Source organism: Elephas maximus, chromosome 4, assembly GCF_024166365.1.
Source record: "Elephas maximus indicus isolate mEleMax1 chromosome 4, mEleMax1 primary haplotype, whole genome shotgun sequence".
In the NCBI taxonomy this organism is placed as follows: Eukaryota; Metazoa; Chordata; class Mammalia; order Proboscidea; family Elephantidae; genus Elephas; species Elephas maximus.
In genome coordinates this window covers 45846748-47000180 of record NC_064822.1, presented here as the reverse complement: position 1 = coordinate 47000180, position 1153433 = coordinate 45846748, and the positions used below count along the sequence as shown (strand labels likewise).

The following is a 1153433-nucleotide window of genomic DNA, read 5'->3' as shown; positions in this document are numbered from 1 at the left end:
GAATTTCTTATTGTGTTGCATTTGTCATTGACCTTAGAGTCTCTGGCTGTTACATAGCTTCAGGGCTAGGATAAAAAGAAAACATAACATGGAATAAACTCTTCCCTCCACCTTGAAGAAGTGGCAACTTTAAGAGAGGGTAAACATAGACAGCCTCTTAACAGAAGCAATGCTGCCCCAGAATAATAAGAATATTCATGGTCAGGTGCCATATTGTTCTCTTCAGAATACACTGAAGGGATGTTTAAGCTCCTCTGGAAAACACTGACTATCTGATGTTATAGAATACTTAAAAGTTTCAAATATCTGAGGGATAAAAAAACCCACAAAATCATTTTAAAGTGGAATTTGCAGATTAAAAAAAGAACACAATGAGGTGTTGATGGAATGGTTTATAAATAGATACTGCTAGGAAAAAAAAAAGAGAAAGAGAGAAATCTGAGTTACAAGAACAGATAACAAAGAATGTGAGATTTGGATTGACATCTGAGGATTCAAGAACAGATCGAAAAAGTTGCCGTAAATTGTTTTCTTTCTACTCAGTAATAATAGTTTCCACATAAGGAAAATGTATTTTTTCCCCCTAAAATGTTGCATCACAAAAATATGTTTTTATATGATATTTAAAACTAGAGAATGAGTTGGCAAGGTTGAGCAGTAGGAGAAGCTTATGATAGCTCTTGGATTAGTCAATATGACAACAACTTATGCAGAGGAAGGGAGAAAGGGCAAAGAGATCTATTCTTTTCTCAGATTCATCTTCGCACTTTAAAAGGGTTCGTTTATTTAATTTTGTCATGAATCTCTTAACCATGCTAGTATCTAGAGATGTCCATTGGAAAAAAAAAGAGTCCAAATCCTATTTCCTCTGTGGGCTCAGTTAAAAATATTTTTCACTTGTTCTCAGGTAAAAATAAATTGCATTTTGGGAGTGTGGTTTACCAAGAAGATCGCTGGGCTAGGCATTCTGACCCTATCGCTAAACCAACGGCATGACCTTGTACAAACTCCTTAACTTCTCTAGACCTCAAGTTTTTCAAATTTAAAATAAAGTGACTGGAACTAACAATTCACAAAGTACCTGCCAGTTCTACAGTTCTGATGTTAAATGAATACATGGCACAGATCACAGCACATACAAGAAAGTAGAATCTAGATCATTCATTTCCCCTTTCAAACTTCCTCGTTTTAGCATTTCTGTTTCCTGAGAGTCAAAGACAAGGCAATGGAAATGGCATAACAAACTGTAATACATTGGATTGGTAAATATTTACCGTATGATTGAGTGGACAGGTGAACTGATCTCATAGTGACTGCATAAAACCTAAAGAACCAGATAGAATTGTCTGAAAATAAAGCCCTAGAGGTAGAAAATTATTTATATTTATAAATTTCTCTTATTGTGCTAATGTCCATGTGAAGGTTACAATTTTTAGGAAAAGAGATTTATTTGGATCAGACTTATGCTTCCATAGTCAGAACTCTTTGTTGGTTCTCACTGCTTAGTGTAGTCATTACTGCCTGTATGTCAAATATAATGCATTTTATTTTTTAAATGTAGGTGAATTACATAGATTATGAGTTTCCTGACAAGGATAAAATGGCAGTATTTGCATATAACAATTGCCGTGGAATGGTACCTGGTTTTTATAAACTAAAAAATGGATAGGATTCACAAGTAAACAACTGGGCTCTAATCATTCAAGTTGCTACTAGTTGCTCCCAGATATTGGTTTAAGTACAATCTTTACCTATAATTTGTGTACCTACAAGACTTTTAAAATGAGCCAATTATTTAAGTCAAGAAGCAATTCTGTGAAAGCTAAGTTGAAAAAAAAAATAGTGCCAATTTTGATCCATTTACCGTCAAGAGGGCATCTCTATGGGAAAGCTTGGAGCCCTGGAACTTGGATTGACCATTGCAAATAGGAGATGACAGTCAAGATGAGACATGATGAGAAGACTTTGGCAGGGGTGGAAATTGTGCCAGTAGTACTCAGAAAAGCTGACACACAGACACAAGTAACAGAAAAAGACCACCATGTCTCCCTCGCACTTTCTGGCAAACGGGTATTTTAGTCACATGAAGATTCAACAAGAAGAATTAAGATAGAAAATGAAAGTTAGCAATAGCTGCTATGAGAATTTCAGGTACTAATTCTACAAAAAAAAAAAAAAAAAAAAAAAATTTGTTTGTTTTTTTTGTAGAAATTCTACAAAGCCATCCCAAAATTCTGTTGAAAATCAAGAAAATAACTAACCTGGTGATTCGGTAATCATTAAGATGTCCTCATGTACTTTCAGTAAGGATAAAATTGTCATATATTCCAGTCGGCAGGAATAAGATTTCCTCACCCCTGTGAACACTTCCCTGATTCTCTATATAGCCCAAGGAAGGTCCTTTTCCAATTAAATTTATTTGCACTTGACCCAATTTTCTTGCTTACTATCCTGCCTTTGTGAAGCCCAGCTCAGGCATTAAAGATATTTTAACTAGTTTACATAATACTTTCTGCAGCAAGTCTCTTACAAATTTTTAAATATGTCATAAAAATTTAAATATATTGATGAAACCCATTGTTAGATACTTTTTGGTTATGGGTCTCTGGCGAGGCACTCAATCACTGGATATTAGAAGTGTTGGTAGTATTTTTGCTAATGCTTAGTATGTCTTGGGATTCAGGTAGTTTTTTTCATTTGAGAATAGGCAGGAATCTTAGTGAATTTGGAGTCCAGGCCTCTCACTTTAAAGAGGGCAACCATCACCACCAACATTTTTCCTAAGAGCACTAAAATCTCTTTGAGAAAGCAAGAGAAAGTAAATCAGGATTGGGACCACTGGATCATTAGCTTCTCCTATATTCTGCCAGTCCCTGCCATCAAAGAAAAGTGGTGGAATTTCAGATTTGTGTTAATAGAAGTATAGAATTTAGAAAGAAGGAAGCGATGGTTTCATTCTGTTTAAGGGTGATCAAATCACATCCGGAATAAAACGTTGAGTCTTGGATGCCTCAATTTAAGAGGAGTTAGACAAGCTGGAATGTGTTCGCAGGATGATAAAAAAATCCCAAGACCACCTAACATAAAGAAAGGTTGGCATGTAATACAGATTTTAATCTAAAGAAGAAAAGATATGAAGGGATAATGAAAGCTACCTGCCAATATATAAGGGCTTACAGGGCAGTTGTGTGAAAGAGGATTATACTACGGTAGATATATAACCAGAATGTCTAAAATCACCAGTTGAGGATACAAATGAGGTCCCATCAATACCTGTTTCTCTTCACTTTCATAACTGCAGGGTTTGGCCTCACTCCTCAGAATTACCCCCGTTTATTTCCCAGGTACTCATGATTTAACACTTAATGTTTGTTTGTTTGTTTTACTGCTTACACTTCCATAAACCCATGAAGGAAGTACCTCATATCTACCAATTCTTCTGGTGAAAACACTACTTCTCTGCCAAGGATGTGGTCTCTCAATGCCCCCAAGGCATCAACCCTATTCAAATGCAAAAATCTATGGGCCCTTTAGGCTTAACTGAAGTTGCTTCCTGAGTTTTGTTCTTAAGTGGGGGAACAATACTCTTCTCCCAATAGGGTTTAAGACCTGGTTGCTGAAGCCAGACTGGGGACCAGATTCTCTCCCAACACACCCAAGGCAGATCATCAAGAATTTTTCTCTTCCAAAAAGCCCTTTCCCTCCTTAAGATATATTCCTAGAACATGGGACCTGGGGAGAGGGACTCAGACTGGTACCAACCTCACAACCCAAACTCAAGATTGAGCCATAAGCAGAGAAAACTAGGACAAATGAGTAGAAGTCACTGGGATACGTCTCTATGTAATGGAAGTCTGGAAAATAATTGAGACTTCTATAAGATCAAACGTGCTACCTTGAAAGATTTTTTCCCTATCACAATCCCTGCTCAAGTGTATACCACATTATCATTGAGTTGGAAAGTTGTCTAAAAAGAATTCAAGAGGCACATGAGTGGTTGGCTAGATAACCTTAAAGGTTTCTTCCGACCCCAAGAGTGTAGGAGCCTATGTCACCTTGGACAGTGAGCGAGGAAGGTAGTGATAGAAACAGGTCAGCAGGACAGTAATAACACAGGCAGGCATCATAGCAGAGCTAAAAACAAGTGGAAAACAAGGGGTCAGGTTTTCTTAACTTCTCTCTATGTGTTAGCATTAACACTGTTTCTCCAAGTGTGACCTATATATGCTCTACATCAGAATCACCTGGGAAGCTTATTAAAAATTTGATTCTTGTGATGAGTGTGGCTCTGCCCCGTAGAATGTTTTGTGATGATGGAAATGTTAAATCTCTGTGCTGTCCAGTACAGTAGCCACTAGCCACCTGTGTCTGTTGAGCACTTGAAATGTGGCTAGTGCAACTAAGGAACTGAATTTTTAAGTTTGGTTTATTTTAATTAATTTAAATGAAATTATAAATAGCCACACGTGTCTAGAGGCTGCCATATGGAAACACACAGCTTTAAGCATAAGAAGAAGGAAGCTTACAGAGAAATGAATTTGAGAAGTATAGGAGTAAGTGTGGGGCAACCAAAGCAAAGCATGTGATTGGAGCAAGGATATAGCAAAAATTAAAGAGAATCAGAATGGGAAGGGGATTTAGAGATTATCTAATACAATGGCTCTTAACCTTTCTAAGGTTCTGGAACCCTTTGAGAATTGTCGAAAGCTGTGTACATTCTCAGTAACAGACTCCTACTAATTCCATATGAATTCATATGGACGGCAATGGGTCTGGGTTAATTCAATGACGGCAATGGGTCTGGATTAATTCATATGGTAAATTTATACGAGGTTTTGGGAAAAGAGACTTACAGAATTCCTAAATCCCAACCACTGTCCCCTTTCCAAACCACAAATCCTTAATCTGGAATTCTTGATGTAGTAAAACACTCCCCGGTTTATAAACAAGAAGACTAAAATACATGTTTCCAGACTAGCCCAAAGCCATTCGCTTATCATCAAATGTGACATCTATTGTCTTCCCTTCCCATACACTGTACATCTTTCTTTATCCCAAGTTGTGTAAACTTCATGTTGTATCTGGATAGTAGAACTGGCTAAGATTTATAGACAAAGGTTGGGAGTTCAGCTGGATGGGTTGGAAGAAATGTACTTGGCTTTGTTTGAAAGTACAATGTTTTTGCAACACTTAACCTTGTTCTCTTGTTTTTGAAAGGTACCATTTGCTCCATATTCCAAGTACAAGAAGAAAAACAAAGTGCTTTTGATTATCCTTCCTTTCTCTTATAAGAATAAAATGTGGTTCAAATGAGTCAATAAACAGGTCTCGGGTTTTGGTGCTTGATTAGGGGAGGCTTTATTCAATTGATTTTCTAAGCTCTTACTCATATTACAGAAAGGTCCCCATATATTTCAGGGGTATTAACTGTTAAAAAATAGTTTTCAGTTGCTGGGTAAATACCAATTTGAAGCAATTGGGAAGAAAAATTTAGCATGACTGTTTACATACATTGCGAAGAGAATATTAACATCACCTTGAGGTATCTCTTGTTTGCTTGTTATGTGTGAAGGGAAAAAAGCCAGTGCTTAACAACACGCTCGGAACTCACATTTACTATTGTGTGTTCATAAATATTAATCTAGAGAGATAATTAGCTCTATAAATTTTACAATTAGCCTTTCAGAAAAGAAGTGGATGCTAATAAAAATAAGGCATGTTTTTAAGCTTCTCCACTGCCAATGTTTTCTCTAATAACCCTGAGGCAGAGCCTGTCTTTGTTTAATCCTTCTCTGAAACAGTCATACTTTACACTTATTCCATTTCTCCCTTGAGACCGTAATCTTGCAACGGGGAAAATAGGTTTTCTATTCTTAAAACCTCGTTACCATCTGTTTTTTAAATCTTTTTTCCTTTTTTCTCTGAAATACCCTGGGATAACAAAAAGGCCATGGTTCAACCCACAGGCGATTGCTCCAATTCAGGCCAGTTGAAATTTACATTAAAGTGTGTTGCCCAGGTGAAATCAACATGCTTGAATTTGCATGCTCTTTTGCATTCGTTGATTTTAAGCAATATTCTAGTCCTTACCTGAGAGTCAATCCCTACAATTTAATGTCAATCTCTAATTAAGAAGATGTTAGTTTCAAAGATTCTGTCAGCACTGCCTTTTAAGCTGGTCACTTCAGAAAGATCTGAGAAACTATGTAGGGTAGTGGGAAAACTATTCCACTGGAAATCAGCAGTGCTGAGTTCTAATCTAGTTGATATTAAGTAACTATGTAAATATGAAATTATTTCTTTTTCTTTGAAATTAAGAGGGTCAGCTTGGTCAGTGGATTCCTAACCTGGCTATACATTGTTGTTGTTACATGAGCTGGCCTTCGATTCATGGTAACCCCATGCACAACATGGTAAAAAGCTACCCGGTCCTGCACCATCCCCATGATTGGTTGCAGATCAGAATGTAGTGATTCATAAACTTTCACTGGCTAATTTTTGGCTAGACTGGATTTATAATCTGTTAAAATACAAATTTCTGGCCACTCTCCAGCCCAAACTGTAAGGAATGGAAGCCATGAACCTATATTTTTAACAAGTTCCCCAAGTGATTTTTATGTAGACAGTAGGAAACAAGTGGATAGTATTTGGTAGCTAGTGAACTTGATGGCCTTGACTGATTCTTGATGTTCTAAATGTCTATGATCTAAATGTGCCTGTGGATTGATTCAGACAGCGGCAAAGAGACCTCTGGAAGGAAGGAGTTCTAGTCTGGACCGTGCAAATAAAATACAAAATGTGAGCAGAACCAGAGGTGGGTTATAGGCCTTTCCTATTCATTCAAGGCTATTTTTTTCTATACAATGAAAATGGTTGCAAGACTTTGGCCGAAACATTTCCCTTGAGGTGGCCTAGAACATTACAAGGATAACAGTTTCCCTCCTTCATGCAACCATAATTGATGGGCGGTGTTGCCTGGAACCCTGTGTTGACAAGGACAGCAAGGATAAGTCTAGCTCCAGCTGAGAAAAAGCACCAGGGCATATGGTCAGTGCAGGAGTGACTACATAATCATTGTCTGCTGTGTTTTTAGACTTTGGAAAAGGAGCCCTGGTGGCACAGTGGTTAAAGCACTCAGCTACTAACTGAAAGGTTGGCGGTCCGAGCCCACCAGCCTCTCCAAGGGAGAAAGATGTGGCAGCCTGCTTCTGTGAAGATTACAGCCTGGGAAACTCTATGGAGCAGTTCTACTCTGTCCTGTAGGGTCACTATGAGTCAGAAACAACTTGACAGCAGTGGGTTTGGTTTTGGTAAGTGCTGAAAACCCACCAACTTCAAAGTGAGGCCTGTATTCAAATATGAGCCCTACCGTTCACTGGCTTTGTCAAGTTGTGGAAGTCAGACTTCTAACCTCTCCATTCGTTAAAAAAATAGGGGTAATAAAACTCAACTCATAAAGTAGCTGTGGCAAGTAAGTCAGGATAATGTTTGAAAAGCCCATAACATAGTGCCTAGCATTGAGGAGGTAAAAATATAAATGCTTCTTTACTCCCCTTAAACACAGGATTCATATTAGATCCATTGTTATGGCCCCTAAAGAAGCCAATACAATACCTAGAACAACAGAGGAGCTTTCATAACTAGAAATGAATACTGAGTGAATAAGAAAACACATACAGAATGCTTCATGTGTCCCTGGCATGGAGTAAGCACTTGACAAACTTGTTTATTCCTCACATCTTCCCTTTTACAAGTGAACAAAACTGAGGCACCAAGAGGCAAAGCAACTTGCCCAGGGTCCCCAGTTACAGTGGTGCTCTAGCAACCATGCTTTTCACCATTTTGTCATGCTGCAGCTTGAAGAGAGGGAAGGAAGAGGAAGAGAAGGGGAGTTCACATCCTTGAGTAGAATGAGAAAGCAATAGGCAACCCTTGGGTAAAATACAAGTTTTGTGTGACCTATATAGGGTCGCTAAGAGTCAGAATCAACTTGACAGCAGCGGGTTTCGTTTTTTGTATGGGTATATTTATGAAAAATTCAGCGTGATAACCTCCAGGTGACACATGCACATTCTGGTCGCCCAGTGCCACCATTCTATTGTCTTATAGCTGACCTGCTTTACCATTTGACTCATATACGTGAAAGTGCTTGAGTCTGAGATCACGTCTAGCGCAGCAAAGTAGGGCCCCATGAAATCCCTGCCAAACAAGTGCTTCTGAATTTGGAGGGGAGTCCTTTTTACTGAAAAACCGCTGTTAATTCTCCTGGAATCCAGATTTCTGAGGTCCATGGAGTTGGGGTGACCCACCCTGGTCATTTTCCCTTAGATGTCCTTTTGAAACTTGAGCCTTGAAGAAACTGGTCTTCTAAAAGTCACCCTTTGAGTCAAACAATGGTCTAGATAAGTGACTAATGCCATTTTACCTTGGGCATTGGGCTCTTTTGAAGAATTCAGCCAGTTTTGGAAAACAAAGACTCCAAAGGTCAGACTGGGAGCTATATTTTAGGGTAAATCAGTAATTATTTTAATTGTTCCCCAAGACAATGCTGTATGAAATTCTTCCTGACCGCAAATCGCTTATCAGTTCTGTTCTGGCCCTTTTGCCATGGCAACACCTGTAAGATTTGGTATGAGTTGCTAGAGGTCTCTCATCTTCAGAACATTTTCAACTCTCCAGTCAAAATGTTGCTTCAATTTCCAAATCATATCTTAAATAAACTTCAATCAATTTCTATTACTGGCTTAATATGATTTTTGTTTTAACATTACTCAATAACAGGTTTTGAAAAGCTCAAAAACTATTTTGACTCAGCTGTTGTGGCAAAAAAAAATAAAATGAAATAAGAACAAACAAATATAAAAGTTAGTTCTAGGTAATTATTTTTCAGGTTAACTTCCTAGTATCTTGAAATATCAGAACTACCCAGTTTGGTCTCAGTGTTGCATTCTGAGATTTCCAGCTCAATTCTTTTCTGGTTCTCTCTCTCTCTCTCTTTTTTTTCCCCCTCACAATTTTCCCACTGAAAGGTCTCGCATAACTAAATCCAAGAGGAGAAATGAGGGCTTGGTTGTTACAGCAAAACTAGCTGAGGCTTTCTGGGCTTCCTGGGGAAGACCCCAGGGTATGTTGTGAATAGATATTTACAGCTCTGAGAAAAGTTCACAGTACTTCACAGCCCAAGCACATGCTAACTGGCCCCAACTCACCCTCAGGAGGAAGAGCTGGAAGAAAAAGTGAAGATTCAATTCTTGTTTTTATCTAACATAAAGTTTTAATGTCCTTGAGGATAAAGATGTGAACCCTTCTAACAGATAACGTGTTTAAGACACATAAACGTGCCTTCCAACTGAGCCAGCTGGCCTGTGATTATGCATATTTTCCAACTGGTGATCTCTTCAGAGACTGGTAGGCACCTTGACCCATTCCACAAATTCTGGGGTGGCTTGAGAAACCCTTGGATCTCCAGAAGGTTGGTATCAAAACTTTGAGCCATGAAGAGAAATCACTTCAACCTTGAAAAAAGTTTTTCCCAAAAAGGGAAGAGCAGGTCAGTGAGACAAATGACTCTGGCTCTAACGTGTTCCTAACTGGCTGAGGGACCCTATGGCTGTCATTTATCCCTCCAAACCTCAGAAAACCTTGCAGCCCTGATATTCTGTGAATGTGAGGTTGGCCCAGAGGGATATTAAATGTCATGACATCACCGTGCCATTCTGGAGTAGCTGGAAGCATCTGAGGTGAACTGTGACTATAGTCTTAGAGTTTACCTCCAAGCAACAATGCTCAACATAGCAGTGGAGTGGGTGGGACTAGCAAGGGGCATTTCTTTGAGGGTGTAGATCATATGAGTTTGGTCCTGATAGTTAATATATTTTGACATTTCAAACAGCATTAAAGAAGTGCATGAGATTTATATTTTTATCAAAAGAGGTCATAGGTTAAAGAGGATGAGAAATATTATCTCAAAGCTATTAATGGAATCATGAATGTCCCAGCTATTCTAAGGATATTTCAGGCTTTGATCACCTGATTCTGAAACAGTTATCACCATCTCATTCTGGTGTGGATGCTGTTATTAACAGAGCACCACACCCTTGCATTAGAGGCCAATTTAAACTCTCCCGGTGTGCTTTCAGGGGCCCTGGTGGCACAGTGGTTAAGACCTGGGCTGCTAACCAAAAGGTTGGCAGTTTGAATCCACCAGCTGCTCCTTGGAAACCCTATGGAGCAGTTCTACTCAGTCCTATAGGGTCGCTATGAGTCAGAATCGATTTGACGGCAGTGAGTTTGGTTTGATTTTTGGTTTGATCCTCTCAAATTCATTATTTTCCACTTCCCTAGTGCTTTCATATGCATAACTTGCTTGATCCCCTACACTATTGGTGTTATGTAGTTGTGGCTCATGCTGTCTACCCCATTTGATAAAATATGAAATGAAGGCTCAGGGTGCCCAGTGATGCCCTCTAGGCCACAGAGTCAGAACCAAGCTGGGACTGGAAAGTGTTCTTCCCACCACGCTGAAGGGCAGGAGTCATTGTCTCCTCACTCATGTGAGAAAAACACGAGACCTGAGAAGCTAAGTGTTTTCTCAAAAGTTCGTCAGTGGCTGAAAGCAGGCCTACATTCCAGGCTTCCTGAGTCTGAACTTTATAATCGTTTCTGTACATCATGCTGCTTCTAAAACACCGGGCAATGTCCTAGTCCTGTCTCAGAGACTAGGGTCAGTATACTTATGGCCGTAAAGGGAGTGGTTTTGAGGTGCCACATCTGTGGTGAGGCAGCTCTTCAATCCCGGTGGGGACAGCTGAGTGGAAATCTCTCTATGGCCAGCTAGGAAATCCTTCTTCCACAGCTCCATAGAGGTGAGTGCTCATAAGGCCACTATTTTGAAGGTTTGTTCACCTCCAGAGTTATAAAAGGACTCTTTGACCTGAAGTATAGCACACCAGGGACACACAGGCTCGCTCTCTCTCTCTCACACACACACACATACACACATACATACAGAGAGATACTCCCCTCTATAATGTGCCTGTTTGGGGTGGGAGGAGTAGTAGAAAAGTTTATTAAATTTAATTTGGGTGCAATGGTGGCGCAGTGATAGAATTCTTGCCTTCCACACGGGAGATATGGGTTCAATTCCTGACCACTGCGCCTCACGCACAGCCATCAATCATCTGTCAGTGGAGGCTCGCATGTTGCTATGATGCTGAACAGATTTCAGCAGAGCTTCCAGACTAAGACTAGGAAGAAAGACCTGGCAATCTATGTCTGGAAATCAGCCATTGAAAAACCTGTGGATCTACGGTTGATCATGAGGATGGCATAGGACTAGGCAGCATTTGGTTCTGTTGCTCATGAGGTCACCATAGTCAGGGGCAGACTAAATGGAAGCCAACAACAACAAAGTTAATGTGTTATTTTCTGTGACAATAAGGGTCAAGAAAAGATGAGTTATTTGAAATCTACAGATAATCCCCAAATCTTCATCTTAGTCATTATTTTTTTTTAACATTTCAGAGAGATGCTTATGACCACAGAAACATCTAAAACACGCGGGAGTAAGAAAAACCAGGAACCAAAACAATTCACAGACTGAATTATCAGCCCCAAACAGAGAATAAGTTGTATGATAAAAGGCAGAATTGCGCTAGACTCTATCCATCTCTGATTTTCTGTGGTAACTTTCTTGCACTTTTACTACCACCAGTGCTAAAGGAACCCAATGCCTTCATGTTCCATAGTCATCCTCTCTCGATAGGCTGACATCCCAAACAGTCCTGCCGTTCCTGGCAAAACTGCCCTGTGTTCTCACCTCTAGCTTCACATTAGGTCTGCCTGCCAGGTTTTTAGAACATACCAAGGCCTGGGCCCTCCATAATCAGTCAATCAAAATCGTAAATCCCTCAATGGATTCCTTTGAGTAGTCATACCTAAGCTCTGGATGTTCTTTCTTTTCTTTCTGAACTTACTCACTCATCTTATGTCCCATTCTTTTAAGCTCTATTTTCTTCTAGGGAAAAATGCATACATTAAGTTGCTATGGTAGACAAAAGGATCTATCCCTACTAAGAACCAAAGAAATACAAATTAAAACTTATCGCATTCGCAATTTTTTAAATATTTAATTCCAGTTCACAAGAAAATGGTAAACCATGCAGTTTATATACCACTGAGTGAGTATAAACTGATAACAAAATTTCTGTAAAAAAATTTTATCATCTGCATTAAGACCTAAAAAAGCTCAACTGCCTAACCCACAAATTCATTTCTAGGGATTTACCCACAGGAAATAATGAAAGGTATGTGCAAAGATTAATTGTGAGAGTATTCAATATCATGTTATTTATAATATTAAATGATAAATCCATCATTTAATAATAATAGAATAGTTAAAAATGTCGGGGTCCACTCACACAATAGAATAATATCTAATCATTAAAAATTACATTTACACAAGTAAATAGCATGAGTATATGTTTTTGAACACCAATATTAGTGAAAAAAATACAGAATTATGCATACGATATGTGTATATATGTATATAAAACCATTGTCATTGATTCAATTCTGACTGCAACCCTGGAAGACAGAGTAGAACTGTTACATCGAGTTTCCAAGGCTATAATCTTTGGAGAAGCAGAGTGCCACATCTTCCTCCCAAGGAGCAGATGTTGGATTTGAACTGCCAAACTTCTGGCTAGCAGCAGAGTGCTTAACCACTCAGCCATGGCTCCTAACCACTGCACTACCAGGTCTCCCCTTTTATAATATGCTTTTTTAAATTAACGTTGCTATAGTGATGGTGGTTTCATCTGTTATCTTTCCGGCAGCGTACTGGCACTTTCTCAGGAACCTGACTTTCATTAAGACAAAAGGTTTCCATAAGTAGAGATCTGTGGCAGTCCAGTTGAAGGAGATAATTCTGCAGAGGGGGCATTTTCTAGCCATTCAACTTCTACCACCCACGGGCTGCCTTATTCATCAGCAGTTCCTGTGTGCCTAACAGGGCATTAAAGTAGCAATTGCTCTCCTGTCCTCGCCATAAGACTTACTGTGTGTTTGCTGCCTGTGTGCTTGTGTGTGTTCTCACACACATACCTTCTTGTGATTGGATACGTATTTGTTTCATTAAATTCACTCAGTCAGCAGTTTCTGCACTAAACAGTCCCCTGAGGCCAAAAGGGAAAAAAAATCAGTAATCAACATAGTACTTTCAAGTACAGAGTACTGACCTATTTATAAAAGGAAATTAAGTAAAACCGGTAATTATAACTAGCATACAACCTTTCAACATAGTCAATGAGAAATTCAATTTGCTTAAAATAATGAGATACTCTGTCAGGAACAATCTGTTCATATGCTGTTCCCAAGAGCCTCAGGATGGAAAGGAAGCCCTGGCTGACATTTGATACTATCTGTCAGTTTATCAACTCTGTGTCAGGGTGAGTTTTACGATGGCGCTAGGAGGTTTGGAATGGGAAAAGGAAATTGGAAAGCCCTTTTTCTCTTTTCTACTGAATTATAGGAAACTTGTTAAAAAAATGGATTCAGCTTTCTATTTTGAACACTTGAGCAAGTTAAACAATCCACTTCAGACCTACTTTTTTATAGGTTTCATTTAGCCACCTTCCATTCCCCTGCACCATCATCCAAACCAAACGGCTGAAATCTCTGAGATACTTACTTTGTTTGGCTACTCACAACCTCCTTTATCTAGATTTTATCTGGATTTTTCTTGCTGAATTACTATTTTACTGAGGTAAAACAAAGGTACATAAAAGTTGAACCTAACGGTGTCAAAACAAACAAATATCTACTGATTTCTGAGTCTTTTTCTAGCTAGATCCAGACTACCTCTTCCTGGTTTCTTTCATTCATTCATTCATTCACACAGGGGCTTTTGAAAATGCTTAGAAGCGGTACCTAACTCAGCCTGAAGGATCAGAGGGAAGGTTTAGGAGAGAGGTGTCAGGGAAGGACTAAACAAAAAAACCACCAAGTCGATTCTGACTCATAGCAACCCTATAGAACAGAGTAGAACTAGCCCATTGGGTTTCCAAGGAGCAGCTGGTGGATTCAAACTGCCACCCTTTTGGTTAGCAGCTGAGTTCTTAACCACTGCACCACCAGGGAAGGATTGAGGAGATAAAATCTAAGTAGTGCAGAATGAGCTAAAGCTAACCAGGCTGAGAGAAGAGTGTTCCCAGCAGAGGGCGCAGCATGAGCAAAGGCGAAGAAGCCAGCAAGCAGAATATTATTGCTGGAAAACAAAGCGGCAGGCCAAGTGCTGTGAAAGATGAAGGTGGGAAAGTAAGCAGGTATGTCAGTGGCCTTTTCCTGTGTAACCAAGCACCTCAAAACTTAGCAGTTTAGAAGAAAAACCATTTTATATATTCCTGATTCTATGGGTCATCTGGATGGTTATTCTGATCTGGGCCAGCTGGGACAGAAGTAGATGGTTTAGGATGGCCTCACTCACATGTCTGGGACCTTAGCCAGGATGGCTGGGAAGGTTGGGGCCTCTTTTCACATGAATTTTCATCATTGAGGAGAATAGCCAGAATTCCTCACATAGAGGCCAAAGTGTTTCCAGAGACTGCAAGCCCCAATACGGGGTGCTTTTCAAGCCTTTTCTTGCATTACTAATGTTCCACTGAGTAAAGCCCACAGTCAGTGTGGGGGAGGACTGTCAAGTATGTGGATACAGGGAGGCATGCTGTGTTGAAGGCCAGTATAAAGATTACAGCCTAGAAAACGCTATGGGGAAAGTTCTACTCTATCACATGGGGTTCCTATGAGTTGAAATCGATTCGACGACACACGACAACAAAAACAACATTCTAGTAATTACCACAGAAAGGTAACATGACAAAGGGCCTTGTGTGACTTGCTAAGGAAATGCAAGCCTGCATAAGGCTTTTGAGTGGAGGAAATTTATAGTTTAAATGAACCCCCGGGAAAGTATACTTTCAGAAAAATCACTGTGATAGTCTCTGTGATAAGAGCTAATTCAGACAGACCTGAATTTGAATCCTTGGCTCAGCCACAATCTGAATATGTGACTCTGAGCAAGTTTATTGACCTGTTTCCCTGTCAGTGGAGATAACAGCAAATGCTGACCCCACAGAGTTGTAGTGAGGATTACAGGAGCTAAGGCATATAAAGCATTTTGAATAGTCTACAGCCTGTGATGAGCACCCATTAAGTGTTAGCCATAATTATGGTTGTTGTTACCATTACGATGGATTTGAAGCCAATGGAAGCAGTTAGGACACAGATACAAAAGTTCAGGTGAGAGACGGAATTGATTGTATATGGACCTCTAAGGAGAGAAAGGAGCCCTAGTAGTGAAGTGGTTAAGAGATAAGGCTGCTAACCAAAAGGTCAGAAATTCAAATCCAGCACCCACTTCTTGGAAACCCTATGGGGCAGTTCTACTCTGCCCTATAGGGTCGCGATGAGTTGGAATCAACTCTATGGCACACAACAAGGAAAGGAAAGACTCAAGAGAAATCTCCAGATTTTCTAGCTAAGGTGACTGGATGGCTTGTTTCTAACTGAAACAAATACGGAAAGAGGAGCTTATTTAGAAGGAAAAATGATGAGTTCTATTGTGAGGTGACTTTGCAATGCCAGTAGGAATGTAGGCTGATGGATTTCCACTGGACACTGTGAGTTTAGGTTCAAGCCTACCTGTGCCCAGTAGCCAGGTTATAAGGGGAACTCTAATTATGGTAAACTGCAATTACAATTGCAGGCAAAGAGTCTTACTCAGAGGTGAGGTGAGCCTCATTCTTTCACAGAGTCTAAACCCTAAGGAACAAATGTAGGTGGCTGGAATTTCTTACTGTTTCGTGTTATTTAACTTGCTGCAGCTTCCTTGAGAGTTTATCCAGTGCCTACCTGATCATTCCATTAGAGGCCTCCTTTGGGAGGGGTCAAGCTAGGGGAAATACTTTGAAGCAGAGAAGACCAAAAATGGCCACCTAGGATCAAAGAAAGCAGGAGCCTGGGGAGAGAGGGGCAGGATTATGCTTCCTCCAGGAGAGAGCAGAAATTTAAGATTGATCCAAACAAGGTCACTTCAGATTCTCAAGCAAATGATGAGAATTTAGAGTCATCTGGCTGAAGGAAAAGATGTGACTTTTGCTTAAGAACTATAGAGCTTTGACTGGGAGAGTGTTGGGTGTCATGTGAGTTCTTTTAGGAATTCTCTGAACTCTTAACCCTGAGGACTCTAGGAGTAACTAGAAAACTCTATCTCTTCTCCTGGAAGAGGCCAGAAAGTCTTCGAGGCAGAGAAGAGTCTAGAGGGTAAAATAGTTTCTCTACAACCATTCAGGGGACTATCCACAGACAATATGATGGAAGTGACTGGAACTTCTGCTCTTGAGCTTGGTTTCTAAGCATGATAGGCCATAGGGCAAAGGATCTCAAAAGCCCTCATGGCGCAGCGGTTAAAACACCTGGCTCCTAACCAAAAGTTTGGCAATTCAAATCCACCAGCTGTTCCTTGGGAAAAGATGTGGCATTCTGTTCCAGTAAAGATTTACAGCCTTGGAAACCCTATGGGGCAGTTCTACTCTGTTCTGTAGGGGTGCTATGAGTCAGGATCCACTCAACGGCAATGGGTTTAGAGAGCCCTGATGGCGCAATGGTTAAGCACTTGGCTGCTAACTAAAAGGCTGGAGGTTCAAACCCACTCAGCAGTTTCACAGGAGAAAGGCTTGACAATCTGCTCCCTATGTGGCAGTTCTACTCTGTCACATGGGCTTGCTATGAGTTGAAAATCGGCTCTAAGGCACCTAACAACAACAGGTCATTGATTCTTAAACTGATGAAAACCGTGGACCTTCTCACGGTGAAAATGTACTTTCACACTAAGGTTTCTCATACAATTTCAGGACTTTCTCAAGCCCTTTTCTAAAGACCATCCATGCACAACCTAAAGATCTGTGAACCCAAAGCTAAGAACATGATGTAGAAAGAGGGGAAGAGGGAGCACAACAGTCATCAGGTAATGAAATCTTCCTTCTGAAGAGCTGAGCTGGGACCAGGTCAGGGCAAGGGCTTACACCGAAAAAAACAAAACAAAACCCACTGCCGTAGAGTCGATTCTGACTCATAGAGAGCCTATAGGACAGAGTAAAACTGCCCCATGCGGTTTCCAGGGAGCGCCTGATGGATTCAAACTGCCAGCCTTTTGGTTAGCAGCAGTAGCTTTTAATCACTACGCCACCAGGGTCTTGAAGGCATGCTAGCTGTACACAATTTAACCATGATATTGGGTAGATCGACTGAGAGATTTGATAATAACACCCTGAGCTTGTTTAGAAAAACCATCTTTACTAATATGTTTTGGTGTGGTGGGCACTGAGGCTAATAGAATTGAGATTGGTGAAAAAGCAGGTTTTTAGACTTTAAGCAGGAATTTCACCTTCTACCTGTTTAAAAAATAAAAACTCTAGCAATGCAAAGTCCAAGCCTTTAATTTTGCCATTGAAAGAGAAATTTAAGAACCTTAATTGTGACTTTCCTGGGTCTTGAATATTGTTCCAGGGCAGTCCGCCCCCTCTTTGCCTTTGTCTCAGAATTGCACAGGTGGCTGGGTGTCCTTTCAGAGAACAGTGTGTGTATGAGGCTTGGGTCCGCTTTGCCATGGTGGGTGGCCAGCAATCTGTACATGAGGTGACCCAGTTGCTACAGCAAAAATCGTAGGCTCCCCAGTACTATTAGACAGTCCTGTATTGCGAAACATACAGGAACACAGAGCACAGAGTTTGAAGTCCTCTCCAGGCATTTCCAAACTTTCTGTTTTAAAAAGTTTCAAGTTCTCTAGCATGGACTCCTGCTCAGCACCTCTACCACTAGGCTCGTATCCTCTTATTCCTCAATCAGTACTCAGAGGGGAGTAAAGCCAGGGTCTCAGTTGCCCTTTCTTTCTCCTCTTCAGCATTTCCCATCTTCTCCTCTCTTCAGGTTGAAGTATGACATTGAAAAGAGTGGGGTTGGCCAGGAATTTGGAGATGAGTGTGCTCAACGTCACTGTGAATGTAAATACACTCTTCCTATGCTAACTCTCTAACTTCTCCGATTCCTCCCACTGGGATTTCTTCCTCCTTAGCCACTCTGCTATAGGGATTCTACAAAATTTGCTCAAGAGACCAACATCTCTTAGACACCAGCTATTACCAAAGCACCGAAGCTATACCCCCATATTACAACCACCTATTTGGATACCCAGAATATCCTTTATTCACGTTAAGAGTATCACAAGTGATACTCAATTCCCCTCCTACCCTCACACCAAATCTGAGTCTCTAGACTGTGTTAATCTGGAATAGAAAGAGACATGTCTCTGTTAATTTAAATTTTGGAAGGAGATAGATTTCCCAGTTTGAAAGAATGAAGGAGAATAAGTTAGAGAATTGCATGTGGAAATTCAGCAACATGTAATTGTTCACACTGAACTCTGAGTGGTGGCACAGTTGGTAATACCATTCTGCAGAACAGTGATATTTTAAAATAAGGCTTGAAAGAGAATTTGGTTTTGTTTGTTCCAGCTACCTAAAGCTCCTAGAGAATAAACTAAAACAGCTCGTTTTAGCAGGCTATATAGACAAAGTACCCAAAGCTTTGGGTTTATTGAACGATAGTGATAAATTACGTTGTCTCTGGGTGGTGCAAATGGCTAAGTGCTTGGCTACTAACCAAAAGGTTGGCACTTCAAACCCAAGCAGAGGCACCTTGCAAGAAAGTCCTGGCTATTTGCTTCTGAAAGGTTATGCCATGAAAACCCTGTGGAGCGTAGTACTGCTCTACACACAGAAGGCACCACGAGTCAAAACTGACTCAGTGGCAAGTGCTTTTGAATGATAAATCACCCTTCCAAATCCTTTCTAGGCTAGTACAGATGTGACATAGACAAAATCAACTGTAATGGCCAGGATAATATTTTATATAATAATGTTTAATATTACTTATTAATTGTAATTAACTTTAAAGGACCAGTGTGAAATGCTCACCCGGTCCTCTAAAAAATCCTTGTAGTTGATTCCAAGTTAATGGTAAAATTGGACAAATGAATGCAATGAAGTGGGATAACATTAACAAAAATCACGTCTCAAGTGCCTTGATCTCTAGGCCTCTTCTCCCACAATGCTCCATGTTTTACAATTTTTCTCAAGTGCTTATTCTGATGGCCCTGACACTTGGCTATAGATAAAGCAGCACATTTGTCAAATTAAAAATTTTTTCTTAAATATTACCCAGTGCAACCAAAAAGAAATGGTGCCTGAGATTAACACCTAAATGTTATTCTCAATAAAGCCCAGGCATGAGCCTTTTATTTTAATGAATCAAGCCAAAAGAGACTACCTTTTTGTGCAAAGGGGATATCATACTATTTATTAATACAGTGTTATCTAGTTATAAAGGAAACCTTTGGTACCTGGACTAAAAAGCATTCAAATATTACTTTCTTTTAAACTGACACAAACCTTGTGTCCAGAGATGAGGGGTCCTAATGAAATAGAGTATTTCTAAGACATTTAATTTCAAATCTTTTATTCCACCCGGATATTTAGTATAACATGCAGATATGGCCAAAGACTGTGTTCTGGAAACTCAATTGGCATGAATAAAAAAATATCAACATACTTACTCCATGCAGCCTCAGTCCCTCCTCAGGTAAGGCCCTTTCTAGTTCTATGTCACTCATCATTATTTCAGGTTTTTTTTTTAACTTTTACCCCAGTTCTTTAGGGACTTGGCAATGGGCTGTGTACACAGGCAGTGACTCGTGTTGGACGGTTGTAATAATCAATGTCAAAACAGGAAACCAAGCCACTGCAGCAAACACCTCACCTCATGCCATCAGGGTGCAGTGAGGTGGCTGGGGTCTCAGACGCTGACAGCACATTGGTCACTAGCCACCTGTTTCTAGTTACAGAGTAATAATACATACACTTGTGTATGTTACAAGTTATTGTGGACATATGTATATATTCAAAGCACATGATTTAGACGCATAACTCAACTTAAACCAGAGAACTCAGACACGTTGAATAATCTGTGGGGTTTTGTCAACTTTTGACAATTCAAGGGCTGATTGTCGAATTTGGCTGTAATTCAGCATTTTGCTTCTCTTTCTTCCATGTGCCAACTTTTTAAGCTTACTGGTGGATTGCTAAATATAATAAAGTAATGTAAATTGGAAGAGGTATATAGAGACGTTGTTAAGAGCAATAATTTTTTATGAGATTTGAATTGAAATTTCAACTAAACCCCTTATTAACTGTGACAGAGCCTGTCACTTAACTTCTCTGAGATTCAAGTTCCTTACCTGTAAAATGGAGATAAAAGTAGTATATCCCTCTAGGATTATTGAAGGATTAAATGAGATGATACTTTAAAAGCACTTCATTCAGTGCTTGGCTCAGAAAATGTACTCAGTAAATATTAGTAATCTTTATGGGGCATTGGCGGTTCAGAATTCTCGCCTTCCATACCAACGACTGGGTTCAGTTACTGGCCAATGCATGCCATGTGCAGCCACTACCCATCTGTCTGTGGTGGCTTGCATGTTGCATGTTTCAATAGAGCTTCCAGGCTAAAACAGACTAGGAAGAAAGGCTTGGCAATCTACTTCCAAAAATCAGCCAAAGACAACCCTATGGATCACAACAGATCATAGGGATGGCACAGGATTGATCAGTATTCCGTTCCCTTGTGCAGGCGTTGCCATGAGTTGGAGTCACCGGGATCACACAGGACTGATCATGCAATGATCATGGGGATAGTGCAGGACCGAGCAGCATTCCGTTTCCTTGTGAGTGGGGTCACCATGAGTTGGAGTCAACTGGATGGCAGCTAACAACATTTACTAAGAGTGTCCAAAGTCATATTATAAAGAATATACTCTGTTCTTAAATTCCAGTCATTGCCATGATGTGTGTATCCATCAGGACTTTAAAAATATGGGAATTTGCCAGTAGGAAAAACATTAGCTTAGATACTGGTAGGCATGCAAAAGAGAAAACGGAAAATATGTCTTAAAAGAGTGAAGAGATTATTACTATGCTTTTTGCTTCCAAATCACCTGTGACATTTTTTTTTTTTCTGTTGTTTTCATTGTTTAGTCTCAGCCCCCTTAATGCTGACCTCCCGCACAAATGCAGTATTGAATCCTCAGCGGTTATTATTGCCTAATATGGTGGGAGCTAATGGACACTCGTGACTCTGTCATCAGGAAAATGCAGAGTAATTCATGCACCCCAGGAGGGGATATGCCAGGAAAGAAGACACTGGCTTATGATTTGAACACATAGGATTTTGCATAGTAAGTTTTAATTTAAAAATTATTTTCTCATTTGGCAGTCATAGAGAGTCAGTTACCAAAATCTCTTTTTAAAACTTCTCATGCATATGAATCTGGTCTATCGCGAAAGTTGTTTTGAAGACCACACCACTATTTGTAACATGTACTTTTTTTGTTCTTTTAATTGACAGGATTAAGAGGATTCTTGCTTATAATTTGCAAACCCTGGTGGCATAGTGGTTGAAAGCTACAGCTGCTAACCAAAAGGCAGTTCAGATCCACCAGGCACTCCTTGGAAACTTTATGGGGCAGTTCTACTCTGTCCAATAGGGTCGCTATGAGTTGGAATCGACTCGATGGCAAAGGTTTTTTTTTTTTTTTTTTTGTACTTTAGACGAAGGTTTACAGAACAAACTAGTTTCTCATCAAACAGTTAATACACACGTTGTTCTATGACACTGGTAAACAACCCCACGACGTGTCAACACTCTCCATTCTCAACCCTGGTTTTTTTTTTTCTTTTTTTGGTTGCTTATATTTATTTTTAAAAGAGTTTAGATAAAAACAGAGACAAGGATGTTATCTTCATGAGGTGATATTTGTGGCTATGGGAACAAATAAAATCCCAAATTGGAGGAGGAAGCAAACGTCTGGATGCAGAACTTTCAGAAAAGCTTTCATTGAGTGGATCCACACAGGAAGAGTGGGCAAATCTAATAGTCCAAGAGGTAGAAGAACCAACGTATTTGTTTGACACTTAAAGCACGGGAGGGCAAAAGTTTTTTTTTTTTTAAATAATGAAACAATCCTTTTTCTCAAAGAATTCTATTGGAAGCACTATGTATAAAATAACAACAGCAAACCGGTAAAACCACTATGAGGCAGACACCCTTATAAGCATTCTGTTTAGGTGGCTCATTTAAATCTTAAAATATCCCTGTGAAATAGGTGTAATCTATTATTCCCATACCCAAAAAACCCAGCAACTTCAAGTCAATTCTGGCTCACAGTGACCCTATAGTGACCTTAAAGGGTAGAGTAGAGCTGCCCCACAGGATATCCAAGGAGCAGCTGGTGGATTTGAACTGCAAGCCTTTTGGTAAGCGCCCAAGCTCTTAACTGCTGCGCCGCCAGGGATCCTACTAGATAAGCAAATTAAAACACAAAGAGGCAAAGTTCCTGTCCAAAGACACACTGCTAGTAAGGGGTAGATCCGGCAAGAGAAGCCTGGGAGTCTGACTCTAGCATTAGAAAAATCATGGAATATGCCTGTAAGAGGAGGCATGGACCTTTAATGGGATAGAGCAGCACCAGGCTGAGTGAGAAAAGGTGAAGGATAATAGAGCCTATTGGTGCCAAATAGTCAGCCGACACCCTAACTTTTAGAACTCGCTTTTTTCTTCCCAAGAGTCCATGAGTGGCGCAAATGGTTAAGTGATCCACTGCTAACTGAAAAGTTGGCATTTGAAATACACCTAAAGACACCTTGGAAGAAAGGCCTGGCAATCTACTTCCAAAATAGCACAGCCATCAAAAACACAGTTCCACTCTGACACAGGCAGGGTCACCATGAGTCGGCACCGACTCGACAACAACTGTGTTTTTGGTCGCTTTTCATTCTTCACAACTAAATGAGGTTTTAATTTCCTTTGTGCCAAAATCCTCTGAAAAATAGTCCCAGCCTCTCCATAGTGCTTCAATCCAAATCTCAAAAAACACTCTGAGGGGGAATGGAGGGAAATGGAAAGAAAGTCACTTAAATTCATCATCACTGCATTGGCAGTGAGAGCAGGACAGAGGAGCAGCGTGAGGGGAGATTAGAGGAAGACTTCACTGGTGCTGTAGAAATTGTAGTATATCACCAGCCTGGCGATCGGACTTCCTCAGGAAGCATAAAGAACTTTTTGATAACCCGTAACCACAACAGCACAAAATGTGTGTATGTTCAAGTGCAAACAGACATCACTCCTTTGACTTTGCACTAGGAAAGCCCTTACCGAAATGAGGCACATTTAAACTGCAGTTAACTTCTCTTCAAAACATTCTGTCTCTGACCTTTTAAATGTCTAATTTACTGCGTTGTAAATTTAAAGAATGGCTCATCTGTGCTCTCTTCCCTCTTACGAACAAAAAACAAACTTAGCTCCTGTATTAGCATTCCCTCAATAGCAGTTTGGTATAACCATTGGGTTTTTTACTCCTGTCAGCAGTGGCTGCATCCACAGAGATGGGCTGGCCACATGGCTTTATGTGAATATCCCCAGCCTTTGCTGACCTTGTACAGTTTTCTAAAGTCACTGAATCCTGGCTTCAAGTGTGGACTCCTTAACTACAGAGACTCACCCTTACTCACTTCTACCCCCAAGAAACTATCACACGTCGTGCACCTAGCAAGAGCTCAATCATTTTTTTAAAAGAATTGTTGTTGTTAGCTACCATTTACTTGACCACTGACTCATGGTGACCCCGTGCACAGCAGAACAAAACGTTGCCCAGTCCTTTGCCACCCCATGATCGATTGTGGATCAAACAATTGCGATTCACAGGGTTTTCACTGGCTAATTTTCAGAAGTGGATTGCAAGGCCTTTCTTCCTAGTCTGTGTCAGTCTGAAGCTCTGCTGAAACCTGTTGGGCATCATAGCAACGCATAAGTCTCCAGTGACACACAGGGTGGCCGCACATGAGGTACATTGGTTGCGTGGGAATTCTAGCACTAAACCACCAATATCCCCTGAAAAATAGAAGAGAACTGAATTAAATTAAAGGGAATCATATCTCTAAAGGACTGTAGTCAGCTTTGGTTCTCCTTGCTGAGAAACCAAAAGCAGCAGACACTGAGACTTGACAGTTCTTTATACTTAGGTGATTTCATCTTCATTTCATGAATACTTATTGTGTGTCTACTGTGTACCAAGCTTTAGACTTGGTGATAAGATTTCGAAAATTAATAACAGCACATTGGCTAAGCATTTGTCTGTTAACCAAAAGGTCAGCAGTTTGAATCTACCAGCTGCTCCTTGGAAACCCTATGGGAGCAGTTCTACTGTATCCTGTAGAGTCGCTATGAATCGGACTCAACTTTATGGCAACGGGTTTGGGTTTTTCTTTTCGGTTTTATCACAATTTTTGCAGCCAGTTTCTGGCCCCCGACACCCCAAAGATAGAAAGAGGTAAGAGAACTCTTTCTTTCCTAACATGGTTTTCACCTATGATTTAGATTTACTTCCGGAGCATACATACACTTCCAGAAAGCGGGCAGGTGTCACAAAATTACACCCATGGCAGTAGGGAACTGTTCTTTTGCATTCAACAGTTTGTCACAAATGAGGCACAAAATGGTAGTCCATGGGTGAAAAATTCGCAGATACTTTTTGCTTTCTTTTCCTAACTGATATTGTGGGGGGGATTTGGAGTTGCCTCTGAAACATGAGACTGAGAATATCGAGGACTTCGGAAGGCACAAAGAAGGAGTACACATTTACCTTAAAAATATTTTGGACCTCATTTGTATCTTTGCCAAGTTGTCATAAAGCTGTTCTTACACCAGGATTTTCATCAGATCACTCTATAACCATAAATCTTCTAACAATTTCATTTGCTGTAATTTTCTAACTAAGAGTCAGATAAATGCATGCGTATCGAAACACCAGGCAGAGCGTTAATAGTGCACTGCTCTGTTGGATGGTAAATTGGAAATTCAGTCTTGTAGGGAGGCTTAAATGTGTTTTAAAGTAATGCTAAGAGTACTGGGAAAGCCCAAAATAGTTCCATGTAGCTTCAAAATGAGAAAAATAGCCAAGAGGACAATGAACTGGAGGTAGAATTATTTTCCATATATTTTGCAAATCTAGGCAATGCAATCTCCATTCAAGCGACAGAATGAATGAGCAGCTAAAAGAGCAAGCCTCAGATGAAGGCTCAAATTGCTTTTACCTTGGGGCCACTGCGTTCTGCCTCTTGAGATGCATTTCAATCTAAACTATTTTCTTATTGGGGAGAGTGGGGAGGAAAAGAGGAGCCGTGGTGGTGCAGTGGTTAAGTGCTCAGCTGCTAACAGAAAGGTTGGTGGTATGAACCCACCAACTGCTCAGAGGAAGAAAGATGTGGCAGTCTGCTTCCGTAAAGAGTACAGCCTTAGAAATCCTATGGGACAGTTATAGTCTGTATGATAGGGTCACTATAAATTGGAATCTAAGACAACTGGTTTGGGTTGGGGGCGGAGAAAAAAGGGCTAATTATCACAAAAGTAGACTTCGTCACTAATCTTACCACCAGAACCGAACCACTCAAACAAAAAGTTGGAATATTTTACTTAAAAAAAAAAAACCCTTCTCTATCTGAATAATAAGGATAAATACCTTTTCCCTAGTTGTCTGCTAATAAACATCTAGGCCTTTGGCGTTACTACCGAAAGTGGTCAGAGCTTTTAAACTAAACACACTTAGAGTAAGGAAGCAATGCCTGGGCATTTTCACAGAAAAATAAATCTTCCTTAAAAAGTGTAATCTATAAAATTAATATTATTCATGATTTAAATGATGGAAGTTGAGATTCTTCAGAGAGAAATAAAATCAAAGTCAAAACATTGTTTAGAAGATTTATAAGTAATAACTAACTCTCATAAGCTAAGAGAAATTAGTTTAAGGCCTTATATATTTAGTATTTCTGCCACAATTCACTAAGAATTACTGAATCAAAATGTTTTTGTCACAAAGAAGTCTGACAGCTACAAAGCCTTGACAAAAATTCTGTCAAGGACAGAAAATATTGAAATCATTAGCTGCAATGGATTTATGTACTGTAGATGAAGTTAGGTGACCTCTAAGATTTCTTATAGTAAAAGCAATGATAATAATAAGCCTCTGAATGGTTATGGTTAGCAAGAGGAATAGCAAATAAAAGTGCAATGTAAGTGTGTTGAATTTACTCAGCTGTTCTTTCTAAAAGAGCTACTCTATTAGATTTTTCTAGAATTATTCACCTATTCTAGCCAGTGTCCAGTCAGTTAGCAAGAACAGAAGCCTTGTCAGATGGTAGAAAAAAAATAGTCAAATAACCATCTCTGACTTCTTCATTTTTAATACAAATGTTTTGTTCAAATGAATAGTCATTGGTATAGATAGCTTTACTCTTACATAAAAAGTTGAAACATCCTTGCTGCCTATCCTTTGAATACGTATATCTTCCTAAGAAAATTATTACACATAGAAACACGTGACTTCAACTACAGAGTGAAGCATTGGAATTTCTATACAGTCAAGAAAACCTCTGTCTTGCAGATGAATCACCCATAATATGACTATTCTTTTGGCTGACTTGTTGGTCAGATCAGGGAGCATGGTTGATCCTGTGGTTTACCAAGTAGTCCAACATGAAATCACCTTAAAGCACTGACTGGACCACACCCTAGCCAATTTGATCACATTGTAGAAGCATGTTTATTCTGAGAAGAGTCCAGGAACTGGAGGTCTCATGTGCATTTGCACAAACGTTCTGTAAAAAACCGCAGGAACATAGAGAGTCACATCAGCCATTGGAGAAATAGTGAAGTCACCAACCAAATGGAAGCCATGTTTTTGGAAGTCTTCCTTTAATCAGTCCATGGGACTTAGTACAGAAAGGAAACAAAATGAATTATTTGGAGCTGTAACAGAGTCTCAGAAATTACTAGCCTGTAATTGTGAGCCAAGAAGCATTTGCATCATGTCCCTGAAATGTATGATCTTTGCTGAACGTTCTGCCAACATTTCAGGGCTATAAGTCATCTTACAACCCTGAATGTGACTCAGAGTTGGAAAGTGCCGGTGTTGGGTTTTACTCAGGCTCCATCCCGCCTTCCTCCCATTCTTTTCTGTTCCAACCCTCCTGCCTTCTTTAAACTAAGTGAATGTGGCCTTCACTTTGAGGGATAAAAAAAGGGGCTGCTAGGAGTCAATGGCTGAGTTGAATTGCTGCAAGTTCGGACACATTTAGTGGAAAGTCTGCAGCACCAACGTATTTGTGTTTTAGTCAGAAAAATGTGACCCAGGTGACCTGGCTTATTTCACTCCTCCAGGAGTCCTTAGGAGGATTTAAACTGTAAGAGAAAATTCACTGGACAGGGAATAGAAAATCTAAATTTTACTCCCAGTCCTGAAATTGAAAACAATTACATTTTTGTTTTTGAGCATGAATGTCCTTTGTAAATTAATGTAGTGCTTCTGACCCATGTTTAGTTGAAAATGACCTTTGAACTGAATGTCAATTACTAATGATGAATTGAATAGGAGCAGATCCCACTGCTACTCTTTGTGCCTAGGATACGTATTTTTAGAAGTGTATAACTTCTTGTGGTCATAAAACAGAAAATTAACTAGCCTTGTGTGGGGTTCAAATCTGCAAGACTGGTTTCTTATGACATGTTCTAAAGGAGACCCTGAGTGGTGCAAACAGTTAACAGGCTTAGCTATGAATCAAAAGGTTGAAAGTTCCAGTCCACCCAGAGGCACCTCAGAAGAAAGAACTGGTGATCTGCTTCCAAAAATCAGCCATTGACAACCTATGGAGCACTGTTCTAGTCTGACACACATGAGGTCACCATGACACGTAGTTAAGTCCACAGCTGGTAACATGTTCTAACCAAAGAATACGTTGTGAAATAAATTATATTTACCACATTTGAGCTGTAACTTGAAGGGCTCTGGAGTCACTAGAGTAAAATTAGAACTTTGAAATAATAATTTGCTTGATAAAATTAGGCCAGGCTAAACATGATAAAGCAAATTCTTAAAGGAACTGGGGAAGTCTGGTTCCTCATCTATTTAGAGGAGTGTGGCTCTGTGGAAAGATGACAGGGCTGGAAAAGAACAGACTTGGGTTTTAGTCTAGGTCTGTTAAGAACTGTGTAACATGGGTTAAGGTTACCCTCACATTTTAGTAAACCTCCTTCTAGTGCTGAAATTCCAGGGCTATTTTCACCAAATAGGAAACTGAGGAAAAATTTTACCAAGATATTTTTTAAACACCACTCTGGTATTACATGTTCCCCATAAATATTCAAAAACTATTTAATGCTGAAAGATGACCCCTGACCAAGAGCAATTTTATTTCTGTACTCCATTTATAACCTTAGTAATCCTCCTAACACTGAGATATTCAGTGAAGATTCAGTGTCAACCAACCATTTGAAATGAATAATGCGCGTGCTCTTTGGTGTACCTCATCATGTGTTTTTGTTCAGGTGTTTCATTTTTCACCGTGTTACATTTTATTTATGTAAAGAGAATGTTAAAAATAGGAAACGGCAGCAAAATGAGCTCCTTGACAGCCTAACAAAATGCCTGCCACAGGAATTGTGACTTCCATTTGTAACTCGTAGGTTCAGACTACAAGGATTGAAATTACAGGTTTACTCTTTGATAGATCTCAAAGCCCAGCATGTGTTGAATCCCTTTTTGAAAAAGCAGCAGGTGTTTTCTATCCATCTTGATTTAGAGGCTCCAAAGTATCAAAAGAAAAGCATTGTAAGAAAAGAAGGAAGAAAGCACTAGTAACTCTTTCTCTGTTAATTTAGAACAAGATCATTAGGTAAATTTTCGTTCTCAAATGCGAGGCATCAAGGGTGAAGAAGCATAATAAAAGACAGAAGAACACTTTAAAACTAGTGAGTGAATCATTTTCCTTAGTTCAACCATGTGCCCCAGATCACTGAAAATGAGAGTCCAGATCCAGGAATTAAATTTTGTTGGATCCCATTTTTTGTGACAAAATGTCATGGAAAGGTCTAAATATCAGAGAAGTGAGGCATAGCATTTGTTATAAACTTGGTTGCTTCCTGGAAAGCCTTGGAATTGCACAGAAGATATTTTGTTTGGGGATTTTCAGCTTAAAGTAGCTGTTTGATTAAGACGAGAGGCAGCATCTTTGAACACCAGATGTGTTTACCTTAAGACAACTAGATTAAAACTGGCCCAGGGACCCAAAATCATTCATCCTTAGTGACTGTCCATTACTTTAGGCAAAATAACATCCTGGACTTAGTGCATCCCACAGGATACATAATTAGCGCCAAAGACAAAATTAGACACTGTTGATGCCTCTGTTATTTCATCTTAGAGCTTCAGGGGTTGAATGGATCTGGGAGCCAGATTGTTTTATCATCTTTAATGGTTGTTCTTTAAAGAAAGATTTAAAACACTATGCAGGTTGAATTGGAGGCAAGGGAAAAAGATCTGGATTAAATAAAAGCCCACGCACCCTGACCTCACAGAGAGCATTCAACTTGTGTCCTATAATCGATACTCTTCCCAACCCTACCAAATTCTCCCCCAAACCCACCACTTGCCATAGGGGAAGGCCTGACTTCACAGTGAGGCCAAATAAATGGTGTGGTTTAAGGAGTCCCAGGAAAGCTTCCACTACTCCAAATATCTTCCTCTTACTGCCTGGAGTTCCTCAGTATATAGCAGTGATTTTTAACTACCGGTACCTAAGAGAAACACATTGGGATCTTTTAACAAGTATGGGCATAGGGGACCTCCCTGGAATTTGCAGCCTTGTTGTTTGAAATGTTTAAAGCTCTGGGAGTGACTATGATATATGGTCAGAGTGGAGAACACTGGTCTAAATTGAAAAGGACTGAAAAGTTTTCTCCTTGCAAATGTAATCTCCCCTGGGAGAATCGTCATTCTCTCCCACCTTAATCAAACAATGTCAGTCACGTTCTCCTATAATTTTAGCATTGGAACAGTCTTAGTGTTCATCTAGTCTACTATTCCCTGCCTATATTATAGGTGAGAAGTCCAGAGGAAAAAAAAATTGGTATTAGCTCAGATCACACAGGTTTAGCGGCAACAGCTAAAGTCAGAATCCAGTTATTTTATACAGGGGAAGTCAGCACGACTGGACTAAACCAAGAACTAAGAAGTTTCCTAAATACAACCAAACACTTTGAGGGACAGAGCAGCAGGGGCAGGGGTCTGGGGACCATTGTTTCAGGGGACATCTAGGTCAATTGGCATAACAAAGTTTATTAAGAAATTGTTCTGCATCCCACTTTGGTGAGTGGAGTCAGGTCTTAAAACCTAGCAAGCGGCCAGCTAAGATGCATCAATTGGTCCCAACCCACCTGGAGCAAAAGAGAATGAAGAACTCCAAAGACACAGGGAAAATATGAGCCCAAGAGACAGAAAGGGCCACATAAACCGGAGACTTCATCAGCCTGAGACCAGAAGAACTAGATGGTGCCCAACTACTGCCAATGACTGCTCTGACAGGGAACACAACAGAGTCCCTGATGGAGCAGGAGAAAGTGGGGTGTAGAACTCAAATTCTAGTAAAAAGACCAGACTTAATGGTCTGACTGAGACCGAAGGGACCCCAGAGGACATGGCCCCTAGGCTCTCCGTTAGCCCAAAACTAAAACCATTCCTGAAGCCACCTCTTCAGACAAAGATTAAACTGGACTATAAGACATAAAATGATACTGGTAAGGTGTGTACTTCTTAGCTCAAGCAGACATATGAGATTAAGTAGGCAGCTCCTGTCTGGAGGTGAGATGAGAATGCAGAAGGGGCAGAAGCTGGTTGAATGTACACGGACATAACAGGGTGGAGAGGAGGAACATGCTGCGACATTATAGGGAGAGCAACTGGGATTACGTAACAATGTGTGTATAAGTTTTTGCATGACAACCTGACTCGGATTGTATACTTTCACTTAAAGCACGATAGGAAAAGAACCCAGTTATTTTATTTCTGATTCAGTGAACATTCTGCTTTGCCACCACCAGTGGCACCATCATCAGCTGGTTTGTTTAGTATCTATTATGTATGTACATTATGGAGCTCTGGTGGCACAGTGGTCAAGAGCTAGGCAACTAATGAAAAGGTCTGCAGTTCAAATCTACCAACTGCTCCTTGGAAACCCTATGGGGCAGTTCTACTTTGACCTATAGTGTCGTTATGAGTCAGAATCCACTCCATGGCAAGTTTTTTTTTTTTTTAGATGTATGTTACAAAGTATAGCCCCATGACAATAGATTATAATGAGGCTAGACTGAGAAAACTGTGCAAATACTCAGAGTTGTGCTTGGGACACAGGATATGGTTTCTAAATATTCCCTTCATCAATTATCCTCTTTTTCCACCCGTGCTCAAACACACACACACACACACACACACACACACACACACACACAGGAACTCCCCACGAGAAACACCACCACAGCAAAGAGTTTTGAATAGCTAAGGTGAATGTTGTGGTTGGCAGAAAAGACTGAGGGTAAGGAGGATGGGAGAGTGGGAAGAATAAGTACACTGTGGGAAGGTGAAAGGCAGACTTTGCTGGGGCCAGCTCAATCCCTACTAATAGAATAAATTCATCTTACACAGAAGCAGATAATTGGCTGCTAAAGTCACTTGAAAGAACAGATGGGAGGTAGGAGTTGAGGTCTCTATTCTGGGATTGCAGTAATCATTTTAGATGCTATGGTTTTAGCCAAATCACCCAACTGGCTTGTGACTCAGTTCTCTCCAACTGCAATGTGCTAAAATAATAGGCAGTATCAACTTCTGCCCCTTCTTGCCTCACGGATATGCTGTAAGGAATTAGTTAGATTAATTCAAAACTATTCAGGTATAAGGAACCCAACTAATCACCATTGTTAAAGGAAAATTACTTTTAACATTTGTGTCCCATGAATTTCCGAGGACCTTTCTAAATGTAAATATTATTTTCAACAGGACAATTGATCTGAACCTGTTTATATGGATCAATATGTATTGCTGTGTATCATATCAATTAAGATAACTAGTTCAGGCTGAAATGTCCTTCGATATTTCCATCAAAGCTAACAGACAACAATGATATGAACCTTGCTTTTCTTCAGCCAGTAAAATAAGCTCTATCAAGATGAATGTGTTATGAGCTTCGTTTAATATGCCACAACACTCAACATTACTAATCAGAGCTCTATCTCAAAGGTATTCATGATTTAAAAATGAAAATATTCTTCCTAGATAAATCTTTACACTCCCTTTTTCTCAATCCTTTTTTAAAATGTTGCCAACTCGAAGACACAATATTTAATGCTGACTCTTAGAACATGTGGGAATATGGTTCCATTCTGTGAGTGGCTTTAGAAAGTTTATGCAAGTTACAAGTTAAGGGGTGATTTTTTTTTTTTTTTTTAGGAATGACATTTTTGATGGTCCATTTAAAATGATTCTTGCTCCAAGTTTTTTCTTTTTTTCACAGATATAACTTAAAATTTTCCAATTTATTTTTAGACAGACTTACACATTCTTTGATATAGAAATTGGAAGTTTGAAGAAAGGAATTTTTCTTTAATTCAACTTCTAGGAAAGTGTTATTTCGTACTGATAAAAGTTTATGTCTAAATGATGTCAAAATAGCCAACGATGGATTCAGACAGAACAATTAAAAATTAGTCAAACTGGTAATTTGTAAGTGTAAGGAAAACAAGTTAATTATGTAAAATTTTCACTTTTAGACCACTTATGGTGATTGTTAGTGTGAGAACATGGGAGAATTCTAAGTTGAGAAAATAGAGGTGAAATTGATGACACAGCCAACCTACATAGACGTTTTTGCAATTCCAAATATTGGTCCAAATAACAAAAACTGGAAGGAAAATTATCATAGGGGGCCTTAGGACTATAGTACTTCTTGTCTCTTAGGAGTGGAAGGGTGGGGATAAGGGTAATGAGTTTGGAGGAGGAATTTTAGAGTGCTCTGCTCTGATCTACTCTGATCCAACTATGACGTGAGTTGGAGAGGAGAGGTTGAAGAAATACCCTGTAGTGAGGCCAAGCCAAATATCTTACTCTGTATTCCCTGAGTTGCTGTGCAGGGGGAGGAAGGCACAGACACTGACCTCATGTAGATGTGACGAGATTCAGGAAGGAAACTAGAGGCCTCCAGCCTACTATGACTTCATGGAGCTAATTGGAGAAAATCTTTCCATCAGGTAGAGTCCTTCCAGGGGGCTAATACTGTAGTTGGACATAGAGAACCATGGGGAGACAGTACACCAAACACATGTACTCATCCTGACTTCCTTCACTGAGTTACTTCAAGGAAACATTTCATGTTTTTTTTTAATCTCATCTGACCTCTTGATCTTTGAGCTGTAAGGATGCCACCACCAATAAATTTTCTCTGGCAAAGCACTTGAAAAGTGGCACCATTGTCGCAGTTGGTAATGCCTTTTAGAACTCACCAGTTGCAAACACTTGAAGACTCAGTTGCAATAAGCCATGTTTGTAATAATTTTTGTTAACAACTGAGGTTATTTCAAATTGCTGGCACTAAAAATGTAACATAATAGAAATGTCTGTGTCATCTTCATTCTTATCTAACTTGATTTCCTGGTTTGGTTAGAGATTAATGACAGTGAGGCCAGAGACGCATGAGGCCAATTAATTATGCATACACACACACACACAAACCTTTCAACAGATAGATATACATATAGAGATATACATAAATAGAAAGATATATATATACATATATATATATATAAAGGAAGGAAAGAAAAAAAGATCTTTCTGTTTTAGAACTGTTTAATCTGGGTGGTAAAAATAGCTAAGTGCTAGACTATCAACCAAAAGGCTGTTGGTTCAAAACCCACCCAGAAGCTCCTTGGAAGGAAGGCCTGGCAATCTGTTCTTGAAAGGTCACGGCCTTGAAAACCTTATGGAGCAGTTCATGGGGTCGCCATGAATCCGAACTAACTAAACAGTGACTAATAACAACCATGTTGTAAAATGCAAGCTATTTGTCAAAAGACAGACTAGGCAAGAATTTAACAGGGCCCATCCCGACTGGGAGTGGGGGAAGGAGGGCAGGGATTCATCAGTCGCATTATCTAAATATTCAACAGGACTGCAAGGAGACCTATTATTTTAGTCTAAGATGGTGTAAATTTGAGGAAAAGAAGAAGAAGCTCCCTATCTCTTTGTTATGGTGCCGTGTAGTAGAAACAACCAGGTGACAAACTGAAAATTTCCCTTCAAGCCTAGTTATTGAAGTATTAGGTAGACTCACCCATATAAGTATGATCTTGGCTAGGCATTTCTCCAAACTATGGTCAGTAATGTTTCCATAAAAATTGTTACAAAAAGATCCTATTGGCAAAAAACAGATTCATTAGGCAAATGCCAATTTGCTTTATGGACAAAACAAATCCAATCATACATTTCGTCTTTCATTTCTTGTTCATTTTCCCTGGGAATGGATGATGTAGTGAGATTTCCTACAGATTGAGTGAAGAAAAGGAAACCTGAGTATGCGGAGAAAATCACACACATAAATAAATATGAGTTCTAATCTCAGATCTGTAGCTAATTAGCTGTGTGACCTTAAGCATCCCTTAACCAAACAACTACTAAGAATTCTATGTGCCAAGAATGATGATAGATGCAGGGATATACAGCCCAGAGGGAGAAAAGGGCGAATAGATCATTCTGATTAACCGAGACAGATATCTGACAGAAGCAAGGGACTTACTTCTCCTGGATGGAAAGAACAACATGTGCGAAGATGTAGAAATTCTGCGACAGAAGATACTAGTACAGGAAGCTAGAAGGGGATCAAGTCAAGATGAGCAGGCCTCAAAATTCCTCTAGACCACAGTCACATCTTTAAATTAGGAGGTTTGTGTTGGTTGCCACTCCCTGGGCTAAACCTGTGGTAGTCTTTGTTATGTTCCTTTAGGGTTTGTTGTATGATGATTCCCATTTGGGTCCACCACATTGACCAGTTTTCATGTATTTTCAAGGTCTCCTTGACTTATCTAAGATGACTGGTCACTCCATCCTGATAAAAATCCTTGGCTTTCTCCAAATAAAAACATCATATATAACAAGAAAAATCTTGTTAGCGATTGAATAGCAAGGACAGTGTTCTAGCTGGACATCTCAATCCACAATCAAATAAGTGAAATCGTTTTAATTATCTGATTAAGAAGAAGTGGCAGATTTAGGGGAAAATAAAACCAACATCAGAAGACGTAAAATAGTGTAATAAAACCCCCAGCAAAGGCCCATCCGAGTAACAGCATCAAAATCAAACCTTCTCAGCTGACGCACTCTGAAGCTCTTAGCTCAGAAACTTTTAAAAGCGGGTGTGTTAGTATTCTCTTTTCCCCAAATCATGAAATAAATGTCAAATGGAATTGCAAAGCGTGTACTTTCTCTTGGTAGTGGAAGTGAGAGGAGGCAAGGCCAGGTGGGGGAAAGGAATATTACTGTTGCCTGACAAGATTATGCTCAGAAAATATCACAAAGCAACGAGAGTTTCAAATGGGTATTTACATATAATATCCGTGCATATTTACATTTAATATCGTATTGGATTTAATTTTATTACTTTCTGGAAGGCAATTGGGAGAAAAATAAACACAGTGGGATGGTATCTCATTGGCATGCAGAATCAATATGACAATCACATGGCTGATATAAACTCCTAAGAAAACGCTTTTTGTCAAACGCTTTTTGACATTTCATCGGAGCTTCTTAATTTAGCATTCTCAATGCGTGTGTGAAATGATAGAGTAGCTTCATTGTTTAATTATGGAGATGGCAGAGTGTAGCAGATTCCTGACTTTTCCCCCTTAATTACTGTTTGCTTGCTCTCAAACTGTTGAATGCAGAAGTATCTAAGTTGGTCTCCTGTTAGGCTTGCTTTGCTTATATTTCAAATAATTTCTAATCCCCCCCGAAAATGCTTCCCAGAAAAGCTTTTCCTCTCTAATCCGTGGACTTTTATTATAAGCAATAATGTAACACAGGGGTATGATTATGGCGAGATAATCGCAATGCCAAATAGAAACGACACTTTGGAGTACTATAACTGCCCTGAAATGATTATTCATCTTGCTGATGTCCCTTAGATTTATTACTCCTTCCTGTAAGGTGATCAGCACTTTTGGAAATGAGGGATGAATTCCTTTTTATTACACTCAATGTCTATAATTTTTAAATGGTGTTATTTGGGCTAGCAAGTGTATAATTGAGTGTAAGTCAGAATGGAGGGATAAACTACGCCTTGGCTCTCTCTCCAGCTAGGTAAAGCATTCGTGACAGTGAGCTATAACCTGGAGTAATATTTGTGCAAAGACTAAGCTTGTGTTTTTAGAGTAATTTGGATTTGAGGACATCTTGGTTAACTGATCTCTAGGGTTCATTAGTTTGATTGGATGTTTCCTTCTCCTCCAGTACCATTTCAGTAATTTTAGCAATTCTCATTATGCTCTTTTCAAATCCACCAGCTACTCCCTGGAATCTCTATGGGGCAGTTCTCCTCTGTCCTATAGGGTCACTGAATGGGAATCAACTCGATGGCAATAGATATGGATTATGCTCTCGGATTTAACATAACTTAGATGTTTATTCCCCGGGTGGCGCAAATGGTTAACACATTTGCCTGCTAACTGAAAGACGGAAGAAAGACCTGGTAATCTCCTTCCAAGAAATCAGCCACTGAGAATGCTATGGAGCACAGTTCTATTCTGACACAGATGGGCAGCCATCAGTTGGAGCGCACTTAAGGGCAACTGATAGAGATGCTGTTAGCATTTCCACTCTACTGGAGTAGTAGACAAATAATCCCTACTCCCATACCACTCCAAATAAATGGTTCTCCCAATCTCCGGGACTCAGGGCCCCATTGTGAAGAAAGTCAATTTGAAACATGAGGCTGTATCTCTCACCAAACAGTAACTTCCCTAAGGCAGTCCTCGTGGAAATTGTTTTTCTGACTTTAACAGCAGATTTATCTTACAGAAAATGATTCCATTTAAACAAAACAAAAGTTATGAAATTCCACCATCTCCGGAAATGATAGTGAGTGATTAACATTTCCCACAACTTCACAGAGGCTGCCACAAGGAATTCTGTAAGACAGAATTGATTGAGTCACTTATTCAAGAATCAAAATGAACAGGGTGCCAGGCCTGTTGACAGGAAGAGATATGAGTCCAGCCTTATCTTCATGTTATTGCCCTGGCCAGTTGCTATCACACTGTTAAGATAAAGTAGGTTACCTAGGTTTATAAGCCACTGATTGGAAGTTAGATAATGAATTCAGGATTTTCTCTATACAACTATTGGCCAGAGCTCAGACAAAGGTGAGTTAGTAAATTAAAAGTCCTCTCTTTAGGAAACAAATATAAGAAGCAAATCAAAGTGCTTATGTAGCCAGATAGCTTGTCTACACGTGCTGCTTTTACCATGAAATGGTAGGTAGTGATCAAGTGATGAGAATTGGTGTGGAGTGAAGCTCTGAGTAGCTTAGACTCAATTAAATAAGAGGTGCAATTGGGTCAACCTGGCTCCTGTCTCCCAGGCCCTCGGAACCATCTTCCCATTAATAAATGAGGTCTGCCAAGTTCTAGTCCCTGCTATATCCGTGTGTGACCAGAAATTCACTATTCTCTGTTGTCATTTCCAAATCCATGAAGTAGAGACACAAAATATTTAGCCTGCTTATTGGGGAGATAAGACATGGGTGAAACTGTTTTGGAAAATGTAAAGCACTATGTAGACTCAAATCATTTTCCCCCATTATCTAAACGCTCTGCTACCAAAGCAAATTCTGAACCTATTGGGTGGAGGAAATGGATTTCCGTCCTAGAACTGACTCTGTCATTATATAGATGTTGGTCCATAGCAAATCAGTCAATTTTGGTGGGCACAGCTTGATGTATAAAACAGAGATTATGTTAAGGCTGTTCCCAGGTACCAAGTTCTATAGAAACACTTAATTAATATCTGTTGAATGCATGAATGGAATTTTATGGTGATCTTAACATGAGAAATGATGTTATGCTGATAATGTCATAATGCAACCAAAACCACTTTCTCTTTAGGCAGAGAGACCTTGTTATCTACCCAGTGCCTCACGAGGGGGTAGAGGTGGTATGCTCTCCCCCTCTCTCCAGAGTTCTTTCTTTAAAGTGGAAACATTCCTGGATTAAAACCCAAAAAACCAAACCCAGTGCCGTCGAGTCAATTCCAACTCATAGCGACCCTATAGGACAGAGTAGAACTGCCCCATAGAGTTTCCAAGGAGCACCTGGTAGATTTGAACTGCCAACCCTTTGGTTCACAGCCATAACACTTAACCACTACACCACCAGAGTTTCCATTCCTGGATTGACCAACATCAATTCACATACATCAAATAGTTTCTCAGACCTCTGGCAGCTACTTCTAAAAAAGTGAAAGTTTTGATGCTGAGAGGATGAAATAATAACTTTGGGAGCATGGGTGTACAAAATTGGGGATGAAGAAAAGCCAGGCTTGCATGAAATACCAAAATAATGGCTAACATGTTGTCTTAGTCATCTAGTGTTGCTATAACGGAAATACTACACGTGGGTGGCTCTAACAAAGAGAAATTTATTTCTTCACAGTAAAGTGGGCTAAAAAGTCCAAATTCAGGGTGTCAGCTCCAGGGGAAGGCTTTCTATCTCTGTTGGCCTTCTCATCAGTCTTCCCCTGGGCTAGGAGCTTCTCCACCTAGGGACCCCAGGGTCCAAAGGATGTGCTCTGCTCCTGGTGCAGCTTTCTTGGTGGTATGAGATTCCCCACTCTCTGCTTGCTTCCCTTTCCTTTCATCTCTTGTAAGATAAAATGTGGTGCAGGTCATAGTCCAGGGAAACTCCCTTTATATTGGATCAGGGTTGTGACCTTAGTAAGAGTGTTATAGTCCCACCCTAATACTCTTTAACATAAAATTACAATCACAAAATGGAAGACAACCACACAATACTGGGAATCATGGCCTAACCAAGTTGACACATATTTTGGGGGTGACACAATTCAATCCATAACACATTTATTGATCCCTCACTCTGTTCTAGGTGCTAATTCATTTAATACTCACAACAACACTATGACGTAAAGACTGTTGTTAAGCCCACTTTAAAGTGAATCGGGTGAAGCACAAAGAGATTAAGTAACTTGGCAAAGGTTACACAGCTATTAAGTGGCTGAACTGGGCCTTCAACCTAGGCCATCTGACTCCAAACTTTTAGCTTTAAGCACTTGATTGACTATCCCTCAAGTTTTCCCTTAGCAAAGATGAAGAAGCCAGAGACTCACCAGTGCTTTTGATTTTGGGAAAGGGTAGGATCGGTCCAAAAGAGAGAGGACAGTACAGAAAAACGAGGCCAGAAGCATCCAAAGTGCAAAGCTTCGTTGGAATTAAGTAGCTGTGAATCAGAGTACAGGTGACATGGCCAATTTACATTAATTTTCCAATTCCATAACACCTCATTTGATCTCTAATTGGTATTAAATTTCTGAGCTGAAATCAAAAAGCATGAAGCATAGAAAAGACCCTGGATGTTACCCTTGACTTCTTCTCTTTTGTCACTCCTCCAAATGGAATCAATCTTAAATTCTTACCAATTCTGCTGTCTTAATACTTCTTGACTTTGAACACCTCTCTCAATCCTCAGTACTGTAACTTTCATTTAGCCTACCATCATCTCGTACCCGGATTATTGACACAGCTCACTCTTTGGTTTCTAGGGTTACTCTTTTCCAATTCAGTACCATTGAGTACATTTGATATTGTCATTCCCTTGCTTACAACTATTCGAAGGTTCCCTAACCTCCTAAAAATGAGCTCATTTCAAGGTATGTGATGATTTGGGTCTTTCTTTCTACCCAGCCTCTTCTCCTGCTTCATTTCAGCCAATGTTCCATGCCCTTCCTTGAAAAGGGGCATGCCTTTTTTCACCTCAGGACATTTGCACTTGCTGGTCCTTCCATCTTCTGCTTCCAATATAAAATTTGCCTCATAAACAACAGATACTGGTTATGGTTGCATGACATGATTAATGTAATTGATGTCACTAAATTACACAGGTGAAAAACATTAAACTGGCAAATGTTGTGTTATATATATTTAAAATGTGTTATATATATTAACAATAAAAATAACAAAAATTTTTAAACTAAAAAATATATTTGCCTCATGAAATCCCACTTGACCTTTGTGCATCAGTTGAGCTATCAAATCGTTCTGGGACCCAACCCTGACACATACAATTGGGTTCAGTGACACTACTATGTGACCACAAAACACCCTGACCAAGCCCCACTGCAGCATTTATCATAATGCACTGTAACAGTCTCTCACTCGTCTCTTTCCCCCATTAGACTGCAAATTCCTTAAAGACAGGAATGATGCTTTGTCTGTCACTATATCCCCAAGGTCTACTGCAAAGCTTGGCGTATAATAAGTAGAACTGCAGTATTTATTAAAATGCTCTGCCACTTACTAAAACAAAAAAAAAAAGAACCCATTGTGGTCGAGTTGATTCTGACTCATAGCAACCCTATAAGACAGAGTAGAACTGCCCCATAGGGTTTCCAAGGAGCGGCTGGTGTATTTGAACTGCTAACCTTTTGGTTAGCAGTCTGAGCTCTTAACCACTGCACCACCAGGGCACCCTGCCACTTACTAGCTGTGGAAAAATCACTAGAACTTTGTGTCTCAGTTTCCAATGTGTAGAAACAATACATGCAGATCTTTACAGAATAGCTGATAAAATGGTAGTCTTTGGCCTAACTTGTCGCTATGAGTCAGAATTGACTGGATGGCAGTGGGTTTTTTGGTTTTAGACCATGGATTTGTTTTGTTGATGAACACACTGCTGTCCTAAAGATTAAGCACAGCATGTCTCTCCAGTTCACCTTAGGCTTCCCTGCTCTCTGAATCTTACCTACCCAGCCACAGCCTGAGTTAGTGACCACTGATTCACAGGGCTGTTGTGAGGTGATACGAATTTCATGAGGTGGAGAACATTTTCTTAACTAAATAGTTAGCACCAGATTTTCTTGCAATAGGAGAACTGTTTTTCTTTGGAAAAACATCTTCATAAGAGCTTCGTGTAAAAGGTGAGACCTCAGGGGCTTAGGTTCCAGCTGGTGCCAAGATTCTGGAGAAGAGGGTAGAACTGATCTATTTAAGGAAAAAAAAAAAAAAAAAGTAATTTTGACTGTTGTTCATGACAGGGGAGGGGTATAAGATTGGGGAAAAGGAGCAAACAAGAGAGAAAGAACCCACAAGATATAGGAGAGAATACACTAGGACAAGATTGGGAAACTTTGACCCACAGGCCAAATGCGGCCACCACCTGTGTTTGTAAATAATGTTTTATTGGAATATAATCACATTCATTTGTTTACATATCACCTATGGCACAGTTGAGTAGATGCAACAGAAACTATATGGCTTACAAAGCCTAAAATAGTTACTATCTGGCCCTATGTAGTAAAAATTTGCTGACCTCTGCTTTGGGAAATGAACAAAGAGCAATATTCCCTCCCTTGATAGGGTGGCTAAACAGAATTTTATAGAACAAAAAGGCCTAATATGTAATTTAATGTGCAATGTAAGCATCATCAGCCTCTTAAATTCTTTAGTAAGAACTATATGTTCATTGGAAATCCTGGAGGTACAGTGGTTAAGTGCTACAGCTGCTAACCAAAAGATGGGCAGTTCAGATCCAGCAGGCGCCCCTTGGAAACCCTATGGGGCAGTTCTACTCTGTCCTATAGTGTCAGTTGACTCGACGGCAATGGGTTTATGGGTTTTAGTATGTTCATACTGGTACTTGTTTGTTGTTTTGTGTTTGTTTATTTTGAGAGGCCTTTCTATAAAAAGTTTTTTAAAAAGTTAAGTTTCAAATCTGGGATAAAGCAACATAACACAGAGAGGATGACCAGAGAAATAAGAGTTTACGAGGCCATGAATGCCTGAATTCCTGCTAAAGTTTCACAGAAATCCCTAAAAGATATTTCCTGATGAGGAATTGATTGGACTATAGATGGCTTTTGGGGGTGCTTAATCCAAATTTATCTCCCTTTCTGGAGGGAGGTGTGCAACTAGTGTAATTTATATATATAATTCAACTACTACAGTGCCTGGTACATAGGACATTTGAGAAACAGCAGGGCTACATCTCATTAACAAAAATACATACAATCCAATTTAAAAATGGGCAAAAGACTTGAATAGATATTTCTCCAAAGAAAATATACGAAAGACTAAAAAGCACATGAAAATATGATCAACATCATTAGACATTGTGGAAATGCAAGACCACAATGAGATACCACTTCATCTTCACTAGGATAGCTATTATAAAAAAAGAAAAAATGGAAAATACAAATGCTGATGAGGACATGGAGAAATTGAAACCGTTGTTCGTTGCTGGTGAGAATGTAAAACAGTGCAGCTGCTATAGCTGTTACTTGAAAAGTTAAACATAGAATTACCATATGATGGAGAAATTCGTCTCCTGTACCTAAAAGACTTGAAAGCAGGAACTCAAACAGATACTTATAAACCAATATTTATAGCAGCATAATTCAGAACAGCCAAAAGATGGGTCCATCAACAGATGAATGGGTAAACAAAATGTGGTATATACATACAATGGAATAGTATTCAGCCCTAAAAAGGAATGAAGTAATGATACATGCTACGACATGGATGAATCTGGAAAACATTATGCTGAGTGACATAAGTCAGATACAAAATGAAAAATATTATATAATCTTACTGATATAAAATTCTAGAATAGGGAAATTCATAGAGACAAAAAGTAGATTAGCAGCTACCAGAGATTGGGAAGGGGGTAAGGAGGATTGGGGGGGGGTTGTTCAATGGGTGCAGAGTTTCTGTTTGGGCTGATGAAAGATTTTAGGGATAGATAGTGATGATGGTTGCACAACTTGATGAATGTAGTTAACGTCACTGAATTGTACACTTAAATATGGTTAAAATCGTAAACTTTTGTTATACATATTTTACCACAAAGACAGTTGGTAAAATTAAAAAGTAAAATGTTAAGGGAAAAAAAGAAACAGCAAGAATTCTTTTATCATGTAACCAATTTTCGCCCTTCATTTTATGGTTGAAAAAATTAGGATCAGAGACAAAAAGGAACTCACCCAAGAATTTGAAGAATAAAAATATGATAAAATATATCACAAGCATATTTATTAAAGATAACAAAATCAAATCAAAAACAGGAAGGATTGAGTATAGTCACCACAAGAGCTAACATGGTTCCTGTGATTGGACCTGATGTTTGCTCTAAGCTGACTTACAAGGCAGGTAAAATGAAACAGGCTTATAGAATTCTATTCAGAAGAAGAAAGCAAGCTGATTTCTTATTAGAAAAATAAAACTTTTTCCCATCATTAAATTCTAAAAGGAGTTTCTCACACAGGATCTTGAAAGTATTCGGTGTGGCAAAATGAAAAACAAAGCGCTACACATTGCAAAACTTGTGGAATTTTTTTAAAATGCCTGTTCCTAGGCTTAACCCTGACTTACTGAAAATCCCTAGGTCTGGGGCCCAGGCATCTGTGTAAAAGCACCATGGGTGATTCTGAGATGAAGCCAGAGCTAAGCACCAGCATGAGGATAGTATATTCATTTTTTAAGATAATTTTAGAAGAGATATCAAATGAAATATATATATATAAGCAACAACAACAAAAAAAGCCAAACCCACATCTGCGGAGTAGATTCCAATTCATAGTGACCCTGTAGGGCAGAGTAGAACTGCCCCATAGGGTTTCCAAGGAGCACCTGGTGGATTTAAACTGCCAACCTTTTGGGTAGCAGTCCAACTCTTAACCACTACACCACCAGGGTTTCCATAGAAAGAAAGAGAGATTTACAAGTAGCAAACTTTTAATATAACTCAGTGAAAGGATTCTGCAGGGGGATCAAGCATCTGAAAGGGTGAAATGATTCTTGAAAAAATGTCAAGGTTATTGCCATAGATTGGAAGAAGAATTGGGCATTTCAAAGTTGAGATAAAGATTAGGACAGAGGTGAAGCCGTGGACTACAGGCAGGATGTGTGTTTGTTTAGCTGATTTGGTGAGTAAGAGCAGGAGCCCCCTTTATGTCATAAGCAACCTTGCTTTAAACAATAGAATTTGATCAAACACTTTCGCTCACTTGGGAGATGCAGCCTGTAGAATTTGCTCCTATGAACAGTAGTATGACTATGGCACAAAAGGGTAAGCTCTGGTTTACTAGCGTAGAGTTTGGCTATTCAAACCCACCTGCAGGTGCCTCAGAAGACAGGACTGGTTTATCAACGCATAATGCGGTGCCGATCTGTTTCTGCAAGGTCACAGAGTTGAAAACCAACCCTATGGAGCAGTCCTACCCTGCACACACTGAGTCACCCTAAGTTGGAATTGATTCCACATCAACTAATAACAACAACATTGGCTATCTCTATTTGCCAGATTTTGCAACCTATGTATTTCCTGAGTGTATCCAGAAAAGGCTCTTCTTATTCTTCAGGGGCAGCAAACAAGGGTAGACAGTGTAATAAACACACAACAGCAAAGAACTCCGAATTTTCTAAAAGTAAAAGGGCGGTTTGCAAGTGATTACAGAGTACAGCAGTCCCCAGATTATGAACTAGTGTCGTTTCTAAATCTGTCTTTAAGTCAAATTTGTAAGTAAATCAGAACAGTTAGGTACAGTTCATATATAATGTCAGTTAGTCAAATGTCTCTTAGTATATAGTATACAGTACATTTCTATACAAAAAAAATTAAAGAAACACTTCCAGATACACTAAAACATCATTAACATCATAATACAGTAATAATAATAATAACGTTTTGAAGCACATCACAAAGTAGCACCCTTTGTTATTACAAGCCGTTGTATGTACCTTGAATTTTTAATACAATAGGTTTTACAGGGGTTGGTTCATAACTATGGGTTCTATATAAGTCGGACTTTAGTAACCTGGGGACCACCTTTGATCATTTCATTTATCTGTACTGACACTACATTCTGATTCTGCAGAGATGCTAATGTTAACATTCTGATTCTGCAGAGATGCTAATGTTAAAAAAAAAAAAAAAGTTAGTGGTGGGAAATTATGCCACACTGGTGGTATTTTAATGACATGAAGCCTCTTTCCTTTAGGCAGAGCTGGCTATCATTCTGTTTCTCCTGGTCACAATACTAATCCAAAGCCACTGCAACTGGAAGCTATTCTCAGTAACAACTTGCTATCCCAATGGCTTCTGTGTCTGAAAGGAGGGACGTAGGAAGCACACCTGAGTCTACCATTAAGAAGAGAAGGTGCCCAAGGCAAACTAGAGACAATCATGGGAGAAGACATACTGTATTTACACCCACTCCTCACTTATTGGCATGGTTAGTTTCCAAAGACCAGATCTTTATGCAAAAATTGGCAGTATGTGAAAATGGAGGACAACCACATCAGATCAGATCATAAAATGGAGAATGACTACATCATTGCATAACTGCCAAATTTCACCATTACATTAGTTGTCAAATTACATCACTACATAACTGCTAAACCACTGAGAATCACGGCCCAGCCAAGTTGACACATAACCTTGACCACACCAGCCAGCAATGCTCTCACCTCACACTTTTGTGTTTATTACGACCAGACATACATCATAAATGGGAAATGTTGGATAATGAGATAGCTGATAAGTGAGGAGAACGTATAATGGAGGTGATAAGGTTAAAAAAGAGCTTGCGGTTATTGAATATTTATAATATGCTAGACAGTGTACTAAGTGCTTTACATAATTTTATTTTGTTTAATTCTTACCATAACCCAATGAGGTAGGGTCTAATATACCTGATTTTCTTGCCAGGAAGTTGAGATACAGAGAAATTAAGTGAAAAGCACAATGCCAGCCAATGTGTTAAATTGTTGAGTCTGTCCCAGAACCCAGGGTGTCTGACGGCAAGGCCGATGTGCTTAACCCCACACCAAAGAAAGGCCACCTGGTAAGGCTCTGATAAGTCTGAATTCAGCAAGTCTTTCTGGATTGACTCTTGTGCTCTTGTCTGTGCATTTTCATTGACTATTCAGTGTCTTTTGCTTATCTCTGTAACTTCAAATGAAAAAGAACAATATGCACGAGGCACCATGCACTAGAAAGAATATTCCCATGGACAACAAACAGATCCCTTTCTCCATGATCTTGGCTTCATTTTTTACTGTCCTCTCTACTTTAGTGAGATTGGCATGGATCATGGTTAAGCATGGGTACAAATTTTTGCAATCCTTCCAGCCATCAGCTCCATACCAATTTCTACAATCCCAAACCATAGTACCAATAGTAGTGATGGAAAAAGTTCAAACTGCACTGAAAGCATTGGTGAAAAACAAGGCTCCAGGAATTGATGAAATACCAACTGAGATGTTTCAATAAATGGGTGCAACATTGCATGTGCTCACTTATCTATGGCAAGAAATTTGGAAGACAGCTACCTGGCCAACCAACTGGAAGAGATCCATATTCATCCTCTTCCGAAAGAAAGGTGATCCAACAGAATGCAGAAAATACTGAAAAATATCATTAATTTTACATGCAAGTAAAATTATGCCAAAGATAATTGGAAAATGGTTGCAGCAGTACATCAACAGGGAATTGCCAGAAATTCAAGCTAGATGGAATGAGGGATATCATTGCTGACGTAAGATGGAGCTTGGCTAAAAGCAGAGAATACCAGAGAGATGTTTACCTGTGTTTTACTGACTATGCAAAGGCATTTGGCTGTATGGATCAAAACAAAATATAGATAATATTGTGAAAAATGGGAATTCCAGAACACGTAATTGTGCTCATATGGAAATTATATGTAGACCAAGAGGCAGTAGTTCAAACAGAAAATGGAATTCTCCATGGTTTAAAATTAGGAAAAGTGTGTGTGAGGGCTGTGTCCTTTCACCATACTTACTCACTTTGTATGCTGAGCAGATTATCCGAGAAGCTGGATTATATGAAGAAGAGCAAAGCATCAGGATTGGAGGAAGACTCATTAACAACCTGCTTAATGGAGATGACACAACCCTGCATGCTGAAAGTGAAGAGGACTTGAAGCACTTACTGATGAAGATCAAAGACTACAGCCTTACAGTATGGATTACACCTCAACATAAAACAAAAATCCTTACAACTGGACCAATAACCGACATCATGATCAACAGAGAAAAGATTGAAGTTGTCAAGAATTTCATTTTACTTGGACCCATAATCAACACCATAGAAGTAGCAGTCGAGAAATCAAAGGACATATCACATCTAGCAAATCTGCAGCAAAACACCTCTTTAAAGTGTTAAAAAGCAAAGAAGCCACCCTGAGGACTAAGGTATGCCTGACTCAAACCATGATATTTTCAATTGCCTTATATGCATGTGAAAGCTGACAGTGAATAAGAAAGATCAAAGAAGAATTGATGCCTTTGAATTGTAGTGTTGATGAAGAATACTGAATATACCAAAAACAAAAAAAAACAAACCCAGTGCCATCGAGTCGATTCCGACTCATAGTGATCCTATAGGACAGAGTAGAGCTGCCCCACAAAGTTTCCGAGGAGCACCTGGCGAATTCAAACTGCCAACCCTTTGGTTAGCAGCCATAGCACTTAACCACAACGCCACCAGGGTTTCCTTGAATATACCACAGACTGCCAAAAGAACGAACAAATCCATCTTGAATGAAGTACAGCCAGCACGCTCCTTAGAAGCAAGGATAACAAAACTTCGTCGCATGTACTTTGGACATGTTATCAGAATGGACCAGTCCCTGGAGATGGACATCATGCTTGATAAAGTAGGGGTCAGCGAAAAAGAGGAAGACTCTCAATGAGATGGATTGACACAGCGGCTGCAACAACGGGCTCAAACATAGCAACGATCGTGAAGATGGCACAGGACCAGGCAGTGTTTTCCTTCTGTTGCATGTAGGATCTCTATGAGTTGGAACCAACTTGATGGCACCTAATAACAGCAAACCACAAAGGCCTTTTAGTACATTAAACTTTCGCCTTTGTTCCAGTCCATGTGAGCCATATTAACAAATCACTGCGGGGAGCAGCACCCAATAACACATTGCATTATCCAAGTCATTTAAAAGACATGGTCCGTATCTACACAATCAAAATGATTTTGTGTTTCAGTACAATCAGTTAGTAAATCTAGCTATGTTAATCGATTCACATCACATTTGGCTAATTTGGTCAATCGATGTATAATGGGCTGTAAGATGACCAAAATGAATGCCACACCATGACTATAAAGCTAGCCCTAATGCTATTACCAATGTTGATTGCAGAAAACCCTGTGGGACACATTCTCAAATCCTATAAAAGCCAGAAATCTGTGAACAGCATACTGTACTCAGATGTTTTCCTGGGATTTGACACATTAAGACAATCAACTGAGATTTTTGAGGGAGATTCTGTACTGCTGAAATGACTGATGGCTAATCACCTTCCCCCAGGGAATGAGGGCACTCAGGGACACAGAGAGGCAGATGTCAGGAAAAAGAGTCCTCGTGCTGCCACTTTTGTTATAATAAAAAATGCCACCTAGATGCTTACGCCCTTCCCCTGCAGCACCATTGCCAAGTCTACATGCAAAGGAATGTTCCTTCATGTCAAAAAATAATACAAGCACAACAAAAAAAAAACTTCAGGCTTTACATTGTCATTTTGTGATCCCTCCCCCCCTTAATGTTTTCTCTGACTAGTTTTCAGTTAAATTAGATAGCCACTGATTGAAAATGTAGTGAAGGGGGAAATTTTTCTGACTCCCAGCAACCGTAGGGTTTTCTTTAGGGAAGATTACAGCCACGTAATCCTTCTTCAGTGGCACCGCTGGGTGAGTTTGAAACACCAACCTTTAGGTTATAGCTGATTGCAAACCGCTTGGGCCACCCAGGGACCTCCTGCTTTTACAGAACAGACTAATTATTTCCCCCATTTGGTCTTTAATCTAATTCTTAGCATGGAAATATGGCAATAATAGCTGCAAAAGCAGCTACAGAAGCAGGTAGTTTACTGGCCTTGTACCCTATGCAGCTGCCATTTTGAGCACTTTTATATATTAACTCATTTAGTGCTCATAGCAACCTTTTATAGGGCACTTTAGTAGGTACTGATATTAACCTCATTTTACGCATGAGAAAGTCGTGAGTGCTCAAGAGCATACAATATTGCCTTATATTTTCACAGAAAAAAAAGAGCATCACATTTTGCTAGACCAGCTGGGAATGGAGTGAAGTCTCAGAACTTCAAATCTTGAAGATCTGAGCAGTGAGTTCTTCCCTGTAATGAAATAGCCTCAGGGCAGAAGTGAAAACCCTTTACTTGATCATTTATAGCTCAGGCTGGCCCTGGAAACCATCCCTGTTGGGCCAGCTTCCTTGAGGTTCCCTTTCTTCATCGCATCCTTTCCCCTCCAGTCTTAGCACATCCCCTTCATTTGCACTTGTATCCATTCTTTATTGACAAGGTGCTGAAGGTACAAGGTGCACACAAGCATCTTCCTCCTGAGCCCTAAAGGGACAGGGTGGATCCACGTGTCTGGGTCCCTCTGAGCCAGGATGATTTCCTTCAGTTCATTTCTTTGAAAGCTCTGGCCATTGTGTCTATTTCATGAGGTTTCTTTTTTTTTTTTCCCCCTAAAGATGCCAAGTTGTCTGCTAACAAGATTCAAACCTAGTATAGCACAGTGAAGTATAAAACACTGCAGCCAGCTTTCCCTGCCGCTGAAGTCCTGCTGTCACCTAGAATGAAAATAACATTTTGGTTTTTGCTGCCAACTTGAACCAAAATAAAAAGCGAATGTAGACTTTTTTTTTTTCCTTGTCTTTACTTTCACCAAGCTGGTGTCCTTGTGTGCCTGCACCCAGTCGTGAAGCATGTCAGTTGCTTTATTGATTTATAGTATATTGCAGTTCGGAGCTGCAGAATCACACCTTCTCCAAACAGCTGGGGAATTGCATCAGGGTCTTCATTCTGACCAAAGGGTTATTTTCAAGTCAAAACACCCTCACGTTTTCATGCTAGAATGAATTTGTGTTAGGAATAGGTATAGAGTAAATGTGATAAGACTGATCTAGGGTAGTAAATCTGTCTGATTGAAGTGAGTTTCACATGCAGTTAACAGCATGTAAATTTCCTAAATGTGATTAACAGCTTCATGTGTTTGAGACCCATAAGCGACTGACAGAGCTTTCAGGAGGGAAAGAAAAGAAAAAACGATTACAAATAAACAGAGCTTTCTGAATTCTCCCTTTAGGGTTTTGTCTTTTTGCTATGGATTTGTATTCTTTCTATTACAACTTTTTTTTTTTTATTTTAGAACTTAATATTTAATGCTTTTAAGGGTTCCTATATTATTGAGTTGAACCAGAATAATTCTTCAGCTGGCTAGCTCTGATAGCTCTCAGCACTCTATTGTCTATTTGGTGTACTTCATTGACAGCTTATTAAAATGTATTTTCTCCTGCATATTAATTTTAGAATTCTGAGGTCCTGAAAACCGATCCTTAATCGCCTGTTTGCAATAGAAATTTAAGATGCTGAGTATTTTTCTCTGTCAGCATCACTGAGGTGATATCCAGTGTTGCAGGACTAAAGAGCGTTTTTGTAGCATTCGGTAAACTCTAGCACCCAGGCAGGCAAGGGGCTTTGTGAAATAAAAACAAATTCTTGGAGCATCCCTCTAATCCCAAATTCTAGGTCTTTGGCATTCAAGAAGCCACTGCTTAGTGGCTGTTGTAACTGAACAGAGAATTGGTCAGAGGAATCAAGCTCCCAGGCCACCCAATAAAAATGTACACAGGCCCCAAAGTATCCTTATTTTATTTCTGAAACAAGGTGAACACAACTCGCTTTCATAGCACAAACTACTATAGCTAGGTCTGTAAGACTTCGTACTTCCCAATAAAACCTCTGAACGAAGGTATATACCTTGAGAAAGAAGGAGTAAAGTATACATTTTATTTATTTTTGGCTCACTGGGGCTATTTATTTGTAGTCATAACAACACATTCAAACATAACAATGATCATGAATATGGCGCAAGTCCAGGCAACGTTTTGTTCTGTTATACATGGGTCACCCTGAGTTAAAGACAACTGACAACAAAAGTGACAAGGGATATTCAGAATTAAGGTAGTTTTGCTGCAACGATATTGGCATTTTTAACTGCCTGATGGCTGATACTAAATAAGTGAGTGATTTTGAGAACCTCGTCCTGGAGTCCTCACTGTGCCTGGTAATTAATTGTACATCTGCGAGCGGGGTAGTCCAGGATTTAAGAGGAGGTCAAAACGTCTGAGGGTGTGGGCCTGCAGAGAGCTGAGGCAGAGCCCTAATAACCAAATGGCCCCATTTCCATGTAGCACCTGATATATTACAGAGCTTTTTCACAGATGTTTTCTTGTTTGTGCTTCACCACCTGCCAGTGGGCAGTTGATGATCTCAGAAGATAGTGACTCTTGGGGCAGAATGTTGAAGGTAATGAGTAGCTAGAGAGAGAGGAGGAACTGGGTGGTCCAACTCAGATCCCTTCTCTGAACTTTACACACTCAACACTCACCTTGGCCTCCCGGGTCTTCTGAGGTCTTAGAACACTACAGCTTCTACCCTTTTAAATAAACTTTCTACGAAACCTCTAAAAAAAAAAAAGGGATTTCCTTTTTCACTTTCTAGCAGAATATAAGCCCCATGAGGGTAGAACTTTGTATATTTGATTTGTTCATCACTATATTCCTAGTGGAGCCCTGGTAGTGAAGTGGTTAAGAGGTTCACTGCTAACAAAAAGGTCAGCAGTTCAAATCCACCAGCTGCTCCTTGGAAACCGTATGGGGCAGTTCTACTCTGTCCTACAGGATCGCTATGAGTTGGAATCAACTCAGTGGCAATGGGTTTTTTATATTCCTAGTATTTAACGTATTAGTTAGTGAGGGCTGTGGTGGTTCAGTGGTAGAATTCTCACCTGGGGGAGACTCAGGTTCAATTCCTAGCCAATGCACTTCGTGCACAGCCACCATCCATCTCTCAGTGGAGGTTTGCATGTTGCCATGATGCTGAACAGGTTTTAGCAGAACTTCCAGGCTAAGACAGACTAGGAAGAAAGGCATGGCAATCTAACTTTGAAAAATCAGCCAATGAAAACCCTTTGGATTACAATGGTCTGATCCCATTGTGCAGGATCTGTCATGAGTTGGGGGTTGACTCAACAGCAGCTAACAAAATATTACTCAGGGTGTTTTGGGTTCCTAATTCTTACATAAACCTTTTAGGAACATTAAACCTTGTAGGATAGAGTAAAAAAAAAAAAATTATCAGGATCCTTGTATCCATAGAACCAAATATTTTATCATCATGTAGACTCAACTGCTTCCATTCAGGAAAGGAAACTGAAGGAAGGGAGGGAAAGAAACTCATTTATGGAGTATCTACCATATGCCAACCACTCCACTAGATCCTTTCTGTGTGTGCTTTTCACCAATGTTTCCAAAAAATTTTGTAAGGCGGAGAGTATAACCTCCATTTTGGAGATGAATAAATCAAGTCTCAGACATTAAGTGTCTAACCCACTAGTCAGTGGGCTAAAAGTGGCAGACACACATATCTCACAATTGAAACTCTCCTCTTTACCAGCCTGCCTTCCCATGAATTCATAGAAGAGGATCAACAGAAAAGGATCATGAGAGACAACTTCTAATGTTAAGACCCTAAAGTTTCTAAGGAGCTGAGAGGTTCCACATTTTCATTTCTACGTTAATAGTCAGGACTAGCCAATCCTTTCTCCTGAGACAGTTAGTTTGCGGTAATTCTGTGATGCCTAAAATTTGATGGGTAACTGCCCCAAATTTCTCCAGCACCTTCATGAGCTCCAGCCATTCCTTAGTGTTGGCCTTCCCTTCCTCTTACCCAAGTTCATTTTGCCATTTCCTGAAAATGGCCTCAAGTCCAGAGTTTCTCTCTCATGGTTTAGATGGAAATTCTTGGCTCACAAAAGGCACTTCCAAGACCTATGGCTGCTAACCAAAATGTCAGCAGTTCAAATCATTCAGCCACTCCTTTGAAACCCTACGGGGCCGTTCTACTCTGTCCTATTGGGTCGTTACGAGTCACAATCAACACTATGGTGATGAGTTTGTTTTGGTTTGGATTCCTAAGATAGAGCTTGCAAATCATTGGACTAATGGAGGCATTTGCTTTTTAATGTCAGGATTCTTATATTCCCTAGATTATCTGAAAACTGATTTTAATCTCCTTTTTTAAAAAAATGACTTCCTTAAATTTAAGTAAGCCTTCCTTTATATCCTTTTAACCCTGTAGGGCAGTTTTACTCTGTCCTATAGGGTCACTATGAGTGGGAAAAATCGACTGGACAGCAATGGGTTTGGTTTATTTTATACCCTTTTAGATAAACTTGTAACTATCATGCTTTCTGCAACATAAACTACAAAACCATTATTACTTGAATTACATTCTTTTCTGATTACAGAAATTAAATTCTTTAGGAATTATAATCTCTCCAACAAAGGAACCTGTGTGCTTAAAGGCAACAGAACTCTTCCAATGAGCTATTTTCTAGAGAGAATGTTGGAGTGCCCAGTGTACTCCATTTTAAAATACTAATTGGAGATTTGTTTTAGGAACCTGGACACATTGCATGTGATGTCATGTTATGTAGCAGCTCTTTGCATAAGTGAACCATTGCAAAGCATAACTGAAAACAGAAAATCAACCTTTTGTAAAGGTATTAAACAATATCCTATTAGTTGTTTCGCCCCTGAAGGAGTTTTACCTGATGTTTTATTACTGGCAAATCTGTACTTACTATTATTCTGTGTTCTCCCACTTCAAAAGTTAGATAATGAAACAATAATGGAATAATATCTTGCCAAGCAAGACACTCCATCTGCTTTTGTTTGTGATTTTTTTCCCAATTCATCGCCCACTTTCCCCAAATGCTTCCTCTAGCGCAATAATTTTCCTTTAACAGAGACCTATGATTGTAATCAGCCCATCTGTGTGGCACCGTCTGGGGGAAGGGACTGAAAAATTAATGTTTGTTCAATTCTCATTTTGCAAGCAAGGGCGTTTGCAAGTGTGCAGTTACCCCTCTGAAACTCAGAGTTAGTGATTGTGAAGGTTGTCCAGCAGACCACACTCCTCACCGACGTTTTCTTTTTTTCCACTAAGGCTTATGCTAAATAATAGGGAAAGAATTATGTGGCATCTAGGCAGAGAATTAATCCTTGCATCCACCATCTGGACTGGAAGCCACTTGAATCTCTCCATAGCGACTGGCCCTGCAGAGAGAAGCCAGAGTCATGAGTGAAAGGGACAGGACTCTGGTGACTGGGTGAAGCCAAATCCACTGGGTAGAGATTTTCAATGGATGCTATGAAAAGTTTTGCAGCCATTAAACTAAAAGCTCATAAAATGAGTGCGTTTTGGACAAATATAAACATACAACATAGAACCTGTTAATAGTTCCAGAAGATCTTATAGATTGGAAGGGAAATTGATGGGAGTGGGATAAATGGATAGATGACGGACTTGGCGAATATCCTTATAGCACTTACAGCATGGGCAATGCTTTAGAATCACTAAACGATAAGAATTACAGTAAAGATGGATGCAAATAAAGAAACCTGCATAGATGAAACATTATAGCTAAGAATTCAAAGAGATGGTTCCCACTCTCCCCTTACCTTTATTCCCTGTGTACACGAAGGAGCTGTGAAGCACACGAAGTATACATTTTTATGCCTCATTAGATAAAATGTGATGTCATGGAGTGACAGTTGCCTGGAGAGCTCTAATCTGGAATTGCCAGTGTTGTACACCTTAAGATTCTCAATGATAATGCAGCATTAAAAGTCTTCTCGCTGAATTTCTTTAATAAAAAACACAGCTGTGAGCGTTCATTCAAATATGTGCTTATCACGTTGTATTCCTATGAGTAATCACTTCCAGATTCTACCTGACATTTGGAACTTTGTTCCTAAATGGAAGACTTCAGAATGAACAAAGGCACCTTTCCTCATTAGAAACAAAGCCAAACTCCTGGTGCTTTTGAACAAACTAGACTAGGGCTAAAGGAAAAAAGAAAGAAACTATTTTAAAAATGTGTGCATGTATTTAGAAATTTAGAAAGAAAATTACTTAAGGTACTTAAAAATAGAAAACATAAAATTTTATTATTTTATTTGAGGAAAAGATGAGGGAAGATGCAAATTCCTGGGCTTAGAATGATTTTAGCGAATAACCATTCTTTTTATTTTTTGGAGTGGTATCCACATTTGACATTTAATTCCTCTTCTAAGTTTTTAGTGCCAAAATTTTCCCTAACATGGGTGAGATTCTACTCATAAAGAAAGAGTGATGTTCTAGAAAATGTGAGATAAGAAAGTAGGAAAAGTATTGAACAAAGACACCAGATAATGTCCAAACCTTGTGGTGCAGCGGAAAGTGCAAAAGTGTGTTGGAAACTTGGTTCTGCCTCTTCGCAGCTGCAAGGCTACACTTTCAAGAGTCTAAGTTTCTTCATGCATAAAATGGGGTTAATAATATATACCTCTTCCTGTTGTGAGGAATAAATGAAATAACTGCGTAAAGCGCTTAGCACGATGCTCACCATAAACCAGCTGTTTTCCATAACTACTAGTTCTGTTTGCTCTCACATACTGTCTATGTTAATTTCCTAGGGCTGCCATAACAAATCACCACCAATTCAGTGGCTTAAAACAATAGAAATTTATTCTCTTACAATTCTGGAGACCAGAAATCTGAAATCAAGGTGTCAGCAGGGCCAGGCTCCCTCAGAAGGCCCTTCGACAGGAATCCTTCCCGTCACTTCTAGCTTCTGGTGGTCCCAGGCGTGCCTTGGCTTGTGACAACAGCTTTAATCCCTGCCAGCCTTCATTTCATCTTCACGTGGCCTTCTTCCCTGTGTCTCTCTGTGTTCTCTCCCGATATAAGGACACCCGTCATTAGGCTTGGGGAAAAAAAAAAAAAAAATGGGCCCTGCCTTAAATCCAGCATGCTTTCATCTTGAGATCCTTAACTAATTACACTAGCAAAGATCCTATTCCCAAGTAAGATCACTGTCTGAGGTTACAGGTGGACATGAATTTTGGGGGAACCTGTAAAATTTAACCTACTCCAACCCATCCTCATCTTTACACTTAATTTTCAGGTGCTAGAACGTTTTGAGTGATATTCTCCTAACCCCAAACAAAGTAGAGAAGCTGTTATTTCCAAGCAAATGTAATCCCTACCTTTCACCTACTGGAGCAAGAGAGATGGCATATTCTTTCTCCTTAGAGATACAGTTACAAAAGTTGGGGAGGAATGATGGATGGAACAGAGCTTTATATTGTCTCCTAACCTTGTAAGTAATGAAGTGAATAATATAGTGATCCTTTGAAGCTGTCACAACTGCCATATTTCTAGAAGTCTAACATTGTATTTTGAGGAATCACAAGCTCACTTCCAATTCCCCCCCCAAAAAAATTTGTGTATATTGATAGATAGGTAGATAGATAGATACATGATAGATAGATAGATAGATAGATAGATAGACAGACAGACAGACAGACAGACAGACAGACAGACAGACAGACAGACAGCTAGATAAGTCCTACACTATGAAACAGTGGATAACCTAGACCTGAGAGTACAGGTGCTCTGTGGCATGGCAATTAGATCATCATGAACAATCAACCCTCATGTGCTATTTTTATTTTATACTCCTGTTAGAATCGCTAACCATCAGTGAACCTGCACTCTCTATACAGTTGTTAAGCCCTTTTTTTCCTCTATCTGCATTTCCTAATATTTATTCTATAATTATTCAATTATTTTAATATGTGATAAGAAAGATTCATAACATGAAAATGTAAGTATTCTTCCTATCTCTGAACCTAGTATCCCAATTCTTGTCCTTGGAGGTGGTGGTTATTTGGAAGGTCCTTAGGATATTTTCCCAGAATACTATTATGTGCGAGTGCACATGTACGTATACCAACGGACACACAGCTATTAACATATGCACCTGCTCTGCACCTGAATCTTGCATTTCATACTTAACAATATAGCTTATAGCTTGTTCTCTATTAGTAGGTACAGAAATGCCCCATTCTTTATAAAGGCTGTGTAGTACTCCATTATATGGATGTACTATACTTTGTTATTGTAACTCTTTTTCTCTTCAAAGGCATTGAAGTTATTTTCCAATCTTTATTATCATAATCATTATTATTAACCATTATCATTATCACACTTTCTATACTTGAGCCTAACACATTTCACACACAGATGATAGACAGACAGATAGATAGAAAAAAAGAAAAAGCAAACCTGCTGCCGTTGAGTAGATTCCGACTCATAGCAACCCTATAGGCCAGAATAGAACTGCCCCATAAGATTTCCAAGGAGCGGCCGGTGGATTTGTACTGCTGACCTTTTGTTTAGCAGCTGAATGCTTAACCACTGCACCACCAGGGCTCCAGATAGATAGATGTGACAAATTTCTAAAATAATTAAACTAATGATTCAAAGAATATGAGACTGTTTAAAAAGGTACGTAGACATTGCTGAGCTTTTCCCATACAGGTTTATCAGTTACACCATCAGAAGTACAAGTCTACTTTCCTATATTCTCTTCAGCACCTTCTGTAGACAAAGGTTGTGATCTTTGCAAATCTAGCAAGTGAAAATAACATTCAGTTTAGTGTTTGTTTGCATGTCTCTTGCTTAGTATCTTTTTTGTGTTTCTATTTCCTTATCTGAGGATGTCTGTTCATATCCATTGCCCATGTTTCTATTGGACTGTGATCTTTTTATGGATTTATAAGTCCTTATATATTAAATTTTTTTTTTCCACCGAGTTTCTTCAACTCGACAGCAGTGGTTTTATATATTAAAGGGAAACCCTGGCTGCGTAGTGGTTAAGTGCTACGGCTGCTAATCAAAAGGTCAGCAGTTCAAATCCACCAGCCGGTCCTTGGAAACTCTGTGGGGCAGTTCTACTCTGTCCTATAGGGTCGCTACAAGTTGGAATCGACTCAAGGACAATGGGTTCGGTTTTTTTGGTTTTATGTATTAAAGATCGTAATCCTTTGTCATATGAGTTGCAAATATTTTTATATTTTGTGATTTACCTTTTGATTTTGTGTATTCTTTTGCCATGTTTTATGTCATCTGGGTGAGTGTCACAGGTAAAAAGCCTTTACTACTTTGATATTATTGGTTTCTCTAGTATTTTAATGATTTTTTTTTTTTAGCCTTCAAAAATTTGACCCTTAAAAAGTGAGGTGTATGCGTAGTATTTTTCATGATGCCTATGGCTGTTGACCAAAAGGTCAACAGTTCAAATCCACCAGTAGCCCTTTGGAAACCCTTACAGAACAGTTCTCCTGTGTCCTATAGGGTTGCTATGAGTCAGAATTGACTCGACGGCAATGAGTTCAGTTTTCATTTTATCTGTTATTTAGTATTACGTATTTTTCCTATGATTTAAAATATTATTTTTATCATATATCATTTATGTCTTTTGGTTGGTCTCTGAATTTCTAATCTGTTCCAGTTACCTGTCTATTCAACTGCAAGAATCACCGGTTTTTAATTTTTATAGCTTTATAATACATCTTAGTAACTGCTAAGGCTAATCTAAATGCCATTACTCTGCTTTCTAGAATTTTCCTATAATTTTTACCTTTTATTTCACCATGTAAATTTTAGAATAAGTTTGTCTTAATACTTTAAATTGGATCACATGAAAAATACAAATTAACATAGAAAGATTTAAAAGTCTTTATGATGCCAGTTGTCTTAGTTTCACAAATACCACAAGCGGGTTGTTTTCAAGAACAGAAATTTATTTTCTCACAGTTTAGGAGGCCGTTGTTGTTAGGTGCCATCGAGTCTGTTCCGACTCATAGCAACTCTGGGTATAACAGAACAAAACACTGACTGGTCCTTTGCCATCCTCACAATTTTTATGCTTGACCCCATTGTTGCAGCCACTGTGTCAATCCATCTCGTTGAGGGTGTTCCTCTTTTTTACTGACCCTCTACTTTACCAAGCATGATGTCCTCCTCCAGGGGCTGATCCCTGCTGATAACATGTCCAAAGTATGTGAGACATAGTCTTACCACCTTTGCTTCTAAGGAGCATTCTGGTTGTGCTTCTTCCAAGACAGATTTGTTTCCTCTTTTGGCAGTCCAGGTGCATCCAATATTCTTTGCCAACACCACAATTCAAAGGTGTCAGTTCTTCTGTCTTCTTTATTCATTGTCTAGCTTTTGCATGCATACGAGGCAATTGAAAACACCATGGCTTGGGTCAGGCGCACCTTAAGCTTCAAGGTGATATCTTTGCTTTTTAACACTTTACAGGGGTCTTTTGCAGCAGACTTGTCCAATGCAGTGTGTCTTTTGATTTCTTGACTGCTGCTTCCATGGCTCTTGATTGTGGATCCAAGTAAAATGAAATCCTTGACAACTTCAATCTTTTCTCCGTTGATCATGATGTTGCTTATTGGTCCAGTTGTGAGGATTTTTATTCTCTTTACCTTGAAGTGTAATCCATATTGAAGGCTGTAGTCTTCGATCTTCATCAGTAAGTACTTCAAGTCCTCTTCACTTTCAGCAAGGAAGATTGTGTCATCTATATAATGCAGATTGTTAATGAGTCTTCCTCCAATCCTGATGACCTGTCCTTCTTCATATGATCCAGTTTCTCAGATTATTTGCTCAGCGTACAGATTGGATAGGTATGGAAAAAGGATACAACCCTGATACATACCTTTCCTGACTTTAAACCACACAGTATCCTCTTGTTCTGTTTGAAGGACAGCTAGAAGTCCAAATTCAGGACACCAGCTCTAGGGGAAGGCTTTCTCTCTGTGCTGGCTCTGGGGGAAGGTCCTTGTCTCTTTCCAGCTTCTGTTCCTCAGTTCCTTGGCAATCTTCATGGGACATGGCATCTATCTTCCCATCTGTGCTTCCTTGCTTCTGCTCCTTTTATATCTCAAAATTGATTGAGGCTTAATGTAGGCTTAAAACCACCTACACTGGCATGGCCTTGTTAACATAACAAAGAAAAGCCTATTCCAAATGGGACTATCTCCACTGGTATAGGGGTTAGGATTTATAACATAACACTGAGTTTTGTATCCAAGAACATGAATTGAAATCTATAGCGATGTTTTAAAGTTTTCTTCATATAGGTTATACACATGTTTTATTAAGTTTATTACAGGTATTTTTCTAATTTTTGAGATGGGATTGTAATTTGGGCTCCTTCTTCTATCATACATTTTAATTTATTGTTGGTTGTATATATGAAGCTATTAATTTTGTATATCGATTTTGCACCAGACATCTTACTGAATTATTGTACTGTTTGTGGCAGTTTTTCAGCTGATTCTCTTGTGTTTTACAGATAAATAACATATCAATTATAAATATTATTCCTCAATTTGGTTATTAGTTTGTGTCAGTCAGGATAAACTAGATTATGCTTCCATAAATCATCCCCGAATTCTTAGCACCTTAACATAACAAGAGTTTATTTCTTGCCCAGCTGAAGTCTGCTGTGGGCCAAGTGAGCCTCTAGGACAGCAATGCTCCATGTCTTGGCTCTTGTAAAAACCAGTTGCCATGGAGTCAAATCCAATACAGGGAGACCCCATGTGTGTTAAAGTAGAACTGTGCTCCACAGGATTTTCAATGGCTGGTTTTTCTGAAGCAGATTGTCAGGTCTTTTTTATTTTTTTATTTTTAAGACATAGCTGGATGGACTCCAAACACCAAACTTTGATTAGCAACCAAGCATGTTAACTGTTTGCACCACCTAAGGATGTCATTGGCTTTTACAGCACCTTCATATTAACACATGCTTTCACGGAGATCATAGAGCAGAAGAGATGGATAAAGAGAGAAGAACTAGAAATTAAAATCCAGACATGACATCCATCACTTCTGCTTACATTTTATTGGTCAAAACAGATAATACAACTATGCTTAAGTTCAAGGGGCAAGGAAAGGTAATTCACCTCCATGTGTGTAAGTAGAAATGAATCAGATATGTACAATGTGCCTTCTTCCTTAATTCTATTGACTAAGTTAGCAAAATTGTTGTCCAGTTGCTCATCTCTCAAAGAATTAGCTCTTTAATTTATTATCCTGCAAGTGAAATAATTTACACAAGAATAATTCCAAAAAATCATTACGCATTACACCGAGGAATCTTTATTAAAATCCATTTCTCAAACATAACTGGGGAATGATTCCAAGTCATTTTTCCTTTCCCTGTGGAAGATCCCATTCCCCAGTTACCAATGTTTTTTTCAGAAGGTCATTCTGTGTTCTATTTCCCACTGTAGGGCTTTCTCTCCTTTAATTGTTCTTCCTTGTTTTACCCCTAAATTCTAAATCAACTCTAAAACACTGTAAAAGTCCAAACTCCTTTCCTTTTTTTAAGCATCACATCTTATATAAAATCTTTGTGTTTAAAAGATACATGTAGAAAGAGGATGAATTATGTGGATAAATATGTGTATCCTTAGCTTCTCCATCTGTTCTCCTCAAAATTAAAAAGTAAACATAATGACATCACCTTTAAATACTTACTAAATCAAAAAAATGTTGGCATATAAGAGGAATGATACTACCTGCCTGTGAAAAGTTTTTTTTAGGTACTGTTTTCTTCAAATTCTTTCTAAAAAGCAAGATAATCACTTAAGTGTTAAACATATACTTCTAATGTGACCTCCAAATCATTCTTCCTGAATGCTTGGTGTGGTGATAATATAATTTTTGCCAATTTATATCTTCTTAGGAATTGGCGGTTCAGTGGTATAATTCTCACCTTCCATGCAGGAGACTCAGTCAATGCACCGAACGTGCAGCCCGACTGTCCATCAGCGGATGCTTGCCTGTTGCTATGATGCTGAACAGGTTTCAGTGGACCTTCCAGACTAGGATGGACTAGGAAGAAAGGCCTGGATACTTACAAACAAATCAGCCAATGGAAATCCTATGGATCGCTATTGTCTGATCTCCAACTGACCATGGAAATGATGCAGGACAAGGACAACATTTTGTTCCATTGTACATGGGGTCACATGAGTCAGAAGCCAACTTAACCACAGCTAACAACAGCAAACACGTTTTCTTAAGAATGCCTATTATGTATTTGGGCAAAAAACAAACAAAAAACTTTCTTCTTCCCCTGTCCCATCCTGGTTCTATTTAAACAGAAATAATACGTAACTAATACCCGGAAGAAAAGATTATTGGGCAGAAACCTTTTTCACATCAGAGATGTATTAAATAACTTAAAAGAATACATTTTTAACACTTCCAAAATACCATTGTAATAGCCAATTAGTCAAAGTTTTTATTTGAATTATTCCCTTCAGATCAATAATACATACATGAGAAAATATCTGTTTTAAAGAATTCCCTGCATGATCAAATCAATATGTAATTGCCACTTCACTTGACTTACTTTGTTAGCTAATATTTGGCTTTTCAACCTGCAATAAATACCTTCCTCTCTATTCTTCTCTGATTGTGCCATAATTAACACCAGGGAGGCACAAGTTTAACTATATATGACAGATATTTATTTAAAATACCTTCTGCTGCATATATTAACATTTTTCTTTCCAGTATTTAAAGTAGCCTTGAGTTCAGCAATAAAATCAGATTCACATTTCTGTTAATAGCCCCATGCTTGAGCAGAATATATCATTTCAGAGGAAGTCTGTGAGCTGCATCACAATAGTTGTGTGTTTACTGCACTGGGCAATTTAAATGGAGGAAATGTTATGGAAATACATGGCATCCTCAATCTCCCCTACCATCCTCCAGTACAAACATAGAAGTCATATCCAAGCAGACTAGCAATAATCCATTAAATGGGTACCCAGAAGTCAGTTTCTAATTTCTTTACCCTGTTATTCTTATGGAGTCAATAACGCAAGTATTTCTACTGTCATAAAGACCTTCCCTGTGAAAATAATCTATAGGAGAGATTATAAAGCAGAATGATTCAACAAATTCTGGAAACTTAGATTTATGAGACATTTTCAGGTGTAAAAAAAGATTATTACAATAAATAGAAACAAGTACTGTTTTCATAACAAATTATGAATAACATCTCAAAGAATGAGAATTTTAGACACTTAATTGTGCTCATGTGGAACCTGTACGTAGACCAAGAGGCAGTCATTTGAATAGAACAAGGGGATATGATGTAGTCTTACCATACTTATTCAATCTGTATGCTGAGCAAATAATCTGAGAAACTGGACTATATGAAGAAGAATGTGGCATCAGGATTGGGGGAAGACTCATTAACAATCTGTGTTATGCAGATGACACAACCTTGCTTGCTAGAAGTGAAGAGGATTTGAAGTACTTACTGATGAAGATCAAAGACTGCAGCCTTCAGTATGGATTGCACCTCAAGATAAAGAAAACGAAAATCCTCACAACTGGACCAATAAGCAACATTATGATCAACGGAGAAAAGGTTGAAGCTGTCAAGGAATTCATTTTACTTGGCTCCGCGATCAATGCCCAAGGAGGCAGCAGTCAAGAAATTAAACAATGTATAGCATTGGAAAATCTGCAGCAAAAGACTTCTTCAAAGTGTTAACAAGCAAAGATGTCACCTTGAGGACTAAGGTGCGCCCAACCCAAGCCATGGTATTTTTTCTTTCTTTCTTTTCACACTCCTCCTTTCCACCCCGGGTTTCTTGTGTCCGTTCAACCAGTTCCTGTCCCTTCCTGCCTCCAGACAGGAGCCACCCATTTGGTCTCGTGTATCTGCTTGAACTAAGAAACACACACTTCGTGGGTATTATTTTATGTTTTAATACTGAAGAGTGGGCTTCCAGAATGGTTTTAGTTCTGGATTAACAGAGCATCCAGGGGCCATGGCTTAGGTGGTTCCTCCAGTCTCAGTCAGACAATCAAGTCTGGTCTTTTAGCATGAATTTGAGTTCTGCTCCACACTTTTCTGCCCAAGCCATGGTATTTTTAATCGCCTTATAAGTATGCGAAAGCTGGACAATGTATAAGGAAGACTGAAGAAGAACTGATGCATTTGAGTCATGGTGTTGGCGAAGAATACTGAATATACCATGGACAGTCAGAAAAATGAACGAATCTGTCTTGGAAGACTTACAGCCAGGATGCTCCTTAAAAGTGAGAATGGTGAGACTTTGTCTCACATACTTCGGACATGTTGTCCGAAAGGACCTGTCCCTGGGGAAGGACATCATGCTTGGTAAAGTAGAGGGTCAATGAAAAAGAGAAAGATCCTCAATGAGATTGATTGACACACTGGCTGCAAAAACTGGCTCAAACATAGTAACGACTGTGAGGATGGTGCAGGACCAGGCAGTATTTTGTTCTGTTGTACGTACTGTCACTATGAGTTGGAACCAACCTGATGGCACCTAACAACAACAACGCTATTTTCACAATAGGATATAAATTTTAAAATACATCTCTTCTAGGGATTAGATAGGTAGAGCACATAAACAAAATCAGCAAGTCAAAAAATTTTAAAGTGGACAGTACTTCAAATATTATGGTAATTTTATAAATGAGGGAACTGGGGCTCAGAGGTGCCGCAGCCACACAGCTCTTAGGAGGTTGCACTTGCGTTAGAATCTAGTGTTCTGGCCCACCTAGGTCCACTTTTTTCCATTACACCACATGGGCGATCAACCCCTGGTGAATTATTAAAAAGAAAGTTGTAAATATTAGGGAACATCCCTTAAATATTTTGTAATCCAAATCCTTCAAGAACTATGTCCCCACAAAGCATACCTTAGTTTCCCAGAATCTCTTCCCTACAGACATATTTAGCTGAAGACAACCTAATTATTGATAATAGGATTAGAACTAGAACCTTAATCTTCCTAGATCTCAGGATGATGCATATGCCCCCATCCCCACACTATACTGTCCCTTCTTCCACAGAAAGAAAATGGTCTGTAGCTGTTGTCTTTGAGTTTATGTTTTTCTCAGTCCAAGGGAAAATATTTTCCATGAATGCTGGCCTTGGTAATAGGTGATCAAAAAGGACCTGGTAGCCACCACTTAAAAAATAGAGAGCTAATTACTTTCAGAGCTCTGAGGCATCGTTGCTTAAACACTTCAAAGCCAGTGTTGTTGTTCGTTACTGTTGAGTCAATTCCAACTCATGGTGACACCATGCATGCAGAGTAGAACTGCTCTATAGGGTTTTCAAGATGGTGACCTTTTGGAAGCAGATCGCCAGGCCTGTCTTCTGAGGTGCCTCTGGATGTGTTCAAACCACCAACCTTTGTGCCAGTAGTTGAGCACCTTGTACCACCTAGGGACTCCTCAAAACTGGTAATGTCCAGCAAATATAACTTCAGTGTGGGGAGGGGGAACAGTGCTCTTCCTCAGTGGAAATGAGAACACAATTGTTATCTGAACAATTTAGAATTCACCTTTAAATTTAACCAAGTCTCAAATGATTTGAACTTGTCGAATTAACCTGAATAAAACATTGTTTGACCCTTTTGGTTACCAGAAGCTTCCTTGTTGCTGCTACACTAAATTCTACATCCTGAATAAGAGCTAAATAGAATCTCTGAGGTCCTTAAAAACAAGTATCATATTTGGAAAATTCAGTAACAGTTTAAGGGTTGTGCCTCTTTAAAAAGAAAGAAAAGAAAAATCATGTAAGGTTTTTATGTATGGCTTCCCCTCTAGTTTAATTGATAAATACCAAAACTAAAAAAACCAAACTGACTGCCATCAAGTCAATTCCGACTCATAGCGACTCTACAGGACAGAGTAGAACTGCCCCATAGAGTTTCCAAGGAGCATCTAGTAGATTTGAACTGCTGCCCTTTATTTGGTTAGCAGCCATAGGACTTAACCATTATGCCACCAGGGTTTCCACTGATAAATAGTTCATTAAAAAAAAGAATCTTAAGAAATATTCAGTTTAATTAAGGGCACTGACATGGACAGAGTGGAATATCTTTAAATATCCCAAACAATATTGCCTGTCTTTTTTTAGTCACAGAATAAAACAATGTTCACCATGCCATTTTCTTTTGTTTATATAAGTTGATGCAATCAGATGCATATCAGTAACATTCTTGATTACTGAAGGATTCTTTAGTTTCTGTACCTGAAGTTCTAAGTATTCTCTGCTGCAAGGCCATAGTTAATCTTATCATGAAACATTTCATTCATTAATGAATTCATCCATCCATCCATCCATCCATCCATCCATCCATCCATCCATCCATCCATCCATCCATCCATCCATCCATCCACCCATCCACTCATTTATGAATGATGGGGAAATGGTCATACTGTGGTATAATTGGAGCTTGGAACTGTGAAATAATCTGTGCAACATCTACTGGAAAGTTATGAATATCACAAATAAGATTCGTTCCAGCTTCTCTGTTTGAGGCATTAATGGAAAGGAAGCATTTTAAAGAAACACCTATCTGGTAAGACTCATCATCACTGTATCTACCTCTTTTTAGAGGGCATCCATGGCTGTTACGAAACATAATGTTCTAGAAGTTGGTGCTCACTAGAGGAGATGCTATTAGAAACGTGTCATGAGGAGCACAGGTAATTAATCACAGATGTCTAAATTATGATATCTGCCTCAGGGCCGGCCAACTCTAATAATATCTACTGGTCAATTACAGAGGTGGTACTATCTAGGGAATCCTGCCCTTTGGGTTTGCTGTGAGTCTGACTGACGTTGGTGCTGGTGTGATTATATGACATGATTGATGACTGTTAAAACCACTAAACACCAAGCCTTCTTCACAGCCATTTAATTCAGGGTTGGAGTCTGTCTGCCTCAAATGCAGAAATCCTGAGTGTTGCACTGATTTCAAATGACCAAATTCTCCACTCTTTCTGGGCTGATCTTTTTTCTCCAAATGCAGAACTCTTTTCAGGAACATGATGGGTTGGCTCAGAGGTGGATTGAAATTAAATGTGTGACTTTGCTGTCAAACTTTTCAATCTTACCCTGGCTAACCAAGTACACATCCGATTATAAAAGTCTAGGAAACAGCTGCGGTGGGTCTGCAGTCAGAGGAGCCTGCGCTGCCTGTATTTCTGACGTCCTCACCACCACTGTTTGAATTGTCACATTGGCTGAATTAACATTTCCTCCTCTAAAATTCCATTTTGCTTTTGGTTTTGCTCTTTCCTTTGAAAACCCCAAAAGGGAGATTTTAATATTTGAAGCTGGTTTCCACTTTATGGTCATATGAAAACAAGCTACAACACATCTTGGAGAAATGTGCATTTGTTCTGGTTTGTGTGATTGGCACGGACATTTTGAAATTCCTTCTAAATAACCGAATACCCTAAGTGTCTTGATAATTTTTAATAGCTAATTTTATTGTCGGCTTCTGGCATATGGTGCTAATAATTATGACAAAAGAAATATTTTCTAGTCTGGATTATACTGCAAACTGCACTATAGCTCTTGAGATTTCCCTCTTTGAATATTGAAATCGTGGTTACAGTTAACAGCACTTGCGCCTTTTTGAAGATGTTCCTATCTTTTAAAAATGTGAAAATAAAACTGAAAAAATATATGGGAGGTTTATAAATGTTGCATGAAAGATTTATTCTTACAAAGCACTGATGCAAGTGATAAAGATTTTTTTTGTAACCATTTCAACTTGGACTTTGCTCAAACTGTATTTTGCAAAAGAGTTGAGAATAAACCAAAGCCAAACCCTCCACCATCAAGTCGATTCTGACTCATAGCGACCCTGTAAGACAGGGTAGAACTGCCCCATATGGTTTCCAAAGCTATAATCTTTACAGAAGCAGACTGCCACATCTTTCTCCTGAGCAGTAGCTGGTGGATTAGAACCACCAAACTTTTAGTTAGCAGCCGAGCATTTTAACCACTGCACCATCAGGGCTCCTTATGAATTTAGAATAAATGGATTCTAATTCACCCATATATATCTTTAAAATCTTTCCAAAACATTATTGAAATGATAAAAGAGTTCCAGGCAATCTTTAATCAAATTTTGATAAATCTTTTATTTTTTTTTTATTTTAGTGTAGTTTCTTAACACGTTGCCCTCGAGTGGATTCTGATTCATAGCGACCCTATAGGACAGAGCAGAACTGCCTCACAGGGTTTCCAAGGAGCTGGTGGATTCGAGCTGCTGACCTTTTGGTTAGCAGCCCGAGCTCTTAAGCACTGCGACACTAGGGCTGCAGTGTAGTTTCTTAATAGGGCAAATAATTACCAGATTTTAAATTAAATGTATTTGATTCAGGCAACTGATTTTCCAAGAGTTAACTTCCACACGTGAGCACCTTCATGCTATCTATACCAAGCAAACAACCTTTACTAGGGGAAAGCAATGAAAGTGGGATGGCGAACAAGATGGCGTCAGCACAATCAGGCTGACACAGTATTAGTTCTCCCTGTGTATGCTGTGATTGAGCCCTACAGGAATATCCGCCATTCCCTGAAAGGCTCTCGCCTTGCTATCTTTGTGCACACTCTTCTCACTCACTGTCATACCTTCCTGTAATACTGCCTGTTGACAACTTATCATCTAAGCCTCAAGTCAAATGCCATCTCCTCTAAGAAGCCTTCTCCGATTCCTTAATTACCCCTTCTCTGGATTCTCAGCATGTTACTTGCACTGCTCTTTAACACTTATTTTCTTTATGCCTCTGGTTATTTATATATCTGTCTCTTCAGTGAGAGGATAAAAATCTTGTCGTATCTTTGCATCCCTAACAATGTTTTGACCACATTAACCAGTTACCATGGAGTCGATTCCGACTCATGGTTACCCCAGGTGTGTCAGCAGAACTGTGCTTCATAGGACTTTCAGTGGCTGATTTTCCAGAAGCAGGTTATTAGCGCTTACTTCTTTTTTTTTCACGAGGCACCTCCAGGTGGACTAGAACCTCCAATCTTTCTGCTAGCTGCTGAGTCTGTGAACTCTATGCACCACCCAGGGACTCTGTATCCGGCTGCTAACAGAAAGGCTGGAAGTTCAAGTCCACCCACGAGGGCATCAGAAAAAAAGGCCTGGTGATCTACAATTGAAAACCAGTCATTGAATACCCTGTGGAGCACAGTTCTACTCTGACACATATAGGGTCACTGTTAGTCAGAAACAGCTTGAGGGCAACTTGAGGGTTTGACCATATTAGGTATTCAATAAATGCTTGGCTTCAATCGTTTCTAGCCAGTCTGTGAAAATACCATTCTCTTTCTTGCCTTAATGCCTTTGTCCATGTTGTTGCTCCCTCTGTCTGGGATGCATGCCTTCTTCCAAGCCCTACTCCTTCCTCTACCTTAATCTCTTACTCATGCATCAGGACTTCCAATTATCACCCTCACGTCCATCATTTACGGTCCCTCTCTGCACTTCTGTAGAAATCTCTGTATTCCTTAGTCATGACAGGAAGCTCATGACTCTGCAATGGCGAGTTTACACAACAGTTTTACTCAGTAGTCCTGTGCATCCCTTCAGGACAAAATCCATTTATTGTATCTATGAATTTCTAGAACAGCATAATAGGCACACAATAAATATTTGCTGGATGAATCGATGGATGGATGTTAAAATTTGGCAGAAAAAATCAGTGCATCTGACATTATTGTACAGTTTTATAAAAGAGAAAAATAAGATATTTAATTGACTTATATTACAGAATTCCTGCTTTTGTTTTCGTTTTACTTCTGCTATTCATCACATAAGTGGATCGAGCCAGTTATGGCAATGGGTGGGCCATCCATCAGCTATCTGTGCTTTCCTCCACATTTTGCCTGCCACCCAATCCCACCTGCCTGGTTTTAAGGAGCAGAGACTTTGACTAGCTAGAAGCCAATCACATGAATATGACATCTCTTCCTCAAGGAAAAAAAGAATTAAAAAAAAATCTTTGAATGGAATATAATCTCCTGATGGAATTTGTGGGATATAAATTCTAAATAGCCATGTCTTTCTGGACATCCCAGATAAACATAAAATTTTACCAGCTTCCCACAGTCTGGGCATAATCATATTTTCAATAATCATATTTTGAAGGCAACATGTGGCAGTAAAAATGATTACAGACTTTGTATACAAACAGACCAGGATTTAAAGTCTCTAAGTCTTGATGTGATCAGACAACTTATTTAGTTTCAGTTTCTATAAAATAGAATATAACACCTGTGTCATGTAGTTTTCAGGAATTAAACTGAAAATTTAAAATTAATTTTAAAATTTAAAATTAATATATTTCTGAACTTGTAACAGAGTCCCTGGATGACACAAACAGTCAAGCATTCCACTACTAGTTGAAACGATAGCAGTTTGAACCCACCCACAGGCACCTCAGAAAACAGGTCTGGCGATCTGCTTCCAAAAGTTCATGGCCTTGAAAACCCTGTGGACCACAGTTCTACTCTGACACACATGGGGTCCCCATGAGTCGGAATTGACAACTAACAATAACACCTGGCACAATTTCTAGAAGATACTAAGCACTCTTTCCCTTCTCCTTATTCACATAGTGCTAAAGATTTTTTATTGCTTATCTCAGTTTACTCTCTTACAATCCTTATCCCAAACCCTATCATAATTTTTAGATAAAAGTGGGTTAAAATAAACATCGAGTCCAACTCATAACTCTCAGCCTGATTAGATCTCCCCTTCATATTCTCATGCATCCTGTGTTTTCTGCTATCATATCATTTTCCATGCTGTTTATTATAATAAGCTTCCAAACTAGAACATAAACCTCATGAGAGGAAGAACACTTTTTATTTCTGTCTAAGTGCCTAGGAAAGACCTGATAATGGTCACTAAATGATTGATTGATTCATTCATTCATTTAACAGTCAATCAAGACCATTCTGGAAGAAAAACGAAAACAGGAAGCCTGCTACACATAGATCAACAAGCAGAGACAGTCCACTTTGCCTTTGCAAGGATATTTATGAGTTCTAGGGTCATTGGTTTTCCTACTTATTGTCTGAGGCAAATTCTTCTCCTTCTCACACAGTTATTCTCCAATGTCCTGTCACTATCCAAGTCAAGGCAGTAACTGGAAGTCACTTACAGCCCTTCTTTGGAGCCCTGGTGGTCTACTGGTTAAGAGCTCAGCTGCTAGCCAGAAGTTTGTCAGTTCAAATCCACCAGCCGCTTCTTGGAAACCCTTTGGGGCAGTTCTACTCTGTCCTTTAAGGTCGCTATGAGTCGAAATCGACTCCAAAGCAAGGGGTATAGTGGTGGAGCAACAGGAACCTCAGCCAGGTCACAGCAAGCAGCGACTCTATGAATAGTTTCTCCATCAAAAGCCTGAATCCAAACCGACCTTAGCTTAAAATTCACATTACCCAACCGACCCAGAGTGTCACCCGTATTAGTGATATCACAGCCACGCTAAGGATATCTTTCAGCAAGAAGCAATACAAAAACTGAAATGACTACCAGGGAGAGAAAATGTTTATTGAAATGCAAATGATGCCTTTGTGTTTGTTCTTTAGCTCTTTTGAAAAGGAAAATCTGTAAGAAGATAACAGCATTGGGGTTGCCTCCCCACTCCTTTGCTTATCTAAATATTACAGGGCACTAATATGAAAAGTGGAAACCCTGGTGGTGTGGTGGTCAGGTGCTAAGGCTGCTAACCAAAAGGTTGGCAGTTCGAATTCTCCGGGTGCTCCTTGGAAACTCTATGGGGCAGTTCTACTCTGTCCTACAGGGTCGCTATGAGTTGGAATCGACTCAATAGCAACGGGTTTGGGGTTTTTTGGGGGTTTAATATGAAAGGTAGTCATAAGCACTCTGCTGCTAACCAAAAGGTCAGTGGTTCAAACCTACCAGCTGCTCTGCAGGAGGAAGATGCGGCAGTTTGCTACAATAAAGGTTTACAGCCTTGGGAAGCCTATGGGGCAGTTCCACTCTGTCCCATAGGGTGACTATGAGTCAGAATCTACTTGACAGCAATGGGTTTGGGTTGTTTTTTTTTTTTTTACTAAATAATATGAAAATACCTAAGAATTTTAGGGAGGAAACTTTTTTTTTAAATGTACACTTTGTAATGTAAAACATTCCAGAAAAGTAGATTACTACTGGTCAAAAATGATTCATTTTCTCAATGCGTCTGTGGAAAGCAGTGGCTGCAGGGGGAGCCCTACTCTCCTGAGTTTAGACTGGAATTGAATGACAGAGGAGCTTATAAGAAAACCCTCAGACTGGCCTGTCATCTGAGCAGGTGCTGTTGCTCCATACAGCTTGCCTCTCAGCCAGCCTCTCGGCTGTTCCCCCTTCTCAGAGAACAAGGGTGCTTCTCACCTGCATCCACAGTAAGCAGCAGTTGTTGTGAGAATTGGAGATGGCACCGCCCTTTGAGTTCTGCCGATAAGAAAGTTCTTTTGAAATGCAAAATATTAAAACACTTTTTAACCATCACAAGGCTATCCTCCCTGTAATGCTGAGGGGGATTGGAAGAGGACATATATGCATTCAAACTTCTCTTTTGAGTGAGGCTCCTGCAGCGTCAGGTTTCTGACAAGTGTGTAATTCTCGTGCATGTAAATCTTTGAAAAGTGAGATCACAGAATTTTACATGTTTTTCTGGTTCATACCTGATCCTTTGTCTAATGCTCTCTTTTACTAATCGTGTGTCTGATGGAACGTCTAGACACTGATCCCTATAGAGCTCCTTCTTGGGAAAAGAACATGTGAGGGGAGGGGGTTCCTATAAACCTATCCAACCTTCTCCTGCACCTGAAATTGGGTATCACTTCTTTAGGCAGCCTCTGAAAATTCTAAATTGCTTCAGTGTTAAGTGGCAATTTCTTTGTCTCCAATTGCATTTTGAACATTTGATACAGTTAACAATTTAATCGGTTGTCAACAGTACACTCATATAGTCCATAGTCAGAAATAATCTGTTTCTTCCCTGTCTTCCACTAGGTAATTTCTTGGATATTGTCTTAGCCTTATGGTAAAAATGCAAAGTTATGGACATCCCCCTCTCCCAAAGCCAAGCCTTGCCTTTGTTTTCCACTGGGTGACAGAGAGGTTTACCTGTGGCTGAAAATATGATGCTGCAATTTAGGCTCCCTTCACAAAATCATGTCTCCTCCCTCCTACCCCATGATAAATAGAATCTGTACTGCCTGACACTTGTGAACAATGGGTGAAATGGATATTAGAAAAATCTCATTTATCTTCTGCTTTATTTCTTGATAGAGGTCCTTGTCACCATGGCTATTGTGTGACCAGCTCTGGAAAGGGCATCTCATTAGTTTTTCTTATCAAGATAGCAAGGTCCTTTTAAACAGCAAAGCACTTACATTTTAGATTCAATTAGGAAACTGCAGAGAGTGTGTGTGTGTATGTGTGTGTGTGTGTGTGTGTGTGTGTGTGTGTGTTTGCACTTCAGAGCTTATGCTTTGAGACCAAGCAGGGTCAGTTTTATTCTTTGGCTTTCGGTTTCACGACAGTTGAACCCAATGCCACATCACAGTGAACTGCACACTGGAACATGGCACCCATCTCCACGGAGGCAGGGTGATCTACTCACCTTAATCCGACCCAGGCTTTTATATGAGGCAAGGATCAACCCAGGCAGGGAAAGCAGGAAGCCATCTGTGTAGTGAGCAATGCTGATGTTTGTGGATTTCTTTTCTGAGGTGGTTTGCTTCAAAAACCAAACAAAAGCCTCTTTTTTTTTGGTGTTGCAAACTTCCACGCGGCTTTTCTTGGTTTCCTCAGCTCACCCTCACACGGCAAGCTCTTTGGACAAGTGTGCTGTGGAATGTCTCACAGTTGTCACCAGGACAACTGGGAGAATGTCAACAAAGCAGCAATGATTTAGAAGATGTCAGATGGACTTCCACTTTTTCACATCGTTTCAAAAATCCTAGTGACAGGCAGATGAAGCAGGACAACTGTAACTCAGGGCAGTGTTGAGTACATTTAGCCGAGACACTGTGAGAGTGCCACTCTCCCAGTAGCTGTAAAAACAAACCAAAAATGCCCTGCCAGGGCTGTAGATGACCTTCTAGGGATAGTGACCTCTTTTGAAAGCACAGTGATGCTTTCAGGACAGTAGGATGCCATGTAGCACTTGTTAAGTAGATATGGAATGTTATCCTGTAAGACTGAATTTCCCTTGCCAAAGGCTGGGTTCCAGGGACAAGGTCCATTCACTTGCAGGGGCTGGCTGAGTTCTTCACAACTCTGCAACTCACACCTGTTCATATAGGCTAGTCTTGGAATACGGCGCTCTTGAGTTACCTCCAAACACATGTCACCACTGTGATTATGCCAGGATTTGAATGATAGCGGATATAGCTTCAGAAGTAGTGCAGAGAGAGGCTCTGGCTCACTGTGTGTCTCCCAGGTCTAGCAGGTCCCTGACAGTGAACAGATAGTCTATACCTTGATTTTTGAAGGAATGAATGAATGAAAATCAGATTTTCCGGCCTAAAATTCTCCTTCCCTTTTAGAAACAACTCCAGTTTCCCATGAGAGCATGATGGAGGGTGAACAAGTTTTGATTCTGGTTTTGCACCTTGTTAGCTGTGACTGACATCAGGACAACAGCTTCCTGGGCCTCAGTAATATCATCTGACAAAGGATGTGAACCACAACCTTCCCAGTTATACTAATCCTAAACCAGTGGGTTAGGGTCCTGAGGAGATTGCCCTCTTCTGACCTTCCCCTTTGAAAATGTAAATCCTCAGTTCAGGGGTAATATCTAAGATTGCTAACAAATTATTAGGCATGCATTGATCTCCTTTTCCTGTGAGAGAGGGCAGCTGGTGGAGTCTAGGATCTCTGAGTACCTAGAAATAAAGGGCTGCAAAGATTGAGGGGTCTTAAGCAAGGACAGAAAGGGAAGAAGGGAACTACCCAAAAGAAAATCCACCTACTTCACAATTTCCCCAATGGCCAATCAATAAACATCCATCAACAAAGGCAGAGTCTGTACCTGGAAAAAATGAAAATCATCAAATCCATGTAAATGAAAACCATGTCTAATTGATGCTTATTCCACAGTTTTCCCTTAAAACATTGGTCTGTCATTCATCCATCCATAAGAGCTGCCTGGTTTTCTGCAGGCAGTCCCTCAGCCCCTTACCCCTGCTTCCTCACTGTTTAACCAAGTCTCTTTCCATTGCTACAACACTTGATAGTGTTAAATATTATAGCAGTCACATTCATCTTCATGCATAATTAAGAAATGGATTAGATGCTTTGAAAATGAAAATCACTGCTATGACTTCCCAAGCTAGAAAAATTATCCAAATCCAGTATTACTTCCTGAGTTTTGTTTCATGGAATATTTATGACCAGCTGTAATAAAATATTGATCCGGGATGTTCTGACTAGAAACAGGTGCCATTGAGGTGCCGCATCATTATGTGGAACTCTCCTGGTACTTTGTTTGCCAAGCACCTCTCTCTAATACTTAAGCTTTGCTTTATATTAGCTTTGTCAGCTGCACTGTTTCAGACCCTAGAGTGAAGAAATGGAGTGCAGGAGGGTAAGTAGCTGTCTCCATTCAAGTCAGGATAAGATAATTTTTCCCTGCCCTTTAGTGAGCTATGTAACATGCTTAATGCTTAACCAAAAGACTGGATATTGGAACCCACCCAGAGGCATCTCAGAAGAAAGGCCTGGCAATCTACTTCCAAAAGATCAACCATTGAAAATCTCATGGAGCACAGCTCTCCTCTGATGCACATTGCATCACCATGAGTCAGAATCTCATAGCAACTGGTTTTTCAGTGAACTACACAAGTTCTGACCATTCCATTTCCCTGCAAGCTTTCTTATTGGTGAGAGAGATGACAAACTTAATCATCAAGTTTTCTGCCATCTAATATTGCTGTGACTTTATGGCATAGTAAAGCATATCTAATCCTTCTTCTTGGATTCAGTCCTAATTTCTGAGTTTGACAACCAGACCCTAAATTAACTGGCCCCTCCTTACATATCTCACAGCCTGACCCCTGTGCCCCAGAGAGGCCCCTAGTCCTATGTTCCTCTGGCACCTGCCCCTCTGGCTCCCATTTCTCAGATCTCCCTCACACCCAACTCCCCTTGCCCCATTCCTCCTCAAATCTAAACCCTAACCCTCCTCCAGAGCTTTGCTGAAGTGGCACCTGCTGCGAGAAGATGTTCTCGCTGATCCCGGTCCCTGAGGTTTCCTGGCCTGTGAACCTGCCTCACTTAGCTCCATATGTGGGTGTGCACAGCATCACTTTCTTTATGTAAAAGCTGCCTGAGACCTGATCTCAATCCTTTTGTGTGTTATTGACAAATACAATAGGATTTCTAAATGGAAACATAAGTGTGGATAAGATTTCTCCATCAAATTCCAAAGCCAGTGTTCTATAAGCAAAGTCTAGCTCTTGCTTGGTAAAGAACTCAGGAGACCTATCACTAAATGATGATTACAAGTAGTTAAGGTCACTGTTTGTACAGTGCTCTATATTTTACCCTGTGCCTTTATAGACAGCACTTCTCAAACTTTTCCTCCCTGATGCATCTCTAGGCTAGAGGACAATGAATGTGTATTCCTAGGGGCTTGGGGACATACCCAAAGTGTCAGGCAAGCATATAATATTTTAAGTCCATTGCTTTATTTTCAAACGTGATGTCATTTTTTATCTTCCATGATAAGCTTGCTCATTTTGCTCATTTTTAATTTTAAAATATTTTAAGCAACTCACCATTATATAAAATGGTAGTCCATAAAGATTTCATGGGGCTATAATACCAGTTTAAAAAATCCTAGAATGTAATTTAACTTGATCCTCATTACTGCTGTATAAAATTGGTAGACGGTTGTTACTAATTCATTTTTAGAACAGAGAAAACTGATCCACGGTTGGACTTACTTACCTAGGATCCCAGAAATAGTGGCGGAGCCAGGGTTCAAACCCAGGTCCCTTTAACTCCAAACCTTATGTAAAACTTTACAATATATCTGAAAGCCTCCCTGCTCAATGTCTTCGCCCTTCAAGAACCTTCCAGCTACACTGATCCAGCGTTATACAAAACTGCATCTGTTTTATCTACCACAGGTCACCCGCAGGCATCTGGGGGCTGGGGGACTACTGAGCAGCAATGGGAAGAAATGACCCACTGCCCAAGTGCTGCAGTCCCCCATACCCATGCTGACTTCCTCCCCCTGGGACTCTGGGCCCAACTCTCAGCCATGTCTACCACCCAGTCTAGAAACTCAGTCTTCCTGTATATTCATACATCTTATTCCTCATATGCCTATCTCCCTTTACTGGACTCTAATGTCCTGGAACATGAGGATCATCTCTTATGCCTCTTAGTATGTGAGCCACACTCAGCTCAGTGTCTGACCTATCCTAACTGCTCTTCTATACATATTTGTCAAATGAATAAACAAATGAACTAGCTTCTTAGTTTCCTGCAACTGGGTGGGGGGGGCAGCGGCAGGCTAAAATATGTATCCATTCCTCCATCAGCCCAAGCTAAAAAATAACTGCGACAACTAATATACAACGTAATGTTGAACCATGCACCTCCACAGCTTTTCCTCTCTGCTCTGTGTAGTGATATATAGTGTTCAGGAAGTAATGGTCTGTAACTTCGATGGGCCAGGTGTATATTTTGATTTCCTCTTACAGCTTGTTGAAAAATATTTTATGGTTTTGTCATTTCGTTTCTTAATATCCAAGATGATTGACCATACTACCCAGCAGCCTGAAGGAAGACATCCTTAAATGTCATGATTTTTTTTTGTCAAAATATTAGACCAATCTTATTTGAAATTTGATCTTCTCAAAAATATTGCTGTAACCATTTTCCATTTGATTCAATGACTGAACTAAGTGGGGAGGAGGCACACTGCTTATAGACTGTGCTCTTGCCTATTGCTCTGCCTGTTTCCCCATGAAAGCCAGGGAGTTGAAATGTTACATGTTCCTCACCTTTTCCTATGATATATTGTAACTTCTCAAGGCTAGAGATTCCAATCCTGGATTTGCCGCTGCTAGGCTGAAACTACTTTCCCATCTATTCCCCCTTGAAAGAGGTACTATGCCTAAAGAAACCATTATCCAAGGATATTTCCACTCTGATGAAACTGGATTCTCATATGTAATCCCATACACACTTAGACACTCTTCATAGCCAAGGATGATGAGGGTTTCTTTTGCAAAATCACCTAATAAATAAAAGGCAGCTGCGTTTTCTGAATATACTTGCCTTTACTACCTTAAAGTGAAAAGCATGTCTTTTTTTCTACTGGGGAGGTTGGAAATTGTTGTAACTAGATGACAGGATGTGTCTTCTCATTTATATTTACTCAGATCGATATATTTTCTATGGGAAAAAACGAATTGGACCATCCCCGGATTATTTTTATAAGTTCTGTATATGAATACATCTTATAGAAAGGGAAATAGAACCCACACAGACCCATCTTAGGTGGCCATTTAAATTCACAAACCCTATGTCTGAGCAATGAAAGCCTTGCATGGAGGATTCCATTTTATGATCCTAAATTGTATCTGGAGGTGTGATGCTTCTCTTATGCTTCTAAGAGAACAAGCAAGTTCCCAAAAGCCCAGATATTTCCAGAATTCCTGAAGCACCGGGCCCTGATTGCACACTTCTCAGTATTATAAAAGGACCAGGATACAGCGTACATACAGTGAAATCTCCTTTTGTGCCCACCTGCTTTTGGGGACACCCCAAAGCCTGAGAGCCAGCATTCAGATTCTTCCAGACTGGGGCAATCAATCTGCTGACTTCTACCACCTCCACATCCATCTCTACAGGGGAATGATTTAAGTGGCCATTTAGATCGATTCCTGAGACAGCTCAACAAAGACATCCACCCCGCCATAACCTGTTCATTCCATATGGAGAGAAGGGGGCTTGGCTCCCACAGCTTCAGTTACATTGCAATCTGCCGAAAACTTTCAGACTACTTAATGCCCCACAAACGCTCTGTCTATGTCCAAGGAGCAGTAACGAACCATGCAACACACAGCCTTATCCCTTAGTGGTATTTTTATTAAAGTCAAAATTTGAGGTAATGAAAAGAAAATGAATACAAAAATAAAACATACCCACCAAAAAAAAAAAAAAAGAAAGACCCCTGTTTAAAGCTTTGTAAACATTTGAGTCAAAGCATTCACTTGTGTAGAAATAGAAGAGCAAGACATTTTAGTAAGAGAATCAGAAGCATTTTCATGGAGCACATTCAAACATCTGCTATTCATCTTACTTCCAAAGTATTAAATCTTCTAATTCTACTCAAACTCTTAGCAGAAAATTACCAAAATGTCTCATAAACTTGAAGATGTGCATACTGTATGATACAGAAATTTCACTAAATATATTCTTAAAGATGCACAGGAGGCCTACATAAAAATGTACAAAGTGTTATTTGTAAGACCAACACAGTTGGAACAACGTAAGTATCTATTAACAGGGTAATGAATATTTATTTATAGAATGGAATAGTATACAGCATTAAAAAATGAAATAACACCACCATAAGTTACCACTTCACACCCTCTAGGATGGCTATAATCACAAAGACAGACAATAATAAATGTTGGCAAGGATGTGGAGTAACTGCAACCTTTATACATTGCTAGCAGGGATGTAAAATGATACAGCCACTTTGGAAAACATTTGTGAGTTTCTCAAAATTTTTAACAGAGTTACCACATGGCCCATCAATTCCATTCCCAGATATGTGTCCGAGAGAAATTAAAACATATGTCCACACAAGAAAACTTGTACATAAATCTTCATAGTACCATTATTTATAATAGTCCCAAAGTAGAAACAACACAAATGCACATCAACAGATCAATAGATAAAAATAAGGCAATATATATACATACAATGCAAAAATGCAATATTATTTAGCCATAAAAATGAAGTGCTGATATGTGCTACAACATGGGTGAAACTTGAAAGTATTATGTGAAAAATATTAAGTGAAAAAAGACAGATACAAAAGGCCAAATAATGTATAATTCTTTTTGAGATGTCCCCCCCCAAAAAATGTATAATTCCTTTTGAGATGTCCAGGATAGGCAAATCTATACAAACAAAAAGTAGATTGAAAAACCTCTTGCCATCTAGTCAATTCTAACTCTTAGCGACCCTATTTGACACAGCAGAACTGCGCCATAGGGTTTCCAAGGAGCAGCCGGGGGATTTGAACAGCCCACCTTTTGGTTAGCAGCCTGAGCTCTTAACCACTGCACCACCAGGGGCCCAAAAGTAGATTAGTGGTTACTTATAGCTCCGTGGGGAAGAGAAGAAATGGAAAGTGACTGATAATGAGTTCAGGTTTTTTGAAAATGCCCTAAAATTAGATTGTGGTGATCATTGCACAACTAGAGTTGTGAATATACTAAAAAAAAAAATTGAATCGTATACTTTAAATGGGTGAATTGTATGCTATGTCCATTATATCTTGATAAAGTTATTTTTTAAAAAGTCACAACATAAAAAATGAAATAGAGGCAAAATTATCGACATAAGTAATTAGCATAACATAACCTTGAGTAAAAAGAAAAAAGGATACATGTAATATGGTTCCAATTACATAAAGTTTAAATACGCAGCAAACAATATGACATATATACTAAGGATGTATGTATACAAACACACATGGGAATGACAGATGTGGTGGGAGGGGCAAGAGGAGAGGGAAAAGAAGAGAGTATGCTTTGGGAGATTTACACGGGGTTTTCAGTTCTGTTTATCATATTTTATTTCTTATGCTGGGTTGGAGATACAAGATATTCATTATAATGTCACTTATATCATCTTAATTTTTGAGCTATTTCATAATAAAAATAATAATAATGACCAACAAACACTTTTATGCAGGAGAGTCAGCTGAGTTTTATTAGGGCAAGCTTTAATTTGTTGTTATTGTTAGTTGCCATCAAGTCAGCTCTGATTTATGGAGACCTTTTTTTTTTTAATGTATGTAACAGAGTGAAACATTGCTGCATCTAAGTAGGCTTGCCCTGTTATCAACATTCTGCTCCCATTCAGATTGACACCAAGTGGTAAAATGAAAGAGAAGTTAGATCTATCATTTTTGGTCACAACTTAAAGGCTTGGAGGAAATTAGGAAAGATATTCCCATACTCTCTCCATGAAAAGTCAAGACTTTTAAGTTATCACAATTCCCTTGTCAAGAATGGTCTATTTTTAAATTCCTGAGTGTATTTTTTCTAAAATCCAAAAATATGGTCTTAAAAAGAAAAGCTAATATATGTTACCTTGTGGGCCACTAGGATCACTGTGACCTCTTCTTGTTCATTTACATATACCCAATGCTCTACTGTTGGGTTCTTAACACTGTTGGTGTATTTGCTCCATTGTTCATTGTGCAGCTTAATCATTCCTTTCGACCACATTTCCACCTTTTGAGATTATCTTAAATTTCAAATTTGTAATCCAAGACAATATTGCCATTTTAATCCACTGGACAATTGAATGAGTATGCTTTGTTATAATTAAAATAAATTAATATAAATCTCTACCGGCTGAACCTAGGATCAGACCTCCTACAGAATGTCTGGGCAAATTTGTGTATCCCTCTAACAGAAAACCAAAATCTGGGCTTGTTTTGCCAATTTTTATAATTTTTTTTTAATCATCAAAGCTTTTTAGGCCTATTCTTCTGCATTTTCCTAAGTATCTGCAATAAAAGAAAGACTGTTATATTTGGAAGGAGCCCTGGTGGCTCAGCAGTTAAGTGGTTGGCTGCTAACCAAAAAGCCAAGGGTTCAACCCCACCAGCCACTCTGCAAGAGAAAGATGTGGTAGTCTACTTCCATAAAGATTACAGACTTATGAACCCTGCGGGGCAGTTCTAGTCTGTCCTATAGGGTCGCTATGAGTCAGAATCAACCCAACAACAGTGGATAAAATTGTACTCAGAAAGTTTAACTTTATAAAATATAGTCTATATTGTTAAACTTTTCAATATATTTATATATATATAATTACACACATTCTTTTTATTGTACTTTAAATGAAGGTTTACTGAACAAACTAGCTTCTCGTTAAACAATTAGTACATATATTGTTTTGCGATATTGGTTGCCAACTCCACGACATGTCAACACTCTCAGCTTCTCAACCTTGGGCTCCTTATTATCAGCTTTCCTGTCCTGTCTTGCTTTCTAGTCCTTGCCCCTGACCTTGTGTGCACCTTTAGTCTTGTTTTGTTTTATGGGCCTGTCTAATCTTTGGCTGAAGGGTGAACTGCAGGAGTGACTTCATTACTGAGCTAAAAAGGAGTCCAGGGGCCATACTCTTGGGGTTTCTCCAGTCTCTGGCAGACCAGTAAGCCTGTTTTTGTGTGTGTGTGTGTGTGTGTGTGTGTGTGTGTGTATGTGTGTGTTAGAATTTTGTTCTACAATTTTCTTCAGCTTTGCCTGGGACCCTCTATTGTGAACCCTGTCAGAGCAGTCAGTGGTGGTAGCCAGGCACCATCTAGCTGTACTGGATTCAGTCTGGTAGAGGCCGTGGTAGTTGTGGTCCAATAGTCCTTTTAACTAATCTTTCCCTTGTAGCTATGATTTTCTTTTTTCTTCCTTGCCCCAGAGGGGGTGAGACCAGTGGAGTAACTTAGATGGCTGCCGACAAGCTTTTCTACATTCTATTTTGGTGAGTAGCATCTGGGGTCTTAAAAGCCTGTGAGCAGCCATCTAAGATGCTCCACTGGTCTCACCTTGTCTGGAGCAAGGGAGAGTGAAAAAAACTAAAGACACAAGGGAAAGATTAGTAGAATGTAGAACATTTTCTTTATAAACTACTTTATGACAGTTGAGCTAGATGTTCCCCGAGACTGTGGTCCCCACAGCCCTCAGCCCAGTATTTTGGTCCCTCAGGGAGTTTGAATGTGATTACACACATTCTTTTTGCCTTTTCTTCAAGCCAAAATTTCACATGTTAACTGGCCCGATAAAATTTGTTCCTCACAGAGTCTTAATTACCCAGAATTGGTTACATTCTAGGACTTTATATATCTTGTCTAGATAATACAAAGAAAATGCAAAGGTCTTCTTAGGAATTATACAATCTGCAGGTGGGAGGAGGGAGTTTCTGTGTGGTTTCAGGAGCATCTGTAGCATCTCACCCAGAGGTGATGCTGGGCTCATAAATCAATCTTCGTACCAGTTTGAGGTGCTTAAAGTAATGAATGCTCACCAGAAGAATGCTTAAAACTTATGTTTGACATCTGATTATTAGAAAATTTGAGCATAAACTACTCAGACTCTTGTGAAAATACTGTTCAAATGATTTTATTTAATATAAAACAAGACCTTGATAATAATGGTTTTTGCTCTTTAAGTTCTTCTTGACCCACCTAATCCCTCAATTCATAAAGAAAACAGGAGCTTATTAAGGAGATCGTGCCCTGTATACAAATAATTTGCTACGGTTTTCATAATGAGGAAATCTTCCGATCAGGTTAGTCAGGGAGTTGTTTGCTCTTTAATAAAATATTTATGTTCCCAAGTCAAAAATGCCCTCAGTGTTGCAATATTGAAAGGAATTTCAAAGTGAGTAATTACAAATCAGTCCCATGTGGGTTATTGTCCTTTAGTGATTACCTACTCTGTCAAAACTCTGAAAATAAGAAATGCACGCCTCTTCTTTCCCTCTCCTTCCCTTTTCATTCTCTCCAAATCTCTTTCTCATCATGGTTTTTAAGGATGGAACCCACCTTGGGCAAAATTATGAAACTGGCGAACATCCTCATTCTTACCTCGTCTAGCTTATTACAATAGCTTCCAAGATCATGGTCACACCTTCAGTTCCCAACCATTCTCCACTCTAACCAGAATTAACTCCCTGAAGCACATATCTAACTTTGCCACTTTCAGGGTACTTTAAAACTTGCAAACTGTTAATGTGCTCAGCTGCTAACCAAAAGGTTGGAGGTTTAAGTGCACCTAAGTCACCTCAGAAGAAAGGCCTGGTGATCTACTTCTGAATAATAGCCACTGAAAACTCTGTGGAGCACAGTTCTACTCTGACACATATGGGGTTACCATGAGTGGGAGTCAACTCGAGGGCAACTGGTTTACTGGTTTTAATTCCAATTCCTTCACAGAAACGTAAAATGCTTTTTACTGGCCCTAACCAGCCTTTCCTCCATTCGCTCCCACCCACTTTGCCTTTCAACTACTCAGAACTGCCAGGATAATCCATATACAACCTGTGGTACGGTGAATAATTGCCCCTTCACAAAGATGTCTACGCCCTAATTACCAGAACCTGTAAATATGTTACCTTATAAGGAAAAAGGACTTTGCAGACGTGATTAATCTAAGGATCTTGAGATGGGAGTGTACCCTGGATTATCCAGGTGGCATCAGTGTTAAATACAAAGGTGTGCCTAAGAGGAAGGCATGAGGGTTAGAGTAAAAGAAGATGTGACGGTGGAAGCAGAGGTCAGAGAGGGAGAGAGACAGATTTGAAAATGCTACCCTGCAGGCTTTGGAGATGGAGAAATGGCCATGAGCCAAGAAATGCAGGCAGCCTCTAGAAGCTGGAAGAGGCAAGGAAATGGATTCTCCACTAGAACCTCAAGAAGGAACGTGGCTCTGCTGACCTATTTTGGACTTCTGACCTCTGTAACAAATTGTTTAATGCTGCCATTTGATCTTTTACACCCCAAATCAAATTTCATCAGTAATTGTTTTTTGCTATTAGACTGGATTGCTAATCTGATAAAGCAAACTGTTAATTAATGACCACGACTTAAACATGTAATCTTTCCCAGATAATAACAATAGCAACAAGTATGATGTTAAGGAGCCCTGGTGGTATAATAATTGAGCACTCAGCTTCTAAGGAGCCCAGATGGCACAACAATTGAGAACTCGGCTGCTAACCAAAAAGTTGGCTGTTTGAACCCACCTAGCTGCTCCATGGAAGAAAAGACCTTGCTATCAGCTCCTGTAAAGATTACAGCCTAGAAAACCCTATGGAGCAGTTCTACTCTGTCACATGGGGTTGCTATAAGTCAGAACTGACTAGATGGCCCCTAACAAGAACAACAACATTATAGCAATAGAATAGAAGAAGGGCTCTGCTAGGAGCAAGGACTGGGCACAGCTGATGTAGAATAGAGGTGGTGGAGAGATCTATCTGAGGATACTAAGAAAGGCTTCCTAAAGGTGGTGGTGCTTGAAATAAGAAACTCGGAGTTTTAGGAAACCAGAAGAGACATCACAGTCCTATGAAAGTATGAGGTCTTTGGATTTAGACAAACCTGTTATGATCTCGCTTCTACACACATAGCAATCACTTTAGGCAATTTGCTTATCCTTCTGAGCCTCCATCTCTTTAAAATAATTACCTTGCAGTGTTGCTTTAACATCATACTGTTGTTGTCAGGTGCCATCAAGTCGATTTCACTCATAGCGACCCTATGTACAACAAAGAGAAACACTGCCCTGCCTGGTCCTGCACCATCCTCACAATCCTTGTTATGCTTGCGCCCATTGTGGCAGCCACTGTGTCACTTCATCTCATTGAGGGTCTTCCTCTTTTTCACTGACCCTCTTCTTTCCCAAGCATGATGTCTTTCTCCAGAAATGGTCCTTTCTGATAACATGTCCAAAGTATGTGAGAGGAAATCTCACTGTTCTTGCTTCTAGGGAGCAATCTGACTGTACTCCTTCCGAGACAAATTTGCTTATTCTTCTGGCAGCCCATGGTATTTTCAATATTCTTTGCCAACACCATAATTCAAAGGCATCCATTTTTCTTCTTGCCATATTCGGAAAAAACCAAACTAGTTGCCATCGAGTCAATTCTGACTCACAGCGACCCTATAGAACAGAGTAGAACTGCCCCTTAGGGTTTCCAAGAGCAGCTGCTGGGTTCAAATTACTTACCTTTTGGTTAGCAGCTGAGTTAACGACGATCAATTCCTTTAACACTTTCTTTGAGGCTGAGACAATGTGTTCTTTACATTTCTGGCATCTAATTCACTACCTGCAACACCATGAGTATATTACAAATGTCTTACAGGAAAAAAACAAATGATGATGGAAATTTTATTTTTTTTTGCAAATAAAACAACATAGAAAACTATGACTTATGACTTGTTTCACTCAACATCATGTTTTCAAGATTCATCCATATCATAGCATGTATCAAGGCTTTCATTTCTCTTTGTGGCTGAGTAATTTTGCATAATATGTGTGTACCACATTTTGTTTATCCATTCGTCTGTTGATGGTCCCACTTATATGAAATATTACAGCATGCAAGTATATAGAGATCAAAGTTTATTCATGGTTATCAAGGAAGGCTGGGAGTGAGGGAGAAGAGAAGATACAATGCTAAGGGAATGCTGAGCTTCTGTTCAGGGTGATGGACAAATTCAAAGATGGTTAATGTTGACGGTTGAATGACATTATGAATATAATTAATGTCACTGAGCTGTACATGTGAAGATTGTAGAAATGACAAATATATTGTTACCTATGTATTTACCATAATTTTAAAAAATGGGATAAAAAAACAAGATGACATATATCGCATTGATTTTTTAAGCACTCTGGAAAATCAATCTGTCTCTCTTTCTCTGTATTTTCTAAACCAAAGTAAACCTGAAATTGATCCCAAATGAATGGCTCTATAGAACACTGGCATAAACATGCTAAAATATTGCAACCAGTCACTTTGGCCTGTCTCCAGGACTCTGAGCTAACTTAGTCATACTCCCTGTTCAACACAAATTTATGATCAAAATAAACAACATTCAGAAAAAGATATATTTTTACATGTCTTTTTTTTTTTAATTGAGGTATGATTTATACAGTAAAATGCTCAGGTCCTAAATGTGTTCTCCAGTCAGTTTTGATGAATACAAGTCAAGACAGAACACTTCCATCAGCCCAGAAATCCCTTCCTGCCCCTTTCCAGTCACTTCCGCATTCTCCCCCAAAGCAATCACTGATCTGATTTCTATCACCTTTTGGACTTCCTTATAAATGGATCGCACAGTGTATATCTTTCTATATTTGCTTCTTTCACTCAGCGTGTAAATTTCACCAATGTCATTACATGTATCAGTTCACCCCTTTCTTGCTGAGTCAGAATCCATTTTATGAACATACCATAGTTTCCATTTCCATTTTTCTGTTGATGAAGCTGCTGTTAACATTCTTGTTCAAGATCTCTTTGGACATATGTTTTCCTTTCTCATGGATAAATACCTAGGAGTGGAATCGCTGTGTCACGCTGTAAATGTAAATCTGTAACTTAAAGGAACTACATAAACCTAACATTTAAACTGTATAACAAATACACAAATTACCATAGCTGTCCTATAAATATGCATGCATTGCAATAGTGTAGTTAGTTACCACGTGTCTTGGGTCAAGTTCCATTACAGCAGAGGTTGAGGCAGGGATTCTTGTGGAAATGATGTATTGACAGAAGAAGAGAAACCTGTAAAGGGGTAAGGCAGGGAAGAAGCTAAGTAAAGAGGTGGTTTTAGCTGAAGCCCAGCCTCGTTCTCACCTCAAAGGAATTTCTAGAACATCCTATCTTGAGGTAAAAGAGCTGGATCTTTGTAACCACATACCAGACAGTCGTTTGCTAAGGACAGCCCTCCTCCCAGAGGGGTGCTGGTGGCATTCAGGATGTAACCTCCCAGGCATCTCTTGGGTGAGTTGGCTCCAGTGGGGGCTGTGGGGGCCGAAGGCAAGTCCTTGGAGAAGTGCGCAGCTGTGAGCCATTGACAGCAGACACTCACAGCAACTGGTAGGTGGATCCACCAGCCTAGTGAAGGGGATTTGGGTGGGGCTGTAACAACATCTACTGTACCAGCCACTAGGATGCAGAAAGTGTACTTCATATTACAATTTTCCCACATTTGCTCTGGATAGACAAATCCATACAAAGAAATGCACTCTCAAGTATTACTCCTAAAGGTTCATCTTCTGGGGCCCACATAACAGATATGTACTCAGACTAAGTATAAGGCTGAAGACTTGTGCAACTGCTTGAGGGTTAAGAGGCCAGCAGTAGCTGCCGCCTTTGAACTTCCGCCTGGTGGCCTTGCACCACAGGGATTTTGCCTGCCCTCTGAAGTCTTTCAGTGCTGACCTAGATCCTAGCAGTGGCTGCTCACCACTGAGTCCTGGTGCTTTAGTTACTAATGAATATCACAGATTTGTAAGCTAAGCAGGCTTGGCAGGCAGGCATATGAGAAAGGACTTGACTTGTGAACTGAGGGAAATACGTGTGCCAAAAAATCTCAGTCCTCAAAACTGACCTCTCCACGGGCCTTGTCTTTGGAGCAAGTGATATCTTTCTTTGAGGGATATTTTAATCCTAAATTGACATGAATGGGTATAAAAAGGAAAAAGGAAAAGTAACAAAATGGCAAAAAATCAGTATTATCTCCTTGCAGCCAAGCCAGCATTGGTGGAGTGAGTCATCGGCAGAGGGAAGTTAGGGGTCACCAGATGATCTTTCGACATAGCATCTCTGCTTTCTCATGTGTTAACTGGCATGTACATTAACCACTTGCTGACAGAGAGGAGTGTCACCACAACCGCATAATGCATCCATGGTAACTGAATGTCAACATGGCTGTCCATGACCCTTGCGGCACTTCGTATGAACAAAGTCCATTCCAGCTTCTCAGCCTGAACTCCACTCTTCTGGAGGGTCTTATTCACAGCAATATAAGGAGCTATTGTTCCCCTTCTTAGAAATAAGATGGTGGTGGAAACAAGAGGTGTTATTGCAAACTCATCATGGTTTATTGTTTCTATCATAGAAAGAGAGGAAGTCCTCAGGCAGGCTTAGCTGCAATATTACAGGGAGGGGCTAAAAGGTGAACTTGAAAAACGTTTCATTTTAAGCTTTCAGCTCCTGTGTACACTCAAAACACTGTGAGGAAGAATTTGCCCAAGAACAACATCCATAAAATCGAGCAAAATTTATTAATCTTTTGTTATTTCTCTGTGGTTGTTCAATAGCAAGCAGCCACAAGCTAATATTTAGGACTGCTCAAGGGAAATAGTCTCATAAGTTGCAACTCCTCCCCAGTTTCCTCAAAAGAGTAAAATCCCAGTAAGAATAGAGAATATTCATACACCGAGTGAGAGACAGTGATCATCAGAAACCCCCTCCTTACCCCTTAAGTTACATTCTCAAACTACTATGACATTGATTTTGGCTACCAGTTCTCCCACCCATTTGATAACTGAGACCCAAAGAATGTCTATGTCAGCTGCTGAACCAAGGCAAAAAAAAAAAACAGAAAGAAACATCTTAAGTTGATTATTTCTCACATAACACCCAGTAATCAGAAAAGAGTATGACAGTTTTTGCATATAGGAAACTACAGGTAAGATGATAAGAAAAGCCTCAGTTAATGATCCAAACGGGGTCTGTGGGTATCTTGAATGGTCTCTCGGGTGTGGCAGGAGGAAGTGAGACTCAGGCAAGAAGGTCAGAAAATGCCTAGAATTTAGTTCTCACAGGTCCCAGAGAGGAAACCATAGCACACATACACAGGGATCGCACTGAGGGACAAGGCAAGAACAAGCTGGAATTGTAGGCGATAGTTTACGTATGGCAAGCAGGGTGAGATATTGGGACTAGCACATGTTGAAGTCTTATTGGTCAGTTTAAATGTTTCTAGCACATTAGCAAGGGCAAAGGGAGAAGTTGTAATCACGGGAACCCACATAAGGCAAGGCTGGGATGGGCAAGGAGTATCTACAGCAGTTGAAAGACTGGCTGTGACAGTAACTAACTGGTTTCTATCACAGAAGACCATATGGGACCTGCCTGTGTGCGCCAGTTAGACGCTGTAATGTTCAGAGCTGAACTGCCCTGTCAGAAGCTGGGTGAACAGGCAGCTAGGAACAATTAATGGTGGTGGAGGCAGCAAGCTATGTAAGCCATAAAGTGGCCTTGTGACAGCTGACTGACCCACTGAAAAGCATCTAAGACTGACTTTACTGTTTGCATTTACTTACTTATCCCTGGCATCAGAGACTCATGCCTCCAGGCCTGAATACCTATTCTTTCCCTCGGAAATGAATCCCAGTATGTAGCAGAAATATTATTACTCTTCTAACTCAACAGTAGCCATATGTTATGTAATTAGAGCATATATAGATTCCTTCAGCATGCCATCTTCAGCTTACTACCCGTAGTAAACCTACTGAAACAAAGGAAATTCATTTTGGTTTAAGTGACACTTGGAAAGACAAATTGACGTTGAAAACTTGGAATTACTTAGCCTTCTGGAGCATATCTTAAAGAACTTTGAACTCCAAGAACAAATTAGATTAAGGATAGAAACCGCTGAAGATAGATGCGTATTAACTTTGCAAAGAGTCAAAAAACAATGAGGCCATTTAAAATCTGGGAAAAGGATATGTAGGCAAAAGCACTGAAAACAGTGTTGGTTGTCTTAGCAGATCACGAACTTTAGAGAAATTTTTAGCATGTCGTGATATATGCTTGATATGTCAATCTAATGATGATAACAACAGCAGGTATTCCTTCAGAATAATGTGTGATGAAGTGAGACTTGAAACCACTGCTCAATTTAAACATTCATTGTAACGATCTTTATTGCAACCAGTTTGGGGCTCAAGTTTTAAAAAATGAATACAGAAATATAAACACAAAGTGATTTAGGCAAGCTCTATAATGAAAGATTAATGATAATAGGGGAATTTTCACCTGGAATAGTGACACTAACAAAATACCCTCATAGCAGCCCTTGGGTATTTGAAGCAATGTTACAAAGACACAAAGCAGATTTTCTCTGTATTTGCAAAAGAACAAGCCAAAAAGAAAGTGCAGAAGCAGAGTTTGGCTAGAAATTATGGATGCACTTTTTTATTCTAACACTGGGCTGGGCTATCAAGGAAGAGTGTGGGATCCTAGAGATCTTTAAAAATAGCTAGATAGAAAACAAACCAGGATAGAAAACCAGCTGAACCATCTGCCTTCAGTTTTGCAAAACACACAATAAATTGAAGAGAATTTTTGTCTTTGCCTTCAAGTTGGTACCCCCAGGTTGTGTGGTTTAGGTGAAGCTCTCCTCCTACTGAGGAGCCCTGGTGGTGCAGTTGTTAAAAGTGCTTGGCTGCTAACCAAAAGGTCAGTGGTTCAAAGCCACCAGCCCCTGCATGGGAGAAAGATGTGGCAGTCGGCTTCCGTAAAGCCTTGGAAACCCCATGGGTTTCTACTCTGTCCTATACGTCAACTATGAGTCAGATTGACTTGTCAGCAACTGGTCTGGTTTTGGATTTTGGTATCTTCGTGTTCGTATCTTGTGCTTGCATTCTTTTTCTCACAAAGACAGATATGAGTAGTTTAAAAAATTATTGAAATAGTTAAGCTGTTTGTGAAATTGCAGGGAGATATTCACATAACTGTATAAAGTAAAATCACCATTATTCCAGCAAATTGCATATAAACAAGGAAAATAACAATACCAACAAATGAAGCCAGTGTGAAGCCACTCAGCACTGTGGTACCGGATCAATCATGTTGCTCTTTGAGAATTTAAAGCTTTTAATCATGTAGGGCCACAGTCTTTGGTTAAATTCACGGGCACGTTACAGGTTTACTTCGGCCCCCAGGGCTCCTGTGTTGTTCACTAAGTACAATGAAACTCTGTTAAAAATAAAGAATAAAAATTAATGTCAAACTGAATAAAGGAGTTGCAAAGGTCAAAACCTATTCCTAGGGTCAAGTAATATCCCTGCATGTGGAAAAGAACATGGAAATCAAAATTAAATCCAGAGCTTATCCCCGTAACTTTGTGAAAGTAGCAATATTGTCTGCAAATTGAGTTTCCAATGGTTCTGCATTACAAACTTATAAAATGCATAAAGCATATTACGGATATATGGAAATACATGTAAAAGCAAGAAACAAATTCTTGTATTTTCTTGTAATCCAAGCACCTGGAATTACCTGTTTAATTATCTGTCTTCAGTTGAATGGGAAGCAAGTTCCCTCTGAAAGCCCATTGTTTACCCTAGACATATATACCTATTAGCAGGCATTACAATTTTAGTATCTAAAGAGCACCCATTTCGTACTTGAAAATAAACTTAACACTGCTCTAATAAAGTATGATTTTATTCATTTATTTAATCTTAATTTCAATGTATTACGTAAAATTAGCTTGAAAAGAAGGTGATACCAAAATTGTGTAAGTCACTTATTAATAAATGCTAGAATTTAGGATTGCTCAGGGAGGTTGTGCTGGATGCACCGAAATCCTACAAGTCCTAAATGTTAGGGTCCACAAATAACTCATTTGGTAGAAAAGGGGCATAAAATTGTAAAGGAAAAATATTGCTCCACAAAAACTACTTGTGCAAGAAAGATACAAAGTTCGTTTCATACAATCATCAACAATGGAAGGTGAAGCCAAGGTCCCCCAAGCCTACAATTAGGATTTAGCCTACCCTGCCAGGTGATACGAATAGGCAGGGACTTTCTCGGTGCACTTCGCCATTCTCCCTCCTTGCAAAGGGGAGGAAATTCTTCCTTTGGCTCTGTTGCAACCCTGGTTAGGATTTCAGACTTAGAGCTCCTTTGCTTCATAGCCATTTATTGGATTTCCAAAGACACTCCTCAACCCAACAGTGTAAATCCCATTCTTTCTATTCAGCCGTGCCTATAACTTTACTCTTCCCCTGTGGTAGGTGAAAAGTCCTAGTCAAGCAATAATGACTGAGTATGTGCCATTTGTCAGATTCCGCCAGTCACATCAGTTCAAGGTAGAAGGGCTTGGGTTGGCTTGGTGTCTCATTGGTCAGTGCCTAGCACAGCACCAGGAAACCAAATGCTGATGGCAGCCCTGCCTCCAACCTATAAATATTTTCAAGCAATTCACACCACTCTGTCTCTTGAATTGGATCGTTGAAGAAACACAGAAAAGAGCCTCAAGATGGTAATGGATGCAGCAAGTAAGAAGGGAAAGAAGACCCCAAACTGTCTCAGAAACAGTTAAGATTCTCACCTGAGGAAGAAGAGTGTGCCCCAGGGAAAAAGAATTGAGTCCAACTCCTAGACTGCTCTCAGGTGGCTCACACACACACACACACACGCACACACACACACAGAGCATACACTTATAAAACAAAACCAGTTGCCATTTAGTTAACTCATAGCAACCCCATCTATGTCACAGTAGACCTATGCTCCATAATGTTTTCTGTGGCTGATTTTTTAGGAGTAGATTGCCAGGCCTTTTTTCCAAGCCACTTTGGGTGAATCCCAACCTCCAAACTTTCAGTTAGCAGCCAAGCATGTTAACCTTTTGCACCATCCAGGGACTCCCATAAAACAACCATCCCCCCTACCCCTGCAAAAAGCTAAATAAATAAATAAATAAACCGGTTGCTATCAAGTAGATGCCAACTCATGGCGACCCTATGTGTTTCCAAGCAGAACTGTACTCCATAGGGTTTTCATGGCTGAGACCTTTCAGAAGCAGATCACCAAGACTTTCTTCCAAGGCAACTCTGGATAGGTTTGAACCACCAGTCTTTTGGTTAGCAGTCTGGCATTTAACCATTTGCACCACCCAGGGTCTTCTAGAAGCCAACCTGTTGCCATCCAGTCAATTCAAACTCATGGTGACCTCACGTGTTATAGAGTAGAACTGAACTCCATAGAGTTTTCTTGGCTGTCACCTTTACAGAAACAAATCCCAGGCTTTTCTTTCAAGGTGTCTCTAGGTGGCTTCAAACTGCCAACCTTTTGGTTAGTAGGCCAGTGCTTAGTCATTTGCACTACGCAGGGACACCTATAAGACAAAATCCCTTCAAATAATCAGAAGAAAACATGACAGCGTGATGAATGATAGGAGAAATGAATGTGCACACTGGTCAAAATGGTCTGTTTGCCTGAAAATGTTTTAATATTTAAAATGCCAGGTTCAGAGGTACCACGCTATGTGAACGAAAGACTTGCTCCTCTGGTATTATGGCTCAAACAGCTGAGGATCCACCAGGAAGAGCTTTTTTTTTTTAATTACACAACAGAATCAGAGAAAGTGTTTGAGGTCAGCTTCCCATTTTAGTGACTGCCTGTATCAGCGAATATTTTGAAAATTGACCAAGCATTTGTTTTGGAAATATAATGTATTCAAAATTGCATTGGTACTTTCAGCTCCTTCCAAATAAATGAGAGCATGTATATTAATGACTGCGGGGTAGTGTTCTCGGGTGTCAACACACAGAAATGGATATGTTTTTAAGCACGAAAGTCCACAGGGATAGTTGCAAAGCTGTTCACAACTAGAAATCAGCATGGAAAAATTTCCTATAACTTAAAGAGCATGTAAGCTGGCGTTATTGAATATATTCACTCAAATTTCAGGGAACCTTTTTATCTGCAGGAGCAATATTATAGTTATTGATGGATCTTTTCAACGCTTTACAGTGTGTGGCTTATGCAAATTAGTTGTCTCAAAGGGGCCTCTGTGTATACACAGACCTTAGCCCCAAATTCGCTGGAACTTCTGGGATAGAGCACAATGTCGACTCAAGAGAGGGTCAGATTGAAGTATAACTGAGACTCTCTACTCATTGGAAGCCATGGTGGTGTAGTGGTTAAGTGCTACAGCTGCTAACCAAAAGGTTGACAGTTCAAATCCACCAGCCGTTCTTTAGAAACTCTATGGGGCAGTTCTACTCTATCCTATAGGGTCACTGTGAGTTGGAATCGACTTGACGTCAACAGGTTTGTTTTGGGTTTTTGGCTTTCCTCTCGCTAGGTGCATAGCCTATGCCATTTACCAGTCAAGATTATTCTGGGCATCTTAGAATGGGAGTTCATTTTAGCTTTTTACTCTTAAAACTAGCCCAGTGATTCTCTGCACACCCTCACCTCTGGCACAATCCTTTGACTACACTCACAGCTCAAATTATGTGCCAAAAAGAGCCACAGATTCACAATAGCAGCTGTACCAGTCCTTTAGTTTTCTATACTGTTTGAAAGGACAAAAATGGACAATTCAGATAAAACATTAGCCTAGAGGGAGAGACTCAATATACCAAAAATTTAGAGTGAACATGTCTGTTGTCCTATGAATTGCTTTTACCATCAACATTTGTAACAGCTTTATTGCAGTAGAATTGGCGTGCAATAAACTGCACATATTTAAAGCTCACAGTCTCATAAGGTGATTCAGTGTACTCATCCATGCAATCATCACCACTATGAAGATGTCACCCTCATTTCTTCTCAGGCTCCTTTTTAATCCTTCCCTTCCACCATCTCCTACAACATCCTTTCTAACCCCATCACCCCAGCCCCTCAAAGCCCCAGTGCCGTCAAGTCACACCAGGCAGTCATTAATCTGTGTTTCCTGTCTCTATGTATTAGTTTGCATTCCCTAGAATTTTGTGTAAATGGTTCCTACAATGCTTAATCTTTTTTGTCTGGCTTCCTTCACTCAGCATAACGGTTTTAAGATTCATCTACTTTCTTGCATGGGTCAACTGTTCATTCCTCTTTATTGCTAGTAGTGTATGTGTGGCTACTTTACAGTGTGTTTATCTATTCACCTGTTGATTACAGTCCCTAGAGGGTGCAAATGGCTAACAGTTACTACCATATCTTTATGCAAATAACAAGTGCCTTCTACATTTGTTTGCCAACTGTGCCCGCTCCCCCAACCCTGAAAGATATTTTTATAAGTGCCACTGTGGCATAAAAGTTGGTATAGCAGCACTTACAAAAATGCCTCACTATGCGACGGTGCGATTGACGAACATAGAAGGCTTGCGTTATTTGCATAAAAATACAGTAACCAAAAGGTTGGAGGTGCCTTGGAAGAAAGACCTGGAGATCTACTACCAAAAAATTAGACATTGAAAACACTAATGAGCACAGTTCTGCTCTGACATATATGGGTTTGCCATGAGTCAGAATCAACTCGATAGCAACTGGTCAGTTGGTTGGTAATGCTATTTCATTGTGGTTTTAATTCGCATTTCCCTAATTGCTAAAGCTGTCGGGCATCTTTTTGTGTGATTATTTTCCAGCCATATCTCTTCTTTTGTGAAGCGTCTGTTCATATATTTTGCCCCTTTTTTAATTATGTTGTTTGTTTTCTTATTCTGAAGATGTCAAGAAAACCTAAGTTTAAATTTTATTTTTAAATTTTTAATCCTTTAAGATATGTAAATCCTTTTTCAGATATATTATTTGCAAATGTTTTCATCCAGTTGTGCTTTTCCTTTAATTCTCTTAAAAGTGTCTTTTGAAGAGCAGAAGTTTTTAATTTGGTGAATTCCAATTATCAACTTAATCTTCTTTGGATCACGCTTTTGGTGCCATATCAAAAAAATCTTTACCTAACCCTAAGTCACAAAGATTCTTCTATGACGTCTCTCAGAATTTTTTTAGGTTTTGGTGTTATATTTAAGTCTATGATCAATTTTGAGTTAAGTTTTTTACGTGGCACGAGGAGAAAAAGGTAGGAGTCTGCTTTCATAAAGATTACAGTCTTGGAAACCCTCTGGGGTAGTTCTACAGCGTCACTATGAGTTGGCAGTAGGAGATCCTAATCCGTAATGAGTGAAGCATCAATAGGAACTGAAATCCAGATGCATGAAAGGAGAAGAGTCTTCAGATCCATTAGTAATTGAACAAAACTCAAACCTCCTCCTGGGCCTCATTTTCTATCACCCTCAAAATGCAACCTATGGACCACCCAAGCTGGATTATTTTTTTCTCAATAGACACCATGCTTTATCACTATTCCTAATGCCACCTCTTCTATGACATCTCAGTTTATCCTCACAAGATACAATTTCCTTTTTCTCTGAGCCCCAGAGACTTTAACCTGAACTCCTCTTAGGGATCTTACATGTTTTTCACAGTGTTTTATTGCTATTTGTCTAAAATTGCATGCCTCTTGCAGGCAAGGGCTGAATCTTATGCAGGCTTCAAATGTAACATGTGCTCAACACATATCATTAAATTAAATTAAACTGACTTTCTGTCCCACTCTCAATTTCCAGTGAGAGTAATGACACCTTTACCAATTGACCAGCCCTGCTGTGACCATCAGACAATACAGTTCACTTGTGAATCAACACAATTCTGTTCAAAAAACTGACAACAATAAAATAGGCTACTCATAGTTTAGCTCTTAGACTTTTAATAGGTAGAAATGCCACATTTAAATTTAGGGAATTAAATTGAACCTCTCTTTATAATCAGTCATTATTCTAAGGGCTAGGTGAGCTAAATACTTAAACTTTAATTGTCTTCATTTAGTAACAATATAAAGTCTTTTACTATAGTCCAAAAAAGAAAAAAATCAAACCAGTTCAGCCCAGCTGCTCAAGATTTTATTTGACAGCTATAAAAACAACTATTGTAATGTAGGAGCCCTGCTGGCATGGTGGTTAAGAGCTCAGCTGCTAACCAAAATGTCTGCAGTTCAAATCCATCAGGTGCTACTTGGAAACCCCATGGAGCAGTTCCACTCTGTCCTATACAGCCAGTATGAGTTGAAATCAACCAATGGCAATGGGTTTGGGGTTTTTTATAGTAATGTATGGCTTAGGGAAAGAAACTTGCCAGAATTATTCTCTGGGGTGTATACATTTATATGATGGTAATAAAATACTTTAAAGGGTCACATCGTTTACATCATCAAAATTATATAGAAACACCAAAAAAAGTACCATTTATACACTGGCCAAATAAGTCTTATGGCTTGTGGACAATTCCATTTGTTGCAACCTTCTCTACTGGGTCATAGAATGTGTTGCAACTAAAGGGTCCTGGCATAAGCACGTGAAGCTATATGGTGATAGTAGACACCAACTGCCCCTTTTGGAAGCCTAGAAGCAGTTCTGACAGTTTAGGGCTACAGGCCTGGAGAAAACTTGATGTTTGTCTAGGGTTTTTCTGAGACCATCGAAGTCAGAATCATCTGGGTACTTAATAAAAATGCATATTCCTGGGGGCCCAACACAGAATATTGAGTCGGAATCTCTAGAATGGGACCTAGGAATCAGAGTTCTAAACACCAGTCACTGGTTGCTATCAAGTCAATCAGTTCCCTAAAACGATTGTTACGAACAATAAAATTTGAGCACTGCCTTTAGTGTATCCAAGCTGGCCCCAGAACAACACACAGTAGGGCCATCCAGTGGTTCGTTCTCTGTAAGCGTGTTCTTTGCTTGACAGCTGCTTCTTGTCTAATGCTTTAAATGGCTCAAATATGGCTGACTCAGTGCTATCTGCTAAGCAACGAAACCAGCTGCCACAGGGTCAATTTGATTGAGTTGTTCAGTTGACCAGAACAAGCCACTAATCAATAAGAGTGGCCTGATTATTTAGGGCCACATGAACAATGGAATCAGATGGAACCAAGTAATGCAATTGCCAGGAATTGACTGGTGACGGTTGATCTGGGTGACTTTAAAAGACAGTCACTATATAAGATGATCTAGGAACTTCAGCCCCTTTGTCAGAGCAGGCCACTGATGCACTCCTCTAGTAAAAGTCTATTTCTTTGGCATACATTGCCTATTTTACTCAGTTACCAACCAGCTTTATGACTGCTTTCTCTTTGTTACCTTCAATTATATTACTTTACAGGAGATATTCATAAATCACATCTATCAAATACTGTTTTCAAACTGAGTTGAGTTTTAGTTTCTTTTTAAATATCAATAAATTATACTTGACACCTTTAAAAGAAGTCACGTAAACACAAAATTATTTTACCTTACTGTGACTATATTACAAAATCTGTGTTCACAGGCTGTAATCAGGTTTGTCAGTCCCTAATTGCTGGAAACTACTAAAGAAGTTTAATGATATGCCTTTAAAAATTACATGCTATTTTCAAGATGCTCATCCCTATGTGGAAGGTGGCTGTGGTCTTTCCACGTAACAAAATTGCATGTGCCATGGCTTTTACTGGGTTTGGGTTGTGGACACGCAATGGCTGCAAAAAGACCAGAAACTTGAAAATGGAACTCTGAGGCTACAGGGGACTGACTGTTGATAGGTTTGAGTCCTCCTGTGATCAATCAGTTAAAAATGATTTACTTATTAAAAAAAAACAAAATTAGGCCTGCATTATTTCCAGAACTAGAGTAGGTGCTGAAATAGGGAGAGAAGTTCTAATTTCCATCCATAGAGGAAGTTACAGTTCACTGTTATGATCATATGTGGCTTTACCAGGTTTAGCTGAGATTTTACAGTCATTTGATGTAACCTATATGGACAAGGTTTATACTGCTACGACACAGTCAAACCAAAATAAATGGAACACCCCATTCCAAGATACCCATATAAGCAGTGGGACAGAATTTCCAAGTCTCAAACCCCCCCCCCAAAAAAAACAAACCCATTACCGTCAAGTCGATTCCGACTCATAGCGACCCTATAGGACAGAGTAAAACTGCCCCATAGGGTTTCCAAGGAGCACCTGGTGGATTTGAACTGCTGACCTCTTGGTTAGCAGCCTGAGCTCTTAACCACTATGCCACCAGGGTTTCTTCCAAGACTCAAGCAGGGAGCAAAAAAAAATAATCAATATTCCATCCTCTGACTATGAAAATTGTGATGATTTTCTTTGAACAACTAAGCTAAAATAAAAAGACCTCAGGTGAGAGCTTGGTTATTTATTTATTATTTTTCTTTCCCACTTCAGCAAGTTGTAAAACACCTAGAAGAACACTTGTTTATCAAGTGGTAGGTGTGGGGTGGGGGGGCACATCTACAATTTGAGTGGGTTTTAGTGACTTCATACAAAAATAGGTACTGGTCCTTGAGTAATAAGATTATGGACAAGATGACAATCTTCTGTGTAGCTGAATATTTCAGTTGGAACATTGGACCCATTTATATGTATGTGTGTGTCTGGGTGTGTGTGCATATATGTTTATAATAACTTGCTCTATGAAGACTGTTTTTCTCTTATATTGAGATATAAATACAGAAAATCATACAAAATATATATGTACAACTTAAAGTGTAATTAAATGTTAATATTCATTTCATCACCACCAGATCAAGAAATAGAATATTGTCAGCATCCTAGAAACCACGTCATCTCCCCTCCCTGGTAACCACTAGCCCGATTGCTGTGATGTGTATGTATATGTTTATGTGTGTGTGCACGTATGGATGTAAACATATATATATATATAGGGAAACCCTGGTGGCGTAGTGGTTAAGTGCTACGGCTGCTAACTAAAGGGTTGGCAGTTCGAATCCGCCAGGTGCTCCTTGGAAACTCTATGGGGCAGTTCTACTCTGTCCTATAGGGTCGCTTATGAGTCGGAATTGACTCAACAGCACTGGGTTTGTTGGTTTTGGTTTTATATATATATGAATAAACTAAAAACCAAACCCATTGCCTTCAAGTCAATTCCAACTCATAGCAATGCCATAGGACAGAGTGGAACTGCCCCCTAGGGTTTCCAAGGAGCAGCTGGTGGACTGGAACTGCTGACCTTTTGGTTAGCAGATGAGCTCTTAAGCACTGCGTCACCAGGGCTTCACATATATATGAATAAATATGTTTATATGTGTGTATATTTTATTATATATTATATATTTATTATATATAAAAATAAATAAATAAATATAGGCACTATTAAACATTTTTTGGTTGTATTTGTTTTTGAACTTCATATTAATGTTTAAGTATTTTATGTATTATATATATGCTTCGTGTAAATATATAAACTTATTACACTTCGTATAAGCATTTCATGTAAATAATTATACGTATACTTATATTAGAGCCCTGGTGAAGCAGTGGTTAAGAGCTCGGCTGCTAATTAAAAATGTTGGCAGTTTGAATCCATCAGCCAGCCTGTCCTTGGAATTCCTATGGGGCAGTCTACTCTGTCCTATAGGGTCACTATGAGTCAGAATCAACTTGACAGCAATGGTTTGGTTTTTTAATATATTATATTGTTTTGCTTCTTTCATGGGTTTTATTTACTCCATAGTGAGTTACTGCCCTGGATATTCTTCTTATCAACTATTAAGGAGAATCTTGAATTCTTTTTTTAAGTTTGTTTATTTTGTTTTTATTGAATTCTTATTATTAGAAGATGCCAGTGGATTTGATAAGTAACCATATTAGAGTGATGAAGCCTCCTAGAACTTCCTACACAAGCAGTTAAGGACCCCATTTGTTCATAAGTAAGCCTCTCATGGTCTATGGTGAGCCACCCAGGTGACCCCGGAATGCAAGACATTTTATTTTAATGCTCTGAAAAGCTAGTATTCACCTATCTGTACTGATCGGCCTCAGTTATTAGGGCATCACCACATCACTGTCCTTACCCCCACAAAGATGAAATCAGTAACTGTCTTGGCCACGGATTGGCAAATTCTTTTTTTTTTAAGAGCCAGGTAGTAAATATTTCAGGCTGCGAGGACCATACATACTCTGTTGCCGCCACTCATCTCTGCTCTTGTAGCACAGAAGCAGCCACAGACAGTATTTAAACAAATATGTGTGACCATGATCCAATAAAACTTTATTTATGGATGCCGAAATCTGAATTTTAAATAATTTTCACATCCATGACATGTTGTTCTTCTTTTGATTTTTTTATAATTATTTTAAAATGTAGAAACCATTCTTAGCTCACGGGGTGTATAAAAATACCAGCAGGCTGAATTTGGCCCAGGGGGGTGTAGTTTGCTAACTCCTAGCCTTGGCCAGTGGATTCAGGGGTTCTAGAGTTGGGTTCAGGTTTTCCATTTATTATAGGATATTTCTGACTGCTCCTAATTCATTAGCCTTATACCCCTGACAACCATGAAAATGAATTGTAACTCATGTAAAACATTTTGGAACCCAGTTTGTATTGCTCGGCCAAAAACTACAAATGTTACATGTAGTAAGTGGATTTCAGTAAGCATTTAACCAGAACAGATGGCTAATATTCTAGATTCTACCATTACATAAAACAGACCAAACAGATTCCCATAATAATCCCCTCGCTTATAACTCAAGGTAGGATTTTCAGTCCAGAAGAAGGACACTAAAACCTTCCCTTCCTCTCAATTCAAGTTAAGATAAAACAAAAGGCAGCCATCAGGTATCAAAATCTCCAGGGTAGTGTAGACCAACTGGTAAAATATCTGCAGCGTGGATGTGGCAGAAACTGTAAATCTTTTAATGCAGCAACATCAGTTTGCTTTGATGAGGACTGAGCTCACAGCCCCCTACAACTCAATTTCACTTGAGCATTCAGATGAAGTAGCCCGCATGAGGAGGGATTTACAAGAACAAATAATACAAACTTAGTCTCACTTGCTTAACTGTTATATTGTCTTCACTCTAATTTCTTCTAAAAACAAAACAGAAAAAGGTGTAAAATGTCTTTCTAAAACTGAAGGACCGTTCTTTAGGAAACCCTGGTGAAATAGTGGCTAAGAGCTATGGCTGCTAACCAAAAGGTTAGCAGTTCAAATCCACCAGATGCTCCTTGGAAACCTATGGGGGCAGATCCACTCTGTCCTATAGGGTCACTGTGAGTCAGAATAGACTTGTTGGCAACGGGTTTGGTTTTTGGTTTTGATTCTTCATTATGTTTATTTCTGTTCATACTTAGGTCTACAAAGCTAGAAGGAAGGCGTGACCCAAACATTCAGGTAAGAACTTGCCTCTTTTGAAAATTTAACATGGACTGCTTAAAAAGTACCTGCTAAAAAGGTATGGTGATGGTAGTTTGCTCATACAGCTTTGATTTTTTTGATTTTCTACTTTTTCACTGTTTCTGGAATTTAAGCATTTCTGTTGTTTCTCTTTGGATTTTTAATTTCTGGATTTTGTTTACCGTTGAGTCTGATCCATTCTGTCTTTGGATCATGTTTGGATGCGAACCTACCTATTGTTTGATACTGGCATTCTTGTATGACTATTCAATTTTACATTCCTGTATTACTATTGTTTTTGGCTTATTGCATGGTGTTTTGTTTGGTTGGTTTCACCAAAATGTTGGCCTCTTTTAAAAATATTATGAATAATGTTATTAGAAGAATATGCAGGAAATTAAGTCTGTGGGTATGGTTTTGAAGAAGGAAGCAGTCAACTATATGCCAACACCATCACTCCGAAATTGACAAAATAGCACACCATGATCAAGGGGCCTCAATGTCACATTCCGCCTGTCACCACCTGGCAGGACTCTGGAAAGAGATAAGATTTGTTGTCTCTTTTCTGTGATTTTGAACATCCAAATAACAGTATCCAAAACATCTCTCTCACACACACATGAAAACTCACACACTTCCAGCACCTTGAGATGTATTTGATAACATCTTGGAGAGTCGCCTGTGTTATAACATTTACTTAGTGCTTAGGATTCCTGCCTTGGAATAGTGGGATGAAGCACTGATGACGGAGGACTGTGGCTGTGTTAATAACAATATCAGAATTAAAAGAGTAATTAATTCTCCCTCTTAAATAATTTAATACAGAAGATCTTTCCCTAGTCTAGTGTTTCTACATTCAGACCTGGTAGAGATTTACGTCTTGCCAGTTCTGCAAGGCTACGCAGAAGATACATGGGAACTAATCATCCAATTTCAAGCCATCCTCCCAGAAAGATTATTCAAAATCCCTTTCCTCCTTCTCTTAGATTTTCAAATATCATTGCATTTGAAAATTGAGGACCACAAACTCTGGAGCATTGTTACTGATAAATGAGTCCTATTAATAGCAATTTCATTTCATTCATTCATTAGAGCTCTTTAATTTGGCTTGGTTTTGTTGATTTTCATGCCTGTGTTTTTTGTTTTTTCAATACATTCCATTCCATTTTTCTGTTTCTTTTCAATGTTTTAATCCAATTACCAGCCCCGTAAACAAGCGTTTGCCACCTTTACAGTCAGTGCACTGAACTGTGAGTGGAAGTGATTTCTGATTATAGACAGGCTAATTTTCAAGGGACAAAAGAAATAACATGCAGTGAGCTGAATAAAAGAATGGTAGAAAATACCTTGTTAGGTGACATATGGCACCTACTTAGAGCCCAGATGGGAAAGGGGAAAGTGACTTAATCTTAAAATACGTATGCATCTCATGGATAGTTGTGATCCGGGTCATATATGACCTGCTGGGCTGTGAGAGGGAAAATATTTTACACGCTTTATTGCTCTCCAGTGTTCATTAATATTAGGATTATCCTCTCTAATTGAGAGCATGACAAAACCAATTTAGACCCTATACGACCCTAGAGTTCTGGCAACAGCGCCAAAGGCAAAAGTGTGCATCAAATGGGATGAATCATCTCCCGAAACTCTGGATTTTCAATTTTTTACCTTTCTTTCTTTTTAGTCCCCTGTCACTCCATCCCATTTTAGAACCTCTACTTTCATGGCCTCCTATGCCCACAACAAATCTCACATACTTCCTGGACCTTGAAAAAAAATGATTAATTATACCTTGGAGAGTTACCTGTGTTACAACCTTTGCGTAGTGTCTGAGATTCAAACCTTGGGATAAAGGGATGAAGCACGGATGACGCAGGACTATGGTTGTTTTTATATGAACCAGCAGATGGACAAACATTATAGGGAAGTATTAGGACCTTCCCAGGTCCGCTGAAATCATATCACAAAGGGGGTTGCACCTCTATCAATGCGAAGGCTGGTCATGATTAATTGGAGGCAAAGTCCAAACCAAATGAGTTTCGAAACTAGATGCTATTGTTTTCAGCCCATATTCATACCTGGCCTATGATGATGGGGGATGGTGGTCAGGTAATGGAAAACTCTTTCCATTGGCAGAGGGTTTAAAGTTTACAAACTCAGTAGTAACAGCAAGAATTTTGTCAAATTAGGCCCCCTTCCATCACAAGAACGGAATGTTTTGAAGCTCCTAAAACTGACCAGCAAGGCTCACAGTCAGTAAAAGTCTTTAAGAAAACCACCAGACACACAATATTCCCAACAATAGACGCTATTTCACTGAGCCTTTAGCCACTGGGAGTTAAGTTTCTCACATAACGACAAATTCTCATTGGTCACAGCAAAGCCAAAAAACGCAGGAGCCTAAACACCAGTGACCTCCAGAAACCAAAATACCAATTTCTTAAAATGAAAGAAGAGTTGTAAAGGGTTATCATGGAAAGCTAAATGTAGCAGTTAGAAAGTGGGTCAACTCTTGCTCTATGAATAGTGTGTTTTGGTGAGTGTTATGGATTGGATTGTGTCCCCCAAAAAAGATATGTTGAAATCCTAACCCCTGCCCCTGTGAATGTGACCTCATTTAGGAAAATAGGGTCTTTCTTTGAAGATATCACCAGTTAAGTTAATGAGCTCGTACAAGAGTAGGGTAGGTCCTAATTCTATATGACTGGGATCTTATAAAAAAGACGGACATGTATACAGAGCTACAAAGAAGGAAGATGCCATGTGAAGTGACATCTACAAGCAGCAAAGGACACCAACAATTGCTAGCAGAAACCAGAAGCAAGGAGAGAGGCATGAACATTTCCTTTCTCAGAACACTCAGAAGGAACTGACGTGGCCGATACCCTGATTTGGACTTCTAGCCTCCAGAACCACGGGACAGTAAATTTCTGTTCTTCAAATCCAACCCCTTTGAGGTATTTTGTTATAGCAGCCCTAAGAAATGAAGACAATAAGCCTCTAGGAGTGTGGAATCCGGAGGTACATAGTTCAGCTCAGATTTCAGCCCCACCCTCCTCTTAGAGGCCAAACTGGACCAAACATCTGTCTTCTAATGGTTTTAAGCAGCGTGGTCAGACTTCACTTATTAACGCAGCTTTACACATTTTCTTCAGTTCTTTAGGAAAACACTGAATCATAAAACTTTTCACAGTATTTAAGAGACACTTAGCTGCCAAATGATGAATAAGATGTATGATTTAAACACTGAAATCCAAAGCTTAATGTCACTTTTATCATTTCATTTCCTTACACACTATAAAATGTAGAGCCATAACTTATAACGACAATGAAAATTACATACAATATATTCTGTAGATTTCCTTCTAATACTAGCAGATAGCATTTTAAACAGACTATAAAGTCCATATACAATAACACACAGAGCTTTTGACGTCGGTTTTAAAGCTTTAAATAGTGCCTCAAGGGTCCAAGACCTAAAAACACAGATGTTCATTTGATTCCCAACTTAATGTGGGGCTGACTCTATAGCATAGGACTCCTATTGATAAAGAAAGTTGTTTCAAGTAAGGGTGTGAAACAGTCTGTTTCCTAAGCAGACTAAGGGTTCTTTTATGAACTAGGTAAAGAGAAGAAACACAAATAAGACTGTGAGTAAATGCAAACTGACATTTAGAACCTGAATAATCTAGTTTGGTTTTCTACATTGATCAAATCCATTGGATAATTGCTTCGCAACTCTCTTCCTTTACATGAAGAATTAGAGTGAAAATGTCAGTTCAGCATGGTGGTGGTGGGTCAGGGAGTAGATTGCCCTCTATGATCTTTTCACCCACAGCAGTCAAACCACAGCTAAATTATCAGGACCCTGCTGCATAAAGTGACAGGGAATGTTGCTTACATTTCCCCTGTCAGCATGAAGGCAATATTGTAAGGAGATGGATTGCATTGTTGGCAAATAGTATTGTATTCTTTTACCCTGGTGGTAAAATTGAGGTAGTGTTTCACTTTGCATGGCCCTATGCTCCAGATTGCTCCTTAGAAGCGAGGGTGGCAAGACGTCTCACATACTTTGGATATGTCATCAGGAGGGATCAGTCCCTGGAGAAAGACATCATGCTTGGTAAGGTAGAGGGGTCAGTGAAAAAGAGGAAGACCCTTGATGAGATGAATTGACACAGTGGCTGCAACAATGGGCTCAAACATAGCCATGATTGTGAGGATGGCGCAGAATAGAGAGAGTAGTGTTTCGTTCTGTTGGACATAGGCATCTAACAAAAACAATACCCTTTACAGATTAGCTGGAAAGGAGTTCTAAGGTATCACATTGTAAGTCTAAATTAGGTAGCTTCAACAGAAAACTGATGAGAAACTTCTATTTTCCATTTTGTTTTGTTCACAGCCTTTTGTTGAATCACCTCCTTTTCCAGACAAGCTGGACAAATTCCCTATCACGTCCCCAGGATCGGGTCCACCAGCTCTCTGAGATCTGTTTCCTCCCTGGAACAGGACATCAGACTGTGACTAGGACAGGCTCATACCACATACCGAGAAGACTGGTCCCATATATGGCTACCTTATCTTCTTGTATTTGGGATGGAGACTTCCCCGATTCACATTCCTGACTAATCCTTAAATAGTGTATTGCCTACCCAAACTCCTGATGCTGTGAGCATTCCTGGCTTCTGGTAATTACATGCTCCTTACCCCCTTGTTGCCAGAGCGAGCAGCTAGCACTCACCTCTCACCTATTTGGGTCCTGCGTTGTGCCTGAGGACCATTGCTCCTTTCCTGTCCTCAAAAAAAAAAAAAAAGCACAGGAAAATATCCTTTACTTAAACTCCTGGGTGCCTTTTCCATTACAGCGTTTACCATTAGAGTCTCTCTCCTTGTCAAATCACTATGCGTACAGGCATAGTTGCAAAGCACAGATACAGTGCATCAGAGTTGTTTTTAAATAGATGCCCACAGTCTATACCCAAAAGGGCTGCTGCAGGAATACTAAAGGTTAACTTTCCTCCACCTCAGATTTGCTACTGAAATTAGCAGGGTTCATTTGAGAGATGAATTTGCTCTTTAAAAATTTATTTCCTTTGCCTTTTCTCTTCCTATAAATGGGAACTTGGGACCTCATAAAACTGAATTAAAATTATCAAATACTATTGAGCCAACCTAATGAAAATTTTAACCAAAAGTCATTGTAAATTAGGTATATGCTATAGTGAGAACACAAGCCTTTGTAAAGTAGATATTGTTCTTATGTAAACTCATGAATGGAGACTTTCTTGAATAAATTACCTCTTAATAACATCAGAGAGCCATTGCCTGGGTAAATATCTCCCTGGGGCACTCACTGAGATTCCTGAATTTAAATGTTCAATAGAACTTCATATTTGTCACCTTTACTAACGAGTTTTTCTTTATGAAATCATTATTAGCATGAAAAAGTTAAATTTTGTATCTAATTTCTAAAATTAATGGTGTTTAAAAGACCTCTGGGGGTTGAAAGTTTTCTTGCTGGAATGCGACATTTACATAATTTCTATTACCCCAGCACTTATTCTCCCCAGTCCACTGTCAATTTGCTACCTGAAGCAGGAGAAAGAAAAATGATCAGAGCAGCCAGCAAGTCTGGAAATTTTTGCTAAGAGAAACAATGGGCCTTCTCAAAGGACCAGACAGCGAAATCATGTCTTCCATTCTCCCTTGTGACTCAAGCATGTAAAGCCTTTACCATTGTTCTTTCTAAGCCATAGATCCCCGGCAAGGGCTACTGCTGCTGCTGTATATATAATACTCTCGAACGGGCTTATCAGAACAGCAAGGTATTTACTGGGTTGTGGGGATACCTTTTCTCATAGTCACTCTGTTCTTTTTATTTTTGGATTTGGGATTTTACCTGCAACCCTTTCATTGCAATAATGCAGCCAATGCAGTAAGTGCTCTCTTATTAAGGAAGGGCCCTGTGACTTTAGTTTGGGGTTATCTATATGCTCCACTCTGCAGAATTCTTTAAGGAAGAAGATAAACATGTCTGGACTGCTTTTCTACCTATGGAGCAGTGAAGCAATGCCATGAGATTTCAAAGATGCCACTCCCATGACCATACTCAGAAAGAAAGCTGCCCAGATACTCCCCAAGCTCCTCCTGGATTGTGGCTAACTGTACTGCCAAATTTAAACCAAAACCAGTTGTCACCAACTTGACTCCGACTTATGGCGACCCCATGTGCGTCAGAGTAGAACTGTGCTCCACAGGGTTTTCAATGGCTGATTTTTTAGAAGTAGACTGCCAGGCCTATCTTCCCAGGCATTTCTGTGTAGACTTGACCACCAACCTTTTGGTTCACAGCAGAGTGTGTTAACCATTTGCACCACTCAGGGATTCCTACTCCCAAATTTACAGGTGGCTTTAATAGTACCTTTCCTGCATGTCTATCATAGTGAAAATGCTGGATACAACACAGGGACTTCAATGCATTGCTCCTTGATCGATAAGCGCTCATGGCACCACTACAAGCTTTATTGCATTTAAATTCCCTGAGAATTAAAACAACACCTTGAGACTAACATGTTGTTGTTGTTAGGTGCCCTCAAGTTAGTTCTGACTCTTTTCGACCCCATACACAACAGAATGAAACACTGCCCTGTCCTGCACCATCCTTATAAATCATTGTTATGCTTGAGCCCATTGTTGCAGCCGCTGTGTCAATCCACCTACATTGAGGGTCTTCATCTTCTCCACTGACCCTGTACTGTACCAAGCATGATGTCCTTCTCCAGGGACTGATCCCTCCTGACAACATGTCTAAAATACGTAAGACACAGTCTCGCCATCTGTGCTTCTAAGGAGTAACTGATTATACTTCTTCCAAGGCAGATTTGTTTATTCTTTTGCATATTCAATATTCTTTGCCAGCACCACAATTCAAAGGCACCAGTTTTCTTCTTCCATCTTCCTTATTCATTGTCCAGCTTTCACATGTATATGATGTGATTGAAAATACCATGGTTTGAGTCAGGAGCACCTTAGTCTTCAAGGTGACATCTTTGCTTTTCAACACTTTAAATAGGTCCTTTGCAGCTGATTTGCACAATGCAATGCATCTTTTGATTTCTTGACTGCTGCTTCCATGGGTGTTAATTGTGGATACAAGTAAAATGAAATCCTTGACAACTTCAGTCTTTTCTCCGTTTACCATGATGTTGCTTATTGGTCCAGCTGTGAGAATTTTTGTTTTCTTTATGCTGAGATGTAATCCATACTGAAGGCTGTGGCCTGTGATCTTCATCAGTAAGTGCTTCAAGTCCTCTTCACTTTCAGCAAGCAAGGTTGTGTCTCTGCATAACACAGGTCGTTAATGAGTCTTCCTCCAATCGCTCATATGTAAGTTCAAGCTGAAACTGAAGAAAATCAGAGCAAGTCCACAAAAGCCAAAATATGACCTTGGGTATATCCCACCTGAATTTAGAGACCATCTCAAGAATAAATTTGACACATTGAACTCTAATGACCGAAGACCAGACGAATTGTGGCATGACATCAACGACATCATACCTGAAGAAAGCAAGAGGTCATGAAAAGACAGGAAAGAAAGAAAAGACCAAGATGGATGTCAGAGGAGGCTCTGAAACTTGCTCTCAAATGTTGAGCAGCTAAAGCAAAAGGAAGAAATGATGAAGTAAAGGAACTGAACAAAAGATTTCAAAAGGCAGCTGGAGAAGACAAAGTATTATGACATGTGCAAAGAGCTGGAGATAGAAAACCAAAAGGAAAGAACACACTTGTAGTTCCTCAATCAGAAAGAACTGAAGAAAAGTTTCAAGCCTCGAGTTGCAATAGTGAAAGATTCTATGGGGAAAATATTCAACGATGCAGGAAGCATCAAAAGAAGATGGAAGGAATACACAGAGTCATTATACCAAAAAAAATTAGTTGACGTTGAACCATTTCAAGAGGTAGCATATGATCAGGAACTGAAGAAAGGAGTCCAAGCTGCATTGAAAGCATTGGTGAAAAACAAGGCTCCAGGACTTGACAGAATACCAATTGAGATGTTTCAACAAACAGGTGCAACCCTGGATGTGCTCACTCATCTATGCCAAGAAATTTGGAAGAGAGCTACCTGGCCAATCGACTGGAAGAGATCCATATTTATGCCTATTCCCAAGAAAGATGATACAACCAAATGTGGAAATTATCGAACAATATGGTTAATATCACATCCAAGCAAAATTTTGCTGAAGATCATTCAAAAGCGGCTGCAGCAGTATATCGACAGGGAACTGTCAAAAATTCAAACCAGATTCAGAAGAGGACGTGGAACCAGGGATATCATTGCTGATGTCAGATGAATCCTGACTGAAAGCAGAGAATACCAGAAGGATGTTTACCTGTGTTTTATTGACTGTGAAAAGACATTCAACTGTGTGTATCATAGCAAATTACTGATAACATTGGGAAGAATGGGAATTCCAGACCACTCAATTGTGCTCATGAGGAACTTGTACATAAATCAAGAGGCAGTCGTTCGGACAGAACAAGAGAATACTGAGTGGTTTAAAGTCAGGAAAGGTGTGCATCGGGGTTGTATTCTTTCACCATTCCTATTCAATCTGTATGCTGAGCAAATAACCCCAGAAACTGGGCTATATGAAGACTAACCTATGGTGAAATAATCAGTTAGGTAAAAATAAATAGTACACTTTCTGGTCCCTTTTGCATCACCTTTGCAATATGTCAGGTTATATAATAAATCATATTTAGTGAAATTTTAACATGAAAAATTATGGATAATATTTGACTATACTTGATATTCCTGAAAATGCTCATTTAACACATAGACTAAAGGGATTTACAAAGGTTACTCAAAGGTGGTTTCATGCCAATGAATCTATGCTGAAGCAAACACCAAAGAAAGCATACAAATCACTATGGCACAACCCAGATTTGCCAAAGAACCTGGATTAGCAAATAACTGAGCATGTGCACCAACTTCCACAAAGAAAACTCTATATTCAGTCAAAAATTTTTAAAAAAGAAGTGAAAATTGGTTTCACAGTGTATTATAAATTCATTGCAATACATATATTCTAACGAAATTGTATAGAAAATTTTATTCTACTGAATTTCGTCAGGAAATCAAATACGAAATCCCACAATATTTTCCAGGTTAATTCATTCAATAAGTGTAGGTTGAGCACATTCTCAGTTCCAGTCCAATCCACGTGTAGAGACTATACTGGCAGTCGTCAGAATAGACAAGATTGAGAAAGAGGCTTAAATTGTGGCCAGCTCTATGGAACATTGGGTGTAATATGTGTACAGTTTATCATTTTTCCAAATTATGAAATGTCTCCTCTTCTTCATTACTCCAAAACTGTAGGGATGTCCCCCATGCCGGAAGATTTCTGACCTCACACTTAAGTTCCCAGACCTTTGCATCTTTTTCTTTGTGACTGGTTCATTATAATGCCTAAATTGCTGATGTACTAGGGTGTGATGTTCTCCAGAATGAATTTCCTTTGTGTTTGACACTTGGATTATTCAAAAGAAATGTGTTTCCTGGTCTATCAACTCTGTATGTTTAAAATTTTCTAAGTATGTTCTTTAGTAATAATTGTCCATATCTACTGATTTTTTTTTACTGATTTAGCAAAATAAAAGTAGAAGTCAAGTAAAAAATGCCCACCTGCTCCCACCAAGTAGTTCATCAGCATACAAATTGACAATAGTGCAAGTCGGAAAGATATACAACCTGGGGGCAAAATCCCAGCTAAACCTCCTTCAAGCTGCGTGTCTTTGGGGAACTCCTTTTCTTTCATTGTCTCAGTGTTACTTTCAGTAAAATGGAGATCACAATATTTTTTGCCTCATAGTGTGCTCTGATGGATTCAATAAGAAATATACTGAAATGATTGGCATGATGACTGGCACATGTTGTTATCATGGCATCCTGCTTCAGAACGAGGTGAAAGAAGTAGCAGCAAACCTGGAGCAAGCATCAAATCTGAGTTTGGGGATGCTGAGTTAGCATAAAGCATGCATGTAGAGAGTAAGAAATTGCAAAATGAGAGCACTAACAGCAAGGCCTGGGAATTACCAGCATGGTACTGGGTCACTCTAGGATATTTCCAGTGGGGCAGAAGTGTGGAAAATTAGTGATAACCAATTATCACTAATGACAAGCCGTCCATCGTAAATCAGGAGAACCACAGAAAGTCCATCTCATTACAAGGATGCTGAAGCACTGCTTAGATCCGGGTGTTAGAACCGGGAGCTGTCTACAGACCAGCTCTGTAGGTATCTATGAGGGTTTCTGTGTGAACACCAAGCCCCACCATGATACCAGTCCTTTCAGTGCCTAGAAACTTGTCTACTAGGACAGTAAGTCTATTGTAGAATATTCACTTTAAATGGAAAATAGCTCCAGGAGAAGATCTTATGCCAGTGAAACTGATTAATTGTGTTTAGAGTGGTAGGACAGAAATCAGGTTACTTCTTTGACTTTATGCAAGTTTCCTGGCCTCTCTTTACTTTGATTCCTTCAAATGCAATACCTATATCTCATAGGGTGCGGGGAGGATTAAAAAAGAAAGATAAATCCTATGGAAGTGCTTAGTGAAGTACTTGATGCAAAGCAGACACTATACATATGTAACTTTCATTGTTATACCTAATTCCACCTATTTTCAAAAGGAGAAACCCTTTAATTTCTCCAAATTACATACTCATTAGTTTTCATCGAAGCCCTGTAACAGCCTTCTTAGTAAACTGAAGTCTGGAGATCTTACCGAACAACGTGCTTATGGAACAGACACATTCTGGCCTCAACTCCTTCCTGACAGACTTCTGTTTTATTCCCTCTGACTTCACAGAAAAATCAGCAATGAAAGACTTCTCACAGCATTCATCAGTTTATTATCATAAGCAAACAGCAAAAGACAGTGTGAGCATCAAAGAGCCATTTTCACACACGTCAACCCAGAAGGAAGGGTTGTCCACAAGTCAGTCTTTTCAAAAAACACCCACATAGTTTTTATCATCTTAATCATCACACATGATTATAAAATTTAGTAATGATTCTCTCTTTGCAATTAGCTTGCAATGTGACTCTAGTTTATATATATATACATATATATATATACACACACATATACATATATATACACACATACACATATATATATACACACACACATTCCCTTACAATAAAATGCCTTACTTTCCTCACAGGGATTTTTTTTTTTTGACTAGCAATTATGGTAATAGATATGAAAGAGCCTTTGAAAAATAAATATGGTCCAAATTATGCTGCCCATTTATATACGTATGTTGCTATTGTTGTTAAGTGCCATCCAGTCGGCTCCGATTCATAGTGACCCTATGTACAACAGAACAAAACACTGCCCAGTTCTGCCTCATCCTCACAATCACTACTATGTTTGAACCCATTGTTTCAGCCACTGTGTCAATCCATCTTGTCAAGTGTCTTCCTCTTTTTCACTGACCCTCTACCTTACCAAGCATGATGTCCTTCTCCAGGGACTGGCCCCTGCTGATACCGTGTCCAAAGTACGTGAGATGAAGTCTTGCCATCCTCGCTTCCAAGGAGCATTCTGACTATACACATACATATATGTATCAAGCTTACCAATGAAAATAATAGTATATGTTTTTAAAGAAAACTGTGTTTAAGTTTCTTTATGAATACTAAATTAACTATCATGATAATAATTATTCATTCAGGATAGAAGAGAATTTATGCACAACTTTCGGGGTTCAAAATAATTTGTGGGCCCCATAGATCAATGAATTGATATCATAACAACTTCTTTTTGCACTTCCGGTGTCAGGCACTTTGCTAGAGATGGAGCATCTCAATGGAGAGCAATTCATATGCAGCCTCAGCCCTCATGGAGATGGATGCTTAGACATTTAGGAAATAATGACACAGATAGATGTATAATTGCAAATTGTTTAAGCACTTAGAGCAAATAACAAGGAGCCTGGACCCAATCAGAAAAGTATTCCCTGAGGAAGTGATATTTGATCTAGTATCTAATGGGTAATTTGTCTTATCTAGATAGACTTTGTGGGATGGGGCAATGGGAAGAAAGTGAGAGGTGAGGGAGTCCAGGCAGAAGGAACATCACCCATTCTGGTTTAGAAGAGGTAGTTGCTGGACTATAGAATGGTTTACATGTTTGAGGAACTAGAAGGTGGGACCTCAGAAAGCAAGAAGGAGCGAGGTTGCCAGAGAAGACTGGAATCTGCTGGAGGTTTGCTGAATAAGCTAAGAATTTTGGTCTTTATTTTAAGAGCCATGATAAACTACTCTTAGCTTTTAAGTTGGAGTAAAGAGATATGTATTGTCTAAATCATCACTCTGGCAATCTCGTTGGTGACTTATTGTGGATAGCAGATTGGCAACTTTAAAATATTTTCCAGATATCACATGTTTACCTACATCTTAAGGGAGATAGGTCTTATATTGGTAGAAACAGCAAAGGCCTAAATACTTAATTGTTGACACTTAAATAATTCCAGATAAAGCCACAAGATCCAACCTGAACTGAAAATATTGTCTCCACTAGATAGCTGAAATCACCATATAAAAGATTTATCCCTTTGACTCAAGGCTTTGTCCCTATTAAAATGCTAAAACTATCTGAACACTTATGTCCACACACAAACCTGCACATGAAAGTTTCTTGAAGCTTCATTCATGATTGCCAAAAATTAAAAGCAACCAAGATGTCTTTCAATAGGTGAAGAGATAAATAATCCATAATACATCCACACAATGGAGTATTATTCAGCCATAAAAAGAAATGAGCTATCAAGTCATGAGAAGACAGGGAGGACATTTAAATGTACCTCGCTAAGTGAAAGAAGTTAGTCTGAAAATCTTACATACTGTGTGATTCCAAATATATAACATTCTGGAAAAGGGAAGGCTATAGAGGCAGTGAAGAGATCAGTGGTTTCCAGGGTTCCAGGGGGAAAAGAGAAGGGATGAATAGGTGGAGCACAAGGCATTTTTAGGGTAGTGAAGCCATTAAGCATAATACTATAATGGTGGACATATGACATTATGCATTTGTCAAAATCCATAGGACTGTACAACATAATGAGTGAACCTTAATGTAAACTACGGACATTAGTTAATAAGAATGCATCAGTATTGGTTCATCAGTTGTAACAAAAGTACCACAGGAATGCAAGATGTTAATAATAGTACGGACAGTGTTCAGGAGGGAGAGGGGTTATGTTGGAACTCTGTATTTTCTGCAAAATTTTTCTGTAAACCTAAAACTTCTCTAAAAAACAAAGTCTTAAAAAACAAAATCAAAGCCTAAAAACATGATAAGAAGTAACACATAAGCCCCATTTATCCATTAATCTCAGTATGGATAAATCATTGGATCCCTTCATGGGGAAACTTTTTTTTTTTTCCTGAAGCAACAGAATAAAAGATCAACTATAGGAAAGTTGATAGGGTGAAATGAGTAAGTAACACCATAAAGAAATGAAGGGAAGAGAAACCAGGAGGTCTCAAAACTAAATTCAGACTTAACAGTTAATTATAATCACTACCTTGGGCAAGAAATATTTGTATGAAGCCCCCAAATGCCAGGTCCTGGCTTCATTCTCCCTTCTGTTGTACCTTAACTCAAGGATCCTATCTTGATTTCTTCCTCTTTCCAACTATAATCAAAAATAACTACAAAAACTAAACTTAGATTTATCCTTTGTGCTAAGATGTAGCGAATCGTAATAGCTCAAAGTAGTATTTGCATTTTTACTGGAATAAGAACGTTGGACTCAAGGTTTGAAGCCCTGACCCAAGAAAATCCGGGAAGACTGCAGTATTTGTATGTACGCGTACGTGTGTGGGAGGGCGGCATCCCCTCTGAGCTCTCTGCCTATGTGTGAGGCTAATGCTGCTTACCAACCTGCTCACAAGATTTAGACAGACAAAACCCAAACACAGGGAGAGATGCAAATATCCCCAGGAACTGGGACAAGAGTGAGCCTCAGCTCCAAATGTCAATTACTGGAAGTCTCCAGAGCCTGGTTAAAAATAGATATGCAGGTTTCTTTGTTCACATGTCAAAAAGGGTCATCCCATCTAATCAGATTCCCATCACCCTCTTTTCACCCAATAGCTGAGTTGTCAAACATTTGCAACTGTAAATCTTGGTTACAATGCTGTCACAGCATCCAAATTAGCATGCGCCCTTTCAATTATATCCAAATACCACCGTCTCCAGGTTTTCACAGGATGTGCACATACGGGGGTGCACATAGACAGAATATGTGCAAACGTTGCTGCAGCCAGGCTTTTTTATTATTTTTTTTTTCCCAAATAGACATAGTGTGTTTGTGCAGAAAGGAGAGAGCAGGATGGGGAGCTGTGGCCAGTCAGAGCAGGCAAGTCAGGCAAACCAAGAGGCAGAAAGGGATGGGGGTGAGCAGTGGTGTCACCAGAGTTGGTGTCACCCAGTGCAGTAACTCATGGTATTACCACCCCATGGGCCTCCTCCCATAACAGACCTTACAGAATCCTTAGTGTCACCCAGTGCAGTAACTCATGGTATTACCACCCCCCTCCATGGAGCTCCTCCCGTAACAGACCTTACAGAATCCTTAGTGTCACCCAGTGCAGTAACTCATGGTATTACCACCCCATGGGCCTCCTCCCATAACAGACCTTACAGAATCCTTAGTGTCACCCAGTGCAGTAACTCATGGTATTACCACCCCCCTCCATGGAGCTCCTCCCGTAACAGACCTTACAGAATCCTTAGTGTCACCCAGTGCAGTAACTCATGGTATTACCACCCCATGGGCCTCCTCCCATAACAGACCTTACAGAATCCTTAGTGTCACCCAGTGCAGTAACTCATGGTATTACCACCCCCCTCCATGGAGCTCCTCCCGTAACAGACCTTACAGAATCCTTAGTGTCACCCAGTGCAGTAACTCATGGTATTACCACCCCATGGGCCTCCTCCCATAACAGACCTTACAGAATCCTTAGTGTCACCCAGTGCAGTAACTCATGGTATTACCACCCCATGGGCCTCCTCCCATAACAGACCTTACAGAATCCTTAGTGTCACCCAGTGCAGTAACTCATGGTATTACCACCCCATGGAGCTCCTCCCGTAACAGACCTTACAGAATCCTTAGTAATGTTGTTTGTACTAATGTTTTTCATAAATCATAATTCCTGTATATCATTCTTTCTTTTCCTTGAATTACTACTACAGTCTCAAAAAAGTTATTGATATAGGTTCACAAATATTAATTATCACAACATTATAGCTAAAACACCAGAAAATTTGGCAAAATCAATGACTATAAAAACACTGGCAGCAAGGAAAACAACAGCAGCGCTTGTAGCTCACGCAGCTGAAACCCCATGGATTCAAAGCCTCACTGTAATTGGGTGATAATGACAGCTCTGACCAAACGCATTAGAAGGTTTAAAAAGTAAATCCGCATAGAGTTTTAGCATTGTAGGTATATTGATACACGTAAGCTGGGCTTACAAAAGATGTTTTTGTTGTTATAACTAACTACAGGGATATGTTTACAGCCATTTTGCTGTCAACCCCTTCTGATAGTGTCACCCAGTGCCGTCCATATCCCCCACACTCCCTTTGTGATGCCGCTGGGGATCAAAAAAAAAAAAACACTGCCGTGGAGCTGATGAGAACAGCCAAATCCGATTCCCCATTTTTGCTGCCACCTTACTTAGGGGACTTTAGAAAGTCCCTCATGCTGTACTTTTCCTCTTCCTGATACTTAGGCAAATCCCTAGCTACCCACCTTTGCCCAAGAAATACCGTACAAATGAATTAGATTTAGTCTGAACGACTCATGAACTTCTCCAGCTAAAAGTGCTTAAATTGCAGTCTGCTCCGAATTATATTTGGTAATTGAAGGAGGCACAGTACAGATATTCCCAAATAACAGATAGTCTAAAAATTCATTTTGACTTGATTCTGGTACGCAGGGTTTGATTATTGAGGGGAGCAGCAGATTTGCTTCCCTAATTCATTTTAGCTTAAGCCAGTAGTAAATGTGGGTTCTATTCTGTTGAGCCCTGCCTGGCTTGAAACAAGAAAATGCTTAAAAAGGAGAAAAGCCCAAAATGTAAGTTTTGCCATCAAAAAAAGAAAAGGTTACATCCCCAAAATGAGTGATTTACAAATTCTCAATAAATCTATATTTGACTTTAGAGAGGGATAGTGCTGGTATGTTTAACTTTTTACGTCTTGCCAGAAATTTCCATTTCGCTTGACTGACCCCTTTATGTGTCTCTCACCTATGAGCCTTTGAAATTTAACCTTGTTGACAGACCCCCCCCACCACTGCTGCCACCAACTGACATGAATCATTACAGTCATGTCAGTGACTGAGACATCTTAAACAAGTTTATTAAATTTCTACAATAGTTCCTCTCACAAATAAGTATGTACTTTAAGAACTAGTCTTCTGTCTAAAAACTATCACAATCCTTTGTTTGGTGACAAACAGAATTCTATTACAACTTAAGTAAACCCCTCTTCAAATATGTCACAGCAATTTTATTTCCGTGGCCTTTTCCTTATAAGTTTTTTCCCCCCCAAATAGGTAAGAAATCACAGATCCTGTAAAACTGTATTTAGAACCATTGAAGGTTTAAACAGAGGACCATTCTGTTCTTTCTCGCTGCTAACAGCAATTCTTCTGTCTCCTAGGGGCTCCAGCCTAGTCATTCCAGAACCTATAGACTTTGTAAAGCAGTGCTTTTGCCTTCTCTGACCTTGTGCTACAGGTTCTTCAGAATAACACCTAACAATTTTACAGTGCTCATCATTTGCCAGCATTTCTAAATTTCATGTATATTAGCTCATTTTATCCCAACTCTGTAGATAAACCAAAACCCCAACCAAACCCACCACCACTGAGTGGATTCCAACTCATAGCACCCCTGTAGGACAGAGTAAAACCACCCCATAGGGCTTCCAAGAATGTAATCTTTATGGAAGCAGACTGCCACATATTTCTCTTACAGAAGGGCTGGTGGCTTTGAACAGCCGAACTTTTTGTTAACAGCCAAGCACTTTCACCAATGTAGCACCAGCGCTCCTCACTCTATAGATGGGTACATTTATTTTACTCACTTTACCAGTGAAAAAATCTGAATAGAGAGAAGTTAAGTAATTTCAGTATACAACTAGTAAGTGCTAGAGTAAGGGTTCAAACCCAAGCACGATGACTCCAAAGTTCACGCTTCTCCTCTATACGTCTACCTCAGTGGCACTGACCTGACTTACCCAACAGTGAGACTGTCCTATTACTTACCCCAGGATTCAGGCTGATCCTCACTGTGTGGCTCCAGTAAAGATGTTGTTATTAAGCTACCATCAAATTGGCCCCTGACTCATGGCAACTCCATGTACAACACACTGCCTGGTCCTGTGCCATCCCCATGATTGCTTGTGGATCTGACTGAGGTGATCCACAGGATTTTCATTGACTGATTTTCAGATCACCAGGCCTTTTTTCTTAGTGCGTTCTTAGTCTGGAAGCTCTGCTGAAACCTGTTCAGCATGATAGCAACATGCAAGCCTCCACTGATAGACAGGCGGTGGCCGTACATGAGGCGCATTGGCCAGAATGGAGCCTGGGTCTCCTGCATGGGAGGCGAGAATTCTACCACTGGATCACCAAATACAGAATATAAGACTGAAGCCTCAGCATGAAATCCTAGCTATACGTGGGTACTTTCAACTACCAGTGAGGTAGCTACAACTATGTATAGGTATAACTATCATATCAATGATCTTTCACTAGTTCTCAATCACCAATTAAGTCAGAATGTCTGGAGATGGGGAAAGGTATTTTTAAATAGTTCCCCAGGTAGTTCTAAGGTACAGGCAGGGCTGAGTATCCATCAACTTTAATAGAAGGGAGAGGAGGAGCAGAAGATATAAAATGATGGCTAATAAAAATCTATGTGCTTCAGTTCCTGGATCCCAACCTTACCCCTGGGCCTGAGTCCAATTCAGCACACAGAAATGTGTAGCCCTTTCTCAGACAAGGGAGATTTGCATGTAATTAAGTTGGACTTCTAGGTTTCTTGAAGGGAAAAATCACAAAATCCTAGTCAGTGCATCAGCATAGTGCACTAGGAGGTTGGGTAAGGGAGCATACATGGGATTTCTTCTGCCTTGAAAGATCTGTGGTTGCAAAGAGAAAATGTTGCAATAATGCTAAATGGCAACCATAAACCAAAAAAAAAAAAAAACCAAACCCAGTGCCGTCAAGTCGATTCCAACTCATAGCGACCCCATAGGACAGAGTAGAACTGCCCCATAGAGTTTCCAAGGAACACCTGGAGGATTCGAACTGCCAACCCTTTGGTTCACAGCCATAGCATTAACCACTATGCCACCAGGGTTTCCAAATGGCAACCATAAAATGGATTAAAATATCCTTTTACCTCTGTTCCTCACTTTGCATTTACAGTAGAACTTCTAGTCATTCCCACTTCAGTACTCTGTAAGCCAGATAATTATCTGAAACCCCCTGCAGTCCCAATGCCATTTCTGAGCAGAGATTTACTGTCTGAGTCCTATAGTGAGATTTCTGATTACCAAGACTTCATTATCTGTAGGAAACAGTGACAATACATTTAGTGATGTACAAGAAAGATGTATCATAGACCGTTAAGGCTGAACTACCATTGTCAAAACAAACGGATAACGCATATTGTGTGATTTATTTTCCTTGACTTTTTTCCTGTCTGTTTGCATACCCACTCATCTGCAAAATTTCGTAATTCACAATGGGGCTCTCTGTCATTAGTCTGAATTAGTAAGTTTCTACTGTATTTTAGAAATCAAATTGAAGTCCTCAGGAGGTTGAAATGCTCAAAATTACCTAAATGATTTTCATTATTGCAGCTCAGATTTTTATTAAACATGTTATTACTTTTCAGAAATAATGAACAATAATATAATAATTAATAATCAAACATACATCAAGGGGTACTTCATTTCAAACTACAAAATTAAAAGGCTGATGATTAGCCTCTATGACCACGGAGGATAGTCTCTGGTTTCTCTAGGATATTCTGTATCTGGAAGTTTAGACTTAGTTACCTCCTAAGCAGGCACACTGCTTTCTCCCTCATCTTGCCATATGTCCGCCCTTGTCATCTCGTGTCATGTCTATTGGATCCCACTACATGCTTCTAACCTTGTTGTTGTTAGGTGCTTCTAGTCGGTTCTGACTCATAGTGACTATACGAACAACAGAACTACACACTGCCTGGTCTTGTACCACCCTCACAATCGTTGTGCTGCTTGAGCCCATTGTTGCAGCCACTATGGCATTTCATCTTGTTGAAAGCCTTGCTCTTTTTTGTTGGCCTTCTACTTTACCAAGCATGATGTTCTTCTCCTGGTCTCTCCTGACAACACATCCAAAGTATGTGAGACGTAGTCTTGCCATCCTTGCTTCTAAGAAGCATTCTGGTTGTAGTTCTTTCAAGACAGATTTGTTCATTCTTTTGGCAGTTCATCGTATATTCAATATTCTTTGCCAACACCATAATTCAAAGGCATCAATTGTTCTTCGGTCTTCATTATTCATCGTCCAGCCTTCGAATGCATATGAGGCAAGTAAAAACACCATGGCTTGGGTCAGGCTCACCTTAGTCTTCAAAGTAACATCTTTTCTTTTCAAAACTTTTAAGAAGCCTTTTGCAGCAGATTTGCCCAATGGAATGCATCTTTTGATTTTTTGACTGCTGCTTCCACGGATGCTGATTGTGGATCCAAGTAAAATGAAATCCTTGGCAACTTCAATCTTTCTCCATTTATCATAATGTTGTTCATTGGTCCAGTTGTGAGGATTTTTGTTTTCTTTATTTTGAGGTGTAATCCACATTGAAGGCTGTGGTCTTTGATCTTCATCAGTAAGTGCTTCAAGTCCTCTTCACTTTCAGCAAGCAAGGTTGTGTCATCTGCATAACGTAGGTTGTTAATTAGTCTTCTTCTAATCCTGATGCCCCATTCTTTTTCATATACTCCAGCTTCTCAGATTATTTGCTCAGCATACAGATTGAATAGGTATGGTGAAAGAATACAACCCTGACACACACCTTTCCTGACTTTAAACCATGCATTATTCCCTTGTTCTGTTCAAACGACTCCTCTTAATCTATGTACAGGTTCCTCGTGAGCACAATTAAGTGTTCTGGAATTCCGGTTCTTCTCAGTGTTATCCATAATTTCTTATGATATACGTAGTTGAATACCTTAGCATAGTCAATAAAACACAGGTAAATATTTTTCTGGTATTCTCTGCTTTCAGCCAGGATCCATTTGACATCAGCAAAGATATCCCTGGTTTCACATCCTCTTCTGAGTCCAGCTTGACTTTCTGGCAGTTCCCTGTTGGTATACTGCTGCAGCCACTTTTGAATGATCTTCAGCAAAATTAATGATATTGTTCGACAATTACCACATTCCGTTGGATCACCTTTCTTGGGAATAGGAATAAATATGGATCTCTTCCAGTTGGTTGGCCAGGGAGCTGTCTTCCAAATTTCTTGGCATAGACTGGTGAGCACTTAAAGTACCGCATCTCTTTGTTGAAATATCTCAGTTGGTTTTCCTTCAGTTCCTGGAGGCTTGTTTTTTGCCAATGCCTTCAGTGCAGCTTGGACTTCTTCCTTCAGTACCATTGGTTCCTGATCATATGCTACTTCCTGAAATGGTTGAACATCGACCAATTATTTTTGGTATAGTGATTCCATGTATTCCATCCATGTTCTTTTGATGCTTCCTATATTGTTTAATATTTTCCCTGTATTCGATATTGCCAACTCGAGCCTTGAATTTTTTCTTCAGTTATTTCAGCTTGAGAAATGTATAGCGTGTTCTTCGCTTTTGGTTTTCTACCTCCAGATCTTTGCACAAATCATTATAATACTTTACTTTGTCTTTTTGAGCCATCCTTTGGAATCTTCTGTTCAGCTCTTTTACTTCATCTTTTTGAGCCATCCTTTGGAATCTTCTGTTCAGCTCTTTTACTTCATCTTTTTTTCCTTTCGCTTTTAGCTCGACGTTCAAGAGCAAGTTTCAGAGTCTCTTCTGACATCCCTTTTGGTCTTTTCTTTCTTTCCTGTCTTTTTAATGACCTCTTACTTTCTTCATGTATGATGTCCTTGATGCCATTCCACAACTCGTCTTGTCTTTGGTCATTAGTGTTCATCGCGTCAAATATATTCTTGAGATGGTCTCTAAATTCAGGTGGGATAGACTCAAGGTCATACTTTGGCTCTCATGAACTTGTTCTAATTTTCTTCAGTTTCATCTTGAACTTCCATAGGATTAATTGATGGCCTATTCCACACTTAGCCCCTGGCCTTGTTCTGACTGTTGATATTGAGCTTTTCCTTTGTCTCTTTCCACAGATGTAGTTGATTTGATTCCTGTGTATTCGATCTGGTGAGGTCTACATGTACCACTGTTTATGTCAGTGTAAAAAAGGTATTTGCAATGAAGAAGTCATCGGTCTTGCAAAATTCTGTCATGTGATTTCTGGCATTGTTTCTATCACCAAGACTGTATTTTCCAACTACCAATCCTTCTTCTTCGTCTCCAACTTTCAAATTCCAATCACCAGTAATTATCAATGCATTAGGATTGCACATTTGATCAATTTCAGGCTGCAGAAGTTGGTAAAAATCTTAAATTTGTTCATCTCTGGCATTAGTGGTTGGTGTGCAAATTTGAATAATAGTCATCTTTCAACTTTAGAAGTCTTGATTTCATTCATAGCATTTAATGGGGAGTGCCGGCATTCCAGCAAAATGCATCTCTAGACCAGCCAAGCAGGACATGAAGAACTTAGTATAAGTTTTTTTTTTTTTTTTTTTCCCTCTCCTCTCTCCTCCTATTCATCCAACCTCACTTCTCTTGTGGACTCTTCCTCAAATGAGCCTAAAGTCACAAAATAAACTGCAAAGCTCTAAAACTGTGTAAGGTACGAGCCTCATCTTCCTCTCCTTTCTACTGTCCCTCAGCATCCCTAAACCCACTATCATACAGACGTCTGCCTCTTCGAAACTGGAAAAGCTCAGGGTAAGAATTATCCTTGGCAATAGGGTAACTCTCAAAGGAATTTGCATTTAATTTTCCTTTAGGAAATGAAAGCTAGGTTTGAACTTCAAGGTGGGTGCAGGGAGAGGAAAGTAGTGGTAGAGCAGGGTAAAAACACTACACTTGAAATTAATACCCAGAAATCTAAAGTGGACCCTAAACCTTCTGACATACTCACTTAGTGCTTTGGAGGTCAGAAAAGAGTAAAGTGAATTCAGATCCACATCTTCCTCCCAAAGCTTCCTACTCTCTTACTCTCCTGGTAAAGTAAGGACGAAGTTCAGATTCTTTAACATGTTTCTACAGTTGGATCATCAAGCATCCCAGTGTACAGATAATACATGGATGAATATTCACCAATAGAGTCCCTGGGTGGTGCAAAGAGTTAAAGCAGTCAGCTGCTAATCCAAATTTTGGAGGTACCAGTCAACTGAGAGGCAACTCAAAAGAAAGTCCTAGTGATCTACTTGTGAAAAATCAGCCATTGAAAACCCTGTGGAACACAGTTCTACTCTGACATGGATAGGGTCACCATGAGTCAGAGTCAACTGTTTTTCTTTCTTTCTTTTTAATATACCTATGGATGACCACATACCCCAGTTTGCCCTGGACATTCTAAATTATACTGCTGTGCCATTGGCATAATTAATAGTGTCCTCTTTTGCTCTATAAAATATACCGGATGATAAACTATATGTTCACCCTATGTAAGATGTCCTTAATGGTCAGATCCCGAATTCTGTCCTGATTTTCTGTCACTTGCTCACATCAGCCTTCACATTTCAGTCAGACTGGACTACTTTTAACTGTTTTAAATTTCCTTAATTTGCCAATTATATAAGATGTTCTCTCAGCCTAGAGCAGCTCTCTCCCCTTTGCCATACTGGCCCTGCCCCTGATTATGTCAGCTTTGTCTTTCAGATTTCACAGTAGATGACACTTCCTCTGGGAAGCCAAGCCTGGGCTGCAGTCCCTCCTATGTACTCCTTCCCAGTTGGGCTTGCCCTTCTCCCAGTAGTACTTGATAAATCCTGTTGCTTTGATGATATCCTCCATGAAGACCATAAGCTCTATGAGAGCAGAAACCATGCTAGCTTACTCATGTCTATCTCCTGTACCTAGCACAGTACTTTGGTACAATGTAGATGCTCAACAAAATTTTAATGAGTGGTTGAATAAATAAGTGAATGGATTTGTGGATGTCAGTGATGCAGAGACAGTTTTCATGATGTCCTGTCTCTATTCTTACCACTTCTCCTGGCCTGGATATTCCTCCAGCCCTTCTCTCTATCATGGAGCTCTCCATCAACGTCCTCCACCACACAGTGTCTTTACCCAGAGTATTTACTGTACAAAGAATGGCCTCCAGGGTTCAGAACTTTTGAGGGTAGAAAAGAAAAAAGTGTGGAAGAAATAGAAGGCTTTTTCCACACAGGAGAATAGGGTAGACGCCCTAGCACCTCACCCTGTATTATGGACAGTATGATCACAGATTTTTCCAAGAGCCAGTCATGAGTATCAGTGCAACATGATGATGGTGATAGTGATGTTGATGAAGGGTAAGGGAGAAGAAGGAGACTGGGAACCAGCTCATGGAATTAGGGAATCAAGAGAAATTAGTGGCATTGGTACTGCTTACAGATACAAGAAAACTGACCAAATGAGAACCCTTATGTTTAAAACCTGGATTGGCTATGTAACTGTAACATGAATTGCATTCATTTGCATAAATTGCTTACCCTTTTTGCCTAAACACTGTGCAGTAATAGAGCAATTTTATTTATCACAAAATACAACTCATATTTACCCTTGCTATCAGTCTTATGAGAATAGTAAACTGCACACACACATTTGCTCTTCTTTGATTATTTTTTTAGCTTGGTCAGCTCACAACTTTAAATTTTTAGGGAGTATTCTGGTGACTATATATGCTTACATTGACTTTGTAAGTCATTAAATGTTTTAACTACCTGCAATTGGTTGTCACTGAATGGATTACTCCTTTAGGAATAAAGTGATGGTAGCAACTGAAATCCTGGAGTAGTTCAACATCCTTCCTTAAAAATTTTACTATTGAGCATATGTGGATCTTAACAATACTCAACAAAATCCCCTCAGATGAGGCACTAGGAAACTATGATCCAAAGAACTCAAGTGAATTGTCAACAACAACAACAACAACAAAAAAACCAAGCCTGTTGCTGTCGAGACAATTCCAATGCATAGCGACCCTATAGAACAGAGTAGTACTGCCCCATGGGGTTTCTAAGAAGTGGCTGGTGTATTTAAACTGCTGACCTTTTGGTTAACAGCCTGAGCTCTTAACCACTGCACCACCAATGCTCCTAAGTGAATTGTCAAAGGTCACAAAATTGTAACTGGCTGGGTTAAGAATGCTACTCAAGTTTCCAGAACACAGCCCAGTGACCTTTTAAAAAAAAAAAAACAACTAGATTTTAAATTTTTAAACTCTGTAGTTTCACTAAAACTCTAGGCAGATAGATTTACAAACCACACAAAGATCCCACCCTCTTTGTTTCTTCAACTGATTTGAAGGAGAAAAGATAAAGCAGATGGAAATACCAAACAAAGCTCAGAAAGCCTTTAGTTTTATAAGTATAAGAGCAACTATTGCTATACACTGACCCACAACTCAGACTTTTGTCTTCCAAAACCCTCCCAACACAAGTCTCTTTTTCAGTAGAATGTCAATACTGGGAGTCAAAGCTACACTCATGAGCTCTGACCTTTAAGGGTTACAGCCAGCTTTCCTCCTATTTACCAATCTGGGTTAAATATTCAAATTCATCTGGAATGCTGCCCCATTGAGTGTGAGTGCTCTAATAAAAACATAAGTAATAACTCAGCTTTAGGGTGCTAATTACAAAAGCCAGCCTTCAAAATCGGTGAACAGTTTGAGCTAGAAATTCTTCAGTGGGGTGTGTGCAGTAGATATGTAGATACTGTTCTTAAATGTCAGCAAAATCTTCACCATCTGATCCTACCAAGGGTTTTGATTATGTCAAGCAAGGTAAAAATGGTAGGAAAAATGAACTTAATGTCAGATCATGGTGACAGGATAGCTGTCTTCAATTTTTTGTTGTTGTTACTTTTTAAAACATTTTACTATGTTTTAGCACAAATTAGTTTTTCTTTCAAAAAATTTTATACACAAATTGTTTTGTGACATTGGTTGCAATCCCAGCAACGTGTCAGCACTCTCCCCCTTTCCCTTTCTACCCCAGGTTCCTCATGTCCATTCGTCCAGGTTTCCCATTCCTCCCTGCCTTCTCGTCTTTGTTATGGGTAGGTGCTGCCCATTTGGTCTCGTATAACTGATTGAGCTAAGAAGCACATTCCTTACTGTTATTGTTTGTTTTATAGGCCTGTCTAATCTTTGGCTGAAAGGCGGGCTTCTGGAGTAGCTTCAGTTCTGAGTTAGCAGAATGTATGGGGATGCCTTCAAATACTTGAATGGTGACTATATCAGACATGTGTATCCCTTGTTAACCTAGATGGCAAAACCAGAAAAATTAGGTGAAGAACAAGGAGACAGATTTCTTATTCATGTGAAGAAAACCATTCCTAACCATCAGAGCTGTTCAACGTTAAAATGGTCTGCCACAAGAATCTGTGAGCCACTTGTAACTAGTAAACCAGAAATGACTGACAACCATCTGTCCAGGATGGCATAGATGAGGGTCTTGCATTGGGTGGTAGGGTTGAACAAGACTATCTCCTTTTTAATAATTTCCTTCTAATAGCAGATGTTACACAATTCAGATTTTATGAATGGATTTTAATAAGTTTGGATTATTATTTTAAATCATCTATTAATAAGCATCTGAATTCACTTATTGCTAGGCTCTATGTAGAAAAACCTTCAGGGACATAAGAATTTAAATGCATTCAGATAAAAATGGGAATAAGTATGATTTTGCCTTTTATGCTTTAGATATTAATATCTTCAGTACATATCATTAATGCAAGTTAAAATGAAAATAGTTCCAAGAAGAGTAATATTTCAACAATTACTGGTGGTTGTTATCTTCGTATAAATGAAAGCTCTAGGAGCTGATATGGCGAAAGAAATCATGAAAACATTGGGTGTTTGAGCCAGGGAACAAAAACAAAAGGCATAAAACCGGAAACTTAAATATATTTTTAAATTTTTCACATTGCACAATATTACAATATTTCATAGCACTGGCCAGCCACTGAGAAACACAAGATCACATTTACATAGTATAATGAATATATGTTTTATATAAATAAAATTTCAGAGCCAGAAGACATCATTGCTTTACAGGTGAGGAAACAGACCCAAGAGTGTGAATAACTCGCCTACAGCTCATGGGATTATCATGGCGCTGAGGGATATTGGCACCGTTTATAGTCAAACTAATTAATTTGTGTAAGAACTGCTGTCTTGGGACAAAAGACAATGTACATTAATTGGTCCTGAAGACATAAAAGCAAAAAAATAGCTTGGCATATATAAACTACCTCCAAATTTAAACATAACAAAAATCATGCCAGAGCACAAAACTAACCAGAAGGAAGAGAATACAGCAGAGTTTTATGATAAGAAAAGTCATTGACTCAAGACAAAAGAGCAAATCGTAAGAACAGAGATATAGATTATTTCATTTTAGAGCTGTTTCTCTTGTTTTCCTCTCTTTTTATTAGCTATATCTCATTGTGAGATCTTACCTGGAAGTCTGATGTAAAGGATATTATTGAACCAGGAAAAAAATCTAGATGTATTGCTGTAGTAACACGCTGAGAATGTTTGAAAATGATATTTAAGTGAAGAAAATAGTAATCCTCTTAGTTTATCATTATTCCCCTTAACCTTTCCAAAAACGTAAAAACACACTCACATACACGTGCATGCACACACTTGGCTTGCACGTGCAAACACACGTAGGCCTAAATTTATATCTAAAAGGTAGGCCTAAATTTTTATGTGAAAAATGAAGGCATCATTACTATAAGCTCTAAAAAGGCAAAAACTCTAGCATATGGTCTTTAAGCTACTTGCCCTTGCAAGGTATGAGGTATGCAATATATGCTTAATAAATACTCATATATGAAAAGGATGCTGATGATAACAACCCTTGCCAAATGCCAATTACAGGACATCCAGTCAACGCTCCACGGGTCAATACATCAGCAGAAAGGAAGCAGCAAATGGAATTAAAATAATGTATCTGTTTGTTCATTGTTAATGGCTGCTATGAATTTGAATTAGACCAGTAATTGCTTCCCTGATATGAGAGCAAAATGCCAAGGTAAAGACTGTAATTAACATTCAGAAAGAATGTAGGTCCAGAGTACGGAGACTCCTTTGAAAAGAAATCTCCAGTTTCCTCTTTACCTCTTCCTAATTTCTTACCACTCTTTCACCTCAAAATCCTGTTTCTGTTGTTTTTTATCCATCACCCCCTCCACTTCTAACTATTGTTCCCAATTTCGAAGCTAGCAAAAATCTTGTTATTAAGGAAAGCTACTTCTTTTCCATGAAAGTTCAGGACTAGGAAGTAGCTGCCCAACCAGCAATAATGGGAGTCCTGATGAGACCGAAAACCCTGGTGGTGTAGTGGTTAAGTGCTACAGCTGCTAACAAAAAGGTTGGCAGTTTGGATCCACCAGTCGCTCCTTGGAAACCCTGTGGGGCAGTTCTACTCTGTCCTATAGGGTCGCTATGAATCGGAATCGACTCGACAGCAATGGGTTTGGTTTTGGGGGGGGTTTTGATGAGAAGAGTTGGCCCATGAGATACTCAACCTTAAAAATAACACTCTCTTAGACTGGGTTCTCTAAAGGAGCAGAACTAGTGAAGCATACATATAAATATATAGAGACAGAAATCTACTTCAAGGAAATGGCTCATGCAATTATGGTATCTGGCAAGTCCCAAATCCATGGATCAGGTCACAAGCTGAAGACCTTTGCTGGCTCATGTGACTTCAGCGGCTGGAGGTCTCTGCTGGCTGACAGGGTAGTAAAAAAAAAAAAAACCCACTGCCATCCAGTCGATTCCGACTTATAGCGACCCTATAGGACAGAGTAGAACTGCCCGATAGAGTTTCCAAGGAGCGCCTGGCGGGTTCAAACTGCCGACCTCTTGGTTAGCAGCCATAGCACTTAACCACTACGCCACCAGGGTTTCGACAGGGATGTCCCACATAGGGGTTGGCAAATCAAAAATCTGCACGTCAGGTGGCACACCAGAGACTTCTGCAGGGTTATGTCCCAAGAATCAGAGGCCAGGTGACAAGAAGAATGCAGGGTTAAAAAAGAATGTGAGCTTTGACAGAACATCCATTAATATATTGAAGGCAGCCCCACTTCCAAGGAAACTCCCCTTTCAACTGATCGGCTGCCCATATCAGATCACAAAATGGAAAATGATTACACAGTGTCTGCCAAAACACTGAGCATCATAGTTGATACATAACATTAGCCACCACAAACACTTATTGCCCAAGCTACTCTATATCTAAGGGGAAGGGAGAGTGTTTCCTTTTGTTAAATCTGATCATTGGTTTAACAGGGAAAGAGCAAGATAATGACCTAACGCTCTGTGTCCAAAGGAAACCAAATGACTCAGTTACATCCATTAAAAAATAAATAATAATAAATTTTAAAAATAAGCTTTTTTTTTTTCTTTTTTTTGTCTATCAGTTTGGATAACGCTATGATCTGTCACTTTTTTCACTGTCATGGGATTAATTGGTATGCGTTTGTGGTTAGCTGCCACGGAGTCGGCCCCGACTCATGGCAACCCCGTGCACAATGGAAGGCAAAGCTGCGAGGTCCTGTGCCATCCCCATGCCTGATTGCATATTGGACCACTGTGATCCATGGTCTTTTCGGAAGTATATTGCCAGGCATTTGCTCCTAGTCCATCTTAGTCTGGAACCTCTGCTAAAAGCTATTCAACATCATAGCAACACAAAATCCATCAGGAATAGGGGGGTGGCAACTGAGCTTGATGTGCATCAGCCAGGAATTAAGCCTGAGTCTCCCCGATAGAAGGCAACAATTCTACCATTGAACCACCAACGCCTCATTGGTCTGTATTAGACCATCTAAGTTTGCCCTCCAAGTAGCACTGTTCTAGAAGAAAGATCTGTCTCCTCAAGGAAGCTGATGATTTAGTCCTTGGGTGCTTAGCACTTATAAGTATCTTTGCTTTGTCTATTTCTTCCCTGTGATGCCTCCATTTGTGCTGAATTCCAAGACCCCATGAAGGTATTTGGCTGAGGATTCCTCAATCCAGTCTTGAAAACTCACAGAGCCCCATCCGCCACTTTGAAATGACTCAGATTCTTGCAGCGTTACAAGAATGCTTTAAATAGCAAATGAAAAACAATTTTCGTCACTAGGGTTTGAGGCACATGGAAGATATATTTTAAACAGAATAGAAAGAGGAAAGATGCATTTCTCACCCTAAAATCTTCAGGCAGGTGAAAGTTGTTATAATCATGACATGGGTTAAAGAAATGGATTTGCAACAAGATACTCCATCTTCTAGGCATAATTAGGGTCCCAGGTAAAAATTTGCTAAGACCAGGAGTACATATCTCTAAAAAAAAAAATAATAATTACAGGGAACCAAGAAATACAGTTTAATCAGTGTACGTCTCTTATTCAAGATTTGTTAAGCATATGCTCTGTAGGTAGCACAGCCTTATAAGCATAACTGAGTACAGCAGAAGTGTGCTTTTGATCTGATAATATGTTTAAGCAAAGGAAGTTGAAAATCAATTGCACGCATTGGCAGCTCACCGCCCAGTGATCTTAAAATCCTATCTTTTTTTTTTTTCTTCTTCTCATTTTCATTCCTCTCTTGCAATGAGTTTAAAATGTAAAATTTTGTCTCAGGAGTGGTAGGGGTTTCGTTTGCCATAACAGTGGCACACAAAAATTTCACAAGAAATACTAAAATGCCTTAATGAAGTCAATAGAAAGTTACAGACATTTTTGTATACTTTCAACATAATAGTTTTCTTATTTTCTTTTTTCAAAAGTGAAGCAAATGCAGCCAATTATTGTAATTGCTGTCAATAAGTTGTACACCAGCAAGAGGTTGAATTGGCAAAAGTTGTGTGATAGATATATTTACAACAAAAAGAGTAGCTGCTAAGGCTGTGTTATGGATTGAATTGTGTCCCCCAAAAAACGTATGGCAACTTGGCTAGGCCATGGTTCCCAGTATTGTGTGGTTGCCCACCATTTTGCAGTCCGATGTGATTATTCTATGTGTTGTAACTCCTAACCTCTATGATGTTAATGAGGCAGAATTAGAGGCAGTATGCTAATGAGGCAGGACTCAATCTACAGGATTAAGTTGTATCTTTAGTCAATCTGTTTTGAGAGATAAAAGGGCATGGAGCAGAGAGGAGAGGGACTTCATTAGCACCAAGTAAAGAGTCAGAAGCAGAGAGCATCCTTTGAACCCAGGGTGCCTGTGCTAAGAAGCTCCTAGACCAGAGGAAGATCGATGACAAGGACCTTCCTCCAGAGCCAACAAAGAGAGAAAGCCTTCCCCTGGAGTTCACACCCGAATTTGGGCTTCTAGCCTACTAGACTGTGAGAGAATAAATTTCTCTTTGGTAAAGCCATCCACTTGTGGTATTTCTGTTATAGCAGGTTTAGACAACTAAGGCTGCTTACATCAGCCAAAAACCTCATAGAATTTGGTATCTTGATTTGGAGGTGATTGAGGGTCATGGTTTCATGAGGCATCCCAGTTAATTGGCCTTATAACATGTTTAGTGCTCCCTTTCTACCTCCTATTTTGGTGTGCAGTGCCTGGGGTCTTAAAAGGTTGCAAGGAGCCATCCAAGACAAAACAATTGGTCTCTATTTGCCTAGAACTACAAAGGAAGAAGGAGAATCAGAAATAGGAGAAGGATATGGAATGTGTGGTTAATTGCCTCCATGAAAAATTGCCTCCTTTGACATGAGACCAGAAGAACTGGGTGGTGCCTGGCTACCATTACTGAACATTTTGATCAAAGATTCCATAGAAGGATCCTGATCAAAAGGGAGAAAATCTAGAACAGAATATCAGCTTCTCATGGAGTCCAGGCATCCCAGAGCCATGAATATTGGATGAACCCCTGAAACTATTGCCCTGAGGTAATCTTTAAACTCTAAACCAAAAATATCTCCTGAAGTCTTCTTAAAATCAAACAATAATTTAGCTTAACTAGTAAAAACTGTCTACCTAGAGCATCATGCTGTTTTAAGAAGTATCTGCCTGGAATCAGATTGACAACAGCAACTCAAAAGATTGGATAGGAACCTTAGGGGCAGTGAAATTATGTTAATGGAGGAGGAACAACTCAGAAAAGGAGGATGAGAATGGTTACACAATCTGAAGAATATAATCAGTGTCCCTGAGTTGTACATGTAGAAACTGTTGAATTGGTGTATTTTTTTGCTGTGTATATTCTCAACAACAGCAACAAATTAAAAAAAAAAAAAAATGAAACAAATGGCATAAAACGGAGACACTGATAATGGTTATGTAATGATCTAACAAAAAAAGGAACTAACAAAACCGTATTCTCAGCACATTCTAAAATTATGGCTAATGCCAAGAATTAATTATGGCTTTTAGAGTTTTCCTTATATGAAAATTTCTTAAAATTGACATTTGGGCTGGATAATTCTTTGTTGTGGGGGGCTGTCCTGTGCATTGTGGGATGTTGAGCAACATCGCTGGCCTCTACTGACTAAATGCAGCAACATGGCCTACTCTCACCCCCCAGCACCACCACCGTGCCAACTAAAACTAAATCTCCAGACATTGTCAAAAACGAATACCCCCTGGAGAACGAAATCACCACCCACTTTGAGAACTATTACATGGTATCAGTGCCAAGAGACAATGAATTGTGTGAGTTGCTATTGGCCATAGAGCAAATTTTGAATATATCTGTATAGTTTGAATTCAGAACGGTTGTTATAACTTGAACCAAGAAATCACATAAATCAGGAAGTATGACTTTATGGCATTTATTGTGTGACTCATAGGTTTCTTTTTTAACAAAAAAATAAGAGGCATTGTAATCTACTGGTGCAAAGTTGCCTTTCTGAGTCATGGTGTGGCATGAGCTGTCTGGTATCCAAAGTCCACTCCTAAACTTCACTAGGCAAAGAAGGCCTGGAGCAATTGCCCCAAGATGCACACTCGAGAGTTGGAATTAATGAGTAACCATGTGCACCATGAGAATAGAGAACAAAATGAATAGATTTGTTGCCCTTAGTTTATCTAATGGGAGGATGGCAGGCTTATTTCAATTTTCCAAGGAAGAGACCAAGGTAGGAGCAATGAGCTCAAGTAAACTAACTTCTCGGGGCCTCTGTTTTCCTATTTATAAAACTGTTCAAGGGTCTTTTTTTTTTTTTTTTCCTTTGACTTTTCTTGTCTCAAAAGATTTTAGTATGTCTCTTTAGGTTAGTTTTAGGAAGTTCCTTGGAGATTGGTAGGATATAAATACAAAGAATTGGAATTTAGCAGACTAGGGAAAGCTTGTTGGCTTTTAATGGCAGGTCAGCTTAGGCTATGTTATAGATCAACACCTACATTAATCCTTCAGATAACATTTGGATCCTCACCAGATATAAGAATTTTCGGAGTGGACAGTTCTTACTTAATGTTTCAGTAGCATTTGTCATGATTGACTGCACGCTTCTTCTCTAATAGTTTTATTTCCTTGATGTCCATGATCTACATTTGCCTAGTTTTCCTCCTACAAGGCTGTTCTTCCTTTGCTCCATTATTGGATTCTTTCTTTTACCAAATCTATAAATACTGGAAGGTTTACAGAGCTCTATCCTCAGCCCTTCTCTTCTTCTATCTTCTTCCCCAAGTTATCTCACCTGATTCCACGATTTCAAACACAATCTATACATTTATAATATAGTTCAACAGACTAGATGGCTCCACTGAGTTCTATACTCACATATTCCAGTGTTACGTGGTATCTTTATCTGGATATCTAATAGGAATCTCAAATTTAACATGGCCAAGGTACAACTATTGATTCCCACATACACGTCTTCACTCACCAACTCGCACCCCCAATCCTCTCCCAACTCTATGAGTCATTATTTCTTTGCCTTATGTTCATATCCAGCTCTCCAAATATTTCCAAACCCAATCACTGCTCACCATCTCAGCTATTACACACCAATCCAAACCACTGACATCTCTCTCCTGGATTAGCATACTAGTTTTAACTGTTGCTCTGCCAACGGTCAAAGTAATCCTTACAAAACTTTCCATCCTCTGCTTTCTACACTTAGGGTGAATTTGAACCCTTACTGAGATTTACAAGGCCTACAAAACTGGACAATTGTCACGCTGACCTTATTTCTGGCATACAACATATGGTGCGTGTTTCAATGTCAAGGCCTTCATGTCTGCTATTTCTTATGTTTGTACATTCATCCCCCAAATCCTTGTCAGGTTGCCTCCTTCTCTTCATTCCAGTCTCACCTTCAATGGCCTCTCTTCAACAGTCCTTTCTAACCTGCAAACAACTCTACCTCCTGTCACTCTAGTAGAATAGCAACCTTTTTTTTCTCATCCATAGTGCCTATTCCTGAAATTTGCTTTTTTATTTTTTTTTACCTGTTTATTGCCTGGTTTCATCACGAGGATGCATGTTCTTTGTGGGCAGTGACTCTACTTTGTTCATTACTGTACCCCACAGCCTAGAACAGTGCCTGACACATAGTAAAGCTAAAAAAATACTTCCGGATTCACTAACTGGATGTAATCCAAACAGTGGAAGAAATCCATGATAAGTTAAATGCTGTCTAATAAGCCAACTGCTTGTCTCTATCACATGCCTGTTTACCACAAGAAGAACAACAATCTGAATGCATTTTTCCATCTTGAGAACTGCAGAAAACCCCAGTTTGCCCTCCATTGATGTTAAGACCTATGCATGAACTACTCAGATGAACTCTAGTTTCCAGATAGCTAACTTCTAATTTTGGTGTGTCATAACATTCTGCATTCACATTTTTGGTTACCTCTAAGACCCCGTCATGCCAGCATTCTTAAGCAATTAAATCAGGACAGAATAAATCATTGAGAATGAGTAAAACTAGTACCAAAAGAAAATATGAATATAGCTGCTTCAAGAGCAACCACGTATACTGTATTAAGACCCTACTTTCAGGAAATGTCTGAATAGTGATTAGAAATGTAACTCCCCTAAATATATCAAACACATTTTGGCCACTGGAAAATATGAAATATCTTCGAACTGCAGCCTTTAAAATGAGGCAATTTTCTGAAGCTCATTTTTCCCTAAATATCACTATGATTTTGTCTATAATTACTTAGTTGTAGCCAACATTATCAGCAATATCATTGGTAAAAGATTTTTATCTGCAGAAGTAAAGAAAGCATGCAGTACAATGATGGATATTGACCTGGAATAGAAAACAGGATAGTGCTGAATTATAACCAAGTACAGACAGGCCATCACAATTAGGGGGCTGTGTTGGTTGGACATGTTCAGACGCTCAGGAACAGCTTCAGGAGGAAAAGAAAGTGTGAACTAGGAAAAAAAAAAAATCACAGGCTCTACCTTGCATTTTCCACAGTTTGGCAATTAAACAAAATTCACACCAATTGAGATCAAGGATGCCTGTAGGCTGACACGATAAAAGAAGGTTATATATGCCCCCACAACATGTTGACAGAATTGCAATCATTTCAGAGCTAGGAGGAGAACAGGGAATTTTTGATGAGTTCCTTACAAGGGATATCTTTTAATCATAAAGAAAATGAGCTCTCCAAAATATAAAAGTGGGGAAGTTTAAATGCTTCCTGTTGCATCCACATGGTTATATTTTAATTGACAAGTAATTACGGTGGCTTAGATCTACAATGTACCCTTCCCCTTCCCACCCCAGCCCACACAAATATACACATTTAAGGAATCCTATATTCAGACACATTTACTGGAAATAGTTTATATTACAAAGGGTTTTACTTCCACCATACAAAAGATTCATTGCTGGATGACTTTATAAAGAGCTCTCTTGTGTTTTTAAGTGTTTGCTTAGAGATTATTATTGGACCTAGACGATAGAGAGAAGGAAATTTAAAGTTCAAATTCTAGAAGCCATAACCAATCGAGGAACTATCAGAAATAAAAATAAAGCATCTCCGAAATCATTAAGTGAGTCAATAGGAAAGTAAGTTAACATTTTAAGAACTTCATGGATCATTTTAAAGAACAAAAACGTAATATAAAACGAGACAGTGGTAGTTAATCAAAAGCCGTGAATAAGAGAACATTGAGCCTCTGCTTTTTTGGTAACTGGAAAAAAAATATTCTTGTTCCATACGATCTCCATAGAATTCTTAGTAGTCCAGCCTTCAACCCATAAACTAGACAATCAAACTGCATGCATGAAATGAGTTTAATCATAGCTCTTTGGCTCAGTGTTCAGTGTCTCCTTTTATTTTCAAGTTGATGAAACTTTGCTCTTGGTTATTTTCTACTTTTTTATGAAAAAGTCCTTTTTCAGTGGTGCTGTTTACTACATTTATAATAGAGACAAAAGGATTAAATTCTGGTTTCCTTTATTAATCTGTTTTACCTAACATTGTAGGTTCAGATAAAAATAAACAAAAGGATTAAATTCTGGTTTCCTTTATTAATCTGTTTTACCTAACATTGTAGGTTCAGATAGTGGGTGTAAATCACAGTAGTATGGTTCTGTGCAACCAGATATACCTGATGCACTAGCTAAAAACATTTTGGTAGAAGAGCTGGTAGCCTGGGATTTAGTTTTGGCCCAATAATATAACCATTATTTTTCTCAGCTGCAAAATGGGAACGAAACCCTTGTGGTGTAGTGGTTAAGTGCTACGGCTGCTAACCAAGAGGTCGGCAGTTCAAATCCACCAGGCGCTCCTTGGAAACTCTATGGGGGCAGTTCTACTCTGTCCTATAGGATCGCTATGAGTTGGAACCGACTCGACGGCAGTGGGTAAAATGGGAGTAAAATAACTGATATATCTCTTACCCTTATAGGGTTGCTGTAAGAATAAGATGGGCGGAGGTATCTGAAAACTCTCTGAGACACATAAATAGTTACATGCATAGCTGCTAGAAATAGTAATATTTAACCTTGGTATATCGTTTGCAAGGAGCCCTGGTGGCTTAGTGGTTAAGCGCTTGGCTGCTAACTGAAAGCTCGGGGATCTGAGCCCACCAGCCGCTAGGGAAATGTATGGCAGTCTGCTTCTGTAAATATTACAGCCTTGGGAACCACATGGGGCGGTTCTACTCTGTGCTCTCGGGTCACTATGAGTCAGAATCAACTCGAAGACTCACAACAACAAAATGCTGCCCGGTCAGTTCTGACTCATAGCAACCCTACATATAACAGAACGAAATGCTGCCCGGTCCTGCACCATCCTCACAATCATTGCTATGTTTGAGCCCATTGTTGCAGCCACTATGTCAATCCATCTCACCAAGGGTCTTCCTCTTTTTCACTAACTCTGTTCTTTACCAAGCATGATGTGCTTCTCCAGGGACTGGTCTGTCCTAATAACATGTCCCATGTCTCGCTATCTCCAACTCTAAGGAGCATTCTGGTTATACTATTATTTGCATTTATAAGCAAAATATGAGTAGAATGTCAATCCTTGGTGATTAGAATTAAACCTTTGGCATGTGTTCATTTAGGGTAAAGGGTCAGTATCTCTGCTGTGAAACCTATTATTTTGACATTAGCTAGATTTGACATCGTCCACGTACAGTTCTCTCTGTATTTTAAAAACAAACTTCATTCTCCATTAGTAAGAAAAATTCTATTCGAACATCAACAGAAACCATGTGGAAAGAAATAAGAATGTAACCAGCTGATTTTCTTAGCTGGGCCATGGATATGATCATGGATAGAAATTCCATCACCAGTTGGTGCTCAAAAGTGATTTTGATCAATGATGTCTTTCTATTAATATTCAAAGGTACAGATCAAATAGTTTATTAAAGTTCTATTATGCATACTTATTTGTAAAAATCATTGAGATGGATCAGTTAGAAAGCAATTTCTTTCTCTCTCCTTTTTTTTTTTAGAAGTGTAACTATAAAGTGAGTCTATTAGTGTCACTTTCAGTTTATTGTCATGCTCTTTTCCCTGTTTTCGTTCTAACCCCAGGAGGCCACCATGCTTGAGTTTCAAAAAACAAGATGGTCAGTTTCAACCCAAGCACTTGCAAAGATAACATGTTGCTGGAACATTCCTGCTCTCTAATGGATTTGCTTTTTTTTTTTTTTACAACTTCCAAAGTTAGTGCCTAAATTTTATGACCCAGCTGCTTTAATTATGCCTAACGTAACTAATCAATACTAGTGAAATACTCTGATAATTTAATAGCACAGATAAAGCCTAGATGTCTAGCAGATAAGAATAAAACATGTGGGCATGTGAATCAGAGTTTTTATCAAAGACTCAGTGGGATCATAATATTTTCTTTCAATCTGCACCAAAGATAGTAGCAGGAAGCTAATTTATAGATTTCTTGGTAATCTGAGCTGATGTTATACCTGTTACAGGACTTTCCCAATAAAATAGAAACACAGCAGGATAAAAAAGATACAAAGGGTGATTTTATAACAGTCAATAAAAGCATGACTCTATAGTAATAGAAAATTTGTTCATGAATTGTGAAGTATCAGTGGCTCAGTTGGTGTAGTAATAAAATAATTTGTGTCCTGCCTTTGGAACTTTTTTTAAGGTGCCAGCAAGTACCTTTCATTTGCTAGTTTTTTTTTTTTTTTTTTTTCATTCTTTTGAGGAGAGGAGTCACCAAAGGCAATGAAACTTGTTAAGAAAATAATGTTGCTTAGTCAAAGATAGACACCTAATCAAAACAGCCTCTTGAATGGTTTTTTAAGCTACTGTGTAGAACAGAACTTTTCTTCATGGAAGAAAATTTCAGCCTATTATATGAAAAATAAATTTTATTTAGTTCTCTTCTCTCATGGAAATGAAAACAAAACATTTTATGTATCAAATAGTTAACCTCATGCCTCCCGAATGAAGAGCTCTAGCTTTTCCCTACCATTAAGTCACATGTTGACCTTAGGAAATAAAATACAGAAAGAACATGAGGTATGGTTAAATGAAGAAAAACAAGCACAGAACAAGGAACCAGGGTCATTTGGAAGAAGACAGCACATAGATCTGATACTCTACTTGATCCACCAAAATACCTTCTGTCCAAAAGATTTCACCCCAGTCCTCTCAAAAAGGAGTGCTAGTCTACAAGTTTCTGAGTCTCTTTGTGGATATTAATTAGCTAAGACAACTTTCTTCATCTCCACCTTACTCCAGGACTCCTCAATGATTATAAATAATTAAAAATAATGTCAAATTTTATTTCCTAGTAAGGCTAGACTGTCAAATTCATGAACTGTAATTACTATACTCCAATGACAAGATGAATTCATTTAAATTATGGAAGTTCATATTTGGTACTAAAGGCAAGCAGAGAAGATTATTACCATCTGTAAAGTATGGGAGATGAAATGTTAAAGGAAAAAGAAGCCACGTATAAATATTTTCTTATCCAAAAACCAATCCAGTTTTCTTTAACACTCTAAGATTTTAAATAACCCCCTCTGAGAGCCATATTAGGGAAGTGGGTGCTGTCTTAATCTTAGCAGGAACCAAAACAACACTAGTAAATTCTAACCAAAGATACATCTATTCTTTCTACTGTTTTGCCCTTTTGATCACTTGCCTACATTCAAGTCCAGGAATTCTTACCAATCATTTTTTATGTGATGGAAAATCTTTAAGTGCCTAGCAGCATAGATCACGAAGATGTTCCCATAAAACTGCACTGCATTTTGTAGCAGAAATCAATATCACATTCCTATTAAGTTGTTCTGCTTATCTCGTTTTCATCCCTTTAGGCATTTCTCCATCTTTCACTGGGTTGGTTGCCAACTGTTGTTCACCACTCAGACCCAGCCATGCCAAGGGGGTAAGAGCAATGGCAAAACCCCTGCCAGCCAGCTGGTAGTGTTTGTCAGGCCCTCCGTGGTAGAGTGGGGGCAGCTCTGTTATAATGTGTTTGCACAATTAGCATGATGTCAAATGTACAAACAGAACTGGAGTGCAGGCAACATGACATAATCCTCGTCACACAAGAACTCAAATGTTCCTTACTTAGGGGAAACATTTGGGTTTGTTTTTTCTTCTTCAGTTCATTTGGAGAAAAAATAGCTCTAAGGGAAGCTTACCAAACTCCTGGTGAAAAATTTGAATAAAACCTAGGTCTCAATCAGCAGTCTCCTCCAAAAAGCTGACCAAAGCTAAGCCACTAGACACCATGCCCTGTGAAAGTATTGCTGCATCCTCATCACACCTAGGGAAATAGCAAGACCAGCAGGCTTCTCATAAATGGCTAGTAAACTTGTCACCCTGTGGTCATGAACTCGATTGCCCTCCACACCAATTCCACATATTTCTTTAGCCCAGACATTCTAAGAAGGAAAGATAAATAAACTATTTAAATGTCCACAATGATTGTGAGGAAACCAGACTAACTTCTTTTCCAGAATAATTTATTACTGGAAGCTCTGTATGGCTTTTGTATTCCATGTGACTGTAACCAAGATCTCTCTTCAACTCTGTGAACTGAATAATGGTGGTAAAGGTAAACTGGTTTCCTCTCCTCATGCTGCAACTTTTTATCTTACTGTGTTATCTTAACCTCTCTCTGCCTCATCTAATCTGTAAAGTAGGAATAAAAACTGTATCAATATAATAGAGTTGTTATAAGAATTGGCAAGGTAAAGGAGTTAGGATAATACCCAGCACATAGTAAGTACTTAGTAAATGTTAGCTGTGAATTCTGATTTTCATAGTGGGTGTTACAGCAACCCATAACCTAATTTGAAAGAGACAAAAGCAGTTGTTTTCAGTACAACAGCAGCCATCCAGTTGGCCACAGCTTATATACTTGTAATTAACTGCTTCATCTTACTGAGTTTAATCATTTCCTGGTATGTTGTTCAATTCTAAGTAGATATAACTTAGCCCAATAAAGTGGATACAGCTGACTTTCTTTTAATTGAGAGAGGCAGGACAATGTGATGGTGAGAACTAGGTTGTAGCTGGAAGCCCCAGGGCTCTAGCTTTGGCTTTACTACTGGATATTGCAAATAGTTTATCTGTAAATAAGCATACTAGTAATTCTACTTATCCCATTGATTACTTGTATTAAACAAACTTATAAAAATTATTTCATTAACTATAGAATACTAGGCAACTGTAAAGGCTACAGTTATATTCAATGGGGTGTTCCCCGCCTACCATTAATTTGCTTTGTCATGAGACTGCCATCACCACCTATTGACTTGAGATAGTTCTCACTGACAGCACCCTCATTTGGGCAACCATTAAACAATGGTGTCAGTGATTAGATGAGACCACTTAGGAAAGCACAATACGAGAGCTTCTGTAGATATTAGGCATCTTCCCTGATTCATTTCTCCACCTACACATATTCCCCTCTACTGAGAGACCTAATGGTACAGAACCTGGGAAGCAAAGGATTTGAAAAGTAAGTGGCAATGGCAAGGATTAGATTATCATAAAGCCAGAAACCAGTTGCTATTGACTTGATTCCAAATCATGGCGACCCCATGTGTGTCAAAGTGGAACTGTGCTCCGTAGTGTTTTCAGTGGCTGATTTTTTGGAAGTAGATCACCAGCCCTTTCTTCTAAGACACCTCTGGGTAGACTTGAACCTCCAACCCATCAGTTATCAGCTGAGCTCCTTAACCGTTTGCGCCACTCAAAGACTCCAGATCGTCCTAGCATATACTAAATGTTAACTGGATATTCTCAGTTAAAAAATTAGAGCAATTCAGAAGTAATAAGAGAAGTTGGAGAGTACCTCTAAGGGCTGCCTCTCTAAACCTCTTTATCCAAAGTAACCCTTGTTAATCATGAGTCCGGCCATTTGATCTGAACCCAAGTTCAGTAATCTTGATGATCAACTGTTGGATATATCTTGGCTGGGCTCTTGCCTGAGATCAGGTTGCAAACCTACTTTTCCCACACCCCCATTTGAATTCAGCATATAATGCATGATAAAGTAAGCAGAAATAAAATCTTAGGAAAGCCAGCTGGGGGGAGAAAAAAAAAAGTGAATGCAAATCCTAAAACTATCATTTAAAACCCCGCTGGATATAAAACAAAATGTTCTGCCTGGTAACACAGATTAATAAAATAATTAAGCTGCATTAGACAGGTAATGTTTTAGTCAATTTAGTGTAGGTAACGCACTCTCGCACAGATTGCAGCTTCTGCTCAGAGACTATAAACATTTGCATTTATGAGTTTTTAAAAGCATATCTTATTTTAAATTCAAAACCTTAATGTCTCTTACAACTGTATTTGATGAAAAGTTATCCCTGCACCATTTGGGGAGAGAAGCCAGATACTAGTTTTTGGCAGAGGTTTTGAAATAGGCTGAGGTCAATCTTTAAAAGTAGCCAAATAGATCTAGCTTGAAATATTAATCGTGTGTTTACCCATACTTAATGCATTTTACCCCTGTTAATCTACACTGAAATAGCACTTGGAATTTAACAGCAATCTATACCCAACCATCAAATATTTAGTGTCTGTTTAGGAAAGGTAATTGGTAAAACTCAAAGCTACTATTTGTTCTCTTTGATTAATATTTACCAAGTGAAAGTTTGGGAACAAAATAATATATCAGTGTTGAACACTCAGTAACACTTCCTCTCCTTACCAATACCTTATCTCCTGCTCATCCTTTGCCCCGTCTTTTGAAAATAGAATGCAATGAATATTGTCTTGAATTAAATTTTAATTTCTATAGAGAATTTGCATTTCCTCTGGACAACAGGTATATCAGATTTTTAACATTTCTTCTATATAAACTAATAGTACATCTACTTCTCACCACATAACTCCCCTCTCTTTAGAATCACTAACCGGAGGCAGGTATTACAAAGTAGGAGTCCAAATAGCAGCATTCCCCTGGCTTAGTTCCTTACTAGCGGCATTACTTCAGGCGAGTGCTTTAATCTCTGGTAGAATGCAGGGCCCGGCCTATGCTATGGGTTCAGGGTTTGATGAATGAATTAATAAGCATCCTCATCTGAAAACTGAGGATAATGGTGCCTACTCTGCCAATTCAACAAGGCTGCTCGATTTAACAAGGCTGTTTCAGTGACGAAAGAAAACATAATTTATGAAAGCATTTGTTTTAAATAGTAAGATGATGCCTAAACAGAATTTCAGGGTTTCAAACGATGTATGTTAAGAAATATTGGAAAGAGTTCGAAGGATTAGAGATACCTGTAGGCTCATAAAAGTTTGCAAAACTTAAATCACCTTTTCCCGTAAAATAAATTAGTTAGTGTGGTCTCCTTAAAGCCCGGATTGGAAAATTGGGAACAAAGCAATGCCCTTTTTTCCCTCTCAACTCTTTGACTCAGTCCCAAGTCCTCACAAAATTATTTTTATAATCAATAATTTAGCTTTTTTAAGAACAGAATTTTGTAGCTTAATGCTTAAGAGGTAACAACATATGAGTTTCACCAGAGAAAGGTACTGCTGTGTATGACCCAGTAATGTTTCCATGATCTACTATGACCAGCTGCCAAGTCGTGACTGGAAAAATGAAGAATAACTTGTATGAGTGAGCTGACAGTCTTCACTATATTTCCAGAAGCAGCTTTTGCATTTCTTCTTAGAATAACCATCTTCCTGAGCTTGACTTGGGCAAGGTGACAGCAGTGCTGAGATTTGGGGCCTGGATTTGGGGTCTCAGAGAGAATGAAGCAAGGCTCTTCCTATGTCTGACAGGAAAATGGCAACTCTCTTCCTCAGTTTTGGGTACCGACGTTAATCTTAATATGATTCTTCTAAAAGGAAAAGCTGAAGACTCAACTGCAAAAAAGAAATTCCTTCCTAAAAAAATCTTTATGTGCTATAAGTAATATTCTTGTGTTTTGTCTTTTCTCTGAATTTTATTTTAATGGTATCCATAAGAAGCAAGGACTTTTGAACAAGTTCAAGTCGTTCAAAAATAGCAAAAATCCCCTAAATTCATATTTCTTAAGAAAAATGTGTCAGTAGACCATGTGGTTGCGGCTTCCATTGGCCCTTTGTTACTCTTGTTGTTTTAGTGGGAAGCATTGTAGTATAAGTAAATAAAAATGAGGATAGCTCTCTCAAAAAAAAATGTCGAAGATTTCTCAACTTTTGGTACGCTGAAATAGGTGAGCTTTGGGCCTAAGTGATTTTCTAAGCAACATCTTTGGCATCCTGGGAAGGAAATTTTGAGTCACTACTAAAACAGATCCGTTAGAAGAATTATGCTTGGTCAGAAACTCGTAAAGACTGCTCAGCATTTGACAAACTTATTTAGTTGAACTCTCAGTTAATTATCATTTGAAGAATGTTTGAGTTGCTAGAAATTCTTCCAGCAATTCCAAAGAGTTCACCATTAGAATTTACCTTGAGATGTCAGTTTATTTTTTGAAACTTGTTCAAAACCTCTAATATGTCCTATACTTTATATGTTGTTGTTATTTGCTCTCGATTCTGCTCTGTCCCTCATTTTTTAAAGTGCAAAACCACGCTGCTAATATATAAAAGAAAATGAATGAAGTTAGAAAGGAGGAAGAAATAAAGCTTCGAAAACTCCTGGCAGGAAGAGAAAAATAATTCTAGAGCAGGTGAAAATGAAAAGCGGCAACATATGTTCCAGGAGCAGCCAACGCATTTTGGAAACTATTAATAAGATTGTTTACACTCGCATCTCGTTGGCAGTTTTCTTCATCTCTTGGTCAGATAGTTGCTCTAAATATCATATCAGAGTAGAAAGATCACTAAGCCTTTTTAACTGACGTGAACACAATATTTCATCTTCACCAGACCAGTAACATCATAGGTTGGCCTGTAAAATCGAAACAATCTAGAATCAATACATTGATATATTCAGTAACGAAAATTTGAGTTCCTCACAGTTGTGTCCCACGCCCAGCCCTGTGAGGGCTGACTTTGGGATACACAGAAACTGAGGCCCCACCCATGAACTTTATGACTGTTATAAATCACCTTGTCTCTTTTCATTTTCCACAGAAGTTTTATTTCCTTTATTTTGGGTGAAAAAAAATGAAATATAAAATCTTCTAGATAATAACCATGACACATATGTTCTTGTTCCCAGGGCCATCTTTTCTCAGCTATATGAATTTGTGGGAGTCATTTCATCTTTTTGGCCTCAGTTTTCTCAGCTATGAAGTGAGGGCCTTCTGGATTGTTTGAATCCTTTAGTTTAAAGCAGCTCGTGCTTTAAAAGTGCAAGGTTATGCTACAGCCTAATTATGTGGATTTTGTTATACTCTTTAGCACGGTATTCATACTGAAAAGACACTAATTGTTCGTATCTTTTTCTCAGATCCTTGCTTTCAATAACTGTTTCTAGCCTGTGAATTCCTATATAATTGGTTCCAAATGACTGTATGGAACTAACCTGATGGAGATGTCTATCGGAATATTTATAAGTGATGGTGATTTTGATATAAATTCAGAAGGCTCTGAAGGAAGTATGATTTTTAGTTTAGTCCTAAAACCTAGGAGATGGCAACTCTGCTTAGAATGTGTCATCCTGATTAGTATAACCACTTTTTGACTCCTGTTTTATGCTGTTTTGAAAACGTGTTCAATTTCACCCCCAACTTTGTTGAGTTATTCTAGGATTTACTTTTGTTTTTTACCAGAATTCCAATTCTGAGTTCCATCATTGATTGCAGTTTCCCTAAGGGTGGCTTTCTTTCTGCGTTACTGACAAATCAATGTTTTTTGTTTGTTTGTTTCTGGAAATGAATTGAAAGGTGACTCTAATTAGCTGCAACTAACAGGAATAATAATAATAACTTCGCTGGTAAGTGCTTACATTTATATAGGATATTCTTTCGGTCAAAGGAGGAGGGAGTACTTCTCCAATTTGACAGGGTGATAAACAAACTGAATCTAAGCGATCGGTTCAATCAGCTGCGGTGAAATGTAGTGCCTATTAAACAGTCCACAGAGGTACAGGATTGGGAAGGGTGAAGAACAAAAAAGATTTCTTCATTTATTGCCTTATGTAATGTACACCCTCTGCTGGTGGCCCTCCTTAGGCTGCCAGATAAAATCCCTACTCACTGTAATAAATCTCAACTCGAAGAACTGTGTTTTCACTGCAGTACAAGGCAGTGTGTTGAAATGCAACAGATAGAGCCAGATGGACCCGTTTTTCTAGCCCCATTTCTTCCACTTACAAGCTTGTGAGCTTGCGCCAATAATATAACCTCTGTGAGCCGCATTTTCCCTATGTGATAAAAGCTGATGTGATGAAGACTCTCTTGGTGGGATGTTATAATCATTGAACGAGGTGCAGTATTCGAGTTGTCTGGTGTATACTTCAATATCCACCTGGGATCATTCGTCAGGGAGTAAAGTACAGGGTTGGCACCCAGGAATTGGGAGGGGGGTATAGAGCGATTATTGTCTACAAGTTTTCTGTTTTGCTAACCAGTACCAGTTGCCATCTAGTCCGTTGGATTCTAACTCATGGTGCGTCAGAGTAGGACTGAATGGCGTAGGATTTTCAGTGGCTCGGTTTTCAGAAGTAGACCACCAGTCCTTTTCTTCCAAGCCAGCTGTCATAGAATTTAACCTTCAACCTTTTGATTAGCAGCCGAGCTCCTGAGCATTTTGCACCACCCAGGGACTCCTCTCCCTTGTTAGGTCGCCCTTTTTCTGGTCCCATTTGGCTAGAGAGAGCAAGCTTTTCTTCTGATTTTTTATTTGTTTGTTTATTGCCCATTCCTTTTGGTGCTCCTGGGTTATCAGCTTATACAGTCCCCAGCAGGGGATATATGAGAAAAAAAGAAAACCCAGGGGACACACCGCCATGTTTTCATTGGCTCATGAGGTACCTAGCTAGCCTACCTGGTCTGACTTTGTCTCTCTATATTTCAGAGTTTGCCAACGTTTTTTCCACATATATAATGTCCAGAGTTTTTAGCTGTATTTAGTCAGAGAAATAAAAAGAAAATGGTTTTTCCCCGTCCTAGTCCGGAACCAGAGCTCAGATTTTCTCTTTTAACATTTAATTTTGAACACATGTTTTTAAAGTAATTGCCCAGTTTCCTTCCTGTACTGAGCATTCTATATAAAGCATAATTTAATCTTCTATAATTAAGAATAACACCATATCTTTTAGCATAACTGTGCATAGCATAATAGTAGATGGAGAAGCTACAGAGGACTAGACCCCACTACCAGTCAAATCCTAGAAATTACTGAGTGGTGCAAATGGCTAATGCATGGGGCTACTAACTTAAAGGTTGAAAGTTCAAGTCCACCCAGAGGTGCCTCAGGAGAAAAGCTTGACACTCTACTTCCAAAAAATCAGCCACTGAGTACTCTATGGAATACAGTTCTACTCTAACATACATGGGTCACCATGAGTCAGAGTTGACTCAGTGGCAACTTTTTTTTTAATAATAATTTGATTTGTTGGCTTGCATTTTCTTACGCCACTTTTCTTTTTTTTTGCAGCCAGGTGGAGTGGTTTAGAAACAATATGGTAAATATTGGGCGAGGGGGGGAGATCCATTACGTTCAAGTCGATTCCAAATCGCAGCGACCATATAGGACGGAGTAGAACTGCCCCATAGGGTTTCCAAGGAGCCGCTGGTGAATTCAAACTGCCAGCCTTGTGATTAGCAGCCTGAGCTCTTAAACACTGCACCATCCTAACTTTATTAGAGATTTTTGTACCTCCTCCCTGATAGTTCCCATATGATATCTAAACCACTCCACCTTGTACTGTTATCGAACTAAACTCTTTGCTAGCTTTATAAATCAGCAGCAGCAAAAACACAGAACACTTGCCTTAGATTGCTTTATAAAGAAAAACAAGGTACCAACTTAAAGATTCCTTTATAGTATACAATAACTTTTTCAAATGGAAAACATTTTATATTTAATTCAATTCACATTTATCAAGCACTCCAGTGATCCAGGCGCTGAGCTGCTGGGGAAAGAAACATGAATAAGATGCTCCCTGTCATGGATTGAATTGTGTCCCCCCCACCCCAAAATAAGCATCAACTTGGTTAGGCCATGATTCCTAGTATTGCGTGGTTGTCCTTCATTTTGTGATGGTAATTTTATGTTAAGGGGATTAGGATGGGATTGTAATACCACCCTCACTCAGGTCACCTCTCCAATCCAAGGTAAAGGGAGTTTCCCCGGGGTGTGGCCTATACCACCTTTTATCTCTCAAGAGATAAAAGGAAAGGAAAGCTAGCAGAGAGTGGGGGACCTCATACCACCAAGAAAGCAGCACCAGAAGCAGAGCGTGTCCTTTGGACGCAGGGTCCCTGTGCCTGAGAAGCTCCTGGAAGGGGAAGATTGAGGACAAGGACCTTCCTGCAGAGCCAGCAGAGAGAGAAAGCCTTCCCCTGGAGCCGACACCCTCAATTTGAACTTGTAACCTACTAGACTGTGAGAAAATAAATTTCTCTTTGTTAAAGTCATCCACTTGTGGTATTTCTGTTATGGCAACACTAGATGACTAAGACACTCCCCTGGAAAACTTACAGGAGAGACAGGAAGAGACCACGTTCACCAACTACAGGTAGATATGCAGTGATTAACACTGATTTGGGTTGGCTGAAGGTGGTTGGGGAATGCGGCTTAACCAAGAGATTTTTAAGTTGGGTCTTGAAATACAAGGATTTTTTTTTCTTCTTCTTTTTTTTAAGAGAAGTGTAGCAGTAAAGGCTAAAATAGAAGCAAAAGCACCGGGGCAGGAAAGCGCCCTGGGAAGCCTAGTGCTTGGCACAACCAACCCCTTGCGGCACGCAGGCAATGTTTGCAGAGCTGTTGATTAAGGTTGCGTGGCAAATAAGAGAGGTTGGGAGAAAGTTAAAGGACTTTTGTACACATCTCTGCTGTTTTCCTTTCTTTTCACCTGCCCATGGTAGAGAGTGATAATATAGGCACATGGTAAAATGCACAAAGTGAGAACTTATTCTTTAGGAAAGCGTACCACGAGTAGGTTGATTTCTCTCTTTTTTTAACCATAAGAACATGAACTGGTTAAATGATTCTGCTGTCTCTAAATATGGGATAGAGCTGATTTCTGGAGGGGAAAAAAATTGATTGCCATAACAAGGTCTACTGCTAAACTGAACATATGTTGCTCATAATGTCACTTTCTAAATCAATGAAATTATCATTATAGAACATGTCGACAAATTAGACATGTAAAGTGCTGGCTGTATGTGGGAGAGATGTAATTTGGCACCATAAAAAGAAAATTAAACAATAAAATATCAATGACAGATGTAGTTAGCTAAAGGTTTTGAGGTTTAAATACCAATTTGTGGAGAAAAAAATTATGCAGACAAACTCAGGGTACCAGATAAAAATACCAGTCTTCACAGGAGAGGAAGATTAAGTTTTTTGACCAGAGGTACTAAGACCATAGCCATGCCCTTTGTTTAACAGACTAGTATACTGAAAAGTTCTTAACTTTTTCAAATCCGAATAAAGTAGGTAGTGATGATAAAGGAAATAAAGCAACCAAATATTTCATTCATTTCTCTGATTTGGAAGACTGTAGTGGATTAGGTCAGAATCGGGAAAGCCATGTTCTCCCTCACCAGGGCTTCTTCACGTGCAATTTGTCTTGTGTGTCTCTCCTCGGAAAACAATGCACCAAAAAGCCACAGATGTCAGGATATGTCTAGTTGTGGTTAATCATACCTAACAATAATAGCATCATGGAATTAGCATTAAATAGCAATCATGATGATAAATATGTATGAAAAATCATTAACACATAATTATTGATAAGATTATTGCCCTTACCCATGATGAAACCTGTGTATTATTCCTTGGATAGTAAAAGAAATGAAATTTAATTTTTATATCCTAACTACATTATATTCCTAGCGGGTGTCGGGCTAGTTGCACCCATAGCTGGCAAAGTAGAAGGACCCAAACTTTTCTCAATGTCAAAGCCTGGGACAGGGTAATGGAATATAATAAGCAGTAGAAAACGATTGGTAGAGGACTTTGCAAATCTTCAATATCACCTATACTTTAATATAGGGAAAGTAGCTTAATATGCTGAGATTACAGAAACATGGGACATTTTCAGCATCAATAAGATTTGCTAAGGGACTTTTCCAATCCTTTATAAATCCTCTGCCTTTTCCTCCACCACACCTACCAGTTTTGAGAACCAGTCTTAAGAGCCAGTTTTTTCATCATTCTGTCCGTTAACACTTAGCATGGTGATTGGCACATACTAATAACTAAATAAATACATGCTGAAGTAATGAACGGATGGATAGATGAAAGGATGAAGGAAGGACGTTTAAAATACTTGCAATGTGAAAGCCATTAATGCTGTCCAGAAAATAATTCTGCCCCTCCAAGTTCCAAACACATGGAAGGGTTGTACCTCTGGCCTCCATGTGGTTAAGTGGGGCCCTGTGAATTGTAAGGAGAAATAACCGGTGTCACTTCCAGGCTGGACCATTTAGTTGTTAGTGTGAGACCCAGTAGAGTGCCCTTTCCTTCTCTCCGTGTTCATGCCAGCTGCTCTCCCAGGCTGAGTCCCAGGTTAATAACAGTGAGCAGAGGTTCCTGCTAACCTGTGGACGCGACGTATGAGTGAGAAATAGCCTTTCGTTGTTCTAAGACCCTGAGATTATCCTGAGTGGTACAGTTAGCAAAGATAGAAATGCTACTAAAATCTCCCAGGAAACATTGCTTCTCCTTTTAGAATGCCACATGTTATACTTCTTCTCAGTTACATTAAGTTCCTTCCCAATCACCACCCCTTTCCCAGAGAGGAAAGTCTGAACATTAAACATTGCAGTAGTCCACATCTGAAACATTTCTTCTAGTGGAAAACTCTTTCGAAAATGGATTTACATTCTAAGGAGCCAAAGCTGACTCTGCAGAAAATTACACACACACACACACACCTCTAAGTAATTTCATTCACTGCCTACTTAGCCAATATAGAAAAACCTGACTTGATATGAAGAGCTGAGTTACCATGTCCATTCAGGTAGAGTATTATTTTCTTGAATTGGCATGTCTAAAGTTATTGAATTGGTGGTTCCATCATACTGCATGTTGTTTTTAGGGGCTGTTGAGTCGGTTCTGACTCATAGTGACCCCATGCACAACAGAATGATACACTGCCCAGTCCTGAGCCATCCTCACAATCATTGCTATGTTCCCTTCTTCCCAGTCTGTCTTAGTCCGGAAGCGCCCCTGAAATCTGCCCACCGTGGGTGACCCTGCTGATATGTCAAGTACTGGTGGCATAGCTTCCAGCATCACAGCAACGCGCAAGCCACCACACTTCAGCAAACTGACAGACAAATGGTAGATTATTCTGCATACAAAATAATAAATAGAAAGAAATTACATAATTATATAAATTGGGAAGAAGTGAGGATCTCAGCTAAATGCCATTCCTTTCTGAAAGTTGTGGGTAAAAAACTTCTGTAGCATCTGCTATGGAAATATGGAAACTGGTATTTTTAAATGCAGTGTGAAATGTAAAATAAGAGCTAAAATGTGGCTCGTCCATATTTGAGAAACCGTTGCTTATCAAAATAACACTTCCAAAAAGAAAATCATTTAGAAAGGGTACCCCTTGTAATACTGCCACCGCAGTGCTGCTTTCAATAACTGGTATATTTAGTTTATCCATACGACATTCAAGGCTACAAACCTACAACCCTAAGACCACCCAATAGGTGAAGGACTGTACAGGTTGCAGGTGGAGAAGTTCCATAACAAGTAGGTAACCTCCAGACTGTGTAAAAAAAAAAAATCTGTATTTCAGAGGTAGGCTGGGATTGGGGAGCCTACCCCCTGGGTTCCCATGACAGGAAAGAAATTCTGTTCAGGGTCAAGTAGCTAGCAACAGAAATTAAGTAGGAAACATCAAGCAATAAGGAATATGATGTAGCATGGAGGTCAGTGTAAGACCATTTCCTTTATTTCAAAAATTGGCATTGGAGTGCAATTGATTAATCAAACAATAGAGGCCACACTTCTTAAGGAGAAGAAAGTGCCAAAGAGCTCTTCCACACTCATATTCTACTTGCCCTAGGCCATTCAAGACACCCTCCTGCCTGTCAGCTTTCTGTTCTTGGCTGGAACTACATGTAGCAGATCCACAATCGCAACTATAATTTTTTTTTTTAAGCTTTTCCTCCTTCTGTGTTTTTTTTTTATTAGCTACTAGAGACAAATGTCCCAGCTGCAGTCATCTAAAGAAACCAACTTTAAGCAGGTGAAGGAATGGAAAGCCTGCCAAGGAGAGGCAGTATAGAGGACAGGCTGTAGGTTCAGCCTCACCTGAGACCTTAATTCCAGCCAGGGGCAGCTGCAGATTTTATTTAAAACTAGTGAACCCTCTTTAAGAATAACACAAAATTATACCAACAAAATCAGGCTAAAAGCGAATGTTTATTTAGAACGAGAAATCACAGGAAATATAAATTTTATAAAAGATCAAAAGAGAGAAAAATAGCATACATAGGCTTATTAATCAACTTTCTCCTTTCTCCCACATGTTTTTGGGCTGCACTTTTTTTTTTAGATGACTTCTTGATAAGACTACAATCTTGTTTTCTATGTAGAATACAGAAAGGTAATTAAGTCTTCAGGAATAATTGACCAGAATCTGGTGGTTATTATTACTGTGATTGTTAGTTTTTCCAATTCCACAATATGGGTAATGGCATATAAATATTTAGGATTCTTGTTAAATTTGGGAAAATTTTCAAGTTTCTTTCACATATGAGCTGTGAGATTTGGAAGAATTTTCTGTAGAGTAGCTTCTTGATCTGTACATTTCAAATCCTGTTTTTCCTCCACTTCCCATATATCTTTAGCGCAGGACGCTGTTAGGACACATTTAAATTGGACCTCTACCCCTGCCTCATTGTATCAGTGCTAGCAGTTGTTATCAGTTCAACGCTGAGTCACGACGGCCCCACGTGTAACAGAGTACAGCTGTGCTCCATAGCGTTTTCAATGGTTCATGTTTTCGGAAGTCGATCTAGATCTCCAGGCCTTTCTTTTGAGGCACCTCTGGGTACACTTGAACCTCCAACCTTTCAGTTAGCAGCTGAGCATGTTAACTATTTGCACCACCCAGGGACTCCTCAGACTTCACTAGCTTCACAGTAAATCTAACTCTGGTTCCAAACCCTTCCCTGGCAGTTACCATGGGTAGGATTTTGGACAGTTTACTTTATCTTCTGAGTTTCCTTCTCTTTTAACAGGTATGAAACAGGGTTGCTTGAGAGAGTTATATGAAATTATAAGTATAAAGTACCTTGTGCAAAAGGAATTGTTCAACCCTTGGGAATTGTTAATATTACAGACTATTATTAACATAGGACCATGGATGCTTGGTGTCAATATTTCAATCTTAAGTCACTGGCAAAAATTAAAAAGTTGAATTTTGAATTTCACTTTTCAGAAGTTCATCTCCTTTATATTCTATGGGCTATTTCTATGTTGTGAAAAAAAACTTCAGCATAAACACAGAAGTGCAACAGCTAAATTAAGTTTTTATTAATTTCAGCACCTCAGAGAGAGCAACAGTAATATGCTTTATACCAAAAATAACTTTTAACAAAAAACCCTTGAAACTAGTAGTTTGAAATGGGACCTCATGAGAAACAAAATGAGCGATCTTGAAGGAAACTAGGGTTAAAGACTGATGGATACCTATTTCATTTGATACTATCAATACATACCCTAGATAATTTCAATGCTGAATCATCAGAACATCCAATAATTTGTTTCTCCTTTTGAACTGAACTCGATTTTGCCGCAACAAGAACCCGTTTGTTCTTGTTTGCATCCCTAAGGACATAGCGAATGATTGGCAGCTTCCTCAGAAACTTCCATGTTACTTGTGGCCAATTATTGTCCCTCGGCCTGTCCTCCTCTAACAGTACTATGTCTCTTCAGCACTTACAAAGGAAGCAGTTTGTCAACCTGAATTTCAGTTTCTTATCAACTGTCATGAATTTTCTATGCCTAAAATTCAAGAACACTCAATATGTACTCAATATATGGCCAAAAAGTACTTGCTGAATGAATAAACCAGCCAGCAATTCAATGTGAGGATTTAGACAAGTCACCAAATCTCACTGGCCTTAATCTTTCTCATCTTTGAAATTAGGAAATTTATTCCAGACCTGAAATTCTGCCATCTGAGGGTCTATTTTTCATTCTTTGTCCTGGGTCTTTCCAGCTGACCAAAAAAGATACAAAACCTAAGACCCTAATAAAGAATCTGGCCCAATACGCTGGGAGGCAGGCCTTTCTTCTTGCCTCCTTTGTTATTTCCATATAAACGCTCAGTAAAGCTGGCTCAGTTTTAAAAAGCATGATGCTAGCATGGGGTCACTATGTTTGTTTTGTTTTGTTTTTGCTGCTGACTCAATTCTGTTCTTTTTTTTTTTTTGCCCACCTCCTATCTGTTTTGCAAACCAGGTTACAGGGAAGCATCAAGCATGTTATCTTGCAAAAATATTGACTATTTGGGGATCAACACCTCCCAAATTCCTCTACAGTTACAAATAATACAGCTTAATAGAAATAACATTGAGGTCTTGGTTGGTTTGTTTATTTGATTGCTTGGTCAGTTCCGTGGTTGATTTGGGTCACAAAGCATGGCAAGATGATTGATTTAGGGGGAAATAAGAAACACTTTAGGTCCAGTATTTTCAGTCCTGTTAATAACCAAATAGGTCCCTGGGTGGCTCAAATGATTTGCTCTCAGCTGCTAATCACAAGGTTGGCAGTTCCAACCCACCCAGTGGAGCTGCAGAAGAAAGGCCGGGAGAGCTGCTTCCATAAAGATTACAGCCAAGAAACCTCATGGAGCAGTCCTACTGGACATCAGAATCAACACGATGGCAACGGATTTGGTTTGGGTTTTTAGTGGCCAAAATGTGTTGACCGTAAATTTTGCAGGATTCAGTCACTAAGATGATTTAATAATAATAAAGAAGACCATCAAGGGTAATCTGTCCAGTAGTTTCATATAAATTGTAACTAATACTCTCAATCATGATGGTGTGCTGCCCTGGCATATCAGTTTCTAATACCTTAGGGACTTAAAGAGTCAATGCCTTCTAAATGACACAACTTAATCCCACAGAGAAGCTGACTCAGATGCAATGAGCTGGCCCTATCTGTGTCATTATAAATTATAAATAAGTAATTAAAAATTAATTCTAAATCTCACTAGGCCTTATGACCGATGGGCCATCTGGTCGTTCTGAAATGTTTAGAGAACCTTAGTACTTATAAGTCCTAATCAATGGCAAGATTCTTCAGAGGGAAAAAGTGCAAGAAGTTTTAGCATTTTATATTTGAATGTTTTTATTTCTCCAATCTAACTAGTCCCTAAACATTTAAAAAGTGATCTGATGGGCCCAGTTAATGGTTCATATATTATCCCTATAATTCTCTCTAATCCTCATTTTTGAAAAGCTATAAAGATTTAGGAGATTCTAGTACTTTATATCAGCCATTTGTCACCTCAAGCATGATAAACATCTTTGCATGAAGAATTACTAAATCACACTAAAAGATAGATCTAGTATCTCACAGAGAATTATCTCTAAACAGCTCTTTCCCATACCGTCTTATGTTCTCCTTATCCTAGGTAATGGATTTTCTGCCAGGATTTAAACTAGCAGAAAACAGTCAGCTGTCTGGAAGTTGTTACTTTCATCTCCCCATTGTTATTTGTTTCAACGCAGCACGCTGTGTACAGCAAGGCATGGCTGAATTTGTTAGCAGAGACGTTCGAACAGCACTCAGCAGTGGAGGTTTCTCCCACTCTCTGTCCCATTACACCTACCACCTAACCCCCTCCCTCTCAATAAATCATCTTGGCACTTCCTTTTCTCATTCTAGTTCCACTTTCTGGGTTTCCCCACTTGGTGATAAGTTCAACTGGCCTAAGAAATAATGGCAGGGTATCGGCCTTATTCCTCTATTCTCTTGCCCGCCAAGGTCAGAAGGTCAGACAGCCAAGATCAGAAGAGAAGCACCCAGCTCAATCTAATGGACAATTTTAAGAAAGGAAAACATGGCAAGCATCACATAGATCAGGTCTTGCCCCTGCTAACAAGCTGCCAATGGCCTCCCATGACACTGAGAATAAAAGGCAAACTCTTTGCATGCCCTACACAACTGGGTCTCTGCCCACCGTCCCAGCATCATCCTATATCATACATGCTCACTCCAGCCACACACAAGAAGTATAAAGAAATGGGATGCTCTCGTTGCTGCCTGCTGATGGGACTGTGATTTGGCACAAATATTCCGAGATCCATTCGGCAATCATGTGTCAAAAGGCTTGCTTTGCATATACTTTGACCCAGCAGTTCTACTTCTTGCTTTTTATCTTAAAGAAACAATCAGTAGTACATGAAAAGATAGGTATACCAAGTTGGGGTGCATCACAAGATTCTTTACAGTAATTAAAAATTGAAAGCTCTCTAGATGTCTACCAAAAAGAAATTCATTCTCTGCAGTACATTCGTATTTCTGAAGCAGTTAAAAATGAGGCTGTATCCTTGAACGTGAGATGTCCATCATGACTTCCTTCCAAAGAGTAATTTCACAGTGGAGAAAGCTGACACGCATTAACTCAGCCAGGTAATCAAGACGAGCATCAGCAGTTATAAATTATGTTAACAGTACCGACCCTTGATATGATGGGAAGAAAACAGCAGGACTTTACCTCTGTGGTCTTCCTCCTAAAAACCCCAAAAAATTTTAAAAAAAGCAATTACCATCAAGTCGATTCTGAACTATTCCATAGGGTTTTCAAGGCTGTGACCTTTTGAAAGCAGATCACCAGGGCTTTCTTCCAAGGCACGTCTGGATGGGTTTGAATCTCCAACCTTTCAGGTAGTAGAAGAGCGCTTAGACATTTGCACAACTCAGTGACACCCAAAAACTCATAACCTCAGTCTAATCACAAGAAAAACATCAGACAAATTCCAGTGGAAGAAAAGCAGGCTGGTAATCCTCAAAACTGTCAAGGTCGTCAAAAACAAGCAATGTCTGAGAAAGTGTCATAATCTAGAGGAGCCTAAGAAGACATGACAAGTAAGTGTAATGTGATATCCTGGATGAAATCCTGGGACAGAAAAAGGACATTAGGTAAAAGCTGAGAGAATCTGGAAAAAAAAAAAAGTATGAACTTTAGTTAATAATATGAGCAGATATTGGTCGATTAATTGTAACATGTACACCTTAATAATGTGCACACCGCAAAACCCACTACCATCCCATTGATTCCAACTCATAGTCACCACATAGGGTTTCCAAGGCTGCAAATCTTTATGGAAGCAGACTGCCACCTCTTTCTCCCACGGAGCCCCTAGTGGTTTCAAATCACCAACCTTTTGGTAAGCAGTTGATTGCTTTACCCACTGTACCTGTGAGATATTAATAATAGTAGCTACCGGATGCGGGTTATATGGAAACTTTCCGTATTATATTCTCAATTTTCTGTCAGTCTAAAATTGTTCATAGCAACCCTATAGGACAGAGAAGAACTGTCCCACAGGGTTTCCAGGGAGTGGCTGGTAGATCTAAACCACTGACTTTTTGATTAGCAGCAGTAGCTCTCAACCACTGTGCCACCAAGTCTCTAAAATACAAAAAGTCTACTTAAAAGGTTGAAAAAAATGATGCTGTCATTTTAAGTGTATTTATACAAATATGTTACCAGTTTATTTTTCAGTGAATAAAAGTAGGTTGTCAAACAGACTCTCATTATTATAACAAAAATTATATATGTGCATTCATTAACTGCTGGTCTGCTCACTGAAAGGTTGGAGGTTCAGGTCTACCCAGAGGCACCTCAGAGGTAAGGCCTGTAACCTGTTTTCAAAAAATCAGCCACTGAAAACTCTAAGGAGCACAGTTCTGCTCTGACACACGTAGGGCTGCCATGATTTGGAATCAACTCGGTGGCAACGATTTTTTGTTGTTTTTGTCTTGAGTAGGAGGGTTACAAGTGACTTTTTCCTTTTTGCATATTTTCTAATTTTTGCCAATGAACATATGTTACTTATGTAACAAAAATATGTCAGTTATTGTGTGTGTGTGTGTGATGGTTGTTTGACTGAAAGCTCCAAAATGTCCAATATACAAAGTTAATCAGTACTCTCTGATTTTAGCATCAGTTGGTGGGCCTTGTCTGCATTGGTTATTACTGTGTTGTTTGGCTAATGGTGATTTTCCTATTGCACTCTCTCTGTATACATTCTCTGTATGGGATTCTTAAGTAAGAGACGTCTCTTCTCCCATACCTTTACTATATCTATCTATTTATCATCTATCTATCTATATCACTTTAAACTCATGTTATTCTATGAATTATTATCTAACACTATCATTATTTATCTTACTGCTCCATCTTTTGCTATTAGGAGCTCCTTCGGGTTGACGCCTATGTCCTTTGCACACCATCCCATCTGTTTCGAAGCAACACAGAAGGCACCACAAGATAGTCCAGGCTCCTCTTATATATTCTGTGCTCCAACCCTGGAATCAAACACTTCTCTGTGGAATCCTGGTTCCTTTTCTTGGAAAACAGTGTTTAGAAACAAAGAAGTGGACCCTAAGTATGCTATTACTACCATAGAATCATTGCTTCTAGGCCCTATGAGCAGACAGAGTTAGGAAATATATGTAAGTATACTAACCAAGGAAACCCTGGTGGTGTAGAGGTTAAGTGCTATGGCTGCTAACCAAAGGGTCGACAGTTTGACTCTGCCAGGCGCTCCTTGGAAACTCTATGGGGCAGTTCTACTCTGTCCTATAGGGACGCTATGAGTCAGAATCGACTCGACGGCACTGGCTTTGGTTTTTGGTTTATACCAACCGAGGAGCTCTGGTGGCACAGTGATTACAAGCTCGGCTGCTAACCAAAAGGTCAGCAGTTCAAATCTACCTGCTGCTCCTTAAAAAACGCTATGGGGCAGTTCTACTGTGTCCCATAGGGTCGCTATGAGTCAGAATTGACTCCCCAGCAACAAGTTTGGGGGTTTTTTTTTTTGGTTGTATACTAACCAAGGAGCCCTGGTGGCACAGTAGTTAAGCACTCGACAGAAAGGTGGGCAATTCGAACCCACCAGCCCCTCCATGGAGGAAGATGTGGCAGCCTGCTTCCGTAAAGATTACAGCCTTGGAAACCCTACGGGGCAGTTCTACTCTGTCTTATAGAGTCGCTATGAGTCCAAACTGACCTAGAGATACATATGTATCTATATATATACATACATACGTATTTCTATAACCATCTATCTGCCTATATATATATATGCATATGTATATATATATAAACATGATTTCATACTGATACCTCTGATTCTGATCCAACACTTATGTAACAAAAAAGAAGTTCATTTCACATTCCCTTTTTCCTTGTTTATAAACTTCTTTCTCCAACAGTGGAAAACTTTTTCTACACTGTATTTACTTTTTTTTCAATCCTAATACATACATAAAATAGTTTTAGAATTGCTAACCCATACCCCTGTGAGAAAAAGATTTTAAATACTTGTATTTTTTTATTTTTGCAGTTTTTCATTGTTGTTGTGGTTGATTGGTTGGTTTTTGTCTTTAGCCCTACAGTATGCAACCAATATGTTGTTTTTTAAAGATACTTTGGTTAGTTCCTTTCTTTCCCAACCCGTTCAATTTTTGTAAGCATCCTATGCTAATTTTTTTATAGCAACATGTTAAAAAAAATCGGCATAGTGGCACTGATGAAAATACCTCACAGGGTAGGGCACGGTCGGTAAACAAATGTAGAAGGTGCAGGTTATTTGCGTAAAAATATGGTATGTCAATTTTCCCCATGCTAGAGATGCTCTTGTACCTCACTAAGGCAGGATTCATGATCTCTACTAGCAGAAGGGGAGAGTGGCAGTTTCATATGAAGAAAGGATTCAAGTTTATGTTCTTTGGCCTGAGGTTGGAATCTCAACTTTGTGAAGAAACATTATGAAAATTACATATTAGATATTTCTGACTTTGCTCTCATGGTATATATTTTTCTATTCATTCATTCACTGCTTTGACAAATACTTCTTGAGCGCTTATTATGTACCTAGGAGTCCCTGGGTGGTGCAAATGGTTACGTGCTGGGCTACTACTGAAAGGATAGCAGTTTGAACCCACCCAGAAGTGTCTTGAAGAAAAAGCCTAGTGATGTGCTTCCAAAAGGTCACTGCCATGAAAACCCTATGGAACACAGTTCTACTCTGCAGACATGTGATCACAGTGAGTTGGAATCAACTCAATAGCAACTAGAAATTAGGTACCTAGGACTAATTTCAGTTCAGGGGTTCGAACTGGTTCTAAACGGTTCTGTCATGGCTGAGGGAAACAAGGCAAGGTTTCGAACCAGTTCAAAGTGCTTCCGTCATGCCCAAATGAAACAGGAGCAGCATATACATTTTATAGCAACAAAATTTTTTACGTCAGCTTTTGACCCGAGTAGAAAACAGGCAGCAGTGCCCAGCTCAAAGATGACAGCTGGTCACACTGCTTTGAATGTGTGTCACTCTCCACAGTCCTACCAAAATTCCAGTCTCCCACATCAGGTTCCCGAAAATTTCCTAATGTGAGAGATTGGATTATTGGGTCCTGCAAGTTTCCTGATGCAGGAGATTGGATTATGGGCAGGACTGTGGAAAATGACACACAATCAAAGCAATGTGATTGGCTGCCATCTTTGAGTGGGGCACCACTGCCTGTTTCCTGCTCCAGTCAAAAACCTACACGCAAGAGATGTGGTTGCTATGCAACACGTATGCTGCTCTTGTTTCTGTGGGCCATGACTGAACTGTTTGTAACCAGTTCAAAACCATATTTCAGTCCTGGGTAAATGGTAAAGAAAATGGTCTCAGCGCCCATGGAGTTTACATCCTAGTTTAGAAGATATTTACACAGTTTGTATATTCCCCTGATCTACATAGTTTTTAACTGAGAAATTTCTTCCAGATTTGGAAAGCACCCAAGAAGACTCGCTGTGATCTAGTGTGAGAATGCAGCAGGTCATCTCCATTGGAATGAGAGGTGCTCTTTACAGGCAAAGCAAGCTGCTTTGGACTTACAGAGAATGGAACATTTTTGATGAAAAAACAAAAGTGATGTATTATAGGTACACACAATAATACAATTTTCTGCCAAGTGTTACATGCCATGCAGCTAGATAAAGCATTGCCTTTGAGAAACTGAGAAGAGCTCTAATTTCTAAATGGCTACAGATAGTTGGGCCATTCTCACCCCTGATGAGAAGAGATCATCTGCCCAAATTCACATTTGAGGATTAGAATGTCACATATATTACCATTGGTTGGCTAACGTCCATAACTTATGAACTCTTAACTAAGACACTTTATTAAGGCAAATGTTTCCATGAGAAATTAGGGAGGAAGATTTCTGGAAACATAAATATATTGATGCATGTGAAATGATTCTAATTCAACTACCCCAGTCCAGCGTCATTGAGCATCTCTATAAATTTTAACAAGATAATTCCAAAATATGAAATACAAAGGTGGGCTTTTTCTTAGTAACTCCTTTTCTGTCTTCACATTAATTGTGTTCTACCCAGATACTTGTATACTTATTTGTTGGTAAGTGGACGTTTTCTCTAAATAACTCAGACAAAACTGTATTTTTCAAAGATCTGAAATGATGAGAAGGATACAAAGTGGTGCACAGAAACTCTACAGTCTCCAGCCCCTGTATGTAATTGCATGCCTACATGTTGGGAATTGCATCAGAAGCCAAACTCAGGCTTTTCCTCTCTTTGAATTTAAAAAAGAATCAGTGTTAACGTCTCATCCTAAATCATTCAAATGCATATAATTTCTGTGTCTGGAGATGTTAGGTGTAATTATTCACATTTGCAGGAAACGAGAAGAAATCTTTTGATCATAAATTAGCAGTAATAGTACATTTAACTCAGTATGTTCAGTATTTGTATTAGTGCATTTTCAAAGTGTTTAAAGAGTACTTTCATAAGCAATTCTCTGCCCCGTTTAATTGTTCCCAAGTAAGGAAGGATAAGTTGGTGCAAGTGACTATAGGTACCCCTGCTTTTCAAAAGTTTGCTTTACGCCACTTTGTTTTTACAAAAGACCTTACATTACTACCTGTTTTTGCTAACCAAAAAAAATCCGAAGAAGATTTTTTCTTTTAAGAGAAAAGAGGAAATAGCATTCAGTGTTTGTTTTGCAGTGAGCCATTAAAGAGGCAGCACTCACCCTGAACAGCCAGGGTGGCATCGTCAAGCTCCTACCCTGGGAACTACACTCAGCATCTCAGCATCAAGCCGCCATAGCTTTGAACTGTGTCTGTGAAACTACACTGTACCTATATTATTTCAACTTTATATATGCTGTGTATTTATCATATCATCCCTGCTTTTACTATATGTTAGTGTTATTTTAGGTTTTATGTGTTATTTGGTATGATTTGGTAGGTTATTTTTGGGGTCTGGGAACATTTAAAAACGTTACCCACATAAATTAATTGCTTCTTTGCTGTATGCCATTTCAACTTACAAAAGATTTCATAGGAACCCTCTACTTCTGGATAGCAAGGGAAACCTGTATATTGTTCCAATGCCATGTCAGCCATCTCTAGCCATTGACCACCACTGAAGGTGGCACACATTCTTCATCCCATCAACTAGTCGTGTCTTACTCTCCATGCCAATTGCCAAAAGCCTATGCAGTCATGTATCACTTCATACCCATGATGTTGTTATTGTTAGGTGCTGACGAGTGGGGTCCAACTCATAGCAACCCTATGTACAATAGAGCAAAACACTACCTGGTCCTGTGCCATCTTCACCATTGTTGTTATGCCTGAGGCCATTGTTGCAGCCACCGTGTCAATCCATCTCGTTGAGGGTCTTCCTTTTTTTTGCTGACCTTCTACATCCATGATATGTTCTGGGAAATAGGACATTAAGTGATTTGTACATTGTGCAAGCACCATATCATATATAGGATTACAAACATATGACTTATATACAACCTGTAGTTACGAACCAACCCCCATAAAACCTATTATAATAAAATCTTATGCGAGCTTGCTTCCAGTCATTCTTGTCACTGTTGCTGCCAATGCTGCTGCTGCTGAAGAAAGCCAGAGGAACGGACAGTGATGACAGTGGCAGAGAGGGCAGAAGCAGGAGCTGACCAAGAGGATGTGAGGGAAAAGGAAGTGGAGTGCGCCCAGCCCCACCCCCCAGTGTTCCACCCATCTGAGAAGCAGGAGCATCCCAGCTGCCACAGCCCCCACCACCCATCTGCCCACCTGACAACCCTGAGGTCCCTCGCCCAGAGCCATGTCCTCTGCCTCACCTGTTCATACCCAACCTGTGGTACAGTATTGCAAGAGCCTGGGTTTGGGGCCTTTAAAACCACTATGGGAAAATAATAAACAAAAGGAGAGCTGCTTTCCCTTTAAAAGAAATCACACCTATGGGACCATGGATGTATATACAGTCAGACGTTACTGGAACAGACATTAGGTGGTACTTGACTGTATAATGAGAATATATTGCATTTTTCTTTTCAAGATATAAATTTTTCTCTGTGCCTGTTACAGTTTGCACTCAGCTACTAACCAAAAGGTTGGAGGGTCAAATCCCCCCAGCACTGCTGTGGAAGAAAGGCCTGGTGATCTATTTCCATAAGATGACAGCCATTCCCCAAATTCTCATAAAAAGACCAGACTTAATGGTCTGACTGAGACTAGAAGGACCCTGGTGGTCATGGCCCCCAGACCTTCTGTTGGCCCAGGACAGGAACCATTCCCAAAGCCAACTCATCAGACATGGATTGGACTGGATGGGTTGGAGAGAGATGCTGTTGAGGAGTGAGCTACTTGTATCAGGTGGACACTTGAGACTGTGTTGTCATCCCCTGTCTAGAGGGGAGATGGGAGGGTAGAGAGGGTTAGAAACTGGCAAAATGGTCACAAAAGGAGAGATTGGAAGGAGGGAGCGGGCCGACTCATTAGGGGAAGATTAAGTGGGAATATGTAGTAAGGTGTATATAAGTTTATATGTGAGAGGCTGACTTGATTTGTAAACTTTCACTTAAAGCACAATAAAAATTATTTAAAAAAAAAAAAAGATGACAGCCATTGAAACCCCACGGAGCGCAGTTCTACTCTGATATGCATGGGATTGCCATAGTAGGAATCGACTCAACAGCAACAGATTTATTATGCTAGTAAATATGATTCTACTATTTTTCCAACAAACATTTATTGAGCACCTACTATTAGTTTTTTTTTTTATAATTGGTTAGGAGTCCCTAAAACAAAAAAAAAAACAAACCCGTTGCCATTGAGTTGATTCCGACTCATAGTGATCAGATGGCAATGGGTTTGGTTTTGATTTGGTCAGGAGTCCCTGGGTGGTGCACACGGTTAACACACTCAGTTGCTAACTGCAGGTTCTGGTCCACCCATCTGTGCTGCAGAAGGCCTGGCAATCTATTTTCAAAAAATCAGCCACTGAAAACCCAATGGAGCACAGTTCTTTGACATACATGGAGTCGCCATGAGTCAGAATTAACTCATCAGCAACTGGTTGGTTACTATTAGAACCCTTTCTAATCTGACGATTAACTAGTCAATAACTGGTCAATAATTTTGTTTTCCCTCATACTCTGAGTACAGGAACGAGATATGTAAGCAGAGAAAGGATCTGTATGAGAAGCAGAGCTACAACTGAGGTATGGCCGGTAGAGTGCGTGCCCCAGACACAGCTTGAAAAGCGACGCTAACGAGCAGTTTCTGTTAGCCATCACAGTTTCCATCGCCACCTCTGAGAGATCATTCAGCAATTTAGAACTAATTGCTGTAGGTTCTTTAGAACTAATTGCTGTAGGTTCTTTTTCCCATAGATTGGTCTCTGGTGAAGAGATCTTTTTTTATCGAAATGCACTCTCTACCTAAACTGGAAACAAATTACCAACCTTCCTTGTTGTATGGGATTCATATATGATGTTCTCAAAACAGCCCACTCATAGCCAGACTTACAGTACATAACCAGAGCGTCAAGGCTCAGGCAAGCAAACTCAGAGACACAATTATTAGTTTATTCCCATAGAAAGGCTTCTTCCATAAAAGATTATTTGGAATGTGCTTGCTGTCAAATCCATCAAAACTATGCCATGTAAACCTATAAGAAAAAAAAAATGATAAAAACTGAAGAGACTTTTGCCTTAGAGGCCTGTTTTATGGGACATGACCTACTTATGATTTTTTACCCCCAGCATCACTCAGCAAGCAAGCATAAAAGTTGCCGAAGGGGGCAGGGGGCGGGGAGTTAGAACTCAAGTGCAAAATAGCACTCAATCCGTCAAAGCTGCTGCTTCCTAGTCACCTTGAGGTCTTACTAATTTGTTTTCATTAGTCATATCTCTTTTTATTGTTTTCAAGGCAATTTTTTATTCCTTGAGAATTTGTTCAATCTCTTCTCCTAGACCTATGTAAACATCTTCACATGTTCATCCAAATTCCTCCCTTCTTCCGCAACCCCACTGAGCTCTCTTTGAAGTTGAGAACTTGGCAGATCCTTCCCAGCAAAGCAGCATGCTTCCTCCTGGGGGTTTGAGTTGTATGTTGTGTTTAACCTCCTCCTAACTGGACTGCTTGCCAAGAGTTAGTATACTTTTAAAACAGTTCCATTTCCCTCCAGTGGGTATATCCATCCCACTATCTTTGTCCTGTTTTATTATTTATGGATTTTTTTTCTGCCAGTCTCTGACTAATGAAGAACGATCCCTCTAAAAGGACCGTGGAACTAGCTGATCACCAATGCTCCTATCTTTAAACTTGACATAGATATCTTTGGGTAAGTGTCATAACCCTTGGCAATTTCTCAATACTTCTGTATGTGCACAGAAATGATAATCTGGCCTTCCCATTTATTTTGTGCTATGTGAAGGCAAAACACTTTTTAATGTTACTTGCATCCTGTTGATATTATTTCCTGCTTGTCATTTGGTTTGGATGACATAGAGATGGAAATGAACATTCTAGAAGATAGTGCTCTTATTTTGCATTTTTCCTGATTATTAATTCCCCAAACTGCTTAGCTTCTGCCTGTGCCATTTCTCACTTTAATTAGATGGCCAGCACAGGGCATGAATCCATGCATCGCCTAAATCTTCAACATTCCTCTAAGGCAAATCAGCTGTCTTGCCTTCCACTGCTTTCTTTCACTGTCTTTTAAATCTTGCAGCAGGGTTCGTTATTATAAAAATGAATCTTCCGTATTCTTTGAGGGCAACAAGTCTGTAGAAAACTAGAATAACAGAGAACATGGATGATATTGACAGATTTTAAAAACCAGATATTAAATATTCAGTTATGCATGGATTTGCCAAAATGAGTTATAATGATTCCATTTGCCTACAAAGAATATAAGAATTTATCATATTTTTACACAAATAATGCGTGCCTTCTACTTTTGTTTGCCAACTGTGTCCTCCCCACCATGAGATATTTTTGTAAGTGTGCTATGCTAATTTTTTACAGCAACATGTATAAAGAAATTGGCATAGTAGCACGTATGAAAATACCTCTGGGGGGAGGGCTCAGTTGGCAAACAAATTTAGAAGGTGCGTGTTATTTATGTAAAAACACGGTAGTGCTGGCAATGTCTTAGAAAGATACCGTATAAAATAAGCTCAACCAAAAAAAGACCCAGATTTGGAATTGATTTGCCATCTTACATGGAGTTCTAATTTAAAGCTTTTAGAAGTTTAAGCAAATCATTTTAACTTTGACTTCTGAGTGAGGCCAGACCTGAGGATTAAGTTCCAAAGCATGTTGTAAAAGAAAATTCTCATTACCCTTTTGCTCTCTCTCTGCTTAAAACTGAGCAGAAACCAACAGTCATTGTCAAGCAGCTTCTTGATTTTTTTTAAATTGTTGCTAATCTCTTATACCTCAAAATTAAAGATTTAAATCGTACTGATTTTAGAGTTGCTTTTCTTATTCATTTAAATCTCTTGAATGAAGCAAAAATGGACAACTGCCATATCACTACTGAGTCAGATTCTTAGCTGTTATACAAGGCGTCAAAGCGAGACGGAGAAGCATGGGAGAAGCAAAGGGTTACATGAATTTCTAAGTGAGAGTTGGATGCTATCCAAGTCAGTACCTCCATAGCATAGACCATGCCTAGTCTGAAGTAAGTGCTTAGAAAAATATTGTTGAACTTATTAACAAGTAATAAGGTTTTTCAGGGATGGGGTCCTTTCAAAAAGGAGCCTTTAAAAAATATTCAAATTGTGCCTGGTATTGCCCACATAGGAAACCATCCATCATTTAAGAGCCTGTAAGCTGGTGGACGTATAGATGGAGGTTGTCTTAAGTTATCCCTTCACCACCCAGGGGTGATAAATCTGTCATGACTCATTCAGCCAATATTTATGAAAGGTCTGCTCTCTGCCAAGTACTGTGCTAGGCATTGGATTAAACACTAAATAAAATAGTCTGGCCCTTGCCTTCCTGTAATTTTCAATCCAAGGAGTAAGGCAAACAATAAACAACAAGCAAGCTAATAAGTAAATGTGTTTGCAAATTATGGTAAGTGCAATGAAGGAAATAAAAAAGGCATATTGATAAAGAAGTGACTGGGGCGGGGGGTAGAGGTGATATGTACAGTATTTACACGTGGCATATAAAGAAGTTTCAGCCCTTGAAGAGCAGCAGGAAGAGGAGGCAGTTTGTGAGGGTCACTCAGGTATTTACCTGGTTGTCCTACCTGTTTTGTGAATCTATTGATTGTTGTTGTTAGATGCCATGGAGTCAATTTCAACTCATAGCAATCCCATATGACAGAATAGAACTGCTCCATAGGGTTTTCTAGGCTGTAATCTTCATGGGAGCAGATAGCCAGGACTTTCTCCTGTGGAGCCCCTGGGTTTGAACTCCCAACCTTTAGGTTAGTAGGGAAGCATTTAAGCATTGTGTCACCAGGGCTCCTCTTTGGCAGGGATACAGGACAAAAATAACAGCTATGTGAATGTGCTGAGAACTCACAGAACTTAAAAAAGGGCCTGCAGCAGGGGCCAGATCACATAGGGCCTTATAGGCCATTGTAAGGAGTCTGAGGTTATATTTTATTAAAAGTGTTAAGTGCAAAATGTTAAGTGCAGCCATTATGTTGTTTAAAAAAAAAAAAAGAAGAAAGGTGTCCCACGTATATGTTAAATTCTCTCTGGAAGAGGTCAATGGTGAGGAGACCAGAAAGACTGACTCACTGTGAGCCTATGGCAGCTTAGACCAGGACGGTGGCTGTGGTGATGGAGAGGAGTGAATGGAATGGACATGTGTTCTGTAAAGGAAGCAGCAGGACTGGCTGTGTTGGGTGAGGAACAAAAGGGGTCAAGGATGATTCCCTGGGTTCTGGTTTGACAAAATGAGGAAGTGGTGCCACAATTCACAAGATGGGGAGCAGAGAGAGAGACAGGTGACATTTTTGTTTTATGGACAGTCATGGCAGGAATTAAGAGTTCAGTGTATAAGCATGTTAAATTTGAAATGGCTGTAAGACCGTCAAGTGAAATGCCAGACACTTGGATATTCAGCCTACAAATATTTATTTAATGCCTACTACTTTGGGTATGTGTCATATGGAAACCCTGGTGGCATAGTGGTTAAGAGCTATGGTTGCTAACCAAAAGGTCGGCAATTCAAATCCACCAGGCAATCCTTGGAAACCCTATGGGGCAGTTCTACTCTGTCCTATAGGGTCTCTATGAGTCAGAATCGACTCGACGGCAATGGGTTTGGGTTTGTTTTTTTATGTGTCATACGGAGCCCTGGTGGCACAGTGGTTAAGAGTTCAGCTACCAACCAAAAGGCCAGCAGCACAAATCTACCAGCCACTCTTTGGAAACTCTATGGGGCAGTTTTACTCTGTCCTATAGAGTCCACTGTGAGTCAGAATTGACTCTACAGCAACAGGATTTTTTTGGTTTATGCATCATATACTGTTCTATTACTATATAAGATAAGTGATTCTGGACCTAGAGGAAATTTGAGCCAGATATAAAATCAATGCTATGAGCACTGGCTTCATTACAGGAGGTACATTTCCTTCTACTACCATTGTAATAGGCCATGCCATGAGTAAAAAGCTGAGAGTCACTAAACACTTCTAAGGAATAAACAAAATTACAGCTTTTTTTTTTTTAATGTTAATCAAATTGTGGATTAAATGCCACCTGAGTGACAAGAATCAGTCAGCAGCGTTTACTAATAATGTATACAGGATATTATCAGTTAGTTCTAATAGCAAAATATTGACACAACCTAAATGTCTAACACTGGAGGAAAGGTTAAATAGCAGTTTATTCAAATAATGGAATTTTAAGCAACTGTTGCAAATATGGGGCCCTGGTGATGCCATGGTTTAGACCTCAGCTGCTAACCAAAAGATTGGCAGTTCGAACCCACCAGCTGCTCCGTGGAAACCTTATGCGGCAGTTCTACTCTGTCCTATACGGTTACTATGAGTCAGAATTGACTTGATGGCAACAGGTTTAGTTTGGTTTATTGTAAATAATAGTTTTGGGAAATATTTAAGGACATGAAATCATATTTAAAATGTAAAAGTGAAAGTAGTCTATGAGGGCACATTTACAGTATAATCCCAGTTTTAAAGATTTAATGTAATAACCAAACTGGTTGACGTCAAGTCGGTTTCAACTCATAGCAACCCTATAGGACAGAGTAGAGCTGTCGCACAGGATTTCCAAGGACCTTTTGGTTAGCATCCGTAGTTCTTAACCACTGTGCCACCAGGGCTCCAAATGTAATATATGTAGAGAAAAAAGCCTGGAAGGAAATGAATAAAAATGTCAACTATAGTAGCCAGTAAGCTGTAGAATACAAGTATATTTCCATATTTCCTTCATACTTTTAAGTATTTTCCAAATGTCTTATAATGAACATATAGTTCTAAACTAGGCATGGTGGTAATTACTTGAGAGAAAGGAGAGCAATTATAAAAACTTCAGGGAAATGTGGAGGACAAATAGATATGACCTATACCCTCAAGTTTAACGTATAGAATGGGTCTATCAAAAACAGGTTGGTTAATTCCTCTAAGTCACTGATAGAATCAATACTATTGTTTCTAGCCAATGTATCGTTTGGAGAGTGTTCACAGAAAAAAAAAAAAATGTGCAAAAGATGGAAGAGATTTTTTCAACAAGGGAAGGCAGATAAGTAATATAACATGTGAAACTATTATTGTTACCTGTATTATTGTTAGCTGACATTTATTATACACTTACTAGGTGTCAGGCATTCTTTTAAGTGTTTTAGATTTAATAAAGATAATTGGAGAATGTTATATTGTCACTGGCTTGAATTAAATACGGTCACTTTCCCTTTAAATTCTCTGATGTAAAGCAAGAAATTGAAATTTTTTTTTAAATAAACAAATACCATACATACAAATACAGGTGTATGTGTGCTCCACCCTCATAAAGTTAATTAAGGTAAAATTAAAATTTAATTAAAACTTTTGTCACTGTCTCTAGCCCTTGTGATAAAGTGGAAGAATATAATGGTTGTCACCTGTCTGTCTGCTGATTTATCATTAATTAAAGCTCAGCTGGTAAATGTGTCCTTGAGACTGACATGGTGCGACACTGCTCTGATTTAGTTGCCACGGGTGCTGATAGCGAGGTCCCCAGAGTCACTGAATTCATTGAATTCTTTTTCCAACCTAGACACTAGCATCTATAAATCCAAATACTTTTGTTAAAGCAAACATAAAGACCTTCAAAAATAACAAACATCACTTCTCAAAATAATTGTTTCAGGATTTCAAAGATGTTTCAGAGATGTCTAGTAATCCCTCAGCATTCTTTGTGCTCTTTATAGAATCCAGCAGGCTTAAGAAGATCACATCATGCTAACAATATCCCCCATCTCTGAGAAATACTGTAGTGCTGAGCTTGTGGGAAATCTTTATGTAATCTTGCTTTTGGGATACATTCATAAACCAGATTTTCTGGTAGCCGCTCCCCTGTCCTTTTGTTTAATAATAAATATCCCTGCCCTACAAGCAATTTCATCAAATGGAGAGAGTGCGTTGTACTCTTAAGGAAGTTTGCTTCTAGAAAGGGTCAGATGACTGGTCTGGTTGTGGAGGAGTGAACATTCTGAAAGCTAGGGAACAGAATTCCAATTCAGATATAATTCCAATTCTGAGATAGGATCAAGTTCGTATTTGAGGAGAACAGAATTATAGTGCAACTCTTTAAAGGACAAAGTGGACCACCTTAGACAGTCATTACATACGTCAGCCATTTTGTAATTCAGTACAAATGCTGCCTTGGCCTTTTGCTTCCATAGTTCCTTTGAATAGAACTTCATGCTGATGAGGCAAAACATTGTGTTCAGTTTTAATACTGGTCAGTGAAATCAGTTTTATGGCTGTAAATTTCACAGTTAAGCTTTGTTAATTGTCAACCCCTGGTCTCAAGGATCCCATGGGGTCAGCATGGGTAAGAATCAACTCAAATACAACTGGGTTTTGTTTTCTTTGGTCCCAAAGGAATAAGATGGGGGTAGAGTTTGGGTAGAGATGGATCAACAAAAATCTTATACTGATTTTGGAAAAAAAATTGTTAATATTATGCTTTAATGAATTTAAATTAGGTGTACTTTTGAAATGTATCATATTTCTAATTTGTAAATGGAAAGTTTTTTTTTTAATTGAGTGAGAAATTAAACAATCAAGGATGGTTTCCAGTACTAATATATTCTTTTGTTGCACAGCTCTCCTGACTTGCCTTCTTTGATTGAAGTTTAAAATGCATTTACAAATCAAATAGACCAATGGAACCAAATGTCATTCCTGAGATAAGATGTTAATAAAAAAAAAAAAAAAAAACAGCTGTCCAGTTGATTCTGCCTCATAGCACTCCATAGGGTTTCCAAGGCTATAAATCTCTATGGAAGCAGACTGCCACATCTTTCTCCCATGGAGCCTGGTGGTTTCAAGCCATCGACCTTTCAGTTAGAAGTCAAGCACTTTAATGACTGTGCCAGTAACAACCAATACTGAGCTACAAAGGTCATTAAATTGGCAAAGTGAGGTTTTACCTAACCCATTGGTGCTATACCTGAAAATACTCAAGTGGATACAGAGAAGTGTTGCTTTTCAGTATATACAACAAAAGGGCATGTACCAAATTCAAATCCTGTCTCTCCTTGACTGGTGCTTCTCCTGGGAGAGAGCCTAGCCTGTGAGGTGGTCCAAGAATACTCCTTGGATATTTCCTGTCACTGCTACTCACTGCCAACCATTGCTAACCCATCCATCGCATTTCAGAATCTTCCTCACGTTCCATGAACAAGCGCTCACTAGAAGCACAAGGAAAGCTGGCGCTTTTACACAGAGCTGGCTATATCTAGAGATATGACATCATACTATGACATGGCAGAAGTAGCTGATTTGGAGTTTCTCCATATTTCAAGATATTTAGGGAGATCTAAGAGAATTTAGAGAATTTAGACTAAATAATTTACTGATAATACCCAAGAGGAAAAAAGTGTAAGTAGTACAAAACATTCCACCATGATAGACTTTAAAAGTGAAATACACAATCTCCGAATTACTCTACTGGTAATCCTCGATTTAGGTGAACCCTACTTCAAGTGTTCACAAACCATTATTACATGTTTACATATGTTACAAATGTTAACAAACCGTGACTATATAATGTACCCTAAGACAGTGTTTTTCAACTGATGTGACCCACTAGTGAGTTGTTTTTATTTTATAATATAGTGTTTTTATTTTATAATATAGTATTAAAAACTCTGAGTGCATCTCATATTGAAATGGTATTCTTAGTGAAATTTTCATTTCAGTTTGTGTGTACTTGGGTTTCTGTATTCTGTCACAATTTGAAATAAATTTTAAAGTCCATATTGTAGTAATTCATGTCCCTGTGATGATAAAGGGTCACACTTTTTAAAATTCTTCTCTAAAGATTAATTATAATTTCCAAAAGGGTGCGTGTGCATTATATGTGATTCTGCAACAGAAAGAGCAATTCACAATTAAAAAATTAAAAAAAAAAAAATTTACCACCAAGTAAGTAGCAGAACATTCTCTTCTCTTGTTCTCCAGTTACATTATGGAAACATTGTCAATGGACAAGTTCTCACGGAAAGTGAACCCACCCCCAAAAGAGAAATGTAGTCACGAATTGGGAACCCCCACACCATGCCAATGATAGCTTTCATTCTTGAGCAACAAATCAAAAGTAGCATTTCTTTTTCTTATACAGGGAAACCTGCGAGAGCCAGAACTCAACTGGACTGTCTTGTTTTTCTGGGTCATGCAAGTTTTCCCTTCTACAGAGCGCAGTCTTACCAGTTTTCTATCATCCTCTATCAATGGAAAATGTTTGAGTCTCCCTTCTCTGATAGGTTTCTACCTTACACGGGTTCCAGCTTTCTCAGGTTTTACTGTAAAAGAAAATCTCAAGTAGCACAGTGGTTAAGAGCTCAGCTGCTAATCAAAAGGTCAGCAGTTCAAATCTACCAGCCTTCTCCTTGAAAACCCTATCGGACAGTTCTACTCTGTCCTATAGGGTTGCTGTGAGTCGGAATTGACTCGATAGCAATGGATTTGTTGTTTCTTTTGTGGGGGGAGGTATGCGGAGGATAGGAAGAATTCAGAGAATGAGCAGTTGAGTTTTTACCTTGGGTTTGAAGTCATGTGCCCCTGACTATCCAAATTAAAAATAAAGTGTATGCAATGGGACTATGCAAAGAACATATAGCCTCATCTTCAGGTTACACAAACAATTAAATAATTCCAGAGCAAACTTCATGACATCTAGAAAACATCCATGGTGCTTAACATGGAAGCTTAATTTGCATTTTCAATATGTATTTATTTATAGGTGAGGGTTTGTTATGAACAGGATGTTCATCAGATCAAAGGCACTGAGGCAATTAAACTACTGCTTGTTGAGACAAGTTTTATAGTTCTTATTAAAAGTAAATGTAAGTAAAGATTGTTTGGAGATTTGTGCATCCTAAAGTGCTTTTTTTTATTATTATTATATTGGAGTAGAAAAGCATTTAAATGCTGAAGCAAAAGCACTCTGATTCACGTTCTTTAAGATACTAGAGGAGAAATGAGAAAACTAGACCACTGTCAACTATCATGAGCAAGCACGATAATAAAAAACGACTTCAAAGTGAACTCTGTTGTCTTAGAATTTGAAGGCTTAAGAGTACTTAGTCCCAAGTCTGTTTCAGTTGTTCACAGGTTTAAATCAGGATTCTTTAAGCCTCTTTTCTTAGACTCCAGCTGTTTTTGCCAAATTTAAACACTTTATTAGAGCAATTGCTGTCTAGTAAACTCCAACTCTACTAGACAGCAGTTGTAAACTCCAACTCGGAAACCCTGGTGGCATGGTGGTTAAGTGCTACGGCTGCTAACCAAAAGGTCGGCAGTTCGAATCTGCCAAGCGCTCCTTGGAAACTCTATGGGGCGGTTCTACTCTGTATTAAAGGGTCGCTAGGAATTGGAATCAACTCGACGGCAGTGGGTTTGGTTAAACTCCAACTCTTGAAAACCGTGTGTGTGTCAATGTAGAACTGTGCTACAAAGGCTGATTTTTCAGAAGTAGATCACCAGGTCTTTCTCCCTAGGCACCCTTGGGTGGGTTCGAACCTGTACTCTTTTGGTTAGCAGCCAAATGTGTATTAACCATTTGCACCATCCAGGAACTCCATCAGCCTCTTGATAAATTTCCAGTCCCCAGCGCTCTATTGCTCACTGTTAATCTGTGTTGGCTTTGTTAAATATAAAATGCTTCCTGGGCAAGGAGCCTAGGCTTTCCACAATAATTTCATAGGTATATTATTAGGGGAAAATTAACTAGTAAACATTTAATTATTTTGGAAGAACCTCTGTATCCTGCAATAGTATCAGAAGTGTGGTGAATCAAGAAAAATAGTGATGCCATTTCTTTCAATTTCTATGTATTTTCTTCTGATAATAAAAAAAAAAACTATACATCTTCAATGCAGCAGACCTTTCAAAGGTACTCAGTTTGTATTTGAAATGTATTTAGGAAAATCGAGGTCACTGATTATTAATGATAATAGTTATCTCTCACTATTGCCTTGATAGTTTTTAGTAGTAAGGAAATTCCTATGTATCATCACATTCATAAGAAATGTAATTAAAAAAAATACTTCCACTAATAGGCATTATCCATAATATCTAATCACCTCCATATCATAATCAAAGAACAATTCTTGTCATTATATTTGGGGCAGTGGTCCCCCCCCCAACCTGGAAAATGAAAGCACTCCCATAGTTTTCAACTGTTGTTGTTGTTAGGTGCCACTGAGTCAACTCCAACTCATAGTGACCCTATGCGTAACAGAATGAAATACTGTCTGGTCCTGCGCCATCCTCACAATCATCGCTGTGTTTCAGCCCATTGCTGAAGCCACTGTGTCAATCCATCTCGTCCAGGGTGTTCATCTTTTTGGCTGACCCTCTACTTTACCAAGCATGATGTCCTTCTCCAGGGACTGGTCCCTCCTGATAACATGTCCAAAGCACGTGAGACAAGGTCTCACCATCCTTGGTTCTAAGGAGCACTCTTGTTTTACTTCTCCCAAGACAGGTTTGTTTATTCTTCTCCCAGTCCATGGTATATGCAATATTCTTCACCAACACCATATTTCAAAGGCATCAATTTTTCTTCAGTCTTTCTTATTCATTGTCCAGCTTTCACATGCATATGATTTGATTGAAAAAAACCATGGCTTGGGGCAGGTGCCTCTTAGTCCTCAAAGTGACATCTTTGTTTTTCAACACTTTAAAGAGGTCTTTTGCAGCAGATTTGCCTGATGCAATACCTTGTTTAATTTCTTGACTGCGGCTTCCATGGGTGTTGATTATGGATCCAAGTAAAATGAAATCCTTGACACTTTCAATCTTTTCTCCCTTTATCATGATGTTGCTTATTGGTCCAGTTGTGAGGATTTTTGTTTCCTTTATGTTGAGGGGTAATCCATACTGAAGGCTGTAGTCTTTGATCTTCATCAGTAAGTCCTTCAAGTCCTCTTTGTTTTCAGCAAGCAAGGTTGTATCATCTGCATATTACAGGTTGTTAATAAGTCTTCCTCCAATCCTGATGCCCCATTCTTCTTCATGTAGTCCAGCTTCTCAGGTTATTTGCTCAGCATACAGATTGAATTAGTATGGTGAAAGGATACAACCCTGATGCACACCTTTCCTGACTAAACCACGCAGTATTCCCTTGTTCAACTATAGAATTTTTTTCACTTCTCCTAAGGTAAAATTTTATTTTTATTTTTTATTTATTTATTTTTAAGGTAAAATTTTATTAAATCTTGATTTATAAAATCTATACTATGACACAAAGAGTCCTGGCAGTGCAACGGTTGAGCATTTGACTATTAACTGAAAAGTTGGCAGTTCAAACTCACCCAGCAGCTTGGCAGAAAAAACAACTGGCAATCTGCTCCCATAAAGATTATAGCCCAGAAAACCCAATGGGGCAATTCTACTCTGTCACATGGGGTTCCTGTGAGCCAAAAATCAACTTGACCTCACCTGACAACAACAACATACAATATCACATAGGATTATTGCATATTTGCCTAGTAATTTTTTATTGAACATCGAGGTCACCTCAAGTAAAGGTAGCAGTCTTCTACTGACTATATCTCTCTGATTTGTTGACTTTTAATAACACAGCTATATTGATTCAGATAAATTCACTAGTGATAATATTTTTATTGATTCCTTCATTTTTCTTTTCTTGAATGACCACTTTATTAAAATTCATTTATGATTAATGATTTTCTAGCAACTGTTTTTCCAAGAAAGGTGACCATCAAAATCCTAAAAATCAGGTAGACTTAAAGAAGCAATATTTCTTGCTATTCACCATACAAAAAGTCAATATCCATAATAAAACAAAAACTCCTATGAATTCATTGAATCCAATGACAAATACATACATGCACACATACAACTAAATAGGCAAAAGACTGAAAAATAAGCATAAATAATTGAGAGACATCTGAAAAGACAATTCAATAGCCTGACAAAAAAATATCAACTACAAACTATTTTCTAAAAATAAGCTACTTGTCTTGGAATATATAGTTTGAGGAGATTGAATATGCACCTGTGATTTAAAATAATAATACATTATTGCATATATTCCCTTCTTTCAGCATAAAATGAAGGCAATGTAGAGAGTGATAGCAGATACAGCTCTTGCGCTTGTTAGCCTGCCATTGGTATTGTTACAAGATGGTTACCGATTATGTACTTTAAGACTTGTAAAGACTTCTTCAGTAATGAAGAAGCAAAATTTGTAAACTAAGCCCCTTGTAGAGCCAAATTGTCTCAGCCTCAGGACTTCCTCTCCCTTTATTGATGGGTTCAAATGCCTAGGCTCTGCCTGTAGGTAACACAAGTAAAGTGTTGTTAGCAGTTGAACGATATTGACATAGCTATCAGCAATCCGCAGACTTTCATTTTGAACTGTGGCATCCTGAAATAAGTTGAAGCAGAAATAATATCTCTGGGCTGAAAGATTTCAAATTCTTTTTATTGATAGGTGAAGTACAGGACTAGGTATGAGTGACTGAAGAATGCTTTGAGAGGGCAGAAATAACAACTGGACTGCTTGCTATAATTGTGCAAGGAAAAAACAAGTGGGGGGAAAGGAACTAGCCGTTCTCTATTCAGTTTGTTATATTAAGCTTCAATTCACCTTAGGCTCTTTATCTGCTTTTCATCGGGTTTGCCTCTCCACCTTATTCTCTCAGAGCCCTATAAGGAATTATCAGCACCACAACCGCTTCTCAACACTTAGTGGGAAACCCTGCGAGGTCAGCAATATGAGCCAGTTTAACGACATCTTCCTGCCTGGTACAAAGATAGCATTCATCATCATTTAAGTAGACACACGATGCTGCTAGACAAAACCTCAGCTGTGGATTACATCAGTGTCCCGTTATGGAGCCAGCATTTGTCCCAAGGTCTACATGGAGTAGGAATCTCAAGGCTGGATAGAACTTCAAGGAAAATTCATGCACTAAATCAGTTGGTTAATTATCTGTGTCATTGACCTTGGTGTCTTAATGGGAAAATATAGTTCAGACACTGCATGGTTGTAAACAAAGAATTACAGTGTGGCATCTACTGCGTAATTGACAGACTTGAGTGCATTTAAATAGTGAGGAAAGAAATAAGTTGTCCAGTCCAAAACAAATGACTTTGCTTTTCCTTCCTTTATTTCATACATTTCTTTTTCTCCTGGCATATGCCTCACTCACTTTCCCTAAGATCAATAGAACATGTCTTCTAAGGTCATTTGTCTTCTGATTAAATCTGCCTTGTTCAACAAAGCAGCTTAGATAGCTTTCTCTCTCTCCTAAATTTCAGATAGTCCTCTAAATTTTCTTACCTTGCCAAAAGTGGACACTCTCCTTAGCTGGCACTCTCCTTACCTTGCTTCACTGTGATATAAGATATTATATGATTGCTTTAAATCACGATTCTTGCCATCTGTTCTCTGAACCTGGGTAACCAAAAAAAACCAAACCCGTTGCTGTCGAGTCGATTCCGACTCATAGCGATTCTATAGGACAGAGTAGAACTGCCCCATAGAGTTTCCAAGGAGCGCCTGGCAGATTTGAACTGCTGACCTTTAAGTTAGCAGCCGTAGCACTTAACCACTACGCCACCAGGGTTTCCCTGAACCTGGCTAGAATATACATATTCATTAAGGAAGTGAAACCCCAAAGGCATGATACTCCCTGAAACCAAGATGGAATCAGAACTTGTAGATGGAGAGGCCATGCCTAATACATCCACCCTGCATAAAGCATGTATCAGGGAGTCTAATATGAAGTCACTGGGAACTCACTCGGCAGTCACTGGGCAGTGACCAGTCACTCGGCAGCCAACCATGGCTCATCCTGGGCCTTACCTCCAAGTGGAACTACGTGGCTCTAGCAACATATAGGAGAATCACCATTGTCATAGACAGTTCATTCAGTAGCTGTATAAGTTTAAATGTTTAGCTTCCATCCCCTTCCCCCCAAAAATAAGAGCATTAAATATCATGTTGTTTCTGTCTGTGTATGCCTGTTGGAAGACAGTGCTATTCCAAATAGAAATAGTAGCTAAAACAGTCACCTATGATTACTTTTACCATTGTTCTCCTGACTCTTATCCTTTCTGCCCTGGTATATCCACACCTCTTCTTAATCTTGCCCTGGCCTATTAATCCAGCTTCTTATCCCTGAGAATGTGGGACTCTCGGAGTCTTCTGCTGTTGCACTTAAATTCTCCACGTGATCCAAACTGACACTTGGATGAAGAAGAGATTCTGCTCCTGCTACTTGACTTGGTGTTTGATTGTGTAGGAAAAGCTGACCATTTCATTGGTTCACTAGTTCATTTAATCACTAATTATTTATTTAGCATCATGTATGAGCCAGCTGCAGCCCCTGAGTTAGTGCAGATGGTTAACGCACTCAGTTTCTAACCGAAAGGTTGGAGTTTCAAGTCCACCCAGAGGCACCTTGGAAGAAAGGCCTGGCTATCTACTTCTGAAAAATCAGCCACTGGAAACCCTGTGGAGCACAGTTCTACTCTGACACACATGGGGTTGCCATGAGTTGGAGTTGACTCAAAGACAACTGGTTACTGGTATGAGCCATGACAACTCACAAGATGTGAACAAGTCAGAAGGGTAAAACTTACAGTCTGAGATAGGAGATGGACATTAAATATAATTACAAAAGCAGTGAGTCAATGACATCTGTGACTGGAGCTGTAATGGAAAAGCACAAGATGCTATGAGAGCGCATACACCTAATCAGGGAACTCAGGAAGGTTCTTCCACGGAAGTACATGGAAGCTGAGTCCTGAAGACTGTATAGAACTTGCCCAGGAAAAGGCCAACAGTGTTCCTAGCAGAAAGAACAATATCCGGAAAGGTGTTGAAGAGAGAAAGAGCTCTATGTATGTCAGGAACTGAAGAAACAAAAGCCTGGTGGGGCTTAGCGAATGAGAAAAAATTGACAAGATAAGGCTAATGATGTTGGCAAAGGTCACATTATGCAAGGCTTTGTAGGGCTTGTTAGGGAGTCTGGAATTTATCTTAAGAGCAATGGGAAGCCACAGAAGAATTTAAGCTGGGTAGTAACATGATATAATGAGCATTTTAAAAGATCACTCACTGCTTTGTGGAGTATGGATTTGGGTGGTAGGGATTAGAAGCCTACAGATCACTTATAGCTATAGTTCTGGCAAAATATTATGATGTCCTGGATTAAATCACAAGACAAATGGAAAGAAGTAGACAGCATCAACAAATACCTAGGAGCTGGAATTGGTTGAAATCGATGATTTGGGAGAATGTGGAAATAGAAGGTATCTTAGTTTGTTAGTGCTGCCATAAGAAAATACCAGAATGTGGGTAGCTTTAAAGAACAGAAATTTATTGTCTCACGGGCCTGAAAACTAGAAGTCCAAATCAGCATATTGGCTGTATTGATTCTTCTGAGGGCTCTAAGAGAGAAACTATTCCATTCCCCTCTCCTAGCTTCCGGGGGCTACCAGAAATCTTTACCATTCCTTAGCTTACAGTTGCATCAGCCTGTCATCACGTAGCTATTCTTCTATATGTGTTTCTCTTGGTCTGTTTTCCTCATACATAAGACATCATTCACATGGGATTAGGACCTACTCTACTCCAATATGATCACATGTGAATCTAAGTGAAAACGTCTTCAAAGAAAGACCATATTTCCAAACAAGGTCACATTCATACGTACAGGGGTTATGAATTCAACGTATCTTCTTGGTGGACACAATTCAATCCATAAGAGGAGGCATAAAGATGGCTCTCAGGTTCTGACCTAAGCAGTTAAATAGGCGGTGGCATCATTTTACAATTTTAGTGTTACCCAAGAGGAATAAATTTGGAGAAAAAGATCAGAAGTTCATTTTCTAAAAGTTAAATTTGAGGGACTTGTGAGAAATCAAAGTAGACATAGTGAATACGTAGTGGAACTGTATGTCTCCAAAAACTTGTGATAAAAATTAGAAAATTCTGACCATATAGATGGTAAGTGGAACCATTGAAATGAATGATATAGCCTAAAATTTAGAAAGAAGACATCCTAATACTGAGCTCTGAGGCATTCCAACACTAGAAATTGGGAACAGAAGGAAGATTCAACAAACAAGATCGAGAAGGAATGGCCAGAGAGGTAGGAGGCAAATCAGGAGACTTGGGCATCAGGGAAAGCAAGAGGAGAGTGCTCCAAGAAGGGGGGAGAATGGATGCACTTTGCAGTCAATTAAGAAGATGACCAGGCAGCATTCATTGGATTTAGTAATACAAAAGTCAGTGCTTATAACAGTATTCAATTATGAATTGTACTAGCAGTAGCCAAATGGAAGTAGTCTGAGGTATGACTTGGAGGTAAGGAAGTAGAGGTATTGAATAGGAAACTCATCTACTTAATGTAAGAGAAAAAAGAATAGATGGTAGTTGCAGTGGTGCCGAAGACCAAGAAGAGAAATCCCCTGTGCTCTGCTAGATTTTTTACATGTAGATAAAGTTCAAACTAGTATTCAGGGACTGAGAAAATATTCCAGAAAATTCGGGAAAAGCCTAACCTCTAGCTTTTGGGGGAAGCTCTCAGGTCACAGGCAAATGAGTCCTGATTCATACCCATTATCTGTACCAAAAAGAGTTGGTAGATGTTCAAACATTTCAGGAGGTAACATATGATCAGGAACCGAAGGTATTGAGGGAAGAAGTCCAAACTACACTGAAGGCACTGACGAAAAACAAGGCTCCAGGAATTGACGGAATACCAATCGAGATGTTTCAACAAACAGATGCAGCACTGGAGGTGCTCACTTGACTATGGCAAGAAATTTGGAAGACAGCTACTTGGCCAACTGCCTGGAAATAAAAGAGATCCATATTTATGCCTATTCCCAAGAAAGGTGATCAAATGGAATGTGGAAATTATTGAACAATAGCATTAATATCACATGCAAGCAAAATTTTGCTGAAGTGCATTCAAAAGCAGCTGCAGCAGTATAGCAACAGGGAGCTGTCAGAAACCCGGGCTGGATTTACAGGAGGACGTGCAACCAGGGGTATCATTGCTGATGTGACATGGATCCTGGCTGAAAGCAGAGAATACCAGAAAGATGTTTACCTGTGTTTTATTAACTATGTTAAGGCATCTGACTGTGTGGATCATAACAAATTATGCATAACATTGCAGAGAATGGGAATTCCGGAACACTTAATTGTGCTCATGAGGAATCTGTACATGGATCAAGAGGCAGTAGTTAGAACAGAACAAGGGGATACTGTATGGTTTAAAGTCAGGAAAGGCGTGCAGTAGGGTTGTATCTTTTTACCATACCAATTCAATCTGTATACTGAGAAAATAACCCAAGAAGCTGGACTATATGAAGAAGAACAGGGCATCAGGATTGGAGGAAGGCTCATTAACAACCTGTGTTATGCAGATGACCCAACCTTACTTGCTGAAAGTGAAGAGGACTTGAAGAACTTCCTGATAAAGATCAAAGACCACAGCCTTCAGTATGGATTACACCTCAACATAAAGAAACAAAAATCCTCGCAACTGGACCAATAAGCAACACCATGATAAATGGAGAAAAGATTGAGGTTGTAAAGGATTTCATTTTATTTGGACCCACAATCAACACCCATGGAAGCAGCAGTCGAGAAATCAAAAGATGCAGCATTGGGCAAATCAACTGCAAAAGACCTCTTTAAAATGTTGAAAAGCAAAGATGTCACCTTGAGGTCTAAGGTGTGCTTAACCCAAGCCACGGTGTTTTCAATCCCCTCATATGCATGTGAAAGCTGGATGATGAATAAGGAAGACCGAAAAAGAATTGACGCCTTTGGATTGTGGTGTTGGTGAAGAATGTTGAATATACCACGGACTGCCAAAAGAACAAAAAAATCTGTCTTGGAAGTACAACCAGAATGCTCCTTGGAACCATGCATGGCGAGACTACATCTCATATATTTTGGACATATTGTCAGGAGGGATCAGTCCCTGGAGAAAGACATCATGCTTCGTAAAGTAGAGGGTTGGCAAAACAAGAGGAAGACCGTCAATGAGATGGATTGACACAGTGTCTGCAACAATGGGTGCAAGCATAGCAACAATTGTGAGGATGGTACAGGACCGGGCAGTGTTTTGTTCTGTTGTACATAGGGTCACTATGAGTTGGAACTGAGTTGACAGCACCTAACAACAACGACAACAACATCTATGTCAGTGGGCTTTTATATGAATACAGCCACTCACCCTCTCAGACATAAAATGGCAGAAGGAGAAAGCAAAGAAAGGTTTGAATAAACAACCACATTTTTATAGCTGTAGTTTCTAGTTGGTGGTGCAACAGCTAAGCACTTGGCTGCTAACTGGAAGGCTGGTAGTTTGAGCCCACCCAGCGGCTCTGCAGAAGAAAGGCTGGTGATCTGCTCTTGTAAAGATTACAGCCTAGAAAACCCTACCGGGCAGTTCTACTCTGTCACATGGGGTCGCTAAGAGTCAAAACAATCCACTCCACGGTACCTAACAACAACAATAGTTTCTAGTTAGTACTACAGCTACACGTTAGAAGTTAGAACTTCATGTTAGAAGTCAGAGGTTTTAATCCAAGATTCTCTATACACGATCTCTTCTTTGCCTCTCACAGTTTCAGTATACATATTTAAAAATGTACATGATTATACTTGCCCTAACCTGGAAAACAGTCGTGGGAATCAAATGAGGTAATCCAGATGAAGAAGAGATGTCGCTAAGTGTAAAATCCTGACCACATTTGTATTTACGAAGCAATTGCTTTTCTCTGTGAAAAGAACTCATTTGAGAAGTTCCAACATTTTGCAAAAGCTTTTTAATCCTCCATTTAAAAAACAAAAGCAACCGCACCCCTTGTAGTGAGCCTTGTGAAGTTGCTGGTGATATAAATTTGATAATGGACTTGGAAATTGAGATCCTTAAGGGTCCAATAGTCGTCATTATGAAATGAGAGGCCCCTGATTCACACATTATACACAGCAGGCTGCCCAGTTCAGGAAAACCCTCTCTGGATGGTCACAGGACTGAATAGCCTTTTTTGTAAAGAACCTTATAACCTACACACAACTGCTCTAAGTATGAAAGAGCAGAAAGAGGAAGAAGGGGCAGAGAGGTGGGTAACGGTGGGAGAAACTGAAAAATATAAGCCATTTCTCTTTTGTACACAGTTTTTGTGATCATGTGGTTATTCAGACTCTGGGATTGTTTTAAATAGAATGAGGTGTGAGCGTGGGAACAGAAGGCCAATGTATTTTCACTAGACAAAAATATAAAATCCAGCTGGAAAGAGAATGTTGGAACACGGAGAAGAAGGGGGAGGATTAAAAATGCAAAACAGGAGAGGATTGTTTCCTGTAATATTTACATGTGACAGGTAAGTCAGTCCATCAGATCACCTGGACCGTGGAGAATTACGCTATTGTATTAATTACTCTCTTTGGTGACTCTCTGAGCCTTGGACTATTTAAATTCCAGGATGAGAAAGTGCTAATGGATATGGTATTGTCGACGTAGAGAATTAGTATTTCCTGCTGTGTGGCTGTCTGAAAGAGTTTTAAATGGTAACCCACAGACTAGCAGCGCCCCATGCTTTTAGTGTTCATTCAGCCATTTGTTCCTATTACTAACCGAGCAACTCTTGGGTCGTGTAAAAATTCAGAACGGAAGGAAAGGAAAGTAGATGTCAGTGGGACACCTCGGGAAGATTAACATGTTTTGCTATGAGGTTGTTTATGATACACTTCATTGTGTACATTGACAATACAACCCCAATAGTTCACACTTGAAAGGGAAATAATGAGTCCTCTAAAAATTCAAATAAAGCTGCTTCGAATGGGGTTTTTAAAAAAACAAACTTGCCACAAAATTTCCAGTTGGTAAATTTGCACAAATCCCGTACTGTGCCTTCACACTTGGCCATTTTTACCCGCCTGGGTCTCCACATAAAGTATGAACAAACATACTCCTGTCAGAGCACTGCAAAGCCCCACACAAACGCTCATGAACACTTCGTCAAACAATAGAGGGAAACTAGGGAGCCCTGGTGGAGCAAACAGTTAAGTACTCAGCTACTAACCGAAAAGTTGATGGTTTGAATCTGCCCAGACGTGCCTCAGAAGAAAGGCCTGATGATCTACTTCTGAAAAATCAGCCACCGGAAACCCTATAGAGCGTTGTTCTACCCTGACACACATGGCATCGTCGTGAGTTGGAACCAACTCCACAGCAACTGGTTTGCTTTTGACTACATCCTATACAAAGTATCTTTTGAAAAGTGACAAAGCCAAGTTCTTCTAGAAAAGGAAAGATCCTGGAGGATCAGTATGTCTGGAGGGAAAGGGGCCAGACCAGGTTCTAATGATAGAAAAAGCGCTTATAAAAGGGTCATCCTTTGACCACCTTCTCTCTACATGTCTCATAATCTTACTTTCTCACTTCTTCTGATGTCTTTTTAATAATCTTATAAACCATCATCTAAATACTTTGCTTTAGAAATTCTTAAATTGGGAAACAGTCCAGAAGAAAAAAGGTTTCCCCCACTTTCCAGGCCCTTTCACTGCCAGCAAAGAGTCTGCTTCTAGATTTGTGCACACTAAATCTCTCTATTTCAAATCCCTGCATTCTTACTTGAGTTCTGCCTTGGCTAGGTTCCCCCAGAAAGCAAAGCCTGAGGCAAAACCTTATGTGTAGTGTTTTATTAAAAAAAAAACCAGTGCTGTTGAGTCGATTCCGACTCATAGTGACCCTATAAGACGGAGTAGAACCGCCCCATAGAGTTTCCAAGGAGCGCATGGTGGATTTGAACTGCTGACCCTTTGGTTAGCAGCCGTAGCACCTAACCACTACGTCAAGTGTTTTATTAGGGAACGCAATCCCAGGAAAGCAGGATTAAGGGAGAAGAGGAATGAAAATGGGAAGAAGTGAGAGCCAATACAGGGGCAGGTTACTATTACCAAGTTGGACACTTTTGGGGATCAAGTGTCACAGATCACTCCCACAGAGCCATATAACCATTGTAACTTTAGACTGTGTCCAGGGGGAGGAAGAAGGGAGAATTCATCCACCAGCTCCCATCTCCCATTGGTCAAAGTTCACTCCACGAGGCATAACCGCCCACCCTTCTGAGTTGTGAAAGGGTGGCACTTAGCAGATCCCAAGGCACCACTTTCTTCAGTTCTTACAAAAATAGAAGGCCTAGAGTATGAGGTAAAAGGTGCAATGACCTTAGATATTGTTGCGTTGTCCCTGCATGAAATTGGCTAGAGTCCAAGCAGGGCTAGTTATAGTGCCTTGGTTAGGCCAGGACAAGTAGCCAAGGGCGCCAGAGCTAAATGAGGCTGTGAGAATCTGAAAACTCATCTGTCAGTCTTATCTGGGCCTTTGCATCATACTGATTTCCATACTATGATTTTGGCCTCTTTGGCATAAAACTAAGATAACCTAAGAGCGGGCAAAAAGCCAGTCAGTCGCAGAGTCTCCTTCAAGGTAGCCACCAGCCTCAATCTCTGAGAAAGTTAAAAGGTTGGTGAAACAAAGTATGATTCTCACAACTGCAGTTTGTCTTGAGGCCATGATTGATATACATGCTCCACCATCCAGCCTAGATTTCCTCATCCTCAGCCAATGCTATTTTTTTCTGTGTTGTTTATGTGGAGGATGGACCCAGACCTTCATCCCTGAAGGATAAGTTGTTTTTTCCTTGTTGGGCTTCGGTTGCTGCCATTACCCATTTACCATCGTCACTCAGCACAGAAGCATCAGGAGCCACCCAGTGAATTCCCTGGATGCAGGATACTCTCCCTTCAGCCATCATGTGTAGCAGCCCTACCAGCTCTTCATGACAGTTGGGATCAAGCTACCAACTTATAATAACTGCTTTACTGATATATGGTACACTGGCATGAGAAACCGAAAATGACCAAGTATCCCAGTGGAAGTGCCCCATCTACCAACCCTGGAACCAGTATTTTCCAAATCGGTAGAAATTAATATTGCAGGGATAGGAAGAACAAATTGTATAATTCGGTTGTTGGGGTGATGGTGAGAAAGTTCAATCTCATTTCTATCTCCTTGGTTTCTGAACTTATATTTTAGCTATTGGGAACACAATATATAGGCAACTGGTAAATATATAGATATGATTGCACACCAATCCATAGGATATTGTCTGTAAGTTGGTGGCTTAGCTGAGCCTTTAACAGGCTAGTCCATTCATTGTTCTACAAGGCCAGCTATTTTGGGGTGATGAGTCAGATAGACTATCAAAAAGATTTTGTGGTCATGTGCCCATAGTTACACTTCCTTTGTCATTAAATGTGTCCCTTAACTAAGACAAGGAGCCCTAATGGAGCAATGGCTAAGCACGTCACTGCTAACAAAAGGGTTGGTGGTTCAAATCCACCCAGCAGCTCTGTGAAATAAAGACCTGACAATCTGCTCTTGTAAAGATTTACAGCCTAGGAAGCTCTATGTGGCAGTTCTACTCTGTCCTATAAGGTCACTATGAGTCAGAATCAACTTGACAGCACACGACGACAGCAATCTGAGACAATGTTATTTGGGATATATCAATAGGCTGAGGCCTTGAGAAGAGGGAAGGTAAAGTGTATATGAAGGAGCTAAGAATTCTGGAAAAGTCAAATCACTGCCTCCATCCAGATGGAAGGAGTCTGATGTAAATGATATGCCCTCAAGTGTCTGAGTAGATGCTAGGCTGAGGGCTTATCATCAGCATCTGGTAGTTGGGTCTTCAGCAGTAGCAGTAGCTACAACGTTCTTGGTGAGATGGAACCCATGCTGTTGAGCTCATGCTTAATCTCCATTTCTGCCACCATGGCCACTCTGCTCATGGGCCCATTACATCTGCACTAGGGTTGCCAAAGACAGAGCTGAGTGACATCCACAAAATGAGTCAGCCTCCTGTTCCTTCGGTTTGTGAGAGATCCCTCATCAATGGATGCTCTCTTAAACACAAATATCTGCATGCTTTGTGCGCACTCACATATGCTCACCCACATATGTCTCCCCAAAATCTCTTTGTCCCTGATCTACCCATCTTTTTTCCTCTAAGCCCCTGACCAGCCAACCAATTCATTCGCCACTACCAAGGGTCCATATATATTTAAATCTCAGGACACTTATCTGACATACAATAGGAACAATTAAGTATACTGCTGGAAATTCAGCACAGTAGGGCTATTTTCCTTCATCACTGTCTTTTGGGGTTATGCTTGATTGGGGCTGAAATGTAGCATTAGTCCAGCTTTTCTACATCAATATATCATGCCAACCCATCTATGGACTGTGAACCAATCCCAGATTCATTCAGTTGATCATAACCAACCCACCCCTACCCACTGCCACCACCATGATGCTGTAAATGTGAGTTGAAGAATAGGTATTAGTACATCAGAAGTAGATGACAAGGAAGACTAGGCACCTGTTCATGTAATTTACTCATGTCTTCTGGATCTGCTTAGCCCTGATTCCAAATTAGGAGGCTTTAAAATGCTATCCTGGCAGTGCATTTTCAAGGGCCACTCCTGATACCAACTGTCTCAGTCTAGGTCCCCTAGAAAGCAAAGAATAAGATTTAAAAACAATAATAACATAAAAAGCACATATGTTACTACTTCATGATAGAGTGCAATCTAAGTGAAGCAAAATGAGGGAAAGGGAGAAAGAGGCAGAAAAAAAGAGAGAGCCTATCCAGAGTATGTTACTAAGCAGACCATTCTTCGTATAAGCATGATTGATTGCTCAGTCTCACAGGAGTGTCTTCCAAGGTACCTATGAACACCTTCATCTTTGGACAATCCATTTGCAGGAAATAGGGGTTAAGAATTTATATGCTAGTTCCCACACCCGTTGGTCAAAGATTTGCCCCATGAGGCACTTACTCCCCCATATTCCTGTATTGCACATACGTGAGTGTGTCAATAAATCCTGGTGGTATCTTACACCTGAACATCAATAGGAAAGCCCCAGAATGGGAGATAAGAGGTAACGTGATATGGTCATGAGGTGAAGTACTAGCAGGTTGAAGCTCCATGCATTTGGTTGTACCTCATGTAGAGTTAGTTGCTGCTGCAGCTACTAGGCAAAAGCGAGTGACCAAAACCCCTGGAACCAAGTAGGTGTCTGAAAGAAGCCACTCTTTCTACTTCTGTTATTTCCCTCCTCCAGATACCAGGGTTTTGTTTTGTTTTTCCTGACTTATTTTATTTTTTAATAACAGCTGTCATCTGCAGTGATAATAACGTCCTCTCCCCACCATCCTTCCTTCCACCAACCAAAATATGCTGTACCATAAACAAAATCAAAAAATATCCAAAGGAAGTTTTTGCTTTCTTTTCCCTTCCCAATTTTCCTGTATCCTCTTCATCCTTTTGGGATTATCTCCCCACGATCCCCTTCAACTCAGTACAACTGATATTTATCATAAGTTTATTATGAGTTTGGCATTGTGCCACAGAATAAGAATGTAAAGATTAAAGACATGGCCCTCACCCTGATAAGCTTACATTCTATCAGAAGAGATCATGAAGAAATGGGACTTTTTTCCCAATCTGGATGATCAGCCAAGGTTTCCTGTAAGAGCTAACTCCTGAGATAAGTCATAAAGGATGAGTAGGAGCTGGTTCAGCAAAGTATGACAGGAGAAGCATTCCAGGTGGCAAGAATAACCTGATCAAGGCATGGATGCTAGCACAGTGTATAGAAAGAATGACAATCTATGTCACTTGCATATAAAATGTGATGTAGTGGATGGCTAGCAGCTAATAGACTGTGGGGGTCTTTTATATTATAATGAGGAATTCGGTCTTTAGTCAATAAATGATCTGAATCCACTGTAAAATTTTAAACAGAAAGAATAACTTAGATACATTACCTTGGCTGAAACAGAGGATCAATTTACAGCAGCAGGGAAACCAATTGTGTTACTGCAATCATCCAAGCAAAGAATGAGGAAGGTCTGAACATGGTTCCAGAGGGATAGAAAGATACAGGTTAGAGATATATTTAGGTGGTGACATCAGCAGGATTTCATAGTCAATTAGATATAGAGATTGAAATAAACAAGTATGTTGGGTAATTGGAAGATTTCTGAGTTGGATTCCTAACAGGATGTGGTGCAATTAGCTGGGACTGAGAATACAAAGGGAAGCATAATGCAGACTTGGCAGAAAACATGACGCAATCTGTTATGGATATGTTAAGATGGACAAGTCCATGGATTATCTAACTGGATGTCAAGAAGGAAGCCAGGGTTGGAAATATTTTATCAGCATAAATTTGGTGATTAAAAACATAAGAATATCTGAGATTGTCCAAGGTAATTATCTAAAAGGAGAAGATGAATATACCCCCAACAAGGTCCAATGTGTAAGAAGTGGGAAGACAGAAAAAAATGCACAAAGAGAAAGAGAAAAAACGTTAATGGAGATAAAACAGGAACCAAGAAAGAGCTTTGAAGGTCAGTAGAGTGGAGATGCTGGCCCTGAAGAAGGAGAAGAACAATTAATTCTCTGAGAATAGAGGGAAAGATATGTAGGGTTCCAAGGTTAGATCCAGATAAATTTGATGACAGAGTTGGGGGGCTAGGTGGCCCCAATATTCTCAGTGAAATAGGGAGTAAGGAATATGATGGACAAGAGGGCTGAGTAGGGCTTGCTAACAGTTGAGAAGGCATTGCCTAGTCTCTGATGGTAATGGGAAAAAGAGGGAGCCAAGATAAAGCAAGAGTTGATAGGTAGCCTTGAAGATCAAGCTGATGTAAACACTATGGTCTGGATTGTCCTTGTACAGTTTCTTCAACAGTGAACAGCAAGGGGGAAGAAAGCAAAACGTGGGACTGACCCAGGGCTGAGGTCTGATGAGGAAGGAACACTACTAGCAGAATGAATTTACAAGGTGATTGAAGCAGCTGTATGCTCCAGGTTGAGCGTGTGTGTGTGCACGCATGCGTACGTGCATGCGTGCGTGCATGCATGTGTGTGTGTGTGTGTTGGGAGGGTAGTGAGACCAGTATCAATTTAAAGCAAAATGAGGAACCGTGTACTCGAAGCATGAGCCTACAGAGAAATTGTAATAGGAATGAGGATGTGAGAAAGCTGGAAAAATAGATTGTGGTCAGAAAATGGAGTTGAGTTTAAGATCTTCTTAACTGGCCAGGGCCCCACTGTAATACCACCTTCCACCTTTCCAGTTCTCACCCAGGGCCCCAGTAGTGCCAACCCTAATTCCTCTTTTCTTCTTCATCAAATTGTATTCATCCGGTATCTCATGATTTGAAATCCAGCTAAGTGAACAAGGCTAATCTGTTGAACTAATTTATGATAAGATATTGATGGCTGATGAACACTTGATATGTTATCAGTGCGAGATAATAGACTCCTGATGATCACGACTTTAAACAGTGGTTCTTAACTAGGGATGTATCAGAGTCACCCGTGGTGCTGTTTAAGTAATAAAACCCTTGGGCTCCACCCTAAAAGATTCTGGTTCAGCAGGTCTGGGATGGGGCCAGGGCATGTGGATTTAGAAAACACTTCTGTTAAAGAGGCAGGTCAGTGAGAGAGAGATTGGAGAGCAGGTAGCCTTCTTTCATCTCCTCAAATCAACAACTTCTATGGGTAATGAACTATGGTGTTGCTGCTATCTTTCTGTGAAGCTTTTCCATCCCCATCTTCTGGTTTTGTAACCCAACTTGTAATAACCCTAGCCAACCGTGGTGTCCTTTTCCTGTGGACACAGTGAGACACATGTCCTAAGCACAATCAATTAGAGATTTTCTCTGAGATTTGTCAATAGATTTGGAAGCCGTTGCTTACAGAGGTGTCGCTAATATGGTTCAAATCTGAGCGCCTGATGGCTGGTCTTCCCAGATGTTGGTAGGAGCCTGTCTACAGAATGAAGCCAAGCAGAGAGACGTATAAATGAGAGAGATGCGAGTCTCTATTCTTGCCTCTGATTCTGATTCCTGACGTTCTTCCTTTAATCCTGTGGGCTGCCCCAATTTCCTTCCCAGCTATGGAAGCCAAAGCATTAATTTCAGTGACTTGAAACTGAGAAAGTCCTGCTCAATATGTATAAGGCAAATTCTTCCTAAATGCATCAACCAGTCATTCACTCCTCTGGGTTCATTTCTTTATATGGAAAGGAGAGCCTTTGCACAGTTACATGGCATGGGAGTGTCTTGTGCTATAGCAGAATAGATTGGTGGTGGTGGTGGTGGTCATCCAGTCAGTTCTGACTCATAGCAGCCCCACTTGCTCCTTAGAGTTTGCAAGGCTGTGACCTTTCAGAAGCAGATCACCAGGCCTTTCCTCCAAGGTGCCTCTGGGTGGGTTGAAACCACCAACTACAGTTTGAACTGCGAAGCTCTAGTAGTTGAATGCTTAACATTTTGGGCCACCCATGGAGCAGAACAGCCTAGAACCTCAGTGATGTGACTGATCCACAGGAAGGCCAGCATGAATTAGGGATAAGGTCTGGATTGCAGTACAAAATACTTTTACGAGAAGTTACTTTCAAGAGCAAAAACAACTAGAACTAACAAGGGATTTTCTGCTGACCTGTTTTTAATGAACAGACCAGAAGGTAGTGTGGCATCGTAGAAACGTTGGAATTAGGAGTCTGGAGACTTGCTTCTATTCTTAGTTTTGCCATTATCCAGCTACATGACCTGGGGTAAATCTTTTGAGTCCTCTACATCCAGTTTTGGTTGTAAAATAGAAATGATGTGATTCTACGTTTTAAAAAAGCAGGGCAAATTCTTTAACTATAAACGGATACTTTTAAAAATGTTTCCAGTTGCCTAAAATTGATTTGGTCTCAATTTAAATAGTGTCTCTTTTATCTCTTTTTATTGTAGTTATTTTTCTAAGTAAACCTTTATGATCAGTACAGCTTTAAACGGCAGCCTAGTCCCCATCACTGTTCACAAATCAGGGTCTGAATCAATGTGCTTGGGAGGTACCCAAGTGAACAGGTGGGCTTGGTACTAGCACAGAGGGAATGGTGAGAAATCTCTATCAAGAGCCAAGAGCTATAAACTCACCATCGCTTCTTACCCCTCCTTAAGGCAAAGCTCTACAGGAGAAGCTCTGGAATTTCCTTTAAATTGCCCCCATGAGGTAATTAAACACAGATCCTTTATTTCTTAGAAAGTCTCCCATATGGGTAAAAGATGTGAAAGATCAAGGCAACATATGTGAAAATGTGTCAAGTAAAAAGAAAACTCACTTATTTGAACATTTTAAAATATCAAGATAAAAAAGCAAGTACCAAGGGAGTCATAAAAAGTTAGCTCTAGGCCAGAGAAGTATTGCTTTTAATTTCTATACAGTAGAAGAAAATTTAGTGCAAGGAGTAACAGTTCATTAAAATGTATACCTTGAAAGATTTATATTGTCTCATTTGAATGGGGAGACTTAGTGAAAGGCAGTTTAAACCCTCTGATACATGCTGATGTAGCATTTATTCAGTAAACAGGGCCTGATATTTGTTGAAAAAATATACAGGGCATCTCTTTAAATACAAATATGGTGTAGATTTCAAAGGAGTATGAAGCAAGGGTGGGAAAATAAGCCACAAACACTCCCCCACCTTTTATGGCTATTTTCAGTCCAGGGGCTTGTTGTGTTATGTAACGTTGTGTTATGTTGTGTTATGTGTGCCTAAGCAAGTTTCTCTAAAGTGCCCGTGACTTTAGGCATCGACACACATGCAAATAAAGATTTAGAAACTGAAGGTGAGAAAATTCTCCTATAACTTCTCAAACTGAAACACTTCCTAAAAACCTTTCGCTTTGTTTTGTAGATCAGGCTCAAGCATTATTCTTAGCCATTTGGTTTAATTATTCAAAATTCCTGTAGGCATTCCTGCATATATAGACATATTGCTTTGATTGAAAGCTTAGCATGTTGCTTCAGTAAAAATAAGCCATTGGAGAAATATAAGACTCTATTTGGCAAGCATGCTGAGCTATAACTTGATTAATGTGACTACATTTGTTCTTTGACCTCAGTGGTTTTTCAATCCTGGGTATACATTGGAATTACCTGGTGTCTTGGTTATCTAGTGCTGCTGTAACAGAAATACCACAAGTGGATGGCTTTAACAAAGAGACGTTTATTTTCTCCCGGTCTAGTAGTTTACAAGTCCAAATTCCGAGCGCCAGCTCCAGGGGAAGGCTTTCACTCTGTCGGTTCTGGAGGAAGGTCCTTGTTCTCAATCTTCCCCTGGTCAAAGAGCTTCTCAGGCACAGGGACTCTGTGCCCAAGGGACCCACTATGCTCCTGGTGCTGCTTTCTTGGTGGTATGAGGTCCCCAACTTTCCTGCTTGCTTCCCTTTCATCTCTTGGGAGATAAAAGGCGGTACAGGTCCTCCCCCAGGGAAACTCCCTTTACATTGGATCAGGGAGGTGACCTGAGTAAGGGTGGTGTTACAATCCCACCTAAACCTCTTCAGCATAAAATTACAATCACAAAATGGAGGACAACCACATAATACTGGGAATCATGGCCTAACCAATTTGGCACATATTTTGGGGGGGACACAATTCAATCCATTACACCTGGGATACTTTTTTTAAAAAAAGTGCAAATGCTCCAGCCCAATTATACCGCATACTCCGGGAGTGGGCCACAGGCATCAATATTTTTGTCCAAAGCCCAGCCCTGCACACCGTGTTCCGCATGATTCTTCAGTCCCTTGACTTGAACTTTTCTCCTGTCTACGAGTGCTTTCCAAGGTTCCTGGGTGACACAAACAGCTTGCACACAAGCTGTTGGCAGTTTGAACCCACCCAACAGCACTACAGAAGAAAGGCCTGGCAGTTTGCTTCTGTAAAGATTGCAGCAAGAAAACCCTATGGAGCTGTTCTATCCTGTAACACATGGGGTTGCTGAGTCCTAATCGACTCCACAGCAATGGGCTGTGTTTGGTTTTATGAGTGCTATCCACTCTTCGTGTCATTTCCCAAGTGGCCCAGACCACACTGCCCATCTTTTCCATCATTATTCTCCCAATATTCCCTTGTTCAGTCCCACACTCCACATTTTCTATTATCCTGGAGAGAATTCACCAAGATTGGTGCTACTATAGATTTATAGGCCCTCTGTGCTGCTTTGCAATTTTTAAAAGGATTTTCTTTATTTGCTGCTTCCATTTTTCGATCAGCCAAGAAATATTTATGGAACCCTTATTCGGCACTGTTTTAGGTGCCTCCAAGGAGCTTAGGAAGGAAACAGACAATAAATACAGAAAAGCAAATAAATATGCAAATATAGAGAACTTGCAAAGAAGCTAAAATAAGATAATGTGGCAGAAGAGTGACAATGCATTTGAGTTGTGGTGGTGTTTTCTCAAGGTTGCTTGGGGAAAGCTTCTCAGGTGAGATGACTTTTGAGTTGAGACCTGAAATATGAGGAAACAGCCCTGAGATTGCCTGGGGAAGAGCATCCCAGGCAAAGGAGCCGCAAATGCGAAGACTCTGACACGGAAATGAGCTTGGTATGTTTGAGGGACAGAAAAGAGGTGCCCGTGGCTATAGGGTAGTAAAGGGAGAAGGTGGGGAGATACGATGTCACAGAGATAGGCAGAGACAGATCATGGGAGCTTTTTAGGTCGTGGTGAGGATTTCTGATTTTATTTTAAGTGTAATGAGAAACCAGTGGAGAGCTTCAAGCAAGGGCACCACATGATATGATGACCCCTTCTTTACATCTCACTTGCTCCTTGGCCAACTGTCATCTGGCTTCTACTTCCCTAGCTCTTCTGACAATGATCTGGCAAGGGCCACCACATCTTCCCTGATGCTCCCCATTCTCTTCACTTCTACTCTATGGCATTTGGTGCAATCACCCACTCTTTTCTTCTTAAAATGTTCTCTTCCCTTGAGTTTCATGACACCCCTTTCTTTAGGTGTTAACTCTTACACTCTACCTACTCTGAAGTCTCTTTTGTTGGGTTCTCTTCATCTTACCCCCTTATCCTCACCACATTGTGTTTTGGGCCTAATTTCTTCTTATTTTACACACTCAGTCAGGAAAGTCTTTTCACTGCACAGGCTTTAAATACAACTCTGTGCTAATGATGCCCAAGTTGATAGCTTCAGCTCAGATCTCTTCCCAGTGCTCCAGGCCTGTGTATGCAAATAGCCACTTTACATCCTCACATGATGTACCAGATAATACAAATTCGCCATGGCCCAAACTGAACTCAACATCATCCCTCCAAAGCAGTCCCTCCTTCTATGCTTCTTGTCTTAAAAAAAAAAAAGGCACATCTACCAAGATGCCCAAGGTTGAATATTAGATATCATTTCTCTTTCCTATTTCTGCACTGCAGTTCTTGGGTCATACCTTTTCTACTTATTAACTTCAGGCCTCAGCTTAGATTTATTTCCTATAAGTCATCTCCCACCTAATCCCCTGCCTCCAGCCTGGCTTAGTTTTTCCCTATTATTTGCTTGTATCATAGTACCGTAGACCAAATATTTGAGTGAAACACACAAGGAAGCATTCACCTCTACCATTATCAGGAAAAAAAAAAAAGTACCTCATGAGAGTAAACACTGGTATAGCTGGGCCCAGGAGAGAAAGACTGTGTATCCCATCTTGTGGAAAGAACATAATGGTGATACTTGACTAGGTTCATAAGGCAAGGGGGTTTGGGAGGCAATGGGAATATATCCCACCTTCTTGGGCAGAGTGACAGGTGGGGTCAAGTTCCCAGGGAAGGCTTTATAGGGAACTTAAACAGATTCAAAGATCCAAGAGAGGGAGCTGTCCAACCAGGAAGGGCCAGATATGCAAATGAATGTCCAAGTAAACACATGCATGGAGAGACTGCTTAAAAGTCAACTGGCCCTCTTGTCTATAAAAGCTTGGTAACTTGTAAGCTCCCAGAAGTTAGAACAAACCTAGGAAAGGGGGGGAAATATTGAATTAATTGAGACCAAAAGTTTGCTATCCTGGTGAATTGGGAGCTCAAAAAGTAAACAAAGCTGAGTTGTGAACTGAGCTTTGTGTTGCCCCACTTATTACTCTGAATAGTAACCTCCAGTTTACTTGTTTATTTCCCTAGCTAGGCCATAAGTGCCTAATGGTATCGTATCCCCTGCCTCGCCCATAGCATGAACCAGTTGGTGTCAAGTCAGTTCTGACACATGGTGACCCCACGTGTGTCAGAGTAGAACTGTGCTTCATAGGGTTTTCAGTGAATGATTTTTTTGGAAGTAGACCATCAGGCTTTCTTCTGAGGCACCTCTGGGTGGACTCAAACCTCCAACCTTTCAATTCATTGCCAAATGCCTTAACCATTTGCCCCACCCAAGGACTCTGCCCATAGCATAGGGTCTGGCTAATAATGGGTTCTCGATGCATATATATGAAAAGAATAAATAAAGAAATAAATGTTTTAGAACCAAAAGTCAGTCATAATTAAGAACTCTGAGAATCTCAATCTGTTGCGAAGAGAGATAAGCATACAAGTAACTATGAAGAAACGGTTATAGTAGAGATACATATATGGCACTATGGGAATACAAGAGGAAACAACTAACATTTGTGCGGGAGTCAGGGAAGGTTTCATGGAATAGAGGACATTTGAGCTTAGTCATGAAGGTAGATCACAGATCTTAATCACAACGTAGATCCCATATCAGGCCTATTAAAATCATCCTTATATCATTTGTACCCACACCATCTCCATTGAGGGTTAAAGCAAAAAGAAAAAAGGTGAATCAAGGGGGGCACTACAATGAGGACCCTGGGAAAGAACCTAACAGGATAATGTGCACTTGTGTGTAAGTTGCTCTTTCTTCTTTCACCTTTTTTTTTTTTTTAACCTACCTCTACTGTGTCATCTCTCCACAGCTTACATTAGTGTGATGGGCTTCAGGTCACAATCTGTATTCATTTGACCCACTCAAATAATAGAATATCACTGAAGTTTAAGGAATAAGTTCAAAATTCAGGAGCCAGAAATGTTCAACCTGCCTTTGCCCTGTCTTTTCCGCCATCATCTTTTTCTACACAGTAATTAAGCAATTGCAACATATGATTAGTATAGAGTGAAGAATAAAAGTGAAGGCCCAGTAATGTGCGAATGAAAAATCCTAACTCAAGCCAGGGCCATCCTCTTGCTTTTTATTCTCCCCAGCCTCGCGTGGCAGTGTGCAACCTTCTGTGATCAAGCCTTAGCCCCCGCTCGGCTGGAAACAAATTGAATGATCATGCAAATCTAATAGCCCAATGATTCTCATCCTTCAGTGTTCATCAGATTCATATGAGGTTTTGCTCTGTTTTGTTTAAGCTCATGGCTTTATCTCAAGAGATTTGAATTCAAATATTCTGGAGTGAGACTCAGACATTGGTCTCTTTAAAAAGCTTTCCCCCAAGTAATTCCACCTAAACTGCAGTCAGAGTTAAGAATCGCTGGTCTAAACTCTCCTTAATTTCTCTTTCTGTAAAACCAGGTCATTGGTTTGAATGATATTTAAGAAAATTTGCAACTTTCCAGTATATGGCGTTCCTCCCAACGGCCCCTATCACAGCATCGCTGGGGAGGATTTGGTCAGGATTGGGAGCTAAAGGGAGTAAGAGGGTGAAATTGGTGGCTGATGAGTTTGGAAGGGAGGGAAAAAAGAATTAATTCTAATAACTTTTCTGCCCATGCTAAATCCTGATATTTCCAGTAATAGAGGGTTTTGTGTTGGTGTGTTGGTTTGGTTTTGTTTTTCTCAAGAGAGGGCTAACCCACACTCTCTTTAAGGAAATGCCTTTTAAATCATGTATTTGGACATGATTTGAATATTCCATTGTTTGGTGATGGTTTCGTATTGTCTTAATGTACAGTTCTAGAGCTGAACAACCATTTTGTGGCATTTCCTATTTCTACCCAATTGCCAAGCATATCAATATCTGGCAAGAATGAGAGTAAATGATTCCAAGAGGCACTTACCCTGAGCATTCTTGAGAATAGATTAGATACTCATGCAATTCAGAGTTGTCAGACTGGCAGTACACCTTGGAGACCCCCTCAAAGAATGCTTTCCCTTCTGATCTGAGGAAGCGATTTGATAACAAGGAGTTATCAAACCACTTCTAAAGCCAAGGAGCTCAAATGTCTGTAGCTTCTAACATTTGCACGGGTTTATATCCATGACACCATTATCCAGAATCCCACACATGAATGCAACTCTCACTGGTTTAACTTGTCAGTGGGTAGGTATCAAGCTGGGGTTATTATAGATTCTGGGTAACTACTTCACGGGGCTTAGCGGGATTCAAGAAGAAATATACCTTGTTTATGAAACATTCTACTCTTCTTCAGTCATCACAGAAACACTAAGAAAACAAGTCAATCAAAGAAAGAATTTTATGAAAATGGACCCAGCTACCAAAAGATTTAGTCTTCAGTGTCCTTCTCCTTTTCCCACAAACCAGTATTAATGGGAAGCCCATAAAGTGGTAGCATTGTGGTTTCTTTTTTTCCTCTCTATCTCGTCTTGAATGCTCTGCTTTCTAAAGGAGAATGTATTCACCTCCCTTGCCTCTTTCTGGCCAGACCATTCAGTTTCAGGAAACTCTGAGGTTTCTCAGTTACGGTGTCTCATGGTCTGGGATGAGTCAGGCTGGCCCCTCATTTATTTCTGGAAAGCGCTAGACGTGGATGACTGAAGTTCAACCACTGACTCCACCCTTATTAGTTGAGTGACCTCAAAGTGGATAATTGAACTCTCTGATTTTAAATTTATTTAATAAACCTAAATGGCCACTGTAAGGGTCATGAAATAAAGTGTCCAGGAATATGTTTTATAAACTTTAAAATCAGAATAGTTTCAGCAGCAAAACTATTCTGTACGATTGAGTATTGGTGGACATATGAAATTATGCATTTTTCAAAACCCATAGGACTGTACAACACAACGAGTGAACCCTAATGTAAACTACAGACTTTAATCTATCGATATCAGTTTGTCAGTTGTAACAAATGTACCACACAGGTACACAGTGTTAATGGGAAAAACTGTGCCGGCGAGAGATATGGGAACTCTCTGCACTTTCTGCAGAGTTTTTCTATATACATAAAACTTCTCTAAAAAATAAAGTCTATTGAAAAAATCCTATACACATTTAAGTTAGAATTCTTATATATTTTCAGAAAAATTAAGACATTTCCTCTCATAAAGAATTTTCACTATTTCTGGCTAATGATAACTGCCTTCAGCTGGAAGATAGTGTTATTTCAGGATCACCTGAATGCTCTACAGCTGAAGGTCCGAGCAGCAGTCCTGTCTGTCTCCAGGAGAAGTGTTCTTAATAAGCAAAACAAGAACTGAAGGTCACGATCTCAATCCTACTGCCTTGGGCCAATATGTTTCTGGGGTTTAGACGGTTTTGGCTAAATACACTGCAACCCCTTTTACCAGTACAGGGCAGCTGATAGAGTGTGGACACCTGCCCTCCACGTGTCCTCACCTCCACGGCCAGGTTTCATATTGGCCGACTTGGATCCATGAGTACGTACAATCTAAATGGAAAGTGCTTAGTTATACAGTTTTAAGTTGTTCAAGTCAAATTCCATTGCATTTGCATGATGAAACCAGAGCATTAGAGAGTATTACTGTCAAAACTAAAAGGGAGATTAATAAAGCTTCCATATACACACTTGACTCAGGTTTGAATTGCAGCCAGTCCTCATCCTGACTCTTTGTGGTGATCAATAAAGAAGTCATTGTAGTACAGTGGTTCTTAAACAATACTGGACATTAACATCACCTGCAAGCTTTCAAAAATACTGATGTTTCAATGCCACCCTCAGAGATTCCACTTCACTCCATGTGGAGGGCATCCTGGGCATTATATATACATTTGTTGAGAATAGACATAGCAGAATGTATACCAATTCAACAATTTCTTCATGTACAATTCAGTGACGTTGTTTACATTCTTCCAGTTGTGCAACCCTTCTCGTCCTCCTTTGCTGAGTTGTTCCTCCCTGATTAACATAAACCCATTGCCCCCTAAGTTTCCTATCTAAACTTGCAAGTTGCTGTTGTCAATTTGATCCCATATAGATTTTTAAAGAGTATAATGCCCAACACAAACATTCTTTACTACTTAAGCTAACCTACTATTTGGTTTTAAGGAGACTTCAGGGGATATATTCTGATTATATTAAGATTATCTCAGGGAAATAGTTTCAGAAAGTCTGGAGTTCATGAGGATTAAAAATTCTGTTCTGCATTTTCCCCCTTTTGATCAGAACTTTTCTATAGAACCTTTGATCAAAATGTTCAGTAATGGTAGCCAGGCACTACTCAGTTCTTCTGGTCTCATGGCAGAGAAGACAATTTGTTCATGGAGGCAATTAGACACACATTTCATTTCCTCTTCCTAGTCCTAACTCTCCTTCTTCTGTCGCTGCACGTGAATAGTGATCAATCTCTGGACCTTGGAGAGCTGCTTGGAAGCTTTTAAGACCCCATTTTAAAAGTTCCCAGCCCAGGTCGAGACCACTGGTAAAGTGTGGATTCTGGGATCAGCCACTCCTGAGCTTGAAGTCCAGGGCCACCATTTAGTGTGACTTGGATCATGCCTTCATTCCTCATCTGCCAAAGGCGGACAGTAATAACACATACTTCCTAGTGTTTAGGTGGGGGTACCTGTGTAATACAAATTGTTAACTTACTCAGCTGCTAACCAAAAGTTGGAAGTTCAAGTGCATCCCAAGGCACCTCAGAGTAAAGGCCTGGTGATCTACTTCCAAAAATCAGCCACTGAAAACCCTATGGGGCGCAGTTCTACTTTGACACACATGGGGTCACCATGAGTCAGCAACTGACACTGTGTAGGTGAATGTTAAGACAGAGAGTGCATGAAAATGCTTGGCCCATATTAAGTGTTATTACAAATAAAATTTTCCTTTGGGCTGTCTATTTATAGATTTCAGGTCATGTTGGGGAGCCAGTAATGATACTAAGCTACCACATCCCAGAGGCACACAGCTGGCCAATCATAAAACTCAGATATGTTTGATGAGATGTCATGAATCACACCTTGTTATTTATCTGGGGAAAAGATATCTCTGTAAAGGAATAGGAAACCCTGGTGGCGTAGTGGTTAAATGCTGCAGCTGCTAACCAAAGCGTTGGCAGTTTGAATCCGCCAGGCGCTCCTTGGAAACTCTATGGGGGAGTTCTACTCTGTCCTATAGGGTCACTATGAGTCGGAATCGACTCGATGGCACTGGGTTTGGTTTTGGTTTAAATTATAAAGGAATAATTCTATTAAAGGAAATTAAAGAGCAGAAACTCTCGAAATATTTTGATCTCTTAGTCTGCTATTACAAGTTTCCTATACTGTGTGACTCAGCTGTAAGAATGGAAATCAAAACAGGAAATAAATGGCCTAAACTTATTCACAGGAGGTCACAGGAAGGTAAGGAGAAGGTTGAGAAAACGCATTTCCATACTAATCAGCTGGTCTGACATCTCACTTGAAAAGTGCTATAGGGATAAGAAGCTTTCTGTAATTAAGCAAAGTGAAAATCATAAACGTGGTGAATTTAACGACCCTCCACCCGTTCCCCTACAGGAAATATTTACCTTCCACTCCTTTCAATCTTTGTTTCCCTTTAAAGGTTATATTACTAAAATATACATGCATACACACACATACACAAAGGAAAACACTAAAGGAAACACTGTAGAATAGTTAGACGCGCCCCTATTTTTACAGGAAGCTCATTAGCTTGGAAGGCTATTTTCAAGTTTTCAAGCGAGTGATTCAAGATATCGACTTTGAAGAGAGAAATCGTGGACAAAACGAGACAAGAATTATATTATGTGGTTGTGTTGTAACTTTAATATGTGTTAAATATTCAGTTATAAAAAGTTTTCCCCCTTGCATTTATAATTATAAACTGACATACGCATTTAAACATTGTCAACAAGAAATCAGAATTCTCACTTCTTAATGCTTCAGTAGCAAGAAAGCCCTTAAGGTTTGATATCACATGCTAAAAGAAAAAAAAAAAATCTCTCATTGTAAAGGTTATATCAAGCCTTTCTTTGAAAATGAATTATACTGCTTCCTGGTCCAATAATGTCAGCCTAATAGCTAGGATAGAGTTGTTTTTATGCTACGATAATTGAAGCAATTTTCATTTTCTCTTTTTATTTAATACTTTTAAGAACAGAACACCCTTACAGTAAAATAGAAGAATTGGAGAAAGGAATGCTTTAAAACTGAAATCCAGATTTTTCCCTCTGTTTTCCCAATTTCCATAAAACACAAGCTTCATAAACAGGAGAGAAATGGCCAAACAAGCTTGTTTCCCAGGAAGCCTCACCCTTTAAATGTTAGACACTCGCAGGGGGAGGTGTACAAAGATTATTGTATGTGTACACCAGCAATTCTGTAATTAATTTATTTTGAGCTTTGTGAAAAGCATTCTTGGTCCCTACATAAAGAGAGGGCTTTGCAGTTTTTGCCGGTTATTTTATCGTAACCCTCAGTCAGCTAAGTCTCCCTTCCTAGCCTGAGTACTGTAGTATTGGCTACATTCTGTTTTCTTCTTCTTTAATCCCCTTTCGATCAGGTTCATATTCACAGAAGCATGTATCTGAAATGGTATGGCAGTGCTAGCTTAGACCTGAAGGCTTTCCTTTCTGTTTCAAAAGCCATGCTGAGCCAGTTAGGGGATGTGGTCCTAATATTTTAAATAATAAAAGACCTTCTGGCCAGTGAATTGCCAAAATTGTGCCGTCAATGGACTCCCACACTAGATTAGAAAATTGCTTAACATCACCTAGCCATAATTTAGAAAGGTAGATATAACATAAAGAGAAAAGTAAAATGCAGCTGAAATTAGGCCAAAAATGACTAGGGTAGCCATAAGGAAGTAAGCGCGAGACACATCTTGGAGCCCTGTTTTACAAAGGAGCTTCTGACAGCTAAGCAATAATAATTTCACAAATAATAACATGATCTGTAAAAATGCAGATGTGTGGATATACTTAAAAACATAAGATCAGAGACTAACATCAAAATAGGACCCTTCATTTTTTTTATACAGCTACTTTACATCTACTAAGGAGGCCTGGTGGTATAGTGATTAAGTGCTGGACTGCTAAGCAAAACATCAGGGGTTGAACCCACCAGCCGCTCTATGGAAGAAAGGTGTTGCAGTCTGCTTCCGTAAAGGTTACAGTCTTGGAAACCCTATGAGGCGGTTCTACTCTGTCCTACAGGGTCACTGTGAGTCAGAATCAACTTGACAGCAGTGGATTTTATACCAGCTAGGAAAAAAAAAAAAACCCATTGCCATCAAGTTGATTCAGACTCATGGTGACCCCCTGCACTACAGAGTAGAACTGCTCCATTAGGTTTCCTTGTCTGTAATCTTTAAGGAAGCAGATTGCCAGGCCTTTCTTCACAGAGCTACTGGGTTGGTTTGAACCACCAACCTTTAGGTTAGAAGCCAAGAGCTAACAGTTTGTGCTACCTAGGGACCTACATCTCCTAGAAGAATTGCTAAACAGACATAAGAATATGAAAGGAAGTCGTAGTTTTCCGATGATAAAAATAAATCCATGTAGAGTGTTAAGAAAATAAAAAAGTGTGAAGAAGATAAAATTAAAATGAATGAAATTATATAAATAATTGTATCATTTTTGTGTGTTTCTCTCCAATCTTTTTGCCATTCATACACATAGATGGGAATGTTAAAAGTCAAAAATTTGAAGCCCCCCAGTGTGTTTTGTTTGGGCATTGGAGTACTTTTTTAAAATCTGAAATCAACAATTAAAAATCAGGAGAATTAAACTAAAAACAGGATTCCTGTCATCACTGAATAAAGTGGGAGATCTGGCAACATCTGGGATCCACTTTCCCATGGCAAGAATAGATTGGAGCTGAGTAGGGTGGCTGTCTTCAGAGAGGTGTCCTCACTCCAGCTAGCCACACTCCACCCCTCTGCTTGCTATTCCTTGACACTGACTCTGACATTCAGTTGCCAGTTATCATGCTTTCTTATGATAGTTGTTGGTATTGTTAGCTGCCATTGAGTTTGCGCCGACTCATGGTCACCACAGGCACAATGAAACAAGAAGCTGCCTGGTCCTGGGCCATCCCTTTGATAGGCTGAAGATGGGACCTTCATGAGCCATAGAATTTTCATTGATTTCCAAAAGTAGATCATCAAGCCTCTCTTCCTGCTCCATCTTAGTCTGGAAGCTTGCTGAAACTGTAGCTGAATGCCTCCTGGTTTCTTCTCCTGTCCTATTAGCCAACCGAAATAAGACGGACACCGAATTGCAAGGGAAATAGAAAGTGGCAAATTTATCATCTGTGCAGACAAGAAGCAACGTGGGGCCTGTTAGCTGAAAGACCACCCGATCCGGCCCCCGGGATTGGAGACCTTTTATGTCCTTGAGTCTCTGGGGGCCAGGGATTGGCACCTGAAACCCTATACCCCGAGCCCTCCCATGTCCAAATTTGGAGATACGGATGATGAGTCATGTTGAGTCTCCCTTCATAGGAATTTCAAGTTGTGAGACTTCTCTTTTTCCAAACGGGCTTGGGTGGAACCGTGTGCTGGACGACATCTTCCCTTCTGGTGATGCTCAGGTCTGGGGTCAGGAAAGGACAAGATTCTCTTGATCTGCGCAGGTGTCAAGACCTTGAGCAAAGATTTGGCTCAAAGAGCAAAAGACGGTTAGAAGCTGTGGTTAGTAGCCTCGGTTTGCAAGGGCAGAGGGCTCAGAGCAAACCGAGGTTAGAGGCCACCGTTTGCAAGGATGGCAGACGAAGGGGGACAGGGTTTCAACACCTCTTCTGCAACAATTAGCAACATGCAAGGCTTTACTGACAGATGGGTAGTGGCTGTGCATGAGGTGGGTTGGCCAGGAATCAAACCTGCTTCTCCCACATGAAATACAAGAACCCTACCACTGAACCACCACTGCCTGCTTTCTTATGGTAGAGAATTATTATTCTGTACCTGGCCTTCAGCAAGAGCAGGGAAAAAGAAAGATGGACGGTGCCTTAGTTATCTAGTGCTGCTATAACAGAAATACCACCAGTGGATAGCTTCAACAAACAGAAGTTCATTCCCTCACAGTCTAAGAGGCTGAAAAGTCTGAATTCAGAGCGCCAGCTCCAGGGGAAGGCTTTCTCTCTCTTCAGCTCTGGGTCCCTGTCATCAGTCTTCCCCAGTCGAGGAGCTTCTCTGCACAGGGACCTCAGGCCCAAAGGACGCGCTATTCTCTTGGCTCTTGTTTCTTGGTGGTATGAGGTCCCCATGTCTCTCTGCTTGTGCCTCTTTTTTATATCTCAAAAGAAATTAAGACACAACCTAATCTTGTGGATTGAGTCCCTCCTCATTAGCATAACTGCTGCTAACCCCACCTCGTTAACATCATAGGGGTAGGACTGACAACACAGGAAAATCACATCAGATGACAAAATGATGGACAACCGCACAATACTGGGAACCATGGACTGGTCAAGTTGACATATTTTGGGGGGACACAGTCCAATCCATAACAGGTGGCGAGGGGAGAAAAGATAAAAGATAATTGGAAAAGAGAAAACTAAACCAAGAAAGCTGAATATTTCTAGTAAAACCGAAGAAAGATTGTTACATGTTAATACGCTATGTCACCGCAAGCTTTACTCACGCCTGAAGTCTTTCTGTGGACTGTTGACTGACAACTGACTGTAGTACCAAATACTGATATCACATCACACATTACACCCTGCTTTTTCACTTATTTTATTTTGAAAATCTGTCAAAGTTATCGTTATTCTACCAAAAAATGTTTTTTAATAGGTTCATAACATCCCATTTATAAATATAACTTTTATGCATATACAATTCAATGCATCTTCAGCCATTGGACATTTAAGTTGCCTCTAATAGCTCATTAATATAATTAGTACTGCAATAATATCTTTCCACATACATCTTCTTTCAAAAAAGGCTTTTGGAAGTGAAATTTCTGGGTCAAAGACCAGGAAGATTTTTAAAGCTTTTGATACATATTGCCAAAATGCTTTCCAGCCAACAATTTAAATACTCACTGCCGAGTCAATTCTGACTCATAGAGACCCAACAGGGCAGAGCAGAACTGGAAACCCTGGTGGCCTAGTGGTTAAGAGCTACAGCTGCTAACCAGAAGGCTTGCAGTTCAAGTCCAACACGCGCTCCTTGGAAACTTCATGGGGTAGTTCTACACTGTCCTATGGGGTCACTATGAGTCAGAATCGATTGGACAGCAACGGGTTTGGCGTTTTTAAATTTATTTCTTCGTTTTTTCATTCTGCCATTGTTGTCCTTGTGTGCCGACGAGTTGATTCGGACTCATGTTGCCCTTATAGGACAGAGTAGAACTTTCCCCATAGGGTTTCCTAGTCAGTAATACACAGGAAAAGGAGCCCCGGTGACGCAGTGATTAAGTGCTAGGCTGCTAACTACAGGTCAGCAGTTCAAACCCACTAACCATTCACTGGGAGAAAGATGTGTCAGTCTGTTCCTGTAAAGATTACAGCCTTGGAAATCCTATGAGGCTATTCTACTCTGTCCTATAGATTTGCTATGAGTCAGAATGGACTCAATGGCTACGGGTAATTTTTATGGGAACAGACAGCCAGGTCTTTTCTCCCGTGGAGCAGCTTATAGGTTCGAACCACCAACCTTTGGGTTAGCAGCCAAGTGTTTAATCATTGCACCATAAGCATTTAAAAATTTATACCAATTTGATGAGTGAAAACTGCATCTCCTTTTATTTCAACATATATTTCTTTGATTCTTACAGAGACAGTTTTTATATGCATGTTCTCATTTGAATTGCTTCTGTAAACCTTGTTTCTGGTATTATCTTATATTTTTTCTATTATTGTATCCACAGGGTTTTGCTTTTTTATAGCTGCATATATGTTTCTTAATTTGTCTTTCAAATTTTAATTTTATGTATGACGCATTTGATAAATGGATTGTTATGAACTCAAATATGCAAATCTTTTCTTTATATTTTTTAATAATTGCTTTTAATTTTAAAATATCATTGTAATTGCCTTTACTTAAAAGCAGAGAAAGAAGTTTTCAAGAAAAGGACTTGCCTCCCCTGTATTTTTCTCTAATTTTTCATGCTTTCACTTTTTACAGTTAGCTCTTTAATTCATCTGGTATTTACTTTGGTTTCTGATATGAATCAAGGGTTTAATCTTTATTCCTCTAAAGAGTTTCCACAGTTTTTTTTAAATGATATTAGTTGAGTAATTATGTTTGTTCCACTAACAGTTGTGTTTTCTATATTGCCTATTCTTTTTTCTATTCAAGGAAAGTATAAATATTGTTGAGGGCCATAGGCTGTTCTGGTGATGTATTTGTTAAATTTTGTGCAATAGAACCCTGCTATAATTATTGTTGTCTAGTTGTGTCTTCTTTCCTCTCTTCCCCCGCCTCCTTGGGAATGTCTCCATAATAGTATTCATATGCATTTAGGTTTTGATTTGCATATGGTAAATAGTAATTCCCCCTGGACTAATGAATTGCTGGTTGATTTCTGTTACCCACACACTCTCAGGGCCTTTGATCCTTTTGATGAAACTTTGGTAGAGAATATATGTTGTTGTTGTTGTTAGGTGCCATCCAGTCAGTTTCGACTCCTAGCAACCCTAAGTATAACAGAAGGAAACACTCTCTGGTCCTGCACCATCCTTGTGATCGGTGTTATGCTTGAGCCCATTGTTGCAGCCACTGAGTCAATCCGTCTCATTGAGGGTCTTCCTGTTTTTTGCTGACCCTCTACCTTACCAAGCATGATGTCCTTCTCTAGGTACTAGTCCCTCCTGATAAGATGTCCAAAGTACATGAGATGGAGTTTCACCATCCTTGCTGCTAAGAATCATTTGGCTGTACTTCTTCTGAGACAGATTTGTTCCTTCTTCTGGCAGCCCATGATATACTCAGTATTCTCCATCACCATAATTCAAAGGCACCAATTCTTCTTTGGTCTTCCTTATTCATTGTCCAGCTTTCGCGTGCAGAGACTATATAGCTGATATGTACATAAGGGTTAAAACTGGGATTATTTCTTTTATAAAAGACCAATTTGGGATGGATGTTTATGAAAAAAAGTATGAAAATAAGCAAGTAGACATTATAATACTGTAGTTGTCTTGCACAGAAAGGTCACTGAAAGTTCAGGGTTTTAAAGGGAGGGGGGTGAATAATGAATCTTCAGTGATCCAAGAGTAACGTGATGTGTTCTATCTTCTCCCTTGATCTGGGTATTAAATATGTTCCTTCAAAAACCTTTAAGTCACAATGTCCATTAATTTTATTGCCCAGTTGAATTATATTTGTGATTTCAAAGATACTTTACCTTTCTTGTGAATCAAAGATGCCCTTACATAGAGAATTAAGAGTGTGGCTCTGAAGCCAGATGGCCTGGCTTCAAATCTTGCCTCTCCCACTTACTAGTCACATTAATTATTTATCCTTTTGGGCCTTAGTTTCCTCATCTGTAAATTGAAGATAAAAATAGAGCTTACCTCATAGGCTGTCTTGAGGATTTAGTAAGTTCATTTTTGTAAAGCTTTCAGAACACTGCCTGATTTATAGCAAGTGCTGTGTGTTTGTTGGGAGTTTCTAGGTGGTTAAGTACTGGACTGAGTTTGTTGGGAGTTTCTAGGTGGTTAAGTACTGGACTACTAATAGAAAGGTTGGCAGTTCAAACTCGCCCTGAGGCTCCTCATAAGACAAGCCTGGAGATCTGCTTCCGAAAGGTCACAGACTTGAAAACGCTATGGAGCACAGTTCTATTCTGCACATATATGGGGTCACTATGAGTCTGAATTGACACTATAGTAACTAATGGCAACAATGTCTTTATTATGTACATAAAATTTTCCTCTATTTTCATTTCTAGGCCCTTCTACTTATAACTTGTGTCTCAAATATTTAATCGCCTATAAAATGTTTAAGTTCATTAGCAAAAATTACACATTAGAACACTCCAAAATATAATCTAAATGATCTTTTGGGGAATACATTTTTATATATTGAGATATCTTAAATTGTGAAAAATTGGCAGCTGAGCTTTGTTTTCCTCTAGCATAAAATTAAATAGGCATTAGAGGAACCAGTTGGAGCCGCGTCTCTGGCAGTTACTAGCTTCCAACCCTGCCAATCAGCATAGACCTGTTTTTAATGAATGCAAGTCCCAACTTTCAAATCATTAACAGAATTATAAATGACTTTTAAATTTCTCGTAAGGTGTGACTTTAGGGATGTTTGCTTCAGGTGGCTCTTAAGATAATTGATCTAAAATTTTCATTTTTGACTAGAATAGGGTGTTTTTTTCCTTCTCATCACCAGTATAAATGGATATAGTTTCTCTTCACCTTAGATCACATAGGCCCTTTGTTTGTTTGTTTCAATATAGATACAAAAACAATTCTTTAAAAGTCTTTATGGACAAGGGTGCTCTTTATCACCACTCTTATTCAACATTGTGCTGGAGGTCCTAGCCAGAGCAATTAGGCTAGAAAAAGGAATAAAAGGCATCGAAATTGGAAGGGAAGAAGTAAAAGTATCTCTGTTTGCAGATAATATGATCTTATACACAGAAAACCCTAAAGAATCCCCAGGAAAACTACTGGAACTAATAGAAGAGTTCAGCAAAATATCAGGATACAAGATAAACATACAAAAATCAGTTGGATTCCTCTACACCAACAAAGAGAACTTCGAAGAGGAAATCATTAAATCAATACCATTTACAATAGCCCCAAGAAAATAAAGTACTTGGGAATAAATCTAACCAGAGACCTATACAGAGAAAACTACAAGACATTACCGCAAGAAACCAAAAAAGACCTACATAAGTGGAAAACCATACCTTGCTCATGAATAGGAAGACTCAACATTGTGAAAATGTCTGTTCTGCCCAAGTGATCTACAGATACAATGCAATCCCAATCCAAATTCCAATGCCATTTTTTAATGAGATAGAGAAACAAATCACCAACTTCATATGGAAAGGGAAGAGGCCCCAATAAGTAAAGCATTGGTGAAAGAGAAGAACAAAGTGGGAGGCTTCACACTACCTGATTTTAGAACCTGTTATACCACCACCAGAAACCCTGGTGGTAGAGTGGTTAAGCACTACGGCTGCTAACCAAAAGGTCAGCAGTTTGAATCTTCCAGGTACTCCTTGGAAAGCCTGTGGGGCAGTTCTTCTCTGCCCTGTTGGGCCACTATGAGTCAGAACTGGCTCGGCAGCAATGGGGTTTTTTTTTTTTCGGTTTTATTACCACCACCGTAGTCAAAACAGCCTGGTACTAGTACAAGAACAGATACATAGACCAATGGAACAGAACTGAGAATCCAGGTGTAAATTCATCCACTATGAGCAGCTGATATTTGACAAAAGCCCAGTCTGTTAAATGGGGGAAAAGATAGTCTATTTAACAAATGGTACTGGCATAACTGGATATCCATCTGCAAAAAAATGAAACAAAACACATACCTCATAGCATGCACAAAAACTAAGTCAAAATGGATCAAAGACCTAAATATAAAACCTAAAATGATAAAGATCATAGAAGAAAAAATAGGGACAACGCTAGGAGCCCTAATACGTGGCATAAAAAGTATACAGAACACTAGTAACAATGCACAAACACCAGAAGAGAAACTAGATAACTGGGAGCTCCTAAAAATCACTTATGCTCATCCAAAGACTTCACCAAAAGGGTAAAAAGACAACCTACAGACTGGGAAAACATTTTTGGCTTCAACAAATCCGATCAGCATATACTCTCTAAAATCTACAAGATACTGCAAAACCTCAACAACAAAAAGACCAATAACCCAATTAAAACAATGGACAAAGGATATAAACAGTCACTTCATCAAAGAAGACATTCAGGCAGCTAACAGATACATAAGAAAATGCTCACAATCTTTAGCCATTAGAGAAATACAAATCAAAACTACAATGAGATACCATATTACCCCAACAAGGCTGGCATTAAACCAAAAAAACACAAAAAAAATTATGTTGGAGAAGTGGTAGAGAGACTGGAACACTTATACACTTTTGGTGGGAATGTAAAATGGTACAGCCACTTTGGGAATCAATTTGGTGCTTCCTTAAAAAGCCAGAAATAGAACTACCATACCATCCAGCAATCCCACTCCTTGGAATATATCCTGGAGAAATAAGAGCCCTTACATGCATAGATATATTCTATTCATGCAGCACTGTTTACAATAGCAAAAAGATGGAAACAACCTAGGTGCCCATCAACGGAAGAATGGATAAACAAATTATGGTATATTCACACAATGGAATACTACACAACAATAAAGAACAATGCTGAATCTGTGAAACATCTCATAACATGGAGGAATCTGGAAGGCATTATGCTGAGTGAAATTGGTCAGTGGCAAAAGGACAAATATTGCATGAGACCACTATTATAAGACCTCAAGAAAAGGCTTAAGCCCAGAAGAAAACATTCTTTGATGGTTATGAGGGTGGGGAGAGAGGAAGAGGGGTATTCACTAGCTAGACAGTAGACAAGAATTATTGTAGGTAAAGGGAAGGACAACATACAATACAGGGAAAGTCAGCATAACTGGACCAAACCAAAAGGTAAGAAGTTTCCTGAATATAATCAAACACTTTGCGGGATAGAGTAGCAGGGGCACGGTTCTGGGGACCATGGTTTCAGGGGACATCTAGGTCAATTGGCGTAAAAAAGTGTATTAAGAAAATGTTCTGCATGCCACTTTGGTGAGTGGCATCTGGGGTCTTAAAACCTAGCAGGCAGCCGTCTAAGGTGCATCAATTGGTCCCAACCCACCTGGAGCAAAGGAGAATGAAGAACACTAAAGACACAAGGAAAATATTAGCCCAAGAGACAGAAAAGGCCACATAAACGAGAGACTCCATCAGCCTGAGACCAGAAGAACTAGATGGTGCCCAGCTACCACCAATGACTGCCCTGACAGGGAACACAAGAGAGAGTTCCTGATGGAGCAGGAGAAAAGTGGGGTGCAGAACTCAAATTCTAGTAAAAAGATCAGATTTAATAGTCTGAGTGAGACTGGAGGGACGTCAGAGGACATGGCCCCCTGACTCTCTGTTAGCCCAAAACTAAACCCATCCCCAAATCCAACTCTTCAGACAAAGATTAGACTGGAGTATAAGACGTGAAATGATACTGGTAAGGAGTGTGCTTCTTAGCTCAAGTAGACACATGAGACTAAGGGGGCATCTCCTGTCTGGAGGAGAGATGAGAAGGCAGAGGGGGACAGGAGCTGGTTAAATGGACACGGGGAATAGAGGGTGGAGAGGAGGAGCATGCTGTCACATTATAGGGAAAGCAACTAGGGTCACATAATCATTTGTATACGTTTTTATATGAGAAACTGATGTGAACTGTAAACTTTCACTTAAAGCACGATAAAAAAAAAAAGGAAAAAATCTCTATACATTTTTCTGTTGCTGTTGTTGAATTCTTTTCATCAGTTAGTGCTCCTCAGAGTGTGCAATGCAGCCCAGTATTGCTTTGTGGATGGTTTGTCATAGTTTACAACAATTAGGAGTAAGAGTTTAGACATACATAACAATTTGACAGAGTAATTTTACATCTGTTAATTCCATAATTTTAAAAAATGGTTTATATTTTGAATGGATTTGCTTTGCTTATTTTGTTTTTCTAGTCATTCATCTTTATTGTCTTTTACAAAAGTATTGGTCTGCAATGTATTAGAAATTAAAGAAAAAAGAAAGGAAACAAAGCAGGTCCTCCAGTATAGTGAGAGGCACTGCCTTACATAATAGATGAATGGGAAGTGCTTTCGTACACTAATGGGTCATTTCATTGCTAAGTAAACACTTTATATAATCAACCAATCATTAATCAATATTTTTGTTGTGATCCCACCTTGAATTAAATTAACAAGTATTTAGATCTCTGTCTTCAAGTAAAGATGTTGCATGCTTTAATTCCACCTAGGTCTGCTGGCCTTTTCTTCAAGGCTAATAACAGAAGGCTTTCCTTTCTCTCTTAGTGATTTACGAGCTATATTTCTAGTTAGCAGGTCCCTGGGTAGCCACTAACAGTTCGCAATCAACTACTAATCTAAAGGTCAGTGGTTTGAACCCACCCAGCGGCGCCAAGAAGGAAAGTCTGCTGATTGCTAAAGATTTCAACCAAGAAAACTGTATGGAGCACAGTTTTACTCTGTAACAGATAGAGTCTCCATGAGTGGGAATCAGCTTGACGGTAATGGGTTTTTTTTATTCCTAGTTAGCATTCCTTATCTATGAACAGATGTTGACATTGTTTCATTGACTGGAAGCTTGGCAATTGTGTTTGGCTTTCCTCTAAGACTCAGGTTTCCCTCTTAATAACTGGTGAGGAATCCTGTCTTTAAACACACAAACTCCAGAGTAATCTGAAACTGCCATTTAAAGAAAAGCAAAGCAAAACAAAGTAGAAAAAGATTGTACAATGTTTCAGGTTCTAGTTCCTGGTCTGTGATATGGGGACTGTCTGAATAACATACCCTCATCTGGGAGTTTTTTGTTTTTGTCTCTCTGGGTATAAACTATAAACCCAGAGGGATACATATATGTATATATACACACACACACACATAACACACACATATATATATACACACACACACACCATGAGCTGCCAAAGAACTTGAGCATGTTATCAGTAGAGACCAGTCCCTGAAGAAGGACAGCATGCTTGATAAAGTGCAGGGTCAGTGAAAAAGAGGAAGATCCTCAATGAGATGGATTGACACAGAGGCTGCAACAATGGGCTCAAACATAGCAATGATTATGAGGATGGTACAGGAATGGGCAGTGTTTCATTCTGTTATGTTTCTGTTCTGTTTCGTTTCATTCTGCTATGAGTTGGAACTGACTTGACAGCACCTAACAACAACAGGGTATAAGCCGAGAGGGCTAACAACAACAAAAAAACCAAATCTGCTGCCCCTCGAGTTGATTCTGACTCACAGGCATCCTATAGGACAAAGTAGAATTGCCCTGTAGGGTTTCCAAGGAGGGGCTGGTAGATTCGAACTGCTGACCTTTTCGTTACACAATTTTTTTTGCCTCTTTTTTTTCCAACTGTGCTTCAAGTGAAAGTCCAGAGTTCAAGTCAGTTTCTCATACAAAAACTTACACACACGTTGTTATATGATCCTAGCTGCTCTCCCTATAACATGACAGCACACTCCTTCTCTCCACCCTGTATATTTCCCATGTCTATTCAACCAGCTCCGGTCCCCCTCTGCCTTCTCATTTCACCTCCAGACAGGAGCTGCCTGCATAGTCTTATGTATCTATCTACTTGAGCTAAGAAGCACACTCCTCACCAGTATCATTTCACGTCTTATACTCCAGTCTAATCTTTGTCTGAAGAGTTGGCTTCGGGAACGGTTTTAGTTTTGGATTAACAGAGAGTCTGGGGACCATGACCTCTGGGGTCCTTCCAGTCTCTGTCAGACCATTAAGTCTGGTCTTTTTACTAAAATCTGAGGTTTGCGTCCCACTTTTCTCCTGCTCCATCAGGGATTCTCTGTTGTGTTTAGAACACTACACAATTTTGAAGATACCATCTTTCGTGGCAGTAGAGGAGTTAAGCCCTATTTTTTTCTTCTTACTGTTGGTACTGGGTACTGTATGTACTAAATTTGGTCTGTGATTCCTTTGAATGGCATGAAAAGCAGTCGGCTGGGTGTGAATCTCCTCCCTCTCTCTTCCTTTCTCACTTTTAAAATATGCCTGGCAAAGACCCAACATTCCCCTGTCCCTGCTTTAATCCATGCTGCCCTCCTATTCAGCTGACCAAGACTCCAAATTAAAAAACGCATTCCATCTTGGTTAACATCAATGGAAAATATACAATACAGAACATCAATGGAAAATATACAATACATACGTGCAGGCCTGAAATAGCACAGAAGTACATTTGGTCTTTCACTCTACAGAGCAGGTTTTATAGCTCTCCTCAGAGACCTTTTAGGAAATGCTCAGTTTCTGAAGTGTCCCATAACAGCAATTCTGAAGTCATTGACGAAGCACCCAAACACATATCTTTGTTCACAGGCTTTTCATTGTATCAGGTGTTGTGAAAGCACTTCAAACTCCATTCATTTGAAGTTACGTTCATTTATTAAAGAAAAAAAAAAAAAGCCATCTTTTAAGTTTATCTCTACAGACATTATTAAAGTGAGGACCTGTACAATTCACATTTTATGTAACTGAAGATTAATCGTTAACTCTTCAGGTGCAGAGTTCTTACAGGATGAGCTGAAACAAGAAAACATAAACCAGCTATGTTAACTGCCATAAAATAAATATAATATAGAGATGATCCAAATTTTATAAAACTTCAGCTTCAGTGCTTCTGAGTATACCAATGGTACCAACACTTGAAAATGCATTCAACTAACCAGTTTCAAGACAAGAAGACTATAAGACATTTCCTAATTTTCAATATCTGAAGATAACAACAACAATAAAAAAAAAAACCCAGTTGCCTCAAGTCAGCTGAACTCACGGCAGCCCCCTGTGTGCCAGAGTAGAGCTGTGCTCCGTAAGGTTTGCAACGGCTGATTTTTCAGAAGAACATTGCCAGGACTTTCTTCTGAGGCACCTCTAGGTGAACTAGAATTTCCAACCTTTTGGTCAGCAGCTGAGCGCATTAATCTTTGCACCACCCAGGGACTCCATTTGAAGAGTCCAAGCCAAACCCACTGATGTTGAGTCAATTTAACACAGAGTGACCCTATAGGACAGGGTAGAACTACCCGATACGGTTTCCAAGGCTGTAAATCTTTACGAAGCAGATTACTGCATCTTTCTCCTGTGGAGCCGCTGGTGGGTTCCAACTGCTGACCTTTCGGTTAGCATCCAAGCACTTAACCACTGCACCAGCAGGGCTCCTTTTTGAAGATATAGGCACGCTATAAATCATATCACCGCTTTGTTAAAAAGGGAATCTCAAATATGGTTTTATATTTGGTTTTTAGCAAATACAACCTAAAGCTTTAAGAACAAATATATGCATTTTGATGCCTATTTGATGAGAAAAAGAGTGCTTTTGCAGAACTTCATAAATGAAAAATAATAACAGTGACATTGGTATTTTTATTTAAAAGTCAGTCTAGCATAGGGTTGCCACATTTTGTAAATAAAAATACAAGACACCTAATTAATTTTGAGTTTCAGATAAAAAACAAACCTTTTTTTTTGCTTGTTTTTTAGTGTAACTATGTCCCATGCAATAGTTGGGGCATACTTATACTAATTGTCATTTATGATTTCTCTGACATCCAGCTTTAACTGGGTGTGCTGTATTTTATCTGGCAACCCTCACCTACCGTCGTTGCCAGGCTGTGATTTGCTACAAAGAGCATGTAAAGCCAGACTCTATTCGCAAGGTCAAGAACAAGGGCTAAGTTCTTAGACCACTCCATCTGCCAACTTGAAAACATTGGCACATCAACAAGACCAAAGAAGCTGCTTTTACATCAGTGGAATGCATTTACAATTAGCTATATCATTTTTTTAAAAGGAAGAGAAGACCTTATCTACTTGAGGAGAAGGCAAGATCTGGCAAAAAAGAGAAAAAAAAAAAAAAAAAGGCAGGAACAAGCAGAGGGGACAGAATCTTTATCAGGAAGTAACAGAATTGGGAACAACTAAGTTGAAGCAGACTTTTCTAAAAGAAAAAAAGAATTTTTTTTTTTTTTTTAAATAATCACTTCCCTAAGAAGAAACTGCAGTTTACCAGAAATGGAAATGGGGAGGGGGGGAGGGAAACACCATAAAAATATAGAGCGAAAAAAAATACATAAAAGAAGACGTTGTATTTCTTCCCTAATAAAGCATTAAAAAAAGTCTGGATTATCATGAAGTTAGGTCTTTGTGGGGGAGAGAGAAACTTACTGTGACATCATACCTATCTTTTTGGAGCCCTTTAAATAGTTGGTCTAACTCACAGCTTGTGACAAGCTTTATTTGGCTAACCCACACCCCCAGGTGCTTCCGTCTCTGCTACTAGCATATATGATGAGCTTCCACAGTTTCTTGTCTTTGGCTCCAATGATATCGTCCGTAGTCATATAAAACCCACCTGCTATGCTGTATAAAAAAATCTGCCTGCTCACCCTTACCTTCCATAGTAGCATTTTCCAGGGGTTCTCTGAGGGTCTAGGTCTGGTGTAAAATGCAGATCCCTTAGTGTCTATTGTTACCTACCTTCATACTGAGACTCCACATTTCAACATGCTTCCCCCCAAAAAAACCTGAAACCAAACCCATTGCCATCAAGTCCATTCTGACTCACAGCGACCCTATAGGACAGAGTAGTACTTCTCTGTATGGTTTCCCAGGCTGTAACCTTTACGGCGGCAGACACCCCCATCTTTGTCCCGCAGAGCAGCTGGTAACTGTCAACATTTTTGTTAGCAGCTGAGCACTTAACCACTGCACCACCAGGGCTCCCATATGCTTCCCCGGTGAATCTAATCCCAATACATGTGGAAACCACAGGCTCCTAGGGCTTGGGGCTTGAGGTTTCATTTGTTTGGGCAGAGGAGGCACAAACAGTGGGGTCATTTTGTGTTTGTTACTTTGGGGTTTTGGTTTCTTAACCTGGGATGAGGGAGAGATATCCCAGAAGTAGTTACATGAAAAGGGGAATTATGAGTCTTCTTGTTGGTAACAGTGGGACAACCATGAATGTCGCTTCATGTGGATTGATGGCTCTTTTAACAGAAGAAGAGCCGACTAATGATGAATCATTATAAGCAACTGCAAAATAATTTGATTTAAAAGAGTAAATTTATCAAAATATGAGAAAAAAGAAGACAAAAATAAAATGAGGTTTGTATTCATACGCTGACATAGAAGAAAATCATATTTCTGGGCACAACTCTCTCAAGGCTAAACTTAGCCTTTGGTTTTTATGTACAGACAAGTTACAGTTGCTTTTCTGTGCTATAGATGAATAGTTGGCCTGGTTTTGAACATGGATATATTTTTGTTTGTTTTTAGTGCATACGCTCACTGTGAGAGGTAAATTAATAATCCTGATGGCTTATTTCTTAGCAGGAAATGGATCTGTTTGGTGTGCAGGAGTTCAGAATCAAGAATGGAATACAGAGGGAATGGGAATGTTATGGATTGAATTGTGTCCCCCAAAAATATGATAACCTTCAGCTATAGAATCCCTATGAGTCGGAATGGACCAGATGGCAATAGGTTTATGCCTGTGGTTATCATTTCATTTGGGAATGGTTGTCTTTGTTAAGTCAGTGAGGCGGGATTAGTGTAGGATGTGTCTTGAGCAGCCAATCTCTTAGGAGATGTAAAAGAGATTAAGCAAGATAATTGCCATGTCACATGAAGATCACCAGGAAGCAAAGGAACAGGGACTTTCCCCCAGAGCCGACAAAGAGAGAAAGCCTTCCCCTAGAGCCAGCGCCCTGAATTAGGACTTCTAGCCTCCTAAAGTGTGAGAAAATAAATTTCTGTTTGTTAAAGCCATCCACTTGTGGTATTTCTCTTATAGTAGCGCTGGCTAACTAAGACAGGAAGAAGGAAATTTACAGTATATAAGGCATGGAATTAATCTACAGTGCATTAAGAAAACACTAGATCCTCAAAAGTAAGATACAGAAGAGCAAAATATTCAGCCCCTTTTTGGACTCAATACGACCTTTAAAAGATAACTTTTCTCCTTTGTCATCAAATATTTTAAGTAAGTGGATTTCAAATTATCTTTTCCTAAACTCTAGCATTTCTCTATGGTGCCTTAGGACTGAGAGAATGCTTGAGGCTCAGACAATCCCTTTTACCCACCCCTAACCTGATCCCCAGGAAACCTTGGTGGTGTAGTGGTTAAGTGCTTTGGCTGCTAACCAAAGAGTCGGCAGTTCAAATCTGCCAGGTGCTCCTTGGAAACTATGGGGCAGTTCTACTCTGTCTTAGAGGGTCGCTGTGACTATGAGTCAGAATCGACTCGACGGCACTGGGTTTGGTTTTTATTTTTGGTAACCTGATCCCCAGGAAACCCTGGTGGTGTAGTGGTTAAGAGCTACGGCTGCTAACCAAAAGATCAGCAATTCGAATCCACCAGGCACTCCTTGGAAACCCTGCGGGGCAGTTCTACTCTGTTCTGTAGAGTTGCTATGAATCGAAATAGACTGGACGGCAATGGGTTTGGGTTTTTTTTTTTTTTTTTAACCTGATCCAGGAGTCTCTGGGTGGCACAAGCAATCGAGCACTTGACTACTAGCTGAAAGTTGGCGAGTTAAACCCGCCCAAAGGCACCTCAGAAGACAGGCCTGGCAATCTGCTTCCAGAAGGTCACAGCCATTGGAAACCCTATGGGGCAGTTCTACTCTGCTCACTTGGCATCATCATGAGTGGAAATGTACTTGACAGCAACTAGCAACAACTACAACCTGATCCCAAGGTCCCTGGGTGTTGCAAACAGTTTGCACTCAACCACTAAGCTAAAGTTTGGTGGTTTGAACCCATGCATTAGCAACACAAAAGAAAGGCCTAGCAATCTGCTGGCATAAAGATTACAGCCAAGAAAACCCTATGGAGCAGTTCTACTCTGCAGCACATGGGGCTACCATCAGTCAGAATCGACTCCATAGCAACGGATTTTGGTTTAATCCGATCCCAACCAGATCCCATCCCCAAAAGAGATCAAGTGTGCTTGTCCATTACTGCCTGCTAGACCAAGGGAGTGCAGCACAGTGGTTGCAGACGTGGGAACCATGGCCACACCTTCTAGGTTCCAGATCCCCTGCACCCCCCAGTGGATGACTTGCCCCGTGGGCTCAGACCACTTGTTTACTCTGTGCCTGTTGTTATTGTTAGTTGCCATCAATCTGAGTCCCACTCACGGTGACCCCATGTGATCAGAGTAGAACTCCTCCATGGGGTTTTCATGGCTGTCACCTTTCAGAAGCAGATCACTATGCCTTACTTCTGAGGCACCTCTGTTAGGTTTGAACCACCAACCTTTTGGTGAGTAGTCCAGCACTTGACCATTTGTGTCACACAGGGTTTCCTTCTCCACACCTAAACGTCCTCACTTACGTTAACAGAATAGTGTTAAGCTACTGGTAGCTTACTTCGTCAACAGTTATAGGAGACCGGAATGAACTCACACGCTTAGGGAAATTACAACTGTCCCTACACCTGGCAATAAACATTTTTATTATGTTTCTGTACTCAGGCTTGGTACAAGGCTTTATTTGCAAGAAGAGTGCTACTACCCTTAAAAAGTTTTTTTTTAAAGACTACTGTTTTAAAGCATTATTTCATAATTTGCAAGCATGTTTTCATCCTTTGGCCAAAAGCCAAGTCCCTCCCTCTTACCCCCTTTTACCTATTAACCCTGAACTCGAGTTCCAAGTGTTAGGAACTCATTTTCCTTCCTTCCCAGGATCTGAACTCTCAGCAGTGCAGTGGGCTAATGCTGAAGACAATGTCAGTACAGTTGCAGAAGCGATTTTAGGATGATGTTTTGTTTTTCTCTTGCTAACTTTCTAAAGGCAAAAACGTTTTATAATTATCTAAGCACTCAGAACTTTTCGGACGTACACTCTGTGTAAATACAATTATTATCACCCACATTTGGTGAAGTACTTGGGGATTAAAAGTGTTATGTCAATGTTCACCCATTACTATGATGTGGCCCAGGATCCACAGGGAGACAGTGAAGAGAAAGCCCAGGAAGAAGCATGAAGCCCCAGAGAGGCAATGGTTTTTGTAAAAGGTATGAAATTCTCTTTAATTTTAGCATAAGGACAGTTGCACTTCTGAAGAGAGTTATTTACAGCCATTAAGAAAAGGATGAATGACTGTAAAAGAGAAAGCAAATCTAAACTGAGGGCTTGCTGTGTATTTTAAGATTGCCAGGGTCCATAGAGAAAAGGGGAGTAAAGAACGGATTTAAAATACTTTAAAATACAGCGAGAGGCACTTGGAGTTGACTGGGAGAACTTCCTGACAATCAAAGCAGCATGCTTCCAGAAGCTGTCATCACATCTGCCCCTCTGGAACCTCTCAGGAAAGAAGAGGTTCTCTTTCTTGGTGGGTTGTGCTGAAGGCATAAAATTAGGACCCTTTCTCCTAGCTGATGATTTTAGGTAGTAAGGGCATTACATAACACTGACACACATTGTGTTCTCTCTAAACCTTTACTGTTCTCACAGGAGAAAGTCTCTGTCTGGTACTGATGTGCCCTTAACATTCCTCTAACACTGACTAAACTCTCTCTCTCTTTCTCTTTTAGTTGTGGTAGATATACATGTGACAAAATGTTTGCCCTTTCAACATTCTTCACGCGTACAACTGAGTAACATTGTGTTCTTCGTGTTCTGTAACCATCACCGTTATCCCTTTCCAAATTTTCCATCCCCCGTCACAGAAGCTCAGTGTCCCCCAAGCAGTGAGTCCCCCTTGTCCCCCTCTCTCTCGCCTGCCCCTGGAAAACACTGATAAACTTAGGTCTGTATACACACTTGCCTATTAACCCAAAAACCAAACCCAGCGCTGTCAAGTCGATTCCGGCTCATAGCGACCCTATACTAGATATTTTAATAAAGAGAAAAGAGATCTAAATTAGAGCCTTTAGCTGGTCTGATCTAGGAACGGTAATAATTGTTTTATTTTAGCTGTTTCCTTATGTTGCCTTCTACCGAAGAAAAGTGAAGCTGATTTTCTATGTACAGTGATGATCTAAAAAATTTCTTTTTAAAATAAATATAAGTGAAAGAGGAATTTGATATAAAGAAAGATACCAAGTAAAGCGCATGTGGCATGCAGATATAGCAATAATTTTGATGCCCCGAATGTCCAGAGTCTGGAAGACACTGGAGTAGCTGATTTCAAAGTTTTATAGTCCTAGGATCCTATGAGGTCAGGAGGAAGAGCTTCATTTGCAGAGGTTTTTTTTTTTTTCACTTAGCTGGGAAACAAGACCCTCCAGGGAAAACACAAAACCATGCTTAAGGCAGGGATAAGTTGAGGAACCATGGCCACGATACGGAAACAGTACTACTCCTGATATTTTTTAACATATGTTATGCATGATTTTCAGATATTTATTATTAAAAGGATGTTCTGATTTAAATAAAGGACAAGAGAAATAAAGGCTGACGAAAGAAATAGAAAAGCTCATACCCTTTTCTCTTCATGCTTGGAAAGACTCTACATTTCCCCCTCCTTGTTTTTTTTTTTTGTTATTTAGAAACACAAGAAAGAAAGGGGAGAAATAAGGCAGTGTAGCAGAATCTCTGCCAGAAAACACACAGTAAATTCTAGCTTGTTAGCAGCCCGTTCCAAAATTATTTTTTAAAAACAAATCCTCACAGTAGTGTAGTTACAGCCTCTGAGGGAAGCTCTAAGCCTGATGTTAGTGCCCCAGACCCTAAGCCACAAAAAAAGAAAGGAAGAAAGAAACCTAACCAGTCTTCTGACAAGAATATGAAAGCAAAATCTCAGAGACAGGAGACATACCCCAAAGGAGGGAAAGACTGCAGCTTGCAGTAATCTGTAAATGATTGCTGGCAAAGTCTAGAGGCTTCAGGCTTGATCTGTGTTTGTTCCAAAAGAAAACCAAGGAGGATGGTGTTAATAAAGAGAGATTTAACTGAAAGCTGTGCTTGGAATAAAGTGGGCTACAAAAAGGTCAAATTTGATCAGTTGGAGCAGATTACAAGGGCTTTAAAAAGTGGTGTGGAGAAATGGAGCTGGGGCTGTGAAGTAATAGAGCTCAAGATTGATTTGGGGGGTGGAGAGAAGCCAGGACAAGTGCTTATCAGCCCTCCAAGTAGGAAGAGCCTTGCTGGGCGCCCAGTCACTGCTGGCCTGAGCCGAGAATTCGGCTGTTTTCTTCCCCCTTCACCCCATCCCCTCACCCCCTCCTCTCTGGATTTGCCTTCAGCCGGGTTTTAGACAATGGTTTCCTTAATCCCTGACTTGGATCCACTGAAAGACTGGAAAGTTTTAAGGTAGGCCTGCTTTTCTCTCCCATCGCTGTTTCTTTCAGTTCCTGAACAAGGTCCCCTCCTCCCTTCCATCCCAATTAACGAAAGCTTAATTTTTTTTTTTTTTAATATTAATTGAAATGTCTATTGTGGGTTTAAGTGACAACTGGATCTGGTTATACGAATACTCTGTTTTGATACAGAAACAGCTTCAAGCAGGTGTATAAGGAGAGGCATGTGAAGACCTCATGTTTCACTACAAGAGGGAAATGCCAATGGCTTTTTAATGAGAGAGTACAGTGTTGTTTAAATTATTCCTGGCACTCCCTGACTCTCAGAAACAAGTTCTCATATTTAATTACTGTGTTTCATGGGGCATTGAAAGAATGAGAAGGAATGTGGCAAACTTTCTGGGACTTAAGATAAAAATGAGAACTTTTTCAGAAAACATTACTTACTGCTCCTCCCTAAAGAGTAAGCGGAGACCTTTTCCTTCTGTGGCCGCCCCCTCACCTCACATCTGTTTTAGAAAGCTAGTAATATAAAAAGTCAGCTGAATTTAAAACTCACTGAGCAGCATTTATGAAATGAGGTCTTTCTCTGAATGCTCCTAAAAAGGTAGACCTCTTCATCTCACAGAGGCCCAGGAAAATTAGAACCCAAGGAGCTAAAAACGACAAGGTTGCCACATTACCTCTACTTGAGTCGTCGAAGCTGACTCCTTCTGGTGGAGCTCACAGTGCAGGGGTCTATTTAACTTCACATTAAAATCTATTTTATAGAAAAAAGACTTTTTTTTGATAGTTTTCTATATAAAAAGTTCAAATGGGGTGGTTTTTATTAAAAGTGGGTCAACACAATGTCACGTTTTCCCAAATACCCACTCCAAAACAGGGTTGCATTGGAACTAGACCAGAACCCAAGGAGGAAATACAAATAAATAGAAACATGAACAGTACCGGGACGTCATTTTCCTGACATTTACCTTATATAAACTAACTCTTCTTCATTTGCCTTTCATGAGTCCGGCCTTAGTGTTTGTCACATTCTATTATTTTTTCAAAGCAATGACATTGTGGAAAAAAAGCAAATAAAATATTACCAATATCCATGTTATTTTTTCTATCCTGGCATCTTACTTTCTAGAACGACACGTGTATGCATGTGCCACTTCGTAATTTGCTTTTTTTTCTAGTTAACACATTGAGCACATTGCCATGTTTCTGCCTACTTTTCATAACCATAACTTTAATGGCTCAATAAAAACCAAAAATCAAACCCATCATCATCGAGTCGATTCTGACTCATAGCTCAATAGGGTTCCATAATAGCAGGTACATCATTTAAATTATTCCCTGCTTTTTTGAAAATTTAGGTTGTTTCCAGTTGTTGATTTGTGTTAATAACAACACAATGAACATCTTTTTGTAGCTTTTTGCTTCCATCAAATAATTACCTGAGACTAAATTCCCAGAATTTCTAGACGAAAAATAACATTTTTATGACACTTTCAGTCATTTTTATGTTTGTATGTTTTAATTTTATTTTTAATTCAGGGATGATGAAATACTTCTTTAAATGAGCTTTTGATACAGCTATTACAGTAAATTTCATTCTCCTTTTCTTTAACTGGATTAATAATCTATTTCTAAAATTGAAGTATTTCTGAAGATTGTTTTTAAAAATAGGGGAATGATTAACTTATTAATATTATTGTGCAAGTGGGTAAAGCAAACTTTAGCTCTAAGAAAGTTATGTGACTATGATTACAGGTCTTAACCTATTTAAAAATCAGTGATAATGTTACCCGTCCCCTAAATGTGTCCCTAAGCCCTGGTGGTACAGTGGTTAAACCCCTCAGCTGCTAACTGAAAGAAAGGTCGATGATTTGAACCCATGAGCCATTCCAAAGGAGAAAGATGGGACAACCTGCTCCCATAAAGATTTACAGTCTTGGAAACCCTACGGGGCAGTTCTACTGTGTCCAACAGGGTCCCTACCAGTCAGAATCGACTGGATGGCAAAGTTTTTTGTTTTTGATTTTAATATAAGTGAAGTTTGTTTTATGGCTCGAGTCAGAAGAGCTTTACAAACTCGGACAGCAAGAGCTGGGAAAGATAAACATTTTTACATTGACCACTTTGGCTATACCAAGTTCATTCTGTCCACACCTCTTCTTGGCAAACATTATTCTAATCAGCTTTTTAACTGTGTGTAATCCTACCTGAGGCAAAGAATTGTAAAAGTAAGGTGAGTGAAATATGGGATAGTGTTTACGAATTGCCTTTTAAATTCCTTAATTGTTTAGGATGAGGCAGCCTTTTGGGCTAATTTTGATTCATTGAATCATTCATTCACCAACAGTAAATCTCTGTCTATAATACATGCAAGAGGCAAAAATATCACATTACCTTATAAATGGTATAATCTGTCAGGGATTGAAGATGTGTACTCTAATGCCATACAGAGTTGTACATGATATGAGTCATGCCAATAAACTGCTATAGAAATCCAGATACCCCATTACTAACCCAACCCATTGCCATTGAGTTGATTCCGACTCATAGAGACCATATAGGACAGAGTAGAACTGCCCCATTGAGTTTCTAAGGAGCACCTGGTGGATTCAAACTGCTGACTTTTTGGTTAGCAGCTGTAGCTCTTAACCACTATGCCACCAGATTTTCCTGACACCCCATTAGAATAAGGAAAAGGAGCACTATTGCTGCTCTTGTCTGATTAACAAATGAGCAAAATGTTTGGCATTTAATGGCAGAAAGGCTTTCAACCCCACATAACATGGAATATGTTCAGGTGTTTGGCCCAGGAATGTGGCCTGGAGTTTTGTCCAGCCTGTGCCTCCTAAAAAGTGATCACGCAGCACAATTTGAAAATCTGCTTTAAGTCACAATTTATCATTTTAAGATGTGATCTACTTGGGGGATATAACTTCAGGTCATAAACCTTTCTAAAATGCTATATGTTTGAAATCACTGCATCCACAGTCCCTTTTGTAAGATGGAAACATTAAGGCTGGGAATGGTGCTCTTGGGTCTCACTGTCTACCTCGTGGGTCTTAAAAAGAAACCAAACTCCTACAAAAAAAAAAAAAAAAACTAACAATTTTCAACATGAAGACTCCCCTTTTGACCAAACTAGTCAAAAACACAAATACTAAAGTCTTACTCAAAGAAAAGAATCAAAATAAGCTAAAACTAATATGTATGTATATTTGTTGTTATAGGTAGGTCCCATCGGGTCAGTCCTTACTCATAGCAACCATATGTACAACAGAAAGAAACACTGCCCAGTCCTGCGCCATTCTCACCATCATTATTGCAGCTACTATGTTAATCCATCTCATTAAGGGTCTTCCTCTTTTCCGATGGCCCTCCAATTTACCAAGCATGATGTACTTCTCCAGGGACTGGTCCCTTCTGATAATATGTCCAAATGCGTGAAACGAAGTCTCACCATCCTCACTTCTATGGAACACTCTGGCTGTACTTCTTGCAAGACTTGCACATGAGCAATTGATGGTCTATTCTACAGTCCGCCTCTGGCCTTGTTCGGACTGATGATATTGAGCTTTTCTATCGTCTCTTTCCACAGATGTAGTCGACATATAAATAACATAGATATAATATGTACGTGTGTGTATACGCGTGTGTGTATTCTTAGTACACAGAAGAAAAAAGAAAGTGACAATGTAGTAGGGTTATGATTAAAAGGAAAAACAAATAAACATAGCAATAAGATTAGTATAAGGTTTAATGTCCATAGACATTACTTGGAGAAAAATAAAGTAGACAGTGAGGGGGAGTGGATACCTGTACACCTGGCTTCTCCTCTGCCCCAGTTGAAGCCTCTGCATCACCTCTGGAAAACCTCGAAACTAGTTTGGCTCTCCATTTATGAAGGAAGGAATTGAGCACCAGAGATATGAAGTCATGGGATGAAGTCACAGAGCACATCAGAGACGCAGACTGGCCCTAGCTCCCTTCTAAGTCCATCCTCTCTTCCAAGGTGATTTTATTCAGTTCCTTCACTTCTATTCTCATCTCTACTTCCATGAATTAAGACAGCTCAGCCCAGCCTCTCCTCAGCAACCTCAATAATGTTTATGAAATACATCCCAAACTCAACATGTCTTGAACCGCATCTATAATCCCCATGACCTGATTCTTTTCCAGTGCTATAGGCCTATGAATCATACAGCTCTCCAGGGAAACCTAGGCATCGTCCCAAATCCCTCCTTTTCCCTATTAATCCACATCTTAACCATCACTAAGTTCTATTGATTTCAACTTCTAATGCCTACATCTCTACTTTTTTCCACCTTCAGTTGCCATCATTTTGTCTTGCCCAAAGCTGTGTGCTGCTTGCTAACTAGTCTTCCTGTTTCAACTTTTGTTCTTTAAGTCTGTCTTCCACACAAAAGGTGGAATGAAAACATTTCAGAAGCCACAAATCAGATCATGTGATCTTCCTCCTTAAAACCCTCCCCTTTAGAATAAAAGCCAAAACACTTACCCCAGTCTACAAAATCCCATGTAATCTAGCCCTTGCCTACCTCTCCAACTGTATCTCCTACCTCTTTCCCCACCACTCACCTTGCTCCAACCACACTGGTCTTCTTCATGAAACAAGCCAAGCTTATTTTGGCTTTAGGATATTTGTACTATCTACTCCCTCTGCCTGCCTGGAAATCTTTTGCTCAAATGCCACCTCCTCAGAGAGGCCTTCCTTGACCTCCCAATTTAAAGTTGCCCACAACACCTCTCTAGTATATCTCCTCGATAGATTGAACCATATGGAAATTGCCAATGTTCAATCATATTTTATCTATAAACTGTCAATTTCATATAGTTCAACTAATATTCTCATCACAGCACTTACTCATAGGTTTATTTGTTCATTATCTCTTTCTGTTTATAATCTAAGGTTTGTGTGTTTAACTGGTATATACCCAGTACCTAAACTATTGTCTGGCACGTAATACACAATGAATGAATGAATGAACGAAGTGATCATTGTTTGTCTGCCTTATCAGATTTTATGCTCCATGAGGTCAGTCTTCGTTCACACGTTAACTCCAGCACCTACCACAGTGGTGTGTAGAATTATGTGGAATGGGTAAATGAATGAGTGACTCTTAGCTCCCAGTTTACTAATCCTATCTTCAGTTCCTTGTTTCTGTGCCAACAGCAAAGAATCTGATTTGGTGACATAGAAAATTTAAAAATTCTCTTTGAGAATCTGATGTTGCTGTTATTAGCCGCAACAGAGTTGGCCTCTGACTCATGGCAACCCCACGTACAACAGAATGAAATGCTGCCTGGTCTTGCATCATCCCCATTATGTGTTGTAGATTTGATCATTGTAATCCATAGTTTTCATTGACTGATTTTATGAAGCAGATCACCAGGACATTCTTCCTACTCAGTCTTAGTCTGGAAGCTCCTCTGAAATCTGTTCAGCATCATAGCAACATGCAAGCCTCTACTGACAGATGGGTGGTGACTGTACTTGAGGTGCATTAGCCCAGAATCAAATCTGACTCTACGGCATAGAAGGCAAGAGCCCTACCACTGAACCACCATTGCCCCCTGAGAATCTGATTCCAAAACCAAAAACAAACCCTTTGCCATTAAGTCTATTCCAACTTGTGGAGACCTGATGTGTTACAGAGTAGAATTGCTCAGTATGGTTTTCTTGGCTGTAATCTTTACAGAAGAAGATGGTCAGGCCTTTCTTTCATGGCACTGCTGGGTAGGTTCGAACTGCCAACCTTTGTTAATAGCCAGTGAAAACCTCTTGTGCCACCCAGGGACCTGATATAGTTGTTGTTGTTGTTCTGTGCCATCGAATTGATTCCAGCTCATAGCAACACTATAGGATTGTCCCATAGGGTTTCCTAGGCTGTAAACTTTACAGGAACAGATCACCAGGTCTTTTCTTCCAGGGAGCCACTGGGTAGGTTCAAACCACTGATCTCTTAGTTAGCAGCCAAGCGTTTAGCCATTACACCACCAGGGCTCCTTCCAGTGACCTGATAACCCTGTTAGAACCATTTCTCTCGAGTCAATTCCAACTCGTAAAGACCCTATGGGACAGAGTAGAACTGCCCCGTAGGATTTTCAAGGCTGTAATCTTTATAGAAGTGGACTGCTACATCTTTCTTTCGTGGAGCAGGTGGTGGGTTTGAACTACTGACTTTTGGTTAGCAGAAAAGCATTTAACCATTGTATCACCAGAGTTCCTTTCCAGGAAGTGATAAAAAAAAAAAAAAAACCCATTGCCAAAACACTGAATAGGCAATAGATAAATGGTAACATTGGTGAAGAGTAAGACAGTACGCAATACTGGGGAAGCCAGCACAACTTGTACAAGGGGAGATCATGGAAGCTCCATAGGCACATCCAAACTCACGTCCAGGGTCCGAATTGCTGGGCTGAGGGCTGTGGGGACCATGGTCTCGGGGAACATCTAGCTCAGTTGGTGTAACATAGTCTATAAAGAAAACGTTCTACATTCCACTTTGGTGAGTAGCATCTGGGGCCTTAAAAGCCAGTGAGCACCCATCTAGGATACTCCACTGGTCTCACCCCTTCAGGAGCAAAGAAGAATGAAGAAAACTAAAGATACAAGGGAAAGATTAGTCCAAAGGACTAATGGACCACAACTACCATGGCCTCCACCAGACTGAATCCAGTACAACTAGATAGTGCCCAGCTACCACCACTGACTGCTCTGACAGGGATCACAATAGAGGGCCCCAGACAGAGCTGGAGAAAAATGTAGAACAAAATTCTAACTCAAAAAGAAAGACCAGACTTGCTGGCCTGACAGAGACTAGAGAAACCCTGAGAGTATGGCCCCTAGACACCCTTTCAGCTCAGTAATGAAGTCACTACTCAGGTTCACCCTTCAGCCAAAGATTGGGCAGGCCCATAAAACAAAACAATACTAAAGGGGCACACCAGCCCAGGGGCAAGGACTAGAAGGCAGGAGGGGATAGGAAAGCTGGTAATAGGGAACCCAAGTTTGAGAAGGGAGAATGTTGACACGTTGTGGGATTGTTAACCAATGTTATAAAACAGTATGTGTACTAACTGTTTAATGAGAAGCTAGTTTGTTCTGTAAACCTTCATCTAAAGTACAATAAAAAAATAAAAGAACCTGTTGCTGTCAAGCCTATTCTGGCCCTAGCAAACCTAGAGATCATTCTCTTTAGGAAGAATGGATTCTACTTGAATAACAGATGTCTAAATTTTTTTTTTTTTTTAATCAGGTCCTGACTATAGGGTCACTACAAGCTGGGACCTGATACACACCTGATATTCAAGTAGAATCCATTCTTCTTGAAGAGAATGATCTAGAGCAAGGGTCAGCAAGCTTTTTCTATAAGGAGCCAAATAATAAATACTTTAGGTTTTGCTGGACGTATGATCTCTGTTTCAGCTACTCAACTCTGCCATTTAGAGTGAAAGCAGCCATACAGGATACATAAATGACTGAGCTTGGCTGTAATCCAATAAAACTTTACCAAAACAAGCAGTGGTCTGCCTTTGGCCCGTGGACCATAGTGTGCCGACCTCTGATCTATTATCTAGATGAATGCTTTGACCAACAAGAAAATAGAATTGGTTTTGGCAGATAGCTGAAGAGATGTTTTTAAATCTCCTATGAAGTGATTATCATAAACTTGCCTCATTATTAGGAAGAAAATTAAAAGGCACTTTGACGATATTTCAATAGGTCAGAGATGTTTTAGGTCATGAGCACTTAATCTCACACAGATGATTATAGCCTAGAGAAAATTTATGGCTTACTACACCCCTTAAATGTTTGGACGAACCTTAAAGCTATGAAAAAATGCAATTTTGCTTGTTCCCTTACCGAGTGTGTGAGAAAGTCCCATTAATGAGAACAGCACATGTGGTTGGAAAAAAATAGACCAGACCCTGACGTGTTTTAAGTCACTGCTTGGCCTCATTTCTTTCTTTTTCATTGCTTTCTCTAGTTCACTTAGACTACATTTCCCTTTCACATGCCTGATAAATCTCCTAAGATGAATTCCAAATTCATGGAGGAAAGCGTGCTATGTAATTTTGAATGAATGCCATGTATAGATACTCTTTGGCTCATATTACATGACATTTTGAAGAGGCAGGGAGTGGGGAGAGGTTGCGAGGAATCTCTGCTGGTATTCACTGAGGGTAGTCTGGCCATCTGAAGGCTAGGGGTTAGTCTTAGAAGAATGATATAAGAGTTATTAAATGTTTACTATGTGCCAGGCATTACGCTAAGTGCTTTGCATATAATATTTTATCTTTGCAACAACCCTATGAAATAGGTGGCAGCATGATTGCTCCCCATTTTGTGGAAATTGGTGCTTGGGAAACTTCAATGACTTACCCCACCAGCTGCCATCGGGCCGATTCCAACTCACGACGACCCCATGTGTTTCAGAATAGAACTGCACATGGGGCTTTCAATGGCTGTGTCTTTTAGAAAGTAAATCACCAGGTCTTTCTTCCGAGGTGCCTCTGGGTGGGTTTAAACCACCAGCCTTTTGTCTATAGCCAGTGCTCAATCATTTCCACCACCTAAACTTATGTAAATAGTGGCTGGGGAGCCATACTGTGGACTTGGGTCTTGCCAGCTCTGAGCCAGAGCACTGAAAAAAATGATGCCATATACTGTCTGGGCCTGGTTAGCGTCTTTCCTTGATACATTGGTAAACTTCTTTGTTACCTTACCTACTTCTTAGATGGGAAAAATTTGCATCACTTGATTCTTCCTTTTCTCGTGAGAATGTTCGAAGAGTCATGAACCACTTATTACTGGGTACTTTAAAAACTTCTGCTGAGCGGAGGGAAGAGGGCTATATAAAGATACAGAAAGCATCCAGCAACAGTTTTCTAGGTGTGATGAATTATATGTTTATGACAGTGAATGTAAGACCTGGGCTTTTTGAATAATTTATTGTTTGGGAGGGAAAAACCCGCTGTTTTTCACAAAGCATGACTAGCGTAGTACATGACATAGCCAAAAATGACCAAGCTTTTTGTAAGATCACATAAAAGTGTAAAGTTGAAAAAAATTTTTCTTATCTATCAGATCTATTGGAAAGCTAGTGCCAATACATTTTCACCTCATTCCAGCATTTAAACAGAAGGTAAATAATAATAATCAGTTGTTTTCACTGCATTTACACAAATAAGGGGTAGAAAATATTCACTTGACAGTAATGGTTCCCCTTCTTGAAGTGGTCTGTTCCCTAGTGGGATGAACCAGCAAAGTATCAAGGCCAAAACCAGGTCACCTGAATCTCTGTTAAGAGAAAGACAAGCAAAAGTTCCCCCTTAATCAGGTTAGGTCTTCCTAAGATCAGAGACCACAGTGAAGCTGTTTTCCCAAAATAGAGAATTACATACTGCATTCATTCCACCATTTGTGAACAAAAAGCAGTATCTGGCATTTATCCCATCTGCACTTTTTTTTTTTAATATAATTTATTTCATTTGTTTTTGTTGAAAATATATACAGCAGGACATATACCAATTCAACAATTTCTAAATGTACAATTCAGTGACATTGACTGTATTTTTCAAATTATGCAACCATTCTCACCCTACTTTTCTGAGCTGTTCCTCCCCCATTAACATAAATTCACTGCCCCCTAAGTTTCCTATCTAATCTTTTGAGTTGCTTTTGTCAATTTGATCCCATATAGATAGATCTTAAAGGAGCATAATGCTCAAGGCAGACATTCTTTACTAGTTAAGCTAACCTATTTTTTGGTTTTAAGAAGACTTCAGGGGATATTTTCGGTTTAGGGTTTAAATATTACCACAGGGCAATAATTTCAGGGGTTCATCTAGACTCCATGGGTCCAGAAAATCTGGATTCCATGAGAATTTGAAATCCTGTTCTGCATTTTTCCCTCTTTAATCAAGATTCTTCTACAGAATCTTTGGTCAACGTATTTAGTAATGGTAGCTGGGCACCATCCAATTCTTCTGGTCTCATTGCAGGGGAGGCAGTTGTTCACGGAGGTGATTAGCCACACATTCATTTCCTCCTCCTATTCCTGACTCTTCTTCTTCCCCTTTTTCTCCAGGCAAATAGAAACCAATTATTGTGCCTTGGATGGCTGCCTGCAAGCTTTTAAGACTCCAGGCACTACCAACAAACTGGGCAGTAGGGTAGTAGCACTAAACATGTTCTTAGGTCAATTAACTGGGATGTCCCATGAAACCATAACCCTAAACTTCAAAATCAAGGAACCAAATTCCATGAGGTGTTTGGTTGTGTATAGCAGCCTCAGCAGCTACACTCTTATGTGCCTACCCTGAAAGTCCCAGAATACTTAACCCATACGGTGTAGAGGGCTCTGTAAGGAGAAGAGTAAGTTTGTATGCTTCCCATCTGTTCTCAGGCAGGGCCCCTATGTTTCTCTCCCCTCTCCATGTTAGTGCAACAGAGCTAGAAAATACCTCAAGAGATCAACTAACAACTCTCCTTTAAGTCTGTGTAAGAAATCTCTACTCTCAAAAGACTATATTATTCATGAGGTCAAGGACTGTCTGTCTTGTTCACCATTGTGTCCCCAGCAGTGGCTTATCTTACCTTCAGGACCCAGATTTGATGCTGCCTAATTCCACTTTGGAAACCCTGGTAGCATAGTGGTTAAGAGCTATGCCTGCTAACCAAAAGATCAGCAGTTTGAATCCACCAGGCGCTCCTTGGAAACTCAGTGGGGCAGTTCTACTCTGTCCTATAGGGTCCCTCTAAGTCGGAATCTACTCGATGGCAATGGATTTGGTTTTTGGTTTTAATTTCACCTTAAGGAACCCTGATGGCACAGTGGTTAAGCCCCCGGCTGCAGTGGTTTGAATCCACCAGCCACTCCACAAGAGAAAGATGTGACAATCTGCTTCCATAAAGATTATAGCCTTGGAAATCCTATAGGGCAATTCTACTCTGTCCTATACAGTTGCTATGAGGCAAAATCAACTCAACAACAATGGGTAATCTCACCTTTGAGATAGTGGTGGTTCAGTGATAGAATTCTTACCTTCTGTAGTGGATTGAATTGTGTTCCCAAAAAATATGTGTATCAATTGGCTATGCCATGATTCCCAGTATTGTGTGATTGTCCACCATTTTGTCATCTGATGTGATTTTCCTATGTCTTGTAAATCCTATCACTATATTGTTAATGAGATGGATTAACAGCAGTTATGTTGATGAGATCTATAAGATTAGATTGTGTCTTAAGCCAATTTCTTTTGAGATATAAAAGAGAGAAGCAAGCAGAGAGACATTGGGGACCTCATGCCAACAAGAAAGCAACACCGGGAGCAGAGCGCAACCTTTGGACCCAGGGTCTCTGCACCTGAGAATCTCCTCAACTGGGGAAGATTGATGACAGGGACCTTCCTCCAGAGCTGACAGAGAAGAGAAAGCCTTCCCCTGGAGCTGACACCTTGAATTTGGACTTCTAGTCTACTAGACTGTGAGAGAATAAACTTCTGTTTGTTAAAGCATCTACTTGCGGTATTTCTGTTATAGCAGCACTAGATGACTAAGATGCCTTCCATGCAGGAGACCAGGGTTCAATTCCCAGCCTATGTCCTTCAAGCACAGCCATCACCATCTGTCAGTGGAGGCATGTGTTGTGCTATGATGCTGAACAGGTTTCAGCAGAGCTTCCAGACAAAAAGAGAATCGAGAGAAAGACCAGGCAATCTACTTCCAAAAGTTAGCCAATGAAAATCCTATGGCTCTCAATGGTCCAATCTCATCGTGCAGGCGGTTGTTATGAGTCGGGGACCATCTCAACTACAGTTAACAACCACAATTTGAAGTGAGAATTATCCCTAAACTTCCTTTTTCTCTCTGCCTACCCCTCGCACCTCCAACTGGAAGTAAGATTTTCTTCCTCTGAATGCCCATAGCACTCAGATCCTCAAATGCAAATACATATTTTCCACTTTGTAGTATTTATGTGTTCCTGGGTCAGAATCGACTTGACGGCAGTGGGTTTGATTTTGGTTTTTTGGGTGGTTCAAACAGGTAATACACTGATATGCTAACTGAAAAGTTGGAGGTTTGAGGCACCTTGGAAGAAAGGCCTGGTGATCTACATCTGAAAAACCAACATTGGAAACCCTATGGAGCAGTTTTACTCTGACACACATGGGGTTGCCATGAACTGGAATCAACTGCATGGCAGCTAGTTTGGTATTTATCTTAGTTCCCATGATGAGCCCTGGTGGTGCAGTGGTTAAGCACTCAGCTGCTAATTAAAAGTCGGCAGTTTGAACCCACCAGCTGTTCCACAGAAGAAAGATGTGGCAGTCCGCTTCTGTAAAGATTTGTAGCCCTGGAAACCTTATGGGACAGCTTTACTCTGTCCGATAAGGTTGCTATGAGTCAGCATTGACGACAGTGGGTTTGATTTTGCTTTTTAGTTGCATTAATAGGCTATAAACTCCTTGAAGACAGGGTCAGTGTCTGCTTCATCCTTGTGTCCACTGGTGGCTTTTGTATCATAAGATGCCTCATTTTGCTGAGCAAATATTTGGATGGATTCCCACACATTCCTCATTTGTAAGATGAGAGATTAATCCAGATTTTATTTTAGGATCCCCCATCTGTAAAATTATGCAATCAATGTGGAATAGAACAAAGAAGCATCTTCCCACAGGACCCTGAGTCCCATCTCTGAGCAATAGCTTGCATCCATTTCCCACACTGTAGAGTTTTTCTCGCCTTAAAGCAATTCTCTTTATATTGATGCTCATCTTCTTTTCAAGGCTGTTTTATTCCCAATCCTTCTGTAGAGTTGATGGACTAAACTACAAATCTGTTTTCAGATGTTCTGCCTCTGAACTAGGGCTGTAATGTAAATCAGCTGTTCTAGGGGTGAGTTTTGCTGACACGTACTGACATTAGCAATCATATGGCTGGTCCTCCGGGGCCTGAATATTGCAATCAATCCAGGTTGCAGGTGTTCCAGTTAACCGTGGCTTTGGAACTCCATTCTGTTTCTTCATTGCACTAGTTTTTCATTCTTATAGAGACACTAATGTCTAAGCTAGAAAGAATTGTTAGTGGCCTGTGGAAATGGCAGTTTTATATATTCTATGGTGTGCCCTGGTAAGGAAGGGAAACGTTTTATGAACTGGAAAAATGTTGCTCTCATTTAAGGTTATTATTTACAAACTGTGCTGAATGCTTGTTTCTGAGCCTTTGCATATGACATTCCCTTCCCGCCATCGTTATTATCATTATGGTCCATAATAAACATTTTTGAGTGCCAAAACCTGGATGCTCTTCTGCTTCCCCCATGAAAGCATGTATGTTTAAAAGGTTTGCTCTCACATGAGCTCTTGAATATAACGCTCTCTGATAACCCTATGCAAATTGACCAATTGCTTTATTAAGGCTTTCTCAACACTCAATTTTCATTCTACAAAGAGATGTAGTTTAAATAACTGTTTGGAATGTGTTTTTGATTTACTTATCTATTCCTTTGGGTTATATATTAACTTCCTGGGGAGCAGAAACCATGTTGCCATTAGAAGGCCCACTATGATGATGGGTATTTATGAAATGTCTACATATGAATGATATAACAAATGTAGTTCTTTTATATGCACATGGAGAGTGAGATTGGGTGCTATTAAATGGCATTATGGTCATTATTTTTGGTCCTGATCTAGGCCACAGTCACCCTTCATCCAGAAGTTTCCAGAAGGACTGAGGACGGAGGGACCAAGACAGTATCCCTCCAGTTTCTCAATTGAGGACCCTAAAGGCATTTGTTTGGGACTCTCAGAGAGGGCTGGAACATTCTACAGCACTTAGCCAACCTCCCCTACTGCCAGTTCTACCAAACATGGGATGTTCAAAGCCTGATAGAAAAGATGACAAATTGAAGCAAACTAATAGCTTATATTTAAGTAGAGCTTTGGCTCAAAACTCCAATATAGATAAATCTAATGAGTTGGACTGATTTGCATAAAACACCTCCTTTTTTCTAATCTAGATAGGCCAGAACAACTTCAGACCATGAAGCCTGCACTGTTTTACACAATGAAACCTCAGCCTATTAAGAATGTTTTAGTTACAGACAACCAAATATGGAATACTTCAACTGCATTTTATAATGGTCTAAACCAAGGGTTGGCAAACTTTTTCCATAAAGGGCCAATTAGTAAATATTTTCAGCTTTACTGAACAACCAGGTGGTCTTAGGTGCAACCACTGAACTCTGCCATTATAGCACAAAAGAAGCCATAGACAATATGTAAATAAATGGGCCTGGCTGTGTTCCAATAAAACTTTATTTACAAAATCAGGCAGTAGGCTGGATTTGTCCTGTGAGCCATAGTTTGCCAACTCAGGGTTAGTCAGTGGGCCGTTTATGCTCCACTGAGTCTTAGAACTTTCAGATCCAAGGCACTCTGGACAGCAATAGGGAAATTGAACCAGAGAAAGCAGCAATAGAGAATATGTTTCCCCAGATGCTATGTGCTGGGCTAGCCTAAGCTGTACTGGGGCTTTAGCCCTGGGAAGAAGAGAGACTGTACAAAGACTGAGGGAAGGATAGCTGGACTTTCTCAGGCCCAGGATCATCATTCATTATGGGGTACTGAAGCAAGAAGCAAAGACACTTCAACTTTTAAGGAAGGCCCAGCAATTCCACTCACTAGCAAATATTCTGTTCAATGAGCTGAAATCTTATCAATACAAAGTAGGACCTCATCCCTTTGGGGAAGGGGCAGATCATGAAATGAGAACAGGAGAGGGAAGAAAACAAAAGAGGATCCTTGAAAAGCCTGCCCTAAAGGGATTATGAGTCTGTGGAAGGAAGGCAGCTAGGATCATTTATTATAACATGCCAGAAAGACTAGAAAATGACTCCTGAAGAAGTGTGACTTGACTCAGTACCTTAGGTCTCTACCCACTATTGCTGTCCTTACCACCATGAAGTTCACCTCTTCTCTTAGATGTGGCCACGTATTTTATTATTAAAGAAAATGAAGCTCGTTTACTGACTGAATGCTAGATTGAATGCATATACAATCATCTCACAGAGACCCACACTATATAGCAGGTGCCTCCCCGACCCCTCCGCGACTAGCCATTTAACACAATGACTACAGAACAAAAACAGTATTTTTGAAAAGATGTACGATTAAAAACCGGCCCTAGGCCAAATGAAGTAACATGACATTTCCAGCTTCCTCCTGCTTTGTAAGGCTCTTCAGAGAGATCAATCAGTGATAGCTTGTGATGAATTTAAATTAACATAACAAGACATCAGGGAATTTATATTTTAAGGCTTATTTCCAATTATGCAACATGAGGGGGCAGTGTGCAGAATAATTCCAGAATTAGAAGAAGTTTGGTAATGCTCCCTGTATCCCTGAAATCAAACCCCATAGGCTCTAGAAGACCCACAGTTAGGTCTTTAGTCTAGAAGACCTGAGTGTGAGTTGAGCTCCTTCATGGTTTTGATAGTTCTCTCCACCCTGAATCTAATTTAAAAATGACCAGCTCACAATAAATTGCATTTAAATTAGGAAATTGAAAACATCAGTTTGCCTCGTGGAAGAACTAGGATTATATAAAACAGTGCTTAGAGAAGGTTATTGGAGAGGGGAGTGATCTCAGGTGGAATTTGTTTTTTAGGGCTTTTAATTTCATGGTAGATAACAAACCCCCTGAGCACTTGCCCTGCCCCAGATTCTAATCAGGTACCTTCCCGACTTGCTGCCTCTGTCCTCCTCTTTCTCACTCTCTCCCCTCCTGGAGCAGGAGGTAGGTTCTACCTCAGACTACTAGCATTGGTGGTTGTGATGATTGGTTTTATGTGTCTACTTGCTACGCTATGGTTTCAAGTTGTTTGCCCAAACACTAGTCTAGTTGCTGTTCCATAATGTAATGTAATGTAATGTAATGTAAATTATAATGTAATTCCCTTCCATTATGTAATGTAATATAATCAATCAGTTGAAAAGGGAGTTTCCTTAGGGTGTGTTCTGCCTCCAGAATATAGATATTTTGGCAGAACTTTACTCTGCACTCTCCCCATCGCTGACCTATGAATATTGGGATGCAAGCCTGCAGGAGTGTCACTCGACCCAAGGATTTTGGACTTGCCAGCGCACCACAGTAGTGTGAGCCAATTCCTTGAAGTAAATCTGTCTAGATGTAGATGTAGATATTGATATAACTGATGCTGTTGCTCCAGAGAACCCTGGCAATGACAGTGAGAATGGGCAGAAGGTGGCAGAAGAAGCAGGCATACATAAGGCATCATTTGCTCAATTGACAAGGAAAGGAAGGAAAGGGTCATTATTTTAAGTTTCAAAAGAGGGGTGAATGTGTTTGAGGACAGCAGCTCCTAAGAACTTGAGTTTTGTTTCATCAGAAGCCAGTAACCGAGTTGGAGAAAAAAGAAAAAAAAAAACCCGTTTCACTAGTTTCCAGACTAGTATTTGCTTTACTGTCTTCTCTCATTATGGAAGGCAGGCAGCAAATGTGGTTTTCCATTTATTGAACACTATCTCAGGCAAAGCCCTTATAACAGAATGAGTGTGTGGTGCTTTTGAATCCTGGTCTTAAGCTCTGTCTGCAATCAGGCAGAGCTCTCTAGAGGATAAAGCTATATTAAGCTTTAATTCTCTAGTTAATTTTTTTTTTCCTGTATCCATAAAATTGACTTCCTTGTCGTTTGCTTATTCTCTGCAAATCACCGTTCAGTAAATCAGCAGACTCACTGGCACTCTCGATCAGCCCATTTGTTAGATGGGGGTCACGGCTAAACATCTTGCATATAGACTTCAAACACCATGAAATAGAGAAAGAGAAAGGAAGAGGATTTGAAGTCCTTGACTTGGGTTTTCATGGCTTGGGCTTTTCGCCCCGTAAATTGGCTTAAATCCTTCTTGATCATCAGTTCTAATTTTTTGACAACTTTTTTTTCTTTATAAAAACAGTGAATGTTTTTTTACTTGTGGTAACACCATTCTCCCACATAGATCTTTTACTTCCATTGACCCTTGCAATTATACTCACTCTGTACTTCAATCTCCAAACTATAAAAGTTTAAACCACATCTTGAGGCAATAAGTTTCTGTGTTTGCCGTTGGTGCTCACAGAAGCTGTTAGTAATGAGAGTTCAGGCAAGGGAAAAATAAACCTGTCCTAAAGGGCCCCTGGAGATGCCCTAATGTATCCTAAATCCATTGATTTACATTTTGATTTCTCTTTATAGCTGATTTTAAAAAATAACCAGCAGTCAATTTAGTTAATTTTGTGTTATAAGGTGATTCTAAGAGCTGCCTCTCTGCTTCTGACTTTAGATAAAACTCTGTTTAAAAAAGTATTTGCTGAAAGCCTAATCTGATTATAGCAATCAAAATGTTTTAGGTATATTGAGTATATTTTGAAAATGCACAGTTTAATTACAGCATTCTCTGTGTCCCTTTTCCTATAATTATTTTTCTCTGCATTATGAACATACTGAATAGCCAGAGAGCCGTCTGGAAGGGGGAAAGTGAATACGTGGAAAATTAAATGTCCAGTTAACTCAAGACATGCTTCTTTGCAGATATGGAAAACAAGTCATATCTTAAAAACACAGTCCATTCTCCCCAAGGTCCTTGGGAAAAAAACCTTAGTATTACCCATGCTAATCATATGCTACTAATTTGCTGCCTTGCTTTTCTATTAAAATCTCCATAGGTGACTTCATATAACAATTGGGCTTAGTATATTTCAGATTCAGGTAATGGATTAAAGTTAGGCAGATATTCTCCTAAAAAGGCAGCATGAACCATAGGCTGTACTAGAGTTTTCAACAAGGAAACTTCTAATATGGGAAAGATAAAACATGCAAATATGCACAATCCTGACCCTTCTTGAACAAAGAAAATTGGGAGTTGGAAAAGAAAATTGGCTTGCTGTAGGTCGGAATTACATGGTGTTAACAATTCTGACAGATGACTTGGAACCTGGACTAGGAATTTACTGGATGGTGCTCAACAATATGGCAGGCAGTGGAGGGAGAGATGGCGTGAAGGGGACTGATGCTTCACATGGAATCACAGTGAGACGAGAGGGGAGAAAACAACTTCCTTTATCCTAAATTTAAGGGCCCTGGCGGTTAAGCACTAGGCTGCTAACCAAAGGCCTGCGGTTCAAACCCACCAGCAGCTCTGAGGGAGAAAGACATGGCCATCTGCTTCCATAAAGATTACAGCCTTAAAAACCCTATGGGGCAGTCCTACTCTGTGCCTGTAGGGTTGCTGTAAGTTGGAATTGCCATGACAGCAATGGGTTTGGTTTTGGGTTATCCTGAATTTGTGGCATTAACGCTATTACATAGTAAAACAATAAGGCTAGTGAACCTGCTCCTTACACTCCACTGCTTTTTCTCATTTGTCCCTGAGGCGCAATGTGTAGTGGGACAGTGGGCTTTAGAGCAAGATAAACCTGAATTCAAAGCCAGTGTACCACTTAATAATTGTGTGACCACAGGTGAGCATTGATTCTCTGAGGTAGCCTACCTTGCAGGGTTGTTGTTATGCTTAGAGGCAATCTTTTTAAAGCCCCAGGCAGAGAAACCAAAAAAAAAAAAAAAACCCAAACCCATTGCCATCAAGCCGATTCCAACTCATAGCTACCCTATAGGACAGAGTAGAACTGCCCCATAGGGTTTCCAGGGAGTGCCTAGTGGATTCAAACTGCCGACCTTTTGGTTAGCAGCTGTAGCTCTTAAGCACAACGCCACCAGGGTTTCCCCCTGGCACATAGTATGCAATAAATCAGTAAATAAACCACTGTTACTATTAATATCACTGATTTATAAAACCAAACATTTCTGATCTTTCAGGGTATTTCTTTGAGGTTAAAAAAATTATTTAGGCAGCAACTATCCAGAGACCAAATTTTGAGACTATAAAGCATACTTTTAAGGGGCAAAAATACACCATTATTTTTGTGTTACTACGAATTCCTGAGATCTGTGGGAGCTCCTTTACTGACTCTCACATCTGTTCGGCCAGAGTGAAACAGCCATTTAGCTAACATGTTGTTGTTGCTGTGTGCCATCCAGTTGATTCCAACTCATAGTGACCCTATAGGACAGAGGAGAACTGCCCCATAGGGTGTTCTAGGCTGTAATCTTTGCAGTAGCAGATCGCCAGGTCTTTGCTTGTGCAGAGCCCCAGGTGGGTTCAAACCATCGACCTTTTTGGTTAGCAGCCAAGCCTTTAACCATTGTGCCACTAGGGCTCCTTTAGCTAGCTGGCTTGGGCATGTCTGTATATGTTGTTGTTGTTATTGTTAGGTGCTGTGGAGTCAGCCTCTGATCCATGCACAATGGAAAGAACTGCTACTGGCCCTAGCCATCCCCATGATCAGTTGCAGACTAGACCACTGTGATCCATAAGATTTTCATTGGCTGATTTTCAGAAGTAGATCTCCAGGCCTTTCTTCCTAGCCTGTCTGTGAGCCTGGAGCTCTGCTGAACACTGTTCAGCATCATAGGAACATGTGGCAGATACTAAAAATAGAGGCCTCATGAAGATATAGCTTCCCAGCCACTGGAGTAATAAACCCAGGAGAAATTTTTTCTATAATTTTTTCTCATTGGAGATGAGTTTCATCTTCTGCTAAAGAGATGAACATAGAAACTGGTCACTTGCAGAAACTTGTGCCAGAAAAGTCGGCACCCTCCTTGCTTGAGCATTAAGAAGGTCCCAACCTTAGGTATCTCCAACAACCTGCATAACTTCTTTCATACAGAAAGTTAGATTTCTGAACCGCTGTCAGTTTGGCTTGCTATGCATTTCTTTACCCCCAATGGTAGGGGTGTAATTGGTTAATACTGTTACTACTATCTTACCAAGGAGTCCCACCAGGAAGCATCCAGAACAAAACATGGGAGAAGCCCAGTTTGGGCTGATTGTGATTGAGCCATTTAACTAGCCATGTGATCCTGTGTAACCCCTTGACCTCCCTGAGCTTCTGTACTCTCCTCTATAAAGTGGGGATCATACCTATCCTATATGCCTCTCAAGGTTGTTGGGTATTCAAATTATTATTGTAAATAAGAAGCATGTGCAAAATTACCCTTGCTTTGATTTGGCTTGAGTTGTATTTTAAATTTTATTCTGATTTTTTAAATAACATAAAGTAGAATGTGAGATTCTCATGTTAAGTAAAAGGGAGCATGAGTTAACTAAGGTCAGAAACAGTGCTCTGAGGTAACCGTCCTAGTAGAGGAAGTGCTGAAACAAACCTGGATCGAGAGCTGGAAACCATGAATTTTAGCCTGAGTTTAACATGAAACTGCTTTTGCGGAGGTGACTGATGTCCTCCTAATAGCCAAATCTGATGGCCTCATTTCAAACCTCCTTCTGCTTGAACTCTAAGAAGCATTAACACTGTTGACTCACGCCTTTCTACATGAGGTTTCCTCCCTTGGCTTCCCAGTGACCACACTCCAATGTGCTTTTCCTACTTCTAGGATCATTATTTCTTCATCTTCTTGGCTGGCTCCTCTTCTGTATACATAAGGCTTCATCTTTGGCCTTCCTTTCCTCCAGTCTCCAAGAGGTCAAATTGGTCATGGGCTCAATGGAATCTGCTAGTGTCTTACCAATAGGATGTTGGTTTTTATCTGACTTTGCATACCTTAAGGAAGAGCATGTACCCTCCAGTTCATACCCATTGCCGCTTGTCTCACACTTCACTATTGCACACAAATGCTTATCTGCCTAGCCCCTGTAGGCATTTGAGTTTGCAACCCTTCTCTGTACCTGCCTCCTTAGCACTGCCAAAGTTTTGACTACCTATGAATGCTGACTCCAAGTTTCAACTTCTCTCTTGAAGATATTTTTTTATTCCCCATTATCTACTGAATATCTAAGGTATTGGTGGTTCGGTGGTAGAATTCTCGCCTTCCATGCAGGAGATCCTGGTTTGATTCACAGCCAAGGCATCTCAAGTGAAACTACCACTTGCCTGTCAGTGAAAGCTTGCACATTGCTATGATGGTGAACAGGTTTCAGCAGAGCTTCCAGACTAAGATTGACTAGGAAGAAAGGCCTGGTGTTCTACTTCCAAAAACCAGCCAGTGGGTCAGCAAATCGTTCACAATGGTAAAATCTACAACCCATCATGCGGATGGTGTAGGAACAGTCAGCGCGTCATTCCGTTGTTCATGGGATTGTCATGAGTTGGGGGCCAACTCAACAGCAGCTGACAACAACCACTGCATATTTTACCTGGGTATCCTATGGAGATCTCTTAAAAAAGTGTGCAACTTGTCCCACATTTAATTTATCTGCCTGGCTTTCCACATTACCCAATTCTATTCTCAACTTTGATCAATGACTTTATCCCACTCCCTATTTTTCCACATTAGGAACCATAGACTTAATTCATTTATTCATTTAGTCTGCTTTTATTCAAATATTTATTGGTTATCTGACATGTGCCAGGCTTTATGCTAGGTGAAAGTAATTCAATGATGATCACAAACAGACATTGTTACTATCTCACAGAGTTAAGTCTGGCCAAAGAGACAAGCATCAATGTCACAGCACAAAAATATAAAACTGCAACTATGATAGCAGGTAGATAGAGAGACACATAGTGCTAGAAGAATTATACAATGGGTCTCTGACCTAGTTAGGGACATCAGAAAAGGAATTATTGAGTAATAATTAATTAAATGGAGAAAAGATTGAAGTTGTCAAGGATTTCATTTTACTTGGATCCATAATCAACACCCGTTGAAGCAGCAGTCAAGAAATCAAAAGACACATTGTATTGGGCAAATTGGCTGCAAGAGACCTCTTTAAAGTGTTAAAAAGCAAAGATATCACCTTGAGGACTAAGGTGCGCCTGACCCAAGCCATGGTATTTTCAGTTGCCTCATCTGCATGTGAAAGCTAGACAATGAATGAGGGAGACTGAGGAAGAATTAATGCCTTTGAATTGTGATGTTGGCAAAGAATATTGAACGTACCACGGACTGCCAAAAGGACAACAAATTTGTCTTGGAAGAAGTACAACCAGGATGCTCCTTGAAAGCAAGGATGGCAAAAATGTGTCCCACGTGCTTTGGACATATTGTCAGAAAGGATCAGTCCCTGGAAAAGGATATCCCTGGAAAAGGAGGAAGTGCAGGGTTAGCAAAAAAGAGGAAGACCCTCAAGGAAATAGATTGACACAGTGGCTGCAACAATGGGCTCACGCATAGCAACAATTGTGAGGATGGCACAGGACCGGGCAGGGTTTCATTCTGTTGTACATAGGTCACTATGAGTCGGAACCAACTTGATGGCACCTAACAACAACAATAACAAGTTAATTAAGCTGAGATTAGAAGGCTATGTAGGCATTAACTAGCAAAGAGAACAGGAGAGAATACTAAAAGAAATTCTAGGCCCACACTGAGGATTTTTTTTTTTTCTTTCACCCTAAAAGCAAAGGAAAACATTTACATTTTTAAACACAGAGAGCTTCATGAATAGATTTGCGTTTCTGAAAGTTCATTCTGACAGTAGTAGGGAGAATAGATTGGAGGGGATAAGCATGGATGTGGAAAGACAATTCTGGAGATTATTGCAGATATCCAGACAACAGATGACAGTAGTTTTGGATGGGACAGTAGCAGTGTGACTGAAGATCATTGGATAGACCCAAATGATATTTTGGAAGTAAAATCTAAGGATTTGAAGTTATACTAAATACGAGCATGAAGGAAAAGAAAGTATCAAGAGTGACTCCTAAGTATCTGGGGAGACGAGGGTGCCATTTATTGAGATTGGTTCATAAAAGAGAACCAGATTTGGGGTTGATTTTCGGCATCATGGGTATGAGGTGCCTTTAATATATTTAAGACATATACATGTCAATCAGCAAGTTGCCTATATGAATCTGGAATTCCAAAAAAAAAATGGCTGGAGAAATCTATTTATAACTCAATCGTAGAGGATGTAATTGAAGCAATGGTGAAGGTATGGAGCTGAGTATGGCATGGAAAGAGAAGGGAATTTAGGACTGAGGCTTGAACAATGCCCACCAAAAAATGGCTTATCTCCTATTCCTCAGCACATATATTTAACTACTATTAAACTCTTTCTTTTTCTTCTTGGAAACACCTCCTGTGTTAGTCCTTGCCTTCCTTACTGCCACTGCCTTAATTGAGGCCTCCATTGTTTCTTTCAAATGCTACAACAAACTTGTAACAGGACTTAATGCCACTTTCCTTACCAACTCTAGTGCTTCTCACAGTGGTGCTGGAGTTACCTTCCCCCAAAGCAGGTGTGATCTTGTTTCTCCCCTACTTGAAAGTTTCTGGGGTTTCCTGTTGCCTACAGACTAAACTGAAAGTTCTAAGTGGGCATACACGATGGCTAACTAGCTAAGCCAAAACCAGCTGTTGCCATTGAGTCAATTCCGACTCATGGCGATCCCATATGTTACAGAGTAGAACTGCTCTATAGGGTTTTCTTGGCTGTAATCTTTATGAAAGTAGGTTACCAGGCTTTGCTTCCACAGTGCCACTGAGTACATTCAAATTGCTAACCTTTAGGTTATTTGTCAAATGCAAACCAATTCTGCCATCCCAGACCCCAGTAGATCCCTCCTTTTCTGATCTCACACAGCACCCTGTTTATAACCTGCCTACCAAGTATCACATCCGATTGTAACTACCTGTTCAAATGCCTTTCATTCTTCCCAGCTGAAACGCAATATACTCTCTAACAGAGGGGATGGACTTTATCCATGTTTATATCTCCAGAGCCTGGAATGTATTTGGCATTTAAGAGGTAATCAGTCATGTGAACTTGGATGCTGTCTGACTTTGACCAAATCCTGTTGTTTGTTTCTGCCTTCATTTTCCTCGGTACAAATGGAGACACAAATTTTATTTACCTCTTACCGACCTCAGAGGCACATTTTGTTGCAAGTAAAGAGATCTCGCTGCCTAAATGAGAGTAGTTATAGAAACAAAGCTTAAAAGAAATAACAGTAATACTTATACAATCGTGAATCTTTAAATCAACAGTCAAACCTACTTTGGAAGTTTAGATATGACATTATTTTTACTCAAAGTAAAATGCCTTCAAAACCACATTGGATTAGATTCCACAAATTAATTATATGTGTTCGTTGAAGGAAAAGTTCAAACTTCAGTCTGAAGAACCTCAGGGGAAAGATGTGTTTTTAAGAAATTATCTGTTTCGTGCAAGTAGACCTGATTTGCTATTTTCCCCCAAATTAGGTTCTTTGCCTACTTTCTTTTTGTATGAAAGTGTGTGTAGGTGTGTGTGTATATATATATATTTTGATAAGTTTCTAAACCTAGTCATTTGGAGTAAAGAAAACTAAATTATTTACTTATTATAGATGTATTTTTCATTTTCATTGGGAAGTAGCTGACTGGCCCTATCAGCTTGCCCAGTTATTGATGCATTCCAAAGGATCTTTTTATAAGGGAAATTTCTGTACATTTTGAGAATTTTCACTTGTGAGATGGTGCTAGATGCAAATAAACCCAGGATGGAATTTTTAGAAATTATGTACTTATTTTGTAAGAGCTTAGAGATATGTGGGCTCTTGAGAACACAATACTTTCTTGAGATAGAGCAAAAAGACCCTTAAAAATGTCGTATGTGATTCTATACTTCTGTTGTTTCCTTACCAAAAAGTCACAATCAAAAAGCACTTTTTAAAAAACTTTTCAGCACATAGAAACAGAGAGAAAAAATATAGTTATGACCTATATCTTCTGGAGCTGCAATTAAACCTAAGTGCATAATGAGTCTGAAGTTGAATATTACATATTTATTAAGTCAAAATTCAGTATCTGAACACTAGGTCACCGTGAGTTGGAGTCAGTTGGTAACTGGTATAAATTCATTTTAGTTGCACTTACACTACAGGATTTCCTGGGATGAGTGGGGTGAGTAAAGGTCTGAGCATTTTCAGGAGATGGACATTATGGGATCTGATTATAGGAATGGGGAGTCATAATACATTTCATGCTATGACTTGCCAGATTCTAGGGTTTCTCTCTTATCAGCACATAATATTTTCTTAAACCGCAGGCTAGAGAAATAAAGGAAGGTGATCTTACTATCTGGTGTGTGTGTGTGTTTGTGTGTGTAAACAGAAAACATTTGTCTACTGCAGTAGACCAGAAAGTGGAGTGGGTTAAATATAAAGAAATTTCTTTATTAAAATTCTGTTAGGAGCCAGAACTCACTCTCATACTCCGCTGATGGGAATGTAGACTGGTATAACCCCTATGGAGATGAATTTGGCAGTGTGTAGCAAAATCACTTGGCTTTTGCCTCTTGACCTAGCAATTGTACTTCTTGGAATCTATTTTAAAGATATATTGGAAAAATCATGAAAAGAGGTATGCACAAGGCCGTTCATTACAATGCAATTGATAATAACAAAAGACTGGAAACAACTTTGATATATCCGTAAAATGGAGTACTATGCAGCTGTTAAAAGGAATAAGAAATATCTTTATATACTAATATGGAGTGATCTCTAGGTTATATTATTAAAGCAGGGAAAAGCAAGGCAGAGAAAATGGTGAGCAGTATTCTATAATTTATCTAAAAGGTGGATACACACACACCTGTGAATATATACTCAGGGGTATATGTTTGGTTATGTTAAAGAAAAAAATGGAAATATGAACTATAAAATATAATAAGTGATTACCTCTAGTTAGACGGAGGGAATAAAGTGGAGAGACAATAATAAAAAGCTATTAGGTACATGATTTCCATAAAGTCTGTAGGCACTTTGTAAGTATCAATGAGTTACGTTAAACGTATGATAGAAACCATGAACACTATTTTATTCATTTAAAAATACTAAACTAAGCTCAAGGTGGAGATAATAGTATTAATAAATCCTTTATAACTATCAGCTGCCAAAAGGTCAGCAGTTCAAATCCACCAGCCACTCCCTGGAAAAGCTATGGGGCATTTTACCGTGGCTTATGAGGTTTTTTATGAGGCTTATGAGTCAGAATTGACTCAACAGCAACAGGTTTAGTTTTGGGGTTTTATTGTAATAATAATCATGTACTAAGCACTGTTATGGTTAAAGCAATTGGTAGCTAACTGAAAGGTTGGCGGTTCAAAACCACCAGCAGCTCTACAGAAGAAAGATGTGGCAATCTGCTTCCTTAGAGATTTACAGCCTTGGAAACCCTATGGGGTCCCTATGAATTGACAGCAGTGGGGAAGCACCGTTATAAACATTTTACATCTATTATCTCATTTAATCCTTGCAGCAACCCAGTGAGGTGGGTACCATTATTATCCCTATTTTATAGGTCAGAAAAAGAAAGCACAAAACCTACCCAAACTCAAAGCATTCGTGTGTATGCTTATTTCAAACCCTTTGACAGATGAATAATAACTACACTAAGTGATTTTTTTAAATGTATATTGTTTTATGGCCAGTACCAACTGAGGCATAAAAGTTCATTTTCCCTTAAAATATCATTTACAATGTGTTCCCCTTATACACATGATCTTAGTTCTTAACGTTTAAAAGTAGAAAGCTGAATACATTAAAATCTATGTAAGAATTTCATGAAAATCCATTGTTTTCTCATCAAAATAATGACCTGTGTTACCATATGGGTTGATTGCTCTAAGGAATGCTACTAATAGTGTGTAATTTTTATTTACTTATTTATCGTGGGCAGCAAAGGCAGAGCTTCATTGGATTTTCCATTTGTTTCATCTGACAACATTCCTCACCTCTGAAGTCTGTCTACAAAACCCCAAAAGTTCAAGTGCATGTCTGGATCTTGAAATCGTCAGCTGGAACACTGAGCGGGAAAAGAATAAAATTAAACCTAACGTGAGGATATTTGAAATCCTTATCGGCCAATCTTCCTCACACATCTCAGATATTCCAGTTTTCTTAGCCCCACATGGCTTTCAGATAACAAGCGTGCACAGTCTCTAACTGGAGCATCAGCCTGTTAAGGTTGAGCCATGCCTTTAATAAGAATGCAAAGTGTAAACCCACATAAAATGACTACCTTCCTAAGCAATGTCAAAAATATTTAGTCTCCGTTGCTGAACAGACTGGGAGCGAGCCTCTGCCAAAGGAGGTCAGCTCAGATACATGCCTGTGTGTTCAAGCTGCCAAAAAACATAAGAAAATACTTAGAACAATGAATTGTAAGTTGAAGGTTTTAACTCTCACGGAAAGTTAACTCTCCAGCACTCACTCACACTTCTCTTAGCCTCTGATTAGAAGGGAAATCAGGGAAAGAGCTGGGAACTGGGCCACCTAATGGAAATACTTCATCAGGCAGTGACCTTTCTGTTTGTCTTTGTTTGTCTTCTCAGCTTTCTTGAGCATATTGTTTTAATAAGCATTTGTAATTTTAATCTGCACGAGCATCTTAATAGTTTCCAAAGATACTTGGATACTGATCTGGGCTGTTTCACAATTGGAAATTTTTGTTTATTTGGAGATGGCTCTAGTAGGATGACTAGCTCCAACTTCCGAGATGCTCCCCTCTATGATTTGAGAGGGTTTGTTGGGGGAAAGATGCCAATGCTCTAAGCTTCCAACGGTGATAGTAAGATTTGTGTGTTCCTATAAACTTTCATAATGTTAGAGTTGATATTTGCACATATGATTAAATATGCCTGGAATTTTTGCTTTGTAGGGGTAACGCCTTTCCAAATTGTGTCTGCTAACCAGATATCTGGATTGTTAGCGTACTGCTTCACAAAGCAGCATGGCATATCAGCAGAGTGCTGTGAGGACACCTGAATTCTAGCCCTTGTCATGTACCTACCTACCTAAGGGACTTTGAGTAAATTACTTAATCTCCCTAGACCTCGACTTCCTTATCTATAAAATGATTAGATTAGATCATCTCTCAGATCTGAAGCTCTGATTATACGACACTTGTAAAGGCATTTCCAGAGAATATCTTCAAATTGTGGGATACATACTTATTTTAAGAATAATAATATTATCTACATCTGTTGAGTGTACACTCTGTGCCCAGAGCTGTACTGAGAGCTTTAAGTACAGTCTCTAACAGTAATCCTTACAAGAGCACTATTGACAGAGCCAGATTAAGGTACTATGAACCCATTGCCAAGTCAAGTCAATTCCAACTCTTAGCTACTGTATAGGACAGAATAGAACTGTCCCCATAGGGTTTCCAAGCAGAAGCTGGTGGATTTGAACTGCCGACCTTTTGGTTAGCAACCTGAACTCTTAACCACTGTACTACCAGGGCTCCTAAGGTACTATAAGCACAGCCAAACAGATGTCAGGGCAATCAAACTGTAAGTGGTTTGACTCGTAATAAAAATCTCTTATTTGAACACTAACTTTTTTTATTAAAATAAAAACAGCTCATCCCTACTTCTGCTAAATAAATACCATACAAATACTTAAGTGATGTTGGTTAGATGGGGAAGAAATTTTGGTCTTCCCAGAGTACCCATTTATCTTAGTTTGGTCCTCCTTTGAGGAAGGTTATTCTGCACATTCGACAGATGAGGAAATCAGGGAACATGCAGGCTGAGTAACCTGCTGGATTCTTCATCCATATGTGACCAAGATGGGCTTTAGATCCACATATACCTGTTTCTAGAACTCGTACTCTCAGCCATGATGTTCTATGATTAATGTCTCCAGGTTTAGCGAATAAAAACACAAGACATCCAGATAAATTGGAATTTCAGAGAAGCAACGAGTAATTTTCAAGCATAAGTATGTCTCAAATTTTGCAAACGATGTACTTATACTAAAATAGTATTCGTTGCTTAAATGAAATTCAAATTTTACTGGGCATTCAATTTTTTATCTGGAAACCTTATTTTGAGAATTCAGTGATAAAATCTGGCTCTCTGGGCTTTGGTAGACCCATTGGGGGTGTGAGCAGGAGGCCCTGTCTCTGAGAAGTTTGAAGTCTGGATAATAAGGTTGAAACAATAAAAACCCCACTGCAGTCGAGTCAATTCCAACTCATAGCGACCCTATAGGACAGAATAGAACTGCCCCATAGAGCTTCCAAGGATTGCCTGGTGGATTTGAACTGCCAACCTCTTAGTTAGCAGCCATAGCACTTAACCACTACGCCACCAGGGTTTCCGTTGAAACAATAAACACAGTGATAATGGGAGAATCCATAAGTATGAAGTGCAAAAGAGTAGCCTTAGAAAGAGAGAATACTTCCTTTTCTGTAAAGGTCGTCTTTTGTATTTTTGCCTCTGGGGTTCAGAATTTCCATTGCTGTAGGCACCAGGGTAGTTGGTGCAGAATAATCAAGAGAAACTGAATTGTAGAATTTCATAGTTAGGAAGTAGATAACCTTTAGAATCTGTAGTTTCAGATCCCTTGGTTTATACAGGAGGACGCAAGATATGCACAGAGTCAAAGCTAGCTGGAGCTAAAATGCAATGGCCTCCCTCCTGTCCCAGGGATCTTTCAGGAATGGGGAATGAAGGAATACTCCAGGTTGGGTAGGGCTAATCAGATAGGATTAAATAATTCTGTGGCTCTTAGAAATTTTATTATGATCAAACTATTTTTGCAAGTAGTTAAGTACGGAATTCTACTTTTCTAACTCAAACCTCCCGCCCACTAAGGAACATGTCCATTTTACAAATATTTTTATATTTCTATGAACAGATGGTGCTGTCTACCCATGAATTTAATACCTAAGTAGTGGGTTGCCCAGGGATGTATGTTCTTCTTCCCTCATTTTTCAACTTCCTACTAATTATTTCATAACTAACACTTTAACTTCTTAATAATGTCTCCTTCTGATGATACCCAAAACCAAACCCACTGCCGTCGAGTCAATTCTGACTCATAGTGACCCTACAGGACAGAGTAGAACAGTAGACAGGTTTCCAAGGAGCACCTGGTGGATTCAAACTGCTGATGATAGGTAGGGAAAAAAAGAAACAAAAAGAAATGCAAATTATTTATCTTTGCAACCTGAGAACAAACCATTCTGGAAAAGCATGGGGAAAAAAATGTTGAAAGAAATAGCTAAAATGAGATTATCCGTAGGTTTTATTTTTTTAAGTAATATTTCATTGTGTTTTCGGTGAAAGTATATCCGGAGGTTTTACTAATTCATCCTATCCTTGACCTACCAAGGATGATCTAGTAGACTGTGCATACGTTAGCCCTCCCTCTAGACATGGAAATTATTCATGTTCCCTAGGGCACCACAGTGGAGCTGGATTATGCTTGCGAATCACCGCTACTCCTTAGGACACTTCTTAAAAGTATGCACGTGTCCTAGCTGATGCTGATTACATTTTCTGGGATGTATCAACAATCCCCACCTGAAATAACTGGCAAAAGGTAGAAGATATTTTAGGATGGACAAAAAAAAATCAGTGAAAGATTCTTTAACTCAGAGGCTGTTCACCAATCCAATAGTACTAAAAGAGACAATACTGAATATTCGTTCTAGCTTTACATAAATATTTTATACTCATTCATTCTGGCAAAATTATTATTTTGAGAGCTTAGAATGTAGACAAAAAACTCTATCAATAAAGGGGCAAATTTTTCAAAATGAAGTCTTAAAATCAGTTTCAAAATAAAATATTCCCATGGAGTTTTAGGTTGATTGTACATAGAGAATAATAGTGCCCAGAATATTGTTAAGCAAATGTGTGTGTGCGAATCTGTGTGTGTGTGTTTATTACAAAGATGAAATACTGAAAGCAAAGGATACAAATCACAAGTGGTGTAATGTGAGTTACAAATCTCAATTTTTACTGGTATAAATGTCTCTCCAGAGTAGGATAAAACACTTCTTTGAAAATAAAACTGTTTTGGTCATTTACTTATTCATTACATCAATATTCACTGAGCATCTCTTTTGTTCCAAACAATATGCTAAACCAAGAATGTCGAGTGCCAGGACTGATACTGTGAGGCACTTTAGTGGATACTCAATAAATATTTGTAAAATAAAATGAATGGATGGATGGTTGGATGGACAGATGGATGGATGGATGGACGGATGGACGGAGGGATGGACGGGTGGACGGACGAATGGACGGATGGACGGATGGAAGGATGGATAGACTCACTGGGAATAATGCTGAGTACCTGATTAGTAATGTTTACCATGGGCATGGGAGTCCCTGGGCGCTGCAAATGGTTATTGTACTTTCTGCTTGCTAACTGAAGGGTGGACTGAGTCCACCCAGAAGTGCGCAGAAGAAAGGCCTGGCAATCTACTTCCAAAAAAATCAGCCGTTGAAAACCTTATGGAGCACAGTTCTACTGTGATAAAATGGAGTCACCATGAGTTGGAATCAACTCCACAGTAACTGGTATCATGGCGTGAGAAAAAGAGTGAGAGTGAGGAAGTAGTGGTGCTCACTGGACGTTTGTCTTTCACCACCCTCCATCCACTGAGGCAGGAAATGAAAGGTAGTACATGTCTCCAAGAAACTCAGAGTTTGGAAGAGGAGATCAAAATGAAAGAAAAAAAATTGTAATGTAGATTTTTAAGTGTCATAATACACAGAATAAACCCATAAAGATAATCTCCTGCATTAAAAAAAAAAAAAAAAGCATTAAGGGAGGGTAAATTATTATCGACCTCTCTTTTTACAGTTGTTATCTTGTCAATGTGACGTAGACTAATATTTATCCTGAATATTGACTTTCAAACCTGCCTTTTCTCTCTACTCTTGGTTCATTTTTGATTAATGCAAAAGCAAGCAAGCAAACAAAGAATAATATGATAGACAAAAAAAGCCACAATTATTTGCTTGTTAACAACTGAATTGTTTAAAAGTGCTTTTAATTGAAATTCGTTCCTAAGCCTTGAGTCAAAACAGACGAGTGTCCCAGCCTAAACATTAACAAGCTGTAGACCGTCACGGAATACATCACATCCTCTCTGAGCCTCTTTTCAAGATCTATAACGTGTCTAGACTTCTGGAAAAAGTTCTTTCCAGAGAAGACTCTCTATGAATTTGAGATTTTGATCAATTCTGATCAATTTGTGTACAAGATATGTTATTTTTAAATCCCTAATCATGTTATAGAATTTGGATTTAATTTTTTTTTATCTTCCTTGCCAGAAGTTATTCCAAAGAATTACTCTATCAGAGTTGTAGACAGCACAAGCAGGCCTTGGGGTGTAAGGGTTAAGGAATTATTCTAGGTATATTTCTACTGGAAGTGTTTAAAATGCACTTCTGCATCTGGGTCTTAGGACAGCCAATATTCCCAGAGACAAAAAAGAAAAGGGAGAAGCTGAGGTGGTTGGGAAAGGGGTATACTGCACACAGGGGCCCTGCCAGAACTGAAGTGGTTAAGTGCCCGCCCTGTGGAGGTCAATTTCTGTGTTGTGATATGTGTGTTCTAATGTTCTAATCAACATTCCAAACAGTTGATTAATCTTTGGAAATGATATAATATCACTTATTTTAATCTTATTTATTTTGTTGTCGTTGTTGAGAATATACACAGCAAAACATACAAGAATTCAACAGTTTCTGCCTGTACAAGTCAGTGACATTGATTAAATTCTTCGAGTGTGCAACCATTCTCACCCTTCTCTTCCTAGTTGTTACTCTCCAATTAACATAAACTCACTGCCCCCCAAATTTCCTATCTTTTGAGTGGCTGTTGTCAATTTGATTTCATATGGATAGTCCTTAAAAGAGCACAATGCTTAAGGCAGACACTCTTTATTAGTTAAACTAAACTACTGTGGTTTTAAGAAGACTTCAAATTTTTGATTTAAGGTTTAGAGATTATCTCAGGGCAATAGTTTCAGGGATTTATCCAGCCTCCATGGTATAATATCATTTTAACACGCAAACACCTTTTCCAAAATCCAGACAGGAGGAACCTGTAACACACTGGTGAAGTTCAACTTGTTTCCCCTCATCACAATTTATTTAACCCTCCATCATATTTACTTCTCTGCCTGCCTGGCATCGGCACAGAAAGATTATTATTAAACTATAGCCAGTGGACGGACAAGATACAGCAATTTCTGTTGAGAAGTTTTCTAAGGCTTCTTTCTTAAAAATGCCTGGGTGGTACACAGGAATTGAAGTCTCCCCCTTTGGATGCAGCAAAGCAGTTGTTTGGCTTAGGCTGTGGAAAGATTTCCAAAGGGCTATACAAATTGTGGGCTGTGACATGCCATGGATTTAAAAAAAAAAAGACCAACAGGAGAACACTGTGGAATTACAGTAATAATACAAACAGTATTTATAGTGGATTGTTGGAGCCCGAGTTACAATGTAATCATAGCTATTTTACAGCAACAGTCTTTACTTCAATGCCAGTCTATTTCCAGAAAGCTTAAAAAAAAAAAAAAAGTAACAGTTCATATAATATGTCAACTCCATAATGAAGCCAAGATTGACTACTCATTTTGTTATTCCTCCTTGGATCCTTGAAGGCTGTTTAAAAAAAAAAAAATTAATAGCTTAAAATCCAGTCTTTTTTTTTTTTCTTTACAGAATTTCCTACTCCTTATGCCCCGTGGGAAAGACTAACTAAAAAGAAAATAAAAGGGCTGTGGAAGAGAAGTCAGTCAAAAACAAGCCCTGTAAACTCAGGGGGCTTCATTTCTTTTAATTTTTTTTCTTTTACATAGAGAGTATTCACATAAGGAAAGTAAGAGATTTAGAATTCCCATAATTTGGCTAAAAGAAACACATAAGGACATACTTCCTGTGAGTTAGTCATTTTTGGTTGCCTAGCTGCAAAACACAAATATATTGCAAAACGATTTTTTCTTCACAATTGTACACAGCTGTCAATGATTCTATGCCGCTTTTTTCTTTACTGTGTTAAAAACAATAGATGTTACTATATTAAATTCCTAATTTCTTGATTATCCCAACCTTGCTTAACTCTAGTTTGATCCCCGCACTTAGCTGAGACTGGATGAGAGAGAATCGCCTAAAATAAGTCACACATGCTGGACATGGGCGGTGGTGGTATCCCACAAGACCTTTTTTTTCCCAAGTCTGTACAACAAAGAAAGAAATGTTCTTATATTCTGAAATGAATTAAATTCCCATTTACACACTTCAAGTATGTTAGCATTATTCTAGAACAAATTGCTCCAATGTTGACTCCTGATGGTGTAATGAGTATTCTAAGACACTTGAATCAGATCCCAGATTCTCTGGTGTTTACCTCCTCAGAGTTGGCTGAGGGTCATGGGTAATGCAAAGGGTAGAAAAGGCCCTTCTGAAACAGAGTTCATGGAGCCACTTCTATGTTCCCTGTGCCATGCAGTTGGTACAAGCTGGTTTGTGCCAGCTTCCCACACAGGCCCTGGGCTTGAAGAGAGGATTCACTAAACTCTAAAGGAAAGCGTTGAAAAGAAGAATAAGAATGTGTTGACCAAGCCCACTTCACATGAGCTTGGCCGGTCCACTGAGTACGGAGGGATATGAGACAATTCTTCATTCCACCATGCACAAGGGGAGCTCAGACTCACAGAGGTACAGCAGACCTCAAAGCCTGACCTCCACATAGGCATCCTGTCCTGTATCAGTGATCCCCCAGGGAAAACTAGTACAGTGCCTGGCACTTGAAAGGCATTTTATAAATATTTTGCAGAGTGAGAAACAAGTTTAGGCACTTTGTCTAAATGGGATGGGCGCAGAAATTCTAGAGCTTCTCACAGATTATTTGAATGACCTCAGAGCCTCTCATAAGATCCCGATTTGAAGACAGGGTAAGATTATCCACAGCACAAGAATCATTTTGAAAAGCCAGAAAATTGTTCAGTTTGAAATGTTTCCGATTTGCAACTGCACCTCAACATCTTAACAAATGTCATCCCCATAGGAGACCAAAGGATGGGGCTACACCTTTTCCATTGTCATTGTTGTTGTTAGGTGTCATCGAGTCAGTTTTTTGACTCATGCAGACCCCATGTGACAGAGTAAAACTACCCCACAGGCCTTTCTGGAGTGTCATCTTTCGGGAAGCAGATCGCCAGGTCTTTCTCGCACAGAGTCACTGGGTGGGTTTGAATCTCAAGCCTTTCAGTTAGCAGCTTAACCATTGTGTTACTAGGGCTTCTTACACCCTTCCTAGAAGTCATTATAGCTTTGTAATGGACATGAAGGTGAACCAATTCAAAAAGACGTTGACGATAATCAATAGTCCATAATTACATAATTCAGGAAAGAGGACCTGTCCCGTTTTCAGGATATTCTCCCTAGGGGCCTTGATAACAGCCTCTAAGTTGCCTTTTTTCCCCAGTGTTCTGTTTCTAAAATAGAAATGCTGTGAATGAACAACCCCCAGGAACCTGTATTCTTTGCACTAGAACTGGAGGGGAGAGATGAAATACAAAATCAGCCTATTGCTAAAAGCAATGAAGAATGAGATACCTGGTTATAAAAATGAGCTTTCTCAAAAATCCAGTAATCACCCTAGGACACCATTTTGGATTTCTCTAAGTCGCATGCAGAGCCCTAGTGGCGCAGTGGTTAAGAGCTTGGCTACTAACCAAAAGGTTATCAATTCAAATCTACCAGCTGCTCATTGGAAAGCCTGTGGAGCAGTTCCACTTTGTCCTATAGGGTCACTATGTGTCAGAATCAACTCAATGACAATGGGTATGTCAGATAAATCAAAAAAACTATTTTTGAAGTTTTTGAGCCTAATATACAAGCTTTTGGTGGTAGTGGTTGTTATTTAGTTGATTTCAATTCTTGGTGACCCCGTGTGTTACAGAGTAGAACTGAGCACCACAGGGTTTTCAGAGCTGTAACCTTTTGGAAGCACACGGACAAGCCTTTCTTCTGAGGCAACTCTGGGTCGGTTTGAACCATCAACCTTTTGGCTAGTAGTCGAGCATTTAACCATTTGTGCTGTCCAGGAACTCCTAATACACAAGCAGAAGGGTACACTTTTTTTTTTTTTTAATGTGAGTTCTCTGAAGAAGAATTTTAGCAAACAGAAAAAGTGAAGCACTCCTTCCCCTTCATACTTTCCAGGATCCGTTCTCACACGTAAAATTTTTGTGATAATGTCTAAAGTTTATGGTTTGTCTTCTCTCCAAAGAGCTTTAACTCTTTTCAGAAGTGTGGCCTGTAGCCCATTCTAATCAACCTGGTTACTGTAAATGAAGCAATAGCAGACAGAATTCAAAACCACAGATAATTTTTAAAGGCATTTCTGCTTGATTTTGGAGTGTACATGGTATTTCTTTTGGAATATTTTTATCTTACTGGTTGTTTTTATTAGACTGATGTTCAATTTGAATGCCTTTTCCATAGCACACATCAACTAACAGTATGCCCAGATGTCTGCTAGGGCCAGGGGAAGGCCAAACCAAGAGTAAGTATTTATTGTAAATAAGCTACTAAGTGGATAATTCAGAGCAAACACCATTATCTCATTCATTTTCACACAAATCCTTGAAACTTAAAAACCAAACCCAAACCCATTGTCATCGAGTTGATTCCGACTCATAGTGACCCTATAGGACAGAGTAGAACGGCTATATAAGATTTCCAAGGCTGTAATCTTTTTGGGAGCAGACTGCCACATCTTTTCCCTGTGGAGCAGCTGGTGGGTTTGAACCAGCAACTTTTTGGTTAGCCGCTGCGCGCTTTAACACCAGGGCTTCTAAAACCAAACCAGATGCCGATAAACCAATTCTGACTCATCATGGCCCCATCTATGCCAGAGTAGGACTGTGCACCATACGGTTTTCACTGGCTGATTTTTCAGAAGTAGATCACCAGATCTTTTTTATGAGGTGCCTCTGGGTGAATTTGAACCTCCAACATTTTGGTTAGCAGCTATGCAGGTTAGCCATTTGTACCATCCAGGGACTCCTCCCTTGAAATTAGGTAGGAATAATAATGAAGGATTTTGAATCATGAAAACCAAGAAAAGTATGGGTACAGACCTACATTAGAAAGGATGAGGAGCTGGGCTGGGATATGAAATACCACAGGTACCATGCCCATAACAGGAGGTTTAAAGCAACAGATATTTCTTCCCTCACAGTTCTGAATGTTAGAAGTCTGAAACCAAGGTGTTGGCAGAGCCATGCTTCCTCTGAAGGCTCTAGGGGAGAATCTTTCCATGCCACTTTCAGCTTCTCGTGGCTCCTGGCAATCCTTGGCATTCCTTGGTTTGTAGTTGCATCACTCCAATCTTTTTCTCCCTCTTTACACGGTCTTGTACTCTTTGTGTGTCTCTCTGTGTCTTCTCCTCCTCTTATAAGGACACCAATTATTGTATTAAAAACCCAAAAATCCACTGCTGTTGAGTCCATTCTGACTCATAGTGGCACTACAGGACAGAGTAGAACTTCACTACAGGGTTTCCAAGGCTGTAAATCTTTATGGAAGCAGACTGCCACATCTTTCTCCCACAGAGTGGGCTGGTGGGTTCTAACCATCAATCTTTTGGTAAGCAACCGAGGGCTTAACCACTGTGCCACCATGGCTCCTTCATTGGCTTAAGGGCCCACCCTAATCCCGTGATCATGTTTTGCTTACTTACTAAAATTTTTTATTTTAGAATAACTTTAAATTTATGGAAAAAAAATATATATATATAGCCTTTTCAGGCTGGCTTCTTTCTCTTAGCAATATGCATTTAAGATTTGTCTGTGTATTTGTGAGACTTGATAGCACGCTCCTTTTTATTATTGAATAGTGTTCCCCTGTGTGGACATACTACAGTTTATCCATTCACCTATTGAAAGATGTCTTAGTTGCTTTCAGTTTTCACTGATTATGAATAAAGCTTCTATAAACATTAGTGTGCAGGTTTTGTGTGAATATAAGTTTTCAAATCAGTTGGGTAAATACCTAGGAGCACGGTTGCTGGGTCATAAGACTATGTTTAGCTTTCTAAGAAACTGCCAAAGTCGTTGTGCCGTTTTGCATTCTCACAATGAATGGAAGTTCCTGTTGCTCCACGTCCTCACCAGCGATTGATGTTTTCAGCTTTATCGTGTAGTTAAGCACTTGACTACTAACTGAAAATCTGGTGGTTTGAACCCACCGAGAGGCACCTCAGAAGATGGGCCTGGCAATCTGCTTCCAAAAGATCACAGCCTTGAAAACTCTATGAAGAAGTTCTACTCCACACACACAGTCTCCATGAGTCAGAATGCACTCCACGTCAACTAACAACAACAATAGCTGTGTAGTGGTATCTTGTTATTTTAATTGGCATTCCCTAAAGACACATGATTTTGAGCATCTTTTCATATTCTTATTTGCCAGGTATTTATTTGTCTTATTTGGTGAGGTGTCTATCCAGAAAGTTGTATTGTGCATATATTTTCTACCAATCTTTAGCTTGTCTTTTCATCCTCTTAGACAGCATTTTGCACATCAGAAGTTTTTTTTAGTGACATCCAACATGGATTTTTTTCTTTCATGATCATGCTTTTGGTGGTGTATCCAAAAAAGCTCATCACCAAATCCTATGTCACGTAGATTTTCCCCTATGTTTTCTTCTAGAAGTTTTATAGTTTCGCATTTGGGCTAATTTTTGTGAAAGGGGTAAGATCTGTATCTAAGTTCATTTTTGTGCATGTTGATGTCCACTATTCTAGCACATTTGTTGAAAAGACTATCATTTCTCCACTGAATTATCTTTATGCCTTTGTAAAAAAAAAAAAAAATCAGATGACTGTATTTATGTGGATCTATTTCTGATTTTCTATCCTGTTCCATTGACCTATCGATCTATAGGTCTATTCTTTTGCCAATACCATGCTGTCATGGTTACTGTACCTTTTTAGTAAATCCTGAATTCGAGGAGTGTGAATCCTTCAACTTTGTTTTTCTTTTTCCATATCATGTTGGCTATTCTAGGTCTTTTGCTTTTTCATATAAATATTACAATCAGTTTGTGTATATCTATGAAATAGCTTGCTAAGATTTTGATTGGGGTTGCATTGATTATATATATATCAAGTTGGGAAGAATTGACAGCATAACAATATTAAGATTTTGAAATCATAAATGGAGATTATCTCTCCATTTATTTGTATGTTAATTTTTTCATCAATGTTTGTTTTCCATGAGCAGATTCTGTACATATTTTGTTAAATTTATACCTAAGTATTTTCTATCGTAACTATTGTTGTTTTGTTGCTGTTGTTTGTTTTTGTTTTTTTTATTACAAGTTCCAATTGTTCATTGCTAGTATGCAGGAAAATAATTGAATTTTTTTTATATTGGCCTTGTATTGTATCCTGAATCCTTGCTGTACTTGCTTATTGGTTCCAGGATGGGTTTTTTGGTAGATTTTTGCAGTTTTCTACCTAGATAATTATGTCATCAAAGAAAAAAAGATGATTTTACTCCTTTCTTTCCCATCTGTATAACTTTTCGTTCTTTCTCTTAACTTACTGCACTAGCTAGTACTTCCAGTAGGATGCTGGTTTGGAGTGGTGAGAAAGGAGATCCTCACATTGTACTCAGTCTTAAGAGGGAGTGGTCAGATTCTCACCATTAAAATATTAGATGTAGGGTGTCCTGTAGATGTTGTTTATCAGGTGCAGGAAGTATTCCTTTATTTTTAGTTTGTTGAGATGTTTTTTAATTTTTTTGTTTATCATGGATGGGTGTTGGATTATGTCAAATGCTTTTTCTCCATCAATCGACCCGTTTAGTGATGACTCTTACATTTCTATTATTGACAATTTGTATCTTCTGTCTTTCCTCCCACCCTTTAATTGGCCTGACTAGCCATTTATCAATTTTACTGATCTTTTCTAAAAACCAGCTTTTGGTTTCATTGCTTTTTTTTTTTTATTGTTTTCCTTTTTTCAGTTTCATTGGTGTCTGCTCTAATATTTTTTTGTTTCTTCTGTTTGCTTTAGGCTTAATGGCCTAACAAATTTATGGGCTGGTAAGTCAGGTGCAGAGCCCTGCTGGCATAGAGGTTAAGAGCTTGGCTGCTAACCAAAAGGCTGGCAGTTTGAATCTACCAGCCTCTCCTTGGAAACGCTATGGGGCAGTTCTACTCTATTCTGTAGGGTCACTACGAGTAGAAATCGACTTGATGGCAACGGGTTTGGAATTCAGGTGCAATGCAGGAAAGAAGAGTCAGGGAGGCCATGAAAAGTAAAGAGGTTTATTACTCATAGCTTCCAGAGTCAGGGAGGCATTTCACACCGTGATGCAGGAACACACAAGGGGTTGCAGGTAACAACAAGCTGGAGTTGTGGGAGAGGGCTTATATATGACAAGGGGGGGGGGTTAGCTAAGTTTCATGGGCTTCCTGGGGATTAGGCATTTCAAATAATTCTACAGGCTCAGGGGTATAGGGGCTGTCCCTAGATGTTGGATACCTGGCCCCAGGGCAATTAGTATGGGTGTATAGTGGCCTTGGAATGTGAAAACCTGGTAAAGGGAGTGGCTGGAGAGTGGACTTAAACAGCTGCCCAAGGAGAACAGCCTATCTCCAGCCAGGGCCTCAAAACTATGTCAAGACAACATTTTAAGACAATTGTATTACACTTAAATTGCTCTTCTTTCTCCAGTTTCCTAAGGTAGACTCTTAGGCTGTTGGTTTTAAATCTTCCTTCTTTTCTAACATAGGCATTTAATGCTATAAATTTCCCTCAAATCACTGCTTTTGCTGCACTTAGTTCAAAATATTTTTTTAAATTTCACTTGAGACTTCTATTTTGACCCGTGGGTTGTTCAGAAGTGTGTTGTTTAATTTCCCAATGTTTAGGAAATTTCCAACTGTCTTCCTGTTTCTATCTGTTATTGATTCCTAGTTTAATTCCACTGTGGTCTGAGAACATACTTTGTATGATTTCTATATGTTTAAATTTATTGAGGTATGTTTTATGGCTCAGAACGTGGTCAGTTTTAGTGAATGTTCTATGTAAGCTTGATAGAAGTACGTATTCTGCTGTTGTTGAATGGAATGTCCTATAAGTGTCAATTAAATCAAGTTGATTGATAGTGCCTTTCAAATCATTTATATCCTTACTGATTTTCTGTCTGCTTGATCTATCAAAAACTGACAGAGGGGCATTGAAGCATGCTTTGATATTTGAAATAGAATCAGCACTGCCCCCCCACAACACTGCAGAACTAAGTTCCTTCTGAACCCACCCCAGTTGTCTTGCCATGAATTATGAAAATAGATAGCCTTGAAAAGTAATGGTAGTAAAGTGCTTAGCATTTTAAGTATAAAAAAAAAAATAGGCTGAACAGCCACTTGTGGAGAATATTGTAGAGTGTTATTATGAAACATTAAATTAGATTTAATTTAATGGAAAACATTAAGTGAGGTAATTTCTAAGGTCCTTCTAACTCTGGTATTCTGTAATGCCTTGGGTACTCCTAATTTCTTTTAGTGCTACTTTTTGCTTGACTTTACTGCTTCCATAGAGTCCCTGGGTGGCACAAATAGTTAAGCGCTCCACTACTAATCAAAAGATTAGTAGTTTGAACCACCCAGATTCACCTCAGAAGAAAGGCCTGGAGATTTGCTTCCAAAAGGTCACAGCCATGAAAATCCTATGGAGCAGTTCTACTCTGCACACATGGGGTCACCATGAGTTGGAATTGACTCAGCTGGCTTTCGTTTCTTTGATTGTTTGTTTTTCTGCTTCCTTGCTCCCATTCTTTTTCCTGCCTCACAGTCCTGCTATTTTGTGCGCGGTAATAAAGGTGATCTGTTAAATAGAACCTAATTTTTGACCTTTGAATAAGAAATTCCACACTTTTCCTACATCATCTTGTAATATGAAGTGCTTGCCTTAAAACGTTCAGCCCCAGAGGAAAGTAATCCACGCCCCGTAAGCCAGATGAAGTGGCTAGTCTGAAAAAGTTAGAGTAAATAAGGAGTCTTTGTGAATACCTCTCTGCCAAAACAGTGATTCTCTTGCTGCTTTTTTCTGGAATAAAATAGTAAGGAAAAAAAAAAATGAATTCTCTGAGACACGTCAACTTGGATAGTACCAAACAGCCTGCTAAGTGGGGAGACAAAGTCCAGGGAGGGCTTGCTCTATTGCTGTTGGTACTTTTATCCCCAGAAAAATAAGAAACCTGGGGAAACTTGGAGAAATGGCTCTTTGATGATGCCCGTAAATCTGCCGCGCAATTAGCATATGCCTTATGCCTAATACTAAAGAAACTGGCAGAGTCTTTCTCTCCAGTTACTCTTTGTTGAGTTTTCTTGGGATTCTCTGACTTCAAGAAATTTTAACTATGGTTTAGGACTGCGAGGAAGAGGAGATTGATTGGGGTTAGCAGAAGAATCTGGCACAAAGACTGACATATGACCTGACAAAGGGCCAGAAAATTTGAATCAGAATTGTCATGGAAAACCAGGAGAATATAGTTGCTATTGATTGCTGCACCTCGCACACAAGGACTTCTTTTTGAGAAAGAGCCTTGTAACTATTCATTAATTCTCCAAGCTTCATGTCAGATGAATGAATGACCAGAATTTTCACTCCATTTTGTGTACAAGAGTGGGAAACAGTAAGGCTCTAATTATTTGCCCAAGGACAGGACTGGTCTTCTAATTCGATTTCCTGTTCACTGCCTAAGCAGTTTCATAGCCTCTAATATTTAAATTGCTGCTTAAAATTTTTATTTAATATGAGTGGCTTTTGCCATCATAGATGGGAAATAGCTTTTGCCGTTTTCTTGCTTGAATAACTGGTGCATCTGAGAGGGTCGGCTTATTCTTAAAAAAAAAAAAAAATTTTTTTTTTTTTTTTTTTTTTTGAGGGGCTCAAATGAGAGGTCTGTTTGGAACATGTTTCCGAGTGCAAATTAGCTTTTTTAGAAGGAAGAAAGAAAACACAATCCCACTTTCTCCTCCATTAGCCTTTAGCTCATTGCGCTAAAGAAAATGGGAACTGTTTTTGCAAACAAGCGTGTTACTGTGATGATATCTGTGGAAACTCCCTAAAACTGTAAAACCAAAAACAAGTCAGGCATTCTTGAGCTATTTCTTCCAAGAGAAAGACAGTGCCTTTGGAAAAAGTATCAAAGAGAGATTATGAAAACAGAAGGTAAAAAAGGATATTATCTAACCATTTCATTCAGTGATTAGCAAATCATGAAATCAAAGCAATAAAGCAAGACCTAAGCGTATCTATAGGTCTCAGTTTCCCCATCTGTAAAACGGCTCACTGAATTTTGAGGGCCCTTTTATTCTATGCCTTTGTGATTTGAACAAACCCTTCCATGCTCCCTAAGCTCAAATACCCAAGCCATTCAGTGGATTCCAACTCATACTTACCCTATAGGACAGATTAGAACTGTTACATAGGGTTTCCTATTTTTTTTTTTAATCTTTACAGAAACAGACTGCTACATCTTTCTCCCACCAAGCGGTTAGCAGCTGAGTGCTTAACCACTGTGCCACCGGTGCTCCTTGGAGTTCAAATGATGGCAAGTGTTTCCTTTGCCAACCTTTGTGACTGTCACTGTTCACAGGGAGGAATCTGCACCCTCCTCTTCTGCTAAGAAGCGACATTTTGATGATTGGTTATATATAGTACCGGCTTCTCCCAGCCAATTTCAGTGTTGTGTCCCAGCTTGGCCTTCGTGCTTTCCAGGACCTGGTTGTTCCTAGAGTTTTTCTGCTGACATTGAAATCTTTCCACTCACTGCCCAGAATCTTTCACAGATGTTCCCTGTGTCAACGCAGCAGCAGGTGCTGCCTGGTCAGTGAGAGTCTGAGCCATCGGCTGGTGTCTTCTCTTCTTGGCAAATATCATTCAGATAAGCAAATAACATTCCAAAAATCCCAGAAGAATCTATGTATGTGATAGTTTCCTTGTCACTTTCTTTTCAGGGACTTGTCTTCATTTTGATGTTTTCATCACCAGGGATAAAGATTTAGAAGGAATCCATAAATTGCAATAGAAAGCAGTAATTGCCTTCTTTATTGAGGGTAACATGCAAAGCTGGACAATGAATAAGGAAGACCGAAGAAGAGTTGACGCCTTTGAATTGTGGTGTTGGCGAAGAATATTGAATATACCATGGACTACCAAAAGAACGAACAAATCTGTCTTGGAAGAAGTGCGGCCAGGGTGCTCGTTAGAGGCAAGGATGGCGAGACTGCGTCTTACGTACTTTGGACATGTTGTCAGGAGGGATCAGTCCCTGGAGAAGGACATCATGCTTGGCAGAGTACAAGGTCAGCAGAAAAGAGGAAGACCCTCAACGAAGTGGATTGACACAGTGGCTGCAACAGTGAGCTCAAGCATAACAACGATTGTAAGGATGGCGCAGGACCCGGCAGTGTTTCGTTCTGTTTTGCATAGGGTCGCCATGAGTCGGAACTGACTCGACGGCACCTAATAACAACAACAAGCAAAGCCAGTGTGAAACACTGACTGGTCCAGATATGTAATGGATGCTTTATACCTCGAGTTTACATTTTACACAAAGCAGAAAGACACCCTTGTAGGCATGCCTGCAAGCAGAGTGCAATGTATATGAACCTTGCGATCAAGCTCTATTTTGCTGGAATGAGGTTAGAAAACAATCTAAGAAAAAGTTATGTTTTCCTAAAATAAAAATTGAGTTTTAGCGCCAAACTCTTGGACACGCTGTTTAAATAAGACTTGAAACACTTTCGAATGATTACAGGTTTGGGTTTTCTGTTTGTAATTCCCGTTTGCTATTTCCCCTTACCTGCTGGCTTAAGGTTAAGAAAGATATATCGGATGTGATTTCTTTTAGTACCGACATATTTGATACACAATTTTGGTGGCTACATCCATTAGTAACCTTGCAGAACACACTCTAAAAAAATTAAACGGTAACTTAGTGTTATCATTTGTAAGATGGAGATATATATTTTTCACCAGTAGAGGAAGAAAAGTGCTGCATTAGGTACCAAATAAACCTGTATCCTAGTCCTGCCTCTGCCACGAACATAATTTCAAAGCCTCATTTCAATTCTCCTCCTTTCCTCATTCATCTGTAAAATAGTGATGACACCAACTGACCTACTTACTTCAGAAATTCAAATGAGAAAAACCTTCTATGAAAAAAAATTTAAATTTGAAGTCTAGGTGGTATAACTGTGATGCGTGTGTATGAAAAAATGTACACTCGTTCTACAACCATTTTTATACTTCTATCTATAAACATTCCCACGATTTGACCCAAATATAATGTATAAAAACTCAGATTCACATTTCTAAAAAGGGAGGATGGCTTTCTTGCCTAAAAAATGTCATTGCACAGTAAGTTTCAATAGCAAGTTCTAGTGAATTTTAAAATTCCATTTTCAGGAACACGTTTATTGGGTAAAACCCATTGCCATCGAGTCAATTCCGGCTCATAGCAACCCCATAGCAGAATATATCTTTTTAAAGCAATGGTTCTCGGTCCTCATTGTTCAACAGAATCACCAGGGCCCCACCCCCAGAGAGTCCGATTCATTTGGTCTGAGATGAGGCTTAGGCATAGTGTTAGTTTTAAGCTCCTCAGGGATTTTAACGGATAGCCAGATTTTGTAGCATTATCTGTGGATTCGAAGATACAGTATTTAAAACATATAGAACAAAAGTGCCTATATCAAATGACTACTTTCAAGTAAATATTGTAAGCATTTAATTTTAACCATATAAGAGACTCTTACAGCCCATATACTAGATGATTTTCTTCCCCTCTCTCTTTCTTACCCTCAAGGCATACAAGTCCCTCAGATAAGTAGAAATTGCGAGTTCCTGCTACACTGTGCATGTCGATTCAGATTAAATATTCTGGAGGAAATTTCATTTCTTTTTCCTATGTGAAATTGTCCTTTTAAACAAGTACATTTTAGGTAAAAAGGTTTTTCTATTTGATCAGTTCAGTACCTCTCCCTGGCAATAAAAATAGTTTGGTCCTGAAAAAATTCGAATGTTCTAGAGTTAGGGAGTAAAACCATTTGGTACGCCTAGTATTCATGCTGGCTCCTTTCTCCTGTCTGTATGATAGGCTTTAAAATTAGCAACAGCGCCTTGAGAATGGAGGTGGAATCATTTTATGTATCACACTCTTCAAAGCATGAGATGTGAAATTTAAAAAACTGCTAAAGATTAAGAAAGTTGCCTTTTACCAGAAGATGCTTCATGGGAGATTAAAGGGATGGGATTACGACTTCTAGAAGACTTTAATTAAAGTGGTTCAGAGCCACCCATAACAGAAAGTCTACTTGCAACAAGAGGTCTATGTTCTGTCCTAGGAAGGCTGTCTTGGTTGTGTCAGATTTTGCTGACCTCCTTCCTTCCCCAGTGGGAGAGAAAGTGTTTGCTTTGGCCTCAGTGTGGGCCGGGATCATCCCCCCAGGCCAGTGGGGGAGATAGAGAAGGAACATCAAAAGAGCAGGTTCCTATTCCTGCCTCTATCAATCAACTAAACGGGAAAAAGCCATTTCATTTGTCTCTACCGAGTTTCTTCAACCCTCTAGAAAATGATGATTATGGTACAGGGTTGTGAGGGGGAGTCTGATAGGCGAGCCTCATGTTTTAGGTAGAACCTGAGTCCCATGTTTAAGGAGTACTTCCCTTCTCCCATCTGTGACTGTTGGCTGTCCTCACATGTCTCAGGAGAGATTGTTCAGGCATGGAGGCGAAGTAGGGACATTGTAAGAACAGCCTTCCTTTCTGTCTTTCACTCCTTCTGCCTATTCATGTACAAGCAGAGTGCAATATATATGAATCTTGAGCTCAGGCTCTATTTTGCTGAAAAGAGGTTAGAAAACAATCTAACAAAATTAGAAAATATTCTGTATTAGTAAGGTTCTTAGTTGCACACAACTTTGATTAAGTGTATATTTCCTATGAACAACGATAGCCTCTTGCATAACCACAATACAATTATCAAAATCAGAAATCAACATGCTTAGTACTATTATATAACCTACCTCATTCAAATTTCTCCAATTGCCCCAATGATGTGTTTGTATATATATATATATAGTTATAATGATGTTATATGTATGTATATACACATACACGGCAAAAAAATTCTTTGTATGTATGTGCACATATATGTACATATGTATAAATAACGATTTATCAGTTATCATCTATATATTAAGTTACACAAACATACACGTATTATAAAAACATTGGTTAATTTAAATGGCAAGGGAAGTTATTAAATAATATTAGTTTAATAATTACCAGAAAGGCCAGACAGCCACACTCTAAAGTTATACAACTAGGAATAAAGCCCAAACACATGGCAGAGCTCTCTCCAGTAAGAAGACCAATGCTATCTCTACTAGGTACCTTTATAACTTGTAGCTAAATCCTATAACTCTGCTACTGCTAATCCTTACAGCTTCTTCAGGAGAGTGAATTCCTGGTACATGTCCATCTAAGATCACTCACTTCTGAACCCAAGGCTCGCATACCTGCGTCTTATTGGTAGAAACTAGGTTACATCCTTTAACCCTAGCTGCAAGGGAATCTGTGAATGCAAGTTTTCTGTATTCTCCCTTGGGTCACATGATGTAAAAATTATCAAAATGCAGTAAGGGTGCTTAAAGATGTTGGCCAGGTACAAAAAGGTAACAGTAGCCACACTAATTGTAAACAATAACATTTATTCAGTACTCTTTACATGCCAGGCATTCTTTTAAATACCTTGCTTTTGTTAATTTATTTAATCCTCACAACAACCCAGTGAGCTAGCTGGGCAATATTTTTATCCCTCGTTTATGAATAAAGAAACTGAGGTACAGAGATATTTAGCAATATGCCCAAGATTACTAACAAGCAAGTAGCAGAACCAGAATTCACACAAGTTTTTAATACTTAACATCTTCCTTTCTCAAAACACATACTGTAAAAACATTTGGCAGCTCCTTATAAGACTAAGCAACTGCATTCTTGGGCATTTATCCCAGAAAAATGAAAACTTAAGTTCACACACATGTTGATAGAAGCTTTTCTTGGTACTGGACTTGCCCTCCCACCATAAATAAACAAAAAAAATGATGACAAAGCCACTAGACCTCCGTATGCAAAATAAAATTTTAAAAACCTTTGATACTCATACGATATAAAAATTGAACTCAAAATGATCAAAGACCTAAATAGAAAACTTAAAAGTATAAAACTTTTAGAAGAAAGCATCTGAAAAAATCTTTGTGGTTTCAGGTAAGCCAAAAAGAAAATACCTCTTCTCTTCAAAAGACCCCATTAAAAAAAATGAAATGAGAAGCCACAGACTGGCAGAAAATATACGCAAATTGCTTCTCTGATAAAAGATATTATATCCAGAGTACTGTATATAAAGAACTCTCAAAACTCAACAAGAAGAAAATAAACAATCCAATTTTTAAAAATGGGCAAAAGATTTGAACATGCACTTCTCCAAAGAATATATGCTGCATTTTTTAGCTCCCATTGAGTCAAATCCCAACTCGTGGTGACCCCACATACAATGAGATAAGATCATTGTGATCCATAGACATTTCACTGGCTGATTTTTCAGAAGTACATCACCAGGCCTTTTTTTCTAGTCTGTCTTAGTCTGGAATCTCAACGGAAACTTGTTCAGCATCATAACAACTTGCAAACCTCCACTAACAGACAGGTGGTGGTTGCACTTGAGGTGCGTTGACTGAGAAGTGAATCAGGTCTCCAGTATAGAAAGCAAGAATTCTACCACTCGACCACCACTGCCCCCTAAACGAGATATATGGATGACCAATAAGTACATGAAAAGAATATCAACATCATTATTCTTCAGAGAAATGTGAACTTAAAATATAATGAGCAACCACTGCATATCTATTAAAAAAAAAAAACGCTAAAATTAAAAGACTGACTATATGAAGTATTGACATGGATGTGGAGGAACTGGAATGCTCATATGTTGCAGGTGGGAATGTAAAATGATACAGTAACTTCAGAAAACGTTTTGGCAGTTCTTAAAAAGTTAAATAAATATCTACCGTATGATGCAGCCATTCTATTCTTAGGTGTTTACCCAAGAGAGTGACATGCTTACAAAGATGTGTACATGACTGTTCACAGAAATTTCATTTATAATAGCCCCAAACTGGAAATCTCCCAGATGCCAAACAGATGATTTGTTAAACCAACAGTGCTCCATTCATACCGTGGAATACTACTTAGCAATAAAAAGGAACGAACTATTGAGATTATGCAACAACTAGATGGATCTCAAGGGAATTTTGCTGAGTGAAAAAAAGCCAGTTCTAAAAGGTTATATCCTGGATGGTTCCATTTATATAAAATCTTTGAAAAGGCAAAATGATAGAAATGAGGAAAAATTACTAGTTGCTGGGGTTAGACAGGAAACCCTGGTGGCGTAGTAGTTAATTACTATGGCTGCTAACCAAAAGGTTGGCAGTTCAAATCTGCCGGGCACTCCTTGGAAACTCTACGCGGCAGTTCTACTCTGTCCTGTAGGGTCGCTATGAGTTGGAATTGACTTCACGGCAATGGGTTTGATTTTTTTTGGGGGGGAGGGGGTTAGACGTGTCAGGGAGGCATGGGAGAAAGGTGGATGAATTATAAAAGGACAACATGAGGAATCTTTGTAGTGATGGAACTGTTCTGTATCTTGACAGTGGTGGTGAATATGCAAACTTACACGTGTGAAGAACTAAAAAGCAAACACACAAACTGACACACAAACAAATGAGTGCCTATAAAACTGGGGAAATCTGAGTAATATCCAAGGTTTTTTATCAATGCCCGTGTCTTGGTTGTGGTATCATGCTATAATACTTTTTCAGGATACTGCCATTGGGGGAAAATGGGCACAGGGTAAACAGGATGTCTCTGTATAAGTTCTTACAACTACATGTGAATCTATAATTATCTCAAAATAAAAGGTTTAATTGGGAAAAAAACACATACGTATCAAGAGAATAGCATGAGGAATGTGTGGCTAATTGCCTTCATGAACAACTGCTACCTTTGTCATGAGACCAAAAGAACTGGATGGTGTCCAACTACCATTACTGAACATTTTGATCAAAGATTCTCCACAAGAATTCTGATCAAAAGACAGAAAATCCAGAAGATAATTTCAAATTCTCATGGACTCCAGCGGTGTGATTGATTACTTTTGTGTGGCCTTCCTAGCCAAGGTCTTATAACTTCCACCTAGTTGACTGCGTGGGACTGTGTGATAGAGTAATTATGGCGCACCAAGGGGGTTGGTCAGTTTTGCCTTAATAGAGAACCAATTCCAGAGCAGAGAGGAGGATCCTACCACCACCAAAGAAAAACAGCCAGGAGAAGAGAGCACACATCCTCTGGACCTGGAATCCCTGCACTGAGAAGCTCCTGGAAGCAGGATACAGAGAAAGAGGGAGAAAGCAAGCTATAAGCCGTAAGATGGTGAAAAGCAGTAGCAGGAGAGACCCTGCAGCAGGAGACTGCGCAGTGGGCTTCCATTTTCGAAAGATGAGCACCTTTGCGGAAAATCTAGGGCCAGGGAGAGGCGTGCCTGTGAGCATGTTTGGGAAGAGGTTGTCCAGATGGAAGAACTGTATCCTGAGTGTTCCTGAGCCTGAATTGTAACTGTTACATGACGGAGGCCAAACACTGCCCCTAAGCTGTTTTTACACCTTCAAGCTTCTGGAGCCATAGAGGCTAAATCAACCCCTGAAACTTGCCCTGAGGTAATCTTTAAAACTTAAACCAAAAATATCCCCTGAAGTGTTCTTAAAACCAAATGATAATTTAGCTTAACTAGTAAAGAATGTTGGCCTTGAGCATTATACTCTCTCAAGATCTATCCATATGGGATCAAGTTGACAACAGCAACTTGACAGATTAAATAGGAAATTTAGAAGGCAGTGAGTTTTCGTTAATCAGGGAGGAACAACTCAGAAAAAGAGAGTGAGAATGTTGCACAACTCAAAGAATATAATTAATGTCACTGAATTGTACGTGTAGACAGTGTTGAATTGTCATATGTTTTGCTGTGTATATTCTCAACAACAACAAAATTAAATAAAATTTTAAAGAGAGAAAATAGCATAAAACAAGATGACCTCATTCAGTTCTTTGATTTCAAAAGCTAACTTTGGAGACAAGAAAAAGAAACAACTTATTTTTATGTATCCTTTTTGGAACAAGGAGCCCTGGTTGCACAGTGGTTAAGAGCTCCGCTGCTAACTAAGAGGTGGGCAGTTTGAATCCACCAGCTGCTCATTGGAAACCCTACGGGGTGGTTCTATTCTGTCCTGTTGGGTTGCTATGGGTCGAAACTGACTGGGCAACAACAGGTTTGGGGTTTTTTTGTTTGTATTTTTAGAACACGGAGCCCTGGTGGTGCAGTGGTTAAGAGCTTGGCTGCTAACCAAAAGGTAGGCAGTTCAAATTCACCAGCTGCTCCTGGGAAACTGTGTGGGGCAGTTCTACTCTGTCCTATAGGGTCACTATGAGTCGGAATCGACTGGATAGCAATGAGTTTTGTTTTTCAGTTTTTTTTTTTTTTTTTTAGAACACAGGATTAACAGTTCAATTTTACTTGGGTACATAAGGGCTTGTGTGTGTGTATGTATATATGTATATGTGTATATATGTACTTTAACTCTTAATTATTATTTTAAGCTTTTCCAGTTTTGTCGTTTAGGATTATTGATTGCAATAACAAGAACTGACTTAACTATCAGGCTACTGATGCAAACAGGGTATTTATTGAAAGGATTTGGGGAACTCAGAGAATCCCCTAGAAGGCTACAAAACCAGTTTTGGAAAAGAGCAAAATGGAAGCAGCACTGCGGGCTTAGGACAACAGAACAGGAATGGAAGGTCCTCATAGTAGGAACCAGGGGCTGGGAAGAATATACCCCAGAAGTCATTTTTTCAGTTATTACATCATTTGTTTGAGGGTCAAAGCCCAGCAAAAATGTCTCTTACTGAAGGACTTAGGCCACATGCCTTCCTCCTGGCTAATGAGCAAAGACCTGGCCACTTTGATCTCCTCATTGAGACACAGACCCCAGCATTTAACATCATACTAAATTACCAACAATGGAAGAGTGGTAACCCCTTGCAAGGAAATTGGGAAGACTTTAGAAAGGAGAAGTGGCAGCCAGCTGTCCAGATGATGACTAATATCCACCTTAACAAGGATGTTAGAAAGCTTAAACATCTGCAAAAGGCAAAAAGTGTAATAGAGTGTGCTGGGGAGGCAACTTATCTACCTCAAAATAACTTCTTTGTGTAGTTTCTAAAATTCCATCATTGGGGAATGTTTTCCTTTTAAGCATTAATGCTCATTCAATAGACCATTTAAAATGCATATTCTCCTAGAAGAGGCAAAATGCCAAATGATAAACACCTGACTATCACTTGTGTCTAGGTAACACTTAGGAGAGCTCTACAGCAACATAACAAGAGAACCTGGAATAGGGAAGTTAAAAAAGGTGTGCCTGCTCCAGTTTTGTCCAGAGGGATAATTTTGAGGCCTAGACTCAGAAAAAATTTTGAGACTAGGTACCTGTTAGAGGTGTTGTCAACCTCAGGCTGTGAGAAGCTGCAAAGCAAGGTAGAATCAGGAGTCTAATTATGTAGGCATTGTGACTAACAACAAGATGTGTTAAACCTACAAATGGCCCCTTCTGAATGGTCATTTTCCCCTAAAAATGGGCACATAGGTATAAGACAGCTAAAGGACCACAGGTGAGAAATGGATTCTATTCCAACATTAACTGAAACCAACTCCAGGGTCCACATGAGTCTTGGCAAGTGTCTTAGCCATCTAGTGCTGCCATAAGAGAAATACCACAAGTAGATGGCTTTAACAAAGAGAAATTTATTTCCTCACAGTAACGTAGGCTAAAAGTCCAAATTCAAGGCATCAGCTCCAGGGGAAGGCTTTCTCTCTCTGTCGGCTCTGGAAGAAGGTCCTTGTCTTCTATTTTCCCATGGTCGAGGAGCTTCTCAGGTACAGGGACCCCGGGTCCAAAGGACACGCTCTGCTCCTGGTGCTGCTTTCTTGGTGGTATGAGGTCCCCAACTCTCTGCTTGCCTCCCTTTCCTTTTATCTCTTGAGAGATAAAAGGTGGTGCAGGCACCACCACAGAGAAACTCCCTGACCTGAGTAAGGGTGGTGTTACAATCCCACCCTAATCCTCTTAACATAAAATACAATCACAAAATGAAGAACAACCACACAATACTGGGAATCATGGCCTAACCAACTTGACACACATTTTGGGGGCAACACAATTCAATCCATGACAGCAAGTAACTCACTCAAAGAAACACAGTCCAGGAACCAAAAATAATTACTGGCAAAAATGATTCCACTTTTTTTTTAATTTGCATTTCAAAAAAGATTAAATGTTCAATTCATAACCCACATTTCCCCAAATCCCTCTCATCCCTTTTCTCTCACTCTCTACTGTCCACTACACAGCAAACCTGAAGGCTCCCTCCCTCTTTCTCTAACTCTCAACCCACTTCTACCCTCCCACCCCCCATTTTTCTGTAAACTGTTTTCCCCTTCTCATATACAAATCTTAAAACATTTGAATGCAAAGCTCCTTCCCCAAGTCACAACTTTCCTCTGCACTCCCACCCCTATCCTACAGCTGATTGCCTTGATCTGCTTGTAGTCCACTTGGGGACAAGAAGAATAAAAAAGCCTTTTCCACTCATAATAATTTTCGGCCCTGTTACGCAAGATGTAATCATTCATGAGTGGGCAGGAAGTGGATTCCAAATGACAAAAACAGAGACAAGAGTCTTCCTATCAAGCATGGATGGGCAAGTTCATTCACATCACCAGCACAGCAAGGACAGAGCTCTGCCAAACAAGCAAAAGGCAGTCAGAGATGGTCTTGACTCCTAGGAAACCTCTTCTTTGGGTCACAACCAAGTGTTAGGTCCCCCGTCTCTCTCTGGTTCCTGAATTGCCACCCCTTTTTGTGATGAGAATCTATGCATGATACACAAGCTTTATATTTTTTCACTATGCTCACATTGGGGGGTCTTCAGCTCCCTCAGCACATCAAGATGTCCATTTGGCATCTGTCCTCCTTGTCACTTCCTCCAGCCTTGTAACTCAGAGGTGCTTTCAGCATTCCCATCTGCAAGTGTGATCAGGTGTAAAAGAGCATGTGATACCAAAGTGACACTGCTGTCCCCTCGGAGGGACTTCCTGCAGCTGACATGTGCACGTATAGCCATACTGCACAGCCTGCTCATCTAAATCCACTGGCACCAGTATGAGAGCAGGGGGCAGGGGATCTGATAACTGCAAATATAGTGCCCTGTCACCAAGGACTAGCAGAGCATAGAAAGATTTTATCCTCTCAATATTCCTGGCACATAAATCCTACACAGATTGTGACTTTAAAAGGTTTAACTACATGACTTATGATACAGCCTATTTCTGACACAGACAAAGAAAGAAAACTTCTTCATGGTGCTAGAAAAGGCCTCCACAGAGAGGAAAAGAATCAGGGTAGTTAAATCAAACCAAGTTATTCTACATAACAGCAATTCTCAAAATTTTTTCCATAGGGCACTATAATCCTTGGAGGTATTACTAGACACTAATATTCAACATCCATCCCAACTTCAGCAAATATTTACTGAGTTCCTACTGTGTGCAGGCATTATTGTAGATCTAGGAGATCCATCAATGAAGAAAAGGAAAGGGTTTTTTTCAGCCCATTAGTGGATGTCATCCATCAATGAAAAATCAGGAAAGGTGATAAGGAGATTTCATTTTGGGGAAACTACATCTCAGAATAATTCTAGTAAGGATATTTATGAGAAAAAAGAACTAAATTCACTGTACTTCTTTGGTAGATGGCATTGTCATACTAGTCAATCTTTCCAGAGAACTTTCAATTTCTAAATGCAAAACAGAACTGTATGATCCAGGGCTTCTACCAACTACAAAGGAGAAAAGAAGGAAGTTCATATTTAACTGACAATTATGGTTGGTGTATTAATTATATTTTATTTTAGTCCTTACACTAATCTTAACCCATTCCCGTTGCCATGGAGTTGATTCCAACTCATAGCAACAGAATAGAACTACCCCATAGGGTTTCCAAGGAGCAGCTGGTGGATTCGAACTGCCGACCTTTTGGTTAGCAGCCTAACACTTAACCAGTGCACCATTGTATACATATTATTCTCATTCTAGACACAAGATTGCACCAGTTTTGCTTACTAGAAAGCAATAGGATGAAAATGCTTTATCTTTAAAAATAACTAATTGACCAGCATCAAAACCCAGAATTCGTCCACAATTCATTCACATGTAGCTTTTTTAAAATCTTTTATTAATCAAAGATAAAGAGCAAAGACTTTACCATATTTGCTGTTCTCTTCCTTAAATGATTGATTGGACAGTGCATAAAGGAAATAATCTTTCCATTATCTACTTTTTTTTTTTAATTTGTTATTATGATTTTATTTGCATCTTAAGAAGCCCTGTTAGCACAGTGGAAGTGCTCAGCTACTAACCAAAAGATTGGTGGTTCAAACCCACCCAGAGGTTCCCTAGAAGAAAGACCTGCTGAACGGCTCCTGTAAGGATTACAGCCTAAAGCCCTGTGGGGCAGTCCTATTCTGTCACATGGGGTAGCTGTGAGTCAGAATTGACTCCACTGCACCGAACAACAGGTACATTAGCATCTTACTTTAAGTCTGAGTGAGTAGATAAAATAATCATTCTCCTTCTTAAGGCCAAATGAACTTATTCACTACTCATATGCTGGATTCCACCCATTCTCACTTTCTCAAAGAATTTCCTTCTGAAATATCACTTCTTTCAACCATCATCAGATTATCCCTCTCAATTGGATCATTCCCATTGGTGTATAAGATTGTAAAGTATCTTCTATCTCCAACCAATCAAACAAATAAATAAATAACAATCTTGTGGACTTCTGCTTCCATCTAGGATGGGGTAATTGGTACCAGATTTGCCCTCCCACCATAAAAAGCTAGAAATTGGACAGATTATTTAAAACAGCTGTGTTTAGATATTGGCCAACAGACAACACAACGTTCTTATCCTTTACAGAAAGGAAGCAAATGAGGTAAGGCCCATGATCACCCACCATTCTTCTGGAGGCATCTCTGGACTGCAGCACAGGAAGGAGGAATCCAAGCAGAGAACACAGTCTAAACAAATTAGGAAGACCAAGATTTGAATTTGGAGAAGCTAAGATAGCTGGAATTTATGCGGAAGAGTCTCAGAGAAGTGGGAGCTATGCAGAGGGCTCCTCCAGTATCGCAATAATCCACTGCTGTTGCCCCAATTCCGACTCGTAGCTACCCTGTAGAACAGAGTAGAACTGCCCCATAGCGTTTCTAAGGAGCAGCTGGTGGATTTGAACCTCAGACCTTTTGGTTAGCAGCCAAAAAAAACCAAACCCAATGCCGTCAAGTCGATTCTGACTCATAGCGACCCTATAGTTAGCAGCCATAGTAGGCAATAAATGAGGGAAGCCATAAGCCCTATTCCCAAAGCTAAAAATATCCCTCACCTACAAACTGACAGAAACTACAAAGGCTTTGGACACTGCATTGTCCTAAAGTCCAAGAGTCGAACCAGATCCAGGGCAGTTAAACTACTAAGACAAAATTTAGGATGAGTTTAAATGGAACATTTAGGTCTGAGAATTAGAACAAAGTTAAATTAAACTGAAGTTCATAGTAGTAATTAATGGAGACAATATGTGGAAATTTCATGACAAATCGTTATTTTAGTTATCTAGTGCATAACACAAGTGGATGGCTTTGACAAACAGAAATTTGTTTTCTCACAGTTTTGCAGGTTAGAAGTCCAAATTCAGGGCTCAGCTCAAGAGGAAGTCTTTCTCTCTCTGTCTGCTTTGGAAGAAGGTCCTTGTCTTTTTCGAGCATCTGCTCCTGGGCAGTCTTCATATGGTTTGGCATCTCTCTTCCCCCATCTCTGCTTACACACTTGCTCGTTAAATCTCTTTTATATATCTCAAAAGAGAATGACTCAAGATATGTTGTTGTTGTTGTTGTTAGGTGCCACTGAGTTGTTTCTGACTCATACCGAACGTATGTACAATAGAACAAAACACTGCCCAGCCCTGTGCCATCCTCACAATCTTGTTATGCTTAAGCCCATTGTTGCAGACACTGTGTTAGTCCAACTCAGTTAGGGTCTTCCTCTTTTTCGCTGACCCTCTATTTTACAAAGCATGATGTCCTTCTCCAGGGCCTGATCCCTCCTGACAACATGTCCAAAATATGTGAAACGCAGTTTCGCCCGCCTTGCTTTTAAGAAGAATTCTGGTTGTACTTCTTCCAAGACAGATTTGTTCATTCTTTTGGCAGTCCATGGTATATTCAGTATTCATCTCCAACACCGCAATTCAAAAGCATCAATTCTTCTTTGGTCTTCTTTATTCATCGTCCAGCTTTCACATGTGTATGAGGCAATTGAAAACACCATGCCTTAGATCAGGCGTACCTTAGTCTTCAAGGTGATGTCTTTGCTTTCCAACACTTTAAAGAGGTCTTTCGCAGCAGATTTGCCCAGTGCAACGCATCTTTTGATTTCTTGACTGCTGCTTCCATGGGTGTTGACTGTGGATCCAAAGAAAATGAAATCCTTGACAATTTCAATCTTCTCCCTGTTTATCTTGATGTTGCTTATTGGTACAGCTGTGAGGGTTTTTGTGTTCTTTATATCGAGGTGCAATCCATACGGAAGGCTGTGGTCTTTGATCTTCATCAGTAAGTGCTTCAAGTCCTCTTCACTTTCAGTCAGCGAAGATGTGTCATCTGCATAATGCAGGTTGTTAATGAGTCTTCCTCCAATCCTGATGCCCTATTCTTCTTCACATAGGCCAGCTTCTCAGAATATTTGCTCAGCATACAGATTGAACAGGTGTGGTGAAAGGATACAACCCTGACACACACCTTTCCTGACTTTAAACCATGCAGTATCCCCTTGATCTGTTTGAACGACTACTTCTTGATCTATGTACAGGTTCCTCATGAGCACGATTAAGTGTTCTGAAATTCCCATTCTTGGCAATGTGACCCATAATTTGTTATGATCCACAGTTGAATGCCTTAGCATAGTCAATAAAACATAGGTAGACATCTTTCTGGTATTCTCTGCTTTCAGCCAGGATTCATCTGACCTCAGCAGTGACATTCCTGGTTCCAAACCCTCTTCTGAATCTAGCTTGGCTTTCTGGCAGTTTCCTGTCGATATACTGCTGCAGCCACTTTTGAACGATCTTCAGCAAAATTTTACTTGCATGTGATATTAATGATATTGTTCAATAATTTCCACATTCGGTGGGATCACCTTTCTTGGGTATAGGCATAAATATAGATCTCCTCTAGTCGATTAGCCAGGTAGCTGTCTTCCAAATTTCGTGGCATAGATGAGTGAGTACTTTCAGTGCTGTTCGAGTTTGTTGAAACATTTCAATTGGTATTCCGTCAATTCCCGGAGGCTTGTTTTTTCCAATGCCTTCAGTGCAGTTCGGACTTCTTCCTTCAGTACCACTGGTTCCCGCTCATATGGTGCCTCCTAAAATGGTTGAACATGGATCAATTTTTTTTAGTATAATGGCTCTGTGTATTCCTTCCATCTTCTTTTGATGCTCAAGATATACCCTACGCTAATCCTGCCTCATTAGCATAAAAAGACAACCCATTCCCAAATGGAATTACAATCACAAGCATAAACCAAAAAAAAAAACCATACCATTGCCATCAAATCAATTCCAACTCATAGCAATCCTATAAGACAGAGTAGAACTACCCCATAAGGTTTCCTAGGAGCAACTGATGAATTCAAACTGCTGACCTTTTGGTTAGCAGCTGAGCTTTTAACCGCTGAGTCACCAGGGCTCCACCATAGGCAAAGAAGTTAGGATTTACAACACATATTTTGGGGGACATAATTCAATCTGTAACAGTCGTTAAAAAAAAAAAAAGCTTGAAACAAAATCCCATATGGATTTTAGATTTTTTTTAAAAGTCACTTCATACTTTTTGCCTGAATTATCGCTGTCACCTCTTAACTGCTTTCCCCATGCTTTTACCCTTGGCAGAAAAACTATTCTTTCAAAATTTAAGTCAGTATCAAAACCTTCCAGGTAAAAAGTAAAGGCCTTACAATGATCTATGAAGCCCAACATGTTCTACATCTGCCACTACCACTCCCATCACCCACCTTTCTGACGAATTCACCCACCTTCTCATGCGGGAGCATTCGTGCTGTTCCTGCTGCCTATAATTACCATCCTCCTTCCCTGCAGTTATTAATGGCTCACTCTTTCTCTTCCTTCCTTCAGGGAATGCAATAATAGGCATGTCTAACAGACAACTGAAAAATTTGGGCTAGAAATCAAAAGAAAGTTCTGGTATGGAGATCTAGACTTAGAAGTTGTGAAAATTGCTTTTATAAGAGTAGAGGTCCATGGAGAGAGGTCATAATTAGAAGAAATTGTAATAATGCAACCGTGAGGAGGAGCTATAATTTAAGAGGTGAGTAAAAAATAATAATAATAATATAAGGAGAGGTCAGAAAAAAATGGGAGAGTCATGGTAGTCAAAGGAAGTATAAAATTCTCAGAAGCAGTAGTGACTGGGCAATAGGGTCCAGTGCTTCAAGGCTCAAGTTGAGTGAGGACTAAGAATAGGCCATTGACTTGGTAATTGAGAAATTAGGAAGTTATTCTCAAGCATTTGAGACAGCAATTTCAGTAGAGCATCTTGACACATATGGGAGTTCAGGAGGTAGAGGCAATGAGTATAGATCCTTCTTTCAAGAATGAAACCACAACTTCCTAGACAACAAGGGAAAAGAAAAATGCTTGGTTTGGTTTTCTTTTCTTACCGTCTGTCTTTCCATCCATCCATCCATCCATCCATCCATCCATCCATCCATCCATCCATCCATCCATCCATCCATCCAACCAACATCCACCCACCCACCCACCCACCCATCCACCCACCGACCTACCTATCTATTTGATATACTTTGTTGCCTTGGAGAAAAAAGACAGAAAGGGAGAGTGGAAATCACTGATAAAGATAAATTCTAGAGGATATGGGAGAAGGGGTAGGGCAATGATGAAGAAAGAGAGTGATGATTGAAGTAGACATAGTGAAACAAGCAGCTGGGAGATATCTTCTGATTGCTTCCATTTTCTTCATAGGAAATTAGTCAAAGCTGTGAACTGGGAAAAGAAAGGAGGTCAAAAATAGAGCTTCCTAGAAGAATTTGGGAAGATCTTAGGTCAATATAACAAACCCAGTCAGGGTGGTGTTTATACATATTATAGTGATAACAATATGTGGGCTAGTATTATTTTTCTTCAGCATTTTTCAGCTGTTCAGATTAAGGCCCAAAGAAGAAAGGTGACAACATTTATATAGGGTTGGGGTTTTTCCATTGCCAAAAAAGAAAACAAATACTGTCAGGGCAATATAATGATACAGAGCTAACATTATTAACCTACCAGGCAAGAAAACATATACCAGTAAAGAAATTGACTGAGTAGTTAACTGAAAGAAAAAGTCAGAGGTCATTAAGTGTGAAACTGGGGATGATTCATAGCTATTATTCTAATTAAGGATTGAAAACAAACTCATTAGGTAGAATGGAATTTTTTTTAAGTTCTATTGTTGACTGGTCAGCAAAGGGATTTTAGTTAGGTCCAATATAGGCTGGTGTCCTAAGTCACTCAAAGTCAGCTTCAGCTATTAGAACCAGCTGTGACGAAATGTGATATTTCGTTTTGATACTCTTGGTCAAAGGATGCTATAAGTAGAAAATTTCCATTTTATACCTTGTAGAGGAGAAGGAAGAAGGGAAAGGCAAAGATGATGGCAGTGAACCATGAGTCAAAGCTGGGTAAACAGGGAAGTGAAGACAAGAGGTCAACAGAGAAAGAACCTGGTGTATTGGGAAGTAGTTCTGCTTACACTTAAAGGGTAATTTCGATGGGGCTTTTTAAGCAAGCAAGCTGAAAGAAGGGGTGGCTGTGATGGGAGAATGGGGTGCATGAAATTGTGATTTCAAAAGTGATGGCAAGGTCAAGGGTGTGGCATGGTCCGGGATGGTAAGTGATCGAGGTAGAATAAAGGAGGTGATAAATCAAGATCTGAGACCTGTCATTTGCGTAGACTTTAAAGTTCCTTAAATTATGGCTTATAATTGGTAAAGAGGAAGATGTAGTGAGAATACCATGTGGCCAAATAGTATAAGCCTCAAAGAAGCCAAGGGCTTACAATGGTGTGGGAGAAGTGTGGATAAGCAGGGAGGACGCCAGCCCTCCCCCTCAGCTGAACCACATGGGGTAAGAGAGAGAAAAGTCTTCCTTAGAGAGTTGCTAAGAGCATTCACTTACATCACATTAAACCTCACGTTAACTCTATGTGGAGGGTATTACCCCATACCTCATCAGGTATTACTGCTGAGGAAACGATAGCATTTATGTGTTTTCATATATGTTAATAGTATAAAGGAAGGTGCTGGGAATCTACTGATCAGCATTTGTTTACAATTTAATTTCTTCCCCGAGTGCTTTTATATTTCTTACCTTCCCAAAACATTGACATTTCACATACGTGGGTTCAAAGGCCAACTCTGATGCTTACTAGCTGTGTGATCTTGGGCAAGTTACCAAATCACTCTAAGCTTCAATTTTCTCATCTGTCAAATGGAGATAAGGTGTTGTGAAAATAAAATACAATTCATGGAAACTCATATTACAGTACTTAGCAGATAGGGCTCAATAAAAAATTCACTGACTGAATGGGTTAAAAATTACACATGTATGTATGTATGTATGTATGTATGTAGAGAGAGACAGTCCCTGGGTAGTTAGTAGCACTCAACTACTAATCAAAATACTGACAGTTTGACTCCACCTAGAGGTGCCTTGGAAGAAAAGCCTGGTGATCTGCTTCTGAAAGGTCACAGCCTTGAAAACCCTAAGAAGTGCAGTTCTACTCTGCACGTAATGGGTTGTCATGAGTTGATTCTGACATATATATATATACACACACACACGCATATATAGTGCAGTGGTTAAAGCAATTGATTGTTAACCAAAAGGTCTGCAGTTCGAAACCATCAGTGGCTCCATGGGAGAAAGATGTGGCAGTCTGCTTGCATAGAGATTTACAGCCTTGGAAACTCTATGGGGTCACTATGAGTCAGAATATCTGTATATATTAGCATCTTGTCTCAGTTAGTATCCTGCTTGTCACCAACAGATTTTTGACCCTGGGCAAGTCACTTAAATATTTGGGAAGTTTCTTTACCTATTAAATCTCACACTAGAACTAGATCATTTCCCCAGTGCATTGATTAGCACCCCGCACTTATCTCTGCTACAGTTCTTACCACATCTAATTGAATTTACTTGGTACTTGTTTTCCCTTCTAGACTGAGCTCCTCAAGGCCAGGGACTAGCTTTAATCTTCATGTCCACAGTACTTCACGTGTCATTTTCTCTCAAGGAAAGCTGATTGAAACTTTAAAGCCCTTTCTCGTCCCAAAGTTTTATCACCTAGAAATAACGAAGAAATATATATCCATAATCCAATAGTTTCCCTTATATAAAATAAAAGAAACTTAGTGTCTTGGTTATCTAGTGCTGCTATAACAGAAATACCACAAGTGGATGGCTATAACAAAGAGAAGTTGATTTCTTCACAGTAAAGTAGGTTAAAAGTCCAAATTCAGGGTGTCAGCTCCAGGGGAAGGCTGTCTTTCTCTGTCGGACTTCTCCTCAATCTTTCCCCAAACTAGGAGCTTCTCTGCACAGGGACCCGGGGTACAAAGGATGTGCGCTGCTCCTAGTGCTGCTTTCTTGGTGGTATGAGGTCCCCAACTCTCTGCTTGCAGGCCAAACTCCAGGAAAACTATATTGGATCAGGGAGGTGACCTGAGTAAGGGTGGTGTTACAATCCTACCCTAATCCTCTCAACGTAAAATTACAATCACAAAATGGAGGACAGCCACACCATACTGGAAATCATGGCCTAACCAAGTTGATACACAGATGTCTAAAAAAACATAATTCAATCCATGACTCTTGGGTATTTTCAAAATCTCAGTGTGTTGTTATTTTTACATAGTAAGATTAATTTGCTGTATCATTGCATATTCATTTTAAAAATCCATTTTAATAAGTGCCCTTGGAAGGAAAGTTATTTTTCCCTGTTAGATAATTTTCATTCACTAAACAGAGTAACCATTAAACAGAATTCACCACGTGCCTCACTTTTCATTTGTTCTCAGTAGGAAATGTGGTCTGTTTCCTACTGTATTCGAGGAAAAATATGGACGGAAGCCTTCTAAGTGACTAACTTAACACCTGCAAATGCTTAATGGGATTATCCTGGAAGCCACCTGGATAAAGAATGTCACAGAACAGAATTCAAGTGGTATGGAGGTTTTGTTAGGGCTTTTTCTTCTGTCTCAAACATATCAGCCTGCATTTCAACACATTATTACATGTTCATCTCTTCTAATTCTCCACAAAATAAAATACGTTAATGTGCTGCTGCTGCTGCTTAATAGAAACAGAACAAGCTAAAATGTTTCTAATTTTAACGAAACCTTTCAAATCTATATTGCAATTCTGAGAGTGAGTCACGAAGAGCTTTATTGCCCTTATAGTCACATCTAAGTCCTTCTTAATAAGTTTTTATTGCACTAATGGAATGGAAAAAATATTAATATAGTTTAGTATACTAAGTAACAGCTCAAAATTCCCAGGTTTGTTTTGCCTACCATATAAAATCTTTGCATCTTATTTCAAACCTACTAGTTTGAAACCATCTGAGGATTATATTTCCATTCATATTCCCTGTAACCTTTTCTTTCTATTGTCCCAATTCATTAATTTTTGTTACTACCATAATGCAAAGTGAGGGAGGAAGAAGAATGCAGACAGTATTTCAAAACCAAACTAAAAAAAAAAAAAAAAATTATGTGGGCGGATAAGCTTGTTTTGGTCCTGGGTTATAGTATACAGGTAGTCCTTGACTTACAACAGAGTTCCATTCCTACAACTGTTCTAAAAGTCCATTTTGATATAAGTCGAATACTTCCTTTCAGATTAACAACTGATGGTTCTTATGGTACGAAACACTGAATAAGATCATGCTATAGGCCTGGTCTACAATGAAGTCGGCACCAGTGTCATAACGATGGCTGTTGGGCACGTGTACAGTTTAATTGTCATATGTCATTCGAGTTGGACATTGCCCAACTTTCTATCCCTTAAGACTCCCAACACCGACCAGGCCATAGTCTGCTGTACGGTAGTGTTTTGGACAGTAAATTATAAAATTGAGCATCTGTGAGTAAACATCTGAGAATGATGCATCAGCAAATTGCATATTGCAACATTGTATATGGTACATATTACTAACTATAAAATATCCCCCCAGAAAAGGACTGTCATAAGTGTGGTTTGTCATAACTTGAATACATTTTAAGTCAGGGACTACCTGTACCAAGTACTCTACAGGCACATTGAGGAAAATAGGTACTTTTTAAAAAAGGGAATAGGCTTTTTTTTTAGCATTTTTTTCAGTGACAATATTATAGCATTCGTAAACCAAAGATGGAAGGAATGTGGACATTTTGGGTGGATTCCTGGTCCTCTGACCTTCAAGTAGCGTGTGTGGGCACATTCACACAGACCAAGGAGACTGCCTATCCCTGACTTCAACTCCTCTTTACCATAAACTTGCTGAGAAGAGAAACCAAACAGCAATAATTTTATGCCTCTTAAAATAATCATTTCACAATTAATCCTTTTTTCAGTTCCATAGCTGTGATAGGGCCTACATCTTCACGTATCTGGCTTTGCTTACTTCAGCTTGTTTTGTTGCCTTTTTCCTTCAGTCTTGGAATGTTCTGGCATAGGGCCTTAAGGGAAGAGGGAGAAGTGTGCCTTCACACATTATAAATCATTTATCTTAAATCCAACAATTGTGCTGCATGCAGCCAAAAAGTATGTTGAAATGATCTTCCAGTCATGTCCTTTGGACACAATTATGTAGAAAAAGGCATAAGTTCATATATATACATTTATAAGAAATGCACAAAATTGAATTCTCTTTCTTATGGTAAATAGCAGCTATGGAGAGTATGGGCAGTGGTGCCGGTAAATGTTTAACAACCTATTCTCTGGGAAACAAAATCCTTGATTTGTAGTGTTTGCCAATTTCCATGGTGAAAATACTTCCACCATGGCCGATTTCAAACTACCAACATGATTGTCACTGAACAGAGAGTTGGGAGGAGATGCGCACAGTCGGCTCTGACAAGCAGATATGACTGGATCCAGCATACCGCTGGATATGGGCAAAGAAAACCTGAGTCTAACCCTGCATTGTGAATCATCCTCCCATCCAGGGGTCTACTAATTACAACTGGAAGTATTCACTGGTTTGTTTGTTTTTTTTTCATTTATTACCCTTTAAATATAGGTAAAATCCTTACTGTTGTGAGTCAATTCCAACTCATAGTGACCCTATATGACACAGTAGAACTTCCCCACAGAGTTTCCTAGGCTGTAATCTTCATGGAAACAGATTGCCAGGCCTTTCTCCCATGGAGCAGCTGGTGGATTCAAACTGCTAACCTTTAGGTCGGCAGCTTAGCAGTTAACCATTGCACCACCAGGGCCCTTTCCTGTACAATTAGTGATCTTGTAAACAGACATAAACGTATCAAAAGAATTTAAAATTTTTCTACTTCTGGATCACAGCCTATATTTCTGGCTTTCTCAATCCCTTCTCTCACATTGATAATGTTTTACTTCAAGTTCCTGAATCTGCTTTTCCTTAACTACTATAATCAAGCCTCTCCCAGCTTCATTTCCTTTCCATGCATGGGCTAAAATCCAAGGTCCATTGCTTCACTACTGCCTACCAGAACCCACAGCCATGCTGTCCTCTCTTCCTTCCTTACCTACTCTATAAACCTGCAACCCAACATCAATCTGGTTATCCGATTCTACTCCTCCTCCTCTGAACAGCTGAGCATAAATGGAGAAAATCCCAACCATAGGCAAATGGTATCCTTCAAACTTATAGCTTATAATATCGGCATGGTCTTTAAGTATGTCAGTGACCCTTTTGCTGAGTTCTGTATCCATTTCCACATATCTGATATTCCAAATACTTACCTTTTTTTAAACCCACTATCCTATCCTGTTCTCTTTTTTACCAAATGATGTTTATTCTAAGTTTGCATCTCTAATTTCTAATCTGTTCAATCTGGAAATGTATCTATAATCTCATGTGTTCTTCTCTCTTCTGTGCCTTCCTCCTGGCAAAGCAAAATTTCTATATCTGTGTTATATTACCTCTTTCAGTTACTTATTCCTTGCACTCCAAAAATTAGTGGCTTTAAAACAACAATTTCTTATTATCTCTCATGGTTCTGTGGGTTGACTGTACCCATCTGGGCTCTCACAGTGATTGCAATCAGGTATTGGCTATGACTACCGTCATCTGAGTTCTTGACTGGGTCAATGTCCAGGATGGTTCACTCACATAGCTGGAGCTCAGATGAAATATGACAAATGCACCAAGACATGGGCCCTCCATGTAGCTTGGGCTTCTTACAGCATGGTGATAGATTCTGAGAGAGAATACACCAAACATTCCAAGAGGCAGGAAGTAGACGTTACCAAGCCAGGTAATGGTTGTACCCAGAAATGGCTGTGTCATATCTGTTGTATGCCAATGGTCAAAGCAATCGCAAAGCATGGTCACATTGCAGAAAAGCATAGGGGATGGGAGATAATATGGCAGCCATCTTTGGAACATTCAAACTGCCACGATACTAGAGCTTTCCTAGTTTTCACCTGCTTCCTTCCTACTGGTTCCTCTCCTGCCTTAACTTATGAACAAGCTCTTATTGCTATGCTCTTTAAAAAATAACTGTGCAGCTCACTGAATGCATCAATTACAAGATGTACACATTTCTGTGTATATATTATACTTCAATAAAAAGTTCTTTGAACATGGTAGGAAAAAAGGGAAAAACTTGTAGCTCATTGCTAGCAAATATGTAGGTCTTCATAACAGGTATATTTGGTACTAATTTCAATGCTAGGTATTTCCCCAAACTTAGCATTTTCTTTTTAGACTAAAAAACTAATGCTTCTCATACATAAAAAGTCTGAATGTTATAGTTTACGCACTAATTTCAACACAAATAAAAGTACTATAGATATGTAAATGTGGATAGATATGCAAAAAATTCAATGTTTTTCATGCTTTATATTCTTTAACAGTAAAATGAAAGAGTAAACTGGCCTCTTAACTTCGATATTGGAGGAATTAGATAAGGTCTAGAAAAGGTTTTGAGTTCTAGAAGAGAGAAAATCCATGTAAATATAAGGTATTTGATTTCTAATGAAGTTAGGTCATGTAATACCCCTTAGAAATTGAACTACAGATGGTCCTGCATATGCATTCTAGGATGGAATTTCTGCTGTGTCCAGGCAACTAGGACAAAACATGATCTAAGCCCTGGTTTTGAAAAAAAAAAAAAATTACAAAATAGGCACTTAGGGAAAGAGGGAGGAAGGGAGGGAGGAACTCTAACTCAGATGGTTCAAAGACTTCTAATAAGGGGTAATTAGATGTGGAACCAGCAGGGAATGTGGAGGAACCCAGAGACCAGGAACAGCAAGAGGTCCCAGGAGCAAGGAGAGGAAATAGTGTTTCTAGAGGCCATGAGAATTGTAGCCAAGGGAGGAAGTAGTGAAGGGAGGCATACACTACCAGAAACTTGGTAACTCAACCCAAAACAAGAAACAGGGAGGAAATACTCTGACCTCTCTCCTCTTCCTTCCATCCTCAGATCTGCTACTGCCATTGACCCAACCCAACAGGAAGCCAGCTGGCAAGAGACCTGGGTGAGGCAGTCTTAGGAATCAATCTCCCAAAGGCCAGAGCTGGGAGAAAGAAGTTAGAATTGGGGAGGGTTGGAGTGGGGACATGGACACAAAGAATAACCAATACATACTTGGAATACCAAATGGATACTTGGGTCACTAGTATACAAAATTGAATACACTGAGAATATCTGAAATGTTACCTTCCATTGCGTATTTTACAAAAACTTGTATTTTACATTTCAGAGAGGCCTATATTTTACAGATATTCTGGCCTGCCTTTTAATTACTCAATTTACAAAATGCTTAATTTTTTTCATGCGAAGCATGTCCTTTTGGAAAGCGTTCCTCCTACCCTTTCTCCTTCCTTCACCTTTCACTATGTGGACATTTGCAAACTATGCAGAATACGTCCGGAGCCTTTTAGACAAGTACTTAATAACACTCAAGCTTTGTTTTCAAGCCTGGGTTGCTATGATTGCATTCCTAAGGAGGTTTGTTGAGTATTGCGGAAGATTACATAACCCAAAGGTGGAAGCTGTCCCTCTGACCTCTCCAGGGAATTTGAGGAAGTGATTTAAACAAATTAACTTTTCAATTTTTTCTAAGTGACTTTGAGATATAGAAAAACAGTCACTGCAGGAGTTCAAAGCAGTGATGTTCTGCATGTTTTGCACATTTTAAGTAAAACACATTCCAAATAGTGGTGTCTTCTGATTCAACGCACACAGCTGTCAGCTGACTCCAAACATTTATGCTTCCCATTAAGAGCTTGAAGGAAAGATAAGGGTTACTTCCAGTCTGTCTAAACTGATAACAGCCCAAAGCAGTGCAGACTCTAACATAAACATGTAAAACAAACCACAGAAGCAAAAAAAAAAAAAAAGAGGAATTCTCCCAAAATTCTAAGAGGAAAGGTCTGGAGATCTTTTTCCATTGAAAACCCTATGGAGTGGAGTTCTACTCTGAAAAACATGGTGTCGCCATTAGTTGGAGTCAACTCAGTGGCAACCAGTTCATTCCATAGGCTAATGTGCTTTTTGGCATACAGTGGTGAGGAAATAGAGGAAGTTTGTTCTTTTTGTGAAACCTTGCCGTGGAGGACTTATAACATGTGAGATTACATTATTCATGGAGCAATGTTTTGTGCTTTTTCTTGCACATACAGAATTTGGGGAGGGATGCACTTGGTTCAAAGGATTCTGAGATTATGTCTCATGGGGTGCTTGTTCCCAGAGTTTCTGAGTGACTCTTCTTGGTGGTTGGAGGAAAAAAACAAAAAAACACAATGTACATCGTTCAAGTTTCTCTCTTCCTTGCTTTGAGTCGGCTTTTTTAACTCAGTGCATATTTGGGTAAATGTACACACATCCACTCATTGGCTTATGTACACACATATATTGTACCAAGCTGGCCAATGCAATATTTATGTTTGTACTTGGAACTGCCTAAGATTCTGTCATAAACTCTAAGGCTGCTGCGGGGAGAGAGAGCACATAAAACTTTCATGACTAGTATAAAAAATACAAAATGTTATCATTAATATTTAATAAAATTTGCAGCAGTCAATGAGCAAAATCAATGTTTTTTAATTAAGTTATTCATTTGTAATATGAGCTGTACCTTGTGCGTTAGGACGGAATTTAGTACGTTGAACTTTAAATAAATAAATAAACCTAATTTTAGCCCTTGGGGTAATGGTATTAGTAATAAGACTATTAATTGGTTGCCTTTTCTTTGATAAGCAAACAGGGGGTCTTCAGTGACAACATCCTTTATTCTAAGATGTTTTATGATTCTTAAGATAGATTCTGTCCAAGGTGTTCAGTAAGATGAATTGCAGTTCATGCTGTTTATAGCAGGCATATCCACGTTCCCAGCATATTGCCTGTTCTTACCAGGTCTCTTTTATTAGGGATTGGGGAAGCTGAGAGATGGAAGTTTATACAGTGTGAATGGGTTTTTAACCAAGGTGTAAGAGTCTGTAAATTTTAAAGAATTTAGCAGTAGAACCAGGGCTTGTTCATCTCCCCACCTCCACTTAACTCTGGAATTCCTTTCCGTGACCTCTAGCCCCTGTCCAGTTCTCCTTTCTCCAAGCCTTCATTTGTCCCTTTGTGCAGCCTTCCTTCTGAGACTGTGGAGAAAACAATTTCCTGGAAGCAAATTTGGCCTGTGCAGGTGATACATTATTTTTGTTTTCTTATGGCCATTTAAAAATACAGGTTTGATTGGTATATTAATCTAATCTCTGTACTTAAATCCTAAACCTAGTTGATAGTAATAATACATTGAAATTGTATACTAAAAATCATAGCACTATTTTTATAGTATAAACCCAAAACCCACTGCCACATTACTCAAATTACAGAGCAAAGAAAAAGCCTCAACTATATTATATGATGGCATCCATACTAGCTGTTAAGTATGAGTTGAAGAACGTAAGTAGGCCTGTAAGGACTTCTGACACAGCTCTTCAAGATTCACAGAAAAAACAGGCCCACTGATCATAATTATTAAAGAAATAAAATACAAGATGTTGGTCTATTTTCTAAATGTAAAAAAAAAAATTAAGCATATTTTATTATACATTGTTGCTGGTTAAATTTACCTAATGGGGGAGTCATGAAATTCCTGCAAGCTTGACTAAAATAAAATTACTACTTAAAATGAATGAATAGAATGTATATCAATAAAATGTAGTGTATAGAATTTAGGATTAACTTGACAGCTTCTAAGGAATAAGCACATGGGGTCATCATGGGTCAGAATTGACTAGACAGCAACAACAACAACAACAAGGAATAAACAAAAGGAGACATTCATCTCAATATATGTTCTTGACTCATTGCTAATATGTAATGAATGTATGTGGGACATAGTAGATTTAGCAGGGTAGCCACAAAAGAAAAGGATTTAATTTTGTTTTAAGATATCAGATATAAATTTGATTTAATTCAAATGGATCAAAGATAATTTGCTTATCAGAATTATCAAGAACAGGGAATATAGATCCTTTGGGGATTACGGGAGTATGGGAAGAAATTATACTGGTTTGTTTTGTAGACCCTGAGGCAGTCATTTGAACAGAACAAGGGGATACTGTGTGGTTTAAAATCAGGAAAATGCATCAGAGGTGTATCCTTTCATCATACTTATTTAATCTGTATGCTAAGCAAATAATCCAAGAAGCTGGACTATATGAAGAAGAACTGGGCATCAGGATTGAAGGAAGACCTGCATTATGCAAATGACACAACTTTGCTTTCTGAAAGTGAAGAGGACTTGAAGTACTTACTGATGAAGTTCAGAGAACACAGCCTTCAGTACGGATTACACTTCAACATAAAGAAAACAAAAATTCTCACAACTGAACCAATAAGCAACATCATGATAAACAGGGAAAAGATCGAAGTTGTCAAGGATTTCATTTTACTTGGATCCACAATCAGCACCCATGGAAGCAGCAGTCAAGAAATCAGATGTATTATTGCATTGTGCAAATGTGCTGCAAAAGACCTCTGTAAAGTGTTAAAAAGCAAGGATGTCAGTTTAAGGATTGAAGTGCGGCCTGACCCAAGCCATGGTATTTTCAGTAGTCTCATCTGCATGCAAAAGCTGGACAATGAGTAAGGAAGACCAAAGAAGAATCGATGCCTTTGTATTACGGTGCTGGTGAAAAAGATTGAATATACTAGGGACTGCCAGAAGAATGAACAAATTCATCTTAGAAGAAGTACAGCCAGAAGGCTCCTTCGAAGCAAGGATGGCAAGACTTCATCTCACATACTTTGGACATGTTATCAGGAGGGACCAGTCCCTGGAGAAGAACATCGTGCATGGTAAAGTAGTGGGTCAGCAAAAAAGAGCAAGACCCTCAATGAGATGGATGGACACAGTGGCAGCAACAGTGGGCTCAAACATAGCAACAATTGTGCTGATGGTGGGCAGTGTTTTATTCTATTGTACATGGGGCCACTTTGAGTTGGAACCAACTCGGTGGCACCTGACAACAACAACAACATTATGCTCAACTTTTTTAGTTGTTTATTGAAATGTGTCAGCTTTATCGCTAATATTTCACTGATAGTTCATTCTTCATTTCTTCAATATAGAATTCAATTTAAAATCAAATCCGATATTCCACCTGAAAATTTCAATTCCCACCAGAAGTATAATTCAATTAAGTTCCAAATATTCTTCTTAAAAACACAAAATAAAAGCATTCTTTCTACATATGCTATTTCTGCTCAGTTCCAAAAGGATAAAAAACTGCATTTGTTTAGTTTTGGTTCATCTATCACTTTGTACGTTTTTATGGATTTTTATGTGTAATCACATTTTCAGAGGGAATTTTTATATAGTTGGCTCCATTTCTGCCGAGTTATTAGCTTTCAGCCTTAAAATTATAAAAATTGATACGCAATCTTTGGTTCCTCTCTCCTTGGGAAAGTGATAGGTAGCCATTCATCATTCACTGTGACAAGCAAAACTCGCTTTGTTTACTATAGTGAAAGATGATTTTTATTCTTGTTTCTATTCTTTTCCCCTGCTTCTTGACAATGGTGGTGGTGATCATAGCGGCTTTGATGTGTGTGCTGGGGTGAGAGGCTGGGGGGACAGGCCCCTTACTTCTAAGCCTAGGAAAGAATCTACACCTTTCTTCTAAAAGCTTGATAAATATGTTATTTAAAAGGAATTTCCAAAAGAACGCAGGCTTCCACCCGCCCGTTCTGTGAGGTTACTTGCCATATATCTCTTTGCCTGCCTCTCTCTACCAATTTGCGGTTTGCAAGATGACTGCTCTATCAGACATAAAATGCTGCCTTTTTCACTTAACTATGCAACAGCTGCTCTCTGTACTTCCAGGGCAGCCTTAATGGTGCATTTATATTCCATTCAAACTTGAACACAGCAAGAGAAAACCTACCCACAGGGATCATAAGTACTGGTGGCATTTGCGAGGATCTGAAAGCCTTGCATATGGCATTATATTTACCTGAGCCATTCCAAAGTGTTATCATTAAAACACAATTGTGTTTTACAGGTGTCAGCTGGGCAGAGGTGAGATTCAGAATCATTTTTATGCTCCTTCCCTATGGTTTACGTTGAGGCTTATTTCAATCTCTGGGTTTGAGCAAAGGGCCGTATAAAAAAAAAGCTGCATATACATCAGTCTCTTAGTAGCAAATCAAATGCCACTTTCCATTTGAATACCAGTCAGAGAAATACCTTCTCCAAGAAATATGGTAAGAGAAAAGTGAGGTGAGAAGGAGCAGGGTGATGCTTTGGAGAAAACTCTCACAAAAATTTCATTTGACCCTCGCAGTTAAATATTCAGAGACAGAGTACCCACTTTTCCCAAGAGTCTTGGCACTAATTAGAACATAGGTGGATCACACATGGGGGCAAGCACGCCCACCACAAATGCAGTGTAGCAGAAAGTGTTGTGTTTCATGAGGCTGATCAGTTTTAATGAAGTTTGATTGCTCAGATTTTCTGATGGCTGCAAGACAAGCTTCTGAAATACTGCAGTGGCTCTTCACTGGCCCCAGCCCTCCCTCTGTGGGGCTGTGCTGTTTTCTTGCTCCAGAGAATGAATGCTCTTCCACTTAAAGGATTTGTTCTCTTGCTTTCTCCCCTTCTTCCTTCCACCTATTAAAACCTGCCGCCAGGATAGAATTATTGTCATGCATAGGAAAGTGCAATTTCAAATGTAAATTAAGAGGTGGTTTTGAAACAGTAATTTGGCGGGGGGGGGGGGGGGGGCGGGGGGGTGGTGCCTTTGTGGGAGCATGTGTGTGGCAGGGGGATTGAGGTCCTTACTTGAAATTCTTGAACACACATCTCCTCACCCGAATGGCATCTGGAAAGTTTATTTACACCACTCTTGTCTTTTTTTTTTTTTCTTTTTTTTGTCTAGAAAAGGAAACCCTGGTGGCGTAGCGGTTAAGTGCTACAGCTGCTAACCAAGAGGTCGGCAGTTCAAATCCGCCAGGCGCTCCTTGGAAACTCTATGGGGGCAGTTCTACTCTGTCCTATAGGGTCGCTATGAGTCGTAATCGACTCGACGGCAGTGGGTGTGGGTTTTGGTTTTGGTTTTTGTCTAGAAGCAGTTTTCCATTCCTTTTGGAAGAGTTTACAGTGACCTGAAGAAGCAGTAGCCACCACCTTAACCTTCGAGGCAGTAGGACTAAAAATTTCTTCAATGAATGGATGAGTCTCTCAGGTACCTAATATTTGAGGAATGAGAGCAGGTGAGGCTGGGAGACAATGAAATGGAAGGGTTGGATAGGAGAGAGCCAGCTTACTTCCATCCTTGGTGGTGGTTGGAGAGGTTACTCCATTCATTCATTCACCAATTCTACTTCATGCCTATTATATTTAGCAGGCCTGGCACAACCTTCTGAAGTTGACAGCATGCACTTCTTTTATTCATTCAACCAGAAAGGGCCTGATTTTCTAGCAGCCTGAGCCAGAGTAAGCCAATGAGGACACAGGCTCTTTACTGTTCCAAAATAGAAAATCCACAGACCGAGGAGGATGGCCGACAGAGAGAAAAGCCCAACCATCAGTTATTGCCCCTCCCCACCGTCACAAGAAGCTGTGTTGATCAAAAAGTTGAGATTGCTGGCATGTAGGCAGGGATTTCTCACCTATTCACAGAAATAACTACCACCCGCCTACACCTTCCAATGTAAGGAGCCCAGAAGCTCTACCACTAACCCTCATGTGACGATATTGGGACCATCCACCCTAAACCAGAGACAAGAATATTGATTTCAGTGCCAACCAACCTGAGCCGAAGAGTTGCCCTTTCCTCTGCTGCTTTGAGCATTTATTTTCTAATCTTGTGGCCAACCACAGGTGGGATATAAGGCACAGACTTTTCTGTGAGTCCCTGAGCACAAGGTTATTCTCAGGAAGGGAGAGAAAGATGCTGCCCAAACACTTCCTTTGTACTTGTATCAGTTTCTTTTAATGAAAACTTGAGTTTCATGTAAACATGAAAACCTGCATGTCTGTGCTATGCTCGCCTTCTCAAACCTGGAACTTGAGGCTTCTGTTCCCTTTTTGGTATTCCCTGGGAGGTGCAATGAGCTAAGTGCCGGGCTTCTAACCAAAAGACTGGTGGGTTGAGTCTACCCAGAGGGACCTGGGGAGAAAAGTCTGGCATCTACTTCTGAGAGATTGCAACCATTGAAAACCCTATGGAGCACAGGTCTGCTCTGAAACACATGGGGTCATCACGTGTCAGAACCAATTCAACAGTGACTGACACTGGTCCTTTTTTAAAATTTTTTTAGTGAGATGGTACATAAAGATCTTATGTACAAATGGGCAGGTCTGAGCCACTAGAGCTGAGTGTACCTAAGACAAGGTGCTCTGCTGTTAACAGCCACCTTGCCTGGTCATACAAATGCCTTCAACTCTGCCCAAGTTCTTTCAAGATGGTAGTTTGTGCTGACAAGACTCTCCTCAGCTTGGGTGATTGAGGGGTTTTTTGGGTAATAGTACAAAACTAAAGGAGCCCTGGTGGCACAGTGGTTAAGTGCTCAGCTGCTAATGGACCAGCCGCTCTGCAGGACAAAAGACCTGGCAATCTGCTCCCATAAAGACTACAGCCTAGGAAGCCCTATGAGACACTTCTCTATCGGATAGGGTCGCTATGAGTTGGAATCGACTTGATGGCACGCAAAAATAATACGTAACTACTTCTGGAGGAAAGTTTTTTTTCTAATTAAAATTGAGATCCCAAAATTGTTTATGACAGAAAACATGTTTTTCTTTTCCACAAACGCATAGATGAAAGGAGCTGTACTTACTACAGCTTTGCCCTAACGTCTTCTTATCCCGTCATGCTCTGCGTGAAGATCAGGGTCAGGGGAAATGAAAAGCTGTGACTAGTTTGCAGTTGATTCACTCCCTCCTCCCTCCAATGCATTGTCTAGTGAAAATAAACTCAGGTTTTATCCTTTACTTCTCACATTCCTAACTCCCTGGGTTATTTCACTTCCTTTTGTTTTTGCAAGGATGTACAACGGGCCATTAATTACTTTGTCTCTCTATATCCAGGAGAATACCCGGGATGATTATACCCACAGGTAGTTATTGCCTGTGCAGCAATGCACTTTCTCATAATGGAAAGTAAACACTATGTCACTTTCCATAACACAGCTGAACATTTAAAGAAGAGGCCTGGTGCATCCAGATCCTTGCTCCTGACAAGGACGGAGAACGATGCTTGCTACTGTTGATTCTCTCTGAACACCCACTCAACACTGCTCAGATGTATAGAAGAAGCAGTGCCACACTCTGGCTACTGTTTTTAAATGCAACCTGGTGAAACCCAGACTAGAAACCAGATACAGAACTTCACCTTGACCTATGAATTTGAAAAGAATTTTAATGGCTTAGAGTGGAGTTCTTGCAAAATTCATTCTGAGCATTGTTCCTATCATAGATTCTCCGAATTGTAAGTAAAATGTGGTGTTTAATTCACCAGTATTCCCAGGAAGCCCTACATTTAAACCCTTCTGAGTGGATAGATGCAATTCAATTTTCCAAGCACTCTAGCAAAAGAGTCTGCAGGGCAACTGTCTAAATCACTTAACACTGAGTTAAGGAATGCCTCCTTCTGCCCTGTGTGAATTCTTCCCATTCAAATGTAATCCCGTTATCTCATGTCCACTCCGCCTTCCACGTGGAAATAAATGCTGCCTATCTCCAACTCTCCTTCATAAACTATAAATCTGCCCCTTCTCTTCATCAGGTTAAATAATTCCAATGTTTTCAAATAGTTTTACCACTCCCCCAATACGCACACATCCCTAGACCCCACGCCTCCACCACACACACACTTTCTGGATTCTCTTGTCTAGTTTGATAGGAATGGCTTTACAGAGAAGGCCATTTTCATAATTATGAAAGCCGACATCTAACCTCCTGAGAAATCTGACATAGGGTGAACTCAAGCAGTCTAATTTTCAATTTTTAATCCATTTAGCAAATATTTATAGAAGAAAATGTGCTCCATCTAATGGGAGTCAGGAGGGGTAAAATAAAGTTCCTATCTTCAAGGACCATAACTCTCAAGTCTGTGAAGAGCTAAGTAAATGAGCATGGTGGTGATTCAAGGAATAGCACAAGAGAGGCAGTTCCTCATTTATTGACAAAGGATTGGTTTCTACCAGTTCTGTAGAGATTGTAGGGGTCTGGGAATGCCAGGGAGGGTAAATATAGGATTTGTGCTTGGGATTTGGGCTACTATTAATGGGGACATGTTATAGTTTCTAGTATCTTTCAATTTACTAGTGGCTGGAAAGAATAAGTGCACAGACTTTTATGCTTAAATATTTTGTGCACAATGATTCCCTGGGCAGTGTAAAGGGTGAAGTGCTGGACTACTAACCAAAAGGTTGGCAGCTCAAACCCACCCTGAAGCACCTGGAAGAAAGCCTGGTGATCTGCTTCCAAAAGTTGACAGCCTTGGAAACCCCTATGGAGCAGTTCTACTCTGCACACATCAAGTCACCGTGAGTCAGAAGATACTCGACGGCACCTGGTTATTTATTATTCTTTTGTTCAGTTCAGGGAGACAATGTTGTTGTTGTCAGTTACCACGGAGTCAGCTACGAGTCATAATGACCTTATGCATAAGAGAACAAAATGTTCCTCGGTCCTGTAGCATCTTCATGATCATTGATATGTACTCTAGAAATTCCCTGGCCTCATTTCTTAGGATGGTCAAGTAAAAAAGGACATAAGAAGCATATCTCCTAATCTAAATGCTTTTAAGACTATGACTTTAACCAAGTGTGATCTTCAGGTTTGGAGTTATAAGGACACAGGTTGCAATCTCTACTACTAAACAGATGGGGCATAGGGTATTTACAAGGAGTCTTGATGGCACAACAGTTAAGTGCTTGGCTGCTAACCAAAATGTTGGAGGTTCGAGCTCCGTAGATGAAGGACCTAGCAATCTGCTCCAGTAAAGAATTAAACCCATTGCGGTTGAGTTGATTCTGACGCATAACGACACTACAGGACAGAGTAAAACTGCCCCGTAGAGTTTCCAAGGCTGTAATCTTTACAGAAGTAGGCTGCCACGTCTTTCTTCTGCAGAGCATCTGGTGGGTTAAAACCACTGACCTTTCGATTTACTCAACAGCACCTAACAGCAACAGGTCTTTACAGGACAGCACAATTTCTGGAGCACACGGAACAGACTGGGAAAAGTTTTTGATATCACGCAGCCCTCCCACATTACCACACTTCAGAGGAGCTGTTGCCAATGCCAACGGAGGCAGAAATAAGTCTCCTCTCAGTTCAGTGGAGGTGGGATGAAAACGAATGTCTTGGGAAAGGTGGAAATGGCATTTGCTCCCCAGCCTCCAAACCCAAATCCAAGTAACAACTCCTGTCCCAAGAGTGACTGCCCATGAGTGACTTCTGGGGAGAAGATTTGGGCAAGGTGGCTGCCTTAGTTACTTGAGAGGGTTGTGTGGTTTTCCAGGTGTGAATGCTCTTAAGGCCCAACACTGATTAATAAATATATCAGCACTTCTGATGTTTTCACCTCACTTGGATTATGATTGGTGGTTTAAGATCCACAAATCGACGCTTTTCATCATGTTAAGACAGCTTACTTTTTATCTCATTTTATCTAAACCTTTTTTAAAAAACTTGTTCATGCAATCCTTGGGTAGTGTAAAGTGTTAACACACTTGGCTACTAACCAGAAGGTTGGAGGTTCCAGTCCACCTAGAGACACTTTGGAAGAAAGGCCTAAGAATTGATCTACTTCCAAAAAATCAGCCCTTGAAAACTCTACAGAGCACAGTTCTACTCTGACCCACATGGGGTCACCATGAGTCTGAGTCAAGTTGATGGCAATTGACTTACTCATTTTCATGTAGTCTACTAATTCATATATAAACATCCTTAACTCTTGGTGGCAAATATTGTGACTTCTTGATTTATAATTCCTTTAATGTGTATTAAATGCGGTTTGCTGAGATTTTATTTAGAATATTTTTACATCTACAGGCAGTTCCTGGATCAGGAATGAGTTCCATTCCTAAATCTGTCTTTAAGTTGAATTCATACATAAATAGAAACAGTTACATAGAGTTTGTATCTAACATCAGCTAGTCAAATGTTTGCCTTAGTATATAGTGCAGCTCTCCATGCATAAAAAATATTAAAGAAATACTTCCAGATACACTAAGTCATCTTTAACGTGATAATACAGTAACAATAAGAAAAATAATAATGTTTTGATGCACATTGCAAAGTAGTGCCCATTTGTTATTACCAGCTATTGTAGGTACCTCGAATTTTTAATAGGCTTTATGGGTGTTGGTTTGTAACTACGGCTAGGACGCAAGTCCGACGTCTGTAACTCGGGGACTGCCTATATACTTATAAGTGAAATTTATTTCTATTTTTACTTTTTTCAGATTTTGGTATTAGAATTTTGCTACTTTCACCAAATATACTAGTTAGCTTTTACATTTTTCTATGCTCTGGAACAAAACACATAGGAGGGGACTGATCAGTTCCTAAAAGCTTTTTGTTTTTAGTTGATTTTTTTTTTTTTTTAAATGAGGGGTTAAGAAAAACAGTAACAACAAAATCACCTCGCTAGTAAAACTGATATGGGAGCCTTTTAAGAAGGTCTTCTTTTCCCCACTTCTTTTTGGTTTTTGTTTTCTTGATTTGATTTACTTTTTTTACTTAAATAATCAGTTTCTGTTAGTCTTTTTCTATTTACTCTTTTTGGAATTTCTGCTATTAACTTTTCTATCCTTTTTCCATTTTCTCATGTTTTTTATACTCTCCTGAGTATTTGTTTTTATTCTTTGTTTGGTAAGTCTACTCCGTCTATGTTTTGATATGTTGTATTTTAACACTTTTATTTTCTAATAGTTTGTAAATGTACTTTTAAAATTTTCTCATTAACCTAAGAGTTACTTAGTAGAGATTTCTTTGTTTTAACTTGTTTTGTTTTTATATTTCCAAGTGATTGAAATGTTGGCTTAAGTTTTTATAATTAATTTCTAGTGTTATTGCATTGTGGTCAGAATCTATGGCCTTTACAATTCTCTTTCCTTTTTTTTTTTTAATGATCTTTTATCTTTTTTGATAGCTTAAGTTTGGATCAATTTTTTTTTTTCTTGGTAGCAGTTCCATGATGGTTGGTTTGTACAATATAAAGTTGGAGAGAGAGAGACAGAGAGAGGGATTTGTTCAATCCTTTTAAAAAAACCTAAAAGCGTGTGGCTGTCAATTCTGACTCATAGTGAGCTGATACGAAATTCAAATCTTTTAGCCCCTTAACTTTTTGTAAAAAAATCCTTTCTCAAAGACAGAGATGTCAATCTCACAGAATTTGGTTTCTGTCCATTGCTTTTATTTCTAAGTTTTTGATTTATGTATTGAAATGCTACCTAATTTGTCACTTACATGTTTAATAATTTATTAAGGATTTTAACTTTCAATAATGAAAATTATTTAAAAATTATAAATTATTTTCTTCCTCGTTGAATGTTTTCATTTGATGTCTTTTGTCCTGAGTTTGAATTTACCTCAAATATTGCCACTTCTGCTTTCTTTTTATGTGTGGTTGTCTGGTAAATATTAGCTCATCTTTTTTTTTTTTTTTTTTAACCTTTTTTTTCACCTTAAAAACACCTTATAGTTGGATTTTATCCTCAACAAACTTTTAGAGTCTTCATTTTTTATACAGGAGTTTGAACTTCCCGCAAACCTTTATTTTTTGTCATAATCAAAATGTTTGGACTAACTTCTATCATAAATATTCTATGTTTATGTGTTTTCCTGTTTCCATAGTTTCCTATCTTCTTTGCGTTTATTTTTTTCCAGTGATGAGGGAAGTATTTCTGGAAGGTAGAAAAGCTGTATTTACTCTTATGACCTAAGTCAAGAACTATTATTTTTTTTTCCCCTTATGTATAATGACACATTTAGTGGGATTTTACTTCTTCTGACCCACCTTCTTGCTCAATTTTGTATAATTTAGAATTCTGGACCACTGCTACTGCTACTTTATTATTTTTATTACTAACTCACTGTTACAGTAACTAGATTTGCTTTCTAAAATTATTTTTTAACATTAATGTTTAATTATGCAACTTTATTTACAATTATTATTTGAGTGTAATTCTATGGATTTCACTTGTTTAATTTTTCACCAAAGTACTTTTATACTTTGACTTTCCTGTGCTTAAATTCCTACCTTTGAGTCATCTCACTTATAACTGGAATATAAATTTTCATAATTTTTTAGAACTGATGCACAAATAGTATTTTTAGAGACCTTACATATCCAAACAAAGCTTACTATTGTCTTAAAATCAGGCGGTGTACAGAATTCATGAAAAACCCTCTCGTTCCTTCAGAAAAAAAAATTCAAGACGAAGTTTTTTTTTTCCCCCCTGGGGTTTATAGTTGAGAAAGAGAAGTCTGAGTAAGGGAGGTCTGATTTTATTAAATTATAAAATGTTTCAGATGTATACCACTGCAAAAAAATTAGTATATTAGGCAAAGGTAAACCTACCATCTAGATTTGACATGAAATATTTTTTCATATGTACCTTAGATATCTTTTTTTCAAGAAATAAAATGTTAAGCTAAATTCCCAGTCTGATTTTTGATAAGGAATATTTTGCTTAGCCCAGAAAACGTAGAAGTCTCGGTATATGTATAGGTAAATGTCTCCTTTGATTTAGTATTCTTTTGTAGAACACAGGTGAATTGTTTTCTACTGAGTCACTTGTTTTTTATGGCAGTGGAGTCATTTGTTTTCTTCGTTCAGGAAAGTATTTATCCATTGCATTTTTTCCCTATTCTGAAATGCCATTAATAGTGATATATAACACTGATTTAATTATACATGTATGTATATCTGTGTGTGTATAAAAAACCAAAAACCCACTGCCATCGAGTCCATTCCAACTCATAGCGACCCTACAGGACAGAGTAGAACTGCCCCATAGAGTTTCCAAGGAGCGCCTGGTGGATTCAAACTGCAGACGTCTTGGTTAGCAGCCGTAGCACTTAACCACTATGTCACCAAGGTTTCCTATGTGTGTATATATACATATATATATATATACGTGTGTATGTATACATACATAATACTAAATAAAAGAGACACATATATATAGTTATACATCAGTAAGAAGATAAGCTGCCTTCACAAAGTCAGTGTGGTGTGAACCTTGTATCTTCTGTGTAATTTTTCTGTAAACCTAGAACTACTCTAAAAAATAAACTCTATTGAAGTATGAAAAGAAAAGTCTCTTTGGGGCTAGAGGAAATGGTCTTAGTGTCATGGAGATATGGTATTACATATCTTTTTTCTTTATTTATTTCTGATTTCTTTCTTGGGAATGTGACATTGCCGTGAATTAGATCATCAGTTTCTTCATTTAACCTTTTTTTTGCTTAGTTGTTGTTTCTCCCTTGTTTCCTAAAAATGATCTATAATTTTCCTCAACACCAGAGAGCTTTCCTACCAAGCCAATCCTGTTCTTTATTGTTTCAAATACACATTTTCATCCACTGTGCCGTTTGTGTTTGTTTTCTCACACAAATTTCTTCTCTACCAGTTCCCTTTTCACGCCTCAGCCAGCACCCTCCTCTCTCATTTTTAAAACTCTTATTTTATAGAATCCATCTTTTCTTAATATTTTAAGAGAACACAGAGTTTCCTAGTCTATAGTTTCATATAATGGTAGTGGTCGTGATGATGATGGAGATGATAGCAAACATTGTCCACTCAGTTTGTCAAGGACATTATGTGGATGAATTCATTTAATCATCACAAACATAGGAAAGGTAGGTACTGTTCCTTCTGCTTTGTAGATGAGGAATCTGAGTCCCAACGTTAAGTAACTTTCCTAATAGACAGAAGAACTGGCTCCCAGAACCCGTCTCTTAACCACTAAACTACTAAGGGCCCCCACGCTGTGTAAGGTAAACTTCCACTGTATCTACAAGGCAATGGATCCTTTCTTTTATGTGAATACCATATTGGATTTTGTTTTGTTTTGATTCTCAAACAAAGAAAGATTTTTCGATACCCAGTGTTTGGCTGCTGACAGATCCATCCCCTCTCAGAGTGCTGCTACCTGGGGCTGCTAGAATCCCTTTCTCAATCGGAAGCTTGAGAGCAAGTTCCTGTGCATACGGCACATGGAATTCCTGCTGCCAGACAGTCATTTGTCCAGTATGGTTCTACCTGATTGAGTTTCAGAAGTCTAGGCATGACTGGATAATAATCCTTCTTCACTTTGATCTGCCTATTTTACAGTTGAGGACAATTTCTCCCAAAGATTAGTGTTGCTTTCAACTGATAGCCTTCTTACCTAGTGCTACTGCACTTTAGCATCTTTTTATGTATTTTCAAAGACGTGGCAGAAGAAATATGGTAGACAGTGAATCAGTACAGCTAGCAGATCATCACAATTCTGCAGAATACAATTATTGCAACCATATCTATTTTTATTTGGCTTATTTTATTTCCCATTTCCTCAGAACTCTCATCAACATTGTGTAGACTGCTATTGGCTTGCATTTTATTACTCACACTTTCAGTCTTGTTTCATAATATGAAGCAATTAGCAAAAAAAAAAAAAAAAAGGAAGTCAAAAGACTCAGAACGAGGAAAGAAAGGGAGAGAGAAAAAAAGCAAGCAGAGAATCCCTAGAGTGACCCTGGTGCTGCTTAAACTGCCCTGGAACAGCAGAGTTGAAATACGGTTTCCCTCATACTTTTGTTTTCTTAAATTCATCTCCACTCTGTCATTACTTGACCACAAAGGAAAAGTGTTCTGCTGTCACAGAATTACTTGCCTGAACAGGGAAGGAAGTTTCTATTGGTTTAATCCTCATTCGTAGTTATGAAAATGTACTCTTCTCTTTCTCATGACACTCAATTCATTATTGGAAAATCCCAGTGCTAACATGAACGAATTGAATAATTCCCTTGGGTTTTTTGCTCTAAAAAGTGATTCCTTCATTGATGAGAGAAACTCTATAATATACTAAGGAAGAAAAAATATTATACTTAATGACGGGGATGCCCACAGTGAATTTCTCCCTGAGGGTTTTTTGTGATTTGGACCCTTGATAAATAAAATGCATTTTATTATTCTATTATTATAATTTTATTATTGCTCCAATTTTCAAAACATTGAATGAAAACCATTAAGTTCTGGGACCTTTTGTTTGCCCCATTAATGCAGCCTCAGGGCTAAGTATGCTCTGAAAGATGATGTTGTCATGACTATATAATAAAACTCATTTCCCTTCCCCATCCCCTTGTTTAGAAGTTCTGGGTATTGGAGAACGGCAAAAGTACTTATTGTCTCTCTTCCTGTTCCTGTCTCTTGAAACGTTGGTTCCACACTTTTTAGTTAAGATAAGAAAGCACTGGAAGCATTTATTTTAAAAAACTTCACTTTCATTTTTTTATTCTATTTTAACAGGCCATTGTAACTACCAATACTCTGTCATTTTGATAACCTGGTAACAGATACATTCACCCTTTCATGTATAGCATGCATATCTATTAAGCTTTTCAAGAGGAATGCCTTCGGAAAGCTTTGAAAATTTAAATACTGGCTAAAAGATGAAATACAAAAAATAAATCTAGAGAACAATAATGAGACTGTATGCTAACTGAGCTTCCTTGTGTTTATTTCTAGCCTGAAAATTCCTCACTGAAATTCAACAATTAAGAAAGAACATTTGAGATGTACAGCATTTTTCTTGTTCCAGAATTTCATAGCCTGCATTCTAAGGGGAAAAACAATTTATCCAAGCAGTCATACTGGGATTGTATAGCATGTCTAATGCGATTCCTATTTTAAATGTGCATTCCATGTATAAACTGGCACTCTTTGTTCTTTCCCTATATGTTACCATGAGTAATTATAGAAGCCATACAGAGAACAGCATTTTTATACTCCATGGAATTTAGGTGTACGCTCCTCATGTTCCATCTTTTGCTGTAGTCCCTGGTAGGCTAGGGTGACAGGCAGACAGGAAGGTAGCCTAATGTCTACCTCCATTGTTGGTGCTGTCACTGGACCCATCTGCTTTAGCTGAGATGATGCTGGGCCCTGAGGTGTTGAGAGGTGAGGGGTGAGAAGAGGAGGAGAAAGGTTAACTGATATCTAATTGCCAATATTTGACCACTTTCTACCAACAAAAATGGTGATTTCATATGATTTAGTGTAATGCATTTCCCTCCTGCAACTAGTATTCCAGAGATGGGCTAGGTACTCTCATTACAGTGATCTTCTCCTTCTTTCCCTCATCCCCTCCTTTTTCTTCTTCTTCCAGAAACTGTTTGGGAACATGACTTAGGAACTGGCAACGTCCCTCTCCTTTTTCTTTACGTTATAAGTGAAGAAAAAGAAAAAACTAGGAAAAAAAAAATCTAAGAGTAAACAATCACCTCCTAGGGCCTTTTCCAGTTTCAAAATTCTTCAACAGTGATTCCATTAAGAATAACTTTAACTCAAATGGACTGTACTGAGCTGGAGCTATATATTTCCCAGTGGCTAGCTTTGGAAAAGTAGAACCTGTGCGTGCCTGCAACTTGCAGAAGTCATTTTGGTGCTCCAGAAGGTGAGGAGTGATGTTTCTCACCCCAATTCTCAACTTAACCACTGCCGAAACAGACTTGGGGCATCCCACTGCTGACGCTGCAGTGCTTTTAAATGTTGATGCCGGTCATGGATTGAATTATGTCCCCCCAAAAATGTGTGTATTAATTGGGCAGGGCCATGATTCCTGGTATTGTGTGAATTTCCTATATGTTGTAAATCCTGCCTCTATGATGTTAATGAGGGAGAATGGGCAGCAGTTGTGTTAGTGAAGCAGGACTCAATCTACAGGATTAGACTGTGTCTTGAGGCAATCTCTTGAGATATAAAGGAAAGAAGTGAGCAGAGAGACAGGAGGAACTCATACCACTGAGAAAGAAGCGCTGGGAGCAGAATGCATCCTTTGGACTAGGGGTCCCTATGCGGGGAGAAGCTCCTAGTCTGGGGGAAGACTGATGAGAAGGCCAACAGAGAGAGAAAGACTTCCCTGGAGCTGACACCCTGAATTTAGACTTTTAGTCTACTGTACTGTAAGAAAATAAACTACTCTTTGTTAAAGCCATCCACTTGTGGTATTTCTGTTATGGCAGCACTAGATAACTAAGACGATGCCTAAGGGCTCGGTTCACACAAATCGGAATGGCATTGTGCTCTTAGAATTCTCTAATTCTTTATTTCATTTTCTACAAAGTAGAGTTCCTATTCTTTAACATGGCTTTTAAAACTATGGACAGAATGTATCTAACCCTTTCCTATGTATTTCATGTGTATTACTTTTTTTTTTTTGTCTACTCACATCACCACACACACACACACAGACGCATGCACGCAATGCTTTAACCATCTCTTGACTCTGCCATTTCTAGAACATGTCTTGTACATTATTGAACACAACCCTTTGCTCATACCGTTTGGTTTTCATCTGCAATACCCTTCTTTCTGTTTTGAACTTGAGGAAATCTAAATAATTTAGGCCTGAGATGAAGGAAGCTCTGTCTTCTTTGTGAAGGCTTTTCTAATACAAATCAGCCCTCTATGCCTTTTCATTCCTTTGTACACAATGCCACTGTGATTATTTTTGGCTCTTAAGTCTTTTTTGTTTCAAGAGATTATTTGTGTCTATGAATGAATCTCTGGCTTATTAACTGTCGTAACCTCCACCCCTGTTACAGTGTCTGGCACATGATAAATGCTAAGCAAGTGATTTTTAACATTAAATAATAGATCTTCACAGATGATATATAGGTATCTGCTTCACGCTAAAGCATATATTAAAGAAAATAGTTTTCTAGAAGTGCTGAGAAGAATGAAGTAAAACAAAATTATCAATGGTAGATGGTTTTTCTTAAAAATTATATAATAAATGTTCTATAATTCAGTCCCAGTCTGAATCTAGGCTTTGGATTGGCAGAAAACAAGTAGAAGGCAAGAATTTTATTGTGATGAACTATATAATTAAATCACATCTGGTTTCCTGACGTTTACAAAAAATTATTACATAAAAGAAGCAAATGAAGTCAAAGAACAATTTTTAAAAAACCACACAAAATGGTTCTGTATGCCCATGGCAAGCAAAACAGAAATCTCATGTATCCATTTCCTATTTCTGCAGTACCAAATTACCACAAACTTAGTGGCTTGAAACAACAGAAATTTATTACCTTACATTTCTGTAGGTCAGAAGCCATAACATCAAAGGTGTTTATAGGAGGCCCTAGGGGAGTATCTGTTTTCTCATCTTTTGAAACTTTTCCCACTGCTGTCAACTCCGACTCAGAGTGACCGTACAGGATGGAGTAGAACTGCCCTAAAGGGTTTCCAAGGCACAGCTGGTGGATTCGAACTGCTGACCTTTTTTTGGTTAGCAGCCTTAGCACGCCGAAGCTCCTAACCAGTGCACCACCAGGGCTCCTTGCAGTTTCTAGAAGCCACCTATATTCCTTGGCTAACGGTTCCTTCCTCCATCTTCAAAGCCAGCATAAAAAATATCTTAAAATCTCTCTGTCTGAATCTCTCTCTCCCCCTCCCCTTCTATGCTTCTGTCATCACATCTCCTTCTCTGACTCTAACCTTGTTGCCTCCCTGTTTCCTTTAGAAGGACCCTTGTGATGATATTGGGTCCACCCGGATAATCCAGAATAATCTCCCCATCTCAAGATCCTTATCTTACTTACATTTGCAAAGTCTCTTTTGCTACGTGAGGGAACATATTCACAGGTGGACATCTTTGGTGGCAATTATCCTGCCTATCACATCTCATGATACCAGAAAGAACTTAGCCTTCCCAAGGTGTTTTAATGATCTGGACAGATGGTCTATTATATTTTCAAATCAGTGTATTCTCCAATATCATTTTACAGTATTCGTTCATTTATTCTTCTTGCGCTCACTCACTCTTACCCTCTTTCTTTCCTTCTTTCTGCATATATTTATTACATCCCTGTTGAGTGCTGGGTACTGTTTGTTTTTAGCCCAGGTTAATGGTGTCACCAGAAGTCACTTGACTATGTATCTCCCCTTTTCCTATTCCTTTAATATTGGAATAAGACTATCGCCCAGCTTGATATTCATTGTTTGAGTCATTCATAAACATGCTTGAAGTTTATTATAGTAGAACATTTAGAGAACATTCAAAAATCTGGAGTGCAGCAAAGTGCTGACAGAAGTCCTGCCCTCTTGATGCTTCCACTTTTTAACAGAAGAGACTTACAAAGAGATACAGAAAGAAAAGTCTAACAACTGAATAAGCACCGACATGTATTTGTATTAAATAAGTAAAGGACTAATAAAGTGACATTATTTATAAGCTGTTTGTGGCATGCCAAGCAAGGGGCTGTCACAGGAATTGCATTTCTTGATGGGGTGGGATTTGGGTGGAAACACATTTTTGTCTGGGTGTCACAAGGTTCCTGAATTCACTACACAGAATGGATCCCTTGGCAGCTTCTCTTAAGCCTTACACTCCCTGTCGCCAGGTCGAAAATAACCAGGGACTGGCAGAAGCCTAGAGCTATTCCTTCCCAGATTTGTAGCATTGTTATTTTTTCTACACTCCACTTGTAGAATGTTTAATGCCAATCCAACTTGCAAAGCCACCTGATATAAGCACATCATCCCGTAAGCATTTCTGACAGTCACTGTCACTATGCATCTTTTTTATCACCCTCCTTTTTACAAGGTATCACAGATAGCACGCTAAGTTCAGCTGTGATTAATAGGACTCTTTCACCATTGACTTCACCGGGCTCCAGCCTCCTAAGAAAAATGTGGCCGCTGATAAATCTCATGTGATAAGAGCTATGTTATGGGAGCCATTTGGGCAGGCATTTCAGTGCTTATTGTTACGACAGTGTGGTTGTTTGCAAAGTTCAGTTGCATCGACTAGGCCTCTTGTTCAATTGATTTTGCTAGGCTTCTGTATAGTGAAAGTAACCAATACCGATAGACCTGAAAGCCACGTGTACATGAGAGAGATTAGACTGTTTGGCTGCTGTCTTTTTTTTTTTCTTTCTTTTTGTAACCACATCCTGAACAACATCGTGCACACTTTGAGAAGGTTTTTCTAGGTGACCCTTTTTTTTTTCTTAGAAATTAATACATCAAATCTTTTCTAGTGGGAACACTAAACTAAAAAATTAAACATTTTCTGGAAACTCCTTAGAGCAGAGACAGAGGGGCAGTTGTTCTGTCTCAACCTTTGAAGCCCCCGCTGTGTATGTAGGGGAGGGTTTAAAGTGTCAAGTTGTGCACGTGAATAAGATTTACACAGGACATGGCAAATTATCTGGGTTGCTAAATTTCCAAATGACAAGAGATTTAAATGGTGCAAAAGCACCCCAGATTTAATGGGAGCATAAAGAGCATAGCCATTCCTCCCAGGCATGACTTGCTCATTGGAAACGTTCCGAAGGAAATTTAATTGTGCATACAGGGTATTAAGGGGCACCGAGCAGGCCTTCCTGTGAGTTGGAGGAAACTTTTCATTTCAAAACACAGTTTTTGAGCACAGCTGAAAGTTATCATTGATTATACAGCAGTATGCAATTAGGCGAACCAGTTAGATAACTGAATTCTGATCTGCAGGAACGCAATAAGTGGAGAGCAGCACCTTTTATGGTCAAAGAAAAGTTGTTTGTGGGTTAAGAGAAAAGCAAAACTCAACCTTTCTAGGCCCCTTCAGCAGCTCTCATCTGTGTTCCATGAACCCATGACTCAAGCCACGTGGAAAAGCTTGAATTGCGGAAACTGGGGGAACTTTTTCATGCCTTCATGTCTTTGCCTGAACTGTTCCCTCTCCCAGGAACACTATTTTATTCTGATGATCTCCTAAGTACCCATCAAGACCCAGCGCAAAGATGCACCACCATTTCTCATCAAAATTAGAGACCATCTCTGTTCTGAAATCCGCTAGCATGTTGTACGTACTTTTTTTTTTTTAACTATTCTATTGTTACTTGTCTATGACAAGGTCTGTAACCTACAATAGATTGTAAGCTTCTTTGGTGAGGGGAACCAAGTGACTTTTATCTTTGTATTCCTGCCCTGCCCTGCAAAGTGTAGACTCTCAGTACGTGTTTATTAAATGATGGAATCGATTTGTGCCTGAGAGGAGACATTAGCCAGGCAAGGGAGAAAGCCCACCACTCTCCTTTACATGCCTTATCCAGCCAAAGAAAGTAAAAATCTTAATGTAAAATCCTGCCTGATGAAGAAAGCACCAAAAGGTTGTGAAACTTAAAACCCTCTAATATAAAATGTCCATGTGGGTAGATCCAACAGAGAAGAGACTAAGCCTCAGGGATTTTCACTCTGAAATCCATGGATTTGCTTTCTTGTTGTTTTCACCTCTTCCCAGTAATTCCATGTGATGGGGCATTTTGTAGGGGTTAATCTACACATAACGAAGCTTCAAAGGAATCATACACTGTACTCTACTCATGGGCCTCTGGGGTTTGTCTTTTTTAGGCAGCAAGGTACAAAACAGTGATAAATAAGCTGAGGTTTATCATCGCAGGTAATACTTTTTTTTTTTTTTTTTTTGCCATCCCCAAAGTATTAGTGTAAGTGGTTTCCTCATTAAAATCAGAGATTATGCACAGATTTGAGCAGAACAAAAGAATCTCTGATACCCAGAAGCATCCAAGATCTGGGTCATAGGTTTTATTTCTAAAGACTGCCAGTGGTCTCTGGCCCATGGCTTTCTGATCTTTGCTTTCTAATAAAAAAAGCAAGTGCCAAATGTCTAGATCTAGCCTGGGCTTGAGCACAGATATTAAAAGCTAGATTCTGCCCCCTCCCTCCAGCCATGTACCTGTTAGTCAAGAAAGCATAAAGCAGCCCCATCGCTCCGGGACTTACAGCAAAATAGTATAGCATAAAAGAATCCCCCAAAAGTAACACTATTTAGACCCTGGCTCTGATCTGAGTAAAAGGAAATAGAGCACCTGGAATCTATAATAACTTCTTGGATAGTCTATAATGTTTCATATGCATGAGAAATTTTGGGAAGTTACAGGTAAGGGAGTCCTACATAAATGTTGATTAACTTTAAACTTAATCTTCAAGCCTGAAATCAAAAGTATACAGATTCCTGAGATATAAAGAATGGGGTCAAAGTGATAAAGAGGAGCGTCCTTTTCTAAACTCTTGCTGATAGAATTTTAGTGATATATGGATGTTTTTCATTCTCGTGATGTTTTTCTCTCCAGTTTCAAGATCAGAGTGAAATTAATAGCCAAGGAGAATAAGAATAATGACATTTGAAAACCCTGATGGCGTAGTGGTTAAGAGCTACGGCTGCTAACCAAAATGTTAGCAGTTTGAATACACCAGGCGCTCCTTGGAAACTCTATGGGGCAGTTCTACTCTGTCCTTTAGGGTCCCTATGAGTAGGAATCGACTTGACAGCAACAGGTTTGTGATTTTTTTTTTTTTTTTTTAAGCTTCATTCACACTGAACAGCTTCCAAACAAATATTGGCCAGATTTAGGGAAATCAGTGATATTTCCATTTAATTTTATGTCTAGGTATGGATTACTCAAGGGTGAATAGTCCACATCACAGACCGTGAGGTATGACAGAAGGACCATACAAACAGAGTGTGAGGACATGGGCTGTATATCCCCTCTGCCACTCACTAGCTGCATGATACTAGGAGAACTTATGAGACTTCATAGGATGACACGGAAGGAATGCTTGGTGAACTAAACCAAACCGAAAAACCAAACCTGTTGCTGTCAAGTCGATTCTGACTCATAGTGACCCCACAGGACAGAGTAGAACTGGCCCGTAGAGTTTGCAAGGAGCACTTGATGGAGTCGAACTGCCGACATTTTGGTTAGCAACCCTAACACTTAACCACCACACCACCAGGGTAAACTAAAAAGCACAATATAAAATGCAGCTATTCATTATTACAACTAATTCTTGAAAAGGCTGCTTTATATTTTTATTGCTTTTCTAACCAATCTAATTAACACAAACATAATTTTACTTACTATTTGTTTATTATTGTCCATTCAAGAAACCCTGATGGTGCAATAGTTAAGCACTTGACTGCTAACTGAAAGGTCAACGGTTCAAACCCATCAGCCCCTCTGCTTCAGAAAGATGTAGCAGTCTGCTCCTGGAATGATTACATCCTTGGAAACCCTATGGGGCTGTTCTACTCTGTCGTATAGGGTCGCTGTGAGTCAGAATCAACTTGATGGCAGTGGTAATGATATTGTCCATTTGTAGAAAGCAAACTCTGCTTGAAACATCAAGTTCCCCCCAGCGTTGGAAGGTGTAGTGTTTATTAAAATGGTTCAACTCTGGATTTGGTTGCTTAATCTGCAAGGTGGTGCCTTCCATTTCTACAGTAGGGAAGAGAGAGGAAGTGATTCAAGATAAGAGCATAGTGGGAATGCTAAATTTTCTGAGTGATTTTCTCTCTTTTGTTTAATATTATTCTCAGAGGATTTGACGTATGTATTTTAAGTGAGGACAAATATAAATACATTTTGGATTATCTGTTTAAGATTAGTCATACTGTGTTCCCTATACATTAGTGTGAATAGCTGAGAATCGACTTACCTCTCTGTTGTAAATCCCTGGCCTAATCAGGCCAATTGGTGAGCAAGCAGGATTTAATTAACCTTGATAATCAAACCCCATGGAAGAAGAATTGTTTTTCCTTTCTCTAAAACCAGGGAGGTCAAGTTATGGTCAGTCTCGTCTGTTGAGGTTGAATAAATTGGACAGGTTTGAAAGAGTAGCTGTTAGTGTTGGAAACAGAAATTTGGAAATGACAAAATGCAAAAGATTAACCTTTCATCCTCAATGATAATAATAGATACCTCTTATTGAATTTCTTGTCTGTGCCAGATGCCGTACAAGGTACTTACATGTATTATTAGTTCATGTAATTTTATCCATACAACAACCCTGAGAGGTATGTATCATATTTCCCATTTTTCAAATGAACAAGACACAGTTCAGATGATTTACGTAATTTTGACAGCTCCTAAGAGGCAGAGCTGGGACTCCGACCCATCTCTGACTTCAGGCATGAGTCCATTCCACTCCTTTATGCTGATGTTTCCATGTTCATTATCTGGATACACAGGTTGGATGGATTGACAGAGCAACAGACCTTGAGGTCAAATCACCCCTGACTTCACGTTTCAATTCTGTCACTTATTACCTGTGTGATCTTGAGAGGGTCAGTTAAAAACTCTAAATCTGTTTCTTGATCTGTAAAATGTTATTATACCTCTTCCAATCCTTATAAGACTATTGAGAAGATCAAATGACGTATGCATACAAAAGCGCTGAGTGCTAGACAATACTGTGACTTTTTCCTCTTGAGTGATATTGTTTGCAAGTCTTATTCTTAAAAACATGTTTGTCTTAAGAGGCTTTGTATTATTCTAAGACATGAACATTATCAAGTAGGACAAAGAATGGTATGAAAAAAGGCCTTTATTTAATTAGAACCTAAATAAATAGAAATTCTTAATTACCTACATTGGTTTTTGTTGCCTTTTTGAACTCCAATTTTGAGAGCAAGACCCAATTAGTATGAAAGTAAGTGTGTAGCATGAATTTATTAAACATACAAACAGTTTCTAGGATATTTCTAGGGTCAAAACCAGAGACTGTAAGAACAGAAATTTTCCCTAAAGACCACAGACATCAGCTCACTTGTCCCAAGTCACCTACCTAACCAGAAGCCAGAAATTCAAGTTCCTGTTGCTCAGCCCTGTGCTCTTTCTACCACATCCCCCCATGCCTACATCTATACCTCATCATCTGTCTGCCTAATGTCATGGAGTGCACACTGATGTTCAGAATAAGGGCTCTTCAGATCCTCTCCATCCACAAGGGAAGGCCACACATTTTTTATTCCTTTAGACTGTGCTTACTCACAGGGAATCGATTCAGTTTTAAAAGACTGTCAAACACAAAGGCTAGAATTAGAAATTTCAACTTGTCAGTATGTTCCATTTTCCCAAACATTCTCATAAATGGGAATTTTATTGTGTTATTTTACTTATAGAGTAATGGCAAAATAAGTTCACATTGTGACTTGGACAATTATCTAGGACAAATACAACTTGAATAAGTAGCCATTCCCCTGATCCACAGTTGTGCTCTACATATTGCTACAACTTGCTGGATAACTGTCAGTCTCACTTCTAAATTTCGTAGATACATCATAGAGGAAAGCATTTTGTAGCAATATAGAAGATAAATAGCACATGAAGATAATTTTTGTTATTGGACAAGGAAAATATAGGAAAATGCGCACTGAATATTTTAGAGACATGTTGCTGTTGTTGGCGTTAGGTGCCCTCAACCTGGTTCCGACTCATAGTGGCACTATGTACAATACAATGAAACACTGCCTAGTCCTGTGCCATCCTCACAATCTTTGCTATGGTTGAGCCCATTGTTGCAATCACTGTGTCAATCCATCTTGTTGAAAGTCTTCCTCTTTTTCACTGACACTCTACCAAGTATGATGTCCTGCTTCAGGGACTAGTCCCTCCTGGTAACATGTCCAGAGTACATGAGATGAAGTCTTATTATCCTTCTCACTTCTAAGGAGCATTCTGTCTGTACTTCACTCAAAACAAATTTGTTCGTTCTTCTGGCAGTCCATGGTATATTCAATATTCTTTGCCAACACCATAATTCAAAGGCATCAATTCTTAGGTCTTCCTTATTCATTGCTTATCTTTCCCATGCATATGAGGCTATTGAAAATACCATGACTTGGGACAGGCACGTCCTAGTCCTCAAGGTGACATCTTTGCTTTTTAATACTTTAAAGTGGTCTTTTGCAGCAGATTTGCCCAATGTGATAGATCGTTTGATTTGTCGACTACTGTTTCCATGGGCATTGACTGTGCATCCAAGTAAAACGAAATCCTTGACAACCTCAAATTTTTCTCCGTTTACCATGATATTGCTTATTGGTCCATTTGTGAGGATTTTTATTGTCTTTATGTTAAGACGTAATCCATACTGAAGGCTGTAGTCTTTGATCTTCGTCAGTAAGTGCTTCAAGGCTTTTTCACTTTCAGCAAACAAGATTGTGTCATCTGCATATCAAAGGTTGTTAATGAGTCTTACTCCAATCCTGATGCCACGTTCTTCTTCACAGAGTCCAGCTTCTTGGATTATTTGCTCAGCATACAGATTGAATAAGTGTAATGAAAGGATACGACCCTGATAGAAACCTTTGCTGTCTTTAAACCACCCAGTATCTCCTTAATCTGTTCGAATGTCTGCCTCTTGGTCTATATACAGGTTCTACATGAACACAATTAAGTGTTCTGGAATTCCCATTTTTTACAATTGTACCTATAATTTGTTGTGATCCACACGGTCGAATGCCTTTGCATAGTCAATAAAACACAGGTAAACGTTTTTCTGGTACTCTCTGCTTTCAGCCAAGATCCATTTGACATCAGCAATGATGTACCTCGTTCCACATCCTCTTCTGAATCCAGCTTAAACTTCTGGCAGTTCCTTATCAATGTACTGTCACAGCCATTTTGTAGTGATCTTCAGTATAATTTTACTTGTATTTGATATTAATGATATTGTTCAATAATTTCCACATTCTGTTGGATCACCTTTCTTTGGAATAGGCACAAATATGAATCTTTTACAGTTCGTTGGCCAGGTAGCTGTCTTCCAAATTTCTTGGCATAGACAAGTGAGTGTTTTCAGTGTTGCATCTGTTTATTGAAACATTTCTATTGGTATCCCATCAATTCCTGGACCCTGGTTTTTCACCAGTGCCTTCAGTGCAGCTTGGATTTCTTCCTTCAGTACTATTGGTTCTTGATCATATGTTACCTCCTGAAATGGTTGATCATCAACCAATGCTTTTTGGTATAGTGATTCTGTGCATTCCTTCCATCTTCTTTTGATGTTTCCTGTGTTGGTCAATATTTTCCCCGTAGAATCCTTCATTATTGCAACTGGAGCCTTGAATTTTTTCTTCATTTCTTTCAGCTTGAGAAATGCTTAGCGTGTTCTTCCATTTTGGTTTTCTAACTCCAGGTCTTTATATGTTTCATTGTAATACTTGACTTTTTCTTCTTGAGCCACCCTTTGAATTTTTTGTTCAGCTCTTTTACTTCATCATGTCTTCCATTTGCTTTAGCTATTCTACATTCAACAGCAAGTTTCATAGTCTCTTCTGACATCCATTTTGGTCTTCTTTTTTCTGTCTTTTTAATGACCTTTGATTTCTTCATGTATGATGACCTTGATGTCACCCAACAACTCATCTGATTTTCAGTCATTGGGGTTCAATGAGCCAAATCTATTCTTGAGTTGTTCTCTAAATTCAGGTGAGATAAACTCAGGGCCATATTTGGCTCTCATGGACTTGTTTTAATTTTCTTCAGTTTCAACTTGAACTTGCATATGAGCAATTGATGGTCTGTTCTACACTGAGCTCCTGGCCTTATTGTGATTGATGATATCGAGCTTCTCCATCATCTCTTTCCACAGATGTAGTCAATTTGATTCCAGTGTATTCCATCCAGTAAGGTCCATGTGCATAGTAGCCGTTTATGTTGTTGAAAAAAGGTATTTGCAATGAATAAGTCATTAATCTTGCAAAATTCTGTCATGCAATCTCCTGCATCGTTTCTATCACCAAGGCCACATTTTCCAACTACTGATCCTTCTTTGTTTTCAACTTTTGCATTCCAATCCCCAGTAATTATCAATGCATTTTCGATCAATTTCAGACTGCAGAAGTTGGTAAAAATCTTCAGCTTCTTCATCTTTGGCATCAATGGTTAGTGAAAAAAATTTGAATAAGAGTCATATTAATTGGTTTTCCTTGTAGGTGTTTGAATATTATCCTATCCCTGACAACAACGTACTTCAGGATAGATCTTGAAATGCTCTTTTTGACTATGAATGTGATGCCATTCCTCTTCAATTTGTCATTCCTGGCATAGTAGAGCATATGATTATCTGATTCAAAATGGCCAATACCAGTCCATTTCAGATCACTAATACCTAGGATATTGATCTTCATGCATTCCATTTCATTTTTGACAACTTCCAAGTTTCCTTGATTCATACTTGGTGCATTCTGCCTTCTGATTATTAATGGATGTTTGCAGCTGTTTCTTCTCATTTTGAGTCATGCCATATTAGCAGATGAAGGTCCTGAAACCTTTACTCCATTCACTTCATTAAGGTCATCAACTCTGCTTTGAGGAGGCAGCTCTTCCCCAGTCATATTTTCAGTGCCTTCCAACCTGAGGTGCTTATCTTCTGGCACGGTATAAGACAATGTTCTGCTGCTATCCATAAGGTTTTCACTGGTCCACTTTTTTCAGAAGGAGATTGCCAGGTTTTTCTTCCCAGTCTATCTTAGCCTGGAAGCGCTGCTGAAACCTGTCCACCATGGGTGACCCTACTGATATTTGAAATACTGGTGGCTTGGCTTCTAGCATCACAGCAACATGCAAGGCACCATACTACAACAAACTGACAGATGAGTAGTGGAGAGAAATGTTAGGTCTTGTTATTGTTTAGTTTCAGGTGGATGTAATAGTATTAGAAGAACAGAGAAAGTGCCAAAGAATAAAATGTGTATAACATTTTGTTGTTCTTCTTCTTTTCCTATGATTGTTTTCTTTGGAATTTTTCATTTCTAACACAAGCTCCTTTTGGGCATTCTGAACTGCGTTAGAACAGAACAGCCTAACATTTTGCTTTGAAATGAGGATTAGATTTAACTACCCTTTAAATACAGCAACAAATTAATCCAGCCCAAATCCCAGTGAGGGAGGTCAGTAAAATTCTTCTTATTTCACAGATGCAGGGCATTTCACACAGAGACACAAGAGAGGGTAAATTACTTGCTCAAGGCCACACAGCAAGTTACTGAGAGGCTTGGAAACAATTACACATAGAGAAAGATCTTAATTATTTGAGCCCTAAGATTACGGAAGTGTCATGATATCTGAGGTATCCTGTGGTTACTCTGCGGAACAAGTGGTTGCCATATCAACTGACATAAGGTTGGGAGCAACCAGCTTAAACCCAGGAGTTGGACAGCAGCAGAATGCAAGATTTTTAAGAGTATGGAACAGTCATTGTATTCTTGTATAGGGCTGCAAAATCTATAACCATGGCCTAGGTCTACCACACAGGGTTCCCAGAACAAACTGAGACACCGAGTACTCTTTAAGGTTTCTAGAATCTGAGAGTGTCCTTGGACCAGAATGACAGTATTAACCATAAAAGTAATGAATACAAGGTCAGGACCTTAAAGACAAATTTAATAAAAAAATGTTTTTTAACCTGACTCTTATAGGGCAATGAAAGTTCAAGTGACAGAGTTTTCATTTTGGGCAAAAAAGATTTGGAGGTAATCTCAGAAGTTCACCGCTTTGAGCCAGAGGCCAAAACTTGCAGAACAAAGAATAGGTATAGTGTGAGCTTTAAAATGGATTATAAAGAGCCAAATAGAATAAAATTGGGTTCTGAGTATAAGAGTCAGCAACATGTTACTGAATTAGCTAAAATGAATCATCTGACCTCTTCAATAGTGCCAACACGATGGTTTTAATGTAATGTCTAAAATCGCTAAGCTTTGATATTGTAAGTAGCCTGACCACATAGCCAGATTCTAAGAGTAACTTGATTTTTCTGGTATTGTTCTAAAGGGGATCCTCTTTATCAAAGCCACTGATACACAGGGCAGTTTAAAAGGTAATGTGAAAATTCCTCTAGCATACAGGCTTCACAATTACTGGTTTATATTGTCTGACCAATAGGTCTTATTTCTAGGCAGTCAGTTATAAAACCTTATCTGAATTTAGGGAAGGTATGGGTAACTAGAGAGAACAATCTACCGTGATTGACTATAAAATGTGTCGCCCGAAACAATTTATATTTTAAAAAGGCAGCTGGTCAGATGTAATGTTTTTAAATGGCACTCAGCCAATTCCCAAACTTATTCTGCATGGCAAGCCCCCCCCATCCTATCCTGTGGTAAAGCCACTGTTAGGATGAATCTATTGGGAACCTAATAGGGTCTCATATTTTTTGGTTGTATAAACTGGAAAATAACTATTTAGAAACCCAAGGCTACATTTTTAAAGAATGGATCCTGCGTTGCTCACGTCTGCAGTCTCCAGACAATATTGTGAGGTAGAAGTAATGTTGCTGTTGTCGTTAGTTGCCACGGAGTTGACTCCAACTCATGACCTCATGTATAATAAAATGAAATGTTGCCTATTCCTGTGCCGTCGTCGATCATTGATATGTCTGAGTTCATTGTTGCAGCTAGTGTGTCAATCCATCTCACTGAGGGTTTCCTCATTTTCATTGGCTCTCTCCTTTACTAAATACGATAATAACATTACGGTGGATAACATTCAATTATTGAAAATAGATGGTCAGTTACTTTGGGCCTGGCACTGCGCTGAGTATATTTGCATCTGCTATTGCATTAACTCCCCACAAGAGTTCGAATTTATCTATGTTTCACAGATGAGGACACTGAGGTACAAAGGTTAGGTAATTTGCCCAAAGTCACACAGCTGATAGGGGATAGAACCGAGATTTGAAGCCAGGCAGATGGACTGTCAAGCCCACATTGTCCTGCTGCCTGCTAACATCCTTCACGGACATAATACTTAACCCCTATAAAGATATTTTCCTAAGAATGAGATATTAGTCATCATGATGTGAATTTGACAGTATTACCCACCCTACACATTTTAAACTTGACTGTATGTGTGAAATAAAAGGCTTATTTTCCAGTTCAAGATAAGTCAGCTGGGAGAGTTCTGCCAAGATGAAGTAACAGGTGCTGGATTATCTTGTCTGAAACAACCAAAGTTAAATAAATAAATAAATAAATGGGATACAGTGTATTAAACATATCATTAAAACATATGAAAGAAATTAAACATCTTTAAAAAAAAAAGTTTGTAAACAACTGGATACCAGACAATGATTCTTTTTTTTTTTTTTAATTTTTATTGTGCTTTAAGTGAAAGTTTACAAATCAAGTCAGTCTCTCACACAAAAACTTGTACACACCTTACTACATACTCCCAATTGCTCTCCCCCTAATGAGACAGCCCACTCCCTCCCTCCACTCTCTCTTTTCGTGTCTATTTCGCCAGCTTCTAATACCCTCAGACAATGATTCTTGACAGACTGGAAGCAAATGGGTTGAGCTTTTCACTGGCCCCAGTTTACTGCCTTGAAAGTTTCCAGGCCATAGCACAGGACATGGGGGTTTGGGAGGAAGCCTGGCAGACTTCCTGAGTTAAGGAGACAGAGCTAATTATCTAGGAGGACCAGAGTGGCTGGAAATCACAGGACAGCTACATAGAGAAAGAACTTCAGAAATCTACTAAAGGTCCTCCTTGAGTATTCAGCTAATAATGATCAGCATGTGAGAAAACTACCAGAGGCTGGGGGAGGGGGACATCTGAAAGACTTAGAGGTAAAAGTGCCTGGCACTCACCCAGGGCTGAGAATAGCTCACCTGGGAAAACCTGAAGATTCACAGGGCAATGAGTGTGGTGCACAGAAGAGTCTTGCTTCATTAATGGCGAATAATGAGCTGTAAAAGGAGCAAGACCCAACTATATGCTGCATGTAAGAAGTGCACTTCAAATATATAAATATAAGTAGGTTAAAATAAAAGGACGAGAAAAGGCATACCATGCTAAAACTAATCAAAAGAAAGCTGGAGCGGCTATATTAATATTAGACAAAGTAGATTTTAGAGCACAGAATATTACCAGGGATAAAAAATGATAATTTGAATGATAATAAAGGAGTCAATTCATCAAATTATCTAAAGGATATAGCAATCCTAAATGTTTATGCTTCAAAATACATGAAGCAAAAATTGATTGACAAATCCACAAGTCCTTTTTAAAGAACTGAAAGGACAAGTAGACAGAAAACCAATTAGGGTATAGGAGATTTGAACAACACTTGAACCAACTTCACCTATTTGAAATTTTTAGAACATTACACCCAACAACAGAATACACATTCTTTTCAAGTGCACATTGACTATTTACCAAGAGAGACGATACTCTGGGCTATAAAACAAGTCTCAATGAATTTAAAATAATTCAAGTCATACAAAGTATGTACTCCGACAACAACAGAAATAAATTAGAAATCAATAAGAAAAAATATCTGAATATTTAGAAGCTAAATGATATATTTCTAAATAACTCATGGTCAAAAAGGAAATCAAATGGAAAATTAGAAAGTATTTTGAACTGAATAAAAATGAACAAACAACACATAAAAATTTGTTGGATGCTCCTATAGTAGTACTTATGGGGGAACTTTTAGCACTGAACCCCTATGTTAGAAACAAAGAAAAGTCTCAAGTCAATGACTTCAGCTTTGGCCTTATGAAACTACAAAAAGAAGAGTTAATTAAACATAAACTAAATAGAAGAAAGGAAATAATAATGATCAGAGGGGGTATAGGAAATAGAAAAACAACAGAGAAAATTAATGAACCCAAAAGCTGGTTCTTTGAGAAGATCCATAAAATTACTAAAGCTCTAGCTAGATTGATCAGGGAAAAGAAGAGCGAGGACACAAATTGCTGATACTAAAACTGAGAGATGTGAAATCATTACAGATTCTGCAGATATTATAAAGACGATATGGAAATATTATGGACAACTTTATGCCAGTAAATTTAACAACTTAGATCAAGGGTCCAAAAACTTCTTTCTGCAAAAAAATCAGATAGTAAATATTTTAGACTTTGAGAGTCTAAATATAGTCTCTGTCACATTTTTTTTTCCCAACCCTTAAAATTGTAAAAACCATTTTTAGTTTGCAGGTTTGAGATGACCCCTAACTTAGATGAAATGGAGAAATTCCTTGAAAGACACAAATTACCAAAGCTCACTGGAAAAAAAATAAATAACCTGGATAATTCTATATCTAATAAGAAATTGAATTTGTAGTTAAAAACTTTCTCATGAAGAAAACTCCAGGCTCAGAGGGCTTCACTGGTGAATTCTACCTAATATTTAAGCAAGAAATAATAAACTCTCCACAAACCTTCAGAAAACTAAAAAGGAGGGAATAGCTTCCAACTCATTGTAAGAGGCCATCATTACCCTGATATCAAAACCAGATGAAGATACTGCAAGAAAAACAAAACTATAGATCAATATCCCTTATAAACATACATTAAGATATTCTAAACAAAATATTAGCAAATTGAATATAACAATATATAAAAAGAAAAACGTACTATGACCAGGTGGGGTTTATCCCAAGAATGAAAACTTAAGTGTAACATTTGGAAATCAATTAGTGTAATTCACCATATTATCAAACTGAAAGAGAAAAACTGTAAGATCATCTCGAAATACCCAGAGAAAGATTTTTAAAAATTCAACATCCATTCCTGATAAGAACCCTCACAAAGCTACGAATAGAAGGTAACTTTCTCAACGCAATGAAAGACATATACACAACACCTACCACTAACATCACACTTAATGGTGAAAGACTGGTTTTCCTCTTAAGTCAAGAACAAGATGCTATCTGCTCTCACTACTTCTATTCAGCATTGTACTAGAGGTTCAAGGCAGTGCATTAGGAAAGAAAAAGAAATAACAGGCACCTGTATTGGAGAAAAAAAGAACAGTTAAACTGTCTTTATTAGCAGATCACACGATTGTCTATATTGTAAATTTGATGGAATCTACAAAAACGCTACTAAAACTAATGAGGTTAGCAAGTTGGCAGGATACGAAATCAATATACAAAAGTAAATTATATTTCTATATATTATACTATTCATAATAACATCAAAAATATTACTTGGGTATAAATCTCACAAAAGAAGTGAAAGCTTATATACTGAAAAACAAAATATTGCAGAGCAAAATTACAGAAGACCTAAATAAGTGGAGGGATATACCAGATTCATGGTTCAGAAGACTTGATATTGTTAAGAGGTCAATTCGTCACAGATTGATCAGTTATCAATCAAAACCTCAGTAAGCTTTTTTTTTTTTAGAAATGTACTAAAATTCATATGAAATACAAAGGACCTCGCATAGCCAAAATAACTTTGAAAAAGGAAAAAGTTGAAAGGTAACACTACCTAATTTCAAGACATAGAGCTACAGGAATCAAAATAGTGTGGTACTGATGCAAAAACAGACAAATGTAACAGAATACAGAACCCAGAAATAGACCTATACATACACGGGCAACTGATTTTCAGCAAAGATCCAAGGGCAATTCAATGAGAACATGACAGGTTTTACACAAATGGTGAAAAATTGGGCATCCAAATGTGAAACGAACTGTTCTGTAGGGTTTCAACGGAGCGCCTGGGGGATTCGAACTGCTCACCTTTTGGTTAGCAGCGGTAGCTCTTAATCATTGCCAGCAGGGTTTCCGTATCCACTCCAGAGTCCCCCAACACTCCACCTGGCGGACCTTCGCGAAGTTGAATCTGGAGCAGTAGAGCTGCGCCTTAGAGATGATGCTGAGCCCGCCTCCGGAGGGGGCTCCCGGTTTCTTCCATAGCTCCTCCTAGTGGAGAGGAGGTCCCTTTTGCAGCGAAATCAAGCTGTTGGGGCGGCAAACCCGGCTCATTGTCGGCGTTTCTCAGGTGGGCTGATCCCCACGCCCGTGCACAGCCGGAGGCCACGAGCGACCCGTTGGCGGTGTGGCTGGACCTGGCCCGGCCGCGTGGGGGGTGAGTCGGGGGCGTCCTTGGTGACACTTCCTCCCTTTCCCCAGCCGGGCAGGGCTTTGCGGCGGTCGTAGGCAGGCCGCGTTCACGGAGAGCAATGCGCCCGCGTGTTCCCTTTTTTGACCTCGTGGCTTCGCACGGGAATCCAGCAGCCCTTGGGGGTGGGGTATGGGGTTGGGGAGCTCCCGGCACAGGGTCTACGGCCAGGGTCCCTTTCCTCTTTTAGGAGTTGCTGAAATCAGCTCATGGACATTGGAGGGCAATGGGTGCCTTCTCTCCCAGGAAAGGTGGGGCTCTGCTGCTGCGAGGAAAATGATACCTCAAACTCATGCGCCCCTCAGGTTTGCTGGATGGCCCCTAAAACAAAACAAACAAAAACAAGTTTTGTGTCATGACTTAAGTGTTCATAGCCCACCAGGCCCGTTTCCCCGGAGGCCATCGCTTATCAGCCTGCTGTGTTTCCTCCCAGGACTGCTTCTATCTGTTCCCAAACTCGAATGGACCTGTGGAACATCGTGTTCTGTGGCTTTTACTTTTAAACGTTATTAAACTGAACTTATTATTCCGCAATTTATTCTTTTTATCATTCAACATCTTTGAAATTATATCAATTTTAGAGCATAGAAATCTTCCTCATTCTTTGTAACCCGGGGATAGATTTTCCACGGTATGAATATACCGTTTATTCATATGCATTTAGGTTCTTTCTAATACAGCTAGTGTTGTGACTAACATCCTTGTACGTGCCTTCTCATGTATTTGGGTGAGGACAGGTACACACAAGTGGTTTTAACTAACACGTAACCCAACACGCTACCCTGAGAGTGGAGGCTGAAGTATCATTTTGCCCCCATGTTTACACTCAATAGATTCCTTGCTTAGATCCACCCAGATCATCATATTTTCTTTGGTGTCTTCTGACCATGGTTGAACATGTTTTGTTTTCTTATTTTAACCATGTATTTTAGAATCCAACAGGCCTGGATTCAAATTTACCTGGCCTCTCTGAGCCTCAGCTGCTTCATCTGAAAATGGACATAATTGTAACTGTTTAACATATGTGTGGAGTAAAAGAGAGAATTTATGTACAGTGCTAAGCAAAGTGAGGGAAACATACTAAGTATGTAGTAATTGCTAGCTGTTATACAATAAATGATCAACTTTATAATACACCTTTTATCCACGTTGGTCTCAGTGTTTTGAATATTTGAGAATATTTTTAGGGACAGCAGTTTCTCAATATTTTAGCATCTTTGACACTAATGATGTGTCCTATGGATGAAATTGCTCTTTACCCACCCTGCACAACTAGGCATGCTCTTTTTAGAGCATTAAGGTTTGATCCAGGTTTAGTAAGCAAATCTTTATCATCTCAAGATTGTAAAGGACCTCAAAAGGTTATCTTTTTCACACACACACACACACACACACAGACACACAGACACACACACACCCATTCCCGGGGTACACAGTCTTTGTCTAAGAATTTCTTTCCCAGGACTGCTAATTCAACTGGATATCCATACCCATTTCCATCTAGTAAATTCCGACTCACAGCAGCCCTATAACCCAACCCCCAAAACCAAACCCACTGCTGTCGAGTTGATTCCTATTCATCAACCCTATAGAGTCCTATAGGGTTGCTATGAGCAACCATACAGGACAGAATGAAACTGCCCTGTAGGGCTTCCCAGACTGTAATCTTTACGGAAGCAGAATGCCACATCTTTCTCCCATGGAGTGGCTGGTAGGTTTGAATAGCCAACTTTTCAGTTACCAGTCAAGTGCTTAATTTAAAAAAGTGATGAAAATTTCTTCAATTTCCAGAGTTGTATTAATTTTCTTCCATCTTCAAAATCACTGAGGTGATTAATTCTTTAATTATTCCCAACGTAAATGGAAAAGACCTGAAAAAAGCCCTCCAGTGATTCAACATATTCAGATTACTGAGCATTTTATCTGGGCCAGCTACTTACTGTTCTGAGTGTTGGTGATAGAGATGCACAGGACAGCTAAGTCCCTGCCCTCATGGAACTTGCAGTCTAGCAGTCTAACAAGTGATCTTGTAGGCTTGCAGGCATTGATAAGCTGGAGTTGAGTTAGAGCCGAGATTTATGAAAAGGTAACGTCTTCACTGATCTTAACTAGGCACTGGTCCTATTAGGCTGATATTGAACGTGTGCTTACCTTAGAGGCAGATTTGTTACAATGTAGGCCCTGCATAGTTTGGGCACTGCTTAAATACACAGTAAATGAAATCTGCAAGAATGAAAAGGACAGTGTTCTTTTATATACATAGAGAACCTACATTTCTAACACAAGCATTTTTTTCCTAAATATCTCAAGCAAGAAAACATACTGTACAAATACACCATTTTTTTAAATTAAAAGACACACGCATATACACACAAACAACTAAATGGGGGAAAATTTATAGTTTGCAGCAAGCCCTAGAGCTTTAACTGCCAAAACCTTCAATTTGTACCAAGAATGCATACACAGCTATATGGGGTGAAAAAGGTTAATGATGGAATTTTTTTTTTTTTTTAAAGTATGTTCCATTGACTATAAATGGCAGATCTGACAGTTAAAATGAAAATTGTTCCAGAAGAAACTTTAGTCAAACTAATTATTTGAGACGTTTTAAGGATGTATAATTATATTCTTCACCTTTTAAAAAAAAGTTTTATTACAAATGTGCTTTTAAAGAACAAGTAGAGAAATAAAAGCTGTAATTGTTCTTAATTATAGCTAACTGTAATTGCACTCAATTGCAATATGCTGAATATCACCAATGGCTAAAGAAATTCTGGCATACAGACAGTGCTCCCACATTCATGAGATGAGGTATAGTTTTATGAATATTCTGTTATCTATAATTTAGCTCTTTTACTGTTGATTCCATTTCTGTTGATTTTATGTTATTTTTTCTTAGTAATTGTAGAGATATAATTATCCTCTGTGAATGTGTTGAAGGTTGTAGATTTCATCTGGGGTTGCTTCAAAATTCCGATTGCCACAAAAAGGACATGCTTGAGATTGTTAAATGAGAGATTTGGACATGGCCCACCATGGATGAATACACAGATTTGGATTTTTAGAGGTAATGATGAACACCACATGTAATTTACCCAGCAGGGTCCAACAAGCAACCTGGAAAGTCTGAAGGATGTGAAATAGCATTAACTACCCCTCTGAAGATAGATCTTAGGGTAGTGTTATTTCAAATGGTTTAATTTAAGAAGCAAAGATGATGAGACTTCGACTCACATACTTTGCACATGTTGTCAGGAGGGACCAGTTCGTGGAGAAGGACATCATGCTTGGTAAAGTAGAGGGTCATCGAAAAAGAGGTAGACCCTCAATGAGATGGACTGACACAGTGGCTGCAACAGTGGGCTCAAGAATAACAATGATCACGAGGATGGCGCAGGACCAGGAAGTGTTTTGTTCTGTTGTACATAAGGTTGCTATCAGTTGGAACAAACTCAACAGCATCCAACAACAAAAACAATTTAAGAAGGTGAAAGTGTCCCTAGAATGGGAGAATTTTCATCTCTCTTCCATTTATGGTCAGAACTCAAATCGAGTTCTGTGTTTCAGTCCACATCACTGATGCCTTTGTAGTCAGAAGGCCTGAGTGTGCGGCCCCTAAACTGACTGTTTTATGGCAAACTATTGAACCTCTAGGAGCCCCACTTTACTCATCTGCAAAATGAGGGCTAAGAGAGCCATCCTGTTGGTCTTCTAGGACTCTGTAAGGGTAGATTAAAAAAAAAAAAAAGTATACTCTATAAGGTTGCTCTGAGTCAGAATCGACTCAGTGGTGAAGGGTTTTTTAATTTTTATTCTTGGCATTGGAGAAAAGAAGTGAATTTTTTAACTTTAAGACAGAAGAGCATTTTGTTACATATTTGAGGGGGAAAAACTCAGTATCTTCAATCGAGCTTCATTCCCTGACTGCATTTTGGAGGCCAGGTTCAGGTAGAAGGAAGCCCTCTGAGGGAATTTTGTATGTATTGTGCGGATATTCCCATGGCAGAGGTCACAGCTACACTGCTGCCCAAATATAAACGTTGTTGTTGGGTGCTGTCAAGTCAATTCTGACTCATAGCAACCCCATGTGACAGAGCAGAACTGCCTCGTAGGCAGGGGCAGATTATCCAATAAGCAAGATAAGCACAGCATTACTTGTGCTTACTTACTAATCTGTAGTGAACAATTTCCCATTTTTTCACCACATCAAAGATTCTGCTTCTAGATATGGCTGGCATCTGTCTCGCCCAATCCCAGAGCACCTTCCTACAGAATCTAAGGCTTTTTTCAAATTTACAATGCCTGATGGGGGCTAAGGAAGCAAGGTAAGCATGGGCTTACTTACGCTTATTTACTAATCTCTAGTGTACAGTTTCTTTGATGTGGTGAAAGCCATGTAAAATTGTTCACATCAGATTAGTAAGTAAGCACAAGTAAACACATGCTTACCTTGCTTATGGGATAACCCACCCCGCCAATAGAGTTTTCTTGGCTATAATCTTTATGGGAGCAGATCGCCAAGTCTCTCTCCCCCGAAGCCACCGGGTGTGTTCTAACAGCCAACCTTTTGGTTACCAGCTAAGTGCTTAACCATCACACCACCAAAATCAAAACACCAATCCCTTTGCCATCGAGTCGATTCTGACTCATAGTAACCCTATTCGACAGAGAAGAACTGCCTCACGGGCATTCAAGGAGCCACTGGTGGATTCAAACTGCCGACCTTTAAGTAAGCAGCTGTAGCACTTAGCCACTGGGCCACCAGGGCTCCATTGCAGGGCTACTTAAACATAAGCATAGATGCCCCTTACTTAGTGTTCGGTGGAGGCAAACAAGGCCAAGTTTCCTAAGTTCCAGTTTGTGTTCCTCAAAGCACTCAGGGAACTTAAACTCTTGGCAGGGCCTGCAGGTAGTGTCTGTTAAAGAGGAAGAAGTAATATGACTTTGAGTTAATGACGAACATATCAGGAGTCCAGGAGCAGGTGCAGCCCATCTGTTTATTTATTTATTTTTATTAAATCACTTTGTTACATCCTGGGTCAGACTCTGGCTGTCAGAAGGCCCCTTCACTCTCCAGTAGGCAGCAGTCTCTAGTTTCTCTCTTCTCCACAGTCCTCCATATGTCTTTCACCCACTGCCTTTTCCCAGGCCAGATGCTATTCTGCAAAAGCACATAAGATCCTGTTGGTTCTCACATTTACCTCAGACTCCTCCTTAAAGGCAGTGGCTTTTGCCTTTCAGATTCTCGGAAAGGGGTGCCTACGTATGAGAAAACATCATTTTTCTGGTTAATGTTCTCTGCTTTGTCAGTCATAACTTTGGCATTGTTATGCTAATGAGGTCTCACTAGAGTTGTCTTACTGAAGACTGCATTCTATCCTTCCCTAGAAGGGCAACTATGAGAGAAACCAAAAACCAAACCATTGCAATAGAGTTGACTCTGACTCATGGTGACCTCATGTGTGTCAGAGTAGAACTATACTCCACAGGGTTTTCATTGGTTGGTTTTTCAGAATTAGATCACCAGGCCTTTCTTCCAGGTCCTTCTGGGTGAACTCAAACCTCAAACCTTTCGGTTACCAAGCCAAGCAGATTAACCGTTTGCACCACCCAGGGATTCCCACGTATGGGATTGGGGTGGATGAAATCTCATCCACCTGCTTATTATTATATATTCACTTTTGTAATACTTGTTACCATGTCTTCCCCACTAGGTGGTCAGCTCCAGGAGTGAAGTTTCCGTGTTTATTTAGTTCACTGCTAATTCCCAGTACATAGTGCCTGGCACATAGTAGGAGTTGTATAAATATTTGTTGCACAAATTAATACATTTTAATGAATTCAGTGCCAATACCTGTTGGTTGATGGGTTAGGCCATTAGGCAAACACTACAGTGCAGGCTGGTATTTGTAAATCCCTCTTTGATCTAGAAATTATCATGGGTGGGGATGATTTTCTCTAATTAGGAGGACTTATTGGTGATATTATGTTCCTGGGAACTAATACAAGAAAATTAGGTATTTTGCAAAATGGGCATCCATTTAAACTGATTTATCAAAGAAAAAATTACTTTTGATTAATAATTTTTTGGCATATTTCCCCTTAAGAGCCCCCTTTATGAATTGTAGTACAGCTTAGAGCACAAGAATCCAATAATATTAAATGTAGGAATCTTTTAATAAGCTGATACCCTTTCCCCTTGCTGAAGTGTAGTATTTGAAGAACATATACTTTTGGGGGGAGAGATGTCATTTTGTTAACAAAATTTTACAGAAACATACACACACTTAGATGTGCATTGTGAATTTTTTTATTTTTATTTTTTTAGGGTTTTTTTTTTTTTTTGCTTCTACTTCCTGTCTCAGAGCAGAAGTTGGTAAATGAAACTTAATGTGCCATTTCCAGGCTTTGTGACTGCCCTCCAGGGCTGGTTACATCTGCCATTGCTAAAGTCGGCATAAGTGGATTTTAATGAGCAGGAATTGTTGCTGATGGCTGATTCAGGTATTTAGTGGATCACTGTTTAACTGAGGCAGAATCACAGAGCATAAAGGGTGTGATGATTAATAGACAAAGCCAAGTGTGTGTCGAGACTCACTCCTTTTCCTCCTAAAGCCACTGACAGTGTCGAGGACAGGCCCCTGCTTACGTGGATTCCTGAGCTGAGTCTCAAGAAGACTTTTCTGAAAGAAGAGAAAACAAAAGCCCTTAACATCGACTCAAAATGAGGGAAGGGACAGCCATGCTCTTCGAACAGTGGCTTCCTTACAGACAACAGGCAGGGTCAGATGGGCTGTTGTGCAGAGTTGATTAAGAGAAACCTTTCCCAATTTCATTTTCAAGGCATTTGAGCACAAGGACACAGAGAAAAGCACATATTTGTGGCTGTTTTCTCTAAGAAATACTAAAATAATATGAATAAATTTTGAGCCAGGTAAAATCCCTGAGCAGGATTCTCAAAATCAAAATGAAAGCCAATCTGAAGGAAGCTGTATAGGTCAGTGATTGCTGACCTCAGGTAAGTAAATGAATCTTAACTGTAGCATCTCTTCAGACAAGTCGAATTGCATGTCGGCCTACTCACCAGATTTGTTGTTGTTGGATGCTGTCCAGTCGGTCCCAATTCACGGCAGCCCCACGTGACAAAGTAGAACTGCCCTATAGGGTTTTTCTTGGCTGTAATCTTTACGGAAACAGCTCATCAGGTCTTTCTCCCTCGGAACTGCTGGGAGGATTGAAACCACCACCATTTCAGTTGGCAGCCTAGTGTTTAACCATTGTGCCAAGTCTCTAGTTCCAGACAACCCCCAGCATGTTCCTAAGGGTTTACTGAGAAACCTGGTGAATAGAAGGCTCATCTCCCCATGGTGGCAACTCTCAGCACAGTTAAATACCAAAAGTGTGTTGAGTGATTTAAAGAGAAATTCTACCTTGTAGACTTTATTTTTTAAACGGAGAGGCCTAAAAGGGTTGATTTCTGTGAACTCAGTCAGGCTAGGCGGAGGAGCTTAGAGTGGTAACTCTTAGGAAGTTGGTCTGGAGGCAGGACCACTTCTGTGAATGTTGCTAGCTAATATTTCACTTCCATACTGGAGTGGATTTGAGAGGCTAGTCTCTACAGTGGTGTGAAGTGTCTCTTGTCCAAACCTACAGTTTTTTAAATGACTTGGTGAGCTTATCACAGGGTCTTGTCTCCCCTTTAGTTGTCAGCATTTTGAATATAGAAACCGAGACCACCTATCATTTCAAAAATAAATAAAAACAAAACATAGCACCTAGTATTGTCTGCTTCATGCAGTGGGTACTCAGTGAATATCCGCTGAAAAGAACAGTGAAATATAGTAGTGCAAAGGAAAGAAGTGGGCCTAAAAAACCAAGGTGGGGTAGAAGTGTTTAATGCTTTCATGAGTTCACTCAGTCACCATATCAGACAGCTCTTCTTGTACCACCCTATGATTTTCTAAGAATAACCCCTTACCCCTCCTGTTAGGAGCCCTGGTTACACAGTGATTAAGCACTCAGCTGCTTGCTAACTGAAAGGTGGGTGGTTTGAACCTACCAGCTGTTCTGCAGAACGATGTGGCAGTCTGCTTCCATAAAGATTTACAGACTTGGAAACCCTGTGGGTGGTTCTACTGTGTCCTACAGGGTCGCTAAGAGTTGGAATCAGCTTAGTGGCAATGGGTTTTACCCCTCCTGTTACTCTCTATCCCCCTACCCGACTTCATTCTTCATTATACATATACTATGACCAGTGGCAATCAGTATTTATTTTCTTATTTTGTCTATTGTCTATCTCCCCCTTCTAGAATGTAGACTTCCCAACAACAGGGTCTTTGTTTTGTTCACTGCCCTAGTCAGAATCCAGAATGAATGAATGAATGTGTAATATATATATATATAATATCTCTGTAGTTTGTGTATATTAACAGTATACCATAGTGATGAAAAGCGTGGACTCTAGAGCCAGAATGCCTGGGTTCAAATCCGACCTCTGCCTCTCACTGGCAGTGTGACCTTGGGAAGTTTCTTAACATTTTTTTCCTCATTTTCTTCTTTTCTATCATGGCTTAACAGTAATAACTACTTAATGAGGTTGTTATAAAGACTGAAGAGAGTGAACACATGTAAATGGCATGGAACTATGGCTGGTAATAAGAAGGAACCAATAAATGTTAGCTAGCTAGTGTGTTGTGTAAGTGTAGATCTCACCAGGTGAGAATTATTGCTAGTATTTTTTTACACACCCACCCACCCATATGTGTTTTGGTATCTTAATCGGGTGAGTGGAAATTAAGGAGAAGGATAAGAAGGGAAGAAAAATGAAGAGTCCAAACATAGAGACTGATGAATATTGAAGGGAAAGGCAGAGCAATGAAGAAACAGCGATCTTTGGCTTTCCTGTTTCAGAGAAGATATTTTAATGTCTAAGGTGTTTTGATTTCCTACAGCTAAGGATAACCGTGTAAGAAAAGAGTTAACTGTCTTGAACTAATATATGGATTTGTCATGATACTTTTAAACTAATCTTCTAATCTCTGTATTATTTGGAAGGAGATTGAACTTTAAAGGCCCCCAATTTGCCCCAGGTTGGGTGAAACATGCACACACGAATGGAAGGAAAGAAAGAAAAAAAAAAAATCTGCTTGACTATAATATTTTCACCCTCAATTAAAATATAGAAAACCTCACTCTTTCCACAACCAGAAGATTAAATAATTTTCAGGACAGGCAGTAAGCTGTATTTTAAATAAAATGTCTTTTAACATTAAAAAAAAAAAAGTCTGTACTTTGGAAAGAATCAAAGGCACCATTGGAGAAAAACATTCCGGGTCTTAAAAATATTTACCGTGCTGACACACAGTTAGCATGGGGGCTCATGTCCTCTGTTTTATAGTTGTCAGCTAATTTTGGAAGCTGGCAAGCTGCACAGAAATAGATGGTGTGCTCTTGCTCCAAGACTTCCTAAAAAAAGAACTGTTCACATAGTTCAGGAGTGGGGAAGGCTAAGAGATGATGAGGAAGGATGATATTTCAGACAGCTGAGAAAAGCTGGCATCACTCCATGCAATAGTGAACATTCTATGTGTTTAAAATTAAAAAAAATATATGCTTGTAAGGAATGCTAAATAGTCTACCAAAACTGCATGATACACATGGGACACTTGTCTGCTATTGGCAGGTACCTGTCTTTTCTGTGTTTTTTCCCATTGATAAAATTAAATTGATAACACAACTTCAAATTTGCTGAGCTCTTTCTTGTTTACGTGGATGATCGCATTCAGCAATCCTAGACGAAAGGGCAACATTATTGTATATTCTGGGTAATAGAGACCCCAAGAGGGCAGTGGAGCTGCCCAAGGATCTGCAACCAATCAAAAGCGTATGCTTTCCATCATTTCTTTCTTCTTAGCCGCTAGGAATTTCTCTTTCTTGTAACATATAAATTCATTTGCCGTTTTTTTCATCATTGTTTTCATTCAATTTTTAGAATTTAGCTCTCTTCTTGAAATCAGATTATCTCGATAAGGATACCTAAGGAATGGAAATTAGCACAATTAAACTTAAAATGTTGCTGTAACTGCAACAGACATTGTTAAAAATGAATTTATGGGACTGGAATCAGCAGCAAGTAGAAAATGTTTAATAGTTCTATTACATTCATATTTACTGAGTGTTTAGTGTGTGCCAGGTACTGAGCATTCAGAATTCTGAATAAGATGTGGTCTTTGACTTAGAAGTGCTTTCAGAAGTGGAAAAAAAAGAAGTATTCATCACTTTTACTTTATATAATACACTTGAATGCATGGTACAAAACCATTAAGCGCTCAACTACTAATGGAAAGGTTGGCAGTTTGAACTCACCCAGAGACACCTTAGAAGACAGGCTTGGTGATCTGCTTCCAAAACAGCTCTACACTGCACATGGGTCACTATGAGCCAGAATCAACTCAACGCCAACTAATAACAGCGAAAAGCGTTCGTAAACAAAGATCAGGATCAAAATCATCTTGGTGCCTCTCAAAACACCCCACACTGTACTGAGCGTATATACTAAGTGTTCAGTTAATATGTCTGATGAATAAAAATTAGTCAGTGATAAAGGTGATTTGTACTCAGGTAGCAATGCAATTAATGGACATTGTGACCTACGAAAGTTCAATGAGAAAATCATGGTGTTTATGTTACCTTCTTTGAGTTTTCCTGATTGGATTATGAAGGAGCATTACCAAGAGGAAGCATTGCATATTTTTGCTAAGTTTATTTTCCTCAAGAATTCATTTATAAAAGGTATACATTAATGAAAAAAGGGAATAATTTAGATTGTTTTTTAGCCATAATAAACTGATAAAAATGAACTAATCAATTTAGAAAATTTTAGTATTTGGTGACAGAAAAAATGGTAATTCATTGGTGAGTCCTAGCTGTGTTGGGACAGATTACCAACTGCTGCTGAGTGGATTCCAACTCATGGCCTCCATATGCATCAGAGTAGAATTGTGCTCCATAGGGTTTTTAATGGCTGATTTTTTGGAAGTAGATTGCCAGGGTGTTCTTCCAGGAGCCTCTGGGTGGACTTGAACCTCCAACATTTCAATTAGTATCTGAGAGTGTTTGTACCGCCCAGGGACTCCACATTGCCGCAGGCAGATATGTGATTCTGAGTTTTTTGTTTGTTCATTCGTTTGTTGTTGTTGCTTTTTCTCTTGGAGCTACATACTCCAGTGGAATTATCGGGTTTTATATTTTATTTTGTTATAATATAAAATATATTTTATAAGATAATGTATTTTCAACCGTGGTCATCCAGTCATTCATGTTCACCAAAAATTATTTTTCCTATCAAATAATGTCGATAACTCTAATGTAAAGTTTGAGTACACAGTTATGCAAAGCATCATTTTCACCTGCTAGTACTTAATATGTGGAGAACATGACTTTTCCCCCAGCATTTGTCTTTTTTTGTAAGGTAAGGCCAAAGATGTTTTGAGTGTATGGACCTACTGAGTGAAGTTCTACATTGTCCTTCTTGCCAAAATCACACCTAATGCGCCATGTTGTAATTTCCAGTTTATTTGTTAAGTGGAACAAGAACTTAAAGGCCCTTGTGAAAGCCTTGTCTTTTCCCCCAATATTTATAGTTGTCTTGCACATAAACCTAATTGAATTCCTGTTTTTCTTTAGCTATTTGTGATTTTTAATTATTCTAAAGTATTCAACTTAGCTTTCATAGAAATAACATTCCACACTCATATTTCATTGAATTTACATATTGTTTAATTATGTCACACAATTATAATAAGCCGCATTACCATAAATGGTCTGGGGAACAGACACAACCTGTTCTTGTAAGCATGCAAACTTAGATGTAGGAGCCAAAGTAAAACAGACTTTTTTTTTTTATTAACTTATATTGAGCTTCAAGTGAACGTTTACAAATCAAGTCAGACTGTCACGTATAAGTTTATATACACCTTACTCCGTACTCCCACTTGCTCTCCCCCTAATGAGTCAGCCCTTCCAGTCTCTCCTTACATGACAATTTTGCCAGCTTCCAACTCTCTCTATCCTCCCATCCCCCGTCCAGACAGGAGATGCCAACACAGTCTCAAGTGACCACTTGATATAATTAGCTCACTCTTCATCAGCATCTCTCACTTACCCACTGTCCAGTCCCTTTCATGTCTGATGAGTTGTCTTCGGGGATGTTTCCTGTCCTGTGCCAACAGAAGGTTTGGGGACCATGACCCCCGGAATTCCTCTAGTCTCAGTCAGACCATTAAGTATGGTCTTTTTATGTGAATTTGGGGTCTGCACCCCACTGATCTCCTGCTCCCTCAGGGGTTCTCTGTTGTGCTCCCTGTCAGGGCAGTCATCGATTGTGGCTGGGCACCAACTAATTCTTCTGGTCTCAGGATGATGTAGGTGTCTGGTTCATGTGGCCCTTTCTGTCTCTTGGGCTCTTAGTTGTCATGTGACCTTGGTGTTCTTCATTCTCCTTTGCTTCAGGTGGGTTGAGAACAATTGATGCATCTTAGATGGCCGCTTGTTAGCATTTAAGACCCCAGATGCCACATTTCAAAGTGGGATGCAGAATGTTTTCATAATAGAATTATTTTGCCAATTGACTTAGAAGTCCCCTTAAACCATGGTCCCCAGACCCCCGCCCTTGCTCCGCTGACCTTTGAAGCATTCATTTTATCCCGGAAACTTCTTTGCTTTTGGTCCAGTCCAATTGAGCTGACCTTCCATGTATTGAGTATTATCCTTCCCTTCACCTAAAGCAGTTCTTACCTACTAATTAATCAGTAAAAAACCCTCTCCCACCCTCCTCCCTCCCCGCCTCGTAACCACAAAAGTATGTGTTCTTCTCAGTTTATACTATTTCTCAAGATCTTATAATAGTGGTCTTATACAATATTTGTCCTTTTGCCTCTGACTAATTTCGCTCAGCATAATGCCTTCCAGATTCCCCCATGTTACGAAATGTTTCACAGATTCGTCACTGTTCTTTATCGATGTGTAGTATTCCATTGTGTGAATATACCACAATTTATTTAACCATTCATCCGTTGATGGACACCTTGGTTGCTTCCAGCTTTTTGCTATTGTAAACAGAGCTGCAATAAACATGGGTGTGCATATATCTGTTTGTGTGAAGGCTCTTGTTTCTCTAGGGTATATTCCGAGGAGTGGGATTTCTGGGTTGTATGGTAGTTCTATTTCTAACTGTTTAAGATATCGCCAGATAGATTTCCAAAGATGTTGTACCATTTTACATTCCCACCAGCAGTGTATAAGAGTTCCAATCTCTCCGCAGCCTCTCCAACATTTATTATTTTGTGTTTTTTGGATTAATGCCAGCCTTGTTGGAGTGAGATGGAATCTCATTGTGGTTTTAATTTGCATTTCTCTAATGGCTAATGATCGAGAGCATTTTCTCATGTATCTGTTAGCTGCCTGAATATCTTCTTTAGTGAAGTGTGTGTTCATATCCTTTGCCCACTTCTTTATTGGGTTGTTTGTCTTTTTGTGGTTGAGTTTTGACGGAATCATATAGACTTTAGAGATCAGGCACTGGTCGGAGATGTCATAGCTGAAAATTCTTTCCCAGTCTGTAGGTGGTCTTTTTACTCTTTTGGTGAAGTCTTTAGATGAGCATAGGTGTTTGGTTTTTAGGAGCTTCCAGTTATCTGGTTTCTCTTCATCATTTTTGGTAATGTTTTGTATTCTGTTTATGCATTGTATTAGGGCTCCTAAGGTTGTCCCTATTTTTTCTTCCATGATCTTTATCGTTTTAGTCTTTATGTTTAGGTCTTTGATCCACTTGGAGTTAGTTTTTGTGCTTGGTGTGAGGTATGGGTCCTGTGTCATTTTTTTGCAAATGGATATCCAGTTATGCCAGCACCATTTGTTAAAAAGACTATCTTTTCCCCAGTTAACTGACTCTGAGCCTTTGTCAAATATCAGCTGCTCGTATGTGGAAAACAGACATTCTTGAAAGGGCTCCAAAACCAAAAAAGCCAAACCTGTTGCCGTCAAGTCGATTCCAACTCATAGTGACCATACAGGACATGATAGAACTGCCCCACAGAGTTTCCAAGGAGCGCCTGGTGGATTTGAACTGCTGACCTTTTGGTTAGCAGCCATTGCACTTAACCACTACACCACCACTGTTTTCCTGAAAAGGCTTAGTCATTACATTTTCCCATGTGAGTGGAGAATGTTGGTTAATATAGTAAACTTTAAAATGGAGATCAATTATGAACACATCTATCTGTTGCTGTGTAACAATGGTTCTTAACTAGGGAAAATTTTGCCCATAGGGGACATTTGGCAGTGTATGGAGATATATTTTTGGTAGTCACAACAGGGCAACCCCCCAACAGGGAAGTATTATCCAACCAGAAATGTCAATATAGTGTTGAGGTTAAGAAATGCTTCTCTTTTATGATTTAATGGTGGCACAGTGGTTAAGAGCTACGGCTGCTAACCAAAAGATCAGCATTTCGAGTCCACCGGGTACTTCTTGGAAACCCTGTGGGGCAGTTCTACTCTGTCCTAATGGGGTCATTATGAATTGGAATTGACTCGACAACAACAGGTTTGGTTTTGGTACAGGTTTTTATAACGCATGCCCAACATAGTTTTAAAAGATACCAACCAAACCAGCTGCAGTCAAGTTGATTCTGACTTATGGTGGCCCCACGTGTTTCAGAGAAGAGCTGTGCTCCATGCGGTTTCAATGGCTGTGGTCTTTCGGACCACCTGACCTTTCTTCTGAGGCGCCATCCTTTTGGTTGGTAGCCAAGTGCTTAACTGTTTGTGCCACACAGGGACTCCTTTAAAAGATATCAGGGGACTCAGAATATTAAAATACATGTAATCTGGAAAGCTAAAATAAAGAGTTAAAAGATTAGAAACAAGGAGAGATAACTGGACCTTGACCCTGGGGTGGTACTGTTACTATGATCAAGCTCTAAACATAGTCCTAACCCTCAAGGGCAACAGAAAGATCAGAAAAGTTCATTAATTCATTCCTTATACATTACATATTTATAGAGTACTAATACATGTTGATTTCAAAGATAAAATGATAAATAATAAAATAAACATTAAAAGATATTTCTGCTGCAGTAGGTGTTATAAAGGAAAAGAGAAAAGAGGGATGCTTCTTAGCTGTAGTACCCACGATTACAGATTCTGTTTAGAAAGAAAATATACGTAGGCACGGAATTCTTAGAAGGAGTCCCTGAGTGGTACAAACAATTAAGTGCTTGACTATTGGCTGAAAGGTTTGGTGATTCGAACCTGCCCAGAGGCACCCCAGAAGACGAGCCTGCAATCAGCTTCTGAAAGGTCACAGGCTTGAAAACCCTATGGAGCAGTTCTACTCTGCACACATGGGGTCGCCAGGAGTCGGAACTAACTCAACGGCATCTAACAACAAATTCTGAGAAGAAATGAATACATGAAAAACAACAGTATAGAGGACAATGCCTTCAGCTGAAGTTTTGCTGGAGGAATGGAAATTTTCTTCAAAAAGTCAGTTTCTAGCAATAAAAGCTAAAAGCTTAATGTTTTTGATGACTTAAGAGAGGGCATTTCTGTGGGGAGCTAAACTTAACATTCTTTTTTTTAAGTAAGTATAGCTTTTTAGGAACAGGCATTTCCTAAAGCGCTCAGGTGCTGTCACAGATAATAAGTAGAGGGAGGGCATTCTAGAAGTTGGGAGGGTCAGGGAAGGCTCATGGAGGAGAAAGTCCTGTATTTGATCGAAAAGATGAGTAAAGAAATGTTAGCTTAAAGCTGAGGTTCTTGACCCAAAGTTCACATATTAGCTTTGAAAGGTTCATGGAGCACCTGCCATTGCACACCACATCTGGTGTGTAGATGTGTATTGTTATTTTTTCTATGTGAGGTGTTCATATCATTAATGAGATTCTTAAGGGGGTTATCTGACCTTAAGAAGATTATGCACCAGTGTTCCTAAGAATTACATCTTTAATCCCTCATTCTAAAGTTGAATCCTCCTCCACTTTTAACATATCTTAACACATCGCCTCCATCTCCTCCTCCTGCTGCTTGCTTCCCATTATTCCAAGAACTCAGCTCTGATTGAAAGACAGTGTATTGTAATTTGGAAAATGTGGCCTCCCTCAAGTGAGTTTTGAAAATTGTCTCTGGTCGTTTTTATTAACATGCTATTAAAAAAAAAAAAAAAAGCCTGTTGCCCTTGAGTCAATTTCGACTCATAGTGATCCTATACACACACACACACACACACACACACAAATATGCTATAGAGCATTTAATTATTGACTTTTCTTTTGTGCCACTTGAACTATCATAGCATCTGCCTTCAAGAATCCTTAGTGTTAGGATGTTATGACAAAGAAATGAAAACCAGCAATTTGCTACTAAAAGAATTGGGTTTTGAGGTGTACGTGGTCCTTCGTGAACCACAGGTGCCAGAGATCATCAACACCAAGAAGCTACCTCAAAGGAATTTGCCTCTAAAGGATTCTTGGAAAGAGAATCTGGGTGGTGTGTTTAATTGGCAAAAATCTAAAAGGTGGCTTGGGGTATTCTTTCTCTCCTATTTTCCTTCTGTATGTTATACATTTTGAAATTTTAATGTATTTTAAACTCAATTAAGTCCTGTCACCAGGAAGCAGAGGCAGATATGTTGCTCGTGTGTAAAATTCACTTTAAAAGTAACCATTCCAATGCTTATGAGAATGAATCAAAAGTGTGATCAGTCATTTTTAAGTTTCTAATCTTTGCACATACGATAGAATGACTTGGTGTATTATTTTATGGGAATTAATATTAAATACATTTTTATAATTTACCAAAAGAAGCTCATCGTAATCTTCTTTTTCTCCTACAGAGAGACTGCCACAGAATTAGCTGGAAGTCTACCAAGGTGAGCAAGCTGGTTTCGCTTATTCTGTACATGACTCCTGATACACACCGTAGGAAGTGCATTTGGCCACTTGAAGAGAGTGTCTTCATTTTCCCTTCTTCGCATCAGATTTTAAGACCTCATATTTCACTACGTAAATGCAAAAAAAAAAAAAAGTATATGTGTTACATATAAGTGATGTAATCAAGAAGTAATGAAGCTAACGCTCATACGTAACTTGGAGAAATTATTCTCATCCATTTGAAGTTGCATCATTTATCCAGAGATGTATTTAGGAGCTGTATTCTCCACAGAAAACATAAAGATGCTGCTTCCTTTGGTATATTCATGGGAATTGGCAATCTAAATACATATCGAATTGCTTTTTCTTGGGTATATCTGTTTTGTCATTATGTTGAAGTATTTATAGATTTATGAAAGAATCCTGAGCTTCTCCCAAAGAACTTACATCATAGTTTGGATGACAATAAAAGTACATTTATGAATTTTTATTGTTGTGGAAATGAATGCCTAGGAGTCCCTGGGTGGCACCAAAGGTTAAGTGCAGGACTGCTAGCCGAAAGGCTGGCAGCTCAACCCATCCAAAGGCACCTGGGAAGACAGGCCTGGCAATCTGCTTCCAAAAGGTCGTGGCCTTGAAAACCCTATGACACACATGAGGTCATCATGAGTTGGAATTAACTTGATGGCAACTAACAACAACAACTTTATCTCACCAGGAAAAAATAATTGCTATTAAATATGATTAACAGGATGCAAACTATAGAGAACTAGCCATCGAGAAGGATTGTCGTTGTTATGTTATGGAAGGATTACTAATATTTAATAGGAAAAAAAAAAAGGAAGGAAGGCAGAGAGGGAAAGAAGGGATGGCGATATTTTCATGGGTATTTTGCTGCGTGTTGCATATGGCACCAAGTATCATGCTTTTAGTCTTAGAAGATAGTCAAGAAATGTTTTTGAATGAAATAATATATCATAGGTATTGCCTGGGAACTGTTGGAAATGGAAATCAAAAAAATCTCAACAACAGGAAAAAGAAGAGCGAACAGAATGTGATAATGAACAGCACTAGGGAATGGGGGAAAGTACATATCGTCACCATCTGTTACGGGAGATAAGCACATTCGCTTGCTTTTTCTTTTTTGTTTTTTAAAGTAAAGAAAATCTTTGCTTATAGGATCATGATTAATATTGCCAAAAAACTGTTTACTGCAATCCCAATATTTCAATTACTGTATATCTTAGGTCTTTGGATGACATCCCAAAGAAACATTTCAACTGTGTGCCAGTTTCCAGGGTTAAAACTCTACGTGTGTTCTGGTTTATATGTCCCCACTGAGTTTGTTTATCATTGTGCTTTACCTCTGGAAAAAGTCCGCCCTGAAGCCCTGAGCGTCACACTATTTGCAGGGAGAGAGAGAGAAAGTTGTTTATCTGCCCGTGTTTGTGGTGAAGAAAGAAGTTAATGCTGAAATTATGGGATGAGGAGTGACTTCCAAACTTTTAGAGAATGGCTAAAGAGCAGACCACCTACATATGGTCAAATGAGACACACACGGTAATTATGCAGATGAAAATTACTCAGATATCTGATGTCTGGTGTGGCACCCTGATTTTTCTATTATGTAGTGTTATGTTATGAATAAAAAAAAAATACCACACAACAATTCCTGAATTTCCTGTGAACAATCTTCTGTTGTAGTTGGTTTATTACTTGAGGCAGAGTTTGCTTTTTTCTGGAGTCGGATGGGAGGTATTTTGGTAACGAACCTACTTATTTTTTTTCTGCCATGAATTTTTGTCATTCTAATGTTGAACTATGTTGAAATTGAACAACGTGCCAACAATCCTATTCTTAACTGCAATTTCCAGTCATGGTAATGCATAGGAATAAAGGTGTGAGAAATAATGTGTCAGTTATTTCTCGATTATGCTTCTACTATAAACTGAAGTATTCTTTTGATTTTTTCCAGGGGGCAGTTTGGTACATATCTGTTGACAAGTATTTTCCTTCTTCACATTAACATGAAATAATGTAATTATTTGATGATGAATATTCTCTTGGTGTCCGGAATATTTCTTTAGCAGCGTTTGTTTGTACAATCTTGTAGAATTCAATCAGTTGTTCAGCTTTCAGCCGTTCTCAGATTTCTTCAGCTTGTCACAAGGAAAGTGCAAATGAGCCCTGAAATAACTCCCTGCTATTTAGAACAAGGCACCTGGAGTATTTTTGTTTGTTTGTCGGCTAATGATTAGTGGAACATGACACTTCGAGTTTTCTATCCTTTTAGTTATAAAAGTGTGCTTACACTGTGACATCTAGGAAAAATGGAAAATTGCAATGCAGGCAACTGCTAGCTGGTGATATGTGGCTAGGAAGGAAGACCATGGCATTTTATAACAGTTTTATAGTTGGGTTTTCATTGGCTTTGACTATCTTGAAATTTTCCGAAAGGTCATTTACAGATTTTGCACCAGGGTGGATGGAGTATTTCAACTTTAATTGCCTTACATGGCATTAACTTAAACTAGCTGGCCACGGGTTGATAATATTCTGCAAAAATGTACAAACTCACGTAGCCATGGATTGTGCCTTGGTAGTTAAAAATGCTTTGAAGTTGAAATGAGATAGGAGCACAGGGTGCTTGAACGAGCACCAGGTTTGTTTTTCATTACTAATGATAACCTAAATGTGTTTTTGAATTCCTGCCATTGCTGAAATTAAAGCCTAGTAATAATATGTCACCAGAAAAAAAAAATCAGATTATATGAGCGCATGCACTAAGATTATAATTATATGATAAAATATTAAAACCAATGATCTTGTCGGGATTAAAACAAATATTTAAACTAGCTACAGGTACAACTCGTGTGGTCCTCTTTATCTTGAAGTGTCCTGGAAATGCAATGTATGGTTCTCTTTCTTGAACTGTGAAAATGATCATTTCCAATTTTATGTATGACTCCTTAATTTTATTGTGCTTGTAGCAAAGGACAATGTAGCCATCTGATCAACTTTTTTTCCCATTAAAGCATGTCTCTCAGGATTTTTTTTTTTTAATGATTCAGGGTGTTTAGATAGATATGTTTTTAATTTAACCATGGTGAAACCCCAATTGTTCAAATGGAATGGAAGCACTAAATTAATTATGCTAAGCTGGGGGTTTTAGTATAAATGATGCCTATATAGAGATAAAATTTTATTGTGGCTAGCAGAGTAAAGGTATAAACAGGATTTATGTCAACAGGGGTTTTACCCTGATGATGCAATATTAATTGCTGTCTTTTAAACAGAGAGAGCCTTTTAATTCCTTGTTAACATACTCTGCTGGTATTCAACCTAGCCTAACAATATGGAAAATATGGGGGTTTAGTGGAGCTTAATAGAAGTATCTTAAATACTACAATAGAGATTCACAAGTGAGTTCTTTTAGTACAGCACCTAAAAGTCAGGATGCTCTTTGAGGAGCATGAAATATTGGTAAAAAGAACTTTAAAATAATTCAGTATATACCTCAGGTGCTGTTTCTCACTAGATTTTAGCATACACCAGTGGAGGCAGGTGCCAAAGGTTAAAGAAAAATTATAACGGAAAATCTTAGATTTTTCTCCTGTATTCTAATCCGATAGCTTGATCTTTTTTTTTTTTTTTTTCCTATGACTTATTTAAGGGGCCTAAGTATTGAGTGTAAGGAGCCCTGATGGCACAATGGTTAAGCCTTTGGCTGCTAACTTAAATTAAAGGTCGATGGTTCAAACTCACCAGCCCTTCCTTGGGAGAAAAGACCTGGCAATCTGCTCCCATAAAGATTATAGCCTAGGAAACCCTATGTGGCAGTTCTACCCTGTCCTATAGGGTCTCTCTGAGTCAGAATCAACTTGATGGTGCAAAACAAGTATTCAATATAAGCAACAGAATTCCTAAGTCTGAGAATACCAGCATATGCAATAAAATTATTGTTTGACACTCTCTTCAAGGAGATAGAACTATTTGGCTTGTGTGACTGTCATACATTGCAGTTGTACATACAGAATTTTTATATTAAATTATTGATCTTTGTTATCTGGAGTTCGAACTGACCAGATTCCATTTAATGGAAGGGCAAGTCTATCCTTTCTGATTGACCGTATCTCTCAGGCACAGATGTGACTGGTCAGGTAAAAAAAAAAAAACAGGTAGCAGTAAAGAAAAAAGGTAGAGGCAGTGAGAATTAGGGTAAGCTCTACCAGTTCAATTTACTACTTGTTGCTCTAGAAGGGTTTTAAGTTAGGTATTCAGGCCCCTGTGGAGAGCTTTGGTAGACAACAGAGTTGTATGCTTCCTGTTGCCCTCAATACAAAATGCTGTATTTTGAAAGACATTTAGAAATTAGAAGATACTAGAAGGCACTTCTAGGCCAGCTCTGGAACCCTGGTGGCGCAGTTGTTAAAAGCCAAGGCTGCTAACCAAAAGGTCAGCTGTTCAAATCCACCAGCTGCTCCTTGAAAACTGTATGGGGCAGTTCTACCCTGTCCTATAGGGTTACTATGAGTCGCAATTGACTCCAAGGCAACAGGTTATGGATTAGGCTAACTCTTACTAAGTATTAAGGCTTAGTTTCAGGCCAGCCTTATACTAAGTAATATAGAACTGATGAACAATTCTTGTCGTCTTTATAATCCCTCAGAAGGAGTAATTTCTCCAGCTTTCCTGGGACTCAAGTCTGGTGCTGTTTAATTTTTACAAAATTCGTTATTTACTAATTCAACAAAGATACATTGAGCACTAACTATATGGCAGGATCTGTGGTAGAAAGGGAAACCCTGGTGGCAGAGTGGTTAAAAGCTACGGCTGCTAATGAAAAGGTCAGCGGTTTGAATCTACCAGGCACTCCTTGGAAACCCTATGGGGCAGTTCTACTCTGTCCTTTAGGGTCACTATGAGTTGAAATCAACTCAACAGCAATGGGTTTGGTTTTTGGTTTTGGTTTGTGGTAGAAAGCAAATAGGATGCTGTCTCTTAAGTAATTTGGTCTAGTGTAGAATTTACAGATAATCACAGTGCCAGGTAAAAGTATTTAATGCCCTAAGAGAAGTAGCTAAAACATATAAACAAAGGCACTATGGAATTTCAGCAGAGAGATAGACTTCTGATTGGAGGAACCCAAGCAAGCATCACTAGTCAACCTTCTGAGTAGGACATGAGCAGATGGGTCAGATTTGAGCGTGAGGCAGGGAACAGGGCTGCACCCTCCACACAGAAGGAATATCATCACTAAGGTTCAAGGAGGGTAAGCACGAATGTGTGCAGGGTACAGGAAGTGGTACCATCTAGTTGGGTGGAGTGCAGAGGTCTGAAGAGGACTTTGGAAGATAATTGGTTGATGTGAAGGATTTTATACACCAGACTGAGCAGTTATTATTCTCTTTGACACTGTTCAATAGGGGAACGTTCTAAGCTGTGCCTTGAGAAGAATTTGGGGGAAAGTATATATAATGGATTTAGGGAAAGAAAAAAAAGATTGACGTTCTCTTCATAGGATCCCATGGAATCCCCACACCTTCCACTCCCCAGAACCTTCCTCTCTCAAATTAACTACTTGTCTAACTACAAAAGCAAGCTCACCGGCCTAGGCACCTGGTTTCCATACCTAACACAGCCTAATTTCCTGCTTCTAGTGCCCAACCGCACTGCACACTGATCTGAGCTCACAGTTGCGGTGACCAAGCGATAGCCTTTCTTCTTCGTCCCACCTGAACCCTTTACAATGTGTCTCCCACTGATAGTCTGTGACCAAATTCCGCACCAACCTTTCTCTTACAGTATTGCATTTATTTTGTCTCTCAGGTTGAATCCATTTAAAAAGCACTGTAGTTATATCAGGGCAACCTGGGTGGTGCCAGTTGTTGAGTGCTCGACTACTAGCTGAAAGGTTGATGGTTCAAACCCACACAGAGGTGCCTTGGAAAAAAATGCTTGGTGATCTGCTTCTAAAAGGTCACAGCCTTGAAAACACTATGGAGCAGTTCTACTTTGCATACATGGGGTTGCCGTGAGTGGGAATCAACTCAATGGCAACTAACGACAACGACAATGTTATATCAGGCTGGAAAAGGCAGTTTGAGTTTGGAGCTACAGTTTGAGAGTTAGGAAGAAGACTCAGGGTAATTTGGCTCCCTGGTACATTCTCTTTCTCCTGTGCCATCCTCAGCTTCCTGGACATGATGGCCTTTGTGCTTATAATATGACTAAAGTTCCAGTCATCACACGGAGACAAAAACCACACCCAATGAAGAAGAAGTGCGTTCTTTCCGTGTGTCTCTTTTTTAGTGACAAATCCCTTAACCATGCCTTAGCCCTTAAAAAAAAAAAAAAAAAGCCGGGGGAAATTGGGTTTCTGATAATTTCACCCTTTATAATGGAACACATATTCTGCAAGCCAGGAAGAAGGTAGGAGTGGGATGTGAAGAAAATGGTTCATAAGTATATACAAAATAGTATCTGCCACAGTTGGGTTTTCTCCTCTCATTTTTTTCTTCAACCTACTTCATTTAGACTTTTGACCCTTTCATGTCAAACTTTCCATGCCTTTTTTCTCTCATTGGCTATTCCTGACCTGTTCTTAGAAACAAATTTTTTGAAAGAGATATGACCATCAGTTTATATATTGTCCATGCCCATTTTTGTGCCTCAACAGCACAGTTGAGAAATATTGGCAGACTGTATGACCTGCAAAGCTGAAAATGTTTACTGTTTACGTTTATAAGAAAGATTTGCTGAACCCTGTTCCAGACCCATCTTAGATGCCATTTCCTCTCTGAATTCTTCTCTGCACTGCGGGGTTTTATACTCTCCCTGTTAGTTTTCCAAGACCCCATCCTAGCATTTGTGTCACCTGATAATGTAATTTTGTGGAAGCCTTTGATACCCCTAAACTAAATAGGGAATACATTGAGAGCCCATTCTATTATTCATGGTCTATCCCCAGTGCCTGGCTGTGCCTGGAACATAGTAGGTACTAAGTAAATATTTGCATAAATGCTTGACTGTCTGAATGTATAGATGATTGAATGAGTAATTGTTTTAATGAATGAATAAGTGTTTGAATTGGGGAAAGAGGGAGTAAGCATTGAGGAAACCATTTCCCAAAATGCCAGTGGAAGGCCAGATACATGAATCCTGCCTTCTTTCACTCCTCCCACTCTGCTCATTGCTTTATACTCTCTAAAAACCCAGAAAAAGCCACTTAATTGACTGAAAGTTATTAACCTAAATTTGACTGTTAACAAGCTTTATAGAGCAGTGGCCGTTAAGTGTGTATTAGCATAGAGGTTAAGAGCTTGGGCTTGGGGCTCAGACATGCTGGGTTTAAATCTGTGTCTGCCATTTCTTAATTGTGTGAACTTGAGCAAGTTAGTTAATCTCTCTCAGTTTTTCATTTGTAAATCTGTAAAACTTACAGTACTCATAGTGTCACTGTGAGGAAATAATCCGTGTAAAGTGTTTAGCTCTGTACCTGGCACACAGGAAGCAGTCAATCCATGGTAGCTATTTTTGTGTCTCATTCAAAGATAATTTATGCTAATTATTTTTACTAAGACTTGGGTAGTGTCTATATCTAAGAGAAGACACCATATTACATTATAAAAAGCAGCCTAGTGAAACGACTTGGCACGCATGCTCTGGAGCCAGACTCCATCTTGTGTTCATATCTCACTTTGGTCACTTACTAGCTCTGTGACCTTACGTAAATTTCTTGACCTCTCTGTACCTCATTTTCTGCCTCTGTAAAATGGAGGTAATAATAGGACCAGTTGTTCTAAGAATTAAATGAAGCGATACAGGTAAAATGCTTAAACAGCGCTTATTTTATTATAAGGAAATTAAAGTTGTACACAAGTGGAAATTTGAGGTAAGGAATGAAGGAGGCATGAAGCCGTAAAATATACACTTCTAATTCAGATATAAGTTATTCAGTGGCTAGAGTTTTGCCTTGCTGTGAATGATTATTGATGATTTAAAACAAAACACTCCAAACATTAAATACAAAATTCCCTCGACTCTGCTATAATGCATGAAAATAACAATTACCCAAAGAAAGTATATATGCAAATACTGCCCATCTTTCATGGGCACCACTATCCTAAACGTGGTTTTCATTAATTTTCCAAATTACCTAAATCAAAACATTTCATTCTTTACAATGTATATGAGTCCATAGTGACTGAATTAAATTACACTTGTTTTATAATATAGTGTTCTGATGTGTAACAGACTATCAAAGGAACGATCTTTACAAGGAAAACTTTAGAATATTGTGAAGTTACTCGCTGCATGACCTATTTAGACTGCTCAGATTCTTCTTGTTGTAGACTGCATAATTAAATTTTAAATGGAACATGATGAAGAAATTATACTGGTGATCTCCAGAGATTTTGATACCCTATTTGGTTCCTTATAAGAGTATAGCAAAGGAATACTTTAAAATTTAATAAAGGCCTGCCCTAATTTTTTTTTCCTTTTAGGTTTTCCTTATCTGCTCCATAATTCAGCTATGTTATATTATCCAAAAGTGTTACCTGAAATAAATGATCAGAATAAAAATTCTTAAAAGGACATTTATCCCAATTTGAGAATTCCATTATTTGCACATGAGCGCTTTTGTGTAGCAGTTGAATTCCTTTAAGATAAAATCTGCCATTTTCTGAATTTGTCACCATAAAGAATTGGAGCTTTATTTATTCTGTTTGTGGAAACATTCATATCTTCAGAGTTTATAGAGCAAAGGGGTAGAAAATGGTTTCTGTGTAAGATATAACTTTGGAATTAGAATTCCTGATTTGCTGTGTAAAAGTTGCATTTTTGAGAGGATTAAAGGGAAACACACATGCGCGCGCGTGCGCGCAAACACACACACACACACACACACACACACACAGAGCCATCAGGAAGAAGAGCTAATGCAGAATAAAAGAGAATTCCTGGCTTGAGCATCCTAAGAGTCATTTCAGACTCTTGGGTAAAAAATTTTGTTTTATAACCTTCCGTTATTCGTTTTCATTTGTATATAAAGGGACATTGCCAAGATAAAATTATATGGTAAGTACAATTTTCTCATATTTACTTAATAACACTTTCATATAAAGCATACACATGATGGGAGAAAAGCCTCTCTTGCTCCCTGGAAGAGTTCCAGATTTTATTGTCCACTGAGCTCTGACAAAAAAACCAGGTGGGTTAGTTTCTCTCCCTGTCTGAGGTTGGTTTGGTTTTTATACCTTCTGAAACATTTACCTGCATTGATGGTCGGAATTTTCAAGCTTCCAAGGGCATATAAATGAATAAAATTTATTCTCGTGTATACATGTGTTCTGAAGCCTTGTAAACCTTTCTTTTCAGATTAGGTTTTGCAAATGTTTCTATTAAGTATTTTCCTTTTCCTTCTTTCTGGCAAATATACAAATTTCCTTTTGGGCCCAAACTACTCAAGCATCCTATGTTGTCGTTTTCATTTTTCAAATAAGCAATATGAAACTCACAAAACACTACATTAAAACCAAATTGAGGCAGTGAGTCAAGGCAACAGAGAAAATAAATTTACCGTCACACCTGCCTATTCATCCTACTAAGGAGCCCTGGTGGCACAGTGCTGCTAACCGAAAGGTCGGCGGTTCGAACCTACCAGCCGCTCTGTGGGAGAAAGATGTGACAGTCTACTTCTACAAAGATTTACAGCCTTGGAAACCCCACGGGGCAGTTCTACTCTGTCCTATAGAGTTGTTATGAGTTGGAATCAGTTTGATGGCAACAGGTAACGGGTATTCATCGTACTCCCTCTACTTGTCATGCTTTAGGGGGTCTGTAACCTTAAGGAATAAAGCTTGGCTACATAGAGCTTTCTAAAAAGAAACTCAGGTTAGGAACATGATTATCCAGTGAATAAGTGGAAGTACGGCTTTACCCCCACAATACAGCATTTCAGGCCCTCCTTTGCCCAGATAACATAGGCTAGGATCTGCAATAATGACACCTGGTAGCTCATAATTCACTATAGCATATCAAGTTCTCCTTCCAAGGTAACAGAAAATCATTCCCAAATTATACTTCCAATGAACTTTTATAGTTTAATGGGTAGTTTCTGTGGATAGTTCACAGTTAAATATATATACATATATATTAAATAATGAAGATACTTCTGGACATTATAAATGATGAGACATTAAAATGAATCCATTGATATTAATATTATCATTACTAGTTACATCATTGAGCACCCCATGAACAAGGAAATGTATGAGGTCCTATAGAGGATACAAGGAGACCTTTGGCGGTTAGAATGGTTAACGTGCTCGGCTGCTAACCGAAAGTTCGAGTCTACCCAGAAAACGGAGTTCTACTCTGACACACATGTCAACTAGTACTGGTATAGAGGATACAAGGATACAGTGATCCTTGCTTTTTGGAACTAAAAGATTCTGAAAGTAAAAAATCTGAATTACAGGAGAAATTAAGCTCTTTATTATCCCAGTGTCCAGCAAAGTCTGTCACATGATAAGGCACAATAAATGTTTATTTAATTGAATATGTTAAGTACCCTATAAATTGACCAAATAATGCACAGTATTTAAGTTCAGAGGAGAGAGAGGACTTTTTTTTTTTTTTTGTATAGCAATTGCAAAAATATCAGTACGAAGAATGTGTATCTTCCAGAAAAGAAACAGCAATAACCAAAACAAAGAGCAAAGAATATGGTATGTCATGGCCATGGAGATTCGGCCAACTAGTTTTAGCCAGATGGATTTTTGAGAGAATAATGAAATATGAGATTAGAGAAGTAAGTAGATGCCAGATCGCAGAGAACTTTAAAACGATAAAAGAGTTTTGCTTTTACTTTGTTTTCTTTTCAGTAGGCCATTAGAGGCATTTGAACAGAATAAAACCTGATTCAAAGAGTGTGTCAGCAAGGTTAATCTGATGGTGTCCTGCAAATGTATTACAGCGAAAGAACCTCCCCCGTCCCGTAGCCTGTAAACAACCCTTTGAGGTCTGGAATCATCTCCATTTTGCTCATCTTTTTGTCCTCAGCATCTAGCAAAGTACCCATGGCACATAGAAGATGCTCAAATATGCATCAAATGAATTAACAAGTAAATGGGAGCTACGTATTTTTCTAAACAGTTCAAGTGAAGCTAGTAAATGCATGAACTAGACTGGTTATTGTAGAAATAAAAACAGAAGTGTTGACTACAGAAAATACTAGGGAAGTCAAATCACTATTACCTGTTTAAATACAGTATAGGCAATGAGCAGAGAGAGCAGTCCAAATGATTCTCAGGTTTCAGTCTAGGAATGTAGTGATATCAATGAAAACACAGGGACATCTGGAGGAAAAGCTTGTTGGAAATGTGGGGCTAGAGATAGGATTGTTTTATAGTGAGTTTGAGTACAGGTCAGATATCCAGATGAAAATTTCTGGTGGAGGGTGGGGGGCAGTTGGGAATCTTGACTTTGAGGCTTAAGCACTTAGTAAGAAAGTATCTTGGGAGTAGTTTGCATGAGGATTTAAAGCCATTTTGTACACATAAGAAGGTTTTGCAGTTGCCTTACATAATGATATCCCTTGCCAAATTAGACAAAATGCAAATATGATAGAGATTCCTTGAGGACAAATAATGTTGATACAGAGATAAATGTAATACCCCAACGGCTTCTAATTTTTTCTGGCAATTTTTCAGGAGGAAAAAAAAGGACTTTACTGAGGTGACTTGCATAAAGATTGTGTGCTGTTTTGAATGTCCACTTCAATTGCCATCTTTTTCATGACACTCATTGTGATGGTTAAGGTTGTTTGTCAACTTGGCTAGGCCCTGATTCTCAGTGGTTTGGCAGATATTATCTAATCATCCTCCATTTTGTAATCTAATGTGAGCAGCCAATCACTTGAAAGGTCAATCAGTTGAAAGCCAATCAGCTGAAAGCCCATTAGTCAAAAGCCAATCAGTTTCCTTTGGGGTGTGGCCTGCATCAAATATATATGGATGGCCTGGCAAAGCTTTCTCTGGATCCTGCATTTGACTCATCATCCTCTGACATCAAATCCTTGGGGTGTGAGCCAGCAGCCTGCTACCTGACCTGCAGTTCTTTGGATTTGTCAGCTCCCACAACCCCATGGGTCAGCAGCCTTCCGCCTGACTTGCCAATTTTCGGTTCATCAGCCCCTCCAATCATGTGAGTCAGGAGAAGCTTCCAGCCTGATGACTGTTATATATCTGGAGCCCTGGTGGCTCAGTGTTTAAGAGCTTGGCTGCTAACTAAAATGTCGGCAGTTCAAATTCACCAGCCGTTCCTTGGAAACCCTATGGGGTACTTCTACCCTGTCCCATACGGTTGCTGTAAGTTGGAATCAACTGGATTGCAATGGGTTTGGTTTATGGGTTTTATATATATTTATATATATGTGCTTCACTTGTTTGCTTCTCTAGAGAATCCAGCCTAAGACACTCACTGTGGAAATTTGGTACATGACACTGTTAGATGGGTTGTATTGGCAACAGAATTGTGCGTTCTGCTTCTTCTCAGTTGTCCTTTCTCATTTTGGCCTGGTATTTCTTGGCTAATTCCATCATGTCTGGAGTTTCATCTTTTCTGGGTTCTTGCCTGAAGCTCTGACAGTTGATAAGTATTCAGCTGAGAAAATCCTATCCAAGTTCAGCTTCCATGATGCAAGACTTTCTCCTTAATACCACGGTGAATTGAAACCCAAGTTTAATGTGGTGTTTTAGCTGCCCATTTTGTAACCTAGTTCTAGTATTGCTTAAATATTATAAATTAAAGTCTCCTATAAAGGAGCAGAGATTTGTTTATAGGTGCTTTGGGACAACTTTAGACATAAAGTGTCTATCTGGCAGCTTATACAGTGTATTAGCCCAGGGGTTGTTGAGTCATAAAGATTTTAAATTTTGTTTGTTAAAATGTTTAGCCAATTAAACATCACAGAGCAATGCATGTGAGGTTGGAAAAGTTATGATCCTGTTTTTAACTAATGGACAATAGTACTTTATAATTGGAAAATGAGACCCTGTGAAAGGAACTTAGGTGGAAAGCAACATGAAGTCAGAGTGGTTGTCAGGAATTCTCATAACCCACAGGATCTCCAGAGATTTCTTATACACTTCACTCTTTTTTTCTTACTCTTCCTTCTTCTCATTGGATTCTCTCCCTTCTCTAATATACACGTGTGGTGTAGCTGACTTTTGCAAAGTAGAATGAAGTGATAAAGCCTTTGGAGGAGAAAATGGTCAAGAAGTGGTTGCTGTCAACAGAGTGCTGTTTCATCTAAGAGAAGATCACAAAATAATGTGTATAAGATTTGTGCAAATATTCTGTGTGACTCTTCTCCCCCTAATATACTCTCACCCTGTTATTTTTTTAATCTGGAATTCTAAAACATTAGAGCTAGATGGAACTTATTTTGTCTCATCCTCTTGTCTTACTGATGAATAAACTGAGAATCAGAAAGTCTAAAGCAAGTCCTCATAACCACACTACGGGGCTTGCTGGGCAAGCCAACATTGCTTGGTGTGAATGGACACCACTGAAAACTTCTGGACCTGTTCTTGGGGCTATAGAACTACCTTTTGGTTGTCCCTCTTTTATTCTTTAGTGACTTTATCTCCCCTAACACCCATCCCCCAAAGCAAAATCTCATTTCCAGTGTTTCCACCATTGTTGTTGCTGGTTGTTGCCATCTGTGGAGTCAACTCCAACTCACGATTACCGTATGTATAACAGAACAAAATATTGCCCATTCTTGCACCATCTTCATGATCATTGGCACGTTTGCATCTTCCAGCACTGTCTCGGAAAATGTTCTGTAGTGATCGTAGGTTTTCACTGGCTAATTTTTGGAAGTACGCTACCAGGCCTTTCTTCCTAGTCTGTCTTAGTCTGGAAGGTCTGCTAAAACCTATCCCCCACGAATGACCATGCAGGTATTTGAAATACCGGTGGCATAGCTTCCACCATCATAGCAACATGCAAACCATCATAATATGACAAACTGATAGAGGGACGGTGGGTTTCCACCATAACTTTGTTCTACCTGAATGAAAGAAGAGTCCTAAAAGAAGTGTTGATGCTAGTTCTATCATAGTACAGAATAGTGCTTCTTAAATTTTTATGTGCATGTAAATCACCTGAGGATATTCTAAAGGCATATTCTGATTTAGTTGATCTTGGGTGAGACCCAAGATCCTGTAGGTTATTCTGATGATGCTGGACCTTGGATCACATTTTGAGCAGCAAGGGACTATAGGGACTATAGAGCCACTAGTCACATCTTGTTTGAAAGACGTATCAGTAACTTTCTGAGTTCCACATCCATACCTTTAGGAATATGATACTTTTATTTATTATTTTACTTTATATCTGGTTGGTTTGTTACTATTGTCTTTTTGAGAAGATGCTGCAAAGCATTTTTGGAAACTGCCACTGCAGGAGTAATTTCTTTTCAAACTCTAAGTTACTATAAAACCACTGTGGAAGCCTGTGCATTGAAAAGAACGATATAAAAGGCAATATTATGTTATTGAGCCAATGTGAGGTTTAGGATACAGTATCAATCAAGATTTGACATTCAATTCTGAGTTTATGATGAGTAGCTGTAATTGAAGGAGAGAACCAGAAGTTTTGCTATTAGAAATTTTTTATTTTACAAAAATGAAGTATTATTTGCATCAAGTAATTTGGTTCTCATTCAGTGTCAGTAACTTTTCACAACGTAAGTCTAGATAGCATGACAGCACTAATATATATATTTTGAACATGTGAACTGACTATAGTTTTCAAGCTGATTCCTGGAAACTGACATTTATTGACTGCACGATGTTGAAATTGTCTTTGTTTTATTTATTCCATATGAACTCAAAAGTACTATAGAAGCAATATTACTTCTCTTCTTTCACCTTTATTCCCATTCATCCTATCCTCTGTACTAAATTGAGTTTCTTGGATAGAACAATCTAATTTGGAATGACTCCAGAGAGATAGGTAACATGGAATATTCAGAATTCAATAATCACTTTAGTGAAAATCCAGCTGTTCTTTGTTTTCTAATGCACATGTGATGTTGACAAATAGCATTCCCTGAAGTTTATCAAGTAGAATTGGTTTCAGGGTATTATACTATTTTGCAGAATGTTGTTGTTAGGTGCCATCAAGTTGGTTCCAACTCATAGCGACCCTGTGTACAACAGAATGAAACACTGCCCAGCCCTGCGCCATCCTCACAATCTTGTTATGCTTAAGCCCATTGTTGCAGCCACTGTGTCAATCCATCTCATTGAGGGCCTTTCTCTTTTTTGCTGACCCACTACTTTACCAAGCATAATGTCCTCCTCCAGGGACTGATCCCTCCTGAAAACATGACCAAAGTGTGTGAGACTCAGTCTTGCCATCCTTGCTTCTAAGGGGCATTCTGGTTGTACTTGTTTCAAGACAGATTTTATCTTTCTTTTGGCAGTCCGGGGTACATTCAATGTTCTTCGTCAGCAACACAATTCAAAGGCATCACTTCTTCCGTCTTCCTTATTCATCGTCCATCTTTCACATGCATAGGAGGCAATTGAAAACACCACGGCTTGGGTCAGGTGCACCTTAGTCTTCAAGGTGACAACTTTGCTTTTCAACACATAAGGAGGTCTTTTGCAGCCAATTTGCCCAGTGCAATGCGTCTTTTGATTTCTTGACTGCTGCTTCCCTACATGTTGATTGTGGATCCAATTAAATGAAATCGTTAACAACTTCAGTCTTTTCCCCATTTATCAGGGTGTTGCTTATTGGTCCAGTTGTGAGGATTTTTATTTTCTTTATGTTGAGGTGCAATCTGTACTAAAGGCTGTGTTCTTGGATCTTTATCAATAAGTGCTTCAAGTCGTCTTCACTTTCAGCAAGCAAGGTTGTGTCATCTGCATAACACAGGTTGTTAATGAGTCTTCCTCCAATCCTGATGTCCCATCCTTCTACATATAGTCCAGCTTCTCAGATTATTTGCTCAGCATACAAATTGAATAGGTATGGTGAAAGAATACAACCCTGACTTTAAACCACAGAGTATCCCCTTGTTCTGTTCCAATGACTACATTTTGATCGATATATAGGTTCCTCATTAGCACAATCAAGGGTTCTGGAATTCCCATTTTTGCAGTGTTATCCATAATTTGTTATGATCCACACAGTCTAATGCTTTAGCATAGTCAGTAAGACACAGGTAAACATCTTTCTGGTATTATCTCAGCCAGGATCCATCTGACATCAGCAACGATACCCCTGGTTCCACTTCCTCTTCTGAAGCCAGCTTAAATTTCTGGCAGTTCTCTATTGATACACTGCTGCAGCTGCTTTTGAAGGATCTTCAGCAAAATTTTGCTTGCGTGTGATATTAATGATATTGTTCAATAATGTCCACATTTGGTAGAATCACCTTCATTGGGAATAGGCATTATATGGATCTCTTCCAGTCGGTTGGCCAGGTAGCTGTCTCTCAAATTTCTTGGCATAGAAAAGTGAGCCTATTTTGCAGAATAGGAAATGTTATTTAGGTTTAACAAAAAGCTGAAGAGTATAGCCAGCCCAAGGACCCAAATTCCAAAGGATTATCTTTAGATTTAGAGAATGAAAATGCCAGTGCAGCTATATATATAAGGCATCGCATGATAATTCTTTCAGAGCCTATGCCTTTTCTATGTCCTTCAAATTCCATTTGAATGAATGCTTTATGGATTTTTGTGATGCTTGGGGATATCTTAAAATACCGTTGCAAACATACAAAGCAACTTAGTTTTAGATGGTACTCAGTTTGAATTATTTTAGCATTCTGCTATTGAAATGACTGAAAAAAAAAAAAAGAAAGGAAAAACGTGTGGCAATTTGGATTTGCTTTTTTGTGTATCCACAATGAGATTGTAAGTTCAGCGAGTTTCCCCCAAAAGATCTGAGTCCCAGGACAAGAGGGAGTGGGGCAATGAGGCAGGAAGGAGGAAAGGCAGGCAAGGATATTTCGTGAGTGGCCTACTGCATGGGCAACTGGGATTCAACCTCTCTGGGACCCTGTGGGACATACCTATGAGCTGTCTCACTGAGGGGCAAGAAAGCTGGGTATTTATCCATAGTGCCCTACCCTTTACTGGCTGAAGTCACTCCAGGGGTGTTTGCTCTTAGGTACTTCTGTCCTTCTCCATGCTCAGGCCAAGCACTCTTAGGGCCAGAGAATGCCCTCAGACAGAAAGAGGCAGGGATCCATAGGCTTCTAGGGGAAGGTTTGCAGGGGACTGTCAGGGCAAGCTGAAGGCATAAAAGCGGGTACTGCCAGTATCTATCTTTTCAGCTTAGTTTTGCTCACTGTTGTATTCCTAGCACCTGGTATAGTGCCTACCACTTGTTGCTTTTGTGGTTAGCTGCTGTTGAGTCAGCCCCTACTCATGGCAACCCCATGCACAACAGGATTGGACTATCGGATACATAGGGTTTTCATTGTCTGATTTTTTGGAAGTAGATCACCAGGCATTTCGTCCTAGTCTCTCTTAGTCTGGAAGTGCAGCTGAAACCTGTTCAGTATCATAAGTAACACACAGGTGGTGGCTGCCCTTGAGGTGCAGTGGCTGGGAATCACCCAAGTCTCCCGCATTGAAGGTGAGTATTCTGTCACTGAACTACCACTGCCCACACCTGGTACCTAGCAAATGCTTAATAGATATTTATTCAATGAAGGAATGAAGGAAGGGAGGAAAAGAGGAGGGAGGAAGGGAGAAAAAAAGGAAGGAGACTGACACTGATAAAATTGGAAATGCCATCATTGGCAACATGTGAGTCAGCAATCTAGATAGTGCAGAGATTAGAAATAGTTTTTAAAAATATTTCACTTCTGATTTAGGTCCCCAAGTTAATATCTAAATTTTATGCTTGCCAGATTTATTATGCATGAGGGGATGGGAAAAGAAAAGAAAGGATAGATATGAGAGAGCAAATACCTCTATGTGGCAACTACCTCAGCCCTAAAGAATGGCACTAGGGAACTGAGACTTTTGTCATCAGTAGCTATATTATACCCACTTAAGTTTTTGAAGACTAACAGTATGTTTATCTGTGATTATTCAGTATACATATATGAGTTCCTAGTGTTTCGGTGCATTCCCACTTATCAATGAATGACTGAAGTGTCGTGTGGATGAGCCATGTTAAGTCCCAAGGGAGCTGACTTGCTTCTTGGTCATGGCGGAGGAGGAGTGGGGTATGCAGGTTTGAGGTAAGGACGGACAATGCCCAGATGAAAATGGGAAGATTACTTTAGTCACCTGGATGTTTGCAGATATTGAGATGTTCAGTAGAACACAAAAGACTTTGTTTACAGTCTAACATATTTGAAAGAGCAGTACAAAATTCAGTAAATCACACAGATATTTCAAATATGTGGCACTAAGTGCAGGAATAAGGAGCCCAGGTGGCACAGTGGTTAAGGGCTTGGCTGCTAACTGAAAGGTCAGCGGTTTGAACCCACCAGCTGCTCCATGTGGAAAAGACCTGGCGATCTGCTTCCATATAGATTACAGCCTAAGAAACTCTATGGGGCAGATCTACTCTGTCCTTTAGGGTTGTTTGTTATGAGTTGGAGTCAACTGCACGGCAGACAACAGAGGAATATCTAGAGATGGCATGTGATTGTTTTCCATTTGTTATTCTGATAGTCTTCATTATGTAAAAAGATAGTTGTAACCTAAGAGTGTGTCAGTTTGGCCAAGCCTAGATCCGAATGTGTATATGTGTGTGTGTCATAGGTGTGTGTATTGGGGGGGCGGGGGTGGAAGAGCAATTCCTTCTAAAAAGATGTTTTTGGTATATTTGCTGGTGTTGGGCATGCGTAACTTTTGTAGCAATCATGATTCAGTGAATTACCCTTTAACGCTAATGGAAGACGTCAGAAAGCCATTTCTCTACCTAACAGCTCTCTCTAACTATGCCAGCTGTGTTAACTTCATAGTTTATAGTCAGCCTGCTCTTTTGTTCCCTCTGACGGGATCTGAGCAGTGTTGTTCTAGAGAAATCACACCCGAGGATAAAGGGGCACAGAAGAAAACAGTATTGAACACACAGAGTTTGCACATGTCAGCGAAGGGTTAATAAGTGGAAATATGTATTCCTTGCCAGAAACAAGAGCAGAAACAGCTTGGCAGTGATCTTTTTTTTTTTTTTTTTTAATTGAAGGAGTGGAGAAATATGCTTCAGAGACAAGGGGTCCCATGTGGACCCCGAGTACTGAAGTGTTTTTCATGCCCCTGGGGGCCTAAGGCTATCTACCTCCCTAGGCCTCCAGAGGCCCTGGAACTGGGTGGCAGGCCAGTTTCAGGGTGGTGTGGGAATTCAGTCCGTAAGCACTCACTGTCTTCCAGCAGAACCCCTAGCTCTTCCTGACAATTTCCTCATACTGATTTATTGATTTAATTTTGGTTTGGCGATAGTGGTAGCTGGAAAGTAAATTTACCCCGGAAAAACAGGATATTTTGGGAATTCATTAATGCTAACACTGTGGTTGGATGCTAGACCCACTTTCCATCTGTCCAAAACAGCTCAGAAAACAAGCCAGTGACGACTTGTCTCCTCCATTTGTTCAGTGGGAATGGCAGGAAGAAGAGGATGCGAGTGTTACTTTCTTCCTAATACATAACCACAGAAATCAAAAGACAAACGGCCTTCACTACCGCCACGGTCATCATACTGTTTGAATTTCGACAGGATACTTCTGTTTCTTTAGTTTGATTTTAGAACTCAGGGGAAAAAAAATGGCTTGGATATGTGAAAGTGTTCGCTTAGATGCCGTATTAGTTTCCTGTATCTGTGTTAACAAACTACCCCAAAACTTAGTGACTTAAAATAGTAACATTTGTTACCTCACCATTTCTCTGGATCAGGAGTGTGGGCATGGCTTTGCTGGGTACCCCTGACTCAAGGTGTTTCACAAAGCTGCAACCAAGGTTTTGACTGGGGCTACAGCCTCATATGAAATTGCAATAAGGAGAGGATTCTCTTTCAAGCTCACTGACATGCTTGTTGAAGGGATTTAGTTTCTCTTGGGCTGTTGGACTGAGGGTCTTAGCAAACAAGTGAGAGAATAAGATAGAGCCTGCAAGATGGAAGTGACAGTCTTCTTATAACCTAATCTCATAAGTAATATCCCATGGCTTTTGCTGTGTTTTATTCATTGTAAATTAGTGACTAGATCTAGCCCACACTCCAAAGGAGAGGTTTTACAAGAACATGAATACCACGAGATGGGGGCCATTTTAGAGACTGCTTAAAACCAGTTCCATGGTGTCAGTTCTGCATCATGATGAACCCATGTGTGTCAGAGTAGAACCACAGGGTTTTCAATGGCTGATCTTTTTGGAAGTAGATCACTAGGCCTTTCTTCCAAGGCACCTCTGGTTGAACACAAACCTCCAGCCTTTCAATTAATAGCCAAGTGCCTTAACTGTTTGCACCATCCAGGGATGCCAAGAGAGACTTATACATCTTTCAATGAATAGAAGGAATCAGTAAAGAAAGGGGGAAAGGGGCAAAGTCCTTGAGAAGGCAAGAGGGCATGGGATCCAGAGCACAGGTGGACAGTTGGCCTGAGAGAGGAGAGCCAACACTTCTACTTAAAGGGGATGGAAGGAGGAAAAGATGCCTATGAATTCAGTTCAGTTTGTGGGACTGGTGGTATGTTAATGTCCTAGGGTTGCCAGAACAAAGTAACACAAAGTAGGTGGTTTTTAACAACAAAAATTTATTGTCTCACAGCTCTGGAGGCTAGTGGTCCAAATTCAGGGTGTCAGCAGAGCCATCTACTCTCCAAAGACTCTAGGGGAAGATCCTTCCTTGTCTAGTCTGCTTCTGAGAGCCCCAGGCTTTCCTTGGCGTGTAGATGCATCTTCGCATGGCTGCCTTTCCTCTGACTGTCCCTCTCAGCTTGTCCTCTTTATTAAGGACACCACCACCTACTCCAGTATGACCTCCTGTTACCTGCTAGAATCTTCAAAGACCCTATTTCTAAACACGGTCACATTCACAGGTATCCAGGGTTAGGATTTCAACATAGCTTTTTGGAGGGTGCAATTAATTCAGTTCATAACAGGTGGCATCAATGAGTCTCCTAGACATCCAACCTGAGAACCCACTGCAACAGGAGGGAGAGGGAGCAAGAGCTGGGGATGCTGCTAATGAGCCTAACACCAGGGCGGGAAGAGTGAGGTTGGAGGATGGGAGTTGGGGACAGCTGACAGCATTTCCTGCCATCCCACCTTGCACAGTGGGATGAGGAGCAGCACAGACAAGAGAAGAGGAAAGGAACCAGAGGAAGGAGTTTGTAGTGTGGATGAGCAATGACAGCTGACCAGTCAGGGAAGGCTGCAATGAGAAGGTGGGTCTTCAGCTAGGCCCACCTAGTTGGGTCGAGGATGGTCAGGACCTAGGTACTCAGAGGAGGGAGGAAAGCAATTAACATGTCCTGAGAGCATACCATCTGCCTGACCCTGGTATATATCTGTCCCTTGTCCTCACCACAACCTTTTGTGGTGGGTGGCGTTAACACCTTTTTTTTCGCTCAGAAAATGACAGGACTTGCCGGTGGTCTTTTAGGTGGTAAGGGGAAGAGGCAGAGCCTGACCTGAGGCCTGTACAATTTCCAGTTTATACCACACCGCGTCTCGAGGATTGCGGACAAGTTGACAACTGCCTGGGCTTGACTTTGGTGCGTTTGCCAGAGTGGCTTTGGCATTTGCAGAATCCAAGCTTAGCTGACTGAACTGTGTCAGTGAGCCTGGGAGTGTTGCTAGGGCTAATTGGAGGTGGCAAGAGCTGGGGGAGCCCCTCTGTGTCTCTGACTGGCAAATGGTATTCATTTCAGTCACTGGCATTAAACCCCACAGAGCTGGTGATACCGCCTACCTAATGTCCTGGAGGAGGTGACGGGAAGGGCCGTCAGCAGCGTCAGCAGCTGTTCCGAGATAGAAGCCGAGGGAAGGTGGCAGTTAACTGTGTTGACAAATTTCTGACTGGGCTATTACAGTATGTTAATGTGCATTTTCAAACAATATGTTTCCATCTTCCTCTTTTTCCGCCTGCTGGTTTGACTGAGAAAACCATAGCGGCCTCAAGTGCAAGATTTACGGAGGGGGATTGGAAATGAGCAGGGGAGCCCCCTTTGGGAGGAATTTACCTTTTAAAATGAGAGGGCGAACAGGTGCTCTGGAAATGGCTTGTAACTGCATGAGGGTGGGGATGGCCCTCCTGAAGGGAAAGGTTACTTAGATTAACAACACTCTGCTGAGAATGATGACATCCTGGCTCTGTCATTAAAACAGGTGGCTGTCATTATGGCCGCTCGCTCATAATGGGAAGATAATACAGGCTGAGCGAGATTTATATAGGCCCCAGAAAGATGAAATTGCACATAAAGGAGGAAACAAGGCATAAAGAGGGCCAATTTGGGGAATTTCGCTCCCCACAGGAATGAGCGTGATGCTCATTAATGGCTTAGAATTTGTGTCACTATATCCAGAGAGTTAAATTACCTACAGAGCTTTCATTTATTCAAGTATCATTGGGGAAAGATTTTTTTTTCCCCACTTTGGATAGTTTCCTTCAGTTTAAAAGAGTGGTGAGTATAAAATTTAGTATAAAGGACAAAACCTACCCTTTTTTTTTCCCCACAAATAATGTTGGCTGCTCAAAAAACAAACAAAAAACCATTGCTGTCAAGTCGATTGCGACTCATAGCAACCCTATAGGACAGAGTAGAGCTGCCCCATAGGGCTTCCAAGGAGCGGCTGGTTGATTTGAACTGCTGACCTTTTGGTTAGCAGCTGTAGCACTTAACCACTGGGCTACCAGGGCTCCAATACACAGTTGGAATTTGGCAGGTGGCTCCAAAAGCTGATAAGGTCAGAAGAGTTTCCCATGTGCTGAGTAAGGGTAATGATGGGCCGACAGGGCCCTAGTTGCCTTTTCTTTCCAAAAAAAAAAGAAAAAAATTTTTAAAACCTTTTTATTTTGCAAACATTTAGCTGGTGCCAATTATTGCAGGCACTAGTCTAAGCATTTCATAAAATCAACTCATTGAACGCACACACTAATAGTGTAAGAACTGTTATTATTCCCGTTTAGAGGTGAAGCAACTCTGACCCAACTCAGTGAACGTGCTCAGGTGCTAACCAAAAGTTTGGAGGTTCAAGTCCACCCAGAGGTGCCTTGGAGGAAAAATCACTCATTGAAAATTCTACGGGGCAAAGCTCTACTCTGACACTCATGGGGTCACCATGCTTTGAAATTCAATCGATGGCAACTGGTTTTTTGGTTCGCTTTGGTCTGGTTTTGATTTTAGGGATGATGCCTCAGTGACTTGTCCAAGGTCATCATTCAACTAGGAAGTTGTGAAGTTGAGGTTCGAACCCAAGCAGGCTTGCTCCAGAGACAATACTCAGCCAGTTGATTGTGTTGACTATGCTACACATATTGTGTTCATTTTCAGTGTCATGGGGCATTTAAACTACTTGTTTTTCCCATTTTGGAGTCTCTGTTCTGATAAGAACACATTTTAAAATCTCAGCATGCTGGAAGTTGTTACATTAAAGGTCGATGAAATATAAGAAGTGCACTTAAACTTGAGCAGACAGTGGTGTTTTCCATTACATGGGGCATCTTTAAAATGTGCAGCACACATCGCAGTCAGACCTTCAGAGCCCTGCTCTACTTGCTGTGTGTACAGTCAGAGAAGGTACATAACCTTTTAAATCCATTAGAAGTGTACATGCTCTCTCTCCTACATAAAAGAGCAAGACAGAATTTCAGCTAATGCTTTCACACTTACTGTAGCCAGACCCTTACCTACTGCACAAAATTCTACTTTTAGATGCACAGTTGGGAGGATATTTCTTTGGCGATCCTGGACACATTTCTCCTAGAGATGTAGAGCTGATTGGGCACAGATGGGAGGCAGAGCAATTTACCCTTTTTCTCCCCCTTCCTGTTCACCATTTGACACAAGACATGAGCAGCTCTTTTGCCTTACAAGGCATAGCCAGATTGCCAAGTAATTACCTTGATTTATGAGGGCAGGAGTAGAAGGTAGCATGAAACATAATTGTTAACCGAGGATGGTCAGATTACCACTTGCATAATTTGTAAACAATTTTGTGTTGTTTTACATCCGGAACAAGCATGTTGAAGAGGGGAACAGTGTCTTATTACCTTTGGATCATCAGTGCCTAGAACAATGGCTGGCTTTCAGTGTTTGTGGAATAAATTAATGAATAAATGAGCACTTAAACTGTGTCCTCTCTACTAGATACTCTAAGAGATTCAGGAACACCTTTAACTTTCCTGCTTTGGAGGTCATAAATAGTATAAGAGGATAGATGGACAAATACGTACCACAAATATGGCATTTTAGAGGAGGGAGAAATTGCATTCCTTTGGGAGAATAAGAAAGTCTTCAAGATGAGGGTATTGGAGAAATCTGGTAAAGAATAGATGGAGCTCTCTAAGAGCATGAGTCACAAATGCACAGGAAATGGTAGAAAAATAACACATAATCTGATTTGGAGTGTTAGAGATGTACAGGGTGCTGCTTTTAGTTGCTGTCAAGTCAGCTCCAACCCATGGCGATTTAATGTACAACAGAACAAAACATGGCCCAGTCCTGCACCCGTCTTCATGATCATTGGTCTGCTCAAGTCTGCTGTGGCAGCCATAGTGCATTTGAATGCCTTTTACCCTAGGGACCCCATCTTCCAGCACTATATTGGACAATATTCTGTTGTGAGCTATAGGGTTATCATTGGCTGATTTTCAGAAGTAGATTGCCAGGTCCTTTTCTCCTAGTCTGTCTTAGTCTGGAAGCTTGCTGAAACTTGTCCACCATGGATGACACTGCTGGTATTTGAGATACCAGTGTCTTAGTTTCCAGCATCATAACAACACACCAGCCACCACAGTATGACAAACTAACACACAGGTTGTGGATATACAGGTTACAAAAGAATATTAAAGCTGGATACAGATTTTGACACATCGTGGGGGGCTTGAATGCCAAGTCGGGGCATTTGTATTTGGCCCATTCACTAGGCAGTAAGGCAACAGTTGAAGACTTTGGAGCTAAAGATTATGGCAATGGTAAGCTCACAATAGTATGCAGAGAGAAGCAGGGTGTCAAGTTAGTAGGATATCAGACTAGTCCAGAGAAAGAGTGAGCTGGAACTAAGATGGCAGTGGAAATGGAAAGAAAACATGTTTCAGAGGCATAATTTATAAGAATCAGAATTATTTGGTTGAAAGAGAAAAACAAAAGGAGGATTCAAAGTTAGAACCAGATTTGAACCAGGGTAAACATTTTTTTTTTTAAACTGGTGGCCAAGAAATAAGGCAGTCAAGAGGAAGAGCGGGTGTTGGGAGCAGAAGCCGCAAAGTCGAGTTTGGATGAGATCTGAAAGAGGAAATCGTAAATGGCACTCTTAGAAGTTAGACAGGTGTGGGCCGGAGTTATAGAGTTCAGAGTTATCTCCATGGAAGTAACAGTTGAAGAAATGAGAGTGACACAGAACCCTGAGGGAAGAGAAGTGGGATTGAGGTAAGTGTCTTATATACTAGTCAAGAATATTAGTCATTAATTTTTGGTGAATATAAAGCCATTCCAGAACAGAACTTCATAGTTCCTTATTGGTGGTTAGAATCTACCCACCATCCTCTCCAGGGAGTCCACAGGGCTATGCAAATAGCCAAGGCGATGGCACTGCAGGAACCCGTGGTTACATTCACACTGACTTCAGAATGAGTCCTGCAGGGGGCAGCGAGTCCTCCTTGCTGGCGCCATTGCCTAGTAGTCTAGCAGTTGTTGAATTGCTGGAATCCCAGCAGCCTCCTAACTGGTTTCCCTGCTTCTACCCTTAAGCTCCTTAGTCTATTCCCAGTACAACCACAAGTGTAATTTTTAATAGACCGTATTTCAGAGCAGTTTTAGGTTTACAGAAAAAAGTGTGCGGAAAATACAGAGTTCCCACGCTGGGCACTATTTCTCCTACTGGAAACATCTTGCATTCCTGTGGTACTTTCATTACCATTGATGAACCAATATTGATAAGGTTATTATTAACTAAAGCCCATAGCTTACATTAGGTTCACAATTTGTATCGTACAGTCCTTTGAGTTTTGGCAAATGCATAATGCCATGTGTGCACCATTACATTATCATACAGGATAGTTTCATTGCCCTAAAAATATCCTGTGCTCCACCTAGTCATCCTCCCCACTGGCCCTGAGTTGCTGGCAACCACTAAGAATAATGTTTTTAGTATAAAAATCAGCCTGCCACTCCTCACCTCAGACTCATCAATGGCTTCTCAGCCAGAGCGAAAACCCCAGCCCTTATAAGCACTTATGAGGCCTCGCCAATCTGGCGGGACCGCTCTGACCTTGTCACCTGCTGGTCTCCCCCTTGATCACTCTGCTCCAGCCACCAATCACTCTGGCCTCCTTATTCTTCTATCCCTTCTGACTTGGGGGCTTTTGCAATTGAATCATCTTTCCCCAGATAAACTCCTCTCCCTTTCTCACATCTTTCCAAATCTTTTCTCAGATGTCACCTTCTCATTGAGGCTTTCTACAACCTCACTATTTAAAATCACTACTCCTCCTCTGACCCCAGCACTCCTGTCCTGTGGTATAGTAATGACTGAGAGTGTGGAGTCCTTAGCTATACTGCAGTCTGGCTGGAACCTTGGCTCCTCTGTTTTCCAGATGCATGACCTCAGGTTGGTTACTTTAACCTCTTGGGACCTCAGTTTTTTCATCCATAAAATGGAGATATAATAATAGTTGGGGTGAAGGCAGGGAGTACCTAGGTGGCACAAATGGTTGAGCACTCAGCTACTAACTGAAATGTTGGCAACTTGACTCCACCCAGAGGTGCCTTGGAAGTAAGGCCTGGTGATCTACTTCTAAAAAATTAGTCATTGAAAACAGTATGGAGTGCCGTTTTACTCTGAAACACGTGGGATTACCATGAGTTAGTATAGGCTTGATGGTCACAAGTTTGGCTTTTTATTGCTCTTGTTTTATTGAGGGTAGAGTAGGTTCAGCTATGTAAAATGTTTAGAACGCTGCCTGACACACAGAAGTTGTCTATGAATTTGCAGTTGTTATTCCATCTTACTTACCACCATCAGACATACTATATGTTTACTCATTTATTTATTTATTGGGCTGTGTCTTCCCACTAGAATGTTACCTCTTTTGTTCACGTCTATGTCTCTGGACTTAGAGCAGGGCCTAGCATGTAGTAGGTGCTCGGTAAGTATTTGTTGAATGAATGAAAGTTATTTTTCCCTCTTCTTCTCATTTTTGTGTCAGGTTTCCTTTTACCTTGGCATTAGGAACAACAAAATTTATAAGCTGACAAAATCAGATGCTTCTGAGTCAGGACCTTGTAATATCTGGGTGCATTTAACATTAACTAGTAGGTATTTCAGCCAGTGCCAGCGTTCTCAGGCCTATAGAAGAAGCCAACATCTTCTTTGCTAGCTGAATCCTCTCTACTGTTGTCTCCCAGAGCTCTGGATCTTCTCACTGAGCTTTCCTCCTGTCCTCAGTTCCATTCTGGGTTAGGGGTGCTACATAGGTAGAGTCCCCAGAGGGATTCCCAGTCCTTGGGATATGCCTCCCACCCCCATGAGTAGAGAGTCAATTCCACATGGCTCTCATTGGGGATGATGGCCTCAGGCTGGGCCCCTGAAGCTGTGTCAATATTTCTCTTGATAAAACCCAGGCCAATTCTAGAGGCTTTAATTCTGACCTGCTGACATGCCCTGTGACAGCATCCAGTTTCACCTTGGTTAGTATACATGGAAAGGAGCCATGGTGGTGCAAATGGTTAAGTGCTTAGCTGCTAACCGAAAGGTCAGCAGTTGGAACCCTCCAGCAACTCCATGGGAGAAAAGACCTGGCCATCTTCTCCCGGCAGTTCTACTATGTCCTATAGGGCTGCTATGAGTCGGAATTGACTCAGCAGCACACAACAACAGTACACATGGAAGGAGGCTATTATCAATCCAGCCTTGAAAAGGCCTTCTCACACGTACTTCCAATCCTTCTCCATGAGAACTATAGTTAAGCCTAGTAAGGCTTTGGATTTTGCTGTCACATTCTAACTACCTATTGCTATTTTTTTTTTATTGCTATAGAATTCTTTCTCCTGGGTTCCTCTATGCACTGAACTGCATCCACCTTCTCAAAACATGTTCCTGTGTGTAATATAAAAGGCTCTTTGGGGTCAGTCAGTTCTGGCACTTTAACTATCTGCTCCCCTAGCTTCCTAAGTGTTGTGTCTCAGTTCCCAATGCTGCCAGTGGTTTAGGGAAGCAGTGGACCTGCCCATTCATAGTCCATTCTTGGGGCTGCCCAGGTAAGGCACTAAAGAGGGTTAGCATAGTCATGTTTGATAATACCCACTGAGCCCTTCCAAACCCTGTGCCATGGAGTCGATCCCAACTCATAGCAATCCTATAGGACAGAGAAGAACCGCTCCGGGGGTTTCCAAGGCTGTAATCTTTACTGAAGCAGACTGCCACAGCTTTCTCCTTTGGAACGGCTGGTGGGTTCGAACTGCCAATCTTTAGGTTAGCGGCCGAGAACTTAATCAGTGTACCACCAGGGTTCTTACTGAGCCTTAAACCAAAAAAACCAGACCCATTGCTGTTGAGTCGATTCTGCCTCATAGCGATCCTATAGGACAGAGTAGAACTACCCCATAAGTTTTCCAAGGAGCACCTGGTGGATTCAAACTGCTGACCTTTTGGTTAGCAGCCCTAGCTCTTAACCACTGTGCCACCAGGGTTTCCCTTTACTGAGCCTTAGACCTCGATTAATTCCCCACGCTTGGTGGATGGGCCTGTGTTTACAGAAGTCGTGTCTAGATCTATGATTTCCCTCTGTTATGCCCTACATGATTCACTGAGGTATCACAACATTGACATACAGCAAAAGATGGTTTCAAACATGGCCCCGTACTCCTTTGGAACAATCCAGTACCTTAAGGAGCCATTACTCATGCCCCCCAAAGCCCTTCTAAATATAGAATTCCTTTTCCCAAATGTCTTCTCCACTGTACATTGAAAGGTGGCATGGGACATGAGATACATGTTTGAGCATCTCCTCACACTGGAGGGGGCATCAGATAACACGCAGCCCTTAACATAACCCTGATGACCACTGACTCCCCCTAAGTCATCTAATGCAGCCTGTACTGGGTGCTCTGAGGTCTCACCAGCTAAGGTGAGTTGGAAGCAGCTTCTCGTGTTCCAGCCTACATCTGGATGTAGATGAAGGCAACAGGTTATACAATGGGAAATTGGCCATATACTGATCACTGAACTGATACTGGTCACCCTAGGCTAACACTCAGAAGGGACTAGAGTTAGTGTGGATCCAGGATCCTGGCCACTACCACTGGAGTGCTTCTTCTCTCAAGTCTAACTAGGGATGAAACCAACCAACCAACCAAACAAACGAAAAACAGTTGCTTTCAGCTTTGACTCATGGTGACCCCATGTACGTCAGAGTAGAACTGTTTTTCATGGCTGATTTTTCAGAAGTAGGTTGCCAGGCCTTTCTTCCCAGGTGCCTCTGAGTGGACTTCAACTCTGTCCTTTTGGTTAGAAGCCAAGCACATTAACCATTTGTACAACCAAAGGACTTCATCTAGGGGCGGGCCTCTGTATTTTACCCAGAAACCTAGCCACATCAGCCATGGGACAAGTTAACAATTATAGTAGGACTTGAAAACCACTTCTGTATTGCAGCCTAGCTTGAACCTTCTTTACCCATGGTCTTACACGTCCAGATTTTTTGCATAGGTCGGCAATACAGACCTTGCTTTGCAGATGAACCCATGTTGCCTGCATCTTCTCTAGTACCAGGAAGTGAGTTTCTGGGTAGGAGTTTGCAATTTACTCAGAGCAGTAGCAGGAAGTGAAATAGGTTCAGAAGAATGTCCATAAGCTAGGCCTGGAGCTCCTTGCCTTTAAAGAAAAGTTTGTTTTCTCTAAACTTTACGGCTGTTGCCAAAGCCTCACCGTCTTATAATGGCACCTTCAACCTTTTATTTATCCAACTGAATTAGCTGTCTTCAGAGTATTTTAGAGATGCTGGGGAATGTATTTTAGAAACCCCAGTGGTGTAGCGTTAAGTGCTGTGGCTGCCAACCAAAAGGTCTGCAGTTCGAATCCACCACGCGTTCCTGAAAACTCTATGGGGCAGTTCTACTCTGTCCTATAGGGTCGCTATGAGTCCGAATCAACTCGATGACAATGGGTTTTGTTTTGTTTTGTTTGCGGGGGGAGAATGTTCAAGAAGCCAAACCTAAATCTGGCCCGCCTTCAGTAGGGTGGGCCTCTTTCTCTGCACCCAGTTCTACGGTTTCCATCCTGTCCAGTGTTCTGAACCTCAGTGCGTGCCTCCCCTTCACCCTCTACCTGCCCAAGTCCTGCTCTAAGACAAGCAAACTACCTTGCACAGAGGCCATCATGCTTTTAACTTTTTAATCATGGGCCCTTTCAAACTTCTGTGCTCCTTTTTTAGTGTGTTCAAGCCTAGTCAACCTCCCCTGCCCCAGACATCGGCTTGGCTTTGGGCTTCATGCAAATGCTCTTGATTGCCGCTATTAAAAAACCAAAGCCGTTGCCATCAAGTGGATTCCAGCTTTACGGTGGCCCCGTGTGTGTTAGAGTGGAGCCACGCTCTACAGAGTTGTCAGAGACTAATGTTCTGGAAGTAGATCACCAGGCCTTTCTTCGGAGGCACCTCAGGGTGGACTCATATGGCCAGCCTTTTTGTTAGCAGCCACGCACTTAATCGTTTGCACCACCCAGCTACTCTATTGTCTCTATTTTTCTAAAAGACAAAGTATCTGCTACTAACCAAAGAGAAGGGGAAACTACTCCTTTAAATATTCCAGATACTGCCTTGACCTAAATGCACCAGAATGAACACATAGTAGGTAAACCAGTTCGTTACTCAAAGCAGTTCTTTATAGCAGGGATATGGGGGAAGGAGAGGATATTTGGGGTGAAAAACACTTGCAGCAGCGTGAGAGTGCCCCACATGAGTGTGCTCTCCTTCTCTAAGAATCTCTCTTCTCCTTTTCCAACCTTGTCCCATTCCCACATTCTCTCTCCTTTAATCTCTGTCTCACTCCAAAGCTTCTGGATCTTCCGGAACAAGATCTCAGTCTCTATACCCCGCTTGTGTCATGCTGATTTCACAGCTTCCCAGGATGCCTGTACATCTAAGCAGTCTCTCCCAAGCCTCGTTGATGAGAAGGTGGCACTGAGTCCCATCATGGAGGACAGCATGCTGTGTGACAAGAAGGTGGCACTGAGTCGCATCATGGAGGACAGTATGCTGTGTGATGAGAAGGTGGCGCTGAGTCCTATCATGGAGAACAGTATGCTGTGTGACGAGAAGGTGGCGCTGAGTCCCATCATGGAGGACAGCATGCTGTGTGACGAGAAAGTGGCGCTGAGTCCCATCATGGAGGACAGTATGCTGTGTGATGAGAAGGTGGCGCTGAGTCCCATCATAGAGGACAGTATGCTGTGTGATGAGAAGGTGGCACTGAGTCTCATCATGGAGGACAGTATGCTGTGTGATGAGAAGGTGGCGCTGAGTCCCATCATGGAGGACGGTATGCTGTGTGATGAGAAGGTGGCGCTGACTCTCATTGTGGAGGACAGCATGCTGTGTGATGAGAAGGTGGCGCTGAGTCTCATCATGGAGGACAGCATGCTGTGAAGGAAGGGGTGGCAGGAGGGGTTCCCACTCAGGGTCATAGTCAGTTGTGTTTCTTTTTTAATACCACCTAGAAATTCAGACTCAGTTCACACCACTAGGATCAGTTTCTGGCTGAAAACCTTTATCTTGTCTTTTTAAGAGATTCACATTCTTCAGGTTGACAGAACTTTGACTTTTTAATGCTAAAAGAACATTTGTCCCCTTTTTGACCCTGGGTTACTTGACAAAATCTTCTCCGATTACCTTGACAATGAAGGGACACATACATCATCATGCCTCCTTCCCCTAATTCCCGAGATTATCCCCTGGTTACAGGAGGGGGTGGGGTGGAAAAGGGGGTGGGTCTCTGGCCACATTTGTGTGTCTTAATTGGTTTGTAGGTTCTACGTGCCCCTGTCTTCATTTTGTGTTCTTAAACCAAGGCAAGAAACTTGACTGGGGAAGAACCATGGTCTGAACAGTAGTTTTGGTTTTTTCTGTATCTTTGGGTTGCTGGAACCCCAGAGAAAATAACTGTGAGAGAATTCAGCGTGTGTGTCTAAGGAAAGATGCTGCAGGTAAGGGAAGGGCGAATCTGTGAACAAGAATTGTAGCCTATAAGGATCATCCGCTTTTGTCCATGGTCCCGGCAAACATCAGATCTGAGCAAATGGGGCAAGAGACCAGTCCGAATTTCAGACTGGGGACCAGGGCAAGGGTAAAAAAAAAAAACTGTATGATTTTCTCATAAATAGTAGCAACAGCAGGAAGAAATGGGGTAAACTTAATATTCTGTTCGTTTTATTCTTTGTAGGGGGGGTATGATTTCTGTAATAACAGTAGGTTACTGAGGGACAGCCCTACTTAGGGACTTATGGGAGAAATGCAAAGATTTCGTGAGGGAGATAAAAGTGATTTCCCACTGTTGCCATCCACCTTTGGAATTTGGATGCCATTTACTCTTTTATTATTTTTGTGTGTAAAATTTCAACTTTCATGTTTAAATCGCCTCAGGGCACAAGTACAAACTATAAAAGATCAATTAAAATATATAAGACATAACAGTAGCAGCTATTACCACATATTAAAATAAAAAAACTGTTAAATGCCTTTTACAAAAGTATATCATGCATGATGTCCTAAAATAAAGGCCTGTTCTGAACAAAAGTAGAAGTTCCTTCAAATATACCTTCTAAGTCAAATGTGGGAATAATTAGATTTTAGCTTTGTGGCAGTGTGTACATAGAGGTAATTACTTTCTCTTTCTCAGTCATATTGTTGTAACTGTAAGGAGACTTGGTGGTGTAGTGGTTAAGAGCTATGGCTGCTAACCAAAAGGTCAGCAGTTCGAACCCACCAGCCACTCCTTGGAAACTCTGTGGGGCAGTTCCACTCTGTCCTATAGGGTTGTCATGAGTAGAAATTGACTTGACAGCAACGGGTTGGTTGATTCATGGAAACAGTTCATGTCTCATTTATGATCCTCTCTGTTTTGTGATCCATTTATTTAGCTAGACGCTTGGTGTCTACAAAAACCGGTTACCAAAGCCAACAGAACAAACTCTTTAAGCCTACCCTGAGCTCACCTTAAGGATCATCCTCCTTTTCTTTATAGTTTCAAGTATTCAAGTCTTTATTTTAGAAAGTTTCTACTCAGCGAATAGCCAGTGGCAAAGGAGAAGGGTGAGTGGATGGGTGAGCATAGCTCCATGTTCTTCTACTCCTCCGAAGACAGTCTTTCGGAAGGTAAAACCTCAGGCCTCCCCCAAGTTAGTGTCTTCTGTTTAGTCTTTCCAATTCAACTAGTGTCTCCCCCTTAAGTCCAGTCCTTTAACCCTTGGACAAAAAGGAGAGAAGGCTCATGCTTTTCCGTTTAAATAAAATTCTACTCATCTAGAAAGAGAAGAGAAAAAAAGATATCATCTTATGTTCTACCCCCCACCTGGCCCTCACATCTTTCTTCTTTTTGGTCTGGTAGCCCAGATGTAATGGGGCTGTTGCCAAGCACACAGACCAGCACAGGAGAGGAAAAGGCATTCTGTGTGAAGAGCCGTCTAGATCCAAGCTCCAAAATGCCAAGTGCTTCCTAGAGTAACAGATTTCCCCTTAGTCTTCTGCAGTTTGAGCTTCTGGGGTTGTCTAATAGGCCACAGGGTCAAGCAATAAATGGCACCCCTGGCCCACAGTCCCAGGAGAGGCAGAAAAGTAGAGAGCAAATGGAGTCAAGATGGTGCCACGTGACAGCACAGTTTCTGGGTTGTACAGGGAGTGAAGGGCCCAGAGCTTCTCCACAGGCATACAAGGAGAATGTCTTTGGACATTTTCAAATGTCAGAAAATAGCAACAGGGAATTACTATGCCAGAATTACTGTCTTGGTTGTACATTCTGAATAAAGAGTATGTCATAACAAACTCTTAATTCTCACCCGTTGAAATTCTGCACCTATTATGCACTTTTCTCATCACAGCTGTGGATCCAGACCAGCTTTAAAAAGAGTCAAACTCCCATTCCTTTGAAAAATGAAGCAAGGGACCACGTGCCAAAGAAAGGAGCTACAAGTTTATAAAGTTTGAGATTAGAAGCCAAGGTGCAGGAATAAAATGGTTGAGAGAGAAAGGAGACAGTGAGGGAAGAAGAAAGACAGGAATGAATTGAAGGCTTACAATCAGTGGAAATTTGGGGAGAAATTTGCAGGGAATAAACTCCCGAGAAGTGGCTTTTACTGAGGAGTCCCAGAGCCTCTGAGTATTGTTCCCTTCTCTGCATAAATAAGTATTTTAACATCTATCTATATCTGGAAACCCTGATGGCATAGTGGTTAAGTGCTACAGCTGCCAACCAAAAGGTCGGCAGTTCGAATCCACCAGGCACTCCTTGGAAACTCTATGGGGCAGTTCTACTCTGTCCTGTAGGGTTGCTATGAGCCAGAATTGACTCCATGGCAATGGGTTTGGGTTTATCTATATCTATCTGTGTGTTTGTGTATGTATCTATTTATTTACAAAGAATTAGTGAGTATGAGTTGTTCCAGAAGAAAGGTGATTATAGTTATTGAAGGATTATAGTTATTGGTGCAAACAGTTGAGTGCTTGACTACTAACCAAAAAATTTGGTGGTTTGAACCCACTCAGTGGTGCCTTGGAAGAAAGGCCTGCCAATCTACTTCTGAAAGGTCATAGTCATGAAAACTCTGTGGAACTCAGTTCTACTCAGTTCTGCCCTACACATGGGGTCATTGTAAGTCAGAATTGATTCAACAGCAACTGTTTTTGTTTGTTCATGGTTATTTAAGTGGCTACATTAAGGTTATTTTTAATCAGGCATGTGTATAAGGTAAGTATGGCCTATGGCTTTATGGGAGAAAAGTGTAGTTTAAAAAATTAAGCTTGATAGTTTAATTGTTGTTCACATGTAATTAATTTTTCTCATTGTTCCTGTAATCAGGCATCCAGAATTATCTCTACAGTTTTAAAGGGCTCAGGTTTGATAGTAGCCAAAGATGGTGCTAGAGAAAAACAGATTGGTGAGCTGGTTCAGATGTCTACATAATAGAAAAACAGTAATAAAAATGCCATTACCTTCATATTGTAAGAAGATAAAATGCAATACTCATCACGGATGAATGGTTAGTCTCATTCTATCCTCGAGCCATAATCAATTGTACATCATTAACAAGACACAAAATCTTTACTAATTAGCTTTTATGATTATATTGTTCTTGCACTGAGGTTTTTAAAACATGGGAAATCAAGGAGATAGGATGTCCATAAAAGAGGATCATTGGGAAAGGGGAGAAAATAAAACCCCATCACCTATGTCGTCTTCGGATATTTTCATTCAGTGTTACCATCTGCAACTTTTACTTCAATTCACTGTTAAGAGTGATATTGTCAGTAAATGAATGATAGCTGTTGAAGAGAGGGAGCAGACAGAGGATTGAGTATGCTTTCACCCCAGGAAAACGGAAAGAAAAGCAGTTGTTGGAGTTATCTAACAAGAGTAATTGTTCATTTTCTCTTTACTTGAAATCTTCAAGGTTGGTTTTCTTGTTGTTGTTGTTCTACCTTACATGTACTTTCTTGTAAATTGTTCATATAAGAAATAGAATTCATCCTTCAAAAAATGTTGGATCCATACCTAATTCCAGGGTATATTTCAAATGGATCAAAGATTTTCACGTAAAATACAAAACAGTAAACTTATCGGAAGAAAGTATGGGAGAATTCTTTTATGACACCAGAGTAGAGAAACCTTTTTAAAACCGTATACAAAACCAAAAGCCAAAAAAGAAAAATGAGATAAATTCAAGTACGTTTTTAAAAAATCTGCATGGCAGACTAACAAATAAAAAACAAAACCTCCATAAGCAAAGCCAAAAAATAAAGGAAACACCGGGAAAAAGAAATATTTGCAGCTCATATCATAGACCAAAAACCTGATACCTCAAGTACGTAAAGAGCTTGTTTAAATCAAAATGACAAAGTCCAACAAACTGAAAGAGAAATTGGCAAAATATATGAATAATCATTTCCCAGAAAGGGTATTCAGATGGTTCTAAAACATATGAAAATATGCCTAACTACTCTTAAGAAGGCAAGTGCAAATTAAACACATGGAAATACCACTTTTTGATTATCAGTTTGGCAGAGATCGGAAGGTTTGAAAGCAGACTGCATTGCTGAGGAAATGAGAAATAGGCACTCTCGTACGTCGCTGATGACAGTATATATTGTACAAAGTCTTTGGAGGGCAATTTGGCAATTTCTAACAAAATGACGAATGTACAAACCTTCTGATCTAGCAATTCCACTTCTAGGAATTTATCCTACGGATAAATTTATATGAAATGGCTTGTTTACAACTTATCCATCCCAGCATTGTTTGCAAGAGCAAATGCCAGAAAACAGCCTAAATCCCCATCAGTAGAGGACTGGTTAAATTAACCTGTTAACCCACTGCTGTCAAGTCCATTCTGACTCGTAGTGACCCTCCAGGACAAAGTAGAACTGCCCCATTGGGTTTCCAAGGCTGTAATCTTTATGGAAGCAGACTGCCATATCTTTCTCCTGTAGAGGGGGTGGTAGGTTTGAACTGTCAACCTTTCAGTTAGCAGTTGAGGACTTCAACCACTGAGCCACCAGGGCCCCTACTGGTTAAATTATGAGGCATCAATTCAGTGCAATACTATGTTTCTGTATTTAAAAAAAAAAAAGAAGAAGAAAGAAAAAGAGGATGTTCTTTATTACTGACTTCAAAAAATATCCAAGATATACTGTTAAGTAATAAAAGCTTCATGTAGCAAAGAGTACATAATATGTTATTTTCTGTTCTAAAGGGAGAAAAAAATAGCATATACACATATTTGCTGTTTAAAAAAGATCGATCATAATTCATAGCACTTAGATTAACTGCTTGTTCCAAATACTCTAAATAACCCAGTACCCCTGGAGTCCCTGGGTGGCACAGTTAATGCACTCTACTGCTAACTGAAAAGTTTGAGGCTTGAGTCTACCCAGAGTTGCCTTGGAAGAAAGGCCTGGCGATCTAAAAAAAAAAAAATCAGCCATTGAAAACCCTATGGAACACAGTTCTGTTGACACACATGTGGTCGCTACGAGTCAGAATCAAATCGATGGCATTTTTTCCCCCTCAACTGTTATAAGGAACCCTGGTGGCACAGTGGTTACAGTGCTTGGCTGCTAACCGAAAGGTCAGCGGTCTGAACCACTAGCCACTCTGTGGGAGAAAGACCTGGCAATCTGCTCCCGTAAAGATTACAGCCTTGTGATAAGCGGTGCCTACCGGTCCTTACAGGTAAAAGCACTGGGCGCCTATGGTACAGCTGCAGAGCCCACTGACCAGAGTGCTCTAGAGAACAGGGATGTGCCTTCCTCACAGGCACTTGGGGGAAAGTTATCAGCCCCCTGCCTTCCTCAGAGTGTGACCCCCTGCTGCTACCAGACACCTGTGCATACACCAATCACCACTGCTCCTCAAAGACAGTAGGTGAGAGCTGACACCACACACTAGGTAACTGACTATAAAGACACCTGAGCTGAATCTGTACAAGAATAGTGAATAGACTCCTAGGCTTATACACCTGGTAACAGCTCTAGCCATCTGGTAACAGGACATTAGTGCTTCAAAGGCTCCAATAATCAAGTTAGCTCACTCTAGTAGCCTATTTGGGTATATCAAAACAAAACAAAGCAAGAAACTAGGACACAGTGAGCAAACATAAAATAGCACAATAACTTATAGATGGCTTGGAGACAAAAAGTTGATATCAGGTCACATAAAGAAACAGAACATGATTGCTTCAACAAACTCCCAAAACAAAGAGTCAAGGATTCTCCCAGAAGAAGATGTATTCCTGGAATTACCAGATGTAGAATACAAAAGATTAATATACAGAACCCTTCAAGACATCAGGAAGGAGATCAGGCAAAATGCAGAACAAGCAAAGGAACATACAGATAAAGCAGTTGAAGAAATTAAAGATTATTCAGGAACATAATGAAAAATTTAATAAGCTGCAAGAATCCAGAGAGACAGCAATCAGAAATTCAGAAGATTAATAATAAAATTACAGAATTAGACAACTCAATAGAAAATCAGAGGAGCAGAATTGAGGAAGTGGAAGGCACAATTAGATTGAAGAGAAAACACTTAGCAACAATACATTCAAAGAAAAATCAGATAAAAGAATTTTAAAAAATGAAGAAACCCTCAGAGTCACGTGGGACTCTATCAACAAGAATAACTTGCTAGTGATGGGAATACCAGAACAGGGAGGGATAACAGAAAATACAGAGAGAATTGTTGAAGATTTGTTGGCAGAAAAATTCCCTGACATCGTGAAAGATGAAAACATATCTATCCAAGATGCTCACCTAACCCCATACAAGGTAGATCCCAAAAGAAAGTCACCAAGACATATTATAATTGAACTTGCTAAAAACCAAAGATAAAGAGAAAATCTTAAGAGCTGCAAGGGATAAGCAAAAAGTCATCTACAAAGGAGAATCAATAATTTCGGACTACTCGGCAGAAACCATGCAGCCAAGAAGATAGTAGGATGACATATATAAAGCATTGAAGGAGAAAAATTGCAAACCAAGAATCTCAAATATGAAGGCAAATTTAAGACATTTCCAGATAAACAGAAGCTTAGGGAATTTGCAAAAACTAAACCAAAACTAAAAGAAATACTAAAGGGAATTGTCTGGTTAGAAAATCAATAATATCAGATATCAACCCAACACTAGAACACAGGAGAGAGCAATCAGGTATCAACCCAGATAGGGAAATCACAAAAATAAGTCAAGATAAAAAATAAATAAATAAAATGCTCAAAACAGGGAATCAGTGATGTCATTATGTAAAAGATGACAACACTAAATCAATAAAGAGAGACTAAATAAAGTATGCATAGATCTTCCATATGGAGAGGAAATCAAGGTGATATAGGTACAAGTTAAGTTTAAACTTAGAAAAACAGGGGCAAATATTAAGGTAACCACAAAGAAGACTAACAATCCTACACTTCAAAATAAAAAAAAAAAACAAGAAAAACATAAAGACTCAGCAAAAACAAAATCAACTACAAAGAAAAAGAGGAACAAATGATTTACAAAGAAAAACTACTCAGCACAAAAAAAAAAGTGGAAAAATGAAACTATCAACAACGCACAAAAAAAGACATCAAAATGACAGCACTAAACTCATACCTACCTATAATCATGCTCAATGTAGATGGATTAAATGCACCAATAGACAGAGAGTTGCAGAATGGATAAAAAAATACAACCCGTCTATATGCTGCCTACGAGAGACACACCTTAGATTTAAAGACACAAACAAACTAAAACTCAAAGGAAGGAAAAAAATACATCAAGCAAACAACTACCAAAAAAAAGCAGAAGTGGCTATACTAATTTCTGACAAAACAGACTTCAGAGTTAAATCTACCACAAAGGATAAGGAAGGACACTATATAATGATTAAAGGGATACTATACCAGGAGGATATTACCATATTAAATATTTATGCACCCAATGACAGGGCTTCAAGATACATAAGACAAACTCTAACAGCATTGAAAAGTGAGATAGATAAAAAAAATAGCTCCACAATAATAATAGGAGACTTCAATATACCACTTTTAGCAAAGGACAGAACATCCAGAAAGAAGCTCAATAAATACACGAAACGGTTAAATGCCACAATTAACCAACTTGGCCTCACGGACATATAGAGAGCACTCCACCCAACAGCATCCAAGTATACTTTCTTTTCCAACACACAAGGTACATTCTCTAGAATAGACCACATATTAGGCCACAAAGCAAGTCTTAACAGAATCCAAAACATCGAAATATTACAAAGCATCTTCTCTGAAAGCCCTAAAACTAGTAGTCAATAACAGAAAAATCAGGGAAAAGATATCAAACACATGAAAACTGAACAACACTTTGCTCAAAAACGATTGGATTATAGAACCAATTAAGGACAGAATAAAGAAATTCATAGAATCCAACAAGAATGAAAACAATTCCTATCAGAACCTTTGGGACACAGTGAAAGCAGTGCTCAGAGGGGAATTTATATCAGTAAATGCACACATACAAAACGAAGAAAGGACCAAAATCAAAGAATTATCCCTACAAACTGAACAAATAGAAAGCAACAAAAGAAACTTCAGGTACCAGAAGAAAGGAAATAGTAAAAATTAGAGCAGAATTAAATGAAATAGAAAAACAATTGAAAGAGTTAACAAGACCAAAAGCGCGTTCTTTGAAAAGATCAACAAAATCGATAAACCATTGGCCAGACTGACAAAAGAAAAACAGGAGATGAAGCAAATAACCCGAATAAGAAATGAGATTGGCGATATCACAACAGACCCAACTGAAATTAAAACAATCATAACAGAGTACTGTGAAAAGTGGTACTCTAATAAATTTGAAAACCTAGAGGAGATGGACAAATTTCTTGAAACACACTACCTCCCTAAACTAACACAAACAGAGGCAGAACAAATAAATAAACCCATAACAAAAGAAAAAATTGAAAAAGTAATTAAAAAGCTCCCAACAAAGAAAAGCCCCAGCCCTAACGGCTTCACTGGAGAATTCTACCAAACTTTCAGAGAACAGTTAACACCACTACTACTGAAGGTATTTCAGAGCATAGAAAAGGGTGGAGTACTCCCACACTCATTCTATGAAGCCAGCAGAACCCTGATACCAAAACCAGGTAAAGACTACACAAAAAAAGAAAATTACAGACCAATATCCTTCATGAGTTAGACACAAAAATCCTCAACAAAATTCTAGCCAATAGAATTTAACAACATATCAAAAAAATAATTCACCATGACCAAGTGGGATTCATACTAGGTATGCAGGGATGGTTCAACATTAGAAAAACAATCAGTGTAATCCATCACATGAATAAAACAAAAGACAAGAACCACAGGATCTTATCAACTGATGGAAAGAAAGGCATTTGACAAAGTCAGACACTCATTCATGATAAAAACTCTCAGCAAAATAGGAATAAAAGGGAAATTCCTCAGCATAATAAAGGGCATTTATACAAAGCAACAGCCAACATCATCCTAAATGGAGAGAGACTGAATGCATTCCCCTTGAAAACAGGAACCAGACACGGATGCCCTTTAGCACCACTCTTATTCAACATTGTGCTGGAAGTCCTAGCCAGAGCTATTAGGTTAGATAAAGAAAGGGTATCCAAATTGGCAAAGAAGAAGTAAAAGTATCTCTGTTTGCAGATGACATGACCTTATACACAGAAAAACCTAAAGAATCCTTAAGAAAACTACTGAAGAGTTTAGCAGAGTACCAGGATACAAGATAAACATACATATACACCAGTTGTATTCCTCTACTCCAACAAAGAGAGTGTTGAAGAGGAAATCACCAAATCAATGCTATTTACAATAGCCCCTAAGAAGATAAAATACTTAGGAATAAATCTAACCAGAGATGTAGAAGACCTATACAAAGAAAACTGTAAGACAGTACTGCAAAAAAACAAGAGAGACCTATGTAAGTGGAAAAACATACCTTGCTCGTGGATAGGAAGACTCAACATTGTAAAAATGTCTGTTCTGCCCAAAGCGATGTATAGATACAATGTAATCCTGATCCAAATTCCAGTGACATTTTTTAGTGAGATGGAGAAACAAATCACCAACTTCACATGGAAGGGAAAGAGGCCCCGGATAAGTAAAGCATTTCTGAAAAAGAACAAAGTGGGAGGCTTCACACTACCTGATTTTAGAACATTATACTGCCATAGTAGTCAAAACAGCCTGGTACTGGTACAACAACAGATACATAGACCAATGGAACAGAATTGAGAAACCAGACGTAAATTCATCCACATATGAGCAACTGATATTTGACAAAGGCCCAAAGTCTGTTAAATGGGGAAAAGACAGTCTTTTTAACAAATCATGCTGGCAAACCTGGATATCCATCTGCAAAAAAAAGAAACAAAACCCATACTTCACACCATGCACAAAAACCAACTCAAAATGGATCAAAGATCTAAATATAAAATCTAAAATGATAAAGATCATGGAAGAAAAAATAGGGACAACACTAGGAGTCCTAATACACAGCATAAACAGTATATAAAGCATTATTAGAAATGTGCAAACACCAGAAATTAGATAACTGGGAGCTCCAAAAAGTCAAACACCTTTGTTCATCCAAAGACTTCACCAAAAGAGCAAAAAGATTACCTACAGATTGGGAAAAACTTTTTAGCTATGACGTTTCTGATCAGCAGCTGATCTCTGAAGTCTACATGTTACTGCAAAAACTCACCTACAAAAAGACAAATAACCCAATTTAAAAATGGGCAAAGGATATGAACAGGCACTTCACTAAAGAAGACATTCAGGTAGCTAACAAATACGTGAGGAAATGCTCAGGATCATTAGTCATTAGAGAAATGCAAATCAAAACTACAATGAGATTCCATCTCACTCCAACAAGGCTGGCATTAATCCAAAAAACACAAAATAATAAATGTTGGAGAGGTTGTGGAGAGACTGGAACACTTATACACTGCTGGATGGAATATAAAATGGTACAACCACTTTGGAAACCTATTTGGTGCTTCCTTAAAAAGCTAAAAATATAACTATCATACAATCCAGCAATCACACTCCTTGGAATGTATCCTAGAGAAATAAGAGCCTTTACATGAACAGATATAAGCACACCCATGTTCATTGCAGCACTGTTTAAAATAGCAAAAAGACGGAAGCAACCAAGGTGCCCATCAACGGATGAACAGATAAATTATGGTATATTCACACAATGGAATACTATGCATCGATAAAGAACAATGATGAAGCTGTGAAATATTTCATAATGTGGAGGAATCTGGATGGCATTATGCTGAGTGAAATTAATCAGTTGCAAAAGGACAAATATTTTATGAGACCACTATTATAAGGACTCAAGAAACAGTTTAAACAGAGAAGAAAATATTCTTTGATGGTTACGAGAGGCGGGAGGGAAGAAGGGAGGGAGAGGGGGATTCACTAATTAGGTGGTAGACAAGAACTAATTTAGATGAAGGGAAACACAACACACGATACAGGGGAGGCCAGCACAACTGGACTAAACCAAAAGCAAAGAAGTTTCCTGAATAAACTGAATGCTTCGAAGGTCAGCAAAGCAGGGGCAGGGGTTTGGGGACCATGGTTTCAGGGGACATCTAAGTCAATTGGCAAAATAAAATTTATTAAGAAAACATTCTGCATCCCACTTTGAAGTGTGGCGTCCCAGGTCTTAAACGCTAGCAAGCGGCCATCTAAGATGCATCAATGAGTCTCAACCTACCTGGATCAATGGAGAATGAAGAACACCAAGCTCACAAGGTAATTATGAGCCCAAGAGACAGAGAGGGCCACATAAACCAGAGACTACATCAGTCTGAGACCAGAAGAACTAGATGGTGTCCGGCTATAACCGATGACTGCCATGACAGGGAACACGACAGAGAATCCCTGAGGAAGCAGGAGAGCAGTGGGATGCAGACCTCAAATTCTTGTAAAAAGACCAGACTTAATGGTCTGACTGAGTCTAGAAGGACCCCAGAGGTCATGGTCCCCAGACCTTCTGTTAGCTGAAGACTGGAACCATTCCCAAAGCCAACTCTTCAGACAGGGATTGGACTGGACTATAAGATGAAAAATGATACTGGTGAGGAGTGAGCCTCCTGGATCAAGTAGACACGTGAGACTGTGTGGGCATCTCCTGTCTGGAGGGGAGATGAGATGGCAAAGGGGGACAGGAGCTGGCTGAATGGACAAGGAAATACAGGGTGGAGAGGAGTGTGCTGTCTCATTAGGGGAAGAGCAACTAGGAGTATATAACAAGGTGTATTTAAGTTTTTGTATGAGAGACTGACTGGATTTGTAAACTTCACTTAAAGCACAATAAAAATTAAAGAAAAAAAAATTGCGGCCTTGAAACCCTATGGGGCAGTTCTCCTCTGTCCTACGAGGTCACTATGAGCCGCAGTGTACTCGATGGCCACGTGTCTGGGTTTTTTTTTTTTAATTTCTGTTACTTTTCTTCTGGTTTGAGCAACCCATGTAAAGGTAACTATACATCTTTTAAGTACTGTTTTTATTGATTGCCTGCTAGAACCTTACATTTATCCTCATCGATCTCTCTTTAGACCTCTCAGCACTTCAGAAAAGATGGTATTATGTCCATTTTACAGATGCCACAACTGAGCCTCAGAGAAGATAAGTGACTTGCCTGAGGTTACATGGCTAAAAAGTGGCAAAGCCAGTATTTGACCACAAGTTTGTCTGGTTTTAAAGCTCCTGTGCTTCGTGCTCAGGCATACTGGGCATATATGGAGTGGTAAAACTGGGGCTGTTGCCTCTGGCTATACATCAGGACCACCTCCATTGACTTTGCAGGTTGCTAGGCACCGGTATTCCTAGGCTGTCTGGAATAAAGGCATTACATGTGGACTGCTCAGAGTTCCTTGAGTGAGCCTGATGCACAGGGGTTTGGAGCCATTGCTACAAAATAATAATAATAATAACACACACTCTGCACATAATAACTCATAATCCTCAGACAACCGTGTGACATAGGTAATGTTAACATGCTCCCTTTTACAATAAGTAACTCGGGTTTAGAGAGAGATATTAAATAATTTGTTCCTGGTCATGCAGCTGGTAAACTGGGGGTAGGGTCAGGGGTAGGGGCCTGGGATAGAAGCCCAGGTAGTCTGGCTCCAGAGCTTTTATTCACTATTCTATATTTTTAGCTACTGTACTAAGCTTGTTGCCTGACTAGTGTTTGCTTGGCTGCTAACCAAAAGGTGGAAGGGTTGAGTCTACCCAGATGTGCCTTGGAAGAAAGACCTGGTGACCTACTTCCAAGAAATCAGCCATTGCAAACCCTGGGGAGCACAGTTCTACTCTGACACAGATAGGGTTGTCATGAGTTGGAGCAGACTCAACGGCAATTGTTATCTATTTTTTTAATACTATGCTATATAAAGTAATTTGAACCATAAGACAATCCAGCCGTATTGTTGTAGGGATATTCTGGTGTACCTGCAGGCTGAGGTAAAAGGGACCACAGGGGTCCCTTTGTATTACTCGTGCTGTGGTTGACACTGAGGCTCAAGGAGGCAAAGTGACTTGCCTGGGAGCCTGTGGAAGATCACGATAGTTCAGACACTTAGCAGAACTGCCCTGCTACTTTCCAGGCCCGTCACTGCAAATCGAGTCATCAAGTGGAATTGTCGAGACCTAAGTTAGGAAAGATTACACGTGTTAGAAAGAAATGGGAAAGAAAGGGCAACTGAGAATCCATTCACCCTGGCTTTTAAAGTTGTCTTATGCGGATGGATCAGTTTACAGATATTTTTATAGCAACATCCTTCTTCCTTTTCTCCTCTGTGTTTGATGGGGAGCTTACCGAACATCGATGCTGAGTTATTTTATTTTATTGCTGCCACAAAACTGCCCTTAATAAGAAGTGAAAGAAAGAAGAATGAGAGCTTATGGTCTCGCCACTCTATTTCTTCAAGAGAAGCCCATAATCAAAGTTTTAGGGTTTTAAAATTCTTTCAAGAAAACACTTTACTGTCATGAATGGAATATGTTTCAGACACTGTATTTGCTTTTTAGCAGCTGTTTACCCCTTTTTGATACTTGTCAACTGAGCCAGATCTTGACAGTAGCCTGGAGTTGCATCTAATCCTGTGTCTGCCATTGTAAGCAGTGTCACCTGAAGCAAGTTTCTTAACTTCTCTGAACCTTGGTTATTAACTTAACGAACACTATGTTAAATGGCATCTACTGGATAGGATTGGGAAACCCTGGTGGCTTCGTGGTTAAATGCTATGGCTGCTAACCAAGAGGTCAGCAGTTCAAATCTACCAGGTGCTCCTTGGAAACTCTATGGGGCAGTCCTATTCTGTCCTATAAGGTCACTATGAGTTGGAATCAGCTCGACAGCAGTGGGTTTGGCTTTTTTGGTTTTGGTTGGAAAGGATTGTGAGACAGGTTCAGTGAACTACCATAAGTAAAACAGCTATAAAGTGCCTAGCACATCGTAGTTGTTCCTTAAGTCTTAGCTCATTTATACTGAGCCAAACTCTGCCTCCCAGTAACCTCAATGACCGGACCCAGCTGTGTACTCTGAGCATGTCAGGATCAAGTGTAGAAATATTTGAACTCAGTCATCTCCTCCCCACCCCAGATCCTGTCTTTTCTACAGAATTCTGGGGTTCTCAAGTTTTCCACATATGACAATATTTAGTCTCTTTATCAGTTAACCAGTTTTTCCGTTAATTCACTTGAACTGGTTTATGTATTTAGGTATGACCTAAGGTACCAGTTAATTTATGCAAAGAAGTACATTATTGGTAATGGGACATTAGTGCTAGGATAGAATTAGTGTTCTTTTTTGTTTGTATGTATCCTCAGGGAGTCATTCACTCTCTGAAGGACTATCCCAGAATGCTTTTTGTTTGAATGCAAGAGGATGAATTAGTTCACCTGTGAGGCAATGTAAGGTAAGGCCATAAGAAACCCTACTGGGATTAACCAAGGTCTGCTTTAAACAACCATCAGGTGTATGCCTAGTGGGCCGTCAGATAATTAGTCTGTCTCTCTCTGTCTTTTTGAAGCTGAGAGGTGAGTGACCTCGTACCTGGAGAATACTTTAAATGATGACTGACTATGGGGACAGTGAGTGGCACAAATTATTAGGTGCTGGACTATTAACCGGAAGGTTGGCAGTCCAGACCTTCTCAGAGGCACCTTGGAAGTAAGGCCTGGCAGTTCTAGTCTACATACTTCAGTTTGCCAGGAGTCAGGATTGACTCCATGGCAACCAACAACGACAACATGGGGACAATAGCATTTGGGTCCTCTGCTCTCCCTGGCTCATAGTACAATGACTGATAATTGACCATGTTCTCCAGATTTTCATTGTTCACAGTATGATGAACTATGGATGGTAGCTAGTAGATAGAAACCAGTTTGGAGGTTGGAACAGACACAAACCCTTTACTCGCAAACTGACTGAATTTTTCTTTAGTTTTCCGCATCTTCATAATTGGGATCATATTTTCTAGTACATTCTCATTTGACCATCCTAGAGTGATATTCTCTTAAGACTAAACACTTGAGTCACTTGAGATTGTTGGGGAGAAAATGATTTTGTGAATTATTGTTAGCGTTGCTGTTTTCGTGATCTGTTTCGGAGCAGTGTTATGACTTAAGGAATGTTTATGAAGTGTTCTGCAGGCTGTGTATGAAGTAGAGTAAATGCGAATGATCCTTTAGGAGTAAGTACTTGAGCCTGGCTGAAAACCATACTTCATCAAAGAAATGTTTAGACCAAAATAAGCATGTCTCTGTCTCTTTGTCTGTCCATCTGTCTAGAGAGTAGGGCGAATATAGGGAATTTAATGAGTTTCAACAGGAAAGAAAAACTTGTTCAAGCATGAGATAGATGTTTCATTGAAATCTGTGCTTGGCTCAGTCCCCGAGATATCGCTTCTCCTGGGCTTTGCAGCTGAATTCTCAGGGACCCATCCTCAGAAGTACGATGTGTATGAATTCATCTGTTTCTGGAATGAGCCATACATTGAAAGGGGAAAATAGAACAAACTGTGGAGTCAGGAAGATGGAAGTGAGAAACCCAGCCATCTGCCCAGAGTATTCTGTACCCCCATCTGCGGTTCTCTAGAGCAAGAACATGCAACATGGAGAATCCCAGTGAAATTGTGACAAAGGGCCTCTGGTTTGGAAACACTATTCCCTGCCTTCCTTTTTGAAGTGTTGTCTCATTGCTCTGACTTTCAAAACCATGTTAGAAAACAAACAAATAGAAGGCTGCAATATCACTAAACACACACACACAAAAAACAATAGAAATAACCTATGTATGTACTGTACTTGGTTGGCATGTTACAAAAGTAGACTAACACATTTCTCCCATCCCAAGAAGGCACATATCCATTTTAATACCTGGGTGGCACTTTACAACTATAAACTTCTGCATATCAGCCATCGAAATAGGCACAATTTTATTGTAGCCCGCAAGCTTCTGTATAGCATTTTACTTTCAATGGGAGACTGTGATCACCTTTATATTTGTTTCCTGTAGGGACGTTGTAACAAAGCACCACAAACTGGATGGCTTAAAACAACAGAAATTTATTTTCTCATAGGTCTGGAGACTGTAAGTTCAAAATTAAGGTGTCGGTAGGGCCATACGCTCTCTGAAGGTTCTAGGGGAAGATCCTTCCTTGCCTCTTCCTAGTCTCTGGTGATTTGCCAGCACTCCTTAGTGTTCTGTGGCCTGTAGACACATCACTGCAACCTCAGCCTCAGCTGTCACATGGCCTTTTCCCGTCTCTCTGTGTCTCTTCTTATACTCTGGTCACATTCGATTAAGGCCCACCCAAATCAAGTATGGCCTCATCTTAACTTGATTACATCTGCAAAGACCTTATTTCCAAATAACCCAACAAGGACAAAGGAATCCAACATATCTTTTTTTTCGGGGGGGGGGGGGTGGGCACAATTCAGTTCACAACAATCTTCCATAAATATTTACCCAGCATTTAAAATAACTAAACCCAGTGCCGTTGAGTCGATTCCGACTCATAGTGACCCTATAGGACAGAGTAGAACTGCCCCATAGAGTTTCCAAGGAGCACCTGGTGGATTACGAACTGCCGACCCTTGGGTTAGCGGCCGTAGCACTTAACCACTACACCACCAGGGTTTCTGCATTTAAAATACTTTGTTAAAAAAGTAAAAAAAAAAACAAAAAAACACTGTTACATGGATTTTACAAAGAAGAACCATAAGACTACAGATGAGTGATTTGTCCAACATAGAGGACCAGGCTTGGCTTACAGGAATATCCTTGAATTTCCAATCTGTGTTACTCAGTGCATTTCTACCTTCTCCCTACAATGGCCTATTACAGTTTTTCTTCCTTGGGTATTTCTGGTCCATCCGCAGAAGGTGCTGTCATCACATAGGTATTGCCTGCCCTTTTCAGAGACAGGGAATGACCCCATTCCCTCAGGGCAAGTTACCTAAGATGATTTTCCTTTGTGAAAAATGATTTTAGTCTTTTGGATAAAAAAGCATGAGGTAGGTGCAAACTGTTAAAACATTGAATTATCGTTTTCCTTTTTAATTAGCACCAGTAGCTGTCACTTTGTGTGACCCAAACTGAAAAAGGATTAGCATCAACATGCTTTTATTCCCACACGGTGGTTACCCACAGAAGCAGGAGACTCTCAGGATCCTTGCTACAGGCTCCGAGACTCTCCAGTCACTCAGAAAGGCTTTAAACTGCAGTTTGGATTTTATAGTTTGATAGTCAACTTCTTAGCAGACCTTTCAGCCTGTGGCATACTCATCCCTGGGGAGCCTGGAGCTCTATAAACTTGAGATGCTTACAGCTAGAAAACTTGCTCTTAAGTGTGCTGCAGTGGTGGAAGAATTGAAGCAACATTGCTGTTCAGCCCTTCCTATCTTTAGTGGTGAGAAGAGTCTTCTTTCCCCAGATCTCTATCACTCAAGCCACCTGAAGCCAGCACTCTTTCTAAGGCCCTGAAACAACGGATGGCTGTTCTATTAAAAAAAAAAAAAATCCATCTGATTGGTATTCACGTTTTGTCTAGTACCCAGTAGAAACAATATACCGTTAAAGCCAATTGTGAGACCATTCCGTCAAATGGAAACCTCTCTTAATTGCTATAACTGTGCTTCACTGGGCAGAGTGAAAACTCAGGTTTGTAATGGTGACCTGGAGGCAATGGAAATTCTGAATGGTCTTGAATCATCAGAGAAAGATTAAAGTATGTTCAGTGTTGTTTTAGTATTAAATGTATTTCTTTGGATTCCATGTCTTGCAAATTGGTGGTGCACACCTGGTATTTTTGGTAATACTCTGTTAAACAGAGTATTTGAGTTGACACAACATCCCTTTCCCTAACAGAACAGGATAGCGGAGACCTCGTTATACCTGGTTGGTTGTTCTGCTCAAGGCAAAGTTAGGTCATTCTTATTTTTTATAGCGAACCTAGTAGGTATGAGTTAGAATCTGCCTCCTTTTTCTTTTTAATTGGGCATTATCTTTATAGATTTAAATACGCAAGGCACATTTTAGAGGGAAGTACTGTAGCTAGTTGTGCCCCTAGCCAGACGACTCTCTGCTCCTAAATTTCTCAAAGGACAGCATTGTCTCTGGCTAATGGGATTAAAGAGAACATAACAACGATGGAAATCTCTTTCATTGCTCTAATATCTCTACCTATTTCTTTAACACAGCCCCCAGCTGCTCAATGGACTTTGAACTCCAATATGATCCTGTTACATGTAATGATTTTAGTCTTGAAGAAGGCCAAAGAGTTAATTTGGAATTGAAAGGCTTCTGTTCTTCTTTTCCCTAAAAAAGAGAAGTAAATTCTCTAGGTAGATGAGGGGGATTTAGAGTAGGGAGAGAATGATTTTAGGTTTTAAAGGAGGCCCAAAGGAAAGCTGACCTAATTTTATTGGCAGGAGATTACACTGCATATTTATAGTTGGTGATATTGACTTCCTGAAGAAAAACACTAAAAATATATTGTGAAATGTTACCATATTAAAGGAGTAAGTGACATATTCTCATTCAGGTAAATTCTTCATTTGATTAATTAGACAATGGTATCACTGACCCTGAAGATTTTGTTTAAAAAAAAAAAATAGAATGCTTGAAAAGTTTTTCAATTTATTTAACTTTGGATTTTTACATTGACCTTTCATTGTTTTCCTAGGTATACTTTTTCTTTTTTTCCTCCCTCAGATCTTTTTTCCAATCCAAGTACAGTTGAAGAACAAAGACCTAATCTAAAATCGGGAAAGGCTCTCTTTTCCCCTTTCTAACCCACAAGCCCCGTGGTACCGCCATGATGGAGGTTTCAGGAGAAACGCATAGAATGCTGGGTACCAATACTAAAACACTGCCCTCTCTCCTCTGCCTTTCTGTGTTGTTGTTGTTAGCGGTCATTGAGCTAACAACATGGGAGTCTCACACACAGTGGAAGGAAACACTGCCTGATCCTGTCAGATTGTACTGTTGTGATCCCCAGGGTTTTCACCGGCTGCTTTTTAGACGTAGATCATCAGGCCTTTTTTCCTAGTCTGTCTTAGACTGGAAGAGTCCACTGAAATCTGTTAAGCATCATAGAAACACACCAGCCTCCACTAACGGACAGGTGGTGGCAGTTCTTGCAGTACATTGGGTGGTAGTAGAACTTGGATCTCTTCGTGGAAGGTGAGAATTCTTCCACTGAGCCACCAGTGCCTCCTCTGCCTTTCTATAGTCATATACAAAGGCTAGAACATCTCTTAACCACTACTGGTTATAGGCTAGGACCATACTTCTGGCATGAGAGACGCTTGTGCTTGAAGTAACAGAGAAAATATACCGTAACAAGAAATCGCTTTTTCAATAACTGAAGTAAGGAAATGGAGGGAGGAAAAGTGATGATCGGGAAAAAGCAGTAGATAATATTTAATATCTTTTCTAAGCCCTTAAAAATCACCCAAACTCTTGACTAATGCTGAAGTGAGTTCTGCTTTCTTGCCGTCCCTGTGCTGTTCTAACTGAATGTGAAACGCCATCTTTGTAAGTCAGATGGATTAACCTTCTCCATAAGTAATTCTGTTTTCGTCAACACTGTAAAACATTTTCCCCTATGTTCCACACTTAAGATTGTTGTCTTAGCTTTGTCAGCTTAATAGGGTCTTTAACATCTCTTATCATGGAAGGTTTCAGCTTTTGCTCAAAATTTGTCAGAAATGCAGGTACAAGCAATTTATGAAGCTAAAAACTAGAGAAACTTACGCGAAGAACTGAAAGCAAACAAACACCGGCTAACATTTGCCTGATGGCGTAAATCTCTACCCAGTTCCTCTATGTATGGTTCTCTATTTATAGGTCCATTATATCTGTCATGGATTGAATTCTGTCCCCCCAAAATATGTGCCAACTTGGCTAGGCCATGATTCCCAGTATTGTGTGGTTGTCCTCCATTTTTTAATCTGATGTAATTATCCTCCATTTTGTGATACATTGTAAATCCTAATCTCTATGCTTGTGGTTATAATCCCATTTGGTAATGGGTTGTCTTTGCTATGTTAATGAGACAGAATTAGTGAAGGGAGTGTCTTGAGTCAATTTCTTATGAGATATAAAAGAGATTAAACAAGCATGAGAAAAACAAAGATGAGGCAAGAGAGATGCCAAGCCATATAGAGATCACCCAGGAACAGAAGCTCAAAGAGGCGAGGACCTTCCTCCAGAGCTGACAGAGACAGAAGTCCTTCTACTACAACCAGTACCCTGAATTCAGACTTCTAGCCTCCTAAACTGTAAGAAAATAAATTTGTTTTTTAAAACCACCCACTTGTGGTATTTCCATTATAGCTGCATTAGATAACTAAGGCAATATCCTATATATTTGTTTTAATCATGAATTATATTACTCTTGGAAAAGCTTTTAGTCATTGGTTTATTAGAGAATGATAGGATAGTTCTTTCCTGGATTTAATTTATGACTTTAAGGTTGTTGTTTTGTGCCGTTGAGTCTATTCAAACTCATAGCAACCCTATAGGACAGTGTAGAACTTCCCCAAAGGGTTTCCTAGGGTGTAATCTTTATAGGAGCAGATCACCAGGTCTTTTCTCCCACGGAGCAGCTGGTGGGTTTGAACCTCATGCCACCAGGGCTTCTGACTTTTAGGTGAGAGTACCAAGTTAAAAGTTAAGGTCTCCATAACTCGGTAAAAGCGCTCATCTACATTGAAAGAGGGGCGCCTGGGTGGGGCAACAGTTAACACACTCAGCTACTAACCAAAATGTTGGAGATTGGAGTCTACCCAGAGGAGCCTCAAAGGAAAGTGCTGCAGATCTACTTCTGAAAAATCAGCCACTGAAAACCCTATGGAACATAGTTCTACTCGTGACACACGAGAGTTAACCTGAGTACGAATTGACTCAGCAGCAACTGGTTTGGGTTAAGATAAAAGAAAGGGGTTTATCTTCCTGAAGTCGTCACCCTGGCTATACTGATCCAAATTCACGTGCAGCTGTGAATTCTCAATCTTTCCCTTTTTGATATACACGTCTATTCCCTGGAGACTCCTCATGAACACAGTGTCTCAGTTCCCACTGTGTGCACAGGCCGGGTGGAGAAGGGAGAGTGTTGACACATTGCAGGGTTGGCAACCAATGTCACAAAACCATTTGTGTATTAGCTGTTTAATAAAAAACTAATTTGCTCTGTAAACTTTCACCTAAAACACCATAAAGGAAAAAACAAATACAAGGATTCAGAAGATTTCTTTCCAAGTCCAAAATCTAAACTCTAATGCCATGTGCTCCCACTCAGCCTGAAAGTATCAATTAGCATCTGGGAGTTATTAAAATAGACCTCCATATTAGCATTATGAAATAAGGCCGTTAAAAAAGAATAGCAACATTTCGATAATATTTTGCAATTATTGAACAGATTTATAATTGAAATTGTCTTTGAAAGCCATGTTATGCTTTAAATACCTTGTAAGACAAACTAAAATCTTTTTTCAGGTTCCCCTCCCCTACCTTAACTACAGTGTTAAGGATGAATTTGATAATGCCTATAAAAATGCCTTGTATTTATCAGAACCCAGCACTAAAAAAATTGAAACTATTTGGGCTGATGTTATCAGTGATTAAGGGGTAAACTGACCCCTTTTTGTAGGTGATTGAACACTTTCAGACCTTTACAGGGTCATTTGGTGCCTTGGAAAAGGTAATTTATTAAATACTGCCTTTGTAACTTAAAAGAATTAATGGCCACCGAAAGTGAGCAAATTATTCCCTTTTTAGTATTTAAGATTAAAAATATATATATATATTAGGTCTATAGAATTCTATGTGAGGCCATCCACCTTTCAAAGGGATTTGATTTTATGTCCTTTCAGCAACTTAAAAAATACCACCTCGAGAGCAAAAGAAAGCCTGGGTCTTTTTGATTTGTCTGTTGTGCATGTCCAGACACACCTATAGAAGGAATAGAAAATAAATTTTTTTTTAATTTTAAACTGAACGTGAACCTTCCCTTCTCATATTGTCATTTTAGAATCAACAGATAATTATAAACATCTCCCACAGAAGCAGTGCAACTCTTTAAGTCAAGCAATAATGACGATAATAATAAATACCCAACTTGTGTACAACATGTTAAACTTGGCAGAGTGGTTTTACGTGCCAGGATCTCACGGTGTTAATTTTCAATTACCTATGAAGAGCTTTTTTTCTGGTCAATGAGAAAAGACTTCGGCTGAACATGAAAAAACTCTCAGCTCTCACAGTGGTAAAATACCGGCATGGTTAACTGAGAAAGGCTATGGGATCATTGTCCCTGATGGTAAAAACAAAGCACATTACAGACATGATTTGATTTACCGCTAACCTAATTCTTGAGGCCAAGGGAAAAAAGGCTTTAGCCTCTTCTTTCTCATTTACTAGAGGAATATCTTGCCTTTCCATCGATATTAATAATATATTAGTAAGGCAAATGTTGAATCATATCCAAATAGATATAGTCCGATGAAGATAGTCTTCTCTGTTGAATATCCTGTGGCACAGTTTGATTTGCACAAGTTTAATTATTTATCATTCTATCAGTTTTCTGTTAATTTCATGTATATAAGTCTCCCCAACTTAAATGAAAACTCTTGAAAGACAAGACTCATTCTTGGGCATACTTTTGTGTTCTCCACAGGGATTATCACATATGCTGTTTTTTTGTTGTTGTTGTTGTTGTTAGGTGCACCACTGAGTTGATTTTGACTCAGTGACCCCATGTGACAAAATAGAACTGCCCTGTATGGGTTTCTAGGCTACAGTCTTTTCAGGAGCAGATCACCGGGTGTTTCTCCCGCAGAGCCACTGGGTGGATTTGAACCTCCAACCTTTTGGTTAGCAGCTGAGGGCTTAACTGTTGCATCACCAGGGCTCCTTATTACATAGGTCGTTGTTGTGTGCCTTAGAGTCAATTCCAACTCATAGAGACCCTTTAGGACAGAACAGAACTGCCCCATAGGGTTTCCAAGGCTGTAAATCTTTACAGAAGCGGACTGTCACGTCTTTCTGCCACAGAGCAGCTGGTGGGTTCAAACCGCTGACCTTTTGGTTAGCAGCTGAGCTCTTTAACCATTGTACCACTAAGGGTCCTTAAACAGCTTTCATTGATCCATGAATCATATACTTACTGACTTACTGATCCATTAGCTCAAGAGTTCCTAAACTTGAGCATACATCAGAATCACCTAGAAAAAAAAATAATAATAATAAGGTGCCTGTTAAAACAGAATCTTGGGCTCCACCCCCAGAGTTTCTGTTTCATTATGTATGGGGTAGGGCTTAGGAAGTTCCCAGGTGATGCTAATGCTATTGGTCTTGGGATCACACTTTGAGAACCATTGCATTAGATTAATGTTTCAGTCTCCTCCAAATTTTATTTGATGACATTTGAGGTCTCTACCAATTTTTAATTGAGATTTAAGAACAAAAACAACATTATTCATAGAAACAAATATAGTCAAAAAACTTGATGCTAAACCCACAAGTTAAAAGACCTAAAAGAAATCAAGCTGAGCTCCAGATATATCAGGCTATGAATGAATAACTCTAACTGATTAATGATAATAATAATAATAATAATTTTCTAAATGTGGCTGTATCCCACATCATTAGCACAGCTATTACCCAACTTATGAATGGATCATATTCCACAGTTTATTTGGAGCTTGTTGTTTGGAACTCAAAAATAGAAAAATTATGGTAAGCAATGGTAATAAATATCTCTCTAATCCATAATTCACCCAAAGATAGTTCTAATGTGAATTCTATTACTGTGTTTCTAAAGGGAAAACTTTAGGATTTACAGCTTAGATGACCCCACCAACTAAAATAGTATACCCAAACAGAAGCACAGGGAGGGTGGAGGTGGTAATTTCCATTTCGGACATATTAAAGTTTGAGTTTTCTTTGGCACATCCAGGTGATGTTCATTATATGGCATTATGGGGGCATCCTACATAGGCCCCCTCCAGGCATCACATTTACAAATTCTCTTTGCCCTTCTTGCTCACTCCATAGGCAGTGATGAGGCGCACTTAGAAGGTGTCTTCCATGGCCTGGCTTGGGTCCATGAGTGCAGCCCAGTAGGGCTTAAGAGTTCAGGGAAAGCTTCTCTTCGTGTGGCATAAACTGCTGAGGGAAGTTTTGCGCTCCATTTTCACAATCCCTCCTCTTGCTTTTGAAGGTCTAGCAATGGGCAGGCATGCTTAGATATTTTAGCCAGCATCACCTATGGCTTAGCTGTCTCCCCCACTTTCTCCTACAGGCTTTCTAGCAGTACCCCAGCCCTTCTGTTTTCACTGTCTAATTCAGATCTGTAGGAAAAGATAAAGGCCTTAGAACTGATAAAGATGGTATTTGGGTACCTGTTACCTACAATTCAGAGGAAAATCCAAATGTCTGAAGCTGAACAGGTAGGTGTTCTGTGTTGAGAAAAGAGAAAACTGGAGATACAGAGTTGAGGAAATGGGTAGAGAACAGACCCAAACCAAACCCATTGCCATCGAGTCAATTCCTAATCATAGCAACCCTACAGGACAGAGTAGAACTGCCCCATAGGGTTTCCAAGGAGCGACTGGTGGATTAGAACTGCCAGTCTTTTGGTTAGCAGCCAAGCTCTTAACCACTGCGCCACAAGGGCTCCAGGTAGAGGACAGTGGTGAGGAAACCAGAGATAAGACCCAGATAGCTGAATGGATCAGTGAGTCACTGTCAGTCCCATGCCCCTGTGTTACTGCACGAGCCTGCTTGGAGTCAGTACTGGGTCCCAGGTAGAGCTGAATTTCCTATCATTTGGAGGTAAGGGAAAGAGGTATTAAAAAATAAATAAATAAAAGACGTTCCTATTGCCATCTCACTGGTACCGCTTGGGGTGAGCCGGAACAGCTATATACGTTGGCCATTTGTGAATCAGAGAATTCCTGATTAAACACACACACACACACACAGAGTGAATTTCATTGATGACTTCCCTATACCTGATTTTCACATCTCTCATAATTATTGCACAACTACTTTGGAGAAGTTTATTCAAGAGGGGCATAAACACACAAGGGGATTATTAGGAGAAATGCCTGTGAGAGGAAATGAGGAAAGTGCTGGAAAAGGCTGAGAGAGTGGTCAGGCCTTGATGCAAGCCTGACCCTGATGAAAGTGGATGGAAGCATCCCAGACAGCAAAGCTGTCTACAGAAGACTCAGCAAGGCCACCGGGGAGTCCTTGAGATGAAGGCCACCAGAGGAATCTTGTGTCTCCCAGGAACAGGCTGCCAATCAGTGGCCGGGAGCAGCCAGTGGGAAGCATGGCCTTGGAGCAAATGCACTGATGGACTGCAGAGCACAGCAGCTGAGGCCAGTGGTCAGTTATGCTCCCTGTGGTTGGAGTTCTAGGTGTGTGACCTCCGCATAGACCAATCGTCAAAGCGTCTTAGCATAAATGAAAGTGAAAAGTGTGCTTTGCTATGGGAATGGTGTAATATTGGTTATTGAATTTTAAAAAGTGCTTTGTCATCTTTAGTATGTAGAAAGTGGAGAGCATAGATCATTAAAATCCACCTGTGATCTGCAAATTTCACTTTAAGTTCCCAGTCTCAACTATATGTCCCTCTGGAGTGGTTTTAAGAACTGGTAAGAGGACAAAATGAACTGCCTTAGACTCGCTTTTCTTTCTTGGTGCTTAATGAAGACGTAACGAAACGCCTCAAAATTGGCAGCCAGAGGGACAGGGGAGACTGGAGGGGGTGTGGGGTTAGAAAAAACACCAGCTTCATCATTGCTGCTGAATCATCAAGAAATTGAAAATGCTTTTTTTTTTTTTTTAGATTGCCAAATGTTCATTCTTTTGACCTAGAAAAAAAAAAACTCGGCTTTTAAATTTGGAGCACCTAATTTTTCATTTTATAAATAATCTGTGTTCCATTCCACTGGGTGGAATGCATGATGATGTTTAGAATACCAGCTGCCACTTTAGCAGTGTTCCCAAAGTTAAATATACATACATCATGCTGTATTTGAAATTATGTAAATAATTGGCTCTCTGTGCCTTCCGATGTCAAAATGGAGAAATGGGGAAGTAATATCTCCAAAAGCCAGTGGGTATTGTATATTTTATACTGTTTGTATGAGGTGAGGGTGGGCAGAGAGTGGGATTTCTTTGAGAAAACTTTTGAAACGCCTTCCTAATGGAAAGACTCCCCTGATGAGCCATGTGCCTTGTATTCTAATTGCACTGCACGCACCGCTCTGTGTTCTTTTAGGTTTGGAATAATGCAAAAGAGAACAATACTTAAATAGATTTAGCTGAAAAGTGACGAAAGACATTTATTCATGGAGTGGAACAGTTAATGTTCAGTATTACATTTTCTGGTAAAGAACACGTAGGCTAAAGGTCAAACCAATACGGTTACCGATAAAGGTGTTACTAGTGACAGTTAGGGAGATAAACTCCTAATGACTGGAGTTAAAAATTTAATACAATAAAGATTCTAAGAATAAAATGCCTTTTTTTCCTTGTTCAGCACAAAAATACATTAACCAGTTCAAATAATACGCAAGTGAGATTAACAAAGGGTTTGTTTGATTGTTTTTTTTGGATGGGGAGAAGAGCTCAGATTATGATTATGATTGTGACAAGAGTCTACAGAAACAACTTCAAAATGTGAAACTTGGTGGAACCCCAGAAGACATGGGTGGATTTCATTAAGTTGCAGGCTATAGGTGGGCATTAAGGTGGCGAGGTGTCCCTAAAAACCAAAAAACAAACCCATTGCTGCTCAGTTGATTCTAACTCATAGGGACCCTACAGGGCAGAGAAGAACTGCCCCATAGGGTTTCCAAGGAGCAGCCAGTGGATTCGAACTGCTGGTTTGCAGCTGAGCTCTTAACTATTGCCCCACTGGGGCTCTGAGGTGTTCCTAAGAAATGTGAATAGGAAAGGTTTCCAGGTTTTAGAGAAGGGGTATTTTATTATGTGAAATGGAGACTTAGCCTTTAAGTAGAGCAATTACTTGCCTTTGGATTCATCAGTCTGTCTCCTTAGTTTACAAACTAATAATGAACACACTACAAAAATTCTGTTTTGCAACACATAGAAACACAGACACACAATGTTGTTCTTTCTCTCTCACACACACACATCCATACACACACACACACACTCGCACATTCAATCACCCCTATACATAAAGGAAAGGGTGGTCTTCATACTTCCTTGCCTCAGAATACATCTCAAATATAGATGCATTCCCTAAAATTATACATGTGAAATAATGTGTGGTTACTTGAGGTCTATTTACATGTAAGCTTTCTTCACATAAATGAAGATATTTATCCTTTGTGGTGGTGGCCACATTTAATGGTCCTACGCTATCAATATTGGCTAATGCTGGAGTCATAGTTTACCAATTTACCACCTAATAATTGCCATTTAAACATTTTGGGATTGAGAATAACTTTCCCTAGTTGCTAGCACAATGATACTTCATCAAGCCATTGAGTGGGGCAGCCTTCTGGTTAATACCACAACAATTTAGAATTAAATAATTTCCATGTCTCTTTGTTTTTTCTTTTTGTTATGACTTTGGCTTGAGAATTAAAATGTAATGTTCTGGTGGAAAGTTGCTGAAAATCTTGTGTTTATGCAGTCTGCTTAGAACAAAAATGTTTTGCAGAAATGTCTTCTGAGTGTGTCCAAGTCACAGTATTATTCACGACTTTCTCCAAAAACAAGTAGAAAGATGGCTAGTGAGCTCTTGCTTTGAACTGTACAGATATGAAAAACTCTTAAAATAATTGTTTTTAAGGTTGTTATTACCCCCAAAATACTGATTATTTCATATCTTTAAGTGGTGAACAGTGATCACCAGTAACGTCTTCCATTTTCTTGTCTAGAAAAAGATGTAATTCTAGCAAAGTGGACAATATAATCTTGTTCAGATCTGTTACAAACTTTTCATTCCAGATTCTGGTCTTGTATGTGTTACTTGACTCAGAGACTTTCCAGATTGCAAAATGAGTTACTTGTAACTTTTTTTTTTTTTAATTCACAAGATTTTGATTTGTTCTGACCTGCCCAGTCTACATAATCTCTTCAATTCACCAAAAGTAGACTGTGTTTCCTTTCTTTTTTTTTTTTATTTAACAAATACATTTTGATTATGTAACTTCAGATATTAGGATTCAAATAATAACATATGGCCTCAAACCACAAATGAGAAAATGTATGAAGAATATAGTTGTTGAGAATCCCACAGTTTATTAGATATCCTATCCTGTGGAACCAATATTACTCAGTAGAAAACCAGTTAAAAATGATAAGTGCTAGAATTCCAATCTCAAATGTCCTTCCTTCGGCACACTCTGTTTTCTAGCACCTCCATGCTTTTTCTTCTGGTCCCTGTCCCTTTGGAATGGCTTCCATTTCCTGCGCACCTCTCTTCTCTGCTTGCTCCTTTCAGACCCAAGTTAGTCTTCCTCTTGAAAGGAGCCTTGCCCGGTCCTCCAAATCAGTATGAAGCTCCTTCTCTGTATTTTCATAGATGTTTACTTTTATATTTAGGGTAGCACTCGTCATGTTTTGTGTTAAGTCTGGTTCCTTTCCCTATCTTTAGCATCTTGCTCCAGTGCTTATCCATTCCACTCCACCTCCTCGCCCCACAAATTTTTGGCTCTTCTCTCTCCTGTTTCTTTCCTTTCAACCCATAAATTTGCACAAAGCAGTCTCATCCTGACATATCCTGTTGATGCTGTCCTCTTTAGTTATTATCCCAGGTGTCTGTCTATACTTTCAAACCCAAGTTTCTTGAGAGAGTAATCAACACACACAATTTTTACTTCCTTACTTCTTATTAGTCAATTCTTTGCCGCCTTGCCTCTGCCCTCACTAGTCCACGTAAAATATTCTGATAAAGTAATAAATGATTTGTTAATTGTCAAAATTTAGCTATTATTGAGTCTTCACTGACCTGGATCTCTCTGATTTTTGTTTAGGGAAACTCACTACTCTAGGTTTTCCCAAAGTATGCTCCCAGAAAAACTAGTTTTAAGGAATATGAATAGGTTTTATGGAAAATGAGGAGTTCTGTACTCAAATAATTTCAGAAAGTGCTACATACTGTAATCCTCTTTAAAGATCTACTGTACAAATTAGCAAGACTGTTTTACTTTAACCTGTAAAACTCATCCTCTAATGAAACTTTATTTTAACAGAATATCTTATCTCTGGGGCAAGTGTTGTAGGAACAGTCTTTGGGAAATGCTGCTCTTTAAACTTGATTTCCCCATCACTAGTCTTTTATAGTTCTCCCCTATCTCTATGGGTGTCCTCCTAATTTTCCTCTTTTTGGTATTCCTCAGGGCTCTGTCTTTAGCCTTCTACTCTTCTCTACATATATCTTCTCCTTGGGTGAGCTCATCATCTCTTATGGTTTCAGCTATATCCTAAGTATTGATGATTCCCAATCCAGGTCTCTAGTTTTGATCTTGCTGTGTGCAAGACTCACATACCCAGTTTTCTACTGTACATCTCTACCTGGATGCTCCTATATGCATTCTTTTCCTAGATGTTCCTCAGGTACTTCAGAGTCAACATATCTCAAATTCACATGATTATTTCCACTCCCGCTCCTCATTTTTAACCTGTTTCTATTCATGAATATATGGTACTAGTTAATGTCACCCATAGAGTCACCGCTACCTGAAAACGTGACAGCACTGCACATTTGGCCTGTGGCTTCACTCCCACAAGGCTGTCACAACAGGATAGCCACATGATTGATGGAAAGATGCAAACAGAGGATAGAGAGATTTTTTGATGTCAAAGAATACAAAAAGTTAAGGAGATGGTTAAGACAAAGCAGGAAGCAACATAATATATTCCCAGATGGGGATTTGATTTCCAAGGTCCCACGTCTCCATGATGTACCATGTCAGCAGAGTGAGAATTCCACTAAGAATTTTGCTTTTGACATTTTTAGAAACCCTATAGGGCAGTTCTGCTCTGTCCTGTAGGGTTTCTTTGAGTCAGAATCGACTTGACGGCAATGGGTTTTATATTTTTTTAATACCTCATATCCACCCACTCTGGGCTTTTCTAGACACCATGCCTGCAGCCTGCCTAGTCACTATTTGGATGATCCATGGCATGAGTGGGAAGCTTAATTGCCAGCTTTTTAAAGACAGCCTTGATATACAATTATGACAGTTTGAGCAGGTTTTCTTCTTGAGTCATTGGATCCTACTGCCTTCCTGATTTGGGCTTTTATTTTATAACTCTATTTTTGGTGCTTTCCCCATACTTGATTCTTATTTTCTAATTTGTTATTATTAGTTGCCATTGAGTTGGCTCCAGCTTATGGTGAACTCATGCATAACTGAACAAAAGGTTGCCTGGTCCTGCACCATCTTTATGATCATTGGTATGCTCAAGTCCATTGTTGCGATTATGTGTCAGTCTGTCTCATTGAGGGTTCCCTTGTTTTCGCTGAACCTCTACTTTACCAAAAATGATGTCCTTTTCTAGTGATTGATCTTTCCTGATGGTGTGTTCAAAGTAAGAGAGCCAAAATCTTACCATCCTTGCTTTTAAGGATCTTTTCAGTTGTATTTTTTTAAAGACTAATTTGTTTATTCTTCTGACAGTCCATGGTATATTCAGTAATTTTCACCAACAACGTAATTCAAATGCATCAATTCTTCTGTCTTCTGTTTTCATTGTCCAGGTTTCGTAGGCCAGCATAGATAAATGGAACATCATGTATTTTGGGGCCAGGAACACCTGTGTTTAAATCCCAGCTCTCCTATTTCAGTCCATATGGACAGAGCATTTATATTTTTCTGTAAACTGGGTATTAAGATAACTACCTTACAGGGGAGCTGTGAGGGTTAAATGAGATCGTTCATATTAAGTGCCAAGGACAATGGAAGGTACATGGTGGTCGTTAAATAAACGATGGCAAATATTACTAATTATGTTGGAGTCATCTTTGCTTCATGTACTGGGTGTCTTCTTCCTTTGCCAGTACTGTCAGAACACATATATGAATGATACAGCACATGACTCCACAAAAATATTCTCGTTTTAATTAAAAGTTTTCATGTAATTTCCTCTCTAAGTGTGGTGGAGGTGTTAGAATAAATCAGCCTGAAATTCAATACTTAGATAAATAAAAAGTACAAGGTATTTAGAGTCTCCACAAGATAGGCTGGATTTGGGTTATAAAGCCTTATTTGAGTCTCTTGCATAATAAAAATCTATGAAAGGTAATTGATCAAACTCAAGGAGATGAAGAGCCATACAGAATCTGCTGGGATTTGAACTTGGGATTTTAAACAGTCTAGGCGTAGCAAACCTGAAGCTTATTTCACTAAGCTGTGCCCTCTGGCTATGTGATTATATACAGCAATTTACTAACAGTGAAAGAAGAAATGCTTGCTGTGTTATTTTCCCCAACACCACTTCTCGGCTAAGGTAACTAAATTGAATATACTGTCTTAAAGAAATATTGGACCCTGCCTAGTCAATGTCTCATGTCTCAAGACTGCAGTTAACTTTATTACCACACAATGTAGAGGTGAGCTTCTGTTTTTACCATTAAAGATGAACCATATAATGATTTATAGTATTTTAACTCAAGTTATCCTCCCATATTGACAGAACACCATTTAGGTATTTATCTGCAGGTGAGTAGTACTCTTTGTAATCAACAGTTGGGGGTGAAGAAAAATGCCAGCAATTTGTAGTTTTCACAGGTAGCAAAATGTGTAGCAGAAAGAGGTCTTATGCTACAGATGTTACTATTGGATAGACCTGGCGTGAAGTGCTGTCTGTCTCCCTTTCTAGCTATATGACTTGGCATACATTATTCAAATGATTTATTTTCCCCAGAGAAAAGATCTAGGGATCAGGAGTTTAAAAACCTAATTTCTGATGTCAGATCTACAAACTGATCACTCAATTTCAATTTTCCTCCCTTGTTGCTTAGGAACATCAGTTACCTCATGGAGACCTTGGACTTGAATTTGGAATATTTAGAGACTTTTATCGAATAAGAGGAATCTGATCATCACTTTAAGCTAACGTTTTCATGTACCTCCTAACTGCCGAGCACTACCACAAATGCATTCACATATATAGGCCGAAGGGAGATCCTATTTTTCAGATAAGGAAATCTGGGCTTGCACATTCCCAAAGTTACACAGTTGCTAACAGATTAAGCCAAATCTAGAATGTAGGTTTTCTGACTGAAATCTAGCTCTTCCCAGACTGCAGGGCTCTGCTATAGACAGTTTATGCCTGCGTATGTCTTCAGGAAATTCACATGTTGTATCTCCTGTCAGGCTTGGTGATTCTTTTAACTTTTAGCTATTTTATCCTGTTCTTTTCCCATGCTGTCAGTTTCAGGGAGATTTTGAGATCACCTTTGATTTTGCCTCGATTTTCTTTTTTTTCCTTTTCTGGGTTCAAGATCTGATTCCACTTATTAGTCCCAGCTTCCTATCCAGTGTAATGAGGCTTTGGGAACTGTAAAACTTTGTAAATAATCAATCATCATCATTACTATCCTTGAAATTCAAACCACAGTTCCATATCCATTTATATTTAATATAATTTCCCCTCACCTTTTAGGACCTGGCTGTTAGAGATTTCCCCTCTCTTCTCTTGAAATCACTCAAAATGCTACTTGCTTGCAACCCTGGGTCCCTCTCTTGGTCCCTATCATGTCAGGTCCTGTCATTAAGTGTGCATTTTCCAGGCATCTGTTCTGCCTGAATTGCTCAGGCTAGGACTTCTCTGCTGTGGCCATCGCGGACTTCTTTTTTCAGTGCAGATTCCGCTTATGTATCTCTGTCCCTAAAAGAAATTCTGGCACCTAAAAAAGTTCCTGCCAGTTAACTTCCTTCTATCAGGAGCATTGCCCTAATTTGGACCAATTCTTGACAGCTTCCCACGGGCAAACACCTGCAGAAACCTGCCGGTAGCCACAGGTTGATTCTAGGACCTGCACGATGCCTAATGCTACTTTAGGAAGTTGATCTGAGAATGTGAAATCATCAATTCTTCCTGAAGCTGTTGTGAAAAATGAGAGAACATCAGCTCCCCACAAGTCATTTTGTTATTGACAGGGAACAACAAGAGCCCAGAACAGCTGTTATTTCAGACCTGTTTACATAGACACTTAGTAATGCGGCAATTCCAATGGCGTTTGCATTTTATTTCCAAATAGTATATAAGCAAGAAGTATTTTTAGTCTTTGGGGGATATCATACATGGCAGACACATTGTTGACATCTGGCAGGTTCATATGCAACCACTGAGATCTTTCAAAACAAAACTGTTGCAAAGGATATTTAAACCCAGAATGTCACTTGGGAATAAAATGTTCCCTTCTCTGACTGTGTCTTTCCTAGTGTGAAATGTACAAATTTTAAAGATTAGGAGTGAGTCAATTGAGATATTCAGAAACACAGAAATAGAAAGAAAGTATTTTCTGAATGTCATCCCCTTCTGAAAGTCTGAGAGGAAATTTTGCAATTTTTTAAAGGAGAATGGAAGAATTTTGTAATCTTCTTCCCTGGACTCGTTCAGGTAATTAATTGCCTTCTTGCCAGTTCACTGCTGGGTGCCCTAGCGTCGGATTAAAATCAAATTCTGACTCTACTGCTTCATTGCTGTGTGGCCTTGAACACTGTGTTTAACTCCTTTGGGCTCAGTTTCTTCCTCTGTAAAATGGGAATATTGATAGTCCCCATCTCTTAGGCTTTGTACTTAGGAGTAAACTTATCTATATCATATCTATATCAAGAACAGTGCCTGGTATATAGGAAATGTACAGTAAATATTAGCTACTGTGAGTTGAAATTGACTCGATGGCAGTGGGTTTTGGTTTTGGTTTGGTTTATTGCTATTGCATAGACATTAATGTACTAAGGAAGATATAACTTATTTTAAGAGAAAGGTAGTTAACATCAGATGATTCTTTTTTAAAAATGCTAATAAATTTATAAAAATATTTTACAAAATTATTGTACTTGATTCATGTTGAGGGTATATGATTCCAAAATCAAATATTTCTGCTCTAGAAACACTTCTAGACTACCTACCCAAGATACTGGTTTTATACCGTTGTTCATATGTTCAGAAAATGAATATCCAGTTTTAGCCTAATCCTTTTTAAAGTCCATCTCTGTCATAATTTAACCATCCCACTGCCTTTTTGCAGTTCTGATCATGTAAGTTTTTTTGAGAGAAAATGGTTAAATGTTAACCAAACATGAATTGGTTCTTTTTAAAATTTTGTGTTAACAAGTAGCCTAACTCAAGACTTTTAATTATATATTTACATTTCCACTGATGACCTTGATTGGATAGAAGTTGAAAAGGCAAGATTTGACGCATTCCTTATAGCACATAGGTCTTCAGGGTGGTTTGTATATTTTTAAGACATAAAGGTAATAGGAGATCAGCAACTACAAGTTAATTGGTGTCCAAAATAATTGACTGCGTTAGAACTCAGAAGTTGTACCATGCATGCCAAGAATGCAAAAAAAAAAAAACAGTTGGGAATATAGTAGTTTTATGAACGGAATACCAGAGCTGTATCTAGCAATTGCCTACAAGGGGGTGGGGTGGGGGGCAGGAAGTTGGCTAGACTCAGTAGCTACCAATTATTTTGTAGACGACTACTGTGAGCCTCAAAACTAAATATGAAGTGAGAATAAAAAGTATTATGAAAATAGAAAGCACAGTGCCCAAACAGTATCGGTATTACTCACGAATATGAGGAAAATTAATAAAAATATTCATGAGTAGGGAAGAGCTTTATGTAAGCATATTTTATGGCTTTGTAGAAGTCACAACCAGACAGTTCTGGCTTCTTGGCTGGATTCAGTTCTTTGTTTACCTTGTAGCCCATCTGTAGGGTTCCAGTCTTCTTTTTTTCAAAACCCCGGAAACCATTCTTCAGCCTTATAGTTCCGAGCCAATTCTTTGCCCTCAAAGTCCCTCACCTCACTCAGTGGTCCCAGGCTTCGCCACCATTTTCCAGGAGAAAAGGTGATTAACACATGGCAACCTGAGAGCAAGAAAGAGGGAGATGGAGTGTATTTGGGGTCTACTCCTGCACACCCTGTTTAATTGCCTCCTATTCATCTCATTGATGAGGGAGGTATTCCCACAGTATGGACAACTAACACTGGATGATGAGATCAACAGCAGTTTATTAGTCATGTATACTCACAGCCCCGGGGGAAGAAGATACCTCATATCATACAGGGCCATATGGGGTTGTACTCAAAACAGAGTGAACTACCAGGGGCCGTGGGAAGCAGGATTTGTAGTATCAAAAGGATAGGGTACCTCCGTAAGTTCCTGCAGGCTGGCAAGGAACAGAAACCCATTATTCAGGGTCAAGTTAGAAGTGCACCCACCTCGTCTATTCGATAAGGGGAGTTATTTGTCTAGGGCGTCTTATCTGCAGGAACAGAATGGGGAGGGGAACACGTGGTTAGTCCTTTTGAGACCCTCCTTATTTCACCAGATGGCAAGTCAGCACATAATACTGGACCATAATTTTAGACCTTACACCACACGCCCACATTTTGCATGCTGTGAATAGTACCATTTCTATTCTCTTGGCTCCTGGCATGTGCCTTCCAACTGTGCAGATAGGGTAAGGCCAAGAGAGTCACTTACCAGCAAACCTCAGGTTGCAAATCCAAGCACAAATGATTGGGAAGAGCAGTAGAAGTTTCTTAAATAACTAATAATGATAATTATAATAAAAATCACATTAGGCTATTGCTTTACAATTTATGAAGTACTTCTGCTAAAGAACAAATTAAAGTTTACGATGGCTGTAAGAACTGTACTAAATCAAAACATATTTGGCAAAACTTCAGAAATGGGGAGAAAATGGAGTGTTGATATTGTTAGGGTAGAAGAGGAAAACCCTATAAAGATTTTAGTAACTGTTTATCCTGTCCCTTTTCGATAAAAAGAGATTATATTTTATTAGCATGTTTAAGAAAGTCAAAGGGCATTGCTTTTAGAGAGAATGTTGACAACAAGAGGCAAAGCAAAAGGTCTGTGATTCCAAAATCAGATGTAAGGTAGTATAGGTAAGTACTTGGCAAACCAGCACTCTAGGCCCCATAATCCAACAAAAAGACATCTGACCTTTTTTTTTTTTTTTTTTAATAAATTGCTATAAACAGAGGGAAGAGTAAAGAATACAAGGAGAGAAAGAAAAATTGCAATAACTTAGATGCCAAAGAACAGTGAACACATATAAACAGAGGGAAAAGTAAAGAATATAAGGAGAGAAAGAAAAATTGCAATAACTTAGATGCCAAAGAACAGTGAACACATAGGAGCAATAATAACATTTGGGCAGCAGCCTTGATTCAATTTTGTTCCTCCCTTCTCCAATGTCTCTACTGGTGCTTTATTTTATTGCATGTGTAGTTTTTTTCTTTCCAAATAATATAGCTTTATCTTTACAGATGAGCTTGTTTATTTAAAAGAAGCTGTGCCTTTTTTTTCTTTTCCCTTCCAATATGGTATCCATCTTAATTTAGAAGGAATATTATCTTAGATTCTGATATATCTGTATCTTAACTGTATGCTACAGAGACCACCTTATCTGTGGCCTATTTCTCTTACCTACCATATTCCACTTATCTCACTTTGCTTCAGCTGTACTGGCCTTCTTGCTGTTTCTTAAAACACCCCAACTAGTTCTTGTTGAGGCAGTCTTCACCTTTGCTGTTCCTTCTGTCTGAAATGCTTTTCCAAGGCTCATCTGCTCTTGCCCTCCCTCCTCCTTCCCTCCCTCTCTCATCTCCTTTTCCTCTCTTTCTCCCACTCTCCACCTCTCTCTCTCTAACACATACACACACAACACACAAACACTTATTTCATTCATTTCTTCTCACTTAGATTCCACTTTATTATATAAAAACCAAAACCAAACCCATTGATGTTGAGTTAATTTCAACTCATGATGACCCTATAGGACAGAGTAGAACCGCCCCATAGGGTTTCCAAGGAGTAACTGGTGGAATCAAACTATGACCTTTTGTTTAGCAGCCAAGCTATTAACAACTGCGCCACCAGGGCTCACTTTATTATATAGACTTTTATTAAATACCTGTAATCAAAGTTCTTTTATCTTTAGTCAGTGTGGATGTCAGAATTATGAGTTGTTGAAAGCCTGAGTGGGGACTAGCTCACTAAACTGTACCCACTTGTCAAAACATTTTTTGGCTTTTACCACACGCTTAGTAATACCCTATTGAAGCTGCATTTTGAGAGCACTAAAAACTAATAGCCAGAAGAAGTGGGATGCATATGGTTTAATACGTTCAGTGCTGGAGAACATACAGTACCTACAGTAATTTGCGTAAGTTATAAGTACATCACAGGTTGTCATCTTTATTTTTAAAATATTAAGTTTTTATACCTATTTTATAAATAAAAAAATATATAGTGTTCTTTTGTTCACCCATGTGTTATTTTTACCAAGGCACCTGAAGAAAGTATTTTGAACATTGCTTGCCATAGCTGCCACCCTTTCTAGAACTTACTAACATTATTACATTTTACAATGACCCCTTCCCACTGAAATATACAGAAACACTAAGAAAAGCCGACATTTTATTGTGTACTTTCTATGTGCCAGGCATTATGCCAAGCCCTTTTTGTGTATTTTCCCATTTAATCCTCTCTGTTAAGCAGGTAAAATTACGTTATTCTCACTTTAGAGATGAGAAAACTGAGGCTTAGAAAAGCCGCACCGTTAATTTAGAAGTTAGAGTTTAAACCAGGGATTTGAACCTGTTTGTTCTGGCCTAAACCCCAGCTGAGAATTTGGGTTTCTAACAAGTTCCCAGGCAATGCTAATACAGCTGGTTAGGGATTCAGAGAACCAACAGTAGAGCAGTGGTTCTCAAATTTTATCATACATAAGAATCACCTGGGAATCTTATTAAAATGTAGATTCTGACTCAGTATATTTGGGGTGGAAATGAAAATTCTCAGCACAGCTTCAAACTCGAACAAATTGGTTCGAAGCCCTGATTCAAACCCTGGTATGTCAGATTTCCAAGCCTCTGTTCCCAACTGCATCCTATCCCATATCTTCTATTTCCTGGTACCCCAGCAATCAAAATTCCCTGACACCTGGAATCACAGACATTATAAAGGTGTAGGAGATCTTACAATAGCCTAACCAGTTAACCAGTTGCCAGAGAGTCAATTCCAACTCCTGGTGGCCCCAACTCATGGCGACTATGTATGTCAGGGTAGAACTGTGCTCCATAGGATTTTCAAGGCTGTGATCTTTTGGAAGCAGATCGCCAGGCTTCTTTTCCAAAGTGCCTCTGGGTGGTTTCGAACCACCAACCTTTAGGTTAGCAGTCCAACACTGAAATGTTTGTGCCACCTAGTGACTCCTTAGCAAGAGGCCCCAAATTTAGAACCCAAATGTTATACTTCTAAACGGACAAAAGAAAAACTAGGTTCCAAATTAACTTGGAAAATAAATCATTAGCTGCTACAGAAATTTAGGAATCTGGTTGTCTTTGGGACACAGGTGAGACTAATCAAGTAGCAGTTAGCTCTCTTGGAAAAGAAATGGTAGGAGAGAATTCAGCCCAGGCTAGAGGGCTGAGAGGAAGGAGGAGAGGACAGAACGGAGGGGAGGAAGATCAGGAAAGAGCTCATTGTCAAATCCGAGGATTTTTAAAAAATATATCTAAAACTTTCTTATTATTAATGTGTACTTTCAGCTTTGATCTCAAGGGAAGAGCTTGGTTCGGTCTGTAGGCTAGGTTTATTTTATAGCTTAAGGCATATTCACTCAGGCAACGTGAGTCTTAAATTTTTCTCACAGCCATTTTAAAGCTAATTGATTTATCAAGCACTTTCCAGTTTTCCCATTCTTGTTCATAACCACCCCAAATCTTCAATTTCTAAAATGACTTTGGTTTTAAAGTAACTTTCATTTTTTTATGGTCTACTGGAGGTTTCCTCAACTTTGTTCATGTTTGAAATTTTATGGAAATACTGTACTTCTAGGTTTATTCATTTAAATTGTCTGAAAGTATGTTGTCAGGCCTTCACATGCCTGTCAGTTTGTCGTACCGTGGAGGCTTGCTGTGTTGCTGTTTGCTTTGCCACCAGTATGCAAATACTACCAGGGTCACCACGGTGGACAGGTTTTCATATGAGCTTCCAGACTAAGACAGATTAGGAAGAAGGACCTAGCAGTCTACTTCTGAAAAGAACTAGCCAGTGAAAACCTTATGAATAGCAGAGAAACATTGTGTGATATAGTGCCGGAAGATGAGCCCCTCAGGTTGGAAGGCACTCAAAAGAAGACTGGGGAAGAGCCGCCTCCTAAAAGTAGAGTTGGCCTTAATGACATGGATGGAGTCAAGCTCTCGGGACTTTCATTTGCTGATGTGGCATAACTCAAAATGAGAAGATAAAGCCACAAACATCCATTAATAATCGGAACATGGAATGCACAAAGTATGAATCTAGGAAAATTTGAAATCATCAAAAATGAAATGGAATGCTTGAACATCGATATCCTAGGCATTAGTGAGTTGAAATGGACTGGTATTGGTCATCTTGAATCAGACAATCATATGGTCTGTTATGCCGGGAATGACAACTTGAAGAAGAACGGTGTTGCATTCATTGTCAAGAAGAACATTTCAAGATCTATCCTGAAGTGCAACGCTGTCAGTGATAGGATAATATCCATATGCCTACAAGGAAGACCAGTTAATAAGACTATTATTCAAATTTTCACACCAACCATTAAGGCCAAAGATGAAAAAGCTGAAGATTTCACTAGCTTCTGCAGTCTGAAATTGATCAAACATGCAGTCAGGATGCACTGACAATTACTGGTGATTGGAATGCGAAAGTAGGAAACAAAAAGGATCGGTAGTTGGAAAATATGGCCTTTGTGAAAGAAACGATGCCGGAGATCCCATGATTGAATTTTGCAAGCCAATGACTTCTTCATTGCAAATACTTTTCTTCACCAACATAAACAGCAACTATACACGTGAACTTTGCCCGATGAAAAACACAGGAATCAAATTGACTACATCTGTGGAAAGAGATGATGGAAAAGCTCAATATTATCAGTCAGAACAAGGGCGGGGCCAACTGCAAATCAGACCATCAGTTACTCATATGCAAGTTCAAGGTGAAACTGAAGAAAATTAGAACAAGTCCACGAGAGCCGAAGTACAACCTTGAGTATATGCCACCTGAATTTAGAGATCATCTCAAGAAGAGATTTGACATGTTGAACACTAATGACCAAAGACCAGAAGAGTTGTAGAATGACATCAAAGATATCGTACATGGAGAAAGCAAGAGGTCATTAAAAAGATAGGCGAGAAAGAAAAGACCTAACTAGATGTCAGAAGAGACTCTGAAACTTGCTCTTGAATGTCCAATAGCTAAAGCAAAAGGAAAAAAAAAAGAAGGAAAAGAGCTGAACAGAAGATTTCAAAGGGAAGCTTCAGAAGACAAAGTATTATGATGACATGTGCAAAGAGCTGGAGATAGAAAACCAAAAGGGAAGAAACCGCTTAGCATTTTTCCAGCTGAAAGAACTGAAGAAAAAATTCAAGCCTTGAGTTGCAATACTGAAGGATTCTATGGGGAAAATATTAAACGACACAGAAAGTATCAAAAGAAGATGGAAGGAATACACAGAGTCACTATACCAAAAAGAATTGGCTGATGTTCAACCATTTCAGGAGGTAACTTATGATCAGGAACCTATGGTACCGAAGGAAGAAGTCCAAGCGGCACTGAAGGCATTGGCAAAAAACAAGGCTCTGGGAATTGACAGAATACTAATTGAGATCTTTCAACAAACGGATGCAGCACTGAAAGTACTCACTTGTCTATGCCAGGAAATTTGGAAGACAGCGATCTGGCCAATTGACTGGAAGAGATCCGTATTTATGCCTATTCCCAAGAAAAGTGATCCAACCAAATGCAGAAATTATCAAACAATATCATTAATATCACATGTGAGCAAAATTTTGCTGGAAGTCATTCAAAAGCAGCTGTAGCAATATATCAACAGGGAACTGTCAGAAGTTCAAGCCAGATTTAGAAGAGGATGTGGAACCAGGAGTATCATTGCTGATGTCAGATGGATGCTGGATAAAAGCAGAGAATACCAGAAAGATGTTTACCTGTGTTTTATTGACTGTGCTAAGGCATTCAACTGTGTGGATCATAACAAATTATGGATAACATTGTGGAGAATGGGAATCCTGGAACACTTAATTGTGCTTATAAGGAATCTGTACACGAATTAAGAGGCGGTGGTTCAAAGAGAACAAGGGGAAACTGCATGGTTTAAAGTCAGGAAAGGTGTGCGTCAGGGATGCATCCTTTCACCATACCTCTTCAATCTGTATGCTGAGCAAATAATCTGAGAAGCTGGCCTATGTGAAGAAGAATGGGGCATCAGGATTGGAGGAAGACTTATTAACAACCTTCATTATGCAGATGACACAACCTTGCTTGCTGAAAGTGAAGAGGACTTGAAGCACTTACTGATGAAGATCAAAGACCACAGCCTTTAGTACAGATTACATCTCAACATAAAAAAATCCTCACAACTGGACCAATAAGCAGCATCATGATAAATGGAGAAAAGATTGAGGTTGTCAAGGATTTCATTTTACTTGGATCCACAATCAACACCCATGGAAGCAGCAGTCAAGAAATAAAACAAAAACAAAAACACATTGCATTGGGCTAATTGGCTGCAAGAGATCTCTTTAAATTGTTAAAAGCAAAGATGTCACCTTGAGGATTGAGGTGCACCTGACCCAAGCCATGGTGTTTTCAGTTGCTTCATATGCATGTGAAAGCTGGACAATGAGTAAGGAAGACTGAAGAAGAATTGACGCCTTTCAATTGTGGTGTTGGAGAAGAATATTGACTATACCATGGACTGCCAAAAGAATGAACAAATCTGTCTTAGAAGAAGTACAACCAGAACGCTACTTGGAAGCAAGGATGGCCAAACTGCGTCTTACATACTTTGGACATGTTGTCAGGAGGTATCAGTCCCTAGAGAAGGGCATCGTGTTTGGTAAAGTAGAGGGTCAGCGAATAAAAGGAAGGCCCTAAAGGAGATGGATTGACACGGTGGCTGCAACAATGGGCTCAAGCATAGCAACAATTGTGAGGATGGCACAGGACCAGGCGGTGTTTTGTTCTGTCGTGCGTAGGGTTGCTATGAGGCAGAACCTACTAGATGGCACCTAGCAACAACAACGTTGTCTGGATTACATGCTGAAGAAGCTCCTTACCCCCAGCAGTTTTGCTGCTTTGTTAACACTTGACTGACTGGAAGGATGCATCTTCTCAACCCGGCTGTTTAGCTGAGATACTATCTTTATTTTTTTTTAAATAGTAATTTAATCTTTGTTCATTTTTTCCCCAAATTTGCAGAAAGCAAATTCAGACACATGGGCTTGTACAAGATGAAAATAGCAAATAAAATCAGTGATGCTACTGAATTATTGGAGCCCTGGTGGCACAGTGTTTAAGTGATATGGCTGCTAACCAAAAGGTCGGCAGTTCAAATCCACCAGCTGTTCCTTGGAAACCTTATAGGGCGGTTCTACTTTGTCCTCCAGGATTGATATGGATTGGAATCGACTCCACCACAAAAGGTTGGGGTTTTTTTTTGTTTGTTTTGTTGAACTATGTATTTTAAATGTTTTTTTTAATACCATGCATTCCCACATAGCAATATTTACACACATTGTAGTAAAATAATCTGAGGGTGTTTGGGGGAGAGTATTTAGTAGGGAACCTGTACCTGGGTTGACACATCATCCCTAACCTGATAGTTTACTTGGTTGACTTGAATAACCAAAACCTGTTGCCATCAGGTCAATTCCGAATCATAGCAACCCTACAGAAGAGAGTAGAACTGCCTCATAGGGTTTCCGAGGAGTGGCTGTTGGATTCGAACTGCCAACTTTTTGGTTAGCAGCCAAGCTTTTAACCACTGTGCAACCAGGGCTCCATTAACTTGATTAGGGACAATTAAAATATAAAATTAGCCCTGAGAATCAAAGAGCAAACATGTAATATGATTCTTTTACTGGACTCAATAATTCAATCTATAATTTTTATTGAGTGCCTATAAAGGCCCTGTTGTGAAATATATATATATACACACACACAGAGACACACACATATAAATTAAATGATTATTCTTATTTTGTTGTTGAGAATGTATACAGCAGAACATATACCAATTCAACAATTTATACATATACAATCCAGTGACATTGATTATATTCTTCAAGTTGTACAACCATTCTCACTCTCCTTTTCTGAATTGTTCCTTCCTCATTAATATAAATTTACTGCCCCAGAAGTTTCCTATCTAATCTTTCGAGTTGCTGTTGTCAGTTTGATCCCATGTAAATAGTTCTTAAAAAGCACAATGCTAAGGCAGACATTGCTTACTAATTAAGCTAAACTTTGGTTTGGTTTGGAAACCCTGGTGGCATAGTGGTTAAGAGCTATGGCTGCTAACCAAAAGGTCAACAGTTCGAATACACCAGGTGCTCTTGGAAACCCTATTGGGCAGTTCTATTCTGTCCCTCTGTCAACGGCAACAGGTTTTTTTTTTTTTTTTTTTTTTTGATTGTTTGGTTTAAAGAAGACTTTGTTGTTGTTGTTGTATGCTGTCAAGTGGATTCTGACTCATAGCGACCGTATAAGACAGAGTCCCATAGGGTTTCCAAGGCTGTAATCTTCACGGGAGCAGAACAACAGGTGTCTTCTCCAGTGGAGCAGTTGAGTGGGTTTAAACCATCATCCTTTCAGTTAGCAGTCAAGCACTTAACCATTGAACCATCAGGGCTCCTTTAAGAAGACTTCCGGGAATATTTTGGTTTAAGGTTTAAAGATTATCTCAGGGCAGTAGTTTCAGGGGTTCATCCAGCCTCAATAGCTCCAGAAAGTCTGGATTCCATAAGAATTTGAAGTTCTGTTCGATATAAGATATATATATTTTTAACGTTGGTTTCGATTCTTGCCCTCACGGATTTAAGAGCCAGGATTTCAATTTTCATGTAACCCCTGAGTTCAATTACTGAACTATTAAGTTTAAAATGAAAGCCACATACACAGGAATTTGCTGACTTCTTAAGACCGTGGGTTAGAAAGACTATGATAAAGAACAATAACACTTATTAAGTACCTATTAAAGTGTTAGGCTCTTGATATTTTTAAATTTATTTTATCTTTGCAACATTCATGTCAGGTATGCATTCTCACCACTTTACAGATGAAGAAATAAACTCAGCTTAGAAACTTGCTCAAGGACCCACAGATAGTGTTTAGGTCAAAGTTTAATTCCCAGCTCTGTCTTACTCTAAAACTCATCTTCTTTCCACTTCACATCCAATCATAAAATATAAAATTAAATGAGGTTTTGATAGCTACTTAATATGATCAATGCAGGCAGCTAAATAGAATAATTAAGAACCTAAAATGGATATTTTGGTTTAACTATTTGGCTTATTTAACTGTCTATAGTTACAAGTTAAATGGATAATTGTAAAGTCTCTAAATTAGTTTAGGTTTTGTGAACTTAGCCTGATGTTGTTTTGCTCTAACTAATTACATTTAATATTTCTAACAGCTCCTTAGGAGCCCTGGTGGCACAGCATTTAAAGCGATTAACTGGTAACTGAAAGGTCTCAGTTCGAAACCACCAGCGGTTCTGCAGGAGAAAGGTGTGGCAGTCTGCTTCCACTGAGATTTACAGCCTCAGAAACTCTATGGGGTCACTATGAGTCACAATCGACTGGATAGCAGTGGGTTGAGGAATAGCTCCTCCAGTGGGTATCCTAGAGAACAGGAAAAGGTACACTTTGAGGGTGTCTTCAGTTGTGTGTTCAGTAACCCTCAAGGCAGTACAGGTAGGTCCCCCTTTAAGGAAACCTCATTCAGAAAATTCACGTTTACACACAGATACACTAGGAAATAATGATTTAATTACAAAATATCTCTTCTCTGAGGGCTATGGCTGCTAACCAAAAGGCCGTTAGAATCCACCCTTTGGGAACTGTATGGGGAGCAGTTCTACTCTGTCCTGTAGGGTCGCTGTGAGTCAGAATCAACTCGATGGCAATGGGTTTGGTTTTCTTTTTAAAACCGATTGCTGTCAAGTTGATTCCGACTCACCCTTAAATTAGTCATCACCTCTGGTATATTTAAATATTGTTTTAATATGTGAATGTGGTTTACACTTCTTTTTAGAGATACATTTATTACGTTAAGGGAGGCACATTCATACCTTGAATCGATTGAGTGCTTATCCTCACAGAGAACACAAAACAGTGCTCTCGTGATCTTTTTTATTCTTTTAATAATTTTAAAAATCAACAGGGACCAATGCAGGGATCAAGAGAGATAGGCTCATGAATGTGGTCAATGACTTCTGTTTTAATGACTAGTATCTCAAATCTTCTAAAGCTTTGTGAGAAAATGTAGTAATATGCTTCACTGCCCCTCCCTTCCCAACTTCCGAAGAAGCATTTTGACTGAAAATTAGGTAAAATTTATTCTATATATAATATATATGAAGGTGTTTAAAACGTAATTGTGTGCAATCTAAAGGAAATGTTCCTTCAGTAGAACGAAGATTGACCTACTCAGGAATATTAAAATGTACAGAGGTTCACATTTTCGTGATAATATTTTATCATTTTGATAACTTATTCTTGATAGACCTCCCCATTACATTTTAGTAAAGTAGTTTCATTTTCTTTAACAACCATTAATAGCTATTAGAGGTTAAAAAAAAAAAAAAAGCTTTATATAGATCATTAAAGCACACTTAATCAATTTGTAATTGACAATTAAATCAGCATGGCAATGCATTATCATAAGTTTGATAGACCTGTCTTTTTTAAAACACTGACAAGAAAGAGCCCCTTTGTAAGACACTCGCTATAAACTATTCCTGCAATTTAATTGATCACAAAGCACATATTGTCTTGGTATATGTGCTTGGTAATCATCTTTACAAGTTTCCTTTTGTGAGGATTTTGATGCTGTGTGTGGGAGTCTGGTTCGTGCTAGAAACAGTGTCCTTACTGAAATGTGCAATTAGCAGCAGCCATCTTTAAACCTTCTCCTTGCCCTTGTCATAATGTATCAAATAAAGAATGAGAGCTTTCTGCTTTGAAAACCCAGATGCCTCTTTTCTGTACCCTCTCCTTTTCCTTCATCTTTCTAATGACCAATGAATGTGTGCTCACAAAGCTTGGTCTGAATGTTAACATGACAATAGCTATATTGATGAAGGGCCCCATTTTTGTGCAGCCAATGAACATTGACCTTATCCTTCAAACCATGTAAGAACCGTGTAGGCAGTTTGTAAAATTTTAGCTTCCCCCCGACCAGGGACATTTTGTGAACTTATCATATAGAAAGTTCTCACTACAATCGTTTCTATGTGGAGATTAAAATATAGAAATATGTCTGAATTTGAAAGAGAATTCTAATCATTCATATATATTTTTTTCTCACGTGGAACTTCAAAAAATTTCATGCTAACTGAATAATTTCCATTTTTGTTCATTTCCTTATACCATACAGTAACATTGGAACTTATCTGTATAGTGTAAAGCTTAAAAAACAGAATATATTCTCTGTATTTCAAGCTATTAAAAGAACAAAACATTCAGAAGATTAATTTTCATATAATTTGCTAGAATCTGAGATGGGTCAAAGTATCAATGGAGTTTTTTTCTAATATCTAAGAAAGATTTTAGCATATGAACATAGTCAAGTTTTATGTTAGTATGATTAATTTCATAAAGATTTATCTGCTTTACTCAGTCTTCCAACTATTATTTGATTTATAGACTTTATGGAGTTTCACGTGAGATAAATGCATCACATTAAAGGTGAAAAAGTATGAGTAATTTTTAAGTAATTTTTTAAATATCGAACTTAGTTATTTATAGCCAATTAGTAAAAATTAAAGTTTTAACTTGGAGGGAGAAAGGCATATCCATCGTATAATTAGGCTGAGTATTTTTATACAGGTATAAATTGTAGTATAGTACCATGCACGTGACAGCTACTCAGTGATTTTTTTTTTTAATTAAATTGAATGGATGAATTCAAGGCATTCAGACCACACTTACAGTGACTGTGGCACAAATGCAATGGGTAATTCAACTGATCGATCTCTTCATGGCTACCTACTGCAGTGTGGTGAGACTCCCCGGGAAGAATGTGTGAACTAAGTGTTAGCAAGTCAGAATCACAATGTTTATGCGTCCCGTTGCCATGTGCTGAGTGTATAAAAGGGGGAGATGGAACTCAAAGACGGCCCCCTGCCCTGACAAATTCAGTGGTAGTAGGAAGAGGCAAATCCAAAGGGTAACTGAAGAAAATGTTAAGAGAATGCTGTAGAGTTATATAAATTATTTTATTGCAAGAAGCTAAAAGTCACTGAGAGATTTTCTGAAGGTCAGGCATGGACAGACTTCTTGGCAGCGGTGAGCTTTAATTTTCAAGTCCTGCCATCCCAATTTGATTCTACTTCTTGAAACATGTTTCAAGGTATTAATGAAAAGAATTAAGATTAGCAAGGCTGAAGAGAGTCTTGATTCCAAAACACAAGCAGCAAAATGGTTGATAATTTTTAAAGATCTGGTCAGTCGGTAGTGAAAACATTATAACAGCTCTTCAGAGATATTTTGTTTTCCCATTACTGGTAGTACACTGAACCCTCACTAATTCAGAACAGTCTTTTCTAAAATTGGAGAATTTCCTAAATGTAAACTGTTTTTGTAAATATTACAGTAAACTCAGGCATACATATTCTGCTTAGTTGAATGAAGTTATGTTAAGTGAAAACAAATAGGTCACATCAGGGCTGTATTTTTTAAATGTGGCTCCTAAACTTTAAGATATAAAGTTATGTAATTTGCTTCTTAACTTTTTAGTCAAAAAGAATTACGTACTCTTTGGGATTATCTAGTTAATGTGGTGTTTTGACTCATGGCCCTTGACAAAATTCGAAAATAGAGTACACTGAAAGGATCATCCTCTGCAACCAATTGTGGTTTGTGCCAAGAATAAAGAGACTTTTTTGCTTTAGAAAATCTGTTAAAATACTACATACTTATTGACAGTAAGTCAAAGAGAAAAATAAATGATCTCAGTGGTACTCAGTAAAATTAAGCCCTTATTTCTAAGGGAGGACAACTCTTAGAAAATCAGGAATACAAAGGAATTTAAAAAAAAAGGGAATTAAAGACAGCTATCTTAAACCTTTTTTTTTTTTTTTAATCTTAAACCAGCCTTTGGATGAGAGATAAGACAATGATTATCATCATTACCACTAAATAATATCCTGGAAGGTCTGGTCATAGCAATAAGACATTAAATAGATATGCTAATCGGTGCTAATTAGAAACACAAAGATGAAAATTTTATCATTTGCAAATAATATGAGTATAAACGTAAAAAACAGAAGATAATCAACTAAAACTCTCTAATTGGGTAAAAGCATGTAAACATATTTTTTTAAACCAATAACTTTACTATAAATCAGCAATAACAGATGTAGAAACTATTCGAAGAAAGTATTAAGTCCTCTCTGAAAGATAATAATTTGAAGAAATTTAGAGCTACCTCATATTTTTGGATAGAAAGAATAAGTACTATGAAGATGTCAAAATTCCCCAGATAAAATCTGAGAATTTAATACAAACACCAATCAAAATCTGAGTAAAATGTTTGAATGGACACGATTATCCTAAATTTCAACTTCAAGTTCCCTTTGAAAGAAGAGAGTAATGATTAGGGTAACTTGCCATACCAGATGTTATAAAATATACCTACCAGTTTTCATCATTAAAACAATGAGGTGTCAACCTAAGAAAAGGCCAGCAGATTGAGTAGCACTGAACCTAATACACAAGCACACACATCGCACCCTCACAACCACTGGGGAAAGAATGGGTTGTGTAATAAATGATACTTGTAAAACTGCCTCTTTGGGACACAGGGAGATCTCACATTGGAGCTTCCCCTCATATCATGCACCAAAATAAATTCTAGATCAATGAAATAGTAAAAATAAACACAATCAGAACACAACGGTAAATATTAAGCTACCTTCAGGATGGGTAAGACTTTTTACGTAAAAACTAAAATAAAATAAGAGAAATTTTTGATGTATTTGACTATATACAAATCTGAACAATTCAGTGCCCAAAACGTAAAAAAAAAAAAAAATTAAAAGTGGTGATTTGGGAAAAACTTTTTAATTTTTTTTTGAAGAATTAAAATCATAAATATGTAGGTAGAACTGCTATGACTGAATTAGAAAATCACCAGTTTGCAGTTAAACCACCTAACTTGATCATTCATGAAAAAAGACAAATGACAATAAACTTTAGGGAAAATACTTACCTTCACTACTATCAAGAGACATGCAAATAAAACAATGGAAGAACATGTTTTCACCCTTCACATTTGCAAATTAAAAATTAAACAATAGTGACTGTGTGCGACAGCGGGGAGCCATGCATTCTTGTGCTGTAGGGGAGGGTCAGCTATTGCAGACCTTCTAAAAAAGCAATTTGGTGATATATGTTGAGACTGAAAATATTTCCCTAAGAAAAAAATCAAATACCCTCAAACTGTCATATTTAAGAACTTTCATCTCAATATTATATCTAAAAATAAAAAATTAGAGACATCTCTGCTGCCCAACTTTAGGGAAATGGTTAATCAAATTATGGGACTTCAGTAAAATCAAACAATAAGCAATCCTCAGAAAATATATTTTCAAAAATCATTACTTAGGTGAGAAAAATGTTTTATGCTACATTTTAAAAAGGGATTTAAAAACTGTATGATCAAGACAACACTAATTTTATATAAAAACATGAAGTATATATGTATTGAAATGACTACAAGGAAATATACGAAAAGTTAAATAATTATTTTCTCTAGTAGGATTTGGGTGATGAGAATTTCTCCTCTTTATACTTATCTCTATTTCTGAACAATATTGTGAACATGAATTGCTTTTATAATCATTAAAAACAGTAAATGTTATTTTTAAAAGAATCACATTCTATGTCCAGATTTTCACTGGATCTGAGGTAATGCGTCTAAATTAGGAACATTTTAATAGTAAAATTTTAATAGTATAATATTATACACTCGGTGGGAACTCAGTGTATTACATTGATAAGTTTCATTTCTAGCAAGATGCTAACTATAGGCTGAAAAAGAAAATCATTCCCCAGAGATTTTTGGATAAATAATTGTTACAAAACAAGTTTTGTTTCAGCCTGAAAGAGCCTGGAAATAGAATTCAATAAGTTGCTCACAAACACACCAACTGACATACTTTTTACTTATGTCAACGTGGTTTGGTAATCATTTAGGGGCATTATGTGTTCCCAGTGGTTTCATACAACCCTAATGGCTTTTGTGGAGTTGCTGGGTGGTGAAAAAATGTTAACAAGCTTGTTGCTAACTGAAAGGTTGGAGGTTCTAGTCCACCCAGAGAAATCTCTAAATAAAAGCCTGGAGATCTACTTCCAAAAAATCAGACATCGAAAACCCTGTGGAGCACAGCTCTGCTCTGACACACATGGAGTCACCATGATTCAGAGTTGAGTAGAGGACAACTGATTAATGGCTTTGTAGATGCTCTGGCATCCAGCCTTCATTTATAAAAAGGAGAATGAAAGCCATTCAGGTGCTTACAGCATCTTTTTGAGGTTCATGTGTGTGTGTGTATTTTCTATGGAGTTTTTCTTTTGAAGCCCAGAGCTTAGGCAGAGAAAGCATGAGTTTGGTGGGCATAACTTTTGAATGCATGAAGTAGCAGCTTTAATCTCAGGTTACGATTGCCACCAAACAAAATACAGACTCTCTCTTTGTTCTACAAAACAGTGTAATATGTGTGCATATGTGGGGTGTGTGTGTGTGTGTGAGTGTGTTTTGTTCAATGTTAGAAAAAGATTTGAGAAGTTCAGCTGAAGATAGCTAATGAACTTGGCATCCTTTAAGCTGTGTCTCCTAAGGAGCAATTCTAGTGACAGGTTCGTGACACACACTCTAGGGGGATGTGACAGTAGCAGCAGCTGAGAGACCTCCCTTCAGCTTCCAAGTGCTTTTACCCTGAAGGGAGCAGGCTGCAGAGACCACTCATGGCCAGGATGAGAGCTTGGAGAGCTTCAAGTGTGGTGTCACACCAAGCCTTTCAACAATAATAAAAATGACCAGTGGGTCACAGAGGTAATAAACTGCCCGTATCAAATTACATGATTACACAGAGACAGGGTTACCTGAGGAAGAATAGGAAAGTTTTATTTCCCGGTAATGTAAAAAAAAAAAAATTATTATTGTAAGATATATATAACATAAAACTTGCTATTCTAACCATTTAGGTGTAGAATTTAGTGTCATTAATTACATTCACAATGTTAAACAACCATTAGCTCTATTTATTTCCAAAATTTTTATCACCCCTAAGAGAAACTCTGTACTTATTAATCAGTAACCCCCCCCCCATTCCCATCTTCTCTCATCCCTACTAACCTCTAATCTACTTTCTTGTGTCTATGAACTTGCCTTTTCTAGATACTTCATGTAAGTGGAATCATATGGTATCTGACCTGTTCAGTCTGGCTTATTTCACTTAGCATAATGTCTTCCAGGTTCATCCATGTTATAGCATGTATCAGAACTTCATTTCTCTTTATGGCTGAATAATATTCCATTTTATACCACATTGTAGACCAAAATGTATACCACATTTTGTTTATTCCTTCCTTTGTTGGTGGACAATTGGGTTGTTTCCACCTTTTGGCTATTGTGAGTAATACAGCTGTGAATATTGGTGAACAGGTGTCTACTTCAGTCCCTACTTTCAAGTCTTTGGGGTATGTACCTGGAAGTGGAATTGCTGGGTCATACATTAATTCTATGTTTAACTTTTTGAGGAACTGCCAAACTGTTTTCCATAGCAGCTGCACCATTTTATATTCCCACCAGCAGTGCATGAGAGTTCAAATTTCTTCACTTCCTCCTCAAAACTTGCTATTTTTAGTTTTATTGTAGTTTTAGTTTTTATTTATTTATTTTGGTAATTACCATCCGAGCTGGTGGGAAGTAGCATCTCATCGTGGTTTTGATTTGCATTTCCAAAATGACGTTAGGTATCATTTCCTATGCTCATTGGCCATTTGTACATCTCCTGTGGAGAATGTCTATTCAAGTCCTTTGCCCATTTTTTAATCGGGTCGTTTGTCTTTTTGTTGTTGAGTTGTAGTTCTTTATATATTTGGCATATTATAATCTGGTCAGCTATATGGCTACTAAATATTTTCTTCCATTCTTTGGTTTTTTTCACTTTCTTAATAATGTCTTTTGCCAAATCCATTCCAGTAATTTCTGTTTTCTTGGTTTATTTTGGAAGAGGTTGAGACTTTTCATCATTTGTCAATTTCCCTAATATTATACATGGCTACCGATCAACATTGGTGCTTGAATGACTGCTGCCCCTAAAGACATGTGAGTGTTAAAAGTAGATAAAAATCTTGTCCAAAAATCACTGGAGTCAAACAGAATCTCTGTGGCCTCTTGAATGTTTGATCATCTGAAAAATAAAGACAACAGCATTCAGGGGGGGAGAGGTAATATATGAGAACTGTACATTCTGCACCATTTCTCTGTAAAATTAAAACTGCTCTAAAAAATAAAATCTATATAAGTGAGTGAATGAATGGCAGAAACTTTCACCTCAATTTTGCATGGACCGTATCGTGCTTACTGTTTACTTCCATACTCATTTTCATCCTATGCACCTCTGTTAGTTTCTCCTTCCTGAAATACCACTTGTGACATGCCTTTCTCCAGTGTAGTTCTTCAGTCATTGGATCATTTGTTTATTTATTTATCCTATCATACAACTAACATTTATTGTACACCTACTATGTATCAGGCACCTTACTAGGCATAGGAGGCATGGAAATTAACATCAGTGTCCCTGATCTCAAGAGTCCGATGGGCAAATGCAGATACAGACAAGAAAGCTAATTAACTACTCAATTGCTGTATTACCACTAGGTAATAAAATATTCAAAAACACAGTGGTTTGCGACAATAATTTATTCTTACACTTGTGAATCTGTAGGTCAATGGTGGTTTGGCTGATCTAGGCGCCATTGGGCAGGGTGGCTTTGTTTCAGGCTTTGGGTCAGCTGGGCTTGGCTCCAGACTGTGGGTTGGATTCAGATCTGTTCCATGTGTGTTTGTCTGGGTCCCAGGTGGAAGAGGCAGCAGCTTCTCTGGGGCATGGTTTTCTCATGGCAGACCACAGAAGTGTAAGAAACCAACCAAACAAGCACATTTACCATAATGCCTGCTAACATTTTAATTGTTAAACCAAACCACATGGTGAAGCCCAACATCAGTGGAGTGGGAAAATGTATTCCACCCACTCTAGTGCACTACAAGGTCACATGATAGAGACAGGACATGAAGAATTGGCAGCTATTATCCAATGTACCACATGAATTATGACAATAAAGTATGATAAATGCTACAAGAGGAGTATATTCAAAGTTTAGAGGAAGTACAGAGAAATCTCTCAGAGTAGAGGTGTATCAGTCAGGGTTCTACCAAAGAAGCAGAACCAGTAGGATAGCTAGATAATGATGGGTGGTTGGGTGGATGAATGGATAGATAGATGTTAGATAGTTGGATAGAGATTTGACACCAGATTTGACTTTACACATTTGTGGCAGTCTCTGTAAAGTTATTTTCTCTGCAACTGATGTTGGAGCTTGAAGTCTTCAGATCAAACAGTCAACAAGGTGAGATAGATGTAAAGCTGAATTAGTAAAGGACAGGCTGGAACCCACACATGCAAACTGAAAACTCTTGAGTGTGAGATAAAATGCATGCCAGTTTTTGCCTCTGTCATGGTGACCTTGTTGATAAAGCTAAGCATACACCTGGCCCAGAAGTCGGAGAAGCTGAAGGAGGATCCAGGGGAAGGGAGAGCAGTCACAGGCCCAGCTGCTTCCTCACACCAAGATGTGAGTCAGCAGATGAGCAGCAATGTGTCTGAGCTGCAAAATGGCTATTGCTTCCCTCTGCCCTTCAACTTTCCCAAGAATCTTCCGTGTGTCTCACCCTAAACAAAAACATACAAAGAAGTGAATTCTTGGAAATGTAGTTTAGCCTACCCAAGTTGGGAAATGCTTTCAGAGAAGGTGAATCTTTAAGGATGAGCCAGACTTAACCAGGAAGGAGGAATACCAATTTAGGCAGGCACAAAACATGAGAAAGGTAAGGTTCAGGAATATGGGAGATCTTGTTGTAGAAACAAGGCCACCAGAAATACTCCCATAGTCAAAGAAATTTAGGTTTATTTAACTTTCTGCAGCAAAGGAGAATGCACACCAAGGATATGATGGGGCATCTTAGGAAAAGGAAGTGGGAAGGGACTTATTTTAAAAATAGGACTTGGGCTCCATGGTTCTAAGGAGATGTTAAGAAATTGGAGACAGTTCTGAATTGGGTGTTTTCAGGAAGCATTGGGTATTTTTTTAGTTTTTAGCTAGAGAGCAGGAAGATTAAAACAGGGTTGGAGTTGGTACCCATCTATCGTCTGTCAGTTTGTTGTACTGTATCGATTTGCATGTTGCTATGATGCTGGAAGCTATATTGTTGGTGTTTCAAATACCAACCGGGTCACACATGATAGACAGGTTTCAGCAGAGCTTCCAGAGGAAGACAGACTAGGAAGAAAGGTGCTGCACTCTACTTATGAAAATTAGCCACTGAAAACCTTGTGGATTACAACAAAACATTGTCCCACTGGCTTGCTTTGGTCATGTCATCAGCAGGGATCCATCACCAGAGGAGGACGTCATGTTTGGTGAAGCAGATGGCCAGGAGGAGAGAGGGAGACCCTCAGTGAGATGAATTTGTAAAATAGCCCTGACGAGGGTGATGCAGGATTGGGTACTAGGCAACGTTTTGTTCTGTTGCACATAGGTCACCATGAGTTGGAGTCAACTCAACGGCAGCTATCTCTCTAAAAACTAGACATGGTAAAGAAGCTGCACTGCTAAATCAACGGTTGGAAGAAATGGATGTTTCGTTATTTTTGTGTTGCAGAATATTCTTGTTCCACCATGGTCTCAAAGTCTGATTACCTTTCTATTCTGTGAGCGTTGTTTATGTTTCTTTGGGAACATATGGCCTACATGTCAGCTACCAACTGGCAGAGCTGTTTTTCACTTTCTCATTGACATATTCAGAGAGGATTCTCAAACATTTCCTTCAAATTACGTTGAATCTCCATTGCTTACTATGGAGAATCCAGATTCCTTTGCCTGGTTTACCAGATTTTCAGTGTGACCTCACTCTTTCAGTGTCTTTTATTTCCCCATGTTTGTCAATACTATTTCTATTTTATTCAGGCTTTTCCTCCACTTAATCCCACACAAATTATCTGCAGACTGGTCTCTCCTGCATAAGATATCCTCACACTTGTATTAAAATATATCCTTCAAGATTCCCCCAAGTCACATACCTCGATGAATGTCTCTCTGATTACTCCAGTTGGCTCTGGTCATCTCCTTCCTTGGAATTCTGGATACCACCACAGTAGACGCTGTATCGTTCTTTGTTTCATAGATGTAAATTATATCTTTCTAATGATTATACAATCCTTGACAGCAGGGGCCATGCCTAATACCTCTTTTGAATCCTCCATAGTGCCTAACTCAGTTTTAGCTACCTAACATTGTAGTCTTTCAAAGGAAAAGAAAAATATCGGGCTTGTTTGGTTCATCATAGTTTATTTGTTTTTTAAACTGGGTCTATATTATGACATTTTTATATTGCTTCTGCTACGGAAATGATAATTCTGTACTTATTCATGTATTCATCCATCTATCCATTCACCCATTCAGCTGCAAGTGTTTTTGGACACCTCTTTTCATGCTTGGTATTTTGATGTTCAAGCCAAATCCTGAAGAAGCAGCAGAAATAAATCTGGCATGAGGGCGTGGGAGAGGTTTGCATGCATAGGAAACAACATGAACAAAAGTGTGGAGGCAAGAAAGATCATGTATTTGAGCAACTAAAAGAAGTTCTTAGTGCAAAGAGCATAGTGTGCCAGGAGAGAAAACCTGAGGGATGAGGTCAGAGATGTAGGCAGGTCTTGTGAGTCATGTTACATGGCTTGGACTTCATCCAGAAGACCAGGGGAAGCCTTTGATGGGTTCTAAGCAGGAGACAACTATGACCATATTTAGATATTAGAGAAATAACTCTGGCTGAAATGTGTAACATGGGTTGGAACCAACAAGACTGGAGATTGGGAGACCCCTTAGGAGTTATGGTGGTCTAAATTAGGATAGTGGACAAGTAGGTGAATTCTAGAGAAATTATTGCTCAACTGACTCGTCTTTTGAACAATTTTTACTTACAGGTATTCTTGTTCATATATATTTATATTCACCAAATTTTGCTTTTGTTATGAAACTGAAAATGGAGACAGGGTTTTGGGATGTAGGTGCTGATTGCATGGGTATGTTCAATCTGTGACTATTCAGTGAATTGAACACTTACATGTACTTTTCTGTAAGTGTATGGTACTCCATTTGAAAAGTTTAAAAATAATTGACCCAGGAAATTTTATCCAAGTCTCGAACATGTAATTTCTTATAACTTTTGAAATCCTTACCTAGCAAAATTCACAGGTACCTTCAAAATCTACTTTTGCTGTTGCTGTTTTGAAATTTTGGCTTCAACCAGTCCATAGGAAGCTATGAGTCTGTTCTTCTCTGGTGCTTTCCTGTTCTGAAAGCTTGACATAATCCCTGCCCCCCTCCCTCCATTATTGTTTTAGTTGTATATTAGGGGAGATGATGAAGAACAGTGGGGTGTTTTTTGCTTGTATCTCAGAAGTCAGAGGAAGTGGCTAATGCTTAACTAGCTCCCAGTGCAAGTGAGGATTGTTACCTGGGACCTCTAGGATCTACACCCTCCTTCCCTTTTTCCAGAGATTATACAGGCACAGAAGTAACTTGCTGCCTTTTAAAATGAGGCTGCCTTCCCAGTTCCCAACTGATTTTCCTGAAACTTCCTGGTTGTTCTTACCTCTTATTTGTGCTACCTTGCTTTTTTCTTTAGCACCCAAACAAATAATTCATTAGATCATATACGGCAAGATAACCAATGACTTTGTATGCATGTAGTTTATTTTCCCAACTAGGTTTAAGCTCTTTTGTAATGTGTTTGGATCTCTCTGTGACTGGAGCATCTTCCTTTGCCTCCTCCTCAATTACTGACTTTTCCCTGGGGCTCTAGCCTTGGCCCATTTTTTGTTTTTCACCTAAACACTCTTCCCTGGGTGATTTCATCCACTGCAGTATTTCTAACTTGCTCCTCTACTTAGAAGACCTGCCTGTAGGCATCTCAAACTCAGCTTGTCCACAATGGAATAGGTTTTCTTCCTCATGTAACCTCTTTTGCCTTTATTGGTTCTCATCTCAGTTATCAGTATCATAGTTTACCACATTGCCCATGTTAGAAACATGGGGATTATCTTCAACTCCTCTCTTTTCTTTATTCTACCCGTTCAACTGCCCACATAATGATTCTACCACTAAAAATGTCTTTTGACCTCTCTCCCTTCTCTATGTAGCTGCTTTCTAGGCTTGTGAAATGAGCTAGGCTTGACTACCGTCTCTACCACTTACTAGATTCATCACTTTGGGCCTTTCTTAATCTCCCAAACCCTTAATTTCCTCATTTGTATAATGGGAATGATAATGTCAATTTATTGATTGCTCTGATAATTGAGTGGTTTAGTCTTATGTGGAGTGTCTCACATATGCCTGCCAGATACGTGGTAGTCAAGGAATGGAAGAACCTCATGTATAGCCCTCATCATCTCTCACCCATACAAAAGTTTCCTCAATAATCACCCTGACTCCAAACTTCCCTTCATTCTCGGGTCATGCTCAATACTAAAAGCAGAATTATCTTTCTGGGGCCAGAGCAGCTTTAAAACCTTTCATGGCTCATCTTGCCTATGTCTTCAGTATGGAATGCACTGTCCTTCCTCACTTGGCTCCAGGCTACTTTCTGCCTCATCTCCGTTACCTTTTTGGCCGCTAGGAACTTGCCAAGGACTTTCTATTTAAGACCGTGACTTAGTCATATTCTTAGAAAATTTGTCACACACACACACACACATCATAGCAATTCTAGTATACGTAATAGGAATAGAGAAGTCAAAGTAATGTCTAATATCTACCTCTGTAATGTAAAACAAAGTGCACTTTAAAAAGTAAGGATATATCGTATGATCCTACTTACATGAAATATCCAGGATAGGTGTCTTCGTCACCCAGTGCTGCTATAACAGAAATACTGCAAGTCAATGGCTTTAACAAAGAGAAGTTTATTCTCTCACAGTCCAGTAGGCTAGAAGTCCGAATTCAGGGCGCTGGCTCCAGGGGAAGGCTTTCTTTCTCTGTGGGCTCTGGGGAAAGGTCCTTGTTATCACTCTTCCTTTGGTCTGGGAGCATCTCAGCCCAGGAACCTCACGTCCAATGGACGTGCTCTGCTCCTGGTGCTGCTTTCTTGGTGGTATGAGGTCCCCATGTCTCTCTGCTCGCTTCTCTCTTTTGTACCTCAAAAGACATTGGCTTAAGACACTACCTAATCTTGTAGACCTCATCAGTATAATTGCCACTAAACTATTTTATTACATAGTGATAGGATTTACAACATACAGGAAAATCACATAAAATGGTAGACAGTCACACAATACTGAGAATCATGGCCCAGCTACGTTGACAGATACTTTTGGGGGGGCACAATTCAGTCCATGACAAGTAAGTAAATGTATAAAGACTACAGTTTATTAGTGGTTACCAGGGGCAGGTGGGAACAGAAAAGTGGGAGTTATTGCTTAAACGGCACTAAGTTTCTATTAAAGGCGATGAAAATATTTGGTAATGGGTAATGGTGATGTTTTCACAACATGGTGAGTGTAATTAATGTCACCAACTTGTACATGTAAAAATTTTGAAATGGCAATTAATTAGTTAATTAAACTTGCATTGCCCAATTCTGCAAATCACCTCTACATCTGAAAAACATGAGAGTGGGACTGGGCGTGTCTCAGACCTTCAATGCCCAGTCTTACCTGCCTGCAATTTATCAATTCCCAAACTTCAGTATTTATGAGCAGCCATATGGGTAGTTTATCACTTCATTTTCTATGCACCCACATAAGCTGTGCTAAATTTAAATCTCAGGAAAAAAAAAATTGTTAAAGAAGCAAGCTTATTACTCCATCTCCACACGTGATATTCTTTAACACCAGGAACAATACTTTCCTAATCTTTCTGTTCCTCCCGGGTTCTAGCCTCATGACCTGCTTATCGTTGAGCTTGCTATTTCACAGACTGTATTATAAAGCTCTAAGCCATTGGGACTAGGTAATTTAACATGAAGAATGCTGCACAAAGAAATCCAGCCATTCAACAAATGTTTATTAAGTATCTACCATATGCCACACATTGCCCTAAAGTGGTGATAAAATGGAATAAGTTCTGGCTTTTGTGGAATTTAGGTTCAGATGGGGGAAACAGTCAATGAACAAGTAAATAATTTCATTTCTGAGAGTAATATAAGGAGTAATATAATGAATTGCACCTTAAATTTAAAGCACCAAAATATTCTATAAGAGCTGCAAATCTATTGTGAGAGTTTAAAATCATCTTTCCAAGGCCATCTGGGTTTCTCGTTCATCTCTGTCATATAATTATGTGAATTCCTAACTTGGTCTAACCGTTCAGTCTGGAAGGCTAATCTGTTCTATCCACGGTCTTTGTTAAAGATGTGTTGTTGACTTCTAAGGATTCCCTAGGAGCAAAACTGTTAGGGAAGAGGGATCTCCAAGTGCATCAAACTTTGCAACCCCATTTAGGATGCATGGATAATGGTCAGAAACCCCAGTGCTGTAGTGGTTAAGTGCTATGGCTCCTAACCAAAAGGTCCACAGTTTGAATCCATCAGGCGCTCCTTGGAAACTCTATGGGGCAGTTCTACTCTGTCCTTTAGGGTCGCTATGAGTTGGAATCGACTCAATGGCAGTGGGTTTTCTTTTTTTGGATGATAGTCAAGTGACATAATCTCTCTGACACATGGCAGTTTGAGCAGACAGAAAGGCGGCTGCTTGTGTATATATATCTACTCTCAAATTAGCAATAATAAACTTGCTCCATTTTCCGTGCTAATTTATGTATATTCACCTCTGGCTTTATCAAGAGTCCCCATCTGCCCGAGAGTAGGCCTTGGCAAAAGGTAAAACGTTAGGACTGGCAATTTGAGAAATGTTGTTTGATAAGCCATAAGAGTTCACAAACAAAAGCTAATTATTGTATCAACTCAGCTATTTATGGTAGTCTATTTTAATTGGAAATCTTTTGCTTTCTTTGTCTTCAACACACCTTTCTCTGTCTATACATAGTTTTCTAAAGGAAATTCTTCACGTCTAGTTTCATAGCCCCTTATATTTACAGCAGTCATTATTAGTCTTTACAATAATACCTCTTAAATTTATCTAGTGCCTATTTTCAAGTGGCTTCTTGGAGTTCTAAGTGCCTTATGGTTTATTATTTATACCTGCTTATTGACAAATATGCTTTATAATTTTAAAGGGCTTTATAATTATTCTCTCTAATGGCTCATCCCCATGCTTGCTCATACTAGTAAACATCTCCACTTTGTCAAGTAAATTGTCTCAGAGCTTGTAGAAGGAGTGCCCATTTGGAAATTAGGGTGCTTGGGTGTGTTACTGGGGTGGCTGCCTCTTGCTTCTGAAGTGTGACTTGGAGATAATTTTTGAGTGCGAGAAACTCATATTACATAGTTCCTCAGATTACCATCAAACCCTTTCTTTACGAGGCTGCTGAGGTTTTCTTTAAACCAACTGTCAGTTTTAATGTTTCAGAGAGTGATTTGTGACTCCTGTGTCTTTTTGGCTTTAGAGGTTTTCACATGGGGTCACCATGAGTTGGAATTTGGCTGGTGTTGCTCTACCGCTTAACATGGACTTCACTTCTTGGCCTCCATGATATTTTGATAGAGACCTTCTCCCTGAAGCTGACCGATCTGGATCAGAGGAACTTGGTGTCTTCTGCTCAATATCAGCTCTGGATAGAAATGTACCCACTCTCACACTTACCAAACTTTACTCGCACCTACCGTATGTCATTTTCTGACTCAGTTTTTTTTTTTTTTGGTTTACTGTATGTCATGCACACAGTATGCTGAAAATCCACTTCTTGCAGATTTTGGGCATTATTTCATATCTACCTCAGGAATTCTCTATAGATTCTATCTTTTATAACAATGTGGTATATGTCCTAATTAAACCTGGCAACTCTTGTTATCTAAAACTAGCAAGAAAAATAGATTTAATGTCCTTGGTGCCTTCACATTTCAAGGTTGTTCTCTTAGGATAGAAATCTGAGGCAGGCTAGATTTGTGTAGTGCTCCATCCTTCATAAAAGAAGGAAGCTGTACAGTGAGGCCCTACATCTCTAGCACAATTCATATTGTACTCTTCCATTGAAATGTTACTTTCTGTTACTTTTACAATATAAATGTCAAAATGCAAAGACTGAAGGCATAGAAGAGAAAAAGTTGGAGTCATTAATGTTGCATCTGGGGAGTTAGCTTTTTATTCTGGAAATTACTATTGTAAATGCATGTGTAATTTTCCCTTTTCAAACCTTCTAGGGAGCTCAAATCTAGAAGGTCAAAAAATCTGACCACTTCTCAGTGTAGTCCCATATTTCCACACTGCAGCACTTTTTCAATTTTTCTTTCACCAAGTTTGTATTATTAGAAATTGAATTTATGTATTTAAACATATCTTTTTGGATATTAAGATGAAGTAATGGTTTTTTGTTTGTTTTGCTAATTACTGCTATTGAAAAATATTTTTTCTACATCTCAAATTTAATAAAAATCAAGATTGTTAAACATGGACTCCTATTGCAGATGACCTCAAAAATAAATAATTCATCCCCAAAAGCATTCAGACTGTCTAGCCTCCACTCATCTTAAATTGGAATAAACTTTTGAAAGGACCTGATAGGATAATAGTGTACAAAGCATAACCTTTTAATCAGTTTTTCATCAACAACTATCTGTCCTCCCCGGTTGTTACTATCACATGAGAAAAGCAGAAAGTTCATTACACCAAACACTCCTTGAAAACGTTGCCTTGCCCAGGGCGTGCCTGCACCTGGTGGGAGCTCTGAGTTGCACTGTGATACCATAGAAAGAACTCAGGCCCAGGAGTCTAGGGGCTGAGTTCCTGAGCTTGGCCATTATTGTATCTTCTGTGGTCAAGTCACTCAATTTTTCTGCACCTGAATTTTTTCAGCTGAGGGTGTAACACTACCAGCTCTGCTTGCCCCACAGTGTTGTTGTGAGGATTAAATGAGATGCTAAATGTGAAAAGGTCTTAAAATTGAAAAACACAATAGCATGTAAGAGATTTGGGGATTTTTCAGTGTTTCAACTATGTTAACTGAATGCCTGAATTAGAATTAAAAAATTTTCCACATGTTAAGGAAACTACATAAAGGGATTTTAAAAAATAAAATAGCTTTCTCCCCCAAGTTCCAATAGTAAAAATAAATTTATTCCTTCATTTAACAAATATTTATTAAGTACCAACTAAGGGAAAGTTATTCTCTTCGCTGCATTAAGAAGTACAAAGTTTAATATAATGTGGATTTAGGATCAAAGACTTACTATACAATATGCTAATGTTATAAATAATATGTCCTCTTTTTATTCATTCATTTTTATAACCCAAAGCTCAGCACACATACTCAGTAGATAGAAGGCCGTCAATCTATCATCTTAGTGGAATTTGGACAAGTGCTATATTCTTACCTCAATAGCTGTCTCATTATTTAGGTCCCTAGACTAAAAAGGTAGACTAAAAAGGAAGTGGAGAGAATATAAAATATTTAATGGTTTGGTTCATTTCCAGTCATTGCTACTATGGATCCATAATTCATTTTAATATAGGAATAGCCCCATATACAGCAACACTGGCTTCCAATGCTGCGAATCCATTGATGGATAAGAAAAAGCATGATTTTTATAAGTTCATACTTGCTCATTGTTTAGTCCCCATTTGAAATCTTCCAGAAGTAGTAGAAAAGGGCTTTGTGTTTGAGCAGCGCATTTTTACCTTTAGCTAATGGACAAAACATGGCCAATGTCAATCCACTCATTTTACTTTTTAGTAATATCACACTGACAGTATACACCCAGTTTCAGTAGAAACCCTTCAGATGCCTTAAAACAAATTAGCATTTGTTGCCCCCATTTAACTGCTGGGGCAGAGAGCCACAGAAAGGTTAAGCGACTTCTACCTCAGCACTCACTGCACGTTACTAGTGCAATAGGCTCAAACTCTTTACCTCCCTAAGGTCTCTCTGGTTCCAAGCTCATTTACATGATGTTTATTTTGCTTCAAAAGAACATCTTTGCTTTTACATACTATCTTTCCCTAGTAAGAGAATTCATTTCGTATATTCACTCAATAACATTCATATGCTATAATGAAGAGAGGAAATGGAAATGGAAATGTTTTAGGGATACATCTCTGGTTTCATTATTTGACCTTTGTCAAGTTATCCATCTCATCTTCTTAATGCCATCTAGAAATGGGGAAAGGGATGGCTATAATTTTCTTATTTACCTCAGTCCAGCTGTTAAGGGAAGGAAATTAGAGATTTGTGTAGTAGAGATTAAAGAGCCTTTACCACCCCCCAGAGCATCTCCATTTCCCTAAGTGTGGGCCAAGACTGAGGTCAGAGGTCAGGATCTAGCAGGACATTGGGTCGTATAAAAAAATTGGGTCGTATACCAGGTCTTAAATACAGGTGGGGACCAGAGTACATCATTTTCCCCACCACACTCACGCTTTCGCTCTACATTATCCCTGAGGCACATGGTTGTGCTGATTGTGGTTGGGTGAACTACTCTGAGTCTGGAAGGAATGCATGAGAACGAGGAGAGCCTTATCCAGCTCGGCCTCGGGCTGTGTTCTGTGTTGTTCTAGCCAAGCTGCCAGCGTTCTTGGCTTCCTGACAGCACACACCTCCTGGAGGGGTGCCTTAGTTTGCACTTTTGGATGACTGACTGTTCAGTCCATATCATCTCATCTTTTGTGTGTGTGTTTAACTTGCTGTTTTACTTGCTAGTCTGAGTAGAATTCTTCTCATTCCAATAAACAGAAGTACAATGTATATTTCCCTGGTTCACTGTATATGCTAAGCCCAGTGAGGATAATGAAACAGGGGAAGCAGATTTTTCTTATTTTGGAAAAAAGCAACTAATTGGTCTTTTGAGGATGATGCTGTTGTGTTGATGAGGACTTAACAACCCATCTTGTATTGCCCACTTCTTTTAGATGGCCTGCTTCAGGTGCATTCTGCTCTGATTTACAAGAACTCTGGTGTGTACAGAGTTAAAATGCTTCAAAGTCCCCCAATCTCGATCCCCTGCCTCCATGACCCAGGGTGGGTCTATGGGTCTTGACCTTGTCACTTTTCTTGAGGACAAGAGAAGAGCAATAGATGAATCCAACTGTGAATTCAGCGTCCCAGAAAAGAGAGGCAAAAATCCCTGTTAGCACACTGACCTATCCAAGTCTTTCCTTCGTCATCTGGGATGCTTGCTGCTCATTGATAAGAAAATGTGAAATTGGTTTTGCTCTTAAATGTCTCAGAAAGAGGTAAACAAGTGACTTATTTTTCTTTCCAGTTTTTTTAAGATGGTAATTAGGAGAAGTAACACCAGCCAGGCTTGAGTGACTGCAAACAAGACCCCTATAGGCAGCACGGTGTATTAATGTAAAAATATGCCTAGACCACATAACTTGTCAGCGAGGATTATTTCTACTTAGTGAATCTGCATGGGCCCCTTTGCTCTACCGTTCAGCATTTGATTAGAGAAGAGAGTGGGGAAAAAAGAGAGAGAGAGAGGAGAGCGAGCGAGAGTGTGTTAGTGAACAGCTCCCGTGGCATTGATGTTTGAGCGCACTTCTGAACTGGCTTTTGTTGAGACTATCAGTGTAGAAAGCATGCGCTGTCCCAAATCCGCTGTTACTATGAGGAATGAGGAGCTGCTTTTAAGGTATGTTGTTGTGTCCTTTGTTTTTAATACATGCTTTTCTAGTTTCTAGAGCTGGCTGACAATAATCATGCTCCGAATCAAGTAGCTTCCTTATCTTCGAAGGAAGAAGAAGAAAAAAAAAAAAAATCTAGAGAGAGAAGGAGAGGGAAATGATATCGAGACCAAGAGATTGGGAGAAAGCAAGTGAGAGAAAGGAAAGGGGCTGCTGTGTGCGAGTAATATTTGTACGAGTTGTCTTTTGAAAGCTTTTCATGTATTTGCTTGCTGCTGTTTGTGAGTGGTCAGTGGATGAGAAAGGCTCCGAATCTGGCTCTTGGTTTGTCTTTTCCTTTGCAATGTCTAAGCCTCTTTCATTATTATGCACTGTGCATGGAATAATCAACGAAAAAGGAGCTAAGGAGACTCCATATTAGACTTGTGTTCCAAATACCGCTCTAATCTGGACTTAGCCTACCTAAATAGTCCTTCTGTGCTACCAGGTTTGGATCACTTTATCCTCTTTGCCAAAATGTGTACCTGTTTGAAGACCTCTGTTCACACATGGCGTCCTGGGTTCCTGTGTATTGAAAGCAAATATTTGTTTCCTGCATCTGTGTTATGGTTCTATCACCTACCAAGAATGAGCCACCACTGACCTTTTGGGAAGTGGAGAAAGAATTATGATAGAATTGACATCCTGCTTTGAAAAATGTAGTCTTTTGTTTATTTGCTAGCAGACATTGTAGCACTGAATACATCTTTGGGTCTGACAATGGGACGGGTTGAACAATGGAGCTGTCAAACTAGCTTAATGCATGTCTGGGGCTTTTTTTTTTTTTTCTTTCTCAACATGCTTTTTATCTCCTATAATCTTGTTTGTATAGACTATACAGAATGAAGAGCTTTTAGAACTGCTTGTTTGTGGTTTTGTGCTTTTAAAAAATTTTAATATCTACCGTTCATAGAGCTTTTTGCATTTTGCAGCGATGTTGGTTGGATTAAGTTAGAGATTTATTGCTTACCTCTGTTAACTACGGAACAGAAACTTATTGATTGAAAATGCTTGTAATACCATTATCACCCTGGCAAAGACCTTGTTATCAGACATGCTTCTACGGTATTTAATACCTGGGGATTTTAAATTTGCCTATTTGGTAGACTTACGGAATGTAGCATGAAAGAGAAGTTAAGAAGAATATTTTTAATGTTTTAAGTAAATTGTGAGTTCTAGTCTCTACCTCCTTTTTTGGCAATTCATAGAGATAAAACTGTTCATAAATTCAAGGACAAGTGACAGAACTTTTGCCCTTATAATTATGGTCACAAACTACTATTATGTAGACTCTGCTATGACAATTGTGAAGTTAAAGGTCTATAGAGAATATACTGGATTTTTTTCAGTTCATGCTTACGTCCTTATAAAATGCATTTCTATGCAGGGAAAACATATTTCTCACGTTTTCAAAAATGTTTTTTCAAACATGGGTAGGATAAGGATTGGTTTTTAAGGTGAGACTAAGATTTCTGAGGTTACTTAGATTTCAGAAAGAGAAGATGGAGAAATCTGTTTCAAACTTCTCAAATATTGAAACCATTTTTATCCTTCCCCTAGATATAGGAGAACTAGTCCTAGAATATTAAATGATAATCGATATACTTGAAAATCATCTTACTAAGGCTGGTTACCACGATTAATTTACATTATCTTTTTTTTAACATTTTAGCATTTTGTTTGTGGCCAGAGCATTATATTGAAAAATAGTAGTAAATTTCTTGAGAAAGTTTAGGAACTAATTTTTTAAAAAACAGAAGGGAGATCATTTTAAAGGACAAAATAAAAAATAATTAATTACAAATATTCCCTCTTGGATTATATATTGGTTCAAATTAGTGATGCTCCTGGTAAATAAGGAATGAGGTATTCTAGTTATGAAAATGTAGTTATGAGACACTATTTTTTAAATCATAAATTTTAAGAACATTAATTTTAATTTTTTAAATTTAAATTGAAGTATTGTAAAATATTTAGGATTATTAAAATAAATGTCACAGGCTCAATTCTAAATAGAATTGCCTTCTCAAGTATAGGTTTTCTACTGACAGTATTATCATCTGGTGGACCCAAAACATATCTGCAGTATAAATAATATTTTTAAAGTTATCCATTGTGAATAGAGTGGATTTTAAATGCATAGTTCTTATGTTCTCTTACTTCCAGTGGGATCTGAACTGCTCACTCCATCGGGTATGCCAGTAATTGCTTTTAGAATGAGCTCATAAAAGGTAATTGGTGAAGCTTTATATCTGAAGCTGGCCCACGGTTACCAGCACACTCAAATTCTGCTTTCAGCGGAAATTTTTATTTTAAAACAGAGGTTGCATATCAATATTTTATGGATTGGGAAAAAAGAGACAGATATTCTTTATCATAAGTCGTCTTCTATGCTCCCTAGCTGCTTGTCATACTTAAATGAAGAAATAACTTTGAAACCGCCATGTTGAATTTTGGGGTAAATTACCTGTGATCTCTTAACTTTAACTCCTGGGTGGTCACAGGTCCAGGAACAAGGGAAATCCCTTCTCACCTTATTTTCTTCTGTTGTTTGATCCATTACCAGCCTCAAGAATTCAGAGACACACACCCTCCCTCCCCCATTCCAGTGTTCAACAGACAGATAAATGCCTTCTCCTTTTAACCCGATAGGGAATGAATGAGATTGCCTTAAATTGGGAAACTTGTCTACATCTATTTCAACAAAAGTAACAAGATCCATAATTCGTATCCTGCCATAAGCCTCTATGTGTGATGATTCTTCTTGATAGTGACCCAAAGAAATGTCAAAACAAATTTTAATTCTAAGCCCAGACCTGCAGAAAAGGAATAGTAAGAGATTCAAACTGGGAAAATGGTCCCTTTACACATGAGCCTCGGGAATACTCACATAGATGTGCTCAGCAGACCACAAACTGAGACCTCTACCCCCAATGCATTAACATTCTTTTATTTGTTAAAATAAAACCTGGCGATTTTCCTTTTTAAAAAATACGAGAGTATACAATTGCATAATATCTCTTTGGGGCTGAAAAACAAAGGAGAGCATTTGATTAATATTCATATATAGAGCTTTATAGCCAGTGTAGATTGTGCTGGAATATCTAGGAAGTCATTCAAAGAGTGAATCAATACTGATTATTGTAATCAGGGGGGTTAATTAGGTGAAAATGTGGCTGATGGAAAGTTCATTGCTCACAGCCCTGGAAACACCTAGGTGATGAAAAGAAAGGTAAAATGCAAAAGGAAGAAGAGCGTTATATTGGACTGGTCACTCCAGATTTAAGGTGCCAGAATTTGTACATGGAAAACATACCTTGGTTTATAGAATTGTCAGGAAATTAGGACTATCCAACTTCGTTTCCTGTGTGGAGATTTCTATAAAAGTCATTAACAGAAGGCAGTTTGTTCAGCAGGGTCTTCTGCTGGCTGTTCCACAGCATTTATCTGTAGCCCTGCGAATACTAATGGATACAAGCCCATTCTGTTGCAGTCATGCCTTGGATAGTCTTTATTAGCCTCTACTGAATTCCTTTCTGCTGTTTGGTAATTTGGGGGGGAGTTTTTTTTTAGGGGGTTATGTTGAATGTGTATATGGGGAAGGATGTTTCCCCCTTTCATGAAACTAGTGATTGCTTCTCTAATTGTGGTTGCATTTAGGAGTCTTTCTGAGCTAAAAGTGACTTTTTTTTTTTTCTATAGGAAAGACTAGCCAATGGTTTGGAGAGGATTAAAATTCATGGAATTTTACTTAGCTGACATTGGGAAGAGGGTGTCAGAGGAAGAAAAACATATGGGAGGTTTTAATATTGCCGACCATTGAGAAATGAAATGAACTGTCCTAGAGCACAAACACCTTTCTAATCACATAGCACTGGATCTACAGAGATTGGGCTAAGATGGAAGCTAGGCATAAATGTAAATGTGTGTGTGTGTCTGTGTGTGTGTGTTAAGTGTATTCAAACCCCCATACCTCCATTCAACTCTGAAAAGCTGCTAGTTAACATAGATTTGGGATGAGGTAAACTATGGTCCCAAACACACCCTTCTGCTTCATGTCATGTCATTGAGGATTATCCCGTACAGGTATGTTTATCCTGTCCACGGCTTTCTTCTGACTGTGTGACCGATTCCAGCACATTTTCTTGCATGTCAAGGCCATCAAAATTAACAGGAAATGGCATCTGTGGAGAGAAGATGACACCAGCCCAGAATGACATGTATTACTAGGGCAACATGAGCCTCTGCCACCTCAGCCCATTCCAATTTGACCTGTCCATGATTGGCTGCTTAGGATTGTGATGAATCACTGGAGTTTATGAAGCAGACTTGCCAGCATGCCCTCAGAGAAAAAGAAAAACTAGAATTTTCCTGTGAAATTATCCAATTCAGCAAACTTTGTTGTCATGGTCAAGAAGAGCTCGAGGTTTGAAATGATGATGTTGATCCACCCGCAGTATTTGTGGCTTTTTTTTAAATCGCCTCCTTGAGAAAGGTTGCAGTCGTGATCAGTGAAAACTCTGTATTGAAACTTAGTAATAGCATTGCTGGCTTTTAGCTGGTCTGTGAACTTAGTGAGAATGGACGCAGTTGTGCCTTTCCATAGAAACGGATGAGATGATTCTCACTCCTCCTGTAAAAGTGTTCATCTCAGTCATACAAGGGTTACCAGTCCTGAAATGCTCTATTATCTTTATGATTCTTTCATTTTGAGGACCCTGGTCTGGAACTCCCAGCTCTCCTTTGGGGTCTGTGAGATGGCTTACCTTCTCATTCGGAGATGCTCTGGGAATCCTCTGACATGGCCTGAGTTCCTGGTGCCAGCAGTTAGGACTTATTTTGTACTTCTCTTTGAAAACTGGCTTGGCTATACAAGAATGGAGACCTTAGTCCAAGCCCCAGAATGCTCATGCCAGCCCTCCACAACTTATAACCTTCCTTTTCCCTCTGGATTATGCTGCTGGGTTTCGAAGTAGAAGGATCAGGAAAACCTTAATGCTACAAGAACAATGGGATTAGAATTGGCTTTCTCTTTTCCTTCCTATACCTGTCAGTTCTAGGTTTAAACAAAGGTAGGGATAGTTATGATTTGAAATAAGGAATATAACTAAAATTTATTAGCAGTCTACTCTGTGTCTGGCACTACACAACGGTTTCTTTTATCTTATGTAGCTTAATCCTCACAAACATCCAGGAGTTAATGGCAGTTGCTATTTTCGTTTTAAAGATAAAAAAGGTAAAGTAATAGCATCAAAAACACAGCTTGTAAGTGTGAGGGATTTTAACTCAGGACCATCTGACTACCAGGCCAAACTCCTTCTCTGGTCAACTTGAAAGCCTATTTTCTATTTGACATTTAAAGCCATTTCTTCCTCCAGTCCTGCATTAGGATCATGCTGGATAACATTGACACTAATTTGTGTGTGCCTCCTAGTTTTACCACTGATGAAGTTGTGTAATTTAGTGAGGAACCATCACCTTGTATCTGAGGTCAAGTCACTGATCAGTGTTTATCATTTCAGTTGCTCAGCCCTTCCTGGATTACTATTCTTTAACCCTTACCCACCTCCCAGTGCCAGTTTCTGGAAGAATGAGAAACTGAAGAGATGGAGAACAGTGATAAAAGAGAAAACATCAAGGGAATAAGAAAGGAAAAATCATCACTTTTTGCTTCTAAGTTCTAATTACTCTATATCCTCCCTTGTTGACCTTATAGTTGATGAAGAGATCTTTGAATTAAAGCATCCTAGGCACTTTAAGGAGCCTTGGTGGTACAGTGATTAAGTACTTGGCTGCTAACTGAAAGGTTGGTGGTTCAAACCCACCAGCTGCTCCAAGAGAGAACGATGTGGCAGTCTGCTTCTGTAAAGATCACAGCCTTGGAAACCCCTATGGGGCACTTCTACTCTGTCCTGTAGGGCCGCTGTGAGTCAGAACTGACCCAATGGCAACAGGTTACGCTTCGGTCTTCCTAGGTTTTAACCCGTATAATGAAAAGAGATATTGGGAGGAATGATAGAGAATTTTAAAGCATTATAAAATTAAAATATGAATTTTTTATGGGTACAAAACCAAACCCCACTGCTGTCGAGTCAATTCCGACTCATAGCAACCCTATAGGACAGAGTAGAACTGCCCCATAGAGTTTCCAAGGAGCACCTGGCGGATTCAAACTGCTGACCTCTTAGCAGCTATAGCACTTAACTACTATGCCACCAGGGTTTCCAATATGCCACACTGTTATAATTAATCAAGCAACAAATGTATATTGTACCCAATATGGGATATAGTCTTAGCCTCAAAAAGCTCACAATACATATGGAACCAAGACAAGAAGTGGATAAGCAGGCAGCCAGTGGTATAATGCAGAGGGGGGGAGTCGAACTGGTCTAGAAGGATGGGCAGGGTAGAGATAAGTGAAGAGAGTGAAGGGTGTCTCTAGAACACCCTGAATTTATCTTTGCTATTAAAACAAAATAAAACAAAAACCTCAGCTTAATCACCTTTCCTCTTAAGACCCCAAAGTCGTTCATATCTCTCCTTCTCTCTAACCTCGCTGTATTCCTATGAAATAGGGCAAATGTAGCTATTAACATTAAGAGAGAATTGAGATATTAAGCTATCAGGTAACATAGGGCTTTACACTCAGCAGTAGAGATAACACAAGATAAAACACATTCCACTTTGCTTGGATAGATAGCTACACCAGTTTTCCATGAAAATACTGGGTAGTTCTTTTAAGAGAAAGAATTTTTTTTTTTTTCCCTTAATGAACTCCGTGGGAATTAGCATCAATGCAAATTTAAATAAAAAGTCATTGGGGAGTTTCAATACCTCTACCAGAAGCTAAAAATGGCTAGAGATTTGAACCCTATTATAGGGAAAAAATAAACTTCCTGTGCTCAAAACCTTAATGTATTTTCAACCTACATGTCATTTTAATAGCTTGGTTATATAATTGCTGTAGTAGTAATTAGGCTAACACATTGTACTTCTTATCTCAGGATCATAGATAGGCTTTGATTTTTCAGCCATTCATCCCTACTAAGAAGTAATGGTCAGGTATTTGACGAAGGTCTAGCTGACGAATCAGTAAATGACTCGCTCCCAGTATCAATCAGTACGCTCTTTGACAGAATGAAATGCAGAATCCAACAGGTTTGGTACTTAAATCTTATAATCTTTCCATTCAGTTTGAAAGTGGCATGCCTTAGAGTCTGATCTGCATAGCCCGCATCAGATGTCTTCTGATCTTAGTCACCAAAAGCTCTTTGGTGGGGATCGGTTATCATTGTGAGTAACGTAGATTCCTGTGCTTTATTTTACAGAAACCCAAGCTTTTGCTGTCTTAATCCTCATGCTTCTTCAAGATGTATTTGTTCAGAAAAAGGGGAGACATCCAGGCAAATGGGGCTGTAATGCCTCCAGAGATTCCCTCTTAAGTTGAGATTTTGATCCTTGCCAAGATCTCAGTGTCAGACAATCCCACTCTAAGGCTTAGAGCATCCATTTCTTTTCCTTTCACCCCCACCTGTTGCTGCTCTCTCTGGGATCTAACGTTATGCCTACTACTGTGTCTGCCAGCTGTTGCTGCTCAGCTGTTGTATTTTGTCAAGCAATAATTTCTCCTTTTTTTGAATTTAACAATACATGACAGTAAGATAAGAACTTTTGGCCAATTGGGGAAAATACTTTGTAGGGGTAGGGGTTGAAGGCCAGATTGTGAGGGAACCAAAAACCTCACTCTGTTGGGTATAAGTTTTGTTCCAGCCGCCAGGCTGGCACCAGATAAGGGTTGCCTGGTGTAGTTTGATGAATCTCGGCATCTTCAAGAGAGCACTGGAACATTCCTTCAAAGGTTCTGAGTGCCTTCCGTGTGCAAATCACTGTGCTAGACAGGCAAGCCTTTTTCTTCTCCCTGCCCTTTCCCCATTCTTCTACTTCCCAGTTTTCACATCCTATTTACTCATTTCATGGTTTGCAATCTTACTCCTCCTCCTCTCCCAGTAATGTCTGGGAAGGAATCCCACTACCCTCTATAGGGACAGCTGTTCCTAGTTCAGAAATCAGCCTTGGTCAGGGCAAGTCAAACTTGATTTCCCTTGCAGATAAGCCACCGACTACTACTGTCTTCACTTTCTACTGTCTTCACTTTCGTAGCCACCTCCCTCCTCAGACACACAGCTGTAGAGGGAAGCTTCTGAAGGTGCCTGGCTCCCACCTGAGAGGGAAAAGGAGAAAGAGAAAACTGAAAGAGAAAAGAAGGCAGCAACTGTATAATGGAGAAAGGAGGAAAAGGCAAGTTAGAGAGGAAAGTCATGAGATGTTTGGGCTCCAGGTCTGAGAGATCCACAGTGTTAATATTTCGTCCCCTTGGAATGGAAGTTTCTGAAAACACTGGAGGTGCTTCTCATTTCAGAGTGCTGAGGTATGTATACAAAGAACTGTCTTCAGTTTGAGGGCCTCTCCAGTAGGAAGATACATTCACAACTATGTATTTTTGCTCTATTAAAAACAGATTCAGAAAAAGGCAAGATTGCACAAAGCCAGTAGAGACTGTTCTCAAGGGAGAGCAACTATTTACAATCCCCTTAAAAATAGAAAATAAGAGTATATTTAACATTTCTTTGACATTTAATTTTGCTTAATTGTTTCAGGAATGTGATAAAGTCACCATCCCAGAAGCTTTCAAAATAGGGGAAAAATAAGATGGTCATTTTAAACTTATGATTGGCAATATAAATATTATTTTTTAAGTGGCACCTTAAAGGAACTAAGCAAAGATATATTTACATTGTATCACATAAGGATCTGTTTGGGCTTTTTTCTTTTTTAAGAATGTAAGAAACACTACCGTTTATTTTTGCAAGTTGCTAATGAAACTGGAACAAGCCAAGAACATGCACATAGCCACAAAGTCAGATACTCTCTCAGGTACTTAAAATTCATGTGGATTTCAAATTTATTGGCTGGAAATGATGGGAAATCCCCTTATAGGGCCTATATTTCTTGTTCCAAATGGCTCTGAACACATTGGGGTTTTTTTTGTTGTTTGTTTTTAAATTTTTTTTTTTTAACCGAAACAGCTATGTTAATAACATTTGAATTTGCAAACGTGATAGGGGAAAGATGTTTTGGATTCTGGTTTGTAATGAGGAGCCAAAAATGAGGGGAAAAAAAAGTCCTTTAGTTAAGCTAAATGGTACTGGTACATCTTTGCTCTAAGGTTGCACTGCTGATAGTCTGATGCTTTTAAAGAGATTGCTATTTGTCACATAACATATAGGAACAATAAAAAATGGAAATTTGTCATAAACATACAGGGTTGTCTGCAGGAGAAGAAAATTAACTGGTTATAAACCTTAGTCACTATATATCAGGCATAGTCTCAAAATTATAGTGTAAGTTGGTGCAAATATGTTGAAAGATGTATAGGTAATGGACTATATTCTGGGTCCTTGATTGAATTGGGGTGACAGGGAATGGATTCTTCCAGTTCAAGCAGGGGTGCACTCTATGGACAAATGCATTTATTAGCACCCTAGTTCTATGGAGAGTTGTTTTTTTTTTTTAACGCTAGTGGTAATTCATTGTTCACACAGTGGCCTTTGGACAAAACTCAATATGAGACGAGGGGTGAGGAGGATAGCAGGGGAGCTGAAACAGCACAGTGCACTCTCTTGCCTTGGAAGGCCTCATACAAAATGAGGTCATTCAGAAACTTTCCCTTGAAGTGTTTCCAATTCTTGAATTGCCTTTTGTTTGGGAAATGAATAGCAAGTTGATTAAAAAAAGGAGACAATTAGGGAAGGTAGGGGGATGGAGCTAGGGAAGAGCTTAAGGTTTTTCTACAATGGAGCTAAAACTCTGAGGAAACTTCATTGTTCCCAAGAGCTCCATCTCCAGTGATGTCAGCATACAGTGGTGTTACCAACCAGGTCATGTCCAGGAGAGGGGCCTGTTGAAGTCCTCATCCCTTCACTGCTGATGATAAGATTCTTGGCTCTAAAATAGCTTTATTGAACCCGAGTGTTCAACAGCAGCCCAGTAGAGCTGTTTGACAAGTAACTCCAACTGCCAAAACATGATACCTGATGGCTCATTACTGCATGAAAATTAAAAAAAGGGGACCCCATTGAGTTGTTTAAAAAAAAAAAAATTTTTTTTGTTTTTCCTTCTGCCAAAGCAGTGAAATGAGAAATTTAGGCTTTTTATCAGGTGGTATTCGGTTGGGTGTTTTTTTGTTTTTCAGCTCAAGAGCTTTTGAAATTTGTGTTTTTTAAAAATGGCTATTGTGTTGGTGCTGTGATCATGGAAACAAGAATAGATATTAGAAATGAAAGCTACAATTGGAAGACTTGTGAAAACCCAGTGGGGGGCGTGTGTGTGCGCATGTGTGTATTTTGTTTCCCTCAGGCACCTACTTCAAGTGCCTGTGCAATCACTGCATTATGTATTTAGCAGCCAAACTATTTAAACTCAGCTACACTCCATAAGCTTTCCTTGGTTCACATCACGGTATCCCTATGTAGGGTTTTCCTTCATATGTGACCCTGGTTTTGCTTCTAACTTTAAATGGCAAAAGCAAATGTGCTTTGAAAACTATGTTACACTGCAGTTGTTAAATAAGGCAATAACCTATGCACTTGTAATTCTTTCTCTATGACCTACTTACATACTACTTCACTCTCCTTATAGTATGATTAAAAGCTGCTTTGAATCCACTATTGCCTCAAGGGATTTGAGGCTAGAATTTAACAAACTGCTGAGAAGGCTTAAGTCAGTAAGAGGGCTTCCCTACAGCTTCTTCCAGCTAATTCACATGCAATTAAAGAGAAAATAAATATTTCAGAAGTGTACATGTTAATGAAGCATTTTCTACCTTATAGAATGCAGATGTTTAATAGGGAGCTTTATTCCAGAGCTGATTTGAACATATTTTTTCCTTTTGATTAATGTAGTTATGTTTTGCTTCTGTTTTGGAGGCCGGTTTTGTTCTTTTTTTTTTTTTTCTGAAAAGAAATTTGTTATAGAGCCAGCTCATTATATATTAGGGATTTATATAAATAATATATGGAAATCCAGGGACTGTCGAGGATTGTCATTTACCCAGTCAATTCTTTTATTAATATTATTGAAAGACCAAAAAAAAAAAAAAACTTATAATTTCAAAGGCAGCCAGCAGTATCTGGTGTGGGTAGTAAAGGCAGCTTAGTATTGTTAGGAGTCATTTGGGAATTATATGAATATAAGAATTCATTTTACTGCATCTGTTTCTCAATTTCTCATGAACCTCGGCATGGTTCCTCAGGAAAGGCAGTATTTTAAAAATAAAGGTTAGTCTCGCCCTACTTCTAACTATCTTATTGTTCAGTTAAAGAAGGAAACTAAGTCAATTAAGTATGTATGGAATTCATTGACTATTTTAGGCCTGTTACTCCAGATTGCTCAGTGTATCAAGCCTGGATTTTAAAACGATATGTAAATATGTTTCCCTTAATAACCTCTGAAGATAGTTCTCATCATTACAGAAGAAATCGGTGAGAAAAAATAAAAACAATCTTTTCTCCATATTGTGGTGGCTGGTACATTTAATTACGTGTGACTCGGGTGTTTAACTCTCCGACGGCCATGATTATCTCCCTGGCATTCCTTTAATGAGTGAGGAGAAAGCCTAGCTTCCTTGCACAAAGTTCTATCCGATTTCCTTTAGAATATTTTAAAACATAGGGAGTAAGATTTTTCAGACAAAACCACAATATATGTCTGTACACACACACGCGCACTAAATGTATGTGTATATACATATACACTTGAATGTACACATATATTACCTTCAAATATGTCATTACAAAATAAAATGAAAAGTGATGATTACCATAAGACAAGAACTATAAACACCTGGTGTAAAACTGATGATGTTGATTTACAATGTGAATGTGCCATGAAGAAGTTTTACATAATTGTGACTACTTTCTCAAAAGTTCTATTTAACCCACATAATCAAACAATAATGAGAACACTAGATTAGAATATCACCTTACGACTTTTTCAAGAACTTTTATCAAATCACTTGGAAAAATTAAACTTATCTGGTTCTATTCATGTATAAGAGTTTTGCCATTTTTATCAATTCCTATTAGTAAATCGGTCACAAATCTTAAATGGTTATTTCACCTTCATGGTCCTTACGTTTTGGATCTAGCAATCTTTCCTAAAGTCACTCTGTTGGTTTTTAATCATTGTATTAAATACTCGGAAATGACAAATTAGTGATTTATCGTTTTAAAAGAAAATGTGATTATTTCTTATTCTCAGTCCCTTATATATTTAGGAGCCCTAGTGGCACAGCGGTTAAATTCTCGGCTGCTAAATGAAAGGTCCGCTGTTGAACCCAGCAGCTAGCTGCTCTGCGGGAGAGAGGTGTGGCAGACTGCTTCTGTAAAGATTTCCAGCCTCGGAAACCCTGTGGGACAGTTCTGCTCTGTCCTTCAGGGTCGCTATGAGTGGAAGTCGGCTCCTCCGCAGTGGGTTATTACATGCTTCTCAGTGTTTCCAAGATGATACAAAAGGAAATATAATTGTGCAGAGACTGGCTCATTTTTCTCCTTACAGCAGTGAGATAAGTCCCTAAATGTTGCTTGGGCCATTTATCTAATATTTACTTTGACTAAATAATGAATGCTATATCAGTGGTTCAGCTATTATCGTTAGTTCATACACTGGCAAGCATATCATACAGAGGAACATTTAAACAAACGCTCGTGATCATGCAGTCTCTTGTGGCTTTGATTTGGGAGTTTCGTTTTCCTCTGGAAGAGAATCAGGATTTGGCAACATAGTTGCACTAAACCTACTAAAAGTGGTTATTCCGGCTATGTGCCAGGTGCAGTGGAAATGGAGAATTTAGTAGAACAGGACAAAGTCAGTCCAGTGAACTAGTTTGCATTTCTGGATGCTCGTGAACCAACGAAAGTATTGCTATTTTTAAGATGGTGACCTCAGCTCCTCCCGGGCAGAGCAGGCAGGCGCAGGCAGCGCGGGTCTTGGCCGCTCGGGCCGGGCCGGGGGCGGGCGCGCGGGCTGGGCGCCGAGCTCCCCCGGCCGGGCGGGCCCGCAGGGGTTAAGCGCCGCCGCAGCGGGCGCGGAGCTCCGCCTCTGCTCGCAGCACCTGGCGCTCCGCAGACAGTTGCCTCAGCACTGGATTTCGGACGGGATTGGAGGAAAGCGAGAGGGGAGAGAATGTGACAACTGCCGGCTCGGGCGGCCGCCGAGGGGAGGCCGCGCGCACCTGTCCCTGCTTGTCTCGCGCCAGCCCTCAGCGGACTCGGCCGCGCGCAGAGCCGCTCCCATTCGCCCGAGCGCAGCCGCGTGCGCCCGAGAACATGACTTCTGCTTTCAAGCTGGATTTCCTCCCGGAGATGATGGTCGAGAGCCGCTTGCTAGTTTCCGACAGGATGTAAGTAGAGCTTCGGCGCCCCGCCGAGCCGCGCCGGGGCGGGCTGGGGCGTCCTGAGGAGAGGCATCTGCCTGCCGCGCCGCGCCGCGCCGGGGCTCTCTCTCCTCTCCAAGGCCGGCCCGGGTGGCCGCTGCGAGTCGCGCTTTCTGGAGCCTCGAAGGAGGGCCGAGGAAATCAGCCGGCGCTTGCGTTTTCCCTGGGAACGCTAGCTGGCTGGGCAGGAATTAGCCGCCTCCCTTTGGTTTCTGCGAGCGGCAGGGGGCCGGCAGCTGGACGCGGGGAGGAGGAAGTGTGCTCGGCCGAGCCGGGCTGTGCCGGGCAGGACGCGGGCAAGCACCGGCCGGCTGGGCGCGCCGTCCCGGGGTCCCGCGGGCGCGGGCGGGGCGGGCGCACGCGCGGGCGCGCCCGGGCGCGGGGGCCGCGTGTCTGGGAGGGGTGCGCGCGTGCCACTGTGCACGCTTGTGTCATTTTCGATGCGGGGCTGATGGAGCTGTTGTGGCCGATTTAAAGATTCCTTCTTCCCAAATTACCCGCTAACCTGACTTACCGTTTGCAAAGATTCCTTTCCTATGGGGGAGAGAGGAGAAGGAGAGAAGAGGCGAAAAGGATAATTGTTACGTATTAAAATAGCCAGGCATACTATACTGCAGAAATTAGAGGTAATTTTTACGTAATCATGATGGTTTGTCTGATATGTAGTCTGTAATTTAATAATTAATGTGATGCTGGTTGTTTTACGTGTAGTCAAACTAGGGAGAGAGTTTATTGGGAAAAGTAGGGAGGAAATTCCGGGAAGTATGTCTAATTTTTGTCTGATTTATTAGTCTTGATAGGAAAGTTTCTTTTAACGGCTCAGGCATTGTCAAATCAATAGGATTTACTTGTATTTTAGGCATGTTATGAAAAGAAATCCTAAAGGGGGAGAAAAAGGAGGATTGCTAAAGTGAGACCAAGAGGTCTGTGTCCTTTTCAGACATGGAATATTTAGAATTCTTTCTTATCAACAAGAAATTTGATAGTGAATCCAGGCTACAGTTAGTCTAGGGAAAACAGGCTGCTATCTTTGGTAAGAGCACATATGAAATGTTTCCTATTCTGCATACTGTAAGAGCTAACGTCTGTATTTCTTTCTGGCACTGTACCGTATGCTCTTTCCAATGTTCAGGCCGTTCCCAGCTTTATGATCCATTCCCTGGCAACTAACTTTCCCCTACGGTGCTAGATGATTTTCCTAGTCTGTAATGTTATGATTTGAGAGATTCAAGACACTCTGTAGTGACCAATTATTTGAACAGCTAAGATTAAAATAAAAAAAAAAAAGTGAGGGCGGGGGATAATAGATTTAAAATGTGAATTGTCTTTTCAGACAATATTAAGAATGTTAACTTTCTTGTACACATGATCAGGTTTATTGTCTCAATGGAGATAATCAGATAATGTAAATTAAAATACCGTATTTCCTTTTGGCAGTTTTCTCTGAGAAATTTATCTTATTTAGTAACATTCCCGTGATATTTGCTTTGGAAGATCTCTGTCCTGTCGACCATAAAAATATGTATCTGTATAGATGTGTAATACATGTGTATATATTAGCTAGATGAGAATTTTATGTGTTTTTTCCTTTATATTCTAGAGTGTCAGGATGAACCAAAGACGGCCTGATCGTGATTTGGGATTTATGGTCACCTGCTACTTAGGTGACCGTAATACATCTAGCTAATAACTGCTTTATGAATGTAAAGTGTGAATGGCTTCTGAAAGATGCTGTTTTCTGTCACTTAAATTATGAATTACGAAAATTTAATTTGCCCTTTGCGTTTAGTGAACAAATGTGGCGTATTCAAGCTATTTGTTTGGAATAGAGTTTCTGTATCTTAACCATGGAGTCTCCTATACAAATCGTAATATAACTTCTACCGTATATCTCTTTCAAATGTTACTTATTTCCAAATGACATCCAGATTGTTTTTGGTGTGTGTCAAAGTTTGCCTACTTGGACTCAAAAAAAAAAAAAAAAAAAAGATAAAAGAAACAATGATTTGTAAAGGATACCTCTGTGATTTGTTGCCAAGATAACTGTTGTCTCTTAAACCCTGAGAATGCAGGAGCCTGTTTTCCAAAATAGTTTGTGATTAACTTACATGAGGGACTAGATATAGGTGTGTGGGAGGGGATGCCACGAGTTTAAATCCTTGACGCCCAACATATCAGTAAATTTCTACTGCCGTGTTCAGTTGGGAAGATAGCTGTGAGAATGTGTTGTTTTCAGGAGTGACTGTCTTGTGTAGTGTATTGTCATTTGGACTGAATTGCAATAGGGTAGATATCTGCCTGTTCCTAAAAGGAACTTAAATAAAGCACAGGGGCTTTTCTGGTGTGGATTGTGTAAAACAGTAGAACATATTTTTAACGGTGTTTCCCCGTAAGAACGTGTTAGATAAGTTTGCAAGATGTAATATCTTTGAGTCCTCAAGGCGGATGAACAGATAGCTTTTGAGATGAATTATTACGCTCGATGAACCCACGGGCCATCCAGTGTTTAAAGAGCCCACATCATTTGAAGGCTCTGTAGTGGTATAGAATTGCTATATAACATATGTTTCAAAGTTCTGGGATTCTAAACATTCAGTATCAAAAGTACATAGAAATGGACATTTTAAATAACTTTATTAAAGTTCCGTTGCTTTTTGTTACCATAGAATATCGTTACTACAAAGCATTGTGAATATAAAATAGGAGCAGATTTTTTTTTTTTCCAGTTTTAAACTGGGACAGTTGATTTTAAATTGGGGGTGAGGATGCATGTTCCCTCCTTTGTTTCACCTTTTTGATAGACATACATAGACTTCAGAGCTTTAAAATATGTATGAATTTTTAAATTAAAAAAAATCTGTTAGCCGATGTCTTAGAAATGGGAACTTGCAGGTGGAAAATCCATAAATGTGACTTTAAAAAGTGGTAGTTCAGATTCATGATGTCAGAATAAGAAACTGAGAAGCTACCAATAAATTAAAATTAAGTTTTAATTTTTTTCACGTTTGGTAAGTAACATTCTTGAGAATGAGAAAAAATTATCTTGAAGGTAAATTCATCCACTTGGTGAATTAACCTTTTTTTGACTCAGTCCACCCGTTAGTGTAACTAGTGAAAGAATCTGTCAGTGTACAGTTAAATTGAAGGGCAGTCATTGGGACATGATTGCAATTGCTGAAAGGGGTTTGAGAGACCATCTCTTCAGACCCCCCCTAGTTTTATAGATTAAGAAACTGCTAGAGCAGCAATGTGGCTAATCCCAGGAGACAAAGTAATTATTACTTTCCCCTTTCCCTCTCATATGACAAAAACCTGAGTCGTGAGTTGAATGCCTACTATGTGCCAGGATGTTTTATTTACACTGTCTCTCATCTTGACAACAAATCTTCAGGATGGATATTCTCCCCATTTTACAGATGATGCTAACACAGGTTATATAGAGAGCAAACAGCAAAGCTGTGGTATGCTTGTGTGTCTGCTGTATATGTTCACATGTGGATGAGGAGGGAAGAGAGAACTATGAAGTAGTGTATGTATGTGACATAGATTTTTGTCAGAAAACCACAGCTAAGCCGCATGAAAACTGACTGAACGTTAGAGGAAATAAGTATCACCTATTCAAGATTGCAGTGCAAATATATTTGAATAGCCATTTTATACTCTAATTTAGTTCAAATTTACACTGTTCTTCTATATGTTAATTCACTGAGAATATATTTTAATTAAAAATGTATTTTGGTTTGAAGGTACTAGCACGTTGAAAGTCAAAAGCAGTGGGGTCTTTTTTTTTCCTAGGTGGCATTTAAAGTGTATTTGGAAAATGCAGTTACAAATAATAAAATACAGAGCTGACTCAGATTTATTGCCTGATTCCATGGTGAGCGTAAAAGGAAATTATAATGAGAAGAGTCTAATAGGGGGGCTGTGCATCCGATTCTTTAAGGAAAGTGTTTAAAACATTTTCAGATGGGATCTCTCAGTTAAGAGTACATATTGTAGAATCAGCTGTTTCCTGGGACCAAAAATTCATCCCACATTGGCATTTTAGAATACTAATATTGTCCTTGATCTGGGTTGAAGTATTATTTTAATTGTTAAGCCTTGCTATTTAATTGTAATTTGCTGGATTGAGATTATTTAGGCATCTGTTGATGAGATGCAGTGAACTGGGAGAGAAAGAACCTTGAAAGACAAGATAAAAAGGAGATAGGATTTGAGATAGGAACCTAGTAATTAAGATTTCATGGGATCATTATTAAAATGTTTTCCCTCTGAGAGTTTTTTTTCCCCCTTTTCTTCTAGCAGCCATAATAACAATATATTTAGCCTCTGATGAAAGACTGTAGTCTCTTTCCTGGTTTTACATAAATCCCCAAACTTTTCACTTCAATTTGCCCAGACCTTTTGGTTTGGTTTCTTTAGAAATTAAACACTCATTCATTTCTCATTAAAAAAAAAAAAAAGGACTGGTGGTGTTTACCATGCCAAATACTCTGTTACACTTGAGTGCGTTACTGCCAGCACATGTTATGATCTAGCTGTTGTGTAAAAATTCAGGATAGTGTTGATCGTTGAGGCTTATATTTAGGCTCGAAACCAAAACTCACTGCCGTCTGGTCGATTTCTGACTCATGTCACCCCTGTAGGACACAGTAGAACTGCCTCATGGGGTTTACAAGGCTGTAAATTTTTATGGAAGCAGACTGCCACATCTTTCTCCTGAGGAGTGGCTGGTGGGTTCAAATTGCTAACCTTTTGGTTAGAAGCCTAGCAGCCAAGGCCTTTAACCATTGCACCACGAGGGCCCCTACTGTTCAGACTCAGAAGACCAAATACCATAATGGGAGCCTGCTGCGGTTATAGAGAATTAAACATACCCTCACACTGCTAAATCATACTGTAAGCATCACTTATTTGCATTTTAATGCAAAGCATTGTATTTTCCATACATTTCAAGAAGCTAAATTAATAAGTCATTAATGTGTTTTATCGCCTATGATGAGCTTTGCCCAAATGTTAAAAAGCTTTTATTTCCAACGTAGAGTACTAATATTGAAGGGTTTTGTTTTTTCAGGGTGAGTCATAACTTTTGCTTTTTGTTTTGGGATCAAGCCATCCCAAAGAGTTAGGTATTTCTCAGTGTAATTATCTGTCGTACAAAACTGGCTGCAGAAGGAAGGGTTTGGAAACTACTAATGATATTCAATTCATTAGCCCCTTCAAGTTCTCCTGTGGGCTGTCCTGTTTGTTTCCACTATCTGGGAGGTATGGAGTAATACAACAAAGCCAGCGTCAGGGTGTGCCACTTGTGTAGCAGCGCAGAAAATGTATTTTTATTTTTCCTTGAGAAAAAGCTCTTGCTAAACCTAAGAGAAATGGAGCTGCACATTCCTGGCAAAACCTGTGTGGGAAACAAAAATGAATTAGAGCACTAAATGAGATGCTCTCAGGTAATTGTAAAATAATCATTCCCCTTAGCATCATCACTGTTTAATTGTGCCATCCAATATTCTCATGCTCTGAACCCAGATGTGAAGGGATGGAAACCTCTCTCCCCTCCTGGGAATTTTCATTCACTGTGAGCTTTAGACTTCCCCTGAAGAACTTTTCAAAGAAAGGGGGGAAACATTTCGGGAAATTTTCAACAATTCCACCTTCCCCATTTCTTCTAAATCAGGACAGAAAGTGATGACTCCAACTATTTATACAGAAGTACAATTCCAGTTATGTGATTTCCATGACTGGTAAGCATATTTGAGATTTACACATTCATAGTGCTACACCGCGAGTTTTATGAACAGCCTCTTTTATGAACTGCAGATTGTATATTACGTTCAGATACGGAGAGTGAATACTGAGAGTGATGTTTTAAAGTCAGCTGATAATTTAAAATGTAATGCTAATAAATATGTAATCGTATGGCTTTCAAAATGACATATGAGTGCAAATTCAGTTTTTGGTTAAATTTTAATTACTCTGAATGAATGCCTCAGAGCCAGCTTACAAGCAAGTTATTAGACCCATTTTTTTCTCCTCAAGATTTATGGAAATTAAGTTTAGCTTGTATTTAGACTATCATTTCAGTTTATTATCCTGAGCTTTTTTTTTTTTTTACCAGACACATACGGCCTTTCATGTAATGTCAGATTTTAAATAAATTGATTCTGAAGAGATTTTGGTTTTAAATAATCTTTACTCTTTTCAGATCAGCAGGGGGGTAAGAGTTGTCCAAACAAATGACCAGGATTCCTCTACTAGTAATAGTGATTTAAACATGAGGTGTGTGTAACGTTTTGATTTCGAGTCTCAATAATTAAAGAAGTCAAAGAGCTTTGTCTTTCCAGTGAGACTGTATATGGCTATCTGTGTCAGAACCATGGAAATCAAGTTCCCCCAGCCCAACAGCTGCTTTGTCTGACATTTACAGGCTCAAATAGAACGGAAGATTTCCTACTTTCACAGATGATGGTGGTGAGTCACCCACTCCGAGACAAGGCAGTTAAATTCCATTGATTTTATTTGACATGTTGAGATAACTTCTGGACAGCTTGAAAAAAAAAAAAATTTTTTTTTTTTTTTTTTTTTGTGGCACTGTAAGAGTAAATAGTTCTTCAACTTTCATACTAGGTCTAAAATTTTATGATTTTATGCTAAAAGGTTTATGGTCAGGCTTTTCCTAAAGAAAGTTCAGAGCCTGTCTTAGGCTCATTAAATTTTAGGGTGGTATTTTATATCCTTTTCCATGAATTATGTCTTCATTTCTCATAGTCTTCCCCTGTAACAGGCAAGTTGCACCTCATTTATCTGACACAAGTGAAATCAGTTGGCTCTGTAAACTAAAAGTGCAAAATATTTTGTTATTCCCCCTACTGTAGTCATAGGCATAAAATAGGGATGGATAGATGGATGAGTAGGTGGATGGATGGGTAGATCAATCAATCTAATGTATACACCTATATGCATACATATAGATGTGTGAATATATGTGGAAAACCATCTTACTGGGCATAATTCTTCACTTTTTAAAAATAGCTGCCTTTTAATGGTCTTTGGTTATTAAATTTATGATAGTGTTGTACAGTATAGCATGTATTTACAGGTTATTGATTTTATAATATAAAAATTTAAAGCTCAAAAATGTTTAGCATCTTGACTAAAGGTGTACAGCAACTTAGCGATACTGCCGGAAATCCATTTCAGAACTGTTTCTACTCTTTTGCCCAGACCTGCAGAGTAATTTCAATAAAAGTGAAAGAAGTGCACTATAATAATCCTGTAATGTTTCATTGTGTGAAAAGCTGAGACCCTCCCTATTTTAGTGGCCCCGTCTATTCTTGCTGCAAAGTCCTATTTCTCAGTTGCAATTGAGGTGTTTGTTGCTGCTATCAAGACCTTTAATGTTCAGAGTAAGAAGGAAAAAAGAATCTTCATAGGAAGGTCTGAAAACAGATCCTAAGCCAACATTTTCTTGTCCTGTAGACATAACTAACCATGGCCAGATGAAAGTCCACACCTGATGCATCTTTACTGCCGCCGTCATTTTATGTCATCTGTATCATAATCTCATAGGTGTTGAAAGGAGGACTTGAAATTTTCAATGTATCTAATGCGAGTCTTGAACATAAACTGAGTTTATTTAAAAGGCTATGGTTACAGGTGATACAGGGACTTTTGGGGGGGGTGCAGTAAATTGGTGTAAACCAACTTAAAAACACACAGGCTCTCACACACGGTGGTTTTCTCTGTGGCAGTCTAGAGTAAGATATTGGGTATCAAGCAAGTGCAACAAGGTTGAAATCTGACAATTTCTCCTTAAAAGTTCTTAAGATAATCAAAGAGAAGGATGATATGAAAAAGCATAAAAAAGGAAAGCATTTGGTAGAGGAGGAATGTGGATTTATTTAGTTCGCTTTACTCTTCACTCTCGATCCTTTGTACTCAACCTCGATTCACTTAGGTCACAAGGAGTACAACTGTTTCTGAAGTTTAATTGTTGCCTTTCCTTGATTTTCCTGATTGGTATCTTTTCAGTTCTTTTAATATTTGCTAAAGTCCATTTTATTTTCATTCTACTGAGCAGTTTCCTAAATTTCAAGAGAAGGGGCCACATCTTTCCATGACACAGTTCTCAGAATGGGGGCTTTGAGAAGAGAGCAGCATCAAAATACCTAGACCATCACTTGTAGTAAATTCCTCTGGAGCAGCTGCATGTTTCCATGCTAAAACTGTATTTTGACATCCTACATTACAGAAGGGGTGTTGAGTTTTCTGGTCAGAGCATAAGGGTAGCATATTTCAGAATGATTAACTTTATGGATGTCATTGTCTTGGCCAGCTATATTTGGCTCTGCTGCAGCTGTGTTTGCTTTCTCAAAATTGTCACCAGGAGGCCTCCAACTGCAATTATTCACTTCAGTCCATGCTGGTAACATCTTCCCTCATGACTCCTATTGTCCAGCCAGCCATCTTTTCCTGTTGTCAGGGTTTAGCAGTAACACACAAATCCTTTGGAAGTCTGAATGCTGGTTAGAAGTACTGGCAGTCCCAGCTCTCTGTCAAAGTGGTTTCTTAATATTAAGTCTCTGTCTTGCTATTGCACCATAATGCTACCTGTCAGGGTTCTTCTTTCTTGTCACAAAAAGCCCATATTTTGCTCTTTTTTTCCTCCTTTTCTATTACTCTTGGGTGTCAAAAAGTTGCTTCCAGCATCTACGGTGGATGGCATTTCTTCCTTTTTCTATATTTCTAGAGCACTTTGGAGTACATTTTCACTCATATCTGGTGTTTTAGAAATCCTTACACAATATGGGGTCGCCATGAGTTGGAATTGACTCTGTGGCACACGACAACGACACTCATTGAGTTGCAGAAGACACAAAGAAGCATGTGAGTTTTCTCTTAATTGAGCACTGGCCACAAAATTTACTGTCCTCTTAGGAATTCAGGAAACATTTTTCTTAGTACAAAAACCATTTTAATTCCATAGGCCATGTGTGAGTTTCAGTTTTTAAATACTCATAGCTTCTTCTTGGATTATTTCTGCTGTCAGGAACGCTTGCCCTGCATCAGGATCTGCATGTTTGTAGTGGAATGGAATCACTGGGGACATGGTTTTAGGGCCTTTCCAGCAACGTGTTGGAAAGTTGTTCTTCAAGGCTAAGAGTCCTTTACTAAACAGCAGTCTGATAGGTGTTCATCTACCTGGTCTTCTGATTTGTTCCATGCCTACTTCAAGTCTCAGGTGACTTGTCAAGGCTACTCATCTGGAAAGTAAGAAGAATAAGGTATGCTTCTTATCTTTCCACAGTATTATTGTTAGGCTAATGTTGGGAAAGGAATGACACCGTAAATATTTTATAGCTTCAGGGTACTTAAAACTGACCACAGGTTCACCCACATTCCCTAGGAGAATCTAATACAGTAGAACTTCATTATAACTGACCAGTTAACGTTCTCTCCCTCAGAACATTCATGCTTTAAAGTCTCAGTCAAAGACGCATAAAGCAGTATTACTCCCATATAAACTTCAGAAAATTCTTAGTGCCCAGCACATTATGAAGACTGATTTTTTTTTTTTTCCTTTTTCTGCATGATGGTTGAGAAATAAAATGCAGTTGATGTTCCAACTGTGAACTTGTGGCCAGACTGTCCATTCTGGGATGGGGTGAAGTAAAAGCAATATCACCATCTGGTATGCCCCTGTCCACATTCTGAAAAGCCCCTCTCTATGCCAGCTGAAGTAGATTTAGATTTTTTTTATGGGAAGAGATTCACCTGTACAATATGAAGGCTGGTTCTCACCTAATGGGAATGCCTAACCCTAGCAGAAACCCAGCCATTAAGAAAACATTTTAATGATATGAATATGGAGTGGAAATATTGTAGGTGCAGCCTCATTAGGTGCTCAGGTCACTAAATGCCTGGAGAAGATAGAAGGAGAATCTCTGAAGGAGTAAACAGCTTGGAAAAGGAATCAATTTTTTGCCTTACAAGGTGGCATAGGGTTAAGACAATGGGTATAGCATTTGTATCATCTGCAGCATCTAGGCTGTAGATTTCTGTGTTTTAATTCTTGTTATTGTTAGTTGCTATTGAGTCGCGTCTAGCTCATGGTGACCTTATGTATAACAGAGTGAAATGTTGCCTAGTCCTGTGCCATCCTCATGATTGTCCATATGCTGGAGTCCCTTGTTGCAGCCACTGTGTATTTTGAGTGCCTTCTAACCTAGGGGAAACCCTAGTGGCGTAGTGCTTAAGTGCTATGGCTGCTAACCAAAGGGTTGGCAGTTCAAATCTGCCAGGCACTCCTTGGAAACTCTATGGGGCAGTTCTGCTCTGTCCTGTGGGGTCTCTATGAGCCAGAATTGACTGGACAGCACTGGGTTTGGGTTGGGTTTGGTCCAACCTGGGGGGTTCACTGTCCAGCACTATTTCAGGCAATATTCTGTTGTGATCCATAGGGTTTTCATTTGCTAATTTTCAGAAGTAGATTGCCAGGCCTTTCTTCCTAGTCTGTCTTAGTTTGAAAGCTCTGTTGAAACCTGCCCACCATGGGTGACCCTGCTGGTATTTGAAATGCCAGTGGCATAATTTCCAGCATCATAGTAACATACAAACCACCACAGTATGACAAACTGACAGATGGGTGATGATGCTTTAATTAAATAGGCATGTCTTTCTCCTGACATAGTCGATAGGGTCCTTAGAGTCCTCAGAGGTCAGAGCTACTGTAGCTAGTGTGAAGATTCACCCCTAATATCATAAGTCACTTTGCTCATTGAGATCAGGCGTGATCAGATTCAAATTTGAAGCTTAAAGCCTTGTTATCTGAGTCCATTGGTTGAGAAATGTCGTCCATGACGGGCCAGGGGAATACTTAACACCTTCTTTGCTAAAGGGGCTAATATTGATTGTGCAGAAACTTGGCTGGGCCCTGAATGTGATCTCAAAAACTAAGAACCTCTTGCCTCACGTAGCAGACCATCTTACATCAGGGTGAACCAGGGATTTCTGAAGATAGTACGAACTTTGGCAATATCAGAGATTAGTGATATTCCTAAGAATGCAAGCTCTGTGGCTAAAAACTGGAGAAATCTTTAGAGAGGGAGACGGCCACACAGATACTACAAATACGTCTCTACAAATTAATTGGTACTGCGTAATCAGCACATTTTATCTTTTAAGTGCCAAAGACATCTAATTAGTTTTATAGGCAGCCTTTCAGTTGGGCCAAGATTTTGTAGCCAGCTATTATAAAAAGTGAACAGAAATTGGACTATCGTCAGCCCTGAAAGCTACACGATGGCTATGCCTTTATCTTACCTCTATGACTTATTTTTCAGGTCTAGTCAGAACAGGATACTTTTGATTCAAGTTTATTTCTAGTTTTCTGTTCAGTTGAAAAAGCAGTGTAGACCTGAAAGCCAAAAAATGTTCTCTGGTTTCAAATATACTTTTATTATTTGATAGCCATTTATTTCTTTTGTGTGTGTGTATTTTCTAATTCGAATTACTAACACTTTAAGGGATGCTGCCCTCTGTGGCATGTTTTCTAAATTAGTTTTATTTAGGATACCGTATATCTCAGTGGAGGCTTGTGTGTCATTGCCGTGATACTGAACAAGTTTCAGTGGAGCTTCCAGACTAATGATCATGGGGCTGGGGCAGGACAGGGGAGCATTTAGTTCCCTTGTGCATGGGGTCACCATGAGTCAGGGACCAGCTTGATGGCAGCTAATAACAACAACAGTGGGCCAGCCATTAGGCTAAGCCACTTAGGTAATCTTCAGAAAAATTTCGCATGGTAAGTATTATCATCCCCGTTTTGCAGATGAGGAAATTGAGATTCAAGAAAATGGTAGTACCAAAAGTTGGCCCTGTGTCTTTCTGTATCTGTTCCAAAAATAGGTCTTTCTATTGTGTCACCTCACAGTTTGTCCCTGGAGTTGCTTGCAAATCTTTTGAGGAATTTCTTAGATCCTTCTAAGACCATAAACAGGTTGAATTTCTAGATATATTGTAGAACGTGCAGGTGAAGGTGAGTGTTTTGAGTGTAAATACAGGTTATTAGTATAACTCAACAATATGCTTTTTATGTGCTTTTTCATGTAAATTGCTTTTACTTGATTTTGTTTTATAGCCAGACCATTATCTGAGCCTGGAAGGTAAGAGAGGTGTCAGTAGAAGGGAGGACCAATGCAGTGTCAAGATCTGTTATTGGTGAGGTAGATTCTCGCTTACACTGAGATGAGGAAGCAGCTAACACAGACTGTTAAGGTGAATATTTATTTTTCATTTAAGGTAATAGCGTATTTTATGAAGAGGTTTCTTTTGAGGACTTTGTTAGACACCTAGTATCTACCCCCTCCATTTACTTTCAGTTTCTTAATTTTTGCATCAGATTTAGATGAATATTGGGGCTTTCTTGGGGCTATGTCCAGCCTGTGAATTAGAAGATTCCTTGGCAAGTACAAACCTACAGGCACAATGGGATGGTGTTCAGTCTCTGCTGTTCACCTCACTTGGTGGACTTACACAGTATCCTTTCTAGAGTTACATCCATTTTTACTCCCTTCTTCATAAGTGGGCCAAATGGTTGGGCCATGGAATAAGTGAGCCTTTAAGCAGGTGACAAGGGATTTTAGATAATTTAGAGTATGACCAACTCAGGTATGATACATGGTCCATTTTGAGTGTCAGGACACTTTCAACCTCTCCATGTCTTTTTGCTCAAGTGCATGAACATTTCATAGGATTCTGGGTTTTCAGCAGATCACAGATTTCTGTCTCCTGTGCAGACACCCAGTGTAAAGGGAAGGATAATAGAAAAGTTAGAGTAGAGTTCATGCATGGGTTGGTCTAACTCACAAACCATTTTATGCTGAATATTAGCTTGTCGAAATGCCTTTAGTCTTGGCAGGAGACATGCATCGTAACCTAAGAGGATATGATTTGAGCAGAGTTCTCGTGCCCGTGTGCTTATTGTATTCTTGCTACTGATGCAAACATTATCTATAATTACATTTTCAAGTGACTGAAAATTGCAGGCTTTGTTGAACAAAAATACAACCAGAGAATTGAATGTATAGCCACTCCACCCTCATTATAAGGCTTTCAGAAATCAGACTATAAGGCCCAGTACCATGGCTCTCAACTACATGATACCAGCTTCATTCTGTGATGTTTGAACACTTTGTCGAAATGCTGAGTTCCCAATGGTGATCATATAATTGAAGGAGAATGCGATTACTCTTCTACTGCTTCGTTTGCTCCATTGTCAACTCAGTCACAGTGGCATCTCCTCTCACAAATCCTCTATTTCCAGGATGTAAAACAAGAAACCACAATCTGATTTAGATCCAAGTATGATGGGCAAAAGTAGCAGGAGTTGGTTGAGGTACAGACACTATTGCCTCCCTGGGGCAGATGTTTTGCATTCCTGTGACATCAGGGACTCTTCCCATCACCTCCACTCCTTTCCCATGTCCCGCCCCACCCAGCCCACAGGGCTTGAATACAAAAAGATTTCTTCTGTGGGGATCCACTACGTGATGGACTCTTCTGTTGTCTTTAGGACCTGGCCATGGTACAAGAAAAACATCCTGGCCAGTCTCACTCTCCTAGACACAGGCTAAGATCCTATTTCTAATTTCAGCGAGAACTTGTACCACTTGGGATTTTTAAAAAGAGAGAATTAGACATGTTATAGCTTAATATTTTGCTCATTAATGATTAACAGCTTAAAATCCTGGAAGCCATTTGAATGAAATAGAAAATATTCCCTGGTGTTGGATGAGAAACACATGGGAGGAAGAATTTATGATGACATGTTGTTATTGCGTTTTTTAGGCACCAAATTTGCAGTCTATATGGTGTTTCACGATGTCATCACTCACCTTCCACGCCCAAGTAGAGGTCAAACTCTTTGACAAGCTAAAGGAAAATTAGTGTGATGTTTTAATTCAGAAAAGAAGCAGAGCAAATACTTGACTAAGGTTGCTCAGAAAACCCACAGACTATTCTTGGTTTTATTCTGTCCTTCTCTGCCTGCTATGACAAACATATCATCAAACAAAGAAATGTTTATCAGATCATGATTAAATTGTGAATGATTGAAATCCATCTAGATCTGGTGTATACCTAGCGAATTGGATTTCCACCAATATATGTGGCATGTTACCTTGTCTAGCATAAATGTTGTTGTTGTTGTGTGCCATCAAGTCAGTTCCGACTCCTGGTGACCCTATATGACAGAGTAGAACATCCCCATAGTATTTTCTCAGCTGTAATCTTTATGAGAGCAGATTGCCCACTGGGTGGGTTCAACTGTCAACCTTTTGGTTAGCAGCCGAGCCCTCAACTGTTGCATCACAAATAACAAACTCAAATTTGTGAGATCACTTTATATTGTAATATGAAACTTATTGATTATATGTGGCATTTGAACATTCATAGAGTTGAAATAAGGTAACTTTGGTGTCCAAGCTAAAAAGCCTTGTGTATAATGCAATACAACAAGGGTTTTTCTTCTTTTTATGTGAATGGCTTGTACCAGCTTTTAAAGGAAGGCCTCCGCGGTGAAAATTCTGAGACACAGTCAGTCTCAATACTATAACTGCCCAATTGTGAGGTATAAATGAGGGCAACTCAATTTGTCTATTTCGTGAATTCCCTCTGTGAGTTATGAATACTTTCTCTTATATTCAGGGCATTTTTTTTGACAGAATATATGTTTATATCTCTTACTAAGTGCCTGGGCTTCTGATAGCTTGGATTCTTAACCAATCAGCACAACTTACTTTAAAAAATGTAATTAGCCCAGAACCAAAGTAAATTAGCTTTTAAAGTTGTCTAATTGTCAGGGTTCTTGTGTCTCTATTATAGCAAATGGATCCCGCCGTGGTATAGTAAACACAGTGCAAGTCGGTACACTTCACTGATAAAGTTTATACCACAGAGCGAAGAGTTAAAATTAAGCTGGGCAATTGAGGAGTTTGGGATTGATGAGTCCCGGGTGACCTGTTCTTTGGCTGAGTTGATCAGTTGTTTTATTGTCTTATGGATATGCCCTAAATGTTCTGTGCTGAAGCCTGTGTTCCATTTTTTTAGTCTAAAATACCTGCCTGTGAAAAAGAGTTACATCTTATTTTAAGCATCATTCTCAATGCAAATAGTCAACATCTCAAAAGTCTCATGCTGTTCAACGTGCTGCTTGTACTGTTCTAGGTGTTACAATGTTTTATAAAGTGTAACAGTTGTTCTTAGGGAGTTAAACATTTGTTTATTTTGAACTCTAATCTATCACTGTTGACACTGCTTATTTCTTGCTCAGGGAAACTCTGGTTTAAAATGCTCTGCACCTTTGTGTTGTTTTAGACTATGTTGTCTTAATAAAGGCTTTTCTTCTTGGGGCATGAGAATTTAACTATCGTATCTTTCTAAAGAACTTCATTCTTCACCCTGTAGATCAGATGAAGTATATTTTATAATGTTGCCTCATCAACTTTTTTGCCATAAATAGATCCCTCTTAAACCAAAACACCAAACCTGTTGTGGCTGAGTGGATTCCAACTCATAGTGACCCTATAGGACAGAGTAGAACTGCCCCATACTGTTTCCAAGGAGCGCCTGCTGGATTTGAACTGCTGACCTTTTGGTTAGCATCCGTAGCTCTTAACCACTGTGCCACCAGGGTTTCCAGATCCCTCTTAGATGTCTTTAAAAAATGTTCCATGTTTTCTTTATTGCTAAGAACAGTGATAGAAATGTGCATAAACTTTAGTACCTTTGTGACCTTGACCGTTTACATGGTAGAATCCAAGTAGCTTGGGGCCATTAACCAGTTGCCATGGAGTGGATTCTGAGTCATGGCAGGCCCCTTGTGTGTCAGAGTACAACTGTGCTCCATAGAGTTTTCAGTGGCTAAATTTTCAGAAGTAAATCACCAGGCCTTTCTTCCAAGGTGCCTCTGGGTGTACTTCAGCATCTTCTGCAGCCGAGTGTGTTAACCGTTTGTACCACCTAGGGACTCTTAGGTAGCTTGTGTGATGGAGAAAATCACCCTTAATTAAAATTAGTAATATTACAGTCTTTCCCATCTATAGAAAGTGGCAGAAGTAGCAGTGCTCTGTTCTATTAGGTCACATTTTCTCTGATGTTATTCACAGGATTAATCGTGCATGCAAAGAAATCTAGACTTTATCTGGTCAGTCCTTTGCTCCCTGAACTTCTTTTAGAGCAGCTCTTTAAATCTGGAGTCTAGAGAACAAGTAGACATAGATTGATGAAAATAAGCCTGTGGGATGCCCACTGCCGTTGAGTCGATTGTGTCTCATAGCGACCCTATAGGACAGAGTAGAACTGCCCAGTAGAGTTTCCAAGGAGCGCCTGGTGGATTCGAACTGCCGACCTCTTCGTTAGTAGCAGTAGCACTTAACCACTATGCCACCAGGGCTTCCGCCTATGGGATTAAAAAAAAAAAAAATTTTTTTTTTTTTTTTTTTGATAGCAGCCACTTAATTGGCATCCTGAATAAGACCTCAAAAGCTTTTTCATCCTATTGGTACTCAAGATAGAATGAGTATGAGTTCTGTTTGCGGGGCCACCTCTTGTCCTGGTGTCATTATAAACAGTATCCCCATTGTCTCTAAAAAGTGTCCCAGTTTGGATGATAGCTTATGTGTTCCTCCTTTCCATGTCTGATCTTGCGTCACTTGCCTTGTTAAATACGAACAGAACTGGTGAATAACTGTAGGCTGATTTAGAAAATGTTTGCTGATTAAAAAAAAAAAATCTAACCCAAACTTTCCCACAAAAATGACTATCCATGCTTTTAGATTTTCAGGAAAATAATAAATGTCCAGTCTCTCTTTCTTGTATCTGTTTCCTTACCTAACTCCTTTTTAATAGAAAACTTATTCAAGATTTAACAAAATTTATTCAGTGTTTCCTGTGTTGGCACCCTGCTGGACACTTTGGGATGTGCCATGTCATTAAGGTATATTTCTTTCTAGACCAAATTCCTTGTACTGGAAATTGTTCTCTGCTGTTTTCTGTGAACACAGTTCACTCAGCACATGGTTCTGTGTTGGAAAAAAAGGACCCTGGAAAAATATGTTCGGGGAAACCTTTCTGTTCAATTCAGTTGAATTCATGAAACAACTTTTCCCCATTCTGGAGGAAAGCTCAAATAGGAAGCTCAGATACTCCTGATAACTTTCAACTGGAGTGTGACCAGTGCCAGAAAATAATTTAATGGTGCTGTCTTTGTCTGTGCTAACACTGTCCATTGTGAAGCTGTAATGGAAGAGCTCAGCCAAGGTATAATGACACCAAGATTGCCAGGTATATTTTTGAATTTTAATCTCTGGGATATGTTTTCGCCGTATAATGCTAACGGGGCTTTTTTAATACAGTGCTAGAATTTTAGAGGACTTGTGCAATATGTGTTTTAAAAATCTGTTTCCTGATTTTTACATTTATACCCAGCTGTTTGTTATTCAGTTCAGCCATCAGCATCGGAGTCTCAGTGGACCATGTAATGTGCAGCTGTAGCCAGATGTAATGCTTCCTCTCCCTAAATGTTTCTGTTAGAAGCTTAGAGAGGCAGGCCAAAGACTGCTGATAACTGCGTTGCCTGCATTAATTTACCCTCTGGAGCTACACAAATTGTGCTTGGCAATTTTATTTCATGACCAACAAGCGGAGCAGTATTTGTGATTTCGATCCCTATCCCTGGTAGTGATGTTGACACTGTATATATCAAATCTATCTGCATTGGTATGAAAGGTACTTGTACAGCTAATTCAAACCACAGGAAGCTGTCTGATCTGCATGCATAAATACTCCGGGAGCAAGGTGGTACTTAAGACACACCACCCAGGATTCATATCAAACCTTTGCCTAGATTAAAATAGGTCCATAAACCAGTCTCTTGAATGGAGCATTTCTTAGGAAAAATAAGTTTAGGGTCATTTTTCTTCAGTCTATAGCCAAACCTTGTTTCTAATTTGCATTTATTATTCAAATCTGTGTTTCCTTTTGTGTTTGTATGATGTATATTTGTTTAGAGGCTACAGCTTCTACTAAATTTAATTACTTCCCTTCGAGGCTTTAAATTGAGGGCAGCTCCTATTAATTGTTAATTACTTTCCCCTGCCATTTACACAGTGAAGGTACAGTTACTAATTGAGGGTGTGTTCTACAGTACCAAGAAGCTTCTTTAGTCTCAGTATTTACTTTTCTACGGGGACTGGTTTTTATTTTCTAATCTTTCATGAAACATAAAAGTAGGCATTCCATTGATATACTGGTCATTTCTATGATCCAGTGGTGTTATATATTCTAGATAAATAGGAATCGTAATTGGCTCTGTGTTGCCACCTGGTGGTGTCGTCATCTCTTTCAGCCTCCACAGACCAAATCTCTAATGGGAAGATGGTACCCCTGGGTCTGTTCCATAGCCAGTTTTACCCTGTGACCCCTATGAAGTCTTAAAAGTTGCCTTGTTCCCTGCCGATGGCTGAGGGAAGCATCAATATGGTCTCGGTTTTTTTTTTTTTTTAAATGTGAATAAGTATTTTTATATGTCTTCTACATATTTGGCTGTTTTGATGATCTCTTCCTTAAAATACCTCTCGGTTTCTATGACATGTGATTCTGTTTTTCTTTTTCCTTTTCTGCTTACTCTTTATTTCCTCTCCCTGTATGCCCATTTTTCTTCCTCCTGAATATGGGCTTCTCGTGTTACCCTTTGACTCTTAGCTTGCCTTTCTCAACTTGCCCTTTTTAGAGAGCTTATATCCTCACCTACCATACATAGGCTGATAGGAAAAAAATCTGTGTCTCAACGTTTGATCTTTTATTTCTAGCTAAGTTTCTTTTTTTTATTATTTTGATTTTGTTTATATATGTATATACACACACAAACATGCACGTACACACACACATACACATTCTTATAAAACCAAACCCACTGCTGTCAAGTCAGTTCCGACTCTTAGTGACCCGATAGGGTTTCCAAGGCTGTAAATCTCCACAGAAGCAGATTGCCACATCTTTCCCCCGCAGAGTCACTGGTCATTTCAAACCGCCAACCTTTCTGTTAGCAGTCTGTCACTTTAACCACTGTACCACCAGGTTCCATATATACATTTGCCACTTTAAGTATACAGCTTAGTGGCATTAATTACATTCACCATGTTGTGCAACTGTCACCACTGTCCCTTTCCAAATATTTTTCATTTCCCTAAACAGAGATTGCAGTACCCCTTAAGTAATAACTGGAAACCCTGGTGCCATAGTGGTTAAGAGTTCAGCTGCTAACCAAAAGATCGGCAGTTCAAATCCACCAGGTGCTCCTTGGGAACCCTATGGGGCAGGTTTACCCTATCCTATAGGGTCGCTATGAGTTGGAATCAGCTCGACGGCAATGGGTTTGGTTTTTTTGGTTTTTAAGTAGTAATTCCTCATGGGTGTTTTTCTTTTGTGAGCCTGGGCTTAGAGTCAGTTGCAGTAGATCGTGAAGCCTGTCTTTTCAGTGATGAGTATCTCCTGAGTGCTCTTGGTTGTCCACAAATCCATGTCAACAATTAATTAAGAGCGGTATAAATCCCATGAAGGGTTCTGTAATTTACTAAAAGAATAATAAGAGTTGTTTATTCATTAATTTATTAGACTCAGTATGTCAAGAGATGATGGTACTCATGGCCCAACTTAGATTTAGTTTCTTACCAACATTTCAGCCTGCACTTTGAAATGGATTTGCTGTGATACTTGACTTTTTGTGTCTTGATGTCCTTTTGTTCCACAGTCCTAAAACCTTAATTTAAAAGAGTCATAAAGGTAGAGAGCAAGAAAGAAACAGGATATAGGTTGAATTAATGAGCAATGGTAAAGTGAAAAGCTTGAGATTCCTTGCTATCGGGAAGCCTAAAACCCGTTGCTGTTGAGTCAATTCCAAGTTGTAGCGACCCTACAGGACAGAGTAGAACTGCCCCCTAGAGTTTCCAAGGAGCGCCTGGTGGATTTGAACTGCCAGCCCTGAGCTCTTACTATTGGGAAGCTTAGGTCTATAGCAAAACAAAGTGATTTTAGTTTGTATATTTTATTGGACTTTGTAAAAATGTTCTGCACCCCTGATGGGAAGATGGAACTCCAGGTAAGTAAACCAGTAAAACCAGTTGCCTTTGAGTCGATTCTGACTCATCATGACCCCATGTGTGTTAGACTAGAACTGTATTCCATAGGGTTTTCAGTAGTTGATTTTTTGGAAGTAGACCTCCAGCACTGTCTTTCAAGGTGCCTCTGGGTGGACTGAGGCCTCCAACCTTTTGATTAGGAGCTGAGCATGTTAATCATTTGGACCAACCAGGTAGCCACATTAAATTATAAATCTGCCATCTCTCCTAGTAATAATCTGCCGAGGAGCCAAAGCTTGCACGGGAAATGTTGCGCATCTGACTGTTCCCTGGAGGTGGGCTACCTCTGAGAGGTCAGGGTCATAGAAGCAAGGATAAGCACAGGTCATTGTTCTAGGATGGACAGCTCAGCCTCATCTGAAAAACGATTTCCCCTTTTTCCCACCAGTAACTCTGTTTCCCTTTGTGGAGGTTGCTTGCATAGCCTCTGGCCTATATTCTTAAGAGAAAAAAAAGGCTTCTATTCTTAGAAAGAATGCAGCTAAGGTGGTTTCCACTGTATTATATCGGAAAGTTGTACTCGTAGAAGTATGTGGTGTGTGAAATTGAATGGTATTTCAAACTCTGGTGCTTATTAAGTTACTGATACAGGATACTTGTCGACTTAGGCCAGGTGCGAAGATAATCCTATTAGAAAGTGATTATTCTTCTACCAAAATGCCTTAAAAGAGTAGTAGTTATGGTACTGGGATAGTTGGAATGCTGACAGGAATTCTATTATCAATCAGATGCTATCCAGTTCACAGCTATAAAAGTAAATTCTGGAGTGAAACTTAGGATATACATTTCAGCTCTGATTTTGCACATTATATATATAAATTTATATATCATACATAAATTATAAATGAAGTTGGGATAAAACATTCTTAAAGATTATGAGTTATAAGTGGGCTATAATCTTTGTCTAAAGGACACACATAAAATATTTGAATATTTGGAACTCCATATATGAGCTTGAACCAAAATCCGACTCATAGTAACCCTATAGGACAGAATAGAACTGCCTCAAACATAGCATTTCTAAGGCTGTAAATCTTTACTGAAGCAGACTGCCACATCTTCCTGCTGTGGAGTGACTGATGGGTTCAAACTGCCTACCTTTCGGTTAGCAGCTGAGTGCTTAAGCACTGCACCACCAGGGCTCTTACCTGAGCTTGAAATCATGATAATTATTTTAAATTTTATACTAGTTCATTTTTTATTAAAACGTTTCTAGCAGCAATGAAGTTGACGTACTAAATACAATTTTGGTATTAAAAGTGGAAAGTTTTACAAATTCTTTAGATGGAGGGAGATGGTAGGACCTTCTCTAGGAAGCATTTCCCAGTTGCCTTGCCTTCTCATTCCATCTCCTTATCCACCAACTGCCACTGAGCTGAGTATTCCTCTATGGTTCCACTGTGTCCTCTGTGTGTGTATGTGTGTGTGTATGCACACGTATGTCCACACTGCTCTCTAATGGCATTTTCTGCACAGTGACAACATCAGCTGAGTCTTGACCACTTTATCTCCTTAGACTATTAGGGCATTGACAGCAGAAACCAAGACTAAGTGAGCCTTATGACCCCAGCACCGAACTCTCAATATGGCAGAGACTTGGTGTGAGCATGTTAAATTAGATGAAAAAGGAAGCGAAATAAAAACTCACATTGCTAGTATATTGAAATGAATTGAGCACATTCTCATAGAGCACCTACCAAATGCCAAGACTTAGGAAGAAAAACATGCTATGAAGCTAACATCAGTACTCCTTGCAAGTATTCCTTTTAGCGACCCTTGTGCTAGTTGTATGAATTCAGGCTAGGAGAGAAGAGGGCTTTGTAGTCAGCGTGGACTGAATGCACCGTGAGACTTAAGTTCAGTGCTTCAGCTATGGGCTTAATTCTTTACCTTAAGAGAGACTTCCCTGCTTGTCCCATATTTGCCCACATGCCTCTCTTATTCCTTTTGTAGGCTTCTAAATGCATATGAGGAAACATTTTTGTTAAGTCACAATATAATTTTTAAAGCTTCATTTAAAGCCACTCAATAAAAGTGTATGTGCTTTATAACTTCATAGTATTGCCTGTTTTTTACATCTCATCGATTGTTAAAGTAGGAACTTATATATGACAGTTTTTAAGGCTAGTTTTATTACAGAATAAGAGATAATAACATTTTTTTTTTTATACATTGTACACTTCTATGCCGGAGCCTGTTGAGGAAACCATGGGCATGAGTAATTAAAATAAGCAAATAGATGTATTTTTAAATTCCAGATAACTTTGGAGTATAGGATATGTTTGGGTGGGGGGAAAGCTCACACAGTGTTATCTTCCCTGTTATGTTTTCGTGAAGCTGGTATTATATTGTCTCTAAAGAAAGAATTTCAAAATCATCCTGGGTATTGCGAAGGAAATGTTTTGATAATCTCTTTGGGTTATTACAAATTGATTTTCGATTGAAGACTTCCTGTTTTCAGGGAATTCCATGTCCTATACAAAAGTATGAAATTTAGAGAAATGTAGTAATTTTCATGTCACTGCTTATGGGACCGTATGATTCTAACGGAAACTGGGACAGGAGGAAGTGAGAGAGTTCCCATGCAGTGCGAGACAGAGGAGAGGGTGGCATTCTTGTAACTGACTGAGCCTTCACTGTGTTCCCCGTCTGAATTGCCTCTAACAACATGGAGTCAGTGTTTCGGAGAAGAAACAAAATAGTTTCTCTTTTATACACACACATTATCTTATGTTTAGAGCTTGATAAGATCTTAAGCTTCTGTAATCTGCTTAACCTGATAAATTGCATCATATAGTAAAAGTAACCATAGTTCATAGAAACTTTGAATATATAATTTGTTTGGAATTTTAACTCTGGGTCACCAGGAAAATCCTATTTTATACTGTACTTCCTAGTTAGTTGCTTATTTTGTTGCAGTTATTTGTCATTCTGGTCCGGCTGGTGGTTCTTTTTTTCCCTATGTAATGATTCCAGTTGTTACTCCTTTGTGCAGAAAATATTTATGGAATGCCTACTGACACACCACACGTGGAGTCACCATGAGTCAGAATCAACTTGTCAGCAACTAACACCACCCACCTATGCAATCTTCTAAATATAACGTAGCTAATCTTCTGGGTGGTGGGGAAATCCTGCGTCCTGAAAGTTGTATCCCCATTCATAGAAAAGATCATTTATGCTTCCCTTCTGTTTCTCCTCTGTCCTATAGGGTCGCTAGGAGTCAGAATCAACTCAGCAGCAGTGGGTTTTCTATTTCTGGAGCTCCTATCTTCTACCCATTTCAGTCTTCTACCTTTTAGGGCTTTCCATTATCCAGGGGTATATTAAGCCTGCCGCTTATCTCCATCTCTGTGATGGGTTGTTTTCACAGCTGTTCTTCTGCCCTTCTAGCACTGCTAGTGATACTATAAGATATACAAGCAGATCCCAAGAGAGAGATGGAGGAACTGCAGTCTGTACTCATCAGTGGGTTAGTTAGGAAAGTGGTCATGCACATCAAGACACACTGGCAATGAGTAGTGGTTTCTACAAACAAATTCCTTTGGATTTCTCTTTCAAACTCTGAACAGGAACACTGCAAAAGTTGCCAGAAAAAGTTCCCAAACTCTCTATTTTGAGGCTGAAAAACTAACATTAAAATTGCAGGTATAGAAGCTGACAAGACTTCCTGTTAATGATATAACTTGTATTTCTTAGTGACATTTTCAACACAGTTTTTATTCCTGCTCCATCTAGGAGTCTGAAATTTCCTCATCTCAATTTTCAGTCCATTTTCCTGCCTTTTTTCTGTGAAGTTTTCCCATTGAGATCTCTGTAATCCTTCCACCAGGACATAATATTAGTCCCTTTGGAATTGAATGCATCCTGGGGATTTTACAGTATGTAGCTGATGTATTTGGATGTTCATAGTCCTGTTACTGTGAATAAGAATTCTGTCAGGATTACTTGGATTTTCATATATTTGGTGCATACCTAGTGTCATGGATTGAATTGTGTCCCCCCAAAATATCTGTCAACTTGGGTAGGTCATGATTCCCTTGTATGATTATCTGCCATTTTATTTTCTGATGTGATTTTCCTGCATGTTGTAAATCTTATCACTAGGGTGTAACGAGATGGATTAGCAGCAGTTATACTGATGGGGCCTACAAGATGAGGTAGTGTCTTAAGCCAATCTCTTTTGAGACACAAAGAGAGAAGCATGCCGAGAGACATGGGGACCTCATACCACCAAGAAAGCAGCACTGGGAACAGAGGGCATCCTTTGGACCTGAGATTCCTGTGCTGGGATGCTCCCACACCAAGGGAAGACTGATGACAGGGACCTTCTTCCAGAGCCGACAGAGAGAGAAAGCCTTCCCCTAGAGCTGGCACCCTGGATTACGGACCTCTAGCCTACTGGGCTGTGAGAGTATATATAAACTTCCCTTTGTTAAAACCATCCACTTCTGATATTTCTGTTATAGCAGCACTAGATAACTGAGACACCTGGCTTCAGCTGTCGGTAATTAGTCCCATTATCTTGTATCTGGATTTTATGAAAATGATGCTATATTATGATCTATCCGTTTGGGTTATGGTTAGCCACGAGTGGAATCAGAATAGTCTAGGACATTCGTGTTGAACTATTTTCTCATAATCAGAATTTCAGTAGTGAAATGAAAAGGAAAACTGGGCGCTTAGCACTGTGTTGGTATATCAGGAAATTAAAACCAACTGAGAGGTTGGTTTTCTGCTGTGATAGCAGGACATTTTGTATTTACTCGTATTCCTTTCAAATTTCTGTTGTTACTCAGTAGTAGACACTACATTTAATTCAGAGCTTTTTAAGTCCTGTCAGCATTGCTTTAAGTTGAATAGCTTTAAACTTGGCACTCAAAGGTTAGAGTTCTTTGGCAGCAAGGATCCTAGTAAAGGTGGAAGTGAGAAAACATTTGGCAGACATGATGGCCATCCGGTATATAAATGATTTAACAGTCCCTCTTGACTTTAAAGAGCCCTGGTGTCATAGTGGTTAAGAGCTCGGCTTCTAACCAAAAGGTCAGCAGTTCAAATCTACCAGCTGCTCCTTAAAAACCCTATGGGACTCTGTCCTGTATGGTTACTATGAGTCAGAATTGACTCGATGGCACGGGGTTTCTAGACTTTAAAGAGTCACATTGATGTTTCTTCTGGCAACATAAAGGTTTAAACTTTTTTTCTTCCTCTTTGTTTTATCAGGATATAAATCACATACCCTAAATAGAGCCATAAAATGCAAATATACCACCTTTGCTTGCTTTTCTTTCCAGAACTGTATGTCATTCAGTTTGTTGAAAAAGAGAACCCCTGAGCTGGGGCTGCAGCTAAACCACAATCTAACAAACATAACATGAAGGTTCCTTTAAGGCACCATATATATTTATAGCCTATTTGAAGAACAAAAATTGATCTTTCCATAGTAATTAACCTGGCCAGGACACTCAAAATACGTATTAGATTATCTGCTCATGAGAGTCACACTTTGAAAGTGTTCAGCTGAGTAATTTTTAGTACATTCACAAACTTGTATAACCATCATCATTATTTCCAGAACATTTTCATCACCCCCAAAAGAAGTTCCAAATCCCTTAACTGTCATCCTCGTACCTCCTAGTCCTGTCTCTATGGGCTTTCCTATTACAGACATTTCATATTAGTGCAGTCATATAATACATGGCCTTTTGTGTCCAGCTTCTTTCACTTAGTGTCCCATTTTCAAGGTGCATCCATGTCGTATTCCGTTCCTTTTTATGGCTGAATATTATTCCATTGTATGGATATACCACCATTGATTTAACCATCCAGCAGTTGATAGACATTTGGGCTGTTCTGCCTGTTAAGACTAATGTTGCTGTGAGCATTCATGTGCAGGTTTGGTGTGAACATGTGTTTTCAGATCTCTTGGCTACATGCCTAGGGGTTGAATTGCTGGATCATATGGCAACTCTGTGTTTAACTTTCTGAGTAATTGCCAAACTGTTTTCCAAAGTCTGCAACATTTTACCTTTACCAGAGAATATAAGGGTTCCAGTTTCTCCACATCCTCGCCAACACCCCTTATCATCTGTCCCAGGATCATTCTTAGTTACATTTATTTTGTAGATGAGAAGGGCAGGATTAGGAAGTAAGGACACGACTCACAAGGTCATAGCCAGGTCTCGGGCTAGAGTCCCTGTCCCCTGAGTCATACTCATTGTTCTTTCTACCACACTGCTTCAAGAAAACTGAATCAGAGACAGTGAAAAAAAATAACTGCTTTGGAATTATTTGTTTTTATTTCTTCACCATAAGAGAGAGTTTTGATTTCTCATTCTCTGTGTTGACATCCAATTGTGTGTCTCTAGCCTCAGCCTTTTCTGTGAACACCAGACTTTACTATCCGACTGCTTACTCAGGGATCTCCGCTTGGATGCATATTAAGCATCTCAAGCTTTACACCCTCGATCCCTTCCTTTCCTTTCCCCGTCTCACTAAATGGCACTCAGCTGTGCAGGGCAAAACGTGAGACTTCTTCTCTTTCATTTTCCACATCTAGTCCATCAACAAATTCTGTCAGTTCTTTGTTCAACAAATAATCAAGACTTATTCTTACCACTTCTTTCTCACTACCCTGACCAAGCCATAGTCATCTTTCACTTGGACTGAATGCCTGGCTATCATTTATCACCTGGACATCTCCTCTCACTGGACTTGAAAAATCAAATCATGCTGGTCCCTGGCTGAAACCTTCAAGCAACCCCAGTGGCTTCCTTTCAAACCTAGACAAAAATCCCAATATCCTTAAAATGTCCTAAAGTCTCTGACTACCTCACTGCTCTTCGTTCCTACTCTTCTTCCACTTTAGCCACTTTGCTGTTCCATGAAGATGCTGAGCATGTTCTCGGGTTCTTTGGACGTGCTGTTTACTCAGCCCTGAATATTCTTCCCCAAGTGTTTTGTACTGGCTTGCACCCTTGCGTCTTAAGTTTCTGCTTAAATGTCACAACATCAGAAGACCGTCCCTGACCACTCTATCAAAAATAGCAACCTGAATCCCTTTCTATCCTCTTATTGTACATTATTTCCCTTCCTGGCATCTTTCACTGTTTGAAAGTATATATTTATTTGCTGATTTGTTTCTGTCTTGTCTACTGGGATATAAGCTCCAAGACAGCAGGGCCTTTGTTTCCTTGGTTTACTGCTATATCCACATAGCTTAGAATAGGACTTAGCACAGAGTGGGCACTCAATAAATTGTTGTTGAATGAACAGGGTACTTTATTCTTCCTGGCATCACTGAATCGTTTTGCTGTCAACTTGTATTTGGTAAGCTTTTAATCTTTCATTTATCTTCCAAAAGACTTCCATATATTTATGTATAAATTTGTGTAAGCCTTTCTGTAATACAGTTTCTTCATATATAAAATTGCAATAATTCTAGGCAGGTGCTTTGAGACTGCATCTGAAAAGTGTTCCCCCCACCCCCAAGTACCACAGATCATTGTCGTTTTTACTACACAGTCTGATTTTAATACATTTTAACAGCATGGACCCTATTAGCCAAGTACATGATAATAGTCTTTTATTATAATACTCTAGGATATAATATTGTAATGAAATAATATCTTATTACTGTGGTTCTGCTAATAAGGATCTCATTTATGTACACATAGAGCTCTAGTAATTTTGTAATATTCGGAGATAAGAATTTGCTCTTAAGAATCATATCTAAAACATAAGATAACATAATACCAAAAAGGATATTGATAAGATTGGTCCATGTATTTAAGTTTTATATTCATGTAATTCATTCCTCTTAATGTGTAGTCCATTGTTATCCAAAATACCTGATTGCTCAAGTGCCTTTTATCTCTCATCTATTTATTCCATTTTATGCAATTTCCCAAAATAAGTAAGGCTAATGTTGACTTAGGTGAAGGTAATGTTCCAAAGTCTTCAGTACGCTGAAGAATTGGAGAGACCGTGGTACAGTGGTTGAGAACTTGGACTGTGCTGTCAGGTTTACCTACCTTTGAATCTTAACTCTCTACTTTAATACACTCTGTAATGAGGGGACTTTATCTTCCTATTCTTTTATCTCTTCACCTGTAAAATGGGATCAGTAACAGTAGCCACCTGGTAAGATGGTGTGAGAATTAAATGAGAAGATCCATATAAAGTACCTAGCGCATAATGAAACGCTCAGTAAATGTTAGCTGCAGTTACTCTTACTATTATTATCTTAAAATATTTGAGCACTTAGGTGTGAAGAAGTATTTTTTAGCAAAGTGAGGCTGGAATGACTGTCAGGTAAAAAGTAGTAAAAGGGCTTTAAATAGAGCCATAAAATGCAAATGTACCACCTCTGCTTGCTTTTCTTTCCAGAACTGTATCTCATTCAGGTTGTTGAAAAGGAGAACCCCTGAGCTGGGGCTGCAGCTAAACCACAATCTAACAAATATAACATGAAGGTTCCTTTAAGGTATCACATACATTTATAGCCTATTTGAAGAACAAAAATTGATCTTTCCATAGTAATTAACCTGCCCAGGACACTCAAAATACACGTTAGATTATCTGCTCATTTAGTTGTTATAACGGGAGTTCACTGTCTTTGCTCTTTTTATCTAAGTCTGGGGAATGTGGGGGTAGGATAAAGGAAATAGAATTTAAAGTACTCTGGGCTTGTTTTTAAAGGTAACAACTGGACCATAAAAGCTGGAACAGTCAACCACACTGACTTTGAGCTCTGCAAACTTTTCAGCTCTGCTAGACTAGCTCAAGTAGACTATGGAGTCCCTGAGTGGTGCAAAATGGTTAACAGCTTGGCTGCTAACCAAAAGGTTGGAGGTTCGACTCCATCCAGAGGTGTCTTGGACAAAAGGCCTAGTAATCTACTTCTGAAAATCATCAGCACTGAAAACCCTATGGAGCACAGTTCTACTTGGACACACATGGTGTCACCATGAGTCAAAATCGACTCAGTGGCAGCTGGTTTCATCAACTAGACTATACACTAGTGGTTCTCAAACATTACTGTGCATCAGAATCACTGCAGGGCTTGTTAAAAACATGGAATGCTGGGCTCATCCCCAGACTTTCTGATTCAGTAGGTTGGTTGAGGTGGGGCTGATAATTTGCATTTTTAACAAGTTCCCAGGTGATTCTGATGCGATGCTGTTGGTCAGGAAATCACATGGTGAGAACACTGCTGTATGCAATTTGAGCCATCCCCAGAGCTCTTGGCCCCGAGTTGGGCACAGAGTATGCACTCAATAAATACTTGTTGGTTGGCTGCATCTAATGATACCGAAATGAAATATAAAGGGAAGATAAAGCATATTAAGGTTCTCATTAGGCGCACTGCCTGATTCTCATTAAGACTGTCCTGATTTCTTTTATGTCCTGGGCATGTGGGCTCAGTGCTAATTTTCATGGCGTCTGGGGTCCCTTATGTACTATCATTTTCATCTACTCCAAGGTTCTCCTCATTTACCCTTTCCTTTCTTGACTCATTTTAGACAGTACACTAATTATAGCCAATGGAACCCTCAGGACTAATACGTCAGTGAGAATTCTTACACCTCCCAAAGAGTTTTTCTAAATCCCTTACCATTAATCTCATTTCACTCTCTCCCTCTCCACTCAGTTAACATAGAGCTAAAACCCTTGGCTCGTTACTTTATTTTGTAAAATTTTAAATTTGATTGAAACTGCCTCCACTAAGCTAGCATTTGATTGAGACACTGGGGATAAGATGATGTATAGAGAAGTGATACAAAACAATTTAGGCTGTAGCGGAAGGATTGTTTAGAATTTTTATATTGCCAGATTCGTTGTTTCCCTTACATTTTTCTGAGTGTGAGCACTTGGGTATTCATCCGAAAGTAACTTTTTTGTGTGATTGTTTTGCACATCCTTTAAGCTTTTCCAAATTACGCATCGATAAACTTCAGAGGGAAGTGATGTTTCCTTCCCTTAAAAAAAAAAAAAAAAAACACATTTTCCACTAACCTCTAACTACTTACTTACAAGGGAGTTTTTGATGCAGAGATATTAAAGACCCCACATGTACTTTTTCGTGGAATTGCCAAATATGATTTTCACTCTTTGCTCTCAGCCAACACATGAGTTGAGTTTTTTAGATGAGTGTTTCCAAAGTAGGGTCCGTGGAACATTCGTTATGTTGTACAGGAAAAAAAGGTTTCTGTGGCAAAAATAAAGCTTAGTAAACATTGGTTTGAACAAAGTCCAACAGTAGTCTTTAATTCTTTGACTCAGGACTGTTGGAACCTTAAATACGGCCGTGTTGCATTGTGGGAATGGAAGAGAGGGCTATTCCCTGCTTGTACGTGACCATGGAACCTCTGGCAGATCACTGTGGTACCAGTGTTCTGCAGAACACACTTTGGGAGGCACTGTTTTTAAATCCTTACATAGTATCATCATCTCTGGTTCTGAAACAAGCCTCCATGGTATAAAGCTTCTCTTTTGCTGGGAAGTCAAGTCAGATAGCATAGACAATTTTGGTGCCTTTAAGCAGAAAAAAATGTAATTCTTTTTGGAAGATTTAAAGTACACAAGAAAACCTGTTCAGTAATTCTCTCATTACTTAAGAACTCATTGTCTGTATTGAATGCTGATTTCTGGTTTTTTTTTTTTCCTGAAATATAGAAATTTTCATTTCACCTTATATTTAGACAATATTTTATTGTCTAATTCACCCATCATTCTGCCGAATGTATTTCTAAGGTGAAATACTGTGGAAAGGTATTTGTTTTTTCGGATGTCAGCTTTCAAGGTCATGGAGAATTCAGCTTAGTATCAATTTAAGACTCAGTCAAATTCAAACAGGCCCGTGAAACCATACATCCCAATGTAAGAATTGTTCCTCTCCAGTGTGTACTCTTACTCTTTTCAAGTTCATTGTTCCTCCTTCCCCCATGCTTCCCAAGGCTGTATTCCAGTTAGCAATACTCAGCGTGTAATGTTGCTTTTCCCAGTCACTAAAAAATGTCAAGAAGCATAGTTTTAACTGTGGAGGCTATTAATCTCTATGACACCATCAAAGGAAAGAGTAGAATTTTATAGCTGCAGGTTATTAACACTGCCGACAATAGAAAAGTTGACGTTTTTCCTTTGCATTTGGGCCATTTCTTCTTTTGAAACTGGGCAGTGAACAGAATATACATTTTTAGCTGTTTCAATATTGCATATATAAAAGTGGTAAGGAAACAAAACACACTTTATCATGACGTTGGGGGATTTCTGAACATGGGGTATTCTCACTGACTTTGTGTAGGGTGGTTGTTTGTGATAGTAAATGTTTAAATGCCACCAACCCTTGTTTTCTGTTTTTTTCCCATCTCCACCCCGAGTTAGGAATATTGGCATCTGGAAAGTTAGATTACCCTCATTTGACAGCAGTATTACGCTTGTTAAGATCCACTGAGCTGTGAAAACACATCCATAAAACATCTAAGGTAGAATTTAAAAACAGTCTTCCCATTTCTTCTTGAGGGGCAATCCCAACTTTTTAACTTGATATCTTATAGAACAGTGTCATTTTCTACCTCAGCCCATCTGGTTCTTATTCACTGGCAGTAATTACGAGTGTAGGTGTATGAATTAGTTGGTTAAAAACTCCAGAATGCACACATACGTAAATGTGTTGCATGTAAATGTTCCAAGTACAGAAGAACTAATTTAAATGAATGACAGGGAGCGCAACATCATTGAAATTGTCAGGGAAACAGAAATTATGTATTTTGGAGCCCTTTCTTTTTCTCTGCATGCTGCCTTCACGTATCAGAAGCCAGAGGAGCTGTAAAATATCTACGGAATGGAGTGAGATACTGGGCGTAACCTATTACCGCGAAATATTGGCATGAAGGAAATCACTTCTTGTTTTCTGCGTATTCTCTTGTAACCTTGAACAAACCGTTCTGTTAAAAAAAAAAAAAAAGTCTTTACTTTTTCCTTGCTGGGGGAAGAAGATTAAACTTCAGCCTTCCAAATGTTTTAGATAGCTGCACTTGTTTGTGTGCCTCTCTGGATAGATTTTTTTTCTTTTTTTGATACTGTGTCTCTGTGTATGCTTTTTTCACTCACAACTTCCCAAGTGTTGGATTGCAGATGTGAATCCTGGACTGAGAGTCCCAGCAGTTTAACTTCTAGCAATGTTACAATTGTTTGGAAGATGACAGTGTGTCCAAGTGTGCTGGGTTCCATCACTGCTTTACTACTACATTCTAAGGTAAACAGGGTCATGTTAGTGTGGTTGCTCTGTTTGTGTCTAGTAATTTTACGGTGGGAACAGATCAGGGGGAGGTTAAGGACGGAGTCCTGTGAAAACACTGTGAGCCAGGACCTGTGATTTTCTCTAGCCTGAATCATTCCGTAAACTGCCTTAATTTGGTACGTTTTCATTCCCTTCCCCTTTTTCTCCTAACTTGATATTTGTTTTTGTCTTTTTTGTCCTTTACTGTTTTCTCACCACTTTTTCCTCAAAACTTACTTCTCTACTTTGTTTCTGCGTCTCCTAGGCACCACCCACACAGCCAGTACATACCTTTACTACCAGTTGCTCGCGAGTCAGCTCTGACTCAGAACGATCTCGTGTGTGTCAGGGTAGAACTGTGCTCTCTAAGGTTTTTGAATGGCTGGTATTTTGGAATTGGGTCACCAGGCCTTTCTTCCAAGGCACCACTGACTTTTCAGTTAGCAGCTGAGCATGTTAATCGTTTGCACCACCAAGCGATCAATACATACTTAGACTCAGAATTTGGAATGGAAAGATCCCTAGAGCTACTGTTACTTGTAATGTCTTGCCTGCCTCCTTAGGGTGGGTTGTTTTTTCTTTCAATAGGCTGTGTATGTACTGTGGGTATTGTGGGGAGGAAAACGCAACATGTGACAGTGTTTATCATATATACTGTCACAGTTGGGAAGAGAATGGAATATCCTACACAGAGCCTTGGGAGTGCTTTACCCAATATGGAGGACTGGCAACGTCTTCTTGGACCTCTGTTGTCTGTGTGCTTTCTCAGAGGTGTAATAAACATTTGCTGGTCACATATGGCACCTGTGGCCTGTCAGGTGTTCAGAGAGCCCACATATGCGGGCAGTACTTATTAAATAGTTGCATCAGGATTTGCAGCTCAGCTGGGCTGTTGCAGCAGCATTCTTAGTCCCCTTGGGTTTCCTGACAAACTGGCCTCCTGCTAAGGGCAGGAACCAAATGGCAATGGGAGGAGGTAATGAACCACAGAGAATGGGGCACGCTGAGAACAGAACGTTGTTTGTGTCCCGAATGCTTTGTCCCTGCAATTTTCAGAGAGAAATCCAGTGTAATGGGCTTAAAAAACATGCTGCTTGTTTTTATCTGTTTTGAATGGTGAAAGAAAACACAACATTTAAAAATCATTAAACCACATTGTTTGGGCTTTATGTTGGCCTTGGGTTTCAGATACTTCTGGGACAGGCATGAGAAGCAGGGCACTTCCAAGAGGAAGAAATGGTGGCAAGTGGAAGACATTTATGTTATCAGAACGTGTTTTTTTCCTGAGTCTGGGGCAGTGGTTCTAATTTGGTTTTACTGGACTGTATCAGCTACTTCTGCCTGTGGGGTGACCAGTTCTCATTAACTCAAAGCTGTATGCAATGCTTCATACACACTGCTATTCTGCCTTTTTTTTGTATTGGGATGAGTACTTTATTTTATAGGTTCTCTCTCCACTATCTCTCATGAGTCCTAACCTCTTCATTCCAAAATTGCCACCTGGCCTCCTGGATTGTTGGACAACTTCGTGTCTCATTTCCCTCTCCAGTCCCTTCCGCTCAGCATGGCCAAATGAGTCTTTCTAAGACCTGGGTCTGGTGGGCTCATGCTTCTTCTCAAACTACGAGTGGTTGCCCACCCCTATATGTCATTCAGAGCTCTGCAATCTACTGTGTCTTTATCTCTCACCTCTCTTCACTACCAAAGCAATAAATACGCCCCTCACTTGCTGACCTCCCAACGTTTATCCTGTCCCCTTCTGTATAAAGCTTCAATTTGTGCGGGAAAGAGAGCTGAATAAACCCCTGAACTGTGGGAGAACCTCACCTATTTTCCAGGACTTTTAGCAGCCAGATCTAGACACGTAAAAGCCAAGCGAGTACTTAAAATGTCCTGGTATTACTTTCTTTAAAGCATGGGAACAATTCTTAATGTGGGATCGGTAGAGTCTGGGAGAAGTAAGGATTCTGAGCAAAATCTCTATAGTCTTTGGTTTCTAATTTTTCTTGAAACACTAACCTTAGAAAGGTTTGCCTTTTAGACCCCCCCCCCAAAAAAAAACTGTTGCCATCGAGTTGATTCCAACTCATAGTGACCCTATAGGACAAAGTAGAATTGCCCCATGGGGTTTCCAAGTAGCAGCTGGTAGATTTGAAATGCCGACCTTTTGGTTAGCAGCCGAGCTCATATCTACAGCACCACCAAGGGCTATTTGTAGCCTTTTATTTATTTTTGTAATTTTTTTTTTTGCTTTATTTCAAAATTTTTGTATTTAATTTCATCAAATATAAATAAACCAAAAGAAAAACACAAAAATCATCTTTACTAACTACTACCACCTGATATGTTTTAATGCAAATGCATGCGTTCACCAAAATGTGATTTTTTTTTATATTGTGCTTTATGTGACAGTTTCAGCTCAAGTTAATTTCCCATACAAAAATGTATACACATATTGTTATGTGACATTAGTTGCAATCCCTGTAATGTGACGGCACACTCCCCCTTTCCACCCCAGGTTTCCCATGTCCCTCCAACCAGCTCCTGTCCATTCCTACCTTCTTGGCCTACCTCTGGACAGGAGCCACCCTTTTGGTCTCATGTATCCTTTTGAACTAAGAAGCATGCTCTTCACGAGCATTATTTCATGTTTTATAGTCCAGTCTAATCTTTGTCTGAGGAGTGGGCTTCGGGAATGGTTTTAGCTCTGGGTTAACAGAGTGTCCGAGGGCCATGGCTTCGGGGGTTCCTCGAGTCTCAGATCATTTAGTCTGGTCTTTTTACGTGGGTTTGAGTTCTGCTCTGCACTTTTCTCCCACTCCAGGACTCTTCCTGGGCCCCTGGCCTTTTAGAGTCTCCTTAAAAAGAAAACATATATTGGACTGAAAAGAAGCCATAAGTGATGTAGATGCTATCTTAAAAAACATCTTTTCTACTGTATTTCATATGAAATACTTGAATTTTGAACGTTGAAAACAGCTGAAACATATACAGCTCATTTCCCATTACCCATTTATGTATTATCTATGGAGAAATATTTAAACCCAGCAGGATCCATAACTTAGCCTATCTTCTTTTGGGTTTGCCTCTCTAGCTTTACCTAGCTTCTCAGATAAAACAGTAATAACCTAATTTAGCAGTACTTATTTCTGAAACTCAACATGATGCCTCCCAAACCAGGCATTGCTGATTTATTTATTCAGTAATACTGAGTACCTACTAAGTAACAGGAACACACTGTGTACTAGAGTTTCATAAGATACAGGGACTGCTTTCATAAAGCTAATGCTTGAGAGAGAAATAGGCGTTAATCAAATAATCACACAAATTTACCATTACCAGCTGGTTTAAAATGTGTAAACAAGGGGTTTGATTTAATTGGGGGTGGAGTGTGTTAGGCAAGCCTTCATTGACGGTAAAACATTTGAGCTTCATAGAAATCATCCTCACATTGCCTAGTTAACTACTCTCTACACTCTTTAAGATTTATGTTTTCACGTGTATTGTGTGAATGCATATATGTGTGTGTATGTGTTTCTGTTGTTAAGGCTTTCACTTTGCTGAACTTGGTCTGTAGACCATTTCGGCAAAGTCTTAGAAGACTTTAGAGACCGTTACTTTTTTAAAGAGATTATTTCTGATAATATATTACAAAATCTAGTAACTGTTATGTAACTAGTAACTAAAATGACTATATCTGACCTTGCTTGATCCAGATACCTAAGATTGAAGTTACTTAAACCCATGACCAAAGTCTGGGTTGTTTGGTCTTAGAAGTCACCAGTTCCCAGGAGATGCTGTCCTAGGTGCTGTCCGTGGTTTATCAAATGGGATGTTTGACACAGTTCAGAACCAAGTAGTACCATATTTAAAAATGAAACGCTAACTGCAGATAGAAAACCAAACCCAGTGCCGTTGAGTCGATTCCGACTCATAGTGACCCTATAGGACAGAGTAGAACTGCCCCGTAGAGTTTCCAAGGAGCGCCTGGTGGATTCAAACTGCTGACCCTTGGGTTAGCAGCTGTAGCACTTACCCACTACACCACCACTTTATATAATTTAACGGTCTTGTTTTCTGGTTGTCATTTTTCTGGATATTTAGACGTTTCCCTGCTAATTGCAGTGTAGGATATTTTACTAAGAAGGATCCTTCACCGTCGTATCTCATTTGATCCAAACAGCATCAGACGGTGAATTAGACGGTCCCATTATTACACTGGTACATAGAAGCCCCTGGGTAGTGCAAGTGGTTGAGCACGAGCACTCAACTACTAGCTGAAAGGTTTGCAGTTCAAACACATCCAGAGGCGTCTTGGCAAACAGGCCTGGCAGTCTGCTTCTGAAAGGTCATAGCCTTGAAAACCCTATGGAGCAGTTCTACTCTGCACACATGGGGTGACAGTGAGTCGGAATCGACTCAATGGCAACTGAAAACAACACATAGGAGGAATCTGTAGCCCTGGAAGATGAAGGGAGTTTAATCTCTGTCAGACCAGTAAATCTGGTCTTTTTTGTGAATTTGATTTTTCGTTCTACAAATTTTCTCTTCTGTCCAGGACCCTCTGTTGTGATCCCAGGCCTCGCGGTTGGTAGTGGTAGCTGGGTACCATCTAGTTCTGGTCTTGGATTCATGTAGGCTGTGGTTCATGTGGTCCGTTAGTCCTTTGGACTAATTGCTCCCTTGAGTCTTTGGTTTTCTTCACTCTCCTTTGCTCTGAACAGTGAGAGACCAAGAGATGTATCTTAGATGGCTACTTCCAAGCTTCTAAGACCCCAGATGCTACTCAGCAAAGTAGGATGCAATGTGAACTATGTTGTGCCAGTTGACACAGATGATCCCTGAGTCTGTGGTCCTTTGTTTTCTGGCCTAGGAACATCATCCCAGGAGGTGTTTGGCTATGAAGAAGGTCCCCTGATGTGGCCCTTGTGTGCTCTATTGTCTATATTAACACATAAGCAGCACCTACAGTTACATATGTAGAAATATCCACCTATATCTGCAGGTGTGGGTTCATTATTTTAAATAGCAGTAAAAAAAAAGTCCAGACTTTTATTTTGTGGAAAAGCAAGGTCATAACAAAGTAAGTAGTATTTATTCTCAGAGGGCGGTGAAGTCCTTCAGAACAATTCAGTTCATCTGTGCCTTTAAATTATAACCAACACTGTAATTATGTGACATATTCTCTGGACATTTTTTTATTACAGTAACTTTCTCAACAAAATGTCACACAACAGCATTCTTTTGTTCCTCGGATCAAGTGTTAATTAGTTTTCCCCCAACAGACCATCTCTTCATTTAAGTAAATGGATTCTGTGATCACTTTCAGGATTTTTAGTGCATGAATCCCCTCCTTAATGTTGTCGTTGGTCCCTCCTTTCACCTGAGAAGCATATTGAAGGAAATAAAATGTATTCACACAAACATTTGAAAATAAATTCCAGCTATGTCTCATGTATGGATTAGGAGGAAATATTTGATGTCATTGTCATCTTTTTTTCTTTTCACTCTTTTAATTTTTAGGTTATAAAATTTTTTATCTTCCACATATTTTATCTCAGGAATTTTTGTTTTGGCATCAGCAAATTTCTACCATTATTGTTCAGAGAAATACATTTTTATTTTTATTTATTTTTGCTTCACAGGTTTTTTTTTTTTTTAATTTAAATTTTTTTGTATTGTGTTTTAGGTGAAAGTTTACAGAGCAAATTAGTTTCCCGTTAATAGCTTGTACATAAAGTGTTCCATAACATTGGTCAAGAAACACGTTTTTAGGAAATACTGAATCAATTTATTTGGGAATTAATAGAATTGATTTCCATCTGTATGAGCTCATCTTGAATGTACTTTTAACAGTATTGTTTATAGTTTTTATTTATGATATTTTTACAAATAATGGAACTACACTTGGATATTTTGGAAAATAATGAAAATAAAAATATATATTTCACACAACCTAGATATAACCACAATTAATTTTAATGTATTATTTCCAATATCCTTAGGAGGCAACAACTTCTTCAATTTGTTGTGAGAAGTAAATGAGCTAATGCTCATAAAACAAGCCTGATGCATAGGAAGTGCTCAGTGAATACCATAGAGAGCCCTGGTGGTGCAGTGGTTAAGCACTTGACTGCTAATGGAAAGGTCAGGGCTTTGAACCCACCAGCCGCTCCATTGGAGAGAAGACCTGGTAATCTGCTCCCATAAAGATCACAGCCCAGGAAATCCTATGGGACAGTTCTGCTCTATCCTAAGAGCCACAGAGAGTTGGAGTCAACCCAACAACATACAACAACAACAACGTGATTACCACTACAAAACTGGTACATATTTATATAGTGGTAGTCATAGACTAAGGAGCCCTGGTGGTACAATGATTAAGTGCTTGACAGATTTCCAAAAGGTTGGTGGTTTGAACCCACCAATACTTCCAAGGGAAAAAAGATCTGGCAGTTGTTGTTGTTAGGTGCCGTTGAGTTGGTTCCAACGCATAGTGACCCTTTATACAACAGAATGAAACATTGCCTGGTCTTGCACCATCCTTGTAATCATTGCTATGTTTAAGCACATTGTTGCAGCCACTGTGTCAGTCCATCTCATTCAGGGTCTCTCTTTCACTGACCCTCTACTCTACCAAGCATGATGTCCTTCTCCAGGGACCAGTCCCTCCTCACCATCCTTGGTTCTAAGGAGCATTCTGGCTGTACTTTTTCCAAGACAGATTTGTTCATTCTTTTGGCAGTCCATGGTATATTCAATATTCTTCTCCAATACCACAGTTCAAAGGTGTCAATTCCTTTTCAGTCTTCCTTATTCGCTGTCCAGCTTTCACATGCCTAGGAGGTGATTGAAAGCACAATGGCTTGGGTCAGGCATACTGTAGTCTTCAAGGTGACATCTTTGCTTTTCAACACTTTAAAGAGGTCTTATGCAGCAGATTTGCCCAATGCCATGCATCTTTTGCTTTCTTGACTGCTGCTTCCCTGGGTGTTGATTGTACAACCAAGTAAAATGAAATCCTTGACAACTTCAATCTTTTCTCCGTTTATCATGATGTTGCTTATTGATCCAGTTATGAGGATTTTTGTTTTCTTTATGTTGAGGTGTAATCCATACTGAAGGTTGTGGTCTTGGATCTTCATCAGTAGGTACTTCAGGTCGTCTTCATTTTCAGCAAGCAAGGTTGTGTCATCTGCATAATGCAGGTGGTTAATGAGTTTTCGTCTAATCCTGATGCCCCGTTCTTCTTCATATAGTCCAGATTCTTGGATTATTTGCTCAGCATACAGATTGAATAAGTATGGTGAAAGGATACAGCCCTGATGCACATGTTTCCCAACTTTAAACCACGCAGTATCCCCTTGTTCTGTTCAAATGACTGCCTCTTGATCTATCCACAGGTTCCTCATGAGCATAATTAAGTGTTCTGGAATTCCCATCCTTTGCAGTGTTATCCATAATTTGTTATGACCCATACAGTCGGATGCGCCAGCATAGTCAATAAAGCACAAGTAAACATCTTTCTGGTACTCTTTGCTTTCAGCCAGGATCCATCTGAAATCAGCAATGATATCCCTGGTACCATGTCCTCTTCTGAATCCAGCTTGAATTTCTGGCAGTTCCCACTCGGTATACTGCTGCAGCCACTTTTGAATGATCTTCAGCAAAATTTTACTTGTGTGTGATATTAATGATATTGTTTGATAATTTCCACATTTGGTGGGATCACCTGTCTTGGGAATAGGCATAGATATAGGTCTCTTCCAGTCGATTGGCCAGGTAGCTGTCTTCCAAATTTGTTGGCATAGACGAGTGAGTACTTTCAGCACTGCCTCCGTTTGTTGAAACATCTCAATTGGTATTCCATCAATTGCGGGAGCCTTATTTTACACCAGTGCCTTCTGTGCAGCTTGAACTTCTTCCTTCAGTACCATCAGTTCCTGATCATATGCCACCCCTTGAAATGGTTGAACATCAACCAATTCTTTTTGTCATCGACTCTGTGTATTACTTCCATCTTCTTTTTCTGCTTCCTGAGTCTTTTAATATTTTCTTCATAGAATCCTTCGCTATTGCAGCTTGAGGCTTGAATTTTTTCTTCGATTCTTTTAGCTTGAGAAGTGACGAGCAGGTTCTTCCCTTTTGGTTTTCCATTTTCAGCTCCTTGCATATGTCATTATAATACTTTGTCTTCTCGAGCTGCCCTTTGAAATCTTCAGTTCTTTTACTTCATAATTTCTTCCTTTTGTTTTAGCTGCTCAACATTCAAGAGCAAGTTTCAGAGTCTCTTCTGACATCGATTTTGGTATTTTCTTTCCCTCCTGTCTTTTTAATGACCTCTTGCTTTCTTCATGTATGATGTCCTTGATGTCATTCCATAACTTGTCTGGTCTTTAGTTATTAGTGTTCAGCACATCAAATCTATCCTTGAGATGGTCTCTAAATTCAAGTAGCGTATACTCAAGGTTGTACTTCGACTCTTGTGGACTTGTTCTAATTTTCTTCAGTTTCAACTTGAACTTGCATATGAGCAGTTGATGGTCTGATCTGCAGTTGGCCTCTAGCCTCGTTCTGACTGATGATATTGAGCTTTTCCATCGTCTGTTCCCACAGATGTAGTCAGTTTGGTTCCTGTGTATTCTACCTGGTGAGGTCCATGTGTATAGTCAACATTTATGTTGGTGAAAAAAGGTATTTGCAATGAAGAGGTCGTTGGCCTTAGAAAATTCTATCATGCGATCTCCAGCATTGTGTCTATCACCAAGGCCATATTTTCCAACTACCGATCCTTCTTGTTTCCAACTTATGCGTTCCAATCTCCAGTAATTATCAATGCATCCTGATTGCATCGTCCATCGATTTCAGACTGTAGAAGGTGGTAAAAAGCTTCCATTTCTTCATCTTTGGCCTTATTGGTTGGTGCGTAATTTTGAATAATAGTCTTATTAACTGGTCTTCCTTGTGGGTGTATGGATATTATCCTATAACTGACAGCATTGTACTTCAGGATAGAGCTTGAGATGTTCTTTACAGCATTGTACTTCAGGATAGAGCTTGAGATGTTCTTTTTGAGGATGAATGCAACGCCATTCCTCTTCCAGTTCTCATTGCCAGCATAATGGTTAAGCAGTTGGATGCTTCTAACTGAAAAGTGGTTTGAACCCACCCAGCTGCTCTGAGGGAGAAAGACTTGCTAATCTGCTTCTATAAAGATTATAGAAAACCCTACATAGGGTCACTATGAGTTGGAATGGACTTAACGGCATTTTTTTTTATGGATGAGGCAGTTCTACTCTGTCAAATTGGGTCACTATGAGTCAAAAATCCACTTGATAGCACTCAACAACAACAGTCATAGGCTACTACACATTCGTGTCTTTTTATTCCATTATACCTTTCTTTGCTTCACTGATGCCTTCCTCTTTCATTTTTCCCTTTCTTCTTTTATCGTTCTGTAGTTATGGTGGTGTCTTTATGGAGAGGTGGTTGAGATTAGGGCAGTGGTTCCTAAGACTTGAATGGACATGAATAAGGTGCTAAGATTTTATTTTGGCAAGGAAAGACATTAAAAAGAAACCTATCATTGACTTTATCATAATTTTTAAAACAAGTAGGGGACAATCTCAGTGTATATCAATAGGACTGACTTTTAATGTAAATAATTTCAATTTATGAAAAATCTACTACATTGTCCTTATTGACGTCATTTCACAATGGATTGAGGGAGTTCTGCAGTGGACCTATGGTCCATGGACTGGCACTCAAGAGATCACGGCTTCGGTGAACCGCGAAGGTCAAAATAAGGCCAGGACAAGAGAGTTAAGACACTGTTAAGGGAAGACGTAAACTGCATTTTGTGATGTATTCTATGAGATATAAAACCCACAAGCTAGTCTTGTTTTGTTGTTAGGTCCCATCGAGTCAATTCTGACTCATAGTAACCCTGTGTACAACAGAACGAAACACTGCCCAGTCCGGTACCATGCTCACAGTCATGCTGTTCACAAGGTTTCCACTAGCCAGTATTTTCCAAAGTAGACTGCTAGATCCTTCTTCCTAGTCTGTCTTAGTCTGCGAAGCTCAGCTGAAACCTGTCCATCAAGGGTGACCCTTCTCGTATTTGAAATAACAGTGGCAGAGCTTCCAGTATCACAGCAACACACAAGCCACCGCAGTGAATGTTGAATGTGGACATTACCATAATGGTCATAACCTGTTTCCCATGTGTTTATATTACCTTTTTTGCAACGTTTCAGTTGTCCAGAATAACTGAAAGTGTTGACGAGAAAGTGTTGACTCATGATTTATCTGTTTTCTCCCTGTGAGTGTAAAGTGAATAGAGATGAATAACAGCTACACACAGAACCACACAGAACAAATATGTAAACTGTATACATTTGTAGAATGTCATTAAAAGTCCAAGCTGATAACCATTATAATTCTACTACATTTAGTACTAAGGAGCCCTGGTGGCGCAATGGTTAAGCATTTGGCTGCTTACTGAAAGGTTGGCACTTCAAACCTACCCGGCTGCTCTGTGGGAGAAAGACCTGGTGGTCTCTTCCCATAAAGATTACAGCCTAGAAAATACTATGGGGCAGTTCTGCTTTGTCACATGGGATCAATATGAGTCTAAATTGACTCAGCGGCACCTATCTCCTACTATGTTCTACAGCTTCACAAGAATCAGAGCATTTCATAAATAGCATCAAATTTCAGTTCCTACCAAGTTTCTGAATGGGAATGACTGAGAGAAAGGGAATGATTAGGCTGGCAAAATATAATCGTTTTGTGTAGAATAGTTTTAATAGAGATACAGAAAATGCAGGCTCTCATAAGTGCGTTTTCTTCTTCTGAAATTTGCCTTGTCAGCCATATGGTTTCATACTTCATGCACTCATGAGTGGGTTAGTCGGATAGATATGCTTGGCTTAGATGGTTTTTAAGATTTGTTCTAAAAGTGGCATTCTGTGGAATGCGTTCTGAAGAAGAGCAGAAAACATGTTTTGCTAAACATGACCTAGTTTCAATCCCACTTGCTCACCCTGTTTTGATAGCGTTTAGAAAGTACGGCAGATTCAGTAAACCAACTGCAAACGCTAGCCACCATCTTGAAAGCTCTTACATGTGAAATTGTGTTTCTGCTCCCCTCTCCCCATCTGGAGTATCCCCTATCTAGCCATTTCTAAAGGTTCCTTTTCAGCCCCAACTGCTGTATTATTTAAATCCCATCTACAGGACTCAATACAAGCAATGCTCAAATCTGCTTTTGTATTTGAAAACAAAGCTTTAAAAGCAGCCAGGGGAGCCACACAGAAGAGTAGTGATCGTGTGACGGTGGCCTAAGTCCAAGAAATGCATTTAGAAAGAGTTTTTGTTTGTTTTAAGCAGAATTGGTTTCAGCGTGCTTATCATTTGAAAATGGAGAATACTGAGCCTCTCTATAGTTAAAAACCTCGGAGGAAATTGGAGGTTTTTGTTACAGAAGTGTGTGTGCATCATGGTAGCCTGTGCACCACAGTCCTATAAAACTATTTAAAATCAATTTTGTAATCATCCAAATAATTTATTCCACCTATAGGATATGCCGTTTTATACTCCGCGTCCTTTTCAGGGTTATTCCGCAAACGGGGCTTTGTTGTTCCTACAGGATGTGAAGGGTTTTTGAAAGTAACCTCTGCCTTTTCTAAAATGCAAAGCTAGGAATAGATGGCTAAAAGCGTGGTCTGTAGATTGTAATCAATCAGGTAATAATGATTTATGATTAAACTTACACAAACTTCTCAACACTGTTCCAGTCTCTGCGCAGGATCAAGAGAAGTTTAAGATGCAGGCGAAAACACAAATTCCAGTAAATGCACTCATGTATGCAAGATGTGAGGAGGGGGGAAAGAGAGAGGGACAGGTGGATGTAGTTAGATCTTTGAGAAACCTGTATGTAGGAAGGGCAGGTATTTGAATTGCATAGGAAGGGAGACAAGGGTTTTACTTTTGAGAGTAAGAATGCCGTGCTACAAAAAGCATCACAAAAACTCTGAGAAGTCAGGGTTGGAGGATTCATTTTCATTAAAATAGTAGACCGCTAATCTTCCAAAAGGTGAAGGCTAATCTTCCAAAAGGTGAAGGCGACACTAGGAGCCAGTGCTAGAAGTAAATCATTTTGATCGATCAGGGCATTCCACTCAAAGAAAAAAAAAATTTAGAAGTCTGAAAGGGCACAGACATTAGAAATATCTCTGAAAACTTAAAGCAGGTCACAGGGTGGGGAATTTTATGTATGATGAAGGGTGAATCCCATGGGAGGAAACTCTGGCACCAAGCTCAAGCTCCTATCCCTCACACCCTGGATTCACCTGCTTCAGGGTAGGGGGAAGGGAGGAGGCAAGGATCAGCCGATTGAGGAATCCAGCCACCTGCTCTCCAATGCATTCCAAATGGCTGGGCCTTGGGGAGGCTGTGCTAGGGCGATTAGTAAGCAGCCTCGCCAAGTAGGCTCTGGTGCCATCTGTGTAACAGGGAAACACAGACTGCCCTAATGAAAAATCGATCTCACGAGGCAGCAGATACAGCCCCTGAAAGAACAAGAGGTCCCAGACCCGACTTTTCATGAGATTTCCCAGGAGCTAATGAGCCTGCGTGGGTCAAATGACGTGTGCCCTGGGACATGAGAGCAAGCGAGGGGCCTCTGGAAGGGCGTGGGAGCGGGCTGTGCTGGGCTCATCTGCAGAGGTGAGTGAGGCAAATGGAGCTGCAAAGCCCAGTGCCCTGTTCTCTTGCTCTGTGAGCGTAATCCCTGGCCGAAGGGAACAGTAGTTTTTCTGAATGCTTTGAAATACAGCCAGGTAATTACTTGGAGGAAATTTTCATTTTGCTAAATGTTAATCTATAGAGAGAACAAGAGAAAAAGGAAAAACAGGTTAATAGCGTGATAAACAACTATTCACCATGCAACTCTTACAAAGAAGCCCCAGACGTGGCCTTGTGGGGGGAGTATTTCATCTGAATAAGTGAATCCAAGGAGAATGCTTGGCCTTTATGGATACAAACACTAATTATACACTCAGAGCCATTGAAATATTATTTCTTTCTTTCCTGGATGAAGCACTCGAAGCTGCGAGGACCTAATGTCAGTATGGTGATTGTCAGATGACGACCTGGAGGAATACAGGAGCCACAGAATGTCTTTGTTTAAGAGCCTATTTCCCAAGCCCCAGCATCATTCTTCAACCTGTGTTATCAGAAAGGTGCATTTTAAGATGTTGCATCCATTAAGATTCTGACATTGGCCGGCAGTCCTCCACAAAGAGAAACACGACTTTTTACTGTTAGCAAGACATGTTCAATTAAATGGATTTTTTTTTTTTTTTTGGTCTAGGTTTTAGGTTGCCTGGGAATAAAAAAGGGGGCAAAGCAAAAGGAAAATATTTTATTCCCAACCAAATGGGAATATATTATCAGAAGAAAAATAAAATCTAAACTTAATGTTAACCCCTCTTCTAGAGCCACTGGAGAATTTAGTATGCTCTGGTTAGGTTTTAGGATTTAAATGCAAAGCAAAAGGATGTAAATAAAACACTAGACCAGTTCAGCCTGTGCTCAGCCATGTAATAACGTCCTAAGTACTGTCTGCAAATTGTCCTATAGGTGGAATGTATTCAGCTCTGACTGCTCTTGTATGTGTTCCTGTGATGACAAGTTTTAAAGGACTCGTTTTAATGAGTTACAATGTATTTGCTTTCCACCTCACTTCTGCTGGCTTCACAAGCTTTTCTAATGTGTTGTATTGAAGTATAAAGCATTAATTTTCAACAGCTCATGTGAGCCAATTGGATGAGGTATTGCTTACTGTCCTTATTTTGTTTGTGAGCCAGTTGAGCCAGAGACAGGTTAAATGACTACCTCAGTGCCCTGCACAGGTTAACAGACCCACCACTACAACTCAGGTGTTTTGGCTCCCATTCATCACGTTTTCCATGGCAGAACATGGTTTCATCACATGGACATGGTTTCAGTGAGTCAACTAAAATAATGTGTGTTCTCTTTCTTAAACTCTGAGGTTTTGAATCTAATGTTGATTTTAGGAGGGAGATCCTGTGCTTGAGTTTCCTCGTGTTTGCAATAGGCTTAATAATGTGGCCTGCCTCAAAGAGGAATTTGGGGACATTTGATTCATTTTCTGGAGCGCTGGTGGTACATTGATTAAAGCACTCAGATGCCAACCAAAAGATCAGTGGTTCAAACCCACCAGCCTCTCTGTAGGAGACAGATGCGGCAGTCTGCCTCTGTAAAGATTTACAGCCCTGGAAACCCTATGGAGCGGTTTTGCTCCGTCCTTTCAGGTCGCTTTGAGTCCAGAATTGACTCATCAGCAGTGAGCTTGGCTTTGATTTGGTTGATTCATTTTACTAAGTTGAGAAGCCAGTTATTAAGAGCACATACTAATCAGGTGCTGGGGAAAATGGGCGCTTTGCTCACAGTGGAGGGAAGAGTTTTGTTTACCTAGCCAGGGCCCTTCTTAAGGCTGTTTGAAGAATTCAGGTGAGGTGCTGAAGACATATCCCGTGTGACTGCCTTCATTTCCATGCATCAGGGATTTTAAATCTTGAGGGGAAGGCACAGAGCCCATAGAGAAGAGTTGTGCAACAACAGTAAGCATGTAGCAGCATACTCCAAGATAACAGCTGTCAAGACAGAGAGGGAAAAGGCAGTGAATTCTACCAGCCATGGGGAAGCTTGGCCTCTGCCATTATAAGAATAGTACTTTCACTTACAGAAACTTAACTCCTTAAGGACTCCCAGCCCATTTTTTTGAATATCTGAAATCCCTTTATGTGCCAAGTGTCTCTGTTCCAACAGTGGGCCTGGAAGAGGGCCTAAAGCCTTTTTATTTAACTTACTTGAGTTTATCTGATTCAGTGTAGGTTTCAACCTTCAGATCCTGAAGCTGGGCACAGAGTAGATACTCAAAAACAGTTGAATTGGTTATAGCTCTTTTTCTTGGATCTTTTCCTCTAAAGGCTTATCTGAAATGCTAACCTTTGAAATTAGAGTCTTGTACTTAAAATAGAAAAGGAAGAAAGGAGAGATCTAGTAAAGTTTCTGAGTCGGTGCTGTTGACTCCCTTGTGAACACAGAGAGCACAGTATTTGAAGAGTCAAAGTCTAGTTTGTCTCATCATAGTTGAATGGCCCTGTAATCTCCCAGGTGCCAGCATCGGTTTACTCTCTTCTATTATCTAAGATAACATGGCCTACACTTCATAATATAATTTAGTTGATAGGTAGCAAGTGAACCTCATTCAAAACCAGGGCTTTGAACCGGTTGGAGTTGGTTCAGTCATGACCAATGAAGCAAAACCAGAACAGACCCAAACTTTTACAATTTGGGTGATCTGAAGTGACAACTGGAATGGGAAAAATTACGGGTCAAAGCCCTGGGATGGAAGACTTGAAAGAGGTGTAGTGAGCCCCTGCAGGAGCTTGATACGTGAGATTGGATTATTGGCAGGACCCTGGAGAGCGTCGCACTTGAAAGTGGTGCAGCCAGTAGGCCGCCACTTTTTGAGCAGGGCACTGTTGTTTCCAACTCTGCTCAAAATCCGACTGGGCAAGAGATTTGGTTGCTGTGCAACCCATATGCTGCCCTTGTTTTCTAAGAGGGAGACTAGGTTTCTAGCAGAGTTTTGACCTGTAATTTTTCCCATTCCAGTTATTGTTCTGGTTCACTCAAACTTTAAAAATTTAGGTCTGTTACACTTTTGCTTTTTCGGCCATGTCTGAACCAGGAGGAACTGGTTTGAAGCCCTGCTTAACACTTTTCCAGGACAGGACAAGCCCTGCTGTGCTCCAGCACAACAAATGGTGTCTTTATGATCCAAAACGCACCTCCTGAGAAGTAAGGTACCCACATGCCAGATGTGATCATTGCAGCAAAATAATTACTGCAATTACAGGAAGTGTATTCTGGATATGGAAAGTGTTTTATATCATGGGTTTCTTCATGTTGTAGCTGTTCCCTACATTTCACAGCCTCAAAAAGCTACTCACAATTAGAATGTGATTCTTCTTTGATGTAGAAATTCTATCTCAGACTTTGAGGTAGAATATTTAGGAATATACTGCATGTAAAAGAATAAGGAGCCTGCCTTTTAGATATTTACTTCTCACTTGGTATCTGTGCTCTGATTCAAAATCATTAAATGAGAAATGCTGACTTGAGATGGTCAAGCACCTACCACAATACTTAATGACTTATTTGTAAAATCTAGGCACAGAAACATGCAAACATGAATAGTTAAACTGTAGAATTTTATTTATCAATTGTTACACAAAAGCACCCCATATGCTACGCACTGTGCATAGCATTTCAGTGTAATTCGGGATCACATTTTAAGTTAAAGTATCGAAGGTAAGAGGTTTATTTCTTGACTTGGTATTAAATAAAATGTTCTCAGAATATACTTGGATTTAAAATTTGAATATTCAGATTCTTTTCAAGTGTTATACAAATGTTACAGCTGCTTTAAATAAAAAAGGGTACTACTTTTTTTGTTTGTTGCTATAGATAAAACAAGTTTATCTAGAAATGTTTATATTTGAGAATTCAGTGTTGTATAGAGCAGTGGTTGTCATTTTTGGCTATGTATTAGAATAACCTGGATAATTGTTTTAAAGCACTGATACCTGATCTCCCCTGCCCCTCGACAAGTTAAGTTAGACTTCCTGAAAGTAGAACCAGAACGTCTTTGTTTTTGTGGGGGATGTAAGTTTATGCTTTTTGCAACCTGTGTAGATAATCTGATTTTTTTTTTAAAGAACAGTGCCTATCTAGTGCAGTTACATTTACTCTCCTGAACTTCAGGAAACCTTTCATTCCAGTCAGAATCGACTGATGGCAATGGGTTTGGTTTTTGGTTTTTAGCCCGTATCAGGCACTATTCTCAGCACCTGCTGGAGAGAGACTTGATCCCCTCCTCTTGGAGTTTTTCTTGGTTTTGCCAAAAGATTATTATTATTGAGTTCTCAAATTCTGAAAGTACCACTAACAGGATCATTGCATTTCATTAAGAAAGCCAACCCAATTCTTAGGTTCTGGCTAGGTTTTTAAGAATCAGTTCATAGTGCCTGACACTTTTGCTAACTTTTCGATTTTGTTTCCCCTGAACCACACACAGTATTTGAACCAATTCCACTATTTTCAGCAGGTCATTCCCCACCGGGGCAGGAATCACTTTTGTTTGCTTATTATAAAGCAACAAATACTATGTTGCTTTTCTTTTCTAGAACCCTAAGCTTTAAAGGAAAATCAAACAGCATTTTTTGATTTACAATAAGTTGTTTAACCCTGTGGAAGAAGTAGTAGATAAACAAGGCACCTCCAGTAAATGGTAGTGATACCGTTCAAAAGTAAACCTATCATATAAGAGTGAGAGATTTGAAATTACTCAGGTATTTTGACCTGTTCTACTTAAAACCAAGTATAATTATCACAGTCCCTTCTCCGTACTGATACCAGTATTTTCTTTCCTCTCTCCCCTGCCCCACAATGATTATCTAAAATCTTGATATATAGAGCATGAACACCAGGGATTAAAAGCACATTCAATTAGGCAGAGACTCTTAACTGACCTAAATAGCAGTTCATTCATGAGATAATGTGACCTGCAGTCATAGAGATAGAAATCTGTTGCCTGAGCTGGGGTAAGCCTGGCACAGGGCAAGCTTGCCAGCGGTCAGGGAATCATCCAGAATGAGACGAGACAGAAAAATACTGTAAAAGCTTTTGCAGGCCTGGACTCAGTTTCAGGAATATTTCTCAAGGTGTGTGTATAATTTGTTGCCTGGACTACCCCTGCTTTAATGCTCATCTTTATTAGTGTGAAGTGCCTTATTATCAAAGTAAATGAGCAATTAAACTTTTAATATAGTTTAAGGTTGGTTTTCAGTTCATGCCTTAGGGAGCTCACCTGCCTTTAAAGAGGGTTTCCTCTTTGGTGATGGTTGAACTATGTTGGGGTTTTGGGGTAGCTACAAGTTTGCCAACCATTGCCATTACCAGGGAGTCTATGTCTGTCCTAGAAATTAATAAACTGTATTTTGTGTGCAAGTGTTTATTTCTTATTCATGATGATTGTTGCTAGTTGCCTTCAAGTCGACTCCTTCTCATGGTGACCTTATGTGTGTTAGTTTTTCTAAGATATGAGGTTATCACTGTTGTTCCCTTCTGGTTTCTTCCACTAGCTCTGAGAGTAGGTTTCCTATACTGGACAGAAAGGTGGCTTTTTACTGAAACTACCTCACGTTCTTTTTGGAAAACGTACAAGTTAGTTTTTTTATTACCTAGTGAACAATTTAATGTGATGGTTAGAGGTTTCATGGACCATTCAAACCATCAGGGGCTTCAGGTGTCCATGCCAAATGGGAAGAGGGCAGGAATGAGATTTTCCTTTTTGAATCAGTATTGGAAGTATTAAGTTTTGGCTTTATTCATTCAATAAATGTTTGTGGAGCACCAATGAACAAGACAGACAAAACCTCTGACCTTGTGGAGCATATAATCTAGTAAGGGAAATAGAAAATAGACACTAAATATGACAAGACATTAGAAGGGAGCTAAAGCACGTTAAGGGGAGAATTGAGAGTACCAGATTTGATGAGGGAAGGGGTGCAGTTTTAAGTAGTGGTTAGAGTGTTATTTTATCAGTAGAGCATTTTGACCAAAGATTCTGTAGAAAAATCCTGATCAAAAGGGGGAAAATGTAGAACAGAATTTAAAATTCTCATGGAATCCAGACTTTCTGGAGCCACAGAGGTTGGATGAACCGCTAAAACTATTGCCCTGATATACTCTTTAAACCTTAAACCTTAAGCCAAAAATAACCCCTGAAGGCTTCTTAAAAACAAATAGTAGTTTAGCTTAACTACTAAAGAATGTCTTCCTTGAGCATTTCGCTTTTTTAAGAACTATCTATATGGGATCAAATTGACCAAGCAACTCAAAAGATTAGATAGGAAATTTAGGGAGCAGTGAGTTTATGTTAATGGGGGAGGAACAGCTCAGAAGTAAGAATGTTGCAGAACTTGAAGAATGTAATCAGTGTCACTGAACTGTACATGTAGAAATTATTGAATTGGTATACGTTCTGCTGTATATTAACAAAAATAAATGACATAATTGAAAAAAGGTATTCAAAGAAAATCAAGAAGGAAATGGAGGATTTAGCCATGTGGTAATGTGAGGGTAGAGCCATCCAGACAGAGGGTACAGCTAGAAAGTGGGGATGAGGAAAACAGAGAGATGTGTGTGTATATTAGGCTAATGCTGAATCCCCCTTCCCCATTGAGATCACCAGTATAGGCACTACTGACTGTAAACAAAACAGTCAAGGTGACACTTCTCTTGGGTCTTAGTAACCATCATGTCGTATGATATATATACTTGCCTACAAGAAATTGTTATGAGGGAGTGAATTTGTGACTTTGACTTCACTCTCAATTCCCTCGTACATCCAGTTATTAGTCATTTAATGTCACTCTAACCTTTTTATGGCTATTAATGATGCTGTCTCATGAATTTGCTGCTGCATTTTGAAAGGAGGAACCTATGCCTCTAATAGAAATGTATGAGGTGAAATAAGTTCTAAGGAGGAAGCCATTATAATCTCTTACCGGAGTACATAAATGTGTACATATTTGACAGATTTAAAAACACTGGGCTTGCTTTAAGTCACTGTGTTTTATGGAAACAAGCATTATGATAGCCGGTGGAAGTACATTTTTGAGGTTCTTATAAAAGGGAAATACCCTGTTGGGAAACTTTATATCTGAGCTTGCTAAGCAAGATTTCCTTGCAAATATGTACCATTGCGTTTATTAATACGCTGGGGCTGACTTTCTGTTTTTCAAGTAACATTTGAGGTATATTAAAAAAAAAAAAACCCACTGCCATTGAGTCGATTCTGACTCATAGGAACCCTATAGGACAGAGTAGAACTGCACCATAGAGTTGCCAAGGAGCGCCTGGCGGATTCAAACTGCCGACCTCTTGGTTAGCAGCCGTAGCACTTAACCACTACGCCACCAGAGTTTCCTATGAGGTATATATTCCACTATTAATTAAGGCTCCACACACAAGGCAAGGACAGTACAGGCTTTTCAAGAAAAAAAAAAAAAAAAAAACCCCACACAGATAAACCAAATATAAATACTAATTTAAATTGAATCAAGTATTTTTGCATCATAGCTCTTTAGAAAACACCATTCAAAGTACCCACTGTTTCCCAAATAAGAAACTCCACATTGTGGATTGTTGTAAAAGAAATAGAACACATTTCCCTGGTATACAACTGAGTGGATGGAATAGAAAGAACACAAGCTAGAGTCAGACCAGGCGTGGATTTGAATCTTCTTTTTTTTTTTCCTCCCATTTATTGGTTTTGTGACCTTGGGCAAGTTATTTAACCTTCTGTATCCCAGTTTCCCATCTGCAAAACGAGAATAGTAATAGCCATTTTGCAAGATTTTTAGAACCATAAGAAACAATAAATATAAAGCATGTGGCCCCAGTAGGTACTTAGTAAATATTTCCCTCGCCTATTGTTAAGGATGTTGCAGTTGGGGGTGGGGTGGAGGAGAATGAAAATGTATAATAATCTTTTGGGGGGAAATTATGAAGCAGTGATTGGTGATTACAGTTATCTCATGTAGCGTGAAGCTAAACAGAACTAGAACCATTGGATCCATTTTCCTGTGGTCTTTTTTGAGAACCTACTATGTGCCATACATGATTCCAGGTGCTGAGAACATAGTGGAAATCATAAATAGTCCTTGCGCTCATAATCCTTACAGTTTTATGAAGGAGCAGACATTGATTAAATACTCATACTCATCAGACCAATAAATGTCAAATTGAAACTGCTCAGTGCTATGAAAGAAAGGAAATGATGTTACTTGCAATGAGTTTGCCAAACTGCACAGCCTGAGGGCATAGTCCTCCACAAGACTGCTTTCACTCAGATACCAGCTGCAAGTTCAGGGGTCCCCAGGGTCACCCTTATTTCTGACCAGCTGGCTACAAAGTCAATAATTTTGCCAGAACGACTCACAGAACTCAGGCAAGTGCTATACTTAGGGTTACAGTTTTATTATAGCAAAAGGATACAAGTCAGAACTGTCTAAGGGAGGGACACATACAAAAAGGTTTAGGAGGGTTCCAAAGGCAAAGCTTCCATTGTCCTCTGGGATGTATTGCCTTCCCAGTGTTGAAGTGTGACAGTACTCAGAGTATTGCTGACCAGTGGAGCTCACCCAAGCATCAGTGTCCAGGACTTTTGTTCAGGCTTTATTATGTAGGCATGATTGATTGAATCATTAGCTACATGGTTGTGAACTTAATTTAGCCCTGGTTGCACAGTGGTTAAGAGCTTAGCTTCTAACCAAAAGATCAGCCGTTTGAATCCACCAGCCATCTTTGGAAACCCTATGGGGCAATTCTACACTGTCCTGTAGGGTCATTATGAGTTGGAATTGACTTGACGGCAAGGGGTTTGGTTTTGGTTTTGGTTCTGCTTTCCCTGATATAATGTGGTTCCAGTTGCAACTCTCTAATCACATGGTCGGCCTTTCTGACATGGCCAGCTACCACCATCACTCTCAGTCATCTTAGCATAAACTATCTAACGTGTTCCAGGGGGCCCACTAGGAGTAACAAAGACACTCCTACCTCTTGGGAAATTCTAAGGGTTTAGAGGTTGTCCCCCAGGAGCCAGGACAAAGATCAGAACTCTCTTTGGGTAAGATTAATTCTTCACTACACATTATGAAAATGTGTAATAGGGAAGTTTGACCTGGTCAGGAATACCCAGAAAAACCTCCCTGAAAAAAAAGTGATAGTAATACTGGTATCTGAAAGGTAAGTGGGTGCCTTTAACCTTCAGTATACTGGCAGGTCCCATTGGACTTCATTTTAGATTTTAAGTTTCTCTTTTTGAGTGGTCCTGATTGTTTTTAAGGATTGCTATTTAATGAATTTTATTCTTTCTTAGAGGTCTTTCTGGGAACAAAGAGAAAATTTACTTTTTTTTTTTAATTAGAAAAGAGTGCATTCTAGCTTACCACTGCTGTATGGGTCCATCAGACCCGTAAGATGCATTGTGGGACTTTGCTGATCTTACCTTCCATGTATCTCGAAACATTTTGCTACTTCATCATCTGAGTAGTTCATCATTACTCGTCAATTATTACCAACAGTTCAGAAAAAAAAAAATAGTAACATGAGAAGAACGATGGAATCATCAAAGGATGATGCAGTAGTGAAACAAATTATCACTATTATACTGTCTTTGAGTTTTCTTATTGTATTTCCAAAGTTTGCGTTGTCTTTCAAGAAGGTATAGAAGAAGTATAGAGACACTGTCTTTGCTTCTGTTTTTAAAATTTTTTAATTGAACACTGTTGAGAATTCAGAATTTTACCCCGTAGTATCAAAGAGAGGAAACCCTGGTGGCATAGTGGTTAAGTGCTATGGCTGCTAACCAAAGGGTGGGCAGTTCGAATCCGCCAGGCGCTCCTTGGAAACTCTATGGGGCAGTTCTACTCTCTCTTAGACATAGGAAGATATTTCACAATTACTAGGTGAATCAGAAGACGAATATAAGCAGAGGCACCCTAGACGGGGGCGGATTAACTGGCAAGCAAGGTACACATGGGTTTACAGTAAGCAAGCTATGCACATAAGAATCATCTGGAGATCTTGTTAAAATGTGGATTCTGATTCAGTATATCTGGAGGTGGAAATGGAAATTCTCAGCAGGGGGTTGAAACGGTTCGAAGCTCCGTTTTGTAGCAGACCCTCAGCTGGCATACGTACCATTTCTTGTAATCAAGTTGAAGAGCATGAAACTTTATTGGACCAGGCACCCAGCACATGTACTATCTTAACTTTATTTTTCATAATGGCCCTGTGAGGTTGGTTCATTAGCTCCATTTTACAGATGATAAAATTGGAGTTCAGAGAAGGCAACTCATTTGCCCAAAGTCAGTCAGCTAGGAAGAGGGAGAACTGGCGTTCAAAACAGGGTGGTTCAGGCTTCAAACTTCATGCTTTGTCTTCTGTACAAGGATAACATTTCAGTGGAAATGATAAACTGCCTTTCACAAGAGAGTTTTAAATCAAAACCAGATTCTTAGAGTTATTTTTATTGTTGTTTGCACATATTCATACAACCTATCAATACAAAGTTAACTCAAGATCATTTCTCCCATTTCCCTGCTGTTGCCTCATGCAGCATTTCTCTTAATTATCCTGGTGCTGGAATTAGTCCTCCTGGAAAATGAAAATAATAAAACGAGCTTACCTCCCTGGGGCTTTGGAAACATAAAGATACAGGATTTTTTTCAGCACCCTCACCACCCTAGATACTGTTATCTCATCACTTTGTTCCAGACTTCAATGCAAAGAAGAAGGGAAAAAAAAAAAAAGAGATTTGAAATCTTTTGATGTCACCCCTGTTAAGTGCTGGCTAAATGGGGTCATGTTGGTAAAATGTTTCGGCATATTTAGAAGGAAAACCGTGGGTGAACAGAAGTCCTAACCAGCACGGTTTTAATGATTTGTTGATCCTGCGTTGAAATAGAAATGTTGAATTTGTGATGACACAGCCGTGGGCTTAGAGATTGCCTTGCACATTATATTGACCTGATTTCACAGTAGGATCAAGCTGACTAGGAATGTGTATAGCTGGGTTACACATTGCCAAGCAAAACAGAAGAAAAAATTGGTGAAAGTGAGGGTTAGCAGTATTATTCTTTTGTCAGTTTTTCTTCATGATCAAAAAAAAAAAAAAAAACCCTGTTTAATAAATTTTTTCAGCCTGCAAAAGCCACTAATTTGAAAGAATTACGCATTTTTCTTTCCCAGAGTTTTGTTCCTTCCCTGCACCTCTCTAAGGTAACTTCCGGAACAGCTTTTAATTCTCGTGACAAGGTGTTACTGTGTCTTGAGGGGAAGATTTTGATGGCACTGTATCAGTCTGTCATGTTTGATTGTACTTTCACCAGCTCACAATAAATGATTTTAAGGACTTGGGCGTTTGTTTTCTGCACGTTGCCCAGACCATGACCATGGCCTAAACGTCTAGCATCTCTACTCAGGTTGCAATGGAGCATGGCCACTTGCGTATGCAGAGTCACAGAAGCTTTGCCCCCTCTTCTCCATCAGCTCCAAGTCTAAGCATGCTGACTGGGAAGCTGGGTAGCATTTCAGGTTTCCAGCTGTGGGGGGAGAAAACATGGTGTTGCCTCAGTCTGCTCTTTTCTCCCTCTGAATTTTAACACAAAGGTATGTAAAGAGGCACCCCTGCCCCTGCCGCAGATGCAGAGGCGTGGTCTGCCTCTACACAGGTTGCAGATGATAACTATTGAGGTTTAAAAACATCCTGGACTAGCAGGCATCACCCTAATTTTCGAATATCCATTTGGGCGAGGTTACTTTCTTTTAGGTGAGTTCTGTTTTCCCATTTTCCCCGTTATGAATTAATGGTGCATTAACTGGGGATGGAGAGGAATTATTCCTGAAATTTAATAAAATCCATTTTTACAAGTTAGGAAAAAACCGAGAGTAACATCCTTAAAATAGCAACTATATTTTAATATACCAAGTCATAGCAACAATAATTATAAAAATAAAAAATCTTGACTGTTAGGATACAGTATGTAATACTAAGCAGCAGTGACAGAATGCCTGTCTCATGGTTCTCACTGTGAAAGTAACTGTCCCTCAAGCTTTGGCAATTTGGGCTAAATAACTGTAGCATTTTGGCTTTTTCCTTAGGAAGATTCCCCTTCCCCCATTTCTCATGAATTGATCTTTTCAGAGAACTTCTCTTAGGAATATTGTTAACTGTATTTAAACGGAGGGATGGCAGTAGCAGCAAAGTACTGAAATATTGCATTAATTTTTTTTTTTTTTAAGGAATGGGTGGATACTCACTGCAACATGTATCAGTATGGGTGTTTTTTTCACCACTTATTATATCCACATTTAATGAGTTATTAGCTTGTGATAGTTCTAAGAGTATTGGAATTCGCTGACACCTACTATATATCAGGCAGTGTGCCTAAACACTTTATATGTGGACTCTTTAGTTTTCTTTTTTTAGTTTTCAGTGAAATGTGTTTTATATTTGACTCATCTGTGGTTAACTGGTTAAAGGATTATCACATTAAAATGGTCTAGCCTCATGAGTGCTGATCTTAACACCAACCAGGTAGAAGAGTGGGATCTTCCCTTGATGTAGGTAGATAAGGTGATGGGTACAGGATGATGGCATGGGAATCCACAACTGTACTTTTGTGTTTGGGGGAGTTTTCTGAAGCTGACTTAATGACATAATTCAGATTTTCTTTACATTCATTATTTTAGCAATTACATTTAAGAAAATTAAAATATTTTTACAGTGTAAGTATATAGTAAGTGAAAGGATATTCTTCTAATGATCATAGAACTTGAAAACTTGGAATTTGAAAAATATATTTTGGGAAAATTATCTCCAGTCTCTGTACCACAAACCCCTAAGGGGCTGCAGAATTACCACCAGAAGTTCTAAAACCTTGAACGTATATATCGGGCAGTGTCTATTGACTGACGTTTCTGTATATATGTGTGTTTTAGCATTAAATTTGTCAAATCTCTTGTGTTGCTATTGTTATCAGTAAGGTATAACCTTTAAAGTATTACTGAATTCAGAGCACCTTTATGTTGTTTTGCATTTTTCTCAGTCATCAGATACCAACAGTTTAGCTGTTAACACGTGAGGTAGCTAAAATTTTTGACAATGTATTTGAAAAGGTTAAAAATCACTGTCCGAGGGAGTTTTTTCAAAAATAGCCAAAGATTGGAAATTACCTTGTGACTTTGGCTTCTAGCCTACTTCTCCATTCTTGGAAAGTTTGTCAGCTTTATTCTAAAGTAAAATTTCCTCATTGAAATAGATACCTCCATTGTCAAAATATCCTCGGCCTGCTAGAGAGGCAAGACGGGATTAAAGGGAAAGATTTCTTGCCCGTGTCTGGTTGCCGTTAATATTCAGTGTAAAACAAATGCCCAGGTATTCTTTGAAACATGCTAGAAGATGCCTGTCAATCCCCGCAGTCACTGTGGGGTGTTCTTGGCAACCCGTGTGTAAGCAGAGGCAGAGCTTGTGACACAAAGATACATCGAAAGCAGTGGAGAGAGCAGTGGCAATTCTAAAGTGCCACAAAAGGCATAAATCATGCATCACAAATCTAAGTGATCAAATGGACAGTGATCAGATTTGACCTCTGCCTAGGAAAATATCCATTTCTTTCGCGAAGACTCCCTGGTTGCCTCTCCCAGCCATAGGAACTGTGTATTATTCTTAGGTTTAACGATTTAGAAGTTAGTGATGGTCTCTAAATAACTCATTAGTCAGGCTAGAAATGTTCTTTTTTAATCACATATTTGAAATTTGGAACGTATTTTCTCATAGAAATGGTTTCTATGTAGGTTCTCAATTAGGCTACAAAAAAGTCCCTTTGAGTACGGAACTGAAAGGTAGTTCTGATGATATTCTAGTTTCCTGTTGTTAGGATGGGAAAACGTTTCCGTGTCCTCATTCCCTGGGCCCTAAAAGTGAAGGGATAATTCCCCTTTCCAAGTGTGACTTGGCTGTCCCAGAGACAAAGGGCTTCTTCTTTGCAACTAGTTGTGTGTGTCCGAGGCATGGAGGAGATCTCACCATTGGATCCTTCATTGTAAGGGATGATCCTAAGTCACCGCAGGGCATGTTTATAAGTTCTTTTTAACAAAATAATGAAAGACAGCATATTGCCCACTCCACTCGCTCTTTCATCACTTCCCCCAGCTCATCTTAAACACACACATACACGCACACCCACCTTTTTAAATAGAAAAAAAGGCTACTGTGAGAACTGCCCAGTAAAAAGATTAAATTCTATTATGCATCACCTTATTAACGATTAGAGATTTGATAAGAATATGGAGTCCCAGTGTATAGCTATATGTAAGATATGATAAAATCTGTGAGAGAGATGGTAATTCAAAACCAGTATGCTGAAGGTGTTTTTTTTATCTATAAAGGCCTAAAAGGAACTCAAACTTGTGTGTCAATAAAGCAGATTAATGCCAGAACCATAAGTGTTGATTCAGAGGTTCAGGTTATGAAAAGTGAATATACCTTCTCTCTTTGTTTCAGTTTGGTTTAGTTTTCACTAGAAACCTCTGTTTGGGGGAATAAAATATTTGCAGCAAAGCAGGTGACATGTAGGATGAAATGAGGGGTGAGCACAGCTGTAAGAATTCTTAGGATTGAAGAGTGATATTCATAAATCTACCCAGGAGGTGGAGACTTTGAAATGACGGTAGGCAAAATTACTAGCATTAGAGCCAAATTTCAATTAACCAAAATCTTTAGTTTACTCTAAGCATTAACATCTCAAGAGTGAGAAAAAAAAAAAAAAAAAAAAACTTTTCCTTCCTGTTTTTATCAAAAGCTTTTTAAAATTGATGCATCGGCATGCTTTCTTACACTGATTATTGAAAACCATTAGTTTTAAATGATCTCTTTTTGACTTATTCAAAAGGATAATAAGCTTGCTTAAAAGAAAAAGAAAAATTCCAGTTAGAGGTCTGGTAGAAATAAGAAACAGAAGTTAAAAAAAATAGGGAGGTGTTGTATTTATCATCATAGACCAGGGAAGCTTGTTAGCACCATTGGCCTGGTAGACAGATGCCAAGCTTAACTGAAGTGAACTTTACACCTGATTGAGGAAGAATATTGGAGGATAAACGGAATGCTGTCTCAGGTCTTTATCTTAGAATCCTAAGTGATAGTCACAGAGCCCAGATTTAGCAACAAGCAAAAAGGGACAGGATTTTTCATTTGGACAATAAAAAGAAATGACGGAAGCCACGGGAGTTGATTAGCATCGCAAAGCAGTAGGCTTGATACTTCCTACAGCAAGAGCTGGATAAATTTGGCCTGAGGGCTTTAAATGTGCGCCGCTTGCTTTAATATCTGTGGGCAGACCCAAGCCATGGCTTCTTTTCAGTGCTTAGATGTTTTAGGTTTTTTGTTTGTTTGTTTGTTTGAAGGCGAAGCAAAGTAGGTTGCCTTATAAGAATGCTTTACAACCCAAGATGGGTGAAATAGTGATGGATAACAAAGTCTGAGTTAGCAGTGTTACATGTTGCACCTACCATTGTCTGGCCCCAGCTGAAATTGTTTATTTAGCATCTCTTTTGGTGTACACAAAAATGACATGGATTCATTAAGTAAAGGTGTGTAGTAACAGAAGCACTGCCTGGGTCATGGTGTGATCTGTTTTCAGCTTCCTAAGCCTGAGGAAAACTTAAGTCATCTGGCCTGAGCTTCGCAAATCAAGGCATTGGTAGTCAATACTAGAACTCCGGACTTAAAGAGGAGTGACTCAAGGGGAACTTGCCTTGCAAATCTAAAGTGGTTATTGATAGCGTGTAGTTTCATAAAGAACAGCTTACGGTAAACTAGTGAAGGTGTGAGAGAAATATTGGACTTGCAGATAAGACCTGGCTTTGAATTCCTGCTCTGTCATTTACTGCTCAGTAACCTTAGGCAAGTCACTTTATTTTCCTGGGCCTCAATTTCCTCCCCCATAAAATGATCATTTCCCAAGTCCTTTGCAGTTTTTACTGTGAACTCTGAAACAAGTTAATGTCTCTTGTGAGTGTGGCTCATCCGGTGCCTAGGGTGATCATCATAAATATCCGGTTTTCTGTGCACACAGTGGTTGTAGAAACAAGGTGTGTAATGTAGGGATGAATAGGTGCTAACACCGGCATGTACTGCAGCAAAAGGCTTCTCACCTGCTTGTTTTGTTTTGATTACAGTTATTTTGATGACTTTTACTGCTAAGATTTTCTCCTTTGTTTTTAAAAAGGCAAGTGTAGTTGAAGTAAGGAAATACTACACTGGAAGAACAGTCTTAAATAATTGCACATGGGTCAGTTCCGTTTAATCCAGTTTTTAAGGTATTTTTACAAGGTTTGTAACTAGGGATTTGATACCATAAATGTGGTCAAAATATCAAAAGTAGTTCAACTTGGTGGCGTTAGAAGCTTCTATCTTCTAAATACGCCATCTTGAATATATATTCTTCTATGCCCTGGTAAATGACACAGGTTCTCTGAGCCATATAAAATACATATTTGGACATGGTGTTTTATGAGTAACATTTAAAGTTGAAGCCCCCAAGTAATTAGGTTCAAAGTTAATTATCGTTGAGTGTGGTAAACATTCTATTGGCCTGAAAGTAAGATCTGCTGAAGTACAGGGGCGAGTCTCTTGACAGATGAATTATGAACAATTCACTCGTAATCATAATCATACTGTACATGTAAACATAAAATTAATTTCACTTTTGTGGACATTAGTCCCACACCTCTAGAAGTTGTTGCCTGAAAAGAGGAAAAACATTTAGGAGGAGAACAATAGTCTGATTTTCAAACCACTACTTCAGGATTTAGACATACAGGAATACAAAAAAAACAATTAGGCTTTTCGCAGCAGAGCCCAAAGTAATCCTTGAGAAAAGCATACCAAAGGGAACGAAAGGTATAAATTAAAGGTGGGAAATGACCTGCTTAGGTAGTCTAGAACAGACCATTTTCTGCTAGTTCAAGGGAATTCCCTCTTACAGTACTTCGCGTTTCATCCATTTGGGTTTTGAATACTCTCCCATAGAGTACAGTTCCACAGTCTAATATTTATAGGTATTTGAGAGCGTCTTTATGCCACTCAGGCTAAATTTTCTTTTAATTTCTCTTCCTGTTTCTGTATAATTGCTCTTCCTTGTATTACCCTAAAAGGAGTTTGCAGGGAATGTTTGTAATGGGAAACAAAGTTTAATAATATTTCTGTCTTGGGTGCTATAGATTTCACCTTTCATAAACTTATGCTTTGTTCAGAGAAGATCGAAAGTAGATGTTCAGTTCACTGCTTTTTCAGAGTTCAACCACTTATACCCCAAAGAAAGTGCCCATAGTTTGGCCTGACAGAGACTGGAGAAACCCTGAGATTATGGCCCCCAGACACCCTTTCAGCTCAGTAATGAGGCCACTCCTAAGGTTCTCCCTTCAGCCAAAGATCGAACAGGCCCAGGGAACAAAACAAGACTAAAGGGGCACACCAGCCCTGGGGCAAGGACTGGAAGACAGGAAGGAACAGGAAAGCTGATAATAGGGAACCAAGGGTTGAAAAGGGAGAGTGTTGACATGTGGGGTTGTTAACCAATGTCGTGGAACAATGTATGTACTCACTGTTTGATGAGAAACTAGTTCTGTAAACCTTCATCTAAAGTATTTAAAAAAAAAAAAAAAATGCCCATAGAGAAAAACATAGTCCCAAGCCTTGGAAGACAGAGATTTCCCAAAGTATTTTCCCGTAAACCAAACCAAAAAACCCATTGCTGTTGAGTTGATTCTAACTCATAGTGACCCTACAGGACAGAGTGGAACTGCCCCATAGGGTTTCTAAGGAGTCGCTGGTGGATTCAAATGCCAGCCTTCTAGTTAGCGGCCATAGCTCTTAACCACTGTGCCACCAGGGCTCCAAATTTTCCCCTAACCTCTCTTTAATGCTTAACCCATTTCTAGAGTCCCAGTTATTTCATTTATCTAGGACTTTCTTCCTCTCCAAATCCTCCATCTTTCAAAATCTATCCACGCCCCCTACAAACTCACTACTCAGAAAAGCTGATTTAGCAATATAGCAATACAGTATTATATATACTCTTTAAAACCTTGATGAATGAATAATTAGATCACAAAAGGTGGGTGGTTCTCTGTCTTCTTGCATTGCCTGCAGAAAATATACAAATAATTCAAGGCAGGAAATTTGTTTTCTCTTATTTATTATGTATTCTTGACCTATGTTAAGTAAGATTATAAACCTTTGAATGCCCAGTAGATACTGTCTGGGAGTGATGATGCCCTTGGGCAAGTCCATTTAATTCATTTAAAAAACCATGCTACTACGTCTGTCTTTAGTATAAATGTGAAATGATTAAAGAATTAAGTAAGCAAACACTTACGGACCAAAAGAGATTTGTTTTACAATTGAGCCAATCACTTGAGCAGCTCTCGTTCTTTCAACTCTGACATTTGTATTCCATGTGTACAATTGAGGTGTGACAGCTGCTTATGTCTATCCTTCATGTGCTGAATGTATAAAACTACCCTTCCTCCCTCTGTCTTATCTCCCTGCCCTCTCTGTGGTTTTAAGGATACACTTAGCATTTATTTCTTGGCCTAGAAGTAAAAATGAAAACATTCATAAACTTGTGCAGAGTAACTGGGGAGGGGCATCTCAGAAACATGTAAATTTCATAAGTTTTAGGACCTATTTACAATAATGTCCTATCATCTAAATGATCTCATATTCTGGAATTTCTTTTGATTCCATCTGTAGGCCTTGATTTCAACACATACCTTGCTTTTGGATTGAAGCATAGCTAGCACCTCAACAGAAATGTGGGAGAAATACAAATAGTTCATTTTTAAATCAGTGAAATTTAGCAGTTCAAAATCGAAAGAGAAGTTGTCACTCAGCCTTCCCTCTTGGGTCGGTTTTGCTCTCAACTGCCTGTATCATTGTGTGTGATCAGAATTACCACAATACACTGCAGACAGCGACAGTATTTAGCAATAAGAAATGGATTACTTTGGAATCTGTTAGTTGCTAACCATTTAGTGCTTACCATCTGTTAGTTGCTGTTTACTACTAACATTAACACACACTGAATCTGGATGAACAGTCAAGATTTTAAACCACCAAGAATTGCTCCTTGACTTGTAAGTAAATGTTCTAGGCATGTTTATGAGAGCTTGTAAAAAAGGAGCCCTGGTGGCACAGTGGTTAAGAGCTTGGCTGCTAACCAAAAGGGCAGTTTGAATTCACTAACTGCTCCTTGGAGACCCCATGGGGCAGTTCTCCTCTGTCCTATAGGGTTGCTATGAGTCGAAATCAACTCGATGGCAATGAGTTTTTTTTTTTTTTTTTAAATAGAATAAGGAGCACTGCTGGTGCAGCAGTTAAACTCTCCACTGGTAACCAAAATGTTGGCAATTCGAACCCATCCAGCAGCAGCAGGGGAAGAAGACCCAGTAAGGACCCCATTAATGTTAGTTCCCTCTCCTTTTTCTCTTCGTTTAAATAAATCTTCATATTTACAAATCCTTTACTGTCATTAATGGATTATGTCTTAGTAAATGCCTAGCTCCTGGCCCATGCTTAATAAATGTTCGAGGAACGAGTGAGTGGGTGAGTACATATATTTAGTGGAGTGGGGCTGTTATTTCCTTTATCAGGCAAGGAATGTAGAGTTTGTAGTTTACCCTAGATTACTCAATGGATTCACTGCCCACATGGGCATCTAGAATTAATAACCAGTTGGGTTCCCATGGAATCGATTCTGACTCATGACTACCGCATATGTGTCAGAGTAGTACTGTGCTTTGTAGGGTTTTCGATGAAAAGAGAATTGTATGAACAATGAGTCGTTCCATGCCTATTGTCCTTAGACTTAAGTTGAGCCAGCTGCCAGTTTCTGGAGGTGGGATACAGCTGTCTGATTCACTATACTTCGGTTTTCAGTTTCAAAGTTGACTTCGTTGGATGGAATTAGCCTGGTATTTATTAGAAAAATAGGTGTTTGTATCATCCATTTCATAAAAAGCAAAATTAAAAAAAAATTATTCTTTGAATTTAAATATGTTTCTCATTTTGAGAGGGAAGAACCCTTTCCCTATAATAAATTCCTTAGTAAAATGAGAATTGATTATTTATCTTTTTAAATGTTCACAGATTAAATTTTTCATAAATCAGGGCATGCAATCGTGTTCATAGCATCAGCTAGAAAGATGCTTTGAAGAAGCTAACTTTTAGCAGGTGACCTCTCCTGTTTACTAGACTGGCAAAAATATGGACATGGGGAATTGTCTAAATTTCAGTGTCATAATTGAGAGAGTACCAGTTGCAAATTCAAGTTTGACTAGCACGCAAATTCACTATCTGGATTTATATCAATCTCAGTCACACCTGAGACGATTCTAATTTAAAAAAAATGGCTAAAGAATGTTAGGAAAAGAACATTTACATTTCTGATAGAATTTGTTCCCAGGAAAGATGAAAATTCTACCTTAGGAGTCTCCTTCACTAATTTGGACTATGGGTTCAAATGCCGTCCAGAACCTGGAAGAGTTGAAATGGAAAAAAAAAAGAGAGAGAGAGAATTCATTAAGCTGACGAGTTGTAAACTCTAAAAAGATTCTCATAGGGTTCATGTAGAAATTGATGACAATTTGGATAAGGCTATTTTGATTGATTTCTTTTCCTCTGCATCGCTTGAAGCATTCTCTTGCCCTCTTGTTGCAGGGCTTGACTTTCCAGCTCGGGACTAAGTCCTGCTTAGGTTCTTGCCTTCTTCTGACCAAGAATGACCAGGAAGAGGCTCAGAGGTTCCACACAAAGGTTTATTAGTGACAGAAAGAGAGCAAAGGCTCACGAGGAAGAGTTGAAGAGGGGTTTCCACCTACACTAGCCTCCAGTCTCTCTCTGAACAAAGGATTTCCTGGGGTTTATAGACGTTTTTAGGAGGGAAAAAGGCATTATCTTCGTTCATTAAATGGGTGGAGATTTCCAGGAGAAGGGGAGGGGTTATGAAAATCAAATGTGCGAGCAGTGAGAATTCAAGATGGATTTACTCACAGAGGTTGCTGGAACTAAGATGGAGTCTGTCACAAAGGCTGCCGGGATGTCGAACAGGACTTATTCTGGGATGTTGTACATGCATGATGCTACTGAACCTTGGTTCAAGTCATGACGAGGGGTCCCTGCTCATATTTATCTCATGGGGAAGGTCATTCATAGGCCACGGTGACCCTTACTGTACACGCTCTGCACATGGTGGGGCCTTGAAAAACAACTCAGGAGGATTATCAGTAATTTATAGCTTCTCAAGTACACAGGGCCTTGAAATGTAGCCCATTATCTTGTCTAAGTATCTAGTTTGTTAATCACAAGTAGTTCCCGGGTGCCAGCAGCAGAAGTTATATGGTGGTCTGCACTTGGTTTTAAATTCTAAGAATACTGAGTCAGAGGCTATTTAATTCAGCCAGCCCGATCTCTTGCCTGTCTCACTCTCTGGTAAGTAAGTATTGCTAAAGGGTTTCTATTATGCATAAACCGCACAACTCTGATATTCTTTTTCTTAGGAAAGAAAGACTTTCAGGGTACATTAGTCATTTACTGATGCATTTGCTCTGAGCTCTAATTTCCCCATTTATTGGTGCTTTCTTCCATACGTGTTTAATGCTTTTGGAGAGTAAAACAGACCCAGCTTCATTCTAGGGTCAGTATCACACCACCTTGGCCTACTTTACTTTCCCTGGAAAGACAAATTTGTCTGTAACTTTGGCTAGTTTATCACAGAATAATTCCAGAGGATTGGGGGCAGGGGTTCTGGATAACTTGCTTCTGGTTGGAGCCAGGTTCTTGCGGAGGGGAGGGGTAGGAAGCTAACACAATTTGGGGACTGCCCCCTTGTCCAGTCCCCCCAACCCTCTGTCCCCATTTTACCCCCAAGTGCTCTCTCAGAATTTCAAACTGTAACAACTTGAAGAAAGCACATCAAAAACCGATAATCCTGCATCTAGCTCCTTCCATCAGTGGACCCTGAAAAAAATTTGCCCAGTTGTCACCAATGGGTGAACTCTTACCATTTGTTGCGAAAATGGTAAGGATGAGTTGCATGACCTGGCCTAGGTGATAACATCCCTCTCTAAACTCTGTTCTTTCCAGTCTTTCTATATTTGCAGATCACCGAGCTATTTACTAAACAAAAAAGTATTGATAGCTGATATGGGGAAAGAAAGTGCTAAATTCTTTGTAGAGAGGAAAACAATGTGGCCTAGGAGACATAAAACCTGGGTTCCGGATTTCGCTGTGCTGTGAGTAGCTGAGTAACTATGTGTAAGTCACTCTTCCCCCTGGCTCTCAATTCTCTGATCTGTAAAATGAAGGGATTACTTAGATGAGCTCTGAGATCCCTTCCAGTTCTAAAAATGCTATGATTTTCTGATTACAAGTCTCTAGAGCCACTATTTCACATTTCCAAAGTTAAGCTGAAAATGAAATCCTTTTCCACTCTTGGCCTGAAGCACATGGAGGCCTACGAATAGTTCCACGGTTTGTGACTTGGTTCCCTCATACATGTGGTAGAATAGACATACTGACTTTAAGATGCTTGTTATAGATGGAGAAAGAAGCCAGACCTCTGAGCAAATACATAAGAGTGTTGCCATCCTTCAATAGCATGTGTTGAACAGGACCTTTGTGTGTAATAACTAGCTGTTACAAAACCACAGTGTCTTAGTATTATTTCGAATAGAATGAGGTTTTTCACTCTACTAATGTCTCCAAGCTGAGGAAATAGATGGTAGATTAAGAATTCCATTTTATTATACAAGAAAAAATGTTTCTACTTTCTCTTCATGGAAGAGTCACCTTTGGGGGTGGATCCTAACCCCAGATCTCCTCCCAATATGCATCATTTCCTTGGGCTGTGATTTTTACTCTCTTCTGACTGGCAGTGAGGTCAGAGGTCAATGACGACCCTTCTGTTTATACCACAGAATCTGTTGACAGCTGATACCTCTCCTGGCAAAATAAAAATGAACTGGTGAGAGGACCATTATTACTTTGACAGATGCCCATTATTGGGGGCTATGCCAACTGACAAATTCCTGATAATAGGAAACAAATGTGTATGTATCTCAGCATCTTGACTTTGCTCTCCAACTAGCTTATACCTAAAACCAGACCCATTGCTATCCAGTCAGTTCCGACTCATAGCAGCCCTACAGGACACAGGGTTTCCAAGGCTGTAAATCTTTAACGGAAGCAGACTGCCACATCTTTCTTCTGCAGAGCGGCTAGTAGGTTTGTACCGCCAACCTTTAGGTTAACAGCTAAGTGTTTTAACCTCTGCACCACCAGGGCTCCAACTATAGGAACTCTTAAATTTAAATGTAATTGAAAAAATAAATGTAATTGAATTTAAATGGCATAGAGGTGGAGAAGTCAGTGAGGACTGGGCCTAAGTGTAGGTAGTTTGGTGATTGTTGGTATGTGTCTCTGTCCTGGAGGTGAGTGAGTAGGTTGCAGATAACTAGCCTCGTGAATGAAGGAAAATAACTTGGGTTTTACATGAAGACTTTCACTAAGGTAATGTTATGTAGTCTGTCTCTAAGACCTCAGGCAACCTGCTGCTTTTACCTCTTTTCTTAGGTAGTCCTGTAGCCCAGATTCTGCTTTTTTTGCAGTGAGTGAGAAGTGCAGTTATCTGACTTCTGTCAAAGCTGAGTGGTTAAGAGCAAGGACCCTAGAGTCAGACAGCTTGAGTCGGAATCTTGGCTCCACCACTTACTTAGGGAAGCCACTTAACCTCTCTGTACCTCAGTTTCTTCATCTTCAAAAGGTAGGTGATAGTGCTTATCTCATTTAGTGATGTTGTTGTTAGCTGCCATGAAGTTGGCCCCAATTCGTGGTGACTTCATATACAATGGGTTCAGGCTGTTGTGATCCACAGGGTTTTCATTGACTAATTTTTGGAATTAAATCATCAGGCCTTTCTTCCTAGCCTGTCTGAGTCTGGAAGCTCCATTAAAACCTGTTCAGCATCACAGCAACCCACAAGCCTCTACTGACAAATGGGTGATGGCTGCACTTGATATGCATTGGCCAAAAGTCGAACCCAGGACCCCTGCATGGAAGGGGGGAATTCTACCACTGAGCCACCACTGCCCTCCATTTATTGAGGGATGATTAAATGTGAGAATGCTTGTAAAGGACTTTGAAACAGAGCCTGTCATGTAGTAACTATATCGTCACTCTCTTCTTCCCATTGCCAATTTCAACAACCAAAATATGGGCTGTTTTAGATTTATTTGTCATTCCCTTGATTCAGTGGGCTGAACCCCATGATTAGGGATTCAGAGCAGTTACCAGCCCACTGTGGAAATCTGACTCTATGTTGGCTGTCAGTGGTCTGAGCAAATAATTTCTTGGAAGAGAAAAGACTGCCACTTGCATAGCTCATTTCCCTCCAGAAGAATCCACTTTCTTGCTTTCTTGTTGTCTATAACCCGAAGAAGTAAAATTATTTAATTCTACAACTTACATTGAGCAACAGCTTTGTTGATGGTAAGTGCCAAATTCTGTGGTTGAAACAAAAACTAAGACATGGTCCCTGTGCCATCTTACTGGAGGCACAAAAGAATACAGAGATATACCATTGATGATATTTTGAGCAAACATGAATTAGAGATGGTTCCTATACATAGAGTCTTTTGGGATTGAATGAAGGAATGAGCCAATGCACAATTATCATGCACAAAATGCTACCTTAGAGATGTAAAAGACTTCGGAGCACTGAAGGGAAGAAATGAAAGGCATTTGGAAAGGCTGAAGATGACATCATGGAATTTGACTTGGACCTAAAAAAGATGGATCGTAGGTTAACAGGCAGAGTCAAGGGCAGGTCTGGGAGAGGGAAATGAAGAAATCATAAGTTTGAAATCACAAGTGGTGCAATTCACATGTAGTAGTTTCTGTTTTTAAAATTGAAAATAAAAATATTGTTTAAAAAACTGGCCAGTTTGCTATTGGTGTAGAAATCTAAGACTCTACTTGATACCACTCAATAATTCAGCAAATCCCTGGGAAAGGAATTAAAAAGAAAACAATATTATTTTCTAAGTTCTGCCAAGAGGATGTGGAAATTACGGTCTAGAGAGTACAAACCCCTCCACCAAAAAAGGTGATTATCTTCTAAGTGCTAAGGTCATCAGTATATATGCTTTTAAATAAGCCCAATGATCCTCTTAATATCATTATGGAAATGCAGACTCGAGCACAGTAGAAGTACCCCATTGGGACATTTGCTGTTTCTGTATTTCGCAAAGTGTGTTTTTAAAAGCTTCGACTTCTTAAAATTTCTACAAATAAATACCCTGTGGTTGTATTAGTTGATAAGCCAGTCTTCTTTTAAATTTTTAAGTTTACTTTTTTAGATTGTTCTTCCAGTAATAAGAAATTTCAGGCATGTTACGTTGAGTTTATATTCACTTACCTTGCTGTCTGCCCCACCCCCCAAGTTGACAAAAAGAACAGGTATAACCAAAGGTGTATGTGATGCTATGGTTGAAGACATTAAGACATCATCTCTAACCATTTATTTTATAGATAGGAAAACTAGACCCAAAGTAATAAGATACCTTGTCCAAGATGATATCATTGGTTAGTGACTGAGCTGGGTTTAGAACCCAGACCTTTTTACTCCTAGTTTGGTGTTCTTCTACTACAGTACATAATTCTCTCCATTGGGGTAGGGAGCCTGATAATTTAGAGATTCGAACCAGGATATTAGAACACCATGGATTAAAGATAAGTACATTTTGACTGACAGATTGTTATTTTAAAAATAATAACAATAACTAGTGTATATGAAACTTATCTCTCACAACAACCTTGTGATATTGATACTGTTATTAGCCCCAATTTACAAATGGGCCATTGAGAAGCAAAGAGTTTATGTAAATTGCCTGATTACCCAGCTGAGGCATTGCAGAGTTGGGATTCAAATGCAGGTAATCTGGTTTAGGGTCTGAGCAGTTAACCAGCACCGTTTTCTGTTTCCCCAAAATGGTATCAGGCCGTTGGGAGCTTTTGCATGCCAGCCTCCTCTTCTGCCTTGTGTCTGAAGCGATATTTATTTCATATTAACTCTACAGTTGGTAAAATGAAGAGACAGTACTACTGAAGTTTCATTTGAATCCTGGGTCACCGTTGCATTTTCACCAGCGCACAGGGCAGAGACCTGTCCTGAATTAATCCAGGCCTTTGGGACAAAGGCACGGTTGCATGGCAGCAGTGATTCTACCATCTCTAACAGCCTTGTGGAGCCCTGGTAGCACAGTGGTTAAGAGCTACAGCTGCTAACCAAAAGGTCAGCAGTTCAAATCCACTAGCTGCTCCCTGGAAACCCTATAGGGCGGTTCTGCTCTGTCCTGTAGGGTCACTATGAGTTGGAATGGACTTGTAGGCGGTGGATTTGGTTTTAGTTTAACAGTGGTATAGCTACAGGGCAGTTCCACTGATGAGAAATCAGCACCTCCCTGGCTGAGCAGGTGATTTAAACTCCCCCTTTTTTTTTTAACATTTGCTGGGCTTGGTTTTTTGGGTTTTTTTGGTAACATTTGCAGCAATAGCAGCCACATTTTTCCATCCACATAGGCTGTGTCTTGACTTTGGGACAAGATTCTTAAGTGGGCAGTGTTGTTTGTATCCGCTCCTGGCGCCATGGAGGATGAGAGCTAAGCACTCCCTGTGGGGTTTAAAGGGGGCTGGGACTAGACTCCAACATCATTATATAAAATAGTGTCACTGGGAGAGGTGGGACTGAGCATTCCAAAATACGTGGTAACATTGAAAGAGCTTTTTCCTCTTCCACAGTTAATCCATGTCTCCATTTGCATTTGTTAAAATACTCCTGACAGCACCAACAACACAGCAAGAGAAATGCACAGCCTGAGCAATAAATCTCCGGAGGCATTCCGCAAGCGCCACAGGGCTCATTAATCTTGATTATTTCCCGTAATAGATAACTTCACAAATCAGCTATTATTCCTAATCACACACATAAAGATAACGGACGGGTAATAGCTTTCTGCATGGCGAGACCAAAAGAAAATTTTACTTAAAAATATGGGAATACGAATTCCAGGGATCAGGAGGAGTTGAAGGAGTAAACTACTGAAAGAGATTTGTCCTTGACGATTGGATTTAAAAAAAAATTTTGTTTGATTTTCTTGGAGGCGTTCACTGACTTGTGTGTCACCCTGACACTGTGAGGTGAACTTGAGACACTTAGGGCCCCAGGAGACAAAGGGACTTTGCAGTTCCAGTCTCTAGATGGTGCCTGAAAAGTGCTGCTAGCTTCCATCCGGTTGGCCCCTGACTCATGGTGACCCTGTGAACGAAAGAACCAAACCTTTGTGCTTCATGGGGTTTTCATTGGCCGATTTTCAAGAAGTAAATCAACAGGCCTTTCTTCCTCTCCCTGCTCATTCTGGAAGCGCTGCTGAAACCTGTTGAACATCATAGCAGCATGCAAGCCTCCAGTGACAGATGGGTGGAGGCTGTGCACGAGGTGTATCGGCTGGGAATCGAACCCAGGTCTCCTGCATGGAAGGTGAAAATTCTGCCACTGAACCACCACTGCCTTCTAAGAAGAATGTCCAGGAAAAAATTAGAAAGCGTTGACATGTCAGGGCCATCTTATAAAAGATGGTGTTAGTTGTTTAGAATTTTTGCTGAGTTTGGTGAATTCATCTGTTTTCAGAGTGTGTAAATTCTTCTAGGAATACTCTTCAGATACCAGTGACCAAACAGAATGAACAGCAACGATAAAAAAGTTCGTAGGTGATGAGACTGCATGTTTCCTGGGTATTTGGATTATGTATGGGTAGTGATGTATTCTTTGACTGGTGAAGCTAGATCTTCTTAAACCAAAAAATTCCTAGCTCTGTCTTTTTCAAGAGGCAAATACCAATGTATGTATTGCTGAACTGAAGTTGCTCAGGTGAAGGAAATTAGTAAGTAGCTCTCCCTTCCTAAATTATGCATCTCTGAAGGCATTGCGATTGACATGGGAAATGGCTCTGTTGTCACACAACAGCAAGCTGCACCTGTCCATCATTTTATTATCAAAATGCCAGGGCATTAACATGGGGCCTAGAATGAGATGCATCACATTATGATGGGATTTGACTCCATATTGTTCAGTCAGTAGGAATAATTGGCCTATCACAACAGCACATACCCATAGAAACATGGTCTTGTAACTCCTGCCTTTTAGACTGACTACGTTACTTGATAAGGAGCCCTGGCGGCACAGTGGCTGTGCAGGAGAAAAGACCTGGCAACCTGCTCCCATAAAGATTAAAGTCTAGGAAACCCTAAGGGGCCGTTCTACTCTGTCCTGTAGAGTCACTGTGAGTTGGAATCTACTCGACGGCACACAGCAACAACAACAACACTAGATAATAACAGTAAAAGTTTGTTCTTACATAGATCTCTTCTCCAGGCATCTAAAGTTAAAATTTCATTCTAAAATTCTTTTTACCTAAAGTGAACTAGTTCTGCTTTCTCAGAACTTCCAAAGGAGAAAATGGAGGTGGTCATTTACAAGACGTTGTACATTATTCACACTTATTAAATGTTAAAGTGGAAGACTTGTCAGACTGGATGATTAGACTTTCCTACCAATGAAGTCTGTCTTTCTGATACAGTCTCAGCAATAATAGATTAACTGAGTGCCCGTTACGCACAAGGCATTATGTTGGGATGTCTAAGATATGATCTGTGTCCTTAAGCGAATTTTACAATCCAGTACAGGAGACTAGAAACAAAAACAGACATGTGTACGACATAAAAGGTAAGGCATGCCAAAATGAAGATAATAATACCTAGGACATTCAGGTAAAGCAGAGCCGTGCATTAAAGGAGGCATAAATTTATACCCATGTGTATGAAAAGAAACTACCACCTGTCAGTTTGTAGTACTGTGGTGGCTTGTGTGTTGCTGTGATACTGGAAGCTGCAGGGTCACCTATGGTAGACAGGTTTCAGCAGAACTTCTAGACTTAAGACAGTCTAGGAAGAAATTTCTAGTGATCTACTTCCAAAAATTAGCCAATGAAAGCCTTATGGACTACAGCAGAACGTTGTCTGACTTGCTTGCATTGAACACACCATAAGGAGGGATTAATCCCTGGAGGAAGACCATCGTTTTTGTGAAGCAGAGGGCCAGCAAGGGTGAGGAAGATCCTCGGTGAGATGGATTCCTTCAATAGCCTCAGTGATGGACTTAAACATGTCAGCGACTGTGAGGATGATGTAGGACTGGACGTTTTATTCTGTTGTACCTAAGGTTGCCGTGAGTTGAATTTGACTTGATGGCAGCTATTTTTCTATCTATGAGAAGAAAAGATGTTTGAAAGAGGGATTATTTCTTGGAGGAAGACCATTGTTTTTATGAAGCAGAGGGCCAGGAAGGGTGAGGAAGATCCTTGCATGAGCAAGGCAGGGAAAAATTTCAGACATCTTTAGAAAATTGTGACTGATTCAGTTGGGTTGGGGCATAAACCTGTCACCCTTGAGTTGATTCCATCTCATAGTGACTCTATAGAACAGAGTAGAACTGCCCTGTAGGGTTTCCAAGAGGCGACTGGTGAATTCGAACTGCCGAGCTCTCGACCACTTTTTGGTTAGCAGCCAAGCTCTTAACCACGGTGCCACCAGGGCTCCATGTAAAAGGATAGGAGAAGACAAATAGGAGGGGGTTGTTGCTAGATATTTTGGCACCTGAAAAAGTGAGTAAAGATTGAGAGAAGGAAGAGCCAAAGGCAAAGATATCTCTGTAAGTTTCAAACACCTTTAACTTCAGTAAATAGGGGGGCCAGGAAGAACTGATGGCTTTGTTGGGTGATGCAGTTATCTAATGCTGTATAACAAATCATCCCAAACTAAATTGTCTGAAACACCCACCATTTCACTGTGGCCTCTGTGGGTCAGGAATTTGAACAGGCCACAGCAATGATGGCTTATCTCTGCTCCTTGATGTACTCCCCAGTGCCTTATCTGGAAAGTCAAGTGTTTGACAGTGACTCAACTGGCTGAGGACTGGAAATATTTGGAGGCTTCTTTATTCACATGTCTGACATGTAGGATGGGATTACTCAAAGGCTGGGCTCAGATGGATGGAGCTGTTGACTGAAGCACATATATGTCCTCAGCATATATGTTGGTCTTCTTACAGTGTGGCTGTTAGGTTTTGAGAGACAGCTTTTCTAGGGGGAGTGTTCCAAGAGAACCAGGCTGAAGCTTCATGGTCTTTCCTAGCCTGGCCTCGAAAGTCAACAGCGTCATTTCCGCCACATTCTATTGGTTGCAAGAGAGTCTTGAAGGCCAGCCCAGATCTAAAGGGAGAGAATTGAACTCCCTTTTTTGATGGGTGGCAAGGTCACATTACAGAGGTACATGTGAGATGGGAACTATTTTTGCAGCCACCTTTGGAAAACACAATCTGCCACGGTGGAGGTTGGCAGTTGACAAAAGCAAAGATGGCTAATTCAGTTTTACTCTTGTTGAATTCGAGGTGCCCATAGGGGCTGGAGAAGAAAAGAATACAGTAATTGAAAATATAGCAATTATACTCCAAGCTGGAGTTAGTGAAAATGTTCAAGGAAGGGGTATGTGCAGAGAAGGAAGCATAGCTCTTTCAGGCATCCCTGTGTTTAGATGATCAGGATGAGCTAAAGAAGAGGAGACCAGTATACTCAGGAGAAAACATGTCAAGTAAGCTGAATGAAGGAAGGGCTTAAAGAAGGGACTGGAAATGTGTGATCTTTTTTAAAAAGAAAATAGTTTCAGTAGCTAGTGGGGCAAAAGCTTTTGGAGTAAGTGGATAGTGAGAAGGTAGAAACAGTTGAAAGTAAACTTATGGAGCATCTTGAGCTCTTTCATGAAGTAGGGAGAAAAGGGGCAAAGAGTATAGCTCAAGAGTCATAGCAAGTTAAAGAGTTTTACATATATTTAAAAGAATAAATAGCATTTTTCTTTAGATTGAGAGATGTATTATTCTTTGAAGAATATAGAGTAAATCATTCCTGATCCTGGATATGCCTATTTTTTTTTATTTCTCTAGCCCATAAAACATGAAATCAAACAATTTTCTATTTTTCTTCTAGTATTGATAGTTGAAGTATTTTGCATATTAGAATATTTAGACATTTTATGTATTTTATGTGTTAAAATATTTAGACTCACCTGAGAGAACATTGAAAGACTGATCTGTAATTAATAAATGTAGGTATTGAAATTACAGAATTATCTATGATAGTGAAAAATGAGAAACAGCCTAAATATCGAGCAATAAGAGAATATGTGAAGAAATTATGACATATCCACTTAATGGAATTACTTTGCAGTCATTTAAAATTAGAATTATAATTGGGAAGAATGCCTAGTATTTATTGACTATTTCCTATTTGCCAGAATTACTACAAGTGATGTAGTAGAATTTCCCAGCGTTTCTATGAAGGTAGGCTTTACTGTCACCAATTTGTACATGACAAAGTGATATAATTTATGTGAAAGATGATACATGTGTGTAAAAAACTTATTTATAAAAACACAGGCTGGAAATAAAACGCTAATAATGGTGGTTCTGTTAGAAGAGTGAGGCCCGATGTTGTCTTCTATTGTGTGAATTTTCTGTAATATCATTTCGTAAGAGATGTAATTGTTACATTCAATCTTATTTTTATAACCTTTAGTTACTGTATATAAGGTCATGTGTAGACTTTTAAATTCCAATTATGTGAGTCACCTTCTGCAACTTAAGTCTTTTTGAGTAGGACAGTTTCGAGTAAAAAAAGATATAAAGCAATAAACCTACAGTATAAAGGTTTGATTCTATTTTTCCAACTAGCTTCCTAAAACAGGGCTTCAAACCAGTTTGAACCCCTGTTGAGAGTTTGCATTTCCACAAAATATAGACTGAATCAGGATCTATATTTTAACAAAATCTCCAGGTGGTTGTTACTGTATAACTTCTCGGGAACTTGTTAGAAATGCAAATTCTACCCCAGAGCAGGGGTTCGAACCAGTTAGAAGCCCATCTTAAAATAACGTTACTCTAGGACCCAACGTGGTTAAGTGCTACAGCTGCTAACCAACTGGTTGGCAGTTCACATCTGCCAGGCGCTCCTTGAAAACTCTATGGGGCAGTTCTACTCAGTCCCGTAGGGTCGCTATGAGTCGGAATTGACTTGACGGCACTGAGTTACCGGAGGACCCAACCCTCCCTTAGTTCAGGCCTCATCATTTTAGCAAGCAGTTGTAAACCCACCTGAGGACATTAAGTGAAATCACTTGTCTCTCAGGAGCTATAGGTAAGCGGTTCTCCCTGGGGAACTGTTGAGCAAAGGAATGGAGACTTTTGTGAGATGTGGCCTTCTTTGTAGAAGTTAATCAGCCTCTTTTGAACTTGAGAGAATACTGGCCCACATGCCTAAAACCTAAAAGAAATGAGGCCATGGATATGTGACATAGCCCTTCAGAGAAAATTAATGTGCTTTGCCTTTTCTTTTAATTCCTTTCCAAAGCTTTTTTTTTTTTTTTCTTGGTAAGTGGGCAAACTATACTTGTAAGGAAATATGAAAATATAGGTTTCTGCAGTCAAATGGACATGTTCTCAGTTCACTGGAAAGTAATACAAGTAAAGGTGAAATCAAAGATGGAGGAAAACCCAAAAATATTTTTTCCACCAGTTAGTGTTTCTGAACTTTATAAAATTTAACCTGTAGAAAATTTAACCCATAGAAAAATGGAAAAGGATAAGCAAGAAAATTCTACTGAGTGACTAAAAATGAGTTGTAATGGATTGAATTGTGTCCCCCCAAAGTATGTGTCAACTTGGTTAGGCCATCTGTGGTTGTTCTCCATTCTGTGCTTTTCTTATGCGTTATAAATCATAATCTCTACCTGTGGTTAAAAAGGATTAGGGTGGGATATAACACCCTTACCAGGTCACATCCCTGATCAAATATAAAGGGAGTTTCCCTGGGGTGTGGCCTATACCACCTTTTATCTCTCCAGAGATAAAAAGGAAAGGGAAGCAAGTAGAGAGTTGGGTACCTCCTACCACTAAGAAAGCAGCATCAGGAGCAGAGTGTGTCCTTTGGAACTGAGGTTCCTGTGCTGGGATGCTTCCAGACCAAGGAAACACTGATGACTTCCTCCAGAGCCGACAGAGAGAGAAAGCCTTCCCCTAGAGCCAGCGCCCTGAATTCAGACTTCTAGCCTACTGGACTATGACAGAATAAACTTCTCTTTGTTAAATCCATCCACTTGTATTCTGTTATGGCAGCACTAGGTAACCAAGACATGAGCTTACCACTGTCAATTTTTCTCCAAGTTAAAAATAATACTTTCTCTGTCTTATAGGGTCACTATGAGTCGGAATCGACTCAACGGCACTGAGTTTTTTGTTTTGGTTTATACATTGTATAGAGAGCAAAGTGGTTACCAGGGTCAGGAGGGAAGAGGAAAGGCGGGAGGGTGGTTATTGCTTATGGAACGCTGAGTTTCGGTTTCCGGTAATGAAAAAATTGCATTGATTAAGGGTAGGGATGAAACCCTGGTGGTGTAGTGGTTAAGAGCTACGGCTGCTAACCAACAGGACGGCAATTTGAATCCACCAGGTGCACTTTGGAAACTCTGGGGGACGGTTCTACTCTGTCCTATAGGGTCACTATGAGTCGAAATCAACTCAATGGCGGTGGGTTTGGTTTTTTGGGTTAAGGGTAGGGTTGCACAGTTGATTAATGTAATTGCTGTCAATAAGTTAAATGCTTATAAAAAGTTGAATGGGCGTAAGTTGTGTGATATATTTACAACAGTGACTGAAAAAAAAGAGTCACTGCTTATGTACAACCAAACACTTCATGGAATGTGATTACTTGATTTGGAGGTTTATAGTCATGGTTTCATGGGACATTTCAGTTAATTGACCTAACAACATGTTTAGTGCTTCTGTTCTACCTCCTAGTTTGTTGCGTAGTTCCTGGGGTCTTAAAAGCATGCAAGAGGCAATCCAAGGCACAACAATTAGTCTCTATTCACCTGGAGCAACAAAGAGAGAAGGAGAGTTGGGAATAGGTAGAGGAAATGAAATACATAGCTAATTGCCTCCATGAACAACTGCCTCCTTTGCTATGACACCAGAAGAACTGGATGGTTTCTGGGTACCATTACTAAATGTTTTGATCAAAGATTCTACAGAAGAATCCTGATGAAAAAAGGGAAAATGCAGAATAGAATTTCAAATTCTCATGGACTTCAGATTTTCTAAAGCCATGGAGGCTGGATGAGCCCTTGAAACTATTGCCCTGATAATCTTTAAACCTTAACCTGAAAATATCCCCTGAAGTCTTCCTAAAACCAAACAGTAGTTTACCTTAACTAATAAAATATATCTGCCAAGAGCATTATGCTCTTCTGAGATCTGTCTATATGAGTCAGATTGACAACAGCAACTCCTGGGGTTAGATAGGAGCCTTAGTGGGCAGTGGGTTTATGTTAACGGGGGAGGAACAGCTCAGAAAAGGTGGGTGAGCATGGCTGTACAAATTGGAGACTGTAATCCGTGTCCCTGAATTGTACATGTAGAATCTTGAATTGGTGTATGCTTTTGCTGTGTGTGGTCTTAACAATAAAATATTAAAAAATAGTGTTCTTAATCAAATGTAGAATAAACACAGATTTATTTGACTCGTTAGTGAGGAAAACAGTAGGACAGTAAAGCTGAATCAAAGAGCATTTGAGGGACTGAGTATTAAAAAAATAAAAATAAAAACAAACCCCTTGCCATCGAGTTGATTCCAACTCATAGTGACCCTATAGGACAGAGTAGAACTGCCCCATAGAATTTCCAAGGAGCGCCTGGTGGATTTGAACTGCCGACCTTTTAGTTAGCAGCCATTGCACTTAATCGCTATACCACCAGGGTTTCTCGGGTATTTATAGGCATGTAGAAAAGAATATTAGAATAAAATTTCTTGATTATATGTAAAACTGATCAATGTTCTAGCGAGTAATAAAGCCATAAGTTTTGGACATAAATGTAGAAGTTAAGTATGAACTTCTAGTCAAATACTAAACAGTGATGTAAAATACACGTGCATTCTCTTTGAGAATTAAATGATCTTGGACAGGCCTGTTCAACAATCCCCAGTAGGACAATGAAAGGACCAGTTGCACCAACCCCCTCCTCCTACCTTGCCTTATGGGTTTTAGATAAATTTTCTTAAAACCACACAATGTTTAAGTTACTTTTTTTTTCAACTTTTCCAAAAATTTTAAAAATTTAATAGAGTTTTTGGCTACCTTCATTAGAATGTTGATGGAGAGCAAATTACAGTCAAGCTATTGCAAGAGGCTGGTCGTGGACGCCATTTCATGCCTTTGCACACCCTTACTTGGGACCAGACATCTTGGACCAATGAACGAATACTCAGCCTCACAGCTGAATGAATATCCACATGTGGGGCCTAGATATCTTATTTTGTAGTCATCTCTGAATTTGAAACTCTCCTTTGCACTTCTGTATTAAAGAGGAGATGCTTTTACTGGCATTTTGGATGCCACCCATTGAGATTCTATCAATTCCAGTGTGCGTGACAGGAGGCTCTGCTTTGTGATTGACATCAGTCTTAATTTCCTGTTCTGTCAGGGAATTAGCATGCCAGTAGATGCAAAGTGATGTGGTCACTTGTAATTGTCTCTCCTAGCTTTTTTTTGCACTGGTTGGTATGTTGATTTTCTTGACAGAAGAAGGAGTTAATGGTCCTGTCAGTCATTTTGTGGGACGCAGCCTGTTTTCTCTTCAGAGGGTGCTTATCAAATGGCTGCAGTTTGGTGTTTGGAAATTAACTAGTGTGCAAATTCCAACTGACTATTCCCAGGGTTCGAAATTGACTCAACGGCAAATAACAAGAACATTCTGAGGACTGGAGCTTAGTCTTGAAAGTCCTGATGCCCTGATACCAACGTTGGTTTTTGCTACACCTCTGGGTATCTCTGTCATCACAAAGAGTATTGTGGAATTCAAACTAACACCAATTTTATTTCAATATTTAAAGTAAATATATGTTATGCAAACTAGGGACACAGAGGAGGGGAGAGAAGAGGAAGAAAAACAGTAAGAAGTTACAGAGTCAAACCAACAGCTGTAACGCATATCCCAGCTTAATAATTTTGGGGGATCACTACCTTAAAAGAGCTAGTGGGTCAATGATATCCAGTTGGACACCCCAGAGAAAGCATTCCGAAGTGCCAACAGAACTTTTAAAGAAACTTGATACACATAATCATTTTCATACACAAAACAATTCAGCAATTTTGAGTTTACCAGGGAACAACTCTTTTTTAAGCTTGCGTTGACAAGGCCCTTTTTTTAAAACCAAATCAGCCAGTCAATTCAGTTAACATGGCCCAAATTATCAGCGTGATCACAGCTCAACACACATTTCTTCATCTCTGTTTTATAGCTAGAACCCCAGAATGGCTAACTAATAAGGTCAGCCAGTGATATAATTATGATCACTTCAGATTGTATCTCTACCACTCATACTAAATTAACTCCTCCTAAGGTTGAGTCCGTATTTTCCATCATTGTCATGGGCAATTAGTAAAGAGTTCTCAGGGATTGAGCTTCCAAATGGCAGATAGGAAGCTATCGCATTTTTCAGGCCAGTTTGGAAAGCCACCTTTCATGGATTGCAATGCTTTATTTGTACTTGGTTTATGAAATGTGTATTTATGGCAAATTAGCTTGCTGGAGACCTAGCTGCTTGACAGAATTATATTGCACAGCTTTGACTTTACACTAAGTACATAACAATGACAAGAACTGTGTGTTATTTTCGAAATACGAAAATCTGTACTATTTTTCTAAAATGCCATCATTTGTAAGACTAGCTTTGGAAGAAAAGTTTGTCAGAATCAGTCATGGTTATGGAGAATCTAGTTACCAAGGTATGCAGTCCACTTATGGGCAGAGGGTTACATTGTTTTTTGAAATTACCTTGTCTATCTCTTCGTTCTCATTCTTATTATAATGAATTTGTGCATGTTTAGTAAATCAGGTGACTTGAAATGGCTCAGTGTTTTTCAACCTTCTGATACTGAAGTGGTTGACAGTAAAGCTTCCATAGCAACCAGCTTTTTCATAAGAACATTTTCTTTGAAAGGGGGAAAAAAGCAAAAGGAAAGCAAGAGCCATGTCTGTATGTTAAATACAGCTGCTGATTTTTTTTAAAGATTAAAAAAGGGAGGGTTTCAAACACTGTGGGAAAGAGCTGCCTGTGGTATGCCTATGCCAGGGTGGCTGTCATTTGAGTTCTGAGTCTTCACAAGGGAGAAGATGCCCCTGGCAGATAAACCTGAAGCATCAAATAAACATGCGTGAGCCTTCTTGGTATAAACTCTTAGAGTAGGGGACGTTGGCAAGAATTCCAGTTTAAAACCTTGAAGGATACACTGTTCTTGTGTTAAATGAATATCATTTGTACATTAATTAACGTGTCCATCCTGATTTCCCAAAATGGCAAATAATGATGTGTGAAAACAGTATAATTACATTTTGATATTTTTGGTAGAGTAATAACTGGATTCGATTTGCTTTTGATCTTGGAAGTTATTTTTTATTCCTATCAATCATTCATCCTTTTTAATTATATTCCTTTTTGGTCTTTATTTTTAATTAAGCTGGCCGTCAGCACTGGCCCTGATACATTGCCCTATGATCTTTTGTGCAGTGGCTTTACAAAATTTCTGCCTTTGCCTGTTAGCAGAACACTGTGCTTTTGAGATTCGCTTTTGTAAAAGAATACATACATATACACGCATACATGCACACATGTACACACATACGCAGACTTTTTAACTGGAGTTTGTGAATGAATTGAAATGAGAATCCTTGCTTTGGCGTGGAAGCAACAGATTTTCTGATCGTATGCTGCGTAATTCCAGAATATGTCGCTTGGATTCAGGACGTTGAAATTACAGAGCAATGTAACAGAGTCCTGTCTGTGATTGCGTTCTGTCCGTGTTTCAGCTCTCCAGTGTTGAGTTTATTTTCTCCATTCGCTTGTGCTGGTTTACCTGCAACCAGGCTGCATCCCAGGGACATTTTAATCCGTGACCCCCAGAGGCTGGGGGCAGCTGAGGTTTAACAGAGGCATGTAAGCATCCATGTCTTTGGCTCACATTTTAACTGTGACAAGGAGCTGTCACTTGGAAACGGCCCTCTCAGCTTGGGAAAAGGACTTATTGTCTTTCAGCTTGAAAGGGGTTGTGGTAGAATTTTTGTCTGGAGACCAGAAAAGAGAGTGACAGAGGCAAACATGTGATACTCCCCAGTAGGAGAAGCAGAGCGTTAGCATTCATCATAATGACAGGAGACACTTGGAAATGAAATTCTTAGAAAATATGAGACCAAGACTTAGAACCAGGAAGGAAGTGATGAAACCACTTGTGTGACTCCCTTGTGATAAAGGATACATTTATTTTAGCTGATATTTACGAGTCAGACTATTAAAATTTTTTCCTTAGTATTCAACAGTTCGTTTTAATGTTTTGCCATGTTTCATCCATATTTTGGGGAAAGTGTGTTTGGACATCAACTGTTCGTACATAGGTATTAATAGTTGCTTTTATCTCCTCCTGCCTCGGTAATGATATCGAGATCTGATTTTGCTAAGACAAATAAGTGGCCTCATATTGACCCGCATTCATTTGAAACACATTATGCACTAAATGCAGAGGAGATACATGCACTCCTTGCTCTAAACATCTCAGGCTTCAATAATGCATTTCAGCGAGGTAATCTATTAGAACAGCTCTCTTGAGGAGTGTTGTGTTATGAATGGATTCTGCATTTAAAATATCCATTTTCTTGCCTCCATCCTACTAATTACTTCTTTCTTTGTCTTACCACTAATTTGCATTACTTAAGCAAGAAGAGAGGAAATCTAGTTGGTGGTTTTCCCCTTCCCAAATCCTTATAGTTAGTGGCAACTGTAATGTTAACTGAAGCTCATTTCTGTGCAAGGAAAAAAATCCATTGCCAAGGAGAAGATGCTCACTAGTCGCTGCATCTAATTACAAAGAAGGGTAAACCGCTAAAAACAAATTAAGTATCTTAAATACAATGGAAAATAAAAGCAGTTAACAATCAAAGAGGGAAAATGCTGCCATCTCTTAAGTCTGTTTCAAAGTACTAATTGAAGACAGCCTACCTTGGGATGCGTGGCCAAATGAGGGGTTGGCAAAACCTTTCTCCACGGGGTCCCTTTTCAAAGAATTCAACCGAAATGAGAAATAAATAAACATAGATCCTAGCAATTCTAAGTATCTTTTGGTTGTAAATTTGGAAGCAACAGCTAACCCTTTCTGTTGTGGCTCTGTGGACAGGCTCACAAATTTTTCAGGATGGTGGAGGTGACTTTCACATCACTGTAGCTCTCATTTAAGTAAACTGGAAACCACGTAATGAGAATTTTATTCCTGACCTTAATCTGAAGAGGTCTGAAATAAGCTTATTACTAACCAAATCCTTCTTCTCCATCTTGGATTTCGTTAGTACCGGTTTTGATGTCTTCAGATGCACGTCAGTCTAATAATAGATGTTAACGCCAATGAGGAAATGAATAGTTTTTCTCAGTGGTTCGAGAAACGTGGTCTGAGGAATACTGTTATTCCTCATAAAATTCTCCTGGCTATGTTTTTAATTTAGAGATTTCCATATGTTTGTATCTGGGGCAAATTAGTGATTTATAATATTCCCTGTAAGTATCTTGACAGAAGTGGAGCTTACCTTCCCCTTTATTTTCATGGTATGCCTGCGGGCATTGTAGTAAAAATTAAGAAAGCAAAGACGGAGAAATACTTTGTTGAACCATTAATATAAGAAACTTGCTCTTAGATGCTTATGTATCTTTCCTTTAACTAGATATTTTTAAAGGAGCTGAATTTGCTTTTCAAGTGCTTTAGTCCAATCTTGATATATGTGAAGAAAAGTCAGACTTAAAAGTAAATTTTTGTCATTTGGAAATGGATAATGGTAATGATTGCACAACACGAGGAATGTAATTAAAGTCACTGAATTATATGTGAAAAAATGGCTAAAATGGCAAATGTTTTGTTATATCTGTTTTACCACAATAATTTTTTCAAGTAAATTTCTGAGTTGGAAGGGTTTAAAGGAAGGGGATGGCAGTGTGGTCTGAGAAAATTAAAAGTATCAAGTAAAATGACCTACTTCACTCTAATTCCTGTAACTACAATTGCTTGACTCCCACTATAATAAGGTTTCGCTCTACCCCGAACTCAGGGACCAGGGGATTTGAAGGAGCCCAGTGCTGTGGATTCAGTAGCTAGGCATCAAATCAATTCCACCGTCTGACTGCCTTGGACCTTGTATCTCATTTCTGAAAACTGAGTTTTGCTTCCATTCTTTGTGATCAAGTGCCCACCATGTAGAGTATCCTGTTTCCCTGTTCTTGCTTTTAGGATCGTGCTGGATACCTGAGATTATCTAATACTATGCTCAGTCTTCTAGGGATACCCCCAAATAGTAGGTCTCTAAATCTGCCCCCATAACCACTGATAATCAGCTCCTTCCTAGATTGTCTTCAGGATGATCTCTTCTCCAAGTTGTGGCTGGAGTGTAACCACCAATCCTGCTACCGACCCCATCAAATCCTATCACAGAAAGTCACATAGGGCTGGATGTTGCACTTCAGTGACCGTGCTTCAGCCATTGAAGTCTTGACAGTGAACACTCACCAGAGTTGATGAGGCCTTCTCAGTGAACCACAAGCATCTCCAAGTACTAACCAGAAAAGCAAATTCAAGATTATTATTCAAAGAAAGTCAGAGTGCTAGAGAAGGTTTAGAGTTTTGTCTTTTTGGGGAGTGAAATGTGTTTTATATGCCCATATTTTATAAACCAAGTATGGAACAGTCTTAAGAAAAAAAAATTGCCAGCGAGTTACTTCCAACTCATGATGACCCTGTGTGTATCAGAGTAGAACTGTGCTCCATAGAATTTTCAGTGGTGATCTTTTGGAAGTAGGTCGCCAGGCCTTTCTTCCAAGGAGCCTCTGGGTGGACTCAAACCTCCAACCTTTCTGTTAGCAGCAGAGCACATTAGCCATTTGCACCACCCAGGGACTCCATGAGATAGTCTCGGCACTGGCATAAAGATGCTGATGGGTAGAATGTTCTTTGCCGCCAACACTGAGGGATCTCTTCAGCGGCCGTCACAGTTTTTCTCTATGAAGGTCAGGATCCGGGGTGTACTTCTCTCTGCTTCATCCCATAGCAGCAGAGTCAGGCTTACAACCCTTGGCATGTAGAGGTATGTGTCTGATTCTTCCTTTACTCTGCCACTTTCACCCTTGGATCGACTTAGCATCAGCTCAGACCCCAGCCAGTATATTAGAGAGGAATAAGATTCTTTAGCCTTGAAAAAGGAATAACAGAAGAGGGACTTAGGGGAGAAGAGAGAAAAAAATGGATAAGGGAGAGGACTAAAAAGGAAATAGCGAGTACTGAAATCATCATCTATCCTTTTAGAAAGGAGAATTGTAACTAGCTTCTCTCTCACTTTTTCTATTTAGGGCAAACAAATAATGCATGATATGTATAGACATGTTTAATGAGTATACTATTGTTTCTGGAAAAATCATAAAGGCCAAACTCAAAGTAGTATACCTGCTCTTTCTGTAGACTGGGGCTTTTTTGTGCTTTATCTGTGTGGGTAATTTCTGTGAACTAATGGACAGCTGATTTGACTGTGGCTTGGCTCTGCATGGGGTGATAATACTACCTGGGCAGTTGGCCAGAGCATGAAAGCAGACAAGCTCCCCACTCCTCCTTTATCCCCTCAGTTCCAGTACAGTCCAGGAAGGGAACATTTCAAACTGCATTTGGTTTAAAATTCAGATAACTGACAGAAATGCAAATAAGCTTATACTAGAAGAAACCCATGGATGATTTCAAATGGAAGTTTGGCCAGAGAATCGGGACTGTCCTGGGGATAAGGTGACAGCCCTTTACCTCAAGCCATCCTATCTTTCAAGACCTGCAGAGTATAAGTTAATCGTAAGAAACTATTTGAAAGACCAAGGGATAGGTGAAATGTGACTTTATGAGAAAATGAATATACTGTTAGAAGGCCTTCACCTTTTTCAATACCAGTATTTTGTATGGGCTGTTCTGCTGTTCGGTGAAAATGATTAATAGCTTCCATCCATCACATGGTACAGTGTGGTACATCTGAGTAGCAGAGAGCTTATAAAATACACTTGGCAATAAGTCACAAAAACATTCCTATTTTTTAATAACATTTTTGAAGGAGAGAAAATCTACTTTTCAATAAATTCTGGCATGGTTTCCCTTCAGATTTTATTTCTCATTTAAAATTATCTTGGGGTCAATTTTTATTTTTTTCCTTTCATTGGCTTTTTACTAGATTTCTCCCTAAGATAAATACACTTCAGAGAAGGATTAAAAAGAGGACAAGTACATGGACATATAATTCCAGATTTCCTTCTGTTTTTGCGTTGGTTAATGATCATGCTGGGTACCTGAGTTTCTGTGGGATTTTCTCATAGTATTTTTTTTTATGCTTAGCCTTCTCAGGATACCCCGAAGTAGTAGGTCTATACATCTGCCTCTATAATCACTGATAATTGGGGCTTTCCTAGATTGTCTTCAGGACAATCTCTTTTCCAGGTTCTGGCCACTGACCCCTATCACAGAAAGTCACATAGGGCTAGATGTTGTACTTCAATTATTAAAGTCGTTAAAGAGTGAGATTGCATTGGTTAGTAGGGATAGCATTAATACCAGTCAATAAAATTTTACTGAAAATTTGTAGTCACCTTTCCTTGTGTACAGCTAAAATTATTTCTCAACATATTGCCATGCTATTTGTACTTCTATATTTGGATTTTCAGAACCCTGGTGGCATAATAGTTAAGTGCTACAGCTGCTAACCAAAAGGTCGGCAGTTCGAATCTGCCAGGCTCTCCTTGGAAACTCTGTGGGGCAGTTCTACCCTGTCCTATAGGGTCACTATGAATCGGAATCGACTCGACGGCACTGGGTTTGGCTTTTGGTTTTATTTGGCTTTTCTTTATGGAGTGTCTTATTCCCATTCACTGATGTTTAAATTTCAAATTCTTTTTTACAAAGTGGTAGGTTGCTGCCATTTTAAAAATATTTTATTGTTGTAAAGGTATAAAGAGCACAACGTTTGCCAATTGATCATTTTTGATGTGAACAATTCAGTAGAACTAATTATATGAATCATATGTCGTTTAGGTAGCATAGAGGTTTTTGTTGTTGTTATTGTTTGTTTATGGGTATGGAATATTTGGTAACAGATATTGGTGAAGGTTGCTACCATTTTTAATCATATAATTCTGAGCTTATTACATGGTTATCCCTATTATTAGAAACTTCCTGCTCCTGCTTTTTTAAAAATACAAGTTGTATTTACAAGGCATAATCATCCGTGATCTACAAGTTGAATATCAGCTGAGTGATACAAAGATTAGGAAATCTTCTCTTCCCTCTTCCATTCCTAGAAAATCAAGTGCCTGTTATTCATAAGTGACATTGGATTTCTATTATGTAGAACAAGGGGCCACATGGGAGTTCCCACTAAATATAAGATAAAGTATGCTCTTTAGGAAATGGGAATGGAACTTTCATATGTCTATGAAGTTCACTGTTATGCCTTAAAGAAAAGATGACACCCAACATATGCTCTGATCTTCGCTTCCCCCCTCCAACACATACACACCATTTGAACATTAATTATAAGTATGGGTGTAACAGGGTTTTTCCTGTCCAGAAAGAAGTTTCATAGCATTTTATAACATGAAACATTTTTTACGCAAAGAAGAACATTTGCTAGCACACATGTAAATGTTCAAACCCAGTGAACAGGTACCTTGGGGGACGTAGGAAAAGCTAACTACCTCTCCTCCTGTGTTTGTTGTAATGAGAGGGCTCATGTACCAGCTGTCTGGTTTTCTTCTCATCTATGAATTGGAAGGCTTCATCCAATGAAACAAATCCACATTAGGATACAGATGGAGAAATGTTGAAACACCAGGCAAAGAGGCAATTATTCCACTAATACCTTTGGTGCTATCTAGTTAGACTTTGAGACGTGATGACTATTTCTAAAATATTTTGTTTCTGAATCCAACATTTGTTTTAGTTGGGCATTCGAGAGATATTTAGGGAAATCCATAGTGTATCATGGTAGATTTGATGTGGAGGGTGAGACGTGGAGGCATAAAAGATGGCTCCGGGGTTTCTGTCTTGTGTACTCAAGTTGTGCTAGCCATTTAGGGAGCTAGTCACTGGGCAGGGGTGGAGGAGGGGAGAACCAGGCTCGAGGCGGAAAGGTCAGGAGTCAGATTTTAGATATGTGGGTTGAGTTGTGATACTCTTGAGACATTCAAGTGTAGATATCAAGTTGGTAATTGGATGTATAGATCTGGAGTGCATGGGAGAAGCCTGGGTTGCTGTGAACACGTTTATGTTGTGATTATGTATTCATGTAGGCCCCTGGGTAGTGCAAACGGTTTGTGCTTGACTACTAACTGAAATGTTGATCGTTCAAACACACCATGTGGTACCCCCTTAGAAAGACCTGGTGATCTGTTTCCATAAAGACTACAACCAAGAAAACCCTGTGGAGCTGTTCTACTCTGTAACACATGGGGTCACCATGAGTCAGAATTGACTTAATGGTAATGGATTTGGGTTTATATATGCATATAGGAATAAGGTCAGTCATGGGTGTGAGTGAGATTGTTTAAAGATTAATCAGCTGGGAAGGGGAAGAAGAGTAGCCCAAGAGCCAACCCAGGAGACAGAGAAGGAGTAGCCCAAGAAGTAGAAGGGATGCTAGGACAGTGTTATGTCATAGAAGCTAAGACAGGAGAGCATTTCAAGGTCAGATAAGGGGACAACCTGGGTAAATGCATAGTTTTCCCACACATCAGGCATAGATGTTGGCAACATCAGGTATTATAAATCTAAACTTCTGTATAGGAAATTAACTATGCTTTCTAAACAGCAAGGATCCACCTATCTAACTGACTGACTGGTTCATTTTTACCACTATGACACAACAGAAAAACTTCTAACCTCTACATTCCAGGCATCATTTCTCCCTTGCCTGGAATAATTTTGCTTTTATCATCCTGTGGGAAATGTATCCAGTTTACTGCTCCATTCTTTCTAACTTATATAGGATTATAATGATCTTAACTTTGGTTGATAATTTGGATAATGACAGGGAAATATCATTATTGCTGAGGTATCCTGGTTTAAAGCAGTTTCCTGAGCGAAACCATCAAACTCCCATAATAAAGTTATGGTCCACATTTAATAACTGTATTTTTAAGTGTTTTGTCTTTCACCTGGAAGCAACAGGGCCCTTTATTGAACTAATTATAGTGATAGAGCTCTTGATAGGACTATGGTTGAGCCATGTACTCCAGAGAGTGGCCCTTCTCAATTTTCTTTACCGTATAGAAGTTTGAGAGTTTCTGAGTTTGATACTCACTATGAGATCATGCTGCAATTCCGTGAATCCATTGCCTAAGCAGAAATAAATTCGTAAAAATACCAATCACTGATTACTTAAGCCTTCCACTCCATGACAAAAATAGGCCTTCAATGGATTTCAAGATACATTCTCCAATATGGCAGTATTAAAATAATCAATTGAAAGGAAAAGGCATTAACTGGTTCTTTTTTGGTATGAGGTGAGAAAAGAAAAATTAAATATCTAAGCAATTCTCGGTTCACAAAGTGACTTTAATTTCGCTATGTAAACAATTTCTGCCATAGCTCAAGATAGAACAAATGCACGTGCTATTGATTCCTTTAGCACGTTAAACCCTGTCGTACTCCCTGAGTCTTGGCATTATATTAAATTTTAAATTGCATAGATCCAAAATTGGACTCCGCTTTGGCATCAGAAGTAGACTGTTGCCTGTGACATTGTGGGAACGTGTGTTATCTGTCCCTGGAACTCTGGCATTTGCCAGACCCTATATTTTTTTTTTTTTATAGGGTTACTCATAGGGTCATTGTGAGTTCGACTCAACTAGACAGCAGTGGGTTTGGGTTTTTTTTTTTTTTTTTTTGGTTTATTCTAGGATTGAAAACCTGGTGGTGGTTTAGTTAAGTGCTACAGCTGCTAACCAAAAGGTCGGCAGGTCGAATTCACCAGGCGCTCCTTTGAAACTCTATGGGGCAGTTCTACTCTGTCCTGTGGGGTCGCTATGAGTCAGAATCTATTCAACAGCAACGGGTTTGGTTTTGGTTTGGTATTCTAGGCCCCATTCTCCCCCTAGTACCAAGTTTATCCACTCTTGTGACGCTAGACACCATCCATACAATAGTGACTTCCAAATCTGTCTCAAGCTCCTACTTTTTTCTTGAATTCCAGTAGTTTCCTCTTGAAAATCTCTACCTATATTAGTGTGGTGGTGTGGATATGTTCCATTACTAGTTGCTGTTGCATTGACTCTGACAGGGTGACCCCATGGGTGTCAGAGTAGAACTGTGCTCCATAGGGTTTTCAATGGCTGATTTTTTCAGAAGTAGATCACCAGGCCTTTTTTCTGAGTTGCTTCTGGGTGGACTCCAACCTTTTGATTAGCAGCGGAACATGTTAACTATCTGCCCCACCCTGGAAATCCGTATGCCCCATAGGCAGCCAAATTCAGTATAAAATGAAACTGACTTATAACTCGCCCCTCTAAATTTGTATCTTCATGGAAGTCTTATAAAAATCACTCAACTGATACATCAGAATCAAGCCTAACTCCTTTCTCTCCTTCACTGTGCAAGGCCATAAAACCCTCAGTCTTGTTAGCTTTTTCTTCCTAAATACATTTTTAAAAATTGCCTTCTTCCAGCCCTGACAGGGAACACAACAGAGAATCCCTGATGGAGCAGGAGAACAGTGGGATGAGGACCTGAAATTCTCGTAAAAAGACCAGACTTAATGGTCTGACTGAGACTGGAAGGACCCTGGAGGTCATGGTCCCCAGACCTTCTGTTAGCCCAAGACTGGAACCATTCCCAAAGCCAACTCTTCAGACAGGGATTGGACTGGACTATAAGATAGAAAATGATACTGGTGAGGAGTGAGCTTCTTGGCTCAAGAAGACACATGAGACTCTGTGGGCAACTCTTGTCTGGAGGGGAGATGAGAAGGCTGAGGGGGTCAGAATCTGGCTGAATGGACACGGGGAATACAGAGTGGAGAGTAGTGTGCAGCCTCATTAGGGGGAGAGCAACTAGGAGTACATAAAAAAATTCCTTACATGATTCCTATAACGCCTTTAACAAACCTCCCTTTCTCAACAATAAAGGCACTGATTTTTCTAAAACTCAAGTTCCATCATGTTACTCCCTATTTAAAAATTCTCCAGTATCTCCCCCTTGCCTACAGGATGAAGTTCAAACTTCTTAGCATATAAACGTGGCTCCAACCTGCCTTTTTCCAATCTCTTAGCAGCAGCTTTTTCCTTATGTTCTTCGCTCTAGCTATACAAAACCATTTATCAATATTTGAATAACCATACTTTGTGACAGCTAACCCCACACCACCCTTCCATCTTTGAGCTTCTATTTATTCATTGTTCAAGTTAACTCAGATGTAATTTTTGTCCTGTTGGCTTCCTCTACTTTTTTGGCTAAATTCTCCTTTTTTCTATTCCCAATTTATATAATTGTATAGGTTTATATTATAGCGAATGCATCTTTGGTACATTTTTATTAACATTTTATAGGAGACTTTAAGCCTAGTGCTTATTTAAAGGCACAGGCTTTAGAGGCAGATAAACCTGGGTTTGAAACCTTACTGCACCTTAAACTAACTATGAAGTTCAAGTTATGTGACCTCTTTGAATCTCATTCTCCTCCTCTTTAAAATGAGTATAACAGTATCTTTCTAAAGGGTTGCTAAAATTACCTGAGATAGCTATATTAAGCACTGGGCACATTAAATTAAACATTGTGCCTGGCACATGTTTTGTTGTGGTGGTGGTGATGTTTGCCTTCTCTTCTAGATTGTATGTTCAGTTACTGGTTCTTAATAGAAGCCCAATAAATATTCAATAAATAAATGAAAAATGGGTGAATTCCTATATGCATGTAGTTTGGTAGTCCCAAAGATTAAATTGAAAATGATTCTACGATATGATGTCATTAGGATAAAATCTAAAACCAGTTGCTTTGAGTCAGAATCATCTGATGGCAACCCCACGTGTGTCACAGTAGAACTGTGCTCCAAAGGGTTTTCCAAGCTATGACCTTTTGCAAGTAGATTACTAGGCCTTTCTTCTGAGGTGCCTCTGGGTGGACTCGAATTGCCAGCCTTTTGGTTAGTAGCTGAGTGCTTAACTGTTTGTGCCACTGATAGGAATGCTAAAATGATGGATATTTTAAAGTTTGGACAGAAAACTGGTAATAGGGAATCCAAGGTTGAAAAGGGAGAGTATTAATGTGTTGTGGGGTTGTTAACCAGTGTCATAAAACAATATGTATACTGTCTAATGAGAAGCTGGTTTGTTCTGTAAACCTTCATCTAAAGTACAATAATAATAATTAAAAAATTGGCAAACGCTTTAAAGATATTCCTTACATTTGGAGGGTGATCGTTGTTTTCGCATTTTCTAGTCTTTCCAGTGGTTTGATTCATCTTGCCTCATGCTGTAGGAGATTATCCTCTGCCCAATGATCAAATGCTGTCATCTCCAAATTAAAAAAAAGAACAACTTGAGAATTTCAGCTTTTAGAGAACAATATACAAAACATCCTGATTAGACTTGCCTCGTGAATTTAAAATGTGCCAGGAATAGTAGGTTATAAGAAATACTCTTGAATTAAAACTATCTGCTAAACTCACTAAGAAAAAAAAATCGTCAAAAACAAGGTACAGTTTATTTTCCAGTAACATCTGGTAGAGTTGATGAGTATGGGGATCTTATGGGAAAACAGTGCCAGCATCGGTGGATTGTTTGTGTGTGATTTGGCTGCATACAACATGTGGCAGGCACAGGTGGTTGGGCGGAGGATGTGGAACGTGAGACACTGGAGCAGACTGCCAATTACAGTTGTGTAATCACCTTCTCTGAAGATCCGCAGTCCAAGAACTGAAACCTGGGTTCAACTGAGATGTGGTAGTTGGGCCAAGCATCTTCTTTTCTAATCCTGTGATTTCATGATTACCAAAATTAAAACAGTGATCCAGGTACATATCCATTTGTGTTATGCGATGGGAAATAAACTTGTTCTTAAATCCAGATTAATCAAGATAACTTCTAATTTCTATTGGAGAAATATCCACTGTCCATTTTTATTTTATAGTCTCTAGTAATAATGATTAAGAGCACAGGTTCTAGAGCCAGCTGATAGGGGTTTGAATCTGGCTTTGCCACTTGGTAGTTATATACCGTGAGTTTGTTTATTGGTGCTCAGTTTCCTCATGAGTAAAATAGTATAAGTAAGCGCCTATCTCAAAGAGAGGTCATGGTCATATTGACTAAATGAGATTATGTGTTTGTAAAACTAAAGAACAGTTATGCAAGTGTAGTAAGAAGTATTAGCTACTGCTGCCATTCTCTCTCAGGATGTCAGCCACTCCCATGACTTCATTTACCTCCAGAACACCAACGACTCTGAAAGATGTCTGCAGCTCCTGCCTTTTTGGACATCTGGTTGTATTTTTCAACTGTCCACTAAAGGTCACCATGTGACTTACCTTTTGGGCTCTGCATACCACTACCTGTCCGTAGCTGAATTCATTTTCTTCCTCCCCCCGCCTACTCTAAATGTTCTCTTCTTTCCATGTTTTTAAAGTGAGTTAAGTCACTCTCCGACTCATTCTCCTCTAGTGCATGGGCCTTCTTGCTGTTCTCCAAATACCCAAAGCGCACCTCTGCCCTGAGTCCATTGCACTTTCTCTTCCCTCTGCCTAAAATGCTCTTTCCCCAGATATCCACCTTGCTTGCAGGCTCCCTCACTTGATTTAGGTTTCTGTTCCTGCGTTACCTCTTCAGAGAGGTCTTCCTTGACTACTCTCTTGAGTATTACACCCCATTCACTCTCTAGCTTCCATCATTTTTAGATTTCTTCACAGCATATAGTATGTTTGGTGTTCACTTGTGGATTCTTTTTGATTACAAAAAAAAAAAAAAATCCTTCAAAACAAAGTTTAGCCAATTATTGCCTTAATTGCTTTGATATAACATTGTTATTGAGTACCGATCTATTACTATCCCGTCAATTCTGACTCATAGTGACCCTTATAGGACAGAGTAGAACTGCCCAATAGAGTTTCCAAAGCTGTAAATCTTTACGGAAGCAGACTGCCATATCTTTCTCCCGCTGAGTGCCTGGTGATAGGCTAGAATCGCCAACGTTTTTGCTTAGCAGCCGATTGCTTAACCACTGTGTCACCAGGGCTCCTTTACTGGGTACCAGGGCTTCATATTTCAGAGAATTGACATAAGGCCTTTGTCATCCCCATATGTATACCTTATCAGATACGCCCTGATAATTTTGAGAAGGTACTAGTAGCTTTACAGAAGACTTAAGCCCAAAAGAAAGTTGGTATCCAGAATTTAGTCGTCTTGGCACTTTAGTAGTAATCTTAGAAATATGTTCATTTCCATAGAACTATAGAATAGGGATAAGGCACCATTATGCTCCAGGGTAGAATTTTTAGAGCATTTGAAGTAGATGTTTTAAGCAAGGATGAAAACATTAGTATAAATTATGTAATGAATACTCTGTGGAACAATCATTTCTTGTATTTTTGTCATCTTGATGGAAGGAAATAATATCCGAGTAGGGAAACCAGAGTTGCAGTTGCAGTTATATTTACATGCACAGCAAGGTGTTTCGAGGGGGTGTTAGTCCTCAGGGATAGTGATTATCCAGTGTGCAGGCTTCTTCTCAATTCAGGATTACTGTCTAAATCTCCTTTCAAAAATGTCGTTATGGAACTTCATATGGTTGAATCTCTCTCTAACACAGAAGAACTTGAATACTTTAGTTCCCTGCCACATTATCCCCCTGCTAGTTCTGGTGGATTCAAGAGGAATAAAGCCCTTCCAGATGTCTCACTTGAATTGGACCTGTGCCTGGTTTATACTAAGACTTTTATAGTTTTTATTTAGTGATCTGCTCTACCACAACTCCCAGTGTCCTTTGTGGCTCAGGAAGCTACGTAGCAAACTGTTCCCTCCTAGAAATGAGTTACGGGCATCAGGCAGCAAAGCTGCCAAGTCAGATGTCCATAAAGACCCGGCAGGCAATGCAAGTAGGGGGTCTAGGTGGACACTGTGGCGGATCGGAGGACATATGCCTCCTATGAGAAAGTAGCCTCTAAAAGCTACAGGCAAAACTGCATGTGGGCCTGGTGTGTAAGATTTTTCCCAGTTTTCCAAAAGAAGCAGAAAACTAGATTTCATGTAAAATCTAAATATTGGCTGCTGATGCAATTTTTATGAGCATTACCTAAGCTGGATTTGACCTATGGTCCGCCAGCTTGAGACCTTTGTACTTTTTTTTTAATTTTTAAAATTTTTATTGTAAAAATATACACAATAAAACGTACACCAATTCAGCAATTTCTGTGTAATTCAGTGACATTGGTTACATTCTTCAAGTTGTACAACCACTCTTGCTATTTTTTACTGAATTATTCTACCACCATTAACATAGATTCAGTGCCCTCTAATCACAAACTCCTTTTTTTCCTCCTTTCTACCCTGGTAAACACGAAAGTCTTTGTTTTATATGTATTTACATATTTTATATAAGTGAGATCATACATTATTTGTCTGTTTGCAACTGATTTATTTTGCAGAAAGTAATGTTTTCAAGGTTCATTTGTGTTGTGGCATACCTTAGAACTTCATTTCTCTTTACAGCTGCATAATATTCTATTGTGTGTATATGCCAAATTTTGTTTATCCACTTTTCTGTTGATGGCCATTTCAGTTGTTTCCACCTTGTGGCTGTTGTGAGAAGTACTGCAGTGAACACTGGTGTACAGGTTTCTGTTTGCGTTTCTACTTTTCAGTTCTTCTGGGTATGTACCTAGGGTTGCGACTGCTGGGTCATATGGAAGTTTTATGTTCATCTTTTTGAGGAACAATCAAGTTGTTTTCCACAGTGGCTATACCGTCTTAAATTCCCACCAACAGTGAATGAGAGTTCTGGTTTCTCCACAGCCTTGCCAACACTGGTTTTCTGTTTGTTTTGTTTTGTTTTGGTCATTGCCATTCTAACGGAAGTGAGGAGGTATGTCATTATGGTTTTGATTTGCATGGCTCTAATGGATATTGAAGTTGAGCATCTTTTCATGTGCTTGTTGGCCATTTGAATATCCCATTTGGTGACATGTCTGTTCAAGTCCTTTGCCCATTTTTTGATTGGGTTGTTTTTTTTATTGATAAGTTGTAGAAGCTCTTTATGTATTTTGAATATTAGACCTTTATGAGATACATGGCTCCCCGAAATTTTCTCCCAATTTGTAGGTTGTCTTGCGTTTTTTTTGTAAAGCTCTTTAGTGAACAAAATTATTTAATTTTTAGGAGGTCCCATTTATCTATTTTATCTTTTGCTGCTCATGCTTTGATATCATGTGACCTTTCTTCTTGAGAAGAGACTTTTCCTTTTATGCCTGTTTCACTCTAAAGAAAAGTACTCCAGGTTGTCATGCTACTTGTAGGATTAGAAAAGGTGATTTGGGAGACATACACACACACACACACACACTTCTAAGCTTTCAGAAATCTTCTCCCATCCACCACTCTTCACTCTTTGGAGTGAAGTCCTGTGAATTCAGCAGCTTAGGCAACTAGCCTATCAGAAGACTGTGGGAATCTAAACATATTCATATTAGGATTAGTTTTAGCATGAATATGTACCTACTGTAATCTCAGATACTTAACAAATACGTATTGATTGAACGTCGTGCTACATTTTAACCAAAAATGTATTTCTAGAAGTTAAGATGTCTCACTTTCTCTGTATCTTTTTTTAAAGTGTTTTGGATTCTTAACCCTTAATCTTATCCACATTTCAGTTTTTAGAAGTTGCATGCAAGACAAATCCTCAGCCAGTTTTCCTCTCTCCTCCTTCCTTTTCCTTTATTCTCCCTCCTCTCCCTTTCCTCTTTCAGATGCACAGAGGTTGAGCTAATTACTCCTCAGTTCATGGCGCATTATCATCATCAGTCCGTGCAAGGCTCCTCTCCTTTTTATTGTTTCCCCCCTCAGCCCCTATCCCATTGCCAGTCTCATCCATGGTGACCACTGTAATGCATTCAGTGATTCTTTAGATATATATGCATCCTCGAAAAATACATATCTACGTGATAAATTTTATAATAGACGTAAGTGGTATTTTATACATTCTGGATTCTGGTTCTTTTTTTATTTCAGTGCAATTTTTTAGAGTTATTTCTGCCGTTGGATGTACATCTTGTTTATTGCTTCTAACAGCTGTATGGTATCCTATCAGATAATCCTCCACGTTTACTTACTCATTCCCCTAAGCTGCCGCCAATTCCTAGGTGTTTCACACAGCGCCATGATGATCGTTTATATCCTCATATGGATTTGTGGGAGAGTTCTTCGGGTCATGTTCTCAGATCATAGAGTATGAGCACAATTTCAGTAAGTACAACAGGTTGCTCTTCAGAATGACTACCAGTTCACATTCCCAACAGCTGTGAGTAAAATGTTTTCCGTTTTCCCACATCTCCACTTGGCATTATTTGTCTTTGACTTTGCAGCCCTATCTGATAGCTGTATCATTGGCATTTTAATTTGCATTTCTCTGATTACTAGTGAGATTGAGCTTCCCTTTATACACTTCTTAGCCATTTGGATTTTATCTGCTCTGAATTACTTGTTCATGTTTTATGCCCATTTTTCTACTTTTTTTATTTATTTTTTATTTTTATTTTATCTTTTTCTTATTGATTCCTTGTGTAGTCCAGATTTTAATTTTTGTCTACTTTAGATGTGGCAAATACCTTCTGTCTGTCGGTTTTATCTATGGTATCTTTTGTTGCTTTAAAAAAAAAAAATTGCCGTCAAGTCAATTCTGACTCATAGCGACCCTATAGGACAGAGTAGAATTGTCCCATAGAGTTTCGAAGGAGCAGTTGGTGGATTTGAACTGCTGACCTTTTGGTTAGCAGCCAACCTCTTAACCACTAAGCTACCAGTTTGCTCTAGGCACATCTATTATTGTATTCCTTTATGATTTTTTAAACACAGCGTATTTAAGAAACCCTCCCTTATCCCAAGCTATTAAGGATATTTCCCAACAACTACTTCTGCTGTGGTCACAGTTGTACCTCATATCTGGACCTATAAGGCATTTGGAGAAATTTTGTTTTTATGGTGTTGAGGTATGGATCCAGGTTTTTTCTCTGAAGACTGAGCTAGTTTCTACAATACCATCTCTTAAATAAACCATCTATTCCCCACTAATTTATGTTGCTACCTGTATCATAAAGCAAGTTGCCATCTGTACATAGCTCTGCTTTAGCACCTCGATTCCTTTGCTAGAATAACAAGCAGAACTGAGCATCCTAGGTGAATGCCTCTGAGAAAGTGGTGATACCAGGAACTTGTGTACTGAGCGAATAGGCTTGAGGACTTTCTATCTAGAATTTTAAAGCTGAATGGGCCTTTGCATGTGATTTACTTTGTATTCTCATTTCCAGATAAAGAATCTGAAATTTAGAGAGATGCCAAAGTGGTCAGAGTCAGACACCAATGGCAGAGCTCACACTGTGACCCACATGTCCTTCAGAGCAGCCCAGGACTCTTTGAAGTGCCCTAGGCTGCCTCTTTCCTTTCCAGGGGTGGAGCAGGTGGTTTTTCAGCCTCATGTTCTACTCGTGCCAGACACAGTTTCTGTGGATTTCAGCAGCTTCTTTTTAACATTGTTTAACCTTCAACTTTTCTACTGTTCAGTCTGGTTATTTTCATAAACTATTATATGCAGATGCTTTGAATTTTTCTTCTTTCCTTTCCTGTCACTATTCCCTTCCCCTCCCTCCTTCCTTCTTCCTTTCCCTCCCTCCCTCCCTCTCTCTTCCCTTCCCTCCCTCCTTCCTTCCTTCTTTTTTTTTTTTAAGCAAAAAGGGATTTATTGATACTAGTCTAGGAAGCAGATGGGAATCAAGACAGTCTAGAGAGCAGTGACAACAGGAATGGCCTCTTGAAGCTTTGTATTTTAATACATCTCAAAAAAAAACTTAATCTAAACTTTTATTCCTTCCTAGATGCATTATGTCTTTAGATGCTTTGCGAGGACATGCAGTTCTCTGCATGAGCATCTCTCTCTCCCTCTCCCTCTTTTTAATCTCTCTCTCTCTCCCCTTGAGTGGAACAACAAATGTTTTAAGAAGAAGCCACACTCAGTAGTTGGTACTGCTGATAATAGTCCCATTTCCCCATCTTCTATCAGAGTCTGAAGGGAACCTGCCTAGGCCTCTGTAGGAGTGCTTGTTCTTAACAATGCTAGATTTACAAATATGTTAATTAATGAGATAAAAACAAAAGAACTTTAATCAGAGATGACACCCCTAGGTCATTAGAGAAAAGGAGGAAGGCTTGGTGACTTTTTGTTTTCTGTTTGATGAGGGAGGAGAAAGCAATAAAGGAGCCAGTATGATCTTGATTAGTGTTCTCTGAGGTCGTTGACATTCTCAGCAATGCACCAACAAAGGGCCGTTTCTTCTAGAATACCAGAATAAAATGCACCAAAGAGTCTTCATGAAGTTGCAGTCCCTTCTTGTGTTGTAAGAATTTCAAGCTTGGTCTTAACCACCTTACTTCATGGCTGGGAGCTTAGAATCTTCGACTACCACTAACAAAGAACAACAAGGCCCTTGGAAATGCAAACAAAAGTAAAATAATGCACATTTTATTGTCTTTATTTCAAAACTAACTACATGAATTTATAGCAAAGCATTTTGGGATAGTGGCTATGGATTGGAAGATGATCAGCTTGGCTTTTTCCACTCTGAGTGACATTTGGTTAGGACACACTCTTCAGACACTTTTCCTTTCTGTTATCTGCCTCTGAAATGGGAGCTATCATTTGGAAGTGATTTGAAAACCTTTGATGAAATAATAATATGTAGTATTTTTTTAAGGTAATGAATTTTTACTTGGGGGCGCAAAGGCCTTCTAGGCCTTCTAATATGCATCTTCCAGCTGGGTGTTTTACTTATTTTTTGAATTTCCCTGTCAAAGATGGGCAGATTGACCAAACAAAACTATTGAACGACTTATGTAGGTAGGTCATCTAATGATATCTAAAAAGAAAATAGCCACATACAGTAGATATAATATTTTTATGTTTTTGTTACTTAGAAACAGTGTTTGTCAGTGTAGTAAAAATGCCTTATAAGAATAAGCTTAGCTTTTCTTTGATCCACATTCGGTAAAATCTATCTTATAAACTAAGAATTTTTTTTTTTTTTAATCCAGCAAAACCTAAGAAGGTTTTAGAGGAAAGTAATTTTCAATTATAAAGAGGATTTCTTTTTTTCATTCTTTAAATGGGAAACTCTTCTTGGTTATGATTTGAAGAGGATTCAAAATTCATGTCTGTCTGATGTGAAAGCATTCTCTCTCTCACTAAGCAACTTGCCCTTATATCATAGAGGTTATAGATGAAAAAATGATTGCTATCCTGTGAATGAATCTTCCTGTGCTAGGTCTGTAGTACAGGGAAAATGCCTTGAGTTTATGTTGGTTACATTGACACTCAGTGTATTTCCACAAGTAATTTGAGAACAAATCAATACCTCAGACAGTAATAAACTTTAGAAAGAGACTTCTCATATAAAGCAGTAGAAATTATAGCTTATTAATTTGGTTGACATAATAATTGGAAACCCTGGTGGTACAGTGGCTAAGAGTTACGGCTGCTAACCAAAAGGTTGGTAGTTCAACGAATCCACCAGACATGGAAACCATATGGGGCAGTTGGAATTGACATGATGGCAACGGGTTTGGTTTTATTTGGTTTATAATAATCAAATATTTAGAATAGGAGAGAGGCTACTGATTGACAGTAAGGGACCAGTATAACCTGGAAAACATCCACAAGAGATCATTAAGTTTTTATTGTTAGGTTAGGTGGGATACACCTATAAATTAATGAGAAATAGACAATTGGATGGAAAATTAACCCAAAGCCATTCACAGCCATTTTACAGAAGACATAAACAAAGATTAATAAACATATGAAAAATCATAAGGAATCACAGAAGTGCAAATACAACCATAATGAGATTTTACATCTTACACCCGCATTGTTGTTGTTAGGTGCCATTGAGCTGGTTCCGACTCATAGCAACCCATGTACAACAGAAAGGAACACTGTCCGGTCCTGCACCATCCTCATAATAGTTGCCATGTTTGAGTCCATCCTTGCAGCCACTATGTCAGTCCATCTCGTTGAGAGCCTTCCTCTCTTTTGTTGACCCTCTACTTTACCAAGCATGATGTCCTTCTCCAGGGACTGGTCCCTTCTGGTAACATGTCCAAAGTCCGTGAGACGAAGTCTTGCTGTCCATTCTTCCAAGAAGCATTCTGGCTGTACTTCTTCCAAGACAGATTTGTTCATTCTTTTGGCAGTCCAGGGTATATTCTGTATTCTTTGCCAACACCACAATTCAAAGACATCATGTTCTTCTTCGATCTCCTTATTTATTGTTCAGCTTTCGCATGCATATGAGGCATTTGAAAATATCATGGCTTGAGTCAGGCGCACCTTATTCGTCAAGGTGACAGCTTTTTAATACTTGAAAGAGGTCTTTTGCAGCACCTTTACCCAATGCAATACGTTGTTTGATTTCTTGACTGCTGCTTCGATGGGCATTGATTGTGGATAAATGTAAAGTAAAATCCTTGTCAACTTCAATCTTTTCTCCATTTATCATGATGTTGCTTATAGGTCCAGTTGTGAGGATTTTTGTTTTCTTTGTGTTGAGGTGTAATCCATGCTGAAGGCTGTAGTCTTTGATCTTAATCAGTAAGTGCTTCAAGTTGTCTTCGCTTTCAGCAACAAAGTTGTGTCATCTGCATATTGTATGTTGTTAAGGAGTCTTCCTCCAATCCTGATGCCATCTTTTTCTTCATGTAGTCCAGCTTCTCAGATTATTTGCTCAGGGTACAGATTGAATAAGTATGGTGAAAGGATACAACCCTGACACACACCTTTTTTGATTTTAAACCGTGCAGTATTTCTGTGTTGTGTTCGAACGACTGCCCCTTGGTCTATGTATAGATTCCTCATGAACACAATCAAGTGTTCTGCAATTCCCATTCTTTGGAATGTCATCCATAATTTGTGGTGATACACACATTTGAATTCCTTTGCTTAGTCAATAAATCACAGTTAAACGTCTTTCTGGTATTCTCTTCCTTCAGCCAAGATCCATCTAGCATCAGCAATGATATCCCTTGTTCCATGTCCTCTTCTGAATCTGGCTTGAATTTTCGCCAGTTTCCTATCAGTGTAGTGCTGCAACCAGTTTTGAGTTGTCTTCAGCAAGATTTTACTTGCATGTGATATTAATAATATTGTTGATAATTTCTGTATTCTCTTGGATCACCTTTTTTTGGGAATGGGCACAAATATGGTTCTCTTTCAGTTGGTTGGCCAATTAGCTGTCTTACAAATTTCTTGGCATAGATGAGTGAGCACTTCCAGTGTTCCATCCGTTGGTTGGTTTGTTGAAACATCTCAATTGGTATTATGCCAATTCCTGGATCCTTGCTTTTCGCCAGTGCCTTTAGTGCAGCTTGGACCTCATCCTTCAGTACCATCAGTTCTTGATCATATGCTACCTCCTGAAATGGTTGAATGTTGGCCAATTCTTTTTATTTGGTAGTGAGCACAGATCATTTTTTCCACTCAAGGACATGTGCGTGCATGTGTGTGTGTGTGTGTGCATGTATGAAGAGGTGAGGGAGAGGACACAGAGGCTTAGACTGTACAAGTTTTTAAATTTTATTTCTATCGCCTTCCAAAAGGAGGCACTAAAGATCAAAAGAGAAACAACTTCAATGAGTTTAGGTGGCCATCAGCTACGGACCATAGTATTTATTTGAGGGCAAAGCAAAAGTAATAATCAATTTTATTGTAGCCATTTCTGAAGCAAGAGAAGTTGGGCAGCTAGAAAAGGACTTATAGACAAAGAAAGATAGGGCAAGTACAAGTTAATTTATGAAAGAAGAGAGTTTTGAAACTGAATCATAATAAATAAAAGCATTGCATTTCCACGTGTGTAACCCATTTTTTTTTTTTTTTTAACCCATACCTAAAGCTTGTGGCTCTACTTCAGAAACACTTTTTTCGTCTCACTACAGGTGTGGACAGGGAAATGCAACTTTTAATTCCTCAGTAAATCATTATCTTCTTATTTTAAATTTTAAAATATAAGTGGCTTTAACTTGCATTCTAACCTATAGGCCATAGTGATTCTTACCAAGTTGATACAAATATTTTGTTTCTTGGGAAATATTTCCAAAAGGAAAAGCAAGGTTCTGTTTTACTCACTGTTAAAATAGCTTTTTAGGTGTTTTAAATTCATTCAGGATATCATCATCAGCATCATCATTACTATTAATGTAATTATCATCACCACTAGGTAGTGCATGGGGAATTGGGGGCAGTGGTTATTACAGGATTCATTGTCCTGACTGCCATCACTAATTGGCTGTTAAGGGAATATAGAAATGTATCAGATGGTGGAGGAAAGGAGATGATAAAATTCGATGAACTTTTCTTATTAATTAAAATTGTGTTAGAGGTAGGATGGTGGAGATAGGCATGGCAAGAGTGGGGTCTTTTGACAAACATAGAAGCAAGTATTCTTTATATCAGAGATGGAACAGCCTCTCCTGTTCTGGCTGGAGCTGGCTTCTTGAGAATCCCTTATTTAACCTGACAGCCTGTCGTGGCCTGGCTCCTCCAGCTGGTCTGCATGTACCAGGGTGTCTGAGTTGGAAGCATGGCTGGTCCTCTCTGCGCAGCCAGCCTGGGAACATGAGACATGGAGCAAGGTTCTTGATTTGACAGATGTCATTTTCCAGGACCATCATGTCTTGATTTCCTCTTTCTCCTGGTGCTTTTGATAGACTTTAGGGAGTCTTTGCTGTCAGAAAGTGTGTTTGCTTCTGGCTTCAGGTATAATATTTTGTGTCTGGCTCCTCTAGATTAAAAATACAAGTAGAAGGAATTATGGATGGTTAAATTAAATAATAATTGGTTAGAAACAGCTCAGAACAAATCCGATTCTGGGAAATGCCTCTATACTTTGATGATTCTGTTTCCCTCTATTTCTCCTGCGTAATTTAAAAAATGTGATACAATATCTCATTCAAGGGCATGTACTCAGAACACATTAAGGGTAAGAACAATAAATGAAATGAAAGCTAAAAATAATCAAAAAGGCCTTTAAAAGTGTTTGAACATCTAAAATAATTTACTAGCATACTAAGCCAATAGTATTTATGTCAAATGGCAGGATAAAATAGATACAGAGATATTCAGTTTTAATGAGTAAAACTGATAAAACAAAAAACCCAGTGCAGTCGAGTTGATTCTGACTCATAACGACCCTAGTATCAGTAAATATATAGCTTGTTGAAGAAAATTTGACATTTTTAGATGGGATATCATGTCTTTTGTTAACACAAGGTTTGGACATGTTACCAACAGTCACTTAATGGCTGTTTAAAGCTTACCTACCATACTCTTACTTAACTATACTCTTGTGGAGTCATAAATAAAGAGAGGATTTTGTTTATGACTCATAGTTGTGATATCAGTGTAGTCTAACACTGCATTTTGTGTGAGGTTGGGTGAGTGGATCATGGTGGTGGGTTTTGAAAAGAATAAGTGCTTATTGACTATCTAGTTGTAATGGGCTGAGAAAGATCCCTTAATTTTTGTGACTTGCAAAATGTAAACATATCATAAAGTTTTAAACCTCACAAAAATGTTTATATTTTGGAAAAACTGTGACTGTTGGAAACCCTGGTGGCGTGGTAGTTAAGTGCTATGGCTGCTAACCAAAGGGTCTGCAGTTAGAATTCGCCAGGTGCTCCTTGGAAACTCTGTGGGGCAGTTCTACTCTGTCCTATAGGGTCGCTATGAGTCGGAATTGACTCGACGGCATTGGGTTTGGTTTTGGTTTGGTGACTTTGTCTGAATGCCTACAGTGAAAAATATGAGTTTAGTATAAGTAATTTTGAGCTCTGACCAGCCAAAACACATAGCTGATACATCAGAATTATCTGTATTTTTTTTTTTTAGGTCAATGATTCTGTAGCTAAGTGACATTCTATATGGAATTCTATCCTTTCGTTTTGACACTGCATTCCCATTGTAGCATATAACTTCTGGCACATAAAAGCAGATAGTACGGGCTTAATAAACATTTTCGAATGTTTGAATCCAAATGACACACCTAGAGGATAAAATTGGGTTTACATAAATATGTGAGGGTCTACTTGTTTCATATTGTCCAGTCTGCAGATAAGCTGTCTGGAGGTCAGTGAGATGTATACATACACACAGATGCCATTTTTTTAGCTTCATTTCGGTTGGTAACATTAATTCAAACATAGTCCTAAGCAGCATATTAACAGATTTTTAATGGATTAAAAGGATATGTATCTTATTCAACTTTTTTATATCCAGCCTAGCAATTGCATAGAACCTAATACCACAGGCCTGTAACAAAATTTTGCTGAATTGTTGAAAAGGAGAAAGGAAGAATATAGTGGGTCATTAACAATCCTTGCCCTCTCTTGTGTGGTAAAGAAAAGGGTTGGTTGTAGTAGGAGGGAGTTGCATTTGTGAGTCGTAGGGATCCATTATCCGTATCTACTGAAGGGCTGTCAGATATGAAGTAAATTTAGAGACCTGCTTGTCCCTTTAGCTATTCATCACTGTTGATTGGCTCCAGTGGCAGGCAGCAGTATTTTTAGAGAAGCGAATGATATGGAATTTCTTCATGTACAGAACATTAGCTGATCCCATTACTCAAAGCTACTCAAAAAGTCATAGCTGACACTTGACAGAGCCGCAGAGAAAAAAACAGTAGACCTTGGAAACAAAATACTGAGATGTATGATGAAAATATAGGTAGATTCACGTTACTCATCATCACTGTTAATCCAGTTTGGTGCTGCTTGTTGTCAGCGATATTAAAAATATTTTCATAGAAATCTGTTTTATGTACACCTCTTCACCTTGTCAGAGAGTAAAAAATAGGTTGATTTTTCCCATTTTATACCACCTTCCTTTGGAACATATCTGACATTTATGTTTTGACAATTGGTATATGAAGATGAACCGTGAAGGTCCCTTTCCCTGTTGCAGCAGCATGGTGCTAGTATTTCTTGCATTTCCAAATGGCAAATGCAGAAAAATAGTAAATAATTTTTAAAACGGCCATAATCTTGTGGGGGATAGGATTGTTAATTTCTAAGATAAGATCCTTTTAATACTGTAAGTTAATGCATTTGAATTGCTTTTCTGTAAGAGCTCTAGACCAGAGAAGTTTATGTATCATGCTTTAGAAGATCAAAAGACCAAGCCATACTCAATTTTAACTCTCAGTGAAAGGCCAGGTCTCAATCCAAAGTAGATCCTTTTCGGCACTCTTGGTGTAGTGGTTAAGAGTTCGGCTGCTGACCAGAAGGTTGGCAGTTCGAATCTACCAGATGCTCCTTGGAAACCCTACGGGGCAGCTCTTCTCTGTTGTATATGGTTGCTGACTCAGAATCGACTTGATGGCAACAGGTTTGGTGTTTTGCTTTTTTATCCTTGGAATTAGTTTTTGAAACCTAATGTTACTTTATGAGCCAGAAATTCCTCTGAGGTATCTATTGAGATTCCTTTGACAAGAAGTCTGTGTTTGTATACATGCATGTCGGTGAGGCCTCAGAGGCTGGGAAGCTAACCCAAAACTGACCATCAGTACTGCTGGGCTCAAGCCACGAAGCCCTGGTGCTACACCTGGGGATGGTGACCACTTTGTCTTATCAAGTCTCTTTTTTTGATCAACCCGTGTAATTATTTGGTAAACTCAGCCCATGGTTTTCCTAGATGTGGAGAGAAGAGTTCCTCTAGTTAATCAGGGGAGCAGGCTGGTTGTTGGAGTTGTGGTGTGGTTCCCTCACTTTTTAAAATCAATGGGGGAAGAGACCCAGCAACCAAATGCCTACTCTTCCTCTTGGTTGTATAGTAAATAAAAGTATTAGGATTCTTCAAAAGATACATTTATTAAGTTATCAGTAAGGTGATAGACATTTAAAAATTCTATCAGCAAGTTGTTTATGCCAGTTGGAAAAATACACTCAACATTATAGTAAAATAATGTATTTATTCTTTCATTCATTTTACTAACACTTTTACAGCACTTATTATATGGCACTTATTAAATGTTTATAAATATTAACTCATTTTATCTGCGTAATGGTCATATGAGGTAGGTTCTATTATCACTCACATTTTAATGATATGGAAACCCAGGCACAGATATATAAGAAACTTGCCCAGTATCATGCAATAATACCATAGTAATGGCAGGCTTTAGATTTGAAACCAGGTGGTCTGACTCCAGAATCACGCTCTGACTACCATGTTGTGTTTCCTCCAGGGAACCCAATACAGTGATTTGTAAATCCACAGCCAGTGATAAAGATTCTCTCTAACCTAAAATATTTCTTTCCTTTATAGCAAATCTCTTTATTTACATCTTTTATTAAGACCATTAAGAGATTTTGTCAAATGCCAAGTGCTGGACTTTGAAGACCTAGCTTTGAATTCTGACATTTACTAGCTGTGAGGCCTTGGAAGAGTCACCTTCCTGAGTCACTTTCTTTATTTGCCAAATGAGTATCACCATATAAATCCTATTGACTACACAAAAGTTAAAATGTGGTGGAAAATATAAAGCACTATAGAAATCTGTTGGACATCATTAAAGACCAGTGCTTCTCCAATCATGAGAATGCCCCAAGGTGCCTTGCTATTTTCATGTGGCTCCAGCTTTTCTGTTACTTCCTGCAGGTATTGTAGAGGCCATTCTTATAGAACTGGATCTAACTTGAGGCTATGCTGTATAACCTCTAGATGCTTAATATTCATGATAAAAACAAAACCCACATACGTGATGGTATCATGACATGAACATGATCTCTGTTCACATTAAAATGGAGCAGTGGAGTCTCCATTCTTGATGATAAAGAGCATGTTGGCCCAAATATCTTTAAAATGTATGACTTTCCAGATCTCCAGAGAGTGTACCTTTTCAGTGGCTCTGCCACTGACCCTGAGTGATACGATACTGAACTTCCGAAGCATCAGGCTTGGGTTGAATAGTATTCATCTTAGCTTCTGGTTCTGATCTTGTAACGGCTAACTCATGCATGCACAACATGATAGGCCATGTCACGCCTCACAGCCTTTTTCTGTGCTATCCTTTTATACATTTTTTATAAGGCAGAATGTATTCAAAGCATTCTGCCTCAAAAGACATTTTTCTCTAATAGCTGTGCAGAAATGTTTACTCTCTGCTTCTATGTTTTTAAAAAACAAAAGGGTAATCAGAAGCATTTAATTGTCTTAGATGCTCTACAAATAGTAATTAAAAGCTACTTTTTCCCTCCAGTTTTGCAGAAGTGTATGCGTGTCTGTGAATTAAATAAGGCCCTGTGTCAAGCCTGATGTGTACGGCTAAGGTGATATATTTAGTAGTGCCAAAACCAAGAGTTCGTTGCACAGTTGCAAGATAAGTAACTGCCATTTAAATGTGTACTTTATTCTTCATCCTTCTTCTTTGTAGTCCTACTCCAAGGCACAGTGTAGTGTTTTCAGGGTGTCATCTCCTCCTAATTTTTGTTTTCATCTTAAGTGGCATGCTCAAAAACCACATTTACATCTCCCGTTTCCAAAACTCTGAGTGACAATACTCAGATATGCAGTTGTTGTTCTTAGCTGCCATTGAATTGATTCCAACTCGTGGCAACGCCAAGTGTTACTTCCATTGAAAGATTAATGTATTTAGTAAGTAGTAATGGACCCATTTTATAGAGAGAGAAACTGAGGCACAGTGGCCTCAAATTTTTGCATAAGGTTATAACTAGTAAGTGGAGAAGCTGACATTAATTACATTGGGATTCTTGGCCTTCTGATTCAACAGTCTGTCCTTTATATGTCCAAGAGAAATGTTAAACCAGGTTAAGTGTCTCAGCTAATCCTGTTCAAGGATGAGAAAGTCAAAAGCCTGGAGTGTTATTTTACAGCTCAGGATTCACTTCCCTTGTCCTTGAATCATTTGAGCAGGAGACAAGGAGGTCAGTAAACCTCGATTCTATTTTGGTCCTGAGCAATGACTGGTTGTGTGACCTTTCACAAGTCACTTAACTCCCATCAGTCTGTCTGTGAAACGAGGATGGAGGAGCCCTGGTCTCCTTCCTGTCTCAGACAATGACTTAATAAGGAAAGGTGAGTGGAGGTGCTCAGACAGAATGAGTTGCTTAAGGCACTGTCCCAGAATCACCATCCAGTTGACCAGATACATAAATGAGGCTGAAACTAGATGGGAGCTAATGATTTTTCAATAAGAAAGGCACCAGAAAGCAGTGTAACCTTGTCACCTTATGTCTCTCTGTATTAACAAAGGTATGATAGTCCAGAGGTATGATTTTTTCCCATAAGCTTTAGATTTCTTGAGTAAACCTGAACAGATAAATTTCAAAAAGGTTGATAAAATAGAGCAATAAATTGGATTGGTGAAACTCAGTAGATAGGCTTCCTAAAAATCAGCTTTTACTTTCCTGCCATCTGTCTTTCTTGAGGAATAGTCAATCTCAACCAGCTTCCTCAGAGCAAGCTGGAAATGTCCTGTGGTTCAGAACAGCAAACACAGTTTCTGGTGAAAGCATGTGAACTCTTCCATAGCGCTTTTCAAAATTTTAAAGAGAAAAAAATTCTAACACCAGTCAAGTTTATGCTTCCCTCTAACATAGTCTTACCATTAACACCTTAATCCATTAGTTTTGGGAGAAATATCTTGTTAAGAAATGTTGTATTTATATCATACATTTTTAGTTCCTCTTTAATAACAAAGCTAATAATTTTTAACATTAAAAATATTTTATAAATTACTTTTTCATTCACACCCCCAATAAAAATAGGTGGTGGTGGTGGTGTTAGTTCCCACAGAGTCAGTGTTGGCTCATGGCGAATAAAAATGGGTAAAGGATACAGATAGACATTTCACAGACAGAGAAATTCAATTTACTAATTAATACACACATGAGAGTACCTGCAGCCTCACTCAATAATGAGCAAAGGGACTAGAACACTATAATGGTCAGAAGATGGGTATTTGTGGGTTCAGATCCTTACTGCACTGTTTACTTGGCTGCTTGATTTTAGAATTCACTGTTTTATGTGTGCAGTTAGATGCATTTTGATAACGGTATACAATCGTATAAGCCCCACCACAATCCATTTTGGTTTTTTTTTTTTTTTTTGAATGCTTCAATTTCCCATTAGTTAATTTTCCTAACCTACAGAGGATTTGGTTGGAAACAGGTACAGTGTTAATTCTGCATGTGAAGGGAGAGGTCACTCAAGTCAGCAAACATTCTTTGAACGCCTGTCATGTGTCAGGCACTTTGACAAACATAGGGATACTGTCTTCAAGGAGAATAGGCAGTTGGAAACCGAAAGGCTGAGTATTTAGCTATTAATTTACGCAATGACAAAGAAAAGGAGACCCTACTTATTCATTCCAAAGAGCAGAAGTTCCCCTCGATAGTTGGCTTACCAAGTGACAATTCTCTCCCCCTTCCCTATTCTTCTCCTCAAGAAGCAGAAACACAAACTTTCCTGGATTTTGCTCCTAGGTTCTCAGGGTTCTAACAAGGTTTCGTTGCAGCTATTTCTGTCCTTGTTGAATAAGAGGGAATTTACCAAGGGAAAATCAGACTTAAAACTTACTTTAAAGATACTATCTGTAGTCCACACCATCTTTGAAATTGTAATTCCTGTAAATATCAAACGTCTCCAAAGACCCCCCTATAAGGACCGGTTTCCACTCCAGGAGCACTCTTTTCTCTTAAAAAATCCGAGGGAAGATAGGAAAACTAGAGTCCGCTTTAAAGTTCTAGAAGAGCCTTTGCTTCCACCTTCTTTGCATCTGGGGACTCTTGATTTATCCTGTAGTCTCCCCACCCACTCCCCTGCAACCTTCCAACTCCTCCTTCCGCTGTGGCTGGCTTGGGCCCTTGATTTCCTAGATTACTATCTGAAAAAGGAAAAAGGGCCATAGCAAGACCTTCAGGAGCAGTAGAGAGGGTGCTGAGGCTCTTACAAATACTTCACTGGTGCTCCTGTCTGAAGCTTGCAATCCTTGAAGGGCAAAATTACTGCAGGTGCAGTTCAAACAGAGCACGGATTGTCCGACCAGCGCCTCTCAGATCAACAGCTTTTCAGTGTGTTCGTTTGCAGATGTCGAGAGCTTGCAGGTAGATGTGCAGCCTGTAAATGAGCACAGTTCCTACTGTTGCCATTACCTAGACCCCAGGGCGTGTTCCCATTGAGTATGGAAATCACCAACTTAGAGCCAGAGCTCGCCTGAGAAGCTTATAAGTCTATACAATTGGGCTTTTCAACTCAGTTCTATTTTGCAAATTCAGAAATAATAAAATTCCCACCAATTTCCAGTCATAGAAAACCAATTTCTCCCACGATGGGTCCAATTACATGGTTGATATAAAATTTTAAGACCTATCATAGTGTTTTTCAACGCCAGCCACTCTCTGTGGGCGTGCGAATAAATAGCACACCTAAGATCTTTGAGTATTGTAGGTCTGAACTATTTGCATGATAGGAATTAGGCAAATTCCTGTAATGGCAAACCATTAAGCAGCATTTTCTTTGGAGTACCTTCCTTCCTTTCTACTCTCTTTCTGCTCCATTCCCTCCCTCCCTCCCTTCCTTCTTTGCATTCTTCCCTTCCTTCCTCAACAAATATTTGAGTCTGTACTATGTGTCACGTACCATGTTATGCACAGGGGATACAATGTTGAACAAAAACAGTGGTGATTAGGTTTGCTGTCTTAGATTTGCTGTCATGGAGCTTATGGTCAAATAACGGAGGTAGACATTAGTTAAAATGTCACACAAATAAACATAAATGACAAACTCTGGATTAGTACAACGAAGAAAACTTGCCCAGTGCTAAGAGGCTGGTGTCTTTTCTTGCTGTCTTTGACTTTTATTTATGTATTTATTTTTATACCTTATTGCATTGGATCGGTTCTAATCATTTAATTTCCCATGATAAATTATTTTTCAAATAGACTTTACTTTTTAGAGCAGTTTCAGGTTTACAGAAAACTTGTGCAGAAAGTATAGAATTTTCCCATATGCCCCCTCTCACCACTGTACATGTTTTTCCTACTGTTAACATCTTGCATTCCTGTGGTACATTTATTACAATTGATGAACTCATATCAGTACATTATTAACTAAAGTCCACAGTTTATATTAGGGTTCACTATTTTATGTTGTACAATTTTGAGGAATGCTTAAGGTCGTGTATCCACCATGATAGTGTAATACAGACATTTCACTGCCCTAAAAATGCCCGATGCCCCACCTATCCATCCCTCCTCCCTCCCCCTGGCAACCACTGATCATTTTATTGTCTCTACAGTTCTGCTTTTTCCAGCATGTCGTGTAGTTGGAATCATACAGTATATAGCTTTTTCGGACTGGCGTCTTTCACTTAGTAATATGCATTTACACTTCCTCCATGTCTTTTTGTGGCTTCTTCACTCATTTCTTTTAATTGCTGACTAAAACTCCATTGTCCAGCTATACCACAGTTTGTTTATCCATTCATCTATTCAAGGACATCAACTGTCACTTATCATTTGTGGAAAACGGTTTTGCTGTTTGTTCCTTAATGAAGGATGCCCCCACTGGGCTTTTTGCATACACTGTTTTTAGGGACCTTGCATTCTGAATAAATAGAGCCCACCATGCTTAGAGAAACATTGTGTTGATAAAGGAGAGTAAAGATGATAATGTCTTTCATGGAAATTATTATGCCTTTTACTGACCTCTTCAAGAAAGATATCAATATAAACTGGTCATAGGGATTTATTTTATCCATACATGCCAGTTAACTGGATAGCCTAGAATGTTGGCAGAATGTGATCCAGGTGATTAAGGCATCTCTGGGAACTGCCTTTGGTTGCTCTCCTGCCTCCCATCACATTTTCAAGAAACCGCTGAATGGAACTTTTTTTTTTTTTTTTTGTACTTTAGATGAAGGTTTACAGAACAAACTAGCTTCTCATTGAACAGTTAATAACACATATTGTTTTATGACATTGTTTGCCCTCTCCCTTCTCAACCTTGGGTTCACTGTATTACCAGCTTTCCTGACCCCTCCTGCCTTCTAGTCCTTGCCCCTGGGTTGGTGTGCCCCTTTAGTCTCGTTTTGTTTTATGGGCCTGTCTAATCTTTGGCTGAAGGGTGAACCTCGGGAATGACTTCATTACTGGGCCAAAAGGGTGTCATGGGGCCATATTCTTGGGGTTTCTCCAGTCTCTGTCAGGCCAATAAGTCTGGTCATTTTTTGTGAGTTATAATTTTGTTCTAGATTTTCCTTCAGCTCTGTCCAGGACCCTCTAGGAACGTCCATTTTTTTTTTAATGTATAGCACTGCTCAGTATTTGGAGCAGTGATTTTTGAAAATGAACCTCTGCAACAAGGCCTGGGCTGTATACCTGGCTCCATCCTATGACCTCTTGTCGTCCCCAGTACTTCTGCAGAGCGGCCTTGCTCTGCAGCCTTACTTGCTCAACTATTTTTTTTTTTTTTACATTAACTATGGCAACCATTAGAATAATATAAACTGCTTACTAATCAGTTTAGTAATCAAGGACATCTGCTTTACACAATGTGGAGCCAAATTAAGAAGGCTTTTATGATGTTCAGAAATTGTCGGTTAGACAAAGTCAAAAAACCTAATGGTGAAATCAATTGACTTTTTGTGCTGGTGCCTAACTAGCTGTACCCTTCAGACAGCAACTGCAGAAAGCCACCTATTTGTGTTAATGCAGACTATCTTCAGAAAGTAATTCCGTCATAGATAGTATCCCAAACACGTCCTTATTTGATAAATTGGTAGGTAGGACTTGAATCCCATTTTCCCTTTTTAGATTTGCTCTTAATAACTAGGGAAAGCACTTCCTTAAAACTATGAGAAATGGGCCTCTTAAAATCAAGCAGTCATAAAAAAAAAAAAAATCGTCTCATACAGATCTGTTAAAGCTTTATTTATGCATATCAAGTATTTACCATGGCCAGGCTTAATGGCTAACAAAATATTTTTGTCATCTGGAAAAACATATAATTTTGGACAAAAATATAGGAAATTATTTTAGTGTTTGAAATTACTGTTGTGGTGGTAAGTCACTGGTCTGAGGGAGTAGGAAACAGGGACCCCTGATCCAGTGCAGGGTGGAGTAGAGACCCAGGGGTGTTCCCTGGAAGAGGAGGAAGGACATCTATCCTAAGATCTAGCAGAGTTGTAATATCTATGACTAAAATTTACAATTTTGAATATCAGTGCCTCTAAAATGACAGGAAAAAATTAAAAGAGAGATAAATTTTACCGTCGGAGTTGTCCAGTCTCTGAGTCCCCTAGCCCTCCAGTTGCACTTCCATGGAGTAAAAGTCAGAACTGGGAAAGAAGAGGCATTGTTCACTACCAGAAAGACTGATGGTCTCTAAGGGTATCCTTAGGGAGTCTTTGGGTGGCACAGATAGTTAAGCGCTTGACCATTAACAGAAAGGTTGGCAGTTCAAACCTACCCAGTGGTACCTTGGAAGAAATGCCTGGCGATCTGCTTCTGAAAGGCCACAGCCTCGAAAGCCCTTTGGAGTGAAGTTCTACTCTGCATACATGAGGCTGCCATGAGTCGAAATAGGCTCCATGACAGTGAGTGTTTTAAAAAGTGTTGTTTATAAGGACATTTGGCGGGGGGGTCACACTTGGGTACACAAAATAAGCGTAAGTCCACAAACCACCCCGCAAATCGTAAAGGCTTTGTGGACCATGCTTCCTATCTCCAAGCAATTTCTAATATCCCCTTAGGTTTAATCAATTTTGACACCGTTCGTATTCCTCTCGTTCGCTGCTATAAAATTCATTCTACATAAGAAGGGAAAAGCGAGTTAAGAGTCATGGGCTCCAAAAAACCTCAGCAACCAAATGCTCCTCAGGCTCCAGGAGCCATTTCGGAGGCGGCCCAGTGGGGCTGCCCACTCCCCTGCAGCCACTGTCTGCAGGTCGCCAGCCTCCACGCAAACACATACTTACCCACTCAAAACAAAACAAATGTTGCTTAAAGCCAGCACCAACTCATGTCACAGTAGAACTGTGCTCCCTAGGGTTTTCAGTGGCTGATTTTTCAGATGTAGATGGCCAGGCCTTTCTTCCTAGGCACCAGAACCTCCAACCTCTTGGTTAGCAGCCAAGCACGGTAACCATTTGCACCATCCAGGGACTCACCACACTTACATACATGCACACTCGTGTAGTTGTGCCTGTTTGACTTAACCAGATCCTTGTGAAATGAGCTTGGTTCTGCTTTTATGCCTCTTTGAGAAAAGGGTGATTATCACTTAGCTGCTTTTTTCCTGGTGGGATAAAGGTTGCTCAGAGGCTCTGGGTGGTGCAAATGGTTAAGCACTCAACTACTAGCTGAAAGGTCAACAGTTCAAACCCATCCAGAAGCACCTCGGAAGACAGGCCTGGCGATCTGCTTCCAAGAGATCACAGTCTTGGCGACAGTATGAGGCGGTTCTCGTCTGCATGTTTGGGGTCACCATGAGTTGGAATTGACTCAGTGGCAAGTAGCAACAACAAAGTTTGCTCAGTTTACTTGAAAATAAATTGCAATACAAATATTCGTGTGATGTACTTAATAATTTTCATACATAAAACAAAAACTGATTTGGCATTTTAAAATGTAACAATAAATGGCAGCGTTTAAAATTTTCCAAAAATCAGTGATCATATATATCAGGTGAATAGGAATTTTAATAAAGCATAATTATTTGTTTATTCTTCTATTCAACATATGCTGGTTGGATGTCTGCTGTGTGCCAGGCACTGTGGTAAATTCTGGTACATAGAAGTACACATGATGTTCATGGTTTCCACTCTCATGGAGTTTGTAGACTAGCATCACATATGCAGTTTCAAAAGATTGAACATGCTTTTGATATATATTCATAAATTCTTCTAAGAATTACTTTCTACAGCTTATGAATGATCTTTCATTCTGATTCAAGTGTATTCTTTTTAAAGGAAAACATGAGGTGGTTTCTGGTGGACTGGGATGGAGGAAAAAAACACTGAGATTTCCTCTTTATCAGAACAACGGGTAGATCACAAAGAGGCCTTAAGGCAGAAGGTTCCACCTTATTGCGTGACGTTGTCTCACTGCTTAATTCAGTCTACATGGTGTCATTTCTAATGGGAACCACTTAGCTGGACCATTAAGTATGATGGTTTCAGGTTCAAAGGGCTCTCTTGAAATTGACCCCATCAGTGGTGGAAATGGCCAAGAAGTTATACAAATGTAGTGCGAGGACCTCTGGGCCCTGGCCGTGTGCACATCGTTAAACAGCAGGTGCTGTACAGACCGAGCTCCTGAGCAGCCAGTACACTCTGGGCTCAGGAGTTAAAAAAAATCATCATTTCTCTTGTTGGCTGTAAAATTAATGTGCTTGGACATAAATCTACACTTTTGTGAGCCAGGAATCTGGATTATTCAGTGAGCTTTGTTATTTGTAATGTGACCATAGGGAAAAGCCCTTGAGTATGACACATTGATAGAGAGAAACAGGTTTATAATGGGTAATTTGGTAAAGAGGAGAGTTTCACATAAACAACCAAATAGCTCAGAGAGGATAACACAACCTCCACAACTCAATTTTGGTAATAATCCTCCCTTGAGGGATTAAGTCCCTCCACTCACTCCCTTTTTTTAATAAACCTATGATCTATTATCTAATAATACGCTTTCTTCATTTTAAGTTACTTTAAAATGGCATAGTGGTCCAGAGTTGATGCTGTTAAAATAGTGATGGTAATGTTTTGTCAAACTGCCTGTTCTCAGTTCCCTACCCCACCTCCTTACTTTGTCACTGTACCCTAAATCCCTGCTGCCCCCATTAAAGTGTCAAGTCAGCTCCTAAAAGTCATTTATACTGTTTGTTTTTGATGTCTTCCTTGGCAACTTAATTTATATGTCTGCTATTTTTCAAACACAGCGATACTCTGAGCTTACTGTAAATTTCCTGTTTTTAAAATCGCGGCCTTTGGGTTTGTGTGGCTTGTACCAGTGTAAACCACTCGTCTCGTTCCTCTGTCAACATCTACTTACTGTTTTCAGTGTATTTCCGCAAATTTTCTTTCCATCATTCAGAATAAGATCTTCCTGTCCGTTTGACAGAAAATATTAAATCCTATGGCTGTGCTGGCTTGAGCTACATTACATCTCCTTTGAGTAATCAAAATGTATGATCTAGAAGACAGTGACCAAATACGAACAGTTCGTTTAAGGTGATCATTATCTTAGAAGAGAGCCATACCTGTCTTTGTCCTGTGTTTCCATTCTAAATGTTTTTTTGTTTTCTTTCATCTTCCATAGCTTTTCTACAATAACCTAGAAATCCTGATTCCTCTGTACCCCCTGGAAAGATTCAGTGAGAATATTTGTTAAACATGTCTTGATTCCCCCCACACATGCCTACTCTTATGTTTCAAGATGTCAACAATGGACCAGTGTACTTACAAAATTGTAAACACAGTCCTCGCAGGGTGGATGATCAATTAAAGCAAACTAGGAGTAAAGAGGAGTGTGACATATTCTAGGAATTCGTAAAATAGCATTATATATACCTACAAATATGTATACGTACATGTGTTTGTTTACAGTTTTATCAGAGTACAGGGATCTTCCTTTCTACAATTTTTTAAAGATGCAAGTATTGGTGATGTGTACAAAAAAAAATTCTCTTCCCTAGGTTAACTCTGGTTAGAGCTAATTAATATTATTCACAGAGCTCTGTTTAAATCAATGATGATGATACAAGATATGTAATGTATTAGTGAGAATAGAATCGAATAAAACAGACCTGTGGATGCAGAGTGAGTCTTAATGGCTTTGGTAAATTTCATAATCTACACATTATTATGTGTAGTAGCATTTTATATTTCTTACTGCCTCATAATTGAGCACTTGCCTTCACAATGTATCGCATACCCCGGAGAGCATTCTAGCTTTTCAGTCATTTGTGCCTGTTCATACTTTCAAGCATTCATTTAGCAAAGACTTAATGTGTGCCAGCCTTGTTATGGCTCACGACGATCTTCCTAATGCTAAATGATTGTTGTTGTTATGTGTTGTCAAATCGATTTCTACTCATAGTGACTGTATGTGACAGAGTAGGACTGCCCCATAGGGTTTCCTTTCCTAGGCTGTAATCTTTATGGGAGCAGATTGCCAGGCCTTTCTCCCATGGAGCCATTGGTTGGGTTGGATAGCCAAGCACTTAACCATTTGCGTTACTAGGGCTCCTTTGCTAAACAGTTGTTGTCATGTGCCATAGAGTCGATTCTGCCTGATAATGACTCTATAGGACAGAGTAGAACTGCCCAGAGTGTCCTACGCTGTAATCTTTACAGAGGCATATTGCTGGGGTTTTTCTTCCATGGAGTGTCTGGGTGGGTTCCAGCCACCAACCTTTACGTTAGCAGCCAATCGAGTGCTTCACTATTGCCCCACCAGAGCTCCTGCTAAACCACTAGAGATACAGAATTGTCTCATGAGATCACTGAGGTGCTAGGAGCCGGTGCTCACTGGGTCTTCACAGATTGGCCCTTGTTGCTCCTCATTCCCTAGAGTGGTGGTTTTCTTTTCCTTCTTTGGTTCCCCCATAGCCCTTTATTCTTCCCCTAAGGCATTTATCATTCTCTGCTTTGCATTGAAAGTACTGAGATCTGAAATTTATATATATATATATATATACACACACACATACATATATATATCATATAGCATGTATTTATAATATCATACCCACGTAATACTTATTATATATACATAATATTAAAAAAAAAAACAAAACACTGCCATTCAGTTGATTTTGACTCATAGCAACCCTGTAGGACAGTAGAACTGCCCCATAAGGTTTCCAAATCTTTACGGGAGCAGACAGCCATGTCTTTCTTCCACAGAGTAGCTGGTGGGGGTCGAATTGCCGACCTTTTGGTTAGCAGCCAAGTGCTTAACCACTGTGCCACCAGGGCTCCCGTTTTATGTAATATACTTATCTATAATATGTATTTGTATTATCGACCCTGAGTTCTGAAGCATGCATGTTTTTCATATTTCTAACTACATATTTTTTGAGATCACAATTTATCTTTTTTTTTTTTTCTTTTTTATTTCCCATGTCGCCACTAGGGTAATCCCATTCCAACAGGATATGGTAAACAAATTCTTGTTGGATGAGTGAATATGACTGAAACCTAGTTCATTATGCGCCCAGTAAATGTCAGAACTCCCTTCTTTTTCTGGTCCACCTCTTTACTTCTTGTTTATATACAACTAGATGTTGACACTTGTATAGAAAAAGGTGATCCATTTAATGTTAGAAATACGAGAAGCCCCTGAAAAAAGTGGATTTTAACTTATTTGCTTATTAACAAAGAGATTCTCATTGAAACATCGAGGATGAGCCTTCTCATCATCTTTCAGCCACTGTTACATATAGGCATGGTTTTTAACCAAAAAACAACGCAAAATAAAGTAACTTCCATCAAATTGCAGTTCTACTGAAAACACGTCACAGTGATACAACTTTATGACAGTCTGAATATCTAATTTCCTCAGAAGCTTGGCAGGATAGTAATTGATGGACTGAGTTGGGGTACTATTGACAGGATGCCTTAGAAGCCTAATAACAAAGGGACAGTTGCAAAGATTCCAGTGCCCTGTAAGGACATCGTGAAGGAAGCCAGCCCTTGTATGCTTAGTTTCGTATGATACTCTCTACTGAGAAGCATGAGGACTCTTGGTACTCATTATGGACATTGTATACTTGGTTGCTAAAGAAAATATGCCATGATATTTTTGCAGGACTTCTGATGCCCAATTTTAAGCTCTGGGATTTGTCATCCCTGCTGAGAAAAAGTCCTAGTTAGCTGCTGGGATTTATCCTGGATTTAATAAATCGGTTCTGAAAGCTGAGTTTGGCCCCAGTCATCATAACCAATGTGTAAAGCCCAAAGATATCAAATAACAACCACCGCAGATTTTGTGGTTGCATCTTTCACCATTTATCAATCTCAGGCCTCCTGTCCTGGCATAGTCTATGTACTATATTCATATGAACCAATGAGCAAGATGAGATACGTGTCACTTATGGTGTAGTAGCAGCCACAGAATGTTGTGGGGACTGGGGAGAATAAAAGGTTATATGTAGGACATACTTTGCAGCTGGTTGCTGCTCAGCAGTAAGTTGACCTTGGTGACTTCTTCAGGGAAAGAGAGGTTTCCATGGTGAAAGAAAGACAGTTATCAAAGAGTTGGCCCAGGGATCTAGTTTTGCAGCTGGCTGGACATTTGCTGTTTACCAGCACTCCTGAGCTATGGCTCTTAGTGAAAGACGTAGGTTTCTGCTAATTCATAGAGAAAATTCATAACAGATTTTGGAGTAATTATTTTGGGTGGATATTGAGGTTTTAAAAACAACCTATTGTGGTAAAATATACCTAACAAAACATTTGCCATTTCAACCCTTTTTATGTGTACAATTCAGTGATACTAATTAAAGTCATCATGTTGTGTACCAGTTACCACTAATCGTTTTCCAAAATGTTCCATCACCCTTAACAAAAACTCTGTACCCCTTAAGCAATACCCTCCGTTTCCCCCTCACACTCGTCCCTGGTAACCACTGACAAACTGGTCTCTATGCATTTGCCTGTTCTGGGTATAAGTGGGACCTAGACTATTTCTCCTTTTTTGTCTGACTTAATCCACTCAGCATAATGTTTTCAAAGTTCAGGGTGGATATTGAGTTTTAAGTTTTATATTCATGGGTAAAACTCTAACCTTTTTTTAAAATGAAAAATTGGTGATTCAAACACTATTTAACGAAAGTTACCAACTTACATGTATGTGTGCATATGTGTCCAATTTAGTTATCCTCAGATCGTCCCATTTTATTATTCCGGTTTTTTTGTTTCATTCCCTCCAACTTTGTTTTTAAGAATTTCATTTCAATTAAGTGTCTCTACCAGAGTATAAACAAGAACATGGAAGAGAAAACAAAGATCATCTATGTTACTTCTTACAAAAGAGTTACTTCTTACTAACTAATATTTAAAATGATCTTCTAGGTAGATTATAATAATTGCTATCTTATTTTCTCATTTCTACTAATTTTTACATGTAGGTTACAGTTTTTAGGAGGGCAAAAGTAGAGAATACAAGAGGGTAGAATATTAAGGGAAGGAAATACAGATGCACTTTTGTCACAATGAAGACTACATCAGCTCAAGAGCACAACCAAAGAAGGAAAATAAACCATCTTCATAATTCAGCAAATATGGCCAGTAGAAATAGAGTCCTAAAAGTCAACATGATCCTGACTACTCCAGGGACTGTGCATTAAACAATGACAGGGCCCAAAGAGATTGTCTTTGTATTAGAAATTTTCAGTTGCAGAAAGTTAGAGCTCATTCAAGATCTAATATCCATAATGCAGTCTGACAGCAGCAAAATCACTCTACCAGCAAAGACTTAAATGAAAAGCGATGCTAAATGTCTGCCTAGGAGAAAAAGTGACACAGTTTTATCTAATCACATGTGCAAAGGGTGTCATAGAAAACAGAAGAACCAGGCCACCAAGTGGGACCCTTAGGCCTTTGTTTACCATGCATCCATAATACTGGTCATTTGTGCAGTGAAATTTGCCTTCTTCGAGTACCAGTAGAGGTTGTTAGGCTCAAAACAGGGCAAATACGGGTTCTGAATAATCTAAGAGGTGTTACTGGTAGTGGCTTGTATCAAAAGCTGCAGTGCTATAGAAGGGGATGGCAGAAATGTTGGATCAGATGTAAATGATGAAAATGCCATTAATTAAATAGTGTTGTTATGTTTGAAAGGATGAAACTGTAAAGAACTTGAAGACAGCTGGGTTACATGTGTGTACTGTACTCTAGAATTCCAGCGATCTTTCCATCATGAAGTAGGAAAGCAGAAAACATGAAAGGCTAGGGAAGAAGGTGAACACATCTAATTTCTCTTAAAGAGATTAAGGAAGATGAAGGCCAGGTGAAATAACAGGTTTTTGGAGCTTTAAATTGATGGATGTCAAGAACGTAGATTTCTAATCTTAGATCAGATCTGAATTCTTAAAACAATTAGAATCTTGAAAATTAGAGCCATAAGTCCCCCTCCTTACCCCCCACCATTCAAATATTGATTATTTGCCGCAATAGCTTCTGCTTTGGGACTAAGAAGAACAATAAAGATGGAGGGTTCTTTACATTTTACAGTCTAGATGTCTGTGTACTGAGGCTGCTGTTAATGATAATAGTAGTAATGATGATAATTGTGAAGGGGAAGTCTTGTGCATAAATGGAGTGTGTTGTTAATGTGTGAATTTGAGGAAACTAGCTGAGAAACGAGGAAAGCTTAAATAAAAGAAGAAGCAAACGCCATGGTCCTTAAAAACAAAAGGGAAATAATAAGTATCAAGCGTATGCTAAGACACATTTATAAAATCTTATTTAGCCCTCAGAACAATCCAGTGAGTTAGGTACCACTAACCCTGTTTTGTACGTAGGAAATACAAATCTCAAAAGGGTCAAGCAACTTCCAGTGCTGGAGACTATCCCCCCCTTGCTGCGTTGCAAACTTTGCCTGACTTTTTGATCTCTGCTCTCCCAGTCTCTTCTCTGGAGGCCCAGTAGAAGATACAGCCTCCTCAGAGAAGAGAGGTAATTCCTTAGAACTGAACCTGCGAGGACTTTGAAATCCTTAAAAAATGCCCCCTCCCCAATTTAGCAAATGTTAAGTGGAGCAGAAGCTGAAAATCTCAAGAACCGTGCAAGGAATCTGTTTTATTTTCCTCTGTCTGAACCTCTCTATCTTTTTGATTATGATTTTACATTATATATTTTCTGTAGACTGAAGACTCAATAGCATAGAGATATTTGCATGTTTACTAGGGATGTTGCTACATTCATTGAAGAGAGATGAGTTGCAGTCCTCTTCTCCCCCATGCTGGAATTAACCCCAACCATGGGCATTGTTGTAGGAAAGCTAAACAGTGAGAAGACTCAAGATAGCACAGTAATACCATTCAAGCCTAAGGGTAAAAGGGTGCTACCAGGGCTTCAAACCTGTTTGTTCCAACACAAACCCCTGCTGAGAATTTGTATTTCCAACAAGTTCTCAGGTGATGTTAATGCTGCTGGTTAGGGACCAATTCTGGGAACCACTAGTAGAGCAGTGGTTCTCAAAATTCTTTATACAATACATAAGAATCACCTGGGGATCTTGTTAAATGTAGATTCTGATTCAGTATATCTGGGATGGAAATGCAAATTCTCAACAGGGGTTTGAACGAGAACAAACAGGTTTGAAGCCTTGGATGCTACACTGAAAGGACAGTATTAGCCTCTCCCATTTTCCTATGAGTATAAAGTTACTGTTCAGAGAGCTGTGTTTAAATGTCATACTTAAGGCTTCTACTTATTCATATTAAAATGGCGTAGTGGATTTGCTGTTGGATGCTCTGAAAGGTAGTCAGGGTGCCTCAGAAAATACGTCTCTTTGGGGTGGTGGTTACGAGCCCAGTCCTGCACCATCTTCACAATCATGTTTGAGCTCATTGTTGCAGCCACTGTACCAATTCATCTCATTAACAGTCTTCCTCTCTTTTGCTGACCCTCTACTTTACCAAACATGATGTCCTTCTCCAGGGAACGGCCTCTCCTTATAACACCTCCAGAGTACATGAGACATGCCCTTTTCTGACATTAAACCATGCAGTATCCCCTTGTTCTGTTTGAATGACTGACTTTTGATCTATGTACAGGCTCCTCATGAACACAAATGTTCTGGAATTTCCATTCTTCCCAATGTTATCTATAATTTGTTATGATCCACATAGTTGAATACCTTTGCATAGTCAGTAAAACACAGGTAAACATCTTTCTGGTATTCTCTGCTTTCAGCCAAGATCCACCTGACATCAGCAGTGATATCCCTCTTCTGAATTCAGCTTGAGTTTCTGCCAGTTCCCTGTTGATGTACTCCTGTAACCTTTTTTAAATTATCTTCAGCAAGATTTTCCTTGTGTGTGATAGCAATGATATTGTTTGATAATTTTCACATTCTGTTGGATCACTTTTCCTTGCAGTGGACACAATATATGGATCTCTTCCAGTCGGTTGGCTAGGTTATCTTCCAGTCGGTTTGGTTATCTTCCAAATTTCTTGGCATAGATTAGTGAGCACTTCTGGCACTGCATCTGTTTGTTGAAACATCTCAATTGGTATTCCGTCAATTCCTGGAGCCTTGCCTTTCGCCAATACCTTCAGTGCAGCTTGGACTTCTTCCATCAATACCTTCGGTTCTTGATCATACGCTACTTACTGAAATGGTTGACATCAACCAATTGTTTTTGGTACAGTGACTCTGTGTATTCCCTCCATCTTCTTTTGATGCTTCCTGCATCTTAGATATCCACAAGTAGAGCTTTTAATATTATTAGATCTCACCTGATCAAAGACTTGGAGCTTTGGTTTGATTTCATTTGAGTGGGCATTAATGTTACATTCTCACCAGGCATGATGTGCTTTTCCTTTCAGTACTCCTTGAAGTTACCTCATCGTTGAGTCGGTATTCCATGTAAGATCTGTCCTGTGAAGGCAGGGACTGTATATGTCTAGTGACCACCGCATCTCCAGCACCTTGGAGAGTGTGCTTGCTCTGATGTTGTTTTTGTTAGCTGCAGTCAAGTCAGTCCTGACTCATGGCAACCCCGTGTACAACAAAACAAAACGCTACCCAGTCCTGTGCCATCTCCATGATTGATTGCAGATCAGACCATTGTGATTTATAGGGTTTTCACTGGCTGATTTTCAGAGGTAGATCACCAGGCCTTTCCTCCTTGTCCATCTTAGTCTAGAAGCTCCACTGAAAACTGTTAAGCATCACAGCGGCACACAGGGCTCCACTGATAGATGGGTGGTGGCTGTGTATGAGGTTCATTGGCTGGGAATCAAACCCAGGTCTCCCACATGGAAGGTGAGAATTCTGTCACTGAACCACCATTGCCCCTATGCCAGGTATGATAGAGAGACTGAATAAATGCTTGCTAAGTGAGTAAACCCTGGTGGCATAGTGGTTAAGTGCTATTGCTGCTAACACAACGGTCGGCAGTTCGAATCCACGAGGCGCTCCTTGGAAACTATATGGGGCAGTTCTACTCTGTCCTATGGGGTCGCTATAGGGTCACTATGAGTCGAAATCGACTCGACAGCACTGGGTTTGTTTGGTTTTAAGTGAGTAAATGAGTGAATGCTCTTTGTATGTATTAGCACTTAAGTAGGCAGTGGGACCTTAAAAAGTATGGAAAATGGAAAGAATGGGAATACATGGGTAACTAGCCCTTTCTCACAGCGCCAACCTTACAGAATGCCTCTTGCTCAGGGGAGGTTAGGAGACCTAGTAAACCTAAGAGGGGCATGTGTCTTTAGTTTGAAATGAAACACCTTCCTTCTAAGTAATTGAAATAGCTCTGGCCACTGACTGTCGCCCAAGGTGCGGTGCCTAACATCAGTGCTGTTGAAATCTCAGGTTCTAGTGTGATCCTCAAATGCCAACTTTTGTACCTTCACAGGATTCTTGAAGGTTAGTCCTGTAGATAGGAGTTGATGCTGGCTGATTTCTTTGAGAGGTTGAGTGACACCATGTGAGGAAGGGCTGGAGTCTGATTTCTGACTCCCCATGCACTTTTCCTCACAAGGCAGATCTTACACCAACCACTCTGGTGCAGTGTTCCTGACATGGTTTTATGCCCTTGCTAAAAACACTGCCTTCATTTACTCCAACAGAGCCATTGAAGTCCAAGTACTTGTTTTATGATATTTTATATTCAGCTTCTGTATTAACCTCCACACTTCTTTTTAGCAGTTTCTCTCTTCTCTAATGTGTCCTTTTTTGCACATGACATGAAATAGTGGAGGTCAGAAGCCCAGACCAAGTGCATGGCTTCTACATTATGTTTCTTTTGAGTTGTCAAAAAAATTGAACTCTCATTTACTAAATACGCGTTTCTTCCAGCTTGACTCCACTATAGTTCAAGACTTAGCGAACAGATTTTCTGAAAATCAAAATAATTTTATTAATGCCCAAGAAAGACTTTTGCCTCTCTAAAAAATATTCTAAATATCCACAGTCATTTGTCAACCCTACCCGAGAAACAATATAAACTTTAGGTCATAGATTGAGGGTGCTTTAAGCTGCTGTGCACTTATAACTTTTCTTCTTGTTCTTCCCTTTATAAAATTCATCATTAGTGCTACACTGTATTTGGTCAATAGCAGGGGCTGCCCTGGCTGAAGAACTTTCTCAGAAGCCTTAGCAGTAGATGGATAAGTTTACTGCTTATCAAAGGTACCAAAAAAACCTGTTTTCATCAAGTGGATTCCAACTCATAGTGACCCTAAAGGAGAGAGTAGAACTGCCCCTTAGAATTTCCAAAGAGTGGCTGGTGGATTCGAACTTCTGACCTTTTGGTTAGCAGCCAAGCTCTTAACCACTGCACCACCAGAACTCCTTATCAAAGGTAGTCTGAGGTTTATCAATATCAGCATCACTTGGGGGCGAGGAAGACAGGTTCCAGGATCTCTCCCTAGATCTACTGAATCAGACTCTCTGGAGGTGGAGCCAGAGATTTGTACTTCTACCAAGCTCCCAGGTGATTCTTGGCCCTCTAGAGTTTTAGGACAGTTACATTCATTCAGAAAATATTTGTCAATGGTCTTTAATGTACCACATACTTCATTAGATGCTGCAAAAAGGGAGATGTACAAAAACAGATGTGGAACCTGAATGTGCTACTTTACCCTTGTTTAGAAGTGTGACGCAGCCTTGGATGGTAAGGCTCAGAGAGATGCCTGAAACCTGAGGCTGACATTTTCAATCAGTCATCTAATTAACAAATACTTTTTTTTTATTTAGTTCCAGGAGAAAGGCACTGTACTAAGCATTTGAAATGATAGACAATATAACATGGTTCCTAGACTCCAAGGATCTTAAATCTGGTTAGGAAAACAGTATATGAAAAGTTAAATAATGATAAAACCAAAAACCAAACCTGTTGTCATCAGGTCGATTCTGACTCACAGCAACCCTATAGGACAGAGTAGAACTGCCCCATGAGTTTCTAAGGAGCACCTGAAGAATTCGAACTGCTGACCTTTTGGTTGGCAGCCCCAGTGCTTAACACTACACCACCATGGTGTCCTAAATAATGATAGAGGAGTCAAATAATTCAGTGCAACAACACAGAAGAAACCACAGTCTAATGCATGATTAATTCAGTGAATGGTACTAACATTAACTATCGGTGTTTCTCTACTCTTTTATCTGTATTTCCCTCCATCTTAATTTTCATTCTAGTTCTAGCTTTTTTTTAATTTATACTATTAAATATCACTCCATTAAGATATTCCATGTTGCTCTATAGGGTATTCGAAATTTTTGAAACAGAGGCCTCATCTGCTCCTGATAGCATATCATTCTGGTGACTTAACATTATCCAACTATAAAGGTTAGTTACTTAATTATGTAAAAATATATGCAGCAAAATAGGTATCTTTTGTCCTTAAAGTGCTACCATTTAGTTTGAATACATGTATATATAAATGGCACATATGTGTGAGTGTATATGTTTATTGTTAGCTGCCGTCAAGTTGACCGCAACGCATGGCAACCTCATGTATGATGGAACAAAACGTTGCCCGATCCTGTGCCATCCTCACAATTGCCAGTGTGTTCGAGTCCATCATAACAGCTACTGTGCTAGTCCATCTCACCAGGGGTCTCCCATTCCCTTGTTGGCCCTCTCCTTTACCAAACATGATGTTCTCCTTTAGCAGTTGATCCCTCCTGATGACATGTTGAAAGCAGTGAAATTGGACAGTGGTCTTTTGCAATCCATAAAATTTTCATTGGCTAATTTTTAGAAGTAGATCGCCAGGCCTTTGTTCTTTGTCTTAGTCTAGAAGTTCTGCTGAAATCTGTCCACCGTGGTTGACCCTGCTGGTATTTGAAATTACTGGTGGCATAGATTCCAGCATCATAGAGACATGTAGGCCACCACAGTACAACAAAATGACAGCTGTGTATGGATATACATATGTGCAGGTAGTCCCCAACTGGTTCTGTCCTGACCACTTCATCGTAAGTTAATTCTGACATAAGTGGAATACCTGTTTTTTTTGTTTTTTTAGTTTTGATTATTATTGCCTTTTGTTGTATCTTTATAAATCTGATCTTTGTCTTTGGGAATTGACATGAGAATACTAACGTCAGCAAATTATGCGCTACAACATTGTTTGTAGTACATATTACTAATGATAAGATGTAAAAACAAAACAAAAAAACCACAGACGGTCATAAGTGTGATTCCTTACAACTTGAATACTTCGTAAGTCGGGGACTACCTGTATATGCACACATAAAACCCTCTGCCGACACATACAAGTGTAAAATTCAGGGAGAAGACGTATTTGAGAAATAGTGATGTGATTTGTGATTACAGAATAGTTATTCAACTAAAAGTTACAAGAACTTTTTTGATAATACGGTAAATTTTTGGTAATATGGGATAGTGGACATTACTGTAGGTTGGCCTTTCACAGGAGACTGGAATACCCTCTTATAGAAATTTTTTAAAGTGGTCAGTAGATAATAGTAAGTTAAGAGTGTTCTGTATAATAGCTCTTCTGGGATTCTCTTTCTGATTTAAATAGCATTAAATTTAAGGTAACATTCTTTGAGAGTCAGGTGCTTTTCAGGCCCAGAGAATGGAGGCCAAATACTATAGTACTGCAGCTGAAAGCCTCAGTTTTAGAGTCAGATAGTTCATGTCATTCCTCTCTCCCTTACTGTGTGGTCACGGCTCTTATGCTGCCGAAGACTCATTTTCTCATCTGTAAACTAGGCCTAATAATAGTACTTATGTCACGGATATACAGAAAATATAAGGTCATAGATTTTAAGCATATAGCCAAAAAAGGTCTGGCATAAAATCAGCATTCAATAAATATTAACTCTAATTATAATTATTATTTATTCAGTTCATTAGAAGAACCCACTATATTTTTTTATTTGCCTTTTCCTAAAAAGCAAGACAAATTGGGCCCTACAAAATAACTTACTGGTTTTTTATCAATATTTCAGCAGGTGTCTGCATTTTTAACTAGAATTATGCATTTTGTTTCAGCCAAAAGCTTGGAATTGTGGAGCCGAGTATCAAATATGTTTCATTGAAATATATACCCAAAAAACCAAAACCAAACCCATTGCCGCTGAGTCGATTCCGACTCAATAGTTACCCTATAGGACAGAGTAGAACTGCCCCACAGGGTTTCCAAGGAGTGCCCGGTGGATTTGAACCGCCAACCTTTTGGTTAGCAGCTGTAGTTCTTAACCATTGTGCCACCAAGGTTTCCATGTACTCAAAGGAGGCCATGAATTTATAAGTGGATTATTCAGTCATTCACAGTACATATACCAACCAGTATATTTCTCAATTTAGAATGGAAAAAAAATTTTTTTTTTTTTTTTAATTTTAGCAGTGTGGAACTGTACTGAAGCAGAATATAAAAATTCTCAGAGACAAGGCCATGGAATATTGATGGTAATGATTACGGAATTTTCACTTCCCAGTACCTCTTGCTTTTTGGAGCTATTTACATATTAAATATTAGAACATAAACTAAACCGAGACACATAAATGAAGTTACCTTTGTACCAAGGCTAAGGCTGCAACACCAGCGGTGCCTTGATCATGTCAGATGATATTTCATGGTTGTTTTCATCTGTATCTCTCAACCATCCAGGACCAACTTTCAGGTGAGACACAGGAAACTTCTGAGAAGCCATTGCTGTTAAAGGCAACGTAACTCACATGCTTATCCTGTCTCTTCCTTTAGAGACATTATTTTATTCACTCTGTATGTATGCATACTTAGAACTTCGAATGTACAGGATATGTGCTGGGTACTTTCGTAGTTACCAAAATGAACCTAACCCTCAAAGAATCTATAATCTTGCAGAAAACCTTAGCATAAATACATGCTGCTAAATTTCTATTTTCATCAGCATTCATAACAACACTATTTACAATAGCCAAAAGGTGAAAACAACCCAAGTGCCTGCCAGCAGATGAATGGATAAACAAAATGTGGTGTAAACATACAATGGAATGGTATTCAACCGTTAAAAGGAGTGAAGTTCTGATACATGCTACAACATGGATGAACTTCAATAGTATTATGCTGCACAAAATAAGCCAGATGCAAAAGGACAGATACTGTATGATCCATTTATATGAAATATCTAGAATAGACAAATTTATAGAAACAGAGAGTAGATTAGTTTACCAGATGCTGAGGGGAGGGAACCCAAAAAAACGCAGGGGAAGGAAGAAGGGGGAGTTATTGCTCAGTGGGTACAGACTTTCTGTTGGGGGTGATGAAAGTTTTTGGAAATAGTAACAGTGATAGCTGTACAACATTGGGAAGGCAATTAATGTCACTGAATTCTGCACCTAAAAATGGTTAAAATGGCAAAAATTTTGTTATATTTTATCAATGAAAATTTTTTTTAAAATACTTGGACAGGTGTCATGAACTGCCTTTGTTTAATGTGTTTCAAACCTTGTTTTCTTTAAGGAGGCCAAGATAGTATAATGAATGGCTTGTGTTCAGTAGGAGACAATCTCTTGAGTATGTTAAACAGAGCGAGGTTCTCCCTCCTAAACAATTTATAATGATTTAAGATGGAACCTTGTGTGCTGTGACTGAAAAGGGCCATAAATTATCAAGTCTAAGGGAAAGTCCGTGCTTATCATTTAACTTGAGCCTGGAACATACTGAAAGAATTAAGTGCAGTGGTATGTGACTGAACTGATGGGAGTTAATATGTAATTACTGTTTTATACAGTATGGTTATAGTGATTTTATTCTATTCTGTTTTCCGGTGGAAGGTACAGTATAGTGTAATTATAATTAATAACTCCAAAGATAAGCTTAATTACTTAAATCATGAAAATGAATTACTATCATCATACTGAGAATTTTCCAACCACCCTGTATAGAGAATATCTGTAAATACAGTAATACTTCTGAGAATCTTACTCATAAGAAACTGAGTGAATAAATGCTGAGCTTATGCCGAAATCAGTGCAATTTTAAACAACGGAAAAAATCTGGAATTTTGTAGCTTGGTATCCTTTAAATCCTTTTCTATATTTAAGAAATCTTTGCACTTAAACTTTTTAAGTTATAAAAATTACACTTAAAGAAAGCTTATCTTTGCAAAATGCCAATAGTTTTTTTAAAAAAAGGAGGAGGAAAGAAATCCCGGTAAAATTCAGGATTATTTTTGCACCATTGATCTACTTTTATGAGGAATATTTTTAAATAATAAACCTACATTACTCTTAATGGTATTGTGTGCTAACAGGGTCCATATTAAAGTTTCCTTATAAATATATCAGTTACTTTTTGGGATGAAACGTTTATGCAGATTATATGATTTTTATGTAAAAGTGAAACCTATAGGGAAGAAGCTGTTATCACCCAAGCTTGTGAGTTATGTCAGTGCAGTTAATATATACTTCCTCCTATTATTAGACTAGTAGCTCTTTTAGGGTGCCATCATTCTCTGCTGTAGTGCTAAAAGAAGTCCTCTGAGTCTCCTAGATTATAAAGTTTTCGATTATCTTTAACTCCTTCCCCGCCTTCCCCTCCTCACATCCATTTACTTGCCTTATCCTGTAAAGTCTGCAAATTACCTATTCTTTACCCCTTTCCATTCTTAGCACTCTAAAAAAGGCCACATCATTTGATTATTTTATTCAGCAAATACCCCCTTTAGTCATTTATACTCAGTCACTTAACAAATCCCTAAATTCTGCCTCTCTAACAGGTTCACTTCTCCTTGTCTCTATTCTTAACCACTCTAGACTAAAAAAAAAAAAAAAAGACTAAACCACCTTAAATTGCTCATCTGCATTATTGTGTAGAAGGTAAAAGTCAGAAATAGTTTCTGGGAATTTCACTTAAAATAAAAATAAAGATGGTTCTAGTTTTTGAGAGATGATGAATCTAACATTATATTTTGGGAAACTGTCTCACTGCTTAAAGAATTAATCAAAAATAAATAAGGCAATATAACCTTGCCTTAAAAGAAATCTATTTGGAGTACAAGGCAACAAAGGACAAAATAAATAGCATCTCATAAAAATTTAAAACTTTTGTTCATCAAAAGACTTTACCAAAAAAAGTGAACAGACAAGTTACCGACTAGGAGAGTATCTTTGGAAATCATATATCCCACAAGAATCTGATAACCAAAATACATATAAAACTTCAACAACTTAATAGCAAAAAGAAAAATAACTAAAACATAAAATGGGCAAAGGACTTGAACGGACATTTTACCAAAGAGAACATTCACATAGCCACCAAACACATCATTAGCCATCAGAGAGATGCAAGTCAAAACCACATTGAGATACCATTTCATTCCCTCTTAAGATGGCTAAGAAAAAAACAAAACGGAAAATGGCAAATGTTTGTGAGGATGTGGGGAAATTAGAACCCTTACCCATTGCTGGTGGGAATGCAAAATGGCACAGCCATTGTGGAGAACAGTGTGACAATTCCTCAGAAAAACTAAAAATAGAGCCATTATATGACCCAGCAATTCCACTCCTAGGTATATACCCAAAAGGCTTGAAAGCAGAGACTTGGAGACTTGTACACCCATGTTCCTTAAAGCACTACTCACAATAGCCAAAAGCTGGAAACAACCTAAATGCCTATCACCAGATGAATGGATAAATAAAATGTGGTACATACAATGGAATACTACTCAGCCAGCAGGAGAAGTGAAGTCTTGATACACGCTACAATATGGATGGAGCTGGAAGACGTTATGTTGAGTGAAATAAGTCAATCACAAAAGGACACATATTGTATGAGCTCACTTGTATAAAAAGAGAGAAAAGGCAAATATATAAAAAACAAAGTTAATTAGTGGTTACCAAGCGTGGAAGGGGAGAGGAAAAGTATAGGTTAATGGTGATGGAAATATTGTGTTGATTAAGGGTTGCGCAGCCAATTACTGTAATTTCTGTCAGTAAGTTGTACACTTGTAAAAAGTTGAATTGGCAAAAGTTATGTGATAGATATGTTTACTACAACAACAACAATAATAACAAAAAGAGTAGCTACCAAGGCTGCGTACATACGACCAAAAACCTCATGGATTTTGTTTCTTGGTTTGGAGGTTTAACGGTCATGGTTTCATGGGACATCTTAGTTAATTGGCCTACTGACTTGTTAGTACCTCTGTTCTACCTCTTAGTTTGATGCATAGTGCCTGAGGTCTCAAAATATTGCAGTCGGCCACCCAAGGCACAAGGATTGGTCCATATTTTCCTGGAACAACAAAGGAGAGTTGAAAATAGGAAGAGGATATGGAATATGTGCTAATTTTCTCCATGAACAGTTGTTTCCTTTGTCATGAGACCAGAAGAACTGGATGGTGCCTAGCTACCATTACTGAACATTTTTTTTTTTTAATTGTGCTTTAGGTGAAAGTTTACAGAGCAAATTACTTTCTCATTCAAAAATTATACAGAAATTGTTTTGTGACATTGGTTGCAATCCCCACAATATGTTAACGCTCTCCCTCTTTCCCTTTACACCCCAGGTTCCCCGTATCCATTCATCCAGTTTTCCTGTTCCTTCCTGCCTTCTTGTCCTTGCTTATGGGCAGGTATTGCCCATTTGGTCTCACACACTTGGTTGAACTAAGAAGCACATTCATCATGTGTGTCGTTTGTTTTATAGGCCTGTCTAATCTTTGGCTGAAAAGTAGACTTTGAGAGTAGTTTGAGTTCTGAGTTAGCAGAGTGTCCTGGAGCCATAGTCTGTCTTGGGGGTTCCTCCAGTCTCTGTCAGACCAGTCTGGTCTTTTTTTGTGAATTTGAATTTTGTTCTACATTTTTCTTCTGCTCTGTCTGAGACCGTCTATTGTGATCCCTGTCAGAGCGGTCAGTGGTGGTAACCAGGCACCATCTAGTTTCTAGGCTCAGACTGGTGGAGGCTGTGGTTCATGTGGCCCATTAGCCCTTCGAACTAATATTTCCCTTGTGTGTTTAGTTTTCTTCAGTCTCTACTGAACATTTTGATAAAAGATACCATAGAAGAATCCTGATCAAAATAGGGAAAATGCAGAACAAAATTTCAAATTCCCATGGAGTCCAGACTTCCTGGGCCATGAAGGTTGGATGAACCCTGAAACTATTGCCCTGAGATAATATTTATACCTTAACCAAAAATACTCCCTGAAGTCATCTTAAAACCAAACAGTAGTTTAGCTTAACTAGTAAAAAAAAAAAAAAAAAAGTCTGCCTTGAGCATTATGCTCTTTTAAGAACTACCTACTTGGAATCAAATTGACAACAGCAACTCAAAAGATCAGATAGGAACCTTAGGGGGCAGTGAATTTATGTTAATGGGTGGGAACAACTCAGAAAAGGAAGGTGAGAATGGTTACAGAACTCAAAGAATGTAGTCAGTGTCAATAAATGGCATATTTAAGAACTGTTGAGTTGGTGTGTGCTTTGCTGTGTATATTCTTACCAACAACAACTAAATAAATAAAATTATATATATGAAAAAAAAAAAAGATCTAATTGGTATGTTTCTGTTCTTCCCTAAGTATAGGTACCCAGAAGGATAGGAATTCTGTTTTAGGCTTCAGCTACTGATGTTCAAGTGGCCCATTTCAATTATTAGTATACTTCTCTGTGAAACACTGTGGATGTGAGATAAGCTCCCAGTTCTCCCTAGTCTACCTTTTATCCCTATGCAGTTTTATTCCTCTGTGGTTGAATTTGCTTTGACAAGACTCAGAATACAGGCAGTCCCCTGGTTAAGAACCTCTCCGGCTTATGGACAACTCCTATTTCCTCTTAATGTTACGTATATTTGCCCTCACTTTGAAACGATTGATCCAACCCCTGCTTGCAACAAATTCTTCATCACAATCACCTTCACTTGCTGAATGTGCAGCTTTTAAATCTTGAAAAGGCTTTGAGCCTTTTCTTGCACTAAACTAAGGCTAAATATGGAACAGTATGCACCTGGTCTGACTCACCTACAAATCCTTAAAGACATAGTTAGAAACCGATCTCATTGCTAACCTGGGGACTGCCTGTGTTTTATGAGAACACATTTTAATCATGAAAAACATGCTTATGTATATTTTTTTAAAATTTACATTATAAAGTAAGCTGTTTGAGATTTAATACTCACACATTTATTAAATTATAATGATTTTCTGAAGTAGTGCCTGTCTTAGGGTTCTCTAAGAATCAGAACCAGTATAGAAGGAAAAAAATATATATATGTGTGTGTATATATATATATGAGAGAGAGAGATTTATTTTAAGGAATTGGCTCACACAATTGTGGAGGCTATGGGGGGCTGGCAAATCCAAAATCCATAGGTCAGGCAATAGGCAGGAGATTCTTGCAGTCTTGTGACCCAGAATCCATAGGTCAGGTGGCAGAAAGTGTGAAGGAGTTCTGGCAAGATGTTTATCTATAATCTAGAGGCAGAATAAACCCTAGGGAACACTCCCTTTTCACTCTTTAAGACCTTCAACTGATTAGATGAGGCCCACCCACATTATGGAGGGTAATCTGCTTTACTTGAGACCAGTTGATTTAATCAAATGTAACTACTTTATGACAGCATCTAGACTAGCACTTCACCAAACAACTGGGCACCATAGCCTAGAAATTAATCATCACAGTGCCCATAACTTATACATTAAAAATAGAGTTGCTAACTTTCATTTTTTTCATATATGTGTAGGATCATGCATTTACTACAAAATTTTGAACACTCACTATGTGCCAGGCACTGTGCTAAGCTCTGAGAATGAAAATATAAACACATGACCTCTTTGTCAGGAAGCCTACCATCTAAGTCATACGTGGTGCTTAGCGCAGCATTTCCTAAGCCAGTCTCAAATTAGGAGATGGAGAAGGAGGGAAGAGTTCCCTGAGTAGTGTTTCAAAGTCAAATTCTATTAAGCCAAATTGAATGGAGGCAAGAGGCAATCCCACACTAGAAGACACAGGAACAGTGAGATTGGCACTTTCTGGAACCAGTGGGTAGACCTGGAGCAGAGACTTTGAGGAATAGTGTAGCAAAAGAGAAGCTGTAGGATTAGCCATAGGCCAGTTCCTAAAAAGCTTTGATCATTTGAAAGAATTTGAAGTTTATCTGAGGGAACTTTAAAAGATTTTAAGGAGTTGGAGCAACAGAGGCAGATTTACATTCTTGAAGGAGTCCTCTGAGAGTGAAGTAGAAAAATGGATTAGTGTGGTCAAGACTAGAAAACCCTAGAGTACTAAGGACTACAAAAGCAACAGGCTTTGCTTCCTCAGGCCCTTTGCTATTGACTTTGAAGTGCAAAATAATCAATCATCGCATATTTATTTAGTTCCTGTTGCATGTGACATGCCTTGATAGATGAAGTTGAGAATTCAAAGAACTATTAGACACGGTTCTTGCCCTCAAGACATTTAGAATCTAGTTGGGAGGAAAGATAAAAACATAGTGTACAGTGTATAGTGCTTTAATAGTTTTCAGATTATTTTCACATACAGTTTTTCTTTTGATCCTCAAAACAACTGTGATGTGTCACATTATTAGTTTACATTTTATTATGAAACAATTATAGCCCATATTAAGCCAGATTCTATGACCCTATTTGTAAGTAATGGAGCTGCAACTCCAACCAAGGTCTTTAGACTCCTAGGCCTGGAATCTTTCCACTGCACCATACTGTCCCCTTATTAAATAATAATATGATAATTAAGTTACTGTAGAAAATGAATATAAATGAGTCTGTATAAATATGATTACTCATCAGATGACTTAGCTAAACAAGAACTTTGTGGTGAGTTCAGAGGAGAAACGATCACTATCTTGAATGATTATTTGTTTCAGCATGGAATTGAAAACTAATTCTAGGGTACAGAAGCAAATGAAAAAATACACAGAGGCAGAGAATGGGTTATAAAAGTTTGTGCCTGCAGGTTCTTGTAGGGGAGACAGGGAAAGAGCTGGAATTATCAGTTGGGGCCAATGGTGAAGAACTTAAATGTCAATATTCAAAGTTTGTAGGCTTTTATGGTGTCGGTGAAGAATATTGAATATACCATGGACTGCCAGAAAAATGAACAAATCTGTCTTGGAAGAAGTACAGCCAGAATGCTCCTTAGAAGCAAGGATGGCAAAACTTCATCTCATGTACTTTGGACATGGCATCTGGAGGGACTAGTCCCTGGAGGAGGACATCATGCTTCATAAAGTAGAGAGTCAGCAAAAAAGAGGAAGACCTTCAAAAAGATGGATTGACACAGAGGCTGCAACAATGGGCTCAAACATAGCAATGATTGTTAGAATGGCACAGGACCAGGCAGTGTTTCCTTCTGTTGTACATAGGTCACTATGAGTCGGAAGAGACTGAATGGCACTTAACAACAAACGGCAGCAACAAAAGGCTATTGTGAAGATAGTGATGACCACAAGAGCTTAGAAAAGCATGTTGAAGATCTGCAAACCCTTGAAAGACACTTCAACTTCTTTTCATGTCCTAGGGACTGCAGCTTAAAATTTCAGTACAGGGAGTCCCCAGGTTACAAAGAAGATCTGTTCCTAAGTGTGTTTGTAAATCGAATTTGTAGGTAAGTCAAAACAGGTGCATATGGTTCTTACTTAGCCTAACTTTAGTGCAAGTGGAGCCCTCGCGGAGCACTGGTTAAGAGCTGGGCTGCTAACCAAGACTTCAGCTGCTTGAATCCACCAGCTGCTCCTTGGAAACTCTATGGGGGCAGTTCTGCTTTGTCCTCTAGGAATCGAGTTGGAATCGACTTGACAGCAACGGGTTTTGGGTTTTTAGTGTAAGAAAAAATCACTTCTCAGTGATTTAAAAGTTGCAAGTGCAGCAAGTGAAGGTGATCTGATGAATTTGTTTTGGGCAGGGATTGGTTCAGTCCTTTCAAGTGAGGGCAAATTTACATAACATTAAAGGGCAAATGGGAGGTGTCAGTAACCAGGATGTTAGTTACCTGGGGACTTACTGTACCTGCTTTTCCTTTCACTTCACGTTATAAGCTTCAGTCTGGCTCGCTTCCCATCACCGCAGATATTTCTTACCATTACTGTCTCCTGACCTTCATCAACATGTAGGATATCTGTGTTTTGAATGATTTTTACCTCTGAGGAATTAGTTGGCAGTTTTCCAATATGCATATCATCTTTTTTTTCCCTCTTCTTCCCTTATTTCTAATCTCTTGCATTCCTCAGGTTGATTACTTCATTCCCACACAGTTTAACATGCCCTGAGATATTTCCTGCTGTTTATTCTCCATTTCAAAATCCCTAGGAAAAGCACCTTAGTCTAGGCCTTCCATTAACCTTTTCAATGCTCTACTGCACTTCTTTTTACATGAGAAAGTCTCTAGACAGAGCTTTGCATTTATTGTCGTCTTTTAAAGTTTTTTTTTTTTTTATTAAAATATATTTCCCTTCAAAGGCTATTCCTGACGTCCAGAAAATTCAGAGTGGTTAAACTTCCTTGCCTTAATCCTCAAAGAAGAGAAACTGTTAAATGAAATGCACAGACTTGAAGGAGGCAGCTTGTTAAATCATACATTCGCAACACTGCCACATATCAGTGGCATCACAGTGGACACCGAGAAAGTGACTTGGAGCATTTCTGCAGCCGCTTTGCTACATGTTATATTTTCTCTTCATTTTCAGATTCACTCTCCAAGCCTCTGGTTGGTGGGCTTAATCTGGACATTATCTAAGGAAAATGGCGTATTTCCTAATGGGGAACAAAGTTTCAGTGTGATTGCCTTTGAAAGGCATCCGCAGCTCTGCATTTGCAACTCAGTATCTTGCTAAGTTAGGACAAGGTCAGAAAAGGAGCAGGCCGTTGAGAGTAGGAAAAGAAAAAAATCTGCCCCTCACACTCATAATGGTTTATGTAGTTGGGCAATTAGGCAAAATATAGAAGTCATAGTTTTGATGTTGTATTAATAATTTGGAGCATGGAACATAAAGTCAGGAGGAATGTCATCTGCTCAGGACAAAATACAGTGCTACATGCAACATGTTGATTCTAGAAAATGGTCACTTACCTAGTTTCCTGTAGAAGAATAACCAGTTCGACTCATGGTCGTCCCGTGTGTGCAGAGTAGAACTATACTCTATAGGGTGTTCAAGGCTGTGACCTTTCAGAAGCAAATTGCCAGACATTTCTTCCAAGGCACCTCTGGTGAGTTCGAACCACCAAACTTTTGGTTACCAGCCAATGTTTAACAATTTGGGCTACCCAAGAACTCTAAGTGAAATAATAGTGCTTATTTAATTTTATGCCCCAGGCTCGTTTGCATAATTGTTGGCTTGATGTTGAGAAAGCAGATTACAAAATGTTAGATGGGGGAAAGAAGCTTTAGGGATAAATTTATAGAAACATAGAATTTCCTTAAGGAAATAAAAAACAGAAGCTCCCACCAGTGAAGCCCTCACAGGGGTATGTGGATTGGCGAGTAGGGAGGTGGAACTGTGCTAAGACTCTTGTTTATTTCTGTGTTGAAGGCAAGGCAGAGCCTAAAAGAATTTGAATATGACTAAAGCCAACCACTTAGTGTAACTGTCTGCATTCCTATAATGCAATAGCGAAGGTAATCTGCTTGTTATGCAGTTTCCTTTAGGATCCCAGCAGGTCCCACATTCTGGAAGCAAATGTTGTATTTACCGTAATCCGTGAAAGGAAAAAGCCAGGGCTAAAAATACAAAACAGAACAAATGTAAAACATTGCTGTTGCTTAAGTTTTGTAATTGCTCTATAAATGAGTCTCAGGCATCTGTGTGGCAGAGATACTTTTATGAATCGTTGAAAAGCTGGCTGCTCTTCAGAGAGGTTTGCGGGGCCATCGGGATTCATAAGCGTCTCTGAGATATGTGTCTTGCTGACCTAGCAAATAATAGCAGGTTGTATGTAGGACTCCCACTTTTGAAAACGTGATTGCCTGGTGAGAGATGACATTTAATGTGAGAATCAGTTGAAATTGTTCACAACAGAACCACTTGCTGGGGTGGAGATGTTAAAGGGTAGAATTGCACCGGGAAATCTATATTCTCAAACCTGCTACTGAAGGAGGGTGGGGATGTTGAACGCAGGAAGTAGAGAGAGGAAGTGAGCTGTGGGTGGATGCTTGGTGACTAAAAAGAAGATTGTCAACAGTAAACTCTCCTCAACCTAAATGTGGAACAAGCACAAATAAACCAGGTAGGTTTATCAAATCCAGTTAGGCCTGTCTGTAGTATCTAAGTTGTTTAGTTTTTTTCTTTTAGCGTATTACCGGTATTTGTTAAGCTTTATTTAGCGTTCTGGGTGAGTGGGGTTATGTTAGGCCATGGAGCTTCCATTTAAGCTGTTTACCTTGTATGAGAAGTGATCATTCCTTACTTGTCTATCTTTTTTTTCTTTAGATAGTATTCTCCTTAAAGCCAGACATTTCGAAACTACCTATATAGGGTCGCTATAAGACGGAATCAACTCAACGGCAATGGGTTTGTTTGTTTTTTGTAGTATAGGGTCACTAAGAGTCAGAATTGATGGCAACAGGCGTTTGGTAATCTTTCCAAGTGCTATCAGACATTTAAAATATCTCATTTAATCTTCACAGCAGCCCAGAGAGATAGGCCTCATTATGCCCATTTTAAAATGGAAGGATGTGGGACTCTGAGTAACTTGCCCACGATTACATAGCAAGAAAGTTGGAGAGCTGGGATTTGAATTTGGGTCTGCCTAAAAATTTTAACATCAAAACTCTCTCTCTTTCCCATTTATTATACTCCCTAGAAATTTTTTTATGGTATTTTACCCTTGATGAGAGGGAAATGGGCTGCAGACATGGGCTCAAACATAGCAAAGATTGTGAGGATGGCACGGGACCGGACAGCATTTTGTTCTGTTGTGCATAGTGTTACTATGAGTCAGAACTGACTTGATGGCACCTAACAACAATAATTTTACAGACACGCCATAAGTATTTACTGAACAAATAAGAGAGTGATTGAAATAATGGTACCGTAGAAACCCTGGTGGCGTGGTGGTTAGGAGCGTGGGTGCTAACCAAAAGGTCGGCAGTTCAGATCTATCAGCCACTACTTGGAAACCTTATGGGACAGTTCTACCCTGTCCTATCAGGTCACTATTAGGTAGAATTGACTCTATGGCAATGGCTTTGTTTTTTTTGTTGTTGTTTTTGTTTTTTGGCTTAGTAGCATTTTTAAGGAGTCCTGGGCATACAATGGTTAAGCATTTGGCTGCTAACTGAAAGGTTGGTAGTTCGAACCCACCCAGCAGCTCTGTGGGAGAAAGACCTGACAATCTGCTGCTCCCTCATAAAGATTACAGCCTAGAAAACCCTATGGGGCATTTCTACTCTGTCACATGGGGTTGCTGTGAGTTGAAATCAACTAGAAGGCACCTAATAACAACAACAGTAGTATTTTTGAGTCAAAATTGACTCAACAGCAACTAACAGTAACAACAACAGTAGTATTTTACATGTGCTTATATGAAAATTTTCCAAATACTCAAAGTGTAACTAATTAAGCTTCTTTTCAGTGTATCTTTTTTGACATTAGGAGTATGTCAGTTATCTCTACACATATACTAAAAAATACAGAACATAAAAAAATGAATGAGCACAGCTGCATTTGGGGACTGAACTATCAAACTTTCATAATAAAAAAGAGGAAACATTTTGACTGCAACCTAGCCAAGAGACTCTATTTTCCCTTTATTATCCCACGTGTGGCCCGTGTATCTACTAATTCGACCTTAGAGCGTTGAAGGAAACTACACACAAAGTGGATTTGAGAAGAGGATTGTTGGATCACTAAACCACATTCTATCATACCCTGATGGCCGCATGCTCACATGCTCTATCTGTGGATTATTGCTGTCCAAATGTCTACATAATGGACTTTCTTAGAATCTGAGAGGTCTTTTCAGGATTCTTCCCTTCTGAGGCCAGAGGCACCTTGACTTTCTGTGTTATTACAAAGCTCATCTTCCATTGACAACCGGAAGTCACATTCCTAAGTGTGTTTATCCATATAGTGTTATCTTTACCTGGTCGCCCATATATCTCTTAGGTGAAAAATGAAACCAGTTTAGCAGCCAGTCCGAGGAGGTGGCACATGATGACACTGGATCTGAGTGAATGTGTTTTAAAAAAAAAAAAATTGAATGTGTTTATTTGGAAGAAGAGGATGGAGCTGGTTTGGCAAATGTGGTTTTTCGAATTGATATTCAGATTGCATGGTGCCCTAATAAAAAATTATTGCACTAAAACTTGTGAGAGCCAGAACTCGATGGGACTGCCTTGTTTTTCTAGGTTTTGCAAGTTTTCTGGCTTTGACAGGGTGCAGTCTTACCACTTTTCTATTGCTCTCTGTTAGTGGAAAATATTTGAGTTTTCCTTCTCTGACAGGTTTCCAACTTACACAGGTTCTGGCTTTAGCCAGTTTTACTGTTGAAGTCATTAGCATTTTAGATCAGCTCCTGAACTAAACAACAGATTACTTGTCCTATTTATTTTATATTTTATCTTACCTATCTATCATCTGTCTGTCCATCCGTCTGTCCATCTATCTGTTTGTCCATCCATCCATCCATCCAGTCATCCCTTGGCTGTACTAAATTCTCTGCTTAGACACAAAACATTAATTCAAAGATGTACTAGGAATTAAAAGGACCTGATGGATTCAAGAGAAGCTACTACTTGGGATTTTCAGACTTTTGCTTTTTGTAAATGATGATACTTTGAGAAAAGAATCACAATTTTTTATTTGCTTTGGTTTTGTACTGTACTCTCAGTGGAAATCATTCTGAGACCTGCAGTAGTGATACTAGCAGAAAACTGGTAGGCAAGTCAAAAAGATCTCGCTTTGTTTCTAAATGTTTAGGGAACTTTTGCTTTAAGATGTTAGACTCAGAGGTAGAACTAATTAAACGCCAATGCTACTTCCTTCCTTTTTTTGTTTCTTTTAATATGATGAGCCTCAAGAGCTTCTGTAGTCATTAAAAAATAAAATGCTTGCCCAAAGCCTGTCCCCATAAGCTTTTTTGAGTATGGCTCCCATGCATATAAACCAGGACGCCTTTGTAAAGTAGGGTAAGCCTGTTAAAATGAGAGCATTCAGTGTTTCGTAATCACATGGCAATATATGGGAAGCAAGTGGATTTCTCTTGTACTGAATGTGGAAATAAGTTAGAGAAACATATATAGTCACTGTTTGCTGATTGTATTAGGAGAAAAGTGTTCTGAATATAATTATCTCCATGGCATGGCAAAGGATAGAGATTTGAAGTTACTGTTATCACTTGACACTTCATTTTTATGAACACCTGACCCCCCAGGTCTATAAAACTACCAAGCACAGTCCTGCCCAGGCTTACGCACTGGCGTGGTTTCCTTCCTCCTTAGCAGGAGCATCGGCCACAGTGCTGGAAGGAGGGTTTTTTTCCGTACTGAGCCGCACATCAGAATGAGGATTGGCCTGGTGGTGTCAGTGAAATAGAATAGTATACACATAAACTTGTTGCTGCTGAGTCGATTCCAACTCATAGCGACCCTAAAGGACAGAGTGTAGCTTCCGCGTAGGGTTTCTAAGGTTGTAATCTTTATGGAAGCAGACTGCCACATCTTTCTCCTGCAGAGCAGTTGGTGAGTTTGAACTGCCGACCTTTCAGTTAGCAGCTGAGTGCTTCACTCCTGGGCCAGCAGAGCTTCTATATACGTACATGATAGGTTTAGTAAATTTTATATTAAAGGAGTACTAGAATTTAGCACAACAGAGCTGCCGCCCCCAATCAGGTTCTTGGTTATTTTTTATAAGTTAAACAGCAGCAAAAGTGGAACCTAAATGATGAGGACTTCCCTAACAAAGCAGAGGCTCTTTTTTTTTTTTCTTAAATGTGTACTTTAAGATCGCTTGTATTAAAGTTAATAGAGTCAAATGTGTTCCAACCATACTAAAATAGATATTTTTAGCAACAAAGAGCTGTGATGCACTGTCCGTTGCTCAGACTTGGCCTAAGGTAGTCCCTGCACTCGTTCACAAGGAAGAAAATGGAAGGAGTTGCTTTTGCTGACAGGCAAAGTGTAAATTGTGAATTTTGCCCAAGATGCTTCTTTCACCTATCTTGAACCAACAGAAATATGGGGCTGTAAATAATTGAAGCCGGGACTCATCCAGAGGTAGAGATATATATGAATTTTAATAAACATCAAGGGCAGTTGATACTTTGGCTGGCTGGCAAAGTGACACACCTTGGGCCAGAATAACATTGTAACCTTTCTAATTCTTGAGATGCTTGGCTTCCTAAAATGGCCATCTTTATTTAGATTAAGAATCCATTTAAAGTAGTTTTAATAATATATGGCTTCATACATAAGTGGTTCCATAATTTATTTCACCATTATTCTCTGTCAGAGATTTGAATACTTTTGTTAATTAAGGGGGAGGGGGGAGCAGTTCCTCACTCCAGCCAGCCAAACCCTTGTTGTTACTCATTGGTTGTCTTAAAAAAGAAACCAAAAACAAATGGGACAATCCTAGACTGTTAGTAGGCTTTTTTCCTCCTTCACACAAGTAGTTGCATCAGGTTTGCTTTAAGCTTGCCTTAAAATAGCCTGTCAATAATGGCCAGTTAGTGAATTAAAAATTGCCTCAGTAAACTTCATCGTTTTAGGTTCACAGGTGAACTGCCTCCTAGCCAGAACCCATTTATCAGGAGTTACCCATTTACGAGAGTAACCTTTTCCTGACTTATGCCCAATCCCTGCCAGCACACCTAAATTATTAACATGCATTTTTTTATATTAAGGAGATCCCCTGCCTTCATGAATGGATATAATTTTATTTCCCACACAGCTGAATCCACAGATCTTTAGGCTTTATGTCATCTGAGTGAAAATTCCCAGTGGGCAAATCCTTTCTATGAACACAGTACACACGAATATAAGCCCCTCGGCCAAAGGAAGCGAGATTTCCAGAAGCAATGTCCGAAATAAACACGGGGGCTTTGCACTTGCCTTGTGCGGCTTCAGGGACACATCTGGAATTCCTGTTCTTTCTAAATCTTCCCTGGCTCCACATGTTCCCTGTGTGCTGAGGTGGAACGTTGCCAAGCTGTCCATGAGATCACGATTCTTTGAGTTGCTAATGAAACCTCTGTGTGGAAGCCTCAAAAACAAGCCGATCTCAGAGTGCATGTGCAGTTAGAGATACATAATTAGGAAGTTACCTCATCGTCTTGAATTCTCCCTTGATGCTCATATATTCTGTCCCGAGGTATTTATTCATTCATGTATATTCTCTTGTCAGCTGGTCTCCAACAATTCGAAGGCTTTTCTGCTGTTAAATATGCTCATAATACTATGGACACGGAAAACCTCACACAGTTGAATTTCCCAGGGAAAATGTGGTTTCCGAAATTGATACCGGGTGACCCTGGGAGGGGAGTTAAAATCATTTTCATAGCAATTTGGGTTTTTTTTTAATATTTCAGTGTCATCTGTCCTTGATGAGTTTTCAGGTTTCAACATAGGTGTTGTTTCTGTTTCATTCTTGTTTTCACCAACAAAAGACATAAATCTTTCAAAATAGTTTTGCTTTTCTTCAATCAATTGTATAGAAAGAGCACAGATTTAATTATCAAAGTAACCATGGAGCCGAAGGCAGTATCACAGGTATCTCACTTTTTATGTTTATAATCTTTATCGTTTGGGCATAGTCACTAACTTTGTGTGACCCCATTTCCAGCACAGCAAGTGTGTCCATTGTTACATAAACATAAATTTTGTCATCCCAAGTCCTAGAGGAACTTACTATTTATTCCACGTTGTTTTGGGAAGGCTTCTTTTGTTATGGTATTTTAATGACTGTGGATATGAAAACGCCTCTTCAGTTTATTTGATTAGATTGCTCGTGTCACATTGTCTATGAACTTAGACAGAGGAACCTAAAATCTAAAAGATACTTAACCCGTATCACCAATAGTGATTATTATCCATCCCCTGCTTTCAGATCAGCAAAGTTTGAGCCACCCCAATGTACTCGAACCTCTCAACATTAAAGCAACAACAACAAAAAGAAAACAAAACACCAAGGCAGTTTTCCCCCCAGCTTTCACTTTTGAACTCACTGCAAACGTGTGCTACACTTCAATTATAATCTCCTATTTATTTCCCACGTGTATAACTCCCTTCTCTTCAAGGAGTCTATTTAGCAAATATTGTCAATTCAGGAAAATTATGATCGCAATTTTCGTTGCCCCAGTTTAGAGCTGTCATTTTAAAATTGAAGAACTATAGTAATATGCTTAGTGTTGTTATTAAGAATAACAGTAATTATTTCAGTAATTTAAAAATACCAACAATAACGATTGCAGGTGACTTTTCAATATCAGTATCTGACTCCCCAATACCTTCCACAGTAAAACACACCTACAAGAATGATACGAGACCATGAAAAGTTTTAACAGGGGCAAAAGTAAATGAAGAGTATTAGTAAAAAAAAAAAGTTCCTAAATGCACGAGGGTATTTAACTGATTGGAGTTATTTGTGACCAATGCAAGCTGTTTTATTGTCTCTTTTATTTCCACAACTACAGTTGTTGCCTCACCACATTTTTAGTAACGCAATATCAGGTCTTGATTTTTACAACTGAAAAATTTACAAGTCACATATTCCAAAATGAGTTATTAAATTTAAACCTCATGATTTTTCCTATATAGTCCCTAGGTTCAGATTACCACTGGCCCTATTAAAGAATTTTATTTCTAGTGTCTTGGGTCCTGTGGGTGCTTGAGTTGTTTTTCCTTCCATATTTTTTCCATGGGTAGAATAACAGGAAGAGACCAGAGAGCATGACGGTAACCAAAACCCAGTGCCGTTGAGTCAATTCCGACTCACAGCGACCCTATAGGACAGAGTAGAACCACCCCATAGAGTTTCCAAGGAGCGCCTGGCGGATTTGAACTGCCGTCCCTTTAGTTAGCAGCCGTAGCACTTAACCACTACGCCACCAGGGTTTCCAGCATGACAGTAAGTGACGATGTCATAGGGTTTTTTTTTGTTGTTTTTGGTAATTTTTTCTTCGTTTTGTCTTGTCTCATTTTAGACTGGAGGTAAGGCTCAAAACAATTGTCAGATATCAAAAAACCAAACCCATTGCTGTTGAGTCAATTCTGACTCAGATCGACCCCATGTGACAGATTAGAATGGCTCCATAGGGTTTCCAAAGCTATATTCTTTACAGGAGCAGACTGCTACATCTTATTCCCATGCGCCATGAGGTGAGTAGGATTCTGGACTGTGGAGTCCTGTCTGAGCCTTACCACTGCTGCCGATAAACCAGTGGTATGTACAGAGGAGACACTACAATACATCCATGGACCATAGTATGGAACCGCTGGCTCTGGAGAACCACCTTGACCACAGGAGAGCCAAAGGTCCTTTTACCTTATGGGCTAAGACTTAACAAAAAGGAGACCTGTGGCTGGTTTCCCCTGCATTGAACCCTAACTTGAATCCCTGGATCTTCACACCCTCATGGTGAATTGAGTCAGGATGGAGGAATACAGGTAAGGACTCTTGGGCAGAGTAGTACAGACTTTTTCTTAGAAACGATAGCATCTTCTTAAGCCATTCACTCTTCTCCCACTTTCCCCTGGATCCCACTGTAGTCAAGGCTACATCTTGCAAAGATGTGAGGGGTACCCACCGAGCCCCAAACATTCTGCACCAGCTATATGGAGTTACAGGAGAACATTCCAGAGAGGAAAAGAGGTATTTTGTGGGGAAACAAGAACTTACAACCTCTTAAAAAGCTACACTGAACATTCATGGGAACAACATTACCCATACCCTGCTTTCAGGTCAGCATAGTTTGAGTCACCCAAATGTAGTCAAACCTCTGAACATTAAAACAATAACAACAAAAAGAAAAAAAAGCAAATCAGTCAAATAAATTGGAGAATTCTCATATCCATGGAATCATTAAAATACCACATTCCGTAGCACCATGGCTCAATTACATCCTGTTGTTGTTAGGATATAACAACAGGATATAATGGTCCTGTGCCATCCTCACAATCATTATTATGCTAGCATTGTTGCAGTCACTGTGTCAGTCCATCTCCTTGAGGGTCTTCGTCTTTTTCACTGACCCTCTACCAAGCCTGATGTCCTTCTCCAGGGACTGATCCCTCCTGACAACATGTCCAAAGTATGTGAGACATAGCCTCACCATCCTTGCTTCTAAGGAGCATTCTGGTTGTACTTCTTCTAAGACAGATTTGTTTGTTCTTTTGGCAGTCCATGGTATAGTCAACATTCTTCACCAACACCACATTTCAAAGGCGTCATATCTTCGGTCTTCCTTCAGTGCTGCTGGTTGGTCCCTGCTCATATGCTACCTCCTGAAATGATTGAACGTCGATCAATCTTTTTGGTATAGTGACTCTGTGTATTCCTTCCATCTTCTTTTGATGCTTCCTGTGTTTTTTAATATTTTCTCCATAGCATCCTTCAGTGTTGCAACTCGAGGCTTGAATTTTTTCTTCAGTTCTTTCAGCTTGAGAAATGTAGAGTGTGTTCTTCCTTTTGGCTTTCCATCTCCAGGTCTTTGCACATGTCGTTATAACACCTTGTCTTCTCTAGCCGCCATTTGAAATCTTCTGTTCAACTCTTTTACTTCATCATTTCTTCCTTTTGCTTTAGCTACTCTCCATTCAAGAGCAAGTTTCAGAGTCTCTTCTGACATCCATTTTGGTCTTTTCTTTCTTTCCTCTCTTTTTAATGACCTCTTGCTTTCTTCATGTATGATGTCCTTGATGTCATTCCACAGCTTGTCTGGTCTTTGGTCATTCATGTTCAACGCATCAAATCTATTCTTCAGATGGTCTCTGAATTCAGGTGGAATATATTCCAGGTCATACTTTGGCTCTTGTGGACTTGTTCTAATTTTCTTCAGTTTCAGTCTGAACTTGCATATGAGCAATTGATAGTCTGTTCACAGTCAGCCCCTGGCCTTGTTCTGACTGATGATATTGAGCTTTTCCTTAGTCTCTTTCCACAGATGTAGTTGATTTGATTCCTGTGTATTCCATCTGGCAAGCTCCATGTGTACAGTCACCGTTTATGTTGGTGAAAAAAGGTATTTGCAATGAAGAAGTCATAGGTCTTGCAAAATTCTATCATAGGATCTCCGGCATCGTTTCTGTCACCAAGGCCGTATTTTCCAACTACCGGTCCTTCTTCTTTATTTCCATCTCTTGCATTCCAGTCGCCAGTAATTATCAAGGCATCCTGATTGCATGTTCGGTCAATTTCAGACTGCAGAAGGTGGTAAAAATCTTCAATTTCTTCATTTTTGGCCTTATTGGTTGGCGCGTAAGTTTGAGTAATAGTCACAGTAACTGGTCTTCCTTATAGGCAGATGGATGTTATCCTGTGACTGACAGCGCTGTACTTCAGGATAGATCTTGAAATGTTCTTTTTGACAACGAATGCAACACCATTCCTCTTCAAGTTGTCATTCCCAGCATAGTAGACCATATAATTGTCCTATTCAAAATGGCCAATACCAGTCCATTTCAGCTCACTAATGCCTAGGATATCAATGTTTATGTGTTCCATTTCATTTTTGACGATTTCCAATTTTCCTAGATTCATACTTTGTACATTCCAGGTTCCGATTGTTAATGGATGTTTGCAGCTGTTTCTTCTCATTTTGAGTCATGCCACATCAGCAAATGAAGGTCCCGAAAGCTTTACTCCATCCACGTCATTAAGGTCGACTCTACTTTGAGGAGGCAGCTCTTCCCCAGTCATATTTTGAGTGCCTTCCTACCTGAGGGGCTCATCTTCCAGCATTCTATCAGAGAAGTGTTGCGCTACTGTTATTATATCCTAGACTTTGACCTCCGTTAATTTTCCTCCTGAAGAGCAGAGTTGGGAGAAGGAAGCCAAACAGAGGGAAGGCATGGGGCTGGGGAGAAGTTGAGTAGCCAACAGTTCCCAAGGCAGAGTCATTGCAGAAAAAGTTGCCTTGCTCCCCAGAAAAGCATAGTCATGTAGTGACTTCAAAAGGGACCAATCTTTGGACAGAAAGAGAAGAATATTATGACATCTTGCTCAAGAGTTTAAATACCAGACTATATAGGCTACTACTAAATGAGAAATTTAAGAGCAATAACAATGCCTTTCTCATTGTTGTGTTCGGAACACCGTGCCTGGCACAGAGTAAACCAGTTGCCATCAAGTCAGTTTCAACGCATGGAGACCCTTCGCTTGTCAGAGTAGCACTGCAGTCTGTTGGGTTTTCACTGGCTGATTTATCAGAAGTAGGTCACCAGACCTTTCTTCGGATATGCCTCTGGGTGGACTGTGACCTAACCTTTTGGGCAGCAGCTGAGCATGTTAACTGTTTGCGCCACCCAGAGACTTCAGCACAGTGTGGGAACGCAGTAAGCAGTTGCTAAATAAATGAAGGAAAATACATGGTGGGCATTTTTCGGTCAAAGGAATTAAGTAATAACAGACAAGATGGCAGAACCAAATAATCGTAACTGTGGAAGTTAATATGTACAGGTGCTTTTTTTCTGAAGAGACTTTGATTTGCAGAATTATTGCCCCTTTAACTTTTTAGGGTTCTTAGACCCCTGTGACTAGAAATCAACTCAACAGCACAAGGCAACAAGAAGAATGTTATTGAATTTTTAAAAATCCCTAAATCATCTTAGGAAATTTATTTTTCCTTCACTTTCTTTTTGTATAATCTCACCTTGAACTGTGGTGTAGTTCACAATTCTGTAATCTCAATCTCTGTATTCAGAATGCATCAAACAAAAACCCACAGTTGTCAATTCCTCTGACCTGGCTGGTGCTTTCTGGTAAAATTTCACTGGCACATGTTTTGCCATAGAATAGTCAAGGATGTTTCTGGTTTCTGGAGTCTGGCAGTCCACTTAACGGTTACCAGCGACCTAGAGGAAAAAGAGGAGGATGTGAATTGCATCAACCTTGTTACCATGAGTAACTAGGTTGATGCAATTCACATTGAGGAGTGCTGGACGGCACTGGGTTTTTGTTTGGGTGGTGCAGTGGTTAAGAGCTATGGCTGCTAACCAAAAAGTTGGCAGTTTGAATCCACCAGCCACTACTTGGAAACACTGTGGGGCAGTTCTCTTTGTCCTATAGGGTCACTATGAGTCCAAATGGACTCAGTGGCAATGGATTTGGTTTTGGGCTTTTTTTTTTTTTTTTACTTACCATGAAATTGGACGTAGCATTTATTTCTCTGAAGCACATAATCTGTCATGCCATGGTAGATTGAGCTGCAAGCTTCCAGAAACAGAAGCAGATTACCTTAATTACATGATAAGAAAAAACACTGTTGGTAATTGGGTGAAAGTAGGTATCTCTGGGCGTCAGCTAAAGCATCTTTTAGAGCCATGACCAGTGCCTAATTTTCTCAAGAAGCCAGAGATGAAATTTAGTAGTCTTTCTTTTTTTTTTTCCCCCTGACTCAGGTCAACCCACCAAATTTAAGCCAATCTACATGGGGTCTCTTTCCTCTCTCTCTCTTAAAATAGATAGATATTTAATTTTTAATATTCTTTTCCAGTTTTTTTGACAAGTTATACATATGCTAATAGAAATAAGCTTATTATTTGAAGCACAGAGCTGCTTGTCACTGAAGCTTCATTAACACCGTTATCACCGCCTGACATTTATCTTATAATTTTCTAGAGCTGACTGTTGTGTCTCCATGGAAACCCAAATTGCAATTGAAACAAGTAGGATAATAAAGGCATCCACTGAGATTGACAGCCTGGGAAGCCTGGTTACATTTGTTTATAGTTCCTTCAGTAGCTACAGCTAGAGATGGAGAATAGGTACTTTGGATGCGCAGATTAACTCTCTCGAGTCACACATCATACCTGACTATGCTTAGGCAGCAAGGGTACTATGACATCTTTGGTTCTAATGTTAGTAATTAGATCTCTAATTTTTGCTGGAGTCATCTCAAGGCATTATGAATATTGGATGTAAAATTAACTGTGATCCTATTTGGATCCAAGAGGAAAAGTCTTTCTGGATGATTTTGACAGTGTGTAATGTTGATCAGTCATTGACCTGGCAGCTTATGGTGCCTGAATGGATTTCTTTTGGGGAGGGGGATCAACCACAGACTTGTATAATTTTTTTTCCTTTATACTGAAGAACCTGTGCTCTTTTAAGTTCATGACTTCACATCAATTTGGATGGTGCCTCAAAGCGAAGAGTCATGAAACTGGAGTGGGTCCAGAGTGAATTAATCTGAAATTAATTTGATTCTGAAAGCCTCCATCTGGCTGTGTTTGGGAAAGGCAGTTAGACAGATAGATAAACAAATGATCATCTGTATTCATTATGCCAGATGTAGTGTCAAAAAATGAAGAAATGGCTTTAAAAAAAAATCAGCTATGGGGAGTTTTGATATAATGATATTCAGCCTCTTAAGAATAACAGCCATTCTAATTTAGCACATAATCTTATTTTTATTCTTACTTGTTTAGGGGGTTAGATCTGATGGTGTGTGTGTGCGCATGTGTGCACTTTTTTCTTTTAAGAAATGAACAAATTAAATGTCAAAGCTTATTTTAATTGGTGATTTAAGATGCTAAATGGAATTTATGACATGCTCAGGGAGAGAGGAGATTAACAGATTTCCGAATCAAAATATAATATTGGGTATTGATTTCATCTTAAGATGTAGTTTAGAGATTTAAAAAAGTAGCAAGGTAGATTGACCTTTGTTTGGACTTTTCCCTTTGGATATGTGGTTTTGAAGCATGTTTGTAGCATAGGGTAACATTCATGATACACTGGCCTATGTGTAGAATTCCGAATGTCTTCTTTGAGTAATTATACAGACTTGGCAGTGTTCTTTTCTGTGTTGTACTTTTGCAACTGTCTTTATAAGCAAACTAAGAGAGGCAAATATCTTGGACGACTGCTCTCTAGGAATTTAGTGCAATCACTGTAGAATACAGCATTGCCTTTTCTTGTGTCTGGGCAGAAAGACTCTAGAAAATTCATGATGAGTCCCTTTAAAGTTACCACAGTAATACACTTAACTTGGGGCCTTTTATTTCCAATTTTTAGACCTCAAATATTACCTTATGTGATGCCTTGCAGAGAAAGAATTAAAGTTTATCTTCTCAACCAGTGAAGCATGGTTTACTTTGGAAAAACAAACTCCCAGAAGGGAACAGTTCACCCCCCGCATGTTTCCCTCCCATCTCCCTCGCTGCCCACAGCCAAAACAGCTATGACAATAATAATTATCCAAACCAAAAAACCCAAACCTGTTGCCGCTGAGTCAATTCTGACTCCTAGCAACCCTGTATGACAGAGTAGAACTACCCCATAAGGTTTCCAAGGCTGAGGTCTTTAAGGAAACAGACTGCCACATCTTCCTCCTGCAGAGCCACTGGTGAGTTTGAACCGCTGACCTTTCTGTTAGCAACCAAGCACTTAGAGCAGAATCCTTATAACGTAAAAATTAACCCCCAAATGTTGAAGAGTCTGGGCAAAATCATTTGCTGTATTTGTTGGCAACAAACTAGATGGTACACCAATTCTGAGTTTTGATCACCCACTGTAGTGTTATATTGAGAAAGTAAAATCTCAGTTGCCTGGTACCCATGGGAAATGAGTCAGTCTGATTAGCTAAGTTTGCGGTGTAGCTGAAACCATATCCCTTATGGTACCAATTCTCTTTATTGTCTGATTTTGATGGAATCCTTCTTAAAATGCATTTTATATTTCTTCCCATATTCAACAGAATTTATTGAACATAGTGTGACCCTCCAGATGAGACAAGATTGTCATTATACAAATTAATTACTCTTCTGTGCTGATGTCCTTGGGAACAGCTGGGAAATATACATGGGCCGCACCTACAAGATAGCTTTTAACTGCTGGCCTCTTTCAGATTTTCATGTCTGTCATGGAGCTGTCACTCCATGAGTCCACCTATTCCAAACCTCTCTTTTTTCCTTCTCTGAGTTTGAAATGCAGATGACCAAGGCTGTGAAAATCCAATATAAAATAAGAACTCTCTGAGGAGCTTATTGGGGAGCTTTCCAGAGATTATTAAAGGCACAAACATTAGGGTGGGAACTTTGTGACATCTGTTTTGGCTGCTCTGAGGTCATTTTTTCCTTAATTCTCTTGCTGGCATTTCACAGACATATGAGTTTAAAGGTATTATCCGCAAAAGAAGTCCACTGGAACCTGATAAGTTACTAAAAAAATAAAACACTAGACTGCAGAAAAAAATGTCTTTCTTCACAAATGGGTCTGTTTTGTCATCTGAACTACCATCATCAATATGATGTAATTAGTTCCCACTGAACATCAACTTTTGATTTTCCAGATCAGAAGAAGGATACAGTGGTCCCTGTAACTTCCAAAGCATCTGTGTGAAACTCCATATTGCTGGCATTCAATTTAAGTTTGTTTCTTGAGGACAGAGTAGAACTGCCCCTTAGGGTTTCCAAGGGTCAGCTGGTGGATCCAAACTGCTGACCTTTTGGTTAGCAGCCATAACACTTGACCACTGTGCTACAGGGCTCAGCACCTCATCTGATGACAGAAGAAGGGAGGCCAGAAGCAGGTTGGGGAGAGACTAGCCTGAGATTAAATTTTGTCATTGATAAATGATAAAGTGAATAATGACTGGACAGATAATCAATATTTAATGGAAAGGTAGATAGAGTTCTGAATGCCATGTAAGCACGAAAGTCACTGAAGTCTTTGTACTTTAGTCCAAAGCAGGAAGGTCCACTGAACAGTTTTACAATAATTCAGGCACAAAATGATGATAACCATAATTAAGACAGTGGCTGCCCGCAGACAAGTGGACCCAGTGGGCATTTAGAGAGAAAAATAGGCATCCACTCAGGAACTAATTCGTAGTGAGCATGTGACACTTAACCACTGGTGACACAGTGGTTAAGAACTCGGCTGCTAACCAAAAGGTCCCCTATTTGAATCCACCAGCTGTTCCTGGAAACCCTATGGGATAGTTCTAGTCTATCCTATAGGGTTGCTATGAGTCAGAATCAACTGCACGACAACAAGATTTTTTTTTTTTTTGGTATGGGATCCTCAGACTTTGTAGAACTGTACTAGATGGGATACCATGGTTCTTTATAACTGTGGTGACGAATTGCATAGCGTGTGATTTAATTTTTACAACTTTTAGGACTTCTTGTATTAAATCTATTCACTCAGAAAATATGTATTGAGGATATACTGAGACTGAGTTCAAGGCACTATGCTTACCTTCCAGATGAGCCTTCTCTGACAGTATTATTTCAAATTGCAACCCTGCACCCAACACTCCCTGTCTCCCTTTCCGGCTTTGTTTTTCTCCAATGCAATTCTCTCTTTCTAGTATGCTTACGGCACTGGGTGTGTTGGTGGGTTAGTATGCTTTAAGATTTGCTTACTTATTTGGTTTATTGCATTCTCCTCAACTAGCATATAGGATTTATAAGAGCTGTTCTCTCCCCCATGTTATTAATTACTGTGTCTCTAGCTCCTTGAATAATGTCTAGATGGTCTGAGTCACTTTATAAATATTTATTGAATTAACGATTGAAATCAAGAATTTCAGTTTGACCTTGTACTTGATTGGGGGTTCAGTTCATCATTGTTCAATGGTCAGAAAAGGGAAGAGGTCAGAACAAGGGGTAAATCTGTGTCATGTGCCTATTACCTGGAGAACATCGCTCCTGATTGTTGGGGAATAAGTTTGAGCCAGTAAGAAAAACAAGGAGGCTGAACATGAAGCTTAATTGAAGAAAAAGGAGAAAGGAAAAGATTATTGTCAGATGTGCTGTATTTGAGGTGGTGCTAGAGCATTTGGTCGACTATAGATACAGAAAATCAGATTAGAGTTGTAAATGGTCAAGACCAGTGAAGTTATTTTCATATGACTAATAGTGAATGAGAGAATCTTGGTGTCACAATGGTTAAGGGCTGGGCTGTTAACAGAAAGGTTGGAAGCTTGAACCCACCCAGCAGCTCCACAGGAGAAAGACTTAGTGATCTGCTTCCATAAATATTACAATCTAGAAAACTCTATGGGGCAGTTCTACTCTACCACATGGGGTCTCTGTAAGTCGAAAAGCGACTTGACAGCATCTCACAACGGCAGCAACGGTAGTGAATGACAGGAATACCCTGCCCAAAGGAGTTAGTACAGAGCAGGAGTGTAAAGAGTGGAGATGGAAGAACTTTGCCCAGTGGGTCCCCTGTATATGTCATTTCAAACTTAGGTGGAAGAACTGGGAAATGCCCCCTTGTCTTGGGCCAGTAGTGTACGTGATTGCCATCCCTGCCATGGGTCTGTGCCAGGGGTTCCTCTCCAGTGTGGCTGGCCAGGTCCTGTATCTCAAATGTGCGCTCAGTGGAAGAAGGGAGGTACTCCTGGACTGTTTTCCCTGAAGTCCCACCATCCTTGTTAGAGCCACTGCCACTACCACCGCCACTGCCTCCTCTTCTTCCCTTTTAAAAATCTTGCTGCCAACTAAGTGAAATGGCATAGCTTGTTATCCTTTGATGTTTTCAGTTCCATTTTTTAAAAAATTGACCATGGAAATGAAGTGTGGTTTAGGATCCTGCATGCCAAATCCCTTTGGCCAAATTACTCACTCATTTCTGGCTTACTGCAGGCCCTCAGATATTGCTGTATTACAAAATCATGTTGTATTTTGGTTTTATAGGGTGTATATGTCTGTCTCTTCTAATTGACAGTGAGTAGCTAGAGGGCATAAAGTACATATTTTCCAGCTCTCTCTCCTTCAGACCTAACACGGTGCCTGACATAAAGCAGATTCTCAATAACCATGTAAGACTAGGAAGGAAAGAGAGGGACTTAGAGAAAATGAATCTCAGGCATGTTTGAAATTCCAAAAAGGTAGGTGAGTCATTGGCCTTCACCAGGCAGTATTTCTTCCTTGAATGAAGAGTGTGGTGACTATGCCCTGATGGCTTTCTCCTGCATAAATAACCAAAACAAAACAAAACCAAGGAGCCCTGGTAGCACAATTGTTATGCATTCAGCCACTAACCGAGAGGTCAGTGGTTCGAACTGCCAGCAGCTCTGTGGGAGAAAGACCTGGCAATCTACTATAAAGATTACATCAACCCTATGGGGCAGTTCTACTCTGTAACATGTAGTTGTTTTGAATCAGAATTGACTTGGCAGGACCCAGCGGTGAAAACGACAAACCAGTTGCCGTCTGACACAATCCCATGTGTCAGAGTAAAACTGTGCTCCGTAGTGTTTCCAGTGGCTGATTTTTTAGAAGCAGATCACCAAGGTTTTTTTTCTGAGGCATTTTTGGGTGAACTCAAATCTCCAGCCTTTGGGTTAGCAGCTGAGTGTGTTAACCTTTAGCACCACTTGGAGATTCTTCTTGCATCAATATGTCCTGGCAAAAATATTTTAAACTATGGTAAAAGTGTAAGTTACTGGCTTTGAGAAGCACAGCTGCTAAAACCTAGACCTACAGGGAACCAGGCATTGTCTATGGTGTTCGCTCCTCTCAGTGCATGTTCCTTATTTTCAACACTGCTGCTAGAATGTGAACACGGGAGACAGTTTTGATAAAATCAACGTTCAGTCTGGGAAGTGTGGGCTAGTATTGAGTTTTCCCCCACATTTCGTCTTCATTTCATAATGATCCACTTTTTAGCGAATTGATGTCTCTTCTCAGTCATCCAAAACAGCCATTCACAATCAGCAGTCCTCAGAAAATGGGCAAGTTCTGCAGCTTTTGGCTGTCGGCAAGTAAATCTGACTGGAAGGGCATTCTAGATCTGCCGCTGACGGACTCTCCTCCTAGAGGCAGGCCACCTGCCTCCTCCTTTGGGTTTCCTCATCTGTAAAGTGGGGACAGCAACACTGACCTCCACAGTGGGGGAGAGGATTAATTAATGTGAGCTCCTGAAGCACTTTGAAAATGTGAAGCCCTATATAAATCTTCTGAGTGATTGTTATTTCCCTGTTGCCATTTCTAAAAGTTCATCTAAAAAACCTCTCCCTCTGCAAATGCCTTCTGCTCTGCCCTGAAGTCCACTGAGCTATTTCTGATAAATCACTGGATGAAATGAGTTCCCCAGACAGAGACTATCTATAGCAAATGCCTTTCTGCCTTCTCAGTGAGGGCAGTTGTGTGTTCAGTCATCAGGTACCCCCTGGATGCCTCCAAATTTACTTCTTTGTGGGAGTTTTTCCAGCTTTCTGCTTTTTGCTAGCAGTCAAATTGAGATAAGGTAATAAGATCTCCCTTTTATTGGTGACTCCACACATGCCTGTGTTCTGTGACCTTTTCTGTAGAAATAGTTCCCTGCAAGCTGTGGTTGTGTTTTGCCCTGGGAAACCTGTCTGTGGGGCCTTTGACTTAAGGAAATCCAGCATTAACTTCAATAATTCACCACAATGCCTGTTACAAGTATGTTTTCTTGTAGTCATCTATGAATGAAAACTATGCCATATACATTTTTAACAATTTTTTTTCTTTTCAAAAATTTTCAGAATGCTGGGATGAACATATTTATATGTGTACATTTTCTTCAGAGAAGCATCAAGTAATTTATTTATAACTTGACCATTTGGAGAGAAGGACTTTGCCTTTCTCATATACTTAGGGTAGCATTTGCTTCAGTTAATCTTATGTGAGAATTCCGTAGCTGATCTACGGGTGTCTCACCTCAGAGATTTTGGGCCTCATTCTGTAATTGCGGCCGTGACTCAAAACACTTCTGATATACATGATAAAGTATTGACAATATCTTTTAAGTAAACACAGGATGTTGTTGAGAAAAATGATATCCAGAGAGTTTTGTTAAGATTACTAACGTTATCCAGCAACCTAGGATCCCACTGAAGTTAACAGTATAACCATGCCAGCCTAGTGGCAAAGGATGCTCAGTTAAAAGGCAATCGTAAAAGATGGAGGTTTTCTTCATAGTAACCCTGAAGGGGAAATGTAATTCCTAGAGCTTGCATTTGGGTGACAACTGATTCATCTACCTAAATTTGAGAGACTGTGGTAAATTTAGAGTAGACAGTGGGACTCCTAAGGGTGGGGCTGTGTCTGAGTTTCTGAGGTGTTCATTCTGAGGTGCTACATTGCCAGTCTATTGAGAAGGAATCCTGTCCTTAAAATAATAAGCAACAACAAAATGAACAGTGTAGGAGGGTGTTAATAATAATGGATTTCACGCCCATCCTGTTGCCTACCAGAAGCCACCAGGTTCATTCTGCCTTTGTCTTATGCAGCTCAGTCTTGAACAGCTTCCTATGGTAATCAAACAAAGCCCACTTCTCCATTTGCTGTATTATTTAAATACAAGTGATATTAATAAACAATTCCTGAGCCCTTTGAAAGAGTGGTTTTTTTCAGTTGACTGAAATGATGGGACTGCATTTTGGATAGAGGAAGCAGGTTGGCACTGATTGAGAGAAATGGTGCTCTGGCAGCCACCACAATTCACCAGCCACTCACTGCTCTCCACAGTGTGGGTGACACTCTCCAGCCTATAGCCTTAGTCACCTGTGTGCGTGGGGCACTAAATTGGGCAGAGAAAGGGAGCCACACCAAGGTTTCAGGTACCCGGTCATATTCTCTAAATTATCTTTTTCATAAATCAACATTGGGGTTGAAACCATAATCATAGAATTATAGAAAGAGCCAGATGGGAACTATTCTAGCTTCTTTGTTTTACAAGGGAGGAAACTGAGGCACAGAGTGGTTGTACAAATTGCCTGCAATCCCACAATTAATGCTGAGCCAAGACAAGAAGCCAGACCGGCCTGCCCCACTATCCCACTAGCCTGCTGTTGAGTGCCTCAAGCACTGATGTCTTTTTCCTGGCCCCTCATTCCTGTGTTGCTAAAAGGAGTTGCCCATGAAATAAAATGGTTTGGTGAATCTCAACTATAGTTAGTAAAAACAGGATAATTGTATTGGCATTTAGAGCTATTTAAGTTAATTAAAATTAACTGAAAAATTTAGTTACTTAGTTACACAAGGCACATTTTAAGTGTTCAGTAGCTACCTGTAGCTAGTGGCTACCATATTGGATTGTTCAGATTATAGAACATTTCCATTATTGGAGAAAGTTGGATAGCAATGATATAGAACAACAACAACAAAAAAGTAAAGGGATAAAAAGTATTGGAATAATAATATTGATAGCTACCAGAGAGATTAGCTATCTTTATACAAAGTTTTTCCAAGACAAGTATCTTTTTGTATAGTTTCTGAGACTCCCTGGGTGGTACGATCAATTAATGTGCTTGGCTGCTGAAAAAAAGGTGAGAGATTTGATTGTACCCAGAGGCACCTCAGAAGAAAGGCCTGGTGATCTACTTCTGAAAAATGAGCCATTGAAAACTCTACGGAGCACAGTTCTCGTCAGACATATGGGGTCACCATGAGTTAGAATCGACTGGATGACAATTGGTTGATTTATCTTCTGAAGGTGGCATTTTATGTTTTTTTTTTTTTTCCAGCATTGATATAATAATTTAAAGGCACTTGACATGTCTCGTAGCCATTTTGTAAGTTCTTTGTTCTTCCCTTTATATAGATGAAAGAAACAGTGCAGGAAGTTGTCATTCAAGGAAGAAGATGAAAGATGAGGAAATTTCAATTCCTTTGTCTCCATTCTCCACAAAGAAACCTGCAACTCACTGGGCCTTAAAAAGCTTGTTGCCCTGGAATTAATAATGATGATAATAATAATGTATTAAATCAATTATTACAATTTTTCAACAGCATTTTACTGCTTAGAGGAACCTTAGAAGATTTTGCATATCCTCTGGTGATCTACTTCTCTTTACTTGAAAATAGAGTAGGGAAGTAGGTCAGTGCTTGCGCTAAAAGCGAAAAGTAAGCACTCTCATTTTTTCACTAAACTATATTTTCTTCTTGGCTCTGAGGCTAAGACAACCAGTGCCCGCTGGCATGGAGCTTTGTGCTTTCTAACTTGTGGTCTGATTCCATATGGCATTTGTCCTAGAGGAGCCTTATAGCCCGGCTCCTTGCCAAGAGCAAAAGCAGAATTGGCCCTCAGGATCTTGTTGCAGTTTGCAGGCAAGGAGCCAGCAGGGATGTGTGTGCGTTTGTCTGGGGCCTGCAAATGAGGACTGAGTCCACAGGAAACATCATTGAAGACACACTCAATCCGTGGAATGCTAAGCCATGACAGTTGGCCTTTAAGTCTTAGTACCTGTGTCCACAACGGACTCTGGTAGCACAAAGGTTAAGCATTCTACTACTAACCAAAAGGTCAGTGGTTCAAACTCACCAGTGGCTCTGTGGGAGAAAAAATGTGGTGATCTTCTTCTGTAAAGATTATAGCCAAGTAAACCCTATGGGACAGTTCTCCTCTATCACATGGGGGGCACTGAGTTGGAATCCACTCTGTGGCACCCAGCAACAACAACAATGCCTGTGTCCATTCTGCAGGCACCTCTACTTAAGGGTGTGACATTGGAAAAGTCACTTTATCTCCATGACTAACAGTTGCTTCTCCAAAACAGGGATAATGATTCCAATTTGTAGAGCTGTTGTGGTGTGTGTCAAGTGCCTGGTAAAGGTTTCCAGCAGAGCTTGAGCCCTCAATAAACATGATTTGAATTTGAATCTAGATTTCTGTATCGTAAAAGGCACTGTACTGGGTTTTTGGGGATGGCTAGGGAATAAAGAGAAACAAGCTAATCTGTCGCTAAGCCCATGATTAGATTCTTGTACATTTTTTAACAAGGTCTTAAACTGAGAATCTTGCTGAGTATTGGGTATCTGTTCCATAAGTAGCCCTCAGTGACATGCACATTGGCTCTCTGTGGCCTCTGGTAAGTACCCCAAAAGGCTTAACTGTTGAACACACAATTTCTGGCATGCTTAGGAGCGTCAGCACTGACAGCCCCACGAGGACAAAAGAAGTCAGTGAGTCTCCACTAGAAATGAGCACCAGCCAGGAAGAAAGTTGGGAGTCCAAAGGAGGAGGAGTTTGGGCGAGTTAAAAGGAAGTTAACCAAGCTTTTGCAGCACGATCAGGATTCAGCAACACTGGGGAGTCTGTGGGTAGAGCTGCCTCTTCTGTCCTGAAGCTTTTGATCAGGAAGGTCTTGTTATGTTGTTGTTAGGGTTGCTGTCGTTGTTTAATTTTTGTGAAAGTACACACAGCCAAAGATACGCCATTTCAACAGTTTCTACATGTACAATTCAGTGACATTGCTTACATTATTCAAGTTGCACTGCCATTCTCACTATCCTTTTCCAAAGTCTTCCACCACCATTATCTTAAACTCCTGCCCACTAAGCTTCCCATCCACCTAAGAACTAGAATTCACTGTATTTACTTAAGGAAGGGATTGTCATGCCCAGAGCACTTGATGAAAATCTTTCCTTTGCAGAACGGCAGGTAGTCGGGAAAGGCTGTAGCCAAGATCGAGGGGCACTCATAGGTGTAAACCTGCGGAGAGGAGGAGGAAAGCAATCTGTGAAGGTGGAGACACCCTTATGTGGTTATTGAGAAAATATGGGTTTCAAAATGACCTTAAAGGACTCTTAGTTCAACACTTTACACCCTCCTCCCCAGAGAAAGAAAGAGGAACAGTGTGTGTGTGAGTTTCTTCTAGTTGCTGCCTTTTGTTTGACAGTGCAATCCCAGGGACCCAGTAGGACTTTTCTTCCCCTAGATTTGCCATGGCCGGTTCACTGTCAGCCTAGGGCAGGCCTGATACAATATTTGGCCCCATGATGGATTAGAAATAACTTGAGCTTTAGAGCTTGTAGGCCTAGCTCTAAATTCTGCCTCTACCATTTACAGTGAAACCTGTGACAGCTGGAACTGGACAGGACTATCCTGTTTTTCTAGGTCTCACAGGTTTTTCACCTTTGACAGGATGTAGTCTTTTCTATCATTCGTTTTAGTGGAAAATGCTTGAGTTTTCCTTTTCTGACATGTTTCTGTCTTACCCAGGTTCTAGCTTTTGCAGGTTTTAGTGTATAAGCCATTAACCCTAGGAGTCCCTTATAAGCTGTTAATGTGCCCGGCTGCTAGCCAAAAGGTTGGAGGTTTGAATCCACCAAAGGCACCTTGGAAGAAAGGTCTGGTGATCTACTTCTAAAAAATCAGCCATTGAACACCTTATAGGGCACAGTTATACTCTGACATAAATGGGGTCACCATGAGTCAGAATTGCATCAGGAAAATAATAATAATACTTTCTCATAGAGCTGTTATAAAGATTAGAAATAATGTATGTAAAACACCTAGCACAGTATCTGGCATGTAAGTACTCACTAAAAGACACATATTATTATTTAGGATATGAATTGTGGTGGAGTTTATACTATGCAGAATTCTGGATTGAAAAGTAGACTTGTGAGGACCACTCAGTTCAAGTACATCACAGGTGCAGAGAGGGAATTAACAGCAGAAGTGGCTAACACTTGTAGAACACTTATTCTGTGCCATGCCCTGTGCCAATAAGCACATGACTATGAGATGGATGGCTATGAGTCAGAATCAACTCGACAGCAACGGTTGTGTGGTTTGTGTGTGTGTGTGTGTTTTTTTTAACGAGATAGCAGCTGATATTCCCATTTTACAGATAAAGAGCCCGAGGCCCAGAGGGATACATTAAGGAAATGTTGGCACCAGGATTCAGCCCTGGCAGACTGACTCCAGAGCCCATGCCTTCATCCCTTACACTACACTAGCTCAGGATGATAGGTCTCCAGGCATCTGTGAGGGATGGTAAATGGGAGAGGGATTATAAATCACCAACTAAAGACCAAAGGAGTAAGGCATAAGTCATCCTCTCAGTTTTCCTTCTTTCATGCGCCTTGGTGAGTTAGTACTTTTTGGAGAGAGTAAAAATCGCCTCTCTAATTCTGAGAGATGTGGAGAGGTGCTTGCCCTAGAATATGAAATTTAGATATTTAGAACTAGAGAGCTGCTAGCTCCTCCACACTGTATTACTTCTACTCTGTATAGACAAGATGCAACAGCCCTGCTTTTGAACTTCCGTTCTCTGTGAGCTTAGACCTGTGGCAATGCCTTCCTCTTTTCAGACTAGCTGATTTTCAACAGCAGTAACCACACGTCCTTCCTGTCCCAGAAATAAGTCTTGCCACACTCCGAACTCTGTGTGCTGTGAACACTCCATTCTGTACTGCATGGAGTTCTGCCACCTCCACCTTGCTGAAGTCACAGCTCCACTGGGTTAAAGTGTTTATTAACTCATGACAAGCAATTTGAAAAAAAGTATAGGTGCATGAGAACAAGATAAACAGTCTCGTGCTAATATAAATAAGCATTACATTATACCTAAACTGTTGAAAGAAGATTTTGTGCTCAATATTTTATTCAGCAGAGCAGTTTTTATAACAATGAGGTTGATTAGAGTAAGCTCCGAAAGTGCTTCAAGTTAGACACATTCTGATTGTTTATCTCCAGGATAAAATAATAAAATGGTAAAATAGGGATATAAGAAGGAGAAATTGAAGGTAGGACCTTGTAAGGAGTATTTGACATCATTTTCCTCTTTGTGTTAAATATAATTCAGAATTTCTCCTCATATATTTTTGGTTTTCTAACTACCAACATGGGTTTTTTTGTTTGTTTTTTGAGGGCTGAGGACTAGCACAAACCTACAGCAGATTTAAGGTGCTCTGGTGCATTTTTTATTGTTTTAACCAGATAAAGAACTCTGCTTAACATCTTTGGACGCCTTATTACTATTATCGCGAGGCCATAGTGAAATTACACCTGCCATTTGTAGTGAAGCTTTAGTCAACGTGGCCCCTCTTTGACCTTCTGCTTCTTGGGCTGGTGTGGGGGAGGCAGTCCCGGACAAGGCTCCGTAGATACTGTGCTGGGTCTGTGCTCGCTTAGGTACATTGTATTCTCACAGGCTGAGAAGCTGAAGAAAGAGCACCGCAACAGTGAAGAGTGCTACTCAGGGGTATTCAGCCTTGTCACTTCCTAGAGTAAGTGGGTTTGGGGTGCATTAGTTGGGGGGGGCAGCCCAGGAGGGTGTGTGGTTTTGCTTTACCCTTGATGCAACTTAAATAGGGGTGATCAAAGTAAAACATGGAATTCTTCATCATATTACATGATGGTGGCTAGAATTGCAGGCTTGAAACAAGCCGTTTGCTCTTCCAGATGGGGGCTTTGGAAACAGTTTTAAGGGCGGCTGATACGTAGACGCTTATGATTTTGCTCTTAGTATCAGCCCCAAATATTTACTGAAGCTAGGAGTAGAAAAGGCAGATCATCTTCCTTTTTTTTTTTCCCCCTCCCCTTCCCTCCCAAACGTGTGATTGTTTAGAACTCAAGTACAACATCTGGAAGTCAGATATACAGAGAACAATTTATGGAGTGTGAAAGATTTGAAATATTCAGTGTCCTTTAGCGGGAACTCAACTTTCTGGGACTGCATTTTTTTCGGCACAAAGCAGGCAATTCTGAGATCGCCTTTGCCTCTCTGAATTGTACCCTTTGTGCCCGGGTCCCATAAACAATGTGCTTTTTTAAACGGGAGCCCCCTCCGCACTCCCGGCCCTTTTCTCCAGCGTGGGCAGCCAATCAGCTGCACCGAGCCGCATAGCTGGAGCGCTTTCCATTCTGAGCAGCAACAACGTACTAATTTGATGCACACATGGATGCCTCGCGCACTCTGCAAATTCATCACCAGCATCTTGCATTAGTCATCTGACGGACCGCCAAGTGTTTCATTTTCTTTTCATGTGACTTTATTATTACCACCTCTCTCCTGTCTTCCAAAAGCCTCCCAAAGGGGGGTTGGGTGGGGGGATCCAGCAGAAATCCAGCCCTGCCTTTCCGCGCGATAAGCCCTCACAGGGCTGATAACACCCCTGCCTCTGCCGCCGCCAATGCGTTGATGGCAGTCTTGCAGAGGGAGACCTGCACTTAACTTGCAGCTGCTTCCTCTGCCCGGGCTTCAAGATGTCCACGCCCTGGGTGACAGCCGGCGGGGCGCTGCCCTGTGTTTGGGCAGCGATGCTGAAAAGCAGCCTGCAGTGAAAGCCTCGCCGACGAGCAATGTAATGGTGCCTCTGCTTTGTTTTAGTTCATAAAATTTCTACGACTCATTAGGCACTTTCCCCCGTGCTCCTCATCCTCCTCCTTCCGCCTCCCCAGCCCCCACCCCCACTATTTTTTTCTTCCTGTCCCTCACCGTGCAGCACTAACTCTGCCTCCCGGTTCCGTTTTTGACAGTAACGGCACAGCCAACAAGATGAACGGAGCTTTGGATCACTCAGACCAACCAGACCCAGATGCCATTAAGATGTTTGTCGGACAGATCCCCAGGTCGTGGTCGGAAAAGGAGCTGAAAGAACTTTTTGAGCCTTACGGAGCCGTCTACCAGATCAATGTCCTCCGGGACCGGAGTCAGAACCCTCCCCAGAGTAAAGGTACCGACTGCCTGGGGCGCGCGCAGGGCGGGGGGCTTTTCCTGAACCGGGTGCCGCCCCACCTCGTGGGCCTGGGCCGCCAGCACCGCTGGGCTTGCGGGGCTGCCCGCTGCCCTGGCCCCTCGGGGCAGAGCCTCCGGAGGTCTGGGCCGCAGGAGGGAAGACAGGGCACCCACACAGGCTCTCCCTGTGCTCTGGGCAGCTCCTCCGGGCTCCTCCCTGCGCCCCCGCCGGGACAGGTGGGACTGGCCGGCTGGCCGGGAAGGAGGAGGAGCCGGAGCCTGGCCCGCGGGTGTGCGGGGGAGGACGCGGCAGTGCCGCCGCCTCTGTGTCCAGGCGCGTGATTGCTCCCGTGAGGTCGCTTTCGAGGCAGTGCAGGCTCTTCCGGGCGGGGTAGCTGCCTCTCTGAGAAATAGCGATTCTGCGCCTTTTATTTCATGAGCCAACTCTCTCTGCCCCTACCTCCTTTTTATTGCCCATGTAATTAGAATTGCATTTTACTTTTACACAGCCTGTAGGGGTCTGGAAATGTCTTATAAACAGCGTGATGCCACTGGTGTGAGGGACCAAAGGGCTCACTTTTAGAAAGGACATCAATTCTTAGGGTTTAGATGGGGATCGTTAACTGAATTGTTTTTTTTTTTTTTTTTTGGAGAGGGGGGAGCCGTGCCCCAATGGCTTGAAATAGTACACCTTCAAAAATGCTCTGCTTTAGGCCCTTATCGCTGGTAAGATTAAAGTGCACAGTCTGGTGGTTGTGACTGCCACCATTTTAAGATGAGAGTGGGGGTGGTCAGTTATTAAAATAGAGGCCAGAAACCGTATACCGGGTTGATGCTTTGCTGTATTGGAATCAGACTTTGTAAGCTCTGTACAATTTAAAATTATCTCCTCCCCTGCTACCAGTTCGTCTCCTGTAGCGTTTGGATCCTCTTGCTACAGTAATTTTTGTTCTTTCTTTGCCCTTGAGCTCTCAATCTTCCTGCTCAGGGCTGCTTCTTTCTGTGGGTCTCACAGTTTTTCTCTCTGCTTTGATATTTCTGTCCGGCCTGTTATTTTATTTCTACACGTTGCTTTTCGTAAGAGCTCCCGGAAGATTATTGTTTGGCTTGTATATACGCTTTTATTGGGTATGTGAACATTGACACATATTTTCTCTATTCTTTTTCTTTACTGACAAGGTGAAGAATGGGACTAAGTAATCTTTAAGGCTGTGATATTCTGTGACTCTGAGGAATGTTGGGCTTTCTCTTGTTCCCAACAGTTGCAGAGGTCTCATGGGATTTTCTAGAGACTTTTAAGAAATTTGAAAACCCCTAGCCAATACTCAAGGACTCAAGGAGCCCTGGTGGTACAAACAGTTAAGTGCTTGGCTGCTAACTGAAAGGCCGGTGGTTTGAATCCACCCAGTAGTTCTACAGATTACAGCCAAGAAAACCCTATGGAGGTGTTCTACTCCTTCACATAAGGTCACTAAGAGTCAGAATAAACTAGATGGCCCTTTACAACAACAAGCCAATACTCGTAAAGATAGACATGTCTCAGATAATGCTCGAAAGACTCTGGTTTTCAGTCTCAAAACACATCAAATAACACCAATATTGTCTTTAAAAAGAACATAGGTGGAATTTGGTGACTGCAAACTTAATTGTCCCATAATTTGAAAAATAGGAAATTAGATCTCTAAGGATCAGTGGGATTAAACACAACAATTAAAGCAATGTTGAGAGTCTTTATTATACATATTCTGAAAATATTTATTTACATGTTTTCCAAATAGAGAAGACTAGAGTTTGTTGTAACACTTAACTTTAACACTTTCCTGTTGGGAAAAACATTGGGGTAAAATAGTGTAACGTACTAGACTAGAGCTAAGGGGTCACTGAATAAGGTGACCATCTAGAATGGTGCCCACAGAAAACTAGGCCAGAGACAGTGAACTCATGCTTTAGACTGATAGCCGTATTCTGTCTTTGGCTAAGAAAACATGCCTCTAATTTTGGCTTACCAGTGTTTTTCGAAGTGACCTCTGACATCATGATTAGAGGTCATTTATTGTTATGATGCCTGATTACTTGAATTTTAGCTTTCGAATATGTATGTCTTAAACCAAAACTCATTGTCATGGAGTGGATTCTGACTCATAGCAACCCCTATAGGATAGAGTAGAACTGCCCCATAGAGTTTCCAAGGAGTGCCTGGTTGATTCAAACTGCTGACCTTTTGGTTAGCAGCAGTAGCTCTTAACCACTCTACCACCGGTGTTTCCACATGTGTCTTAAACCCCCCCCAAAAAATAAATAAAACCCAAACCCATTGCCGTCGAGTCAATTTTGACTCGTAGCAATTCTATAGGACAGAGTAGAACTGCCAGTAGAGTTTCTAAGGAGTGCCTGGTGGATTCAAACTGCCGACCATTTGGTTAGCAGCGGTAGCACTTAACCACTGTACCATCAGGGTTTCCACGTATTAGGTTGGCGAAAAATACCCCTTTCTCTTTCAAGTAAGTACTTGTGGAATGGCCTAGTTCTTCTACCATTTTCCCTCGTTTCCCCAGATGTTCCTCTGAGCAACCTCTTTATTAGTCTATATTTATGACTATACATTTTGTTAACCTCAGTCCACTAGGTCTTATAATTAATGTCAATAAAATAGTTTGCATAAGCCTAGAGTCTTAGAGTAGAAGGAAGGCCTGATGGAACTACCTTTTTTGAGCACGCATTCTGTACTAGGCCCTGTGTTAGAGGCTTTAATATATTGTCTCATTTAGTTCTTAGAGAAATTCTGCAGGTAGGTGGTATTAGTCACAGTGCACAAAGGAGAGAACTAAGGCTCAGGAAAAGTTAGGAAATGCAGCCCAGTTTACGCAGCTAGTAAGCGGCAGTGTGGAGATTTGAACACAGTCCATCTGGCCTCATATGCTGTACCATATTGCTTCCCACTGAGCTGAGACCACAGAGAGGCCTGATCTGCTCTGTTTCAGCCTTTACCAAGGCTTTCTGACGTGAAAGGAAGGACTTTTGCCCTATCAAAGTGAGGCTGAGGTTTTGTTTTTTTTTTTCGGTGTGTGTGTGTGTTCAGTTTTTATACTCATGGGTTTAGATTGTATATCACTCGAACTCCATGCTATTATGGGATAGAAGTTACAGATGAAATCATTCAAATCTTACCTTTGGAAATACAGGTCAGTTCCCATTTCTGTGAACTCCAAGTCTCACGTCAAATATTGCTTAAAGTACATGGGCTGTCAGCCAAAGCTTGAAAGGGTTTTTGTTATACAGACATCTCTGTTGTAACGGTATTTGTTGTGATGGGATTTGAGCTGTATAATGACATTCCTCTCGGAGGATTACAGCCCTTAGCTGCTTACATGTATAGAAAGCAGCAAGCACCCCTTTTCTTTACACTGATACCTATGTGTGCCATATGTTATTTGCCTTCTCATACGTAAAATAGGACCTCAAATTTACATTGGTCCTGACTCTGTCAGCAGAGTACAGTTAGCATGTTTTCCCCAGGGCCGATGTCAGAGCCTCAGACACTGGAATTATTGGAGGCACTATCTAAACGTGGTATAAATAATCTAAGTAAGGCTTTTGGAGTAACCTTGATTCATTGCCTTACTGACATGGATGGTTGCAAGAAAAGAGACAAAGTCAGGCTATTACCTAATCCAGTTGGATTAGATTTTTCTTTTCACTTTGTATTTATATTCCATCTAGTGCTGATGCCTAAAACTTTGTCCTATTTTTGAAACCATTCTTTAAGTGTTTGAAGCTAAGCTATTTGTTTCCTGTAGACGTATGTATTAACCAAAGAGGCTCAGCAAATCCAAAGAATCCAGCTAAGTAAACTATCCCACCTACTAGGACTTACAGAGGGGATGTTTCATTCAGTTGTTATTTGTGAGTCTAAGAGTGCTGAGAAATACCACATAGTAGTTAAGAACATGGCTTTTGGGGACAGACAAGCCTAAATTCAGTTTCTGGCTCTGCCACTTTCTAGGTGTTGGCCTTGGGCACACTACTTACCCACATCCGAAAGTGGAGACAGTCCTCATAGGATTGCTGAGATAACACAAGTTGTAAGCTTTGCACAGAGCTGGAATATGGTAGAAGCTGAGTAAACATTTCTGTGGTGATTGTTATATACAGTTTTGGTTTTATTATCATTACCTCTAGGAACTTACAATCTAAGAGGGACAATGAGGCGAGTACACAGATAACTAGAATATAAAAGAGAATGAGATAAGACTAAGTAAGACATGAGCATGTTTGAACTCTGGATATTCAGAGAAGGAATGATTAATTTGCAGCTATAGAATTAGGACAAGATGGCATCTCTGCCAAATCTTGAAATATATATACATGTAAATAAAGATGAGGGCAAGCATTTAAGGTGGGCGAACTGGCTTGATTCAGGCATGGAGGTGGGAAAATGCAGGACATGTTCTAGGAACCCTGAATTTTCCCAGAGTTCACAGGAAATGTGAGATCTATGAGATGAAATGGGAGAACAGAAGATAGAGATGCTTAGAAATACAGGGTTGGTGTGAGCGGCCATCTAGGACACTCCACTGGTCTCATCCCTTCGGGAGCAAGGAATAATGAAGAAAACTAAAAATAGAAGGGAAAGATTAGTCCAGAGGACTAATGGACCCCAACTACCATGATCTCCCCCAGACTGAGTCCAGTACAACTAGATAGTGCCTGGCTACTACCACTGACTGCTCTGACAGAATCACAGCAGGAGGTCCCAGACAGAGCTAGAGAAAAATGTAGAACAAAATTCCAACTCAAAAAGTAAAACCAGACTTGCTGGCCTGACAGAGACTGGAGAAACCCTGAGAGTATAGACCCCAGACACCCTTTCAGTTCAGTAAAGAGGCCACTCCTGAGGTTCAGTCTTCAGCCAAAGATTGAAGAGGCCCATGGAACAAAACAAGACTAAAGGGATGCATCCGCCCTGGGGTGGGGACTGGAAAGTAGGGGGGAACAAGAAAACTGGTAATAGGAAACCCAGGGTTGAGAAGAGAGAGTGTTGACATGTTGTGGGGTTGTTAACCAATGTCATACAACAATGTGTGTGCTGTTTGATGAGAAACTAGTTGGTTCTATAAACCATCTAAAGTTCAATGAAAAAAAAAATAATAAAAAGAAATACAGGGTTAGGCCAATTCTTGAAAGGCCTTAATTTCCAGGCTAAAATATTCAAATCTCATTTGTTAGAAATTGAGGATCTATGAAAGGTATTTTAGCAAGACTCAAGGATGCTGGAACGTAAGTGCAGTGTGTTAACTTGGACTGAGTGAAGTACATGGAGGCCTGACAACAAGGACACTGTCTTCCATGGCAATAGAAAGGGAGGACTTGAATAATACAGACATGACAGTGATGAAAGGGACTTGATAACCAAATTGGGGCAGTGATGACAGGGAGGTTTTGGCCTAACTGGGAGAATGGTAAAGCGGTCAGCTGTGGTGGGAATAGGGAAGGGGAGAAATTTTAAGTTCAGTTTTGATTGTGTTAAGTCTGAGGTGCCACAGAAGAGATGAATGATGCAGACCAAGAAGAGCCATTGGATTTGGTGGTTGGCAGGACCTGAGAGCATTTCTGAGGTAGGGTGGAATTTGGAGTGAGGAGAGGGATTACATAGGTCTCCATGTGGGACTGTGAGTGTAGACTACCCTTTCTAGTAGCCTGGTCATGAAGAAAAAAGAGCTTAGAAATGGAAAAGTGTTTTTTTGTTTGTTTAAGGCAAGTGATAAGATAGAGCTAAAGGAAATGGTGAAAGTATAAGGAAGGCATGAGTCAGGATCCTTGCAGAGACACAGTACCTGATGAATACATATAGAAGGGTGGAGATGTACTTCATTTGAGCCAGTAGGGAAGTTAGGAGGAAGCAACAACACAGAAAAATGTCAGTATAATGGTATGGGAGACAGTACAGATTCCCTCAGTCAAGCAGTAAATTTCTGAGAAAGGCGGGGTAGACTAGGAGGCTTAAGAAGAGTGGCAAAGATTAAAAATGACTGCTTTGGAGAATCCTGCAGGGAAAGGATAACAGGATTATTAAGGAGCAGGAAAGGCCCAGTTACACTGGGATTACATAGATACTGAGTGGGCTCTGATGGTTGTGGCTCTGAAACTGTCCATCGGGATTCCTCAGTGAGAGCAGAGAAACGGAATCTAAAGAATTTAGGGTTTGAGATCACTAAAGCAGATACATAGAAGACCGGAAAGTGTATTACATGTGTTAGAATATTCTCTGAAATAGGGAACCAGGTGAAAAGTCCTGGTCTGGGAGAAAAAGGAAAAGTTGAGGGGTTGAAGGTCATAAATGAGATTCAGCAGAAGTAGTGACGGTTCTGGAGATGGTGTTCGGTAAGGCTAAACTTGGAACCTGTAAGTGGTAGATCAATTATGTGCCTTGGATCACCACTCTGTTGATTTTTTAGTGAATCACAATTATAATCCAGGATCATAGCACCCTGAAAAAACTCTATAATTAATTATACTTACATTTTCCCGAGCTACTTGGATATACCTATATCTATTGCCGTCGAGTCGATTCTGCCTCATAGTGACCCTATAGGACAGAGTAGAACTGCCCCATAGGGTTTCCAAGGAGCACCTGGTGAATTTGAACTGCTGACCTTTTGATTAGCAGCCCTAGCTCTTAACCACTACACCACCAGGGTTTCAGCTACATGAATAGGTATTGTTATTCTGAGTTTAGAGGAATGAAAACTATAGAGCCTGTGCTAAGTGACTAGATTAAAAGTCATGTAGCATTTGAGTTTGGAAGGTAAGAACAGAATCTCAGCCCTGAGCTAGTTCCGCCTCATTGATCACATTTTCTCTCTTTTGGTGACTTATCAGTCAAAAGAGAAATAGATACAGGAAGTGGCTTATGTTGACTGTCACTGATTACCACAGGCCTGCAGAAGAGAACTTCCTTTTTTCTTGAAATGTGCTGGAAGATAATGCCCTGACTGCTGCTTAGGGCCTAGAATGTTCTGGGTAGAACAGAAATTAAATTCATGGTTCACCTGGAAATGGCTATTACCTTTAAGTTTTAAAAGAGCAGTTTGTGAGGTGATTGCCATGATGTTACTCTTTCATTTTGTTGTCACTCAGACTGCAGCTACGGTAACACTGGAGACTGGCCTTAGGAGTAGGCTGCAGCCAGCCTTGGGTCGTTTAATCCTTATCCATTCCTCCACATCACTGGTCATAGAATATGACAGGGAGTGGCTTTTTCCCACTCCCTGTAAAGTCCCATCTTTAAGGCTTTACTTCAGTCTTCAAGAATTCATGAATGAATTGCAACTTTTTCCTAATCTCTTCCCAGTTAAATGAAATGGAAATGTTTTATGAGAATGAAACTAAGGTTAGAGGACCAGGGGAATAAACAGGGTAAAGGGAAGAGGAGAAGGAGAAGGGCAAAAGCTACCAAAGTAGAGCTTTATTCATTTCAGAATTTGGCAGAGGGACAAATTTTTGAATCCAGAAGATTCTTCTGTGCTGTGGTTGAATGAGGATAGGCCTTGGGATCAGGAGAGTTTTGTTGTTGTTGTTAGGTACCGTCAAGTTGGTTCCGACTCATAGCAACCCTATGCACAACAGATGAAACACTGCCTAATCCTACGCCATCCTTACAGTCGTTGTTATGCTTGAGCTCATTGTTGCAGCCACTGTGTCAGTCCACCTTGTTGAGGGTCTTCCTCTTTTCTGCTGTCCCTGTACTTTGCCAAGCATGATGTCCTCCAGGAACTGATCTCTCCTGACAACATGTCCAAAGTATGTAAGACGCAGTCTCGCTATTCTTGCTCCTAAGGGGCTTTCTGGTTGTACTTCTTCCAAGACAGATTTGTTCATTCTTTTGGCAGTTGATGGTATATTCAATATTCTTCGCCAACACCACGGTTCAAAGGCGTCAGTTCTTCTTTGGTCTTCCTTATTCATTGTCCAGCTTTCACATGCATATGATGCCAGTGAAAATACCGTGGCTTTTATTACAAGCTAGTTTAGAGAAAAAGCCTGTTTCTTCATCCGTACAGTAGAATAATACCTACCTCACAGAGTTGTTTTACATAATCCATAATCCATGGGAGAAAAAATGTGAAATCTGCTAGTATAGCCTAAAAAGTATTGATAGGTTTATAAATAAAACTTTATTCTTATTTAAAATGTTAAAGGTTTGCAAAGAACAACCTCAAACTTTTTATTAAAGGAGTAATATTGGAGGACCAGGGCAGGAGTGGAGGGGTTTGGTATCATGTTTCATGCCTTTCCTTTCATCCAAAAAAATCCTGTCAGAAGCTTTGCGGAAGTACTAGCAGTGGATTTGAAGCTAGTTTATTTAAGTGATGTCATCCTGAAATCAGTGATTGAGAAAGAATTCAACCACTCAGGAAGATGAACCAATTTTACGTTTTATTGCAGACAAGTAGGGGATAGGATTACTGTCCTAAATTACTTGAAAACTAGGGTTGCTGCCCCAGATTTTCTGGGATAGCCCTAGTTTTTGTACTGTTGCCTCCATGGCCCACAGGAAGGACGGCTACATTCTGAATTCATTTTATGTTAGCAGAAATCACTCTTACCTATTGTGATACTGTGTTACCTATTGTGACATCCTTTCATTGTTGGCCGTCTGAGCTCCTACAGGTTAAACATAAAATGCAGTGGACCCAGGTGACCTCAGGGTTTTTATATTTATGTAGACAGAGATCCTATCACATCCTGGTAAAAAGGTATATTGACTGGTTGTATCATAAAAAAAATTAAAAAGACCTAAAATTCCATTTTTTGAAATGGGATTATTATTTTGACCTACACAGACTCTACCCATTGAGCGGATTGAGATAAATGAGGAAGAAATATTAAATAAGCCTCCTTTATAGTAAGAAGGAATCTCTGCTCTGGTAATGAGAGACTTGACTGTGCCTGTTTAACACAGCATTGAATTTTATCACTTATATCAAAGGGGCAGCTTCCACCCTGGCAAATAGTATCTACCATGGGTACATTTTGATCCTTACATCTTTGGAGAGAGAAAGAAGAGAGAGACACAGAGAGCCAGTATCAAAGAAGAAAATAAATTACTCAAGGCTGCTTCAAACCATTTTTTTTTTCTTCTCTGTCTGGGACATTAAGGCTTCAGTTTGTCCCCAGTGTCTTTGCCCCTGGTAGATTTACATTTCTATTACTAAACAGCAGAAGAATAAAGAAAAGGGGCTCAGGACAAAAGGAAAATGAGTTACGTGGCAGAAATTTGACGTGAGAAGTAAACCCAGGGGGTTCATGGCTCATTTTTCTTTGAATCCCTCAAATAGGTATCACAGGTTGGTTGAAAAAGCTGTCTGGGAGATCTCACAATTCATATTTCCCATTGAATACATTGATAGCTTACCTGTCTAGAAGTCTTCTTTGCCTTTTCATTTCCATTCAACAAGATTTCCCTACATTAGGGATGGTCTACCATCAGTTTGGAGGAGCCCTGGTGGTTAAGTGCTTGGCTGCTAACCGAGAGGTCGGAGCCTCAAACCTACCAGCAGCTGTGCGGGAGAAAGATGTGGCTGTCTGCTTGCATAAAGATTACAGCTTTGGAAACCCTGTGAGGCAATTTTACACTGTGTATAGGGTGACTACGAATGGGAATCAACTCAAGGGCAGTGGGTTTGGTTCAGGGTTTACCATACTATGGATCATTCTGAAACCAGTTCTTAGAAAATGAGAAGTTTAATAGTTTCCTGGCCGTAAAGAGAGGTGCTGTGTACAGAGCAAAGATGTCAGTTACTCTGAAACACACGTATTATCTGGTGCCTTTGCGTGATCTACCTCCCCTTCATTCCAGAGACCTCAGATAACCAGGCAGATAGGTTGAAACGTTTCTTGCTCCCTCCTCCAAGCATTGCTTTTAATTAAAATGGCATCTCTTAGTAGATTCTCAAAAGGCTGAATTTTCATCCTTGGACATAGAGCCTCGGTGCTGATAAGACTTAGGCCCGAGTCTCAGGTTATTTTGTCCGTTCTTCATTTCATTGCACCTGAGGCCATCCATTCTCTTGCTTTACTTTTGGATATTGGCTGGACCAAACTTTTTATAATAATCACTGTTCTTCTAATTAGATACAGCCGTGCCAGGATGCCTCCATGAATAATACGAACAACCATTATGGTCTTCAGAACCATTGAAAATGAAGGGACTCTGTGTCACTGGACATTATGCATAGAAATGGCTAAATGATAACTTAATGTGCTGAGTGAACTTTCACCAAAAACACAATAAAATAATAAAAGAAAGGGATGAAAATATAATTGGTCAAATGGAAAAAAAAAAAGTGGAAACTAAGCTGAATAGCAGTAGGTTGGTACAGGAGAGTGTGCTCTGGTAACAGGAATGATGCATGATGGTATGTTGTCTTTTGGGACAGTTGGTCAAGAGAATTAAAACTGTTCTGGCCCACACTGTGAAATTCAGTGGGAAATGAGTTTGGCATTAGGTAACTCAGTGGTACATTAGGTATCACACTAGAGAGATTTGTAGTGAACTAGACCAATAAGTTACAGTAAAGAATTAAGGCCTTCAGATGTCTGAGGATATTTTCAAATCTACCTGGACGAATACATGTTATGGAGAAAGGATTACAGAAAAAAAAGCATATGTGAAATGATGGATTTTGACATGCATTGGTTTCTCACCCCTTTTTCGCCAAATCACATAGACAAATACATACAGGCAGCAAGCAAAGAAGCAGGTTTTGCTGTAAATGGAAAAGGAGGGTAGTTAGCTGAACAGGGGCAGGTTATCATGGTAAAACTAATGGGTCAGGGAGAATGAGGATGGCAGTTGAAACACCACATGAATTGGCATTATGATCAATGCTTTTTCACTCTCTATATAAATGAGAGATATGTCCCTAACCAGTTTCCACATTCTGGCATTAATTCAAATTAGAGAAACCCATAAAAGATATTTTGGACCACGATCAGTTTGAAGAATAAAGAAGTATAATTTCACCATTTCCATTAGTGGATCATAAAGTGGAAGTAGAGAAGAATTAAAGGATTGAAAGAGAATATCCACTCACCACAGTCTTCCATTGACCTAGAATCTGATCATTACAAAATACTTTTGACGATTTTAGGCCTTAAGTTTATGTAGGACAGTTTCTACAGCGTAATAGATCATGACCTCTTTATAGTCTTCACTGTTCTCAGCAGCATACATAGCCTCTTGCCAGCTAAGTCCATGAAATGTTGCTATTTTATTGTACCCGCCTTTATAGTTTTGGGTGAAAAAATAAAATGCTCCCCAAACTACTAAAGTATAGTTGAAACTGCATCACACAGACATGTAAAGTGATACGAAAACACCAGGGAGGGCGAGGAGCATCGGAAATAAGACCTCCAACAAGTTATTGGTCAGAACTGTCCCCTGAATGTTAAACTTTACAAATGGAGATGGTGAAACACCAAGTGTTAAGAAACACCACTTTACACAAAAAGCCTTTTAGCTCATATTTAGGCCATGGTGCCCAATATTAGGACACTTTGTTGAAGGTATATCAAGGAGATAGAGGAAATCCAAAGAAAAGCAGCGTGAATCACAAAGGTCTAAGAAGGTGAACCCATATGGAAAGGTCTGGGAGGTTAACTTAAAAGGCCTGAGAGCATTGAGTCACAGGATTGAAAAGGGGTAAAGTCTGTAGCAAGACATGAAAAGGAGGGATTGTGCTTTCAAAAACAAAAAAAAGTTAGAAGGGAATATGATTGAAGTTTTGAAGATGTTACAGTACAGAGCAAGGCTATATATAGATAAGCTCTTTCAATTAATGATAAACCCTAGGATTCTGCTGCTTATACTTAAAATGTGGAAGCAGCAGACAAAGTGTAGAGTTTGAGCCAAACTTTTGCACAGAAGAGGTGGTGAACTTAGAGAACCTTATGAAAGCTAAGAAGATGGTGAGGGCAGCTAACTTAGCTGTTCCTCGGAAGTGGACTTCTGGCCAACCCTTTCATAAGGCTTAATGCATGTATCTTTTATAACAGTGATGTGGAGCTTAGAATAGCCTTGAAATCCCGGGGTCGCATTTAATGTTGAATGAAGTATAGAATAGATAAGATGAAAGATGCAACCCAGAAAGCTAAATCAACGTGTTTACCACACTACCAGTTACATGGCCATAAACATTTATTAGCACATTCTGTGTGCAAGACATTGTATTTAATGCTGAGAATTCAAAGATGAACAAGCTATGATCTTTGCCCCCAAAAAGGAGAGAAAGAATTTTATGTTATTAAAGAGAGGACTGTCATAAGTTCTTTGGAAATGCAGAGCCAACTTTGGGTTAGCAGCATCCATGGTGTTCGTACGTGCTTGTGTGTATGTCTGTGTTTTCTCTTGGAAAATGTACTCAAAAGGTCCCCATGAGCAGAGAGAGTCCTGCACTATTTATATAATAAAGTAAGAGTGTTAGGGGAACCCAAGGTCATGTGATTGTTGGAATCTGACATTTTCTCTTTCGGTAACATGCCCACATCTCCTCTTCTTCCTTTTCTTTAGTTTTAGTTTTCCTTCCTTTTTCTCATGCAGTAGGGAATTTAGGATAAGAAGAGGCTAAAGTTTCACTAATCTTCCTGAGCGTTCTACAGAAAATCTAAGGATATTATGTTTGCAGCTGTCCTGTTAGCTTAACGGAGACAATTGGTAATGTGTCAGGCTGGCCCTCCATACCATTTTTCAGCGTAACATTGGTTGGTACACAGCCCTAAAGAAGAGCTCCCCACCCTGCCCTAATATCCTTAGGCGGCCTGATGGTCATTTTCATTCGGTTGACACTAAACAGTGATTAATAGCCTTAATCTTCATAGAAGATGTGTGTATGTGCACACACACACGTGTTTTAAATTTTATCGTAACTACAAATTAGTTTATTTCTTTGAATTCGGTTTCTTCAAATGGATATAATGTCACTCATATGGTAGACTTCTGAGAAATAAATTGTTCATGAAATATTAGATGTATATTCCCTGGTGCAGTACCTGGCATACACCAGAAAACCAAACCCATTGCTGTTGAGTCGATTCCGACTCATAGCAACCTGTAGGACAGTAGAACTGCCCCATAGAGTTTCCAAGGAACACCTGGTAGATTCGAACTGCCGACCTTTTGGTTAGCAGCCAGACACTTAATGACTATGACTACGCCATCAGGGTTTCCGCCTGGTATATGGTAGGAACTAAAAATAGGATAGTAGTATACAGTGTATATAGTAGAAGAAGACAAAGATGCGGAAATAGCAGCAGCAGTAATGGTATCTTGACTTTGTAAGCCATATGTATTATGAAGGGGTTTTTTGTTTGTTTGTTTTTGTGCAGGAAAACCTTCCAAAGCTGCTTTCTCAACTAGGTTGCTAGAAAATACACAATTTAGATCAGCATTGCACAGGGAAAGAGAAAGATGTGGCATAAGGGAGCGGAGGGGTAGATGGTAAAAAAAAATGATCTCTAGGGAAAGAGTATAAATGTTGGCAAAACAGATATTCGAAGCTCAGAATCAGAGATTGCTCCAAACCTAAGTCATTATTCAAAACTAAATCTTAGTGTCCCTAGCCTAGAGGACAACAGACTTCTTCAGAATAAATACATGTCTGATTATCTTGCTTTGGCCCAAATTTCCATGGACATTCTATAATAACTTACCGACCTTATGTTATATTTCTTGGCATATGGCAGTGTGTTTAATATTGTACTATACTTCCTGCTTGAGGATTTTCAGGGTTTTTTGTTTTGCTTTGTTCTGTTTTTGGCACGCAGGCCTTTTTGTATTGTTATAAGTTGATATTGTGAGTAAACTACCATCAGAAAGACATTTATCCTGGTTTGTCAATGTTTATCCTGGTTTGTACATTCCCTTTTACACAGCCTCCCTAAATACCAGCTGCATTGTTTTTCAGCGATGGTTGAATTGGAACTAGAGCAGTATTCTGTGAGCAAAAGTAGAGTGAAATTAACTGACTTTCAAGACCGGCCTCTCGAGGCATCCTGCACTAGCCATCCTCAAGAAGATCCTTCTCACAGAGCGGCTAGTTCTAACCCAGCCCTACACCTACCCAGAGTCACCACTGGTTGCAGAAGCTCATATGGGGTAGGTCATTTGGGAGGCAGTATTTTTTTTTATCCTTAGAATAATTATCAGATGAGCCATAGCTTTGAAAAGGAAATAAACATATGAACGTTAGCTTTCCTACACGTTAACATTCGCCTCCAAAATTTTTTCTCTTAGCTGGGTACTTACGTCTTGTTCATATTATATAGTTAATGCAACCTAATAAAAGAAGTTAAGTTTTCTGTGTTACTGCTTAAAGATTCTCATTCAAGTCAGGTTAGCTTAAGTTGGGTGTTCTGTTTATACGTCTGTGTGTGTGTGTGAATTTTTTAAAAGAGAAAATGAGGTTATTAAAAAGAGGATGTGAACCACAAAGTTTGCATGAGTTAATAAAAATGAATGAAAAAAACATTGCTTAATTTATACATTTCCCCTGCTGTGCTGGAAACACAACTTTCTTTTTTGCACTTCCATTAGGCAAGGAGAAAAAGGATCAGCTTAGTTTCTCTTCTAGATTGAATAGAGTACCTCAATGCCAAAATGGCAAATAGCGTTTTCTTTTTTTTTTTTCATTCTCAAGGTATTCATTAGTTGTCCAGGTAGATAGTTGCATGTTACAATAAAGGGCCTTTCTCTCGAGGATTGTTATTTAGCAATCACTTGTTCATCTTAGGTGAGAATGCCAGTTAACCCCGGAAGGGATACAGAGGCCCTTTTCTCTGCCTGCTCTGCCCCCAAGCATTCTCCTTAATACCGTAATAGAAGCCGATGGAAGAATACTGTGCACAGTTGTAATCTTGACCCATCCCTGAGTGAAGTCAGTATGCCCTAGTGGTGGTCTTAGAAGACGACCATTGTGTGGCCAAAACCCAGATTTGATTCTCAGGAGGGTAAATGTGACAGCATCCGAAAAGCACATTTTTTAAGGTGTTAGGTGGACCAATCACACATAAAATAATACTTTCAGAGCTGCTGCCATACTGCCTGCCACGTGCCCTCTGACTTGTTTCAGTACAGTTGAGTAAGCAACCTGGTTAGGCAAAAAAAAAAAAAAAAAGGAAATGCAGTTTCTATGCCCAGTCCTCTCTCCTCTTTGCCAGCCAGGCTGCTGAGCGGGATGCTCTCTTTGTGAAGTGGACATCTGTCTAATGGGAACTGGATTGTGACCACCAGTTCATTTTACACAGGCCACCAAACAGCTGCCAGATGGTGACAGGTCTTAGCTGTTTTGCAAGTCCAATATGGTTTGCGTTCAACTCTAGAGGTGCAAAACTGATGGGATCCTTCCGCCAAGCCCACATCCCTGCAAAGGAAATGTTTCCAAGAGCCAAGGCTTTGCTGTAATCTCTTTGAAGGAAGAAAAAGACTTCAGGGAGAGGTAATGAATAAATTAAAGACATATTAAAAAAAAAAAATCAGGTCTTTTAGGCTTTCCTCTCTACCTAATTGCTCTCTAATCTTAGGAGTATAGTTTTTAAGTGGAACATGTCAGGCTTTTGCACCACAGATTAAACTCTGGGGCAAGCAAATTTGTGACAGTTGAAACAGTGAAAAGTCTCCGTCAAATGGCAGAGTTGGATTGTTTAACCTAGAGTGATCAGTAGTTGGCAACCTATCTTCAGGGTGACCAGAATGCTGAGAAGATAAGAGAAGAGCCTATCTCTCTGTGGTTTTCTCTTTCCCTGCTTTCATTGAAGAGCTGCCTAGGTATATGTAAAACAATTGGTTGGGCTACCCTAGCAACACAAAATGCTGTGTTGACACATATTCCATCACATGGTTACAACGAAGATGCCGTGTTTTTAGAACATTTCAAAGTCAGGAAACCGTTAAACCATATCACATCCTCCCTCACCCTCTGGCCACTCCTTACTATACCCCCAAGAAAATTACACCCATTTTCTAGAAAAGGAACCTGAGACAAAGATTAAGAGATTTTTGAGCAAGATTTATAATCCCAGGGAAAATTGCTGATCTACTCTTAACATCTAGCACATCCTTCAGAGTAAGTTTTAATGCCTCCACTTCTTTTACCTAAACCATGTGTGTTCCATATGACCTTAAATTTAAGCCTTAATATTACATATGGAGTTCAAAAGACAACCTCGTCTCCCATTTTCTCTCTTGGCATTCACTCAAATAAAAATAGGCCCATAATACTGTACTATAAAAATGAAAGCTCCAGGCACACTTTGAAAAATCTTTTAGAATTTATAACACTTATATTTTCATAAGTATCTTTCATTCACTTAGCTTAAATTGCTTGTTAGAAGACAGTGTCTTTTATATTTGAAATTCCTCTGCCCAACTCAGTGCCTGGAGTGGAGTTGGTATTCAAAAATATGTGCAGATTGAGTGAATGAAGTAAGTTCTACCTATCTCTGAGCCACTGCCAACCCATTTTCATGGAGTTACCACAGAGAAGCAGAGAGATGCTTTTACTCACTTACAGAATGTGTTTTGAGAGTCTATGTGTCAGGCAGCATGGCCTAGACAAAAGAATGTGTGCCTGTGTGAGAGAGTGTATATGAGTGTGTGTCTTGGCTATATAGTGCTGCTATAACAGAAATACCACAAGTGGATGGTTTTAAGAAAGAAAAGTTTATTTCCTCACAGTAAAGTAGGCTAAAAGTCCAAATTCAGGGCATCGGCTCCAGGGGAAGGCTTTCTTTCTCTGTCGACCTTCTCATCAATCTTCCCCTAGACCAGGAGCTTCTCTGCGCAAGGATCCCCAAAGGATGCGCTCTGCTCTCGGCATTGCCTGCTTGGTGTTATGAGGTCCACCACTCTCTGCTTACTTCCCTTTTCTTTATCTCTTGTAAGATAAAAGATGGTGCAGGCCACACCCTAGGGAAACTCCCTTTACACTGGATCAGGGATGTGACCTTAGTAAGGGTGTTAACAATCCCACCATAATCGTCTTTAGTATGAAATTACAACCACAAAATGGAGGACAGCCACACACTACTGGGAATCATGGCCCAGCCAAATTGATATATATTTGGGGGGGGGGGGGGGGACATAATTCAATCCATGACAGTGTGTGAGAGAGAAAATGTATGTGAGAGAGAGCATGTTTGTGTGTGTGTGTTTGTGAGTGAAACAGAATGAGTATGTGTGGGTGAGAGGGAGTGTGTGTGAGAGAGAGAAAGTGTGTGTGTGTGTGTGTTGTTGGAGAGTCTGTACCATTCTTCTTTTCTTCTGAAAGGTCTCTTATCCAACCAATAAAGGTTAAGAACAACTGCAGGACTTCTCACAATGTCCAAATTGGGGAAGGAACATCCGAGTCATCCAACTTATAGTGTAGTATTTTGCTCAGTACATGATAAAAATTAGGTCTTCAAATACAAAAACTTACTAGGTGTTGGAAAGACTGCACCCACCCTTAGCTCTTAGCAGTGTTCCAAACAAGCAAAAAAAAACCTTTTCCTCTGTGCCCTCAGCCCACTAGTCATCTCTGTCAAGGCCCCCAAATGCACAGGGCTGAGTGGTTTATTTCTTACGTACTATTTTACTCTATTTATTAGCCTGTTTATAGACCTCCAGAGGAACACTGGTGGCTGAGTGGTTAAGTGCTCAGCTGCTAATCAAAAGATCCACAGTTCAGACCCACCAGTGGCTCCACAGGAGAAAAGACCTAGCAGTCTGCTCCTGTAAAGATTACAGTCTAGACCCTATGGGGAAGTTCAGCTCTGACATGTAGAGTCACTATGAGTCGGATTGACTGTGACTCAGCAGCACATGACAACAGTACATCAGTAATTTAGGACCAGAAGACAGTGAAAGGCTTTTACAAACTGTAAAACTATACAAATATGAGGCACGATGTTTGGGTGGGTATTTTCCCTGGCTTACGTTAATCTCCATGCCATGTTTAACTTTTATGTACCCATTGCCTAAAAAAGTACCAACTTCCCCAAGTAAAGCAGTGATGCAGTTGGATGGTGGTAGAACCAAAAGGCACAAGGTATAGTGGATGAGAACAAGGACTTCGGAGCTCTCCTCTTCCACCTACTTGCTTTGTGACCTAGAGCCAGTTACTTGATTTCTCTATGCCTCAGTTTCTTCAGCTGCAAACTGAGTAGGGTTGTTAGGCAGATTAAGTGAGATTGTGTATGTAAAGCACTCAGAACAACACCTGGCACCTAAAAACAAACAAACCCACTGCCATTCAGTCTATTCCAACTCATAGCAACCTTGTAGGACAGAGTAGAACTGCCCCAGAGGGTTTCCAAAGCTGTAAATATTTATGGAAGCAGACTGCAATATCTTTTCCCGCAGAGCAGCTGGTATGTTCAAACCACGGACCTTTCAGTTAGCAGCTGAGTGCTTTAACCACTGCACCACCAGGGCTCCTCCCTGGCACATAAAAAAAAACCCAATACCATCAAGTCGATTCTGACTCATAGTGACCGTATAAGACAGAGTAGAACTGCCCCATGGGGTTTCCAAGGAGTGGCTGGTAGAGTTGAACTGCTGACCTTTGGTTAGCCACCGAGCTCTTACAGTAAGCTGTTGTTACACTCAAGCTACTCCAGATGAGAAAACTGAAGTACAGAGAGATTATGAGCTCTTATAGTTTAACACTGTCTCCCAACAACGCCTCTGCATATAGCCTGTGCTTGAAACAGATTGGTCTTTCAGTAAGACCAGTATCGGTACTCAGTATTATTGACAATAATAGTAATGGCTAACATATATAAGAAGTACTTTCTGTGTGCCTGGTTCTATAAACCAAACCAAACTAGTTGCTATCAAGTCAATTCTCCTGGTCCTATACTAGGGAGTTTATATACATTATCTTGTTATATGACGGAGCCTGGTGGCGCAATGGTTAAGTGCTTAGCTGCTTCCATAAAGATTTACAGCCTTGGAAATCCTACAGGGCAGTTCTACTCTGTCCTGTAGGGTTCCTATGAGTCAGAATTCGACTCAGTGGCAGTGGGTTTATCTTGTTACATATCCTCACAACAATCCTGTAAGTAGTATTTATTGTGCCCATTTTACACACACAAAAATGGGAACTTTTTAAAACTAACACATTTAAGTAAGTAGCAGACTTGGGATTCCAACCGAAATAGTCCAACTTTAAAGTTCATGCTCTTAATTCTTGTACTACCCTGCCCCTGGGTGTGTCCATCAGTAATGTGTTCATCAGTATTACTTAGAAATTGTCTGTTTCTGCCTATATCTACCGGCAGAAAATGTAGTCCTCTTCAGTATGGGTTGCATTTGACATTTCTGTGTTCCTACTACTTAGTGCAAACCTGAAACCTGTCAATTCCAACTCATCGTGACCCTGTAGGACAGAGTAGAACTGCCCCATAGGGTTTCCAAGGAGCAGCTGGTGAATTTGAACTGCTGACCTTTTGATTAGCAGCCATGCTCATAACCACTGTGCCACAAGGGCTCCCTACTTAGTGCAGTACGTGGTAACTAATAACCCAAAATAACCAAAGTCCTCTTTACCGAGTTGACACCGACTCATAGCAACTGTACAGGACAGAGTAGAACTGCCCCATAGGGTTTCCAAGGAGAGTGACTGCTGGATTCCAACTGCTGACCTTTTGGTTGGCAGCTAAGCTCTTAACCTCTGTGCCACCAAAGCTAGGTGCTTGATAAATGTTTGTTGAACTGTATTGAATTGTTCCCTGAACTCTTTTGCCTGGAGTTCTGCCATTCCATCTACCTTAAGGTATTATTTCTACTTCTTCTCAATTCTGATTGTTTTTATCCTGGCCTTTCAAGGTCTAGCGCAAATGCCATTTCATCCATAAAGGCTTCTCCTGGACACTTAGAGAGTAAAGTCCCTGAAATTCACTCCACTGAAATTCCCAGGCACTTCGTACCCCTCTCACTGTGTGCTGGGCCTTCTGTATATTTCTGCAGTTGGGTATACACTTGTCCTACTGAACTTTAAGCTTCTTGCAGTCAGACTCTTAGTTATTGGAATACCTCATAGAACCTCATAGAGCTTAGGCAGTGCCTTAAAAGTGTGATAATTATTTGTTGAGTGAGTGAATGCAGAACATTCAAGAGAAAGGCATATTTTTCCCACAGTAGTTCTAGCGTATTCTACTCTTCCACCTCATTCCTCCTTTTTCTTTTCATAGCACGTTGAAATAGAGCGCCCTATTGCATTCCTGGTTTTGAACCAGCTGGTGGGCACTCTACGGGGCATGAAAAAATACTGTTTTGACTGAAGCAACGGAAGTAAGAGAGTCATTTTTAGGGTGTCACTGTAGTGTGAAAAGCTTTGACATTTAAAATAAAATAAGGAAGGAGAAAAACAGTTCACCCTGTAGTTGGAGTCTCTTGCCAGCAAAGGCTCTGAGCCCTCTCAGCAGCACGCTCACCTGAAACCCCGCCAGACTTACAGATGTTTCCTTTGGCTGTTGTGTGAGGCACCACATCGCAATTCTCAGCAACAATTCTATTCTGGCAGGGACTGATGTAACAGGGAGTGGGGCAGCAAACAGAGAAATGACTTCATAGGTCTTATCCATTTCAAGTTTCTTAGATCCTGTGGTGCATATTGCATTTTCCCTTTGAGTTTTCATGCCTCACTTTATTCACTTAGTGCCAACACATACAACTGTTTTATGAGGCTGTGAAAACTCCACTTAGCTGAGTGCATATGTGGAACTGCTAGGCAGAGATCTGATGTTTTCTATTGCTGCTTATGATCATAACTAGTTCTCTGAAGGTCACATGTAGGTGAATGGAACTCTTCTAGACCTCGGTTTCCTTCCTTTGAGGACTCAGATTTTCACACAGAGGTACAAGAGAGGGAATAGATTCGTGAGGAATGAGGAGAATGTATGAAGTTCAAGAAAGAGTGGAGATTCCAAAGCCTGTGGCCCTTGCCTCTCAATTCTAGTCCCAGGTCTTAAACTGCCATTGTTATTGACTGTTCTGCCCACAGACCACATGTCCAAAACTGTACTCATTACCTGTGCCTCTCTAGGTTGTCCCTATTCCTATTAATGGTACCACTTTGCTTCCTGTCAGTCACTCTTAAAATTTTGGAGTTATCCCTACAACTGCCTTTCCTTGCCTTCACATCCACACTTGTGAATTTGGGTCTTTTATATTCTTAAAGCCATTCTTTCTGTTCCCACTCTCACTACCATTCCAGGAAAGAGGTCCTGGAATATTCCTTTTCAAATAGTTTTTTTTTTTTTTTAGTAGCTTAATTGACATACAATAAACTGCATGTATTTCAAGTATAAAATTTGATAAGTTTTAACATATATATACACTCCCATAAAACCATCATCACCATGATCAAAATAACAAACATATCCATCTCCCCTGACAGTTTCCTCATGTTCCTTTTATTCCATTCTTTCTGCCCCACCAGCTGATTTCTGTTACTGTGTATTAGTTTGCATTTATATAAATATAGTTATACGTTATGTACTTTCTTTGGCCTGGCTGCTTTTACTCAGCATAATCATGTTGAGATTCAGAAACAATAGTTCATTAGGATTAATAGGTCATTTCTCTTTATTGCTGAGTCGCATTCCATTGTGTTCCACTGTTCATCATTCCCCTGTGGGTGGGTATTTGGTTGCTTCCGGTTTTTGACTATTATAAATAAAGATGCTATGAACACTCATGTACAAGTATTTGTATAGATAGGTGCTTTCTTTTTTTTTTTGGGTAAACATCTATGAGTGGAGTGACTTTATCATATGGTAGGTGTGTATTTAACTTTTTAAGAAACTGCCAAACTGTTTCCTAAAGTGATGTACCGTTTTACATTTCCACCAGCAGTGTATGCGAGTTTCAGTTCCTCTGTGTCCTCACCAACGCTTGGTATTGGCAGTGTTGCTAGTTTTAGCCATTCTAATAGGTGTGTGGAGTTCCTGGGTGGCACAAACAGTTAAGCAACTCGGCTACTAACCGAAAAATTGGTGGTTCAAACCCACCCAGAGGGACTTTGGAAGAAAGGCCTAGCAGTGTGCTTCTGAAAGATCATAGCCCCTGAGACCCCCATGGAGCACAGCTCTACTCTGACACACATGGGATTGCCCTGAGTCAGAATCAACTGGACAGCAGCTGGTTTTGTTTTTTGAATAGGCATATAGGGGTGTATCATTGCATTTTAAATTTTAATTTGCCTAATGGTGTTAAACATCTTTTTATGTGCTTATTTTCCATCTGTGTATCTTCTTTGGATGCGTGTCTATTGAAATCTTTTGCCCATGTTTAAAGTTGTTCGTTTTTTCATTGAGTTTTGAGAGTCCTTGATACAGTCTGTACACAAACCCTTTATCAGATGTGTTTTGCACATATATTAGTATAAAAATATACAAAGCCCATGTGACACACTACATAGGCAAGCATCAGACCTCAGAGGGTAGGGTGGTGGAGGCCTCATCCATGCTGCCTCTCTTTCTGAGGTTTGGTGCCAAGGAGATGAATTGGAGACTACCAATTTACTTACATACGATTAAATATGGCCTGGCTGTTTTAGAAAGACAAAAACCAAAAACTCCTTGCCTTGCCGTCCGGTGGATTCCAACTGCCTCATAGGGTTTCCTGGGTTCTAATCTTTATGGGAGAAAGCTTGCCTGCTAACCTAAAGGTCTGTAGTTCGAATCCACCAGCCACTCCTCAGAAATCCTAAAGGGCAGTTCTTCTCTGTTCTGTTAACTCAGTGACAAAGGACTTGGGAATGAACACTGAACAGGTATTAATAACATTTCACTGAGGTGATTGTCTATAAGACGTTTCGATCCTAGTTCTGACTTCTACCCTGGGTCTTGGTTTACAAATAAGAATTGCCTTGTTCTCTTTGAAAGAATGAACTCTAAAGGCAGGAACTTTCATATGGCTATCTTTGTATTCTCACAACCTGGCACTATACCTTGTTCAAGAAATGGTTGTTTGGTCATAGCAGTAACTATTAATGAAAAGTATCCTCAAAGGAATTATTTTTTGGAAAAAACCACAAAGTAAGCTTACTGTGGAAGTGCTAAGGGCTTTTGTCTTCCAAAATCTGTCTGAAATACTGAAAGCATTCAAGGAAGGAGAAGGCATACCACTGAGTTCTGACTCCCAATCACAGAGTTTTTTTTTTTTTTTTTTGGTCTTCTTAAAAAATCCATACAAGTTCTGGTCTTGTTGATAGATAGATTGTAGGAAAATCTGGGTGTAAACTCCAGTACTACTAGCCATGTGAGCTTGGGTAAAGCTGCTTATCCTCTCTGAATCTCAAGTTTGTCATCTATAAATGGGTCCTAATGGCTACCTCATTAGATTATGAGAATAAAATACTATATTTAAAAGCATCTGGCCTAGTGCCTGTTACCCTTAGGGTCCGTGCGTTGGAGTGGTCAAGACAATGAAATGTACTTCAAGTCAGAAAGAGTGAGAAAGTTTATTTAGGAGATATACACCACCAGAGATAGACAGTAATGCAGACTATCTCTGTGGAGTCCCAAAAAGCAATTTTATATTAGAGCTTATATAGAATTTTTACAAGAGGTAGAAGTGTCTCTGTAGCCCACAGATGGCATGGCCAGAGGAGTTATTCGTTACAAGACAGTGACAAGAGACTATCAGACTAAAGAGGTACACGCCTGGACTTCTCCTTATCGGTCTAAAGATATACATGTCAGACACCTGGGCTCTAAGCTCCACATGGGCGGTAAGTCACAGGTGGCTGGACAGAACAAAACAAAGTTATTTGCATCAGATCAAAACAAAGAACAAAGTCATTAACATTAGATCAAACCAAAGTCAGCAATAAAGGTATGCGAAGGAGGAGGCAGGCAGAGGAAGGAGAAGAACTCAGAGGTTCATCACGATGTTAGTTTTGTCAAGCTCTCAGTCACCCATTTTGAAAAGGAGAGAACATATTGGGGAGCAGTATGGTCACATGCCTTTAACATTACGGGTACTCATGAGCGTTCATCTTCTTTTTCCTTTTCAGCTTTGTATACAACTGTCTTCTTACTGTAAAAATCCTGTCTAGGTATAGACTTGGGGAGTGAAGGGACAGAGGTGGTGACTTGGGAAGGGACAGTCTTTAATTTTCCTCAACCAGTTGAAGCTGATGCCTCTGTTTTCGTTTCTGTGAGGCTCCATCATACTGCAAGAACCCTAAAACTGTGGTCTCAAGAGGTGTCCCTGGACAGGAAGACTCTAAGGTATGCCAGCTCCTGGTGTCACAGTGCAGAAGAGACCTCAGGATCATGGGAGCAGAATGCCAACCTGGTGGTCTCAGGAAAGTGACCCATACATCAGAGGGCATGAAAAGGGGGGCACCACCTCAAAATTTGAAGTCACCTGAGGGCCTAAGGGAAGAACTTAGAGTAACCTCCTGATGCCCTCACATTTCATTTAACTTTAGACTCCCCCGGATATATACTCCAAAGCTTCCTCATTTCCAAAGGTTAGACCTTTTCCGAATCATCAGACTTGACTTCTTTATAAATTAAAAAATAGTTATTTAATGGTTATTTCATTGGTGTTTATATTTTTGAGCCAAGTGACTATTCGAAGTCTGAATATGGAGCAATAAATCTCAGATACCAAGGAGAGAGGGTATGTGTGTGTACAGACACTGTCTTGGGTTTATATTCCACTCGCTCCCAGCCCTCACATGCAGACTCCCAGTCCTTTTGTGGTTCTGCTTTTTAGAAACTTGACAACTCAGCGAATTTTCCTGGGGAGGATACCTTCCAGGTATCAGAAGTCAGTGTCATTTTATGGGCTAGTGCTGTTTGCCCAGAAGAGCCAGTTAGTAGTGAGGGATTGTCATCTGCTCATGGCTGGCATTATGTGCCTCTGTGGAAGCACGTACATCAGTTTTAAGGAGGCAGCTGTCCCACATGTACAGCTGTGCAGCCCCTCAGGCTGCGATCTTTCCAAACACACCCAGTAAGTAGGGTACTCGTATCTAGTCATGGTTCAGATGGGCCTTTTCCAGAGCATTACAAAGTGTCCCAGTGAAAGATCATAAGGCACCCCCACCATCTGAATTCCTACACCCCTTTTTCTTGGCAAGGCTGAAGGTTGGAGAAAACCATGCAGTTAATTGGAAGCATCAAGCGGTTAGTTGCTGCTCCTTTCACTCTACTGGCATTACAGGCTACCAATGTATTTGATTCCCAGGAAGCCATTTCTCCCATGCTGAGTACCCTTGAGGTAAAACACACCTCCATCCTGGCCAGCCCTGCCTCTGTGCAACTGGCCATTGGAGGGGAGAGTATATAGTCAGCCGCTAATATTGATGGACTGGGTTGTGGGAGTACTGAGTTCCCGTGGAAGCCAGTCACTCTACAATCTAACCTTCCCCATAACATTCTGTTACAACAGTAACAAGTGAACCTTGTCATTTTGGAAAGGAGTCAGGGACCTTGTGCTCTGATGCAGACTTAGTATTAACCTCCTATGTGACCTGGGGTAAGATCCTGAGTTTTTTGTCTGCCTTTTTACAGGCTTCATAGGAGGTTCAGATGAGATGTAGTGGTTTTCAACCCTGTCTGCACATTAGAATAAACTAGCAAAATTTTAAAATGATGTTGCTCAGTGCCATCAAGGTGATTCTGACTCATAGTGACCCCATGTGATAGAGTAGAACTGCCCCATAGGGTTTTCTTGGCTGTCATCTTTACCGGAGCATATCACCAGGTCTTTCTCTCCTGAACTTCTGGGTGGGTTCTAACCACCAACCTTTTGGTTAGCAGTGGAGCACTTAGCCATTTTGCCAGCAGAGCTCCCTTATAACCTACTAGCTATTGTAATTATTCGTGATCTTGTTTTGTTTTGGTTGTTTTCCTTTACCACCACCCCAGGGTATTTTTATTGAGATTTAACATGTGGTAGGTGGTTCACTCCCCTGAACAAAAACACCCTGAGTTTTCGGCCTCTCACTGGGCATTCCCCTGAACAAAAACACCCTGAGTTTTCGGCCTCTCACTGGGCTTCCAGCGGCTGTTTCATGGACTGTGGTGATAGTCTTTACCTTGGAGATGGTGGTTATCTTGTGGACTGTGAGAAGCCAGGCTTGGCCTCCCGAGGGGGCTGGACTTCAGGCAGCAAAATTACTTCCTGGCTGGAAAACCTTTAGGGGCTCCTTCAGGGAGACAGGTGCCAAGTATAAGGCAGTAGAGAAAGAGTGGTTTTGATGGATAAGGTGGTTAATTTCAGTCTCAGAATCTTACAATTAAGAATCTGCAGGAAATAACAGGTTTATATGAATATGAAGAGAACAACTCAAAAGTTTCACAGTGACAAGATAAGTGCAGTAATTATATTTAAATGAGCACAGAAGAAAATTTCACCACAAACTACCTACATTAACTGAAAAAGGTTCACTACAATGGGATTTAATTGAATTAATGTTACTCACTGTGTTTCTGCTAATGTCCTACCAGTTCTGTGTGGGGCTGGTGCCTGTGGACAGCAATGCGTTCCCATATGTTTCTCCCAAAGGCTTGCGGGGGAGGTGTCAGCTCTACCTTGATGGTGGGTTTTTCACAGAAGAGAGGACACTTCTTGGGTACAGGTTTGGCTGTGAGAAAAAAATAATGCGGATTTAACAAAAAAATATGTATACGTGTATATATATGAACGACTTCTTCAGATGGTTTGATTTTATGCATGTTTGCATTGTTTTGTTAAATGGCATAGCTTTTCCAACATAATTTTAAAACACGTTCTTACATGGTGCTTCACATTTACAGATTTACAGGGTGTTGATTCTCAGTATAATCTAGGAGGAGGCGAAGGAGGTCCAGTCCTCTTCATTTTGTGGATGAGAAGACTGAGATTTACCCAGTTTAAATAACTGGTCCTTGGTCACATAGCTAGGAATTTGGTAGTTTGGGGCCTAGAACTATGATCTTTAGACTCTCAATCTGGTGCTTTTTCTGTTTCATATTATGTTGAATATTTTTGCTTCTTCAAGCTTTTTAAAAATAATGATTTTAAAATTGTTTTTATTTTAAAATGAGAAAATGGACCCTTACCCACTAATCGAAATATATCTAGACTTTTGCACTCATCTTTGTTTGTTTGGTGCCGTGGAGTCCATTCCGACTCATAGCAACCGTGTATAACAGAGGAGAACTGCCCCATAGGGTTTTCCAGTCTGTAATCCTTACAAGACCAGACCTTCAGATCTTTCTCCCTCAGAAGGACTGTTTGCGTTGGAACTGCCAACTTTTTTGATTGGTTAGTAGCTGAGCTAGCCCTTGAGACTCATTAATTCCTTTTTCTGCAAAGGGTGCCCTGAAATATTTAGGGTCTAAATATTGACCACTGAAGGGTAGGAGGACAAATAAAGCAAAAAAATGCACCAAGAGAAAATTGCCTTTGTCCTTTAAAGAAGCTCTTCCTAAGGCCTGGCGACCTACCTTCATGAAGATTAAAGCTGAGAAAATACTACAGAGCTCATTTCTCCTCTGTACCACATGGGGTCTCCATGTATCGAAGTTGACTTGAAGGCAACGGGTTTGGTCTGGTTTTTGGTTTAACTCGCCTGTTTATTATCTTAGTGACGATCAAGGACATGCTGTTATGCTACTTACCTATGAGTATAATATTAAATTTTAACAGCTATTCACAGAGTTAGATATGTTTCTGAATCTGGAAGAAAGTGATTTTAGTTGCAGAACACCCATAGGTATTATTTACCGTGGAGAAGTTCAACTCATTTTTCATTTGGTATCTATTTGACAGAAAACAATAATCTCTCAATTTTATAGTGCTTATGGGTTACAAAAACACCAGTGGCTCTTTGTTGAACAAGCCATCATCTCAGGAAGAAATGGAGGTGAGCATTGGTCTCAGTGGTCACTGATTGTAATGATAAGCTTGAAGGGGCCATTTTTAGGCATCCAGTGCCACCATTCCTATCTCAGTATAACGGGAACAGTAATGCCTTCCCCTGAATAGTTCAGAAGGAGCTTTTGAAGTGCCCTTTTGGAGGCCATAGAAATCTGTGATATTTATTGTCAGTGTTCAACTATGAACTCAAACTCACCTCCTATCGCACCTCTAGGTGTGATAATATTTCTCATTCTGTTACAACAGAGTAATGTCACACTTGGCACTTTTACTGTCCTTTTCCAAGAATATCCCCAGAGTGCTTTCTGATAGTGTTACTGCTATTTGGCTCATTTTTCTGCTCCAGAGAAAGCAGGCACACACCAGGCACCAAAGGAAGGTTTAGCGTGCAGCAGGTTGTCCTGAATGGCAGTAAAATTGGCATCCCCTGCCTCCTGCTTCTGCTTCTGTGTTTTCTCTACATCGGGTCACAGAGTTGTTGGAGCTATGCTTAGGTATCATTTCTTTTTATCCCGTGCCATTCTCGGTCATTAGACCTGGTTGTATACCTGCCACGTCCATCTAAACCAATACCAATGATTGTGTAAAGCAGTGTCATTGAAGAAAACAGAACAGGAGATAAATTGTGTTTTAAGTTTTGTCTGTCGTCTATTGGAATTAAGACAAATTAATTTACTATTACCTAGGTCCTATAAGGAGCCCTGGTGGCACAGTGGTTAAGAGCCCGGCTGCTAACCAAAAGGTCAGCAGTTCAAATACACCACCCGCTCCATGGAAACCACATGGGACTTGTCATCGATTGAATTGTGTTCTCAAAAAATATGTGTCAACTTGGTTAGGCCAGGATTCCAAGTATTATATGGTTATCCTCCATTCTGTGATTTTCCTGTATGTTATAAATCATAATCTCTGCATGTGGTTAAAGAGGATTAGAGGATCAGGTCACATCTCTCATCCAGTGTATGAAGGGAGTTTCCCTGGAGTGTTGCCTGCACCACCTTTTATCTTACAAGAGATAAGAGAAAAGGGAACCCAGCAGAGAGAGGACCTCATACCACCAAGAAAGGAGTGCTGGGAGCAGAGCACATCCTTTGGACCTGGGGTCCCTGTGCAGAGAAGCTTCTAGTCCAGGGGAAGATTGATGAGAAGGACCTTCCTCCAGAGCCAACAGAGAGAGAAAGCCTTCCCTGGAGCTGATGCCCTGAATTTGGACTTCTAGCCTGCTAGACTGTGAGAAAATAAATTTCTCTTTGTTAAAGCCATCTACTTGTGGTATTTCTGTTAGAGCAGCACCAAATGGCTAAGACAGGGCAGTTCTGCTCTGTCCTGTAGGGTCGCTATGAGTCAGGATCAACTCTATGGCAACAGGTTTCGTTTTTTATTTTTTTTTTTTTACGTCCTATAAACCAGGTTCTCCTGGCAGGCCCTGGCACAACAACTCTATGCTTGCTGGAAAAGAAGGGGGAAAAGGGAGTCGTAGTCACTAAGACAGTACATAGCCGTTTCCAGTCTGGTAATATTTTATATGAACTGGCACTGACAAGTTGTATATCATTTATCTTCCTATTCCTTGTTCCATATTGCCTCCCACTTGAGGCCAAGAACATTACAGCTGTGCCAAAGAATGGGTGGAAAAATAGCCTTATTATTAACCTAAGTTGAAAACATAATGGTGTTTTGAATGTCTTTATTCACAGATGCAGTCATACCAAATATTAATACTCTCTTGAGCATGGCAGAACAGAGTCTTCATTTAAACTTCCTTTGTCCACATCCGTGGTGAAAGAGCACCTCGTGGGAAAAAATTAGCCCCTTGAAAATTACTTTATCCTTTACATTTCTATATAGCTAGGATTCATAATTGAGCTATTTTTATTGGTTAGCAGCTGTATTATCACATAAATCCATGAATATGTAATTTACAGTCATTTAGGCCAATCATTCCCACAGTAACCCTGTGAAGCACACAAGCATCGTTGGCCTCTTTTTAGAGGAAGAGAGTGAAGACATGGAGAACAATTTGCCGAAAGCTGCTTAGCTTCTGCTATTGTCAATCCACGTTTTTAAGCTAAACAGTTTTGATGCTCTGTTTAATAATAGCTTACATTACTATAGAGTTCATCTATTTATAGAGCATTTCCACATCCTTCTCGCATTTGTTCCCCAGGGCGACCCCATGACTAAGCTGAGTGGGTATGTTCCCCACGGCGATCCCATCACTAGGCTGGGTGGGTATGTTCCCCATGGCGACCCTGTGACTAGGCTGGGTGGGTTTTGTTCCCCACGGCGACCCTGAGACTAGGCTGGGTGGGTATTACCACCTTCATTGTACAAGGAGGAATAAAAATCTGTGGTTGAAGGAGGTCAGTGATATGCCCAAGGTGGTAGATTTGGGATTCAAGCCACTGTCTTCTGACTCTGAGGCCAGTGCTCTGTTACACCAGGTGGACTGTTTAATCCAAAATTTTCCATTGGTAATGGACAACACCTCCTTTCCTCCCCCTCCCAATATGTGAAAAAAAGGATGTGTGGCTTAAGTAGCAGCTATTTTCATCTCAAGTTCTAGTTCCCATAAAATAAACAGATACTATTTTTTTTTTTTTAAGGTGGCAAATGGCCCCTTATCAAATATCACAGGAGAAAAAGAAAACAAAAATGATTTTCAGTGCCTTTCCAGAACACAATTTAGTGTCTAGGTTGCATAATGCTTCCAATGAAGGTGGCATCAGCATTCATTGGCCATCTCTAAATGAGCCACTTTTTCTGTTAAACAATAGACTGTGGAAGGGAAAGGAACACAGACTGAGTGTGTCCTTTGCACTGCCCTGCTTGATACACAGAATAGAATCTGACTTCTCTTTGCCTTGCGTGGTCAGTGGCAGGGGGAGAGGGAGGGAACAGTTTTTAAATCTTTATTGCCAGAGAGGGTATCAGATTTTTAGGTGCATGTCAACAAAGTCTATTCCTTTTCCTGCAGGCTTAGTTTATTGGTATTTATTTACAGCTGATTTTTAAATTCAATTCTTTATGAAGACTTTTCTGTATCTTTTTTAAGCTGACAGATATATTCAGGATATCTGTTTATATTTTGTTTGTTATTACTCTTTTAAAAATGTATCATTGTTGTGGCAGCTTTAAAGCCGTTACAAAATACAACATTTTTAATAGTAAAGCTGGATTAAAACTTACAGTAACTGTCATCAGGTAACCAGACCCCATAAAACCATGTCAGCATTCATCAGTGATTTACTGCTTTAAATTGGAATCAGCTGATATTTGATGCCACGGTTTTTAACTCTGTAAGATTAACCTGGAGCCTGCTGGTCCACATGAAATAGTAGTTTTATCTGCTGTTCTAGGACTGATGAAATGTTTCAAAGATGGCTGTGTAATCAGGGGGCTGTGTCTGGGCGTTAGAGATTATTCTGTTCAGCATGGCAGTGTACAACCTCACAAATAATTACTCTGTTGTAGGTAACATGGGAGCAGAATGCAGCAACTGATACGAACTGTGTTTGGCAAGCCCTTTCTCAGATGGGATATTTCTATTTCGTTATCTTCTTAGAGGAAAACGTGGGTTGTGACGGTCAGACCTCCTACGAGCTTAGAAGCCTAGATCAAGGCCTAGGAGACAGAACACTTGGTCTATTGTCAGTGTCTCTTTCTACCTTTGATCTTTCATCTTCATACGAACTTGATGAGACTAGACTTTTATTCACTCCTCTAGGCATAAGTAGTCCCCTGGAAATAAAGACACCGATGCTTAGAGTTTTCTTTTGTTCTGACGGCAATCAGAAGATACCTAAGGTTTTAAAATGTGTAATTTTTTATTAAAAAAAGGTGAAATAAATTATAAAAAAAATTTAAGACCAGCATCTTTTCTGTGTGTAATCAGTTAACTCTTATTACTGTAAATTCTCAGGGTACTTAGTGTGGGTGGTGGTGGTGGTAGTTGCTGTCAAGTTGATTCCAGCTCACAGCAACCTCATGTGTTACACAGTAGAGCTGCTCCAGAGGGTGTACTTGGCTATAATCTTAACAGAAGCAGATCGCCTGGCTTTTTCTTTCACAGTGAAGATTAGCGGTCAAGAGCAAAGTGTTTGTACCACCCAGGGACCTAATTTTTTTACTTTCTACCTTCGCGGCCAGGTCTTAAAGGAGACCTGAGAGGGAGGGCTCATAGAGACTGCGTCAGACCTAGCATTTTCTATGAAGCTCATCTGAAGAAAAAGCATCATAGATTTTTTTTTTCATAAACTATTTAGTCTCTAGGGATAATTATTCCTGTTTACAAAGATGTTAGTAGTAATCCATGGACTGCTTACTGATGTTTTAAGAAAAACGTAAGATTCAGAATAAAATCTTTTGTGTAAGGGTCTGCCAGTTAGGTTACTTCCACAGCCTGTCTTTGAACTGAATTATATTAAAGGACACTTCTCACCTTGTGGACCAAGAATAGTTTAATAATGTGGACATGAAATTGTAGAAGCTGTAGTGGTATGAAACACAGTTGTATAAATTTTTTTTTTTTTAAACAGGTGAGAAATTACCAAGGGAGAAATGAATAGTTGTATTAGAACCCCAAAATATCATCCCTGGCACCAACATCTTTATGTGGAAACTGATTTGGAGCCATTTGGTTAAGAAGACAGCATGAGCTGCATTCTGCTTTTTTCTCTGATGTTTTCTTCCTCTCCCTGCTTCAGGTGCTAGTCATCTCTTTGCCACTTCTTCTTTCCCTATTGAAATGACAGCTGATCACTTCCAAACAGACTCTGAGCCCTCCAGCCAGACACTTTTTGTGTCATTACTTGAGCATGGACTATGCTTGCTATGTGGTACCTGACCAGAATATCAGAAGCAGGTGTAAAGCTTTGGAGCAGAACAGGCCCATGTATCATCGTACTGTCTAGAGTTCGGATTAGAAGGATCTGGCCTAGAAAGGGGGATTGATGGATGCTCAGCCCCTCCCCCTCTTTCTGAGTGTGCCTTTTCTTGAAAAATATGTTTAATTGTGTGGAGTCCATTTCTAGTCACAGTTAGAGCAGCCCCCCAGACTCAGCTCTGCTTGTCTGTTTTGAGGAAAAAGCCATCAATATTTTAAAAGCTGCTAACAGGCAAGAAGTTAGCCTTGATGACTAGAAATTTAGATTTTTTGTTTGTTTGTTTTTAATTCTCTACAAAATCTATTCATTGCTTCTCTAAATCAGTACTGAGGGAAAGCTTAGGAGAGAACAAGGAATGTGATGCAGACTAATGAGATAAAACCAATCAGAGTCTTTCAGCTTCAGGTAACCTCGAAGTGTCCTGATTATATGGCCTGAATTTCTCACCTGGGAACTTTCCAGAGCAACCCAGCATCCAGAGATGTCCCAGCACTGATGTCACAAAACTGGGTCACATGAGGCGTGCTCCAGAGAATATATTTTAGGGCAGATCTTCCAGGGACAGATTTTGACAGGACTTCTAGATTTCTGGTTGTGGTTGAAGAGAATGAATGATGTTAAAATTCACTCAAATTTTCCATTGTCCCCTTGGTGGTAAGATAGTAGGTTTAGAGACTATTAACTCTTTGGGGCCAGTAGGGAAGTTTCAGAAATTGTTTTTCAAGAGCTGATTAGCTTATGAGATTTCCATTCTGCCTACAAATTTTTCAGGGATTTGCACTCACATTTATATGTAGGTATTGTTATATTCAGAAACTCTAGTGGCATAGTGGTTAAGAGATATGGCTGGTAACCAAAAGGTTGGCAATTCAAATCAATAAGGTGCTCCTTGGAAACTCTATGGGGCAGCTCTACCCTGTCCTATGGGTCACTATGAGTCGGAATCGACTTGATGGCAGTGGGTTTGGTTTTTTTGGTTTATTGTTGTATTCAACTTTACCCCACCCCCATTCCATATATTAATTTTTCTTAGTTCCTGTATCACAGTGTTAAAAGATTAAAAGCATCATCTTACAGCAGACACTTAGAACCTGTTACATTTATTTAGATTTACTTGAAATTGCAGCCAAGTTTATTTAATACTTGTTGCCTAAATTTTCATAGCGTAACCAAAAAAACCAACACCATTGCCAGTGAGTCGATTCCAATTCACAGTGACCCTATAGGTCAGAGTAGAACTGCCCCATAAGATTTCCAAGGCTGTAAATCTTTATGGAAGCAGACTGGCATCTTTCTCCCGCGGGACAGCTGGTAGGTTTGAACCACTGACCTTACAGTTTGCAGCCAAGCACTTAACCACTGCGCCTCCAGGGCTCCATTTTCATATCATACACCTTGATTTTTTTTATATTCTGTTGCATTCAGTCATGTGCTTTCTTTTATGAGTACCTTGGAAGGTTTTAAAACTATTGCATGGCTACCTAAATACCAAAAGGTCTTGAAAACTCCATTGCTAGCTCGTAACTTACCCCAGGAAAATGGTGCAGGAAGCGGCCTTTTTCCTTTGCCACATTGGTCCAGATGCCTTCAGATCTCTCTAGGTCACATTCCCTAACTGGATCCCAGATTCATTCAAGTCTGCTAATAGATTAGGGAAGCAGTAGAGGAAAGGAGTGGGGGAAAAGCTACTGGATCAGCGCTTTGGAAAGTGTTGACAAAAAGAAGATGGGGGAAAAGATTGAAATAGAAGATCAAATGAACTTTTATGGGCTAAATCTCACCGTACGAGTTCTGTTCTCCATGAACAAATGAAATTAAGAATATTTATTAAAGAGTGTTGAAATGTTCGGCATGCCTCATCGAGAATGACATCCTACTCTCCATCTAGTCCGTTTTACCAAGTGATATGTTACAAAAGAGGATATTCTGACCAAGAAACTGTTAAATAATAGATTTAAATGTGCCAGTCACTTTATCTACCTGGTTTCTCTACAGCCATCCACCAAATTCTGATTTTCTGAATCCACATTTGAAAACATAGCCACATTGATCCTTCTGGTATGTTTTTAGTATAGCCAGTTTGGGTTTTTTTGTTTTTAGTATAGCCAGTTTGGGTAGGACCCTGAAAATGTACAGGTGTGAGGCAGAGAGACAGCACTGACATGCTCCTCAGAGTTGTTATGGTTTCAGATATATTTTTGTATTTTCTTACCCTGGCTGTTGTATCATTCAGAATAGGCTAAACTACTACAAATAGACCAAATATATATATATATGTGTGTGTATAAAATAGGTTGAAAACACAGTAAATGTTGATTTCGTGATGATCCAGGGCTCCAGCCTTCTTCATCTTATCGCCATGACATCCTCTGAGGCTTTTTTGCCATCTGCATCCATCCAGAACAAAAGGAAAGAAAATGAGGAGGAGCCACATCTACTCTATTAAAAACTCTGGCCCTGAAGCAGCAAATTTCACTTCCACTCACATCTTCTCACCCCCTCCAAAAAAAAAAAACACACCAGTGCCATCAAGTCTATTCCAACTCACAGCGACCCTATAGGAGAGAGTAGAACTGCCCCACAGAGTTTCCAAGGAGTGCCTGGTGGATTTGAACTGCCAGCCCTTTGGTTAGCAGCCATAGCACTTAACCACTGCTCCACCAGGGTTTCCTCACATCCCATTAGAAGATATGTAATTACATTGCAGAAGACTAGGAAATGTGGTTTAGGTCTGTACTCTGCTACAATCCTGTCACTGTTGAAGGAGAGAATGGATTTTGGTGGGCAGCTGGTTGTCTCTGCCATGGATGTCTTTTGTTGCATTGTTTCCCAAACTTCCCCAAGGATAAGAATCACTAGGACACCATAGTACACATTGCCAGGCCTTTTCCCTGGAAATCCTGATCCAGTAGATGGGAGTGGCTCCAAGGATCTATGTTTTCATAAACACTCCAGGTGATTAGTATCTTCAAGAAAGTTTGAGAAACAGTGTTTTAAGATGTAATTAGATTGTGGAAAGATATTTTGTACCTTTGTTATAGTCTGTGCTGAGAGTCCTATGTTATAAGGAATTGTGGCAGAATAAATGAATGAAACCTAACTCTTGGCAACTTTGGTTAGCTATCTTTAGTCTTGGAATTGACTACAGATCTCATTGCATAGACAAGATTACACTGTGACTGTACCATATAACACTAGTACATCTGTTCAAACCTGAATTTTTCTTTGAGTTAGTGGATTGTTTCATTTAGTTGACCAGATTGACCAGTCATTTTGACATACGGTTGTTTCATGGTTTATATCAAATACTTGAGATATGTCACCTATGACAGCTCTTTTTAACACATAGGTCAGTGTATATGATTGACTAATAATGAAATCTTAAGGGTTATTTTTTTCCCTTCCTGTCGTAATGTTGAATCTTTTAGAAACCTAACGTCATGGAAATTAAAAGCATAAATATATTGGAAGAATAGTGGTTGAATTATTTATCAGTGACCCTTGTCCAAAAGTGAAGGATGGAAAGCTTCTCCACCCAGCCTTCTGAACATGCCAGAAGAATAGCACAAAATGTACAGGGTGATCTATGCTACTCAATTTATATGTGGAATATCTATTTGTTATGCCTTTCACAGCAAATTTGAATCCTAGACACAGCTCAGGGAATTCAAATCAACTCTAATATTACGTACACCAATTATATTCAGGAAGGAAAGTCTTTTTCTAACTAATAAAAAAAATATTCCAGGACACACTAAAAAAAATATTTGAACTATCCATTCTTTTGGATTGCCTGAGCTATTGACCTTCTTGTTACAGAATATAATTTAGGACTAACTGTGAGATCATTAGTGGTGAGAGAAAATCTCTTTTAACTATAAAAAAGTATTTGGATTATTATTATTCGTTGTCTGCACAAATGATCTTTGTTTCCTAAAGCTTCGAAAAGCTCATTGCTGAGTGTTTTTACAACACGCTTTTGTTCCCACCCTTATCCTGATAGTTGTGTGTGTGTTTTTGCAAGCCAAACAAGCAGTGGCCCTTAAGTTTAAAAGGGCTAGAGACTTGGAAGCCCATCTTCACCCAGTCGTCGAGGGGGAAATAGGAGCCTCCGGAATATATCTTTGTCCCTTTTTCTAAATGTCTAATAGAAGGATAAATGTCATCGGAAATGATTCAGGAAAACGTGAAAGTTTTTAAATCAAATACTAATTCAGAATGCGTGTAGCTTTGGGAGGATTGATATATGGCATGTTCTTCCTTGAATGAAACCAAGTGGCTGCTGATCATTGTGTGGCATGTAGAGTTTTCTGTAATCTTGAAGTCAAGGAAATATGTCACTTTTCCCTCTGAGGTTTTCTAGAGAAAGATTCTATGGCAAAGAAAATGAATCTTCTTTCTACCTACTAACGAATGAGTAGTGGAAATTTATCTCTACAGCTAAATTCAAGCACGCCAAGGGCAAAGACCATGTGTTGTATTTTTCTTGTGTCCATAATCAGCTATACTTCTTTAATTCTCTGAAAAATGGAAAGCCTTGCTTATGCTTACTATATATGTGGTTTGAGATTTAGAGGAATGAAGAATTGAGACAGTATTTGGTAAGATAAGTCTAGTTGGATACTGGCCCAGGCTTTGTCAGTAGCCAGAGAGTGAATTTTCTGTGAAGACAACACTTCTCTGTGCCTCAGTTTCTTTAACTGGACTACAGAGGCTTAAACAAGATAGTTTCTAAGATCCTTTACTCTCTTCAGTTCAGGATTTAAAGTTGATCGTAGTGGTATCAGGACACCTCTTGTCAAAATTAGGGTACAAGTAAAGTTTGTCTTTTTTCCCCAGCCACCTCATTTTTTTCCCCTTTTTGTTTCTTTCATGACACTACCTCATACCCCAACACCCATGTTCTCACTGTATGAACTCTTTATCAAAGTCCGTAGTCATAGATTTATTTATACTACAGTGTAAAGCATTGGAAAAATAGATTACAGTGTTATTCCTTTTGGGGAATTTTGATTTTAATATGAATCTAAGCTTCAAGCCAAGAGGATGAAGCTGAAAGGATGTGAGAAAGAATTGGGAGAGAAGATAGGGGAGAACCATACATGTAGGGTTTGCCTGCAAGAGCCCTGGTTTTTGTCTGTTGTCTCAGCATAATTATTAATATTACCCCCTTCCACCTTCAAAAATGTCCCCACTTGGATAATGAATTATCTGGCCACCCTAGGTATAGGGGAAGCCTTTGTGGTGCCCTTTAAATTATATCATATAGTAGAAGGAAGAAACGAAGCTAAACTATTGTAGAGTTTTCTCTTAACCAGACACTGAGCTTGGCCCTTTGTATACATTATCTTACTAAATGGGTGGAACAAAATCTATTTTGCCTAACCGTTAAACCACACATGTCTTAGGTCAGGGAACCCTGATGGCATAGTGGTTAAGAGCTTTGCTGCTAACCAAAAGGTCAGCAGTTTGAATTTACCAGCGGCTCCTTGGAAACCCTAAGGGGCAGTTCAACTCTGTCCTACAGGATCACTGAGTCAGAATTGACTCAACGGTGTCTTAGCCACCTAGTGCTGGTTTAACAGAAATACCACAAGTGGATGACTTTAACAAAGAGAAATTTATTTCCTCATAGTAAAGTAGGCTAAAAGTCCAAATTCAGGGCATCAGCTCCAGGGGAAGGCTCTCTCCCTCTGTCGGCCTTCTCATCAATCTTCCCGTGGACTAGGAGCTTCTCTGCACAGGACCCCAGGTCCAAAGGACCCGCTCTGCTCCCTGTGCTGCTTTCTTGGTGGTATGAGGTCCCCCCTCTCTGCTCACTTCCCTTTTCTTTTTATCTCTTGAGAGATAGAAGGCCGGTGCAGGTCACACCCCAGGGAAACTCCTTTTACTTTGGATCAGGGGTGTGGCCTGGATAAGCATGGTATTACAATTCCACCCTAATCCTCTTTAACATAAAATTATAATGACAAAATGGAGGATAACCACACAATAATGGGAATCATGGCCCAACCAAGTTGACACGTATTTTTGGGGTATACAAGTCAATCCATGACAAATGGCAATAGGTTTGTTTTTTTCATTTTTTGTCTTATATCAGAAAGTAGTATACTATACCAGAGTCATTTCTCTGGAAATGGACTGACAGGTGTTGCATGGACTGTTTTTACCACTAACTAGTAGCCAAAATCAGAAAGGCTCGTGAAACAAAGTCTAAAAGAAGATCGTACTGCTGTGATGCATGTGGAAAATGTCCAAGGATAGCCAACTAATAAGTATTTGAAAAGCACCTGGAGGCCTGGTACCATAGTTTGTCCTGTGAAGGGAACAAAGAAAGCTGAAGATAGAGCCCTGTGCCCTCAGAGGGCTTCAGTGACAGTTAGGGTAACATGATGATGACGCATAGGCAGAACTGCAATAAAAGAGCAATTTAGGAGGCAGTAAGCAGAGTCCTTCCTGTGTCTTCTCATTGTGTGATGGTAACTCTCAAAATGAAATCCAGCTGCTGGGAACCACATTTTTCTTGGGGTGCCTAATACTCTTTGGTGGTACATGCCCAGGCTCCCTCCTAACATTTTCCTTATTCTTGATCCTTGAGTTTTAGAACTGCACATATTCTTGTGAAGCCCAGCGTTGCTGCTTCTCTTCTCCTCTGTTGCTGAAATAAAAAGAAGTGACAAACAAGTGGTTAAACTTTTTTTGTAGTAATGAAACCCGGGTGTGCTCATTAGACAACAGCACTTTTTATTTCAAATAACAAATGGTTTTAGGGAATTTCTGTCTCTGGAGGGAGTACCATAGAGTATACAGTTGGGGGAAATTTTGTTGTACACTGACTAGGAAAGTCATTGAAATGATTCCATTAAAATTGATTGAATATTTTAGAGGCCATGTAAATGGATGTTCAGAGTATTCAAAGGCCACGTAAATGGGTGAACTTGGCTAGTTTCAAGTAATTACTTCAGAAAGCAAGACAACAAAATCAATTCTAAGTCCTATTAGAGGGTGCACGGTCATCACTTACCAAAGAGGCTCACTTGCTCCCCGCTTGCATCCAGAAACCAATTGAGTGCAGCTCAGCTTTGTGGCAGGCATGTTGATTCTGCCGTTTTCTACCTCGATTCCTTTTATCAAACTGGGACAGTGCCACTTGTCCCTTCTCTGCCCCTTAGGTCACCAAGATAGGGTCTGTTTGGGCTTGGGGCTGTGTGGAGGAGCATGATAAATAGAAGGTTAACAATAATATCTCATGTATATTAATCACTTTTACATATATGCCAGGGGTAGTATACATTCTCATAAATCATCTTGTTTATTATAGTAACCCTATAGGTATGATTACTAACCCCATTTTATAGATACAGAAATAGAGGCTTAAAGAGGCTAGCTAATTTGCCCAAGTCAAACAAACACATGATCAGCCTGAGAGTCTAATTAAGGGCACGACTGCTGTACTCACTGCAAATATTATGAATGAATCAGGAGAGAAATATCTAGTATCTCTTTGGTTATTGTCATAGTTTCACTGCCGTGAAACTCTGGAACCAAGGGTACTTGATTTTGTCACTGGAACATCAATTTATACTTGGCTGCAAAAGTGAATTTCATATATGAGTACCATTGGTCCAGGCAGTAGGTAAAAATCTCTCCCTCCGGATGTATATGCACATGAAACATGGCTCAGCTATCATGAGAGTAGGGTGGAAGCAGTGGTCATGGGCATAAATATTAGCGCTCCAGAGTCACATGCCACAGAAAAGGTATAAAATAAGTATTAATCTTTAATTTAGCCTAACATACGGTTTTTAAAACCAAAGGATTTGCCTCTGCATTTCACCAGAGTGAGGAAGTAAGATACCAGTTTCCTCATTCCAGTTCCAGAAAAAAAGACCTTTGTTATAGTCTGGGTTGTAAGGGCCTCTTATGAGCGTTCTGACCCACCTAGGACAGGCCAATAGAAAGTGATGATAACGCTGACAGCACTGATAAGGGCTGCAGCAAGAACTGAGTGGTACCCCATGCACGCTAACAATAAGAGGCCTGTATTCTCAGTCTTAGCAAATACAAGTTGACACATCATGGAAGCGGGACAGTGGGTGCATCTCATAGCCCAGTCTGCTGAATTGAGGATCGTAAGAAAATAAATACGATTTTAACCTACTCTCATTGCCACTAGACTCCTAATTATAATGCCATCCCAACCTCAAGAGAATCCATACTATGAAATAACCTTTTATTAGAGACTTCCTTTTAATGAGATCCCTTAGTACTTTAGAAACTAAATCCTTTTTAATTGGATTCAAGACAGAACTACCTTATTCCACAGTTAGCCCTGGGATGCCTACCTTAATATATATGAAGGTATCCTAGTTAACTGAGCCTGAAGGCCTGGCCAGGCCGCTTGGCCCTTGGAGAAGGAGCATACGTTGCTAGCTCCGTTGGTGTCCAATCTCGGTCTCACCAGGAAGACTCCTTGGAGACTGGCTGACCAGTGAGTTGGTAGGTCCAATCACACTAACTTTAGAGATTGCCCAGTATGGCCTGCTAGTTGGCTTGTTGAATTCAACCCAAATTTATTTATCTTTCTTACTTTTAGAGAAAAACATGGTCCTCCTTACTACTCTAGAATCAGTCTTTAAAAATAGAATGTAATCGGATTCACTGTTTGCTTATTATCTTCCATTCCAAAGCTCAAATAATGTTTTCTGTAACAAAGGAGACTGCTTCCTTTCTGCATGCCAGTCCCCATGGTGCCTTGACAAACATGTACATTACCCATAAATTTACTACTATACCACTTAGAGCAAAGCATGAAAGTTGAAGAAGCAGCTAAATGCAATGATTGTCCTATCGGGGGAAAAAAAGGATGACATTAAAGTTCTTCAGATACTTTTATAGCTATTAGATGTTTGAAATGGTTTAATGTAAGTGGCTTATTTTAGAGAATCAGGGAAGGGGAAAATACAGATTCCAGCAATTTTGCCCTTGATATCTCTTCTGTCTGTATTGTTTTCGTTGCAGTTTACATAATAATGGATGAGGAAGTGTTGCAGTACACACGTAACTATGCACATTAGTCCTCAGTTGCTTTCCCAAAAGACTTGGAATTGCAGTGGATTTAATCTAGGTCAATAATAATGATAATAATAACATCTGTTTTTCTGGCAGTGGATTTAGAGAGAGCACCTGTCTTCATGGGAATAACAGGATGAGTCTTCGAAGGGAAGTCCCCAGGGCAGCAGGAAGCTGGCAGGAGCCGAGATCTTGTGGCCAGTCAATAGAAATGTCATAGCATGTAAGGTGTATAGTCTGCAGGAAAGAGGGCGGGGTTGCCACTGAGCCTGGTGAGCCCATTGTTCACTCTCTGGGTGAAAAGTTGGTTCAGCTTTGCTGTATAGGTGTAATCCTACTAGGAAAGCGAATCTGGTTTGTTAGACACAAGATCCCTGCCCCAGGCAACCAGAAAGAAAGAAGAAGAGCAGATCCTGTTTTGTCAGTGAAAGTTTCCTAGGGGATTCCCTTGAGATTGTATTTTGTCATCCAAAGGGTGGAGTCTGCGTAATTCAAGCACTGAAGGCAGAATGGCAACATTGTTTCTCTACTTCCTAGTTAGTGGCCAGATGGGGAGACTTTTTTTATCAGGGTGGTAATTATATCAAACTCTTAAAACTAAGCTAATTGGATGTGGTTTCATTAAAAGTTGATTTCTACAGGATGTGGCATTTGTATTGGTTAGCTACTATTCTAGCTATGGAAGTCCTACTTTTAGGTAGAAAAAAAAAAGGTTTGTTTTAGGGGATTTAGATGTTTAAAATGAGAGGTTTAGGTTATAAAAAGACATTTTAGGTCACATGAAAGGGGCTTGAAGCAGCTCAGGGGCTATTTCTGATAAGGCAGAACAGAACCTTCCTGGTATGGTTCATGGGAGACTGTCCTTATGGAAGGATTGACTTCGAAGAGTGCTCCTTCACGGGTGATCATCGTAACATTTTTGCTTTCGTTGTTAGCTCCTCTTAAGACTGACTGAAGGAGCACATGATAGCCACAGCAACCTGACTGACTGTGGGCATCCACTGAGCTGCTGTGGAGGCCATTCATCTGTTAATGGGAGGGCGAGGCTAGTAAAAAAAAAAAAAAAAAGGCTAGTAGAGTTAGCTAATTGTGAAGTCCTGTGTATCTACATACGATAAAACAATGCCATGTTAACTTCCTCTAAGTTTCTTTATCTCAGTTTTGAGCTTAAAGCAAAAAAAAAAAAGGGGGGGGGGAACAAAACCAACAGCAGCTTCTTGCAGGTTCTTCCTATAGCCAACTGATTTTTGCTTTGATGACCACTTTTTTCATTCTTCTCTCCCATACCTCTCGGTTGGTGGTATTGCAGCCACCTTGGTTCAGCATCCCAGTACAGAGGGACCACAATGATGAAGTCATAAGTGGAGACGCGTAAAAATGAGTGTGTAGCCACAGGAGTATTGAATTTTAAATGTAGCTTGTGAAATCAGTAACATTACTTGTTAAGTCATATTTTGCACTTCTCAAAGCAAGTAATATTTTGAGGACAAAGTAGAAAGAATACACAGCCAGGGCACAGGATCATGAAGGGTTTGAGTTGATAATAGTGCCTTTGATGTGGGTTTTAACCAGCAGCAGCAGTTGTTCCCGGTAGGTAGACTTTTGGCTGAGGAATGGGATATGTCTGTGACTCTCCAGGGTAGCACGTCACCTCAGGAAGCATCTGTCTGCTTTCTAAGAATGGCATTTTGTCATTGTCTTCTGGCTTAAGAAACTGAGGGTGTAGCCCCCTTCTAGATCTCTGGAAAAGTATTCCTTCTCCTCCCTCCTCCCTTTTAAGTCAATACAACTAAGTTTTCTTTAAAATTTTAATTCAGGGGATTTTGATGGGGTTTTTTGAACTGCTGACTGCTTTGTGGGAATTGAAAGGAGGGATCTTGGCAGGGTGAAGCAAAGGATTGGTAAGTCGAAACCACGGTGTATGAGAGATTGACTTGAACACAGAATGTACCACTTAGATCAACAACCTTTGGGTTCTGAAAAAAAGTATTAAATTCTCTATGTAGTAGCTAAAATGGAGAGAGAAAATAGATTATCAGGGAAATCAAGTATGAGGAGTATGTCCTCTTTTGACTTAAACTGGCTTGTGTGCTTCAACTTGACAAGAAGCCAAGATCCCAATTGCAGTTCGACTTGTGTGTAAAGCAGGCACCTGCTTTGCTTGCAAATGCGCATACGAAAGAGAGCTTCATTCACAGAAAGAAAAAAACAGAGCGGGTTCACTAATTTAGCCTCCCAGGGCCTTAGTCCCTTGATCTGTCAGCCCCTTAGAATTCAAAGGCAGCCTTTTAAAGGAGTTCTCAGTTCACAACATGATGATTTCGTTGATGTCCTGAATTCGAATATATCTTGAATTTGTCTGCTAGGACTATTACATTAAAAAAAAAAAAAAATGGAAGGGGTTCAGACATTTTTGCTTTTGTTGTTAGCTCCTCTTTATGACTGACTGAAGGAGCACATGATAGCCGCAGCAACCTGACTGACTGTGGGCATCCACTGAGCTGCTATGGAGGCCATTCATCTGTTAATGGGAGGGCTAGGCATACCCATTTTGAAGTGTTTATTTGTTTAGATTCAGAAAGTAAAGTAGATTTCATAGGTTTAAGATGTTGAATGGCCATGAAGACAGGCACACCCCCTCTCCCTACCCTGAGGTCAGAGTTCCCTTAAAAGAGATAGGTGTTCATGAGCACAACACTCTTAAGTTCCAACCTCGCAATACTTTTTAGTCCACAAGTTAACCATCAAGTTGTGGGAAGTCACTCTGTCCTATATAGGTTGCTATAAGTCAGAATCGACTGGACAGCAGTGGGTTTCTCTCCTCAGTCCCCAAGTTGTATAGTTATTCGTTCATATTTTAAAAAATGCTCCACAACAGTTTTCCGTATTAAACTGTCACTTGAAAAGTAGCATCAGAAAAAAGGACTAGCAGTTAAAACTAGAGAATTCCAGAAACAGTCTTCCTCCCACTTAAACACCTTACCCAGGTGAACTCATTCAGAGTCCAGGCTGGTGGTTATGGGAGTCCTGAGCAGTGTTCCACCAGCCATGTATATACATAGTGTTGACTTCCTGCCACTGGGGGTAGAAACTGTTGGAATGTGATTTCAAATTTCTGTCTTGCAGCTGATGAGTGGTTATTCCAATAATTAAAGTCATTCAAGTCACTGACCTCAGGTCTTTATACCTGGATTCTTTAAAACAAATGCACAGACGTAATAAAAACAGCCTTGTTGTCCATATTTTAGAATCAAAGCCAAAGAAAACTGCCTTTATAAATGGTAACTCCAGAGAATGAAATCTTTAGTTCCCTCGCTCCCCAATTTGTTAAAGTTTAGAAACCTTAGAGGGAGTTTCTTTAATGAACATGGTATTGGTTTTCCTAAGGGCAGAACTAATGTTAAAATCTGATCTTTGGTATCATTCTCTATCACTGTGTCTACATACCCTCCACGCTGAAGAATGTAGATAAATTGCTGTTTGATTCAAGGCAAGCCGTGGTATAAACTGGTTGTCTTATATAAGCAGTACTTTTTTTCCCCCCGTTGAATATTACCAAGAGTCTTCAAGATTTTCAAGAGAAACAGCTGTGGTTTGAAAAGATTTGTGATAATCCAGATGGTTTCTTTGAGGATAAATCTACTTGATCATTTAAAATTAAAGTCTTTCAGTAAAGTTGAGTGTTTTCTTTACGATTTTTAAATACACTACTGGGGTGTGTGTGTGTGTGTGTGTGTGTGTGTGTGTGTGTGTGTGTGTGTGTGTGTGAAGATACCATTGGCCTATCTTGTTTAGAGCTTTATCTTTGGAAACAGAAAAAAGCTCATAACGGTGTCTCAAATTATTCCACAATTAGGCTGGCAGAATACCTGAGGGAAGCCTTTGTGACAGTAGAAACTATCTGTGAAGTGTTGTAGTTGGACACCAGCTATCCTGTATTGAGTATGCAGCACTCAGTCTCTCTGGGATTTGGCACTCTCAACTTCTGATATGTAATGGCATAATTATATCTCACAATTATTATACTGATTAGAGATTACCTTACAAGCTGAACATATATGCAGCTAGAGTGCTAAACTCCCCAACTTCTGGGCATCTGGGAGGTGAAAGGCTCCAAGTCACCCTGATGAAACTTCGGGTAGGTGGACAGAAGGAGTGAAGGACAGGGGACATTGGAAACAGGGAAGTTTCTCTGTGCCTCTCCCCTTCCCTCAGTGCCCAGTGTCTTCTTGCTGCCTTTTAACTACCCAGAGATGCCCACTGTGGGGCCTCACACAGGCAGCACTCTGGACCCCAGGATCTTTCTCTTCTATACAGCCTCTGCTATCAAAATTGGTGTGTCATGTTCCCTCCTACTGGCTCTGCTAGATATTCAAAGTTAAGCAGCAAAATTAATTCACAGTGAGACTAATGGCCAGTAGGATTTAATGTATTACCCCCCTAAGGTATGTACAGAATTATATCAGAATTCTTTAGTGGTAACAGAAGAAGGCATAAAGTCATGGAAATCAGGGTTCAGTGTAGACTAAGACTGAAATGTTTTATTCTAGAATCACCTCAGATCTTATAGCTGTACCTTTTTCACCTGTGAATTGAAAAGCCCAGGTGAAGAATAATGGATGGGGTTGATAGACCTGTGAAGGATAAGCTTTAGTATTTTTCTTTCCTTTTCTTTTTTGATCCAAAATGCAAAGCTTTCATTGATACCAGGAATTGTTGAAAAATCTGAAAAGTGAGATGCTGTAAAGTAACCTGGGTTGGAACATGATGTTTATTTTTTCTAACTTGGCAGCCACCACTGGCAGAAACTCCTGAATGAGTGGATAAAGGTGGCAAGAATTGTAAAATGTAAGTGCTTATTAGACAGTGTCAAATGACCAGAGGAGGGAAGTGCAAAGCAGCAAAAACCACCAGCATTAAGCAGAAATAGGAGGGTTGAGACCTTCTGAAGCACCTGACTCATCAAAGTGCATTAGTCCCCGCTCATCCCGAGAGCCCCTCAGCAGGTCACCTCTTCTCTTTAACATGGAGTGGGACCGTGCTCTCCACCCCGGGTCAGCAGGGAAAGGGAGATTCCAGGAATGAATACTGAAGCCTGAAGGACTGTCTCCTCTGGCACAGATTGTAGCCACTGACCACTGAAAGAGCCTCTGTGGATATTGTAGCTGTTTAACCACCCACCTTTCAATGATGTTGAAAACAGAACCTGCAGAAGGAGGGAGGCCTGTCCCCTCAATCAGTTTGCTGAGCCATCTGGTGTTGCAGCTGACCTGGAAATGAATCCAGTAAAAATTTCAGACCTGAGTTACAGCTGGTGTGGGGAAATCTAAGAGACAGGTGGTTCCCTTAACAGCTGTACATCCAGTGAGGGCAGGCAAGAAAGAAAATTTCATCTTTGTTGAGCCTTCATGGGTTTTCTGTAGTAGCTCTCTGACTTTTTGCCATGATAATTACCATATCAGGGCAAATAATGATTTTTCTCCCTTCCTTGGTTGAAATAATCTCTGCAGGTTCAATGAATCTAAAATTTTAAGTGAGCACATTAAGTGATAGATGGATAAAGACAATGGATGTCAGCTGAGAAAGTAACTCACAGAAATAATAGTCTTTTAAACACGTTCTTATTCTAGAAATATGCAAACTGAAGTCCCATCGGGGGAGAACTTGAATTGTTGCACTGAAGTGGTTATTTAGATATGTACTTCTGTGTTTATCCTGAAAAAAAGTTTTTAGGATAATGTAAACACTTTTTTTATTAAAGTGAATCATTATTTATGGAGAATGAAACATAAGACATATTTGCCCCGATAAAGGTAATGGACAATTGCAGGTTTTTTATTCGTTGTGAATGAAGTACGTTGGAAATACCCACATGATTTTGGAGGGACTTTTAGAGAGACCTGGTCTTTTATTCACTGATTTAGAGGTGGGGAGACAAAAAATAACTAGATACAGAGAGAGTGAGGTACTACCTCCTAAGTCATTCAGGAACGAAAGGTGTAAAAACAAAAGAAGAGTCTTGGAGTGATAATCCCAGTTATACTGTCTGTCCCAGGGGCCCCACAGTTGTACAAATTGTTCATTGCAAAGAATGCTAAAGCTGTGAGTATGGGCCATGGGCCGTGGCAAGAGGCTGTTCCCATCTACAGAATGGGACCTCTTTTTCTAATCCACACAAAGGTTCCAAGTGCTCTTGCCAAGCGTGGCACCTGTGTGTTGGACTGGGGGCGAATCAGCAGTGAGGGAAGCATGTGACTAGTGCTACCAAGGATATTCCTCTGTGCATTCCAACTAGAACTAGAACTCATCCTGGAATACCCTTAAGGAATTTGTGTTTAAATAGGTAGAGAGTAAGAGTTAAGAGCTGCGCATAGTTTGAAGAGGTGCTATAGTAATAAGGCTTGATTTCATCATATTGGTTGCACTAGCATAGTGGACCTTAGATGAAATTGGAAAGAGTCCGAGGTTTGGGATGTCTTCCCATCTCCCCCTCCCTACATTAGCCTCCTCTCTTCATTCCTCTCCTCTCTTGACTCCCCAGCCCCACACTGCTAAGAACACCAGCTTCAAACTTTCAGTTTCTCCAAAAGAATCCACCTTTTGTTGTTGTAAATATATATATAACACGACATTTGCCAGTTGAACGTTTTCCCTTGTAGAATTTAGTGACATCAGCCGCATTAATCATGTTGTGCGACCATCTCCTGTAATCCATTGCCAAATTTTCCATCACCGTAAACGGAAAACCAATACTTCTAAACAGTGACCCCTTCCCCCCGCCACACCCCTGGTAAGCACTAATAAACTTTGGTCTCTATACGTTTGCATATCCTAGATATTTCATGGGAGTGAGGTCATGCAATAGTTGTCCTTTTTGACTGACCGACTTTACTCAGCATAATGTTTGCAAGGTTCATCCATGTTGTAGCATGTATCAGGACATCATTTCTCTTTATGGCTGAATAATATTCCATTGTTTGTATATACCACATTTATCTTTTCATCTGTTGATGGACATTTAGGTTGTTTCTACCTTTTGGGTTGTTGTGATTAGTGCTGCAGTGAACGTTGGTGTACATGTGTCTGTTTACTTTCCTGCTTTCGTATCTCTTGGATATATACCTACAAATGGAATTTCTGGGTTATATGATAGTTTTATGTTTAACTTTTGAGGAACCACCAGACTGTGTATGTTTATTTTGTTTTGTCTTTATCTTAGCCGTCTTAGTGGAGATGAAGTGATATCTCATTGTGGTTTTCATTTGCATCTCCCTGATGGCCAAGTTGGAGTCAACTCTAAGGCAGTGGGTTTTTTTTTAATGGCTAAGGTGGTATAGTTAAGAGCTAGGCTACTAACCAAAAGGTCAGCAGTTTGAATCCACCATCCAGTCCTTGGAAACCTTGTGGGGCAGTTATACTTTTCCCTATAGGGTTGCTACAAGTCGGAATCAACTCGATGGCAGTGGGTTTGGTTTTGGCTTTTTTTAATGGTTAAGGGTGTTGAGCACATCTTTTCGAGTGCTTGTTAGCCGTTTATAGTTCTTCTTTGGTGAAATGTCTATTCATATTCTTTGCCCATTTTTTGATGGGTTTCTCTTTTTGTTGTTAAGCTGTAGGAGTTCTTTATATATTCTGAATATTAAACCTTATCTGATAAATGGTTTCTACAATTTTTCTTCCATTCTGTACGTTGTCTCTGTTTTTAAAGTCCTTTGTTGAACAAAAGTTGTTTTTTTATTAAGTCCCATTTATTTTGTCAAAAATACACACTTTCTTCTAGTCACTAAAAATGTTTTTTCAAGAAAAAGCACTCTACTAGCCAAATTCACACCAAAATGTAAATAGTTAATGTCTTAGTCATCTAGTGCTGCTATAACAAACGCCACAAGTGGGTGGCATTAACAAAGAAATTTATTTCCTCACAGTAGAGCAGACTAAAAGTCCACAAATTCAGGGCATCAGCTCCAGGGGAAGGCTTTCTCTCTCTGTTGGCTTTCTAATCAATCTTCCGTGAGACTAGGAGCTTCTCTGCACAGGGACCCCAGATCCAAAGGACTCTGTCTGCTCCTGGCACTGCTTTCTTCATGGTATGAGGTCCCCCTCTCTGCTTGCTTCCCTTTCCTTTTCATCTCTTGGGAGATAAAAGGTGGTACAGGCCACACCCCAGGGAAACTCCCTTTACATTGGATGAGGGAGGTGACCTGGGCAAGGGTATTACATCCCACCCTAATCCTCTTTAACATAAAATTACAATCACAAAATGAAGGACAACCACACAACACTGGGAATCGGTGCCTAACCAAGTTGACAGATATTTTGGGCAGACACAATTCAATCCACGAAAGCTAAGAACAATTAAACGTTACCTTCCCCAAGGGCAGCATTTTAATACCTAAATAGCAATTGAACTGTATCTTGTTGCTGTTGTTAGCTCCTGTCCAGTTGCCCTGACTCATGGTGGCTCCACCCATGCACAACGGAACAAAACACTGCCGGGTCCTGTGCCATCCCCATGATGAGTTGGGGATGGGACCATTGTGATCCAGAGGGTTTTCACTGGTTGATTTTCAGTAGTAGGTCGCCAGGCTTTTCCTCCTAGTCTGCCTGACTTTGGAAGCTCTGCTGAAAACCGTTCAGCATCATAGCAACACGCAAGGTGCCACTGACAGACTGGTGGTGGCCGCACACGAGATGCATTGGCCAGGGATTGAACCTGAGTCTCTTACATGGAAGGCAAGAATTCTACCACTGAACCGTCAAATACCTTGTGAACTGCATCTTAGTAGTAGAACTTCAGGCAGTGGGAGATGGTAGGGAATTTAAGTGGGTATTTTAAGGCAGGAAAGATTTCTTTGTCCTTAAGGTCAAACCACTTAAGATTTTCTCAGTTTACATTATCTTTGTTCTTGCCGCTTTTATGTTGATTGTGTTCAGTTCTTCATTTGCAATTCTCAGTCACTCCACTGTTCCTTTGGGCCAGTCTAAACTTTTCATTCTTGGTTTTGAGCATGGCCTGGACTGGCATTTGTTTTTAATCTCTCAACACACCTTTGCTTAATTTCTTTCTTTTATAGCCAAACAAACAGCCGTATGACTTCTACCCATCTTTAAACTTCCTGTTTTTACATATCTGCACCCCCAGAAGCTGCTTCCTTAAAATTATCAGAGTCTCTCTCTTTTTTTTTTTTTTTTTTGAAGCTTTATTAAGTGAGGTTGAAATTCAGAACCTCCCTGTTGCTTCCCTACCTGAAACCTAACCCCATAAGCCCAGTAGAGGGAAAGGAAAGCTTATTGAGGTTCTGTTTGTTGGGAACTTTTAGAAGGCAAAGATTGTCTTTTCCTGTTTTTCTTTCTTTACTGAGCCTAGAAAAGCACAGTTAATATCTTTCTTTTTCTTAAGTGATTACAATAGGTTACTGGAAGCTGGGACTTTAGTTTCCCCTGTTTTAAATTATTCCTTGAGTTGAAGCAACTCCTATACTTTTTGGGCTTAAATTATGTCAATAAAGCATAAATCACTACATAAGTTGGTCAGTGGAGTAAAAAAATCTACCATAAGGCAGATGGCATAGCCAAGTGAACTCTGTGTCAAGGAAGTGAAATAGCTGAAATAGAAAGCTCACATAAAAATGGCCAGTCTCTCCATTGGTGATTCTTTAAAGAAACTTCATAATTCTCAGTTCCCTCCATCATGCAAATAATATATTTAAAAAATTTCTAATCCTTAGATGAACAGAGTTTTTTTAAATGCCAATAAGCTGTGGTGATACTGTACTTTGTTCAAAAGGTGAAAGTTTTGCATGTTTAATCTCAGCGGACTCTCCAACAAAATCAAGGGTGAGACAGGAAGAGTCCAATATTCTTTTCCAAATGGGTAGAACCATCTAAGATATATTTAGGATATATTTACCCCCACTCCCTTTGAAGGAGTTTTTGTTTTAGAAAATCAGAACATCCATTTATGAATCTAAACCATTGATGGCTTCTGCTACCAACTTCCTGCTCTCCAAGTGTCATTTTTTTCTGCCCGTTGTTTTATTTACATCATTCGCCCAAATCGAGCAGAAATAGGAGCCTAAGTGCTGTGCGTTTCTCTCATGCTACTTTGCTGTGTTTGGCGTATGAATACTTGTTAAAATTCTTCCCATCTCTGTCTGGCTTCATGCGTTAGGATCCTTTAGTAAAATCATGGTAAAAATACGTACAGTCTTGGCAAGTGCATCACTCCACTTTTTTTCTCAACCCAACTTACCAAAGACAGTCCAGGTCAGAAGTAACATCTTTTTCATTCAATCTGTAAAGTTTTTGTCCCTGCCCCTTTTTTTAAGCTTGGTTATGCTAAGAAATTGTACGGTGATTAACAAACAGTAGAAGACGTGCTAACCAGCCATCTTTATCTACAAGTTGAAGAAGGAGTCCGCAGTCCTTCAGAATGCAGAAGGGATGGTTTAAGTCTTCAGCACCTTTTTCTTCGGAGGAGGGAGGTCGTTGGGAAAGAGGTGTACGCTGCTGGCCATTTCCGGAGGGACATTCAGCCTGGGCGCTAGTCAGCTCTTAGAAATGGAGGGGCCAAGAGGTGGCCGGTTGGTGTGCCAAGCTAGATTTGATACATGGGCCAGAGTCTGCTGACATCTCTTTGGGCAGGTGCCCACCTGTATTGTAACGTAATTTCTAAACTGATTAAGATATAGTTGGTCTTTCATTTTGACAAACATATTGAGTGTCATATGTTCAGAACTTTGCTCTGTGTATCTACTGTGGTGAAAATAAAAAATAAAATGCTATCCCAGCTTTTAAGAAGCTTATAATCTAGTTATCTGAACCTTTGAGTTTAGAAAGTGTTTTGAAAGTATGACGTTCTAGAGATATCCTCTAAGAAAATTGTAGTTAATGTAAATTTATGCTATTGTTAGTGTGATTAAATACTTCTCGTGCAATTACTATACCATAAGTCACATTAACGACACATCCACCCACTCCCTCCCACTTCCCACACTCATTCCTGAAGAGCTGCATTCCAGATACTTGGTACGTAAAGTTATGAATTGATATCCAACTTGGGTAAAGCTAATAAATATGATTTAGGATGAAAAGCACTGTGTAAATGCTTGAGATGTTGTTATTACTGTTCTCATAGGTTTTATTATTTTTAAATTGTGCATCCTTTTAAGTAGATGATTTGTTCGCCACAGTCTCCATTATATCTAAGCAAAGCATTCACAGAAATTTCTAAAACCTTTTCATTTCTCTCTGTAGGTTGTTGTTTCGTAACATTTTATACAAGAAAAGCTGCACTTGAGGCCCAGAATGCACTGCACAATATTAAAACTTTACCTGGGGTGAGTCAGTTTACTTTTGTACCAAAATCACTTTATTGCTTGAAAATGGTCCCTTTCTACTGAAGGTTCTAGTTATGGGCTCTTAGTGCCAAAAATGACTTTAGTCTTTTGAGGTGTGTGTGCTGACCCTTCTGTTCCCTTACAGCAGCCAGACCAGCTGGCCAGCCCATAAAGAAGCGTGGGCATTAACACTGACGGAAAGAGCTCTCAAATAGCATATCCCCTGGTTAGAAAATCAGAGTGACCCCACTGGGTAGCAGCCGCTGCCAAAGACTATTGGGTGGGCTAAGACTTTAAAAGGAAAAAAAAAAAAAAAAGCCAACACACACAAGAGAAGTAAATGGAAAAGGAAAAGCTTTTACTCACCAGGAGCCCCTTTTGAAATTTAGTCTTTAGATTTTCTTTTGAAAGGACAAAATGTACCCTGTACGGCTGTAATATTAAGCCTCCTAATGGTTTCTAAACAGTCAATGGTGGTTAACAAAATCAGTGTTTTAATGCCCAATTTGTGGCTTCATGTTGATATAGAACAGAAAATACAAAGCTTACAAGGTTTTTTCCATTTCCTTCTCAACAATATTTGATGATCAGTCCAATTCACTAGAAATGAACTGATGTATATAGCTACTCCGTCAGAATACATTATTTCTAAAGAGCTTTGTGGCAATCCTGTGTATCATACGCTGGTATAAATTTCCCTATGCTATTTGGATGTTTTCCCCATTGGCCTGAATATCAGTGATGAGTTAATTCAATGTCATAATGGTGTGTGTTATAATGAAGAACTGTGGTAAGCAGTGCAGCGATAATGATTTTATTGAAACCTGGTGTGATAAGAATAAAAGAAAGATAACATATTGTGCCTAATGTTTCCAGAGTATAAATCTAACTTTGTGTCATTTCTCTGTCTTGGTACACATACACAAACACCTGTGTGTGTGTGTGTACATACTAATATATGCACATACGCATTTTATAACCCATTGTTCCAAGAAAAGACAGCGTTTGTGTAATTCACCTTAGAATCATTGAAAATTTTATAACATTTATAGTGGCAAGATGTTCAGCATAAGATTTGTAAAACATTAGCTCTTTAATCACCCAAAAGTAACAAGGTGTGAGCCTTGGTCTTGAGTCACACTGCTTTGGTTTTCCCCATTTCATGTGAGCAAATCAAAGAAAAGAAGGGTCAAAGAAGCAAGTGTGTGGTACCAGAATTCTGCTCCCTGTTTGATTTAATGACTTCCCCTGAAACTTCTAAGGCACTTTTTTAGTAAGGTAGCTTTTATTAAGACTGTGTTCTTTGCTCAGTGACCGTTAAAAAAAAAAACAGTAGTATTGTTTCAGCTTTATCCTCCACATCAATGGAACTTTTCCAATGTAAATTCTAGGAAATTGCAGTTTAGGTCACATTGTCAGAATCAAATGAACAAGGCAAATACTTACTGGCTCAGCCAATGATAGAGGAAAATAGTTTTTATTTCCCAGGCTCTCAATCAAATCTAGAGATCAACTTGTAGGCCTTCTCTTAGAGGATTCTGTAGAAGAATCCTGATCAAAAGGGGGAATATGTAGAACAGAATTTCAAATTCTTATGGACTACAGACTTTCTGAAGCCATGAAGGCTGGATGAACCCCTGAAACTATTGCCTGGAGGTAACCTTTAAACTAAAAATATCCCCTGAAGTCTTCTTTAAACCAAACAATAGTTCAGCTTAGCTAGTAAAAAATGTCTTCCTTGAGCATTGGAGTCTTTTAAGAACTATCTCTCTGGGATCAAGTTGGTAGCAGCAACTCGAAAGATTAGATAGGAGCCTTAGAGTGCAGTGAATTTATGTTAATGGGGGAGGAACAGCTCTGAAAAGCTGGGTGGGAAGGGTTGTACAACTCAAGAACGTAATCAATGTCACTAAATTGTACATGTAGAAACTGCTGAACTAGTGTATGTTTTGCTCTGTATATTCTCAACAATAACCACAAAATAAAATTTTTAAAAATCTCAGTAAAAAAAAGAAGACTATAATTAGCACGCAAATTCTCTTCCGGGTGAGTTTTTAAAAATTACTTGAGATAATGAATTGTTATTTAGCATTTGGGATGTAGTTTGCTGCCAGATCAGATCATATTTTAAGTTAATGCAAATCTTGGTAAATTTGGACTCATTCCTTCTACTAGAAGCACAGCTACCAACATGCCATCTTCACATAAAAGGTTCTCTCAAGAAACCCTCTTATTAATATGGTGAAGTGGGGCATGGGGAAATCCATAGAAGTGACTGATAAGTTTGCTTCTGCTTGGGAGATCCTACTTTGACCCCTTTCTTAACAAATAGCATCTTCAGTATTTAAAAAAAAAAAAAAAGGTTGCCCATCTCTCTCTCTTTCCCCTCTTGCCTAAAAATTTTGAATGCGGAATTTAAGGGTGTTGATTTGGGAGACCCATTATTAAGGACAATAAGTTTTGAATTGGAAAAGATGGCTTTTGATTTTGGTTTTTCATCCAGTTCAGTTTCCTATGCCCAATTACCTGTGGCAAGTTAAGTGAAAATTCTGAAAAGTTAGATCTGATTTGTAGGCTGGTAGCCTTTCCAGTTTCAAATTAGGAAAATACGGACAGAGACGTCCACGTCCTGCATTTATGTATAGCTTTAGCTGATAAACATCACCCGTAACTGCTCCACGAACAACATAAAAGTGGTTTCCTTTCAGCTGTGAGCTTTTGGTGGTCAAGAAGAAATGGGACCAGACATAAAAGATTAATGCATATTCTTGGAAAAAAAATATTACAGGGTGCCTTGCTGTTTGATTACAAGGCTTGGAATTAGCCAACATTTCCATAATTCTAAACCAATATACACCTGTTTTCCCACTGTGACGTGAAGGCACAAGTTAATTTAACAGCAACCCTGCTGTGCGAAATCTCTCATTAAATACCAAGTGAGTTCGGTAATTTAAAGTTGTAGCACTACTATTTTAACTGGTTGCCTTCATATTAGGAAATTAATAAGAAATTTACGATGCCGTTTGCCATACATTTTCAGTTTCTTTCTGAATAAAAATAAAAGGGATAAAGAAAAATGGATCACCAGCTGACACTTTAAACTTTCCTGGTTGTAATCATTTTCCAACAGATAAACTCCATTAAAAAGGCACTTGCTGCCTTTTTTCTAAAGCATCCAAAACTTTCAATCTAAACCAAGATCAAATAGGGATGTTTTTTCCCTGTTTAATTTTCTTCTGCAGTTGATGTTTTGTAGCGTAAGGGACTTTTATCATGCAACCAAACTTGATTAATTTTTAGGTGTTCGCTTTCCCCCTTTATGCACACATCTTCCTTTCTTCAGGGAAACAAAGAACTTGGTTAGTATGGAGGGAATAAAGAAAAGCTAGTAGAACTGTCTGTTAGCAGACGAATGTGTATGTCACGTATGGATTATAGAGACCCTGTGCATGGTGGACAGAGATTGGCTGAGGCAAAGGATCAGGGCCTTGCTGAGCAGTGCAAAGTAATTAAGTGTACATTTCTCAAGCCTGTGTCTAACTATGTAACTGAGAAAGACACTGGGTGTCATATCCTCTGAAATGCTCAACATAAATCCTAGAACTACAGTATTAGAAATAAAGGGAACAAATGTGACAGCTCAACACACAGAACAAGGAATGAGAGTCTGGGGGTCATTTATTTGGTTTAATCATGTTCTCTCTCTTCTAGAAATGGTTGTTTAACTATTCAGCAACAAATCAAATCTTAGAAATAGTGCCTTAATAATTACTGGCATTTCATTACAAATAATTACTGAGTACCTAGTTTGGCTGCTAACAGAAAGGTTCTGCAGTTTGAATCCACCAGCCGCTCCTTGGAAACCCCATGGGGCACTTGTACTCCTTCCTGTAGGACCACTATGAGTTGGAATTGACTTGATGGCAGTGGGTTTGTTGTTTTTGTTTTTAACTGTGTACCAGGCACTAAGCTACATATTGATAAGACATCACAGAAATCAAAGCCATATGGGGCCTCTGCTCTTATGGAGTTTACAGTCTTCCTGGAGGGACGGACAATGACCAAGTTTTTTGCTTCTGACAGAATACTGAGCCCCCTGAAGATCCCTAAGCGAGTAGTGTTTTCATAGCCTGGATAGAATACTGTGACTGTACCTGCAGAGGCGGGGCTACTTGATTAGGTTTGGTGCAGCATCGTTAGACTGCCTTTTTCCACAACTGTGCCGCTTGTGTTCTTGGACAAATTTTGGTTGTCTCTGCTTTGACCGTATAGAAAATTGCACTTAAAGATAGCGTCCTTTGTTTCGGGTTTCAGGTAGGCACAGCCTAACTGGTAGTGTTATTCAGTAAAAATGTCATCATCTACCGTTGTATTATCCAGATAGAAATCCTTTTAAAGGCAACTTGCAAGATTCATTTTGTTTTCACTGACCTCATTTAGCTTAATTAAAAAATAAAATAAAATAAAGACCTTAATTGAGACACAAAAAAAAAACTAAGATCTTTTCAATAATCAGATGTCAGGGCTGAATCTCCTCCTGCCAGTGACAGCACTGTGCCTTGTGTCATTCTTTTTTCAAGGTCTTAACACATATTGTCTCTAGTAATAAGGCTTTTTGATTGAAAATCTACAGCAGTATCATCAGAGCATTCACTGTATAAATTAATTTAATTAAGGATGTAATAACAGAGAGGAATACAGTTTTGAAAAACCTCTTAAATTTTAACAGCAAGGAGGAATCTGCAGAATCCAAATGTCTTGTAAAATATTAATTGCAATTTTCTTCCAGACATTTTCTCTGAATATGCCTTACCCTTTTCTTTTTAGAATCACTACCAGTTTTATTAAATGCAGTTTATATTAAGGAGTGATTGCCCTAAGAGAACATTTGTTTAGAGCTCTCCACTTCAGTGGTGGTGTGCTGAAAGGTGTTTTATAATAACACATGCAGTGTGAGCGCAGACTAAACGTAGATTTGAGAAATAAAAACAAATGAGCCTGATCCAGTAGGAAGAAGCCGTAAATAAAATGGCCTCTTGGGATACCTGTGCTCACCCGCATACAGTGAATGGGCCCCTTTCTGCCTTGCCCAGGAAGAGATCGTTTACCTATGTGGCCAGGCACTTCCTCCCAAGTGGGCTTTAACTCGAGTCTCCATAGAATCGCTCCCCTGTGTCCTTTAATAGAATGCGAGGGTTTAGTATTTTCAGCAGAACAGCTTGGCTCTGACTGGAACCAAATTCAGTTTGCCCACTGTATTGCATATGGAGGTATGTATTTAACCCCCCTCTTCTAATTATTAATATGTATTTAATGCCTGTTCTCAATGCTGTTATTATTTTATCATCATCTTTAAGATTTTTGTCCTAAAATCTTTCATACTCCATTTCTTTGTATCATTGGAATTTCCCCCAAACCATGCCAGTTGAATCAAAGCCTACTCAGGCCAAACCAGGATGAAATTTTTCCTCAGACATCTTTTATTTAAAATTGTTACGAAAGAAGAACCGAAATGTTTTCATGAACAGACTTAAATTCTCAAAATCATGTACCATATGAAACACATAGAACATTCATTCAACAAATATTTATTGAATTATTATTGTTTGCCAGGCACTGTTCCAGGTACCAGTTGTGAACTGCCCTTTATAATGGAATCACCAAAACGCAAAAGCCTGTAACCATTCCTATGTATGTTAGATATCTATCCTATACATTGTAGGTGTTTAATAAATAATTCTCAAATATTCAATACCTAGACAGGTTAATTTTATATTTCCAAAGAAGTCAACTTCTGCTCAATGGATGATAATTCTGCACATGAATATTCCAAATGTTCCCAAATATAATCTGAGTGTAGATTTATGTTATTACATATATGTGTGTGTAATGATACAGTTTGTTTCATGTGTACACATTCACACATACATGCATGTGGATATTGGCTCAGTCAGATACAGAGGTATAGCTGAAAGTTTCATCCTCCGATTGGCCTGTCAGCCTACTCTTAATTACTGAATTATACAGTACACTTTCTTATGTAACTTTAGGAACTGTCTCAAATCCTCAGAACACTTTTTAGGCCTATTTATTGTTATGCCTTGAGTTGGGATCATGGCTGATGCCTAGCACATGTGAGAGGGTACTTGACAACGGCCACTTAGTGATGATAATCCCTGCCTTCCACCTTCTTAGCCAGAAGAGTGGGCTGAATGAAATAATGTATGTAAAGCTTTTTGAGCCCCTGAGGGGATGTGCCTTCTAAGACATTGTTTGTACCTGATCGTTTCCGTAGGTATGAACTTGTCTTGGGTAGCAATCCAACGTATAAAGTGTGTTTGCTGTGGAATGTATAAAACAGGACATCCATTTGGTGTCAACCCAACCCAACCCACTGCCGTTGAGTCAATTCCAGACTCATAGCAACCCTATAGGTCAGAGTGGAACTGCCCCATAGAGTTTCTAAGAAGCACCTAGCGGATTTGAACTGTGACCTCTTGGTTAGCAGCTGTAGCACTTAACCACTATGCCAGCAGGGTTTCTTCAAATTTACATTTGCAGAATTTGACCTAGGCTGACGTATTTGACTTTACAGGACTGCCTACCAGAAACCCTCCCCTTGCTGCATATGCTGTTTTAATATAATACTTGCTATCGTTGTTGGGTGCCATCAAGTCGATTCCAACGCATAGCAGCCCTGTGGGACACAGTAGAACTGCCCCATAGGGTTTTCTAGGCTGTAACCTTTATGAGTCCACATCACTACATCTTTCTTCTGCAGAGTCGCTGGGTGGGTTCGAACCACCAACCTTCCGGTTAGCAGACTGTTTAACCATGGTACCACCAGGGCTCTGTAATACTTAAGTTCCACACACACACAAAAAAAACCTAAACAACAAAGTAAGGACTTTTTATTTTAAGATGTCATTTTTAAGGACTGTGATGGAGAGTGCCAAGGTGTGGGTCTGGAGGAGTTCCTCTGAGAAGTACAGCAGCCCCTTCTAACCCCCTGAGAAGTGTGGCGGAGAAGGGCTCAAGCACCAGCCCCAAATAGGACAAAACCAGGTGTGGCGGGGTTGCTGTTTAGCTCATTGGTTTAGATCTCAGAGGGAAAGTTGGAGAACACAAGAAAACCCTCAGCTAAGTGGTTACCAATCCATAGGCCCAGGCCACCATGGATCTGTGAAAGATGTTTTAATACTTCATAAAAGGCCAAGGGAAACCATGTAATTCACCCTCTAGTTTTACATGCTAGTTGAATGTTATGTTCTTTTACTTGGGGCTGACAGTCTTATCAATTCAGAAACTTTCATTGGAAGTTCTTTAAGTATATAGTCTTTGATTTTATCTAAAATGAAAAAACATGGCCTACTCAATACACTGAAGTCTATGGAAGAAAATTAATGAGGGTTCCTTGATGGCAAAAGTTGAAAATGACCGAGCTAAGCAGCTCAGCCAGCACAGGCTTAGCACAGGGAAGACCTTTACCATTTCTTGATAATAGAGCTCAGTGGAGGGCATTATTATTTTGTTCTGCAAACAGCAGAGTCTGTGAGGCTCACTGTGCTCATCAACTCTGTACCTACTCAATAGGACTACTGTGAGGTGAATAAGAATGTGTGTAAAATACCTCACATTGGTGCCTGACCCAGTTTACCAAATGGCTGTTTTATTTTTTGAGGAGTATAGGTATCTCACTATTAACATGTAAGGATATGGTAGAATGGCACAATGGAAAATGAAGTAGTAAATTTTAGAGATTATCACTTCTCTATGCTATTTCAAGATTAAGTTGGGAATTTTTAAGTTCACTTATAGACTTTAAATATACCTCAGAACCCTGGTGGCATGGTGGTTAAGAGCTCGGCTGCTAACCACAAGGTCAGCAGTTCAGATCCACCAGCCGCTGCTTGGAAACCCTGTGGGCAGTTCTACTGTGTCCTGTACAGTTGCTATAGACCTCAGTTTCCAAAAGATTGATGAGATTTTGAAGAAAGTTTTTTTGGGGAAAAAAATGCATGAATTTGATTCAAGATTTAAATGGACTTGCAGAGGAAGGAGTTATGATAGTCCAATGAAAAAAGTTTAAAATAATTCTGGAATATTGTCCACATTCTGTCTTTAGAGTGTGGGGTCTCCATTGACAATTCATTACCTGAAAGTATTACTATCTCACTGGACAGAACTTGGATCTTTAACATGTTGGCTGGGCCCAGCTCAAGAGACTGTGTTCAGATGAAGTAGGCTGGCTAATTCATAGTCGTAAACTCTCAGCCAAAATAAATGTTTGACATGGATAGGTGTGGAGAGAGTTGTGGAGCCTGAAGGTTCTTCCCCACCCACTGAGAAATAGAGAATGCCTGAGCTGGGGGCCTGGTGGTACAGTGGTTAAGGGCTCAGCTGCTAACCAAAAGATCAGCAGTTTGGGTCTACCAGCAGCTGCTTGGAAGCCCTATAGGTCAGTTCTACTCTGTCCTATAGGGTTCTTCCTATGAGTCAGAATTGACCGGACGGCAACGGGTTTGGTTTTCGGTGTGTGTGCTTTTTTTTTTTTTTTTTTGAGCTGGAGGAAGCCAAGACCAGGATCAAAGGGAGTGTTAGAACTCCACTGCTCAGCCAGTGAATGGGTGAGTGCAAGGAGACTTACTGGTCACTCAAGAGGAAGGGAGGCAGGGAAAGAAGCTTCATGTATCTCTCTGCTTGTTTTATTCGTGGACTGTCATAGTACACAGGTGCTCAGGAAGTCTCATTAGTCTTAAGACATAAGCTATTAAAGTTGTTTTGATAATAAAGGAATATTTCAGGGCCGTATCATTACTGCTCTCCCCACAAGCCACTGAGATGAAAGGACAAACAATAAAGTGTGCATGCGGGAGATTGCAGACAGGGACGCTGTGACAAATGGTCTCTTTTATACCCTTTATTTTTCCTGACTGTCATTACTTGCCATCAGTACTCAAAATCCATATTAGTGCTGTCAGCCCCCGCTCCCCCAGCACTTAGAGACACTTGAAATATCTCAGTTTCTTCATCTGCAGAATGAAGTGGTCAGACTGAATAATTCCTAGAGTCCCTTCCAGTCTTCCAGAAGTGCTTTTTGGCTTTCATACATTGTGTGTAGTGACGCCCTATTTAATGAAAAAAATATATATGGCTTTATTTGCTTTGTAATCGTTGGTTAGTAATTTTAGGGCCCTTTATATAGACAAATTCAATCCCTCAGGGTTTGACTATCTGCTTTGAGATTCTCTGGGCATTCTGCTTCCCTCCCTCTCTCTCTTTGAGAACCAACAGGGAGCTTAGTACTCAGAATTTTCCCATCAGAGAAAGGAAAGGAAAGGAAAAGCGATAAACTCTAACTTAATTCCTTGTTTACAGCCCCAATTTGATGAGAAAGGGCGTTTAACCTGATGAGGTTTCAAGATTATTGGTGGATATCTGTTATCTGATTCCTGTCCCAAGTTAGCATGGATAAGTGAGTTGTCTGTATTTGTAAATGGCTTTATAGCGTTGTTTATTTTTTATCCCTTCTCAAAAGAAAATTCAGGTGATGTATTTACCTTGTTATACTGAGACATTGAGGCACCAGAAGATTAAATTACTTCTCCAATCTCACCTAGTAAAGCAGTGACAGAGCTAGAATTAGAACTCAGAGTTGCTCAAACTCCCCACCAGCTTGCTTCGCAAAGTGGATTTGGGCATAATGTTCACCACATTTTTAGGCAGTAGGGAGCATGACTCACGAGGCTACACAGCCAAGAATAAGAAATCATTACAAAAGTAACTACAGTTTATTGATGGCCTATGTATCAGGCACGGTGTGGAGGCACTATAAGTGTATTTTCATTTTCACAGCAACTCCAGAAAGCATGTGTTACATATCCCAGTTTTACTGATGAGGAAACTGAAACTCAGAAAATTAGTAACTCTGAGTTAATTAGTAACTTGGAGAAAATAGTGATTTGCTAATTTAATTAGTAAATTAGTTACACAGCTGGTAACCGTGGGTTTCCACACAGTTGGGACTCAAACCAGTACCTCCCAACTCCAAAGCGTCTGCTGTTTGTAGTTTTCAACTCTTAGGTCCCACCGGGAATTCTCTGAGACCTCTTCAGGAAGTGTTTTCATTTCTTTATTGATAATCTCAGAATGGCCACGTTTCCTCCCCGTGGAGCTGCTGTAAAATAAATCTTCATCCCTAGCCCTTCCTACTCCTACAACTAACGATGTCTCATAGCGAGCCCATCAGTGGGTGCTGAACAGCAAAGCCGTGTCAATTTGGGATGCAGACAGAAGGCGCCCAGAAGCAGTAGTGCTTCACTGAGTAGACCTAGCAGCTCAGATGGGTCCCCCCCCCACAAGCCCCCACAAGGTACAGCCTGATCGTTAGAGCAGTGTGGTGTGCAGCTTTGCTTTTGCCTGAGATGGGAAACCACTCTCTTGCACAAGCAGAGGTCATTAAAAAATAGTTAGTGGGCAGGACTGGATGTTTGCTGGGTATAAGGTTACTAACACAGGAGCTTTCTAAGAGGGAGCTAAAGATCAAAGATAGTCATTATTGTAAAAGGAAATGCTTTGCAAAAGTGATTATAAATGCAACACCTTTCTTCAGAGGAGTGTAGCTTTACCAGCATCATCTCATTAACATTCATGTTATTAGGGTACTTTTCTTTATCTGCATCCACAAGCTTTCTGTCCCAATCCACAATCTGCATTCTAATGTCTTATCTCCACCCAGCTGGCCTCCCTCCATCTCTCTCTCTGCTTCTGTGTTCCATAGAGGAAGGGCAGAGTGGGGACTGAGGCTAATCTTGGAAGATTAAGCATACACGCTATTACCTGCAACATGAAGCCTGACGCAGCAGGACAGAAAGCAGGCCATGGCCAATAACGGGGGCTGCGAAACAGCTACAAGTCTCAGCGCCACCCCCCCACCCCACCCCCCACCCCCAGTCACACCTGCTGGCACTGAAAAGACCTGGAGGTCGTTAAAGATCAACTAGTTCAACCTCTTTATTTTAAAGATGAGGAAAGTAAGGTCTAAGCAGTGATGTCTGCGTAAGTATCTAAGCCTTTCTAGCGCACCATGCTGCTTCTGAAGACGAGGGATCAGATGCTGCACCACAAAAGACGGCAATAGAAAATTAGAACCATGCAGCCCAAAAAACAGCTACTGCCACAGCAAAGTCGAGAGCAAGGAGATTGGATCAGCAGGGATGCTTCACATTAAGTGCCAGGTAGCTTAGATACACCTTCTTTCCCTGTCACCATCCAGCCATCTGTTCTATTTCTGTCCCTCCAAACCGTCCTCCCTCTTCATCAAGAGGCCCTTTAGTGTTAAAGAAGGAAGTATTGGCTAGGGCTGTTACAGAAAGTGACATGGTTCATTCTTTTAGTCATCACATTGTATTTTTCTGTTTTTATATGAATTTAAATAAGTAGATGTATTTTTAAAGGTTTGGAGCCCTGGTGGCACCATGGTTAAGAGGTCAGCCGCTAACCATAAGGTCGGCAGTTTGAATCCACCAGTCACTCCTTGGAAACCCTGTGGGGCTGTTCTACTCTGTCCTATAGGGTCTCCATGAGTCTGAATTGACTCCATGGCAATGGGTTGGTTGGTGGGTGGTTGGTTGGTTGGTTTTTAGACTTAGTTTACCTCTGCCACTGTCTTTTAGTTACTAGAGTAAGAGCTAATGATGCCATGGTGACCATTGGAGCCAGGTTTAGCCCAGGACGTCATTCTCAGAGTCCTTGAGGTCTACACTTTCTTACAGTCCTGCCACACACCGGGGACAGCAAGGACCAAATAAGAGCTAAAGATAGGCCCCTGGAAACTGATCTCTACTGCTGGAAGATTAAACTGAGTGACTCTGGGTCAGGAGGGTATTTTTTGGTCTTTACTTTATGTGCTTGTCCACACATACACACTGTTGTAATTTCGTCAGACAAGTATACGTTTAAATACATACCAGGAAACTGTGCAGGGAATTTGAGATGTTTGCTCTTTCATATTAAGTAGCACATGGGATCTAGTATACAGTAAAGGGCTTGTCAATAAGTCATAGAATTAGGAAATAGAACAGTGCTGTCATTGCATGTATATTATATTGGATATAAAGCTGGAACAGTGGTTATAGAACTCCAGGATAAGTGTGTTTCTATCAAATATTGGTTCTATAAGCTTTTTATCTATATGAGTGAGATTTTCCAGTGGCTTTGGGAATTTAGATAATTTTAACCAAATAACAATAAATGCACAAGTTAAAAAATAATAATAGCTGGTATTTATTGAGTGTTTACTATATTCAGACAGACCCCTGGTGGCACAGTGGTTAAGTACTTGCTTGCTAACCAAAAGGTCAGAGGTTCAAACCCATCAGGTCCTCTGTGGAAGAAAGATGTGGCAGCCTGCTTCCATAAAGATAACAGCCTTAGAAACTCTACGGGGCAGTTCTACTTTGTCCTGTAGGGTCACCACAAGTCGGAATCAACAGTGGGTTTGGTTTTTTTCTTTTTTCTATATCCTGGGCACTGTGCCAAGAGTTTTGCATAGACTTGATCTCATGTAAATAATAAAATACTAAATAAACCAAACAATAAAGCTATAAGTGATAATTCATTTTCCTACTCTGATTACCTCTTTAAACTAGAAGTCTGTAGTTCTAAGCCCAAGTAAGTCATCTGTAATTGTTAGAGAAAATTCCTCTTAAGACAAGTCAGTGACTATTTTTTAGGGCAAATAATGGACCTAATACAGCTAGAAACAAGTATGATATAAAAGACCACTGTCGCTTATTTGGGCTAACTTCATCCTGTCATCTAAATCCATTGCTAATATCTGATTTATAATTTAGTAACATTTATAAGCTAACATTCACATAGGAGGAGGTGCTGTAGCCTAGATTTTCTATTTCTTCTGTGGCTCATAGAGGAACTAACTATAGTCACAACTCCTGAAAAAATCTCTCGAGTATCATTGAATCATTTGTTAGAGACTGCTGATCACTAAGCTACCTAAATCACTCCTGAGTCAGAGTAGCACAGAGGTAAAACGCCCATAGATCATTAACAAAAACTAAATATCCACAGTAAGGAAAAAAAAGATTCAAAAGTACAGGGATTCCTGGGGCTAGTTTCAGTAGGTTTCTGTTTGTTTCAATGATGTTATATGGGTCAGCAGAGGAAGAGAGGACACATGGAAGAAAACAGGGCAGATCTAATCATAGATCACAGAATACAGAAGCTGAAAGTGCCTTTAGAAATTATATTGTCTGAACCCCTCACTTTATAGTTGAGGAAACTGAAGCCCAGAAAGGTTAGGTGACTTGCTGAAGGTCACACAGCCAGTTAGTAGTGGAGCTGGGGCAACGAATCACATCTCCTAACTCTTGAGTCTCCAGCTCTTTCCAGCAAATCACGCTGCCACGGCTTCTCTGCAGGATTATGCCAAACACATCATTTTAATGAATCAGGGATTTGGAGCCTAAATGACCAGGCCTGTCTTTAGAGTTACGGTATATAATGTGTCTGTTGGACATGACTATTCCTTTTCTCGTTTCCAATCTCTGAGAAAGACCCAGAGAGAGAATATTCTTCCCGACCATTTACCTAACATGACACGCGAACTACACAAATTTATAAAGAATAGATGAAGAAAAAGGAAAGTGGTCATATATATATCTAGATCTAAATTTGTTGTTCGTTGCCATCGAGTCGATTCCAACTCATGGTGACCCCGTGCGTACAGGGTAGAACTGTGCTCTGTGGGGCTTTCAGAAGCAGATTGCCATACCTGTCTTCTGAGTGGGCTCAAACCGCCGACCTTTTGACTTGTAGTTGAGAGCTTAATAGTTTGCACCACCCAGGGACCAACACACACATACACACACGCAGATACATACATACGTTCACATCAATAACTATTGAGGAGTGATTTGCAACTTTGGTTGCACAATAAAATCACCTGGGGAGCTTTTAAAACTGCATGAGCCCAGGCCTCAGGGAACCCTGGTGTGCGATGGTTAGTGCTCGCTGTTAACCGAAAAGTCTGTGGCTCAGACCCACCAGCTGCTCTGCAGAAGAAAGGACCTGGTAGTCTGTTCCTGTAAAGATTACAACCTAGGAAACTCTCTGGGGGCAGTTCTACTCTGTCTTACCAAGGTCACTATAAGTCGGAGTCAACTCAACGGCACATGACAACAACATGGCCAGGCTATACCACTGGTAAATGAAATAAGAATCTCTAAGGGTGGTAGCTTGACATCACTATTTTTAAAGCTCCCCCAAATGATTCTAGCATTCACGCAAGTTTGATAACCACTCTTGGGAGAATTAATTATCATCAGGGTTAGATGGTAGTGATTAACTTATTTTCTTCTTGCATTATTTTATTTGGATGCCTGGGGACATGCTCTTGCTTGCTGATTGCCATCCCACAAGTACAGCATGGTCTTGCTACTCCAAGTGTGGCCCACAGACCAGCAACATTGGCTGCCTGTTAGAAATATAGGCTTTCAGGCCCCACCCCAGGCCTACTGAATCAGAATCTGCATAGCAACAAGGTCTCCCGGTGATGCTTATGAATATTAACATTTGTGAAGTGCTGTTCTGTAGGACCAATATTGCAGGACCAGTGTTCTTATCCTAGCAGTCTGTCACATATGCTTTAAGACAGCCCTGCAACCACTGACTTGATATGTTCCCTCATCTGAGTAGTAACCCAGAAAACTAAACTCGTTGCTGTCGAGCCGATTCCGAGTGATAGCAACCCTATAGGACAGAGTAGAGTTGCCCCATAGGGTTTCCAGTGAGTGGCTGGTGGATTTGAACTGCTGACCTTTTGGTTAGCAGCTGAGCTCTTAACCACTACACCCCAGGGCTCCATCTGAGTAGTAAAGAGGAATGAAATCCTCTGTTGCTGAAGAAGCTGCCACCCCTTTCCTGATTTCCTTTTAGAGATTCAGAAGGTGAGATGGGGTAACTTGATCATTGAAGACAGGGAGCAGAGAAGTAAATGACAGCATAAGGATGTCCTGTGTTTCCCATAGTCCTTGAATTTTTCCATCCCATCCGTACTCTAAAACCTGTCGGAAAATCTGACATGAATGAAACTTACATGGAATTAATACATCCCAGACTGTAAGAGGATGAATGAAATTGACGCTTTTAAGCACAGTTGTGTGTGTGTGTGTGTGTGTGTATACGAATAAGCTAATTCTAAAGCAGGAGGAACAATTTTCTGCCACGAAGAGCTCATCTGTAATACCCAGCAGCCCATTCCCACCTTGCAGAAACCCTGGGAGTGTAGAATCCCTGCTGTTCCATCATTCGTGGACTTGAAATTCCTTACCAGGAAAGCAAAGCATTTATTATCCTATTTCTCTGAATAGCCACAGTTGGAGAGACATTTACTGACAAAGAAAACTGAGTTACCCCTAGAATGCTAGGATAAATATAAACCCAGAAAACCAAACTCGTTGCCATCGCATTGATTCCGACTCTTAGTGACCATATAGGACAGAGTAGAACTGCCCCATCTGGTCTCTGAGGCTGCAGATCTTTCTCCTGTGGAAGGGCCGATGGGTTCAAACCAACAACCTTTTGTTTAGCAGCCAAACACTTAACCACCGCACCCCCAGGACTCCTTAGGTAAATATATTATCTCACAGTAAGGGCTGATGTGTATAGGTATGGTTTCTGCAGTTTGAGAAGCTTAAAAGGAATGTCATCTGCCCTGAACAGCTCTGTTTTGAGATTTTCCTTGAATGAGCTCTTAATTTTCATTCTTATTACTTCTTGTGGATCTGGGGAGGTTCTCATGTTTTGAGTTCTTCCAAATCACTTAAAGTACAACAAAAATCCTGAGTAGCTATCTGTAAACACAAAATCATTTGTTGCCACATACAGCTAAAATTTACCATGGCCAACACTTCCTAGGTCACAGCCGTTGCCTATCAGTCAAGCATCAAAGAGTGAACTGCAGTCAGTGGGTCAAACAAAATAAGCAGAAGGGAGTGAAGAGAAGGAGCCCAATGGAAAAGCAAGCTCAGTGAAGCAGGGAAATACATAGGGTATCACCTGAGTCAGAAAACACATTCAGGGTCTGACACAAGCTTGGTGACTTAGTCCTCAAAAGAAAACGGAATTCAGGAGTACACAGAATGGAAGATAAAACTCGCTAGGTTTCCTTTAAGGAGCTCTGGTGGTACAGTGGTTACGCACTGTGCTGCTAACTTAAAGGTTGGTGGTTTGAACCCAGCAGCTGCTTCACGGGAGAAAGATGCAGCATCCTGCTTCTGTGAAGATTTACAGCCTTGGAAACTTTATGGGGCAGCTCTACTCTGTCTTATAGGATTGCTGTGAGTCGAAATCGACTCTTTTTTTTAAGGTTTCCTTTGAAATTTAGTAAAACAAACAAAATACTTTTGTTCATTTTGCTGATCACAACAAAATGACTAACTCAAAGAAAAAGTTCTTTTAATTGTACGTGGTGGCTGTCATTTGTCCCCACATCCTCTACCCATTTCTATATTTCAGTATATGATTAGAACTGAGTTAGTAGATTTGGGACTAAAAACTAGATACTGCTTCTTCATTATGCATTTTTGGGGATTCATAAACCTTTTTTTCTGGTCAGTGTCTGCTGTGTCTCTCTTAGAGAAGTTAAGTCTCTCTGCCTTTGTCTTGGGGGCGGAAAAACAGAAGTCAGTAACTCAAATAGCAACAGGATCAAGTGGTCACAATCAGCTCATCGGCTCGTTAGTGAAAATGAGCTCTGGACTCTCAACCCAGTTGACTAACCATGAAATCTCCTTATGGCTTGTGAATGAGGGAAAGAGTGATGCTAAAGATGTTTTAGTCCTGTGACAATCCTTTGGAACACCTCCTGAGATGTGCCTGGATGTTGGCTCAGTAGAGGTATGCTGTACTGACTTAAGGACACACTCGTACGTTTACAAAATTTGCTTCAGAGGGGATAGCCACTCACTCACATTCACCAGTGAGAAAAGGAAAATGGAAGCACAGAAGTGAGAGCTGTGCGCACGGCCTGGTTCTCAATATAGTACTCCGATGTCTTGTGTAAACCGTGACCTTCAGTCTTATTTGACAACATTTGGTTGAATAGATGCTATACTTTGGATTCTTTGGGTGCGTTCATAAACGTTTTATCTGGACTGTCTTCCCTGAACATGATAAATTCTTAAAGCTTTATTGTAATGTGATTTATTTAGCTTAGGGTTTAAAAAATCGGTAAATAATAGAAGGATAAATACAGCCAGCTGGCCAGGCCTGACATTGATTTTTGAAAGGGAAGGTTGGATCTGACCTAAAGCTTAGAACACTGAAGAAGCTGGATTGGAGCACAGCTGATTACAACGAAACAAAAACATGCAAAGATACCCTCAGCCTTGTGCCCTTCCAGAGCCTTCCTGACACAATGAAGACAAATGATTGACAACACCTTCTGTCAGTAAAAAGGAACTGTATTTCGATGTTTTTCATAAATATAGCAAACAAAAGGTTATGATAAAATATTGCCCCTGAAACACTGATGGGCTCCAGGGCTCTGCTTTCACCCCTTTTTTTCTCGCCGCATGCTGTCCTTAGATCACTATCATCTGTACGCGTGGCTTCCATTACCTCCTAGAGGCTGTTGGTGCCCAAATCTTTTATCTTGAAATCAGAGTTTTTCCACTAAACCCCAAACCTAGATATCTGTTTTTGGACAGTTGTATCCAAATGTGTCACAGGAAATTATAATACTTAAGTCATTATCTTCCCATCGCAAACAAGGCCCTTCTCATGTATTACCTAAGTCAGTGGTGGGCCCATTTCCAACACTGAGGAAATCCTATGTTGTACCTTAGTACCATCTGTAGAAGGAGCCCTGGTGGCACAGTGGTTAAGCATTTGGCTGCTAACCAAAACAGAAAGGTGGGTGTTAAAACCCACCAATGGCTCCTCAAGAGAAAGATGTGGCAGTCTGCTTCTGTAAAGATTATAGTCTTGGAAATCCTAGGGGGCAGTTCTGCTGTGTCCTGTAGGGTTGCTATGAGTGGGAATCAACTCAAAGGCTTTAAGGGATTGGGGGATTTTCAAAGCCATCTTTATAATAGCTGCACTTGTTAGCCTTCTAAGTGCTCGCTTGAATGGGAGAGAATGGGGTGAAAGTACAGGCAGGACGCAGAGTTGAACATTACCGGCGGAACACTGACGAGTGTATATGAACATTGTCTCTTGTGTTTTGTCTTATGACAGAAAACAGGGATGCAGACTACTGAGCCTAAAGGGTGAAAACTGTGCCCTTCCTCCTTCTTCAGCCTCTAATGACACTCTTGCTCACACACTGTACACAGCCATATGACACTGTACACTTGCTGTCTCAGACTTCTAGGAGGGTAAAACTGAACATCCCCTCATGGTAATCCACTGTGTCATGTGCTTAAATTTATCCTGTCACCTGCTATGTTTTATTCCCCTTGATTGTTTGCGTTTTAGTGTCTCTCATACTAAACTCCAAATTCCTGAAGGAGAGGGAACATTCTCAGAACCCAGCATAGTGCCTCATAACATAGATGGAGCTCAAGAAATGTTTGCTGAGTAAATGAACCCAGAGGATAGCTTTTTTTCACAGACACTCTCTCAATATAAGAAAATCTCAGGAGTTATTTACAAATTGGTAGGGTGGGCTGAGAGGTGGAGGGTGGTCTCAATACTTGGATTTGACCCATTGCAGTCCTTTTGAACACTTCGTCTCCTACTTTACAAACTTGAAGCACAGGGTGAGATATGAATGTGTACAGGGTCCCAAAGCATTGATTAATGTAATTCTCAAGCGTATTGAGAATAATAGAATCTAGCTGAAAGGTTGGAGGTTCAAGTCCACCCAGAGGTGCCTAGGAAGAAAGGTCTGGCAATCTACTTCCAAAAAATCAGCCATTGAAAACCCTATGGAGCACAGTTCTATTCTGTCACAATGATCCAGATTCAACTCCGCAGCTGCTGGAACTGGGAATTACATAGTACTGTACAGTTTTTTTTTTTTTTTGGTACAGTTTATTGGAAACCCTGGTGGCACAGTGGTTAAGAGCTACAACTGCTAACCAAAAGGTTGGCAGTTGTAATCCACCAGGCGCTCCTTAAAAACCCTATGGGGCAGTTCTGCTCTGTCCTTTAGGGTCACTATGAGTCGGAATTGACTTGCTGGCAACGGGTTTGGTTTGATTTTTTGGTAGGTACAGTTTATTGTGTACTTTCACATATCTGATTCAGTCCCCACAACTGCAGTGAGATACCTGCTATGATCCTTGCTTCACAGATGAGTTTACCAAAGCTTAAGTCAAATGATTTTTTAATGATAGGTGCTTTGAATTGGCAAGACCAAGATTCAAATCCAGACCTTATGATCCTAACTGTGACGTTCTTTTTGCTGCAAAACAAACTTAAACATTAAGCAGCCCAAGGTTCCTATGTCCAAAGCTGTAAGAAATCATCAAAGTAGATTTGCCATGGCAGATCAAGTTTAGTCACTGTAGGGATCTGCCTTTATTCCCTTAATGTAAAATTTCTCCCATATTCTTGTCTCCTGCATTTGTTGTGTAAGTTCACCACTGCCTGTTAAATTTTGGTTACATGCCATACATTCAAAGGTCCAAGCCTTGAATTTGATCTTTAGGAGACTGAGCTTCAGGATAAAGATATTTATAGAACCATTGAATGGTCATCATAATTTCCCCGAGCTCTGCCGACAAGTAATGTCCAAAGTTGGCAAAGGATCTCACACATTAGAGTAGGAGGTGGAAATCAAAATGAGTCAGTGAAATTAAACTCATAAAGAATTAGCAGCACTGGAGCAGAGATCTTCATTTGGCAAAATACCAGCCCAAGTTAGTACTGTTGCAGAAGATGAGATGAATAAATATAGCTGCTAAAAGCAATATTGGATGTCTTGCTCAGATGTGTAATGGATTTGCATTTTAAACATGGATAATATGAAGTAGCCCTTAAGGCATTTCTCCAAACTTGCCATCTGTGTCTAGTGGGGAATAGATTTTTTTTTTTTTTGGTGGGGGGTGGGGGAGAGGCCAGTCTCATTGTTTAAAAAAATGAGACAGAGATACTTAGATACTTAATCATTTTTGCTTACACATGATTAAGAAAGGAAAATTATACTAGTTATCTACTTGCATTCACTCAGTACAAATCCCAAGGGCCATGGAGGTAGTTAAATAAATAAATGGAAAACGACTGCTGAGCAAGGTGTGGTATTTATTTGTCTGTTGCAAATGAAGTTGTCATCCCTAAGCCAATCAAATCATGCATTTTTTATGAGAGGTTGTAACTTGCAGAGAAGTGGAAATGTTAGACACTAATAAACGTGGCTGGCAAAGCAACTCAGACAACTCAGGACTCAGAGGCTAAGCTATGGAAGGATCAATGGAATATGAAATTCAGTGGTGTTTTCCCATTGATTTGATAAAACACCTATGCCCTGTCAAAGGGTTTAAGATAAGTGCATTTGGCTTAAATTTCCCCAGTTATTTTTGAACCAGAGGTTTTAAAGATTTGCTTGTTAGAGAGGTATTTTTGTGATGGCTTCAGTTTCCCTTAAAGTTGAAAGGAAACTAGAGATGACTGGATAAAGCATCAGTACTGTTAACAGAGCATTGATGCTGCGTGGAGGGGATGAAGGATGCACTGTGTTGCACAGGAAATACCATCAGCTCCCTGGTTGGTTTAGAGTGTAGTGTTGTTTTAAGTCATCAAGTTAATGTTGAGTTTTACTGAATATGAAATACTGTATATGAATTATTGGAAAGCCTTTGAAACCTTAAAAGAAAATAACCCAAATAAAATGGAATTCTTGGACATTTTATGAGTCATCTGGAAAGAAGAGAATGCAGTTCTATTGCTCTGCAATGAATGGGATTGAACCAAATGAAATTGTTCACTATTCAGCCATTTTTGGTCTACAAAAAAAACGGCAGTTTCACAGGGTTCAGCATAATAGCTTGAATAGATGTTGGACTATACAACAGATATACAGCAGTTTTACTGGCAAAGGGAATTCTGTTTTTATATGCATGACATGAGTCATTGTGTCTTCTGTGGATGAATTGATAATAGAAAAGCAAGGCCATCTAAGGATGTTAGAGCCCTTCACACACATTCAGAGGACGTACATTCGCACATGCAAGAACACGTTAGAAAAATCTTACCAGAATATCACAATGTAGAGACACCAACCTATGGGGAATACTTGAACTGGTGTCTTTGAGCCACTAAAATAACAGCCTAAGGCCACTGTTAATAATATGTATATGTAAGACCAGACTAAATTTCTAGGTACTCACCCAGGTCATGGGGCCTTAAAGGCTCCCATGAACATGTGCCCAGACACAGAAAGTCAAGAGCCCAGCATTCATGGGTATGTTGTCTTAAACCCCATAATTCTTTTTGTAAAAATCTACTTGGACTTTAGGAGGGCTAGGTAACGATACATCACCAACACCTTAGTATGAATTAATTTCTATTTATATTAAATTTTATCTTTATATTAAATTATATGGATATGTATATTTTTTAATTAATTAATTCCGTTTCTGTCCTAGTGAAAAGAACTGCATTTGTTGTCAGAGGCTTGAGGTCAGTTTTGGTTCAACCACTTGCAGGCTAGCTCTAAGACCTTGGGCAAATCACTTAACTTCCTTGAGCCTCAGTTTCCTTATTTATTAAATAAGACAAATGATACCTTCCTCCTTGTAGGATTGTTGTATATAAACAAAGCACTTACTACTCTAATTATAATTCTTAAACAAATTAAGAAAAATAAAAGCTAACTGAGAGGCTGGAGGCTCAAGTCCACACTGCAGCCTTTTCAGTGTAATACCCAAGCAGTATATCATTTACATGTTATTTTTCTTTCCTCCTTAACAAATGGACACTCGGTACCAACTGACGCTGAGAACAAAAGAGGGGCAGAGAAATGGGGATAAAGGAACACTTAGGCAAATCTTGCCAACCTCTCAGGATTTCAAAAATCTAGCTCCATTATTTAGCTAAAGGGTATTTTAATCTCCTTCCTAGTTGTTATGCTTATTTCACCTATTTTTATAGTAGTAAGTGCATCCTATTTTTATGGCCAAAAATAACACTGTTTCATGACAGAAAAGAATTTGTCAAGAAAAAATTACTTTTAGAAAAGGGGCTACCCAGAAACCCATCCATGGCAAGTGGCCAGAGTAGGATGACAGTAGGTATTATGGATTGAATTGTGTCCCTCAAAATATGTGTTGTAAATCCTAACCCCTATCCAAAATAACCAAACCGGCGGCCCTGAGTCAATTCCGACTTATAGCAACCCTGTAGGACAGAGTAGAACTGCCCCATAGTGTTTCCAAGGTGCACCTGGTAGATTTGAACTGTTGAGCTTTATGATTAGCAGACATAGCACTTCCCTACTATGCCACCAGGGTTTCCCTAACCCTTTAAAAAAAAAAAAAAGAACCCTTTAGCAGTGGTTATAATCACATTTGGGAATGGGTTTTCTTTGTTATGTTGATGAGGCAGTATTAGTGTAGGGTGTATTTTGAGTCAGTCTCTTTTGAGCTGTAAAAGGAGCCAATTAAGCAAGCAAAGATGGGGGAAGATAGGTGCCAAGCTACATGAAGATCACCAAGGAACAGAAGCTTAAAAGAAACGAGAACCTTCCTCCAGACCCTACAGAAGGAGAAAGCCTTCCCCTAGAATTGGCATCCTGAGTTCAAACTTCTAGCATATTAACTGTGAGAAAATAAATTTGTATTTGTTAAAGGCATCTGCTTGTAGTATTTCAGTTACAGCAGTACTAGGTAACTAAGACAGTGGGTAAGGTCAACTACCTAAGTTCTTTTTCTGATATATTGCTGTTCAAGCGTTTAAATTTTGCACTGAACTTCACAATATTAGCACTATTTTAATATATAGTCATCTATATAGTGTGTGAAGGAATTCTGGGTGTATATGCCATGACGGGATGCATCATACTGCTTTTGTTAGCAATATATGGAGATACAGAAAGAGATGAGAGAGATCTAGGGCAGAGGAGAGGGGAGAGACCATTGGCCATTAAAAATTGTGGATGGAACAAATAGAATTTTAAGGAGTCTGATTATTCTTTAACTATTTGAAAGCCATTTGCAGCTCGTTTTCAGATTAATATACCTTTGCCATGAGAGTTGAAGTTTCTTACTCTAATTGGAAAAACATACTGTATCTAATTCTGAAATCACTGTAGGGTCATTTGATTGCACCCGTAAAAACATCACAAACAAAAGATGCTTTAAAAAATGGTCTGGGATACCATACAACGCATAAATCCCACTCCTCGGAATATACCCTAGAGAAATAAGAGCCTTCACACAAACAGATATATGCACACCCATGTTTATTGCAGCTCTGTTTACAATAGCAAAAAGCTGGAAGCAACCAAGGTGTCCATCAACGGATGAATGGTTAAATAAATTGTGGTATATTCACACAGTGGAATACTATGCATCGATAAAGAACAGTGACGAATCTGTGAAACATTTCATAACACGGAGGAACCTGGAAGGCATTATGCTGAGCGAAATTAGTCAGAGGCAAAAGGACAAATATTGTATAAGCGACTATTATAAGATCTTGAGAAATAGTATAAACTGAGAAGAACACATACTTTTGTGGTTACGAGGCGGGGGAGGGAGGGAGGGTAGGAGAGGGTTTTTTTACTGATTATTAGTAAATAAGAACTGCTTTAGGTGACGGGAAGGACAATAACACATGGAAGGTCAGCTCCACTGGACTGGACCAAAAGCAAAGAAGTTTCCGGGATAAACTGAATGCTTCAAAGGTCAGCGGAGCAAGGGCGGAGGTTTGGGGACCATGGTTTAAGGGGACTTCTAAGTCAATTGGCAAAATAATTCTATTATGAAAACATTCTGCATCCCACTTTGAAATGTGGCGTCTGGGGTCTTAAATGCTAACAAGCGGCCATCTAAGATGCATCAGTTGGTCTCAACCCACCTGGAGCAAAGGAGAATGAAGAACACCAAGGCAACACGATAACTAAGAGCCCAAGACACGGAAAGGGCCACGTGAACCAGAGACCGACATCATCCTGAGAAGAACTAGTCCGTGCCTGGCCACAATCGATGACTGCCCTGACAGGGAGCACAACAGAGAACCCCTGAGGGAGCAGGAGATCAGTGGGATGCAGACCCCAAATTCTCATAAAAAGACCATACTTAGTGGTCTGACTGAGACTAGAGGAAACCCGGCGGTCACGGTCCCCAAACCTTATGTTGGCCCAGGAAAGGAACCATTCCCGAAGACAACTCGTCAGACATGAAAGGGACTGGACAGTGGGTAGGAGAGAGATGCTGATGAAGAGTGAGCTAATTATATCAGGTGGACACTTGAGACTGTGTTGGCATCTCTTGTCTGGAGGGGGGATGGGAGGATAGAGAGAGTTGGAAGCTGGCATAATTGTCACGAAAGGAGGGAATGGAAGGGCTGACTCATTAGGGGGAGGGCAAGCGGGAGTACGGAGTTAGGTGTATATAAACTTACATGTGATAGTCTGACTTGATTTGTAAACGTTCACTTGAAGCTCAATAAAAGTTAATAAAAAAAAAAAAAAAAGGTCTGGGAAATGATGTGCTGTAGGATTTCAGAGCCCTGAGGATAGAATGTGGACAGTAAATAGACTATTGATTTATTCACAAGTATCCACTGTCCTCAAAAGCTTATGTGCTAGCTGGAGTTGCAATGAAGAGGAAGTGGAAAAGGGGTAAGAAAGATGGATAAGTGCTCAGAGTGATTCCACATGCCTGAGATAGCCATGGAAGGTTTTGTTAAAACATGACATTTCATGTGGGTCAGGAAAACAATAGGATTTCAAAAGAAGCCAGTGGTATTTCAGAAAAAGGGGACAATGTCAACAAAGATACAGAGTCAGGAAGATATGGCAGAACTTCCAGTGAGAGTTGTCCAATTTGACTCATTAGAATAGAAGAGAAATGTAGAGTCATAATGAGAAGCAAGTCTGAAAAGATAGATTCGGGTTAAAGTATGGAATTCTTTGAAAGACAGGCCAAGGAGCTGGAATTTAATTTGGCAGATAATTGAAAGTTTCTGAACAGAGGAGAGAAATTATTTGACCTGTGCTGCAGACAGATGAAGAAGGTAATGGTGTATAAGATGATTTGGTAGACAATGACCAGAACTGGTGAGGAGGCCTTGTCAGAAACCTAAGTGAGCATTAATGAAGATCTAACTGGGTTTTTTTTTTTTACCTGGGTAGTGCAGTGGAAATAGAAGTGTCAGAAGAGAAAGAAATTTAGTGGAGCTAGATCTAAACTGAGAATTCCAAAGGGAAGAATACATCTACTCTTCACCTATTGACTATCTCGTGATCTGACATTTTGCATTTAAGATAGTAGTAAAAAATCTACCATCTATTTTGCACATTAACAGCATATGTCTGTCAGCAACAAATGCCAAGGTTCAAGGGAGAGTAACGCTGGCTGTGATGGTTAAGGTGTGTCAACCTGGCTGGGCCATGATTCTCATTGGTTTGGCAGTTCTGTAATGACGTAATTTGGCAGTTTCTGTAATGATGTAATTTGGCAGTTATGTAATGATGAAACTGGCAGTCATGTAATGATGCAATTTGGCAGTTGTGTAACGATGTAGTCATCTTGCAATTTGTGATCTGATGTGGTCATCCTCCATTTTCACGTAACAGCAATTTTCACCTGATTACCTGGTCTTTGGAACCTAAGTATATTGATCAGTGAGGAGTGAGTGTAATCAGATTTAGGGACAAGCTAGAGGCATTTGGAGACTGAAACACTGTCCCCATCCCAGAGATGATACTCCGTAAGCAGCAATCTCAGTCCAGTATCACAAGCTTCCAGTGAGTGACCAAGATTCAAGTCCAGTCTGGAAGATTTCACAGTCCCAAGGATGTTTATTAGTGAGATGAGGCAGCTGTATGGCTTAAAGCATTCTGAGTAAAGATAATTCTGGGAAGCAGTACAAGGGAGTCTAGCCCTGGAAAGAAGGCTGAGAAGATCCAGGTGGGAAGACAGGTTCCAACCTGGTGGCTAGGATTCAAAACTGGGTACTTGAGGAGAAAACAGACACTGGGACCCAGTCAATGGGCCAGTTAAGCAAAATGGGCATCCCTACACACAGTGAATATTAGCTAGAGAGACTGCAATACTGTCTTCTCATCAGCATGCAGGGCTTTGTTCATCCCAGCTCATTGGATAACAGCGAACTGTCTGAAAACAGATGATGTTGGAGAAGGAGCCACCAGGAGCCTGGCAGGCTGGATTCTTGTTTATCCTCAGGCTGTGTGAGAACTGGGCCCAAAGGTAATCATTACAGGCAGGGACAAATGTCAAAGGAATAATTTACTTTAAGATCATACACATTTCTCTTAAAACAGGAGATTACACTGAGTTTGTGGCAGATAGGATCATAGTATTGGAAATATAAATGAACTACCAGCTTATTAAACCACTCCTTGATGGTCAGGTCAGACATTACTATTTTACTATGTGTTTTGCATCGCTCAGTTAGGCAGCATGTCTGATTTAGCATCTGGGTGACATCTGGAAGAGTGACTGTTGGAGCATTCAGCGTAGACTTTGGAAGACAATTACACAATCAAAAAGAAATCATGGTTAGAAAGAATACCTGTATACTTACCACTTTTAGTGAGAAGGGCAAATTATTACCTTTCTCTTAACTTTGGCTCATGAATCAATAGTGATTGTGATCTTCCAACCACCACGTAAAACTCTTTGACTATATTTCCAGCTGCCATAATATTGCCTCAGTAGCACTGTAAGGGTATCTTTAAGCCTTTTCTTCTGTTCAGTGTTTGCATTTATCTCCATTTTCAAAATTGTTTGGTATCCTCCAGTTTTTGCAATTAAAATATATAAATCTAAACAAAATTCCAGACAAACTAGGTATAGTCTTTGAGAATGCTGAACAGTTTGATTAGCCTTGCTTTTTACCATGGACTGCCAAAAGAACAAACAGCTGTCTTAGAAGGACAACCAGAATGCTCATTAGAAGCAAGGATGGTGAGACTTCATCTCACATACTTTGGACATATTATCAGGAGGGCCAGTCCCTGGAAAAAGACATCATGCTTGGTGAAGTAGGGGGTCAAAGAAAAAGAGGAAGACCCTCAACGAGATGGATTGACAGAGTGGCTGCAACAATGGGCTAAAGCATAACAACAATCATGAGGACGGTGCAGAGTTGCTATGAGTCAGAACCAACTCAAAGGCACCTGACAACGATACAACAACAAATTTATTTGGGAACTCAGTTAACTGGCTCAACTGATTATTCTATCATGAAGACACAGTCACAGAGAAGGAAGGAACAGAGTGTAATCAAAGAAATTATTTTCTCTTCACAATAACATTGTTAAACACAAGTAATAACAATACCTCATATACCTTATACTGAAATGACAGCTAAATAGGTACCAAATGTGCAAAAACACTAGCGCATTTCTGTAAATTCTGACTTATAGCAACCCTGTAGGACAGAATAGAGCTGCCCCACAAGGTTTCCAAGGAGTGGCTGGTAGATTCGAACTGCCAGTATTTTGGTTAGCAGCCAAGCTCTTAACCACCGTGCCACCGGGGCTCCCCGAAATGTCCTAGAGAGTTAAAAAGTATCATAGGTTTTACCTTTATAAGTAATAGGCTATAGTGCTTCCAAGAGAAATTAAACTAAGAAAGGATCAACATTCTTCTTGAATAGTAGTGCTTCTAAAAGCACTTGGTTCATAACAGTTATTTTTCATTCATGTTCCCTGCCTATTTTAAACCTATTTTTTTCTCAACTTTAAGAATAAACAAAACAAAATGTAAGCATATGTTATTATTTAGTGTGAAAACACAGAACCTAATCATAGCTAATGAGTATAATAAATGTTATGCTGTACCTCTTCTTGTTTGGTATGTGTTTTATATACAGAAGGTGACATACGATGAATAACTAGGATGCCAAGTTACAGATGGGGCTGTGGAATGTTATTTGACAGCCGATTAAAGTCATCTGTCAGAAATGACGACTTAATCACCATAATAGACTCCAAATTCCTTCATAGAATTCCACCCAGAGTAACCTAATTTTCCTGCAATATTTTATTTTATTTTTTGCCAGGACTAAGTGGTTACATTGCTTGTTTTCCCCCTCTAGTATACCACGATTTTGACAAAAATTTAAATAGTAGCATCATTACAACAACAACAAAAGAATACTGACTTGGAGCCTGATAAGCCAAAAGCAGATATGGAATTCTAGATTTTATATGTTTTTTCTCAATGATTGAATTATATTGAAAAAAAAAAAAAGACAGTTGCCGTCACATCAGCTCAACTCATGGGGACTCCGGGTATGTCAGACTGTGCGCCACAGCGTTTCCAGTGGCTGATTTTTTTTTTTTTAATTAAGTCACCAGGCCTTCTTTCCGAGGGACCTCTGGGTAGACTCAAACCTCTACCCTTTCAGTTAGCAGCCAAGTGTCTTAACCATTTACACCACCCAGGGACTTCACTGAATTATTAGTATTTATGGGGAAAAAAAGTAGAGTTGAGCAATACTCCCTGTACCAAGAAAGGTGACCAAGAAAGGCCATTCCTTCCAGTATGTTCTCTTAGTTTTTGTATGGGGCCTAGCCTTTTTATCTCTCAAGAAAACTCTTCCACTATTTAAAATAATAATGACAGTGATAACTTCATTGAGAATTTACTGTGCAGTCAGTATTTTAAGCACTTCATAATTTTTTTTTTTTTTATGTATCAGTGGCAATTAAGAAGTAAAACCCACTGCCGTCGAGTCGACTCCAACTCATAGCGACCCTAGAGGACAGAGTAGAACTGCCCCATAGAGTTTCCAAGGAGCGCCTGGATTCAAACTGCCGACCTTGGTTACCAGCCATAGCACTTAACCACTACACCACCAGGGTTTCCCAAGTAATATAGTTTATTTTCACTAGTGAGTTTGTCTTGCTAGAATTTGCCATAGGAAGAAAAACGATAACTTACATTACTCTGTTGTTATCACATTCAAATCGCCCTTTTTTTCTTGGCTCAGATAACTTCTGTTAATATACATGTCAGCAAGTATTGATTTAAAGCTTTCTATTTTTACTTTATGTACCTACTGTGTTAATTCGGTTAATGGTGATGTACAAAGGGCAGTTTGGAATAGGACTGTGACTCAGAAAGTATACATGAATCCGATACACTCTCCTCCCACTGTGGAAAATGTGTCTTTAGAAGGGTAGCTATGTATTCAGTGTTTTCTCTACAGTTCAAATAAACACGCATTGTATAATTCAGCCAGTTAACAGAAAGCCAGATACCAGGGCCTTCCAACAATAAGTGGTCCAAACTTTATGCGTCATTTTATGGATTCCAGTGTACTGTTTCTCACTACCAGCTTGTGAATAAACCACAAAATATAGGATTAATTGCCAGTGAATCAAACCCATTATATTCTTCTCATAAAACAATCGATAGCTGATCTTGCTTATCATCAATTTGTCATCAGCATAGGCTTAGACTATTCCAGATAGCTTGCCCTATGAAACAAACCTCAGAGTTCAATTCCGTTTGTGAGTTTTATTTATAAGAACCTGAAATGATTGTAGAGTGTAAACTAACATTGAACTTCTGGTATAGCACATACACAATTCCTTTATAGTCGAATGGCACGTTATCTGGGGCTATATTTCCATGATGTGACTGTAAAATTAAAGCCGTGATTTTTTTTTTAATCCTCGCAGCCTTTTGAGCTTTCTCTCCTGCTTTTTCCGTGGAAAAAGCCAGCCAATAATTCTTGTTCTGGGGATAATTAAAAAAAAAATTATATGTGTGAGATATATGCTGTGTACATTCATATATATGTTTCTAATTGGGAAGAAACCTTATATTTAGGCAGTCTTTATGTCTCACATGGAAGAGCAAAATTTTGGTAATTTTACAGATTTTTAGAAACCCCAGACTCCCTTGCAGCACAGGTACCTGGGTACACACTAGAAGCAGTGTGGAGTAGAGTTAGAGAGCTTATACTCCAGCCTCAGACATGTCTGAGTGCAAATTCCTGCTCCACTGCTTACCAGCTATGTGACTTGGACAGGTTATTTAACTTAGCTCTCCCTTGGTTGGGACACCGTGGTGGCATAGCGGTTAAGTACTACGGCTGCTAACCAAAAGGTTGGCAGTTTGAATCCGCCAGGCACTCCTTGGAAACTCTATGGGACAGTTTTACTCTGCCCTGTAGGGTCGCTGTGAGTCGGAGTCGGAGTCGACTGGACGGCACTGGGTTTTTTCTCCCTTGATTTGCCCTTAAGTACCTATCTCATAAGGTGCCCTTGAGGCACAGTGATTAAGCACTCAGATACTAACACTCAGATTGGCAGTTTGAACCCACCCAGCAGCTCCAGGGAGAAAGATCTGGCAATCTGCTTTCATAAGCGTTGTCGTTATTAAGTGCTGTGGAGTCGATTTTCGACTCATAGCAACTCCACGCGACAGAGTACAACGACCTCGTAGGTTTTTCTAGGCCATAATCTTTATGAGAGCAAATCACCAGGTCTTTCTCCCGTAGAGCCACTGGCTGGGTTCAAACTGCCAACCTTTCAGTTAGCAGCCAAACGCCCAACCTCTGTACCACCAGAAAACCCTGGGGTGGTTCTACACTGTCACATGGGGTTGCTGTGGGACAGAATTGACTCAATGGCCCCAATAGCAATCTATCTCATAGGGTCGTTGTGAGAATTAGTTAGCATACAGAAAGAGCCTTCAGCAATGCCTGGCACGGGAAAATTGAGGGTGAAGAGATGTCCTCAGTTTTCTCAAAGGTTACCTCAATTCTCCATTTCATTTAGCAGAAACACCCAGGAGCCCCAAATCTGGTTTTGTCCCAATGATAAAAGCTGGTTTTGACTGATATAACAAATTGTTTTTGTCATCTATATTATAGAGGTATTGTTCCTTTAAAGATACCTAAACAAGTTTATCATAGTGTTTCCAGAAAAAAAAGAAAAATCAGAGAAATCCACGATTCTTTTTTAACACTAAGTTAACATTTCTGAAGCTACCTTTGTTTCTTCCCAATCCCCTTTTTGCAGAGCATAGTACAATAGTGACTGAAATAGGCGACCGTGAAGGGGGTACGGTGGTTAAGCACCTGGCTGTTAACCAAAAGGTTGGTGGTTCAAACGTACCAGCTGCGCCATGGGAGAAAAGACCTGATGACCTTGTTCCTGTAAAGATTACAGCCTAGGAAACCCTATGGGGCAGTTTTGTTCTCTCCTGTAGAGTGGCTATGAGTCAGAATTGCCTTGACAGCACACAACAACAGTGCAGAGATAGGCAAACCTATATAGCTTTGTTGTTCTTAGTTGCCATCAAATTGATTCTAACTCATGGAAACACCATGTGTGCAGAGTAGAGCTGTGCTTCATAGGGCTTTCAAGGCTGTGACCTTCCAGAAGCAGATCGCCAAGCCTGTGTTCTGAGGCACTTTTGGGTGGGTTTGAACCACCAACCTTTCAGCTAATAATTGAGTGCGCAACCGTTTGAGCCAACCAGGGACTCCATATAGCTTTGGGAGTGCCTTATTGGAGCCCTGGTGGCATAGTGTTTAAGAGCTTGGCTTCTAACCAAAAGGTCGGCAGCGTGAATCCACCGGCCGTTCCTTGGAAACCCTATGGGGCAGTTCTACTCTGTCCTATAGGGTCGCTATGAATCGGAATCAACTCAACAGCAACAGGTTTGGTTTTTTTGTTTTATTATAATTGATCCCTTGACAGTACACACAACTTTTCATTTTAGAGGATGGCATACCTCCAGTTGCTGGCAACTCTTTTGAAGTCTATTTTTTTCCGTTCATAATAATTGTTTTTAGAAAAATTCAGAAAATATAGGTGCTTTTGGTATTTCATAGTCTGTTATACAAACAGGATATGAAGTATGCTGCGTGAATCATTTTTGCATTACCGTAGAGTGGAAGAAAAATGCCAGTCCGTCTTTACTGGCTGGAGTCCTTTAGTTTTCTTATTTGGCGCATAGCCCTCCTATGAATTCACTTCTTTTCCTCCCCTCTTTTTCTGCCTTTAAATATTTTATGGGCGGTAAACTTACGTGCCATCACGGCTACTCTCTCAAGGGGTCAGGATAGGTTTAATAACGAGATGCTTAACAGTGACTCTGTAAAACCCATTTAAGGTTAAAAATAGCATGTTTTATTGAATCTCGTGTTAAAGGTGGCTAACTCATCAATTGGTGATGGCTGGGGTTAAACAGGTTTCAACACGAGTTCTAGTTTTGTTTTTTTTTTCTAGGTGTGAGGAGCTGCCAGGGTCACCTTCCTCTCAACCTATTTCCTTCTCCCAGGTCCTCTGTCATCGACTAGGCCTGTGTTAACATTGGCTACTTAAATGAAGAATCTTCCTTCCTTTTGTTCATCACAAGGCTAAGGCAGAGGGGTTTGGAGAAATCACACTGGGCTCACTATCTAGTGGGTACTCTGGAGGGTGCGGTTAATGAAGGCTGTTGGTGTTCTCTGACCCACCATCATCAACTCTCACTGTAACGTGATGAAACTTGTAATGTAGGGAAGTACAGCTGTTGCCAGAGATATGTACCACTCTCTGTACATAAGTTACCCCCATAGACTTTGAGAAATGGCTTTGCTCCAAAGCTGTGGCCTCATTTTCATTTTCATGACCTACAGTTGGGCTCTTCTGTGAGGTCATGTCAGAGTTCAGCCATTCTGAAGACAGTGGTTGGAAAACTCAGTTCTGAGGAGTGGGGGCAAGGGATCAAATGCTGGTCACTCCTTAGAAGGTAGGCTAACGGGTGGGGCTTTCTACTGCAAGACTTGTATGCTCCAACACTAATAGACAACCTCTTTCCTACCAAGAAGTTGCAACTTGTGCCTGAGTCAAAGAGAAGTCACCTGCATATTGTCATTGATATGCATGTGTTTAGTCATGGGGTGCAGAAAGAACAGGGAGATATGGTCCTTATTCTCAAGCAGCTTTACCTCACTGAAAGCCTAATTGGACCCTGAGGAAATTGTACTTCAGTGTACTGCAGTAACACTGTTTTCCTCCGAGTGGCTCCAACTTTGCTTGATGGATGATGTCAGTAATTAACACACAGATGGAACTGAAATTAAACAACTGATTTTTAAGGAACATGCTTAGCTTCATTCCTTCCCCTTACCCGCCCCCCACCAAAAAAAAAAGAGAGAAAGATATGATGCTCTTAAGATGTCCCCTTTTATTATAATGGCTTCATTTGTTTTTAAATAAATAAGAGTAAATAGAGAACAAGAAGTTCACCAGTGTCTTAGTGTAACTTTAAGAGAAATGTTGCTCTATAGTAAAAGGAAGAAAAGTCCTGTGCAGTTAAAGGAGCCTTCAAAGAAAAGGATTTAGAAGCCTATCTTCATAGAAATGTAAACTTGATAAGATACATTAAGTTAAATTTACTCCCCTGAACCAGGATCTATTTCCAAAACCATTCTAAAACTTAAATCTTACCGTTTCTCTGGGACAAGCACTCAGCAGAGAGCGTGCCCTGGTATAAGACAACCATAGACCTCCTGTGGTCTTTGAAGCTAACTGTAACCGAGCCAAATTGAACACAAGTCCTAGATTGACTCCGTCTGTTTCATCATGACTCAGGAAAACCGCTTTGTGGATGTCAGAGGCTGGTGTTTATAAAATCACATACTCATCAAACAGTGTAGACAGGTCATGATAATACAGATTACTGAATATTTTTTCAAACACAGCCAGTTTTGTCTGCTTACGAAGATGCAGCCGCAATTTAATTAAGACTTGTCTCTTAGCAGACTCCTTGCAGATTTCGTTGAAGATTGTGTGCTCACTTGCCAGGAGCAACCAATTTCAAGGTCTGACTCTGATAGTCTCCTACAACCGGAGAGTCATTGGACAGGTTGGAGTAATGACTGAATTCTCTGAGCCTTCCCCTATCTGCTGCTGTGACACTGGACCCTCCCTGTGCAGAGCACAGCATGGAGATGCAACCTCAGCCCCATCCAACTCTGGCAGCAAACAAGCCAGTTCCCCGAGTCACAATAGAAGCAGTGCTGAGAAGCAGCCATCCTGAGACCATTGGCCTCATCTTTAGTTGTTGAGAAAGGTGGTGAGGGTTGCCCCCTGGCTGCCAGTCCTGGTTCTTAGGGCAGCTTCCGTTTCATTTTATTAATTTAACTTCAATTCAAGATTGAAAGGACTTGCAGTGTTCTTCTAACTTGACCTTCTCCTACCCATGAATATGTTTCTCACTATGTGTTTTGCTGTGCCCTAGGTATTTTATATTTGGTGAATTGCCCTTTAACAACTTCTGTTGTCTCCTCTGTTGGTTAGAATGTCGTCACCATCATTCCTTAGTAATAATATTGTCTTAGTTACCTAGTGCTGCTGTAACAGAAATACCACAGATGGATGGCTTTAACAAACCCCTGGCACTGGTGAACAGCAGCCCCATACTCAAGAATCAAGTTGGTGAAGATCTGATTCTCTTAAACCTTGATGCTACCTTTTGAAACCGGTGTAGCCCTGCTTCAGGTGCTCCTTCAGACGGTTCTGCTGATCTCTGAGCTGCCCCAGCGATGGTCCTTTTCTTTTCTTGGAGGACAACAGATATAGCTCCTTTGTAGTGTTTCCTGGCTATAGGATTCCAAGAGGCAGACAGCCTTCTTTCCTTTCGTTCTTTGTCTGTCCCCTTCAGTCTAAGTTGATGGGTTTTCTGCTGTGGTGGTTGGTTAGATCCATCAGTCACAGGCTTAACCTCTTTAGCAAAAGATTGTGTAGCCATGTCCTTGGTGAAAACTCAAGGACACGTGCCCTTAGTTTGTACAACAGAATTTTCCAAATCTTGAAGTTTTGTTTTCATTTTGCATAGTCATTTTTATGTCCATCTCTTTCCTCTTGCATTTCACTATAAGTGGCGAGGAGAAACCACACGACCCCTTTAAGATCTTGTTTAGAAGTCTCAGCTAAATATCCAAGTTCATCACTTACAAGTTCTACCTTCCACCAAATGTTTGAACATAATTCAGACAAGTTCCTTGCAGTCGCGTAAAAAGCATTGCACTTTCTCCATTGACCAGTCACACGTTCATCATTTTCTTTTAAAGCCTTACCAAAGGCACATTTAATATCCACGTTTCTAGCACCATTCTGTTGCTGGCGCCAAATGTATTCTGTAAGAAGAAAGAGATTTTCTGCGTAGCTCTCTTCACTCCCTTCTGAGCCCTCACCAGAATTGCCTTTGATGTCCATAATTCTACCAACAGTCTCTTCAGGGCCATCTAGGCTTTTTCTGTTAGACACCAAAAACTCTTCCAGTCTCTACCCATTACCCAATTCCAAAACCACTTCCCCATTGTAGGTATTTGTTAGAGTAGCACCACCACTTCTTTGATACCAAATTCTATCTTAGTTAGTTGCTATAACAGAAGTACCACAAATAGGTGGCTTTAACAAACATTTATTTCCTCACATTTTTTTAGGGCGCTGACTCTAGGGGAAGGTCCTTGTCTCTTCAGTTTCTGTTCCTGGTTCCTTGTGGGTCTCCATGTGGCTTGAAATCTATCTTCCCCGTCTCTGCTTGCTTCATCTGTTCCTTTTATATCTTGAGAGAGAGTAACTAAAGACACACTCTATACTAATCCTACCTCATTAACATAGCAAAGACAGCCCATTCCCAAAGGGGATTATAACCATAGGCCTAGAGGTTAGAATTTACAACATGTTTTGGGGGGGACACAGCTCAATCCATAACAAATAGAACCTATTTTTTCTTACACTGTGCCTTTGAATGCATACATTGTTCACTTCCCTGAAATGTGCTTCACCTATCTCTTGGTTAACATTAGGATTTCTTCAGGACTCAACTCAAACAGAGCTTCATCTGAGAAACTTTCAGTTTGTTCTTCCTTTGTCTGCGTTGAGTACCCCTCATCTGCCCTCCCATGCTGCATGTCTTAGTGTGGCACATACCATACTGTAGGAAGTGGTTGGTGTATCTGTTTGTCTCTATCACCACACTGCAGACCCTATCATGACAAGAACACTTTTTCAGCCTTTTAGTCCCAACCTCTAACATAAAAAACTAACATAGTGCCTAGTAAAAGCAGAAATAAAAGAATGACTGAGTAGTCATAGAGTCATACCAGGTCAGATCTTTGAAACCATTTCCTGCTATAGGGAGAAAAAGAGAGGACCCCTTTATTATAAACGTGAGACTTTAAACCAGAATGCCTGCTCCTTTGCAATAACACCCTACTCCACTGAACAAATCTCCAAAACTTCTTGGAGTCACGAAATTTTGAGAAAGTGAGACAAAATTATGGTAACAACTCCTCCAAACCATTTTTTTGTCTTCCTTGACATTTATACCCTGTATGTGATCACAGATTTGTAACTCAGATGAACTGTTCGTGATAACGAGCCATTCTTAATACAGAACTGGTTGAACACCTTGCTCCAAGAAGGTCATAGTGCTTTACATACATTATCTAAATTGTCTTCAGAACACGCCTGAAGGAGGGTGAACACCCATTCAGAATTCACCAAGGTCTGACAGTCCAGATATCTGTGAAGTTGATTTTCCCAAGAGAGACCAAAACAAAGTTCAAGTCTGTAGTGGCAGTAACTGCTTCATTACCACCACTGTTACGTTCCTGAGCCTCCTGGGTAGTCCAGGTCAGAAACTGAGCTAATTCTCCCAGCAGCTGCAAGGAAGCCAAGGGTCAAGTCTTAGTGTAATACTAGTCATAAAGTTACATAAAATAAGTGTTATGGGAGTTCAGAGGCAGAAAAGATTACTTTCACCTAAGAGGGTTTTTTAGGTACCTTCAAGGGAGTGTTTTTCTGGCTCCTCCAATGAATAAAGCCTGCGGTTCTTCATCGTAGACGCATATGTCCAAGTCCCATGTTGGGCATTTTGTGGAGAAGCGGTGTGGTACAGGGGAACCAGCACTGGAGTAAGAGTGAGATTAGATTTCAGATCCCAACACTCACTAACCACCTGGGTGTCCTTAGTGAAGTCGTTTATCCCCCTTAGGCTTATAAATTGAGAGCATTGAACTAAATGATTGCCAAGTCCGTTTGTAGTTTTTGAGGAGCCCTAGTAGCACAGTGGTTAAAGTTCTCAGTTACTAACCAAAAGGTCAGCAGTTCGAACCCACCAGCCACTCCACGGGAGATAGCTGTGTCAGTCTACTTCCGTAAAGATTTATAGCCTTGGAAACTCTATGGAGCAATTCTACTCGGTCTTATAGGGTCACTATAAGTCAGAATCTACTCGATACAGCATTGTGTTTGGTTTTTAGGTTTACAGGTTTCAAGTAGAGTGATTCTGCCCTTGCAGCTCCCAGATTTCCTCCTCCACTCCTCGATGCACTTGACAGACTAATCTGAACTCTCATAGCGCTCTGTCTCTGCTCCTTTTATCCTGTTTGTCACCCTTCCTTCAATTATGTTTATTTTTGTATGTGCATGTCAGCCACCATGAGGGCTTGTAAGCTCCCTGAGGGCAGAGTCATATTCATTTCATCTTTGTGTCTCAGACATAATATAGGTACAATTATCTCCTCTGTCCTGTATCTTCATTTGCTTCTATTTCTGCCTGTGCTTCTCTGGCTGCCCTTTATTCTCTCCTTCTGAGGCTCCTCTTTCTTGATATTCTTCATGATCTGGCCTTGGCTCTTGGCTCTTTTCACTTATTGCCTTCCTGGACAGTTCCGTCCATGCCTAAGCTTCCACCACCACTGCCCAAAGCAGACCCTAGCGGCCTGACCCCTACTCAGAATTGGAGACCCATATTTTCAACTTCTCCTCGCATCCCACAGCCACATCAAGTTCGGCATGTCCAGACCTGAACTCATAGCCTCCCCCAGAACTACTTGCTCGTGTTTTTCCTATTTGAGCAATGATCCCGCAACATATACAGTTGTCCAAGCCAAAGACTGGCAGTCATCCTGGAGCTCCTCCTCTCCCTCATCCCCACAACCACCCAGCTACCGGTGAAGTTTAGACCCTCATCAGTTTCACATGGACTGTTTGCAGTAGCTTAGCTGTTCTCCTTGCCTCCTAGGCCTCCCTTCTATAATCCATCCTCCACATTGTAGCCAAAAATAATTTTTCTAGAATGTAAATTTGATCTTGTTGTCCTTGCTACTGAAAATCTTCTATACCTGTTCGTTGACTCTTTGCTAAACTTTCAGTTCCTTAGCACATAAAATTCTCTGTGCCATGGACACTGACCACCTTTGCAGTCCCTTCTTCTGCCTTTCCCCATACATCTTCACCTCCTAGGAGGAGCTGTGCTCTTTCTCACCACTGAATCTTTGCACCGGATATTGCATTTGTTCCTAATCCTACTCCAACCTTCCTCTGCTGGGAAGTCCAACGTGGCCTTTAGGACACAAATCAGATATGGCCTTTGCTGGAAAGCTTTCACTTCCCCACCAGGCAGAATGAAGTGTCTGCTCTCCTGTGTCCCATAACACGTTGTTCTGTCTGTACATAGCACTTACCATGTGATTCAGGTGGCTGTGTACATGCCAGTCTCCCCATCACACAGTGAGTACCTGAGGGGTGATGAACTGTCTTCACTTGGCCTTTGTACCCCACTTCTTAGCCTAGAGCCTGGCACATAGTAGATATCTCATAAATATTTGCCGAGTGAGTAGATAGATGCATGCAGGGAGGGTAGTTTACACAAAGACTCCATCCGTCTTCCTTGTACTTTTTTTTTTTTTTGGTCGTTGTTCATTACTTGTAAGATAAAGGCCACATTCCTTCAGCCAAGATCAGTAGTTTCCACAGTTTACTTCTGCCTGCTTTTTGGGTGTATATTTCACTCTTTTCTAAAAAGACTGGACTACTTACTGACCCTGAAATATTCCATTCTCATGCTAGTCTCTTCTTTACAAATTGAATATATTAAGGAATGAAATGGAAATACTAGTAGACCCCACATCTCAAGGCCTATGTTCTATGCATAAGAGCATCTTGCCTTTTAGAATAAATGAAATAGCCCTGAATTATTTAGCCTTTTAGCCTTTGACAGTACTCCCTCTTTCCTCTTCCTCTTGTGTTTTGAAGACCCTGGCAGGCGTTAGGTGCACATGATCCTGACTGCCTGATAATCACTTTCCATCGTTTAAGTGCCAGAGCCAAGTACCATTCCCCTTTCATTTAAATTAGATAAAACCCAGAGCTGTGGCTTGCAAGTGATGGAAGTCCACTGGGGAAATTAAAGGTTCAGGGAAAATGGGACCCATTATAATAAAAGCATTTTGCACAGCCACTGATTCCATCCACCCTGTGGCTTCTGTGCTCCTTGGGGTATGATGAAATATGAAACAAGAGGACTTTTGAAAGGAGTCTGAGGAATTTATTTTAATTGGAAATGGTGGTAGCATTCTGTGCTTGGAGTAAACTCCATGGATCATGCACAGTGGTGTGATCAGCATTGTATAAGCAATCATAGAGGATCCAGTCTGCCATGATTCAGCATTTTGACACCGCTGTTTTGCGTAAGGAGCCCTGGTGGTACAGTGGTTAAAAGTGTGCTTGGCTGCTAACTGAAGGGTTGGTAAGCTGCTCGAACTTACCAGCCACTCCACAGGAGAAGGATGTGGCAGTCTGCTTCCATAAAGATTTCAGCCTTGGAAGCCCTGTGGGGAGGTTCTGCTTTGTCCTATAGGGTCGCTATAGGTCGAAATCGACTCGATGACAATGGTTGGGTGTTTCAGGCAGAAGCCCTGGCAGCACAGCGATTAAACACTAGGCTGTTAACCAAAAAGTTGGCAGTTGGAACCCACCAGCCCTTCTGTGGGGAAAAAGATGTGGAAGCCTCGTCCTGTAAAGGTTTACAGCCTTGGAAACCATCTGGGACAGTTCTACTCTGTCCTGTAGCATTGTTATGAGTTGGGATCAACTCCACGGCAGTGAGTTTGGTATGGGTTGATGTTTCAGGTTCTTTCTGCCCTTACGTGCGTACTGTTGTAAGGTCCTTGCCTGTCTCCCTCCATCCCTCCATTCCCTCTTTCCTTCCTTCCATTCTTTCAGTGGCTTTGACAACTAAGTCAACTGCTAGACCTTAAAATTGCTTATTACATAACTATGAGACCTGAGAAAAACCCATGTAGCAGACATACTGAGCAGCTAGAAGGAAAACAAGAATAATCTGTGTTTAAATTTGTATTATTACAGTAAAAGAAACTAACATTTTTTTGTAGCACATCCATGCTTTGTTTGCTATGCATTCTACATGCATTTCTCATGACCCTACTATTTCACAGGTGAGGAAACTGAAGCTCAGAGAAGTTAAGACACTTGCCCAAGGTCATATCCATAGCTATATCCAATGACAGACCCAGGATTAACTATAGGATGGAGGCAGAAACTATGTTGAGTGGCCAGCTTTCGAACTCAAGTCTAACTCCAAAGCCCAAGCTTTTAAACACTGTGTTATAGTGCTCTGTGACTTAAAAAGGGTATGTTACTGACCATAAAGCACAGGCTTACATTGTAATGTAGTTAATCTTAACTAGGAGGAAGGAGTCTTGTTATTATTTACATGTCCTTATAACATCATCAGTGCTCAAGTTTAATAATATCAGAGTTCTAGAGACTGTTCTTACAGTTGTTCAATCTGCCTTTACTTTCTCATTTTTGTATTTTTAGATGCATCATCCCATTCAGATGAAACCTGCAGATAGTGAAAAGTCAAACGGTAGGTGATAACCAACTGTCTCATTTCATAATGTCTGTTTCTTTACATTGAAAAGTCAAGTAGAGGGGAGAGGTGCCAGCCACAGCTGCTTATTCTGTCTAAAAGGCTTAAAGAACTGCTCCAGGAAACTTCCGCTGCGGTTAGCAGCTCTGGAGAAAAACACACTGGCTTGCCTGCCTCATTTATCTCTGGTGTAAAGATCTGTGAAGATGTTACAAGAAGTAGTTTTCTGTGTCCCCTGATTGGAGCTTGCTCTGTGTAGTGACCCTGTGGCATTTAGTTCTTGTTTATCTCCTCCCACAGGGGAACATAGGAAGACCTGGTGGGGAGGAATAACCTCATATTGGGCAGAGAACATGAGCAGGAAAGGAATTGCCCATTAAGAGACAGGAGCCCTGAGACTAGGGCCCCCAGACACCCTTCTAACTCAAGACTTAAAGCCACTCCTGAGTTCACTTTTCAACCAAAGATTAGGCAGACTTATAAGACAAACAATAACACGTGAGGCGCGTGCTTCCTAGATCACTCGAGTATACGAGATCAAATGGACAACACCTGCTCCAGAACAAAGACGAGAAGGCGGAAGGGGACAGGAAAACTGGACTAATGAACACAGTAAACTGGGGTGGAAAGGAAAAGGGAGAAAGCGCTGACACAATTCGGGATTGCAGCCCATGCCATGAACCAATTCATGTATGTGTTTTTGAATGAGAAACTAATTTGCTCTGTAAACTTTCACCTAAATCACAAAAAAAAAAAAGAATTAGGCTATATATATTTTTTCCTCTTCCATTTTGTTCCTCTTTGGCATGAAGACTGTCTTATTGTACTCTTCTCTAAATTATGCCAATGTATTTGCATCAGAATTCATTCAGAATTCAGTCTGCTGATGAAATAAACATACGCTCAGTGCAAAAATTTGCGTTTTGATGAGGTCCATGAAATAATTGGGATTTGCCTTTCTGGAACAGGTGAGGGTTGATAGCCACATTTCTCGCTCTTTAAGTTTTTGTTGCCATTCATAGAAAACCTTCTGTTTTGTCCCTTGAATTTACTGAAATGTATGTTAAAGGAATCTTCTACCTTCCTAGACTGCAAAGCTTCTCCGTCCCACAAGACTGACATAATCAGCACTGTTTCCTTCCAACAGGCAGTTTTGCACCTCATTAATTAGTAATCAGGGCAGAAGCCATGCACTTGGAGATCTGCATATCTGCAAATGTAAATTATGATTGGGCCCTAAATCTCTCCACACGGTATTTTTTGCTAATTGTAGCGCATCCCATTTTCTGGCTTCTCCACAGACTAGAAAGTTTTGAAGAAAATTGGAAATCACATTGAGGCACTGTTAGCACTTGATTTGTCAGTGCTTCGCCATATTGGAGAGTAGACTTTGGGCTTTACCCACCATCTTTTCACAGCCCCATACTTTTCTTAAGAGTTCCCTTTTCCTATACTACTTTCATCATATGCATGAAATTTAGTGTCAGAAGTCCTAAAATCTGCCCTTTGTTGTGGGACCTTGTTCATTTCTTTATTTAACGATGATTCGTTTATTACTTTGTGTCAGGCATGTTGCTAGGTGCTGGGACCACAACAGTGAATTTTAAGAAGAAGAAACAGAAAATACTGCAAAAGACTCTGCCCCTGCCCTCATAGAACTTATATTCAGTCTACTGACTTGTGTCTAATATTCATTTAAATGCTGAACTTTAATCTACTCATTCATCAAATGGGAATAATGGTATCTGCGTTACACAGACTGGCTTTTTGTTTTTGTTTTTTTACACTAAATAAGATGCTTATGAAAGTGTTTTGTAAATGATGGAGCACTTCTAGAAAATGTTGATGGTTGTTATCACCCAGATTTTCCCCTGGCTTATTAGGGCTCTGCATTGAGTGTGTCTACTTATGCAGAAGGCCATTATACCCATTCTGATTTCCTGAGCCCTTTTGCTCCAGAGGTGTACATTTGGGGGTCTGTTTTGTTTCAGGGGAGAGAGGATAGAGGAATCCTGTATTTGTGGGATGAATCTCATCAGTGCGGGTCATCTTGGAGCTTCTGGCCACCAAGAGATACTCCCTGTCCTTTGGCCCCATAATCTCCCAAACTGTGTCAAGACAAAGGCCATGGAATGAAAGTCTGTGGGAAAGGGTCCATCTTAAACTTCTGAACCGTAGGTTATAGTTATACAATTGTGAGGAATTAGAGAGCTGAATTGAGAATGTTAGACCTGAAAGACCCTAATAGTTGAACCATGAAGGGTTCTTCTCTTATATTCTCTACTGTGAAGCTGTAAACGCTGACTAAAGAAATATGTTCCATAGGCTGAGTGCCAGGATGTCTCAGAGTGGTTTGTTGTCCTTGCTGTCCAGTGTCTACTCTGGACACTGAGGGTGGTGTTTGGATCTAGAAGCACAGCAACAGAGTGAAACTACCATGAGTGCACCCAGTTATGCCTGATATCAAAAGCCAAGCAGGATTGGACACTACAGTTGCTAGGATGAAAAAAATACCTAAAAACATCATATTTAAGCAGACAACAAAGGGTAGCAGTTAAAAGATAGTTTGAGAAACTGCTGGCATCCTTGGACAAGCTACTTATTTTCATGAGCTTTCAGTGTCTTAGCTGGAAGATGGGTCTGCAGTAGTCTGTAATCTTAATTCTTTCTGTAGTGCCTAGCTTACAAGGTTGTTTGAGGATTATGTAAGCTAATATCTGTAAAGAGCTAAGCATAATACTTGGCACCTGGTAAATATTCAATATGTGTGAAGTAACTGTTAAATAATGGTATAACTCCAGCCAACTGAGATAGCTGTCAGGTGCAGTCTGAGCAGCAGAGGCTGGCATGTCCAGACTTAGCCCGTTCATACCAACCCAGAAGTCTGTACATATGAATGAAAACTACAAATCTAGTTGGGCCAGTTCTCCTTTTGCTTTGTAGATTGACTTCCGTTTCCTGAGTTTCCAGTAGGAAGAGTCAAAAAGTATAAATGGACTGAAAAGAGCTCAAATGCACCTTACCTTGCATAGACATGCACAGGTCTCAGGGTTCTCTTTGGACCTGATTGAAGAATCAGGAGAAATGTGTAATTTTCTAAAACAAGTAATAAAAGATGTGAGCCTTTTCTGATTTCACGAGGCATTTTTGACAGGTAAACATAGTTTCCAAAGTTCAAAGAGCACAAAGATTTCTTTGGCTCAGATGCTCTGAATAGCTCCTGTATTTGTGAAAGAAGAATCAGGAGCTCTAATTGCACTTTTATTGATTTTGCTGACATTTATGGATAGCACAAAGGACTCATCACAGTTAGACAGTTATTGTCTTCATCACCAGTATGTTCACATTTCTAAAACTATTTGCTGAGCAAGAAGGGGCTGCTAATCACAGATTAATTAGTGATGGACAAATGAATTCCAGAAAAGCAATCACCTTTTTAAACCTTTGTCCAAGTGAACCTCTGTGGTGAGCCCAGAAACATTAGATTGCTCTTTATATTAGCTCTACACTTCAGGAAGCCTGCTCAATAAAATACTAAATCTCCATGACTTCCTGTACCCATTGCCATCGAGTTGATTGCAACTCATAGTAACCCTATAGGACAGAGCAGAACTGCCACAGAGGGTTTCCAAGGAGCAGCTGGTGGATTTGAACTGACGACCTTTTGGTTAGCAGCTGAGCTCTATAACCCCTGTGCCATCAGGATTCCATGACTTCTTATAGCCTGCCCTTTAAATTGGCTGTGATTTAAGCTGTAGTCTCTACACTTTATGCAAGCTCACAGCATTTTACTTCCTGCCCACGTGTTTCTACAGTGCCAGGTGTCCAAAAAAAAAATCTCTAGATAAGCAATAAAATGTCAGGGCCTTCAAGGACACACTGAACAAAGACTCAAATTGGGGAGCGCTTATTTCCACAAAATCCAACTTTTTAGATTACTTTTTCATTGTAGAGTGTTTCAGTGATAGTAAGGGAAGGGCATTGGAAGAGATGTGAATTCAGAGTACTAGCACATGGTTCCTCTTTTTCATTCTGTATATCATCGGAGGGCTGGTTGCCAGCTTTTACTCTCCTATTGCTAGTCAAATAGAGGCCCCAGCTGTTTTGATTGAAAATGAAAAGCAGTTGCCCGGTCTGAAGTTTGTCTAGCAGTGAGTGGTAGAAAGTGTAAGGGTTGCCTCTGGTATCTGTGCTAGGGGTCCCTGTGGCTGTAGCCAGTCTTCACTATGATGTCATGCTCCTTGTCAAGAGAAGGATTGTTTTTTACTCCTTAGACACAGCATAAATCCATCCCGCTTTAACCCTCCAACCTCACAACTTGTCAGGGGTCCTGAAAGCCTAGAATCGAGAAATACCATTTCAACCCACTGTCTCCTTTCTCTAGGCTTCTGAAACCTCCAGTGTTCATGGGTCAAGTTCAGAGCTAGCAGAGGTCAAGATAACTAAGTATTGTCGAGTGAGGGTGAAGACCTGCAAAGCCGCCGTTAAAAATAGGAATCACGAGGTGTTGCCATCCAATCATTTACTGATTTACTAGAAGATGAAGAAATAGTTTTGAAATTCAAAGTGGAGAGACTCACAGATTTGGAGGCAGTAATTAAATGCCATATGTTAGCACCAACACATTGTGAAAAGTTGGTAATTAATTCAGGCAGCCCTGAATCCAGGTGTGACTTTGACAGATTGTACACCAGGGTGTTAGCACAGATTTACAATTCGGGATTTTTTTTTTTTTAATGAAGTTTCTATTCCCCTATCTTTTAAAAAAGTCACCTCTTAAAGTTTTAACCCTTAACTCATTTATACCATGGAAGAAGAGGTTTACATGGTCACTAACCTGGAACACCTTTCAGCTTAGTATTATTGGAGGTAATCCCATCTGTGTAGCAGTTTGTGCTTAAAAGTATTTTCTCTTACTCCTTCATTGGTAATCCTAGAGGAAACATTTTTTTTCCCTAGCAGGTAGGACTTTGTCTTCTCCTTTTTTTTTTTTTTTAAATTCACGTGAGTACCTAGTCAGAAACCCTGGTAGCTTAGTGTTTAAGTGCTACAGCTGCTAACCAAAGGGTTGGCCGTTCGAATCTACCAGGCGCTCCTTAGAAACTCTATGGGGCAGTTCTACTCTGTCCTATAGGGTTGCGATGAGTCGAAATTGACTCAGCGGCAATGGGAAACACCTAGAATACCATGAACATAGTAGGTTTATTTAACCAATTGGCCTTCCTGTGGATTAAAAAAATTAAGTGAGATACTTACTGCCTCTGAATACTTAGGAAAAACCCACTAAGAAATTCTGTCAAAAATTAAATAAAAATAAAAAGTTAAGTGAACCGAAGATAACTGTGTTTGTTAAAATATTTACAAAGCTATTAGGAATCCTTGGAATGGGAATCACTAGAATAAATCTTATGAATGAATTTTCAGTGGAAAATCAGGAAAGCTCAAGGAGAGGAAAGCTGGATACGTTTCATCCTCCCCATTTTTTCATTAAAACAAACATGGCCTGACTGTTAAAACTATGGAGCAACTTTGGCTAGTAAAAGATTACCAATGTCCAGCTTCTGTTATGTAGGGTCATGTATATACAACACACACACAGAAAGAAAGAAATTAGCAGCACTGTTAGCACATGAGAAATTTTAAAGGATGACCTATTTCAAATACACGTCCTTGAAAGCCACAGTACTTTTAATTAACATACGGATTTTGTAAGTTTCCATTTTTTTCTTAGATAATGCTTATTATAAAAAAAAAAAAAAAAGTAGGCATTATCGTCTCCTTAACCGTCTGAGTTTACCCTGACTGGTGGCTTAGGAAGTTAGAATTTCTTCTTAAGCAGTTTCTGTTTTCTTAATATGCATCTTGAGGAGGAAAAAAAATCATTTTTAGCTCACTCGGAGCTACATGTTTAATTTACTATAACATCACCCCGAAGCTAAAAATCTGCAAATTGTTTTCATTAAATGCCATAATGATAGGTTTACTGGTGAAACCAAGTATCAACTGGGAATTTATCATTTGCTTTTGTTTAGAAGAACTAGAACAAGATTCTTCAGGATATGACAAAATAAAAGAATTTCTTTTTTTTTTTACTCTCATAAAATACCAGCCGTAGTTTCCTGGGGGTAAGGGTCTCAGAGATTGAAAGGGAAGAAAAAGGGCAGGACAACTGCAGACTAGAAGTTTTTCACTCCCTGTTTTGTCCCCCTTCAGTCAATTCCATCATTCCCATTCGAGGAAATGTCACATCCTCACAAGACCTGACCAGAATCCTCACATGCTAAGGAGTCCAGATATCACAAACAGCCCATAGCTGTCCTCATTTGGGAGATCACAAAGACTCCCAATGGAAAGAAATCCCCTTGCCCCAGGCACTTGATGTTTCTAAAGCTTAGATAATTGTTGCACCAACACTGCCCTTGACTTCTGCATTTTCACCAGTTCTCAGTAGGTGATTGGTAGTTCACCTGCTGTGAAAGAAGAAAAAAGAAGTTTTAACATTTTTCATCCACTTAAAGGAAGACAGGTCCTCAACAGCCTCCCTCCCAGGAATCAGAGCCAATGATGCCCATCACCCATGTCTACTTTTGATGAATCTCAATAGACACAGTGATCTTTGACTTTTCTCTTCCATATGTTTTGAGCCCCTTCTCTACAGATGGAGCAGAAAATATCGCATCTTGTACCAAGTCAGGCTGCTTTCCACCATCTACCCCAAGTACAGTTCCTATTTAGTCTTGACTGTGTCCTTGCCTAGTTAGTATGTTGTTTTTCCCCATCTCTCTACCAACCTGGATATGACCCTGCTTGTGCTATAGGGTTGTTATGAGCTGGAATCGACTCGACGGCAATGGGTTTGGTTTTTTGTTTTGGTGCTTCTTAAGGAACCCTGGTGGCATAGTGTTTAAGAGCTTGGCTGCTAACCAAAAGGTCAGCAATTCGAATACCACCTGCTCTTTGGAAACCTCATGGGACAGCTCTGTTCTGTCCTATAGGGTAGCTGTGAGTCAGAATCGATTTGACGGCAGTGGGCTTGGTTTGGTTTTTTATGCTTCTTAAAGTCCAACTTGAATTTCACAACTTCTGTTTAGCCATTCTCAGATACTTTGGTACATAATTCATACTTCACAAGTGTTGGGGAATTGTGGTTTCAGCCTGTATTCCTTGAATCCCTAGAGTTTCTCTGAGTTGTCTTAGGAGTTGTCACAAATATGCAGAAAAAAGCTGCATAGAAGGGATTCTGAGTAGTACTCCCCAACAACTTCCCTGACCCTCTGAAGAGCTCCAGTCAACTAGAGCATACAGCTGAACTGTCTTCTCTCTATTGCTGAGCTACCTTATCTCCATTGCTTAAGAAAGAGAAAAAGAAAAAAGAACAGAGTTTAAACTTTTCATTTTACAGTGATAAAACTGAAGTCCACAGAGGTCAGATAATTCTCCAGGGTCACACATCAAATTAATGGCAGAGCTGGAACTAGGACCTAGGTCTCCTAATTACAGCCATTGTTCTTCCCTTTAAGCTTCGCCTGCCTCCTCGGAACTTGGAGAAAACTCAGTGAAGTGAAAAGAATACTGAGCTGGAAGTAGGATATTGAGTCATGGCCCAGGTTAGGCCACATACTTGCTAAATGACCGAAGGCAGGTCCCTTCCCACTGCCAGACCTGGGGACTCTCTTTTAGGTTAGACAACACATCTCTCAAGTTTCTTCCTTCCGGTCTGAGATTCTGTAACAAGGAGCATTTAACTATTTCATTTAGACCCTTCAGAGCTGCACTGTCCAATATATAGCCACTAATCATTAGGGAGCCCTGGTGATGCAGTGGTTAAACAATGAAGCAGTCCTACTCTGCACACATGGGGTTGCCATGAGTCACAATTGACTCAAGAGCAAACAGTTGACATTTAAATTAATAAAAATTAAACATTAAAAATTCAGTTCCTCGGTTGCACTAGCCACGTTTCAAGTTCTCAGTAGGCACTTGCAGCTAGTAGTAGCTACCATATTGGATAACACGGACAGAACTTTTCTGATACCTCAGAGAGTTCTGTTGCATGGTGCTGCTTCAGAGTATACCACTTGGTATTATTTAACTGCTTTGTGAATAAGTCTTCTATACCCAGCTCCTGGAGGGCATAGGCCACATATTTTAACTCAGGTATCTCCAGAAGCACCTGGCCCTAGTAAGCCTGGAATAAATGTTTGTTGGTTAAATGAAAATGAGACACCTAACTGTCCATGGAAGGAATACGAGAAGGAGAAATAAAATCCATCAACACTTGAATTACAGGAGTATAAAACAGATACAAAGCAAAAGTTTATATACAAGTCTCTGATGGTGGAGCATTTCCCCTAAGCCAGGGCTCTTTGTAGTGCTGGTACCACCAGTTATCTTTTTCTTTTTTAAATCTAAGAAATGAACTGAAACAATAGGAAGTAAGCAGGACCTCTCCCCTTGGGCTTCTCCTAAAAAAGGCTCCAAACACTTGTCCTGAAATCAGTTTGTAACCTAGTTGAATGTAGGCCAGCAGAAGTGTGTAGATGAGGAAAATCTCCCAGGCCATCTGAGGTAAAACTTGCCTTGTCTTCTGCTCATCTCAGGTTCCAGTTGTTCAAATGTGCTTGTCATTGGCCGTGGTACCTAAAATGTGTTTGTGTTCATCAGGAACCCTACCTCTAAGTGATTCAAATAGTATTCTTTCCTTGTTAGTTTTTTTGTTGTTGTTGTTGTTAAGGGTTTCACTCTGAGCATGGCCATCCTAAAATGATTCTCAAATAGCAGCAGCCCTGTTCTCTTAACTAGAATTGGCTTCCTTTTTAGTCATACCGTAGAAAACATATGTGTTGTTCTGGTCAGAGCTGCATAGCTAATACTATGAAAGGAGGTAATTTACTAGTTATGCAGAGAAGTGAGAATCTCTCTTACTTTTTATTCCTGTCTAGATCAGTAGGGCTGAAGCTATTTAAAATAGGGGAAGGAAAATGTTTTCACCCCTTGAATGCTTTTTTAAAAGTTTTGTCTGCTAATTCCACCTGTTGTTTTTCCTCTGCTGACCTTTTCTTTCCCTGTCACTCGAGTGAAAAGGACATCTACAAAAACCCAAATTAAAATCTGTATCCAAAAATAATTTTGTGTCTCAGAGCAGAATGATAGTGTTTAGCAATTATACAGTACTTCAAAATGCTAGTAAACACATTGCTGTTAGTTTCCAAGTGGAGGGGAAAAACATCACAACAGTGTGCTGTGTCCTATTAATATGTTTTATTAGTACTAACAAGCTTACAAAGTGTTGAAATATTCAGGAAGGGCAAGGTGGAAGGGAAGAGACAAGATGCGGTGTACAGAGGAAAGAAGACCAACTGTCAGTACAGAGGGTTAGTCTCAGAACCTGCGTTTAGTCTCACAAGGCTGGGACTTGGTTTGATGTGGTAAGGAAGCGTTGATTACAAGAAGAAAGATAAATGGCCTTTGCTCATTCATTATTTTTATCTCCTAGCTGTGGAAGACAGAAAATTGTTCATAGGAATGGTTTCGAAGAAATGTAATGAGAATGATATCAGGGTGATGTTTTCTCCATTTGGCCAGATAGAAGAATGCCGGATTCTCCGGGGACCAGACGGGCTAAGTCGAGGTGAGTGTGCTGTCTATAAAGTCTCCTTCCTTAAGTGTTAATTGGAACTCTGTGTCACAGTCAAGGTAGATGTAGCCACCACATATAGCAAGAGGTTACTCTGTAATACGTCCCATGTGATAAAGTTATCCAACCTGAACTTTTCACCGTACCTGAAATGATGAGCTTTTATTTCTCAAGTTGAGAAGATCGTGGTGCTAGCATATTAGCTCAGGTTATCACTGTCAGATGGAAAGCTGACAGGCTGCCCTGTCATTACACATCCCTGTTCCATCTCAAGATGAAGAAGATGGGGGGGGCGGGTGGCAGGGAGAAGGGGGGAGATGTGGAGGATGAGAAAGAAAATTTGTTGTTTTCATCTTAGTATTGTGCTTTTTTGCCTGTGCCTGAAAGAAATGTTAAGGGTATGTTCTTCTTGACAGTAATACAACCCAAGAAAAAAATGTCAGTGTTCACATGTAGCACAGAGCAGGTATGGATTTAGAGTAACTGGGCCTGTCTTGTGGTATGAGCATTTTATTTCAAAGAACGAAACTCCTGGAGTCCTGAGCACAGGGAGTCCTTCAAGTGACAGAGAAGTGACTTGGTCCTGAAGAAGATTGTAGGCTCTTCTTCCCCACCATGATAGAAGCAAAGGCAGTGGCTCAGAGCATTGATGAAAACCAGTGTTTTTGCAAGCAGCTATACAAAATAGTTGGAAATTACTGTTCTCTTTCCATGATTGCCTCCCCCTTTGACAATGCCACACACCTCCTTCCTTAAGCCATTGATAAAGGTTGACATTGAGTGTTAACAGTTGTCTGACTACAGTTTCCTAAGTCAGTCCAGAAAGGCAGAAATGAAAGTATATATGTATGACATATTGTTCAATTCTTATAAGACATCCATGTCTTTGCAACACGAAGGGGATTTTATTCTATTATTAATCTAATTATCAGTGCAGTTTCCATGGAGCTGATTAGAAGCTTCTTTTCATTCTCAGCATCAGGTTCTGGGACAGCATTGCTATCCCAAACCACATGTTATAAGAAAAGGTTGGGCCATAAGTACCAAGGTGCTTGTTTTCACCCATCTCACTAGTTTTACCTAAATTTGGTGCGATGTGAGGGAGGACATTTGTTCTTTTTAACTTTTAGACATAAAGCTTCATGGTGTTGGCTGCTAGAACTGCAGGCACAGAGAACAAAAGTTCTCCACCTACATCCACCTCCAGAGCCCAAAATGGAGGTATTCTAGAGGAAAACTGGGAGATGGAACAACTCCCAGCTCGTGATTCATGTATTTTCTTCTGAACATGATTTAAAAAAGGTATGGAATCACAGTTCAGGCATTCTGTAGCAATTCGGAAATTGTTGTTATTTAACCCTCACTGAAAAGATGTGATTCTCTGAAAACTTGAGCGTGGTCCCTAAACAACAGGTCCAGTGCCTCAGGCTGATCTGTAGCATACCACCTGTGCCAGTATCAGTATCAACCAGAATCTTTCATGAGTCTTGTGGACCACATGACCTGTGGCTCCTGTACAGCCTCACAGCAGAGGGGTACTAGGTTTCCATCCTAGTGCCGTTTGTGCCGTCTTAGCAAGTTCAGGCCGTGAGAGCTTCTAATCATTTCTGACCATCTGATTCTATCGCAGTCGTAGTATATATGTCCACTTCGGCAGGCAAACCAGGCAAGAGACTGTGGTAGGAAAAGGCAGTGTAGCTAAATGAAGAATAAAAGATACAGGGAAGACATGATAGTATTTTTGGATTCTCTTTTCTGCTGTCAATTTAGTAGTTAGAATCACTATTCTCTCCTGTAATTATTTTCACTAGCACTTCTGTGTTATCATTGTATTTTCCTTCCCCCAAGGCATAGCATGGAGAAAAGACAGAAAGGAGGGCCTTAAATTAAAAAAAAAAAAAAATTTAACCATGGTAGAATTCATAGTGACTTAGAAGCCAGTGACCACAAGTTCCAGGCCCAGAATTTCTACTGATATGAAATGTAACCTTAGTCCATTCATTTTCCTCTCTGTCCCTCAGTTTGCCCATTTGTAAATGACAGCAGTAAAAGTATCTGCCCTGTTTATCCCACAAGGAACATGAGATACTGATATGATAGCTTCCGGTATAAGAGTACCATGTGCATGGTCTGTCTTCCCTCTGCTGGGCTTGGCCGATTTATGAAATGGTACTCTGTCTCACTTTCTCCATCTGTCCAGTGGGGACAGTAATGGGTAGCATTGCTGCCTGCTGTGTTGAGAGCTCCTTGAGCGTACATTAGTTACTTCTGCAGATAAGATTTTAAAGCAGCCCAAACTTTCATAGGAAAGAGCAGGACACAGTACTTAACAAGAGAACTTAGCTAATTGGATCTGCCATTTGGCTGATTAACTAGCACTTGACACCAGAAGCAGCCTATTTCTGAAACAAGTTATGGGAGCACTCTCATCAATATTTTATGCAAATCCTGGCTCAGTGTAAAGAGTAGAGCTCCCCCCCAGCTTTTTTTTTCTTTTTTTTAACAGAAAAGTAATTTCTGGTGAACTGATGAGAATTCCCTATTGCAAAAAAAAAAAAAAGAAAATACTCATTTAGAATCATTTGTTCTGAAATATAAAGACAGACGGTACGGTTTTCAATTAGCAGGACCCAGGGACTCCTGGGTACAGGGGACTGCTCCTGAATCAGTGTTATTTGTTACAAGAACAATTCTCTTTCATCCCACTATTTTGCTTTTATTAAGGAATTGCAGTTTTCAATCAAATATTAATAAGTGTCTCCCATTAGTGGCCGTGCAGAAGAAGGATGCTCAGCATTTTTGCTCCCAATGCCAATGACTGGCTCAGCTGTTTCAAAAAGTGAATAAATAAAAATTAAGTTAAATGAAAGCTGGGATGTGCTGAAAAGTACTTCTAATACTAAACCAGGGTACACAGTATTCAATAAAAAAATAATTAAATTAAATAATTTGATTATGATGAAGAACAGGGGCACTTGAGTGGTTGCCTTTTTTCTTTTGCCCAGTTCAGCTACAAGAATAAAGGCAAAGGAGGCAGTTGGTGTAGTGGCTTTCCACAGTTTTCTCATGTCACGTCTTCTCTGCCACATCAATAGTTTTAATTTGTCCTTAATAATATTAGGCTGCATTTCTCCAGGCATGGTGATCAACACCCCTCGTTGCATCAGTCTTGGACTACCAGGAATGCAGGACCCACAGCTTTCCACCTACCAAGTCCTGCCAGACTTCCAGTTACCATCACTGTCTTGTTTTTCTGTTTTGGGGTTTTTTTTTTTTTAATAATGATCTACATATTGGCATGAAAGAATATTTAAAAGGGTCTCATCATTACTTACCAGACCTAGATCTGTACCATGTTCCAGGACAGACACCTTCAGGAAATTGTCATTACTCTACATGGGAAGCACCTAGCACCTGCCAGGCACCTTGAAGCTACTCAGTAAATGTTAGAACTCTCCGTTGCTTTAGGCAGCTTTGTTGTTGTTGTAATTGCCATTGAGTCAGTTCCAGCTCATGGCCACCCCATGTGTACAGAGTAGAACTGCTCCATAACAGTTTTCATGGCTGTGACCTTTGAGAAGCAGATGGCCAGGCCTGTCTTCTGAGGCATTTCTGGGTGGGTTCGAACTGCCAGCTTTTTGGCTGGTAGTCAAGCACTTAGCAGTTTGCACCACCCAAGGACTCCTTTAGGTAGTATGCCCAACTCTAAAGATATATTTTCCCCTTGGGGGCAGTAACTCATTTTGCTTTCTTTTCTAATTTGGAAGACATGATGAGATGTTTTCAAGCAACTTCATGATACTCAGATCCTTTGGCAATGGTGGTCAACCTCTCAAAGCATGCTGTGTGAGCTTTCATTCAGAAAACAAGCAGGATACTACAAGCCCACACATGGCAATTCATATCAGATGTTTGCTCTCGAAATCAAAGTTTGAGGTTTCTAAGCCAATGCACTTATTTGATAGTGTTACCTTAGCATGTCAGTTTCTTAAAGTATACATATTCTCACTTACCTATAACCCCACAGTCGGAACTGGCTATTTGGGTACAATTTACAGAGTTTTCTGCACCACAGCAACTGAATATCTATAACTCAGAGACAATAAAGGCGTTTACTTCACTTTTCTTTCCCATAAACTGTAGTCAAATCTTCACTGCCATTTAAGGTAACTTTCTGCTTGTTTAAGAATATTCCAGCTGTGTTTATGGGTTCTAGCATTCTCCTGCCAAAACCCTTGAAAAATGAATTGGCAATATTCTCAGGCATGTTGGAAAGCAAAGACTGGACTTAGTCATTAAATCCTCGTTTGTTTTTGCTGTATCTGAGCAGGGCTTTGGCATTTGACTTTCAAAACATGTACATGGAGAAGCCTCAAGTTTTGATCACACCAATTGAGACCTGTCCACACAGTGCCTGAACATTCAGATATGTGGAAGCTGCCCCCACACCCCCCATCCCCAGATTACTGACTGCATTTTGTAAAGCTGAACTCTTGTTCTGAATACAGTCTTCCAGTGTCACCTCAATGACGAAATTTTGCTAGCTATTAAGTATGTCCAAATCTGCACTCAACCTCAGATGGCATAAATGAATTATCGCTCCATGCCAATTTTAAATAAATTAACCCAACATTGAGGATGGGGCCTTAGCGTATTCATGTTTATGCCCCAACATTATATTGGTAGCATATGTTTAATAAACTCTGCCACTGCTAAAAAGACACAGTAAGAAAAATTGGCTGTATCGAGATCTTTCTTCGACTGTATATGAATGTATAAACAACTTCTCCATAGGCCGAAATCTCCTTCATGCTGCACAAGTTATTTCAAATTATGCTGCTTTCCGTTGAAATCTAGCAGGCTGCTGCTCCTCTTTTCAAAGAAGCAGCAGGAACGCAAGAAGCCCTGGCATTGTACCTGCTTTAAAAGTGCCTGGACTTGGTTTTTTTTTTTTTGGTGCAGAGCAAGAATTCATCTAGTTCTCTCCAAATTCTCTTGCATCTGAGAGAAAAGGTAGAACACCTGAGTTAAGATACCTTTCAATTGAAATGACAAGTGTAATAGATGTGTTCCACAATCTTCTCTGTGACAGGACTGCGTGCTCTCCTTAGATCCTGTCTGTAGGAGGAAATTACTTTGAGAAACCTTTCCGCAGTCAATCATTTATCTGTTTCAGCAGCGAGCAGGCAACCTCACTGAAATAAGAGGAATTTGCAACTCCTTTCATTTCTGTTAGCGATCTCTGACATTCCGAAAGGGGAGACAATAAATAATTGCCAGGTAAATTGCACATTGGCCACATTTACAGATGGATTTTTTTTTTTTTTGCTTGTATTTGGAGATTCGAAGGCAGTAATGCACATGCTATCAAGAAAAATACCTACCCAAAAAGAAATATAGCTTCATTATTTTAGTACCTATATTTTCTCCCCTAATCTGGTTTCCTCAGCATTTTGATCAGTAGCCAGATAACTGGTGAGGCAGCAGTGTATGCAACGGTCCAGAATGGTTAAGGGCCGACCCAAAAAGCTCAAAGCAGTTGTCCTATCAAAAGCCCAGTGATCTCCACTGTACCCAGGAGCTCATTTTTAGTAGAGGCAGCTGACGATTATTGTGACGTAAGATACTTCTGTCCAATGGAAGGTCTTCTGGTTGGCTTGTGAGAACAAGCAATGAGCCAGCCTTGGTGATAGGAGTTCAGGTGACCCTCTGTGAGTGAAAAGCCACTGATTTGAGGCCTGATCCCAAGGTCACCCACTATTTTTTCAGTGGTGTTGGAAAGAAAATTAAAATCTAGCCATAGGACTACCATCACCTCCTGTTTTGCGAGAGATTACAAAGGTTAACAAGCCACCAATCCAAGAAATACGTGGTTCTAAGGTTCCTTAACTTCATCCGGAGTGGCAGAGAGAATGAGATTTTTCAGCGTGCACTCTCTCTTTATAAATGACACAGTAATTTTCCCTCTTAAGTAATTGAACACAGCACCCAGTACAGAACTTGACAGAAGCCCATAAGGGGACAGCTTCTCTCTTACTGTGCCACTGCCAGTAGAATAAAAAGGTTAAAGAAGTCATCAGATTTGTCAGATCATTTTTTGGATGGGGCAAGGATAGTATAATTAGAAACATCAGTCGAGCTTTTAATTACAGGTTTCACAGAGGAAAGGGCAATGGTTCGAGTTTATAGAGATAATTTTATTGTTCTATTGCTAATACTTTTCTTTTGAGACCTCTTAATTGCTGTCTGTTTCTAAGTCACTTACAAAAGTTCTGCTTGTATGAAATTGTGGTAAATGCATAAATTTTGCCTTATTGATTTTTGTTGATATTTTACATGTTTTTTATGCATTCTTAACCTCCATTTGGAAACTGTCAGATTGGCACATGTTCCTGGATAATAAGAGCAAATGAAGTGAATGAAACAATCTTCTTGACTATTAAAAGCAGAGTTAGGCCGGGCTTCGCATGGCTTCAAATCTGTCTCCATTAAATTATTTGCTTTGGCCTCCATTGTTGTTTCACGTTAAGAAATGGAAAAATAAAAATTGCTTAGTGTTATTTTCTGTTTATAATGTTGGTTATAATCATACAGTTTCTGAAGAGATATTACTTTGAAATGGATAGTAAATTTGGGACTCTTAGGAGCTCGGCATCAATATGGAAGCCAGCAGAAGTCCTTTCTCTGTCTCTCACTCTATTGCACACATTGTCTAGATGCCTTAGAGAAAGCTGCTAAATTCTGTTACTGATGACCACAGCTACAGGTAGTATAGGTACAGGCAGTATATTTAAATAGTAAGCTTCATCAGCTGCTATCATTGTCTGAGAACTATATGAAACAACTTAACATTCATAGCAAAACAGACTTCATTCAGGCTTGTAAGGGGCTAGCTTAACAGGGAGGTGAATGTGAGATGAATTTCCCTTGTACCGAGAGTTTTTGTGTACTAAAAATTGCAGCATGATACACAAACTGCATTGACTTATTTTCATGACTGGACTTTGTGCTTTGGGGGTGATGGGCAGACATTGCTTTCTCTTACTGCTGTTTGATTAGAAGGTGCTAAGACAGTATTGACTTGATAATCTCATCAGGTACACATGCAGAGCAAAAGAAGAAACTATATTTTTAGGCCTCACAAATTGATTTACATAAACTAAACAATCTGCTGGTTGTTTGAATGTAGAATACTTTATTTTGCTTATTGGCCACAGGGGCAACGGTATCTTCTTGTTGATGCCAGACTTCTGCTTTCATGCCTCTACTCTGCAGTGACAACAGGCTGCAGCCTCTCGGTGTTTAGATCTGCTTCATTTGGAAATCTTTTAAGTAGTAATAATAATAATGTTTTCAGGAAATTGAGTGGAACACAAAATTATTCTCTGATACCTAAGTTCAAACTGTGCAAGGCTAAAGAAGCTGAAAATCAATGTACTTTTAAAGTCATTAGAGATCATAAATGAATAAGTCTATGTTGCTTTAGCTAAGCTTTTAGTGTGCTGTGGTATTATTATAAAATCAGCCTGAATCTGCATTAATTTCACAGTCTTTTTCTCTAAGAAGCCCAAGGGTGCGTGATGAATAAAATGTAAATTTCAGGAGGCAGTGTTTTTATTAGTGAAAAGGGCAATGAGCCATGTAGTTGGAGCGGTGACCTGCGTGGTGGCCAACACTGGTACAAGAAGCAGGGACAGGCACTATAGATTCTGGTTCTTTCACAGCACAAGAAGAAAAAAAAAAAAGAAAAGTTTCATGGGTCGCACAACAGACATTCAGAGAAACGTACAGTGTCTTGTGTATGTTAGTCTATTGGTTAAATTTCTGGTACAGTGCAGAGAGCTGCAACTTGAAAAAGTCATGAAGATTTTATACAAATAAAAAGCCAATGCAAATTTTTCAGTTTAACTTTATATGCACTGTTGATTATTTTCAGCCTAATAGGGCATTTGTTTCGACTAGCAGTAATTACTAGTTTGTACAGTATTGGTATATTTGTTTGTATTTGAATAACATCACTTTATATTTATACATATATATTTTTTAACTACCCAGAAGAGATTAGATATATGTATATGTATATATTAGATATTATTTGCTGACAGTTTGAGCTCTTGAAATTTATTTGCTAATTTGCCCTTGGTGTGAGGATTTTAATAATTTCTTCTTAAAAATCAAGGATAAAATTTGAAATACAAAGCCCTAATGTGTGGATGCCCTAAGTAAAGATGATCATCCAAGGAGAAAATGTAAAATAGCAACTTTTTATTCCACAAAATGCAAACTAGCTCTTGCTAATTTCAAACCCTGTGGCTAAGAAAGTACCCAACTTCCTCCCCTCCTCTCCATTTAAAAAGATAAACTAATAAATCTTTCTGCTTTGGTCAGATTAGCAAGTCAGCACTGTGAATAAAAAGCAAAATAATGTAAAAACCAAAGAGAGAAGTTGTTTATTTTTATGTACTACTGAGAACAGTGTCGTCTTGTGGCAGTTCTCGTAGACTGTGTTGGTTTAACAAGCGTCCAACCCTTTTGTCTTGTTGTTTTTTGTCTTTCCTGCTCCCTGTCCCCTTGTTTCCCACAGGCTGTGCGTTTGTCACATTTTCTACAAGGGCAATGGCACAGAATGCAATCAAAGCCATGCATCAGTCTCAGACCATGGAGGTACTGTATCATCTGCCCTTTCTTTGTTTTCTTTGTGCAAATGATGGGGAATGGTAAAGCAATTCTCTCCTGTGTGGATTGTTCACATGACAATCACAGATTTAAACTTTCACCATCTCTCTTTTCATTCTTTCATACTCATTCATATTCTTTCTCTCTCCCTCTGTCTCTCTCTCTCTCTCTTTTACTTTCTCTCCCTCTCCCCCTTTCTCTCTGAATTTTTCCCCTAATGACTTAAATGCATTTAGTAAAACCTTCCACTTACTCTACAGATACTTTTTGAGCCTTTTTTTGCAGTGGCGCAGGCCCTGCAGTATAAAGTCATGGTGCAGTTTAAGCCAAGTGTCATTCTGTACCTAAAGAATCAAATATATTCCCTACCCCAGGATGGGTATGGATTAGACATTGACATCCCCACCCCAAATTGTAGCTTGCCCTGCACAAAACCACAAGGTTCTTTTATGTGGGGTCAAGTTATCTTTAGTCAAACAGAATTGTGCTTTCGCATCAGAAATTTTGGAGAAAGTTAAGACTTCTCCCACTTCGTGTAACTGGTAAAAATATCCATTTATAAGAGTCCACCGAAAAATTAGATTTATCTCTATCCCAAAAAAGTGGACAATAACAAAGAAGCATAAAGGCTCAAATTTGGTCTCCTTAAAGAGAGACACTGGCTTTAGGGGAAGATGAATACGCTGATGTGGATGTTCACCCAGGAATATAGATAGATGGCTCTCTACTTATAGTCTGTGATTTGGGTCATGACCTTTCAGAATTTTGCACAAAAGCGTTGCGAGAGTGATATGCCGTTATTTATTCTGTATTGTCTGATGGAATCACTTGGGAGTGCATGTTCTGCTGTATTATGTATACTGTATCTTTGTGTATGGGTGATCTTTTCTGGAGGTGGCCTTGTGTTATATGAAGCTATGTTTTATTTTTTGGAAAAAAAAGATATTTTCGATTTTATTTCAGGTGCAAAATTTCTTTTTTAATTGTTTGAGCTTCTTCTCCCCCTCCCCTGTTTTGTTGGGGTTCTTTTTTGTTTGTTCGTTTTTTTGCAATGCTGCATCTCCCAAAGCATGCTGGGAGCTAAGTGATCATTCTGCGTCATGTTTTTGTGGGCAACTTTTTTATAGTGAGTCAAAAGGTGGGTGGAGGGGGGGGAAGAGTGTGCATGGCCTTAGTCACTAAGTGTTTACTGTACTTCTCTGACTTGTGATATCAGCATTGCAAAGCCTATTGTCTTTTTCAAACATTCATTTTGACTTTGATATTCTTAACATATCTTTTATATAATCAATGTGTTTTCCTTTCAGTGCAATGCATTTTTAAGACACTCACACCCCCTACCTGAAGGCAAGCTCAGGTGAAAATCGGCCATGATAGGAAATAATTAGCAGGATTTGAAATATCTAGGGATCCAGTCTTGTACAACATGCAGTTGCATATGTGATAATGTTTTTGTTGCCCCTTCTCTGAACTTAGGCTGGTCTATTATTGTGGATCAGCCTGATTTCCTGCTACGTTTCAATTGGGAGATTAAAATGAAAACACCGTTGGGGGAAGAAGAAATGTCTCTACCTGTATTATTATCTTCCATATATGTATTTCATTCTTTAATTATTTTTTATTTCCTGTAATTTAGTGATTTGTACCCAAATTGGTCTCACTCACCTTGGAGAAATTTTAACCTAAATTATTTCAAATATGTTAGTCGGCTTTGGGGAGGAGCAAGTCTCCGCCCTGACTGAGCCTCCTCTTCTCCAAGTGAAACCACAGAGAGTGCTGCCGGATGGAGCCAGGGTCCTCCTGTGTAACTGTAGAAGGAGAGCTCAAGATCATAATGCAGAAATGGGAATGAACCAGGACCATGGCGATAATATGCTCTCATCCAAAAAAGAATTTGTTATAGATACTGGGGCATGTGTATTCGGAAGGAATCTGTGATTCCTTGTTAACAATATCATTAAAAAATGAACTTGGTGTACTTGTTTTTAAACCTGGACGACTTTGCTTAAACAAAGGGGCCCTCACACATTTAAATTTCCTATTTAGTTTTTTTAAAATGACATTTTAATGGAAGATTATATGCCATGTGTATTAATTGTACATATCTGAAGGTTTTTCTTTTTTTAACCAATTACATTATTTTTAGGACCTTGACTCACATCTTTGACTAAGATGTATGATCTAAGAGATTTGAATTCAAAATTATGAGAAGGTGAAAGTTTAAAAGAAGTTCTCAAAAATAATTTTTATATTGCATCTTCTATTTCTCTACTTCCATTCTCCCCCCCCATTCTGTTTTTCTACTTCACAGTTTAAAAAAAGTCATTTTTTAAGCTAAAATCATTGATCTAATTTTCTGCTTTTATATCTTTTTAATTTAAGGAAGAACAAAACAGCAATAAATGTACTGTTAGGAGGAGAAATTATAATTTGTTACAGAACAAATTTATTGCAACAGTAACAAGTGTTTTCCATATAAAACCCCTTCTCTATACAATTTTAGTTTTCAGAGCATTTTGCTCTCTAAAGTGATGATGTGCTAAAATATGGAGCAGATGAAGAAAAATGAATTATGGATTTAAAAAATGGTAAAGATACTATTTTTATGCAATTACTGACATTTAACAGTCTTTATTGTGACTCTGGCAATCAGAGCTAAAGATTCATAAGCTGGAAGTTCAACACTGAAACAGTGACCTCGTTTTTCTCATGTTTCGCTCAAATTCAGTTTTATGGTTTTTTTTTTTTTTTTGTAATAACAGACATGAGAGTCTCATGTATTCACAGCTATATCACCAGTAACTACCCAAGGTGATATGGAAGTTTGTTTCTAGAAGACAAAAATGACCCAAAGGGAAGAGAAAGGAAAAGCTCACTTAAATAGGGAGTACAAAATTTCTGAGGGGAGAGAGAGCCTCTGTTAACATGCTGAGTTTCAATAAAACGTTTTATTTAATCACTTGGGGAGAATTACTTCTTTTTACCTCAGCAAAATGTAACAACTTTAATTGTGAGGAAATATGTAAGCAAGCCATACTGAGAGGGAGGAGAAAGGGGACATTTCTGCTGAGTATTTACCAAGGAGCAGATGTTTAAAAGGTGGTTTTGAAAGGAAGTCTTCATGCTTGAGATGTTAGGGCGTTACTATCCCTAATGATTTTATCTGTCTCACACATGAATTCATCCTATTATATAAACCCAGAAACCCAGCACCGTCAAGTCGATTCCGGCTCATAGCGACCCTACGGGACAGAGTAGAACTGCCCCGTAGAATTTCCAGGGAGCGCCTGGCGGATTCGAACTGCTGACCCTTTGGTTAGTAGCCATAGCACTTAACCACTATGCCACCAGGGTTTCTCCTATTATATAGCCTTGGCCAACTCTCCCTTACTACCCCTACTCCTTTCCAAGGAGCACCTGGCACTGGGTACTGGGGACCCCTACTCCTTGCCTTTTAAAGGAAGTGAAAACTGCGACTCCTAAAATGGAGAGATTCATTAGGGAAAGAAACCAAGTAGGATCCTTCTTCTGTCATATATATCTCCTTTGACTGGAATGTACTTCTGATTATATTGGTTTGCAGTAGCTCTGGGGACTGTGGGTAGGGTAGATGTGCTATACAAGGAAGAAGAGAGGTCTTCCTGAAAACATGGGAACCATTACCTTAATCAATGCCTGTGTTCTCTCAGTATTTCCTTCCTTCATATTCCTAAAATGGAACCTTATCTCCCAATTATTGCTGGATCGATATGATTCTCATCAGTTCCAAATATCAACAATTCATAACTGAAAATTGGAAAGAATAAAAAATAAATCAGAGAATTTTTTATTCCCATTACAATTTCACCCCCTTTTGTCCTCTGCTCATATATGGAAACAGACAGACACACAGAGACAAGTCTATCTTTAAAAAGACAAGCGAACCATGAAGCTTAATTAAAGAACGTTGATAAGGTCTGTTGTCTCTAAGGAGGTCCTGGAAAGGTTGAAGGAAGATGCATGAAGAGAGAAGGAGAGGCAGTTTAATAGTCAGAACAAAAAAGCAAATGGGCTTCACCGACCACCAGATCCCCAAAGAAACCACAGACAGTTTCTGGAATTTTCTGGTGATGGTACTGTTCACGGAAGAAGAAGGAGTATCAAATCACTTTTAAACAATTCCGGTCCATTCCATGTGCTCCAAGATAGTTAAGAAAGATAAATCCAGTGCTGATTGAGTATCGTGAGAGGATTCAACCAGGCTGTAACTTCCCTCTTCACTTTCCAATGTGTCTGACCACAGGGCTGCTCTTCACCTATCGTGGTGAAGTTTGCTGATACTCAGAAGGACAAAGAGCAAAGGCGCCTCCAACAGCAGCTTGCACAACAGATGCAACAGCTCAACACTGCCACCTGGGGGAACCTGACAGGTCTGGGCGGACTTACCCCACAGTACTTGGCGGTAAGTGCTTGAGAAAGTCAGTGTGGGGTCCACGTGAGAGAGGAATGTACACACTGAAACTCTTAAGACCTACTATCCCTCTAAGTACGCTAAAGAATTCATTTTTGGTACATTTTGAATCTCAGGAAATTACTGAGATCTGTTTTTACGCAGAATGTTTTTCCAAGTTAAATTGATTAGCGTGAGAATTTGGCTAATTTAATTCTTGCCTGATAAAGGCTCGAGCAGAGTCCCACAAGGCTAACCCAGTTTTCTAACCAGTGTTTGAGAAAGAGGCATCATAAAACCCTGGGTTAGAAGGGAGGTCAGCTTTCATTCAGTGTCCCGCATTTCTGCACCATGCCTGGTAGATGATTATTTAACAGTGTTTATATTTTATACTACTGGGTGGGAACCTTGGTGGTGTAGCGGTTAAGAGCTAGGGCTGCGAACCAAAAAGGTTGGCAGTTTGAATCCACCAGGCACTCCTTGGAAACCCTATGGGGCAGTTCTGCTCTGTCCTTTAGGGTCACTATGAGTCGGAATCGACTCGACGGCAGTGAGTTTGGTTTTTGGTTTTTTATACTACTGGGTTGGAGGGTTCACTGCCTCACAGGTTAATCCATTCCTCATCAGGGCCTCAACTAAAATCTCCTGTGGCTTTCATTCAGTGATCCTGGGTCTTTCCAGTAGAACTTTGTTGACCAAATCAAATGTTCCGTCATCTATTTGAAAACAAAACAAAAAATTAGATCCCATTTTAAGCCAAACAGACCCAATTCTTTGAATCACTCACTATATTTCATGGTCTCTAGATTCTCATTTTCTTATCCCTGCCCCCCGCCCTCGTGCTACCCATTTCACTTTGTCAATATATTTGTTAAAAATCCAGTGACCAGAATTTAAGACAGTTCCTTTAGTAAGATATAATCAGGGCAACGTAGTGACCCCTGGAGTGAACTTAATATCTTACATAGCCCGAGCATGGCATCTTCAGTAGCCACGTTAGATGTGGGCTGGAAAGCAGCTAATACTCCAAAGTTTGCATTTGTTTTTACTTGAACTACTGCTAAACCATTCTACTCAACTCCCTTTTTCTGCTTGGGAACCTAAATGCTGGACCTGACATTTTTATTGATGTAATTTCATTTTAGGAATTTTGTACCTTTCATTCCAGCCTGAGTGTTTGTTATGTATGTATTTCATGTTACTTGTGTCATTTTACAGTTTAACTGTCCCTCTCAGGGTTGAATAATCTATGAGCCTTACTATGTAGCAGAAATTATGCTAAGTGTTTTGTAAAATAGTCCTCACTAATAACCTTGAGGGAGCCCTAGTGGTACAGTGGTTAAGCATTTGGCTACTAACCAAAAGGATGCTCCTTGGAAACCCTGTGGGGCATTCTGCTGTGTCCTGTAGGGTTGCTATGAGTTGGAATCGACTCCACAGCAAATGGGTTTGTTTTTGGGGGGAATATCTTGATGGAGTCTCTCAGTGGTGCAAACAGTTAACAACGCTTGGCTACTAACTGAAAGGTTGGAGGTACAAGTCCATGCAGGGGCACCTTGGAAGAAAGGCCTGGCGATCGACTTCCAAAAGATCAGCCACTGAAAACCCTACGGAGCACAGTTCTATTCTGACACACATGGGGTCGCCTTGAGTCGGAGTGGACTCGATGGCAACTGGTTATTACCTTGAAAGATGAGGAAAAGGAGGCTGGTGGCTATGTGGGATTTCAGCCCCTCTGCTTCTTCTCTCCGTCTTAGCACACTGCTTCTCTAAGGAGTCTGAGTGCAGATAAGGGTAATGTTCATCTTTTTACCCACCCATCCCCAGTGCCGAGTGGGTTCTGTGTGTAATAGCTATTCAGTATTTCTTTGGTTATGAATGAGAAGCATGCCTTTCCTGTCTTCATCTAAGTCGTTGATAAAAGTATCGTCCAAGTTTACTGCCATCTTTTAGCCTTTTCTCCACCTTACCCATAGATACCCTGAGAGATTTTGTCAGTGTGAAAACCTATGGATGTTCTTCCATACGTTTCTCCTGATCTGTCACTCTAAAATTTTTATTGATACAAGAAATGAATCTAGTTTAACAATTTTTTTTTCCACAAACTTGTGCTTTTCAAGTGTTCACAGACCATCTGCTTAATTATGTGTACTAGAATTTTTATCAGAGACTGAGGTCAAGCTCACCTTTTCAGGGTTTCTAAAAACCCAGCTGCCTGTCCTACCATTTCTGAAAATCAAGACTCAGGTCCAGTCGCCAGTCTCCTGGCACATCTCCCATCCTGGATGGCTAAGTACACTCTGTGGCATGTTTCTTTGATCACATCTGCAAACAATTCCATTTACAAAAACATTTTTATAAGCTCTTACTGTGATCTCTTATCGTGGCCTTCAGTTCCTTCTCAGGCATGTTTGTTCTACTTTCAATTTAAAGTTCACTCACTTTGCTAAAGAATGTAGAGGCTAAATACAAGTTACATAGTTAAGATTTCCTCCTGTCCTCACATAATGTTGACACCAACTACTGCAAGTAATGAGCGTGTATCCCTTCTCTGTTCTTTTTATATTGCATATTGCTTTTTAAAAAAAAAAATCTAAGTTGTTAGCTTTTTTTTTTTTTCTCTAGCTTTAGCTCATGCTAAGTATTAACTTCTCTGCATCTGTTTTTAAAGTCTCATCCTTGGTATCTACCCCGGCGCACACTCTCACAATGCGAGTTCAAGAGTAAAACTTGTCTTTGTTTATCCTCCCTCACTTTTCTTCCACGTTGTTTTATCAGCCAATTTCTTCCTTTGGAAATTGTTCATTCTTCTTGTTGCATATCCCTTTTTAAGGATATTTCGAGCCTTGAGAGAATTAAATAAAAGAGAACTTGCCCCTTTATTTACTTCCTTGATCTCTTGAAAAGTGCAGTCATCAGTAAGACTGTGCCCTTAGGGAGATGAGAATTCTGACAGTGCTAGTATAGCTGGAATCCCCTGCTACTTCCTGCCTTTTGACAGGAAGTGGAAGTCAAGGCCAACTGAGTATCATAATTAGTGGATCAGTTTGTGGTATGTAGTTAGGAGTGCGAAGAAAACCTCCCTGCCCCTTTTCCAGATTATCCCTTCTGACTCACTAGTTCTTGTACACAACCATCAGAAGTTTTTTTTTTAATGGCTTAAGGTCTGGATCACCATTAATATGAATACCTTTTAGAATGAAGACGTATTGAATGTGATTATCAGATTCTTTTCCAACCTGAGTGTCTGAGGAGGGGTGTAGGAGAAGTTATAAGAATGGGGAAAGGTCAGTGTTAAGGACACTGACTAAAAACTGGATAGTTGATCATTTTTTCCAGACCATCCTCAGTAAATAGTAAGGGACCTCACGTTCCAGCTTCCTGTTTACAGATGTTTTACCCAATTTGCAGGTTTCATCAGTGTATGAGTCAGTGTGCCCTCAGCAGTCCTGTTCACAAGGACAGTAATGCTGAAGATAGGCAGTGGCTCTCTGTACGGGCAGTCCCCTGATTATGAACGTTGGACTTATAGACAACTCCTGCTTGCCCTTCAATATTATGTAAATTTTCCCTCACTTAGAAAGGATCCATCCCCTACTGAAAACAAATTCATCACAATCACCTTCCCTTGCTGCACCTGCAGCTTTTAAATCATTGAAAAAGCTTCGAGCCTTTTCTTGAAAGAAAGTAAGGCTAAATAAGAACCGTATGCACTTGGTCCAACTTACCTACGAATTCTTAAAGACATAGTAATGGATCTTGTTCATAACCCAAGGACTGCCTATAATAATTTCTCTGTTATTTCTCTCCTATATGTAAGTACATGGTACATCTCTTCTTATTTATTCTCACTTCCATTGCATCTTCTCGAGTGCTCACTTTCCCAGTAAAAAATCCAAAACCAAACCCACTGCCATCAAGTCAATTCTGACTCATAGCGACCCTATAGGACAGAGTAGAACTGCCCTGTAGAGTTTCCAGGGAGCGCCTGGCGGATTCAAACTGTCAACCTCTTGGTTAATAGCTGTAGCACTTAACCACTATGCCACCAGGGTTTCCAACTCTCCTAATATCCTGACGCATTAAACTCTAGATATAGAAGTTAGAAATCCATTTCTTGGGAAGGGCAGTTGGCCTCTAAGGCATGTCCTATGTCTCAGTTGAGAGAAAGATTCTGACCCTGGATCACCAGAGGGGTTATCTATGGAAATAATCCTTGGTGACGGTTTAATGACACTCCAGGTATTCCTACTTACTTCAGTTAAAAAAAAAAGCGTTGCCAGTAGAGTGGATTCCAACTCCTAGTGAACTAGATACAACAGAGTAGAGCTGCCCCATAGGGTCTCCAGGGGGCGCCTGGTGGGTTTGAACTGTTGACCTTTTTGGTTAGCAGCTGGAGCTCTTAACCACTAGGCAACCAGGGTTTCCACGTACTTCAAAAGGTATTATTCTCTAAAATAGCTTAAAAACTAATTTAATTTCACTTAGCTTTAGTTTTTTTAAAATATCTAATATAAAGAGGAGGTAGGGATTGCAAGCACAAGAGGTTGGGAAACCCAGAAAGTCTAACCAAATAAAATTTCTGTCTATCAAAATTCTAATCTCTAGCTCCACCCTCTTCTTCTCCCTCTCCCTCTGTATGTGAGCGTGTGTAACACCTAGGGTAGTATATTCCAAGTTGTCAGGAGGGATGGAGTGAACATTACAGGCATTTTTCTGGTTTTTAGTAACTTAATGTTAAGCCCGTTAATTTCATTGAACCTAAGACTTAAATTTCATGAGCCAATAATACTCTGCTATACTTTGTGCTTTTAAGTCAATTGATAGCTGCCCGTTTTTGAGTCAGATCCAATTGTACAGGTTTTTTTCTTATTAAACCAAAGAGACCTATTCTTGCCCAAGGAAACAACAGTGCTCTCTCTATTATGTATTGCAGAACTCAAGTACATTCTGACAACTACTTTTAAAAGTCAATTTATCTTATTTCTTCTATATACATAATATTATAACACATTTTCAATAAGTTTGGTAAGTCTATGCTTTTTAAGATCCATGTACATTTGAATACAGGAGATAACTGTATGCTTGCCCTCACACACAAATCATGTATTGATCTACCCTACCAAAAAGGGCATATCAATAAATTAGTCAATTAGTCTGGCAGGCTCCTATTCCCACCTAAGTTAACCTGTAGTTTGGCTGACTTGGACAGATAAGTAGACGTTACTACAGGAAGCACGTGCCTTTAACATGTAGCACTCACTGATGTATGTCGGAAGATTTTTGTACTTTTCAAAAGCTCTAGGGGAAAATGCAGAGGCTTTTCCACATGTACCTTACCGGTAATTTCTTTTTTTTTTTTAATTCTAATATTTATAATGCATAGCTTCAATGTACATGGCACTAGATTCTTCCAAGTTTTGACAAATAATATCTTCTCTCTGCCAGTGAAGACCATGTTAAAATGGATGATTATTTCCTTGGTCATGTAGTTATGGCTGTAACTCTACAGCTATGAATAAATAGATTCATGTACATGGTTATTGTGATTTTTCTCTTGGCCTAAGAGTCAGTGAATCCACGTGCTTCTAATGAAGCATATAGGAACCCGAACTGGGAAGGAAAAGTAGAAGAGGTTGAGGGAATGTACCGTGATTGACAGAGATGAGTTATGGTAGCTACTAAACTAGAGAGAGATATAATTAGTCACACTATGCTGGTTTCAATAGACTTAACACCTGGTTGTTAAAAAGTAAATTGATTAATTGTTTTAAGGCAGCAGTGTTACTGAGTGTCCCCAGTGTCTGTGTTTCTTAATAGAGATTAGACATTAATATGGATTTACAGCCCCAGCTCTGGGAGCCTTCAGTCCATCAGTAGGCAGCAGCAATCAACTATATAAACGTGAAGGAAACTGAATTTGCCTACGATTTCATCTGAAAGTTACGTTCTTCTCTCCTCAACATTGCACTGATGGCACACTCTTACTTTCATTTGCAGCTACTGCAGCAGGCCACCTCCTCGAGCAACCTGGGTGCGTTCAGCGGCATTCAGCAAATGGCTGGTGAGTCCTGAAGCGCGTGCGTGTTTCCATTTGACCAGGCTGTTGTCTGAATTCTGGATTGGTTGAGAGGGCAAAGAAGCAGGGGAAAAGGAGAACAGAGGGTAATTATCAGCCTATTAGCTTTCTAGCTGAGTGTTAAAATTAGAATCAGCTGCTCTGAAGTCTCCTTCCTCTTGGAATTCCTATCCACCCTTCATCTTGCCTAACAGTTATTAAAGGAGTTATGCAACAGTTATGAAACAGTTATGTGAATTCTTGCATAGTGTCCTGGATAGCGTCTTTAAAATGGGATTGATGACTGGGGGATTTCCAACAAGATTCCCACATCCGGAGCAGCCAAAATGGTTGACATCCCTCTAAAATTTTCATAATAGGCAGTCAGTAAAAATGTCCTGACCTCCGTAATGAAAGACAAAATTGCAGGCCTATCTTTGATACAGTTGTACAGTCCCTCGATAACCACAGACAATTAACAGGATGCCTTTTTATTTTTTTTTTTAACTTTCGTACCCCAGTTGACAGAATTATGCATCAGAAGCTTTTATGTGAAAGTATAATCTTTGTTCTCGAGAAAATCAAAGTGTGACTGTATTTGAAAGCCAGCTCATTGAAGGATTTCTTTTTTATAATGAGCTGTGCCAGTAGTAACTGAGGTGCAGTGATTAGTAAAAGGTCATTCCTACTGTGTAACCTTCCATGCTGATATCCTAACTTAACATGGTGCCAGGGAAGGCAGCATGTGTGATAAATCAGAACACAGGTGCCCATTAACCTGCCACGAGGAGCAGTTAGAAAGCTTTCTCCTTGTTTAATTCCAAAAAGGTGGGGGAGTGAGGGCAAGAAGAACAGATTTTTGGCATATTAGAATCTAACACTGTTTGTTTTAATCAAGGACACCCTGAATCAATGAAAGGAAACCTGCATATACAGAATAAAAGCCAGATTTCTTCATCTGTCACTATGAAAACTCCCTTTTTCCTCACCCCCTTTTTTTCTCAAATACATATTCTTGATTTGTTTGTTGGTTTCACTTTGAATGATCTTGAAAGACTTTCAATGAGTACACATGGGTTTCTCCCCATGAGTGTTCGTGATCATCACCCTCTTAAGGGGATTTGTTGTTTGACAGTACATAAAAAAAAAATATTGGCCTACAATAAAAAATACTGCTGAATTATTCTTTGAGCTTGAAGTCTGCTGGCACTGCTTGTTCTGTTTTAATACAGGTTTTGGATTATTAGGAAAAATATATATCCTAACATGATAATTTATCATTCATCAGTACCTATACGAATGCAGTTTGGGAAGCTGACCTTGGAGCTAATAATCACATTGAATGGTTAATTTATTTTCCATCCTGTATAGGGGACTGGAGAGAGAGAGATTCAGAGAGTTTTCTATGTCTTAAAAGAAAACAAACCTCCAGATGGCAAGCTCTAACAAAAATGCTAAGATTGGTCACAGTTTCTACCGACGGAAGATTGGTTTTTCCTTTAATACTATGGACCCAGCCAGATCCAAAAGTAGGGGCTTTCCTTACAGGGAGCCTCAGGCTCTCCCACTCCCACAGTTGAATTATGCAGAGAAGGTCACTGGGTCCTGAGGCTACTGCCAAGTGTGTCTTCCTGCGTAGTTGGAGTGTCCTGTCATTTGTCATTAGCATGTGTGCTTCTCTGCCTTGCCAACTACAGGTCACGATGTTAGCATTTACATGCTCTGTGTGCTCATTTAAAAAACTAAGTCTATCTGTGAGCCTACTTACAAGGTACCACGGAGCAGATGGCTAATTTAAAGGCATTCTGTAAATGCTCTGGGCTTTCCAAAATATCCTTTTCTCAAACCTTCAACCTATTAAATGCAGCATACTAAGTCTCCACAGACTGTGAAATCAAATGCTGAAAAGTCAGTTATCTGCCATCATCTTGAGTGTTTGGAGTGTGAAGCATATAGACGTCAGGGCTCTGTCTGCTTGGCAGTTTCTGCAAAGGGGGCCCCTCATTCATGTGAATACTCAGGCCTCATCTTCCTCAGTACTTGAAGCATATGGTTTGGGGTATTTATTTTCCAATGAAGGAAAATTATGTCCTCCTACTCTTTTGTCTTCTCTCAAAAGTAGGGCTTAACTTTTTACTTTGCCAGTAATTTAGGCCAGTATTGTAAAGTGGACATGGCAGATTGGTTATAGAGGTCACTTATTAGAGGAAGCTTTCCCAGCTCCCCCAGATGCGGAATGGGTGCCCCTCTTTTGCATTCCCCTGAAGCCCTTCACTTCTTTATCTTCCTCCTTCACCTCTCTGAACACTATAACTGTCTCCAGACTCATTAATGCCCCATGCTTTACTTTGAGCTCCAAGAGGACATGGCCTGCCAGCTGACGGACTCAGTGCTTAGGGGAGTTCCTGCCACAGAGAGGAGATGCTCAGGACTAATTTTGAGTGGAAAAGTGAAGAATAAATTTGTAAATCAACACACATAAATTTATATTTTTGGAAATATCCCCAGTGGAGCTTAAGTTAAATGCTCAGGTTTTGAATTAAGAAATTTGACTTTAGCCTTGCATATAAACCAAAAAACATATAAATTAATGCCATTATCTTCATGTATGGGTTACTGAGGATTTGAAGATAGAGAGGCTTGTGTAATGTAAAACACATAGCTGAGCACCTGGCACGTAGTCATATACAGAGGCAATATGCTACGAGGGTTGAAGGAATCCAAGAGGTCATTTAGCCCAAACCCCACCTGATGTTAAAATGCTTGTTGAGTGATTGATATTGTGATGGAGTGAAAGTAGCCAGGTACCTTTTCAAATGCAATTTTTATGTATTACAGCAGCATATAATAAACTCCAGGTGTAAAATTCATATAGTCCAGCTTGGAACACTAGCACCAAAGAGAGTGAAATACCATTTCGGAAAGCAATAATATTTTGTTGTGGACAGCTTTCAAAACATAATGGCCTATCCTTCAGGAGGTTGACGTTTATAACCAGAGTCTAAAATGATTCGCTTACATGACGTAAAACATTTTCTCTTTGAGGAGAAAAAAAAAAAAGAAAGAAACAGAAAAAGAAATTTTAGATAACAAGGTACTTGTCGTTGCATCAATAAAATTAGATATCAACTATACTTTTTTCCCTCAAGAAACCTTTCAGTGTTTTCAAACTAAAATTTCATGATTTTATAAAAGAGAAACCTTTACTATATATGGGATTTCAATGTAGAAAATGGATTAGGATCAAATTTTTATAAGTTGAATGCCTTTAAGTATACCTTTTGTGTATCCTTGAAATCAGTTGATTTTGTTTCTCCTCCCGAAGCTTCTAAAAATGTGTCCATTTCTCACTCAGCTGTGGTATGTGTTCAGTGAATTTCTGAAATCTCAGGAATTTGGAATCTGAGAGTTTGGGCTAAGAAACTGGATTTTTTCTTGAAGGATGAGGAAGAAGAGAAGATTGGCTTTTAGGTCCTTAATTCTTTTTATAACAACTGTTGTGTCAAGAGAGCATCATGGCAGATAAGCAAGGGTAGTATATTTCACAGTTTTGTTTTTAACAAAGCTACTTGAAATAGCTATGTAGTTTACCATCACCGTATGCCACAGCCATAACCACTACTTCAAGTTACTAAATTACAATTGGAAAAGTGCAGTACATAAAACCACAGCACCAGTAAGTGTGGCATAATGTGGGTTAGGATACAGAATTTTCAAATATCAGAACTGCTTTATGAGGTAAGGACTATTAGTACCCCGTTTTACAGGTGGGACAACTGAAGCTGAGAGCGGCTAACAAACTTGCCCGAAGTCACCAAGCTAGTTAGTGGCAGATTCAGATTTTGAATCCAAGTCAGCCTGATCCAACACCTGAATTCTCTGTTGGCCCCAACCTTGAACAACAGTAAATTCAGACCTGTTCACATAAACCCAAACTGTAGTGACATGCCTATGCAGTTCACCAGGCCAAATACCAAACAGGTCAGAGCCTTAGATTTATAATGCAGAACCAAAAAAACCAAACCCATTGTTGTCAAGTCAATTCAGACTCATAGTAACCCTATAGAACAGAGTAGAACTGCCCCATGGGGTTTCCAAGGAGCTCCTGGTGGATTCGAACTGTCGACCTTTTGGTAGCAACCTTAGCTCTTAACCACTACGCCACCAGAGAGAGCCCCAAAATTGCTAGGGAAAAAAAAAAAGTGATTCAAAGAGAATTACAGGAAAACTGCTTTCTTTCCTTCCGGAAAACATTTCAAATTTATTAGGAGCAGGTTGTATTTTGTTTGCGCAATTCGAGTTGACGGTGCTGGGTTTGGTTTAATAGAGATTATGAATTTATGGCTGAAGAGAAGTATCTGTTGATGAGGAGAAAAGAAACTACTTCATTGTAATTCTGATATTCAGAGAAAAAAAAACTAAACCCATTGCCATCCGACCTTATAGGACAGAATAGAAGTGCCCCCATAGGGTTTCGAAGGAGCAGCTGGTAGATTCAAACTGCCGACCTTTTAGTTAGCAGCCGACCACTTCACCACTGCACCACCAGGGCTGCGATATTCAGTGACGTTAGTAGTAATTCCCTTCTACAACTAAGTAACAGTAAAATTGTAGAGTGTGAATACTTGCTTAAAACAACAAAATAGCTATCTTTTTATCATTCTGAAGACTATCCTAGAATGTCCATCACAAGTGGAGAAGAGGGAAGTTTTGCAAAAACTGTATGTAGGTCTGAGAATCTTGCATTGAAAACACTCCCAAAATCGTGAAGTGTGCGTCTTAGACCACAGAGATCCCTGGTTCTTCCCAAAGCTGAGTCTCCAGCAGTACCACACTGCAGGCACTTCCTGCGAATGTGCTAATAGGCCTTACGAGAATGTTCCATAACCACCCATCTGTCACTTTTTAACAGACCTGATTGGCAAGCACTTGTAACAACTGACATCTGTTCTTGCTTATTGATATGCAGATTTATGGTAATTGCCATGAACAATAAGACACAAAATTACCTAAGGTGAACATTAAATTAAATTTTCATGCCCTTCTCCTTATAAATTATTTTTTTTAAATCTTAAGTTTCAAGTAGGCATATAGTACATCTGCTTTGTACATAATTTCATTGTTCTGAGAAGAATGTTTTTTACCAAGTAAGGAATTAAATGTCGAATCCCTGTATTCCCAACTGGTTTTTTTTTTTTTTTTCCTTCTTGATATCAGCACATTGTTAGATTCCGTAAAATGTATTTAAATGTTTTTCACGTGTAGTCACTCAGGTTATTGCACCTAGTTTGAGGGGTGTCCATCCAAGTAGAGTGCTTTATGAAGCTAAACGTTTTACTTCTCAGAAAAGAGCTGCTTGCCAAGCCGGAACTGCTTCCCAAGCCGGAACTGCTTCCCACTCGAGTGATGCGCTCGCTGTCAGTCTGGTACCCTTTCAGTATTATCGTGTGGGAGTAGCTGAGAAAGAGAAAGTATGACTGGGTGGGTGGAAAATGAGGAGGTGCCCATGAAAGGAGTTGAGAGGGAGGAAAAGGACAGGGTGCAGTTACACACCCCAAGGAAAAAAGGCCAAGAAATACGAATTCAAAATGAGCAGAAGTAGAAATCCACCATTTTGACTGCCTATGGAGCGACCAGAGCCCTGGTGGCGCAGTGGTTAAGAGCTTAGGCTGCTAACCAAAAGGTTGGCAGTTTGAATCCACCAGCCACTCCTTGGAAACCCTGTGGTGCAGTTCTCCTCTGTCCCATACGGTCGCTATGAGTCGGAATCAACTCGATGGCAACAGGTTTGGTTTTGGTTCCATTTTGGGTGTGACTACTGGCTCGGTTCTTAGCTACTGATGAAGACAAGATCACAAATGCAGTCCCTTGCACTCTGGTTCAAGCACCCATACACTGAACAGAAAGCAGTGTTTTAAAATGCTATCTCTCAGATCCAGTGTTCTCAGTAAGCAAGACTTAATGCTTGGCCATGCTGGAATAACATACCTCACTCTAAAATAAAATAAAATAAATTTTTTTTTTTTTATTCAATTGCAGGTTAACAAGGCCACTGTAGGCAAATGTGTGGAGGGAGTGAGAGTTTACTTTTAATGTTTCAGCCACATTTCCTTTTGAAACCCTGTGTTCTGCCACCTATTATCTTCCTCTCACTCTTCACTTTACCCCCATAAACTTCTCCAAGGGGCAAAGTAAAGGGAGACTAAGACCTGATGAGGAGGAGGAGGAAGAAGAGCTCCAGATGGAAACCAAGAGGACAGAAGGAACATTCATAGGGAGGCCAGATGGGCAGGGAGAGGACAGTACACTGGGAAAGAAGGCGGGGCTTCCCCCTGACCTTTACCCGGAACTGTTCATTCAGGGACTGTCCCTTGGAGAGTGGGTAATGTTTTTAACCTCTCCATACCTGTTTCCTACACGCACAATAATAATAGTACCTACATCACATGGATTTCTTATGACTGTTAGATAAGAGACCACATGTAAAGCACTGAGAATCTTGTCTGACACATTTTTTTATTTCCGTTATCATCATTATTTGAAGTGATACCATTACAATTAGTATTCTAGCTGATGGAGCTTATTTTGTTTGCATACTCTGCACTAGGCATTGTTCTTTGAGCTTTACACGTCTTGACTCATTTAGCCTCATAACCCTAAGATGCAGGTGTGTTTTAAATCCTACTTTTGATTCCGGTTGAAAAATTGGAGGCACAGTTAAGCAGTTTGCCCAAGGTGATATAGATGGTAGTCACTGAGATGGGGAAACCCTGGTGTCATAGGGGTTAAGAGCTATGGCTGCTAACCAAAAGGTTAGCAGTTCAAATCCACCAGGTGCTCCTTGGAAACTCTATGGGGCAGTTCTACTCTGTCCTATAGGGTCGCTATGAATAAGAATCAACTCGACGGCAATGGGTTCGGCAATGGGTTTTTTTCTTTTTAGTTTAGATGGAGGGAGGATTTAAACCCAGGTTCAGTGATAGAATTATCATCTTTCATGCGGGAGGTCCAGGTTTGATTCCTGGCAAGGCACCTCAAGCACAGCCACCACCTGTTTGTCAGTGGAGGCTTGCATGTTACTATGATGCTAAACAGGTTTCAGCAGAGCTTCTAGACTAAGGACCTTCCAGAATAAGATAGACTAGGAAGAAAGGTCTGGTGATATACTTCCAAAACACAGCCAGTGAAAACCCTATGGATCACAAGGGTCCTGTCCCCAACTAATCATAGGATGACGTAAGACTAGGCAGCATATCATTCTGTTATGCATGGGTTCCCATGAGTCAGGGGCCAACTCAATAGCCGCTAACAACAACAACAGTCTGAGAGTAGAGTCCACCCTGTTTTTAACCAGTGTGCGCTGTCTCCAGTAAATGGCAGCTGTTGCTGCTATTGTCATCACTGCTGTCACCAAGCAGAGAGTATTGTATATTCTAAGCCCTAGGAAAACAAGTATAAGGTGAAGAAGGAGATGCCTCTGCCAGCCCCTGCATTGAGAAAAGCAGAAACGTGGGAGGTCAGGGCTGGGAAGGGGAGACCCTAACCCAAAAAAGTTGGCCCGGAAGCTGCCCTGTTCAGCCTCTGGGTGTACTGAGCCCTTATTTCTCAGGATGAGGGACAGGCAGATTGAGAAAGCCGCAGCGGGACAGCACACAGGGACCATGAAAGGAATAGGATAGAAGGGGCAGGTAATAATTAATGCTCTACTATGAAGCCCCCCGCCCCTCAGTAACTTCTGGCTAGTGGGAGGATAGGCGGGTGGGTGGATGGCAAATGCCTTACTGGTTCTCCCGTCTCATCTTCTCCCACATCCCTCAGGTACTGGGGATCGTAGTGGTCTCTCCACTCCTCATCTCTGTTTTCTTCAGCCTGTGTCTCCCTCCCTTTGCAGTGCGGTGGTTAAACAGCGTTTGCCACCCCCAGCATGGTGCCATAGAGCCTTACCTTACCAGGTGGAAGCAGGGAAAGGCTGAACAGGATGCCAAAGACTCAGCTGGAGAAGTGTGGGAAGGGGAAACTTTAAAAGGGGGTTTACAGGGGGACACACAAGCCTTCGGCCTTGGATTCCAAAGGGAGAGGAGACCATGGTATAGAGAAACTGATTGTTGTAGACTAGGCTCTAGGACGTGTTATCTTTTAATGAATGTTGGTGAGATAAGGAATTAACATGGTCCTAATAAATATTTGTAAAATGGATTAATTAATGATTGAAGGAAAACAGTCAATATTTGATGCCGTTGTAAGCATTAACAAAGAATGGAAAAAACTGAAAATGTGGTTAGGTCTATAGACAATACAAGTTATGAAAATTTCATACTTCATGTTGCTTTTTGTTCATTCATCCAACACAGGCTTACCCATTACCTGCTATATATACAACAGTGTTGTGTTTGTGTGTGTTTAAATAGACTTGAAGGTGAATAAGACAAAATTTTTGTCCTCAAGGAACTTAATATCTAGTTACGTAAGAAATACTTATAAATTATGACAGAGTAGAATATGTAAAATAGGATATGCTGAGAGCCACAAAAAGTTTTGAACAAAGAGGTAAGGGAGTTTGCAGCTAACACGCAGAAAGTGCCCTCTTTAAATATAAACTATTAGTCTTCTTCAGAGGAAGGCTGTGAGGTGCTGAGAGCACTGGACCAGGAATCAGGAGATTCTGCTCTCCACAGGCCAAGAGACTTTGGTCAAGGACCTGATCGCCTCTGATCCAAATGAGTGGTTAAGCTCTCTGATCTACACAGTTCCTACTAGCTCTGGAATTCTATGGTCCTTACTCCATGATCCTCCCCATCTGGGGAGGGTCAGAGGAGATTTCCTGGAGGAGGAGCCTATGAACCTGAGCCTAGAATAATGAGTTCGCTTATCACTAGTATGTGCCAGATGCATGTTGTAGGTTTTAATTTCAATATTAAACCCCCTTCTTGTTCGCCCAGCTGTCTGTTGGTGATGTAGTTTGGTCATCTGGTTTATATCATTAAAACTTTAGAGGCATCATTATTCACAAGAGGGTCCAGAGGGGACAGATGGATCAGTACAAATGTATCTCGTCTCTCGCAAAATAACTCAAAACCTGGGCCCTGGTCATGCCGAAATGTGAAGTGCATTCAAGTCGCTTTCAGGAAGTAGAAGCCCCTTACTGAGTCCTGGTGAGTCTGCACTAACACCAGGCAGCTTCCATACTTCTTCCATTTCCATTTTTCTAAAGTATCACGTCATTGCTGATGTTAGATGGATCTTGGCCAATAGCAGAGAATACCAGAAAGATGTTTATCTGTGTTTTATTGACTATGCAAAGACATTTGACTGTGTGGATTTTAACATATTATGGATAACATTGCAAAGAATGGGAATTCCAGAACACTTAATTGTGCTCATAAAGAACCTGTACATAGACCAAGAGGCAGTCATTCAAACAGAACAAGCGGATACTGCATGGTTTAAAATCAGGAAAGGTGTGTGACAGGGTTATATCCTTTCATCATGCTTACTTAGTTTGTATGCTGAGCAAATAATCCAAGAACCTAGACTACATGAAGAAGAATGGGGCATCAGGATTGGAGAAAGACTCATTAACAACTGTGATAAGCAGATAACACAGCCATGCTTCCTGAAAGCAGGGAGGACTTGAAGTATTTACTCATGAAGATCAAATAGCACAGCCTTCATTATGGATTACACCTCAACATAAATCAAAAATCCTCACAACTGGACCAGTAAGCAACATCATAACAAACAGAGAAAATACTGAAAGTTGTCAAGGATTTCATTTTAGTTGGGTCCACAATCAACACCCACAGAAGCAGCAGTCAAGAAATCAAACAACATATCACATTGGGCAAATCTGCTGCAAAAGACATCTTTTAATTATTAAAAAGCAGAGATGTCACTTTGAGGACTGATATGCACCTGACACAAACCATGGTATTTTAAGTCACCTCATATGCATGAGAAAGGTGAATATTGAATAAGGAAGACTAAAGAAAAATTGACGCCTTTGAATTATGGTGTTGGCGAAGAATATTGAATACACCGTAGGCTGCCAGAAGAATGAACAAAAAATTTGTTTTGGAAGGAGTACAGCCAGAACATTTTTTAGAAGTGAGGATGGCAAGACTTCATCTCGCGTACTTTGGACATGTTATCAGAAGGGACCGGTCCCTGGAGAAGGACTTTACGTTCGGTAACGTAGAGGGTCATCAAAAAAGAGGGAGACCCTCGAAGAGATGGACTGACCAGTGCCACAAACAGTGGGCTCAAACATAGCAATGATTGTGAGGATGGTGCAGGACCTGGACAGTTCTTCATTCTGCTGTACATAGGGCCGCTATGAGTCCAAACTGACTTGAAGGTACCTAACGACATAACCACAACAATATTACTCAAAAATAAGATCAGTGCTTTCTCAGCTCTCACATTCTCATAAATATGACACTGTTTGACCCTTGATCAAAGAGAGCAAGAGAGGGCTTTGTTCCCAGTTGTGTTCACTTGATAAACCAGGGTTGTCTGAAGTCTGCACTTTTCCTGCAGAAATTCACGGGATTCTACAAATACTTGTTCCTGCTCGTAAGCACCCCCATGAAATAAGTGGCTTTGAGAAACAGGTGTTTGGATTTCACCATAACCCAGCTGGGCTGGACGTCTCCCGCAAAGGAGACAGAGCATCATTTTGAGCAAAATGAGAACCCGTTTTGCCGCCGAGACATCAGCCACTCTTTTCTGTGTAGAACCGCTTCCTGATTGAGGAGGACAGGGCAGAGGAACAGGGTTGGTGCTGTCTTCCGAGCTCATCAGCTTCTTTCTCAGCCATGCTCATGCCGAGGGCTCCACGCCAGTGGTTGGGGACTTGCACAGACATGTTGCTAGAGCATTCTCGCTCTTCTCCATTCACTCCCAGTGTATGAGGAAGCCATTATCAGGCCACTCTATCTAAAGCAGATTAAATTTGATCAGTAGACATTTATTAAGTATCCAGATTTGAGAAGGTAAACTTAAGCTGATTACTTACGTCCAGTATCTTCATCTATACAGCTACTACTCTTTCCTGCTTCTCGCGTGTATGTTCATTGCTCTGGCAGTGAAGTGAATCAGGAAAAAATATTTTGAACGTGTCAGGACCTGTCTGCACCCAGGCACAGCCCGCCTCCCTCTGACAGATCATTGCCCCAAGTCTCTGTTAATCCCAACCTCCTGTTGTTGCAGATTTTAATTTCTCTTTGCTATTTGTTTTTCTTCAGTTTTCAGTAGTCAGATTCATTCTAGTTAAAAGTTTTTCCCTTTAGACAACACACAATACAGGTGAGGTCAGCACACCTGGACTAAACAAAAAGCAAAGAAGTTTCCTGAATAAAGTGAATGCTTCGAAGGCCAGCGTGGCAGGGGTTTGGGGACATCTAAGTCAGTTGGCATAATAAAATCTATTAAGAAAACATTTCTGCATCCCACTTTGGAGAGTGGCTTCTGGGGTCTTAAACATTAGCAAGCAGCCATCTAAGGTGCATCAATTGGTCTCAACCCACCTGGATCAAAGGAGAATGAAGAACACTAAGGACACAAGGTAATTACGAGCCCAGGTGACAGAAAGGACCACATAAACCATAGACTACAGCAGCCTGAGACCAGAAGAGCTAGATGGTGCCCAGCTACAACCAATGACTGCCCTGAGAGGGAACACAACAGAGAACCCCTGAGGGAGCAGGAGAGCAGTGGAATGCAGACCCCAAATTCTCGTAAAAAGACCAGACTTAATGGTCTGACTGAGACTAGAAGGACCCTACTGGTCATGGTCCCCAGACCTTCTGTTGGCCCGAGACAGGAACCATTCCCAAAGCCAACTCTTCAGACAGGGATTGGACTGGACAATGGATTAGAGAGGGATGCTGGTGAGGAGTGACCTCTTGGTTCAGGTAGATACTTGAGACTATGTTGGCATCTCCTCCCTGGAGTGGAGATGAGGGGTAGAGGGGGTTAGCAGCTGGAGAAATGGACACAAAAAAAGAGAGTGGAGGGAGGGAGCAGGCTGTCTCATTAGGGGGAGAGTAATTGGGAGTATGTAGCAAGGTGTATATAAGTTTTTGTGTGTGAGACTGACTTGATTTGTAAACTTTCACTTAAAGCACAATAAAAATTTTTTTTTTAAAAAAAAAAAGTTTTTCCCTTTAAAAATACAGATAACTCTAAGAGGATGAAAGCACTGTCACTTATTCTTTAATTCATCAAACACTAGTTGAGTTCCTGCCCGTTACCCTTTGCCGTTGAGTCAATTCTGACTCATGGTGACCCTGTAAGGACAGAGTAGAACCGCCAATAGGATTTCTAAGGCAGTAATCTTTACGGAAGCAGAGTGCCATATCTTTTTCCCATGGAACGGCTAGTGGGTTCAAACCGCCGATTTTTCAGTTAGCAACAGAGCGTTTGACCATTGCGCCACCAGGGCTCTTTCTTTGAGTTCCTACTATGAACATATTTTAGAATTCACAATCAAAATAAATCTAGAGAGAGAAGTTCAGTGCTAATAATAATACCAACAACAATAAACGCCATTGGTGTAGAGTCAGTTCCACCGTAGAGCGACCCTGTAGCCAGCGTTAATTGAGTCCTTACGCTGTGCTGCACTCTGTGCTAAGTAATTTGCATTTATGTTTCTATTTAATCTTCACAATAGCCTTTTGAGGTAAGGTTCAGTTAATATCACCACTCACCAGTCAAGAAAGAGAGAGGTTAGGTAATTTGCCTAAAGTCACACAGCTAGTAAAGTAGCAGAATCAAGATTAGAACCCTTGTTAGTTCAACTTCAGAGCAAGCGTTTATAAGCAATAAGCTGTACTCATCTTTATAGTACCTAATACATGCTGCTATTGAGTTTAGGGGATTAAGTGTTTACCCTCAACTCCTTTCTCCATCTGTCCAAGCCCAGATCTCACTGTTTTTTTGACAGCTACATAGTAGTTGTTGCCAGTCCGCAGGGCCCTACCATGTGACCAGTCAGCACGGAGAAATCATTACTTGTCTTTTCTGTTTATCTGTACAGCATAGAGAGGAGGCAGTTGGTAAGTGTATCCTGGGTTAGGACAGTCAGCACAACAGTGAGGTGACTTTCCTGAGGAGAAGTATGGGATGGAATTCAGGTGCCCTTTTTTGCTTCTGGGGTTTCTAGGAATAGAAGATTGTAGCAGATTAGAAGAACTAAAGAAGCTGACCTCTGAGCTTAGCAGAACCCCAATCACAGCAGCCCAGAGTGCTCAGAGAAGAGGGATAGAGACTGTCCATCCAGATGGGATTACCATGCAGATCACCAAGGCAGCTCCTGCCAAGTACAGCGTGACATCACAGGGATTAATGAAGGGCACGGCTGCTCTTGTCACCTGCCCTGATGATTTTATAAGCCTTTTCTTGTTTGGAAACTGGGAGGGTTGAGCATATTGCTAAAGTTACATTTTCTGCTCTCTACAGGCATGAATGCTTTACAGTTACAGAATCTGGCAACACTGGCTGCTGCCGCAGCCGCGGCCCAGACCTCAGCCACCACCACCAATGCAAATCCTCTCTCTACAACGAGCAGTGCCCTGGGAGCCCTCACAAGTCCTGGTAAGAGGTGCTGTTCTTCCCTTTCAGACAGTGCAGGGAGAGTAGTGCATATAGCCGTTGCCGTTGAGTCCATTCCGACTCACAGTGACCCAGAGGACAGAGTAGAACTGCCCCATAGGGTTTCCAATGCCATAAACCGTCATGGAAGCACACTGCCACATCTTTCTGCTGTGGAGTTGCTGGTGGATTTGAACTGCCAACTTTTCTGTTAGCAGCCAGGCACTTTAACCACTGCGCCACCAGGGCGCCATGATCAGTGTATGTATCTGGACAAATGTAGATGTGTCCAGGATAGAGGCAGGAAATTATCACTGGGCATCTAGGTTATTTTATTAGTTCATTCATTTGTCATTCATTTGAACAAAGTTTGAATATATTTGTTTTATATTCTAAGGAAAAAATTAAAAGGGTTTTTAGTAAGAGAATCCACTATAGTAATGATTCATTTTATTTAAAGAAAATGTCTATATCATTCATTCAGTTCTCACTTTTAAGTCTTTATCATTATGAAGAGCCTCAGATAGTCTTTTTTGTTTTAATCTTTTTGGTAATTTAAGAATTCTGTTAAATCTCAAAACGTCTTATCATTCTAGTGTTACATTTCACACCAGCTCCGTCCTTCCTATTTGATTTTAGAATCCATGTTCTGGAGAAGAACATCTTTGTTCTTTTATGGTCAAGAAAAGTGACTATGTAATTTAAAGCCTTTTTTTCCCTCCAAAATTTTGTTGGCTTTATTCAAAAGCAGATGCCGTTTTTCTTTTCATACAAGCCAGACATAATGTGGTTGCTTAGATACCATGATTTTTTAAAAAAAAAAAAAACAACAACAAAAAACAGTGGAATGTTTCACTGGCTTCTCTTCCTTTCTGAGTTTTCTAGACCTTGATAGATAGATGATCTCATCGGCTTCTCTGTTACATGAAGAACTTGGCCTGGACAATCTCCAGGCTTTCTTCTAACTTTGAAAATCCCATGACCCTCTATCAGCTATGTCCAAAAGATTAGCTAAGTGTTAAAGCAATGTTAATGTAGTTGTGCAGGATTTTCTTTCAGGAAAATACATAATAAAAGATACAGCACACTGCAGATCAGCTTTCTTAAGGCTTTTGACTTCAGGGAGCTGTGAAGCATGTTTTTTGAACCTGTGGCACTCTCTAAAGCAGTAGCCCTTGGTTTGTTTATAAAACATTGTGTATCTAATATATTTCACCCTGAGAACAGTTTTGAAGGAGAGACCTAAGAGATGTTTAGAAGAGGCTGGCAGATCTGTCTTTAATGTGCTGTAATCCCATAGCAACAGCACACAAATGCATTACCATTATTCTCTAAAATGCCTTAAAAAATGTATCATTTTTATATGTGGGCCCCATTTAATTCAACGAATAGTATTCCTGAAAAATCAACCTTCAGTCATATTTTTCCAATAAATTAAGTTATAGCTTTAGTGCAATATATAAACTTTGCATTTAAATAAATCTTAGTGACTCCTTTTGAGAAGTAAACATTTTTGACATGATAAAAATGGTGCCCATAGAAAAATTATGAAGTGATTCTTTTCTTAAAAACAAAAATATTGGCCTCTCTAATTTATCTGTTTTATAAATCAGGTTGGAAGGTATTTTCATGGGATTCTATTATGAATGAGAAGCTGATATTTTTAACCATATTTTGTTTTGGCAGAAAAACTGAAGATCACTAGTGATCTGAGTGCTTTGTTGTTTGTTTATGTAGAAGTGAAGAAAATTAGCTTTTTTGCTTAAGAAAAAAGAATATTAATTTTAGCAAAGTTAATCGTTATAATTTTTCCAGCCTCGATCTTCAGCTTCTCTACCTTTTATTGAGAGGGTAACTAGGAGAAACTAACCAACTCAGAGATAACAGGGTAGAGAAGAAAGAGAGGCAGGGAGCCGTATAATCCACCGTTTGGACTATCAGTCCTTAAATAATTGAACTTTGGTATATTTCATATTGTAGTTATATTAAGATTTCTCTGCTATTGCAAAGACAGACCATTATCATAAAAGAACATTTTGATTAAAGGGATATGGCCTTTTATTTGTTTGTGGGACTCATTTAACTCTATTAAAATATACTCTTTCATTGTGGAATCAAAATTAAATAGTAAAACATTAATTCATCTTTAAAAGAAGACATGTCCGTTTAAGAAGCCAAGATCAAAAGCAGATGTAAGCTAATCAGTGTAGATAGTGTAACTCAATAAATAATATGTATTAGGTGTCTGTATAGTGTTAGGCATTATCCTAGGTGCTGTGCATACAGCAGTGAGTGGAATAGACATAATTACTGCTCTCATGGATCTTAGGGGAACTCAGACAGTAACCTAATATGTGTACAATGTATATGTGATAAGGACCCCTGGTGCGTAATGGTTAAGCGCTCAGCTGCTAACCCAAAGGTTGACAATTCAAACCCACCCAGCAGCTCCACAGGAAAAAGACCTTCTGATCTGCTCCTGTGAGGATTGCAGCTTAGAAAACCTTACGTGGGGTGCAGTTCTACTCTGCCACATGGGGTCGCTGTGAGTCAAAATCGACTCAATGACACCAAACAACAGCAACATGTAGGTGATAGATAAGTGCTGTGGAGAGAGTGAAGGGGGTGGATGGAGGTTATTTCACTTAGTGTGGTCAAGGAAGGCCTCTCTCAAAAGGTGTCATTTGAGCAGAAACCTGAATAAAGTGAAGGAAGCCTTGCCCTGGGTTACTCTTCAAACCTCAAATTGAAACTATCCCCCAAAATCACCTTTAAACTAAATAACCGTTCAGCTCAAAAAGTAAAGGTTGTCACCCTTGCGTATTGCCTTCTTTAAAAAAAAAAAAAAAAAATTTTACATAGGACTGAAGGGACAACAGCTATTTTAAAGCATAGACAAGAAAGTTAGAGGGCAGGAAGTTTAAGTCAATGGGAGTGAAACAACTAGAACAGAAATAAGGAGAATTGTTGACACAATGTAAAGAATGTAAGCAATGTCACTGATCATCATGGCTAGAAACTATGGAATGGGAGCGGGGTTTGCTGTGTGTATTTTCACCTAAAATAAAATATTTAAAAAAAGGAAGAGGGAAAAAATCATGTAGTCCCCTGGGTTAAGAGTATTCGGGGCAGAGGAAAGAGCTAATGAGAAGGCTATGAGGCAGAAGGGAGCCTGGCATGACCTCGGGCTAGAAAGGAAGCCCGTGGCACTGCAGAGCAGGACCGGAGAGTGAGAGAGGCGGTCCATGTCAGTGAGTCCACATCCATTCCACACAGTATTCTGAGTGTCATGAGCAGGCTGTAACCTTCTTAAAATGTGGGTTACTCAGCCTAGGAAGATGGCCCAAGTATTTGTCAGAGATAAATCTTAAACATATTGGACATTTTTAGTTTTTCCTGAGACGATATTGTGAAAGTGGAACTGTGCTTTGAGATGTATATTCTTTTTTCCTTCCCATGTCAAAACCCATCACTAGCAAAGTGTCTTTCCCTTTACTCTTAAAGTGGCATTCTTCCTGTCTGTAGATCCTGCTAACGGAGGCATCATTGAAAGTGATTTTTCTCTTCTCTACTGAGGAATGCTTTGCATAATAGCTGAAAGTATTTCATTAGAATCCTGAAGTGTAGAAGCAGAAACGATTTAAATCTACATTTCAATTATTTTTTTTAAGTGTAACTAAAAAAATCTGGCGTTTAAGTGAAAGTAAATTATTTGTCTAATTTCCATCAGGGACTTTTTCAAAGTCACAGAAAATGTGGTTAGTAGAATTCACGACTCTCTACTTAATCAGAGCAATTTCCTAAGAAATAAAAGGGCTTGGGAGCAGTCCCCAAGGCCAATGCCATTATTTATTTTTTAAATAAGAATAAATAGATCTTGCTGTTACACAATTAAAAAGTCCCATCAAACTGTGAAATGCATTGAAACCTCAGGCCACCACTCCCACAAAGGCCTTTGTTTTCCCCTGTCTTTAAATACCTTGTCTTAAGCTTCAGACAAATTCATCTAGATAGGAAAGGGACAATTTAATCCTCAAACTATTAGTTTTTTTTTTTTTTAATAATTGTAAATTTATTATTTCAACTTCACATACCCAGGAAAAGTCTCCCTACAGCCTTAGTATAAATGATTTTAGACAGTCTTTGCTTTAAAACATGAAAGATTAATCTTTAAATTTCGTGGGAAAAAAAAAATCCCCTTAGGCAATAAATAAGTTCCTTTGTCTCATGGCCTTGAAATAAAAATTAAAATGGTTTAAATTGCCCATGGTTAGGATAAGTGTTTCATACAATTATCAGATGGGTAGTGAATAAAATAGGAAATTAAATCATGAAAGAATAAAAACCAGGTAAACGCCCATTGTGTCTTCTGTGAGTTTCTCACGGGCCTTTTGAACTCTCATTTCATCGTGGTTTTGTCTTTTATTTTGATACAATAATTTTTTCTTTGTTTCTTTCGGTCTCCCATTGAGGTAATTAATTCTTTGGTCATTTCGTCTTGCCCAGTTTTGAAGCTGTTCTATGAGGAATATGTCTCTGTTTGTATAAACACACGGTACATCTGTAAGGCATGAAGCTAGGTTTTAAAGAAAAAATAATATTTATCTTCCATCCAGCTTGTAGACTTGTTTTTGTCTGGTAATTTTGGAAGGTCAGGAGAGAACGTTACGATCATCACATTTGGGCATTTTTTTCTAAAACATAATACAGCATTCGCATATCACATTATTCCACTGACCTTTTTTTCTCTTTGTAAAAAGAAGGATATTTTCAAATTCTCCAAATGCTTCTGTAAGTGCAGACTCAGTCAAGTGCACACTTGAGGATAATAGATCATTTCTTTTGATAGTGTAAAGGCATTTTAAATTACTAGGAAGCATTTTTCCCTTCCCACCATTGGCATTTCAAATAGTTTTCACTTTAAATTCTAGGCAATATTTTTTTTCCATCTGCAAGGTGCTCCCTGCCTCCTTAAAGACTGTGACAGACACAGAGATCTAAAGAAATGTGGAAGCTTCCTTTTAGACTCTGAGGTTAGCAGAGATATAAGGTGTTTTTAATGTGATGCAGACATTTCCTGCTTTCCTCACGTAATAATGACCAATGGGTGGTTACCACCAGGCACCAGGCGGAACAGCCAAACGAGCAGTGGAGAACAGAATTCATCCTCAAAGTCATCCTGCAACCTCTCAGCGTTATAAGAGGCTTTTGTCACCACCTTAAATTTTTCTCCATTTATATCATATGAGAGCTTGCAATATTTGAAGCAATGTGATTCATAGACTGATTTTAGCAACATTTTTGAGACTTCTTTTTTGTGCAGGACAGGTACATAAAAATGAGTATTGGGCCCAGAGCTGCCCCTCATATGCAAGCGGCAGTAACATAAGGTGGAGTATGATGGGGCCCGGAGAGAGAGAGAGACAGACAGGCAGACCAAGGGTGTTGGGGGCCTAGAGGTAGAAGAAGCCGTCTCCCCAGGGCTTCTACAGCAATATCCATAGCCTCAAAACTAGAACTTCTTTCACAAACCTGTCCTTTTCCCTCCTTCCCTATCCCCTGTTAAATATATTGTCATCACCATCTTACTTATGTTTCTTGAACCATTGACATGATCTTTAAGGCCAGCCTCTGCTTTCCTTACACACCTCATCAATCACCATATCCAGTTGGTTCTCTCACCAAAATATCTCTTCTTTTCCTTCCAATTGACATTACCCTGAATGAGGCCCTTATTTTCACTCCCCCTGTACTATTTGATAGAGCCTCAACTAGGCTCTTGGTCCGTTTTGTACACTGTTGGCAAAACAAAACAGTTCTGTTCTGACACTTTCCATTTGACCTACCAAGGTCTAAACTGGAGTAAAGCAAGTGGCTTACCATGGCATTCAGGGTCCTCCCTGATCTGACTCCATGCTTTCCTTCCAGAAGTGTCACTGCCCCCTGCCCCAAGCAGTCTACACTCCAGCCACATCAGAAAATTCTTCTTCATCACTACTGTAGCCTGTATGCCTTTATTCTTGCTGGCTTCTCTACCTACAAAGCCTTTCCCCCCATTTCCTCTTAGGAAAATGCTCTACCTTATTAATTTGTTGCAGTGTCTGTACTTGGGAAGGAGGCCTGGTGGCACGGTGGTTAAAAGCTATGGCTGCTAATGAAAAACGTAGGCAGTCTGAAGCCACCAGCTGCTCCTGTTGGGGCAGTTCTGCTCTGTCCTATAGAGTCTTTATGAGTTGGAATCAACTCGATGGCAGTGGATTTGGTTTTTGGTTTGGTACTTGGGAGGATTAATGTGTAGGGTATAAAAATGATGTTTTTAATGTACATTATAAAAAGTGTAGTGTATTCTAATTGTGTAAATTAAACTACAGTAAAAAAGTTTTAATAATAATAATTGTTTTTAATAACCTACTTCTTATTTTTGAACAATCAATGCAAATGCCACCTCTACCATGAAACCTTCTAGTCAGAATTCATCACTTCCACGTTATATGCCTAACTTAATATTTAACTTCTTCTAAACCTAGGTCAAATACAAACTCCTTCCTGTAGAGCTATTAGGAACAGAAAAGGAGGGAAAGCTGAAGTATCCAGCACAGAAAAAGCCTTCTATAAATACCAATTGAATGAATGACCCTTCTACATATTGCCCTCCTGAACTACCAAAGTACATTCGTCATATTTCTACTAAAGCACTTACCATATTTTCTTTGCAGAATAATCATTTGGGCACATGTCTTACCTCTCTCCTTCTAGATAGTAAATTCTTTCAAAGTAGGAACAGTTTGTTGTTGCTTATAATCCCCTTGTGTTTGGAATAATACCTTGCATGCAAACCCTGAAATGATTTTTAATTAAATCGAATATCAAAGTGAAAATGTTCTAAACAAATGTTTAAAAACAATTTATTTAGTCCAGTACGGTGCACATATCTTTAAGAAGCAGTCTGAGTCTGTAATGGTGATGTTTTTATAAGGTCAATGCACCCACCTTATCACCCATGGTTTAGTTTAATCCAAAAGAGCCGCACCCTACAGGAGAATATTCACATGTGACAGCTTTCTGAAGAATGAGTCAATACTCACTTACATTAGAATAAAGTTATGTAAAGCAATTTTTTATTACAGGTATTTTATGAAGATTAACTTTCATAATGTTCTGATGTCATGATAAGAGTCTCATATCAAATAAAGGCATTTCATTTTCAAAAGAACCACCTACTCTAATGTGGGCTTTTGAAAGATGACATAACAACAGATCATCCTTAAAAAAAAAAAAAAAAGCTCACCTTAATTATGTGTGTTTCTCTGACTCCCATACCCATGGGCCATGCCTACTCTAGTTAAAGCAAGAGCCCATTTAGCTTGTCAGGGTAATTTTTACTTAAACTGTGTGGTCATTTTATTAATTTAGGGACCAGTCATTCACTTGAAGTTTACCTGAGTCTCTTGCCTTCCCAATATTCTCACAATAACCACCTTTTTGCATTGCTTATTAAAAAAAAAAAAAAAAAATTTGATGCGGTGGTTAAGAGTTCAACTGCTAACCAAAGGTCAGTAGTTCAAATCCACCAGCTGATCCTTGGAAACCCTGTGGGGCAGTTCTCCTACTTTGTCCTGTAGCGTTGCTGTAGGGTCGCTATGAGTTGGAATCAACTTGACAGCAAGGGTTTTTTTTTTTTTTTTTTTTAATCAAAGAAGAGAAGCGAATCTCAAAACAGTCCACTTTCCTCTGCATTAGCTATTCTTTAAGTGTTTTAAGTCAAGGAGCGTCAAACCACTTGTTAAAATGAGCTATTTGTTTGTGGTGTTGAATCCTTCAAACAGCTTTATAACCCTTAGTACAACAGAGTTGACATCCTATTCTTTGTGTTTTTCCTGGCCAGTTTCAACATTTTCTACCTCCGTCTAGAAGGTTTCCATATGTGCTCTTGCTCTTGACATTATGGGGCTCACTTTATTTTCCTCAAAATGTACCGTGAGTTAAATGTCACTGTAAGGACTATTATCTAATGATAGTGTGTTTTTCATTCATTCAACAAATATTTATTGAGCATCTACTGTGTGCCTGGAACTATTCTAGACACTTGAGACACATCAGTGGACAAAGCTGACAAAACACCTGCCCTTAAAAAAAAAAAAAAAAGCCCTTAGGTAGCTTATATTCTAGCAGTAGATTTTTTTTTCTTGTGGTGAAATGTGTCTAACAAAACATTTGCCATTTCATCCACATTTACCTGTACTATTTGATGCTAGCATTAGATTTTAAAAAGAATTATTTTACTGAAGTCCCACAGTTGTTGTTAGCTAGGCTGTAGGTATGAACTATAATTTCTATACCCTTAAAGAAAAGACTTCTCATAACCAGTGTTTTGTGAGTTAGACCGAGGTGTGCAGGAGGAGAATCTTTTCTCTCTACTTTCTTGCTCTTCTTTAAGCTTTACCATTTTCTACACTTTAGCCTGGATTTGGTAAGTGGTAAACCCAGGAAATGTTCTGCGGTAGACAGGAGTATGCTTGGCACCTCTGCTCTGTGTCTTCTCAGCAGAAGCGTTAGATGACAATCAAGTTTTTCAGAAGTTCTTAGGCATTTAAAGCTCATATTTGTGAAAAAATGTTAGCTGGGTATGGCCTCTTTGTAGTAAATCGTTCTTTTTTTAGGATCAATTATCCTTCTCGTAGGAGAAATAAAAAAGCACGCAAATACCTCCCAACCAGAGGAGTTTTAATGGCCCCTGAATGTGCTAGTTTTGACGTGGAATTACCTTTGTGAATTTCATTTATCATCAAGAAAGTGAGAAATCTTTTGGTCTAGATAGTCAGAACCGCAGCTAATTCTCTAATTCATTAGAGTGTCCTGATCAGCCGGAGGGTCCTCAGCTCCTGCCATCAGGACAACTTCTCCGCAGTGGATGGGCAGCTCTCGTGGGTTATGAGATGCCCCTGACCTAGAACAGACTGGAGTTTCTTAATAGTCCTGAACTAATTTAAAGCTTAATAAAGCAGCACAGCTGAGGGGGTAGACATATTTATGGTTCATCACTTCATCACTTCACTGGCAGAGCCCACACTCGGGTTTATGCAAGTAGATTCCGCCTGTGCTCTAAGCTCTGCCTGTTGGGTCTTGTCATCCTGTGGGCAGGTAGACCCTACCATGCATTCTTAGGGCCATTGCTCACTAAGTGCTTTGTTCTTCGGGGCGTTTTAATATTTTTAGACATTGGCTGTAGTCCCTTATGTGGCACTGGAGTCTGTGCTGAGATAAGAGTGAATGAATCCTTTTTAAATATTGCTTTGTATAGTCTTCTACATAGTGGGGCAAATCCATGTCAGATCCCTTTGTGACATTTGTAGGAGCTCAGAGGTATGTCTTCTGCACAACAACATACACACACAAACAAACAAAAAAAAAACTCCACTGTTGTCAAGTCTATTCCACTAGTCATCCTGTAAAACAGAGTAGAACTGGGCCATAGGGCTTCCAGGGCTGTAAATCTTTATAGAAGCAGACTGCCACATCTTTCTCCCTCAGAGTAACTGGTGGGTTCAAACTACGGACTTCAGTTAACAGCTGAGCATGTAACCACTGCACCACCAGGGCTGCACCACAACAGCACAACTATTTAACTAATATAACTTTTCCCACACTATGTTACCTATGTTGCTGTCTCATAGAACAGAGTTATCACTGCTAGCGCTGATAAAAGGCCATATTAATTGATAGGATTTTATATTAGATGGGAAGTCAACAAAACTTATTCTGATCACTTTATTCTTCTCAGAGTTTTATGATTGAAGGTCCATTTTTTAAGTCTTGAAAGCAACAAGTTTTTCAGTTTATCGGGGTTTTATCTTATGAAACGCTAAAAACTAGGTGTAGTGGCCACATAGAAAAATAAGCACAATGCTGCAATCTGTACAGTCTAATTGGAGAGCAGTAAGTCAGGTAAGGTACAAGGGACCAGTGGCAAGAAATGGGAGAAATTTTAATAGACAAGCTGACATTTGAGCCAAATTCTTAAAACTAGGTAGGATTTCGAAAGGTGGAAATGGAATGGAAGATATATTAAATGTGTCAAACATGAGAAAATGTAGAAAAAGGGTTTATTCACCAAATGGAAATTCATCTCATTTTTCACAATCATGAGGTGTATGGAGAGGATTGATGGGGAGTCATGGCTAAGGAGTCAGGACTTTCTCTTGTCAGTAGCAAAGAGCCATTTCAGGACTTTAAGCACAAGACTGCCAGTGACTGAACTTAGGTACCTATCTGATGTGAGGGAGAACAAGGAGGAAGGAGCTTAAGATGACCCAAACGTGTTTGGGTTTGGGTGACCAGTAGGACAGTGTTTTCAGTAGTAGAAGGGGGGGCAGTCAGGAGAAGGAGAAGTTTGTAGTAGAAGATGAGTTGATTTCACACATGTTGAGCTAAAGCTCATATGCACAGGCCGTACATTTACAATATGTCCAAGAAGCAGTTGGATATCCCATCCTCAAGTTTAGCAGAGAGATTGAGCTAGAACAGTAGATTGAGAATCAACTGCAGCGTTGAGATAGGCTAACTGAAGCTTAGGGGTGGGTGAGATTGTCGAGAATGACCTGAATAAGCAGGGGAGGGGACTGAGTGTAAAGCCTTGGATGATGTCTGTGTTTGTGGCATAAGCAGAAGGGACAGGAGCTGGTAAGGGAGCTGACAGGGAACTACAGTGTCAGGGAAGCCAAGCAGGAGAGTTGCAAACTAAAAGGTGATGAAGAAGGAGACAGCAGAGAAAGAGGTATGTAAATTAAGCAATGAAGTAGTCGATTCACCCAAGTGGCAGTTTGACTACCATTGTGGAGTACCCATTGCTGTTGAGTCAATTCCAACTCATACTGACCCTATAGGACAAAGTAGAACTACCCCAAAGTGTTTCAAAAGCTGTAATTTTTACAGAAGCAGGCTGCCACATCTTTCTCCCATCAAGTGGCTGATGGGTTCAAACCACCGACCTTTTGGTTAGCAGCTGAGCTCTTTAACCACTGTGCCACCAGGGCTCCTTCATGGTGGAGTAGACATCACAGTTCTGTAGGAAATGAGACTGTGGAGGCGAGAATTATATATGGCATTTTCATGAAGTTTGGTGATTCAGAAATGGTTTGTAGAAGTAGCAGGGTCAGTAGAAGCAGAAAGTTTGTTAAAGATGGGAAAAACTTTAACATGTGCCTAGACTAAGAAAAAGGAACCAAAACAAATGAGAAACAGGAGAGGCCAAGGAGAGGTGAAAACTGATGGACTAAAGTTGAAATGCAGGTTGGAGGGGTGGAATCAAACCCTCCTTTCAGCCTCTGTTGTGGCCCCTGGAGCAGTATCTTGTAAGGATCTCTTCTCATGTTGTCTCCCCTGGTGCAAGGAGGGCTCTGATACTGACCCCCTGACAGCAGACCCCTTGCTTTGCCTCTCTATCTCTAACCTATGGAACTGATGTGGCGTAAACCCATAATAAATGCTGAGTCAGTGGACATTGTAGCCTTAAAAGAGGGAACACCTCAGCCTCTGAGACATGAGGAAAAGGAGGTCAGAACTGGTAAAGATATAAAGAACTTAAAACAGAAGGGTATTTGTATCACATAGAGATCTATAATTTTAATATGTAGGGCAAGAAATAAACAACAAAAAAAAAGTTCATACCCAGGGCAGAGGTTTTAAAAAAAAAAAAAAAAGTTAACCTAAGGAATAGAGGAATTGCAATTTTTTTTTAATCTTTCTAGAGTATATAATTTTTTTTTTTTACTGATTTTATAGATAATTGTGATCAGAAGTTGAAAGGCAGTGATTCAGAGCAAGTCATTTGATCTTCCATTACTTTTCTCAGTTGCGAAAAGGAAATGCTCACTTTTACAATTCTTACTGAGATATTGAGAGTGTGTGTATATGTATAGCATACTGTTGCTTTCTTTAAAAAGACAATACTGAAGTATCATAGGAGAGAGATTATTCCATTATTTAGGAGTGGTACTAAATACTGCTCTTCTGGACAACAGGAAACCTGGCTAAAACTAGGTTAAGATCCAGTGATATTTTTCTCTGAATCTCTTGCTTTTGGAAACCTAGTATCTCTCTTAAAAATATTAGAATGGAAAAGCAGAGAGAAAAGCCCTTTCCTTACTTCTTTCTGTTTTTGTGTTTAACTGAACCAATTCCTACAGTTCAAATTTGACTTACAAACACACCTTACTTACAAAGAAAGAATGGTACTGTTGGATTAAAATAGAGCAGGATAACCGTGTGCAGGCAGGTTTTCCTTGTAGTTGTCACTATTTCGGGTCAGGGGCTAAGGCCCTTGGAGAGATGTTCGTTTTTATATCAGGCAGTACACTGGATTTGTGCTCTCTGGTTGCCCATTTGCTACCTGAGCTCAGGTAGCAGCCCTGAACTCATACAGCTTTCCAAAATCTAGAACTGTACTCGGTGATCTCCTTTCACTTGGCCAAACTTGGTGTCATATTATCCAAAGGAAGATCTACCTCTTAGAAAAAAATGTTTTGTCAATCTGGGTCAACTACCCCCTTTCCAGGACATCCAAAGAAAGACCAGAATTCACACAGGCTTTTAGTTACCTCCTGATGATATGCACTTGCCTTCCGCAGAGGCTTGTTTTCCTCACCCTTTTTCTCCAGAGTCCAAAGCCTGGTCACATCATCAAATTTTATAGTTGGAAGGAGTCTTCAAGTCAGTCTGTCCAGGTGCCTCATCCATGCTCCAGATGAGAAAAGAGACACCTGCAAAGTTAAATGATTTGCCCCAGGTAGCGCAGGTTGTTAGCAACGGGTGAGAAGACAGTTCCACCACACCGTGTGGTGCTCAAAAGCAGAAACTCCTGGGAAATAGGAATTTTATTTCTGGATTTTTCCACTTAATGTTATCACCCTTGCGAGGAAATCACTTTTTTTTTTAATCTGTATCCATGACCATCTGTAAAAACAAACATATGGGGCCAGATAAGGGAAGATACGTACTTTTATTTTGGGAAATCATAAGCAAAATATCATTGGAAGGGAAAACAGTTTCAATTTTGTGTTTCCTTTGCTCCATTCTTGTTAGATCCATATACACTGAGTTTATATAAATCCGTGTATGCTGAGTTCATAATACTTACTTTTCATATTTTTTGACCCCAGATTATATCTTCATTCTTAAGTGTCTATCTGCATGGGGCTAGTGAAAGTGCCAAAAATGAGGCAGGGTAGGGAGGTGCCCCAGTTTATCGACAACTAATGAGATGGATTTCTTTCTTAGAAATACCGCCTAGTGAGAACTCCAACAAACATTTGGAAATTAAGGTGAAGAAAAACAGGAGTCCCTGGGTGGTGCAAATGATTAAGCACTCAACTACTAGTCGAAAGGTTGTTGGTTCAAATCCACCCAGAGGCACCTCAGAAGACAGGCCTGGCGATCTGATTCTGAAAGGTCACAGTCTTGAAGAAAACGCTATGGAGCAGTTCCACTCAGCACTCACAAGTTCACCATGAGTCGGAATCCATTTGACAGCCACTAACAACAAGTTTGGTAGTTTGGTCATTAGGAGTATGATACCACCCATATCGATTTCTGTTTCAACTTTCTCACCTTCCAGAATGCTTGCTATCATGCAGTAATGCCTCAAAAGTAATTCAGAGTCCAAACAAGGAACTTTCTTATTAGTCCTGTCAAGTCTGAATTTTCATCTTACTCTTCAACTCTTCTTCTAGACAACCAATAATGACTCGTTTAGCCCAGGGTTGCCCTAAGCCAAGTAGCTTACCAGTGTCCTTATGAGTTGGAAGTGGTGTGGCAAAAGAAGTGATAAAATATTTATGGGATAAAAGATACTATGCCTGTTACACATTGTCGAGTAGTGAGATCAGAACACCTCAGAGCCCTTTAACACCATTTTCTAGCACACAACAGCCTTCTCCTAACCTATCACCACTCCCCTGCCCCCCCTCAAAAAAAAAATCTTTTAGGGAATAAATTAAAATGAGAGGTGTGGTTATTGTGGAATAATTAGACCCCATGGGAGAAGAGACACTCTGTATTTTGTTAATGCCCTAGGGTTGTGATTAGCTAATAATGATAGTGCCTGTGTCATTGCTTAATTATTCTACCTCCTCACAATCTTCCCAGCGCAGTGGGAATGCAGCATCTGAGCTCATTTAAGGCAAAACAGCAACCGCAGGCCCCAGTGTCCTGTGTATGTTTGGTCGATGCAGGCAATTTTCTTGGTGTTTACAATTATTTTATTTTCTAAACCACAAAGTCACTATGCTTTCACCATCTAATTGTTCTGTGGGAAGTGTTTAGTGCACTGAAGGCAGATTCTTGCTGTCTTCTGATGTTGTTTTGTTGTAGCTCTTGCTGTCTGGGAAGAGCATGTATGTGCATGTGGCGGGGGAAGATGATACGAGAAAATTAATGCATTTGGTTCCTAGAAAGCAAGGTCGTTTGTGAGATAGACTTACCCTAGATGTGACTTGCAGATACGTTGATAAAAGACAAGGGGAAAAGGGACAACATTTATGTAGAAAGACGCTTTTAGATGGAGAAATGGTAAATGTGAGAGATCAAAAAGCTGCTGTCTGGGTCATTTAGTGCTGCTGTAACACAAATACCACAAGTGGTGGATGGATTCAACCAACAGGAGTTTGTTCTCTCATAGTCTGGTAGGCTAGAAGTCCAAATTCAGGGCATCAGCTACAGGGGAAGGCTTTTTCTCTCTCTTGGCTCTGGAGGAAGGTCATTAATCTTCCGCTGGTCAAGGAGCTTCTCAACACAGGGACTCCAGGTCCAAGGGACATGCTGTGCTCCTGGTGCTTCTTTCTTGGTGCTGTGAGGTCCCCAACTCTCTGCTCACTTCTCTTTCCTTTTCTCTCTTGTAAGATAAAAGGCGATGCAAGCCACACCCCAGGGAAACTCCTTTACGTTGGATCAGGGATGCAACCTGAGTAAGGGTGTTACATCCTACCCTAATCATAACTCAATCTTGCCTCATTAACCACAGGCAGAGATTAGGGATTACGACCCATAAGAAAATTACAGCATTCACAAGATGGAGAACAACCACACAATATTGGGAATCACAGCCTAGCCAAATTGATACAAATATTATTGGGGGGACACAGTTCAATCCCTGACAGCCCCCAATGGCCATTTTTCTACTTTTCTTGATGGATTTGGAGTTTGTAGAAGGACCGGGGATAGCCAAGTTCCCTAACATTCAGCAGTCAGCCACACCCCAAGTTGGGAATCTTGTTTGTCATCCCCTCCTACAAAACTTAAGAAAGGAAACCCAGCATTTAGTTTGTGTGTCCCTGATTCCAGTCAGAGTGAAAGGAAAAGTGAGCTTTTCAGGGATGGTCTCTGAACCTGGCCCTACCCAGGTTCCTACCTTTATAGAGGAAAGGCCTGTCAGCAGGAGTGGCAGCTTGGGAAGCTGAGAGTGAGCATCTGGTCACTCCCTGCCTAAGAGTTATGCCAGAGGAGTGAAGAGTATCTCTGGCTCTGACCCAGTGTCATCAGGGCAGCAGCAGCCCTCATCAGTTGTTTTCTTAAAAATATTCACACTCTTTCTTTGGCCTATAAGCAGGAAGGAACAGTTTGATGAGAGTCTTTCACTTCACCACCAGCTCTGTTGGTATCGTTAGGAGCCCTCTGGTGAGGCTACAGCATAAGGTGAAATTGGATGGCCTTTGTCCAGCTCATTAAGGTCTACAGATTGGTCTTGTCTTAAGAGAAACTAGATATGGGGGCCAGATTACCTGCCTCAGCCTTCAGTAGAATTTTCATTTGTTCTTTCACTCAGCAGATAGTTATATGGTACCTACTATGTATCAGCCACTATAGTAGGTTCTAGAAATAAGACAGGCCAAATATCTGCTCTTTAATAAGCTTATCTTCCAGTGGAATTTTTCATATGAAAGAACAGAACGATATCTTATTACTCTTACTTTTTTTTTTTTTAACTCCTGGTTTTCCTGCCTCCAGCAACTGTGCCTTTTCCTACCACAAACCAAACCCTGCTTCTCGATATAACCTTTCACCTTCTCATACCTCAGACTAAAATTTACTGCCAGCCTTGATGGAATTTGATAGAACCCTGAGACCAGTGGTTCTTAAGCTTTAGTGTATGTAGGAAGTACTGGGAGGGCTTATTAAAATCAGATTCTTGGGTCCCGCAGCCAGAGATTCCAATTCAACAGGTCTGAGGTAAGTCCCAGGTAATTCTGACGCAGAAGGTCCTAGACTATAACTTTGAAAGAGGGGCCTTTCTGCGTTAAATGTGCACCTGGTTACAAGGCCCCTGGAGAGTAAGGTGGTACCTGTTTGCAGCAGACACAACAGTTCTGACTAACAGCCACCAGAGCATCTCAGCAGGCCCTCAGCCATGCATCAGAGGGAATTTATACCACAAAATTCTGACTGTTCTCTTGGTGGTCATTTTCTCTGTGATTTTTTTTCAGTCATTTAGGATTTGAGTTGGGCTTGCTCAGTGTGGCAGCCGCTTTATGGGTTCCAGGAAGAAGAGAAGGTAGAAGCTTATTTATTATATCTTGAGCTTGATCAAACTTCTGTTTATGTACATCCCATTGTTCCACAGTCTCTAAGTGGACCTGAGGTTTTCACATTCTTAAATTGTGCCATGGGCAGTGAAGTATTGGATCCTTCACCAAGGATCTTCTGAAACAATTAGAGTTCTGCCTTCTTGGACCCCCATATTCCTTGCCAGGAGGTGCGGCTAGCATGTATTGGACACTAGTAGAAACAATAAGACCTTTACAAGGAGTTGGTTTATTGGACCTCTGAGGCCATCAAGCCTAGCCTCAGGGTCTGCAGAAACTCCATGAGAGATAACCATCCCGTGGCCTCTGCTTTCGTGTTCCCACAAACATGGAGCAGCATGGCTCTGAGGCAGCTCAACTTCCTTTAGAAGATTTCTAATTCTCTTATAGATTTCCTTCTTAGTGAACTAAAATCTGCCTCCTTAGGGTTTTCCCTCACTGATCCCAACTCTGACCTCTTGGGTATCTTTCTAAGGTCAAGACCTAAGACGTTCTCCCCTTCATTGTCTTCTCTCTAGGCTAAATTTTACCTTTTTCTCAATTGTTTCTCTCTCACTCGACTTGCAGGTCTGGTCACCGTCTTCTGGACCCTCAGAACTATACCTGCAGACTGTGTTTGCCGATGGCCAGATTAATGATTCTAACTCATAGCGACCCTATAGGACAGAGTAAAACGGCCTTACAGAGTTTCCGAGGAGCGGCTGGTGGATTCAAACTGCTGACTTCTTGGTTAGCAGCTGAACTCTTAACTACTGTGCCACTAGGGCTCCAGACTGCAAAATTAGTCACCATCCAGGCAGTTGCCTCTTTTCACTGGACGTGTCTGGGAAGGAGGGGGAGGAATATTGGATTTTCAGTATAATGTCAAGTGTTGTAAAATAATGTAATTCATTTGGAGAACAGAATAACTAGATTCTTATTCTTCAGATAAGGATGCAGCAAATGCTTATCAATCAACTACTATTCTATCAGACATCTTTGCCACCTCATTTGATTCTCATGTCAATTCCCAGAGGTAGACCTCACTATTCCCATTTTATAGACAAGTACTACAGCTGCATAGTTCGTGGGGGTCTTACAAACTTAGAAGGGACCGAACCAGAAAGTTGAAAGTGAATCTGAGTAACTGTAAGTTCAGTGTTTCTGTAAGTGAATCTCTACAGTAGCCATGTTAGCAAACACAAGACAAAAAACAGGCGTTTGAGTTCAGTATCGGCATAATGTTAACTCCTCTGGAATCAGACAGCTGGATTTAAATGCTGGTTCTGCTGGGTGACCATCCACAAGACACTAAGCTTCATAGGATAATTATAAATGATTAACTGTGCTAATACCTGTAAAGTGCTAAGAACAGTGCCTGGCACATGGTAAGCACTCAGTAAATGCTATCATCGTTATGAGCTTTCTTCCTGGTAAAGCTAGATTTGGCTGAACTGGAGAATGTGTTAGTTTTCTATTACTGCTAGGAAGATAACCACAAACTGAGTGCCTTAAAACAACACAAATTTATCATCTTGTAGTTCTGTAGATTGTAAGTCCAACACAGACTTCAGTGGGCTAATATCAAGGTGTCAGGAGGGTATATTCCTTTCTGGAGGCTCCAGGGGAGACTCCATTTGCTTGCCTTTTCCAGCTTCTAGAGGCCTCCTGCATTGCTTGGCTCATGGCTCCCTTCTTCCATCTTCAGTTGCAGCAGTATCAGGTCAGCTCCTCCTCACACTGCCGTCTCTCTGGTTCTCTCTCTTCTGCCTACCTCTTACATTTAGAAGGACCCTTACGATTACCTAGGGCACACCCAGATATTCCAGTGTAATTTCCTTTGCTCAAGGTCAGCTGATTAGCAACCTTAATTCCATCTTTAAACTTGAATTCCTCTTTGCCATGTAGCCTAACATATTCATAAAACCAAAAAAAAAAAAAACACACACACACAACACCGTTGCCATTGAGTCAATTCCGACTCACAGCAATTCTGTAGGACAGAGTAGAACTGCCCCACAGCATTTCCAAGGAGTGGCTGGTAGATTCAGATTGCCAGTCTTTTGGTTAGCAGCTGAGCTCTTAATCGCTGTGCCACCAGGGCTCCAGTAATTAAGACGCAGACATCTTGGCGGGGGAAGGGGGCATTATTCTGTCTATCACACAGGGAAAAAAACCACCAGTTGCTATTGAGTCACTTCCAACTCATGGCAACCCCTTGTGTTTCAGAATAGAACTGCGCTCCATAGGGTTTTCAGTGGTTGTGATCTTTTGGAAGTAGATTGCCAGGCCTTTCTTCTGAAGTGCCTCTGGATGGATTCAAACCACCAACCTTTTGGTTAGGAACCAAGCACTTATACTACACAGAAGATATGATTAATTCTTACCTTTCTTTTCAAGCACAGCCCTTGGGGCCCAAATAAACCTCATTTACCTACTCAGTCATGGAGCAGTTAGAATAGAAAGAGAACAGAAACCGGGAAGGCCTTAATTAAGCACCCATTCGTGTCTTATGTTTCAGTTCGGTAGCCCCTCCCATTGGTGTATGTGGCCCAATGGGTGTCAGGTCCTTCCCAGTTTCACCAGTCAGATTAGCCACCCTTCCTTCCATAGGGAAAATCAAAGCTGGTGCATGTGTGCACAGGTTATTCATATAGCAGAGAGAAGACCCTTCCCGGGAAGTAGAAGAGTGATCATTTTTCCTCTGTGGAAAGCTGAGAAAAGGAGAATAAGGCTTTATTTCTGGCACAAATAAGCTTAAGAAGAAAACCAGTGAAACAAACAAAATTTTTTTCATTTAGGTAAATTGAAGTTTCCTTGTTATTTGGGTTAGTTTAAGAAAGATTTCCAGATAGCCCTTCTCCCACACTGTTACATTTCTAGATGGCAAAAGCTGTTTGCCCTCCTTACCGGGGATCTGCCCACACAGCTAGAGTGCTGGTTCTAGTCCTTGTACCACCACTTCCTCCCTGGGCAGGTCCATTGAGGGTTCTGAACATCTGCTTCTTCATCTTTAAAATGTAGAAAAGGCTCCTTATCTAATTCACATGGAGGCTGAGAGGATTCAGTGTGAAGTGAAAGAATATGTGTGAAAGTCTTATTATTTGTTGTTGGTGATGGAGTTTGGGGAGGAGAGACAAGTACTCCAGCTGGTTGGAGACTCCGGCTCATAGCTCTGTTTGAGAGATTGGACAGCAGTTATGCCAAGTAATCTGCTAGTATTATTTTCTTTCCTTAGACCCTACTATAGCAAGGAGGAGCCCCAGTGGTGCAATGGTTAAGCACTCGGCTGCTGACCAGCGGCTCCACGGGAGAAAAAGACTTAGCAATCTGCTTCTGTAAAGATTAAAAAAAAACAAAACTCATTGCTGTCGAGTTGATTCAGACTTATAGCAACCCTATAGGACAGAGTAGAACTGCTTCATAGGGTTTCCAAGGAGCATCTGGTGGATTTGAACTGCCAACCTTTTGGTTAGCAGCCATGCTGGTAACCACTGCACCACTAGGGCTTCTCCATAAAGATTATAGCCTAGAAACCCTATGGGGCAGTTCTACTTGGTCCTATAGGGTCGCTGTGAGTCGGAATCGACTCAATGGCACACAACAACAAAGTATACCAAAAGACCCAATGGCCTAAACACTGAGTCTGTGGCCTACCGACCTGGTCTAAGAAACCCTTCTTAATGCGTTGTTCATCTAAGACATACCCACAACTCTGAGAAGAAAAGACCCATCCTGTGCCCAAGATTGGGATTGGTGTTTCGGGATTACTCAGTTTGGAGTCATTCCAGCAACAAACTAACCTGGTCAAATGAACAGAAAAATTCAGTGACTGAGTCAGAGTCCACAGGTCCTCACCACCAGTTTCCCCTTAACCCCTACCCTGTCTACGAGACCCTCCCTCTGCCCACACACACGCATTTTTCATAAAAGGGCACAGAGCTGTGTTTCCCGTATGAGCTAATAAAGAGCATGGCTTTTGTCAACTGCGTGACTTTTTATAAACCAGGCAGTCAGAAGATCTGTGGGCTAGCTGATTGTTTTTAACGAGTGGTAGAAAAGGCATAAAAGGTGACATACGACGAGTTATCTCTGCCAGTATCTGAGCAAGTTGAGGCAGGCTTTGCCCCCCCACCCCCCACCATTCCTCTTGGAATTTTGTACAACCACTCGTTTGGATGAAACAGCTTTCCACGAAAAGAAGTGCCGTGGGCGGTTATGACGCAACATTTATATACCACCCTTCTCCTGAAATATTCCTTTAGCACGTTGTAAACAGTTTAAGTAAAGAAGTGAAAGATACAGTTCTCGGTGGAAACTGAAGGGAATTTTAGTTGGGCAGAACGCAGTTACTCAAGGCAGGATCTTGCCAGTCTGCCAACACAGAAATAGAAAAGTATATGTGTTGGTGACGTTTAATATGTCACTGGCTGTTGTGTCTGGGGCCTCTTTCTTTATTGTACATCTGTTGAACATTTAGTTTTGAAGTACTTGATTGAAATTGGCTGTGTGACAAATTTGAGTTTTTCTTTTGCTGTAGATTGAGAGATTATTTGTTATAATTCAAAGGTTCTCAAAGGCAGCTAAATATGCATGGAATAGCTTTTCCGACTGAGACTTAAATTGGGGTGAATTTTCAAAGTATCCTTCAAAGATATGGAGCGTATAGACTCGTCTCACTTTAAAGTAAGCTATTTAGTTCATGTTCTTATTCTTAGTCTCATACTAGATTCTTCTCCCTCCTTTTCTTCCTCACCCTCTCCCCACCCTTCTACTAGGCCTACCTAAGAACAGCATAATGAGAGGTCGGAAAAACACGTTCAGTCCTGTTTACTCTAGCAAGTCTCCTTGGCTTTTTAAATTAAATAGAAAACCAGGAAGTAAAGGGACCCATTATTTGCATATTGTTTCTTTATTATCAGTAACACAGTGGGTCACTGAGTTTCTAAACCTCCTCCACATCTCCCATGGTCCCTTTATCCCAGGCTTCTTCTGGGCTCTTGTGTTATATATACATGTGTCTGTCTACAACAAGTGGTCTTTCCAACTCACAGTTCACCATTACAACTGACTTGTCCACACAAGAGCAGAGTATGGCTTTGATCCACCTCTTCCCACAGATCCATCTTAGAGACTTAAAGGATTTCAAAAATCATTCTGAGTCATGAGATCAGCACCTTTCCCTCTTCGCACTGAAGGACACTGTAGCTAAAAGTAGGGAACTGATGGCTGTACTTCCTGCTGTGGACTTCTCTTGATGAGAGCACAAGGAAGGCAGGACCTGCAGGCCAGTAGTTCCCAGTGCAGATGTTGTAGAAAGGAAAAGGCTTATGGTCTGGCAAATAGAATCCTATCTGTATTTTCCTGTGAGATGGAAGAGGGTCATCCAGCAGAAAAAAGACCAATGGTTATGTAGTCATCAGTAATTGAAGAAGTATAGACTGAAAGAAGAGAAAAATTTACCTCCTTTTATTGGTTTATCCTATGTGGGTTTGTCTCCTCAGTTCCTCCCCTACCCAGGAATTGATGATGGTCTAAAAATCACCAAAGGAGTGCTAGATACTATGCCAAGTATATTACTTAGATTATATTATTTAATTATCACAACAACCCCTTCAGTTAGTTAAAATGCTTTTCTTCATCTCAAAAATGATTAAACAGAAGCTTGGGGAGATTAGGGAATAGTTTGAGTCCAAAGCCCTCAGTCTTAACTACAATCCCAGTTTCTCTTTTTCAGGTTCCACTAAAGGGGGAAATGAAATTGTAGTGTTTTGTTACTTGTTTAGAGCTAAGCTTCATTTTTTACTAGCTGTAGGGCCAACCTAGGACACTTTTTCCCACCCTTCTCAGTGATTCTCATGCTAACCAACCTCCATCATCCTTTTCCTCCTCTGATATGGCACTATAATAATAAAACAAACAAAAAAAAAATACCATCAATTATATGATCTATTTGAGATGATCTATCTAAGGTATATTACATAAAGGATTAGAGACAAATGCCATCTATACTGTGAAAGTAGGTTCTGCAAGATTTAAGCTCCAAAGACTAAGGTAATAAGGCTCTGTCATATGTTTTGTGTCTCCAACAATTACAATGAATATGACACAACATCAGCATGATGAGAAGTCCATCATAAGGTTTTCTAGAAAGGAAGTGGTGTTGCCTGTTGATAAATGCACCTTTCTCCAGGTTATTGATCTGAGTGCTTAGACACCCATATTAAAAAAAAAAAAAAAAACCCATATACTTCTCCTTTATTGGTGTGAATGGCAACCGAGTCTTGAGGCCTTTCTGATAATAATAATAGCTTACACATTTTTTGCAGATGAGTGCCAGAATATCCTGATCCCAGTACTCAATTTTGTCTCCTCAGCACCTCCTCCCTAGTTTACTTCATATTGATTTTCTCTGCTGTTTGAGGAACATATGGTCTTCTTATCCTGTTCTTTCCATTGTCTTCCCTCAGTTCTGAATTAAGAGCTAGAGGGAAGTAAAGAAAAACAGAGCCTTTAATAAAATAAGAGTTTTATGACAGCAACTGCACATTGGCACTGGGTTTGTTTCTTAGCTACATTTCATTGGGACAAAGATGTAGATTTTCATGAAAGTCTATTAAGGTCCTTTACAGTGCAAGCAGTTTACCCAATTTTCTTTCTTGGTATCACCTAAAATTTTTGTAAAGTTCGTATTATCTGATAACAGTATAGCCACTCCAGCTGTCCTTATGGTTGTTGTTTTCATAGTGTATATTTTCCATCCTTTTACTTTCAGCTCTTTATACCTTTCAGTCTAGAGCATGTCTACTGTAGACAGCATATGGTTAAATTTTCTTTTTTTTTTAATCTAATGTGACAATCAGTGACTTTTGATTGGATTGTGTAATCCATTCATATTTAATGTTTTATTGATATAGTTGAATTTCCATCTGCCATTTTACTTTTTTTCTTTCATGTCTTTTTTTTTTCTCTGTTCCTCCTTTACTGCTTTATTTTACATTAATGAATATTTTTTTCCAGTGTCACATTTTAATTTCTTTAATAATTTTTGTCACTTTTTTTAAAGTTATTTTCTTAGTGGTTGCTTTAGGGCTTCCAATATACATCTTATCAGATGTATTTATACTAACTTAATTCCAGCGAGATACAGAAATGTTCCTCCTATGTAGCCCTATTCCTTTCTCCCTTTTATTGTGCTGTCTTATATATATATGATATCTATGGACCTCTTCATGTTTATCCTACTTAGAGTTTGTTGATTTTTCTTGAATATGTACATTGTTTTTATCAAATTTAGGACGTTTTAAGCCATTATATCTGAATATATTTTCTGCTCCTCTCTCTTTCCTTCTGGTACTCCCATTGCATGTATGTTACTGCACTTAATGGTATACCCCCATTTCTCTGAAGCTCTATTCACTTTTCTTCATTCTTTTTTCTGTTCTTTAGATTGAACAATCTGTCATAAAGTGTACTAATTATTTCTGCCCTTCAAATTGCATAATATCTATTAAATCTAACCTTGAATTCACTGCATCTTTCTTCTGCCAGCTCAGCTCTACTGTTGAGCCGGTATAGTGAATTTTTCATTCCGGTTTTTTACTTTTCAGCTGCAGAATTTCCAATTGGATCTTTTTTTATAATTTTAATCTCCTTATTGATATTCTTCATTTGATTAAACATTGTCATCCTCCCTTTCTTTAATTCTTAAACGTGGTTTTCTTGAGTTCTTTGAAAATATTTATAATAGCTGCTTTGAAGTCTTGGAAACCCTGGTGGCATTGTGGTTAGGTGCTGTGGCTGCTAACCAAGAGGTCGGCAGTTGGAGTCCACCAGGCGCCCCTTGGAAACTCTGTGGGTCGGGTCTACTCTGTGCTATACGGTCTCTGTGAGTTGGAATCGACTCGACGGCAGTGGGTCTTGTAATTTTGAAGTCTTTGTTCCAAGTCAATATCTGGGCCCTCTCAAAGACAGTTTCTGTTGCCTGCATTTCTCTCGTGTATCAAGCATACATTCCTGTTACTTTGCGTGTCTCATAATATTTTGTTGAAAACTTGATATTTTAGATGACATATTGTAGCCATCCTGGATACTGACTCCCTTCCCTCTGGGCCCTGGCTTCTTGTTGTTTGCTTATTTGCTTATTTATTTGTTTACTGAGTTAGGTAGGCTAGTTTAGTTAAGTCTGTTCCCCTGCAGTATGCCTCTGATTTCGCTTCTCAGAGGGCACAGCCTTGGGCTGTGGGTGAAATTCTTATTTTTCCTTTTTTAAAACAGCGTAATTCTTCCAAATGGCTCTTCGACTATCTCTTTCCCTGGTCTCCCTGTTAAGCTTCTGGCTGGTCTGTCTGTATTGTTATCACATCCACTTATTAGCCTCCATTAATCCCTGTTTGTTCTATTGTTTACAGCTCTAGGCCGTAAAATGCCCTACAGTCTGATCCAATTAAAGTTGGGCCTCTTCATAGGGGTAGTCTTTAAGGATTGCTCTGATCCCAAGAGGACTCTTTTTTTTTTCCCCCCAAACTGTGCCCCATCTCTGGTTCTCTCTCTCTTAAACTTCTAGCTGGTCTGCCATTTTGCTATCATAGAGCTGCCAGCATTCTCTTAATTGCTGATTACTAAATTTTCATTGTTTTCAAGGCATGAACTTCCTCACACTCTGTTCCAAACAAAGGAATTTCTTTCACAGAGAGTAGCAGAGCTCTCTGTTCTTATGAGCTAACTCTCACTGTGGGAAGAACCTCTGCATCTCTGCTCTGCAGCAGAGGGCAGGGATAATGGGTTGCTTCTCTTGGAGTGACAGCCCTGGTCTATGAAAGGGGCACTGGATGTGGTTGGTAGCCGCTGGTCTTGCCTTGCCTCTCCTGGCATAAGAGCCTCCATGCTACAAAGGAGCTGGGGTGATGGCAACTGGGGCCTAGTATTTTCAGCATGCTGTGCCTTCTGCCTTACCCACAGAGGCTAGGTTGAAGAAGGGACCCCCCACATACACACCTTTTGCTTGAAATAGAGCTTCTGCAACATGGAACTGGGGGGTAGATAGATGAGAAATGCTGGTGGTCTTTCCTTCCGTGGGAGAAACCATTGTCCTAGACGTGGAACTGCAGGGAATGGGAGCCTCTATTTTCTTGGCCACACCCACCTGCAATAGAGGGGTGAGGTGGGAGGGTGGCAGGAAAAGGGAAGAAGTTGTGGCTCAGTGTCACAGACTCTTGCTGTTCTTACAGGATCAGATAAATTTTCTTGGAAAAAATGTTTCTCCTTTTGCTGATGTTCCTAGGAAAATTTTCAGAGACTTTAAGTGGTTGAGTTTTTATAATTTTCACCAGTTATGGGGTTTTTTCTGAGAGTCCACAAATATTTCCATGCTGCCATTTCAGAGATGTTTCTCCTTTTCCATATAAAATTGTGTGAAAATTTTCAGGACTTTATTGCTAGCTTAGATTCAGAACATGCATTACGGATAGTTTTTACCCCTTCTTCACTGGGACAGCAATCATATAGGAACCATTACGTGTAGCTTAACGTCAGATATAATCCATGGAAAAGAGCCCAGGTGATGGTCTTCTGTTTCTGACAGTCAGGTAGGTTAAATTACCGAGAGAGATGCTCACACTGGGGAAAAAAAAAATGCTTACTTTTTTTTTTTTTTAATACTTTTAACCACATTAATAATTGGGAAATTAGTAAGAAATATCAGAGGTAAATGACTAAGTAAAAGGGGGAGCCTGAGAAGTAAGTAGCTCACTGAAGGTGACTTGCACTGTAAGGGTGCTTGGTGTACCAGATAAATTAGAGTTTCTGTTTCCAAAGCCTCCCAGTGCATAAGGAATACAAGACAAAGTGCAGGGCCCACTCAAGGTATAGCATCTGATAGAAGACCCCACATAATTGTACAAACAAAAAAAAACTAAACCCTCAGTACAAGGATAAAGTAGAAATACTCTCCTTTAGGGAACTATAAGGAAAAATGCCTGTTTCAAACCTTGGTGCTCAGTAGGACTAGAAGAATCTCCCCCTGAAGATTTATAACAATAAACCAGCCATCCCATGAGTTTGTAACTTAATTTTATTCTGACTGCGTGAACAGAAACCCCCAATACGTGAACTTAAAGTGTTCCCCAGCTGGTACTTTGTTCTAGCTCCTGGAGGAGTCAAATATAAATCATCCTTGAAAGGACCCATCTTCAACCCAGGACTCAAAGAATGCTCAGAAATAAAGTTTAAAGATATTTGAGCTCACAATCAAAAATTACAAAACACAGAAACCAAGCACTAGGAGTATGAAGCAGCAGAAACAGATTTAGACAGACTGCATATCTAGACCGACCATGACTTCAGATATTGGAATTATTAGCACACAACACAAAGAAAATACATTTAATATGTTTATATAAATAAAAAGTATTTTAAAATGAGTAAAAAGCAAGTGATTATAAAAAAGTGACTAAGTATGTTGATTAAATAAACTAGAAATGAAAAATATGATAATAAAAATGTAAAAGTTAATGGATAGATAGGTTTAACAGTGGTTAGATATAATTGAAGAGAGAATTTGGTGAGTTGAGAAACTGAAATAGAAAATATGAGGTTAAGTAGCATGGAATAGACCTAGTATATATCTAATTGAAGCTCAGAAGGAAAGGAGAAAGAGAAATGGGGAAAAGAAATATAGAAAGATTTAATGATGGAGAATTTTTCAGAACTAATAAAAGACAAAAATCAAAAATATATATATATTTCACAGATTAGTACAAAAAGATAAGTTAATTCTCACAAACTAAAGCTAAGAGACTTTTTCACCAATAGATCTTCACTAATGGAAGTTTTATTGGGTATACTTCAAACTAAAAGAGAAATGACCCAAGATGAAAGAAGAGGGAATAATATGCAAAGAAAGTGGTAAACGTGGGCAAATCTAAATAAATGCTATATAAAGTAATAATAATAATCATTTGATTTGAACATAAAAATCAAGGTAGACCTAAACTGTGTAGCAGCACTAGTACATGGGTTAGGAGAGGACTCATCAGAGTTAAAGTATTCCAGTCCTTGTTCTGACAAAGAATAAAGATAAAAATTAACTTTGAGTTTCATGAGGTAAACATGAATGTTAAAAACTTTTATAGTAATACATAAAAGAGTAGAAATATCATTACTTCCAAAGTAGTATAGGGGAAAAATAGAATGGGGAGGGGGGACAAAGGAAGGCAAGAAATGAGAGAAAAAATGAATAAAGGCAGGAGGACAAATAGCACAAAATTTAAGTGCATCTACAACAGCAACAGGCAGGCACCAATAAATTTGTAAACAAGTGAAATACACACATTCCTTTTTTTAAATAGCTATAACTTAAAACTGATCCAAGAGGAAAAAGTAAACTTGAATAATCCTATAACAATCAGAAATACAGTCAGTATTTTTAAATCATCCCATAAAGAAGCACCAGGCCCAGACCATTTTTACTGACAAGTTTACCAAACATTTAAGTTACAAATAATCTCAGTCTTACCCTTGCTCAAAACCATTAACGAGGCTAGTGAACGCTTGGTAGCAAAACTAAGGATAATACAAGAAAGAAAACTAAAAACTAATCTCATTCATGTACATAGATATGAAAAAATCCATTATATTTTCAAGTAATCATCCCAAGGAATTATTGTTAATTTGGGATGTAATAATGGTTTTGTGGTTTTAAATGAAAATGTCTATAGTTTTTAGAGCTGCAAACTAAAGTGTGTAGAGGTGAGATTACATAAATCTGAAATTTGCTTTAAAATATATTAGGGAGGGAGGGTAGATTGGTTCTCAAATATTCTAGAGTCTGAATGAGAGTTTTTGGAAGTTACATGATATTGTCTCAGGTTTTGTGTATGTTTCAGTAGTTTCAAATATAAAAGGACTTGAAACATTGACTTGATTATATATGATTTTCTTTGAAAAAGAGAAAAAATACCTAAGTGACACATTAAGGTGTATCAGAAACTAATATCGTACATGAACAGAAATGAGACAAAGCGGGGAATACCCTTTCTGTGAATTTGGTCTTGCCTCTGTGGGCAGGGCTCCCAAGAAAGGTACACTGTAAGCAATACAGTGTGGTCTCTGAAGGCAGAGCAGGGATGAGCTCCAGGTGGACAGGAACATTCCAGGAGGATGGATGAATTTCCTGGCCATCCTGGATGGAGAAAAAGTTCACATACTCACAGTGACTTCACAGCTAGAAAAGAACCAAGTACTTCTTGTAAGCAATGGTCAAAATTCAGTTTGACTCGTGACTCCCTCCCAGGATCAAGTAAGATAATGTATGTGAAAAAGGTCAGTAAATTGTAATTTAATTGAAATACTATTTACAGAAGCAATCATAAATGCAAAAAGGATGGGGATACAGCCACTTTGGAAAACAGTCTGAAAGTGCCTCAAAATGTTAAATATAGAATTAGCATATGACCCAGCAGTTTCACTCCTAGGTGTGTATAACCAAGAGAATTGAGAACATATGTCTACCCAAAAGTTTCTACACAAATGTTTACAGCATCATTATTCATAATAGCCAAAAATAGAAACAATCCAAATGGCCCGAAAATTGACAAATGGATAAACAAAATGTGGTATATCCATAAAATGAAATACTAGTCAGCGATAGAAATGAATGAAGTACTGATACATGCTACAACAAGGATGAAACTTAAAAACATTATGCTAAGTGAAAAACAACTATTGTATGGTCCCCGATACATGAAATATCTAGAATTGGCAAATGCATAGAGACAGAAAGTAGATGAGTGGTTGCCAGTCTGGGGGCAGGAGGTGGAGAACGGGGAGCAATTGCTAATGGGGGGTTTCTTTTTGGAGTGATAAAGATGTTCTAAAATTAGATAGTGGTGATGGTTCTGCAATTCTGTGACCATACTAATAGCCACTGAATTGTATACTTTAAAAGCGTGAATTTTATGGTATATGAATGATAGTTCAATAAAGCCGTTGTTTAAAAAATAAAGAGGGATAGAGGAAGGAAGAGAGGGTTTAACCAAAACAGTGTCATCTCATATCACCTGCCTGTCTATCACCACCACCAACCACCTCGGTCCTGAAGTCTCAGGTCCACCTTAGGAGGATACGTGATTTTTTTCAAAACCGAACTGAGTACATACAATGGTTCATGGTAACATCAGGCACTACTTAGCAATGTGCATCAAAACATTATTATTTATTACAGTATTATTATGTTAAAGATGTTTCAGTGTATCTAGAAATGTTTAATGTTTTTTATGCATAGAAAAGTACCCTATATACTAAGACAAACATTTGACTGACGTTAGATACGAACCATACCTAATTGTTCTGACTTACGTACAAATTTGACTTAAAGACAGATTTAGGAATGGAACTCATTCGTAACCTGGGGATAGCCTGTACAGTAAATAAGCTAACAGAGAAGCTAAAATGAAATACTAAAAAGTACTCAGTCCAAACTTACAGAAAATCAAATAGGAGGGAAGACTTTCCAAATCGTTTTTTGAGATTAGCATTACTCTGATGCTAAAACCATATGAAGACATTAAAAGGAGTAAAAGCTGCAGCTCTCATGTATGCCTCGTGTAATTAGATGCAAAAATAATTCTAGCATATTGAATCCAGCAATACATTAAAAAGATAACGCATCATGACAAGTGGGGTCTATCCCAAGTAACAGCCCAGATGTTCTTCAACAGGTAAATGGTTAAACTCTGGTACATCCACACCATGGAATACTGCTTAGTAATAAAAAGTAACCAACTGCGGATACAAACTGTGGATTAATGAATCTCCAGTGAATTACGCTGAGTGAAAAAAGCCAATCCTATACTGCTTTTATGCTGTGTGATTCCATTTATGTAACATTCTTGAAATGACAAATTTAGTAGAAATGGAGAACATGTTAGTGGTTGCCAGTGCTTCAGGAAGAGTAGAGGTGGAGAGAAGTGGATGTGGCTATAAAAAGGAAACAAATGTGATGGGTCTTTATAATGTTGGAAATGTTCTTTATCTTGACTGTATCAGTGTCAATATCCTGATGGCCATATTGTACTATAGTTGTTTTACGAAGGTGGGTAAAAAATACATAGGATCTCTTTAAATTATTTCCTATAAGTGCATGTGAATCTACAATTATCTCAAAAGAAAAAAGTTAATTAACAAAAAGTAAAAAAAAAAAAAAATTGAAAAAATATAAACAATAAAAAATCAAGAATTGCCTTTCTATTTCCCCAGCCACCCCCTTGAGTTCCAGTCATTTGTTAACCTGGCTGATAAGCAGGCTTAGCTGACAGGTGCCCTGCTACAGTAGGGCTAATGAGAGATCAGCCTGCCCAGAAGGATTGGCCTCTCAGGCCTCCCTTTGGACTTGTATTTGCAAATTTTCCCTACTAACCAGCAATGAACTGCTGTACTGACGAAACAGAACTATGATGATTTTTTAAATCACCAAATCTAAATGTCAGAATTGCCACAAGTACAATCCCATATGTTGTCCACACCAAAAATGGAAGTGAGGCTCACAGACTTAGGAATTAAATGACTCCCCAGCTCCATGTGCTGTGATTACAACAGATTCCTTTGCAGTTCAATTGGCTTTCACTCATCTTGTGCTTTCTCTCCTCCTTTTCCTCTGTCTTCCTTTTGTTTTTTCAGTGGCTGCTTCAACCCCCAATTCCACTGCAGGTGCAGCCATGAATTCCTTGACCTCTCTTGGGACTCTGCAAGGATTGGCTGGAGCCACTGTTGGATTGAATAATATTAATGCACTAGCAGGTACCATCAACAGTGAGTATTTGTTGCTCTGGTGGACAGCCTTCCCCCAAATTCTCCACAGAAAATGGTCTGCCAGAAATGACCTAAAAAGAATACTCCACGGGGAGAACTAAAACTTGGGATGGAGGAGCACATGCTTTGAAATGCAAGAGCTGTCCAGGTTCGTTTTGTCTTAAAAACACCCTACCACTCACCACCCCCAGATTCTCTTCAAATATATAATGTATGTACTTATTCATAGATTCCTGAGATTGACACATACTTTCAGGGTTTGGTTTTGTTCTGGTCTTCTGTGAGGCAGTATGCTGTAATAGAAAAATTAACAAACTAGAAATCAGGAAGCCTGGGTCCGGGTTCCAGCTCTACTACCAATCAACTGTGGAATCTTAGGCAAATCACTGCCCCCGCTCTGGGCCTCAAAGCCTTTGTTAAAAAATTGAGAATGTTGGATCATGTGATCTCAAACATACCTTTTAGTTGTAAAATCCAGAGATTCGTGACAGTTATACAGGGGGAAAAAAAAGACAAGGTCTTGGAGAAAAGGAAATGAAGCTGAGTGGAGAGGAGCCACTGTTGGAAGTCATCATCTGGAATCTCCATTAAGCACCCATAGACATGGGTCACTCCACCATAGTGAATCTCCAAAGGGGTATCATTTTACCAGGGCAGGTTGAAGTAGGTTTTCAGCCAGATAGCTTGCAAAAGTATACTTACCAAACCCATTGACGTTGAGTCAATTCTGACTTACAGTGACCCTACAGGACAGAGTAGAACTGCCCCATAAAGTTTCCAAGGAGCGCCTCACAGATTCGAACTGCTGACCCTTTGGTTAGCAGCTGTAGCACTTAGCCACTACGCCACCAAGGTTTCCAAAGTATACTTAGTCCTGAAAAATTGGGACTCATTGAAGAACTCTAGGGTCCATCCTAGGAAGCCTGCCTATTTCTATCATTTTCAATCTATGTAGGGAAGTCATATTTTAGGCTTGTGCTTGGTATAAGCTCCTTCATTAGGGAAAACTGATCCTCAGCCCACAAAGGAGACACCATTGCCTTTCCCACAGTTGAGTTTCCTCTGGTTATCGGAGAGTAGCCAAGAGCAGGATCATGGCAGCCAACACAGCTTTTTTGAGATGTAGTTAATTACCTACCATACAGTCAGGCAGCCCACCACATGCCCATTTTAAGCATTAATAAAGGGATCCTTGGCAAGTTACCCTATTTCAAGCCATGATTCAATAAGTGAACTGTTTTTAAAGGATGATCCGGCAGTAAAAAAAAAAAAAAAAAAATTAAGTAAAAAATCCCAGTAATTTCATAATTTACAACTCAAAAAAAAAAGCCTTTACAATTTATTTGATTAAAAAGAACCTAAAACTCATTCAAATGAAGACTGACTTTTATAATCTTGATAAGAAAGTATGTTTAGAAGTAGAAAATTTTCAGGTTTTATTAAATTCTTTTATTTAGATGCTCTGGGAAAAAAAACAAAAACTTGGACTGAGTTATATCTGAACATAGGCCAAAAAGAAAAAAAAGAAGAAGAAAAGAAACACAGCTTTCCTTCCAGATATGATGGCTCTTGATTGGCAAATAGTACATGAAGCCAGGATGCTTTATTCCAGTTTTCACCTATACCAGCAGCCAAGTAGGAGCCTTCATTGCTTTGACTTCTGTTTCTGGTACAGCTCCTCTTTCTGACCTTGTTCTACAGAAGCTCGAACCCAGTTGGCCTTCACCTAGGTTGTGGATGTGTGTGTCTGCACACATCTCTTCATGCTGCTTCTCTTGCCCCAGGACCTAGTTCCCCTAAAACAAGGACTTTGATTTGATCGCCCGCCTGTCCTTGGTCTGCAAAGTAACAGGCCAGTGGGAATGGTTGTCCTCCTCAGCACGTGCTCATGATTGCTCTGTGTATGTCCTCTTGTCCATGTTGTCCAGCTCCTCTCCATCCTATTATGTTGTACATTGCTGGGATTTTCCCATCATTATTGGAGAGACTTTATTAAATGGCAGAAAAACCATGAGTAGTTCTTGTGTGGGGTCTTGTGTTATGTAAATTTTGCTTCTGGCAAGGACAACAGGGTTGAATCGTCTTTGTTTTTTCTTTAATCTTTTGCCTTGGGCTTAGCTAGGCATTTATAGTTCTTGAGAAATTAGGAAAGAATACTTCAGGTTTCAAGTAACCCCTCCCAGACAGTATGAACCAGCAAAATGTTTAATTAAACTAAACTATATTTTTTATATAAAATCATGCACAAAAGAAAATATAGTCCTTCTGATATTTGATAAGTGTTACTAGCATAGAGCCATTTTACTGTCTTAACATTGACTTCGAGCTAGCGTTTGCTACTTGACTCACATGAAATGCTAAGAAAACCTTCTAACACAGAGTGCCCTCTTCCAGACCATTTTTCCTCAAAGGAAATGATGGTAATTACCTGTCTTACTGGATGATTCTCAAAGAAGGTAGTCAACAAACAGTTACCTGGACAGAGTCAGTTCCTAAAGTTGTTGATCACAGCTTCCATATCATTGTTACATCCTACCCACTCTGTCCCAGGAACCATTACTTGCCACCATAGGAGAGTTTTCTGGATTTCTGAATAGAACCAGCTCTTTTCCGTGGACAGGAAGAAAAGGCAAATGGAATCCACAGTTAATTCCCAAACTCATCTTATCCTAAGTTTTACCTTCTTCTCTGCCATAGGTTTCCACCCACACACACACCTCTGAAAATGAAGTTTTTGGTTAGTAGACAAGTAGCAAAATTAAACTATTTGATCTTGATATCCTTTTTTATTCCCTTATATGTTTTTTAATGAAGGACTGAAAAATTGTACAACATTGTAAAGATAAAAGCAAAAATAAGAAATAGCAGAAGTAAGGAATGTGAGGGACTTTCACTTCTGGATTATTTGAGGGCTCTTTAGGCATGTTTTATATTATATATTAATATTTGAATATCAATGTATTAATAGATGAAAATACTTTTTACAGATATGTCCACCTAAGAGTCTATATCTGACTTTGTGTATTTAAGTGTATGGCAACTGACATTCTTATTTTCCTTGTTTACACAGCATAATTCTACCAAATGGCTTACCATATAGTGCTTAAAATTACTATGGTTTGAGTACAACCAGCCACAAATGCCTCATGCATAGTATTTGTGGAAACATTTTATGTAGAGAAAAGAGGTTTGGGGCATATTATTGTGTGTTGTCACTCTTTGTTAATGATGTGAAATTACTATTTTAATCCATATTCTTGGAATATGTAAACATACGTGCACTGAGGTACATATGCCTGGGCACGAATCCCAATACACAGCCATACATGTAAACTCCACAGATTATGCATATTAGGGTTCACCTACCCTGGTTCTAGACATTTTATACTTAAATTCTCATTTATCGACTTGCAGCTTAGAAGGATATAGTCCATCCATACAAAGGAAAACTTATCCCAGTAAATAGATTACAAATCTATCAGAATATATTAACACATCCCTCACTTTTGCTTTTTTTTTTTAATTTAGTAGAAAACTTAGCAGAGTGGCTTGCAAATAAATTTAGCCTGCTTAGGGCTGTGTCCCTGATGCTTCCTTTTTTGTGCCCTTCCATAGTGGCCACAAAGAAATGTTCACACTCATACATGTGGATAGGTCTTTCTATGTCATCTTAACAAAATTACCAGCAATCTCATAGCTCTTTGGGTCTCAGTCAGTTGAGGACCTTTGGAGAGCAGTTAAGTTTAAGCACTTAGTAATCAGTATATGCACTGTTTATAGGCCATTTACAAAGACCTGCTCTTGTTAAGGAAACCCTGGTGGCGTAGTGGTTAAGAGCTACGGCTGCTAACCAAAAGGTCAGCAGTTCAAATCCACCAAGCACTTCTTGGAAACCCTATGGGGCAGTTCTGCTCTGTCCTGTGGGGTCGCTTTGAGTTGGAATTGACTCGATGGCAATGGGTTTGGTTTTGTTTTTTGTTTTTTTTTTTTGCTCTTGTTAAGGTTTGACACACCGTTATTTTGTTCCAGCCTTCCTCATCTAAATAGCATGCATAGGAATCTAGATTAAATGAGAAGAAATGGTTGAGCCATTTGGCCTTTTCATAGAAAAACACTACTCTTTCAAGCAGAAGCGCTTTATTAACTTTAACGTTCCTCAAACCTCTCCTTCTATTGTCCAGAACTTTTAGAGGTTATCAGGCAGCAGTAGCTGAATTGACTAATGTTAACTTTGATATGATTATTTAATATAGAATAAAAAGATACAGCACCAAATAAGTCACAGGAATAACTCCTAAAAGTTGACATCTTCTTATGATGAGTCTTTAAATCCTCCATGTAATCAACTACCTAGGGAGCTGTGGTAGCGCAGTGGTTAAGTGCTTGGCTGCTTACCAAAAATCAGCGGTTCAAATCCACCAGCCCCTCCTCAGGAGGAAGACCTGGCCACCTGCTTCAGTGAAGGTTATAGCCTTAGAAACCCTATAGGGTAGTTCTACTCTGTCCTATGAGGCTGCTATGAGTTGGAAACGACTCTATGGTTGAGTTTTGTTTTTAATCAGCTACCTGTTCTACTTTGGATTTGGCCAGCACACACTCCAGATTTTCCAGGATGTTAGAAATACTGATTTTTAAATATTCTTAATGCACTCGTAAGAACTTTTACCCTTATTTTTGTCCAAATGCCTGGTTATCCCATGAAGGAGGCAAGCCCTGGCTGAGAGGCCAACCCTCCCTGTCCTACCTGCATAGGTCCCTGAGTAATCCTTCCTTTGGTATCTACACCCCTTTACTTGGTGCCTCCTCTTATTACCTCATAGCCCCAGGCAGATAAGGCCAGCCATGACTATCTCCTGGGTGCATAGAATCAGCAGAAGCAAACGGAGGACTCTTCAGAAAGCAAACTTACTCTGAGGTGTAGTCCCAAAACAACAGTCAACCATCATGAAGTGTAGCCAAGAAGGGTGTGAGGACAGACTGAAACGTCACTTGCTAGACCCACAAGCCTCATAGGACTCTTATTTAGTCCTAAAATATCCATCCAGTCTTTGAGGAGCGTAGAGGTCGTTCTGCTTCTGTGTTTCAGGGGAACTTTTTTTGTTGTTGTTGTTGGCCAGAGGGTGAAAGAGCTAGAAGTAGACGGAGACAGTTCTCCTGGCCTGAACAATAAAAAGACCATGTACTAGGGCAAAGAGAGTTAATGGTTGCAGCGACCATTGTGATTGAATCTACCCATATATCTAATCCTCCGGAGAAGTCGAGTTATGGAGGCCACACATCACAGGATGGCATTTACAAGAATCTTGTCATCTCAGGGCATGAAAACTCCAAGACCCTTAGCTGACGAGATAACGTGGAGATGTAGCACTCTCAGCCACCCCCATTGAATGGCAGGGTGTAAACACTAAAACATCTGTCTTAGTGGGGCTTCTGTCTTCAGCCTGTATTTGTCAAGCAGCTTTGCCACACATAGTTCTTCTGTAAGTGGTGGTGCACACCTAAGAGCACACACTTGGGGCCTATGTAAAGAAGAGTGGCAAGTCCATACTCACTCTTCTGCTAGAATTTCTTCCCACACTGGAATCTGAGTTCCTAGAGGGTCGACACCATGACTCGATCATCTGTATCCCTGTTGTTGTTGTTGTTAGGTGCCATCGAGTCGGTTCCAGCTCATAGCGACCTTATGTACAGCAGAACAAAACACTGCTCAGTCCTGCACCATTCTCACAATCATTGCTGTGTATCCCTACCCGTTATTAATGAACAGCTTGATAAAAATGAAACCAACTGAACTTAAATCTGCCCAGGTCTCTCCTGAGCTGTTTTACACACTCTCATTTCTCTCATAAAAGAAACATTGTTTCCTTGGATTGACATAAATATTGGCGGGGGTTGGGCAGTGAGGATGAAATAAGGCCAATAAAGGAAAAAAAAATTACTCCCCACCCCTTAATCAGCCATGAGAGAAAAGGGATGGAGGAGAAGAAAAGAGGCAGTGAGGTAACAGTGATTAGTTGGTGTCTGAGGAATTGTTTACAGCAATTAGGAGGACAAACTATTTCCAAGCTCTTTAAAAGCACTTATTTGCATGACTGGGGAACAAAAAAAAAAAAGAGAGAGAGAGAATAGACTTCTTTATAATCAAAACCTTAAAGTAGATTCAGCAGGACCTCTATTGGCCAGCACCTTTCTAGCTTAGTTTGTACTTGGCAGGTCTGCTTGAAATCATTTTCTTTTTTCAGTTGGCTGTTAATCCATTCCCATGTCCTTCAGACTCTCCTCACTGCCATCACCACCCCAGTCCTCTGTCTGTCCTGAGGAGAATGTATTCAGTGGCCCGTCACCCAAGTCCCAGTTCTGTTTCCACAAGCCCCCCAGGGAGGGTTTCATACCTGAGGCACTTTGAGATTACTCTGCCCTTAAGCTGTGGCCAGATTGCTGTCTTGATTGCTGTCATTTTAATGTAAGAGATGAAGTTGTCAAAATAGCAGAGGCACATAATGGAGGAAAGAGAACATTCCCATCCCTTCTCCCTCCTGTGGATGGCAGCAGTAATGCTCACAGGAGTGTTAAGGTGAATCTGGTCTTTGGTTCCTCTGTGTAATTTCCAAACATCCTTATCTCAGTTGTTCTGTTCTCATTAGTCTTCTTTCTAGCTTTCTTCACAGTCATCTCTGCAACTTTTATATCTCTAATCAATAGCCCTGATCCCTTCAACATTTACATTAAGGCATTCAGTAAGTTCTTCCAGAAACAGATCTTTTTTAAAAAAATTTCTGATTGTAAAGGAAACTGAAGATAATTGTGATGTCACCTCCTCCATTTCCTGAGTTCATGATGAAAGTTAACACAGTATAAAGTGTTGCTTATTTTGATTCAGTATTCAGGGAAAATGTGACATAGTCAGCAACTGTAATCGTGCAAAAGAGCAGCCAGGATACAAGTTAAAATCAGAAAAATATGCTGGCCAACATCCAGTTCACATCAGCTAATAGCCAAGATCCAGCTTACAGACACGGGTGTCACATCAGTTAACTGAAAAGCATGACATGGAGCTCTTTCATTGGCAGAGACCCCAGTACATGTACACTGATTAATATTCATGTGTGTGTGTGTGTGTTAACTATTTGCTACTGAAACTGCACCATTCAGTTTCTAGCCTTTGATATTGAATGAGCAGCCTCAGTTCCCTGCAGTTAGGAGGAAGGCTCTACATTTCTTCCCAAGCCTTAATTCTTAATCAGTTGGATTATTGCCGAGATCCAAGTCCCTGAAATCATCCTGTAACTGTTTAGAAAAGCCAGTAAATGAAACTGCTGACTCACTGGTTTATACAGTACAGAGCTTGTCTTCTCTGCCATTTCCTTGTTGGACAGCTTAAGGGAGAAGTTTTATTTTATCCTTTCATCCTCAACCCCTTGAGCATCCCATGACTCCTCAGAGAGCCCAGTAAATGGATTTGCGTGTACAGATGTTACAGGCCTCTGCCACTATTTTTTTTTTTTTAAACATGCTTCTAAGCTCTAAGAATCAGAAGGGTTTTATTTCAAGAAGATAGCAACAGTACTTGCCAGTAGCACATTGCATGGCATTAAGATGTATTGTCGAACTGTAGTACCTCAGTGAATTTGATCACTGACCTAGGGAGTAAGGGCTGTCATTGCTCAGGGTTTTGTTTTAGTTTGTTTTTGTTATATTTGCCATCGTTACGACTTATTATTTCATGGGTTTGTTTTTAATTTCCTGTTGGTGTAATTGGTGTGCTAGCTGCATGCTCATGCTGTTGTATTTGTGTCAAATGATTCTCTAACTTCCTTTGGAAAGCACTAATGAATAAGTGCTATTTCTCTTCTCTATTGTTGGGTTTTTTGTAAAGTTGCTCAAATGCTCTCAGGTATGGCGGCTCTGAATGGAGGACTTGGCGCCACGGGCTTGACGAATGGCACGGCTGGCACCATGGACGCCCTCACCCAGGCCTACTCAGGAATTCAGCAGTACGCAGCCGCGGCACTGCCCACTCTGTACAGCCAGAGCTTACTGCAACAGCAGAGCGCTGCAGGCAGCCAGAAGGAAGGTACGTGCCGGCCTCGGCTCCCGCGCAAGGCCTGGTGTGGCCTGCCCAGCGGGCAACGTTCTTCTTTAGAGTGTTCAAAGAAACTAAATTGAGCCAGTATTATAACCCTGCGTGACTTGTGGAACATACGGTATCTCACCTGCTTTTTATGACTCTGGAATTCTTTGGGAATATAGTTTTCCCAGTGTAAGTATTTGCTTCCCTACAGTGGGGACTTGTGTAATAGTGAAAAGAGGAAGAAACGTTCATTGAAGCAAAATAGCTGGGATATTAGGCAAAATCAGAGGTTCCGATGTACCCAAACGGAAGGCACCCCACAATAAAGCCTGCTACAGAAAACCAGTGGGCTAGATAAATTGTGAATTTTCATGTTTTCACATAATATTCCTCAAAATCTATATCACCAACCAAAAATTTAAACACACTCAGTGACTCAACATGCATTCCACTACTGAAAACACATGGTATCAACAAAAAATTCGTTTAACAGAAAATAATTGGGTCTTGAAAGGGTTTCACAGAAATGGTGGTTGTGTTTTTACTGTTCTTGTTTGTTTAAAGAAAATTGACAGGCCTAAACCATTTATTTCAATCTTACATTCAGACTTACCTTTCTTTTATAACATAAAGTCTTATAAAAGTCTTTTATCTTTCGATTTAATTTTTCATCTATCTCTTAAGATGAATTTCCATGCATTGTGTGTTTATCCACCATTACATGCTAGTTGCTGCCATCAAAAAGTTGCCAGGAACCCTCTTTCCCAAATCAGTGAGGGCCACCCCTTTTCTCTTTCCCCCTTACCCCACCCTGCCCTTAAAAACAAACTTTTCATCTGTCCAGTCTTCTGTGGGTGAAGCGCTCTCTCCTGCATTTCTTAGGTTTTTCAGCATCTAAATACCCTGTGATTATGTAGGCAATAGTTTTTAGGTTACTGATAAGACCTACTGTTAGAACTGACTTGTTTTTTGTTTAATTGGGAGTCTTCTGGGGAAGCAAATAAGTGATTGATTGCCTTGCTTCTCTGCCAATAAAGCAAAATAAACTTCAGGAAGTTAATGCTAAGAATAAATTAAAGCTAATTGTAAAATGGTTAATGAGCTAGTCCAAATAAGGATAGCTTTTCTCTTTTTCTTTCTTCTTTGTGGTTTCTTCCTCTTTAATTGAGGTTGCTTTGAAGCAAAGTCTGCAATATGCTATTTATTCTCTTTCTGACTTATTTAGAATTTGGGAAAAGAAGTTAGAATAGAGAAGTACTGAAGCAGAATTTTTAAAAAGTTTTTTCCCTTCTTCTTTCCCTTCACGCCCTAGTTCCAAACTGCTTTTTTCTGAATACTTTGACTTTAAACATGGTATTCTGTAAGAAATAGAACTGTCTTACTTTGTAAAGTTGTAAATTTTAAGGGGACACAGCTTAAAAGATGCTCATGTGTAAAATAGAAAGGAAAAGGTTTCTTCTGTTTATAAATAACAAAGGTCATTAAAAATGAAAGATGAGAATCTTGTTATTTTTCGTCATGTCTGCTTTCTCTTTACTCTTAGCCGTGATTGTTATTGTAGGTTTTTAAAACAGGCAAACTGTTCAGACAACTGTGTTTCACCAGGCATGTGAAGGAGCTCCTGCATCATAAGCACCACATGTCTTCCAAAGAAAAACCTGTATTAGGCCCTTTGTCTCAGGTTTGTCTACCACGGTGATAAATGTGAGCAGTGGGAGGGGTCCTGTAAAATAACGATACCCTCAGAGGCCATAAAAGCTAATTCTCCCACACGTGTGTTAGAGAATGTTGGTCACTTCCCCATTGTCTAGTTGGACCTTACAGCAAACTATATATAGCCTGTGTCACTGAGGAAACGTCAGTCACCAGAAGACTGAAGGTTCACCGGTATGAAGATAAAGTCTAGGCCCTCAAACACATTTCTCTTGCTTCACCCCAGCACACTGCCCTAAAATCTCCTTGCCTTGAATTTTAGAGATTGCTTGTACAGTACTTACCCCCTGGGATTAACATAAGATAGTTCAAAATAACTATTGCCAGCTTCTGATTATTCATATTTAGATATGTGGGCTGCCCTTAGCATGGTTAAGGGTTTTTTACTTTTGATGTTTTCTTGTTTGTTTGGTTTTTATTTTTAATTATTCCCCCACCTTCTCATACATCCTTCTGATCACTGTCTGCTCACCCAGTTAACCCGTGCTCGAGAAATTTGAACCATTTTAGTATTAGTTTAAGTAAAACATAATTTAAAAGATTACACTGAGCAAAGGAGCCCTGGTGGCACAATGGTTAAGCGCTCAGCTGCTAACCAAAAGGTCGATGGTTCAAACCCACCACCAGCTCCACCGGGGAAAAGACCTGGTGATCTGCTCCTGTAAAGATGACAGCCTAGGAAACCCTATGAGGCAGTTCTACTCTGTCATACAGGGTCACTATGAGTCAGAAATTGACTCCGGGGCGTACAACAACTGTACTGGGAGGGGTAGTATCCCATAATGAATTCCAATATTAAATCAACTTCTAGCTTTGCTGCTCTACAGTTCTGTCTGCTAGTGAAAAGAGTTAAAAGTTCATTTGACATATTTAATCATGTATCCTGGTAGATGTTGTTCCCAAAGGAGAACAAGCAGTTCTGGCTTTAGAAAGAAAATGGTTTTAATTTTTTTCCCCAGCTAAATCTTCTGAAGGGTTATGGTATCCCTATAGATCTAAATCCAGGAAAGTTGATCGCCCTTCTTCTTGCCACTCCTCAATATCCTGTAGCTTCTTTCACGCCTTCGCATTGCCTTTATCTGCAAGACACACACAGGTAGGTAGAGCCTTCCAAGAAGGGGGCGGAGCCACCAGTCTGCTGCAGCCTTATTCCCATCAGCCATCCCGGGTGCTTTCTGCGGATCTCGTGGCCTCTGAGAAATACAGAACATGAACACCCCAACCAGCTGGGACCAATAATACAACAGATAACTAACAAGTTAGAATAACTTGTACTAGGAGAAATCTGACTAAAGGCTGATTTGTTAACAGGTTTTTAGTACTACTTAGGGAAGAAGAGAGAATGATACACAGGTAGAATCCTCTATATGTATGTATATATGTGTGTGTGTTTTTACCCTTGATGCCTATGGCAATAAAAAAAAAAAAAAAACTCTGCCTTAATTCCCATACAAGGTAGTCACCTTTTTCTAATATTAATGTTAAAGTTGTGGGGGGAGGGGTTGCAAAATCAAACAATCTCTTGGTGATTAAAAAACTGGGAGGCCAGCAGGAGGAGATGCTGTTGGCATCTTTTCATGAGAAAAATGGACAAAAGTAGATGGCCTCCTTGGGCTTGTTTACCTGTCTCCGTGTTTTCTTGGTCCCCCTTTCTGATATGGGTACAGTCAGAAAGTGCAGCATTCTAGAATGTCAGGATTATTCCATCATAGCCAGTAATCTCTGTCTTGGTACATTAAAATTGCATTTTCTCTCCAGGCTTCAGGAGGTAAGATGTGCTTCACAGTTCAAATTGGGTCCCATTAATCCTCCTTTGTGCCTTTGGATCTTTTATTTAGAAGGGACATTAAATCTGGGTAGACCAAATTTGACCTATATACATATTGCAAAAGATTTCCATGGCACAGTAGCATTCAGAACTCATTTCTAGTGTTTTATTTTTGCATCTCTTCACATTAAGTTTTGAATTTTTAAGAGTTTTTTTTTTTTAAACCAGGAAACATTTGGGGACCTAAGCCCTGCAATTATGTTCCTTTAAAATACAGACCATCTCCCTTGCACTGGCATTTGCATAGCCCGTTGCTATTGAGTCAATTCCAATTCATTGCAACCCTATAGGACAGAGTAGAGTTGCCCCATTGGGTTTCCAAGGAGCAGCTGGTGGATTCAAACTGCCGATCTTTCAGTTAGCAGTCGAGCTCTTGACCACCATGCCACCAGGGCTTCATATGTCTGTGGAAATTGTGAGAGGTACAGAAAGTTAAAGTAGCCGTGTAGGCACTTAAATAAGGAAGAAATGCTTCATCTCTGTGACTCAAAAATTTGTCTCAAGAAGCCTTCTTTGTGAAAAATCCCGTTCGTGAGAACATGTTTTTTCTTTTATGATTATTTATTGTGGAAAGAAACTTGGTCGACTTTTCCTTGCAAGATGTTCTGTTTCATTTTTATAAAAAAAATTCTTACCCACATTTTATTTTTCTCCAAGCCATATTCATAGGCACCCCACCCCACATGACCCTGCTGCTATTGAGGGAACTCACTGTAGCCTGTTTCAAAGGGGCAGGCAGTCCTGGTTCTTCCCTTGTGAATGCCAGTTGAGGCCTTGTGAACCAGCTGCAGAAATGATTTCACCAGTACTGTGAGCTCCCTTCCCTGCCAGACACCATACCCCGGATCTCTGAGACACATACCTGCCCTTACTCTCTATCCAGTTCTGGTGTCTCTCCAGAACCAACCAGGGAAGAATCTGCCACCACTCCTAACCCTTTGACTTGGAAGCATTCTAGCCTGTTACGTGCTAGCAGATTCCCTTCCGCTGGGTCTTTTGGATTCCCTTTCTCCTTTGCCTTTTTGCTTGTTTTAACTTTCAGATAGCTCTTGTACAGGTGGGGAAAGTTGGAAGAGTGAAATGGAGAGGAATTTAGGATAGTTTACCTTTCCAGCTAGTATAGCTAAGGTCTTCTGTATTCTGCCCTTGTTTCTTGAATTTTCTGGAAATCGATGGCTAAGAGTAAAGAGCTTGGCTTAGCTTATTTTTTGACAAGCTTCTGTATCCACTGCACTCATTTCCAAGGCAATTCCCAGTGGTGTAATTCCTATCACAGTTGTGAGACTCCAGCTACCTTTTTTTTCCCCTGCCTTGACTCATTGCCAGCCATTTCTAATAAAGATGATTATTAGACTGTGTGTTAAGAGATTTGGCAAATCAAAACTGGCTGGATAATTAGGTAAATGATTGCAGAACCCAAGCAGCATTACTACTCTATCCGTTATTGTAAATTACTGCAATTTGTTTAGAAAGCACAGGATACTCTCTCCTACCAGGCTATATGGCTATCCAGGAAAGTAGCAATTTTTGCCTGGATTCGCCTTCCGCATTCCATCACTTACCTTTACCCCATGAAGAGGAGATTAAAAATGTGTGCTAATGTGCACTAAGCAAATGGGACCCACAGAAGATGATCACTGAAAAGGAAGCCATTCTTAACCAGTATCTCTTTGGAAATCAGAACAATCTGAAGGATAATGGCTTTCCTGAAAGTCATATCAGCACTTGACATTTATCCATCTGTTTGTTGTTCTCTTCTATTACGAGGGAAAGCCAAATGCTTAGCCTATCTGTTGTTACAGTGTTCCTAAGAAGAGGCCTTCACAACTAAGACAAAAGGGATACCTTACTCGGACTTTTTTTTCTCTTTAGGTCCAGAGGGGGCAAACCTCTTCATTTACCACCTTCCACAGGAGTTTGGAGACCAAGACATTCTGCAGATGTTCATGCCTTTTGGAAATGTTATCTCTGCGAAAGTCTTCATTGACAAACAGACCAACCTGAGCAAGTGCTTTGGTATGCAAAAGAAACCAAGTTAGAATATTATAGTAGGTTCCCAAGTGAGGAGTCATGGAAAGGAAAATGCAAATGGCAAATATTTTAGAAGTCAGGATAGGGCCCTGTTTGGTGGTGGTTCCTAATTTTTTGGATGCATGTAAGCATATTTGGGCCAAGTTGTTTAATCAAAAAAAGGTGAGGGATTGTAAAAAGGAAAGACCTGGAAAATTAAGCTAAGTGCCCCCTACATTAGGTAACGTTGTTTATTAAACATTAGGTAATTTACTATTAAAGCCTTACATATATCCAGTAATCTTTCATTACAGAGCAACAACAATTTCTTTAAGCCCCATATTGAACCACAAACTATCACCTGGAAATACAGTTAACAGACTGTAGTTTAGACTTTCCTAATACAGAATCTTATTGCAGGTACTTTGCAACTACTTCCTTACCCGTCCAGGTTTAATATGACTCAGACATTATGGTTGGGGCCTGATTTGTCAGCAGGTTGATATACATACACACACTCTCTCATAACTATATATGCAGTAAAACCTGCGAAAGCCAAACCTGTGTAAGGTGAAAACCTGTCAGAGAAGGAAAACTCAAATATTTTCAGCTAAAACCGAGCTATAGAAAAGTGATAAGGCTGCACCCCGTTAAAGGCTGAAGACTTTCGAGACTCGGAAAAACAAGGCATTCCCAGACAAGGCATTCCCGTTGAGTCCTGGCTCTCACAGGTTTCGGTGTATTTGCACTGGGGATATGGTTCAGGCTGCCGGCCGGATAGCATCTCCACGTACACAGGGATGGGCAGGTGATACATCTCGTGGTTACGGAAAACACTGTATCATGACCAGATTCAAGGGCCAGAATTTGAGATTATAGCCTTGGCAGGGGCTGCCTGGATGGACAGAGCGCACAGATGTATGCGGATATTATCTGAACGTTACAAAGCCCAGCTCCCCAGTGCACACTTACCACGCCATTCTTCCACAGGCAGCCGGGATTCTGCATCCCATGGCCTCTTCGTTCCCTGAAAGAGTATGGAAAGCTTGGTCTATACGCTAATGTTTTACATCAGGAGGATGGCATTCACTAAATCTATCCTTTGTTTTATTTGGGGGACCATTTTGGCCCCCAAATTATTTTAGAGGCCAGAATGTACTCTCTTGGCAAGCTCTGGCCCATTTTGAGATAGAACATGTGTCTTCATCGTTCCTGCCTCTTAATAACTCATGTGGGTAGTAGGTAGTAACAGCATAAAATAAAATAAATAGAACAGATATGGGCCAGAGAAAACACAGATAAAATAGTATGGTGTAAAGAAAAGCATCAGAGATAAGGGGTGGTTCTCAAACAGCCAAAAACTGGTAATGGATAACCAGTCCAAAGAGAATATTTTGGCTTCTTAAACTTCCTTATTGTAATGTCTTTCTAATTTCTTGCTATCACCCAGGAAGGTCTGAAGCCTCTGTTGTTAGGGGAGTTAGTATGTTAGCCATTTAAAGTCACTGTTTTTAACCTAGTACAAAGGCTGTCAGCCTGAACCCATTACACTATTGTTGCTGCTGTGGCAACTATATAAACCCCCTCATAATGGTTCCTGAGAGAGTGAGATGGAAATTAAATTGTTATATAGGGTGTGTGTGTATGTGTGTGTGGGTATGAGCTCACCTTTGGGAGGCTTCCCTGTGCAAGGTTTGCAGCCAGACCTTTATATTTCTCATAGCTAAACAATGCCTTGGATTGATTTGGCCATTGGAAGGGATTGTGCTTCGTGGTTTGATTTTAAGAAGATATTTACTGCCTTGAAAAGAGATTGTGCCCACAAACTACTTAACCAATGTGTTTGTAATAATGCAAGCTGTATCAGCAGCCAATTGCATTTAACATTATGACTTTTTATTTAAAAGCCCTACCATCCCATACCCAGGTTTCTTAGCCAGTCAACCTAATTTCCTGGGACTCCAGGTTTGCTAGTTATAAGATGGTATCCCATTCTTTCATTCTTAAATGTTGACCAGGCTGCATTATCCATCTTACCCTTGATCCGTTTCCATTCTATATCTTGCTACTTCTGACTAAAGACCTAGAGGGAAAGGAGGAAGTAAAGTCAGAGCCCCAATCTTGGGTTTCAGAAGATATTTATTGGGAATTAGATTTAATGAAAATTTAAACAACCATTTTCCAAAACAGCTGCCTATGAGAAGCTTTTCTGCCTTATACCATATGCCCATTTTCATGAGCTGAGGAAAAAACTCTGTGGAAAGTATATTTATATCCTTTTCTTTCTCCTCTACTTTGTAAAGGAATTTTCTCTTTAGCTTTAAATTTTAATAGTAGATAGATGGAGAAGCTTAGTATAGAACTTTCTGAACAGCTGATGTTCAGAACTGGAATTAAATCAGTATAATAGCTTCCTTACAGTACCAAAAATTAGCAGGAACTGTACAACCTCAGTACTCTGTCCTCAGCATTCACTAAAGCTTTGCTTGAACTGCCGTCCCCACCCACCCCCATCCCCAATGTTAGAATAAACTATATGATCAGAATTCTCGTTTCTGGGTCTTTGCAGAGAATCATTGTTATTTGATACCTTAGTTCTTTTTCAAAAGCATGCCCCACCTACTTTTTTTGGTGATGATTGTTGCTACAGAGAAAGATGCTGGAACTCTTGTTAGGATGGTTGCCAGAGCTCTGAGCTGTTTACACCGTTTTTTCCCCAAGACCTCTTAGGGTAAAAAAAAAACAAACCAAACCCAGTGCCATCAAGTCGATTCCGACTCATAGCGACCTCAGGGTACAAGGTAGTAATTTCTATTCAGTTGAATTCATTGGTTTTTTTTAAAAATAGAAACTAAGATAAGGACAACAGCCCAGAATTTCTCTGGGTTCCTCTCAGTAATAACCCAAAAATGTTAAAAATCAAGTGAGCTTGGTCTGTGAATATATGTAGAAAAGTGGAATGACAGCCAGTAAAGGTCTTTGGCACCATACTCTGTTTCGAGCCCCTGGGGGGCCTTCCAGCCCCAGAATATTTATACCACTGCTTATATGAGCAATGCTTTCCTATGTACCTGGGGCTCCTTCTGGAAGGATTCTAAGAGAATGGTTTTGACTGAGATCAGTAAATAAAAAGACTAAATTCACTCAACTAAGTTTCAGATTTTAACCTTGCTGGGGGCAGGGGAGGGGGCAGTTCTATGTGATACAAAATTGGTAATCCAGCTAGCTCTTTCACTGCCTGTCAGTGGACATTACCAATTTGCCCCTAAAACATGCCCTGTCCGTTCGTGGTAGGCACACAATAAACTTAGTAGAGTTGAATTGAGACCATGAGATTGCCACATATTACTACAATTTCCAGTTATGCTGTGCCAGTTATCCCATGAAGCCCTGGTCTCCCTTTTCTAACCCTTATCTTCCTCTCTATCTTTATTCCCACCCTCCCTCTTTCCCATTTGTGTTTTGCAGGTTTTGTTAGCTACGACAATCCCGTTTCTGCACAAGCTGCTATCCAGGCTATGAATGGTTTTCAGATTGGCATGAAACGCTTGAAGGTCCAACTGAAGCGCTCCAAAAATGACAGCAAACCTTACTGATCTTAACCCCAGAGGCTCCCTGCTCTTATTTTAGCTTTCTTAGGGTAAGTCCCACAAGCCAGCCTGTCCTCAACAGGGAAGGCAGAGGAGGACCACATTGCCAACTTTGACCAAGAGAGACGGTTATTTTTACAATAAGGCCTCCATCCCCCCACCCATTCCACCCACCCAGTTCGCCATAATTAAAACTTGGGCTACCTTGTTTTTATCAAGTAAATTCCTCCTCCACTTGTGCCACTCGCTGTACTCTCCTGTGTTCTGCGATTTGAATCTCCTTTTATTTTTTTTTAAGTTTTGGGTTTTTTTTTTTTTTTTGGTTTTTTTTGCTTTTTTAAAAGAAAAATACACAGACAAATAAATGACATCTTGAGAATTTAAAAGGCAAACGAATGCTAATGTGCAATTTTAACTTTGAAACCACTGGTGCCCTGAACGCACTGCCTGGAGAATCCACCCCTCCTTGTCTGGGCTGCCTACGGCCTGAGGAGGGCACCAGCTGTTTAGAGGTTAATGTGGTGGCTTAGGGTGAGAGAAAAGCCAGAAGCACTTACTCAAAACAAACAAAACATCTTTCCACTACATTGGTTTGTTTTAATAAGTAGGATTTTATTTTAGGGTTCAAAGAAACATGACATTTATTGGTCAGATTATTACACTGGTTGTCTATTTTGTTGTTTTAGTTTTTAGAAAGGATTAATGTAAAAAAAAAGATTTAGAGATCTGTTTCTTAAAGCTACAGGGTTTAAAAATAAAATAAAAATGAGTGAAAATACTTGATGTTTCTTGAAAGATAAATTTAATAATAACAAATAATACATAAATAAAAAAGTAAGCCACAGGCCTGTAAATTTTATTTGTAAAAAAAGCATTTCTATTTTTATACAAAATTTTTACTGCCTCAGAAATAATGGAAGTTATTTATTGCCTATTGTTAACTTATTGGATACCTAAAGAGCAGTTCTCTGTGCTAGCTAGATCCTTTTGAAGTAGTCTCTAGAGGAATTGTTCTAGGAATGGGCTTTTTTTCACCGTTGAACCCTAGACCTAAAGTTCATGCTTTATCCTCTTGTTGTTTGTATCTGTCTGATGATTTTGTTTGTAACTTCCATTATCTAGTTTAAAGTTTGGTCGTCTGACTTTCCCCGTACGTTATATTCGTTGAAACTGGATCTTCTCCCCTGTCCCTTGCCAGTCCCTCACCCCAAAACACCCTGAATCCATCCCCTCTCACTCTCTCTCTCTCTCTCTCTCTCCCTCTCTCTGGATGGATTCTCTTGGGGTTTCATTGTGCTGTGGATAAAGATCGTAAGAAATGCAAATTACGTGAATGGCTCGTAGACTCCCTAATGACCTAAGATTTGCATTAATTAGTTTTTCTTCTGCATCCTTAAAAGTGATTTTGTTGTTGCTGCATAGATTCTGTGTAACTTTTTACTCTTCCTTGTTTTTTCCCTAGACATCTTCATGCCCGTTAGTTCATCGTTTGCCTAGCATGTCCCTGTGGCGTCTCAAAAAAAGTTTCATCGTCCCGTCATTGTTTCTGATGTCTTTCTGACCTCACATCATATTTGGTTCTCCTACTGACCTTTGATCTAGTTTGACCTTTGAAATTTGCATGTGACCTCATCTAGCTATGAATTCTGGGAAGTCAATGTGAAAAACATTGCTGCATTCATGCAAGACTGAAATTTATTATTAGACAAATTAATTATAGAAAAAAAAACCTGTGGCAAAAATGTTTCGTTCTTTTTTTTTTTTTTCTTTCTTTCTTTCTTTTTTTTTTTTTTTTTTCATAAAACAGACTTGAAAGTATTATACAGGGATTGGCATTCTTCCCGGTCACTGGTAACAATAGCAATATGTGTCCAGGGACACAGAATGTTGGTTTCTAACAGACTACTTCCAAAAACAGTTTGAGAAAAAAACTGTCTGATTTTAAGTCTCTAGAGGTCTGTAATAGTTTTTACATTTTTCAGGCAGTGTAAAGTTTTTTGATAAGGCCATTTTAGGTGGCTCACTTTCTCATTAAGATATATATATAGAACCACTTTTTGTAGATTAGTATAAGAAAATATTTACCCTGTTTTGGGGCAAATGCTACCTATTTGTGTCACCTTTTGCTGAACTGACTCACAGTTAGACAATCCATCGTTTAATGCACATGAAATGACCTATATTTTATACTGTTTCAATGTACAGGAGAAAGGTTACTGTAAACTGTGTTACGTTGGTGCTTCTGCGAATTAAGTTGTGGTTTCCTCATGAGTCTTATGGTCTTAATGTTCTTTGTTGATAAGACAAGTTTAGAATTGGTTTACTTAAAACAAAAAAGAATTTCAAAAAAAAAAAAGTTGTTTGCTTAAGAAAAAATTTCATGTGAGGGAAAAAAAAAAAAACTATTCCAGAATAAGTTTTGTGTTGGCTTGTGAAGCATTGATGTCTTTTTTTTTTTTTTTTATTGTGGACTATTTAGATGTGTTTGTGTTCAGCAAAATGTGATCTTTTTTTTTTTCTTTTAAAGAAAAAAAAGTGAAAATATATAGTGCCAAATTCCAAAGGTACTTCCTTCCTAGAGCTTCAGTGTGTTTCTTGTGAGAAGTAATTTGATAACATGGGTATTTTACTATGTGTTTTGTATAAATCCCTAATATTTAAAAAACAAAAAACAACAAAAAAAAGAGGTTAAAAAGTTTGTTAACTTGCTATCCTGTGGTCTTGTTGCCTGAAATTGTTATTGTTTGTTATTTCTCTATGATGTTTTTTGTAAGACATTGTATAAGTGCCCATGTCTCACTTTTTTAACCACTCTGCACATCAATGCTGTGAAGGCAACCTCACAATGTATTTTCTTCATAATATATGGAAACCTCTAAGGTGAGAAAGTTTTGAACTTTTAACCCTTTCTACCCAGAGCTATCTGGAATGTTGATAACTTATACAGTCACCGTTTTTGTTTATGTCCTCTCCTCCTCTTTGGGTTGTTTTTGTTTTCATTACTTTTTTGTTCCAATACTTGGTTGATATTCAAAAGAAAGAACTCCACAGGACAAATCTGAAGGGAAAAAATACATAGTTTAACACACTTCAATTATTTTCCCTACCCCATTTTTCCTTTTCTTTTACATTTGATTATTTTGGGTCTTTTTTTTTTTTTTTTTTTAATGTGCTGCTGAAATTCCTTCTTGAGTTTTAATTAAAAACAGTTTATTGGGCAGGCCTCTTAGGGGAATGATAGCTAGATTCAGCACCTAAATAATCCTTAAAAATTCCATTTGCTTTTGAAATTAGTCACCTGTTGCAGTTGAGAATATTTTCTTATACCTTGCAGTTAAACCACTTTGTGGTGGGGTGGTCTTTTGAAGGATTTCGCTTTGTTTGTTTCTAATCACCCATTGTGCTGGGAATTCTCCCACCCCAGTGGATATTTCTGAATAAGCAAGGTATCTGGAAGTAGAAACCAGTAGTCTTTTTCCTGCCTTTTTGTTCCTATTTTTGATTGCATTTAAAGGGACTGACCATATAAGTAAAACTCAGTTCTTCATCCCATTTACTGAACAAAATACCTAGCACCAGTTCCTGCTGCCGGTGTTTAAAGTGCCATATTACATTGACCTTGACTTTACATGAGTTACATATCTTACGGTCTTGACGAACCCTACAACCCCAACACGAACTCCAGCCTTCCTGAAAGCAGGCCACTGGAAACTTCTTGGTCTCTAACACGGTTCATAAGCAGATGGCTTCCTTTCCTTCTTCCTTCTCCACCTCACCACCCTATTTAGTTTAATATGTGTGTGTGGATGTGATAGCCCTGGGATGGAAAGGACTAGCCTCTCGTGATGCAAAAAACAAAAACAAAAAGTTTCCTTCTTATAGCACATGCACTTCTAATAAACTGATTTGTATTATCCTCACACGTGTTTACTACTGCTGGGGCCTTCCTTCACCCTTTGAGGGCTATTTTGTACTTCCTGCAGCAATCAGCTTAACAACAAAAGTTACCACACATGGCTCTCTCATTTATCTTCTGTATGGTGGTGTGCAGACACATACACAGAAATACAAGAGAATACCATTTGAATTTCTTAGACTCATTCAGAATCTCTTCATTTATTAATTATGTGAATCTCAAAAAAAAAAAAATTTTTTTTTTCCAATTTCTTCACTAAAGCCAACTGCCTTCCTCCTGCCCTCTTTTCCTCTCACCCACCTGCACCACCCCCAGAGGAAACTACGGCAGTTAACAGGAGGCTCAGGGTAGGCACTTGAGTTGAGTGTTGCTTATTCTGCAGGCAACTGAGATAGTACATTTAGGGGGAAAGTCCATTCCTTTTTTGCATGTTTTACGGTCAAAAAGAGAACTCTCCTCAGAGACAAGTTGTCCTTTTATTTGCTTTATCTTTTAATATTAAAAGGAAAAAGCTGCAAGGGTGCAAAGGGCCTGGGCCAGAAGAAAAAACACAGGGAAATTGCTTTTTTTTTTAATCACGTGTAGAGAATAGTCATTTTTAAACTAAATTAGAGAATTGTGATAAAATGGCAGTCCTCAAAGGCGTAACAAGTTCATCTTTCTTTCACCATAGGGGTCATAGTTCTTTGGCTTGTGCTACTCTGGAATCATTTTACTGTTTCTGTTTTTATGATCTTAAGTGCTAATTAACAAGAAATAAAATTTTAAAAAAACCTGTAGTTTCATTACCTTTTTGAAAAATGTCATACAAAAAATGTATTTGTGTTTTTTTGTGCTGTGAGAATTGTTTGTAGATTAAGAATATCATTTTGTTTAGAATTACAAATAGTTTTTAAATATTGTCTGAGAAAAGCCAAAGTTACTGCAACCTAGTGGAAACTGTAAGACCATTTGAGTATTGTTTCTGTTTTATTGATGCATTTGGAATTTGTTTGATGGAATTTGAGCCAAAAAAACAAAAAACGCAGGCTTTCCTATTTCTACAACTGATTGTACTTATGCATTTTGTACCAGTGGAACTTTTTATACTGGAGATTAAAAAAAAAAAGGAAATTTTTGTGGCTTACTCTAGTGGGCCCCCTGACAATGACTGATTTCAAGTTTGATTTCTGGTTGATAGAAAGAAAGTTGCTTTTCTTTTGAGAATTAAAAACTTTGGCTTGATTTCTTTTTTCCCTTTGCTTATATCTAGTATTAGAATTTTGTCTTAAAATACAGCGGTAAGTTTCCCTTTTTATTCTGTATTGTGCAGTTACACAATAAGGTAATTTAGATTTAGAAGTACTCAGTCACTTTAAGTGGATAAATGTATTAGTTAAAACTTTAGGGGTTTGCTTTTTTGCTGTTTAGATCAAAGTTTTTTCTGATTCTTCTGTCCCTCATTGTGAACATAACCGTGTAGTTGAAACAGTCAAACTTATTTTTGTAACGTATGTTATTGTGTGATGCGGTTTTTTGCTTCTGTCTCCAATATTAAACCATTTTCCTAATACTTGTTTCTCTCTCTGCGTGTTGTATTGTTGGTAGTCATTCTATGTTGGTAATACATCTACACACCTCACTGTTTCACGTATCTGTTTTTTTTCTATATGTTGTGTAAAAAGATACAGTCGATTCCACCTAAGTGAATATCTGATTTGGGGGAAGAGGAAACTGCACACCAGCCACCTTTGATTTATGTACGACAGCCCATTTTCACCACTGCTTCCAGTATTTATCCTTTTTTCTATGGTTCTCTGAAATAACTGCCAACAGAGTTGGATTTGCCAAGACCTTTCATGGTGTTTTGACAACACAGGTTAATTTAACCTTCTCTTCTCACTTCTTCATCTTCCCCTTCCTCCCCCTCCCCTTATCCCTCTCTCATGGGTATGTGTATGCCATTCTTAACTTAGAAGAACCTGCTGCATAACCTTAAGAAACCTAAGAAGAGAAGCAGCAGACTTGGGATTTCTTCTAACTACCCACAAGTTCAATGGCATGTTATTACAGTAAAACTCTTCTTAGACACTAATCACATTTTTAAAAGAAGTGAGCTCTAGAGGGAAGAAAAAAAATAAATTTACCTGGTGAATACAAGGTATGAAAAGGGTTAAACCTAAGTCTATGTGTTGACATCAATCAATGGATATGTATAGAAAAGTAATTTAAATTATTTATTTTTAAGAGCTAATTGAATCCAAGAGCAGCTTTAATTATTAAAACTAATGGAAGAGAAAAAAATATTTCCAAGTGCTCAAATGGAAGCTCTGCTCAGTCTGGCGTGGGTGGGAGGTTGGGAGGTGAAGTTTCTCATTCTCACATCTTCATAGCAGATTCTCTGTTTCTAAATGAAAACTATTAATGCCATATTCATCCACACAGTCCCTCCTGGCTGAACCTGTGTTGAAGAAAAAGCCTTGCTCCCTGCTATCACCTGAACCCTAGTTATCAAGAAAAGGAAAAAAAAAAAACCTCCTCACATGACCTCTAAAACTTAAGCCACAGACCCCTCCTCCCTTTTCTGCCCATCTCTTATGCTCAGGAATCTGATTGCTCTCAAAGTGCTCTTAAAAGATTCCATCAGTGTTTGCTCCCTGTCTTCTCTCTCCTTCCAATTTTCAGACGCACAAGCTCTGACTCAGGCCACCTGGCACCTGGCAGCCTTCCTCTGGTTGCCAATGAGATTTTCCCTGTAGGTGCTCAGGCCCTTTACCCTCTGGTTTCAGCAGCCCCTCTGGCCCCAGATTGTATTTTCTAGTTGGCTCAACACTAGAGGGGCCTGGTGAGGTGGAGGAAAGGAGGCTGTTTTCCCCCATAGGCCGGACACTCAGTGACAGTGACGTCTGCCAGCTCCAAACCTACACAGCTGGGAGCTGACTTCCTGCCAACACTTCTGCTTTAAATCTCATCATAGCCTTCATCAGTTTGCCTCTGAAAACCCACTGCTTACATTAGTGGGGAAAGATGGCAAAGGGTGTGATTTCTTTCTTCTTTTTTTTTTTCTCCAAGTGGGGTGTGAGGGAAGGGAAGGGGGAGAGGGGCGATCAGTTCTTTGCAACATGCAAGTATTTTGTTGTTGTTGTTTTAATACATATATCCACTATTTGCCACAGGGCACAATACTCATGCTAAGTAAAAGAAGGGAAAGACAAAGCCAGTTTTTGTTGCTGTTAAAAAAAAACAACAAAAACAGTAATTCTCCAAAGAAGGGGACAAAAACCTAGTTCCCTTAAGCACTTATGACTGTAAAGTTGGTCCCTGCCGAAATTCATACTTATAATTTTGATTTGGTAAAACACCATTGCAGTGTTAGCAAGGTGTATCTGTTTGCCTCACACGGACCACCTTGGGAAATGACAGAACTGTCACATTGACCTTGCTGATGGAAGCCATGAGTCTGCCCTGCCCACAGCAGTTACGTGCAATCCATGGGCTCAAGCTCTTAGTTGGCAGGCTAGGAAACACAGTAAACAGAAATGTACTGTGAATCGTTCCTGATAAGTGAATAAAACATTGTGACCAAACAATCAGCTTATTCACTTATCAGGAATCGACTGTTGTGCTAATTCGCTGTTTTTGTTTTTCATCTCTGTTGTAGTTCACTATTTTTGCTGTGTTCTGTTTTCTCCTCTCATGCTTGGGCAAAATCACTGGGAATATTATCTTCATGTGACCATGAAACGTTTATATCGAGTGAAAATGATATCTTAACAAAATCTATGCACTTGCTATCAGGAACACAATACTGGATGTGTCTTATATATATTGAACTATATAGTACTCGATTTCTTAAATAAAGCTTAAGAAAGGACTCTGTTGTGTGTAAAGTTAATGTGATTATTTTTCAAAGCAGTGTTTCTAAGGGTACTTTTGTTCTTTTAAGTCTTAAGTGATAAAGGTATTTTTCATTAAAATTATATCACTGGCTTTATGACTTAATATTCAATAAATTGACTTTGGAAACAAAATGGAGTGGGGGGAAGTTATTCCTAGTACTCATTAGCAAGAGACATGTGGAAAACCTTCCCCTTGTTGTTGACCATGGCAAATCGCTGCCCAGGGCTGAGGCACTGGTGCTGTGGGAGACAGAGAAGAGAGTGGTCCCTGCATTGCCAAAATACCAGTGGAAAATGTCCAGAGTCTGCCCTAACCTAGAAAACCCAACTGCATTACTGAATACCATCTCTTTAGGCTCAGAAGAAAGGAGACAAAAAAGAAAGGCAGATCCAAGAATAATGCTGGTTGGCGTCAGTGCTTTGCCAGAATGATACGACACTAAAACTGTACGCTGCTGGAAAGCAATGGTGGTTCTATTCAAGACTGCAAAATGAGAGAAAGCGAGAGAGAATATTTGATCATTCAGGATGAGAAGGGTAAAATTTCAAAGCAATATGTGAGAGAGACATCCTATGACAGATGCAAAGCTTAAATAGGAGGCCTGCTGCTTGGCCCTTTGAGAGAATATTTTTGAAATTTTTCCTAAAGGCTCTAAGTGTGAACAGAATGGTGTTTTTGTTGGATTTCTTTTGCTCTGGGGTTTATGTTAGATTTATTTGTTTCTCTTGCTTAATGTTTGATTCTAAGAGAAACTCCTAGATTTCTCCTACTCACAAATCCTGTATAAAACAAATTATAGCGATCCCTGGTAATGAGGTACAGAGAGAGCGTGGTTAATGGAAATCCACAGATAATCCAAAATTATTCTTCTATTCTTTGCCTCCTCCCGCCTGAAACCTCCAACTCATAAATTGATCACCAAAAAAGAGAACAAAACAAAAAACTCATAGTGAAAGTAAGGGATCAGATGGCCAAGGGACAGGGCAGGTAGCAAAATCAAAGGGGCTAGAGAGACCGCATTTGCTAGAGCCAGACAGTGTTGGAGAATAGACTGTTTAAAAAAAAAAAAAGTTAACATTTTGAAAACTATCAGTCTCCATGCTCCATGAACTGGGCTGAGGTTTTGAAGAGCTAGCTTCACATGGAGGTATTCCAGGAAATACCTGCCTCACACATCAGTCACCCAGCTTGAAAGCATTCCTTGTTAGAAGAGAACACCTTCAAGGCAGTAATGAGTAGGAGAGTTGTCAGCCTCAATGGGGACAGAAGACTGGAATCGACATATTCCCCTCTCAGTCTGCAGCTCCAGCTCAGTAGTACCCCGTGCCCAACAATCCAGGGAGCTGCTTGCTGGGAGATCCAGCCACAGAATGAGAAGCCTGTCAGGTGGGAGTTGCCTCATGGGGAATCCAAACAAACTTTTAACCTGAGCCTTCACCCAGAAATCTGGGAGTCTTTACTGATCAACAAAGAGCCTGGCACCAACTTCTAACCTGCTGCATCATGAGGACATTTTAAAAAGGAAAAACAAACTTATAAACACAAACATGTCTGCAACTGGTCAATTACAGTTAAAGCCCCACATAAGAATCGCCAGTTTTGAGACACTGGATGGTTCTTCTGTAATGAACTTGGTGTGAAAGGCATGGAAAGTGTTTAAGAACATTCTTTGGGGAGTCAGACTGCCTCAGTTTGAATGCTAGCTCTACTAAATTTCTGTGTGACCTCTGGGTGCCTTAATTTCCTCCTTGGTAAATGGGGTAAAAAAAATAATACATATTGCATGGGGCTGTTACGAGGATTAACTAAACTAATACATATAAGATGCGGGGCCATCACAGTGTAAGCACACAGTAAGTGCCAGCCGATTAGTAGTAGTAGTATCTACTGACATGGTGGGCTAAGCTACTCTCTGTTGACTGGTGTATTACTTTCTCATACCAGGTGCCCCTCTCAGCCATTTCCAGTGAGCCCAACAGCTCCCCCTGGGTTCACTGGGTAACTGTGGACAAGGTCTGACCAGAAACCATAGTTCTTCCAGCAGAGATCTCTGCACTAACAAGTCCCAGAACAGGCTTTTCCCCTCATGAGAAATTATACACTACAGATAACCCCACCTTGTAAATTAGCACATCTATACAGTTCTGCCCTCAGCTACAGAAGGTCCAAGAGCTTCGTTCTCAGCAAAGGAAACAAATTCCTCAGTCTAACTCACCCCTTCTTACCTCTAAGTGTTATATTTAGGCATCTCTTCCCCAAAGGAAAAGCCTATCTTCTAGGTTTGGGGTCTAAGCAGGAATGCCAAAATTACCTGTAGATTTATAACAAGCCTGTAGGTTCTATGTCCAAGGCAAAGCTGTCTTCTCAGCAGCATCCAGAATCGTGTATCTTTGACCACCTGGGGAAAAGCATAGGTCAGGGCTCAGAATCCTTGCTGTAACCAAGCAGAGAGCACTGTAGACCCCTACGCTCACCATACCCCCCAATTTAACCCAAAACACTCTGCTTTTATTTGCTGTATTTATTGGTGGTTCAGGTATTAAAACAAAGATTAAAAACCACTGCTTCAGATGAGAGTAATGCTGAGAGAGGTTCGCCATTACCTAAACCTTGTGGCAAATACTATGTCTTCAGCAGTCATTCCCCACTTCGCTCTTCTTTCCTCGTCTCTCTACTCCTTTCTGTATTCCTCCCATAGTTCTTTTGTTGCAATGGTACATAACATTCACCATTTATCGTGCACTGTTTACATGTTGTTTATGTCTATCTCCCAAACTAGACTGTGAGCTCTATCAGGGCAGTGATTGTGTCTGTTTATCACTGTGTTCCCAGTTGGATAGATGGACGTATGAAAGGATGGATGTATGGACGCATGCATGTATGAACAAAAGTGACAGGTGATCTTGCTGGGACTGGAGAAGAGGGCTTCTTATTAAAAGGACAACCACTCAGGAAACATTTGTGGAGAGAGATCTGGTTGTGGGATGGGCTGAGGATGGTGAAAACTGGAGGCTTCTTAGCCAAAGTCCAGGGTTATACGGGAGGCCTGAGACACAGGCTGGGTGGGGTACAGTGGTCTTTTGCCTCAGAGCAAGCTCATCAGCTACCAGGTCCTGGGTGGAAGACCATTCCTGCAATTAGGTCAAGCTACCCTGGGTGAACTGTCATCTCTTTTATGCTAACTTTGCCTCTATTTTAGGTACTGCACCCTTTCAGGAATATTTTATATCTGCAAACTGTCTCTAGATAGAATCTTAATATCTAAAGAGACCAAGGGAGCCAAAGAACTGAGTACAATTCAGTGGAAAACTGAATAAAGGCTCCCCGATTCTAAAGCACTCTTTAGAAGCAGGTCAATGCGCTTTCCCAGCTGGAGCTACTATTGGACCCTGGCAAATTTGTGCCTGGAGAAGGATGGGGCCTAGACCAGCCTACAATCAGTATAGTACCACTGAGTCACTAGAACAGCCTTGAAGAGGCAAAACGTCCATGCTGCTGGAATACCATTTAGTTCCAGCCATCCAGGAAATGCACTTGAATCCTAGTAATTCGTCTCAACTTATCGGTATCAACCATGGAGACAGTGCATGACCCACTATTCATTCATTTGTTCAAAAGACATGTATTAAGCAGCTGCCCCATAAGAGGCACTCTGGTAGGGGGCCAGGAGTGCAAAGAGAAATAATACATGATCCCTGCCTCCAGGAATTTGCCATTGTAGTGGGAAACCCTTACAACAGCTAAGAGAGTAGATAGTCCAAATAAATACTCTCTTCCCAAAATGGACATCATATCACCATTGATGGCCATATAGGATCATGTACTGAAGATCTTTGAAGAGATGACAGCTCTTTCAGAGTTCTAGCCCTGCCACTCCACTCGGCTTCTCTCCTGCTAGAGCTTAAAGGTCTGTCTTGGGTAAGAATGGAATACAATGAGTGATGGCGGCAGAGGAGCTGTTCCTAAAGTCCTTTCCAGCCCCGTGTCTCTACCAAGAGTAGAGCCGATCAAAGTGGTCCTGTGTACTCAAGAGTCATGTTTGCCAACTGACCAACAATGGCACCTTCTTACCAGTCTACAAAATGTGTTCCAGCCAATAGCTTCACCTCTTTAAAAACTATGAATTAAAACAACTCCTGTGAGCTTTCCCATCAAAGACTACAGTGAGGTTAGTGGGAGGAGGACCAGAAGGGTGACAGGGTGTCTGCTGGACTGATGGATGGGGGTGTAGCATAAGAAGGCGCAGAAGGCTGAGCTGAAGGTGCAGCCACCAGCCACCTTTAGTTCCCAGGGCCCCAAGCATACAAGCTTGCTCTCCCCCCACCTTCCTCTCCCATGTGAGTATGTGTTCCACCACCATGGTCCCCATTTCAGTCTCTCCTCCAGTGCTAGACACACCCCTACGCCTAGTATCAACTGAAGCCCAGTAGCAGTAAAATATGGGAGAGTACCTGCCTGTTTTCCCTGGAGTTCCACCTTCTGCAGAGCAGGATTCAGAAAAGAGGAGATTCTCAATTCAACTTCCCTGTTCGTGGGGTAAAAAGGTGAGAAAAGTGGCCTCCTCAAGTTGGCTAGAGCAAACAAATATATATATGTGACTCTGTTATTGAAGAATGTGATAAATATAAGTATATATTAAACGCCTATATAATTACCACTGTCCAGTTTAAAACTTGGATAATTTTGTAATTTACAGTGTGGTATGAATTTGGAAACACTGATCTAAAGCAAGGTTTTCCAAATTATATTTCACAGACATTAACCTGCAAGACAATCTATGGGAAAAAATAGGATTTGGTGGGTAGCCAAAAAGGTGTGAGCAATTAACAACTATATATCCTCTGCTTGGAAATTCACTACACACATTAACATGCTAAAGGCCCTGAGAACCCTCTGCTCCCTGCGACAAAGATTCACTTCTTTAACTTTGTTTAACCCAGTGTTTACTAAACTGTGCATTTGTTTTTGAAACTTTTTATCATATAATCTCAACCTAGGGGGCAACACAAGGTGGTGGTTACGAGCATGAACTTTGGAGCAGAAGGGACACACAGGATCCCCAGAATTCTAAGAGGCCAGATTCTTTACTGGTGTTTCCCAAAGTGTGTGTCGTATGTGACAGAATAGAACTGCAGCCCTGTGGCAAAGTGGTTAAGAGCTCAGCTGTTAACCAAAAGGTTGGCAGTTCGAATCTACCAGCCGCTCCTGGCAACTCTATGCGGCAGTTCTATAGGGTTGCTATGAGTCGGAATCGACCTGATGGCAATGGGTTTGGTTTGGGTTTTGGGTTTTTTTTTTTTTTTTGGTAATCTTTACATAAGCAGATCACTAGATCTTTCTCTTGCAGAGCTGCTGGGTGGGTTTGAAGCACCAGCCTTTTGGTTAGCAGCTGAAAGCTTAACCATTGTACCACCAGGGCTCCTGAAACTAGTTGGAGAGAGGCATATATAATTACGACAGAGTATGTTAGTTGCTGAACAAGGAGTGAGGACTTTGGAGCCAAGAGAAGCGAAGGGATAATACTCACAGCAGAACTGACAGAAATCCTGGAATGCGAGTAGGGTTTCATCAAACCAAAAAGTGGAGGATGACAGCAGCAAAGACACAGAGCAGGTGCACAGCATGGCTGGGGAAGAGTGAGGAGCCTGATTTGACCGAATTATCCAATGTGAGATGGGAGACTGGGGGCACATACTGGAAATGAGGTTGACATTAGATCATGAAAGACCTTCTATTCCAAACTAGGAACTTAGGATTTCAGTCTACAGGAAGTACGGAACACAAACAATGAAATCAACCAATCAAACAGAGAAGGATCAGTGTAGAAACCGAGTAGAAGAGAAGTATATCAGAGGCCAGAAGACTTCTTTGGAGGATATTATAATGGTTCAGGCAAGCTGTGAAGAAGGAAGGAGCAGCCACACTAGAGAAGGCGGAACAGCTTTAGAGGTGTTTCAAACATAGCAAAATATCAGGTATGACATTTAAAGATATTTTAGACACAGCAAAATATAGGACAAAGATTTAGGTGTGGGAGACAAGAAGCTCAAAGGTGGTAGCAAATGTCCTTGAGATGCATACAGGAGAAGTAGAGGCATATTCTGGGGTGACAGTGGGTTACCACATGGGTTCATACTAGGTTCAAATTTATCCCTGTCTTGATCTCCGGAGGTGGAAGCCAGCGACAGACCTGGGAGACATGAGTAAATGGGTGGTAATTAGAGCTACAGGCTCACCCCTGCAAGAGTGTGGAGAGGAGAGGAAAGAGCCTGTGAGCACAGCAACAAACAAGAAGCAGGAGGATAGGGTTTTATTTCTCCACTCCCAAAAAAGCTCAGAATGGCTACTCTGGAAAAACCAGGATGTTAATCTCTTGAGGTTACATCCCATCCAGAGGACCCCTAGTGGCATAACAATTAAGCACTTAGCTGCTAAATGAAAGGTTGGTGGTTTGAACTCACCCAGTGGCTCCTTGGGAAAAAGACCTGGCAATCTGCTCCCATAAAGATTACAGTCAAGAAAACTCTGTGGGGCTGTTCTACTCTTTGTCACATGGGGTCATTATGAGCCAGAATCAACTCAACGGCACCAAACAACAACATCCCATCCAGAAGCCCATTTTCCCCCAGCAGGCCTTCCCTTCCCCTTCACACTTGCTGAGGATTTCCATTCGGTGGGTCACATTTTAGTTCCTTCTCCCGTTCCACACTAGCTAGAGGATCACCAAGCTCCACACTCATCCACGAAACTCTATGTTTTGAAATGGCTATTTGACATACGACTCTGCTGACATAGCTAAATTTATAAGCCAATATGTTTTCAACTTCTATTTTATTACTAGCTATTGTGCTTACCAAATATCGTCACATCCTTCAGTATGGATTACATCTCAACGTAAAGAAAACAAAAATCCTCACAACTGGACCAATAAGCAACATCATGATAAACAGAGAAACTATCAAAGTTGTCAACGATTTCATTTCACTTGGATCCAGAGTCAACACCCATAGGAAAAAAAAAAAAAAAAAGCAGCAGTCAAACAATCCATTGCACTGGGCAAATCTACTGCAAAAGACCTCTTTGAAGTGTGGGAAAGCCAAGATGTCACTTTGAGGATTAAGGTGCCTGACCCAAGCCGTGGTGTTTTCAACTGTCTCATATGCCTGTGAAAGCTGGACAATGAATAAAGAAAACCAAAGAAGAATTGATGCCTTTGAATTATGGTGGTGGCGAAGAATATTGGATATACCATTGACTGCTAGAAGAATGAACAAATCTGTTTTGGAAGAAGTATAGCCAGAATGTTCATTAGAAGTGAAGATGGTGAGACTTCATCTCACATACTTTGGACATGTTATCAGGAGGGACCAGTCCCTGGAGAAGGACATCACGCTTGGTAAATTACAGGGTTGGTGAAAAAAAGGAAGACCATCAATGAGATGGTTTGATACAGTGGCTGCAACAATGGGCTCAAACATAGCAACGATTGTGAGGATGGCGCAGGACCAGGCAGTGTTTCCTTCTGTTGTACATAGGGTCACTATGAGTCGGAATCAACTTGATGGCACCTAACAACAACAACATCCCTCACTCCCTTCCTACTTTTATCCTATCCTTGACCTACCTGCAGCCCTGAGCCTCACTGAGGGGTAAGGATGAAGTTAAGGGATGGTCAGCAACATCTGTTGTGCTTGGTAATACTGTAGAGTTTTTTGTTTTTGGTTTGTCTTTTTGTCAAGCCTATGTCAACATGGCTGCATCAAAACCACTAAATCAAAATTTCCTACCTTGAGCTATGATTCCTTCCAATCTCACCTGGATCTACCAAATCTCCAGGTAGTATTAGCTCATCTAATTAGCTGCTTTCCTCTCTTTCAGCTGAAAACTGTACCAAATGTGCATCAGTCATGTCCTGCCCTGCATGAAGGCCCTATTCTCTTCCTGCTGACTTTCCACTTTGAGGCTAATTGCCCCAGCCAAGAATAGACATCTGCTGCAGGATGACTCTCAAATACAGTGCTGGCTGGAAACGTGCCTTCCAGTTCCCAGCACCCTGTCATCTCCTAGCCAAAAGAAGGAGACATGAAAGCATCACTCTATGTCAGGAGCAGGGCCCATGCCAGTGCCTAGCCTTGTGTCACCTTGCTCCTCTCAGACTGCACCTCCCTTTGCCTAGGATTCCAACAGCAGGAAAGGGTTCCCTGCGCCAATAAATTCTTCTCTAATAAGCTCCCCTTACAAACTGAAGCCTTTCATTCCACAGTTAGATAAAAAGCGAAAAAATGCACCATCCGGGAGAGGTTAAACAATAACGGTTCCATCTGGAACCTTGAATGGCCCCTCTTTGTAAGGTGATTTTGATTAAATACATGATCAAATAGATGACACAAAGAACCTGAAAGAAGGTGAGAGGACATGATCAGGGGGCTACCCAAAGATAAATTGCTCACCCAATCAAACTGATATATAGAATCTTTGCTATGTGTCAGGTACTGGACTATACACTCTATATACATTATCTCATTTAATCTTCATCCTGGCACAACGAAGTGGGTTACTGTTTTCATTTCATAGATGAGCAAACTGAGTTTCAGATGTTAAGTAATTTGCCTAAGGCCAAAGAGTCAGGTATTGATTTCTAACAAATAAAAACAGTAAAAGGCATAATAGATATGTTCTCTGTTTTTGCTGAAACCCATATTAGCACATTGTTGTTGTTGACTGTGGTCTAATCAGCCTCCATGGTGACCCCATGCACAATGGGATTGGACTGTTACGATCCATAGAGTTTTCACTGGCTGATTTTTCAAAAGTATATCATCAGGCCTTTCTTCCTAGTCTGTCTTAGTCTGGAAGCTCCACTGAAATCTGTTCAGCGTCATAGCAAAACACAAGTCTCTACTGACAGACAGGTGGTGGCTACACATGAGGTGTACTGTCTGGGAATCAACAAGTGCGTGGTAATAACCTGGATCAGGAGTTCATTCCCACTGGCCACTCCGATGAGCCCTGGTGGCTGTCCATAGCACACAGTTCACTATCAGGTGCAGTGGGAAAGAGTGTTCTGATATGTGGGGGCTGCCACATGACCTTGGCCTAGGGGTCATTAGACCTTAAACACCGTAGTAAATACCCTTGAGATGGGGGTACATTCTGGCCTCCTTCACATTAACAGTGGTTTGCATAACTATCTAAATGACACAGGTACAAACATCTCAGACCACAAATTCAAGTGTGCAGGAAATATAATTATATTCCCACTAACAATCTCCCATTTGAGCTCCCGTTTTTCACCTGTCAGTAATGAGTGACTCTAGTCATTTTCAGGTTTTCTGGGTAAAGTCGAGGTATTAGGTTTTGTTTGTCCGGCACCCCCCACCTCCCCACCACCCCCACCCCCCCGCCCAGGCCTGGCTATGTGGGGGCGGACTTACTTGGCTTTAGGTCAGGAATGGGGCCCCGTGAGACAGTCTTCCTCTTCCAACCCCGGCGTCACTGGAAAAGCACAGGCCGAGCTGCTCCTTGGTAGCCAGGCTCGGTCACACCTCGCCTACTGTGACCCCTAAACTCTACCCGCTGACTCTTCATGGGCGATGCGGGCCTCCTTCCGGTCCTGGGGTAACCCACAAGGTGGTGAAGGAAGCTGGGACATCGGGACTCTCAGTGGGCCCCACTCTGGGGCAGGGGCGGGGTGGGGCAGGGAGGTGGGCGGGGCCGTGAGTGCCACACCCACTCCTTTGTTCCCAGGCCTGGTGAGGTGGTGGCTCCCACATCCTGGCTGCCCTTGGGTTCCTCAAGTCATTTGGGGGAATTTATCCTCCCGCCCCCACCCCCCCTCATGCCACCTGCTATTTATGGAGAAAAGAGAGGGGCGGGAGCAGCTCTACTCACCACTGTCTCTTTCTTCATCTCCAACGTCTGCGATTTCTCCACGCAAGAGTTGTTTTCTTCTCAGGCAGAAAAATAGAACTGACTCAGCAAGGATTCTGAGTAAAATACTATTTGTATTTTACACTGAACCATAGTTTTTAAACTTAAACGGCAAGAATTTGCTAATTTTATTCTTTGGTGAGGCTGAAATATAGGACTCCCAGTTAAATTTGAATTTCAGAGAAACAAGCAATTTTTTACTATAACTATATCCCATGCAATATTTTATTTGTTATATCTAGCGACCCTGCTTTGGGAAAATGGAGGCCCCTTTTCTGGTATCCTCAATCAGAGTAGTGTCATGGGGTAAGAGGTGTGCCAGCATCCTTGTAAACAGGGGATTACATTAATATTTGGCAAGATCGTCTTCCCATGCAAATAAAAAGGCCCACATTTGATGCACTTTTTAAAAGAAAGCATAATAGGGCATTTTATCTGCAGATAAATGCAGCTGGCTATCAGCAGATAAATTGTCAGGTATTTATTTGTAACAAAACTGCCATATACTATGTAAGAGACAAAGTGCACATTTCTGCAAGTACAGTTACTGCAACCTGCTCACTTGTGACTGTATTTCAGTCACTGACATTCAGACCACATAGACACAAGGGAATTCAAATAAAATCCAACAAAGCCCGAACAGTAGCTGGTCGCACATGTACCCACTGATGCTTCTTTGGGCAAGCAGAGTTGCAAAGTGCTCTGAAGTCAGGCTCTTGCTCTTTGGGTGAACCTGGACAAGTTTGCTTCACGACTCCATACCTCAGTAAAAGGCCTGACACAAAAGTAAGCACTCTGCAGTATTAACCCTTATAGTCAAAACTGGTAACTGAACTGTAGTTACTTACCTTTCTCAAAAATGTCTGAGTGAGAGAGAATGTGACTAAGATGCAGCGTTATCAATCAGATTATTCATAAAAGCCAAAAGTAGGTGTTTGGGAGAAGAATCCACCTTGCCTCATGTCATGTCATCCCTAGTTCCAGAAAGGCCTCTGCCCTTGGACTGGAATGGGCAGTGGGAAGAAAAGAGGGGCTCTGTAGCAAGATATGGGAGACCTAAAAGACAAGTTTTGTTTTTTCCAAAGATAGACCCAGCGCCAATCTTACCCAACCATTTTGTATCGTCCTGCCACTCCCATCCTTTCCCCTAGCATCTTCCCAACCTGATTAATGTTCCTTCCATTTCTCACTTCTCCTTCAGGGTTGACGTTGCCATAGCCACAAGCAGCTGTCTCCTGTGTGATAACACCATGACTTCTCACACACTAACCTGGATGTCCAAACCTATTTTTGTACTCTTTATGTTTTCTTTTTAAGTGTACATGCATGTGTGTGTGTATATAAGAATTTGAGAAAGAAAATAACTTTGTTGAGATAAAGCTCACTTTTTTTTTAGCCCTCGAGATTTTAGTTTTGTTTTGTTTTTGCCTGTATCACTGAGATGACCAGGGACCATGCCAGGTTTGAGTCTAGCATGCTCAAAAAGAATCACCCACAAGAAAGGGTCTTCATATTGCCCTGAACTTTAAACGTGACTCAAGGTCCCCTGGGCAGTAAAGTACAACAGCAGGACATTTTTTAATCTATTACCTCTATAAAACCTAGGACCTCTGGACCTCTGAATTCCATGCATAAAAAGTCACTTGTATGGAAGTTCCCATATCACCCTCTCTGCCCATATTCTGCACTGATGAAGAAGAAAATAGACATAGATCAACTGGAGAACTATTCTAAAACGGGTCAGAAATATCATTTTTCATTGTCTTTGGAGCCACAGACACCCTATAATTGACATAAATAACCCGAGTTGTCATTTTTAAACATAACTGGGTGGTACAAATGGTTAACATGGTTGGGTGCTAACCAAGGTTGGAGGTTCAAGTCTCCTAGAGACACCTTAGAAGAAAGACCTGGCAATCTACTTCCAAAAAATCAGCCATTAAAAACTCTATGGAGCACAGTTCTACTCTGACACACATAGGGTCACCATGAGCCAGAATCAACGCAACTGGTTTTCCCTCACAACAAGGCTATTCTTTAGATATGTTACCACAATGTCCCCAACAATCAGTGAACCAAGTATTTCTTGAGTTCCTTATGTGTGCCTACCATTACTCTAGAAATTGTAGGCTGGTAAACGAAGCAGGAATAGTGCCTTCCTTCAAAGAGATTACAACACCAAACAGTTCTGAGCAGGCATCTGTCACTGGGTGGAAACCCCAGGTTCTTGCTCCACATAACTTGTATTGGCCAATAAACGAGAGACTGAGGTGGGAGAACAAGAAAGGCACCTTTATTTCTTTGTACAAGGAAATGGAGTCAGCTGGTGCTTACTACTGCCAAGAATGCTCTCCAAGGGTAGGTAAGCAGGTTACTTTTAAAGGGGTTTACAAGAAGAGAGTTCATACAAGTTATGTCAGCAACATTCTTAATCATACTACGCAATCACGATGGGGTTTACATACAAGCAAAAGCAGGGCACAAATGCAAAGCTGAGGGTTGGAGGGAGCCCAGCAAAGGAAGTGATTTTGCAATCCAACATGTAGGGGAGGAAGCCAGGTAAAGAATACAGCACTGTGGGGGTTCTGTCTCACTCTTCCCACTTCTTTTTTGGACATTGGTCATTCAAGACCAGTGTCCATTTTCAACTATAGCCCAGTTCAGAATTGTTTGGCATATTTTCCTGGAGGGGCAAATATTGGAGCTAGGCCTTTCATTGTGGCTACTGACCTCTTGTTGGTTTATAACTATTTACTAAATATTAAAAGAAAGAAAGAAAAGGATGGCTTTTATGCCCCATTTATGTGAATGCCTCCCTAAAAGATTCTTTTTTTTTTTTTTTCTGATTTTCTTAACTATATTGTCTTTATACCTCAGGGCCCACTTGATGTGTCTTTATGAGTCTTTGTGAGTCCAGCTCCAGCTAAGTCACTTTCCCTATTCTCAAGTTCTAAATCATTCTCTCTTGTTGGTCAGAGATTGGAGGTTATACATCCATGATCAATACCTGGACTTAGCCGAGCTCCGAAATGGCGGCCATTGAAGGCTCTTTAAACTCACAGCCCCGGTTTTCCACTGGATACTACTTTGTTCTTCACCAGGATATTAAGTAAGAGCAATGTTCTCATCAATTGCATTGCTGAAGTGGGCAGACTCAATGTACATCAACATTTTAGCCCGAGGCCTTCTTTTGCCCTTTTAGGTGTATAAGACAATAGAAGATAAATTTTATTATGCCTAATACTATCAGGATGCAGACTTGGAATATTATCCCTTGCAGTAGTGATCTAGCCCAGGTACTTATTCCTGATGGTAACCAACTAAATAAATCTGATGTGTGTAAGGGTGTTACAGTGTGTAACCACTAATTCTATGTATATCCTGTTCTATACCTCTTGTGTTATTTATCTAAATGCAACAAGAGATTATTTGCTACAGCACAGACTATACTTTCTTGGGCTAATAAAAAATCTTAAGGCTATTTTGTTATGTCACCTTGGCTAATGAGTTCAGAGATTACTGTTGTGTCTTTATCTCATTAGCAATTTTGTCTGTTGTTTGTCCCATAATGATTGATAAATTTCCTACAGGTTTTTCCATTTCAGCTATACTATAACTAGGAATTAAAACTACCAACCTTACTCTGAGTGTTGGACCAATGGGTTTCTTTTGACTCTCGCTTTATAGTGTGTAGCAATTTAACATTACCTTTTTGATATTTACTACTATCATTACTATGAACATCTAAAGGTAATCTTAAAATTCGCAAAGTGTGGTGCCAATGCCTTCACCAGGAATTTAAACAAAAGACTGCCCATGTAAACTCACTGTCAGTTGGAAAGGGATCATGTAAAACCAGTATAGTTGGATCCACCACATACAATGTTTGTCTAGAAACAGAAGGTATAGAAAAATTCATGTGACAACCAGATTTTCTTTAGAGAATACACGATTAACAAGATGATATGGGATGGACTTGTCCTGTTGGAGGTCTTCAGTTAATCTGTTTAAAACATACTCAGTGTTGGCCTCAAGGGCAAGCTGTCCCTTCTTGGTCTACCTATTAACAGCCATTGGTCACTTTTTCAGAAGCAGTAGTGTCACAAAACTGTTTTTATGAGAAAAGAACTTCTGATTCAAGAATTACAATATCTAGACCCATGTCATGGATTGAATATGTCCCCCCAAAAAATGTGTGTCTCAACTTGGTTAGGTCATGTGCGGTTGTCCTCCATCTTGTGATCGTAATTTTACATTGAGAGGATTAGGGTGGGATTGTAACAACACCCTTACTCAGGTCACCTACCTGATCCAAGGTAAAGGGAGTTTCCCTGGAGTGTGGCCTGCACCACCTTTTATCTCTCAAGAGATAAAAGGAAAGGGAAGCAAGCAGAGAGCTGGGGACCTCACACCATCAACAAAGCAGCACCAGGAGCAGAGCGCACCTTTTGGACATGGGGTCCCTGCACCTGAGAAGTTCCTTGACCGGGGGAAGATTGAGGACAAGGGCCTTCCTCCAAAGCCCGCAGGGATAGAAACCCTTCCCCTGGAGATGACACCCTGAATTTGGACTTGTAACCTACTAGACTGTGAGAAAATAAATGTCTCTTTGTTAGAGCCATCCACTTGTGGTATTTCTGTTATGGCAGCACTAGATGACTACGACAACCCATTAGTTAAATAATTTAGGAGACAGGAAAATGGTTTCTTATATCTAGAAAGCATGACTCTAAAACATCAACAAAATTCTCACATAAAACCCATAGTTTCCTTTCTTTTACTCAGTCTTGTGCAGTTAATTTTCGTTCCATGTGATTTTGAATCATCCAAGTCAGCTTCTGCATAAGAATTCTGGAAATCTCGATTGAGTCTAGTCACACTCTTTTTCATAAGTCCAGTATGACTATATCTTTTTTGTTGAGATATTCTGGTCAGATGTTTTCAGAAAATCTGCAAAGTAAAAACTTATCTGTGTATGACAAAACTTAATATGGCCATGATTAATCTATAAAACTAATACTCTTAACAGTGAAAGACCTGATAGAAATTCATTACCAGCATAATGTAAAGGTCAAATAAAATCAGTTAAAAAAAACTTTAGATAAAAATATCTCTAAATATAACCATTAACTGCATTTTTAAAGAGTTTCAGATATAGTACGTAATAATCTTGAGACATAATACCAGGCTGGCATAGTGGTTAAGTGCTATGGCTGCTAACCAACGGGTCGGCAGTTCGAATCCGCCAGGTGCTCCTTGGAAACTCTACGGGCAGTTCTACTCTATCCTATAGGGTCGCTATGAGTCGGAATCAACTCGACGGCACTGGGTTTGATTTTACCAAGTTAGGAAACCCTGGTGACGTAGTGGTTGAATGCTATGGCTGCTAACCAAGAGGTCGGCAGTTCAGATCCAACAGGTGCTCCTTGGAAACTCTACGGGGCAGTTCTACTCTGTCCTGTAGGGTCGCTATGAGTCAGAATTGACTTGAGAGAAGTGGGTTTGGTATACCAAGTCAGGCTATACCAAAAATATACCAAGATTATCAAATCTTAAAATACCCAAATAGCAACAAAAGAAAACTTCATAGGTAAATAATTGGCTTTGATAAAGTTGTGACCAAGTTAGCAATTAAGAAATAATAATAAAATTATGACATAATATTATGTGTTTCCTGTCTAATATTAGCCAAAAACACAAGAGGAAATACTAACATGTAAATCTTAACCCAAAGAGAATCAGGCGTTTTTCTTGGTTTGAACAATACCTTCCATGTAATTTATTAAATAAAACTTTTTAGCACTTTTCCTTTATGAAAAAATTTGTTGTGGCTTTCCATGAAGTTTCAGAGTTGTCAGTAGTTTATCATAAGTTACCGCGAAACAATACTTAAGTTACTTAACCAAAGATCTTAAAGTAAAAACCTTGAGTTTTTTTCCAAAAGCCATGTGCCCTGGTTTCTGGCTCAAGGATCATGTTCTAATGAGAGGCTGAACCAATGCCCTCAAGGCAGATTATATAAAGAATAAATTAACCCTACAACTCAGAAATCAAAGAAAATTTTGTTATTTTAGCAGGAAGAAACCCATTTCTTTGTTCTATATTTTATTTAACGTTAAAGCTTCTAAAACTCTCATAAATTAAGCTATGAAACTTAGGTCAGACAGGTAAAACTTTTGACCATATCAAATAAATTACTTTTTAATAAACCTCTTAAATGTTGTCTTTGTTGCATACCTCTTACGTTGCATCTCTTTAAATGGCAAAAATGAACACACTCATTAGCAGGCCCAAATATGCACATATATATATCCTTTCTCTTGTGGCATAACAAGCAAAAAGTAAGCTTGAATTATGACAAATATCTATTAACTCAATGTAACATCAATAAGTTACTTAAAAGGCCTTAGAAATTATTTCAAGCCTGTATACTACAAAACATAAAACTGTTGTTAAATGAAAGTCTGTTTAAATGTTGTAAGTTTTCTTTCAACTCTTACTATTTCTCAATCTAATTTTAGCCCTTGAAGATTTTATCAACTGGTTTTAGGAATCAAAAAGTCTTTGCTCAACTGACCAATTCTTTGATACAGATATAGAAGACAAGATTAGGCCTTTCTGATTCATTTATGTATGTTTAAATTGATGGAGGCATTTGAAAGGCTGTTTACCCAGTAAATACCAAAACTCTTTAGCAATTTTGTAAATGAATCTATTAATTCTTAGCTAGTAGTGAGACTGGGTGGGGGTGGGGAGGGTCATTCCAATTTATTTACGTATGTTTAAATTGATCTAGGCATTTTGAAAGGCAAAAGACAACTAATTTCCTTCTCTTTTATTATTCTCTTGGAAAGCAGTTTTGCTTTCTCTTTATCACAACCTTTTATCTACCTAGCAAATACCAAAGACCTTTAGCACTTTTTTTATACTGTTAGTTTTACTTTAATACAAAATTATACTTTTTCTTTAAATAAAACACATTTCATATAACTTCCAGCTTAAGTTACTTAGAAAGGCTTTGTTTTTATGGCTGACTTAAACAAAGTTTTTCAATATAGCTACTAAAAATCTAAATCATAAGATAGACACAAGACAGTTTTTCTTCGACGAGGAAAGAACTGAGGTTCTAAGACAGCCCTACAAAAAAATAAACAGCAAGTTTTAGGCATAGCCCCTAACCTGATACAAGACAGAAACTTAGACAAAATGCTTTAGACCAGAAGCAAGCTCTCAGAACAAAAGAAAACAGAAAGACCAAATAAATTCACAGAACAATACCACATAAAACAAGGATATATATATATATATATAGCAATTTTTAGTAAGATTAAATTCAAAGGAAAAACAGGTTCTAGACAAACAACCGGTTCTTCAAACAAATATGCCAAAAAAAAAAAAAAAAAAAAACTTAAGAAAACATGAGAAAAAAAGCAAAAAGAATAAGCAAAGGCTCATTTTCCGAGCACGCTCACTCTGTGGGTGTGAAAAGGAAGTGCAGTGTAAATGCTTGGATCCAGAAGACAGGACCTTTCTTTTTGCCGGCTTCTGTTCCACAGTCCAGGTCTCCTAGAGGTCGACTGGATTCTTAGCTTTAGAATCCCTGCAGTAACTAACTCTTGTAGGGTGAAAACACCACAAAGTTTAGTGAAGCAGAAAGAAAGGTTTTATTCGGCATGTTTTCAAAAAAGCAAAAATGGAATGTACAAGCATGCTGCCAGAGCCATGTCTTTCCAAGTCTCTGTTTCCAGCTCTCAGGGATGTATCTTAGCAGGCCACATTTCAGGATCCCTTGAACCATCTCCATTCTTTAGATATACACACTTACATACTCACACAACCTAATCTGATACACCAACTTAACAGGCACCTGAGCCTTTTATGCCCTCAGTGGTCAATTTCTCCCACTTCTTGGGAGTCTTCTAAGGCCTTACCTAGGAATTACCCTGTCACTTACCAAATAACCTCAGATTCTTAATAGTCGATTTCTCCTGCTTCTTGGGACTTTTCTAAGGCCTTACCTAGGCACTTACCAAACAACCCTGGTGTGTTTCATGTCTCTCACAGAGCCATCATTTAGGTCCCGGGGTGGGAGGAGGATCACTTTCAGAGCTGCTCCAAGGTCTCTAGGAGAAATCTCCTAGTGGCACTAGACATCAGAGCTGTTCTGTTTTCCGATCCCCCTCAGGAACTGAGCAGATGGCTCCTGGCTGACTTGCCAGAAATGTTACCAGGTGGAAACCCCAAGTTCTTACTCAGCATGACCCATATTGGCCAATAAACGAGAGACCAAGGTGGGAGAACAAGAAAGGCATCTTTATTTCATTGTACAAGGAAATGGAGTCTGTCGGTGTTTACTGCTACCAAGACTGTTCACCAAGGGCAGCCAGGCAGGTTACTTTTAAAGGGATTTACAAGTAGAGACCCCCACGTGTCTGTCAGTTTGTCGTACTGTAGGGGCTTGCATGTTGCTGTGATGCTAGAAACTATGCCACTGATATTCAGATACGTGCAGGGTCACCCATGGAGGACAGGTTTCTGCTGAGTTTCCAGACTAAGACAGACTAGGAAGAAGGACCCGGCAGTCTACTTCTGAAAAGCACTAGCCAGTGAAAACCTTATGAATAGCGGCGGAACATTGTCTGCTATAGTACTGGAAGATGAGCCTCCCAGGTTGGAAGGCACTCAAAAGATGACTGGGGAAGAGCTGTCTCCTCAAAGTAGAGTCAACCTTAATGATGTGGATGGAGTAAAGCTTTCAGGACCTTCATTTGCTCATGTGGTGCGACTCAAAATGAAGACGAAACAGCTGCAAACATCCATTAATAATTGGAACCTGGAATGTACGAAGTATGAATCTAGGAAAATTGGAAATCATCAAAAATGACATGGAATGCATAAACATCAATATCCTAGGCATTAGTGAGCTGAGATGGACCAGTGAGCAACATCATGATAAATGGAGAAAAGATTGAAATTGTCAAGGATTTCATTTTACTTGGATCCACAATCAACAGCCATGGAAGCAGTAGTCAAGAAATCAAAAGACGCATTCCATTGCGTAAATCTGCTGCAAAAGACCTCTTTAAAGTGTTGAAGAGCAAAGATGTCACCTTGAAGACTAAGGTGCACCTGACCCAAGCCATGGTATTTTCAATCACATCGTATGCATGCGAAAGCTGGGCAATGAATAAGGAAGACAGAAGAAGAATTGATGCCTTTGAATTGTGGGGTTGGCGAAGAATATTGAATATACCATAGACCACCAAAAGAACAAACAAATCTGTACAGCCAGAATGCTCCTTAGAGGGAAGGATGGATGGTGAGACTGCGTCTTACATACTTTGGACATGTCGTCAGAAGGGATCAGTCCCTGGAGAAGGATATCATGCTTGGCAGAGTACAGGGTCAACAGAAAAGAGGAAGACCCTCAGTGAGGTGGACTGACACAGTGGCTGCAACAATGAAGCTCAAGCATAACAACGATTGTAAGGATGGCGCAGGACCAGGCAGTGTTTCGTTCTGTTGTGCATAGGGTCACTATGAGTCGGAACCGACTCAACGCACCTAACAACAACAACAACACAAGTGGAGAGTTCATACAACTTACATCAGCAACATTCTTAATCATACTATGCAGGCGCAGTGGGGTTTACATACAACCTCCAAGCAAAAGCAGGATTCAAATGCAAAGCCAAGGGGCGGAGGAAAGCCCAGCAGAGGAAGTGAGTTTGCAATAAAACACAGTAGGGGAGGAAGCCAGGTAAAGAACACAGCACCGTGAGGGTTCTATCTCACACCCATGGGGGTAAATTTCTGGTAAGTACTGGGAGCTTCCACTACATCAACTCCACCATCTTATCTACCTTGTGGCCCAGCAGATTGTAGCCTGTGAAAGTTGGGGCAGTCAGGGCCCCAGTTAGAGATGGCTCTAAGCAGTTGAGTGCTTGATTTTGGGGACGGAACAAGATGGAAATTAAGGGACCAGTACCGTGTTTCTCCTTTTGCCATATTGATTTCCACTCTAATTTTTTTCTGAGGCACAAATTACTGCAATTCTCCTTCCTTCTATTCCTCAGCTTCTCTTCATATCTCCCACAGGATGTAAGTCCTCTGTATTAGTTTTCTAGGACTGCTGTAGCAAAATACCACAACGTGGGTGGCTTTAAAGGACAGAAATTTATTGCGTCACAGTTCTAGAAACAGGGCTTCTGAGATCGGAGTAGGTCATGCTGATTCCTTCTAAAGCTTCGAGGGAGAATCTGTTTCACGTCCCTCTCCCAGTTTCTGGAGCTCCAGGCATTCCTTGACTTACAGCTGCAGCATTACACGGTGTCCTTCCTCTGTTTGTCTCTTTGTGTCTCCTCTCCTTTTTTATAGAGGACATCACTATGACTAGATTGGGACCTACACTACTCCTCTACTTCAGAGGTTAAGATTTCAACATATTTTTTTAGAGATTACAATTCAATTTGTAATGGCTTCCTAGTTAGGTTTATAGGACAGAGTAGAACTGCCCCATAGAGTTTCTAAGGAGTGCCTGGTGGATTCGAACTGCTGACCTTTTGGTTATCAGCCATAACTTTTAACCACTACGCCACCAGGGTTTTCTAGTCACATTTAGAGGTCAGGAATGAGGCAAAGTAAGGAGGAAAATTACTCCAGGTCCAGTTTTGTTTCTCACCAAGACTCTTGACTTTAAGAAGCTATGAGGACTGGAGACGAGAAGAGGAAGAACAAGTATTAGTCATGAAGTCAAGAAGCAACTAACCAGGCTTCTTCCTTCTTTCCTACCCAAGTGTATAGGAAAAGTCAAGGTCAAGATCAAATCCAGGTCAGAAGAATGAGCAAAAAAAAAACCCTAAGGCAAAAAGCATTAGCAGTTAACCCTCCTTAAGCAAATGTTAAATACACTTATTATAGCAATAAATAATAATGCAGGATGGATTGAACAAGGTGTAAACACCTTTAATACAATTCTAATTTTCTCTTTGCTTCAAGAGCCATAGATTGTTATGGCAACAAAACAGAAAAACAGATCACAGTATTAATTTGATATCTCGGCTTCATTTGTTCCACATTTGCAATACAACATACGCATAATAAACAAGCCGGGCTGAGCCAAGGCAGAGAAAACATAAAACCACAGAAGGGCACAATGGAGCACCCTCTCAGCCTTTAGTTCTGTTAAATAAAAAATAAATAATAATTTTCTACAAAGAATAGTGGCTTCGTTTCCCACACAATTTGCTGTCTGATTGCTAACACTTGAAGAAGCAGATATTCCATTCTCGTCAGCCTGATAATACAACGGAGAACGGAGAACGCGAAAAGACACCATGGCATTGCGGAAAACGTCCTCCACTGCAAGTTTTGAGCACAGGAAACTTGCTGGTCCAGCTCTTAACTCCCCACGTGCCTGGGCGCCTAACTTTAACTGTGCTATGTGCGTGCCGATGCCTAGATAAATGCGATCCAGATTTGTCAGTCCTTCACTTTAATTTTTTTTTTTTCACTTTGGTTAAACCGTTCAGTGTCTCAGTACCTCTGTTTCCATACATGCAGAAGTAGGCCACTGAAGTTAAAACTGCAGTGAGCCTAAAAGGATATTTAGTGAGTTACAGAACTAGCTCCATAATGCAGGTCTTCTGACTCCCAGGACATATCTCTTGCCTTTAAACCATTTTATCAAAGATAGTCCTTCCTGACTTAAAGAGAAAAGAGCAGTCAGCAGAGTTGTGAGGCTGCCTGGGTGGCATAAACGGTTAAGCACTCAACTACTAACTAAAAGGTTGGAGGCTCAAATCCACTTAGCGGCACCTTGGTGATCTACTTCCGAAAAAGCAGCCTTTGAAAATCCTAATGAGAACAGTTGTAGTGTGACACAAGTGAGGTCTTCATGAGTTGGAATTGACTTGAGAGCAGCTGGATTTTCTTGTTCTGTTTTGTTTTAATTAGAGTTGTAAATATAAATCCTCGGCCTCTGAGTGAAAAAATCCAGAAACCTCCCACTTGCTTTAATCAACTGCAAAACAAAGAGGCCTCCAAGAAGAGAAAAATCTCCTCAGTGAGGCATGGGCTATTTAAGTAAACTTTAGCTGTTGAAGGCATTTGAAAAGTATAACGCAAATACTGCTGTCCATGCCACATCTGGTTATTGTGAGTATAGCATCACAAATACGTGTCAGGTCTGAAAAACATCCTGGAGTTTGCTTAAGGAGAGGCAGACATTTCAGACCCTTGCCAGTGACTCGGAGCATAATGTTGTGAATCCACTGATATTTCCACACCTCTATTTCTCCATCTATAAAATGGGTACATTCTTATTTGTTCCTTGTCTGAGAAGTAGTTGTGTGGATAAAATGGGTGCTATGGATTGAATAGTACCCCCCCCCCCGCCTGCCCATAATATGTACTAAAACCTTGGCCATATGCTGTTATGATTTAATAATGCTTTTAAGTCAATTGGCCTTATGTAGAGTAGATTACTTTTTATAATGCAATCCAGTATAATTTAATCAATCAGTTGAAGCCATATCAGTGTAGGAGAGATCCTAAACCTAATCATTTCTGAGTTATGAAAAGAGCAGATTAGACACAGACACACACACACAGGGGGAGACAGATGCCCTATGAGAATCACCAAGGAACCAAGGAATAAAACTAAAAATAAAATAAAAACTTATGCTGTTTTAAGACACTATTTCCTGTTGCTGTTCAGTCGCCTCTGACTCACGGCAATCCCATTCGCGTTGGAGTAGAACTGTATTCCGTAGTATTTTCAACGGCTAGTTTCTCAAAGTAGGTCACTAGGCGTTTCTTCCCAGGCACCTCTGGGTGGACTTGAACCACCAATCTTTTGTAGCCGCTGAGCCCATTAACCATTTGCACCACCCAGGGATTCCAGGTTTGTGTTAATTTCTTACAGCAGCAATAGGAAAAAACATAATCCTTAATAGGAAATAGGAAAAAGTAGCTTGGGAAGGACCTGGATAAAATTCCTGTCAATTTCCAGATCCCTCAGTGAGGAAGGGAGAACCAGACAGATGAGAAAGGAATCAAAGAATAAGTCAAAATTTTGTGCATTTGAATACTATCTCTGTGACAAACCCCACCCCCAATCCCCACGCCCCCTAGCACTATCAGTATCAGATAACATGAATGCAGTTCCTCTCTATTAGGGAATAAACCATCAATAGAAACATCCCTTAGAGGAAATGATAGCGACAGAACCATTGGGCAGACTATTATCCCTTTAGGCCTTACAGAATCAATTGCTCCATCATGGCCCAGCATGCCAGTCCTGAGGCCCTTTCTCTCCCCAGACTCACTGAGAAGAGTCTCACATTGTTTGGGGAGAGCAATCTAACCTCCAGAACGGTTATCTGAAAATAGAGTTGCAAGTTATTTCTTTCATCACAAAGATAACATTTTGTGTTGCCATGTATTTTAGTGTTATACACACGAAAGCTCTGGTGGGGAAGCAGTTAAGTGCTTGGCTGCTAACTGAAAGGTTGGTAGTCCAAACCCAGCCAGAGGCTCTGTGGGAAAAAGACCTGGTGATCTGCTTCCATAAAGATTACAGCCTAGGAACCTATGGGGAAGTTCTACTCTGTCCTATATGGTCACTGTGAGGTAGAATCGACTCAACCGTACCTAACAACAACACACAGGTAGGATTCAGTGAATATCTACTGATTGGATAGGTCTAAGTGCATTTGTTTTATAGGGAGGGAAACTCATCTTCTTTTCACTTTTCTGCTGGACCCACCATGGCATTTATCCCATATATATGTTCAAATTAGATCTAAAGGCAGTAAGTTGGTATCTAGGGAAGGGGAACAGAAGTGGGGAAATAACATTTAGAATATTGTAAAATCCAGAGACTACAAAGCATGTGAAAATTCTGGGTGGATGGACCCCAAGACTGGAAGACCAAAGACCAGGGTTTCTGGTCTGGGTCATAGAAAGTAGGGTGAACTTTGTTCTTCAAAATCTCTGAAGAAATGGCAAAGACGGGGCCCTTGGTATATGACCTTGTTCTGCCATAATTTTCTGGATGATGCTGAGTAAGTCACTTAATGTCTATAGACCTCACTTTCCTCAACTATAAAATGAAACATCAATTAGACCTATAGTAAGAAATGATCAAATCTGCTACTAAAGTGAGCATACACCAAACTACATAAATTGTGAACATTTTTAACTCATTAATTTTATTGTCAGCATTCTACTAATTTATTTCAATAATTCATATTTTAAATGTGATAAAAAATATACATAACAAAACATTTGCCAATTCCACAGTTTGTACAGGTACAATTCAGTGACATTAATTATGTTCATCATATTCCAAAAACTCTTTGATACAAAAAAGATTTAAAGCTATTTACAAGCAATATATATAAAAATAAACCCACTGCCATCAAGTTGATTCTGACTTATAGAACAATATAGTAAGACTTAGGAGTGGATGAAAAAGATAAACAAAAGCAAAGGCAAACAAATGTAGGAGACAAAATGCCAACAAAAATGAGGCAAGAGCACAAACTCAAGCCCTATATGCTTCCTGAAGGCAAGCCAAAAGTTGAGCTTTAAGCTATCTGGAAGCTAGACTGAAAAGGGAAACTTACAAAGACCATAAAATAAAAGTAAACTACGAACATAATAAAAAACAACTAGACTTTGCAAAGATAAAAAAAAAAAAAAAAAAAAGAAATTCTCCTGAGAATCTTTACAAGAGCACGAACTTTAACGTAATGATCAATATCCTCAAAATCTTCCTTACGGGGTGTAAAACAGAGTTCTTTGGCACTTAATATAAACTGATAGCGTCACACAAATACGAAGCTCAGTAACTCAAGAATCCAATGGGATAGGCTTCAGGTATGCAGCTCTCTGTGGCTCTGGCTAAATTCAAAAGATATTTTAGACTATCTGGCTGTATAGGAGGACTACATGTCTTTCAGCACTCTTCACTAGTTTCAAGATATCAGATAAAGACCCTTTTGTCAATTTTTCTTTTCAAATTCACTGCAAATATTAAAGAGGGGGGAAAAAGGCAGAGACATGGTCTTCCTCTTCATTGAAAAGAAAGGGTCTTTGTAACTCAGTATGACACAAAAAGGAGACTAAAAGCAGATGGAAATGACCCAGCAGGGAGCAGGAAGGTTAAACCTAAGAGGCTGCAGTGGGGGATTAGGTTGAGAAGAAAGTAGATTTGCCCTGAAGAGGCCCAGAAAGCTCAAGGACAGGAGGCATAGGTACAACAAAAAGCAGAGAAAAATAAAGATGTGAAAGTAGGAAGATCCTTTGAAAGTCTGCTAGGCCCTAAGCTCACCTGTTCAGGCAACCAGTCTGCCCCAGCCCATATGAATGCTAAGACATGGAAGGAGAGAGTGAGATTTAGAGTCTTCAGGAATTGGGGAGAGTGGAGGGAGACATGGGACTGGATATGACCTTGCTCTGCCATTAATTTTCTGGATGATGCTAAGTAAATCACTTAATGTATCTAGACCTCACTTTCTTCAACTATAAAATGAAATATCAAATTAGACCTATAGTAAGAAATGATCAAATCTGTTACTAAAGTAAGCATACACCAAACTACATAAATTGTGAATATTTTTAACTCATTAATTTAATTTCTATTGTCAGCATTCTACTAATTTATTAGATGTTGTTGTTAGTTGTCATCAAGTCAATTTCGATTCATAATGACCCCATGTAACAGAGAAGAACTTCCCCATAGAGTTTTCTTGGCTATAATCTTTACCAAAGTAGATTGCCAGATCTTTTCTCCCTCAGAGCTGCTGGGTGGGTTCAAATGCCAACCAAGTAGATGAAGTCTTGCATATTGAATAGTAAGACACTTAGCCCTCTGCTTCTTCCCAATTTTAGAACTCCAGCAAAGAGAGTTATGCTTCTGTTAAAACAAAAATCATATTAAGCCAATAATAGAAATTGACTCAAGTTTAATACAGGTAGGTCCTCACCGATGACAGGGTTACATTCCAGTGACTCCATTTGTAAGTCAGTTCTGACGTAAGTAGAATACCTCATTTTTTTTTTTTTTTAGTTTTCACTATTATTGCCTTTTATTATCCATATTTTTATTGTCTTAGGCTGAATTCTCTAGAGAAGCAAAACCAACAGAATATGTAAATATACATATAGAGAGAGATTTAAATCAAGGAAACGGCTCACATGATTGTAGAGGCTGGACCATCCCAAGTCTGTAGATCAGGATAGAGGCTTCTCTCAATTCACGTAGCTTCTGGGGCTGGCAAACCCAAGATTGGCAGGTCAGAGAGAATGGCTCTTACTCACAGGCCATGAAGATCGATGAATCCCAAGATTTGCAGGCAAGACCACAAGGCTTCTCCTGATTCACATAGTTTCAGGGACTGGTGAGCCCAAGATCAGCAGGCGGAGGGCAGGGCTCCTGCTCACAAGCCTTGAAGATCGATGAATCCCAAGACTGACAAACTGGTAGCTCAAGTCCCAAGAACCGGAACTCAGAGGAACAGGAGGCAGCCGCAGAATCCAGGGAGCAAAAAAAGAACATCTGCTTGTATTCAAATGCAGGCCACAGCCCCAAGGAAACTCCTCTTCAACTGACTGGCTACTCATAGCGTATTCCATCATGGGAGTGGTCGCATATAAACACTGAGAATCTTGGCCCCGTCAAGTTGACACACAATCTTAACCATCACATTTATAAATTTGATCTTTATTTATCTTTGGGGATTGGAAACATTACATATAAACTTACAGGTATATTTTAACACATACATACATACATACTACTAAGATGTACTGTTGTAGTGAAACAAACCACGAGTTTGTTTAGGTTTAAGAATAAAGAGTTTTATTATGGCAGAAAATAATTTTGCCAAGTGGAAAACACAGTGCCAGAATAATCTGAACAAAGTGCTTCAAGGGGCTGCAATAATACAAAGACTTAGGAATTAAAAATACACACACACACAAACAGCAAGGTATAGCTAAAACACTTTTGATTGGTTGACATTCACAGAGAGAGTGGGTGTTACAACAAGGTTAAGGAAAAGTCACAGGTTAGAAAAACTTTTTTTTTTTTTTTTAGAATTGGCTGACTATTAAAGTCATATGTTTAACACCTGTAATAACCTTCTCTTTACCTTGGCCATTTTTAACCACTAGCTCATTTTCTTAGAACTCTTGGACAAGCAGAATAAGGTGGGCAAAACCCATGGTTTTCTATAGAAACTGCTTGTATCTAGGTCAGAGGGACAGTGGAAAATTTACAGAAATGATAGGCTGCATTATATGACAGAAACTTCATTTAGGAATTCAAAATGGAGCCTCTTAGGGCAAGGAAGGATTTGGCCTAGACCTTAGTCAGAAATTCCAGTTGTGTCAGGAAACCTCAGTTTTGAAAAGTCTCTTTCTCACTCCCCTCTTTTGATTGAGAATTCCTCTGGGGGCTGCAGGAAGGTCAGAACACTTATGCACTGCTAGAGGAAATGTAAAATAATATAACCATTGTGGAAAATGATACGGTGCTTCCTTAGAAAGCTAGAAATAGAAATACCATATGATCCAGCAATCCCAATTCTAGGAATATATCCTAGAGAAATAAGAGTTGTCACATGAATAGACATATGCACACCCATGTTCATTGCAGCATTGTTCACAATAGCAAAAAGATGGAAACAACCTAGATGCCCATCAATAGATGAATGGAGAAACAAACTGTGGTGCATACACAAAATGGAGTATCGCTCAATGATAAGGAACAAAGATGAATCTGTGAAGCATCTCATAACATGGATGAATCTGGAGGACATTATGCTGAGTGAAATAAGTCAATCACAAAAGGACAAATATACGAGACCATTACTATAAAAACTCATGAAAAGGTTTACACACAAAAAGAAACAATCTTTGATGGTTACAAGTGAGAGAAGGGATGGGGATGGAAGAACACTAAATAGACAATAGATAAGTGGTAACTTTGTTGAAGGGTAAGACAGTACACAATACTAAGGAAGCCAACACAACTTGTACAAGGCAAGGTCATGGAAGCTCCGCAGACACATTCAAACTCTCTGAGGGACCAAAATCCTGGGCTGAGGGCTATGGGGACCAATGTCTCAGGGAACATCTAGCTCAACTGGCATAACATAGTTTATAAAGAAAGTGTTCTACATCCCACTTTGGTGAGTAGTGCCTGGGGTCTTAAAAGCCTGTGAGGCCATCTAGGATACTTCACTGGTCTCACCCCTTCAAGAGCAAGGGATAATGAAGAAAACTAAAGATACAAAGGAAAAATTAGCCCAAAGGACTAATGGACCACAACTACCACGGCCTCCACCAGACTGAGTCAAGTACAACTAGATGGTGCCCAGCTACCACCACTGACTGCTCTGACAGGGATCACAATAGAGGGTCTCAGACAGAGCTGGAGGAAAATGTAAAGCAAAATTCTAACTCAAAAAGAAAGATCAGACTTGCTGGCCTGACAGGGACTGGAGAAACCCTGAGCGTATGGTTCCAGGACACCCTTTCAGCTCTGTAATGAGGTCACTCCTGAGGTTCACCCTTTAGCCAAAGATTGGACAGGCTCATAAAACAAAACGAGACTAAAGGGGCACACCAGTTCAGGGGCAAGGACCCGAAGGCAGGAGGGAACAGGAAAGCTGGTAATAGGGAGCCCAGGGTTGAAAAGGGAGAGTGTTGACATGTCTTGGGGTTGTTAACTAATGTCATAAAACAATATGTGTACTGTTTAATGAGGAACTAGTTTGTTCTGTAAACTTTCATCTAAAGTACGAAAAAAAAGTTAAAAAAGAAAAAAGAATTCCTCTAGGAATTTGATGATCACACTTAAGAGTACTTTCTTCTGCATGGACTTACTCCTTTCAGTTGGGATTGTTATCTCGCTGTAAGGTAGGTCCTTATTTTTAGAGTGAGATGATCTCATGTTGTTCACAAAGGAGTAACTCATCTTATGCAAGATTTAAATGTGTGGTCATTTACTTTGGAAGCTGTTTAACACCCTCAGGCACTACCAGATAAATGATGAGACTCGGATGTCATCGAATGAATAGCTGGGCACTGGGGCAGACACTTGTCAGTCATTGAAATTGTTTGTTATTTGTAAGTTCTTAAGATTCTAGGTGAAGGGTGACTGGGCTTTATCTAGCCACGTTTCTTCACCATGCTATTGTTTAAATACACTGCTTCAGTGATCTTGTTATTATGGGGATGTGAATAGAGCAAGGCCAAATTGAAAGGAACAACTTGACAAACTGAAGACTCAGCTAAGGTGTGAGGTCAAATTCTCTTGAGTAAGAGTTAGCTTGTTTTGTATTGGAGAAGCTAATGAGTCCGAAAAGTTATTTACTATTTTTTTTAGAGGTGTGGCATATTTAATATTGAATTGAATTGGCACCATCAGCTACTGATTGGGCTATTTTTACAAACCCATCATCTTTCTAGGTGATTATGAAAGCTATATAAATAGTAGCAATGGTGGTCTTCATGTCTACTGTACTGGTAGACAGGTATGATAAACCCAAGCAAAAGAAATGATTATATTCTATTAGTAAAGTATCTAAGTAGCTTCCATTGAGAGTATGAAATAAAACTATTAAAAATATAAACTAAGGGTATAATAAATGTTATAGGAAAAAAAACTATCTACTTGTATGAAAGGAGAGCTTTGCTAAGGAATAAATCCTAGTTGATTAAACAAAACTATTTCTAATATGATAAATATTAAGCAAAATGTAATAACTTCTAAAAAACTGCTTAAGTAACTGTTAAGAATAAAGTTATTTTAACTAGAAAATGGCAAAAGCATTAAAATGAAATTCTAAAAATAAGAGATGGTATCATAATAATGCAATAACCTAATGACAGAATGACTGTAAGTACGAAGCAAATTGTAAAAATATCAATTATAATTCTTACTGGTCCTCATTGATAAAAATACAGTGATCTCAAAACAAAAAGAATCATTACTATTAAAATAAAATTGTACAATAAGGTAGCTGAATAACTGATATTAAAACTACTGTAATAATGAAAAGAGAAGCAATAATCTTAATATAAGTAACTTTCATCTAAAGGAATAAGACAAAAAGGCTTGGGAATTACTAAGGGATGATTTTAAGCTGATAAAATAGAACTATCTCAAATGTAATAAGTATTAACCAGAGTGTAACAACTTCAGTGCATTACTTAAGCTTCTGAATAATGAACTCTCATGAACCAAAATATGACAAAAAGCTATTAAATATGTAAAGAAAGTAAAAGCTGGGCTATTTCAATACAATGACTATTCGGCAGAGAGTAATGACTTCAATAGCTTGCATTCATAACAAGGTATTAAAACAAAGGATAATGCTATAACATAATATAATTACCAGGAATAGGATAGTCACTGAGGTATACAAAAGGGTAATATACGCCTTATAAGATTAATACATGAGTAGCATTAAAGGCAAGGAGTACGGATTTAAGAGCAAAAATACTTATGCAGGGAAAGAATATTACATTAAAACAGGGGATGATATTTCAAAACTGGAGTCCACTGAAAATAAAAAGACTAGAATAACCAGATAACTGACTCTAAGCATTTTAGCTCTTAAATTCTTTACCATTCTAGGAGATTAAGTTACTAGAACTAGTTTACTTCAAAAAAAAAACCCCAAAAAACCCGCTACCATCGAGTCGATTCAACTCATAGCAACCCTATGTGGAACTGCCCCCTAGAGCTTCCATGGAACTACTGGAAGATTCAAACTGCTGACCTTTTTGGTTAGCAGCTGTAGCACTTAACCGCTACGCCACCAGGGTTTCCAGTTTACTTCAAAAACAATAAGAATTAAACAAAGAATAACTAGTCTTAAGGCTACCATATGATATAAATGATGTGATAAAGAATACTGATAAAAAAAAAAAAAACACAATAATGAAGATAAGAAAACACAGTAAAAATTTTTTCAACTATTTTCATCAGCAGTGTACACAGGCCTGGCCTGGAAATCTTGGGAAAGTAAGCAGTCTACTTAGGTGCCTTCTTCTTCTTGCCCTTGGGTTTAGCTATTTTCTTCCAAGGCTGTCTGCTGTTGGTCAGTCTGGCGTCTAAACTGTAGTTTTAGTCCTCTGTCAGGATGATGAGTTCAAAAAGATTGTTCTTTTTTCTTCTTCTAGTAAGTCTAGTCTCTAGACTAAATAGAAGGTACTTTAGATATTCTGGGTTTTTGAGGGCCAAATGTCTCTTTGACCTGTGAAGAATAATTTTTCAAAGTAAAATTAAGTATAGCTGTTGTAGCATTTTTCAATAATAGAAATGATGAGAAGATTCTAAAGTAAAGTAGTGGCAATCAACTTTAAAAAGGGAAGCTTAGTATTCGTAAAATCTGTTAAAGGAGGAACATGATTGTTAAGATTTAGCATCAGCAGTCAGTCTTAATAATGACCTGACATAGGTGCTTTTTGTGCGGTAGTAAGGATGTTGAAAGCCATTCAGTTTTGAAGCTCTATTTCATTATAGTTCTTTCAGCATTTGTTTCTTGGAGACTATGAGTGGAATAACTTAGACTACTTCAAACATAATTTTTACAGACTACATTATCTCTTACAGATTAAAAGAAAACATCCTTAAGGTGTTCTAAACCATAAGAACAATTACTTCTTATAAAAAAAAAAAAAAGGAAAAGTTTTCTATATAAAAGTAGAACATTGAATTTTAAACGTATTTTCTTAGAAGCTGTATAGTAATTCTTTTAGTTTACCCAATCCTACGTAGTCAGTTTGGCTTCATGTCATCTGGGATTAACAGCAGTTTGAAAATTCTGTTAATTTTTAAAATCTTGTTTTAGACCAATGATTTCTATATTTGAAATTTTATAGTTCTTTGCATAAGTCCTATATAATCCAGTGTGGTCAAAGTATTTTTGATAAATCTGTTTGTTGATGACAGTATATTTTAAAAGAATTACAGAAGCAATGTAAAACAAAATAAAATTTTGTTTTTTTTGGGGGGGAGGTGGGTTCAAACAGGTAATCTTTCTTTTTGCCCTTCTTTTTTTTAATTGTACTTTTTAGATGAAGATTTATGGAGCAAACTAGTTTCTCATTAAATAACTAATACACATATTGTTTTGTGACATTTGTTGCCAACCCTATGACATGCCAATATTCTCCTCTTCTTGACCTTGGGTTCCCCATTACCAGGTTTCCTGTCCCTTCCTGCCTTCTCATCTTTGTCCCTTGCCTGGTGTGCCCTTTCAGTCTCATTTTGTTTTATGGGTCTGTCTAATCTTTGGCTGAAGGGTGAGCCTCAGGAGTGACTTCATTACTGAGCTAAAAGGGTGTCCAAGAGCCAAACTCTTGGGATTTCTCCAGTCTCTGGCCAACCAGTAAGTCTGGTTTTTTTTTTGTGTGTGTGAGTTTGGATTTTGTTCTACATTTACTCCAGCCCTGTCTGGGATCCCCTATTGTGACCCCTGTCATAGCAGTTGGCGGTGATAGCTGGGCACCATCTAGTTGTGCTGGGCTCAGATGGTGGAAGCTGTGGTAGTTTCAGTCCAGTAGTCCTTTGGACTAATCTTTCCCTTGTGTCTTTGGCTTTCTTCATTCTCCCTTGCTCCAGACGGGGTGAGACCAGTGGAGTATCTTAGATGGCCGCCCACAAATTTTAAGACCCCAGACACTACTCACCAAAGTAGAATGTAGACCATTTTCTTTAAAAAACTATGTTATGCCAATTAAACTAGATGTTCAAGGAGTCTGGATGTGTCTGTGGAGCTTCCATGACCTTGCCTTGCAGAAGTTGTGCTGGCTTCCCCAGTATGGCGTACTATCTTACCCTTCACCACAGGTACAAATAAGTAAACATTTTAAATTTATTTTAAATTAATAAACCTTTTAAATTTCTTAACTCTGTTACATATTCTTTACAGTACACCCTTTTGAATATACTTATTATTAGACTTAAATAACTATATATATTTATGTACATATATATAAAATCCTTTTCTATGACATAAAAGTAAGAGCTTATAAACTTTAATTGTAATGAATGTCTATTAACTTAAGACTAGTAAGTTACTTAAAAACCCTAGAAATTAATTCAAGCTTATCTATTATTAATCCAATTAGAATAATACCATTCAGAGGTGAGAAATTATCTTTTCTTTTACATGTTACAGGATTCTGTGAAGAAGTAATAATTTGAAGACCTTGTTGTTTCAAATAAACTTTTTTTTTCTTAGTCTGCCTTTTAAACAGACTAATTTATGTTATTGAAATTTTAATTTATGGCTTTCTGAGACAAGCCAAAACTTATACATATAACACTTAAACAGAAAAACCACACAAACTACATAAGACATACTTCGTTTTGTTGCACTTCACTTTTATTATTCTTCACAGATATTGCATTTTTTACAAATTGAAGGCTTGCATCAACCTTGCATCAAACAAGTCTATTGCTGCCATTTTTCCAACAGCATGTGCTCACTTCGTGTCTGTGTCACATTTTGGTAATTCTTCCAATATTTCAAACTTTTTCATTATCATTATATTTGTTATGGTGATCTGTGATCAGTGATCTTTGATGTTACTATTGTAATTGCTTTAGGGCTCCATGAACCACACCCATATGATGAACTTAATCGATAAATCTTGTGTGTGTTCTGACTGCTCCACTGGCCAGCCACTCCCCTGTCTCCGTCCCTCTCCTCTGGCCTCTCTATTCCCTGAGACATGACAATATTGAAATTAGGCCAATTAATAATCTTACAATGGTCTCTAAGTGTTCGAGTGAAAGGAGGAATTGCACATCCCTTATTTTAAGTCAAAAGCTAAAAATGATTAAGCTTAGTGAGGAAGGCATGTTGAAAGCTGAGATAAGCAAAAAAAAACTAGACCTCTTGCACCAAACAGTTAGCCTAATTTGGTGCGAAAGTTTGGAATGCAGAGGAAAAGTTCTTGTAGAAAATTAAAAGTGATACTCCACTGAACACGTGAATGATAAGAAAGCAAAATAGCCTTATAACTGACAAGAAAGTTTTAGTGGTGTGGATAGAAGATCAAACCAGCCACGACATTCCCTTAAGCCAAAGCCTAATCCAGAGCGAGACCCTAACTCTCTTCAACTCAGTTCTGAGAGAGGTGAAGAAGCTGCAGAAGAAAAGTTTGAAGCTAGCAGAGGTTGGTTCGTGAGGTTAAAGGAAAGCAGCCATCTCCATAACATAAAAGTGCCAGGTGAAGCGGCAAGTGCTAATGTGGGAGCTGCAGCAAGTTATCCAGAAGATCTAGCTACCATAACTGACGAAGGGGGCTACAGGAAACAGCAGATTTTCAGTGTAGATGAAACAGCCTTACATCTAAAGAAGATGCCATCTAGGACTTTCATAGCTAGAGAGAAGTCAATGTCTGGGTTCAAAGCATCAAAGGACAAGTTGACTGTCTTGTTAGGGGCTAACGCAGCTGCTGATTTTAAGTTGAAGCCAGTGCTCATCTACCATTCTGAAAATTCTAGGGCCCTTAAGAAATATGCTAAATCTACTCTGCTTGTCCCCCACGTGTCTGTCAGTTTGTTGTATTGTGGGGGCTTGCGTGTTGCTGTGATGCTGGAAGCTATGCCACTGGTATTCAGATACCAGCAGGGTCATCCATGGAGGACAGGTTTCTGCTGAGTTTCCAGACTAAGACAGACTAGGAAGAAGGATCCGGCAGTCTATTTCTGAAAACCATTAGCCAGTGAAAACCTCATGAATAGCAGCGGAACATTGTCTGATATAGTACTGGAAGATGAGCCTCCCAGGTTGGAAGGCACTCAAAAGATGACTGGGGAAGAGCTGCTTCCTCAAAGTAGAAAAAAAAAAAAAACCCATGCCGTCGAGTCAATTCCAACTCATAGCGACCCTATAGGACAGAGTAGAACTGCCCTACAGAGTTTCCAAGGAGCGCCTGGTGGATTTGAACTGCCAACCCTTTGGTTAGCAGCCATAGCACTTAACCACTACACCACAAGGGTTTCCGATACCTCAATGTAGAGTTGGCCTTAATGATGTGGATGGAATAAAGCTTTCGGGACCTTCGTTTGCTGATGTGGCACGACTCAAAATGAGAAGAAACAGCTGCAAACATCCATTAATAATCGGAACCTGGAATGTAGGAAGTATGAATCTAGGAAAATTGGAAATCGTCAAAAATGAAATGGAATGCATAAACATCAATATCCTAGGCATTAGTGAGCTGAAATGGACTGGTATTGGGCATTTTGAATCAGACAATCATACAGTCCGCTATGCTGGGAATGACAACTTGAAGAGGAATGGTGTTGCATTCATCATCAAAAAGAACATTTCAAGATCTATCCTGAAGTACAACGCTCTCAGTGATAGGATAATATCCACATACCTACAAGGAAGACCAGTTAATACAACTATTATTCAAATTTACCCACCAATCACTAGGGCCAAAAATGATGAAATAGAAGATTTTTATCAGCTGCTGCAGTCTGAAATTGATTGAACATGCAATCAAGATGCATTGGTAATTATTGGCGATTGGAATGTGAAAGTTGGAAACAAAGAAAAAGGGCCAGTAGATGGAAAACATGACCTTGGTGATAGAAACAATGCCAGAGATCGAATGATAGGATTTTGCAAGACCAATGACTTCTTCATTGCAAATGCCTTCTTTCACCAATATAAATGGTGATTATGCACAAGGATCTCACCAGATGGAACACACAGAAATCAAACTGACTACATCTGTGGACAGAGACAATGGAAAAGCTCAATATCATCAGTCAGAACAAGGTCAGGGACCGACTGTGGAACAGACCATCAATTGCTCATATGCAAGTTCAAGCTGAAACTGAAGAAAATTAGAGCAAGTCCACGAGAGCCAAAATATGACCTTGAGTATATCCCACCTGAATTTAGAGACCACTTCAAGAATAGATTTGAAACATTGAACACTAGTGACCAAAGACCAGATGAGTTGTGGAATGACATCAAGGACATCATACATGAAGAAAGCAAGAGGTCATTGAAAAGACAGGAAAGAAAGACCAAGATGGATGTCAGAGGAGACTCTGAAACTTGCTCTTGAGCGTCGAGCAGCTAAAGCAAAAGGAAGAATTGATGAAGTAAAAGAACTGAACAGAAGATTTCAAAGGGCATCTCAAGAAGACAAAGTAAAGTATCATAATAGCATGTGCAAAGAGCTGGAGATGAAAAACCAAAAGGGAAGAACATGCTCAGCGTTTCTCAAGCTGAAAGAACTGAAGAAAAAAATTCAAGCTCGAGTTGCAATAGTGGAGGATTCCATGGGGAAAATATTAAACGACGCAGGAAGCATCAAAAGAAGATGGAAGGAATATACAGAGTCATTATACCAAAAAGAATTAGTCAATGTTCAACCATTTCAAGAGGTGGCATATGATCAGAAACCGATGGTACTGAGGGAAGAAGTCCAAGCTGCTCTGAAAAAAAGGCGTTGGCAAAAAACAAGGCTCCAGGAATTGATGGAATATCAATCGAGATGTTTCAACAAATGGACGCAGCGATGGAGGTGCTCACTCGTCTATGCTAAGAAATATGGAAGACTGCTTCCTGGCCAACTGAATGGAAGAGATCCATATTTATGCCTATTCCCAAGAAAGGTGATCCAGCCCAATGTGGAAATTATAGAACAGTATCATTAATATCACACGCAAGCAAAATTTTGCTAAGGATCATTCAAAAACAGCTGCGGGAGTATATCAACAGGGAACTGCCAGAAATTCAGGCCGGTTTCAGAAGAGGACATGGAACCAGGGGTATCACTGCTGATGTCAAATGGATCCCGGCTGAAAGCAGAGAATACCAGAAGGATGTTTACCTTTGTTTTATTGACTATGCTAAGGCATTCGACTGTGTGGATCATAAGGAACTATGGATAACATTGCGAAGAATGGGAATTCCAGAACACTTAATTGTGCTCATGAGGAACGTTTATATAGATCAAGAGGTGGTTGTTCGGACAGAACAAGGGGATACTGATCGGTTTAAAGTCAGGAAAGGTGTGCGTCAGGGTTCTATTCTTTCACCATACCTATTTAATCTGTATGCTGAGCAAATAATACAAGAAGCTGGACTATATGAAGAAGAACGGGGCATCAGGATTGGAGGAAGACTCATTAACAACCTGCTTTATGCAGATGACACAACTTTGCTTGCTGAAAGTGAAGAGGACTTGAGGCACTTACTAATGAAGATCAAAAACCATGGTCTTCAGTATGGATTGCACCTCAACATAAAGAAAACAAAAATCCTCACAATTGGACCAATGAGAAATATCATGATGAATGGAGAAAAGATTGAAGTTGTCAAGGATTTCATTTTACTTGGATCCACAATCAACAGCCATGGAAGCAACAGTCAAGAAATCAAAAGACGCATTGCATTGGGTAAATCTGCTGCAAAAGACCTCTTTAAAGTGTTGAAGAGCAAAGATGTCGCCCTGAAGACTAAAGTGCGCCTGACCCAAGGCACGGTATTTTGAATCGCATAGTATGCATGTGAAACCTGGGCAATGAATAGGGAACACCGAAGAAGAGTTGACACCTTTGAATTGTGGTGTTGGCAAAGAATATTGAGTATACCATGGACTGGTAAAGGAATGAACAAATCCGTCTTGGAAGAAGTGCAGCCAGAATGCTCCTTAGAGGCAAGGATGGCAAGACTGCGTCTTACATACTTTGGACATGTTGTCAGAAGGGATCAGTCCCTGGAGAAGGACGTCATGGTTGGCAGAGTACAGGGTCAACAGAAAAGAGGAAGACCCTCAACGAGGTGGATTGACACAGTGGCTGCAACAATGAGCTCAAGCATAACGACGATTATAAGGATGGCGCAGGACCAGGCAGTGTTTCGTTCTGTTGTGCATAGGGTCGCTGTGAGTCCGAACCGACTCAATGGCACCTAACAACAACAGCAACCCTCTGCTTATGCTCTATAAATGGGACGACAAAGCCTAGATGGCAGCACATCTGTTTACAATATAGTTTACTAAATATTTTAAGCCCACTGTTGAGAACTACTACTCAGAAAGAAAGATTCCTTTCAAAATATGACCAATTGTTGACAATGCACCTGGTCACCCAAGAGCTCTGATGGAGGTGTACAAGGAGATTAATACTGTTTTCATGCCTGCTAACACAACATCCGTTCTGCAGCTCATGCATCAAGGAGTAACTATGATTTTCAAGTCTTATTATTCAAGAAGCACATTTTGTAAGGCTGTAGCTGCCACTGACAGTGATTCCTCTGATGAATCTGGGCAAAGTAAATTGAAAACCTTCTGGATGCCATTAAGAACATTCAAGATTCATGGTAGAGGTCAAAATAGCAACATTAACAGGAGTTTGGAAGAAGTTGATTCCAACCCTAATGGATGACCTTAAGGGGTTCAAGACGTCAGTGGAAGAAGTAACTGCAGCTGTGGTGGAAATAGCGAGGGAGCTAGAACTAGACGTGGAGCATGAAGACATGCCTGAGTTGCTGCAACCTCATAATAAAACTTTAATGGACGAGAAGTTGTTTCTTATGGCTGAGCAAAGAAAGTGTTTCCTGAGACGGGATTTCTTTCTGGTGAAGATGCTGTGAACACTGTTGAAATGACAACAAAAGATTTAGTATGTTACATAAACTTAGTTGATAAAGCAGTAACAGGGTTTGAGAGGATTGACTCCAGTTTTGAAAGAAGCTCTACTGTGGATAAAATACTATCAGCATCACATGCTACAGAGAAATCTTTCGTGAAAGGAAGAGTCAATTGATGCAGTTAACCTTCACCATTGTCTTATTTTGAGGAATAACTTCACTGTTGTCTTATTTTAAGGAAGGCCACGGCCACCCCAGCCTTCAGCAACCACCACCCCTTTCAGTCAGCAGCCATCAATATCAAGGCAAGACCCTCTACCAGCAAAAAGATTATAACTAGCTGAAGGCTCTGGTGATGGTTAGCATTTTTTAGCAACAAAGTATTTTTTAATTAAGTTATACACATTGTATTTTTAGACATAATGCTATTACACACTTAATAGACTACAGTATAGTATAAACATAAATTTTACATGCAGAAAGAAACCAAAAAAATTGCATGACTTGCTTTATTGTGATATTCACTGTATTGCAGTGGTCTGGAACTGAGCCCATAATACTTCCAAGATATGCCTGTATATTGTAAAGAAGTTAGGAAAACCTTTTGGCAATACTACAAGCTGCAAAAGAAACTGTTTGAAACATTTGGGGGTTACCATTTTCTCTGATATCTTTCTATGAAAAATCCTGAAAACAAATATTAGTTTCTAATTTTTCTTAATCTATATAAGTATCTAGAATACATTATTTAAAGTTTTAATTCAAGAAGAGCTACAATTTCCTTTTTCTTTAAAATAGGCAAATTTTAGCTGTGTAGAAGATAAAATCAGGAGAAGACAGGAAGCTTGAAAAACAGAAATAGAAAAAACCACATATACTTGCTTATATTTAACTTTACGTAAGACAAATATGTGGGAAACTCAGTTTCTTTAAAGTGATTTCTGAGATTCTAAATTACTTCAAATATATTAGGCTTATAGTATTTGAATATGACCCCAAACCAGCATCCTGGTAAGGGGAGAAATCCAGGCTTATTTATGAGAAACACATGAAAAAATCTCTGTGCACTTAGAAAATTGAAAGTAATTTCCCAGTTGGTTTTGGCTAGAGAAGCAGAAGTTAAAAGAGAAACTTCTGTGCAGCTTAAAAATGAAAATGATTATTGGCTGCATATTAGCTTCTGTTCACATAGACACTAGTTCTAAAGACTCAGCTCCTGAAACCTCAAATCCTGGTGTTGAACATCTCAAATTCTGGTCTTGAAGACTCAGCTTCTGAAAATTAATTTGCTGGAAACTCAGCATGATGTGTAGATAACAACCCAAAAGGAACCAACACAAAAATCCAAACATGTTGCCGTCGAGTCAATTATGACTCATAGTGACCCTGTAGGACAGAGTAGAACCGCCCCATAGAGTTTCTACAGAGCTGCTGGTGGATTCAAACTACCAACCTTTTGTTTAGCTGCTGTAGGACTTAACCACTATGCCGCCAGGGTAAAGGAGACAGAAAAAGCAGTGACAGATGCTTCAGATTTTAAGACCCAGGCTTGTAAGTGGACCAAGATTCAAGGAGTAAACTTACCTTTGTCAGAACAAGAACAGGGAGAAAAGGGAAAGCAAATCTAGGTTTAACAAAGACTGAAAGTAAATTAATAATAGTGCATATAAGCTAATAAGAACGACAGTGCACCAGTAACAAAACTCAGAGAGCTTCGATGCAACAAGCAGAAGCTCAATCGAAGAGGTTCTCACCCAGACAGTCCCCAGAGGTCCACAGAAAAAGGAGAGTCCAATTGTTTCAGCTGGACCCAGAGGATTGACTTGGCTCTCTGGGGTCTGCCAGAGGAAGCCTCCTATGGGTCCCAAGTTTTCCGACACCGAATGTTGTAGTGGAACAAATCATGCATCTGTTTAGGTTTTAAATGAAGAGTTTTATTACGGTGAAAAAGCATTTTGCAAAATGGAAAACACAGTGCCAGAATAATACGAACAAAGTGCTTCAAGGTGCTGCAGGAATACAGAGGCTTGTGAAGAAAAAACCCCAAACGGCAAGATACAGCTAAAACGTTTTTGGTTGGTTGACAGTCACAGAGCTTAGAGGGAGTGTTAAAACAAGGTTATGGAAAAGTCATAGGTTAGCAAAACATTTTTTCTGAGGATTGACTTGCCATTAAATTCACCGCCACACATTTGTCAGTTTGTTGTAATTGTGGTAGCTTGCATGTTGCTGTGATGCTGGAAGCTGTGCCACTGATATTTCAAATAACCACAGGGTCACTCATGGTGGACCGGTTTCAGCTGAGCTTCTAGACTAAGACAGACCAGGAAGAAGGATCTGACAGTCTACTTCTGAATAAATTGGCCAGTGAAAACCTTATGAATAGCAGCGGGACATTGTCTGGTATAGTGCCAGAAGATGAGCCCCTCAGATTGGAAGGCACTCAAAATACAATTGAGGAAGAGCTGTTTCCTTAAAGCAGAGTTCACCTGAATGATGTGGGTGGAGTAAAGCTTTCGGGACCTTTATTTGCTGAGGTGGCGTGACTCAAAATGAGAAGAAACAGCTACAAACACCCATTAAAAATTGGAACATAGAATGTACGAAGTATAAAACTAAGAAAATCGGAAGTCATCGTCAATGAAACAAACTGCATGAAGATCAATATCTTAGGCATTAGTGAGCTGAAATAGACTGCTATTGGCTATTTTGAATCAGACAATTATATGTTCTACTATGCTGGAAATGACATCTTGAAGAGGAATGGCAACATCATCAAAAAGAACATTTTGAGATCTATCCTGAAGTAAAATGCTGTCAGTGATAGGATAATATCCATACACCTACAGGGAAGACCAGTCAGCGTGGATTATGACTCAGATTTATGCACCAACCACTAATGCCAAACATAAGGAAATTGAAGATTTTTACCAACTTCTACAGACTGAAATTGATCAAGCCTGTAATCAAGATGCATTGATAATCACTAGTGATTGGAATGCAAAAGTTGGAAAGAAAGAAGGATTTGTAGTTGGAAAATATGGCCTTGGTGAGAAACCACACCACAGATTGCATAATAGAATTTTGCAAGACCAATGACTTCTTCATTGCAAATACATTTTTCACCAACATAAACAGAAACTATACACTTGGACCTCGCCAGATGGAATAAACAGGAATCAAATTAACTACATCTGTGGGAAGACACAATGGAAAAGCTCAATATCATCAGTCAGAACAAGGCCAGGGGCTGACTGTGGAACAGACCATCAATTGCTCATATGCAATTTCAAGTTGAAACTGAAGAAAATTAGAACAAGTCCACGAGAGCCAAAATACTTTGAGTGTATACCACCTGAATTAAAAGACCATGCCAAGAATAGATTTCTCTGCATTGGACACTAATGACTGAAGACCAGATGAGTTGTGGAATGACATCAAGGACATCATACTTGAAGAAAGCAAAAGATTATTTAAAAAGACAGGACAGGAAGAAAAGACCAAAATGGATGTCAGAAGACACTTTGAAACTTGTTCTTGAACGTAAAGTAGCTAAAGTGAAAGGAAGAAATGATGAAGTAAAAGAGCCGAACAGAAGATTTCAAAAGCTGGCTCAAGAAGACAAAGTAAAGGACCATAACGGCATGTGCAAAGACCTGGAGATAGAAAACCAGAAGGAAAGAACATGCTCAGCATTTTTCAACCTGAAATAACTGAAGAAAAAATTCAAATCTTGAGTTCCAATATTAAAGGATTCTACAGGGAAAATATTGAACAAAAAAGAAAGCATCAAAAGAAGATGGAAGAAATATACAGAGTCACCATACCAAAAATAATTGGTTGACACTCAGCCATTTTAGGAGGTGGCATATAACCAAGAACGGTTGATATTGAATGAAGAAGCCCAAGCTGCACTGAAGAAAATGGTGAAAAACAAGGCTCCAGGAGTTGATAGAACACCAGTTGAGATGTCTCAACAAACGAATTCATTGCTGGAGATACTCATTCATTTATGTCAAGGAATTTGGGAGAGGTGGGGCCAAGATGGCAGAGTAGTCAGATGATTCCTGTTGTCCCTCTCAGAACAAAACCCAAAAAAACAGGTGAATCAAATATATATGACAATCTAGGAGATCTGAACATCAAAGACAAAATTGAGGAGTCAGACTGAGTAGCAGGGAGGGGGAGAGACAGCTCAGAAGCAGTGAGAATTTGCCAGACCTGACCTGGCCAGCACCCTGCAGGCTGAATCGGCTGGTGAGTGCAGGCTGAGGCAAACAAGAGCGCTTGGGACACATTTTCCACACTGGGAGAAACCAAGTGGCAGAGAGTCTGCTCAAGCCTCCAGAACCAAGGAGAAATGCCCCTGAATCAGCAATAGTTAAGACAAACATCTAACCTACCCGTGCAAGAGCAAAAAAAACTTTCACCATCTTAGTCATCTAGTGCTGCTGTAACAGAAATACCATAAGTGGATGGCTTTAACAAGGAGAAATTTATTTTCTCACAGTTTAGTAGGCTAGAAGTCCAAATTCAGGGTGTCAGCTCCAGGGGAAGGCTTTCTCTCTCTGTTGGCACTGGAGGAAGGTCCTTGTCATCAATCTTCCCCTGGACTAGGAGCTTCTCTGTACAGGAACTCTGAGTCCAAAGGATGTGGTCTGCTCCCAGAGCTGCATTCTTGGTGGTATGAGGTCCCTCACTCTCAGCTGGCTTCCCTTTCCTTTTATCTGTTGCATGATAAAATGTGGTGCAAGCCACACCCCAGGGAAACTCCCTTTACATTGAATCAGGAATGTGACCTTAGTAAGGGTGTTACAATCCCCCCTAATCCTCTTTAACATAAAATTACAATAACAAAATGGAGGATAACCACACAATAATGGGAATCATGGCCTAATCGAGTTGACAAATATTTTGGGGGGACACAATTCCCCCACTAGGAAGTACCTCTCTCCCATTTATCCATACTCTCCCCACTCTGCTCCAGTCCCTGTCCAGCTTCAGTGATTGCCATGCCCCCTGGGCTGGAAGTAGTACTCATCGCATGCTGCAAGTCATTCTCCCAGCTTTGGAGAGGGAACAAATTAACAAACAGGAAAAAATAATCTGCCAACTCCTGTAAGCCAAGACTTCAAGGCAGGCACAGCCCCTTTGCCTAAGCACAGGCATAATAGGTCCATGGACTTAGAGTGCCTTTGACCCTTGCATAGACCTGTGTATGCCCATTTCAACAGCATAGGCCCTCATTAGCACAGTATATATCTGAAGCCTATTTTCAACTGCAACAGCTAAGGGGGAATGGAAGATTCATGACATTCAATACCACCCTGCCCGTTAAGTAGGGTCCTCGAATACCCATATCAGGGGTTTGAGGACTGGTGGCTCTGCCCACTCCACCTAGCCACCTGCAACAGGGGTCTAAGAATAAGTGGTGCTTCCCCCTCCTTACAGCCAGCCATACTGGATTCCCAAAGTCTAGCTGCAAAACCCACCTACCCACATGTTCTAGGGAACAGGGACATGCTCTCCACCCAGCCACACAGGGGCAGCTGTCAGCCACCTACCTTGCTCAGCACATAACCTCCTACTATAGCCAGATACCTGGGCCTACTCCAATCACTCCTTCCTGTCCAGGACTGTAGGTGAGAGTCTGCACCACACGCTTGGTGAACAGTGACTTGGACACCTAAGCTGAATCCACACAAGAAAATAAAAAAAACTCCTGGGATTACATACCCAGTAACAGCTCTAACCTCCTGGTGACAGGACGTGAAGTCTTCAAAGACACGAATAATCAAAGTAGGTCACATGACCAGCCTATTTGGGCATATCAAAAACCAAATAAAACAAGAAACTCAGGGACAGTAAGCAAATTTGAAATAAATTAATAACTTATTGATGGCTTGGAGAAAACAGTCAATAACAAATCACATAAAAAGGCAGACCATGAAGGCTTCAGCAAGTAACCAAAACACAGACTAAGAAACCTCCCAAGGGAAGATGACCTCTTGGAATTACCAGAGGTAGAATTCAAATATTAATATACAGAGCTCTTCAAGAGGTCAGGAAGGAGATCAGGCAAAATGCAGACCAAGCCAAGGAACACAGAGACAAAGCAACAGAGGAACTTTAGATGGTTATACAAGAGCACGATGACAAATTTAATAGGCTGCAGGAATCCATAGAGATAGCAAACAGAAATTCAAAACATGAACAATAAAATTTCAGAATCAGACAACTCAATAGAAAGTCATAGGAGCAGAATTGAGGCAATGGAAGTCAGAATTAGTGAGATTGGAAGATAAAGCACTTGACACCAATTTATCTGCGGAAAAATCAGATAATGGAAATTTTAAAAAATGAAGAAACCCTAAGAATTATGTGGGACTCTCTTAAGAGGAATAACCTATAAGCAATTGAAGTACCAGAAAGTGGAGGGGGTGGGGGAGCAACAGAAAATACAGAGAGAATTGTTGAAGATCTCTTGGCAGAAAACTTTCCTAACATTGTGAAAGATGAGAAGATATCTATCCAAGAAGCTCATAGAAATCCACACAGGGTAGATCCCCAAAGAAAGTCACCAAAACATAATATAATCAAACTTGATAAAGACAAAGAGAGAATATTAAGAGCAGCTAGGGATAAATGAACAGTTCTCTACAAGGGAGAGCCAATAAGACTAATCTCTGACTACTTAGCAGAAACCATGCAGGCAAGGAGGCAATGGAATGACATATAAAGCCATGAAGGAAAAAAAAAAAAAAGCCAGCCAAGAATTGTATATCCAGCAAAACTGTCTCTCAAATATAATGGCAAAACCAAACCAAATTACAAGAAATACCAAAGGGAGCCCTCCGGTTAGAAAATCAATAACAACCCAAAACTAGAACACAGGACGGAACAACCAGATATCAACCCAGATAGGGAAGTCCCCAAAATAAATCAAAGCTAAAACACTGAAAGTAGGGAAACAGAGATGTCAACGTGTAAAAGATGACAACATTAGAACAAAAAAGAGGGAGTGAATAATGTAGTCATAGAACTTTCTTATGGAGAGGAAGTCAAGGCGATATCAAGAAATAAAAGCTAGGTTTAAACTTAGCAAAATAGAGGTAAATATTAAGGTAATCACAAAGGAAACTAACAATCCAAAACATCAAAATAAAAAACAAGAAAAACATAAAGATTCAGCAAATACAAAATGAACAATGATGGAAAGAAAATACATAAAGAAAAATGACTCAGCACAGAAAATTAAGTGGAACAAAGAAACCGTCAAAAAGACATCAAAATGACAGCACTAAACTTATAAAAAACTATACCTATCAATAATTATGCTGAATGTAAATGGACTAAATGCACAAATAAAGAGAAAGAAAGTGGTGAAATGGATTAAAAAAACCATCCATCTGTCTATACGCTGCCTACAAGAGACATACAGTAGACACAAAGATACAAACTAAAACTCAAAGGATGGAAAAATTATGTATATATATATATACACATATCAAGCTAAAAACAATTAAAAAAAAAAACAGAAGTGGTAATATTAATCTCTGACGAAATAGGCTTTAAAGCAAAATTCACCACAAAGGAAAAAGAAAGACACTATATAATGATTAAAGGGTCAATACACCAGGAAGACATAATCATAATAAATATTTATGCACCCAAAAACAGGGCTCTGAAATACATAAAACAAACTCTAACAGCATTGAAAAGAGAAATAGAAGCTCCACAAAAATTATAGGAGATTTCAATACACCACCTTTGGTGAAGGACAGAACATCCAGAAGAATCTCAATAAAGAAGATTTAAATGCCACAATCAACCAACTTGATCTTATAGACATATACAAAACACTCTACCCAACAGCAGCCAAGTACACTTTCTTTTCCAATGCATGTGGAACATTCACCTGAATAGACCATATATTAGGCCACAAACCAAGCCTTAACAGAATCCAAAACATCAAAATGTCACAAAACATTTTTTCTGACCATAAAGCCATGAAAGTATAAAATCAATAACAGAAAAAGCAAGGAAAAAAAAAAAAAATACATGGAAACTGAACAACACTTTGCTCAAAAACTACTGGTTTATACGAATGGAAAAAAGAAATTTACAGAATCAAATAAGAATGAAACCACATCCTACCAGAACCTTTGAAACACAGCAAAAGCATTGCTCAGAGGTCAATTTATAGCAATAAATGCAAACATCCAAAAAGAAGGGCCAAAATCAAAACATTAACCCTACAACTCGAACAAATAGAGCGTAGTAAAAGAAGCCCATGGAAACCAGAAGAGATGAAATAATAAAAATTAGAACAGAAATAAATGAAATAGAGAATAGAAAAACAACTGAAAGAGTTAACAAGACCAAAAACTGGTTCTTTGAAAAGATCAACAAAATCAATAAATCATTGGCCGAACTGACAAAAGAAAAACACAAGAGGAAGCAAATAACCCAAATAAGAAATGAGATAGGCAATATCACAACAGATCCAACTAAAATTAAAAGAATCAGAATACTACAAAAAATTCTACTCCAACAAATTTGAAAACATAGAGGAAATGGACAAATTTCTAGAAACACATTACCTACCTAAACTAATACAAACAGAGGTAGAACAACTAAATAAATTTGTAACAAAAGATTGAAGAGGTAATTAAAAAACTCCCAGCAAAAAAAAAGTCCTTGCCCTGATGGCTTCACTGGAGAATTCCACCAAACTTTCAGAGAAGAGTTAACGCCACTACTACTAAAGGTTATTTCAGAGCATAGAAAAGGATGGAATACTCCCAAACTCATTCTATGAAGCCAGCATATCCCTGACACCAAAACCAGGTAAAGACACCACAAAAAAAGAAAACTATAGACCCATATCCCTTACGAACATAGATGCAAAAATCTTCAACAAAATTCTAGCCAGTAGAATTCAACAACACATCAAAAAATAATTCACCTTGACCAAGTGGGATTCATGCCAGGTATGCAATGGTGGTTCAACATTAGAAAATCAATGTAATCCATCACATAAGTAAAACAAAAGATAAGAACCACATAATCTTATCAATTGATGCAGAAAAGACATTTGACAAAGCCCAATACTTACTCATGATAAAAAAAAAAAAATAACTCAGCAAAATAGGAATAGAAGGGAAATTCCTCAACATAATAAAGGGTATTTATACAAAGCCAACATCCAACATCATCCTAAATGGAGAGAGTCTGAAAGCATTCCCCTGGAGGACAGGAACCAAACAAGGATAACCTTTATCACCACTCTTATTCAACATTGTGCTGGAGGTCCTAGCCAGAGCAATTAAGCTAGAAAAAGAAATAAAAGATATCCACATTGGCGAGGTAGAAGTAAAAGTATTCCTATTGGCAGAGGATATGATCTTATACACAGAAAACCCCAATGAATCCACAAGAAAACTACTGGAACTATTTAGAAGAGTTAAGCAACGTATCAGGATACAAGACAAACATAACAAAAATCAGTTGGATTCCTCTACACTAACAAAGAGAAATTTGAACAGGAAATCCCCAAATCAATACTATTTATAAGAAGATAAAATACTTAGGAATAAATCTAACCAGAGACATAAAAGACATATACAAAGAAAACTATGTTACTTCAAAAAACAAAAAGAGACCTATATAAGTGGAAAAACATACCCTGTTCATGGTTAGGAAGACTCAACCTTGTGAAAATGTCTATTCTACCCAAAGCGATATACAGATAGAATGCAATCCCAATCCAAATTCCAATGACATTTTTTAATGAGACAGAGAAACAAATGACCAACTTCATACAGAAAGGAAAGAGGCCCAGAATAAGCAAAGCATTACTGAAGAAGAAGAACAAAGTGGGAGGCCTCACACTACCTGATTTTAGAGCCTATTATACCACCACAGTAGTCAAAACAGCCTGGTACTGGTACAACAACAGATACATAGACCAGTGGAACAGAATTGAGAATGCAGGTGTAAATTCATCCACCTACAAGCAGCTGATATTTGACAAAGGCCCTAAGTCCATTAAATGAGGAAAAGACAGTCTCTTTAACAAATGGTGCTGGCATAACAGAATATACATCTGCAAAAAAATGAAACAAGACCCATACCTCACACCATGCACAAAAACTAACTCAAAATGGATCAAAGACCTAAATATAAAATCTATAAGGTCATGGAAGAAAAAATGGGGACAACACTAGGAGCCCTAATACATGGCATAAACAGAATACGAAACATTATTAACAATGCAGAAACACCAGAAGAGAAAGTAGATAACTGGGAGCTCCTAAAAATCAGACACTTATGTTCATCCAAAGACTTCACCAAAAGAGTAAAAGCACAACCTATAGATGGGGAAAAAAAATTGGCTACAACAAATCCGGTCAGTGTCTAATCTCTAAAATCTACTGTAAAACCTCAACAACAAAAAGACAAATAATGGGCCAAGGATACGAACACACACTTCGCCAAAGAAGACATTCAGGCGGCTAACAGACACATGAAGAAATGCTCACGATCATTAGACATTAGAGAAACACAAATCACAACTACAATTAGATACCTTCTCACCCCAACAAGGCTAGCATTAATCCAAAAAAACACAAAATAATAAATGTTGGAGAGGTTGTGGAGAGACTGGAACACTTATACACTGCTGATGGGAATGTAAAATGGTACAACCACTTTGGAAATCGACTTGGTGCTTCCTTAGAAAGCTAGAAATAGAACTACCATGCTATCCACCAATCCCACTCCCTGGAATATACCCTAGAGAAATAAGAGCCCTCACATGAATAGACATATGCACGCCCATGTCCACTGCAGCACTGTTCACAATAGCAAAAAGATGGAAACCCATGGCGGACAGGTTTCAGCTGAGCTTCCAGACTAAGATAAACTAGGAAGAAGGACCTGGCAGTGTACTTCTGAATATAATTAGCCAGTGAAAACCTTTTGAATAGCAGTGGAACTTTGTTTTATATAGTGCCAGAAGATGAGCCCCTCAGGTTGGAGGGCACTCAAAATGCGACAGGGGAAAAGCTGCCTCCTCAAAGTGGAGTTGACCTTAATGACGTGGGTGGGGTCAAGCTTTCGGGACCTTCATTTGCTGATGTGGCACCGCTCAAAATGAGAACAAACAGCTGCAAACATCCATTAACAATCAGAACGTGGAAGGTACGAAATATGAATCTAGGAAAATTGGAAACCGTCAAAAATGAAATGGAATGCATAAACATCGATATCCTAAGCATTATTGAGCTGAAATGGACTGGTATTGGTCATTTTGTATCGGATAATCATGTGGCCTACTATAACGGGAATGACAACTTGAAGGGGAATGGAGTTGCATTCATCATCAAAAAAACATTTCAAGATCCACCCTGCAGTACAGAGCTGTCAATGATAGGATAATATTCATATGCCTACAAGGAAGACTAGTTAATATGACTATTTTTCAAATTTATGTACCAACCACTAAGGCCAAAGATGAAGAAATTGAAGATTTTTACCAGCTTCTGCAGTCTGAAATTGATTGAACATGCAATCAGGATGTACTGATAATTACTGATGATTGGAATGCAAAAGTTGGAAACAAAGAAGATGGATTGGTAGTTGGAAAACATGGCCCTGGTGATAGAAATGATGCCACAGATCACATGATTGAATTTTGCAAGACCAACGACGTCTTCACTGCAAATACCTTTTTTCACCAACATAAACGGTGACTATACACATGGACCTCGCCTGACGGAATACGCAGGAATCAAATCAACTACATCTGTGGCAAGAGATGATGGAAGCTTCATTTAGTTTTCAAAATGGAGTATCTTAAAAAAAAAATTTTTTTTTTTTTAGCACATGGAGGGATTTGGCCTAGACCTTAGCCAGAAATTCCAGCCATGTTAAGAAGCCTCAGTTTTAGAAAGGCTCTTTCTCAGGACAAAAAAAAGACCATCATAAGTGTGATTCGTCATAACTTGAATACATCGTAAGCCGGTGAATACCTGTACCTGATTTGCAAACCAAGTAACATTTGAACTAGAGAGTCAAAAATGTTCTGAAGACGAGAGAACATCAAAACACTCTTATTTCGAATCGTGTCAACATTGCCCTGAAAAAAAAAAAAATGGATTAGAACAGAACTGTTGAACCAATTTGTGGTCAGGAAGGATTTTCATTTGACATTGTCTTGAAGAACAATTAAAATAATTACTGATTTACCCTAAATATAGCTCCCATTCTGACCTTTGGAGCCTGTTTCCTGAACTTAACTGAATTTTTCAAAAAAACACAGTGCCCAAGGCAGTCTTACTAGTTTATCCAGACCATTGTTTGACTCAAAAGTGACTTTAGGAACCAATTTTGTCAAGGCTTAAGGTTCAAAAGGACACCTGAGGTCAATGGCCTGTGTGGGTTACCCTGACTCCCATGAAAGCCAGAAATCAGGGTTCCAGGTGAAATAAAATGATTTCTTTCTCCCCAGTCAGGAAATTGAAAGATCCTTCTCTGGTGAAACTGAAACAATCCAGAGACAATGAAGACCCACAGATAATGACATTTGGGGTTCCGCCTTGAAGAAGCCTGCTGGCCATCCACTCCTCCTTCAATACAGCCAAGTCAACAAGCCCTGTGCGTGCGCACAGAGCGCCAGTGAACCTCTTGTACCTTACACGTATATTTGAGTCAACTGTGAAGGCTCACCAGACATTTGGGGGATGCCTTCGACATGAATGAGACATACCAAAACAAACAGGAAGAAAGAAAGAAAGAGGTACGGAAACCCGGAAATTCAAGGGACAGTATAAAGCTTTTTAAAAAAGTGCCTATTCATGATATCCTCATCTAACTGCCTCATAGGGTTTCCAAGAAGCGGCTGGCGGATTCGAACTGCCGACCTTTTGGCTAACAAGGATTGAATTATAAAATGTGATTCAACCATAGTGGGAAGATTGGAGCAGGGAAAGGAGTATAAGAAAGTCAAAATCTTCATCTTCTGTAAAATTGGTAAATCAGGATATTATTAAGAAATGTGGAATTAAATGCTAGAAGAAACAATAAAGAGAATTAAAAGTGTTCTTTTAGAAGGAGGACAGGAAGAAGTGGGAGCTAAGGGATTATTGGTTTTTTGTCTGTTTGTTGTTTTAACCTTTTAGCACTTTTAACTTAACTCTGCATGCTTTACTTTGATAAAATAAAAATTACTTTTAAAATTTAGTATTTCACTCAGTCACATTTGAAATGAATTAAATAGTGATTAATTCACAATTACGTTCCCTAACAACTTCCTAGGATTCAGCTATTCAGTATACCCAGTGAAGCAGGAATTTCTATGTTTTTAATGATCAGCTGAGGTGGTGAATTGAGAAAGCACCTTGTAACACTAGACTGTAAGCTACATGAAGGCAGGGGTCATGCCAGCTATGTTTACCTGGAGCTTATCACCATACCTGGCACTTCTAAATAATAGTAGCTAACTTTCTTTTTTTTTTTTTTAACCTCTTCCTATATGCCAATCAATTCTCTTATATGCCAATCAATTATTCTAAGTATTTTACTTGTATTAAGCCATTTAATCCTACCAACATCCCACAAAGTAGATATTATCATCATTCCCATTTGATAGATGAGAAACCTGAGACACAGAGAGAATAAGTAATTTATCCAACACTGCCAGCTAGTAATTGGCAAAGCCAGGATTTGAGTTCAATCTGATACCTTTCTTCTTAGTGACTGTTGCTCAATAAATATTTGAGAAAAGGCGGCAGCAAGGCAGAGGGCAGGAGAGAAGAAAAATTAACAGGAAGAAGAAGAAGAAAAAAGAGGAAATAAAAGCCAACACTCCTTAGAAAATAATTTGGAATCTAATATACCATAGAAGCTCCAAACTTCTACTCGAGAGATCAGGAATACTTAATTTTAGTTAGGCACATCTAATTTAAAAATGTGTCCAGCCTATCAAAACAAAGCAAAACGAAGCACCCCTAGACTATCTAGCTTTGAGTAATGCTACTTGCTGGTGTAATCTTCAAAATAAAACCAAAACCAAACCAAACCAGTGTCCATCAAGTCGACTCTGACTCATGGCGACTCCACGTGTGTCAGAGTAGGACTATGCGCCATAGAATTTTCCATACCTGCTTTTTCAGAAATAGATCTCTAGGTCTTTCTTCTGAGGTGCATTTTGGTAGATTTGAACTTCCAACCCTTCAGTTAGCAGCCGAGACTGTTAACTGTTTCACCACCCAAGGACTCCTCTCCGAAATAAGCTTGTTGAAAATTACTTGTAGCTGGAGTAATGAAGAAGGCAATTCACTTCATGTGTAGGAAGCTGGTCAGGATAGAGGGGGTATACAGCACAGTTCTTGACCTCAGGGGAGTTACCATTTAGACGTGAAGACAATGTTGTTGTTTTTGGGTGCCAACCAGTTGATTCTGACTCCTAGTAACCCCATGTGACACAGTAGAACTCCCCCATAGGGTTTCTTAGGCTGTAATTTTTTTAATCTTTATGGTAGCAGATTACCAAGTCTTTCTCCTGAGGAACGATTGGGTGGATTTGAACCACCAACCTTTCAGTTAGCAACGGAACACTTAGCCATTGTGCTGCAGGAGCTCCTTGAAGACAATGTATGCATATGTACCCCAAGTTTTCCCATTAAAAAAAAATCAACATAGCAGTTATAAGATTTCTCTGGCTCCGTCTACTAACTATTCCTGGACCTTACCAAAACCAAACCAAACCCATTGCTGTCAAGTCAATTCCAACTCATAGTGACCCTATATGACAGAGTAGAACTGCCCCATAGGGTTTCCAAGGCTGTGATCTTTACAGAAGTAGACTGCCACCTCTTTCTCCCATGGAGTGGTTGGTGGGTTCGAACCACGACCTTTCAGTTGGCAGCTGAACACCGAACCACGACGCTGCTAGGGCTTTAGCAGCCCCCAGTACCCCACCTGACCCCTGAGTACATCTCACTTGTGCTCAAGAACACAGTCCTTGCAGCTACCACAGACCCTGGCCATTGTCCACCTCTCCTGCTCCAGCTCCCTGCTGGCTGCTGCCAAGGTCTCTAATGTTTGTGGCAAGGCCACTGCTGCTCACAAACTCCCACGGTTCACTCCACTGTTGCAGGGAACCAGGGGCTCATTGCAGGAGATTTCATCTCCCACTTTGTCTCCAGACCACCCACTGCTCCCAGGAACTCTGACAGTAACTCCACATGGAACAAGCCACGCACTGTCCCTGAGGGGCCATATTGCCTCCTAATGCCCTTCAAAGACTTCAGTGGAATTCCCTTTTCACCTTTTAAAAAAGGTTATTATTTTATTATTACTGTAAAAATACACATAATACAACATTTTCCACTTCAACACTTCTCACATGTACAATTTAGTGATACTAATTACATTAATCGTGTTGTACAATCATCACCAATATCCATTGCCAAATTTTCCATCACCATAAAGGGAGTCTCAATGCTTCCTGAACAATTTCACATTTGACTCGCAGCCCCTATTCTGCAGAATTTGGGCACAAATCCATGAGGCTGGGTTGAGAATAGATTCCATCTCCCTTCAAGTGGGAAGCATTGTTTCTGGGTCAAGCTTATAGCCTTGACTCTCTCTTTCTGTTATTTTCTCCCTGCTTAGGTCCTCAAGCAAACAGAGCCCTGGAGAAATTCTACAAAAGACAGGGAAGGGAGGGGTTGAGACCGAAAACATACAGACTCTAAGTCTGGAAAAAGAAAACATTTATGCCCAGCTGAATTGGCTAGGAAATGCTTCAGGGGAAATGAAGATATAACCAACCTCAGAGGAGGCTAATTCCAGGACAGTGTGGTCCAAGGCAGGGGACTACAGGCACGTGATATCGCAACAAACCATATCATGTGTTCAGAAGCTGGAAACCAGGTCGACTGAGTCAGAGGGACATGAAGAAAGAATATGGAATAAGGGTCCAGATCTCAGGCCTCGAATGCCAGGCTAAACCACTTAGAGCTAAAAAAAAAAAAAATTTCCAACTCTAGGAATCCTTCCTACAGCTATACTCCCACGTACAATGTGGCACTTGTACTCTGAGGTTGGCTCACACACCATTCCAACTGCCTTCTTCCTTGTCTTCCTCTACCTTAAGATAAAATATATCAATTTAGAGCCTCCTTTAAAGCTTTTTTTTTTTTTTTTTTAAAGCTAGTACTTGCCAAGTGCCACATTTGTTCAATTAGATGGAGGATTTCCCTTCTGTCTCAGTTTTCTAGGGTTGCTATAAAAAATTAGTACAAATTGGGTGGCTTAAAACAAGGGAAATCTATTCTTTCACAGTTCTGGAGGTTAGAAGTCCAAAATCAAGATATCAGCAGCAGGGCAGTGCTCCCTCCAGGGGCTCTGGGGCGAGATTCTAGGAATATCTATTTCTTGCCTCTTCCAGCTTCTGGTGGCTGCAGGCATTCCTCTCCCTGTGACCACACCGCTCCAGTCTCTGCCTCCACCTTCATATCACCTTCTCCTCCGCGTGTCTCTCTAAAAGGACACATGTATTACGTCTGGGAAACTGCTCAGCCGCCAACTGAAAGGTTGGAGGTTAGAGCCCATCCAGAGGCGCCTCGGCAGGAAGGCCTAGTCATCTACTAAAGAACAATCAGCCAGTGAAATCCCTGTGGAGCACAGTTCTAAGCTGACACACAAGGAGTTGCCCTGAGTCAGAATCAACTCAACGGCAACTGGTTTTCATTACATTTAGGGCCCACCCGGATAATCCAGCATAAGCTCTTCTCCTCAAGGCCCTTAATGCAGCCACGTCTTTGGCCATGTCAGGTAATATTCACAGGTTCTGAGGATTAGGATGCGGATGTATCTCATGAAGGCCACCATTTAACCCACTGCACCTTACATCCCGCCCTCACAAAAGCGACGCCTCGAAAGAAGAAAGCGTTTGGCGTCCGCCCTTCACCTCACTCTTCTTCCTTCCTAACTGAAACACAAAAGCTGACGCGGGAGACGCAGCAGCAGTCTTTTGACCAGGAGGACCAAGTCACACACGAGGATGGAAGAAGAGGAAGACAGTAGCCTCTGGTTCCTTTTTAACATCTGTGAGCATCTACCCCAGCCTTGGACTGCCCCATCTCGACTTCTTGTTACCTTAAAGAAAAAGAAAGGAAAGAGAAGGGAGGGTGGAAAGAAAAGACGAAGGAAAATGCTTGCAGGAAAATGCTTTCCCAAACACTGCAGGGTCGTTCGTAATAGCATAAAATTGGAAACAATTGATATGGGAGCAGTTACATAAATTGCAGTGGTCCCTGGGGGGTGCATACGGTTAAGCACTTGGCTTCTAACTGTAAGGTTGGAGGTTTGAGTCCACCCAGAGATGCCTCTGAGGAAAAGCCTGGTGATCTGCATCTGAAAAATCAGCCATTGAAAACCCTATGGAGCGCAGTGCTACTCTGACACACATGGGGTCGCCATGAGTCAACTCAACAGCAATTGTTTTTTTTTTCTCTGGAGGGGATTTGCCTGTGTTCAGCTTTCTGGGCTCTGCTAAATGTGGGTCTGCCCAATGCTATTAGCAGGCTGAATGGATGCGACCTGTGAATTACACAGCTGCTCAAAGGGATAATTGCTTTGTAATATAAACCATAATGGGTATGAGGGAGAGCGAGTTTTAAAAAGTGACTGCAATGAACGCCTGAGGACATTCACAAGATGCAGTTGACCGTGAACAGAGCACTGGGCTGGTCAGCAAGTGGATCCCCCAGCAGTGGTAACCATCATAGAGTCCAGCTGAGGAGAAAGGACCCACACACTCATGCAAGGAGCTTACCAAAACGCCACAGAAACATTATGTAAATGAGGGCAAATGAATAATGGTGCAAGTAAGTGGACGAGAGGGCCAAACAATTTCATTTTAAAGATAGCATGAGGGCCTGCAATGGAACCACGGGACCGGTAAGAGTTGGGCTGAACACGGTAGTCTTGGAGGCATGGGGATGAGCCATTTCCTCAACTGACTCACACTTAGCGGAGCCCAGAAAGTTGGAACCAGGCAAGTCCCCTCCTACTGGGACCCTTCTTGTAGCTGCAGAGAAAAAAACCCGTTGCCGTCGAGTCGACCCTGACTCATAGTGACCCCATTTGAGTCAGAGTAGAACTGTGCTCCACAGGGTTTTCAATGGCTGATTTTTCAGACGTCGATCACCAGGCCTTTTTCTTCAGAGGCACCTCTGGGTGGACTCAATCCTCCACCCTTTCAATCAGCAGTCAAGCACATTACCTGTTTGGGCTTCAGGAAATTGCTTTCAGCCTGGTACCCACTGGAGGAAAAGGGTGAGGCCACAGTCCTGCCTCACTGGAGCTCCTGCCTCAAAGCCAAGTCCAATACTCCAGCCAGTAGATATTTACTGACCACCTACTGTGTGTTCAGTCCTGATCTGGGTAGATGCAGAGGGCGGCTTGGTACCTGCACACACGTGGGAAGTGACGTCGCTGAACCCAACAATGGCCACGGTGGGGCTGTCATTGCAGAGCAGCTACAAGGACACATCAGGGAGCTACAAGGATGGGAGGGACAACTAGGCCACGCACAGTAATTGAGCCCCTGTGGATGTGGAGCAGGTTGGGAAGGCTTCACAGAAGGCTGCACACAGAATGCCCTCTCCAGCCCCATGCTCCGGGGTTACATATGCACACAGGGTAAGTGATCAGAAGAAGGGATGCCCACCCTCCCATTCTGTTTCTCAGCTGGGCCGCAAGCCCCAGGTCCTGTTGTAATGCCAGCCTTTGGGGTTTTTGCAGAGCCAGGAGCTGAGGAATGTGCTGGAAGTGGGTGGTGGCTTGGGGCAGAGGGGCTGAGACAGTGTGTTGAGGACACGGTGTGGGACACATTGCACCATTTCACGGTGATTCCAGGGCTCCCAGGGAGAAACCATGCCACCCCCTCTTCCTTCTCCTCCCTCCCATTCCATTTCCCTGACCCCTCCCCCTCCTCCACCACCACCCTGCTCTCACCCTGTGCTCCTTGCCCAGGGGGTTGGACTGAAGCTCTTTGCCAAGGGAAAGGTTGGGGAGGGGGAGAAGGCAATCAGAGCAGGAGAACAAAGAGGGGCACAGATGTCCCTCACACCAACCAAGCCTTTCCTCCTGACTTAGTGCTCTGTTGATGCTGCACTCACTTCTCAGTCCGTCCTGTGGCCCATCTGCCACCTGCTTTCCCAGCCCTCCCTCCAAACTGGTGCTTTTAATGGAATCAGCTTAAAAAAAAAAAAGTCCAAGTAACAAAGAATCATATAATTACTTTGCAGCTACTTGTCCTTGGTAATTTTATGCTTGTGTTGCTATAATTACACATTACGTAGAGTTAGAGAGTCACAGCTCTCGCTGTGGCCTGTCAGTGACATCTGCAGGATTTTTAAATGAAAAAAAAAAAAAAAAAAAAGTCAGGGAGGGAGACTAGCTGATGGAGCGATTTCTTCCTGTGACTCCAGAGCACAGGAATTCCTGGGTGGGGGCCATGGAGGCTGAAAAATGTCATACGTTGCACTGTTGGTAAGGCTCCAGAAGGTGGGGCAAGGGAGGTAGGATGTGGAGTAAATATTTATTCCGCACCCACAGCGTGCTAGACATGAGCCACTGTTTTATCAAAGAGTGCATCAGGGTGTGTGTATGAAACCTTATCCCCGCTTCCAATCTGCTTAAAATGGCTTTCAGCTCAGTTCCCCATCTCTTCATATCCATTGATGCCACTCTGTCCTCAGTTCTTACCAGGACTCCTGCCTCAGCCCTCCACTGGACCCCACATGTCCACCCGTTCTCCGTACAACTGTCACAGTGATCTTTTTAAAAAGGCAAATTTGATAATGTTGCTCCCTGCTTACCGTTCTTCATTGACTCACCATTGCTCTCAGGAGAAAATGTAGAATCCTTGCAAGGACCACCAGGAGGTCAGGCTCCCTCCTTCACTCAGCCTCGTCTCTCCCCATGCTCCTCCTGACTTTTGAGCTTTAGCCGGGTGCGCTGGTGTGGTGGTGTTGGGGAAGCAGATTCTAGAGGAGTGTTATGAGTTAAATTGTGTGCCCCAAAAAGATACGTTGAAGTCCTAAACCCTACTACCTGTGAATGTGACTTTATTTGAAAATAGGGTCTTTTCAGTTGTAATTAGTTAAGTTAGTATGAGGTCACATTGGAGTAGGGTGAGTCCTAAACCAATATAACTGTGTCCTTATAAGGAGAGGAGAAGAGATACAGACAGACAGACGCACAAGGAAGACAGCCATGTGACGGTGGAGGCAGAGTTTGGAGTTATGCTGCCACAAACCAAAGAACACCAAAGGTGGCTGGTCGTCACCGGAAACCAGGAACAGAGTCTCCCTCAGAGCCCTCAGAAGGATCTGCACTGCTCACACTCTGATTTGAGACTTCTAGCCTCCAGAACCATGAGAGAAAGGTGTTCTGTTGTTTTAAGCCACCCAGTTTGTGGTATTTTATTATGGCAGCCTCGGAAACAAGGAAGGAAGGCTGGGAAGGGAAGATAGACTTCAGGGCAGGCCATTCCCCAGCCAGGGCAAGGCCCAGGACACACAGCTGCCTGTCACAGCACACACCTGGTGCCTTGTTCTCTTTCTCTGGTGGGCCTAGGAGCTGTGCAGGTGGGACGTTAGAATTACTCAGCCTTACCAGCTTCCTCAGTTCCAGGTAACCCAGTGTTTTCAGAACCAAACTCTTGAAGGTGATGAAAGTAACAAGTCACCCCTAAAAGTAACTCAAAGGAGCTGCTTATAACTAGCTGTATGGTGATGGGAAGAGGGAAACACACTTTATTTTCCCTGCTATAGCCAAACTTGAGAAACCTGGTAGCATAGTGGTTAAGGGCTACAGCTGCTAACCGAAAGGTCAGCAGTTCGAATCTACCAGGCAGTCCTTGGAAACCGTATGGGGCAGTTCTACTCTGTCCTATAGGGTTGCTATGAGTCGGAATCGACTCGACAGCAGCGGGTTTGGTTTTTGGTATAGCCAAACTGGAGTCAGGAGCCCAGAAATCTCTGGGTCTACCATTTAAAAAGAATTTGGAGCTAGAAAACTTTAGTTTCTGAGTCTCTGCTGAGAGATGCCAAGTAGGTGCTACTGCCTGTCTGTTGGGGAAAGTTTGTGAAGGTCAAAACATCCCCATTACCAAGAGTCCCAACGTCATGGCTCCTTGTAGCCAGCAAGTTGCACGGAGACCTCTGTCAGCTTCTGCTCCATTGGGATCTGTGCCCCATGCCCCAAGGCAGCCAAAGGCATCAGGGCCAACTGAGAACCCCCTCTAGACTGTATCCCCATCCCCACTGTGGTCCCTGGGCCCAGCTGTTAAAGCCCTCACCTGCCCACAGTCAGGCCTTCCTAGCTGTGGACCCACTCAGCTGTGCTCCTGGTGACTACAGCTCCTCAGGAAGCCAACTCCCTTCTACCCAGGGGACTTCAGCCCCTAACAGCCGCACTACCCCATACCTGGACCAAGCATCTCTTGCCCTTTGAAACAGAAACAATCCCCCATTGTGGACCTACAAGGTTCTAAGCATTGTAGGCTCCTACTCTTCATCTTCCTACATACCCCTGCTTCCCATCCTCGTTGTCCTGAGAACCATCTACCCCACAAAACGCCCCCTGAGCCAAGACCTTCAGCAGAGAGTTCAAGGAAGAGAGATGGTAAATGAGTCGGTTACTGAATCTTGTGGCGTTACACTGCCCTCTGGAAAAAAAAAAAAAAAAACCCACTGTCGTTGAGTCGATTCCGACTCATAGCAACCCTATAGGACAGAGTATAACTGCCCCATAGAGTTTCCAAAGAGCGCCTGGTGGATTTGAACTGCTGACCTCTTGGTTAGCAGCCGTAGCACTTAACCACTACGCCACCAGGGTTTCCTACACCAACCACTGAAGCACTCCTGAAACCTGTTCTGACAAACCCTCTGTAGAATCCTCACCCTAGTTATATCTGCAAAGACCCTATTTCCACATAAGATCATACTCTGAGGTCTCTGAGGTTCTTGGTGGACACGAAATTTTGGGGGAATCCTAAGAGGAAAACTGTTATTGTGCCTTGTGGCACAACAGTTAAGCACTCAGGTACTAACTGAAAAATTGGAGGTAAAAATCTACCCAGCATCTCCACAAGATAAAGGCCTAGTGATCTGCTCCTGTAAAGATTACAGCCAAGAAAACTCTATGGAGTTTCTACTCTGTCACGTGGGGTTGCTATGAGTTGACAATCGACTCGACAGCACCTAACAACAATGGGAGATGTACTATATGTTGGCACTATGCTAGATGTTTACCTACATTACCCACGTCAGCCTTATGAGGCATGGTTCTTATACTCAATTTTCCATAAGGAAACTGAGGCTTGAAGAGATTGAATAATTGCCCAAGGCCACACACATGCTTGCCTGTCACCAGTGTTCTTGCTTATTCCCCTCTGCTGTGCTGTATCTAAAGTGTGGTCTTTCCCAGGATAGTGTCCACAGCTGGGAAAATGACCCAGATTCTGCCCAGCTCTCTCAACCATGAACCCTCCCCCGACCTGCGATAGGGTGACCTTTTTGAGGGGGTAGGGGTAGAGAGGAATAGATAACAGCCTAAATGACCAAATGTTATATGAAATGGGATGACAGGGAGGCAGAAACCACAGAGAAGCCAGCTCAATGATTCAGATCTCCTCTGCTAGCTATGTAGGATAAAATCTGTGGGAAAGACTGGTCAAAAAGTCCTGCTTCTTTGTGGAGGCTAGAGGTGAGCAAAGGGTATTTTCAAAGGTTTTCCCTCATTCGAACAACTACTGAGCTCAACCAAGTGCAGGGAACTGTTTTGAGTTCTGGTTTTCAGAAAAAGCTTTAAGCACATGGCCCTTCGAGCACACAATTTAAAAACCAGTCACCCAGTTGCAATGTGGAGAGCAGAGATGCACAGAGAAATATAAGACACTGATCCTGCCCTCCAAGAGTGAATGCAGATTACAGGGGAGAGAGGCAGAGATGCTGACGAAGAAATTTACTGAGATAAGTGCACAACCAGGAGCAAGTCCTCAGGGAAGAGGAGCAAGGGCCTTTCTGGGGAAGCCCCCTGGATGTAGTCAACATGCAGAAGACAAGGGAAGTTGGGTCAGAGCTGTCCACAAAATGAGTACTCAAAGACTATCTTAGTCAGGGTTCTCTAGAGAAACAGAACCCATGGTGATGTGTGAGTGTAGGTGTGTGTGTGCTTGTGTGTGTGTGTGTATAGAGAGAGATTTACTTCAAGGGATTGGCTCACACAATTGTGGGGGGCTGGTAAGCTTTAAATCTGTAGGTCAGGCAACAGAATGGAAGCTCTTGTTAGACTTGTGTCCCAAAATCTATAAGTCAGGCAGCAAGAAAAGTGAAGAGTTAAGAATGTTCTAGCAAAATGTTTATTTATAGTTTGCAGGCAGAACACATCCTAAGGAAACTCCCCTTTTTGCTCTTAAGGCCTTCATCTTATTGACTGAAGCCCAACCACAACCAATCCTACCATTATGGAAGGTAATCTGCTTTATTCCAGGTCAACTGATTGAATCACATGTAATTATTTATAATAGTAACCAGACTAGCATTTTACCAAACAACTGGACACCAAAGCCTAGCCAAGTTGACACATAAAATTAACCAGGAACAGAAAGAAATGACATAGTTGGCCAAGAGAAAATCTGGTAGTAGGTGTCAGCCCATTTGTTAAGCTCTTTCTCTCTTCATCTGTTTACCTGGAGTTCACTACAATTTATTCTCCAGTGCAAGAATAAAAAGTGGCTACTGAATGGAGAATGCGTCTGTGAGTGCGTGATGCTGATCACAAGAGTGAGAGAAGCAGGGTCGTAGGCTCTGGGAATACCTGTAATGGTGTCAGGATAGTCTGAGCAGCACCAGAGAATAGCCAGCAGGAAGGGTCCCCAGCAGAGACCACCACCAAGCAACAACTTTCTTTGAGTTCCAGTTCTAAATTACCCATGTAGGCTCTTGAAGAAGAATGCCATGTCTTGCATTTGCCAAGGAACAAAGAAAGTCCAGAGACAGGGAAGGGTCTATCTACAAAGTGAACAGCAGCTAAAAGTCCCATGGATCCTGTCTGTAGCATCACTTGGAGATTGAATGGGGTTAGTTAGTTAAACTAGGAGCCTTCCCTAAGACTTTCCCTCAGGAAGCCAAAGACATTCTCTTTCCATTTTTTTGTCCTCAAACTTTTCTGTGATCTGATATTGTGGTAGGTTTTTCAAAACAGCTTGGTTTCCCTTAACCTTACTTTAAGAAGTTTGTGCCCTGTGGCTTGCGTGTTGTAGGAGCTCGGTAATGTAGTTGAGTGAATACACAAATCCAACCTCAATCTATCTGCCTATTGTTTAGCGTGCATTTGTGTGCAAAGCTGCCTGCCAGATCATGTGGGAACATGGAGAGTCTAGGGCATGATCGCTGCCCTCAAGGAGCTGTGACCTTGGGTGGGTGACAAGACCTCCTCTACGGAAAAGCGGCCAACCCAAGTCGGCATGTGAGAAGCACCAAATAAGTGGTCCGTGTAAGAGCTCCTGGCGGTGCTCATGGAAGGGAAAGAGTGCTTTGAGCTGGAGTGCTTATGGAAGATGCCCAGAAGGGGCAGAATTTGCACTGGACTTTGAATTATAATTTCCTAATGAAACAGGGAAATAACCAACAGTTTTTAATTGGAGGGAAAAAAAGCAATTTCTTCCTACTTCACTGGTCATTCATTTCCTGACTTCTTTACTGGTTCTTTTGCATCTCCTGAACTTCCAAACATTGGAGCGCTCCCGGGCTTGGTCCTTGAACCTCTTCTATACTCCGTTTACACTTGATGATCTCAAGTTAAATATCACCCATTTGTGGACAACTCCCAACTTTATATCTTACAGCCAGGATCCCTCTCCTGAACACCAGACTTGAATCTCCAACTGCCTAGTCAACATCTTCACTAGGATTTCAAATAGACATTTCAAATGTATGCCAAAACTCTATTTCTAATCTTCCCTTCAAACAATTCTCTTCAGTTAATAATAACTCTGAATGTGAGTACTTGACACCCTCCTCTTTTCTCACATCTGACATCTGATTTGTCAGCATATCATGTTGGCACTACCAATTCTAACACCTCCACTACTACCACTGGGAACATTGCCACCATCATTTCTCACCTGGATTTCTGTAATAGTCTCTGACTCCCTGCTTCCGCTCTTTACAGTGCCCTACATGGTCTACGCCCCTCCCACTGACCTCTTTCACCTAATCTCCAACAGCCTCCCTCTTATTGATTCTCTTCCCGTTATACTCACCTCCTTGCTGGTGCTCCAGCATGCCAGGCATGCTCCCACAATAGCTGCTCCTTCTAAGTGGAAAAACTCTTTCCCCAGGTATCCACAAGGCTCGCTCCCCATCCCCCTTCAAGTCTTTGTTCAGATGTCACTTTCTCAATGACACTTACTATGACCACTTTTTAAAATATTAAAACTCAGCACTTTCCACCCCTTCATGCCCAGCGATGTGCTGGTGAAGGTTTAACAACCTGTTCCCAGTGGGGCAAACTCTGGTTTGTAGTCACTGCTGATTTCCAGAGTACAAAGACTTCCATCACAGCCAATTTCAAGCTACCAACATGAGCTCACTGAATGTAGAGTTGGGACCAGACATGCAAAATGGACTCTAGCACACTGCTGCCTGAACCTTGCTCTACTTTTCCATGACACAATTTCACCTTCTAACATACTTCAAAATGTACTTGTGATATTTAGTGCTCATTGTCTGTCTCCTCCCACTAGAAGGAGCCCTGGTGGTACACTGGTTAACTGATTGGCAGGAGAAAAGACCTGGCAATCTGCTCCCCTAAAGATTACAGCCTAGGAAACATATCAGGAAGTTCTACTCTGCCCTGTAGGGTTGCTAGGAATAAGAATTGACTCAACAGCACACAACAATATAAACAACCTCCCACTAGAATATTGACTTCACAAAAGCAAGGTTTTTTTTCTTTGTTTTTGTCTCTTTTACTCTCTGATATATCCCAAGCACCTAGAGCAGGAGTTGGCAAACTACAGCCTATTGGTCAAATCCAGCTTGCAATCTGTTTTTACAAGCAAAGTTTTATTGAGGCACAACGATGCTCCTTTGTTTACCTATAATCTATGACGGCTTTCACACTACAATGGCAGAGTTGTGTAGTTCAAACTGACACTATATGGCCCACAAAGCCTAAAATATTACCATTTGGGCCTTTATAGAATATGTTTGTTGATTTCTGAGTTAGGGAGTGCCTTGAATAAAACAGGTTTTCGATGAATACTTGTTATATGTATGAATGAATGAATGAAAAAATCAGTGTAGAGGCTTTTTTCCTCTAATTATGCTTTATCCAGTAGTCCTATCTTTCTACTTAAAGAACAAGACTGTTCATTGCATTTGATGGGAAGGTAAGCCTGAGGTAATTATTGTTATTAGCTGCTTTCAAATCAGATCCCAATTTACGGCGAGCCCATGCACAATAGAATGAAACGCTGCCTGGTCCTGTGTCATCCCCATTGAGGACTGGACCACCGTAATCCATAGGGTTTTCACTGGCTGATTTTTGGAAGTAGATCACCAGGCCTTTCTTACTAATCCGTCTTAGCCTGGAAGCTCCACTGAAACCTGTTCAGTATCATAGCAACACACAAGCCTCCACAGACAGATGGTAGTGGTTGCACATCAGGATGCATGGCCGGGAATTGTGAAAAAAAAAAAAAAACGCCAACGCCAGTCCCATGGGCCGAGTTGGGGTGGACCCAGACATCAGTATATATTAAAAGCTCCCTAAGTGCTTCTCAGAGGCAGCCGGACTTCAGAGCCACTAATCTAGTTCAACCTCCTGATTTTACAGATGAAGAATTCGAGGTGGGAGATTTTAAGGGCTTTTCCTCCATTACTGTGGAGCTGGGCAGAGACCCACCCAGACACCAAGGGAGATCTCCCCAGATGCTATTCTTTGCTCTGCGCAATGCTCCATTCCTTCCAGGCAACCTGATGTTGGGAATTAGGAGTCTGGTAAAATTGAGAGTATTTGGAATTTTCCTCTAGAGTCTTAAAAGTCTCCTGTGGCTTTGCAGCATCCTTGTGAGGGAGGGCAAAGGCAGGCATTACTGCCCCGTTGCACTGATCTGAAAAACAGAAGCTGAAAGTTCAAGCTCTTGGAAGCAGGAGAGCATAGTGGTTAAAAGCCCTGGCTATGGACTTAGGTACACCAAGGCTTCAATTCTGGCTTTGCACTTACTAGCTCTGTGATCTTGGGCAAAGCATTCAACCTCTCTGAGCTTCGGGTTCCTCTTTATTAAGTGAGGATAATAAGAGCACTAGTCTCTTAGGGCTGTTGGGAGGATTAATGTCCCATTATGCACGCTCAGTAAAGAGAATCTATTGCATCCAAGTGCTCCCGAATCACTTTGTCAGTTCCAGGACAGTCAAGACTGGAATCACAGATGATGTACCAACAAGTGAGAAAGGTGAGCCTCAGAGAAGTCAAATGACTTACCCAAGATCACACAGTAAGTCAGGGATAGGCCTGGGACTAGAACACAGAGCTAGGGACTCTCACTGGAGCTAGAGGGCTTTGCACATATTCTCACTTTCACCAGGAAGCCAGTTCTCCAGATTCTCACCCCTTGCCTTGTTCAGTCTAATGTGCTGCTTTTAATGAGATTAGAAAATTAACTTCTTGTTAGAACTCCTATGGGGTGAGTATGTGAAAGGAAGGAAGAATCCACTGTCCCTGCAGCCCCCACAATGAACTCGGCCCCTGGAAGAAAAGTAATTAAAGTCATGAATCCTGGGAACAGTGGTTGGGTCCTGTGTTAACACCGGCACCGCCAGCTTAGCCCCACACAGGCCTCTCCATAGGGCCACAGGACAGAGAAGAGCTGATTTGCAAACCAGTGCAAACTGCTTAGCTTTGGATTTACTGTCTGATAAGGGACCATCCATCATGTTTATGGGGGAGATAATAACCTATGATCACCGCCAGCAGCAGCCAGAGCCACCGCCAGCAGCAGCCAGAGCCACCGTGGGAAGCAGGCCCTCTCCAGCCCAGCCCCGGGGCTTTGGACAGGCAGTAACACGAATGCCTCTGGAATCAGCAAGAAGTGGGGCAAAGATCACTGGGAAATGGAAGAAAACTCACTCCCTTTCCCCCATGGGTCTTCCCCATGGGTCTCTCTTCCAATAAGATTTGCTCATGCTGAATTCATTTCTCCTTACATGAGACAGCTAGAGACAGCCGAAAGAAATCAGCAGGAAATTAATCAACCAAGCAACACTTCTGAGAGTCACCACTATGTTCCCAAAGCGGTGACAGGTGAATTTAAGATGCAAACAGTTTGAGGTGCAAAGCCTGCTCTTACCATGCATGAAAGTTCCTGCTCAGCCAGTAATGGGGTGTGTGACCTCCTCCCTGCTCTGGACCTCAGCTACCTCCACTAGAAAGTGAACAGGTCAGCACAAGCTCTGGCATTCCACCTCTCTGAAGCCCACAGACAAAGAAAAGCAAGGGCCAAACGAGGTGCCAGCGGTCACCGAAGCTAGCACCAGGGTCCAGTGGTTCAGAATAGGGGCCAGGGGCTGCGTGGGCTCTGAACTCAACTCCAGGGCAAGGACAGGATAAGGGAAGGCACCCACGGCACTGCCCAGCTTCCAGAGCCTGGGAGGATGAGGAAATCACGGCCTCTTAGAAAACGTTCTTTTAGAAACTGGGTTCTCTTGACTAAAAAGAATGAGAAACACCACTGAGGACTCTGAATGGCAATGTGAACTAGGAACTGGGTACCCTTAGAGATTTCTGAAAGCAGTGAAACTATCCATCCTTGTGCTTAGGATGATTATAGAGAGTGGAGCCAGGGGAGAGAGGGTGTAGGCTCAAGTGCTTCCCAAAGGCAAGGGGCGGGGCTTTGGGGCCTCTTGGAGCCCCCCCACTCAGCCTTATGTGTTCCCATTAAATTTGAAAACATGAGCCTATCTCAAGGCTTATTTTTGAAAAGTCTTTTTTAAAGAGAGCATGAAAAGCAAGGAAGCAAGAGAGAGCAGATATGTGCACCCAGCCAGAGGGAGCTCTGTTTGCCAACCTGAAATCTCTGCTTCTTGTTAATTAGAGGAGCAGAGAAATCACCCTTCGAAAACTGGCTTTTCAACCAGAAATGCCAACTGCTCAACCTTTTGTGAAAGCCGTGCTGCTGGCCATCTCTGGAGCCCAAGCCCCAGATGGCAGGGCCCCAACCATGCGATTGAAATGTCCGCTCAGTGCCATCTTTGCCTGTTAATTGCCGGGTGGAGAGTGTTCCACTCACAACCTCTTTATCTGTTTGCTTCAGGAGCAATTCCCTCCTCGGCGCTCCTCCTGGGAGCCCAGCTGGCTGAGCTGCCACTCCAAATGCCAAGCACAGACCGCAGCTTCCTCTCCTGCTTCCAGCGGTGGTATCTGGATCTTTATTTGGCCCTTGTCTTGCTCCTTGGCTGGCTCTGCTCCTGACTGCGCAGAGCAAAAGAACAGCCTGGAAGCTGCAGTGGGAGATGGTGGCAGCTCCTGGTGCTGGACTCCTGAGCGTGGCGGCCTCCTTTCCCGCTCAGCTGCGCTTGGGCGGTCTGAAATTAGAAGACAGTGCATGTGGCCAAAGGAGTCCCTGGGTGGTGTAAACAGTTAAGTACTGGGCTACTAACTGAAAGGGGGGCAGCTTGAATCCACCCAGAGAGGTGCCTCAAAAGAAAAGCTTAGCAATCTGCTTCTGAGAGGTCACAGCCTTAAAACCCTATGGAGCACAGTTCTACTCTGACACACATGGAGAAGGGTAGTCTTGAGTCAGAATAGACTGGATGGCAACTGGTTGTTGGTTGCAGTGTGGCCACCAAGAGGACTCATGTGCTTTTCTATACTCTTAGCCCACCAGGCAACACCTGGATCTCTGCCCCACAAATGGAGAGAAAAGAGGAAACTCTGGAGCGTATTTCCAAAGGTGCTAAGGCTTCAGGTGAGGACCAGTTGAGGGAACTAAGGTCCTCTCACCTGGAGAAAAGAACACAGGAGAGACAGGTGACCAGCTTCACATGAGAGCTGTTGTCAGTGTATACCATACCAGCTGCCATCCAGTTGATTCATACCTATGACAACTCCTTGTGTATCAGTGTAGAACTGTACTTCATGGGGTTTTCAGTGGCTGATTTTTCAAAAGTAGGTCACCAAGTGTTTCTTCTGAGGCGCCTCTGGGAAGACTGTAACCAACAACCTTTCAGTTAGCATGCTAACCATTTGCACCACCCAGGGACTCCGTTGTCTGTATAAGTGGGATCAAAATTACTCTGCATTGACTGGAAGAGGTAGAATCAGGACACCTGAGTGAAAACAATAGAGAGACAAATTTTATCTCAAGAAAGGAAAGAAATGTTGGATGAAGGGATGTGGGCTGCCTCTGGAATTGGCATATTCACCAACAAAGGTGTTTGAGAGCAGGCCAGGTATCAATGATGAAGGGTATTGGAAGGTTGAACTTCATTCAAAGTCTTCTGATGCTGTGAAAATCCTTGTAGAGGCCAAGCCCAGGACATGTCCTTATGTCTCCAGTGGGGGCGGGGGGAGGGGAGAGGGGAGAGCATGAGATTGAGAGTCCGATCAGATGAATTCTGTTCCCAATTCGGCCACTAATTTATTGACAGTGGGGTTTGGCAAGCCTCTAAACCTCTCTGAGCCTCAGGCTTCTTATCTGTAAAGTAACAGGCCTCAGAGACCATTTCTAAGTCCTTTCCAATATTATATAAGGCTGTGCTCCCCTGCCTAGCCCCACGTCTCTCCTATGGCTGGAAAGGGGCTGAGCATGGGGCCCTTCAGAGCTGATTAATGGAGGTAGGTAATCCCAAATCAGGTGGCGAGGGCAGTGGGGGACTCTTTATAGCCTGAGAAGGCCAGTGTTGCGCTAGCAGGGAAGCTTTGAGTCTCAAATACAGAAGTGATGAGGACTTTTGGCAGAAGCTACGCCTTGCAAATTGAGATGTATCTGATTGGTTTTGGGTACTTTAAGTAAAAGGAAAAGGCATTCATAGCTGAAAGTTGCAAACTACCCCACCACTTTCATTCCACCAGCAGCAGAATGCATGGTATTCCTGACTCCAACTGCACCAACAGGGGTGAAACTTGAAGCTTTTCCATTTCTGTTAGAGTCTGGGGGTGGAGGGTAGAGGGTGGAGCAGGAGAAGGGGCCTTGGGAAAAGAGGAAAAAATTAAATTGGGTTGGAAGAAAAGAGCTAGTAGAGGGGAGAGGGTGCCACATGTGCCATCTGTCTGCTGGCCTAGGGAACCCCCATCTGGGGCCATCCTGAGAGTCTGAGCCAAGATGTCCTGCACTCTTGGGTGGAGTTAGGATTCACAAGATTGCTAGACCAGGATAGGAGGTGGGGAGTGTCTAATGCCTGATTTTTTTCTATCCAGACCCCCAACACTGAAATTTAGATTTCTCACCAAAGGTCTTAGTATTTGAACATTCTTTTATCTTCTCTACTCATGTGTGTGTTCACTTTAGGAGGATGGTGGCCGAGCTGGTTGCCAGCTAAGGGTGTGGAATAAGTCCCAACCACTAGCCCCAATCACCTAGGCAAGAGAGCATCTTTAGTGTGGGCTGAAAATAAATAAGTAAATAAATAAAGGCTCCCTCTCCATCCACTATTAGCCTCACATCCCCAGGTGAAAAGCTAAGGAGCTTATTGCATGAGTTACTTTAAAAGAAAGGGGGAGCAGCCACCATCTGGGATCTCCAAATTTGGATGCAGTGTCTGGCTGCGCCTGAATCACACCCAGGGTTCCAGAGAGCCAAATGTGCGCTCGGCCTCACCACCAAACTGTTGTGGTGTGTAAGGGCATGGTTCTGGGGGTTGGAATAGCCTCTCAGAGTGGCCAGGACTTGATATAGGCCGCTGGAACCTTGGTTCTGGAATCTATTTGGGAGATGGGTGTAAGCACTCTACTGGCACAAAGCGTTCAAACAAAGATGGCTTCCACAGAGGGGAGGAAGATCTCTTGATGTAAAGAGAGCTGGGAAAATCCATGCCAAGTTTCTTACCACCTTGCAGAAAGGGGGTGAAAGGGCCCCTGGCTCAAAGATGAAATTGCAGAGATGTGTGTCCTGGGGAGTAGAAAAGGAAGCACAGGCTCTGGCAAGTATTATCCAGTTTCTTAGCAGGATCCAACCAAGAGTTTGCTGGAAATATTTAGAGTGTTAACAAACAACCTGAGGCTTACTGCGCTGCCTGAGGGCCTTCCAGAATCTTTGCATTTAGTCTGAGTGGAGGAGAAAGAAGTGGAAGTCACAGAAATTTTAGAGAAAGAGAATAATGCTGCAAGCTTAAGTCTTAGAAAAGAGAAATAGTCATAGAGAGATGGGTTAGCAGCTGCCTCAAACAGGGTGGGTGGGGGCTACTCCAAATCCCTCCTCCCAGGTCAGGGAGCCCGAGGTCCAACTCACTGGCTCCACCCTCCCTCTTTTGGTTCCTAATAAAGAAAGGTTGGCAGTTTGAACACACCCAGCGTCTCTTAGGAGGAAAGACCTGGCAATCTTCCCTGGCAAAGATTACAGCCTAGAAAACCCTAGCGGGCAATTCTCCTCTGTCGCATGGAGTCACCATGAGTCAAAATCGATTCCACGGCATCTAGCAACAACAACAATATATGGGTAGGATGGTATCAATGGTGAGCTGTGTATGTCCTGTGAAATAGTCTTTGGTGTTAGAGAAGATGTGAGGTAGTGAGAAAATAGGTTAGGGCCCCAGCTCAGAGCAATCTGGACAAGCCCTCGGTAAAGCTCGAAGCTACCACACAGGTTCTCTTGGCTGGGGGGACCAGAGGCGAGACTGGAGCAAACTAGATGAGATGTGACGAGTCTGGCCATGCAAGATGTTAGGTCCCAAGCAGATACACCTCTTGGTCCTTCCTTAGCAGCCATCTTGCTCAGGATCCATTGCAGGACTTGAGTTTGGCCTCTGATACAGAAGCCTCTGTGGAAGGCATTGCTGTAAGCTAGGAATTCCTGTGGTAACTATCAGAGTGAGAGAAATTGTGGCTTCACCCTGAGAGTCTGGAGAAGTGGCCCAGGTTATTGGGACAAATTCTTACCCGTTGCAGGTGTCAACCTGTTATTTCTGGCAATATGATTGAATCAATGTTAGAGACATTATGATTTCCTACCTTAGCAGCTCACACATATCTCCAGATAGCCTGAGAGGCAGGGCTAAGCAGTTTCCAACTCGCCCCAGCTGATGAGAACATTTTCCGGGAACAAAGCCAAGAGTCTCAACTCCGACAGATTCAGTGTTTGCCCTGCATGGATGGGCTGTGGACTGTGAGAAAGGGAAAGAGTTTCAGATAGTTTCAAGTCCCTAGTGTACCAGCTGTCGTGGAGTCTACTCTGACTCATGGCAACCCCATGTGTGTCAGAGTAGGACAGTGTTCCACAGGGCTTTCCAAGGTGTGTATGGGTGGTTTGTGCTGCCCAGGCACCCCAGAGACCAATAATTTAAGGCACCGTATTAAAAAACACTCAAGTAATGGTATTATATGGGAATCCCTGTTTGGGGTGAGTGAATACCCAATCTGGCTTAAGTGGAAAGAAGTGACAGGAGATGAGGTTTGCAAGTTACGCTGATATTAGACTGTGGAGGGCCTTGTACACCAGGCTGAGATGTATGGACTTTTTCTTGTGACAGGGGGACTTTGAAGCCATTTGATCAGACTAGTGAGCAAAGCAATGCCTTGTAAAGATGAATCTGGCGGTGGGATACAGGGAGTATGGGGGTGCAGGAAGACAGGAGCAGGCGGGTCAGTTAGAGCACAGCTATGCCGTAGAGGCCTCAGTGCAGAGACCCCATCTTACTCCTTCCAAATGGCCTCCCACCATCTTTATTTACACCCGAGCCCTTGCCCCAGCCAGGTTTCCAGACCAGTGCCCGCCACAGACAGGGTAGTAAAACACATTTGCTGAAAGAATTAACAGACAGTGTGATATTTGTGGGAATCCAAAGGGAGAGGTTTAATGAATGCTAAATCTGACATAACATTTACAACCACCAATTAAAAACTGAATAAGAAAAAAGAGAAACTTTAATTCAATTAGTCCTCTTAGGCAGAGCAACCACTTCGAAGTAAATATTTTGATGAGTCACTGATGGTGAGTGACATGATTAAGTATTAAAGATGATTGTAAAACAGCCTTCTATGGTAACTGGGTCTAGTTAACCCGAGAACTCTGCTTTTTGGTGGTCTGTGTGGGGTTTTTGTGCAAGTTTGGGGTTAGAAGCTGGGAAAAGCTGTTTTGCTCTGCAAAAAAAGAGGAGAGGCCAGCCAGCTAGGTTCGGCACTTTATGGGGACCAAAAGACCAGTTGCCGAATAGTCAACTCTGATTAATGGCGACTTCACGACTCCATGTGTGTCAAAATAAAACTGTGCTCCATAGAGTTTTCAATAGTTGATTTTTCAGAAGCAGATCACCAGGCCTTTCTTCTGAGGTGTCTCTATGTGGTCTTGAACCTCCAACCGTTCCATTAGCAGACAAGTGCGTTAACTGTACCACCCAGGGACTCCTTCAGAGGGATACCAAAACCAAAAATCCAAACCCGTTGCTGTTGAGTTGATTCCAACTCATAGCGACCCTATTGGACAGAGTAGAACTGCCTCATAGGGTTTCCAAGGAGCAGCTGGTGGATTCAAACTGCCAGTCTTCTGGTTAGCAGCTGAGCTCTTAACCACTGTGCCACCAGGGCAAAACTCTCAGAGAAAGGATGTTAGAAAAATGAATCGTCTAAGATGGATCTTCAAAGAGTTTGCTGTGCTGTAAAGGCCTGTACCTGTCTCCCTGTGAGTCGGAATCGACTGGACAGCATCAGAATGACATCTTCTGTAGATTCTGCTTTGCTCACTAATGAGTTGGTGTGAGATCTGCACTCACATTGGTGCAGGATAAAAGCAGGGGCCACTCCCACTGGGTAGTGCCAGCTGCTATTATTGAACATTTTGATCAAAGATTCTATAGAAGGATTCTGATCAAATGGGGGGAAATCCACAACAGAATTTCATATTCTCATGGAATCCAGACTTTATGGAGCTATGGAGGCTGGATAAGCCCTCAAAACTATTGACCTGAGATAATTTTTCAACCTTAAACCAAAAAATATCCCCTGAGGTCTTCTCAAATCCAAACAATAGTTCAGCTTAACTAGTAAAGAACGTCTTGAGCCTTGTGTTCTTTAAAAGAACTACCTATATGGGATCAAATTGACCACAGAAACTCTAAACATTAAATAGGAAATTTAGGAGGCGGTGAGTTTATATTAATATGAGGAATAATTCAGAAAAGGAGGGTGAGAATGGTTGCACAACTTGAAAAATGTACTCACTGTCACTGAATTGTACATGTAGAAATTGTTGAATTGGTGTACGTTCCGCTGTGTATATTCTCAACAACAACAACAACAAAATTTTTTTAAAGTAGAGGCCACTGCCACTGATTCTGGGGCCAGAGGATGAGGGGATAGATGATGTGTGGCACAAGCAGGTGGATCATGGTGTCATCCAGTGCTGACTAAGGACACTTAGGGATCTTGAAGACATTTGTTAGTATTAGACAAGGCCAGGGAGAAAGGCAGAGGGACAGATAGGAAGGCAATGGTCCCTGGGGACAGTCAATAGAATTCATCCCTCCCTTGATCTGGGAATGGGCAAAACCAGCACCTGCCGGCATCTCTGTTTTTCCATTTGTGTGATGATCATTGATTCTCATGTCTCCACAGGCCAGCAGGGGCATGGGGAGGGCAGGAAACCAACCAAACAAAAGCTCAGAGGACGTTCTGTCATGGAAAAAAAAAAACCAAATAATAATATACTTTCACACCAAGCCCTGTTCTGGAAACCCAACTGTTCAGCCTGTATTTTAAGTGTACGTTTCCTAAAACAGAGAGAAAGAAAGCTGTATAAAAGCAATTGAAATCCTCCCTGAAAGAAGGCTTCCCCTGCCTATGCCCAGCCCTCACTTCACCCTATGACTCTCCCGAGCTGATACAACCAGCAATAGAAATGGAAGACTGTAATTAAAGCAAGACTGGCTGATGCTGCTGTTCAAATTAAACTCCTTAAAAAAAATTTTTTTTTCAATAAAGAGAGGCTAAACTCAGCATGCTTTAGTCTTTACTGTAGCACTTTTCCTCCAGGAGGATTAACAAATAGGAAGTATACGGCCTAGAAATTTTGATCAAGCAAAGTATTTTGAAGGGTTTTTTTCTACCACCACCCCCCTGCCCCCCCACATTAAAATTTCACTACTGTGATTCTGTTCTATATCTAACATAGATATTCTGTATACTTGCATGCTGGTTCTCCCCTACCCAACGAGGACAATAGGACCCTCCATAGGATTTAATATCTTTTTTAGGATCTGTTGGGGAAAAGCCATACACAGAAAAAATATACACTAAAACGGCCATATATATATATAAATGCATAAAAACAAGTGCTTATTTCCATTGCCAGGGTGGTGGTTTTGAACTTCAGAACGTAAGAAAAGTACATTTATGAGCTCAAAGAAGCAGAGCTAGGTTTGGGAATGTGACTTACGGGAGCCCAGAGAAAAAGGCCTGCCAGGCCCTGGCTGCTCTGTGAGGGAGGCCCCTCTCCAAATGGCTGAACATGAAAAGAACTGAAAGCCAGCCCTTTAGAAGAAACCCAGGCGAGGATGGCTGATTTCTGCAGGCTGAAGCTCTCTGTTCCCAGCATTTCCTTTTCCTTCAGGCTCAAAGACTAGAATGGACAGGAAGCAAAGGAGGGGAGGACAGCAGAGAGTGGGAGAAGGGCAGGAGAGGAGACAAGGTGAAGGGACAAGAGGGGAAGGTAGCAAAGGTGCCTTTGTCACAAATAAGAGAAATTAATTCAAACCAGCTTAAGAAAAAAGGGGGCTGTACTGGGGTCCCTGGGTGCCACAAATGGTTAAGTGCCCAACTATTGGCTGAAAGATTGCCAATTCGAACCCACCCGGAGGTGCCTCAGAAGACAGGCCTAGTGATCTGCTTCTGAAAGGTCACTGCCAAGAAAACCATATGGAGTACATTCTACTTTGACACACACGAGGTCACCAGGAGTCAAAATCGACTCCACAGCAACAGGTTGGTTGTTATAAAGACAGAGGGGAAATTCACGGGGATCCACACAGGCGAGCCACAGGAGGGGTCTGGAACAGGAACTAGAAAATCTTCAGAAACCCAGGCATTTGTGGTCTCTATCAGCTCCCTCACCCCACTCCTGCCCACACACAGGTTCTCTCTGCTTCAACCCCCTCTCTACAGCCCGGCGTGTCCCACCTCTCAGCCCATGCAGCTGCACACGAAGGTTTCATGGTCTTAACATTGAGCACAGCTATCCCTCCAATCCACATGCATGCAGCAGCCACCTGGCTGTTTCCAAATCTCAATTTCAGCTTTCCAGCCGCGAGACTTTGGTTTGCCCATGTGTCCACCTCAGTCCAGTACTGGCCAGGGAGAGCGTCACATGGTACAAACCTCAGCCAAAGCCCATCCCTGCGTGGAGGACAGATTTCAGGGACAGGAAGGGCTACTGGGCTGAGGAGATAACACAAACGTTTAGGTAAGAGAAGGCTCAGAAAAAGGGGAAAGAAAGGAAAGGGAAAATGTAGAAAAGGAGAAAGGAGGAACAGAAAAATCTATTTTTCTCTTCCTGTTCTGAGGAACCTTGTTTGTTTTCCTCATCCTCAGTTTAAAAAGACAAAACCTTGTAAAAGAAATCTAGTCTAAATGGACGTATACCTGTTGCCGTCAAATCAATTCTGACGCATGGTGATCCCACGTGTGTCAGAGTAGAACTGTTCTCCATAGGGTCTTGAATGGCTGATTTTTCAGAAGTAGATGACCAGCCATGTCTTCCAAGGTACCTCTGGGTGAATTTAAGCCTCCAACTTTTCGATTAGCAGCTGAGTACGTTAACCCTACCCAAGGACTCCTAAATAGACATACACTGAGGTATGTCATGGGGCCCTCTGGAATCTTCTCTTCCATATCTTTGGTCACTCAATAGCTACCAAAGAGGACCACGTCTGTTGGACCACTCCTTATTCCAGGGAGATGCTGAGAAAAAATGAGTCATGGGTGAAGACAGCCTTCCTTGCCACAACCTCACTTTCCAGCATTCTCTTCCCCTATCCCAGCCTTTCACCAGTGCTCTCTCACTGCTTCTCCAAACTCTACTTCATCTATTAACATGTGCCTCTTATCTGTTCTTTTCCAGGTAGTTGTTGTTGTTGTTATGTGCCATCAAGTTGATTCTGACTCATACTGACAGGGTAGAACTGCCCCGTAGGGTTTGCAAGGAGTGGCTGGTGGATTTGAACTGCCTACCTTTTGGTTAGCAGCTCAGATCTTAACCATTACACCACCAGGGCTCCTCACTAAAGAAGCCACATAGGATCTGATCATCAAATCCATGCTGTCGTCCCCTCTAATAATACTTTACAGTTTTGCTTTCACTTCAGTTTACTCCAAACAATAAGCAGTTTAAGAATAGAGACAAGATCATGGAATGGAGACTCCCCTTTGCCTACCTTGCACCTGGCAGTTGTACTCCAATCGTGTAATCAATCCAGCTTCCAGGGAATGTGTAGTCTTTCAGCTCAGAAGATCCTTCTATTAACATATTTAAATTTGTTCATTTGTTTACTCAGTCAGTTATCCAACAAATGCTTACTGGTGTGTCTTCTAGATACCAGGCAATGTGTTAGGCACTAAAAACACAGCCACCAACAGGGCAAACACAAATTTCTACTTTTGTAGAATATTAAAGTTTTGTGAAGAACACAGCAACTGAAGAAATAATTCGACACATAATAAGTGTAAAAAAAAGAAAAAAAAGGGAAATTGAGGGTACTAGAATTCCTGGCAGGGGGGTGAGTCAAATTTAAGCAGAGACTTGAAAGCCTGGTTGGTGCTAGCCAGGTGGTCAATGACAGAAATGATATTCTAGAAAGAAAAAATAGCCAGAGAAGAGTAAGATGTAATCATGAAGAGTCTAGTAAGTCAGGCTAAAGATGTTAGGCTGTATCTTAAGGTAGCCTTGAGATTGTTGAAGGGATTCAAGGAGAAGAGTGACATGACAAACCTTGTATTTTAGAAAGATCATTCTGGTTACATTGTGGGTTGGAGGGAACAAAGGTGGATACAGGGAGACCAGCTACTGCTGGTAGTCCAGGCAACGTGTGAAGGTGACTTGGACTGGAGGAAAACAGTGGATATGGGGAATAGGGATGGAACTGAGATATACTCAGGAAGGCTCATTAACAACCTGCCTTATGCAGATGATGCAACCTTGCTTGCTGAAAGTGAAGAGGACTTGAAGCAGTTACTGATGAAGATTAAAGACTGCAGCCTTCAGTATGAATTACACCTTAAAGTAAACAAAAATTCTCACAATTGGACCAATAAGCAACATCACAATAAATGGAGAAAATACTGAAGTTGTCAGGGTTTCATTTTACTTTGATCCACAATCAACATCCATGGAAGTAGCAGTCTAGAAATCAAATGACACATTGCATTGGGCAAATCTGCTGCAAAAGACCACTTAAAAGTGTTGAAAAGCAAAGACGTCACCTTGAAGACTAAGGTGCACCTGACCAAGCCATGATGTTTTCAATCGTCTTATATGCATGTGAAAGCTGAACAAAGAATAAGGAAGACCAAAAAAGAGTTGACACCTTTGAATTTTGGTGTTGGTGAAGAATATTGAATATACCATAGACTGCCAAAAGAATGAACAAATCTGTCTTAGAAGAAGTACAACCAGAATGCTCCTTAGGAGCAAGGATGGCGAGACTGTGTCTCACATACTTTGGACATGTTATCAGGAAGGATCAGTCCCCAGAGAAGGACATCATGCTTGGTAGAGGGTTACTGAAAAAGAGGAAGACCCTCCATGAGATGGACTGACATAGTGGCTGCAACAATGTGCTCAAGTGTAACAGCAATTGTGAGGATGGCACAGGACTAGGCAGTGTTTCGTTCTGTTGTACACAGGGTCACTATGAGTTTGAACCGGCTCAACGGCACCTAACAACAACGGGAGGTAGAATCTTTAGGACTTGGTTATTGAATGAACATGAGAAATGGGGGAAAGGGAAAAGTTCAAGGGCAATTAGAGAAGTAAGAAAGGAAACAGTGAGGGAGATGCTGCTTTTTGGAGGTGGCAACGGAAATGTAAAATCTGACATGATTTGGGCTGTCTAAATGGAGATATCAAAAAAGACAGCTGGAGAGAAGACAGAGACCAGGGTAGAGGATATAGTTTGTGATGTTATTGGGATGTGAATGTGAACTGAAACTGCAGGAGTGGAGAGAAAGGAAGAGGCAGAACAGAGACCTTGGAAGTACCACTATTCAGGGACTAAGAAGAGGAGAACTCGTTAAGGAGCAATCAGAGAGGTGAGAGGAAACTGAGAGAATATGGGCTAGAGTGTTCCCAGAAAGTCAACAGAGTCAAATGGTAAAACAAGTAAGGGTGGAGAGTGTCTGTGCAATTTATCTACCTATAGGTATTGGTGACAGGAGGGCGAGCACTCATGGGAGGGGTACGGTTGAAAGCCAACTTTTCATGGGAAAAGGAAGTAGGGGACAACTCTTGTCTATGTTGGCTGGGTACGGGAGGAGAGAGAAAAAGTTGCAACTGGAGAAGTTAGGGATCCCAAAGATACTTTCTAGGAGGGAAAAGTTTGAACCCACTCTAATGATGTTGAGAAAGAACCAGTAGGGAAGAGAGACAATCCTGATGGGGCAAGAGGGAACACTGGCTTTAGGAACCCAAAACCCAGTGCTTTAGGAAAGAAAAGGACAATTCTTCCATTTTAATACAAATGAAGGAGGAAATGAAGAGCAATCAGAGGCTATAATCAAAGCAATGGAACTGAGTTAGGGGGCGTGTCTTGGGGAAATATTTGTAGTAGATGGATATTTTGGGTAAGTCATGAATCAATGTTGAATGGATAAATTAATAAATGAATGAACAATAAAGGAATACCCAACACATTTGTCAATAAATATACAAATCAGACTTGTTTTTTTTTTATTACATTTGTCTTAAGATTGCCACCAGTGGCCCATGGTTATATGGTATGTAGACTAACAGACAGGGACCATTCCATTACCACATGGAAGTAGGCCATAGAGATATTCACAGGCAAGCCAAATTTTTTCTCCAGAACATTTGAATTAACTATAAAGGCTGAAGGAGTGTGATTAAAACCCCTAAAGCTGCAAACCACAGAGCATGCCAGAACTGATGTCTGGGTCTGGATAATTTTAAGGGCCATTGTTATGAGTGAAAACAACGGGCGATATTTCCTTTAGAGCTGGCTTCTCTGCCTTCCCAGCGGGAGAGAAGAGAGAAAACTCCTCCCTCCCGAACACCAGTGTAGGCACTGTGTCTGGCTGTGACAGGACACCCCCACTCTGCGGGTTCTGGGGTCCAGATTAAGGCCTGCTAGAATAACTGGGCAATTGAATTTCAAATTAAATCACCCCCAAAAGGCCCTTCTTTCTGCAGTTACTGGGCTCATTAGAGTTAAGATAATGGAACATCTCCTCCCACTAATGGCCCATGAGCAAGTGAAGGAAAGAAACTAGCCCTTCTACTACTTCATAAAGAGAAATAGGAGGAAAAGCTCCCTGACTACGGCCCCCAAATTTTTAGTGTTTTGGAACAACTTTCTTCTGACCGTGAGAAATCTGGAGCGAGAAGAACAAATTTACTGAGATGTGATGGTTATAAGCAGAATACGGATTCATTCATGAGTCCTAGTGACCCAAACCGAGAGTTCTGGAAGGCTCCATCGTTAATTCTATCTGCAGGCAGGGGACAGGTGGGATCTCACAGAGCCAGAAGAGGCATCTAGAAATTATGGAGCTGTTTTCTAGGGAAAGGGGAGTCTGGCTAGGAGCATCCTTTCTGGTGTTGACTTAAACTGTGTGATCTACAGGGTCTGAACAAGGTTTTTTTCTCTGGAGATGGCGAGAACATTGAATAGAACCAGTTAGAAACAGTTCGCCTTGTATGTGCAAGGCACTTGACAACAATTCTCATTTGTAGTAATAAACCATTCTGCCATTTTCCTTTAAGGAAATATTTGCCCCTGGGCGGCGTTAATAATTAAGTGCTCAACTCTAACTGAAATGTTGGCAGTACAAACCCATCCAGAGGTGCCTTAGAAGACAGCCTTGGAAGACAGGCCTGGCAATCTGCTTCCGAAAGGTCACAGCCTTGAAAACCCTATGGAGCACAGTTCTCCTCTGTACACATGGGGTTACCATGAATCAGAATCAACTCAATGGCAACTGACAACAACAACATACAATTAGGGGGAGGAGATGTTCTAGTTGACCCAGGACAACAAGAAATATGAGTGTTTACCAAGAGGCTTCTATCATTCACTCCTATGCCCAGGCCCTGAGCTCTCACAGTCAGTGGCTGCTAGAAAATAGGAGACATTCTGGGTTCAGGCACTTCCTGGGTCAGGATCCCATAGTGCCTCTACCACAGACCACATCAGGGACCTTGGAGAAGAAGTGCCCCTGATTGCCCACCTGTCCAATCCTGAGCTCTATCCCCGCTTCCAATCACGTTTATTTGCTTAGAAATTATATTGCCTTAAGAAAGTGAGATCTAATAAAGAAAAGGAATTGGACCTGGGGATTCCAGCCACAAGCAGAAAGCTAAGAGCAGCCCCCCTGGTAAACCTTTCCTTAAAGGACAATAGCAGAATGGCTATTGCTGCAAATGAGAATGGCTGTCAAGTGCTTTGCACACACAAGGTGAACTATTCTTAACTGGTCCTGTTAAAAATCACTCACACTAAATCGAATGGAAACAGAAAGGAATTCACAGTTCTGAGGCCTTCCTGACCCACCAGGATGTGAATCATTTCCCTGTGGGCAAGTACTGTCAGGGAAAAACATCAAATTCCTGGACCAAATTCCATTCCAGTCCCTGATTAGTACTTGTTGTTGCTGTTGTTCTGTGGAAGTGCCTCCCTGGGGCCAGCTGAGGACTGTGAGCAAGGCAATGACCCATCTAAGTGTGTTCGTCCCCAAGCTTCCCATTCATCACAAAACCAGCAAAGAGATTGTCAAGAATCCCGTAGCTGGCCATTGGGACAAGCAAGAGTATTCCAAACAATCCTAAAAGAGGTAAAGGGGTGTGCAGGCTGGGGGGCTGTGAGTGGGACACAGAAATTTCCCAACCAAGGCCTACGTCACACGATGGGAAGACTGAGACCAGGAAAGAGCCATGCCCATGGCAACAAGCTGGGACACAACTAGAGCTCAAGAGGCCCCTGTGACTCAGAAACTTCTCCTACTGTGCCACCTCCAGCAAAGCCCCTTACAACCCTCCAGGCAGGGAAAAAGGTGATCACCAAGGAGAAACAACAAACCCTTCTACCTCATGTTCCCTGGCCCCGACGACCCATGCTCACACTTTGCTCAGTCCAGCCCTGCTCCCCTCACCATCTCCACCTCCCTTACGTACTAAGGATCTCTTGGGCCCCATCACTCATCTTAAGGGAAAGGTATTGATTAATAAATCTATTTAGGATAATATGAAAAGGCTAACATTTGCTAAGAAGCCCTGGTGGCACAGTGGTTAAAGCTCAGCTGCTAACTGAAAGGTTGATGGTTCAAACCCACCAGCCACTCCACAGAAAAGATGTGGCAGTCTGCACCCATAAATATTACAGCCTCAGAAACCCTATGGGGCTGTTCTACTCTATTGTATAGGGTCACTATGAGTTGGAATCAACTTGACTGCAATAGGATCCTCGTGCAAGGCACTGTACTATTTTACACAGATTACTTCATTTCATCCTCAAGAAAGCCCAGTGATTTGTCACTGCTATTAGTCCTGTTTTACAGATGAGGAAACTGAGGTTCAGAGAAGTTGAGTAGGTTGCCCAAGGTCACTGCAAGTATGGAGCAGACCCAGGCAATCTGACCTCAGAGCTTTCGTTCTTAATCTTTTTCTTCATTGCAACTCCCACCTAAAAGGAGGACAATACGTAATAACCCCAAGTCTTAATTATTAATGATGATTTTCAACAGGATATTTATATAGAGGCATAATTTAAGAGAAAACTCCTCAGGACTCACTGAAACCACTCACCAGGTAATCACCTATTCTTCCCATTGTTAATTCAGGGGAAGTGAGAGAACTACATCTAATCTCTCCCTTCATTTTTTCTTTTTTTCCACATGTTCCTTTCCCAGGGCTCCTAAGCCCTATGAAGTAGTTTTTATTACCATTTTGGTGAATCGTTTTTCAGTCTCCTCTGATATATAGCAACACATGTACAGGGATATTTGGGGGATGACTACTTAGAATGCTGTTAGGGATTGAATTGTGTCTCCCAAAAAGATATGTTGAAGTCCTAACCCCCAGTACCTGTGAATGTGACTTTGTTTGGAAACAGGGTCTTTGAAGATGTTAGCATGAGGCCATGCTGGAGTAAGGGGGTCCTAGTGCAATATGACAGTATCCTTATAAAAGAGAAGAGCCACAGAGAAGCAGAGGGAAGATGGCCATGTGAAGACAGAGGCAGAGACTGGGAGTGATGTGTCTATAGAGACCAAGGAACGCCAAGGATCACGGGCCGCCACCCGCAGCCAGGAGAGAGGCATGGGACAGATTCTCTCCCAGAGCCCTCAGAAGGAAACCACAAGACTGATACCCTGATTACGGACTCCTAACTTCCAGAACTGGGAGACCATATAATTCTGTTCTTATAACGTACCCAGTTTGTGGGACTTTGTTATGAGCCCTGGGAAAATAATACAAATGCCTTCAAGGAAAATGATCCTCCAGGCCTCCAGCCCACATCCCCAGCTAGGCCAGCAGGAGTCAGCTGTCCTCAGCCCCAGGTGCTGTCAGAACTGCCTGGAGGGATCCAGGGACATTCAGGAAAACTGCTGTGGCTGAGCCAGGTTCCTCCCATTTATTCTCTAGAGTGGATCTGTGTGCCATGTTTCTCACACTGTTGTGTGGTGGGGATTTACCTCTCTTGACCTCCAGCTCCTCACACAGTCCACTGCCCCACATGTCCATGGTTCCACAGCCAAAGTGGTCAGCTCCATCTGACTCAATCACACTTCTGCAGGGGCAGAAGACCTTGAGACAGGAGGCACTGATGAAGGTGGTGAGAAATTCCTATCTCCACAACACACAGAGTTCAAAGTCTCTGGAGGAGAATGTCCTGGCAGAGTGGCCTGGCTGTGCTGAAGGTAGAACTTTGCACAGGTTGTTAGGAAAGCTAAGTTCTGGTCATGACTCAACCTCCTCACAAGCTATGTAGCCTTGAGCCTTGGTTTCCCTTTGGCAGAAGGAGAGAGATTAGATTAGATCATTGGGTTAAAGCTGTGCTCTGAGGATTCCTAACGTTAGAGTTGCCTGGCTGCACAGCACCATACAACACTGTGCAAGTCCTGTGATTCAATGCCCTGGAGGAAGGGAGGGGCAGCAAGAAAAGGGAAGCCAGGTAGGGGAAGAGGGAGAGACTTTAACGAAGAAGCTACATTTTTATCTGTGTTATACAGTAGAGTTTCAAGAGATATTATATTGGAAGAAAGGGTCCTGCTGCTGTGGAAGGTTTGAACATTTTTGGGCCCAATGGTCTCTGAGTCCCTCCTGCCTGTAGGAGGCTCCTGCTCTGAGCATTCTGCCCCATTTGGCTGCCACACAGAAAAGCCTCCATCAGCAGCATCCAACTGGTTGGGCTAGAGATAAGTCACCTAATTTCACAGCATTGAAACAATTCCAAGACTTCAAGATGCATCATGCTAAAATTAGAAGGACCTCAGAGGTATCCAGTTCAGGCAGCGCATCCTGTCCGAAGTCACTCGGCCAGCCAGGGTAGGGTCATGCTGGACTCCAGCGGGCTACTACCTGGTTTGCCCCACACTGTGTGTCTGTCATTCAGAACCATACCCCACTTGTTCTGATCCCTTCCTGAGTCACAGGGTGACCATCACTGATAGAGGACAACTCTGCCCTGTGCTGGAGCAAGACAAGTGGACAGGGAGGTCCTTTGCACCGCCTCATTCCACTCACCAACAGCTGTTCCCAAGGAGTCCTGGCCCTTTATCAGCAGTGGGACATGGCCAGGAGTCCCTGAAACCTGTATCAGTAATGCCTGAGGTTCTTCTCTGCTTTCTATCTTCTGGGAAAACTCTAGTTGTGTTGTCTGAAGATGTCAGTCTGAGAGCTGATTTCAAAAAACAAATTCAGTGAAAACAGTATCCATTTGAGACTGCAGAGGGAGTTTAGTAGACAGGATGCAATTAGGCAGATTGGAATGTGTCCAAGACATTGGCTGTCCCAGGGAGCCCACACAGTCTCAGCAGCAGTTGCACAAAATGGCACCATCAGCAGATCAGCTCCCCAAATCTGAGCAAAGAGGGGATGTAAAATCTGGTGTGAGGCTCTCTGGCATCCAGGCCTTCTCACTTGGTGCTTTCCCTCCAAGTGCCCTTGGTTGGCCCCAGCAGCACTCTCTACTGGCTGCACCTTGTCCTAAGGTTGTAAGAGCAAGATAGTTAGCCATCAACTCCCCAACCTTAGCCTGCCCTCTGAACCCCAGAGCAGAATGTGAAGAGCTGAGGGTACTGGACTCAGAGGATGCCCTGATGGGAAGGTTCTGCAAGATCATTTTGGTCCTAGGTCTTCAATGCACTTGACTTTGAAAAAGGGACGCAGAACCCAGCTACTTGCAGGATCTTGTAAACAGCTGCGGGTATTGATCCTTGAGGAGCTTCTCCCTGGTCGTGGGTGAAGGCAAGTCCCAGACTTCATGAAGGGTGGTCTTTCCAACCCAGTCTTCCCATCCCACTGCCCTCTGGTCCCTATTTACAGTCAATGCCTGATTGTCTTCACCTGTGAGGGGGTGACAGGAGTAGTTAGTTTCATAATCAATAAACAGGTCTTGGAGGCCTCCTGTCTAGAGGACCCTGGGCTCGTGGTCCCCATCCCAAGGGCACATGAAGCGGTGGGGACAGCCGGCCTGAGTATACCTAAGAAAATGCAAGTCAGCCTGCAGTCAGGGCAGGAAGTGGCATCAGTTGCCTCGGGAGCCCAGAGGAGGGAATGACATTTCTGCCCCAGGGGCATCTGAAGACTTCACAGAGGAGGACATTGGAGCTGGGAGTGTTGAGCAGATCATTAAGAACTGACAGACAATTTTCCCAGCTGGGCTGAGAACACTTTTTATCTCCCCTAAGGCAGAGGAGCTTGTCTGCAGTCAGGGCCCCAGCTCAATGGGAGTGTGGGTCATGCCAGGCTAGATTCCTGGCAGCAACTGAGGAGGGGGGCAGCCAAGGGGCTGAGACCCAATTGTGCCCCTTCCCTCTCCTTCGCACCCTGTGTCCAGCTCTGGTTCATTGATTGTTCCCTCTAAAAATGCCTTCCTTGTGCACTCCATTTCCATCCTCACTGCAACAACATTATCGTCTCACTTGATGGACATTTTAAAACATATACAAAAGTAGAGAAGACAGTTTAATGAGCATCACGTACACATCACCTCAGTTCAACAACTTTTCAACTCATGACCAATCTTGTTTCATCTATACCCCCTCCCACGTTCCCAACCTTTACCCCAGACATCATATCATTTCATCTTTAAAAGTTTCTTAAAAAACTTTTCTTAACACATGTCCACAAGATCATTATCATGCCTTTTAAAAATGGTCTTAATTTATTTATATTATCAAATATCCTGTCAGTGATCCCACAGTCTGGGTTTTGCTGATTGCATCCCTACTGTGTCATTTCATATGTTCTTCTGTCCCTTGAATTTCCTGTAAATCGATATTTACATCTGAAGAGTTAATTGGACTCAGGTACCTTTTTTTTTTTTTTTTGTCAATAAACATCAAATGTGGTGTTGTTACCGAAAGAGAGGTCTGGCCTTTGCCCTTAGCTCCTGGGAGGTGATCCCAAGGTCCCTGGAATGTCTAGCCTGATAGGGGTGTCTTCGTTTGCCGGAGGGTTTTGTCCACTAGACAGCCTAACAGTTTGACTTCTGACAGGGGTTTTGGACCACACTGTATCACTTCTGAGCTACATAGGAACTGGAGGCTAAGGTTTTTAGCCTGACCTCCAGGAGGGGCTGGGGGCTAAAGGTCAGCTACTCAGGCAGTATGTGATTCTGCCCCAATAAAAACTCTGGACACCAAAGGTTCAAGTGAGCTACCCTGGTTGGTAATACTCTGTATTGTCACACATTGTGGACAGGAAAAAATGCCATCCATGACTTCATGGGGAGAGGACCACCTGAAGCTCCTTGCTTAGGACACTTCCAGACCCCACCGTATGTATCCCTCCCTTTGGCTGGTTCTGGTTTGTATCTTTTCACTCTAATAGAACTGTAAACGTAAGTATAGTGCTTTCCTGAGTTCTGTAAGTTGTTCTAGCAAGCTATTGAACCTGAAGAAGGTCAGGGGGATTCTCAAATTTGTAGCTAGTTGTTCCGAAGTGAGGGTAGACCTGGGGGCCCCCAAACTTGTGGCTGGCGTCTGAAGTGAGGACAACTTTGTACGGATTGTACCCTCAGACTATGCAGCTGGATAAACTTGTTGCACTTTTATACCAGTTTCTCAAATAGTAAATTCCTTCCCTAACATCCTCCAGAATGAACAATTAGGGTTGTTTTGTAAGCATCATTATAAGGACGTGTTATTCAAACTTTTTTTTTTTAATGTATTTTAATCCATCGCAGTCAATCTTCCATTTACTAACCTAACTGATGTTTGAATTGCCACATCTTCAGCCAGTAGGAGTCTTTTTGGCTCCTGTATCCACTTTGATGGTTTCCTTGCTTTCTGGTGCAACAAGAAGTTCCAGGCTCATCTGGTACATTCATCTCGCTCTTGTTTATTTCAGTAGCAAGTCCCCTGACCCCAGCCTCCAATCTGTCTGTGTCTTCACTGCAGCTAGATTAATCTTTTTTTTTTTTTAATTAATTTTAGCTCTGTTTTTCTTCTTGGGAGGCAGTCTGAGTGCAGGGGAACAAACATGAATTTGGGAATTAGGGAGACCTGAGTTTGAAAACTGGCTGGATCGGCTATGCATTGTGTAACCTTGAGATTGTTACAGCACCTCTCTGAGCCTTGATTGCCTCCTTTCCAAAAACAACAATAATAATATCTTGCCTTCCAGAATTGTGGTAAAGATTAAATAAATGTAAAGCACCCAGCTTAGAATCTGGCAAATTAGAAACTATATGCCAATATCCATTCCTTTCCTTCTTTCTGTTTTCAAAGCACATCAGTGGCTCCTAATGTCTATCCCATTGTCCAAACTCATCGGCTTTTAAGCCCTCCTTTAGTCTGACCCCACCTTTTCTTGTGATTGTTCTCCTCAAAGCTTCTGCCACTGTAGTCCAGCCAGACTTTTCTCACCTGAGTTTCACAGTGTCTTGCCAAGCTTTAATTCACTGCCCCCTTTATCTTAAACGTCCCTTTTTCCTTCTGTTTATCCAAATCCTACCCAGCTCAACTCCTTCTCTTTCTATGATAGGTCATACCTCATATTTTTTCTTTCCCATGAAGCCTGTGGGTACTCACACTCTGTTGTAGCCATTCTTATCTAACACCTACTAACATGTACAGAATACCTTTCAGGAACTGCTCTTTCTGAAGATGGATTGATCGGCACACGGATCCCTGAGCACCCCATCTATGTGGGTGATCGCAACTGTGAGGGGCAGGGCATGTGTGCATGTGCGTGTCTATGTGTACACGTGTATGTGCACGTGTCTTGGTGTGAGCACATGTTTGCATGCATGTGTGTACATACATGTATGTGTGTGTGTGTGTGTGTGTTCCTGTGTGCGTGGGATCGACACTCTGGAGGGAGCCATCTCAGGCCTCTCTGACTCAGACAGAACCTCTGCAGCTCCTGAGGCTCTGCCCCTCCCTGAGACTTCAGCCAGGACGTGGGAGGACAAACGGACCCTGATCTTCACAGAGATTGGATGATGGTTTCCTTGAGGCCTCCATTTTCTAAGCCAAATGTGACTTCATCTGGAACAAGGAGATGAGCCATAAATGACTAGAGAAAGTTTCCCTGTCTAGATTCGGTGACCAGACCCCAAAACAGAACTTATTTATAGAAGAAACATCCCAGGGAGTAGCAGTGGTAAGAATGATGGGTCAGAGCACTTACAGGACTGGCCTCTGCCCCCATCTTCTGGATGGACTGCCCCAAGTGAGCAAGGTGCCACAAAGTCCGGAGACACACCACGTCCACCCACAGGCCTCCCCTGGGCCTGCAGGGCCTGTCTCAGGACTGAGTTCTGAGTTGGTTCTCAATCACTGCTGTGTGAAAGGACAGAAAGAACAAAGATTTAGAACAAAGGCCAACTACAACACCTGGGCCTTCTAGGTGAGTGACAAAATTGAGCTTCAAGGTAGGTGTTCTTTGGTTTTGAAAAACAAACAAACTTGATAGACTTTCTTGGACCTTTCAGGTTTTACTGCTCATAGCCCACCCCTCTCCTAAAAAACGTATAACCCAGGTAAGAGTTTTTTATATATACGTGAGCCCTGGAAACCCTGGTGGTGTAGTGGTTAAATACTATGGCTACTTACCAAAGGGTTGGCAGTTTGAATCCGCCAGGCGCTCCTTGGAAACTTTATGATACAGTTCTACTCTGTCCCATAGGGTCTCTATGAGTCCGAATCGACTCGACGGCCCTGGGTTATATGAGCCCTGGTGGCACAGTGGTTAAGAGCTCGGCTGCTAAACAAAAGGTCGTCAGTTCAAATTCACCAGCTGCTCCTTAGAAACTCTTTGGTGCAGTTCTAGTCTGTCCGACAGGGTCACAATGAGTCGGAATTTCCGTGACAGCAACAGGTTTGTTTTTTTGGTTTTTTATATGTGTGTGTGTGTATGGATATATGTATGTATTTATATATATTTGTATATTTATATGTATATATAAATATATATATGTGTGTTCGTGTGTGTGTGTGTGTCAGAGCTAACTCTACCACAACTAACAACAAGAATATCGATACTGTAACAACAATACATATATACCAGTTGTTGTCTAGTCAACTTTGACTTATGGTGACCCCATGTGTGTCAGAGTAGAACTTTGTTCCACAGAGTTTTCAAAGGCTGATATTTTGGAAGTAGATCACCAGGCTTTTCATCCTAGATGCCCCTGGGTGCACTTGAATCTCCAGCTTTTCAGTTAACAGTTGTTTGTACCTAAGGGGACTCGAGTTTAACCAAAGAAGGGTTAGAAGCTCTGCATTGTAAAGCACCAGAGATTCAATGAGGAAAATGGCCAGGAAGGAAGTCTAGGGTTGGCAGAGGCTCTTTAGGACAGGGATGGCTCTATTTTCAGTTGTTGCCCAACAGTACTGCACTTAATCCACCTCTGTTATCCCAAGCCATCAGTAAGGCCCTGGGCGGATGTGCTTCAAGGGACCAAGGGAGTGTGGAAAATCTCTGGGCTCCAGGAGCAGCTGGCAGGCATGGACCAAGGCGAGGAGGGATGGAGAGGTGGTTCTGTACCGAGGACATCAGAGAAGCAGGCTGCAATATGGATGATGCCGGAGCAGAATGGGACAACCCCAATTATTCCAGAAGGAAGTAGCCCTTGGGATGAGTGGGAGGGGCTGTGCTCTTCTTACCAGTGAGTGCAAATGAGATCTCAGGTGTTTTATCGGATGTTAAATGAATGTTGACAACCACCCCCCGCAACAAAAGAGAGGCTTGGGGACATCCCAGTGGCAGACATTTGGGGTGCAGGTGTTTACTGATTGAAAGTGGCTGCTGGGTACAGCCAGAAGCTCTTCAGAACATGCTAATATGTACCCTGCACTGATCTCAAATATAGGGGTAGCCCACGTGCAGGCTTTGTGGGGTTGAGAGCAGGAGGAGGTTCATCCCGAGGGATGTAGCTTGGCTAATCACCACGTGTCAGCACATAATAACATTTAATAACAGCCCACAAGCCCCAGGTTGCATTCTAACAGTGGCTTGAAAATGCCAGCTCCCCCTGCTACCTCCTTCTCTTGTCACAGGAGTGAAGGGTCTGGTGGTGTGAAAAAGCTGGAACCCCCCCACCACCCCAAAGCTGCCAGGATCCCTCGTAGAGCCTGCACCCAGTCCTGCTCGACCCCGGGACTTAGTTCCTCCCCTGGTACCCACCTGATTGAGATAAATGCTGGTGCATATATCCTAAAACAACGTGGGAAGCGTTCTTTATTCCTACCATTATAAATAGAATGTGCTTTTGTGTGTCTTTCTAGAGCAAGTCACGTGTGCAGGCTCTCCGCCCACGGCTGGCCTTACACAGGCATTGGCAACTGGGGCAACTGAGACACTCAAAAGCACAGTGCCTCTCGGGGCAGGCCTCCTGGGGAGGCTCTGACTGCAGGATTCTTACAGCTTTTCTCTCCACTGAGAGCCATAGAAATCCAAGCTCAGAATGGTCAGTTTAGGTCAGTCCCTCTGGGGTTCCAAGAAACTCTTTATAGTCAACTTGCTTTTTTATCTCAATTATTTTTAAATGAGCCAAAGGTTAGCATCCTCTCTTGCTTTCTCGGGAAGGCTGCTCTTGTCCACGGGAATGAATTGCAAAAAATTACCACATCCATTCCCTGCTCCCACACCAGTCTATGCCCAGAGAATTCCAGAAAGACAGCCATCTGCCATCTCAAGCATCTCTGGGCCAGGAGCAGCCACCCTAACTCTGGGAAATGGGATGGGGCAAGTGAGGCAGCCAGGGCACAAAACTTAAGTGGGCCACACCCTTGGGTGCCTCACCTGCACCAGCATGAATGTGAAAGGGAGTGCCTCCTTAAATCATGCACCCAGGGCACCTGGCTCAGCTCATCCTAGACCAAGCCCTGTCATGGATAATGCATAGGTTCTGAAAGGTTTACCTAGTACCCATCCTAAATTCTCCTGTTTCAAATGGAATAAGCCTAGTATCTCTTGTTAAGAGGAGAAGAGACAGAGAAGGTGACAGAGAGGAAGAGAGAAATAGAGAGAAAGAGACAGAGAGACAAAGGGAGACATTCTTCTCTGACCCTGATAGCACAGCCCAAGCCAAACCTGGTGCCGTGGAGTCGATTCCAATTCATAGTAACCCCATGTGTGTCAGAGCAGAACTGTGCTGCATGGTGTTTTCAACGACTGTAATCTTCACAGAAGTAGATCGCCAGGCCTTTCTCCCATGGCACTGCTGTGTAGATTTGAACCATCAACCTTTTGGTTAGCAGCTGAACGTAGATGCACTTTATTGGTTTTAGGTAGGTTTCTCCTCAATCTTACTTCCATTCCTTATTTTTTCAATCTGATATTCCCACATCTTTCAAGCTCTAGTAGTGGGATTTGTTCCATGAAACTTCAACTACCATCCACCCTTCCTTCATCATGCAGGTGACTTTCCTTATAGCTGTTTAACCCATTGGGAACCCTCCTTCCTTCACTCACTCAGAGCCTTCTGGGGATACAGCAGGGAGCAGAGAGGACAGTGGGGTCTTGTGATGACCTCCGCAGGCCCTTTCTCCAGAACAAATATTAAAAATTATATTTTATGACTGTGTTGGCATAAAGATGAATATATTCATATTATACATGATCATATTATATATGGTTACATTTTCTTCATCCTAAAAGTTCATTTTTTCCCTTCTGATTTTAAAAGAAATGAAAATGTTGTTCTGGACCCCAAAAGTATCAAGGGCCCAGCCACTGTGCCTATTATGTACATTGGCCCTGGCAGATGTTCCCAGCCTCAGGGCACTGACGGTCTAGCTTATAGTCTAATGCAGTGCTCTCAACCTGGCTGCACGTTAGAACTGCCTGGGGAGCTTTCAAAAAATCCCAGATGCCAGGCCACACTCTGGACAATTAGACTGGAATCTCAACGGATGGAACCCAGACATCAGTATATATTTAAAGCTCCCTGTTGTTGGTGTGGTCAAGTTATTCCAACTCATAGCCACCCCATGTGACAGAGTAGAACTGCCCCATAGGGTTTCCTAGGCTGAAATCTTCATGGAAGCAGATTGCCAGGTCTTTCTCCTGTGGAGAAGTTAGCAGCTGAGGGCTTTAAACATTGCTCCACCAGGCCTCCTTTAAGCTCCATAGTTGATTAAAATGTGTGGTCAAGATTGCAAATCAATGGTTCTCACCCCCCATCTGCCCAATAGAATTACTGAGGAGCTTACCCATTATACCCATTGCCGTCAAGTCGATTCGGAGCTTGGGTGAGGGGGAACAGACTTGGGGATGGGGGAGGGCTGTGCATTAGTGTTTTTAAAGCCCCGAGTGACCTTAAGATGCAGTGGGTTGAAACATGGGTCTGTGCTGGGCAGTGCCTTGGCTTGGGTCTGTCTGTCTCCATGGTTCCTTCCATTCCTGGACTTCTTTCAGAGTGGTTTTCGTGGGACCTGCTTCTAAACCAGGCAGGATCTTGGAGGAAGATGAGCAGGAGAAATTGGTAATCAGGATATCAGCAACCTGAGCGATGCAGAAAATACACAAGTTCAGAAGGGGCACAGCTTACACTATCTATTGCCCACCAGGATGCCGCCAGGTGGACTATGAGGAGTGGAGGAAATAGCACGGGGAGGCTGGTGTCCTGCATCCAGTAGTTTTATACACAGGAGAGCAAAGAAGCATAAGGCCTGCATTGGAGGGGAAAAAGCCACCAGAGATGAGCGGCTGAAGGGGTCAGGGTGGAAGGGGCTCTGTCACCCACTCACAATGCTCTGCATCCAGGGACTGTGGACTTTGGTGTGTATAGGATCCTAGGGTCCTAGCACCCCACAGATGGAGCCACTTCCTTTCCTCCTCTCTAGCCTCTCCTACTACATAGGCATCTCCAAGCCCCAGGCTCCAGCTTTTTGAGGAGGTAGCCAGGGAGAAGAGGTTCGTGATACTGACTCAGAATCCAACACGCTGGGGATCAGACCGGGATGGGGAGATGCTGAGGTCAGCAGGGCAAGATGAGCTGATCGAAGACTAAATGCAGCTCTGTAACAACGGAAGAGCCCACAAGGGAAGTCTGCAAGTGGAGTCGCAGCTCATAGCACCTGTGTTTGTCTCCTGGCACTGCCACAACTGGGTGGCTTGTGTTGATGTTGTTAGGTGTCATCAAGTCGGTTCGGACTCATAGTGGCCCCATGTAATGGAGTAGAACTACTCCATAGTGTTTTCAAGGCTGTAATCTTCACAGAAGCAGATTGCCAGGTCTTTTCTCCCGCAAAGCCACTGGATGTTCAAATGTCAACTTTTTGGTTAGCAGCCAACCACTTAATCATTGTGCCATCAGAGCTCCTTAGTGTGGCTTATAAAAACAGACGTTTATTCTCTCACGATTCTGGAGGCTAGAAGTTCAAATCCAGGGTGTTGGCTGGACCTCCCTTTCTATGAAGTCTCTAAGGGAAGAGGCTTTTTTTCTCTACCAGCCTTTGGAAGCCCCCGGCGTTCCTGGACTTGTAGGTACATCTTCGCATGGCCTTTCCCTCTCTGTGTGTCTCTTTTCCTCTTTTATAAGGACACCACTCAGGTGGGATTAGACCCCACACTACCCCACTATGACATCATATTGACTTATCTGGTAACATCTTCAAAGACACTGTTTTCCAAGCAAGGTCACACTCACAGTTACCAGGGGTTAAGACTTCAACATATCTTCACTTCAGCTCAATCCACGACAGTTCACCTAAGAAGTGAAAACAGCGTCTGGAGGGGTGGGCTGTGCAGGGAGGGCTGTGGAGGAGTCAGGTGACCTGGCTCAAACTCCTGTTCTGTGTGAACTTGGGCAAGTTATTTAACCTCTCTGTGCTTGAAAAAAGGAGCTTCGGTGGCTCATTGGTTAAAGCAATCAACTGCTAACTGGAAGGTCGGAGGTTTGAAACCACCAGTGGCTCCGAGGGAGAAAGATGTGGCTGTCAGCTTCCATAGAGATTTACAGCCTCAGAAACCCTATGGGGTCGCTGTGAGTCGGAATCAACTCTGCAGTGGGCTTTGGTTTGGGTACTTCAAGATCCTCATTTGTAAATGAAGTCACATTCGCATTTACCTTGTAGATTTGTTGGGAGCATTAAATTACGGCTCTAAATTGAATGTAACCCCCTGGAATATAGAGGTCCTCACTAGAACATGGTCCTCGTGAGCACAGAAACATTCTCTTTTTTCTACTGCTGTATCACAGCCTTAGAGCCATGGCAGCACACAGGAGCTGTTCAAACCTTTGTGTGAAAGTGATTTAAATGAAATAATCCATCTAAAGCTCTTCTTTCCCGCATGTGGTAAGCCTTCTAAAAGTATTAGCGATTGTTGCTGCTAGTTGACGTGGAGTTGATTTCTGACTCATGGTGACACAGAGTACAACTGTGCTCCACAGGGTTTTCAAGACTATGGCATTTCAGAAGTAGATCACCAGGCCTATCTTCCTAGGCATCTCTGGGTGGGTTTGAACTGTCAATCTTTTTTGGCTAGTAGTCAAGTGCCTAACTGTTTGCACCACCCAAGGACTCCTTCGTTATCATTGTTGTTGTTGGGTGCTGTCCAGTCGATTCTGACTCATAGCAACCCCACGTGTTACAGAGTAGAACTGCCCCATAAGGTTTTCTTGGCTGTAATCTTTATGGAAGCAGATCGCCAGGTCTTTCTCCCACAGTCACTAGGTGGGTTTGAACAACCAATTTTTTCGTTAGCAGCTGAACACTTCACTGTTGTGCCACCAGGGCTCCTTTTATTATCATTAGCCATCTTCATTCTAAACACATCCAAACAAACATGATACATACGAAAGAGAGCAGGTCTTATTACTGCAGAGAAGCAGTTGCATTTTCTCATGGCCACCCCCAGTGTGCACACACTGAGTGAGGCAGGAGAACTCACAAGTTAGAATCAAACATTGCTGGTGCTTTTGAGGAAACCCTGGTGACGTAGTGGTTAAGTGCTACAGCTGCTAACCAAAAGATCAACAGTTCAAGTCCACCAGGTGCTCCTTGGAGCTCTAGGGGGCAGTTCTACTCTATCCTATAGGGCCACTATGAGTCGGAATCAACTCGTTAGCAACAGAGTTTTTTGTTTGTTTGCTTTGGTGCTTTTGAGGAGTGCTGGGTGGAGCATATGGTTAATGTGGTCAGCTGCTAACCGAAAGGCTGGAGGTTCAAGTCCACCCAGAGGCACCTTGGAAGAAAAGTCTGGCAATCTACTTCTGAAGAATCAGCCATTGAAAATCCTATGGAGCACAGTTCTACTCTGAGACAGATGGGGTCACCATGAGTTGGAATCAACTCAATGGCAACTGATTTTGAGTGCTTTTGATTATGTACCTGGAAGTTATACCAGCTTCTGCCTGAGGAACCATTTCCTGGGACCAGGCTTGTCCCTGTCATTCTGGTGACCTTCTCCTGGAGACCCACTGAAGTGGGAGCCCCTGGCTAATTAGCAGCCCTCTGTCCCCCGTGGCCTTTCTCAGGAATCCCCTGCTTCCCTCACAAGTGAATTACCCCTTCCAAGAAGGTTAAGTGCGGCACAGAGCACGCTGTCAGCACTTAAAAAACAAACAGCCGTAGGAAATGGCGGGAGGCAGCAAACTGAGCCCTCTCGCTCCCTTTTTCCACCTGCGGAAAGCCAGGGTTTAAAATAGGTTGTTTTTCATTATAAGAACAGAGAAGCCATTTCTACTTCCTTTTGAACAAATTCCAGGGAATTAAGATTACCTGTCTTGAAGATGGTCAGCTGGCAGCCCAGGGCCGTCTTTCCTATCACCTTCTCACGGCACAGACCCAGGCCCCAAGGTGGGGCCATTATCTGGAGGCCTGGGCTCTGACCGTAGATTAGTTGCAGCCTGGTGAGGTCCTTTCTGGCTTTCTAGAGGGGAGGGAGACAGGAGTGAGGCTGTTCTGTCTTTGCTCGGAAAACTTAGACACCTTTCACCCTCAGCTGGAGCCTCACAGCCCAGAGTTTGATGAGGGCTGCTCTATCTTCGACTGTCAGATTTGGACAGCTCAGCCCGGCAGCCTTTTGACATGAAGTAATAATTGTCAGAAGAGGGTCAGGACTTCACCCGCCGAGAAGACACAAGTGTGACCCTTAGAAGGAAAGCAGGTCCTCCCGAATCAGGACACAGCCTATTAGCAGGTCAGGGAACTCTCCCCAGCTGACATTTACGTAGTCTCTGCCTCATCAAGAAATTTGACGTTGGAGACATCTGTGTGTAGTCACCTTGATGGAGGGTGATGTGCTGAGGCCTCTTTCCAAGCGGCACTTGGCAGGTTGTTTTAAATGCCATAATAAAAAATAAAAGAAGGCATTTTCTGGTTATTTTTTTTCTTAGTACAAAAGGAATAAATAATCATAGAAATTTTGAAGATTACAGAAAAGCACACAGATGGAATAAATCATCCATAATCTCATCTCTCAAAGATGATGACTTCTTCCTATATGGTGTACAACCCTCCAGTCTTTTTCAACGCATATATATGTGTATGTACATGAACGTGTACAAATATGTGTGTGTGTATGTGTGTGTGTGTGTCTGTTGGCCTTCCCTCAGGACCAGAAGGATTGGAAAGGATTTGTACGCTGGCTTAGGGAAGGCCTTGGGAAAATATAACTCCCTTTATTACACAGATCAGCATGTACCAGTGTTATTTTCCATGGAAAAAATAAAAAGTATTTCCTGGTCCACAAGGGTGGTAAAACAGGGTCTCTTTGCTGCTGGTCTCATCAGGGTCCTTGTGTGCACTGTGAATTTCGATGTGGTCTACAGCATGTACCACCTTCTATTTTAACTAATGTGTTTGTTTCATGGGACACCCTACTGTGTATAGCAACATCTCCTGAAACCCGTGACCCAAGGAAGACAGTTTGGAAAATGCTGTGTAGAAAGACATGAAAGATCCCTATAAATAAACATTCTTAAAAATTAAAGTATTCTTGATAAAGAACCATGATGAATCCATGAAACATCTCACAACATGGATGAATCTGGAAGGCATTATGCTGAGTGAGTAAGTCAATCACAAAAGGACAAATATTGTATGAGACCACTATTATAAAAACCCAAGAAAAAGTTTACACACAGAAAAAAAAAAAAAAAACCTTTAATGGCTATGAGAAAGGTGAGGGGTGGGGAGGGGCAATTATTAGCTAGATAGCAGACAAGTGTTAACTTTGGTGAAGGAAAGATCACACACAATATAGGGGAAGTCAGTACAACTTGACCAAGGCAAAGTCATAGAAACTTCCCAGACACATCCAAACACCTTGAAGGATTGAGTTACTGAGGCTGAGGGCTGGGGACCATGGTCTCAGGGGACATCTAGGTCAATTGGCATAACAGAGTTCATAAAGAAAATGTTCTACCCAGATGTAAATCCATCTATCTATGGTCACCTGATATTCCTCAAGGGCCCAAAGACCATCAAATGGGGAAAAAATAGTCTTTTTAACAAATGGTGCTGGCAAAATGGGATGTCCGTCTGCAAAAAAATGAAACAGGACCCATACCTCATACCATATACAAAAATTAATTCAAAATGGATCAAAGACCTAAATATAAAATCAAAAACTATAAAGTTCATGGAAGAAAAAATACGATCAACCCTAGAGGCCCTAATACACAGCATTAACAGAATATAAACCGTAACTAACAACACACAAACTCCAGGAGATAAGCTAAATAACTTGGATCTTCTAACAATTAAACAGTTATGCTCATCAAAAAAACTTCACCAAAAGAGTAAAAAGAGAATCTACAGACTAGGAAAAAAATTGGCTATTACAAATCAGACAAAGGTCTGATCTCTAAAATCTACGAGAAAATCCAATACCTCTACAAACAAAAAGACAAATAATCCAATTAAAAAATGGGCAAAGGAAATGAACAGACCAAAGAAGACATTCAAGCAGCCAACAGACACATGAGGAAATGCTCACGATCACTAGCCCTTACAGAAATGCAAATTAAAACCACAATGAGATACTACCTCACCCCAGCATTGCTGGCATGAATCAAAAAAACAGGAAATAACAAATGCTGGAGAGGCTTCAGAGAGATTGGAACTCTTATGCACTGCTGGTGGGAATGCAAAATGATACAATCATTTTGGAAAACAATATGGTGCTTCCTCAGAAAGATAGAAATAGAAATACCATATGATCCAGCAATCCCACTCCTAGGAATATATCCTAGAGAAATAAGAGCCGTCACACGAATAGACTTATGCACTCCCATGTTCATTGCAACATTGTTCACAATAGCAAAAAGATGTAAACAACCTAGATGCCCAACAACAGATGAATGGATAAACTGTGGTACATACACACAATGGAGTATTACACAACAATAAAGAACAATGATCAACCTGTGAAGCATCTCATAACATGGATGAATCTGTTGAGCATTATACTGAGTGAAATAAGTGAATCACAAAAAGACATATTGTAAGAGACCACCACTATAAAAACTCAAGAAAAGGTTTACACACAAAAAGAAAAATTCTTTGATGGTTACAAGGCAGGAGGGGCATAGGGATGGAAAAACACTAATAGACAATAGGTAAGTGGTAACTTTGGTGAAGGGTAAGACAGTACACAATGCTGGGGAAGCCAGCACAACTTGTACAAGGCGAGGTCATGGAAGCTCCATAGATACATCTAAACTCCCTGAGGGACCGAATCACTGGGCTGAGGGCTGTGGGGACCATGGTCTCAGGGAACATCTAGCTCAACCGGCATAACATCATTTATTAAAAAAATGTCCTACATTCTACTTTGGTGAGAAGCATTTGGGGTATTAAAAGCATGTGAGCATCCATCTAAGATACAACACTGGTCTCACTCCTCTGGGAGCAAGAGAGAATGAAGAAAATTAAAGACACAAGGGAAAGATTAGTCTAAAGGGCTAATAGACCACATCTACCACGGCCTCCACCAGACTGAGTCTGGTACAACTAGATGATGTTTGGCTACCACCACCAACTGCTCTGACAGGGATCACAATAGAAGGTCCTAGACAGAGCTGGAGAAAAATGTAGAACAAAATTCTAACTCCCAAAAAAAGTCCAAACTTACTGGTCTGACAGAGACTGGAGAAACCCCAAGGATATGGCCCCAGACACCCTTTTAGCTCAGTAATGAAGTCACTCCCAAGGTTCACCCGTTAGCCAAAGATTAGACAGGCCCATAAAACAAAATAAGACTAAAGGGGCATACCAACCCAGGGACAAGGACTAGAAGGCAGAAGGGAACAGGAAAGCTGATAAAAGAGAACCCAAGTTAGAGAAGGGAGAGTGTTGACAAGTCTTGGGCTTGTTAACCAACGTCATAAAACAATATGTGTACTGTTTAGTGAGAAACTAGTTTGTCCTGTAAACCTTCATCTAAAGTACAATAAAAAAAGAAAAACGATAAGGAAAAAAAAAAAAGAAAATGTCCTACATCCTACTTTGGCGAGTAGCATCTGGAGTCTTAAAAGTTTTGAGCAGCCATCTAAGATACATCTATTGATCCCATTCCATCCGGAACAAAGGAGAATGAAGAAATCAAAAGACACAAGGGAAATATTAGTCCAAAGGACTAATGGACAACATGAACCACAGCCTCCACCAGCCTGAGCCCAGAAGAACTAGATGGTGCCCAGCTACCTCTACCAACCCCTCTGACAAGGATCAAAATAGAAGGTCCCAGACAGAGCAGGAAAAAATGTAGAACAAAATTCAAATTCACAAAAAAAGGCTAGACTTACTGGTCTGAAAGAGACTGGAGGAACCTCCAAGATTGTGGCCACCAGATACCGTGCTAACCCAGAACTGAAGCCACTCCCGAAGTCCACCTCTCAGCCAAAGATTAGACAGCAACAGTAAACAATAATAACACATGTGAGGAATGTGTTTCTTAGTTCAGTCAAGCGCATGATACCAAATGGGCAACATCTACCCAAAAGCAAAGACCCGAAGGCAAGAAGGGACAGGAAAACTGGATGAATGCGCATGGGGAATCCGGGGTGTAAAGGGAAAGGGGGAGAGTGTTGACACATTGTGGAGATTGCAACCAATGTCACAAAACAATTTGTGTATAAATGTTTGAATGAGGAAAAATTAAACACTCTTTAATTTTAATATGTACATATATACATACACACACATATATATACATACATATATGTGTGTGTGTGTGTGTGTGTATATATATGTTGTTAGGTTCCGTCAAGCCGGCTCTGTCTTAGCGACCTTATGTACAACAGAACAAAAAACTCCCTGGTCCTGCAGCATCCTCACAGTCATTGATATGCTTCAGCCCATTGTTGCAGTCACTATTCCTTTTTCTTGCCGACCCTCTACTTTACCACGTGAGATATCCTTCTCCAGGGACTGGTGCCTCCTGATAACATGTCCAAATTTTGTGAGACATAGTCTCGCCATCCTTGTTTCTAAGGAGCATTCTGTTTGTTCTTCTTCCAAAACAGATTTGTTCGTTCTTTTGGCAGTCCATGGTATACTCAATATTCTTCACCAACACCACAATTCAAAGGCATCAGTTCTTCTTCAGTCTTCCTTATTCATCGTCCAGCTTTCACATGCATATGGGACGATTGAAAATACCATGGCTTGGGTCAGGCACACCTTAGCATTCAAGGTGACATCTTTGGTTTTCAACACTTTTGGGAGATCTTTTGCAGTAGACTTGCCCACTGCAATGTGTCTTTTGATTTCTTGATCTCTGCTTCCATGGGTGTTGATTGTGGATCTAAGTAAAATGAAATCCTTGACAATTTCAATCTTTTCTCCATTTATCATAATGTTGCTTATTAGTACAGTTGTGAGGACTTTTGTTTTCTTTACATAGAGGTGCAATCCATACTGAAGGCTGTGGTCTTTGATCTTCATCAGTAAGTGCTTCAAGTCCTCTTCACTTTCAGCAAGCAAAGTTGTGTCATCTGCAAAACTTAGGTTGTTAGTGAGTCTTCCTCCAATCTTGATGCCCCGTTCTGCATATAGTCCAGCTTCTCGGATTATTTGCTCAGCATACAGATTGAATAGGTATGGTGAAAGATACAACCCTAATGCACACCTTTCCTGACTTTAAACCATGCAGTACTCCCTTGTTCTGTCAGAACCACTGCCTCTTGGTCTATGTACAGGTTCCTCATGAGCACAATTAAGTGTTCTGGAATTCCCGTTCTTTGCAATGTTATCCACAGTTTGTTATGATCCACACAGTCGAATGCCTTTGCATAGTCAAAAAAAACACAGGTAAACATCTTTCTGGTATTCTCTGCTTTCAGCCCGGATCCATCTGACATTAGCAATCATATCCCTGGTTCCACATCCTCTTCTGAATCTAGCTTGAATTTCTGGCAGTTCCCTGTCGATGTACTGTGGCAGCTGCTTTTGAACGATCTTCAGCAAAATTTTACTTGTGTGTGATATTAATGATATCGTTTGATAATTTCTGCATTCAGTTGTATCAGCTTTCTTGGGAACAGGCATAAATACGGATTTCTTCCCGTCGGTTGGCCAGGCACCTGTCTCCCAAATTTCTTGGCGTAGACGAGTGAGCATTTTTAGCAATGCATCTGCATGTTGAAACGTATCAATTGGTATTCAGCCAATTCCTGGAGCCTTGTTTATATACAGCCCATGGGTAGGACAAAAGGTTTGCTCTCAGCTACCAACCAAAAGATGGGTGGTTCAAACCCAACCAGCAGTGCTTCAGAAGAAAGGCTAGATGACCTGTTTCCATAAAGATCACAGCCAAGAAAACCCTGTGGAGCAGTTCCACTCTCAAACACACGAGGTTGCCGCAAGTCAGGGACTGACTTGACAGCAGCTCACAACAACATGGATGTGTGTGTGTGTGTGTGTGTGTGTATGTGCGGGTAGTGGTGTCTTATGAGAAAAGATTTCTGTTTGTAACAGAGATCCATCACCAGTATAAGAAAAGATGCGATAAGGTCAAGGACATATTAATATAAATATTTTAAGACTGTTGATTTATGGACATCCTTGATATCTTTCTATGCAGCATTTTCCAAACTCAGGTCATGTTCCTCAGGTCATGGGTTGCTACAGTAGGATGTTCCACAAAGCAAATAGAAAACAAATTAAATAAAATAGAAGGCGGGGCATGCTGCAGACCATATCACGGTTCACAGCACACACAAGGACCCTGAGGAGCCCAGCAGCAAAGAAACCTGTTCAACGTTGTTTAACCAGCCTTGTGAATCAGGGAACACTTTTTTTTTTTTTCACAGAAAGTAACACCAATACATCCTGATGTGTGAAATAAAGTGGGTTATATTTTTCCCTGGCCTTCCCTAAGCCAGTGCACAAATCCTTTCCATTCCCTTAGGCCTAAGGAAAAGCCAATCCGATGTCACTAGGGAAACTTAGAGGAAGAAGAGAGAAAATGGCAGCTTAGTATTGATTAGTTGCGATTCTATGTAACTAATGATAATTCCCCTCAACTCCTCATAGGTAAGGGATGAGGCAGATGACAGGAAATGGGTCAACATCATCGGTTCTCTAATACCTAAGGTGCCTACTCCTCGCCAACCTTCATCTCACGTTCTCACTTTTACCAAATAAGGGGAAAGGGTAGAAAGGGGGTTGATGGACAGTGGGAGGAAGGAGAATACATTACAGAATCTATTTTTAATATGAAAAACTTGGATTTTTAAAAAATAAAATTAGGATTACTCTTTGCTGATTGCTTCTGTAGTTTGCCTTTTCACTAAATGTATCATGAAAAGTTTCTCAAGGCATTAAATAGTCTTCTAAAACATAATTTTTAATTACTTCGTATTATTCTACCTTGTGAATAAATACCACAATTTGTTGTCCAGTGGCCAGTTATCAATTTGTTGCTCACTGGCTCCAAATTCACCCTTCAGTATCTGCTCTGTGGTAATAGCTGGACCCTTCAAGCATTTCTCCTTTACGGTGAGTGCAATATTGAATTTTGTCAGTAGAGGGCGTGAGAGGGATATGGCTGGAGAACGGGGGCTTCTCTTCGTCACTCCAGTGTGTTTTTTCCTTCTTTTTTTTTTTTTTTGCTCCTATTGCATCTGTCAGTGGTGTGGGTGGTGGGACAAACAGTGGTGCTGTGGCCTAGCACACAGGTGGCCTCAGAGCCCTGGTACAGCCCGGTGCAGCCCCCCCAGTGCAAACACCAGTGTGCTCCAGGCCTGGTGCCAGCAGTAACGGCCTGACTCCGTCTGTATGTGTACCCACAAGCCTCTGCTCACCTGTGCCCTGGAGGGTGCTTTCCTGCTGTCTAGTGATGTGGACCTACTCTAGCCTAGTGAACACCTAACCCAGCAAACGTCTTTGCCATCCAGTGAGCTGCAAGCACAGCTTCTTCAATGATTAGAGTTGTTTTCTGTCTTTATAGTTACTTTCCTCTCATTGCTTAATAATTGTTTATCTTTAATGTCCCCCGTTCCAATTATTGTGTGGTTTCTGTCTCTTGATCCGACCCAGACTCACACATCCAATGAAGGATAGTGTTTTAAACATATTTTTTGCGGTATTTAAATTTTGAGTTGCATGAAAGAAAAGCATATTCAAATAGAAAATATTTACTAAGCAGCTAAAATATGGTGATTAGGTCACAATAATAATAGCATTTATTTAACACTTTTTAGGTGGACAGGCACCATTATGACCCGCTTTGGCAGACGAGGCCCCTGGAGCAGAGAGAGGTTAAGTAACTGCTCAAGATCCTACGGTCAGTAAGAAATGGTGCCTTGTGGATTCACACCATCTCTAACCACTGCTCATGCTACTTCAATAAGATGGGATAAATATTTATTCTCCCAAAACGCTTCCAAACATGATTCTCAAGGCATTTCTTCATCAGTGATTGTTGGAACCCTGTGCTGTAACACAGATGTGGGGGGAAAAAGAGCATTCAGAGTGGAGAAAATGAAGGTCTCAGAGAATTTAGAAATAGGACCCATGAGGAACAATTAGAGGAGTTGAGAAAATTGAGTCTGGAAAGTTCTGTCTGGCATGTTTATCAGTTCTACCAGAGAAAGGATCTCTCCCTGAAGAGATGCAGAGAGAGAGATTGAGGACAGCCCACATCTGTGCAAGGCAGAGACTTTGTATTCTAACATATTAAGGGTAGCCCTGATTTATATTATTCCATTACTTTCCATGTTATTGTTGTTAGGTGCCACCGGGTTGTTTCCTACTCATAGAAACCCATATACAACAGGACAAAACGTTGCCTGGCCCTACAGCATCCTCACAGTCATTGCTATGCTTAAGCCCATTGTTGTAACCACTGCATCAGTCCATCTCCTTGAAGGTCCTCTTTTTCGCTCACCTTCGTCTTTACCAAGCATGATGTCCTTTTCTACAGACTGATCCCTCCTGATAACATGTCCAAAGTACATGAGACGAAGTCTTTCCATCCTTGCTTGTGTGGAGCATTCAGCTGTATTTCTTCCAAGACAGATTTGTTTGTTCCTCTGGCAGTCCACGGTACTTTCAATATTCTTCACCAGTGCCATAATTTGAAGGCATCAAAAATTCTTCAGTCTTCTTTTTTCCTTATTCAATGTCCATCTTTTGCATGCATATGAGGCAACTGAAAATATCATGACTTGAGTCAGGCTCATTTTAGTCTTCAAAGTGACATCTTTGCTTTTTAACATTTTAAAGAGATCTTTTTGCAACAGATTTGCGCGATGCAATATGTTGTTTGATTTTTTGACTGCTGCTTCCATGGGCATTGATTGTGGTTCCAAGTAAAATGAAATCCTTGGCAACTTCAATATTTTCTCCGTTTATCGTGATGTTGTTTATTGGTCCAGTTGTAAGGATTTTTTTTTCTTTATGTTGATGTGTAATCCATACTGAAGGCTGTAGGCTTTAATCTTCATTAGTAAATGCTTCAAGTCCTCCACTTTCAGCAAGCAAAGTTGTGTCATCTGCATATTGCAGGTTGTTAATAAGTCTTCCACCAATCCTGATGCAGCATTCTTCTTCATATAGTCTAGCTTCTCAGATTATTTTCTCAGCATAGAGATTGAATAAGTATGGCAAAAGGATCCAACCCTAATGCACTCAGCATAATTTTGCTTGTGTGTGATATTGATGATATTGTTCAATGATTTCCACATTCTATTGAATCACCTTTCTTTGGAATAGGCACAAATATGGATCTCTTCCAGTCGATTGGTCAGGTAGCTGTCTTCCAAGTTTCTTGGCATAGATAAGTGAGCACTTCCAGCATTGCATCCATTTGTTGAAACATCTCAATTGGTATTCAATCAATTCTGGGAGCCTTATTTTCTGTATGGGCTGTAAAATGAATAACCTAATATAGTGTTTACACTGCTGTGTGACTCCTCATGTATGTACATTCACAAATCAGGAACAGTAAAATCCTGATTATGGATTAGGGAGATATGGTCTACTGCCCTCCGGGGGGGGGGGGCAATTTTTCTATGATTAGGCCAGCTACGAGCAAACAAGAGACCTGCTAGGAGTTTTTTACTTGGAGAAGATAAGGTTGGCCCTGGAGGAAGAAAGGAGAAAAGAAGCTGATAACAATTAAACAAAAATAGGAGTGGGAGAAGAGTCTGGGGGGATGACAGTGCAAGCATTCTTTATGGAGGGCCAGAGAACAGAGAACAGGGCTGCCTGCACTGGCTCATCACTTGATATAATTTCACTGTCCTAGATACACACGTTCTGTCCATTTCCTAGTAACCCCTTTGGTGAGGGATGGAATATTGTCCTAGGGTTCTGGGGATGTCAAACACATGCATATGACACTGGGCAGATGAGATTGACAGTAGTTTATTAGTCACATATACTCACAGCCTGGGGGAAGAGAGGAAACCCTGGTGGTGTAGTGGTTAAGTGCTATGGCTGTTAAACAAAAGGTCAGCAGTTCGAATCCACCAGGCGCTCCTTGGAAACTCTATGGGGCAGTTCTATTCTGCCCTATAGGGTCACTATGAGTTAGAATCAACTTGATGGCAACTGTTTTTTTTTGTTTGTTTGGGGGGAGGAGAACACAGTATGCCATATAGAGTCACACAAGAGTTACATTCAGCAATAATGAGCCCTGCGGGAGTCAGACTTTGTAGTAACAAGAGGGTAAAGTGACACCTGGTTCCCACAGGAGGGTGTGATTGGCTCATTTGAATAATTCTGTAGGATGGCAGGGAAGTGAGACCCATTAAGTTGAAGACCAGGTGGACTGCAACTAGTCCAGTTGATAAGCAAACTAGCTGAGTGGGGGCCTTTTCTGCTGGGTGGGGGCACACCTGGTAAGAGCAAGGAAACTCATAGATCTTCAAGGCCCCATGAAGCTCCAAGATGTCAAGGCAACACTTGAAATTTTAGATTGTACAATACTAGGTGGAAGACTCCCTGAGCAGAAGGTAGGGGACTTGTACACCTTCTGCAGTTGGGGCCATAAAGAAGCCCTTGCTCTCTTACCAAGATGGCACTAAACTAAACAAGGGGGAAATTACTCAGAGAGCAGGGGGAGTAATGGACCCACCAACACTCTTACACGGAACACAGGCAGTTATGCTGTTGGGGGAGGGGGGATTAATATTAGCAAGAAAGAGGTCCACTGATCTTGCTGGTGCTCTAATCTGAGACTCTGAAGATCCAGGGCAAATGTGACTAGCATCAGGGTGGGGCTGCAAACTTCATGGGGAGAGAGAGGAAAGGAGAGAGAGGGCCTCTGGGGAGGCATACCATGCACACCGGAAAGGTGACCTTGGGGGAAGCTTTGGAAATAGCTTACACCTTCTTGGATCTCTGCATGGGATTGTGGTTGGCTGTGAGAAAGATTGTACTGCCTGTGATGGGTGGGGCCAGTATGCCTTCCCAGCTGCTGCATGGTGCTAGGCAGGATTGCACACCCTGACCTGTGTGCGAAACACTGGTGCCACAGAAGATGCACACCTGCCTACTCCTATTCCTCCCCCCACACTGGGAGTGGGAGGAGCGTGGGGAGTGGGGAAATAGTAAGTGATAGCAGTGGTCTCTGAGCTTTTGGGATCATGCACCCCATCATTTAAGAATATTTGAGCAAGTACTTCCATATGTGTATGTTTATTTTAATATATTTACTACTGTGTTGATCATAGTGTGCACATTATAAAATATATACCCAATGGAAGTGTTTAACGGAAAAGATAAAAACAAATATAGATGACAGTTCTAAGATTTTCTTCCTGTGTTCCAATGGATCATCTTGTCTTCCCTCTGAGATGCATCTTCCCCTTTTTGGAAATCACTAGTTTCCAAGACATACTGATGCTATATGCAACTTGGAGTTAATTAAAGTTACTTAGCATGCTCGTGGGTGTTCTTGTCATCCCACGATTGGCCAGATTTTCATTTCCTTTTAGGGGACTATGGTAGACATCTGTGATGGCAACACTTGGGATTAGAAGGTTAGCGAAATCTATCTAAATTACAGTCTTGGGTACAGCCTCCTAACGTAGAAAATAGCCATCTTAATGCCTTTTTTTTTAATGCCTGCCTTGTCAGGGCTTGTGAAGATTAAATGAGATAACGCATATAAATCCCTTAAAAGAATAACTAGCACAAAATGTATGTTCAATAAATGTTAGCTGTTTATTATCATCATTATCATTACCATTATCAGTGCAGTTGGAATTCTTGTTTAGAATGGCCAACTTGAAGAAGAGACACTTACTCTAATTAGGCCCTTATACTTGCTCTGCCTTAAATCCCTGAGCTGCAGGATGGGATTCTAAGGTACAGAGAATGTCTATTTTCTGAACAACACAGGTTTAAGGGAAGGCCCCCTGGAGTGAACCTCTAATCCTAAGGACAGGCCAGGTGTGGCAGACAGTTCATTATGCCCCAGTATCTAGTCATTCCTTCTTCCTTTTAGTAATAGAACCCCTTGAATTTTAGCTGGGCATGTGACTTCCCAGTTAGAAATGACATTTCCCAAACTCCCTTGCACTTCGGTGTGACAATGTGGCTAAATTGTGGTGAAGAGACTGTGAGCAGAAGTGACTGGGAGTCTTTTTGTTGCCGCAGCCTAGTCCGTTCCTAACTAAACACTGGGAATGCCTGGCATTAAGTGAGGCATGTTGCCATGAAGCCCGCACTGAACTAGGAGTCAAGAGATCTGAATTCTCATCTTTTCCCCATCACTAACACTCTTCGTAACCTTTGAACAAGACGTTTACCCTCCCAAGTTACTTAGCATGCTCGTGGGTGTTCTTGTTATCCCACGATTGGCCAGATTTTCATTTCCTTTTAGCAGACTATGCTAGACATCTGTGATCTAGTTTTCTCCTCTGGAAAATGGGCATAACAACAGCTGTCCTAATTCGTAGAGTGGTCATGAGCCTTACATGACAGAATCATTGTGCGAGCTCTTTGTAAATTACAGTTCTGTTAAAAAAGACAAGGTCTATTTAATGAGAAGCTAATTTGTTCTGTAAACCTTCACCTAAAGCACAATTAAAAAAAAAGAAATTGAAATGAAAAATCTATGATTGCTCAGACACTGCTACCTGAGCTTCAAAGTGAATTGATCAGGGCCTCAGGAGTTTTTAAAAACTCCCCATGAGATTGAAATGTTAAAAAGAAAGAAATCACATCTTGTGAGGTGTTTGGTTGTACAAAAGCAGCCTCAGCAGGTGCTCTTTTTGTTGTTAGCTCTCTCTTCTGAGTCTAGGAGGTTCTCAGCACAGGGACCCCAGCTCCAAAGAATGCACTCTGCTCCAGAATCTTCTTGACGGTAGCAAGGTCCCCCTCAACCTCTGTTGGATTGGCCTCCTCCTTGTCAATTTCAAAGCATGGCCCTCCCAGCAGGACTATGAACTGACCAATCCCCTTGGTAGACCATAAGTCACTCAGTTTGCATAGTCCCAGCCAATCATTTTGTAGAAGTTACAAGACCATGGCTAGAAAGGCCACATAAAAGTGACTCATTACATCACAAACACCAACAAGAGAACTCATTTGCTTTATTTTATAATATACACATTGTACAGCATCTGAATAAAAATACTTAATACTACTAATGACAATAGTATTACTGAATACAGCTTTAAAATGTTTTTTGCAGTTCTTTTTGTCCTCAGAATGTAGCCCAAAGAGGGATGTAGAGTCAAATTACTGTGTTTTACAATCACTTGAAATAGTTTCATTCTGTGTGGTTATGCCACCAATTCAAGACCCAGTTCAGTTCATTTGTTTCATTTTACTTTCAATAATTAGAGATCACATTTTAAAAAAATTTTAATTTCATAATTATGTTAAACAGTCGTGAGATTCCAAAGTGAAATCTACAAAACAAGGTAAATTTAGTAGTCCTGCCCTTAACATTTGTGGGGTCTGAGGCAAGGTTACATATGGAGGCCCATATCCCAAATACATTCATATGTAATTAGAAGTTATAAATCAAGCCAACTAATTGTTAAATAGAATATGTTCTACCCTCCTACTTCATGTTGTCATTGAAGGCCAATTGTGAATTTAGAATTCTTGGAGTACCACAGTGGAACATGATGGCATGGGGAGAGCCTGCCCCCTTCTTCCCCTCTTGTCTTCCCATGCCTTGTGCCTTCCCACACCATGAGGTGCCTCACACACACATATGTAGATGTGCCAGGCCCCTGGCACATCAGGTCTAAAGGGGTGCACACCCATGTACAGTTCATCTTCAGGAGGAAGGGCCCAGTGATGAGGCCTGCCCAGACTCTGGATGTAGGCTTGGGGCCATCTGGATGGGGAATCCAAGGGCCCCATGATCTAGAAAGAAAAATCTAGGCTCCATACCACTTGGCCCTGTGGATTCCTTACCCCATAGGGAAGGGTATTTTTGGAGACAGGCTAGGTCAGGGACTGTTTTCACCCAGTTCTGAAGGCAGTCCTAACAGAGAAATCTAGCTTCATTCCCTGCCCTACACCCTATTCCCTCCTTCCCCCATGGGCAAATATTTTTCAAAAAGTTTTTGGTTTATCATTCTGTTTTATATCTACAAATAAATATGCATGCATATATTTATATCCCCCACTGTATAGGGTCACTATAAGTTGGAATTGATTTGACGGCAATGGCTTTTTTGGTTTGGTGTTATCGGTTGAATTGTGTCCCCCCAAAAATGTGCCTCAACTTGGCTAGGCCATGATTCCCAGTGTTGTATGATTGTCCACAATTTTGTCATCTGATGTAATTTTCCCGTGTGTTGTAAATCCTATCTCTATGATGTTAATGAGGTGGAATTAGCAGCAGTTATGTTAATGAGGCAAGAATCAATCTGTAAGACTGGGTTTTATCTAAAGTCAATCTCTTTTGAGATATAAAAGAGAGAATCGAGCAGAGAGACATGGGGGCTTCATACCTCCGAGAAAGCAGTGCCAAGGGAAGAGTGCGCCCTTTGGACCCGGGGTCCTTGCACTGAGAATCTCCTAGTCCACGGGAAGATTGATGACAAGGACCTTCCTCCAGAGCTGACAGAGAGAGAATGTCTTCCCCTGGAGCTGATGCCCTGAATTTGGACTTCTAGCCTACTAGTCGGCGAGAGAATAAACTTCTGTTTGTTGAAGGCATCCACTTGTGGTATTTCTGTTACAGCAGCACTAGATAACTAAGACACCCACTTTCTTAGATAAATGAAAGCAAACTATATATATTCTTTTCCACCTTGCTTTTCGTACCTGAGAATACATCTTAAAGATCATCTATAGTGATGTAGAGAGATTTTCCTCATTCTTTTTTACAGCTGTATAGTACTTCATTGTGGGCACACATGACAGTTTTTTCAACCAGCCCAGAAATTAGGGACATTTGGGCTGTCTCCAGGTTTTTGCTGCTACAGATAGTGCTGCAATTAATACCCTTGTGCATATGTCTTTATATTTCTGCCATTGTGTCTTTGGGATAGATTTCAAGGAATGGGATTGCTGGGTCAAAGGATAAGTGCATATGAACTCTTGCTAGGCGTTGTCAAATTTCCCTCCATGGAGCCTGTACCATTTTGCATTCCCAGTAGTCATGAACATAAGAGTGACTGTTTCCCCACAGTCTCATCAACAGGTATGTTGGCACACTTCTAGATTTTTACCAAAAAAGTATCTTTTTTTTTTTCTGATTAGACCACTAAAGCATTCTTGCTATAGAAAATATGGAAAATTATAAATAAATCAATAAAAATTATTATTAAACATAATCAATCCCAGTAAACCCAGTACCATCGAGTCGATTCCGACTCATAGCGACCCTATAGGACAGAGTAGAACTGCCCCACAGAGTTTCCAAGGAGCACCTGGCGGATTCAAACTGCTGACCCTTTGGTTAGCAGCCGTAGCACTTAACCACTACACCACCAGGGTTTCCAAAATAATCAATAGGCACACTTATTTATTTGGTGCAGTTTTTGTATCTGTAAAATAGTGATAACAATAGTGTGTAGGTTTCAGAGTGTCGTGAGGATTAAATGAAATAATTCAAGTAGAGGTCTTAGAACAGGCCAGGTATAGAGTGAGCACTCAAACGGTTTAGGTAAAGAGATTCATAGATGATACATGAAGAGATAGATAAATATCAATAGCAATAATTGGAAGTAAATAATAAATAATTAAAAATTTGGTATCAGAGTGTAACTAACACCTTTAATCCCTTTTTTCACTTAATTTTTTTTAAATGCACAAGTAGAACTTCATTATCATTAAATATTCTTCAAAACCATGATTTTTAATGACTACTTAGTGTTACTCATTTGGTTCTGCTGTTTTGTTTCTCCAAGTGGTTATGTGTGCTTTTTCCAGTGTTTTTGTAATTATAAATAATACTCTAATGAACTTCCTTGTTTGTAAGTTTTTGATATCCACTCTGAATTTCCTTAATACAAACTTCAATTGGAATTTATTGACCTAAAGACAACTGAGGAAATATGGAGAAAGAGGGAAAGAGGCAGGCAGGAGGAAGGAGCTGAGGGAAAGAAAATTAGGGGAAGGGGCTCATTGGAGCCACAGCCTTATCAGGCCCAGGCTGTCAAGCAAACTGATGTTTGGCACCGGGGTCGGTGCTTTCTGAGTTCTGTGGTACGATTGCGCTTTGTCTTAGCTATCTGGTGCTGCTGTAACAGAAATACCACAAGTAGATGACTTTAACAAAGACAAATTTATTCTCTCACCATCTAGTAGGCTAGAAGTCCAAATTTAGGGCGCCAGCTCCAGGGGGAAGGCTTTCTCTCTATCAGCTCTGGGGGAAGGTCCTTATCATCAATCTTCCCCTGGACTAGGAGCTTCTCAGGTACAGGGACCCCGGATCCAAAAACACAACCTAATCTTGTAGATTGATTCCTGCCTTATAACTGCTGCTAATCCCCACCTCATTAACATCATATTGGTAGGATTTACAACACAGAGGAAAATCACATCAGATCACAAAATGGTTGACAACCACACATTACTGGCAAACATGGCCTAGCCAAGTTGACACATTTTAAAAAGTAGGGGGACATAATTCAATCCATAACAGTCCTCATGTGAGCCTGTGCTCAGGGCTGTTAGGACAGCACCTAAGGCCCCTGAGGGGCACTGTTTCTCATCACCCTACCCACCCTGGAACCTTGATCTTGTGTAGATTCTCCTCCTTTCTCTTACTGATCAGGGAGATGGGGCTGGCTTTTGGTTGACAACGGTCAGGACCTACATTAACTTTTGTGGAGGCCCCATTTTTATTAATTCCATCACACCTTCAAGTAAAGGTGTGTGCCCTCAGGAGCTTATAATCTACAAACCATGAAATGCATTCAGGGAGCAAACAATCAGATTCCCAAGACTTTAAATTCAACAGACCCTGCTGAGGGCCTGTTGATTGGGATGGTAGGGAGGGAACAGGAAGCACCTTATCAGGTAACCAGCCTTATTAGGGCTGATGCATGTCAATTCGAGCCAACAGCACCAATGAACCCAACCAGCAGAAAGTAAATTAGGGGAAAACTGTTTCCTTTCACTTTGAGGCAATGCTAGCAAAGAAAGCAAACATGACATAATTCACATTAACCTGTATGAAACTATAATCTTGATGTACCAAAATAAGGCAAATTGGCTGTAAAAGAAACAGGCCCTATTCAAGTTTCTGAAATAACATCAAGAGAACCTTAAACTGACATGTTTGCACAACCAATTTCTACTTCATCTCCAAACATCTAAATGTGATTATGTCCTTGACCCTTCCAGAAAGAGGGAAGTAAGTTCCCCTCAACCTCATATACTCCGAGGAAACAGAGCTCATTTCTACAAACTGCCATCTGTAGCTCCTTGAATTTTCATGCTAATCTAGTCCTATAATCCCCATTTTTAGAATTTACTTCCTCTTCTCCAGCTACATTTTCCACCACCTCTTCTCTGAGGTAAGAGTGGTGCTCCAGAAGTACCACAGACTGCCAGCTCTCTCCTGAAGTGACGTTTCCTCAGCTGTCAGGGAGAGAGGAGTAAACTCGTCCTGCAGAATGATGATGAGGGAGCAAGTCAGACTCAGAAACACAGAAATCAGAACCCTGGGTGAACTGGGCCTGGCCACAAATCAGCTCGCTTGTCTTTTCAATCACTAAAATGGAGCTGAAAAAAAATTTTATAAAAAGGAGCTGAATTTGTCACGGACACCCCTAGAGGACAAACTACTTCCCTCTAGACATTGTGATGTATGCAGTGACCACCATGTAGACTGTGGTATTTCAGCCCGTAAAGCTGAAATGGAAAAACCTGTGACCCCATGAATAGTCTTTTATTACACACACAAACATACATATATACACATATACACATATTATTTTAAACTTATCATAAAATGAAAGTACTCAGTTGCTGCGGAGTCGGTCTGAATCAAGGTAACCTCACGTGTAGCAGAGTAGAACTGCAATCCACAGGGTTTGCAGTGGCTGATTTATCGAAACAGATCGCTGGGCCTTTTTTCTGAGGCCCCTCTGAGTGGATTCCAACCACCACCCTTTCGGTTAGTAGCAGAGTGCTTAACTGTTTGTACCACCCAGGGACTCCCAAATTTACCATAGGTTTTTTAATAAAAACAATGTGGTATCAACTCTCTAAAAACCCTACCTCTTATAAACCACTGCCTAACTTTATCTTGGGTTGAAAATCTTACCGGCTTTTTTTTTTTTTTTTAGTATTAGAAATCTCGGGGGCAACGTTCGCTCTATGTTAGATCCCCTCTCCATTAGCCTCCCATGAAGGAGGCCACCCTAACCAATAATTTGCTCAGCTTGGAGCCTCTCGAGATCTATTTACTGAGAGAAAACCAAAAGCCCCTCTGTCATGGGCTCTTATTCACCCACCCTTTGTTTTCTCTTCGTTTGTATAATTAAAAAAAAACCTACATAGCAACATGGCAGCCGGGCTGCCTCTACCCCACGACAATTATCCAATCAGGAACGATGTTCACTTTGGTTACCATGGGCAACCACAACTCGTGCCACTGCTCTCGGAGGCCTTCTTTCAAACAAACGCTTCATTGGTATTGAAAAGGTTTTCTTTGTTAAAGATAGACTCCCCCTTACTTCAAAACTTCAACTTTGTTCTGAAGCCCCAGACCAATCTGCTTTATTTTCTCTCCAAATACTCAAACATTTTTGAGCAGAACAGCTGGTAAATAGACAGTATACAGCACTTTCCTCTAAACTAACAAGTCAAGGTCAAACCACAGAGTTGCTCAGCCCCGATGTTGACATGTTGCTGGTAGAAGCAACTTTGTCGATACAAGACAGCCAGTGAAAAGACCTGTTTGTGCTAAAGATATCTTAAAATAATCTCTATCTAAATATGCTGCATGCAGAAGGGATTCTCCAAAATAAATTCTGACAAGCCACGTGTTAGTTGACTACAAGACATCTATTAGCTCTTTCTTCCTCTTTGTACATGGTGGTGACATATGTACATAACGAATCATGACAATCCTGTTTCTCATTTGTCCAACTTCTCTTACAGCTAGGGGTGGCTGGATGACCCACTTTCAGCCAGTGAGACACAAATGGAAGTGTGTTGGAAACACCTCTGGGAAAACTTTCTGCTTTTCTTATTAAAGACATGGCTAGTTCTACTCCCCATCCCTCCTACTGTCTATGTCGAACACAGGCATGATGTCTGGAGCTGCAGCATCAATCTTGCAACCATGGGGCAAAAAAAGAACTTGGGTAAGCATCGCTAATCAGGGGAACCAGTGCTTACCTCTGAACATCTGTTTATGTGAGAAAAAATAAACCCAAATTTGTTCAAGCCATTAAAGTTGACTTTCTGTTTAAAAAAAAAACCCAGTGCAGTCGACTCAATTCCAACTCATAGTGACCCTATAGGGCAGAGTAGAACTGCCCCATACAGTTTCCAAGGAGCACCTGGTGGATTTGAACTGCCGACCTTTTGGTTAGCAGTCGTGGCACTTAACCACTACGCCACAAGCGTTTCTGTTACTCGCAGCTTAATTTATTTCTATAGGACACCATGCTTGGCATAAAAAAATTACTTCCCATTAATTCTGCTGTATCTAAAGGAACCTAAACCAGAATGGGCAGAATGTCCAACCACCTGTACTCTCTACCATTGCTCCTTTGTAGGACAAAATCACAAAAACCCAACCTGGGTAGCAAAGACTGTGAAATTTTCCAATTTGACACAGGGATTATTAAAATTGAAAATGTCTTTGGATTATGTATAATAGAAGATGTTATGGGACCAGCCCATTCCATGGCCAGGACATCTACACTTGTGGCTGAGAGGGGGTCACTGAGGCCAGTGCTCCAGGGAGGAAGCAACCCACCCAGGTGCCAGAAAGGCAGCCCCAACTGGGGAAACTCATGGTGGGGCTGGAAAGGTTCCATCCAGCTGCCCCCACTGCATCCATCTGTCAGTGTCACCTGTCAGAGCATGCTCTTTATAGGTAGAACACATGTGATTGGGGCTTGGATGGATTACTTTGAAGGAACCCTGCACATCACCTGGTCCTGGTGGCTTAATCAGCACCAATTTCAGAGCTTTAAGAAAAAAAGGGGAAAAGAAGACCTGGGATTTACATGGCACAATCATACACATATAGCAACTGTTTTTTTTATGATAACTTCCTGTCGGTGCAGACTAGCGTTATTATTAATCCCATTTCACTTGCTTTTTTAAACCGAGTTTTATGGTTGTCTCTTGCCCCAGATACCAATACCTTACTAGTTGCTGTCGAGTTGATTTTGACCCTTGGCAAACCCACGTGTATCATAGGGCTTTCAGTGGCTGATTTTTCAGAAGTAGATCAGCAGGCCTTTCTTCGGAGGCACCACTGGGTAGACTCCAATCTCCAATCTCCACGCTCTGATCAGCAGCCAAGTACGTTAACCATGTGCACCACCCAGGGACTCCCTTGACCCAGAAGGAACCCGTTTTCCGAGTCTCTTCTCTTTTGTCCCCTGGGCATTTAGACTGCCTTTCACCAATGCAGAAGTGGTCAGACCTAGGTGACCAGACTCTAAGACACTAATCTGGCTTACTGGTGGGCAGGGTTATGGTTTTGAATGGTGTAGCCTCCTTTCATCTTCCACAAGCCAGATGGACAAGTTGAGCCAGGAGCTCCCAGGGCCCAGCCGGCTTGCTCCGTCCTGTTTTCTTCCTCTAGCCTGCTGTTTGGGGCACACCACTCCCTTCCACCTCCTCAATCCGTTGCTATGCTAGATCTGACACGTGGGATGGGTGAGGTCTCTGTCTAAGACGTGGGAGTTGCTTCAGCAGGCAAAGGGAGCATTTGCACAGGCACTAATGTTTAGAAAACTAAGCATCATATGGAGAGTGCAGGCTACAGTCTTGGCCAGGAGCCCTGGAGTTCAGCTCTCTTAGTGCCAGCACTTTCCAAGAGGATAGTAGCAGAAAAGTGGATCCACTTTGAGGTAAGGTCAAACCAACCAGCAGGAGTTTGGCCTCAGGGGGGAACAGAGATGTTTTTCTGAAGTCAGCAGAGGTTCTTTCAAAGGCATTTTCAAGTCTGGTGGGCAAAGTCACAGGAGAAAAAGGCTGCTGTGCTGGGGCTACAGGAGGTCCAGAGGCAGAACTTCACAGGCTTCTCTGGCTGGTGGCCACAGTTTACCTTTCCTTCTGATAGAGTTGCTCAGGATAAAGAAAGCAAGAAACTGCAATGGCAGTGGTGTTCCAGGTGAGACGTTGGGAATGTTCAATTTTTGCCTTTTAACTTGTTTCTCTTTTGTTTTAATAATTGAATTCAAGGTAGAAAAGGAAACCATGGGTTCAGTCTCAGTTGGATGGTGGACTTTATAAGTGAGCAAATGAAAAAAAAGAAAACTCCTTCTTCTTAGATTATGGTAGAGGGAAAAAGCAGTGGAATTATTTCAAACCCAAGGACTAAGAAGGAGATGTAAAAGGCCTGTGTTTGGAATATTCTGGCTCAAGGAATCAGGTTTACTTAAAGAGGGAGGGGAAAATTGTAGTGATAGGTCCCAATTTCATATAACAGAATGTTATTGTTAGGACTCTGAAAGGGAAACTTCCAAAATTCCAGAAAGAACAGGATCAGGTTAATAAATAGGTTTTAATCTCGTAGCCAAAACAGGTTTGTTGTTGTTGTGTGTCGTTGAGTCATTTTTGACTCATAGCAACCCCATGTGAAAGAGTAGAACTGCCCCATAGGGTTTTCTACGCTGTAATCTTTACAGAAGCAGGTTGCCCGGTCTTTCTCCTGTAGGGCCGCTGAGTGGGTTTGAACCACCAACTTTTTGGTTAGCAGCTAAATGCTTAACCATTGTGCTACCAGGCCTCCTTCAGAATAAGTTTAGCAAGAATTAAAGGGAAGATAAGGCAGTACGAGTATGGATGAGGAAGGGGCCACCTGGAAAGAGCCTGAACTTCTAAATTACCTACTGACAGGTTTAGGGGAGCAACAGAGTGAAATGCTTATTCCATGGCTAGGGAAAAAGGAAGCAGAAATAAATACTTCTGCAGCCACTGACGTAGTAGAAGTTGTGCAAAGCCTGAGTAATCTGAAGCTGAAGGAGGACAAGTCTGTGACAAGGAGAGGTTCAGAGTTGAACTTACTGGGATCCAGAGGCACAAGCTTTGAAAACAGCAATAAGGTATTAGAAACAATAGCAGCACCTTCTACTGAATTCTAATTTTAGGTCAGATATGATGTGTATTGGAGTCTCTGAGTGGCGTAAAGGTTAAGTGAACCCACCCAGAGGAGCCTCAGAAGAAAGGCCTAGTGATCTGCTTTCAAAAGTTCACAGCCATGAAAACCCTGTGGAACACAGTTCTACTCTGCATACGTGGGGCCACCATGAGTCGCAATCAACTCTACAGCAATGGTTTACAGTGTGTATTAGTTTTCTTTGGCTGCTGTAACAAATTACCACAAATTTAGCAGCTTACAACAGTGCCCAATTATTATCTCGCAGTTCTATGGAGAGCACATACAGTGTAGCTTGGCCTCTGGGGATGAATCCACTTCCCAGGCTTGTTCAGCCTGTTGTCAGGATTTACTTCCTTGTGGTTGTAGGTTTGAGGTTCCGTTTCCTTGCCAATGTTTAGCTGGGAGCCTCTCTCAGCTCCCTGAGGCCGCCTACAGGCCTGGTTATGCCGCCCCTGCCATCTCCAAACCAGCGGAGAAGATGCGTCAAATCCTTCTCATGTTCTGAATGTCTCAGACTTCCCCTCAGCCACATCTATCTCAACTCCAGACAGAAAGAGTTGTCTTCTTCTAAGGGCTCATGTAATTCCATTGGGTCCACCCACATAATCCAAAGTAATCTACCTATTTTAAGGTCTCAACTACATCTGCAAAGTCCCCTTTGCCATGTAAAGTAACATATTCAGAGGTTTCTGGCATTAGGGTGTGGGCATCTTTAATGGGCCATTCTGCCTACCACATTGTACCAAGCACTTTACATATATGATCTCATTTGTATGTAGGTGGGTTCTCCTATTACCCTATCCCCATTTTATAGCTGCAGAAACTGAGACACAATTATAAATGACCCCAAAGTGATACAATTTGTAAATGGTAGAGCTGTGGTTCACCCATGGCCTGGCTATAGGGCCCGCCTTATTCTTAACTGCCATTCTACGCTGCCTTCACCAATGAGAAGTTCCAGAGTATGAAGGCAAATGTGGGGTAAGTGGACAAAATCCTCATCTCTCATCCACTGCTCCCCAAATCTGTCTGGTCTGAATCCCTTACCTGAGCACCAGCCATAGCCTCACACTGGTCTTGCTGCCTCTGTTCTCTGCCCCTCTAACCTGCCCACCCCAGTGGGCAGAATGATGGTTTTAAAGCACAAATCTGATCCTGTTGCATATCTGCTTATACCCCTCAATGGCCTCTCATGGCTCTGTGATGAAGATCAAAACCCATAGAATGGTGTTTTTTGAGCATTTTTGGGTGAAAGTTATAAAAAGAAAAAAAAAAAACCAACTCAAAGTAACTTAGGAAAGGAAGGAAGGAAAGAAGAAAGGGAAAAAGGAACCAAAAACAAATCAAACCGTTGCCATTGAGTTGATTCTGACTCATAGTGATCCTGTAGGACAGGCTAGAACTGCCCTGTAGGGTTTCCAAGGAGCAACTGGTGGATTCGAACTGCCAACATTTTGGTTAGCTGCCGAGTTCTTAACCACTAGGCCAAGAAGGCTTCAACCAGGAAAAAGGAAGGAAGAGAAAAAGGAAGGAAGGAGGGCAACAAGAAAGGAAAGGGGGAAAAAAGGGAGAGGAGAAGGAATGAATTTATTGGCCGAGGTAACTGTGAAATTTAAAAAGAGAGTTCATGGATTGAGGAACTTAAACTGTATAATGAGGTCTTTCCATCTCTTGTGCCAGCTTGTCTCTGCTTGGCATCATTCTGCATGTAGACTCCATGAAACAGACAGGTTGACCACCCTTCAGCCTCAGACAAGAGCGCTCCTCACTCGTAATTGCAGTGCTAGGAATTAACTACTAGTAGAAGACAGTTAACTACTGTCGTTGTTGTGTGCCATAGAGTCAATTCCAACTCATGGTGACCCCATGTGACAAAGTAGAAGTGCCCCATATGGTTTCCTTGGCTGTAGTCTTTATTGGAGCAGGTTGCTGGGTCTTTTCTCCTGTAGAGCAGCTGGCGGATTCAGCCTGCCAACCTATTGGTTAGCAGCAGAGTGCTTAACTATTGTACCACCCAGAATCCTTGGTTAACTACTAACAAGGGTAAAAGAAGGTCCCTCTTGGTTGAGGAAGAGTAGACAATATAGGAATTACGGATTAAGAAAAGAGCCCCACCCCACCTCAAGGCTGATATTCAGACCTCCTCAAAGAGACAAGGCTAATCAAAAATATGCAGCCTACTGGTACAAAGAAACTTGCTGGAGGGCAGAGCTGGAGTAGGTCAGAAGGTAGTAAAGTTCTGTATTGCAAGATTGGGGCTTCAGGGGAGAGAGAGCCTTCTACAGGATCCAACCCAGCTTTTTAAGCTAGTCCTGCACATGGTATCACTCACTAGCACAACTAACGTTAAAGTGGTGCCTGGTTTCCCATCTGCTCATGCTCTTGACAGCCATGGCTGAGCCAGGACAGGACTGCAAACTCCTGAGCTCCCTTCAACTGATAACACTGACTCAGTCACCTTGCTGCCTCACCATAGTTACTCAGCGGCCTGCTGCCCACATCCCCAATCTGGAATCTAACACTGCTCTGGCAAAGCTAGGCCAGAGAGTGCCGGCATCATAATTTGGAGGATGCATGTATTTGTATCACTGCTGCAGTATTTCTCAGAGGAACTCTTGATCCACTGGATTCAACATGATAAATCACACAGACCTAGCTCTGGTCTAGCACTGAGCACCAAACCAGTAAACCAGTTGCTGTCGATTCTGACTCATGGTGACCCCATGTGAGTCAGAGTAGAACTGTGCTCCATAGGGTTTTCAATAGCTGATTTTTTGGCAGTAGATCACCAGACCTTTCTTCTGAGGCATATCTGGGTGGACTTGAGCCTCCAACCTTTCCGTAGGCAGCCGAGCACATTAACCTTTTGCACCACCCAGCGCAGGCTTTGCAGCACAGGGTAAATGCCTGTGAAAACATGCATGAACTCAGGAATAAGGGGGCATTCAGGAGAGCTGCTGGGGCTGGAAAATAGATGCCTAGGCAGTGTCAGAGCTCTAAAGAGAAAAATCTAATCCTTCATCCATCATCCAGTCAGAAGGCAAACTGATCAGTTCCCCGAAGAGTACTTCTCTTCAACAAACAGTGGCCATAAAAGCAGAGACTCAGGAACTTTTAAGAGGCCATAAACCCTTTGGCAACGACACACAGCTCAGAGAGCACACACATGAATAAATAAAATCCAAAAACCGCCGCTGAGACTGAGCTCCATTCGGCAGGACACAGACGAATAGATTCTGACAGGAAAGAAACACAGACAAAGCCAGCCTGAGTATTTCACATGACCTTCCAGGCAGCCCGCTTCGCCCGGAGCACCGAGGGAAGTCAGCAGCTCCGATCCCACTGAAGAGCGAGGACGTGTTGCAACACAAAACCTATGTAGTTTATCGGTAAACCAAACAGCTACCTTGATGAACTGTTCACAGGCCCACAGACACTAGACTCTGAGAAGGGACAGGACAGCTCTGCGTGTCTGGGGACACAGACACACAACGCCCTGAGTTACCAAGCTCACATTCAGCCTCCGAACAAAGTGCTTCAGTGATGTATGCGGTGAACGTTTTACATTTGGAAAGTCTGGCATTGAAGCTGGATTTCTCTATTGAGAGCCAGTTACAAAGACCCCACAGTCCCAGCAGCCTGCTTGGACCAAGGCTTTGTCCTCAATTTGAAAACATTTTTTTCCCTGTGGACCTCTGAGCAAGGACTGTAAAGAATTGGGACGAGGCCCTTGAAGCCAGACAGAATTAATATGAGTCATTCCTGCTGCCGGACCTCAAGATGACCACTTGAAACACAGTCTGCATCCATTTAGTGCCTTCCCTGAGATTGCACGTCAAGGCCTCAGGGATCATTTCCAACAGAATTAGAGCAGAGTTTTTATTTGTGGGAGGGTCTTTCTCTCTCGCATCCCTTTTCTGTCTTGAAGCATAACTTTCCAATCAAGTAGCCAAGCACACATTTTATCAGGTCTGCAAAATGCAAACAAAAAGGACTTGGGAAGAGGCTGGACAGATAGAGGCCCCTTCAGAGTCACTGGAACAAAACAGAGCTTGGCCAATAGGAATTTCTTCTTCAATTTCAGCAGCAGTTGGCAGTGGAGGGGGTGCGGGGTGGCGGAGGTGTAATAATGACAAGGCAAAATGAGAAATCAACCTACGGCAGAGTCATTCCATATTTCCTGAGCACTTATTATGTGCTGATGCCATGCTGGGTAATGGAGTCATAAGCAATTCAGGGGCAAAGGAAAAGAAGACAAAGGAGCCCGTTTGAAGGCAAGCGCACCTTTGGAATTTATGGAACGTTTAAGGTCAGGTCTAATCCTTCATCTTCCAGGTGAAGAAACCGAGATACAGAGACAATAAATAAAATGTAGCCTTTCAAAAAGTAATAATAAAATCTGTCACTCCTTCTTAGTCACAAAAACATTGCGTCAGGAAACCTCTGAGTTTTCTGGGTTTGAATTTGCTGTGTGGATCAAGCAATCCGTGTGATCTGGAGATTGTCCAGTGATAGGAAGGATTCCGATAGTTTTTAGTAGGGGAGGGATAGAAGTTTGGGGGCCCTGCAATATCTTATTCTACACTGAGCTAATAGAGACAAGGTGCCTAATTTTTTTTCCATGCCCCTAAATTCCATATTTTCTTCAGATAAAAGCCTTCTTCCCCCTAAATAAGAAAATACATTTTTTTAAACACCTCCCATGTGTCCAAGGAAACCTTGGTTCTATGGCTGCTAACCAAAAGATCGGCAGTTTGAATCCACTAGGCGCTCCTTGGAAACTCTGTGGGGCAGTTCCACTCTGTCCTATAGGGTCACTGTGAGTTGGAATCGACTTTACAGCAACGGGTTTGGTTTTTTGGTTTTGTGTGTCCAACACTATACTAAATGCTTTATATTTAACCCTCACAACAGTCCTATGAGGGTGGCATCATTATTCTCATTTCGTAATGGATGAGGATATTGAGGCTCAGAGAAGTTAAATTACTTGCCAAAAGTTACACAGCTAGCCATGATCTACCATCACCGGAGTCCATGTATGCTCTTTACCAAAACCAAAAATTGAAGCAGTTGCCATCAAGTTGATTCCAACTCATGGTGACCCCACACGTGCTGGGATAGAACTACACTACATAGGGTTTTCAATGGCTGATTTTTCAGAAGCATGTTGCCAGCTCTTTCTTCTGAGGCATCTCTGGATATACTGGAACCCCCAACCTTTTGGTTAGCAACTGAGTGCTTAACTGTGTATGCCACCCAGGGACTCTTATGCTCTCTATAATATTAGCAAAAATCTCATAGATTTATTTGCCACACACAAGCAGGCTGTGATGTTTCTTTCCATGGCAGCAGGAGCAGACAGAGCAGATGAACCAACTCTACTCCGTGGCCCAGTCTCTGGCAAAGGGGAAAGGGGACCAGGGCGAAAGCGCTACACTCTCCTTAAGCTCATAGTAGAGCCAAGGTTTAAAGACAAATCTGTCTCTAAAGCCCATGAAGTTTCTACTGTATTAAACAGCAGTTTATCTAAAGCATGTTCCTTTAATATTTGAGGGGCAGGAAGATATTTTCCAGCAGTTGCCATGATGTTGCTGAGTTATCTCCTCTATCAGTTTATGCAAATAGATGGCTTAGGGCTGTTGGACCATAAGGGGGCTCTGGTGATGGTGTTATGGCAGCAGTGGCGACAGCAGCAGCTGTGTCTGGGGTGTTATAGGCTACTTACGCATGTGCGAACTCATGGTCAGATAAGAACAGAGATGGCACACCTGTATTAATCCCTCTGTTCCTCCACCAAAGCACATCAGATCGCCCTAGCTGTACCCAGTGGGCTTTCATTAATCATTGGTGTTGAACTGATCTTTTCAGTCATATCCACTTGTAGAGGTCAACAGCATGAATGTATACTTAATTAACAGAATTCTCCCTGGTATTTTCACTATAAAACCTGGGAATTTGGCAGAGCCTAATCAGATGAATCTAAAAAAAAAAAAAAAAAAAATTTATTTATTTATTTATGCATTCAGCAAACATTGAAGGATCATCCTTTAGATAACCTGCTGTTTAATGTGGTAGACGTTTCATGGGCTTTAGAGTAAGATTTGTTTTCAAATCTTAGCTCTGTCACAAACTTAAGAGAATTATATAACCTTACTGTTTTCTTATCTGTATATCTGCTTCATAAGGTTCAGAAGGAATTAAATGGAATAGCACCCAGAATATAGGTGTGATATGATTAGGCTCAAATTATAGTGTCAAGTGTTCACTGCATAAATGCCTCTGAATTCTCCCTTAACCAGGCCTCTTTCTCATTGGCTACAGGGCCTCCAGTGGCTTTGACTCTTGGCCAAAGTTTTAAGAGTTGCTAGGGACATGTAGGTTATCAATGATTGAAATACATGATAGATGATATATAATAGATGGACGGGTGGGTGGGTGGATGGATGGATGGATGGATAGATACAGAGATAGATAGATGATATAGATGATGAAAAGAAGGGAGGAAAGAAGGAGAAAGTTGTGGAGGATACATTTTTATTATCTTCCTAAAATGTGGACAAGGGGAAAAGGAAGGATAGGAAAACATAAATGAATGAAAACTATAGAATACAAATTAACTCACTTTTGCTCTTCACACTCAAAAAAAAAAAAAAAAAAACCCGAAGAAGATTTAGAGGCAAGGTTCAAAGGTTCCCTGTGTCTCTTTTCTAGATGTCTATGATAGATATATTTCACAGCAACTTCACCCATCATCAACCGGGGAATGACAAGTTAACATAAAACAGAACTCTAAGGACCCAAGAGTTTGTCCTCTTTTTTTACCCTGTGTGGTACAAGAGAACACAGGAGGAAATTGTCCAGATGGGCCAGGAAAGGTATTTCGCACCTGAGCTTTCCGGCCCCACAGCCCTGTTCCCTTTCAGTCTGGTGCCTTTGTACCTTGCTTCCTCATACAGAAAGTAGAGGTTATGATATTTTGCCTGCCACCCTAGGGTGTGTTAAGAGGCTCAATTTCCATTCTAAAAAATATGGCTATTTGAGGATAAAAGACCCTATGCAGAGCTAAGGACTGTCACTTAATAACAGCAAGTCCCCCAGAAGCCTGGGTGCCACATAGATTCTGCTGGAGGCCAGGAGAAGGCTTTTGTGATGAAATGAACCCCAGTGGGACTTCAGCAGCTCTAATCCTCTGTGAAAAGCCCAAATGAGAAGCCAAACCATATACAATGCGAATTTCTTTCTATACATAAAGCTGATTATCTACCATTACCTAGAAACAAAGAAAAATTACTTGTAATTATTCTAGACTGAAAAATAGCAAGTTTTGGAAGTTTTTGACTCCCCCTATAATACCCATTAATAGATACAAAGAGGAAATAATACCACCTTGATTTAGAGTACTGCAATATATCAGAACATGATTCACTTTTCCAGAGGAGGTGGGCGAGAAAGATCTACCTTTAAAGAACTCCAATTAGAGTAATTACCATTGTTATAAAAATTACTGTTTTAAAAAGACTGAAGTCCTCTATTGGCGAAAACTTCTGAGGAGAAGAAAAAAAGAAACCCCACATGACCAGCACAATTAGGGAGAACAAAAGCCAAGCATTGTTTAAACCGATCTGCTTAAATCCTCCCATGTCACCGTTCTTTTGTGAGCCGTCACCATTCCTGAAAGCCTGTCATACTTTCTGAAGTTTTCAAAGAGCTGTCAGCCCTCGACAAGGGCGGGGAGAGGGGGCGCCACCACGTGAGCCGAGCCGCACGCGTCCCGGGAACTCTTGGCACGCGAGGGGACACTTCCTGTCTTCTTTCTGTTCCTCAGCTTCTCTCCAGACGAGGGGGCTCTGGATGCTTCGCTGGCTCTCTGTGGTCTCTCGTTATGGATCAAGGAGTGAATGGACCACTGCGAGGAACCTAGTTCTGAGAATCCAGCACTCAGACTGCAAACTCACAGTGGCTGAGGAAATAAAAGGCTTAGATGCCTGCTGGGTGGGTAGTCAGGGAATGCCGGGAGGCACTCGGAGTTTGTCTAAGATAACCTTTTTGGTCTTTGCCTGGTGCCGGAATGATCTGATTGGAGTTTGATGTTGGTGGGGGTGCTGTCAAATTATGATGGGAAGGACCAGGTTTTTGAATATCCGGACTGTCACAGATTTTTTTTTTTTTCTTGGTAAAATGCTATAAAAATGAATTGATAGGAAAGTGAAATTAATTAAACAAAGAAATAAAAATGCAAGCACCATTACTTTATCATTGGGTTCAACAGACATAAAAATTACTCTGTCGAATTGTGATAAACGTTTCTAAAAGCTTGCTCTCAATTCCTGGATGCATCCTTGGGTTCATACTTAGACCGAGTTCACCTCATCGCAGACGAGCAGTAAAAGACAGTCCCCAAGCTGGTACCACAGTCCGCAGGCCACACTTGGAGCTGCGCTGGTCTGGGGCAGCGCATCCCAAAGCTGTCACTGAAATCCTCGTCACCCAAGATGATCGCCGGGAAATGGGTCTTACAGACAAATAAGGTTTGGAAAATGCTATGTATCCTTTTGAACATTCATAATGTCTGATTGCACATTGAAGGCTCTGAGAAATCCTGTTATTTAAAAAAAATCTGTTTACCTTTACTTAGCTCAATTTTTTCGAATCTATTTGACCTCTTTCTCTCCCTTTTTATTTTATTTACTTATTAATTTCGTTTTGCATAACACCTTGGCAGTGGCCAAACTTCGTTCTACCAGTTACAATGCTAACACATGCTTGTCCAGGGTCTGACCTCAAGGGAATCTGCCAAGGCCTAAAGAAAGAAAAAAAAAAGGCAGATCAGTAATGCTGGATACCCAAAGTGGAAAAGCTACATGGTCTTTGTCAGCTGGTCAACCCTGAGATGGTGATGCAGCACACATGGACCCCTCTACAGACCACACCGAACAATCTGGAAAATGGTTTCCGGTGACACTTGGGTTCTTCTTTAATTGTTTTGCTGCAACAGACAAAAACTCCAGCTGTTAATGCTACTACATTTTGGCAGTTGCCTAGCATGTTGGGACACGGTGGCCTTCAGTGAAAGTTTGTGCATGAAATAAACTCAATCGAGTGTAAGGAGATGATGACTTACACTGGGGAGCTCCAGCTCACCAGCTATAGCAACACTTCCCTGGGCTCACTCAAGCTAGACCCCAGAATGGGTTTTCCTTATGAGTTGGCATCAGGCACATATCCCATGGTGCAATCAATTTCCTTACAGGAGGCTTTAGAATACTGCTTGGAAGTACATGTGAAATCACTAAGCCTCGTCTTCTCCTCTCACAGAACAATTATCTGTAGTCCAGTCTCTGCACAGGAACCCCAGGTGCTGCTGGCTCTGAGGTCGGTTGAACGAGTGGTATGGTTATGCCAGAGCTTGATTCCCTATTTGTTGTAACAGTCCTAGAGGTAACTGGCTACTATATCCAGCCTAGAATGCTGCAGTGTTTTGAAGACCGGAAATTTTCTGCTCTTTTATCACGAACCCAAGGTAAACCAAAGTCAAAGCTACTTTCTTGCCTACTGCTCAATCTCCTGTCTCCTGCCTTTCTAACACTATCGTGTATCCCTGGGGGATTACTCCTTTATAATCTACGCCGATATATGGCATCCTGAGTCACAGAAAATGTTTCTGGGCCTAGGGGCCTTCCTGGTGACCAAAGAGATACACTGTTTAGTCTCAGAAAATCTAGCAACTCATCCACTCTTCAGAGCCCCCCTCCTACAGATCCAACAAAAATTGTCAGCCATTGCAGGCATCAAGGGAATTTTGAGTGACACAGGATATAATAAGGAGGTCCTCAGACTATGTCACTGGCTTCTGTGGTGATTATAAAACATGTCAGCAAACTCTTTGATATTCCTCTCCCTCCCGCCCTCCAAAAACCTGTGTTGCCATCAAGTCGATTCCAACTCATGGAAACCCCATGTATTAAGAGTAGAACTGCCCCATAGGCTTTTCTTGGCTGTAATCTTTATGGAAGCAGGTTGCCAGGCCTTTCTTCTGCAGCACCATGGGATGGGTTAGTAGACAGGTACAAATTATTTGTGCCACAAGGTGGGGCCTAATTCTCTTCCCTTTAAATAAAGACCAGCCTTGGGGATTCTCTTTGAACAAGCAGATTTCAGCAAGAGAAAAATCTGCCTGTGTTCCAAGGCTAGAAAAGGGGATACAGATTCCTTCTTGCTGTCTGTCTGGAGACACACAGCTCTGGAATCCTGAGTTACTATGTAAGAACTGTCTGTGACGTGAAGTCACCATGCTGGAAGGACCACATATAGAGAGATGTTCATACAGAGAATAGCCCCCGCTGTACCCACCCCGCCCAGCCCAGGTGCATCAGGTGAATGAAGAAGGCTTTGGAATGTCCCAGCCTCAGGACCGCTCAGCCATATTGATTTGGAATTGTGAGAGAGAATAAATTATTATGGTTGCTTTAAGCCACTAAGTTTTGGGGCGACTTGTTACTCAGCAATCGGTAACTAATATACTTCCTAAATGGGGTCGAATTGGTACTCTTTGCTACTTTTCTTTTCCTCAGCCCACACTATGGGTCTCTTTAAGACTTTACAAGCTGGTGAGGCACACTAAAAAATACCTCTAAAGCACACCCGGAGTTCACAGACTTAGCCCTGGATGCCCTGATGGCAGATTGGTTAAGTGCTACGGCTGCTTAACCAAAAGGTCGGCAGTTCAAATCCACCAGGCCCTGCTTGGAAACTCTATGGGGCAGTTCTGCTCTGTCCTATAGGGTTGCTATGAGTTGTAATTGACTCAATGGCAATGGTTTGGTTTTTTTGGTCTTGCGCAGTTCACTTACTCACACCTGGTTTGAACCCCTGCTGAGAACTTGCATTTCTAACAAGTTCCCAAGCGATGCTAATGCTGCTGGTTGTGAATAAACTCTGAGATCTGTTAGTAAAGCCGTGATTCTCAAAATTTATTATATATAAGAATCACCTGGGGATCTTGTTAAACTGTGGATTCTTTAAGAAAAATACTGTGTTTTAGGTGAAAGTGTACATAGCAAATTAGGTTCCCATTTAACAATTTTTATACATCTGTTCCATCTATGACATTGGTTACATTTTTTTTTTTTTTTTACCATGTGTCAACATTCTCATTATTTCCATTCTTTTTGTTCTGTTTTCCTTAATCTACCTCCCCTGCCCCTCTTTAGCTTCTCATCTTTGTTTTAGGGTAAATGTTGACTGTTTGGTCTCGTACAGTTGATGATTTAAGGGAGCACAGTGATATTGATTATTTTATAAACCAATCTATTGTTTGCATGAAAGATGACCACGAGTAGCTTCAGTTCCAAGTTTGAAGTGTATCTTACAGTGACAGTCTCAGGGGTTCCTTTAGTCTCTATCAGTCCAATAAGTCTGACCTTTTTCAGGAATCTGAGTTTTGTTCTATATTTTTCTGCCTTTCTGTCCAGGACCTTCTATTGTGTCCCTGGTCAGAATGGTTGGTAGTGGTAGCTGGGCACCATCTAGTTCTTTTCATCTTGGGCTAGACGAGGCTGTGGTTCATGTGGGCTCTTAGTCCTGTGGACTAGTTTCTTCTCTGAGTCTTTGGTTTCCTTCATTCTCATTTGTTCCAGGTAAGTAAGGAGGAACAGTTGTATCTTAGATGGCTGCTTTCAAGGCCCCAGATGCTACTCACCAAACTAGGATATAGAACATTATCTTTATGAACTATGATATACTAATTGACCGAGTTGTCCCTTGAGACTATGGTCCCAAGCCTTCAAACACAGTAATCCAATCCTGTGAGGTACTTGATTATGTCTAGAAAGTATTTGTAACTGTGCTCCCTATGTGGTTTTATGTATGGAGTATACATAAACACATACATACACGTGCCTAGGGATATACCCTAGGGATGCACTGGAAACCCTGGTGGCGTACTGGTTAAGTGCTATGGCTGCTAACCAAAAGGTCAGCAGTTTGAATCTACCAGGTGCTCCTTGGAAACTCTATGGAGCAGTTCTACTGTGCCCTGTAGGGTCGCTGTGAGTCGGAATTGACTGGAGCAGGTTTGGTTCCTTTTTTTTTAATGGATATACCTGCGTATGTTGTCACACGTTCCTGCCTATACACATATATGCATACATGTCTACCTATGTAATACATTAAAAAAAGCTATAACATACAATATTGCAACAACAACAATAACAGTTATACCACATCTACCGCAGCCTCCACCAGACGGAGTCTGGTACGAGATGGTGCCCAGCTACCACCACTGACTGCTGACAGGGATCACAATAGAGGGTCCTGGACAGAGCTGGAGAAAAATGTAGAACAAAATTCTAACTCAAAAAGAAAGACCAGACTTGCTGGCCTGACAAAGACTCGAGAAACCCTGAGAGTATGGACCCCAGACACACTTTCACCTCAGTAATGAGGCCACTCCTGAGGTTCACCCTTCAGCAAAAGATTGAACAGGCCCATGGAACAAAACCAGAGTATAGGGGCACACCAGCCCTGGGGCAGGGACTAGAAAGTAGGAGGAAACAGGAAAGCTGGTAATAGGGAACCCAGGGTTGAGAAGGGAGAGTACTGACATGTTGTGGTGTTGTTAACCAATGTCATAGAACAATGTGCGTACTAACTGTTTGATGAGAAACCAGTTTGTCCTGTAACACTTCATCTAAAGTTCAATTAAAAAAAAAGTTTGAAAAAAATAATAATAAAAAAAATAATAATACCAACCAAAAAAATATGTGTGCAGTTAAACGGTAGATTCTGGTTTGGTATATCTGGGGTGGAAATGTGAATTCTTAGCAGGGGTTCAAACCGGAACACCTTGCTGATACACACCTTGCTTCACACCGTTCCCCTCTTGCTGACTTCTGTTTTTCTATTTTAGATGCTTCTAATTATGATGAGTTGGAATCGACTCGATGGCACTGGGTATGGTTTTTGGTTTGGTTTCTAATTATGAAGCCCAATTGGATCCTTGGTGCCTAACCTTTGACATGTGCACCCTCCTGGCTTACTAAGCTCAGCTCTCCCCTCTGCCCATGCCTGGTGGATGGGTGTGCCCTTCCTGGGCACATCCTAGGACTAACCCTTGGCTTCTACTCTCACAAATGAGGAGTCGTGTCAGAGCCAGGACTGGGCAGGCCTCTCCAGCTCCACATCCTTGCTCACAGACTCAGTCAAGTGTTTGTGGAGCAACCCTGAGGCTACAGGAGCAGAACAAGCTGATAATCTCTCACTGTTCAGTAGGAGTAAGAAGAAAATTCCTATATTCCTTAACAGTGTGATGAACCAATACCAACCAGCACATGGTACAGATAAGACAGAAAAATTAAACGGGAAAGATCTATGTTTTGTTGCATAATGGGCACAACGAGCAATTTTCTTATCACAAAAATAGAGATGATAATAGTGCCATTGTAAGAATTAAGTGGGACAGTATATGTCAAATTCTTCACCCAGCGCCTGGCATATAGAAAGACCCCAATAAATGTAGGCTATGCTTATTCTGATCGCATATTATCTCCAGTTTAACAAGCCCAACACTGAGCTAACATTCCCTCTGCTCCTCCCACGTCCTCCCCATTATCCTTCCAGTTGCTCAGCCAAAAACACCCAGAGTCATCCCTGTCACCTCTCCTTCTTTCACATTCCACATCCAACCCAGTGGCAAAGCTTTTTGGCTCTATCAACAAAACACATTCTGAAGTGAACCGTTCTCATGCCTTCACTGCTATTGCCCTGTGCAAGCTGTCATCACCTTTGCTTAATTCCTGGCTGTGATCTGCCAGCTCCCCTGCCTGCCCCCACCCTCCCCACCACCTGTATGGTCTCACAGCCAGGGGGATTCTGTTAAAACAGAAGCCACATCAAGTCATTTTTGGCTCAAAATTCTCCAGTTGTTTCCCACTTTTTCTCAGATTAAAGCCAGATCCTCCTAATGACTTAATGATCTAATTGGCCCATTTTGGAATTCTCTGGTGGGTTCAAACTGTTGACCTTCTAGTCAGCAGCTGAGTGCTTTAACCACTGCACCACCAGGGCTTCTTCAGAATTCTCTGCTCTCATCTATTTCTCACTGCCTCACACCCTCTCTGCTTTAGCTTCACTGGTCTTCTCGTTCCTCAACAACGACAGGCCCACTTCTGACTCAGAACATTTGAACTTGCTATTCCCTCTGCCTGGAAGACTTTTCCCTAGTTGTCTAAATGGCTTGCCCTCTCATCGTCTAGCCTATTCTCAAAGGTCAACGTCTCAGGGATGTCTTCGCCAACCACCCCAATTAAAATTGCTACTCTTCCCCAACATTTTCTTTCCCACTTCCGTGCTTTTATCTTTTTCCCCATAGCCCTGATCAGCACCTAACATACTATATATTAACTTTGCTTTGTTTTCCCCATGCAAGCTCATAAGGGCATGGGGTTTTATCTGTTTTGTACCCTGCTATATTCCCAGTGACTAGTAATGGTACCTGATACATAGCAAGTGCTCAGTCAATGTCTGTTGAAGGAAGAAAAGGAGCGAGCGAAGGATGAAGGAAGGGGAATACAGTGTACTACTTCTTTTTGCCTCAAATGACCCAGAAAAAAAAATCCACACCAATCATCTATGGATCCTTGCTTGGTTTCTAAATCACAATGGAGAAATCTTGCATACTCCCTTGGCAGGGCAGGAAAGTGTGGCAACTCCTTGGGTATCTTCAGCTTTCAGTTAGTGTGGCCACAGTGGGGTTTCCACTGGTGCAGGGCTCACGCTTCTGATCTTAGGCACCATCCTCATTTGTAAATGGTGATACAGTTAGCTTGACCTCTTTGGATGAAGACATTTGCTGAAAGTGAAGCGTACAGCAAGGGTTAGAGGTCAAGTCTTCTTTCTCAACTTCTAACTTTTCAGGAGGCTCTTTGGCAAAATCAGTGGCATGTCTCCAAGTTAATTCACTACCACCAGTTGCTCACAGAGGGATAAACACTGGCAGTGTTCATTTCCTGGATATATAAGCAGCTTGCCACATTAGAAGGCACGTTGAATTGGAGGTCACACAATATGGGTTTTAGTCCAGGCTCTGCTACCAACCAGATTCATCATGACCTTAAGGAGACCACTCTACAGATGAGGAAGTTGGGCCCCAGAGAAGGAAAGTCCCTCCAACCCTGATCTGCTACGCCCCATGACCCCATGAAATGAGTTACTCTTCACCTTCTCAGGAGGGTAACATCACAGATGTTTAATCAGCCCTCTGGTGTGTTTAAGATAGAAGTCTTGCATATCATCAGTGGAACAACTGGTAGCACTAAAGAATTTGGTGGTGATACCCATGCTTCATCTGCCTAAGCTTTCTCCTTGCTTTTCTTGTTTTCACTCCTTAATTCATTCAAGAAATGCTTATTGAACACCCATCTAGGTTACAAAGGTAACCCTTTAGAGGGTTCTAATTTCATCTCTTAGTCTTTGATTCCATTTTATTCTCTTTGCTCTCAATACCATGTGTTTCTCCTCGGGGTGAAGCTTAGGGGAGGAGGGTGGCTGGCTCCTGTGCCAAATAGCCAACACAAATGTTCTCTTTGGGGAAGTTATAGCCCTCAAAAGGCCGAGATGAAGTTTGCTGGCAGGTCCAAACATTCTGTAACTCCACAAGCGTGACAAAGGAGGTGGGAAACCTGTCTCAGTGCAGATTTTAAAAAATAATGTAAGAGAAGGAAATGTGGCAAGGCAGGAGAGTGATGACTAAAGATTTGCTAGAAATCAATGTGTCAGGAGCTCTGGGTTCTGTAGGAATGGGTTTGTCAGAGTTGGCACTTCTACATGGCAGAAGGCCCAGGCATAGCAGGTGGCGTAGACACAGCCTTAATTGATAGCTTAATTAAGGAATTAGGTAGGTTATAACTTCCAACCTACAGCTTGGTTAGGCTAAATTTTATTATCACCCTTTCTCATTGAAGCATACCTATGGAAGTAAATGAGGAGTGGGTGTCGTCCTCCCAAGAACTGTTGCTAAAATGGTTTGGCCCATCTGCATGTGTGATAGAAAAATGATGTCCTAAGGAGAAAATGTCTATAGGCATTTCTTCCACTTGCTAGAAGCTGCTCCAGGAAACCCCATAAGGCAACAATTTACCCTTTTTCCTCAAGAGCTTGCTGAATTGCCTTCTGAAGGTAAGAGTCATCCTCTCCAACAGGCAGGTCGGAGCCTCCAAAGATTCTAAGCCTGTGAAATAAATGTGGTCCGCAGAGACATGGATGAAGAAGACACACAGCTGTTTCATTTATCTTCATAAGTTCTGCCAAGGAGAACTACAACGTGCTCATTAGACATATTGTGTATTGGCCTCTCCCAGCTGGGAAGAGTAGCCCCTGGCCCCAAGAACCCAGTAGGCTGCCCATGTAGGTGTGTGTGTGGCGGGGACAGTGGTGGGCTTAGGAACTTGTACTTCTTCTTGACTGCTCTTCAGGGAAGCCTAGCCTGGATCCTTGCTACTTGCAGTGCGGTCCCCAGACTAGCAGCATAAACATCACCTGGGAGCTAATAAAAACTACAGAATCTGAAAGCTAATCACAGACTTACTGAATCAGAATCTGCATTGTTACAAGATCCTTAGGTGATTTATCTGCACATTAAAGTTTAAAAAGCAGTGACCTGTGTGATAGATACCATAGTCCAACCTGCAGCTAAAACAAACTCTTTCCTAAAAAATTCTGCGTGACTTGAAACTGTGTAAGAGTGAGGTCTAAGAAAAATTAAACTACGGGATAGAGCTCTGTAACTGAGATTTGACACTCTTATTTAAATATAAATATAATGTTGGGATTTGCAGGAGAAGTGATAGCAGATGGTAAGAATCTCAGATATGGGAGAGGGATACAAAGCCATGGAGAAGAGAGACAGAAAGGGTGTGGAAGACACTAAAGACAAACTATACTTTGTAATCTTGATAATAGGCTGATGGTTGATGTAATTCATGTGCAAAATAGATCATCTTCCCACTGTAGGGCACCATAGAGTCAAGACATTGGCCAAGCTATTGAAAATACACCCAGGGAAACGTTCAACCCAGGAAGCTGAGTTCAGCTGTACCACTTTGCTGATCTACTTCAGCAAAGCCCTCATTTTCACACAAACATCCAGCTTTGCCACTTCCACACCCACCACTGTCTGAGTCATTTCCAACGTGGGTCTGGGGCCCCGGCAAGCACAATTAAAAAAAAAAAAAAAAAACTCTGCTTCAAAGGAGGTTCACAGCACACATCAGACAATCTTGAAAGCCAGGCTGAAGAGTTTGATGGCCATTGGGAGCCACTGAAGATTTTTAAGCAGGAGAATGACATAATCCAAATTGGACTTCAGAGGTAAGATTAGAGACAGTAAGATTGAGTAGAAAGTTATTGCAACAATTCAGGCAAGTGTTGATGAGTATTTCAGCCAGGGTTATTATTTTTTTTAATTAGGAGGATAGTGAACAAAATCTAACTTAATTCTGATGGACACTTACTGGCACACGTTAGACACTGAATGAATAAATGCATGATTTGTTCACTTCATTATATGTACCAAATCTGTACACAGTGATGTAGTTAAGCCTTAAATTTCATCGAGCTATTTGACCATTATGTACTGGGTCAAAATACCATTTCTTGAATATTTATGACTGTTTGTTGTTTTAAATTTAACTAGCTTTTTATCCTCTTCCTTCACTCTCAGGTTGAGGGCTGTCTGGTGCAGCCTGGGCGTGCGTATACAGTGTCCACTTCCCACCTTTTGATTTGCTGCCTTCAGTCTGCTTTGGGATGGAGCAGGAGTTGGGAAAGGGGAGGTCTGGTCCCTGTCTAGTTGTGTGACTGTGGGCAAGTCACTTGACAATTGTGGGTTCATTTCTTCTTCTACAAAGTACAAACCACAAAACTGGGAGAGTTTTAAGAATTGCCTAGTTTTAGAACACTCAGTCACAGCAAGCCTCATGGAGTTGGGTGTAATTTAAGATGTTGTTGTAAGGGGTTTATCAATAGGGTCAAAGCGTTTCAGCTCTGAAACACTAAGTACAGAACATTGGTTATGTCAGGCAAGAGTACTTTTTGTCCCCAGAACTCTGGATAGGTATGGTGTCCCTGACTGCTATCAACACACATTATCATAAAAGAACTGAGTTTCTTTGCACTGGTCATATTTTTTTCTATCAGCTTCAAAATTTAGTGCTAATGTCCTACATGTGCTTATCTCAGACATAACTCACAGATTACAGTTGGATTTTTTAATACAATGTACAGTTTCCTTCTCAGGACTCTGATTAAACTTACATACTCCATCTGGTGTCACGAAAGCTGTTTCAAGCCTGGATTCCTTCTCTGAGGTCATTTGCCAAAAACCTATCCATAAATTAATAGTTACGGTATGTTTATTAGTATGTTGACTCTAAGGCAGAAGGTTAGCATCTGGTTTGGCTAAAGAATTACATTTTCTATAAACCACATAATCTAATCACATCACCTAGTACTAAAACAAAGACTAGTGCAGGGATCCTTGAATGCTGGTGTGTGGACCAGTGTGGATCCATAGCAGGGTTTTCACCAGTATGCAGTGAAGTTAAAAAAAATCAATGTAGTGGAGTTTTAAAAAAGTTAAGTGTATTCAAACTTAAAGGAATATTCATTTTTTCTGAGATTATACTCTTCCTACTTTTGCGTGTGTTAACAATAGTCTTTAAGATTTTAATAAATGTATTTGACAAAAAAGGGGACAGCTCTATGACAGTGCCCCCAATCTTGGGAGTACATTTTACTGACTCATGAAATTCAAAAGAAAAGAGCACCCTGGATAAGCAGATCATCCAGTGACTTAAAAAAAGATGGTACAAATCTGGGTTTAAGTCTCCTCTACCTCTTTTCTGATGTCAATAAGCATCCTCCCATTGTTTCTGATCAGGTCTGCCATGGATGAAGAGACTGAACTCCCAAACATACTTTTAAAAAGAAACTTTTAAGCCCAAGTTTATCATCAATTTATTCGGTAGGAATAGAATTGCGACATCTGGTCTGAGGCTTCTCCACATTTCAAGGTCTTCATATTTCTGAGATATCTGCCTTTAAAAATATATACAGTATTACTATTATTGCTTTTCTAACTTTCACTCACTGGGTATCATTTTGATGTTCAATTTCAGTGGTAAAAATAATAATGCAGCCTTTTCATCCCTAGGCCATGCCAGCCTTGGGCAGTCAAGGTGTGGTTTCCACTCAGTGTCCCGAGGCCTCCAGGCTCCCAGGTCTCTGACCTCTCTTCACTCCCACCCCTGAAAGAACTGAACAGAAAGAAGGCTGTTTAAGAGAAAAGAAATAGTTTTGGAGCCTCTCCACTGAGGGCCATTATTTGTTAAATTCCACCCAAAAACCCTATCAACGTTCATTCATGGTTAAAACCGAAATGGGTCACCAGGTAGAGAATATGTTAATATGAGTGCAGCTTGTATATTATCTTCTAGTCCCATCTACCTGGGAGACCCCTTCCCCTTCTTAGAGGCCTTTTCCCCTCCTCACCTCCCTATCTTATTTCAACAAGGCCAATTCTTAGACCCAAGTGCCTGACCTCAGTTCTAAAATCTTCTTAATGTTTGTCCTAAAACGCCTCAAAGTCTTTGTGCAAAAAGAACTTCTCCTTGATAGCCCATGGTTCTCAACCCATTCCCAACTCTACCCATGATGTTCAACACAGTAATTCTGAGTCTTGTTTCAAGGCTGGTCAGAAGCTCAAGGCCAACTAAGGGCTATAGGAAGTTTTGTACCACCTCGGTACATATAAAGCTACCTAGATATTTTTATGGCACTGGGTTTGGTTTTCTGGGTAGGTATTTTTAAAGGCTGAAAAGTTTTTTTTATATGGTTATATAATTTAACCCATCCTCTACTGATGAAAGTATAGGTTATTCCCAGTGTTTATTACAAACAATGGTGCAATGAACATATTTTTACATGTATCTTTTTGCACTTATATTTCTGTGAGATAGTCATAGAAGTAGTACTGCTGGACCAAAAGACACATTTAAATTCTGACAGTGGGAAAGTGGTACATTTTGGAATGTAATTTTCTTGTTACCATCAGGGCATGAACATTTTTGCCAACTGTCTTTGCCAATCATTGTTTCCATCTCAATTTCTCTAATTAATGGGACTGTAGAACATGCTTAATAACTGTACCTTTTTTTTATCTATATACTTTAGTATTTTTTAGTATTTAGTATTTTTATCTATATACTTTAGTATTTTTTGCTCATGTTTCTTCTGGGGTGCCTTACAAACCAAAAAGGGGGGGGGAGCCCTTTAAATATATTAGCTCTTTCCTTATATAAGCATTTATAGTCATCATTTAACATTTTTTGAGCATCTGTGTTCCAGGCACTATATTACATGTACACCATCTCAGGTAAACCCTTGAACAGTCTTGCAATGAAGGCCTCCTTTTCCCCATTTTATACATGAGACTGAGGTCCAAGGTTAATGGAAAAGCTGAGACTCACACCCAAGTTTGTCTTTAAGCCTGTGTTCTTTCTACTATATCATTTAAAACCTCTAAATTAAAAAAAAAAAAAAATCCCTAATATGATGTTAAAGTGATTTCCTGATAGTAATAAAAACATAGGAGCTGAAGGAATAAAGACGAGAGTGGAGAAAATGACATTTCCCTCTTTTCTCTATGGGTCAAAACACTTTTCACTTGTTAACAGGAGCAGTCAGTCATACATGGTTTTTCATCAAGGGTTTAAAGCTGAAGGCTCTGCTATCTTGTAGTATATCCCTATATACCATGGAACAAAATAGGTTATGAGGGCTAGATTAAAGAATCATGGAATCTTGGGCTACATTACTGTTTATTAGCTTAAAAAATATATTGATTCTTGAGCCCCACCCCAAGAGATTCTAATTGGCCTGGGGTGGGTCTGGGTATCAGCATTTTTGGAAGCTCCCCAGCTGATTCTCACTATGGCCATGGTTGAGATCCATTGTCTTCTCCGTCTTCAATCACCAACCCGAAACCAAACCCGTTGCCGTTGAGTCGATTCCGACTCATAGTGACCCTACAGAATAGAACTGCTCTGTAGAGTTTCCAAGGAGCGCCTGGTGGATTCGAACTGCCAACCTTTTGGTTAGCAGTAGCACTTAATCACTACACCACCAGGGTTTCCTCTTCAATCATCAGACATTCAAATATGTGTGGAAACAGTCGATGATTGTCCCATTCTGCCACCTCTTAAAATGTCAGTGCTTCCCCCAAGCTCTCCCCATCCTTAGCTTGTTCACCTTCTTCCTGCAGTGTTCTCCCTGGATAAGCTCCTTCTATATGCCAAAACAGAAGTCATGTTCTCACTAAACCTAAACTTGTTCCTTCTCCTGCATTCTTTTTATCGAACAGTAGCCCCACCCGACCTGAGAGCTGGAAAAATCAATCTTGATCCTTCCTCTCCCCTAAATAGGACAGCATTATGTCCTACACAGGCTCTGGAGAAAATAATTCCATTCACAAGAGCATCAAGGAGAGTAAAAATACTTAGGAATAACTTTAACAAGAGAAGTACAAGACATATACTGAAACCATGAAACCCTGCTGAAACATTTAAGAAAATCTAAATAAATGGAGAGACATTTTATGCTCGTGGAGTAGAAGACTCAACATTGCTAAAATGATAATTCTTCCCAGATTGAGCTACAGATTCAACACGATCCCTATCAAAACCCCAGCAGGCTTTTCTGTAGAAATCAACAAGATGGTCTTAAAATTTATATAGAAATGCAAAAGCCTCCACCCCGCACAAGCCAAACAATTAGAAAAAGGAGAACAAAATTGGAGGACTTATACTTACTAATTTCAAAATTTACCATAAAGCTACAGTAATTAAGACCGTGTGATACTGGCATAAGAACAGACATAGATCAATGGAACAGAATTCAAAATCCAGAAATGAACCCATATATATATTTATATTTATAGACACACACACACACACACACACCACAGTCAATTGATTTTTGCCAGAGGTGTAAAGGTCATTCATTGGGGAAAGGACAGTTTTTACAATACATGGTGCTGGGACCAACTGGAAGGTCACATGAATTTAGATTCTTACATCACACACAAAAACAAATTCAAGATGGTTCATAAAACCAAAATAAACAAACCTGTTGCTGTCAAAACGATTCTGACTCATAGTAACCCTATATAGACCCAAATATAACAGCTATTACTACCACTGCCGTTTGAGTTGATTCTGACTCATAGCAACCCTACAGGACAGAGCAAAACTGCCCCATAGTGTTTCTAAGGCGTACCTGGCTGATTTGAACTGCTGACCTTTTGGTTAGTAGCTATAGCACTTAACCACTATGCCACCAGGGTTTCCAATATAAAAGGTAAAACTATAAACTACCAGAATAAGATATAAAATTTTTGTGACCTTGGGGAAGCTAAAGAGACACCATACTAGAAGCACAACCCAAAAAGAAAAAACTGGTAAGTTGTTTTCATTAAAAACTTTTGCACTTCAAAAGATGCCATTAAGTAATTGGAAAAAAAAGTCACACACTGGAAGAAAATACACACAAATTATATATCTTATAAAGGACTCGTATCCAGAATGTATAAAGAACTTTTACTATTCAATAATAACAACCCAATTCAAAAATGAGCAAAAGACTTGAATAGATATTTCACCAAAAATGATATACAAATGGCCCATAAGCACACGAAAACATGCTCAACATCATTAGCCATTGGGGAAACGTAAATCAAAATCACCATGAGATACCACTTCACATCTACAACAATGGCTATAATTTTAAAAAAGAATAAAAAGCCTAAGACGGTTGTCTAGGGTGTGGAGAAACTGGAACCTTCATACATTGCTGGTAATATATAAAATGGTGCTGTCATTTTACAAAACAGTTTCTCAGAAAGTTAAACATAAATTTGTCATACCATACCCCTCTCAGGTATATACCCGAGGGAAATGGAAACATGTCTACACAAAGACTTGTATGTGAACTTTCATAGCAGCATTACTCAGGGTAGCCAAAAAGTGGAAGTAAGTCCAAATGTCTATCAACTGGTAAATGAATAAACAAAACGTGACATAGCTATACAATGGAATATTCTTCAGCAATAAAAAGGAAGTAACTACTGATACATGCTACGACATGGATGAACTTGAAAAATATTATATTCAGTAAAAGAAGTCAGACATGAAAGACCACATATTGCATGATTCCATTTATATGAAATGTCCAGAAAAGGCAAATCTACAGGGATAGGGATTTGGTGGTTGCCTGAGGCTGGGGGTGGAAACAGAAATTAGATTACAAAAGAGATCTTTCTGAGGTGATGGAAGCATTCCAAAACTGGGTAGCTGTAATTGTTGCACAACTCTATACATTTACGAAAAAAAATCACTGTACACTTAAAACAGGTGAATTTTATTGTAGGTAAATTATACCTCTATAAAGCTGTTTGGGGGATGGGGTTATAAAAAAGCACAGGCCCTGGATTCAGGCTCCTTTAATTCGACTCCTGGTTCTATTACTTACTAGCTGTGTCACTTGGGACAAGTTATGTCAACTCTCTGTTACTTAGTGTTCTCATCTGTAAACTGGGAATTATAATATTACACACTTGGTAGAGTTGTGAAGATGAAATGATTAATACAGGTAAAATGCTTTGCAGTGTCAGTCACATAGTAAGTACTCAACAACTGTTATCTATTTTTCTTCTTATGAGTACATTCAACCAATTATCAAGTCTTGTAATTTTACTTAATAAATATTTCTCAAATTAATCACCTCTTTTCCGTAACTTCTCCCTTGCCTGAGTTAAGTAAGCTCTACACCACCTTTTAGAGAGAACACTTGCAACAGTCTTGTGTCTTCTTAGCTACCTACAGGTTTGGGCCCTCACATCCAGCTTCCACAGCCTTTAAAGACCACACATGAAATACAAGCCTGGCAAAATACACCTACAGGATCAAGTTGAATGGCATATAAAGTCCTCCATGATCTGGTCTGTATGCCAACTTCTCACCCCTCTACTCTACCCCTCTTACACATCAAAGTGGCAAATTTTTCCCCACATGCCATGCAGCTGTCATGCCATCCTTCTGTAATAAAATACCCTTTGCTTCTCCTTTTGTCTGTCCACTGTCTACTGTCCGTGGCCTTGGCATACAAGGCCTGCAAGGCTCAGTTGAGGCACCAACTCTCCCACAAGTTTTCCCAGCCCTCGTGGGTTGGATTCACCCTTTGGCCTGTTTCTGTAGTAAAGCCGTGTTGTCAATATTGCACTGAGATACATGTGTGTCCCTCTTTGAAGTGTGAACCTAGCACAGTCCCTTGTACACGTAGCACATTGCGGATGCTCAATAAAATGCTGATTGGTGAAATCAATGGCCAGACTATTCAGCATTTTCTCTGCTCCTCACATACTGGAAACTCACTTAGGCCTCCAAATGGTCTTTTTTTTTTTTAGCATGCCACTTAAGGTAAATGAAAGACAGATAATGGAAATCTTAATATGTCTCTACCGATATTGAAGGACTATTGTAAGCAGCAAATGAGATCAAGTACAGGGTCATGCCACCTTCCATTTGAAGCAATTTATACTGTCCATGACTGTTAGTAGTTCATCAAAACTTACAGAAATGGCTAGCAATGTTATTATTTTCAGTGGAAGTTTCCCAAACTTTTTAATATCAGGGTTTCTAAACTCTGATCTGTTAAGAATCTTTGAGACAGCCCATAGTGGGAATATAATAAGGACTTTTTATTTATTTATTTATTTTTTTAAAAAAGGAGCCTAACTGACTGAAATTTAAGGGTAAAAAATAATACAATTACCTGATATCTAGGTTCTACCCCAGAGATTCTGATTTAAGTGGTCTGGGTGTGACCCAGGCAGATAATTTTTTTAAAGTCCTCCAGATAATTCTAAAGAACAAACACCAAGGTTGAGATTCACTCTTACACAATCTTAAGTTAGCTCCTTTATTTCTCAGTTTTCTCATCTATAAAATGATGGCAGTTATTGTCAGACTTATAGATAACTGAAATTTTTTTCTGAAAGTAAAATCCATAAATAAATGTTAAATGGAATCCTATCTCTTATTCTCAATATCTTGGGTCATCATAAAAGCAAAGTTTCATTTATAAAAGCTTCCCGATCAATAAGCATTACTATCCATTTTAGATAAAGACATTTAAAAGACAATACCAACTCCCCTTCCAAATACAATAGTCTTTATAAACCATAATCAAATATATTCTAAAATAAAGGTGAGATTCTCAAAGATAATAACAATATTTCCAGAAGACTGAGCTGTAGGTCCTCTGTAAATGAATCCACATTTGTGTATATGACAAACTTTTCTCTAACCATGAAAACAAAAAGCCATCTTAGACAAGTACTGAATAGGCATTATTTTTGTGTTTGTATTGGGACAGATATGCAATGACTCCTACTTTGAAAGTCGAGTTTAAAGCTACATTGAGTATGACGTAAAATTTAGTATTAGGATCTGAAAATGGAAAAAGAAAGTTAAAACAATCACATCCTATAAACATCTATTGTTCTTCTCTAGCAATATCCTATTGAGTAAATCTATCTTCATTCTTTCAAGAAACATTCTATCATTGATATTTTGATATCTGATTTTATACATATATATCCCAATTTTAAAAGCTGCCTATTAAAAAAAAAAAAAACCCTATAAAAAAAAAAGCACCTGAAAGACTCAAAATTTTAAAACTCGTTGATCTTCTCTGATCATAATGCTATAGAATTATAAATCAATAACAGAAAGAACAGGAAAAAATTAAATAAATGGAAACTCAATAACACCTTACTTAAAAACTACTGGATGACAGAAGAAATTAAAAAGGATTCCTAGAGTCAAAAGAGAATGAAAACACAACATACCCAAACCTTTAGGACACAGTGAAAACAGTGCTCAGAGGAGAATTTATAGCAATAAATGCACACATAAAAAGAAGGGCCAAAATAAATAGCTTAGTCCTACAACTTGAACAAATAGAAAAGGAGCAGCAAAAGAAGTCCATAATCATCAGAAAAAAGGAAATAATAAAGATCAAATCAGAAATAAATGAAATAGAAAACAGAAAAATAGAATCAACAAGACTAGAAGATGGGTCTTTGAAAGGATCAAAAAAATTGACAAGCCACTTGCCAAACTGACAAAATGAAGAAAAAATGAAAAGATGCAAAAAACCAAAATGAGAAATGAGATGGGTGACATTACAATAGGACCAACTTAGATAAAAAGAATCATAACAGAATATTATAAAAAATTATACTTCAACAAATTTGAAAACCTACAATGGGCATATTTCTAGAAATTGAAGACATTAAAAAAAAAAAAAAGTCCTGGCCCAGACGGCTTCATTGGAGAATTCTACCAAGCATTCAGAGAAGAGATGACACCAATTCTACTTAAACTACTCCAGAATATAGAAAATTAATACTCCTAATTCATTCTGTGAAGCCAGCATAACCCTGAAACAAAAGTCAGGCAAAAACACCACTAAAAAGAAAACTACAGACCTATGTCCCTCATGAATGTACACGTAAAAATTCTTAACAAAATTCTAGCCAACAGAATTAAACAGCATATCAAAAGAATACATCACGAACAAGTGGGATTCATACAAGGGATGCAAGGATGGTTCAACAAGAAAATCAATCAATGTAATTCATCACATAAATAAAACAAAGGAAAAGAATCACATGATCATCTCAATCAATGCAGAAAAGGCATTTGATAAAATCCAATACCCTTTCCTGATAAAAACTCTCAGCAAAATAGAAGGAACAGTCCTTAACATAATTAAAGGCATATATACAAAACCAGCAGCCAACATCATTCTCAATGGAGAACGACTGAGAGCATTCCCCTTGAGAAAGGGAATGAGACAAGGATACCCTTTATCACCACTCTTATTCAATATTGTACTCAAGTTCTAGCTAGAGCAATAAGGCAAGAAAGGGAAATAAAGGGAATCCAAATTAGAAAGGAAGAAGTAAAACTGTCCTTATTCACAGATGACATGATCCTATACAAAGAAAATCCCAGAGACTCCACAAGAAAGTTACTGAAACTAATAGACAGATTCAGCAAAACGGCAGGGTAGAAGATTAACGCACAAAAATCTGTTGGGTTCCTCTACACTAACAAGAAGGACTCTGAAAAGGAAATCAATAAATCAATACTATTTACAATAGCCCCCAAAAGGATAAAATACCTAGGAGTAAACCTAACCGTAAAACATATATATATATGTTTTATATGTACATAAAAAACATATACAAGGAAAACTATAAAATGCTACTGTAAGAAACTAAAAGAAATCTACATAAATGGAAAAACGTCCCATGCTCATGGACTGGAAGACTTGATTCTGTGAAAATGTCAATAGTACCGAAAGCAATCTATAATGAAATCCCAACTCAAATCCCAACAATATTCTTTAATGAAATGGAAAAATTAATCTTCCAACCTTATATGGAAAGGAAGGAGGCCCTGAATAGTTAAAGCAATACTGAAGAAGAACAAAGTAGGTGGCATCACACTTTCCTATCTCAAAACTTGCTATGCAGCCATGGTAATCAAAAGAGCCTGGTACTGGTTCAGTTACATAGACCAATGGAATAGAACTGAGAACCAGAAGTAAATCCATCTATCTACAGGCAGCTGATCTTAGACAAATGGTCAAAGTCCACTCAATCAGGAAGGAACAGTTTCTTTAACAATTGGTGCTGGCAAAACTGGATATCCTATATGCAGAAAATGAATCAGGACCCCCACCTCACACCATACACAGAAACTAACTCAAAATGGATCAAAGATTTAAATGTTAATGCTAAAAACTATGAAGTCCCTGGACAATAACATAGGGTCAAAACTATGGGACCTAATTTTTAGCATAGTCTATCAAACAAAACTAAAATGCACAAATGACAGAATATAAGTTCAATAGCTGGGAGCTCCTAAAAATTAAATACTTACGTTCATCAAAAGACTTTACCAAGAGAGTAAAAAGACAACCTATAGACTGGAAAAAAATCTTCTTTGGCAATGACATATCTGGTAAGGGTCTAAAAAACTCTAAAATATATAGGAAACTTCAACAAGTCAATAACAAAAAGATAATCCAATCAAAAAACAGGCAAAGGACAGTAACAGATACCTCACCAAAGAGGACATTCAGGCAGCCAACAAATACATGAAAAGATGAGCACGATCACTTGCCATTAGAAAGATGCAAATCAAAACTGCCATACAATACCATCTCACCCCTGCAAAAATGGCAATGATCAAAAACATAGAAAACAATAAATGCTGGCGAGATTGTGGGGAGACTGGAACTCTTATACATTGCTGGTAGGATTGCAAAATGGTGTAATCACTAAGGAAAACAGTATGGCACTTCCTCAAAAAGCTAGAAATAGAAATACCTTTTGATCCAGCCATCTCACTCCTAGGTTTATGTCCTGGAGATGTAAGAGCAGTGACACAAACAGACATATGCACACCTATGTTCACTGAAGAATAATCACAAAAGCAAAAAGATGGAAACTTAAATGCCCATTGACAGATGAATGGATAAACGAATTGTGGCATGTTCACGCAATGCAATACCATGCAAGTATAAAGAATAACGAGGAGTCCACGAAACATCTTACAACATGGATGTGCCTGAAGGGTATAACGCTGAGTGAAATAAGTCAATCACAAAAAAGGCAAATATTATATGGTTCCACTATTACAAAAAGTCAAGAACAGATATGCATACGGAAAGCTAAGTTCTTCGATGGTTACCAGGAATGGGAGAGAGAGGAAGGGGGAATCACTTTCTAAATAGTAAACTTTTGTTACTTTTGCTGATGGGAAAAGTAATCTCAAATATGCGCGAAGTCAGCACAACTTGACCAAGGTAAATAAAGACAGTAAGAAGTACGCAAGAAAAAGGGCAATTTTGGTAAATTTTTGCAACAGTAAAAACCAAAAAATATGTGTGTGGTTACACAGGTAGATATGGATGTATTTATGTGTATAGGAGAGCATATGCAAGTAAAAACACGTGCATGGCAGATCTATCTTTAGGCATACGTATACACACATCTGTGTGTGCTGTATATATATCCACACGAATAACAAACCACACAGGGGGCACAGTTACAGAGGCTTCCTAAACATATCCAAATAACTCACAGGATTGGTTTACTGGGTTAAAAGTCTTGGGACTCGAGTCTCAGGGGACAACTTAGTCAACTAGCATAACATAGTTCACAAAGATAATGTTCTACATCCGAGTTTCATGAGTAGTGCCTGGGGTCTTAACAGCTTGCGAGAGGTCATCTAAGATACAACTACTGGTCTCTACTCATGTGGAGCAAAAGACAATGAAGGAAACTAAAGGCTCAAAGAAGAAACTAGTCCATGGAACTAATAAGCCACATGAACCACAACCTCTTCAAACCTGAGACCAGAACTAGATGGTGTCCGGTTACCACTACCAGCCATTCTGACCAGGGATACAAAAGGGTCCCGGGTAGAATGAGAGAAAAATGTAGAATAAAACTCAAATTCCTAACAAAGGCCAGACTTACTAGACTGATAGAGACTAGAGGAACTCCCAAGACTACTGCCCTAAGATACCCTTTGACTTGGAATTGAAACTGTTTCTGCAGGTTAACTTTCAGTCAAATAATAGCTTAACAAAATTGACAATATTATCCATGGGTAATGTGTGCTCTTAAATAATTGACTATACGAGACCAAACAGTCAACCTTTACCCAAAAGCAAAGAAGAGACAGCAAGGAGAGGAAGGGAGGCTAGATCCATGGAAACAGAAGAAACAGAATGGAAATAATAAGAACACTGACACATTGTAAAAATTGTGAGCAATGGCACAGAACAATTTGTATAAGAATTGTTGATGGGGAACCTAACATGCAGTGTAAACTTTCATCTAAAACACAATAATTATTAAACAAACACACAAAAACCTTTGAGACCCTGGGTCTAGTTTCTTTAACTTTTCACACCAAATTTAAGAAAATAAATAAAAACTGCACCAAAGTGCTTGTTAAATTAAGCCAAACTGCCATGAAGAAAAGACTTAACAATGGCAAAATATCTAAACCATGCATATGCAATTAGAGTAAAACAGTCTTCATAGCATAAAAATCCTTACCAAATGTTTCATAAATATATTTTGACCCACTTTACCAATATTTTTTTCATCTGTTAATTATTGAAAGATAAATCTGAAAAGGTAAAACTGTATGACGGCATAATAACTTCAAATTAAAATTTCCTACTTAAAAAAATAGAGAACAACACTTTATAATGGAGAAGGCTAGAAACACTATCTTATTGCTATTAATGATGGCATAGTAAATAACATAAAGGAAAATGGATGCAGTTCTAAATATGGTATTACCAGAAATTAGTAAAGCATGTAACATAGAATTGTGATATACTATAAAGTAATGTAAACGAACACTGGGCAATATCTACTCAATTAGAAGAGAACAGCCGCGGAAGCATCAGAGATGCAGCACTTTTGCCACAAGAAAAAAAAAATGCACATAAAAGACACAAAAACAAAATATACTTATTACTTTCAGCATGTTAAAAACAATGACATCCAAAAAAGTATACAGATAAAAAATGTCATAGATGACCATAAGAAAATAGTGTGCGTGTGTGTGTATATATATATATGTATAAATCTACAGAATTTACCACTGTTGAGATATATATATATATTTTGAAGCTGCTCAGATGCTGCGATCATAAACTAAATTGTACAGCTTGGTTTATTATAAATCACAGAATCATGGTTTTAAAAATTAGAATAATATCCTCAGCTACAATTTTATATACACTTATTTCTACATTTCCACATGATCTAAATCAAGAGCCCAGTGATGTTAATTACCAGGATTTTGTCTGAGCCTCAGTGTAGTGCTTAGCTGCTAATACACTGCATTCGTTTTGCCATTTAATCACATCATTACCAAGTTGATTAAAATTACATTAGACTCATTATATACATAAAAAATATCGTCACATTCACTAGCTAAACAAATGTTACTTTCATTTTAAAAGACAAACTTTTGTACCTTGAACGTTTAATGCCCCAACTTGCAACAAGAGCCATCACTGTTAGGTTTTCTACTCTCTATTATGAGCAACATGTTGAAAGTAAGCTCTCCAATTAAATACAAAACCACACTTTCTTGGAGTGCCCCAAATTTTGTCAAAGTCTGGGTAACTGTAGTGTAATAGAATATTTTTAAAGATATTTAAATTTTTATACCATGAACCTGCATTTTTTTTTTTAAAACAAAACAAAACAGGGTTTTCAGAAAGTGTGAAAGTCACACTATTTTTTCTTAAAAACCAAAATCTTAGATTCCTATTAATAATTAGGTGGGATCATTTTTTACAATTTTACACAATAACTTAATGGCCCTATAGTGCAGCAATAACCATTGGCTACATTTTCAAAGAAAGAGTGCCAGAAAAAGTTGGTGTAAATGACCACCCTGGGGCCCTCCCTCTGTGGTGAGGACCTGCGTGAATTTAAGGGGCAGAAGTAAGAAGTAACCATACTGTTAATCCTCCTTATAAATGAATTTCCAAGGAATTTCTTCTGCTGCCCCATGCGAGGACTTGCTGATCAGTAGCTTGCAGCTTCTCCTGCTGGCACTCCTGGAGAGCTGTATTGCAGCATCTCCCCTGCATCTGGCAAGGACTATTTTGCTCTCAGCTCTTCAGGAGGCAGGAGGCAGGCCAGAACAAAGGGCTGAAGAGCACCAAGGCTGATCTCGGTGCAAATGGACACAATGAGAGCTGTACCTTTGCCCATACACTCACTTCAACTGCCCTGATTTTTAAGCACCATTAAGTGGTTAGCCTTTTCCGCCAATGTCTTTAATTTTCATATTCAAAGAAAATGGCAGCAATTGAAGGAGAATGATGACTGTCCTGTGAGATGTTGAATTAATAAAGCCAGGGAAATCTCTTTAGTCAGTTTTAGGGCCTGGGTTAAAAATACGAGTGGGAAAAATAACTTGACTAAAAGACAAGCTTAGGAAGGTAAGAAATCAAATTATTCTGTGGATCTAGATTAAAAGTAGTTGTTTTAACACTTCCTTAATTACCTATTAAAGGACACATATTTTATGCTACATGTAGCCTTAGAAAAATCTATTCCACACAGTTTTTCTGTGCTTTGTAACATTCTCAAAATAGAATGGGCTGAAAAAGTAAAAATGGTCAGGTTTTGGAGAAAGATAGAAATGAAACTGAGTAATGAATTATTAAGCGTGCATCCCTAAGCGCTATTGCTATGTCTCCATGTTAAATTCTTTTTAACACGTTCAGTGATGATGCAATTTATAATGTTCACCCAAAGCAGCATCTACACGGGATGAAAATATTTCCATATATTCTTATTACTAACATACATGATAATTGTGTGAGTTGTTTACAATTGTATAAAATACTGCTTTGGCAATTATAAACATAGCAATGTAGGTTTCATATGGTTTCTGTTCTAGTGTCTTTAGCAAGTATAGATAAAATTCTCACAGCAATACCGATTCTTGAATAGATGGTCTATCCCAATTTCTGTAGTGATATGCTGGAGGCGAGGGCCCTGAATATTGAAACCGAGATGAACTGGCATCCTCTAAAGCTGGCGAAGTTCTATACCGCACAGGACTATCCACTGAAACGGCTGGGAGGTTATGGTCCTGAAAGGTTACGTGTTGAAAGGCTGAATATTTTGGTAAATTGCTTAAATGGCTGCAATGAGCATCTCGATGCCGTGACTGTTCCTGTGTCTCAGGTCTGTATGAGCAACTAGCTTCTGGCCGTTTTCTGTTATCTGGCAGATAATCCACGGGAGGAATGACAAATTTTCCACCGTTTGGTGACTGTGAATATCCCCCAGCACCAATATCAACAGGAAGAACTTCTATCCGACTCGATGGGAGTACAAGGGGAACTGGGCGGCGACTGTAGGATCTCTCTGGAGAGGTATCTAAAGAGACAGTAGAGCCATAAGGTATCCTGGAAGGATTAACTTGAGTGCCACGGCTAAGCTGTGGTGACACGGTGCTGCTGTTGGCAGTAGGGACGTGTTTTGGAGAATTTCTGTGGTAAACAGGGGGATTACTATAGGATGGTGGATGTATTGTCCCATGATCTTCTCCATCTAACTGAGGTGGATATCTTCCATAACTTGGAGGCTGTACTTTAAAAGTGAAATGGTTTGCTACTTTTGGTGGAATAGAACTTGGCTCAGAATACTTTCTTGGACTGTTAGAATAAACAAGATTCCTTGGACTTTGAGAATAAGCCCTTTCTAGTGCCTCTTCAACAGAAGCTCCATTTTCATTTTCAGCTCCAGTTACATTGTCATACTGTGAGGCATTGGAGCCGCGTTTCCCTTCATCAGCATCCAAAACCTTAATCTTTTGCCTTACATTTGATATTCGAGTATCAGTAGAACTTGGGATGGTGGCTGTATGTGTGGGGTTTGTTGATCTACTTTTGCCTTCAATGGCATATTTGGCAGTTTTTTCAACAGCTGAAGTATCCGAAGGTTTATTCCATTTGCGCACAAATTCCTTTTTGATATTTGAAGTAGCATTGCTATTTTGATTAGCAGTTGCATTAATATATTGCTTGGAATTGCCTTGGGGAACTGATGGAAGTTTTCCTTCAAAATTTACCTCACTCTTAAGCTTTTTACTGTCCTCATTCACAGATTTCTGCTTTGGCTGCTTTACTCTTTCTGGTGTGCCAACTCTACCTTGATGGCGAGGGGAATGCTCATATTTTTTGTGAGGAGATGTGCCACTTTCTCTTCTGCTGCCTGTATGGGGACTTGACTTGCCAACACTTCTTTGTCCATTGCTCAGGTGATTAACGCCAGCAGGCTGAGTTTCAGGTGGAAGTTGCCCCAAAGGTTTCTTGGGATATTCATCCTCTTTACCTAAAGGAAAAGAAAAATGCATAAGTAAAATAAATACATAAGCAAATCATATCCAGTATAATACACTATTAGTAACTACACACTTTTTGTAGTGCACTAAGGCACATTCTTACACACCCATATACACCACAGAATTTTAGTGGCTAAAAAGAAGTATTTTTGGAAACTGATAGTATAACATACCAAAATTCAAAATGTTATTTGTTTGTGATTAGGCAATGTGTAGGTGGGAATATCTTGTAGCCTTATGACTAAGGCTCTTATAGTTGTGTAAATATGATTATTATATCTTCTTAAAATACATTATTGTTACGTGCTTTTTCAAGAATGCAAAGCTGATGTTCTCATTTCTATCCCTAAAATAACCTTGCAGGTCAGTAGTTCAACATCTTACTATTACATTACTTTCACTTTAATTCTACCTCAACTAAAACGGTTTGAAATCTCAGTAAAAATTTTCCTATCAGCTTCAAGCAGGTCTGCCAAATTTAAAAGTCAAACTGATGACCAACGGTGGTCTCAAAGCTGTACCCAAGAAGCTGATTATTGTTATCTTAAGTGCTTTCCACAGTACAATTACATGATAAAAAGGAATAATGCTTTCTATTTGAAAGTTAACATTCTAAAAGCATCCTACTTTAAATGAAAAAGACGGGGGTGGGGGGGGGGGACAAGAAAGAAAAAGAAAATCAGATTATACTGGATACTTTCAGTTTTATATTTTAAATAATTATCAGAAAATTCATGAGGAATTAAAGGAAAATTTAATAAATTGGCCATAAGTAGTGTTTAAAAATTATCTATTACAATACGCTTATCCAATAAATATCTTGAAAAAAAAGACTTCATTTGAAAATAGTATCACAGTTTAAGATATATGTCTTTCATCCGTTACTTATAAAACAACACATTATCACTTAAAAAAAGTTTTTTCTATCTTCAAACGCCTGCCCATTCACCCATCCATCCACCCAACAAACATATACTGAGTAAGCTCTACGTAAGACGCCCTGGTGGCGCGGTGGTTACGTGCGTGCCTGATAACTGAAAGGTCAGCAGTTTGAACCTACCAGCCGCTCTCTGAAAGATGTGGTGAAAGAAAGATGTGGCAGTCCGCTTCCATAAAGAATACAGTCTTGGTAACCTATGGGGGCAGTTCTACTCTGTCCTATAGGATCGGTGTGAGTCAGACTCGATGGTAGTGGGTTTGATTTTGGAAGCTCTGCATCGAGCACTGAGCTAGGCAATGACACATGAGTAGTGCGTAAATGGACATCGTCTTTGCTCTAATGTAGCTCACAGTCTTAGTGATGGCGATTTTGTTTATCCATATATCATAATTTTCTTTAAGATATTTGAAAAAGAAGCATTCTTTTTCTTTGGAGTGGGGAGAATACGGAGGAAACAACATCCTTTAAATAGTCAAGCTACCAGATCCAGAATCATTGAGCTAAAAGAATATTTGTGCTATTCTAATTTGAGACCACAGCTCGTTATCAGTTTGACTTTTAAATTTGGCAGACCTGCTTGAAGCTGATAGGAAAATTTTTACTGAGATTTCCTTTTTCAAACCAAATTTAATATGAAACCTCAATATACAAAGACGATACAAACAAAGTTGCATTAGTTACAGTGGTGGAGCTCAGGGCCCCTCCCAGTTCCAGAGAGACATCGATTCAGGTCTGCCTGCATTTGATAGCTGGGAAAGCAGAGGCTTGGAGATGTCAAGCGATCTGGCAGTGGCAGACACTGAATGAGAACCAGGACCCAATATTGTCACTTCCAGTTTACTGCTTTCTGCCACTATGCTGTTTACATAAAACCCCAGAGAAACTTTTGATGATGTTTACAGAATTTAACTTTACTTTGACAATATTTAACCAAGCTTATTATTTTATACACTAGAAAGCATCAGAATTGGCATGTATTTGTAAACTAACCCAGTGCCGTCGAGTCGATTCCGACTCATAGCGACCCTATAGGTCAGAGTAGAACTGCCCCCATAGAGTTTCCAAGAAGCACCTGGTAGATTCGAACTGCTGACCTTTTGGTTAGCAGCCGTAGCACTTAATCACTACGCCACCAGGGTTTCCTCTGTATTTGTAAACTACATTGTTTATTTCATTAATTCAACAAATACATATTAAGCAACTACTACGTACAGGCATCATTCTACGTGCTGACAATAGAACGATAAAACAAGCAGGTGAAGTCCCTGCCTTTGTGGAGCTTGTATTCTAGCTGTGGAGAGTACTATGAAGTAAATCAAAAGAGGATAAGGCAATTAAAATGACGGGAGTTGGGCAGAGCAGGGGAAGAGTTCTAGCAGGAATAAAGGCCTCTGTGCCTAGAGAGAATGGCCAGAGATTAGGGGGGAGATACGGAGTCAGATCACACAGGGCCTTGGAGACCACAGAAAGGACTCTGGATTTTGTTCTGAGTTTAATTGTAAAATTACTGGAGGCTTTTCAGCAGGAGACTAACATGATCTGATGTATATATTAAAGCCTGCTTTAAATGATGGCCTTGACTTAAATTGTGTGATAATAATGATAATAATAACAATGGCTAATACTCATTAGGGGCCCTGGTAGCACAGCGGTTAAGAGCTTGGCTGCTAACCGAAAGGTCAGAAGTTTGAATCCACTAGCAGCTCCTTGGAAACCTTATGGGGCAGATCTACTCTGTCCTATAGCACTCATTAAGCACTTAACATGTGTCAGTCATAGCTAAAAAAGCTGTCACATAATGCTAACTACAGGCATATTATGTAGGTCATTGCTACTACCCTCATTTTATAGATGAGGAAACTGAGGCACAGATATTAACTTGCCCAAGTCCTCACAGCTAGTAAGTGGCAGACCCAGGATTCAAACCAGAGTTGATTCCAGGGCCTTTGTTCTGTACTCTTACACTGTGTGGTAAAAGTGGTGAGAAGAAGTTGATTTTTGGATATATTTTTAAGGTAGAGTTCACATACTTGCTGAATGGATCAGATGTTAAATGTGAGAGAATGAGCAGAGTAAAGGGTGTTCCTGGTTTAAAGACAGCAACAGACAATACTACTCAGCAATAGCAACAATTATTATTTATTAACAATATAAATTGTTCTTATATCTTTTATTTAAAGGTATCTTATCATCTTAAATGATAATACAAACTCTAAAATGCTTATCTTTGAGAAAAATTTTCTTTGCTTTATGAATGTTTTATTTGAAATGACTCAAGGCATCCCAGTTTAGCTTCTGACTAGTCAACATATGAAATACATGAAATTGAGGTAAGAAAGTTGAATGAAATGTAGCCCAAGTCAAGAATATTCACAAGTAGTTATTCAGTCTTTCTGGCTAAAAAACAAATAAAAATTAAAATCTAAAAAATTAAAATAAAAATTAAAATCCCAAACAGGTTTTATCAGCTGTACAAATAGTTAACCAGGCCATCATGAGTCAGAATAGGCTTAATGGCAACTAATAACAATGAAGATATGAATTCCTTCTCCTTGCAGGCAAATAACCCCAACAAACACAAATTATCAAAAGATATAAAGATCTATGTAACAGAAAAACTCAGTTTATAAACTTTTGTCCCCATTCTCTGACAATTTTCTAAGGGCAGAACTGAGTAATTTGAATGGTTGGTTCAATGGCTAGTTGATACTCCAGTCAGAAAATAGTATCAGCCAACCATCAACCCTTTCAGGTTGACTGGTAGGAACCTGATGAAAAACAGAACCATTAAAAAAGAAAAGGAAAAGTGTGGTACCCAGAGAGTGGGTAATTCATGCTTACAAGATGTGCTATTACAAGGACAAAATTGGATTAGTTGTAGAGATTCTCACGCTGAGCCTTTTAAAGCTGCCCCACTTTTCCACCGCTCGATAGCTTTTGGCAGCCTGCATAGAGCTACCAACTTTTTGGTTCATACGAAATAACTGAAAATGTTTTAAAAATTCTTTGTAGTAGTATTGGGAAAAAAAAAAAAAAAAGGAACAGATTTCAAAATGAAATTGCAGTTGTACCTTGTGTGTGACTCTATGGAACATCGATTTATCGGGGAAAGTTTCAAATGCTTCTCTGAGCCCCAAATGAAGGTGCTCAGATCTGTTTTCAGTGTTTCAAGCTGTTATCAATTCACAATCCATGAAATCTAAATTGGGTGTTTCAAAGGTTAGCTATCCTTTGAAGGTCTATATTCTAAACCTCAAATCTGGCTTGCTTTCCTGAAAAACAAATTTTATGAACTTTCTCTTTCATCAAAAATCACATTATTTCCTTATTTAGGATGACCCTAGATGATGGTTCTAGCACATCTTCAATGTTAACTATGTAATGAAACGAACTATGTTAATTAAAACTTATCTTGTATAACCACCTCAAAAAGACAACTGAACAAAGCAAACGTGGAAGGTAGGGATATGTCGTAACAGATCCACACGGACAAATAAGAGTTCCACTACTTTGCAGATTCCCGTATGCAAATTTCTATGTCTTGTAGTCACCAACTTGCTGCTGGGGATGGTCAATTGGAGGTTGGTTTCCCAAGTGTTTTTTCCACAAACACTCAGCTATATAGCTACTTCTTGGTGATGATGGAGATGAAAGGGTATCCTTTTAAAGCGTGGTACCTAGCAATCTTCTAGGTTTGGACTAATCAAAAGAGAGCAGAATGGGTGATTACTTCCCTTTTCGTGAACACTGTAGTTGAAATGCATTAGCTGTTCTGGCAGTCCCATTGCGCTGCTGACCCCAGCCCTTTTCACAGATGTCTCCCAATGTTGCTAAGCTACATACCTCTATGGCATGGTACAAACAGCATGGTCTTCAGGGTCAAACAACTTGAGTTTGAATCCTGACTCTGGCCCTAACAAACTGTGTAAACTTGGACAAGCCTCTCTGAGTCTCAGATTTCTCATTTTAAATGAAGATAGCAATATCTACTTTGCAGATATGCTGTGAAGATGAGTTAATATATGAAAAAGCTGAACATATTTCCTGGCATATAGCAGATGCTTAGTAAATAGTAGTTATTATTATTATTCTATACTTAGATAGATTCAAAGCGCTTTATTTCTATTCAAGTTTATCTTATTTTGACTCATCATTTCAATCTGAGATGTCTTTGGAATTTAACATTAATTATCCCTCCCAATTTAACGTCTTCCACAAATCTAAATGCCATGCTATCAGTGTTTTCATCCAAGTGATTGGTAACAAGCACTGAATGTGGCAGGACCAAAAATGAAGCACCCCAATTTCTTTAAAATATAAAAAGCTCTCACAAATCAATAAGACAATAATGGATACCCCAAAAGACTCCATTAGCCTGATTCTGGAAGAACTAGATGGTATCTGGCTACCACCAATGACTGCCCTGACGGGGAGAATCCCTGATGGAGCAGGACAAAAGTGGGATGCAGGCCTCAAAGACCAGACTTAATGGTTTGGCTGAGACTGGAGGGACCTCAGAGGTCATGGACCCCAGAGTGTTAGCACGAAACTAAAACCATTCCTGAAGCCAACTCTTCAGACAAAGATTAGAGTGGTCTAATAAGACATAAGTAAACCCTGGTGGCACAGTGGTTAAGTGCTACGGCTGCTAACCAAATGGTCGGCAGTTTGAATCCACCAGGTGCTCCTTGGAAACTCTATGGGGTAGTTCTACTCTGTCCTATAGGGTTGCTATGAGTCGGAATCAACTCAATGGTAATGGGTTTGTTTTTTTGTTTCTTTGTTTGTTTGTTTTTTAATAAGACATAAAATGATACTGGTGAGGAGTGTGCTTCTAAGCTCAAGTAGACACATGAGACTATGTGGGCAGCTCCTGTCTGGAGGCGAGATGAGAAGGCAGATGGGGACAGAAGCTGACTGAATGGACACAGGAAATACAGGGTGGAGAGGAGGAATGTGCTGTCACATTGTAGGGAGAGCAACTAGGGTCACATAACAATGTGTGCATAAGTTTTTGTGTGAGAAACTGACTTGAACTGTAAACTTTCACTTAAAGCACAAAAAAAAAAAAAGGATACCCCATAGAAAATTAAACAAAGGACATTAATAGGAAACTCAGAGAAGAAGAAAAAGAGCCAGTAAATATATCGAAAGTTATTAGAGAAATGCAAATTAAAATACTTCTAAAATCGACATATCTCATTATTGTGGATTTGGAGAAACGGCTTGCATAAGCCACTTACAAGGAGTCCAAATTAGTGCAACTTTCTGTGGCACAGCCTGACGATGTGTACTGAAGTTTAAGATCCCTGGGTGGTGCAAATGGTTCGTACTGGACTACTAACCTAAAGGCTGGCATTGCAAACCCATCTCGTGGTGCTGCATAAGAAAGGCCTGGCAATCTGCTTCCATAAAGATTATAGCCAAGAAAATGCTACTCGTACTCTGTAACACACCAGGTGGCTGTGAATCGGAACTGACATGACAGCAATGGTTTTTACTTAAGTTTAGGATCCAGCAATTCCACCACTGGGAATTTATCCTAATAATTAAGGCATGTGGAAGAATTTTTGCTATAAGGATGCTCATATTGCATTGTTTTAGAACAGTTAAATGGTGGAAAACTGTATGTCAATAGGATCTGTGAAATCAAATAACAATTATGGAACAAAAATATGGTGAAATAAACTGAGTATAAAGTCATAGAAGTCTATTGCCATGTTAATATATTTAAGACATAATTAGTAAAAAAAGATAAGTTACAAACAGTATGTGCAACATAACCCTATTTATTATGAACAATATATAAGCCTAAGTCTATACATGTCTAGAAAAATGACTATACCAAAATCCCAAAGCAATTCTGACTCATAGTCGACTCTATAGGACTGAGTAGAACTGCCCCATAGGGTTGCGAGGGCTGTAAATCTTTACAGAAGAGACTGCTACATCTTTTTGCTGCAGAGCAGCTGGTGGGTTTGAACTTCTGACCTTTCTGTTAGCAGCCCAGCACTTTAACCACTGCGCCACCAGGGCTCCTTAGAAAAACGTCTATAAGGAACATGAAACTGTTAACATTAGTGGTTAACCCATGCACCAAAAAGAAGGGGGTTTAGATTAACAAAGTATGACTTTTTAAAAAAATTGTGCTTTAAGTGAAAGTTTATAGTTCAAGTCAATTTCTCACACAAAAACTTATACACACATTGTTATGTGACCCCAGTTGCTCTCCCTACAATGTGACAGCACACTCCTTCTCTTCACCCTGTATTTCCCATATCCATGCAACTAGTTCCTGTTCTCCTCTGCCTTCTCATCTCGCCTCCAGACAGGAAGTGCCCACACAGTATCATGTGTCTACTTGTGCCAAGAAGCTCACTCCTCACCAGTATCATTTTCTGTCTTATAGTCCAGTCCAATCCCTGTCTGAAGAGTTGGCTCTGGGAATGGTTCCAGTCTTGGGCTAACAGAGGGTCTGGGGGCATGACCTCTGGGGTCCCTCCAGTCTCAGACAGACCATTAAGTCTGGTCTTTTTTCGAGAATTTGAGCTCTGCATCCCACTGCTCTCCTGCTCCATCAGGGATTCTCTGCTGTGTTCCCTGTCAGAGCAGTCATTGATGGAAGCTGGGTACCATCTAATTCCTCCAGTCTCAGGCTGATGAAGTCTCTGGTTTATGTGGCCCTTTCTTTCTCTTGGGCTCATATTTTCCTTGTGTCCTCGGTGTTCTTCATTCTCCTTTGCTCCAGATGGGTTGAGACCAATTGATACATCCTAGAGGGCCGCTTGCCAGCCTTTAAGATCCCAGATGCCACTCACCAAAGTAGGACACAGAGTGTTTTCTTAATACACTTTGTTATGCCAGTTGAGCTAGATGTCCCCCAAAACCATGGTCCCCAGACCCCAGTCCCTGCTACTCTGTCCCTCGAAGTGTTTGGTTGTATTCAGGAAACTTCTTAGCTTTTGGTTTAGTCCAGTTGTGCTGACTCACCCCATATTGTGCGTTGTCCTTCCCTTCACCTAAAATAATTCTGGTCTGCTATCTACTTAGTGAATACCCCTCCACCTCCCCCACCACCCTCGTAACCATCAAAGAATGTTTTCTCCTGTGTTTAAACCTTTTCTTGAGTTCTTGTAATAGTGGTCTCACCAAGTATGGCATTCTTAATGAAGCCATAATTCGTGATCACCTTCTTTGCTCTCTAAATGCTCAAAATCCATTCCTGTAATAATCAATTTATTGATTCTTGCCTCAAATAGACATCATGTTTACGGGTCTATGATCTATATTATCTAATTTTTCTCTCTTCTGAAAAGTGTAAACAAAGATTTCTTATCTCCATCCTTGAAACACTTCTTTTGGTTCCACAATTTTTCAAAGATTACTGGCACAGAGCTCTCATCTGCAACTTCACCTAGTCAAATGGAATTTGTCCTTCCAGGGCACACTTTCTCAGATTAAGTAGCTGGTCTCTTAGTCACAAATTGGCCTGATTTGGCTTCAAGTTCCTGTTATCAATACTTATTCGAATCTTCCCATTCTAAAGCCTCTTTTTACTGAAAATATGGAAACGAAACGTTAACTGGAATAATAGTTGGAAAAAAAAAAAACTATCTCAAACCTATTGCTGTCGAGTTGATTCTGACTCATAGAGACCCTACAGGACAGAGGAGAACTGCCCCATAGGGTTTCCAAGGAGCAGCTAGTGGATTTGAACTGCTGACCTTTTGGTTAACAGCCAAACACTTAACTACTGTGCCACCTCTTGGTTCTTCTCATTCAACCACAGAGAACCCTGTGGCTGGCTTTGGTGATATTTGAAGGGTAGAGAAGAGAGGTTAAGGATGGGAGCAAGGAGGTAGGTGGGCACAACCAAAGGGATTAATAAAGACAACACAGTAGAAGAGATTGAAAAAAAAAAAAAAAGCTTTAGAGTGGGAGTGACAGGGAGGGAGTGCTGAGTGAGGAACGAAGACAAAGACAGAAAGCTGAACATCCTTGGGGAAAATACTGTCATGGCACAGACTGTCCCTCAGTCATCATATGTGGAGAATTTCATTCTGAATCATTTAGGTACAGAAAAGGCACATATTAGTGAAGACTAACGGGACACAGTAAAATGTGAGCTTATGGATGGATCTAAGGCATGTATTTTTCAGGAGAAGGAATAAAAAAAAATATTGATGAAGAAGTAATGGAGAGACTCAGGTGGTAGTAATTTCATCCAAGAAACAAAATGGAAAAGTATGTGTCATACATACGTGGGAAATTTAATTTTTCAATATAAAGGGTAAGAAAAGAATTCACCTTACATTTAACACTACTTTATATTCAAGTCAATACAGAAATTCCTGTCTCTAAGGAAGAGTCATTAATATTCTACGCACCTACACAGCATACTAGAGCTAAAAGAAAAATTTAACATGTTTCCTCTTCTGAACGGACAAGAGGCCAAAATGCACACTGGTTTAAAAAAAAAACCTGTGATTTTGTTCTAAAATATCCAGAAAGGGGCATCTCAATGTTCTTTCATGGTAGCCAACAATGCATTTCCATTTATTCTAAGTAGAACATAATCCATGTACAGTGGGAGTCGCGACTTCTACTTTTATTGTACTTCTTCCTATAGTATCTAAAATAGTAATAGAATTATAAGGAAAGTGCTGATAAAAGGTTCATTGGGCATATTCATATAAATTAGAATAATAACACACTGTTCATATAAACAGTTCAGAAACATAATAGTTACAAATACCCAAGATCCACATGGCTAAGACCCTAGCCATACAAGGGTTTGGAAAACAACAAAAACAAGTACTAACAAAATGGCCTTCTATCTAATTCACTCCTTAATGACAACCGCTTATTAGGAATTAGGACTCTGTAAGAGATAGATGGCAAACATGGGAAAAGTATACAAACATTTAGAGAAGATATCTCTTTGCCCCCATAAAGATTTTCAATAAGGAACAAAGACGATAAGGTAATTTGAGAAAGGTAGTAGACAGGGATGTAAGAAAGAGCTTCCTAAAATATAAAAAAATAAGCACTTGAAAAAATCAATTCCTCTGAATCTTAAAGGTAGTACAGTCGCTTGGGCTAGGAGGCCCTGCACAGTGGTAGGGGTAGGGTAAGGGTAGTCACAGGTATCAGGACCAGCGTGCAGTACTGGATTTGCTTTATTTAAAACAATGCTTGTTCACACCTAGTTTCTACAAAGATATTCAGCAGGGAGCAAGCTAAATAAATACAAACAAGTGGAATTAATACATGGCATAGGATAGCAGCATCAACATTTATCTTCAATAAATATTTGTCAACTCATAACATTGTTGGATTATGCCAACAATGTGAAATTCTCAGTAATTCAACAGTGCTGTGTAGACCCTGTAAGAAGGACAAATGCCTTCACCAGTAATAGTTTCATATGCTAATAAGTATGCTGTCTTTTGTTTGTTTTCACAAAAGTAGATCCAAATAAAGCATTAAATTTTTGGGTACAATCTTTTCTTAGATCTATCTCAACCTACTGTAAGTACCAAACACACACACTCTCACTCTCTCACATGCACGTTCATGTACACACACACACACATACACTCACACACGTACTCACGATACTGCTATACCTGGCCTTTGTTAGGCTTAAATACCTCCTTTCACCCCTAAGCAATTAAGTGCAATTAAAAGATTCATGCACAACTGATATCGAAACAGATGGTTATAAATAGGTAAGAAATATTAATATTTATTATTCATACTTTCGTTCTGGGTTTCTTTTCAATAGACATAATCAAGTTTTTGCTCATCCTACTATAGCTAGCTTCCTGCCTAAAATTTTATTCTTTCCTTCTTTCCCCTGAAAATAAGGGCGTGACACAGTAGTCAAGAGCTCGGCTGCTAGCCAAAAGGTCAGCAGTTCGAATCCACCAGCAGCTCCTTGGAAACTCTATGCGGCAGTTCTACTCTGTCCTGTAGGGTTGCTATGAGTCAGAATCGAACTCAACGGCAACAGGTAAATAAGAATTACTGCCTTACTCCTTAAAGGGTACTTGTCTTAGTTATCTAGTGCTGCTATAACAGAAATACTACAAGTGGATAGCTTTAACAAAAGAGAAATTTATTCTCTCACAGTCTAGGATGTTAAAAGTCCAAATTCAGGGGGCCAGCTCCAGGGGAAAGCTATCTCTCTCTGTCGGCTCTGGGAAAAGGTCCATGTCATCAATCTTCTCCGGTCGAGGTACTTCTCAGCGTGGGGACTCCAGGTCCAAAGAACACGCTATTCTCCTGACTCTTGTTTCTTGGTGGTATGAGGTGCCCCACGTCTCTCTGCTTAATTCTCTCTTTCATATCTCATAAGAGATTGATTTAAGACACAACCTAATCTTATAGATTGAGTCCTGCCTCATTAACATCATAGAGGTAGGATTTACGGCACACAGGAAAATCATATCAGATGACAAAACGGTAGACAATCACACAATACTGGGAATCATGGCCTAGTCAAGTTGACAGACATTTTGGGGGGACACAATTCAATCCATACCAGTCCGAAAGCATACCGATTTCTACCAGATATTATATGAGGTATTTTTGTGAAACTATCATATTAATGATTTTATTCACCAGTGTTCAATCACACAGTTGGTAAGTAATTTTACAGCCAGTGCCAACAACTAAAATAATCTGCTCAATAAAAGAAAATATAACTTAATACACTTCAGAATAAAGGAAAATGTGTTATTAGTTTGTTTTTCTTATATAAGATGATTTCCCCTTAAAAACAAAAAGGTCAACAAAAAGAAAAATACTTAACCATCCCTAAAAGACAAGGTAAAGTCCCTTTGAAAGGGCCCATCTTTGATCTTACTCAGGCTTATGTCACCACCCAGTGGACACCCCATGCAACTACAAGACTCACAGATTACATAATCACCTCAAAAGGCATCAACAGCTTTTTGGACTCGAAGAGAGAGATATAATTACAGGAAAGTGCTCTAAGTGCTCTCTCTTGTGAGCAATATTCTACTTTTAATTTTTGACAACAGAAAAAATGTACTCTGACTGTTCTAACAGTGTTCAGTAAGAAATAGTGGGGGCCACTGTCAGAAAAATTATTGTGGGAAACAGGCATCTTAGTAGGAAATGTCCCCTTTCAGACCAAACATTAAATCCAAATTAGTTTTAAAATATTGCCACTAAATTGCTGATTTCAAATTTATATATGAAAAATCAAATGTTGACATGTCTGTTTAATGAACTATCAGCCAGAAGAGTATACAATTTAAATAAACCTTTAACAAGGTAGGTAAAAGAAAAAAGATAAGGTTGGCTTTCTAAATTTTAGTTATACTAGTAAAAAAAACTTTCAAAAACTTATTGTAGTTAGCCTTACAAACTTCACTTTTTCCAGCAGGTTAAATTTGAAAGATACAGGAAGTAGAAGGACAATTATTTAAATACATTTCTCATTATAAACCTATTTAATGCCACATAAATTCAATAGATCTTAATGAAATAATTTAATTTTTCAAATGTACATTTGTGTCTTCTAGATTTTCAATACACACACATAAAAACTGTAGTGTGTCACATGTTTCTGCTATACAAACAAAATAAAACTGAAAACTCATCTGAAACCCCCAAAAGTGGGACAGATTCTTTTTAACTAACACACAGTAAAACTGACTTGTGTATGTATGCCCAGTTCTATGAGTTTTAACACATGTATGGATTCAGGCAACTGCTATCACAATAAGGATGTAGAATGGTTCCATCACCCCAAAAGCCTTCCCTTTAAGTAGGTTTTTATTATCTAAAATATATATTAGTACTTCACTGATTCATTCAGAAAATGTTGATTGAATGCCATCATACACCACGCACTATAGTAGGTGCTGGTGATACAAGACATGGTCACTGTCGAGGAACCTACCCCCTGTATAACAGAGACATACGGACTAACACAAGGAGCAAGAACACTACGTATGAGCATGGAAGCATGTATAAGGGTACGACTCAGGCACAAAATACAGGTGGTCGAGTCTCTGGTTGTGGGGAAGTTGACTGGCTGAGAAGGCTTCAGGAAGGAGTGATAACCCTAGTTGTGAAAATTAAGCAGAATGGATGAGGACAGGGGTACCTAAAGGGGGAATTATTGGGGGCATTCTTGGAGGGAGAAGCATACTCAAAAGCAAAGAAATGTGAAACAGCATGACACATTAGAATTGCAAACTGTAAATAGTAGTAGCCAGTTCGGTGTAACATACAGCACTTTGGAAGTAGGCCTGGGTTCAATTATCAGGCCTATCCCTTACCAGTTGTATGGCCTTGGCCAAGTACTTAAACTTGAGGCCTCAGTGCCCTCAACTGCAAACTACTAATACTGGTAAGTTGGGACTACAAATTAGCTAATACCGTGAATGCGATTCAAAATTAAAATAAATGCCATTTAATGTAAGAATTGTGGCCCTACAAGACAAACAAATGAAAAGAGCACAGGATTCCATCAGGCTTAAGATATTTAAAGGTAAAAGACCAAAGAAATGCAAAATCCAATCTCCTTGGTGGGGAAACACAGACTTTCTTGAGGAGAATTAAGAACTTGGTCATGTGCAACTTGAATCTAAGACACCTAGACTGTGTGACTAAAACATTTGATGGGCATCAACCTGGCAGTAATAAGAGGCTCAGCCTGACAGTTGGGGCCACAGGTGAGAATTCAGTTGGAGCCTCAACTCATATTTCAATTAACTGAGAAACTACTCCTAAATTTGTTTGAAAAAACATCTTTTAATTCCAGAAGATTCAGAATTAACCAAAAAAAAAAAAAAAAAAACCAAACCCAGTGCTGTCAAGTCGATTCCGACTCATAGCGACCCAATAGGACAGAGTAGAATTGCCCCACAGAGTTTCCAAGGAGGGCCTGACGGATTGAAACTGCTGACTTTTTGGTTAGCAGCCATAGCACTTAACCACTATACCACCAGGGTTTCTGATTCAGAATTAGACATGGAAAAATTTAAGAAAAACAAACGTGTTAATTCAGTATTTTCTGAGCTAAGGAATCTTTTTATATTTAGTATTTTATGTATTTATATAAAAAAAATTTAAGATAATTTGGTCAAATCAGCCTTTTTACGCCAATTTCAAATGACTCATTGATTTGAACTTGTAATTTGAAGCTTATAAACACTATTGGAAGAGTTAAGAGACTCACGGCTTAGCAAATGCTTAAGTTTGAATTAGTTAGATTTATAAATTATTTTTAAGAACTCAGGGACTCTGGTTTTGTTTTTTAATTGTGGCAAAATATGCACAATGTAAAATTTGCATTTTTATTCATTTTCAAGTGTACAATCCAGTGGCATTAATCACACTCAATTTTGTGCAAACACCACCACTATTTGTTTCCAGAACTTTTTATCACCTCAAACAGAAACTCTATACCCATTAAGCAGTTAACTTCCCATTCCTACTCGCCCCCAGCCCATGGTAACCATTAATCTACTTTGTGTCTTTAAGCATTTGTCTGTTCTAGGTATTTCATATAAATTGGATCATATTTGTCTTTTTGTGTATGGCTTATTTCACTTAGTATAATGTTTTCAAGGTTCATCCACGTCATAGTATGTATTAGAACTGCATTCGTTTTTATGGAGGAATAATATTACATTGTAGGTACATACAAAAAGCTTTGTCTTTAAATAAAAAATTGATATATTTAAAAGAAATTGGATATATTAAATTTATAAATGCAACTCAAAATGTCTGTAGGAGTTTATGTTTGTAAATGCAACCAAACATTAAAGATCCTTTAAGAGGTAATGTTAAAATTTGTTAGATTTAAAAATAGTGTATTAACCTTTGTCAGCTAAACTTAAAACTTTAAGAACTAGGTTTCTGAACTTGTAACTTTAATAAATCAAGTACTAATTTTAAAAACCTAGATACTCCCATGAATAATCTTTTTTGTGCACAGAAAACTGTCCTTGAGAAAAACAAAAAACAAAAAAACTTGCATCAACAAATAACCTATTCCAAAGGGCTACTGAAAAAATTAAGTGAGTTAGTATTAGTATGTAAAGCATTTAGTAAGGAGTCTGTCAGATAAGACTCAATAAAAGTTTGCTGTTATTGTTACTATATGTTAGCTAAAAGTAGCTGGAGAAGTAGCAAGAAGCCAGGTCACAGAAAATCTTGCATATCCAACTGAGGAGTTAGCATTTTCTCCTGAAAGCACCAAGTGCCTCTGAAGGGCCTGGCACGGAGAAGGTGGATGGAATCAGGGTCCCAGTTCAAACGACATGGCTCTAGGAGTGAGGCTGAATGGTAGAGAGAGATTAAGAATTTAAAGAAATATAGGAATTGGTGGCTTAACAGATCGTTATTAAATGGGGGAAGCAAGGAGAAGGAACAGATTTTTAGATACTTAAGTATATGAGTGAATATTGAACATTTTACCATGACAGGAAGTACAGAGGAGGGATAAGTTTGGAAGGTGGGTGGGGAGATAATTCAGTTTTAGACACTGAGTTTGAAGCTTCTGAGGGGCAGGCAGGCAAAGATGCCCGATTAAGCTACTGGCTAAATATGTCTAGAACTCAGGAGTTCCCAGAAGAAAGATCTGGGATGGCGGTACAGATGTGAAAGTCTTTGAGATGGCTGTTGCAACCGCAGGAAATGATGAAATCACCCGGGGAAAGAAAGCACATAGAATAAAAACAGTGCAAGGGACACAACTTTAGACAGGTCGTTTAAAAGATGATCTGAAGAAAAGGAAGCAGTAAAGGAAAAAGAGGAGGAATGTCAGAGAGGTAGAGGTGGGGCCAAGGCTTACACAGAGCAATTATCTGGAACTGAGCGTGACAGAATTCTAAGTAACAGTATAACTCGTAATGAACAAAAAGTACTGCTGTGACTAAGCACAAGCGAACATTTTCTTTCTGTACCAGTCACAAATTTTGAATACCATACAATAAGAACCTATACACACAGAAAATACAATACCGAGGCTAGCAAAGTTTGTTTCCTACAAAAAAAAAAAAAATTTTGTTTCCTATAGAGAAACAAAATAAAAATTCCAAATTTTTCTGGGAAAAAAGTGCATGTGTATCAACAGTCAGAAGCAATAAAATTCTTTCTTAAAAAGGTTCTTTCAGTGTCACATTTCTCTGATTCCTAAAGTAAGAGGTAAACATTAAAGTGGCTCTCTCGAATATTCTGAGAAAACTTTTCTCTTGATTCTTCTATGCAGGTCATAAACTATGACTTTTGGCCAGACTGGCAGCCAATTTGCCAAAGTGCGTTACAACCTGAATGACTTCCACCATTGACAAAATCTCTGTCAAATGGCTTCATCTGAACCTAAGATAGCTGAGGAGATCAAAGGAATATTTCCATCTAAAGATCACTTGCCAAAGTAGATATGAAAGAAACTATCTGAATCATATTAATACTTCAATTGTCAACTAAAAATACCTGTATTTAAACTGAGGTCTTCAGGGCTGGTTCGCATTAAGAGATGATGAGCTAAAATTTTTTAAACTGTTTTATACATGATTATTATTAGTAGTGGCCAACATGAAGGCACTATAGAATGAATCAATAAACCAGAAACGACACAGAACTGAACAGAAATGGCTGGAAACCAAATTAGCAACTTAAAGGCAAGGCTTGATACACAATAAATGTAGACTAAAATCACAACGACATAAGGATAAACACTGTCCCTAAAGTAGAGAACTCAAGAAATTTAACAGAATAAAATTTTAAAGATAGTAAGAAAATTTTCCTTAAAAAAAAAAAAAACAAAACTGAGGCATACTGTGTTCCAAGAAAATCTGAATCTGAATATCTGCCAGTGAGACATAGCCTGGTAGACTGACAAAATGTCAAAGACAATGTTCGCAGTATCCAGGGAGGAAAAGCACATAAATCACCCACAACTATGAAGTAGGAAGATCAGGGTGGCCCTAGACCTCCAAAGCTACGCAGAGAAGCTGTATACTATAGTTAGTAAGAGAGGCAGCTTTGGAGCCAGACTACCTGGATCAAATTGTGGTTCTTCCACAATTAGTTATAAGACCTTGGGCAAATCACTTAAATTCTGTGCCTTTGGTTCCTCATCCGTAAAGTGGTAATAATAATAGTACTTACCTCATAAGGTTGTATAAGAATTAAATAAGTCAACATATGTAAAAGTCTAGAGTATTAAAGAACAGTGCCTGGTACAGATAAGTGTTAGTGATTATTATAAACTATTGTAAGTAACACTGTATTGATAAATATTGAAAAATAGGTACTCATACATTGCTGGTGGGAATACAAAATTGGTAATAGCTTTATGGAGGGCAATATAGCAGTATCTATCAAAATCTAAAACGTACATATATTTTCACCTAGTGATTTCACTTCTAGAAATTTATCATACAGGTATACTTACATGCAAAATATGAAAATACTAATGACAGCATTATTTTTAATAGAAAAAAGGAAAATTTAAATGTTTATTAATAGGGGACTTGCTGGATAAATTAGTGTACATGAATATAATTAATCACTATGCAGCTGATAGAAGGATAAAGCTCCTCTATTATGGTTGGGTTATTGGCATTACATGCAATGATCTTCAAGATACACTGTTACATGAAGAAAGCATTTGTGTTATACACACACACATTTACACATATATGTTTAGAAATGTCTGCAATATTTTTGGAAGTATACACAAGGGAAATTGTTAGAAGTGGTTAGTTTTAAGGAGGGGCTACATGTGGCTAGGAGACAGGGACAGGTCAGACTTTTGACTGTATTCACCCTTTTACAGATTTTGTAATTACCCATTCAAAAATAGGTAAGTAATTCATAGGTTAAAGACTGGACTAAAAAGAGCAGAATATAAATTTGAGACTCTTTATAATCTAATTCATTGCCTTCTATTCAATGCAATTTATTAAAAATTCATTACTTTCTCTTTCTTGCTTAGTAGAGTTGAACCTATGACATTGAATTTATAGTATTTTGTTACAGAAAGTGTTATGTTGCTATTTTAGTCATCTTGTAATAAAATTATAAAACTATAACTTTAGAACTACTCTAAAAATAGATATAAAACAACTACATAAAACACAAAGAGAAAGTAATGAAAGCAGAAATAGGTAGATACCTTAACTCACTTTGTCAATAATATACAGATAAAATAAAATGAAAAATTAGAAGGGTACCTGTTATAGATTGAATTGTGTCTCCGCAAGAATTATATTAAAATCCTAACTCATGTACCTGTGAATAGGACCCTGCTTTGAAATAGGGGTTTCTTTTGTTATGCTAATGAGGTCATGCTAGTGGGTCCCAAACCTAACCCCTTCTGATTGGTATCGTATAATAAGAGCAGAATAGACACATGCAGGGGAGACGCTATGTGGCAGCAGAGGCAGATGCATCTACACGCAGCAAAGGAATGCTAAGGACTGCTGGCAGCCACCAGTAACTGGCAGAGATGCCCACAGAAGGAATCAATATGACTGTGACCCAATTTGGAATTTTAGCCTCCAGAAATGTGAAAAAATAAATTCCTGTTTTTTAAAGCTAACCACCTGTGATACTTTTGTTACATTAGTCCTAGGAAACTAAGAGATTATGTATGGAAATCTCAAAAAAATATATGAATATACAGATAGATATGTATATCTCCAAACCAGTTGCTGGCGAGTCAGTTCTGACCCATGGTGACTCCATGTACTTCAGAGTATAACTGTGCTCTACAGGCGTGATCTTTTGGAAGTAGATTTCCAAGCCTTTCTTCCAAGGTGCCTGTGGGTAGATTTGAACTACCAGCCAAGCTGAGTCCTCAACTGTTTGCACCACCCAAGGATATATACGTACATACACATACATATCCCTATATATACACATACAGGTATATATACCAAATTAAGTTGGTCTAATAGGCTATATATTAAATTCCATATCTTGATAAACAAGAGTAAATCTTCCTTTTAGGTACACATGAAACATTTATAAGAACTGATTTCATATTAGCCATAAAGTATTCTTCAATAAATTCCTAAAGGTATAAATAAAAACCAAAGAAAAATCCATTGCTGTTGAGTCAATTCCAACTCATAGCAACTTTTTAGGACAAAGTAGAACTGCCCACAGGGCTTCCAAGGAGTGGCTGGTTGGCTTGAACTGCCAACCTTTTGGTTAGCAGTCAGGCTCTTAAACACTGCATCACCAGGGCTCCAGGTATAAATAGGTCAGATTATATTCTCAGACCAAAACGCAATAAAACTAGAAATTACTACTATTAATACTACCATCCAATACTGTAAATGTCAAAGAAATATGATAAGAAAAAGAAACAAGAGGCATAGTTTTAGAAAGGAAGAGGCAAAAATGTCATCATACTATAATACAGCCTTTATATATATATATATAATACAAGATAATTAGAACACGTAAAAGGTAAAACAAGACCTCATTCACAAAAGCAACCAAAACTAAAAATTCTTAGGTGCAAGCCTATTAAGAAATATACAGGATTTATATAAAAAGACTGCAAAAAGTAAGAAATATATAAAAGTAAGCCTAAAAAAATGAAAAGTTCATGAATACGAACACAATACTGTAAAAATTCAAATCCCCCTAATTATCAAAAAATTCTATTATACCTCAACAAAATCCCTATTACATATTGAAGAATAATAATTTGTGGAAATTAAAACACTGATATTCATATAGGAATAGACCAAGAAAACAAACTGATCAATAGAATAGACATGACAGAATTAGATAAATATAATGAAAGCTTAGCTTATGATAAAATTGGTATTTTGACTTGGTGGGAAAAGGAAAAACTACTCAAAAGCAGGTGCTGGGAGAACTGACTAGCATTTAGAAAGAAAGTTAGATCTCTTCCTCACCAGCCCTCACTCCCTATACCACCCACTGCCATTGAGTTGATTCTGATTCATAGTGACCCTATAGGACAGAGTAGAACTGCCCCATAGAGTTTCCAAGGAGCACCTGGTGGATTCGAACTGTTGACCTCTTGGTTAGTAGCCACAGCACTTAACCACTAAGCCACCAGTGTTTCCTCACTCCCTATACACACATACACATATAATTCCAGATAAATAAAAAAAACTAAGTGAAAAGTTGAACTATAAACACATCAGAAGAAAGTATAATTTAAAAATTTAATAATATTTAAGATAGGAAAATTCCTTTCTATGTGATTTGACTACACAAAGATAAACAAATTCTATGTGATGGACGAGTCATAAGGTCAAAGAATTTCTCATAAAGAGAGAATATATAAAGAATATGTAATAGAAAAAGGATAAATATCCAGAATATGTATGTATAAACAAATCAATAAGGAAAAGATTTAAAATTCTATAGAAAAACCAGCCGAGAGTATGAAGAGGCAATTCATAATGCTAAATGGTGAATAAAAAAAAAAAAAAAACTCCACAATTTCACTAGTAATCAAAGGAATGCATATAAAAACAACATATTTTTTACTCATCAGGTTTGGATTTTTTTAAATTAATTATATCCAGTATGTCCAGTACTTGTGAGGATGAGGGGAAATAAGCCCTCACGTATACTGCTAATGAGAATGAGAATGGGTAAACATTTTTTTATAGAGCAATTAGGCAGATTCTACCAAAATGTTACATGCTTATATAATTTGATCCAGCACTTCCACTATACCCAAAATATATACAAAAAAGCTATGTGCATTTATGTAAATATGTATTTTTTAATGGATAAGCACTCGGTTGCTAACCGAAAGATCAGCGGTTTGAACCCACCAGCCACTCCTTGATTGAAAAGACCTGGAGCCTAGGAAACCCTACGGGGCAGCTCTACTCTGTCATAACTATACGGTCGCTATAAGTTGAAATCAACTCAACGGCAACAGGTTTGGTTCTTGGTTTATGAGCTGGAATCAACTCCACAGCACACAACACACATCTATTTTTATATGTAAGTTTAGATGTAAAAGCACAGGAAAAAGGACTAAAAGCGTGTGCCCCCAAACTGTTGATAGTGAAGGAGAGAACGAAGTATGATCGAATAATGGAGACACTTCATACTTTACTCAACATACCTTAAAAACTGTCTAGAATTTTTATTAGGCTATATTTGTGTATTACTTGTGCCGTAAAAATGGGGGGGGGGGTGCGGCAAGGGATTTTTAAGGTAAGCCAGAGACATCTTGAGTCTACAAGAAAGTAGTCAGAGACTAATAGTGTTTGAATCAAAAGCATATAGCAATCAGCTTGGGGGTGGAGGTTCCAGTGGCCAGAATTATAACAATTTGAGCATTACCAAAAAAAAAAAACAACACTGATAGAAACATTGTGAATATATCAAACTCCATGGGCTCACAAACAAAAACTCATTTGCTAGCACTGGAGGTAATCATGAACATCAACTCCTAACTTTGAAAATTGGAAAAAGGAAAAAATTAAGCATTTACCCTGGCATTTCAGTCGAAATTATATTTTAAAGTAACCAAAGAGGCTCTGCTGATGAGAAAGGGAAAGGTCTTTATTACAGAAGAAAGTCTGCTCACAAATGTAAAAGAAATAATAGAATTTTAAAATCACAAATTTTCAACCTAATGAAGTATTTGATTTAGGCAAAGATTATCAATGCTGAATAAATATCTTGAAATAACTGAATAAAATATACTAACTACAAGACAATGTACCACAAAGAGCACTGGGTTAGTAGCAAGAGAACTTGGACTCTAGTCCCAGTAATGCTAATTGGCAGCTTCATACCCAAGTATCAGCGATCCCATCTATGAAACAGGACTCTGACTTACTCAGCGACTGCATACAGTTTCGCAAAGTGGGATGATGAACGTAAAAGGACTTACTGTGAGGCTAATTTAAAGCACCAGGGTTACCACTGTGGAACGATACTATTTTGTCAACCAAGCTGTCCAAATTTAAGTAGGAATAGTACTATTATTCTAATTAGTAGAGGCAAAGTTAATTAATATGTTTACTTGCCTGTCTTAAAATAAGCGTAAGACACTGGTTTAAACTATGTCACCACAGGTACAGTGTTTATGCTCTGAAAAAGAAGTGGCCCATGTTGATCCTGCCATGTCTTCCAATCTTAATTATCAGTTAGATACATAGTGTTTGGGTATTTCTTACCAGGTTCTGGAAGATCTAATTTCGCTCTTTTTAGTTCTGCCATAGAAATCTGAAGTTGCTCGATTACAAAATCATCTTCAAAGAGAAAATCCTTGGCCAGGGTCTCTTGAAGAAATTCTACAAGTTCCTCCATAGACAGTTTCATCAGATGTTCTAAGAATGAGAGAAGTAAAAACGCAGAGTCAGCAGCTACTTTAGGTTGAAAAGATAATATATTCTATTCTGATATAGTACTTAAAAAGGGAGGGGGGGCATAGCCCACAGCTTATATATGGCACTGTGAATGTCATTAAAACTCAGTAAGACAAGATTATTTTCTGATGTTAAAGCAGGTACTCTTATTAGGAGTGAAAAAAGGAGCATACTGCCAAATACTTTCTCGTTAGTGTAAGAATAACTATATCCTAGGCATTAATATGAACCCCAGAGCAAGAGCTCCTTAGAGAAAAAGGCATAGAAAGACCACCCCAGCATGACATGAGGTCTTTCTGTTTTATTGGTATGAAGCCCCAGCTGCCACAGGCGAATGCACTTTAAGTCTATATTTACTACTGTTTCAAAATGAATTAAAAAAAAATCTGGATTAATTTTATTTGTGAGTTGTATTTCTATTTATAAAATTAGTTTTATTGAAAAAAATTCAAACTACAGACACAAAACAGAAAGTAAAAATCAGCTAAGCTCCCACTACCCACCATTCTACAAGTAGAGATGTGTATGTGCATGTGTTTATATGTGCATCAATTTACAAAGACAAACTGAACTTTCTACGCTATTACACTTGTTTTTCCTATTCGATAATGTATCACTGACATCTCTCACTTCAAACAAATATGATTTTATGCCATCATTTTTAATAGCTACATGAGGAATTCACTGTATATACTGTAATGGTCATTAGGTTATTTCTAATTTTTTGCCATTTAAAGCCACTCTTTGGTGAACCACCAATAACAATGTCTGTAAATATTCTTAAAGCAATCAAGAATAAACAAACAAACAAGCAAGCAAATAAAGAAGGGGGGTGAGGAGAAAATCTCTTACAAGCTTCTGCTAACAACTGTTGGCTAAGGTGACCAGAAAGTTTTCGAAGCTTTATACGGTGGTGAAGGAACTTCATTTAAGTCTTCGAGCTTTGTCTCCCTAACCAAGAAAAATCCGTAGCAACAGGCAGATTTTTCCACAGCTCATTTAATCTAATGATATGGTAAGCACATAAAGTAATCGTTACGTTTAAAGTTTACTTACAAAAAGGTGAGGAAATTTTTTACTTGCCCAAAAAAAAAAAAAAAAAAAATCAATCAAGGATCAAATTAGTAAAACATAACTGAAGAGAGAGAAGAGAGCTACAGAAAAATATAATGTTTCTACTTTTTCACTGTTTATGGAATATAAAATAAGTATATCTCTTAATAAAAATTATACTTTTGTTTTATGTATCTGCCAGTTTGTAATACAGAAGGAGAAAAAGGAAGTAAAAGGTTAGGGGAGGGGGGAAGTTGAGTGACAGAGAGACAGACAGAAAGAAAAAGAGAGGTTGACTGATTAAGAGAAAATTTACACTGATGTGTAACAGAACCTTGAGTCTTGGAACACAAGTCTTTGTCCAGTGTTTTGTCTTTAGTTTATGTGTTGGGGGTAATGAACCACACTTCTGAATCCTTTTCTTTAAAAGAGTAAACATCACAGAAATGTTTTTAAAAGGAGTTTTCATTCCTACCTAAGGTTGGATAATCCGGCATTATTTTCATTCTTTTCAAGGAAGCAATCAAATAATCATATTTAAAGCACCCGACAAGTACTTAGAACACCAAGCACAGTAGGGAGAAAAAAATACAAAACATGACCCCATGCACTCAATTAGCTTATAATTTAGTTGGGAAGCTGAAGAGATGATCATTCAAGAAGAACATGAGAGCAGAGTGTGCAATGAATGTAGAACTGTGCTGTAGGACCTGGATTCGGAACATTGTATCACGTTCTAATGCCTTCAGTGATTCTCTTTTCTGCACAGTTAAAAGGAGTCACGTAAATTTTAAGGTTGAATTGAAACTTTAAAAATAAGGCTCTTCATTTTCATGAAGAAAACCTCATTCCTTGCTTTTCAAAATAAGGCATATTGTACAGAATTACAAGAGCCTTTGAAATATTGCAACTAAATAAGGCCTTCCTGCATTTATGTGACTACAAACGTTGATTGTACTTGCCCCAGAGACCACAATGCAGTCAAGCAGAGAGATGGTCTGGAGGTTCCTCATCTCTGGTCTACAGCTTGGAGCTGTATGTCTTTTTCCTGGATGGAGGAAACAGTAGTAAAAAATGTCCTTTCTACCCTTTCAACTAAGGGACCTGCTGTCTTCAGACGGCTATTACAAACTTCGATTCAGACTGATGAAAAGAAATAAAAGGACCCGGTGGAAACAAATACTTAATAATATTATTAGTGAAACTATCGAAATGAGTATTTAAAGCATCAACTTACTGTTTAAGTGTGAGAATAAAACTGATATGAAGAGAAAAGAATCAAAGACCTCTGCAATGTTCTAATCTTTTACTCATGAGAAAGCACCAAAATGAAAGTAAATTATCAACTGAAGGCAAATTTCTTCACTGATTTTTAAGAATTTTTTTTAAACCACCACTAAAAGAAAACGAATTTGAGGTGGTGAGGGGTGAGGTGGGAAATTAAGAGTTAAAATAAACCTTGATTTTTGTAAAATATTTATAGTTAAACATTTTCTTACTTTTGTGTAATTTTAAGATTGTATAAGACATAGCAGTAAGAACTCGATCTCCTTCAAAAATGTAGATATCCCATATTCTTAGGTTTAGTGTAAATGGAATCTGTAATTAAAAACAAAACAGAAATGAGGTAAACAATTTGCCCTCATCCTTTATTTATAATGTTATGACTGAGTTTTGCAAATACTCACGCGATCAAGAAAACACTGAAAAAACCATTTCATTGTGTAAAAACTCGTGTAGATTTCTTGAGAATCCTGAAAAAACAAAGACCTCGCAATTTCTAGATTGTAGCAAACAAAACATGACAACATAATACAAAACTTAGGAAGGCTGTGGAGGCAGCTGTCAAAGCTAAACATAAAATCATCTCATTAGGAATCTTTTTCATGCAGGATTATTTCTAGTTTTCCTCTTCTTACTCTTTCCGTCTAATTTTACTTCTCAAAAACCACATAAGAACAAATCCTTTCTATGATAGGACTGTAAGGTATCTTGACTCCCTAAAATATTTTACAGTGAAGTATCTTTGCTTTACTAAGCTGTGTTTTATAGTAAAGTATATACACCATTCGCTAAGAACAGATTTGTATGACCCTTAAAACACTTTCTGTGCAATTAAAAAAAACTCCAAAATTACTGACAAGTAATGTATTTTTATAAATTATATTGTTTGTTTTTATCAGCTTCAAAGAAGAAGTTTGATTTTATAAATTAGGGCTGTGACATTACATCAATATAAAATTTTACAAAATGAGTATTCATCAAACAACTGGGAATTTTAAATGAAATAAACAACACTATAAATTAGTATGGTAATTGGAACTAAAGCCTAAACGTAATTATTCTAGCTTCATGCTTGATGTAGGTGGTTGGAAGTCAATGTCACTTCTACCTACCAAGTGTTGCTTAAGCTTGGACAGAAATTTATTCAGTATTTTTTCATGGTGTTCTTGGAACCTCAAGAGTTTAGGAAAACCTTGGACAAAAAAGCCTAGAATACAAACATAAAAACAATACTTTATAAATAATGACAGACCTCAATTTTAAAATCCAACATATTTCTTTCATTTGTAACTGTCAAAAATAAAAACATTCATTATTACCAAAATATTTTCCTTCCCCATCAGGGAAATAACTGTGTATACATTTTAGGTAATGAAACTTGAAGTCCAGTATTTGTTTGCTAAAGATCTTCTATGAAGTAGGGGAAAAAAAAAACTCCACTGCCGCCAAGTCGATTCTGACTTATAGCGACCATATAGGACAGAGTAGAACTGCCCCACAGGGTTTCCAGGGCTGTAACCTTTACGGAAGCAGGCTGCCACATCTTTTCTCCCGTGGAGCAGCTGGTGGGTTCGAACCACCAACCTTTTAGTTAGCAGCCAAGCGCTTACCCCCTGTGCTACCAGGGCTCCAAAGATCTTCTAACCTTGTAAAAATATAAGAGGACAGAATATTCCTGAGTGAAATGGGGAACAAAGGGGCTAAGAAGAAAACAGAAGCTGAAGCCATCTATCAGGGTTGTCTGTTCTCATAAGGTATTGGGTCATATCCTAAATGCCTGAATTCTTCATAGGTTATTCTAATCTTGAATATTTATTTTTGTTTTATTGCAATTACATTACTTAATAAACATTTTATTACCCTTTTTAGGTCTATTCTAGCAGTTTCATCAGTATCATATTTCCAAAGTTTTTACCAGTTTTTAATCCTCTCTATAATCCGTATTTACCATCAGCTAAACTGGCACTATATGATCAATGTATGCAAAAAACTGAAAATATATTTTAACTGAACTAATTATACAATATCATCTATGAATTTTCTAGGAAGTATGTAATTGTGAATGGTGAGTTAGTACTAATTCTGTGTTTTTAACTCACTGAACTTTACATTCTATTTTTACTCATGTTTCTTTGCAGATATTCTATAACAAACCAAACGAAATCCAGTGCCGTTGAGTCGATTCCGACTCACAGCAACCCTATAGGACAGAGTAGAACTGCCCCATAGAGTTTCCAAGGAGCACCTGGCAGATTCGAACTGCCGACCCTTTGGTTAGCAGCCAGCCGTAGCACTTAACCACTACGCCACCAGGGTTTCCAGATACGATCCATTTAAAAGGACAAATACATAATAGACTTTATAATTTCTCCATAGTACTATTTTCCAACCAGGGTTCTGTATAATTTTGCAAGATGTTCTATGTATTTTAAAAAGAAGCTGGGGAAATGCCGTATGTTATACATTCCCTCTAAAAACAAAAAAAATAAAATAAATTTTTATTTTTAGATATTAATGAAGCAAATGAACTTAACTAATGTTTCTAAACTGTCCTATAGAGTAAAGAAATGTATTTTCCTTTGTTTAACTCAGTCTCCCTGACTTTTGTTATCTTGGAGCCCATTTTTTCCCCACAGCACATCTGGTTCCAAAACATGAAACTACGTCCCTCTAAGAACCTGAGAACTAATGTTCTTTGGAACACTGTTGGGAAACGTTGCTTTACGATCTTCTGGGCAGGACTATTTCTTAACTAATTCTAAGTTCTCTAAAGGTGTGTGTAAAAATTTCCAGTCACAGAGATTCTATTCCTTAGTAATATTTTCCAGTGAAATGATTTCATTAAAAAAAAAAATATTAAAAAAGCTCTATCAGTGCCACTTTCATGGTCAATTTGATAGGAGTGAGTGTTGGAAGGATTTCAAAAGTCCAATTTTGGAAAAGTCAATATCCTTGAGTAATAACCACTAGCTGAAGGATGCTAAGATATCAAACATTTCTTCACTTTTCAGTGATATCTGAGGCTTGATATTAAATCTTGCTTTCCTCAGCCCTCACTTTGAAATCTGTATAAGTGACACCGCTTTCACAGAGGAAATACAGAATTTCATGAGCAGACCTAGAAGCTAGTACCTCTAAGTACAAACTTACCCATAATAATGACCTAAACTGCACTGCAAATATAAATGTTAGGTGAGCAGAATTAATATTGCCTCACAGATTAAACTGCTGATAATAATTCCTGAAGGCAAACTAATTAAAAGAATTGACTGTTTTCCAAAATTAGACAGTCTTCTACATAATTACATACAACCTAAGTTGTAACATTCCATTGTGTTTCAGAAGCTATCAGTAACCCCAAAGTAAAGCAAAATAAAGGCTGATAAAGAAGAGCTATTTTTTTCAAGATGCTTTTTTTAAATGATATTGCCTACTGGATGGTAGCTCAGTATGATAATGAGGCTTACTGTTGGAGTCTATAGGGTGCGAAATGTCCAGAAACAGTTACCATGCAGATAGTATTTGTTAAAAAACTGGCAAGGAATAGTAAGGGACAAAGATAAATGCAAACACACATACACGGTATCACACAATACCCTCACAAAAATCATATGCTAACAGTGTAAGATTTAGTAAATTATGGAAGGCCATCGTTTTCAAAATGTTAAAATATCATTTTAAGCATGTGACAGATTCCCGACCACATACATGATCACATAATTGGTAATGACTGACCTGAGAAAAGTCAGCCCTGGATCATTCTTCAATACTCCTCTCATGAGAGTGATTTAACTTTTAAGGACAATTTTACAAACATTTACGTTCTGAACATTCTGGGTTTATCACAAAACCCTGTCTCATCAGAACAGAATCTCTAACTTCAGAACTTAGATGATCTATTCTTGAGTAATCAGTGTTGAAATTTGGTATTACCACATGAATGGCACTGGGAAAATAATTTCTGCAATACGTGAGCAAATGCCACTTTTAGTTCCAAGACAAGTTACACTCCAAGCTCTTTAAAATAAAATTTATCACATGTGCTTGGTAAATGTAAGGAAAAAGTATTAAAAATACCCTGTGATTTTGAAAACCAAACAATTACGCAAGTTTTAAAACACTAAGTAATCAAATGCCTAAAATGTGTTATTAGCCTTTTATTTAAAATGGTATCAATTTTACAGCTGGGGGGGAAAAATAAATAAATAAACTAAAAAAAACACTTGAAGTATACAACTGTTGCTAAATGTGCACCGTTTCTTTTAACAGCAAGTGTCATTTCTCAATCATTTCTCAACAAAGAGTTATGCATCACAAAATCCAGTCAAGGGTAAACATTTTACTGAAATGATAATTTCTTAACTGTCTAAAAGTTTTGGTCAAAAAGCATCTTTTACTTCTCCCAGCAATACAGTTTTTTCTAAATTCTTCTGAACCTGGTTTCTTTTGATAGGGGGCAAGTAAGGAAAGAATTTTAAAATGCCAACAATACACTCTGAGGAAAAGATAAATGGTCAGGAAAGTTTAGAAAAGTTCAATAAACGAAAACGAAGTAAGAAATCAGCAACACATTAACTGAACAAGCCCCTGGGCATTTTGTTATATTAGCTTTACGAAGCATCTTCTAAAGTTTTGTTTTAATTTTACCCACCCCTTGTCTATTTGTATTATAATACATTTTCTTACCATGCATGGCATGTTTGGGGCCTGATAACAGTTTGACCAGGGCCCAGAAGGCATCTTCTTCATTCATATACATAAGAAGTAAAGCTGTGATCTGGCTCATTCCCTGACAGTATCCAACTTCCTAAAGAGTAAATGAGAACAAAGAAGCTGGGGGTTTTTAAATCAAACGTACATGTACATATAAAACTCTGATCTATGAAATATCAGAAAATGCCTAAACACACTATTTAGTGGGCAATTCTAGAGATAAATATTACAATCTTCATAGCATTATGCCATACATTACAAAAGAGTAAAATTATATTCAAGAACAAATGTAAAGGTGTAGGCTTTTTTATTGTCTTCTGTCTTCTGTTCAATACTGTTATACCTTCTTTAAAGAGCATTAATATTATTTTCACTCATCTGTCAGTTTGTCCTACTGTGGTGGCTTGCATGTTGCTGTGATGCTGGAAGCTTTGCCACTGGTATTTCAAATACCAGCAGGGTCGGCCTTGGTGGACAGGTTTCAGCAGAGCTTCCAGACTAAGACTAGGAAGAAGGACCTGGCAGTCTATTTCTGAAAAAACTAGCCAGTAAAAAGCTTATGAACAGCAGTGGAACATTGTCTAGTATAGTGGGGAAGAGCTGCCTCCTCAAAGAAAAGTTAACTTTAATGATATGGATGGAGTCAAGCTTTCAGGACCTTCATCTCCTGATACGGCACAACTCAAAATGAGAAGAAACAGCTACAGACATCCATTAATAATTGGAACATGGAATGTACAAAGTATGAATCTGGGAAAACTGGAAGGCATGAAAAATGAAATGGAACACATAAAGATCGATATCCAAGGCATTAGTGAGCTGAAATGGACTGGTATTGGGCATTTTGAATCAGACACTCATACGGTCTACTATACCAGGAATGACAAATTGAAGAGGAACGGCGTAACGTTCATTGTCAAAAAGAACATTTCAAAATCTATCCTGAAGTACAGTGCTGTCAGTGATAGGATAATATTCATACGCCTACATGAAGACCAGTTAATATGACTATTACTCAAATTTAAGCAACAACCACTAATGCCAAAGATGAGGAAATCGAAGATTTTTATCAACTTCGGCAGTCTGAGATTAATCAAACATGCAATCAAGATGCACTGATAATACAGGAATGCAAAAGTTGGAAACAAAGAAGAAAAATTGGTAGTTGGAAAATACAGCTTTGGTGATAGAAATGATGCTGGAGATTGATTGCATGACAGAATTTTGCAAGACCAATAACTTCTTCACTACAAATACCTTTTTTCAACAACATAGAAAGCAACCATACACGTGGACCTCACCAGGGGGAAAACCCAGGAATCAAAACAACTATATCTGTGGAAAGAGACGATGAAACAGCTCAATATTTTCAGTCAGAACAGGGCCAGGGGCCAACTGTGGAACAGATCATCAATTGCTCATATGCAAGTTCAAATTGAAGCTGAAGAAAATTAAAATAAGTCCACCAGAGCCAAAGTACGACCTTGAGTATATCCCACCTGACTCTGGAGACCATCTCAAGAATAGATTTGATGCACTGAACACTAATGACCGAAGACCTGACGAGTTGCGGGAAGACATGAAGGACATCATACATGAAGAAAGCAAAATGTTATTAAAAAGATACAAAAGAAAGAAAAGGCCAAAAGTGATGTCAGAAGAAACTCTAAAAATTGCTCTTGAACCTCGAGAAGTTAAAGTAAATGGAAGAAATGATGAAGTAAAAGGGTTGAACAGAAGATTTCAAAGGGCAGCTCAAGAAGACAAAGTAAAATATTATGATGTAATATGCAAAGACCTGGAGTTAGAAAGCCAAAAGGAAAGAACACGCTCAGCATTTCTCAAGCTGAAAGAACTGAAGAAAAACTTCAAGCCTCAAGTTGCAATTCTGAAGGATTCTACAGGCAAAATACTGAATGTCGTAGGAAGCATCAAAAGTAGATGGAAGGAATACACAGTCACTGTACAAAAAGAATTGGTTGATATTCAACCATTTCAGGAGGTAGCATATAATCCAGAACCAATGGTATTGAAGGAGGAAGTCCAAGTTACACTGAAGCCATTGGTGAAAAACAAGGCTCCAGGAATTGACAGAATACCAACTGAGATGTGTCAACAAACAGATGCAGTGCTGCAGGTGCTCACTACTCTGTGCCAAGAAATTTGGAAGACAGCTACCTGGCCAACAAACTAGAGGAGATCCATATTTGAGTCTATTCCAAAGAAAAGTGATTCAAAAGAATGTAGAAATTACCGAACAATATCATTAATATCACGCTTAAGTAAAATTTTGCTGAAGATCATTCAAAAGCCATTGTGGCAGTACATCAACAGGAAATTGCCAGAAATTCAAGCCAGATTCAGAAGAGGATGTGGAGCCAGGGGTATCATTGCTGATGTCAGATGGATGCTGGCTGAAAGCAGAGAATACCAGAAAGATGTTTACCTGTGTTTTATTGATTATGCAAAGGCATTTGACTGTGTGGATCATAAAAAATTATGGATAACATTACAAAGAATGGAAATTCCCGAACACTTAATTGTACTCATGCAGAACCTGTGCATAGACCAAGAGGCACTTGTTCAAACACAGCAAGAGGATACTGCATGGTTTAAAATCAAGAAAGGCATGAGTTAGGGTTGCATCCTTTCACTATACTTATTCAACCTGTACGGTGGGCAAATAATCCAAGAAGCTGGGCTATATGAAGAAGAATGTGGCATCAGGATTGCAGATAACACAAACTTCAATATGCAGATAACACAACCTTGCTTGCTGAAAGCGAAGAGGACTTGAAGCACTTATTTGATGAAGATCAAAGACTATAGCCTCCAGTATGGCTTATACCTCAACATAAATAAAACAAAGATCCTCACAACTGGACCAATAAGCAACATCATGATAAACAGAGAAAAGATTGAAGTTAACAAGGATTTCATTTTACTTGGATCCACAATCAACACCAATGGAGGCAGCAGTTAGGAAATCAGACGACGTATTGCATTGGGCAAATCTGCTGCAAAAGACCTCTTTTAAGTGTTCAAAGGCAAAGATGTCACTTTGAGGACTAAGTTGTGCGTGACTCAAGCCACAGCATTTTCAATTGCCTCACATGCATGCAAAAGCTGGACAAATGAGTAAGGAAGACCAAAGAAGAATTGATGCCTTTGAATTATGGTGTTGGCAAAAATACTGAATATACCATGGACTGCAAGAAGAACGAACAAGTCTGTCTTGGAAGAAATACAGCCAGAGTGCTCCTTGGAAGCGAGGATGGTGAGAAGACTTCGTCTCATGTACTTTGGACATGTTATCAGGAGGATCCAATCCCTGGAGAAGGACATCATGTTTGGTAAAGTAGAGAAAAATAGAAAAAAAAGTAGAGGGTCGGCGAAAAAGAGGAAGACTCCCGACAAGATGGACTGACACAGTGGCTGCAACAATGGGCTCAAGCTTAATAGCTGTGACTGAGTGGTGTTTCATTGTGTTGTGCATAGGGTCACTGGCTTGTAACTGACTTGATGGCACCTAACAACAACAATATTAATTTCTTTTTCATGTATGATTCTCAGCTCAATATTCCTCTTCTCTGTTCAGAAGCTGGCAAATTTTTCTCCTACAATTCCCAATTTGATGTCTTTGTCTCCTCTAGATTTCTGGATTCTTGAATTTGCGGATTCTGAATGCCCATCCAGCCTATGCCCCTCTGCGGGACTATGCCCTCACAGTCCCTGTTTATAAAGTGGCCTTAGGGACTCATGTTTGTGCCATGGGAATAGCTGACAAATGAGAGAAAGACCCCTGACTCCGGGGAAACAATTAATTGGCTGAGAGTAACTGATCAGATTCTCCTATGAAATTGAAACAAAGCCACAGATGCAATCAGATGGTGGTATGTACTTGATAGAATGGTCATGCTGAAGATGTGGTCCCAGTCTTAATCATGTAAAAACTGATAAGCAGGCAAAGAAAGCCAATTTAAAGAGAATAACAGTGGAATAAACAGCTCACAGAGACAATCAGAGGTACCACATAGCTCCAGACAAGAAAGGACAGCTTTCTTTTTCACTGAAAAAGAACGAGGCCTAACTATTGCTTCATTTCTGTGAGAAGTCCTTTTAATAAACCTCTTTTTAACTTGCCCTAGTTTTAGAGAATTTGTTCCTTGTAACTTAAAGGTCTTAATTATAACAGACATTATACTTTCCCAGGTTCAAAGGGGAAACACTGTTGGCGTAGTGGTTAAGTGCTACGGCTGCTAACCAAAGGGTCGGCAGTTCAAATCCGCCAGGCGCTCCTTGGAAACTCTATGGGGCAGTTCTACTCTCTCCTATAGGGTCACTATGAGTTGGAATCAACTCGACGGCACTGGGTTTGGGTTTTTTTGGTTAGGTTCAGAGGTTGTCCTCCCTGGGACCCAGTCAACAAGCATTTATTTAACACACATGTTATGTTCAACACTAATTAACCTTTCCCCAACTTACCTTCTCCCCCCAGAGTGGTAAATGCCTTAAGAACAGCACGTTCTATTACCAGAGAGTTTTGTTTTCACCTAACCCTGGGAATTGCAAGTAAGTACATGTGTTGCCCTGTTTGGACCTTACCTAACGGATAAAATATGATTCTAAAAGGCAACCTACCAGGAGCAATGAAGAGCTATCTAAAGAGCCAAGCAAAATTAATCTAGCCTATTAATAAAAAAAACCCTCAAAGGACTAACTGACCACAACTACCATGGCCTCCACCACACTGAGTTCAGTACAACTAGATGGTGCCTGGCGACCACCACCGACTACTCTGACAGGGATCACAGTGGAATGTCCTGGACAGAGTTGGAGAAAAACACAGAACAAAATTCTAACTCACAAAAAAAGACCAGACTTACTGGCCTGAACAAGACTAGAGAAATCCCACGTATGGCCCCCAGACACCCTTTTAGCTCACTAATGAAGTCACTCCTGAGGTTCAAACTTTAGCCAAAGATTGGACAGGCCCATAAAACAAAATGAGACTAAAGGGGCACACCAGCGCAGGAGCAAGGACTAGAAAGCAGGAGGGGACAGGAAAGCTGGTAATAGAGAACCCCAGGTCAAGAGGGGAGTGTTGACATGTCATGGGGTTGTTAACCAAAGCCATAAAACAGTATGTGTACTAACTGTTTGATGAGAAGCTAGTTTGTTCTGTAAACCCTCATCCAAAATAAAAGAAAAAAAAAATTAATCTAGCCCTTGCAATACCACAGCACAAATGAGAAGGCAAGTGGTGCTCCCAGTTCTATTTATATACAGAGTTAATCTTTAACTAACTAAAATACTCTCTAGGAACAGAGCCCGATAATACTTTGCACAGTAGTATTCTTGTCTTAGAGCATTTTAAGTGTCTTCTTTTAGAGAGAGAATCAAGTAGGGTGGAGAATAAGATGGAGATGGAAATATTTAAAGGCTCCTTGATCGAAGACTGAGCCAAAGAGGAAGGAGAGAGTGAGAGATGGGGAAAAGAAACTGAGAAGACCCATATTTTCAACACTGTATGAGAATCATCTCCGACTTCCTGTCCTGGCCCTGTTCATTCTGTTTTATTTGCTTATAAATAAAAACAAATCAAACAACAACATGAAACATAAAAAAATAATCTAGAGAGAGAAAAGTGAGCTTCACTGGCATATATGGTCACACCTAAGTCTTTCCACTTTCAAATCAGCTCTGCTCTAAGACCCTAGAGTTATCATTGGAGCTTTAAAAAAGGAACAACCATAGTGCTAAAAGAGACTGTGGAGACCATCTAGTCCTAAGATGAAGAAATATGGCCCAGAGGGCCTTGTGCCAAAAGAATAACTCCAGTTCCTCAGAATACTGCTCAAAGAACTGTAGGCAAAATGCTCTAACTTACCGTATTATAAATAGAATATGCAGCAAGAACATGGAATAAGGATTGTTGCCTAGAGAAAAAAAAAAATTATATTAAGCACAAGTTATTTCACATATATTTTAGATTACAAACATTTTTTAAAATAAACAAGCTGGCTGAAAATAAATCCAAATGAAACTATTGCTGCAATAAAGAAATGACCCCAAGCTCAAAATTAAATAATACTCTAAACAGTCTAAATTTGAGACTAGATAACATTCATTCTGATAGACAAAAATTATACCAAATTTGTTGCTCTCTCTTGTTGAATTATCTCACCCTAAAATCATCACGATAGAAGCAACTGGCTTAAAAGAATGGTGGAATGGCCTTTTGAAGACTTAGTTACAACACTGGACACATGGGAATAACTTGTGGGGCTGAGGCTGTGTCTTCCAAGATAATGTATATGCTCTAAATCAGTGTCCAATCTATAGTGCTATTTTGCCTACAGACAGGTTCATGGGCCCAGGAATGAAGTGGTGGACATTGGAGTGGCACCAGTCGCTATTATTCTAGTAAACCACTAGCAACAATTTTGCTTCCTGTTCCTGTGATCATGGGCTCTGCTGGTCTAGAAGTCTTAATTCCAAAGGGAAGAATGCTTCCACCAGGACACACAACAATGATTCCATTGAACTAGAAGTTCAAACTTCCACCCAGACACTGGGCTTCTCATGCTTCTGAATCAATAGACAAAGAAGGGGGTTACTGTACTGGCTGAAGTGAATGGTACTCATTGCCGAGGGAAATTGGTAAGAAAGAGTATGTCTGGAATACAGGATATCTCTTAGTACTACCATGCCTTGTGATTAAAGTCAATAGAAAACTATAACAACCTAATTCAGGCTGGACTACTAATGGCCCAGACCCTTTGGGAATGATAATTTAGGTTACCTGATCAGGCTGAGAGCCAAGACCAGCTGAGGTACATGCCAAAGACAAAGGAATATGGAATGACAGTGAAAGAGGACAGTTATAAATACCAGCTATTACCACATGGCCAGTTGCTGAAATAAGGGCTATAATAGTTACGAGTATTTTTTCCTTATTTTGTTATGTCTGTACATATATTAACCAAGTATTTTGTCTTCCTCTCTCATTCCCTTATCATCTAACAAAAAATATATTAATAATACTTGACTTTATATCACAATATTTAAGTTATAGGATATCAAAGGAAAAGAACGAACATCACCTAAAGACTTTGCATCCTCTTGTGGGGGATTAGCATATTTTCAGTTGTAAGTAAGTTGTATCTTGTTAGGCAGAGGTATAACTCTGTTATTCTTTTTTTTTTTTTTTTGTAGTAAATACGTATGTAACAGATCATTCACCATACCAACCTTCTTTATGTGTACAATTCAGTGACATTATTTATGTTTATCTGTTATTGCCTCTATTTGGACATTAAGTATGGTTTAATAAGTTGTGTATGAGTGCCAAGTTGACAAGGGGTGGATTGCGATCGTCAGTTTTATATGTCAACTTGGCTAAGCTACAGTACCCACCTATTCAAATGAATTCAAATCTTGATGTTGCTCTGAAAATATTTTCTAGATGTGATTAAAGTCCATAATAGGTTGGCTTTAAGTAGAGGAGATTGTCCTAGGTAACCTGGGTAGGGCTTATTCAATAAATTAAAAGGCTTAAAAGCAGAGCTGAGTATAACCTGATGAAGAAATTCTGCTTGTGGATTGCAGCTTCAGCTCATGTCTAAGAGTTCCAACCTGTCCTTCCTGATGACCTGCCTTATGGATTTCAGACTTGCTTTGTCAGCTCCCACAAATACATAAGCCAATTCCTTGCAATAAATCTTTCAATATATCTCCTACTGGTTCTGTTTTCTGGCTGAACCCTGACTGATATACAGGTCAGCAAAATTGTGCCTTTATTCATAAACTGCCATAGCAATGATATACTCAGTGTTAGTCAATGTGTAGTACTAATGCCCTGACTGTTACACTTAGTTTTAAAATAATCATTAATTTCCTATTTTTTTTTTTTAGTTTCATTTATGCATGGGGTTATATTTATCACTGACACAGTTCCCAAGGAGTAAAACAATCTCTCATTTCTTTTCTAAGTCTTTTAATAAAATTATCTATGACATACTTTCAGAATTTCAAAATAATAAAATGATTCTTTTCCAATTATATAGCAACTACTATGTCAAAAGGTTAAAAAAAAAAAACTAAGTTAAATTACATCCTAAGTTTCACAAAACACGAACTCAAATGATCTACAAAAGCTTAAACCTTTAGCACCTGTATCAAAATTACAGTTTATACAAGACAGTCTGGACACTCAAAGTTTAAGTTAATAAAGACTTTGATAAAGAGTATTTATGAATTCTGTTTACATTTCATAATATTAAACTTTACTTACTTGACACCATATCTGTCTCTAAACATAATATGGTCCCTAAATGTGCGGTTGACATCAAGGTCAATTTGTCTGATATCAGGTGAACAACCTCGTGCTTTGTGTTTTAATCTCTGAAGAGGAAAAAGAGGAGAAGAAAGTACATTTTTCTAGAAATCAGTTATTGAATGTCTATTGACAAATAGTAAAATAAATCTTTTTTTTTTTAAGAAATCATTTCCATGGTCAAAAATCAAAATATATGAAAGTATACAAGGAAAGTTTCCCTCCCACCCATGCCCCCATCTATTTTGTTTCCATCTTCCTCCCTCCTCCGCCATGTCTTTTTCCCTCTCATCCTGTCAATACAGATTTTTTTTTAATACTGCAGTTTGTGTTACTAAGACTATATAAAAGCTCTGCGTGGCTGAGCCATGTAGTCTACTGTTTCTTCTTTCCAGTACAGTATTTTTGTTTTTCTTGGAGCTAATCATTATTACCTTGTTTCTTGACTTGCTTCGTTTCCTACCTTCTCGTCACTAATTCAATCCCAAACTCATTTTAAGTTGCAGAAACCACCTTTGGAGATGTTCAGATATAGTTAGTATTATACCAGTTTCATCTTCTTAAAGACGTCTTGTGCAGTGCTTTCTGACCTGCTCCCAGTGTGGGCTTATTGACGTCCGGGGCTGCTGCACAGCTGGTGTTTTAAAACCTCTCTTCACCATCTTCGAGGGCTTCCCTTTGCTTTTCTCTTGTGTTGAGTCCCGTTTCCTGGATCTTGTATCTTCTTTCTTGGTTTATTCCCTTGCTCTAGAGGAGCACATCCTCCAGTAGCTCCTGTGAAAGGGCGCATGGAAGATAAATTTTTGAAACTTTGAATGTCTGACAAATCTACTCTCATACTTAACTCTTCGGCTGTTTTAGAATTCTAAGTTGGAAAATATTTTTGCTCAAAAGGCACTGTTTCACTGTCTTCGAGTTTCCAGGATTGTCACTATAATTCTTGTTTCTTTATATGATATCTGCTTTTTTTTTCCCCCGACTAGGAGCCTGTAGGAGTTTCTTGTTTTCCATGTTCTGAAACTTCACATTTCTGTTCTTGATGAGATCTATTTTTATCCACAGTGCTGGGCACTTGATGGATCCCTTCTGTCTTAAAAACTCATACTACTCATTTCCTCTCAATGCTGAGACATTTTCTTCGATAATTCTTTTGTTGATTTCCTCATGCTCCTACCCCCATTTCCTCTTTCTGGAACTCTTTATTATTAAAATGTGGGGTCTCCTGGGTTGTCATCTAATTTTCTCATATTTTCTATCACTGTCTTTTTTTATCTACTTCCTGGGAAATTTCTTCAATTTTTATTTTCAAACCCTCTGTGATAAGTTTTTCATTTTATTACCATTTTGTATATTCATCAGTTCTTTGTTGTTCTTGAGTGTTTTTTTTTTTTTCACAGTATCCTATACTTGTTTTATGGATGCAATATCTATTCCTATCTCTCTGAAGATATTAATGATATTTTTTTTCTTCTTGCTCTATAGTCTACTTTTTACAAGTTGCCTTTTTTCCATTTATTTGTTTTACAGGTTTGTCTTTCATGTTAACTTCTTTTCTTAAATGAATAGTGACACTTCAGTGTCTGCTTATATGTAAAACTGGAACACTAAAAAGTAGATTGACAGCTCTGGGTGCAAGGGTGTGCCTTCCAAACTGCAGTCTTCATTGTGGAGTGATCTGCTGGGCAGTGTCACTGGGGTTCCCCTGATGTCACTATCTGTGGACTTCTTCTCTTATGTTGGTCAGATTCCTCAGAGAAGGCTCTTCCGATCTCCTGCCTAGAAGACAAGCACCTAGCTGCCAATGTTCCGGGAGCTGTATGGAGGAAACTACCGGAATGTTCAAAGTTCAGGATTTTCGAATCCTCTGCTTTCATTACAGCAGCCCCACCCTCCACAATGCCTTGTGTTCTTTCCCATCCAGGGGCCCTGTTTTATCTTCTCCAAATAATAAACCTTCGGTTTTGTGCCAGAGTAGGGGCTGCGATCTAGGGGCTCTAACTGCTTTTTACACAGGCTTTCAACCACTTCTCCCATTTTTAGCTTTACCTTCACTTCCTGGTGTTGGCAATTACCAAGTCTTCTGGGGATTTTGAGACATAAATCAGGTTGTTTCTCCAATTTCCCACTGCCAACCTACAATTTAGCTTTATCAGGTTTGCTAAGTTTACCAAATGTACATCTGCATTCTGGTTTCCAAAAACGGGCAGGTGTCATCTCTTCTCCCATTTGCTTACGCCTTGGGGGTCTGCCTTTTTAAAAGCCCTCTGCTGTCAATTTAATGGCATATCAGGGGGAAAAGGGGATAAATGAGTATGTTAATCTCCATATTTAACCAGAAGGGAGATTAAAATTTATATTAGTTTATACCTAACCATGTTTATGTATAATCAAGCATCTATATGTTATATTGACCCATTTACCATGTACTGGTAATATACATTTATACTAAAATCAGTCTCTAAGTACATATAAAAATATAAATCTTAACTCTTGACTTAAACTAAAAGTGGAAAGAAGGGTATCTGGGTATGCCTGGAATATTTGTGTATGTATGGTAAGTGTTTTGTGAGTATATATATTTTTATGTTTTGAGTAGGACCTGAGAGAAAGGCAGCTTCTATAGATTTTTAAAACATGAAGAATATTCAGAGTATATTTCAGAGTCCTAAAGACAGGGGAAGGTATTTAAAGTATTGTATAACAATCCTAAACTTAAAAAAAAAAACAAAAAACCTGTTGCTGTCCAGTCGGAATGACCCTAAAAGTATGACCCAGAGTTGAACTGCCCCATAGGGTTTCCAAGGCTGTAATCTTTACAGAAGTAGACTACCACATCATTCTCTAGTGGAGCTACTGGTGGATTTGAACCACTGACCTTTTGGTTAGCAGCCGAGCGTTTAACCACTGTGCCGCTATCAACAAAATATTATTGTATGTTATTTCTGATAAAAGTTGGTCCAGAAGATATTCCAAAAAAGTAGCTTTAAAAAAAAAAAAAACCTGTGTATGTTTGTTCTTTTAATATCTAAGGAAAAAAATAGGTAATGGGCAAGTAAAGAGGTTTCAATTACTGCTCTACAAACCTCCTGGTGAAAGACCAAATACAGGAACATAGGACAAACATGCTTGACAAGGCATGATTTTTTTTTTAAAAGCTTTAAAATAAAATTTAATTGGAAGCGAGAAAAACACCCAAACACATCTACGGTATAAGTACTCCAGAGGACAAAAAATTCTAACGTTAAAAAAAGCCTTATCACAGAAGAACAGCTTAGTTAAGCAGTTTTTAAAAAAAAAGCCAGAAATATTTATGACCTACAATATTTACAAGCGAATGCACAGAATACAGGAACTCGAACACATTTATCTTAATGAAAAGAGGTAAACTGATTCTACTGTTATCCCTGACATTGGGTAGGCTGAGATTCATGAAGGTCACAATGACATTAAAAATAAACATCTTATTTAAAAAAGAAAACTAATGAACCCATAAACCTGAGGGCAGAAATACAGTGAAAAGCATGTAGATGAAAATGGGAAATGAAAATTTGCAGTTATCACTGGATTTTGCCTCCAACATTACTGAACCAAGCTAAGGCTATAAAAAGGCTATAGACGACATTATTAACCACTATTGACTGAGCCCCTACCATTTGTAACATACATCATGAGACACAAAAGAGACAAATACAAATGAGATACAATGAAAAACAAAACAACATAGAAGGGAGTAAGTAAGAGCACTGGTTCAGGAGCCAGGTCAGCCTGGATTTTAAATCCTGTCTTCCAGTTTCTAACCTCAGGATAGTAACGCAACCCTCCCTAAGCTCAGTTTCCCCAACTGCAAAATGAAAATTATAATGGTAATAATTTTAAAAACCTGTCTCTTGACATTGTCACGAGAATAAAATGACTTAACTCCCATAGAGCATTTAGAATAACACCCACACATAAAAGTACTCAAATAATGTTAGCTTTCCTCAAGGTAAAGTAGGTATTGTATTTTAAAAATACAGTAATGCGAAGCTTCAAAGTAAAAACTAAACATTTTCTCTCCCCCTCCTCCTCTTCCTCCCTTTCAGAAATGAAGCCCACCTCAGACGCCTCCTATTCCATGAAGTCTTCCTGAATCATACAGATCAATAGTGATTTATTTTTTCCCTCTTTTGTATTCTGCCAACTCCTTTATTTATTATTTTTAGACTACCCATCACGTGCTACTAGTATAAAATATTTTTATGCAATCATGTCACCCCCAACAGAGAAGAAAAGTTTGACATTGTTCCTGTTCATTCATCTTTGTATGCTCTTCAGCACTTAGCAGGGGACTTCATTGCAAGAAAGGAACAAACAGGTGATCAGGAAAACTCGAAGACTCACTATATAACAGAATCCACCCTCAGATTTGTAAAATTTTCACAGACTCAAGAAGGTAATTTTGTTCTTACTGAAGGCTTAATTTCTGGAGGATGTGTAGAGAACATATATATCACTTTTGGAGAAACTGAGTAAGAAAGAATGGTCTGGAAAGGAGGAGTTGGTTTAAAAATAATGCTGGAGGAAACTCAAATAGTAAAAATAAGGTTTATGTCAGTATTGAGAACTATAAGCATAAAACTATTGGCGGGCAAGTAATTTCTTTTGTTGTTGAACTACTGTTTTTTTTTTACTAAATCTCTCATATTAACTAGGCTTTAGAAATTTTATTCTATATATAAAAAGCCTAAAATATAACTGAAAACTGTAAGTCAACTATTAGCATACTAAATAAAAGTAATTTTTCTCCTTTAATTAATTAAAAAAAAGTTTACTGAGCACCTACCATATTTCAGGCACACTATATATTTTTTTATATATTAGGTGCTGGGGTTATATTTTATATATATTGTCTCAGGCACACTTCTTTTCCAGTAGTGGCTCTCTAAAACTATGAGCCTAAAAACAAATATCTAATCAACTGTCTAAAATAATTTGAAATGCTAAAATACTCAAACATAAACTCATAGTCTGTGCAGTGTCCAAACAGCTAATATTTTAAAAACTCTAGTCACATAAAATTAGTAACTTTAAACTTTAAATTAACCAGTATTTATTTATTATCTTTCACCTTGATGAAACTTTATCTGAATATATATAAACCCCAAACCCACTGCCTCTTAGTCCATTTGGACCCTTGGCGACCGCGTAGGGTTTCCAAGGCTGTAAATCTCTACAGAAGCAGACTGCTGCATCTTTCTCCTGCAGAGCCACTGGTGGTTTTGAACCACCAACCTTTCAATTAGCAGCCTTACCCATTGAACCACGAGGTCTCCTTGAATATGTATAAAGAAATAGAAAATAAAAATATCAAAAGAGCATTCTAAAGTTCTTTTTATAATTGGCTTTGTGCTTAAGCTATCAATTATTTTTCTTTTTTTCCAATTATTCTACTTTAATTCATTCTATTTATATATATTTTCTAAGGAACATATTTTGAAATTTATGGTCTAAGATTCTTTTATCATCTTTTTAAAACTTTCTTATCCCTTTCAAAATTTAATGTAAAATGTAGGCTTACAAAGATATAGCTGAGGTGACAAGGAGGTAAATTCAATGTACTGGCTAATTTAAGGAAAGCATTTCTGATCACCCAGTCAAAAGCTGAATTCTGGGCTAATATAAAACCCAGAGATATACTAATAATCTTGGGGGAAAATTCTTTTTTCAAATGTGAAGAAAACAGTTAATCATATAGAGGCAGCTGCTGGATAAATGGAATTTTTCTGTTATTTGCCTCATAAACTCTAAAATTGACACTCTAAGTCTATTCATTAATACTACGTTGGAGAGGAGTGGCTACAATCAGGTATTACTCAGTTTTCCTTAAAAACATGCCCCAACATTGATTGATCATTTTAAGTGACTTGTATTTGAAAAGCACTTGACAGTTATTAAACAGAAAATAACATCCTCACTCAAGAATTTGTCTGAAAAATAGGAAGAAGACTGTAATAAAAAAAACAAAAAAAAGAAATGTATACTAGACCTATAAAACTCAATGTAGTCTAATTTTAATACAATCCAAATGACGCTATGAATATCTTATATCACACCCTGAAAGCTAAAAGATATGGATCTTACTTTTTAATCTCAAAATAACAAGTTAGGTTTAGATACTCACACTGTAAAGGTCTCTTGTTTCTTCTTTCATTTTAGGGATCTCAAGAAGTAAAGCCCAGACTTCACCTCTCAGCTGGAGTGGAATTCCTTTGTAAATTCTCCTGTGAAACTATTTAAAAGAATAATAAATACAATGTTATAAACTGACAAAAGCGTAGATGATTAGTTTCTTAACTCAGACTAATCAATGTGTTAATCTTTCATTTTCAAAGTGCTAATGATAACTAATTGATATATTTTAACATGGCACATTTGGATCATGTCCTCTCCCCTTTTCAGATCAAAATGAGGAGACATACACACTGAAAGGATAGGATAAACAAGTAAGAAAACGCTAAATAAGCCTAGTTTTTTCATACTGTTAAGAAGGTATTCCTTAAACGGCAGGAAAGCATAGTCTACGCTCTTTTTCAATACAGGCACTCCCCAGGTTGTGAATACCTGATTTACACATTCCCTGTAATACAACTAACTTGTTACATACTTTCTTCCTTTTTCCCTATACACCTAAAAGATATTCCACATAGCAAAAATGCCACCCTTGCGGAGCGTACACAGTGCTGCGCAGCTCCCGATCTCTTTCCCACCACCTTCTTTCTGGGGCTCTCTGCGAATATATCAAGCTCCTTCCTTTTATTTCATAATCTTCAGTCTTTCCTCCTTCTCTTTTGGATTCTAAAAAAAAACCTGTTTTTTTTTTTTTTGATTCTACAATTTATAAAATAAGTATAATGACCACCACATGTGTAGCATCCATTTTTTGCCCAACTGGACTTACTAAAATAATGGGGCAAAGAACAGGATGATATTAAGAAAACCCAAGAGCAGAAAGCATTAAAAATAATGATAAAATAACTGTGGCTAAAACTTAAAATATAAAAAGAATGTATTGGGAATCCAAGCTGTAAAAGTTAATGAAATAAAATATGTATGCAAAGAGAAATTATGAGACCCTAAAATAATTTTAAATTATGCTTATTGGTATTTAAATACAAGTGCTGGTACACGAGAGACAACTTATTATGGTTAAGTATCTTTCCTCATAAATTTTTGACTATCTTAGATATTTTGGAAAGTTTGCAAAAACAAAGTAGGAATTACATCAAAGCAGAACAGTTAAAATAAAATTCACTTATTCTCCAGGACAGTAGTCCAGTTTACATTTGTAGAGAATCTTTCATTTTACTAAGTAGTATCTCATATTTTCTTCAACAACTCTATGATGTAGGCAAAGCAGGTGTTATTCCATTTTATAAGGAAAGAACCAAGGTATAGAAAAGTAGTTTGCCTTGACCAAAGAGCCCTATCTTCTCAATCCTAATTCAAGTTTCTTTCTGCCCAACCACAATACCTCCCAGAGATTACGATTTTATTAAAGTAGAATTTATCAGTAGAAGGTGATTGCTGGTCATTGCCAATTTATAATGAACATCATTCATTCATTCAAAAAAGAAAAACTTTGTAATGAATGCCTGCTAGGCCAACACTTACTAAGTATTATGGCTACAGACATGAAAACAGTTCTTGTGGAGCATATGGTGTAGTGGGGAAGATAAATATGTAAGCAGGTAATTATAACAAACAGATAATTCTGTAAAATAAAATAAGGGCACATACACTAATTGTTATCAGAGCAGAGAATTACACCATGGTGAAAGAAGGCGTGCTGGAGATAGGCTCCCCAGAGCTTGAGCAGGGTGGTAAAAGAAGAATGGTAGGCACCATTTACCATCCAGATCTGCAGAAGGCAACATCAGGAGGTAGTTAGTCCTAACATAAAAGGACACGTAAGATTCTAAGGAGGAACCAGAAAAAGTTTTGGGGTAAAGGTGTTTGTTAGGAGTGAGGGCAGTGAGTCAGGTATTAGACTAGCTGCTGTTGTGGTTGTGGTCACTTTTTATTGGTCCAACACAGTCGCTCTCATCCTGACATTATCTTAAAGCGAAAAAAAAAAAAAAAAAAGCCAAAACCAGTTGCTAACAAGTCAATTCTGACTCATGGTGACCTCACATGTGTCAGAATAGACCTGTGCTCCATAGAGTTTTCCACTGCTATGATCTTTTGGGGAGCCCTGGTGGCACAGTGGTTAAAGTGCTCTGCTGCTAACCGAAAGATGGGTGGTTCGAACCTACCAGCTGATCCATGGAAAAAAGATGTAGCAGTCTACTTCCATAAAGATTTATAGCCTTGAAAACCTATGGGGCAGTTCTACTCTTCCTGTACGGTCACTGTAAGTCGGAATTGACTCAAGAGCAATGGGTTTAGTTTTTTTGGTTTGTGATCTTTTGGAAGTAGATTGCCACGCCTTTCTTCTGGAATGCCTCTGGGCAGATACAAACTGTCAGGCTTTCAGGTCGTAGCCAGGCACTTAACTGTATGCCCCACCCAGGGACTCAGACTATTTTAAAGATGCTATGTTAGAAGGGAAGAGCTAATTCAGCATGAGAGAGTTAGGCAAGGTTTCCTTCGGAGGAAATAACAATAAACTCAATACTGAAAGATATGAAGGAATTTGCCAGGAAAGGAAATGAGGCTGGGGGTAGGGGTGAGTATAATGATTAATTAAATAGCTAAAATAATGTTAACAATGGTTACATTAACATTTTCTGATTGTGTATCATGAGCCCACATTAGGTATATGCTATGTGAAACACATGCTCTATGTTTCCATTTACTTCTTGTAACATCCTTAAAGAGGAAGGTACTTTTATTATCATTCTCATTTTACAGATGAGAAAATTAAGATGTAGAAAGGTTAAGTAACTAGCTCAGAGTCATACAACTAAAAAACTGTGGTAAAAGGATTCAAATTCAGTCAGTTGTCTGACTTCAAAACCTATAGTCTATTTCAGAAATCAACTTCATGGCACTTAACAGCAACGGTCTGGACATAGGATCTCTTGCTTGCCACTAACAAGCCGCGTGGCCTTGGGAAATTTATTTATAAACAATATGCCTTTCTTTTCCCATCAGTAACATAAGATACTGGCTAATATGATCTCAATGGTCCATTTAATGATTTGATTTGATTAAAAAAAAAATGCGTATCTGCAGTAGGTACTCTACTGAGGCATAGCTTAGACTAGCTAAATCATAATGGTCTCCACTTAAACAGAGAAAACTTCATTTAATAGGATATATTAAAAAAAATACGACTGTACTTAGTCACACAGTCACTGTGTGAACAAGCAGACAACACAAACCACTTTAATGGAAATTTTTCTCATTAAAGCTTGTATTCTAAAAATTCAAATCTTCTCTATCAGAGTTACATATTTATTTCAAGATATTTCTAGAAGTTTCTCTGTATTACTACTATTAAGTAAGGAATCTGTGGAGAGAAAACACACCTCCCCTTTAGAAGAAAAGAAAAATACACGCTACTCTTTTACTTCAATGCAATTTAAAACTAGGTATGAATTGAAAGCAATAATTCTTTTAGAAAGTGCATTCTGTTTCACACCAAATTGGGCCATATGTATCATCAGATGATTCTGGCATTATAGTTGTGGGATAGTGCTTTAAAATTACACATCAAAGAAATAGTTCTGTTAAAATCTCTCTTAATGGGAACTGCATTAGCCAGCGTTGCTGTCAGCATAATAGCCTAGTAGAATTGCTCATTTTTACAGAGGCTTATATACTTTCATAGATATATGTATACTAGAGAAGAACATAAAGCCGTAATTCTACAAATATTTTATTAGCTGAACATGAGATTAAAGTGTGATAGGTGCAAGGCATCAAAATTTATCCTGTAATTACCACTTGAGCAATCTTTCCACAAAAATATAAGGTAAAGTAGTTGTCAACTTTAAGCCAATCTGAGAGCATAATATTAAACAAGAGCACAGGTGTTGTAACTAGTATTCTACTTTGAACTGTTCCTCTTAAAAACGTCTTGAGTTTTAAACCTAAGGTTAAAATAGATAGCCAATAAAATTAAAATACAAAAACAAAATTAACTCACTCCTGATGAAAAGAGCTTGACAGACTTTAAACTAAGGATATTTAGGATGCTCAAAAAGATAAATGACATTAGGCCTGTGAGATACCCCATGACAAAAAGATTTTGATGAGTCAGTTTAATGTAATTTAAGGACCCTCTTAAAAATTCACAGCAAACATTATAATACTGAAGACTCTGAGGAGTCCTATAGTAAAGAAACCTGGCTTTTTAGCTATGATTTTCCCAAGTTTATTTAACCACAGAACCCTTTTCTCATGTAATAATAAATAACACTTACTGATTGCTTGCTACGTGTCATGTACTATTCTGTGTGCTTTATCTAAATTAAACAATCCTGTGAGGTAGGTACCATTATTATCCCCATTTTACAGATAGAAATCTAAGGCAGAAAAAAGTTAAATACCTTCCCTAACGTCACACAACTAGTAAGTGGCAGAGCTTGGGTTCGAACCCAGGAAAGTCTTGCGCCAATATCTATCTCTTAACCATTAGGCTACACTGCTTCAATGTAGTATCTATTAAAATGCAAGAAATTGTGTTCCCTGGAGTTCTTGTTGGCAAATGCTGACATATAATAATTTATATCTATATAAAAAGGAAAAAGACTGCATAGAAGGAAGGCATGTGGAAACAGACAAAAATGTTAAGAGTTAACTCAGTCCTGTTTGCTGGTAGGGCTATGAAAGATTTCTTTGTTTCCTTTAAAATTCTTATATTGCACAACCTTCCTTCAAAAAAGAATAGCAACAGTTAACATCTACTGAATGCTTACTATATGCAAGGTACAATGCTAAGTGCTTTATATGCGTTAAATCATTAAGTCTTTATCCCTTTGAAATGGATACCACTATCTCCATTTTACACATGAGGAAATTGAGGCTTAGATGTCAGTGGATGGTTCACAAAGCATGGTCCATGAGGTCAAAACTATTTTCATAATGACACTAAAATATTACTTGTCTCTTTCACTGTTGCCTTTTACACTGCTGGTAGCAAAGCAATGGTGGAAAAACTATGGGCACTTTAGCACAAATCACCGCAGCAGTAGTACTATACCAGCACTCATTGGATTCTTCACTCACAGTTAAAAAAAATTTTTTTTTAAAGACCAGTTTCACTTAAGAATGAACTTAATGAAGCAGTCAATATTATTAATTTATTAAGTCTCAACCCTTGGATACAAGCCTTATTAATAGTCTGAGTGATAAAATGGGAAGAACAGAGTACTTCTGCTGTATCCCAAGGTACGGATGGCTGCCTTGAGGAAAAGCACTTAGGAAATGGTTTGAGTCATGATCTGAACCAACAGCATTTTTTTCATGAAACACCATTCTTTCTTGAAACAGTGACTGACTAACCAACTACGGTTATTCAGATTTGGGTATCTGGTAGGCATTTTCTCAAAAATAAATGAGAAGTGAGTCTGTTATTTGAAGGAAAATGACTGACAGTATCTGTTGCCACCGCTGACATTTGACCTTTCAAGCCAAAATTAGAACTTTCTAAAACTTTTATCTTCATAAACTTGACAGCTTCCTAATATTTAAAGACTTTCCTGGTAAGATTGGTGGTGATATTAATGTGTGTGTGTATATATTTTAAACTGGTTTAAAACTTAGCACAAACTCAATGCAGGGTAAAAAGATTTCAGGTGAGGCTTGCTAGAAGCTTTTGGCAAAGGAGATTGCACATGGTCAGGGAAAGCTCTCAGAGGCCAGTCCTTTCTCTCTTCCTGAGCAGTGTGACATGTTCACATGGAGCCTGAAACTGATGCAACCATTCTGACCCCAGAGGGAAGCCAACCTCAAGATAAAGAAGACACTGCAGAACACAGAGTAGAGAAATGGAAGAAGCTAAGCCGTAGACAAGGTAACTGAGCAGTTGAACTAAATCACTCCTGAAGTTCATGCTACCTCTGGACCATGCAATATATCCTCTAATTGTTGAAACCAATTTGAAACAAGTTTTCTGTTACTTACAACATAAACGCTCCTAATTTGAAGTGTTCTGCTAAATTAAAATATATATATATATATGCACACACACATAAATATATGAATGTAACACTTTTATCATAAAAGAAATGGTTAGTGAGAAAAACTACATTAAATTTATATAGATTCACATGGAAATAGCATTATTTTAAATTACCTTTTCAGTGTTCTTGTACTTTTCCCATCCTTTTAGCATTTTCAGCCATTTAGTAGTTCTTTCAATTTCCAGAGCCTTTTGCTAAAATAAAATTGAAATTCATTGTTATGTCTGTTTGAGGTTTATTTATTTATAAACTACCTCTATTTTCAAAGAAAATGCCGCTAAAAAAAAAAAAAAGGGAGGGACTATTAAAACAGCGATACTATATTGGACAACAAATATCCTATTTTTTTTTAGTTGGATAATATTACAGTTGTATCAATAGCAATACCATAGTTAAAATTAAGATTCATAGGAAATGCTCCATTTTCCTCCAAACAACAGGGAAAAGGATTGCTTAAAATTTCCAATGCTTTAAAACTGAAAAGCTTGTGTGTTCTACAAATTTAAAGTAAATCTTAAAATATCACTCATGAAGCAAAAAACAAACTTTCAAAATTCAGTTCTCTCCTTTCACATTTTACTGAGTTCTATCATATTAATGTTTTCAGTGAGAATTGGTTTTTTCAGAGGAGAACTGGATATTCATTCTGTATTTCCTCATTTATTTATTTGGTGAGTAACATGTAACAAACACGATGCTAAAGAAAAAATGTATAAAAATGAGTAATAGTTGCTGCCCTCAAGAAGCGCATAGTCTGCTAAGGCAACTGACATGGAAATATACCGCAATGTGGCTGATGCCATGACACAGACAGAAAGGTTAACAGCAAGGTCATGAAGGAACGAACAGTGAAATCCACTCAAGGATGACAGAGAAGATGATCCCTAAATGAAGAACTGAAAAGACTGTTAGAATTTTTATCAAGTGTGATGGGGGTAAAGATATTCCATAAAAATACACATATTTTCTTTTAGATAGTTCATGACCGAAGGGGGCTGATAGTAGTTCCAATGGCAAAAAAGAAAAAAAGGAAGCGTAAGACGATGAGCCTTAAGAAGTAGGCAGGGGTGGTCTTGCATGTCATACTAAATTGGGATTTGATGCAAGCCTCATCTAGTAATCATTGGGAATGGTACAGAAAATGCTTTTTTCTCACTCTTTGGTTTCCAGAAGGAGAGAGATTTTCTTCTAAGCACTCAGGCCTGCTGTCCAGTCCAATACTCATTCCTAAGGTGGTAGAGTGACTTACTTAAAAAGAACTGGGCATGTACAGTTCTCTCTCCCTTTTAGTTGGGAGCCCAACTACCCTCAGAGGGCACATTTGTACTCCATTCCTCCAGGCAGAAAAAAAATACCCTGTTCAGCAAAGAAGTCTATGGTGACTTCTTCGCCCGTGATCAGGTGAGTAAGTCTACTTTCAGGGTTTGGTATTAAGAACCCATTGCTGCTGCACACCTAGCCTACATTCTCCCACAGCCACTCTAAACCCCATGAAGGCCAGGAACATTTGCTAGTTCCCACTGCCTAGAACAGTGCCTGGCACAGAGTAGGCACCTAATTAATTATTTCATTTTTAAGAAAACAAAACCCAACATAATTCTTTTCTATGAGTGAGCTGAGATTCTACTATTTTGTTCCTTCTCCTCAAGCCACAGATTTTCTTTTCTGAAGCCTCTTAAGTGTAATAAGAACAAACAGCTACGGAAAAAGAAGTATACTAGGAAAGAAAATGGTTCTGAGGATACATTTTCTGTTCAAAAAATAAATGCTGTAAAGATCGTTTCTGTCAGCTGCTGAGTTGGTCCCGACTCATTGGGACCCCACAAAAGCAGGATGGGGTATTGTGAGCCACAGGGTTTTCAACGGTTGACTGTTGGAAGTAGTTCACCAGGTCTTTCTTCCTAGTCCATTTTAGTCTGGACGTTCTGCTGAAACCTGTACAGCATCATAGCAACATGTAAGGCTCTGCTGAAAGAGGGATGGTGGCTGTGCATCAGGTAGGTACATTGGCTGGGAACTGAATCCAGGTCTCCTGCACGGAAGGTGAGAACTCTACCACTGACTCACTACTGCGTCCATAAGGTAAAGATAGAAGAAGCTTTATCATACAATGAATGAGGGAAATAGTTAAAATGTTTATAAACATAGTATAATTGTATCATATATACCAACTTACAGATTTACAAAACTTATCTTTTCATAACTACGTAAGTGTATGAAACCCGTAAGGTTCTCCTTCCTCAACTAGTAGAAAACTGTCAAGACCAGTAATAAATAATCTTAACATTAAATAATGAAGCTTTTGGTAGAAAAGACCACCAAACAGAGCAACTTCAATTTTAATGAGAAGAAGTACCAAAATAAAACAAAAACACCAATAAGTAGTAGAGAGTCTTTGTTCCCAATTTATATTTTCACTCTCTGAATCTTAGTTAAATGGAGAGCTATAAACAGACTTTAGCAAATGATCTTGTATTAATAAATCTAAAAAAGTCTGTGAACTATTTAAAGATATACTATCTACAATTTCCTTCTCTTTTCCCTGTCTTCAAACTGCATAGTACCTATCCAATGCTGGATAGAAAGCATGTGGAGATGAAGCCAGATGTCCCCTTCAAAGCTGGTGCTGTATAAGGACAATTACTCAAACTGCCACAAAGAGAACTAATAGTAACAACAACTTCATAATGCTTACCAAGGGCCAAGCATAGGTCAAAATGTTTCACATGTATTAACTCACTAATCCTCACTAAAAACCTATGAGGTTAGTTATAACCCATCCCTATTTTTAAAGAAGGAAACAGAGGCACAAAGGGGTTAAATGACTTGCCTAAATTCACATACCTAGTCAGTGACAGAAGAGGAATTCAAAGCCAGGCAGCCTGGCTCCAGGGCCTACACTGTTAGCCACCACACTGTACAGATTCAAGAAGGTATTATGTTGGCAGGGGGCACATGCCCATCATCAATATTTTTAGGTCTAAAAGAAGCATAAAATCCTAAAGAAATCCTGAATTTAGAAAAAGTTTCTTATCAATGAAAATATTTTCATATAATTTTATTTCTAGGTATATTCTTAAATGGAAACCCTGGTGGTGCAGTGGTTAAGTGCTATGGCTGCTAAACACGAGGTCGGCAATTCGGATCTGCCAGGTGCTCCTTGGAAACTCTTAGGGGCAGTTCTACTCTTGTCCTACAGGGTTGCTATTCAGAATCGACTCGACAGCAGTGGTGGGTTTTTATATTCTTAAAACTCTCAAATTAATTCTTAACTCTTAAAAAGTTTGATGGGTCTTTCATAATAAAAGGTGATTGCTCGCGAGAAAAGACATTCTGTTATAATTCCCATTTTTCAAAAGACTAAGCACACTCTTCATTATACTATCAGTGATAAAATGTTACAGATGGTTCCAGAAATATGTTTAATTTTAAAACTCAGTGGGGCACTGAAATCTAATTAATGTTTCTGTTAAATGTGACTTTAGAGAAGGCCAAGCTGTGAAAAATTAAGATTGATCTAAGTTGCCATTTGGTATTTTTTTGTTCTTCTGCACTTCCTCCTTGACTTCTTCAAAGCAAAATCCCTTTCTCTACCAAGAGGAAAACACCAAACAATTCAAGCCAACCCTAGAGAATAATAAAATACACTTTGCCAGGAATAACCCTGCTGAGATCCGGCAGGTCTCTTGCTATCTTTCATATTTATGACTATGAATTACACACAATTCACTTTAGGAAGTAGTTATTCTTTTTTTTTTTTTTAAGGCACACTTTTGTATTTTAATGTTTATCATATACACAGATTATTTTAAATGCTACACATTCTCACACTGCAATCAATGGCAAAACACACACTCACACCAGCACACAAGTATGCTTTTCTTTCCTCTACAGTAGGAAGAAGGAAAAATGATACACCTTGGAAAAAGCTCCCAGGTTGTAGGTTTTTAAAATCATATATCAGTAATTCAAGCTAGTTTACATTTTAACTCCATAATGCCGTCAGTTCAACTACAGTAGACTTGAATGCATGTGAAAGTCTTTTTTCCCTCACTCATAAATCTATACATACTTACGTATGCTTGAACAAGGTTCACCAATTATTAATATTTTGCCAAATTTCATCTGTTTATATCATATCCTCTCCCTCTTTCTTTTGCAGATCTGTTAGAAAGTCAGAGACATCTTGAACACTTTATCCCTAAATGTTTTAAGTATGTATCACCGACAAACAAATACACATTCTCCTACATAACCACGGTACCACTATTACATCCAAGAAATTTATAATTGCTGCATTATCACCTAATAAACAATCCAATACCAAATCCCTGACCTGTCCCAAAAATGTTCTTTATAGTTGTTTTCCTTTGGGTAAAGGGGAGAAATTGAGGACCCAATCAAGGACCATGCATTGTATTTATCGGCATGTCTCTTCAGTTTCCTTCAATCTAGAACAGCCTGCTTGCCTTCTCTGCCTTTCAAGACATTGACATTTTTGAAGCTACACTATCTGTTTTTTTCTGATTTGTTTCCTCAAGATAAGACTCAGGTTAGATTTTGGCTGGAAGGTCACACAGGTGATGTTGTGCCTTTCCCACTGCATCACATAATTTTAATTTATACTATTATCAATGATGCTAAAGTTTGACCAATTGGTTGTGGTGGTTTTTGTCCCATTTCTCCAACACTAACAGAGAAATTCTTTCTTGTAACTAGTAAGTAATCTGTGTAGTATATTCTTCGAGACTGTGTGGACATTCTGTTCCTTAACAGCTCTACCCAAAGGTATTACTATCCAGTGATAATCCTTGCCTAAATCACTTATAACTTTGATGATACTAAAATGGTGATTTTTTTTCTTATCATTCCTTCTATATTATTAACTGGTATTTATCTATTAAAAGCTCTTCCTTTTACCCCTCCCCATTTTTTAATATCACTCTGGTCTGGTGGTACAATGGTTAAGAACTCGGCTGCTGACCAAAAAGGCTGGCAGTTCGAATCCACCAGCCACTCCTTGGAAACCCTATGGGGCAGTTCTACTCTGTCCTATAGGGTCTCGATGAATCAGAATTGACTCAATGGCACCAGGTTTTGGCTTTTGGTATGGTCTAAAGGATTATTCATCTAATATGTTATAATTCATTACCATCGTTATTCTTTTTGAAGTTCAAATTGTTCCAAACTTGGCCAGACTGCCTCCTATCTAATTGAAAATTTCTCCCTGTCAAGTAGGTTCTTTTGACATGCCCTATTAGTCTTTGACCACTTCCTTGCTTTCTCTAGGCTCACCGTATACTTATCCTACCTCAGACCTGGAATCAGTTATTTCTTGAAGAAATGGTGGTTCTTTTTAATAGGGAATGGTAATCAAAAACTAGGATCTGGGTACTGGATATGTTCATCAATGCAATTTTTTAAACAGCATAAGAAAATTCAACTCCTCTGAGAATGTCAGAATAACATATATCAAAAGGAAAATTATGCAGAGGTCTTAACTGCCATTTTATATTCCCTTTGTTATGTCCCCATTTCCTCTTCTATGAAAATGATACATTGCTGTGTACTTTTCTTCCCATGAGCTGTTTTCAGGGAAGAACTAAACTTCTCTTTAAAGTTTGCAATATGGTAGGTACCCTACTATGTTAAGTTTATATTGCCTGTGAGTCAGGAATGACCTTTCCTTCTGGGGCAAGGAGGGTGTAAGGATTAAAGCTGGGGTCAATATCTTCTTTTTACTTCTCAACACAGTCCAGTGATCTGAGATAATGGTTTTTAATCCTGTGCAGGATCAGCTGAAGAGTAAGTACTCAGCAGCTGTTTGCTGAATCATCCACATAATATTAGCTTGTGTTTAATCTGGTCCAAGGCTCCTCCCATTATAACACAGTTAATAATTCAGATAGTAAAGGCTAAACACGGTGCATGGATGGATATTAAACAGCCTTCTCTTCTAGAATTAGAAATCTTAGAACTTTGGTCAAATTCAAGTCTGCAGATTTTTTTGTCTCTCCTGTTTGAATATTAAGATACATGACTGAGGATGAAGCTGAACAGTCCTGCATGCCTAAGCCTTACCAGCTTAGAACTTTGGTCAAATTCAAGTCTGCAGATTTTTTTGTCTCTCCTGTTTGAATATTAAGATACATGACTGAGGATGAAGCTGAACAGTCCTGCATGCCTAAGCCTTACCAGCAGAGGTCAGGAGAGGACAAAAAGTACAAGGAGGAAAGAGTTGTTTTAAGAATGACGTAGGGGTTTTTTTTTTTTTTTTGTTACCTTGACATTGAAAATTGTCATATACTTTGAGTAAGGTATCAAACCACATGAAATTAAGATATAGTTTTTAAAGGTACAAATAGGCCCCAACATTCCATACCCCCATGCAAAATATTGCACTACATAAAATAGCTGCAGCTATGAAAATTCAGTTTTATATATCCTTTCCTCCTTATTAAAAACATCAATAAGCCTGAAGAAACAATATAATCCATTAATATTGTTCTCTGCAGAGTAAATAAAATAAGTATATTTGCTTATTTGTGTAAGTACCTGTTTGAGGGAATCCAAAGCACTTTGCAAACACTGACATTAATCCTCTTATGAGCGACAACGTACTGCTATCCTTATTTTAAATTGAATCCTGTTACAGAAATTTCTTTAGGTGAAATAGTACAGTGGCAAAGCTGAAACGAAAGCCATGATTTCTTGACTATATATTAGCGTATGAGTCTTCCCATGGTGGGAGTAAGTGGATGCTTCAAGTGTGTGCTCTGTAAAGATTAATAAATACTTGAAAACTTCAACATGGCTATCATTTCCATTGATTTTATTCAATTAAGAAATATATGTAGAATTTTTCCCTAGAAGTGGCAGAGCTTGGCCACTAGGACTAGGCAGTTGCTGTAGAAAACATGAACTTCACTCAAACGAGAAGAATTAGGGGAAATCCTAATAAGCTAAAAAGTGTCTAGGCTCAGACGGCTTTGCATGTGTCTAAGTTTTCACTCTACTTTAAAGAGGCCAACATTATAAAAGGCAGGTCATGCAGTATAAGTGCAGTTTATATATGTATAAAAGGCATTCTGGAACCCAAACAGCAGCCTCAGAACCCTGTCCCTCCTCCAAAAAAGACTGACAAATAAATGTACAATTACATTTTATGTTAAAATAAAACTTCACAGTATGTACAGATCTCTTTTTTAAGTGATTACCCATTATACTCAACATTAGTGTAGACAACCATAATTCGACTTATTTATAAGTCAAATTCCATTGGGTAAAACGTCTTTTAGTATATAGGCAAATCTCTTAAAAAAATAAAATTTAAAAACACAAAAAACCTCCCTCAAGCATGCATCCTCTACTAGATTTTCTTGTATTTCTTCTTTTCTTCACTCTCTCATTTCTTGAATCATCTACATCACTGGTTCACAAACTTTTGGACTTTCTGGCCCAGGAAATCACAAAAGGGAGGGGGGCATTGGAGAAAGAAATCAATACTGAGTTGCTAGATTTTTATTTTGCCAAATATGGGTATCTTTTGCTAAAAGATACTTTCCAACTCTTTTCTTCTTAATTTCTCATATAAAGGAGATGTTATAACATTTGGATAATCTGTGCCAGTTCTTTAAATTCAATATACTTAATGCTATAAATATACTGTTATTACATGTAGTCACTCACTCAGCCAACAATTACAGAGCATATACTATGTGCTAAGCACTGGCCTAGGCGGTAGGGAAACAGCAGTGAACCAAACCAAACCAAACCCACTGCCATCGAGTCGATTTCGACTCATAGCAACCCTATACGACAGAGTAGAACTGCCCCATAGAGTTTCCAAGGAGCGCCTGGTGTATTTGAACTGCCGACCTTTTGGTTAGCAGCCGTAGCACTTAACCACTACGCCACCAGGGTTTCCGCGGTGAACAAAGCAGAGGAAAACCCCACTGTCACAGAGATTACATTCTCGTGGGAGAAAGAGACAAAATAAATAAGTAAAATATACAGCATGTAAAAGAGTGTTAAGTATTGAAGAGAAATTAAAGGAGGATAGCATGTGTGTGTGGGAGGGGGAGCAGCTCACAATTTTAAATATGATTCTGAGAGAGGGTCTTATTCTGAAGGTGACATTTGAGTAAATACCTAAAGGAAATGAGGGACTGAGTCTTGTCACTATCAGGAGGGAAGAGCATCCCAGGAGAGGAAGCAGCCAGTGCAAAAGGCCTAAAAAAGAGAATATGGCCAGAATGCTCAAGAAACAGAAAGGAGGCCAGTGAGTGAGCAACGGAGGTTAGTAGGAGAGATCAGAGAGGTAAGACAAGTCAGGTAATTCAGGGACCTGTAGGTCATTCTAAGGACTTTCTCCTTGACTCTGGATAAGATGGGGAGTCAGTCTAATGTTCTGACCAGAAAGTGACAAGATTTGACTTTGTTTTAACGTGGTTATTCTGGCTATTTTGCTGAGAACAGACAGACTCCCAGGAGGAAGGAGAGCAATTACAGAAGCAAGAGGATAGGAGTTCCTAGAAGAGAGATTACAGTGGACCAGGGTGGCAGACGTGGAGATGGTAATAAGTCATCAGATTCTAAACACATTTTGAAGCTAGAGCTCACAGGATTTGCGGAAAGATGAGATGTGGGGTATGAAGGAAAAAAGTCAAAGATAACACAGAAGTTTTTGGACCGAACAACCGGAAGAGTAGAGTTTCCATTTACTGAGATGGGGAAGTTTGTTAACGGAACGGATTTGAAGAGAGTGACAGAAGCTCCATATATATTTAGACATCTAAGTGTATATACAAGTCAGGCATCACATTGAAATGTATACATGCAAGGCTATACAGGTCTGGGATTTAGGGTACCAAGTCACTAGCACAGTCGGTATTTAAAGCCATCAGAGAGTAAGCTTCAAAAAAGCAGAATGTCTTATTTATTAAAATATTCCAGGAAGTACCTAGTCCAGTGCTTGATACAAAGTTGCTACTCAATAAAATAGCTACTAAAAGAAAGAAATTCCTTTGTAAAAACATCGAGGTTAGGGTACCGAGAAAGAACCAGGCAGCCACAAGAGAATTCAACTGCAGAAGTCTATATAGGAATCTCTGTATTTGTAAAACAAAATCCTGACAACTGGACCAATGAGCAACATCACGATAAACAGAGAAAAGACTGAAGTTGTCAAGAATTTCATTTTACTTGAATCCATAATCAGCGCCCATGGAAGCAGCAGTCAAGAAATCAAATGACAAACTGCATTGGGCAAATCTGCTGCAAAAGACCTCTTCACTTTAAAGTGTTGAAAAGCAAAGATGACACTTTGAGGACTAAGGTGTACCCAACCCAAGCCACTGTATTTTCAATCACTTCATATACATGCAAAAGTTGGACAAGGAATGAATACGGAAGATCAAAGAATTGATACACTTGAATGATGGTGCTGGGGAAGAATATTGAATATACCATGGATTGCCAGAAGAATGAACAAATCTGTCTTGGAAGAAGCAGAGCCAGAATACTCCTTAGAAGCAAGGATGGCAAGACTTCGTCTCATACACTTGGGACATGTTATCAGAAGAGACGAGTCCCAGGAGAAGGGCATCATGCTTGATAAAGCAGAGGGTCAGGAAAAAAGAGGAAGACCCTCAAGGAGATGAACTGACACAGTGGCTGCAACAATGGGCTCAAACACTGCCAACAACTGTGAGGACACTGCAGGACCGGTCGGTGTTTCATTCTGTTGTACATACGGTCACTATGAATGGGAACCAACTCAACAGTACCTCACAACAACAACAATATATGTAAAATGGCAATTTTGGCTATATCTTAAGGTTATGCCACAGTTTTTATTTTCAAAAAAACAAGAAGTGTGTTTAGGAAGATTTTTAAAAATAATTTTCAGATCCAAATTTCAAATTCAGTTCCATTATCTGAAAACTGCTATTCCACCTCCCTCCACACAAGCATGCACAAACTCCTGATAATAATCCCAATAGACAGACTCACTTTCATTCTGCAGCACGTAGTTAGATAACAGAAAAAATGGCGGGAAGGGGGAATGCTGGATGAGAGATTCTGACCAATTTTAAGACAGTTAGTCTCTAATTCTCATGCATACTCAGGTGTAGAACCAGCTTCCTAGTGAAGTATAATGCGGAAAGGTGAAATATTGGGTTTAAAAAAAAAAAAAAAAGGTTGGCAGGTTCTTAAAATGCTAATATACTTATTTGACTCCCGAAAACATTTTTGTGGTTGCTGTTCGTGGAAAGTTTATTGAAATCTCATGGAACAGCTGTATTCCAAAAGCTGTTGGCCTGAAATAGTGTTTTATTAGCCAGAAATGTGCATGAGAATCACTTGTGAGGTTTTTAAAATATATACATACCTAGGCCCCTGCCCCAGAGTTTCTGATTTAACGAACTGTGGTGGGTTCCCAGCCACCGTGCTTTAAAAAGGTTCTACATTGCGAAGGCTCCTAGATTGAGAATTACCAGTCTAGAATGCAAGTCTCTCTGTTAATTGCTACCTTTCCTTATTTTCAAGATCTCCTAAGATTATTTCATCATAAATTTATTTTCTTAGATTGATATAACCAAAGTCAAATCCTAATAATGATAGCTTCATTAACATATAATATGGCACTCGAAGTCACAGAGGTGGTAATTCTTATTCCTCTATAAAGGTATTCACCAGGAACTATAAATAAAAGACTTACCCGTTCCACAGCTGCATTATGGTATGGGAGCTCCTCCTCACTGCAGAGGAAAAATAGTATATGTGAGATAGTTTTAAGTTGAAATCATAGTGAACTTGTTCTTATAATTAATGTGACACATAATCATTTATCATCAGAAGAGTTACGTAAGTGTCCATTCCACTGAGTTCGGTATAGAACAATCAGCTATTTTATAACCACAATGCATCCGATCTTCAAATCTAGACTGTACCCCCAAATACAGTAGCCACTAGCTACATGCGGCTACTTAATTTTAAATGTAAATTAAGATTTAATAGAATTTAAAATTCAGTTCCTCAGTCTCACTAGCCCCATTTGAAGTACACAATAGCCATACAGCTACTATATTGAACAGTGCAGGTATAGAATATTTCCATCCTCGTGGAAAGTTCTATTGGACAGCACTCCTCTCAACCAGTTTAGGAGTCAGTAAACTTCTTCTATAAAGAGTCAGACAGTAAATACTTTAGGATTTGTGAGCTATACAGTCTCTGTCGACACTACTCAATTCTGTGTTGTAAGCAGCCACAGGTGACATGCAAATTGGGCATGATTGTGTTCCCATAAAACTCTTCATAAAAAACACACAGCTGGTCCTACTTGGCCTGCAGGCCATAATTTCTCAACTTCTGAAATCATCGCCTCCACTCTCTGGCTCAAACTATGACCTATATAGTAAATGTCTGCTTAAAAACTTAGCATAGGAAAATAAAACTGTCTCCAACAAATTTATGAATTAAAAAGAAAACTTCAACTTTTATTTTTTATAATAAGGAGAGCTTCATTGTCAAAATTTCAATGGTGGCGATTTTTAAAAATATAGAATAGAAGATCAAATTCATTCTTCTAATACAGTACATTTTGTGATATCATCTCTGATATAAAATATTCTGAGACTCTTATACTACCTGTCAGTAATATAATAACAACACGCTATCCATTAATAAGATGGCACAGAAGCAGGCAGTATTTCATTCTGTTCTACATAGGGTCACTATGAGTCAGAACTGACTCGACTGGCACCTAACAACAATAACAACAATCCATTAACAAAGTTGTGTGCTTTGATTTACTATCAAAGTAGTATTACTGTAATGTTTTGGCAACAATATGCACGTATTGTTGCCCTAGTTTAAGGGCAAATAATACAACTTTTAAAAACATGACAAACCAGTATTCAAGACTGCAGTATTTTTAAAGGCACTCTTGCTACTCTACAGAGTTCTTAGGCGAACCACTAAGCTATAGCAATGGAACTGACAAAACAATGTAACACTCAAACGAGATCTTAGGCAGTCCGAACTCCTCTTTTCACAAATACGAAAACTAACCTTTTCACTGAGTCACAGAAAATGGTGCTTAATATAGTGGCGTTCAGCAGTATCTAACCCAGTGGGTTCAAATTAGATAGGCCAGATCTTCAGACTGTTCAGAAGTGTATGAAGAAAACAGTTGAAGGTTTAGAAACCAATTCTTAAGAAAAAAGAAACTTTGAGGATTAAATATAGAAGACTTCAGACTGTATAGACGGACGGTGGAGCAAGAATATGGTTGTTTTTCTATTGGGATTTTCTTACATTATTTCCTCATAACCAAAACCTTTTATATAGGATCTGCTACATACACAACACCAATCTCCAGAGAACTTTTCCTCCTCCTCAAAGCTCTGCATTGTCATACATTAATTTTCATAACCTTCCAAGGAAAAAGTCAGGAGAATGCCCTCTTCATCAACAGCTACATGCAATGTTCAAAACACACATGTAGAGCACTACACCACTATCAGGCACAGTGTCTGGGACACTGCAAGAGCTCCGTAAACATTGCTGAATGAACGTCTGAATGGAAGGATGGCTACACGCCTGCATGCATGTATGTATCTTTACCTAGCCATCTCAACATCCTTCAAGTAGAAGAAAGGAAGCATCAAAACCTGGGTGAGCGTGGAGCATTCCTCTAGGTCAGCAAACCATAACGCACTGGCCAAACCTGGCCCACTGGTTGTTCTTGTAAAGTTTTACTGGAACACAGTCACACTCATTCACTCATGCATTGTCTATGGTTGTTTTCAAGAAACCCTAATGGTGTAGTGGCTAAATGCTATGGCTGCTAACCAAAAGCTTGGCAGTTCAAATCCACCAGGCGCTCCTTGGAAACTCTATGGGGCTGTTCTACTCTGACCTATATAAGGTCGTTCTGAGTTGGAATTGACTCGACGGCAAGGGGTTTTGGTTTTGGATGGTTGTTTTCATGTTACAACAGTAGAGTTGAGTAGTTGTGACACAAAGCCAAAATATTTAATATCTGGCTATTTATAGAAAATGTCTGCCAAATACTACTTTAGAGACCAAAAGCTTGTTCCTCAAGGGAAAAGGGTACCTAAAGCCTGCTTAAAGAAAACACCAAGCTGTCAGCGAGTAGCTCCACTTTATAAAAATACAGTAAGTAAAAAACAAAGAAAAAAATAGCCATCCTGGAAAGAGAGAGTGCTTAACTGGATATATTTTTACATCTGCTATTAAACTTTTTTTTAAAAGAGTTACTAATCGAGAGTATAAGCCAAACCAAACTTTATGCCGTCGAGTCGATTCCGACAGTGCCTGTAATTTCTCAACAGGCAGGTAGAGTATTTCTGTAACTGCTGAGATACACTCATTGGAAACTTAAAGCTTGTTGAAATCAGTTAAAGTTTAATATACTGACTAAATTTCATGTTTGTTTTTATAGTAAATTTTATATAAGTTTAGATTTACTCTCAACAAACTTTATAGGATGGGTAGAAAGTGTTCTCAAACCCTTCAATCTTAATAGGCATTCTTTAAAAACAAAAGCTCTCATGTATTCATATAGTCATAGTACACTACAGATGGTCTGCTGAATTTTACAAATACACACATTCTGATAAAATAGTTGAAAATCTTAACCTTGGTATTAATTTTTTCTTCTCTATTTTCAGTATCATTTCCTTCTAATCAATTAGTAACTCGTGACCTAAAAAGCATTACCATTTTCTAAACATCAAGAATTCTTTGTTGAGCAGACTAGCAATGACTACTTGTTATAAGCATGTTTAAAGTTTAAATGTTAAAAATGTTTAAAGTTCTCTAACTTCTTAAGTAAGATCTATTTCTCTGTTCTCCAAATAGAACTCCATCACAGGCACACAGACTGGGGAAAGCTACCCACTTCTGAGTACGAAACAAAGACATTGCTGTTCCATCATCAAGCCAATGTTATTTAGCAACAGCTTTAATATTTACTGTGAAATGTGTAATAAAGTCAAGTTAGTCCTATGCTAGCTGGGGTTGGGGGATCACATTTTCATATACCAGAACAAGTAATTTAAGTTACTAAAAATTATAGTTACATAGGGTTGCTCTGAGTCGGAATTGACTCGACGGCAAGAGGTTTGGTTTTTTTATAAGCTCAGCGATGTTTAGAGCAGGCTACAAAGTTGTTGTTTCTTTGTTATTGTTGTTGCCATTTTATTGTCACTGACACAATCTAATTTCACTGCAGAACCAATGAACAATTAGGAAGAACTAAGACAGCAGAAAGATAAGCTCTTTCGGTTGAGGTATGACAGGGAGTGGAATTGAAATGCCTAGGCCAAAAGACTTTATTCAACAGCACAAAAAAATCCAGTCTACAGTGACTAGCAATGAACACCACCACCAGCAATCTCTGGAGAAAGTGTTTTATTTAAATTAGGCATTGTAATAAAAATCAATGATTTTGATGAAATTTAATAAACCCTAACATCGTATTAAAATCCATTTCCATGCTTCATTATTTTCATTTGTGTTGCCTGCTTTAGGACTGCATCCTGGAGTAAATAAAATTTTAAAAATCAGTGCAATAATATAAGAACTGGTACCAATCTGCTTCATTCTCAAAAAAGTGGTGATTATTTCAAACAGTATCCTCTTTAGGTACTCTTTTGTCTCTCTTTTTTCTTTTTAGGCACTTCAAAGCATTTATTCTGAAATTTTCTTATTAATTATACAGGAAGAACAGTACCAGGCAGCACAGCATACTGGTTAAAAACAGAGACTCATCCGACTCCTTAGGCCCAGATCCCAGATCTGACACTCACTGTCAGGACATCATGGGCAAGTTGCTTGACCTCTCTGCTTCAGTTTCATTATCTAAAAACAGGAGATTAAAAAATAGTACCTACCCCAGAGAGTTTCTGAGAGGAATAAATGAGTTAATCTATGCAAAGGCTTTAAAACAATGCCTGGCACACACTAAGTACTCAATAAATATTAACTAGTGTCATCAAGATAAGTTACTGACTGACTTCTTTTCCCACTAAGGCCAAATGGACTTCAGCAGAGAGGGTAGAAAACAAACATGAAATAACTGACTGCAATTTTTAAGATTACCAAATACAGACTAAAATATTAAGCCAGACTTCTTATTACTAAGGTCCAGCTCATGTTGTTTCAAACAATGAGAAAAGAGAATTAGGTAATTACTAGAGCCTTTTGTAATACAAAAGGTTTTCATATGTATTTTGTACTATAGTGGACCACTTTATGATAAAATATTATCTATTACAATGATTCACTACCATCAGACACACTTGGGGAGTCTAAAATGAGCTGAGCTCTATCCTACCTTTTGAATCAAAATCTAGGATAGGACCCAGAAATCGTTTAAACACAACAACTTCCCAGCTTATTCTAATGTGAAGGTAACTTTGGGAGCCACTGTCCTTGACAATTCTAAATGCTCAAATTGTCCTTTAAAACTTCAGTCACAAACTCCCAGATACGGGCATTAACCCACACAAACATGCAATCACCTCCTGTGATATTTGTGGTCATGCTTTATTTACTTTAAAAAGTATGAAAGTGGGGATAATTTTAAAACACTAATTTAATAGTAGTTAAAGATTGCTTTACTAGTCTCTCTTGAGAACTTTTAGATATGCTAAATGGCATGAGATATAACACCTTATATTTATCCAGAAATTTATAAAGTATTCTCACATTCTACTTTTTCAAAGCCTCAAATATACAGTAATGTATGTAGAACAGTTATTGATTCCTCTTTTACAAATGATGCATGATATGGTTAACTGCCTAGAGGCCAGAAAAGCCACAAGAAGAGCACAAACTCTCCAAGTCCCAGAACTGTTTGTTTGTTTGCTTGCTTGTCTGACCCTCAGTAAAACACGATACAGCAAAACAGTTCCTAAATGCAAAATAACTGAGCAGAAGTAGAAAACAAAGTCTGAGTGCTGTAAGTCACTGCTGTGAACTGTGTAAGAAATTGTGTTTTTCCCTCAAAATTTAATCATATATAAATAAAATTCCCAGCTTTTTCCTATTTATAATAAATAAAACTGAAAAAGAATACATGTAAATGAGACAAGTTACTCACTAAATCGGGAACCTGATTAAACACTGCCAAAACCACATGGACTGATTCACATGATTAGCAGGATATTTTTAAGAGTGAAAAACACTTTAACCACTTTATTTTGTAGCGGTCTAAGATCTCTATCAGCTCTTTATATAACATACTTGGGATAAATGGAATTAATTTTGAGAAGCAATAACATGGACACATTCACAACTATAAGGAAAAGCAATGGTATTTTTTCTGGTTGCTCATTTTTAGGCTGCATAACACTAAAGTTCTAATTGCTAATTATTTTTAAAATACATTTATATAAAATAAATGTTTTATAATTATTTTTAAAATACAAACTGTTATTCATTCACATTTAATTCTGCTAAATTATTAATACAAATCATTTACTGCATTAATGTTCTTACCAAAATACTAAAGATTATATTCTTAGCTCTAGCTCAATTTCAATCACAGACATTAAAAACACCAGGAATTTAATAACCAAAAAGCACATTGCAGGACCACTCCTCAAATCTTATTCGTACCAATTCTTTTGAAAATAAGAATGATCAAGATAATAAGTGACCATAAAAACATGATAATCAAAAAAGGTGGCTTTCAATCTATGTGACTTACTGTAAAAAGCCAAATCTATCCGTGACTTTGTAAACAAGGTAATCAGCATCTTCCCAAGGTTCAATCTCTGCACCTTCTCGTCCCTAAAATAGGGACAAAAGAAGGTGTTACTGGGAGCTTATAAAACTGAATCTTTTTTTTTTTAATAAAAAGACGAGAAAAAAGAGCTATTTTACATTTTATTAATAATAAGAGCTGGGGAAAAGGCCTTATCAACCTGACTTAACATCCTTTTTTCTTTAAGCTAATTTTGGCAATATCATTGTTTCCTTAGTTATGAACTATGGAAGATACTGTATGTCAGCAACAACTGACAGCTGAGGTTTCCAGTGAGAAGCTGTGGTGCAGTAAATTACTTAATATGGCCCTTCTAGCTTTTTGACTCCCGTAAAATGATTTAGTGGGAATATGCAAATAAGGTGTTTGTAGCCCACCAAGGAGATTGGACAGCCTGCTAAGAATGCAAATAAGGTGCATTGAACCCCTGTGGGGGTGAAAACATGCAAATAAGGTATATGAAACCCTAACAAGGGGATTGGTCAGTTTTGCCATCTCGCTAGGCTTAAAAAGAGGGACAATCTCAGAGCGAGAGGGAGACCTCACTACTACCAAGTGAGAAGAGCCAGGAGTGGAGCATGCCCTTTGGAGCCGGGATCCCTGCACTGAAAACCTCCTAGACGCAGGAAACAGAGAAAGAAAGAGCTGTAACACCAGAGGTAGTACATGGTGAGAAGCAGCAGCAGAGAACCAGCAGCAACAGAATCAGGAGACTGGCACAAGATGGTGCAGTGTGCTTTCCAGTCCATGAAGCAAGGTAGCTACTATAGGTGTGCTGACCCACAGAATGAGAGAACTGAGCATCTTCAGGCAAGAGGCTTGATGGTGGAGTGGGGTGCCTCCAGGCACTTACTGGCAGAGCTAAAAGCTTTGCGAAACTTGCCAAAGCAGGACAGAGGTCAGGCTGAGAGGCTGAGAGACAGAGAGGCCTGCCTGTGGACCCAGCTGAGAACCTGTCCTGACTGAAGAACTGTATTCTGAGTCATTCCTGATACTGAATTGTAGCCTGTTACTTCCCTAATAAACTCTGTAACTGTGAGTATGGCCTGTGAGCTCTGTGTGGCCAATGTAACGAATTATTTCACCCAGCAGAAGGGTAGAGAGTGCCATGGAGGGATGGCTGGTATCAGAATTGCTAAAATGGTTGCAGAGAGGCGGTATGTCTGATCTCTGCCTCATGAGATTCAGCCTTGGGCTGCTGATCTTGATTCTCCTCCCCTCTGTGAAGTTAGAGGAGGTCTGACGCCCCAACACTGCCATTTTTACAGAAGACAGAACAATGGGAGGCAAAGAAAACAAAGCTATTAAAAATAACATGCATTTTAAATAAATAAGATCCCATAAATATTTAAAGAGTTCACCTACAAATCATGAATTATAAAGTTTGCATGCAAATAAAGCAACTCAAGTATGAACTGCCAAACTTAAAAATTTTAAAGTGAACAAGTCTTAGAAAAAAATATATTTCTGGCCTTTTCATCCAAACTTTTCAGAACAGTAGGCTTATACATATACCCTGTCTCTCTACGTCTTTACTTCACAGTCACATCAGCCCTAAAACTACATTCTTGCCAAAGTCAAAAGTGACCTTCCAGTTGTTAAATCCTGTGGACACTATTCGTCTCTTCCCTCCAGTTGCTGCTGAGTTGACTCCAACTCACGGCGGCCCCATGTGTGTCAGAGTGGGACTGTGCTCCACAGGGTTTTCAATGGCTGGTTTTTTGGAAGTAGATCACCAGGGCTTTCTTCCAAAGTGCCTATAGGTGAGCTTGAGCCTCCAACCTCTTTGTTCGTTAGTCTAGTGCACCAACTGTTTGCACTACCCAGGGGCTCTGGACAGTATCCAGTCTTTACCTAACGGATTGTGTAGATGCACTTATTAGTGTTACCCATTCCTATTCCTTGACTTCCATGATACCATCCTCTCTATGTTCTCCTCCTACCTCTCCAGCTGTTCTTTTGAAGGCTTTTTCATGGACACCTCTTAACTGTGGGTGGGCCTGGTGTTTCTGCCCTCAGCTGTGCTCATTCTAGTACTCAATTACTTTTTTTTTTTTAACATTTTATTGTGGTTTTGGTGGAAGTTTACAGAGCAAATTAGTTTCCCATTCAACAATTTATACACATTTTGTTTCGATACTCATCTACTCTTGAAGCTTTTAACTAACAGTGGTTTGTATAGAAATCCTGAATGTAGCTGTCTATATAAAAATTACTCAGGCTTCAGAATCAAATATCCAACTGCCTTGCAGACACCTCCATCTGAGTATATTTTATAATTATCTGCTCACATGTTCTCCTGCATGTAGACTGAGCAACTTGTGGACAAAAATTGCTGTAATTCATTTCTATGTTGTGACTCTCCACTTCCTAGTATGATGCCTAGACCTGATCAGTAAGTGTTAATTGATGTATGCAAGCATAAATCTATTTGTTTTAAATTAGTTAAGCAGTTAAATAAGTTAATTAGGTTTTTTATTACCCTAAAACCTAATCACAGTAATGGGAAACTGCATCTGATGTTCCAAACAACCAACTTAAAAACAAATTCTTGGAATATAACTGTTAAGTTGTTAAGCCTGTATGCTTCGTTGGAAGCAGGGCACAATCCAGATGGCTTTCTATAGTTTCATGCTCATGTTACTCTCAAAAATGATAAAAAAAAAAAAAAAAATACATTGAATATAAAATTACATGCAAGTAATACAAATACATAACATTTCTAAATTACTGCTACTACTCATTATAGACCTCAGGAGACAGAGTAATAAATAGAGACATATAAATTGTCAACAATTGTGATTTTCTAGCATATAAAAAATCAGATTCCATAACTAACATAAGCATAAAATGATAATGAAAGTTATACATAAATGTGTAAATTCAAACTTTCAGATCTATGTTAAATTTATAACCGCATATATAAATTATATATAAGGTGGATATTTAACTCTGTATACATGCTTATTCGAATATCGTATTGAGTACCTAGTGTGAATCAGGAACTGTTCTAGGTATTTAGGATACAGAGTACAGCAAACAAAAGAAATTCCTGCCCTCAGAGAATTTACATTCTTAGGAGGGAAAACATAATAAACAAAATAAGTAACATATATAGTATTTGAGATGCAGATAAGTGTTCCGGTGAAAAATAAAGCAGGGGAAATGGATACAGAGTGCAGGAGGTGGGTGAGGGAGGCGGGGGCAGGGGGATTAAACAGGTCAGAGAAGATCTCACTAAGAAAGTGGCGTCTGAGTAAAGATCTGAAAGAGCTAAGGCAATGAGACATGAGCATATCCAAAATACAAACGTTCTAAGCAGCAGAAACAGCAACAGCAAGCCCTGAGGCAGTATGGCTGTATGGAGGAACAGCAAAAGACCAGTGGCTTGAGCAGAGGAAAGAATTAGGAGGGAAGTCAGAAGAAAAAAATGACTTCAGTGTTCACATGCAGTCAACAAACTGCTTCTGAAATCTAAGCTCTCCAAAAAGCAAATCCATTTCTATTTATGTGTTTTTTTTCTAAGAAAACTTACTCAAAATAGAAATACTCACTCTGTCATATTTAGCAACTATTTCAGCTCGTTCCTGGGCAAGTTTGAGTGCTACATCCTGGTCTGAATCTGTGGAAAGATCAAATTTAGATGAACTGTTATTCAAAGAATCATAAACCAAAAAGACTGAACCTGTTGTCATTGAATTGATTCCAACTCATAGTGACCCTACAGGACAGAGTAGAACTGCCCCACAGGGTTTCTAAGAAGTAGCTGGTAGATCTGAACTGCCATCTTTTAGTTAGCAGCCTAGCTCTTAACCACTGCCCCACCAGGATTCCTTCAGAGCATTATATGGTTAATTAATTATAAAACTAAAACAAGACAAATACAAATAAAAGAATAAATTAATATCGTCTAAAATGACAAACCTGCAAAAACCAAATAGAAAAGTTAAATGGGTAATATTTGCAACTACAATTTTGGAATATCAACATATTTATCATTTCAATATTATATAAGATATTTAAAAGAAAACATTAAGGGGATATGATAAATTACATCCTTCAAGAATCAATTTTGGACCTAATATCATAGAGATGGGTATTGAAGTAGAAACTGAAGCTGAAACCTCAATCCAAATGTTTAGATAAAACTCACTTGGGTAGAAGACGAGAAGAACATTCAAGAAGACTTTTAAACACTTAAGTAATTTGTCCACAAAATAAACTTGTGCAAGATACACTGCAAGAGTTAAAATATATTATTTATACATATATATATATAATTTATCTTACAGAACGAAAACAATTATGTCTTAATTTAGCATTTGAGGTTCCCTTTATCTAATGCCTCAACTACTGCAATAATCTCCTATCTGATTTTACTCTTGCCCTGCCCCCTTCTTCCTTATTACTGCCACATCTTTCAAAAACACAAATCTGACACTGAAAAATAGAGACCATAACATGAAATTATGTGGATCTGACTCATATCTGAAGTAAATAAAAGGTCAATACCAAACTGCATAAAAGGCACCTCTGATCAATAAGAAAAAGACAAGAATTTCAGTAGAAATGCCCTTGCTCATGTGCAAAGGTCAAGAAACACACAAGAGTAACAAAAGCAGCAACAACTATATTTGTGTTCTTACTAAGCTCCTGGCAGACAGATGGTACCAGGCAGCAGATATGGTACTTTACATGCAATTATCATCTCTAATTCTTATAACAACACTTTAAGGAAGTTATCATTATTAAACCTATTACACACACACACACACACACACAAAAAAAAAAATGAGGTTTAGAGATTTTAAACAACTTGTCTAAGGTCACAATGCTAGTAAATGGCAGAGCTAGGATTCAAATTCAGGCAGTTTTAACTCCATAGCCAATAATTTTAACCACTACTTCATACAAATGATTACTAAAGGTATTTAAAAGGACTTCCATTTAAATATGGCAGAAAGAGCACAATTTTATATGCATTCCTCCTAACATTCTACTAAACTAGTAATATTGCTGCTGTTGAGTCAATTCAGACAAGTTACGCCCATGCGTGCCAGAGTAGAACTGTGTAAAGCCATAAGGTTTTCAGTGGGTCATTTTTCGGAAGTAGGTTGCCGGGCCTTTCCTCCAGGCTGCTGCTGAGTGGACTCCAATCTCCAATCTTGGATAGCAGCCAAGTGCCTTAAACATTTGCACCACCCAGGGAGTACAAATTGACAATAAAAGGATTCTCTAAAAAGGCATAAATCCACAAAGACAAGCAGAGAGAGGAAGACAGGAAGAAAGACAGACAAGAGACAGACAGGCAGACTGAGAAAACAGACAAAGAACTTTGGAAGCTGGAAAGATTTAGACCAGAGAAAGCTGAACAAACACTAAGTCAACAGTCAGAAAAGTGAGAAACAACCTAATTTACACTGTAACACTTCCCAATCCCTAAAGGCCAGCAGATGGTGGTTCCCTAGGAAAGGTAACACAGTTGCTATCGAGTCGATTCCTATGTATAGCACCCCTATAGGACAGAGTAGAACTGCCCCATAGGACTTCCAAGGAGCAGCTGGTGGATTCGAACTGCCGACCTTTGGTTAGCAGCCAAACTCTTAACCGCTGCACCACTGGAGCTCCTTAAAAAGTCAATTCCCTGAGAGTTGAATGGACACACTACATGGGTGTAGCAGAGGTGGGTGCAGGACACAGAACCAACTCCTCATGCCTAAAACTGAGAAATGAGGAAGTGGCAATACAATCATGTTAGCTAGCACTATGGAAGCAAACTGAAAAACAATCAGTGGATAGTGGACAGTGGTAACTTCTACGGAGTGAACATAAAGGAGGGAGGAGTGTGCAAGTCTGATACTTTTCAAAAGAAAGTCTTACAGATTCCTGCATCTTTAAACCAAAAACAGCTTTGATAAAACTAAAATCTAATCTTAAAAACAAAGACATGAGATAAAAAGAAAAAAAAAACCTCATTAGTAACTGAAGAAATGCAAGTTTTAAAAGATTATTTTGCATTTATCAAACTGACCAAAAAAAATGCGTTGGTATTATTCAATGCTTGCAGTTCCTTACACTATGGGTAAACAAAAATTTACATCTTTCTGAAAAGCAATTTGATAATATGCATCAAAAAATCTTAAAAATAGGCAAATCCTTTCTACCTCTAAGGATTTATGCCAATGAGATAGTCAAACAGGTGCAAGATTGTTTATAATAGGAAAAGAAGAATTTTTTTTTTTTTAATTTAAAGGTTATTACAAAAAAAATGTTTTATGTTACTGTTTTCCTTATTTAGACTATAAGACGCCAGTATGCCATTCTCTGGAGGAAGTGAAAAAATAAATGTGTGAATAAATAAATAGAATGGGTCAAAAAATGACAAAAATTACAGTTCTAATTTTCACAATGAAGTAATGCAAACAGAAGTCTGAAATAACAAACTCAATTACATACATAGTAATTATCCTATTTTAGACTTACAAGCCTTTATCAATTCCTTTTTCTCTTGTTTGCCCAGCTTTGAAAAATTACACTCACACTTTTGCCAATGGGATTGGAAATGCAAATTAACAGAAGTGAAACACAAATTAGGCAACTTGTCTATTAATTATACTCCATTTCCATTATCAGAGCTGTTAAGTATGAATTGTATGGTGATTAGGCCAAATTCAATTAATGAGTGCTTTCTTCTAATGTATTTTATATCAGTTCCTTATTCCTGCTGCTGGTCCAACTTAAGAGATGACAGAAGTTTAAAAGTGTAAAGACAAGAACTGGAAACAGTACGGAGTTGAGAAGTAAAGGTGCAAAGTATCCCAGGTAAACTTCATTAGGGCAAATTATAAAATAAAAGCTTTACACAGATTGTCTTAATCTGGAAATTTCCAGGAAGACAAAACCTAACAATATAATAGAGGCTATCTTGCTGAGTTGTATGAAATTGTATGCTAATTTCACAGGGGAAATATGACACACTTTAACATGCTCGGAACAGCTGACTCTAAACCAAATACGTGAGTTCTAAATCTCCAAATTCCTTTAGAAATTTCTTATCCTTGAATTTCCTGTGGTAAAAATTTTTATATTAACGAATGTATTCTAAAAAAAGAGTGGCTTTAAAGTCAAAACAATTTTACAAAATACAGCCAAACCTGCTTCTTAAAAGAGACTAAGTGGGAAATACCAATTTTTCCCAACACTGAAGTTACAGACATTATTTAATAATCTGCATTTTGAGGCAGTTATCTATAGACTAAGAATCAGTAGCCTGTGCAGGATTCACTATCATTAAAGTACGTTTCATACTTTCTGATCTGTAGTTGAGAAGTTTATTAAGAACTAAACTAGAATATTTCTTTTGGTTTCATTCTGATTGCTTATTTAGAAATTCCATTGAAAGAATGAAGAGTATCCCCTAAAACACTGACCACACACAACATCAACAGCTGTTGTATGTCTGTGTGCAAGTGTGCACTACGTTCCACGCACCTACTAAACAATGACAGCTGTGTTAGTTGGTACTTACATCACATGTCAGCATCAAATAAAAATTTAATCAGGGCAGTATCCTATCTGTTCACAATACAGCTTCATATTGCATGATAAATCCATAACTAATAAATGTTTGGAAAAATCCGTTTTGAAATACAATACCATTTATTAACAACATAGCTGTTATAATAAACATAGGTAAAGAAAAAGTTCCTATTATTAATAATAAAATCATGAGGAGAAATATACGGACCAACTAGTTTAAATCTTTTCAGCCCTCTTCCTTCATCAAAACCTTTGTTTTTGTTTTTTAATACATTGTTCAGGATTTCGAAGTGTAAGAGGCATACTTTAAACAGTAAGGACCAGAAAATGTTTGCATCAAATAGTCAAGTACACAGGAAAACATCTCTGGACACAAATTTATGGAAGAAAATGACAACTATAGAATTTCAGGAAGCATTTTAAAAATTGACAACATTTTAGGAAGACCTCTAATTCAATTTAGCCCCCCAAGAACTTTTAAAAAGTGTCAAGTATCTTTCTGAATTACATCTTTTAAAAAGCAGGTATTGTGTGTTAGTATCATTAAGTTAACCCCAAACTGTAATGAACAATTCATACAAAGCTATTAAATTTTAAATTCAATCCAATAAAACAAAATTGATGGCAGATAATTTTTCCCAGTGTATATTTTGATGGATGTGTATTAAATATATAAATTAGGAATTTCATTTTAAAAAGTACTTTACCCTTTTTTAGATAATCAGTCTGGCCTTGGGAATTAACAGCCGCTTCAGTCCTCATAGAGTCAATTTATCTACTCCAAGATTTCATTGTTATTTTATACTTTGTGAGCACACCAAGAGTGTTACATGGTACCTCACACATTCTGCAACTAACTGAAACAAAGAAAAGAAGAAGGCAAGCTCTACTTTAAACTATTTCTGAGACAAATACAAGAAAGAAAAAGTTTGAGATGTATTCTGTCTTCTTCTAAAAGGGGGGAAAAAAGACCTTGCTGTAGTTACACAGACTATAAATATTCAAACAAAGATGATATTTGTTGAGGGTAAAAACATGGCTTTCAGGCCAGATCCCAAGTATGAACCACACCAGCCTACACCCAGCATTCCATCTGATAACAAACAGGGGCTTTACACAAGCAGCTTCATAACATGCCTTAATCTTGTGCTTTCAAATATGCCATGTTCTCAATACTTTTAATACTTTAGTACTAAGAAGCGACAAAGAAAAATTTTATTTAAAACGTTGAACTAAAGCTAAAGTAAGACTGCATCTCCCTTCAAATACATTTCATAACCTAATATTATTTTTAATAATAAACTTTAATGTGAAAACTTCAGTCCCTGTTTCAGATACCATAAGCAAATGCATGCTAATGAAACAGCTTTGGAAATTTTTAACATACACATACAAGTGAAACAAATGTCTCATAAAAAAAATATGTATCACTACTGCAGGATGGCACTCTGAAATTTTCTATTCTATTCCATTCATTCTTTCTTCCCTTTATTGCTTTTTTTCTTTTAAATGGGTAAAAAAAAAAAAAAAACACCCCGCTGCCGTCGAGTCAATTCCGAGTCATAGCGACCCCACAGAACAGAGGAGAACTGCCCCATAGAGTTTCCAAGGAGCACCTGGAGGATTCGAACTGGTGACTTCTTGGTTAGCAGCTGTAGCACTTAACCACTACGCCACCAGGGTTTCCTTTAAATGGGTAGAGACCTGCAATTTGGAAATCACTGTGCAAAAGTAACAGCCCTGTTAGAGGCATGCCTGTGATCATTTATTACACTTAACTGGGCACAAATGAATGAAGTTTATCCTCAGCTTAAACAAGTTGTAACATTTGACATAAGGAAAAGATCTCAGAAGCCTAAAGAGAAGGAAGCCAAGTCACAGACCAAAGAATGAAAATCAGACTGGCATCAGACTTCTAACCAGTCAGAAGATAATGAAGCACTATTTTTAAAGTTCTAAAAAAAAAATTCATCATGAATTTAGAATTCTATACCAAGCCAAACTGTCAATTAAGCATGAGGAAAAAATAAAAACATTTTTAGGTATCACAGGGTGTGGTGGGCTGAATAATACTGCCCCCCCCCCCGCCCCCCGCAAACCGCACCCTAATCTCTGGAACACGCGAGTGTTACTGTATGTGGCAAAATGGACCTGCAGACATAATTAAATTAAAGATCTTGAGAAAAATGTGCTGGATTATCCAGGTGAGCTTACTGTTCTCACATGGATCCTTATAAGAGGGAGGCAAGAAAGTCAAAGGAGGAAGTAGAAGACACAAGGAACAGGTTGGAGTGGTACAAGGAAGTGGCCACTAGCCAAGGAATGCAGGTGGCTTCCAGCAGCTGGGAAAGGCAAGGAAATGGATTCTCCCTGAAAACCTCCAGAAGGAACCAATCCTGCCTACCCCTTGCCTTCAGCCCAGTGAAACTGATTTTGGACTTTTGGCTTCTAGAATTCTAAGAGAATAAATTTAGGTTGTTTTAAGCCACCAAGTTAATTTGTCAGAACAACAAGAGAAAACTAACATATAAGGATTCAAAATTTACTACCTCTGCAATGTTTCTTTAAAAAAAAAACAAACACTAAGTCTATACTACAGAGAAACAAAACAACAGTAAAAATAATTGAAAAGAGAGGCAGACACAGGATCTGTGAAATCACCAAAGTAACCCAGAAGGTCAAAATTAGACATTTCCGTATGCCAACTGTTTAAGGAGCCTAGAAAGCAATCAGTCAACATTAGAATAGAAAATTCAAGGTGTTTTCAAGAAGAACGTGAATTCCAGGCAACATATAAACTCAGTGCTGTCAAGTCGATTCCAACTCATAGCGACCCTAGAGGACAGAGGGGTTTCCAAGGCTGTAGTCCTCACTGGAGCCCTGGTGGTGCAGTGGTTAAGAGCTCAGCTGCTAACCAAAAGGTCAGCAGTTCGAATCCACTAGCTGTTCCTTGGAAACTGCCACACCTTCCCCCCCCCCGCCCCCACCCCAGACCTGGTGGGTTCAAATTGCTGACCTTTCAGTTAGCAGCCAAGCACTTAACCACTGCACCAGGGCTCCTAAGGCAAGATGTAGATCATGCATATTATCAGTGAGACAGTAGAAGTTATATACAAAAGACACCAAAAGGGGAGAGGGGTTAGAAACCTCATGCCAAGCAAAGCACAGTCCATTTTAAACATGAAGTACAAAGGGGTATGACTGTGAATAATTGATGGCATGTGAGAGAAGTGAATTCATTGACCTTGACACTTTCGACATTAAGATTATATTTCCTTTTCGAAAATATTCTTTGATGGTTACAAGAGTGGGGAGGGAGGGAGGAAGGGAGAGGGATTTTCACTAATTAGATAGTCGGTTAGAACTATTTTAGGTGAAGGGAAAGACAACATACAATACAGGAGAGGTCAGCATAACCGGACTAAACCAAAAGCAAAGGAATTTCCTTAAGCTGAACACTTCGAAGGCCAGCGTAGCAGGGGCGGGGGTTTGGGGACCATGGTTTCAGGGGATATCTAAGTCAACTGGCATTGTAAAATCTATTAAGAAAACATTCTGCATCCCACTTTGGAGAGTGGCGTCTGGGGTCTTAAACGCTAGTGAGCAGCCATCTAAGATGCATCAACAGGTCTCAACCCACCTGGAGTAAAGGAGAATGATGAACACCAAAGACACAAGGTAATTATGAGCCCAAGAAACAGAAAGGGCCACATAAACCAGAGACTACATCAGCCTGAGACCAGAAGAACTAGATGGTGCCCAGCTACAACTGATGACTGCCCTGACAGGGAGCACAACAGAGGGAGCAGGAGAGCAGTGGGATGCAGACCCCAAATTCTTGTAAAAAGACCAGACTTAATGCTCTGACTGAGACCAGAAGGATGCCAGAGATCATGGTCCTCAGACCTTCTGTTTGGCCAAGGCAGGAACCATTCCCAAAGCCAAGTCTTCAGACAGGGATTGGACTGGACTATGGGATAGAAAATGACACTGGTGAAGAGTGAACATCCTAGATCAAGTAGACACATGAGACTATGTGGGAATCTCCTGTCTGGAGGGGAGATGAGAGGGTAGAGGGGGTCAGAAGCTAGCCGAATGGACATGAAAACAGAGAGTGGAGGGAAGGAGAGTGGTGTCTCATTAGAGGAAGAGCAACTAGGGGTATATAGCAAGGTGTACATAAGTTTTTCTATCAGAGACTGACTTGGTTTGTAAACTTTCACTTAAAGCACACACACACACACACAAAGATTATACTTCCTTCTCTACATACCTCATCACAGTATTTGGGCCTGAAGTAAATGATATTTACATTATTATGACTATGTAAGAATTTTATTGGTTTTTCATTTTCAGAATCAATTCTAGCCAAAATGTCCAAAATGAAACTCTGATATTTATGCCTACCCAAGCCCATTTCAATCCTAAACCCCTCCTCCTAGAAGCAACCATTGTTAACTATCAAAAATATTCTCTGTACTGTACAAGAATCTGCACGTATGCATGCACGCACACACATACACACTGCCTCTTCTATTGAAAAACTAGAATCATTCAATGAATAATTTTATACCTTACTCTTCTTCACTTAACAGTACATCATAGTACCTATACGTCTACCCAGTGGTGTGCCAATGAAGGTTTAGCAACTGGCTCTTGGGGGAGGGGGTGGAGATGGTGAGCCCTGGTTTGTAGCATCTACTGATTTCCATGATGTGACTATACCCCCAACCAAGCCAGCCGAGTTCAAGCAACCAACACGACATCACTGACTGCAGATGTATATAGATGCTTGTGTGGCTGTTTTGAAGAAGAAATCTGGATGTTTCTAAGGACTTTTGGCATTTACGGTATTGGTTCTTTCATATATCTGGCTTTCAGCCTTTGTCCCTTTCCTCAATCAGGACTGTTTACACTATTTTTATAATTGCAGCTATGATCAGAATCTTTTTATTGTTATTGTTGTTCTTCCCAAGCGAACATGAGAAATGGGGAAAGAAGCCAAACAATTTTTCTAAGATTATTACACTAGTGGAGGATCGAAGAGGGAGGGGACAAATGGACTTTTGAGATGCGCATTTTTTGAGAAGACATTTGTTTGACACGGAATTAAGTAAGTTATGAGAGACAGAAATGGAACCAGGCTAGGAGTGTAAGAGAGAACAGGGATTGGTTTACAGATGACCTCTCAATGAAGAGGAATAAAATGGATGGGAGGAGATACTGGATCAGTTCTTCTCAAAGGATCCCACATGATGCTTTTGGCTTAGGACATCTTGGGATACTATTTCAGAATAAACTATCTGGTAAGGAGGGCAGTATATGTAACTTTTAGTTACCCATGGCTATTTCCATTTCACACAAAGTAACCAATCCAAATAAGTGCTATTTCAGGTTCTCTCGTTGCTGGTGTTCCTTCCTTTACTTTTATTTGTTTGTTTTCAGTTGTGTTTTGGTGTTGACCTGCTTATTCCTCCTCTGAGTATTGCTTCCAGCCTTGGATCTAGATCATGGAAAAATGAATGCTGAAGTTTTCAGCAGTGGTGCCTATTAAAATCTTACCATTTAAAATAATCTTTGTTCTTAATAAATCTTAGTCCATGCTTCATTAAGAAAGTGATCACAAACAACCGGAGCTATCGACACTTAAGGCCTCTTTTGGTTGAAAGATGAGATGGAATTAAGGAACTGAAGTTATAGGCACAAATAACTTATTCAAATCATTTCACTAAAAAAGAACATTTGTCATATGAATACATTAAAGTAGAAATGAAGGCCATCAGGAACTGAAGCATGAAGCAGCTTCAGGGACATGCTACTTTGTCTCATTTTCTAGGCTAAAAGGTCTCACTGGTGGTGACTCAGCTTCTCTCTTCCTATCAGGTGCTGTCCAGCTGTGCTAAGTAACTCAGTGGGTAAACCTATGTAAGTCAAGATGGGTTAATAAACTTTTTTCACCACAGATCTAATGCCACGTCCTCCAATCAGCCAATAGAGGAGACATTTCAATCTCCACCTGTCAGTCTTATGTGTCTTCTCAAAAAGAAGAAATTGTGTCACACCTGACTCCCCAGAACTCCAAAAAATCAGACTAGTAACTCCTACATTTATGTGTAAGATGATTCACAGAGAAAAAGGATATGAAATGATGTAATCACATTTAAATACCATTGCTACTGATGATCAAGATAATTACCAGCTATTGAATATAAGTGTAATTCCCACATTTGGGAGCAGGGTTGAATGACAAAACTGACAACAACAGATACTTAGAACCAAGACAAACATATGAGTCATTTTACTCACTGAACACGCCTATGATGCTGACAGACTCAAAATTATACCTTGGCTGCTTCTCCAGCAATATGATTATTTTAATAGATTACACAAGAACTGCTTTGTAATAACTCCTTGTTTATGGCTATTTTATAACCTGTTCGTTGAGAGCTTACTACACTCCAGGCACCACGCTGGCATTTAACTCACATAATTTCAGTTAATCCTCATAACAAACCACTATGTCAGTTCTATTTCTATCCTCAATTTGCAAATGGCAAGAGATTAAGCAATTCAGCTCATATGGGAAGTAAATGGCAGAGCAGGACTTAAAGCCCGGCTTTTTTACCTCAACGCCACATCTCTAACCTCCAAACTATTCAGTTAAAGTGTATGTACCATTGCTGTTGAGTCAATTCCGACTCAGAGGAACCCTATAGGACACAGGAGAACTGCCCCATAGGGTTTTCTAAGGCCACAAATGGTTACAGAAGCAGACTCCCACATCTTTCTCCAGCCCTCGAGGGGCTAGTGCGTTCGAACCTCTGACCTTTTCAGTTAGCAGCTGTGCACTTACCCACTGCACTACCAGGCCTTCTTAAAGTGTATGTAGATGATCTTATTACATGTTGTCTCATCTCTGATAGTCTATACATTTCTTTCCTTAGAAACAAATCTATGTAAAATTCTGTTGAATTCGTAACATTGGGTTCTCTGGCTTCCAGTGGCCTTAAAATCTCATCACACTAAATTGTCAAGTGCTTGTGCAAATACAATTTAAAGGAAGAGCAGATATCCCCACAAATTCTTAACTCTTGACTTACACACATACCAAAATATAAGTAAAAGCATTTTCAAGCTGAGTCAGAAAAAAGCCAGCAATTAATATTGCTATTTCTCCAATAAAAAACTCTCTAGAACCAAGAAATCCCCTTCATCTTTGGCACTTTGTTGGTCATTCATGTGTTTCTCCGGAGCTCCTGTGCTCAGGACCAACCTGTAGAGGGAGGCAATCAACAAACCATGGAGCCTGCCCAAGGCAGCCTAAGGAGCTGCAACTCAGTAAGGGAAGGATTAAAAACCACACGCATTGTGATAAACACTTCAAGAGAACTATGTGCAATGTGCTATGAGAGTATAATGGAGACGGAAATGGAAGAGAAAAAAACTGGAATGAAATGCAACAAAATGTTAACAAATGGATAATTCTGAGAGGAAATACAGGTCATTTTGTTTTCTTCCTTATATTTCTGTATTGTTTCTAAAATATCAGCAATAACGTATTATTTTTATTATAAAATATTTTAAAAACTATAAAAACAAACTTAAATTATCATGACATCATATGGTTAGAAAAAAATTTTAAGTTTTTTCAAATGCATTTTAAGCTTTTTAATAAAATATTTTAAATAAAATATTGTGCTTACAGGGGAAGCCAGCACAACTGGACTAAAGCAAAACTAAGACATTTCCTGAACACAATCAAACACTTTGAGGGACAGAGTAGCACGGGCGGAGCCTGGGGACCATGGTTTCACAGGACATCTAGGTCAGTTAGTATAACAAAGTTTATTAAGAAAATGTCCTGCATTCCACTTCGGTGGGTGGCGTCTGGGGTCTTGAAAGCTTGAGAGCAGCCATCTACGATGTATTAATTGGTCCCAACCCACCTGGAGCAAGGGAGAATGAAGAACACCAAAGACACGAAGAAAATATTAGCCCAAGAGACAAAAGGTCCACATAAACCAGAGACTCTATCAGCCTGAGACCAGAAGAACTAGGTCACGCCCAGCTACCATCAATGACTGCCCTGACAGGGAACACAACAGAGAGTCCCTGACGAGGCAGGAGAAAAGTGTGGAGCAGAACTCAAATTCACTTAAAAAGACCAGACTTGATGGTCTGACTGAGACTGAAGGAAGCCGTGGCCCCTGGACGCTCTGTTAACCCAGAAGTAAAACCATTCCCGAAGCCCACTCTTCAGACGAAGATTAGACTGGACTATAAAACATAAAACAATACTCATGAAGAGTGTGCTTCTTAGTTTAAGCAGACACACGAGACCAAATGGAACAGCTCCAGTCCGGAGGCAGGATGAGAAGGCAGGAAGGGACAGGAGCTGGTTGGATGGACACAGGAAACTCACCGTGGAAAGGGGGAGTGTGGTGTCACAGTATAAGGATTGCAACTAATGACACATAACATGTGTATAAATTTTTGTATGAGAAATTAGGCAGTAAACTTTCACCTAAAGCACAATTAAAAAAAAAAATACTGTGCTGACTGGAAAACAAACATTGCTTCCCAATTTTCTTATAAGGTTTTACATGAAAGCCTATACAACAATTTTTGAAGGAAGTCCCCTACAGTCATAAAATAATTCTTCCCTATCTCTATGGATACCTAAAAGTTCTACTTTGGATACTTAGCAGCCCGTCACATAAATCAATGAAAATCAGATTAAGACTAGAAAGACCAACTTTCCCTCAGAAAAATGAGAATGATTAGGCTTCCCAAAATTCGTTAATTGAAAAATTAAGGAGCACCATTTATTGCCAGTGAGCTTAGCTACCATGAATACAAATATGGATAAAACATAGCTTTTCAAAAAGATAGAGGTTCCTGAGGAAGTCTGACATATTAGAAATCAACTGTAAATAATGTGACAAATGCTCTTTAACAGATGTATTCCACAGGGAAGCTGATAGGAAAAAAATAGTCAGAAAAAGGCTTTAGCCACAAAGCAACACTTGATAGGGCTTTAAAAGAATGGGAGAAACTCACCTATGGACAAGAGAAAGCAGTGATATCACAATAAAAAGGTAGAGTCCATAGCAATGTTGTTGTTATTGGGTGCCATTGAGTCAGTTCCAACTCAAAACGACCCTATGTACAACACAACAAAACACTGTTCAGTCCTGCACCATCCTCGTGACCACTGTTATGGCTGAGCCCCACTGCTGCAAACTGGAAACCCTGGTGACATAGTGGTTAAGAGTTCAGTGAGCTGCTAACCAAAAGGTCAGCAGTTCAAATTCAGCAGGCACTACTTGGAAACGCTATAGGGCTGTTCTATTCTGTCCTATAGGGTCGCTACAAGTGGGAGTCGACTCGATGGCAATGGGTTTTGTTCTGTTTTGTTTTTTATTGTTGCAGCCACTGTGTCAATCCATCTTGTTGAGGGTCTTCCTCTTTTTCGCTGACTCTCTACTCTACCAAGCACGATGTCCTTCTTCAGGGACTGGTCCCCTCTGATAACACGTGCAAAGTATGTGAGACGAAGTCTTGCCACCCTCACTACTAATGAACATTCTGGCTGTACCTGTTCTAAGACAAATTTGTTCAGTTTTCTGGCAGTCCATGGTGTATTCAATATTCTTCGTTGAGACCATAATTCAAAGGCACCAATTCTTATTCGGTCTTCCTTATTCATTGTCCAGCTTTCACATGTATCTGAGGCAACTGAAAATAGCAGGGCTTGAGTCAGGCACACCTAAGTCCTTAAAGTGATGCCTTTGCATACCATAGCATAGGGATTTCAGTAGCAGCTATCTCAAGAATAACAATGGGTAAGAAAGACAGGACTTCAAACTTTTATCATTTCTCCTTCACCTTATTTTTTTTCATATCTTACCTACCACAACTTGATAATTCGCTACTGGAGCAGAAGTTGGTAAGGAATACAAAATATACCGTGGACTGCCAGAAGAACAAACAAATCGGTCTTAGAAGAAATACAACCTTAATGCTCCTTAGAAGTAAGGATGCCAAAACTTTGGTTCACTTACTTTGGACACATCATCAAGAAAGACCAATCACTAGTAGAGAAGGTAAGGGAAACCCACAATGAGATGGTTTGACACGACAGCTACCACAATGGACTCAAACATACCAACAATCATGAAGATGACACAGGACCAGGCAACGTTTCATTCTATTATATATATAAGGTCACCATGAGTCAGCACCGATTAGACAGCAACTATCAACATCAGAGCAGAACTTAAGTGTATGCAGGAAAATAAGAAAAGGAAGGGTGAAGGGTTTAGGGATAACAAATTAGTCTGAGGTCATAAAGCTGAATAAACTTAGCAAAACTAACCCGTTCTGATACTGCTAATGTACCATTATTACCTAAGTATTCATCAGAACTGAATGACTGAGATAACAACAAGTATAAGCAACTTTTAATGACACAAATTCTGCTGAAAAAGCAGATTTACAAAGGACCCCCCCCCCCCATTGCTGATGGGTCAATTCTGACTCACAGTGACCCTGTAGGACACAGCAGAACTGCCCCATCAGGTTTCCAAGGCTTTAATCTTTACAGAAGCAGCCACCTACCTCTTTCTCCTGTGAAGTGGCTCTAATCACCTCTAATACATATTCCTTCAATATTAAAGTACACCTATATAATCTATCATATTCATCATCTTCCAAACAATGAATATAATACATTTGAGAAAAATGAAAAAAAAAAAAAAATACTAGTAATATAATACAGATTTCCAAAGAAATTTGTACCATACATTCAGGATTTTAAAAGAAACCACAATCTTAACTGCAACTGGTCCATGAGAGGAAAAAGGGCTGCCACCTGGACTCTGGGTAACATCTTGTCTGGGAATCCTGAAAAGCACATTTAAGTTTCTTTGCAATAACCTATACATCCCATTCCCATCCCATACTTTACCCTCAATGACCTGGCCAACAATTTATACACAAGGTTCAGTTGGATTCTAAATGAATCTTTACACAGCAGTGAAACAGTAAAATTCTTCTAAGGAAACATTAAACGGAGAAAAAAGCCCCTTCCAGAATGCTGCGCTTGTTGAGTTATGCCAATTTCCACATAAAATAACACCACACTCCAAGGAGATTGACTATAAAACATGTTTTACAAAAAAGACCTGCCACAACTCTCATTGTGAGAAATACTTCTTAGAAAGCACTGTCTCCAACTCATGAACGACCTGAAATTACAGAATGTATTTATAACAATAATGTAAATTCTTCTTCTATAAGTAAATAAGCACAACCAACTTCACAATGCAGCAAAAGAGATTGTAAACACTATAAATGTCCATCAATTCTGTTATTAAAAAGCCAAGAAACAAAATTCTATGCACTGATTTGGATTCACCCCCAAGATACAGTGTTATAAGTAAAAAAAAAAAAAAAGAGCAAGGTTCAGAGTACTATGTATATAGTACAGTGTTGAGTGTTAGGGGTGTGCATATATACATAAGAAGCTAAGAGTGGTTGTCCTGGAGGAAATTAAAATTGGGTGGCTGAGTGAACAAGGAGCCCTGGTAGTGTAGTGAGTGGTTAAGCGTTCAGCTGCTAGCGAAAAGTTGGCGGTTGGAACACACCAGCTGCTCCATGGAAGAAAGATGTGGCAGTCTGCTGCCATAAAGATTACAGCCTTAGAAACCCTATGAGGCAGTTCTACTCCATCCTACTACAGGGTCACTATGAGTCAGAATCGACTCCATGGCAATGGGTTTGCTTTGGTGTTTACTATGTATATGCACTACCTTCTCAAAATAGAAAAACAGAATTTTTAACAATTTTTGAGACAACTGAAGTTAGCAGACAAATCCTTCCTCAGGAAAAGGTTGAAGATTTAATACTACTCTAACATAGCTGCATACACGCCAGCAAACATTTCCTTCTCTATCATGCCCGTGTTTTAGCCTTCAGTGATCTGAAGCATCAGAGGGGTCAAGTGTGAGGCCACCTGAGCTTTTTCTGATAGAATGCCACCACCCTCCAGCTCTCTTTACTGCTCTGAGAGAAAGAAAGGCAGAATATAAATTCAAAGAGATGGAAGCTACAACCAAGTGCATCAGTGCCTCTTCTCTCCTGTGACCAAAAGAAAACCAATTAATGCTTTCCCTCTAGCAGGCCATGCAGGCATGGGGATGTGCTGGTGTAGAAAGAGGAGAGTTAAGCATCCATGTTCCACCTTCTTGAGATGGGAATAGAAGACCAGGCCCAGAACAACATATCCTCAAGCACTGCAGCAATTTGTGAAAGGGTCAACATTTTGCTGAGCACTGCAAAAACTAAACACAAAAAAGGATAGTATAAATGCTAAAGTCATTGCATTTTATGTCAATAAGGGCTGATTCTAATACTTTCCAAGTAAGTAAAAGCCAAATAACAAAACTTGCAGAAGAATCTGCCTCAACAGATCACACTACAACTTCCCTGATCAATTTACCTACCAGATGAGATTTTTAATGCTAACGAATCTGGATTGTTTTGAAATAAATGCCTTCTAGGGCTTTGATTTATTTTGCTTTTCAAAAAGCCTTTAAAGCTTTTTAGAGAGTATTTGTTCCTTTAATCTCATTTTCCATATGATACTAATCTTGCCAACTGTAGTCTTGCCAATCACAATCCTTTTTTAAAGAACACAGCTTCCAAGGTTGGCAATGACTTAATATACACAAACACTTTAATGAAATTGCTGACAAACGGATTACATTCCTGTTATCGTTAATGACAAGTTACTTTTAACATAGCCATTCTGATGGGTCCTTTGATTTCCAATAAAACCACGACAATTTCACAAACTCACTATGTGCAAGGCTCTCTGTAAGTAATAAACATAAAGATTATTAAGATATGATTCCTGCCTTCAATATGCTTACAATCTTGTGGAGAAATAAAAGAATCCTTGCTATAAGAGACATGGACAACACAGCACATCACCAGCAATGAGAAGGCAACCCTTCTTAAAGCACCTCCCACAGTCTTCAGGGGACACCTATATTATTGCACAATGCAAACTGTTTCTAACATGACTAGCAAACTACAGTGCATTTAATGATTTAATTACAGGAGGTGATTACCTGAAGACAAAATTCCTCTCAGTGAGATCTTTCCTTATTTCAATATTATAAATGAGAGCAAATTTGGATTTTTCTTTTTTTCTTCTAGGAGATGTCTTCAATTTGTGACTTACGTTCCTCCAGAAATCTAAGCACGTCTAGAAATCAGGAGCTCAATTTTCTTGGCAAGTGTGCTGGAATGCCAACAGAAACTAAAGTTAATTGCCTACTTCCTTTTAAACGCTATCAAGCACCATGAATCTTTTGGAAAATGTGGTTATCTTTACTTTTAATATGATTTACCAAGGGCTTTCCTACTGAATTATGTCTGGAATGTGTGTATATTTGTAAACACATGCAAACGCTAGCTTTCCCAAAATCTACAGTCAATAGTTTCGCAACAGTCTAACTGGTTCATTTAATAACACAATATTGTTTCAAAAAATTAGACCATATAACCATAAATTCACTCCATTTCTGATTTTGTTTTTGTCCAACTAAACAGAATTCTTATAACTGCTTTGCCACTGAACATGGATATCAACTTGGGCAAGCCACAACATATACGAGCTTCAGTCTAATCTATAAAAGAGATAATGATAACAACCAGAGCATTAGCTAACACTTACTTAATGTCTACCATGTGTGAGGTACTGTTCTAAGCATATTACAATGTTCTAAGCATATACTGGCCCTGGTGGCGCAGTGGTTAAGAGCTACAGCTGCTAATCAAAAGATCAGCAGTTCCAATTCATCAGCTGCTCCTTGGAAACCCTACGGGCCAGTTCTACTCTGTCCTATAGGGTCGCTATGTGTCCGAATCAACTCAACGGCAGTGGGTTTTTTTTTTTTTTTTTTGGTTTTAAGCAAATATTTGGAGCCTAGATGGCACAAACAGTTTGTGATTGGCTGCTAACCTAAAGGTTGGCGGTTCGAACCCACCCAGCGGCTCCAAGAAAGAAAGGCCTAACAAACTGTTTCTGTAGAGATTACACCCATGAAAACTTGGTGGAGAGGTTCTACTCTGCAACACATGGGATCACCATGAGTTGGAAGATGAGGCAATGACGGCACCTAACATCAACAACAAGCATATACTTAAAGCATATTATCATATGTAAACTGAAAACAACCCCGTGGTGTAGGCACTATCATTATCACCAAATTATAGATGAGGCAAGGAGGGTGCTGGAAATTTTCCAAAGGTCTCACAGCAGGTGGAAGATGGGATTTGAAGCCATACAGTCTGAATCCAAAACCCAAACTCTAATAGCTGCCTAATAATTATAAAATACTTCCTGAGCAACTCGCAGAATTCTTGGAAAGCTCAAATTTAACCAAGCTCATAAAAGCATTTTAAAATTTTTAAGTGCTATATACGTACAGGTTTTTTATTAGTAGTAAAGTATTAAGGACAAGATTGATAAAATTGACTGCGAAGTTATCTAAGCAAAACTTAAAATTAAAAATAGGCTAAAAGAACTGGAAAACAAACTTAAAATTTATCTAAGTCAACCTCCCACAAATGATGAAGCCTCTTTTATAACATCTCTTAATAAGTGGCCACTCAGTTTCTCCTTTAATGCTTACAGAGATTAAAAAAAAAATCTCACAAGGTTACAAGTCAGCCCATTCATTCTGAAATGCCCTATTATTAAAAACATCTTCACTTTAGTTCTAAACAAAATTAAGCTTTTCCACATGACAGGCCTATAAATACAAACCTTTTGACATATCCACACTGCTCAACACATGACATTTTATTAAAGTCCCCTTTGAAATCTGACACCCAAAATTCAACACCCCAAAAAAGGTGTGATCAGTGAGGAGAATAGCAGCTGAGCAGCACTACGACCTCCCACGATCTGCAACCAAAAGTTCACTTTTTTTTTTTTTCTGGCTGGCTGGTCAACCTAATGGACTCTTACCTAGCATATACTTAATAAAAATCTCTTAATCCTCTCTTAAGAGCTATCTCCAGGGGTGAATTATCCACAGGCAAGGTAAGCACAGTGCTCACCTTGCTTACCAGATCATCTATAGTGAACAATTTCACATTTTTACCACATCAAAGATTCTGCTTCTAGTTATGGTTGGCATCGTCTCTCTCCCAACCCCACAGCACCTTCCTACAGAATCAAAGACTCTTTTCAAATTTATAATCCCTGACAGGGACAGATTACCCACTGTCTTCATTATCTAGTGCTGCTACAACAGAAATACTACAAGTGGATGGCTTTAACAAACAGAAATTTATTCTCTCACAGGCTAGGAGACTAGAAGTCCGAATTCAGGGCGCTAGGTCCAGGCGAAGGCTTTCTCTCTCTGTCAGCTCTGGGGGAAGGTCCTTGTCATCAATCTTCTCCCGGTCTAGAAGCTTCTCAGTGCAGGGACCCCAGGTCCTAAAGACATACTTTGCTCCTGGCTCTTCTTGCTTGGTGGTAATGAGGTCCCTCTCGCCTCTCTGTCAATTCTCTCTTTTATATCTCAAAAGAGACTGACACAAGATACATCCTAATCCTATAGATGAGTCCTGCTTTATTAACATAACTACTCTAATCCTGCCTCATTAACAGCATAAACAAAAAAAAAACCAAACTCAGTGCAGTCAATTCCAACTCATAGCGACCTATTAACATCATAGAGGTTAGGATTTACAACACATAGGAAAATTACATCAAATCACAAAATGGCGGACAACCACACAATACTGGGAATCATGATCAGACAAGTTGACATACATTTTTGGAAGACACAATTCAGTCCATAACACCCAGTAAAAAAGGTAAGCAGAGGCTTACTTGTGCTTACTAATCTGTAGTGACCAATTTCACAAGGGTTTCACCACGTTGTTGATCTGAAACTGGTCACTATAGATTAGGAAGTAAGCACAAATAACCCTTGCTTACCAGGTAATCTGCCCCAGGCTATAGCAATTTAAGTGTACAGCTTGACATTTTATCATTTAAATTAAATCTTTTTTTCATCTTGGTCCATTATATTAGCCTGTAAAGATCTTTCTAAATTTTAATTGCAAAGCTTTACTTTAGCTATCTATATCAGCTTTGTACCCTCCCCATTCCTTCATAAATCCAATGATAATAACTAAATTTTCATCCTAGCCATTGAAAAACTTTGAATAAACTAAGACCCTAGGATGCACCGGCAACAACCTTTGTTCCAAATAACATCAAGTTAATTTAAATATAGTTTTCTTAGGCTGGGCTCTCTAGAGAAGCAAAAGCAGTAAAGCATATAAACATATATAATCAAAACCTATTGCCATCGAGTTGATTCCGGCTCACAGCGACCCTACAGGACAGAGTAGAACTGCCCCACAGGGTTTCCAAGGAGTACCTGGTGGATTTGAACTACTGACTTTTCAGTTAGCAGCCGTAGCTCTTAACCACTACGCCACCAGGGTTTCCATAAATTTATACATAGAGATAGATTTATATCAAGGAAACGGCTCATGCGATCGTAGAGGCTAGAATGTCCCAAGTCCGTGGATCAGGATAGAAACTTCTCTCGATTAACGCAGCCTCAGAGGCTGGTGAAACCAAGATCAGCAGGTCCGAGAGCAGGGTTCCCACTTCAAGGCTGTGAAGCTCAATGAATCCCAAGATCTGCAGATAAGCTGAGAGCTGAAGTCCCAAGGACTGGAGGTCAGATGAACGGGAGGCAGCCACACGAGTGAGCAAAAAAGCCAAATGTCTGCTTATATTCAGATGCAGGCCACACCTCCAAGGAAACTCCCTTTCAACTGATTGGCTATTCACAGCAGATTCAATCATGGGAGCGATCACATATAAACACTGAAAATTATGGCCCAGCCAAGTTGACACACCATCTTAACTATCACAATGGTCTACCAAGAAATTATAAAATCTCTTACATAACCTATCACTTAGCCCTCAACTACTTCTTCTAGTTTATAAGTCTTATAAAAGTCTAATAAAAGACTTTACTATTCAAAGAAGTTGCCATCACTTCTACCTTACCAACAAACACATTCTGTTAGAATCAGCCCTGAAAAAGCAGTTCCCTTCATTTTCCCATAGCCTTCTAAAACATATACTTACCATTAAAAACTACAAGATGGATTTATTTATATAGGAATAAACACTGTTGTCAGGCTTAAATTCTTGTGAAAGTAGATGGTTACAAATGATAGCTAAATCTCATAGCCTCAAAAGCACCAAGATAATTCAATGGGAAAAAACAAAGTCTTTCCTATAAAAGGTGCTGGAATAACTAGACATCTATTTGGAAAAAATAAACCTTGATGCTTATCTCACATAATACACAAAAATTAACTTGATATTAATCATTGACCTATATGTAAGAACTACAACTATTAAACTTTGAGGAGAAAATCTTTGTGACATTGGCTTAGGCAAAGGTTTCTTAACTAAAATAACCAAAAACAATAAAAGAAAAAAATCATAAAAGAGATTTCATCAAAATTAAAAACTCTGGCTCTTCATGAGATATAGTTAAAAAAAGGAAAAAGATAAGCCAAAACTGGGAAAAAATATCTATAAAACACATATCTGACAAAAGATTTGTTTCCAGAATACATAATGAACTCTTACAATTCAATAATAAAAAAGCAAACAACCCATTTTTTTTTTTTTAATGGGCAAAAGATCTGAACAGACACTTTACAAAAGAAGATATGCAAAGGGCCAAAAAACATAAAAAGATACTCAACATCACTAGTCTTCAGGGAAATGTAAATTGAAACCATATTGAGATACTACTATATACCCACTACGGCTAAAGTAAAAAGATTGACAAAAGCAAGCACTGGTGAAGATGTGAAGCAACTGGAAATGTCATACATTGCTAGTGAGAATACAAAATGGTACAAAATGGTACAGGCACATTAAAAAAGAAGTATCTTATAAAGTTAAGCATACACATTATCATAAAACCAAAACCAAAACCAAACCAGTTGCTTTCGAGTTGATTCCAACTCACCACAACCCCATGTGTTTCACAGTATAGCTACACTGTGTAGGGTTTTCATGGCTGTGACCTCTCAGAAGCAGATTGCCAGGCCTTTCTTCCAAAGCACTCCTGGGTGGGTTCAAAGTGCTAACCTTTCGGTTAGTAGCCAAGCACTCAACCATTTAAACTTAACCCAGGGACTCCTATACATTGCTATATTACCCAGCAATCTCACTCCTACGTATTTAGCAAAGAGAAATGAAAATAATATATATCCATAAAAAGATTTTTACATAAATGTTCATACCAACATTATTCATAATAGACAAAAACTGAAAACAACCCAAATGTCCATTAACTGATAAATGGATAAGCAAATTGTGGCATATCCATATTTTGGAATACTACCTGTCTTGGTTACCCAGTGCTGCTATAAAAGAAATACCAGAAGTGGGTAGCTTCAACAAACAGAAATTTATTTACTCACAGTTTAGGAGGCTAGAAGTCTAATTTGGGATGCCAGCTCTATGTGAAGGCTTTCTTCTCTCTCTCTGTTGGCTCTACGGAAAGGCCTTTGTCTCTTTTCAGCTTCTATTCCTTATGGATCAAAATGATCTTCATGTGGCAAGGTATCTGTCTATCCCCAAGTGTCTGCTAATCTGCTCTTTTATATCTCAAAAGAGATTGACTTAAGACACACCCTATACTATCTCATTAACATAACAAAGAAAGCCCATTCACAAATGGAACTATAACCCATTGCCATCAAGTCAATTCCAACTCACAGTGACCCTACAGGACAGTATAGAGCTCCCCCATAGGATTTCCAAGAAGTGCCTGGTAGATTGAACTGCCAACTTTTTGGTTAGCAGCTGAGCTCTTAACCACTGAGCTACCAGAGCTCCAACCACAGGTATACAGGTTAGGGTTTACAACACATATTTCGGGGGTGGGGGGGGTACACAATTCAATCCATAGCACTACTCAACAGTAAAAAAGAAAAACTATGGATATATAGGAAGAAGTCAAACACAAAAGACCTCATACTGTATGATTCTAATTATATAAAATTCTAGAAAACACAAAATCATAGTTACAGAAAGCATATGAATAGTTCCCTGAGGCTGTTGGTCAAGACAAAATGACACAAGAAAACAAAAATTTGGGGGGTGATGGAACTTTTCTACATCACACTTGTGGTGGTGGTTACGTGACTATATACAATCACCAAAATTCACCAAACTGTATCCTTAAAATTAATGCTTTTTATTGTATGTAAATTAAATCTCTACAAATCTGGGAAAAAAAAGACATCACCTCACATTCCTAACAATCATTGATCATTTTCAATTTTATTTTTATTACACTGAAGCTTCCTACTGGTTTCAGATAATCTCTAAATTTATGCCCTAATTTGCCACATCTAAATCAGAGAACTAAGCTTTTGTGAACGGTATGAAAAATAACAATCAACGAGCTGTGAATGAGGGCATCAGGGCCTCTCCAAACAATACACATGAGTTCCACTGCATTGACTTACTAGCATTTATTTTGGAAGCTATTCGCTTCCTTCACAGTTTTAAGGTATACCCATAAAATGACCTCTAAATTAAGTGATCACTGTAACATAACAAGAAACCCTGGGGGCACAGTGGTTAAGTGCTACAGCTGCTAACCCAAGGGTCGGCAGTTCAAATCCGCCAGGCGCTCCTTGGAAACTCTATGGGGCAGTTCTATTCTGTCCTACAGGGTCGCTATGAGTCGGAATTGACTCGACGATACTGGGTTTTTTTTTTTTAATAACATAACAGTGATAACAACTAACACTAATTACGTACCAAGCACCACATAAATCGTGAATAGACATTTATGCTACTTCACCATTTGCGTGCAACACTACAACTCAAAACTCATTGCCGTCAAGTAGATTTCGACTTATAGCAACCCTATAGGACAGAGTAGAACTGCCTCATTGGGTTTGCAAGGAGGAACTGGTGGATTCGAACTGCCAACCTTTTTGGTTAGCAGAGTTCTTAACCACTGTGCCACTGGGACTCTAGCAGGAGGTCCCTATTTTAGTTCCTAAACTCATCTTGGTTTTTTATTGCTTTGTTTTTTTCTGCCTCAGGGCTATCCAACATTCTATTCCCTCTATCTGAAATTCTTTTCACTCTTTGCATGGCTGGCTCCTACCAGTCTTCCCATTTCAACCTAAGAGCCATCTCATCTGGGACAGCTTTCCTGTGTTGTTTTCTTCACAGAATGTATCACGATTTCTAGACCCTTTGTTTCTTGTTTATTTTCTGTTTACTGTACTCACAGATCAGTCTATGTCCATTTTACTTACCACTGTAAATCAGTGCCTAGTACAGTGTCCAACACATAACAACTTCTCAATAAATTTATGGAATGATGAAATGAATGAACAAGAATAATCTAAATTTAATCTTTATCACAACCTCAGTGAAACAGATACCATTGTAAAGATGAGAATCTGAGACTTAAGAGAGGTTAAGCTAAGTTGACCAGAGTTTACATAGCTAGAAAGTGGTGGTACCATGAATAAAATCCAGGCCTCTGACTTCGAAGTCTGTGTACTTGATTATGTATTAATGTTTATACATGGTGTAGCAAAACTCACTGAGTTTCTAGAATGCATTATTTAGGTTTATCAACCTAGTCTTAAGTTATTGGTCATGTCCTGTCATAAACTTTAAGGACTACTCAGATTATTTCCCTTCTTTAAAATTTTGCTTGATCAAATATTGCTTGACATAATTGGGTCAGCTCCTTTATTCTGTTAAGCAGAGATATTTACTAACCCTGATGGTATTTTTTACAATAGGCTTTAATTGGTTACTATTAAATTTAAAGCACATTCCTAATCAAGAGACGTGTATTTTCATTAAAGTAAATAATATTGTATTCATACATTCATCCTTTTAACAAGAGCCTGTTCTCTCACTACTCTTACACATTACTCTTGCTATAGTACAGCTCTGCCAAGACTAAACAGCAAAGTGCTTAGCCGCCATACAGAAAAGCTTTGAATGCGCCTAGAGGAGTGGCTACCAAAAAAAAAGAAAGAAAAACCAAACCCATTGCTGTCGATGCCAACTCATAGCGACCCTAAAGGACAGAGTAGAGCTGCCTCATAGGGTTTCCAAGGAGTGGCTGGTGGATTCGAACTGCTGACCTTGTGGTTAGCAGCCATAGCTCTTAACCACTGTGCCACCAGAGCTGCGGAGATGTGGCTAGTACACACTAAAAAAAAATACTAATTAAGAAAAAAAATTTGTATTCAGCAAGGTGCGATCTACTACAATAATTCCATCTACTGAAGGAAATAAAAACAAGAAAAAGAAAACATAGAATGAAAGAGCTTTTGAATGACAGTGAACTTAAACAAGTGAGTCAGGATAGTGATTCATTCTTAAGTGTATACCTCGAAAATGTGAACAGATAATATCATAAGTCTTAATATGTTAATTATAACCCTTTTCAAAATAAGGAAATAACGCTGCTTTATACTGAATTCCTATTTTCAATGTGACCATAGTTTTGCCACATGCATAAAAATCATAAGTGATTTTAAGATTAGTCCTTGATATGCTGTCTAAGGATATAGACTATTCAGGAGCACAACTTATTGCAACCAAAGCTTTGCTGAAGTTATGTATGATCCTCTATCATGGGAATAAGATAAGGAAAATATTTTATACTGATGTAGCACAATTCATATTATGCAGAGGGTTCATACATACCAACAGGAAACATGCCAATTACATTCTTAACTTTACCTAACGAAACATTTATTTCCTTGCAAGGAACCCCTTCCTAATTTGCCTGTTTCTCCAAAGAGCATCACCACCCAGACCTTAAGTTCAAAACCAGAGAGTCATTTTTAGTATTTTCTTTTTCCTTCACCCCTCTATATGAAATTTATCACTAATTTCTTAATATTCTTTTCAATTATCCCTTAATTTTTCCATTTCCTCCACTACTACACAACCACATTTTGACCATGAAATTGTAATATTTGTTGAACACTGAGAAAATGTTGTTTCAGAACAGTGTAAAACAATGTCCAAGTGCAGTCTATTGGGATCATTTGGCAGGTATGTTATATGTAATTTGCCACTAAAATAACACTTTTTACAGAAACTAGAATAAATTCAAGTCTTTATAATAACGTTTCTGTCACTAGTTTACATTCTTATGTTTTCTTAGGCAGGAGTTAAAGAGACGGCATTAGGACAAGTATGTCAGAAATAACAGATAACTTGCCCATGAAACTATTCACTCGGGTGAATATCTGTAAGAAACTGTGAAAAGATGGAGAATTTCACCAAAGAACAGGAATCTTTTTGTTGTTGTTGCCATTGTTAAGAATCATAAGAAAATTCCAGACCTTGAAAACATAATTATTGAAATTAAAAACAGCAGATTAGACAGAGCTGAAGAGAGAATTAAAGAAAAGATCTAGAAAACAAGTCAGTAGAAAATATTCAGAGTGAAACAAGAAGGAAGAAAAGATTGGAAAACACATAAAAGAGCATAGGAGATATATGAGACATAGGGTAAAGGTCTCTGAAATACATGTAATTTGAGTCCCAGAAAGGGAGAATAAACACAAGGATGCAGAAGCAGTTTCAGAAGAGCTAGTTAATAGGCAAAAATTTTCCAAAACTGACAAATAACTCAGAGATTCAAAACACACAACAAATCCCAAGCAGCATAAATACAAAGAAAAATATGCCTGAACACATCAGAGTAAAACTTCTGAAAATAAAAGACAAAGGAGAGAAATAATAAAAGCAGCCAGAGGAAAAAAGATATAAAATCTTCAAAGCAGCAGTAATAAGACTGACAACTAATTTATAAACAGAAACTATGGCAGCCAGATGACAATGAAATAACATCTTTCAAGTGCTGAAATAAGCAGCAAATTAGAATATTAAGAAATTTTGAATACATCCTTCAAAACTGAATGCAAAAATAAAGACCCGTCCAGACAACCAAAAATTGAGAGGATACCCACATTAAAATACTAACGGGAGTTTTTCAAGCAGAAGAACATGATCCCTGATGAAAGAACAGACATGAAGAAAGGAACAAAGAACAATAAAAAGGGTAAATATATGGAAAATAAATATCTGGGGTTTAAAATATATGCACAATTAAAATATACAGCAACAATAACCCTAAAGACATGAGGGCAATAAATGGAGTTAAAGTACTTTAATGTTCTTAGATTTTCTGGGAAATGGGTAAAGTACTAATTTATTATATATTCTAATAATTCAAGATAATGTAATGTAGCATAATTCTAATAAAAGAATAACAGAAGACTTTATAACTAACAAACTAATAGGTGTAAGAATGGAAATTAAAAAAAAAATTTGAATCTAGAAGACAGCAAGAAATGACAGAAAGAAATTAAAACAGGTGGGAAGACAGAAAACAGAGTCAGATTTAAACTCAAATACGACAGTAACAAATGTAAATAGACTAAAAGATCCAATTAAAAAACAAAAATAATCAAATTAAATTTAAAATAACAGACATATGCTAATTGGATGAAACACATTTTAAATATCAGTATACACACAGAAAGAGTGGAAATAAGAGAATGGGAAAAGATATTCCATGCAAATGTAAATCTAAAGAAAGCTGGTATCATTGAACTAATATCAATCAAAGCTGTTGTTGTTAGGTGCTATCGAGTTGATTTTCAACTCATAGCAACCCCATGCGACAGAGTAAAATTGCCCTGTAGGATTTTCTGGACATTCATTCTTTACAGAAACAGATCGCCAGGTCTTTCTCCTGAAGAGCAGATGGGTGAGTTCAAACTGCCAACCGTCCAGTTAGCAGCTGAGTGTTTAAACATTGTGCCACCAGGGCTCCTTATCAGATAAAATAGGCTCAGGTAAATATCATTACTAGAGATAAAAAGGAACATTTCATAGGAATAAAAAGATCAACCTGTAAGGAAGAACTGGCAGAATTAAAATGAAGAAACAGAAATTTACAGTCATGGTGGGAAACTTTAATGTAGGAAGAGGTCAGGGAGAGTCTTTAGACCTCTCTCTAACAAGCTATTAATGATATTCAATACTTTTCAGTCTATCAGTCTGGCTCTCAATTACAGAAGTACCTGCCGACTGAGGATCTAGATTTTTTTATATCCCTTGTATGTAAAGACAAAAAGCCCAATGGTCACTTCATATGGGCCACAGGACTAGAGGATTTGAGAAGAATTCTACAACTCCATATTCTCATAAGAATTTTTTAACAGATTATCAAGAGCTACAATACTATACAACTCATAATTAATTATGGATATCATTAATTATACATTCGATTAACTTTGCTGGATATTTTGTTTTCTTCCTATACTACACTTCCTGCATGGTGGTCTTTTTAATTGCCCACTTGGCTTAGTTACTTATTCACAACTTTATGCAACATATTGGAAAGAAAACTTGAAACCATCTGCTTAATCAAAACTAGACAAATTCTTAGTAACAGGAAGGATTAAGAGACAGTCATAAAAAGAGACACATGGAGTCAAATACAACAGAGCCAGCAAGTTCAATGCCTAATATTTGATAACAGCAATTAGAATTTATGATCATTTTTAAGTACCTCTTTATAATAAAATCATAGCAAGTACAGGCAAAGTATACACATTTCTCTAAATATATTACTTATATTTAGCACAGGAACAAGAAACAATTCAAATAAGAGTTATGATTTCAAAAGCAAATTTTAAACTGCATTATCGCCAATGTTAAATTGGAGTGGGAGGCTGACTGGGGTAGATTTAAAAGACAATTAAAGAGGTGGAATCAAAAACAGGTGAATATAGATAACCCTTTGGAGCAGATTTACTGCCAATGGGAACAGAGAAATGAAAATGGTTCCTGGCAAGGGGACTAGGGTCAAATGAAGTATTTTTTTGCATTTAATAGGCAAAATAACAGCATGTTTATGTAACAATGGTAATGATCCATTAGAGAGGAAAAACTGATGACCCAAAAGAAAGAGTAGGGTTGAGTGAGTGAGCAATGTCTTTGAAGAGATGGAGGTCAGAAAATTTAGTGCATTAAGTGGAGAGCTGGCATTACCTAGGAGCAGAAATACAGGTAGTCCCTGTCTTAGGACGTATCTGAGTTACAACAAACCACACCTATAACCTTCCATTTTTGTTTTTGTTTTGTACATGTCACCATTAGTAAAATGTACTCCCTACAACGCTGCAGCACATAATTTGCTGATGTTATCATTCTCAGATGTTCATTCGCAGATGTTCAATTTTATGACTTGCTGTTCAAAACACTGCTGTATAGATTTAGTTTTCTAAAAAATTCAGAGACTTCAGTTGCTCGAAAACATGGACCCAAACGCTGATCATTTTGTAAAGTGAACAGGCAGATTTGGGAAGCAGTGAGATGTTACTTCGAAATATATAAAGAAAAAAAGGCTAGGACCATACAGACAACTCCCACTAATTTTCTGACTGGAAATGCTGTCTTAGTCATCTAGTGCTGCTACAACAGAAATACCACAAGTGGATGGTTTTAACAAAGAGAAGTTTATTTCCTTACAGTAAAGTAGGCCAGAAGTCCAAATCCAGGGTGTCAGCTCCAGGCGAAGGCTTTCCCTCTCTGTAGGCCTTCTCATCAATGTTCCCCCAGACTAGGGGCGTCTCTGCACAGAGGCTCCAGGTACAAAGGACATGCTCTGCTGCCGGCACTGCTTTCTTGGAGGTATGAGGTTCCCCTGTCTCTCTGCTCACTTCTCTCTTTTATATCTCAAGACTGCCTGAAGACACAATCCAATCTTGTAGACTGAGTCCTGCCTCACTAACACAACTGCCACCCATCCTCCTTCGTAAACATCATAGAGGCAGGATTTACAACATACAGGAAAATCACACAATACGGGAAATCATGGCCCATGCAAATTGATATACACACTTTTTGGGGGACATATGCAATCCATGACAAACGTCATCTCCATTCCCAGGGATAATCCAGATGAGCCAGAACCTTCCACAAGTGGAGTTATTACCGTAACTGACAAAATGCCAACGTCCCCCAACTCTTCTTCATCATCAAAGTAAATTTTTACAATTTATGTAATTTTTATGTAGGTACACATGTACTGAAATCCATCTGTAAATGTATATGTAATGTTTCCAACCCCCAAAGACAAATAAAGATTGAATTTATAAAGATACTTATAATAAAAGGCAATCATGATGAAAAAAAAGACATATTCGACTTAAGTCAGCACCGACTATGATGGAAGCTATCAAAACAGAATTCCATTGTAAGTAAGGAACTACATGTAGTTTATCTATAGGAGGAACAGGCAAAGCACATGGGTTCAGCTAACATGATTTAGGTAGTTGTGACAATGTTAGTCTGTAGAAATTCCATTCTAACTACTTTAAGATTCTCAGTAAAGAAGGAAACATACGGGGGAGAGATACTGAAGGTTTGAGAAAACAGGAAAAACTGGGAAATGGTCGTCTATGAATACCATAAGGTAATATAGTATGACTGTCAGGTAGCACTAAAAACTCATCGGAAATTCATGTTCATAAATTTAAAGTATAACTAGTCAGAAGACTGTGGCATATTCTTCAGCCACATTCAGCTGCACAGAACAATAAGAGGGTGAAAATTGACAAGAGCCTATTGGGAAGTAATAGGTGAGTTTGGCTACCAAAAAGATTCTAAAAACCCAGCCCTCTTCTTCCCATCCCCTTGGCCACCAACTACATTCTACCTCCAGTGGGGTGCATCTGTCCTGGTTACAAATACCAGCTCTGGCACTTAGTAGCTGCTTGATCTTTAGCTCTTCCAGCCTCATTTTCCTTATTTGCAAAATCTGGATACTACCATGCCTTTCAAACACTGGTGGCATAGTGGTTAAAAGCTACAGCTGCTAACCAAAAGGTCAGCAGTTCAAATCCACCAGGTGCTCCTTGGAAACCCTATGGGGCAGTTCTACTCTATCCTATAAGGTCACTATGAGTTGGAACTGACTCAACCACAACAGGTTTTTGTTGTTTGTTTCTATAAAGTAAGTAGTATTTGCACATGGTAAAAAGACTTTTTTTTTTTTTTTTAAAAAGACTGGATGGATAGACAGTAAAATATTAATAGCAATCTTCTCTGAGTAAGGATATTATACAGGATTCTTTTTTTTTTTAATCTTCCCCTTGTATATTCTGTATTGTCCAAGTTTTCAACACTGAGGATAATATTTCTATAAAAATAAAAGTCTTGTTTTGTTCCCAAAAAGCACATTATACAAAATTCAAATTCCACATTATGTTCTACAGTAATAGTGTTTAAGTACCTGCTGTGTGCCAGATACATTACATAAACTATTTCACTTAATGCTCACAGTAATCTTAGGAGGCTGTTATAACTATTCCTCTTTTAAATTTAAGAAAACTGAGACTCAGAAAGGTCGCTCAACTAGTACATGACAGAGCCAGGACTGAAACACAAGTCTAACTTACATATGCTCTAGAAACTGCATTTGCTGTGGCTGTTAAATGCCATCAAGGCAGCCCCCAGCTCATGGCAGCCCCACGCACAACAGAAAGAAGCGCTGCTCACTCCTGCACCATCCACATGATCAGTTCAGAACTGGACCATAGTAACCCATAGAGCTTTCACTGGCTCATTTTCTGAAGCTCCACTGAAACCTGTCCAGCATCACAGCAACACACAGGCCCCCACTGACAGACAGGTGGTGGCAGTGCATGAGGTACACTGGCCAGAATCAAACCTGGGTCTCCTGAATGGAAGGAGAGGATTCTACTACTGAACCACCAATGTCCTGTACACTGCATTACACTGGATTACTTACCAACTTTCGAATAGAAACAAGAACTATCTTACTATTAAGAAACAGAAAGAAAATGCAAATATTAAGGCTCAGGGGGCTTTTTTCTTATATAACTCTGCCCTAAAACATCCTACCCCCTTTCCTTACTACCGTAAGAGAGGAAGTGACACAGAGTTGGGTTATCTATTTTTAAGATTCCTAGGAGATGGACTAACACAGTGGCTACAACCACAGGCTCAAACACAGCAACAACTGTGAGGAAGGCGCAGGAGCAGGCTGTGCTTCGTTCTGTCGTACACAGGTTGCTGTAATTCGGAACCAGCTCAACAGCACAACAACAGGTTTAGCCACACTTCACTTATCCAGCCATTTCAAACAGCTAAAACACATCAGAACTCAAAGGTAACCAAAGAAGAAGAAAAGGGCTAAACTGTAAAAACAGATGTTCAAACAACAATAAATTAAAATTCATGCACTCTACCCACAGGCAAATCGCTCAAACCCTCATTCAGAAAAAATTCATCCTGTTTTTATTCAGAATTATTTTTAGATACATTTAAAACCAGGTTGATGGTTGTTTCATTCCTAAATCAAAGAAGATCAAAAGCAGCAAACTAGAAGTAAGATTATTAGAGGCAGATACACTGATAATATATAACAAATGATAACTGTCTTGCCTAAAGACTCAGAAAGTTAAAAAGTTTATAGGAAGAGTTAAAAAGTAATCTAAATCTATTTTAGGTATACTAAAAAAAAAAAAAAAAAAAAAACTCAAGCAACCCTAAATATCTCATTAGGCCCTGAGTTACTGAGAAAAAATATTTAATTAAGATGGCATAAAATGGTAAAATAAATTAAGTAAAATAGATCCACCCAAAATGGTTAAAATATAAAAGTTTGTACTTCAAGCATCCAACAATTTCATCACATAGAATACCTCATGTCCTAATTCAACAGCTAATATATGCTCATAAAATATTCAAGCAATACAGAAATACAGTATAAAGAAAAGTAAGAAGCTCTTCCCCCACATCCTTTCTAGTTCTACACCCAATGTTAACTGTTTTTGGTGTTCTTCCATAAAGTCTTTTTCCTCTGCATATTCCAGAACAGATATACTCACACACAAATATGCAAGCACAGACGCACAGAACACATACCTGTGTGGGGGAGGGTAGTCAATAGAACCATACTATGCACAGCATAATGAAAATTTTTTCTACTTAAATATCTTTCATGGGTCTTTTCCAGGTCTGTTCACATAAATCAACATTATTCTTTTTAGTGTCTGGCTGTACTGTACTGTACGGATGCACCAAAATGTGTTAACCTTTGTCCTACTGACAGATATTTAGTTAATTTCTAATGGCTTGACATTGTATAACAACGCTACAATGAAGATCTTTGGGTATATTGGTTATTCTTCTGCATATATGCAGGAATAGTATTTCTATAGAGTCATAGATTTAGAATTTTAAATTTTGACAGAGAATGTCAAATTGCCCACCAAAAAAGCATATCAGTTTATTCCCTTACCAAAAGTGTGTTAGTTCTCATATTTCTTTATTCATTTTATTTACCTTCTTTGACAAACACTACTAGTTGCTTATCCAGTATTTCCACTTCTTCTTTACTAACAGAACTACAAATGTTTTCATAAAGAATGTTCCAAGGCAAGAAATAGATTCTCTTACAGCTAGAGGAGAACACGTGACATAGTTGTAGCTGATAGTTCAAGGAAAAGCTTTGGCTTTCACGCTGGGCTGCTAACCAAAAGGTTGGAAGCTCAAGTCCACCAGAGGCACCTTGGAAGAAAGGCCTGGAGATCTGCTGCTGAAAAATCAGCTGCTGAAAACTCTATGGGACATAGCTCTACTCTGACACACATGGGGTCACATGAGTCAGAATCGACTTGACAACAACTGGTTTTTTCCCATATACTGGTGACACCCGTTTTGGATTTCCTCTTATCCTTTTTCTTCTGGCCTGGAGCTTAGGCTTAAGGATGGAGATGCAGCAGCTATTTTGCAACCATGAGGACAAAGGTTAAATGTGGCTGAGGAGGAAAATAAATAGCACAGTTACTCAAGGCATTACTCTGCCACTGAGTCCACCTATCCTAGACTGTTTGAGTCAGTCAGATTTTAAATTATCTGCATCTAAACACAATCCTAATAACAAAGAGTTGTCTGATTATTAGTGACATTCAACATCTTCTCCTGGGTTATTAGCCATTTTTACTTCTGATAACTTGTCTATTATGTTTATATCTGCCAAATTTTCACTTGGTTATCTCATGATCTATAAACACTGGCTCCTCTAGAACGAAACCCATGTGAATTGACTAATTTCTCAGTGTCCCAATTTTACTGAGCATTAGTAAGTTTTGAAAAAATAACAGTATTTGGTCTTTTGGTGGTTTCTTAAAAAACTAGACACACACTTACTACACAATCCAACATTCATACTCTTGGATAAAATTTATCCCAGAGAAATAAAAATGTAGGGCCACACAAAAGCCTGTACACGACTGCTCGCATCAGCTTTATTTTTAACAGCCCAAACTGGGAACAACCCAATACCCTTCTATGGGCGATTCTATGGGGAATGGTTAAATAAACTCTGGTACATCCATGTCAGAAATACTAAGTAGCAATAAAAAGAGACAAACTGTTGATACACAAAATAGTTTTCATGGATTCTGGGTGAGAAACGCCAATCTCAAAAGGTAATATACAATGTTTCCATTTATATAGCATTCTCAAAATCACAAAATTATGGAGAACAGATTTGTGATAGGGACGGGCAGAGAGGCAGATTACATGTGATTATAAAAGGATGACACGAGGGAGGTCTTAGTGGTGACGTAGCAGTTCTGTACCCTGACTGTGGTGGTAGTTACACAAATCTATACATGTGACAAAACTATACAGAACTACTTATACACACACGCGCATGTAAAACTGGTGAAATCTGAATAAAATCTGTGGATTGCACCAATGTCAATTCCCTGGTTTTGACACTGTATTATAGCTCTGTAAGATGTTACCATTAGAAGGAAGAAGGTGAAAAGTCCACAGAACCTCTCTGTACTATTTTTTGCAACTTCCTGTGAATCTATAATTATTTAAAAATAAAAAGTTTTTTTTTTTTTTTTAAGTTCCAAATCCTGTTTTCAAAAATCCCATAATCAATATGCTTTTTTCTCTGCCTTTAAACTCCCTTTTGGCAAAGTCTAGGAAAAGTTTTTTCTTATTTTCAGCTCAACTTTAAATGTATTTCCAGTCAAGTTTCACATGATAATCAGAATTCATGAGAAAGTCACTGCTTCCCCCACCCAATTCTGCACACAGGCAACTCCTAGACACACATTTACTAGGTTCACAAGATTACTAGATTTCAGAGATTCAGCCTGCAGGAAGCCAGGATTATCAGGTATAGCCATTTCGAAACAGTTTTTCATTGACATTTTGGACTGTTCACTTGACAGGAACATAAGGGCTTTCTAACAATTACTTAAAATTTAAGAAAATATTAAATATTCTTAAATAGTAATTTCAATTAGCCTAGGCCAAATTTTCAAAGTCGAGCATCCATATTTTGTTAGATGCTTCAGGTAACTGTAGTGATGAAACTAGCAGATATTCAGGTAATAGTCATTAAAAGCTCCCCCTGACTAAACAGTAAAATGACCTTCATTAGTCACTGCATCTGGCATCTGCCAAATGGGAGAGAAACAATACTCCAGGAGCCCATTTTTAAAGGTTAATAAGTTATCTGAAGGAAGACAGTGCACACTTAAATTATATCAAGACAGTAGTACCAAACACAAACACTCAATTCCAAGCAGCATTCTAAGTAAAATCACTCATTGCAAACCTGTTTCCTAGAGAATGTTCATGTCTACTTGGGCAGTCTGTTTTAGTACTAAAATAATATAAAGTAAGAATTGAATTCTCTCAGTAATTAGGCAACTGATCAAATATATCACTGATCTAGTATCCATACGTGCATGTCCACACTTTGGTGATGAGCTGTAGAGAAACGAATACCAGGCAAGTTCATGAACCACTGTATCCTTCAGAACTTTTCTCCAAAAAGATGAATGAGATGTGGTCCTTGCCCTCAACAAGCATTTTAAAAGATAATCATAAATACCAACACAACACCAATTGCCATCTACTTGATTTCAACTCATGGCAGCCCCGTGTGTTTCTGAGTGTGCTCCATAGGGTTTTCAAGGTGTGATCTTCTGGAGGCAGAAAGCCAGGCCCTTCTTCCAAGGAGCCTCTGGATAAATCGAATCACCTACCTTTTGGTTAGTAGCGAAGTGCTTAACTGCTTGTGCCACCCAGGGACTCCATAAGTATATATGTTACAAGGCAATAAAGATATATTCAAAGGGCTGTTGTTGTTGTTGTGTGCCATCGAGTCAATTCCGACTCATGGCACCATTTAAGACAGAGTAGAACTACCCCCATAGGGTTTCCTAGGCTTTAATCTCTATGGGAGCGGATCACCAGGTCTTATTTTTAGTGGAGTCACCAGTGGGTTTGAACCACCAACCATTCACTTAGTAGTTGAGCACTTAACCACTGTGCCACCAGGGCTCCTTTTCAAAAGGCTACTCTAAATCATTTCCAAGTGGAACTTGATATATCTATCCTACCAGTATTCAGTTGATAACCCATGTCACTTCTAGGGAGCCTTAAAAAAACCCCACAACATACTGAACTGTCTCAGAGGAGATATCTGAGTGTTTCTGATTGTACTCCAAGACCATATATAAATTTGGCTCATACTACTGGGTTTATAATGTCCATTCTTTTCTCCAGCAACGTAATACAAGTAACTTGCCTGTATATTTGTGATAGTACACACAACGCAAAACGCAGTTATCTACAAATAATTATGGATTTTTCACTTATATTGTTATACATCAAGCAGCTAGTAGTAATAAATGGGGATTTTGTATGGTCTTACTACACTATAGGCATATATCATTCCATAGTATAGTAGAACTTTGTTAGTTTTTAAAGTTTTTTTTTTCTCATATTTTTGGTTATAATCTGATTTAGGAAATAATATTAGAGTCATTATTCCCTGTCCTTGAGCATAGAGAATGTGACCCAGCTGGAGCTGGACTCACAGGGTCACATCAGCTGGGCCCTGAGGTATAAAGTCAATAAATAAAATAATTTTGGAAAATATCTTTTAGGGAAACTTTCACATAAGCCAGAACACAAAAGACTTTCCACTCCTATCTTTTTCTGTTAACATTTAATGAATAGAAATTCGTTGGCCCCATGAAGAACCTCCTGACTGTCGTTACTGAAACCTGTACCAATGACTGTTAACAAAGACAATTCAAAATGTAGAATGACAGTTTCTAGCCAATCTGTGAAAAGGTAAAGTTTTCAATGGTTTTGCCCATTTGTAATGTTAATATATACTGATGACTCTGTAACCTTCCTTGGATTCGGACAGACGTGGCAGTGGTAGCATGCTTGGTCGTTTTTCCATTCTTGCTTACTCTGTAATATTTCCTTGGACTCAGGCAGATATAGCTCTGGCAACATGCTTTGTCCACTTCTCAACTTTTGTCCTTTTGAGTATATGCCGAATAAAACTTTCTTTTTGCTTTACTAAACTTGGAGATGTTTTTTCCCCTATAACGAATCTATCTAAAGTGAAAAATAACGTAGAGCATACCTAGATATTATAATTATAATAGAAACGAAAAAACTAAGCTTTTTTACTCTTTCTTTTCCGTATTGGTTTTTTTCCCCTCTTTGTTACATTTCTGTGATAATCATTTGCATATAAGCAGGAAGATTACAGCAAGAAGCAATACGCAACAGCCCAAAGAACATGGGAGATAATTTAAGGAAGCAAGTAAACAAAGATAAAAGCAGCATACTTTAAGAATGTGTCATCCAGAAAGTGTTTACAACAGTGATTTACACATCATCAATGTTACAGGGTAGTGAACTGGAGAGCAGAACTATTACCCAGACCCCTCACCACTGAGACAAATAAAGAAAGACAGTCTTTGAGAAGGCGCACATTTCTGTTACTGACATCACAGATGGCACAATGGGTTTTGGATTCCTTTTACTTCAGAGATCACTTGAACAAATGTAGTTTTGATATTAATAGAAATATCTACCATGTTTCAAAAACTAAAAATTCTTTTATGCAACAATCCTATGCTGAGCATATACTATACATACAGATAACAATGCCACACATTCTGGGAGAGCTTATATACTAGTGGAAAAGATGAAACCATCACCAATAAATATTTTTACCAATGAAAGCCAATAATTAACTGAAAAGCTGGAACAAAGGGCTAGAAATGAACGGGAGTGAGAAATGAGTTGGGAAGGGCAGGATGGAACTCCCAAAATGACAAACAAAGGAGACTGCTTTGCCTGGAAAGCAGTGAGCACTCATAATACATTTTTAAGCTAAAGACGTGTGGCAGAAACATTATTCTAAACTGTGGTAAAATATAAAAATAAAATGTATTCAAGCAGGATGACAGATATAATTTTTTTTTCTCAAAAGGACAATGAAGGATATGGAAAAGGCAAAAAGATAATCAATACACATTAATAAATTATAAAGCAAAATAATCTGAACTTTATATGCTATAAACTGATTTTATTTATGTAATTATTTATTCAACAAACACATGCTTACTATGTGCCAGGCACTGTTGTAAGCACTTCACAAATGTTTACTTATTTAATCCACATTAACAACTTTATGAGATAGGCAGTATTATAAACTTAATTTTTTACAGATGAGAAAACTGGGACACAGGGAAAGTAAATAATTTGTCCAAGGCTATGTAAATAAAAAACAAACCAAACCAGTTGCTGTTGAGTCAATTCCAACTTATAGTGGCCTTTTAGGTCAGAGTAGAGCTGCCCCACAGGGTTTCCAAGGAGTGGCTGGAGGATTTGAACTGCAGACCTTTTGGTTAGCAGCCATTGCACTTAACCACTATGCCACCAGAGCTCAACTAGTAAATAGTGGATTCAAAATATGAACCCCGGGCAGTCTGGCTCTATAATTTATCCAAAACTGTCCAAAAGAATTTTGCAATGTGGCTATTGAGCACTTTAGATGTGGCTAGTATGGAGGAACTGAATTTTTTACTTTACTTAATTTTAGTTAATTTAAATTTCAATAACCACATGTGGCTAATGGCTAACATGTTGGAGAGTGTAGATTATGCTCTTAATTATTAATTGCCTTTCTGATGGCCTCAATGACAAGAGAGGACTATTGTTCATAGTCTATTGCATTCAATTTTAAAAGTTTAAACAATTCAAAGAAAACCTTTCAAATAATTTAGGATGCCAAGCAATGGCTTACTACAAAGTTTCACGCCTCATTTCAAAAATTCTTTACCATGCACTAGGCCAATTAGCTAAATAAAACAAGAGCATTATTCTTTAAAATATTGTTTAAAATAGGTTAATTAAGATCTGTATATAGAAATACTTTTCCCTGAAACAAATATTGATAAACCTTTTATCAGCAACACATACAATTTTGACTTCAAACACTACGTTTCTAAATTTAATGAATAAATGTATTTAAAGTTTTCTGAGTACAAATGAATTGACATGTCTACACAGATTAATGAGCATCACTATACTGAATCAGACCATTGTTTATGAAGCCTGTATTCTATCCCAGACATAACCACCTACAAACAACAATGTGAAAGCTGTGAAAGCCGGAACTTGAGGGGACTGTCTTGTTTTTCACAGGTGCCGCGAGTTTTCCACACTTGACAGGATGTAGTGTTACCACTTTTCTGTCACTCTCTACTAGTGGAAAATATTTGCATTTTACTTCTTTGACAGTTTTACACAGGTTCTGGCTTTTGCAAGTTTTACTGTATCAGCCAGCCCAGAGATCAAGAGTGTAATATCATCAATAACGGTAATAATAACAAAAACAGTAATAAAAATAACAAAACCAACAAAAAGATTACCAGCAGCTTACATTTAACCCTTACTGCGTGCCAGGCATGTGCTAAAGTCCTTTACATGCATTACCTCACTTCATCCTCACAACACCTTGGTAAAGTAAATGATACCATTATCCCTAATTTTCAGATAAAGAATCCAATGCATGGGGAGGTTAAGTAATTTGCCAAAAGTCACCCAGCTAATGAGTAGTAAATCCAATTTTGAAACTCCATCTGCCTAACTAGGGTACATGCTCTCAACTACCCTCTCTGCAGTGATGTTTTGTTCTTCATTAAATCACTCACATAACTCTGTACCAACTTAGCAGTAAATTGTGAAAATCTCTAAGAGCTATTTATAATTAAGCCAATTGCACAACTTTCCAAGACAACTGTAGCCCAATTTACCATTAATGTGTGTGTATGGAAATAGTAAACAATCAGGTAGACATTATGAACTTGGTATTTGTAATCTAAGAAGTTATCATAAAAAACAAAAATGGCTTTAAGAAAAGAAGTAGAATATGAATGTTGGTGCTCTAGGCGATCTTAGAGAATACCTCATCACACACTGGATGGAAAACATGGTGAGACAGACACGATCACTGACTTGCCTAAAGTCACATGGTGGTAGGTCTAAGGCAAGAGTGTGGGCCTTCTGACTCCTAACTCATCAGTATCCCTCCCACCACATTATAAATGGCCATATTTGTGCTTCACTTTAGGTTTCTGGGTTTTAGGATATACCTGTTACCGCTCATTAAGACTGTGTAATTCCCCGCCCCCCCATATAGGACACAAAGTACTATGCAATTGTTTTTGAATTGTATACTAAAAAGCAAAGATGACACTTTGAGGACTAAGGTGTGCCTGACCCAACCATGAATTTTCAATCACCTCATATGCATGCAAAAGCTGGACAATGAATAAAGAAGATCAAAGAAAAATCCATGCCTCTGAATTACGTGTTGGAGAAAAATACTGAATATACCATGGACTGCCATGAGAAAGAACAAATCCACCTTGGAAGAAGTACAGCCAGAATGCTTCTTAGAAGCAAGGATGGCGAGACTTCATCTCACATACTTTGGATGTGTTATCAGGAGGGACCAGTCCCTAGAAAAGGACATATTGCTCTGTAAAGCAGAGGGTCAGCAAAAGAGAGGAAGATCCTCAAGGAGATGAACTGACACAGTGGCTGCAATGATAGACTCAAGCATAGCTATGATTGTGAGGATGGTGTGGGACTGGGCAGTGTTTTGTTCTGTTGTACATAGGGTCACTATGAGTTGGAACCGACTCAACGGCACCTAGCAGCAACAATACTAAAAGTCTCTACTCTTTAAATGACACACTTTATTTCTAGATTTGTTCTTTATCCTATTGGACACAACGCTAGTGAGGATCGCTTTGACTGCAGGTAATAAACCAAGAAGTGTAGAGGTTAAATCAGAATTGGTGCGAATGCCCAGTGATGTTCACAAGTGACCAGATTTCTATGTTTCTCCTCCACTATGTTGCTTTTGGCCTCATGGTCGCATTATAGCTGCTGCAACTTCAAGAACTGCATTCATATTCCAGGTAGAAAAGACGACATAACAAGGAAGCAGAGGCAACAGCTTTTCAAAAAGCAAAACTTATCTGGAAATGTCCAGCAAGCTTTTGCGTTACATGTCAGAAAACAGTGTTTCTTTTCGGTTTGTTTTTTAACTGAGCACATCACTTCAACCAAAATCTACGTTAGGCAGTTAACATGCTTGGCTGTTAAATGAAAGGTTGGAGGTTTGGGTCTACCCAGAGGCATCTCAGAAGAAGGGTCTGGCCAACTACTTCTGAAAAATCAGCCATTGAAAACCCTATGGAGCTCAGTTCTATTCTGACACACAACGGGTTGCCATGAGCTGGAAATGACTCAATGACAACTAGTCCAACCAGTTATTAGTACCGATAGAAAGGAAGATGGATGTTGGGTAAGCAACTAAAATGTTTGCCACAGCCATTTCTCAAATATTCATTAATAATTCTTATCATAATATCTTCTGTTTTGGTCAAGAGCATGAATCTCTTTGTAAATCATAAAGAACTACAAACTCACAACTAAATAAAATAGATGTTATGCCTTCAGTTTCTCAAGCTTAAGTAGTCAACATATATGTGGCAAAATACAGGTACATTTTAAATATAAGCTGAAAGCCTTTATCTATTTGATGGTTACAAAATATTTCAAAGAGGTCATCTTCATATTTCTCCTTCCATTGGGTAAGATATTACTGATAGTATTTCACTTATCTAAGTATAATTTTATGGCAATCTTAACTATCTAAAGTACAGTTAAAAAGCAGAACAGGAGCAAAAATATTTAGTAAGCTGAAGCATTTATTTCAATTAACACTTACTGGTCAATCTAATAAATATAATGTATCCTACAACTTAAAAGGTGTAATAATAGAGGCAAAAGCAAAACTCTAAGAGAATACAGAGAAAGGGGTAATTAATTCTGACCTAGAACAGAGAAGGGGGAAAAAATCAGTGAACGCTTTTCGGTGGGGGTAGCATTTGAGCCTTGAAAGGTCATGTGATAAAGAATGTAATAGTTGGAGGAGGGGGGGAAAGGACTTGCCATAGTGATGGAGCAGCATGTTCGGAGAACGGCAAGTATTCTGAGGTAGCTGACCACCTGCATGTGAGTTACTTGAGGATACCCTCTACCCCTGCATCTCAGATACGGTAAGTGTTCAATGCATGTCTACTGAATAAAATGAAGGAAGAAGCTATCATAATAATCCAAAGGAGAGGTGGTAAGACTAGAACGAAGGCATGAAAATATTAGGACAGATAACAAACTTCGTATGTTTAACTCACAGGAGAGCCCTTCAGGGCCTCACTCAAAATCTATTCTTACTTTAGGAATAATTTTAGTAAGTTTGGTTATCAGGTTTCTAACCTGTCAAAAAAAAATTATATGTATATACACATACAGACACACACAAACACACACACATATATTTATAATTATTATTAATGAAGAACCTGAATCGTTAAGAAAGGATTAAATCACTCAGCATACTTCTGTACCATTTTCAAAGCCTTTATCCAGTAACATCTGGCCCAGAGATGCAGGCTAACCAGAGCATTCAAGAGGCAAAACTGTGACAGTTTATTTTTCTATGTAGCACAGTATTACTAATCCCGTCCCTTTCCCTGGCCCACAAGACTAAATTGCTTTAACTCTTCCAGTGATGGCCTTGTAACAAAACACACAGACCCACTAGACTACCCTGCTCTGACTATACAAACACCTCTTAGACAATACTGGCGTAACAAATGAATGTTCTTTCATTCACTCTTTCATTCATTCAACAACCGAGTGTCTACTGTGTCCCGGGCATGGGCAGGGGTCACAACAACTTTGCATCCCGAGTGAATACTGCAGTGACTTAATAGTAAAAAAACAAACCAAAGCCATTGCCATTGAGTCAATTCTGACTCATAGCGACCCTATAGGACAGAGTAGAACTGCCCCATAGGGTTTCCAAAGAGCAGCTGGTGAATTCAAACTGCTGACCTTTTGGTTAAAGATCGTAGACACCTGATAAAGACTTTATGAATGAATAAACAAGAGAATGACGAACAAACAAGTACACACATGCATATTTTGTCCTCTTTCCCATAAGGCAAGGATATTTTTCCAAAGACCAGTTATCCTTTGCCTAGTATTTATTTTGTCCAAGGTTGTATTACTAAAACATATATCCCTATACATTTTGAATACCTATTTCTTACAAATGCCAATCATTTCCATCAGTTCCCTACTTCGTAATGAGAAAAAAAAGAATCTGGGCCCACTAAAATTATCTTTTGGATAATGTTACTAGTTCTCTCCCTTTCTTGTAGTGCTAACTGTGGTGGGGGTTTCATTAACATGAACTCTTACCACTGTATTTCACTAAGTGCTGGGTAGGCTGGGCTACTTGATTAATACTTCAACTAAATGACAAAGGACTAACTTGGCAGACATTTTGAAAATTTAAGAAAAAAAATCTAAATATTTCATAACTTCACTCGTCACAAAAAGAAATCTTAACCATACCTTGGATTCTATTTGTACTAAAATATATTGATTTTGTTTACCATCTCATATCAAGGAAATATAATAGACCAAAACTTCTCAAACCATTTATCACAATTACTTCATCCCCAACTTTGATTACTTCTAACATAATTTTCCCTTCACAAATCAATTTTCCCTCATTATCTACTAATATTAATGTGAATACAATACCTGGAAATGTAGTTCTCTCTCTCTACATTCATTCAAGTCCATACTATATTTTTAAGACTGAATTTAAAACTCAGTCAAAATCAACTGGATGGCAACGAGTTTGTTTTTTTTTTTTTTTTTGGTTGGGAATTTAAAACTCTCTTTTTATTGGTCAGTGTTTCATATTTGTTCACATAATTTTGCTTTTCTCAAGCAAGTCTATCAATATTTAAAATTGGTAAAATGTAAATATTTTCCAAAATGATAAAATTAATAGTGAATATGGAAACTAAATGATTAAGAACACGATTAGAAGACTTTTCTTTCAAACAAGCTTCTAAGGAAAAAAAAAATTTTTTTTTATAAGCATCTGTACTCCCTGGTCATAGGAAATTCTATCTGAAAAAATCTGAGAACAAAAGCCTTCTTTATAAAGTACCTTTTAGTAGTGTTTTCCTATATTCATACAGTATTTCTAGTCAAATAAGATTAATACATATGTGTTTGTATATACATAAATATATACGCATTTTCACAGCAAGAATATTATTATTCTTTTCCCTGGGTATATCCCAAGTAACTGTGATTGTGAGTGAAAACATATAAACTAGGAGGAACATTCCAATAAAAAATTCTGTCTGCTGTAAAGGTCAAACTGCAGGAATCTGACAATTTCAATCAAATTGGGATTAAATTAACTAATTTACATGCTTCTGAAATAGTAAAAGCAATATGCCTTTTTTTTTTTAATTGTCAGAATCCTGCTATTTAGAAATGGGAATATAATCTTCTATTTCAGAAGAAAAGGGAGAAGAAAAATAAAGTAGAAAAGAGATAGTAAATAAGTATAAAGTATCCTAAATAATGTTACCACATTTTCAAAGGCAAATGTCAATAGATTCTCCATTTTTTGAGATGTATTATGGTATTTTTGATTAATAATTTAAAATCCATGTTTTTCCATAAAATGAGGTATAGAATAGATAAAATTATTTGTAAGGTTTCTTTTATCTCTAAAATTCTGTATATGGCCGGATATACTGTATGTCACAATATTATTTCCTACCATCACCCTAAATCATACCTAGGACTTAAAGAATTTGATAAGCTTTAAAATACACATATCAGATTAAGAAAAAAAATCCAAAATCATCTGTATTTTATATTATCTGAGACACACTACTCAAATCATATAAAGACAGAATGCTCTAATACATCTTAACAGATAAAAAGACATACATAAATTTATCAACAGATTATAAACCATAGATTAGTGAAATTTCTAGTACTATGAAACTTAGTTGATAGCCTGTATTTTATTGAAAATTGATTCCTAGTTGAGATTTACTACTTCAAATATTTTAAAGCAAAATATAGAAGTATTTCTTCAAGAACACATTTTTATTAGCTCATTTTAAGATCTGTAAGTGTCAGACGCGCAATTAAAAATTTTCTGAAAACATATTTTAGTGTACCCCAAACAGATAACGCTGTAAAAACAGAATAGCTTTAAATATAAACATCCCTGTTAAGAATATAACAGTAAATAGAAGAAAGCAATTATTTCTTTTAAAAAGCAATAAAATCTACCATCCATTGACTAAATTCATTATAGGTGCACTAATAACAATTATTTTATCAGCTATTCATGCAAATAAGAACCATCTAGCTCTTTTGCCCTGCTGTAGGCCGAATTCAAGATAGTTCCCTTCTGATTTCTGCCATGAATATTTATATTTTAAAATTAAAAGAAAAGAGGATTATATAAATTATTCTTCTACCTCCAAAATGCATAATGCAAGAAAATCTTTACAATGTGATATGTTATAACCTCCCCTTACTCTTCACACCTGTTGATAACATAAAATGCTTCTAATTTCTGGTTTAGCAACAGTAATAGTGAAGCTTATTAACAATTATGCCATTACCTGATCCTTTTCAGATACCATAAAATGTTGTAGGAGCAAAAGCATACGTGATAACTCAAAACTCCTTTTTTATAGCTGTTCTTTAGGTCAATACTTATAAAAATCTGAGTGCTTTAAAGTATTCTGATTGTTCATCCTGATGATATTCCTACCTTCCTTCACTGTGGCTGCTTTCTGCCTTAATGGTGTCACCAGCTCCTTTACAATCTGCAAGACTTGAATCATTGCTAGTTAACAAGCCAAAGACTCCAGCTGCTTCCTCCAGAAATCCAACAGGTTTCATCACCAAGAGCACACTGCAATTCTGCTTTCAGAAAGCTCAAGCACCAACACAGTTCAACTTCAAAGAAATAAATGCTGTGCCTTGCTATCCATGCAGGCTCTGAAGCAGTTAATAAGAAACAACGAAAGGATAAGCTGTATCTTCTTGAAATGATGAATTCAAAGTGATTTCAGCACATGAAAAACACCATTCTCAAGGTCCAAAATGTATCACTTTGCAATGCATTAACTAGTTATAAACAAAACATGGGTAATCTTCCATAAATCATGAAGCACAGTGAAAACATTTTCTCATATAAGTCATGACAGGAGAAATAAAGCGCTATGCTATAAATTCTCATACAATATGGATCACAGATGCTATGTGCAACTTTTTTGAAACATACCCTGAAGTAGTCAACCAAAATACTTTGCACTGCCTCAAGCCTTAATACTTTTTCCAATTTCTCAAAAACCTCATATTTGAAACACAGAAAATAAAACGTGGATAAAAATAAAAATCTCTATCTTGCTAACTCCAAGCATACAGATTTGCATAAAAGATATATGGTGCCTTAACAAATATCCTATAAATTCCTCCTCCTCACACATACAACTCTGACATCCTAGAACATGAACAGAAGTCTAAATTTATATTGCACACTAGAAATCCCAAAACTAGTTTGTAAAGTCTTTGGTCTCACCATCAGAGGCAGAGATCAGAAAATTTCAAATGAAGTACTGCTTCTGTCATGATTTTTAACAGCCAAGTTGCAAGAATTGCTCAAATAATATTTAATAACTTTGCTATGTATTTTATTTCTCACTTAGCAGCCTTTCTTAAAGTGAACCTACAGAGTTAACTAAAAGAGAAAAATGACATTCAAGTTAATATGGGTAAAAGTTATGTTTATTAAAGTGATTCTTCTACCAGCGATTTGTTCTCCTGACTGTATTCCCAAAGGGGGCCCTCTTCTATTTTTCTTTCCTTCCTATTTATTACATAATATTTTTAATATATCATAATAGATCCCAGAGCAAATCAAAAGCATTCTTTTTGCCTTCAGACAATTAAAGACTTATTTGCTATTTTCCCAATTTTCAATTAAGTAACTGAGATACACAGTGAATCAACCGAAGTTACAAGTATAGGACCCAGAACTGAAAATCTTCTGCTTTCTCTGCCACCATGCTTCCTCTGTAAAAGTGTATAGTTTTAAAATTCAGGGCAAGGTTTTTGGATCTTTAGAGAAGAGGTGCTACAACCAGTGCATTATATATAACCGTTGCTGTTCAGTGGATTCTGACTCACAGCGACCCTATACGATGGGGTAGAACTGCCCAATACCGTTTCCAAGGCTGCAGTCTTCACAGAAGCAGACATCTTTCTCCCGCAGAGTAGCTGGTAGGTTTGAACCACTGACCTTTTGGTTAGCCGCTGAGCCCTTAACCACTGCACCACCAGTTTCTTGCATTATATATACCCACTCATTATGTATTCTCCATATGGGTGTTAATTAAGAGATGTGTGCTACAAACCCATGATAGCCTAAAAATACTTGCAAACTGGGACAAAACAGGGTAATTATCCTAATCACCTATTATCTTTAAAAAGCATGTTTGTACTTGCAAACTAAATCAAAGTAAGAGTTCAGATAGGTCAAAGACCAAGTTTTAAACCTCAGATCAAAACTTTGCTCTTTAGCCTTCACACAAATAGACATATGCACACCCACGTTCATTGCAGCATTGTTCACAATAGCAAAAAGAGAGAAACAACCTAGATGCTCACCAACAGATGAATGGATAAACAAACTATGGTACATACATACACACAATGGAATATGACACAACAATAAAGAACAATGATGAATCTGCAAAGTATCTCACAACATGGATGAATCTGGAGGGCATTATGCTGAGTGAAATAAGTCAAGCACAGGACAAATATCGTATGAGAAGTAAAAACTCATGAACGTGTTAAACACTAATGACCAAAGACCAGACGAGTTGTGGAATGATATCAAGAACATCATACGTGGAGAAAGCAAGAGGTCATTAAAAAGACAGGAAAGAAAGAAAATACCAAAATCGATGTCAGAAGAGACTCTTGAAACTTGCCTTTGAACGCTGGGCCGCTAAAGCAAAAGGAAGAAATGATGAAGTAAAAGAAGTGAACAGGAGATTTCAAACGGTGACTAGAGAACACAAAGTATTATAATGACACGTGCAAAGAGCTGGAGATAGAAAACCAAGAGAGGAGAACCCGCTCAGCATTTCTCAAGCTGAAAGAATTGAAGAAAAAATTCAAGACTCAAGTTGCAATACTGAAGGATTCTATGGGGGAAATATTAAACTACGTACGAAGCATCAAAAGAAGATGGAAGGAATACAGAGTCACTAAACCAAAAAGAATTGGTCAAAGTTCAGTCATTTCTGGAAGTAACACATGATCAGGACCCGATAGTACTGAAGGAAGAAGTCCAAGCTGCACTGAAGGCACTGGTGAAAAGCAAGGCTCCAGGAATTAACGGAATACCAACCAAGACGTTTCAACAAACAGGTGCAGAGCTGGAAGTGCTCACTTGTCTATGCCAAGAAATCTTGAAGACAGCTGCCTGGCCAACCGACTAGAAGAGATCCATATTTATACCCATTCCCAAGAAAGGTGATCCAACCAAACGCAGAAATTATCAAACAATATCATTAATATCACACGCAGGCAAAATTTTGCTGAAGATCATTCAAAAGCAGCTCCGGCAGTATATCGACAGGGAACTGCCAGAAATTCAGGCCAGATTCAGAATAGGACATGGAACCAGGGATATTCCTGCTGATATTAGATGGATCCTGACTGAAAGAAGAGAATACCAGAAGGATGTTTACCTGTGTTTTATTGACTATGCAAAGGCATTTGACTGTGTGGATCATAACAAATCGTGGATAACATTGTGAAGAATGGGAATTCCAGAGCACTTAATTGTGCTCATGAGGAACCTGTATATAGATTAAGAGGCAGTTGTTTGAACAGAACAAGGGGATACTGAGTGGTTTAAAGTCAGGAAAGGTATGTGTCAGGGTTGTATCCTTTCACCATACCTATTCAATCTGTATGCTGAGCAAATAATTTGAGAAACTGGACTGTATGAAGAAGAATGGGGCATCAGGGTTGGAGGAAGACTCATTAACAACCTGCTTTATGCAGATGACACAACCTTGCTTGCTAAAAGTGAAGAGGACTTGAAGCACTTACTGATAAAGACAAAAAGGCCAAAGCTTCAGTATAGATTACACTTCAACAAAACAAAACAAAAATCCTCACAACTCAACTGAGAAGCAACATCATGATAAACTGAGAAAAGACTGAAGTTGTCAAGGATTTCATTTTACTTGGATCCACAATCAATAGCCATCGAAGCAGCAGTCAAAAAATCAAAAGACGCATTGCATTGGGCCAATCTGGCACAAAGGATCTCTTTAAAGTGTTGAAATACATAGATGTCACCTTGAGGACTAAGGTGTGCCTGATCCAAGCCATGGTATTTTCAGTCGCATCATATGCACGGGAAAGCTGGACAATGAATACGGAAGACTGAATAAGAAGTGACAACTTTGAACTGTGGTGATGGCGAAGAATATTGAATATACACCATGGACTGCCAAAAGAATGAACAAATCTGTCTTGGAAGAAGTACAATCAGAATGCTCATTAGAAGCAAGGATGGCGAGACTGTGTCTTACATACTTTGGACATGTTGTCAGGAGGGATCAGTCCCTGGGGAAGGACATCAGGCTTGGTAAAGTAGAGGGTCAGCAGAAAAAAGGAAGACCCTCAATGAGATGGATTGACACAGTGGCTGCAACAATGGGCTCAAGCATAACAATGGTTGTGAGCATGACGCAGGACCTGGCAATGTTTTGTTCTGTTGTGCACATGGTCTCTATGAGTCGGAGCTGACTGGATGGCACCTAACAACAACAACAGACAATAGATAAGTGATAACCTTAGTGAAAGGTAAGACAGTATACAATACTGGGGAAGCCAGCACAACTTGTACAACACAAGATCATGGACGCTCCATAGACATATCCAAACTCCCTGAAGGACCAAATTACTGGGCTGAGGGCTGTGGGGACCATGGTCTAAAGGAACATCTAGCTCAACTGGCATAACATAGTTTATAAAGAAAATGTTCTACATTCTACTTTGGTGACTAGCGTCTGGAGTCTTAAAAGCTAGTGAACAACCACCTAAAATATCCCAATGGTCCCACCCCATCTGGAGCAAGGGAGAATGAAGAAAAACAAAGACACAAGGGAAAGATTAGTCCAAGTACTACAGCCTCCACCAGACCAAGTCCAGCAAAACTAGATGGTGCTCAGCAACCACTGAATGCTCTGACAGGGATCACAATAGAGGGTCCTGGACAGAGCTGGAGAAAAATGTAGAACAAAATTCTAACTCAAAAAAAAAAAAGACCAGACTTTCTGGTGTGACAAAGACTGGAGAAACTCCAAGAGGATGCCCTCCTGGGGCATACTCTTAGCTCAATAATGAAGTCACTCCTGAGGTTCACCCTTCAGCCAAAGGTCAGACAGGCCCATAAAACAAAATGAGACTAAATGGGTACACCAGTCCAGGGAAAAGGATGAGAAGGCAGAAGGGGCCAAGAAAGCTGGTACTGGGAAAGTGAGAGTGTTGACAGGTCATGGGGTTAGCAACCAATGTCATAAAATAATATGTATATTAATTGTTTAATGAGAAGCAAGTTTGCTCTATAATCTTTCATCTAAAGTACATTAGAAAAAAACAAGCTGCTCTTCAATCAATTCCTTTGAAAACTGGATGGATATAGACAAATCAACATTCCAATCAAGCACCTCAAATAAGTTTCCTCAACTTTTTCCACCCCTTATTCCTCTTCCTAGAGCAATTCTGAACACTGCACAATGGTTAAGAGCTCAGCTGCTAACCAAACAGTCTGTGATTAGAACCCACCAGCCATTCTATGGGAGAAAAGACCTGATGGTCTGCTCCTGTAAAGGTTTATGGCGTAGGAAAGCCAATGGGGCAGTTCTACTCTGTCCTATAGAATCACTATGAGTCAGAATTGACTCAACAGCACACAACAGCTATCTCCTATCTTTATTTTCCAGTCGTTTGTGTTGACAGCTCCTTAGAAATTAATTCCACTCTTAGAGAAAAGATGATGCGTTTGCAGGAACTTTGTTAGCTTTGCTCTCTTCCAATATTTTTCTCTTCCCATGCAAAGAAGGGGATATACATACATCTTCATTCCAATCAGCTCTATCCTCAATATTCGACCAATGAATATAGGAACATTAAGCTTAACCTTGACACCATTTAAATATTCTGCAAAATCTGCAAATCTAGTTAAATTCATGTTTCCATAAATTTCAATTACCTTCATCCCCGATTTCACTGCTATTAGGATTGGTTTTTAAAACAAAAATCACACAGCAATCATTTTGAATACCCTGGTTCAATCACTATTGTCAATTCTTGACTTCTCCCTATGTAACAAATAACATTTCCTTGTTCTTTCTCTGTGTCCTTCCCTCTTTTGTTTCTTCCTCCCACCCCTTCCATATTTGTTTTGATAGAATGAATGTGGTCCAAGGCCAAGTTTAGGGGAATACGTGAAAAAAATACATATGCAGTGTTTCACTTATACACCAAAAATATGATAATTAGTACACGTCACTGAAAGACTTTCTGGTCTCAAGCTTGTGAAGAACAGAGGAAACTTTCTAATTATGACTTTAAACAGTTTTCAAAAGTGAACGAGGACTAATGACAGAAATAAAAAGAAAGTAAAAGAGTGCTCCTCCCTCCTGAAAATTAACATAGGTAACTGGCCTCTCTTTTTCAACAGAAATCCCAGAGTTCAGTACTACTGCTCAATCAGACCGGCTAATGAGAATTTTCCTGCATAAAGCCAGTGCATGTATATATTGTTTAAGTTCCCAGGGGATTCTGAGGCATATCCTAGTTAAGAAACTCTATTGTAGTGATATTTTATTCACTTACTGTATCTGTAAAAATATTTGACCACATATTCTAATGTATGTAACTGAGCTACATTCTTTAAAATGTCAAGATCATGAAAGACAAAGAAAGACTCAGAAACCGTTCCAAGTTAGAGGAGAGCAAAGAGTCAGGATAACTAAATGCAACACATGATCCCAGATTAGATACTGGGCCTGGCAGCAAATGACACTTGGGGTAACTGATGAATTTAAATACGATCTATAATTATCAACATTAATTTCCTGACTGTACTGTAGTTATGTAACAGAATATTCTGAATTTTAGGATATATACTCAGAAGTATTTAGTGGGTAAATACTTCAACTCAGAAAAAAATAATACTATTTATATGAGAGAGAATAAGAAAACAACTGTGGTAAAATGCTAACATTTAGGAAATCCAGGTATATGGTAATTGTGCTATTCTTGCAGCATTTTCCTAACTAAAATTATTTCAAAATAAATAGTTAAATTTTTACTACATGTCCCAATAAATGTATATTTGTTTGTTTGTAAAGGATATATGTGTTAATATTTATGTACATTTAAATCACACAAAATGATAATTTTAAAAGATATAAAAATGTAAAAAGAATTGCACATTTATACATACACACATATAGAGAGAGAACATATACATATAGAGAGAGGGCTATACATACACACCCCGACACAAGTACATATGTATTCTCATATTTGCTTCCTTCACTCCATGATCATCCTGGGGATGCAAATTTTAGAGGTTAGAGGTCATCAAAACAGGGAAGCCCTCTGGGGTTATTGACATGGACAGTCTTAAAAGAATCACTTCCCAGATCCTCAAGTCCCATATGTACTCTTCCTAAGACTGATCTGCAAGAAAACATGGCTGTGGTGGGGGTCTCCCATCCCCATTTTTCCTTTTACAATCTCCTTTCTCCCATTTTACAAGATACAGGCTAAGCTTCATCCATCTTCCTATGAGGCACTGCTCCAAAGGATAAAAGCTTAAAAACAAAGGAGGAGGAAAGTGAAACAAGGATAATTCAACAATTGCTTTAACCAAGGCATCATAAATAACATCAGCCCACTATACTCATTAAAAGTTTCTAATATTAGTTTATAGTTGATAATTATCAGAATATGTCATTTTTCTGTTTTGATCAACCGCATTAGGATAAAGTTCTGCGATGAAAGTGGAATGGATGTATAACTTTATAGAAAAAGGCGTATGTAAAATTTCTGATTGCTAAAGAATAAACTGTTCAGTTTTGAAAAGGATGACAGTTGGTATCAAACCACTGTGGTATTTAAACTCTATGAGATACACTGTTGTTGTGCACCATGGAGTCGATTCTGATTCATAGCAATCCTACAAGACAGAGTAGAACTGCCTCATAGGGTTTCCAAGAGTGGCTGGTGGATTTGAACTGCCGACCGTTTCGTTAGCAGATTGAGCTCTTGACCACTTCGCCACCAGAGCTCCATCTGATACATTAGATGAGGGACATAATAGTTTTTATTTAATATTTTTTTCATATTGAGCCACTGGTATAGAGAGTTTTTTTAATCATAATCCTTATTTCATGACACACTCTTATCATTGGTACATACTAGCCCAGTTTTATTTATTTACTCAATTATTTATTTTTAATAATTTAATAAACACCACAAAACAGCCATCCAAAACAAAAGACCTTCACAATAATCTACATCTAACCTATGGTATGGTCCAAAACCAACTACTCATCCTCCTACTTCTCCCTACCCAAAGTAACCATCATGCTGAATCCAGTACTTATCATTCCCTTGCTTTATTTTACCCCTCACCCCCACCCCCACATTCTTAAAAAGTTTCTCTGTTGGTGTCCTGGGTTTTAACTTTATAAAAAGAGTCTTGTTTTATGTAATCTTTTTGTAATTATATTTTTTCTTAATATTATATTGCTTAGATTCATCCAAACTGTTTCACATCACTGTAGTTCCTTTGTCTGAATTGTTATACTTTCTTGTGTGACTACATCACATGCATTATTTATCTATTCTCCCACTGCTGATCATTTGGCTTAATTTCAGATTTTTACTATGGTCAACAGAGTTACCATGAACATTCTTGTTCGTGTCTCATATATAAGAGTTTCTCTTGGATATATACCTAAGATTGGAATTGCTGGGTCATAGGGTATACGAATGTTCAGTTTTAGGGAGTAACACCAAGCTGTTTCCAAAACAGTTGCACCAATTTATACTCACATCATTTAAGAAATATATAAGAAATCTTGTTGATTCTCCATTCTCTCCAACCCTTGAAACTGGGTCACACTTTTTAATTTTTGCCAATCAAATGATGGTCTTAATTTGCATTTCCCTGATCACTACTGCTAGTCAACATTAAGAATATGTGTATTGGCCCTATATGTTTTTTCTTCTTCGATATATCTCTTCATGTCTTGCCCATTTCCTATGGGGTTGTCTGTGCTCTGCTCAATTGATTTGTAGGGGTTCTTTACGTAGTCTTGATTCTAATCCTTTGTCAGTTGTGTGCTTTGCAAATATCTTCTCCTGGTTTTTAACTTATCTTTTCAAGTCCTTTAACGTGTCTTTTGATAAACCAAAGTTCTCGGTTATGTTGTTATTGTTGTTAGTTGCTGTCAAGTTGGCTCCAATGCTTGATGGTCTTATGTACAACAGAATGAAACATTGCCTAGTCCTGTGCCATGTTAGTGATCACTGGTATGTTTGGGTCCATCGTTGTGGCTACTGTGTCCATCCATCTCATCTAGGGTTTCCTTCATTTTTTGCTGACCCTTTATTTTACCAAAGCAACAGTTTTCCTGACGAAGTATCCAAAGCAAGCAAGACAGAGTTTCACCATCTTCACTTCTAAGGAGTATTCTGATTGTATTTTCTTCTAAGACCAATTTGTTTGTTCTTCTGGCAGTCCATGGTATATTCAATATTCTTCACCAAAACCATGATTTGAACACATCAATTCTTCTTCTGTCTTCCTTTTTTATTGTCCAACTTTTGCATGCGTAGAAGGTAAATGAAAAGACTATGGCTTGGGTCTGGAGCACCTTAGTCATCAAAGTGACATCTTTGGTTTTGAAAACTTTAAGGTCTTTTGCAGATTTGCCCAGTGCAATTTGTCATTTGATTTCTTGATTGCTGCTTCCATGGACTTTGACTGTTGATCCAAGTAGAATGAAATCATTGACAACTTCAAATTTTTCCCCATTTATCATAACGCTGCCTATTGGACCAGTTGTCAAGGTTTTCATTGACTTCACATTCAAGCATAATCCATACAGAAGGCTGTAGTCTTTTACCTTCATCAGTAAGTGTTTCAAATCCTCTTCATTTTTGGCAAACAAGGTTTTGTCATCTGCACACTGCAGGTTGTTAAGTTTTCCTCCAATCCTGATGCTGTGTTTTCCTTCATAGAGTCCAGTGTCTCAGATTATTTGTTTAGCATACAGACTGAATAAGGTGAAAGGGTACAAGCTTGCTGCACACCTTCTCCAATTTTAAACCATGCATTACCATCCGCTTGTTCTGTTCGAATTACTGATCCATGTATATGTCACACATGAGCACAAGTAAGTGTTCTCAAATTCCCATTCATAATGCTACCCATAATTTGTTATGGTCCACAGAGTAGTCAAATGCATCAATCTTTTCAATCAGTGTTTGTGTGTGCATGTGTGTGTCTCAGAAAATTTTGCCTACTCCTAGATCTAAAAGATATTCATCTACATTTTCTACTAAATATTTTAAAATTTTGTTTGATGTTTAAGTCCTTAATTCATTTGGAGTTGAGTTTTTCACATGGCGTGAGGCAGGAATCCAATTTCCTCTATTTCTATAAGGGTAGCTATTTACTCCAGCCCTATTACTATCCCACTGATCAACCATGCCTCTTCTGTCACATAAAAATTCTATACATATGTGGATCTTCTTCTGATTAATATTATATCCCATTTGTCAATTAATCTATCCCTGTGCCAATACCACATTGTCTTAATTACTGTAACTTCATAATAAATCCTGATGTCTGATAGAGAAAATTCTCCCTCTTTGATATTCTTCATGAGTATCCTAGCTATTTTTGGCCCTTTACTTTCCCATCCTTTCCATATAAATTTTAGAATCGTCTAATAAGTTTCATAAAAAATTCTGGTGGGATTTTTCACCAAGGACGCAAGGCGATTACGAGCCTAAGAGACAGAAATGGCCACATGAACCAGAGACTACAGAAGAACTAGATGGTGCCTGGTTACAACCGGTGACTGCCCTGACAGGGAACACAACAGAGAACCCCTGAGGGAGCAGGACAGCAGTAGGATGCAGACCCCAGATTCTCATAAGACCAGACTTAATGGTCTGACTGAGACTGGAAGGGCCCCGGTGGTCATGGCCCCTAGACCTGTTGGCCCCGGACAGGAACCATTCCCGAAGCCAACTCTTCAGACATGGATTGGACTAGACAACGGGTTGGAGAGGGATGCTGGTGGGGAGTGAGCTTCTTGGATCAGGTGGACACTTGACACTAAGTTGGCATCTCCTGCCTGGAGGGGAGATGAGAGGGTGGAGGGGGTTAGAAGCTGGCGCAATGGACACGAAAAGAGAGAGTGGAGGGAGAGAGCAGGCTGTCTCATTAGGGGGAGGATAATTGGGAGCGTGTAGCAAGGTGTATATGGGTTTTTGTGTGAGAGACTGACTCGTAAACTTTCACTTAAAGCACAATAAAAATTATTTTAAAAAATTCTGGTGGGATTTTGATTTGAATTTCATTGAATCTATATGTTGACTAAGAGAAATGATATTTTTACAATGCAAAGTTTTCCTTCTAAAAATATAGTATATTTCTCCATTTTTTAGGTCTTCTTAATATTGTTTTAAAAAGTTTTATAATTCTTCTTTAGAAGTCTTGAACAACTTTTGTTCAATTTATTTCTAATTGTTTTATTTTCTCTAATAAAATTGTAAATGGAGTCTTCTTCTTAATTAGCTTTTTGCTGCTGGTGTACAGATATGCAACTGATTTTTGTATATTAGTTTTATATATATCTACATTGTTAAATGTCTTCCTTGGAAACCCTGGTGGCGTAGTGGTTAAATGCTACAGCTGCTAACCAAAGGGTCGGCAGTTTGAATCCGCCAGGCGCTCCTTGGAAGCTCTGTGGGGCAGTTCTACTCTGTCCTGCAGGGTCGCTATGAGTCAGAATCGACTCGACGGCACTGGGTTTTGGGTAATATCTTCCTTATTTCTAATAATTCATCTGTAAATTCTTTTGTTTTTTTTCTACACCAACAATCATCTATAAACGATGAACTTTTATTTCCTCCTTTCCAATTCTTACACCTCTAATTTGCTTTCCTTGCTTTATTGCACTGGCAAGGATCATAAAATCCAATTTCGAATAGAAGTGGTTCTAGTAATCATATCTTTCTAATTCTTGATTTTAAACAGAATACTTTCAACATTTCCCCATTTAAGATGGTGCCTGCTCTAAGTCTGTTACAGATACTCTTTTTTGGGTTAGGGAAGTCATCTTCTACTCCTGATCTAGAAAAGTGGTTTGAAAGTTTTATTTTTAAATGTCAATACTTAAAATACACCAGAATATAATCCTTTGTAACTAGAGAATTTAAACTTACAATGGGAAATTTTACCTGTCAATCTACAAACATGAGAAATTAAGTTACCTCACTTTTCTACATTATTTTGCGAGTACCTGCTGTGATATGCTGGAGGTGGCTTGCACCTGGCTCACAGAGCTGATTTTTTAAATTTTCAGGGCTTTTCAAGCTGGCTGTTAAACCACTGGTAGTCTGAAGTTGGCCATGGGTGGCATATTTATACCACGGAAATCAGCAAACACTATGTATTTATCAGGGTTCTCCCTCACCCCAAGAGCTGGTTATTAAACATTCACCAGACCAACACTGGGCATATGAGCAAAAAAATAGTTTTAAGACCATGTGAGTAATGTCTACACTCATTCAACAAGCATTCATTGAGTACACTACATGCCAGGTGTTGTTGTTAGATGCCATTGAGTCAGTTCCAACTCATAGCAAGTGACCTTTTAGGACACAGTAGAACTGCCCCATAGGGTTTCCAAGGATAAGCTGGTGGATTCGAACTGCGGACCTTTTGGTCAGCAGTCATAGCTCTTAACCACTGCACCACCAAGGCTAGGTAGACACAGAATTATAGACTCAAGGAGCTCACAGCCAAGAAGAATGTGATACATAATACAATAATGGAAAACCCCGTCTTAGGTTGACAGGGCAGATTTCAATAGACAATCAGGGAAATTGCAAAAGAAGGTAACATAAAAGTAGTACCATATGGAAAACTCTTTCAAAACACAAGCCAATTATCACTCCCCTGTCTGAAAGGTTGATGGGTTCCCATTTGCTCACAGATAAATCCAAACTCCTTAACACAGAATTTAGACCTCATTTATAATTTGGTCCTAATTTATCACTGTAGACCCATTTCCTGAGCTCCTTGTCAGTGCTCAAGTGATATGCAGTAGACGCACAATACTGTTACCTGAATATGCCACTGCCTTTGCACATAACTGCCCTCTGCCTAGAAAAAGTCCCCCATTTTCTCTATGATTTTCAAGATCTAATTTGTGTTACCTCCTTTCCCAATTTTTTCAAGGCATTAGTTAGTCTTAGTGCCAACCTAAGACTGGTTCCCTCTCTCCTCACTCCTACTACTTTATATATATCTGAGTTTATCAGAATACTTATCCCAAAGAATTTTAACTATTTACAAGTCACTTTCTGTGCACCTTCAGCAAGCCTTTTCTGTTAAGAGCCAGACAGTAAAGATTTTCTATTCATGGGCCATATGGTCTCTGTTGTAAGTACTCAATTCTGTGGTTATACCAGCCATAGACAATACAGAAATGAATGGGTGTGGGCAAATATGGCCCCGACACAGGCCACAGTTTGCTGACCCCTGCACTAGACCAGTGGCGGGTGGGGGGGGTTACCCCCAGGGGACAGACATTTGGCAATATCTAGAGTCATTTTTTAGTTGTCACAATTGGAATGATAGGTGCTGCTAGCATAGAGTAGGTAGGGCCAGAAATTCTGCTTAACAACTCACAATCCACAGGACAGCCTCCCAAAACAAAGAATTATCTGGCCTTAAATGTCAATAATGCAAGGTTGGGGTACCCATCCCTAGACCATATCCCCATGGACAGTGACTTTGGCCTGAGTGACACCTGAAACTCATTTAGTACAACTCTTGGCTCATTAGTTGTTATTTAATAAATAGTTCAGTATAACAATAATTAATAAATAATAGACATACAAAACATACTAAGAGGACAAATCAAAATTATAACCTCCACCATGGCAAAACGCAATCAAACTCCCAGCCTTTTGCATATTGTGTTACCAGTAACATTGTAACAGTAACTATATACTAGGAAAGTAAATACAGATATGAACAAAAATGTCGTTACAAGGACATTTGCCACCTTTGTTTATAATAGTGAAAAACGGGAAATCTAAATGTCAATAAGAAGGGTTTAATTAAATAAGTTTCACTGAGCTCATACAATGGAATACTAAAATGCCATTAAAAATTACATTCTATACTAGCGGTTCTCAATCTTTGGTGCATACGGCAATCACCTGGAGAGTTTTAGAAAACACTGACGTTTGGGAATTTTGATTGAATAGTTCTGGCATGCAGCCAGGGCATTATGAACTTTGAAAGCTCCCTCAGATGATCCTAATGTTCAGCAAAGGTTAAGAGCCACTGTTCTAGAAGAACGACATAGGAAAGGTTAACCATATAGGGACAACTTCAAAGGTACAAAAAATTATGACTCCATCATTGCCATATATATCCACATACACATATAAAGATATATATATACATCTTTGTGTATGTTTATGTGTGTGAGTGTGTTTATATGTGTGTCTGTGCACATGTATATATGTGTCTGTGTGTATGTATGTACATACAGAGAGAGAGAGACAGAGGGAGAGAGAGAAAGGAAATACACCAAAATGTTACCAGCTATGTTTTCTCTGAATGATGGCATTATATATGATTTTTTTACTCTCCTCTTTATGCTATACTTTCTGAAGTGAACACTGTTTACATTTCTTAACACAAAAAGAGGGGGATGATATTTTTTGGTGTTTAAAAAAATCCACATCATACTTTTCAGACCTTATCTGAAATAATAAAGACAAATCCAGAAAATACAGAGTTTAACTGGAGAGTATTTAAACAAAAATACGTATTGCCTATATATATATATGTGTATATATATATACACACACACACATATACACATATATATATATATATATATATATATATGTTAGAGACCCAACGTGGCTCAAGAAATGTTACAGGTGCCCTTGCAAAGTCTAATTGCCAACAGTTGTGAATTAGTTCTTTTTTCCAATAGGACAGTTCTTACTTCAATCTTATTTCGTATATTTGTATTTTTGTTATACACAGCCACCCCCAAAACCATTAACTTTTAGCTAACCCCAGAAACCACTGACTTGATTTTTCTCCCCATCACTTAGGAATCCAGCATTCCCAGGATGGGTCACAAGTGAGAGTAAGTGTGAGAGAGCAAGAATGACACAACAATTAAGGAAAAGAAATGCAACAGGCTGGAAATATAATCACTATCTACTATATACTTTTGTTTTGTTTTATTTTATTGTGCCTTAGATGAAGGTTTACAGAGCAAATTAGCCTCTCATTAAACAATTAATACACATTGTTTTGTGACACTGGTTGCCTACATACCCATTTGTATATTCCAGTTTATTCTGTCTACTCCAAATAAAAATACAAGAGGCAACTTTTTTGTAAATCCATCCATCCACGGGGAGCTGATTTTTGACAAAGGGTCACTTTGACAAAGGGTCAAAGTCCATTCAATCGTGAAGAATCAGTCCCTTTACCAAACGCTGCTGGCAAAACTGGATATTCACTTGCAGAAAAATGAAAAAAGACCCATAACTCACACAATACACAAAAACTAACACAAAAAAGGATCAAAGACCTAAATGTTAAAGCTAAAACTATGAAGTTACTGAAAGATAACACAGGGAAAAAACTAGGGAACTAGTTTTTTGCATGAACAGTCTAGCAACCACAACTACAAATGCACGAACAACAGAAGACAAACTAGATAACCAGAAACTCCTAAAAATTAAATACTTACGCTCATCAAAAGACTTTACCAAAAATATAAAAAGCTAACCTACAGAATGGGAAAAAAATCTTTGGAAACAACACATCTGATAAGGGTCTAATCTCTAAAATATACAGAAAACCTCAACAATTCAATAATAAAGATAAACAACTCAATCAAAATATGGACAAAGCACATGAACAGACACTTCACCAAAGAGGGAGTTCAGGTGGCTAACAAATATATGAAAAGATGCTCATGATCATTAGCCATCGGAGAGATGCAAATCAAAACGATAATGAGATACCATCTTACCCCTGCAAAAACGGCACTGATCAAAAAAAACAGAAAACAACAAATGCTGGCAAGGTTGTGGGGAGATTGTAACTCTTATACACTGCCAGTGGGATTGTAAGATCATAAAACCACTATGGAAATTGGTATACTGCTTCCTCAAAAAGCTAGTAATAGAAATATTTTATGACCCAGGAATCTGACTCCTAGGTAAATGTCCAAGAGATATAACAGCAGCGACACAAATAGACATATACATACTTATGTTCATCGCAGCATTATTTCACAATAGCATAAAGTTAGAAAAAACCCTAAGTGCCCATCAACAGATGAACAATTTGTGGTACATTCATACAATGGAATACTACACGACTATAAAGAATAATGATGAGTCTTCAAAACATAACATGGATTAAGCTGGAGGATATTGTGGTGAGTGAAATAAGTCAATCATAAAAGGACAAATATTATATGGTCTCACTTTTATAAAAACTCAAGAATAGGTATATACATAGAAAGCAAAGGTCTTTGATGGTGTCATCAATTAAATTGTGTCCTCCCAAGACGTGTCAACTTGGTTCGGCCATGATTCCCAGTACTGAGTGGTTGTCCTCCATTTTGTGGTTGTAATTTTATGCTAAAGAGGATTAGGGTGGGAATGTAACACCCTCACTCAGGTCACATTCCTGATGCAATGTAAAGGGAGTTTCCCTGGGGTACGGCCTACACCACCTTCTATTTTCCAAGAGATAAAAGGAAAGGAAAGTGAGCAGAGAGTTGAGGACTTCATACCACCAAGAAAGCAGTGCCAGGAGCAAAGCTCATCCTTTGGACCCAGGGTTCCTGCACAGAGAAACTCCTAGTCCAGGGGGAAGATTGATGAGAAGGGCCTTCCTCCAGAGCCGACAGAGACAGAACACCTTCCCCTGGAGCTGATGCCCTGAATTTGGACTTCTAGCCTGCTAGACTGTGAGAAAATAAATTTGTCTTTGCTAAAGCCTTCCAATTGTAGTATTTCTGTTATAGCAGCACTAGATAACTAAGACAGATTGTTAGCAGCGATGGGATGGGGAGGGAGGGAGATTCACTTTCTAGATAGTAGACACTTGTTACTTTTGGTTATGCGTGAGGCAATAATCAATATGGGTGAGAACTGTACAACCTGCCCAAGGTAAAGGAAGACACTAAGAAGTACGTAAGTATAAGGAACAATTTTGGTAAATTTTCTAACGTGCAATTTCGCAACAACAGTAATAATAACCAAAAAATATGTGTGTGGTGACATAGGTAGACGTTGCTGTTGTTGTTAGGTGCCGTCGAGTCAGTTTCAACTTGTAGCGACTCTATGTACAAAAGAACAAAACACTGCTCGGTCCTGCGCCATCCTCACAATTGTTGTTATGCCTGAGCACATCACTGCAGCCACCGTGTCAGTCCATCTTGTTGAGGGTTTTCCTTTTTTTCACTGACCCTCTACTTTACCAAGCTTGATGTCTTTCTCCAGGGACTGGATTCCTCCTGACAACATGGCCAAAGTATGTGAGATGTAGTCTTGCATCCTTGGTTGTACTTCTTCTAAGACAGATCTGTTCATTCTTCTGGCAGTTCATGGCATATTCAATATTCTTTGCCAACACCACAATATGAAGGCGTCAATTCTTCTCTGGTCTTCCTTCCAGCTTTTGCGTGCATATGAGGCGATTGAAAACATCATGGCTTTGGTCAGGCACACCTTAGTCTTCAAGGTGACAACTTTGCCCAATGCAATCAATGCGTCTTCTGATTTTCTGACTACTGCTTCCGTGGGTGTTGACTGTGGATCCAAGTAAAATGAAATTCTTGACAACTTCAATCTTTCTCTGTTATCATGATGTTGCTTATTGATACAGTTGTGAGGATTTTTGTTTTCTTTATGTTGAGGTATAATCTATACTGAAGGCTGTGGTCTTTGATCTTCATCAGTAAGTGTTTCAAGTCATCTTCACTTTCAGTAAGCAAGGTTGTGTCATCTGCATAATGCAGGTTGCTAATGAGTCTTCCTCCAATCCCGATGCCCCATTCTTCTTCATATAGTCCAGCTTCTCAAATTATTTGCTCAGCATACAGATTGAATCGGTATAGTGAAAGGATACAACCCTGATGCACACCCTTCCTGACTTTAAACCACATGGTATCCCCTTGTTCTGTTCAAACAACTGCCTCTTAATCTATATACAGGTTCTTCATGAGCACAATTAAGTGTTCCAGAATTCCCAGTCTTCACAATGTTACCCATAATCTGTTATGATCCACACAGTCGAATGCATTTGCATAGTCAATGACTTAGTCATCTAGTGCCGGTATAAGAGAAATACCACAAGTGGATGGCTTTAACAAAGAGAAGTTTATTCTCTCACAGTCCAGTAGGCTAAAAGTCCGAATTCAGGGCACGAGCTCCAGGAGAAGGCTTTCTCTCTGTGTCACCTCTGAAGGAAGTTTCTTGTGACACATCAGTCTTCCCTTGGTCACGGAGCATCTCACACAGGAACCTCAGGCCCAAAGAACGTGCTCTGCTCCCAGCACTGCTTTCTTGGTGGTATGAAGTCCCCATGTCTCTCTGCTCGCTTATGTCTTTTATATCTCAAAAGAGATTGGCTTAAGACACTACCTAATCTCGTAGATCTCATCAATGTAACTGCTGCTAATCCATCTTAGTACATAATAATGACAGGATTTACAGCATATACGAAAATCACATCAGAAGATAAAATGGTGGACAATCATACAAGGGAATCATGGCCTAGCCAAGTTGACAGATATTTTGGGGGGACACAATTCAATCCATGACAGCCAATAAAACACAAGTAAACATCTTTCTGGTATTCTCTGCTTTCAGCCAGGATCCATCTGACATCAGCAATGATACCCCTGGTTCCATGTCCTCTTCTGAATCCACCTTGAATTTCTGGCAGTCCCTTGTCTGTATATTGCTGCAGCAACGTTTGAATGATCTTCAGCAAAATTAATGATATTGTTCGATAATTTCCATATTCAGTTGGATCACCCTTTTTTGGAATAGGCATAAATATGGATATCGTCCAGACGGTTGGCCAGGTAGCTGTCTTCCAAATTTCTTGGCATGGATGAGTGAGCACTTCGAGCACTGCATCCATTTGTTGAAACATCTCAATTCATATTCTGCCAATTCCTGGAGCCTTGTTTTTCACCAATGCCTTCAGTGCAGCTTGCACTTCTTCCTTCAGTACCATCAGTTCTTGATCATATGCTATCTCCTGAAATGGTTGCACATCTACAAATTCTTTTTGGCATAGCAACTCTGTGTATTCCTTCCATCTTTTGATGCTTTACTGAGTTAGTATTTTCCCCACAGAATCCTTCACTACTGCAACTCGAGTCTTGAATTTTTCTTCAGTTCCCTCAGCTTGACAAATGCTGAATGTGTTCTACCCTTTTGGTTTCTATCTCCAGCTCTTTGCACATGTCATTATACATGTATGTTGTTGGGAGCTGTCAAGTCAATTTTGACTCATAGCAACCCTATAGGACAGAGTAGAACTGCCCAGTAGGGTTTCTAATGAGTGACTGGTGGATTTGAACTGCTGACCTTTTGGTTAGCAGCCAAGCTCTTAACAACTACGCCAACAGGGCTCCACATATGTGTATAGGAAGGCAAATGTGAGTATATGTGTGTGCATATATAGGTGTATTTGTAGACATACGTATATATATGTTTGTGTGTCCTGCATATATAATCATATATATAATAAAGCACAGAGAGGACACAGCTACAGATACTTCCTAGACATAACCAAACACCTTGTGAGATTAGCTTACTGTATTTGAAGGCTTAGGACCAGAGTCTCATGGGATAACTTGGTCAACTGACATAACATCATTCAAAAAGCTAATGTTCTACATTCTAGTTCAGTGAGTACCATCTGGGGCCCTAAAAGCTTGCACACAGCCATCTAAGATACAATTATTGTTCTCTACTTGTCTGGAAAAAATGAGAATGAAGGATACCAAAGACTCAAAGAAGGAACTAGTCCATAGGACTAACAGTCCACATAAGCCATGGCTTCATCTACCCTAAGACCAGAATTAGATGGTGCCCAACTACCACTCCTGAACGTTCTGACCAGGGACACAATATAAAGTCTGGATAGAAAGGGTGGAAAATGTAGAACAAAACTCAAATTCCTGGGGAAAAAAAAAAAAAAAAAGCCAGACTTACTGGATGGATAGAGACTAGAGGGCCTTCAAGACTATCACCCTAAGATACCCTTTGAACCTGGAACTGAAACCACTCCCGGTGGTCACCTTTCATCCACATAATAGATTAGCGTATAAAATAAACAATATCATAGTACTAATAAGCATAGTACTATGCTTCCTTAAATAATCAACTCTGTGAATCAAAGAGTCAACATAAACCTTAAAACAAAGATGAGAAGGGAACGAGGGATAAGGAAGCTAGATTATTGGAAACAAAACAAACAGAATGGAAATAATGAGAATGTTGACACATTGTAAAAAATGTGACCAATGTCAAGGAACAATTTTTATAAAAATTGTTAAATGGGAACCTAATTTGCTGTATAAACTTTCACCTAAAACACAATTTAAAAAAATTTAAGTCATCTTTTAGATGAACAGACATCAATAACAGGAACTACAGGTCAAATGATGTAAAGAAAAATAGCTGGACAAAGGAAAGAAATCTGGTCTTACCTTTCTTTGCACACAAGAAATATATATGGAAAGAGAAAGAAGACTTTGAATTTTGTCTCATTTGTATTCTTTCTAATGTTACCATTACATAAAACCATGAACAAGTTCTCTGGGATTTCTTATTTGGCCCTAAGCATAAAGAAGTACTGAGAATCACTATAATTCTAAAGCAAAATAATGTTATAAATAATTCAAACCAATTTCCTTAAATCTTAAAGAATTACAAACTGGTTTAATAGGTCTCTAGTCTCTTCATTATTATACATCTGTAATATTTTTTATTACAAAAAGAATGTGTGTTTGCTTTAGAAAAATAAAAATCCAAAAGTTAACCAAAATAAATAAATATCTTTCTTAAGCCCACAGAAGGAGATAAATACTACTAACAGCCTTTCAGGCTTATCCATGTATACTTTTGTTGTTGTTTTTTTAATAAAAACAAGGTAATATTATGTGTACTCTTTTGAAACTGATATGTGTTTTTACAATTTGGAATATTCCATGAATACCTACTTTACATGATACTCAAACAAGGATATTTGCACTGTGAGTATGTACCCATAATTTGTTTTGATCATATGAATAACAACTCAGCATTTTTGAATTTTTGGCAATGATTCAGAATTTTTTTCCCACTTTTCAGAAAACTTTTTTTTTTTATTTCTTAGAAATACATTTTAGAATTAAACTACTGTCATCTTTTCCAGAGCATGTAGATAAATGAGAAGGAAAAAATGTGAAAGGTTATAATTTTCATGACAAGAATAATCTGTAAGAGTTCAAGATGCCAATTGGCCTGCAAATAGAAAAAGATTATTGAATATTAAATTATAAACCTATTTCTGACTGGTCTCCTGTTGGGCTAATAAACCAGTTAATGTACTTCCTTTGGTTGTCATGTTACTTCAATTTTAAAGATGGGATATAATTATTATTCTAGAATTTTGAGACTCAACCTTTATAAACTCACAATATAAACTATGACATATGTTGATTACAAAAAATATTTGTTGACTTTTTTCTCTACACCGTTTTCTATACCTCAACTTTGCAATATTTTCTGTCCATATAGTGTTTAGATGGCTTTTTTTTTTTTTTCAATCAATCCTAATAATTCATAATGGCTAGTTAAGTGCTACGGCTGCTAACCAAAGAGTCGGCAGTTCAAACCTGCCAGGCGCTCCTTGGAAACTCTATGGGGCAGTTCTACTCCATCCTATAGGGTTGCTATGAGTCGGAATCGACTCGAGGGCACCAGGTATGTAAAAAATTAGCACTGTCAAAAGCTAATAAACTATCCTCACAGATACAGAAATAAAAAAGGAGGAAAAAAGATATGAAGGTAAAATATCCTGAAACTGACTGATGTGGAAAGAGCCACAGAATATGTATTTGCAGACGACAACATTATCCTTCTTTCACACAATCTCAAAACAGATTAGAAGATGGTAACTGTTCAGGAAGACAGACCATCAGCAGGGTCCTTGACAGAGCTGTACGCTAGGAAAAACTGACCTTTGGAAGTTATTGTTCTCTACCTGCCCTCCCTTTCTGAAACCTTTTCTCATTTTCTGCCTTTTCTTTTCTGTGTACTATTCACTCTTTTTTTTTTTTTATTCACTATCTCTCCTTTGAGCATTCCGAAATAACCAAAGTCTCAAAAGAGAAACATATAAAATTCCAATAAATGTATTAAAGTACAGTGCTTCATAATAAAGTTTTGGAGGTGAAAAGCAGCATCCACAGTTAAAATCTGTGATTTTAAATAATCATTTTGGAAGAAAGGACTATTTTAGAAAGACATGATATAAAAGAAATTTAAATAATGGGCACATAAAAAAAAAGTATCCTCTCTAAAAATCAAATAAATACAACTGAAAGCAACTTGACTACGTCATTTTGAGCCTATTAAACTAGCCATCCTTAAAACTGATATCATAGTATACTAATTACCAGAGTAACTATAAATTGGAATAATCCTTTTTTAGAAAATATGCAGATATAGCCAAAAAAAATTCAATACTATAAATCTAGCCTAAGGAATTAATTCCAGCTTTTTTAAAAAAGTCAAATTCATTAGTGATATTTATTTTATAAACACTTTCTAAAAACTGAACTATCCTAAACGACCAAAACTAAGGATATGGTTAAATAAGATGTTTCATTACCTTGAAGGAATATAATTATGAAAATAATTTTAAAAATATGATAAATACTTAAGCACAATTCTATGTTAAAATCAGAGTATAAAATTACTTATACTATGAATGTGATTATATAAAGATATACACTATCTGGACAAAACCAGAAGGTCATATGCAAGAAAAGCACACAGCTGCTTTAAGATAGGAGGGTCATCAATGACTTTTTTAGGGCCATTAAATATACTCACTATAATGTTATAGTTATACTTTTTTTTTTTTAACAAAAGCAGTTTGGAGAAGATAAAGAAAACAGGCTGGTTTAGATAAGATTAGATAAAATAAATAATACAGGAAAACTGGGAAAGTGGGGTATTCATCTAAACTCAAATTACAAACTTAATCTCTCCAAACTCACCTGCCATACCATGCTGAATTTTCCTTAATTTCTTAATCTTAATATCTCAATCTCTCAACTCCTGGTCTTCCCACATGTTGTTCCCCATCTTTAGAACATTCTCTCTTCCTCTTCGCTTATCTAATTTCTATCTATCTTTCAAGTCTCGACTGGAATATTATTTCCTCAAGGTGGTCTTCCTGACCTCCCCGAGGATAGATAGTTTCCCTTGCTCCTGAAGAATCCTGTATTTCCCTTTTTGTATTAATACTACCATATTTAATATCTGTCTTCCTACTAACTCTATGCTCTTTGAGCCCAAACACCATGTGTGCCTTATTCACAATGGTATCCTCAAAGATTAAGACAGCAACCCCAAGACTACGGCCCCCAGACACCCTTTTAACTCAGAACTAGTCACTCCCGAAGTTCACCCTTCAGCCAAAGATTACATGGGTCTATACAATAACTAATGTAGATACGTGCTAATTAGCTCAATCATGTAAATGGAACCAAATGGGCAACACCTGCTCAAAAGCAAAGCCAGAGCACAAAAAGGGACAGGAAAATGGGGCGAATGGAAATGGGAAACCTGGAGTAGAGAGAAGGAAAGTGTTGACACATTGTGGGGGTTCCAACCAATGTCACAAGACAATCTGTGTATAAACTGCCAAATGAGCAACTAATTTGCTCTGTAAGCTTTCACCTAAAGCACAATTAAAAAAAAAGAAGGTAATCAAAAAAAAAAAAAAAGATTGACACAGCAGCAGTAAACACGTAGGTGCTCATTAAGTACCTGTTTAAGCTAAAACACAAACGTAATTATTATTTACTGAAAATCAAATATTCTCTTCCTTAAAATGTGTTTTACGATAAAAAATTCAAGATACCATGATTCTTATATTTTTAAAAATTAATTTATAGTATCATATATCTCAAAGTTGTCTAAAAAGCAGATTTTCAATTTTTTATTCTTAGCAATATTCTAAGTTAACTTTCTATCTTTCATTATGCCTTGCAATTATTAAACTTTTAATAGTCATAACTGTAGATGGTATGGATCCTGACATTTCATAATAAAATCTAAGATGACCCATAACTCTCTAAAACCTAATGAGAATCAGTGTCACTTATGCTCATTTATTCTATTTTTGGCTAAAGAAAATTCATCAGGACAAAGATAAAGAGGCACCAGGTTAAGAGAATGGACTAATCTTAAGTGAAGCAACTTCAGTTTATAGATGAGCAACTGCAGCTGCTGTATGGTTATAAAACAAATTCAATACTGCTATACCTTATACCTTCATAGTATCTGTTCAACAGCACCTTGAGCTTTTGTCAACATAATTCAACATAGGAATTATGCAAAATAATTGCATAATTATTTTGTCAAATTAAATTTGCAGATTAAACCCAAATGTCTTTTTCAAGGTCACCTCAGGTTCTAGAAAATGTAATGTTGCCATTTTTCTCAAGCCTTGGTAATAAAAGCAGAATAAAAACTAGTAGGCAAAACAATAACTCTTACTCTTGTGTAAGATTTGATTCCTATTTCAATTAAAGGAGAAGTGGGAAATTTTCTATTAAAGAGCTAAGCAGAAAGGAAATCCGGAGAGCATCATGCAGTCTTCCTTTCTCTTCAAAGCAGACTTCCTGACAGACTGCCACCAAATCAGTCTCATGTGTCAGAGTGAATTCCCTTAGAACAGCCCTCAAACAACCCTAATTACATCTCCCTAATCTGGGGAACAGTCCACAAATAACTGGTCTGTACTCCTCAAAAACAATATCATGAAAGATAAAGACTGAGGAGTGGGGGGCCAAGATGGTGGAATAGCCAAACGCTTCTGGTGACCCTCTTACAACAAAGACTCAAAGAAACAAATGAAATGATTATATTTATGACAAGCTAGGAGCCCTGAACATCAAAGAAAAAGTTAGAAAACAGACTGAGTGGCAGGGGGAGGGAGAGACGGTTCAGGGTGGAGAGAAGTTACCTGACCTGAATCACCAGGATCCCTCAGGCACCATTCCCGGAAGCAGCTGTGGCAGGCTGGTGTAGCGTTTGGCCGCAGTTTCCTCAGGGAGAAACAACCAGCCACACAGCCTACTCACACATCCCAAACCAGAGAAAAATGGCACTCTCGGCAAAAGCTAAGTACTTGCGTGTATTTTACCACGCCCCAGCCCCAAGACAGCTTCAGTGGCTGCTGCTTTCCCTGGGCCTGAGATACAGCCTGCTGAGCATCCTGAGCCATTCTCCCAGCCCTGGAGAAGGAAAAAATTTACAATTTGGGGAAGAGATAATTTTCCAGCTCCACTAACCAGGGGAGCTCAGGACAGAAGAGGCTCCAGGCCAGGCATAAATGGTCCATGGATTTTGAACACCTTTCCCCGCTGAACGGAACTGTGTGGGCATATTTCAAGATAACAGGCCTTTTCCGGCAGACTGCAACTGTTTCAGCTGTGCGGTGGTGAGGTATGTGTTTGATGTTTGACACCGCTTTGCCTATTAAACTGGGTCCTCACCTACCCACATCAGGGCCTTAAAGACTGGTGGCTCCACTCAGGTCACCCAGCCACCCACGACACAGGCCCAAGGATAACCGGTACCTTCTAGCCCTTACAAACAAAAGCATTGGTTGCCAATGGTCCATCTGCAGAACCCACCCACCTGTACGCTCTAGGGAACAGGGAAGCGCTTTCCTCACAGACACTTGGGGAACGACTGTCAGCCCGCTGCCTAGTTCAGAGCATGACCCCTGCTGCAACCAGGTACCGGTACCTACACCAATCACCCCTGCCCCTCTAAGATTGTAGGACAGAGCCTGTACCACACACTTGATGACCAACTACCTGGACACCTGAGCTGAATCCATACTAGAAAATTAAATGGACTCCTGGGCTGATATACCTGATAATAGCTCTAGCCATCCGGTGACAAGACGTCAGAGCTTCAAAGGCGAAGATAATCAAGCTAGCTCACTCAAGCAACCCATTTGGGCATATCAAAACAAAACAAAACAAGAAGCTAGGATACACTAAGCAAACATAAAATAAATGAATACGATAACTTATAGATGGCTCGGAGACAACAGTCAATATCAATCACATAAAGAAGCAAACCATGATTACTTCAACAAGCTCTCAGAACAAAAAATCAAGAGATCTTCTGGATGAAAGTGCATTTCTGGAATTACCAGATGCAGAATAGAAAAGATTAATACACAGAACTCTTCAAGACATCAAGAATAAAATTAGGAAGGAGATCAGGCAACATGTAGAGCAAGCCAAGGAACACAGAGATAAAGCAAAGATATTAAAAAGGTTATTCAAGAACATAATAAAAAATTTAACAAGCTACAAGAATCCATAGAGACACAGAAATCAGAAATTCAGAAGAATTAGAAAACTCAATAGAAAGTCAAAGGAGCAGAGCTGAACAAGTGGAAGACAGAATTGATGAGACTGAAGATAAAGTACTTGGAACCAGTGTATTTGAAGAAAAATCAGACACAAGAATTTTTTAAAAATGAAGAAACCTTAAGAATTATGTGGGACTCTATCAAGAGAAATAATCTACGAGTGATTGGAGTACCAGAACAGGGAAGGATAACAGAAAACACAGAGAGAACTGTTGAAGATTTGTTGGCAGAAAACTTCCCTGATACAGCAAAAAATGAGAAGATATCTATCCATCCGAGATGCTTATCAAACTCCACATAAGCTGGCTCTTAAAAGAAAGTCACCAGGACATATTATAATCAAACCTACCAAAACCAAAGATAAAGAGAGAATTTTAAGAGTAGCTAGGGAAAAACAAAAAGTCACCTACAAAGGAGAGTCAATAAGAATAAACTCAGACTACTAGGCAGAAACCATGCAGGCAAGGAGGCAATGGGATGACTTGTATAAAGCATCCAAGGAAAAAAATTGCCAGCAAAGAATCATATATCCAGCAAAACTGTCTCTCAAATATGAAGGCAAAATTAGTTAAATTCCAGATAAAGAGAAGTTTAGGGAATTCATGAAAACTACAAGAAATACTAAAGGGAGTTCTTTAGTTAGAAAATCAATAATATCAGGTATCAACCCAAGACTAGAATGCTGGACAGAGGAATCAGATGTCAACTCAAATAGGGAAATCACAAAAATAAATTAAGATTAAAAAAACACTCAAAACAGGGAAACAGCAATGTTATTATGTAAAAGAAGATGACATTAAAACAATGAACAAGGAGTAAGAAATGTAGTCATAGGTCTTTCATATGAAGAGGAAGACAGGGTGATATAAAGAAAAGAAAGTTAGGTTTAAACTTAGAAAAATGGGTAAATATTAAAGTAACCACAAAGGAGATTAACAATCCTACTCATCAAAATAAAACACAAGAAAAAAGAGTCAGCAGAAACAAAATCAACAACAACAAATAAGAGGAAAAGACAATATATAACTACTCAGCACAAAAAATTAAGTGCGAAAAAGAACTTGCCAAAACATACCAAAAAAAAGATATCAAAATGACAGCACTAAACTCATACCTATCCATAATTATGCTGAATGTAAATGGACTAAACGCGCCAATAAAAACACAGACTGGCAGAATGGATTAAAAAAACGCTATCCATCTATATGTTGCCTACAAGAGACACACCTTAGACTTAGAGACACAAACAAACTAAAACTCAAAGGATGGAAAAGAATATATCAAGCAAATAACAATCAAAAAAGAGCAGGAGTGGCAGTATTAACTTCTGACAAAACAGACTTTAAAGTTAAATCCACCACAAAGGATAAAAAAGGACACTATGTAATGATTAAAGGGACAAAACACCAGGAGGATATAACCATATTAAATATTTATGCACGCAATGACAGGGCTGCAAGATACATAAAACAAACTCTAACACATTGAAAAAGGAGATAGACAGCACCACAGTTAATAGTAGGAGACTTCAATCCACTTTCGTAGAAGGACAGGACATCCAGAAAGAAGCTCAACAAAGATACAGAAGATCTAAATGCCAAAATCAACCAACTTGATCTCACAGACATGTATAGAACACTCTACCAAACAGGAGCCAAGTATACTTTCTTTTCTACTGCACATGGAACATTCTCTAGAATAGACCACGTATTAGGTCATAAAGCAAGCCTTAGCAGAATCCAAAACATCAAAATATTACAAAGCGTCTTCTCTGACCATAAGGCCATAAAAGTGGAAATCAATAACGGAAAAAGCTGGGAAATGAAATCAAACACTTGGAAACTGAAAAATACCCTGCTCGAAAATGACTGGGTTATACAAGACATGAAGGAGGGAATAAAGAAATTCATAGAATCCAATGAGAATGAAAACACTTCCTTCCAGAACCTGTGGGACAAAGCTAAAGCAGTGCTCAGAGATCAATTTATATCAATAAATGCACACATACAAAAAGAAGGGCCAAAATCAAAGAATTATCCCTACAACTTGAACAAATAGAAAGAAAGCAACAAAAGAAATCCTCAGGCACCAGAAGAAAACAAATAATAAAAATTACAGCAGAATTAAATGAAATAGAAAACAGAAAAACAATTGAAAGAGTTAACAAGGCCAAAAGCTGGTTCTTTGAAAAATAAACAAAATTGATAAACCATTGGCCAAACTGACAAAAGAAAAACAGAAGAAGCAAATAACCTGAATAAGAAATGAGATGGGTGATATTACAACAGACCCAACTGAAATTAAGAGAATCATATCAAATTACTATGAAAAATTGTACCGTAACAAATTCGAAAACCTAGAAGAAATGGATTAATTCCTAGAAACACACTACCTACCTAAACTAACACAAACAGAGGAAGAACAACTAAATAGACCCATAACAAAAGAAGGGATTGAAAAGGTAATCAAAAAAACTCCCAACAACAACAATAACAACAAAAACCCTGGCCCAGACAGCTTCACTTCAGAGTTCTACCAAACTTTCAGAGAAGAGTTAACGCCACTACCACTAAAGGTATTTCAGAGCATAAAAAAGGAAGGAATAGTCCCAAACTCATTCTATGAAGCCACCATATCCCTGACACCAAAACCAGGTAAAGACACCACAGAAAAAGAAAATTACAGACCTATATCCCTCATGAACTTAGATGCAAAAATCCTCAACAAAATTCTAGCCAATGGGATTCAACAGCATATTAAAAAAATAATTTACCATGACCAAGTGGGATTCTTACCAGGTATGCAGGGATGGTTCAACATGAGAAAAACAATTACTGTAATCCACATATAAGTAAAACAAAAGATAGGAACCACATGATCTCATCAATTGATGCAGAAAAGGCATTTGACAAAGTCCAACACCCATTCATGATAAAAACTCTCAGAAAAATAGGAATAAAAGGAAAATTCCTCAACATAATAATGGGCATTTATGCAAAGCCAACAGCCAACATTATCCTAAATGGAGAGAGTGTGAAAGCACTCCCCTTTAGATCGGAATCAGACAAGGATGCCCTTTATCACCACCCTTATTCAACATTGTGCTGGAGGTCCAAGCCAGAGCAATTAGGCTAGATAAAGAAATAAAGGGCATGCAGATTTGTAAGGAAGAAGTAAAAGTATCTCTATTGGTAAATGACATGATCTTATACACAGAAAACCCTAAAGAATCCTCAAGAAAACTACTGAAACTAATAGAAGAGTTCAGCAGAGTATCAGGATATAATACAAACATACGAAAATCAGTTGGATTCCTCTACAGCAACAAAAAGAACATTGAAGAGGAAATCACCAAATCAACACCAACTACCGTAGTCCCCAAGAAGATAAAATACTTAGGAATAAATCTTACCAGAGATGTAGAAGACCTATACAAAGAAAACTACAAGACACTGCTGCAAGAAACCAAAAGAGACCTACGTAAGTGGAAAAATATACCTTGTTCATGGATAGGAAGACTTAACTTTGTAAAACTGTCTATTCTACCAAAAGCCATCTATAGATACAATGCAATTCCGATCCAAATTCCAACGACATTTTTTAATTAGATGGAGAAACAAATCACCAACTTCATATGGAACGGAAAGAGGCCCCAGATAAGTAAAGCATTACCAAAAATGAACAAAGCAGGAGGCCTCATTCTAACTGATTTCAGAACCTACTATACCACCACAGTAGTCGAAAGAGCCTGGTACTGGTACAACAGATACATAGACCAATGGAACAGAATTGAGAATCCAGACATAAATCCATCCACATATGAGCAGTTGATATTTGACAAAGGCCCAAAGTTAGTTAAACAGGGAAAAGATAGTTTAATAAATGGTGCTGCCATAACTGGATATCCATCTGCAAAAAAATGAAACAAGACCCATACCTCACGCCATGCACAAAAACTAACTCAAAATGGATCAAAATCCATATAACTACAAAATCTAAAATGATAAAGATCATGGAAGAAAAAATAGCGACAATGCGAGGAGCCCTAATACATGGTATAAACAGTATACAAAACATTACTAACAATGCAGAAGAGAAACTAGATAACTGGGAGCTCCTAAAAATCAAACACCTGTGCTCATCCAACAACTTCACCAAAAGAGTAAAAAGATTACCTACAGATTGGGAAAAAGTTTTTGGCTATGACATTTCCGATCAGCATCTGATCTCTAAAATCTACACGATACTGCAAAAACTCAACTACGAAAAGACAAATAACTCACTTAAAAAATCAGCAAAGGATATGAACAGGCACTTCACTAAAGACATTCAGGTAGCTATCAGATACATAAGGCAATGCTCACAATCATTAGCCATTAGAGAAATGCAAGTCAAAACTACAGTGAGATTCCATCTCACTCCAACAAGGCTGGCATTAATCCAAAACACACAAAATAATAAATGTTGGAGAGGTTGGGGAGAGACTGGAACACTTATACACTGCTGGTGGGAATGTAAAATGGTACAACCACTTTGGAAATCAATTTGGCACTTCCTTAAAAAACTAGAAATAGAACTACCATACTATCCAGCAATCCCACTCCTTGGAATATATCCTAGAGAAATAAGAGCCTTTACATGAACAGATACATGCACACTCATGTTCATTGCAGCACTGTTTACAATAGCAAAAAGATGGACGCAACCAAGGTGCCCATCAATGGATGAATGGATAAGTAAATTATGGTATATTTACACAATGGAATACTATGCATCAATAAAGAACAATGACAAACCCGTGAAACACTTCATTACATGGAGGAATCTGGAAGGCATCATGCTGAATGAAATCAGTCAGCTGCAAAAGGACAAATATTGTATGAGACCACTATTATAAGAACTTAAGAAATAGTTTAAACAAGGAAGAAAATATTCTTTGATGCTTACGAGAGTGGAGAGGGACATAGAGAGGAAGAAGGTTTTCACTAATTAGTAGATAAGAACTATTTTAGGTGAAGGGAAAGACAACACACAATACAGGAGAGGTCAGCACAACTGGACTAAACCAAAAGCAAAGAAATTTCCTGAATAAACTGAACACTTCAAAAGCCAGCATAGCAGGGCTGGGGGTTTGGGGACTATGGTTTCAGGGGACATCTAAGTCAATTGGCATAATAAAATCTATTAAGAAAACATCCTGCATCGCACTTTGGAGACTGGCATCTGGGGTCTTAAACCCTAGCAAGCGGCCATCTAAGATGCATCAATGGGTTTCAACCCACCTGGAGCAAAGGAAAATGAAGAACACCAAAGACACAAGGTAATTACGAACCCAAGAGACAGAAAGGGCCACATAAACCAGAGACTACATTAGCCTGAGACCAGAAGAACTAGATGGTGGCCGGCTACAACCAATAACTGCCTTGACAGGGAACACAACAGAGAACCCCTGAGGGAGGAGAGCAGTGGGATGCAGACCTCAAATTCTCGTAAAAAGACCAGACTTAATGGTCTGACTGAGACTAGAAAGACCCCAGAAGTCATGGTCCCCAGACCTTCTGTTAGCCCAAGACAGGAACCATTCCCAAAGCCAACTCTTCAGACAGGGATTGGACTGGACTATGGGATAGAAAATGACACTGTTGAAGAGTTAGCTTCTTGGATCAAGTAGACACATCAGACTATGTGGGCATCTCCTGTCTGGAGGGGAGATGAGAGGGCAGTGGGGGTCAGAAGCTGGCCAAATGGACACAAAAATAGAGACTGGAAGGAAGGAGTGTGCTGTCTCATTGGGGAAGAGCAACTAAGAGTATATATAGCAAGGTATATATAAATTTTTGTAGGAGAGGCTGACTTGATTTGTAAACTTTGACTTAAAGCACAATAAAAATTAAAAAAAAAAGAAACGAAAGACTGAGGAACTGTTCCACATTAGAGGAGACTAAAGAGACATGACAGCTAAACTCAATCCTTGAGTAACCCTTATCTGATTTCTGCACTTGAGGGAGAAAATAATGCTAGAAAGGGCATTTTGGGGGAAACTGCCAAGACTGGAATAAGGATTGCAGATTAGATAAATATAATTTGTTAAATTTACTGTACTTGGTAATTTTATAGTGGTTACCTAAGAGAATATCCTTGGTTCTCGAGAACTACACACTGAAGTATTAATGGGTAAAGGAGCGTGATACATATGAAACCTTTTCTCCAATGGTAAAAAAGAAATCATATATACTTTTTAAATACATTTTCAGAAATAAATAAAATAGAAAATTAATCCTATTGAAAAAATTGAAGTTGGACTAGTTGTCAAGGAGAGGAAGATGTTAGAATTTCACTTGCTGGGAAGAGATACACACTTATCAAAGGAAAAAAAAAAATTAAAAAGGAAAACTTTGGGGATCTTGTTGTTGATAGGTGCCCTTGAATTGGCTCCAACTCCAATGTATAAGAGTACGAAACATTGCCTGGTCCTGTGCCATCCTCACAATTGTTCCTATGTTTGAGCCCACTGTTGCAGCTACTGTGTCAATCAATCTCATTAAGTAAGGGTCTCCGTCTCCCTCTTTATTGCTGACCCTCTACTTTACCAAGCATGATGTCTTTTTCCAGCGATTGGTCCCTCCTGATGACATGTTCAAAGTAAGCAAGGTGAAGTCTCACAGTCCTTGCTTCTAAGGAACACTCTGGTTGTACTTCTTCCAAGACAGATTTGTTCATTCTTCTGGCAATCCATGGTATATTCAATATCCTTCACCACCACAACTTGAATGCGTCAATTCCTTTTCAGTCTTCCTTTTTCATTGCCCAGCTTTTGCATTCATAGGAGGTGACTGAAAATACTATGGCTTAGGTAAGATGCACTTTAGTCATCAAAGTGACATCTTTGCTCTTGAACACTTTAAAGAGATCTTTGGCAGCAAATTTGCCAAATGCAATACGTTATTTGATTTCTTGACTGTCGTTTCCATGGGCATTGACTGTTGATCCAAGAAGAACGGAATCCTTAAAAGCTTCAATTTCCTCGTCATTGGAGATCTAAAACCAAAAAAACCAAACCCAGTGCCGTCGAGTCAATCCCGACTCATAGCAACCCTATAGGACACAGTAGAACTGCCCCATAGAGTTTCGGAACAGCACCTGACAGATTCGAACTGCCGATCCTTTGGTTAGCTGCCATAGCACTTAACCACTACGCCACCAGGGTTTCCATTGGAGACCTAGAAATTGTTATCTCCCAACAGAATGCAGCTCAGTACTAGATAAGCCAGGAGAGCATATCTTTTCAGTTAAAACGAAACCTCTGTCAGCTAACAATTTTTATATCATATCTTAGGGAAATAAAGAGTAGTCTCTCCACTTTTGTTACAAATCAAACATTTTTTTTATTAACTTTTATTAAGCTTCAAGTGAACATTTACAAATCCAGTCTGTCACATATAAGTTTACATACATCTTACTCCGTACTCCCACTTGCTCTCCCCCTATTGAGTCAGCCCTTTCAGTCTCTCCTTTCGTAACAATTTTGCCAGCTTCCCTCTCTCTCTATCCTCCCATCTCCCCTCCAGACAAGAGTTGCCAACACACTCTCAAGTGACCACCTGATATAATTAGCTCACTCTTCATCAGCATCTCTCTCCCACCCGCTGACCAGTCCCTTTCATGTCTGATGAGTTGTCTTCGGGGATGGTTCCTGTCCTGTACCAACAGAAGGTCTGGGGAGCGTGGCCGCCGGGATTCCTCTAGTCTCAGTCAGACCATTAAGTATGGTCTTTTTATGAGAATTTGGGGTCTGCATCCCACTGATCTCCTGCTCCCTCAGGGGTTTTCTGTTGTGCTCCCTGTCAGGGCAGTCATCGATTGTGGCCGGGCACCAACTAGTTCTTCTGGTCTCAGGATGATGTAGGTCTCTGGTTCATGTGGCCCTTTCTGTCTCTTGGGCTCTTAGTTGTCGTGTGACCTTGGTGTTCTTCATTTTCCTTTGCTCCAGGTGGGTTGAGACCAATTGATGCATCTTAGATGGCCGCTTGTTAGCATTTAAGACAAATCAAACATTTTTAAGTAGTTTTTTTTTTAAGTACAGAATTACTTCTACTAAGGAATCCTTTGGCAACCAAGTTTCTTTTAACAATGTCAACCTGGGTGACCAGAAAGTGGGGTGGGTTTTTCTCCAATCCTGTGCTTTGTCAGATGGTTTGAGAGGTACATAGTTTCTCATAAAAGGGCTGACCAAGGCTAATTTTTTTTTTAAATCACAATGGCCCTATGACCTCCGTGTGTTAACAAACTGAACCAAGACCATATGCAACCTCCAGGGCAAAGGAGAAGCATTTTCCTTATTCAAAGGGGAGACTCTGTAATAGCAATAAAGAAGGAGATATCCCCTTAGTTAGCAGTAAGGAACCTCTATTTTATATTTCCTTACTAGATTACTTGTACCACCAAAACCAACATTTTTATAACGAAACATGTCAATGAAAAACATCTCAGTGGTCATACTATAATGGTCTGAATCTGTCATTCAGCATATAAACTTATGTCACGGTAGTTAAAACAACAAATTCAAGCAGGTTTGCAAATTAAATCCAAATTTTGTTGTACCAAAATTGTCACAAGTAAGTAAGTTTGCAGTGTTCTTCCAACACTGGTAATACCTAGTTCCGCCTCTCCTAATCCAGAATATTTCACACCTTATCTATAACTACACATCACATAAAAACAAAGAATAGGCCAGCTGTCACCTAAGGAAAATACACAAGACCAACTATTGTAAGTTTATATAAAAACCTAACATATCTATACATGTTTGCTTTTTCCAATTTCTTTCAAGTAATAATCAAGCAAATATATTTTACCTTACACTACATTTATTAGGACATAATGTTAATCAGGGAAAAGGTCTAACACAGTACTTTTCTGTACTGTGTCAAAACCTTTATAAATGCATCCTATAAATTCTATTCCATTCTTCCAAAATCTAAAACAGGAAACTGTACTTTTTAAATACATTCTGACTCCAAATGTCCCACAACATAGAAGTAAAACTCTATACTTTATTGTCTGACTATAACCTTTTTGCATTTCAATCTCAAGTTTAACTCCTCAATGCTACAAATGAGTGAGGGAAATAAACTGGTACAACTCCAGAGTACCTAGATAATGCCAGCAGAAATAAAGTTTCTGAATTCAGGGGGAAAAATAGCACTTCATACCAACTGCTTGCACAATGACCACTATTTTGAATATGAGTAAGAGATAACCCATATGAGAAGTTTTCAATTTCACTCCTAACTCCTGGGCCACAATCAGGATACAAACACACATTGCATTTCAATTTTTTTTTTTTTTTAGTAACTAATTTATTGTTGAGGGTTTAAAGTGAAAGTAGGAGATGGCAGTAAGAGGAGGAACTAGGAAAATGTTTTTACCCTACCCCTGACCCTTTCTAATTTAACAGCTTTAAAGAGAGGCTACAAAATATTACTTTAACTATCATCTTGTCTAACTCCAAAAAAAGACAGGAAAAAAAAAGTAATACCAAACTACTATTTTAGATCAATTTCAAGGAAGAAGAAAGAAAGATGAAGGCTTGAAAAATTTTAGTATTAATTTCACACTTCTGGGAAATGACCTCAAAAACAATGTTATTCATCATATACATTGACAGGATCATATTCTCTTAACAGAATATGTCTATTTGTGTTTAAAGCAAAAAGTGGTAAGACACAGCTATCCAGGCACAATGAAAAAAAAAAAAAAAACTGGACGCTAATAATGTATAGATTTATTAGTTACAGACCATATAACAAATATCCTTTACCAATAGTGCTTCCCACTTTTTTTTAATAAATGACAAATATTAAAAGCCATACATAAATTTTTTCATATAGAAATTCGCTTTTGGAGAAGGTAATCTAAAAATGATAAGGATTTTTTCCAACTAGTCTAGTATATAAGATTTAATAACACAGATTCAAGGAAAGAACTGTTAAAATCAAATTACAAGTGTCTGAAATTAACGAAAGATAAAAATGATGAGTATCAAAGGATATTAATTTGAATTATATAAGGATCTTTTCTTCCTCTCCAAATTGTGGCTACCAAGAGAATGCTTAAAATGAACCAGAGAATACATACCTACATTTAGAGCAATGGTATTTCTGAAAGAAAGTACGATTCCAACTCCAACACAGAGCAGGCAAGTAGGTCCAAAAACCCCTGAAAACTATGTGTGAACGAGGTTGCTTAATTTAGCTTAATACGGGCATACTTTGGTTTGTCAAACAGATGTGTGAGGCAAAACTGGAAATGATGGTTTTTTCACTGCCTTAATTATAATTTTAGACCTACAAGAAGTCTTACAGAGATTATCTAGTCCAATCCCCATATTTACAAATGAGGAAACTGAGGCTTAGTGAAATCAAGTTACATGGCTAGTTTAAGTTAGTAGCAAAGCCAGTGTTCCAACCTCGGTGTCCAAACTCCCAGACCTTGAAGAGCATTGTCAATGGAAAACCTGCTGCTCTCAGAATGAAATTTTAAAGAGTTCCCTTAAGAATGATCTTAAAATAATCATAAGGAGGTCATTTGAAGTACCCTGGTATGTGACGTACTAAAATTTTTATGAAGATGATTTATATGCCAAGTTTATATTACGCAATATTTTTTAGATCTAAAAGAAAAAAATTGACGATATGCTTTAAAAAGTTAGGTAAACAATGTAGCTTTTGAACAATAATTGTGTGAGTATTAACAATAGTAACCAAATGGTTTGGATTTTTAAGATTTAAATGAGTAAAAGTAATCTAGAGGCTTAACTGAGATACATACTACTACAGGAATCTACAGTTAATGCTGAGAGTTTCAATTACTTGCAAGAAAACTAGATTTTTACAGAAAATGTTTTGCTTAGTTATAAATCAATGACTTTTATGTACATAGGGAAAGAAAGAAAGAGAATCAAATGGACAAGTGTAAACAATGGGTAAACCTAGATAAAAGGTATGTGGGAATTTCTGATACTATTTTTAGGACATTCCTGTAAGTTCAAAATTATATCAAAATATGATACAAAAAATACAAACCATACCCTAAAAACAACTTAAAATACTACAGCTGAATGGAAACCCTGGTGGCACACTGGTTAAGAGCTACAGCTGCTAACCAAAAGGTCGGTGGTTCGAATCCACCAGGTGTTCCTTGGAAACCCTGTGGGGCAGTTCTACTGTGTCCTATAGGGTCACTAGGAGTCAGAATGGCTCAACAGCAACAGGTTTTATAACTGAATATACTCTATAAGTAAGAAATATTACAATAAATTGATATTAATTTTACATGGTTATCAAACTAAGAATCACTCACTTTTCTTAAGCAAGATAAATTAGCTAAAAACAAAGTATATTTCATTTTAAACAATTAGTATTAACACAGTGAACTGCCTTAACTAAGAAAAACATGTACAGCTTCTAAAACCGACCTAGTAAATTTCTGAGAAGCACTTTTTGCTACCATTTTGTATCACTTTACCTACAGTTCATTGCTGTTGCAGTTCTGATAAGCGACACAATGTTTCTCATCAGGGTCTGTGATGCACTCTACCTGGCCTCTACCTACTAAGTGCCAATAGGTACCCCCAGTAATCGTGACAACCAAAAAGTCCCCATGCATTTCCAAATTCGTTTCCCCCTATTAAGAATCACTAATTATATATTTGTTTTTAAAACTTTATATTCCAAAATCTAAATTTATCAAACATAAATAAGTCTTAAAATAACAAAAGGGAACTTGTTATACCTTACAAAAAGCAAAAAAAAAACCCACTGCCATCAAGCTGACTCTGACTCATAGCGACCCTTTACAAGGGGACTTTTTTCAAGACTCCTTTAAATGACCAGCAGATCAATACTTAAAATACAACTTAGCTTAATGTTTGTTTGTTTGTTTTACTTCTACCCAGTTACTCAGGCACACAGCAATTCCATATAACAGGGTATATATCTAGGTAGTATACTGTCATAGTTTTAGCCCAATACTTAAGGAAATTTTTATGTTACTTCTTGAATGATTTTCCTAGTTAAGAAGATTCAGAGGAATCCTTATGCCACTATAGAGAGATTTAGTCACCTACGCAATGACGTATAACATTATTTGCCCTCGCGAATGTAAAAACAAATTATTCTTCATTTCACCATGAACTCTTAGTCTCAAGAATATGTTCCCAATCACAACCTAATAATGCCTAGAAATTATACTTCTTAAGTGAATGAAGATCTTTACTCCTATTCTATTAGAAAACCACAAACACACTACCTCCCAAATCACTCACTGCCACTTCTTTTCCCTCACTTAGATGAGAAACATTTCAAACACAGAAGTGACTTCAAAAAGCTCACTCCATTCTTTAGGCCAAAGGGCTTGATGAAACACTCCAACGCCATATGCAAATCACACCTGGACTGCCCAGTCAGGAGAAGAGAACTGACATCCAGAAACAGTCTCTTAGGAAACATCTCATGTAATTAGTTACGGAGCAAAACTTTTCCAAAAAGTGCAATAAAACACAGAAGCAAAGACTAAAATGTAAAATTTGAATAGATAGCTTTTTTTTAACTTAAAGCTTGGAATTAAGTGATACCCCCAAATAGTCATTCCCCCCCTCCCCCCGCTTTGGTTTTTGGCACTTTGGGAGTTTGTTTTTTTAACATATTCCACCAAAATAATACTCTGGGAATTATATGGCACTGCCTTTGACACAAACTTTTCTGGTTATTATAATCTCCATTAAAGATCTAAGAGATCTATTTCAAATTACAGGCACAGTTTGAGTATAAGAACTTTATTTCGTCTCCAACACCATCTATAAAATGAAATGGATAAATCTGAGAACGAGAAAAATTGCACAATGCAAATACACAGAAAAAAGAAATTTTAAGTACTGAAAATCAAAAAGCTTTTGTTTACTGTAATAGAGTTAACAATCCACAATGGCATGCATAATATCATAGCAGCAGCAGATAATGCATCTTCCACAAAACATTCAGTCTCAGAATTTGACAGAACATTTGTCAGACCTAGAATAAAAACACAGAATGAAAACCATCTTGAAGCATGTAACAAATTCTCTAGCCCTTATAGTTGGGGCATCCCAACCAGTATGCCAAGAGCATGTGTGTAAAGGGTGTGCTAAGACACTGATTCCCTCAGCTTTCAGGGCAGTTGGGGGTGCGTGGCAGCCAGCTTGAGGAGGCAAAGCCCCTGGGCCAAGTGCCTCCAAGCCCCAAAGGGCTTCATCAGTTTATCCCAGGATGCTATACAAGTACTACCAGGTTCTTTGGTTTTTATGACATGGAAAGGGTTGGGAAATCCTGCAGAGATAATTCCACCCAAGACATACGAGTATCCAATTTTTATTTTAATCTCTAGGGAAATAATAAAATTTTATTTACCCAACTCTAGGTTTGAAAATCCTATCTAAACTTTAATGATTAAGCCATAAAAATAGGAAATGCTCACTTGTAAGTTAAATATTTCTTGAGGATTCCAGATAACTACCTAAATGTGATTAGGGTGAGTGCTTCCCAACCTCAAACTTTCAGAGCATACATTATCCCTTTCCTCCTTATCCCTCTCAAATTCTCTATAATCTGTAACTGGTATATCTAGATACTTCAGTTTACCTTCTTAAATATTACTTCCCAACATTTTGATCCCCTAAGGTCTCCTAAAAACACTCCGCAAGTATGGCACATTGCTCTTATGAAGTAGAATGGACCCCTAGAGCCAACAGCACACCCTAGGATAACTAGGTGGCTTTAAAAATCCCATAATATACATCAATATTCCACCCCAACGTCATCTTCAATTAAAAGAAATTAAGCAATGAGAAGAATCACCAAAGTATTTGTTGTAATTCTTGTAATTCTCAAGCTATTGCTTATTTATCTATAAGCTACAATCGAAACAAAGGCACTGTGTTTGTTAAACACTGCTTCAAAGTAAGTCTCCCAGCTGCTGCTATCTAGCCCCTTCCATATAACCAGGTATTCACCTTTAAATCCTTAAATATAGAAATTTTAGAGGTGTCACTGGCTATAGCATCCGATTGCTAAATATGCATTTCTATAAAACAAAGGCTATTTTTAAGTCAGATACACACACACACACACACACACATATACATACATAAGTGTATCATGCTTCTCTGCCATTTTTTCAAAAACAGGAACTCTGATACTCAGTTCCTATGTTTTTGGAACCTTGCAATTTGCTATTATTTGCACCAGAAGATAGGCCACTATAACATTACATCCCTAATATATCATTACAGTGATCTACTCAAGAATGATTTATATTGCTAGAGAAAACTGTCAAATTGGCAAGAAAAAGTAATGTAACTCAAAATCTGTTTCAAAGGGAGTCTCAAAACTATGAACATACACTGTTTAAAGGCATATACTGTTTAAATACTATCTTAACAAACCCTTGTAATTTACATCTAACAAACTGTCTATTAGGCAAGTTTTTACAGAATAAAATCTTAAGTTGCTCCCCTAATTGAAATAAGTTATAGTTGGGGCATCCCACCCAGTATGCCAAGAGCATGTGTATAAAGCGTGTGCTAAGACACTGATTCCCTCAGCTTTCAGGGCAGTTGGGCGTGCCCCAACTCCTTAGAAGTGATCCAACAGAATGCAGAAATTATCAAACAATATCATTAATATCACTCAAGTAAAATTCTGCTGAAGATCATTAAAAAACAGCTGCAGCATACATCAATAGGGAACTGCCAGAAATTCAAGCCCAACAGAGAATGCCAGAAAAATGTTTGCCTGTATTTTATTGACTATGCAAAGGTATTCAACTATGTGGACCATAACAAACTACAGATAACACTGCAAACACTGGGAATTCTAAAATGCTTAATTGTGCTCATGTGGAACCTGTACACACAGCAAGGGGCAGTCATTCGAACAGAACAAGGGGATACTGCATGGTTTAAAATCTTGAAAGGTTATATCCTTTCACCATACTTATTCAATCTGTATGGTAAGCAAATAATTCAAGAAGCTGAACTGTATGAAGAAGAATGTGGCATGAGGATTAGAGGAAGACTCACTTACAGCCTGTGATATGCAAATGACACAACCTTGCTTGCTGAAAGCAAAGTGGTCTTGAAGCAATTATTGATGAAGATCAAAGACGACAGCCTTCAGTTATGTCTTAACATAGAGAAAACAAAAATTCTCACAACTGGACCAACAAGCAACATCATGATAGAAAGAGAAAGTATTTAAGTTGTCAAGGATTTCATTTTATTTGGATCCAAAATCAATGCCCATGGAAGCAGCAGTCAAGAAATCAACCAATATATTGCTTTTTTTTTTTTTTATTATTGCATTGGGCAAATCTGCTGCAAAAGACCTCTTTAAAGTGTCCAAAAGCAAAGATGTCACTTCAAAAAGTAAGGAGCGCTTGACCCAAGCCATGGTATTTTCAATCACCTCATATGCATGCAAAAGCTGAACAATGAATAAGGAAGACCAAAGAATTGATGCCTTTGAATTATGGTGTTGGTAAACAATTCTGAATATACCTTGGACTGCCAGAAGAATGAGCAAATCTGTCTTGGAAGAAGTACAACCAGAATGCTCCTTAGAAGCAAGGATGGCAAGACTACAACTCACATATTTTGCACATGTTATTAGGACGGACCAGTCCCTGGAGGACATCATGCTTGGTAAACTAGATGGGCAACAAAACAGATGAAGACACTCAACAAGATGGACTGACAGAACGGCTGCAAAAATGGACTCAAACACAGCAATGATTGTGAGGATGGTGCAGGACCAGTCAGTGTTGCGTTCTGTTGTACACAGGGTCACTGTGAGTCGGAACCGACTCAAAGGCACCTAATAAAAACAACAATGATCCCTATAAGACAAAGTCCATGTTTCTTGGAATGCATATGACCTGAACCCTGATTTTGTCTCCTACAGTTTTATCTCTCACAATTCCCCCAACTTCTACACTCCAAAATGATCAACTACTTGGCAACACATATGGAGTCAGAGCTTCAGGCCTCTGCTCTCCCTGTTCGCCCTACTGGAAGACCTTATCCTGTACATTCAAGCACACAGACTTCTCATGGCAACAGCTCAAATTTCACCTAAAAATAATGCATGGAATAGCTACCACACACCAAGGACATTACTTACGAACATCTAAATTTATGCAATATTTATTAAGTACCAATTAAGTTCCAGGCACAGTGTTTGGCACTACTAATAAAACAGTCTTTGCCCTCAAGGAGCTTACAGATTAAAGAAAGAGAAGAAGCAAATAAGCAGGCGATTTTAATATAGTCTGTCAGGGTCTCTATGAGTCAGAATCAACTCGGCAGCAACAGGTCCTTTTTTTTTTTTTTGAAAAAAAAAAAAAACCTGACTATTTTGGAGAAGGAGTGGGGTAGGGGATCACCCAGCAAGGAGTGCATGAATGATAGAGAAACTTTAGGAGGAACTGCCTAGTGTTTATAGCGTTTGTGTTCTGGATACAAAAAAGAGGGTAAGCAATTAAAAGAGCTAATCCTGAAAATAAAACCAGAAGAGTAGTAAAAATTAAAAACCTTAATTGTGATGCTTAGAAGTTTAGACTTAGAATTATCCTAATATCAGTGGTTAAAGCCCTGAAAAGGTTAAACCAAACCAACTGCCATCGAGTCGATTCCAAGCCCTAGTGACCCTATAGGATAGAGTAGAACTGCCCCATAGGGTTTCCAGTGTTGTAATCTTTCTAGAAACAGATTGCCACATCTTTCTCCCATGGAGCAACTGGCGCGTTCAAACTGCTCACCTTTCGGCCAGTAGCAGAGGGCTTAACTACTGCACTACCACAGCTCTTCCAAATAGCTTAGCATGTTTATATTTGTGTTTTTAAAAAAAAAAATCACTTTAAAGCTGCCAGAATGACACTGTTCATTCTTCACAGCTCCCTCTCCTTTATAACAAACACATAGTAATAATAAATCTGTTCCCGTCCGGTCGATTCTGATTCCTAGGGAACTTACAGGACAGAACAAAGCTGCCCCATAGGGTTTCCAAGGATATAAATCTTTATGGAAGTAGACTGCCACACCAGCAGAGTGGCTGGTGGATTTGAACGCCAACCTTTTCGTTAGCAGCTGAGCACTTTAACCACTGTACCACCAAGGCTCCTTAATAAAAGATAAAATATAAAAACAAATCACTAAAATGATATAGCCATGCCCCAAAACATGTTAAACATGTCTATGGATCAGAAATCTAACAGAAACAAAGTGTGAGTCATGCCGATGCTACAAGGCCTACTGGGGTCTGGGTCTCAAAGCCGGAAAAGGCAGCAGAAAGTTTGATCCTGTGAGTCAACTGTAAAAAAAAATATTCGTATGAAGCAGGGTCAGTAAGCAGGCTCTTTGCTTAAAATCAGGGGCAGAGGCTGGGGCTGGGGTAGCACTCTTCCTTGATAATGCAACTGGACTGGAAAACACTTCTGCTAACTGTGCTGAAGCTACAACATACAGGAAGTTGCTGACCTGTTGCCAGCTGACTCAGTGACTGAGTCTGTATCTTCAACATTGCCATGAGGCTGCGGCTCTGACCCACTAACACAAGACCTGATTATCATCTGGGAACTCCAGAGTCAGGCAGAAACAACCACAAAACTGCTAGACCAGCAGGAGAAACCACCAAAAAAAATTAAATAATAAAGAGAGGAGGGAGAAAAAAATACTTTCATCAGAATGTGCCTGCAAAATTATAGAATGTGACAAAAACGCCAACAATATCAACAATCACCACATAAATTTACTGTAGGCAAAATGAAAAAATAATCGTGATCAAAAAAAGACTTTTTAAAAACTAAGTATGTAAAAGATCCACAGAGATAAAGAAAAAAAAATAGAAAAAAATTGTAAAATAAGCAGAAATGAAAAAAGAACTAGTGGATAAAAAAGGATCAGTTCAAAATCTTACATAGTGAAGGATAATCACTGAAATTAAAAAATAAAAATACTTACATGGTTCAGGTATTATTAGTTACCTAACAAACCATATCTCCCCCTCTGCCTTCCTCCTAACAGGATTCTCATTTTTTTATGGGTAGTGCGGCTCAGCTGCTAACCAAAAGGCCAGCAGTCTGAATCCATCAGATGCTCCTTGGAAATCTTATAGGGCAGTTCTACTCTGTCCTACAGAGTCGCTATGAATCTGAATTGACTTGACAACAGGCAGTATATAAGACACAGTGTTAACCACTGAGATTCAAAAATGAAAGGTACAAGGTACCTATCCTCAAAAAATTTCCCATCTAGAACAGTACTGCTGACAAAACACTAACATTGCCAAGTACAATAAAATTTAGTTAATTTTCCAAGAATGTAAGAATTTTTTTAATTAGAATGCTTGACATTCCTTTCTTAATTTTCATGAACTCAGATTATCATGTTTACTAGTTAGCACTTCACATTAGAAAAACATTCTCACAAAATTTCATTTGAATCAACCTGAAATATCAAAAGCTGTTGGTTTCTTAATCTGAATTTGAATGCATCTAGCAACTATCCTCGTTTATTAGAAGTGTACCACTGAAAAGTCTCGAAAGTCAAAGACCATTTCTTGGAATATTATTCTTAGTAGAAAGCAAAGATTTCACAATAACATCAGCTTCACATCAGCTACCTGATGAATTACTTAAGCTGACAATGAGAAAAGCTTCTCTGCTCATATTAAGGTAAACAGAATTGATATGAATAATATGTAAAAACTTTTAACATTATATTCCAATAAGGAAATGCTCATGCCATCACAAAGTTTCCACAATCAGAAAATCTGTACTTGTGTAAAGTATATCAAAGCTGCCATAGGATTCTAGTTAGGGTAAAATTTCAATTCTTTTCTTGCCCTCTAAACGAAAACAGTGAACACAAAACAGTAAAATTCAATTCTCCTATTCACAAGAAGTTGATAGGATGGATGGAAAATATTACATATAACTATATACATTCCCTTACAACTGAGATGGTAAAATCTGTATCAAATTTGGTAAGTCTATAATATAACCTTGTTTCTTTGTCCCATCAAAGACTTTGATAAAAAGGTTTTTTTTCTTAAATGTAATACTAACCCATGTTATACAATGATTAAATTACACACACTAAAACCTCTGTTAATCATGAGCACCTGCAATTTTCCCTATCCATTTTTCTAGAGGCATTTTATCAATGGCTACTCAATAGAAAATTTTAGAAAACGGAACTAAATCAGCCAAGAAACTAATGACACAGATTTCCCTCATCACATCTAACTTCGTAGAATAAATCAAACATCAAAAAAGTATCTACTTGTTTTATTTAATAAAGACAAGTGCACAGTACTAGGATGAACCATAGATTACTCAATCTCTGATGAAGTGACATAATTCCAATGTGTCCAGCAACAAATTTTCTTTTTATTTTATTTAAGGACAATATTACAAACGCCCCCAAAACCCCTAAAATAAAAGAAAGAAGCACACTTACTCATGACTGGAAATGTCTCTGTATGTTGTCCAAATCAGATATTAAACCAAAATTTGCTGTCCAAGGTTTCTCAGAGGAATACATGTCCTAGTCAGAAAACAAAGAGAAAGAAATAGTATTTTCTAAAGATCAGTGTTTAAGATAAAGTTTTCTAAAAGGAAAGGAGGAAAATAATTAGTTTCAAAATATTTCTACCATCTCCAGGGGAACTCCTTGTTGTCACTGGTTAAAGACAAAAAAAATTGGTTACCAATTTTACCGTGATTCAGTTCACATTTTCTTTTTTCTGAAAGAAGTTATTTTAAAAGTAAATAATATGTATAAAGTAACCACAATACAGAAACTTACTAATGGATGTCCTTTCTGTTTGACTGAATGTAAATGATTTATATAAGCCATCAAATAGAAATCACCGAATTTACTGCTCTAGACTTTTTTTTTCTTCATTATTAAAGCAATATGGGCTTATTGTGCAAAAAAATGGAAAATTACAGTAAAGTACAAAGAAAATTTCTCTCATAACACAACACCCCTACCTCTACCTAATCATTTGGGAACATGTTCCCTTTCAAAGCATTTTTTTCTAAGTATCTTAAAAATATCCTTGATAAATACTACATAGTATAGAATTTTGTATTTGGTTGTTTTCACCTAATAGTAAAACTTAAAGTATCATCTTGCATTATTACAAACTTAATCCCTTGCTAAGGTTTACATTATAAATCTTCTCTTAAAATTACTAAATTAATGAAAATGAGCCACAAATGCTAATACTATATTTAAACATAACCATGGATGTACAAATGTCTCCCCAAATCTAAAATACATAATTTCATAGATAAGATCGTGTTTGATACAAAATATACACTTCTGCTACCACATATGTGGCTTCCTTTATAAACTGTTAAGCTGTTCCTCCTTGCAATCATAAGAAATGGTTACTTTATATTCTAAATCAGTTAAGAGCCTGATACTAAGAAGCCTGCTTTTGAATTAATGTCTGCCCCATCTATACCCTTTGTTCACATTACGTAATAAACGTGGGAAGTATAAATTTACAAAATGAACAAAGGTTGCATCAGCATTTGTATGCACAGCGTGGTTCACATACTGTAATTAACAGTGGCATACAATCATCCTGCTGCCGTGTAATCACCTGACTCCCCATCAGACATGCTTTCTTCTTTATCTGCAGAGTAGACACGAAATGATTTTCATTTCTAGATAAATCAACAATCCCAATGGAAATGAGAAGTTATATGGAAAATTGAAAACAACACATAACCCACCCGTTAGTTTTAGCATACATGATGAACGTTCCTCACAATAAATACACTTTCTTGATGGCGCTTGATTTAGTCTATTATATTTGTTTTCCCTCCTAGGAAAAAATGGAACATGATAACCTGGAGCATGCTGAAGGAAGACACGGAAAGGTAATCTCTTGTTAAAAATACACAAAGTAGACTAAACGTTCACAGATGACCCAAGTATGTATACTTGTAGAGTCTAGTCTCTTTGCCCAAGGACGTTTTTCTGTTAATGCTCATCTCAAGGTTTTTTTTAAATTCCTAAATGGTAACTCAAAGCACCTTGTGCTAATACTTATTCAAGGATTAAAGTTCTTAATATATTAAAATTTTTCTCAGCACTGAAGATAGCAACCCCAAAAACATTGAGATAATAAAACTTATAAGCACTGGATTTATAACCTTACCATCTGAAGTGGTAAATATACAGTTTAACAATTCACGAATACACCAACAATGAATGTTAAGATTAATGTAACATGTCATGAAGTAGTACTTAGAAACATATTTATAAATCAAAGTCACTTGTTCAAGATTCTTTGCTATACTAATCACAGCTTTAAAATATAGATCCTCCCACCTACTTCTGAAGTAGTCTACCAATTCTTTTAAGCAATACAGCAGCTCACTAGCACATACAACAAAATTTTCAGATTCCTTTTCTCCTCCCTTAAACACTATCCCCTCCCACTGGATAGACAGAAAAGAAAGAAAAACCTTACTTTCTGTTTTTCACACCATCCAAAATGGAAAAAGTAATTTGTCTTAAATCTATAATTTCATACACAAGGTACGTTAGAAATATTTACCAGTATTTCTGAAAAACCTTGTCTTTAGTCTCATTTTCCAGGAACTTGAGCCACTGCTATATATTCTTAGCATGAGAATACTCATGTTAACCTAAAATGGTTCTTTCAAGTGACTCCTTCAACTTTGGCGATAAAACCTGACATGCATGAATCATAAGGCGATAGCAGCCCTAAGGATAGCCAATCCTGACACAGACCTCAGGATCTAGTTAAAAAGAAAGCTCCATCTTATCTTTTCCTTTACTGCAGGTGCTAAGCATGGCCTAAAAATGATTTCTGTCACTTTTAGGGAGTTAACGTCCCTGAAAGTATCTAAAAAGATATGACTTTTATAACACAGATAACAGCAGTCCTGATTTTAATTATTTTTAAATTTAAATTTAATAGAATTACAAACCACAACATCTGGTATCACATTCTATTGTTCTTAATACTCATATCCTTTCAGGAAGCCAAATTAACATTAACTTATTTCGTTGCACAATATCTTCTCCTACGAAAGAGCCACAATCACCACCAAAAACTAACGCAATCTGTGTTTTTGACTCTCATCACAAACTATAATTTATAAGAATCAAACTTACCTATTATTCCAAAACCGTTAGTAAATCCTCATATAACAAATTATGACATGAAATCTAGACATTTTGTTAACAAGCATTAATGAGCAACTGCTAATTTCTAAAATATTTAATATTTATTTCTAATAAAGAAAAAGGAAGTGTCTACCTAAGAAACAGCATTTATTAGATTTTCTTGATCCCTACAATAAAATTAAATCCAGAAGCAAAACACTTAAAACACTGAATGTCAAAAGCCCTTTTCTAGTCCTCTAATACCACCATTTCCTATGACTTGTCAAGCTTGTTTGTTTTTTTCTATCCATTTTCAGGATATTTTTCTCTCTAAATACATATATATTCTTTATGTGCTCTCATATAAATAAAACATTGGTACACATAATGGCATGAAGAAGCTAAAGATGATATGTAAGATCTTATGCCACAGTTCTGTTTTATCTTTTTGCATCTTTTAATCCTTTCTAGAATACGGGGGTGGGGGGGGAACCGTATCCATTGCTGTCGAGTCAATTTCAACCCATTGTGACCTACAGGACAGAGCAGAACTGCCCCATAGGGTTTCCAAGGAGTGGCAGGTAGATTTGAACGGCTGATCTTTTGGTTAGCAGCTAAGCTCTTTAACCACTGTGCCACCAGGGCTCCAGAATACTAAGGAAAAATTAATTATTTAATTAATTCTCTCACAATTTTTAACTACATGGTGTCAGTTTCTATTTGAAGAACTTCTATTATTCTTCTGTGAACTCTTCCATCTTTATCATTCAAGATAGTAAGTAGTTCTTCAACTAAAAATAAAACCGTCAAGGATTTTTTCCAGTATTTTTGTGTTCAAATGGCTTCAGAACCCTCTTGCTACGTGACACCTAAAAATGTTTGGTAAAATACAAGAAACATTCTTAAGAAACTAAGAGAAATCCTCAGAGACCAAAAAATGAAGTAGAAGCACAAATACAGAGTGGTAAGTAGACAATGAAGTTGGCAACTGCCCTAGAAACATTTGACAATCTTCCATAACCAAGCTGTACTGTTCAATACTATAGCCACTATACACATATGGATACTTAAATTTAAATTAATTGAAATTAAATTAACTAAAAGTAAACCTCAATGAACAGGTTCAGTAGATTAGATACACTGACGAGAGAATTAAGGAATCAGATGAAAGATCTGAAATTATCCAGAATGTAACAAAGAGATGAAAATATAAAGGAAAATTGAGACATGGAAAATAGGCTTAAAACATCTTATATGTATACCTAATCAGAGTTTTAGAGATGAGGGAGATGCAATATGCAAAGAGAAAATGGCTGAGAATTTTCTTGAATTGGTGAAAAATACTAATACATATATTCAAGTTCAACAAATTCTAAAACATATAAATTACAAAGAAATTGACAGCTAGATATATTGTAATAAAAAACCCAATGCCATCAAATCGATTCCAACTCATGGCAACCCTGTAGAACCAAGTAGAACTGCCTCATAGCATTTTCAAGGCTGTCAATCTTTATGCCACATCTTTCTCCCTCGGAGCAGCTGGAGGGTTCTAACCACCGACCTTTTAGTTAGCAGCCAAGTGCTTTAACTACTGTGCCACCAGGTGTTCTCCAACATATCATAATAGAACTCTAAAACACCAAAGACAGCAAATTCTTCACAGAAACCAGAAAAAAAGGTGGATTATTTACAAAGGAACAGTTAGACTTTACAGTTGATTCATCGACTACGACAATGGAAGTCAGAAGACAGTGGAATAGTATCTTCTAAGTGGTAAGAGGAAATAGCTGTTAAGCTATAATTGTATACACAACTCAGCTAAACATTTTTTTCAAGAAGCAAAACAAAGACAGTTTCAGACACAAACTGGAGAGATTTACTATAAACAGACCCTCATTAATGATGCTTCTAAGATTATAGTTCACAAAGATAGAAAACGATGCCAAAAGAAAGTTCTGAAATATAGGACAGAATAGTGAGAAAATATTAAACATAAGTAAATGTAAAGATCTTAGTTATCTAGTGCTGCTATAACCAAAATACCACAAGTGGATGGCTTTAACAAACAGAAATTTATTCTCTCATAATCTAGGAAGCTAGAAGTTTGAATTCAGGGTACCAGCTCCCAGGGAAGGCTTTCTTACTCTGTCATTTGCGGTGGAAAGTCCTTGTCATCAATCTTCACCTAGCCTAGGAGCACCTCAGCACAGGGACCCCAGGTCCAAAAGATGTGCTTCACTTCCAGCTCTGCTTTCATGGTGGCGTGAGGTCCCACTCCTCTCTGCTCAATTCTCTTTTATATTTCAAAAGAGACTGACTGTAGACTGAGTCCCGCCTCATGAACAAAAGTGTCTCTAATCCTGACTCATTAACATCATAGAGGTTAAGGTTTACAACACATAGGATAATCACATCAGATTACAAAATGGTGGACAACCATACAATACTGGGAATTATGGCCTAGCCAAGTTGACACACCTTTTTTTTTTTTAATTTTTATTGTGCTTTAACTGAAAGTTTACAAAACAAATCAGTCTCTCATACAAAAATTTATATACATCTTGCTATATTCTCCTAGTTGCTCTCCCCCTAATAAGACAGCACACTCCTCCTCTCCACCCTCTATTTCCATGTTCATTCAGCCAGCTTCTGTCCCCCTCTGCCCTCTCATCTCCCCTCCAAACAGGAGCGTCCCACATAGTCTCATGTGTCTACTTCATCCAAGAAGTTCACTCCTCATCAGTTTTATTTTCTTATAGTCCAGTCTAATCCCTGTCTGAAGAGTTGGCTTTGGGAATGGTTCCTGTCTTGGGCTAACAAAAAGTCTGGGGACCATGATCTCCAGGGTCCTTCTAGTCTCAGTCAGACCATTAAGTCTGGTCTTTTTACAAGAATTTGAGGTCTGCATCCCACTGCTCTCCTGCTCCATCAGGGATTCTCTGTTATGTTCCCTGTCAGGGCAGTCATCAGTTGTAGAAGGCACCGTCTAATTCCTCTGGTCTCAGGCTGACATAGTCTCTGATTTATGATGACACACATTTCTGAAGGACACAGTTCAACCCATAACAGTAAACAAACGCTAGAGGTACAATTTCTAAGTTGAAGAATTACAAAAAGAATTTAAACTACTGAACAAAAACAACATATAAAACCTAAAAGCAAACAGAACCAAACCCAGTGCCGTTGAGTCGATTCCGACTCACAGCAACCCTACAGGACAGGGTAGAACTGCCCCATAGTTTTCACCACCCATCTGTCAATTTGTCGTACTGTGGTAGCTTACGTGTTGCTGTGATGCTAGAAGCTAGGCCACCGGTATTTCAAATACCAGCGGGGTCACTCATGGTGGACAGATTTTCACAGAGCTTCCAGACTAACACAGTTTAGACCTGGTGAATTCTGAAGGTTAGCCACAACAGAACATTTCTGGGTCACAACAGAACATTTCTGGGTCACAACAGAACACTGTCCGACTTGCTTGCTTTGAGGAAATCAGTCGCTAGCGGAGAACATCATGTTTAGCAAAATAGAGGCGAGGGAGACCCTTGGTGAGGTGGATTGGCACAACAGCCACAACTATGGACTAGAACATGCTAGTGATCTTAAGGATGACATAGGACAAGGCGACATCTTGTCCTGTTGTACATAAAGTCACCATGAGTTGGAGTCTGCTCAACGGCAGCTATCTATCCTTACCTATGTATGTTTAGACATATATGCAAATGTGTCAGAATAGACTTGGCAGCTAACAACAATGAAACTATAAAGAAAAGCAAGGAAATGTTAGACCCCAAATTAAAGCTGATGGTTTCCTCAAGGCAGTAGTAGGACAGGAGTAGGGAAATGTAATGATCAGGTAAGGTATTGGTAATGTTCTATTCCTTCAGCTGGGGGAAGGGACAATATGGACATGAATACAAAGAAGTCTTTAGGTAACATTATTACATATAGTCTTTTGTACGAATGTAATATTTTATAGCATTTTAATGTGAAAAGCAAAATTTTTCAATAAAATTCAGAAATGTAATGGTTGTAAGTAAAATCAGTAAATCCATATGACCACAAGTATAAAGGAGTTAAATGTACCTACAATCTTCAAGCCATAATTAAGAGAGAGACAGAATTGTAGTGAGTCAATTATTTCTTAAAAGACAAATGCAAATGATAGCTAGTTCCCCTACAAATTGCAAAATATCTTTTATGTGAAAGACTGATGATTATACATTATCCACGTGTAGAAGCAGCTGGCCTACCCAAAGAGTTGTATCATGCATGCTGTCTGATCTCAGCTGTCTAATCACTAAAGATTCTGACCTCACCTTCACAGTTGTGCAATTCAAGCTCATTTTCTTGCAGAAATTCCTAGGCCCTACTTTTCAAAATTGCTATTTGTTAAAATACCACTCTAAAAAAAGGGCTTTAAAATTTTTCCTTCACTGAAGCATTATACATAACAGAAAAAATATATATAAACAACTTAAATGTCCAATAATAAGAGACTGATTAAATGAATTGTTCATATATATGTAATGGACTCTCACGCATCAATCAAAAATGCGTCAAAGAAATTTAATGACAGTGAATGAGTGAAAGAATGAATGCTCTGCAATGTGCTTGACATAGCTTTATCACAGAGAAATATCTGCTGCTAACCAAAAGGTCGGTGGTTCGAACCCACCAGCCACTCCATGGCAGAAGGATGTGGCAGTCTGCTTCCGTAAATATTCACAGCCTTCAAAACCCTAGTGAGCAGCTCTACTCTGCCCCATAAGGTTGTTATGAGTCGGGAATCAATTCAATGGCAGTGGGTTTGGTTTTTTTGGTTTTAGTATCAGAAGTGATTTCTCAACCAATTAAAATTTTTTCCCAAAGGTTCATACACCAATACTTAAATGATTAATGTTCAGTTTTAAAATTCATAGCAGACAGAAAATATATAAATTTATTATTCATTCGATAAATATTGAATGGCCAGCTACTATGAGCCAGACAGTGTTATGGGCACTGTAGACACAGTCATGAAGAAAACAAAGAACTTACCCTCATAGAACCTATATTAGAGTAATTCTAGAACTTTCTTTTCTTAATTCATATTCGCAGTCCCTTAGTTCAAAAATATATGTTCAGAGCAGATTCTACCAAGTAATGTCTTCTCATTCCTGATAAAGAATAACCTCAGTTAATATTAAAGTCACTATTCGTTCACACAGAAGGTCCTACCAGTGTACTTTCACAATTTTTGGGCTTTCTAAAAATGAATGCTCTTTCTGCAATTAGTACGCCTGAAATACAACGCTAAATTCCCACAGCTATAAGTATTTTCCTAGCTCATGAGAAGGAAAGCAAAGCTTCCGTCATTGCTATAGCGAAAGGAGGTTTGTTTATCTTGTTCACTAAATCAACAAAGTACTTCCTGTTAATAAGATCAAAGAACGAGATGGGCCTAATAGCAAAATAAGAGATCGTTTGTTTTCTTCGGTTTGTTTACACATGTATGTTAATGAAGCATGAGATAAGATGGAGGTCAAATTTCCCCTTCTACAGGTAGAATTTACATTAGGCTTCCAGGAGGACTTATCGAATTCTAACGACTTTACACCTGTCAACATGTCAACTTCTAGGTATTCAGGAAAACAAATGTCTTTTCTAAGTCTTAAAGTTAAGTTCTAAGTATTTAAGGAAACAAATGCCCTTTCCAAGTCTTCTTTAACTTATCTCAGTTATAAAGGCACAAGCCTTTCTAAAGTGGCTTTTAACTTGTTTACATGTCATACTAGTAAATTCTACCAAACATTTAAAGAAATGATACCAATTCTCTACAAACTGTTCCAAAAAATAGAAGCAGAGTGAACACTTCCTAACTCATTCTATGAAGCCAGGAATACCTCAATACTGAAACCTGACAAAAACATAACAAAAATCACAGACCAGTCTCTCTCATGACCATGCCACTACACATCTATTAAACCAGCTGCCATTGAGTCAATTCTGATTCATGTGGGCAAGAGTAAAACTGTGTTCGAGAGGGTTTTCACTGGCCAATTTTTAGGAGGTACATCACCAGGCCTTTCTTCTGAGGCACCTCTGGGTGGACTCAAACCTCCAATCCAACCTTTCAGCTAGCAGCCAAGTACATTAACCACCTGCACCACCCAGGGACTCCACACACCTATTAAAAAAAAAAAAAAAGAAAAGAAAGGCTAACACCCAAACCACTGACAACTCCAAATGCTTAAGAGGTCGTGGAGCAACAAGGTCTCTCATTCATTGCTGATGGGGAATGCAAAATGGTACCGCCACTTTGGAAGACAGTTTGTCACAAAGCTAAGCATAGTTGTACCATACAACCCAGCACTTGTGCTCCTAGGAATTTACCCAAAGGAGCTGACAACTTATATCTACACAAAAACCTGTACTTAGATGTTTTTAGCAGTTCTATTCAAAACTGTCAAAAATTGGAAGCAACGCAGATGTTCTTCAACAGGTGAATGGATAAATAAACTGTAGAATATTTTCAGCAATGAAAAGAAGTTAACTCTCAAGCCATGAAAAACATGGAGGAACTTTAAATGCGTATTGCTAAATGAAAGAAGCCAGCGGAAAAGACTACATACTGTATGATTCCAACCATATGATATTCTGGAAATGGCAAAGCAAAACTATTAAAAAAAAAACTATAGAGACAGTAAAAAGGTCAGTGGTTGCCTGGGGTTGGCAGTGGGAGCAGAGAGGGAATAAAATGAATAATTCGCAAAGCACAGGGCATTTTTAGGATACTGCAACTATTCTGTGTGATACTATAATGATCAATACACGACATTATGCATTTGTCAAAACCCATAGAGCTGTACAACACAAAGAATGAATTTTAATGTAAACTATGGACTTGTTAGTAGTAATGAATCAATATTAGGTCATTGATTATAACAAATGTACCACACCAATGCATGATGTTAGTAATAGGAAAAACTGGGCAGAAGGAGAGGATGCATATGGGAACTCTCTGTACTTCTGCTCAATTTTTCTGTAAAATAAAACTGCTCTAAAAAATAGTCTGTTAACTGCATTGTACACATAAAAATTGTTGAAGTGCAAATGTTTCTTCATGATAAAATTTTTAAACATAGACTATCACTTTTTTAAACTAAAAAACAGGCACAGCAGATTTGCAAAACAACTACACTGAAATTCTAGAAATGAAAAACACAGTAACACAATTAAGAATCCAGAGAAAACATTTAACAGCAGATCAGACAGAGATGAAGACTAACTTAGTAAATTGTAAGACAGGTCAGAAGAAAATATCCAAAACAAAAAGAGAGACAGAGACAAAAGAACTGATCTAATACTATATAACTGAAGTCACAGAAAGACTAAGCAAGGGAATGGAGAAGAAGCAATATGTAAAGAGATGATGGCTGAGAACTTTCTGAAATTCATGAAAGATATCAAGTCACAACATCAAAAAACCCTACATACCCAAAGAGAATAAGAAAAAATAAATCAACTGAAACCCAAAGACAAAAAGAATATCGTAAAAATAGCCCAAAAAAGAAAAGATTAACAACAAAAATAAACTGTAGCTGGCTTTTCAGTAGAAACAAGGAAGACAAAATATAGAATAATCTCTCCAAAGTAGTAAAAGACACATACACACACACCCCAGTCTAGAATTCTACCAGGCAAAATATACCTTTCAAGAATGTGGGTGTCACTCCTAGGAATATTAAAAAAAAAAAAAAAAAATTTTTTTTTTTTTTTTTTTTAGAGAAATAAGATCCATCACATGAATAGACATATGCACACCCATGTTCATCACAGCATTATTATCTGTGAAACATCTCACAACATGGATGAATCTGGAGGGCATTATGCTGGGTAAAATAAATCAATCGCAAAAGAACAAATATTGTATATATGAGACCACTATTACAGAAACTCATGAAAACGTTTACACACAAAAATAAACAATCTTTGATGGTTACGAGGGGGTGAGGGGAGGGAAAAAACACTAAATACACAATAGGTAAGTAAGCAATTTTGGTGAAGGGTAAGACAGTACACAATACTGGGGAAGCCAGTACAACTTCACCAAAGCAAACTCATGGAAGCTCCGTAGACATAGCCAAACTCCCTGAGGTACTGAATTACTGGGCTGAGGCCTGGGGACCATGGTCTCAGGGAACACCTAGCTCGACTGGCATAACATAGTTTATAAAGAAAATGTTGTATATCCTACTTTGGTGAGTAGCCTTATCTTAAAAGCTTGCGAGCAGCCATCTAAGATACTCCACTGGTATAACCCCATCTGGAGCAAGAGATCATGAAGAAAACCAAAGACACAAGGGAAAGATTAGTCCAAAGGACTAAGGGACAACTACCACAGCCTCCACTGGACTAAGCCCAGCACACCTAGATGGTGCTTGGCTACCACCATCGACTGCTCTGTTCTGGTCAGAGCTGGAGAAAAATGTAGAACAAAATTCTAACTCACAAAAAAAAAAAAAAAAAAAAGACCAGACTTACTGGTCTGACAGAGACTGGAGAAACCCCAAGATTATGGCCCCCAAACTCCCTTTTAACTCAGTACTGACAGCACTCCTAATGTTCACCCCTCAGCCAAAGATCAGACAGGCCCATAAAACAAAATGAGGCTAAATCGCACATTAGCCCAGGTCAAGGACAAGAAGGCAGGAGGGGGACAGGAAAGTTGGTGATGGGGAACCAAAGATCGAGAAAGGGAAAGGGTTGACATGTCATGGGGCTGGCAACCAATGTCACAAAACAGTATGTGTATAAACTGTTCAATGAGAAAATGATTTGCTCTGTAAAACTTCACCTAAAAGAATTTTTTTTGAAGTGGGTAAAATAAAGACATTCTTAGACAAAGAAAAAGTTAAAAAATCTGTCAATACTAGATCCACTTTAAAGAAAATACTAAAGGGTATTTTTCAAGCAGAAGGAAAATGGTTCTAGATAGAAGGTCAGTGATATAGGAAGGAATTAATGAAAATAATGCAGTAAATCTAGTGGAAAAACAATACTATAAAGCAACAGAAATTAGTCTTGTACAGTTGAAAATATATATGTATCTAAAGACATGACAACTAAAGAAAAAATGAAATTAATTTTTTAAAAGGCCTGGCACTGCCTCAAAAAAGGGTAAAGTCCTAATTAATATCGCACTTTGATAAGTCAAGAATATATATAGGAATTTCTTAGGAAAATACTAAATGAATAGTAAAATATATATGTGTGTGTGTATACACACACACACATATCCCAAGATAATAAAACGGGAAAAAAAATGAAATAATTGTCCTTAAAAACCAATCCAAAACAAAGCTAGAAAGAGAAAAGGGACCACAGAACAGATGGAGCAAATATGTACTTTTTTAAATTAATTTTTAAACATTTATGTTTATAAATAATTATTATGTTCCAATTCATTATTTGTGATAATAGGCTCAGAGAAACACACAGAAACACCTAATTGCCCATCTCCCCCCACCCTAAACACACACATATACACCCCTAACCTTTATAGATTTTTTTCCATTGTAAGTAGCTTTTCAAAACCCTGGTGGCATAGTGGTTAAGTGCTACAGCAGCTAACCAAAAGGGTGGCAATTCCAATCCGCCAGGCACTCCTTGGAAACTCTATGGGGCAGTTCTACTCTGTCCTATAAAACCCACTGCCATAGGGTTGCTATAAGTCAGAATTGACTCAGTGGCAATGGATTTGGTAATGCGTTTTTTGTTATCATAGTCATGCTAACAAATACTTAACTGTCCAAAAACAGAATGAAAAGAAATAGGAACAAAAATCCTTGAGAGCTGTCATGGATTGAATTGTGTCCCCCCAAAATATGTGTCAACTTGGCCAGTTCATGATTCCCCAGTATTGTGTGACTGTCTACCACTCTGTCACCTGATGTGATTTTCCTATGTGTTGGAAATCCTACCTCTATGATGTTAATGAGGTGGAATTAGTGGCAGTTATGGTAATGAGGCAGGACTCAATCTACAAGATTAGATTTTATCTCAAGCCAATCTCTTTTGAGATATAAAAGAAAGAAGTGAGCAGAGAAACATGGGGACCTCATACCACTAAGAAACAAGTGCCAGGAGAATAGCACCTCCTTTGGACCCAGGATCCCTGTGCTGAGAAGTTCCTCAACTGGAGAGACTGATGACAAGGACCTTCTCCCAGAGTCAACAGAGAGAGAAAGCCTCCCCCTGGGGAGCTGGCACCCTAAATTTGGACTTCCGGCTTCCTAGACTGTGAGAGAATAAATTTGTTTGTTAAAGCCTTTCACTTGTGGTATTTCTCTTATAGCAGCACTAGATAACCGAGACAAGAGCCTACGGGCTTTATAAATATTATATTAATTCTATAATAAAATATTAATTTGTGAACACTAATCTACATATTACTATGAAATTAATACATTAAGAAGCTTAAAATTAATATCCCTTCATTTATTTCATAAAAAATCTTACCCTAACATTTAACACATTTGCTAGTTTAGTAAAAGGAAAACTCCAGTATAAAACTGCTCATAACTTTTTCTACATTTATATCAATGTCAGCAAGACACAGCTGCAAAGTGTGCATCAAAGAGTAATTAAAGAATTTCTTTAGAGGCAAAAACTCTCAAGCAAGCAAAAGATGCAATCCCAGAATTACTCTTAAACTTTCTTTAAGCAAATGAAACTACCTGCCATTTATTAAACATCTCTTTTTACAGTGGACTGCTACTACAGTTTTGTGAAGACTGGCATCCAACAGTTCGAACCCACCAGCTGCTCCATGAAAGAAGGATGCAGCAGTCCACATCGGTAAAGATTTACGGCCTTGGAAACCCTACAGGGTAGTTCTGCTCTATCCTATAGGGTCGCTGTGAGTTGGAATTGACTTGATGATAACAGGTTTGTTCAAAGGAAAAATGTAATCAAAATTAAATTAAAATACTATATTAAAGAAATCAAGGAACCTTTTAACATTTCAATTTTACACATATAGAAACTAACAAATAAACCAACCAAAGTTCTAAAAGTAAATGCCAAAGTGAACAGCTATTTCCAGGTCTCCTGTGGCTAAGCAAACCAGGCTGACTCCCCTTCTGTAATGGCTAGAATAAAACTGAGTCACTTCATTCAGATGACTTAAGTATGGTAATAGTCTTTTCTATATAGCACTGATTGATTATGTGCCTCGTATCGAACTAAAGGTGCCCTGGTGGCAAAGTGGTTAAGAGCTATAACCAAAAGGAATGTGGTTTGATTCCACCAGCTGCTCCTTGGAAACCCTATGGGGCAGTTTTACTCTGTCCAATAGGGCCGCTACGGGTTGGAACTGACTCCACGGCAACAAGTTTGGTTTTGGAGGAAACTAAGTAATATACAATCATTCTTACTCGATTTTCACAACAATCTCTTCAGGGACTGTGAACATGCTCTTCTCTCATCCCGAAAGTTTCCCACTCCTCCAATTCTCCTTGTCATCTACTACATCCTCCTCATCCTTCATGTCTTGCCTTACAAGTCAGTTCCTCAGAGAAGCTTGCCCTGACTCTCCCAAAACCAAGCTAGGTTCTCTAGTTATAGATATTATAGTTCCCTTTACTCTCCTCCAAAGGACTTATCCTACCTGTTGTTGAAAACAGGTGGAGCCCTGGTGGTGGAGTGGTTAAGAGCTACGGCTGCTAACCAAAAGATCAGCAGTTTGAATCCACCAGGCACTCCTGGGAAACCTTATGGGGCAGTTCTACTCTGTCCTATAGGGTTGCTATGACTCGGGATCAACTTGACAATAACGGGGTTTTTTGTTTTTTTTTTTTTTAACACAAGCTCCTGGGGTACACTGACAGCACTCGAGAAATACTTGAAGAAACAAACTAATGAATGCATGATTCTCTTCCATTTTAAAAAGACACAGGCTTTAAAAGGTTAAGTAATTTACATGAGGTGACACTGCCAGGAAATGGCACAGGCCAGTTGAGAATCCAAGTCTTTTTGACCAACTCCCATGCTCTTTATCACTGTACAATATTTAAGTGCACTAGAAGTCAAATTTCTTTCAAATTAATATTTTTGTATTGACTTGTACTGTAAAAATGGAAGACACCTTCCAAAAAGAAAAAAAAAAAAAGTCTCTAAATATAATTAAATCACATCCCAGAATGTAAAATGAAGGGGCCAACTATAACTTTCTGATAATTAATGGTCTGAGTGTTGTTAATGACAATACTACTATACTAGCTACAAAGTAAGAATGCTTAAAGTGAAATGGCAAATATAAGCCAAAAAATGCAATCACCGTCCCTTTCACTGGATCTGAAGTAGCAGTTCCCTAAGTTTTACTGTTTTGGCTAGGTGTTCTGCCAGCTTCAGACATTTCTAGCACTTTTTAACCAAAGTAATTTTGTTTGTTTTCAATTGCTACTAGTTTGAACAGACTGGCCTTTTCACCCATTTCCAATGCCTGCAAAATATAACAGTAATTTGAGATAGATGCCACATGGTGGCAAAGACTGACCAATGCAACCTATGCTTGGTGTTGGAGGCCAATACTGGGCCTGCTGTAGCTGGTAGTTATCCTGGTTCCCAATAAATGCTTGAGGATCATCTGTCAATTAACTGTTAGTGCCAAAACTGACACTTCACTTGCTGGCTTGTTTAACCAATGACAGTTGTCTTACTAGGAGTTATTTGCATGTCTACACATAGAGTCACCATGAGTGGGAATCAACTCTTGACAACTAACAACAATTTGCATGTCAAAACACTGTTAAAACTGGAAATGGGCTGTTCTTAACAGAAATATGTACAACAGAGGGTCTGACAGTCTAGTTAAAACAGTAAGTAGGCACTACCACTAAGATTCGGGGCCCAAAGTCTTCATGTTTGGCAAAGGACGCTTCTTTGAATGCCTTAGTGACAACTCATTAATTCCTTAAATACATAATAAGCAAAGGAATTTCTGTTAACTCAGGATACCTGTACTTGAAATTAAGACTATGCTTTTCCTTTCAAAGTTAATTTATATTGACTTATACTTTTTTTTTTTTTATACTTTAACTGCCTATGTAGAATACAAGGAGCCCTGGTTGCACAGTGGCTGAAAGGTCAACTGCGAACTAAAAAGGTCAGCTGTTTGAACCCACCAGCGGGAGAAAGATGTGGCAATCTGCTTCCTAAAGATTACATTTTTGGAAATCCTATTGAGCACACAACAACAAAATGTAGAATACAAAACCGATCTGGTCAACATTCATTAAAAAAAAAAAAAAAACTAGACCATATTTACAAATTTTAGTTAGTTTTAGGGTCTGACAGGGTGAGAAATAAAAGCAAATATGTCACTGTTCATTTGATTCTGGCTAATTTGTTAATTCTTATTAAGATGCCCTAACAAAAGAAAAAAGTACTCAGGCCTGCCCCTGACAGAACTTTCCAGAGAGTCAACATATTAGGGTGATCTCTAAAGTTCTGTCCAACTTTTCTGGGCTACGAAATATTGGATATCTAGCCCAAAGATTTAATTATCTGTATAAATGAGTTAATATAGGATTGAAATCACTTTCCTCCAGCAAGCAATACATTTAAGACGGTGGCCGACTAGTTTTCCATTTGTGTTGCATTATTTCCAATGATTGGGTATTGTTCCAATTCAGCAATCCTTCCCAGAACCATTAGGGACAGAGCACATTAAAGGCTACTGTCTAAATCTGCGAATTAAATGGAAAAATAAATAAAAGAGGTGGAGGATTAATCTTCAAATTGAAATTACAGAAGTGTCCACTCATTAATTCACGGACTTCTCGCATTTTCTGGCATTAAAATACCAGGGAATAACCGTTCTCACTCTTTAGAAACGCTGCACCATTACACAGTTGTTAGCTCCAAACTATTTTGCCAACTTTGCAAAGGCGCACAGATTCCAGGCTTCCCAGATCCCTCATTCAACCCATCCTCCCCTTGCCTAGTCGAAACAAAGTTCCGCGGCATCAAGGCAATAATTTAAAAAGAAAGAAGTTTGTCTCAGCCCTGCCCACTTGGTCTCTAGAGGACGCAACTGAAACTTGCAAAGGAGACACGTCTCCCCGGGGACCGAAACTTGCATCGGGGGGAGGGGGAGGCAGCGGGTTGCACCTCCCCCAGGATCTGGTCAACCCTGGCCCCTCCTACGAGCCCCGCTCCGTTTACCGTCAGATCCCCCTTCCTCCAGGTCCCCAGCAGACCCTCTCCGCACGCCCCGTGCGCTGCGCCCCGTCGCCCTGCTACGGCTTCCCCCCGACCCGCCGCGCCCCCCACCCGGCGCCCGCCAATCTGCCAATCACAGCCACAGAACGCTACAATCCAGGTTCCAAGGGGGCACCAAGGACAGTCCCGCACTCGTTTCCTGAAACCCCCGTCCCGGAGCCTGCCCCACTCAAGGGCTGACGGGGAGGGAGCCGCAGCCTCGTCCACCTCTTCCCGGGTCTGGGAATGGCGGCGTCCGGCTCCCCGGGGGCCAACACGAAGTCACTGCCCAGCGAGGAAAACCCAGGGAGACCGCCGCCGCCGCCGGCCGGGCACCTGCGATGGAAAATCAGGAAATGAAGTTACCTCAGGACTGTCCCGTCAGCAGAAGATGTAGGGAGTGGGCAGAGGGGAGTCCCGGGCCGCCAAGCAGGTCCCGCGCGGCTGCCGTGCGCGGCGGTGGCTGCTGCTACCGCAATGCCCTCCGCCCCATTGTTTCCCTTCCAAGAGGATCCCGGCGAAGCTGAGCCCGGGAACCAGGAAGTTCCCCGGCGCGACACCTCCTGCCGCCGCTATGGAAACGGCCCCCGCCTCCCAGGGCAGTTCGCCCGGGACCCCGCCTCCCTGCCGCCGGCCCCGCCCGCCTCACCGGCCGCGGCCAACCGTCGCCGCTGCGGCCGCAGCCGCCGCCATCTTGGCGCGGCCCGGGCTGCCCAGGCGGCCGCGGCTTTTCCCGGCGGCACGTGCGCGCCGTTCCCTCCGTCCGGGGGTTCGCGCAGCTCTCCAGTGGGCGCCGAGGCCCAGGAGGCACCCGGCGGTTCCCGGTCCGCGCGACCCTTTAACCCTGGTTCAGTTCCAAGTCAGCCTGGATGGAGGCGCAACTGATGGGGAACACATCAAG

At 39.5% G+C, this 1153433-nt stretch overlaps 2 protein-coding genes and 1 long non-coding RNA gene across 24 annotated transcripts; 1 reads left to right on the top strand and 2 right to left on the bottom strand.

The window, feature by feature from the left end:
- The first annotated feature begins 226541 nt into the window (after nt 1-226541).
- Nucleotides 226542-814236, top strand: CELF2 (CUGBP Elav-like family member 2). Of its 14 annotated transcripts, XM_049885073.1 has the most exons (15): nt 226542-226699; nt 347456-347491; nt 627206-627402; nt 680541-680623; nt 721425-721473; nt 730973-731107; nt 739698-739777; nt 744072-744230; nt 750219-750282; nt 763735-763869; nt 795096-795227; nt 803104-803301; nt 808712-808855; nt 812318-812489; nt 813902-814236. In XM_049885073.1, exons 1-14 carry the CDS (start codon nt 226647-226649, stop codon nt 812443-812445), a joined length of 1593 nt encoding a protein of 530 aa, XP_049741030.1. In that variant the 5' UTR covers nt 226542-226646; the 3' UTR covers nt 812446-812489; nt 813902-814236. The 14 variants fall into 14 exon arrangements, with proteins under 14 accessions (XP_049741030.1, XP_049741026.1, XP_049741028.1 ...); XM_049885069.1 differs by lacking the exons at nt 226542-226699; nt 347456-347491 and adding an exon at nt 444464-445385; XM_049885071.1 differs by lacking the exons at nt 226542-226699; nt 347456-347491 and adding an exon at nt 444465-445385 and having other exon boundaries at nt 795096-795215.
- A 1180-nt stretch (nt 814237-815416) lies between these two features.
- Nucleotides 815417-830558, bottom strand: LOC126076525 (uncharacterized). Of its 3 annotated transcripts, none has more exons than XR_007517474.1 (5): nt 830126-830558; nt 829669-829847; nt 824686-824805; nt 822546-822632; nt 815417-815497 (listed from the first exon to the last, which is right to left on the bottom strand). It is a non-coding gene; the product is annotated as an uncharacterized LOC126076525 (long non-coding RNA). The 3 variants fall into 3 exon arrangements; XR_007517476.1 differs by having other exon boundaries at nt 824686-824759; XR_007517475.1 differs by having other exon boundaries at nt 829669-829729.
- A 138914-nt stretch (nt 830559-969472) lies between these two features.
- Nucleotides 969473-1153165, bottom strand: USP6NL (USP6 N-terminal like). Of its 7 annotated transcripts, XM_049885063.1 has the most exons (16): nt 1152899-1153164; nt 1136878-1136969; nt 1135589-1135675; nt 1043446-1043513; nt 1039835-1039917; nt 1033814-1033853; nt 1023204-1023284; nt 1017084-1017191; nt 1010882-1010991; nt 1008476-1008524; nt 1002559-1002679; nt 998985-999079; nt 998277-998342; nt 998088-998187; nt 995344-995496; nt 969479-973208 (listed from the first exon to the last, which is right to left on the bottom strand). In XM_049885063.1, exons 3-16 carry the CDS (start codon nt 1135590-1135592, stop codon nt 971794-971796), a joined length of 2493 nt encoding a protein of 830 aa, XP_049741020.1. In that variant the 5' UTR covers nt 1135593-1135675; nt 1136878-1136969; nt 1152899-1153164; the 3' UTR covers nt 969479-971793. The 7 variants fall into 7 exon arrangements, with proteins under 7 accessions (XP_049741023.1, XP_049741022.1, XP_049741024.1 ...); XM_049885066.1 differs by lacking the exons at nt 1039835-1039917; nt 1136878-1136969 and adding an exon at nt 1060567-1060739 and having other exon boundaries at nt 969473-973208; nt 1152899-1153165; XM_049885062.1 differs by lacking the exon at nt 1136878-1136969.
- Between the last annotated feature and the right edge of the window lie 268 nt (nt 1153166-1153433).

Coding starts and splice junctions, on each gene's coding strand:
- USP6NL (XM_049885067.1), bottom strand. CDS start 1,089,778: ATGATTCAAGTCTTGCAGATTGTAAAGGAGCTGGTGACACCATTAAGG. Junction 1,043,514..1,089,705: donor AGCAGCCACAGTGAAGGAAG/GTAGGAATATCA, acceptor ATCTTTCCACAG/ATTCAGACCAGGATGTAGCA. Junction 1,008,525..1,010,881: donor AGAGACAGATATGGTGTCAA/GTAAGTAAAGTT, acceptor TTTTTTCTCTAG/GCAACAATCCTTATTCCATG.
- CELF2 (XM_049885069.1), top strand. CDS start 445,279: ATGTTTGAGCGCACTTCTGAACTGGCTTTTGTTGAGACTATCAGTGTA. Junction 731,108..739,697: donor ACCAGACGGGCTAAGTCGAG/GTGAGTGTGCTG, acceptor TGTTTCCCACAG/GCTGTGCGTTTGTCACATTT. Junction 744,231..750,218: donor TTACCCCACAGTACTTGGCG/GTAAGTGCTTGA, acceptor TTTCATTTGCAG/CTACTGCAGCAGGCCACCTC.